Source organism: Anas acuta, chromosome 1 (genome assembly GCF_963932015.1).
Source record: "Anas acuta chromosome 1, bAnaAcu1.1, whole genome shotgun sequence".
Classification (NCBI taxonomy): domain Eukaryota; kingdom Metazoa; phylum Chordata; class Aves; order Anseriformes; family Anatidae; genus Anas; species Anas acuta.
In genome coordinates, this window is record NC_088979.1 from 38,211,207 (window position 1) to 39,364,639 (window position 1,153,433).

Below are 1,153,433 nucleotides of genomic sequence, written 5' to 3' on the forward strand. Positions count from 1 at the left end.
CCCAGCTTCAATTGTATCTCAGTTACTGCAGCGTACTCTTTGGCAAAGTCCTTCTAGATATTTTACTATAATTCTTATACTCCTAGCCATAAACCTAATGCCATGCAGCCAAGAAAGTTAAAACTATATGTCTTTGTGGTTGTTTTACTTGGGTGGGCAGCTGAGATCAACCACAGCCGCTCTCTCACTCCCTATCCTCAAAGGAAGAGGGGAAGAAAACACAATGCAAAGGACTCAGGGTTGATATAATGATGGGGAGATCACTCAATAATTATCGTGATGGGCAAAACACACGCAGAGTTGGGAGATGGTAAGATTATTTCCTATTACTAACAAGCTAGAGAAGTGAGAAACAAAGGAAAGAAAACAAAAAAGTCTTCCCCCCAACCACCCTCTTCCACCTCCCCCGCCCCCAAGCAGTGCAGGGGAATGGGAGAATGGAGGTTGTGGTCAGCCTATAGCACTTCATCTCTGCTGCTCCTTCTAGGACACTCTCTGCCCCTGCTCCAACATGGGGTCCCTCCCATGGGATGCCATCCTTCTTGAACTGATCCTAAGTGGGCTTCCCACAGGCAGCAGCTCTTCAAGATATGGGTCCGTACCATGGGGTCCATTCACCAGGAGCAAACTGCTCCAACCTGGGTCCCCCACAGGCAGCAGTTCCTGCCATGTCACCTGCTCCTGTGTGGGCTGCTTTCCACAGGCTACAGGTCTGGCCTGGAATCTGCTCTGGTGGGGGTCCTCCACAGGCCACAACTTCTGGCAGTGCAGATCCACTTACTCCACCATTGTCTCCTTCATGGGCTGCAGTGTGGAACCCTGCTCTACCATGATATATCATGGGCTGCAGGGGGACAGCCTGCTTCACCATGGTCCTCTCTCTACAAGCTGCAGGGGAATTTCATCTCCAGCACCTGGAGCACCTCTCGCCCTTCTTCACTGACCTTGGTGTCTCTAAGGCTGTTTCTCACTCCTTTCTCTCTCCAAACTGCTGTTCCCCAGCAGTTTTTTTGATTGTTTGTTTGCTTTTTATTTTTTTCCCCCCTTTCTTAAATATTCTCTCAGAGAGGCACAAACAACATTGCTTATTGGCCCAGCTCTGACCAACAGTGGGGCCCTTATCTAACATGGGGTAGCATCTGGATTCTTCTCACAAAGGCACCCCTATGGCCCCCTGCTACCAAAACCTTTCCACATAAAGCCACTACAGTCTTCTGCAGTAATTAAAATGTAATGGTACTGAAAAGTTTTATTTCTAACTGGTATCTTGTTATAGTATCCTCTTTAATTTGTGTCCACAATCTTTAGTCTAGACAAATTATTTTACCTATTGGAAGCTCTTTGACTAGACAATACAATACTTTTAACTACAGTTGGACCAGAAATTAAAAAGACTGTTGCAGTGTTTTTACCACGCTATACAGGTAAACACCACAACCTCTCTTTCACTCCCCCTTCTTAGATGAGGAGGGGAAAAAGTAAAGTAAAGAACAACTCATGGGTTGTGATAAGGATAATTTAATTAAAGGGACAAATAATTATTAAGGAAAGATTATTATTAGTTAAACAATTTAACTAAAGGGAAAAGAAAAAAAAAAGGGGGGGGGGGGGGGGAAAGAGGGGAGAAGGAAAAAAAAAAATAATAAAGCCTATGTGGAAGTGCAGAGGAAAGAAATTACTCTCTGTTTCCCACAAATGAGCAATGCTTGACCACGTCCTTGAAGCAGGGACTCAACGCATGTAGCCGGTGTTCAGGAGGTGGACCAATTGTCCTGGTTTCAGTTAGCACAGAATTAATTTTCTTCCTAGTAGCTGGTGGAATGCTGTGTTTTGGCTTGGGATGAGAAGAGTGCTGATAACACCCCGATGCTTTAATTGTTGCAGAGCAGTGCTTATACCAAGCCAAGGACATCTCAGCCTTTTGCTCTGTCCTGCCAGCGGGCAGGCTGGGGGTGCAGTAAGAGCTGGGAGGGGACAGACCCAGGACAGGTGACCCAAACTAGCCAAAGGGGTATTCCATACCATCTGACGTCATGCTAAACAATATATAGGGGTGGCTAGCCGGGGGGAGGGGGCCGGACTGCTCGGGGTTAGGCTGGGCATCGGTCAGCGAGTGGTGAGCAATTGCATTGTGCATCACTTGTTTGTACATACTATTATTACTTTCCTATTATCACCATTGTATTATTATTGTTATTATTTTATTATTATTTTGTTATTATTATTTTCCTGTCTTATTAAACTGTCTTTATCTCAACTCACGGGCTTCACTTTCCATTTCTCTCCCCCGTCCCAGAGAGGGAGGGGGGAGGGTGAGCGAACGGCTGCGTGGTGTTTAGCTGCCGGCCGGGTTAAACCACGACACCAATGTTTTCACAAGAGCCCATCCCTTCCCTCTTCTTCCTGTTTCCACCTTTTATGGCTGAGTGTGACATTATATGGTATGGAATATCCCTTTGGTTGGTTTAGGTCAGCTGCCCTGGTCGTGTTTCTTTTCTCACTTTTTTGTCCACGCCTAAGAGGGTTAGAGAGAGTCCTGATGCTGTGCCAGCACTGCTCAGCAGCAGACACAATACTGGTGTGATAACACTGCTATTCCAGCTACAAGTGCAGAGAACAGCACTGTATGGGCTGCTGCAGGGAAAGTTAACATTCCAGCCAGACCTAGTACAAAGTACAAGTACAAGTTGAAAAAGCATTTAAACTCCTTCCCATAACTCCTCCCTTCCTTCCTCTCTTCCTCCTTCTCTCCCTCCTTCCTTTTATGAGCCCACCAACCATAATACTGCAATGAAAATCATGTCTTGTTTCTTTCACTTACTGTAACATATGCAATTCAAGATTGCAAACTGCTGGGGGCAGCTGTCACGTCTGTTTCATGTTGTGTAAACTGGATAGTGAACATTGTATAAACTGCACAAGAAAAACATGGGACTGCATCATGCCCTTACGCACAGACAACCTTCTTTGCAGAGGTTGCCTTGTAACCCAGAGTAGGTAAAAGGGATATATCAGTTGTTTGCCCTATAAGAATGAAACCCCACTTGAAATCACAAAGGAATGGTCTGTAGGGTTGAATGAAGAGTAGCTACATAATTAAAAAAAAAAAAAAAAAAAGTTAAAATAGTCATAAAAGTTCATATAATCTATTTATAATAGCTAAATTCAGGTTATCAGTAAACTCTGTTCTAAAAGGAAGCCCTGAGCAATGTTTATTTATTAGGCAACAGAACTGTAATTTACTACTATGATTATTATTTTTTCTAAAATAAATAACAAAAAGAATATACTTTCTTTGATTATATTTTGGATTAGCTATCTATTTCATTGGAGTCTCTCCAGATTTATGTTGATGTTCTGGTATTATATTGGTGTAAATGGGAGAAAGAATTTCTCTAATTCAGTCTCCTGAGCTTCTATCAAAGTCACTTGGAATAGTTTCTGTCTTACCCTCTAGATATTTTAAAGGCATCACAATATAAAGATTTCTTTCCTGCCAATCTGTCAGAGCCTTGACATTTTAAACTAGCTTGTTCTATTTAATAACAAGAGTGAACATTTTAACACTTATCTAGGGGCAACTACAAACATTCTCACTGACAACAAATCCTCCAAATCAAATTACCAGAATGTATACTGTCACTCAGAAAAAATCTGTATGTATCATCAGAGGCTTTCAGCTTCATGGTCACAGGTTATTTGGTCTGCCCAGGAATATTTTAACAGTTTCTTGAATAATCCAAATTAAGCAGATACTTGACTCTTTCATCTAAAACACCAAGGTCACAGAAAGAAAAAAGGAGCTCCAATCACTGTACAGAGCAGTGCCAATTTTCCTGTAGATCTCTATTAGCTAAAATCATCCCACATTCAAAAGGAATTTTTAAAAGGGACAATTGGACTTCATTGTATTTTTTGTACCTGGAAGCCTTGCTTACTAAAGATGCCCACTGGTGTAACAATAGGGAGTTGTAAAACAATTATTTACTCTTGGACTATATTTAGATTATATCTTGAAATCTTGAGTAGGAAATGGAAGATTAAAATGCATTTCTTTTTGTTCAAAATTAATATTTTCTTTCTCCTCTTTCCTTCCGGTTGGATATTCACCAATAACGGATTAACCGTCTGGGGTCTGGTTGGATTCAGAACACTGAACTATCACGGTCACGGATTCACCAATAACGTATAACCACCCTTACCCTAGCTGCACTTAATGAGAGCTATAACAATGCAATCAAGTGTGATTTATTACAGCAACAGGTACACAGGTTCTTTGGATTGCCAGTGATAGTGACTGTCTGCAAAAGCAAGCTAGCATGCATGAAATACACAGGTGTTACAGGTGTTATAGGTGTTACAGGTGTGCAGCCTAGAAATAAAAGTGTTAAAAGGATCAAAGATTCTGGAAAGATTTATAACCAAGTATTCAAATTTCACCCAAAGGCATCCCAATAAGGGGGGGGGGGGAAGAGAGGCTCAGCCCGTCGACTGATCCCAGAAGTCAGGAGGTGTCCTAAGGATATTTTATTTCCTCAGGATGGTATTCCCCTGACAGTGGTATCTTCCCTAACATCCCCTCTCTCTTAGGCCAATTTATATTATTTTCTATCTTTTAGGTGGAGCTTCAGTGACTCTAGTCAAGCATATCTTAGTTATGATTGGTGAAAAGTTCTCCCGTCTCCGTTTAAAGTAACAGGCTCCGAGAAATTCAGAACACATGCTTGGTGAGGGGTGGTCGCATCTTGGAGGCAGGTAGCTTTTGGGATGGAGGTGTGTTTTGGTATTATAATGATATTATAATGAGCAAAAAGTACACTAGGGTACAGCATTTCTCAAAACATGACAGGTCCTTGGCTCAGGGTAGCAAAAAGTGCAGCTTATCGGTCTCAGTGTGCTCAAGAACAATAGAGTCCCCACCTAGTCATAGAGCCTAGCCGTGGTGTCTCCACTCCACTCCACACTCCGTACTGTTCCTTAGAGCTAGCATACCAGGCTTCCCCAGCGTGATAGCATCTAAGGTTGGAAACCTAGGGAACGCTCAGGTAATGCAGCTATGCCCTACCCTGAAAGCCTCTTCAATGCGGTACATTTTCTTTAAAATGTGAATGTTAGCTTTATTTTCCTAGTTACTTCAGGCAATTACACCACAGATGGTCATGAGAAGAAGAAAGAGAGCAATGTAGAGAAGTACGGAAAATAAAATATTGATTTTATAAGAACATGTTACCAACATTTTATAGTAGTGCATTTTCAATTTAGGTTCAAAATATGGAGCTGTAATTTTAACTACTTTTATTTTGAATGGAAGAATAAGACAGGTTTTAAAATTAGGAATAAAAACACTGTAGGAAAAAAATGTGTTTTATTGACCATTTTTAAAAATTGGTAATGGTTCAAAGTTTTTTTCTCTTATTCATTCTAAGAGATATGGCAAGCAAAACCTTTCTAAAAAGTCTTTCAAGCTTAATTTTTCGTTTATAGTCTTGTAGTATAGAAATAAACATTAATGTTCGTCCTTGATGAGTCAGAGGGAAAGACTAATAGGTATTTTGTTCTCATGAACTATCATTTAAACAGTGTGATTCCCATAAACATTCCATGACAACATTAATTACATAGTTTTTATGCATTTTATGATAGAAAAGAGCTATTTACTTTTATGGATATATTACCATTTTATAATAGGTATCCTGAATGTCAACCTGTACTTATAGAAATGTTTTTAGTTCAGAAGCTATTCAAAATGTGTGCATTCGATGAACCAAATTACAAAAGATAAGAAAAGGCAAACAGGGTAAGACCAGGTTCAACAAATATTAATGTATATTCTTGTTCAACATATATTTATATATATAATATATTATGTATTATATAATATCTTGTTAATGTTAATTTTCATTACATATAAATCTTATTTATTAATATTATTATAGTAATAGTAATTACATGTAATTATATGTTTTATAATATATAATATAGTATAATATAATTGTTGTGCATATAATATATATTATAATATAATACATATCATATATTATATGATATAATCATATATTAGCACTCCAAAACATTCATCAGCTGTGAAAGAAAGTAGTCTATTGCAGTATGATCTCTCTTCTCTGGTAAAGAACAGAATATTTTGTTTGTTTTGTTATATCTTGTTATGTATTTGTGGGTCTAATGCTCTTTTACAGTGAATTATATCTGCAACAACTTGAAGGTACATTTTTATGGACACAATAGAGTAAAGGGATCTTAGCAAAATTAGAAGTCAGGCTATGGTACTTTCTTCAAAGATTAAATAAGGTAATACAACACTCAAGTAATTATGGTGACTAAAACAAATTAGGGATCAATAAATATCCTCCTGTGCTTCAGTTTACAGGAGTATGCCTTCCAGATCTGCCATCCACTGATGTTTTATGATTTGCACTAAGTTGTTCTGAAGATCGTGCCTCTAGGACAAAATATATATGCACAATCGTGATGCGCATTGTTGAATATCCAACAGAGCCTTAAATCAGCTATTTGTACTTATTGTTCCAATGCCTACTAGCACTTGACTCTTCTAAAAAAAGGCACAGCTAAAATCCAGAAGGGTTGCCATTATAGAATTTCCTCTGATTTTGATTTTGAAACTGTTAGTATAACATGATATTCCATTTCAAATTTCAGCTGGAACTAATTATTCTTAATGTCTTCATAACGCACATTCATGAACAGTTACTTTCTATATCCATAAGAATTTTTACACATTTGTCTGAATTTGTTAACATGCTTTTTTTTAAAATACCCTATGATTGAAAATAGAAAGAGACTTTTAATGGATACGCAAAATGATGTACATCATTCTAGCACTTTATTGAGTCCCTTCAGGTAGTAAAAGCTGGATGAAAACTGTATCTGTTGGTTCAGCTAAACAATTCTGCTTTTACTGTGCAATTAGAGAACAATTTATTTTCTTCGCTTACCATACTACCAGCTAGTTTCTTATTCACAGGTACTGCCATACATGACTTTCAGCAAAGATAACTGTCAGAATGGTGATAAGGGTAGGGAAGACATGTCACAAAGGTGTAGTGGAAGTAATCATACATCATAAACCCATGAGCAAGAAAACTCAAAGGTAGTGCAAGGAAGGGACTTAGGCCATTTGTTGTGACTAAACTTGTCATCTAAAGTTTATTGTACCATCAAATCACAATCCCTCCAATTCTCAGAGTTTTCTCACTATTAGGGTGATTTGAAAGATTTTCATTGCTCAGAGGGAATAGTGTCTCTGTAGAGCAAACAAAAAATCCATGTGAATCTTTATGCTAGACTTTCTCCAGGAACAATAGTCTCTGCAAAGCAGAAGATCTATATGTCAAAAGACACTTTTTCATGAAGAAATCAAATTTGACCTTCTTGATAAAATGGATAGAATAGGATAAGACAGGACAGAGCAGAGCAGAATAGAATAGAATACTTCCTCACCTTCTTCGCTGACCTTAGTGTCTGAAGGATTGCTTCTCATACTTCATCACTCCTCTCTCTGCCTGTGAAGTGTTTTGCCCCTTCTTACACAGCCTTCCCTAAGGTGCCACTATCTTTGCTTCTGAAACCACCTAAGGGCCATTAGAGCTGACTGAAACCAGCTGTGTCCAGCAAGGGTCAGCCCTGGATTCTCCACACAAAGGCCACCGCTGCAGCATCCTTGATGCCAATAACTGGCCATGGACATGCTATACAATGATATTCCTCAATGTTTAACTGTAGCATATTCTGTACAAGTGCCAGGAAAAGAATTAATCATTTCACATATATTCTACTCAAAATCATAAATTTTCATAAAAATATAGAATCATTAATGTTGGAAAAGTCCATGTGTATTTTCTATAATTTTTAGGCCAGCAGTATGGAGCTGTCCACCTAGCTTGGGGGAGCTGGGACCATGCCCATTTCTGGACAAATATTCAGAAAAATACATAGTCAGCCAAGAAATGCACTGACCAGATAACCATGAAGCTTAAGGTTATCCATGAAGTTGTGGCATTCCTATACCCTACCAATTGTACTATATGTTAGCCAGTGCTCCCAGACACTTGGGCAACACATGGGATTTCAGGTGCTAGGGTAACCATGTGACTGGTATGTGAGTTGAGAGAAAACTAGGCATTCTTGAAGACTTTCCAATATACCCCATCTGCTTTGTTTCTGATAAAAGTTTATGCTATGTTAAGTCACTGAAGTTACAAGGAATACTTGAACTGCATCAAATTAAATATTTTCAGACAAGAATTATTAGTTGCAAAGGTTTTCTCAGTTCTAAGTTTAGACAACTGAGGAAGGTAGGGTAAGAACTTCAGTTTCAATTCAGTGATATCCTATTCAAGTCCTACAGCACATTAGAAGGACAAGTGTATCAGTGACTATTAAAAACTGGAAATGGCATATGTTGCATTGACATCCCTGGAAACCAGGTCTGGATTAGAAAATTTTATGTAGGTGAAGAGCTGTAAGAAGCTCTATCCACTAGGATTTGTTACCACCAGGATAACTCCTCCGTTTCACACAAATGGAAACTCCATAATCTTATCTACATGTTACTCAGCCAAAATAAGAGACCTGGCACCATGGTAGAATTTTGAGTTCATACTAACCAAAGAGAATGTATATGTACTTGTCATTTATGCTTAATTGAGTAAATAATTTTTTTTGAACTTAGTGGCCACTTAGAGGACTAAATTGTCAATGAGGCAACACCTTAATTTTGATTTACTTACTAAGGAAGTTGTTAATATTATAACACTATGTATCTGCTTTTCCCATTTTAATTATATTGTGGTTTTGGTTGTTGTGTAGTAGTAGTATCAGATTATTTTCTCCCTTCTTCTATGTATACATCTATATTTTTGCTTTCCTCCATGTTGTTAGTAAAAGATTGTGCTCTGGTATACCCTACAGTCATATATATATATATATATATATATATATATATATATATTAGCATGTTAAGATATTAAAATCTAGCTTTTAAATTAAATTGGCAATTCTGAAAAAAATTTTGTTCTAAAAATATATTATTTTAGAAAGTTGCTGTCCATCCAGAACAAATCAACATTGTTACTAAAAAAAAGAACAAACAATTTTTTTTTTAATTCAAACAAAACATTTAGTTCAACTAGAAAAAACTATCCTTAGAGAAAAAAAAATAGATTTTGAAAAGCAAGAAATGTAAATCTTGCAATTTGAAAGGTTTTGTCATGCATATTTTGAAGATATAAGAAATAAATAACTATATTTCTGCTGGCAAAAATTTGCTTTGTGCAAAATATGCATTTTAAAGAAACCAGATTTTTTCAATTTAATTCCAAGCTTTATGCGCAACATTTTTTTCTATATTTGTTAGCATTGCTCTTGAAATGTAGGTATTACAGTCTAGTTTTAATAAATGTCCCTGTTATAATAAGCTTGGAGTTCCATGAATCCAGAAGAATGATGAGATATGCACCTGACCCTAACAAATGTTTCCTGGATTTCCCTGGTACCGTATGCATATTCTGCCATTCACATTTCCAAGGATGCAGCATGTTTCCTAACTTACAGAGCTCTGGCTTATAAAAAGGTGTCATAGTCAGCTTTTCAGCTACATGGCTTTTTCTTCTTGCCTTTTAGCATTGCTCCAAAGGAAACAAAATTTTTATTATTATTAATTATAATTATTATTGTTATTAGATTTCCTTTCCTATACATTGTAATCTATATTTAACTATAACCAGGAATAGCTTCTTCTAGGTACTGGCGCATAGCAACTTGCAATTTCCCAGATGGAAATTTGGAACAGCTGAGTTTCTGCTGTTTGCTTCCTGGTACAAGAAAAGGCATTTGTAGATCAAGCAAGCAGCAGATGGAGAACAATTGGAGTATATAATTATTCAGCCTGGGTTCCTTTTAAATGGATAGGCTGAACTCTATCTATTTGGCTGGGAAGTCAGAAGAACAGAGTGGCAAATGGTAGATAAACCTTCCAAAATTATTTGAAATAAAGCTAGGCAAATATATGAAATAACTTCAGGAGTTACAAGGGTTTCTTCTGTGAACTCCAAAATCTGGCAAATCACTGTCAAGCTGCTTTTGAAGGCTGAGATTAATACACAGCCTACCCAAGCACTTCTGTATTAATAAACTACATCAATTTCAGTATGTTACCTGAGGACTCCATCTGGTGACTTTCCTTTACTCTGCCAGATTTGAAAAGCTGCAGCCTTGCTGTGATCTATTGCCAAAATATAAAATCCACCATAGGAAAGTATTAACACATTGTGATTTTTGGTCTGTGGAAGTGAAAAATTGAATTCTGTGACTTTTTGAAACTACCCTCATAATATCATTGCATTTTGTAAACTGACGGCTAGCAAGAATACATGCCAAAATCATTATCTAGAGACCTATGATTATTTTTATTAATTATTCAAGAATAAATGCACATATGAAGGAAAATACATAGGACATCAAAACAGGAGTAATGAAGTATCATGAGACAAATAAGATAATCAGAATAATTTAAATAAACATCAAATGTGAAATCAGATAAAAATAGAGGACAGTAAAATACATCAGAAGACAAAAGAGAAGCATTGTACCTTGTTGCCATATCTGAATTGTCTTCTGAAACTACATATTCATATCAGAAATGACAAATATACTTTCCTTACAAAAGGCTGCATAGCAAAGGAGGACTGGCAGGACAGAGAGAGATGCATGACAGCAGTTGTTTCTACTAAGAAAAAAAAAAAAGATGGAATTATAGCTACATGTAGCAAAATTTTATTTAGAAAATTGATCCTGAAAACTAAAATTTATTTAATGACTGAAGAAAATTTTAGGACATATGAAATACTTACTGTGCTAAACTCTAAGAAAAATCACGACTGATGCTAAAAGCATAAACTAGAAACAAGAAGATGAATGAATCTTTACTTGAAATGTTACATACTTTCTCCTATTTCTTGTCTTCTATTTCTACCTTATTTCAAGCTTTTTTTTTTTTTTTTTACTGTTTAATTTACTTATGTTATTCACATGGCTGAAGACTCCTCTTGGTCTTAGTGAGAATTCAGGTTAAAAAAAATAATATATGCAAAACAAATAACAATAAAATGTAAACATATCTTACCTTTTCACCCCTTGGCTGGATGTTGATAAAAAATACTCAAACATACACAACAAATTGCCAAAGGTGCATTGGTTTTCAAAGTCATTCAGAAAATTTAAAACAAGGATGTGCTAAATCTTACACATGCATTCCCAGTAAAGTCACATTGTAACTCAGTACAATAGTAGAATGACTAAATAAAATTAGGTAACTAACTCTGAGTCTAATACACTTACAGATTACTTCTATTCAATATACCATTCATTAATTTGATAACATTCCTAGAATCTTACTATTTATGCACATCTTCATGTTTGGGGATGAAAATGGACTTGTTACCTACAGTTTTAAAAATATCTTTCCTCAAAAGTAAACCTCTTTGTGTCAGGTTGAGGTTCAGATACACAAGCAGGTAAGCTATAACCCCCTTGTTTGTTTGTTTATATGTTTGTTTTGTTGTTACTTGTGAATGTGACTCTGTTTTAGAGAGACTGTTTTACACAATTAAATACAAAAATTCAACTTAGCAAGTAAATTAAAGTAAATGTAAAGTAAAGTAAAAAAACCATGCAAATAGCAAATCTGTATCTCATGGAAAGGCAGAAAAAATCTATATTACTTTATATATATGTATTTTTATTTATATTATTCAACCAAGCTGACATGGGTACATACAGATACTTACCACTTCACCCAGTCATGTTGGCACATACTTAGCTGCACACAAAGACCTGCATGAGAAAAAAGCTCATATGTTTACATATATATATATTCTGTCTCTCTCTATATAAGAGGCAGTAGTCAGTTTGAAGTGGCTGAATCAAGCACATAGCATCTACATGTACATTAGTCCACATTTTTACACAGGCATTGTGGCCATAACTGTTCTTGATACTATTACAATATAATGTTAATATGTTCCAAGTCATCTGTGATTGCTGTTTGGAGAATAAAAATAAATGTATCTGATGACTTTGTGATTACTTCATCTTCAGCTCTGGGACTCATGGATCTGCATCCTGTGCTGTGGAGATGCAGCCTGGAGAAAAGGAGGCTCGGGGAGACCTTATCGCTCTCTACAGGTACCTCAAAGGAGGCTGTAGTGAGGTGGGGGTTGGTCTGTTCTTCCACGTGCCTGGTGACAGAACGAGGGGGAATGGGCTTAAGTTGTGCCAGGGCAGTTTTAGGTTGGATGTTAGGAAGAACTTCTTTACCGAAAGGGTTGTTAGACGTTGGAACAGGCTGCCCAGGGAAGTGGTGGGGTCACCATCCCTGGAAGTCTTTAAAAGATGTTTAGATGTAGAGCTTAGGGATATGGTTTAGTGGGGACTGTTAGCATTAGGTCAGAGGTTGGACTCGATGATCTTGAGGTCTCTTCCAACCTAGAAATTCTGTGATTCTGTGATTCTGTGAGATGAAAATGAACTTAAGTACTGTTGTTTAACTGTACCATAGCATAGCATACATGTATTTGCATTTGCTCTGTGTTTAATTCACTGACATTGCATTCATAGTCTACTTCAACTATAAAAATAACTTGAAATTGAGAAAGGACTGAAAATGAAAACTGGTAAGCAACAGTGCCATATTTCCTCTTGTTGTTATGGTTATAGCTGGAGGTGGCAACATCCTGATGACTACGTAGTGTGGAGGTTAAAATGGAAAAGACAAGCAGAGTCAGATGATCCATTGCTCTAGGTAAAAAGAAACAGAGATTACTTTATCAGTCACTAAGCCCATCCTTTTATTTATACAGAATTTTGGAACATGATGTTCTCTTGCAGATCTATACATACATGGATAATCTAAAAGCATCAGGAAAAAGAAAAAGTTTTCTTAAAAATGCCTGAGGATGACTTTACAGACACAATAGCTATGAAAAATAAATAACTAAATAAATAGGTACTGGTTTTTATTCTAGTGATTATATTGCCAAATGATAGAGCTATCTGAAACCAATTACTATTCCTGCAGCACAGACCATATATAGAGTTTCTTTGATTCTTATTCTGCTAATTTTCTTTTCTACTGATTTGCTTGTTTTGTGTACTACATTCCTTTAGTTTGCTTTTGCTGTTCTTTGTACTACTCTTGAGAGGACTGCTTCATAGTCTAAACATACAATGCTGGAGCTTCAGTATGTATAGCCCGGATACTGAAATAAATGCCTATTAAATTTGCATATGATACACAAGCTCAGGAAAGAAAGACTCTTGATGGACAGGAATAGAATTAAAAATAATAATGATAAATTGGAGATGAATTGGTTTGAAATAATAAGATGCAACTCAACAGGGACAGCTGCAAGAAATACAGGCAGAAATAACAAACTGTACACGTCCAAATTAGGGTACACCTGCCTAGGTAAAAGTTCTGAAGGTCTCTAAGTTAAAGAGGATCCCAAAATAAACATGGGTCAACAATATCATAATATGGTAAAAAAAGGGAGGAGAGGAGAGGAGAGGAGAGGAGAGGAGAGGAGAGGAGAGGAGAGGAGAGGAGAGGAGAGGAGAGGAGAGGAGAGGAGAGGAGAGGAGAGGAGAGGAGAGGAGAGGAGAGGAGAGGAGAGGAGAGGAGAGGAGAGGAGAGGAGAGGAGAGGAGAGGAGAGGAGAGGAGAGGAGAGGAGAGGAGAGGAGAGGAGAGGAGAGGAGAGGAGAGGAGAGGAGAGGAGAGGAGAGGAGAGGAGAGGAGAGGAGAGGAGAGGAGAGGAGAGGAGAGGAGAGGAGAGGAGAGGAGAGGAGAGGAGAGGAGAGGCTTTTCCCCAGCATAAATAGGCTTCATAAGCAAAGGTTTGCAATACTTAACAGAACAACAATTTTTACACTTAAATAGAAACTATATATTGAAGTTAAAATATAGTCTCCTCTCAAGGTCTTATTTACATGCTAATCATAGTATTAAAAATTGAATTGGGGAAATCAACAGAAGGAGAAGGGAAAACACCTGCTATTTGTTGATCTGTGTATTTGGTAAAACACATTGTTCTGATGATACTTCTGGGGAAGGCTGAAGGTGTGGAATCTGAGTATATGGTCCATATATTTAGTTACCAGCTGATGTGTTGATTTCTATAATGTAGGTAGGCTGTCAGGTAATATTTGTGATAGTAGATTTAATGGCTTTCCATATAATAAAAGATCAACAGAAAAATAGCAACAGACTAATAATAAAACATGAAATATTTATAATTTATTCATGCTCATATGAAGTTTCTAAAATTGTATAAATGCTATTGGTGAAGGACAATATTACAGAAGAATTGTAGTGGTGTATCTGCAGGGAACGTGTGTATGTTCATGCATGTGTGTAGTAATCATTACGGTAATGAAGCAAAAATAATAATGTAAACAGACTATGGTTCATTAATTATTGTCCAGTAAAGTAGAAAAGAAGGAAAACTAAGAAGTCAGACACTTCTACTACTGAATCCATCTTTGTATCCATCTTTGTATTTAATAATAATAACAGTAATAATGCTAGTAATAATAATACATAGACTCAAAGACTGATTGATATTGCAAGGGACTTCTGGAGGTCATGTGGTCCAAACAACTTGCTGAAGCAGAGTCATATAAAGTAGGTTGCCCCTGACCATGACTTTTGAAGATCTACATAGCGGGAGATCTCCAGCAACCTCTCTGAACCAGAGCTTAGTCACACTCAAACTAAAAAACAAAACAAAACAAAACAAAACAACAACAAAAAAAAAGCAAACAAAAGCAAAACAAACAAACAGTATTTCCTGATGTTCAGATGGAACTTCCTCAGTTTCAGTTTGTGGCCATTGTTTTTTGTCTTGTCACTGAGCACCACTGAAAAGAGCATGGCTCCATCTTCTTTGCACCCTCCCTTCAGATATTTATATACATTGATGAGATCCGTCTTGAGTCATTTCTTCTCTAGGCTGAGCAGTGCCAGCTCTTTCAGTATTTCCTTACAGGAGAAATACTCCAGGCCTTAATTAGTTAGTTTGTTTGTTTGTCACCTTGGAAATGCTCTACCTAGCTGGAAAACAGGACATTTGTGAATATGTATGAGGCTGCCTTGCCCATACTAATTTAAGTTAATTCAGAAAAAGCAGATTAGTTTCTCCACCTGCACATCACAAGCAATCTGACTGTCTGCTTTTTCCTTGCACCAACATCAAGAATTTTAGAGTATTTTGGTGACTAAATTTTTAGATCCAAATCAAGCTTTGGTGCTGAGACACTTAACTGACCAAAGCTGAGACCTGACACTTCAAGACACAGATGTGTAGCTATGTGCCTGGAAACTTTTAAGTAGTAAAGTACCTATAGAATTTAGGCAAAGTAACTGACAGCTATGGTAGGATTTTCAATATGTATTAATGACTGAGGTGAAACACATTACTCACCATTGTAAATCATTTAGATATAATGTTTCTTTGCTTTTCGTTGTTTGGTAGGTGTTGTTTGCTTTGGGGGGGAGGAGGGAGGGGTCTAGCCTATATGCACAAGTCCATTCCAGTGAATCCTAAATAAGAATGGATGTATAAACTAGATGAAGAAAGGAATAAATAATTCCTTTGCCAGCATTACCAACAAGCACACCTGTATGGTCATGTTGTCTTCAGAGAATCACAGAATTTCTAGGTTGGAAGAGACCTCAAGATCATCAAGTCCAACCTCTGACCTAACGCTAACAGTCCCCACTAAACCATATCCCTAAGCTCTACATCTAAAAGTCTTTTAAAGACTTCCAGGGATGCTGACTCCACCACTTCCCTGGGCAGCCTGTTCCAGTGTCTAACAACCCTTTCGGTAAAGAAGTTCTTCCTAACATCCAACCTAAAACTGCCCTGGCACAACTTAAGCCCATTCCCCCTTGTCCTGTCACCAGGCACGTGGGAGAACAGACCAACTCCCACCTCACTACAGCCTCCTTTAAGGTACCTGTAAAGAGCAATAAGGTCGCCCCTGAGCCTCCTCTTCTCCAGGCTGAACAAGCCCAGCTCCCTCAGCCGCTCCTCGTAGGACTTGTTCTCCAGGCCCCTCACCAGCTTTGTCGCCCTTCTCTGGACTCACTCGAGCACCTCGATGTCCTTCTTGTAGCGAGGGGCCCAAAACTGAACACAGTACTCAAGGTGCGGCCTCACCAGAGCTGAGTACAGGGGGACGATCACTTCCCTAGCCCTGCTGGTCACACTGTTTCTGATACAAGCCAGGATGCCGTTGGCCTTCTTGGCCACCTGAGCACACCGCTGGCTCATATTCAGCCGACTGTCCACCATCACTCCCAGGTCCTTCTCTGCCTGGCAGCTCTCCAACCACTCATCTCCCAGCCTGTAGCTCTGCTTGGGGTTATTGCGCCCCAGGTGCGGGACCCAGCACTTGGCCTTTTTGAACTTCACAGAATCACAGAATTTTCTAGGTTGGAAGAGACCTCAAGATCATCGAGTCCAACCTCTAACCTAACACTAACAGTCCCCACTAAACCATATCCCTAAGCTCTACATCTAAACGTCTTTTGAAGACTTCCAGGGATGGTGACTCCACCACCTCCCTGGGCAGCCCGTTCCAATGCCTCACAACCCTTTCAGTAAAGAAATTCTTCCTAACATCCAACCTAAAACTCCCCTGGCGTAACTTTAGCCCATTCCCCCTCGTCCTGTCACCAGGCACATGGGAGAACAGGCCAACCCCCACCTCGCTACAGCCTCCTTTAATGTACTTATACAGAGCAATAAGGTCACCCCTGAGCCTCCTCTTCTCTAGGCTGAACAAGCCCAGCTCCTTCAGCCGCTCCTCATAGGACTTGCTCTCCAGGCCCCTCACCAGCTTCGTCGCCCTTCTTTGGACCCGCTCAAGCACCTCGATGTCCTTCTTGTAGCGAGGGGCCCAAAACTGAACACAGTACTCGAGGTGCGGCCTCACCAGAGCTGAGTACAGGGGGACGATCACCTCCCTAGCCCTGCTGGTCACACTGTTTCTGATACAAGCCAGGATGCCGTTGGCCTTCTTGGCCACCTGAGCACACTGCTGGCTCATATTCAGCCGACTGTCCACCATCACTCCCAGGTCCTTCTCTGCCTGGCAGCTCTCCAACCATTCCTCTCCCAGCCTGTAGTTCTGCTTGGGGTTATTGCGCCCCAGGTGCAGGACCCGGCACTTGGCCTTGTTGAACTTCATACAGTTGACCTCAGCCCATCAGTGCAGCCTATCCAGATCCTCCTGCAGAGCCTTCCTACCCTCGAGCAGATCGACACACGCACCTAGCTTGGTGTCATCTGCAATGTCTTGTGTAGATGCCATTCTCAGCAATTTAATTCTTCCCAAGTAAATTTAAACAAGAATCAGGGATCTTGTAAGTTAAAGCATACAATATTGTGGTGGTTTTACTTTGCTAGGCAGCTGAACTCCACCACAACTGCTCTCTCACTCCCCCTCCTCAGAAGAAGAAGGGAAGAAGAAAAGGAAAGAAACAACTCACAGGTTAAGATAAGGATAATTTAATTAAAGGAAAAAATAATTATTAATAAATAAATAAACAATAATTTTAATAAAATTAATAATAATAATAATAATAATAATAATAATAATAATTAATTAATTAAACTAAAGGGAAAAGAGAAAGGGGAAAAGGGAAAAAAACAAAACAAAACAAAACAAAACAAAAAACAAAAACCAACCACCAAACAAATAAATAAAACACAAGTAAAGACCATGTGCGATTGCAGAGGAAAGAAATTTTTCTCGACTTCCCACTAACGAGCGATGCTTGACCACGTCCTTGAAGCAGGGCCTATGAATACCTAACCATTGTTCAGGAGTATAGACATTTTCAAAATGAGAGCCCACCCCTCCCCTCTTCTTCTTTTTTCCACCTTTTATTGCTGAGTGTGACATCATATGGTACAGAATATCCCTTTGGTTAGTTTAGGACAGTTGCCCTGGTGATGTTCCTTCCTCCCCTCTTGCCCACCTGCTGGCTCTGGGGGGGTTGGAGGGAGTCCAGTTAGAGGGCAGTCCTGATGCTGTGCCAGCATTGCTCAGCAGTAGACACAACACCGGTGTGAAACCATTGCTCTTCTAGCTACAAGTGCAGAACACAGCACTGTATGGGTTTCTGCAGGGAAAGTTGACTTCATCCCAGCCAGACCCAGTACAAATATGAAACATAATGCCATAATTTGAGTCTAATCCCCAGACTGAAGTCTTGACAGATAAACATAATGAAATTGATTTTAGTGAGACCCAGTTTGCCTTAAGTATTTAACTTGATTAGTGTGTTTGTTAATTCCTCAGTGTTCTATGATTGTAATCTTCCAGCTTTTGAAAATTTAAATTTACAAAACTATGATGATATAAATAAAAAGTGAATATTATATTTTAGAAGTGACAATTAATTAACATGGTATAGCAAAAGTTGTCAAAATTATCATGATAAATCTAAGTCTTACTTTATTCTAACTCCTTCTATGTATTGTGGGAATCAGGATATTAAGTGCAAGTCCTAATTAATTTGACAGTAAAGTTTTATAAATCTATCAGAAGTCATAAGATGTCAATGATAATGTAAGCAAGAAGTGATTCTGAATTTTTATAACTGCTTAAATATCTAGGTAAAACAACTGAAATTAAAATCTCTTTCCTCAGGCTTGCTATTTATATGCAGTGCTTTTCTACTCAGTCCTGACAATTTACATACAGATACCTGAGAGATACTCTTTTCTAACTCTTTTAATATAAATGTGATTTATTTGTACATCTGAAATCTAACAAGTTCACTAACATAAGTCATTATTATGCCAAAAATAATGAACTGGATTGCACATTAATTTTGTATTTACAGCTATATATTTGTATTTAATTATTATTTTACTACACCTACAACAATAACATTAGAATATGTGCAGATATCATTTTTTATCAAATCTTTTCAGCATGAGGATGAATCAGATTAAATTTCATGTCCTTTTTAGTAGAAGACAGACAAATTTTGATTTTTGTATACTTCGTTGGAATATTGCTTTAACATACTGTTGATTAAGGGCTATCAACCTTGTACACAATTTTGATAGGTTTGTTAGCAAAGTGAAGAGAACTGGAATCATTTGTGGGTTTCAGTACATAAAGAAAATTACATAAATAATCATACTGAGATCAGGGTTTCATGGTTTGATGCCACAACTATGTTTTTAGATGGAAAATCACTTTGTTTGTTTGTTTTTTTCTTTTTCCTTTTTTTTTGGATCTCTCACACATCTGTGAGATGGCAGCTTCTAGTTTCGGTACATATACCTGCAAGTTAGCACCAGCTGAGTATGTAGTCCAAATATCTACTATAATATCTACTATTGAATATTGAATCTACATTATATCTACATATCTACCTGAATCTATCTATTCATGGTTTTGATCTTGAAAAGCAGCTATAAGATGCCCTTCCTCCACCCCAATATGATATAGAGAATGAAACTCCTCTGATAGAAAGCACACATCCAAAAATAAAGCTAGGCACCTTTTCTGAAATAGATGTCATTCAACACATGATGGATTTCTTTCATGAAATGGTTCAATTCCTGTAATGACCTTTTTGCAGAACAATTTTTCTACTGGCTTTATGGTTAAAGGAGAAAGAGTAAAAAAGACTGAAGATAATTTTATTGTTGTATGCAGTATAGATGGTGTAGGGAATGAGGGGGAGTTAATTTCTTAAGGAAATATGGAGGGATTCATCTAATGCAACAGTAAAGGTGTTAGATATGGGTTTATGCCAAGTATATGAACTTTAAAAATGTTACCGCGTTTTCAATAAACTGCATGGAACAGGCCTTTAGGATGGCTGAGCATGTGAATTGATCTCATTCTGGGCATATTTTCTGCAATACATGAAACAGTTCAGAAGTCAGTTTGTGTGCAGTTTTAGTATTCCTTTCCCTGGAGATGAAATCCTTTTAGAATTCTTTTTGCAGTGGGGTCTTGCTAGAGAAAAGAAAACACAGAGCTGTATGTATTTTTTTCCTGTGTCTGTCATGTGTCTGATTATGCCTGCCTACCATGTAATGAATCATGATGCAATCCTGTGTAACATTCTCTAGGTGTTCCTGCTTGAGCAAGGAGGTTGGACTAGGTGATCTCTAGAGGTCCCTTCCAACCCCAATCATTCTGTGATTCTGTGATTCTGTGATTCTGTGATTCTGTGACTAGTTTGAATAATTGTATAAGTTTAACTAAGAACTGCATCACCCTGCTGTCCTCATGAAAGGAAAGGTATGGCTTCTAAGAGTCATACTAATACCCTACATGAGCATTGCTGCTTACTGAAAGGTCTCATTCAAACAGTAAAAGTGAAGTATATCCAGGGTGGGGATAAAAGTTATGACCAGTTTTCCAGGAATTAAATTTAAATAATCTAAAAATATATGAAGATACTTGCAGTGAAATAGGAATGGCATAACTAAAAAAGAGACATGCTCCAGTGTGTGAGTGTGGCCATGGGGATTGTCAAGCCCTGTGGCTGGTGATAACATCCGACTCCTAATGGTAAGGCCATGAGGAGTTTAGAAGGAACAAAGAAGGGTGATCCAGGAGATGCCTTGATCTCTTGGACTGCTTGTTCTCCAGCCGTAAAGACATGGAAGTTGCTGGGTCTTTGCTGTTGCTGGGCAAAGCTGTTGACCAATGAATAGTTAGTGAAAAAGTACTGCTGTAGAACGAATGGTATAAGAAGGGAGCCTGTTCTCAATAAGGGAGTTGAAGTTATTTTCATCAATAGGGAGTTGAAGTTATGACTTCAATGAATTGGTAGCAGTTACTGATCCGAAATGAACCCTGGTGTCCGTGTGGTCATTATGCCACACTCCAGCATCTCAATGTTCTTCTTGTAGGACCCAGCATTTGTTCAACTTCATACAGTTGAACAATCCCGATCTATCCAGATCCCACTACAGAGCTCTCCTACTCTCAAGCAGTTCAACACTCACACCTAACTTGGTATCATCTGCAAACTTACTGTATTCTATCTCCTCGTCCAGATTATTAATAAAGATATTGAAGAGAACTGGACCCAATACTGAGCCCTGGGGAACACCACTGGTGACCGACCTCCAGCTGAATTTGACTCCATTCACCATGACTCATTGGGCGTGGCCACCTAGCCAGTTTTTAATCCAATGAAGCATACACCCATCCAAGTTATGAGCAGCCAATTTATCCGGGAGAAGGATGTGGGAAACAGTGACAAAAACCTTAATGAAATCCAGGCAGCCCACATCCATAGCCTTTCTTTCACTTCCTCATGCCACCTTGTCATAGAGGAGATCAGGTTAGTCAAGCTCCTGCTTTTTGTAAACCCATGCTGACTGGGCTTAATCACCTGGTTGTTCTGTAAGTGCCATGTGATGATACTCAAGATAATATGCTTCATGAGCTTCCCTGCCACTAAAGTCAGAATGACAGGCCTGTAGTTTCCCATTCATTGCAAATATTTCCATAACAACATAGCAACATTGTTGAGTTTTTGACTATTTCAGTTTGGGACTTCTGTGCTTGTAGGGTGTCATTTACTTCATAGATCAAATCATAGAATGGTTTGGGTTGAAAGAGAGCTTAAAAATCATTTAGTTCCAACCCCTCTGGCATGGGTAGGAACACCATCCACTAAATATATTAAATGCTTTCTGCTGATTTGATTTTGAGAAATTATTGAGAGAGAAAGACAAGATTGTCATTTATAGGAATCAAAATTAAGGACAAAGCCTAATTTTGGTAAGCATAAACAACAAATGTAAATAAACTGTTATTCTTTGAACGATACATTGCTCTTTCAGAAAATTATAAAATGAATATCTAAATATGATACTATCTCAACTTTTATATCTGAATGTTTGTATTCCTTTTGTGCTGCACCAGGACTCTGAGCTCTTTGTGCTTTTAGTCCGTTTTACAAACGACTGATGAGATGTCAGTCTTTGTCAACCCAGAAATAACTGGTTCTTGACATTGGGCTTTTCTCATTGATTAAATTGTCATGGTGTATTCACAGCCTAAATGCTGCCTTCTGGTCACTGTCCTTTTCTTCCGTCGAAAATGACCTTTGTGAATAATTGCATGCCCTAGATGTGTCAAAATGAGGAGGAAGCAGCAGTCTAAAGTAATAACAGTGTAAGAACTATTTGTCCCTTGATACTCTTGTAAACTATGGAAGAAAACAAAAAAGTCCACAATATATATATTACTTTTTAACCAATGTAACTTTTAAAGGTAATTTAATGTGCATTTAGAAAATTCTGTTTTGTACTTTGTGTTCTGCGTAAGAATATTTTAATGATTGCCATGTATTAATTTTAAGGATAAGTACCTTCTGAGTTCTAGGTTCTTTTTTGAGACCAGTCACAGTAGGTCTGGCTTTCAACTACCTTTATGCTCCTGTTGTTTGGATTTCAAATATTTTAATTTTTTTTAAGGACTGCTATATTGTGTGCCAGTATGGAAACACCCCTAAGAGGCATTACACTGGATTACACTGGATGGGGATTTGTGGAGTGCAGTATATTCTGGATGCTCACCAACATACTCCACTATCTCATATGTGCTGTAGGACTTGAATAGGATATCACTGAATTGAAACTGAAGTTCTTACCCTACCTTCCTCAGTTGTCTAAACTTAGAACTGAGAAAACCTTTGCAACTAATAATTCTTGTCTGAAAATATTTAATTTGATGCAGTTCAAGTATTCCTTGTAACTTCAGTGACTTAACATAGCATAAACTTTTATCAGAAACAAAGCAGATGGGGTATATTGGAAAGTCTTCAAGAATGCCTAGTTTTCTCTCAACTCACATACCAGTCACATGGTTACCCTAGCACCTGAAATCCCATGTGTTGCCCAAGTGTCTGGGAGCACTGGCTAACATATAGTACAATTGGTAGGGTATAGGAATGCCACAACTTCATGGATAACCTTAAGCTTCATGGTTATCTGGTCAGTGCATTTCTTGGCTGACTATGTATTTTTCTGAATATTTGTCCAGAAATGGGCATGGTCCCAGCTCCCCCAAGCTAGGTGGACAGCTCCATACTGCTGGCCTAAAAATTATAGAAAATACACATTCTGCCTTGTCTGAAAGAATTTATTTTTTTCTCAAAACATTATTTTTGTTATAAGTTCACCTTTTATGTTCTTCATCCTTATTCACAATGAAAAATGCTAAATATTCTAAAATTTCTAAAGGACAAAAACTGTAATTCCAGATTCAAGTAAATTTTTCAAAAAAAAAAAGGGATGGATTTAACAAAAATACATACATACGTACATACATACATACATACATACATACATAAATTCAAATCCAGATGAAAATGAAAGGTATTTTTATTTAGGAATAGACATTATATATATTCCTGTAAATGTGGAAGAAAAAGTCAAAGGTGCAATCTAGGTGTACCTAAGAGTCCCCTGGTAACTACGTAACGCCAGGTTAACAGAGCTTACATGTTATGACTTTTCCAGAAGACCATTCCTCAAAATCATGCTGGAACAGAATTTTCTATGCAACTGTGAAGTAGAAATGTATTAACTAGATATGAACTCCGTTTTCTCTGGTCTCTTTATGTCTCTTCTTGTCTCATTAACAATTAATATGTAAGATCCAATTACCTCAGCCTAATGTTGCATAGCTGTATTGGTGGTTTTGCAGTTGCTTTGTGCATTTTTACAGCTTTACTCTTTGTGTCTTGCAATAGTTATCAAATTGCTATGGATAAATAATGTTAAGATTCTTATTAAAATAATGTTGTATTCAATGGTTCAAATAGAATTTTAAGCCTTCATCTATCTTGGTAATAATAATAATAATAATAATAATAATAATAATAATAATAATAATAATAATAATAATATAATGTAAAAATATAATACATATAAATATAATTGATAATAATAATAATATAATTATTTATTATTATTATTTATTTATTATTTAGAGCATACTTCTTACTTCTTAAATTGGTATTACTCTATATTTATATTGATGTCATATTGACATTAATTTGTGTATGCAAACATGCAGTTACAGAAAGAAATTGAATATATTAGCAGAAGATTGATAAGCCCTTTTTCAGTTGCCTAATATACACATAAGATGGTTCTACTAGCACATACCACAGATACTCATACATACATATGTACACAGGTTATGTGGATCAAACACCACTAAACTAATTCTTACCATTCTTTCCTAAACCTCAGGCCAGCCTCCATACTTGATTCTCAAATAGCAGTATAGGCCACAGAAAATCTTAAGAATTTACATTAAGTGGAATCTCAGTGGGCACTGGAACAGGCTCTCCAAGGAAGTGGTCACTGCACCAAGCCTGTTAAGTTCAAAAAGCATTTGGACAATGTTCTCAGAGATATGGTCTGATTTTTTTTTTTTTTTTTTGTGGTGGTTCTGTGCAGAGACAGGAGTTGGATTTGATAATCCTTGTGGGTTCCTTTTAACTCAGGATATTCTATAATTCTGATATTGATTCTTATCTCAGCCTTTCAATGAAGTTCTGAATTAAGTAATCTGAATGCCCTAAAGTCAGCCAACTGACAATTCTCATTGGCCTGAAATAAGTGTCATAACTCTCCAGGTGTATCCATTTCTAGTGGTATACTCAGAGCTAGAGATAGCTACAGTTTTTATTTAGTGAAGGCACTTAGAATTTAGGTGACTTTAAAAGACAAATCTCTACTCGTATGTTCCCACCTAGAACTAGCTTTGTGAAGATACAGTGAGTGGAATCCAACACAGAAAGCAGCTCTCCAGTCTATTTTAGAGTGTCATTTGCTATGAAGATATATGCCAAAACTAACAATAATATGTCAAAAATACTCCTAAACCTTAATATTTATTAGTATTCAAAGGGGTATATTAGAGGTTATCCTGGTGGTAACAAATCCTCGTCGATAGAGCTTCTTACAGCTCTTCACCTACATACAGTTTTCTAATCCAGACCTGGTTTCCAGGGATGTCAATGCAACATATGCTATTTCCAGTTTTTAATAGTCACTGATACACTTGACCTTGTAATGTGCAAACATACTTTGAGGGGAAAGAAAGGGGATGAACTGGACTTGTCTGTTTCAAGGTTGCTATCAGTGTTAGGTTTCAAACACTGCTGGACCAATAAGGCTGGTGAAAAAATATTATCTTGAGTAGGTTGAGCCAGGGACTGCAGTTTGGAGGTTTGGAGAATGGCTTATCTGCAGGACGGGACAGAGAAATATTGCTATACAAAATAGTTGGAATAGGATTATATGTAAAAAAAAAAAAAAAAAAAAAAAAAGGAACAAGACTGTGAGCTATTGAGTGCACCGGACTGTGAGCTATTGAGTGCACCCTCAGTTAGTCTACAGATGATACCAAGTTGGGGGGAAGCATCAAACTGCTGGTGGGTAAGAAGACCTTGCAGAGGGACCTGGACAGGATGGGTTGATGGGCAGAGGTCAATGGGATGCGGTTCAGCGTGGCTAAGTGCTAGGTCATGCACTTGGAGCACAACAACCCCATGCAATGTTACTGGCTTGGGGCAGAGTGGCTGGAAAGCTGTGCTGAGAAAAAATGATCTGGGGATGTTGGTTGATGCTCACCTGAACATGAGCCGGAAGTGTGCCCAGGTGGGCAGGAAGGCCAGCGGCATCCTTGCTTGTATCAGGAATAGTGTAGCCAGCAAGAGCAGGGAGTTGATCGTCCGTCTCCGCGTAGTCTGCTCTGGTGAGCCTGCACCTTGAGTACCATGTTTAGTTTTAGGCCTCTCACTACAAGAAAGACATCAAGGCCCCGAAGCACATCCAGAGAAGGGCTATGAAGCTGGTGAAGGGTCTGTAACACAAGTCCTATGAGGAATGGCTGGGGGGACTGGGATTGTCTGGCCTGGAGAAGAGGAAGCTCAGAGGAGACCTTATTACTCTCTACAACTTCCTGAAAGGAAAGTGTGGTTATCTGGGGATGGGCCTCTTCTTGCAGATAACTAGCAATAAGACAGGAGGGAATGGCCTTAAGTTGTACCAGGAAAGGTTCAGGTTTGGAAATCAGGAGAAATTTCTTCTCAGAAAGAGCATTTAGGCATTGGAACAAGTTGCCCAGAGAGGTGGTGGCATCACCCTTCCTGGGGGTGTTTAAGGAAAAGTTGGATGGGTTTCTCACAAACATGGTTTAGTGGATGATATTGGTGGTAGGGAGATGCTCCTGGAGGACTTTTCCAAGATGCTCCTGGTTGGACCAGATGCTCCTGGAGGACTTTTCCAATTTTATTTAGTTCTATGATTCTACTAGGTCCACTTACTAGTGGGATCCTCACGTACCTGAAAACTTTCTGTTGTCTACCTTCACAGTACCCATAAAGACAGGTGAGGGCTGCCTGTCCGTGTACCCTACCATTTAGGTTAACAAAAACATAGTATCAAAACACAGTATCAAAAACAACAACAAAAAACATCAACAAAGTAAGTGGTGTACTCTCCTGCCTTTATGAATTTTACTTGTATAGCACTTTCCTTTTCTTGTGTGTCCAACACCTATATTCATAGAGCCCCATAGAAGAATGACACTAGATTTATTACTCCTGTCATCCTTTTTTGATGAGAGCTGTGACCTAAGTGATATACCTAAAGAGTGATGTGAAAGGTAGTAGTGTCTTGGATAGAAGCAGACATCCAGACTCCAAAGGTCTCAGCTGAGAGAGAAGTTTATAAGGTTATGTAATGTTAAAATTGGCTGTTTGTCAGGTGCCCACCAAGCCACTCCCTCACCCCCCGTCTTCAGCAAGATGAGGAACAAATATGATGAAAAAGTATGCAGGTCAAGATAAGGACACGGAGATCTCTCACCAAGTGCGGTTACAGGCAAAACAGGCTCTCCTTGGGGAAGATGAATTTAATTTCTGCCAATGAAATATGGAATAGGATGAGAAAAATATACAAAACAAATTAACAAACCAACCAAACAAGAGCTAAAAAGCTTTGCTCCAATCTTCCTTCTTCCCAGGTTGAACTTCACTTGAGATCCCTCTACCTCCATCATCCCTGAGTGATGCAGATCATTGGGATATGGGAGCTGCAATCAGTTCATAATGTGTTGCCTCTGCCACTCATTCCTATTCACACTTTCCAACTGCTTCAGTGTGGGATTCTTCCCAAGGGTTACCATCTTTCACAAACTGTTCCAGCATGGGTCAGTTCCATATGGTACAGTCTTTAAGGAACAGATTACTTCACCCTATATTGGTGGTAGGGAGATACTTTTTGAAGGGAGATGTAGACCAGATGCTCTTGGAGGACTTTTCCAACATTAATGATTCTATATTTTTATGAAAATTTATGATTTTGAGTAGAATATATGTGAAATGATTAATTCTTTTCCTGGCACTTGCACAGAATATGCTACAGTTAAACATTGAGGAATATCATTGTATATCATGTCCATGGCCAGTTATTGGCATCAAGGATGCTGCAGCGGTGGCCTTTGTGTGGAGAATCCAGGGCTGACCCTTGCTGGACACAGCTGGTTTCAGTCAGCTCTAATGGCCCTGCTGCCAGGCACAGGTGGTTTCAGAAGCAAAGATAGTGGCACCTTAGGGAAGGCTGTGTAAGAAGGGGCAAAACACTTCACAGGCAGAGAGAGGAGTGATGAAGTATGAGAAGCAATCCTTCAGACACTAAGGTCAGTGAAGGAGGTGAGGAAGTGTTCCAGGCCACAGAGCAAAAGTTCCTTTGCTAGCCCATGAAGAGAACTATACAGGATGATATCCCACTGCAGCTCATAGAGAGGATCCACAGGAGCTCAGCCTGGAAAGAAAGTTGAAGGGTGGAATTTGTTTTAGTTTGTTTATTTTTTCTCACCACCATACTTTTTTGTTTGTTTGTTTGTTTGTTTAAATTGACAGTGCATTAAATTAGTTCTCCCTCTTATATATGGAGTGGTAATTCGTGTTGAGAAAATGGTTGATATTAATAAAGAAGGGGGAGATTTGGGAATGTGGCCATGGGGGTTGGAAAGCCCCATGGTTGAGATAACATTAGACTCTTAATGACGAGGCCAGGAATATAAAAGAGTTTAGAGGGAACAAAGAAGGGTGAGTCAGGAGACTCCATGCAGTCTCCGATTTCTTGTTCTCCAGATGGTTCTCTTGTTCTCCAGCCGTTAAGGCATGGATGTTTCTGGGTGTTTGCTGTTGTTGTTACATTCAAAGTTGTTTAACCAATGAAAAGTTGTTTTGAAAAGAACTGCTGTGGAGAGAAGGGTATAAGAGGGGAGCCTACCCTCAAGATAAAAAAGGCAACACGATGAAGTTATATCAATAAAGAAGCGGGAAAAAGAAGTGAAGAGGAACAGGCTGGCAGAATGGAGACCAGGACGGAAACAGGCATTTTGATTGCCTCATGAAGATAGGTTCAGCCAGACTCAGCAAACCACTCAGAGAAGCTCATACAGAAAGTCACTGGAAATGGGAGCACCAGAGCTGGGAAGAAACTCAAGCTGAGAGAAGCGGACCTGCGTACACAACTGCCCCTCACTGGTAAGCAGCTGTGCATTATGGGGAATCATACTTCCTTAGGAACAAAGACTGTCCTGGTAACCTTACAGCTTATTGTCCTTATTAACAATTGGACAGTTTATGGGCCTCAAATACGGGACCAAACTGAGGTCAAGGTGTGGGACTCTGCAACTAAAAATGACAAGGTTGCAGTGGGATTGCTCGGCACCTGGTGAGCAATCTCTGAGACCTTAAAGAGCCATGTGGAGCCATAGTCACAAACGTGTGGTTTGCCAGATAGTGAGGGAGCTGTGGGCTCATTTACTGATCCGACTGCTATGCCATGGGCATCTCTGCTGCTACAGCCATCGAAGACTTTTGCTGTTACGCCCCCTGGTGACCTGGATGTGCCTTTTGACCCAGGCCTATTGGCCTTGAAAAGGAGATGGATATGCTTTTTTTCAATCCAGGAAGAACAGGACACATAAGGCCTGAAGACCGAGTTGCTTGACAACTTAAAGCAAGACATATTGTTCAAAAGGAATGGAAAATGGAGACTGTTAAGTCATGGAACTTAAAGGATTGTTTGTTACCTTTTCTGAATGTGTATATGTATAGGCGTACTCGATTTTAGTAAGTTATGGAACTTAAAGGATTGTTTGTTACCTTTCCTGATTATATGTATGTATAGGCATACTTGGGTTTAGTATGTAAAGCAATGTTCTGTATATTTAGAATGTTTGATGTTGGTGGAGCGTAGACTCCCCGCACACCCAGCACTGTTTACTTGCCTTTTATACCTTTTAGAAATATTTGTTTTATAAATATTACAAAATTCAGATTGAGTTGAGACCCCATTTATAACATCCCCAAGTCAAATTTGTTTTGCCAGTGATGGAAATTGGTAAGTGATCTCCCTGTTTTTATCTAGACACGAGCTTTTCATTTTATTTTCTCTCCCAGTCTAGTTGAGGATGTAGATGAGGATGTAGCGAGAGAGAGGCTGGGTGGGCATCTGGCAGCCAGCCAAAGTCAACTCACCACAACAGTGCATTTGAAACATGCCAGGTAATGTGTGAAATTTTAAACCGCTTCTTTTATCAGCAACAGTAACCTATGCGGCAGTATGTCTGCATTGTCACAATAAAGCATGCATCAACATTCCCTTTGTAAAACCTCTACATTCAGGGGATTAGAATAACATGGCATTAAAATTCTCTCTGAGCTAAAACTAAGCATACAGTATTTAGGCTGTAACAGCAATGCTGATGTTGTGTGAGGCTCATGTACTGTGACTACTAATATTTATTTCTCAAGTGTTCAGTTTTAATGATCTCAGTGCTGGACCTGCAAAATGACTTAGGTGCTGTAACACTGAGTTTTGCAATGAATCACTCCCAGAGGGAAATACACACATTAGAGTAACATGCCTGTGGTTCCTGTATAATATATTGAAATTTTTAAACTCTCAGAAGAGGGATCCCAGCTGGCAGCATGCTGCCAGCATGCCAAAGCTAATCACTGGAGACATTATAGAGAAGGTAATATATTTATTTATTTCAAGGTAGAGAGAAAGTGTTTGTTTTTGTTTGTTTGTTTTTGTTGATTGGTTGGTTTTGTTTTTTTTTGATTGTTTGTTTTTTTCTTTTCTTAACAGTGCTTATGGTGTAAGTCTATTAAAGATATTGTATACTCATTTATATTTCATGTATGTGAGAGAGAAACTGCTTTTAATATGGCAACAAAATAAAATATTTTTAAAAAGGTATTTTCTGGTTGTTTTTGTTTTGTTATTGTTTTTGTCTTCTTAATTGAGTAGGGATATAGCCTACGTGGAATTTTTGTATTAGATAGTATAGGAAGGATTAGCCTGTAAACATAACTTTATTGCAGAAAGAAACACTTAAAATTTCTGTAAAAGTTTGTTCTGCTCTCCAGTTCTTTGAGTATGCAACATGAAACGTTGATAAGATATTTTTGCTGCAACTATTTTGTCTGTGTTGTTTTTTTTGTTTGTTTGTTTGTTTGTTTTGTTTTTATAAAGGTATTTTTTCTTGGTCCTTGAAGTTGAATGTAGAGTTCTCCAAAAATTTAAATGTATTTCAAATGAAAACAGGAAAAAGCAAGTTTGATTAAGATAAGAGGTGTTGATACTTGGTAAAGGTAGAATAAAAATAGTAATTAAAGAGTTTTATTCCACTTGTTCTCTGTTATATGTCTTTCAGCTTGTCAGAAAAAAATTATTGCTTCCAGTGTTTTCATTCTAAGAACTGAACAAAATGATGAAGAATTAGAGAATAAAATCCTTATAGGAATGTATTTTTCAGTTACTGCATTGATTTTACCACTGTCTGTTCTGTGATGGAGCAGATGTAAATATGCAAGCTCTATCTTTTCTAGTAATTTACAGAATTAATCACAACAAAAGATAGTATTACATATATAATACCTTCCTTTCTGTCTTTTTAGAGTATTGTATGGAGAGCAAAGTCCCTGTTGAACCATCAGAAATATAATTATGTCAATAGTTGCAATATGTGAAACTGTACTTCGCATATGATAAGTGCTATGGGTCAAAGTATGATGTAAATAGATTTTATGCTACTTAAGTCCCAGTGTACAAGAATCATCAACACTAGCACGACTACTAGATGTAACATAACACATAATACTGGTAGACAACCTTTCTCAGCTACATGTATTTGAGACCATAGGTTACTGTTTACAAAATCTACCTATTGAGAAAATCTACTTATTTATCCATTATTTTGGATGTAATACAGGAATCTTTCAAAGTTTCAAAACTACAATAGGAGAGAAGGAGAGAAGTAAGGGAGGGAGGGAGGGAGGAAGGAATCCACTACCAGCAAAATACATGTAGATATGTTGAGAAGTATGAAGCACAGAGAATGCAAAGCTCATGTTCAGCAAGGTTCAGACCTCTCAGTGAGTCATGGATGAATCTCATTGTGTCCGAATTAGCTGTGCAAATTAAGGTAGCCATGACCGCTGATTTTGCTGCAGCTGTCAGAGAAATTAAGTTCCCTTTATATACAGAACTATATTAACAACAATAAAAAAAAAAAAAAAAAAAAAAAAAAACAAAAACTATCTCCTTCTGTGAAAGAAATAGATTGGCAGAAACAAATTCTTTTTCTCAGTTTGTGGTCAAGCAAGTACCACATACCACACAATTATTTGAGCTTTGCATTGTATATTGAAAATGACACTTTATTTTAACATTCAACATATCTAGTTGTATGAAGACTCTGTTCCACCCTTTGCACAAGTGTTACTAAGCAAAATTTCTCTCTTGGAATGTTTTGTATTAGGAATATTGGTCAAACTGTGGATTTAAAAAAAAAAAAAAAAAAAAAAAAAAAAGTAGCTTTGAAATTAATTAATGTAGACTTAATAATTAAAACAGCAGTATCAGCACTCAGTAATTTCAGCTACATTAGTCAGTTCACAGAGTTTATTTAGTTTATCTGAATTAATTAATTCTCCTTTCAGTGCAGTCATTTATTTTCAAGGTAACTACTGTTTTGAACTATTCAGCCATCCTTGTGAAAAGAATTCAGTATGGTATTAGGGAATTATATTCTGCCTCTCTTTTTATCTTTATCTAAGTCTCTTAGTGTGCATAGTGGTTATAATAGGAAAAATGTGACTATTTTCCTAATAGAATTATATTTCCTAAGGTACATTTATTCATTTATGAGAAATACATTGCATCTTGTAAAGCATGAGTTGTTAAAACTGGCACATTAAAAGACTTGTCTGTTTTGCTCAGAGAAAATAAATAAATAAATAAATATGCCAGTCTCTTACGCCAATAACTCCATATTTCTAAAGCCAGATCCTGAATTAGACCAGGCCTTCACTTCACATTGAAAATATACAATTTTCAATTGAAAATGCAATTAGAAGTTCTTTCAGGTTGTGGTGCCGTAAGACAGCTATTGGGCACAAACTAAGCATTGGGCACAAACTAAGACAGCATTTGGAATCCTTCACAAAAGCCAAACACACTGTTACAAGTCTCCCACTATTTCAAAAATTACAGGAATATCCAGTATTCTCAGAAAAATAAATAAATAATAATAATAAAATATTATTAGGGTAATTAATAGATATATTTGTATGTTCGTATTTTGATAAGATATGGAATGTTTCATAGGCCTCAATGGACTAAAGATACAAAGTATGTTAAACTGAAGTCTCTGTGTAGCTAGTTTTCACTGAAATCTCCATAAAGTTTTTTAAATTTTTAGTTACAGAAAAACCTGAAGCAGACAACTTGTCATAATAATGTAACAAAAAAATACCCCACTAACTAATCATTTCTGGTTGATCCCAGGGTAAAATAAATAAATAAATAATGTATAAAAATGAAATTAAGCCTTTATTTTCTTTATAGTTCTTTGAAAGAGATTGTTCTGGTCACCTAAACAAATTTTAAAAGGGGCATCCATTTACTCTATGAATAAAAGACACAGAGAAAAAATAAAAAAGCAGCCAACAGAGAAAGATCAGTAGTTCATTGCAGATCTAGAAATATATATTTTTTCTAAATTCTTATTCAAATACCTCCGTACAATTTCAAACTTCCAGAGTTACTAATTTAATGTAATCTTTCAAAGCAACTGTGAAAATATGACCAAATTTTTGACAGACAATACTATACTATCTTTATATATTTATTACAATAATATTTCTGATAAGTAATGTATTTTTGTTACTGTAATATTTTTCCCATTTATAGGAAAGGGAAAAAAAATCTTAAATATTTTACATATAATACCCCAGATACAATCTACATTGCAGAACAATAAATACATATATTCCTTCCACAGTTACATTACATAGTTACATTTCAATGTAAAACTAGTTTTCTTTAAAACAAACAAACAACCCAACAAAAAAAAACACTTCCTATGCATTTTATTATTTTCTTTTACTATAAGGAATGCTAATTACATTCCTTTACCTTTGACTGTTTTTTGTTTTGTTTTGTTTTTGTGTGTGTTTGTTCTTGTTTGTTTCTTTGTTTGTTTCATAAATAGCATAAATAACTGGTAAAATTACATGTGACCTTGTCCTTGATGAAGAACAGAAGTGTTTCCATCTGTAACTGTAGTCGGTTTCTATGACAAAGTTTTGGTAGCGGTGGGACCATATGGTGGCTTATGTGAGAGGAATCCAGAAGTTGACCAATGTTTGATAAGCTGGCAAGAGCCAGGCCAATAAGCAATGTTTGTGCCTCTGTGAGAGCATATTTAAGAAAGAAAAAATAAAATTCTGGGGAACATCTGCTGAGAGAGAGAGAGAGAAGTGAGAAACAACCTTACAGGTGCCAAGGTCAGTGAAGAAGTAGGGGGGAAAGGTGCTCCAGGAGCTGGAGCTATAGTTCCCCTGCGGCCTGTGGTGAGGCCCGTGGTGAAGCAGCATGTCCCCCTGCGGCCCATGTAGTTCCACAGTGGAGCATGGTTCCATGCTGCAGCCCATGGAGGAGACCACGGTAGAGCAGGTGGACCTGCACTGAAAGAGGCTGTGGCCTGTAGAGGACTCCTGCCAGAGCAAATTCCAGGCCAAACCTATAGCCCATGGAGAGTAGACCACACAGGAGAAGGTGACTTGGCAGGAGCTGCTGCCAGAGGGGAATCCAGGTTGGAGCAGTTTGCTCCTGATGGATGGGCCCTGTGTTATGGACCCATATCTGGAGCAATTCTTGAAGAGCTGCTGACTGTGGGAAGCCCACGCAGGATCAGTTCAGGAAGGACTGCATCCTGTAGGAGGGACCCCACATGGAGTGGGGCCAGAGAGTGACCAAGAAGGAGTGGCACAGACAAAGTGCTATAGACTGATCGCAGCCCCCATTCCACCATTCCCCTGCGCTGCTCAGGGGCAGGATGTGGAAGAGGGTGGATGGGGAGAAGGTGATTTTGGTTTCTTTCCTTTGTTTCTCACTTCTCTTAGCTTATTAGTGATAGACAATAAATCTTACTATCTTCCTATGCTGAGTCTGTTTTGCCCATCACGGTAATTGTTGAGTGATCTCCCCGTGCATATCTAAACCCTTGATCCCTTTGCATTGTGTTTTCTCCCCCTCTTCCTTTGAGGAGGGGGAATGAGAGAGCAACTGTGGTTGAGCTCGGCTGCCCATCCTAGTAAAATCACCACGGTAACACAGAAGATTACACGTGATCTTGGTTTTCTTTTGAAAAGTAGACAACAGTCAATAATTTTGTTTCTACCTTGTTTTCAATCTTTATTGTCATTGCTTTTGAATAATATAGATAAATAGCAGAAGATAACTCACATTGTTCAAATAAGTATTTCCTGATGGGAATAAGACTGCCCTCTTTGAGCCAGGATCATTTTCAGTAGATGCAAGGTTAACAGTTTTAAAACAATTTTAAGGAGTGAACGTCATTGTCGTTTTTGTGCATTTTTAAATGTTTGTTCTATACTTAAAGATCAGATAGAGCACTCAATGCTACAGAAGGCATTTTTTTGTTTGTTTGTTTTTGGGTTGGTTTTTTTTTTTTTTTTTGGTTTTATTTTAAGGATCTATATCAATAACAGATTCACATAATTGACCTAGCACTGAAGAGAAGAAAAAATATCCTAGTTCCACAGTGCAGCTGGAAAATATGAGTTAGGTCAGTAGGGTTACACACCTTAGAACTGTAATCAGCTAAATTCAGCTACAGGAATACTATCACATTGTTATGTAAGAATTAAATACATGCCATCTTTCTGCATTATGCATTATGAAACTCAGAATTCCCAGAGGGGAATTTCAACTAGATCACTATCAGGTGATGGATAATGTTCATTGATGATGTGAGAATTGTTATTCACAGGCACTTTCAACAGAACTTCTCATCACTCCAGAACTGTAAAATCCTCATTTATGTCAGCAGGTCATTGAAGCAGAACTACATCTCATAGGGAAGAGATGATATATACAATAAAGTGGATGAATACATTCTACTGAAGAGTAATGGAAATTTTACAGTGTCATGTCTTTTTTATTTCTTTTTTTTTTTTTTTATTTTACATTAAAGTATTTCTGTAGATTAGGAAGACTAAAGTATTTCCTTTTAAGTCATGAGAAACGGACACATTTGACAATTTCTAGGACAGTTTCACCTCTAAATACATAATTGCTTGTATACTGCAATAGAACCAAAGATTCTGTGTTCAGTTTTGGGCCCCTCACTACAAGAAGGACATCGAGGTGTTCGAGCGAGTTCAGAGAAGGGTGATGAAGCTGGTGAGGGGTCTGGAGAACAAGTCCTACGAGGAGCGGCTGAGGGAGCTGGGCTTGTTCAGCCTGGAGAAGAGGAGGCTCAGGGGCGACCTTATCGCTCCCTACAGGTACCTCAAAGGAGGCTGTAGTGAGGTGGGGGTTGGTCTGTTCTCCCACGTGCCTGGTGACAGGATGAGGGGGAATGGGCTAAAGTTGCACCAGGGGCGTTTTAGGTTGGATGTTAGGAAGAACTTCTTTACCAAAAGGGTTGTTAGACATTGGAACAGGGAAGTGGTGGAGTCAGCATCCCTGGAAGTCTTTAAAAGACTTTTAGATGTAGAGCTTAGGGATATGGTTTAGTGGAGTCCTTGTTAGTGTTAGGTCAGAGGTTGGACTAGATGATTTTGAGGTCTTTTCCAACTTAGAAATTCTGTGATTCTGTGATTCCTATATGAGTGCTGGAATTTCTTATACTAGGCAATATAGAAATAATGTAAGATGCAACACTACAAAAACAAAGATGGTTTCCCTACCACCACTACATATGCAGGCAGAATAAATGATCAGAGGACTATAGAATATAATTCCTTAAAAGATTATTTCATCAACTGAGATGAAATAATTATTTGTACATTGATTTTTACATTATTGCTGTCCAAGTATAACTGTGGAAGGGGCTCAAATGAATCTATATCATTGCAATTTTAAAAGAACAACCAGTATTCATCTAGTCAGTTCCAGTATTTCATCTGAAGGAAAAAGTATTTATTAATCAGTACTTAAAGGATATTGTTCATTCAGAGAAACAAATATGTTTTTTTTCATACATTTTACATTTCTAACTTGTCAGCTTCATTAATTTGTTTATCACAGAATCACAGAATTTCTAGGTTGGAAGAGACCTCAAGATCATCGAGTCCAACCTCTAACCTAACACTAACAGTCCCCACTAAACCATATCCCTAAGCTCTACATCTAAACGTCTTTTGAAGACTTCCAGGGATGGTGACTCCACCACCTCCCTGGGCAGCCTGTTCCAGTGCCTAACAACCCTTTCAGTAAAGAAGTTCTTCCTAACATCTAACCTAAAACTCCCCTGGCGCAACTTAAGCCCATTCCCCCTCATCCTGTCACCAGGCACGTGGGAGAACAGACCAACCCCCACCTCACTACAGCCTCCTTTAAGGTATCTGTAGAGAGTGATAAGGTCGCCCCTGAGACTCCTCTTCTCCAGGCTGAACAAGCCCAGCTCCTTCAGCCGCTCCTCGTAGGACTTGTTCTCCAGGCCCCTCACCAGCTTCGTCGCCCTTCTTTGGACTCGCTCAAGCACCTCGATGTCCTTCTTGTAGCGAGGGGCCCAAAACTGAACACAGTACTCGAGGTGCGGCCTCACCAGAGCTGAGTACAGGGGGACGATCACCTCCCTAGGCCTGCTGGTCACACTGTTTCTGATACAAGCCAGGATGCCATTGGCCTTCTTGGCCACCTGAGCACACTGCTGGCTCATATTCAGCCGACTGTCCACCGTCACTCCCAGGTCCTTCTCTGCCTGGCAGCTCTCCAACCACTCATCTCCCAGCCTGTAGCTCTGCTTGGGGTTATTGTGCCCCAGGTGCAGGACCCGGCACTTGGCCTTGTTAAACTTCATGCAGTTGACCTCAGCCCATCAGTGCAGCCTATCCAGATCCTCCTGCAGAGCTTTCCTACCCTCGAGCAGATCGACATACGCACCTAACTTAGTGTCATCTGCATGTTATGAGTATGAGATGGTGTCATCTGCAGTTATGAGTAACTTATGTGGAAAATACAGGTGATTTTACTCATTACGTATTAATTTATTATATAACCCTTTAGCTACTGCAACTGTTCTATTTAATGCATCTTTCTTCATCAAAGAGAACGGGAACTGAAATTCTATCTGAATGGATTCTATCAGCATTTCATCCACCTTTTAGTTTAATCTTTATTTGGTTTTATCACTGTAATGCCATTCCTCCAGAAACATCCATATAAATTTTGGCTTATCTATATTAGTTGCTTTGATGAGACCACATCATAGTTTAACAAACATTTCACTCTTTTAATGTGATGCACTTTGAACCATCATTTGGTGTTTGTTTGTTTATACATATTTCTAATTTTTCAGTTTTAAATTAGTTGTTGGGTAGGAGGAGCATCTGTTCTGCCTAGATTTGGTTTAGCTATAATTGGGATAATGTTTGCTAACCGAGAAAGGCACAGTAGATTGCAGCAGAGCAATTTTGAGATCATATTAACCATCAGACTCAGTTATATACCAGTTTTCAGTGTCATTGATCTTTACATGAATCTTCCATCAGTAAAATCACTGGGAAATACAACTAACCTAAGAAAAAATTATTCTTGATCATCCTCTTGTCCCCCTGCTTCATTTACCTGCTTTATTAGAAAGTAGGAAGTGACTGAGTACTGTATTTGTAGAAGCATGTACAAAAAAAAAAAAGTAATAATTATCAAGTATTAAGATACAGAACTTAACATATTGATAGGAGATAAGTTTGTGTTAGCTACAAATGTATTGCAGCCCACATATATCTCGCTGACCCTTTTCATGCATTTTTAATTAAAAATTAATTAAAATGTTTTAATTAAATTTAAAAACTTTAAGGGGAGGGGAGGGGAGGGGAGGGGAGGGGAGGGGAGGGGAGGGTTGTCCCAGTACCTCACAGCAAAGATTTTTTTTTTCCTAATATGCAGTCTGAACCCCCACTATTGCAGCTTTCATGGGATCATGGGATTATAGAATTATAAAATCATTAACATTGGAAAAGACCTCTAAGATCATCTGCATCATGTCCAACTTTTCACAAAATCACAGAATCATTTAGGTTGGAAGAGACCTTCAATATCACGTAGTCCTCCAACATCATCAGGTAGACCTAATATCCAACCTAAACCTCCCCTGATGCAAATTTAGCCCATTGTCCTATCACCAGGCACGTGGGAGAGTAGACCAGTACCCACCTCGCTACAGCCTCCTTTAAGGTATCTGTAAAGAGCAATAAGGTTGCACCTGAGCCTTCTTTTCTCCAATCTAAACAACCCCAGCTCCCTCAGCCGTTCCTTGTAAGACTTGTTCTCCAGACCCCTCACCAGGTTCATTGCCCTTCTTTGTACACACTCCACCCATTAAACCATGTCCCTAAGCACCATGTCCAACCTTGCTTTAAACACCTTCCCAGAAGTTGACTCCACCACCTCCCTGGGCAACCTGTTCCAATACCTACTTGTTATTGTTATTGTTGTTGTTGTTGTTGTTTGTTGTTCTTGTTATTATTTCTCTTCCTTTTCTGTCCTATTAAATTGTCTTTATCTCAACCCACAAGTTTTTACTTTTTTTTTTTTTTCCAATTCTCTCCTGCAACCCACTGGGGGGCAGGTTAGTGAGGGTTAATGAATGGCAGTGCGGTGCTGGCTGAGTTAAACCACAACAGGTATTTATAAGTATATATTATTTTAAATGACAGCTTGACTTTATGTAAATGCTTATCTTACAGAAGCTGGGCTTCATGTGTAAGTCTTCAGTGTATAAGACTCCTCAGAGTCATAAAAAGATCAATTGAATTCTTAGGTTTGATTCCTAAACTGTCTTCATGTTTGAGGGTTACTTTATTCACTGTGTTATGTTATAACATTTTACAGAGATGACAATACCTGAAAAATGTAGAGCTAATAGAGATGTAGAGCTTAGTGATATGGAGGACTGGTTAGTAGTAGGTCAGAGGTTGGTCTTGGAGATCTTTTCCAACCTAGATGATTCTGTGATTCTGTGAAAAAGTGATTTATTTTTTCTTTCTAGATAAAATTCTTATCGTACTCTTTTAATAATAATAGTAGTAGTAATAATAATAGTAATAATACTAATTATTACTATTATTACTAATAAATAGTAATACTACTACTAATAATAATAATTCATTTGTATTTTAAATACAAAGCTATTTTGTCTTTATTTCTAACCAAGGAAATAAAATGCTAGTTTACTCCTAGTCAACGCCTCGTAACTGTAATAAAGCACCAAGAATAAGAAAGCAATAAGACTGATGAGCATGGATTCTGAAAATCCCCAAATTAGAATAAATGAATAGGAAGGAGAAATGCTGAATTTCTTCCACTGGGTATGGGAGGTGAATGAACAGCCATGTGGTGCTGAGCTGCCGACTGGGTTAAACCACAACACCTTTAAAGAATGTATGCAGCTAAGTGAGACATATTCACAATTTTCTATTGATAGACCAGCCCAAGACTGCCTAAAATGTTGTATTTAAAGTAGACGTGATATTTATGTGTTAAGGAAGATCCCACAAACATCTGGTCAAACTTTGACTGGTAACTAGATACTTGAAAATATGTGGTGACAGATTAGCTAATGTTACTGATCTCAGCACAAACAGGACTGTAATTAGGACTATGATAAAGGGAATCATGCACATAAACTGTTTGGGCTAGATTGTCCCATAGATCCTAAATCTGAGTACTGGAATGAACCAAAATACAGTAGAGATAACAGGTTTCCATTCAAAAGGCATTACAAACATAGCCACTTGACTCTGCCATTCTAGTCTAGCTTTCTACCCTGAGAAGGGTGTTCTTTTGTGACCAACTGTTGACTAGTAGAAAATGGATAAAAGTTATATAAAATAAAAGTAAAGTTGCTTGTTCTTTGAGTCAAGTGTTCAGTTGAATTGAGTATTCGGGGATAAAGAACATTATGTCTCTTTTATAAACAAACAAGATTCCATCAGGAACTCATGATTCCATTTCATCAGCTTCTTCTACTGAAAACAAGATATAGAGGCCTGAACTTTGACTTGTTAAATAAGGTTTATATTGTAGACAGCCTCCAAAATATTAAACAAACAAACAAACAAAACTTACCATAATTAAAAACACAAGAGCAATGAATAGTTAAAGTTCAAAATGCTCTGCCATGAAAGCAGAAAGGTAGCTTATTAATTCAGACTCCACTATAAATGAAGTTAGTGTTGTAACATATTTGCTGTATTTGTATAATTTAGATACAAAAAAAATCCTGTTAAATAGAATTCTCACATACAAGTGAAAAATCTCAAACAGTTCATATTGTCTTTCTCACTGAGCCCATTGACAGCAAAATTATTCTGCCCAAGGCACAGGAAACAAATACTGTTAAGTACAACACTATTTCTGTTATGATTTCTCTACTGTCCTCAAGGACTGTCATGTTTCTGATACATTTCTTTATATGTTGTCTTTTTGTAACAAGTCTTTCTGCCCTTGTACACACTCAGTCTGTTCGTCTGCATTCACAGCTATGAACTTTCAAGACTGGAGGGACAACTGAGGACAACAGTTCTTTCTGAAGTGTTAATGTTGTACTAAGAATAAAGATAAACTACCTCATTTCATAGGAACCCTGAGCCTGCTCATACAATAGTATTAGACAATGTAAATAAATGTATTACAGTTTTGACTTATGCTCAGTAACATTCAAAATATCTGAAATATCTACTAATAAGCTCTTATATTTATGTATACTCTCATCCTGTTCTTATTGTGCTTTATACAAAATCCTCTTACTCAAGCTTCACTAAAGAGCAAAGAATGAGTTTCACACTTGATAAATATAACCCTAATTAAAAATAGAGCTATACCATTATTACTACCTAACATTTATAGAAAACTGTAGGCATGTGCTATGCTTTCCAAAGAAAGAAACCTTCTGAGCTGCTAAGATTTCATAAGTTAAATATTTGTAAAAAATTAAAAAAAATAAATATTGTAAACTATTGCAATATAGGGCATAGGACAACACTCAACAGTGTTGAGGAATGTTAATTTTCACAAAACGGGGAGAAATAGCTAATAATATGGATCTTAAGGGAATTTTTTAAAAAGAAAATATAGATGAAGGCATGGTTTATTCTAGTTATACAGATTCAATGTATGCAATTGTTGATTCATACCTCCTTGTTGACCTGAATTAATCTCATCAAATTTTAGATAACAAAAATCAGCCATTCTAGTTTATAAAACATGGACATGTTCAGAAGCTGATTCAGATCTCAAAGAATTCCAGAAAAAAATAAATAAATAAATAAATAAATAATAATAATAATAATAATATAATATGTTTTCTATTTTCTTCTAATGTTTATATGCCTTCACATATATAGATATGCACGTATTATGCTCTGGTCTGTATTGCAAAATAAACTATTAACTTAGTCTGTATTACTACCTAAAAGATGACTATGGAGCAATCTAGTTAAACAAAGTGGTTAAGTGTCCAAGAATCTAGTACTAAATTTTGGTTTTGAAATTTGGTTATGTTCTCCTAACAATATAAATCTCCCGTAGTAAAGCCTACATCTAAGCAATGTGGATACAAGTTTGTCAATACCTCTTCTCAAGTCCAAGAATTTATCCCTGTTTTTTGTTTGTTTGTTTGTTTTTATGTAGCAATACAAACAAAACTAAATAACTTAGCCAAAATGCCTTCAAAACCTTGAAGCAAAACAAAATAGTGTATTAACTATCTTTCTTCAGGTACATATTGATGACTCACTTCAATCATGATGCCTGGAGGAAAAATAATCACTGTTACTCAAAACATAAATGAAGATTATCAGCCTTATTAATACCTCTATTATTAATAATACCTCTATTTCACATCTCTTCAAGAAGTAAGATCTCAAGCTTACAGCTTGTGTGTAATTGAAATAGGCTATACTTTCCTATTAACATTGTGTTAGTCTTCCTTCCTCTTGTCATTTAAATTGTTTTCTCTTTCCTTAAGTTAAAGTACAAGCTCATGTGGAAAATGACTGATAGTACTTTTTCAACAGCACTGAGTTTATCTCTGACGTAATGTAACCAGAGCCTTCCAGACATTTCACTTCACACATTGCAGCACAATTACTAAATAAACAAAGGTTATTAATTCATCCTGCATTTGTCCTTAACAACTTTATTTCTATTTGTAAATAAGTTAATCCAAAGAAAATATTGATGAAAGATTCAACTTATTATTGGTAGTAAAGTGGAAATTCATCCTCAGTCTTGGCTGTTTTCTACCTGAGCTATTTGACTAATACTCTGTTATAGCTTATGTAAACCAGGACAACACATTGGTAACTGTGATAAAATTAAGTTTACAGAATTTCGGGATATCTTGAATGTTCAACATAAATTGCATGACTCTACATTTACTAACCAATACTTTATCTATTTATTTATTTATTTATTTATTTATTTAAGGAATTGAAAACACTAAGCCCATTCTTGTATACATATGACTAATACGTAAAGCAAACTGTATCATATTAGATATTATAGTTAATAGTGCTGCTGAAAGTACTTCATCAGACTCTCATAAGGGTCTTTATAGATATTACCATAATCAATACCATGTAAGAAGACTAGTTCTGTACTTTATTATTTATGATTTTAATATACTAAAGAGCTGAAACACAATAAATGGTTAATGAGAGAATTTCAAAAGATTTATACATCTCTGGTGAGTACCAAGATATTTCTCCCAACAGTCAGCTTGGCTGCCAGAGAATGCATTATTTTGCCACTTTTCACAGAAGTGAATTGGTTAGAGGCTTTATATATTTCTTTCCTCTAGCTTTCTCTCACAAACAAGAACACATTATAGAGTCCCACATAAATTCTTTGCAGGCATAGAATATAATAATCATATTAAAGCTAATGGGTGAACAAGCAAAATATTAAAAAAAAAAAAAGAAAAAAAATCTTGTTTTTTATCCCAGGTATGTTTTTGTATAAGATAACCATTAGTGAGATGGAACATCTTAATATCTTGTATGGTATTTTAATGTTTTCTTGAAAAGCTTTTTTCAGTACTTGGTATCAGGAACACATCCTGAATCATCAGAGTTAAATTATTTTAGGTGATGCAGCCATCAAAAACATTAAGTAAAATTCATAATCATTAGTATAGAATTATGTATGTCAACCTAAGGAAAATACATCAATCAAAACACATTTTCAAAGTGCTTCAGCATTATCCCTTTTATGGACTCATTCTCTCTTTGTAATAATACTTGAATTTTTCCTCACAAAGTATTGCATTAGTTCATACTTTATTTTCAAATAAAATCTTTTTTTTTTTTTTAATTTGAAAAAAAAAAAAATAAACTTGTGAGTGTCTAGCTACATCAAACTGTGACAGTGTGTTTCTAAGAAGATATAGCTACATACGTCTGAGAAAATTACCTCTAAGTTCATTTAATTTCATCTTAAGTTTCATGTCTCAGGCTATTCAGATAAATATGCCTGGAGGAGTTTGTATCTACTTTGATTGATTGTAAGGATAATCTAAAAGTCTACAAATAGCCATCTTTGGTCCACCAAGGTGTTCTAGGGTATCCAAATCTCCAAAATGAATTGGCAAAAGAAGACTTGTGAGAATCTGCCAGACATGGTTGGCAGTCAGGAAGCTGTAGGGCGTTACAAATGGCGCTTTGTGAATATGTTTAAGCACTGAACTGTATGAAAGTCACACTTTCCTTCTGGCATTTGGAACTCATTTTAAGAATTCAAACTTTCCTGAATGCTCAGAAGCAATGACAATTGATACTATTATTTGAATATGAATTTTTGCCTGTTTACATTACTTTTAAATGCTAGCTAATAATTTTAGTTTAAGATCCAGACTTTATAAATTTAAGTGTAGAAATCAAAAGTAGTTTTGAAGTATATGTTACTGTGACTGTAAGATGATATAATTGGTATTAGAATTAAATGTAACTGAAAAAAATAAATAAGATATGTAATAACCCTCCTCTATTTATTGCAAACTTACGTCATAGTTATATTTTCAGAATTAAATTGCACTCTTGAAGGGTAGATGAAAGATTTACATGATCTAGCTGCCTGTGGTACTAAAGAAGTATCTTTAAAGCTTGTATTCATATGTTAACATTGCTCAAAAAGAAATAAATACACAGAACTCAAGCCAGTAGCCTAAATAGAAGCTTGAAATGTCATCTGAGACCTTCTCAGATACCCAAGGTATAATAAATTGGTAGATATGATACATAATCCATGGGAGACTTGTTGAGAAGCAGCTACAAATAATGGGGATACTGTTAGCCATTCCAAATGGGAGTATGTTTGGGAAAAGAAAATGAAACCTCTTTCTCCCCTACTTGCTCCATTTGTATAAACTTCTTCAGAACACATTATTGCCTTCATACCTGTCTTTGAAATCCATGGAATGATGTTGACATTACATTTAATCATATTAATATATGGATTTATAGTTCTGACTAGTTTTATTGATTTGTATTTCAGTAAACACTATGTAGTAGGAAAAGAAAAAAAAAAAAAGGAGAGAAGGAGAAGGAGGAGGAGAGGGAGAAGGAGAAGGAGAAGGAGAAGGAGAAGGAGAAGGAGAAGGAGAAGGAGAAGGAGAAGGAGAAGGAGAAGGAGAAGGAGAAGGAGAAGGAGAAGGAGAAGGAGAAGGAGAAGGAGAAGGAGAAGGAGAAGGAGAAGGAGAAGGAGAAGGAGAAGGAGAAGGAGAAGGAGAAGGAGAAGGAGAAGGAGAAGGAGAAGGAGAAGGAGAAGGAGAAGGAAAAAAACTTATATTGAAGCAGTCCTTACTTTTAATGTAGAAGACCCGTAATCTATAGGTCTGTCACTGCAACAGATTTCCTAAATAACCAGTGATAAAGTGTTTGATAACTGTTTGCCTCTTGCAATACCAACCTGTAAAATAAGGAAACGCAGGCCACATTATTTCAAAAGAATATTACTAGTACAATCTCATTACTATTTTCAGAGTGCACAATTCTGTGATAATGAGGTTCAGTGGAAAAATATGAAAATGTCTATATTAATCAGTAAATTATATCATCACTGAATTTTATATTTGAATAAACTTGTTTTATTAAATCTACTTTAATGTTACGTTTTCCTGAAAATATTAGGCAAGAAACTTCTGACATGTCTAAGTTTGATTAAAACAATTTTATGACATCATTATGGAACTACTTCATATCAGAAAGGGATTGTATGATATTGCAGGTATTTCATCTGTAGTGTGTATGTGGAAGAAAAGTGAAGAGAAAAACAGTATCATACTCAAGAGAGTTCTTTATATTTTTCTTCATTTGATGAAATGAAGGATGAAATATAACTTTCAACTGAACCATAGAATTTATGCTTTAGTTATGTTTAGACAGAATTTGATATTTCATGTGCTTATGTCAAGTACTCCTTTATTCCTGTTTTTCCATTGTACTGTGAGAATGTTGTGAACATAACTTTTTATGTGGATTCAAAGAAAAGGAGACTTTATGAATACTTACATCACAAAAGAACTATGGAATGCACTGGACTTCAAACCCAGAACAATAGTATTTGAACTGTTATGGGTAAAGATGAACAGGTAAGCTTTTGAACTGTCAGAACTCAGGAGATTACCACAGGTTGCGGCTGTGGGAACTAAATGATTAATTTTTATCAGAAATATTAAAACAGCCTCTAGTAAACAAGAATTCTGTTTCATACACAATGTCAGTAGGTTGAAATTTATTTTTATTTTCCACAATTACAAAAGTGAAATTTATAAAAAGTAAACAATCCCTTCAAAGGTGTTGAGGCATGTACGATACTTGCTTGGCTTTAGGAAAGGCTAAACTCAATTCTTATTTTAAATAATTTATTCAGCACATTCTTGAAATGATTAACTGAACCACTGAGCCATTGGCTATCCTTTGGATGGAGTCTTTCTATAATTAATAATGCCTAAATCCATGAAGATCCATATCTCGGGAATAATAATAATAATAATAATAATAATAATAATAATAATAATAATAATAATAATAATAATAATAAAGGTCTAAAATAATTTTAACAAGCTAAAGTGGAAGTGGGTTAGAAGCAAGGTGAGAGATATCTTTGGCAAAAATTATTAGCAAGCAAAAAGAAATGAGTAAATAAAACATTAAAAAAAAAAAAAAGATATTTCTGTGCGTTTTGGTATAATTCAACTTTTGGTGCAATAGAGCTATATTAATTCCTACTATGAACCCGCAGAAGAATGAGACCAACTGTGGCAAGGCTGAGAATTTTCACAGTTTTTTCACAGTTCTGCATGAATATGCTAAAGACGTCAATGACCTCTGCTAGAGAACAGATAAGGTGTCTAATGAGAGAGCTTCCTTACTTTAAGGACTGTGTTAGAATCCTACAGATATTGGATCTTTCATAGAGCTTATGTGCTATTTATTGCAAGTGAAGAGCTGGCTGCTGCTGAACGTGGAGAACATAGCAACCCGCTGAGAAAATTTAATAAGGGAAAATCAGATACTTTTGCTGGACATCAAAGGTCTTTTCTAAGCTCTGAGTTTTCCTGTCTTTGTGTATACAATGAATATAGAACAAAAAAATGGGAAAGCCAAAACTGACTATGAAAAGAAAATGGTATTATATCATTCTCACTCTCTATGTACAGAACTTGACTATGCTAAAAGAGTGATAAAGATCATACAGACATGAACACACATATGGGCTTTGTTAATTATCATTATATTTTCATTATTTACTTTTCTATTCCGTTCTCCTTTTACTGTTGTCTTTAACTTACTTATGTATATAGGTTTAAGTCTTAAAGCAAAACATATTTATGACTGTGACATGCATGCAGTTAAAAACACATATTTATACTTTGGGGAGCTACTGATTTTCTCCAGTTTCTTGATGAAGACTAGAGTTGGCAGTATCTGTTAAATGTTAAAGGAATGCAGACTTCTGATTGCTGAAGCTGTCTCCTTTGTCTTTAGACTCAATCAGTCCTTTTATCTGACAGCCAAGAGAGCATTAAACACAGCATAACTAAACCATGGTCAAAAGAGGTGAAAATCTCACTATAAATAGTGATATTGCAGCCTCACCTTGAATATTGTTTACAGTTCTGGGCTCCACAAAATAAAAAGGATATAAAGATGCAACCAGAAGAGAGCAACAAAGGTGGTAAAAGAGCAGGAAGTAATGTCCTATGAGGAGAAGTGAGGATACTTGATTTCTACTTCAGAGTAGAAATCTACTTCAGAGTAGAAATCTTCTTCAGTGATCTTCTTCAGAGAAAAAGAGGCCACAAGACTTATTTTTTCTTGTTGCTCTCTACAACTTCCTGAGGAGGAGATATGGTGTCAATCTCTTACCTGGCAACCAATGATAGGACAAATGGGAATGGCATAAAATTGCACCAGTGGAGGCTTGGACTGGATATTAGGAAAAATTTCTTTACTGTGAGGGTGATCAAACACTGGAAGAGGCTTCCTAGAGATGTCGTTGATGTCCCATTCCTGTCAGTGTTCTAGAAACATTTGGACAATGTCTTCATTAATATGCTTTCAGTTTTGGTTAGCCCTGAAGTAGCAGGGCAGTTGGACTTGATTGTTTTTAAAGGTCTCTTCCAACTGAACTATCCTATATTCTATGTTCTAACATTAAATAGATCACATGAAATAGCACTAGTGATAACTGCACAGGATTTCTAGCCTATTACAAAGCATCTCTAAATTGGATAGATGTAGAAAACTGATTTTGTAAATACCAAAATCCATAGATAAAAATTATCATATGTAATCATCATTAAGAAATACTTTTGATTTTGTCAAATTATATGAAAGGTACAATTTTACTAATATTTCTTTATTAATTATTAGAACATTTAATGAGAATCTTTTTTAATGCATAAATACACCAAATGAACTTGTAAGATTCAGTTGTAAATAAACAAAAAGAAAAGGGAGAGTAATCTGATATTGTTTTAGATGCAGTGAAGGTGTTATTAATGAAATAACATTTTAAAATATTAAAGTATTTCAATAAACGTTTCATGACTTTAAATGACATTTTTGATCTGGAAATTAGTAGCATCTGCATTACTGATAATAACAGTGCTTGAAAAGCCTGAATATATTTTTTCAAGTTTACAAAATCGTCAGTATGCCAAAGACCTGATTGTATGTGCAGTCAAAAATGGAGAGAAGATGAGGAATCCTTATCAATTCTTGAAAATTACTCTATAGTATCAACAGAGCTGAAACAATAGAAGAAATCTAATCAAAATGGCTAACAGAGGTAGAAATGCACATTTTTGCAGTTCCCATACACTCCCCAGATAGAAAGTGTATATTTCTAAGCACAACAGAAAATCCACTGCCCGAAAACTCATAAGAAAACATTTGTGTTTCCATTGCATTACCTACAGTAACAAACCAAGAAATCAGTCAGGTGAACTGTTGTACCAAATGCTAAAGGGTTATAGATTCACTATGGTTTTGTTTGTTTGTTTTTGTTTTTGTTTTTGACATTAATAATATGCATCAGGTAACAACTAAGAATAATAAGATAATAATAGGATTGATAACTATGTGTTTATTCTGTGCTGCTCTGCCAACGCTGATGTTTTTATCAGAGGAAACTTGAACTACACTCCTAGTTTTGTTGTTCTATAAAACCCAATAATCTGTCTTTGAACTGCTTACTAAAGCAGAGCTTTCTCTTTTTCAACTGTGTATGCAAAAGAGGGAAGAAACTGAAATTCTGGAACCTTTGAAATCAACAGAATAAAGGTTCTAGCCTTCCAGGTCCTCTATAATGAGCAACAAGGGGAATTAAATTAAAATTGTGGGTTATATAACGTTTGCTCCTATACGTCAATGACGATAAAGGAAGTACTAAGTAGACTTCTGTTATATGCAGGGAAAAAATGTAGGATCATAGAAAGTATCTGAGGAAGCGTGAAGTAGTGTGAATAGTAAGAGTTTTAAAGTAAACAAAATTAGGTCTATTTTACTAGTTCTTGTAATACTGTTCAGTACTGTTCTTATATCCAAGGATGAAATGAAATGAAAATAAATGTCATTTTGCAAAAAGTTATCCTGTCCTTCAAGCCCCTGGAGTTACATTTGCATTTACATGTAAAATCAGGAAAAAAAATAATAAAAATACTAAAACAAGTATTCAATAATATGTCAAGCATATGTAGAAACTTTCAGTGAGTTTTTGTCAAGCAGCAGGTCTGAAGAGCTACTTTATTATTGAAATAATGGACAACTAACTTAGATAAAGTTGCATCAATATTTTTTTAAACAATTTTCAAATTAACTCATATACTAAGAAACACATTTACTTAAACATTCTAAAAAATACAGACAAGATCTCAAACAGTGATCAAATGCCATTTTTGAATGTGTAATTTGGGAGACTATTTGATATACTTCAAACGTAACAACTACACTTCTGCATTAAAACTGTACTTCACCATGAATCAACTGTCAATGTCTTGCTTCTTTCTTTCCTTCTTTTGTTGCATTGGTAGGAAATGGGCAGAGGCAAAGGGCAGAGAGAACAGAAAAGAGATATCTAGATTACCTAAATAATTGGTTTATATTTTTAAATCATTACATTATATAATATATTTCATAGACCCAAGTATCCTCCCTTCTGAACAAATCCAGGTAAGAAAATGAGAACATCCATACTGTATCTGTAAACTGCAGTCTAACCATTTTTTTTTTCTTCTGATAGTATCCTGTAAAGGTTGTTTAGAGAAAAAGAAACAGGCAATGTACAGAATTCTGTTGTCTTCGAGTGTTCCTCTAGGATTTCTGTTTAGACAGATAAAGGAAATATTTTATTCCTTTTTTTTTTTTTTTTTTTTTTTTTTTTGATTCCTGCTATGGCTAACTTTACAATATTTCATTCACTTTTCTTTCTTAACACCCTCCATTCTCTCTTCTTTTTCAATTATATGCCAAAAGTATATAAGTAGTAAATAGAACCAACAGTCTAATATTTTTATTCAGAGTTAAGTTCTTTCTAATCACAATTCCTCTTGCACAAGCCTTCTCCCTTTCTTTGTACTATTTAATTTTTTTTAAAGCTTTTAACTTCTTAATAACTTTAACTTTTTGTTTTTAGTTCCTTAACTTTAATAACTTTAACTTTTAATAACTTTATTTTTACAGTCATCTACGAGCATTATAATTAATAGAGAAAAATGAAGATGGTACACATGACAGGGAGTGAAGCATAAGCAGGAATTGTGCTATACTTGATGTTTAGCTCAATTATATAGAGAATGTGTTACTTACTTAGTAATACTGAATAATGATAAAGTTGTTTTACTTCATAGCATTTATTTCCTGTATTTTTCAAATGTACAAAAATAGATTGGGGGGAGCAGGAAAGAGATGGGGAAAAAAAAGTCATTGCTGTATTGCTGTAGGGCTGTTTTAGTTTGGATATGTTGTTTAAGACTGGCAAAGGTATTCACAACTACAGTGATCAAAATGGAAATACATCCAGTAATATTCCCCTTCTGGTCTTAAATAATAAAGTAGTAGTGTATCTCATGACTCAGGAGAGGTGTTATGCAAAAATAATGGATTATTACCTCTGGAGAGGAAGCCTCTCAGATACAGCAGCTGTTATCTTCAATGATGAATCTTAATATGAGAAAGTAAAACATATGCATGAGAATATTTGCAGAATTACTTGAAAAAGAGCTTTCAAAATTTTCCAGGAAGCTTCTCCAAAGTCTTTACAGAAAGTTTCCATAACACACACACACACACACACATTAAAAAAAAAATCTGATTGGCATATTTTGTATATTATGTATGTTACTCACTTCATGTGTAAAGCAGGGGGGTTTGATGTTTATAGAAATAAATAAAATAAATAAATAAAAATATAGAGAGCCTGATCTTTTAAAGGAACCATTAGCATTGTGTTTGTACTCTGAATAACACGGATTAATTTAGTTGCTGGAAAGTTGTTTTTGATGTGTGTAATCTGCACTTTATGTTTCCATTAACAAGACTTTATGACAAATACATACTGTAATGTTACTCCTGTACTGCTGTATAGAATAGAAATATGCCAGCATCCCCTTCTTAAGTATGTTGAAGAAACCATGATGAAATTAAAGGCTTATGAAAACTAAGGAGTTTCGTTAATTTTAAAAGTCAGACAAGGCTTTGATTTGGAACAAATTACAGAAGAATACAGGTCATTGAAAGAACAAAAAGTGTGTTCCTCTGTGCTATCAAACCATTTAAAGGAAGATCTTGGCACAAGGAAGCCATGAAAGAGAAAAAAATTTCCACAACTTTTTGAAGTGTTTGTTTACAAAATATTTTACTTCATGTTCACAAAATCTCACATGAAAATTGTATTTAAATAAAACATGAGAGATTTAGAAGAAAAGTGCCATAACTTGCTTGTCAGTATTCTTTCTTGTTTCTTAGCTCTTGAAGAATTTACTGGACATTTGGACTGATATCATTTTTTCATAAATGGAGAAAGTAATTTAAATTAGAGCCTTAGCCATACTTTTATCCAGACAGAAAGAAGAAAAATCTGTCAGAAATGAGAGCCAAAAGAAGATTGAATCACCTGTAGAGATTTATTATAGTTTTTCAACGACAATAGAAATAGCTTAGGGTACTGCAGTCCTCAAAGGTATTAGGAGAGTCTGAAAACCCTTTGAATCAGGTACCTGAAGCCAGAATAAACATTGTGGGGAAAAGCATCATTTCCAGACTTTTGCTGTGTATAACATGGAAAGTAGCTTAATGAGAGGTCCTGCCCATAAGTGGCTAACTGACTTGATGAATTCCTTTGAAATTTAACGTACTCTTAAACTTTGTGGTCAAAGAGGTGATCTGTTATATATGTGAGGGGAGGAGAAAAGAGAAAAGGAAAAGGAAAAGGAAAAGGAAAAGGAAAAGGAAAAGGAAAAGGAAAAGGAAAAGGAAAAGGAAAAGGAAAAGGAAAAGGAAAAGGAAAAGGAAAAGGAAAAGGGAAAGGGAAAGGGAAAGGGAAAGGGAAAGGGAAAGGGAAAGGGAAAGGGAAAGGGAAAGGGAAAGGGAAAGGGAAAGGGAAAGGGAAAGGGAAAGGGAAAGGGAAAGGGAAAGGGAAAGGAAAAGGGAAAGGGAAAGGGAAAGGAAAAGGGAAAAGGAAAAGGAAAAGGAAAAGGAAAAGGAAAAGGAAAAGGAAAAGGAAAAGGAAAAGGAAAAGGAAAAGGAAAAGGAAAAGGAAAAGGAAAAGGAAAAGGAAAAGGGAAAGGAAAAGGGAAAGAAAAAGAAAAAGGGAAAGAAAAAGAAAAAGGGAAAGAAAAAAAAAGAAAAAGAAAAAGAAAAAGAAAAAGAAAAAGAAAAAGAAAAAGAAAAAGAAAAAGAAAAAGAAAAAGAAAAAGAAAAAGAAAAAGAAAGAAAGAAAAGGAAAAGGAAAAGGAAAAAGCTAATTACAGTATTCCAAGGAAACAAAACAATTGGGTGTAAGAATCATTATAGTCGTCCCCCCCTTCCCCCCCCCCCCCCCCGTTTTTTTTTTCTTTGCCTGTGATCTTCAAGGAGGGGGATGATGAACATGTAAATAGATCATTCTGCCTGTTTTCAAGGAAGTTTTGTACACTGGTCCTCACAAAGAACAAAAATCAATTTCTTCTCATAAAGTACTTCAGGTGAGTACAAGCATTATTTTATTCTCTTTCTTACTTTTCTTTTGACCAATAGGTAAATTAATTTAATATTTTGAAATATTAAAAGGAAATCAATGCAAACAATCAAGAGTTTAAACTGGTATTGTTCATGTCCTAACATGGACAAACTGAGTCTCAAATACTTCCAGCTATCAAAGAGCCATAATAAAGATGTGTGTGTTGCATCAACTGAAGAAAAAGTAATTCACTCTTTCTGGGACAACAGTAAAAGCAGAGGCTATTTAGACGATCTGTTCAAAGCAATAAAAGCCCAGACCCAGCACAAATATTCCAATGTCTATCTGAAAGCCCCTTAACTAGCAGAATTTTTTCTTTTGCATTGAACACATTACTACCTATTTCAAACTTTTCCTCCTTTTAGACTCCACAAGTTGTCCTCCACATGTGCAAGTTAAGGACAGGTTTCACCCTTATTCTGATGGAGACCCCTCAGCTTGACCTTTTTTTATCTCCTTCAACTGTTACATTTTCATTCTTTTAGACAATTTGAGACACTTTTCTAAGGGAGATGAGTTTTCAACTTAGAGATTTCTTTGTGGTTCTCCTTCCCTTTTACTATAACATTCTCAAACTCACAGCTTCCCTTTGGAAACTATTGTACAAGAGTTCATAAAGGTATGTAAAAGTAAATGTCTGAATACAACATGATTGTTTCCTCAGAAGGAAAAATGACTCATTGTTCAACATGTAAAAACTAGAATATTTGTAGATTGGTAGATTTGTAAGTTGTAGATTTCTGTGGCGATTCTGTCTATAAAGTTGTCTGTCATAGTTTGCACTGTAGAGGCAGAAAAAGGCATAATATCTCATGACACAGCAAAAAATACTTTTGAACTTCAGAAATTCTATGTAATGATTGGAATGGAGAGGAATAAAAAAGTATTGCCGTGTTGAGAATTGCCTAGAATTGTATGATAGTTCAGTCCCCTTAAATTCTTTATGCTTTAAATTCTTTAAATGCTTTATTGCTTACATACTCCTGTGTGTTACTCTCTTTCATTCTGTGTTGGCAAAGTTTAGAAATAAACCCATTCAAACCACAAACCATTGACTGTATCAATAATAAGAAGTTTTTCATCTGAAAACAGGCAAAATATGTCATCTACTTGCTTTGAAATGCCTTTTCTTTTTCTGACATTTCAATATAAATTTCTAACCTAAAATCTAAGTCCAGAAAATGCTATGAAATCATAGGATCAGAAACTAGACCACACTTCTTTCTATTAAAGTGTTGAATGTACTAGTTATATTAATAAGAATGGCAGTTAAAATCTACTCTAAACATATAACAAATTAAAACTCATCATATGAATTTCAACAGTGTTAGTAAAACAATAATACAATGCAAAGAACCTTTTAAAATATGCTCTAAGCAAGGCAAAGTTTTGTTTTTTTTTGTTTTGTTTTGTGTGAATATTGTAGCTCTGTATGCAAGATTTTTCTGACATTTGCATTACAAACAAGTGTAACAACTCCCCTCAAACATATGCATTGGATGTGATTAACCTTAATAATTTTAGACTTCTGCTACATAGATAACCATATGAACTAAGTATCTAGACTCCCTTAAGAACTGAAGAAGAGAAATATGAATTTTCAGTGTCCTTGACTTGACCTATCTTAAACTTCTACCTAAGCAGCAAGAAAAAGCCCCTTTAATCCAGATTCATGATAAGGTCAGAATGGTGCCTGTGTTACTTATAAAAATAAGCAAACAACAATAACAAAAACACAACTAATAACTGAGTGTTTATTGGGTTGTATGCAGGTATAATTGTGAAGTGATTGATTGTGGTAGTTTTACATTGCTGGGCAGCTGAGCTCCATCACAGCCACTCTCTCTCCCTCACTATCTAATCTCAAAGGGAAAGGGGGAGAAAATATTAGGAAAAGGGCTCAAGGGTTGAGAAAAAGACAGGGAGATCACTCAACAGTTACCAAGACAGGCAAAACAGACCCGGTTTAGGGAGATTAGAGAAATTTATTGTCTATTACTAGCAAGCTAGAGATGTGAGAAACAAAGAAAACAAACTAAAATCACCTTCCCCCACCCACTCTCTTCCATCTGGCCATCTTGGCCATTTGCCGAGGCGATCGGCTCCGGGGCAGACGCGTTCTGCAGTGGAGCGGGGGATCGGGCCAGGCAGGGCTAACTTTCCGGCATTGAGCCGACTTCAGGGAGCCGCCAGGACCCGGCAGCCCTCGTGAGGGAGGCTGACGAGGCGAAGGCGGAGCCAGCAGCGCCCCCTCCCCGGCCGTTCAAAAGCAGCCCCTAGGGAGCGTGAGCGACCAGGAGCACGGGGAACAGGATGGGCAAACAGGGCGTGGCGCGTCAGAGGGGAGTGGCGCGGCAGTTAGCGGGGCAGGTCGCGCAGGCAGGGCGAGCAGGAAGGGCGGAGAGCAACCCCCTGCCCACACGAACACCTCTTAACGACAGTCTTTAGCTAGGTGATAATGGTCTCCACCAGGCACGGAGCGCTCTGCAGGAGGTCGGTATACACCCAGACTGACTGCCCGTTAAAGAATGCAGCGGTTCAGGTCACCGAATGCAGGGAGTGTCAGAGCCTGCTGCTGCCATCAGCAGGAGGCAGAGACGCTGCATGCGTGAGGTGTGAGCAGGTGGATGACCTGATCCGCATGGTGGCGGAGCTCAAGGAGGAGGTAGAGAGGTTGAGGGCCATCAGGGAGTGTGAGCGGGAGATAGACTTGTGGAGTAACTCCCTGCAGGGCCTCAAGGAGAGGTACCGGGGTGAGACACCCCAAATGGGGGTGGACCCCCTGCCCTGTTGCCGTCGGGCAGAGGGAGGGGATATGGGAGTTGAGGAGGAATGGAGACAGGTCCCTGCTCGACATGGCAGGCGATGCCCTCCCCTTCCGGCCCCACCTTCCCAGGTGCCCTTACGAAACAGGTCTAAGGCCCTGGAGATTGAGAGACCAGCAACTGAGGAAGAGATAGAAAGTGTTCCCAGGAGGATGCCTAGGGCGAGGAGGTCGGCTCCATGCCTCAGGACTGCCTCCATCAAGAAAGAAAGAAGGGTGATTGTTGTGGGAGACTCTATCCTTAGGGGAACAGAGGGCCCTATTTGTCGGCCTGACCCTACCCATAGGGAAGTCTGCTGCCTCCCTGGGGCCAGGATCAGGGACGTTGCCAGGAAGCTTCCCAACCTGGTACGCCCCTCTGATTATTATCCTCTTCTGATAGTCCAGGCGGTCAGTGATGACATTGAAGACAGAAGCCTGAAGGCAATCAAAAGAGAGTTTAGGGGGGTGGGACGGTTAGTGGACGGAGCGGGAGTGCAGGTAGTGTTTTCGTCCATCCCTACGGTGACAGGGAGGGGTACGGAGAGGACCAGGAAAGCCCACCTGTTAAACACGTGGCTCCGGGGCTGGTGCCAACGCAGAGATCTTGGGTTTTTCGACCATGGGGCAGTTTATTCAGCACCTGGTCTGATGGCCGTAGACGGGTCCCTATCCTTTAGGGGAAAAAGGATCCTTGGCCAGGAGCTGGCGGGGCTCATTGATAGGGCTTTAAACTAGGTAAGAAGGGGGATGGGGGTGAAGCAAGGATTGTTGGAGCTGTGCCAGGGGGAACAATGGCAAGGCCGGGGAATAAGGTAATGGCCCAGCTGAAGTGCATCTACACCAATGCACGCAGCATGGGTAACAAACAGGAGGAGGAAGCCATCGTGCAGCGGGCAGGCTACGACTTGGTTGCCATCACGGAAACGTGGTGGGACCAGTCTCATGACTGGAGTGCTGCTATGCCTGGCTATAGGCTCTTCAGAAGGGACAGGCAGCACAGAAGGGGTGGCGGTGTGTCTCTCTATATTAGAGAGTCTTTCGATGTTGTAGAACTCGAGGCTAGGAATGACAAGATCGAGTCCCTTTGGGTTAGGATCGGCAGGGACAACAAGGCTAGTGTCCTGGTCGGGGTCTGCTATAGACCGCCGAACCAGGATGAGGAGACAGATGAGGAGTTCTACAGGCAGCTGACAGAAGTTGCGAAATCTTCAGCGCTTGTACTCGTGGGGGACTTCAACTTCCCTGACATATCCTGGAAGCACAACACAGCCCAGAGAAAGCAGTCTAGGAGGTTTCTGGAGAAAGTGGAAGATAGCTTCCTGACGCAGCTGATTAGTGAACCTACCAGGGGTGGTGCCCCGCTAGACCTTCTCTTCACAAACAGAGAAGGACTGGTGGAGGATGTGATTGTCGGGAGCTGTCTTGGGCAGAGTGACCACGAAATGGTGGAGTTCACTATTCTTGGCGAGGCCAGGAAGGGAACCAGTAAAACCACTGTATTGGACTTTCGGAGAGCTGACTTTGAGCTGCTCAGGACACTAGTTGGTGGAATCCCTTGGGAGGCGGTTCTGAAGGGCAGAGGGGTCCAGGAAGGCTGGGCGCTCTTCAAGAGGCAAATCCTAATGGCGCAGGAGCGGTCTGTTCCCATGTGCCCAAAGATGAGCCAGCGGGGAAGAAGACCAGCCTGGCTCAACAGAGAACTGTGGCTTGAACTTAGGAGAAAAAAGAGGGTTTATAATCTTTCGAAAAGTGGACAGGCCACTAGGGAGGACTATAAGGATGTAGCGAGGCTGTGCAGGGACAAAATTAGGAAGGCCAAAGCTCATCTGGAGCTCAATCTGGCTACTGCCATTAAAGATAACAAAAAACGCTTTTATAAATACATCAACACAAAAAGGAGGACAAAGGAGAATCTCCATCCTTTACTGGATGCGGGGGGAAACTTAGTTACAAGAGATGAGGAAAAGGCGGAGGTGCTCAATGCCTTCTTTGCCTCAGTCTTTAGCGGCAATACCGGTTGTTCTCTGGATACCCACTACCCTGAGCTGGTGGAAGGAGATGGGGAGAAGGATGTGGCCCTCACCATCCACGAAGAACTGGTTGGTGACCTGCTACGGCACTTGGATGTGCACAAGTCGATGGGGCCGGATGGGATCCACCCAAGGGTACTGAGAGAACTGGCAGAGGTGCTGGCCAAGCCACTATCCATCATTTATCAGCAGTCCTGGCTATCAGGGGAGGTCCCAGCTGACTGGCGGCTAGCGAATGTGACGCCCATCTACAAGAAGGGCTGGAGGGCTGACCTGGGGAACTACAGGCCTGTCAGTTTGACCTCAGTACCAGGGAAGCTCATGGAGCAGATCCTCTTGGGAGTCATCATGCGGCACTTGAAGGGCAAGCAGGCGATCAGGCCCAGTCAGCATGGGTTTATGGAAGGCAGGTTCTGCTTGACGAACCTGATCTCCTTCTATGACAAAGTGACGCGCTGGGTGGATGAGGGAAAGGCTGTGGATGTGGTCTACCTTGATTTCAGCAAGGCTTTTGACACCGTCTCCCACGGCATTCTCCTCAAGAAACTGGCTGCTCTTGGCTTGGACTGGCGCACGATTCATTGGGTTAGAAACTGGCTGGATAGCCGGGCCCAAAGAGTCGTGGTAAATGAAGTCCAGTTGGAGGCCAGTCACTAGTGGCGTCCCCCAGGGCTCGGTGCTGGGGCCGGTCCTCTTTAACATCTTCATCAATGATCTGGACGAGGGCATTGAGTGCACCCTCAGTAAGTTTGCAGATGACACCAAGTTAGGTGCGTGTGTCGATCTGCTCGAGGGTAGGAAGGCTCTGCAGGAGGATCTGGATAGGCTGCACCGATAGGCTGAGGTCAACTGCATGAAGTTTAACAAGGCCAAGTGCCAGGTCCTGCACCTGGGGCGCAACAACCCCAAGCAGAGCTACAGGCTGGGAGATGAGTGGTTGGAGAGCTGCCAGGCAGAGAAGGACCTGGGAGTGATGGTGGACAGTCGGCTGAATATGAGCCAGCAGTGTGCTCAGGTGGCCAAGAAGGCCAACGGCATCCTGGCTTGTAGAAGAAGCAGTGTGACCAGCAGGGCTAGGGAGGTGATCGTCCCCCTGTACTCGGTTCTGGTGAGGCCGCACCTCGAGTACTGTGTTCAGTTTTGGGCCCCTCACTACAAGAAGGACATCGAGGTGCTTGAGCGGGTCCAACGAAGGACGACGAAGCTGGTGAGGGGCTTGGAGAACAAGTCCTATGAGGAGCGGCTGAGGGAGCTGGGCTTGTTCAGCCTGGAGAAGAGGAGTCTCAGGGGCGACCTTATCGCTCTCTACAGATACCTTAAAGGAGGCTTTAGAGAGGTGGGGGTTGGCCTGTTCTCCCACATGCCTGGTGACAGGACGAGGGGCAATGGGCTAAAGTTGCGCCAGGGGAGTTTTAGGTTAGATATTAGGAAGAGCTTCTTTACTGAAAGGGTTGTGAGGCATTGGAACAGGCTGCCCAGGGAGGTGGTGGAGTCACCATCCCTGGAAGTCTTCAAAAGACGTTTAGATGTAGAGCTTAGGGATATGGTTTAGTGGGGACTGTTCGTGTTAGGTTAGAGGTTGGACTCGATGATCTTGAGGTCTCTTCCAACCTAGAAATTCTGTGATTCTGTGATTCTGTGATCTCCTCTGCACGAGGGTCACAGGGGAATGGGGTAATAGGGGTTGTGGTCAGTCCCTAACCCTTCATATCTGCTGCTCCTTCATGGTCACTCCCTGCCCCTGTTCCAACATGGGGTCCCTCCCACTGAATGTCATTCTGCACAGACTTCCCACATGCAGCAGCTCTTCAAGAACTGCTGAACATGGGTCTGTACCACGGAGTCCATCTCTCAGGAGCACACTGCTCCAACATGGGTCCCTCACGGGTGATAGTTCCTGCCAGGTCACCTGCTCCTGCATGGACTCCGCTCCACAGGCTACAGGTCCAGGCTGGATTTTGCTCCAGCGAGGGCTCTCCACAGGCCACAGCCTCCTCCAGGCCACATCCACCTGCTCCACTGGGGACTCCTCCACAGGCTGCAGCATGGAAATCCACTCCACCGTGTGACACCATGGGTTGCAGGGGGACAGCCTGCTCCACCAGGGGCCTCTCCACAGGTCACAGGGGGACTTCCTGGAGCGCCTCTTCCCTCTTCTGCTTCACCAACCTTAGCATCTGCAAGACTGTTTCTCACTCCTTGCTTTCCTATCTGCTGATGTGCAGCAGTTTTTGTTTGTTTGTTTGTTTTGTTTGTTTTGTTTTTCACTTTATTAAATCTGCTCTCACAGAGAAGCAAACAGCAGCCTATTGGCTCAGCTCTGGCTAGCAGTGGGGCCCTTTGGAGCCGACTGAAGCTGTCCCTTATCTAACATGGGGCAGCTTCTGGAGTCTTCTCACAGAAGACACCACTGTAGCCCCAATGCTACTAAAATCTCACCACATATAACCAACTGCATTGATATACATATATATATATGTATAAATATATGCAATTTTTCTATTCTCATTAATGTTAAACAATTCTTCTGGCAAAGTTATTGCTATAGAGTCTCACGCATTCAAAAAAAAATCTCATGCTAGTAGCTCTGTAGAGCACAGACACACAGAATATTTGAATCTGAATATTTGGAAGTGACTCAAAGTGTGCATCTAGTGATTGCCACATCAGATTTTCAATGATTCCAGTCATGCTCAAGTTCAGGAAGTTAGTCAATAGCTTTTTTGAAGGTGCAGTAATTCTGTGATTTCACTTTCTACTTCATACATAATTCTGATGGATAAATGGAAACAATCTTGGAAATCTGTAGAAGCTCATTCTTTGAGAGCCTTGTTCATTCTTACGAATCTCTTTCACAGACTCTTAAGTCTCTGACATCCTATTTCTTGCAACTGTATCACCAACATTTTTATTGTACTGAAACTATGAGCAATTTCCTTTTTCTATGGAGGTCTAATTATTTTGTTTTGTTTCATATTATTTTATTTCTTAGACACACACAGACAAAAATGTGTGTGCAAGTTGTTGTGGTGGTTACATTCAAGTGGGCAGCCAAGCTCCACCACAGCCGCTGTCTCACTCCCCCTCCTCAAAGAGGAATGGGGAGAAAATACAATGAAAAGGGCTCAAAGGTTAAGATAAGGACAAGGAGATCAAGCAGTAATTATTGTGACGGGCAAAACAGACTCGGCATAGGGAGATAGTAAGATTTATTGCTTATTACTAACAAGCTAGAGAAGTGAGAAACAAAGGAAAGAAACCAAAAGCACCTTCCCCCCCATCCACCCTCTTCCACCTCCTCCCCCCGAGCGGCGCAGGGGGACGGGGAAATGGGGGTTATGGTCAGTCTATAGCGCTTCTTCTCTGCCACTCCTTCTCGGTCACTCTAGTACCCTGTGCTGTGGGGTCCCTCCCACGGGATGCAGTCCTCGATGAGCTGATCTGGTGTGGGCTTCCCACAGGCAGCAGCTCTTCTAGAACTGCTCCAGATATGGGTCTGTACCACGGGGTCCATCCCTCAGGAGAAAACTGCTCCAACCTGGCTCCCCCAAGGGCAGCAGCTCCTGCCAGATCACCTGCTCCTGCATGGTCTCCTCTCAATGGGCTACAGGTCCGGCCTGGAATCTGCTCCAGCAGGGGTCTTCCACTGACCGCAGCCTCCGTCGGTGCAGGTCCACCTGCTCCACTGTGGTCTCCTCCATGGGCTGCAGCATGGAACCCTGCTCCACTGTGGTACTCCATGGGCTGCAGGGGGACATCCTGCTTCACCATGGTCCTCACCACAGGCCGCAGGGGACTTCTGCTCCGGTGCCTGCAGCACCTCTCTCCCTCCTTCTTCACTGACCTTGGCGCCTGTAAGGCTGTTCCTCACTCCTCTCACTCTCCCAGCTGCTGTGTATCGCAGCGTTTTTTTCCTTGTCTGAAATATGCTCTCACAGAGGCTCAAAACAACATCACTTATTGGCTCGGCTCTGGTCAGCAGTGGGGCCCTTACCAAACATGGGGCAGCTTCTAGATTCTTCTTACAGAAGCCACCCCTATGGTCCCCTGCTACCAAACCTTTCCACGTAAACCCACTACAGATGTGTTGACAATTTCATATATGGAAGAACGATCTGTGTAAAATACACCTGACTAATGCAGTCCTTCAGAAAATCATAATCCTTTTCCATCACACCTCATAAAAGGGGAAGTATAACAGGAATTACATGGCTGAGTTTTATCACTAGGGGTTGATAAATTTATTCAGCATCTGTTTGTTTAGTGCTACATCCATATTAATTTCAACATGTTATTGTGTCATTTAGAAATCAAATATCAATTGTCTAATTAAAAATAATTACCTGACACAATCTAGTAAAATGTCAGATACACTGGAAATCATGCATCCTACTAAAGAAATGTGTCATGTGTGCACTAGCTGTCTTATCCCACTATAGTATAATAAAAAGTTTCAGTACAGGTTTTATCTTTTTTCCAAGAGAGATCTTTCTCTCTCTCTCTCTCTCTTTTTTTTTTTTTTTTTCTCCATAAGATGCCTAGATAATTAGTTTATGATAAGTCCTTATCTTTCAGGTACTTGATGTTAATTAAGATAGACAAAGTCAAGGATAAATGATCTTTCATGAAGAACACATTAAGTTTAAGCAGATATATCATCAACTCATGTCATTGACAAAGGTGTCAAGTTATGACAAAAAGGCTCATTCACATTAAAGAGTGACCATATTATTTTAGAAAAGCAGAAGTCTGCCTTACAATGGATCCAAGTTTAGGTAGCTCTCCACGAGACTAATTACCTATGCAAGATTATACTGATATTTTTTTAATGAATCCTCATTCATAAATCACAGTCCAGCTGTTTTTCACAGTAGGATGCTATATTACTGAAGAGCCATTACCAGTCTGGCACCTGCCCTCTTCACTTTACATCTTACAAAGCCATTTTGATTACAGTTACTTTTGTTTATTTTTGAACTAGTTAACATGCAGAAATGATACACAGATGACCAGAAAGGTCATCAGAATACTCAACTGCAGTACGGTTCTAGTCACATAATGTAGGTCAAGGAACTATATGTATGTAAAACTCTTTGCAAACACTCTGAAAACTTTGCTATAACCCAACACATAATCGGTAAACAAAACAAGAAATTTAAACAGAAATTAGCCAAAGAGATCATCAATATAAGTTTCCTTATATTGATAATTGATAAATAATTGATAAATAGCTGATTCATCTGGCCATATTTTTATATCAACTTGAAGAGCATTTAATCTCACTTTTAAAGTTTTATTTACAATAAAAAAGTTGTGTTTTTTTCTAATCTTTTCTCACCTTTATAATTTACATGGTAGAGAGAGGGATCTGGGAAGTGTTCTGATCGCTAAAAATAATCTTTGTAGTTTATCACCATTGTTTTTCATGTACACACACAAAGGGCCAAAATTATCACATTTAATATTAGAAAACTAAGCTGGCAATAAACTTTCTTTACAGGTCTTGATTAGTTAGTTAAAAGATGCATCTCTAATTGATTCAGAACTTAGGAACATCAAATAGCTCTCTGGATTTGTGTCAGCTAGAAAAGAAATGTAGTCTTTCTTGCTTGGTGCGTAACATTAGACTAAAATCTAATGGACCTAAAAATCTAGAGTCTGGATCTAAATTTAGTTTATAAAACTGTATCTAGGCTACAGGACATTCGAGATTCATTTTCCTAATCCAGGAAGATTAGAATAGTTTATATCATAGAATTATGCAATGGTTTGGATTGATAAGGACCTTAAAGATCATCTAATTCCAACCACCCTGCCATGGGCAGGGACACCTCCCACTAGACCAGGTTGTCCAAAGCCCCATCCAGTCTGGTCTTGAACACCTCCAGGGATGGGACATGCACAACTTCTCTGTGCAACCTGTTCCACTCCCTTACCACCATCATGGTAAAGAATTTATTCTAATATCTAAGCTAAATCTACTCTCTTTCAGTTTAAAGCCATTTCTTCTTGTCCTACCACTACACTCCCTGACAAATAGTCCCTCCCCAGCCTTTCTGTAGTCCCCATTTAGGTATTGGAAGTCTGCAAGAAGGTCTCCCCAGAGCCTCCTCTTCAGGTTGAACAACACCAGCTCTCTTATCCTGTCTTCACAGGACAGATGTTCCAGCCCTTTGATCATCTTTGTAATCCTCTGGACTCGTTCTAACAGGTCCATGTCCTTCTTGTGCTGGGGACCACCCGAGCTGAACACTGTACTCCAGGTGGGGTCTCATGAGGGCAGAGTAGAATCACCTCTCTTGACCTGCTGGATACACTTCTTTTGATGCAGTTAACTTTCTGGGCTGAAAACAAACATTGCCGGCTCATGCTGTGCTTCTCATCAACACCCCCAGGTCCTTCTCCTTACGGCTGTTCTCAATTCATTCTCTGTCCAGCCTGTGTTTATGCTTAATATCACCTTGTCCCAGGCACAGGACCTTGCACTTGGCCTTGTTGAACTTCATGAGGTTCTCACAGGCCTATCTATTAGACCTGTCCCAGTCCCTCTAGATGACATCCCTTCCCTCCAGAGTGTTGACTGCACCACTCAGTTTGGTGTCATTGCCAGACTTGCTGAGGGTACACTTAACTACATAGTCTGTGTCACCAACAAAAATGTTAAACAGCACCGGTCCCAGTACTGACCCCAACATCACTCCTTACTGATCTCCATGTGGACATTGAACCATTGACCGCAACCTTGTGATCATCCATCCAATTCCTTACTCACCAACTGGTCCATCCATCAAATCCATGTCTCTCCAATTTAGAGACAAGGATATCATTGTGGACAGTGTCAAAAGTTTTTCACAAGTCCAGGTAGATGATGTCAGTTGCTCTTCACCTCTCCACCTATGCTGCAACCCTGCCATTGAAGGATGTCAGATTTGTCAGGCATGATCTGCCCTGGAGATGAAGTCATGTTGACTGTCACACATCACCTCCTTATTTTTCTACATGCTTTAACAGGAGTATCTTTTTCCATGAGTATATTTTTCCTGGAGTATCTTCTCCATGATCTTGGCAGGCACAAAGGTGAATGGCCTATAATTCTCCATGTCTTCCTTTTTTCCCTTTTTAAAATAGGGATTATGTTTCCCCCCTTCCAGTCAGCAGGAACTTCACCAGACTGCCACAGTTTCTCAAATATGATGCATAGTGGTTTAGCAACTATATCTGCTGGTTTCTTCAGGACCCATGGACATATCTCATCAGGTCCCATGCACCTTTATGTTCCTTAGCTGATCTCAAACCTGATCTCCTACAGTGGATGGTTCATCATTCTCACAGTCTCTGCCTTTGCCTTCTATGGCCTGACTATGTGTCTAGAGGGATATGAATCCCTCTTTGACTCAACATCAAGGTTGCTTTCCAAGAAAGGTCACAGGAAGGAAGAAGATGCATACTTTATGTTGACATGAGTCAAGGTGCAGAATTCTGACAGTACAGGACACCTATCCAAAGATGCGTGTAACTAGACTGGCTGTAAAATTTTATGTTGTCTGAAAATAGTTCATATATTCAATTTTCTACCCATACATGACCTGATTTCATGTTGTTTGCCTATAAATCATTGAAAATAAATACATTTGGGGGAAATTCATATATAAAATGCAGTATGACTTCCAAATAGAAAAATTATACAGACCATTTTCATAAATATGTAAACATTTTAAATTGCTTCATTTATACGATGAAGTCATCTCAATCAGTAGAGTTTTGTTTAACTTCTCAGTGAAGAGAAAATTGCAGGAAGATTATTATTATTATTATTATTATTATTATTATTATTATTTATTTATTTATTTAATGTAATTTGGATAAAAATTGCATTGACTCTTTTATCATTGCTATTTTCTTTCAGTTTAGAAGGAAAATATTTTGACCTACAATGAAGATCCTCTTGGTATTTTGTCAAATTTATTTTATGCCAGCAGCAGTCACTGATTTTAATTGAATGGAAACAACAGTTCTCATCTTCTGTGTCACACTGCTGGATTTTGTATCGTTGAATTTCAAGCTGGTTTCACTGGGACCTGTTCGCTGTAGCTTCAGCCAACCTCTGAGTCTCCTTGCTACGCTCCTTTCCAGAGCAGCATTATTTGCCTTTTGTCTGCTCTCTGATTAAATTGACATCATTTTACCTTTTGTAACTCCTGTGTCATTTTCTGTTGACAGCATCTAGTAATGGTAACAGACCAGTGTCCTTGTGGAAGGGGCAGAAACCATTGATTGGCTGGGTGTATTAATACAGACTCTTTAAAAGTCATACAGACGTGTCTTTGTGCTAACTGGCAGCTGAATGCGGGCTAGAGAGATGTTATTAACCACAGATAAGAGTCAGCACCCTCCATTCACTAGCAATGTCACTTTGTACCATTTGAGGAACAGTCCATGGTGAAATTTGCTCACACAATTCATCCCTTACCTTTATACATCCTAGATTGAAGCTATTTAAAGGAGAAAAGTGGAGACTGCTCTGATTAGACTGATGTTCGTTGGATACTTACATAATTTCCAGAGAGCTAAATCACTTTTAATAAAACCCATCTGCACTTCACAGCTAAAATCACTTCAGAACAACAAGATAGGCACTGCTGGCATGAGAGGTTAAATGTTTTCCATGGACAGGGAATTTGTAATTGCCTTTTCAGAAATGAACGATTAAGAGTGGTTACAAGAAGTACTGTATAAGTCTTATCCATAACACAAAAGGGAGGTATAATAATTATGTCAAATCCTTTCATTCTGATCATTTTAAACAGTATAGAGAAATATGAATACCAAAGCCTTAAAATTATGAGCTTTACGAAAAAAAATGCATTTAAAAATAAAATGTCTGAGTAGTGCAGAATGGTCTTTGTGCAAGCTTATATGCTGATTGTGAAGTACCTATTCAACCCCACCTCTGTTCAGCAATACAGTGAAAGAAAGACTTACTAATAAATTAAATAAATAAATAAATAAATAAATAAATATTTTTTTTTTTTTTCAAAATTAACATGTACATTTCAGTTGGTGTTTTAGATTTTATTATTATTATTATTTGAAATTAAAAAAAAATGGCAAGAATTAAAGTATAAACTGCAGTGGGAATTTACCCTTCTTTCCGCTAAATTGACATTAACACAAATAACATGAACTAACTAATATAATCTGAATTTTCATCAGCATTCTGAAATATTCATATTTCAGATATTAAAATATCTGAATATTCAAATATTCCTTGTATTCTCCTCAGAAATGAAGCATTTTATCCTGATTCTAAGTTATGCTGTGATACTTTCCTTAGAAGAACAAATTAAAATGGTGATAATAGGTCAGTATTTCAAATATAAAATATTCTGGATTATAGGGTATGCTAGCTCATGCACAATGAGCTAGTAACTGGTTTACACACTGGAGCTCTCTCACATCCAGCCACTTTCAAGGACTACTAGGATAAATTCAGTCTGCCTGTTGAATTTAAACATTTAACACCCATTTGAACATTTCTGAATTATTGGGTGATGCTGTAGAAGTTGAAGGGAAGTGCAAATCTTCATTGATTCATGTAATACCAGTAGAATCCACATGTATATAAGCATGACCCACAAATATGTACTGTCATATGATTAAGCCAAAAAGATGGCATGTTTAATATTACTTTGAGGAAAATTAAAATGACACCTGTTATGACAATACACATGTACTATTCCATAAACTCAGTAGACCGATATTTACTTTATTGAGTGTTTTTCTTCCCAATATTTATGATAAATATTTTCTTCACAATATTTATGATATTTATCTGTGATAAATATATATTGTGATGATATATATAATGTGATGATATATATCTATTTATGAGATTTACACTGTGGAGCAGTGTTGCCTACTTAGGCTAATATTCACTACTTATGTTTTTTGTTGTTGTTGTTTGTTTTTGTTTTTGTTTTTGTTTTCAAAAATAATTTCAATTATAAAGAGTGACATTACTTTCCATTTCATTATTAGATTTTTTTATTATTATTACTATTATTTTTAGTAGCAGAGTTATCACAGGAGTAGAAAAAAAAAAAAAAAAAAGCAGAAAGAATATTATGTCATTTTTATTCATATTCACCATAATAAATTTATCTCAGTTCTTATAGAACTTTTTGCACTTTATCAGAAAAATACGTGGCAATGTACATAAATACTGTATAAATGAATATAGACTATTATTAAACTTGATATAACACTATTGCAGAAGAGTTGTTCACTTGAGAACAGTATGCATCCATCTCAAAGGAGAATTTACTGGTGTGTATATTGCCTCTGTATATATGTCAAAAAGCAAGTTTTCAGAGCATTATTTTAAGTAAAGTAAATCATTAATTAATCTTTGCATATTCTCCTTATTTTGGTACTGTATTTGAAATACACCATTAGATAAGTAAAAATGTCCCTACAGTAAGGATATGGCAACATTTGTGGATTTTTGGGTAACAGTTGAAATAGCATCTGGCTGCAATCTTAACTGATATAGATGTGTCTAACTAGTTCCTGATGGATATTTTTCTTTGTGTCTCCATCTTTGAGAGAACAGTGATGTCTATGACACTCAGAGGTTGCTTAATTAAACTGTGCATCTGTGCATAAGATTTAATATTTTCAAGAATATAATGTTTTCAGTGTTTGTATCTCTTTGGCTTGCTAAGAAGCACATTATCTTGTGTCTCAAGAGCAGTTTATAAGGAAATTTCCTTCAGAATATTTAATGGAAACAGAAGACAGCAACTGTTCACAGTATTTAAAGGTTCTTTTTTTTTTTTTTTCTTTATAAGAGGTAGTGAAAATTTTTGTTTGTTTGTTTCTTTCTTTTTATTTTGCCTTTCTCTGCTATTAAATATTCTATAGCTATGAAATGTGCACGCAGTGAAGCTACACTTGGGCCAGAGGGGAAAAACAAACAAACAAACAAACAAACAAAAATACAAAAAGGCAGGGAGAAAAAGAAATTGACCAATTAAGTCCCATTTTGCTTTTGGCATGAGAATTCACATCAAGAAAGTTGTATTACTTTCAACAGTTGTAGCGAAAGGTGTTTAGCAGATATATATGAAACCCTCAGATGATGGAAAATGCTGTTAAACCTCAAGTAGTGCTGTACAAATTCAAAACAATTGTCAATGAGCCTATCAACGAAAAATTAAAACTCAAGACTTGGAAACTACTGGGAAAAAAAAAAAAAGTTTTCTCTGACAGAAAACGTAGTATCAATATTTAATGCTATCAATATAAGATGTTGTACTACAAAATATCTGCCCGAGCTTACTATCTACATAACTGACTTCAACTCTCTCGGTATCTCATTCAGCTGTACTTACACCATCCTAGGTCAATTGAGTCATGCAGAGTACAGATATAACGCTAGACAACAAGCTGAACATGAGCCAGAAGTGAGCCTTGGTATCCAGGAGGGCTAACCACATCTGGGGGTGCATCACAAATGCATTGAGTTGGGGTATCCTGGGGTGCATCACTAGCCAGTCAAGGGAAGTAATTGTCCTGCTCTGCTCTGATGTGACCTCACCTTGAGTACCGTGTGCAGTTTTGGGCACCACAGTATAACAAATATATAAAACTGTTAGAGCATATCTGAAGGAGGGCAACAAAGATTGTACAAAGTCTAGAGGGAAAGATGTATGAGGAGCATCTGAAGTCTGGATTGTTCAGCCTGGAGGAGACTGAGGGGAGGCCTCATTGTGGTCTATAACTTTCTCATGAGGAAAAGAGGAGGGACAGGAATTGATCTCTTCTCTCTGGTGACCAGCAATAGGACCCAAGGGAATGGTTTGAAACTGTGTGAGGGGAGGTTCAGGCTGGATATCAGGAAACATTATTCACCAAGAGGGTGCTCAGGCACTGGAACAGGCTCCGCAAGGAATCGGTCACTCATGGAGTTCAAGAAGCATTTGGATTATGATTTTATTTTTTTTAAATATATATATATTTTTTGGGGGGGTGGTCCTTTGGGACCCAGGAATTGGACTTGATGATCCTTGTAGGTCTCTTCCAACTCAGACATTCTATGATTCTATGAGTGTGGTTTAGTGTGTTACAAATAAAAGTGATAAGTTCTTGGTTTCTGTTGAAACCACTTGCCAAGTATTTCTGTTTCAAAATTATTTTTCACCAAGTATATTTTAAATACTTCCATTCATGAAGGAATAATCAAATGTGAGGTGGTCTGTTCTTGCTGAGGTGATCGGCTCCGGGGCAGACGTGTTCTGCAGCAGAGTGGGGGATTGAGACAGGCAGGGTTTTTTTTTTCGGCACCAAGGCCACTCGAAGTAGCCAAGGGAGCCACCAGAACCCGGCAGCCCTTGTGAGAGAGGCTGATGAGGTGTAGGCGGAGCCAGCATCGGCAGCAGTGGGACATTTAAATCGGGCACCGCCACCATTTTGCAGCCACTTGCCGAGGCGATCAGCTCCAGGGCAGATGAGGTCTGCAGCGGAGCAGGGGATCGAGACAGGCAGGGCTTTTTTTTCGGCATCGAGGCCACTCAAAGCAGCCAAGGGAGCCACCAGGACCCAGCAGCCCTCGCAAGGGAGTCTGATGAGGTGTAGGCGGAGCCAGCAGTGCCCCCTCCCCAGCCTTTCAAAAGCAGACCCTAGGGAGCATGAGCAACTAGGAGCACAGTGAACAGGGCAGGGTGCGTCATAAGGGAGTGGCACGGCAGTTCACACAGGCAGGGAGAGCAGGGAGGGCCCCTCACTGCTGTCTTGCAGCAGTCTTTCCCTTCGGTACTGGTACTGGTAGCCTGCTTGCACGAAACCTGCCCATGGTATCAATCAGGAAGAAAACCATGGCCTCAGCATCTCCTGTGGCCTCTCCAGCCACAGTCACCAATATGACTACTCAGACAGAGAGCTCGGGGAAACAAACCGCCATCCAGGTCTTGGGCCTCAGGCTGTGCCCAAGTCTTCTCTCCATATCCAACAGCAGCAGCAAGGGGTATGCCTGTGGGAGGTGTGCCCAGGTTGAAGAGCTGTTCAAACAGGTAGCGGAGCTTCAGGAGGAGGTGAGCAGGCTCAGGAGCATCAGGGAGTCAGAGATGGAAATTGACTGGTGGAGGTGTACTCTACCCTCTCTGAGACAGACTCAGGAGCCTGCCTCAGCACAGGTGCCTCCTGCTGCACAGACGACAAAAGTCCCCTCATCCCACCAGGCAGTAAGAGGGGACCTATGCCACAGGGGGGAATGGAGTCAGGTTCATGTTCAGGGTGGTAGGTGAGCCCTGTCCCTGTCCACCTCACCTTTCCATCTACCTTATTTAACAGGTACGATGCTCTAGAACACCATAGTCAGAACAATGAAGTAGGCAAAAGCCCGTCCCAGTTGGAGAGGGTGCGTAAGGCAAGGCAACCTACCCCTGCATTATTACATCGTCTGTCAAGAAAGACAGAAGGGTTATTGTCATGGGGGACTCCCTTTTGAAAGGGACAGAGGGCCTGATATGCCAACCGGGCCCAACCGACAGGGAAGTCTGTTGTTTCCCCGGGGCTCAGGTGAGAGACTTCGCTAAGAAAGTCAAGCACTTGGTACAGCCCACTGACTACTACCCACTACTGGTCTTTCAGACGGGTAATGATGAGGTAGCAATGAGAAGTCTGAGTGATCAAAAGGGACTTTAGGGCGACTACTTAAAGGATCAGGGGCACAGGTTGTGTTCGCCTCTGTCCTTCCAATAGGGCGGATTGATGCTGATAAGCGGGCTCACCACATTAACATGTGGCTTTGGGACTGGTGCAACTGATGGAACTTCGGGTTTTTTGATAATGGGAAGGTCTGCATGACACCAGGCCTGCTGGCACCAGATGGGATGTGCCTCTCTCAGAGAGGGGTAAGGATTTTGACTCAGGAGTTGGCAGAGCTGATAGATAGGGCTTTAAACTAGAGTTGAAGAGGAAAGGGGAAAGGCATGCCGCTGATGAGCTAAAGGGTGGTGTGCTAGAATCAGAGAGACTGTGTGCCAGAGAAGTTGTTCGGTCAGCTCCATAAGGTGCTGTGTGTAGGGAAGTGCATTTGAAGTGCTTCTACAAAAACACACGCAGTATGAGGAATACAATGGATGAGCTAGAAGTCTTGGCCCAGTCCCACAGCTACGACATCACTGGCATAAGCAAAACCTGGTGGGATGAGTCCTGTGGCTGGTGTGCTGCAATAGATGGTTACAGGCTCTTCAGGAGGGACAGGCAGGGTAAGTGAGGTGGCAGGGTGGAGATGTATATGAAGCATGGGCTGGATTGTGTGGAACTTCAAGTTGGGGATGGAAAAGTTGAGAACCTCTGGGTAAGGATTAAGGGATGAACAAATAAAGGGGATGTCGTTTTGGGAGTCTATTACAGACCACCTGGCCAGGACGACAATGCCGATGAATTATTCTTTGCAGAACTAAAAGATGCCTCGAGATCATCTCCCCTTGTACTTATGGGAGATTTCAACTTGCCAGACATCAACTGGAATCACCACACAGCTGACACGAGCAAGTCCAGGAGGTTCATAAAGCACCTAGATGATAACTTCTTGGTGCAGGTGCTAAGGGAGCCAACTAGGAAAGGTGCCCTCCTTGATCTGTTGCTGAAAAACAGAGAGGGTCTTGTGGGAGATGTGGCAATTGGCAGCCATCTCGGTCACAGTGATGACTCAACATGAAGTGGTTGAGTTTAGAATTTATGATGACAGAAGGAAAACTGCCACCAAAACTTAAGCCCTGGATATGGGGAAAGCAGACATCAGGCTGCTCAGGGAACTAGACAGCAAGGTCCCCTTGGAAGCTGCTTTTGAAGGCATTGGTGTCCATCAATGCTGGTCAATCTTTAAGCACTGCCTCCTAAAAGCACAAGATCAGGTGATTCCAAAATATCAGAAGGCAGGCAGGTGGGGCCGAAGGCTGTTCTGGCTGACCAGGGATCTTCTACTGGAGTTTAGATGGAAAAAGTAAGCGTACAGCTGCTGGAAGGAGGGTCAGGCGACGCGGAAGGAATACAGGCATGCTGTTCATGTTTTTAGGGAGAAAATTCGTGGGGCCAAAGCCCAACTGGAGTTGAAGCTGGCCAAGTCTGTGTGAGACAATAAAAAAGGTATTTTTAGATATGTTAACAGAAAAAGGAGAACCAAAGAAAACATACGTCTGCTACTTGATGGGGAAGGTCTCCTCACAGACAATGACATCAGCAAAGCAGAGATATTTAATGCCTTCTTCACCTCTGTCTTCAATGCTGATGATGGGCTTCGGGACCCAGGGTGCCCTGAGCAGGAGGACCATGATGGTGGGAATGACAGACTCCCAACTGACCCTGAACATGTGCGGGATTTGCTGCTCCACCTGGATCCATACAAGTCCATGGGTCCAGATGGGATCCATCCCAGGGTGCTTAAAGAACTGGCTGATGTCACTGCAGGACCTCTCTCAATTATTTGTCAATGATCTTGGGAATCCAGAGAGGTCCCAGTATACTGGAAGCTGGCAAATGTTGTCCCGATTTTCAAGAAGGGTAATAAGAAGACCCTAGCAATTACGGACCTGTCAGTCTCATGTCAGTGCCTGGTAAAATTATGGAAAAGATGATTCTTGAAGTTACTGAAGCACACTTGGGGGACAATTTTGTCATTGATCCCAGCCAACATGGGTTCATGAGGGGTAGGTCCTGCCTAACAAATTTGATTTCCTTTTATGATAAGATCACCCATCTAGTTGACCAAGGGAAACCAGCTGATGTGATTTTTCTGGACTTCAGCAAGACTTTTGACACAGTTTCCCACAGTATCCTACTGGACAAAATGTCCAGCATACAACTTAACAAAAACATCATATGATGGGTGAGCAATTGGCTGACGGGCAGGGCTCAAAGGGTTGTGGTAAATGGGGCCACATCTGGCTGGCAGACGGTCACTAGTGGGGTCCCTCAAGGCTCCATTTTAGGGCCAGTCCTCTTCAATGTCTTTATAAATGATTTGGATGTAGGACTAGAAGGTGTCTTGAGCAAATTTTCCAACAACACCAAACTTGGAGGAGTTATGGACTCTGTTGAGGGTGGAAAGGCCTTGTAGAGAGATCTGGGTGATCACCAACCACATGAAGTTTAACAAAGGCAAGTGCTGGGTCCTGCACCTGGGACGGGGCAACCCTGGCTATACGTACAGACTGGGCAATGAGACACTGAAGAGCAGCACCGCAGAGAGGGATCTGGGGCTTGTGGTTGACAGCAAGTTGAATATGAGCCAGCAGTGTACCCTGGCAACCAGGAAGGCTAACCGTATCCTGGGATGCATCAAGCACAGCATCACTAGTCGGTAGAGGGAAGTGATTGTCCAGCTCTACTCTGCGCTGGTGCGGCCTCACCTTGAGTACTGTGTGCAGTTCTGGGCACCAGAGTACAAGAAGGACATTAAACTGCTGGAGAGTGTCCAGAGGAGGGCGATGAAGATGGTGAAGGGCCTTGAGGGGAACACGTACAAGGAACGGCTAAGGTCACTGGGCCTGGTTAGCCTGGAGAAGAGGAGGCTGAGGGGGGACCTCATCGCGGTCTACAACTTCCTCACAAGGGGGAGTGGGGAGGTAGGTGACCTATTCTCCTTAAACACCGGTGATAGGACCCACAGGATGGTGTTAAGCTGAGGCAGGGGAAGTTTAAGCTGGACATCAGGAAGAGGTTCTTCACCAAGAGGGTGGTTGCACACTGGAACAGGTTCCCCAGTGAAGTAGTCACTGCACCAAGCCTGTCTGAATTTAAGAAGCGATTTGACTGTGCACTTAGTCACATGGTCTAAACCTTTGGGCAGACCTGTGCGGTGACAGGAGTTGGACTTGATGATCCTTATGGGTCCCTTCCAACTCAGGATATTCTATCATTCTATGTTTTCCTTATATTCATATAGATTCATTACACATATATATATAAATATATATGTTATGCTAGAGAAAAGGCATTTTTTTCATGACAAAATTAGAACTAGTTGAAAAACATGAAAGCTGTTTTGGTGAAGAACTGATGGGACAGGAATATTTCAAAGAGATACCAAAAATCTATTCTAACAATTCTAAGTATTATCTCAGAAAGGCACTGCTTGCCTGAATATTCATGTTTTTAATTTGTTATTTGACAGTAATCACAACTGTGATTTTTTTGGAGGCCTATGAAGATTTCTTTCAGTTCACTAGCCTTTTTATCCTAATTTCTGTGTGCTCAGTGGCATTTCAAACTGTCTGTTTTTTAATATTGCAGCTCCTTTTGAGTTCCTCAGAAGCTGCAATTCTGTACAGCAGCTAGTATCATCATTTGTCTGCCAACAGCTCTTGTAGTCTTGTGCAGCTGGCCACCTCCAACATAAGATTCAATAAAGGTAAGGAGGAAGTAATGGAAAAGAAATTTTTTATTGGAAGACTGGGAGCTACAGCCATCAACTTTGACATTCTCTATTTTCCTGTGAATAGGAAGCCACATAGCTAATGAGGCACCAGAATTTACAAAGCAATATGCACAATAAATTAGGAACTGAAAGTTACATCCCTAACATTTAAATATGATGATTAAAGATAAGTGGTTCTTGGAAAGAAAAAAAAAAAAGTTAAATATTCATAAACAGCCCATAGGTTGAATAGTCTATGTCAATTCACAGCAACTGAATCAAACCTTTATCACGTTTTCTCCTCAGATTTTAGGAAAGCTTATTCTAGTGAAATCTCACTAGTTATTCTGCACTACATTTGACCAAGTTTTTAATATTCTTTGTAAAATCTTATAACATTTTTTTTCAGGTATATTCTATTGAAGTAAATCAGTAGAATGTGTAGGAAACGAAAACACAAACAACCAAAAGTTCAGTTTGGTCCTCAGAATATTTTGAATTAATTAAATGACTTCATGACATGACAAGAGGTGAGGCAGATGAGTCAAAAAGCAGCAGAGATAACAAAGAAATTAAGAACCACAAAATCAGGCTTCCACTTCTTATGCATATTCATAAAGTATAAACTGACACTTTATGAAAGTATTTCACTCTGTTTAGAAAGGACCTCAAAAGATAAACTATAGTCCAACAAGTAGATGTAGTCACTGCTGAAATATATTTGTCTGCCCTTCAGTTAAGGAGTTCTAAAGATGAAGATAATCATGCTTATCAGGGGTTTGAACTAGTTGATATTCAGAGGTCTATTCCAACTTCAGTCATTCTGCTGTGATTCTGTGATTTCTAAATCCCTGAAATAATCCATTACAGGTTTTATTATTTTGTCGGTTTTTTTTTTTTGTTTTGTTTTGTTTTGTTTTTTGTTTGTTTTGTTTTATTTTTACCCACTATCCAATTTTCCTCGATTCAATTAAACTTTATTACTTCTTGGTCTATGCTGCTTGGAATAAAGAATGGAAAAATACTGTGTTCTTTCTTACAGATGCTTTTTATGCATATGAATCTGGTTTCTATATTCAGTCTTCAGCTTTCCTTTTTATGTTTTTAAACTGCATATACTAATTTACTCATTTGATACCATATATCAAACAAATTACGTTTAATTATTCTCTTAAATATTTCTTGGCTATTCCCAGTTGCCTGAATATTTCTAGAAATATGATGCCCAAAACTGCAAGCAGTATTCCTACTGAAATTCTAGGAGCTCTGAGAAGAGTAGAATTTTTTTTTTTTATTTACCTTGAAGTCTATACATTCTGGTTATGTGTCCCCCTATTATGCTAGCATTTTCATAACCTTACCAAATTGATTAAGACTGCTAAAATGGATATACTTGATACCTTTATTACTCCTCTGTTTACAATTCTACTATCATTATATAAATAAAAACTATTTCTAAATAAATCTATATTGGCTGTAATTCATTTCCTTTTTTTCTTAGAAGTGTTTCCAATTATTTCTTTCAGTATTTGTTCTGGGTGTCAAAGTTCAAATGACAGAAATATAACTCCCCTTGTTTTTGACAAACTGCATTAACCACCTGATGATAGAAGACCTTCTGTTAAAACTTCTGTTAAAATCAAAATTCATATTGGTTTTATTACTAATACTAACTTGAGAGTAAGCCTATTTCACAGCAAAGTATAAACACCTTATCTTAATTTTCCACTTGCTACTGAGGTGCTTACAGCATTCTTTCTGCTTATCCTTGCCACTGCTTGACAGATTTTTATTGATTTATTTATATATTTTTTTATTTTCCCCACAACTTTCAAGCCATCTTTATGTTTCTAAATTAAATAAAGCACGGGTCAACTATAGATGATATTGATATTTGTTTGCACATCATTTGACAATGTTTTGACTTACTACAGTAAGTAGTAATTGAGGCAATATGGAGGCAAAATTTGGTAATTCAAACAAGTCTATAACAGATCTGTTTTCCTTGGGTTTCTACTGTCCTGCAAAACCACTGCAGTCAACTATACATTGTCCAACTCCACTACATGCCTTTATGTCATACCCTCTGGCCAACAGTGTATATCTTCAGGCTATGTCTATGCAAGTAAATTCAATTACGCTTAGGAAAAGTCTCAGGCACTGGAAGGCACTGCATTTGGGCAGGTTTTTGGCACATTCCAGCTAGCACTAGCCCCTGGCAATTCTTATCACAGTTTGGGAGTTATAACTATTCTGTAGCCATGCCCAATAGAGAATTTGCAAGCTATAAATTATGTGGTGCAAGTTAGCATCAGCACAAGAAAACTTTATGGGACATACTTACTTTGCCTCAGTTTCCCAGTAGAGTGAACTCTAGCATGTGAATGTAAGTTTTATATACTGCTTATGTGGCCAACTCACTAATATAAACCAGACAATTCTTACTTCATATTAGTTAGCAGTATCTCTTATTTCATGTATTTTGTTTTTGTTCTGTGTCTCCATGATTATTCTTTAATCAACATGAATAATTCCATTTTCTAAATGTTTTGTTCTTTTGTTAGAGATCGATGAAAATCATGCAGCTTAGCCAGCTTTGTTTCTCATAATACTTCCAACCTTTCTTTCACAAGGTGACACGGCTTCCAGGAAGTCTTTCATACAAAATCCTATTTTTCTTCAAGTCCATCTTCCAATTGCACTTCCTCTTCTAAGGAAGTTCCTCCTGTTCTAAGGACAATGACTGTCATTATCTCATGTTTAATCTACCTATGCTCCACCTCAATATTCCCAATCACGTCTTCTCTATTTATTACAAAACAAATATATATATTTATATATATATATTAATTACAATCACATCCTTTAGATATTACATTTTCTGTAAAACTAGATTGTTGTTAAAGCCTTGCAAGAATTTGTGGATCAGTATGGCCATGGGATTCGTCTCAACCAGCTGTTTAAATCAGCAATGCAGTCTGAGAAATCTGACTGTCATCTAAGATTTGATTATAGTTGGTAGAGAAAAAGAAGCACCTGTAGGGCTTTATCTACCTGCTGTATATCAAATGATAGCTACTGTCACTCAACAATCACGCCAACTAGCTGATTGATCCACTTACTAATTGGATATTAAAAGAATTACAAATTTCGTCATCAAAGGATTTGTGGAACGATGTTCCACTGTATAAGTAACTGCAGATTACTCATTGGAAATCTATGAAACAATTTAGACTTTTCATCCTAACCTTTCATATAAAACGTTGATTTACCTGGTTTCTCTGTGTCAATGCATAGTGACACCAATCATAATCAACTTAGTTCAACTTTATATATTCGCCTAAAATTTTAAAACTGATGGAGACTGTTATTTTTATATTAGTTCTGACTTACAGTACACCTGAAAGTTAAAAATATTCTATATGCAACATTTCTGGAAATAGATACTGTTACTACGTTACTACATTTGTAAATCACTGAATATTTCTGTTGTCCTAGAAATCTGTGCTTGAAGAGAGTACTTCATTTTCATTTGAGAAAATGCCAACTATAAAAGCAGGCAATCTGAGCAATTAGCTAAAGGGATCCTGACTTTTACTTTTAACTGTCAGTGAATTTACCACCCACAGCTTTCTCTGTGAATATATGTACAGATTATCCTCCAGGGCTCCTCACATTCTGCTACTAAGATAGCAAGGAAATCATGTTTTCCATTTTATTATTCATTTATTCTCCTGATCTATCCAAGAAAGATTCTGTACAGAATTTAGAAAAAAAAAAAAACTATATCTGCTGAGATTAGGAATTCTAGAATGGCATGGGAGCAATGTGTTGTTTTTTTATTAAATGAAGATTTGTGCTCCTACAGTTGTGTATACTTTATTTTAACAGGATAAGAAATTTTGTGAATTTAGTAGTTTTGACAGTTTTTCTTCAAATGGTGATAGTTCTGCACTCCTCATCCTTTCAAGATTTACTATATACATTTGTCCTATTATAAACTATATTATGCACAATTACCATACTCTAATAGATAAAATACTACAAATAATGAGTTTTAGTAGATGAATATCACTCTAGTATTTCAAGGTCCACAATACCGTAGTAAGCACTGGCATTTTCATAGTTACCGTTTTAATGCCAGACTAAATCAAGCACCAGTGTCTGATTGGTGGAAAAGACATACAAATAGACATTGCTCTTTTTTATTTGTCACATTGTCAAGGGACTACAGGAAAGAGTAATAGGACACTAGCAACATATAGGCAGACACCTCAGAGGCATCAGAAAACTAATCATGCAAGAATAATAAAAAGGAATTCTGATATGTGATGATTAAATGGTCAATTTCCAAAACCTTTAAATTTCACCAGCTGATATTTATTTCTAACTAAAACAAAAGTTACCCTACAAACACTAAAAAGCCAATTCTAGACCTAAATCAAAAAAAGCTAAGATAGGACTCTTTGACTAAAGGTTAATCACAGAAATCCCTGAGTGATAACCCATGTTATATTAGAGGTCTGATTAAATAGATGTTGTTGCCTTTTACAGAATGCATCAGTAAAATATTTTCTTTTCCACAGTCTATCTTCAAGGTTACACTAAAAGCTCTTTCTCTTCAGACCATAGGAAAGAGATTGTACTTTTTCTTATACCTTCTATCTTTGGTTATGCCATCACTTTGAAGTAACAGAAGGGCAATGTGTGACTTCATGTACTAGACTATTGATTTGGCCACCCTAATTCAGCACTGTTGTAAGTAATGTTAGCTGTCTGCCAGCTGCTCACCCATCTGCTCTCTTACTCCTCTGCTTCAACAGGACGAGGGTAAAAACAGTAAAAATGCTCATAGATTGAGAGGACAAGGAGATAATTTACCAATTACTGTCACAGTCAAAACAGATACTGATTTGGTGAATATTCTTGTTAATTAAAAGTAGAGTAAGATGGTGAAACACAAAGACAAGAACTAAGACACCTTCCCTCACACTTTTCTTCCCAGGCTCAACTTCAGTCTTTCATTCTTGACTGCTCTTCCCCTCCTTGATAAATAGTGCAGGGGAGACGGACAATGAATGGGATGTTGTGGCAACAGTTCCACTTTGCTGCTGCTCCTTCCTCCTCAGTACTTCTCCCTTACTCCAGCAATTAATTCTTCCCTGGGCTGCAGTCAGGATAAGATTGTTCAGGATAAGATTGTTCCAACATGGGTCTTTCATGGGCTGCAGTTCTTTAAAGCATATCCACCTGCTCCATAGGTTACACTGTGGACATCTGGTCCAAATGAGTCCTCTCCATGGGCTACAAGGAAATCTCTGCTCTGGTGCCTGTGGACCTTCTTTCCTCTCCTTCATTTTTCTTTGATGTCTGAAAATTTGTTTCTCAGATTTTTCCTTCACTGTGTTTCTACTCTGTCTTAAATACATTTCCCCAAAGGTACCATCAGCTTAGCTGAACTGCTCAGCTGTGTCCTGTGGTGGGTCCATTGGATACATCTATATTGAACACAGGGAAGCCCCTGGCTTTTCCTGGCAGAGTCCACTCCTGCAATCCCTTCCCTCCTACCAAAACTTTGCCATCTTCACTCAATCATTAACATCTTCTCCAATGTTTTTAGAATGTTCCAAATAAAGTTGTTCTACAATGACCTGATTCTAATGACAGATGAGACTTCAGATACCTCTAGGACTCAGAAAAACAAAACAAAACACCGTTTCTTGTTCCTCTTTTATAGGGACATTTATAGCATTATCATTATAAATTACTCTTTCAGTACCATGGATTATTCCATTTTGTTCTTATAACCACTAACTGAAGGTGATACAGATTACTCAAACAGACCTCCTGAGGACCGAAAGAGCTGCTGTTCTATGATTAATAACATGCATTCTTGTACACTATCCTTGCATTTAAATAAATTGAAAATTAAATGGGAATAAAGAATTGTAGTGGACTGCCTAACATAATAAGATAGTGCTGCTCTTAATCCTGAAGCATTCACTTCTTGAAACCAAAATTAATATTAACTAGCAATGGTTTTATCTGAGAAATCTTTTGAAAGTAGAAAAGTGCCAATAAGCATTTTTTTTTTCCCTTTATTTTTAAGATATCCATGTCTGGAAGGTTTGAAGTTTTGTAGTCTAAAGAAGTCTGGACTTGTAGCAAAATTAACTGAAAATAAGAATATGAATAAGAATACGAATAAGAATAAAAATAAAAATAAATAATAATAATAATAATAATAATAATAATAATAATAAAAATAAAAAACTATAGAAAAATCTTATCCTCTGTATAAGGAAAAAAAAAAAAGGATTTTTTTTCTTATCAGATAAAAACTTTTCACAGAGATTTAATTTTTCTTTTTCTTTTTTTTTTTTTTTAATAATCTTATCACATATGTAAATTGAGTGGTGTAAACAGTATCACTATAGTTTTATGGCAATTTCCTTTGTTTATGTACTGACATGAATGTCTCCCTGTAGAACAAAACTATGCTAAGTTTCTGTCTCACTATACCTGCAAGATAGAATACTTTTCTTCTTTTGCCTAAATACATAATTTGTTCTTACATGATTTTTTAAACTGCACATTTTCATTGTATACCAGGATTTGGAGCAAGTTAGACCGCAGCATGTGCCAACAGGTTTAACAACAATTCTGTCGGGGATACCATATTGTCAGCCTGTGCCAGAATAGTCAGACTCCAAGTTGCTGATACAGCTAAAACTCTGTGGTAATATTGCAGAGAAAGAGAAGTTTTCATCAGACCATTAAAAAGGTACAAGCTGCCAGCTGTCTCACTGTTCTAGAGTGTGCACTATATAGCAACACATTCTTATGCATCAAAGAATTTGAAAGAGAAAGATTATCTATCAGTTCTGCGATCATCATCATGAGGCCATTGTATTTTAACTACAATAATTAATAAAATTAATATTGTTTTGAACTGAATCAGAAATATATATATATATATATGTATATATATAAAAGTCTTTTTTTTTATTTTTTCTTCCTGAAATTAATTCAAAATAAACCTTCAGGCTTAAATTACCATCTGACTCCTATCTTGTTAAACTGAACAGCCTAAATAATTACTTTAAAAATTGATGGTCAGAGATACAGGACAGTTGTTCACTTCTGCAAATGGCTGCTTTGTGTCTATTGAAAGCAGAACTAATGTAAACCAGTTATAGATTTTAATTGTAGACTGTTAAAGTAGGATGAGAAAAATATCATTTACTATCTTAAAATGTACACAGTAGAAAAGGACAAGAAGGGAAAGATTTTTCATCACTGACTTGAAAACATGCCATACATTGGTGGAATAATCACCTGCCAATTTTCTGAAATTCATAACTGTATTTTTGCAGATTCAAAGAAGAGATTTATGCCAAACAGTTCTACCTTCCAGGAGAGTATTTTAGCTAACAGCTCATGACTTCATGACTTGGCCTCTCCAATACCACTGCCATTGCTATATAAAAAACTTAGATCAATCTTTGTTTATTTTTTTTTCTATAGGAATGAAACAAACAAACACAAAATAAAATAAAATAAAATAAAATAAAATAAAATAAAATAAAATAAAATAAAATAAAATAAAATAAAATAAAATAATAAAATCACACCACCACCACCCCCGCAATACAAAACAAAACAAACAAAAAACAACAACAAAAAGCCACCAACCAACCAAAGAAAAACAACTAGCTGTTACTGGAGGTTATCGTGTGGGTTAGCTGTTTTTTTGTGTTTTTATTTTTGTTTTCTTGTTTTTTGTTTTTTGTTTTTTTTTGGTTGGTTGGTTGGTTGGTTGGTTGGTTTTTTTTTTTTTTTTTTTTTTTTTCCAATATATCAATGGTTTTGTTACTATGCTATAATCTTAAACAACTCATCCCATCTGTTACTTCTTTGTCTTTCCTTTCCTTTTCTTTTCATGCCTCTGAAAGTCACGTTGTAACTCCTAGCACTTTGAAGAGTATTGTAGTTCTTTGATGTGGTTCTCAGCCACTGAATTTGCACTACATAGTGAACTGAAGCAAAGTGCAGCTTTACCTTTAAGTTAGTAAAATCACAAGAGTAAAAATGAACTCTATTCTCCCATTAGGCTGACGTTGTGGTCGAATGGAAAAAGTGTCCGTTTTATAACTACTTTATAAGGCCTAATAAGGTGCTCACTATATAAGAAATAGTTCTAGGAGTAAGAACATATCTGAACTGAAAATACTTATCACAATCTGATTCCTATTTTCTGTGTGAAACTGGTATTTCTTTCAGTGAGTCTCGTGAGTCTCTCTTTATTATTTTCTCCCTATGGAATTTCTACTTTTCTTGGATCATAAATCCATATGATTGCACAGATCATCTGGATGCCTTGGCAAGTCCGATACTGAAAAAAATGGGTTAGCCTGCTTTACTTAGGCTGATATAAAATGTATGTGAATCTTTTCAGAGATAGTGGTGAACAGTTCGAATATCATAAGCCTACAATCAGTTTCTCAGCTTAAAGTTATTTTTAAAGTAACTTTGGACTCCCTTGGATTCACTTTTTGCTATTAGACTTTTTCATATTTTTGATATTCTAGTTTGTCAGCAGCTCACACTAATATATGAAGGTTTGAAAATGCAGTCCCTGGACACAGATAACAGATTATTACTCTGAGTTTGAAAGCACAACATGACATTTTCCTAGATTACATAGGAATGATCCTATATTATTGGACAAATCTTTCACAGTCTCCTGTGCTAAACAGAAATTTAGAAACACATTATTATTGTTGCAGGACATCATCAGCATGTTGAAGGTATAGGTATTGAAACACTTATTTTTCAGTTACAGTCAGCAATTTTACCTTTTCTAAATATGAGGAGAATTATCCATTTAAATTAATCAGAAAATAATCACGACTCTTATACGTATCTCTGTATGTTTCTGTTATGAATATAAAGGACCTATTTCTATAAATGAGAAGAATATGAAATCATTGCACTATTCCTCCAGCATAATTATCATCCTATTGAATTCAGGTAATATATGCTTTCATATATTCAGTACTCCTAAGTAATCCATTCTTCTTTCAGACAGGCTCCATAGGTGGGCAACATAAATGCATAGTATTAACATTTTGTGATGACAATAAATTATTTGGGAGATGCAGCATTTACAGTAGATACCAAGGCTAAACAATTTATGAAAATCTCTGAAAAGCAGATTTATAAAGTGTACAATGTTGTCTTCTAAACTATTTGTCCTTTTGCTAACCCTTGAAATATTAGGTGTTGATGCAATATGCATGTACTTGGGAGACAGTCTGAGGTGTCCTCTCAATTTCTGCTCAAGAGTTTCAGATGAATTTATGTAAAGGAATCTAGGAATCTTATATAATCGGTAGATCATCAATATATATTGCTTTCTTTAAGCTGTAGGTATTTTTTTCCATGGATGTCTGTATTGTAATTTAGGCTGGAATTACATATGATATTGTCCTGGTTTCGGCTAGGATAGAGTTAATTTTCCTCCTAGAACCCGGTATGGTGCTGTGTTTTGGATTTAAGATGAGAATAATATTGATAATGTGTTTGTCTGGTTGTTTTTTTTTGTTTTTTTTTTGTTTTTTTTTTAATTATTTCAGAGTAATGCTTACACTAAGCCAAGGACTTTTCAGCTTCTCACACTGACTTGCCAGTGAGAAGGCAGGGGATGCACAAGGAGCTGGGAGGGGACAAAACCAGGACAGCTAACCCAAAGCCAAAGGTATATTCCATACCAGCAAATGTGAGCAATTGTGTTGCGCATCACTTGTTTTGTACATTATTATTATTATTATTATTATTATCATTATTATTGTTGTTGTTGTTGTTATTATATTTCTCTTTCTTTTCAGTCCCGTTAAACTGTCTTTATCTCAACCCACAAGTTTTTACTTTTTTTTTTTTTTTTCCAGTTCTCTCCCCCATCCCATTAGGTGGAGAGTGTTAGTGAATGGCTGTGCAGTGCCAGCTGAGCTAAACCACAACAGGTATTTATAAGTATATGTTATTTTAAATGACAACTTTATGTGAATGCTTATCTTACAGTAGCTGGGCTTCATGTGTAAGTCTTCAATATATAAGACTCCTCAGACTTTATATCATAAAAAGATCAATTGAATTCTTTGGTTTGATTCCTAAATTGTCTTCATGTTTGAGGGTTACTGAGACTTTATACACCATGTTACAGCATAATGTTTCACAGAGATTACAGTACCTGAAAAAATGATTTTTGTTTTGTTTTGTTTTGTGTTTTTTTTTTCCTTTCTACATAAAATACTTATTGTACTCTTTTAATAATATATATATATATATATTTGAAATACAAAGCTATTTCATCTTTATTTCTAACCAAGGAAATAGAACACGGAAATAGAACACGAGTTTACTCCTAGTAAAGTCATCATAACTGTAATAAAGCAGCAGTAAAACTGTAATCCATAAGCATGGATTACAAAAATCCTCAAATTAGAATGAATGCATAGGTGGGAGAAATGCTGGTAAAAAATCCAACCAACTAGCCAATGTATAAATTTAAGTCCTGATTTATGTACATTGTTTGAATCTTATGTTACTGTATTGCAAACTTCATTTGCAATCGAGATTATTCACAGCTCTGATGAGATTACAATAAATCTGGAGAAGGAAAACCATTAGAACAGAAAATGCTGTCTTTTTTCCAGGTACATAAAAACATTGAAGTGGGAGAAATATAGAATTACGCAAAAGTGAAACAAATCAATAGATGAAGAGAGAAAAGTTCTAGAATTAAGTGATAAAACATGAGAAATGTTCTTAGGAAAGTTTCTTATAGATGACTAAATTTCATTTCAACTCTGTCAATTACCTGAATTATTCGGTGGTTTGGTTTGTAGAGACATTTATTTTAAAATACTAGGAATTTATTTTTAAAATACTAGGAATAATTTAATATTATTATAAATTTGTTGCAAAGAGTCAGAGGTGAGCTATAAGTGGCATCATTACTGAATTTATTAATGTCATGCATAAATTCAGAACCAGATATTTTATACCTCCTCTTAAAATGTTCCCTGATTTCCTCAGGCACACATATGCATGTTTCTGAACTTTCAAAAAGCACTTATCAGTAAAGATAATATACATGTATATATATATTTCATCTCCCTGTATACACAGCCCACCTATTTTAGCTGTTCTCATAAAAACATTCGGAATCATCTTTAGGAGAAATGAGAAGACAGCAACACTTTTACATTTAGCAGGTGGAAGATTTATAGTCCCTTAAACGTAACCTAAGATCACTATAAGGGGTATAATTTCAGGAGCTTTTACCATCTCTGTGCATACTAAGCTGGGTGAAGAAATTATTCATTTCCTATAGATCTGATTTGTTATATGAAAAATAAATAAATAAATAAATTAAATAAAACAAGCAAGTAGTTGCTTGAATATTGCTATATTGTGGATTTTGAAAAGGTTGGTTGATTATTATTATTTTTCCTCCTGATTTTTTATTTGTTTGTTGTATTGCTAAACATGAAACAACTTGTTCTGTATTGCATAAGGCTTAGAGTGCATAATTACGTATTTATTAGTAAAAAAACACATTAGCATTATGTCCACTTGTATCATTCTCTTTCTCATTAGTCTTTTTTCCTCTTCTCCTTTCTTTCCTATATGGTTTATAATCTTATGCAGGGGTGGAATTCAGACTGACACACATTCAGAAGGATTTAGTTCAGCTGCTTATACAAATGCTATTTTTGTGTTGGGTGTTTTTCTGTCTGTCTTTCAGTTTCTGTTTCAAGACTTTGTAGGTCTTCTGAAAGCCTTGTGGCCTAAGTACCATCCCTGTGAGATGGATTGTCTACCCTAGGGCAAGTCAAATTGCAGTAGGTGCCCACATATAAAGCAACTAATTACAGAATCACAGAATCACAGAATCGTCTAGGTTGGAAGAGACCTCAAGATCATCAAGTCCAACCTCTGACCTAACACTAACAAGGACTCCACTAAACCATATCACTAAGCTCTACATCTAAATGTCGTTTAAAGACCTCCAGGGATGGTGACTCCACCACTTCCCTGGGCAGCCCATTCCAATGACTAACAACCCTCTTGGTAAAGAAGTTCTTCCTAATATCCAACCTAAAACATCCCTGGCACAACCTCAGCCCATTCCCCCTCGTCCTGTCACCAGGCACATGGGAGGATGTGCCAGGTAACAGGAGAATGTGCCTGGTGGGAGAATGTGCAACCCTCACCTCGCTACAGCCTCCTTTAATGTACTTATAGAATGTGATAAGCTTGCCCCTGAGACTCCTCTTCTCCAAGCTGAACAACCCCAGCTCCCTCAGCTGCTCCTTGTAAGACTTGTTTTCCAGATCCCTCACCAGCTTCATCACCCTTCTCTGGACTCACTCAAGCACCTCAATGTCTTTCTTGTAGTGACCGGCCCAAAACTGAACACAGTACATGAGGTGCTGCCACACCAGAGCCAAGTACGGGGGACAATCACTTCCCTAGCCCTGCTGGCCACACTGCTTCTTATACAAGCCAGGATGCCGTTGGCCTTCTTGGCCACCTGAGCACACTGCTGGCTCATATTCAGCCGACTATCAACCAATACTCCCAGGTCCTTCTCTGCCTGGCAGCTCTCCAACCACTCATCTCCCAGCCTGTAGCTCTGCTTGGGGTTGTTGCACCCCAGGTGCAGGACTCATTACTTGGCCCTTGGCCTTGTTGAACTTCATACAGTTGACCTCAGCCCATCGGTGCAGCCTATCCAGATCCTCCTGCAGAGCTTTCCTACCCTCGAGCAGATCAACACACGCACCTAACTTGGTGTCATCTGCAAACTTACTGAGGGTGCACTCAATGCCCTCGTCCAGATCATTGATGAAGATGTTGAAGAGGACCGGCCCCAGTAGCAAGCCCTGGGGAACGCCACTAGTGACTGGCCTCCAACTGGATTTGACTCCATTCACCACAACTCTTTGGGCCCAGCTATTCAGCCAGTTTTTAACCCAATGAAGCGTACGCCGGTCCAAGCCACGGACTTGGACGGACTTGGACATAATTGTATTTATGATCAATACAATCACTGAGACTCAAACAGTTCACTTAAATGTATGCATCTCACACCATTTGTGACTCCTCTAGCTGCTATTCCAAGAATATATAGGTCTGCTTTTTCATCCCTCTGACTTCTGTGTGGATGTCCCGGATGTCCTGGAAATCCTAGCGTATCTCAAATGGAGATTGAGACCAAGGAATTAGGCCTATACAGGCTAGGAAACTGTTCAGGGGACTATATTAAGTGTCTCCAAAACTGAACTGAGTAATTCCTTCAATCTCATCTGCTCCACTTAAATAGAGAATTGATTAATTTTTCCAAATTAGGTAAACAAATCATTTGGAATGCTGTGTGTTGTATTGCTACACTCCAAATCCCAGTACAGGAAGATACAGGTATGCTGTGCAGGTCCGTTGTTATATCTGGTAAGCATCTATAGTGAAGTGGCAATAGATGGATGGCAATAGATGAAGTGGAAAGGAGATTCCTGAAGCACCTTCATGATGACTTCCTGGTACAGGTACTGAGAGAGCCAAGTAGGAAAGGTGACCTCCTGGGCCTGTTGCTTGTAAACAGGGAGGGTTTTGTGGGTGAAGTGGTGGAAGGTGACTGCCTTGGCTATAGTGAACATGAGGCAGTCAAATTCAAAGTCTTTGGTGACAGGATGAAAAATGCCACCAAAACTTCAACCCTGGATTTGGGGAGAACAGACTTACGACTGCTCAGGGAACTAGTTAGTAAGGTCACAGAATCACAGAATCACAGAATTGTAGGGGTTGGAAGGGACCTCGAAGGATCATCGGGTCCAACCCCACTGCCAAAGCAGGTTCCTTAGAGCACGCTACCCAGGTAGGCATCCAGACAGACTTAAATATCTCCAGAGAAGGAGACTCAACAATCTCCCTGGGCAGCCTGTTCCAGTGCCCTGTCACCCTCACCGTTAAGAAATTCTTTGGCATGTTTGTGCGGAACTTCCTGTGCTCTATCTTGTGACCATTACCCCTTGTCCTGTCCCCTCAAAACACTGAAAAGAGGTTGGCCAAATCCCTCTGTCTCCCACACCTCAGGTATTTATACACATTGATGAGATCCCCTCTCAGTCTTCTTTTCTCCAGGCTGAACAGACCCAGGTCTCTCAGCCTTTCCTCATAAGGAAGATGCTCCAGGCCCCATATCATCTTTGTGGCCCTCTGCTGGACTCTTTCCAGGAGATCCCTTTCTTTTTTGTACAGTGAAACCCAGAACTGGACACAGTACTCTAGGTGAGGCCTGAGTGGACGGGGAGGATCACCTCTGTTGACCTGCTGGCCACACTCCTTTTAACACATGCCAGGATCCTATTTGGATCCCACGAGGGCACACCACTGGTTCATGGTCAACATGTTATCCACCAGGACCCCCAGGTCATTCTCCTAAGAGCTTCTCCCCAGCAAGTTGTCCCCCAGCCTGTACTGATACATGCAGATCTTCCTTCCCAGGTGCAGGACTCTATACTTGCTCTTGTTAAATCTCATTTGGGTTCTTCCTGCCCAGCTCTCCAGCCTGTCCAGGTCTCACTGCATGGCAGCAGAGCCTTCTGGTGTGTCAGTCACTCCTCCCAGCTTTGTATCATCGGTGTACTTGCTGAGGGTGGACACTATTCCCTCATCAAGTTCGTCAATGAAGATGTTGAACAAGACCGGACCCAGCACCAACCCCTGGGGAACACCGCTAGTCACAGATCTCCAGCCAGACTCTGTGCTGCTGATCACCACCCTCTGATTTCAGCCAGTCAGCCAGTTCTTAACAAACTTTACTGTCCACTCGTCTAGCCCATACTTTCTCAGCTTTGCTAGCAGGAAGTAGTGGGAGACAGTATCAAAAGTCTTGCGAAAATCAAGGTAGATGACATTCACTGCTCTCCCCCCATCAACCCAGCTACTGATGCCATAGTAGAAGGCAAAAAATTTGGCGGAGGACGACTTTCCCAGGTACCCTGGGAAACTGCTTTTAAAGACATTGGGGTTCATCAGTGTTGGTCAGATTTTAAGCACCACCTCTGGAGAGCAGAAGAACAGAGGCAGAGCATGAATCTTCTTCAAGAACTCAGGCAGAAAAAGAAAGTGTTTGGCCACTAGAAGCAAGGTCAGGCAACATGGGAGGACTACAGGTATGCTGCTCACCTTTGTAGAGAGAGAATCTGGGAGGCCAAAGCCCAGTTATAATTGAAGCTGTCCAGCAGTGTGGGGAATAATATATATATATATATATATTTTAAGTATGTTTACAGGACAAAGGAGGACCAGAGCAAACATTGGTCTGATACTTGATGAGGATGGTCACCTCACAAACAGGGACATAGAAAAAGTAGAGACATTCAATGCATTTTTTGCCTCTTTATTCAATACCAGTGATGGGCTCTGGGAACCCAGATGCCTTCAGTTGGAGATGCATGACTGCAGGAATGATAAACTCCTAGTTTACCCTGAACTTGTGTGGGATTTTTTGCTCTACCTGGATGCATACAAGTCCATGGGGCCTGATGGGATTCATCCCAAAGTAATCAGGGAGCTGTCTGATTTCATTGCAGGACCTCTCACAACCATTTTTCAAAGGTCTTGGAATCCAGAGAGGTCCCAGTTGACTTGAAGCTAGCAAATTTGGTGCCAGTTTTCAAGAAATGCAAGAGAGAAGATCCTGGCAGCTACAGATTTCTCAGTCTCACTTCAGTGACTGGTAAAATTATGGAGAAGATTACTCTGGGAGTTATTGAAATATACCTGAAGAACAACGCAAGCATTGGTCAGAGTAAACCTCAACCATTCTGTGAATCTGTGATCACCCAGTTACACATGGGTGTATACATGGGTGTATATACAACTATATTGACACATGGAAACCAGTCAGTATAATCTTTCTGGATTTCAGTAAAGCTTTCTATACTGTTTCTCTCAGATTCTTTCTGGACAAAAGAAAAAAAAAAAAAGAAAAAAAAAAAAAAGAATACAGTTAGATTAAAGAATAATAAGATGGGTGAACAACTGTCCGATGGGTTGAGCCCAGAGGGTTCTTGTAGACAGGGTTACATCAGGTTGGTGGCCTGTTGTTGGGAATTGGCATAGAGGGCGTGGACATGAGTCCGTGGAACAATTGTTCGATCTGAGCTTGCCTTAAGCAACCAGGAGTAGGCCTTAGAAAATCTCATGGCCTGCTGTAGCTGAGCAAACCAAGCTATCAGAATAACTATGAGAAGATCCCACGACAATGATTCCCACATCGCCCAATTGAGGAATTCAGAAAAATATTGTTATATTTTCTGAATATAACATATATATTTTTTTCAGCTGGCCTCAAGGACAATGTCTACGTGACTGCTAATCACAAGGGGGTTGTTTTCTTGCAGGTGGGATTGTTTTCTTGTAGTTGTTTGTCTGAGTGCTTTTGACCAATAATCTTGTGTGAAACACTACCCACCCCTGTTAAGTTCACTATAAAAGTTAGGCTATTCAGGCAATAAAAGGGAGCATGATCTGACTCTGATGGTGTCTGTTGTGCTTTCGGCCGTGCGTCCTCTAACAGTCTGTCACTACTGGGATTCCCCAGGGCTTGATTTTAGGAACAGTCCTCTTCAATGTTTCCATAAACAATTTGGATGAAGGATTTGAAGGCTTTTTGAGCAAGTTTGTGGATGATACCAAATTGGGTGGAGCTGTTGACTCCAGCAAGGGTGGTGAGGCTTTGCAGAGAGATCTGGACAAGCTAGAGAGCTGGGCAATCACAGAATCACAGAATTGTAAGGGTTGGAAGGGACCTCAAGAGATCATCGGATCCAACATCCCTGCCAATCACCAACAATATGGAGTTTAACGAGAGCAAGTGTCAGATTCTGCACCTGGGAAGGGGCAACCCTGGTTATACGTACTGACCTGGGGACGAGATCCTGGAGATCAGCTCCACAGAAAGGGATCTGGGGGTTTTGTTTGTCAGCAAGATGAGCATGAACCAGGAGGGCCAGTCATATCCTGGGGTGCATCAAGAATGGCATTGCTAGCCAGTCAAGGGAAGTGATTTTCCCACTCCACTGTGCTAGTGTGGCCTCACCTCGAGTACTGTGTGCAGTTTTGGGCAGAATAGTACAAGAAAGATACAAGACTGTTAGACAGGGTCCAAAGGAGGGCAACAAAGATGGTAAAGGACCTAGAAAGAAAGACATATGAGGCGTGTCTGAAGTCATTTGGATTGTTCAGTCTGGAGAAGAGGAGGCTGAGGTGAGACCTCGTTGTGGTCTATAACTTCCTCACAAGGGCAAGCGGAGAAGGAAACGCTGATCTCCTCTCTCTCTCTGGTGACTCAAGGTAACAGCTTGAAGCTGTGACAGGAGAGATATCTGATGACTTCCTGGAGATCAGGAAGTTTTTTCATGAAGAGGGTGCTCGGGCACAGGAACTGGTTCCCCAGGGAAATGTTCACAGCACAGACCCTGCTGGAGTTCAAGACGCATTTGGACAACACTCAACACTCTCAGACACATGCTCTGATTTGTTTTTGTATTTATTTTTTGGTGGTCCTTTGGAGACCCAGGAGTTGGACTCAATGATCCTTGTGGATCCCTTCCCACTCAGACATTCTATGATTCTCTGATATGTAACTGTCTATATATACTTACATATATGCATGTGAGCAGTTACATAGCACTATGTAAGTGTTGAAATTATGTGCATTCCTAACATTTAAATTATTTTCCAAATATTTGCAGAAATATTTTTTTTGTCATATTGTTGTTATTGTTAATTTCATTAATGGTTTTTATGGTTCTGTTCATATTGGAATTTTATTTTCTGTACTCTTTTGTCTTTCTTTTAGTACGTTTGTTAGCTGTTGAAGGTCATTTCTTTTAAAGTGTACACATGGAACTGTGAGTGGTATATTCCTATACCAAGAAAGACAATTTCATGATAAACTTATGAAAATTAATAAGAAAACTAATCATTTTAATAACTCCAAAGTTATCAGCAACAGAAAAGAGGTAACTGTGTCACAAATGTACTGATTACTTGAATAGATTGCACCATTCTGGGGTATAATTAATAAAGGATTCCTAAAAAAAATAAAAGGAAATATTTGAAGGAACAGGCACAGACACACACACACACACACACACACACAAAAAAAAAAAAAAAAAGAGAGAGAAAGAGACTGATTTGGAGCAAAAGAATAAATCTAATATACTTAACTCTTAAAAGACAGGCTGTTTACACTCCATTAGTACCTAACATGAAAAATTTATATATATATATCTAAGATAGACATTTTTCAACAAAATAAGCAAAAGATAGAAGACCTAACAGGCAATTTTTTAATATCTGTTTATTAATCATTAAAACAATATGCTCTTGGATATGCAGAATTCCCTGACATTCAAAGTCTTTAACTAAAGCATGTTTTTTGCTGAAACCTTCTATGTCTCAGGACAAAGCTATGAACTTGATGGAGCAATTTGTAGGTGAAATTCCAATGGGCTTGAATGTACAAGAAAGCAGAACAGATAACAACAGTCACAAAATCACAGTCACAAAATCTGTGAGTATGAACCCTACTAAATTCTATAACCATTCTCAGATTAAATCTCTCCTTGGGAAAGGAAAGTGGTATATTAAACTAGTGGATGCTACTTAGTGTCTTTAAAGAAAGAAGCCTTGGGCCCCTTACCAAGGTTAGTGTCTTGTTAAGAATGTGAGTCTGTCTTAAGAAACTGGCAGAAACTGGTCCTGCAGATCGACAAGAGCCAAAGAGCAACTGAGTCTGCACAAAGACAAGAGGTCAACTAGCGGCGATGAGGAAGAGTCATCAATCTTCATCCCCATGACCCCCAGCAACCACCACCAGTAGACATTGCGTAAGTGCAGATGGAGCTTATGGAAGTGACTTCTTGAACGAATTTTAATATGAAGTGGGGACAGGTTATGCACATGTATAGGTGCATTGTGAAACTTCATGCATACATGTATGTAACTCTTTACTGCATATAACCATGGCAAGTTTTCATGTCATGTGTACATGATTTTGGTGGGAATACCCCTGTGCTGCACAGCACTGAATAAACATACCTACTTTAAAATTGTGGGGTCTGTTTTCCGCAAGTCAGTGGAGTGAGAGAGCATCTGTGGTAGAGCTCAGCTGCCCACATGAGTAAAACCACCACAGTTTGTTTTGTAGCTTAACACAGTGTTGAATGTACATGATAACCTTTAAATAGCAAAATTTAATGGCAATATCTATCACAATTCTTTATGTTTAAACCTTTAAAATATAAATCCCCCCTTCTGCCTTCCATACCCAGCCATCTATTTCAGGCTTTACAAATTCCTATTTCCTTGATGCGTTTTTATATATTCCTTCACAAACTTCCATCTATTGGTGTGTGATGGAGACTTCTGAAAGGTTTTGATTTCTTATTGTAATCAGTTGCTGTATCAGACAGATGTTTCAATTAATGTGATTACATTTATATAGGTAGACGTGCCATGTCTAGGAATATAGCACAAAATTTCTCACACTGAATAAGATCGAATTACCAGCATGTATGCCTCAAAGTAAAATGAATTTCTTTCAGTCTGTAATAGTTAAGGACTGCTTTATCAATGTTATTGGTAATATGCAAAGCTAAAGCTAGCAGAGTTAATTTGCTAATGCAACACTTCACGTGGAGAATATACAGATAGAAGAGCACAGAATCTGAAATAGCTTAAAAGTTTTATTTTGGTGTAATCCAACTTGTCCTGATCACTTTCATTTTCAGCCAGGTGTTTATTATATTAGATGTTGTGTGTGTTTTCTATTAAATATCGATGCCTTCATCTAACAAAGGAGGTAACAATTCTGAAAACTGGATTATGGATTGTCTAAACTTATTCTGCAGTGGAATGCACATCTCTGGTTTAGGTGCTTAAAATCCAATGCAGAATACCAAGAGAGACAGGCACTTGAAAATGGGAAAACAGGATCTGGAAAACAGCATTCAGTGTTTTACTTAACTGAGAGAAAAATAAATAAATAAATAAATAAATAAATAAATAAATAAATAAATAAATAGATGGGGGCAGAGGTACATCATTTCCTAAATTACTGCAAACAGGACTGCCATTTAGAATGAATTAACAGCAATACTCTTAAATAATAATAATAATAAAATAATAATAACTATAATAATAATAACAACAACAACAACAATAATAATAAATACACACACATTAAAAAAAAAAAAAACACTCTTCTATTAGGATGTTGTTAAAACTTGAAATTCTGATTGCTGTTGTTATCTGTTGGTAAATTGTAACAATTTTAAAGTTATAGCCTTTCTACGATTATCAAGGATAAGACTTGAGTCTGAGCTCTCATCTTAAATGGTAACCGTGACCATGAAATAGGAGAGCTTTCTTGTCTGTCTCCATAGTGTATTTACTCTTTAAATATTTCATGTATTTCAACAAGAGAAATAACTCTTATCATTTTTTCCCAGTGGGGTACATGTTTTTGGTGAAAAAAAAAAAAATACTAAGAGGCAACGTGTATTTTAAACCATCTGAGAGAAAATTTAACCTGTATTAAATTTGCTCACTGGGAAAATGCCCTAGTTTGTGGCTATAACAGTCATTGAAATTTTCTCCTTTTGGTCTATTGTTGCTATGTAATTTGTAAGTTCTGAGTGGTATTAACCTTTGACCTATTTGTACTTGCAAATCTGTTTGTGATATATACAGAGCAGTAGCTCTAAGAGCGGAATGACCAACAATGCTAAAAAATAAAGTACAGATTAGGTGATTTTGCATTAAAGTGACAGATACTCAGGAACTAACAAGTTTAGCCTGTGATGTCTACATCCTGCCAAATTCCCACTCCAGGTACTGTGGTTTCTTGTAGCCTCTAATTTATACTGTACTTTCATCTGTTATGAATATTGTCACTTTGTTTCTAAGAATTGGAGATTAGTTTGTGTAACTTCAAAAAAGAAAACAAACTATTACTTTTCAATATAAATAATAAATAAAGACATTAAAAATGTATATTTTAAAGTACAGAATATATTAGAAACTAATTGAATTTCTTTGGGGTATCACTAGCCACAATTAATTATTACTGCAAAATGTAGATTGACATTTTTCTGCCTGTATAAGAGTTCAGACTTCTTGGATACCCTTTGTTCTCTGTAACCAAGATTTAATATTTACAATATTTTTGGATAACATACTTTTTTTTTTCATGGTATTTAATGCTTAAGGGGAAAAGCCTTAGGCATGAGTATTGTAATGCTGATACCATGGTTTCTAATGACAGTTTTTCAGTCTGACCTTTTTAGTCATTTCTTGTTCATTATCTTGTTTGTGACCTTCAAACATTCTGGAAGGAGATACTGAAATGATACCACTTCTACTCTTCTACTTTTAGTATCATAGAATCATATAATATCCTGAGTTACTCACAAGGATCATTCAGTCCAACTCATGGGTCCACACAGGACCACCCAAAAATCAAACCATGGGTCTGAGAGCACTGTCAAAGTGTTTCCTGAACTCCAGCAGGTTTTGAGCTATGACCACTTCACTTGGAAGCCTGTAGCAGTGCCCTACCATTACAGTGATGAACCTTTTCCTAACTTACATCCTCTCCCTCCCCTGTCACAGCTCCATGCCATTTCTTCGGGTCCTGTTGGTGTCACCAAGGAGAAGAGATCAGCACATGCCCCTCCACTCCGTCTTATGAGGATGCTGTAGGGCACTACAAGGTCTTCCTTCAGGCTCCTGTTCTCTAGGCTGAACAAACCAAGTGAACACAGCTGCTCCAGTGTATGACTAAAGTATGCATGCTCACTTCTCTAAATGGAGGTGAAGAAAATAAGAAGGAATTAGCATTTGTTTATCTTATCAGGTATGATGATCCCCTCCCCCCTTCAACAACTCTGTTTTAAAATAATATTTTTCTATTTTCCCTTGATATCTCTTTTATCCTGTATCTAGGAAATGAGGAAATTTCCTAGATACATAAAATATATGAGGAAAAATATATATGAGGATAAAATATATGAGGAAAATCTTGTCAGAATAGGAGCTTAGAAAGGATGGATAAACTGAAATGAAAGGCAACAGTGACATTTCAGTACGGCTTGCCACTGAGATGGATTTAACTAGACATTGACAAAACTGGGCTGCAGAAATTTTTGCAGGTTATTTCAGCTCACCATCACCAATAGCTGTTGTATTAGCTGTGAACACTAATTAGGTTAAACAAATGCTGAAAAGATCACTAGAAAAATGTGATTAGACTGATTTTGGATGACTTCCTGTAAAAAAGTCAGACAAAAAACTTTCAAAGCAAATTATTATTAATACTTAGCTAGGAAACTGGAAATGGAAGAAATATTATTCCAGAAATAGGATGATATTCCACACCATCACCCTTTTGCCTAGGTATGAGCATGAACACATACACACTGTATTATGTCAGTGTAGCATACTCTCCCTGCCATTGACCTTACATGGATAACATGCCTAACCAGCTGATATTTAATAAATTCACTTTTTGTTTATTTTTTACTACCAGAGTAAAGCTCCTATCTTTCATGCTTGTAGAAAACTAAAGAACAAAATTTATATATAAATCCATTTCAGTAATAAATGTATTTTGATAAAAATCACAGAACAGAATTACAGAATGGCAGAGGTTGGAAGGGATCTCTGAAGATCATCTAGTCCAACCCCCCTGCTGGATCACCTAGAGTATGTTGTGCAAGATGGCATCCAAGCAGGTTTGGAATATCTCCAGAGAAGGAGACTCCACAACCTCTCTGAGCAACCTGTTCTAGTGCTCTGTCACCCTCACAGAGCCAGAACCTCCTTGAGCCAGAACCTCCTGTGCTTGTTTGTGCCCACTGCCTCTCTTGTGTTGCTGAGCACAACTGAAAAGAGACTAGCTCCATCCTCTCAACACCCTCCCCTCTGACACTGTTGTGGCTTAACCCAGCCTGCAGCTGAGTACCACACAGCCGTTCGCTCACCCTCCCCACTCCCTCTCTGGGATGGGGCAGAGAAACACGAAAGTGAAGCCTGTGGGTTGAGATAGAGACAGTTTATTAAGACAGAAATTAATAATAATCATAATCATAATCATAATCATAATCATAATCATAATCATAATAATAATAACGTGTACGAAACAAGTGATGCACAATGTAATTGCTCACCACCTACTGACTAATGCCCAGCCTGGCCCAAGCAGCCGGCCCCCCCACCCAAGCTAGCCACCCCTATATATTGTTTAGCATGATGTCAGATGGTATGGAATACCCCTTTGGCCAGTTTGGGTCACTGTCCTGGGTCTGTCCCCTCCCAGCTCCTGCTGCACCCCGAGCTTGCCCACTGGCAGGACAGAGCGAGAAGCTGAAAAGTCCTTGGCTTAGTGTAAACACTCCTCTGCAACAAGTAAAACATCAGCATGTTATCAACAGTCTTCTCATCTTAATACACATAGCACCCTATCAGCTACTAGAAGGAAAATTAACTCTATCCCAGCTGAAACCAGAACATATATTTATATACATTGACAATGTCTCCCCTCAGTCTTCTCTTTTCCAGGTTAATCAGGCCCAGTTCCTTCAGCCTGTTCTTGTACAACAGGTACTCCACTCCTATAGTCATCTTTGTGGCCTTCCTGTGAATTCGTTCCAGTAGTTCTATGTCCCTCTTGTACTGGGGAGCCTAGAACTGGACACAATATTCCAGGTGAGGCCTCACCAGGGCTGAGCAGAGGGGGAGGATCACCTCCCTTGACCTGCTGGCAACACTCTCCCGAATGTAGCCCAGGATACCATTGGCCTTCTTGGTCACAAGGGCACATTGCTGACTCCTGGTCAGCCTGTTGTCCACCAAGACTCCCACGTCCTCTGCAGAGCTGCTCTCCATCAGGTCAGCCCTCAGCCTATCCTGGTGCTTGGGGTTATTTATCCCTAGGTTCAGGACCTTGCACTTACCTTTTCTGAACTTCATGAGGTTGCTCTCAACCCAACCCTCCAGGCTGTCGAGGTCCCTCTGAATGGCAGTAGAGCCCTCTGGGGTATCAGTCACTCCTCTGAGCTTTGTGTCATCAGCAAACTTGCTGAGGGTGTACTCTGTTCCATTGTCCAGGTCATTCATGAATAAATTGAACTGCACTGGACCCAGTACTGACACCACTTGCTACAGACCTCCAACTAGATTGCACACCACTAAGCACAACCCTCTGAACTCTGTTGTCCAGCCAATTGCCAATGCATCTCACTGTTCACTCATCTAGGCCTCACTTCCTGAGCTGTTTTATGAGGATGCTTAGGAGACAGTGTCAAAACCCTTGCTGAAGTCAAGGTAGACCACATCCACCACTCTCCACTCATCTACCCAGCCAGTCATCTCATCATACAAGGATATCAGGTTGGTCAGACATGACTTGTCCTTGGTGAATCCACGCTGTTCAGAAACACTGAATTCATCATGGCATTTGAAGAACAAGATCGCTATTCCTTCATGGATTATACCAACCAAAAGTCTGAAAGTATCAACTGTCTTATTCAAGGGAATAACACCCTTTTTCAGACATATGTATACTTGTAACAAAGATCTATAAAGTATCCTGCTGTTTCAGTATTTGAAAATTATTATTTTTTGATGGTTTAACTATGTGTTCAAGATGAGAAATACAAGCATTCTGATGAGATTAATTTTACTTGTCTGATCACAGAGTAAAAGTTATGCTTAAAAAAGTTGCACCTTTGGTACAGGTACATGCTGGATATGTATCTATAGACTCCACTATCAAAAATGCCAGTAAGCAACCTTTCACAATGTAGATATGAATAACTAATTCTTATAATTGTAAAATGTGATCTGACCTCAGATGTTGAGGAAATTAAAATAATTATTTCCTCAATTCCAGATTGTTTAAATTTAATAGTTACAATGAGTGGTAGCTGTAACATCTAGACCTGAGTGTTGTCCTGCTCCCAGTCAGACATCTCAGAAAATCAATGTCTGTGTCTTCAGTATCAGCAGTAAGGGAAGAAACTATTGTATTTATAGGCTGAAATTTATTCAAAAACTTCAATTATTTATGTAATTTGTGTTACATCAAAAGGATATAAATTTAATTATATAATAAAATTAATGATTAAATATTTGTTGTATTCTTGATCAAGCAGGAATTTCACTGTTGAAAATCTAAAGATACATTATGTTAGATAGCAGGCAGCTTCTACAAGATGTTTGAGAAATATCTTTATCTTTCAAATTTGAAAATCTTCCATCTGGAGTTTTATTCTCACTTTTTGCTGAGTAGCACTCTCTTGGCTGAGAAGCAAAGTCATATGTTCTTTTTGGGATAGTTCATTTATGTACTCTTGAGCTTCCCTTTACCAAGTAATTTTCAGTGCTAGTCAATCTTCCAAGAACAGGGATTTGCAGAGGCAAATCACCGCAGAGATTGGAGGGCTTTTTATCTGGAATGGTCTGGGGATAATACCTCCTCATAGCCCATTAATCTTCCATCTTTTCTTTTTCAAAGGTGTTTTTTTTTTTGTTTTTGTTTTTGTTTTTCCCTTCTGTATTTCATATATACTGATAGAAAGAATGAACTGAATGCGGCTGGAACCATAGTCCTGTGTGCAAACTAGCATCATATAGAGAGATTTTAGACTGATCACACATCCAATCACTGCTTTCTATTTGTACCATTGCTAAAATACATACTTTTGAAAAAAAGTATGATTTCACAGATGCATACTAACATACTGGAAAACACCTATTTTTAGGCAAGTGGATATACTATTATATGAATAGCAAATCTCAAAAGTACAACTTGATTAGCATTCACTATTAGAACACAGTCCAAGCTAAAGCACAAAAAATATTTTTTAACCTCAAAGGGCTTTGGAGATTTGTAAGGTGCACATAGTTTTCATCTTATTTTCTTTAAATCAAGAGATGCTCCATTTTTAGACTTATGAGTAAGTCCAGAAATAAGAAGAAAATCATTTCTGTAGTCCTGGCATTAGCAAAGGTGCATGCATCTGGCAGTACGGAATACTAGATATTTTGGTAGCAAAAAAATATTGTTTACTTTGTTTATGCCAGGAAAGATGTTTAGCCCACAGCTATTTCATGGCACTATTCATGTCCAAGATCTGAGAGCAATAGAATAGATCTTGCTTGCCTGTGGACCTTCGTTGTTATTTTTGAATTAAAAAATAACAACAAGAACAAAGTCTAAAAAGTCATCCTATTAGAACATCCAGGTCATTTCAAGAATGACACTAAGTATAATGATTTACTATATATTACAGCAGATAAGCACCTTTAAAATTCCTCTTCACCTCCACAACATTTTCACTCGGCCTCTTTGTCTTTAAGTAACAGTGATGCAGTGGAATCCAGCAGAGCATAAGCTCAACTGATATCTATCTCAATTGATTAGCTGTCTAGCAGATTTGATTTTCAGAATAGATACTTGTGAGAGCTCCAATTCATTAATGGTTGTCCACATGTGATTAGAAACTGTGGGATGTCTAACCCCCTCTTTTAATTGATCCAATTTCATATTCCTTGTGGTCATTAAGTGTCTTAATGGTAACTTAGCACCTGCATTAAGAAAAAAACTTAACAACATCTTATAAATGACTTTAAGTCAGCAGGTGCCAAAGTTACAGGGGAAAAAAAAAAAAAAAAAAAAAAAAAAAAAAAAGACATGATTGCTGCTGTAATGTTACTGCAGGATGGATACAGAGTAATAAAATATTACAGTTGTTTAATCCATCACAATCAAGCAGTTATCATTTGATGATGACATGATTGCTACATTATTACTATCTTTTGTTACTGATTGCCCCTTCTTCACTCAAGGGTATCATTCCTGTTTTATGATAATAACTACACATTCATATATTCTACTTTGTAAGGAAGTAAAGCTTCCTACTTTCTTCACAAGAATGAGTTTGCAGATAGCCAGCTGTATTAGTAATAGGTTGTGCCAGAAAGGAATACTGATTTTTTATGCTTGTGCTGTGTTTATACAGACATTTTGCTTGAGAAATCTTTCTGTAAATCGTATGAAACTTCTCACTCTAAAAACCTATTTCTAATGTTTTTTGATTCCAGCAGGATTGGCTGTACTGTAAAAGTAAATTCTGAATACTACATAATCCATTTTTTTATTAATATTGCAGAATTTTCCGTCATCATTTTTAATGAGAAATGTTAGATTTAGAAATTTGATTTATAAAGGCTGTCTAAAGCTTTATCCATTCTTTCCCCCAAATATATGTACTCACCTGATACTTAAATTTTGGGATATCACTAAGTTCCACATATACATGTTCCTATAATTTTACCCCTCCCCATGTCAAAGCCTACCCCATTCTGAGTAGCCAGATGCCTAAGCTCTGTTGTTTTTCATTAATTATCTGGAGAAATATCTGCGTTCCCTAAAGGATTTAATCTGTGAAGCATTTTAAGAATGGTGCATTTAGCATGCACCTATTAGATTAGGTTGTCATATAAAATGGAAATATAAAATGGAACGACTCTAGTCTCTGTTATTTCACAGTAGAGTAACTGACAGTAATTTCCCATAATAACTGAGGAAAAAAAGAGAGCTTTAAGAGAGAAAACAGAAAGAGATCTATCTGAAGCCACTACACTAGTTATGCCATACAGTTAAAAAAAAAAAAAAAAAAAAAAAAAAAGGAAAAAAGGAAATGCCCAAAAGAGAACTATTCCTGGATTTTTTTGATAGCATTTAAAATAATTTATACCCACAAGGTTCAGTGCTGAAACCAGTGCTGTTTAACACCTTTGTCAGTGACAAGACAGCAGGATTGACATCTGTCCCCTCCCTCCCCCAGCACGTTTGCTGATGACATCAAACTGAGTGGTGTGGGCAACACTCTGGAGGGTAGGGATGCCATCCAGAGGGACCAGGACAGGCTCAACAGATGGGCCTGTGTGAACATCATGAATTTCAACAAGACCAGTGCTGCATGTGGGCCAGGGCGATCATAAGAACAAATACAGGCTGGGCAGAGAATGGATTGAGAGAAACCCTGAGGAGAAGGAGATTGGCTCTTGCTGAGGTGATCGGCTCCAGGGCAGACATGTTCTACAGCACAGCGGGGGATTGGAACAGGCAGGGCTTTTTTTCCAGCATCAAGGCCACTCGAGGCAGCTGAGGGAGCCACCAAGACCCAGCAGCCCTTGTGAGGGAGGCTGACGAGATGTAGGCAGAGCCAGCAGTGCCCCTCTACCCTGACGTTCAAAAGCAGCCCCTAGGGAGCGCATGCAACCAGAAGCGCAGTGACCAGGACAGGCAAACAGGACGGGGCAGAGCTGTTCACGCAGGGAGGGTGCGCTCAGGCAGGACAGAGCGTCCCTCCCTGCTTAGGAGAACAGCTCGTCTGTCAACTGTCTGCCTGTAGCTAAACCACCATGGTCTGCACTAGGCACAAAGCTCTTTCCAGAAAGTCTGTGATGTCCTTCTATGACAAAGTGACGCGCTTGGTGGATGAGGGAAAGGCTGTGGATGTGGTCTACCTTGACTTCAGCAAGGCATTTGACACCGTCTCCCACAGCATTCTCCTCAAGAAACTGGTTGCTCTTGGCTTGGACTGGTGCACGCTTTGTTGGGTTAGAAACTGGCTGGATAGCCAGGCCCAAAGAGTCGTGGTAAATGGAGTCAAGTCCAGTTGGAGGCCAGTCACTAGTGGCGTCCCCCAGGGCTCGGTGCTGGGGCCGGTCCTCTTTAATATCTTCATCAATGATCTGGACGAGGGCATTGAGTGCACCCTCAGTAAGTTTGCAGACACCAAGTTAGGTGCGTGTGTCGATCTGCTCGAGGGTAGGAAGGCTCTGCAGGAGGATCTGGATAGGCTGGATCGATGGGCTGAGGTCAACTGCATGAAGTTCAACAAGGCCAAGTGCCGGGTCCTGCACCTGGGGCGCAACAACCCCAAGCAGAGCTACAGGCTGGGAGATGAGTGGTTGAAGAGCTGCCAGGCAGAGAAGGACCTGGGAGTGATGGTTGATAGTTGGCTGAATATGAGCCAGCAATGTGCTCAGGTGGCCAAGAAGGCCAACGGCATCCTGGCTTGTATCAGAAACAGTGTGACCAGCAGGGCTAGGGAGGTGATTGTCCCCCTGTACTCGGCTCTGGTGAGGCCGCACCTCATGTACTGTGTTCAGTTTTGGGCCCCTTACTACAAGACGGACATCGAGGTGCTTGAGCGAGTTCAGAGAAGGGCAACAAAACTGGTGAGGGGTCTGGAGTACCGGTCCTATGAGGAGTGGCTGAGGGAGCTGGGCTTGTTCAGCCTGGAGAAAAGGAGGCTCAGGGGTGACCTTATTGCTCTTTACAGATACCTTAAAAGAGGCTGTAGCGAGGTGGGGGTTACTCTGTTCTCCCACGTGCCTGGTGACAGGATGAGGGGGAATGGGTTTAAGTTGCGCCAGGGGATATTTAGGTTGGATGTTAGGAAGAACTTCTTTACCAAAAGGGTTGTTAGACATTGGAACAGGGAAGTGGTGGAGTCACCATCCCTGGAAGTCTTTAAAAGACGTTTAGATGTAAAGCTTAGGGATATGGTTTAGTGGGGACTGTTTGTGTTAGGTTAGAGGTTGAACTTGATGATCTTGAGGTCTCTTCCAACCTAGAAATTCTGTGATTCTGTGATTCTGTCCCAGACTGAGTGCCCGCTCAAAAATGAGGCAGTTCAGGTCTCTGGATGCAGGGAGTGTCTGAGCCTGTTGCTGTCCTCAGAGGGTGGCAGAGACACCGTGCGTGTGAGGTGCAAGCAGGTGGATGACCTGGTCAGCCTGGTGGCAGAGCTCAAGGAGGAGGTGGAGAGGTTGAGGGCTATCAGGGAGTGTGAGCAGGAGATAGACTGGTGGAGCAACTCCCTGCCAGGCTTGAAGGAGAGGTACCGGAGTGAGACACCCCAAATGGGGTTGGACCTCCTGCCCTGTCGCAGTCGGGCAAAGGGAGGGGACCTGGGAGTTGAGGAGGAATGGAGACAGGTCCCTGCTTGACCTCGCAGACATTGCCCCCCCCCCCCCCCCCCCCCAGCCCTACATTCCCAGGTGCCCTTACACAACACGTTTGAGGCCCTGGAGCCTCAAAGAAAAAGAGTTTTCTTCTTCTTGCATCCCTCCAGGGGTAACTGTGCCTGCTGCTTCCTTAATGTGCTTGTATACCAATGCGCGGAGCATGGGAAATAAACAGGATGAGCTCAAGATGATCTGTGTTCGGCCACAGGGCCACGATCTCATTGCAATCACAGAGGTGCAGTGGGACAGCTTGCACAACTGGAACACTGTCATGGAGGGCTATGTCCTTTCTAGGAAAGACAGGCTGGGGAAGTGAGGGAGTGGGGTTGCCCTTTATGTGAGGGAGCAATTAGAGTGTACCCAGCTCCACCTGGGGGAGGGGTGATGGACAAGTGGAGAGCTTGTGGGTGAGAATTAAGGGGTGGGCTGGTATGGGGGACGCTGTTGTGGGGGTATACTACAGGTCACCAGATCAGGAGGAGGAAGGTTGATGACGCCTTCTACAAGCAGCTGGTAGTAGCCTCACAATCACAGGCATCACAGGCACTGATTCTCATGGGGGACTTCATTTTCTGGACATCCGTTGGGTAAGCAACTCGGCCAGGCACACACAGTCCAAATGGTTCCTACAATGCATTGAAGAAAATTTTCTGATGCACGTGGTGGCGGAGCTGACAAGGAAGGGGGTGCTCCTGGGCCTTGTCCTTACCAACAGGGATGGGCTTGTTAGGGATGTGAAGGTCGGGGGCAGCTTGGGATGCAGTAACCATGAGATGGTGGAGTTCAGATGGAACTTGGTGGAACAAGTAAGGCTAAAAGCAGGATTGCAACTGTGGACTTTCGGAGAGCCACCTTCGACCTCTTCTGAGACCTGCTTGGGAGTATCTCATGGGATAGGTTGCTAGAAGGCAAGGGTGCATGTGAGAGCTGGGTTACATTTAAACAGCACTTCTTTCAAGTTGAGGATTGGTGCATCCCTAAGAGTAGGAAATCGGGCAAGGGGGCAGGAAACCTGCATGGATGAGCAAGGAGTTCATCAATAAGCTCAAAAGGAAGAGGAAGGTCTATGAAATATGGAAAAGGGCCTGTCCTCTTGGGAGGAGTATAGAAGCATTGTCAGGGCCTGCAGGGATGTGACAAGGAAGGCTAAAGCTCATCTAGAGATGAGGCTTGCAAAAGAGATAAAATATAATAAGAAGGGTTTTTTTTTTAAGTATGTAAACAGTAAAAGGAAGACTAGGGATAATATGGGTCTCTTGCTGAATGAGGGGTGTGTCCTGGTAACGGGAGAAGCTGAGAAGGTGGAGATACTGAATGATTTATTTGCTTCAGTCTTTGCTTCAAGGACTCCCCCCCAGGACTCCTCGACCCTGGAGGGGAAGGAGTCTGGAAGGAGAAAGAGTCTGGGAAGTGGAGATCTCCCTCCTTGTTGGTGAGTGGTTTGGGAGCATCTGAGTGGGCTCAAAGCACACAAATCCATGGGTCCCGATGGGATGCATCCACATGTGCTAAGGGAGTTGGCAGAGGTGATTGCCAAACCACTGTCATCTTTGAAAGGTCCTGGAGAACAGGAGAGGTGCCTGAAGATTGGAGGATAGCCAATGTCACTCTGATCTTCAAGAAGGGCTAGAAGGAGGAGCCGAGAAACTACAGGCCAGCTAGTCTCACCTCCAGCCCCAACAAGGTGTTGGAACAGCTTGTACTGGATGCCATCTCCAAGCAATTGGAGGAGAAGAAGGTTATGAGGAGTAGTCAGCATGGATTCACCAAGGCGAAGTCGTGCTCGACCAACCTCATTGCCTTTTATGATGGCATCAACAGCTGGGTAGATGAGGGGAGAGCAGTGGATATCATCTACCTTGACTTTAGCAAGGCTTTTGATACTGTCTCTCATGACATCCTGATAGCAAAGCTGAGAAAGTGTGGGATAGAGGAGTGGACAGTAAGGTGGGTTGAGAACTGGCTGACAGTCCAAGCTCCGAGGGTGATGATCGGCAGAGCAGAGACCAGCTGGAGGCCTGTGACTAGTGGTGTTCCTCAGGGGTCAGTGCTGGGTCCGGTCTTGTTCAACATCTTCATCGACGACCTTGATGAGGGAATAGTGTCTGCCCTCAGCAAGTACGCTGATGACACAAAGCTGGGAGGAGTGGCTGACATGCCAGGAGGCTGTGCTGCCATTCAGTGAGACCTGGACAGACTAGAGAGATGGGCAGGAAGAATCCAAAAGAGGTTTAATAAGAGCAAGAGTAGAGCCCTGCACCTGGGAAGGAACAACCACATGTATCAGTACAGTCTGGGGGACAACCTGCTGGAGAGGAGGTCTGAGGAGAAGGACCTGGGGTCCTGGTGGACGACAGGTTGACCACGAGCCAGCACTGTGCCCTTGTGGCCAAGAGGGCCAATGGGATCCTGGCATGCATTAAAAGGAGAGTGGCCAGCAGGTCAAGGGAGGTGATCCTCCCCCTCCACTCTGCCCTGGTCAGGCCTCACCTGGAGTACTGTGTCCAGTTCTGGGCTCCCCGATACAAAAAAGACAAGGATCTCCTGGAAAGAGTCCAGCAGAGGGCCACAAAGATGATATGGGGCCTGGAGCATCTTCCTTATGAGGAAAGGCTGAGAGACCTGGGTCTGTTCAGCCTGGAGAAAAGAAGACTGAGAGGGGATCTCATCAATGTGTATAAATACCTGAGGTGTGGGAGACAGAGGGATTTGGCCAACCTCTTTTCAATGTTTTGAGGGGACAGGACAAGGGGTAATGGTCACAAGATAGAGCACAGGAAGTTCCGCACAAACATGCCAAAGAATTTCTTAACGGTGAGGGTGACAGGGCACTGGAACAGGCTGCCCAGGGAGATTGTTGAGTCTCCTTCTCTGGAGATATTTAAGTCTGTCTGGACGCCTACCTGGGTAGCCTGCTCTAAGGAACCTGCTTTGGCAGGGGGGTTGGACCCGACGATCCTTCGAGGTCCCTTCCAACCCCTACAATTCTGTGATTCTGTGAAACCCCGAGGAAAAGGTGCTTGGGTTGTAGGTTGATGAGAAGCTCAGCATGAGCTGGCAATGTGTGCTTGCAGCCTAGAAAGCTGACTGTATCCTGGGATGCACCAAAATAAACGTGGACAGCAGGTCAAGGGAGGTGATTCTCCCCCTGTACTCTGCTCTCATGAGACCCCACCTGGAGTATTGTGTTCAGCATTGGGGTCCCCAACACAAGAAGGACATGGACTTATTTCAAGGTCAGAGGAGGGCCAGAGATGATCAGAGGGTTGGAGCACTTCTGCTGTGAAGACAGGCTGAGAGAGCTGGGCTGCTTCTCACTGAGGTGATCAGCTCTGGGGCAGACACTTTCTGCAGTGGCACGGGGGATCAAGGCAGGCAGGACTGTGTTGTTGTTGTTTTTCCAGCATGAAGTCCACTTGAGGCAGCCGAGGGCTCCCAAGGTCCCCCAAGGCTCCATTTTAGGACCAGCTCCCTTGAATGTCTTTATAAATGATTTGGATGTAGGACTAGAAGGTGTTTCAGGCAAATTTGCCAACGGCACTAAACTTGGAGTAGTTGTGGACTCTGTTGAGGGTGGAAAAGCCTTGCAGAGAGGTCTGGGCAGATTGGAAAGCTGGGCAATCTCCAACCACATGAAGTTTAGCAAGAGCAAGTGCCGGGTCCTGCACTTGGGATGGGCAACCCTGGCTATACATACAGACTGGGCAACAAGACACTGGAAAGCAGCCACAGAGAGTGATCTGTGGATTGTGGTTGATAGCAAGTTGAATATGAGCCAGAAGCGTGCCCTGGCAGCCAGGAGGGCCAACCAAATCTTAGGGTGCATCAAGCATGTCATTGCTAGGTCAAGGGAAGTGATTGTCCCACTCTACTCTGCACTGGTGTGAGTTCACCTTGAGTACTGTGTGCAGTTCTGGGCATCACAGTATAAAAAGGACGTGAAACTATTGGAGAGTGTCCAGAGAAGGGCTACAAAGATAGTGAATGGCTTAGAGTGGAAGATGTATGAGGGGCGGCTGAGGTCACTTGGTTTATTCAGCCTGGAGAAGAGGAGGCTGAGGGGAGACCTCATTTCAGTCTACAGCTTCCTTGTGAGGGGGAGTAGAGTGGCAGGCGCTGATCTGTTCTCTTTAGTGGCAAGTGATAGGACCCATAGCAACAGTGTCAAGCTGCGGCAGGGGAGGTTCAGGCTGGATATCAGAAAGAGTTTCTTCTCTGAGAAGTCTTTTGCACACTGGAACTGGCTCCCCAGGGATGTAGTCATGGCACCAAGCCTGTCGGAGTTCAAGGAGTGTTTGAGCTGTGCACTTAGTCACATGGTCTGAATTTTTGGGTAGACCTGTGTGGAGCCAGGAGTTGCACTTGATGGTCCTTATGGGTCCCTTCCAACTTAGGATATTCTATCATTCTATTAATCTATGATTCTTCAGTCTGGAGAAGAGAAGACTCTGGAGAGACCTTACAGCATCCTTCTGGTACTTAAAGGGCACCTGCAAGAAAGCTGGAGAGGGACATTTTACAAAGAAATGTAGTGATAAAATACCTTTAGTGGAAGGAAAATATAAATAATAAAATAAAATAAAATAAAATAAAATAAAATAAAATAAAATAAAATAAAATAAAATAAAATAAAATAAAATAAAATAAAATAAAATAAAATAAAATAAATAATAAAAAGTGTAATGGCTTTAAACTGAAGGAATAGATTTAGATTAGATATAAGAAATAAATTATTTACTATTAGTGTCGTGAGGCGCTGGAACAGGTTGCCCAGAAAAGTTGTGGATGCCCCAGCCTTGGAGATGTTCAAGGCCAGTTTGGATGGGGCTTTATGCAACCCTATGGCGGGGGGGGGTGGAATTAGATTATATTTAATGTCCCTTATAACACATGACATTCTATGATTCTATAATATAAAAAAATGGGGAAGATACAGGTGAAGGAGAAGAAAAGGAAAGAGAAAATGAGAAGGACAGAAAAGGACAGAAAAGAACAGTTGCCTTTAGGAAAGGCAACTGTAGGAAATGCAACTGGCAGGATAACAGAGAAACGTCATCCTCTCAAAAATGTATGAAATTTCTAAAAGTTCAAATGCTGTGGAAAATCAGTGATGTTGGCTTCTGGGAGCAGTCATAACACGGAAGTAAAAGAAATATAAAATTTTAAACAGATGATCTTCAGAAATGAAAAGAAATACTAATTTGAAAAAAAGATGTACAGGTACAGAAAAGTATTTATCCTGTCTATTAACATTATTAATACATAATAATAATAATAAAACCACAAGCAACCAGCCAAAATAAATCATATTTTGGTTTATTATAAAATGCACATGCATTGTGCCACTGACTGTAAAATTGCTAGAACCTAAATATATCCCAGATGTTTCCTTGAAACTTTGGAACATGCAGTGCCAAAGAAGAACCATCAGAAGATACTAAGGTGTTTTATGGTAACAGAAAGAGAAACACCTCTGAGAAAATAATAGGGTTGCCTGATTGCTATCAACTGCTATTTCCTAGATGAACGTGGAGCTCTATTGTCAGGCAACACCTCTTTCTTCTTTTCCTGGAAAGCACCAAGCACTTATCTGGATTGTGATAGTATGCTTTTTGCTGTTACCTTGGAGGAATGGAAGGGAATGGAAGGAAAGTTTGTTTCAACAGCTGGACTCCACACTTGTTTGCAAAGTGGCAGCTGACATGTAGTTCTGACACTTCCTGAGAGAGACTGAGGCTGCCTATTTCAGAGAGAATGAAGTGAGCTCTTTGGGTGTTTAGCACAAACCAGAAGCTTCTGGTTGTTTTACCATATGGGGATAGTGTTTCCTATGAAACACCTTTTGATTACTGATTTCTCTGGAGTCAGAAATCTTTGTGTGCTTAGCTTTAAAGGGAACAATTAATAAAAATGGTCTACTATAAACATTTACATATATGTTTGTATGTGTATGTTTATATAATTACAATAAATTTATTTAATTGGTTCAACTGAGCTAACAGATTGTCATGGGTGACATAATGATATACAATCAGCAAGCTGCTGTGTCAAAGCCGAGCATTCAAACCTAGTATTCAAGGAAAATGTAGTACTCTTCTTGTATATGCTAATGTACATTTTTCTCTTCAAAACAGAAAATATGAATATAGGTGTTTCAAGAAGGTGTAAAATATGACTGTATTAATATAACTTGACACAAGCTATGCAAGTTTGCATTATTCTTATATTCTCATATATCACGTCTTGATTCAGAACAAAAAAGTTGTGAGATATTCTCCAGTTAGGTAGTGTCCTGGTTTCAGTTAGAACAGAATTAATTTTCTTCCTAGTAGCTGGTGGAATGCTGTGTTTTGGCTTAGGATGAGAAGAGTGCTGATAACACCCCGATGCTTTAATTGTTGCAGAGCAGTGCTTATACTAAGCCAAGGACATCTCAGCCTTTTGCTCTGTCCTGCCAACGGGCAGGCTGGGGGTGCAGTAAGAGCTGGGAGGGGACAGACCCAGGACAGGTGACCCAAACTAGCCAAAAGGGTATTCCATACCATCTGACGTCATGCTAAACAATATATAGGGGTGGCTAGCTGGGGGGAGGGGGCCGGACTGCTCGGGGTTAGGCTGGGCATCGGTCAGCGAGTGGTGAGCAATTGCATTGTGCATCACTTGTTTGTACATATTATTATTACTTTCCTATTATCACCATTGTATTATTATTGTTATTATTGTTATTATTTTTGTTATTATTATTTTCCTGTCTTATTAAACTGTCTTTATCTCAACTCACGGGCTTCACTTTCCATTTCTCTCCCCCGTCAAGAGAGGGAGCGGGGAGGGTGAGCGAACGGCTGCGTGGTGTTTAACTGCCGGCCGGGTTAAACCACGACAGGTAGTTAAAGGAAAAAATAAAAATCGAACCATATATAAAACCCCACTGAAAAAAAAAAAAAAAAAAAAAAAAAAAGTTTTTATGCTTTTTAACAACAATCCAAGAATACAACCATAACTAAGAAAAAGTGTAGCAACAGGTAGCAATCTGAGGAGAATAATGTGATCATGAGTTCAGTGATAGTGATTGGGCATTTGGTTTCAAGCTAGTAATGACAATGTCGTGGTTTAACCCAGCAGGCAGTGAAGCACCACACAGCCATTCACATACTCTCCCACACAGTGGAAAGGGAAAGAGAATAAAGTAAAAAAAAAAAAAAAAAAAAAAAGTTTAAAAAGTAAAATTAAAAAAAAAATAAAGGTTGAAATAAAGACAGTTTAATAGGACAGAGAAAGAAGGGGAAAATAATAATAATTACGATAAAGGAACAAGTGATGCACAACGCAATTGTTCACCAACCCCCAGCCAAACCCTGAGTTTCTGAAAGAACCTTTAGTCAGTATGGGTCAGCTGTCGTGGTTCTGTCTTCCCAGCTTCTTGTGCACCCCCAACCTTCTTGCTGGCAGGGCAGTATAAGAAGCTGGAAAGTCCTTGACTTAATGTAGCAATTTAGTCTCTGAAACAATTAAAACATCAGTGTATTATCTGCATTATTCTCATCCTAAATCCAGACCGCAGCTCCATACTAGGAAGAAAATCCCCAGCCAAAACCAGGATACAGACAAAAGGAAATGATACAAGTCAAGGCCTAAAACCTTTCATAAGCTTATAAGAGAATGGCTAAGTAAAACTCTCCAAAATGTCTTTTTTTTTTTGCTTCATGGTCTCTTTGTGATTTTTTGATCTTCTTGCAAATTCATAGAGGGTAAAGTAGTAGAAATTATTAATAATTATCCTGTACTAGCCTTTAGGAAAATCTAAATCTATTGAAACTTTTCATTACTGTTTCCCTGCTTGTCTCTATATTTCTTTATGAGTTTCCCATGGGGGAAGAATCATTAACTGACTAATGAATACCTGGGTCATAAATATAAATTATGCAGATTATGTAGACAACTATTAGGTACAATTTGAACCATTTAATTCTTCATTAACTTCTTAGAGTGAATGCTTTGTTGTCTTGTCAAGTGTTGTTTTTATTAGTATTTTTAATTTGATGCTTATATTTCTAATAGAATATCAAAGCAGTTATATATATATAAAATAAACAAACAGAAACAGTTACATAAATAGCCTGTGATAACAGTTTGCACAGAATTACAGACAAATTCTCAATTAGTGTAAATTGATTTTCCTCTAATAAAGTTAATTATAAGATGCCAGTTTATAGAAGTTGAGGTCTTGGCTTTTAATATCAAAGAACCAGTATCTGTTTTGGGATCCTATCTGACATTACATTTTCAAGTTGCTACAAGCCCAATGTGTTGTCATCCTGCTGTAGAAAAATCAGACTAAATACACCTAGTCTGAATATTTAGTCTGAAAAATCAGACTAAATATTTTTATTTCAGTGCAAAATAAGAAATGTAGTCTATACTGAGAGATCACAGAACTGCACAATTATAATTAGAGCTATATAAAGTATGAATGATTAGAGATGTACAATAACTTCAGCTGACATAGTTCAACTAAATAAATAAAAAAAAAAGGATTTTTTTTTAAGTATTGAGGAATTCTTTATACATGAAAATTGATACACAACTATAACTGTACCGCATATTGTGGAAAACACTCATAGGTTACAGTTTAAATACCTATTTATCCAATATGTTCCAATGTTACTAGAATAGTTATGATGATGAGCTGTGGATAAACTGGCAAACTGTCTACACCTTGTTACAGGACTTTGCATCATCTGAAATGCTCTGCAGGTGAGGAAGTATACCTTTGCATGTATTTGGGTTTGCTGAGCTCACTTAATATTGGAGAGTGCTCTGAATCTCAGGGAATCTACTGAACAGGATATGTGACATAAGAATATGCACATTTGTCAGCACATACAGAGACAAGAAAGTTAATGTGTTTTAATCTTCTACTGTATCCTACCACTACAGTTCTTTGGCAAAATTTACCCTTAACACAGCAGTTTGCTTGCCTAGACAGGAATTTGAGATCATGTGGCTTCTAAATCCCCTGAAGAACTTAGTCTAAAAGACATTTTAAGGACAAATCTACCAGAAAGACTGAGTCTTTCACAGCATACAGCTATAACTTTTCCTTTAAGTGTTTTGAAGAGTAGTTCTCTTTTTTATGTACTTCACAGCTTGAGCCCTCATAACTCTTCTCAGAACAACCACATCTATGCTATTCTGCATAACCATATTCTCTTTTTATACAATTTAATTTTTTTGGTTGAAGTCATTTGGAGCAGAATCAGGTCTTGTATGCACACTTCAGGAATGAGAGCATTTTATCCTGTTCAGAGAATGTGGTTATTCTTTAGGTGTAAATACAGTATGATATGGTTATTACTGTTCGTCTAAATGCTTTATTGATAACAATACTTCAAATGATTACATGGTGTTGGGGGAATGTGATTTTAAATTATATAGTATTTGTCTTCTTTATGAATATTGCAATTAAAATTTGTAACTACAAATATCACTTTATGTATCTGCCAGACTCATACTTTTTGTCTTAATTTGGCAAATACTTAAGTAATTTTCAGACACAATACTCATTTATCTGTAGCTTAGGGACATATGCTTCTATTTCAGAGTTCCTTTTTCCTTCTTTCTATTTCTTTAAATTAAAAGAAAAAAAAAAAAAAAGGAATTGGGTCATTGGATCCTTTGTCTGAATTTTGTTTGTATTAACCTACTTTATTGAAAGCTTCATACTTAGTAACTTGTAACTTGTACATACTTTTAAAAATGACTGCAGGTGTAGAAATTCTTGCTGAAGCAGTTTGACCACAAGAAAAGATTTAAATGTTCAGTGTGGAACTGATTGGAACCCAAGCCTCCACTTGAGCATAGGAGTGTAGGTTTTAGAGTCATGCTTTCTTTCTGGTCCTATCTAATAAGATCATAAAATAATTCAGGTTGGGAAGGACCTCAGTAGATCTCTAGGCCAGCCTAGCAAAGCAGGGGCAGGAATGGGGCAAGTTGCTTAGGGCTTTTTGCAGTCTGGTCTTGGAAACCTCCACAATCTCTCTGGGAAAACTACTCCACTGCTTCCTTATCAAGAAAAAAAAAAAAAAAAATCAGATCCTCTCTTTTTTATTTTATTTTTTTATTTTTTTTTCCATTGCATTACATATTGTGCTTGTATGACATGTTGGTGTGCATGTGTTTAGGAGCAATTCTTTTAGTGATTTCACACATTTCCCTTAGAGAACTGTCAGACAATCAGACTAGCAGACCTGAAAGGTAATATCAGTCTCCTGATCATGGCACAATAGAGTAAGAAATTTTTTATGCTGGCCTCAGACGTTTTTATGAATACATACATATATCAACGTGCCTTTACACTAGTCATTCCTAATGGCACCTTTAGATATTATTTCACCTTTTTACCTACCCCTATTTTTTCAACAAAATGCCAGACATTCTTTTTAAAAACAACAACAACAACACAACAACCTTATTTATTTATTTAAATGAACTTGTTTTACATCCTTAAGTTATATAGTTCCTCTTGTCCCATGCTCTTCCATCTGTTAGGATTTTAAACCTGAAGTACAGGAGAATCCTTTCTTTATACTTTTCCATTCACAAAGAAACACATCAAATAGAAAATATAAATTACATATAATCATCACTGCCCTGAAAGCTAAAATACAGTTCTAGTCTTCACAGTCACTCTAGTTATGCCAAAGATGAAGAGATTTTGCTAAGATTCTTCTTATACTAGGTGACATCCACTCCTGCAGAGGTGATTTTGCTCTATCTGGTAATGTTCTGTTTACTTAAGAGATGTTTTGTTGTTGTTATTGTTTGCTCGTTTATGGATTTGTTTATTTGTTTTTTCTTTTAATGTCTTACACCCTTTTATGTCTTATAAAATTACTTACAATTTACTGGGTCTTCTAATTGAAGCAAACGGTACTTTTTTTGCACTTAAAAATAACTTTCAGTGAATTTCTGGTATACTGGTAATAGAAGAACCATTTTTAGTTATCAGCACCCCAAGATAAACCTATGGTTAATATCTTATTTACAGAAACTAAAGACTTTTGTATCTGTGTTTGGTGACCTTGAAGCTGCATTGTGTTCAATGCCCTTTTTATATCCTTAATTACCAGGGAATACAGAGCTTTAAAGAAAGACTAACATTTCACTTTAACACCCACAATAATCTATTATAAAGCCAGCTAAGCTAGTCCCCCAATACAGAGAAATGTTATTACATACTCAGCTAGCTGTCAAGGGGCCATGAGTCAGTGGCTTACAGTTATCAAAAGTAACAAGGTTGTTCTGAATTTCCTCCAACAAAGCCAGCCAGCTTATGAAGGGATTAAGCTCTCTTTGATTAGAACAACTGGAACATATCCTTCCCGTTCAATTAACATTCCCTCTCACTTGGTTTAGGCTGGTGATTTGACTCTCATACTAGCCAATGCATGAAAAGACTTGTGTTTTTGGCCTACCCTTGAGTATTATAGCCGTAGTATATTGCCATGAACTAGTTAAAAAGTGAACAATCTTACAGATCATGTTCAAAGGCCTAAGAAAATCTCAAGGGCACAATGTCAATAGATACAGTAGAATAATATGTGAATGCTGTGTGACAGGAGACTCTGTGAGCCTTTAGGCAAAGTTTATCACCCCAAGGCCATAATATTTTTGCCTTCTATCCTAGACAACCCAAAAGGTATTATGTCAGCTTTATTGGTATTTTAGAAGTTTACATTTAATTTTTTGTCTTAAGTCAGTCATAGTAACCTCTGTTTGCACTGGTGAAGAAATGAATGAAAAATATGTTCAAAAAATGAAGTGTCGATATCAAGACAGATTAGTGTGGAAACATCATCCTTGTCATGTTGAAAAGAAAGAGAAAAAGGTATTTTGTTAGAACACAATCACTAGTATCTTGAATATGAATTGCCTGCCCTTCCCCTATCATTCCCTCTTTCTGCCCTGAACTCTCATTGCTGATTAGCATCTGATAAAGAATAAAGAAAAAAACTACAGATCACAGAATCATTTAAGTTGGAAGACACCCTTTAAGATCATCTAGTCCACCTCACTGTCATGGGCAGAAACATCTTTCATTATGTCATGTAGCTCAAAGCCCCATTCAACCTGGCCTTGAACACTTCCAGTGATAGGACATTCAAAACTTCTCTGGCCAACCTGTTCCAGTGTCTCACCACCCTCACCATGAAAAAATCTTCCAATTTGCTATACCCAATTTGAATCTATCCTCTTTCTGTAATGCCTGTAATAAGGTCTCCCCAGAGCTTCCTCTCCTCTCCTCTCCTCTCCTCTCCTCTCCTCTCCTCTCCTCTCCTCTCCTCTCCTCTCCTCTCCTCTCCTCTCCTCTCCTCTCCTCTCCTCTCCTCTCCTCTCCTCTCCTCTCCTCTCCTCTCCTCTCCTCTCCTCTCCTCTCCTCTCCTCTCCTCTCCTCTCCTCTCCTCTCCTCTCCTCTCCTCTCCTCTCCTCTCCTCTCCTCTCCTCTCCTCTCCTCTCCTCTCCTCTCCTCTCCTCTCCTCTCCTCTCCTCTCCTCTCCTCTCCTCTCCTCTCCTCTCCTCTCCTCTCCTCTCCTCTCCTCTCCTCTCCTCTCCTCTCCTCTCCTCTCCTCTCCTCTCCTCTCCTCTCCTCTCCTCTCCTCTCCTCTCCTCTCCTCTCCTCTCCTCTCCTCTCCTCTCCTCTCCTCTCCTCTCCTCTCCTCTCCTCTCCTCTCCTCTCCTCTCCTCTCCTCTCCTCTCCTCTCCTCTCCTCTCCTCTCCTCTCCTCTCCTCTCCTCTCCTCTCCTCTCCTCTCCTCTCCTCTCCTCTCCTCTCCTCTCCTCTCCTCTCCTCTCCTCTCCTCTCCTCTCCTCTCCTCTCCCCTCCCCTCCCCTCCCCTCCCCTCCCCTCCCCTCCCTTCCCTTCCCTTCCCTTCCCTTCCCTTCCCTTCCCTTCCCTTCCCTTCCCTTCCCTTCCCTTCCCTTCCCTTCCCTTCCCTTCCCTTCCCTTCCCTTCCCTTCCCTTCCCTTCCCTTCCCTTCCCTTCCCTTCCCTTCCCTTCCCTTCCCTTCCCTTCCCTTCCCTTCCCTTCCCTTCCCTTCCCTTCCCTTCCCTTCCCTTCCCTTCCCTTCCCTTCCCTTCCCTTCCCTTCCCTTCCCTTCCCTTCCCTTCCCTTCCCTTCCCTTCCCTTCCCTTCCCTTCCCTTCCCTTCCCTTCCCTTCCCTTCCCTTCCCTTCCCTTCCCTTCCCTTCCCTTCCCTTCCCTTCCCTTCCCTTCCCTTCCCTTCCCTTCCGTTCTTCCAGACCTCTGTTTATTTGCTTCTTTTGATGAAAGATTGGCTTTCTGTGCTACTGGCTTATTTTAAGTTTTCCATTCACCAGTACACCCAAGTCCTTCTCTTCATTTTTGTTCTCAATCCATTCATCCTCCAGTTTTTACAGATGTTTAGGATTTCACTAATGCAGATGCAGCACCTTACACTTAGCCTTGTTGAACTTCATAAGGTTCACATGGACCTACTCCTCAAGACTATCAAGATCCCTCTGGATGGCATTCCCTTCTCAAACATGTCAGCTTGGTGGTGTTTGCAGACTTGAGGGTGTACTCAATCCCACTGCCTACATCATTAACAAAGATACTAAACAGTATATGCCCCTTTAGGTACACTACACGTTCCTGACCAATGTGCTTCAGTAGTGACTTCAGTTGTTTATGCAAATGTATAAGTGGTGTACTGAACAATTACCATGTTAGCTGTTTGTCATATTTTGCAAGTTACCTGCTTTCTCTGGTACATTTAATTGAAATGGATTTTAAATAAGTCTCACTGTATGCTTCTCCTCATTTTCTCAGATCGATGGTTTAAACATATATTTGAGAGTATCCTCCTGATGTCCCTTGCTTCCTACATTTCCTTCCTTTCTTTTTTCCTTTCTGTATATCATATACAAATAAATAAATAAATAAATAATCAGTTTTGTTTAGCACAAAAGACAGTCTGATAAAGCTGTCTCATATGTTTCAAGAGCAGCTTTTCATCTACTCTTCATCTACTAGACATTACCCCACTTCATATCTTCCCTGCAGTATGCTTATGTAATTACTCAGTTCAACCAAAAGAGTCTGTGGTAGAGAAGTTCTAATTTTTAAAGGTTTTGAGTTATCCAAGTTCCTGAAATAAAATTAGGTGTATTTTATAAATTATTTAGAAAATGAGAAATTGAATTAAATAAAACATTCACATTTTACTTTTATTTTCTTTATTTTTTCTTCCTAAAAATACAAAAATAACATAGGATTTCATTTATTATATAATCTCCTGCTAGAACACTAAGCAACTAATTTGACAAATGTAGAACTTTGGGTAGGTGGTTTTGTTCTTTGTGTTTGTCTGTTTCATTTTTTCAAAAGTAAAATACCTGAAACATCTGTCTTTTACAGATCGATTGGAATTAGAGCTTCTAAAGCTAATACTTTGTCTTCTGTCATCTATTCTCTGTCCTTAAGTGGAGAATTGAATTAGAAAATATGGTCTACATTTTTGTACATATTTAGACCTTCATTTTCAGTTCATGCTGGGATTTGGGGCTTGCTAGAAACATGTAAGGAATCTTAGTTACCACTCCTCTCAAATTTTGCAATCTGGCACTTTTTTTCTAAGGGTCTATGGTTATTTGTCTCATAGCAGCATTAGATTTATGAAAGAATGCTGGGTATTACATAGAGTAGCCTATGTAATAGTATCCTACTATGTAGCCTATGTAATAGTATCCTACTATTACATAGTAGGATTTATCCATGGGCCTTTTATTGTTTCAGCTCTTACTGGATTATTCAGCTGACTATGGGCAGGAAGCAGTATAATTTACGGTAAAAAAGCAGTGGCTGAAACTGCTTCTCCCTCAGGGCAGCGCTTGCCCCTTGCCTCAGTCTGTACTTTTGTATAACTCAATCCATTCTACTTGACAGAAACATTCAAAGGACATTCTTTTATAATCTAAATTGTGCATGTTTAAAAGTCTACATTCTATTTTTCAGAGAGAGCATTAAAAAAAAAAAAAAAAAAAAAGGATTTTTTTTCCCCTTGAGAATGAATAACCTTCAGAGAAGTGATCAATGTAGTTTTTTGATTTAAGAAGAATGTCTCTCTTTTTTTTTTTTTCAGATTACCTGTCAAAAATAAGATCCATTAGGATGATGTATGAAATACCACTACAATGACTTTTTTTCTCCTTTATCTATATTTTTAAAGATGATTAGCATGTCTTGGTTTGGGCATAGTAATTTAAGTTACCTACATCATTGCAGTCTCTTTGTAATTTGATTTCCTTTTTCTTATTTCTTAGACATTTGAGTTCTTTCATACATTGAGTTTGCACACAGAGAAATGCAGATAAAAATACTATTTTTTTGCTGCATTTTGTGTGCCATGAACACCTAATAAGGAATTAATTATGCAGAAAGGAAGGGCAAATTTGTTGTTTGTTGGCATGACTAGGATAACACTGATTTCATTTCTAAATCTACAAATATCAGGTTTTAAAAAGACAGAGTGCCTCATAGTAAACAAATTAGGTGGAAATAAATTAAATGCTAGAATACTTTATTTGTGTTTTCCTCCCTTGCCAACACACACATCAATGCATAGTGCACAAGAAAACACACATGTATTTGTGCATGCATATATAAGAACACACACACATAGTGGAGAGGAGAAAATAAGGAACATAAGAAGGAGAAAATAAAGAAAATAAGGTAGGAATGTTTGTGTACCTTGCCAGATACCTCCTCACACACAGCTATCCATAACTGTTCATTTTCCTCACTGATGGGAACAATGTGATTTCAAGATAAATCAATAAAAAGTTGTTGTTGTTTGTTTATATTAGCAACTTATAGCTGAATTTCAACTACAAGAGAAGAGAAAATATCCTCTATCAGTCTGTGACCATATAGTTTGCCCTACCTCCTTGCCTTTCTATTGCCTCTGAAGGGGAAAAAATTAAAAACATACGTGATTTTGTTTGGTTGGATTTGTTTGTTTTTATTTTTCCTATAAACATTTCTGAAACTCAAAGTCTACTTTTTCCAGATGTGAGTATATACTTTTCTGACAGTTATAGTCTATAGGAAGTCTGACTATGTTTTTTTCAATTAAGGTTATTAGACATAAGCTTCTGCTATAATGTAAACATATGCTACAAATCTCTGGGATGTGTGAATATGATGGAAAAGAAAAGGGCTGTGTTTAATAATGACTGCCAAATTATGGAAAAGGCTTTGATCCAAAAACAAAACAATGCTGCTTAGTTCCAAATGTATAACTGTATAATAAAAATTATTTAAATTATTTTCAATACAATTCAGAATGTATTATTAGATGTTTGATGTACTCATTTACTGAGTGCATGCTTATTGTTCTTAACATTTACAATAAGTAATGCCAATTAAATTATCCTTTTTTTTTCTTTTTTTTTTTCCTCCCTGATCAAAGTAATTTGAGCTGAGAGGGAACTTAAAGGACTTTCTTAAATGACCACTATGAAATCTCTTCAGAGAAAGTTGGGTTTATTTGTTTGTTTTAATTCATGGATAATAGAGGAGGACTTATATCAGGAAAATTTCAAAGGAAAATTTATCACAAAAAATGGCTCCTTCCACTTGTTTTAAAATATATTGATATTACTTAAGGGTATAAAAATAAAAAAGTGAATGTGTAAAAGATGTTGCTGAACATCTCCTTCCATGGAAGGATGGATGCCTAAAAAGAGAGAGAGGAGATGGGAAGCATTTTTTGTGAGATTCCTAATTTAGAAGTAGTGAGAAGGATAACTTCACATCTAATTTTAGACATATAGTTTAGTTACAGGCACAGTTGGTAGTAGTATGTATAACTTCAAATTGAGCGGTTTGCTATCGCATTTAATATTTATTGAATTCTAATTGAATATACATAGAATTCTTATTGAACATCCATTTTGTCTGCAATTGACTACAGAGACACACTAAACAGAAGTAGAAAATTTGGTCCAGAAGACAGATATTTTGGATAAACCTTTCTTATTACACATCTGTACTTTTCATCACTTATCTAAACTGAAAATTCTCCATCCATTATTACTTGTTATATTATTCAAAAGCCATTTATTATTGTTATTAGCACTTTTCTTAGAGAGACTTGTATTTGTAGAAGCAGCTGCAACCTTGTATTCATGATTGCAAGTCACAGTATATAGAAATATTGCATGAAATAATAAAATGTATGAAAAAAGGTAAAATTACAGCTCTTAAGTTTCTCTTTTCTAGATTCAGTTCTCCAACAGAATCATTTTTCTCCTGTCTAGTGAAGGCAAAACACATCCTACTGACATGCAAACATCTTTCTGCCAAAGATTATGCATTAGATTTGAAACAGACAGTAATCAAATTCAGTCTCATTGCTGTAGAGAGATGAGAACTACATCTACCTTAGCACAATACAACAATAGACAATAGGACAAAGGGTCTGGGAAATGGACGGCTCCTCCCTGGTGGATGTGGGAGTGGCTTGGGAGCGTCTGAGTGGGCTTAATGCACACAAATCCATGGGACCCGATGGCATGCATCCACATGTGCTACAGGAGCTGGCAGAAGTGATTGCCGAACCGCTCTCTATCATCTTTGAAAGGTCCTGGAGAACGGGTGAGGTGCCTGAAGACTGGAGGAGAGCCAATATTACTCCTGTCTTCAAGGGCAGGAAGGAGGATCCGGGAAACTACAGGCCAGTCAGCCTCACCTCTGTCCCTGGAAAGGTATTGGAGCAGCTTGTTCTGGATGCCATCTCCAAGCAATTGGAAGAGAAGAAGGAGGAGTAGTCAACATGGATTCACTTGGGCGAAGTCGTGCTTCGCCTCATTGAACGTGCTTCGCCTCATTGAACCTCGTTGCCTTCTCTTGATGAGATCAAAAGCTGGGTAGATGAGGGGAGAGCAGTGGATATCATCTACCTTGACTTTAGCAAGGCTTTTGATACTGTCTCTCATGACATCCTGATAGCAAAGCTGAGAAAGTGTGGGATAGAGGAGTGGACAGTAAGGTGGGTTGAGAACTGGCTGACAGGCCGAGCTCCGAGGGTGATGATCAGCAGAGCAGAGACCAGCTGGAGGCCTGTGACTAGTGGTGTTCCTCAGGGGTCAGTGCTGGGTCCGGTCTTGTTCAACATCTTCATCGACAACCTTGATGAGGGAATAGTGTCTGCCCTCAGCAAGTACGCCGATGACACAAAGCTGGAAGGAGTGGCTGACATGCCAGGAGGCTGTGCTGCCATTCAGTGAGACCTGGACGGACTAGAGAGATGGGCAGGAAGAATCCAAAAGAGGTTTAATAAGAGCAAGTGTAGAGCCCTGCACCTGGGAAGGAACAACCACATGTATCAGTACAGTCTGGGGGACGACCTGCTGGAGAGGAGGTCTGAGGAGAAGGACCTGGGGGTCCTGGTGGACTACAGGTTGACCATGAGCCAGCACCGTGCCCTTGTGGCCAAGAGGGCCAATGGGATCCTGGCATGCATTAAATGGAGCATGGCCAGCAGGTCAAGGGAGGTGATCCTCCCCCTCTACTCTGCCCTGGTCAGGCCTCACCTGGAATACTGTGTCCAGTTCTGGGCTCCCCGGTACAAAAAAAGACAGGGATCTCCTGGAAAGAGTCCAGCAGAGGGCCACAAAGATGATATGGGGCCTGGAGCATCTTCCTTATGAAGAAAGGCTGAGAGACCTGTGTCTGTTCAGCCTGGAGAAAAGAAGACTGAGAGGGGATCTCCTCAGTGTATATAAATATCTGAGGGGTGGGGGACAGAAGGATGTAGCCAACCTCTTCTCAGTGGTTTGTGGGGATAGGACAAGGGGCAATGGCTGCAAGTTAGAACACAGGAAGTTCTGCACTGACATGCAAAGGAACTTCACGGTGAGGGTGACGGAGCATTGGAACAGGCTGCCTAGGGAGGTTGTGGAGTCTCCTTCTCTGGAGATATTCAAGGCCCGTCTGGACACCTACCTGGGCAGCCTGCTCTGATGAACCTGCTTTGGCAGAGGGGTTGGACCCGATGATCTTTCGAGGTCCCTTACAACCCCTGCAGTTCTGTGATTCTGTGATTCTGTGAAATAAGAAAGGGATGTTCATTGTTGAAGAGGCCAAATGGCATGGAAAAAAAATTTCACCCATACAGCTAAGCTATCCTCCTTTGCAAAATAGAATTGAATTGAAATAAATAGGAACAAATATCTTAGCAATAGCGCTTGCTTGTGTTAGCTCTTAGAAATACCTGAGTTTTGTATGCAGAAGTACTGCTTAGCTTGGACTAAAACTGTGCTAACAATTGAATGGTTGAATGCATCAGCATTTTAAGTAATGGCAGAGATGACTGGTCTCCGGTCCATACACACATATGCTGCACAGTGAGAAAACAGGCAAGATTTCTTTAGGAAACTCACTACAATCCATTTATATGGGAATGTTTTTCATGGTTCTGAATGATTCTGCTCTTTGTTACTATAAAAAAGTAAAAATTTTATATCTGCTTGGCGAGTGCTCTTTTGCTTTTCCTTAATAAGCCTGTCTGACCAGTAAAGACACCATATAAATGAGTCAGTTTAAGTTCATATATATTTCCTCAATGAAATAATATATACGTTCATGAAACATTTACATCCTAATCTTAATCTTCTGTTTTCTTTTTCTCTCTCTTAAAAGTCTTAGTCGATCTTTTGTGACTTTGGAAAGAAAACATTTTTTCTTTAGTGTTTCAGTCATTTACGATGTTCTATGAAAATCCTAAACTTAAGCAAGAATTATATTGATTTGTTGATAGACTGTGCACCAAATGAAGTCCACACCGGTTCTCTTACTTGTTCCAAAACAGTAATGTTGGGAAACTGTGAGGCAGGATTGTTAGCTGTCAGTGAATGTCTTCTTTACTGTATCATGGACAATTAGTGTTACCTAAAATAGCTCTGGTATTTTCAAGAAGCATTTTCATTCTTCAGTTGTCAGAAGTATGATTAATAAACATGGGGCCTCCTTTATTCCTGGCAGCTTTTCAGCAACAGAAGGCTAATTTCTTCCTCAGCTAAGTGTCAAATGCATGTCTCCTTTAGTATTAGTTATTTAGGTTCATACATCAAAATGTGTTATAAAATGGGAGGAAAATAATTTATAAAGGGCTGTCCACAAAGACTTCTAAAATTTGTAGCTGTTTCAAATTTTCAATATTTCTTTAATATTTTTGAAGCAGATTAATACTATAAAAAATGAAAGAAAGTGCTATTTTAAATAAGTAAAATTAAAGTTACCAAAAATATCTTTTATTTTATTTTTTTCCTGTTATTGTGAATTCCAAATTTCACATGAGCCTCTGAAAGAGCATTCTTTCACATGTTTAAGAAAATTGAGAAACATAATTATATGATGGTACTGGCCATTACATTTTTAAATGTTCCTTTTTGTTCTTCAAATTGAATGTTATAAATTTAAAATGCTTGGGGATTATGCTGCTCTAAAGAACTTCTTTGCTTTGCAAGTAACCTGATTGTACTAATCAATCATTAAAAGTCTGGATAGGAGACAGTAGACATAAATGTTGATTGTAGGAAAAGAAAAATAAATTAAAAAAAAAAAAAAAGAAAAGAAAAAAAAAAGCTTTTTACTTCTGGATATATCTAGGTACATTCCTTTTATTCTGCCATTGATATTCACTGTGACAATGATATTCATTGTGATATGTGGGAATTGTTTCAAAGGAAGAATTGCAAAAAAAGGGATTAAAGATGCAAGTTCATTACATGTGTAGAAAATAGGTTATCTGGTAATTGGATTTAGGGAAACTATCAGATACGAGGTTCATTCCCTGAGTGAGGCTGTGCCAAAACATGTTATGTCAATGACTGATCTCATGACTTTGTGTCAAATTAACTAGGGACAGAGATTTTTTGTTTGTTTGTTTGTTTTTTGTATTTCTCCTGTGCATCCCCAAAAGATTTAGGAAACCAAATCATTTATACTGAGTGATTATACTATTTACATGTATGTTTACATTTAAATGAAGGTTCTCTAGATCTCCATGAAACAAAAGATGACTTTTGTTATGAATAGGGTAGGTATGTGGGCTCTGATTAAAACCCAAATCCATTCAAATAAAATAATAACTCTTTTTCAGGTATTAATGAAAAGGGTAAATTTAATGGAAGAACTGCTGTGACCGTTACATGCTGAATAACCATCAGGTCTCAAAGGCTTTTTGTTGTGATAGAAGGTAGGTCACTAGTGACCATGAAGTTCAGAAAAAATGCACCAAATGCAAAAGAACAGGTGACAATACACGTAGGATGTTTTCTGCTTAAGGAAAATAAATAAAATTTGAACAAATACCCTGGGGAAAAAAAAAAAAAAAAAGAGAGAGAGAGAGAGAAGGAGAGGAAGAAAAAGAAAAAGAAAGAAAGAAGGAAAGAAAGAAGGAAAGAAGGAAAGAAGGAAAGAAGGAAAGAAGGAAAGAAAGAAGGAAGGAAGGAAGGAAGGAAGGAAGGAAGGAAGGAAGGAAGGAAGGAAGGAAGGAAGGAAGGAAGGAAGGAAGGAAGGAAGGAAGGAAGGAAGGAAGGAAGGAAGGAAGGAAGGAAGGAAGGAAGGAAGAAAGGAAGGAAGGAAGGAAGGAAGGAAGGAAGGATAATAATGATAAAGTAAAATACATAGGAACCTAACGTGCTCCCTCCAACATAACTTAATATTTTAAATAGAATAAAATAAAGTAATATAGAATCATCAATTCACAGAATCAAAGAATCACAGAATCACTGAATCATAGAATCAGAGAATATCTTGGGTTGGAAGACCTTAAAGATCATCTAACTCCAACTCTAGTTGAATGACCCCCACTATATCAGGTTGGCCAAGGCCTCATCCAGCCTGGCCTTGAACATCTCCAGGGATAGGGCATCCACTACTTCTCTGGGCAACATGTGCCAGTGCCTAACTACCTTTACAGTGAAGAATTTCCTCCTAATGTCTAGTCTAAAGCTATCCTCTGTTAATTTAAGTCTATTCTTCCTTGTCCTATCATTATCTACCCAAGTAAACAGTCCTTCTCCATCTTTTTTATTGAAGTACATCTTTTTTAATTGAAGCATTTAAGTACTGAAAGGTTGCAATGAGGCCTCCTCTAGGCTGAACATCAGCTCTCAGCCTTGAGAGGTGCTCCAGCCCCTTGATCATCTTTGTGGCACTTCTCTGGACTAACATTAACAGTTCCATATCTTTTTTGTTCTGGGAGCCCCAGACCTGAATGCAGTACTCTAAGTGGGGCATCACAAGGGCAGAGTAGAGGGGGAGAGTCACCTCCCTTGACCTGCTGGTCACACCTCTTTTGATGCAGCCCACAATGCAATTGGTCTTCTGGGCTGCAAGTGAGCACTACAAGCTCATGTCAAGCTTTTCATCCACCAGACCCCCAAGTCCTTCTCTGCAGGGCTGCTCTCAATGAATTCTTCTCCAATAGAAAAATCCATTCCAAAATTTGAAAATGCTGCCCTATCACTCCACCCTTACTATCATCTATTTCAGTTATGCCATTCCTACTTCTAGGGTCAGTGGGATCCTCCTGATACTGTTTCTGTCTTTGGCGTCCCTTACTCTCCCCGTTTTCCTTTTGCCACTGACCAAGTACCGCAAATGGATGGGATACATGATTGGCGACTACTAAAGAGAGTGGAAGTTCTGCTATATGTCTGCAAGCTGTACCAGCTGCAACCTTAGAAGCTATGTGTGAAAGGGCCTGCCATTGCTCATTCATCAGTGTAATCTCTTGCTCTGCACTCCTGCCCCGAAATAAAGGAAGTAATAGAGTAAAGTCATCATTAGTAATCCCCACAACATGCCTAACCAACTGGATATTACCCAGAAATTTTTGGACATCTGTTAAATTATGTAACGCAGTAGATATATCAATTTTCCATCCTAAGTATAGCCATGGCTGTTTCCATTGAACTTTCTCTGGAGCTATCTTCAGCCCTTTTGCTTCCAGCATATTCTGAATAAACTGGAGATCTGAATCCTCAAAACATTCTGGTCTACAAAATAGAATGTCATCCATGTAATGGTAAATAATTACATCATACCACGTCATTCGAACTGGTTTCAATGCCCAGGCTACATATAGTTGACATAACATAGGGAAATTTTTCATACCCCGCGGAAGCACTAGCCATTCATAGCATTTTGCCAGGACCTGTTTGTTAATGGCGAATCTTTGGCAGTCCTTGTCTGCTAGGGGAATTGTAAAAAAGCAGTCTTTTAAATCTATGATCAATAGGGACCGGTGTTCAGGCAGCATGGTTGGGAATGGTAAACCAGGCTGTAAGGCTCCCATAGCTTGCATTTGGTCATTTACTTTCCTTAGATCTTGCAGGAGTCACCACTTTCCTGATTTTTTGTAAATTACAAAAATCGGCATATTCCAAGGACTTGTGGATGGCCGTATGTGTCCTGCCTGGAGCTGTTCTTGAACTAATTTCTCTGCTTGTTGCAACCTGTCTGTTGTCAAAGGCCACTGCTCCACCCAGATAAGTTGATCAGAATGCCATGTTAAGGCCAGGGTGGGTGGTTGCTCAGCAGTGGCCACTAGGGAAAATCTTTTTTGTCAGTAGTAATCACTGCCCTGAGCTGAGAAAGAACATCCCTCCCGATTAGCATTTGAAGGTTTGCAGGCAGTGCCATCACATGCAACCTAGTAGAGACCATTTTTTCTTGTAATTTCAATGTCACAACTTGTGCACCAAGATATGTCGCTGAGCTGCCACCGACGCCAGTAATTCCAGTGGCTGGAGATGTTAGAGGCCAATGTTTCGGCCTTACTATGGAGCTACAGATAGTAACATCTGCACCAGAATCAATCATACAGATGACAGCAATTTGTTGTGATCCTATGGATAATACCACGTTCATCATAGGTCGGGAGGTCAATGATCTGGTAAAACAGACAACCTGGCCCATGGAGCCAAAACCGCCCTCTTGTTTTACCTGTGCCCCTGCACATGGTTGATAATTTTGGAGTGCAATAAGTTGGGCTATTTTCGTACCTTGTGGGATAAACAATGGCGGGTTGATCGTGTATGCCATAACTCTGATTTCCCCTATGTGATCAATGTCAATAATCCCTGGTATAACAATTAATCCCTTAAATCCCACAGAGGATCTGCCTAATAACAATCCGCCTAATGGTGTGTTTGACAGTGGGCCTTGGGTTCCCATAGGAATTACTACCACAGACTTATTGGGGAGTGTTACGCTTACTGCTGTTGCCAAATCCACTCCAAGGCTTCCTCTGGTGGCTGGGGCATTGTTGTCAAGGAATCTGCCCTGTTTGTCCGCACTGTGGATACTGTTGTCCTTGCACGGCCGATCGTGCTCCTCTTGGAGTTTCCCTGCCACCTGCACATTACTGTAGCATGTGTGTTAGATCGGCAATTATCACACCAGAGAGTAGTCATGCAGTGGTTTTTCGTATGACAAGGCCTCCCACATCTATAACATAGCATCTGATTCCAGGGGGTATGTCTTGAAGTGCTACTATTGGTACACGTTTCTATAGCAGTTGAGGGATCACCAATGGCTGTCACGACAGCCTGTGCCATCACAGCTGCTTGCCTGGACTGATTGACTCATTTGACTCTCTCCAAAATCTCTTCTACAGGTGCGGTTCTCGGTAGCATGGCTAAGATGTTTTGGGTTTTTGCGTTCGCGTTGTCGAAAGCAAGCATTCTAAACATGCTCTTTTTTGACTCTGATGTTAAATCCAAATGATCTATGATTGCTGCTCACAACTGATCGATAAATTTTGCGTAAGGTTCGCCATGGGCCTGCTGAACTGATGCAAAGGGAGGTGCTTTCTTTTCCCCTGGAAGACTAAGGAGAACCTGCAGTGCGAGCTGTGCAGCTGTTTGGTGAATAATTAGAGGGAACTACAGCTGAACTTGGGTATTGAGGTATGGACCCGTCCCCATTAACATTTCTGCAGTAATGCCATACAGAGGTTCCCTGGTTGGCGCAGTCAACTTGCATCCATCTGCGCTAACTGTAGCCATTCCCTTTCAAAGAGCAACAATTGGGAAGGAATTAACAATAAACGCACCAAGTTTTGACAGTCAAGTGGACATATTAAATCTGCCTGGAAAATCCATTGAACTATCTGTCGCGCCGCCTGGGACTGTAAGCTATAGTCCGTAACTGTTTTTCAAGCTTGTTGTAAAATCTTCCAGTCATGCAGTTGCGACAACCTGATGCCTTGAACAGGGTCGATAACAACTGGGCAGGCCAAAGATGTGGCATGGCAATCTCCCTCTATGATGGCATCATGTATGACCCCAGACCACCTATGCGGTATCGGTGCCAGTGGAGTTGGGGCAGTGGATAATGAGGGCGTCGGCTGTGGTGGGGTTGACAGGGGAGGGGGTTCTTCCGGATCCTTAATTCTCAAGTCTTCTAATTTGTCAAAGAGTTCTTGAAACAAATCCTCTACTGAAGGTTGATTTTGAGAAGGTGCTGCTGCACCTCTCATTGGAGAAGCATCTTGGGTGGATTTATTGCTTCCCGACAGCGGCACAGATGCTGGGGGCGCAGCATCATCAAGATTTTCTGGCGCGGGAGGCAGGGAGGGCAATTCCCAGTCTGCATCAGCACTGTGCTTGGATAGGCCCTTAGTTATGGCTGCCGCTGATTCCTTTATTGAAGAGGTCATACCCCGAACTGGGGTGGGTGCAGGAACCGATGAAAACAATTGTGGCAGACGTGGTCCTGAGTTGTTGGATTTTGTAGTTGATGTTTTGTCAGCCCCAGATGGTGCTGACAAAGCTTGCGCTGCCGCCATCGCCACCTGCTGTTTGGCCTTCATACCGCACAGTGCATTAAGCACTGCATGCCAGGTCGTACATAGATCCTTATCCAATTTTCCACTTGTGATGGTTGTATCCCATAAACGATCTCCTACAAGCCGCCACTCATCTGGGCTAAAAATTAGAGGGGTTTCCTTTAGAAAACCTTCCTTCTGGGTACACTTCCTTCCTTCAGTGTACCAAGGACTTGATCTTTTTTACATTGCAAGATATTCTTCTCTTAGAGAGAATGCTAGAGAGAAGCTGCACAGCTGCTTCCTCCTCCATGGTTACATGAGACGGGCTGCAGGGTCCTGATCTCCGCCCTTCTGCTATGTGCCAACTCGCCACACGGTGGAGGTCATCTGTCATTGTCCACTGATGCCTCCGATCTCCTGTAGCAACTCGATCCCAAATGTCCCATGTCTCACCATGATACGTCACTTTCCTGCGTCTCACCACGATTCCTCTGTGTCCGCATCTCACTGTGATATCTCTCTGCATCTCACCATGATTCTCTGTGTCTGGGTCGGTGCTTGGAGTTTCTCAGTGTCTCTCAGGTCTTTCGGCTTCTGTCAGGTCCCTCCGTGTCTGTCAGGTCTCTCCGTGTCTCTGAAGTCTCTCCGTGTCTCTCAGCGTCTCTCAGGGCTCTCCGTGTCTCTGAAGTCTCTCCATGTCTCTCAGCGTCTCTCAGCGTCTCTCAGCGTCTGCAGGTCTCAGCCTGTTCGGGTACTGTATGTTTCAGGAAGAATGGCCGAAAACACGACAGACACTAGTATGGTCAGATCATGCTCTGCCTTTACTACCCGAATAGCCTGACTTTTATATCAAACTTAACAGGGGTGGATTGTGTCTCACTCAAGATTATTGGTCAAAAGCACTCAGACAAACAACTGCAAGAAAACAACCCCACCTGCAAGAAAACAACCCCCTTGTGATTAACAGTCGTGTAGACCTTGTCCTCGAAGCCAGTTGCTGGCAACAATATTTTTAATTCCTCAATCGTGCGTGTGGGAACGTAGATCATGGGAACTTCCCATACTTGTCCTGGCAGCTTGGTTTGCTCAGAGGAAGCAAGTCATGGCCTCCTTGCTGTCTCAAGAATCCCTCAACAGTGAAGGATGCTATCAAACACTGTACTAAAATCCAGAAAGATTACACCCACTTCATCCACCAAGTGGGTGACTTTCTTCTAGAAAGATACAAAATTACTAAGACAGGATTTTCCCTCAATGAACCCTTATTGGCTATACCCTATAATTGTTTTGTTCTTCAAATGCCTTTCAATAGCGCTCAGAATAATATTCTCCATATCTTTTCCGGGTTAGACTAACAGGTCTGTAGTTCCTTATTGCCCTTCCTGTAGATCTGGGTAACATTGGCTAGCTTCCAGTTCGCAGAGATCTTACCAGACCCCCACAGTCTGGTAAATTGTTGAGAGGAGATCAACTACAACATTTGTTAACTCCTTCAGTACTCTGGCTTGAACCCTGTCAGGACCCATGGACTTGTGAACATTCAGCTGATATAACTGTTCCCTTTACTATTAAAAATTGATACAAAATTTAAGTTATTAAATGCCTCTGTTTTCCTTAGGCATCCTCTTGCTGTTGACATACTTTAAAAAGAAAAAAAGAAAAAAAAGGTTTTTTTGATGTCTGACACCACACTGGCCAGTGTTAATTCAAGTTGAGCATTGGCTTTTCTTGATTGCACCTACAGGTGCAAACTGCAGCTCTGTACTCTCCCTGAAAAAACAGATCTTGTTTCCAAAGGTATTTTATATTCTTCTGCTGCCTTAGCTCCAGGAGAAATTCCCAGTTCAGCTAAACCGTCTTTCTGCCCTGCTTGCTTGACTTGTGATACAATAGGATTACCTGCTTCTGGGCTTTTAAAGAGTGGTTCTTGAAAAGTGACCAACTCTCATAGACCCCTGAACCCGCTAGTAGAGCAGACTCCCAGGGAACACTGCTAATGACCTCCCCGAGAAGCTTACAGTTTGCTTTTTTAAGAGTCCAGGGTAGCAAATCTTCTGACCTCTTTTCTCATTGTATCAGAAATTTTGAACTCAACTATTTTATGAGCTCTGTGGCCAAGATAGACACCTTCAATGAACTCTTCCCCATGGCCTTCTCTATTCTCAAATAGATCTAGAAGGGCATCTTTGCTAGTTGGTTTACTTGTCATGGAACTATGATAATCCTTGTTTATTTCTGGAAAGTTGAAATATCTCATAAGGATGAGGGCAACTGATCCAGAGATTTGCCTATAGAATTAGCCATGCTATTGTCCTGAATGGGTGGTTAATAGCAGACAATCACAATGACATCTGATTTTCTGTCCATCCCCTGAATCCTCATCCAGAGGCTCTCTACCACATCACCCCTAACTGTAAAATACATGTATACACAGTCTAATCCCTCCTTTATATACAGCACAACACCTCTGCCTCACCTGTGCTGCTTATTCATCCTGAGCAGCCAATAGCTGCTCCAAACTACACCAAGTTTTCAGTCTTGGGACTCATCCTACCAAGTCTCAATAATACCAGTGATATCATAATTCTGTGAAAGTACTGAAGCTTCTGGTTTGTTCTGTTTGTTCCTCATATTGCGTGCATTTGTATACAAGCATTTCAGATGTGATCCTGAACCCTCAGTGCTCCCTGGAGCAATGTAGATCACAGAATCATAGGATCATTAAGGTTGGAAAATACCTACAAGACAGCCATCACCCTACTATCAATGTCACCCACTAAACCATGTCGCTAAGTGCCAGGTCCATCCCATTAGCTTTGTCACTCTCAGATGATGTTGCACTATCCCTTTGATTGACCTCAGTGTTCCTACCAGTATTCCTTTCCCCCATTTATCCTAGTTTAAAACTCTGTCAGTCAGAATACAAGCCAAGAAATATTTCCCTGATTGAGACAGGTGGGTCCCATGAGGTCCAAGCAGACCCCTCATCTCAAAGACTCTTCCATGATTATAAAACCAAAATTCTGTCTTAGGCACCAGTCTTAGAGCCAGGCATTGATGACCTGGACTCACCTTCTTTCCATGTCTCTCCCCATTACTGGGAGGATTGAGAAAAATACTATCTGTACTCCTGAATCCTTTAGTCTTCCTATAACCCCTCTTTTGATAAACCTCAGGCTTCTTGTTGTGACATTGTTGGTACTCACATGAAACAGCAAGAGTGGATATTAATCTGACAGCTGTACTGAGTTCAAAAGTTTACTGGTGATGTCCCTGATCCTGCCCAAGGAAGGCAGCAAACTTCTCTGTTGAGAGGGTCTAGTGTGCAGATGAGGGCCTCTGTTCCCTTCAGGAGGGTGTCTACTATGACTAAAATTTGCCACTGCTTCTTCATGGTGCTGGTCTTGATGCTACGCTTGCTACAAGGGGTTGGTGGATCTGACCTTAGTGAGAAAACTTGCACAGTACCTCTTCTTCCATCTTTTCACATTTTTCTACATCTAGCATACACAAGGCCTCATGCCTATTCTGTAATGGAATCTGAGAGGACAGACAGGAACTCCTCTTATGTCTTCATGTAGTAACTTGCTTCCACTCCTTAGTGTGCCTCAGGTTTCTGCCTTTATCCCGCTGCAGATCAGACACTGGGCCTGTCTCAGTAGTGGTCATGCTAGGTTGGCACGGGGTATACTAGAGAGGGCAGAGCACAGCTGCATTGATCGATCACTTTCTTGGACTCCCAGATGCTTTTCAGTCTTCCCACCTGTGAGAAACGATCTGCAGTCAATAATATAGCCTTAGAAGAGTATCTCAGTGAAGTAGCATTTTTATTCATGATTGCAACGGCAAGCATCCTGCAAGCAGGAGCTCACGGCAAAGTTTATCATAACTTATTATATTTCCTATTACCTCACAGTGGATTCCTCCCGTCTCCTCATTGGCTGAGTACTACAGGTTCACAAACTACTTGACATTTATTACTATATGATATATATACAGATATACAGTTTTATTTGGCCAACTATTAATTTCTCATTTTCCTTTTTTTTTTATATATATATTATTTTTTTCCTTCTTCTCTAATGACTACAAAGGTCATGAGTTTTTGATTTTATTGATTTTGCACCACTCATCTTATTTTTCTTAGCTATCCTTCTTATGTGGGACCTTCCCCTTATCTGCTTAATATACTCGTCATTGTTATGCCACTGCTGTGCCTGCACAATCACTTTTGAATATGCAAGATTAGTGGAATTTTCCACTGCACAAACAAAACTTTATTTCTCACAAAACTATTAATTTGATCCCATTGATTCCATTGATTGAGTAACAATCAATATGAAGTTTATTGATAATTAACATCTTGAACTTTGTGAAGATAATAACATTTTATAATAAACTGAGAGAGAAAAAAAAAAAAAAAAAAAAAAAAAAAAGGCTTATCTTCAGGAGATTATCGTAATCATGGGAGGATACCACTGCTGTGACTGGAACATAAAAGAGGACTACCTACTCATTAAGACACAACTGAGTAAAATACAGGAATCTGCTCCCATCTGTCAATGCTGGAGGTGAAGTTAAGTCTTACTTACAGGGACTTACAGATTTAATATAAAAATGTAGAAAGCCAGTAACTCAATGATTTAATGGAGTCTCAAAAATAAGTCTTCCAGTGATCAGTGATATTCACCAAAAGTCAGAAGAATACATTTTTTCTTTTTTTTTTTTTTTTTTTTTTTTGGTTGGTATTGAAATATAGATGGCAGAAAATATATGAGAGGGTGTTTTTTATAATACACCTAATCACAAGTATAAGGTTGCTAGGATAAGAAAGCAGGAATTATTTTTTTTTGGGGGGGGGGGTGGGATTATTTTTTTTTACTTTTCATTGTGAAACAAAGAGGGAAAAGAGGACAGGGAGGCACAAAATCCAGTGCTCTGGTCTTTCCTTTGTGTTTTCCCACCAACAATATAATGTTCAGGTCAAGACAGATTCAAGAGGGTGTTCTGTCTGTATATAAATATATATTAAAGAAAAATGTTGGTCTGAGTGCTTTACCTTTCTGTAAGTTGCCCGTGAGAAGAACAGAAAGAAAAATTTCATCAGTTTTCTTCTGGCAGCATTGTGCACGGAAATGAAGGGTCACACTTCGAAAAGTCCTTTTCAGGACTGGGTTTACTTACCAACCTGGTACGCCCCTCTGATTATTATCCTCTTTTGATAGTCCAGGCAGGCAGTGACAACATTGAAGAGAGAAGCCTGAAGGCTATCAAAAGAGACTTTAGGGGGCTGGGAGGTTAGTGGATGGAGCGGGAGTACAGGTGGTGTTTTCATCCATCCCTACGGTGACAGGGAGAGGTATGGAGAGGACACGGAAAGCCCACCTGTTAAACACGTGGCTCAGGGGCTGGTGCCAACGAAGAAATCTTGGGTTTTTCGACCATGGGGCACTTTACTTGGCACCCGGCCTGATGGCCGCAGATGGGTCCCTATCTCTAAGGGGAAAACGGATCCTGGGCCAGGAGCTGGCGGGGCTCGTTGAGAGGGCTTTAAACTAGGTAAGAAGGGGGATGGGGCTGAAACAAGGCTTGTTGGAGCTGTGCCAGGGGGAACAATGGCAAGGCTGGGGGATAAGGTAAAGGCCCAGCTGAAGTACATCTACACCAATGCACGCAGCATGGGTAACAAACAGGAGGAGCTGGAAGCCATCGTGCAGCAGGCAGGCTATGACTTGGTTGCCATCAGAGATGTGGTGGGACCACTCTCATGACTGGAGTGCTGCAATGCCTGGCTAGAGGCTCTTCAGAAGGGACAAGCAGCACAGACGGAATGCTGGTGTGGTTTTCTATATTAGAGAGTGTTTTGATGTTGTGGAACTCAAGGCTGGGAATGACAAAGTTGAGTCCCTTTGGGTTAGGATCGGTGGGAAGGCCAAAAACGCTAGCCTCCTGGTCGGGGTCTGTTATAGACCGCCGAACCAGGATGAGGAGACAGATGAGGAGTTCTACAGGCAGCTGACAGAAGTTGCAGAATCGTCGGCGCTTGTTCTCGTGGGGGACTTCAACTTCCCTGACATATCCTGGAAGCACAACACAGCCCAGAGAAAGCAGTCTAGGAGGTTTCTGGAGAGCGTGGAAGATAGCTTCCTGACACAGCTGGTTAGTGAGCCTACCAGGGGTGGTGCCCCGCTAGACCTTCTCTTCACAAACAGAGAAGGACTGGTGGGAGATGTGGTGGTCAGAAGCTGTCTTGGGCAGAGTGACCACGAAATGGTGGAGTTCTCTATTCTTCGCGAGGCCAGGAAGGGGACCAGTAAAACTGCTGTATTGGACTTCCGGAGGACTGAGCTGCTCAGGACACAGGTTGGCAGAGTCCCTTGGGAGGCGGTTCTGAAGGGCAGAGGAGTCCAGGAAGGCTGGGCGCTCTTCAAGAAGGAAATCCTAATGGCACAGGAGCGGTCTGTCCCCATGTGCCCAAAGATGAGCCGGCAGGGAAGAAGACCGGTCTGGCTTAACAGAGAGTTGCAACTTGAGCTTAGGAGAAAAAAGGGGGGTTATAATCTTTGGAAAAAAGGGTGGGCCACTGAAGAGAGCTATAAGGATGTTGTGAGGCTGTGCAGGGACAAAATTAGGAAGGCCAAAGCTCATCTGGAGCTCAATCTGGCTACTGCCGTTAAAGACAACAAAAATTTTTTTACAAATACATCAGTGCAAAACGGAGGACTAAGGAGAATCTCCATCCTCTACTGGATGCAGGGGGAAACTTAGTTACAAAAGATGAGGAAAAGGCGGAGGTGCTCAATGCCTTCTTTGCCTCAGTCTTTAGCGGCATTACTGGTTGTTCTCTGGATATCCAGTAACCTCAGCTGGCGGAAGGGGATGGGGAGCAGGATGTGGCCTTCACTATTCATGAAGAAATAGTTGGCGACCTGCTCCGGCACTTGGATGTGTGCAAGTCAATGGGGCTGGATGGGATCGACCCGAGGGTACTGCGAGAACTGGCGGAGGAGTTGGCCAAGCCACTTACCATCATTTATCAGCAGTCCTGGCTGCCGGGGAAGGTCCCAGTTGACTGGTGGCTAGCAAACGTGACGCCCATCTACAAGAAGGGCCGGAGGGCAGACTCAGGGAACTACAGGCCTGTCAGTTTGACCTCAGTGCCAGGGAAGCTCATGGAGCAGATTATCTTGAGTGTCATCACGCGGTACTTGCAGGGCAAGCAGGTGATCAGGCCCAGTCAGCATGGGTTTATGAAAGGTAGGTCCTGCTTGACGAACCTGATCTCCTTCTATGACCAAGTGATGCGCTGGGTGGATGAGGGAAAGGCTGTGGATGTGGTCTACCTTGACTTCAGCAAGGCTTTTGACACCGTTTCCCACAGCATTCTCCTCAAGAAACTGGCTGCTCTTGGCTTGGACTGGTGCACGCTTTGTTGGGTTAGAAACTGGCTGGATAGCCGGGCCCAAAGAGTCGTGGTGAATGGAGTCAAATCCAGTTGGAGGCCAGTCACTAGTGGTGTTCCCCAGGGCTCAGTACTGGGGCCGGTCCTCTTTTATATATTCATCGATGATATGGATGAGGGCATTCAGTGCACCTTCAGTAAGTTTGCAGATGACACCAAGTTAGGTGCTTGTGTCCATCTGCTCGAGGGTAGGAAGGCTCTGCAGGAGGATTTGGATAGGCTGGATCGATGGGCTGAGGTCAACTGTATGAAGTTCAACAAGGCCAAGTGCCAGGTCCTGCACCTGGGGCACAAAAACCACAAGCAGAGCTACAGGCTGGGAGATGAGCGGTTGGAAAGCTCCAAGGCAGAGGACCTGGGAGTGATGGTTGATAGTTGGCTGAATATGAGACAGCTGTGTGCTCAGGTAACCAAGTAGGCCAATGGCATCCTGGCTTGTAGAAGAAACAGCGTGGCCAGCAGGGCTAAGGAAGTGATCGTCCCGTTGTACTCGGCTCTGGTGAGGCCACACCTCGAGTACTGTATTCAGTTTGGGGCCCGTTACTACAAGAAGGACATCGAGGTGCTTGAGCGAGTTCAGAGAAGGGCAACAAAACTGGTGAGGGGTCTGGAGTACCAGTCCTATGAGGAGCGGCTGAGGGAGCTGGGCTTGTTCAGCCTGGAGAAGAGCAGGCTCAGGGGCGACCTTATTGCTCTCTACACGTATCTTAAAGGAGGCTGTAGTGAGGTGGGGGTTGGTCTGCTCTCCTATGTGCCTGGTGACAGGATGAGGGGGAAAAGGCTAAAGTTGCGCCAGGGGAGTTTTAAGTTGGATGTTAGCAAGAACTTCTTCACTGAAAAGGTTGTTAGGCATTGGAACAGGTTGCCCAGGGAAGTGGTGGAGTCACCATCCCTGGAGGTCTTTAAAAGACGTTTAGATGTAGAGCTTAGGGATATGGTTTAGTGGGGACTGTTAGTGTTAGGTTAGAGGTTGGACTCGATGACCTTGAGGTCTCTTCCAACCTAGAAATTCTGTGATTCTGTGATTCTGTGATTCTGTGTGATACAATATAGGATTCAGGAATTGTAGACCAATTGAACAATTTTACTCATAATGGACCTGTGAAGGTCACCTGATTTAGGTACCTCCTTAGCTAGATTTGACTCTGTAGTTTCAGCATGTCTCTCAAGATCTTGTCCAGTTGAGTTCTGAGTATTTGGAAAAATAAATATTCCTCACACTTTTTCAGTAATGTATTCCAGATTTTGACAGCTCTTATTGTAATTTTTTTTCCTAATATGTGTCTTGCTGCAGCTTTGTCCACTGTTTCCTGTTCTTTTGCTGTACAGCTCTGAAGACTGATTCTATTTTCTCTGTAATTGCTTTTCAAGCAATTGAGGACACCAGTTGGATCCCCTATAAGTCTTCTCTTCTATCCTCATATGTCATATGCTTCAGGATACTAATTGTCATGGTGTATCTGTATTGGGTTCACTGTTCTAGATATGTTTTCGCAGATGCCAAACCGAGAAAAACAATCACTTATTGGACTTACTGGTAACACTCTAATACATACCAGCGTGTCCTTGGCCTTCTTTGCTACATCAATACACTGTTTCCTCATGTCCAGTTTACTGCCTATCACAACCTGCAACACTGCTTTCTAGAAAGGTGGTGCCCAGCTTGTACTGTTTCATATTCCATCCCAAAGGACACAGCACTCGCATTTGTTGAACTTCATGAGGTTTCTCTTCACAGTATCATCAGCCTGTTGAGATCCCTTTGAATAGCAGCTTAGCCTCCATGATATCAGCAAATCTGTTTTTCCTCATCTATATTATGAGATGAGACTGTTTTTTTTTCCTTAATACAGGTATCTACGAGTGATTGTCACATCCTGGAGTAGTCAAGATATCCCATTAGACTGATAGATATCACAGAATCACATCTAGGTTGGAAGAGACCTCCAAGATCAATGAATCCAACCTCTGACCTAACACGAACAAGGCCTCCACTAAACCATATCCCTAAGCTCTACATCTAAACGTCTTTTAAAGACCTCCAGGGATGGTGACTCCACCACCTCCCTGGGCAGCCTGTTCCAGTGCCTCACAACCCTTTCAGTAAAGAAGTTCTTCCTAATATCCAACCTAAACCTCCCCTGGTGCAACTTTAGACTATTCCCCCTCATCCTGTCACCAGGCACATGGGAGAATAGACTAACCCCCACCTCGCTACAGCCTCCTTTAAGGTACCTGGAGAGTGCTATAAGGTGGCCTCTGAGCCTCCTCTTCTCCAGACTGAACAATCCCAGCTCCCTCAGACACTCCTCATAAGACTTGTTCTCCAGACTCCTCACCAGCTTTGTTGTCATTCTCTGGACTCGCACCTCGATGTCTTTCTTGTAGAGAGAGACCTAAAACTGAATATAGTACTCGAGGTGCGACCTCACCAGAGCCAAGTAAAAGGGGACAATCACTTCCTTAGCCCTGCTGGCCACACTGTTTTTTATGCAAGTCAGGATGCTGTTGGCCTTGGCCACCTGAGCATATGTCACAAGAACTTCTGAAACCTATGTACAATTCATCACCAGTAAACTGAGAACACAGTGGGGGCCTTTTGCCATCCAGACACTTATATCTATGCAACTGAAGTGAGCCACTAAACTAAAGCAGTCTACATGCATACATTGACATGTGAGCTTTCTGTTCTGTCATCATAGTCTGTAGGGATCTGGAACTTCCTTCACTTGCCACATACAGGTGTTTATTATGGGATGAGACCTTTACTGATGTCCAAGAATTCTGTATAGAATCATAGAATCGTAGGATGTCTGAGTTGGAAGGGACCCACAAGAATAAACAAGCCCAACTCCTGGGTTCCCAAATGACTACAAAATAACAATAACAATAATAATACATAACAATATAATAATAACAACAACAATAATAATTAATAATAATAATTAATAATAATAATAATAATATATAATCAGATCACATGTCTGAGTTGGAAGGGATCCACAAGGATCATTGCGTCCAATTCCTGAGGCTCCAAAGGACCACTAAAAAATAAAAATAAAAACAATCATTAAAGAATAGTTCATCAGTGTCATCATCATGCCTGGGTGGTCTATAGTAGATTCCAACAACAAAATCCCCTTTATTTGCTTGTCCCTTGGTCCTTACCCAGAGGCTCTCAACTGCATGGTCACCAACTGCAAGTTCGGTATAGTCCAGTGTCTCTGTTACATAGAACACCACCCCCCTGCTTTCCCTGCCCTGCCTGTCCCTTCTGAAGTAACTGTGGCCTGTAACTGACCATTGGAACACATCAGCCACAGACCTCTTCCCACCAAGTCTCACTTATGCCAGTGGTGTCATAACTCTGGACTGGGCCAAGGCTTATAACTCCTCTAGCTTGTTTCTCACGCTGCATGATTGTATAGAAATATTTCAGATGTGCTTCACTGAACACAGCCCCTCATGGGGCAGATTAAAGGGTCTCACTAGCACACAGTCCCTCAATTTTTGGTGTGCAGTCCCACAGCTGCACACAGTGGTGGGCCTGTTTTTGTCTCTTTTCCCCTTCCAATCTAGTTTAAACCCCAAACAGTCAGCCCTGCTAACTCCTGGGCAAAAATCCTTTCCCCTCTCTGAGAAAGGTGTTACCCATCAGGAGCCAGTAGTCTTGGTGTCATGTAGACCTTCCCATGATCAAGAAACTCAAAGCTACATTGGTGGCACCAGACTTGGAGCTATGTATTGATCTGCTGGGTCTGCCTGTTTCTTTCAGTATTGATCCCTGCTACTGGAAGGATGGAGGAAAACACTACCTGTGCATCTGATCCTTCAACCAATCTCCCCAAAGCCCTAAATTTTCTTTTGATTGCTCTTGGACTTCTCTTTGTTATCTTATCATTGCCAACATGAAAAAATAATAAAGGGTAATAATCAGAGGGGTATACCAGGCGAGTGACTTTCTGAGTGATGTCTCTTGCCCAAGCTCCAGGGAGACAGCACAGTTCCCTATGGGTCAGGTCTGGATGTCAAATTGGGCTCTCTTTTCCCTTCACAAGGGAGTCTCCTATGACAATAACCCTACTTTTTTGTTGGTGGGAGTTGTGTTGTGGGCCGTAGGTTGACCTGCCCTGTGTTTTGTCCACATCATCATTTGCTTGCCCATCAAGTTCCAGAGCCTCATGTCTGTTGTGTAGGGGCACCTGGGAAGGTGAGTTAGGCAGTGGAGGGGTTCATCTGCTGCACTGAACAGGAACCTGCTTACACTGCCCCCTGTCTCTTAAGTCCCCTCGCTCTGCCTGATGGCAAGTGGATAGGGGAACTTCTGTTTCTTGTGTAGTGGCTGGCTGAGAAGCCTGTCTCAGGGATGGCAGAATACTACCCCACCAGTCAATTTCCTTCTCTGACTCTCTAATGCTCCTCAGCTGGCCCACCTCCTCCTGAAGCTCTCCCACCAGGCAAAGTAGTTCTTCAACCTAGGCACACTTCCCACAACTGTGCTCTCTACTGCCATCCAGTACTGGCTTAAGAGTAGGGCACACCCATCAGGCTGATACCTGGGTGGCAGCACGTTCCCCCAGACCTCTGTCTGGGAGCCTGCAACAGCTGTTTTGGGTGCTGAGCTCCAAGAGTCAGTGGCCTTCTGCCGGGTGGATACCACTGCTCCCTGGTTGAGATGGCCAAGCTTCAGCAACCCCCTCCCCCCGCCCCACTCACCCTCCCTGTGTGCACAGCTGCATGAACTGCTTTATCATGCCCTGACTGACACACCATACCCTGACTTTCACAACATGCCCTGTTTGCTCCCTCTGCAGTGCTCCTGGGTCATTCCCCAGGGGCTGTGTTTGTACAGCAGATATGTACTATATATATATATATATGTATGTATGTATATATACTATATACTATATAGTATATATATATATATATACTATATAGTATATATATACTATATATACTATATATATATATAGTAAATGGTAAAGTTTTTGTGCTATGGAATCTTATACTATCATTTAACATGAGTTAATACATACTGAAACTTGCAGAGGCATATTCCAAAAGTTTTATGAATGATTCAATTTCCAGATGTACTCCCTCCATGTGTCAGTAGATTCCTAGTGCTGTGCTGTCAAAATCTAGAAGGTTGTGTTAAACACTCCAACTGAAGCTTTAACACAAGATAGAAAGCTTATCTAACCTGACAGCACTCTAGAAATAATCATACTGACTTGTCAAAGATGGTACTTGCCAGGACCTTTAAATTATTTAGAAATGAAGGAACGCGGGGGGGAAAGGGAGACGGAGAAAGGGAAGGAAGGAAGGAAGGAAGGAAGGAAGGAAGGAAGGAAGGAAGGAAGGAAGGAAGGAAGGAAGGAAGGAAGGAAGGAAGGAAGGAAGGAAGGAAGGAAGGAAGGAAGGAAGGAAGGAAGGAAGGAAGGAAGGAAGGAAGGAAGGAAGGAAGGAAGGAAGGAAAAAATCAGCCAAAATCATGGGACTTTTATTGATAAAATCTTTTTCCAAGGACAAATTAACTATTTCTTATTTCTGCAATGAATAAGGAAATGCATAAATTTAAAAGAACATATGGCATACACTTTTTGAAGGTCATCTGATGTAATAAACATATTGATTCATTCATTAATCTATTTCTTTAGAATATTTTTATTACTAGAAAGGAAAACTGAGAGTTTAATATTAGAGTATTTCAGTAGGCCCAGGATTTCCTTCAAAATGTAATTTTTAATAGAAAAAAAATGAATGCAGTGGTTAAGTAAAGGAATGATTGGGCTTTTTGAACAGTATGACAGTATAGAAAAGATTTTTGTAAGGTCAGTTTTATACATGCAAGCTGGTACATCCAGTTCTTTGATTGATTCATGACTGTTCTGTAATGGTTTTGATTTTTTTCAGAGCAGCTCATCTTTCAAGAGATGGCATGCAGCCTCCCTCATCAGCAATCTGCAAAGCCAATTTAATGAAGGTGAAAGTATGTATGTTGCAGTTGAGCAAGCTTTTTAATACTGCTGGGAAAAAAAATGGAGAAAAATTTAAAAAGTCTGTGCCATTTTTTTTTCAAAACAATAGTCAGAGTAACAAGAAAATCAGCATCTGTTATGTGTTTTAACTTTGTTACTTCTAATTGGTCCAGCAAATCTTGGCCAAATATTTGCACAGTGTACCATAGAAATGTCACTTGTCACTTGAGGGTGACAAGAGTGTCACTTCATAAGTAAATGTCATTTTTCAAGTAAATACCATTGAGTAGGGTGAAAAGAAAAAAAAAAAAAAAAACACTAAGAAAAGGAGCTCAGTGGGTAAATGACTGATGATACAAACAAGAAACAGAACATGTCATGAAGATTCCAGTCAATTTGAACTCACTTTGTATATTGTCCTAACAACAGCAGATGGTAATGGAGGTGATAAGCATAGGTGTCCAAACTATCTCAACAAACATCTCCAACAAGCAATTCTACCTTTACCAGTCATGACATCTGAAATCTGTTTCCTTTTCAATTCTATCTTTTTTCTTTCATTAAATCTTGGGTTTTGTAGAGATATTAAATAACCTGTGTCTCTTGTCCTATGCTCACCTCTCCTTTTGTTCACTTCACCTCTGGATCCTCTTTACAACTCATTTTAACTACCGTAAATACTGACGTACAGCAATTAATTCTATCCAGCTGCATTATCTTTGAATATTCCAACAGCTCTAATATGACATTATTTCTATTTCCATCTCAGAATCTTGATGATTTCTCCACTTGTTTTCTGTATTCACCTTCAAAGAGGCAAAGGTGGAAAGATAAGGCTTGGCAGACAGAATTCTTATCCTATGCACTCAGTAGACACGGATATCCTTTATGCTTTGCAACTTATAGTGTATTGTTTAAGACTATGTATGTAAAAGCTACTTGGCAAAGTATGTGCAAAACTTATGTTCAATTAAACTATTGACAAGAAGAATGAGTGTTCATATTTGATTTAGTTTTAGGATAGAAATTAGATAAATAATAACACAACCTGAAATTGTTTGTGTATATTGCTAAAGAAGAATGTAAACTTCATTCTTTCAAACCTACACTAATTTTTGCAAGCTTTAAGAACATATTAGTTCTCAAAGTGGAATTGTAGTCAGTATTATTCTCAAAAATAACAAGTAAATAAATAAATACATCTGAAAAGGTGCTTGTAACACAAAGAAATAAATGGTTAGTATAATATTTAAGGCAAATTTAATCTACAACTATACTTTGGGAAAAAAATGTGTATCTGCACCACTTAAAGTGACATTAAAATGCGGCATGTCTACCTTCACACCTTCTCTTCCTTAAGAATTTCATTACTTTACCTAGTAATGTCCACATAAACACCAAAATCAATGTCTTGTTATTTGTTTTCTGGTATCATGTCTTCCAATCAGTTCTACACATTTATCTGTTCTTTCTATCTCCCACTTAAACCTTTCTCTCTTAAAAATTCACCTCTGCTTTGCATTGCTTAAAATTCTGGAGCATAATTTTCCACACCCTGGTAGTGTATTCATTAGTCATCCAAATTCCTCTTACTTCCCCTCCACCTGGAATAAATAAATAAATAAATAAATAAATAAATAAATAAATAAATAAATAAATAAAGAGAGAGAGAGTTGGAAAAGTTCTTACAGTGTAGTGGTTTTACGTAGCAAGGTTTGGTTATCGGAGGACTGTAGGGGTGGCTTCTGTGAGAAGAATCCAGAAGCTGCCCCATGTTAGATAAGGGATCCACTTCTGGCCAGAGCTGAGCCAATAAGCAATGTTGTTTGCACCTCTTCGAGAGCAGATTTAAAAAAGGGAAAAAAAAAAATGTTGGAGAACAGCAGCTGTGAGACAGAGGGGGATGAGAAATAGCCTTACAGACACCAAGGTCAGTGAAGACAGAGGGGGAGGAGTTGCTCCAGGTGCTGGAACAGAAGTTCCCCTGTGGCCTGTTGAGAGGCCCATGGTAGAGCAGGCTGTCCCCCTACAGCCCAAGGTGTACCATGGAGGAGTGGAGGTGTACCATGCTGCAGCCCGTGGAGGAGACAACAGTGGAGCAGGTGGATCTGCACAGAAGGCGGCTTCAGCCTGTAGAGAACCTGTGCCAGAGCAGATTCTGAGACCATGGAGAGGAAACCACTCAGGAGCAGTTGACCTGGCATGAGCTACTGCCCATGGGGGACCCAAATTGGACCCCGTCGTCCATACTGGAGCAGTTCATAGTATCATAGAATATCCTGAGTTGGAAGGGACCCGCAAGGATCATCTAGTTCAATTCCTGGCACCACACAGGTCTACCCAAAAATTCAGACCATATGATTAAGAGCATGGTCCATTTCTTGAACAGCTGCTGCCTGTGGGAAGCCCACAGTATCACTTCAGGAAGGACTGCATACTATGGGAGGAATCCCATGTTGGAGCAGGGGAAGAGAATGACTGAGAAGAAGCGGTGGAGACAAAGTACTACAGACTGACCTCAACCCCCGTTTCTCCATTTCCCTGCACCACTCGGGGGGAGGAGGTGGAAGACGGTAGATGGGGGAAGGTGTTTTTAGTTTCTGTCCTTTGTTTCTCACTTCTCTAGCTAGTAATAGGCAATAAACCTCTCCAGCTAGTAATAGGCAATAAACTTTGCTATCTCTACTCCCTGCTCTGATTCTGTTTTGCCTGTCATGATAATTGTTGAGCTGTCCTTATCTCAGACTTTGAGCCCTTTCCATCATATTTTCTCCCCCTTTCCATTTGAGGAGGGGGAGTGAGAGAATGGTTATAGTTGAGCTTGGCTGTCCACCCAAATAAAACCACCACACACTGACAGGAAAGATGGAAGGATTTTTTAAGGTCTTTTTGCTCCAAACTTTTTTTTTTTTTCTTTCTTTGATGAAATATACTAGCAAAAGTTAGAAGCAATGTTCCAAAAGCAGAAAGCTTAGAGGGCTTGACTTTTTTTTTTTTTTCTTTTTCTCCATGTCATCTTTGCAGTGTATTAATAATACATGTATACTTACATAGACAATTTTGCTTTCTATACATTTTATTTCTATTTGGCTCACATTAACCAGCATTCAAGTGATAAAGTATCTGTTTGCTCGAAGGGTAAACCATATAATTGACAAATGATTTTAGAAGCAGAGGCCAGGAAAACTGTAGGTATCTACATAAACTGTGTGCCAAAACAAAACATACTCAGTATTTAGGTTTAGTGACATTCCCAAATTACACATCTGCTCTTTTGATTTACATTCAGGAGACCAGGCTGCAGATGGAAAAGAAAGTGAGACATTCAAAAGAAGAACATTCTCCCTTCTAAAGCTACTAAAATCCTGACTACTGACACAGAATACCTTTTTTTATGTGTCGTGGTTCCGCTCGAGTGGGCAGCCGAGCTCCACCACAGCCGCTCTCTCACTCCCCCTCCTCAAAGAGGAATGGGGAGAAAATATGTGAAAGGGGCTCAAGGATTGAGATAAGGACGAGAAAATCACGCAATAATTAGTGTAACGGGCAAACCAGACTCAGCATAAGAAGACAGATAGTAAGATTTATTGCTCATTACTAACAAGCTAGAGAAGTGAGAAACAAAGGAAAGAAACCAAAAGCACCTCCCCCCCCATCCACCCTCTTCCACCTCCTCCCCCCGAGCGGCGCAGGGGAACGGGGGAATGGGGGTTATGGTCAGTCTACAGCACTTCTTCTCTGCCGCTCCTTCTCGGTCACTCTCGTCCCCTGTGCTGTGGGATCCCACCCACGGGATGCAGTCCTTGACGAACTGATCCAGCGTGGGCTTCCCACAGGCAGCAGCTCTTCCAGAACTGCTCCAGATATGGGTCCGTACCACGGGGTCCATCCCTCAGGAGAAAACTGCTCCAACCTGGCTCCCCTATGGGCAGCAGCTCCTGCCAGATCACCTGCTCCTGCGTGGTCTCCTCTCCACGGGCTACAGGTCCAGCCCGGAATCTGCTCCGGCAGGGGTCTTCCACAGGCGGCAGCCTCCGTCGGTGCAGGGCTACCTGCTCCACCGTGGTCTCCTCCACGGGCTGCAGCGTGAAACCCTGCTCCACCGTGGTACTCCATGGGCTGCAGGGGGACATCCTGCTTCACCATGGTCCTCACCACAGGCCGCAGGGGACTTCTGCTCCGGCGCCTGGAGCACCTCTCCCCCTCCTTCTACACTGACCTTGGCACCTGCAAGGCTGTTTCTCACTCCCTTGACTCTCCCGGCTGCTGTGTGGCGCAGCGTTTTTTTCCCTGTCTTAAATATGCTCTCACAGAGGCGCAAAACAACATTGCTTATTGGCTCAGATCTGGAAAACAATGGGGCCCTTCCCAGACATGGGGCGGCTTCTAGATCTTTCTCACAGAAACCACCCCTATGGCCCCCTGCTACCAAAACCTTGCCAAGTAAACCCACTACATATGAGTAAACATTGAATGTAATACAGGGCTGCTTAGTCACATAGTACTGGGTAATTTGAAGTCCAAATCAGTACAGCTGTAAGTTATTTTTTGTTTGTTTGTTTGTTTTTTAATTCTGCTACAAGATAATTTTTATATTGTTCTGATAATTCTGTAAACTTGCACAGTAATCCATTTAAACATTTAGAGAGAGGGAGCTAAGATGGGCCACATGCCAGAAAACAAAACAAAACAAAACAAAAATGACAACAAAACAATAACAACAAAAAAGAAGTGTGATATAGTAAGCACATTTTAAAATGTTTTTAAAACAATTTACGGAGTGTTGAGTAGCTTTTTTTTTTATTCAACCAGATCCTATTTTTGTCCTAAGTTTATGTTTTACCATTTTATGTTTCATCCATTAAACATTTGAATGTGATCCTCCACTACTGATGATGGTGTTAGTTATTCATCTTCAATATAACTTGAAGATTTCAGCTAGGTCTGCAGGCAAATGACCTGGCCCTAGGGGATGACAAATTTCATCTTTATTTCTGATAGAGACATCTCAAAAGCAATAATTTTACCCTGTTTCCAGGATTGAGTTCATCCTGGTTTCTTGATGAGGTCCAAAATGTTGATTATATTTTGAATATTTACTACTTTAATTAATACTTTTCAGATGTGGGCTTTTAACTCCACAGCCTTCTTCAATTTCAAGAATGTGAGCCATATGAACCTTAATTTCAGAAAAGGAACATTTTAAATATATAGCAAAGAATTCATTTTTTAAAGACTATTGTAATTTGCACCGGAAAAATGAAAATTAGAGTTTTAAATGTGCTAGAAATTTGGTATCATTTGTTGTAATGCTTCTTTTTACTGTCAACAAGTGGCATTTAACTTAAACAGGTATCACAGAAATAGAATGGATTTTAAGAAAAGGAGTAGTTAGCATGTATATTGAACATGTTCAGGCAAGAAATTTCTTTGAAATAGATGTACTTGTTAATTTGAATCTTTCTGTAGATAACTATTAATACTTTTTATAGGTAGAAAATAGTGAACATGTGGTATTTGTCATCAAGTTTTCTTTTCAGTGTGTTTCAGTGTAAAAACTGCATTTAGTAAATAATACTACCTCACTGCAATAAACTCTAGAACTCTTTTATTCAGACTTTGTGCCTCAGACACATGACACTTAAAAGCCCATTTGACACATTATCCTAGTGTGGAAGACCAAAGCAGTTTATATAGTTAATTTATTTGTCTCTTTAGTTAATGTGTTGAGTATCTGAGGCTCCCTAGAAATTAATAATAATAACAACAACAATAATAATAATAATAATGCAGTGCAAAGATACCAATGAAAAGAAGCCAAGCCAGCACCTACAGTTCTAAAGCAAGCTAACTAGCCCAAATGGAGTACTTGAGATGAGATTGATCAACCTGTGTCAAAGTCTTTGAATATTTTTCGGAATTCAAGCTTATCTTTGGAAATATCTGATGACAGAATGATAATCCATTTGTACATAATTGCAAGTGACTGAATAGTACATTTTTCCTTTGGTACCTGCTTTATGCTGTTAATGAAATTCATGCTTCAGTAATTGATATGTAAGTATCTGTAGAAACTTTCCTTGGTAAATATACAATAGTTCATTTGTTCTAACAAAACTTCCAATTTATGTAAAAATTATATTGTATACACCTATGATGTACCTGTGATGTATACACCTGTGTGTGTATCTGCTTGATAGCACATCTAGTGGCTAGAGTTTATAAATACTATAAAAAAAATATATAAAAACTATAATATAGTTTTCTAAAGAGGAATGCAAGGTTAAAGATGGAGTTTACTCAGGTTTTGTTGTTGCTTTTTTTTTTTTTTTCTGACAAGGAATTCTACTACTAATTTAGTAATTCTCTAAAAAGAACTGAATAAACATGATAGAGTACTTAAGCCACTTTATCCCTACAATCCATTCAGATGTGTTTGTAGGTAGGAAGGCCATGGAAATCATAGAATCATTCAGGCTGGAAAAGACCTCTAAGATCATCAAATCTAACCATTAACCTAACATTGCTAAATCATTGAAAATTAAACAATTTGTTAGATTTTAGGGGGTGTTGTGAGTAACTCCAGTAAGAAGCTAAGCGCCACACAGTTTATTACCCCCTAGCTGGATGGAGGAGAGATTCAGAACAAAAGTGAGAAAACACAAGTTGAGATAAAGACAGGTTAATAAGTGAAGCAAAGCTGCCCATGCAAGCAGAGGAATTGATTCACTACTTTCCATCTGAAGGCAGTTGTTTAGCTACACCTCATTTGGGAAGTACAATTACATGTGAGGACAAACACTGTAACTCTAAGCTTTCTCTCCCTCTGTCTTTCCCCCAGCTGTTATTACTAAACACATTGTTGTATGGTATGGAATATTCATTTGGTCAGTTGGGGTTATCTGTCCTTGCTGTGTCCCCTCCTAATTTTTTCTGCACCCCCTGGACTACTTGTTGGTGGGACAGCATTGAGAAACAAAGCAGGCTTTGATGCTGTGTAAGAACTGTTCAGCAATAAGTAGAACATTGGTTTGTTACCAACTGTTTTAGACTCAAATGCAAAACAGCACCATAGAGATTGCTGTGAAGAGAATTAACCTCATCCCAGCCAAAACCAGTATAGGGGTTAAGGATGGTTTTTTGCACATATTTTATATTTTTTGTTGTTGCTTGTTTGTTTCTCACTGAATTTGTTAAGTATATACCTGAGTATAAGGAAACAGACTAGAAATTGAGTTGGGTGGATTCACCCTTTGTTCGTTTGTTTGTTTGTTTTTCTTTTCCCTGTAAAAAGACAATAGAGTAAAATAAAATCAATATGTCATCTAATAGAATAGTAGTAGAACTGAATTGAAAACTAAGGACTTAATCCTTACTTTCTCTTGACTGGTCCTAATTGACTTTCATAATAGAGATATACAACATGTAGTTTTATCTTATTTTATCAAGAAACTATACTTAATAATTTCTGTTTCCAAATGGAGGAGGTTTAACAAATATAATTTTACTATAAGGACAATATTGATGTCATCTAATTTTAATCCTTAAATCTATGATAAAATTCATAATATAATCCATATGAAATAATTATCTAATTTCCTTCTTCTAGTAGACAGAGAAAAATATGGACTCAGGAGAGTGATTCATGCTATCATCAGAGAAATATCATAGGGGAGGATTTTTCTTATCTGAGTTAAGCTCTCTTTAGAATCAATGTAAAGAAACCTCCACTAATAATTCATCATTGTACCTTAAGATAAGTACCCGAAATATCTGGAGTATCTTATGCTCTGACAGCTATTATATCTCTGTATTTTTTATAACTTGAGATGACGCAATGACCTAAGATTTCAACATACCTCAATGAGATATGTTGAAGCAAGGAAAACCACCATAATTGCTTTTATTACCAAGACTATGACCACACACATACAAAATTAACAGTTGAAATATAACATCTATGTTGTATTTCTCTAATATATAGCACCATAATCCAAATAAATCTTTGTTCTAATGGTATGTTTTCATTTTATATTCACCTAGATGAAGATCTGAGTTCTTGCACTGCCTCTCCTGATAAATGGTCTTTTTTAAGTGATACTTCACAGAATCACAGAATTTCTAGGTTGGAAGAGACCATCAAGTCCAACCTCTAACCTAACACTAACAGTCCCCACTAAACCATATCCCTAAGCTCTACATCTAAACGTCTTTTAAAGACTTCCAGGGACGGTGACTCCACCACCTCCCTGGGCAGCCTGTTCCAGTGCCTAACAACCCTTTCAGTAAAGAAGTTCTTCCTAACATCTAACCTAAAACTCCCCTGGCACAACTTAAGCCCATTCCCCCTCGTCCTTCTATCCTTACTATTCTTACTGTAGCTATTCTTACTGCAGCTTCTTTGAGACTACAGCCATATCCCTCCTACTTCTTTCTGTACTCTAATGCTTCATTTCTTTTTCTATATTGCATCAACTTGTTTATAACACATGTGTCTTCAGAGGCCTACTGGGAAAGCTTTTTCACGATTATCAGTCTTTTGAGAATTCATCAATAATCAGCTTGCAGCAGTGAGAATATTCTCACAAGGAACACCCTGCAACTGAAAAGCTCTCCTCATAATAAAAAATACAATATAATTCCCTTTTGCTTTGTTCCACCTAGTGATGTTCAAATGCTCAGTCAACATGGAGTCTACAATTATCATTCAATAGCAAAACAAAACAAAACAAAACCTGCAACTGCTGAAATGCTTAACCTGCTTAATATCTTCCATAATATTGCAAATAAGGTTCCCATTCTAATCTTCCCATGTTACTTTATAACCCTGTAATCATTTTAATGTTCTCTTTAAAAGATTTCACTCATCTTTAGTTATAATATTATTTAATATTTTTATAAATGAAATCATCTACACCTCTGCTACTTATTTCATTAATACCAGATAAAAAGATCTACTGCTCATGTGCTTGTACAGAGCTTGTTGTTTTATATTATGACATATTGCCTCTGTGGTACATTTTGGTAATGTAAAGTAGAAGTACAGAATACTGGAACTTTTAACATTTTATTTAATCTTTCATCTACAAACAATATGATAAAACTACAAAAGATACATTTCTTCAATGTGCAGCATAGGGCTTACCTGTTTACAGTGTTTGCAGGATGATATTGTATTATCTTGTCATCTTGATTATCAAAAGCTAGGATGTTCATACAAAAGAAAGCAATTATAAAAATAGTTTTATGAATGTAATTATTCATCAAAAGCAACATACTTAACAGAGTATCTTTTGGATTAATATATCTGTAGAGAGAATACATTACCTTTATTCTAAACAAAAACATGCATAATCGTACAAAGAAGACTCTTATCAAACCTAATTGAGGATAAACCTGTCACATTAAAGTGTGTTCTTGGCAATAAGGTTATGCACAAAACCTTTCTGTGATTAATCTAGAAGTTTAAGCTAAAGAAGTACCGTATAATTGCTTATTACTATGAGCTTCTTACAAAATCTTAAGGGAGAATATAATTTGCACAAACATATGCTCCTTCTTACTAAACATTTCTTAGGGGAAAATGGTTAGAACATTAATGAATAATAACAACAGATAATTTCATTATATTTAACACAGACATAAACATTTGTTTCTGTATCAGAAATGTTAACTGCCACAATATATGAGAGACAGTAATTTGGAAATATTTTTTTATCTCCTGTGCTTTAGCATTTATTTAATCTGGTAAAAATGTAGTACAAAACATCAGATTGATTTCTTTCTTTTTAAGATTTTTTTTTTATTCACATGTATACAGGCAAAATAAATGGCAGTGTTATAAAGATAAATTATTGCATGACACATAGGTTTCATATTAAAATGTTACTAAAAAGTATGTAATTAATTTTAAAACCGCACAATTTAATAAAATGTAAATCTTCAGAGGGATAAGGAGAAAGAAAGATAAAGAAACATTCCTTGAAGTTAAAGGGATAGAAAGTGTATGTGCAATTTATATTTTTTATTTTATTTTTTCATTAGGAAAAATAACTTCTACTTCCCAGTCATATTTCCTACTTTTTCAGCTAGTAGAACTGAATAAATAAAAGCTTTGGAAATTGATTGCTTGAAGTAAATCATGTCACACTGCATCATCAATATTTATTTCTGTATTTATTTATTTATTATAGTAAAAGGTAACCTATAAGTGATTTGATAACATGTATTTGTTGCTTTATTTCAATGAGTCGGCAATTTTCTAGTTAGCATATCATCCAGATTTAGCAATTGTCTACACACTAGGACAAGTCAGCAATATCAGAAACAGTCTCTATGTCAATGACCAAGCTTTTTTTTTTTTTTTTTTTTTTAATATCATCTATTACTGAATAATAGCAGATTCTAAATGATATTTAAAAGAAACCTTTCTCTTTTGTTTAAAATGCCCTGCAAACACAAATGGATTACCAATCAGTTAGGCTGATTCAGTCTAATTTTAACATTCCTTTTAAAATGGAATATTTTATAATTTACTAATGTAATAAAGAAACAGAATTGCAAAAGTATTATTACGATTTCCCAGAAAATTAGGCTTCTGCTTCCTTAAAAGTCTAGATACTTAGTGATGTTGCCTTACATCCTTCTGATTAGAATTCTTCCTTGGGATATGAGACAGATGAAAATCTTCACTGTGTCTAAATCTAGGTTCCTTCCGTTGTTCTGTCTAGAAAAATAAACTATCTTTGACCTTAAAAGTGTCTTAAGTGTATGTGTATTTATTATTATTGTTATTGTTATTATTAATGATGTTCTTGTTAAATTAACATGGTTTCCCTCTTTCTCTCTATTTTTGAGAATGTATCCTATCTTGCATTTATTACGATCTCCAGAATTTTCTTTACAGAATTGTTTCTTTACAAAAAGGCATTATTTCAAAAATGCAGCTAAAATGAGTGTACTGTGGACTGTGGATATTTGTTTTTATTGTCAACCAGTATTTCAATAATTTCACACTGTTGCCCTAGACACTGGCTAAAATTCAATCCGGATTAGCCCAAAACTACTCTTTGTTGTGCTTTTAACACAGTAGTTTAAGGAAGCAATCATTTACTAAATCCTAAACCTTTCAATTTTTTCTCCATTCTACAGCATGCCACTGAGATTTCCTAATTAATACCAAGAGGTTGAAATAGGTTGGAATCAAATCATCCAGAAACACAGTCTTATTAACCTAGATTGCCCCCTCCTTATTCCTTATCTTTTCATACAAGTTTTCATTTCTGTTTCTTTTTCCTGTTGTTGGGTGTTCATTGTACAGTATTCCTGTCTTATTATTATTCTAATACTCCTTTGTATAAACTAGCTTATTTTCTGAAAATATCAATTCATTTCTTCAGGTGCTTCATTTTCTCTAAATAATACAAGAGATCCTGAGAAAAAGTGATCCTTCTTGTGAAACTTTCTGAAACTTTAGAGAACACTCTAATGACTGTTAGTTGATTTTGCTTTTGGCTAAAAACTATTGCTTCTAGAACTGATCTAAGAAATCATGTTTGTCTAAGTTTTCTGTGAAAGTGTTTAGCTTGCTTTTATTTCTTCTTAACACTGATATTTTGATGCCACTGTGCTGAATCTTCATTATATCACTCCCCATTCAGAATGAATATCTAATAATTAACCATGGCTTTTGTTTCAGGGAAGAAAAAATAATTTCTCATAAGAGTTTTATGACCCATGACCCTCTCCAACCCATGAACTGAGCAGAGCTCTAAACCCTCTAACACTCACAGTTACAACTGCATTGAACATTCTCTAAACAAAAATGACTTCTATGTGTAATTCATTTATTTTGGAGAATAGTTTGTTGTTTTTGTTGTTTTTCTTTATTTCCTTGCAAACAGAAAGCGCAGTGCTACAAATATTTTTAAATAAAATACAGAATATATAATATATAATATATAATATATAATATATAATATATAATATATAATATATAATATATAATATATAATATATAATATATAGTATATAGTATATAGTATATAGTATATAGTATATAGTATATTATATATTATATATTATATACTATATATTATATATTATATATTATATATTATATATTATATATTATATATTATATATATTATATATATTATATATATTATATATATTATAATATTATATATTATATATAATATTATATATATAATATAATATATATATTATATATATTATATATATTATATATAATATATAATATTATATATATATTATATATTTTATATATTATATATTATATATATAATATAATATATATATTATATTATATATAATATATAATATATAATATATATATAATATATAATATATAATATATAATATATAATATATAATATATAATATATAATATATAATATATAATATATAATATATAATATATAATATATATATATAAGCTCATAGCGTTTAGATAATTTTGACCTCCACTATGATATGACACAAGTACAAAAAATACTGATTTATTGTAAAAAAAAATTTTGGACTATTCCATCATAAATCTGCAACTATTTTAATATCTTTTATTAGTGCCTAAGCACTAATTTCACTTTGTTTTTCTGCATTTGGAACAGAGTTCGGTAACCTTTCCAGATACAACAAAAGAAGCACAGTTCAAAATGTATTGAAGAAGGCATAGCAAGAGAGCATAGACATAGATTATACCTATAATCCTCTATCTTCTTTTATTCTGACCTCTCTTTATTTTTATGAATTCCACAATGGTAAAGAATGGTTAAATCCACTCAATGTGCTAAATACAGTTCCCACTGTAGTTTATCTGAAGGAAGAAATCAGGCAAAAATTTCTTGCAGTGGAATCTCTTCAAATTTATTATAGGACAACTTCTCAGGTCTTATTAGTTAAATTCAAACATATACATATATATATATACATACATATAATATATATATACATATATATTTAACATGTCTTATTTTATCATTTCTTGACTTGTCTTGAATGTCTTGACTCTGGCACTTTGTCCTTATCTAATTCTGTTATATTCATTGTCCCTTCATTTCCAATTTATGTGTAACTGGTTTCTTTTAATCTGTGCCTTCACTTTCTAGACTGCTCTGCTTTTCCTTGTTTTCTTTCCAACTGTCCTGGAAGTCCCCAGTACTTTTGTCAAAGCTTCCATTTGTGGAATAACAACAAGTGTCTAAATTTTCCTGCTATGTATAAGTGAATTTTAATTAACAATGTTTCTGGTTGCCTTAGAACTGAAAATTAAACTTCGCTGCTATGCTTAGGAACTGGAAAATTTATGTTATATTACCATTTTGTTCTCTGTAATATGTAGTTAAAATATTTTGAGAACTATAATAATAATAATAATATATGTTTAAAAATAGTCTGAAATGAAACTTGTAAAAATATATATTTTTACTCCTAATAAACTCCTTTCACATAGTACTTCCTAAGCTCTTATGTTATCACTAATTGCTGTATAACAGCAATAACAATGCTACAATGCTCCATAATTATTTATTGAGCATTAAAACTTTTTATTTATTTCTTTCTTTTCTGTTGCAGTCTTTTTTTTTTTTTTTTCTTCATGGCTTAGAGGTGACAGATAAAGAAGACAGAGAAGATAGTTCAGATTTCTAGTATAGTAATTTCAAAGATCATAGAATCATAGAATATCCTGAGTTGGAAGGGACCCTTAAGGATCATCAAGTCCAACTCTTGACACCGCACAGGTCTACCCAATGTATTTATTTTTTTAGTAGAAAACACTTGCTGTAATTGATGCTTCATCCATTACAACAACTCAACTTCTCAGACAACAAATAATTAGCAAGACTCTACTTCCTGAAGATTATTTCTATCTTCCAATAAATTTCATGCTATAATGGGCAAAATGTCGTGAATAATGAGGAATTATGACAGTGAAAACTACATCACTAAACCTAAAAGTGTATTCTACAATGTGTTCTGAGAGATAGGAAAGAGACTTTTATTCATTATTTGTCTCAGTTTTGGATCATCACTTCCTTGAGAGATAATGCTAACACTACCTAGAAAATTAACACCTGGATCACAGAATCACAAAATTTCTAGGTTGGAAGAGACCTCAAGATCATCGAGCCCAACCTCTGACCTAACACGAACAAATCCTCCACTAAACCATATCCCTAAGCTCTACATCTAAACGTCTTTTAAAGACCTCCAGGGATGGTGACTCCACCACTTCCCTGGGCAACCTGTTCCAATGCCTAACAACCTTTTCAGTGAAGAAGTTCTTGCTAACATCCAACTTAAAACTCCCCTGGCGCAACTTTAGCCTTTTCCCCCTCATCCTGTCACCAGGCACATAGGAGAGCAGACCAACCCCCACCTCACTACAGCCTCCTTTAAGATACGTGTAGAGAGCAATAAGGTCGCCCCTGAGCCTGCTCTTCTCCAGGCTGAACAAGCCCAGCTCCCTCAGCCGCTCCTCATAGGACTGGTACTCCAGACCCCTCACCAGTTTTGTTGCCCTTCTCTGAACTCGCTCAAGCACCTCGATGTCCTTCTTGTAGTAACGGGCCCCAAACTGAATACAGTACTCGAGGTGTGGCCTCACCAGAGCCGAGTACAACGGGACGATCACTTCCTTAGCCCTGCTGGCCACGCTGTTTCTTCTACAAGCCAGGATGCCATTGGCCTACTTGGTTACCTGAGCACACAGCTGTCTCATATTCAGCCAACTATCAACCATCACTCCCAGGTCCTCTGCCTTGGAGCTTTCCAACCGCTCATCTCCCAGCCTGTAGCTCTGCTTGTGGTTTTTGTGCCCCAGGTGCAGGACCTGGCACTTGGCCTTGTTGAACTTCATACAGTTGACCTCAGCCCATCGATCCAGCCTATCCAAATCCTCCTGCAGAGCCTTCCTACCCTCGAGCAGATGGACACAAGCACCTAACTTGGTGTCATCTGCAAACTTACTGAAGGTGCACTGAATGCCCTCATCCATATCATCGATGAATATATAAAAGAGGACCGGCCCCAGTACTGAGCCCTGGGGAACACCACTAGTGACTGGCCTCCAACTGGATTTGACTCCATTCACCACGACTCTTTGGGCCCGGCTATCCAGCCAGTTTCTAACCCAACAAAGCGTGCACCAGTCCAAGCCAAGAGCAGCCAGTTTCTTGAGGAGAATGCTGTGGGAAACGGTGTCAAAAGCCTTGCTGAAGTCAAGGTAGACCACATCCACAGCCTTTCCCTCATCCACCCAGCGCATCACTTGGTCATAGAAGGAGATCAGGTTCGTCAAGCAGGACCTACCTTTCATAAACCCATGCTGACTGGGCCTGATCACCTGCTTGCCCTGCAAGTACCGCGTGATGACACTCAAGATAATCTGCTCCATGAGCTTCCCTGGCACTGAGGTCAAACTGACAGGCCTGTAGTTCCCTGAGTCTGCCCTCCGGCCCTTCTTGTAGATGGGCGTCACGTTTGCTAGCCACCAGTCAACTGGGACCTTCCCCGGCAGCCAGGACTGCTGATAAATGATGGTAAGTGGCTTGGCCAACTCCTCCGCCAGTTCTCGCAGTACCCTCGGGTCGATCCCATCCAGCCCCATTGACTTGCACACATCCAAGTGCCGGAGCAGGTCGCCAACTATTTCTTCATGAATAGTGAAGGCCACATCCTGCTCCCCATCCCCTTCCGCCAGCTGAGGTTACTGGATATCCAGAGAACAACCAGTAATGCCGCTAAAGACTGAGGCAAAGAAGGCATTGAGCACCTCCGCCTTTTCCTCATCTTTTGTAACTAAGTTTCCCCCTGCATCCAGTAGAGGATGGAGATTCTCCTTAGTCCTCCGTTTTGCACTGATGTATTTGTAAAAAAATTTTTGTTGTCTTTAACGGCAGTAGCCAGATTGAGCTCCAGATGAGCTTTGGCCTTCCTAATTTTGTCCCTGCACAGCCTCACAACATCCTTATAGCTCTCTTCAGTGGCCCACCCTTTTTTCCAAAGATTATAACCCCCCTTTTTTCTCCTAAGCTCAAGTTGCAACTCTCTGTTAAGCCAGACCGGTCTTCTTCCCTGCCGGCTCATCTTTGGGCACATGGGGACAGACCGCTCCTGTGCCATTAGGATTTCCTTCTTGAAGAGCGCCCAGCCTTCCTGGACTCCTCTGCCCTTCAGAACCACCTCCCAAGGGACTCTACCAACCCGTGTCCTGAGCAGCTCAGTCCTCCGGAAGTCCAATACAGCAGTTTTACTGGTCCCCTTCCTGGCCTCGCGAAGAATAGAGAACTCCACCATTTCGTAGTCACTCTGCCCAAGACAGCTTCTGACCACCACATCTCCCACCAGTCCTTCTCTGTTTGTGAAGAGAAGGTCTAGCGGGGCACCACCCCTGGTAGGCTCACTAACCAGCTGTGTCAGGAAGCTATCTTCCACGCTCTCCAGAAACCTCCTTGACTGCTTTCTCTGGGCTGTGTTGTGCTTCCAGGATATGTCAGGGAAGTTGAAGTCCCCCACGAGAACAAGCGCCGACGATTCTGCAACTTCTGTCAGCTGCCTGTAGAACTCCTCATCTGTCTCCTCATCCTGGTTCGGCAGTCTATAACAGACCCCGACCAGGAGGCTAGCATTTTTGGCCTTCCCACCGATCCTAACCCAAAGGGACTCAACTTTGTCATTCCCAGCCTTGAGTTCCACAACATCAAAACACTCTCTAATATAGAAAACCACACCAGCATTCCTTCTGTGCTGCTTGTCCCTTCTGAAGAGCCTCTAGCCAGGCATTGCAGCACTCCAGTCATGAGAGTGGTCCCACCACATCTCTGATGGCAACCAAGTCATAGCCTGCCTGCTGCACGATGGCTTCCAGCTCCTCCTGTTTGTTACCCATGCTTTGTGCATTGGTGTAGATGCACTTCAGCTGGGCCTTTACCTTATCCCCCAGCCTTGCCATTGTTCCCCCTGGCACAGCTCCAACAAGCCTTGTTTCAGCCCCATCCCCCTTCTTACCTAGTTTAAAGCCCTCTCAATGAGCCCCGCCAGCTCCTGGCCCAGGATCCGTTTTCCCCTTAGAGATAGGGACCCATCTGCGGCCATCAGGACGGGTGCCAAGTAAAGCGCCCTGTGGTCAAAACCCACAAGATTTCTGTGCTGGCACCAGCCTCTGAGTCATGTGTTTATTAGGTGGGCTTTTCGTGTCCTCTCTGTATCCCTCCCTGCCACCATAGGGTAGACGAAAACACCACCTGTACTCCCGCTCCCTCCACTAATTTCCCCAGCCCCCTAAAGTTCCGTTTGATAGCCTTGGGGCTAATGTAAGGCTATACAAAGTTTATCTTACATCTGGTGAAGAAATGAAAACAAAAGGAGTGATATAATTTTACTAATCTTTAATATGCTCAAAGTTTGTTTTTTAGTTATGCATGAAGATTTCTTGCTTCTGAAATGACACATTATAAAGTTGTGACTCAAACTCATAATTACCTTGGGATATTACATCAGTTTTCTAAAATATATATTTTATGAAGTGCTGCCTATTGTGTTTATTCTCACAATATATATAATGCTCTTTTATCACCAGTTTTATGTGAGATACTTAAAAAACAGATATAAGTGCTTTCATTCTGCACAGTGTCTGTACAGTACAATGTTTCCTGAATCACTGTGTTTTAGACACAGAACAGTGAAGGTGGAATTCACATACACTGTTTCATTGTCTTCTGAACTAGAAAACACTAGGAATATATTTATGTTTGAAGAACTTTCCACAGAAGTTGATACCACTGAGAAAGCAGAAGATGAAGCTAAGCTGGTGGCAATAATCAGAATTTCAGTCTGTTAAGTTCTTGTCACCATGTGATTCATGGCTTTTACATTAAATTACTTGCAATCTTGAAGACTCAAGGGGAAGCCAGTGAGACAGACATTTATTGCTGGAAACATATTCCACTGGAAACTCCTCTTGACTTTCACTTCATTCTCTGATATGTTCTTATTCATTTTGATGCATTTCAGCACCTGATAAGAAACCAGTGTTCTGCAAAGGAGTTTGTGTATGAAATACAGATAACAGGACCCCATGGAAACATACAGCACTTAGGTATATATAACACAGTTTCCATGCCCATGAGGATTTCAGAGAAAATGAGAAAGATAATTTTCTCACTATGTCTTATTAACTGACTCACCCTGGATAAAAGCTTAGATATTATACAGAACTATAGGTGCATCCAAACGTTGATTAGTGCAATACAAGCTCTTAAATTTGCTTTGGAATATACTAAATTTGCTTTGGGGTATGCTAAAGGCAGGGATAGGAGTGGGGCATGTTGTGTGCATCTCGACATGGCCCATAGCTGGACATGGCTGTGGGAAGCTGGAGACCAGTCCTGCTGTGGCATCTCTGGAGCAGAGCTGACGGTCACCGGAGCTGAAATGGGGTCCTAGGCCTTGGGCAGTTATTGGGGGGGAGTCCCAGGGGCTGGGAAGAGATGGGGAGGATGATTGTTCCATCAGTGTCCTGACACTACCGTAGACCCAGGACTATTTTGTTAAAATGAGTAATGTTCAACTTAGCAGTTGAATATTATGAAAATGCATGCTGTTCAGATTCTCCAACATTGTTAAGTAAACCAACAAAATTGAGAAAAAAAAAAAAAGTGACAAAATTACTTAGGTAAAAATGCAAACCAGCAGGATAAGGTTGGTATCAGTGAACTAACCACTTCATGGTTGGCCACTTGATTCCTGTCCATGGGATGATGGAGAAAAAAATGAAACTCAACTGGCATGATCCTTCTTTTATGCCCCAAACAGTTCATTGCTCACAAGTGACAAATGGGTAGGTAGCCAAAAGTTAATTACTTCTACCTATGAGAGGAATGTAAATCAATAATACAGTAAATACATGGTGATGTGTCAAAGTAAAGAAATTATATTATCTAAGGTTCACTCCAATATCTTTCTCATTAAAAACTTGCAGACTACTGCACGTTTTTGCCTTTTTCCTTCTGTCTATTCACAGTTCCTCCTTATGTGTCTACTCCCCCCCCAACAACGTTTATGATACTATACCAAAATTAAAACTAAATTAAGAACCTAAGCATGTGATATGCACAAGATAGATCCCTGAAGCACTAGTATTCCATAGAGATTACTCCAAAATGATAGTTTGTTGAGTATCTGAGATTTCACACAGCATATGTGGCACAACAGTCTATTCAGGCCTGGTCAACATGGGTTCACAAAAGGCAAGTCCTGCCTGACCAACCTCATCATCTCCTATGACAGGGTGAACCACCTGGTGGTTGAGGGAAAGGCTGTTAATGTAGTCTACCTAGACTCCAGCAAGGCTTTTGACATGGTGTCCCACAGTATTCTCCTGGAGAAGCTGACAGCCCATGGCTTAGACAGATACACTCTGATGGGTTAAAAACTAGCTGGATGGCCGGACCCAGAGAGTATTGGCGAATGGAGTGAAATCCAGCTGGTGACTGGTCACCAGTGGTATTCTCCAGGGATCCATGTAGGGACCCATCCTCTTTAGTATCTTTACTGATGGTTTGGATGAGGGAATTGAGTAAATTTGCAGATGACACCAAGTTCGGGAGAAGTGTCAATTTGCCAGAGAGTAGGAAGGCCCTGCAGAAGGATCTGGACAGAGTGGGTCAATGGGCAGTGGACAATGGACAGAGGTTCAACATAAGTGTTGGGTCCTGCACTTTGACAAAAACAACCCCATACAACATCACAGGCTTGGGGCAGAGTGGCTGGAAAGCTGTGCAAAGGAAAAGGTTCTATGGGTGCTGATTGATGCTAGCCTGAACATGAGCTAGCAGTATACCCAGGAGGCCAAGAAGGCCAACTGCATCCTTGCTTGCATCAGGAATTATGTAGCCAGCAGGACCAGGAGGTGATCATTCCCCTGTACTCAGCAACGGTGAGGCTGCACCTTGAGTACTGTGTTCAGTTTTGGGCTGGAACCCTCACTAAAGGAAAGACGTTTTGTCCCTGGAACATATCCATAGAAGGGCTATGAAGCTGGTAAAGAGCCTGGAACACAGATCCTATGAGGAGTGGCTAAGGGAACTGGGAATGTTTAGTCTGGAGAAGTGGAGGCTAAGGGGAGACCTTATTCCTCTCTACAATTAATATGATACCTTTGAATAATTAACTTTTGTATAAAAGTGTTTTTTTGTTGTTTGTTGTTTTTTTATTTTTAGTGAGCTCAGAACTATGTTTTATCAAAGAGACAATGTTAACAAACATAACAAGTACATATCTGAATCCAGTGTTGTGACTGGTATACACAAAATCTGTTCATAAATTTCTAAATATACTTATATAAAATCTGTACCGACCTAAAAATTGTTATCAATTCTTAATATTTTTTATGCTTCTCCTTGAGTTATTGCAGATGATTTCACTTTTATCTTTTTATTTCCCTTTCTAGATAAGAATCTAAAGGCTTGAAATATATATATATATATATATATTTCAATATATTATTTATTTATTTATTTATTTATCTCATACTGTAAACAATTGTAGAGAAAAGAATTGTGAAATGTGTTTATCTGATTCCTGTCAATATGGAACAATGCTAGGGATGTATGGTATGATGAATGTGACCTTCTGTCTTACATACCCTTGTATAACCACAAGTCTGATAAAAACAGAGTGGTTAATGTATATAGTTCTTGTATCTTGCAACGGAATGGTCCAGCAATTTGTGTCAACAGGTGTACTGGGTCTGGCTGGAATGTTAACTTTCCCGGCAGCAGCCCATACAGTGCCATACTCTGCACTTGTAGCTGGAACAACAGTGTTATCACACCAGTGTTGTGTCTACTGCTGAGCAGCAGTGGCACAGCATTGGGCCTTTCTCTAACCCTCCTAGGGGGTGGGCAAAAAGAGAAACATCACTAGGGCAGCTGACCTCAACCAATCAAAGGGATATTCCATACCATTTGATGTCACACTCAGCAATAAAAGGTGGAAACAGGAAGAAGAGGGGAGGGGTGGGCTCTCATTGGGAAAACATCGGTCCTCCTCTCGAAGACTGGCTACGTGTGTTGAGGCCCTGCTTCAAGGACATGGTCAATCATCGCTCATTTGTGGGAAGTAGAGAGTAATTTCTTTCCTCTGGACTTCCATATAGCCTCCATTTATTTTATTTGTTTGTTTTCCTCCCTTCTTTTTATTTTTCCCTTTCCCCCTCCCCTTTCCCCTTTCCCTTTAGTTAAATTGTTTAGTTCATAATAATATTTATTTAATTGTTATTATTATTTCCCTTTAATTAAATTATCCTTATCTCAACCCGTGAGTTGTTCTTTGCTTTACTTCTCCCCCTCCTCATCTAAAGGAGGGGGAGTGAGAGAGCGGTTGTGGGGTTTAGCTGCCCAGCACGGTAAAACCACCACAACAGGGGATAAGAGAACAAAGGGGTTTCAGAATAACTGCTAACTATTATGACTATTGCATGGGACACTATGATATCTGGCCAAGAAATTAAGGAGAAGGGGAAAGCTGAAGGATGACTAAAAGACAAAGCTTGCAGGGGATGCTGCACAAGTCTCTGACATCCAGCCAAGATGGACAAAGGAGAAGGACAAGAAAAAAAGCCTGGGAGGAAGACTACAAGCCTTCAGCATGAGATACACCCAGATGGACCACTGGAGACTGATACACATGCGCCAATAGGAGGGTTCGGATTCCAGGAACTAATTATAATAACCCTGCCTTTTCTAGAGGTAATAATGAATATGTAGGAGCCTAGGAGCATAAAAACCAGCCACCTGATATAACTTGTGTTCGTCTTGGTGGAGCAGAGACTCCCGGCACATCCAGCGCTGTTTGTTTACCTCTATTCATTTAATACATTCTAAAACTTTGATTGTAATCCTATTTGGGACTTAGCCATTTATTACAAAATTGTGTGGAAAGCGACATGTTAAATAGCAAAAAGACGGCATATCTCAAAGATATTTTTTACAACGTATACAAGCACCATGCTCAGGCAAGTGTTCCTATTCCTTTTGATCATATTGTAATTGGTAAAACCTAAGAGCCTAAAAGTAAAGAAAATTTTGCCAGACCTCATTTTATATGTAGACATATTGTCTTTTTAGGTAGTTTGGGCTCAGATTATGTTCATGCTGTAACTTATCTCTGTCCTTCTATTAGGAAGCATCAAGGTCTGCCTTGGAAGGATTTTGATTCATTCTGTCTCCCAGCACTGGTTATGTTACATTGCCACAAGGACAGTTGACAGAGGCAGGATGCCAAATCAAGAAAGGAAGCAATAGGGCACATCTACAGTGCATGGGAGAAATCTGCAATAATATAATTAAGGCAATTGAGAATTGGCAGGTCAAATATAAATGTCTACTTTATAATGAGATTAATTGTTCTCTGAAATCTGCTGGCTGTACTGGTGAGCTAAAACCAGACGAGTCAGACACCCTGCAGTGTCACATCAGTGCAAAGTCAATAGCCTACTCTTAGTCATGGTAAAATCATATTTACTGAAATGCAACACTATTTATGTCCTAAACTAAAAACAAACAAATAAACAAACAACAACAAAAACAACCACCAACCACATTTAATCTATGATCTGAGCAGTGACCAAGTCAACAGGAGCATTTGATTTATCCATTATTTTCTTTAAACTATGCACTATTAGGTTAAGTTATTTTAAAGAAATGAGGAATACTGGAATAATCAAATGTTCAGTGGCAATTTAAAAGCTTTCCAAAAACCTTTCTATAACTCAATTACTTTTAATGTTCGTTTGTTTGTTTGTTTGTTTTTTGTTTGTTTGTTTTCCTGTATGTGACACATGTAATATAATATGTCTACAGGATAATTCCTAATAGCAACATTATTTTTCATTTCATTGACAATTTTCAAGAAGGGTAAGAAAGAAGACCCTAGCAATTACAGGCCTGTCAGTCTCATGTCAGTGCCTGGTAAAATTATGGAGAAGATGATTCATTAAGTTGTTGAGGTGCACCTGGGGGACAATGCAGTCATGGTCCCAGCCAACATGGGTTCATGAGGGGTAGGTCCTGCCTAACAAATTTGATTTCCTTTTATGATAAGATCACCCATCTAGTTGACCAAGGGAAACCAGCTGATGTGATTTTTCTGGACTTCAGCAAGGCTTTTGACACAGTTTCCCAGAGTATCCTACTGGACAAAAAGTCCAGTATACAACTTAACAAAAACATCATATGATGGGTGAGCAATTGGCTGACGGGCAGGGCTCAAAGGGTTGTGGTAAATGGGGCCACATCTGGCTGGCAGATGGTCAGTAGTGGGGTCCCTCAAGGCTCCATTTTAGGGCCAGTCCTCTTCAATATCTTTATAAATGATTTGGATGTAGGACTAGAAGGTGTTTTGAGCAAATTTTCCAACAACACCAAACTTGGAGGAGTTGTGGACTCTGTTGAGGGTGGAAAGGCCTTGCAGAGGGATCTGGACAGATTGGAGAGCTGGGCGATCACTAACCACATGAAGTTTAACAAGAGCAAGTGACAGGTCCTGCACCTGGGACGGGGCAACCCTGTCTATACATACAGACTGGGCGATGAGACGCTGAAGAGCAGCCCCACAGAGAGGGATATGGGGCTTGTGGTTGACAGCAAGTTGAATATGAGCCAGCAGTGTGCCCTGGAAGCCAGGAAGGCCAACTGTATCCTGGGGTGCATCAAGCACAGCATCACTAGTCGGTAGAGGGAAGTGATTGTCCAGCTCTACTCTGCACAGGTGCAGCCTCACCTCGAGTACTGTGTGCAGTTCTGGGCAACACAGTACAAGAAGGACATTAACCTGAGGAAAAAAGAAGCAGCTGAGGTCACTGGGCTTGTTCAGCATGGAAAAGAGGAAGCTGAGTGGGGACCTCATCGCAGTCTACAACTTCCTCACGAGGAGGAGTGGAAAGGCAGGTGACCTACTCTCTGTAAACACTAGTGATAGGACCTGCGGGAATGGTGTTAAGCTGAGGCAGGGGAAGTTTAGGCTGGACATCAGAGGTTCTTGAAGAGGTTCTTCACTGAGAGGGTGGTTGCACACCAGAACAGGCTCCCCAGGAATGTAGTCACTGCACCAAGCCTGTCTGATTTTAAGAAGCGATTGGACTGTGTGCTTAGTCACATGGTCTAAACCTTTGGGCAGACCTGTGCGGTGCCAGGAGTTGGACTTGATGATCCTTATCATCAAGTGCAATGGCAATGGCTGCAAGTTAGAACACAGGAAGTTCTGCACTGACATGCAAAAGAACTTCACACTGAGGGTGACGGAGCATTGGAACAGGCTGCCTAGGGAGGTTGTGGAGACTCCTTCTCTGGAGATATTCAAGGCCTGTCTGGACACCTATCTGGGCAGCCTGCTCTAAGAAACCTGCTTTGGCGGGGGGGTTGGACCCAATGATTTTTCGAGGTCCCTTCCAACCCCTACAGTTCTGTGATTCTGTGATTCTTTGTGATTCTGTGATCCTTATGGGTCCCTTCTAACTTGGGATATTCTATGATTCTATGATTACTATTGTTTTGGCCCTTCTCTACTCTATGGGTTTATGCAAATTTCATAATGACTATAACTACTATTATTTCAAAACGATTAGATTGTTCATGTTGATTAGATTAACAGCTCTTGATCTTAAAATAATAAAAATTATCATAATTATTATTGTTATTTATCCCTGGTTATTTGTCCCCTAAAACATTTTAACAGTATTACCAGTAGCATACATTGCCAGCTCCAAATTATTAATGACTGGTTTTGTTACAATTTCAGTATCTATCTTTCCAAGTCCAAATAAATGTATTAAATATGTGAGGACATTTAACAGATCAGTTAATCCAATCCTAGAATGAATCCCATTGAAAAAAGCATTATCTTTCCCCATAATAATTTGAGACTTTACATAGACCCAATTCTAATCGTTTTCTTCTCCATTTTTTAACTCTTTTCAGCTGTCTACTGAAAAGACATAGGGTTTGACAGGTGCATACTATTTGTATTTGGAAAAAAAAAAAAAAAACTCTTAAAGCTTGTATTCATTGTTCTGTTAATAGGCAGTAAATGAGTTGAAGAAAGTTGTGTTTTTTTTGTTTTTTTTTTGTTTTTAATGATTAACAAAAAATATGGTAATACCTGCTCATTACATCATGTGGTTCTGTTGAATTTTGTAGTTTTTGTGTTCTCCTGTTTTCTTTGCTTTTCATTTTTCTTTCTTAACAGGCAGATAGTTTAAATATTTCAGAATGTATTTCTCAGAAATATTTTGTTATTGGAGGGTTATAATCATCCTTTGTTGCTTCAGAGGAGGATACCAATAGGTTTAAAAAGTAGTAGCAGCAGTGCTAGTAGTAAGTGCAACATCTAAAACTAATTTTCTGGACATATAATATATGTGTTTATGTGTTTATGATTACTAAATATTTAATGTTACAAATGTAATGTTACAAATTTAATCTTGGTTGTATGTTACATTTTTACTTTTAATTGGTTGCATGTTACATTTTTACTTTTAATCAGATTTAATATAGTTTTCAGTTGTGTACTTAACTTTTTGGTAGAATACAAGTAAAGAATATATTTTCCTTGTAAGAAAATCTTTTCCCTATAAGAGAACAGGTTTTTATATAGAATGTATTTTCATGTTATATATCTTATATATCTATAAAACATACAAAGAGAGAGTAAGAGGGAGAGAAAGAATGAGAGAATTGCAGATCAAGTAGGCTGTTCACGCTATCTTCAACAGAACGCACTGATTTCAACCAACATCTGTATAGATCTCTTTTCTTCTTTATTTTTTTGTTCTTCCCCTAGCAAGTTGCTGTAATTACACATTTGTTTTCTACCAGCAGGTGTTTTTTCATAATCTTGAAAGAATATTTAGATCATCATAAAGCCATATGCTCAACATAACACCCCTTAATTTACAAAGAAATGAAAAAGCAGCTGGTTAGTGTGAATGACATTTTCTGTTATACACCAAACTTGCAAGCCCTCAAGATTTATTTCAAGGTTGTCTTTAAAGATGTCATTTTTATTGTTACAGATCAAAGAACTTCACTAAGGGTAGGAAATATTTAATATCTCAGTTTCCTGAAAATTACTCTAAAAACTTCACTAATGATACATCTCCTTTAACTTTCTGTTCACAGAAAGACTGTAGTGCTGATAATGAGCATAGATTAATTAAAGTAACGGACTAAAACTGACTTTTGGTAACAGCTGTGAAAATCTATATTGTGCTGTGTATTGTAAATATACATAAATGGGACACTCAAGGTGCCACTGATCTTAATTAGTATATACAACATTTATGTATCTGTGGTTGTTGAACAGCCTATTTGATTTCATATCGTGAAACAGACCTAAAAGATCTCTTTGTTTGTATTTTTCTCTTATTCCTTCCAGCTTTCTTTGGTCTGTATTTCTGACGTTATCTTTCATCAGTTGCATCCTACTTAATTTGTTAATAAAATGTAAAATATATTTTAATACATTAAAGGTGTGGATTTCAAGTGGACTAGTATTTTCTTGTATTCCTTCTCCTTCTCCTTCTCCTTCTCCTTCTCCTTCTCTTTCTCTTTTTTTTTTCTCTTCATGCAAGACTGCAAGATGAGGCTTTGTTGAGAATTAATAACTGTTTTCAATAGTGACTAATAAAACATTCTACTGTAGGGATTGGACATCATATTTTGTCATTTTCCTGAAACATTTTTAACAGTTGGCTGTGCTATATCAGCACCAAAACTTTAAAACAAAACAAAACAAAACATTAAATTAAGAATGTGGGTATCTCCTTATTAAAACAAAACAAAATGAACAATGGCAACAACAAAACAACAATAAAACAAATCACCACCCTGTCCCCCTGGAACACTACTTAATCTGATGACATCTGAAAGCGTCATCCTATATCAGCCACATTCAAAATTAATCTCTGTTGATCTCTGATGATGATCCTGAGATGTCTCATAGGAAGTTTCCTTCATACTAATGACACGCTTTTACAACTATTTTCTGTAGGAGGTGTCAGCCTAACAGCATTGGGACAGTTTGAAAGATTATGGCACAACACTTCCTCAATAACAGGACCAAATCTTTACCTGACCAGACTAAAAGAAACCTAAATTTAACACTGTTTTAAGTAAAATATAAGCTTCTCCATATATCACTGAAGATGTAACTGAGGAATGGAAAGGGACTTAAAACAGAAGAGAAGATGAGAGAGAAGATGTGTTTTAATACACACTTAAGAAAAATATATTCTGAGTTTTAATTGAATTAAAAGAAGCAGAGAAGAAAAATAAAATAAAATAAAATAAAATAAAATAAAATAAAATAAAATAAAATAAAATAAAATAAAATAAAATAAAATAAAATAAATAATAAAATAAAATAATAAAATAAAAACAAAGTTTAATTAAAAAAAAAAAAAAAAAGATACCTTGCCAGTTGTTACAGCAGTTACGACTTCATCAGGGATGTAGGATGTTTCGGTGCTGCAGTGATGTATGCCATTATAAGAACTAGAAACTAGAAAGCTAGCTAGACAAAATTAAAATAATATATGACCTGACTTCATATGACCTGGCAGAAAGATTAGATCTTAAGTCGGTAGGTATCTGATTAGAATTTTTGTTAAGGGCTGTGTTTTTAAAATTTACATTTTAATTTATGTTAATTGCTTTTTCATACTGTTAATTGATTTTTCATACTAATCAAAGCTGATTGTGAATAAGGTTATCAGATTTAAGTTTAGTATTAAGGGTCAGTTTGCAAAAATGTTTGCAAAAAGCAAGCCAGACCACTTTTGGATTTTGATTCCAGAGAGAAAGCAACATTAGCCTTCTCTTCTCCTTAGTATTAGCAAGATATCAAGACTAAAATCTAGTGCACCTAATTTGGCAGAATCAAGGCCAACTAAAGTGTCTAAATTTTTAGTAAAGCTAATCAAGATATATATATGAATTCTGTATACCTTCAAAGAGAAATCCAGGACATCTTAGTTAGCTGCTTGCCTCTTTACATTATACATATATTTAGGCTTGACTACCAAAGGATGACATATATCTATATCTAATCTCTCTTATTGTAGTTTGGATGTCCTTCAGATGGTTAGGCAGAGCTAGGCATATATATCCCAATGCAGATAGGAGTATATGGACGGATTCCCACTTTCATTTTACAGTTCAGTGGCTATCAGACTAGCCTAAAATAGGTGGTAGTAGTAGAAATTAGCACTGCAACAAAGAAGATCTACTCAGTTGATATTTATGTTTTTCATGTGTCATACTTCAAAGAGAAATTGATCAGAAACATCTGCTACAGAACACTCATTGGAGTGTTTAATGGCTAACACATCCAACTGAGTCTGAATACTTCGTAAATCTCAATAAATGGCTCTGGATGGTGAAATGTTTAAACACTTATGTATTCCTAAGGATATTCAATACCTAAATAAATAAATAATAAATAAATATATAAAAACACCTTGTTCAGTTGTGTGGCATGGAAAATGCATCTGTCATAAATATGTTCCAAAGATGTTGCTCTTTAAGGAGTCATGTTGAACGCTCATCTATTAAGGTAGGCAGGACATCACTACTTAGCAACATATGATGAAATGAAGAGGTCCTTCAGAGCTTGATCTCCTTGATCTCCACAAACACATTATAAAAATTAAAACTAAAAAATGATATACTGTTACTGGCTGCAACTATATTTTTGAGAAAGTCATGGTGGAAGTTCAAGCGCAGTACTCAGCTAATGTTAACTTAATTGCCTTGCACAATTTTGCTCTTGTCAACAAGAACTCTCAGAAGCACTGCCAAAGCCCCAGTCAGGGGTTATCAACTGCAAGGGAAAAATTTCAAGAGGAAATATGATTGGAATAGTGTTTGACTTCCTTAGTGGAGAACAGTCTTCTAAAATTCTCTTTAGATTTTGAATGTAGCATTTAATTTCAGTTTTATACCATAAAAATAACACTCTCTTGAATTGCAACAGTATTCTCAGATCATCATAAACATTTTACAAGAAAAAACATGCACATAATAATGTCTTATGGATGTGTGGGCTTTGGATGGAATCCAGAAGAGACCCAGGCTGAATCTTATAAGTGCTAATGCATCTGGTTTGTCTTAGTTCAGTGAAAACATCCTCTAGACATTGTTGATGAAAAGTAGACATTGCTGCATGAGGTCTGAGCAAGGAATTGGTCACTGACCTTCTTTTACTACGCAATATAGACATCGTCTTTTTCTTTGAGCTCAATCAGGATTTAGTATTAGTAAGCATGAACTCCATTTTCATATTTAAGTCAAGTATATTTGTCAACTCACATGTTCCTGCAGAATTTTGTGTACAGAAAGTCTTTATAATAAGATTAGATCTTTGCTTCTCCAGAGATGAAAGTGTTTATTTTTCCATGGATAATGACTTCTTATTGGTTAAATTTAAGACATAGTGGTTAGTCTGCCAGAGGGTTTTTAGAATTTCTAGAGATTAGGAGAATACAAAACCTGAGATGATATCAATGACAACAGACAAATTTTGAAGACGGGAAAATACTAGAAGAACCTCAAAAAAGGGATGCAGTTCAGAAGGAAGTGTGATTTGCCAGTAATCTGTAAGTGCAACTAGGAGAATTTGCATAACTGATTTGGGTAAGCATCCACAATTCAACAGTTGTGTGTGGAGAAGGGAAGAAAAAGATTTGGGATTGTATCTTACCTTAAGAAAACTATGCATATTTTTAAATTTCTTTCTATCACCTTTGCAGCTTGGCTGTACCCTGTTTTGGATTCTGTGATAAATATTTTAATTTCTTTATGCATCTCATAAAATAAGGATGCCTTTAATCTTAAAACAGAATAATGCTCCAGCACTCTAAATCTTTGTATGTGGTAACATAATTTGAATCAGTATGAACTACGCATGCATCACCTAGTATTGCAATATATTTTTCAAGAGAGTACCTGAATGGTGTGAGGCTGATTTACAATTTAAACTAGGTGGATTAGGAGCTGGTGTGATTTAAATCACAAATTACTTCTGATGACAGTGATTTGATTAAAGTCTAGCTTGTGGAAGGACAAGGAACATATCTGACATTTGGCAGTCAACAATATAGATATAGTAGAATAACAACTTGGTTAATGAAGAATTTTAGATACTGACTAGTCCTCATGATAGCTCAGTAGTACATTTAAGGATGTCAATATCAACAAAAGAGTTAAAGTAGGCATTTAAAAAGATTTGTGACCTAATTTTAGAATCTGTTACAAAATTTGAAGAAAATTAATGCAGATTAACTTAAACATTAATAAAATAGTTGCTATGAATTTACATAACTTTTTCATAATTAATTTAATTATAAATAAAGTGTTCTGGCAATGAAGAATTACTTTCAGAAGGCTCCATGTACAAAACACATTATTTTTAATCTAAATTGACATTTTACAAAAGAAATTACTCCAAAGAACTGTTAATACGGATGATGCCAATGCCTATAACATTTAACTTACTGAAGTCATCCACATCTGCAATATTCATTTTAGAATTCACGTACTTTTTGTTCATTTGAGATATTTACTGTAGTGGCAGAAAAGGTGGTGTTTTCGTCTACCCTATGGTGGCAGGGAGGGATACAGAGAGGACACGAAAAGCCCACCTAATAAACACATGACTCAGAGGCTGGTGCCAGCACAGAAATCTTGTGGGTTTTGACCACAGGGCGCTTTACTTGGCACCCGTCCTGATGGCCGCAGATGGGTCCCTATCTCTAAGGGGAAAACGGATCCTGGGCCAGGAGCTGGCGGGGCTCATTGAGAGGGCTTTAAGCTAGGTAAGAAGGGGGATGGGGCTGAAACAAGGCTTGTTGGAGCTGTGCCAGGGGGAACAATGGCAAGGCTGGGGGATAAGGTAAAGGCCCAGCTGAAGTGCATCTACACCAATGCACAAAGCATGGGTAACAAACAGGAGGAGCTGGAAGCCATCGTGCAGCAGGCAGGCTATGACTTGGTTGCCATCAGAGATGTGGTGGGACCACTCTCATGACTGGAGTGCTGCAATGCCTGGCTAGAGGCTCTTCAGAAGGGACAAGCAGCACAGACGGAATGCTGGTGTGGTTTTCTATATTAGAGAGTGTTTTGATGTTGTGGAACTCAAGGCTGGGAATGACAAAGTTGAGTCCCTTTGGGTTAGGATCGGTGGGAAGGCCAAAAACGCTAGCCTCCTGGTCGGGGTCTGTTATAGACTGCCGAACCAGGATGAGGAGACAGATGAGGAGTTCTACAGGCAGCTGACAGAAGTTGCAGAATCGTCGGCGCTTGTTCTCGTGGGGGACTTCAACTTCCCTGACATATCCTGGAAGCACAACACAGCCCAGAGAAAGCAGTCAAGGAGGTTTCTGGAGAGCGTGGAAGATAGCTTCCTGACACAGCTGGTTAGTGAGCCTACCAGGGGTGGTGCCCCGCTAGACCTTCTCTTCACAAACAGAGAAGGACTGGTGGGAGATGTGGTGGTCAGAAGCTGTCTTGGGCAGAGTGACCACGAAATGGTGGAGTTCTCTATTCTTCGCGAGGCCAGGAAGGGGACCAGTAAAACTGCTGTATTGGACTTCCGGAGGACTGAGCTGCTCAGGACACGGGTTGGCAGAGTCCCTTGGGAGGCGGTTCTGAAGGGCAGAGGAGTCCAGGAAGGCTGGGTGCTCTTCAAGAAGGAAATCCTAATGGCACAGGAGCGGTCTGTCCCCACGTGCCCAAAGATGAGCCGGCAGGGAAGAAGACCGGTCTGGCTTAACAGAGAGTTGCAATTTGAGCTTAGGAGAAAAAAGGGGGGTTATAATCTTTGGAAAAAAGGGTGGGCCACTGAGGAGAGCTATAAGGATGTTGTGAGGCTGTGCAGGGACAAAATTAGGAAGGCCAAAGCTCATCTGGAGCTCAATCTGGCTACTGCCGTTAAAGACAACAAAAATTTTTTTACAAATACATCAGTGCAAAACGGAGGACTAAGGAGAATCTCCATCCTCTACTGGATGCAGGGGGAAACTTAGTTACAAAAGATGAGGAAAAGGCGGAGGTGCTCAATGCCTTCTTTGCCTCAGTCTTTAGCGGCAATACCGGTTGTTCTCTGGATACCCAGTACCCTGAGCTGGTGGAAGGGGATGGGGAGCAGGATGTGACCTTCACTATTCATGAAGAAATGGTTGGCGACCTGCTCCGGCACTTGGATGTGTGCAAGTCAATGGGGCTGGATGGGATCGACCCGAGGGTACTGCGAGAACTGGCGGAGGAGTTGGCCAAGCCACTTACCATCATTTATCAGCAGTCCTGGCTGCCGGGGAAGGTCCCAGTTGACTGGTGGCTAGCAAACGTGACGCCCATCTACAAGAAGGGCCGGAGGGCAGACTCAGGGAACTACAGGCCTGTCAGTTTGACCTCAGTGCCAGGGAAGCTCATGGAGCAGATTATCTTGAGTGTCATCACGCGGTACTTGCAGGGCAAGCAGGTGATCAGGCCCAGTCAGCATGGGTTTATGAAAGGCAGGTCCTGCTTGACGAACCTGATCTCCTTCTATGACCAAGCGATGCGCTGGGTGGATGAGGGAAAGGCTGTGGATGTGGTCTACCTTGACTTCAGCAAGGCTTTTGACACCGTTTCCCACAGCATTCTCCTCAAGAAACTGGCTGCTCTTGGCTTGGACTGGTGCACGCTTTGTTGGGTTAGAAACTGGCTGGATAGCCGGGCCCAAAGAGTCGTGGTGAATGGAGTCAAATCCAGTTGGAGGCCAGTCACTAGTGGTGTTCCCCAGGGCTCAGTACTGGGGCCGGTCCTCTTTTATATATTCATCGATGATATGGATGAGGGCATTCAGTGCACCTTCAGTAAGTTTGCAGATGACACCAAGTTAGGTGCGTGTGTCCATCTGCTCGAGGGTAGGAAGGCTCTGCAGGAGGATTTGGATAGGCTGGATCGATGGGCTGAGGTCAACTGTATGAAGTTCAACAAGGCCAAGTGCCAGGTCCTGCACCTGGGGCACAAAAACCACAAGCAGAGCTACAGGCTGGGAGATGAGCGGTTGGAAAGCTCCAAGGCAGAGGACCTGGGAGTGATGGTTGATAGTTGGCTGAATATGAGACAGCTGTGTGCTCAGGTGGCCAAGTAGGCCAATGGCATCCTGGCTTGTAGAAGAAACAGCGTGGCCAGCAGGGCTAAGGAAGTGATCGTCCCGTTGTACTCGGCTCTGATGAGGCCACACCTCGAGTACTGTATTCAGTTTGGGGCCCGTTACTACAAGAAGGACATCGAGGTGCTTGAGCGAGTTCAGAGAAGGGCAACAAAACTGGTGAGGGGTCTGGAGTACCAGTCCTATGAGGAGCGGCTGAGGGAGCTGGGCTTGTTCAGCCTGGAGAAGAGCAGGCTCAGGGGCGACCTTATTGCTCTCTACACGTATCTTAAAGGAGGCTGTAGTGAGGTGGGGGTTGGTCTGCTCTCCTATGTGCCTGGTGACAGGATGAGGGGGAAAAGGCTAAAGTTGCGCCAGGGGAGTTTTAAGTTGGATGTTAGCAAGAACTTCTTCACTGAAAAGGTTGTTAGGCATTGGAACAGGTTGCCCAGGGAAGTGGTGGAGTCACCATCCCTGGAGGTCTTTAAAAGACGTTTAGATGTAGAGCTTAGGGATATGGTTTAGTGGAGGATTTGTTCGTGTTAGGTTAGAGGTTGGGCTCGATGATCTTGAGGTCTCTTCCAACCTAGAAATTTTGTGATTCTGTGGAAAAAAAAATAAAAAAATCTGAGTACTTTGAGTTTATGTACAGAAATGTGCTGGGAATATGCCAGAAGTTATGAAGACTGTTTTGACAGTAAAAATACACTTGAAGTGCAAAATGTCGAGAGAATTTTAGAAAGAGAATTGGAGTTCATAACATAAATGGAGCTGTATATCATAAAATGTACATAAAACATACTACGTATCTTCTATGTACAAAATATTCTAGCAACACCAAACATTCTGAGATTATTTTTGCCTCCCAGAATCAATCTACTTTCATTTTTATTGCATTATAATGAGTTTGTTGCTTGTTTCCCCTTACAGGGAAAGACTGCATCTTCATTATTCTTCATTTTGTTAATTCCCAGTGATTGTTGATCAAGTTACTGGAGTACTGAGACACCTTTAGTGTGACTTGAAGACTATATATCTTCTTTGAACTCATCCATGTACAGAGGTTTACATGTAGATTTGTCATGTACCTGTACTTCTGTATAAAAATGTAAATAAATTTGTGCTTCAAAAAAAATGAATTAAAATTAATTTAGAGTACAAGGTCAAAGTTTTATAAACACAAAAGTCAAATAGCCAAATAAACATAAAATATGAATTTTTAAATTCATTTCATTTTAAAGAGTGATTTTCTAGCAAACCATTTTTCACATTATGGATCAGAAAATTTTCGAAATGATGAGATAGATCACATCACTGATTTAAGTAGGTGTCATAATACCTACTTAGGATAAATAAAAATGCTGAAATCAGCTTCAGTAAGCTAATGGCACAATACATTAGCGCATTCAGCTTCAACCAAAAGGTTGGTGCTTCAAGCCCATCCAGGGACGTAGGTGTTTGTACAAGGTTGTGGTAGTCTTTTGAGGTCCATTACAATCTGTGTTTTTTTATGATATCTGCTTAGATAATCTCTTTCTTCTGATTTATAGAAAAAATTGCCATGTGTAATGTTTCAAGAAATATTGAGTGTTACATACCGTGTTTCTAAAATACAGAATGCAGTCTGTCAAGTATAAATATTATAGCAGATTCACCTCATAGTTTAAATTTATGTTATTTCATCGTATTGCTTAAACAAGTTCATCCATGAACCCAGTGATTAACCAAAAGAAGTATCGTATGCATTTGAAGCACTGATCAAGCATTTCGCCAGACTGATACATTTATGGTACATTCAAGGTCTTGTTAAGAGCAAAAATTGAACTTATATATGGATTAATTGTGAGCCTTATCAAAATCTTACTTAGGCAACCAAAGTACAGCAAATGGTTACCAGGTGCACAAAACAATACCCTTAAATTTGTTATAGAAGAAAACTTTTATCTACTACTTTTCTCTATTGTTAAGCTCACCATTTCAGTGCCTGAGTGCTAAGGTTGACACTTCTTCTGTTTGAGAGGTGATAGGTACTACAATCAGTAAAGGCATCCAGAGCTCTAGATGGGAGATTAATGCTGCTGATGGATGGGGGTCACCGCTTCCTCAGTGATGCGTCTGCCTATTGCCATCCTTATATTTTTTCTGTTGCCAACTGCCTCCTACTCATGTTATCCCAGAAGATTGAAAGTTGCCCAGCAGCAGCCATTGACCTTGGATAACACATTACTCTGTGCTGAATGCCTCAACATGCCTCTATGTTGAATGTGTTCCTCACAGCTAGGAAAAGCTCAGAGAAGCCCTGACACCCTGCAGGGTCACTATAGCCTATGGCCTTCTCCTGGTAATAGCAAATATCACATTTACTGAGCTACATTCAGGTCTCCATCTCTTTCCCTTTTTCTCTCCTTCCCCCTCTTCCTCTCTTTTGCTTGCTGTCTCCTTCACTCTTCCTTCTTCCCTCTTTCCCTTCTCCTCCATCTCCTTCTCCTACTCCTTCTTCTTTCTTTCTCTTTGACATCTTTCTTGTTGTGGTGGTGGTGGTGGTGGGTTTTGTTGTTCCTCTTCCTCTTCTTCCTCTTCCCTTTTACTCCTTCTTTCTCTTCATTGCATACTGATTCGAGCAACCCGGTCTAGTGGAAGGTATCACTGCCCATGGCAGGGAGGTTGGAATTACGTGACCTTTAAGGTCCCTTCCAACCCAAACCATTCTACACATGTATGTTTGTTTTTTTTTTTAATTCTTTGTTGTCAAATAGGAATTTATGTCAACATACAGCCTTTCTAGAAATTGTGGTTATAGAGAGCACTTCCAACACCTCCTTTCTGCTGGATAATCTATTTTCCTAATTATCTTTGAAAGTGCTACCATCCTACTAAATATGGCTGAAAATAGACTTTTAGGTTAAAAGCTCACTGGAGAGGGACAGACAGACAGGTGTATGTGTAAACACATCTGTACTTAAATTACACACGCTGCATTATGCTTTAGTAAATCTCACTATCCTAGAGACCCATCTGAGGAAAAAAAAATCTGATACAGTGATCTTTAATAAATGCTAAGAGACAACTCATTTACTTACACCTTGTACAGCAGGTTTTATATTAAACATTTAAACAATTAAACTTTGTTAAAAATACTCCTGAACGTTTAAATTTTGAAAGTTTACCTTAAAATTAAGGTGCCTGTTAAAGCACATACGTTTGGTGTGTGTGCGTTTATTATTATTATTATATGTACCAAGTCTCACCATAAAGGATTATCTTTGGAAAGCCTTGTCTTAGAAATAGCATCATCCTAAATCAACCGATCTTTATAATATCTTTAACAAGATTGATATATGAAATCATAATAAATAGCATTACTGAGCGCAATGTAACAACTTTTATAACCATACTGTTATATACATAATACTTGGCTATTTGTAGCCATTTTTAGTATGCTTACCACTCATGCTTTCTATGACTAATTTAATCTCTCAACATTGAAATTTTAGGCTACTTTACTCTGAGGAACTGCGGTGGCTTTTCATCTGATATATTGTATAGTAGCTCCAGATGAAAAGGCAATGTTGCACTTACACTCCTTTATATCACCTGTAGAAAGTCTGGAACTGCTTCATGGAGATCTCTGCAGGATGATTTCAGTTTTTCCTTTGATGAATTTCAAGGATTTTTTCTTCAAAAAGAATATTCCACTATTCTTGTGACACTTTCTCTATGAGAGCAATACAACACAGTGACACATAGCAGAGGACACTTAGGACTTACACATTATGTACTATATTGCTACTATAGAGTTTAATCTTTTTGTATTTTCCAACACTTAAAAAAAATTGTCTAAGAACTCATTACTGGAACTTTCCACGTGGTGCTGTAAAAGTCTTGCTCCAATATAACTGAGGTTCAATAGCACTTTGATCTTAAACAGAGAAAAAGATATATGAAAGTTTAATTCCATAAGCTCTTATTATACTCAGTGCAACCATGCTATATTTCAAAGATATTTTACCTTTTTTTTTTTTTTTTTTTTCTGATTCTCTCACCCATCCTACTGTGTGCTTGGGCAGTGGAGGAGGCAGGGAGGAGAAGAAATGTGTGTGCAAATGACTGTTTGATGCATAGCTGCAGGTTAAAAACAAGTTATTTAGTGGAATATCATGTTTTGCAGGAAGATGAGAAATTTATCTTTACTGCTCAGTTTCTTCCATAACTAAAGGAAGAGAAAAAATAAATAAGTAAATAAATAAAATAACCACAGTAGCTTTCAGTTTTTATTTCTTTAGGTACTGTGGAGTTGACTTATTGGCTTTGCTGAGTATATTAAGAGAGAACTGTTATAGTAAACAATGACTTTCTGCTTGTCTTGGGGTTGTAGAAATAAGGTCCCAGTCAGCCAAATTTTCTTGCCCTAAGTACAGTTTTGACAATGTATTGAGCCAACAATCTATTCAGGATGGTCTGTAGTTTTGGCTCAGGATTTTAAATTGCTACAGAATTGACATGCTAACTCACATGTATTATGAAGAAACAGAATCTCATATAGGAAATCAATGGCCATTACATTTAAGTAGGTACATAACAGAATTATCTACATACTGCATTTTTACAATCAGCTTGTTCTCTTCTCACTTTGCTGGGAAACTTGGATACAACAAAGTATAAAAAACAGTGATCACAATGAACTACGTATTGGAAATGTCCACCAACTGCTTCAGAATAAGAGAATTTTACACACATTTGAAATTTTCCAGCTCCCAAATATAATTTCCAGGTTAGTGACCTTTTCTAACTGAATTTTGGGATCTGAATACCATGTCTTAATTGTATGTCTATCTGTTACTATTACACAAGTGAAATCCCTATATGTTTGTCCAAATTTGTCTTCTAAAGAATACAATATAATTGATCATATTCTACTATTCATTTTCCTTTTGTAGAGATCACATTTCAAATTCCAGAAGCATTAAAGAGGTGAGAGTCTTACACACTTACAGAAACTTTTTTGTGGGAATTGATAAAAGATGTTATTGGGAAGAAAAGACAAAAAAAAAATCAAAATGTATTAAAATAACCTAGATCAAGAGTAATAAGAATAGATAGAGAATAATAAGAATATTCTTAATTGTTTTTATAGTTTACTTTACTTAAAAAAATATTTTTCTTAAGGAAAAAATATAAGTTCTAAAGACCTTCTTAGAAATAGGAAGGCATTTATTATTTGCCACCAATGTTTTTTTTCAGGGTCTTTATAGAATGTGGTTTTGTAATGGAGAGAGATATTATTTATTTATTTCAGTGCAGTGACTAGTTATATCAACATTTCAATTGAGAAACTAATGTAGCTGTAGCTTAAGTACATATGTATCTTTAAATGTATATTTTGTGCATTTTGATCAGCCCTAGTAACATATAGATATACAAGATCAATTCCATATTTAACAAGTTATAACTATGTTTTGGATTGTCCTGGTTTCAGTTAGAACAGAATTAATTTTCTTCCTAGTAGCTGGTAGAATGCTATGTTTTGGCTTAGGATTAGAAGAGTGCTGATAACAACCCAATGTTTTAATTGTTGCAGAGCAGTGTTTATACTAAGCCAAGGACGTCTCAGCTTCTTGCTCTGTCCTGCCAATGGGCAGGCTGGGGGTGCAGCAAGAGCTGGGAGGGGACAGACCCAGGGCAGCTGACCCAAACTAGCCAAAGGGGTATTCCATACCATCTGACGTCATGCTAAACAATATATAGGAGTAGCTAGCCAGGGGGAGGGGGCCGGACTGCTTGGGGTTAGGCTGGGCATCAGTCAGCAGGTGGTGAGCAATTGCATTGTGCATCACTTGTTTGTACACATTATTAGTAGTAGTACTATTATCATCATTGTACTATTATTATCGTTGTTATTATTATTTTCCTGTCTTAAACTGTCTTTATCTCAACTCACAAGCTTCACTTTCCATTTCTCTCCCTAGTCCCAGAGAGGGAGGGGGGAGGGTGAGCGAACGGTCGTGTGGTGTTTAGCTGCCGGCCGGGTTAAACCACGACATGGATCAAGCACAAGACTTTACTTAAACTAAACTCATAAAATAGAGATTAATTTTCTGGAGTTGCTCTTTCTGAGGAAAATGCATTACAAAACAACATTCTGTAGGTCAGATATAAAAGCATTAATATTACTTAGTAGTTTAACTACTGAGAGACATAACAAGTATTGAAAACAATACTTGAAACGAATCATAAAAAATAAAATCCCTACTTGATTTCTTTAGATGAAGCTCTTCCACAGTTTTATTATTTGGGATTAATCCAAAGCTGACTGGAATCTGTTTTCAGCTTCTGTATTTACAAAGGTAAAAAACAAAGTACAAATATCCATAATAATAACATTTTAATCCAGGATAGCTTCAGGATATTAGAAATTCTTTTTAAGATTCTAGACACTGTGGTTAAGCTGTTGTGACAGCTGTTTTGAAAACCTTGGCACATCTGAATTCTATCCTTGATCTGGCCTTGAATCCAAGCTTTAATTTAAACATAAACTGCATTCTAACATCTTATTGACCCATCTTTTGACATGCCTGACTTCAGATCAGTTTTGTTTTGTAACCACATTTGTTTAAAATTCCCAGGGCTTTTAAATAAGAATTTAGTAATGACACTGGCTGTAGTAAAGGATGCACCATCTGGCTATGGTATTTTGGCCATATCTATGAAAAATATTTCCATGCCTTCAGCAAAATCATAATAACATACTCTCCTTTTTAAAGCTTACACATTTTTTTTACTGTATGCCACAGAAATATTGCAATATTCAAATATCCTGTGTATATGCAATATTCACCAACCTTTTGGTTAACAGCCAAATGCGCTAACCCATTGCACCACAGAGACCTTTCTGAAGGTAAAAAAGCTATTTTTATAAATGCAACATTTCTGGGGATAAAATAACGTACATATATATATATACCCATACACAAAAAATATATAATTGTACAGGTAAAAATAACATTAGGAAAATGCAAAATGTATATGGACACAAAACACAGAATTAATAACTGGTATACTTACACGCCATCACATACTGTAAACTATCAGGAAATATATTTAAAGGATATCTAACTTCTAAAACTAACCTCTAAAGCCATTTGTTCTGATTTTCATTTCCTTTGGGATAATTGAAAGGAAGAACCCTAAACTAATATATATAGATAGTCTCATATACTCTTATATATATCTTATAGCAGATAGTTTCTACAACCTCTCTAGATATGAAACCAAGAGAAGACAGACATAGACAGGCATGTCTATGCTGAATTTTCTGTGTAAATGACATGAGTAGGAATGTGTCAATTTGTATCACAACTGTTGTGGAACAGTGAGACAAACCTTTACCTGCTAAAGTGCTGCAGAGAAAGAACCACTGCATTTTCTATACTCAGATAAGCTTGGCAGCTGATAAATACAACAAATACAGGGGAGTTTTTCTTCCTCTGAACCTTTCTTAGTCGTTCAAAGAGCAATATAGCCTTGAGTAAAGTTCTTATTAATATTTTCATTGATTGTTATTTTGCACTACAACTCACAAAGCAAAGAATAATACCATAAGGTAATACCGTAAAATGGTAATAACATAAATTAATTATTTTTCCCCATCTCTCTCATACCTGTATATTTATGATTCAGAGGTTTCAAAGGGCAGTAAATCTAAATCTGGAATGCCTTATCTCTTTGCATAGGTCTATCAAAACAAAGAAATAAATAACATGTCACTGTCAAGCTATAGCTGAATAGCTATAGCTATTCAGATCTCCCTAATTTCATTAGTTGTTTGTGAACACAATTTGACTGTTTCTTATATGAGGAAATTAAAGATATATGGGACAAAAATAGAATAAAAATATTTTTAAATAGTTTAGTTTAGTTAAATTTACTTTCTTATTTACTTATTATTTTTATAATCTTTTTCTTGGTATATAATTCTTAATACTGCACTTTTACTGCAGAAAATTTCATTGGAAATTTCAGTTACATAAAATGAAAGAAAAATAGCTTTTGATCCAATGCATTTCAGAGTATTATATTTTATGACTTCCATTTGTTTCATTATTTGCCTAGGATTTTATTTTATTTTTATTTTATTTTATTTTATTTTATTTTATTTTATTTTATTTTATTTTATTTTATTTTATTTTATTTATTTATTTATTTTCAGGTTTCTTCATTATGCCTCAAGCATGTCCTTGTTTCCAATGTTTGCTATGTACCTTTAATATCCCTCACCACAGTAGGACAGGTCCAGGAGTCTGATGTTGTATTTACTGTATGAGCAACAACTTAATTAAGTGGTGCTTTAGAAATATCATCGGTGTTTTGTTGCTACTAGTACACTTAGGCATGTATCACATTGTTCTGTCAAACATGTTGGGAGAATTGTTTTATAGTTTGTCTTGTTTCTGGAACTGTACTGGCTAAGGACACTGGAACAAATCGTTTCTATTACACAACTGGGGATAATACTCTTGGTTCCAAAAATGAGTCAGGATGAGGACCAAAATTCTTTCAAGACAGTACACAATCCAAATCAGAATTATACCTTTTCAATTTTGTTGCTATCTCATATGCCTGCAAGAGGAGATTATATTTTTCTTTCTTTTTTTTCTCCATACTTTGATAACATAGAAAAGCTAGGACAAAATTCCTTCTTCCAATTCTCTTCATTTATATAGCTAGGAAAGGAAAGAAAACAGAGAAGAAAGTACTTCATTATGCATTCTGTTAAAGCTGGACTGACATTTTCTGTTCTATTGAATTGTCTTGCATTCTGTGGTATATTCATTTAGAATCACAGAATCACAGAATATCCTGGATTGGAAGGGACCCATGAGGATCATCAAGTGTAACTCCTAGCTCCACACAGAATTATCCAAAAATCAAACCATATTTATGAGAGTGTTGTCCAAACACTTCTTGAACTCTAGAAGGCTCACTGCCCAGACTGCTTCACTAGAGAGCCTATTACAGTGCCCAACTACGTTCTTCATGAAGAACCTTTTCCTGATACTCAATCTGAACCTTCCCTGACAGTGCTTCATGCCATTTCCTTGGATCCCACTGGTGGTCACCAGAACTTCTAGATCCCTTTCCACAGGGCTCTTGACCTCCATTCTGAATACATAGTCACGTGGCTGCACCTTTCCAGGTGCAGAATTTGACACTTGCACTTGTTAAACTTCTTATTGCTGGTGATTGGCATCCCTTGTCAAGATGTCTCTGCAAGACCTCTCTACCCTTGTTGATAGAACTTTCTGATGGAATCAACAGCTCCTCTCAATTTAGTATCATCTGCAAATGTACTCAAAACATCTTCTAGCTTTACATCCAATTAATTTATGAAAATACTGAAGAGAAGTGGTCCTAAAATGGAGCCCTGGGGAACCCCATTAATGACTGGCTGCCAGCCTAGTGTAACCCCATTTACTATAACCCTTTGAGTCTATACTTGCATGCTTGCATTATCCATGTACATAAAAATAAATAAATAAACATATAAATAAATAATTAAGTAAATTGGGCTTGGTTCTCAATTACTTTTCAGCAAGTATAATTATTTATATATATATGAACCTCAAAGGAGGCTCAGACTGGATATCAGGAAAAGGTTTTTCACCGAGACGGTGCTTGGGCACTGGAACAGGCTCCCCAGGGAACTGGTCGAAGCACTGAGCCTGCCAGAATTCAAGAAGAGTTTTGAACACTCTAAGACACATGATCTGTTTTATTTATTTATTTGTTTGTTTGTTTGTTGGGGGGTGGTCATTTGGGGACCCAGGTGGTCATATGGGGATCCCTGTGGGTTCCTTGCAACTCTGATATTCTATAATTCTGTGATTCTATAAGTAAGTACAAGGTATATGTTAACTAAGATAGAAAAGGGTTGAAGACTTTTTCACAATTACTTAGCTTAGATGACATGAACGGAGTAATAGGAGGATCAAAGTTGTAGAGCCCCAGATAAGCAAGGCTAAAGCCATTGTTCAGAGATTATTTAATTCCAGAAAAAAATGAATGCTGTAATAACTATATGTGTAAATTTGTGGATATTGGAAACTAAAGGAACTGAACTCAAAACCACTAAGTTGCTAGTACTGTAAACCCACAACATTTAAGAGCGCACTGAGCAATAAAGGCTTGCACAAGTTTAAACCAGATGTTGTCATCTTCAGAACAAATTTTGTGCAGTTCTTATTTCTTCATGTGTAATGAAATAATGAATTATTAGAAAACTGAAAAATTCTGGTCTAAGGTCTCTTCATGTGTTTGATGTCCCTTTATGTGTTACTGTTCTGATTGGAATAATAGATTCATCTATATATTTTTTTCCCTTCTGCCCTTAAGTAGGTATCTCCTCAGTTTCTGACCACCAGACTTTATAAACGCAGACATAAAATTACCCTTATATCTAATCCTTTTTTTGTTCCTTGGAATAATGTATCTGCAATTATATGTGGAAGGAGTGTCTGTTCCTTTAACGATCAAAGACTTTTTCTACTAGCCAGAGCATTTATCCTCAGGGTACTCATCCTTCTGACCAAGAAGTCTAGGATCAGGAGCAGAACTCCCCCATAGTTCAGGTGGAAACAAAGACCTGCTGCTCCACGTGGACTGTCACAAGTCCATGGGGCTAGATGGGATCTACCCAAGGGGGATGAGGGTGTTGGTGAATGTATTACTGGGACGCTTTCCATCATCTATTAGAGGTCATGGTCATCTAAAGAGATCCTGGATGACCAGAGACTTGCTAATGTGATACCCTTCTATAAAAAGTAAGGAGGACATGGAGAACTACAGGCCTATCAGCTTGACCTTGGTGCCAGGAAAGGTGACACAACAGGTCATCTTGAATGCAATCACACAATGTATGTGGGACAACCGAGGATGAGACCCAGTCAGCATGGGTTCATGAAAGGCAAGATCTGCCTGACCAACCTCATCTCCTTCTACAACAGGGTGAACCACCTGGTGGATGAGGGAAAGGCTGTTGTTGTACCTAGACTTCAGCAAGACCTTTGACATGGTCTCCCATAGTATTCTCCTGGAGAAGCTGGTAGCCCATGGCTTGGACAGGTACACTCTTTGATGGGTTAAAAACTGTCTGGACGGTCAGGCCCAGAGAGTGGTGGTGAACAGATTAAAATCTATCTGGCAACTGGTCACCAGTGGTGTTCCCCAGGGGTTGATGTTGGGCCCATCTTTTTTAATATCATTATTGATGATTTGAGTGCACCTTCAGTAAGTTTGCAAATTACACCAATTTGGGGGGACTTGACTCAATCTTCTGGAGGGCAGGAAGGCCCCGCAGAGGGATCTGGACAGGATGGATCGATGGGCAGAGGGTTTGATGGGATGAGGTTCAACATGGGTCCTGCACTTTGACCAAAACAACACCATGTAGCACTACAGGCCTGGAGGGAGAGTGGTTGGAAAGCTGTGCAGAGGAAAAGGATCTGGGGGTGTTGGTTGATGCTTGGCTGAACATGAGCTGGCATTGTGCCCAGGTGGCCAAGAAGGCCAATGGCATTCTGGCTCGTATCAGGAATAGTTTAACCAGCAGGACTAGAGAGGTGATCATTTCCCTATACTCAGCACTAGGGAGGCTGCACCTCGAGTACTGTGTTCAGTTTTGGGCCACTCACTACAAGAAAGACATTGAGGCCCTGGAACACATCCAGAGAAGGGCTATGAAGCTGGTGAAGAGCCTGGAACACAAGTCCTATGAGGAGCGGCTGAGAGAACTGGGGTTGTTTAGCCTAGAGGAGGCTCAGGGGAGACCTTATTCCTCTCTACAACTACCTGAAAGGAAGGTGTGGGGAGCTGGGAGTCAGCCTCTTCTCTCAGATAACTAGTGATAGGACTAGAAAGAATGGCTTCAAGTTGTAGCTGGGGAGGTTCAGGTTAGAAATTAGGAGACATTTCTTCTCAGAAAGAGTAATCAGACATTGTAACGGGTTGGCTAGGGAAGTGGTGGAGTCACCGTCCCTAGGGGTGTTTAAGGAAAGGTTGGACCTGGTGCTTAGGGGTTTAGAGGGCAACATTGTTAGTAGCGTGATACTTGGGCCAGATGATCTTGAAGGTTTTTTCCAACCTTAATGATTCTATGATCTATGAAAACTGGCATAATAAGAAAATGACATGCAGATGTTCTGTGTGTCTGCACCAGAGACAGTCTGTCTTTGCCAGGCCAAAGGGAGAAGGGTACTGGGTTGTCTGTGCTGGTATGGTGTGAGCCCTGCATGTGGGTGCTGCTGAAGGCAGTCTGAGAACCAGCCCTGACAGAATCCTCCATGTGTGTGTGTTCATCTGTTTGTGTGTGTCTCTGGGATAGGTGCTCAGCTTTATCCCTAGTCAAACCTGCAAAGGTGAGAAGGAGCAGTCACAGGGTGGAGAAGGTGACAGTGCCTAACTTGTCTTAACCATCTGCATCAAATCTGGCTGAGTTCTGGCACTGGTACTTCTTTCCCTGGTGACACTGACCAAATGAAAAAATATTGTCCCTAGTTACATCATTCCCTCAATACCACCACCACTCCTCCCACTCCCCAGTTGCTTTAAATTAAAACACAGTCTTTCTTTCTGTCAGAAGGCTGAGACTAGGGAGACACACTGGATTAAAAAAAATAGTAATAATAAAAAAAATCATTCCTAAATCAAAAGACACTCCAGTTTTCACAGTGACCAATGACTCATGTTTATACATCTGTGACACAGATGCCAAAAGTATAAACAAACCATGGTGCAATGATCTGAGTCCAGGTTCTTTTCTTTCTATTAACATGCTTTCAGCAGCAAACCAAAGAGTTATATTGTTTTCACCTATGTTGCTTCTATCCAGTGCCTGAACTTCAACAGGAGAGGCAAATAAATATTTTCTTGAGATTGTCAGTTACCTTACATTTAGGACAAGTACCTGATGAACAAGACATGCAAACAACTTCAAGGTAAAGCTGTTGAAGAGGAACTCGAACATTTTCCAAACTATGAGCAACTGCTAAAATCACTACATAGATTAGTAGTTTGTCAGAAGACTAACTCAAATAAGATGACTGTACTCTCCTTTGTAAAGGGTCCATCTTTCCTCATAGACTCTGTAATGATACTATTGTTTTTTCTCTTAACGTGGAGAAATATTACATTAGATTATTGTACACCTAATATTTAGATGGTGAAGAACTGACAGCTAATGACAACAATCTAATCCAAACGTTTTGAATCTATAGTAGTTAAAGATAACTGCTCTGCATTTTGGTACGTAGAGTTTGTAGAGTTTGTAGAGTTTGTTGGTATGTAAGTGTGATCATAGAACCATAGAATGGTTTGAGTTGAAAAGGACCTTCAAGTTCCAAATCTCCTGCCAAAGGCAGGGACACCTTTCACCAGACCAGGTTGTTCAAAACCCCATTCAGCACCTTCAACCATCTTAAACACCTCCAAGCATGGGGCATCCACAACCTCTCTGGGTACCCTGTTCCATTTCCACACTACCCTCAGAGTAAAGACTTTCTTCCTAATGTCAAATCTAAATCTAAATGTTTCAGTTCAAAACCTTTGTCTTTTGTCCAATCTCTATGCTCCCTGATAAAGACTCTCTCCTTATCTTTCTTGTAAGACTCCTTTAAGTACTAAAAGGTGACTATAAGATCTCCCCAGAGCCTTCTCTTCTCTAGGCTGAACAACCCCAACTCTCTTCATAGGAGAGGTACCCCAACCTTCTGATCATCTTCATGGCCCTCATTCTTGGGTTTGTCCCAACACAGATGCAGGACCAATTAAATGCTATGCATTTAATTTTAACGAAATCATCTAACAGATAAAAATTCCACAGAGGATTCAAATGAAGCTTCTAAATTTGATTAGATTACTTAATGGGATTGAAGTACAGTCGGCATTCAAATATTTGGATTAATATTCATTTTTAGCATGATTTTTTCCTTATATTGATCTTTATTTTGTTGCTTTTCATGTATATGTATATGTATATGTATATGTATATGTATATGTATATGTATATGTATATGTATATGTATGTATATGTATATTCCCAAAGAATGGTGATGGATGGTGACAATAAAATATTTATAAAGTCTCCCATAGTCACAATCATTTTGTGTCAAAAGAAAAGGACAGAACTGAAACAGGTTGCCCAGAGAAGTTGTGGATGCCCCATCCCTTGAGGTGTTGAAGTCTGTGTTGGCTAGGGCCTTGGCCAACCTGACCTAGTGAGTGACATCCCTGCCTCTGGTAGAAGTGTCAGAGTTAAATGATCCTTAAGGTCTCTTCTGACCCAAGCCATTCTACAATTCTACAATTCTATGATTCTATGAAGATTCTAAGATTCTGTGAAATGTATGCTAAGTAGAAAGTGACCTTTCTTTAAAAAAACAAATGTAATGTACTGATGTTTTCCTTACATACTGAAGGCAATATCATAGAATCACAGAATCGTTTAGGTTGGAAAAGAAACTTATCATCAAGTCCAACCATCAACCTAACACTACCAAGCCCACCACTCAACAATGTCCCTAAGCATCCACACATCTCTTAAATACGTCCACGGATACCTTCTTTGGGCAACCTGTTCCAATGCCTAACCACCCTTTCTGCAAAGAAATTCCCCCTAATCTAAACCTCCCCTGGCACAACTTGATGCCATTTTATATGGTATGTTATCATAGCTGAGCAAACTGTTATCATAATCTTTGCTGATCAAGAAGGATCAGAATGAGATTAAGGAAAACTGAATAGATTGAAATAAAGGATTTAGGGAAAAAAAAAAAGTATAAAAACTGTTCTTTCACAGATTTCAGGAAAGAAAAATTCAGTAGGAAAAAAAATGCAAAAGACTGAGGCAAAATAGGAGAATTTCTTTTTATATTTTCTCTTCTCTTTCTCTGCTACATTAGTTATCCCATATATTTTATTCTTTTCTTTTCAGTTGTATGTTACCTTTATTTTGTTTATTTTTAACACAGACTAAATTCTTCTTCCATGTTTTAGAAAGGTGAATTTATTTGCTCTTTTGCTGAATGTAAACAAAATTCATATGTAATGAAGCACAGACATTTTTAAGAAAAAATGAAATGGGAAGGGAAGGGAAGGGAAGGGAAGGGAAGGGAAGGGAAGGGAAGGGAAGGGAAGGGAAGGGAAGGGAAGGGAAGGGAAGGGAAGGGAAGGGAAGGGAAGGGAAGGGAAGGGAAGGGAAGGGAAGGGAAGGGAAGGGAAGGGAAGGGAAGGGAAGGGAAGGGAAGGGAAGGGAAGGGAAGGGAAGGGAAGGGAAGGGAAGGGAAGGGAAGGGAAGGGAAGGGAAGGGAAGGGAAGGGAAGGGAAGGGAAGGGAAGGGAAGGGAAGGGAAGGGAAGGGAAGGGAAGGGAAGGGAAGGGAAGGGAAGGGAAGGGAAGGGAAGGGAAGGGAAGGGAAGGGAAGGGAAGGGAAGGGAAGGGAAGGGAAGGGAAGGGAAGATTACCATGGTTTTTATAATCTCTCTACATTTAGTCCTATCCCTACATGTGATCCCTAACTGCTATATGAGATTGGTTTGCATTCTTCCTAACTTTATTACACTTTCATCCATGACTGCATAGTGATCTAGCCTCAGAAATGCAAGATCTCCTGCTGAGGATACTCCACAGATTGGTTGTCACAACAGTCTCCTAGAAGATGTAAGGTCAAAGTCTTCCAGTCTGACAGGGTCAAAAAATCAAGCTTACAAATTCTTACTTTATGCTTACGCTACATCACAACTATCAAATGAGACATGACATTTATGCACATATTACACTTGACAGTGGCAAATCACATTTATGTTTTGGGGTTTCTCAGTGCTCTTAAATCATGGATATGAGTCACATCTAAGCTCTAACCTGAATTGAAGTACCTGTTCCCTCAAAACAGTCACTTCTGAGAAGGCATGACAAATTAACTGTCATTAGCACTCACACTAAGAAGAAAAGAAACTAATGAATTTCAAGGTAAAGCAGTTCTGGAAAGAAAGCAAAGTGAGTCACTGTGTGGCACTATGGAGGCTTATACGCGACTAAATCCCAGCTGACGGAGATTTTTGCATATTGAATACCATGGCACTAACAATTTTGTCCTCTTATTTATAAACTCAAGACAATCCAAGCACTATATATCTCTTACTTGATTCAGCCTTTGCAAACACTTTGACTTTATTCTTTCTTCATTTCAACTATATATCATGAAATCAACAGATGGGAACATGGGATTTGTTTTTATTTATTTACTTATTTATTTATTTTTTCCTACCTATCTTACCTGGACATAGTTATTCCACACTTTTATGCTTTCTCCAACTTGATTTTAATAGTCCCACTGGCAGAGCTTTTTACCACCACAAATAAAGTACAATAGATTAGATCTCAGGTTAGAAAATTTCTAATCTTCACACTAATTTTGACTGCTTTAATTGAATCATACTCTCTTCCTACTGCATACTTTTTTTTTACTTTTTTTTTTTTGTAATACTTTCCCTTTCTATCTTTAGTATGCAAATTTTCGAGGCATAGTCAGGGCATTATGATGGAGCATCTTTTGCTGTCTCTTAGCAAAGAAACATTCATTTACATTCTTTTAATCACTTCTTATCTTAAGTCAATCAATTTATTCCCTTGAACACTTCTGTTTCTTCATTCTTTTCAATAAATCAATATACTTCCTGTAAGGAGCTGGTCAAAAATGAATGCAGATGAATCTGAAGAAATTGCATTCAGCTACAAAAAGGGAAGGATAAATTTTAGACTTAAGAACAGATACTCCTCAACAGAAGCAGCTGAATCAAACTTGATGTCTTCCAACACCATTATCCTATACAAGTTGAGGGAGGACTTTAGCTGTAAACCCTAATCAGTTTCAGAAAACTTCACAGAATCACAGAATTTCTAGGTTGGAAGAGACCTCAAGATCATCGAGTCCAACCTCTAACCTAACACTAACAGTCCCCACTAAACCATATCCCTAAGCTCTACATCTAAACGTCTTTTGAAGACTTCCAGGGATGGTGACTCCACCACCTCCCTGGGCAGCCTGTTCCAGTGCCTAACAACCCTTTCAGTAAAGAAGTTAAAACTTGAAACTGTACATTCCATATATTTTGCAACTTAAACAAAAAACACACAAAGAGGAAGAAAATCACTACAGGTGTCATGAGTACTTCTATAGTACCATTTTGCCATCCGAGATGCTTGGGAAGTTAATTTCTCACTGAAAATAAAGGTAATTGATCAGTTTATGAAAAGGACTTTATTAGATCACTGTCTTCCTTTTGCCACCCCTGCATATAATTCAAAAGATATGAATACCTTATCTATTATTCAAGAATTTAATTCCAAAAGAGAGTTTCTCACACCTCCAGATGCTCCTCTTCCTTTCAGAAAGAAAAAAAAAAAAAGAAAAAAAAAAAAAGGTTTGAAGTTTATTTGTCTTCTGATGGAAAATATTTGCATGTATATATATATTCTTGCAGAAAACAAGTGGGCTTATCTTCTTCTACCAGGCTAAGTTTTCTGCTCATCCATCAATAATTCATAGATTTCAGAAGATTTTTCTCAGGTATCACCCTCATACCTATACAGCAAGTGATATATTTACAAGCTAATATATTATTTTTCCAATCATCATGCTAGAACCAGAAGCCTGTTTTTTTACTGGAATTGCACATATACACATGCATGAATATACGCATATATAAATATATATAAGCATATGCATATATATTTAATATATAATCTATATCTCATATAAATAAAATTATATTTTTATTAATATTTCAAAAAGAACATGAAAAATAAGTAATTCATTCCCTTTTTGTTAAAAGTTGAGTTAGTCTGTGACAAGTGTCACAGAGTCGCAGAATCACAGAACCACAGAATGGTTAAGGTTGGAAAGGACCTCTGGAAGTCATCTTGTCCAACACCCTGCTCAAGAGGGCATCTACAGAAGATTGCCTTGGACCATCTCCAGATGTTTTTTGAAGATCTTTGAGGAGGGAGACTCTTCTAACTCTCTGGGCAATCTATTCCAGAGTTCAGTCACCCACACAATAAAGTGCTTCCTGATGTTTAGATAGAACCACTTGTGTTCCAGTTTGTGCCCATTGCCTATTGTCTTGTCACTGGACATCATTGAAAAGAAACTGTACCCATCGTCTTTGCACTCTTCCTTCCAGTATTTATGTACAATGATAAGATCCCACCCTGATCCTCCCCTTCTCCAGGCTGAACAGTCCCAGCTCTCTCAGATTCTCCTCACAGGAGAGGTACTCTTCATAGGAGAGATTATTACTAAACATCTCTTTCCTGAACTGTCATTTTTTACATTTTAACAGGTTTGTCTTAGGTTCTCTCTGGGTAGATATGTAGGAACTTGTGCTGGTTTTACCCAGCTGGGTAGCTGAGCTCCACTACAACCACTCTTTCATTTCCCTTCTCAAAGGGAAAGGGGAAGAAAACACAATGAAAAGGGGATCAAGGGTTGAGATAAAGACAGGGCGATCAGCCAGCAATTATCATCATGGACAAAACTGATTCAGGGAGATTAGAGAAATGTATTACGTATTACTAAATGAGAAATAACAACAACAACAACAAACTAAAAACACCTTCCCCCAACCACCCTCTTCTACCTTCTCCCCCCAGGTGGTGCAGGGGAATAAACAGGGAATGGGGGCTGCGGTCAGTCCATATTACTGTGTCTCTGCTGCTCCTCCATGGTCACTCTCTGTCCCTGCTCCAATGGGTGCCTCCCACAGGATGCAATCCTTCCCTATACGGGCTTCCCACAGGCAGCAGCTCTTCAAGAACAGCTCACATATGGTCTGTACCACAGGGTCCATACATCAGGAGCAAACTGCTCCAAATTAGGTCCCCTACAGGTGGCAGCTTCCTCCACATCCTCTGCTCCTGAGTGGTCTCCTCTCCATGAGTCTGCTCCGGCAGGGGTTCTCCACAAGCCGCAGCCTCCTCCAGGCCACATCCACCTGCTCCACCAGGGGCTCCTCCACAGGCTGCAGCATGGAGATCTGCTCCATGTGGGACCCATGGGCCGCAGGGGGATAACCTGCTCACCAAGGACCTCTCCACAGGCTGTAGGGTAACTTCAGCACCTGGAGTACCATCTCCCTCTCCTTCTTCACTGATCTTGGTGCCTGCAGGGCTCTTTCTCACTCCTCGCTTTCCCGACTGCTGTTGTGCAACATTTTTGTTTGTATGTTTGTTTTCCTTTCTTAACTATTCTCTCATAGAGACACAAACAGCATTGCTTATTGTCTCAGTTTTGGACAGCAGAGGCTCCCTTTGGAGCTGAAACTGGCCCTTATCTAACAAGGGGCAGCTTCTGTCTTCTGAATTTAATGGCTCTATGTGTTTGTAAAGAGCAGATATGGTGCTTTAGTGCTGAGCAAGAGATGAGCTTTCTCACCATACTCCTAGTCAGTAACCAGTAACCTGGGAAACTGATAATCTACTTCAGTTCATCAAAACCCTTTCATACAACCCTAGAGAATGTCATGGTGCTCACTTGCAGAACCAGGTATATGAGATATGACAGTTATGGTAGAGTCACCTCCAAATAAAGTAGACTCTAGAATCAGTCAAATGTATCTTCCTTCCATCTAAGAACTATTAAATTTGTATAAAAAAATGAAGGAGACAGAGAGAGCAGATAGACTTCCCTGTAATTTGCTGGCCAGATACAGCAAGAATGCTCTAACCCTGATTTTTTACATGGTAGGTACATGCTCTGTAAGATAATTTGAAAGAACGTCTTTGTTGTTGTTTTTATTGTTGTTGTTTTGATTTGGTTTGGTTTCAGTTTACTCTTTTATTTATTTTATTGGTGAGAGCATGGACTAAAATGCTTTTCATCATTAGAGAGATTATAGCTGTGGGAATATGTGGGGAGGTAGAGAGCATTTATCTGGTCAGAGTATATTTACACATCAGGAAGAAAGTATGTGGCACTGACGCAATAATTTTGTTGTTAATAATATACAATTTAAATTTGCGTTATTTCCACAAGTGAAATAATTTAATTGCTTCACAAATAACAAAATAATTTATTAATAAATGTTATATTAAGAAATAAGGAACAAAATCAAGGGATTGGACAGTAATGTGAAATAAAATATCATAAGATCCAGAGCAGTAACATCAATGTACAAGAGTGTCACCAAAAGAAAAGATGACAGATTGATAAAGACAGTTCTGGAATAGTTGTCAAAAACTGGGAATCCCAGCAGAAGAGACTAAACACAACTGCAGAGAGACAGATCCTAGAAAATAATTGAAAACAACATGGGTATGGACTAAGCAGATAATTCAGAAGACGTAGGACACAGGGAATCCCGTGTCCAGCAGTGGATTGATAGTAGCAGATATACTAAAAATATGTTATATTTGTATTACTAATGCATGATGCTCCCATATTTGATTAAGTTGCTTCTTACTCAGTCTGTCACATATTCAAACGTTGGTTGGACTCGATGATCTTGAGGTCTCTTCCAACCTAGAAATTCTGTGATTCTGTGTGATTCTATGTTATGTGCTTGTATATGATACATTATAAAGAGACATTTAAAAAAAAAAAAATGTTTTGTTTTGTTTTGTTTTGTTTTGTTTTTTCCAGATGGATTTACTGACACTTTGGATAACAAGCATTTATTTCTAAATGCCTTATGAAAGACTGTACGCTAATGTAATTAATATGAAATACATACAATTGCGCTAATAACTCTGGTCCAAGTCACTTTCTTTTTTTTATCTAGGTCTTGGTCATGTATATATTGAACCTCCTGGGAATGAAAGCTGTAAAAGCAGGCTCCTATGGTGACTGAAGTCAGTGGGAAGTTTTCCAATGAACTTAATGGAATTTAGATCAGGCCTTCAAGAGAAAAGACCATTAGGTACTTCAGCTGTTATGTATGCAGATGTTACCAGAACCCTCAGTCTCAATAAGGTACTCAGATTCACTTCTTAGTTCAAATAGTCATCTCTTGTCATATTATTGCAAATAAGTTGTGATGCAGAGCACTTAAATGAGCAATGAAATACCTATTTTTCATGGTTATGCAGGTCTAGAAACAAAAGCTTGATCACTGTTATCCTTCAACTTAGTTAAATATCTTTAACAAGTTATTGGAGCTTCAAGGGGTTCATTGGCTCCCAGTTGAACACACTACTGTAGTGTCAGTGAATGAGAAAACAGATATCTCATTCCTCCAGTTATGTATATGTAGACATTGCTGCTAGCTGTATTAATACTTTTTTTCACTTGAAGGAGGTACTTACCTCCCATGGACTTTGATGGGACTCAAATTAAGTAATCAATCTGAAGCACTTGCTTATATGCCTCACCAAATAAAGTCATTAACTAAGTGCCATTTTAAGATCTGTTTTTTGTTTGTTTGTTTGTTCATTTTTCTTTTTTTTCATTCTCGAAGATCAAATTACTCTTAACTTTCAACTTCACATAAAGAAATAAATTGCAACTTCTTAATAAATAAATGAACAAACAAACAAACATAAAACCAAAGAAATATCATGTCCAAAGAAATATCAGTGAAACATAATGTGTTTACCAAATTGGACTTCAAACTCAGACTTATAGTTCCAAAGCAAAAGCTTAAAATTTCACAAAATGTGGCTATGTAAGACATACAAGTTGTTGTTGTTGATGATGATGATGAAGATACTTAAAAGTATTCCAAGTCAGGACTCCTACAAAAACAAACAACCATCATCAACACCAACAACAAAAACCCACAGAACTGTAAAATCAACTGACAGCAAATAATATTTTAGAGCTTATCACAAACAGTTTTAACTAGTCTCTTCAGTTTTAGAAAGTAAAGGTTAAAAATTACAACTAAGCTAGCACAAGGCACCTGATAAATTTCTCAGCCCATCTCCTTGCCTCTACAAAAGATAAGAGGAAAACACCCTTTTATACAGAGATTTAATTTGAAGTAAGATGCATAAACTTTGATACTTCCTCATGGGTTTCTTAACACTGCCACAGATCTGCTATATACTGCATGCTGTATAAACACAGTTCTGAGGGTAATTCTCACAGTAAAATTAGAATAGAAAAAAAAAAAATAGCATAATATCATGCATATTTAATACCTCCCTGAAGTGTTTTACTTCAGCTATAAAGCACTGCAACAAAGTAAGAAAAAACTTTCAGTTGCTTTCCCAAGCTCTGTGCCTGAAAGGTATCACATTTGGCATTTGTTTTATTATGTAGAAGTGTATTCATTAGAATAGAGATGCATTTTTTTCCATACACTTTTCTATTTATAAATGTGAAACAAACAAAAAAATATGTCAGCAATTCTACAATTTTAAGTAGAGTATACATATTTTATCAAGCCTTCCATTTGCAAAGCAAAAGTGAAAATTTATAGGTGGTTATCTTACTGGTTAGTATAATATTTCAGCTAATGAATTTGATTTAAAGTTGAAGATGTCCGTACATCATACATCATTTATTAATTATAATTTTCTGGACCTTTTAATGAACTTTCAATTTGTAATGTTATAATAAGACCACAATGCAGTGATATACTCTTCCTTACTATCATATTTTCATCATGAAATTACACCTAGCCCTAGCACAAGGGTACTTACCTTTGTTATTTCTTACACCAGAAAAATAAAATAATATGAAGATTCAGTAATCTTGCGATTTTGCCCCTGAACTGGCTGTTGCAAGTGCCAACTTCCATTATTAAAAATAAGTAATGACTATTCTATTCAGTGTCACAGAAAACATTTTATCTTATTCTATATAATGTCAGTAGCAAAGGTACATTGTATATTAGAAAAATATAACATGAGTAGCAACAAAAGGAAACTGAAAGAGAATTGCAAATACTGTGTTCTTACTAAATGTTAGTTCGGAATCTAAGTACAACACTTTAATTTGTTTGCACTTTAGAAAAGTACATTCTGAAGTGTTATAGACAAGTAAATATATGGTATATTGTTCTTCCTAGTTATTATCAATGACCTTAATGAAAGAATAGTGTCTGCCCTCAGCAAGTACGCTGATGATACAAAGCTGGGAAGACTGGCTGACATGCCAGAAGGCTGTGCTGCCATTCAGAAAGACCTGGACTGGCTGGAGAGATGGGCAGGAAGAAACCAAATGAGATTTAATAAGAGCAAGTGTAGAGTCCTGCACCTGGGAAGGAACAACCACATGTATCTGTACAGGCTGGGGGATGACCTGCTGGAGAGGAGCTCTGAGGAGAAGGACCTGGGGGCCCTGGTGAATGACAGGTTGACCATGGGCCAGCACTGTGCCCTTGTGGCCAAGAGGGCTAATGGGACCCTGGTGTGCATTAAAAGGGGCGTGGCCAGCAAGTCAAGGTAAGTGATCCTCCCCCTCTACTCTGCCCTGGTCAGGCCTCAGCTGGAATACTGTGTCCAGTTCTGGGTTCCCCGGTACAAAAAAGACAGGGATCTTCTGGAATGAGTCCAGCAGAGGGCCACAAAGATGATATGGGGCCTGGAGCATCTTCCTTATGAGGAAAGGCTGAGAGACCTGGGTCTGTTCAGCCTGGAGAAAAGAAGACTGAGAGGGGATCTCCTCAGTGTATATAAATATCTGAGGGGTGGGGGACAGAAGGATGTAGCCAACCTCTTCTCAGTGGTTTGTGGGGATAGGACAAGGGGCAATGGCTGCAAGTTAGAGCACAGGAAGTTCTGCACTGACATGCGAAGAACTTCTTTACTGTGAGGGTGACGGAGCATTGGAACAGGCTGCCCAGGGAGGTTGTGGAGTCTCCTTCTCTGGAAATATTCAAGGCCTGTCTGGGCGACAGCGCAGCCTGCTCTGAGGAACCTGCTTTGACAGTGGGGTTGGACCTGATGATCTTTCAAGGTCCCTTCCAACCCCTACAGTTCTGTGATTCTGTGATTCTGTGATTCTGTGTTTATTTTTTGTCTTAACTGGTCAAACTATAAAAGATAGAATTATGCTAAATTAACAACAACAATAATATTAACAAAAATACTGCAGCATTTTATTCCAGTATGGAAAAGATTTTGACAAAACAAGAGAAGTAAATCAAGGGATGGACTTAAAATAACAGATTGTTTAAAATAGATAAATAAATAAATAGATGTGTAGGCATGTATAAGACCTGTTATTTTCATTCTATTGCCCTGGACAGTCAAGACATATCACAGCAACATATGTTAGTTTATAAATATTCCAGGCTCAGGCAGTGCCTTCTGATCTTCCAGCAAAACAAGAGATCCCTGCTGAAGGGACAGTAACCACAGTGCCAAGATACAACTGTGAAGAAAGTGACAGCATCACACAGCAGTACTTCTGCCCCTAGTAGAGGTCAACAAACACAATCAACATTGAGAAAGGAAGTTCAGCTTCATTTGCTTCTTGCAATTTAAACAAATGAATGTTCAAGAGGCATGCTACAGTAAGATCTGTAATTAGTTCACCCTTCACCATACAGATTATAAGATTTTCTCTTCTTTATAGGGAAAAAAAAAATATATATATATATATATACATGTATATAACAATATTTGTACACTTTTTGACATTTAACGTGCTAATATTTATTCAGAGTAATTTGTCTTAAAGAATAATGATGAAGGAAAGAAGTGTGCAATTCTCAAATGGCAATTGTGCTTTCTGTATCCAACACTACAACAAAAATAAGCTACGCATATGTAATTTTATTAGGTGTATTTAATCATCTGGCTTTATCTGTGTAACTAAGCTCATATTTTGCCTTTTATAATCCAATAAATTTAGCAGAACACGGCAGATATGCCCTGAACTACATTTGCAAAACAGTTAAATAACATCATTAAACTACAAGTTTTATTTATTTATTTATTTAATGGTGATCAGGAGAAAGCAGAGACTGACTTAAAGGGTTTTTAGTTTAGTTTGTTTGTTTCTTTATTATTATTATTATTATAGATTTTTAAGTTACATATGTGATTTGTTCAACTTCAGTTCAAATTAATTTTATTTTCCAGAAATCTTGCCCAACTACTCAAGCCAATGTGAAGAAAACTAGTATCTTATTATTGACTTTTTTTTGCTACTATTGGAAACTACTCTCTTCTCATTTAGTTTTCAGACAATGAGGTCTTTTCTTCTTTTGACCTGCATCTTTTGACTATCAGTTGTCGAGACAAAATGACAACAACAACACAATATTTATGATTTTTAAAATAATTTTCCAGTTAGGATAACACAATTTTAAAATTTAAAGTCAGTCTCAGTATAGGTTTCTAGGGATGATGAGTTTAAGGGTGAAATTCTCAGGAGTCTTATTTACGTTAATCAAACCAGGATCTTCCAGTAATTTATCTAGACAGTGAGGGAGTTGGGAACAGAGTCCAATATTTTCCTTTTTGAACCTCATGAGCTAGCACTAGCAAAGAGTTTTACCTATCTCACTACTATCTATCAGCTAAACAGACTTTATAATTTTAAAACTTTAGTGTCCAGATAAACTGAGGAATATACAAATAATACTTTTCCTGGTTCCTGCCTTTCTAGACAATGTCAATTACATGTTTCTGTTGAGACACACTTTCTCTCTCTCTCTCTCTTTTTATTAAGTAATAATAATTATTCTTCACACTAGTCCAAAATGATAAAAGAGAAAACTTTCGAGTATCTGAAGTATACTTGCACTTTTCCCTTGCTTGATTGATAGTCAGTATTTTTTCTTTAACAGAAGCCATACTAACATACTATTCTTCCTATTTTATTATTATTATTGTTATTTTTATTATTATTATTTCTTTCTGATTTATTCAGTTAGGTGTTTGTTTGACACTTATTCAGATTCTTACACATCTTTTTCAATCAATTCAATCATTCAATCACATCTAACATGATAAATATATATATCTGTGACTGCCCATGATGCTCATATCAATTAAACTCACAGTGCCACAAGTGTTTCAATGATTTCTTCCTACATATTGAAAAGATAAAACAGAGATAGTTTTCAAGAGTTTTGTACAAATAAAAACTCTGCAGTACAAAGGATATCAAATGACAGCTTTGTCTGTAACCTGTCTATCCTCATGAGAGTAAGCAGAGGAGAGTTATCTGTTTACACAGTGAAGAAAAACAGTTCTAAAGCAATATTCATCTTATCTTAATGTAGATGTCTAAAAGAGGCTGTTTTACTGGCTCTGTGAAAGTGTTTATTTGTTTCAATTGACAATAAAGTATTGAAGTTACTAGCTAAGGTCAGGCTGTTTATGCTACAGAAATATAAGGATACATTAAATTAATTCCTAAGCAAAGTACTCTACTCATTCCAAACATTCATTTATGCATGTATTTGCCTTCGCTTCCTCAAAATTTTGAAGGGTATATGTTATATAGTATAAATGGTATTGCACTTACATATCATTAACCAATCAACTTGTTGAAGTTTGTACAAAAGTACAGGCACATTTCTCCTGGGCAACATTCTCATCTTCTGTACATTATTTGGTTTTAACTCTCTTTATAAAATATTTTAGAAAGAGTCTAGGAAGTAGCTCACGGCTATTGCTACACACTGCCTTTTCTTTTCTGCTGGTTCTAGCATTGCTTGTCCAGAAACTCAGCCATCAATATTATTTATTTTTCTTCACAGCTCAAAAATTAAGGGCTTGATTCATGTGCTTAAACATAGAATAAAAACAGCCACTGTCTTTTGAAATCATAGAATCATAGAATGTTTTGAGTTGGAAGGTGTCTTAAAGATCATTAAATTCCCACCCTCATTCCACTGACAGGGACACCTTCCACTAGACCAGGTTACTCTAAGCCCCATCTAACCTGGACTTAAATACTTCCAGGGATGGGGCATCCACAGAATCTCTGGGCCACCTGTTCCAGTGCCTCACCACCCTCAGAGTAAAGAATTTCTTCCAAATCTATTCTCTTTTAGTTTAATAACATGACTTCTTGACCTATTATTACACTATACTCTAGGTTATCTGAGATATCTCCACAGGAATAACAAGTATGGAATTCTATCACAAGAAAGTCATACTCTCTGTATGGCACTGGTGTCGTGGTTCCACTCGAGTGGGCAGCCGAGCTCCACCACAGCCGCTCTCTCACTCCCCCTCCTCAAAGAGGAATGGGGAGAAAATATGTGAAAGGGGCTCAAGGATTGAGATAAGGACGAGAAAATCACGCAATAATTAGTGTAACGGGCAAACCAGACTCAGCATAAGAAGACAGATAGTAAGATTTATTGCTCATTACTAACAAGCTAGAGAAGTGAGAAACAAAGGAAAGAAACCAAAAGCACCTTCCCCCCCATCCACCCTCTTCCACCTCCTCCCCCCGAGCGGCGCAGGGGAACGGGGGAATGGGGGTTATGGTCAGTCTACAGCACTTCTTCTCTGCCGCTCCTTCTCGGTCACTCTTGTCCCCTGTGCTGTGGGATCCCACCCACGGGATACAGTCCTTGATGAACTGATCCGGCGTGGGCTTCCCACAGGCAGCAGCTCTTCCAGAACTGCTCCAGATATGGGTCTGTACCACAGGGTCCATCCCGCAGGAGAAAACTGCTCCAACCTGGCTCCCCTACGGTCAGCAGCTCCTGCCAGATCACCTGCTCCTGCGTGGTCTCCTCTCCAGGGGCTACAGGTCCAGCCCGGAATCTGCTCCGGCAGGGGTCTTCCACAGGCGGCAGCCTCCGTCGGTGCAGGGCCACCTGCTCCACCGTGGTCTCCTCCATGGGCTGCAGTGTGGAACTCTGCTCCACCGTGGTACTCCATGGGCTGCAGGGGGACATCCTGCTTCACCATGGTCCTCACCACAGGCCGCAGGGGACTTCTGCTCCGGCGCCTGGAGCACCTCTCCCCCTCCTTCTACACTGACCTTGGCACCTGCAAGGCTGTTTCTCACTCCCTTGACTCTCCCGGCTGCTGTGTGGCGCAGCGTTTTTTTCCCTGTCTTAAATATGCTCTCACAGAGGCGCAAAATGACATCGCTTATTGGCTCAGATCTGGAAAACAATGGGGCCCTTCCCAAACATGGGGCGGCTTCTAGATCTTTCTCACAGAAACCACCCCTATGGCCCCCTGCTACCAAAACCTTGCCACGTAAACCCACTACATTAACCCACTACACACTGGAAATCAGTAGGTTGTGTAGGGCAATTAAAATGTCATTATTTACTGATGTCTGGGTAAGTGAAATGAAATATGTGTAACAGTTCATTGGTTTAATACCTAGATTAGATTTGATAAAATTATTATTTTTTTCTTCTGTCACTTGGTTTTCTCCATCAATCTGGTTTCTTCAAACTCTTGTGAAATATCTGCTATAGGAGATGGAATTCTGCTTTTTATTAAGAAACCTTAATGCAGACTATGCCTACATATTGGAACTATAAATTCACATTAGACTTAATAAGATCAGTTTAAGTGTCCACATATTTCTATCTACTGTTATTAGAGTTTCTGTAAGAATACTTTGCCTAGCATCTATTGCCATTTCAGATGGGTGCAAGACACCTATAGGTCCTGCATGATATGTGTAGATCCATTTGAAACTTCTTATGCAGTTAATAAGCATCTATGTTTATGTAATTAAGTTAAACCCCAAGCTGAACTTCTTTCTAGGCTCCACAGACAATAATGGAAGCTCCAGCATGTGTTCTGCATAACAGGCTCATAGAAACCTGAATGTGGGTGTTTGGAGCTTAGGGGCAGTCTTTATTTCATTATGATCTTCATTGCCACAGAGTTTATATCAGATACTATTATGATACTTTTATACACCTAGAATAATGTGCTAGCACCTGCAGGTGATGATACAAATACACCGAGGACAAGAAAAAACACCAACAGCAAAAATAATCAGAAAGGTATAGTTTTCTTTCTCAGAAAAGTTACGTGCAGAGTCACTACAATGGAACAATGACAATACTGCTCTTAGCATGACAATGAAAACTATCCTGCTGTTTCATATAAAGCTAAAAAAAAATAAAAAAAAAAAAAAAAAAAAAAAAAAAGTTAATTGATTTCGGATTTTTCTAGTTTTCTTAGACATGATTAAATTTAAAACACACAGAAGACATATGCAATCCAGTGAAAGCTAGACAAATTTGTACAGTTCAACACTTCAATTCTAGTTATAACTATTGTGTGGAGTCAGAACTACATACCTCATTCACCACTGCAAGACCCTACAGCAGCTCTGGAAGAGTGAAGAAGCCCTTTGTTACCAAGGGTCCAGTCTGAAATCAGGAAAGTGGCATTGTAAGTAGTTTCACTATAGTTATAGAACCTGCTTAACAGACAATAATAATGTTTCCAATTTACCTTATTTCAAATATGTTTTATGATTATTTCTCTGAACAGTAATTGTCTTGGTTAAGCACCACTCTCTGCTAAATCATCTCGAGCCATAGACCAGTGTTGACCACACAAAAGTTGAGGTGAACAAGTCACTTCCCTTACTGTACCTCCATCTCTCACCAATAAAGTGCAAAATATGACTTCTACCTCCTCTTCACAGAGATCCAAGAATGATTAAGAAAAATGGTATGAAATAAATATCTATTATTACCATTATTAAAGAGCGTGAGAAGAGTGTTCTCCCTTCTGGATATCAAATGATGATCTTTAAGCACCTCTGTGGTGGTGTTTTTCAGAATTACTTGAATAGTGAGATTTTCAAATCAGCTCAGCTGATTTGAAATCATACTCAGCTCAGATCTAGGTATGATTTCACTGACATCAATGGGAAAACTCCCACTAACTTGTTGTTCTGTAATAATTACTGCTGCAGTTTAAAAAATAAAAATGGAATAGCAGAGGACCAGTAAAACACCTGGTTTTGGTATCCAATAGATATCCAGAAAAGATTTTTTATTATTATTATTTTGTTTTGTTTTATTTTATTTTACTATTTTATTTTATTTTATTTTATTTTATTTTATTTTATTTTATTTTATTTTATTTTATTTTAATTTACTTTATTTTGATAAATATTAAATAAATTAATTTAGCACTTGAAAACCAAGTCAATTGTATGGTATTTTAAATAATCGCCATCATAAATATTCAGAGGTCTGTACAAATATATTACATATGCAAATAAGGATGTAAAACTAGAGCTTAATGATTCAGTTACTGACCTCATTGAAGCAGATACAGGGAATCTTTGGTCTTCCATGCAGTGATTTACCGTTTTATTTCAATGAACTTGAAACCTTTAAGACTCAGCCCATATTGTTCTAACATTTCAGGTCCTGAAGTTAGTTTAGTTTAGTTTAAAGTTTAGTTTAAAGAGCTTGTGAATGTACCAACATTCACAATCACTTGTTTTACACAGCTAGATGAACCCAGATATTTTGAGACTTGTTGGAAAATGTAATCAAGCAAACAAAACCACCACCACCAAAATATAAAATAGGTAAGAGAATGAATAGTAATTATAATAAAATGATCATGGTCTAATTTCCAGAACAGGCAAAACTATGGATAACTTGAAAAATAACAATAATAATAATGTGATAACAAAAAAAAAAAAAAAAAAAAAAAGACAAAAGATGACAAATCAAAGGCCTCTGAGTACAGAAAAGGCTCCTATGTAATATCTTGGAATAAAAGTACAGAGGAAATATTATCAAAATATTGTGCATAAGAAGAATATGACACTTTTCTGTTTTTACCTTATTCACTACTGGCCCCCACAAAGATGGACGGTGTCCTCATTATCATTTGTAATGTTCCTGTTAAGAGGCAGTATTAGACATTAATGTGTTTGGTTCTCCTTTAATTTATGATTCACTCCCCACTTTAATGAGATCTGCTCTACAGCCCGTAAAATAATTGTTATGGTAAACTGACTTTTTAAAATTAGCTACACACCAGTTGGTCCAGAAACCTATTCCTCCAGACTATTCATGCACAAAATACCTTTGTGTGAAGCTCTTTCCAAATGTGCAATGACTGGAGTAAGTCCAGAAGTTTGCCTGCAGAGTCTCTCTGCATGATTGCTGCTGCAAGAAGTCTTACAGTTTCTTTTCCCAATAAAGTTACAGTCAGGGTTACTACAATGTAGAAATGCTGACACTGCTTTCAACGTAACAATGGAAATCATGGATCTATTTTGTATAAAGTTAAAACAGTTTCCTATTAAAAAAGATGTTCAAAGCTCCCTGTTCTGCACTGCTATGTTACAATTTTCTGTTCGAGAATTTTTACAACAAATCTCAGAAGGGAAAAAAATTAGATTTCTTGGTTCACCTTATAGTCTCAGTAAGTTATTCCAGTTTAATACAGCATGGCTGTTTGCACCCAGACCGTACATCCCTCTGAGATAGTTAGTCTATGCCAATGATTTCCTGCAGGGAGTGTCAGTTTAGGTCACAAACACTGTTTGCAAACAATACATTCTAATCAGCATAGGGAAGAAAAGGGTTTTCTGTTTCTAGAAAATAGCGGGTGGGGTACGGAAGGAGGTGGGGGGAGGGGGGGGGAGGCTTGACGACACACAACAACAACCACAAAACCTGGGGCAAATGAACTGTATCATATTTTAGGAGCTATACAAAACACAGATACTGAAGAACATTTAATGATAAAGGTATGCCAGTAGGTAAACATCATCCAATATGGATGCTACATAAAAGCATACTCTCGTCACTTGTCAAAATATGAACATTTGTCTTTGTGAGAAGCTGAACAAAAGTATAATGGAGAATTGGTTTTCTTACACTTTCCACTGTAGCTTGTACTTTTGTCTCTTCTTACCTTTCATAATAATTACTGTAGAAGACAGTGGATGCAGACAAACAGGGAACAAACATGGTAGAGACCTTAAGAGTCTTCCTAAACAGCTGAGAATGTTGACTAAACTGCCTGACAGCTCCACAGCTCCACTTTTCTCTGTCAGCAGAGGTATTTTTAGATAGGAGTTCTGATTGGGACATCATGGTATTGGAAAAATCTGTTAATATTTCTAGAGCTTAGGTATTTGTAGGGTTCTTAGCTGAACAAGATTTAGGTCTTAGAATTATTTTTCTTGTTTTAGTGTTATAAAGGTAAGGAGTGTATGTTTGAATTAAGCAAGTCTTAATCCTCAGTAATAATCCACTTGGAAAAGAATCAAATCTAACATCTATGTCTTTTGTCTGTACCCTGAACTGTAGGGCTCAGATACTGGCTCATATGTTGCAAAATTTTGTGAAATGACTGCAGAATGTAAAATTCAAATTATAATACCTCAAATTCATTTTGATTGAGGTATTTCTACATCTGGAAGCTGACAGAGAAACTAAGGTCCCACTCCCACCAAGTGCATTAAATATTAGAATATCAGAATATCACAACACTAAATTGGGAGGAGCTGTTGACAGAGGTCTTTCAGAGAGATCTTGACAAATTAGAAGGATGGAAAATCAACAAATATATGAAGTTTAACAAGAGCAAGTGTTGTATTCTACACCTGGGAATGATATGTACATACTGAAGGACAAGAGACTGGAGAGCAGCCACAAAGTAAGGGATCCAGGGGGTTTGGTCAATGACTAGTTGAACATGAGCCAGCGTTGTGCCCTGGTAACCAAAAGGTCTTACTGTTTCTTGGAGTGCATCAAGCACAGCATTTCTAGCTGTTCAAAGAAAGTGATTGTCCCTCACTACTCTGTTCTGGTGTGGTCTCTCTACCATGTGTAGTTTTGGGAACTTTTGGTTTATTCAGCCTAGAGAGGAGAAGACTGAGAGGCATCACGGTTGCCTACAGCTTCCTTATAAAGGGAGTGAAGGGGCAGACGCTTATCTCTTCTCACTGGTGACAGCAACAGTTCCTGAGGAAATCACATGAAACATGTCAGGGAAGATTCAGGTTAGTTATCAGGAAAAGGTTCTTCATGAAGAACTTAGCTGGGCCCTGGGACAGGCTCCCCAGGGAAGGGATCACTGCACCAAGCCTGCCAGAGTTCAAGAAGTATTTGGACAACACCCTCAGAAATATGGTTGGATTTTGGGGTGGTCCTGTGTGGAGATATAAGTTGGACTGAATGATCCTTGTGGGTTCCTTCCCACTTAGGATATTCTATGTTTCTATGATTCTATAATTCTATGAATTTAGAGCTGTAGTTCATTTCATACTGCACCTGGCATCTGGCATCTCAAATCAGTCTGTATATCTTTACAAGATGAACAGCAAGGAGAGATAAAAGCATCCAATCTGCCAAATATGGCACTATCCATAGCTTCTCTGTCTTTCAGTAATGTAAGTCTGAATGCATGCTTTAGTTTTAACTCCATTCCTGCCAAAGAGGAAATGATAGAAGAGTGAAATGTGTTCTTGTAATAGAGACATATAGGTCATGGTTCTCCTTTGTGCGCCCTCTTTTTTGGTGCTGAACAAGGCACTGAGAAGGTGGAGATACTGAATTCTTTCTTTGCTTTGGTCTTTGCTTCAAGGACCTGGGACTCCTCGACCTGGGAGGGAGTAGAAAGAGTCTTGGAAGTGGAGATCTCCCTCCTTGTTGATGAGGGAGTGGTTTGGGAGCATCTGAGTGGGCTCAATGCACACAAATCCATGGGTCCCGATGGGATGCATCCACGTGTGCAAAGGGAGTTGGCAGAGATGATTGCCGAACCACTCTCTATCATCTTTGAAAGGTCCTGGAGAACAGGAGAAGTGCCTGAAGACTGGAGGATAGCCAATGTCACTCTGGTCTTCAAGAAGGGCTAGAAGGAGGAGCCGAGAAACTACAGGCCAGTAAGTCTCACCTCTGTCCCTAGAAAGATGTTGGAACAGCTTGTTCTGGATGCCATCTCCAAGCAATTGGAGGAGAAAAAGGTTATGAGGAGTAGTCAGCATGGATTCACCAAGGCGAAGTCGTGCTCGACCAACCTCATTGCCTTCTACGATGGCATCAACAGCTGGGTAGATGAGGGGAGAGCAGTGGATATCATCTACCTTGACTTTAGCAAGGCTTTTGATACTGTCTCCCATGACATCCTGATAGCAAAGCTGAGAAAGTGTGGGATAGAGGAGTGGACAGTAAGGTGGGTGGAGAACTGGCTGACTGGCCAAGCTCAGAGGGTGGTGCTCGGCAGCGCAGAATCCGGCTGGAGACCTGTGACTAGTGGTGTTCCTCAGGGGTCTGTGCTGGGTCCAGTCTTGTTCAACATCTTCAGTGATGACCTTGATGAGGGAATAGTGTCCTCCCTCAGAAAGTACACTGATGATACAAAGCTGGGAGGAGTAGGTGATATGCCAGAAGGCTGTGCTGCAATTCAGTGAGACCTGGACAGACTAGAGAGATGGGCAGGAAGAAACCAAATGAGATTTAATAAGAGCAAGTGTAGAGTCCTGCACCTGGGAAGGAACAACCACATGTATCTGTACAGGCTGGGGGACAACCTGCTGGAGAGGAGTTCTGCAGAGAAGGACCTGGGGGTCCTGGTGGACTACAGGTTGACCATGAGCCAGCACTGTGCCCTCATGGCCAAGAAGGCCAATGGGATCCTGGCGTGCATTAAAAGGAGAGTGGCCAGCAGGTCAAGGTAAGTGATCCTCCCCCTCTACTCTGCCCTGGTCAGGCCTCACCTGGAGTACTGTGTCCAGTTCTGGGCTCCCCGATACAAAAAAGACAGGGATCTTCTGGAATGAGTCCAGCAGAGGGCCACAAAGATGATATGGGGCCTGGAGCATCTTCCTTATGAGGAAAGGCTGAGAGACCTGGGTCTGTTCAGCCTGGAGAAAAGAAGACTGAGGCCTTTAAGGCCAGACGGGCCTTAAATATCTCCAGAGAAGGAGACTCCACAACCTCCCTGGGCAGCCTGTTCCAGTGCTCCGTCACCCTCACCGTGAACTAGTTTTTTCACATGTTGGTGTGGAACTTCCTGTGAGCCATCTTGTGACCACTACCCCTTGTCCTATCCCCTCAAAGCACTGAAAAGAGGTTGGCCAACCAACACCTTTCCAGGGACAGAGGTGAGACTTACTGGCCTGTAGTTTCCCAGATTGTTCTTTTTGAAGACCAGAATGACATTGGCTATCCTCCAATCTTCAGGCACCTCTCCTGCTCTCCAAGGCCTTTCAAAGATGATAGAGAGCAGTTCGGTGATCACCTCCGCTAACTCCCTTAGCACACATGGATGCATCCCACAGGGACCCATGGATTTGTGTGTGTTGATCCCACTCAGATGCTTCCGAACCACTCCCTTGTCAACCAGAAGGGGAGATCTCCATTTCCCATACTCTTTCTCCTCCCTCCGGGGTCCAGGAGTCCCAGGGGGGAGTCTCTGAAGCAAAGACCAAAGCAAAGAAGGCATTCAGTATCTCTGCCTGCTCAGTGTCCCCCATTACCAGGACACCCCCCTCATTCAGCAGGGGACTCACATTATCTCTAGTCTTCCTTTTACTCTTTGCATATTTTAAAAAACAAACAAACAAACAACAATAACAAAATCTTCTTATTATCCTTTATCTCTTCTGCAAGCTTCATCTCCAGATGTTGTTTGCATGTCTGTTACAGCATATTTAAGGAAAGGAAAAAAAAAGCTGCACAACAGCAGCTAGAAGAGAAGAGTCAGAAACAGTCCTACATATTCCAAGGTCAGTGAAGAAGGTGGGGGAGAATGTGTTGCATGAACCAGAGCAGAAGTTCACCTGTGGACTGTGGAGAAGACCATGGTGGAGCAGATTTCCACACAGCAGCCCACAGAGGACTGCATGCAGGAGTAGACTCCAAGCGAGACCTGCAGCCTGTGGAGAGGAACCCACACAGAAGGAAGTGAACTGGTGGGAGCTGCTGCCCATGGAGGATCCATGTTGGAGTAGTTTGATCATGAAGGATGGATGCCATGGTACAAACCCATATTTGGAGCAGTTCTTGAGCTGCTGCCTGTGGGAAGCCCATGGAGGATCAGTTCAGGAAGGATGACATCCCATGGGAGGGACCCCATAGCAGAGCAGGGGAAGAGAGTGAGAAAGATGAAGCATTATGGGCAACCCCCATTTCCTGGTTCCCTACACCACTTGGTGTGAGAACAGAGAAGAGGTTAGGTGGGGGGAAGATGTTTTTAGTTTGCTTTAAGTTTCTTATAGTTCTACTCTGCTAGTGATAGTAATTAACTTATATTAATCTCCCTATGATGAGTCTGTTTTGCCTGTCATGATAATTGTTGATATCCTTGTCCTTATTTCAACCTTTGAGCCCTTTCCATTGTATTTTCTCCCCCTTTTCTTTTGATAAGGGGAAATGAAAGAGTGGCTATGGTGGAGTTCAGCTGCCCAGCAACGTATAACCACCACAAGCATTCTTTCAATACCTATAGGATTCCTACAGGAAAGAGAGGGAAGGACTCTTTATCAGGGAGTGTAATGATAGGACAAGGGGTGATGGCTTTAAACAAAAATGAGGGCAGATTTAGATTAGACATTTAGTAGGAGTAAATTCTTTACTCAGAGGGTAGTAATGCACTTGAACATTTTGCCCAGATAAACTATGGATGCCCCATCCCTGGAAGTGTTCAAGGCCGGTTTGGATGGGACTTTGGGCAACCTGGTCTACTGAAAGATATCCCTGTCCATTGAAGGCAGATTGGAATTCGATGATATTTAAGCTTTTTCCAATCCAAATAATTCTATGATTCTATGAACTAAATCTGATTTTGAGACTGAATATCCATTAGATGCCAGAGTGTTTTAAGTATATTTCTTCTATAATAAATCTAGCAGTTATATTTCATTTGAAAGGCATCTATTCTGTGCAGCCCACCTGTTCCATGAGAACCAATGCAGAGCAAATGGGAACGATCAAGAAATTTGCTTCTAAATTGTGTTTTTAATTACAAAGCTAATGCATACTATTCCGACCTGAAATTGCAATTTTTAGAATATAGGATGCAGCAGGAGACATTACAGAAGGTAACAAAAGGGGAATTTGAACCTTCATAATTCAGGGATTGTTGTATCTATTTTGATGCTTTGGAGGAGTGTTTTTCAGACACATTAACTTGAAGAACTGGCCCAGGTAGATCCAGATATTTCTTGTTGAATCATTCAGTAGAGAGAGGGATAAATATGAACTTTTCCACACCACTGTAGCAATGTGATCTATGGGAAACAAAAAGTTTCATGCATTTCTTGAACTATGAGCAGCCTATTACAGCAACTTCATTTTCTTCTTACCTCTATAGGCATTATGCATTTTCCACCAATCAGTGCAAGCAATAGTCACTCAAGTGAAAACTTGACTCTCACTAAGCAATGGAAGTTTCCTCTGATTTTTCTCTCAAAAAAAATAAACAATCTGTTTACATCATAGTAGAAATGCACTCGTGTTTAGCTTTTCAGTTATACTCTGTTTTTCTGCGAATCTGCTTCTCAGTCTGCTTCTCTGCAAAAGAGCAGACAGTTATAATCAAAGTAAAAGTATTTTCAGAAATTAAAAATAAATAAGTTATTCAATACTTAAAGGAGAAAAAAAAAAAAAAAAAAAAAAAAAAACAGGAAAAAAAAAGCTATCATGGCAAAACAAACAAGAAGCTATTTGGAAATGCTTTCCCAGTAGGATGAAGATTAAAAAACTACATGTCAGAAGCCCTAGAGGAACCTCAAGTTACTGGTAAATATTCAGCAAACATACAAAAAAAAAAAAATTATAAGATTATTTAATTTGTCAATAAGCATAAACATGTAGCACTCTCACTCAGCAAAACACAAACCACATCACTAAACCTCTAGAAACACCATGCATGACAGTTAATCTATCATCAGAGTTTTAAAAACTGCTTTACAAAATGAAACTCAAATGAGTCAGAATTTATTGTCATCTACAGTCAATGAGAGAATCAGCAAACTGATTCAATGAGATATTTGAATTTATTTTTTAAGTGTACAGACAATCTGCCTTGTCTCTGAGAAAATTAAAATCAAAACATTATGATGGGAAGAAAAGGGCATCTTCAGTTCACTCACGTGTAATAAGATCTGTAAAATATATTAACTATTAACTTATAAATAAGCTAATTTAAATTGGAAGTACTCCTTCTATCTCTGTTTGAGGCAAAAAACTTATCTTTATGTAATATAAAGCTGGCTGATCTGTCAAGTCTTCAGCATAGTCAGTCAGCAGAATTTTTTTTTCCATATGTGCTGTGTCTTGTTCCATAGTTCTGTTATAGCGGATACATGAATTTTCAATGACTCCATTCCTCATGAAACAATTGTTTCATTTTCCAAAATTCAAGTTTTCTTGGTTTCTGGTGGAAAAATAAGCCTTTGATATCTGAAGTGTATATTATCTGAAAAGTACACAGCATGCATCTGTGTTAAGTTTGCTGCAGTATAAATAATATATATATATATAGATGTATGGCATAAGTAGTACTACAGTGACTGATACTTTTGAACAACTATATTGTTTTAACTCTCAAAACTTAATCTTTGCTCTAAAACAGAAACATTGAAAATTTTGTTTTGGAAAGAAGAGTCAGTTAAAATGCCCCAAAGCAGCATGAGCTAGACCTTTGTTTATGTCTACATAGATGTTCCATTAAATGATTAACCTCCAACTTTTTCTTGGCAAAGATCAAGCATCAGAAATGTATGTTAAACCCATGCAGGATGACCTGTGTTACTCTGTGTTAGCAGTACAGTTTCCCTGTAGTACATGTTATTTATGCTGTTTTTATATATATATATATCAATTGAGCATATTTTTTAATTATAAATAAACAAATACATACTGAGAATTTTTAAATAATAAACCCTTAGAGAGAAAAACAGGTTTGTTGTATACTTAGAGGAAGGGTTTCAATTCATTTGAAATAGTTACATTTGGATGTCCTTTCACTCACTGCTAGTTTTGATTTTATGAGGATGGAGGGGAAAAGAAAGGAAATGTTATTTACAAACATTTTTATTCATTACTTATGAGCAACTGACTCACCACTGTATAATAGCAATATTTAATGGGAGTAGAATACAGAGGGTAGAATTTAGTTTTGTTTTTTGTAGCCACATTTTTCCAAAGGTGAAAAAGCCTGAAAGATGATGCAGACTCTGTTGGAGTAAGGAGTTAAAGTTTATTTTATGTTTCAGGAAGCTCTTTATTTGTTTCTTCTCTTAACTCACTTTAAATTTTGTGGAGAGTATAAGGTGAGTCAAATATTTTCATCCATGCCAACAAAATAATAAAGACGAACTAGTGTATAAAGTTCCTTCAGGGTTTCAAGATATCATTTTTGTGAGGGACATTTTATGAAGCCTTTAAGGACACTTATAATGAGGATGAGGATTAAAGACTACCATGAGTAAAGTGGAATTTAGGAGATAGCAGATATTTTACCCTCAGAGTAGGAAAAAAAATGGTCCATTGACAGGCTAGAAATAGTCTTACACTGGGCATTATTAACACTAGCATTCTGGACAAAAAGATAAAAGATCTGATGATAAAATCTAAGGCACATGTGCAAACTGTTAAGGCAGTCATTTTCAAGGAAAGAACTGGAAGCAATATATTAACTGACAAATAAACCAGACAAGTGTAATAAGCAGCAGGAACCTACCTGACCCCATATACTATTTAAGCCAATTTAATAAACTAAATTGAGTTGTATGCTTGCTTCCTTAGAGAAGATTTAAAAAGACAAGGACTTCAATGGGAGCTAATAAATGTAGCTGAGGAGGAGATTAAGACAGGTACATTATTGGCAACTTTAATAGTAAGAAATTATTTGAGTTGGATTACTCATATATATTTTTGGGTTCTAAATGATCTGTAGTCAATGAGGTTAAACACATGGGAACCTTGCTGAAAATAAGGTGGGTGGGTAATTTAGAAATTAAAAATAAATAACAGAAAGAAAACTTAAAATGAAATATAAAATATTGCAAAAGAAAAAAATACAGTGTACGCAGCATGTGATTTAATATTACCATCACCTAAAACATGGGTCAGAGTTCTTCACTCACTGTTTTACAGATTTTAACCACAAACATAAACTTCAGTCACGAAGAAGACAACACAGCCACCCAGAAGAATTTTTCCATATTCAAATTTAAATGCCAAATGTCAAATGTTTAAATGCCAATGTCAAATTTATATTATGTAATAGGCATGGAGGAAAAAAGTGCTGTCTTATACAATTAATGGTAATAATTTATACCATTAATGGTATAAATTGTATTGCCTAATTTGAATTTGGGAGCCCTCTTTTACTCTCTTCTGTGAAACAGATAAAGAATTAATTTCATCAAAATTAAAACTAAGGAAGAATATTTTTGACAGAGAGGACTTTCTGCTCTTTCCTGACCTAGAATACTGACAAGAAAGAAAAGAAAAAAAAATTAAAATTAAAAAATTAACACTTCATTCCAACTGGCTATAAAAAGACAGAGACAGAACTTCCAATCTTCCAGAGGGTTTTTTGTTGTTGTTTTCTGTTTGTTTTGTTTTGTGTTTTTTGTTTTGGTTTGCTTTTTCTTTTTTTTTTCAGGACGGTGCATCCACACACAAAAAATTACTGCAGAGTTGAAGTTCATTGCAGAAGTAACTTCTTTTCATCCATCTAGCTAGCAGAGGAGTTACCACTTCTGCAACACTGAAACCAGAACAGTGATAATGAAATAAATGTTTTAGACTCTAGCCCAAAAATTATCTCAGCCTTTTGCTGGTTACTCTTTTAAAGGCAAGGGAATGGATGAAAGGCAACCACTAAGATGGAGCTTTCCCATTAAGGCATAAACAAAGATGGTAAATCTCCTGAGCTAGCTTTTATTATATATATATATATATATATATATATCCTTTTTGTTTTTCATTGTGATATGAAAATAATCAATCATTTCATTGTGATATGAAAATGATATGAACATGTCAGATAAGTCCTATAACCTTAGTTATATTTAGCACTTGTTATTCATAAGCAAATGTTTTCTGTCAGTGTCAGCCTACTTGTTTATCTATATGGTCAAATTCATAAGACATTTAACTCCCTGCTGCCTGCTGTGATCAAAATCTAGCCCTTACATGAGGCATTTACCAGTTTATAGCAACAGATAAAACAAATGTCCCGTATATGCTAAATACCAATCCATAACAGATATGTGAAGTTGGCATTGGAACACTTCCTATTTTAATAAAGGAAGCCAGACAAAAAAATAAATAAATAAAATAAATAACTAGAAGAGAGCAATACTATTCTCTTCATTCCTATTCTCCTCATTCTATTATTAATGTTTTTTCTTCAAAAAAGCACAGGAAAAGGAAGAAGAACAACAACACTTCTTGTATCACACCATGAGGTTCAAGATGCAGGTTACTTTAAGGTCAAACAGCACAGCTCAGTGTTCAATGGTAGATCACACTAGGAGTCTACAAAACAGCACTTTTATCCAGTTTGCTGAATGATTTGAAGACATGGATTAGTGACAATATATATGACTCCTAGACAAATGTCATCTGCACCATCTGTGGACCATATTGTGAATCAGACGGCAGGATAAAATTTGCAATAGGAAAGTTTCAGAGCAGATCTATGTTCTGTAGCCATGATCACAGCTGCACTGGGCTGGTCACACATCTGGGGAAGACAACAGTATCCTGCAGCAGCCAGTGAGCTGTGTACTTGAAGAAGGAGAACACAACCATGATGGTCTTATGAACCACTTCAAGGACACACTGAAATAAACTTCAAGAAATAAAAATCAGTGTCAATCACTAAGACAGTGAGACAGTTCAACACAGTTCTGGTTGAAGAGATTCAGTTGAACTTACTAGCAGAATTATGAATAGTCTTGCTAACCAGTTGTCAAGGAGAGGTTTTCCAGCAAATTGGACACTACTGTTCCACGCTAACCTATGAATTAGGTTCCATACAGGGTGGCTTAAAACCTTATTTGGAGGTTAATATGACTAGATATGTTTCCTGTATGTAGGCCAAAAGCAAACCTCAACCAGGAAACTCAGAGGTGCTCATGATACTAGTGATCCTACTCATATTGTATCTTTAGTAAGAAAGGAGAAATCAAAGCAAAAAATATCACCAGCAACCATTACTTCTACACATTAAACCAATGGAAAGAAGGACATCCCAGTAATGCAATGTTTTTCTTTTATATCATTTTGTGTTTCTTTTCCCACAACCTTACATTCATTCTGGACAAAAAAAAAAAAAAAAAATAGTATTTTTTAGAAATGGTTCCCTTTGTGAAAATCACCTAGTAGGTATTGTCTCTCATTTAAGTAGATGAGAAACTAAGTCTTAAGTGCCCACACTAATTGTAGTTGAAACAAAACAAACTAAATGTTTAGATAATAATTTCAAAGCCTAGTTTTAGTTAGCGAAACTAATTTCAAATGCCATTTTAAAATATTCCAATTAACTAATAAAAAAAAAAAAGTTTTTGATTTCAAAGGAATGATATAAAAGGTTTAATTAGTCTTTTGACTAAAAATCAGAAGAATAAAGAACAAGCCCATATTATTTTCTAGTTTAATGCCTTCTTTGCCTCTGTCTTCAACACAGATGATGGGCTTTGGGACCCTGGGTGCCCTGAGCTAGAGAACCAGGGCGGTGGGAATGATAAACTCCCAACCGACCCTGAACATGTGTGGGATTTGCTGCTCCACCTGGACCCATACAAGTCCATGGTCCAGATGAGATCCATCCCAGGGTGTTTAGAGAGCTGGCTAACGTCATCATGGGACCTCTCTCAATTATTTTTCAATTGTCTTGGGAGTCTAGGAATCTAGGTCCCAGTTGACTGGAAGCTGACAAAAATTGTGCCAATTTTAGAGAAGGGCAAGAAAGAAGAACCTGGTAACTACAGGCTTGTCAATCTCATGTCAGTGTCTGGTAAGATTATGGAGAAGATTATCTTCGTAGTTATTGAAATGCACCTGGGGGAAAATGCAGTCATTGGTCCCAGCCAACATGGGTTTATGAGGGTTAAGTCCTGTTTAACAAATTTGATTTCCTTTTATGATAAGATCACCCATCTAGTCGATCAAGGGAAGCCAGTCAATGTGATCTTTTTGGATTTCAGTTAAGCTTACGATTCAGTTTCTCATGGGATCCTACTGGACAAAAAGTCCAGTATACAGCTAGGTAGAAACATCATAGAGCGGGTGAACAATTGGCTGATGGGTAGGACTCAAATGATTATGGTAAATGGGGTTATATCAGGCTGGCAGTCAGTCACCAGTGGCGTCCCCCAGGGCTTGATTTTAGGGCCAGTTCTTTTCAATGTTTTCATAAATGCTTTGGATGTAGGACTAGAAGGTGTTTTGAGTAAATTTGCTGATGATACTAAGCTGGGAGGAGTTGTTGACTGTGTTGAGGGTGGAAAGGCCTTGCAGAGAGATCTGGACAAATTGGACAACTGGGCAATCACCAACCGCATGAAGTTTAACAAGAGCAAATGCCAGGTCCTGCACTTGGGACAGGCAACATACAGACTGGGTGATGAGACACTGGAGAGAAGCCCCAAAGAGTGTGATCTGGGAGTTTTGGCTGATAGCAAGTTGAATATGAGACAGCAGTATGCTCTGTCAGCCAGAAGGGCCAACCGTATCCTGGGGTGCATCAAGAACGACATTGCTAGATGGTCAAGGGAAGTGATCGTCCTGCTCTACTCTGCTCTGGTTTAGCCTCATCTTGAGTACCATGTGCCATTCTGGGCACCACAGTACAAAGAGGACGTGAAACTATTGGAGAGTGTCCAGAGAAGGGCTACTAAGATGATGAAGGGCTTAGAGGGGAAGACATACGAGGAGCGGCTGAGGTCACTTGCTCTGTTCAGCCTGGAAAAGAGGAGGCTGAGGGGAGACCTAATCGCAGTCTACAGCTTCCTTGTGAGGGAGAGTGGAGGGGCAGATGCCAATCTCTTCTCTCTGGTGACCGAGGGAATGGAGTCTAGCTGTGACAGGCGAGGTTCAGGTTGGATAACAGGAAAAGGTTCTTCACCAAGAGGGCAGTCATGCACTGGAGCAGTCTCTCCAGGGATGTAGTCACAGCACCAAGACTGTCAGAGTTTAAGAAGCATTTGGATTATGCTGTCAGTCATATGGTCTGAATTTTTGGGTAGACCTGTGTGGAACCAGGAGGTGGACTTAATGATTGTTGTGGGTCCCTTTCAAGTCAGTATATTCTATGATTCTTTCTGAATAATAGTTACAATGGTCACTATAGGTGAGATTCATCTAAATAAAAGTAAATATTCTACAGTGTTGTAGATATTCTAGTACTTGTCAGAGATGTAACAACTGTTCCTTCCTAACGTTCAAGTGCACACAGTCAAAAATATATCTATATGCAGAATGCATCTCCAGATAGAAATTCAGACTTAAAATTGTCAAAACTGTCTCTATCAAATCTGTAATTCAGCCATCTCACATATATTGATATTAACATCCCATTTCTAGGTGTATTCACAAAATATTTTCTTTGGCTACATGCCTGTTATTTAAGTTTTGTTAGGGCTGTGAGAGCAAATCAAGACTGTTCAAAATGAAGCCCCTGAGGAGACACTTGTTATCTGCTTTTACTAAGTATGCAATCATGTATGCCTATTCCAATATTTGAATTATATTGATATATATGCATCTTAACAAACAGAACACAGGTTTTGTGAGAACTGGAGTGATTGGTATAGAGAAGTACAGAGTAGTACACATCAGACCATGTGCTGGATCCATGAAAGCCAAAAAGTGGACTGCACTGTCCTTCTTCTTTGGAAATATTTTCCTACATGTACCCATTATTTCTGGGAAATGTTAACAATGTCTGTACCAACACATGTAAAGTCTAGTACTACTAAGTCTTCTTCATGCATAATAGTCTCAGACATTAGAGAGAGGTGTTCCTAGAGAAGACATCCATCTCCTGATCTTGGCTAAAAAAAAGTGTAAAGCGTAAGTTTTCTATTCTCTCTTTTCTTTTTTCTTTCATTACAGTCACATCATTCATCCCATCCTACCTTGGCTTCTTTCTCCTCCTTTCAAAAATCCTCAGAAAGCAACAGTTTTGCACAAGTATCTACAAGTATACACCCTGTGACACCTTTGTAAAGCATGTTATTCCTATCAAAATAAAAAAGTACTGCCTGAACTTGTGTCAGGCTGATCTCCAGCAAGCGTCAAAGCAGAGCAAAGCTTTGTTTTGAAGAACTTGAATTTTGTGTACAATCTGTGTTGCCTAAGCATCTAAAGGATGGAAAGGAACACTCTTGCCACCAAGACTGCAAAGACTTAGATAGGGGTATGTCCTGTAGGATTAGGAGGGCTATGATTTGCTGAAATGTGTCACTTATCCTAGACAAGTTAAGAGATTTTGCATTATAGAAGAAATAGCTGATTTTTTTTTTTTAATTATTTTTTTTTCTCTTTTCTGACAGGGTTCATTCTGGTCCCTTTAGACTAATTCATTAAAAAAAAAAAAAAAAAGTTATTCCAAGGACCAGTGTGAGCCAGTCCATTTAGATTGCTCTTTACAGTGCAATTTACAGTCAAAATTTCTCTGTTTATCTTGTCTTTGAGGAATGCTGTCCTTTGCTCTGAAGTTCCTCATTACCAGTTATTACAGCTAGTGCTACACAGTCCTCCATCATGGTTATTCTCTGTCACAAACTAAATAAAGAATCCCACCATCAAGTATGTACTTGTTTTAATTCTGTTCTCTGTTGTGTTGAACAGTAGCTTTTGCTTTTCATCAGGCTCAAAGTCTTTTCCTGTAAGAAATGCCATAGTGAATGGCCTGATGCCAAGAAAAATAGCCTTTCAAAATGGGAGAGGATTAACACTGCTTATCAGACTCCACTATGTCTACATGAAAGAACCTGGTGTTTCTTGATCAGCAAAAGAAAGTTCATTACCAGTCAGCAGTTTCCTTTTGGATGTCTTACTGTCATGTTGTACTCACCTAATCCAAATTGCTGATAAAGTTTATATACTTCTTCCTTGTATTGTGCTAGTTCTACTTTCCATACTGTAGTAGTATCTGACACTATGGGAACCCCAGGCAGTGCCAGTATCACCATCTGTAGTGCAAAGGGTTTGAGAAAGGATTGTTTGGATGGCACTTCTATAGGAAACCCCTAAATCTAAAGGCTTTGGGAGTGAATGAACTGAAGACTTATCGGATGATGCAGGGAAGGATAACAGCAGTTACCTAAACTAATTTTAAAGAACTTCTGGAGTGTTAAATATTTATATTGTAAGCCAAGTTCTGTGAGAGCTCTAGGCTGGATATCTCATATCGTACTTCTCCACTCCACCTACTTCTTAGTTTAACTGTGTTGACTTGCATCTTTCCTGGAGATACCTATCTTTCATGACTGCATGAGACATATTAAAAAGAGATGAGGTAGACATATCACTCCAATTGAGTCCATGAACACTTGCTGGATGGGTGTGTTAAACTTCTGCCTAGTGGCAGAATTGATATTAAAAACAGTTATTTGTTTCAGGATGGTATCTGTTTAGTTGAATTGGTTGCATACAGTAAAACACTGCAGAAGTTATGCTGTAAATTTGTCAAGTTTTAACATCATGATGCATAAATTTAACACTTGTATCTAAATTGCACTGTTGTTGCCTGGTTATTCAGAATATTTAGAGTTAATAAGATGACTGGCAGAAAACTGGAGGTAAATACAGTCTAGCTTTGGGTTTAAAACATAAAAACAAAGATTCTCTGGTCAGAAACAAAACAAAACAAAAAAAAGAGCAAACAGATCAGATAAATCAAGTGCTTGGAATTTACACAGCCAATGAGCGACAATATAGAATGTATTTATCCTCTACAAGTGTGTTATATAAAGCTGGATAATATACAACAACACTTGTAGGGTTGTGATTTAGCTCTCACAATTCTCTGTCTCAGAAAGGAAAGATTTCTCACTTGCAATTCAGGATTCAACATTCTGTTTCGAGGATAAGAATATAACTGATTATAGCCAATGAACATCTCAATGAATCAGTATTTCTCTAAGTCCATGAGCAGCTTGTTGGATACAGCAAAACTTATGAACATGTGCAGAACCTAATTCTGTAAATACTAAAAAAAAAAAAAGTACATTAAAACTCATGGAGGTCAACAGGAAGATGTGGTGATGATGTAAAGTTCAGCACTGTCTGGGAGATCTGCAGCTACATGCTATAAATTAGATGATCTTTCTGAAACTATTATTCCCCTTTACTGATGACAGGAAAACTGCTGCTTGAGCTAATCTGTCTCCCACTGAAATCAAAGGGAGTCTTTAATACGGGGACCTTTGCAGAATAAAAAACCTTAAGGAATAAAAAATACAGTTACACAAAGTATTACAAATTCCTTTGTAGACAGAACTGCCAACTATTTATTTTGGCAAAATACTAGCTTCACAACCTCAGGATCTGATCAGTTGCTGTCTATCAAAAAAAAAAAAAAAAAAAAGAAGAAGGGCAGTGAATTCAGAATAGCTTCTCTGCACCCATGACCTATTCTTCTCATGTTTATTCTAGCATAATCACAATGCCATAAATGACAGCTTTATATATTCAATAGATTCAACACCAACCAGTCCGTAGTAAAGCCAGCCAGAAAATAATATTTTGGTAGTCATGTATCCTGAAAAATGCAATTTCATGTTCTTCTTTGTTTTGTTTTCATTTTTTAATGCTCCTTTTGGTTTGCAGTGGGTTGATTTATTGGTTCAAAAACCCCAAATCATCAGTGGGAGTTAAACAGAATTTCTGCAATTTTGGAAATGTACAGACTGAGACTTCATTAAATCAGTAGTGTCCCTTTGAAATCATCCATGTCTACTCACAGTGCTAATGTAGTTCAATTAGTAATTATGCAATTGTTCAGGACTAAAGAATTACAGAATCTGTGACTGCAAGCTTGTTATAAACAATAATCATGCATTTGATATTCTAAAAAATGCAAATTCAATTTAATACAAGAACCATATATTAACTGCATGTATATTTATGTAGAATTATTGCCTATAAGTTTATTGAGTTTGGCCTTTAGCATGGTATTTAAACCATACATATTAGGGCATCCAAAGATAATGCAGTTTCAGCAATGCGTTTCCCTGCAACTACATTTCACACTTGAAAACATCTTTCCCTAGTCCTTCCACAAAATTTCTTTCTATCGGTTATTTATTTATTTATTTATTTATCTTGACCATGGGGTGTGATGCACATATGAGTTCCAATCTCTTTCACAATTACTTTTCTCTTTTTTTAAAAAAGAAAAAGCTTTTTTTTTTCTTTCTTTTTTTTTTTTTTTCCACATTTTCAGTACTAGTGAAGTTTAATTTTACATGGTAAAATATCCAGAGATGGCTGTTAGCTGCAAAGTTTGCAATAGGTTCTGCTCCCTGATTCTCCATAAAGCAGAGATCTAGTGTTTCTAAATTTTGGAATAAAAGGTTTCTTTCTGGAGATCTTTAAACATAGCAGTTTACAATTTAGGGAACTCGAGGTTATTTTAAAGATTGCTCCACAGTGCACTGTTCAAATAAGGGTGTGGAGACTCACCTAAGACTGTATTCCCTCCCCCCATTACATATATCCATAGTCTCCTCATGTTTCCAATAGCTTTCAGAATTAGGTTTAGACCCACCATGAGGCATAACTGTTCATGATTTCATTCAACATGGTTCCTAAAGAAGGAAACAAGCAGTGTATTGCAGAATAAGTGAACATCAGCATGTAGTTCTGGCTAAATGAATAAACCATTTTTCATTTTGCTTTCATAACACAGTACAGGGTTTGTGTGTGAGAGTGTAAATAAAACAATTGTCTTTATGTGGCTGCTTCCTTTTTTTTTTTTTTTTTTTTTCCTCCTGGAAGTTTAACACCACATGGTGGACAGTAATTATGCATGATCTCTATCAATAATGTAGAAGTAACTTCATATTGAAGATAGCTTAAACGTCCTAGACGTATAAGATCATTCAATAAAAACACAGTAAGCACAGTCCTATGGCATTCCCTGTGGTAAATAATACTGAAAAAATGTTCTAAAAAAATAAATAAAAATCAGAAGTACATAAATTGTAAACAGAATTCAAACTTACTCTCCCCCAAAGAAAACAAACTATAAAACTGTAATATAAAATATACAAGGTAATATGTATAAACCTGAAGAATACTCTCTAAAAAATTTTGTAACCCAGGACTAACAAGGATATAATGTTTGTTACACGGCAATTAAAGAGTGACTAGCAACTAAAACAAAACAAATAATTATTTTTCCTCTTAATATGATACTGGGTTTTTGTTTTCACATGACTAAAGTTCTTTAATTTCAGTTTGAATTAATTTAAATATCAGATGAAAGCACAGATATTTTCACAACCCAGAGCTTTCTGCATGTTGCATATGAAAATAAATCCATTGATCATTTTATGTCATTACAGTTATATATCCTTATCAGCTATGCCCTTCTGAGGGGAAGAGGGCAGAAGTGTTCATTAGAAACATAATCATTTGTGTATTGTTTTTGTTTTGTTTTGTTTTGTTTTGTTTTAATTCATCTGGGCCTATGGAACATTTGCAAGATACCTGCAAATAATGATTTTATAAGCATTTGGTACTCCCAGTTCATTAGTATTAGTTACTGAAATAACATGTTTCTGTTTTTTATATACATGTGGCAGGTTATTGCCACATTTTTTTTTAATGTACACATTTGAGAGGTGTGTATACATGTCACATAAGATCAGAATTTCTCTGAAAGCATGTGAATACAAAACAGAAGAAATGCAGCAGAATCATGGCACAGTCTTGCCACAACTCGATACAACTTTTTTCCACAAGCAAATAGTGTTAAACAGGCTGCATGCACATAAACCTATTCAAAGCAGGGTTGTGTTTTACAATATTCCAGAGATATGAGGATGTAAGACATATTACTAAGGGCCTTTATTCAAATTTCCTTCATCACATTCAAATTCTTTTAATTATTGTCATAGTTTACTCCTTCCTTAGCATATACAATGTTCTTTCCCTTTCCTTCCCTTTCTTTCAACTTCACTTTCTTTCCTCCTTTCCATTGTGAAAACAAGAGGGTCAACAGCTTGCTCTTCAATTAGCACCCATATGACTAGATGTCAAAAATATCTACATAGCTGCAGGACCTCACATATCCTACTTTAATTTTCTACCTGAAAAGTAGAAAGAAAAAAAAAAATAAAATAAAATAAACAAACTGTTATATCATAGGAAGAAAGTGGTACAGGTAAATATAACATAACAACAGATTTAGCTTAGTGATGAAATCTTTGAGGAGTACAGGTAGGCTCTCAAGGTATCTGAGAAAAAGAAAATTGTAGGAGGGACCCTTAGGAGATGGTTGGTGGAAATAATGTTCATACAGCGTTCCCTAAGAGGCTACCAAGGGACTTAAAAGAACCATTCAGTTTGGGTAGGCACAAGGAATCCACAACTCCCTCAAGTTCAGTCTACCATTTTATGGCACCGTAGCACTTACCTCTCCATATGTAACCAGGACATCCAAGGCAATGGGGAAGAAAGGGAAAGGCAGAAACTGTCTATGTAATATTGTATTGAATGTAAAGAAGACAGAAGATGAGTTTTCTTCAAGCAAACACACATTTAAATATTAGTGAAATTTTAGCTTTCCAAAGTAAAATAAATAAATGAATAAATAAAATATATAAATAATAACTTTGTTGTAACTAAGAGTCAACAAAAACGGTTTTCAGTTTCATCAGTAAGAAATGCTTGAGATCCTCAAAGAAGCAAACATCCTAGCTGATCCCCTCTAATATACAAAAATGAAATTAGACTGTGAAATGAAAAAAACACTCTTTAGTGCACCAGATTTCTCACATATCTGTTAAATAAGCCCTTCTATACATTATTCTCTGAGTACAGGTCCTACCCCTCCCCCATCTGAGGCTTAATTTATCTTATCTTAAAAAATGTGGAATGCTTGTTCACTTGTAATAAGAAAAACTCTAAGTTTTGTATTATGCATTTATTTTAGTGGACATTTGAAGCACACATTTCATCCTAATTTCACTTGTGAAGAAGGGCAAACACTTTCAAAAGCCATCAGGGTATTCACCATTACATGAGGAAAAGTTATCTTAGTTTTCCTTTAAATTTGGACTATGTGCAAGGAGGTAGTAAACACATAAAAAGACACGTACTTAAAACTCAGATCACTAATAAATATTGTTATAAGTATATATTTAGACAAGAGAAGAAACAGTTATAACTCCCGTACAGTACTTACCCATTTTAACATTATCACATGGTTGTACAAACAGGATTATAAGCAAAAGAAAGCACTTTATTTAATGAATAAATAATCAAAAGCATTGGTGAGGGTAATCTTAAGAATATGCTGCTTCATACAGTTTAAAGTACATCAAACAACAAAATCCATACTCCCAAAATTCCATTAAATAATACTGAGTAATTATGTGATTGATAATAGTTAAGTATATATATATAATATATATATATATATGTGTATATAATCATATCATTATGAGTAATTAAGGTATCTATTTACATGCCATGCAATATTAGAATGTGTTGCAATACCCAGGCACAACAGGTTGGTTAAAGAATGGCTGTGGTCAAAAAAAAAAAAAAAAAAAAAAAAAAAAAAAAAAAAAACAGCAACAAAACAAACAAACAAACAAAAATTGTATTTAAGATGAGGGATATTATTTTCTTTCAGTTCTTTCTTTTTGTAATATACAATGAGAAATGGAGATTCTTTCTGGAAGTTAAAAACATACTTTTACAGACAATTAGGTAACAGTATCAACTTAAAGATGCAGGTAGAGCCATGAGGTGTTGCTGTTAGAGAAAGCATTCATGCTTCAAAACTTAACATACGGCATGCATGTGTGTAATATTCCTCTCACTGTGGACCCAGTCCAGTGAAAAGCTGAGCTTCTCCTACAAGATTATGGATGCTGCTGTGTTTTAGAGAAATTGAATGCACTCAGTGTCTAAAAAGAGTTGCACAGTATTTTTCAGGATAAGGATACATATCAAGCACATAAGTTCTATTAGTCCTGAATGAAGTCATGTGTCTATATAAAACAACAACAGCAATAACAACAACAAAATAACCATATTTTTCTGCATTTGTTAGCATTAATTTCAGTTTCTGAATAAACTACATTGTGTTTTTTTAAACCTGGAGATTACAAATTTGCTTCCTCTCAAACATTTGCTAGTCCAATGCATGCTAAAATACTTGTTATTTTGGTTAGTAATTGTGGGCCAGGTCCTGACATTTTGTTTTATAATAGGTTCACATAAGCCTGAAAAGTCAGGATCTGTTTCTTTATGTTATGATCTTACAGTGCTCAACTGGTTGAAAATAAAATATAAAATGGGACCTCACAAGAAATTTATCATATGAACAGCTGTGTTATATAAGATATTATTTTTTAGAGAAGCCAAGCTGACAAAGTAAATCAATCCACTCAGACAATGTGTGGGGAGAAAAATAAAAATAAATTAATTAAAAGATGACTTTAATTTGAAAAGGAGGCATCTACAAATAACTGTTTTCTAGAATGAGAGGAAGAGTGATAGGAGGTTTTGGATTATGGGATGATTGTATTTGATGGATGTATCTACTAAGGTGATCATCAGCGAAAGTTTGTTTTTTGTTTTTTTTTTAAATAAAATAAAACACCTAATGTTAGTTTACTTAGAGTTTGACTGTCCATGATGTATTGAATGGATTCACATTTCTAGTTGATATTATATCATATTTTTACAGAGTAAAAGAGACTTCACTGCTCCAGAATTCATTTCCACTTTGAAGATTTTCTTCACAGTAGAAAGCAAGCATATACATTAAATAAAATTGAGGTTTTTAAACACAATTATGCTTAGCATATTAAGCAGGAAAGAACTGAGGATTTAGAGACGATGTTGTGAGTACTTAGTTGCTTTCACTATCTGAATTGGCATACATGAGTACACATGCTGTAGAGAACTCTTACTGCTTATTTTATTTTAGGTCAACAATACATGTCGACCTAATACATATAGAAAGATTAACATCTGAATCAGGTAAATATTTTGTGGTCACAGCAAATCAGACTCATCGCAGACTACTTGTTGTTCTGTCTGATCTAGATAATCTAGATACGATACCACTGAATCACTCTCATGTCATTAGTTTGTAACCTGTTTTTGAGGTATCAGATACTACTGCCTAAGGCTGTTAGACACTACACATATATTTTTTATCATACCATGGGTCCCACATCTCACCTATTTCCATGTGCCATGATTCTCACTGCATCCTTCTATTTTGAAAAGCTACTAGTACACTCCCTTTTTCAAAACTTCCCAAGACAAAACTTATCTCCATTGTGCACCTCTATTCTGTATTTCTCTGTTTTCTCATGTCAGCTTTGACAGTCTTCATCATTGCAGCACTTTGCTCTCTGACAGATATGCATTTCTTCTTTATGTCATTTATAGATTCAAAGCTTCCTAATTTTCTTCATTAGACTACGTTCAAGTCCAAATAATTCTTTCTGATCATGATTCATATTTATAACTTGCTAAAAAATAATCGTCACATTGGATGAGTAATGTAAATATCATTGTCTTTTTATCTGTTAAAATTGACTTGTATTACTGCATCCTCCTTAATTCTGCTCCATGTATCTTTCTGTCTGCCTTCAGACAGTTGCTTGGGAAATCATCCTGACTACTCTGCCTTTATAAAGAGTTTGGCACAGATTAAGTAACACTAAACAAATTTAATCTATACCTGTTTTCTATTTTCTATTTGGACAAAGAATTGGTGATAATAAAAATAAAGGACAATTGAAAAAAAAGCAAACAAAACAAACAAACAAACAAAAAAACTTTGGTTTAATTTTTATCAGTCCTTTCAAACTGAAAAATAATAATAAATAAATGGTACCCAATTTTCTTAGTTGAAGAAAAAAAAATAGAACTCGAATGAGGAAGGTGTCCATATCATTCCATGTTACCAATAATTTTAAGTTATGTTTAGCTTCAGAGATACAAAGATAGCAAACTTAAATAAGGGTCAGCTGCCTTCTCATTTTGTGCAGTGGTATTGTTTTTATTTGTCAATATTTTTTATTATTTTTTGGGGGGTGCTTGTGTGAGTTTTATACAGAAGTACACACTATTACAGATTGAACAAAATAGTTGTGAATTAAAAATGTGTATTTTTACTGAGTAGAGGTTTAAACCTGTAGAGGTTTAGGGCCAAATCCAGATTACATGGAAAAATATCCCTTTGGATTGAGGTATAATCCTCAGTGTTACAGGTATTTATTTCCTGCTGTTTTTTTGTTTGTTTGCTTGTTTTGTTTTTGTTTGTTTGTTTTTCATGGGTTTTGTTTACTTGTTTCTTTGTTTTGTTATAATAAGTATTTAAATGTTGGATAAGGCTTTAAGCATCTAGAACTATAGTAAAAAAAAAAAAAAAGAGAGAGAGAGAAATTTCACCTGCCATGAATTTAAATCATATTTGCTTGTACTCCTCCTGCACAGGTTGACATTCAAATGTCAGCACATTTGAATTGAGGAAACTGAATGAGGAAACAGAAACTGCCATTTCTGTAGTAATAGTCACATCATTGTGATTATTCTTATTTATAAGGAAGGAATTTTCTGTCTTTGATAGGATTTTTTTTTTCAAACATAGTCTATTTAAAAAGGCACATATAATTTAAAATAGTTGGTGTTATTTGGGTTTGTAAATAACTATTCTATTTCTGTTTTTAATATGGAACCCAGTGCTCTGAACTGTTGATACCTCTACTACCTCTACTTTGAAAATCAGCATGTTCAAAAATAGGTTATTTTTTGTTGTTACTTCTTTTTCGGGGTTGCTGGTTTCCTCTCCTCTCCTCTCCTCTCCTCTCCTCTCCTCTCCTCTCCTCTCCTCTCCTCTCCTCTCCTCTCCTCTCCTCTCCTCTCCTCTCCTCTCCTCTCCTCTCCTCTCCTCTCCTCTCCTCTCCTCTCCTCTCCTCTCCTCTCCTCTCCTCTCCTCTCCCCTTTCCCCTTTTTTCTCCACTGTACCACAACAAAAACTGTTGTATATCCATACTTTTTTTTTTCTTGTAAGAAAATATTTGCCATGTTTTGATAAGACTTTTTTTTCTATTCTCAAATGAAGGACTGAGGTAAGTGCTAACCTTTCTATATGCTATAGCTGTACTATTACAAAGATTCATGACAGTATGATTATTATATATGTTGAAGTATGTCCCTCAGCATTTATCATTTCTTCTATATTCCATTCTGATGAACCAAATATTCTATATGAACCAAATGGACCATGATATGCTTGTAAAAATAACTAGAAATTCAGAATGAAGCAAAACAAAACAAAAATGAACCAACAACAAAAGAAAGGAGAAATTAACAGGAATAAAGTCCCTGTGGCATCTCCTGAAGAACTAACACAACACAACCATGAATTCAGAACACTTATTGCAGGAGCTGAATAACTAAATAATGCTGAAGTGGCAAAGTAGTAACAAGGATAACTGATTAAATATTTATTCTGTCAAAGTTATCAAACACCCCTCACAAACTGACATAAGTACTGCAATAAGCAATGCATCCCTAGCCCATTTTATGCCTTTTATATTGTGGAAGGAAAAAAAAAAAAAAAGTGAGCTGCTGTATACAAAAGAATAAGGAAGAACAAAGAAAATGTTTATGGTTTTGGTATGAATAAAATCACCTTCAGATCATCTAACTGTTTTTTGTTTGTTTGTTTGTTTGTTTGTTGTTTTTAAGACTGAAATTTCAGTGTGGCATAAGTAACTTTTGCTTTATTTCTGTAAGGACTTTTTTTTTTTTTTCCGCATGCTATTTATTTGTGTAAATTATCTGTCATGCCTTAACAAAAACCATCTAGGAATGCTTGGATTTGGATTTACTTTGCGTGCAACTTAGATCTTATTAACATTAGGAGTCACTCTGCTAGTTTGATGGAGGTGACATGATACTGGTACCTGCCAGGCATTGACCAACTATGATAACAAACAGTTAAACAGCAATAATTAGAGATTTATCCCTTTAGTTCCCCCAACTAGCCTACCAGGAGAATGCTCTGTTACATCATGAAGGCACAACACATTAAATATTCTGTGGTTATGGTCTAAAAACACTTGTGTTACTACAACATTAATTCAGATGAAGATCAACACAAATGCTGCTGTTTCAGTAATACAAACTGTCTTAGGTATAGACACACACTTGCCCAATTAGAAAAACATGATTATTGTATTTTGTTCCTGTATAATTTCCTCCATATATTCTGTCTGAGATCAATGTCAGCTACTACTCGTTAAATGCTAGACTGCAGCTAACTTGATCAAGGATTTCAAATTAGCATCTTTCCCCCATACCTGTTCCACCAACAAAGACCTAAATATTCTCTCTTTTGCAGTCTCCCTGTTTTATGAAACAAAATGGAAGTTAAATAATAATAATAATAGTAGTTTGCTAATATTTTAAGCCCTTACATGTACCCTTTCATTGCTTAATATTTCAGGAGGAAAAAAAAATGAATTAAAAAAAAATAAGGCCGGCATCACTTGCTACTACTTAGAAAGAAAAACTTTTTTTTCTTTCCTTTTATTTTTTTTTTTTTATTTCCTTTCTACCAACACCCTTCTCTCCCACCTCATCAATCATTTTTTGCATTTTAACACAAGTTCTTTGAGCTCCTTGGAACGTAGTGTGTCAGAGAGAATACTAACACAGAAACACCATCACTGAAAATGAAAGCAAAACAACAGGAAGCAAATGAAAGAAAGTAAAAAGCAATTGTGAAACACCGAAATATGCTACCATATCTTTTCAAGTGAATGTTATAAGTACACGAAATTTGTAAGTAGTAATTGTTTCTATTTACAAGTATTTGAACACTGATTGACTTATAAGTGTCCACTAACATGGTTAATAGCACAATAGGTTTAATGTTTACAGTTTCAGTTGTTTTGTTTGCAATATGATCTCAAGTATAATGGTCCCAGCATAGTTCAATGACAACAAAAGCACAATTTTCTAACTGGATATTCTTTTTAATCATTGCAATACACTGAACTTTCTTGCACTCTCACTCTCCAAATGCATCTTCCGTTGTTCATAGCAGCAGTCCAGGGTCAAAACAAATAAACAAACAAAAAGAATATTTGCAAACTGGAGAGATCGCTGCAGATTTTAATCAGGTCTATTTAACAAAATCACACAACTAGTAGTAACACTCTTTCCTGTTTCAGGACATCATACCTTCTACGGTGCTAACATAAAGATATGCATATCTCTAGTAGGTGAAGAATAGTTCTAGAGGTCTACCTAGTACATAAAGCTCTGACACACACACACAGTATTAGGAAGTCTAAGTAGGCTAAAGTCATTGGTCCAAAGTGATCCTTTCTTATAGCTGGTGCTCCTTTGGACTCTCAACAGCTCCCGAGGCCTGTTTATAAGACTTCAAATTGGCCAGAGGAATGTCAGTCATGTGATTACCAGTGTTGAAGTGGCCCTCACTGGAACCATACTGCTTTCGGTCACTGAATTGGTTTCTGTTGCTATCTTCTTTCCAGGTCCTGGTCAATGTGTGTCCATTAACTAGTTTGTCCTTCTTAACCCATTCTTTCTGAGGTGCAAAGGTAGAGAGAGGAGACTTTGGCTGTTGGTACGATCCCAAGCTGGGAGGCATCCAACAGTTATCTGAATGACCCAAAACCAGGCATTCTTGCGTGCACATCTCCGTAGCTTCAGCTAATCCTCGTGGTCCTAGAGGCCCATCTGTAGAAGACAAAAAAAAAAAAAAAAAGGGGTGGGGGTGGGGAAAGGGGGAGGAAGAGGGCGGAGGGAGAAGAGAGTAAGAGAGGAGAGGAGAAAGAGAGGGAAAAAAAGACATAATATTAGATTGTGATATTTTTTATTACATGTGTACATAAACGTCATAAGAATATTAAAGAGTTTGAAACAAAATACTGCTCTCTTTCAGGTAAATCTGTTAATGTTCATGGTAAATTTTAGATAAATTTTCATCGCATTGGGATGGCTGCTTTGTGGGGCATGTGTTCTCTATATATACAGTCTCTGAATGTAGGCATATACATAGTATATGTATGCATATACAGTTTTCAAAAGTGGAAATGCAGTTCTATTAGCCCTAAGTTATCAGTCTCAAGTCCTACTTTGAATAAATATAACTCCTCTATTCATTCATACTTACTGAAAACATAGATCTAGGTGGGTGAATACGTCAGTGGAAGTAAGTATAGCCTTGCAGATTTTGAGTGAGAATTTATGTTCCTAATAAAATTCTATAGTCTTCTTTAATGTTCTGCTCTGCTTTCAGCTCACCTTATGCCTGTAATGCCTTGGCAAACTAACAGCCTACTTCAGTCTGAGAAACACTTTTGTTATCCAAAAATGGGCTGCCCAAAGGAATTCTCTGAAAAATTGTAGCTTCTACTATTTTACTAATTCAGATCAGGGTGCATAATTCTAGATAGCTACCCATAAAGCTCTGATGTACACTCCCCAAAAGTGGGAGCCAAATTAAACTGTGCTGGATTTGATATGAAACCATGAAACACTACAAAGATTGTAATAGAAAACAGATTAAAAAACGTGATTCTTTTGGCTATTAACACACATCTCAGCAAAAATAAAATTAAAGGGATAAGAAAAAAATAAAACTTATGTAAATCTTGTTCATGATAAAGATCTTTTCTCATAATTCTCTGTAAATGAGGAATAAGAGACCACAGGAGGCAGAAATGAAGACTGCTAATGCACTATGAATATGAAATATCCACATCATTTTTCACAACAACTGAGGACACAGTTGGCCAGTTGCAAACATCTTGCAATCTAGCAGGTCAACCATGTCTTCAGCAGCACTAAATTCTTCTAAGTCTTACTGCATTCCAAAATGACTGAACTTTCTCATCTGACTAGAATGGGTTTATAAGCCAGTAAAAAGGTAGAGAAACCACTTCGTGTGTCTTTGTGAGATATTTCTCAATATCTGAGATAGATATGCTTTGTCATGATTTGGTAACTGTATTGCAATTTTGAGCAAGAATTTTGAGACTTCTTCCTGTCTTTAGAATAAATCAACTGGCTAATGTTGTAGATATTTGAAGAGTTAAGGAGACATTTTTCCTTGATTAAACATCCCAGTGACAGGAAGGAAATTACAGATTGATTTTTGAGAAAGAATTTTAGCAGGTAGGAATGAATAGTGAAGTTATAAAGCATCTTTAAAAGCAGTACTAATCAAGAAAAATGTCAGTGGTGTATCAGCAAAAGTGTCTTTACAATAATATAATTGAGATGCAAAATGATAAGTGAGGACACTTTAACAAAGATTTCTGTTTTACAATGCTAAAGAATATTTCATTCTCTTGTACTCCACGCATGTACATTAAATTACTCTTAGTAATATGCCTTTTTCTGATTACTCAAATTATCCCAATTAATTTAAAGGAAATTACTATTCTTTCAGTTTTTGTTTGTTTGTTGTGTTTTTTTTTTTTAAATTGTAACATAACAACACATGGTAGTCATTTCCATAGATTATCAACACACTGCTTTTACACACACATTGAGAATGTAATAAAATATATTTCTGCATGTTCAAATATAACTTGTTGTGTTATTTCTGAATAGCTCCTCTTTTTGAATATCTGAAGAATACAGTGTTGAAGTGACAAAACGCAATCAGCCGCAATCTATTATTTCCAACCTGCCCACTCTCACAATATACTGCTGTCTTGCTGACCAAGGAGGAAAGGTTTGACTGGGATTTAAACTTTCAATACATAAAGAATGCTCACCACAGAATAACACATTTCAAAAAATACAGTGTATTGTCTCTGTGCTTCCAATTTGCTGTGGAGTAAGAAGTAAACAGTAGACCCTTCACTACTACAGTTCTGAAAGGGATAAGTTTATTTTTCTGCTTAGTTAAATACATTTCAAGAGATAAGGCATTTATTTCCATTTACAATGTATGATTAATCAGCTGATTTTACTTAGGATAAAACATATGTGTCCCTCTAAACTACATTAAACACTTTTTGGGGGAAGATCTACTTCATGTATTTTGCTTTCTTCTTTAACAGTTCTAGGCTGATGATGCCATTAAGCTAAGAATGGGCTTAAATATACTTTGCCTTAGTCATATTTAAGCTGTTAAATTTTATGGAGAGCTCTGAAATATTAAGATATCTATTACTGTGAACAACAGAGAATAGGAATGGGATGACAATGCTGAGATGATCACCTAATCAGGAGGAACAGTTCCTTTTTCCGCGGTCATTGTTTTTGTTTTTGTTTATTTGTTTCCAAAGGTTTGGTTTGGCTTGGTTTAACAAAGAACTGCTGTCCCACTTGGACTGGTGCACACATCCTCAACCATTCAAAACTCCTTATGCAGAGATTTCAGCTAAAGCCAAGACTATCATAGCCCCTCTAGGGGATGAATTATAGTTTTTGTATGAGTGTAGGTCACATCAAAAAACAGCTGTAAGCAGAGTGAGACCTCTGCTCTTAGAAGGGGACTAGGAAAACCAGAGTAACACTTGCACACTTGCTTTAGCTGTATAATCATTCAGATAGCTGTGAGGTATGGTGCAAGTTTGCACACACCTCTACTTATGCTTGTACATAGAAATCTGTGAATGAAATACATATTCAGACTTGGGAACAGGTTCACACTCCTACTCATGTCAGTGTGAATATTTTCAAATACTCTGACTCATGCTATCCAATCTGTAAAATACAAGGAAGATTTACTTGCTTTATTAAAATATTGTGAAGTTTAAGTTTCTAGAAGGCCTTGGAAGGGTCCATCTAATACATAATTAAAGCTAAATTACTTTAATTACTTTTGTTTTAAACCATCACAAGACAAAAAGAATTCCACAAAGTTTTTTTGTTGTTGTTTATAAACATAGATTTCTTTAAGCAATCTATTTTACTATTGAGCTGCTACAAGGAATGATCGTTCTGTCTGGTTCAGGAGTAAGGCAGCTTCATTCATTATGTGTGTGATGTCTGTCATATCTGATTTCCAGTTAAGTCCCTTAGGTACAAACACGATGTTTTTGTAAATGTTTTTGATAATAATGTGGATTATGAGAATTTAAGGAACTCTACAAGTATCCTACTGTGAGATTCTGGAAGAAGAAAATAAACAGATATGTGTAATTTTTTTTTTTTTTAAAGGACCACACACACAAAAAAAAATAAATATATTTTCTTCAAGGAATAATAATCACATATACAAAAAAAAAAAAAGATATTTGGGTTTTCTTTAGCTTCTGTTTTGTGTAATTATGTTCTCAAGTATAAACATATTCTTTTCTCAGACTCTCATTATTCAGATTGCTATTCAATAGTATGAAGTGAAACAATCATGAGCAGTACGATAGGAGAGAGATCTTCCATGGGTAGCTTGCACTGAAGAGTCAGCTGTTTTGTATAGAGAAAGCACAATGTTGACTTAATAGTAATTATCTTTCTCCACCAGCACAGCTGAACAATAGCTTTCACCCAATTTTCTAAAGTTGTTTCATTATCACATACAATGACACCACTTAAAAACCTGTTCTTGCTGCTTTAATTTTATAATTGAATTAATTTGTTTTCTTTCTCTCCATAAAAATGTCACTGAATTTTCTGTATCAAGTCTTTCCACACTGAAGTACTTATTGATATGCTTTTTTCAAAGTTTTTGTTCTTTGAACAATCCGTATTACATGAAGCTGGTTATCAGTCTTGGCTGCTTGAATATATAATGACACAAGTGCTGATAAAACTGTACAAGCCATCTGTCTCTGGAGTTAAATGTTTTGAAAACAACCACAAAAGTGCATAACAAACACTCCCTTAAATTGTCTTTGTAAATATTTATATCAGGTCTTACCCAAAAATGTTTTTTTATTCTTTTAATAGCTGTCAAGCAGATGTATGACTTGCTTCCTCAAAAGCAGACAGGTGTAAGAAGGAAAATAATGTATGCCACTAAGTAGCTAGTCATATCCTAATGGTGGAATTTCTGTGTGGTCTTTTATCTCTGTTTATTATACCCTGAAGCTAAATTGCTGTTTCATTGATTAACTTACTGCTGCAATTAGCAACTAGCTTCTGGTGTGTTGACCAGCTGCTTTTCAACCTGTTTCTTTAAATTCTCTTCCTTAAAGCTGAAAGTTAGAAAATTGTTATCAATGCTGAAGGAGTCAAGAGGAGTCAAGACTGTGAGATAAATTAAGTTCATTAAGACAGTTTGATTTTTTTTTTTTAATGTTTTCTTTTTGGAGGTGTTATCATTAAGTGCATTTGAAAAATAGCTGTGTTTCAGGCAATCATACTTATTTAACTTTTTGTATTACTTCTTAAAAAAAAAAAGCAACAATAGTAGCAATGATATTTTCAGCTCTATTTAACCTCAAATACAGAGAATTATGTGTTTTGTTTTGTTTTTTTCTTTAAACTTTCATAGGCTACTTTACTAAATGACCTTTTCTGAAACTGCGTGTCTTTTACAGCCTTTTCCACATATATTGGACTCAAAATGACATTTCTGCATTTCATGGAGATTTTACAACTGCTATATGTAATAAATACAGAAACTGTAAACTAGTTTATAATAAATATGTTATTTTCACACTTTTTTTTCTCTTAAGTATTATTGAAATAAATGAGAACCTGTTCTTTATTTCTAGCCTGGTTAAATGTTAAAAAAAAAAATATTTTTTTAATAGACAGGGGAAAAAAAAAAACAACAATATTTTCTATATAATTATGTGAAATACTTAAGTGATCCAAATATTTTCCACTGAACTGTAGATGTCTACGATTCAAACTATAATTCCAAAAATTGTACATGATGACTTCTTTGACTTTATCAGATTAATTTTGCATTGGGAGATTATTCAAGTACATGAAATTCTGCTTCTGCACAGAATTGCCTCAGTCTTCTGATGACTGAAATGTTTCATGCATAAATCTACTCAGGGTTAAGAAAGTAAATGTTCCCTTACCTTTATAATAGAATATCTCAATGTGGTTGGCATTTTAAAAGCACAACAAACATATAAAAACAGGTTGTAATTTTGAACAATAGAGCAATGCAAGCTAGTTTTTCTTCCTTTAGTTTATCCTGACAGGCAGATTACAGAAAGGTTTTCTGCCTTTTTGATAGTTTGTTTTGTTTTTCAGAACTCACTTGTATTTAAAACATTTCTGGAAATGTGTGAGGCACAGCTCCAGTTCCCTTTTCTTTCTGATAGATTCAGATCCCTCTCTCCTACAGATGTATAAAATCAATGTCAATCTTGCTAATAAGAGCTCTTCTGAAAAACAAGAAGCTTTTCTGTATTCCTTTCTGCAGAGATAGTATAATAAAAGGGAATACTGAAATTAGTAATCTACTGTTGAAGTGTTTTTTAACACCATGATTGCTATTAGAAATTATTATGAATTTTCTGTCTTGAGTTCCATTCACCTATAGTTCCTTTCATTGTAGCTTTTGAAGTGGAGTAACCATCTCTAAGCTTATTTTTGTTTGTTCTACTTCCTGGATAATTAATTCTATTACTGTTTACAAGTTACATCTCCCTCAGTAATAGCTTTGTTGTCATCATGTTATTTTTAACTTACCTAACTTTCTGTGACCATCTCCAATTACTTTTTTCTTTTTTTTCTGAATACATACATGTATATACACATCTATGCATTTCCATTTGTGCGTGTTCATGAAGTACTTATGTACCATAGAATCCACACTTTGAAACACAGGCAGGCTGGACTCATTTTCAGTTCCTTGCATTTTCAAAGGCAAAACAACTTCCAACACTTGATCTTTAAAAGTTTAGCTTTTTATACAGTATTTTGGAGACTAAAGCATTTGGCTTCCTAGACCTGCTTACTTAGATGTTCCTTAGAAGGAATTTTGTGGCCTGTTTTGGCGGACTTGAACAAAAATGCTGCTTTATCCACTCCACTGTTCAACCAGATGCAGAGCAGGTGACAGAAGGCTGTTTGTGCGCTGCTACATCTAAGTAAGTACACTTAGAGAAAGCATATAAGGAATTTCAGCAGTGTTTAGTAGTTTAGATTTATTTATAATACAACAAAGTGTTCTAAACCAATGTTTCTAAAAATAGTAAGTTCAGCTTATGAGTAAGTCTTTCTACCTCTGCCATCAAACACACATTTGAAATTAGTTCAGTTGCATGTTATTACCTTACTGTTCCAGTTCTCTTACACCAGAAATTCTTTAATACTGAATTTATGTGGGACTCAATACTCTGAGACATCTCTGAGTAAGAATGTACTTCTTTATGGTATCTCAGTTTGGTAGCTTGAAAAGTCACAGCGATTTAACCAAACTCTAGGACTCATTTGTCCATATAAGATAACATGCAGCCCATTTCCCAACTCAGTGGAATACACCTTATCTGATTGTAGAGTTTCAGAATGGTTTTCCAAGAAAAGGGGTGGAGTAACCATCCCTGGGGGTGTGTAAGGAAAGGTTGGACCTGGTGTTTAAGGGCATGGTTTAGTGGGTGACATTGGTAGTAGGGGGATGGCTGTACCAGATGATCTTGAAGGTCTTTTCAAACCTTTATGATTCTGTGATTTTTAATAGAGATCAAGCTTGCTTAGGTTTGTCTTGATTTTATTAATAGATAGATGAACTGACAAAGATGATGTTTGGGACCATTCTGCAGGCAAGTCAAAACTCTCTGAAATCAAAGGGGCATGGTCCATGCAATCAAGGGTATAGGAATATGCCACAGGAGGTGCTCTAAAGCAGTCATGGTCTGGAATAGAGCTGAGCTGCGGAGTGATTAGCTCAAACCTGTATAATTCTATGCTCCTCACTGGTCATAATAATCTAGCTCTGTTAGTTATCACAGACTGCACACTGCCTATGTTCAGATCTATATGCCATCTTATTTTTTATGATTTAACTGGATGAAAGCTTGTATTAAAAAAGGAAAAATACCTTTAATGGGTAATTTCCTAGTTCTTTCTGTTATTAAAATTCTATGTATCATCAAATATAAAAACAAAAATGTGTTCTGTATAAACTTTTACTGAAGAATGTAGCCAATTGTATCACACTTCAGAAATATAGAATATAAAATAATCTGCTTTATTACTCTGGTTTAATGCATACTGTCATTAAAAACAAATAAATAAACAAATAAAATTTGTTTTCCACACTGATATTAGGGGTGCAGATAGTAATATTAGAGAATGAGGATGCCAATGCCATCTACTTGGACTTCTGTAAGGCTTTTGACACAGTCCCACATGACAATCTAATCTCTGAATTAGAAAGATACGGATTTGAACAGTGGACCATCTGGTGGATAAGGAATTTTCTCAGTGGTCGCATCCAAAGAGTAGTGGTCAATGGTTCTATGTTCAGGTGGAGGCCAGTGGTGAGTGAAACCAGTAGTTTTCAATGTTCTCGTCAATGACATAGACAACAGGACTGAGTACACCCTCAGTCAGTTTGCTGATGACACCAGGCTGAGTGATACACTTGATACCAAAGAAGGAAGAGATAACATTCAAAGAGACCTGGGTAGGCTGGAGAAGTGGGCCCATGTAAATCGCATGAAGTTCAGCAAGTCCAAGTGCAGGGTACTGCACCTGAGTCAGGGCAACCCCATACATGAGTACAGACTGGGAGAACAATTTATTGAGAGCAGCCCTGTGGAGAAGGACTTGGGGGTTTTGGGGGACAAAAGGCTTGATTTGACCCAGCTGTGCACTTGCAGTTCAGAAAACCAACTGCACCCAGAGATGCATCAAAAGAGGTGTGACCAGCAGGTCGAGGGAAGTGATTGTCCTCCTCTTCTCTGCCCGTGTGAGATCCCACCTAGAGTACTGCATCCAAGCTTGGGGGCCCCATCACAAGAAAGATATGGACCTGTTAGAGTCTGGAAGAGGGCCACAAAGATGATCAAAGGACTAGAGCACCTCTCCTCTCATGAACGGCTGAAAGAACTGGAGATGTTCAGCCTAGAGAAGAGAAGACTCTGGGGAGACCTCATTGAGGCCTTTGAATACTTAAAGTGATCTTATAAAAAGGATGGAGAAGGGCTCTTTACTTGGGTAGATAATGATTGGACGAAGGGGAATGGTTTTAAACTACAAGAGGTTAGATTTAGACTAAACATTAGGATGAAATTGTTCACTATCAGGGTAGTGAGGCACTGGCACAGGTTGCCAAGAGAAGTTGTGGTTGCCCCACCCCTGGAAGTGTTCAAGACCAAGTTGGATGGGGCCCTGGGCAACCTGACCTAGGGATGGAACTAGATGATTCTTAAGGTCCCTTCCAATCCAAGACATTCTATGATTCTCTGATGAGAAGGAAAAAAGAAATGTAAATAGGATTTTTGAAAACTAACAACAACAATAACACAATGGTTTTTAACTATAACAATAATAATAAAAAGATTAAATGAAGCTACTGCCATGAAGAATGTTATCTCATCTAATCTTCTTTCCTCAAAATTAACATTGTTTCCCAGATATATATTTAATCTTAACAGGATCATCTCATTTAACAAATACAAATACCTAGGAGGATTCAAATGAAGCTTATAATTTTGATTAGATTACTTAATGGATTTGAAGTACAGTCAGCATTCAAAGATTTAGATTAATATTCATTTTTAGCATTTTTTTCCTTATGTGGCTGTTTATTTTGCTGCTTATATATATGTATATATTCCCAAAGAATGGTGATGGATGGTGACAATAAAGTGGTCACAATCATTTTGTGTCAAAAGAAAAGGCAACCATGTCCAAAGAGGGGCAAGAAAGATGGTGAAGGGTCTAGAGAACAAGTCTTTTGCGAAGCAGCTGAGGGAGCTGGATTTGTTTATCTTTGAGAAAAGAAGGCTCACAGAAAACCTTATTGTGCTTTACAATTGACTTAGAGGAGGTTGTATGGAGGTGGGGATCTGTCTCTTCTTCCAAGCACCTAACGATAAGAGGAAATAGCCTCAAACTGCACTGAGGGGGGTTAGGTTGAATACTTGGAGAAATTTCTTTACTGAAAGGATTGCGTGGCATTGGGAAGTGGTTGAATCATCATCCCTGGAGGTATTCATGAAATGTGTACATGTAGAACTTCATAGAATAGTTTAGTGGTAGACTTGTCAGTCCTATAGTCAAGGTTGGAATAGATGACCTTAGAGGTCTTTTCCAACACGAATGATTCTATAATTTACTATCTTTTGTCTCTCACACCTCTGTATTTGTGGCGCTTGATCAAAATATTTTGTTGATTTGATTTACAGTTAACCTGCTGAGACAGCAACACTTTTCACATGGTCATATTTTCTGATCTATTAATAGGCCCCAAATATGCTGTCAGTCAAAACAAACCTTAAGTCTCCATTTGAGAGATTCTGTCAATTGTTTATTATAAAATCAAATTTAGGCAAGTAATTCATCCACATTGCGTATGAAAAAAATATAGGATTCAATATTAATAAAGGTAGTATCCAATATGAGAACATCTGGCAGAATGCTGGAAAACTACTGCCACCAAGATAGCTGTGTAATATTTATTTCTCTACTATACAGTTTTAAAACGTTTTATGCAGCTACAATATGCCTTACCATTAGTTTATATACAGAAAAAGTGAAACCAGTCAACTTGCTTTTAATTTGAATTTTATGATTTTAAAAAGAAATCTAAATAAAATGGTTGCTTTTCTTGGTTGCTCTCTATCCCCTAATAGAAGCCTGATCTTCTTATGTGTAATAAATACATATCATGCCTTGAGGCCAGGAGTGGCCTCAGGTCCTGATGATTTTATCCTAGTAAGGATATTGGCTTTACTAATCCATAACTGAATAAAAACACAAGTCATTATCATCATATACATGTATATATATATCTATATGATGAAAGTACTACATGTTCAGATATGTATATATTTATGTATTTAGTTTGTATGTACATTACATATATTTTATGCATTCTATTATATATGTATTATATATATATGTATTTTATTCAACTTAAAAAAAAACCTTTTTTTTAATAGCTGAAATTAATAAATAGTATGCCATATATTCATAAAATCACAGAATGGTTCAGGCTGGAAGGGTTCTTTAAAGATCATCTAGTCCAATGCCCCTGCAAGTGAAGGAATCACTTAAGAAATGAGCAACTTAATTGGTACCAAGTCAGTTATACAGTCAGTCAGTCATCCTAGCTTCCTATTGTCAAGATAGAGAGAAACATTTGCACAGATTGATTCAGTGTTCTGAAGACTTAATTCACTTTCTGGAGGTGCAAATTTCTGTCCATTGATAAAAAGAAAATTCATTAATAAAAAGTGAATCCATAGATAGCAATTATCCATCTAGCTCTATATGTTTAAAACGGGTGTCATGAGTCTAGGATTTTGTAGCCATTCTAGAGAATGTAAGAATAACTTGGAATCTGTCCTTTTCTAAATCCAATTAAATAAAGATTTTCTATTATAAACAACATGGTTACAGCAGCCAGTGAATAAACCATCAGACAGCTACACAAAATACCCAATGGCAGTAACAATGATACTCAGGAAGAAGGATTCTATAAAGCCTGTAAAAGACTTGTTGGAGGTGCTAGCCATAGTGAACTTATCTTTCAGAAAATAAATACTTCAAAATGATTTGAGTTCTCCACACTTTGAAATAGGTGGAGAACTCTGAAATGTTGCTATTTATGAGAGAAGACTGATATTTGAGGTTTCCTGAAGTCCTTATAGTAGGACAGGTCATACAGTTAAAAGCTTTGAGAATATAAAACTTTTTTTTAAGAAAAAGTGAAGATGCTTATATTCCATGGTTGAGATTTAAAATGGTATCTTTGTCAGCTATTTACTGCACCATAAACCCGTGTGGGCTTTAAACTAGGAAAAAACTTTATATTCATCCAGAGACACATATAGTTTTCTTTGCTGTAATATCTCTAGGATATTCAAAGTACATATAAAGAGTTAATGAAATCCAAGCCAAGTGTTAGGTTTCAGTAGTTTTGTTGGTTTATATACATCTTAGTTGGTAAGTCATTCAATAGTTGTCCCAAATATCTCCAGCTCCCCTGGAGATATTTGTAATCCACCTTGTAATCACCATGTATCTCCAGTTTCCCTGTAATCTTGGAATATTACTAGTAATAATATCTGGCCACTAGTCTAATACATACAGGATAACTTAAGAACAAAAGTTTATTTTTCTTATTGCAATACATTTTTTTTTGATATGAGGTATTGTATTCTAATAAAATTTAACTTTCTCTTAAAAAGAACACGGCATGTTTTAAAGTGACATAAAACTTTGTTCTTTCAAGCAAGTTCTAGAAATAGCAGTAGGCCAAGTATCTAGCATAACTTGACGAAAAGACCAGAGAACTACAGAGTCTCCAAAACAGAAGTTAACTATAATACACCACAGATACCACAGAGCATATAAACAGGACACCAGGATAGAAGCCAGCAATAATTATCGTATTAATCACAGATACTGATAGTTTCATTTGATCTAGCTTTTATGGAAAAGGATATTTTGCCTTTGTCATACAAAGTTTCCATACTTCCAGGAAAGTCCAAGTTTTCACTACATTTCTGCATTCTTATATCAAGCAAACTGCAGTTTTATGAGATACTCCTGGATGGGGTTTTCAGTTTATTTCTCTCCAAAAGTAACAAGACTGGATTTTTAATCTTGGGACAAAGATGATCATAACATAACCCCCATTTTTAAAAACAGAGGTAAGGGAAGACGTATAGAACTACAGGCCAGTCAGCCTCACCTCTGTGTCTGGCAAGATCATGGAGCAGACCCTCCCGGAAACTATGCTAAAGCATATGGAAAATAAGAGGGTGATTGGTGACAGCCAACATGGCTTTACTAAGGGCAGATTTTACCTGACAAATCTTGTGGCCTTCTACAACAGAGTTAAAGCATCGGTGGATAGGGGAAGAGCAACTGACATCATCTGCCTGAACCTGTTCAAAGCATTTGACACTGTCCCCATGATACCCTTGTCTCTAAATTGGAGAGACATGGATTTGAGGGATGGACCACTGGGTAAGGAACTGACTGGATGGTCACACTCAAAGACTTGTGGTCAATGGCTCAATGTCCAAGTAGAGATCAGTGACAAATGGTGTTCCTCAGGGGTCATTATTGAGACCAGTTATGTTTAGTATCTTTGACAGTGGTATGGATGGTGGGATTGAGTAAACCCTCAACAAGTTTTCTGATGACATCAAGCTGTGTGTGGTGTGGGAAGGGATGTCTCCCTCTGGAGGGAAGGGATGTCGTCCACAGGGACCTGAACAGATTTGAGAGATGGACAAACCTCATGGAGTTCACCAAGATCAAGTTCAAGGTGCTGCACCTGGGACAGAGCAATCACAAGCACAAATACAGGACTGGCAGAGAATGGATTGAGAGCAGCCCTGAGGAGAAGGACCTGAGGGTGTTGGTTGATGAGAAGCTCAGCATGAGCTGGCAATGTGTGCTTGCAGCCCAGAAAGCCAGATGTAACCTGGGCTGCATCAAAAGAACCACAGCCAGCAGGTCAAGGGCAGTGATTGTCCCTCTCTGCTCTGCTCTTGTGAAACCCCACCCGGAGTACTGCATTCAGCTCTGGGGCCCTCAGCATGAGAAGGGCACGAACCTATTAGAATTCCAGAGAAGGACCACAAAGGGCTGGAGCATCTCTCTTATGAAGACAGGTTGAGGAAGTCGGGATTAAGCCTGGAGAAGAGAAGGCTCCAAGGAGACTTTATAGTGTCCTTCCTCCACCTAAAGGAGGACTACAGGAAAGACAGGGAGAGACTCTTTTTCAAGGAGCCTAGTGACAGGACAAGAAGTAAAGAAAGGACAAGGTGTAAAAAAGGGTAGATTTAGATTAGATGTTAGAAAAAAAATATTTTCTATGAAGGTGGTGAGGGTTCCTTCACTAGAACACAATGCCCAAAGAAGCTGTGGATCCCTGGAGGTGTTCAAGACCAGATTGGACTGACTTTGAGCAACCTGATTGCTGGGAGGTATCCCCGCCCGTGGCAGGGGGGTTGGAATTAGCTTATCTTTAAGGTCCCTATCAATCCAAACCATTTTGTGATTCTATGAAAAGTGCCAAGTTATTAGTTTTGGGAACTTTAGCAAATTTTTAACATAAAGATGTTATTGGTATAATGATCACTTACAAGATCAGTGTAGTTTCAGCTTAAATTCTATCACTTAGCTGTATTTATAAACATTCAACCCTATTTCCTAGGTATAATTTTTAATTTTTTAACAGTAGATTAACCTGTATATAGCAGCAAGTGCCAAAGTAAACGTTTTCTCATGATTGTATGAATTAAAAATGATAATAATAATTATTATAACTATTATTAAAAATAAAAAATAAAAATCAGTTGCTTACTTGAAAGACTACATGAAAAATGGGAGCAGGAAAGACAACATCAAAAAGTTACAGATCTTGTACTCCAGATAGTGTATTGGGTCTGGCTGGAATGTTAACTTTCCCAGCAGCAGCCCATACAGTGCCGTACTCTGCAGTTGTAGCTGGAACAGCAGTGTTATCACACCAGTGTTGTGTCTGCTGCTGAGCAGCAGTGGCACAGTATTAGGCCTTTCTCTAACCCTCTTAGGGGGTGGGCAAAAGGTGAGGAGAGAAACATCACTAGGGCAGCTGGCCTAAACCAATCAAAGGGATATTCCATCCCATGTGATGTCACACTCAGCAATAAAAGGTGGAAACAGGAAGAAGAGGGGAGGGGTGGGCTCTCGTTTGGAAGACGTCGGTCCTCCTCTCGAACACCGGCTGCGTGCGTTGAGGCCTTGCTTCAAGGACGTGGTCAATCATCGCTCATTTGTGGGAAGTAGAGAGTAATTTCTTTCCTCTGCACTTCCATATAGCCTTCATTTATTTTGTTTGTTTGTTTTCCTCCCTTCTTTTTATTTTCCTTTTTTTTCCCCTCCCTTTCCCCTTTCCCTTTTTATTTTCCCCTTAGTTAAATTGTTAGTTCATGGTAGTCTTTATTTAATTATTATAATTATTTCCCTTTAATTAAATTATCCTTATCTCAACCCGTGAGTTGTTCTTTGCTTTACTTCTCCCCCTCCTCATCTAAAGGAGGGGGAGTGAGAGAGCGGTTGTGGGGTTTAGCTGCCCAGTACGGTAAAACCACCACAGATAGCAATTCATCTAGCAGCAAAATGAAAATACGTACATATACTGCAGTGTTTAAAAATATAGTTCAGGCTATCTTTATTTTATTTTGCACACAGATATGAAATATGTAAATAAATCTAAGTTAAAATCCATCTTTTTTTTTTTTTTTTAATGAAGCTTTTTAGACTTTTTGCCACTTGACTATTTTCCTGGTTATCTTCAGCACAATTCAGACTAAAATCAAACTTAGGTTAAACACAATTTGTTGCAAATCTGTGTCAGATGCCTTATGTGTAAATTCTATTCTGTAAATAAGTAGCTTAACTGAGTTGAAAGGATCTTTTGAAGTATACTTCTCTTTGTAGAATTAGGACCTAAAACTGCGAATTTAAGCTACATGAATCTGAATAACTGAAGTATCTGTAGAAAGTGCCTAAATTAGGTGCATAGAAAGCTTGACTATACTGTTATTTCTGTTTTCCATTCTACACAAGATATATGCTTGATAATTTTCACAGGACACAGATGTCAGAGATGCCATTAAACTAATCCAGAGATGAAAGAACCATTTCCCAATTCTGCTTGTATAACCATATCTCATTTAGTTTAATGTGTAAAATTTAGTTCAGTGCCAGTAGAATTGTTAGAATTGCAGGTATATTGCATGAATACTAGAAAAGGCTTTATTTCCTTACATTTGACTCCTGCCCATGCTACAGTTTCTTCAATTTCTTTAAAAACTGTGTTCACTTGCAATGTGTTTTGTTGTTGTAGTTGTTGGTTTGTTTGTTTTGTTTTGTTTTATTTTCAGGAGATATCTGTGTCTTTTAATGAGCTTATATAATCTACAATAAAGCTGCCATTAAACAAATAGTCCTGAGACAAAACATAATAATATGCCTCAAAATGAATTTGTATATCTTACATATAATATGCTGAATATTAATGTGGAATCTATATCAGCATACACTGTTTTCCAACTAAATATGGTTAGTCACACAGTCCTGTTATAATTCTTAGCAAGAGCTATACTGAAGAAAAAAATCTTCATGATACTAAAGAGGAAATCAAATTATACTTCACGAGAATAGTGAATCCACATTTAATGGATTGAAAAGTTTCTTTCATCTTCTTCCTATTTAATTAAAAATCTCAAAAAACTAAGCTTTCCAAAACTCTTAAACTTGCTTCTTTCCTTCTCCTTCTCCTTCTCCTTCTCCTCCTTCTCTTTCTCCTTCTCCTTTTCTTCTTCTTTTTTTTTTTTTTTTTGTATTACATTTATTCTTGCAAATAATTCTAAAAATACAGGCCACTTCAATTTGCATCCAAACCTAAGTACACACTGTAAAGATTGTCTGAAATCTGTGCATAAGGTGTACATATGGTATATCCCTACCAACACATTTAGAGGAAAGGAATATCCTGGCTGGTGTCTCCAGGTATCTGGACTTGTTTAAGACAACAAATATTTAGAGAGAGAGAGAGAGAAATGAACTAAGATGTATTTAGGGAAGAATCTGTGCTATGAGAACAGACCATGTATGTAAACATTTAAAATGTTCTTTATTTTCTCCTTTGTGTTTTTACATTGCTTGATTTCTCAAGTAATTAAAAAAATCATTTCGCAGTTTAGGAAACTTGGTTTATGTGTAAAGCAGTTTGGGGCAGGAGCATATCAAGACAAATTGTTGTTTTCCTTAAACCATTGTTTTTGTATAATATTAAAAGACATGATTTAAGACTTGCTTATCACCTTAGAATTCATTTCATGTGTTTAGAAACTAATCTTCCTTGCTGAGTCATATAAAAATCTGACTATTTAGACAAATCTGACAAAATAAAGGTTATGAATATTTGGAAGTTCTGTCAAGGTTGTGTTTTTTTTTTTTTTTCTTGTTTGTTTTTGTTCTTTTTTATTGTTGTTGTTCTTTGTGGGTTGTTGTTGTTGTTGTTGTTCCAATTTGAGACATAAAGTTAATTTCAAATTTCTGAACTCATTGTTTTTATTTTCTGTTTTGTAGTACAACACAGAATATATTTTGGCAGTTTATTGGAGAATAAAAAACTGTGCACCAACTCAGTTTAGGAACTTAAAATTGTATTTTTCTTCCTGTGTTAAAAAATATATATATATATATGTATATATAAAGTATCTGATTTACTAATACGTGAAAAGTAAATGAAAAATTGCAGTTGCCCAGTTTAGTTTGCTTAATGTTTCACTGCTTCACCTCTCTTTCATGAACTGCAGTTCAGGTGTTAATTAACATTTATAAAAAGCTTTGTCAAAACACCTAAGAATTATTGTTCAGTTAATACCTTTGTCCTGTGCTTGGGTTCAATGACTGATTTGAACGGAAGAATGATGAAAAGGATCACTGGTTAATTTTTTTCCTGTAACCTTCAGCCAACAGTGTTGCTTTCGAATGAGAACTGTTATAAAATTGTGGTTATGATGATATTAACAGTCATATTTGAGAAGATTATTACCCTTTCATCAAGTGAGTTAATTTATTAAATGCTAACTTCAGAGGTAGCTTGCAATTTAAAGGCAATAGCAAACACTTAAAAGCACAATAACATACCTGAGATGTGAGAATACTTTACTAGTAGAGAAAAAGAAGTATTCCAGAACCATTTATTCAGTGGGATAACAGAGACAGATATCTGTGTCTCTACAGGTTCTGTGGATATGTACTTCTTTGAAATAGGATGGAATTTTATGAATGCCTTCATTGGGTACAAAACTGTGCCTTTAGTCTCTGCAAAATGTCAAATTAATTCCACTGGAAAACTTGATTTAGGAAGTCACTCACTGAAGGAAACAGATCAATTCTCTAGTGAACTACAGGTCATTTCTTCAGTATTTAGTTTCTCTATATAACACACCAATTCTTAACAAGTTCTTCAGCTCATGACTCTACTTTTCCCAAGCTGTCTAAATATAGTTCTGTTTTCTCTCTTTTTGGCACATTTTCAACTCAGGTCTCATCAACATTCCTGTTTATTTTCCACAAAACTATTTACTCTCACTGTCTTCATAGCTGCCTGCATGATAAGCCCTTCACATTTATATCACTGAATTTAGTCACCAGATTTCCCTTATAAAAAGTGAAGAGCTTCTTTTTGTACTGAATTTAAGTATAAAACTTAAGATAATTTAAATGCAGACGCATTTAGGATTCACCTACCTTAGTGTTCTGCTCTAAAGTCATCTGAATGGATTATGAAGGTTTTCCTTTTTTATTTTCACAACTTAAAGACAAAAGTGATGAAGTGTTAAAGAGAAGCTGTAGGACTAAACTGTAGGACTAAGATTCAGCTTCAGCTTCAAAATTTAGATGGCTACAATGTATATATATTCATGGGAACCATAGGTACATGGATTTTCTAAATTTTCACTTTAATTAACACAGATCCTGTCAATTCTATAGTCCCAGTCATAGAATGATAGAGTGGTTCAATACAATACAACACAACTGAAATGTACAGAAGTGAATCTCGGTAGCTCTTTATATTTACTGACAGTACTGACTACATCTCCATTAACTATAAAGACAAATCAAGTTATATAACTCCTAGGTACACACCTTCATTGTAGACAACTAAATATAGTGTTTGAATCTGGAGCTATATCCTACCCTTGACTTTACTATAGTCAAGGGTAGGATAGTCATCACTTAGATCTCTTTAGATCTCACACACATTAGGAAACCTTCCCTTATAAAAATAATTAATTATTTAAAAACAGTTGCTATATCAAACCATTTATATATACAACCTATATACATATATATTTCCTTACAGAATTAAACTCGTTGAAATTTTTTTTTCCTGAGCTCTTTTAATTGTGATCTCTCCAATTACATCTGAGATCAGTGTCCCCACTCTAGAAAAACTTACAGATAGTCTGAAATCACATGCTGAAGTGTTTCATAACAATTTTTCTAGAGCAACCTTTCAGTTTTTCTTCACTGTGACATGAAAATAGAATTGAACTTCATAGAGGTATCAGGAATATAATTCACTTTCACAGTATACGGATTTTTCTCACCATGAAAACATGAATTTCTGTAGTATTAAAGGACCAAAGCTGTAGCTGTAGGACAGTGGGACAGGTCAACTAGACTGAAGAATAATTATTTACTAGAGACAACTGAAAATTTCACTAATTTTAATTCCCTAGTGAAATATAAAGTGAGATGATGAATATTTCAAAAAGTTTGAAAAGATGGATCGTACTGTATGTTTTATTTAGTCCCCCATTCAAGCATAAAGTGCTAGCAGCATTTTTAATTAAAATGGAAAATGTTCTCTGTTTGTGGGGAGAAAAACGGAACTGAAAGCAGAAAGCACATAGCAGACACCTTGACTATGATTTCTTTATTAAGTACTCACAGTCACTTTGCAACTTCTCGGTAGTGTGACTTTAAAAGGAATTTTACATTCCATCAGTTTCTATATCTATGTAGTCAAAGAACATGGGAATGGCACACAAACATTTTGGTAATCTGTTCACTGCATATTCCTTCCACAGTGCTCTTTTTCTTGAAGGTTTTATTATGAACACTACTTGTCTTAATGCTTATACATCAACAGTGTATTCTCTGGGTCTATGTTAGCTTACTAAGTAAACCTTCAGGGATCTATGTTTTCACAAGTAGAAGACAGAAGTAGTAAGATCTCCTTGTTGACAAGTCTGATTAAATAAGACCGAGAAGTTCTTGTCTGCACAAATGCATAGCTCAGCATAGCCTGCAGTGTCACAGAGTCTACTAGAAATACTTGCTTAAATTTCACGCTGTGTTACATTTCTCCTGAAGTTCTTGGTCCATACTTGGTATGCTTTGTTTCTGATGCCTACTGTTTACTGTGAAGGTATCTACTAGTGATGATACAAACAAGATGGCACAAATTAATCAGAGGAAAAATCCAAATTCAACATAAAGCAATTTTATAAATGTACAAAGTATGAGATAGTGCTACCTGGCGGGGATGTCATAAGTGTACAGAAAAATTTAAAGGAGAGATATGTGAACATATATAACCCCAAATCTATAAGAAATTATTTAAATGAATTAAAGAGAATCAAAAAGGAAAATAAAATACCATTACAACTGAAAAAAAAAAAAAAAAAAAAAAAAAAACAGAAGAACTGACAAATCAATTATTTTTTTTTTTTAAATGATAGATAATATTAGATTACCATGATAAATTACTTTGCTTTTTTAAACAAATAAAAATGTGTAAATCTTATCTCTCTGAACTTCAGTAAAGCATGTGAAGTGCCATACATGAAATTATTTTAGTTTAACCAAAATATAAGCTAATAAAACCTGAAGGTTGATTAAATAGTGTATATACATTGCTGGAAAAGGGAGTACAGGGCTGGAGACAGGTTTCTCACAATTCAATATTAGAACTAAACTTGAATAATATTTTCAGTAACAACCTTTATATGAATAGATGAGAAAGGCTGATACAATCTGCTCCTGACCCACAAAAGTGAGAATTAACATCAGTAAAGATCAAGCTACCTTATCAATAGAACTAGAAGACATTAAGTATCACTAAGGATAAGAATCCTGAGCAAGGAGGTAAGCTTTTTTAGTAATAATTCTGTCAAGTATTCACATACTTCTGAAAATCTCAACAGTAAAAGAAGGTACTAGAAGTGAGATGATCCAAATAAACACTGGCATTTGTAATTGATGAATACCATTCAGCTAATCATTTAGATTCTTCAAACAGGTTCTTTTACAATTTCATTCATTTGAAATCCTTGAAGTTTTACTTTAAGATGTGATGAATCGTACCCTTCTTCTCCATGCTAACCACTAAATTACTCAAAACACCTAGCTCACTTGTATGAGTGAGATCTTTAACTTCTACCACAGAAGCAAAAAAAGACAGTTCTTTCAAAATATTTAATTAATCAAAAATAATATGAGTGACCTTAAATATGTCATTTAGTCCTTCTGTGCCTTTACTGCTCATTTATAAACTTAAGATAATAGAATCTCCATATCTTACAAGGCAACATATTGGGTTGAGGATTACACAGCTGTGAAATACCATGGCAATGGAAGCCTCTTTATGGACTGTTGAATGAGGAAACCATGAAGAAAAGAGAATTAAACTCACAAACCAATTTATTTTCAAAGACGACCATTTGACGTCTCTCTGAAGCAAAGTGCCATTAAAAGACAGTGTTCCTTTAAAGCATGCTATGATTAATCATAACAATAACAGTGATGCTTTTGAAATAGGGAGTATCCCTCTCTTCTGAATAAGAGAATTCAGACAGGATATGTTTTTCACTTTTGTCACAAGCTGTTCCATTTGTCTCATGATTCAAGTAAACAATTGCTGCAGTAATGAAAGAATTGTCTGTGTTCATTGCCCACTGATATATGACACATCCTCTTATAATTTACTTTGACCTCTTTTTAAGACAACAGTCAGGGAAATGTTTACCAGTGTTTGAATCTTTATTGAAAAATTAATCACAAGACAATTGTAGCATTATACTGAGACTATTCTAATAAAATATGTGCTTGTTTCATACATGCAAAGGCTGATTTTGATCTCATTTACACCGATACCAATTAACTTTATCTGAATTACTCCCAATTTCATCTAGAACCTCTGTCAGAATGATCCTTATATTTCAGCCAAAGCTTGAATATCTCCAGCAGGAAAGTGCCTTTTTATCATAAGGCTAAATTGGCATTCATCCAGAAGTCCCTGGGAGAAAGGATTTTAACTGCATTGATTTAGAGAAATATAGAAGACTAATGTATTTAAAATAAATAAAGGTTATAAATATTTTAGCAGCAGCCATAAAGAGAAAGCAACTATTCAAAGTCGCTACAAATAATAAATAAATAAATAAATAAATAAATAGTATCATATTCAGCTGTTTAGAGCTAATAGCAGATGATAGAATTTGAAGAGTGCAAGGAAATAAGTACAAAGGTGGTCTTGTCAATAATAACACCAGTACTATATTTACGATTGGATGTTTAAAGCCAAAATAGAAATTATTTCCCTTTTGATCTTAGGAATATTTATCTGTAGCTTACAGGCCCAAATTTGAGTTTCCTTACATCTCTCAAAAGAAGTACTGAGATAAGCGTGCTAGAGATGACAGAGTAGTAACACCCTCAAGCAAGTCAGACCTGTGAGGAGGTGTCATGTTTTCTTCACCTGTGCTGAAAGCACCCTATCTATTTAGAAATATTTTCTTTTGTTCTCCTATAGTGACTGAAATTTATATTAAAAAAATAATCATAGAATAATAGAAAATAATACTTGCTCAAAAACCTTCAAGTCCTTCATCCAAATCATTTATGAAAACATTGAAGAGGACTGGTCCTAAAATGGAGTTGTGACTCCACTACTGACAGGTCGCCATCCTGATGTAACCCCATTTATAAGAACACTCTGGGCATAGCTCATCACCCATCTTATCATGCTTTTATCTAACTGCATTCTGGTAATTTGGTCCAGAAGGATACTGTGAGAGACAATGTCAAAAGCTTTTCTGAAACCCAGAAAGATTACATTGACTGGCTTCCTTTGATCAACTGGCTGGGTGATTTTGTCATAGAAGGAAATCAAGTTTGTTAGACATGACCTTCCACTAGTCAGTCCATGTTGGCTCTGACCAATGACTGAGTTGTCCTTCAGGTGTTTTTCAGTAACTCCCAGAATAATCTTCTCCATAATTTTACCAGTCACTAAAGTGAAACTGAGAGGCTTGTAGCTGCTAGGATCTTTGTTCTTGTCCTTCTTGAAAAATGGGACCAAATTTGCCAGCTTCCAGTCAACTGGGACCTCTCTGGATTCCAAGACCATTGAAAAATGATTGTGAGAGGTCCTGCAATGAAATCAGACAGCTCCCTGATTACTTTGGGATGAATCCCATCAGGCCCCATGGACTTGTATGCATCCAGGTAGAGCAAAAAATCCCACACAAGTTCAGGGTAAACTAGGAGTTTATCATTCCTGCAGTCACGGTCCTCCAACTCAGGGCAGCTGGACTACCAGAGCCTATCACTGGTGTTGAATACAGAGGCAAAAATGCATTGAATGTCTCTGCTTTGTCTATGTCCCAGTTTGTGAGGTGACCATCCTCATCAAGTATCAGAGCAATATTTCTTCTGGTCCTCCTTTTCCTGTAAACATACTTAAAAAAAGACTTTTTTATTGTTCCCCACACTGCTGGCCAGCTTCAATCATAATTTGGCTTTGGTCTTCCAGATTCTCTCTCTATAAAGGTGAGCAGCATACCTGTAGTCCTCCCTTGTTGCCTGACCTTACTTCTAGCAGCAAAACAGTTGAAGAGTTCTTGAATATTCATGTTCAGCCAAGCCAGCATTCTGCCTCTGTTCCTCTGCTCTTCAGAGGTGGTGCTTAAAATCTGACCAGCACTGATGGACCCCAATGTCTTTAAAAGCAGTTTCTCAGGGTACCTTACTAACTAGTTCCCTGAGCAGTCATAAGTCTGTTCTTCCCAAATCCAGGGTTGAAGTTTTGGTGACAGTTTTCCTTCTGTCACCAATGATTTTGAATTTGACTACCTCAAGGTCACTGTGGCCAAGGAGGCCACCTATCGCAACTTCACTCACAAGACCCTCCCTGTTTACAAGCAACAGTCCCAGAAGGACACCTTTCCTACTTGGCTCCCTTAGTACCCGTACCAAGAAGTTATCAACAAGGTGCTTCAGGAATCTCCTGAACTTGCTTGTCTCAGCTCTATGATTTCCCATTTGACATCTGACAGGTTGAAGTCACCCATAAGGATAAGGGCAGCTGATCTTGAAGTAACCTTTGGTTCTTTAAAGAATAGTTCATCAGTGTCATCATCATGGCTTGGTGGTCTATAGAAGACTCCAACAACAAAATCCCCTTTATTTGCTTGTCCCTTGGTCCTTACCCAGAGGCTCTCAACTACATGGTCACCAACTGCAAGCTCTGTATAGTCCAGTGCCTTCGTTACACAGAACACCACCCCCCTGCCTCCCCTGCCCTTCCTGTCCCTTCTAAAGAGCCTGTAACTGACCATTGGAACACGTCAGCCACAGGCCTCTTCCCACCAAGTTTTGCTTATGCCAATGGTGTCTTAATTCTGAGACTGAGCCAAGGCTTCTAGCTCTTCTTGCTTGCTTCCAATGCTGTGTGTGTTTGTATAGAAACATTTCAGATGTGCTTTATTGAACACAGCCCCTTATGGGACAGAATGAAGGGTCTCACTAGCACTCAGTCCCTCAATTTTTGGTGTGCAGTCCCACAGCTTATCAGTGGCAGGCCTATTTTTGTCCCTTTCCCCCTTCAAAACTAGTTTAAAGCCCCATGTGAATATATTAAAATAAGAAAAGTTGAAATTCATCTCATAGAAAAAAATGGTCTCTTCAATTTCCATAGAAAAAAAGAATCACAAAATGAATGTAAATCTTCTTTTTAATATTTATTTACTTGTGTGTGTGTTTTCATCAAGACAAAAGAGTTCACTGAAGGGATAAAACAGATTCCTAGCTGTTATAGCACTACTGAAGACAGAGGATATCCATTATACTATCTGTCTCTGTATGGGAGATACAAGAATACAATACTATTTAAATGTGAATTCTTAAATGACAGTGATATTATGGTAGATCATTTTTAACTATAAATTTGCAACATAATTTATCAGTAACCAGACAACTGCCAGAACAAGAAACAATAACTGGTAACTTAATGAGCTTTTCATAGAAAGATTGTCTTTCTCTCTAAGTGAATGTACAGTGTTGTTTGTTTGTTTGTTTTTCTTGCCATAACAAAGTATTACCCTAAATAAAAGATAGCAAGTGGAGAAATCTTAAAGGTTAAAGAGAGAGAAAATTTTGGGAGATGATGCTCATATATCTAGACAAACCACATCTTGAAAGACTAAAAACAGATCTCTGAAACTTGAGATCCAATAAAGTAGCTAAGTGAAAAGAATCCAGAACTATTCCACTTTGGAAATTCTATTATCTAAAAGCAAAATTTCCATGAGACCATATTCCTAAAACTTGCATATATACATGTATATATATATATGCTTCCATCAAAGAATATTTTAAAACTATCAGTTTTAAAGTCAAGGTTTCCTAGTTTTAATTTTCAATAATTAGTCTGTGATTTCCTTACCAATGGTGTTCATTTACAACTGCAAAGATTGTTCAATGTTGTATTGGCAAGATCTTAATAACATACAATTTCAATTTTTAAAATAATGCCTATACTTTTTGCTCATTTAACAGAGGACTAAAGAGCTTCTGTGCTCCATTCAACCCATATGACTTCATTTCTTGCCCCCTCTCAGGAATTCATTCACCACAAAATTTTCAAAACCCATATCCTTGTGCTGAAGCTTTCATTCAGTTGACCTTCTCTACTGCCCACAAGGTAATAATACAAGCAAACTTTTCAAAACCAAGTCCACTCATAGATGAATGTTATCCAGAACAGGCATTATGCATGCATAGCAGTGTACACACAGAACTTGTAAACATGTACGTGGGAAACCAGAAACCTGTGCAAGAGCTCCCTTCAGGGGATCCTCCATCAGAGCTTGGTTTAGAAAAAGACAATTATAGTCTCCTGATGGCAGATTTTCATATGGCTTTGTTTGATTCTAATTTGGCTACGCGTAAGGTTTGGAATCTGAGAGGAAAAAGAACAGGTGTCTTTAATACGTTTAAAGAAAACACTTTTAAAGCTAAAAGACTTTCAAACTGTTGTTGCAGAAGTAACAGTAAAGTAAGTACTTTACTACATGGGCAGTGATCAGGTGCTTTCTCAACTGGCAAGCGACAAACATTAATGACTTTGTTAATTATTTCCCTTCTCAAGCATCCTATTCTTGGGTGACTGAAAAAGTAGCCAAGTGAAAATGGTTTCCGCCCAGTCTACACAACAGTGATTTTATTGATATTAGCAATGCTACAAGCTTTTAGTGTTGACTAATTACAGCAGAGCAAAATAAACAGAATATGAGACAAAAGACATAAGAACCCTCACATACAATCCTTACAAGTACTGGTAACGCTACTGCACATCAGATAAAAGCAGTAAGTGTCTTTCAACTCTGATAAAGCAAATGTTGTTTCTTAGGCATTGCTGCACTGTAAGCCTATCAGAGTTCCCTTTGTGTTCATAAATTATTCCCAAACACTTGACATTCAGACCTTGTTAATTCTCTAAAGAACAAGTAATTCCTTTTTTCATCTTTATTATTATTATTATTATTATTATTATTATTATTATTATTATTATTATTATTAAGCAACAGAGTATTTACACAACCTGGGGACACTTTTGTCTTTCTTAATAATTCCTTTCCATATTTTTACAGAATATTTACTTAGAATCTAATCCTGATTTACTGAAAATAATTGAACCCGTCACCTTCAAAACTCTGGACAAAATAATAAAAAACAACAGATGAACAACATCAACAAAAATGCATCCTTAAAAGTTCTTCTACCAATATATTTATTTTTTTTTAATTTAAAACATAGAAGTAACTGCAACCAAAGAAATAAATTAAGCATAGCTCTTTTAATTATCTTTCTTTTGTCTATATCAGGAAGTGTTTAACACACAAACATGTTGAACACCATTGTACTAAAATTGTACACCATTGTACTAGAAGAGCGTAATACTTGCTTTCTTGAAAGGCTTTCTTTCTGGATAAGTAATACCTTAACTAGAAATACTGTATGACTTCATCCAACAGAACGGGCATGAATAAAGGGATTCTCAGTACAATCCAAATGCAAGAAGAGAAACGCTGACTGAAAGTATAAGGAATACAAAGACTTTTGTTACACTAGTTTCTAGACGATAGTCTAGATAAGCTTTTGGGGCATAAGGAATACAACATATTATTTTCAAATCATCAGATACAAAGGATTCAAGACACTCCAGTGTACTCTTCGGAGTATACATTTTATGTGAGATTAACATATTAAAGAAATCAGATCATAGATAAATGTGCAAAAATGTGCCAAATATGTCACTCGGATAATTCACTAACAGTAAGCTGATTAACACATTGTATTTTATTTCAGAATGAAATTCAAAGCCTGTTATGGCAAAACAATTTGTGCTTACAGGATTGTATTGAGCAATGCTATGCTGGAGCCATTTTTATTTCAGCAGCACTGGGGAAGAAAACATGAAATCATTAGTAATTATATAAATGTTAAGGCCACACAACTGGCTCTATTACCGTTTTCAAATGGTAGCATCTGCAAACTCAGCCTGTAATAAACACTAATGCATCTAGAGAGGGGAGTGCTGACACATGAATGGGATGTTTTGTCAGACTTGCATAAAAATGTAGATGAACTGTAAGGAAAGCAAACCAAAGAATTCAAAGATTTTCTTGATTGCCTTCTTTAAAATGCCAAGAAATTAAGCTGGCCTTTCTTATCTTTCTCTGTGACACTTTAGGAGGTCTTTCTTATTGTACTATAATTCAGTAATTGTTCCAGCTCTGTGCACCATGCCTTCCTTCCAAAGGGCAGCATGAGATATATAATTCTGGTAATGAACAGCTGCATAATTTAAGGGTCAAAAAAGCAGGACATTGTTTCTTATTTGTGTTTTCTTAGCAGTTGCCAAGATATTCCAAGCCTATTTAGGAATGCAATCTTTTGACTGTCTTATTTCTCATAGATTATATATGTTGAGACTTGGTCATGTTCCAGAAAGCAGATTTTATCAGCAGAAGTACCACAGCAAGCTTTTATTTCATTTTGCTTCAAAGGACAACAGTACAGAATTATAATGAGTTTTTTTGTTTTGTTTTGTTTTTCCCAAACATGAATGTTCTCTATTCTGTCATGCAGACTTGTTCAAACCTGGTACCATCCCCCTTTCCACAGCATGGTAGACTTAATCAGAGAGCTATCAAAGGCATTTCTATACAACATTTCTCTCACCAAGGCTAATCTTCCAAATGTTAAAAAAGTCCAGTCAGTGAAGCCCTTCAAGATGAAACCTCCATGCTGATCAACTGTTTTTGTTTTTTTTTTAATTCTATCCCAGCAAATGTTCCATATTTGCAAATACAAGGTTTGCCCTGTATTTTCTGTAAACTCAGGAGCATAAGGCAGCTTTGGACCAAGCTCATAAAGAAACAAAGCCTTCTGCTGCTGTCTCCACAGGGGTAGGTTGTTTGTTCTATCATAAATATACTTTCAGGTGTCCTGGTGAGAATGAGCTAATCTAACACAAACATAATTCCAACTTGAGAAAATTATGTGGCATCCTCAGAGTTGCCTGCTTATTAATTACATTCTTTGGCTTCCAGCAGCACTTTAATTGTTGCTTGCTTGAGACCTGTCTGCAGTTTGTGTCATTGCAGAAGTTCAGGTTGGTTTATGATGTGTGACACAATGTAACACAAGTCCTCACAGAGATACTCTCATATTAAAGACAAATACGTTCATTCATGTCTCAAAGTGCTGGCTCTCTATTCAGATGGTAAATAGGTAGTGTGAAAGAGATGTGACAGACCCAAGAAAACTAGAAATTGTCTGCAAACTGGCAGCCACTGTAGTTCACCAACAGCCTGAATAACTTTCAGGCAGTTTGGCACATCTCCATTTGTCACACTTAAAAGCTTGAGCCAAAGATACCCAATTAATACAGAACACGGTATTTCTCCTTTCTTGAAGTGGGAACAAAAATGCAAATGTTTAAGATTCACAGTGTGTATCATGTCACCTACACATTATTAAAGGACATAAAATAGTTATAAGTAAAGCATACATAACTTAAGTTGTGTAACACTCTCTTGGCCGCTACTGATCTGTTTTATACTGTACTGTGCATACCACCACTATACTATATATTCCAGATAATGATATCTTAAGTAGACTGAATTCCTTCTGCTGGAAATCATGCAAACAACTAACACAAAGAGTTTGTGGGTATAAAAAGTATCAAGTAATGAGCTTCTGAAATATTTATATAGACCAAGAAAATGAAACTATTTTCTCCCTCTCCTCTTCCCCCCATCAAATTTTGAAGGCAAGGTCAAGGTTGCTTATTTTGAAAGTTTGAGAACCTTCATGAATCAATATCAGTTTTTGTTATTATTATATAAAACCATCCATCACTGCACAGTAATAACAGTTTTATCTTTGGCTATGACCTAATACCAGTTTATATTTAATGTGATTTGAATTATTGGTAACATAGTAATGAGAGTCAGGTTTATATAGCACTTGCATAGACAGATTTTTTGTTGAGTCATGGGAAAATCTTATTGGAAAATTTTCACAGATCCTAAGTAAGTTTCCAAAAGTCCTCTTTTAGCTAGACAAATTTCTGATGTTCAAAGAAGAGAAAAAAAAATACAACAAATCTGCATACTATAAACTTAAAACAAAAAGGCTTGTGAGATGCTCCTTTAGATTCCTTAGATTCCAATATTAGATACATAAAATTGACCCACAGAAGGCTACATTACCAGCAGTCTCTAATTACAAGTACTGATCTTAGTATTCTTTTCACCAGTGGCAGCCTTCCAAACATTTGGAAGTGGAATAATAATAATAAGGGTCAAAATAATCAATAAAGAATAAGAATGCCACTTTAACTATTTTCTGTTGTATGAAGAAAGCTCCTGTTGGCCCCTTCTATTTGTTTACCCCTCTTGATGCATCTGTGAACAGTGTTTTAAAGAAAAAAGCTTTCAGATGTATATCTGAGTTACTAACTATTCACACCCAATACCTAATATTGAACCGAAACTGATAAGAACTCCACTAGTATTATTTCAAAATCAGTGGTGTAAATAATATCTGGATCCCTGATTTTAATCATCCATGAATGGCATCTTTTACCAATATTTTTCTAGCTTAATGTTAGGGGTTAGGGTGTTTTTGACTGCAAAGTCCAATAATAAAACAAACAAACAAAAAAAAACATTAATCAATATAACAAGAGAAAAATGTATTAGGCAAGACATTTGTGAACAAATTAAAACACCAACTCTGAAATATATTCAGTTTTCACATATTTACATGCTGAAATTTTCATGTATAATTTCATCTGAAATATGTCACCTTTTAGCATATATGGTATTCAAAAAGAAAATCTGATGATAAATACTAAGTAAGAAGAAATGTTTTCAAAGGATAACTTCGTAAAGTCATAAACCCATTATAAAGAAAAAAAAATCAAATTTTTGATGCATATTTTTGCTTATGTAGTAAGCATAATAACTAGCCTTGTAAATACTCCAAAATTTATTTCACAACTTGATATCAGAAAGTGAACTAAAAAATATCATGTACAGGTTTAAAGGGTAAAAAACAAATATTTTTTGTTGATTTGTGAATTTTGACATAAGTGGGCTCAGTATACAGTATTTCTCCTCCTCTTTAGTGGAACAACATCTTTCAGGCATGTGTAGGGGTTGAGAACTGGCATGGATTGCTTCCAGCATCCAACCTTCTCTGGAGACTAGCAGTGCTAGCTCACATAGATATGGTCTATCTGGTTTGTCTCATTGCCTTGACACAGTCACAGGTATATTTATTGTATAGATAATCTCTGTAGTCAAAGCAATGAAATACTTCAAAATTGTTACAATTTTTGTAGGTTTGAGTGAATAAAAAAAGGAATAAAATTTTGGTTGATTGTAACTATATACATGATGAAACCATTAAAAATGTTTAGTTAATCAAACCCTAAACAATTTGGGCTAAGGGCAAGGACAAGGATTTCTTGCAGAGCTTTTTGGTCTGCATTTGAAAATCCATGTAAGCGCAAACATTCTTGTTGCAAATAACGCCCTGATCCATGTAATCGTTGACATTACTGCTTACATTTTGCTGTTCTGTTAATTTTTCCAGAAATGCTTTTTTTTTTTTTTTTAGAGAAAAAAGTATGCCTTTCAACTCAAAAAAAAAAAAAAAAGTTTGAGGCAACTTCCAACAGAAAACACTGTAATGAACTACCCTGTCACGGGTACCTAGAGGAACTGAAAAATGAAACCAGATGATTCATTACACTTGTCTGCTTACAGATGATGGTTTGAAAGGTCACCTGGAAGAAACATGCCTTCCAAATGAAAAAATAGTTTATCTAGTAAAGAAAAAGACATTTGTAGGACAAAACATTGAATCTCTTATTACTTATGATAAGAAAATAAGTTTTTCACTTTTTAAATACTCAGATTTCACTGTTAAAACATGCTGTTTTTCCAGTGAGAAAAAATCCAAGTGGAAATCTTTCAGTAACTTTCCAACAAAGAAAATTAGGCCCTCTGTTGTAAATCATTTTTGATTTAAGACAACATATTTTTCCATATAAATCTACACAATATCTTTGTGAACACTAAGTATGGTGTGAATCTACAATCTCCCCCTAAGAGCCTTGAGTAATCAGCTGTCTTTAAAGCTTTCTCTATTTGTCTCATATGCCTTGCAATCCATGTTCCATTACGCCCATTCTTTGCTGTAAATGCTGTCTCCCCATGTTTCCAATGAAAAATAATCTCATTAAAAGATGCAGCATGCTCTCTTAGCTCAGAAGAACATTTTCTTCAGGTAAAACCTTGTTACATAGACTGAGAAGTAGTAATATTAAGAGTATTTAATTGAAATTATCTGGAAAATCCAGACCAAGCTTCTGCTCTTCCAACTCAGAGAAACTGTTTGTGAAATATGAAGTACTTTAAGCTAATGTAATGTCTATAAATAATAGAAAGAATTCCCTCAATTGGTTACTCCTGCATGAGAATGTGCTGTAGGGTATGCTCTAAATTCATAACTGAAAAAAAAAAAAAAAAAAAAAAGAAAAAAAAAAAGAAAGAAACTGCAGAGGATTTATATGAACAAATTGTACAGTGTCTCAAAACCAGAAATATTCAGCATGCTATTTTTCTTTTAAATACTGTATGTATGCTTCTTCTGTCCTAAACATGTCATGTTAACAGTTATGTGTTTATTTTATGCACTGCAGCACTAAATTTCTCCTCAGCTGAAGTCATCATTGTTGCATACCAGCATATAAGAGCCAAATGGCTGTTTAATGATAATAGAAATGTTTTACTGAATGATTTGTATGGTAATACAAGGACACACAATTTCTATATTTTTTTATTTTTTTTTTTAGGATTTCTATACTTGGTTATGACATTTCTAAAATACTATTGAAGCTGGAGGTAGAGGAATTAGTAAGTAGATGAATTATTGTTGACAACTATAAAAAGACATAATTTAAGAATTCTTTGGGGAAAGTATCTCTAACTACTAAATATCTGCTGTCAGTAGCTGACAATAAACAGTCCACCTATAATAAAAGTCCAAAATTTTAGCAATGGTAAAATTAGAACTAGAAAAAGGAAGAATATGAAATGGATTCAAATAGAAAAAGAAAAGAAAACAGAAGTATTGACAGCCCTCTTGTTGAACTCTATCAAATTTCACAGTTTGCAAGTCCTTCCTACTTCAACTTCAATCTTTCCAGTTTGATGGCACTGCTTTACAAATTATCTCATAATGCTACAGCTTAAGCATCTTTCAGTTCTGGAAAGAGCTGTAGTTTTGTACCACTGTTTGTAGTTTTGTACCACTCTTTGAACATGTGGCAATTTATTACAAGATAACAGTGTTCAAGTAAATTCTCCCAATTGAACTACTCATTACATCGTAATCATGATCAAGCACATAGCACATAACATGATCAATAAAAAGGTACATAATTACAGTAAAACAGCTCTCTACTAACCAGGGTAAGTAATCCACCATTTTAAAGACCTGAATAACCAAACAATTAAATATTGGATAAGGTCAAATATCATTGACTGTAGATTCCTTTTGTTGCTTTTCCTTCTTTTGATTTTGCTTGTAATCCAAGTATGATTTCCATTAAAAAAAAAAAAAAAAATCAGTATCTGCACTTACATATCAATAGGATATGAGTGGTCTCACAGAACAACAAAATGATGCATTGACTTGAAGATCTATATTGCTACAAAACCTTGGAGACAAAAAAAAAAAAGCTTTTTTTTTTTTTTTTTTTTTCTCAAAATCCACCAATGGCCTAGCTTCTACAGCTTTTAAACAGCAGGGTTTTAAAATCCTGTGAACTTTTCTAAATGACACCACATAGATATATTTTGGTAACTGGGGCACATTAACAAAAGCTAATTTCAGGTTTCCTCCACAGACAGTGGAGAGAGAGTCTAAAACAGTATTTCAGTATTTGGAGCAAGAACAAGGTACTCCTAATGAATACCTTTCTGTGTTTTGAACATATTAATGCTCAGTTAATCAGTTATTAACAGTCCAGTCCCATTCTTCCCATATACACAAAACTCCAAGGTATCAACTATAGGTTAAGTGTGCTATGTGTTGTTTTTTTGCTCTTTTTTGGCTATAAAACCTACAGTGAGAAAAAGTGGCTTTCATAGTTTAGAAACAGAAATAATAAATATTAAAAATATATATAGATGCAAAACTGTTTGCAATTAAAGCAGCATTCACAGTTCATTATTTTTATAAGCCTTTGATTCTTGGCCAAATTCACTTGGACATTTTTTTATGAATCATTTTTTCTTACACACTTTCCTGAGACATCTTGTCTTAAAAGTATTTGAGATCTTTTGTCTTCCATTTCAAAACCTTTTAGTATCAGCAGCATTTGACTCCCCTTTTAGAACTCTTGGAGGAAAAAAAAAAAAAAAAAAAAAAGAATAAAAATAGTCCATCCTAGTTGGTAAGGAGATCACCTCCAAGTCATTTTCTCCTAAGACTCTTTTTGTCTGAGCACAAAGTCATTTTGATGAAGTCTCACAGTGGCCAAATATGACCTACATCAAGTTCCTGAATTGGAGTCTCCAGCACACAAAAGGAAGCAGAAAACCTTGATTTATTTGCCTTCCCACAGTTCTGTGTGGGAGACCTACCTTTGAAGTTCCACACTGGTAGGGGCTAAATGAATACTACAGCAAACTTCCTTGGTTCTCCAATTCAAAATCTTCAATATTTTGTCAATCTGTCAATCTGATGATCATCTAATGTCTTTTCTACTTCAAGAAGCTGATTGTAATGCAATAGTTATTTAAAGTTCATTATAGGCAAATATGAACACTGGTAATAAGGGAGGTTAAAATTATTTATTTTATGCTTTAACAATGCAGTGATTTATTTTATTTCATATAGATGAATCCTTCTATTTTTCACATTTTCCTTTTCGAAGCACATTTAACCTTTGATTTATTTTATTTTATTTTATTATTTTATTTTGTTTGAATTTGAATCTACCCATTTCATTTACCCTAATACCATTAATAAATTCTTGCTATCTATTGCATTTCTAGGCTATTAAATTAGTCTTGGTCTCATATGCATCCTCATCTCTCCACAGGTAGAATGATATGCTGATGTATTTTTATCTGTCTGTCTCCAGAAAGTTGTGAATAGAGACCTGGAAATATCACAAATTTGGAGAAATGCCATCTGGCACAAAGTAGTTACTTGATGGCTGAAGATTGTGAAGAGAAACAACTGGCTAAACAGAAAATCCACACATTCGAATCCAGTAGTGCATCTCATTTTCACATTTAAGAGTGAAACTAAATATTGTCTTAGTTTATGGCTTTTATGTTGTTTAATATTTTGCCTGTCTCATTAATGTAAACTTCTAGAACTTGTCTGATGATATTTTACTTCTTTGTTTTCTTACCAAACCTGGAACAAAATAAGTTACATTATATTTTTATTAAACAGGGAACTTGTGATTTTTGTGGCACTGCACAAATAATCTCATATAATCCCTTTACACATAAAATACTTTTAAAATTTACTTTAAGCTTGACATAAAAAAGACATCACAGCTTCTCAAATACACTGGTGTCCATTAGTGTCAGCTGTTCCTGCGCCATACACATTCTAACTGTCTATGTACCTGTATCTGTATTTGCCAGACTTTTCTACAGGTCAGGAAGAGACAGAAGTAAGAAACCAATTACCTGAATTACCATGAAGAAATCATAAATTTTGTAACAGATGTGCTCAGACTAATTGAAAAGTTCCCATTAAAAATGTGGGAGTTTTTCCTATTGAAAGCAGAACTTTTCATGATGCAACTGTCCATTTCTAAAAGGGAAGAAAGGTTATTGCAGATGTGTATTCAGTTAGGAAGGTCAAACCACAAAAAGAAAAGCATACGGAATCTGCATTGCAGATCTTTTGAGGTACTAGCATGTATATCTGAATTAAATTACCTGAACTTTGGCACCTTGGCTAGAAAATATTTGGTTTGGATTTTTTGGGAAAAAAAAAAAAAAAAAAAAAAAGTTAGGGTTAGATTTAGATTTCCAGGCATCTCATTTCACATGTTTCTGAGATACAATTTGAACTGAGTGTAAAAGTCCAGTGACTTCCAATATGTACCATTCTCCTGCTTCTCTTACATGGAAGAATATAAAAGAGGAAAATGAGACTAGGACCAAGAGACTTTGCCTGCAAGCAGAACAAGCATTATGTTAGAGGTTTTACAGGAGGTGACACTTGGCAACATCATATGTGAAAAATCCTGCTGAAATCCTATTCTCTCCATCACCCCCTCACCATGCTTAATTCAATCCTAAAACATGCAGCAGGCTAGTCCAGTTTGGCAACATTAATACGGGGTCTATGGTATTAGTTTAATTTGTTGCTTTTACTTTATAATAGTACTTTCTCCTGACACTCATCAAATCATTACCTGATTGCAATGTAAATTTCAGTGAGTTCATATCTCAAACAAGCAAAAAAATGTCATAATTATTTTCTGCAAATTTCGTCATATAAAAATCAACCTTATCATGTATTCTAACTACATTGTCACTTTTCAAAATGATTACAAAACTGACTCATTCTGTAGAGAATGACAGAGAAAAGGGGAAAAGTATAGGAAAAGTATAAAAAAAGGCAAAATATAACCTTGATAATTTTTGCTTGAAGTACCACAGTCATTTTAAAGGAAATTATTTTTAAAAGTACCTTCTAACTTGTAAAGATTTAATTAGATTGAATAATTTACCCCTCAAAAAAAAAAAAAAAAAAAAAAAAGATTAAGAATCTTTAGAATATTCTTATTAATGCAGTTTCAGTACAATTGTACAATTTTTACATCATTATCATTATTATTATGGCACCTACTGCAGACTGTTATTGTTTATGGGGATTAGGAAGATCATAACTTACAAGATGTAATTATTCCTATTAGACACATAGTTTAATAACAGTTAGTTCTTCAGAAAGACCACCTGTATCTTTCTGCCAATGACAACACAGTTCCATAAGACACTTAATTTTATCCCAAAATAATTCCAGTTCTCACAACTACTCTTAATTATTTATTTTAATTATTTATTTCCTTCAGAACAATGCATGAATGCAAAAGAAAGTTTATTCCTTTGCTACACTGTGCAGCCCTGTGGCCAGTTAAACAGTCCTCAGTGACCCAAAACTGGCTTTGTCAATGTAATCAAATATATCATTGGTAAGATAATTCTGAGAGAAACCTGGCTAGAATTATAGAAAGTAAACACAGAAAAGCAAATGTAAGATTCACAAACTATATACTAGTAATCCTTGAATAAAACTGTAATCTGCAGCGATTTATAGCAGCAGAGAATGTGGTTTGGTGATTCAACCCATGAGAAAAAAAAAATAAATCTCTATCTCTGCAGAAATGTTTCCCCTTGGCTTAGCTCACTGGGCACATTGCTTCATATATTGCTGTAAACAAAGAAAAACTGCCTGTGCTCTATGTACAGTCCTGAAACTCCATTTGATTTCAGCAATTTCATGGTTCATGCACTAGTTGAAAGAAAATTTCTCCCAAGAAGACTATGTGCATGAAGCTCTGCAAATATAAATCTTTTAGAATCCTGAGTAGAGGACCAAAATTCATCCTAGGTTAAATAAATAAATAAAATAAAATAACAATTAAAAAAAATAAATTAGTGTTTTCTTGTTGTTTTGTTTTTGTTTTCTTTCTGTTGTCAAAATAACTTTTCACTTCCAAGGAATTCCAATTTTTTCTTCAAGTCACAAGCACAAGGCATTTTATTTAGTTTTTATTTATTTTTGTAATAAAACCTCATTATGCATATATCTTAAACGTATGACCATAAATCTGGACTTTAAAGAAAAAAATGTTCCAGTCACAAGAGCTGCAACTCTAAAGAAATTGAACTGCTCATCTCCTATAGAAAATACCCAGAAATAGGTACTGGAAAATTTTCAATAATTTTAGATAAAAATAAATAAATATTTTTTTTCTGCATCATTCTACCATTTTATGTGCCTTGACCTGAATTCAGATCATCTAACTTTTCTTGATAGTTTCTTAGTTCTTTCTTGCACAGCGAATAAAACAGAGAGCTTCTGAGCAAAATGACAATGGAAGTGGCTTGCAATTCTTTCACACAATGCTGTGTAATTGTATACTCTCTTCCCCATGCTATTGTTGATTTATGCCTTTCTTGTACTTGGATATTATGAAATATGGATATAGTGAAGTATGTCAGTGAAGTATAGTGAAGTATTGATATAGTGAAGTATGTCACTATTTTAATATTTCACTATTTAATATTTCTGTAGCACTGTATATATAAATATACATGTACTTGTAGTAAAATACTTAAATTGAAAAGGCTGGGAGTCTTCATTTAGTGTAATAATAACAAGGTGATGATGGACAGAAATCCATTGCTTCTAAACTCACTGAAAAATTATTAATCATCAGTATTGTCAGTGTTTTCATATTAAAAGTCTAATTAATCATCTAATGCTGCCCTATGTGTATAACATTATAATTTTTTTTAATAAAAATTATAGTTTTAATTTGAACATTAAGAAATGACAATGTAGCATCTCAATTCTAAACTCTTCTTTAAAACTTTGAGTTGGGGTAATTACTGAAGAACTTTAATTTTGAAGAATTGCTGATTAATGAAAACAAAGATATTTTTATTAATTTAGTTTGTAAATAGCCCCACAGATTTTAATTCAAAATCTTCAACTTTTTTGTAGTTTATCCTAGTTTACACTTAAAGGGTGCACATGCTAACATATCCTGTAGAACCAAAACAAATAAAATAATGTTCATAAGCAAACATTTGGAGATAAATAATATTGAATTACAAATCCACAATAAGTGATCTTAGTTCATAAGAATTATTTTCTACTTCACTAGTACAAATAAAAAGAGAAATAAATCAAATATATTTACTACTACATATCAATGATAACATTGATGATAACAATGATTACATTGATAAGACACCATCGAAGCCTGCACTTTTCCAGTAGGAGTATTAAATGAAGAGATGATTGAAAAAGCTTTAAGTATCAGAATGAAGGCCGGGTATAGAAATTGACTTACAGTTCAGAACACTTTATTAGTAAACTGAATTATCATAGTAAAAATAGAATCACTGTGGAATCAAATACCTCAAGAGAAGAGAGCTAAGACAATACTGAAGATAATAATATCAGATGCTTTAATAAGTATATGTATAAGATGATATAGTATTAAATGCATTATGTATGAAATGCTATTAATAGGCAAGATTTCAAGCGTAAAATCCATGAGCTCATGATCTTTTATGTGTAGGAATACAGCATCCTGACAAACTCTCAGTGGATGATCTTACACACCAAATGAATGGTTACAGAAGTCAATGTTTTTTTAAAGAGACAAATCTCCCTGAACCGTCCTCCAAAATAGGATAGAAGAAACCTCCAGAGGTCACTCGGTCTATTCCTTTTGACATGTAAAATCAGCTATATTTATCACATTCTTGACAGACATCTGCCTCACCTTCTCTTACAGTCCACTAGCAACAGAGACTGTGTAACCTACACAGAAATTCTTTCAGCTTGCTTCCCTCTCTGTACTCCTAGATTTTGTTTTCCTATTGTCTAATATAAATCCTTGCTGTATTATTGTTTTCTTACTCACTGACTACATGGAGAACAGACTTTGCAGCAATCTGTTATGTATTTTAAAATGTTCATCTCCCACTCTTATCTCTCCTTCATGACAACTCTAATTTCTACAGTCTTTACAAGCAGATCATTGTTTTGAAATCTCTCCTTCATCTCTTCTGTACTCTTTCCAAATGGTTCACATCCTTCAAGTTAGGGTTCTGTTCAGAATCAACTGCAAGAGCTTATTTCTTTCCATGGACTATTAAGGGAGCCTAGGGTTATTAGCCTCCCAAGGATAAAGTTAATCTTTGTGAAGCACTGAAGTAAATAAATTGTATTTTGTAGTTTCTTGCTAGATGTCTGCAATGTAAGGACCATTGCTCCTAAAATAGCTCCCTGACTGTTATTGTATGGCAAATGATGTGAATGACTTGTTGCTATATTCACAATACAGATGGCCTCAGAATCCACAACTATGAGGCTTTATTATGTGACTAGGTTCCGAAGTGTGCTACTCAGCTATTTTATTAAACTTACCATGTGGAATACTTCAATTCAGCAGATGGAAATCTTTAAGTCATGTTATGAATCAGAAGGCACTCACTGGGTACAAACTATTCGGAGAGTATAAAATAAAAACTTCACTGAGAAATAATCAGGCCCTGTATCTCAAAACATCTATCCATCTCATGCTGTGTTCTGTTGCTCATTGTTGTATCACTGAAAGTGCTTCTAAAAATATTTTGTTGTTATTGTGCTTTTTATTGTTGTTTGTTTGGTTTTTTGTTTTGTTTTGTTTTGTTTTTGACTACATCACGTTTTCTAAAGCAAGGTCAGTTTTGGCCTTTCAGAATATTATTTTCATACCATCAGGATGCAAATCCTAAAGCATTCCCACCATTGGTTCCTGAGAAACATTTCTTATCTCATATCTTATATATCTTATCTTAACATATATATCTTATAATATCTCTCTCTAAAGCTATTTATTGCCTCGGGAAAAAAAAAAAAAAAATCAAAAGAAAATTGAAATCCAAAGATAGAAGAAAATATGATGCCACTCACAGCTCAAAATTTCCTCAGTGTTGCTGTAGCTCAGCTACGTGTAGGTCAGCTAATTTTGGAAGATCACAGATCTTCCAAAACTCCTCTAAAGATTTTATGACTAACACCTAAGAAACACTGTACACATACAATGGATATCATTCCTGTCCTTCTCTAGGACAATTTGAAAGGCAATACGATACACAATACAATACTACAATAAATCAAAAGACTTAGGCAATCCATGAAAATATATGACAGTTACAATTTTTCCACTTGTACAATGAAGTCATCATTCATAACAGTGAAAGCACACAGCATGTCCCTAAAAAATAAAAATAAATAAATAAATAGAAATACCCTTAGGAGTCTTTTCTGAACAATAAAAATATCTCTGGCTACAAAATTGATGAGTAGGTTCCAATGAAGGTGAATTGCATTCAAAAGGAAATATCCAGAAAACTCAGTGTGCAGGCATATGAACTCAGAAACCCAACATGCACAATACTAAGAAGCTACTAGTCTACAGTCTGGAGATGTCTATTGCAATAGGTTACATGTGATGACAATCTGTGTAATGCTGGGTAAAGGTTAGGCATTCCATGAATTCAATATGAATATTTTGGCTGACATCAACTACTATTATATTTGCCTCTAGGAAAAAAAAAAAATACTAGGTTAGTAGAAACAACACTGAGAGGTAAAAATCTATATATTTTTATAGAGAAAGAGAGGTAGGAACATATATATATGTTATATAGAGAGAGAGGTAGAACAGGTAAAGATGTTTTTTTGTATATGTCCTGCATATATAAAGTGGTAAAAAAAAAAAAAAAAAAAAAGCTAGGTGTGTTATTTCCTTCTATCTGGCATTAATGGATTCAGAAACACACAGTTCTGTTTTGGCACCTCAATCAAGGTCATCTTATGCAAAATGGAGCTCTCACTCCAGATGCTGGAACCAGGAGAGTGTTTATTAATCTCGAGATGTGGTGCTCATAAGGGGTTATCACCTACATGACAGCCATGCAGCGGATCCCTCAGATCTCTTTAACTTTATGATGAGCAAAAGTTCATTGCAGAAACAGATGTGTTGTCTTTGGATTTACTTTGATTTATTTTGTAAAGTTTTGTTTCCACATATTTCAAATTAACAGTCTTAGATAATCTGAAAATACACTGAAAACAGCCTTAACTCAAGTAGCTGAATAGTACTTGAAAGTACATAGGAAGAATTCAAGGTAAAATTTGTTAATATGAATTGGAGAATTTGTTATCAGCCTTACTCTCTAATTACTACCATAGAATTTCTTTTTCAGGAACCTTGATCCTGACAACACTTCAACCAACTATCCCAGCTCTATCAGTTATTTCTTTTTTTCTTGCAACTGGAAAATCCTTATTTGTAACAATTCTAACTCAAAGACAAGCCAATTCTTTGATACAACCTCAGTGCTCTGAGAGGGTCATTGAGAGCTAGCTGAAGACAATTATTTTATATGGGACTTCCACTCTACTTTCTCAAATACTCATGTTAAGATCTTCTATAATCTTATATTGTCTAACTGATGAGATAATCTGCATAACGTACTCGTGTTCTGTGTTTCTAATGAATCAACAAAACTCTCAATCTACACTAAAGCACCACCAGGATACACTAAACAGATAGAAACTGCACTACCAGAATGAGTTTCTAAACTGATGTGAAGAGTTGTGCTCTAATCTCATAATTTCACAGTCCTCCATTTGTTCTAAATTTTGCATTTTACCAGTAAAAGTCTATAATTCAAAACTGTTTTTCTTCTGCATACGTTGAAATTAATTACATTGGAATATAATGTCTTTAATATAATAGATGGATGACAATTGTGTAAATTATTTTTCCATTATAGAATATGTGCTTTTCATTTTACTTATTAAAAAATCACTTCATAATCCTAGATTTTAGAAGATATCTACTTAGAATTTAAAATTCCTACTCATACACACCCTTAGGCTGTGTTACTAAACATAGCTCTGTGCTCAGATATGATATTAGAACATTGGGATTGACTACTATAGTAGCCCCTTTCCCTGGAAAACTTGCACTTCTTGAAAAAAAAAAAAAATAATATATATATATATATATATATAGTTACATATTTGTATTTATATATATGTAAACTTGGACTAGATGCTTTAAAGTCTTTTAGGCTGAATTTTCACTAAAGTGAAACTAGAAGTTTCAATCCTTTCACAGCCAAGCTTATTTTGTCATAATGGATAGGGTAACTTCTTTTCAGCTTCCAGAGTCCACTCTGTTACTGCTGGTTATGCCCACAATAGCAAGTAGCTTGGAGCAACAACTGTGGTGTAGTAAATCAAATTAATTGGTACTAAGATCCTTACATCACAAGCAAAAACTGCTGGGTCAGAGAGGACTGAGCTTCCAGACTAGTTCCCTCTGAAAAAAAGTCCACTTTGCAACAGGAATTTATGCACTAATACTGCTCTTTAAATTGAAACAATGCAGGGAAAAGAAAAAAAAAAAAAAAGAGGATTTGCTACAGTACCATTGATACAAACCAAAATACTAATGGAGGCATATTCATCGAAGACTCACTGTAATATTTCTTCTTCATCCATGTAAAAATAAATAATAAATAAATAAATAAATAGAAATCATTAACAATGACCTTGACAGGGAAGTGACTGTAGGCCATTTCTCAGCTGAAGTTCCTAATGTTTTTCCATGTGGGTGCTAATGACACCAAGTGTAAATTAAAAACTATCAAGCAGGACTTTAGAGCTCTGTGCATGGTGGTCAAGGGTCTGGGAGCTCAGGTCATTTTTTGATTGATACTTCCAGTGAGGGGGAAGGATGGGAGGAGGAGGGGACAGATATTCCAGGTTAACAACTGGCTACACTGCTGATGTTGGCAACAGGGATTTGGCTTCTACAAGCCTGGAACATTGTTTGAAGATCAAGAACTGATGGGGAAAGATGAGATCCACCTCACTAGGAGGGGCACACATGTCCTTGCTAACACGTTGGCCAACCTGTAAAGAAGGGCTTTCAACCAGGAATGACAGGGGAAGGGAATAATTACAGGGACAGGGTATGCAGAAATAAGTTGCTCAAGTTGGGATGCCTCCAGAGGATGCATGCAGCCAGGGAAGTGAGTGCAAGACATGACTACAAAGGATCCTCTTTCACTCCTACTAGGAAACCTGTAGGCTTGATCACCTCCCTGAAATGCTTGTATAGCTTATCCTGAATCTGGTTTGCTCACAACAGTGATCAGTAAGTGATCTCCCTGTACATATCTTAACCCACAGTTTTTTTCATCATATTTTCTCCCCTGTCCTTCTGAAGAGGGGGAGTATGAGTGCGGTGTGGTGGAGCTTAGCTGCCCACCCGTGTGACACCACCATACCATATGGTCAATTTCTGTTCCTTCCCACCCTAACACTTACTCAGACGCATGTTTTGGTTTTCTAAACTCCATGGTTGTGTTTTTGTTGTTGTTGTTGTTATGGTTTTGTTTTTGTTTTTAAATTAGATTAGTGCAATTAGATTAATGCATGTCTTATGCAAAGACATGATGTTGTAAGAATATTCTGAAGTTATATAAATGAGTATGGTTTAAACAGAACAGAATCAAACAACTTAAATGACAAAAAATAACAGGAGAAAATACATTTGAAAATTTTTCAGCTAGATTTAGAAAAGGAAACGTTACCCAGAAATAGTAAATATCATTAATACTTGCATATTTAAAATCTTCAACATTATGATCCCTGTTGCCTTTAAGATATGATGCATTCAGTTGTGGGGCTCACAGCAGAAGAAAGATATAGACGTATTAGAGCAGGTCCAGAGGAGAGCCATGAAAATGATCAAAGGGCTGGAGCACTTTTCCTATGAAGACAGGCTGAAAAAGTTGTCATTATTCAGCCTAGAGATGAGAAGACTCTGGGGAAGACCATACAATGGCAACTTCCAGTACTTAAAGGGGAACTACTAGTCCTTAAAAGGGAATAACAGGAAGGGACTCTTCATCAGGGAATATAGTAATAGGACAAGGGGTAATGGTTTTAATCTTAAAAAAAAAAAAAAAAAAAAAAAAAAGTGTAGATTTAGATTAGATATTAGGAAAAAAGTCATTTCTTTTACTTAGATATTAGGACAAAAGTACTTACTTGAGGGTGATGAGGCACTGGAAAAGGTTGCCCAGAGGAGTGGTGAATGCCCCATCCCTAGAAGTGTTCAAGACCTGATTGGATGGGTCTTAGAGCAATTCTGAGTATTAGTTGATATGAACATCATCAGGAATCTTAATATCTCTCTACTTGTAAGAAATTTAACACAGATGGTAAAGGGAATATCTTTAAGTCTTCTATGACAGTAATAATGATTTTGTTCACAGAACAGACTGAAATAGAATCTTGTCTTCAGTAGGATCTATATACATATATATATATGTATATATATATATATATATAATGTTCATAGCTGAAATAACATATTTGGGTTATATGGGAAATAATTAAGAATAGCTATTTTCTGCCCAGTACATTTAATTGCTAAATTTTCTGGCAGACAGAACTGAATTACTAGTGTACACAGAAGTGAACCATTTGGGAAAGAAAGCACTATTGCAAAATAAAGGATTAAAATTAAAAGGAAAAATAAAGCTCTATCGGGGAAAAAAAAATGCATGAAGGAAGACTGAATGGCAATATGTTTTTATAGTCTTAGAATGTGCAATTTGCAAATTGATTTCCCTGCTCTCTTTAGATCATAGATGTAAAGATTATGCTGAAATCTAGGAAAAATTGATTGTACATGTGCCAAAGCATATTGAGAACTTGAGTCAAATGCCTGCCCTTGTTCTAACAAATTCAGAATGAGGAAATAGCTCTACAAGGCATTTCTTTGCAGATTTATCCAAGTAATTTTCCAGCTATGCATTTTAAAAAAGTATAGGCATCCAGGATGAATCTTACTCACTAATTCAGTTTGTTCTTGTAACAAGACTAAATTTGTTCAGCTTTAGCCTTCTGTGAAAAGCAAGAATCTACTAATATTTCTTTTCTCTGTGCTACAACTTTTCTTTTCTTTCTTTCGTTTTTGTTTCTTTATTTTCCTTCCTTCCTTCCTTCCTTCTTTCCTTCCTTCCTTCCATTTTCTTCCTTTCATTTTCTTCCTTCCTTCCTTCCTTCCTCCCTTCCTATCTCCCTCCCTCCCTCCCTTCCTCCCTCTTTCTTTCTTTCTTTCCTTCTTTCTTTCTATACTATATTGTTTCTATTGCTGGCTCATGTTTGGTAAGCCCGTGGCAGTTTCTGCAGCAGAAAACCCTATCCCTCAACAAGAAACATTTCTCAAATATCACCAATAGTCTGCTTAACTGACGGAAGTACTACTTCTGGAGCAAAATTTGCTGCTGTTATTCCTTAGTCATCAATGTTTATTTGGTGCAGTTGGCTTTCTCTCTTCAAATACTTTTCAACATTTCCGGACGATGTTTTAACTGGCACCCTGTCAGCTGACCTATCTGAAGCAGGAAGGCTGACTAGTTGTGAAAGATGTGATTCCCAATCCCAGAAAGACTCCAAGTACTGGAAATTGAAACAAACCCTTTAAAAGCATATGTTACCCTACTTACAATGAATTTTTTTGTGACATCCTTTTAATTGCAACCATATGACACTTGCTTGTAAGCCAGAGGCACTGAATATGAGTGAAAAGTCTTATGTGAAGTACTGAGCTTTGAGTTTTCAAAGGTACGTTCTAAATAAATGAGCAGCTTCATTTACAACACGTAAACAAACAAAAAACCAAAAGCTTTTTTATAAAATACTTTTGACTGTGCAGTACTAGAGAGGAGTTATATATACAAGTCATTCCTGGAAGTAACTTAAAAAATACTGGCCAACAACCAGATTTTTAAAAAGACTGTATTGACAGAGTATATTTTTTTGTGAATGGCTTGGGTTGATGGGAGCAGAGTTGAGCATACTCTCAATTTGGACAGAAGGAGGTAATGTGTTCAATTACTTTAAATAGCTGTTCCAAGGATTTTAAAATGCTTTGACTACAATGATAACATCAGCTGTGTATATGTTAAAGTAGTATTCCTTGGATACAAATGAAATTAGTCCATATTTCATCTAGAATAAATGAAATTATAATTTCACAGACCAGAATGGTTGAGGTTGGAAGGAAGGCCATCTACCTCTGGAGGTCATCTGGTCAACCAGGGACACAGAGTAGGTATCTAGACTCAAGAATTTTTTCATGTTTTCCTTTTCATTAAAATATCCAACAGAAATCTCAATGAAAGCATACTAGCAAAGAATGTTTTATTTTTGTTTTGTTTTGTTTTCCCCACCATCTCCATTCCTCTCCACTTATTTCTACATACAGTCTGCTACTTCTACTACCGACCACCTAATTGTTCCTGCCGTCTGCAAGAATGCTTAATTTAGGTCCAGAGGAAAAACACACTTTAAAAGACACAGATAAAATTTATCTACCTGATTTATCTGATAGTAAGGAAATTTTTAATGAATCTCCAGAGTGGTTTCCATTAGCACATCCTGTTTAGATTGTGTGAGGTAGAAATGAAAGACAGCTTTACATGATAGTGTTATGAGAAATCAGAAAGTGAGATGACCAGCTGAGATATGTAGTTTCAGGAAAGTGTCATTAAAAAAGGGAGGGGGGGGGATTTCAAACTAGTGCAGTCTTAATTTTAAATGAGCATAACTATCAAAGTCTTAAATGGAAAATGTTAAGGGAACAGCAGCTGAAATAAAAACAAAATAAAATTTGAAGCTGAGTGTGCTATTATCACTAATGTTACTTTTTAGTCCTGGATATAATTTGTTCCCTGAGTCAAGAAAACACTTAAGCATGTTTAAATCTACATCTATTTAGAGAAGTACTTTATCACAGGCTCATCTTCCAGCATGCGCTTTAAGAGCTATTGACTTTTGTGAAACTTAAATACTAGCTTACAAATGTATTCATGTCATTAAAGCTTTATATTGAAAAAGACGCATCCCTGAAATGGGGCCTTTGCCATGTACCTGAAGGACGATAGTGAGAACTAGAAAAGACAGAATACAATTGAAATGGTATTGGATAGTAAATGCCTAAAAAAAAAAAAAAAAAAAAATTGAAAATAAAAGAAACTGTGGTTTCTGATCGCTTTCAGGAAAGAAAGAACCTGGCAAAACTATTTTCTTTGTTGTTTAGCAAACCCTGCAAAATATGTTTAGCCTCCTATCTCTCAGCGATCCCCCAAAATTTCCAGCCTAAGATAACAAAAAGAGGGGGAAAACTATGAAAGGAATATGCACTGGCTTTGAGAGTAGAAAAGGTACTTAAGAAACATTAACAGTACATGAACAGCATTAGCCAGTCCTGACCTGTATTTTTGTTTTGGGTCTGATACTGACAATAGCAGAAGACCCTAAGTCTACCACTATAATGGAGTTGTATATGAAATCTGAAGGAGGCAAATTTATCTTCTGCACAGTAGAAGGAAATGAACTGCCGAAATGAACCCAAATGATGTATCCAAAGTGATACTGGAAAGCTGTGTGAAGAGGGAAAATAAATATACATCAACAAAATCCAAGGTTAGCTGCAAAGATTAAACTATTTTTCTGGTGAAGAAATCTGCCTTTTAAGCCTAAAATAAAGATAAACATAAATCCAAGTGTTATACATGGAGTGGTAATTCGTGTCGAGAAAATGGTTGATATTAATAAAGAAGGGGGAGATTTGGGAATGTGGCCATGGGGGTTGGAAAGCCCCATGGTTGAGATAACATTAGACTCTTAACAATGAGGTCATCAGGAATATAAAAGAGCTTAGAGGGAACAAATAAGGGTGATTCAGGAGACTCCATGTAGTCTCCAGTTTCTTGTTCTTCAGATGGTTTCTTGTTCTCCAGCCATTAAGGCATGGATGTTTCTAGGTGTTTGCTGTTGTTGTTATATGCAAACTTGTTCGACCAATGAAAAGTTGTTTTGAAAAGAACTGCTGTGGAGAGAAGGGTGTGAGAGGGGAGCCTGCACTCAAGAAAAAAAATAAAATAAAATAAAAAAAGGGGGAAGGCAACACCATGTGATGAAGTTATGATCAATAAAGAAGCAGGAAAAATGAGTAAAGAGGAACAGGCTAGGAGTGAAGAGGATCAGGCTAGCAGAATGGAGACCAGGACGGGAACAGACACATTGATTGCCTCATGAAGATAGGTTCGGCCAAACTCAGGAAACTGCTCAAAGAAGCTTGTACAGAAAGTCACTGGAAATGGGAGCACCGGAGCTGGGAAGAAGCTCAAGCTGAGAGAAGCGGACCTGCACACACAACTGCCCCTCGCTGGTAAGCAGCTGCGCATTATGGGGAATCATACGTCCTTAGAAGCAAAGACTGTCCTGGTAAACTAACAGCTTATTCTCCTTATCAACAATTGGACAGTTTATGGGCCTGAAACATGGGACCAAACTGAGGTCAAGGTGTGGGACTCTGCAACTAAAAATGACAAGGTTGCAGTGGGATTGCTCGGCACGTGGTGAGCAATCTCTGAGGCCTTAAAGAGCCATGTGGGACCACAGTCAGAAACGTGTGGTTTGCCAGATAGTGAGGGAGCTGTGGGCTCATTTACTGATCCAACTGCTACGCCATGGGCACCTCTGCTGCTACAGCCATCGAAGGCTTTTGCTTTTATGCCCCCTGGTGACCTAGACGTGCCTTTTGACCCAGGCCTATTGGCCTTGAAAATGAGATGGATATGCTTTTCTTCAATCTAGGAAGAACAGGACACATAAGGCTTGAAGACCGAGTTGCTTGACTACTTAAAGCGAGACATATTGTTCAAAGGGAATGGAAAATGGAGACTTGTTAGTAATCAAGAAAAGGAATGTAAAATGGAGACTGTTAAGTCATGGAACTTAAAGGATTGTTTATTACCTTTCCTGATCGTACGTATATATAGGCATACTTGGGTTATTATGTAAAGCAATGTTCTGTATATTTAGAAAGTTTGATGTTTGTGTGTGCGTGTTGGTGGAGCGTAGACTCCCTGCACACCCAGCGCTATTTACTTGCCTTTTATACCTTTTAGAAATATTTGCTTTATAAATATTACAAAATTCAGATTGAGTTGAGACCTCATTTATAACAAAATCATACATTAAAGAAAAAATAGACATCAAACATTTTACTATATAACTAAAATACATTAATACTTCTGTATACACATGCAAATATTGGAAACCAAAAGCAAAGGTGAAGTTAAACAAACAAACAAACAAAAAGAGAGAGAGACAGGGAAAGGGAAATAAAAAATAAACTTGGTTAAAAATAAGATTTTTACACAATAATGGGAAAAAAAAAATCCCAAATATAGATGTCCACTCTGCTGAGTGATCTGAACAGTTTAGAAAATAAATTGTGTGCACACTTTCTGGAAATCTCTTTTGAAATACATTAAAAAGATAATAAGGCTGAATGTCAGAAAACGTAACTACAACTTCGTATTTATAAAATAAAATAAATGCAGAAAATCAATCTTTGGAAAGAAATTATCACACAGCATTAAACTGCCAAACATGAACATTCTACTCATGAGCTACTGTAGATGGATTAATACAAGTGGGTATGTCTAACAGCATAATAATTCAGCAAATCATATTTTTACATATCAATGGGACTCATCTCACCTAACCTTAGGTGTGTAATAATGACATCAGCTAGGGGGCAGCCACTGCAGGGCAACCTTCAAATGGCAATTCCTTTCTAAAATGATTTTCAAAGACAGGTAAGATCAATTTCTCCTGGAGATGTTTATTTCTTTCTTTTGATAATAGAAGGAGCCTGACTAGGCTAAACTTAGATAATAAACATTTACATGACTAGAGTTAAGTGAACTAATAAATCTGACACTGGCCAATGACCTAACAAAACCTAACAGATTTTGAAATTTTTTCCCCGCTGTAAACAGTCATTTAATTTAGTGATTTAGGCCAGATCACAGCTAATGACTAGGGCTCAACTAAGTACTTGGTATATTTGGTCAGGAAGGCAGAATAAAACATCAAGATAGCAATACCTCTCTGTCTAGAAAAATGTTTTTTCAATATGAAAACAGCTAAGAAATCTAATTTAATTGCAGAAATTGATATTGTTACTGTTATCCCCTGTCCAGAATCTGGGGACTAGCACTTCAAACAATGGAGGGATCTAGGAACAAGAATAGTCAAATGTGTGCATGTTCTCAGTTAGTTCTGCATACTTGAAATCTGAATCTCTGCTGGTACTATCTTCTGTAACAGTACAGAAAGCAAGCAGGTAACAGACTTTCAGTGAGGGCAACTGACAATGTATCAAGTAACAGGATGAGTTTAAGTGTAATTACATAGACAACACTATCTGTAGACAACTCCTAATCCGCTAAAAGGTACACTGAAAATAGACTAATCAGAAACTTAATTTTCCTTCACTAAAAATTATAGTTCTTCAGGACCTCATTCCTTGATTAAATGAGAATGTACTTTTTCAGTGTTGTCTTGTATGAGCTGCTGCTTCAAAACTTGTTTTCCATAAACATTTGTGTAAGGAAGGAGAGATTTTTCATTAGAATCTCATAAAAGGCTCACTGTGCCCTCAAAATTGGATTCATTTAAAACTCAGATATCTTTTTTCCCCTTATGTTTTACCTGAATTCTAAATCTTATAGTTGCAAATGTTTTCTCACCTCAGGCTTTGTCTGCAAATTGAGTCAAATCTGAAAATCTATGGTGGAAATCAGAAACATAACAGCTTTACTGAATGAGAGCAGAATGCTGAACGGCATTATCTATTTCATACCCACTTGCTATGACTGTGGGGATGAATCATGTGCAAAGGCTTCAGATTGGACATTTTCCTATTTTAACAGCAGAATTTTGTTAAAGCAGAAATGGGGTAAGAAAACCAGTTACTTCAGAAGGTTTATCTGGAGTATTTAATCAAAAAGAACACCTTTTAACTTCAAAGATAGACAAATCTTACTACGAAATATGTGAGAGATGAAGATCATATTTAAAGAAAGGCTTGTGATATTTCTAATTTTCTCAAAGACATCATTTGGAACTATTGTAATTTACTGTCAGTATTCACAAATTACCTCCATTGCATTTTACTACTGTGCTCATCATCTTTTCATCATAAAGAAAGGATCATAAGCACCCATTTGTTGTCTTCCACTGAAACCAACATTTTCACAATGGAAAACAAGGTTTTACAGTTTGTTTTTCTTTTTATTATTATTATTCCTGCACACAGTAGAGACATGGCCTAAAGCATCACATAGATTAAAGTAGACTTAATTAGCTTAGTTTTGAATTCAGTTAATTGTTAGCTTTCAGCTTAATAAGCTGTTTAAATAACAGACTCTTAGCTATCAAATTAGTTAAATATCTGTCTGCAATGTATTATTGGTAAATTCTGGTATGTGTACTCAGAAGCTTGAAGTATATATAGAATGTGCTTAGCTTTCTGGCAGAAAGCTGAACCTTGATTGTTATCTATGCCTACCTTGTGTGTACTCAAACACAAAAGTAAATGAAGAGCACAAATTGAGAATTTTCTGATAAACTGAACTCAGAATTGGAGAAGGAATCAATCTTTAATTACTAAAACCTTTAAACTAGACTTTATTACTAAAACAGAGGACAGAAAAGAATTAACCCCATCACAAAATTCTTTTACTCCTAAAAATTCTTAGGAAAATACCAACTACATTATCTCTTTTCACTGTGTTTCTGAAGAACTCATCAAAAAAGTTATCACTGACACTAAGCAATCTATAATGCGTTCATTATCACACATATTCCTTACTGCGCTGCTTTCTAATCTGCATTTTTTAATTATTTTCACCCTTTTGCTCTCAAATTTCTCTCTCCTCCTAAAATCTCCTCTGGCTACAAATAGTATTTCACATAGAACACTAAAACTATGTGACTTAATGAAGAAGCTGTCCTTCAGTAGTTAATTAGCTTTAGCATTGGAATTTCACTTAAGGTTAAATATTTTACCTATGATGAAACACAAGTAAAAAATAGTGGAAAGGAACTTCGACATTCCCCTGTTGGAGAATGTCATTGAAGACCTACAGAGCATTTACGATGTGTAGAGTGTTTACAATTAGTTCTAGCTAGAACTAATCTATACTTTTGAGTCAAGCAGGCTTTGTTAACAAAATCTTGCATTCATGGACTTCTACTGCTTAGAAATTTTGATACAAAACATTTCTGTATTTGGTAATACATATGCCCATTCACAGAAAAATTGTAAAATTCCTCATCAATCTCTGATTCAAAAGAATTTAAATTTCATAACACTTTTAAAGAAAAATAAAAGCTGTCAGAAAGAAAAATAAAAATGTGTAAGGTCTGTTTTATAACTAAAAAGCAAAATGGTAAAAATCTATCTGCAACACATTACTGGCAAAATTATACAATTTATAACTATGTGTAACAATAGATAAACTGTAACATCAATTAAGATTATGAGATCAGTGAGAGCATAGCAGATATTTTGAAGAATTCCCCATTGAATTTTTCTCCTAACATCTCTCTGAATTTGGTATTGTTGTTTTTTGTTGTTGTTATTTATGAGAAACTAATTTGTGGTTTTGCAGTAGAAAACTAACCTTCTGTACTCAAAGGTAATTGTGTAGTCACAACAAAGAGAAATGCTACGTAGATAAGTGCACGGTAGAAGGCCTCATTGTTCCGAAATAAGGTAGAAGCTTGAGAAAAACAGGATGAGAACTGTTCTCTGTGTGAGAACAGTAAAACAAAGATCACAAGTTCTTAAAACCTAAGAAAGGAGAAAAAAAAAAAAAAGGAGAAAGAAAGGAGAGAGAAATTAAAGGGTTGATAAAAAAAAATGTGTATATATGGTATAGAGAAGCATCAAGTAGCTATCAAGTAGCTTGAGAACCTGTAGTACTCAGCCAATGAGGAAACAGGGGAGGTGATCAGGTGCCGGGTTATAGGGAATAAGAGGTTATGATATGTTTACTATAAAGTGCTCCTAATTGGCAGGACGCCCACCATTGCAATCGCAAATAAAATAGCTTCATGGAAAATCCTGTCTGAAGAAAATTATTGAGATTTTTCTCACATTGTTTGTTTGGGCAAATCTGAACACTTATAGCAACCTCCTATTCACTGCAGGTGACATCTATCATGTATTGTTTGCTTTGGCAACATGATTCTTCTGCACCATATGCCCTTGTTCGTAACATTAATTCTACTGTTTTGTCTGGTCATAGATTAGACAGTTAATGCTTTAGGGCAGAAATTGTGTGTGTTTGAATGATTCTTATAATGAGACCTCTGAGCACTCCTTTTGCCAATGATGTCTTTTGAATGTTCATGGAAGCAACTTTTTAAAGTATCACATATAACTGCATTCTTCACTGCTTATTATGCATTTTTTCTATTCCCCCCTATAAGGAAAAGAAACAAAACAAAACAAAAAAAGTCTCTTAGAGTATACCTATTACTGCAGATGTCTGAAATAAACAGGAACCATGACTAGGATTCTGAAGGTCTATATGTTAAAGTAGAAATTTATCTAGAAATATTCATGTTTTGCATTGTATCTACATTTACATTAAACATGTCAACAGAACAGATTGATCAATATGCAAATCATTATAACAGACCATCAATTCAACAGCACTTCAGAAAAGCAAACACCTAGTGAAAAATTGGTAGATTCCTCAGAGATCTGAGAAGTAGTGACTGTTTTTGCAGTAAGGTGCAATAAGATTGCAGGGAAAATCTCCAACAAATCAGAATTCATAACAAATTAGATTTAAAAAACAGTGTATGAAAACTGTCCTCAATATAATCCTAAAGCCAATGTATGAAATTATGATATTATTATGTATTTATTAATAATTATTTATAAATAATCTGTTATTTATCTAAAAATCGGAGGGGGGTGGAAAGTGTGGAAAATAGTCTGCATTAATCCAATATTATATCACTCCAGTTTTACACAGGATTAATTCATGACAAACTTATAGGAAAAAAAAAAAAAAAGAAGAAAAAAAAAGAAAAAGATTAATTAATAGCAACTGGATCTCACACTTTTTCAGAAGACTTACATCATATAAAACTCCTTCTTCCTCCAGATACTCTCAAGTGCTTCAGAAGTTGTTTCAAAGCAATATTAATAGTTCTGTGAGTAATTGCTGCTTGAGGGAGACTGAAAATGGACCTTTCTGGGAACAAAACTATAAATGATGTTACATTCTTTTACTCTGTATAATCAAAAGGGGTTAGATATTAAAAATATACTTCCCAAGAAAAGCTGAATTACACAGAAATAGAAATACTCATTCAAAATGTGTTTCTGGGCTACATTTTTAGCTCTTCTTTATAGGAATGATTATGGAAATAACTTTACTGAAAAGCCCCAAGGAGAAAGTAGAGCACAAAGCTGTGTGTTTAAATGAAAATGAATTTAAACATGAAATATTGGAGCTGTTGTCATTCAACACTTTGGCAATAAAATAATATTTTATAAAAGCTTTTCAGATCTTCCAATAAAGGAATAATATGTCTCTGATTCACACAACAGTTGTTAGCTCATAAAGATCAGATGTAAGTGTACTAAGTTCTTTTCCTCTCTTACTTCCACCACAAAGAAACAATATAATTATATACAGCTTTAAGATCTGATCAGTGTGCGAACCCTGTTTATCCTTTGCTACATCTCATGTATCCATCTTCTCCTGTAATTAATCTAAATATATTCAAATAAATAAGAAAGCAAAAGAAAATAGAACTTGCATATTAAGAATGAATCACGTTGTCTGTCTTTTACCTACTTTATTTTGTGGTATTAAAACTCCTACTGTCTATGTACTTTACTGCCATAGTTTTACCACACGGTGTTATACAGCCATGATACATCAGTATTTCACTCATTTGCCAGTATCTGTCTGCTACTTGATTAAGGACATAAATTATCAGAGTAATGACTGGATCTTTTTTTTTTTTTCATGCAAAACACCTGGAGAGTAGTATTCCTAGAATAAAATAGCTCATAAAAGTCAGAACGAATCACATTACAGCAAGGAAAAAATAAAAATAAATAAAAATAAATAAAAATAAATAAAAATAAATAAAAATAAATAAAAATAAATAAAAATAAATAAAAATAAATAAAAATAAATAAAAATAAATAAAAATAAATAAAAATAAATAAAAATAAATAAAAATAAATAAAAATAAATAAAAATAAATAAAAATAAATAAAAATAAATAAAAATAAATAAAAATAAATAAAAATAAATAAAAATAAATAAAAATAAATTGAATGGCTTATATCTAGAAAATACTTGATACAGAAGAGACTCAGGAAAAACAGAAAACAAGCATGTTGAAGTAAATAAATAAATAAATCAGTTTTGGGAAAGAACTTCCTGCAAAATACCTCATCGATAACATATCAATAATTCAATTTATTTGACATTACCAAGTAAAAGCATCTCAAAATGGTGAAAAAAAATGACCAAAACCCCAAAAGACCTCTAATGTAATGAACAAATCAAATTACAAATAAACAAAAATGAAGGAATAAAAGACTTCACCTGAAAGTTTTTGATACTGAAATGACAGCAAAACAGACCTCTAAGGCTAAGACTGAACTCCTAACTTAAATATCCTGGGACTGTTTTCTGACAAGCAGATCAACCAACATGGAACAGGTTGTGTTGTTGGTATTAATTCTTTGCTCTCCAAAATAATCAGGTCAGGCCAAGGTACACCTGAACTGCCTGCTGGGTCTTTGATCTGCAGTAACTGGACTGAACTACTTGGAAGAGTCTTATCTGACCTGGGCCAAAACCATGTGAGGGACAAATCTAACCTTTTAACAATATAGACACATCAGATCCAGTGGCTGGAAACATTCCCTGTTTTAGTTAGTATAAACATAGCCCATTTTGTCACTAGAGATTTGCTATTGATAGCCAAGTTATGAGGAAGGTATTTCAGTGACATGCTTATGAATAGAGCTTTAATATAAAAGATAGATCTCTTAGGAAAGCATTGAACAAATTTCAAGTCTTATGAACCAAAAACTCTTTACAGAATATGATAAGGAAAAGACACCTGAAGTCTCTAGCAAAAGAAAATGCATAAAATAAACATTCTTAGGTTTATAAAATTTTACAGATAAAATATTTATTTATTTAAGTCATTAAGTAATTTCTTAATGAAGAATATAAATATAAAGAATGAAAATATTGATCATATATTTACATTAAAATAATCAAATTTAATTTAGAAAAAAAAAAAAGCATTTACAAAAAATTCTGAAGCCAAGATACCCTAAGCTATTGTGGTGGTTTTACCGTACTGGGCAGCTAAACCCCACAACCGCTCTCTCACTCCCCCTCCTTTAGATGAGGAGGGGGAGAAGTAAAGCAAAGAACAACTCACGGGTTGAGATAAGGATAATTTAATTAAAGGGAAATAATTATAATAATTAAATAAGGACTACCATGAACTAACAATTTAACTAAGGGGAAAATAAAAAGGGAAAGGGGAAAGGGAGGGGAAAAAAAAGGAAAATAAAAAGGAGGGAGGAAAACAAACAAACAAAATAAATGAAGGCTATATGGAAGTGCAGAGGAAAGAAATTACTCTCTACTTCCCACAAATGAGCGATAATTGACCACGTCCTTGAAGCAAGGCCTCAACGCACGCAGCCGGTGTTCGAGAGGAGGACCAACGTCTTCCAAACAAGAGCCCACCCCTCCCCTCTTCTTCCTGTTTCCACCTTTTATTGCTGAGTGTGACATCACATGGTATGGAATATCCCTTTGATTGGTTTAGGTCAGCTGCCCTAGTGATGTTTCTCTCCTCACCTTTTGCCCACCCCCTAAGAGGGTTAGAGAAAGGCCTAATACTGTGCCACTGCTGCTCAGCAGCAGACACAACACTGGTGTGATAACACTGCTGTTCCAGCTACAACTGCAGAGTACGGCACTGTATGAGCTGCTGCTGGGAAAGTTAACATTCCAGCCAGACCCAATACAGCTATATGCTGACCCTTTATGCTGACTTTAAATTTTTAAACAAACAAAAATATGCTCCAACTTCTGTGGCAGCTATTTAAGATATTAAGTGGTATGCTGACGGTAGTATTACCAAACATAGCAAACATTACCAACATCACAAAGCATACCAACTTATCTGTGTTAATAGGCTTGTCTACAGACTTGTCAAATATACACAAAGTAAAATATTATATATTAAAATGGACTTCTATTTATAGGAGATTTTTGCGTCAAATAACACTTTATATATTGAAATGTATTGGAATACAATACAGATATGATTTTTTTTTTTTTAATAAAGAAAATTCCAAGTTCATCAAAAATCAGAAGCAAAATGTGTTAAAAGTAACACACTCAACATTGTAAAAAATCTTCAGGAGGCTCTGTACAAACCAATAAGATCAATTTAAAAAGGTAAGTTGATTACTTATGGCATGTCATTATAGCCAGAAAATATCATTTAGAAAAAAAAAAATAATAATAATAAAATGAAATAAAAATTAAAATTAAAAAAATTAAATTTAAAATTAAAAAATTTAAAATTAAAATTAAAATTAAAATTAATTAAAATGTTTGCCTGTCCAAAGAAATGGTTCCACAAACAATAACTTCAATTTTTCTTCTTCCCCTATAGTAAAATAAAACAATATAAACTACTTCTATGTAAGTATTTAGTTCTTCCCTTTGAATAAATAAATAAGTAAAAAAAAAGATTCCATTTATTTTATATTTAAAATGTGAAAGCAACCTTCCTTCATGTTTACACAATAAGGAAATGTAACAAGTCCTTGGCCAAATTGTCCTCTTGCTGTAGGACATGCAGAAATTCCGTTTTGACCTCTTTTAACTTCCAGAACAAAAATGGGACAGCACATGTTCAATCAAAGTGATTACATTACCTGAGGCTTCCCTCTCAAATCTGCAGCTGCTAGCTGAAAGCAGTGAAATGAGGTCATGAGGATAAATACAATGACTTCCAGAGCTACAGAAGCACTCCTGGATGTTCTCCCACTGACAGACTCTCAACTGGCAAATATTTCATTTTGATCAGATGTTTCAATACCAGCAGATAAAATTTGTTTTTCCTATAATAAGCTTGACCTGCTCTGGCCATTCAAGTTATAGTTTAAAGGAGGTTGGGTACAGCACATGTGCCACACAAAAGAATTGCACAATCAAAGTTCAGGTTGGTAGGGATCTCTACCACCCTTGCACTCAAAGCAGCATCCATTATGATTAGTCGAGGTTGCTCAGGTCTTGACCCAGTCACAACCTCCGGGAATGGGACTACACTTCAAGAAACCTGTGCTTGACTATCTTCATGGTGAAAAGATTTCTCCTTCTATCCATATATGCATATCCATATACTATATGCAGATATGCCTACATTTTTCACCTGGTAAATCAAGCTTCACATATGCAGACAAACTGCATATCATATGAACTGCATATGTGGTCTCACATTAGGTTGCTGTGCACTTGCAGCTGGACATTACTGTCCAGTCTCCATGCACTCATGTCTTAGATCTTAGCCATGAAAAAATAATCCCTTGCTGAGGGCTAAGAGTATTTGAAAATATATAACATATACTATGATTAAAATGCTAGACAGCTTTTATCATCTATAGCATTAGTTTCAGAACAACAGGAGGCATTTCACTTCATAATTTGTGAATACATAAGGATGTTAAGGCATGATTCCACAAGATAGATTCCTCTGGAATCTACGTTTAAAAGCAACTTAACATTTTCCATCTATTAAAAGTTATTCTTATAAAGAGAAGATGGTTGTTCAGTTGTAATTCTTAAGTTCTTTACAGATGATGAAAAGACTCTGTTAGAAACTAAAATTTACTTTTGAGTATTTTAGAATGTATTATAACTTTATATATATAGCTCCTAAATTAGAGAAGTGTATGTGCTCAGATTTCTAGCATCAGTAAAAGACTACCTGATGGCAAAGAAATGCTGACAATTAATTTGGTTATAAAAATAACTTTTAGCTAAAAACAGCCCAAGGCAAGCCAGAGGAGAAATGAAAAAGGATTATAAAGACACAAATACATTCAATTAACTGACTTCAAAACTTGCTTTTGGGAAATAAAATTAATATGTCCTGATCCAGTTATATCCACGGATAAACAAACAAACAAACAAAAACCACCACACCCTTAAGACTTGTAAGCTCTTCAGGAATTGCAGTTTGGCAAAAATGAAAATGGTTTAATTGTCTGAGAAGTATCACCTAGATCAAAAGTATTGGATTGTGTGTTTGAGTGTTTTAGAAATCTTTTCAGGAAAATGTCTAATGTTTTATCTTAAAATCCCAGCTTTTTTAATTTTTAAAAAACTTATTGAATTTACTTAGTCCATTTCTACATCAAATGGAAAAAATATTTTCCTTGTGCAAACAGACTTGGGCAGTTTATAGAAACCCATTAAATACCATTTCTGCTTAAGGCTGAGATTTACATTAATTTCAGTTATATGCATAAAGATTTATGGACTGAAGTTCAGAGAGCAAAGATGTATTGAAATGTATTGAAACTGATAATATGCACCACTTCCAACACTAAGTCAAAGTTAAAAATAATTGAGAGCAATGAGAATTTTGAGAACAGTGGAAATTTCTATTTCAGAGAAAAATGGTATGGGAAATGGTGACATTTTGTTGGTTTTTTTTGTTTTGTTTTTGTTTTTCCCAGTATTCCTTAGAACATTGTTCCATAGTCCCTGATGTTGTTGTTAAAAATTTGGTTATCAAGAGCTTCCATAAAAAGAAAGACAAAATGAATATTGATTGATTATTATAAACCATTTTTAAAAGGTGAAAGCAGTACAGTAACATTCACCACAAGATTACATAACAAGTTATACACTCTTGTGTATACACTCTATCATTAAAAAGATTTGCAAAGCCTGTCTGAGCACTATCACCAGCCAAATATCAAGAGGTGATCACTGAAAGATTAAAAGCATACTTTTTTGTTTGTTTGTTTGTTTTCCAGGCAAGCATAGCAAGGGTGACAACTGAAGACTGAAAAAAAAGGAATTCCTTTTTTTGTTCCCCACCTCCCCAGCTACACTGTCAGCACACAGTCATAACACAAATCTGTCTTTTCTCTGAACTTCTGTGGAAGAGTTCTGAACTCTGAGCCCTTCCACAGCTCCAGCCAGTATCGTTGTTCAAGACATTGGTATGCCAGTTACAGAATATTATAGAGAATGCATAATGCGATATAAAAACATGAAATGTGCTGGTCTGCCCTTCAGATTTGCTCTAGACTCACCATTTTTCTGAGTAAAAGCATAAAAAGGGGCCCATATTCCTCCACCGTATGAATAAATATATTCATTGCTATGCTGAGAGATATTGAAACACCCAGTTATATAAAATACATGGAAACAAACTAATTTGAAAACCTCCATAGTCTGTATTAACACATTTCCATGGTCTTTGGGATGTCATCTTACCTTCTTTCTTCTCTGACAGAAGCATTTAGCTTTGATGAAGGCTGGGAAACATTTCCATGCTTGACTTCTACTAGGGAAAACTGGAAATAAACTTTGTTTTGTTGCCAAAACTGCCAATACCATTCACTTTATAAACCAACAATCCAATAAGAGGTCAACTGTGTGAAACACTCTTCTATATAGAAACAAATAAATGATTGAGAAAACAATATGAAAGACCACTAAATGAAGTAACCTGCCAGCCGTATGTTCTTAGCTAAAGATGTATTGGAGTGGCATATTCCAGCTCAAAATCAACTCTTCATTTCCAGACAGCGGGGATTTTTTTTTTTTTTTTTTTTTTTTTTTTTGACTGTGCTGAATATTTTAGAGTTGGAAGTAATCCTGTTACAGGGACAATGTTCTTAAAACTGTGAAGTACGTTATTCACTGATTTTAAATGGAGGCACTCACCCAATAGCAGAGTACAGAATTCTGACTCTGTGTTAGGGTACAAGTATATTCCGTTATCCCATTCTTGGTTTGTAAAGAGAAATGGAGAACTTGTAATTCATTTAAGTCACAGAACAAGTAATCAAAATTCCTGGAGATATCTGACTTCCTGGGAAGATTTACATACAGGAGGAAAAAGATCTTTAACAATAAACACTGAAATTATCCCCTTCAATCTGGATATATAATTGGCATAGGTTAATAGAGTTTACAGTGTGACAAATTACAATATTTTCAAATTCACTTGTATCGAGAGACTGGAAAAGAGAGCCCTATTATTTTAAATAATAGTAGTAATATTTTAAATAGAAGGAAATGCTTTATAGTATATAAGACAACTGGAATTTAATTAATTATGCTAAAATTAAATGTCTACATCTGAGCTAATTGTTTTAGGTACTTTTTATACTGAAAGAAAAATGTGTTTATATAGCACATAATTCATTTCAACCTTAGAAGGCATCTAGAATAGGTCAAATTAATTATGCCCTAAAATGGCATCTTTCTGTTAAATGTAAAGGATGGCAATTTCTGATACTTGTGCATACAACATAAATATCTATAGGTATGCAAAATGAATTCTGTTCAAAATGACAAAACAAACAAGACCCCATTAGATCATATATAACAGTGTTATTTAACATATATAACCATAACTGTTGTAACAATATGATATACTGAAACAATTTGGTCTGATTACTGTTAGGTACATCCACTGGTGATTAAAATAAATAAATAAATAAATAAATAAATAAAATGCCCTTATTCCCCTCTCCTTGCCTTCAGAATGAAATTGTGCTACACAAATCTTTGACTAGGTGTCTTATGTGCCAGTATTTTCAAACTACTGAAGCTCCCAACTATTGCTAGCTTCCACTTTAAAATTGCAGTAAATTAATTAAAATTGCAGTTCTTAAGCTGTCTTTAAGTAGCTATAATTAAATCTTCATTCCTAGTGATGCTGTCCATTCCAGGGACAAATTCAATATGGTAAGAGGTGTTAGAAAGGAGAATTATAACAAAATCCTATGACTTGGCACACAGCCATATGTAAAGGGCATACATTAACACTTCAACAGTTTCAGCAGGAGTTTTTGGAAGAGAGTCAGACTGGAGAGGATATAGATGAGACACAGCAAAAGATATAACCATCTTTTTTTTTTTTTCTTTTTTCTTGTTTCTTTTTTTTTAATGTTCCCACATCCCTCAAAATGTTTTTTATCTTGAAAATTAATTTTTGTTTTGTCAGAGGAAGATCAGCCAAATACTGCTTTTTCTAACACGTTCTCAGACAAACTTTAACAAAACTGTAATCAGAGAATTACAAAGGTATTTTCAGGAAGAAAAAAAAAAAAAAAAAAAAAGTTAGTTTGAACAGAATAAAAAGAATGACAATCTGTAACCGGGGAGACACCTTGGAATGTAAAAGAAGTAACAAAGCAGCACTCTGACCCCAACATAATACTGACAGAAGTCATTGTACCATCATCTCAACCTCCACTTGGGCTTGATGGAGTCCTGTCTCCATGTTAAGGTGTGAGCAGCTGCACTCCAGTGCAGCTGGAGTGCACTACACTACAGGGTGCCACACACTAGGGCCCACACCTAGGAGTACCTGTGTGAATCCATGGAGTCTCTCTCACAGGCGTACAGGTTGTAAGGAGCAGAATGGGTACAGGATACATAAAACAGGAACACCTGCAGTCCCAATAGGAGTTTTATATCAATGTGTGAACCCACACTCACAGATGTGGGGGCACAGGCTTGTGCATATGCACTTAGAGTTTCCTGAGATTACTGGAGGGATGTTAGAACTGTGTAGATGTGAGTTCACATTTAATAGATATCCAGTAATTTGCTTTATCAGGTATACTGCTGATATTGATCCTGAATGTATAGTTCTCCAATTGTCCCATGAATAACATATAATTCAAAAATTGATAAGCCACTTTGATCCAGACTTGGTTTCACAGAATCACAGAATGGTTGAGATTGGAAGGGATTTCTGGAGGTCATCTGGTCCAACCCTGCTGCTCAAGCAGCGACACCTACAGCAGGTTGTCCAGGACAATGTCTTTTGAAGATCTCCAAGGAGGGAGACTCCACCACCTCTCTGGGCAATCTGTTCAAGTGCTCAACCAACCACACAGAAAGAATTGCTTCCTGATGTTTAGAGAACCTCTTGCATTCTAGTTTGTGTCCATTGCCTCCCTTACTGGGCACCACTCAAAAGATCCTGGCTTTATCCACATTGCATCCTCCTTTCAGCTATTTATACATATTGATAGGATCCTACCTGAGCTAGAGAAACTTTTCTAGGCTAAACAGTCCCAGCCTATGGGTTTAACATACATGAATGGAGCAATTCTTTCCTGCCATGGTTGTCACGTTTAAGATTAAAATTACAGCTCCGATAAAAACCTTTCATTAATTCCCACCCACCATCTAACTATTGCCCAGGAAGATCACACAAGACTGAAGACCTGTAAACTAGGTCATCTCTTAGGAAGATTAATGTGCAGCTTGATGAGCATTTAATCTAGTAAATAATTCAAAACTGTGCCAAGAAACCATGATGATATCTACAAGACAGCAGTACTGAATGAGTAATAAACTAACTGCAGCATGAAAATATTTTTGTTTAAATCTTTTCTAGTAAGCTTTAAGATAAATAATTTCACTTATGTTATAATGAATTATTGTTCTCACTCAAAATTTGGCGATACAAGGAGCATACATCATAGCAAAAATCATTGCTGTGGAAGCCAATTCAAACATGTAACAGTGATGCTCCTCAACTTTGAATTCTACAAATGATTGAACTGATTAATTGATTTGAGAAAACTTTTTTTTTTTTTTCCTTGTATGAACCTTATATTTATGCCAAAGTATATGAATTGCAACCGTGATGGTGATTTCTATAATGGCAGTTTCTATGATGGCATTTCATCTAAACCCTCAGTCTGATGATATAGAGATACGATTATAAGAATAAAAAGTGACTTTTATAATTCAATTTATCAAATGTAAGTGATATCTCACATTTATTATTAATATAACTTTATATTAATTTTAATTAATATAAATAATTTTATTATTAAAGTAATATTATTTTATATTATATCATAATTCATAAACAGTAACAATATTGTCATCTATTAGACATGCAAAAACATTGTCTTTTTCTTCCATCAGACTCAAAAAAAAGTTTCCCTTCCAAACTTTCTCTTGCTTAATATCTAATAAAAATGTAATGTTGCTTCATAGATCATTTTATTTGATATGTTGGCACAAATTAAATTAGATTGTATAGAAAAATAAAAACAACATCATTATTATACATGCTGTTTATACATATAACATCAAACATTATTATACATGTTTTAATATTTCAGACTTTTTTTTTCCTTACAAAATAAAAAAAAAAAAAAAATTGTTTGTTTTCTGATTTTTTTCCCCATAGAAGATTCTGTAAAAATCAGTCTGATGTTGATAAAAACTGTTTAGCTGAGATGTCAGATTTTGAATTTGGCTTCTTTTGTCTCTTGAGCAGAAGGTGTAGAAATATGATGTTATATTAAATGATTACTTCTCTTTTGCTCATGTATAGACATTTGCCTGTGATAAGATGCTTTGGGGAACCACTGCAATGTAAATTTGGACAATGTTTCTTCAAAACCTCTGCCAATTTATCCTTCAATATCTGACATTGAAGTCAGAGTTTATTCTGAATGAAGAAGTTAGTCTACTGATTTGACCATCATATATTTCAGGTGAATTAATCACTACACATACCAGTACATGGAGCAGTAAATGATCCTTTCTATAACTTATGCCTTGCGATGTTTTGCGGTTTTAAAGTGTTTTATTTTTACTTGAGAAGTAAATGATTTTCCTTAGTGGAACTTGAATCTGCCTCGTGGGTGAAAGGAAGCCCTGTTAAGGTAGAAACTGAGTGAGTAAATAACACAACTGCAACTGTGGGAGTTATATTAATGCAGCACTGCTATTTATTTTAACTATTTTTAAATGTCTACACATACTTTTATAATTGTTTTAAGAGGTAGTTGACTGGATGGTTTAATCAAATATTTTAGAGAAGATTGAGTGGAGTTAATGAAATTAGTATATATCTATAAACAGAGAAGTTGTGTTATTTCACTTGCTTTTCTTCTACTAGCTATTTTCAAATCTGCATTTGACTTTCTAACACAAATTGGAGTACTGACTGGCCATATAAATACTTGCCCTCATTATTCTGCTCTCACAAATTAACTAGTGAGTGCTTCCAGTTATCTAAATAAGGCGTTGATTGATTGTATAGAAATAATTAATCAAGCTAGAGCTGATATGATCTCCAGCCATGTCAGAACTTTCTTTTCTCATTATGCTTACCTAGAGCAGGATTTAAATGTACAGCCTGTGGCAAAAGGTAATGTATTTTGAGAGGTTTCTACAAGTCAAATTACAAGGAGGAAGTCAGATTTCATTGTAATAAGACTTTAAATGAGTCCAATTACATTTTAGTTCAAACAGTCTTGTTTCAAATATTGTTCTGCCTGTCTGGCAGTATTTAATAGAAGCCAACATCGAATTTAGAGCACTGGGAAATAATATGCCAACTTACCTGTCTTGAGTCAGTAGAAATAAGCACTCTTAGTGGACAGGCACTTAAATGCATGTAATGCAGAAGCCAAAATGCTGTTACAACTGTATTTCTCTTTAACAACAAGTAGACATAGCAAGCAATATAATGCATTTTGCTACAGCAACTCATTAATCATGAACAAGCTTACTGTCCTTCACTCTTCACAATCCCCAAGTACACACACACTTAAAACAAAACAAAACAAAAAAACTTTTTAACTGCAAAAGCATGAGTTACAACACAGTGTTTCTTTGTTCTTTGTTCAACAAAATATATTATACTCACTGTAATTGTATAAAGTCCCCAGACTTTTGCACAGCACCTTAGTTAGGAAAAGTACAACAGAAGGGATGTTCTAAACCATCAAATTCAGCCTACTTGCCTTTCTTGACACACATTCTTGGTCCTATCTGGCACTTCAACACAGATGTTATTATAAAGAACTTGAATTATCTAGCTTCTCCTCTCGACATGCTAGAAATGAAACATGAAGAGAAAGCCTTTAACAGGGCCATCATAAACTTGTGACAACACAGAGACTGAGAGCTAACCCAGCTACTTCTGAAATGTACGAGTGCCTGCTTTCATCAATAATTACGTAAGAAGTCTATAAGCATGAGATCCTGACCTTAACACATTAATTAGGTGCCTAACATTAGATGTTAACCCAAATGTTAAAGAATTTCCAATGCATCAAGAAATACACCACTACTGCTGAAAACAAAACATAAAAAAAAAAAAAAAAGTTTTTGATTAATAATTAAGAGTAGTTACTATATTTGCATGCTTCAGCAAAATTTCCATAGGTAAGTTTGATGTCTTGAGAATTTTACAGCGTGTAGGTGGCAGAAACAAAGGATTTTTTAATTGCATATGAATCAGCTTTAAGCTGATTCTTAGGTTGTTAAAAGAATAAAAGTCACAGCTTTCCTCCAGCATACAACAGAGAACTTATGCTTTTCCCCTTTGAAAACACTAAGCATGTATTTGTAGTAAAGAGGAAAGATCTGGATTCTGTACTTCACACACAGGTGAATATATCTGCAAAGTGTTTAACAATAAAACATAACTGTAACAAGGAATGTCACAGAGGCTGTTTGAAAGCAATGCTCTTTCTTTGTGATGACATATCTTTAAGAACTATTTAAGATTCACATCAAAAGGAATATCACACAAATCTGGAACATTGCCCAACTGGGAATATAAATGGTCATCTTGTTTCACTCATAGATGATCACCGTTGGCAGTAGAGAAATGTATAACCTTATTTCCAGTGATAGAACATTATCAAATACAACCAGATGCTCATTTCAATTGCCAATGTCATATTTGAAGACTCTAGTGATGATGGCTAGTTTCCTACTTAAAGAAAAAATAGGTTTTATTCACCACTAAGTTGCTTATTCTAGGGTGTACTCCAATTTTACACAGTGGTCCATTTCCACTCTAAGTGCAGAATTTCTTTAAAATAGAACACAACTTACTGGAGGACTTAGAATCATAGAATCATAGAATCATAAAATATCCTGAGTTGGAAGGCACCCATAAGGATCATCAAGTCCAACTCCTGGCACTGCACAGGTCTACCCAAAAGCTACCAGAGAAAATTGGTCTGGTAGTTCTCTATAGTTTAATTCCTAAGACAAAAGTAAATACAGGTGGTCAGTTCCAAAGCAGGCACGTTCTGCAGCGGATCAGGGGATGGTGGCAAACAGGCGCTTTTCTGCATTGAGGCCACTCTAGGCAGGCAAGGGAGCCGCCAGGACCTGGCAGCCCTCCAAGAGTGGCTGACAAGGCATGGGTGGAGCCAGCAGCACCCCCTCTGTACAAAGGCAGCCCCTGGGAAGCATGAGTGATCAGAGCATGGAGTGGCAGTCTGCACAGCAGTTTGTGCAGGGAGGGTGGAGGAACCCTCTCACCTACCGGCTACCTCCCAGACACCAAACCCAGCCTTGGTCACCACCAGGCAGCAAGCGCTTGCCAAAGCACTCACCAAAAAGACTGTGGCAACCCAGACTGAGTGCCTGCCCAAAGATAAGGCTGTTCAGGTCTCTGGCTGCAGGGAGTGCCTGAGCTTGTTTCTATGGTGGGTGACAGAGATACTACCTGTGTGAGGTGAGAGCAGGTGGAGGATCTCATCACCCTGGTGGCAGAGTTCAAGGAGGAGGTGGAGATATTAAGAACCACCAGGGAGTGTGAGCAGGAGTTAGACTGGAGTCACTCCCTGCGATGCCTGAGAGAAAGGCACCAGGGAAATACACCCCAAATAGTGATGGACCCCCTCCCCTGTCACTGTCAGGCAGAGAGATGGGACCTGAGAGATAGAGAGGAATGGAAACAGGCCCCCGCTTAGTGTCACAGGTGAGCCCCCTCTCTACCTACCTTGTATTCCCAAGTGCCCTTTCTCAATAGGTTTGAGACCTTGGAGCTCAAGGGACAAGGTGGTGAGGAAGTGGGGGAAAGTATACACAGGATGTTGTCTAGGACAAGGAAGTCAACTCCACGCCTCAAGACTTCCTCAACCAAGAAGGAAAGAAGGGTAATGGTCATAGGCAACTCTCTTCTGAAGAGAACAAAAGGCCCCATATGCCAGCCAAACCCTACCCGTAGGGAAGTCTGCTGTCTACCAGGGCCCAGGTCAGGGACATTACCAGGAAACTTCCTGACTTTGTTTGCCCCTCCGATTATTATGCCTTAGTGATGATTCAGGCTGGCAGCAATGAAGTTGCTGAGAAGTGCCTGAAGGCTATCAAAAGGAACTTCAGGGGGGTGGGGAGGTTACTAGGTGGGATGGGTGTGCAGGTGGTGTTTTCCTCTATCCCTTCAGTGGTAGGGAGGGATACTGAGTTGACCTGGAAGTCCCAGCTATCAATACACAGCTGAGAGGCTGCTGCCATCACAGGATTTTATTTATTTATTTATTGATTGATTGATTGATCATGGGGAGGTTTAGTTGGCACCTGGCCTGATGGCTGCTAATGAGTCCCCAGGAGCTGTCAGGGCTCATTAAGAGGACTTTAAACTAGGCATGAAGGAGGATGAGGGGGAAATGAGGCTTAATAGAGATGAGCCTGGAGGAGCAGTCCCAGGGTTGGGAATTAGGGCAATGGGGTGACTGAAGTGCATCTACACCAATACACGTATCATGGGCAACAAACAGGAGCTGGAAGCCATTGTGTGACAGGCAAACTATGTCACCATCACTGAAACATCGTGGGACCACTCCCACGACTGGAGTGCTGCAATGGATGGCTACGAACTCTTCAAAAGGGACAGGCAACAAAGGAGGGGCAGCGATGTGGCTGTCCATATTAGAGAGTGTTTCAATGCTGTTGAACTTGGGGTTAGGAAGGATAAGATAGAGTCCTTCTGGATAAGGATCAGGGGGTTGGCCAACAAGGTGGACATCCTGGTGAGGGCCTGTTATAGACTGCCAAACCAGGATGAAGAGACGGATGAGTCATTCTATAAACAGATGGTAGAGGTCACTCGATTGCCAGCGCTTGTTCTCATGGGGGACTTTAACTTCCTGGACATATGCTGGAAATATAATACAGCCCCGAGGAAGCAGTCTAGAATGTTCCTGGAATGCATGGAAGATAGCTTCCTGACTCAGCTGGTTAGTGAGCATTCCAGAAAGGGTTCCCCGCTAGACCTGCTGTTCACCAACAGAGAAGGACTGGTGGGATATGTGGTGGTAAGGAGTAGTCTTGTGCAGAGTGACCATGAGTAGATTTCTCTATCCTTGGTGAAGTCAGGAGTCGGGTCAGTAAAACTGCTACCTTGGACTTCCAGAGGGCTGACTTTGAATAATTCAGGATGCTGGTAGGGAGGTTCCCTTGGAATTCTGTCCTGAAGGGTGGAGGGGTCCAGGAAGGCTGAACAGTCCTCAGGAAGGAGGTCTTAAAGTTGCAGGAACAGGCTGTCTCCATGCACTGTAAAATGAGCCGGCGGAGAAGAAAACCAGCGTGTCTGAACAGGAAACTTTTGCTGAGTGTCTGGGTGAAAAATACAGTTTATGCCTAGTGGAACAAGAGACAGGTAATTCGGGGAGAGTACAAGGAAGTTGCCAGCATACGCAGAGAGAAAATCAGGAAGGCCAAAGTCCAGTACAAGCTCAACCCGGCTATGGTTAAGGATAACAAAAAAATGTTTTATAAGTATATTAATGGCAAGAGGAGGGCCAAGGACGATCTCAATTCTTTAATGGATACAGGGGGGAACATGACTCCTGAGGATAAGGAAAAGGCTGAGGTTCTTTCTTTGCATCTGTCTTTACTAGCCAGACCACTTATCCTTGGGGTACTCAGCCTCCCAACCTGGAAGTCTGGGGTGGGGAGCAGAAGAAATCCCCCAAAGTTCAGGTGGAAAAAGTTGTTAATGCGACACCCATCTATAAGAAGGGTCACAAGGAGGACCCAGGAAACTACAGGCCTGTCAGCCTGACCTCGGTGCCAGGAAAGGGGATGGAACAGGTCATCTTGAATGCAATCACACAGCATGTGCAGCACCACTGGGGATCAGGACCAGTCAGCATGGGTTCCTGAAAGGCAAGTCCTGCCTGACCAACCTCATCTCCTTCTATGACCCACCTGGTGGATGAGGAAAAGCCCACTGACATAGTCTACCTAGCCTTCAGCAAGGCCTTTGGTACTGTCTTCCACAGTATTCCCCTGGAGAAGCTGGGAGCCCATAGCTTAGACAGGTACACTCTTTGCTGGGTTAAAAACTGGCTGGATGGCTGGGCCCAGTGAGTACTGGTTGAATGGAGTGAAATCCATCTGGCAACTGATCATCTGTGATGTTCCCCGGGGATTGGTGTTGGGTCACTTCCCTTTGATATCTTTACTGATTATATGAATGAGGGAACTGAGTGTACCCTCAGTAAGTTTGATGATGACACCAAGATAGGGGGAAGTGTCAATCTGCCAGAGAGTAGGAAGGCCCTGTAGAGGGACCTGGACAGAGTGGGTCAATGGGCAGAGGCCAATGGGATGAGGTTCAATACATCTAAGTGATGGGTCCTGCACTTTGACCAAAACAACCCCATGCAACACTACAGGCTTGGGGCAGAGTAGCTCAAAAGCTGTGCAGAGGAAAAGGATCTGGGGATGCTGACTGATGTTCACCTGAACATGAGCCGGCAGTGTGCCCAGGTGGCCAAGAAGGCCAAAGGCATCCTGGCTTGTATCGGGAATAGTATAACCAGCAGGACCATGGAGGTGATCATCACTCTGTACTCAGCTCTGGTGAGGCTGCACCTCAAATACTGTGTTCAGTTTTGGACCCCTCAGGTCTATGAAGCTGGTGAAGAGCCTGGAACACAAGTCCTACATGGAATGTCTGAGGGAACTGGGGTTGTTTAGTCTAGAGGAGGCTCAGGGGAGACCATATTGCTCTCTACAATTACCTGAAAGGAAGGTGTGGGGAGGTGGGGGTCAGCTTCTTCTCTCAGATAACTAGTGATAGGACTAGAGGGAATGACCTCAAGTTGCACCAGGGGAGGTTTCAGGTTAGAAATTAGGAGACATTTCTTCTCAGAAAGAGTAATCAGGCATTAGAATGGGTTGCCCAGGGAAGTGGTAGAGTCACCATCCCTGGAGGTGTTTAAGGAAAGGTTAGACATAGTGTTTAGGGACATGGTTGAGTGGGTGAGATTTTTAGTAGGGGGATTGTACGTAAAGTGTAACCTTGTTATGCTAGAAGTATTGAGCTCAACAATAACTTATTCAATTACTTTTAACTACTGATTTCTAGTCTGCATAAATAACTGTGGAGAATAAGCAAGAATTTCTCTAACATGATTGTCAGCCACCTGAATACTAGATTTCTATGCAATTGGATATGAGTAGCACCTATACTTATGAGAATATATTTATTTTTGTCCCGCTTTGCATTTAGAATGTCACCCATAACCAACTTGAAAAACACATCTCAGTGGACAAAAATTTGTTGTTTTATTTCTTTCTTTTTTTTTTTTCTTTTAACTGAAATTGGTATCACAGAAGCATAATTTGCTACAGAAGGAGAAGAGTTTTTATAGTCTACCTGCTTGTTCTGATAGATATTTCAGATATTTATCTTATTGTTATTAAAAACTCCAGTGAATGTTATGTTTTAGTGTCCCTAAGTCTTTCTAAGGCTTAGAAACCTTCATAATTAAAGAGCAAATGTTCATATGCAAATAAATCTCATTGCTTCTTGTTTTACCATAGGTGGACATGATATAATGGTTAATTATGCTATTGCACAGCTACCAGATTAAAGTGGATTTTGCACCTGCACTGCAAAGGCATATATATATACAAATTAATAGTAATAATATTTTCAACATTTTTTTACAGGCGCAAGAGTACAGGTAACTTTCCTGAATATACGGTTCTTTCCTGTTTTTCTAAGAGCATATTCAAATTTGATATGTTACACATTCCCGGTTTATTTTAAATCAATAGCTTTGAACCCATTTTGAAACAGAAAATGGCTTTTGCAGTTGTAGGGACATATTTAGCTTGTCTAAGTTCAACCTAAATCTTTTACTCAGTTAATGGAAATAAATTCTTTGAAAAACTATATAAACCAATAAGGAGGCTTAAAAAACTGTTTAGTAGGAAGTTGCCTATGCCCTGTCAATGTTGTGTACACAGACCTAAAGAAAAATTAGGTTCTTTAAATAAGGCCCATGGTGTTTGAGACAGGGAGGCTAGTTGCATGCATCATTAAGAGACACTTATGTTTTCTATATGTGCACTATACATTAAGGCTTCTAGATATTGAAAGGCTTTAATATTGAAGATACAGGAAGTAAGCATACAGTTAACCTATATGACATATTAAATAGTTTACAATAAAATAATGTACTTTATGGTGAAAAAAGTGTGACAGATTATTTAGGATTCAATTCCATTCTTTAGGAAAAAAAATGCTAGAAGAAGAGAATATGTGTAATAAATATATGATAATTTCAGAAGGTTGTGCTCAGTAATGCAGAGTCTAGTTGGAGGCCTGTAGCCAGCAGTTTACCACAGGGCTCAGTACTGGGTCCAGTGCTGTGCAGCTAATCCATCAATGACATGGACAATGGAACAGGGTGCACCCTCAAAAAGTTTGCTGATGACATAAAGCTGGGAGGAGTGGCTCATACCCCAGAGGTCTGTGCTGCCATTCAGAGGGACCTTGACAGGCTGGAGGGATGGGCCAAGAGCAACCTCATGAAGCTCAACAAGGGTGGTGAAACTAGGGAGGAACAACCCCCAGCACCAGCACAGGCTGGGGGCTGACCTGCTGGAGTGCAGCTCTGCAGAGAGGGACCTGGGAGTCCTGGTGGACGGCAGGCTGACCAGGAGTCAGCAATGTGCCGTTGTGACCAAGAAGGCCAATGGTATCCTGGGCTGCATTCGGAAGAGTGTTGCCAGCAGTTGGAGGGAGGTGATCCTCCCCCTCTACTCAGCCCTTGTGAGGTCACACCTGGAGTATTGTGTCCAGTTTCAGGCTCCCAAGTGCAAGAGAGACATAGAACTAGTGGAGTGAGCCCAGAGGAGGGTCACTAAGATGATCAAAGGACTGGAGTAACACCTGTTTTACAAGGAGAGGCTGAGAAAGCTGAGTGCGTTTAGCTTGGAAAGGAGAAGGCTGAGGGAGAGACCTCATTAAATCACAGAACTGTAGAGTGTATACAAATATCTGAGGTGAGCGTGTCACGAGGATGGAACTAGACTCTTTTCAGTTTCCTTCCAACCTCAACCAGTCTGTGATTCTCTGATTCTGTGACGATATATTTTAGTCATGATAAAGAATTTTAATCAAGTATGTATGTTTATGGAGAATGAGTAAACAATAACAAAACCTTGAGTCTGTAAACAATATTTATGTATTTATTTGGAACAAACTTACTCTGAGAGTATATCTATTTTTATATGCACTCATGTATATATATTTATATACATACAATAACGTAGGCATTCGTTCTATGCCATAGTCTTAATTTATGGCTTTGATTTAAAAGCAGATAATCCATTTTAGCCTCTGTTTGCAATTTGCATGGCCTTTAAAACCAGGCTTGACTCCAATAAAAATGCCTAACATTTGAAAACTGCAGTGAATAGCTGTGCTTATCTAAGTGGATCAAGTCATGAGTCAGAATGTTGAAAGACCATTTGGTTTCATAAATAATTAAAGGATTGCCATGGAATACTTTATTACAAATGCATTGTTAAAAGGGAGTCACTAAGTGCATATGAGTTTCTTGCTAGGAGATTGCTCTACTTCAATCACTGACTTCAAATACCATTATTGAGATCCTGCTGGAAGAGAAACATAGGTGCTTTTTGGATGGCCTGCTTGCTCACTTCTGTCTCTGTTTTTACTATACAAGTATTCTTTGCTCTGTAGAAAATTGTGTGACTACTTGAAAAGTTGCTAGAATAACGGATCTGAAAAGGTTTGCTAAAGTCATATTCCAAATCAGAGAACAAAACACTTTATCTGTGTTGAATGTATTTATTATAGGATACACATTAAACGTTCATTTATAATTAATATACATATGAAGCCTTAATCCAAAACTACTAATAGATGTTTTGAGAAATATGTCTCAAATAAAACTTTGACTTGCTGCACTTACATAGAGCATGGACTTTTCAAATTTTACAGATCCCTCTCCTTCCCATGCACAATACAGCCCAGTGTCACCTCTCTTAGCAGATTTACAGCCAGATAAGAATGACTCCTACTTTGAGTATAAAAGCCATGTATTATATCTATGCTGCTCACCATATTTTAATCAAGGGTTTGCCAGCACTTCCATTCTTTTCATGACATTATTACTCATAAAAAGTCACACTGGGCTAGGCATAGCACTTAGTATTTCATCCCTGACTAACATATTTATAGCATTTAAAATAAAAATCTCTTCAAGAATTTGTGAGATCTAAGTGGAGCAAAGAAAGGAAATATGGTTAGTTTAAAACTTCATTTTCTTCTGCAGTAACAGCTCACAAATTTGGCCATGTATGATTTCTTCAAACCACTATGCTTTATTTTAATAATTTTCCTGGATCTGGCTAAAGTGCATGAAGAAATCACTATCATCACTCATTTATTATGTGAACAAAGTAAATGTTTCAAGCACATCAATAACACCAATAATTGACAGTTACAGTCATGTGTTTCAAGTTAGTGTTTCATGGTCAGAAGTTTATGTGTATTCTTTTATGTCAGAATTTGTGAGTGTTTTGCATTTGAATGACCATACTCATGACTTCGTGAGCTCCTTACAGCAACCTAAAAACAACAGAATTAATCTGCAGAATAATTCACCATATACTGTGTAGAGATGTATTTTAGGAGTCCAGTCTTGCCAATGAGATTCCAGCATGCATACAAATATTCTTGCTTCAAGTCCCATGATATTTGCAGAATTGTTTGTGAGAGCACACAACTAGACTGGACATTCAGAAAACATATTTTTTTGTTTTAGCTGGGAAGTACAGAGCCTCTTTAAGCTATCTAGATACAAACCATATTACATTAATCAGATCTTCTTTTAAATCACAGTATTTTATTTGTTTTCATAACATTTCTATAAGCATTTTCTTGCTTACTATATTGGGTTGTTTTGGCTTGGGACATACAGGGAAAAGAAGATCATTGGTTATGTGTCTGAAGATAGCCAACCACAAAACTATGCTATGGTGCCTGTATTTCTGTCAGATTCATTTGATTTAATTTTATTCATTTATTTATTCATTTATTTATTTTTGCCAGGAACTCGTTGACCAGGATTATGTATGAATAATTAAACAAATTTTGTAAGGACAGCCTGTGGAAGCCACTTTCTGCTAAAATAAAAACATAGAAAATTCATATAAAGGGTTGTTCACTAATGCCCTAAAGATAATGCTACTGTGACATATGGGCAAATCAGAATAGGGATGGGAATGACAGGAAAATGTCTTCTATTGGTCAATCCTATCAGTACATTCAAACATACAGAGTATAAAATAAAAAATAGAACCATGTTTTAGATTTGAAATATTATACAATATTATGTTTGCATTCAGAAGTAGGTAATACAGCAGCTCAGGGAAAATGCAATTCATTATTATGATATATGTATAATACAGGGTCTGTAGGAGAGGGATTAAAACTAAAAACGATGATACTAAACAAATAAGCTTTATTTGCTTTACCCTGGCTAAAGCATATGTGGTACATAAGTTAAAGTTAGGTAACTAGCAAATGTGGTGATAAGATGATGCAAGTATCTACATTGAAACACTAACAGTACTGTATTGCTCACTGAATATTTATATAAGGTCATTACATAACCAAACATATCAAAATATTGATTACCTAAATATTCAAATAATTAATTATGTATGTCTACATAAAACTAACTTTTTCCACTTGCCAGATCTGTTCTATATATGATTTGATTGAGTTAGTTTATATTTTTATTTTACCCTGTTTTAGAGAAAATAGCAAAAAATCATTAACTCATAATTACATTGATAAAAAAAATGAAAATGTTAATGAAACCTACACTAGCAAAACAAAAAAAAAATGTAGAAGAAGATAGAAAAAGAAGATAGAAGTTAGACAAAACCCATTCAGTTTAGAGAATACAACAGAAACATTTGACAAAATAATAACACATTTGTAATTTATTGCAGAGGAAATGATGACAAATTTATTGACAGATTGAGTACATGATGTGGATGCTAAAAGCTGTTTGAAAATAAGCTTTAAATATAAGCTTAAAATATACTTCAAATAACTCTTTGGCAAAATATAATGAAACATTAGAGCATGTTAATACTACTTACTTTAAAGGATGCTATATAGTATTGTTTGGAAAAAAAAAAAAAAAAAAAAAGTTTTGTGTGAAATCCAAACTGGAAATGGTTTTGAAGCAACAAAGTTGAGACAAAATTATAACACTTTTTCAAAATAAGGTTAGAACTGAAACGGAACTGGAAAGATTATAAAAATAGACTAGTTGAAATAAGTTGGAAAAATGATTATTGAACTGAATCACAGGAGTCACGCTAAAACTATAGCAGCACTGAAGCAAGAGAAGATACATGTCAAAAAGCAGCATGGACTTCAAACTAAAGTCTGGAGGAACTGGGTAATTTTTGTATTAATCTGAAGTTGTGCCAGGGACTTTCACTTCTAACCTAGTATTAGATCCATCTACACAAATCAAAATCTAGATATGGATAAATATCTAGGAGGATGTAAAATAACTTGTCACCAGATGAGACCTCTATTCTTTTATTAATAATTAAAAAATATTCTCCAGAAAGGTAGCACCTGAATTATTTTTTTCCTCCAAAGGTACAAAACCTTGTCTTGAAAATGTATCTCAGCCTCACACAGCATCAATTTCATGTTGTTTGGATAAACTTAAGCCTGGTATTTTTTAATGTTTGAGTTAAATTTATTTTAATTTTCACATTTTGTAGCTTTATTTATTTTAATCATTGGATATATAAAGAGTCATATGCATATTTTCTTTTGTGGTTCTGTGACATCATAATCCATTTGTGTAAATATATGTTTATTATTAACATTTTTAAATAGATGTTAAGTGTATCCACTCTAAATTGTGACCAAAGCACTTTGTACATTTCTTTTCTATGAACCACATAGATTCCTCATCTTGTTTCTATGTGAATACAAATATTTTTCAATTGGCTAGCCTCTCTTGCCAACTCATCAGCTAAATGCCTTGTTAGTCAAAGGTTCCAACTATCTTATACAAAAGACTACTAAATCCTAACATTTTACAGACCCTTTTCACCCTTACACTACTCATTTAATGCCCATCCACAAACAGAATGACCAATAATAAAATAGACTAGTAAATCTGTAAATGAAAGGAGTAGTGACTTACATTCCTGCCAGAGGAGGAAAAAGCTGCATGTGCTAAAGAAATAAAGCTGTTGGGGCAACAATAGATGTTCTTTAGAATAATAATTTGTCATCAGTTGGTCTCAAACATAGGTACTGTATATTTTATTTGCAATACCTTCAATGTTAATTAAATGTTTAAGGGTCCAACAGAAGAGTTTATATTAGAAAGTGAACATGCTATTTAATTTCTATTTTCAGACATACAGTTCCAACCTATTGCTACAGAAAAAATAGCATAAGATATAACTTTATTTCTAGGTCTTTCATTGTAGAGTAGCTTTGTGTCCTCTAACTGTTCAGATGGGTTCAAGTTTCTGTGCTACAGGAACTGATTTCTGTACTAGGCTGCAGGAATATACAGTCTATCCCTGCAGCCAGTGCCAGCTGTCACCAGCTGTCTAAATAAAGGTCTGACTTAGGCAAATGATCACTTTCCTCTTGTATGTGTAGTTGTTGCCTCGGATTTGCATCTCTGCCAAAAAACAAATCATCTCTTCAATCACTATGATCTCAATGGGCAACCCATACTGACCATCAGTGCCAGTCTGTATCTTACTGATTGATATGCATTTTCTATTCCAGGACAAGGGACATTTAAAATTTGAATACACTTTTTGAAGTTGAAGATATTTATTTTTTTTCTGCTGAAGAGTAAATGAGTAAGCTTATATATATAATTCGGGTACATGAAAACTGTCTATTTATTTCTCATTTAAAACATACTGAATTTAATTAATTTTAGTGAAGTCTTTCTATATAGAAAGTAAATGAAAACATAAAAAGACATATACAATTAAATAATTGTATTCTTGCTTACTACATATGGGAAAACTACATCATCTGAGAAGCAATTTTCTGAATTGCTAATTTCTATATTTGCTAATTTTCTAAAAATTGCATTCATAAAAAATTCTCTGAAGAACAAAATTGTGAAAGGTAAATAGGACAAAGAGAGCAATAGTATTTACTCACCATTCTAGCTTTCTTTTAATTAAAAAAATAATAATAATAAAAAATAAAAAATTCCAATCCTATGAATCTTTAAAAATGCTTGCAGATTTTTTTTCTGTTGTGTTTTGCATTAAAGTACTACAGATGTCAATGCAATTCGATTTAACTATTAGTATTCATTCCCCTAATTTATGTAACTGATAGTTAAAATTATTTGCAGTATTGTTGTTGATTGACCTGGAAGTTTGATTTATTAAATATTCTTAATGGATAGTGCACAAATGTCACTATTCATGCTGTTATAAACTAGAGCTCCTATTAACGTTGACATGGTGTGAAAAATGTTTATATGTTAAATTCACCTATGCAAAAATGCTTAATTCCTAACAATTTAAATTAATGTCATTTGTATTTAACTATACAAAACACAGTCTAAACATCAGAACACCAAAACTTAAAGAAAAAGCAATGTATCTCAGACTTGACACTATTAATATCTTGTCAACAAAATAAATTATAAGAAACTAAGTAAAAAAAGTTTTAACTACATTATTTTTATTTACTTTCCAAATCTTCATGATTTTGCATCATCAAAATCATGCCATTTGGATGCAACTAGGATAGAGAAGATGATTTATAGACAGACAATTTATAGGTATGCTTTACAAGTACTATTATAAAATGTACCTGTATCTATTCAAGACACTTGAATTGACAGCTAATAGATCAGAATAATAGGAGGAAATGATTTATCCTTTTCTATGCTTATTAGTTATTGGGTTTTATATGTATCTCATGAATGAAAATTATCTTACAAGGTGCACCAGGAACATTAAATATGCAGCTGGAAGGTCAAACCAGTGTCAAGGGGAAATATGGATCTTATCAATTGCTATTTCTATCTCTCACACTTATTTTTTCTTTAGAAAAGTGAGTTTGCCACTATGATTTTTCACACAAAAGAAAATGAGCATGATTTCCTTTAAATAAAATCATCAACAAAGATTTTAAACAGGTTTCAAGCACAAAGTATATTCCATCAGAAAACGCATTAGCTTGCTGCTCTGACTCTGTTCTAATTTTGCAGACCTGGTATTTGAGAGTGGGGAAAACAAGAACAAAAACAAACTGAGACCATCTGAGAAAAAGTGAAGAAAACAAATGCAAAATGCCATACTATCACTTTATTGTCACTTTATATCTCAGGTCTACTAATATGTTCTTTACTGTTCCAAAATTTCAACAATGCTCCTTTCATAAAGACACTCATACTGAAAAGTGCTCAGACCCCTTATTCAAATAAATTCAAGCTAAGACTCCCAAAGACATTTTCTCACCACAACTCATATGACCTGCACATACTGATTAGAAAAATATATATATATCCAACAAAAGAAAAACAAAACAAAACAATGTCCTTCAAAAGCATACCATCTATTCAAGTAAAAAGTTAAATACACAGTACAGCTATAAATGAATAGACGACATTTAAAGAATACTAGAGGGTAAAACCTTTCCACTAAAACAATGCCATGCTACCAGGTAACCTTCATACTCTCACCTCTAGTGTAAGGTGTTATTATGCACATTACAGTGTGTGAAGCACTTACAGAACTAACAAAGAAGAGGAAAAGGAGCAATTAGTATGTTCAGACAGAGCATTGGAAAAGACAAGAAGATCAAAACAAACAAAAAAAGACTTTATGAAGCTATGTAAGACTACTGTTACAGCTCACTCTACCTTCGTTCCCTCTCACAACGTTTTTTCAATATGCCCCTGCATATTAAAGACTGGGTTCAATAACGGACACAGCTTTTTGGATTCTTTAATGGAGAAGCATCCTTTTTTCCATTTCAAGTACATTATATAACTGTATAAGTGATAGAAGCAAATTCCGCTACCATGCCCTCAAGCACCATTCATCTAAAGCAAACAGCCAAGAAGAAATCTACTGCTGCCTTACATGTGATCTCAATCACAGGGAAAATATAATTCAAGACATCACTGTTAACCGTTTTTTTATGATTTACTAATCTCATAGGGGAAAAAAAAGAAAAGAAAAGAAAAAAAAAAAGTTTATTTTAATTGTGTTTTGTACCAAAGTAATCAAGTAAACTCTCTACAGTCATAGCTGATCTGTTGTATGTGGATGATTTCTTGTATGAAAGGTTTAGATAGACTTATTGCAGGTGATCAGATTTGCTTGAATCCCTAATAAGATTCACACTGACATCTAAAAATAAAACAGAATTTTACATGGCTTTCATTTATCAGTTATCAGAAATGAAATTTATTTATTGAAAAATGTTGACCACCTACTAGTCTATATATTAAATTTTCCATATATATATATAATATATATATTGCTGCAGGACAGTGAGCAATGTATTGCTAAATAAAATAAAATAAAATAAAATAAAATAAAATAAAATAAAATAAAATAAAATAAAATAAAATAAAATAAAATAAAATAAAATAAAATAAAATAAAATAAGAAAAAGCAACAAGAACGTAAACACAAAAGAACAATAATAACAGCAACAAAAAAGCACCAACAAAACAAAACAAAACAAAAGATTAAAAATACTTTCAAGTATTGCATCAGAGAGCAAATACAAAGTTGCAAGGAGTAGATTTTTAAGTAGCAACTCTTCTTCATAGGGCATGTTTGTCCATGGACAAGCTTTTTAATGTTGGAAATCCTATCAACTCTGTTAGCCTTGAGAAAAAGGAAAGAAGGGAGGAAAGGAAAGAAGGAATGGAAAGAAGGAAAGAAGGAAAGAAGGAAAGAAGGAAAGAAGGAAAGAAGGAAAGAAGGAAAGAAGGAAGGAAAGAGGAAAGAGGAAAGAGGAAAGAGGAAAGAGGAAAGAGGAAAGAGGAAAGAGGAAAGAGGAAAGGGGAAGGGAAGGGAAGGGAAGGGAAGGGAAGGGAAGGGAAGGGAAGGGAAGGGAAGGGAAGGGAAGGGAAGGGAAGGGAAGGGAAGGGAAGGGAAGGGAAGGGAAGGGAAGGGAAGGGAAGGGAAGGGAAGGGAAGGGAAGGGAAGGGAAGGGAAGGGAAGGGAAGGGAAGGGAAGGGAAGGGAAGGGAAGGGAAGGGAAGGGAAGGGAAGGGAAGGGAAGGGAAGGGAAGGGAAGGGAAGGGAAGGGAAGGGAAGGGAAGGGAAGGGAAGGGAAGGGAAGGGAAGGGAAGGGAAGGGAAGGGAAGGGAAGGGAAGGGAAGGGAAGGGAAGGGAAGGGAAGGGAAAAAAAACACAGAGCCTGGAACACTATTTAATTTTAGAATTTTAGATCCTTATCTCTGGCAACTACATTAGAAAGACCAGTTACCTAGGCACCCTTCCTATGCATTGAAAAACAAACTAGCGTAGTGTCATACTTTAGTGACCAGATAAAGATTTGCTTAGTTAAATGCTTACACTTAGGTAAGATGCTTCTGTAACCTGGAGAACTGAGAGAATGTGAGAGCAAGTGTGAAGTTTTGAAAAGAAATGTAACGGAATAACAGAGGAAGAGAAAATTTGTTTGAAATGCGGAAAAATATAATGAGGTGTTGATAGTCTGCGGAAACAAAAATACCCTTAAGAACTTGATAAATGAACTACTGTGATATTTTTTTCTCAACAGGTGACAAATACATGTTAAGATGGTAAATTGAAAGCAAGAAAACCAGCTCAGAGTTCATGAAATGCTGAAGAAAAAAATTAAATGACACTGTTCTTTAGGGTTTTCTAGTAAACCTTCTCTTCTTTCTTTTGCTGGAAACCTGTGAGAAACAAGACCAGCAGTTTTTATACTCATTCCCAGATATTGCCACATGTTGTCTTCTCTCTGCAACCTAAAATAAAAGCAGTACCTCCACAATAAATAAATAAATAAATAAATAAATAAATAAATAAATTTTATTAGTTTTTTAGATAATGTTCAGATTTATATGAATACAGTCCTTGGAATGGTTCTATGAGCAATGAAATTGAAATTCATCATTATGCACCACAACCTGGCCCACTTCCCTAGAAACAGAGATAATAGTATTCCACTGTAAAGCATTTCAAAAGGATTATGTTTCTATTTCTTTAAAAATTAAAATAATAAACAATTATTGGTGTAAAAGGAGAGTGTAAGGATATACATAAAACACTTTGTTTTTACCTTCACATCACTGCACAAGAAATACCAAATCATAGTTTAGAAAAGAAGAAAAGAGAAGAATGAGAATATTACACGACTGATAAATTAATCTTCATATCTTAAAACCTGTATTGAATGAATGATTAAATAATAAATGTAATCAGTGTTTGTATTGTGTGTGATGAGGTGTAAGTGAAGGACAAGTGCACTAAAAATTTTGGTGGAAAACAGAAGGAATTAAAATATATGTATCTCCATCCTTTGTCCCAATCACAATAATTCATTATCAAATAACAAAAATAAAAAGTAACTTCTTTGCTGCAAGCAAATGCTGCAAGCTTTCACTATGTGGCGCAAAGACATGTAATAAGACATGTAATAATTTCAATATTGAAACCTCATTGAATGACCTTAACCTTAAATTTCATTGTGAATTTCAAGGAAGAGCCTTTAGGCTTGATCAGCCCTCAAATGTTTTCACACTTCACTCATAGTAACCTCAAGAGATTTGCTTAGGTATCTTTAATAGAAGACTTGGTTCCTCAAAACCATTTCCAGAAATGGATTAAAATAATCATATGCACTTTTAAAAAGCAACATATAAGGAATATAAACCTGAAATAACCAAAATATCTTAGTGAATATTCCACTGTTAATTACTGAAAACTTCTGCAAACATATTTACATACATGACATGCCATTGGAGGTATTCTAGGAAACGGCATCTGTTTTGGCATTTTAGTCTTCATCACTTTAAAGTGATAAATGTATATAACCTTAAAGTGTAATATATGCAAATGTATTATATGCAAATGAAAAATATATAATAAATTATAAATGTATATCACTTTAAAGTAATAAAGTGATATACATTTTAAGATCATGGTCTTATAAAATATACTATATACAAACAGACTTTATGTTCTGTTTTTATAGCCTAACTATCTGTATTTTTTTTCCAAGCACAATTCAGTGACAATAAATTGATACAATTGTTAAATGTCTCAAATATAACCTGAAAGATTGTCTCTGAACTTTGTCTGTAAGTAACATTCTGTCAACCACATGGCACAGTGCAATATGGTTCAACTATCCATAAAATAAGCAGAAGTCTAATGAAAAACGGTTCCTGGAAGATTTCCAGAGCTATTTTCTGATCAAGTTAGAAAGTTCAAGAAGAGTATATAATACATGACTTTTGGTAAATCTGATTCCCTTCACAGGTTATCTTTTGAAGTAAAGAAGCAGGTCACAGTGTATAGTAAGTGGAAAAAAAAATAAAATTAAAATTAAAAAAAAAAAAGAAAAAAAAACTGTCCACTGTTTAAATTGCAGAACAGTTAATTCCATGTGCCAGTAGAAGTGAAGCTCTGAGATCAGTCTGACTTCATTCAGAAAGGTGTTTTTTTGTTTGTATGTTTTTGATTTTTTCTCCTTAGTGTCACATAATTCAAATCAAATTCTATGTGACATAATAAATAGTAGATGATATGACAGGAAATATTCAATTTCTATTCAAAATCAATATTAAGAAACAACAGCACAAAACAATACTAATCTGCAGTAACACCTGATCAGATACTCAGATACTACATATGATTTTAGAAGAATGGTCTTAGATTGCAAAATTCACAGGCAGCAGATTTGCTGTTCATTTACAAATCTCAGATAGTTTTGTATTGACTTCATTGGGAATACATTTGTATTCCTGTCTGTTTATTTTAATGAATAAATTAATTTTGAAATTACACAAAACCACTTAAAGAAATTAAATTGTAAATATATGTGCATAGTGCATCTCCCTTTATCTTGTAAATACTTGAAACCTTTTAAAGAATTCCTCCCTCCACCTAGACAAGTTGAATGTGAAGAAGTTTAAGGCAAAGAATGAACTGTTGAAGTGGATATAGTTGTGTTGCCTTTAGTCAGCTTTTGTAATTAGGTCTCTCAATATATTAAAAACTAAGAAGGTAACCTTGACTTACGGTTTGTGACTAAAGTACTATGTATATTTACAGTTCTGTAATTATGATTTCCTTTGGTGTTTAAAACTTCTGATAAGGACAGATGTAACTCTCATGAGTTAATGGAATATTTATTTCAGAGATGACTTTCACATTGTTTTATTTATTTTACACTGCTGCCTTATCTCTTGGGTGTAGAACCTCTATAATTCGTTTGAAATAAAACCACAGATTTACTGGCTGAAATTATAGATATATCAGCATAGATGTGGCAAGCTTCTTATGCTTACAGTTCTTGTTCTTCTGTTGTTTTTTGGTTGGTTGGTTGGTTGTTGTTGTCGTTGCTTTAAGAAAAAAAAAAAAAAAAAAAAAGCCATCTTGTTAAGCTGCTTAGAATGCACTGATGTGAAAAATCCTTCAGAATTCAAGCAAAAGAGAGAGAGACATTCACAAGTGTTAAAGCACTATTGAATCAGTATTTTCACTGCAGGCTTTTTATGGTTAAGGAAGCATAGCAGTTATAGTCGCAATTTCCCAAGTGGGACGTAGGAACGCATGGGTGACAAAAACAACCAAGGAGGCAGACATGGCCTGTTTCCTGTAACTTGTTATCTTCATGCTTTGTTCAAACCTCACAAAGAAAGGGTGAATCTGGTTTTCACTGTCAATTTCTTCTGTCAACTGAAAATTGTGCCATTTTCTTAAAAGATTCAGAGTTACATATCTTATTTCTACTCTTTTTGATTGTAATAGAACATCTCCAGTTAAGAAGTAAAGCCTTTCTTCTTGCAACTGAAGATTGCATTAAGCAATAAGTCAAAGATAAGAGATTTATATGACTCATTAATGTATCGGATCTGTTGATATTCAAGTCAATATATCAGCCAAGTTAAATCTTTAAAGTGGGCATTGCTTTTTGACAATACATAAGAGCAATAAGTTGCTATATGGAGGAAGAAAGATGGCTTTCAGTGAGAAATTAAAAAAAAAAAAGAAAGAAAGAAAGAAAGAAAAAAGAAAAAAAAAAAAAGGATAGAGTGAAAAAATATAATAGAAGAAAAATTAAGCCCAATAATTTAGTTTCAAAGACAGTTTATTTTTAACTGGGTTATATTAAAGCTAACAATCTTTTCCTTTCCAATCTTCCCAATATTTTCCTAGAATTTAATGGGACTGTTAAAATGTTTTCATTTAAAAAGTGATTTTCCAGAAGTGATCATATTCATTATGAATACTAAAAATAAGCAAAGGTAATTTATTAAATCCAAGGACGCATTCTTTCTGTGAAGTGAAATTCAAGGACATACTCTTTCTGTGACGAAAGATACAAGTATTCCACTGGTAACATTGACTGCTCCTTTTTTTTTTTTCCTGAGGGATATATCTCTGCATCATCCTAAATTTATGCACAATTCACAGGCTATGATTGAACTGATATTGATGTGTTTGTAGAATTGATATCTCTACTACTGGGCAATGAGATAATAAATGAACTTCATAATAGCTACATGCAAAAAGCGTCTAAAGCTAGGCTTTAGAGACATAAAAAATGTCTTCTGATCATTAGAAACAAATTTTCAGCATCTGTTTAAAATACAGCCATATAAAAATGTGCAGCACTTTTCTGTTGGAAGTCAGCCTGACTCTGCATTCATCCACAAATCTTTTCTTCTGACAGATTGTACTGCAGTGATTCTTGAAAGAATAACTGCTGCAGAACCTTGCACCTTTGCCTCAGGTATGTTTCATGGTCCAGAAGAGCCCACAATATTTGGAAAATTGTTTAGCATAACAATGTTTGTGGTCATCTTTTGTCTTTGTTATTTTCAACTTTTTATCATACCTGAAAATTTTAGAATAAGTTTTATTACAGGAAGTTTGTTTAGACACTGGATGAGCGTTCACTGTGCAAATAAGCACAGACAGAAATATTCTAAGAATATGAGATTCACTTTACTCTTGTTATGACTCTTATAGTGAAATAAAATATATACATTTAAAATATCATTCTCTACAGACAATCTCAACAAGAACTTCAAAATCTCAATACATATTCCTTTCAGCACACAATAAAAAACAATAAATAATATTTACAGGTCATTGTAACATTTGAACAGTTGCACTAGAACGCAGTTGTGTTACATATATTGCAAGTAGAAGGCAAAGGAATGATTCAAGATAAACCATACGTAAGTAAACAGCTAAAGATTCATTAAGAGACATTGCGGCATCTACTTAATTAATTATTCCTAATACTGATCTCTAAAACTGACTTAAAATCTGCACAAAAATAATTTGAATAATAAATACAAATGCAAGAACTATGGTGGGATCAATGGTATATCTTGGGTTTTGTTTGTCTTTTTTTGTTTGTTCATTTGTTTTGTTTTGTTAATTTGTGGGTTTCTGTTTGTATGTTGTTGTTGTTGTTGTTGTTGTTGTTGTTGTTGTTTTGTTTTGTTTTGTTTTGTTTTGTTTTGTTGAGAATAATCATTCTTTAGAAGAACCAAGATGACAAACTGGAGTAGGAAGAAGCATATCTGAAATTGCCTGAGTTGTCATAAACGGTGATAGATGTTGAGTGAGGTACACTCACACATAGATAATTTTGCTGTTTAAAATATTTTTTTCTCTGGCATTTTGTATCTCTTGTTAAAGCAATTGATATTTTGTTTGATCAAGGCTGTTTGATCATTAAGTATTGCTGCTCACAGATACCCAGGGGAAAATGCATTGTTTCCTTATATATGAAATAATATTCTGCACTCCAAACAACAAATGAGAAAACTTTGGAATACATTTATGAGAAATAAAGAACTAGTTGTTTAAACCACCCTCAACAAATACTTTCCTCTAAGCCAAATAGCTGTTGCCCAGCTCTCTCCCAGTACCTTATTCCCTAATTTTCCATGCTACACAAATCTTAGTTTATTCTCAACTTTCTTGAGTGAACCTACTAATTGCCTCCAAAACTAACTCTGGGTAGTGTTCTGAGGATAGTTTGCACCAGGGATTGCTTCCAATAAATGGTGCAGAAGACCACATCAGACTTGCTTACTTTGCCCTACACAGCTTCTGTACCTGCAAGTGGTCCCATCTGCATCTAAGGACAAGTTGCCCTCACATCTCATTTTGTGCTTTAAAATTGACTTCAGCATACCCTTTGTTTTATTTCAGACACCCTGATCAAAGAAAGCACACAATAAATAAGTGCTTTGTCTTGGGGTGAGATAGGCATTAGAGCCAGAACCATATGCTATGTAGCATGCATACAAAATCTGGTCTGAGGTGGGGTGGACCTGAGTCATGCTATGCACATGAGCACTTTTGTACCACTTGGAATGGGATCAGCCCCTTGGGGGTTGTACAAATGCAGCCAACTGCTAAAAAATGAACCTTAGATGAAAGCAGTACTGGAAAGCATGGCATCTTACATCAGATTTCTGCTACCTGCTCTCTTCATAATTCTACTATGAAAGTCTTAAATCTTCCTTGAAATTCTGGAGATTATTTTCCATTTAGATGTAAGTATTCACACTTGTACACAACAACATTGCAGGCAATTCCTCAGCTTCATGGACTTAGAGAAACAAAACAAAAAAGCATACAAAAAGCAATGTCTACTTCATTGCACTGCAGCTGAGATTTATATGACACACTGGAGGTAATTTCACCACTGTCTATATTCAGATGGTATGTGAGGAGAGTGTGTCACATACATACACAGACAAATACAGCATAAACTTAGCTATCTCATCCTCCAGACACCAATAAAGCTATCAGCTGAGGGGGGCATGAAGTATATCAGGCCCAGTTTCTCACATTCAGCCCATTCACTTTGAGAAGTGAGTGTCTCATCACTGAGGGAATGTTAAGATGTAACATGCTGCAAAAAGACCCAAATTCATAACCATATAAACAGACCAGGTAGAAATTATTATCCTGCCCTTCCATGAGGGTGTGTTTGATTAGGTTCATTGGTAGCTCTAATGGAAGAGTATTGTGACAGAATAAAAAAGAAGATGAAAACTTACAAAGTTTGTGTCTGACACTATTCCGGATCCATAAACAACAATTGATTTATGTTTTATAGTGAGAACATCTTGATAGAATCTTTTCCCCACCATTCCTCAGTTATCCTGTGCCATCCAAGGTTTCATCCCTTGGTGTAGACCATAGCAAAGCTCAGAAAACTATTCCCAAAGTTTAAATGGAGGCTTAAGTGTTACTTGGCATTGTGCCTTTCCTTTCCATAGGGATTATGTTACATAGTATACCCCAAAGAATAGCCTCTTACAATACCAGCACCCTGAGGACAGTGACCAGTTTTAGCAGTAACAGAAGCATGTTTACTACTCTGCTTCGGGCTGGGATGCTTTATATCTTGACTGAGAGTCTGAATGCTGCCAGAATCTGCAATGCTGTTTCTCATAAATGAGTCACATAGAATAAACTGAAGGAATAAAAGGATCAATATCAAAACCGAAGCACAGTAAAGAGAAAATAAACCACATGGAGGCAGACTAAATGATCCAGTGTCATCTACCAAACGGGGAATTTTAGGGACATGATCAGTCTCTTTAAATATCTTCAGGGTAATCATGTATAAAAGAAAGGGATATTTTTTTTAGTCTAAAAAATGGTAAGGACAGGGGGCATTGCCTAGAAGCAAAGAACAAGAAAGTGGTGGCAGCAAATAAGAAAAAGGTCTTAATATGAGGATCAATTGGTTGCAGAAATAAGTTCCTTAAGGACATTTGGTCAAGGCAATGTCATTGCAGATGATACAGCAAAGGCTAGATAAATCATTAGCTGGAATGATGTGACATGGTTCTGCAAGAGACTGAGTAGCTGCCCAGTCTGATGGTTTTGAGCATTATTATTGCACAAACATCTTACATCCAGTTCACTTGCCCCTAGGTTTCACATTTTCATTATAATGCTGGTCTAAAAAGATCAAAGATGGGAGACAGACTATTAACTTCATTGTCCAGTTGCCCATGTTTTGAACATCTTCAGCAGTAATTTTTATGTCTTTTAGCATGTGATTCAGATACTGCTGAGAGTCTAATTTTACACCAGTTTCATATGCATGAAATTCAAAATAGTTGCCAGCACTAGCTGCTAAGTCACAAATCTCATTGTTTAAAAGCATTTTTGTGGAATGTATTTTTCTTAACATGCTACTATCTTTGCTAGGATTTTATTTTCATTTTTTTCAGGTACTTTTAAGAGATGCGTCAAAGAATGAATGTAGAAAGTATTATAACATGTTAAGAAGCAGTCATTAAGAAAGAATCTTTTTTCTTTATTATAGTGGGTTTACGTGGCAAGGTTTTGGTAGCAGGGGGCCATAGGGGTGGCTTCTGTGAGAAGGATCTAGAAGTTGCCCCATGTTTGGTAAGGGCCCCACTGCTGACCAGAGTCAAGCCAATAAGTGATGTTGTTTTGCGCCTCTGTGAGAGCGTATTTAAGACAGGAAAAAAAAACTGCACCACACAGCAGCTGGGAGAGTGAGAGGAGTGAGGAACAACCTTGCAGGCTCCAAGGTCCCCCTCAAGGAAGGGGAGAGGTGCTCCAGGTGCCAAAGCAGAAGTCCCCTGCGGCCTGTGGTGAGGACCATGGTGAAGCAGGCTGTCCCCCTGCAGCCCATGGAGTACCACGGTGGAGCAGGGTTCCACACTGCAGCCCATGGAGGAGACCACGGTGGAGCAGGAGGACCTGCACCGACGGAGGCTGTGGTCAGTGGAAGACCCCTGCTGGAGCAGATTCCAGGCCGGACCTGTAGCCCTTGGAGAGGAGACCACGCAGGAGCAGGTGACCTGGCAGGAGCTGCTGCCCGTAGGGGAGCCAGGTTGGAGCAGTTTTCTCCTGAGGGATGGACCCTGTGGTACGGACCCATATCTGGAGCAGTTCTGGAGGAGCTGCTGCCTGTGGGAAGCCCATGCCGGATCAGTTCATCAAGGACTACATCCCATGGGAGGGACCCCACAGCACAGGGGATGAGAGTGATCGAGAAGGAGCGGCAAAGAAGCGCTGTAGACTGACCATAACCCCCATTCCCCCGTTCCCCTGCGCCGCTCGGGGGGAGGAGGTGGAAGAGGGTGGATGGGGGGGAAGGTGCTTTTGGTTTCTTTCCTTTGTTTCTCACTTCTCTAGCTTGTTAGTAATAAGCAACAAATCTTACTATCTCCCTATGCCATGTCTGTTTTGCCCATTACAATAATTACTGCATGATCTCCTTGTCCTTATCTCAACCTTTGAGACCTTTTCATTGTATTTTCTCCCCATTCCTCTTTGAGGAGGGGGAGTGAGAGAGTGGTTGTGGTGGAGCTCAGCTGCCTACTCAATAGGAACCACCACATTTATTCATGAAGAAAAAAAAAAAAAAGGAGATGAATTTATTTAAGGAATAATTTCTTACGTGTAACAAAGTGAAGGAAAATCTGAATCCAGAGAATTCCTGAATATCTTCTTCCAACTCCTTATTTAAACAAAGATAATAGCAAAATTCCTTTGACAAGACCAAGAATTCATTAAATTTTGCAGATATCAGGTCCCACAAGCACACATATTAAAATGTTATAATTAAATAAACAAAAACTAGATTGTGTAATACTGTGAATTTCTTCTCCTAGTAACAACTAAACCAATTATGTCTGATAAGCTATTAAATAGATCTAACCAACATTTAAGTACTCTTCTTTTTAACAGAAAGAAAGTATACTTTCAAATTCACTTACTTGTTTACAGTGAAAGGAAATTACATGGAATAGAGATCAAATGAAAGCATCTATATACAAAGATATTATCACACAGCAATAAAGGTAACACAACTGCCTGCATTGTAACTGTATTGTCTGAGAGCAAAGTTTATTTCCAGGCTCCAGAGAGACAAAGGCTGACACCAGAAGATAATAACTAAGTACGATATTGCGGTACAACTAGGCTAGCTAGGATCATTGAAAAGGACCATGTCTGGAATTTTTTGTGAAGATGATAGATGAGGTTTACTGTCTTTCTACTAGATGCAGAATTTCACTGTCTTCAAAGCAATATTTTCAATACTGCTGTTTGTACTAAGCAGTGTCCAGAATACAGCATGAACAATATTTATACCTCTCAAATATTAAATTAAGATCACTTCTTAATAGCAAGATCATTTAGGAAGACCTCAGCAATAATTTTCCCCAAACTTGATGTTCTAGTACTGATTATATTACATACAGTTTATTACAGGAAAAACGTTTTTCTTTACCTTCTTTGTGCAGAGGTTGCAAACAAATAACCTACTCTTTAATCTTGCATCAGAATCAATTCGAATTTTTGTCTTTATATGATCCAGATACTTTGTTACAGGCATAAAACATTAAGCTCTTTCTCATGTGAGATTTCTTGCAATGTTTTCCTAAGTATACTTCAGAAACTGCATACCATCTAGATACTGAAAATAAGTAATGTATGCTGGATGTGGTAAACTTTTTACTTTATACTGATAATTCTGTAAAATTAAAATTATATTAAATAAGTAATTTTAACTGCTCTTGTTTCCATTCCTCAGGGAGCCAGGTAGGGGGGGAAGGTGGATTAAATTAAAATTAATTGTTCTTTAAAAATGAGTTACTATTGTTGATCCAAGTTAATGATTAATTGTGTTTGTTTATTTATTTATTTACTATTTATTTCTATACTCCTCCCAGTACAGCACCTGGGGAAAAAAAAACAAAAAAACAAAAAAAAAAACTATTGCATACACTAGAAGTACTGTAGCATGTTATTTGCTTTTTAATACTGGGGGTTAAGATTGGCTTCTGCCATCTCTTATCAACTTTCTGTTGCCTCCAACAAGTTCATAGCTCTCGCTACCACTGGGGAAATTCAGTACTGAAATTGTTATTCATACCATTGAGCAATTTGGACAGAAATACTAGCCAAGATGGTATGTAGCCCATTGGCTTTTACATTAACTAGTTCAAGGAACATGATGTGTCTACTGTATCTACATTAAACGTGAAAGTCTGAAATCTGAAGACAAAAGTTCATGGTGTCTTTGGAAACAACAAGATTTTGAAATATTAACTACATGTTTGGTTTCTTTCACCAGCCTGGCAAGGAGCCTCAAGTATTTCATAGCTACTTCATTCAATTAAATGTCAAATACTAGTAAAATTCAACTAAACCTCCACCATCTCAAATGTCTGGGATTTGGAGTTTGGTTTTCAGAATTCTCACAATGATTAGAGCAAATTTATATGATATAGGTTAGTTTATAATTAATTTTCCAAAACTGCTTTATTTTAATTAAAGATTTTTTCTTTTATTTTTTTTAAATTTCTTTTTTTTTATTTTTTTAAATTTATCTCAATATTTGTTGGACACATTTTTAATATTATTATTATTTACTGTAACAACTAATGACATATTAAATATTTTACTCTTTATCTCTTTAATCATGGTGATCCAACCAGACTTGAACATAAAGCCACGAGATATTTTTTTTTTTTATTTGGAAAATAAATAAAGGATGCAATACATAATATTAAAAGTTCATAACTGAATTAATTTAAAGAAGAGCATATTCCTTACATCATAAGCACAGCTGCTCTTTTAAATAGGGATTTCAAGGCTCTATTTTTAAAATTTTCAGAGTTTAAAACTATTGAACTCAAGCTCAAATTCAAGCTCAAAATTAAATTAAATTAATATGTAATAAAAGAAGGATTAAATGAACTTTTGCCATTGAAGAGCACATATGTGGCTCCCAAGAGGATGAATTATGGGAGTAATAGCCAAGGGCAGCGTAGAAACTGATTACTAAACAGAACAGTGTTAAGCAATGAAAAAAAAAATAACAAAATGCAATTTATTTGTTTTTGAGTGAAATTTATCTAGAATATTTCCATCAACACTGATCTGTGTCTTAGATAACAGACCCATGGAAATTTCTATCAGAAACTACATGTTACATGATGCAGTATCATGCACTTTTGTGTGAGCAGCTAAATCAAGCCCTAAGCCTATGTCACTATTTACTGTGCCTAGGTCCCCACTGACTATAAATAGGGTTTTCACTACTGCTTTCTCAGATGCAGTCACCAAATTTAAAGTCCTAAATGTTTTGGTTTTTTTTGGTGGTGGTGGTTTGTTGGTTTTTTTGTGTGTTTTTTTTGTTTGTTTGTTTGTTTGTTTGTTTGTTTGTTCTTTTGTTTATGTATGCATATATACCTTTAAAGGTTTCTATCTAGGAATTATAATTTTTGGTTTTGCCCCTCAAAATTGTTTCCCGAATTCATCTGACAGCAGCAACCTCATTCAGGTCCACTCAGAGATGGGAGTGAGAATTGTATGGAACATCACCATTCCTTGCTTGACTCTTGTTCTTGGTCATTATATAGTTAAGAAAGATAGACAAAATTAAGCTTATTCCCTTAGAAACACCAAATTCCTGATTCCTATCCTGAATGTTCTTTAACTTCATACATGAGGACATGACACAGGAGCATTAACTACAGGAAATAATAATTTTAACAATTACTACAAAAATAATAAATTTCCTAGGAATCACAAAAGTTGGTGATGGAAAACATTTGGAGAGATCGGTCACTAAGACATTATCATTTTTTTCCCACATTGTTCTCTTTTTATCAGCCTTAACTAGTGCCCTTATACGCATACGTTTACATGTATATATATGTGTATGTAAAAATAAATAAAATCCACTTGATACTTATAAATTAAGACTATTAGGAAATGCAGCAAGGTAAACAACTTAAAGGTCATCCTATGGAAATATTACAGCAATCAAAATTACATTCCTGAATAATACTAGATCACTAGTTTGTGAGCTAAATAAATGTGTACATTTATCATGGAAATGCTTCTTTAAAGAAATAAGAATCATAGAATAATTTAGATTAGAAAAGACCTCTAAGATCACCTAGTTCAACCATTAACCTAACACAGCCAAGTCTATCACTAGACCACGTCCCTAGGTGCTACATCTACATGTTTTTTGAATACCTCCCTAGATGGTGACTCAACTGCTTCCCTGGGCATCCTGTTCCAATGTTGCACAACCTTTTCAGTGAAGAAATTTTTCCTGATACCTGACCTAAACTTCCCCTGACACAACTTGAGGTCATTTCCTCTTGTCCCATCATTTGTTGCTTGGGAGAAGAGGCAAATCTCCATTTCACTACAACCTCCTTTGAGGTACCTGTAGAAAGCAATAAAGTCTCCTTGAGCTTCCTCTTCCCTAGGCTAAATAACCCCAGTTCCCTCAGCTGCTCCTCATAAGACTTGTTCTCTAGATCCTTCAGCAAATTCTTTGTGCTTCTTTGGACATATTCCAGTACCTTGCTGTCCTTCTTGTAGTGAGGGGCCCAAAACTGATAGCAATATTTGAGGTGCAGCCTCACCAGAGACAAGTACAGGGGGAAAATCACTTCCCTAGTCTTGCTGACCACACTATTTCTGACACAAGCCAAAATGCTGTTGGCCTTCTTATCCACCTGAGCACACTGATGGCTCATATTCAGATGGCTATCAGACAATACCCCCAGGTCCCTTTCTTCTGGGCAGCTTTCCAGACACTCCCCCTATCCTGTAGCATTACATGGGGTTGGCCCCAAATGCAGAACCTACCACTTAGACTTGTTGAACCTTATACGGTTTTCCTCAGTCTATTAATTTAGCCTATCCAGATCCCTATGTAGAGCATTCCTACCCTCAAACAGATCAACACTTATGCCTAACTGGGCATCATCTTCAAATTTACTGCATTCAATCCCCTTCTCAAAGATAAAGAAATTAAAGGGTACAGTACTGAGCTCTGGGAGACACCATTTCGACTGGACTCCAATGGATTTAACTCCATTCACCACAACACTTTGGGTCTGGCCACCCAGCCAGTTTATTACCCAGTGAATCTTATACACAGCCAAGCTATGAGCAGCCAGTTTTCCAGGAGAAGGATGTGAGAAATGGTGTCAAAAGATTTACTGAAGTGTAGGTAGACAACAGCCACAGCCTTTCCCTCATCTATTAAGCAGGTGACCTTGTCATAGAAGGACATAAGGTTAGTCAAGCAGGACCTGCCTTTCATAAATGCATGCTGACCAGGCCTGATCACCCAGTTGTCCTGTACATGCCATGTGACAGCACTCGGGGTGATCTGCTCCATAACCTTCCCCAACAATGAAGTCAGACAGGCCTCTAGTTTCCTGGGTCCTCCTTCCACCCAATCTGTTAGCTGCCAGTCAAATAGGACCTCCTCAGATAGCCAGGACTGCTGATAAACGATGGAAGGTAGCCTGATGAGTACTTCAGCCAGCTCCCTCAGTACCCTTGTGTGCATCCCATCTGGCCCCATACACGTGTGCGTCTAAGTGGTGTGGCATGTCACTAACAATTTCCCCTTGGATTACAAGGGCTTCATTCTGCTCCCCATATCCAGCTTAGGGGTCTGGGTACCCATAGAACAACTGGTTTTACTGCTAAGGATTGAGGCAAAGAAAGCATTATGTACCTTTTCTTCATCTTTTGTGATTATGTTTCCCCCCACATCTAGTAAAGGATAGATATTCTCCTTAGCCCTCCTTTTGTTGCTAATATACTTTTAGAAGCATTTCTTTTATTGTCTTTAATGACAATAGCCAGATTATGCTCCAGTTATATTTTGGCCCTTCTAATTTTCTCCCTGTATAGCCTCATGACATCTCTGCAGTCCTCTTGAGTGGCTTGCCCCTTCTTCCGAAGGTCATAAACTGTCTTTTTCTTCCGGAGTTCTAGCCAAAGCTCTCTTTTCAGCCAGGTTGGTCTTCTTCCTCACCAGCTCGTCTTTTGACATGTGAGGATAGCCTCCCCCTATGCCTTTAAGGGCTATGAATACTTCTTGAAGTGTATCCAGCTTTCCTGGACTTCTTTGCCCTTCAGGACTGCCTCCCAAAAGTCTCTGTCAACCAGTCTCCTTAACAGCCCAAAGTCTGCCCTCCAGAAATTCAAGGTGGCAGATTTTACTAACTCCTTGTTTTTTCAAAAATCAAAAGCTCTATTAATTCATAATAATTAGACCAATCCCCACTCATTACAGTACCTTAAAGGAGGCTGTAGTGAGGTGGGGATTGGTCTATTCTCCCATGTGCCAGGTGACAGGATGAGGAAGAATGAGCTAAAGTTGCACCAAGAGACGTTTAAGTTGGATACTAGGGAAAACTTCTTTACTGAAAGGGTTGTTAGGCACTGGAATAGGCTGCCCAGGAAAGTGGTTGAGTTACCTTCCCTGGAGGTCTTTAAATGATGTTTAGATGTAGAGCTTAGTGATATGGTTTAGTGGAGGACTTGTTAGTGTTAAGTCAGAGGTTGGACTAGGTCATCTGGGAGGTCTCTTCCAACCTACATGACTCTGTGATTCTGTGATTACTTCATGATTGCTATGCCCAAGACAGCCTCGAACAGTCACATCACCCACGAGTTCTTCTCTGTTCACAAGCAAAATGTTCAGTGGGCTGCCTTCCCTATTTAGCCATCTCACCAGTAGTGTCAGGAAGATAAAAAAAAAAAAAAAAAAAAAAAAAAAGCGATTTTGAAGATCCAGAAGAAGATCATCTAGATGCGTGTTTCACATTTTGCAATTTTGGTATGAAAACAGCCAGATATTTTTGATTATTTGAGAGGTCCCTCTCATAGCATTTATAAAAATAATATAAATAAATAAAAAGTACATAATACTGAATCTGTTTGTCATTTACAGAGAGGAAGAATGTCATCCTGTTTACTGTATTCTCCATTTTTGTCTTAAAGATTAAAAGAGATCAGTATCTCAGGATGAGATTTCATGACCCTGGATAAATAAATAGAACAGCAAAAAGCTGTATTCACAACCGTTAGATCCTTGAACTTATGCATCATTGAAACAGCTTTGCCAGAGAAGGATTTAAACTAGAAACTGCCTCTTAAGGAAGGGATGGAGAAAACCATCAAGTCTCGGCTGGATTTCTTGGTGTTTCAGGGAATGTCAACAACAGCTTTTATTATTTGTACTTCATACAATTACAAGCTAAGTCATGTTTAGAATAGAACCTAGTGAACTGAAAATGCAAATCACAAAAGAACAATTAAAAGAAAATATTTAAGGTAGTGTAATTAAAATAGAATTTAAATACACATAGCAATGTCTTCACCTCAAGGCTCCTTGAGTGTAGCATCTGTTGCAGAAAGAGCAACTCCATCTCATTTGTGAGGAGGGGAGAAGTAAGAAAAGAAACATTGGTGGAGGTTTTAATTCTTAACTTTACAAAAGCAAATGAAGGTTTAAATACTTCCTTCTGGAAAGCAATTCACAAAATTGTTAACTAAAATTATGATTAGTTTTCTTTTATCATTGTCACCCAGTTTTTAAATCTTGCATTTGTCTTTCCCACCAGTTTTAAAATTGTCATCTGTGTCTTCTGAATTGAAGCTGAGAACATATTTGAACATGTCTTAGAAGGCAGCATCTGCTAGTCATAATCCCTTCTGGCATAGGGTGCCAAACCTATGATCACAAAGAAATTAAAGAAAATGCACATTGTATATAAAAAGAGTAATTTTCACTTTTTTTTTTTTCGCATTAGTTCTAGACTTTCCATTGTTCATTTCTCTTTAATGTCTTGCCTACCTGTGGTACAAGATAGGAAGAATCAAGCTTACTTGGATTCACTTGTTCTGCACTGCTTGTTTCCTCTAATTTATTTTTATTGTATTCCTCTTTAACTATATCTTATTAAAATATTCCACTTTGTTTTTCAACGCAGCCATTAAAAGATTTGTCTTAATGCAAAAAATTCTGAAAAGGAAATATACATATTGTAGTTTCATAGTGACAAAACATGACAAACTTCTGGAGATCCCAGATAAAATTTTGGCCCAAAATTACAAATGTCTGTCAAAACAGTCTCAAACTTGCTTGAAAGTAGGATTTATTACATGCTTTAAAGGTACAGGGCTCCACTAGGATAACAATATATGCAGAATGCAATATCTGGAATAAACAATGGATGAACAATTGGCTGCTGTGTTGGGCTCAAAGGACCGCGATAGAAGAGGTTATATCAGGCTGTCAGCCAGTCACCAGTATGGTTCCCCAGTGCCCATTCTCATTAATGTTTTCATAAATGACTTGGATGTAGGAATAGAAGGTGTTATGAGTAAGTTTGCAGATTATACCAAATTGTGAAGAGCTGTTGATTCCCTCAGAGGTCTTGCAGAGAGATATTAAAAAATTAGGGGTCTGGGCACTCACCAATATGAAGTTTAACAAGAGCAAGTGTCAGATTCTGCTCTGGGGTAGGGGCAACCTGAACTGTACATACAGACTGGGGGTATGAGAGTCTGGAGAGCAGCCCTGCAGGAAGGGGCCTGGGGGTTCTGGTTGACAAGAAGTTAAATGCAAGTGAACAGTGAGCTCAGGCAGCCAGAAGAGGTGCATCATATCCTATACATCAAGCACAGCATTTCTAGCTGGTCTAGGGGAGTGATAGTCCTACTGTACTCTGCTGATGTAGTCTCACATTGAGTACTTTGTGCAGTTTTGGGAACCACAGTATAAAAAAGACATAAAGCTAATTGAGAGTGTCCAAAGGAGGGCTACAAAGATGGTGAAGGGTCTAGAGGAGAAGATGTACAAGTAGTGGCTGAAGTCAATTGGATTGTTCAGCCTAGAGAAGAGGAGGGTGAGAGTAGACCTCGTGGGAACTTACAGCTTCCTCACAATGGGGAGTGGAGGGGTATGTGCTGATCTCCTCTCTGGTGAGCAATGATAGAATGCAAGGAATGTCATGAAGCTACAAAAAAGGAGGTTTAGAGTGGATGTTAGGAAAAGGTTGGGACCAAGTGTGGTTGGGCATAGGAAGAGTCTACCCAGGAGAGTGGTCACAGCACTGAGCAAGACAGAGTTCAAGAAGTGTTTGGACAATGCTGTCAGACTTATGGTCTGATTTTCGGGCAGTCTTGTGTGGATAGAGCAGTTGGACTCAGCGATCCGTGTATGTCTCTTCCAACTCAGGATATTTCATGATTGTATTCCATGATTCCATGAAAAGCATGGAATCAGTCACTTCTTTCAATACAGTTAATTTTTTTTTCTCATATTTGGGGGGATGACAATTATAATATTTAAGTAGTCACACAGAAAATAAAAGAAGGAATAAAATTTTAAAGTGAATACTTCAAATAAAATGAAAAAAAAATCTCAGTTATACATGAGTTTTAGTAGTTCACTGGAAACTGAGATATTGTAAGAGAAAGAGAGAATCTAATGTTTTCCATGCTGTTACTTCATCCTTGATAATGATACAAGCTTTTATAGAGCAGTAAATAAATCCCCATGTTCTTCTATGTTGGATGTTAAATAAATAAAAATCACAATTGCAGTGAACAAGTTTTGAATTACTGTTCCTATGGCTTTACCAAAGGCAGCAATATTCGAAACAAAGGTCTTATCATATGCTTGCTTCTGTATCATGTTAATTGGCTTCTTATCACATTAGCCAACTCCCCTTTCTGTAATAACATACAAAAAAAAAAAAAAAAACACTAATATGTTAAAACATTGATAATACTTTAAGACTTATTAACAACTTTCATGAGATTATCTTCTTCATTTTCATTAACACATTAAAGCTCTCAGATCATGTACTGTCACATACCTTTCATATCAAATTAGTTTAAATTAGATCATTAAGACAAAAGGAAAGCCAACATTACGATATAAAAGTCTCCCTGCTTAAGTAACTTCCTAAGTACACAGGCTTATATTTTATTGCACTAGATCACAGAAAGCATTTCTATTAGCAATATTTCCCCTGTATCTTGTGTATGGTTATAGACGATTACACTCCATATGGCAGTCAGATAAAAGGTAGCCTTAGCTTCCTCTCATCACAATGCAGGCACTACATTGACTCAGATTCCTAGGAAATGTTCATTGATATATGAGTCTTGTATTAAGGGGAGATCATGTCTTCAGTTCTTTCATTCAATATCTTCATTAAAGAGCTGTTTTGTTATCTTTTTAGAAAGGGTAGTAAGGAGGACCCAGGGAAATACAGACCGGTAAGCCTCACCTCTGTGCCTGTCAAGATCATGGAAAAGATCCTCCTGGAAGCAATGTCAAGGCACTTGCAACACAAAGAGGTGATCCAAGGCAGCCAGCATGGCTTCACCAAGGGTAAACCGTGACTGACCAATCTGATGGCCTTCTATGATGGACTGACTGCTTCAGTTGACAAGGGAAGACTGACCACTGTCACCCACCTGGTCTTCTGCAATGTTTTTGACGATCTCACATGACATTCTGGTCTCCAAATTGGAAAGAGATAGATTTGATGGGTGGACCATTCAGTGGATAAGGAGTTGGCTAGAAGGTAACACACACAGTGGTGGACAATGGCTCTGTGTTCAAGTGGAGGCCAGTGACAAGTGGTGTCCCTCAGGAATCTGTCCTGTGACCCGTACTGTATAATATCTATCTTATCAATGACATAGATAGTGGGATCAAGTGCACCCTCAGTAAGTTTGCTGATGACACCAGGCTGAGTGGTACACTTGATACCAAAGAAGGAAGAGATGATATTCAAAGGGACCTGGACAGGCTGGAGAAGCGGGCCCATGTAAATTGCATGAGGTTCAACAAGTCCAAGTGCAAGGTACTGCACCTGGGTCGGGGCAACCCCATACATGAGTACAGACTGGGAGAACAACTTATTGAGAGCAGCCCTGTGGAGAAGGACTTGGGGGATCTGGTGGATGAAAGGCTTAACATGAGCTGGCAGTGTGTGCTTGCAGTCCAGAAGGCCAACTGCATCCCAGAGATGATTGTCAAGGGAGGTGATTGTTCCCCTCTACTCTTTCCTTGTAAGGCCCCACCTGGGGGGGTCTGAGCACAAGAAGAATTTTGATCTGTTAGAGCAGGTCCAGAAAAGGGCCACAAAGATGACCAAGGAGCTGGAGCATCTCTCCTGTGAAAAAAGGCTAAGAGAGTTGGGGCTGTTCAGCCTAGAGAAGAGAAGACTCCAGGGGGACCTCATTGCAGACTTTCAGTACTTAAAGAAGACATACAAAAGATAGAAAGCAACTCTTTTTTCAAGATAATGACAGAATAAGGGGGAATGGTTTTAAACTAAAAGAAGGGAGATCTCAGGGTACCGAGAGAACTGGCAGAGGAGCTGGCCAAACAGCTTTCCTTCATTTATCACCAGTCCTGGCTATCAGGGGAGGTCCCAGACGACCGTTGGCTAGTAAATGCGATGCCTATCTACAAGAAGGGCCGGAGGGCAGACCCGGGGAACTACAGGCCTATCAGTTTGACCTCAGTGCCAGGGAAGCTCATGGAGCAGATTCTCTTGAGTGTCATCACGTGGCACTTGCAGGGCAAGCAGGCGATCAGGCCCAGTCAGCATGGGTTTATGAAAGGTAGGTCCTGCTTGATGAACCTGATCTCCTTCTATGACAAAGTGACACACTTGGTGGATGAGGGAAAGGCTGTGGATGTGGTCTGTCTTGACTTCATTAAGGCTTTTGACACTGTTTCCCACAACATTCTCCTCAAGAAACTGGCTGCTCTTGGCTTGGACTGGCATACGCTTCGTTGGGTTAGAAACTGGCTGGATGACCGGGCCCAGAGTCATGGTGAATGGAGTTGGAGGCCAGTCACTAGTTGGAGTTCCCCAGGGCTCGTTACTGGGGCCAGTCCTCTTTAATATCTTTATCGATGATCTGGATGAGGGGATCGAGTACACACTCAGTAAGTTTGCAGGTGACACCAAGTTAGGTGCGTGTGTCGATCTGTTCGAGGGTAGGAAAGCTCTGCAGGAGGATCTGGATAGGCTGGACTGATGGGCTGAGGTCAACTGTATGAAGTTCAACAAGGCCAAGTGCCGGGTCCTGCACCTGGGGTGCAACAACCCCAAGCAGAGCTATAGACTGGGAGAGGAATGGTTGGAAAGCTGCCTGGCAGAGAAGGACCTGGGAGTGATGGTTGATAGTTGGCTGAATATGAGCCAGCAGTGTGCTAAGGTGGCCAAGAAGGCTAACGGCATCCTGGCTTGTATAAGAAGCAGTGTGGCCAGCAGGGCTAGGGAAGTGGTTGTCCCCCTGTACTCGGCTCTGGTGAGGCCGCACCTCGAGTACTGTGTTCAGTTTTGGGCCCCTCGCTACAAGAAGGACATTGAGTTGCTCGAGTGAGTCCAGAGAAGGGTGACCAAGCTGGTGAGGGGCCTGGAGGAGAAGTCTTATGAGGAGCAGCTGAGGGAGCTGGGCTTGTTCAGCCTGGAAAAGAGGAGGCTCAGGGGCGACCTTATCGCTCTTTATAAGTACATTAAAGGAGGCTGTAGCGATGTGGGGGTTGGTCTGTTCTCCCACGTGCCAGGTGACAGGATGAGGGGGAATGGGCTAAAGTTGTGCCAGACGAGTTTTAGTTTAGATGTTAGGAAGAACTTCTTTACTGAAAGCGTTGTTAGGCTTTGGAATGGGCTGCCCAGGGAAGTGGTGGAGTCACCATCCCTGGAAGTCTTTAAAAGACGTTTAGATGTAGAGCTTAGTGATATCGTTTATGGAGGACTTCTTAGTGTTAGGTTAGAGGTTGGACTCGATGATCTTGAGGTCTCTTCCAACCTAGAAATTCTGTCATTCTGTGATTCTGTGATTTAGAATAGAGGTTAGGAAGAAATTCTTCACTCAGGGTGTAGTGAGGCACTAGAACAGGTTGCTCAGAGAGGTTGTGGGTGCCCTATACCTGGACGTGTTCAAGACCAGGTTAAATGAGGCCCTGAGCAACCTGATGTTGTGGCATCAGGTGGGTGGCATCCCTGCCTATGGCAGGGGGTTGGAATGAGATGATTTTTGAGGTCCCTTCAAACCCAAGACATTTATGATTCTCTGGCAAATGATAAAAACCTGGCTTTACAGTTGTGGCTTGCTCATTTGGATAAGATGAATATTCCAAGTCAAATTTTAAATTAAATTTAAAATGAAACAGCATTTTTAAGGGATGATAGCTGTTAAATATCTGTGCCCAAACACATCCATATTCATTAAGGAAGTTTAGACAAAATTTAAAAAAGAAGAGTTCTTCTCATTGCTGAAGATGCAGATCTATTGCCATTATGTAATACAAATAGTTCCTAATGTAAATGGCAGCCCATTCTCCTTGAGAAAAAGTGGTGCCGTCAGCCTCAGGATCTAGCAGAGCATTGGAGGATGAACATAACATCAGGAAAAGCAGGTGGATCTAGGAAAGTTTGTATGCAACACTGCAAACATGTTCATTGTGTTATTACTGGGAATTAGCAGTATTTGCATAGAATTGTTTATAGGAGTAAGAGACATTGTAACTGGACTTAAAATAACTTTGTTTTTATTTTTATTAAAAAGTCAGTAAATTCCTTTTTCCTCATAAGGTGCATTTCCTCAGTGAACATAAATTTCACAGAGGACAGCAAAAGACGTCCACAGGAAAATCATCTATAGAATATCTCTTACAATTAACATGTACATTGAATTTATTTAACTAAGCATAAACTCTTCTAAGCAAAGCTAAAATCATTTTGAGATGTAATCAGGGTATTTACTCAACCGACACCCTGGAATGGCTAATGTAGATTAGCTATGAAAGGGAAGGGAAGGGAAGGGAAGGGAAGGGAAGGGAAGGGAAGGGAAGGGAAGGGAAGGGAAGGGAAGGGAAGGGAAGGGAAGGGAAGGGAAGGGAAGGGAAGGGAAGGGAAGGGAAGGGAAGGGAAGGGAAGGGAAGGGAAGGGAAGGGAAGGGAAGGGAAGGGAAGGGAAGGGAAGGGAAGGGAAGGGAAGGGAAGGGAAGGGAAGGGAAGGGAAGGGAAGGGAAGGGAAGGGAAGGGAAGGGAAGGGAAGGGAAGGGAAGGGAAGGGAAGGGAAGGGAAGGGAAGGGAAGGGAAGGGAAGGGAAGGGAAGGGAAGGGAAGGGAAGGGAAGGGAAGGGAAGGGAAGGGAAGGGAAGGGAAGGGAAGGGAAGGGAAGGGAAGGGAAGGGAAGGGAAGGGAAGGGAAGGGAAGGGAAGGGAAGGGAAGGGAAGGGAAGGGAAGGGAAGGAAAGGAAAGGAAAGGAAAGGAAAGGAAAGGAAAGGAAAGGAAAGGAAAGGAAAGGAAAGGAAAGGAAAGGAAAGGAAAGGAAAGGAAAGGAAAGGAAAGGAAAGGAAAGGAAAGGAAAGGAAAGGAAAGGAAAGGAAAGGAAAGGAAAGGAAAGGAAAGGAAAGGAAAGGAAAGGGAGACATCGGATATCCACAACAAGTATAGCGCACTTTCCTTTAGTAAACAAAGGTAGAAAAAATAACTTTTCAGAAGCATAATCTGGTCTCTTCTTTTCCTCCTAAACAGCAATAATTGCACTTTTTTTTTTTTTTCTAGAGGAAAAATTTCACTGCATTATACAGTATGTCTTCACCAGAAGCTGTATTAGAGGTATAATGTTGCAGATAAAACTACAGTACTGAAAAATGTGGCAGTGACGCATTTAAGTGTCACTTATAAAATAAATATAAATATAAATATTTATATAAAGTTTCACTCCTACATTTTTTTCTTTTTCTTTAGTTAACTCTGTTAATAGTAGCATTCTTCTCTGTAGCATTCCACCCTCCGGACCATTGTTATAATAGGACAGATAAATCTTAAAAAGTAATAAACCACCTATGATTCCCTCCCTTACAAATATATAATATTTGCATATGCATGAAAGCAGAACTGTACCTCAATACACATTCTAGGCATGACTAACATTATAATGCCCCAGATTTCCTGTTTTTAAAAACTTTATAGTGTCGCTATTTTCTCCAGTTAGACAATGTTAATTTGGGGTTTAACAAGTATTCTCCTAAGAGAAATACCTTAAAATAGAAAATGGAACAGATACTATATTATATTATTCCCTAGCAGTAACCTGGAAAGCAATGGATTAAAGAAACAGAATATAAAGAGACATAGGAAAAACAACAAGAAAAGAAAAAAAAAATCAATATATATTGGTAGAGACATATTTATAAATTGAAATGAAGATCAAAATAATATAGTTATGAAAAATAAGCATGTAACTTGGAATTTTTCTTCTGAGATAACAGAACATATATCTTGACTGTTTCTATAAGCCTTGTTTCTAAGAAAGGAATATAGCAGATACACAAATATATACCTATGCCTACATTTGAATAGATATGCCTGTGTATTGTGCAGGTGCATATATACACTTACAAATACTTTAATGCAAGCATTCTATTAATTTCAGCAGTTTATTCTGATAATGTCAAAGGACGTTATCATTATCAGGGCATATATGACACCTCAAATACTATTTCTGCAATGTGATCACCTTAAAATTGAAAGGAATGAAGGTATGTAAAGAACAAAAATTAACCAACTTTAACTTCAGCTTTTTTATTTAAGCAAATGTGATAAGAAAGTGGAAGGAATGGTTAAGAGAGCAAGTGATTAAATAGCACAATTTTAGCCCTTGAAATATGTTCAAGAATTACTTGTATTTCACAAAGAGAAAAAGGCACAGTGTTTTCCTAAGGTGTAGTCTAAACATACTTTCAGTACTGCATCTTGCTCAAATTGGTGAACTTTACTACCTGAGTCATTTTCTACTTCTGATTTAACCTGTCTATAAAGTATCAACATCATTTTTTGGTCCTATTACAGTCTCAGAGAAGTATGGGTCTCCCCATCTGTTTCTAGATGGATAGTCAAAACATTAGACCATAGAGACATGGGTACAATTAATCTTACCTACTTTAGCAAAACTGCAGTGTAGGCAACAGAGCTTATCACTCTAGTTTCCTTTATAATCAATGGGCACAAATAGATGCTGTTAGCATGAAATTTAATTGATTTCCTAGATGTCTGCTTTGGGATAAGAAAAATTACACCTAGAACTACCTTTTTCTTCTAGACACTGTATTTGGAGAGTAGATAGGTAGTTCATACATAGATGCTCCCTGTAAGATAAAGACCATCCCTTTTTGCTCTCTATGTGTACCTAATTCATTTTTTATTTTTATTTTTTATCATATCTATTTCCATAAAATGAAAGATTTAGAGTACTCACTCCTGATAAAGAATAGCTGCAATCAGGATTCTGTTATACTGTGTATTTAATAAAAAGTTCAAAGTGAGACAGTCACAATGAGTCTGAGAGAAACCCAGCCCCAAAGACTCAATAAATGGATTTCTTTAACTTACTCTAAAGTACCAGGTCCAAATCTCTGCTTTGCCTGATCCACAGTTTTGAAAAATTCATATCACCAGGTATCACCCATTCTCTGAAGTATAACAACCAGCAGGAAAATGTGTGTTCCAAGGTAGATAGGTATTGCTTTCTCCTTGAGGAGTTTCAAAAATCTTAGTGGTTTTGAAATAGAGCTCATAAAATTTAAAAATCTTGGAAGACTTCATGATTAAAAAAAAAGGTTTTAAGAAAACAAGAGCATTGTGCCAGTGGGTACATCTTTACCATTTAAGAATGAATTTCTCTTCATTATGCTTAACTTCTTGAGCAGTACCTATGATAGAAACATACCGAGGTCTTGGCTTGTCCCTTTGAGCAAGATGGAAGTCAAAGCATTGGAAGTAACTATATAAGGGAGAAAAGTTAATTATATTTAAGTTGACTTTAACTGCCAAGGAAAAAAAAAAAAAAAAAAAAAAATCTCACTCTGGCTCTGCCTTAGTGTCAAATGTGAACAGAGCCAACTCAGTCACAGGTGTTGAACTATCAATTTAATTTAAGCTTTCATTATACTCCTCACAACACTGTGGTTAAAAGAGTAGACCTCCCATATCTTCATCTGGAACCTAAAAGGCCCTTAATTGGCCACCAAGTGTGAAGACAATAAGAAATAAGTCCCTTTATTTCCCATTGGAAGATTATAAAATACAAGTTCCAGAGTTCCTCCAAGATTTTGGCTTCCAATATATCAGTACTTTTTCTCATCTTCCAAATCATTTAACTAGAAAAAAAAATGTTTCCTTAATCTTTTTTATTATTATTATTTTTATAAAATCAATGAAAATAAATATAATTTAGAGCCAACAACAACAACAACAACAGCAAGCAAACAAACAACCCTTCTGTTAGCAATAATTTAGTATGTTACTATACCAAAAGTGCTCTTGACAGCTTTCTATCCTGGTCTAAAATTGATCTTGAAATCAGTTCTACAGAGAAAAATGATAAGCAGTAGAACACTTAAACAAGCATGGCCTGAGTTCTTCAAAAGTCGCTGTGGCAATATAAGGCAAGGAGAAACATTTAGTTACCAAGTCACTTCATCATTTGTGAAGATCTTCAAAGGAAAGACTTGTGAACCTAGCTTAGTTTTCTAGAAACAAATTGTATAATCTGAACATATGATCCATTCTGCCTTGGAGTCAAAGGACATAAATAGACACTTTGAAATATAGGTTAACTACTACATTTTAAGATAGAGTCAAATCATTGTCTCAAGGTACCCATTGCCATTGTCAACACAGATAGCCTAGAAGAATAGCATGACTGAGACAAATAATTGCTAAATATCTATGTATTGCATAGTAACTGAGTTCACTGGGAACTACATGCCTAATTGGTGCTTTTGCCATTAAATGACAGAGAAAAGAATCTTAGTTTTTGTCAATAAATGAGATACAACAGAACAACATTGTTAAAATTATTTTACATATGAATTCCTCAGACATTCTGTTTCCTCACTCCAGCTTTGTGATGTTTGCTGCCTTTAGATCCTTCATTTTAGCCTTTCTAGAATATGAAGGATGGGAAATTTGGAATTGTGCATTTCTAATGTATTTCTGTAAAATATTTAGATTTCAGTGTTTATTACAAACTGCCTTGTATATCAAACAGGTATACAAAACAAATAAAAAGAAAAAAAAATTCTTTTCTAACTGGTTAAATACTGTATTTTGGAAAAATAGTAATGTCTGAAAGCTAATTTATGTACAATATTCTTGTTTTTTTGTTTTTTTTTGGTTTGTTTGTTTTGTTGTTGTTGTTGTTGTTGTTGTTTTCTGCATTAGGTTTTAAGTTAGCACTTGGCTGTCCTTAAAGTAAACAATAATTTTCTTATGTCAGGTTATCTTGTAGTTCCTTACAATCCAGAAAACAACCTTTATGTCCAGTTCCTGGATGGTGCATGGTTGATCTTGTAATCTGTTGACATCTGATTTTTGAACAGTCAGTTGTACTTTCTTCTGACAATAAAATACTTTTGCTCTCTAACACATTTAAAATTAATATTTACCCTTCCTGAACCTTTCAGCTTGTTCCTGAAACTTTAACATAAGCTGTCCAAATCTTCATCCGCCCTTGGCTGGGAAGATTAATAATAATTCTTTTTGATCAGAATTACTCTGTTGGCCAGTAATGGTTTCCATGGTAATCATGTGGCAGACAGAGCTGAAGCAGATTTCATCAGTTGTAAAACAGTATTAGAATTATCCTACACTTGTAATTATATCTTAGTAGAACTTTTATATGCTGTGGCTCAGAGGCATACAAAAATGACAGCTTTAAATACTGGAAATCTTCCACGAGGAAAGAAATAACAGTGCCTGCTTCTAATAGCTTTTTTTTTTTTTTTTTTTTGGGGGGGGGGGGAATAAAGGAGGGTACAATAGTATTAAGAATTAGATGATTCTTATAAAAGGAATGAAGTATGAGGAACTACAGTTAAGATACACCTGCTATATAAAACGAGACTATTAGCCAGTGTTTCATGTGCTAATGGGAGCAATTCAAACTTTCAAACTGCTGCAGGTCTTGTGAATTTCATGCCAGAATAAATCACATATCTTCAAAAAGAGTAGGTTTAAAAGTGAGGATAGGTGTTTCCAGTAGCAAGGACAAACACATTTTCTAACCTCATGTTGTAAATATCTGTTTGTTTGTTTGTTTGCTTTTCTGATTATTTCTGTTTCTTTAAATATAAATCCTGGGGGGAGAGGGGGAAGATTTTTTATTCCACAGTCCTGCTGGTTCTCTTGGCATAGCAAAATAGCCAATGTATGATAAGCAAGCCAAACAAATACTTATCTGTATTTTAGTGGCAAACTCAAGAGCTGTTTGTTGCATGTTTAGAATATGAATTAAACTTGAAAAGAAGGAAGATGAAAATTACTGTATATACCCATATTTTCCATGGCATGGCTTAATTCAAAGGGTAGTGGTACAGTTAAAATAATTATTCCTCTAAGCTCTAGATAAATTCAGGAGTGAGAGAAGGGGGGAAAGGAAGGGAATAGCCAAGAGCTCATTAAATATAATTTATTTTTCAGGTGAAAAGGACTGTAGGATATGACTGAATTGAAAGAAAATGCATATTCAGTGAGATTCTAGGATCACAGATTTGGCAGCTCCATCCCAAATATGAATTTTCAGACTATAGGCCTTGTGTACACATCTGATTGCTGGCATTTTTATCATATGAAAGCTATAGCTGTACATCTCCAAAATCAGAGACTCATTTCTGAAATTATGACCTTCTAAGTAAGGCATATAGTTAATAATAGGAAGTTACATGAAGGAATGATAATGCTAATTTTTCCTGACTGCAGAAGTTGCTATGAAAAGAAAGTAGAAAGACCTCAAAATACTTCAGTGTTTCAAGTTTAAGACTACTACACTGCATGACAATGGTAATGGAGCAGGCCAGAATGCAGTCATAGAATCATAGAATGGCCTGGGTTGAGATCATCTAGTTTCTACCTCCCTGCTCTGGGCAGGGTTGAGCAGGCTGCCCAGAGCCGCATCCAGCAGCTTGAATGCTTCCAGGGATGGGGCATCCACAACCTCTCCGGGCAATCTGTTCCAGTGCCTCACCACCCTCACAGTGAAAAATATTCCTCCTATCTAACCTAAATCTCCCGTCTTAGTTTAAAACCATTCCCACTTGTCCTATCACTATCAAGACAGGTAAACAGGAGTTCCCCCTCCTGTTTATACACTCCCTTCAAGTACTGGAAGGCCTCAATGAGGTTTCCCTGGAGCCATCTCTTCTCCAAGCTAAACAAGACTAGTTCCCTCAACCTTTCTGCATAGGAGAGGTACTCCAGCCCTCTGATCATCTTAGTGGCCCTCAACAGGAACAGTTAGACTCTGGCAATCTCTACCTGTAAACACTGTAATTTTCTGTGAGCATTTTTCAACAGGATTCTCACAGAATAAGAGAATTGTCTAGGTTGGAAGAGACCTCCAAGATCACTGAGTCCAACCTCTGACCTAACACTAAGAAGTCCTCCATAAACCATATCACTAAGCTCTACATCTAAACATCTTCCAAAGACCTCCAGGGATGGTGACTCAACCACTTCCCTGGGCAGCCCATTCCAATGCCTAACAACCCTTTTACTAAAGAAGTTCTTCCTAATATCCAAACTAAAACTCCTCTGGTACAACTTTAGCCCATTCCCCCTCATCCTGTCACCTGGCACGTGGGAGAATAGACCAACCCCCACCTCGCTACAGCCTTCTTTAATGTACTTATAGAAAGGTATAAGGTCGCCCCTGAGCCTCCTCTTCTCCAGGCTGAACAGTCCCAGCTCCCTCAGCTGCTCCTCATAAGACTTCTCCTCCAGACCCCTCACCAGTTTTGTTGCCCTTCTCTGGACTCACTCGAGCAACTCAATGTCCTTCTTGTAGCGAGGGGCCCAAAACTGAACACAGTACTCAAGGTGCGGCCTCACCAGAGCCGAGTACAAGGGGACGATCACTTCCCTAGCCCTGCTGGCCACACTGCTTCTTATACAAGCCAGGATGCTGTTGGCCTTCTTGGCCACCTGAGCACACTGCTGGCTCATATTCAGCCAACTATCAACCAACACTCCTCCGGACTTGTTCCAAGAACTCCACATCCTTCTTGTGCATGGGGCCCAGGCCTGCACAAGATATTCCAGTTGAGGTTTCACAAGAGCAGAGTATCAATGACCTCTCTCGCCCTGCCACATCTTTAATGCAGCCCAGGATAAAGTTGGCCTTCCAGGCTGCAAACGTGCACTGCTGGCTCATGTCCAGCTTCTCATCCAGCAGGACTTTTAGTCCTTCTCCACAGGGCTGCTCTTAAGTTCTTCTTCTCCCATTCTATATAAATTCCTTTGGATTGCCCCATCCCAAGTGCAACACCTTGCATTTGGACTTCATTAGGTTCTCATGGGCCTGTTTCCCCAGCCTGTCCAGGTTTCTCTGGATAGCATCCCTTCCCTCTGTTGTATCAACTGCACTGTTCAGCTTGGTGTCATCTGCAAACTTGCTGAGGGTGCACTCGATTCCAACGTCTATGTCATTCTTAAAGATGTTGAAGACCACCAGTCCCAAGACTGACCCCTGAGGGACACCACTTGTGACTGGCCTCCACCCAGACATAGAACCATTGACCACAACCTTTTTGGCTGTGGCCATCCAACCTTCATCCACCTAACAGTCCATCCTTCAAATCTATACTTCTCTAATTTAGAGAGAAGAATGTGGTGAGGAATCATATCAAAGATTTTGAAGTCAGGAGTGGATTTTCTAAAAAATATTACCAGAAACATAAACATGATTCTAGTTCATAGAGCATAAGTGATCAGAGGGTGCACACCATGAACATGCTGTGCAGCCAGAAGAGATGAGGTGATGGACAAAGATCTGAGCTGAGGAGCTGTAGGCAGATGCTGGCAGGTGGAAGACCCCACAGTAGGATTACTCAAGTTCCAGAGTCATGGGTCCAGGGCTGTCAGGTCCTCATTCCAATGCCTGCAATATGGAGCCCAAAATCCTTGGCTTAAATCATGCTCTTCAACATTGTGGTTAGAGCTTCAGGAAACCTTGCTGCAGGGAAAGGACTCCAAACCTGAAAATTGTCCAAAAGCATTCTGAGATCTGAACCTCCAAAATGATGCATTAGGCTATGAACAATTAATTATTCTGATGCTTTTGAAGAAGCAATCATTGTTACCTCCATTTTTCAGGTCTAACCTTGCATAGAGATGAAGTAGTTATTTGCTATTACCTTTAGTTCGATCCCTAAGAGACCTGGTCAGATTTGAGGATCTAAATGTACCTGATACAGTACAACTATTGAATAAATAAACAATGTAAAAAACAGGGCTTTTGGACAAGATTTAGAACACAGTTAAAAATGAATATTAAACAAAACAATGTCAAGAGAGGAAAAAAAAGAAATACCACAAGGAAATTGAAATAAAACATATCATGTTACTGAAGGATACAAAGACTGGTAAAAGAGCTATGATCTTTAAACTTTTCTGACTGATCCAGTTCATTAGTATGTCCAAATTAAACATCATTACTAATTGATGTCTATTCAGTTGCTTATGAAAAATCCTATAGTCTCAGTTCACTTCCTCTTGGACAGAATTCACTTCCTCTTGCACTAAACAACTCAGTTTACTTCCTCTTGCACTAAAAACGACATTCTTGTTCACAGTATCAAGAAGGAGGCCATGGTCAGACACTGAGAAATCCTGTAAAGAGGTTTTGATTCCTTGCACAAAATAGTTTGGTTAGGTTTTTCAGCATAGGACTTTGAAAAAATTTTCAAAGGATATATTTAGTAGCTAATCCAGGATTGATGATAGTTCTTTCCTCAGTAGAAAGGTGGTGCTTAGTAATATTTCAGGAAGTACACAGGATGGAATTCTGCATTTATACCACTTTCATTATTCAAACTTACGTTTTTAGATGTACCATTTTTGCAAGAGGTAAAAGGCTGTTTACCAGTATTCACGGTATTTGATAAATGTTCTTATATTTTTAATAGAATATTCTGAAAGTAGTCCCTACTACCAATGGTAGTTACAGACTAACCTAGCCTTCATCATGAGCAGTCTCATAAAGTTAACTATTCCTAACAAAGCTGAGGTTAGTTGTAACCTTAAATGTCTATCTGAATCAGAACAAAAGTAAAGTAATTTGTTTAAGGTAAACTGTCAAGACTATAACAGGGACCACTGTACACTATACTTTAATAAAGGACACAAAGTTTAGCAAAAAAATAGTCAGATGCTTATCACACCATGTGTTTAAGAGAGAGAACGTGGAGCAAGCAGGGAAGGAAATAAAATGAATTCCAGATTTGCCTCGTAATTTGCAAATGTTGGGTAATTAACAAATTAAGTTTAATGTTGCAAGAGAAAGCACAGAAGGACAAAAGTGCAACATAATTAGAATCACATTAAAGTAAGAAGACTGAAGACCTGACTTTGCATTCACTGAAGGTAATAGAAAAGGCAACAGCAAAAATTCCATTCAAGATTTGATCCTTTAAAAAAATGACATATTTCTAAAATACCTATACAATGGTTAGCTGCAGCAAACAGAAACAGATTGTTCAGATGGTACCAATAGAACACAGAACTAGAAGGAAACTGAATTATGTTATTAGTGCAGGGCACAATGTTCAGAATCCTCAAGGACCTCTGGACTGGAATACCTTAAAGTGAAAAAAAATTTAGATTTTTACTTTCTTTTATTCACTTAACAATAACTGAGTTGTAAAAGTAGTATTCTGGGGAAATTAAAGGGAATTTTTTCTATGTGGGATTCAACTCACTAAATCTAACACTTAGACAGTTCCCTAAGTTCCTTATACTCAGTAAAAGAACTAGTATTTAAAAAAAATAATAATCTGATTGTGGTGGTTTTCACTAGCAGGTACCTGTTTGTTATAAATTACTTGAATTATATCCTAGAAAAGCCTACTTCACTGCAGTAACTGAAGAGGGAATCCAGATGACAAGGCAAAGATAGATCATACAAATATCATTAAGGACATGTAACCAGTGCAAAAAAAAGCTGGGTACATCAGCAGGTTTACAGCATGAGGACTATTCTTTCATAGGGTTGGCTAATCCCTACTGAAGTTCCTTGAATGGGAACAAGAGACTTAAAGCAACTATAGCATCTATCATGATCTGTATCATACCTAATATTGACTGAGATTTGACAAGAAATTCTATTGCCAGTATGTTTACGGATGAAATGACCTATAACCAAAGGACTTTCTTTCCTCTGCTCTTTGCACAGAAGAACAATCTTTTCCACAATTTCACCTACAACAAAGCTTCAGAGCAGCCATTTGCATCATGACAAGAAACATGCTAATCACTGATTTCACTTTTAGGGGATGCCTGACCTATCTGATCCCTTCCATGATATGGCATATTTTGACGTGGCAAGGGACCTGTCACAGTCTCCAACAGTATATCCAAATTGATGAGCTATGGACTGGATAAGTGGACAATCAGGTGGATGACAAATTGTCTGGACTGTTGATCTCAAAGACTCGCATTGCTCAGAGTCAACTAGCAATATTATTGATACAAATACTGTTTAATGACTTTGTTAACAACCAGGATGAGGAGAGAAAGAACAGTCTCTGCACATTTGCAGATGATAGAAAATTGTGAGGAACAGGTGATATAAAACTGTGAGGAACAGATTATATGCTTGAAGGCAGGACTGCTGCTCAGAGGGACCTGGACGGGTGTGAGGAATCGGCTGACAACAACCTCATGAGTTTCAGTGAAGTGTAAAATCCTGCATCTCTAGGTAATAACCCCATGCAGGGTGTTAGTAAGATAGAAAGAAGGAAAAGAATCAGAAGATTCTGGTGGACCAATTAAATGTGTCAACAGTGCACACATGCAGCAAAAAAGAGTCAACCACATCCTGGTCTAGAGTAGTGGAAGTATAATCAGCAGATCCGGGAAAGCAATCCTTCTTTATGATGCAGGTATTAAGCGAGACCACATCTAGTGTTATGTCCAGTTTTGGACATCCCAGCACAAGACACTGACACACTGAGGGAGACTATGTTGTGGTTTAAGCCCAGTAGGCAGCTAAGCACTACACAGCCACTTGCCCACTTCCCTCTGCTTAACTGGATGGGAGAAAGAGGATCGCAAAGGCAAAAGTTAGAAAACATGGGTTGATATAAAAGCCATTAAACTAGAATAAGTATATAAATAAACACACCCAACGGGAAAAAAACAAGCGATGCAAAACACAGTTGCTCACTACCAGCTGACCAGTCCCTGAGTGATGGCAGCCTTCCCATCCCTCAGCCAACTCCCCTCAGTTTTATTGTTGAGTGTGACATCATACTCATCATATTATTCCAGTTACTGAGCATACTCAATACACAGTATTCCTTTAGCCAGATTGGGTCAGCTTTCTTGGCTGTGTCCTCTCCCAGCTTCTTGTGCACCTCCAGCCAACTCCCTAGCAGGCAGCTTGAGAAACAGAAAAGACCATGACTCACTGTAAACACTGCTCAAACATCAGTGTATTATGAGCACTATTCTCACTACAAATCTGAAACACAGAAGCATGTAAGCTACTATGAAGAAAATATATCCCAACCAAACCAGGACAGTATAGAAGAGGCCACCAAGCTGGTGCTGGGGATAGGACACGCAGTGTACAAGGAAAGGCTAGAAGAGACTACACAGCCTTTTCAACCTTTAGAGGGGAAAGCTTGGGGGGAACCTCATTGCTGTCTTCACATACATAGTGGCAAAGCACAAAGAAGATATAAACAGTCTTCTTGAAGGTACATAGTGATTGCTGCTCTCAAGAGATTTTGCTGCAATGGACACAAGTTCAAAGAATTATAGAATATCCCAAGTGGAGCAGTGGTTCAGACAGAAGACCTCCAGAAGTCCTTGCCAGCCAAGAAGATTTTCTGACTCCGTCATTCCATTAAAAAGGTAGAAATTTTTCTTTGATACTTGCCACATGATTTTGTTTGGATTCTCAAGCTATTTGATAATAACCGTATCCTGGGCTTCATTTAATGAATAATAATGTGACCAGTAGGTCAAGGGAGGTAATTCTCCCCCTCTACTCTGCTCTTGTGAGACCCCACCTGGAGTACTGCATTCAGCTCTGGGGTTCCCAGCACAGGACAGGATAGCATCCAGAGGAGAGCCACAAGGATGACCAAGGGGCTGAAGAACCTCTCCTACAAAGACAGGTTGAGAAAGCTGGTGCTGTTCAGACTGAAGAAGAGAAGGCCCCATGGAGACTTTATAGTGGCATTCTAGTACCTAAAGGGGGCCTTTAGGTACTAGAAAAGTACCTGTGCAAAAAGTACCTACAGAAAAGCTGAGGAGGGACTCATTTGTCAGGGAGTGTAGTGATAGGACAAGGAGTAATGGCTTTAAACTAAAAGAGGTTAGATTTACATTTGATATTAGGAATAAATTCTTTCCTCCTAGCATGGTGAGGCACCAGAAGAGGTTGCTCAGAGAAGCTGTGTATGCCCCATTCCTGGCAGTGTTCAAGGCCAGGTTTGATGGGGTTTTGAGAAATCTGATTTAGTGGGAGGTGTCCCTACCCATGACAGGGGTGATTGGAATTAGATAATTTTTAAGGTCCCTTCCAACTCAACACATTCTATGATTCTATGATCACTACCCTTGTTCTTTCCTCTGATTCACTTTGCCCTCAAAGAAAATATTTAGTTATTAAAATTTTAATACATTTTTCCTCCACCTATCTCAGTAGAGTGTATGTATGACAGGAAGAATGCAACCTAGATTTCAGGTTCACTAAAAAATAAGAAAAAAAAAAAAAAAGAGCTTTGCTATGAATTCAAGAAAGTTAGCCTCTCCCATTGTAACTGAAAGATATTTTTTTCTTTAAAGGGTGAGCTATTTTAGCCTTTTTCTAGATTCTGAGTGTTTATTACCTTCTCTATAAACCTTAAAGCCACAAATTTTTAAAATATATATATATATATATATAATAATAATGAGATTCATCATGAGGGCTCTTGATGAGAAAACAATTAATGGTTTAAGAGAAAGTCTGTCACTACAGAGGTAGGATAAAATGTCTGCTAATCCAGATACCTCACAGAACTTTGACCAAACAGCAGCTACAGTTTTATTTTAGTTGGACTAGGGTGTACACTCTTTAATAAAAATAAAATATACAAAAATCAATACATAAAAAACACACAGCTATATAGCATTTGCCATAGATATCTGTTTCCTGTGAGCACTGTGTGCTCTGATGATAATGTACTGTCCTTCTTCTGAAGGAAGAGAAAACAATGAATGCTTTTGGTGTTTACAACATCTAGTAGAGGTAAAACCACAAGAAAAAATCCCAGTCAAGTCTATGATTAACAGCTGAGTTATACAGACAGTCTAAAATCCTTAAAGTTAAGAAATGAAAAAATGAAATGTTATATATTCTGGCTTTCAGCAATGCAGGCAAATTTATATTCAGTTCAGATAAGGGCACTTATCTGAAAGGAGTTAAAGAGGTATACAAGGGAATGAAGAAAACTAAACTTGACCCAGACTGAAGGAACCAATAGAGCATCATAACCAGAGGGAAATAAGCTTTTAGAAACAGGTCTATGATGAAATATTTATTCAGGAATGTATGAATCACAGAATCACAGAATTGTCTAGGTTGAAAGAGACCTCCAAAATCATCGAGTCCAACCTCTAACCTAACACTAACAAGTTCTCCACTAAACCTTATTACTAAGTTCAACATCTAAACATCTTCCAAAGACCTCCAGGGATGGTGACTCAACCACTTCCCTGGGCAGCCCATTCCAATGCCTAACAACCCTTTTACTAAAGAAGTTCTTCCTAACACCCGAACTAAAACTCCTCTGGCACAACTTTAGCCCATTCCCCCTCATCCTGTCACCTGGCACGTGGGAGAATAGACCAACCCCCACCTCGCTACAGCCTTCTTTAATGTACTTATAGAAAGGTATAAGGTCGCCCCTGAGCCTCCTCTTCTCCAGGCTGAACAGTCCCAGCTCCCTCAGCTGCTCCTCATAAGACTTCTCCTCCAGACCCCTCACCAGTTTTGTTGCCCTTCTCTGGACTCACTCGAGCAACTCAATGTCCTTCTTGTAGCGAGGGGCCCAAAACTGAACACAGTACTCAAGGTGCGGCCTCACCAGAGCCGAGTACAGGGGGACAACCACTTCCCTAGCCCTGCTGGCCACACTGCTTCTTATACAAGCCAGGATGCCGTTAGCCTTCTTGGCCACCTGAGCACACTGCTGGCTCATATTCAGCCAACTATCAACCATCACTCCCAGGTCCTTCTCTGCCAGGCAGCTCTCCAACCACTCATCTCCCAGTCTATAGCTCTGCTTGGGGTTGTTGCACCCCAGGTGCAGGACCCGGCACTTGGCCTTGTTGAACTTCATACAGTTGACCTCAGCCCATCAGTCCAGCCTATCCAGATCTTCCTGCAGAGCCTTCCTACCCTCCTCCCACCTGTTAAACACGTGGCTCGGGGGCTGGTGCCAACGCAGAGATGTTGGGTTTTTCGGCCATGGGGCACTTTACTTGGCATCCGGCCTGATGGCCGTAGACGGGTCCCTATCCTTTAGGGGAAAAAGGATCCTTGGCCAGGAGCTGGCGGGGCTCATTGATAGGGCTTTAAACTAGGTAAGAAGGGGGATGGGGGTGAAGCAAGGATTGTTGGAGCCGTGCCAGGGGGAACAATAACAAGGCTGGGGAATAAGGTAATGGCCCAGCTGAAGTGCATCTACACCAATGCACGCAGCATGGGTAACAAACAGGAGGAGCTGGAAGCCATCGTGCAGCGGGCAGGCTATGACTTGGTTGCCATCACGGAAACGTGGTGGGACCAGTCTCATGACTGGAGTGCTGCAATGCCTGGCTATAGGCTCTTCAGAAGGGACAGGCAGCACAGAAGGGGTGGTGGTGTGGCTCTCTATATTAGAGAGTCTTTCAATGTTGTAGAACTCGAGGCTAGGAATGACAAGATCGAGTCCCTTTGGGTTAGGATCGGCAGGGACAACAAGGCTAGTGTCCTGGTCGGAGTCTGCTATAGACCGCCGAACCAGGATGAGGAGACGGATGAGGAGTTCTACAGGCAGCTGACAGAAGTTGCGAAATCTTCAGCGCTTGTACTCGTGGGGGACTTCAACTTCCCTGACATATCCTGGAAGCACAACACAGCCCAGAGAAAGCAGTCTAGGAGGTTTCTGGAGAAAGTGGAAGATAGCTTCCTGACGCAGCTGATTAGTGAACCTACCAGGGGTGGTGCCCCGCTAGACCTTCTCTTCACAAACAGAGAAGGACTGGTGGAGGATGTGATTGTCAGGAGCTGTCTTGGGCAGAGTGACCACGAAATGGTGGAGTTCACTATTCTTGGCGAGGCCAGGAAGGGAACCAGTAAAACCACTGTATTGGACTTTCGGAGGGCTGACTTTGGGCTGCTCAGGACACTAGTTGGTGGAATCCCTTGGGAGGCGGTTCTGAAGGGCAGAAGGGTCCAGGAAGGCTGGGCGCTCTTCAAGAGGCAAATCCTAATGGCGCAGGAGCGGTCTGTTCCCATGTGCCCAAAGATGAGCCAGCGGGGAAGAAGACCAGCCTGGCTCAACAGAGAACTGTGGCTTGAGCTTAGGAGAAAAAAAGAGGGTTTATAATCTTTGGAAAAGTGGGCAGGTCACTAGGGAGGACTATAAGGATGTAGCGAGGCTGTGCAGGGACAAAATTAGGAAGGCCAAAGCTCATCTGGAGCTCAATCTGGCTACTGCCATTAAAGATAACAAAAAACGTTTTTCTAAATACATCAACACAAAATGGGGGACTAAGGAGAATCTCCATCCTTTACTGGATGCGGGAGGAAACTTAGTTACAAGAGATGAGGAAAAGGCGGAGGTGCTTAATGCCTTCTTTGCCTCAGTCTTTAGCAGCAATACCGGTTGTTCTCTGGATTCCCAGTACCCTGAGCTGGTGGAAGGGGATGGGGAGAAGGATGTGGCCGTCACTATCCACGAAGAACTGGTTGGTGACCTGGTACGGCATTTGGATGTGCACAAGTCGATGGGGCCGGATGGGATCCACCCAAGGATACTGAGAGAACTGGCAGAGGAGCTGGCCAAACAGCTTACCATCATTTATCAACAGTTCTGGCTATCGGGGGAGGTCCCAGCTCACTGGCGGCTAGCGAATGTGACGCCCATCTACACGAAGGGCCGGAGGGCTGACCCGGGGAACTACAGGCCTATCAGTTTGACCTCAGTACCAGGGAAGCTCATGGAGCAGATCCTCTTGGGAGTCATCATGCGGCACTTGAAGGGCAAGCAGGCGATCAGGCCCAGTCAGCATGGGTTTATGGAAGGCAGATCCTGCTTGACGAACCTTATCTCCTTCTATGACAAAGTGACGCGCTGGGTGGACGAGGGAAAGGCTGTGGATGTGGTCTACCTTGACTTCAGCAAGGCTTTTGACACCGTCTCCCACAGCATTCTCCTCAAGAAACTGGCTGCTCTTGGCTTGGACTGGCGCACGCTTTGTTGGGTTAGAAACTGGCTGGATAGCCGGGCCCAAAGAGTCATGGTAAATGGAGCCAAGTCCAGTTGGAGGCCAGTCACTAGTGGCATCCCCCAGGGCTCGGTGCTGGGGCCGGTCCTCTTTAACATCTTCATCAATGATCTGGACGAGGGCATTGAGTGCACCCTCAGTAAGTTTGCAGATGACACCAAGTTAGGTGCGTGTGTCGATCTGTTCGAGGGTAGGAAAGCTCTGCAGGAGGATCTGGATAGGCTGCACCGATGGGCTGAGGTCAACTGCATGAAGTTCAACAAGGCCAAGTGCCGGGTCCTGCACCTGGGGCGCAATAGCCCCAAGCAGAGCTACAGGCTGGGAGATGAGTGGTTGGAGAGCTGCCAGGCAGAGAAGGACCTGGGAGTGATGGTGGACAGTTGGCTGAATATGAGCCAGCAGTGTGCTCAGGTGGCCAAGAAGGCCAACAGCATCCTGGCTTGTATAAGTAACAGTGTGACCAGCAGGGCTAGGGAGGTGATTGTCCCCCTGTACTCGGCTCTGGTGAGGCCGCACCTCGAGTACTGTGTTCAGTTTTGGGCCCCTCGCTACAAGAAGGACATCGAGGTGCTTGAGCGGGTCCAAAGAAGGGCGACGAAGCTGGTTAGGGGCCTGGAGAACAAGTCCTACGAGGAGCGGCTGAAGGAGCTGGGCTTGTTCAGCCTGGAGAAGAGGAGGCTCAGGGGCGACCTTATTGCTCTCTACAGATACCTTAAAGGAGGCTGTAGAGAGGTGGGGGTTGGCCTGTTCTCCCACGTGCCTGGTGACAGGACGAGGGGGAATGGGCTAAAGTTGCACCAGGGGAGTTTTAGGTTAGATGTTAGGAAGAACTTCTTTACTGAAAGGGTTGTTAGGCACTGGAACAGGCTGCCCAGGGAGGTGGTGGAGTCACCATCCCAGGAAGTCTTCAAAAGACGTTTAGATGTAGAGCTTAGGGATATGGTTTAGTGGGGACTGTTAGCATTAGGTTAGAGGTTGGACTCGATGATCTTGAGGTCTCTTCCAACCTAGAAATTCTGTGTGTGATTCTGTGTGTGAACAGATCGACACACGCACCTAACTTGTTGTCACCTGCAAACTTACTGAGTGTGTACTCGATCCCCTCATCCAGATCATCGATAAAGATATTAAAGAGGACTGGCCCCAGTAACGAGCCCTGGGGAACGCCACTAGTGACTGGCCTCCAACTGGATTCAACTCCATTCACCACGACTCTGGGCCCGGCCATCCAGCCAGTTTCTAACCCAACGAAGCGTATGCCAGTCCAAGCCATGAGAAGCCAGTTTCTTGAGGAGAATGTTGTGGGAAACAGTGTCAAAAGCCTTAATGAAGTCAAGGTAGACCACATCCACAGCCTTTCCCTCATCCACCAAGTGCGTTACTTTGTCATAGAAGGAGATCAGGTTCATCAAGCAGGACATGCCTTTCATAAACCCATGCTGACTGGGCCCAATCACCTGCTTGCCCTGTAAGTGCCACATGATGACGCTCAAGATAATCTGCTCCATGAACTTCCCTGGCACTGAGGTCAAAAGGACAGGCCTATACTTCCCCAGGTCTACCCTTCGACTCTTCTTGTAGATGGGCGTCGCGTTTGCTAGCCAACGGTCCACTGGGACCTCCCTCGATAGCCAGGACTGTTGATAAATGAAGGAAAGCTGTTTGGCCAGCTCCTCCGCCAGTTCTCTCAGTATCCTCGGGTGGATCCCATCCGGCCCCATCGACTTGCATACATCCATAGCAGGTCACTAACCATTTCCTCATGGATAATGAGGGCCACATTCTGTTCCCCATCTCCTTCCACCACCTCAGGGTACTGGGTATCCACAGAACAACTGGTTTTGCCGCTAAAGACTGAGGCAAAGAAGGCATTAAGCACCTCCACTTTTTCCTCATCTCTTGTAACTAAGTTTCCCCCCACATCCAGTAAAGGATGGAGATTCTCCTTAGTCCTCCGTTTTGTGTTGATGTATTTGTAAAAACATTTTTTTTGTCTTTAACGGCAGTAGCCAGATTGAGCTCCAGATGAGGTTTGGCCTTTGGCCTCTGTAGCAGACAAATACATGGAAAAGTATATTTGTAGAGCCAGCAATGTATTACAAAAGATGAATTCCTGTGTGATCTTGTTTAAAGTGGTTGTCTATTGCAAATAAGCTAACAGATTTCATCTATAGTACAGTAGAGTAAGGTAGCACTGTTTAAATAAAAATACTTTTAAAATCTTGACTTGCAAACTGCCACAGAAACACTTTTGGTTGTTTAGTCTATCATACCAGCCTTTGTGACAGCAGAGAGGAGCTTAATACAAAGAAATTAGACAGTGAAGACAATCCCTTTACTGCACCTCAGAAATAATTCTGTGTTTCTGTATTAGGGATAAACTGGAAGAGTATCTGTTCCTCTCAATAAAGTCTCCTAAACTTGGTTTACATACAAAAAGGTACAGTAGGTATTTGAATAGGAATACAGTCTGCTTTTCTAAGAACAATCACAGGGATAGCTGCTGAACTAAATCATTTCAAAAAAGAAAACTGTTTTTTGGAGCTATTGAATAGTCAAAAGAACCTGAAAATAGTAAGGATTGTAACAGTTTTATAATTCAGTCCTTTAAACAATGGAAGTTACAGTTTCAAGATTTATATAGTTTTGTATAACTTAGAATAGATAACAAAGATATGCTTTCTCAAAACCAGATTTCTTTTCTTCCTTGAAATCATAATCTTGAAGTAGCTGCTAATAACCAGTGTAACTGACTGCCTCCTTAAAATTTATTTATTTATTTTACATTCAATTTAATGTGATACTGGTGCAACACCTGTATAACTTAGCATTAAGAGCATCAGAAATTATCATGTCTTTTTTTCTTATTTTTCTAGTTCCTTTCTTCCCCCATCCCTTCCCTTGTTTTTTCCTTGTCCTTTCTTTTATAAAAATGGTATCTGCAGCATGCTGTGATTTGCACTCCTTTTTTCTCAGTAATACAGCATTATGTATCATATTCCACTTCTCTTCTGCATGCTAATACTGAATAGAATGTCTCTTTTAGGCCTCCTGATTTTTTTTTTCATGAACACACATTCCTATAGGAATAATATAAGATCAGTTCAAAAGTACTTGTATATAGTTTATCACTCTGATCTTTCCTGAAGAGCTTGCAAATATGAACAAGAGCATTTTTGTTGTTGTTTTGTTGTTGTTGTTGTTTTGTTTGTTTGTTTTGCAAAATAACAACATAAACTGGAAAGTAGTTCATTCAGAACTGGCCTTTGGTCCTGCAAAGAAATTTGATAATATATGTATACATATTTTAATTTTTGCAAAGGTACTGAATCAAAAAAAAATGTTGCATTCATAAATGCTTCTGCAAAAAAATCAAGTCCTCAAATCAGCATCCTTCAGTTATGTCACTCAAAGAAAGTCATCACTTGGGAGTCACACGCATATTTTGCTATCCTTTTAATTCATCTGAAAAGAGAGATAAATCACAGCAAAACAGAAATGCTTCCTTTTAACCAAGTATAATAAGTTAACAAATAGCTGACCTCTGTCATCACAGATACAGATTTCTTTACATTCTTTAATAATTTTATCCTTTCAAAATATTTGTTATTAATATTTGTATTTTGATGATGGTAAATTTAAGCAAAGATAGACTGAACAGTGCACAAAGCCCATTGCAAACAGAATATAATTTGAAGATGGAAGACCATAAAAATCTGATTAATATCCAAGTACTGCAAGGTTTTGCCCAGAAAGCTTTATATCTGTCTCAAGTTCTGCTATTGCTCAGACCCAGAGACTATTCAGGGAGGCTGCTTTAGTTAATCTGAGCATTTCAGTATCTTTTTTCACACTTGAAGTCCATTTGAAAGTCAGAAATGGATCATATGAGATCCCTAAGGGCTAACTGATAGGCATGTCTGATACATGGACAACACTGAGTTTCTTGCAGAGGCAGCTTCTGGACAATGCTTTTTTATAAAAACGTAAAGGAAAGTTCAGGCAAGGGTAAGAAGCCAGGCAACATTTTTCAAGAGAGAGAATCAACAGGAAGAAAAGAAAAAGGAAAAATCAAGATATAACTAAATAACCATGGTTTAATGAGTTACCACTAAGCAGCAGAGCATGACAAATTGATGCATCTAGAAGATTCCTGTAACCAGTAATTAAACTAAGAAATGGTTATACTGAATTAAACAAATAAACAAACAAACAAACAAACAAAAAGGCTTAGAAATTATGAAATTTGAGGAATAATTAGAAGAAAAGAAACTGCAACCTTCTACCCCACCCTTCCTTGATGCTGAGCACATGCTGGTATGATGAATTTGCAACTTTCACATAACACTCAAACATATTTACAGCAAGTAATAGTCAATCATTAGATAAGATATACTAGATAAGTTAGCAGAGATAAGGAGTATATTTTCTGCAGCGTATCTAAGCACAAATAATACTAAAGCTAGCTGGCACTAAAAGTAAATCACGTAATTATTTCTTTAAAAGAAATGTTCTTTACTGAAATCAAGTTTTCATTCTTTAATCATTAAATTAAACCATTGTTTGTTGGCTTGTCTGAAGTTTCAGAGACCTATTTCAATGTTGATCCCATGAAATTTTAATGCAAGGCATAAGAAAGCAAATCAAGAAAACAGCAGGGAATTATTTTTGCATTCCCCTGTCACTTTGTCAGCTCTGATAAGCACATAAAATCATGCTAAAAGCAGTTCCAAATCCATAAGGTGTGAGTTCACTGACAAGAAATCAGGAAATTAAAAAAATAATACACATAATTTTTTTGGTGTCTATCATCCTTCCTGGTAGTAATGGTCTTTCAGCTCTGTACAGTGCAAGAGTCTGAGCAATGACACTTCAGGACCAGCTTATGGCATCCTTATTCCAAGAGACATGGAGCAGATGTTTCCAGCTACTACCAGAAATATGTGTAGTAATGGTTCATTTAGCCCATAGTACACTTAACATTTAGAAAGCAGCAGCTTTCTCTTTCACACATAAAATTCCAAAATCCATGAGCTATAAACTATGAATCATCTTTGTTGCTAAATTTGATCAACTCCAAACACCCTGTACATATTGCATTTATGCAATCATATCAAAAAGAAAGTCTACATCTAACCTCTTCACAATTGTAGTACAGAGCATATTTTCAATGGACAGGCATTTTTACAGTCCTGTTGGTCCATGTTTACAACATGTAACACCATTACTTCAATTATAATAGCTCTGGCTCTTTGTGACCTGCTTCCCTGAGGCTTAGCAGGCACAGGAGGTTAATCTGGTTTTCTGAGTTTTGATTTACTCCAAGTTCCAGTATCTTTACTTTTATGCAAGTTTCCTAGGGGCTGTGCACTGGAGTGGATACATGCACGACCTCTCATCCTCTATTAATTCATGCATAAACTCAGACCAAAATAAAACCTTAGCCTTTACAAAGCTCAGTTACTACAGGAAAATTATGATAAAATCACAAAGTCATTAAAACTATACCAAATCAGGAAAACAAAAATCCCCTGTGATTTTCAAAGAGACATAATTTGGCAACTGTGAGCCTCTGGGATTGAGACCCAGCCCACCAACTTCCCTCCAAATATTTTCTGAAAGGAGGAAACAAATTCAAAAATCAAAATTCAATCAAATTCAAAAATTTGTTTGGGAGGATGGAAAACGCGGCATATCTCACTCTCCATTAACATTACTATAATCTCAGTGAGGAAAGAAATAGTTCCTCTACCTTGAGAAAAAAGCTCTAGGTAAAAGCCTGAGCTATTTCACTCACAGCTCACAATAAAATAAAATAAAATAAAATAAAATAAAATAAAATAAAATAAAATAAAATAAAATAAAATAAAATAAAATAAAATAAAATAAAATAAAATAAAATAAAATAAAATAAAATAATAAATTAGATTATAGAATAGAATAGAATAGAATAGAATAGAATAGAATAGAATAGAATAGAATAGAATAGAATAGAATAGAATAATAATAATACTATATGCTGTTATACATTCGAGTATTCCCAGCACCTCTATTACAACAAATGTATTGCTTTAATTGTTCAAAGACAATAAAAATAATGCAAAATCCTATTAATAGTTTGAGACTAAACTTGGGATACACTGTAGGTGCATATGTATTTAAAAGAGGTGTATTATCTTAAGTGCCATTAGGATCATATTTTAAGTCTCACAGACCCACTTAAATGGATGGATATTGGATATACATGTATATCCAATAGGAAGGCTGAAGTCATTCTTACTTTACATAAACTACAATCCAGTTGGATTATCTGCAGCCATGATTTAGCTGGTGATAGAATCAGTTGCAAATAAAATGGTCCATCTAGTATCTCATTAGATGATCCCTTTAGTTATACCCTGGGATAATTTTTTTAATTCTTGACTAAGATAAATGAAAAAGAAAAAAATAAATATAACTAGTAAATCTTCTGTAAATTTGGCATTTTCATGATAGTGATTACAATGAGGAAAGCTTCTTTTAAGTGAGTGTCACTTGTGCTAATGTGATTTTTTTTCCTTACGTAGTGATCATCCACTCATCTTCCTATAACTTTCACTTTTAAAGCCTTCTCATTACTCTTTTGATTCTTTATGTATCTCTTCTGTTCTATACAAAATGCAATTTTATGCACCATATACTTAGGTATTTTAATAACATTCTGCAAAGCCAAGAAAATTATTAGTGGCTCAGACAAATGCATGCATTATGCATTGTATTTGTTTCTCGTGCAAGTCCTCTAAAACAAATTTTAGACAATCCTCTTTCTTCAGTAACAGTAAACTAAGCTAGTCCAATTAGTGTCACTGGGTATCACTATGGTATTAATTTCCATTACCTACTCTTGCATGAGATGATATGGTGATGATACAAAAATAGTATTACAGAAAAATGTGTTGTCTAGCTGAAAATTCTGTTAAATGTAATACTATTGTCACTGGGGAAAAGTTTATTGAATACTGCTATGGTAATTATTTTAGTCAAAGGCAATATAATTGTTATTTAAATATATATATATGATGATGAATTTATTTTCCATATCTTCCTCTCCCACAGTTCATTTGCATGGGTTTTTCTTAAAGAAAAATAAGTATCTACTCCAAAATGAGACTCAGTAATAACAGACAGAGCAAATACATTCTAATACATGTGAAAATGAACATACTCCATTACCTTTAAGAAAAGGCATCTTAAGTACCATGTACACAGAGATTCATCACAAAGTTAATATTAAGACCCTTTTCTCAAAAAAAAAAAATATATATATATATAATATGATATATATAATATAATAAAATGATAATGATAATGATGATGATGATGATGATGATGATGATGATGATGATAATAATAACAACATGAAAAGTTTAATACTATTTTAAAATAAATACAAACATTTAAAAGTTATAATTTCAAAGAATTTCAAAGAGTTTGATTTAACTTAAATTTCATATGTAAACAGTGGGCTGACGAGTACTAATTAAAGATACAGATAAGCAGTTCTAGGAAAAGAGAGTCAAAATGCATTAATACAAGCCTTTGTAAATAATCGTTTGGAAAACATATTTAGAAAACAAATAACTGACAAGGTATTTTGTTCCCCTTTCCTTTCCTTTCCTTTCCTTTCCTTTCCTTTCCTTTCCTTTCCTTTCCTTTCCTTTCCTTTCCTTTCCTTTCCTTTCCTTTCCTTTCCTTTCCTTTCCTTTCCTTTCCTTTCCTTTCCTTTCCTTTCCTTTCCTTTCCTTTCCTTTCCTTTCCTTTCCTTTCCTTTCTTTTTTCATGAATTTTCATATGTTTCTACAGCTGACTTAAAAATGAAGAACTTTTGCTGATGCATCTGGATTTATTCTTTTGGGATTCAGTGGCAGAGTGCTTCAGTTTCCCTAGCTAATGAAGTAATTTCCTTCTCCTCGGTCAACAGCAGCCTGTGTATTATGTTTTTAGGAACAGAAAAATTATTCTGTCTCTGATTATTGGTTATTTTGAATAACTTTAGCTGAAGGTCTTACCATTTTGCAATGCAGTAAGTCCTCAACAAAACTAAGTTTATTAGCAAGGACTAAATATGTTAGTGAATCTTTTTAATGCAGGCACTCTACCTAAGTGTTCTCAAGGTAGCATGTACCTTACTTTAAATATTCAGTACAAATAATAGTAATGAAATGGATAACAGCATGCATTTCTTCCTTTATAATAATTCTGCTGCCTCTTATACAAGAAATCCTTTTATTTTAAAAAGTTGTGGGTTTTTTTTGTGTGTGTGTGCGTGTGTGTGTGGTTGTGTTTTTTGTTTTTTTTTTTAAGTATTTCAGTATTTTAGAAAAATTAAGGCCAAATTATAAATACAAGGTGTTCATTTTCCTCAAAATATATTCTGTACTAGATTAAGAAAACCTGTAAATGAACCTTCATACCATGACATCACTAGCAACGTAGTACTTTATTCTCCTAAAGAATTTGGATATTGAAAGAATTAATACTGCATCTGGTTTATGAGTCCTATGTTAAGTATTTCGAGATCATACATTCATGAAAAAGAATGCTATTCTTCCCCTTTGATTATTAACAGACATAGATATACTATAGCTTGTACATAATTAGATCAATAGTATCAATAGATACAGAAAACAAATCATAAGTGTTGCTTATTAGAGAAAAGTAACTACTATATGCAAAATGCCATTAAAAAGCTCAGGCATACCTGTGAAGAGGGAAAAAAAATAACTTTTAGATATTTTTTGTGCTTCTTTCAGAAAACACTCACTGAGTTGTTAGTCTCCCATCCTGGTAATCTGCTGACAGTGCCCTTGGAAGAATGTGTTGGAGAATTACTATTATTATTGTTAATATTAATATTAATAATATTATTAATTTTTTAACTTCTCTTTAACCTTCACAGCATTTGCTTATGACATCGTACATGTATGTAAACACAGGTCTTAAATAAGATGTGTTGCTGCAAGGATAGTTAAGTGCAGTATTAAGAATTTTCCTCAGTCTCTGAGAAAGTGCAGGTGGGAGTGAGTGGATCACAGAATCACAGAATTTCTAGGTTGGAAGAGACCATCAAGTCCAACCTCTAACCTAACACTAACAGTCCCCACTAAACCATATCACTAAGCTCTACATTTAAACGTCTTTTAAAGACCTCCAGGGATGGTGACTCCACCACCTCCCTGGGCAGCCTGTTCCAGTGCCTAACAACCCTTTCAGTAAAGAAGTTCTTCCTAACATCCAACCTAAAACTCCCCTGGCGCAACTTTAGCCCATTCCCCCTCGTCCTGTCACCAGGCACGTGGGAGAACAGGCCAACCCCCACCTCTCTACAGCCTCCTTTAAGGTATCTGTAGAGAGCAATAAGGTCGCCCCTGAGCCTCCTCTTCTCCAGGCTGAACAAGCCCAGCTCCTTCAGCCGCTCCTCGTAGGACTTGTTCTCCAGGCCCCTAACCAGCTTCGTCGCCCTTCTTTGGACCCGCTCAAGCACCTCGATGTCCTTCTTGTAGCGAGGGGCCCAAAACTGAACACAGTACTCGAGGTGCGGCCTCACCAGAGCCGAGTACAGGGGGACAATCACCTCCCTAGCCCTGCTGGTCACACTGTTACTTATACAAGCCAGGATGCTGTTGGCCTTCTTGGCCACCTGAGCACACTGCTGGCTCATATTCAGCCAACTGTCCACCATCACTCCCAGGTCCTTCTCTGCCTGGCAGCTCTCCAACCACTCATCTCCCAGCCTGTAGCTCTGCTTGGGGTTATTGCGCCCCAGGTGCAGGACCCGGCACTTGGCCTTGTTGAACTTCATGCAGTTGACCTCAGCCCATCGGTGCAGCCTATCCAGATCCTCCTGCAGAGCTTTCCTACCCTCGAACAGATCGACACACGCACCTAACTTGGTGTCATCTGCGAACTTACTGAGGGTGCACTCAATGCCCTCGTCCAGATCATTGATGAAGATGTTAAAGAGGACCGGCCCCAGCACCGAGCCCTGGGGGACGCCACTAGTGACTGGCCTCTAACTGGACTTGACTCCATTTACCATGACTCTTTGGGCCCGGCTATCCAACCAGTTTCTAACCCAACGAAGCGTGCGCCAGTCCAAGCCAAGAGCAGCCAGTTTCTTGAGGAGAATGCTGTGGGAGACGGTGTCAAAAGCCTTGCTGAAGTCAAGGTAGACCACATCCACAGCCTTTCCCTCGTCCACCCAGCGCGTCACTTTGTCATAGAAGGAGATAAGGTTCGTCAAGCAGGATCTGCCTTCCATAAACCCATGCTGACTGGGCCTGATCGCCTGCTTGCCCTGCAAGTGCCGCATGATGACTCTCAAGAGGATCTGTTCCATGAGAGCTATATAAAGATAAAGAGCTATATTTTTTAAGCACACACACACACAGATGCAAAAATAAATCTTGAGCAGAAATTACAGATAATTAGCTGACAGGCAGAAAGAAGTCTCTTTTTTGGATGTTAATTTGTCCGAGTGTGCTCTAAATCTAATTTATTTGATGTCATAAAAAATAAACAATTGCCATCTATCAAGTTTTCTGTAGATTTGATTTATTATTTCTTTGTATGATGGTACAGAGTACTCTCCAGAGTTTCTAAGACCACATATCCAAGATATTTTGCAAATTTATGAGGAGACATGCCAAGGAGATATTGCCTACATACACAAAACAGAGAAGGAATATAAAGATAGGTGGTAACAATTTAAACAAATTGTTTAAAGTCTTATAATGGGTCAGTGGCAGAATTATTAAGATAATTCAGGATTGCTTAGGGCTACCTCAAAGGTTTCCATCTTTTCACTGGATAAGATTGTGAGCAAAGACATGAGGGGTCTGTAGCCCTTGTTTTAGTGAGAATGGGAGTTTTACTCTAGTAAGAACTGCAGGACAAGAGAAAACCATAACTATTGAAGCTGCACTATGTTGCTCACAAACTCATTTATCCTGTTTATGAAGGAGTTGCAAACCCAATTTAAATTACCAGGCATTTGAAGAGAAATTGGTCATTCAAAAATTTCTGATTATTCTTTAGATTGTTGAAACAACTGATTTACTGAAAAATAGGTTAGAGTCAGAAAATGAAATGCCTTTGCAACACCCCCTTACACAAGGATTCACTCAAATATGGAGACCAATAATATTTTTTACTTCAATTTACAAAATATTGACAAATTTTTATTTGCATTGGCTAACATTGCAGAAGAGTCCTGTTTAGTTGCACAGCCATGGAAGCATGAAAATACAGTTATTTGCCTTTAGTGAAATTCAATGAAGGATTCAGAAGCTTGCAGGCTTATAGGAAAAACTAATTTGTGCTCATCTACCAGAGAGACAGGAAGATGAAAATACACTTTTATGGCATTTACCTGTTTTAAAATGTTATTCTGTTGGGAGATAATAAACTCATAATACTCAATAATACTCAACATCTTTTTCTTTTTTTTTTTTTTTTCATTTAATCCTAATTAACTCAGCTGTTAGGGTATATATTTTCTGTTTTCCTAGCTATTTGTGATACTGGCTACTAGGCCATATTTCTTTATGGCACAGAAGAAGATGCAGGAATTCCAAAATATCCACCATTTTCAATACAAAATGAGCACTTCAGCTCTGACATCTTCCTACCATTCTAATGAGATTTTACAAAAAAATTAATGCAGACATGTAATTGGATTTTAACTAGTTCCTGCAACATTACTTACTCTTTTCATACTGATTACCACATGTAATATACTATTAAGTATGCATTACTAAGCAACAACAAGATAATTAAACAATATAGAGGAAATATAAATAATATAGAGGAAAAAAGAGCATCATTACTTGTTATCCTGCTTTCATGCCTCTGAAGGACAGATGTAAACATAAGTGTATTAATTTTAGACTGACTAGTTTCTTTATAATTTGCAATAGAAAATGCACTAAATTTATGTGCCTTGTCTACCATTTTCCTTTGTTTCTTTCCACTGCACTTCTGAATACAGTCAAATTTAGAGAGTAATTTTCATATATTTATTTCATTTTAATTTAAAAGACATTTGAACACAATAAAACCACATCAAGAGAAAAATATGATAAAACTTTTATTCACTCTGAAATGCCATCTGAAGACTGTTCTACTGAAAAAAATCGTGACTCACCAGAGTCACAAAGTTATCAAATTTCTGTAGCTAATTAGTCAATTATTTAATTATTCAATTTCTGTAGCTAATGATTTAGGAGTAGCAGGAGAACATCCCAATCTTCACACTTTTTTTTTTTTCTTTCTGGACAATATTATATGCTTAGTATTTATACTTAGTACAAATTTACGATCCTGCTGTATACTGGATAGAAGTGAATCAGTCTCCTTTAAGGGGCTGCCTACATGGATGAACTGACCTACAGCAATATGTTCCATCCAGCTGATTAACACAATAATACAAATGCTCAGAGGGTTCTACTCTAGGGAAGGCTGCTTGCCACACCACTAAGTACAACCGTCTGCAAGTACCTAAGTGCCGAGCAGAATGGGTAAAAAGGAAAATCAAATAATTATTGGTATTTTGTATGAATTGAAGACAAAATATATGACTTTTTGGTGATATCTCCATAACTGTTCATACTGGTAGATTCTGACATTATCAAAAACCCTGTATTTTAAAATGGCAGGAAAAAACTAAAATGTCTTTAGTCAGCTATTCTTGTAGTTTTTACAGCTACTCTCCTAATATGAAAGTCTGGAATTAGCTCAATGAGACTATAAAACAGACTGCTATTTACAGTAATATTAGTATATGGATGCTTAAATGCTTAAAACATTTTAAATTAATTTACTGTCACTATCCAGCACATTCAGTACAAGTTCATGTCTCTCCTTTTCATCATAATATTATCATCAATATCATTCAGATATTCAGGTAACTAATATTGCAGCAATTACTAAGTATATTCCCACTGCACTTCAATTCAAAATTCAGTATGACACAGCACCAAATTATGATATCTTCAGATATTAAAAAATCACATAAATACAGGAAAGAATAAAAGGAATAAATAGGAATAAAAGGAATACATGTGTATGTTCTTATCTGTGGTGAGTGTTTGTTTGTTTGTTCATTTGTTATCTAATATATCTGCATTCTGAATCTGACTTTAAATTTTCCTGGAAGTCTCTTGGCTACAAATATGTTACAGTTTTGTCAGAAGCCAAACAGTAAATCAAAAAAAAAAAAATTTAGATTAGATATTCAAGCATTTTTTCAATTAAAATCACTTCCTTTTGTTTGTTGTTGTTGTTGTTGCTGTAGTTGTTTGTTTGTTTGTTTATTGGATTCCCTATGCATAGAATTCTAAATTTCATGAGACCATAAAGTATATATTGTATGCATTACCCTCAAATGCATATTTCTTCAATATTTATACTGGAGATCCATACCTCAAAATAAACAATGACAAAACTGTCACAGACTATGAACAAGAAAAGTTCAGGTTGCCTATGAGCCTGTAAAAAGAAACTAGAGATACTATGGAGAAAGAGACAGAGAAAGATGGATTGCAACATAGAAAATTTACTGGCAGAAGCCAGTTACTGATACATTTTTTCCTAATTGTTAGGAATACCTGAAAGATCTGTCTGTAGCAATGCTAACTCAATGCAGTCATTAACCTATAGTTTTCCAATACAGACTGATTGACAATGTACCCTTCTAAAGTAGCGACTATGAGAGAGGATAGTAGGCAGAGTAAGGAAAACAAGCTCAGGAAAGATGAAATTTATACTCTGATAGCTAAGCTGAGATTCCAAATGAGGAATTGTCATGTTACATTTATTATCTTTAGTGCTGTTGATTTAAAAAGGAAAGCTAGCATCACCTGCTTCTTCAACCCCATTTTTCTCTCTGCACTCCAACCACAACATACTCCTCCTGGAAGCTCTTATTACTCTCATGTCTTCATTTTCATCCCATTTAAAACTTTTTTTACTGTCAAGGTTACCAACCTTGATATTTTCTTTGCTTGACTGATAGCCCTCAAGGCATGCAGAAGCAACATGTAAATGCAGTGTTCTCATACTAGGATCTGCTTTACTAATCAGTTTCAACCCGAAATAACACAGTAGCTACAGAGACCCAGACTCCACTTTCACACAGTTACACTGATAGTAAGAATGATCATTACTGTCATTTAATAACAAGTGGTTAATGCAGGCGGCCATAATTTTCCATGAGCCAGTGTACTATGTCTATGAATACACAGTACGCTGAGGTGAACAGTTAATGTGAAAACATGCAATGGTCCAAATTAAGTACACAAGTGTATACTTATATATTCTATATATATATATATGTATTCTTAAAGTGAATCTTCAGCTGGTAATTCCAGGTAATTCCAGCAGAGTAATTCCATCAGCTAGAAAAGAAATGCAAGCTTGATCAAGAAAATAAATAAATAAATAAATAAATGGTAGGTAAGAAATGCTAATCTAATGTAATGTTTATGACAGGACTGAAAATGTCTTCCTTTGTCAAATCCTGGAATAAGCCACCTTACATCAACAGCTCCACTTTCAGTTCTGTAACTGCCTATACTTCTAAGCTAGTTCATGTGCTGAAGTAGGAGGCCCTGCCATGGAATACTTGCTGTTGATTTAGGCATTTCTTCCACACTGAAACATTTCTTCCACAAAGTCCATATTTGCAGCCTAAGAATATCAAACAGTAATTTAGTGTTGTGAAACGCCATAAAGGGACAGAAGAAGCAGGCCATGGTCTTGCAGGGGAAGATGAAATTCTGCTTTCAAATATCTGCCATCACAGACAAGATAAATATCTTCACAGAGTTTTTTTTGGGATCTCCAGATTGTGTATTTTAACATTCTTGACACAGCTTCCAGGAGTGTTTACACAATTTATTGAAATAATAATAAATGATAATAATAATAATAATGAAAAAAAAAAAAAAAAAAAAAAAAAAACACTGACTTCAGAAACTCAGTCCTGGTATCTGGAACTAGAATCACCTGTTTCTGTTTTTCCATCTTTGTAGTTCTTCTGCCTTTCTATCTCTGAAGTGATCCATTTTACAGTGGAAAAGAAAAAAGATTTTAAGCCAAATACTCCATCTTCCTGGAGAACTCTTCAGCCTTTATTTATGAAATAAGAGCCTGTTTCATTTCTTTTCCATTCCAAAGAATATTTAAATAGTTCATAGAAGTTCAGCAGAGAAAGATACTCTATGAAATAAGAAAAGAGATTGACCCTAGTCAAAGTATATCTGTTGCCAAGTACTTGATACGTTCTTACAGGAAACGTGCATTCAAGTTTAGTCAAGCACTGAAAGGATCTAAAGTTTCTCATATGATTTTTTTAATTATTATTTTTCATCAGTGAACAATAATAAAAAATGTGCAGAACTTTTTTTGTTCTCTATTTTCCTAACACGAGAGGAGAGGAGAGGAGAGGAGAGGAGAGGAGAGGAGAGGAGAGGAGAGGAGAGGAGAGGAGAGGAGAGGAGAGGAGAGGAGAGGAGAGGAGAGGAGAGGAGAGGAGAGGAGAGGAGAGGAGAGGAGAGGAGAGGAGAGGAGAGGAGAGGAGAGGAGAGGAGAGGAGAGGAGAGGAGAGGAGAGGAGAGGAGAGGAGAGGAGAGGAGAGGAGAGGAGAGGAGAGGAGAGGAGAGGATTCGATAAGAAAGTAATTCTTGCACCCTCTGTTTATTCAGATTCATTGCTAAGGGTCATTTTTTTTCTTCTGATACACACCTAAAGGACGATTTACTTTCCAGAGACTTGCAAGAGAATAGTCTCTGACTCATCAATTTTCTTCTAACCCTAACCTACTTCCAAAGGTACTGCTGTCTTCTGATAGATTTACAGAGAGATTTCTGTCTCCAGATGGTACGCAAAGGCACCATTAACCCTAAATCAGTGACAATATCAAAGAAAAATATACCATGAAACACTTCACTGTCTTTCATTACATATTAGAAAGCAAGTCTGAAAATAGCATGTTTCTCAGCTTAACTTCTATCAAGAAAAAGTTTATGATCACATAGAATCATAGAATCATAGAATATCCTGAGTTGGAAGGGACCCTTAAGGATCATCAAGTCCAACTCTTGACACCGCACAGGTCTACCCAAAAGTTCAGACCATGTGACTAAGTGCACAGTCCAATCTCTTCTTAAATTCAGACAGGCTCGGTGCAGTGACCACTTCCCTGGGGAGCCTGTTCCAAGATATGTTCCAACATATGGCAAGAAACCTTGTTATTTTCTACCTGACAGTTGTTCTTCAACACTGCTGTACGCATCTGTTTTCTCAGTCTATCCTCTCAGAGATCATGCAGGAGACCAAAACATATTCTTTTAACCTAGAAACACTGGTTAACTTATGATGGAACCTAGCAAGTAGGAGCAAATAGCTCTGATTTCATTGCTGAATAAAGTCACAACATGACTCGAGCATGTAGCTTTGAAAGAGAAGTTTCTGGTAAACCTAGAAATCTCCCTGGGCAAACTTCATAGGTTCTCTTGCAATGTTCAGCAAATAAAAATAGGGACTCAAATCTTTCCATGACACAGGTGATATCTGCTGAAAAAGCAATAAAACTCTCTGATGAAGATTTATTAAGTAAATTCATCAATCACAGAATCACAGAATGGGAGGGGTTGAAAGGGACCTCTGAAGATCATCTAGTTCAATCCCCCTGCCGAGCAGGATCACCTAGAGCACATTTCATAGGTGTGGCTTTGAATATCTCCAGAAAAGGAGACTCCATAACCTCTCTGGGCAACTTGCCTCAGTGCTCTCTCACCTTCACAGTAAAGAAGTGCTCCCTCATATTGGACCGGAATCTCCTGTGCCTCAGTTTGTGCTCATTGCCTCTCACTTGTCGCTGGGCACAACTGAAAGGAGACCGGCTCCATCCTCTCAACACCTCCTCAGATATTTATAAACATTAATAAGGTCTCCCCTCAGTCTTCTTTTATTTTTTTTTTATTTATTTATTTTTTTTATTCCAGGCTAAACAAACACAGTTCTTTTAGCCTGTTCTTGTACAACAGATGCTCCAGTCCTCTAATCATCTTAATAGCTCTCCTCTGAACTTGCTGTGTTCTATGTCCTAGAATTCTAGTTCTATGTTCTACCAATGCTTCTGAGATTCTCAAGTAGGAGGATAGAGTGCCTCAAAAGCAGATATTTCAGACCAGAAGAACTCAAAATTAATTCTCCAGTTTATGGTGGTAGATAGAAAATATGTAAGTCTAGAGGAAAAGAAAGTGAGCAGCTATGAAACTTTGTGCATTCTTGCAACTACAGGTATGTTTATATATGAAAAATATTTAATGTATTAAAGCTAGCAAGGACATAAATAGATTTCCTGAATTCCTTGTAGACACACTACATTTCTGATAAAAACTTGGGCAGAGTGACCACGAAATGGTGGAGTTCACTATTCTTGGCGAGGCCAGGAAGGGGACCAGTAAAACCGCTGTATTGGACTTTCGGAGGGCTGACTTTGAGCTGCTCAGGACACTAGTTGGTAGAGTCCCTTGGGAGGCGGTTCTGAAGGGCAGAGGGGTCCAGGAAGGCTGGGCGCTCTTCAAGAGGGAAATCTTAATGGTGCAGGAACAGTCTGTCCCCACATGCCCAAAGACGAGCCAGCGGGGAAGAAGACCAGCCTGGCTCAACAGAGAATTGTGGCTTGAGCTTAGGAGAAAAAAGAGGGTTTATAATCTTTGGAAAAGTGGGCAGGTCACTAGGGAGGACTATAAGGATGTTGCGAGGCTGTGCAGGGACAAAATTAGGAAGGCCAAAGCTCATCTGGAGCTCAATCTGGCTACTGCCATTAAAGATAACAAAAAACGTTTTTCTAAATACATCAACACAAAATGGAGGACTAAGGAGAATCTCCATCCTTTACTGGATGCGGGGGGAAACTTAGTTACAAGAGATGAGGAAAAGGCAGAGGTGCTTAATGCCTTCTTTGCCTCAGTCTTTAGCAGCAATACCGGTTGTTCTCTGGATTCCCAGTACCCTGAGCTGGTGGAAGGGGATGGGGAGAAGGATGTGGCCGTCACTATCCACGAAGAACTGGTTGGTGACCTGGTACGGCATTTGGATGTGCACAAGTCGATGGGGCCGGATGGGATCCACCCAAGGGTACTGAGAGAACTGGCAGAGGAGCTGGCCAAACAGCTTACCATCATTTATCAACAGTTCTGGCTATCGGGGGAGGTCCCAGCTGACTGGTGGCTAGCAAACGTGACACCCATCTACAAGAAGGGCCGGAGGGCAGAGCCAGGAAACTACAGGCCTGTCAGTCTGACCTCAGTGCCAGGGAAGCTCATGGAACATATTCTCTTGAGAGTCATCACGCAGCACTTGCAGGGCAAGCAGGCAATCAGGCCCAGTCAGCATGGGTTTATGGAAGGCAGGTCCTGCTTGACAAACCTGATCTCCTTCTATGACAAAGTGACGCGCTGGGTGGACGAGGGAAAGGCTGTGGATGTGGTCTACCTTGACTTCAGCAAGGCTTTTGACACCGTTTCCCACAGTATTCTCCTCAAGAGACTGGCTTCTCGTAGCTTGGACTGGCATACGCTTCGCTGGGTTAGAAACTGGCTGGATAGCCAGGCCCAAAGAGTTGTGGTGAATGGAGTCAAATCCGGTTGGAGGCCGGTCACTAGTGGCATTCCCCAGGGCTCGGTACTGGGGCCAGTCCTCTTTAGTATCTTTATCAATGATCTGGATGAGGGCATTGAGTGCACCCTCAGTAAGTTCGCAGATGACACCAAGTTAGGTGCGTGTGTCAATCTGCTCGAGGGTAGGAAGGCTCTGCAGGAGGATCTGGATGGGCTGGACTGATGGGTTGAAGCCAACTGTATGAAGTTCAACAAGGCCAAGTGCTGGGTCTTTCACCTGAGGTGCAACAACCCCAAGCAGAGCTACAGGCTGGGAGATGAGTGGTTGGAAAGCTGCCAGGCAGAGAAGGACCTGAGAGTATTGGTTGATAGTCGGCTGAATATAAGCCAGCTGTGTGCTCAGGTGGCCAAGAAGGCCAACAACATCTTGGCTTGTATAAGAAGCAGTGTGGCCAGCAGTGCTAGGGAGGTGATTGTCCCCCCTGTATTTGGCTCTGGTGAGGCCGCACCTTGAGTACTGTGTTCAGTTTTGGGCCCCTCTCTACAAGAAGGACATTGAGGTGCTAAGCGAGTCCAGAAAAGGGCGCCCAAGCTGGTGAGGGGTCTGGAGAACAAGTCTTACGAGGAGCGGCTAAGGGAGCTGGAATTGTTCAGCCTGGAGAAGAGGAGGCTCAGGGGCAATCTTATTGCTCTCTACAGGTACCTTAAAGGAGGCTGTAGTGAGGTGGGGGTTGGTCTGTTCTCCCATGTGCCTGGTGACAGGACGAGGGGGAATGGGCTAAAGTTGCACCAGGGGAGTTTTAGGTTAGATGTTAGGAAGAACTTCTTTACTGAGAGGGTTGTGAGGGCTGCCCAGGGAAGTGGTGGAGTCACCATCCCTGGAGGTCTTTAAAAGATGTTTAGATGTAGAGCTTAGTGATATGGTTTAGTGGGGACTGTTAGCGTTAGGTCAGAGGTTGGACTTGATGATCTCTTCCAACCTAGAAATTCTGTGATTCTGTGAAATACTCTGTTGAGCTGTCACTCTCTGATTTTTAGGTAGTCTTGAAAGCACTTATTTATCAAGATTTGTTCTGCTACAACCTGAAAGGACTGAGCTCTTCACCCCTCAATTTTCTACATTTTATAGCATTGTTAGCATTATTCCAATCACGTTTTCTTTGATCTTAATGCAAGAATTCTGAAAACTATTAAAGATGTTTTATTTCTTGTATGTCAATGAATAATTCACTATGAAGTCACTCACAGCTCATTTATAGATCACGTTTATCTAGGTTGAAGTAAACTTTTAAAATCATCAAGAAATCAAACATTTTTTATGTGTTTTATTAAATATATATATTATTAATATGTATATGCTTTACTACCTGAAAGAGAAAGATAATGAGAATTAATGTTGACTAGTATCAATGCTGAAATTATAGTCCCCTCAACATATCCATGAGCCAAGTATTCTCTGTAAGAAAAATCTGCAATATCATATTTTGTTCTCTCTCTTGCTTTCCATTTCATTTTAATAAAATTCAGTGAGCATGAGCTCTGTTAGGATTCTCCCTGTGTGCCATAAATTGAGAACACTGCAAGTGTTCAGATCAGAGAATGCAAGTACAACCCTCCAAATGGAATATGGATGTGAGTAGATTTATAAGAATCTCACCAAAAATTATTTTTGATTTTTTTTACACCTAATCATTGACTGATACTTACAGTCTATGGCACAAGGACTCTAGAATGTATACTATGGCTATTAAATATGATGTTGAAGCAGATCCATACTTAGAAAACTGGTCTTCCATTTCTAATTCAATGCTTTCCAACTGTGACAGGTAAAAAATATTAGACATTCCTTGAGTCTATTATTTTATCAAACCCATCTATAGGTTTCCTTTTACATCTGGAAATCTGTAGACATCTAATGATGTTACAGCACAGAGTTACAATGGTTTCATAAATCTCTTTTCTCAGTTTATTTCACAGAAAATGTCATTTGGATGTGATCAGGACTGTCCAGAAAACTACAGAAATAAATGAAATTTTGATTTCAGTTTTGTTTTTGTTTTCTTTTTTTCAGTCTTCCTCCTGGTTAAATTAAAAAAGAAACCAAACAAACAACAAAAACACCCACCATTTTCCTGTGGACCCATTAAGAGTTTACGCATATTTTACTGAAAAAGCCTGGAAGTGTAATTGTGTCACTGAAGAACTGGTGGGGCAGCAAAAGTAAGTTCTATTTTATTATTATTATTATTGTCTACTTCTGAAATACTAGATTTAATCCTCAGATTATTTTAGCATCATCTAGTAAAAGAGGAATGACTTGAAATCTCCATTACTTTTGGCCCTCAAACTGTTGAGCTACAGTTAAGCTATTCTACTAGCTTTTTCAGTCTTTTCAAACATGTACTTGAGTGCACTCAAGTTAGTAAATTTAGATTACCCTGACGCTGAAAACATCAGTTCAAAATGAAACAAAATTGTTTTGAAAACTAGTAATTTAATAAAAAATGACCATATTACAAAGTAATAAATGCTTATATATTTGAGTATATAAGCCCCATCTAATGCCATTCATTATACACTCTGAGAACCTGTGGAAAAATTAACATTCTATACATCTTTTCCTTAGGAAACGCTATTAAATATATTATCCCACAAAAGAAGAGAAAATGTGTTAAGTAAACCTACACAATCTGATGACCAATTTTGTTTCCCACATTACTCCCACATGGCAACAGAAGCAAAATATATATGTTTCAATAGGTACTGTCCCTTTCATCCTTTGTCACACAACTGTCACACAATCAAAATTTATAAGGACCCCAAATCACTTTCAAATTCCAAATTATGCTGAATACATAAAGCACTCAGTTAATTTTAAAGGCATCCATTTAAGTTCCTCTGCCTTCCCTGTATAATCACTACAGAGAAAAAAATACACCTTAAAGGTATTTCAGAAGTGAAATTTGTACAGCCTCTTGGACAGTTTGTCTGTCATCACTGTCTGGTTATTGGCACTGATAAAATAAGAAGAACAACAACAACAGCAACAAGAATTTCAATTCCCTTAGGACTCACCGAGGCTGTTCTCAAAAGATCAGCTTACATGTGATACTACATACACAGCAACTCAGCAACTGACACACTGTCATCATCACCTGGTAAATTCACTATCCACTTCTGTCTGATTTTGCAACACTGTAACAGTCAGTCTGGCACAAAACCTGGCAGCACAGACAGTTTCTTTAATAATGCTGCATTTTCTTCCATTTTAAATAACGCAAGTAACAGGTCTTCCACCTCCTTCCCTGCAAGGCTATTAAGTTTTCCTCATATGCTCCTTTGTATTGCTAATTCACATATTTTATTAGGATCATCAATAATATGCATTGCTGTAATAATGGATGTGAAATGTGTTCATCTGATTTGTGTCAGTATGGAACAAGGCTAGGGCTGCATGATATGATGAATGCAACTTTCTGTCTTACATACCCTTGTATAACCACAAGTCTAAGAAAAACAGAGGGGTTAATGTATATAGTTCTTGTATCTTGCAAAGGAATGTTTTAGCAATTCGTGTCAATAGAGAGCTTGAAGGGAAATATATTTGTAGGCTTTTCCTTGAAGTCTCTGATATCTGGGGGGTTTCAGAATAATTGACTATTATGACTATTGCATGGAACACTATGCAAGTCTCTAATATCTGGCCAGGAGATTAAGGAGAAGGGGAAAGCTGAAGAATGACTAAAAGATAAAGCTTGCAGGGGACGTTGCACAAGTCTCTGACATACAGCCAAGTTGGACAAAGGAGAAGGACAAGAGGGAGGAAGACTATGAGCCTTCAGCATGAGACACCCCCAGAGGGACCACCAGAGACTGATACATTTGCTCCAGTAGGAGGGTTTGGATTCCAGAAACTAATTATAATAACCCCGTTTTTTTAGAAGTAGTAATGAATATGTATTAGCCTAGGAGCATAAAAATCAGCTGCTTGATATAACTGGTGTGCGTCTTGGTGGAGCAGAGACTCCTGGAACACCCAGCGCTGTTTGCTTACCTATATTCCTTTAATAGATTGTAAACTTTGATTATATTTTGAAGACTGAGCCATTTATTACAATGGATAATTATCCAATATTTCCTTCAAATTTTATTTTTTTTTGTCATAAGCATTTAGTTATTAATGTTTAGTTATTAATGTTGTCATAAGCATTTAGTTATTAAAGCTTTAGAGACTTTATTAGAAGCACAGTATCAAAAGTGGGTATTTCTTCACTGTAGCTTGACTATAGTTTTCTGGTATTAATTTAGTCCTTCCTATATACTTCTTCACAATAATTATTGTCTTGGTTTTGTTGGATTATTCTTCTTACTGACATTATAACTGCTATCATATGTAGCAATTTGTTTATAAATAAACATGTGGGTGAACAGCAGAAAACAAGACACCAAAATAAAGTAATGAAGAACAGTTTACATTTAATAGAATGCACAAGATTGCACAAATTAACTTTTTTTTTTCATATTTGATCCACAACTTCAAGCTTATTTTCTAAAGAGTTCAAGGCTTATTGATCAGTTAGTAATCTATGATCTGAGATAGGGACATACTATTAACTATTATGGTAAAACAGACTTGAACATGAAAAAATGCTGTCCATGGCATCATTTTCCAATAAATATTTACTTTACTAACTTTTATAATTTTTCTCCTACCACAATTGAATAAGCAAAGGTCTTTCAAAGATTCTCAACAGTACAGCTACATCCAGATTGAGAAACAATGGTGAGAATGGGCAAGGAGATGTGTATCCCAGGCTATCTTCAAGTCCATTAAATCAATGAGTAAAAACAGGGCATGAACTTTTCTCAGCTTTTCACAGTGAATACCAGTTAATGCATGTTGGTCTTTCTTTTTCTTCCTTTTTTGAAAATGATCAAAGTATGTGGGAATTTTTTAATTTTACAAATTACAGATGTAATTTGTAATTTGAATTGAAATTGGTCTGAACTTTTGGGTAGACCTGTGCAGTGTCAAGAGTTGGACTTGATGATCCTTAAGGGTCCCTTCCAACTCAGGATATTCTATGATTCTATGAAATATTCCTTAGGACAATTTTCATTGGAAATGGCAAAACAAACTTTAAGATTTTGATGAGTTGGTGTTTTCCAACAAATAACTCTTTCTGGAAAAAACAGATCTTACATTTATAACTACTAAGAACGAAGTGAGAATTGATGCAGGTGAAGTGTCCACCCTCAAGAGACTTTGCTATAACACAGAGAACAATTAAGCCAAGAAAATACTGTCTTTACACATATACGTCAATATTTCATTATTCAACATATTCAACGTCAAGATTTCAACATTCAACATATACATTAGTATATGTTGAATATTGAAATCCTGGAAAGCAGAATTTTACTCGCAGTTATATTTTCCATCACCATTTCTTCTATTATTTTCCATCACCATTCTTCTTGGAAAAAGCCAAAAAGAATTAAACAATTAGAAATATTTTTTGACAATAAATTGACAATTTAATCCATTTTAATAAGGGCAGAAATATACCTGTTTTCAGCACAAAGAAACATTATTCTTTAATAAAAGTTTATCATATTGTTTCAGAATGAAAGTGCTGCAGAGACAACTATTGAGAGTATAATCATAATTTCTAGACTCATTTTATTCATGAATGTTAAACACCAGAGGTTGTTGGAGCACAGTACTCTTTTACTTAAAGGTTCATTACAGAGAAGGATCATAATGTAACAAAGTTTCAGACATATTCCTCCCCCTATTAATCTACTTTCAGCTATTTCTGCAACTGTGAAAGTGACAGTATTCTTTAATTCTTTTTTTTTTTCTTTTTTTTTTCTTTTTTTTTTCTTCACAATTTTAATAGTGGCAAAATGTTAGAGAATAAGAAAAATGGTATCTGCAATTGGCTCCCACTAGAGCCTGATTTTTGTTGTTGTTTGTTGTTGTTGTTGTTATTGTTTGTTTGTTTGTTTGTTTTTACCGGGCAAGGCCAGGCCAAATGCAGGGCTGGATCCTTCACATATAGACATCTTACACAAGTCCAAGAATTCATCAGGACTGCAATTAATATGTGTTGGAGAAACATGTGACATGATATATAAAATAAACTCATCTGAAACCAGATTTACAATCTACTAAATTGCACTGGTAAATCTTAGATTACAGGTATCTCCATTTCTACTTCTATGGAAAGAACATGAATTAAGAGAGCTCCTGAATATGGGATACTCAAAAATTTTATTACCGTGCTTAAAAAACAGTTTTCTCATGTAGTATATTTCCTAGATTGTGATCTCAAACCCCATGTTCAATATTAAAACACTATATTTTTTCCTGATATTTCCCAAATGTTTATGATACAGTATATGAGATTTGAAACTGAAATCTAAGAAAATTTGCACTGTTGCTTTTAGCCAATTACAGAGAAGAGCTGGGAAGTGCTGAGAAGGCAGAGAAACACCTGCTTCTTCACTAGTCTCTGCAGCTGGAAAATGAATCTTCTGGACAAAACAGCATCTCAGTAGACCTTCACCTGGCCAGCAGCAACACTGGAGGATGAGAGCACCAGCTGGGCATCACCCCCTCTTTAAGAAGGGACCCTTGCTGACTTCAAAGCCAGTCCAGCCAGAGACTGAGCAGCTGAATTAGCTATTTCAGCATTTTCATATGTCCCAAAGCAGATTAAACATCACATAGAGCATGATCCCATCTACATGTATGTGCTTACACTGCCTACTACTGCTACACTGTCATGAGAAATCAGTAAACAGTGAAGCTTTGAAAAGATTTGTACAGTTTAAACAGTGAGAAAGCAAAAGGCATTGTAAATTGACAGAATATAAAGTTTAATTTTGAGATTTTACCAATTCTCAGTTTCCCAGTCCATACAGACAGAAATAGAATTTATAAACAAAATTAGGAGGAAATATGCTGACTCTGTCTTGTTGACAATTAAATTTCTAACAGTAATTTTTTGTTGGCCAGAGACTGGTATGCAGTCTAAAAGTAGAAATGACATCTTCCATGGCCATCTGAAAAAATATAATTTCAAAATACTCTTAAAAAGAAAAGAATATAAATATATAATACATATTATATATATTGTATATATATTATATATACAATATTTGTATATAAAATATGTATATATTATATACATATATATAAAAATATATTATAGATAGATAGATAGATAGATAGATATAGATAGTTCCAGAAGGGTAAAAATGCATAGAAATTTCAAAATCATCAGCAATGAGTTAACTAAACAAGATTTAGTTAACAGCAAAGAGGACTTTGTAACTTCCAGTGGAGCCCAAGTGCAAGCACAATGGTACAATGTCCTGCACTGTTAAGTAAAGAGATTATATGTAAAGATGGAAAGTAGAATTTAGTGCATCCCATTAAACCTCAGAAAAATGTCACACTTTCTGAGGATTTCCCATTTCAGAATCATAGTCATGGAATGATTGCCTGAAGATCTAACCATTGCTCACCAACCCATAGTCCTATATCACTGTAGAATATAAGATTATTTCTTCCCGTCCCTCACAATAAATTCTGGAACTTGATTTTTGTTTGCATAGCATAGAAAAGTCTTCTTAACCTAACTTTTATATAATCTTCAGAACACTGGTAATCTTATTACATGAATATATATATATTTATTTATTTACTCCAACACTAAGCTACACAGCTGCTTATTTCAACCAGTATAACTGTTTTGCTGGTTTTGTTCTGTCTTTCTTCACTCTGTCTCCCTTACAAAATGACCTTAAGAAATATATTTTGCTTCTTAGTGTATGAATAATTCCCAAAGATACACAATAAAGCAAAACTTGAATTGCTTTAAAATTAAGTCCACCAATAACTCCTGAATAATACATTTATTGGCCTTCATATAATATTACCTATAATTTAATGTACAGTATGTGATAAATGACAAAAGATGAACTCTTCATAATATTTTGGAATTTCGTTTGGTATTCACTTCACATGTTCTCTCATACAAAATACCTGATAATAGTTACCATCCCTCCAAAACAAGTCCTAGCTCTTGTTATTAATATCTTTATTTAAATGCAGATCTTGATTTTACCTGGAGACTGGAACGCTGCAGCACTAATCTATCAGGTGAAAAGTAAAATTTGAGTCATGTTATCCACAAGGAGAGGACTTTTCCATATGTTTTTTTTTTTCCTTTTTCTGTGCGTGCTTGCAATCTATAATTGTATGTGTTTACTTTTAATACAATGACGTACTTTCAGCCACAGAATGCTACACAAAGCAATTGCCTTCATACCATGAATCAGTATGCAGATTACAATCTATGAGTTACAGTAACAGTGATGATAATAATGCCTGCCTCTCCTACAGCATTTTTTTACAACAAAAGTCAATGTTCCAAATGGAGATATAATTATCATGGTTTTATGGGTAGGAAAACTGAGGCTGATTACTGAAGTAACCTAAAGACTGGATTTTCAAACTGTGCAAAACAGGTTATTAAATGTTCTTTCTTTATAACTTCTTTATTGCAGGGGAGTCTGACTGTTTAATTGAAATAAAAGCATGGCAAAGGCCCATAGTGATGGAGTGTGATTTCTGATCACTGTTCAGGTAGTTGACTTAAAACTGGTGCAGAACAGGAAAATATAAATGTTACAAACACATTTAAATATTTACCTTTTTCATTTTCTCCCACAAATGATTTTTTTAACATAAATATATCTTTGTCAAGAGATTTGAAATGAAGTCTTGGGTACTTTTCCTTACTATGTTATTTGAGTAATAACTCAATAATAACCACTCTTTAAACACACCATAAGCTTTAATTTATTCACAGGGAAAAAAAAAAAAAAAAAAAAAAAAAAAAAAAAAAAAACTAAAACTAAAGATATAAAAATAAAAATAAAATAAAAATAATAAAAATAAAAATAATGTTCTTCCCAACCCTGAAAAAATATTAAAACAAAGTAGATAGACATTTTTATTTTTTGTGTGTGTGATTTAAGTGTAAAATCAGAATAACCTTGGTGTGGTAACATGTGAATAACATGGGCTTGCAATTATATTTAAGATATGAAGCTGGTGACTGTTTAAAGAAAGGAGATAAAAGAAACGTGATATACAGAACACTTTCTGTTGGGAACAGAAAACAAAATTTCTGAAAGAGGAAGGTATATTTTCTAGGTATAGTTATTTTCTTCATACTGCACTAGTTCAGCATTGAAACAGAGGATACAAGAGGTTTTGATCCTCTATTTTAATTCTTTTTTGAAGTCAGAGGAATATTTCTTTGTACAAAGAGTCGTCCATGTTTGAAAAAAATAAAATTAGTTGTCTGCAGCAATCAGGTTTAGTGGGTGTCTTCTATTAATAAAACAGAATTCCAAAGGCGGAGAATTTGATAATCTGATTTAACAGTTATATTCACTTCACAATGAACAAAGAAAATGAATGAAAACCAGAGGAAGAGGGTGTCAACTTATCCCTACATGTTAGAAGGCATGGAAATAGATGAGAAGAGGGAGATGAGAATGAAAATGTTGTGAGAAACACACATTTAGTGGTCTGGGAAAAATTCCATATGTGATGGAAGTCCTCCTATATGAAATAAATCTAGTTTTGTGGGAAGGAATAGAAAACAACTGAAAACAGCTGCCAGGCTAGTCTGGTGGGATAAAAATGGCTGCTCACAAATAGAAAGAACTTATAGAAAGATAGAAAAAGAACTTATAGAAAGACAGAAAAAAATATTTTTGAAGGACTCTTTACTGAAGACAGAAAGAATATCATTCATCAACAGACAGGTAACAGGATTGTATTTTATTTTCTTTGGGTGGGATTAAGTTGCCTTCATTGAGGAATGTCAGCAGTGTGCTGAAGTGTCTAAGGAATTAAAAAAATAATCATTTCCAGAAGACAACATTAACCATTCATTAAATGAGTCCTAATTTTGAACATAAGAGATGATATTCCAGTTAGCAAGGCTTTATCCATGTTGTTTCTTCCACCAGCAAAGACATCCACCAGTAAAGACACAGCAAAGACATATGACTATTTATTCAATTTTTAGAGCATCTCTAAATTTGGAGAACAGAGATACTTTTCTCTACTATAGAGCAAGCCTATAGAGCAGCTTATATTAGATATCTGACTTACATTACTAAAATGAATATTATCCACAGTATAAATACAATATTATTTATGCATTTTGTCGTTTTGCAAGAATTTAATGGTGATATTCCATGTTAACACGAGTGTCCATCTGAACTCAGAGAACTTGTGGGGAATCAGCTGACTCAGCCAGTCAAGGACATTAAACTAAAAACTACCAAGGAGGGCATAAAGGAGAAACAAATAAACACTCATTTAGTATGAAATCAAGATGTCTAGAATAAAATTAATCAAGGCACCAAGAAGCTTTAACAGAAATGCTTTAGTTGCCTATATATGAATGCTAGAAGCCTGGGTAATAAAAAAGAGAAATTGGAATTGGAATTGCTCTTTTATGATCCAACCAGTATTACTGAGACCTGGTAGGAAGATTTGCATGAGTAGAATGTTAAAATCACTGAAATGCTATATTTAGGCAGGATCTAGTGGGCAAAATTGAACAGAGGTACTGTATGTCACAAAAGGGTAGTGCCTCCTCCTGAGTTCATTGATAACTCAGAAGAAAATGATTTTGTATTTTCATAGATCCATGCTCTAACAAAACAAACAAACAAACAAGCAAAAAAAGCTTAAATGAGACACTAGTTGGTTTCTGTAACAGACCATCAATTTACTTTAGAGAAAAGGATGGCTGATCTGTAAAGCACTGATTTCTGTTGTGTAAGTGGAAAAAATGCATCACAAAATATGACTTCACTTCGAATGACATATGTTGGATGTTTCATGGATGGTCTTTGAGATTTTCAAAAACTAGCAAGAAAATATATATATATTTAATAAGATAAATATTTCATCTTAAAGGCTGTGTTTTTCATATTTACCTCAAACAACCAAGGAATTCTGAACACATATGCAAACTCAAACACACACAAATATGTATACACTTCTAAAGGTTTCTTTTTTTTCCACAGATGATCAGGACTTAATTACATCTGCCATGGGTAAATGGTAAGCTCATACATGTAAGGTATGTATTATGATCAAGTTTGTGGGTGACACCAAACTGGGTGGAGCAATCAGTATTTTGGAGTGTATAACTATCAGTCAAAAGGATTTCTACAGGCTGGAAGAATAAGATTCCAGGAATCACACAAAATTTAAAAATGACAAAGGCAAAGACCTACATCTAACTGTACCTACATATAACTGTATCTACTAACTGTATGAAGCTCAAGAATGCCAAGAGCCGGGTCCTGCACCTGGGGTGCAACAACCCCAAGCAGAGCTACAGGCTGGGAGATGAGTGGTTAGAAAGCTGCCAGGCAGAGAAGGACATGGGAGTATTGGTTGATAGTTGGCTGAATATGAGCCAGCAGTGTGCTCAGGTGGCCAAGAAGGCCAACAGCATCCTGGCTTGTATAAGAAGCAGTGTGGCCAGCAGGGCTAGGGAAGTGACTGTCCCCCTTTACTCGGCTCTGGTGAGGCCACACCAGTACAGTGTTCAGTTTTGGGCCCCTCTCTACAAGAAGGACATTGAGGTGCTTGAGCGAGTCCAGAGAAGGGCGATGAAGCTGGTGAGGGGTCTGGAGGAGAAGTCTTACGAAGAGCAGCTGTGAAGAGCAGCTGAGGGAGCTGGGACTGTTCAGCCTGGAAAAGAGGAGGCTCAGGGGTGACCTTATACCTTTCTATAAGTACATTAAAGAAGGCTGTAGCGAGGTGGGGGTTGGTCTATTCTCCCATGTGCCTGGTGACAGGATGAGGGGGAATGGGCTAAAGTTGTACCAGGGGTGTTTTAGGGAAAACTACTGAAAGGGTTGTTAGGCATTGGAATGGGCTGCCCAGGGAAGTGGTGGAGTCACCATCCCTGGAGGTCTTTAAAAGATGTTTAGATGTTGAACTTAGTAATAAGGTTTAGTGGAGGACTTGTTAGTGTTAGGTTAGAGGTTGGACTTGATGATCTTGAGGTCTCTTCCAACTTGGACAATTCTGTGATTCTGTGATCTACATTAGCATAACTTCCATTTCTTGTGTGGAGGGTCTGGGCTGGTAACAGCTCTGCTGAAAATGACCTGGAAATCTTGATTAACAGGAGACTAAGCTTCCTCTAGAAGATATTTATTATTCTTCCTGACTGTTTCACTGCAGCACTCTGAAAGACCCCAGTTAAGAACTGAATCCTACTTATTATTCTAATATGGCATTTTAACCACCAAAAACAAAGTTCAAACTGATTTTTAAAGCCATAAAACTAGGAAATATACATGTATACATATTTATCACTTAGAAATTAAGCAAAATTCATGAGTTCACTAAAAATACATCCATGGACCTTAGCATAGTACTTTTAAAGCCAGTCCTTAGAACATAAACATGCTTTATTACTATTTTTCTTTTCCATTCTGAAGTACATACTCAAAATGACATACTACTAAGATTTAGAAACTGTCCACCTTGAAGGAAGAAAAAATGCTGTCCTTAACTGGCAAACTAGTATGAAACAGATTAAATAAAATGAGAGTGAAACATTTAAAGTAAACTGTGTTTCAAACATTAGAAGAAAACTAAGCCAATGGCAAAGTTCAGTGTTATGATGCATAATACTCATTCATAGGTCATTATCACATAGAATTAACCTCTTTTTTTTTTAACTGCTGCATAAAGAATTCAGCAAAATATTTACTAGGCAGTACTGTGAACGTGCTATTAAAATATACCATTTGTGTTTTTTAATCGATGTCTATGTCAGGCTTATTTATTTATTAATTTGTTTATTGTTTTTCCTTAGGGACTGATGTTTAATATGCATATTTTATGTGTACTTTTACAAAATTGGGAGGCTGTGTGAGAAATTACGCGTAAATGATTGAACTGTGAAAAACTGGAGGTAGAATGGAAAAAGAGGAATACTCTGGAAGATTTGAAAATTGATTTTTATGTAGGTGATATCATACATATGATATAATTTACTGTTTTGAATTAGAATGCTTTGTTTTTTGCAAGATGGGAAGAAATTCCAGCAGGTTCTTTTAATTATTTTTAACGTAATGTTTCTTCCAGTGGGCTTTTGAAACTTAATTTTAAATTCATGGCTTTTTATGGAACCTAACTTAAGTTGCAATAGGAAAATAAATAGATTTTTTTTTTTTTTGGATTAGTACATATTCTTGTGTTCTTTCTGTAGTTTCAGTCAATTTAAAGATGTCTTAGGTATTCTCCAGCATGCATTTAGTAACTCTTCTAATTATACTGAGATTCCTCCAGTATTAAATCTTTATTCACTGACTATTTTATAAATTTGAAGTTTCAGTAATATTATTCCATGCTATTAAAAAAATAAAAAATCTTATTCTACATGGTCTGCATAGAAATGGTGAGTACATGAAAAAAAATTAAGATTACCTTCACAGCTTCAGTTTCTGAAATGCTTGGCTTTGTAGCCTCCTGTGTTCTGCTATCTGAGTTAAACAGTACCAGAGAGTAACAGTAATTGTCAGTTGACCTTTTGGTTAGACCTAGTCCTATTAAATGTTATGAGAGTAATGAATTGTTACTAAACAATGAGCAAAACAAGTAAACAGAATTATTTAATTAAATTACTTTTTTTTTTTTTTAACAGAGAAAAAAAATAAAGCTCATGAAAGGAACTTTGTTTTTTAGCTTACTCATAACAGAAATTTAAAGCAAAATAATTCCCCATAAAAGATGTCCAGTAAAGGCAAAATCACAATAGATCTAGCTACATTCCTAAAAAAAGCTTCTGTATTTTCCTGTGTAACCCTTCCTCTTCTATCATCCTTTCCCCTCCTATCCCAGCAGGGCTCATCAAATACCAAGGCTTAGTAGAAAACAGGGAGCAAAAGAACTGCACATGGCTCACTGCATAAGTGTTTTTTGCATAAGGACACTTTTCATGATGGAACTAATTGTACAGTGATGTAAATAGTGACTTCTTTTACAGACATGGTAGAGGGTTCGACTTGATAGCTTTAATTCTTGGAAAAGTGTCTAATGTAAAGGCAAAAAATCCTTTCTTAATATTTATATATGACTGTGTACTACATTTAGTTATTTCATTAGTCATTTTTCTCACAGCACATTCAATTGTCAATTAATTTTTACAGACCTAAGGCTAGCTATTTTTATTGTACAGTGCTCCATTCATTGTTCATCTGAGATAGAGAATGTTTTGTTTCACAGCTCCCTAGTTCTGAAGCAGCACTACTCACCTTTTAAAACAAAAGTGGTTCCCCTCCAGTTTAAATAACAATATAAATTGATGTACAGCATATACAAACCTATTTCAGCTTCAGAGACTTGCTTACTGTCTTTCATGTTCAGACAAATGATAATTCACTCTGATTTTATGAATTGTCTCCTGACTATCACAGGGGAGTGATAGTTAAGCAGTTCTGAATGAAAGCTTCTAAGGCAGGTTGAGAATGACTGCAGTATATATCTAAAGATAGATGAGTAGGCAGGTAATGTTATAAATTACCATCAGATGTCATTCACAGACAATAGGAGCTCCTGCATGACAGTCATTGATCTGATGCAGAACTAAGATGCAACCTTTGATGACACTCCTTGAGGATAAAAGGTTATGCTTCACATTTAGTTATGAATAATAAGGTCATGTTTTAATTAAAGTAGTGTCTCAGTGGAATCTTAGGGCAGTGAAAATGTACAAATTAGTATGACTTGTATAACAATTGTTGCTGGAAAACAGCCTAGTGCTGAAGATAATAATGCAGAATAGCAATGCAATTACATTAATGAGGCAAATAACACACCTCATTAAAAGTACTTGAAGTACCCAGACCCCAAATTAAAAATAATAATAATTAAAAAAAAAACAAAAACTATTTTCTGTGTTTGCATTTCACATTAAAGGAAAAAAAAAAAGTAATATAGTAATATTCAGGCTAAAACTAAGTTTGAGATTGATTGTTTACAGAGGTTTCTGAGTCTTTTCTAGGCAACTCAAGGGTCTATTCACAATTTTATTTCATTTGTATAGTTCCAACAACATGTCTGGCCAAGTTTTCAGAGAATAAAACTAGACATATAAAAATATATATTGACAATCTGTAATTAAATGAAGGTTTGCAGCAAATAAAATTCACAAACATTTGTGATATTTATATTACACTGTATTATATCAATAACTATTTGTGTTGCTAACCTGAAAAATATTTAAGCTTGTGTTTAAACTTAAATGTAAGTCATCTAACAGCAATTTTAGAAACTTAATTATAGGGTGGGATGTAGCTACTGCACAGTCTACCCAATAGTCAGTGAATAGTACATATGACACCTGATACTCCAGGAGGTGATTTAGGTCACTCAAGACTCATGAATTTACCTGTCACTTGCAAGTGCTATAAAAGATCAGGCATGAAGATTTGACATGAAAGTACCATTGCTACCTTATGCATTCTGTCATCATGGCAAACTTTATTTATTTATTTATTCTGACATGATGCAATGGATGTACTATCAAGCCTGTCTTTCTTCCCACCCACAGCTGTTCCAGCTTATGGCGTCTTCAATCCATTCTAAATGTTCATTTTGCAATTACTCTGCTGTCAAATGATAAGTGAAATATAGGATATATACACAGTAAGTACTTAATAGCTTTAAAAGTATACTTTCCATCATAACGTCACCAGTTGCTTTTCAGAATTCATACGTTTTAAAATGTTTAGTGTTCAAACTAGCAGAACATGTCCAGATCAGAAACGAGGGATAGTGACTCTCAGCAGGAAGCTGGCTATGCAAATGCTTTGAAAACATAAATTGCTCTGAAAAGGCAGAAAATAGAAGATCAGATTGGGAGGTCAAGAGATTATGGAAATGAGCTGTCCACCTCCCATGGTGCACAATAGATTCTCATTTCTTCTGGTTTTCCCAACATGACTGGCCAACTATAAAGTCAAACACAATTAGAACAAATACAACCCTGCTTACTGTGGGACTGTTTTTAAGTCTGAATGTTTACAGAAGTGCAAAACCTCAAGGCAACTACAGGACTAGGCCTGATACTTTGCACTTCAGAACTGGTTTAAAATCAACCAGTCTGGGATAGAGGCTGTTATGAATTTGTTCATAGCTGTCCTACATACATAATGCACACATACACAATTTTTTCAGTTAGACAAGAAATCAGTGACATTCCACATGAAAAAATGTAAAGCTACTGAATTTTGCATATATTGCATATGCTCTATACTGTTGTTGATGTCAGACTGCAGGTAAATTAGCTAAATTAACACATAAAAAGGTCTCAGAACCTTCTTCAGAAAGATACATAAAATTCTCCAGAATCCTTATCTAAGATTTAACATCATCATATTTTTCCCCTAATTTTTAATTCTAATCAGTTTCACGACACCAGATGCATATGAAATTAAGAACATTAAGAATTTAAATTTAAGAATATTAGCTCTTTACTAATGTGGTAAATGTGGTTTTAATGTGGTATTGATTTTTATTGCTTCCAGTTTTAGTGAGGAAATGCACATTCCTTGCTTGAAAATAAATAAATAAACAAGTAAAAATGACTAGGGAAAAAAAAAAAAAAAAAAAAGTATGTATTAAGACTTGCTGGGTACTGACAGTCATATTCCATGCTATAGACCTCTGCACTTTGAACGCAGGATAATATTATTTTTACATCACGGTCTTTTTTGAAAATGCTACTTAATCACAGTACCTTCCAGATTAGAGACTATTCAGGATAATTGCAGGTGTACTTGTGAATGTGGTGGAAACATAAAACAAAAACTAGTTACAGTTGATACTTTGATATGCATATAAAGAGAGAGATATATGCATATTGATATGCATATATATAGAGAAAGAATACAGACATGCAATATGTAGCCATCCCGTGTATTTCCTGGATAGAAAAAAAAAAATAAAATTAAAGACTACCTAGGAATAAAGTACTGCTTTCTAACAATGATCCCATCTGCTTTTTCTTTCTGCTTATTTCTTATGCAGATTTGCTGCTTTTATACTCATCCATTCCTTCTTTTTCAAAATTACAGATCAAACAAGAATCATGGTCAGAATTCTTCAGCTGAATGTGGTGGGAATTACAGCAACAGTTGTAATGGAATGAGATCAGGATCAGTATCTGGATGATATTTGCACTGCTAATTTGTTTATGAAATTTGTTCAGCTATTGCAGTTTCTGACCCAGCTACAATGTACTGAACACTGGGGCACAACAGCATTCTATCAGTAAAAGTTCAGGACAAACTATCATAAACACTAAGGTTAAAAAAAAAATCACTTGCAGAAGTCCACCTTTTACCTACAAATCCAGTCTCTGAAACGGTGAAAATTTATCTGACATGGACACAACTTGAATTTGATTCCCATATATTTCAAGGCAGAAATGGTTCAAAAGCCATTTTCAAGCAATCCAAGGCAAATATTGAGGAAATGAAAACATATTTTTATGTTTTTGAATACTCTAACATGGCATGTAGAGAAGTCATAGACACCTGACTACAAAATGAAAAGAATAAGCTGGAAAAATAAAGAAAATTAAATAAATTAAAAATTAAAAGTCAGTAGTAAATACTTTGTAATCTGAAGGCCATGGAGACTTGAATGGTGAATTTCCACTTGTAACAGCATGCTCCCAACAAATGCTTATATTGAAAAAAAAATTGCTGATAGCAAAAATGTCTGAAGGTACAAAATAATGTTTGAAACTCCTCTTAGTTATGCCTCAGTAGAAGAAAATGTGCAGAAACATATTAAAGATCAAAAGTCTAAATAATTATATGTACTGGGTCTGGCTGGAATGTTAACTTTCCCGGCAGCAGCCCATACAGTGCCGTACTCTGCACTTGTAGCTGGAACAGCAGTGTTATCACACCAGTGTTGTGTCTACTGCTGAGCAGCAGTGGCACAGCATCGGGCCTCTCTCTAAACCTCCTAGGGGGTGGGCAAAAAGTGAGGAGAGAAACATCACTAGGGCAGCTGGCCTAAACCAATCAAAGGGATATTCCATACCATATGATGTCACACTCAGCAATAAAAGGTGGAAACAGGAAGAAAAGGGGAGGGGTGGGCTCTCATTGGGAAAACGTCAGTCCTCCTCTCGAACACCGGCTACGTGCGTTGAGGCCCTGCTTCAAGGATGTGGTCAATCATCGCTCATTTGTGGGAAGTAGAGAGTAATTTCTTTCCTCTGCACTTCCATATAGCCTTCATTTATTTTATTTGTTTGTTTTCCTCCCTTCTTTTTATTTTTCCCTTTCCCCTTCCCTTTTCCCCTTTTCCTTTTTATTTCCCTTTAGTTAAATTGTTTAATTCATAATAATATTTATTTAATTATTATTATTATTTCCCTTTAATTAAATTATCCTTATCTCAACCCGTGAGTTGTTCTTTGCTTTACTTTTCCCCCTCCTCATCTAAAAGAGGGGGAGTGAGAGAGCGGTTGTGGGGTTTAGCTGCCCAGCACAGTAAAACCACCACATTATCTTTTTCACTAATTCATTCTAAAATTATATTTTACCAATGTACCTACAGTACTTATTTCAAGGATATTTTACCAATATTTTAATTTTACAAAAACTGTATACCTTTTATGAAATACGCCTTTTATGAAACCAGATGGAATTAAGCAGGCACTCAGTGAGATTCTAACCTGAAGCTATTTTAAAAATGAATTTCTAAATCAAATTTAAAAATAAAATTTATAAAGCTCATCAGAGAAGTGAATCAAATTTTCAACAATCTTATTTTTCAACAATTCACAGCTCATTAATTATGTGTTTATTAAACACATCACAATTATTTATGCTACTTTGTTTTGTGTTTGTTTTTTTTTTCAGGACATACTGAATCATTGATTGCTACTGAGTAACTAAGAGCTCATATAATTGTTTTTCCATAATTTGCCAATGTCACATTTATGTCATGCATCATCTGGACATAGCTTTGTCTCTTATTTTTATCACAATAAAACATTGCAAACCGATGCAAAGTCTTAAAATTACAGTTACATTCTGACCTTGCTTCAATTCAATCTTATTTATCGTCATTTCTCTTTTTTGCCTGGAGTCACAAGCACCTTTCCTTTACACAACCCTTTTCTAGATCTTGGACACACAGCTACTACAGAAGTTCAGCCTATTAGGACAGAAGTGAAGATCAGAGTATGGGCAACAGGTTCCACTATAGTAATTGCAACAATATTGTGGTCTATCATGTTCTGACTCTAGCCCTAAAAGAGGTAAAGACATACTCTGGAGAAAATTCATTTGGGGTTGAGATAAATGAGAGTAGTTCTGACCACAAATGTGAAAGTCCCAAAACGATATCACAGGGCCTTCAGGATCTGCGTCTGTATGGCAGCCTGAAATAGTACTGCTCTGAATCATTTATAGAGAAAAAGCCATAATCTGTAAACCCAGGAAAATGTAAGGAATGCATTTCTACATTATCCTCAGGCATTTACTCTTTGTATGATTTTTACATATGCCGCTTGTTATGATGATATTGATTAGTAAGTCAACAGAAGCTTTCATAGGGGACTGCAGGTCTCTTTACTACTGCTCTGTAATATTAAAATGCCATTACCGAGTCACCAACTTTTTGCCCTGCTGTAATGTTATTCCCTGATGATTGCCTGCCTGAGTCGAAATTTAAAACTGTCACCCACAGACTCATAGAAGTGATTCAACCTCGCTCATAAGGAAAGTGAAATTAAATATTCATCTCTGGACTGCATTTCAGGTTCAAACTGACTGAAGTTCCTCAAGGCAAGATGTACTTAAGTTGCAGAAGACCTTCAGTTTTAAAAAATTCAGGATGTCTATTTATCAAGTCTGGACAGTCAAATAATCATTTATCTGGAATTTCAGTGTATAGATATATATATGTAACTTTCCAGTTTTGCAGCATGCATTTTATTGTTTTGGCTAGGTTAACTCCTAGGTAACTCCTTCTTCAACATGAATTACATTTAGTATACTGAACATCCAGACTACTACTGTCAACATGTAGCTATTCTGATAAAATAACACCAAATTGTGGCAGATTTTTGGACTGTCTAAACTTATTCACAGTGGTAAGCTTTTCTGGAGTTAGCAGTCTCTGAAATAAGAGAGAATTAGATTTGCAAATAAGTAATTACAGTAATGACTAAGGTCCAGTTAAGTCCTCAGACATATGTAATGACTTGAGACTTAACTTCCAATTTACAGATCGACTTCAGGGTTCATCCACACTGGAACCAAAAAAATAAAAATAAAAATAAAAATAAAAAATCTGAGTAAATAAAGGACAAATTTTCTCAATACACAAGAACTAGGAAAAATCATTGATCCAGGACCTAAAAGCAGAGGATTTGAAATTTGATTAATTTACGGTGCTTAAATGGAGGAAACACTTTTTTTTTCTTGTTTTATTCTCACTATTCTTGCTGTAACTCTGGAAATGTAATAAGGGATTTGGTTGTTTGTAATGCCATATTAACTAATTCTACTCAGAATATATTTTATTAGATAAAAATAGATTACATTTTTTGAGTATCCTAAATCCATTTGCAGTCACACAGAAAAACAGTGAGCAAGACACTGGCCCAACATGTCCCAAGCTGTCAAGCAACTTTATAAACCACTAAGTGTCAGAAAGTCTCAGACCAAACATATCCAGGCAGCTGAAAAGAGGGACAGCAAAGGGTTTCAGGGAAATGTTTCATTCATGGCTGTTCCCCCATAACCACTCTCAAATGGCATAGACAAATTAACAGAAATGCATGTATTTAATATCTGACCTCCTTTCATTACTATCATCATGAAGTAGTCTAAAAATAGTAAAGAAATACAGGATTTATAAAATTGTGAAATTAAGTTAATTAAGTAAATTTAAAAAAAAGTGACACAAGCAAATAAAATTATACATGCCATATGCATACATTCACATATTCTTATAAAAATTACAGTCATCACAGAAATCCAACTTTGAATCTGTATAAGAGCTTTCTCCTTTAAAATTCATTAGCCTAGCATCTTTTATCTGACTCTGTAAGATAACAATATGTTTTACGCTAAAGATATGTCTGGATATATTTTACTGTGTTCCTCCTTGCTTTATCACAAATCAGGTGTAAAGGTTGAGGCAGGATGCAATATAATTGCCAGTAGAAAGACAGTAGAAGTGGAAACTTTTTTTTTTTTTTTTTGAAAATCAGCGAAATATATGAGATATCCAAGGCTCTGGCTGCTACTGAATTTAAATAAGAGTTTTAACTATAATGAATTGTTGTTGCCCCTTGTGAGTATTGCTCCCTTTATTGTTAAAGTAAAATCTGAAGTTACAATTGCAAAAATACACATCAAGAACACATCAGCTAATAGGCTGATCAAGAAGATTAAGAAAAGCACTAAAAACTAGTCTGAGTGTCTTTAGGTCAACTTGTCGTGTGTTAAGGGATTTTTCTTCACTTTTATGGAAGGACTCAGGACTATTACATAGCATTCAATTTCCAGGTAAAATACCAAGCATAATCGAGATATTTCTTGTACGTTACACTCCTATTTTTAAGGGAATTTTCAACTTCTTTTAAATTAATTATCTGCTTTGTCTTTAATGCATACCATACACAAAAGCCCTGCTTTTCTAAGATTTTAAAATGCCTTACAGCCTTATGTTTAAATCTATGATATTCATGTTTATCTTCTTTGTATGATGTAACACTATTTCTCTCCCTAGGCTTTTCTTCTATATGAAAGAATGTCTTGGCCTAATGCTTTTCCTCTACTGTGTAGGAAAATTACTTCTAGATTAAACTTGGCTTCTGTCTAAGCAGGTGTCAGAACCAAATTATGAAAGGACAAACTCAAACTACTAATTGCAGAAAACACAATTTTTATCTCTGGTTCTTTTTGATGAACAACACAGCTAGAAATATTTAATTATTGTTTAATTATGTTTACCAGAAGTACATACTAAAACTATAATCTTCCAGGGATGAATTCTGGGAAAGAAGTTTTAATCAGTGCTGTAGATGTGGAGAATGCAATACAAAAACTTATCTGTCATTAGAGATTTTTTTTCTACTAATTTATATTCAAAACAAGAACAAAGAAACTGTCTATGGTTCTTTATGGATCAAAATTCCTACTTAAAAGAAAGGGAAGCTACTCGAAGAGGACAAAAATATCAGTAATATAATTGAATTCTTTATCCCCTGGCATCATGAATTGTCCCTGAGTAATGGCTAAGGACTTGGCCCTGAATAATTAGTGCATTCTCTTAGATTGCATATCCCAATAGACTATTCAATCCCAAGAGACTATTCAACTCCAAGGTGGGATGAGAAAAGCAACACTATCTAGCTATTAAATGCCCATTTCACATGCCAGACATTAATCCTCTCATTCTGGCACTAAGCCTAAAGTACCTGATTACGGATACTTGGAGGAAAAATTATTTATCATACCACTACTTATAATTTCCTTCCAAAATTCAGCACATGATCACACCTTACCAACAAATTTGACCATACGATGAGAAGGAGAAGGAGAAGGAGAAGGAGAAGGAGAAGGAGAAGGAGAAGGAGAAGGAGAAGGAGAAGGAGAAGGAGAAGGAGAAGGAGAAGGAGAAGGAGAAGGAGAAGGAGAAGGAGAAGGAGAAGGAGAAGGAGAAGGAGAAGGAGAAGGAAAGTATTAGAATTTCATAAAACATAAAATGATTCAGGTTTCTGAATTTCATAAATGGTCTTCCAAAACTGACAGGCTTTCCTGGTTTTGTTTTTCCACTTCCAAAATTTTACATGCCCTGTAAAAGATATTAAAAATACTCATTTTATCAGTTGTAATTAATCAGTATACCTTTCTTATATCTAGAGCAACACTAAAAGAAATTTTGAAGGCCCCAGCAAGTTCCTTCACACACACACACAATCACACACACATAATAAAAAAGGGGGTGTAAGAAGAAATAAGTTTTTGTTGAGTTTTATATCAGGAAACCTTTTTTGGTGGTGGTGGGTTTTTTGCTTTTGTTTTTGTTATGTTGTGTTTTCGTTTTGTTGTTTTTTTTTCACACTGAAGTGATGTAAAAATTAAACATTTACTTAGACATTTTTAGTAAATTTTCCATGAAGATGTAATAAAATTTAGGTTCTATTGCTAGTCCTCCAATAAAATTTCTATGACAATGGTAACTTTATTGAAGACCTGTATACATTTGTTTTCAAATGTATTTTCCACTTATCAATTCAGATCTCTCTATGTACATAATGTCACTAGCAATAGAACCTTCTGTGTCAAAGTTTGTGCTAATTCACATCATAAAACTCCGAAAAAAAACACCCTGCAATCAAGAAGACTTCATTCTTTTCTGAAAACTGTGAGGCATAACCTCATTTCAGAAGATAATCTATGTGCAGTTTAATTTTTACTGAGGGATATTGCAGAAGAAAATCAACCAATTACCATATTGGATTAAAAAAAAAATAAATAAACAGAAAAACAAACAGGCAAACAAAAACAACAACAACAACACACACATACACACAAATCAGTTACCATATTAAGCAACTTTTTTTACTACTTCTTTGTACTTTACCCTAAAATATACAATATATTGGATTGCTTTATTTTGGAAACACCTTAAAATAAAAATACAAATACAAAGCTAAATATGTCTATCTTTTCAGTTTGAAGAAATCTTCACAAACGTGAATCTATCTATCTATCTATCTATCTATCTATCTATCTATCTATCTATCTACTAAAATATTAGTTACTTTCATTATTCAAATGATCTAAAAGGTTCCTGACTTTAACTAAGGTGTCAAGAATATATTTTCAGTTTCCTGAAGTTTGCAAATTCCTCACTGATACAACTCCCGTAAAATGATTGTTTTTTACTATGCATAGCATTGTAATTATGGACACTATTTTGAATCTATGCTAAAAAGAGACGGTTGCTTAAGCCATTTATGAAATAATCTATTATGATTGACATTACAAAGTAGCGACTTCCTCATACTCATTTGACAAAACATGAACCTCTTGAACAAACTTGTTCAAACATGAACAAGTTTGCAAATACTAAAAATACATTAGGACATTTTTATTCATAATGAAATTTATTCTAATACAATTGATGTTGTATGTATGTATCTAGTGTACAGTGTGACTAATATCTATAGTATTTTCCTTAAAATGCATAACTCAGATTATTTTTAGGTTTCTACTTACAACATAAAGATATTGCTGCACAGCACAGATCAATGACAGATGAATTCATGGTTTAGTGCCTACATACCACTATGCACATACTATTAAGACATATATAAGTTCATAAGTAGAGATTCAGAGTCCTCTTATCAGAATAATCTCTTCTCTGTTCATCATCTTTCCTTATCTCCTTCATCCTTTTCTTTTTCAGGTACCCACCTGGAACACAACTTATGAAACTTAATTCTCACTGGTGGAATAGGGTATAGTTAGGGCTCAAACATATGATCGAAAAAATAAGGCTTAACACCAGTGTATCAACCCATCTGTGTTGCAAGTAACCATCTGAATTTTCTCAGCCTACAGAAAATGCAGTTGAATCCATAAGTTTAAAGGTCATTGTCAGTTCCCACAGTGTAACTGATGCATGAGGTGTTCTGGCTGTAATAGTTTCATTCTGCATCTAGCTTAATTGATCTCAGTTAATTCCCAATAGGTTCCACAGGAAAATGTTTTTTGTTTTATTTTGTTTTGTCATGCTTTTCCACTGGAAGTAAATGAGGATGAAAACTCCAATGTGAAGTTCTTTGCCTCACCTGCTAAGATGATTAGCAATAGGTGCCATATATATCAGCACTTGTGAACATAATTGTCAGAGGAAAACTAAATATTAATTGTATATTTGGGGCTCTAGTAGGTGAGTCAGAATACTATTTTTCTTTTAGTGTTATCTCCCTCCATAATTTAGTTTAAACAAAAAGTGTTTATCAGCAAACAGAACCTTTTTGATAACTATAGTAAATATCGCTGTAGCACATGTTCCTATGCTGTTTTCTATAAATATATTTTATCCTCAAATAATAGTTTCACTTAATAGAAATACATTAGCTATTTTGTTGTTTTAGTTCTCCAAACAAAATAACTTTCTCCCTTCCTATCAGGAATTTGGCACAAATCAAAAGTACAGGATTTTATTACTTTATTTATTTTATTTTATTTTATTTTATTTTATTTTATTTTATTTTATTTTATTTTATTTTATTTTATTTTACTTTATTTTATTTTCTACAAAAGAATATTACTCTCACAATTTAGACTTTTAAAAATGAGAGATAAATTACACTGTCATTTACCTGGACATTGATAATGGGATGGGTGAACTGTCTATGAAATTTAAATGACATCTTAATGTAGAACATATTTTGCTGTCAACTCAGTTTAGACATCTTCAACAGTATCTTAAACAGCAGTGATGTCATTTTGCAACCCCAATAATAGTGATATGAACAATATTGTTATTTTAGACAACACACCTACCGATATGAGTAAATATGACTCTTTTATTGCAGTTTCTGTATTTGGGATTTTATGCTAGGTTTTTAAGGGGATTTTTTAATTATCTTTTTGCTAGTATTCACAGATATACTGCCACCGTAATCAAATTATCTAGAATATCTTATATTTGGTGATTGTGAATAAAAAAGAAATTTTTATATTTGGTGATCAAGTATAATATATATATATATATATATAATATATATATTATATATATATTTTTTCAAATTTGTTAGCCCCAAGCTTAGCTTAAAATTTTAACTTTATATCCCTTACACAGTAATTTGCAAATCACTAATATATTTGTATATGTGTATATATATATATACACACTGTTTTTCTCTGTAGTCATTTTATCTTCAGGGATACCTGTTCCTGTACCTGGATGTCTTTTACATAAATCTATGTCTTTTACATAAATCTATTCTCCAGTAAAATTCCATTGCCCTTGCTCAAAAATAAATAAATAAATAAAGCCTATAAAATCCAGGCATATCAATCAAAAACAACAGAGTCAGCACTAAGTGTAATAATGAAAACCATGATTTCATAAATCATCTTCCACAGGTTGGGGTCATCTTTTAAAATTTTCTTATCAGGTGCAGCTCAAGATTTCTCAGACTCTCATTCTTCTTTCTTTAATGAAAACAATAGAATAGATGTCAGCATACAAATGATGTGACCCTCTTTAGCTTAAAAATATCCTGAAAATGAAAAGATTATGCCTTGCTTTGTCCTTGAAACTGTGAAAGTCAGTATTTACACCACCCCTCTTTCAAAGTTCAATTAAAAAGTTTCTCTCACAGTTCTGTAATGAAACAAAAATTTCTAGTCATACATGGACTTAATTTAATAAACTGTCCAGCATATAACAACTTACAATTTAAAAAAAAAATAAAAATAAAATTGAAAAAAATAAATAAGCTTTTCAAATCTATTTCAGTACTTTTGGAAACACACAGTCTGACATAGCAATGACTTGCAAATTTCTATTTTGAAATTTTTGCAAAGATTTAATCTGCTCTCTCATGAAATGATTCATTTTCTCCTAGTAGAATAACTGAGAAAAATTGAAGGCATGAAGACAGATGAGCAGGAAAAACATAAATACATAAAATTTACCAGTTTCTATCTAGAACTGAATGAAAAATATTCCTCAAGTGAGACAGTTTTAAAGAAGCCTTGCAAAAAACAGTTTTCCCTTCCCTTCCCTTCCCTTCCCTTCCCTTCCCTTCCCTTCCCTTCCCTTCCCTTCCCTTCCCTTCCCTTCCCTTCCCTTCCCTTCCCTTCCCTTCCCTTCCCTTCCCTTCCCTTCCCTTCCCTTCCCTTCCCTTCCCTTCCCTTCCCTTCCCTTCCCTTCCCTTCCCTTCCCTTCCCTTCCCTTCCCTTCCCTCTCCCTCTCCCTTCCCTCTCCCTCTCCCTCTCCCTCTCCCTCTCCCTCTCCCTCTCCCTCTCCCTCTCCCTCTCCCTCTCCCTCTCCCTCTCCCTCTCAACAAAAGATACAATATAATTAGTACGAAACTTACAAAAGTTGAAGAGAAGGAATTTCTGGGAATGGTTAACAAGCAGTAAGTGGCAATGACCCCTGAAAGGTCCCAACTACTGTATTTACAGATCTAGCTTACATCAGACCTTGCCTTGACCTGGCAATGTCAACTTCTAAAGCACTTCTGGTTTCTTTTGTTATTTTGCAAATGAAATTGCTAGTTCCTATTGCTAGGGATTTAGTTCGCTCAGCAGCACAGCTTCACTGCTGGTATATGTGAAATTCAGAATTTGAACATCTCAAATGTTAAATGCTGGTAACCTCTCTTCTAAAGTTTCTGTAGAAGTCTTCTGAGTGTGTTGCCTCAGGCAGATGTTATTATCAATATTATAGGAAATTCTTTTTTCCTTAAGTGAGTTTGAGATGCTACACTGCAAAGTGAACAGTTCATATACAAGCAGACCATATGACTTACTAATGAAAATAATTTGACTTTCAGAATTTAGTCATTTATTGTGTTTAAAATCTTGAGAAAATATGTTTTGGTAAGATCTTTTTTTTTTTTCCTATTTCATTTGTCAGAATTTCATAGTATATTTGTTTCTAAACTGCTTTGAACTCACTAGCAGTATTATCCTCACTGAACAGACTCTGGGGCCTGTCAACACTCCCATATACTATTTGTGATGTATCATGAAATATCAAAGTAAACACTAAACTTATTTAAAATAAAGTGAATCTTACTTCACCAATTCTATAATTAATAACCTGTGGTGAGTATAATAGTACAAAATATTTCTAAAACCAAGGGAACAAATAGATTTTGAAGTTGTTCAATAAGCTTCTAATGACACAAAAACTCAGAAGTCTCTTTAGAAGGGCAAGTCTGTGAAGGTGATGGTGAAAGTGATCAGTGAGTTGCTCCTACAGAGATGTTGAGTAGCCTTGTAACTTCAATGTCAAGAATAGTGGAGCATCTAAAATCTCAATAGTGCCTATAAGACAACTGAAATATCTTTCATAGTTACTACACTGAGTTTAAACAAATGCCTGAAACCTCTGAATCACAGTAAGATGGAAAATGATGAAAAGTAAATACAGAGGAGGCCCATAACAAAGGCTGGCAATAAATATTTCAGCACTTTATGCTAAAAAAAAAAAAAAAAAATGCAGTTAGGAACCAATACACTTGACTCCTTCCTAAAATGAAATATAGACATTTAAAATGCAAGTTCCAGGAAAAGATACCGTCCATCACCATCCAATACTAACTAAATAGACAGACATCTAACCTCACGAGAACTTTTTTTTTTTTGTCTTGAAAGCTTTTCTGTGCCAATATACTAGCATCAGTTCTAACTCAGAACACTGTGCATAGAAAAGTAGACACTTAAGTCCTCTCTTGAGGACATTTTTAAAGAGTTCTTGGTTAATCAGAGGTAAATTACATTATTTAGAATAATTTATTCCTGCACTTTGTGGAGCTAGTACTGCTAAGGTGAATGTAATGTATGACAAACCAGGATAATATTAACAGAAATTAACTGATCCTTGGTAAGGATGAGAAAATACCTTTTTAATATTTTGAGAATTTCTTACATGTTACGTTAATAAGATTTGAATCCCCCTGTTTTAAAAGGAATTATTGTACCAGCAAAGATTACTTTTCTTTTTTTCCTCATTTATTAATAACCAAAGAAAGTATGTAATAATTCAATTTAATTTATATTTCCCTGAAGTACACTTCAATAGGTAATACAGGTGGAGTTTCTATATTAATAACACCTAGCTGGTGGCAGTAGAACACATATAGTACATAGTGGTTAAAATTAAGTAGGATGACCAGAGACAGGCATTCATATCAGTAGCTTTGTACTGCTTAGTAAAGTAATGGACCCTGAGGCAAAGCTGAGGGACTTCTTTATCTGGTATGATTAAAACTATCAGTAATTTCCAAAGTGGTAGCTTCAGCCGCTGTTCTACATTTTATTACCTAAGATATTAACAGGAAAACAGAAACTCTGCCTGTTCTATTTAGTTAATAGTCACTTTCCATTTGCCATTTCTTTACAATTAATCTATGTTATTATTGTTGATTTCAGTTTTTAAGAAAAGTTTCTTGGCATTGCCCATCTTCTGCATGGGTACAATAGTATCCCTGGTAGGCCAGGTTTTTTATGATAACTGAAGAATCACTTTATTGTGACTGGTTCTAAATTTTCACCTATTTCTACTCATCAATATTTTGATATTAATGAGAGTACTATCTACATCAGAATATAATTTGTGATTTAGATTAATATGTTGCTTCCTAAATAATGTATTTCAATATTTTAACAAATAAGTAATGTTCAGTATGACAGAGGAATAGCCACCAAAAAGAATGATAAAATATTCTTCCCCATAATCATTAAACTGAAAGGACACTTGACACTGATCTCCAGTCTACACAGACATTGTTAACACTAAGAATTATCTTTTCAATGAAATATACCTTCTAAGCAGCAGCATATCAGAAAAACAGGGATTACGATGTAAAACAAAAGAAAAGGCACAGTCAGAAGCAAAGCAACGAGAGATTAAGCACTGATTATGGAAACAGAAGATGAGACAGAGTCTGTCAAGCTGTGGTGTCTGACAGTGAGAAACAGTCATGACAGTAACTGTAGTGTGTCTGTCTGGGACACAAGATACAACAGATAGGCAGAGAAGGAGACAGAACTGAGTGTGAAATTGGAATATGGAACTCAGAAATTCACTTCTGATAGGCAACAACACAGTACTTGTTTAAAAACTGCATCTAACTGTTTGTCATTACTTTGTCTCCCTATGCTCATGAGGCTTTAAAAATGTAAATTGCTACATTGAAGCCTTTGACCCTCTAGCTTTCTGATGTTAATGCTTCTAATTTTATCTTCAGAAAGACTTTTGACTGATATCCTTTGTTTTTCTTCAATACTGTCTTGGATTCCCCTTTTAAAATCTTTTTGTTGTTTTTGTTGTTGTTTGTTTGTTTGTTTGTTTTGTGTGTGTGTGCCTGTTTTCTTGTTTTTGTCTTTTTTCTTTTCTTTTTATATAAAAAAATAGAAGAACCTATGGGTTTATGTATATCTGAAAATATACATGAAAATATCTGAAAATAACATGAAAAGTAATTCATGTTTTAATTTCAAATGAGTCTTTGAGCAAGAGTTCTCATATTTAATTAAGGCCATATGGATATACCAGCATAATGATATAATTCACTGGGTGAAGTTGTCATGTGTCACTTCTACATGTTCATAGAATACGATCTTTGGAAAAAAACTTTTCAATGGGAACATAGCAAGTGATGCAGCCCTTTGGAGATTCTAGGTGAAAGAACAGGCACCCAAAGATGTAAACTCTTGGCCATCCTATTATTACCATTATATCTCTGGGCTGGAAAAGTTATACTATTTAAAGGTCTTACAATTTTTTCATATGTATGTATAAGTATTACTGCATACATTTATTCTGACAGTCATGGGTAACAGCATATTTTATGCTGTGGGAGCAGTTGTGGAGTAGGATCTGGCAGGTCTGCTGGAAGATATTTAGAAAGCAAGACAGACCTCTCAAGATTTATTTTTCTTAATCAGGGAAAGTCATTCTGATTAGAAGAACTGAAAGATAAGAGGCTAAATATGGTAGGGACATAATAAGGCTAGAAGAAGACTATTGGGAATGAAACAGGATGAGATAGTAGTTTATCTGTTTCTAACAGCTACAAGAGGATCAGCAGCTAGCTTGTAAGCCATGCCACTTGAACAAATGCACCTACACTGTCAGATTTGCCTCTTATTCATACATTTCTCACCTTTCTTCAGAACCTGGACAGAGTGAGGGAAATGACTGCAACATGATACCTCACCACTAGATTAAGCATGGATAAATATTTCCCACAGAAAATTCCAGTTATGATGGGAATAAGTTTCCAGGCAGATTTTTTGTTGTTGTTTTCACTAAAATAACCCTTACAGAAATACAAATTTGTCAATGGAAAACAGATGTTCATAGCATATGAAAATTTGCATTTTAAACTGTGTACTATGACTATACAGACAGAAAAAGAAAAAGAAAAAAAATCCATGACTGCAAAGTTTCACCCATACATACAATTTTGCTGTCTTCTATTTACAAAGAATATAGAATGACTCTTACTTCTTTTCAAAAAGATTTTTTTTATTGCATAATTGATAGAAATAAAACAATAAACAAATTTATTTCTACATTTTTAATATATATCAAATGGTATGGATTGCCAATATTAAGCCTCATTGCAGAAGTCATAGATCTATTCATGATGTAACAGTAAATAAAATTCCATACATATCTTGAAAGTACCTGATATAATTATTCTGCTTTATGCCCTTATTGAATATTCCTTCCTTTACAATGTTTTGTGCTAGAACAATAGGGCTCAAAACAGCTAAAACTCTTTTAGTGTTGACTTGATTTCATGATAGAACATTTGCTTTAATTTATCTGACCAATATTAGAAGTTTTGGTGATACGGCTGTAGGCAGCAGCGATAGTTCACATTTGTGTGTCTGCAAGACAGAAAGACTAACATGTTTAAGCCACACAATGTATGCTTTTTATTTGACAGATCAGTGGCAGTCCCATTAAAATAAGATATATGCTTTTACATTAGCCTGACAAGGGATTACACTAAATAAAATGTTTTTGACTGGCATGAGTTTCCTATTACTCAACTTGTCCTTTGCTGCCAGAATAGGGATATAAAAAGGAACATAACATGAAAAGCCCTTGTCCTCAGGCTCCCTGAAAGTATTCGGAGGCAGCAGTCCTGAAAACACACATATTTTTATTTAGGCTTTAATAGTATGTTACTTTGCAATCATGATAATACTAACATTTAAATGCACCTATTTCTCAAAAATAAATACCATTCTCATTGGTAATTCACTAAGAACAGCTTTATGTTGACATTTTTGCATCTCAGATACCCATCTAAAAGTAGTATTTTTGTTGTTCAACACATGGTATACTATTTTATACTATTTTTCTGTTGAATTGTATTTCTCTGCCAAGTCATAAAGTAAAAGCTGATGAACTTTGACTGTTGCATTACACTTTTAAACTAAAAAAGTGGTACTGAAGTAAGATCTCAAGTAGAACTGATCAGTTAGTGGCACTGATCTCAGATGGTCTGGTTTCTAATGTGATCGACATCATTCAACATTTTACGTGACCTTCCAAGAATTCAGTCTTTTTCACTCAAACTAAATAAGATTCTCAGTAAGCACTGAAGGAATTATATGGGTCACCAAATAGCCTATGTTTTGTTTGTTTTTTTTTTTAAGTTAGCCAAAAGAAAGGTTCCCATCTGCTCGAGCAAATGTACAATGTGTGTCCTGATTAGAAATCACACTTCTCAGTCCTTTTCCTGCTTAATGGAAAGGACATATCAGAGTTCATCATTTCACGATATGATATAGCCACCAGGAACGGCCAAAAGCTAAAATAGGTTTAACCGTCTCACAGAATCTTTCAGTCTGTAGCTAGAAAGTGTTACGTCTTTACCCTGCAGAAGAGAAAAATCAAATTTTTTTGGTTCAGAGAAGGCACAATACTTCATTATTAAATTTAGTCTTTGCACATCTTATTTGGTTCTGAATCAGCAGCTCAAGCAGTTCCTCAGTGTTTCCATGGAGTCAGAGGTTTCTGACTCACCAAATGAAAACTGAGAAACAATTATGTTTTACATCTAACAACTCAAGTGGGATCACCACCCGCTTGCAGACGCTGAATGTCTGAATTCTTTGGTCCAACTGTACTAGTTCATTAGGCAATATTTTCTCGGTAATTTTGTGTATGTAAACACTGAACAAAAGGCTAAATATTGTACCAAATAAGAACTGAATACTGCACAGCAAGGTTTGATGCTGGCAGCCAACTGTCTCCCCTGTAGCTGGAAAACAGTTTAGGTAACTATATTAAAGATTAATGAGCAATTAGTTCTAAATTAAACCAAGACCTCACATCCTTTATAATTCTGAATATGAGCCAACAATGTAAAAAAAAGTGTCACTGGGTGCTTTACAGTGGCTAAGTAAACAAGAAGTTATCTGTTTCTATGTGGCCTCTGTGGCCACATCTCTACCTCTGTATCAGTTCAGTTTCTGAGTAATCATACTCATCTATACACATATATAGAGTTAGGTGCACAAGCATACAAGCATGTAGCAGTGAAGTATCAGCACTGAAGTATTATTTATATTGGACTAGTAAAGGTCTTCAGGGGTAATACACTGTAAACATTACAACATTTAGATATGCTTTTAGATAGATGAAAGAACTAACAGCAATACATTTCTTACACATTTCTATTCTAATTTACTAACTCCCCTCTCTTTTCTTTCCTTCATGACAACATGAGGCAGAAGTTAAGACACCTCAGAAACTGGCAAGGAGATCAGGGATGTGAAAGTCTCTCTATAAGAAAACTCAAAGAACACATTAATTTGCAGAGTAATTTCCTTCTTTCAGTACAAATTTGCCTTATTTTTGTAAAGGAAAATGAGTGTAATTTAGGAAGCATCACATCAGTTCAGATGTCTGCTAATGGATATAGCTCTACCTTTTTTTCTAACTAGACTGTACTCAGCTGATTGTGTGTATATATCTACAACAAAGAATCCATAATATGTAGCACCAAATTGTGGTTTTACTTATACTTTATATTACATAAAAAGCAAGAACACTCATGAGATTTTTGTTGTAATTAAATCTCCTAATTCTCCTAATCTCCCTTTTAATTTAAATCTCTTAAATCTCCTAACACTCTAAATATGTTGAGATTAAGGTACAATCTATTTAGTCCAGGTACTAATTTCATTTCATGAAGTGAAGTGATACCAGCCACCTTGATACTGAATAATACTCATGTCATGTGCCACTCTGAAATACAGAACTGGATTTTTCCTTCTCACTTTCCAGTATATGTCAAGAAAAAGTGATGTACTATATTTATTATACTATTTATATGACTAAGTGAATAAAAAGTCAGTCTTATTTCATTCTTAATATATTTGCACTTTCCTTCATAGAAAAAGTTAATTCTAAAATGTAGAAGATACTTTTAAAAAGGTACTACATCTAAAGAGACTTCCAACAAAACTCACTCTATTCAATGAAAAAAAAGGTAAGAAAAAAAAAAAAAAAAAAAAGAAAAGAAAAAAAAAAAGTGAAAATTACAACAGACCACAGTTGTATTACAATAAAGCTTTTACAAGTCAACCTAGTTATATACTTAGATAAAATAGAATATCTATTGCAGAGTTCAACCTCTATCTAAAAGTATACTCTCAAGGCTTGTGAAATAGATAAAAGGAAATACTTCTGTGTTAGTGGGAAATATACTAACTGACTTAATATATTTTGTACTGACAATGTGCTTGATATTACACAAAATACAGACATACCATATGAAATACCTATTACTAGTACTTTACAAGATTTTACAAGATATTACAGAGTTTTCAGAGATGAACTCTGTTTCTCTCCTATTTTGTAATTAAAAGTTTGACACAATTGGTTAACACAAGTTGAACCTATGTGTTCAACTAACTGTCTGTCCCCTTGTAGCCTCTATGCAGCAACAGGTGCTGTCCTGCTTTACCCAGATCTTTCTTAACACCGATTTATCTCATCTGTCTGTGAATGGCTCACTCTGAAGGGCAGATCAGCCAGAAGTTCCCAGAGAAGGCACAGAGGAAAGACGCACACAAACACATAACAATAAAATAAAATAAAATAAAATAAAATAAAATAAAATAAAATAAAATAAAATAAAATAAAATAAAATAAAATAAAATAAAATAAAATAAAATAAAATAAAATAAAATAAAATAAAATAAAATAAAAGATAGGGACACTGTTAAAGGAAAGGAAACAGAAAGACTGAGAAGAAGAGATTGGGAGAAAAATGTGTAAGAAAAGATTAATTAGAAGAGATAAGGTATACAAGTATAAGGCGTAATAGTGTAATATTGGGAAATTTCATGTAAAAGCTAGAGACAGAGAGAGACAGAGAGAGAAAAAATGAAGAGAAGGGACAGAAGAACAGGATGAGTAAAGCCTTTCAAAGTATATTAGAATTATCCTAGACTAAAAGTTTAAAATAAAATAAAATAAAATAAAATAAAATAAAATAAAATAAAATAAAATAAAATAAAATAAAATAAAATAAAATAAAATAAAATAAAATAAAATGATGGACATCATCAAAATGGAAGGGAAAAATAGGTGCAAAGCACAAGGAAGAGAGGAACTGGTAATGAAATGCTGAATGAGGAATTTATGCGAAAATGTAAATGGCCTGGTTAAATGCATTGGCTGGAGTTTTATTATATACCAATAGAGTAGGATGCCACCTCCAAAATGCAATTCCAATGTCACTTGCAATAAGGACCAAATAAATTACATCATTTTACCCAGAGAAGGTGAAGTCCAGTTTCCCTACATTACTGAGGAGCTTGATCAGAGCCTACATTCACATATTTTAATAAATATACTTAAAATCCATAGGTTTAATTATTTATATTTTACTTATAGTTACATGTATGCTGAGTGTCAGTTTATTAGCATGGCCCAGCAACTAACTTCTTTTCTAAAGTTTAGGGTCTGATTGTTGAAACCCAGGTTACTTACCTGAAAATTAAACACTTTGTTAACATTAGCTGAAATTTAGACTTCAATTCTCATGAGAGCTTATAAGAAATTTGGAAATCTATAGTTAACAGAAAGGTTAATCAAAGGTTAATGGTTCTTATGACTGAGCAGAGTGAAGAGAACATAGGGACACTTTAGTAAGTTTTTCACGTGTTAACTCATTTCTACTGTAAATCTCAGAGGGTTGTAAAGTGCTACCTCCTACCTCTGTTTCTCAGATTAAAAAAGTCTAGGGACATACCAGGCCATTAGTGTCTAATCAATTTGACATCAGTTGAGGAAAAAGTGCAAAAAGCTATATTTAGGAAATCAAAAGCAATCTATGTAAAAAGTATTATAGGTTAATCTTCAAAACAGATGTTGAAATTGAGTAATCAACCCTGAAAATATCTGGCCAAATTCTTTCCCTGAGAAAGTAAACCAAACCACTGGATATTCTAGCAATTGTAGATACACTGATATTTTAAGCAAAATGATAGAAGTCAGAATAGAGTATGCAGAAAACTAAACAACAAAAAATCTTTAAAAAAAAAGTGCATGCCTGCGTTAATGAAACATGCAATAGGTTTTATACTCTGACATAAAATCTTAAAATGTTTGTAAAATTAAATGTTTGCATGGGAAACATTTACAAAAAGCAGAATAAATTAAGGAACAAATCACAGCATTTTCAAAAATGACAAAAGAGAGAGGACCAGGATTACAAATAGTCCAATCTTAAGAGAACACAGGCTTGACTTCTTTGCCTGAGGGCATATGACTCTGTTCACAAAATGATGTCAAGAATATTTCTGGGAGGTCCTGTCAATCTGCCTCATATACATGTAAATAAATAAAAATTCACTAGACTAGAAACAGAAATCCACGTTTGTCTCCTGGGTGGGTGCTCTAATCATCAGGCAATAGCAACATTTTTCATTCTTGGGTCCTATAAGTATTGGAATACCTTTCTGTATTGAGCAGAGAATCTACAACATGATGTACTGAGTAAATTCCAAGTCTAAAATACTTATGCTCTAATATCCAGGGACCAGTAGTGAAAAATAAAAAAATACTCATGTAAAGTCCCTCAGGCACAGAATGGATCTAGCTTTCTGTTCTTCTGGAAAAGTTAGCCTCTGAAGCTTTGGATAAAAGGGAAGTCAGCATCCTTTTCAGCTTAAGATGATCATTAAATGCTATCTGAACTTCATAAATAACTCCATGAAAAAGGAAATACAAGATTTGAACATATCAAACATCGAGACACTGTTCTTCAGCTCTGGAAAAGACAACGTGAGACAATACAAAGGAATAGAAAAATCTTAGATTAAGCTCTTCAGTTATCCTAAAGCAAATGCTGCATTGGTAATGGAATAAAGGTGATTTAGAATGCATTTGTTTGTGGGAATAATGGAGTTGCACTATGTTCCTCATGAAGGAATACAGATCCATTAATATCAGGACTCTGACATGACAACACCCTCACAATCAATATTGTTGGGTGTTCTTTGATGCTTCTCTAATGTGCACTAAGGACACTGGTAACCAATCACCCATCACAAAGCCAGTCAAGGATCACAAAGGACAGAAAACAAATGCACCTTATATCTCTCTTCCCACCACAGATGCACGCAACTCCACTGGAAGTAAAGGGGACATAAAAACAAACAACATAATTAAGAAAATAATAAATATGGAAGATAACTAGCCTCTTAAAGAAGACAGAAGGTTTGTTGTTATTGTTGTTTGTTTGTTGTTTTCTGGACCTGATGGATATTTTTTTTCCTAGAGGTGGAAGATATTTCTTTTGATTAGCTTCTGATTTCTGAAAAAATGCTACTAAGTAGCTAAAGCTACTGAATCACTTAAGAAATATTAGAAACACACAGTTCAAACCTGATCTAATAGAAAACCTGTATGTCCAGTACTGTCTTTGATAAGCACATTTATTATGAGTATTTTATGTCATCTGCCAGAACACTAATCAGTTTTTCGTTATAAGTGTGGGCATCTAAATGATTCCTGCATCAGACCAAATTGGGTAAACTCAGAAGATCAGCCAAAAACTGGCATCATTTTTAAGACATCCTGACTAAAGTTAGGGGTGGATTTAAAGATAGAGCACCTCCAGCAAAGCTGACTTAAAAAAAAAAAAAAAAAAAAAAAGCTGATAAAAAGATTGGGCCTACAACAATAATCAGTTTCATTTGAGTTCTAGGACTGCTTTTATTTTCTCTCAGTGAATATGCAAAAAAAAAAAAAAAAAAAAACATCAGTATTTACTAAACTGCTAGGATGATACTGCAGCTACTGTAACCACATGAGAAAACTGTGGCAACCATAACTGTTACCACACAACCACAACTACTGATCAATGTTGATTTTTAAAACGATTTGGAGAGACAACATTCTTTTTTTCTCTTATGGACATTTTTGAAACCTTTCAATGGCAGTACCCAGGCAAAGTGTTCTACACACATGTCACAAGACTGTTCACAATCTGAAGACATTTTACTGTCTTTCACTACTAATCCCCAAAACTAGTTTTCTTCCTGTGTTCTCCTGTACAGGAAAAATTGAAAAGTTCTAAAATTAGAAGAAAAGGGTACATTTGCACTTTAATCACTTGTCTGGATTTGCTGAACATAAATCAGACATTCAAACCCCATCAGCATACCATAATTATAGAGTCTTACTGACATCACCTAGCAATCCTATATGTTACGTGCTTTATGTCACAGAAATTTGTGTTGTGGTTTGTTTTTTTTTTTTTTCCTTTTTTTCTTTCTTTCTTTCTTTTTCTTTCTTTTTAAGTTTGGAGTTAAACTAAAAGAAAGAGGGGAAAAAAATGAATTTTAACATTGTGATTTATTTGAATATATATATATACTCATCTAATTATAAAAACAAAACCCTTCAATGAAAAAAAAATACTGTACAATATTACTAAATATTACAACAAAAACCGATACAAGAAATAGAGCTATATACTTAAAATGCCACATACACTCACTGGACTGTAGATATGCATAGGCTTTATTCAGTCCAAGACAGGACTGCTTCATGTCTGCAAGCCAGCACTGACACTTACTAATCTTCCACAAAGCTTTTCTGACAAAATTGCTTCACGTTATTGGCAAACCTTCAGGAAATATATGATTACTCAAAACTTCTGTTGTGTAATTCTGTGAATCTGGTACAAGTTGTAATCACTCCCAGAGCACTGTAAGTCAGTGTTACTGAGAGATTTAGTTGGTCATCCTGTATAGGTAGCTATACAAATGGAAGAAAAACACTACAATTACTGCTTATTTCTCTATGATTTTGGGGTTTCATTTATTTATTTTTAATTAATCTTAGTAAACTGAGTTGTCCTTTGTGTTTGGAATATAAGCCAGTTAAATACTAGAAATTGAGGCATTATCTGTTTCACTATCGTATTTTCTTATCGCACCTTTAAAATTGGTACAAATATATTTCTCATTTCTTACAGGCAACAATGAGCTTCTGTGGTATAATCAATTTATATGCAAACACTAAGCTTTTTGTGTATCACAAATACAATGTGATAGCAAAAATTCTTCTCAGTGCAGTGACATCTCTTTATACACTGACATTGATTAGAATTAGGAAGTTGATAGAATTAAAGTAAAACTATTAAGTATGTTCCAAAGTAGAGCAAAATAAAATCACACAGCAAATTGTCTTCATTACCTTTGAAAAGCTAATAAGCATCCACCATCATAATCTAATACTTGTGACTAGTTGATCATAAAAGGAATATTGAGAGACAAACTAGACAGCATAATCTTAGCAGATAAGGATCATCCAAATACACTGATTTTAAAGCTACATAGTATTATTTTGGTCACTTATTTGATCTCATAAGCAAAAGCAGAAGAGATTCACTTAGCAATTGTTTTATCATAGTTAATGCTGTATGTAAAAGTACATATAACTTTTATTTAAAAAATAATAATTCATTAACCCTTCATAGATTTTAAGAGTGCATAATGTGTCATGCATATTTTTAATGACATTAACCATGCGCTTATGGTTAAATACCTTCCTCTTCAGAAATGACATTTACCTTCTTATATTTGTCATTTTCTTTCCAATGTTTGTATTTGAAACTCTCAATCTTAAAGCAATTTAAACAAAATAAAACAACTAATAGAAAAAAAAAATAATCATCATTATCAACACTGGTATTTTTAAATAAATGAAAAGTGTTCCTAAAAAGTGTTCCTAAAAAAGATGTTCCTAAACAACTGATTTTTTCTTTTTTAGAGAATTCAATATCTGATTATATTGAAGTTAAGATTTATCAGAATTTAACCTGACATATATATATATATACATACATTGTATACAGATATATATACATACATAAATATATATACATACATACATATAAATACATTATTGGCTCATGCTTCTTGCTAAAAGTCTCTCCATGCTTTTGGATTTTGAGGGGGAAAAAAAATAGTCTCATTATTCCCTGTCATTCTAGCATAACTATTTTGAAACCACTATTTAAAAAGCCATTAACCCAGAACACTGAGTGTAAATAATACCTGTCTGAAAAGATGACAGTCTACATTTTTTCCCCTAGTACACTGTAACTACTCTGGCAGATAGCTTCTGAAACTGCTTACAACTTTTATTGAAAAAGAAGTACTTTTTTTTTTTTTTTTTTTTTCGCAAAAAAATCATATTCTTTACACATTTGCATTGTTCCCACAATATGCTGGCTTCTATATCTAGGTAGGGATTAAAATCTGCCTGGCAGTCACTCATATTAATGCCACAGAGGAATGGCAAAGTCAAATAGTCAAATGCCACTGCCAAGTCATGAATGGCACTGCTCCCACTCAGACAGCAACCCTGGGGACTGGACTGCTACCACAGCAGCAGAGAATCTCCCTGATAATCTCCTCTAACCGTTGTTGACCTACCTCTGCTATCCCCTCCCCAGTATACAATAAATCATGCACATTTTACATGAAAAATGAAGTAATTACTCGGTGAATCCAAAGGCTAATTGCACACAGAAGCCTCTGGGAGTCGTGGGACAAATCCATGTCAGATTTCAAAAGGCTGAGAAAAAGCAAACTAACTTAATAACTCCTCAAATGCTGACAGACCGAGAGGGACTGAAATGCACCATTTCTTCAGACGATATGATACCCTGCTGAAGGGAATGGAAAATTCTAGTGATATAGTTTAGCTTTTAAGGGATTTTGAGGAAACACTGTACCAGAAGCAACCGGTTTCTGAAGACAAATGTCACAGGGTTGCAGTTTCTTGTTTCAGTAATCATTATTGCACACTATTTAAAGTAATCTTCTCTTCCTTTTTACTCTCTTTGCTTTCCACTTGCTCTGCCACTATGTACTCATAGAAAGAGAGTCTCATTCTACTCCTTTTCGTCCCCCTTCTCCATGATTTCCAGTGTTTAATTCCTCCTTCAATTAAATTCAGTTCACTCACTGCCTCTTTTTGCAGCTTCTCTCTTTATTGTTCCTTATCCAGCCAAAACCTCCCCAAGCTCCTATTACCAGTGCATCGCTCTGGCTGCTCAGATGCCTTGTGTCTGAGGTAGCACAGCTGTGAAGGAGAGAAGAAAAGGGACTAGGACGGGACAAAAGAAAGTGAAAAAGAGACCAATTCTATTGCCCCCATTTTAGTGTGCAGACAGTCTTTGTTCCAAACAAATCACATTGGGTGTGTTCAGCTTCACCAGTGTAGCTCTGACCTGAATAAAGTATTTTTGTCAAGTTTGAGCATAGTGTCTCATCATCTGGGTGGTACTAGGAACTGGAAGAGATCAAAACATGTTCAGTATTATTGTTAGAGGTAATAGCAGTGAAGTACTGGTATCTACTGAACATATGTGCTTTTTCAACTTGGATAAACTTGCTTGAATTACCACAGGATAGAAAAAGAAACATTCATGACACAAATGCCACTCTGCCAAAATTCAAGGTCACTTACTATTTAGCATTAAAAAAACAACACATTTCTCTCCAACCTAGCTGTTGGAAGCAGATGAATCATTTTGGTGTTTTTTTTTCCAAGTCTTCTTCCTGAGGTGCCTAGCCAGCATGGAAAATTTTAGCCTGAATAGTTAAGAATCCACCAAGCCTCATATTATTAGTGTAAGGCACACATTTTCACTCATTTCCTATGTGGCAAACATGGCAGTTATTTTGATCTCACATAGCTACAGGGCAATGTTGAGGTCTTTCCCACAGTTCAAGAAACTGTCTTCAGGAAACAGATAATCAGTTGATGTTTCTTTTTTGTTGTTGTTTTGTTTTTGTTTTTAGAGAAAGAAAAAAAAAAAGCACAAGATCAAAAGCTTTTTAGTCAGTTCTTTAAAAACATGAAAATTAAAAATTTGCAGTGACTCATGGAAACTAAATTTGGATGCCTTTATTTCCCTTTATTGGCTAGACTTCTCTGTGGGACTACAAGCCCAGTTACATCAGGGAAGGTACCATGAGAGAAAAGATTTGGGGGTGGAAATCTCTGACCTATAGTTTCATTAGCTACCAGATATAAAGCATATTTATACTCAAAGGTTTGGATTAAAATTTTTGTTCAGCCATGGAACTTCAACTTTTTTTTTTTTTTTTTTAAGAGGACATTTGACCAAGTGTCCTAATGTTTTAAAACAGAAAAATAAAAATGTTCTCAGGTATTGGAATATCTGAGGTAACTGAATTTGATCAGATAGAGGAAGACAAAGATTTAAATAACAAACAAACAAAATCCACAGAGAAAGTATAATCTTACTTTTGTGATATCTTAGAGACAATTGGACATCAAAACTTTACTTTTATGTAGACATGTTTAATTTTCTTCTTTGGTTTAATGGGGATGAGTTGGAGGTACTCAGAAATTAAAATTTCATTCTACAGTCTATGTTTGCTTAAGTCTTAGAAAAGTTTTACTTTGTTAGTCTAATATACTTGCTTATATAAAGTGAATACAATTTATTTTTTTCATTAGTAAAACTACAGTGGTATGATGTAACATGATGGATGATATAGGTAGTGTTACAGATGTGAAAACAAAGATGTTTAACTGAAAGTTTGCACCAATCAAGACTACAAGGTGAACAGATACATTGTTACAGTCAGTACAGTAACACATTATAACATACATATATTTTAGAAAGAGCCTTTATATTACTCTTCCCCCTTATAACAACTATTTTTTCAAAAATATCTGTGATTTTAGTTGTTTTGGCTTTGAAAAACTCTACTTCTGTCATCTTAGAGCACCTGAATATCACTGTCTATGCTTCAAACTGGAAGAGGAAAGACAGGAGTAACCTAATTTCACAGAATCAGAAAATCCCAGCTCCCTCAGCTGCTCCTCATAAGACTTGTTCTCCAGACCCCTCACCAGCTTCATTGCCCCTCTCTGGACTCTCTTGACCACCTCCATGTCCTTCTTGTAGTGAGGGGCCCAAAACTGAACACAGTACTCAAGGTGCGGCCTCACCAGAGCCGAGTACAGGGGGACAGTCACTTCCCTAGCCCTGCTGGCCACACTGCTTCTTATACAAGCCAGGATGCCGTTGGCCATCTTGGCCACCCGATCACACAGCTGACTCATAGTCAGCCGACTATCAACCAATACTTCCAGGTCCTTCTCTGCCTGGCAGCTTTCTAACCACTCATCTCCCAGCCTGTAACTCTGCTTGGGGTTGTTGTGCCCCAGGTGCAGGACCCGGCTCTTGGCCTTGTTGAACTTCATACAGTTGACCTCAGCCCATCGGTCCAGCCTTTCCAAATCCTTCTTCAGAGCCTTCTTACCCTCGAGCAGATTGACACACGCACCTAACTTGGTGTTGTCTGCAAACTTACTGAGGGTGCACTTGATCCCCTCATCCAGATCATTGATAAAGATATTAAAGAGAACTGGCCCCAGTACTGAGCCCTGGGGGACTCTACTAGTGACCAGCCTCCAACTGGATTTGTATTCATCCTCATGGGTTCCACAAAGAAAAATGTATTACTGTGGTACTGACTGACAAAGGAAGGACACTCAAAGAAAAAAGGTAAACGATTTTTGCTCTGAGCTTTGTGCTGACATGACAAGCACTTAAATTAGCTTGATTATGTGTATACCAGCCTGAAATACGAAAACAACACAGGGAGTCGGTGGCAATATATTACTGATACTTAAAAACTACCTGTGGGGTAAAAGAAAGTAATTTCTAATTTCGGCTGAAAAACTGAAAGTCTTCAGAAAAATTAAAATCTTAACTCTAGTCCATTTTTATCTCAAGTGCCCCGGTTTAAAACCTCTGAGAACCATAATTTCTGCTTTATTGTATTAAAGATGGACAGCTACACAATTTATATGGTAGAAGTTCAGCACTTCCATATTAAATCATAAATATGTTTTCATATTTATGTATCTAAACCATTTTAATGTCCAAATATCTTGCCAGGAAGTAAATGCAAATGAGTTCAGCAGGCGTCTCAAATGCCACCCTTTTGAGGAGAAAATGAACAACTGGGAATAAGAAAAGGAAAAAAAAAAAAAATTGTCTGTTTCCAGAAATGTGTATGTATCCTGCATTTGACCATAAGTGTCATATCATACATAAAAAGTGTATGATTGTTGTTTGTTTGCTGCTTTGTTTGTTTGTTTGTTTAATTTGACATACATTTTTATTATTTTCTCAATGACATCCCAGAAAAGACTTTGCATTTCTATTAAGTGAAATAGCATGATCTTGGTACTGTTTTCTTGCACTATAATCCAAAGGAGTTTATACTGTGTAGAAAGTGTTAAATGTGTTTTCTAAGATAAAAATGTTTTCTAAGATAAAATATAAATTATACTTTTCTAAGTATAAAGATCTCTGATTTTTAGAAGTTTTTTTGTTTTCTTCTTTCTCGCATCCAGTACTTCCATACTTCCTCTAAAAGAAGAACTGATTTTCTCTTTTTAACTTCACATTTGTTTTCTAAACACTTATTACTATGTTTTATTTAATCCCCACAGAGGGCAACCTTAAATCACTACAGAAAAAAATATATGCACTATATACTGAACTAAATGTTCAACCTCTGAACCTCTGGCAAGTCAATTCTTAGTGTATTCTTGATATGAGACTAGGCAGTGATAAGGCTGTGAGTTTGATGATAAAGCACTGAATCTGACACACTAAAGATAAATGACAATTACTGATAGAAAGATGCTCCACTTTTGCCTTCCCTGTATGGGAAGGTGGGTTCATTTCCATATGCCTGTCAGGTACCTGAAAACAAGGGGACTTATCCCTCCTTAATCTCAATGGGTTACCCTTATAAGCTCTTTAAAAGTTATATATGGAAGCTGAAGTAAGCCGATTAGCAATGGTTGTTTGCAATCGGACATCAGCAATGTACATAATTACACTGGGACTTTTCTGAGAATACAGGATGAAGATAGTACCAGTGGGAAGATGTAACAATGGCATTTAAGACATGGTCACATAAAACTCAGGAAGTGGCTACGTACATTTAAAATACTCTCCCAACCTGAAACAGCCATTCATTAGGCATTTACTCTTTCTCAAATTTTGACTTTCTGAAGTTCTAAGACAGCAATTGGTAACACTCATTTATGTCTGCTAGCTGTATTTTACTGAAATACTAGCTATATGCCTAATGTTTTCCAAAGTATGTTTTGTGGTTTATTATTATTATTATTATTATTATTGTTATTATTGTTATTATTGTTATTATTGTTATTATTGTTATTATGATTAATGCAGCTTTGGAAAGAAAAAAAAAATCACACCAGCATTTTGTACTGGAATATTCCCTTGCTAATATTTGTTCTGTGACTATATTTCAGATATGATATATATCTTCTCTATCTAATGTGGCAGCAAAAACAATGCTGAGCAAACTGTGATGCCCCTTTTGAACAGATTTTAGCCTGCCTTGCATCCTTTAAAATGGTATCTGTGTCATATTCTCCCATTTTTCAATCCTGAATAACACTGAAAATTAAGGGAGCACAGAAAAAAAGAGGGAGTTGATTAAAAGTAAAAGTAAGACAGAACAGCATATACGTTAGCTAAAGTTCTGTATGATTCTCCTCTGAGATTACACAACCTTTTGATTTAATTTTTCCTGACAGTTCAGTATAATATCATAATAGACAGAATGTCCTTGGTTATTAGTTTTGCTTCCTCTCTGTGTTTGTCCTTGTCTAGTGCAGATGCTTTCTCTGTACCACATTAGTTTTTAGACAAAACAAATAAAGCATATTTTCATTTTTTTTAAAACCTGCAGTTTTAGGTGCAAGTACTATCAGTGGCATATCCAGGATTTTTGTTGCAAATCTAAGTATTGAATTGCTTCTCTTCATTTAACATACAACATTATGAATGGGGAACTAAGACATTTGTGACCTGCCAATAGTGAAATGAGCATACATACCAACTTTCAAGACTAGACTTACCCTTTATTTACATTAGAAACTCCCAAGGATATATTCAGATATCTACATAGACCAAGCTCCTATATATTCTCAGCATGTTAGCATGTTCCTGTAATTTTGTCAATCAAGTATGACCACGGCCATGTACAGAATAGTTCAGGTTATACAATAATTCCTAAGTGTCATGGGGGTGCTTTGAGCCTTTGCTACACCTGTGGTATAGAAAAATACATGGTCAGAAGTACTGGGTGCATGGGTTGGTGAGGCCTCCTCTTCACCTTGTAACATAGATTTAGCTGGAGATGTTATCATAGTCACTTGAAGGTATAGAGATATCTAACCTTAGGTTGTGGTTAATGTCTCAAAATAAAAGGGAGGTTAATGACAATTAAATGCTAACACTCAGATCCTGAAACAGGTTCTAAAGACTAATTCAAAGTAACACATGAAGCTTGGAGTGGATTAGGTCCTACATCATATTCCTCTAATTGAAATTAATTCCTAATGCCTAAATTAGAGTATTTGTTACACAATTTCTCTTGAGTCCTACCTCCAGAAGGAGAGAGTGTGAATCTATTTTGGGCTGCAAACTAGCACATGATCTCCAAGTACAACAATGGTTAAAATAGGAATGTTAGTTTTGATTATGTTTAGCCCATACAATTTAGTCTATACAGAATGCTAAATATTTCCCCAGGAATGTCAGGAAATAATAAAAGTTATATTAAGTGCTACATATCACACCATCATTAAAACTGTAATATCCTTAAATTTCAACTTGTAACAAAGATACTATAAGAATTAGATATTTTTTTCATAAAATAAAACAGATTTTTTATCTTGTCATCCATAAATCCCTGGTGATGCATTACTGCAGTCACTGAATCACAGAATTGAAGGGCTTGGAAGGGACCTCAAAAGATCATCGGGTCTAACCCCCCTGCCAAAGCAGGCTCCCTAGAGCAGGCTGCCCAGGTAGGTGTCCAGACGGGTCTTGAATATCTCCAGAGAAGGAGACTCTACAACCTCCCTGGGCAGCCTGTTCCAGTGCTCCATCACCCTCACCATGAAGTTCTTTTGCATGCTGTTTTGGAACTTCCTGTGCTCTATCTTGTGGCCATTACCCCTTGTTCTGTCCTCACAAAACACTGAAAAGTGGTTGGCCAAATCCCTCTGTCTCCCACACCTCAGGTATTTATACACATTGATGAGATCCCCTCTCAGTCTTCTTTTCTCCAGGCTGAATAGACCCAGGTCTCTCAGCCTTTCTTCATAGGGAAGATGTTCCAGGCCCCAGATCATCTTTGTGGCTCTCCGCTGGACTCTTTCCAGGAGATCCCTGTCTTTTTTGTACCAGGGAGCCCAGAACTGGACACAGTACTCCAGGTGAGGTCTGACCAGGGCAGAGTAGAGGGGGAGGATCACCTCCCTTGACCTGCTGGCAATGCTCCTTTTAATGCACACCAGGACCCCGCTGGCCTTCTTGGCCACCAGGGCACACTGCTGGTTCATGGTCAACCTGTCATCCACCAGGACTCCCAAGTCCTTCTCTACAGAGCTCCTCTCCAGCAGGTCATCCCCAGCCTGTACTGATACATGTGGTTGTTTTACTGATACATGCAGTCATTTTGCCCTTGGGAAAACAAGACAGTGACAGGTGACATCTCTTTTCCAAAAAAATGCCAATAATAATAATAATAATAATAATAATAATAATAATAATAATAAAGACTTCAGTTTGTATGACCCTAGGTCTAGTCACCTTCTTTCTTTTGCATTCTTTGCATATTCAAATTAGAGATAGATGTCAATGCCATATTGAAAATAGGGTAGATAAATCCATTCCACTTAAACAGAAAGTGACTATAGTTTTTATAAGAATATTCAACTGTTCTTTTGCAATTATTGTTCCACAACCTACAACAAATATTTCTAGGCCTCCAATCATAATCTGATTTTTCAGACTGGGAGTTGCACTTTTACCCAGAAAGGCTCAATATCCTGCTGTTGATAGTTCACATGCCTCATTACTTGTCATTTCTTCATTGTAATAACTGCAGAGGTTTTAAAAGGTCAAAGAAGAAAAAAAAAATGATATGGTGAGAGTGGCATAATTTTTCTGAGGGCTATAAAAAGTAGAACAGGGACAACAGGGGCAATCTAGCTTTGAATAGAGATAGGAATGGATGGAAAATACTTGCTCTTCCCTTTCATGTAAGATGTACAAGAAATGCTGTGAGAACGAAAAATTTGCTGCAGTTTAAGCCACCAGTAAAAATCTCTCAAGAATACACCTTTAAGATGTTTTAAACTAGGCTGACATCCAAATCCCTCTGAGGTGGCAGCTTTTTATATTTACTCCTTTACTGTTTCTGTCCCATTTGAAAACTAATCTTTCTACCAACTAGTTAGATGTACAGAAAATCTGAGAATAAACGGCAAAGCAAAGAATGTGTAAAACTTTCTGTAGGATGTAAAGAAAATCCTTTTGTTTAATTTAAATTCAGGATAAGTACTACAGAAGGCAGTACAACTAAGACCTGCCTAAAATCTGATTGCACATTTGTTTCTGTAGCAATGAAAGTAAGTGGAAATCTTTGTGAATTTCCCAATGTCCTTCTAAATCTATGGCTCTCTACTGAATCAATTTACATATCCAAAGAACAGGATAGTTACTTTCTCATTTCTACCCAATTCCACACATTCACATTAGCTCTTGTGAATGTAGATATATACAAATATATATATATAAATATATATATATATATATATATAAACAGTGGTAGATGATTGCTCACTAGAAAAACAAATCCCCTCTTCTATTGTAATGCAAAGGGATGGCCAATTGTCTTTCACTTCAGTAAAAGCGATTCTTGTTTCTTTCAAATTATGGTAAGAATGGTTAATTAATTACATAGACAGTAGCAGACCAATACAAGCGATGACTTACCTGCTGTCACTGCCAACAAAATATTGCAGTCCAAGTATCAAGCTGCTGCCCTTAGCATTGAAAATCACTGTGACGTTATACTTAATTTATCTCACCATCTGCATTTATCTAAAATGTGATAAATAATGAAAACAGAAGTTTTTGAAGTTGCTAAAATGATGTGCTCTGACTAATCTTCATTAATAGCTGGTTCCCATGCATCCTGGAAGGTTTTGTTCTTATTTTGATTTTTGGTTTTATTTTGATTTTTAAAGGCAAAACATGAACACATACATGGTTGATTTGCATTATAAAATGCAGATAAAATGTAACTGTGAGTCTACAGGAAGGGAGTCTAGAATGACAAGAAATTAAAAAAACAAACAAACACACATACACACACACCAAAAAAAAAATCCAATCACACAACTGTTATCACACAACTGTTCACTAGTCCACTTTTATTGTACCCATATTTGGGGACAAAATCAAACAGGAATAAGATCAGACAGTTTTAACAAGATATTTAATGGAATGACCCAGTCCTCCACCCTCACCCTCTGTACAAACAATTATTCTCTCCAATCCTTTTAAACAAACAACAACAAACTACCAAGTTTTCAGGCAGTGACTTAGAACACCCCAGAAGATAAACTGTATGAAATCCTCTGATATAAGGATGTAGTTTTCTTTATCTTTATATATATATTGGCCATGTGTGAAGCAGCATAATGTAGAGTAACCATAGCAACAATACAATTGAGTACGTTGAGTAAATCAGCTTGAAAACTGTTGAGTGTATTAGATATACGGGGCACAGAGGTTCTTATCCTGCAGTTGGATCAGGCCCATAGTAGTTCTTTATATTAATCAGCCTTGTTATAAATAAAAAGTCCCTAAACTTTCCCAAATTAAGCAAGAATGAATTCAGTCTCTAAAAATGATTGTACACTTGAATAGAGTTAGGAGAATGCTATGTTTGTAGAATGCTTTAAAGATAAATACTAAAGCCAATCTTTTGATCTACATAGGCAGTAAAATAAAGTGCAGGCCTGCAAAAACTTGTATCAGAGAAAATTTTGAGCAATATCTAGTGGGCAAGTTTCAGGAAAACACTACTGAAAGTAGATGGTCAACACAGGGTTCAAAGAAATAAAAAAAGATAACAAAACCATATTCTTTTAAAATAAATTACAGAAATCAATAGAAATTCTGTGATCTAAAACTATAATTATTTTCTATTTGTCTTCCTTCAAACAATGACCTAGGTATCTTTTAACAGCTGAAATTCTGCACTGAACATTGAGAAATTTGAAAGGAAAACTACATTTGAAGTAATTTTGAAGCTAAAATGAATGTTATCTAATTCCCAGGACTTGATCATGTGGGATTAGGTTTTGAATGTGTTCATAAAAACAAAGGAATAGCTACATTCCCATGAGACTGTGTTCATTATTAATTGTATTAATTTCTTCAGTTCTTAATGCAATTTTTATGATAAAAGCATTATAAGAACAGAAGACCATATATCTTCTTAATTACAATTAAGTAAACAGGTACTTAATTCCCATTTATTTTTGCCATCCCTATTCTATCATTAAGATTTTCATTTTCATTCTGTTCACACAAAAAAAGTTGAAACATTTCTTAAATATGAATATGTGAGTGGAAGGTAAATGTTCAATAAACTAAATAAACCAGGTGAGGCTACAGAGTTTTCCTATCAAATCCAAAATAAATCACTCTGAGCTCTTAGAGGCAGGAAAACCTGCAGTTAGTTTCAGATTTCAGTTGTCATATTTTAACTTCTTAAACGTAATTGATATGAAGTCCAATCCTGCTGTATTCATTCTTGGGGGGAACAACTGTTTTTATGTGCCTTTCCTTCATATCTACAACCCATTTAGTTGTAGGCAGTGTTATGGAACAGCAATAGCCACAGCACTTTACGGAGATGGCAGAACACATCAGCACTCACAGACTCTAGGGTGTTACTGTAAATGCACAAAGGTAATCTGTTTTAAGAGTTATGGAAATGCATCAATGCATCACAAATTTAAACATGGGTTTTTTTTAGGAGTGACAAAGGATATAGTCATTAACACCAAGCACTGTTTTTCTTTCTGTGGTGTTTGCAAAAGAGATGCTCAGAAATATATATATATATTTCTAAATTCTTTCCCATCATGACTTCTCTCCCTATGACATACATAAGCCAGCTGTTTAAAAACACAATTTTTATACAAATATATATATACATACATATATTACATATGTATTATAGTAATATATATTACTATAATACATATGTAATATATGTATGTATTACATACATACATATATTACATATATATTACTATATATATACATACATATAACCATGCAACCATGCCTATATTTTTTTTTTCAAATAACAGATGGACCAGGTATGTCAAAATCTTCTGACTAAATTTCGGTTGCCAGTTATTATGCCTTCATACCCCGTCAGCTGTTATATGGTATACGCGATGACTGAGAAAGCAACCTCTGACCCACTGGCTTTTTCATGCTCTAACTAGTAAGTAGGAAACAACAGGGGTTGAGGGGAGCTCTATGAAAGAGTGCTCGTCAGAGCGTGACAAATTGGAAAATGGGCTCTTCTGTATTCTGTAATGACAAGAATATTTAGTAGGCTACGTAGGGGGTACATTAAAAAAAGATGTTAGCTAGCCTGAAAGTACACTCCTGGGGTGATATCCTAGTCCCACTGAAATCAGTTGCAAAAAGTTCCATCAGATTGAATGGGGCCATAATTTCACTCCTAATGTACACTCAAGGGAAAATGTCTATTTAATTTTAAAATAGATACAAATTCTACTGCATTCTTTTAGATTCTACACAAAACACCAAAAATATGTGTTTTGGTAAAATGACATAATCAAGCCTTACTGCTTACGATGCCTAAAATAAACCAATTTAATTTTGTCTTCCTACATCACCATTCTCTAAACAAGGGTCTGCCTTTAAGTGTGCAGTGGTCAATTACGTCACATGTATTTTTTTATCTGACAATTCAGCAGGGTGCAGAACACCATAAAATAGGTTACTGAAAAATGTCTTGCAAGAGTACAAAATAAAATTTATCTAAGCAGGCTTTTTCACCCCTCTCAGCTCATAACTCCAATATTAGTAATTTTGTTCCTACTGACATTTATAAGAATTGTGACTGCCCAAAGACTGAAAAAAATACTGTAAATAAGTGATTCAAGGTTTGGGGCATAAGTCTAGGATATGGATAAAAGTCCTTTCTCTTTCAGTAGTATCTTGGCAATTCACTTTGGACTTCATTTTTGAAGGTGTTAGGGTTTAAGAAAGTAAAACAAGCACCAGATTAGATTTTCAAAAAGCATTTAAGGCAACTCTTTTTATCTTCTATTATGACTTTACAGACTGGGGGGGAAGGTACAGATTTCTAAGATGGCCATAACAGAACCTCACAGATAAATATACTGAACGCTGTGAAATCTTTACATGCATATTACTCACAGACATTTAATAAGTCATAAGGAGAGAAAGACAGAGACAGTAAGGTCCATAATTATGCTATCTTTCCTTAAAATGACTAATAATTTATTGCTTAATCTTATTTATATAAACAGACATACTGGGTGGTAAGTTATAACATATGAATAAAGATAGAAGACAGCCTGAAAATGATTTTGTTTTCACATGCAACATTAATTACCATTAGGATTAGACTAATGTACCACTTATCACTTGGAAGTGGTATACAGGGAAAGGTGGAACAGAAGCAACCATAGTGTAATTATTATTCTTTCTGAGTGAATCAGTATGCTTTACATGTCTGTTTTCTTTAATCTACTAGTGTAAGAATCCCTTTTTGCAAACTGCTGAAGAGTTCATTTCATTAATCCTTTAGGAAGAGTTTCTGTCAGATGTTTTAACTAATGGCTCTTAGCCTCTGGATGAGTTTGAAAGGAAACTATTACTTGGATCAATAATTAAACACCTGAGTTTTGGATTTCTTTAAAATAAAAAAAAAAAAAGAAAGAAAGGAATTATATTATTATTCTTGTCAACCTTGCTTGGCATTGAATAGTGGCCTTTGAAATCTTGTTATAAGACAAATCTTTTATTTGTCATTGACCATTCCCTTTAGGTTTAAATGTCCTAAACATTCTGCTTTGGAGAACAGACCTACAAAGTGCTCTTTAATCACTGGTATATTAACTGCTGTCAGTACCAGCTGCTTCCATGAATGTTTAATCCTGGGATGACTGATATTTTACTAAAGTTTGTAGTAACCATTGGTAAGTAAACAATTACAATCCAGAAAATCTATGAATAAAAGACATAATGCAGACACTGCAACAGCTTTTTTTTTTTTTTTTCTTTTTTAGTGTGACAAAAAGTCATATATTAATTTTATTAATCCATCAATTATGGATCTTGAACACTGTTATTATGACTTTAAGATAGATTTTCATATTCTTACTCATACTGGCATATTCGTACTCATACTTCATTGCAAAGCAGTCTCATTATTGATTTTAATAGCACTATTTATTAAGTTAAGTAGTGTTCAATATGAGTCAAGTTTTAACTATTAAGTATCTATTCACATAGCCTAATTAGATATTTTAAGTAGACTGAATCTACATTAGCATTTTAGTTTTGATCAGGAGTGCACTTTTAAAGGAAATCTCTCAAGCTTCCCCCTCACTGTTCTCTGGCTCAGAGCGTACAGAATCCTTGGAGCACACAGATTTTTTCTTTGGTGAAACTTAAGATACAAAAGGCACTCTGCATGCCATTATTACCACTAATGGGCACTCAACTGACAGAATCAGACCAGATCTACTCTCTAGAGTCTACACACACACACTAAAACATGTACAGTGAGGACACGCAGTCCTCAACACCACCTGTTTCATTCCAATACATCTGCTCCTGCTGGGCCATACCACTTCCTGTAAACATATTTCTAATGCATTCCAATCACTAATAAGAACTTAATTAAAAAGTTCAAAATAAAACTAGTCCAAAATAAAACCTCTCAAATATACACTGTACAAACACTCTGCCCTTTACTAATTTATTGCTGTCAGTCAATGCTATGTGTTAGTTAGAAAATAAAATTAGGATCCTAAGTTCCCTATATGATTAATGGAGATAGGAGGCATTTCTAGAGTCATGATTCAGAATGACAAGCTAGTGACCGTGTTAGTACACCTCTGTGGCTTCTTAATTCCTTTCTCTTTGATGTGTGGGGTGGCAAATTTTACATTTTAAGATTAACAGTGCAAAATAATGTAGAAAAACTGCTACAAGAAGGACCTCAGGCAGAACAGTTCCAGGATGCTGTGGCATAAAAGCAGAGAGATTTAAAAAAAAAGCAGAGAGGCATTTAAGCAGAGAGATGAACACCAAGCAGTCAATGGGAGCTGTAAAAACATAAGCATTTCCCTGTTGTATTTTCATGACTTATAAGCACTTTATCTCTCATTATCATTTTAAGAGATTGATACTCCATTTCTATGTACTTATGTTTGTGTGCCCAGCCACTGGGCTACTGCTCACTACTAGAGATTTAAATGCTGATTCAGCAGTTGGCCTACCTGATGGGGCAAGAACCTTAAGTGGGGAGGGAGGGAGAAAAGAAAGGGAAACAAGATGAAAAAGTCATGAAAAGGTAAGCTTGATTTGCTCCTGACAGAAAGATGTGATGCTTTTAGAATATTCCTGTCCTTCCTTTATATATGGTTCCTATACCCATTATTTATTCTAATCTGCTTATTATATCACAGTATATCATAGAAAAAAATAACATTGCTATATTCTTACTCTGGTTATTTTTAGGTTTTAAGACTTTTAGTGCATTTGTACATTGTTGTTGTTGTTTGCTTGTTTGTTTGTTTGTTTTCTACCACCTATTGTGACAAAACTACAAGACAGAGTTAAACCACTGCAGCAGAGAAGCAAATATAAATACTATTTCACAGCTATATTCTGTGTAGGAATAAGCACAGTGAGATAGAAAATTTGTCACAAAGAAAAACTTCTTTGTTTCAATTAGCTGAAAAGAAACTTGGTTTATCTCCACCATAAAACTCTACTGAAGTAAATCCAAGCTATACGTACTTTGGCTGTGACTGAATTAACCTAAGCACAGTGTCAAAGTAACAGTGGCACTTCAGATATGTAATCTAAGCAGAAAATCATTACTTACACTTTTGCTCCTAAGAAGAAAATATTCACTTTCACCTAAAATGAGACTATAGAAATGTGGGGGTTGAAGAGGGTGAATGCATGGATCTATAAAAAAAAAAAAAAAAAAAAAAAAAGGAAAAAAAAAAAGAAAAAAAAAGGGGGGGGGATTTCAGAAAACCAGGGGAAGTTTACTCCAGGTTAAGATTCTTGGATACACCTGTCTCCTACAAACCCCATTACTACATTACTACAAATAATGTTTGCTGCTTTGACCTTGATTTTATATAATAAAATAAAAAAAAAGAAAAAAAAAAAAAAAAAAAAGGAAAGAAAATATGGTTTAGTGTTTAAACAACCTTTTTTTTTTTTTTTTTGTCAGGAAAGACACACTACAAACAAAGTATTAGGTCAAAGAAAGGAACTGAATAAAGGAGAAAAAATAGTCAATCTTTGTTAAAAAACAACAACAACAAACATTAACATAAGACAATAAAACAATACTGTCTTCAACTAAGTCGCTATGGCACTTGCATTTTAGCAAACATTTATGACTTATGGCTGGTTCTTGGATTTAGAATTGGCTTAATACTTGTCTCAAGTCTGTGTTCTAATTCAGTGAATGAACATACTTTTAAATCTCTAGTTCCAGACTATAGATTTCATCTCTTCATACTCACCAGATTTCCCAGGCATAAAGGAAAACCTTCTGAGTTCCAATATGTCAAATAGACAGAATAGCAAGTTACAGGCAGCAGCCATTGGAAATCTACTTGTAGCCATTTCACCTTGTAATTGCTGCTTCACAGCTGAGACCAGAGCCATATGAGTGTTCCTGCTTCACTTCATACATCCAAGGTGGCAGACAAAAGTACCATTTCCCAGATGAGCCTGATGCCCAACTGCACGGCTTCCTGAGATGCATGCATGCATGCATGCACCTTGGTGGGATGCAGGTCTCAGATGCGAACCACTGCTGTTAACTGATCATGAATACTATGCTAATGCTGCTTTCCCTACAAGATGGAGAGAATCACATTGACTCTCAGAGGAGATTTGGACTGCTGGTTCCTGTCAACTGAACAGAAGAAACCTTCCACAGTGGTGGTGGTAGTTTCAGTCACTACTTTTCCACCAAAAGTATCACCACCCTAAATTGTCCTTTGCTCTGCACAGTAATAAACTGTCATTTGGACACACCAGATAAATTGGTAGTCTTGCCTAATCAAAGCTAAAAATTTAACACTAGGACACTTAACAGCACATTACTTTAAACATGCAACCTAAGTTAGGTTCCTAAAGAAGCCAGGCAGTATCACTTATCATTCTCTAATCTAATTGCTAATCCTGAGGTTGGCTCTGAGATGAGAGTAGTGTAAGAGTTGGTAGAAAATAGAAAAGAATATGCACAGTCATCAGTCCTTTATTATTAAGCAATAGGTTGAATATTTAGATGATGTTCAAACTGCTGAGCAAGCTGAGCAGCTCATCTCTCATTGTAAGGAAGACAGTTAATTATTCTGCAATTTTAAAAGGTCAGGTAATTTAAATTAAATACAAATAATTTGCAGGACATGACAAATAGCAAATAAAATAGACCACGGATCAATATACCACAGACTTGTTTCTGATTGGAATAAATCAATTGGACTATCACGTAAAGCCTGCCTTTTCATGCTTCTCAGGAGGTGGGGGGAAGGGGAGTGGGGGGGAGGAAGGCAAGAAGCATGCAAAGCTCAAAGCAGGTATAAATCAGAGTGCTTAGTACTATTTCTTTGTCATATTTTCAACTGCAGTACCATTGTGTTCAACTACCTGGCCAATTGCCAGAAACTCACCTCTCAGTAAATGACCAATGCTGTTACTACAAATGAAATGAGGCAAAAATTGGTTGCTTCTAAAAACTCTGGTCCTTATGCATCAAATCACAGTGCCCCCAGAGACTGATTCCACTATGCCTTTCTCTGTAACTTTATAAGTTTACCAATTATTCCTTTGTTAGATATACATACTGTAAGGATTAAACCTGTAACAGATAGGAGTAGGGTTTTTTTAATTAGAATAAATGAGCGTTTTAGGCTGGATAGCTTTGATCATTGTCATGTTAACAAACTGAGTAACAATGAAGACTTTGAACAGCAGGCTCTGTTGGGATTTTTGCAACATTCAGTGTCCAACTACAGCTAAACCTAGTAAGCCAATGCTTTCATTTCTTTATGCAGTTTCATCTTAAAGGTAAATTTATCCAGTACAGTTACGCATTAAACACCATCAATGGCTGCTATGTCTTTTACAGGGAATTGTCACTGTCAAAGGGCTAATCTGCTTTCCTTTATATCATTTTTTTTTTTCTGCCTGAAAAAAGGCACAGACAGGGTTTATATGGATACAAAAAATGGATGCTTACACTCATTAGACTTATCCTACTTGTTTAAGTAAGAGACAAAGGTACGCTTGAATAAAGCTTTCCATCCTGATGACACATAAGTAGACAATGCAAACATCCTAGTTGTGCTTTTTATTAATTTAGCTCACTTTTGTGTCCTTACTTTCTCATCTACCTTCAAAGACATAAAATAGAAAAAGACAGAGAGAACAGTTATATAAGCTCACATACATTTTAATGTTCCACCACTGGTAGCACTTTATTCTGTCTTGAAAATACTGATATTTTCATAGCAGACATTTCAGATCATAAGATGAACTGTTTGTTCTTTCAGTCCCCAAGTACTGCTCATCTCTGTGTGTTCTATTTGATTTAGAAAAGGCAAAAACATGTGACAACAGGACTCCTTATCAAATAAGACCAGTAATTTAAAGAAGCTTTAATAACTTTAAATAAATAAATAAATAAATAATAAGAAACTATTGTCCTTCAAAACCCCTGTAGGTTTTACAAAGTGTTGGAAAAAAAGAGTGACTTGCAGTGAGCAGGTGCTCACTACATCAGACAGAGAAGTTCACAAGATATAATAAAATTTCCTAGCTAATAATGAAAAGAATATTTATCCTTGATTGTGATATAGAATGGTTAAAACAAAGAACAATTTGATTTTGCAGGGTAACCCAGAACTGTAAATGTGCAGAGTGACATTCTTGACACAGTTTCAACATTATCATCATCTTTTTGTCATTCTCTCAAGTTCTCTGGTTAGACACTGTTTCAAAACATAGACATATTCTGCCACAACACTACACTAAAACTACTGAGCATCTTTCTTTGAGCCTCCACTTGACAAGATGGGCCACATGTTTTCAAATGCCCCCCAAATTAAAAGAGCTACAGGGGAATATGTGGCAAAATGACTCCTCCCACTGTTAATACAATCTTTACTGAAATATAAAAGGAAGGAGGATGGATTTCTCCCCTTTACTTACTTCCCATATTACCAGTTCTGTGCTCCCAACTCAAGTCCTGCAGTGGTCCTGCAGAGAGGATTTGTAAGTCCAACATTATTTGTGTGTTTTTTATTAGTAGTTTGCTGGATGATTTTTACTAGTGAAATTTACAGATGACATGAAGATTGATGGAGTAATAAATACTAAGGACAAGTTACTCTTACAGAATGATGTGGATGACTGAGCTCAGAGGCCCTGCAGAACAAAATATATTTTAATAGAGCAAATAAAAGTGAACGCACATGAGAATTAACAATACAAACTGTACTTACAACTTGGGAGCCTTAGAAAGTAGAAGCTTAGAAAAGGATTTTCAGGGCCCTATGGACCCTCACAGGTCTCACAGAGGTCTTACAGAGGCAGGCCTTACAGGACTTACATGCTCCTGGGACAAGGGAGGCAACAGAGACCATGTCCTCAGGCTCAGCACTTCTTGGCACCTGCTGCCAAGAAGGTGCCTGATGTCTGGGGTGGCCCCTGGACCCCCGGCTGTTCTGTTGGCTGGAGTGGTGAGAAGGGCTAACAGAACAGCTCTCTACTCAGCATAATGAGCAGCAGAAAGGTTTTAAGATTTGCAGACATGATACAGAATAGAAACACAGCCTGGTATGCACACCTCAGAAGCCACATATGGTTCTTGCTATGGAGGCTGAATCAGTTCTGAAGGTGGTATAAATCACAGAGGTTTATGATAACTTATACTAGCTGAACATCTAGTATGTGAAGTCCACAAGATACAGAAGACTAAACACGTTTAAATGATTTACTGAATTAGGATTATAATGTAATTCACGTACTTTTTAAATGCCTTCTCATTGTCAGGTGGAAAAAAATAATACTAATAATCTTACCTAAAAAGTATGCATACCTGATTTTAAACATGGAGACAAGAAAAACTTGCAGATCCTTTAGCGAATGAGCTAAAGAGAAGCAGCTGAATGGCAAATCATAAAGTGTGAGGATACGGAACAAAGTTATTGGACACAGAAACACACATAAAGATCTCCCCTGATGAATAAGAACTAACGTGTTGAGACATAAAGAACATACAAGTAAATCTGTGATTTTGTTTTTGTGTTTTTTTTTGTTTGTTTGTTTGTTTGTTTTTTGATTGCTTGTTTTGTTTGTTTATTTTTAAGGCACAATCTCATATTTTGATATTTTGCTGATGTTTTCTGAGCTGTGTGGTACAGTTTTCTTCCCTTTCATGTTTCCTCTTTGGCTATTCTGTTAGTATACTAGATAATCCCGTTGCCATAGCTAACTAGGTGCTTATCAATGGTCCCTCAGAAGTCTTTTTTTTTTTTTTTTTGGCACTTTACTCATAGAGACAGCAGCCCTTCAAAAGATGGAACTGATTGCAGGAAAGGACAACTTTATCAGTTTCTTTAAATGTCTGTTAGTCTAGAAAGCTGCAGTCTAGTCAAACTAAGTCCATGATATTAATCTTTCTCTGCAGTAGTGCAGGGGAGAAGTGTTCTTGTGAGCTTAAAAACTCTTCATTGGCACTGTGAGAGACTATGAAAAACTCACAGGACACATTCTCCCTCTCAGGAATTTAAAACTCTAAAAGAAAACCTTCTTCCCATTTAAAACTAAATAAAACTGAAGAACAAAATAAACATAAGAAAAAGAATTCAAAACTTGATGATCAATCTTCTCATGCTCATAGGAAGAGATAACAACAAGATTCGGAAACAAAATTTCTAAATCCCCTAATATTGAAAAACATCTGGTACATTATGATAACACTTTTGATATAGCTGTGCCAGTTTTGCTAACTTAGTCATTTCCTCAGTAAATTAATTTTGACCTGAACCATGTATCAAACTGTCACTTCCATTAACCCCAATGAAATACAACTTATGCTGTCTCAACTGTGTGAACAGCAAATTAGTTACTAAATATTTCTTATGCAGTATCTCAAGTTTAAAGTTCTCTGAGAAACTCTTGACTCTTGGGCTTGGTCTTACATGTGATGGCACTGAAGACACAACTAAAAGTGTATGTACACTTACACTGCTGACAGTCATCAAAAAAAAAAAAAAAGGAAAAGCTCTGAAAACTTGAATTACTTTGCTGCTCTGTAATAGCAAATAGTCCATATTCCCAAAGGAACTTCTGAAAGAAGAAAAGAAACTAAGGATTCCCTTTGGGGAGGACAGTAACTGTAGGAGGCATTAACTATTCAAGCAGCCATTAGGCATGATTAAAAATTAATTCTGTGTCATAGACAGGACCTGGGATCATTACAGGTCATGACTTTCACCTTAATTATTTGACTTACTGTTTTCATTTAATTAGCTTGGCTTAATAAGACTTTGCTTATAGACATCTAGCACACTGGATTATTGTGTGCCATCTATTAAGTAAAAGGCTCAGATATTTAACTTATTCTTAGCAGGTAACTTTCATTTTCTCAGCAATAAAATTCTGGATAAAACCAGAGTGGATTCTGAGTACAGAAATTATGTTAAAATCTTATTTGCCTCTCCAAAATCAGTGTTAGAAGTTCTACTGAAATTGGTGGGATGTGTAAACTCATAATTTGATGGTAATATTTGAACTTTAATCTTTCAGACTTAACTTCTTCAGTGCTGCCCATTCTATTAATTATATGGGTAAAACTCTCTGCAAGGCAAGTCTGGTAATTCTCATAAGGCATCATAAACTGTACACACCATGTCAGAGAATTTCAAGTCTTCATGTTGTCTACAGTTGTTTAATAATATATTGAGTCAGAACATAAAAGGATTATGCTAAAATTAAACAAAATCATAGTTTTAATCTAAACTGCAGTAGATATTTCCATAACAGAATATGACCAAGACTTTCAAACACTTCTCAAATAGAAAACATTTTCTTATGCAACTTCTGTTATTTACGATTTTTATTCTTATTTAAAGGCTCGTCTTTTCTCCCTTTTAAAACCATTAAAAACGGCTAATGTAACTCTCATATTTCTACACTGAATGTGAATTTCATGAAAGAATATTAGAATAAGTTTGCAGTATATCTGGTGTACAGATTAGCCAGATATACTACTAAGGTACTAGGTAGCCTGGTACAGACTATTGAGAAACTTTAAGGACACTAGGAATACCAATTCATTTAATATTTCCACTGAGGATTTGTTGACAGATGATGCTAAGGAATACAGGTAGACAACAGAAAGAAAATGATTGCCCTAAACTCATGTAACTTTTTTTTTTTTTTTAAGTAGTGGCACAAGTTAAAGTTTTACTAACTTTTCTGGTGCTTTCAGGCCTCAAAAGTTTCTGTTAGAGACAGCAGGAATGTCCCTATGAGCACATTGGAAAGGACAAATATTTTGCCTATGCAAAGAAAGCTTTCCTTATGTTGGACTATTTCAAGATGGATCAAAAGAAGGGAAAGCATTTCCTTGTATGAGGCCTGCTAAGACAATGGAAGACTAACAACTTTTGGTACGAATTTTGGTATCGGTACAGCAAAAATAGGACGGATGTTCTTGGCCACTGATCCCTGTAATCACGTTATTACGGTACTTATATCCAGAAAGAAAGTTAATGATTTAATGTGTTCTTAATGGTTAATGATTTAATGGACTCTTTAATCCATTGAGCACCAAACAGGCAGCCAAGTCAGCTGCAAGTTCTTAACTGTGCATGAAAGCTGAAGCCATTCTCTTGTTATGAAGCTAGTGTCTCTTCAGCACACACTGATGGCTAAGCAACAGGCAGATTAGCTTCTAATTGTTTACCTTGACAGTGACCAAGAGGCTCACACCAGAATAAATCTAAAAATTAAAATTCAGAGGACACAGAATTCAATAGCAGTGATTAGCACTGTGATTAGATTGGTTGATTAGAAATGTTTACAAAAGTTTTGCAGACTAAGAGTTTGTGGCAGATTCAAAATAAAAAATATTTTTTAAAAAAAGCGCCTGGAACAATCTGAACTGTAAAGCTGCCAAGACAGTATCTTCTGCAAATGTGGCAATTGCACAGAGGTCTACTTAAAACATCAGATAGTTAAACTACTTAGCAATGACAAATTCTACCAGCTGAACAATGTGAACTTGGGGACTGACCTGGGCAAAACTACTTAGACTAGTTACAGGGTTCAAGCAAGCCAATTTTTGATGCAATGGCAAATACTGGTAACATATCGGCAAAAAAAGTGACCTTGAATTTGGGGCCAGGAATCAGCTTTGAACATAATGTTGCCACAGACTGAGTCCCTGACTTAATACTCTCTTTTCTTCATATGGAAGGAAAGAGAAGATTCAAACCTGAAAGTGTCTTAACCTAGTTATTACATATTCAACTGAAGACCAGATCAACTTAAATTGAAGTTGAATTTACCATATGAATTTACCATATGAATTTACCTCTACCAGAGCTTGCTTATGCTGATAAATTCCATATAAATAACATCGACATCTTTTCCTCTATCACTTATATTCTGTTGTAAATAATTTCCCTGTTTTCATTTCCACCTCTTTCCACTTTTAAATTTCTGAAGTAAGAACCATGTCTTACTCCTCACTACAGGGAACGTGCATTTACTTTTATATTAATTGAGCTTTACATTAAACACATGGTGCATTGAGCACAAAGAGAGAAGTGATACTCTGGAATGGATCCAATATCTATCAATATCCCATCTCTGACAGAGGAAGAAAGAATCAGTCAGATCCAGGGTTTTAAATCTAAATATTAATTTCAAAACAGTGGCCTACCATTTTTTAAAAGACAAGTTCAAATTTTATTTTCATTATGATTTCTTAAAAAGAAATAAAACAGTATTCTATCTAAACCATATCCTGTCCTAATGAGCTCCCCAATCCATTTATATGCATGTGAAAACCAATACTAAATCTATAATCACAGAATCATAGAGTTGCTTGGGTTGGAATGAGGCTCCAGGGTCTCATCCAATATGGGCTTGAACACCTCCAAGGATGGGGCATCCACAGCTCCTAGACAACCTGTTCCAGTACCTCACCACCCTTACAGTAAAAATTTCCTCCTAAAATCTTATCTAAATCTGTTTTATTGTAATATCATTCTCCCTTGTCCTGTCATTATCTGACTGAGCAAAACATTGTTCTCCATCTTTTTTATAAGCTTCCATTAAGTATTGAAAAGCTGCAACAAGGTCAGCCTGGAGCCTTCTCTTCAGACTGATCAGCCCCAGCTCTTTCAGCCTTTCTTCATGGCAGAGGTGCTCCAACCCTCTAATATTTTTTTTGTAGCCATCCTCTGTACATGCTTTAACAGGTCTACATAATTCTTGTTCTAGGGGCCCCAGACATGGATGCAGCAAGGCATCACAAGGGCAGAGCAGAGGGTCACAATCACCTCACTTGACCTGCTGGCCATTCTTTTATAGTCTATGTTTCCTACAATTCGAATGCATTGTATTAAGTTTCATTCACTACTTGTTTCAGCTCCCTTAGATATCTAAAATTCTCTTGATTTCTTTGAACAGACATTTCTTTGATGTTAAATATGTCATCTGCAAATATATCTACATCATTATTTTCTATATTTTCAGGCTGTTAATATGGATACTTAACAATGAGAATTAAAAGACCAAATACAAAACCTGAACTAAGCCTCACAGCTGAAGTATTTCCATGAGAAAATAATAATAATAATAATGACAATAGTAATTCTTAATCCTTTTCTTTTTAGTATCTTGTTTTATCCAATATTTGATCTGTGACTCACTCCACTCTGCATAATCACTTAGTTCTTGTACTGAACTGTAAGAGCAATAAGAACTGCTACTTTATAAGGCAATATAATAGCAACATTAAAAAATGAAGGAAAATTATTGATATTGGCATATAGGTGGGTCATTAGAATATTCTCTCATTTACAATTCCATTTTCTCAAAGATATTCAGCCTGGAGAAGAGGAGGCTCCGGGGAGACCTTATAGTGGCCTTACAGTACCTAAGGAGGGCCTACAGGGAAGCCGTGGGGGAACTTTTTGTTGGGGAGTGTAGTGATAGGAGGAGGAGTAATGGATTTAAACTAAAAGAGGGTAGATTTAAGTTTAGAAGTGGGGTAGAAATTATTTACTGTGGTGGCAGTGAGGCACTAGAACAGGTTGCCCAGAGAAGTTGTGGATGCCCCCATCCCTGGAAGTGTTTAAGGCCAGGTTGGATGGATCTTTGAACAACCTGGTTTAGTGGGAGGTATCCCTTCCCATGACAGGGGGGTCGGAATCAGATGATCTTTAAGGTCTTTTTGAACCCAAAGCATTTTATGATTCTATTCTGTTCTATTCTATTATGATTCTGTGATTCAGAACTAAATGTCTTTCAAATATTTCTTAATGTCATGTTTTTTTATCAAAACAATAATGCTTTCTTTTTTAATTCATTCTGTTTGGGAAACACAGAAGAACATGTGAAAATAAAACCATAAAAACTGCCATCACAACTCTCATTAGCAAAAAAGCATAGTTCAAGGATAATGAAACAACAGCATGATAATGGAAATGGTCTCTGTTTTAGCTGGCAAATAGATAGGGAAAAAAAAAAAAAAAAGAAAAAAAAAAAAAGTGGCTAAGTTGTGCATTTATTTATTTATTGAATATTTGGTTCCTTGTATGTTGTATTGGTAGCTTATCTTGAATACATTCCTGAACATAGAATCGAATCATAGAATATCCTGAGTTGGAACGGACCCATGAGGATCATCAAGTCCAACTCCAACATAAACAATAGAAAAAGTTGATTTTCCATGTCAAAGAAGAGAGTGGAAGCCTTTTATAGTCAGCAACTCATCTAGTGAAGTGATATAAACAATTTATATGACTGATTTTTCAGGAGGGAAAAAAATTCCTCCTTTCTATTTTCTCATTTTACATAATGCTTTTCCTAAGGGAATGGCACAAGGGAATGCAGAAATCAATGGTACATCAAATTATAGAAACACTGACACATTCTTCTAGATCACTAAAGTTATCAGGCAGTATGTTAAAAGTGTATATAATTTGTCCATCAGAATTTGTCAAAATAGCATATGACAAGTCATTAACCCATAAAAATTCTAATCACATCTGGCACTAAAATTTTGTATCTGTCTTGCTAACAAAACCTCACCAAGCCAAATTTCTAGAGAGATAAAAATAGTTCAACATAAGTAAAAAACTAGTTTTACTGAGGGAAAAAAAAAAAAAAAAAAAAAAAAATTTAGCACTGCAGATATAAATTCACTGTACTTTTTTTTTTTTTTTCCTGAACTTCATGGTGGTTATTTAAGGTTAATGAAGGAAATGCAGTCCTGAAAAAGATGTAGTCTACATAGATTGAAAAAAGGATGATATGAAATTAAAAAAAAGTAATGAAGTGGTAATAACTGAACAAGGAATTGGTTCCTTGGAAGAAGATGTATCTCAGCATAACTACATAGTCTGTAAAATGATAAAAATACAGACTGAATACAGACAAATAAGTAAGCTGAAGAAAACAAGAAAAGTAAAGATGAATAAGTAAGCTGAATTCAGTGTACTGCTACCAACAAGGCTCAATTATATGTTTTTTATGTATACTGATGGTTTCAGTAGGAAGTCAAGTTCAGCCTGAACTGAAACAGAAAATTTCAATTTCAATTAGAAATAAGCCTCCTATTTACCATAATTTGGTTATTTTTTTCCATAGTTTTAATCATCATTTGTAATGCTTTATTTTCTATTTAAAACTCAGAATCTTCCTGTTTTGCAGGCAAAATACAGCATCTTACATACTTTATTTTATTTATTTTTTTATTGTCATTTTTCTATGCACCAAAAATCAAAAAGATCATTTTCAATAATACAGATCAATTTCAATAATCCTCCCCCTATTCATAGAAAACTATGTTTACATATATCATTCTTCTGAAGAAATATTATTACTGCATAAACAATTCTCATATTATGATTTAGAAAAATAAATAATGTGGTACTAATTTCCAGAGTAGTCAGCTTCTGTTCTTTCTGTTTCCAGAATTCTTTACTAGGCAAAAACAATTAAATGAAAATGTTTTGTCATTGGATTTTGAACTGGGCAAGCTGGGCAAGTCCATAGCACTTGCGCTTTGATCTGAAAGCAAAAAGCAATAAAATAATAATAATAATAATAATAATAATAATAATAATAATAATAATAATAATAATAATAATAATAATAATAATAATAATAATAAATACTTCTATACTTACTTTAGTCAGTTTTTGGATTTGCATTATCCATGAGCAATGAAACTTTCCTGGTGTTTCGTATATGAAACTAGTATTGCCTGGACCTGTTTTATTCATGAGTACCAGATGAGGATCAAAGCTTGAAATTAGAGTTTGTAGCTTGTGAGAGGAAGGTGGAAAGGAGAGGATATAGGGAAATCCTATTGCCTATTAATGAGAAGAGCAGCCAAATTCCTAATACTCTGAAACTTGCACTTGATGTTTACATTCTTCCTCAGATTTATTAAAAATAAATAAATAATAAATAAATAAATAAATAAGTATTTATCTTAGAGCTCATAGGTGTAGAACTAGTACGTGAGACTTGATGGGATTCACTTGAGTATATTGAAATATATCATTTTGGTCAACTCTCTGAAACATTTTCCTTTAGCCTTTCCTAAGTCTTTAAAATCAGGTAAGTTCTAAGTTCTCTATACAACGGAATCTGAGGAACAAAAGTGAAACTGGTTCAGTTTGTGATTTGACCTACTGTCGTTACTATGACAAAAATGCCCTTTTTTATTACGTATAAAGCAACTTACTCTTTTTTGATGGCAAAGTGCATTGCTTTCATGTGTAATTTTCTTAATTACTTTTTATACTCCACGTTATTTGGAATGCTATTTGCTTAGGCATAACAAAATGAGTATATTGCACAAAACACAAATACAAGCCCCTAGGTTAGAAGAAAGCAAAGGCCCATCTATATAATGGAAACTTTGGATGCAGTTACACAATCTTTACGAAAGTCACCAATTGTGGTAACACAATGCTTGTATATGAAAAGTTAAGGTCATTTTACCAGATCTAACTCTGAAATTAGGTGTTTTTTTCATTTGTTTGTTTGATTGTGATTTTTTTTTTGTTTCGTTTGGTGGGTTTTGTTTGTTTGTTTGTTTGTTTTGAAGAGGAAAGGCTAGATGACCTCTAGAGATTACCTCATACCCAAATTATTCTGTTAGTCTACTACTACATGAAAAAAAAAAAAAAAAACATGATGAAGGAAAATAAATGAGAAATATTTCTAAAACGCACAAATTTTGCCTCACGGTGAAAAATTATTCTGATCATAAGTCACATACAAGAGAAACCTAGGTAATACAAAGAAAAAAAACGGGGGGGTGGGGGTAGGGGGGAAGCATTTAAGACTTTTTTTTTCATAAGTAAAGTATCTTTAAATCACTCAAATGTCAACAGATAAGCCAGTGAAAGAATGAGTGATGTTACTGCCCTGTCACCGTCAGGCAGAGGGAGGGGACCTGGGAGTTGAGGAGGAATGGATACAGGTCCCTGCTCCACATGGCAGGCGATGCCCTCCCCTTCCGGCCCCACCTTCCCAGGTGCCCTTACGCAACAGGTTTGAGGCCCTGGAGCTTGAGAGACCGGTGGGTGAGGATGAGGTAGGAAGCCTACCCAGGAAGATGCCTAGGACGAGGAAGTCAACTCCACGCCTCAAGACTGCCTCCACCAAGAAAGAAAGAAGGGTGATTGTTGTGGGAGATTCTCTTCTCAGGGGAACAGAGGGCCCTATTTGTCAGCCTGACCCTATCCATAGGGAAGTCTGCTGCCTCCCTGGGGCCAAGGTCAGGGACGTTGCCAGGAGGCTTCCCAACCTGTTTCACCCCTCTGACTATTATACTCTTTTGATAGTCCACGTGGGCAGTGATGACATTGAAGAGAGAAGGCTATCAAATGGGACTTTAGGGGGCTGGGACGGTTAGTGGAGGGAGCGGGAGTACAGGTGGTGTTTTTGTCTATCCCTACGGTGGCAGGGAGGGGTACAGACAGGACACGGAAAGCCCACCTGATAAACACATGGCTCAGGGGCTGGTGCCAGCACAGAAATCTTGTTTTTTTTTGACCATGGGGCGCTTTACTCGGCACCCAGCCTGACGGCCGCAGACAGGTCCCTATCTCTAAGGGGAAAAAGGAACCTAGGCTAGGAGCTGGCGGGGCTCATTGAGAGGGCTTTAAACTAGGTATGATGGGGCATGGGGCTGAAACAAGGCTTGTTGGAGCTGTGCCAGGGGGAACAATGGCAAGGCCGGGGGATAAGGCAATGGCCCAGCTGAAGTGCATCTACACTAATGCACGCAGCATGGGTAACAAACAGGAGGAGCTGGAAGCCATCATGTGGCAGGCAGGCTATGACTTGGTTGCCATCACGGAGGGTACTGAGAGAACTGGCAGAAGAGCTGGCCAAGCCGTTTCCATCATTTATCAGCAGTCCTGGCTATCAGGGGAGGTCCCAGTTGACTGGCAGCTAGCAAACGTGACGCCCACCTACAAGAAGAGCTGGAGGGCAGAGCCAGGAACTACAGTCCTGTCAGTTTGACCTCAGTGCCAGGGAAGCTCATGGAGCAGATTCTCTTGAGAGTCATCACACTGCACTTGCAGGGCAAGCAGGCGATCAGGCCCAGTCAGCATGGGTTTATGAAAGGCAGGTCCTGCTTGATGAACCTGATCTCCTTCTATGACAAAGTGACGCGCTGGGTGGATGAGGGAAAGGCTGTGGATGTGGTCTACCTTGACTTCAGCAAGGCTTTTGACACCGTTTCCCACAGTATTCTCCTCAAGAAACTGGCTGCTCATGGCTTGGACTGGCATACACTTTGCTGGCTTAGAAACTGGCTGGATAGCCGAGCCCAAAGAGTCATGGTGAATGGAGTCAAATCCAGTTGGAGGCCAGTCACTAGTGGCGTTCCCCAGGGCTCAGTGCTGGGGCCAGTCCTCTTTAGTATCTTCATGGATGATCTGGATGAAGGCATTGAGTGCACCCTCAGTAAGTTCGCAGATGACACCAAGTTAGGTGCGTGTGTTGATCTGCTCGAGGGTAGGAAGGCTCTGCAGGAGGATCTGGATAGGCTGGACCGATGGACTGAGGTCAACTGCATGAAGTTCAACAAGGCCAAGTGCCAGGTCCTGCACCTGGGGCGCAACAACTCCAAGCAGAGCTACAGGCTGGGAGAGGATTGGTTGGAAAGCTGCCTGGCGGAGAAGGACATGGGAGTATTGGTTGATAGTCGGCTGAATATGAGCCAGCAGTGTGCTCAGGTGGCCAAGAAGGCCAACAGCATCCTGGCTTGTATAAGAAGCAGTGTGGCCAGCAGGGCTAAGGAAGTGATCGTCCCCCTGTACTCAGCTCTGGTGAGGCCGCACCTCGAGTACTGTGTTCAGTTTTGGACATCTTGCTAAAAGAAGGTTACATCAAGGTGCTTGAGCGAGTCCAGAGAAGGGTGATGAAGCTGGTGAGGGGTCTGGAGAACAAGTCCTATGAGAAGCGGCTGAGGGAGCTGGGCTTGTTCAGCCTGGAGAAGGGGAGGCTCAGGGGCGACCTTATTGCTCTCTACACGTATCTTAAAGGAGGCTGTAGCGAGTTGGGGGTTGGTCTGTTCTCCCACGTGCCTGGTGACAGGATGAGGGGGAATGGGCTAAAGTTGCGCCAGGGGAGTTTTAGGTTGGATGTTATGAAGAACTTCTTTACCGAAAGGGTTGTTAGGCATTGGAACGGGCTGCCCAGGGAAGTGGTGGAGTCACCATCCTTGGAGGTCTTTAAAAGACGTTTAGATGTAGAGCTTAGTGATATGGTTTAGTGGAGGACTGGTTAGTGTTAGGTCAGAGGTTGGACTCGATGATCTTGAGGTCTCTTCCAACCTAGAAATTCTGTGATTCTGTGATTCTGTGGTACTTAATGGAGATGGAAATGTGTTGTAGTGTGGTAGGCTGAGCTAATGACACAGCTTTATTCTGAACCCAAAGTGCCTTTGGTATAGTGGGTTGAAGTCAAACCTTTAATGTGAGCAAAAAGGGGCTTTTATGCTTGAACAGTAAGTGAGGATTCACAAACACACAGATGCATCCTTGACATTTATGAAAATCTTTTCTTCCCTTCATACCTAATACTTGCCTTCACATACCATTATGTCAACTCAGGTGCTCTAGTGCTACATGATGGATATAATCTAATGTGACAGGTTACAATATAGTATATTATTAGGAAAATTGGGAAAAAGGCAGTTGTTATCAAATTGGCTGTTAAAAATGTCTCAGGTTTGCTTGTATATATATATATATATAAAATTTATAACCCATGCAGAAGAGAACCCTAAACTGGCAGGTTATATTTTAAAAAGCATTATTTATCTCTAATGTGAGAGCTATGAATTTCTCCACATGAAGTAGATGTTTTAAAGTTGTAAACAATTAGAGATGGGATCACTAAGCACACATTTCTTCTAATGAACCAACAAAAGGAAAACTTGTTCATGTTGTAGTGATAGTGCTTTCTTTCCTCACACAGGAACTGCAGCTAGGCTAAAGTACATACTTGTATCTATAAAGTTGGAAATAAAGCCAAACAAAAAGTATGTGAAAAACTTTAAGTGGACGCAACATATATTAATATTTACACAAACAATACACGAATTCATCAGTCATCAGCTCCACATTATTAGATGCAGGCATAAGCCATGATCCCACAGATTTTTAAAAGGATTTGTTTTGTCTTTTAGCCCAGAGTAGAGGTCGTAACAGAAGCTGTCATGCAGTTGTCTATAGTTCTATTTGGTGCCCATCATTCTAATTTTCTATATGTCATCTATATTTCCATATATATATTAAATAAAGTGAAGCAGTATGAAAATGCATGGGACCAGGAGAAGAGGTTTTCTTATTGTGTGATCCATACTTCAGAACACTACTCTATATAAAAAAAATGTTTAAGTCTCTTGGTATCATTGAGTATACGAGATGTTTGTATTACAGACACCTGTTAAATCTAAAGTGTAATCTCAGGTTTGAGCAACATCATCTCAAAAATAGCATCTCAAAAACAGAGCAAAGAATACCTGAAATTTCTGAAGGAAAACTTTAACTGCTGGAATGCAGAAGAAGTATTTTGTAAAGCAATGCAACTGAAAGGGATATAGATTTTCAAGTACTGTGAAAGAGACTTCTTTGACATAGCAGTTTTATACCAATGTTATCCCACCACTGGGGGGAAAAACACTCACTTTATTAGATATTACTTCTATGATTATTCAAAAAAATATATAAACAGCCAACTTAAGAATTTTATCATAATCTGTCCTAAATTTCTATCATGGTTTAATATGCATTCAAGCATCACAGTAGGGAAAGTGCATTATTACAGCCGTGAATCTTAGATGGCATTTTGCAATGGTTCATCCATTATTACTTTCGATTAACACCCAAATAACCCAGTACAATTAGCTCTGCATGTCCCTTCAAGAATTATTTAAAATTCAGTCTTCTGATATTATCTAAAGCTCTAATCAGTTGGGTAAGAAACAAACAAACAAACAAAAAATCTGAAATTACAAAAAAAAAAAAATGCTACAGGTTTTATTTTGGATTTAATCATTTTTAAATTTATTAATACTTATAGTTATCAGAGATTACATGTTCCTAAAGCTACATTTCTTCAAAGAGATGCCCAAAACTCAGGAGTCTGTATTACTTTTGTATCTAATTGTTTCAGGGCGTTTTATATTTAGAGGAGAGGCTCATGCACATACACCTTCGGAAAAGCATAGCTGAGTGCAATGCTTTCAACCTCGTACAAATTGAAAGCCTCTCAAATGGTGATGGTGGGGGAGGGGTGATATATTTTCAGAATTACCCAGTAGATTCTGGAAGTTTTCCCATAACAAAGCACCAGTTAAATAAATAATTCCAAACTTTTATATTTAAAAATCCTAATCCTTGTAGTAGATTCCTTAGGAGATTTTGAAAAATCTTTTAGAAACAAATAAGGAAGGATTTATACCTGAGACATCAGACTGACATTTCGTAGTAGAATAATCTTTCTTTATATTTTAGGTCATTCACGAGCTCACTGGAAAGATGTGGAATAATGTAGCAGCATGAATGTTTATATCTCTGTGAAAGACACTCACTACTGACTAACACCCCTGCATTTTCTATTACACGATGTCTAATTAAGCCCCATGATGCCACTCTCAAATCTGACAAAGCAGAGATAATTCTTGACATTTTGAAAAACTTGGCTTATGTTCCCCTTCTTTTTACAGTGACACAAGCTGGGGTTTCAAACTGATAATAACATTGCAGCAAGTTTTTTGTTTGTTTGTTTTGTTTTTGTTTTTTTTTTCAGTCTTTTTCACACAGTAGTTTACTCATAAGGAAGGGAATCACACAGACCTTTATTTGCCTTTGTAATCTTCAAGCACAAAATAACGGCAGCCAAAAGACCAAATTTTGCCCTTACTTGCCTGTGTTCGACTGCTACCAAAATCAATGAAAATTATGTGTTATGCTACCCAGAGAGCGATTGGGTCCATAGCACACAGAGAGAACTGCCACAGTATATATGAGGTGATAGGTCACATCACTTCAATTGTCCTTATCTTCTTTCTGCACTAGACAAACATCAGAAGAGACAAACATAAAACAGTAAAATAGCAATAGCAATACTCGGTATCCTGGTGCTGTCTCTGTCACTGCTGCTCTTCCAGTCCAGCCACAACGTAGAATTTTCTCTACCACACATGGTGCCTCACATCTACCTTTCTTGGGCATCAGCAGGAGACAATCCAGCAATATTTGGAGGCTGTCTTTAAGACTCATGTCTTTAACGTGAAATTGTGGCTTTTCAGATAGAAGAATAAGGGTGAAAATGGTTCTGCATATGCTTTCTGAAATTTTAAAAATTAACAGAGAGGAATATTCCCTCCTTTTGAATAAGTAGATAGATAGATAGGTAGATGATAGACAGACAGATAGATAGATCATTCGATTGATTGATTGATCAGGTATTTACATTGCTTTCTTCACATTATTTAAAGGATGCAAATTCCCCCTTCCTTGACCTGGTAATATCACACTTATTTATGTTATTGTGTTCACTGTAGCCCTAGAAAGAGACTACACAACATTATTTTCTCCATTAAAAGAAACAGTAAGAAGAACTAGTAATGACTTACACAATTGTTCCACAAATGATTAAGAGCTGGTTTACAGATCTTAGGGGACACAATAATAAAACTCATCTAAAACTACATAAACCTATACAAATCTCATTAGTATATTGTTTCAGAAGGCACAATTTGTCTTTTTTTTTTCTCAGTCAAAAGGACTAAATCTCCTAGAGTTGAGATTAATGCAAAAATTGTTAATACTTTTGACTGTAAACTCCTGAGATCTATGCACCAACAGCAAAATATCTTGCTTTTTCAGTTTCATCTAGAAATTGCTTTAATACAATTTTACAAGAAACATCATTTGCTCAGGTTGTGTCCCAATTCACCCTGCAAACACAGGCAACAAAACTAATTATTTTCAACCTCAACCTTCACTCAGCTATATCTTTTGAACGCAGACACCAAATTGGTGGAAAATTACATCTTACATTGCATTTCATGCTTATCACAATTTTTATCTTTCTTTCTATCTATTTGATTAAATCATTTCACATCTTTCAGAAGTCACAAGATGGAAAAGAAAGAAAAAAAGAAAAAAAAATCACTATAGAATGACTTAATGTGTATAAAGAAGAACTGTAAGTCCATTACAGTTGTGGACTTAGTCATCTTAGCTGTCAAGTTGCAGTGTGCAGAGTAATCCAACTCACACCTGAATAACAGCAGATTTTCATGGTCTGTGCTTTCCAGGCATAATCTTCTCTATTCCAAAACAAACTTAAAGCCTATAAGTTAAAGCTAGGAATTTATATTGGCTTTATTATTATTATTATTATTATTATTGTTATTGTTATTGTTATTGTACCATTAGAGTTGTAGCAAATGTAAGCACTGGGTAAATGCAAAGTAAGAAAAGTTCAAACTGATCAAATTGATATATATTTGAACTAGAAAAATCAGGCAGAAAGGTTAAGAAATAAAACTAGAGAGAGAGAGGAAAGATTACATGTCCAAGACCACGGAGTAGGTTAGTAGCAAATACATAACTGATTACAGGCATTCAAATTTTCATTTCACCTTCTTAGTAAGGAGGATACATTGTTCCAAATAACTAAACTCAAATGTATTTCTCTTTTTACATTTAAGTGTCTAAGAACTCACAAAAATCAAAAGCAGTTGGGAAAATAAATGCAGAATCTAAAGTAATGTTGCTGATGGATAAATATGAGGGAAACAAAACGGTAAAATGCATTTTTTCATATTTTTACTTTTCTATTTTTAAATGAACTATTAAGTCTTGCAAAATTCTCTGTGCTATAATAAATACCATTCATTAAGATTTAATTTGATTATAGTATTTTTACTACTGTTAAGAATTTGCGCAGTTCACTTTATTAGAAGCAAAAGCATAAAGAAGCTCCAGAGGATAACTTTTTTTTTTTTATTTATTTCATACAAATCAATAAGGTGCAGTAACCTGAGGGAGGGTTCTGAAGTCTGGTGAGTTAGAAAGGATATTGCACTCACAGGATGGAGTAAAGAACAGTTTTTCTTTGAACCTTTTAACAGGTTTCTGCACCACCAGCTAGTCTCATGGCTGTCCTGACTATTCATTTGTTACATACAGCTCTTAAGCACATTCAGGTAACCTGCACATTTTGCAAGGAATTTCAAAATTTAAAAAAAAAAAAAAAAAAATTAAAAGACTTTAAGAAAAGAACTTACTGTGCAGCTTCTACCAAGGTGCCCTCTAAGGGAAGTTTGAATTTCCTGGATCTAGCCCACAGCTGGGGAGTCTCCCTCTGGAGATTTTCAAAAGCTGTCTGGACGTGGTCCTGGGCTACCTGCTGTAGGTGGCCCTGTTTGAGCAGGAGGATTGGACCAGATGACCTCCAGATGTCCTCCAACTTCAGTCATTCTGTGATTCTGTGCTTGTTAATGAAAAGATACACTCATCTTTGGTAGCATTTCATACTATGCTACCATACTATCATACTATATTTTTCTGCTTGTAAGAAAATTCTTGGTTCAAAAAAGATGAAAGACTTATTTTCACTGTTTTCTTCTGTCTTTACGTTGTGCAGCCAACCCTCTCATATTTATCTGGCCAAAAACATTCCCCATAGGGCACTCACAAGCTGATGTGACAGTGATTTATACCCTCTTATAAGGACACTGTGTAAACCCTTGCTATCACTTATAAGTTTAAGGCAGTACAATATCCAACTCATATTAACCAGAACATGCATATCTATTTACGTGTATTTCTAGACTCTGTTTAATTCTATGCAGTAATGCAAAATACTGTCCTCCATATTACTTCAAACAGAACACAGGAACTACAGGCCTGAAAACTGTTATTCACTAAACTAAAGTCAAGAGGACACACGTGAGTAGTTTTATAAATACACTTATACATCTGATTCTGCTTTCATCAAAGATGCAAGCATTCTGTGCAAGCTGTCCAACATCAGGACTGAAGATGTGGTTTTATCAAGAAATTTTACAGGACTAGTTTCATGGCAATATGCGAATCCAGGTTTGATGCATGTCCGCATTGTTGCATATATATTTATGCTTGCTTTGTTGTTGTTTTTTTGTTTGTTTGTTTTGGTTGGTTGGTTTGATTTTTGTTGTTGTTGTTTGTTTGTTTGTTTTCAGATTAAACAATTGGTAGAAAATGTACTATTGCATTCTGAACAGGCTACAATGAACTGCTTATTTGAGCCTTTCTTGAGTAACCCTAATAACGACTAGCTTGATTTGACAGTTCATCGGTTCTTAGGTAAAGCTGGATGAGTCACCCAGAAAAGCATTTCATTAGTTTTTCATTACCTGTGTCTTTGTTTATCAGATATTTTCCCAATTACTCTGCCTCAGTACTCAGTTTAGTTTGTTACCCTATGATGTGAAGTGGGCAACATGTTCAAGTTACCGCTAAGTTCCTTCAACATTTTACAGCAGTTTCTTTTATCGCTTTAGTTTGATCATCTATAAAGTACAATATTTCTTCACTGAGGAAATTCTTTGCTGTAAGGGTAGTGAGGCACTGGAACAGGCTACCCAGAGAAGCTGTGGATGCCCCATCCCTGGAGGTGTTCTAGGCCAAGTTGGGCCTTGGCCAACCTGATCTCTAGTGGGTGGCATTCCTGCCTATGGCAGGGGGTTTGGAGTTAGATGATCTTTAAGGTCCCTTCCAACCTGAGCCATTCTGTTTCTATGATTCTATGATTCTAATTTGGGTTTCCTTTCAAAATACTTTCAAAGTGCTTTCAAAAAGCTTTGCAAATTTCTAGAAAACTGAGTTGCATTAAATGAATAGGAAATATAAACAAATAGGTTGAAGAGAGGGGGTAGGAGGAAAAAAGAAGTGATTAAAACAAATTTCAAAAGATCCCTAGGGGCATTTTTCATACTTAAGTCACAATGGACTGTGAATATCTGGCAATTATGGCATATGTTGTGGCATATTCTACCTTAAAACTGAAAGGTAATACCACTATAGTAATAAGGACATTGTAGTACACCACCAAGTAAAAATGTGTTTGCAAAAAGAAACATTAAATAGTCAAATAATATCTTTAGAAGACAGGATGAGGATGACCACCTTACCCATCAAGTCAGAAACAACACTAAGTATTATTTTGGAATAAGCTTTTGAAAATAAGTGTTACTTTAATAGTCACTTAAAAGTCAAGTGCAATCCCAGAAAAGCACTAACGCACTTGGTGTTTGTGAAGCTGTTTTTTTCATCATGGTGTGTAGATACAGTCTGAGTTAGCACAGCTGATCAGCTCTTGAAACAAGTACATGTTCCTACTACAATCACTTGGAAAATGGTATATTATTCCACATAAAGCCTACCCTCAAGAAAGGTTAATTTGGATCGACTTAATTCCAGGTAATGCAGCTTTTTAGTGTGGATTGGATTTTTTTTTTTTTTTTATTTTTTTTTTGCAAGTGAACCTGTTTATAAAAGTTAATCTTCTACCCTGTATATCATAAATAGCACATTTACAAGTTTTATTCTGAATGCAAATTCATTTAGGTTAAGTAAAAAGATTAAAAAAAAAAAAAATAGATCTTTCTTTCCTTACAACAAAATGAATATATAAGAACTTTTTAATTAGCAATAATATACAGTACAATAATAATATGCACAGTTCTGATGAGAAAAGGACATTATTTTTACAAATAGGAACAATGCATATATAAATATGTACATAAGTAATGTGGCTATTCTATTACCATTTCTACATCTACTTGTTAAAATCTAGATGTTGAAGTATGCTTTTCTAATCCAAACTTCTTCATGCAGACTGTGTCACATAGTGCACTGAAGTTAAGAAATAGCAGAAATAAAATGCTATGCTTTGCCATAGCATTTCTTTGCTTGCTCAGCTAGAAGAGTACATTTTAGTGGCTGGTTGTGCAAAGTCTTGGAAACAATTTACTGAGACTGGATCAATTATACTACCAGGAGACTACAACTGCTTACTTCTAGAGAACTTGTATTAAAAACTACCGCTATAACTTTCAGTGAAATTGCAGTTTATCTTTTTGCAACTCCTAATTTTCTAAACTAATGTAATCCAGAAGAAGCCACAGGAATTGGAAACCTCCTCTGGGACCTTTCCACAGACCAAGCAACGCCGCCCAGATTCCTGTCCCCCCACCTCTCACCCGGTTTCCTTATCCACTGCACTTCAGCCTCTGACAACCACCAGGCAATGCAGAAGTCTTGCTTGATTCAGACCCAGGCACAAGACTGGTCCAACCACACTGCTCTAAGTCACTACTAAAACGTGTCTAAATAAGACCCTAAAATTATATTTTTGTTGAAACAGCCAGAAACTGTCATGACGGGTATATTCAGTTTGATATACAGAATAGAAGGGTTAGCATCAATCTTAGTGAAAAGAGATTTAAGCTCACAATATAGACCTTCTGCTCTAATTTTAATACAAGTTCCCTTGAGTCACTTCTTTATTTAGAATAACTTTTAAAGCATTTTATGACAATCAATTTTATTAGAATACAAGTGACAAATATGAGTAGATTATCTAGGATATCACTTATGCAAAGACGAGTGTATTCTTGGTTCAGTGCAAGGATACATTGACTGAAAATATAAAACAGCTACACAAGGAAAGAAAGAAACATGTACTTTCCATCCCTTGCTGTCACTTGGTTATTACATATAGTGAAGCTGCAGAAAAAAAGAAAAAAAAAAAAAAAGAAAGAAAAAAAAAGGCTATAGAATCCAATTCTCTAATATTTTCTTGATGAAAAAGCTCTCAACTTTCATTTGAGGAGAAAGACAGCAGACCCTACATCTGGATAATTCCCCTTCACCCTATCCCCCATTTAACTAATTAAATGTTCTTTAGAATTTGAAATCACTAAGTGTAACAAAGCTCCAGAGAATCATAAGCAAAGTCAGGAGGACATTTCAAACACAGGAATGCCTGGTATAGGACAGCCTAGGGAGTACATGATGCTTTCAGTATCATTTTGTACTGTACTTTAGGGCTTTAATAACCCCTCTAGCAATGCTGCACCAACTGCTAATCAATACCAATTATTTTTCTCACCAGAAAAACAATGCTTAGTTAACCCCTTGAGTGCCTTATCCTGAAATAAACAGTCAACATATTTTTACACAGATAAAGAAAGCAGTCCATCCACCACAAGGAAATGTAAAAAAAGTGGGTCTACTTCCAAATGTTGGGCAAACATATAGTCATTCACAAAATTTGTCAGGTCCATCAGTTTAAGGCCACAGATTTAAAATTATATATTTAAATAAACAAACCATACACTGTATGCTATCACACTATTCCTTACCATCAGAGAAGGAGGAAACGACTCCTACCATTGTGTGTTTTGCATTGGTTGTTTCAGGTATAGCCCTGCAGGCACAAGGGTTTTCCCACTGAAAAACTTTACTTTTTACTTTTGAAAAACACTGAAAAACTGTACTTGCTCTACTTTTCTGTAGAGCAAGTACACAACTAATGAAACCAATAAAAAAGTTTTCTGTTGTTTGTTTCTAATTCACTGCCTTTTTGGAATTCCATTCAGCTCAGCATAAGTTAGAACAGACGTAAATTAAAATGTTTATTTTACTGCTAAATTATATCTTTTATTGCAGAAACTGGGTGGAGGGCAGAACACCTCAAAACAACTTTCTGTGTATCTCAGTAGGCAACATTCTCTTACATATATACATATATACATATATACATATGTATTTGTGATAAAAGGTTGGATAAGCACTGACATAAACACTATTTATTTATTTATTTATTTATTTATTTATTTATTTATTTATTTTAAATCTGTGTACTAGACATAAGTTATCAGACCAAAAATTAATGCAGGTTAGTCAAGATGGATTTTTGGTTGGTTGGTTGGTTGGTTCGTGGTTTTGTTGTTTTTTTCTATAATTAGGCAAAGAAAAAGTAATTATTGAATTACCTAAATACATCAAAACTCTTTAATATTATTATTCAAGTCATGAATTTCAAGTAAATAATTTAAATGCAAAATATAAGTATGGGTATTGGAAACTAAAAGCAGCTTTACAGCTTTATTGTTTCCGTACATTCTCACTGTCTTTGTGGTAATGGAAATCTAGTTTGTCCTGGAATGCAAATCTGCTTAAGTTTCCATTAAATACATGTGAATCTGTCTGTCTATCTAAGTATATATGGAACGTTCAATTGTTATAGACCATCATATCTTTTTATATATATGCATCCTTAACAATATGTCATCAAATGGGAATAAATTAGAACAGAAAATAGTTGAATTTAATAGAAGACATCGTAAAAGTCTTTAAGATCAAAATAGCACAACTGCTTCGATAAGACTTCACAAAAAATGACAACTCTAATAGGACTAAGAGATAGAGAAAAAAATAACCTGTACCATGGAAAACTCTTGTGCAATGGATTTATCATACATATAAACAATTGGCTTTACAGTCTTTGTTTACGCTACTTAAGCTAAGTGGTCATTTTAGAAAGTTAATCTGTCCATGTTCATATAAAACTACATAACTATGCAGAATATACTGCAATATTCCTTCTGTCTTAGTACACCAGATGGGATAATCTGAAATGTTTTTCTCAACCCAATTTAACTGAAAGTAAAGAAAACAAGGTGCTAACAAGCTATTGCCCTCTGGAGCTGCAACTGTTCTCTGCATAGGGTTGAAACACTATTTTCATCGTAAATCTTTTCTGGGTTTCATAACCATCACCCACATTACTACTATAGTTCATCATATCTTATTGGGGCCTATAAACTGTTCTAATGAAGTATGTTTTAAAGTGATATGAAACTTTGTTTCAGGTGTTCTAGAAAAGTTTTCCTAAGTACAGTAAATTTCTGCTGGTGAAAGGAATATAACCTGAACTTGTGCAACTGGAATGCTTTGCAGAAAAAGTAAGCTAAGGACCACTGACAAAGAGAAGGTGAATCCCACTGAAATTTTTTTAATAACAATTTCTGTGAAATTCTTTTTTCAACATTTTCATTTTTCCACTGCAGTTTCTAAGTAGTACTAGAAGGATGACTCAGAATTTTATGGCTTTTTGAAACACCAAAAATAATGTTAGAATACACAAGATGTAACTTCCTTTTATTACTTGTTCAATCCACAGCAACTGGAGATAATAACATAAAACATGTCTCAAAATTAAAATAAATAAATAAATAAATAAAAATAAAAAAGGCCAAACCACACAATACATGTCATTGTTTTCATCATGATGGTTGTCCTTTGCTTTACTAAAATGCAGTCTTAATTTTGATGCCATACAAAAATAATGCTATATACTTAAGAATGAAGCATACTCCTGTACTTGAGAATACAAAAATACTCATACCTGGCAGCAAAAGTGACCACCTTGTCTTTAATCCTTCTTTTGACACTAATAACAAGAAAGAACACTGAATTAAATTTCCTTTCCATACAGAAAGCTTTTCTTCCTTTATCCAAGTTGAAGTGATGACTAACCATCATAACTTCCACAGAGGCATGTAGTTTAATTATTAGGTTGACATTGCTATCACATATCTAAAGCAGCAATGCTTCCCCTTTTAAAGACTGATATCAAAATATTGGTGGATATTTAGAAATAGAATTGTGGGCCTACCTGCATCATTTTGTTTTTTTTTTTTTATTTAAAAGATAAGTGTTGAGTAGAGAGGAGGGGAAAAAAAAAAAACAAGGATGGATGGATGGATGGATGGATGGATGGATGGATTGGTTGATTCATTGATTTCACAAGGGAAAAGCTTTTAATCCAAAATTTGAGGCTGAGGGATCATTGGATACAAATTACAGGCAATTGGGTATAATTGCAGCCTTTGCTGGATCTAATACTTGCTCTATTCAGTTTTATCATTATCTATATCAGAAACTGAGAGGCTAAGAGGGAACAAAAACCACAGCAAAACATATGAATCTGGTAAGATTTTACACTAGGAGAATGAGTGTTTGGAATCTACGTATAGCTTTTTAAAATACTTTACAGAAGATTCAGAAGCTCAACTTATTTTCTGAACTAAGCATCAAACAAAATGTAAAATACTGGGAGACTTTTTCTGCTGGACTACATCAGCTTCATTTAGGCAGTTTACTGAATTAAACTCACTATATTACTCTAAACACCTTTTATAAATTGTAAGTGGTAGAATGGTTTGGTGACATACCAGATGGAATGGGAGAAAATCCCAGTGAGACAAAAAGCTTCCATCTGGATTTCATTAAGCAGTCATGTTCTTATAATTTAACATTTTAAATCATGAGAGTCATTAGATGTATTATTGGTGATTCTCAGAGATTATATTTTGTTTTACTCAAGCATTTATTTTATTGTTGCTGGGACTAATATTTCATAACTGAATTATCTGAACAAGAACAACAAAAAAGCCATATTCCAATTTAAACAACAACAACAAAAGTTATTCAGTAATGGTGTTCCGCTGTGGATTTCTTAGAAGTTTCACCCGGACTGAATCAATCACTGATATAAAGGCTGATATTTGCTCAAATGTAAGTGGCCATAATTGTATATACTTGTCTGTACACAAATAGAATATGCCACAGCCAACAAACATACATGGTGTGTATTTAAAGAAAACCTTATTGCATGTAATGCATTATGAAAAATAAGTTAATATTTAAAAGTATGAGTCAGTTCTGAGAATATTTATTAGAGCTGCAAAAACACAGTTTTACTGTAAGCAAAAGGGCAGCAGGAAGGGAGGTTCTTTTTTGCTTGTTTGTTGTTTTACTTGTGAAAATACATTTCTTTTACTTGTAAAAGAAACATTAAGAAACTGCATCTTGCATTTTTAGTAATGGTATTATCCTACTACAGCAAATATCTTAGAGAATGAAAAGAATTTTAAATAATCTGTACTTCTCTGTTTTGCCTTTTTGCTATATTGGCATCTCCAAATGACAAACTATCTAGGACTGACTTGCTCGACCACCTTCAAATTCATGAAGCTTGGATGCCACAAAATGCTATATTCTCTTGAGAGGCTGTTCCTTTGTACAGCAGAAATAACTGTTCCAGAAACATCTGTGTGGACCTTTCTGCAGCATAGGTCTGTCTGTTCACATTTCAGAGCTTGCAAAGTGTCACATATTGAATCACTTTTTTTCTACCCTGGACGCATCCCCCATTCTTGACTTTTACATAGTACAAATATGAATATACAGAGGTTAATCAGCGAGCACAGAGTGCCTAACACTTACATAGGGTTAAAATCAGTAAAAACATTGCTGGAAAAAATGTATTTAAAGCATTAAAACCAGTAAAGAAACAGTTTAATGCTGCTCTTAAAAATTAGAAATTTAAGACAGTTTTCTATGAGAAAAATACAAGGTACTTTGACGATGGGCTAACTAGTTCATGTGGATTTCTAAGAGAATTCAAACTGTGTTTAACAGAAGTTTTTGACTGGCAGCAGAGATGATATTGTGAAGTTGTTTCTGTATTGTTTCCTAGATAAAAGACTCTGATAATTAGAATTTATGAATTTTATATATTGTAGCTACTATAGTAGCAGAAGCCTCTTTCAGTGTTGTGAATCAAGAGGTTTTCCTCATTCTCTCCCATGTATTGGGCTTATGTGGCAAGGCTTTGTAAAGAGGGGTGTTGCAGGGGTGACCTCTATGAGAAGAGCTCAGAAGCTGCCCCAAGTTAGACAAGAGCCAGCGTCAGCCAGCTCCAAAAGCTGGGACTTGCTGCTGGCTGGAGCTAAGCCTGATAGCCACACTGGTTACACCTTTGTGAGAATATATTTTGAAAAGGGCAAAAATGGTTGTGCAACAGCAGCTCAAAGAGAAGACAGAAAATGTAGAGAGAACCAGTCCTGCAGACACCAAGGTCAGTGCAGAAGGAGGGCAAAAGGTGCTCCAGTCACGCAGCAGAAGTTCCCCTGCAGTGGGTGGAGAGGCCCCTGGTGGAGCAGGCTGTCCCCCTGCAGCCCATTGGTCCCACTTGGAGCAGATCTCCATGTCACAGCCCATGGAAGAGCCCCCTGTGGAGGAAGGTGGATGTGGCCTGGAGGAGGCTGCAGCCCATAGAGAGCCCCCACAGGAGCAGGCCCCAGGCCAGAGCTGCAGCCCATGGAGAGGAACCCACGCAGCAGCAGAGGGTCTAGGCAGAGCTGCTGCCCATGGGGGACCTGTGCTGGAGCAGTTTGCTCCTGACAGATGGACCCCATGTGGGAGCAGTTCTTGAAGAGCTGCTGCCTGCAGGCAGCCCCTGCAGGATCAGTCTGGGAAGGATGGCATCCCGTGGGAGGGACCTCACATGGAACAGGAGCAGAGTGACTGTGCAGTAGCGGTGGAGACAAAAAGCATTAGGGACTGACTGCAGCCCCCATTCTCCGTTTCCCCTATGCTGCTTGGGGAGAGGAGGTAGAAGAGGGTAGAAGGAGAGGAAGGTGTTTTTGGTTTGCTTTTAGTTTCTCAGAGCTCTAACCTGTTAGTAATAGGTAATAAATTACATTAATCTCCCGCATGCTGAATCTTTTTTGTCTGTTTCAGTAACTAGTGAGTGATCTCCCTGTCCCTATCTCAGCTCTTGAGCCCTTTTTCCCCCCTTTGAGGGGGAGTGAGAGAGCATTGTGGTTGAGTTTATCTAGCTATCAGTGTGAAAACCACCACACCCAGAATTAAATATTAGAAAGACATTAGCTAAGGAGTTACTACATTATAAATTAAAATTGCCTAGCTACCTTCTCAGTTTAATGTTGAAAAAGTTTCAACATTCACAAAAAAAAAAAAAAAAAAAAAAAAAAGTGTTGGTTGAAGTACTTAGGAATTTTTGTATTGTTATAAAGGAAGGGTGAATTGAGTGCTTAACACTTGTTTCAGTTTACAGGTCGATTTTAATTTTGTGTTAGGGATTACAGAGAAATCTGTCAATAAGACAGTGGTACAGAAAACACCTGAAGGCAGTGGAAAGGAGCTCTTACTATTTAATGTAAAAGTCCCCATGTAAATTATAATGTTGAAAGACAAACTTATACATAGTGCAAACAGTCCATCTGTTTTTTCCATGCTCTTAGAGGCATCAGGCCTCTGACTGAATCAAATACCTGATTTTCAGATGTCTTAAAGTAACAGAAAAGATAATTCAAGTAACCACTACATAAGATCAGACATCTGCAAAAGTCTTTCCTCAGCAAACAAACAAATGAACAAAAAACAGTGCCAACAGAAGTATTTAGACTTAATATAACTTGGTAATGCTTCTCATTTTACTCTAAAATCACCTTTTCTGAGGCAGCTACCATGAGACATTTCTGGTACATACACATTGACAGGACCGGTTACTTAGCAGGTAGTTGTGTTCCTTTGCATCCTCTGGGTTTTAAGGGGAGCCACTTCTGAGTAGACTGAAACTTCTCACCACCTCTAAGCGCACTGTCACTCACAGCTCCTTTGTGTGCCCCCAGCAAAAGGACAGAGTAGTAGTATTAACTTCTAAGTTCCTTTTAGTAATTGTTCCAAAGTAAATTAACTGCAGTGCACACTACTAGATTTCTTAAATAAATTAGGCATTTAATATTAGTTGGCATTCCAAGAAAGGAACTGTACAGAGAGTAAAAATAGAATTAAATCAGAGTTTATTATGGCTTATTTTACTAGTTGTGCATAGATCCTTTTCATTTTTGTTATACCTCAAGAACAGAAAGATATAATCTACTATTCAAGTACATTGGCATGTTAGTTATGGAATGCTTACAAGGGCAGTAACAATAAAAATGCAATTGTGTTGCAATTATGTTACCAATTACATTATTTTAGAGAGATAACGGTAGAAGGAACTATCTGAAAATGCAAAGTGTAATACAAACATCAGGTGTTTTTTTGGGGAGGGGTAATAGTAATGGAGATCCCTAGCAAGATAATGTAAAAATCTTGAGCAGGGTAACTGAGCACTCAGAGGAAGTATAAGCTGTAAATGGTTTATAAAGCACTAGTTCTACAAGAAAAATCTTGATAGCTTTCTGGTCAAAAATTAAGAATTTGAGAGGAATCCAATCCATGCAATACAACATGATATTTTAAACCAGAAATGTGTATTTCTTAAGAAAAGGTTATAAAACCTTTTAAGTAAGTATCCATAATGTGATCACACAGTTATTTGAATACTGATAGTTGTTCTCTCTTTGAAAAGATTGAGAACTGCTGATGAAAACTGTATTGAAATACATTTTCTTCCCAGATTTAAATTTCACTTGTATCATCTCATGAAGATAATATAAATTTCCTTCAAATATGGTTCTATTCTATGTGAGAAATAACATCCTTTAAAATTGATTATTATTAACATTGTATTTGAGGCCATTATCCAATTGGCCTAATTCCAATTGTCTATTTTTCTGTAAATAGCCTTAATGTAACTTTTTCTTCCTAATCAAACGAAACACCCCATTCTTAAAACATTAGAATATGTAATTTCTTTCAAAAAGCAGGGAAAATGGAGTAGGGAACTTTAAGACAACATATGAAAGATATACATAAATATGGTATTTTAAAAGACCTGGGAAGGAGATATAGTACATTTTATTAAAGTGAACTTACAATTTATATCTGAATATTCACAGTGATACACTTCCTAGCGAGTAATATGGCTACCAAGTAACAGAACTACAGGCTTTGATATGCTACATGAATCAAGGCATTACCAAAGAAACAAACATAATACGATGTTTATTGTACTTTATTTAAGAAACCTAAGTGTTTGCTTTAAAAAGAAAAAAAAAAAAAATCAAATTTGGCAACATATTATTAGATCTGTACTTTAAAAGGTTATTTTTCTCAATTTCCTTGACTCTCAAAATCATTTTGTCTTTAGTGTATATGAAATTATATTCATATAAATGAAGACTAGTGAGTTGCATGGACAAGGAAAATGTAACAAATTAAACACAATATGAGATTTCTAAAAGTGCTTATGGAATATTAAGAAACAGAAAACATTTTTATTCAAGCAAAGAGCACTGTAATATCCAGTAAAAATGAATTGTTAGCATGATTCTTTTAATTACTAGAAAGCCACTAGGGATAAAAAAAAAAAAAAAAAAAAAAAAAAAAAGACTCTGGTTCTAATATTTTTACTTATACATCAAAACAATCTATTCCATAAATAAAACTAATTATTAAACAGGAAATAATAACAGTATATTTTTTTAGCCTTCATAAAGATTCATTCCATTAAAATGTAGCACAGATGCTTTTCATCTCTGTTATTATATACTGTATGTTATTACTGTTTGATATCGGTGGCAGTGGGCCTGAAATCATCCTCTACTCTTCTGAGTATCATAGGAAATTGTAGGGTATGAAGAACTGTAAAACTCTTATGAGGTATTATCACATTAGTAAAATCTATGAAAGGTACAGTATTGTCTTCAAATGGTAATTTAAAACATGAAATTGAAAACCATAAACACTTGAGCATTTATTCATGTGAATTTATTGAGATAGAAGGTGACGGTTTGCTTGGTTTTAATGTAGGTTAGTCAAACGAGAGTTGGATATGCCTAGCAGAATTCCATTTGCAGTCTACCCCCCTCTGATGGACTTCACTCAAGCATATTCTGCTAACCAGCTGTTTGCTGTCTGGATCTGTTGCTTGTCAAGTTGCCTAAAGACCACTGAGTTTGTGAGTCAATCTCAATGTGGCCAAAACACAAATATAAACCAAACTCTTTGAAGGTCTTAATGACATATATTCTTGTTTTTTGAAGTGTGCGACTGATACTTGTCATTGGTATTCAAATTATGCAGTCAGTAATAGCAGTAATTTTCCTCCTATAAGAAGCTTTTGAATTCCTTATGTTAAAAGTGGCGGTTCAGTTGGAGGAGGTTGGGGGAGGAGATTAAGAGATTACATCTGAGCCACCTGCTGTATTAGGGTGAACCTATACTAATTACATTGATAGAAAAAGAAAAAAAAAAAAAAAAAAAAAAAGTGTGTGTATAATTGCCCCTCACTGTTATTTGTAAAATAAACTGGTTTGATAGAAAGCCCACAGACTCATATAAACTATCATAGCGCAATACTAGGAACCTTTAACAACTTCACTAATGCTCAGTATAATCATTTTAACAGGTAATTTGTCTGTGCTGGGATTAAAGAGATCCAGTCTGGCCAGTGAAGCTGAACAGCTGATAGATCGGTAACAAATGAGAAAGCATGAACATTTTCCATGTTGTTTGAGGAGCTGTTAAAAATACATTAATAAAAGAGGTATTACCTTAACTCATCCCCTATGAGGGAATTTGCACTGGTACTGATAATCCATACTAATGTTAAGCCATCATAAAACTGTAAAAAAATCAATTACAATCTGTAACAGAAAATGCTTTGATGTGACAAAAATGTCATCTGCAGACAGTTATTTAGCCAGTCTGCCTGGGAAGATATTTCCAACAACTATTAAAGAAAAATAAACAAAAAGTATGTAAAAAATACACCATTGCTTTGCAAATTTATTGAAAGCAATCAAAATTAAGATTCCAGTTCTTTTAGATTGCATTAGTTAGGGCATCTTTAAAGATCTTTAAAGGTTTCTTGTTTCAGATTGTTGAACTGATTTAAACAAGTATAGTCCCAGTCCCCAGAGATTGATTGATTGATTGATTGATTGATTGATTGATTTAAAGTACTAATGGGACAATCCCTTTTATCAGCCTTGGGTGTTTCTATCCCATTCTGCATGGTTGAAGTCACACTATTACTGTGGATTAATCTGTTGTGCTTTGGAATCATAATTACATATTGACAAGTAAAACTATGAGACCTAAATAAAGGGGATTTAAGCTATTATCTGAGCATTCTCATGGGACAAACCTAAAGGGGCATCAATTATTTTGCCACAGGCTAACTTATTTTCAATTTTCCTTTCTTGAGTGGCATGAAGTACTTGGAGAAAAAGAACTATAGAAATAAAAAATAAAAATAAAAATGCATGGCAAATGTAGCATGGTTATCAGAAAGACTTACTACATGTAAATAAAATAAAAATAGATAGTCTTTATTAGGAAAATATTCAACATAAAGCACTTTATTAATACAAAGTGTATTTTTGCTTCTTAATTATTTTTTCTTTGTTCAGGCTTTCCTCATCTTAGATAGCTTTGATTACATTTCTAAATACTTACCCACAATGTTGAAATGTAGAAAGATCTAATTTACTGAACAGTACTACTGCTAAGTTATTAGTCAGAGTGTTTTCAAATCATCCACTAGTTGATAAAACTGGGTTAACAAAAAACATATAGAGAATAAATGAACCATTCAAAGATGTATTTCTTATAAGCTTACATAAGATGGCAAAATTCTAATTTGAATTACATTTAAATACATAAAGCACATGTTCAGGAACAACTAAACCATTCCCACTTGACATACTGTAAAATCACTCTTTAGAAATCATTTTTTTATGTTTGAAAACGATGTACATCCTCCCTATTTTCATATTCCATTTAGTCTTTACCCATATTGTCAAGAACATGGCTATACAGAAGTAATGAATACCAACTATGTTATGTCTAGCATTTGCATCCTTCAAAAAAATCTTTCTACCAATCTTTTGGCTTAAATTAATAACCAAAATTCAAACCAAAATATCAAGTCAAAAAGATTCAACAAAATGAAATCAAACAGAAAAAAATATACATCCACATAAGTACGTGCAAAATTAAAAAAAAAAAAAAATCTTTACATTTATGAAGAAAAGGAAAACCAATGGAAACTTGCTATAACATGAAGAATATGAAGAATGACTGGAAAATTTGCATCTAATCATATAAATAACATAAAAGCATGTAATGCTTGCATCATTTGTTCTTAAATATTGCATCATTTGTTCTTAAATATTTGATCTTCTGCAAATAAGTCTCACTATGAAACACTGTAAGCACTGTTTGGATTGGTTTCACTGAACTCGTATTAAATTTATTGTAAAATCATAAAAGTATATTGCCCATGGTAAGAAAATTCAATGCAACTACTTTTTTAAGGTTAACTATCATTTTTGCTTGAAGGTTAGGGTTTACAAATATAGGAATATATATCATCCTTCTATACATGTTTCATTGAGTTGGGGTCCCTAGTCTCTCTCAACAATACATACGAAGTGCAGTGTGTCATAGCTCAAGTCAGCATTGTGGTTACTTGTAAAGCTCCATAGCAACCAAAATAGAACCAGCCTATTCTGGCAATAGGAGATTGCTTTCATATTTTACTAAGATTGGGTGTTCCACTTGAGTTGTAGAGTAGTGGGTGCCTTACTGTTAAAAAAAAAAAAAAAAAAAAAAAAAAACAGTCAGAGTTTTGGCTCTTTAAAAACATTTAGTAACTTTTGCTGATGTTCAGTAAGGTATCAGTTTAGGGGCAATTCATCGAAAGATTACATGATTATATATCAAATGAATAAGCTTTACAAATTTTATTTAATTAAATGGAGAAGAACAAGTATGAATCTAAACCAGAGAAAAGTAACATAAAAATCAAAACAAACAAACAAACCAAGGAGGAGCAGAATGACACAACTATAAGGTGATGGCTTAATAATTTTGACCTTTCCCAAGGGAAGGTATGCAAAATCAAGTAAATGAATGAAAACCTAAAGGTTTCCCATGTGAAATTTGTATCAAACTGTTCGTTAATGAGATTGTAGTTTGATGACTTATACTCTTTTCTTCTCTCTCCAACTATAAACAACCAAAAAAGGGTGTTGGATGATTTCAAATTCTACTGCTGACCTCTTTGGCAGGTTTCTGCACTGACCGCAAAGTTTTCGTTTTGTTTTTCCTGTAAAATATGCTTACAAAGGGCATAAAGAACATCCACAGTCTCTTGCATCCTCACTGGTGCTCTTCAATGTAGTGAAGCCCACAGAGGAGTATAATGTGGCTAGAACTGTTGAAGCAGCCAAGGAGGTAGTGCAATTTCGTATATCCAAACTGTTTTGCATTTGGCCACCTAACAAGTGATTGTCTGCCTGCAGACACAAGAGTGGAAGGAACAATCATTCCCCAGGGAGACGGTACCCAAACGCCACACACATAGGATACCCACTGTATGCCTTATGAACACTTGTATGCCTCCAAGTGACAGCTACATAAGCACGTTTTAAAGCTGTACACTGCTTTGTAATTTTCTGCCTACTGAGGTCTTGGTTCTCGTTTTTGGTTCTGAACCCTATCTCTTCAGTTTGCATCTTTGATTTGTGCAATTTTATTAATTCCTTACTTAATTCCTATCTCTAGCTAGTTCATACAGGTTCTAAGGTGTACTTTTCCATACTTAGTCCAGATTCTCCTGGTTATGTGAACTCTGAAATTATTTGATTTTTCTTTGTCCCTTTGGATTGGTGTATATGTATTCTCTTACACATACGTGGACTCTATGGCCTAGTGATCATGGTTTCTAGAAATCATGATTTCAAAGTAATCACAGCATTCATCGTGTTTTGGGTTTCTTCCTTCTACTGACTAGTGCCATCATGTTTACTTTATCGCTCTCCATCATGTACCAAACCTGTCTACAGGCTGAATTCAGCCCAAGACTAATACTAAGCTTGATCAGCCATATGTCATAGACTGGAACTGCTGCCAATGGTTTGCCCCATTTATGATCCAAGCAGATACACTACATAAAGCCTTTTCTACAATTGCTGCATCTTCTGTGCACTCAGGGAAGGTTCTCCTCACTTATTACTTGGTTGAAAAGCATTTGTACTCTGCTACATATTGCTAGTTCCTTCTATTACTCTTCCTCTCTACTTTGCTTTCCAGATTTCTAGACATAGTGAAAACCACTAATACAGGAAAATACTCCAGGAGTAGGAAAAGAATAGGCTGATACTTTTCTTAAATCTTTTATTTTATGTAAAAGATAATATATTATATCATATCATATAATATCATATTGTTATAATAATAATATATTGTTATTGTATATTGTAATATTATATATAATATTATTATATAAGGTTATACATAACTGTAGAGATATAATGTATCAAATGATCTTTCTAGCACAGAATGGAGTGACAGTTTCTTGTGGTAGGACAAGACTCCAGGATCCCACCTCTTTCAGGGAAATCTTTCAATACTTATCTCTCTTGGGTGGTGATGCTCCATTTAATAGGCTATTAAAGAAAATAAAACATTCCTTATTTTCTTTTCCCAGAATTATTAATGCCTCAGATACTTACTCAGGTCCACAGAAGCTATTTAAATTTATGTTTAGAACTGGATTTTTAATTGTGAATTGCAGCATCACTTTAGAAATTTAATCCGAATCACAAATGGACAGTTTAGTGACATATCAAATCTTTTTTCTGACCATTTCTAATTCTTTATCTTAGGCATTCTTTTTGTCAGCATGCTGAATGCTCGAATACTGTTCTTTGGTAGTAGGAACTAATACTAAAGAAACTAATTTTCTAAATTTTAAGCTTCCAGAGATCAAGTGTATCTCTCAGCTGTTGCCTAACTCCTCAGCAGGGCGTTTGCTGTATTAACTAATAGTTAGCCACATAAATGACTTTATAATATACAAGACAGGTGAAAGTGAACTGTGGAACAATCCAGCAGGTGTCTAGATCAAAACCTGGGAAAACCATACTGTAAATGGCATGATCAGGTACCTTTTCAACAAATATAGCTGCCTAAATTCTTTTTTGTTGTTGTTGTTAATTTATTCCTAAAAATGTTTCTAAACATAACCATTCAAAAAGATGTGGTGTCTGATTCTTGTAAACTTCTTACAGCATGAGCTATGCCTTAAACTGTTCACAAGAGTAACAACTTTTATTCAGAATGTGAATTATGGAGTTTTAAAGTTTCATTAAGCCATTAATGAGCATGTTCAACTGCAGAGAACTTCAGTACATGCTGGACTACTGTAAATTAGGACAAAACGTATTCCTTAAATAATTAATTGCAAGTCATACCCATAATAAATACTGTAATTTAAAGTTTGCTTTACAGCTATTAATTGTCAATCAATATCATGCTTCCTTGGAAGAAACAGATATTATTTTATTAATAATAACATATTGATATTGCTATTCTTTACGTTCAGTAATCACAGTTTAATAAAATCCATAAATGGCAATGGACTCAATTGGTCTTACCAGACATTTTTATTCAAACTCTGAAAATACAAAGTAAAAATCTCTCTTGCTGATACAGAGATGCTGTAATAGGGACAATTTACTCTAGGTTTAATGTAAACTTTAGACTGAAGCACAAAGCTTCCATAGTATTTTAGCATGCAAATCTACAGTTTCAAGTTAGGCAGAAATAATTTTGAGTGATGTCTCCTCTTAACATCAGGGGAGTGCTTACCTCCCTCACTTTACTTTGTACATGGCAGGCCTCCAAAACTCCTACTGTTAAATCTGAATTAATTAGCCTTAATATGTATAATATTTAAAATTTTCAGAAGCTATGCATTAAATCTGTAGCCTAAAACTTCTAGTTAAGGAATGAATCCAGCACTTCAGGGCTTTACATACATTTCTCTAATACCCCTTGCCAAGTGGATGTTTAAGTGCAAACTGTAGTAAAGTTCACATCACCTGGATCTGTTCCTGCAAGATTAGTGGAATAACATCTTAGTCTGAAAATGGTCTTTTTCTTCCACAGCTTTTTAGTCTCTACTCTAAGGCTTGTATAAAATATGAAATAGGAATAATGAGTTTTAATTTTTAATGACATTAAATACCTTGAACAAGATGGTTAAGAATTGTAGAACGACTTTGTCACCAAAAAAAAAGAGCTTAGCAAATCTAGTAAAGTACTACATTAGTTTTCTGTATGCATGATTATATAAATTTGCTTTGTTATCAGTTTCTGAGAACATACACATTCCTTGAAATTGAATTTCTTCTGAACAATGTTGGATAATAGGTGAGTGAATTAAGTCCTGTCTATTATGCCCTGTCCCTGGAAGTGTTCAAGGCCAGGTTGGATGGGTCTTTTGCCACCTTGGTCTAGTGGGAGGTGTCCCTGCCAGTTGGCAGGGCAGTTGGAATTAGATAATCTTTAAGGTCCCTTCTAATGCAAAACACTCTGGTTCTATTCTATGATTCTGTTGATATCACCTTTTTTTTTTTTTTGTCGAATAGTGTTAACATTTTAGGGAGGGAGGGAGGGAGGGAGGAAGGAAAGAAGGGAGGGAGGGAGGAGAGAGGACAAAAAAAAAGGAAAAAAAAAGGAAAGAGGGAGAGAGAGAGAGAACAAGAGAAGGGGGAGGGTGGAAGAAAGAGAAAGAAAGAGAAAAAGAGAAAGAGAAAGAAAAGAGAAAGAGGAAAGAGAGAGAAAGAAAGAGAAGAAAGAGAGAGGAAGAGGAGGAGGAGGAGGAGGAGGAGGAGGAGGAGGAGGAGGAGGAAGAGGAAGAGGAAGAGGAAGAGGAAGAGGAAGAGGAAGAGGAAGAGGAAGAGGAAGAGGAAGAGGAAGAGGAAGAGGAAGAGGAAGAGGAAGAGGAAGACAGAGGGAGGGAGGAAGGGAGGGAGGGAGGGAAGGAGGGAGGGAGGGAGAAGTGGCAGGGAGAGAATGCTTGGTATATACTTATACAAGTATTCACAAGGTAAACAGCAATCTTAGAATCACACTCTAAAACTGTACACATAATCTGCTCTAAAGAAAATGTTGTTTGTTCAAGTAGGCCAAAGACAAAAAATAGGAAGAGCTTTTTACTCTGCTTTAAATGAAAACTGATGGAGAAGGGTAGACAAAATCTAAGTGGACTGATGAAACATGCAGTCCCATGGGTCATTTTAAAGGGATCATACTCATAAGAATGCCATATAAGGAATCACAACTGTATTTTTATAGGGTCCAGAATAAGGATGATGAATAAAATAAAATAAAATAAAATAAAATAAAATAAAATAAAATAAAATAAAATAAAATAAAATAAAATAAAATAAAATAAAATAAAATAAAATAAAATAAATCCTAGTGCATGGTAACACCAAGATAAGTAAGACCTTGTAATCTGTGGGCCTCATGGCTGTTAATGACAGTTCAAAGGAAACTGAAAGGTCACATGTCAACTCTCTTACAAATATCCAAGCTTTGACTGTAGTAGCTGCAAGGATATTTATGAGATAACAAATAATATACGAAGTGGTGAAGACCTAGAAGAGAGTTTCTGTATTAAACTGACATTCACTGTATGAGCAAAATGTTAAGTTCCTCCCACTACAATTTATCGTGCCCCTGTACTATATGCTAAAAGATAAACTTAAAATGGCATTTCACTATTTATTCTCAAATAGGATTACAACATAGATCACACTACCTGCTATTCTCTGTAAGCAATACCTAAGGCAAACGGAAAGCAAAATACTTTTTATGCTGAAGACTATCTTAATACCCATTTTCCATGTAACTGCTGTCATCCCAACAACGTATTTCCAACTGTGAGAACACAGATAGCTTCCTGCAGAGCTTCTAATCTCAGGGCCATTTTGCAGAGCAGCCAGGAGGATGTGCTAGTGTAATGAGAAAGCTGGTAACTACTGCCTAGAGATGTAACACTTCATGTCTGCTCACTTCTCAAGCTCTGTTGGCTTGAAACAGGAATCCTAGTTTGTCTGCTTGGCTCGTAAATCTTTTCTTCCCTAGACAGCAGCACATTATTCTCACACCAGATAGCTTAACTTACTGGCTGCTTACAGAACTCCTGAGATCTCTTTTAATTATATACAAAACTAACACACGAGTTTCATAAAATACTTTCAAGTCAGTCAAGACTGCTAAATATTTGGATTTGAAGTAAACGTGATTATTTTTGGATTAAAATGGTACATTTACACTGCAAGTAAACAAGAAGTATATCAAAAATCAAGGCTGACTAGTATGTACAAAGTTGCACAATGGACTTTAGAATCCCAGATTTACTTAATTTAAAAGACAACATAGGGTTATTTTGGGGAAAAGACTCTGAAGTAGGCAAAGAAAAGACACAATTTCAGTCCTTTCCCCCCTCCCCTCCCAATAAGTTTAAAAAAATCTTTTGCTTGACATAATTTCCCTGTGGCATCGTGCCACCTGCACATAGCCATCCATAACTCTTCTCCTGCTTGAAACAATCTTCAACATGCCACTCTCGTTAATGACTGAGATACCCCCTGATGGTGCTTAACATTTAATAGCGCTAGAGCTCCACGTTTGCCCAAACAACCTTTTCCATTTACCTTACCTCAAAGGCGTTCTAATTTTTCTTCGGAGACAGAAATCCTTTAAGCCCATTGTATCCTTAGGCTACAAATTTACTGAGATTTAGGTTTCCAATAAGAGCACCAAGATGAATGCCACCTTCTCATTTATGAATCAATTTTTGCCCATCGGCTTTTCAGTGTTATTACTTTTTATTTTATTTTACACTCAAAGGGGAGAACCTTAGGAATACATACATAGAAACACACACACACAATATTTGGGGAAAAAATAAAGAGGACATATTTGAAATCAGAACTGAATAAAACTTATAGCATATTCTCCTCAACATATCCTTAATATCTCACATAACGTAGTCACAGATGAAGTATCTTTCTCATCATAAAGACTCTTATTTTGATCATCAACACATACCAAAAAGGAAAGCATGCTGTTTCTTAGCATCATGAGGTATTTTTTTGTATAATTCTTGTGAGTGGTTAAAGAAACACTTTTTCATGCACCATAATTCGGCTGACACTCTCATCCATCTCCATGTTTCTGATCTCAATGCAGACAACATTGTACTTTTCAAAATTCTGTAAAGAAGGAGTAGCACGTGAAAAAATATATATATATATTTGCCTGAACTACAAATCCAGTGTTCATCTTTTTCAGCTAAATTTCAAACAGATCAAGAGATAAACTAAATGGTTTAGACAGTTTAGCTAAAGAACCATAATTTTCAAATTACTGACTTTCAAATTCTGCTTTATTTCATTTTAATCATGTTTTGACAGAAATGAATAATGAACTTCATGTAAAGCCTAACAGACTAAATAGTTCTAATTAGAGAATTATGTGGTCATTGTCATGTAGGTCATAGTCTAGATAAACTGAAATCCAGTTTTAACTACTTGCTGGAGTCACATACTATCCTTGAAGCATGGCTCAGGATTCATCCCATTTGAGGGACAACATAAAGATCAAAAGCATGTATTGATCTAAAGTTAAACTGCCGCAGCAGAACTCTCCTTCACTGCAGAAACACTCTGTGTAAAAACAGAACTGCCATACTACCAGGTGACCAGGTGATGTTTGCCAAATCCTGATGGCATGAGATTAGGATTTTAACTGCAATTACAACAGTTGTAACCATGCTTTTAGTTACATAATTAGGTCATATGAATTTGTTATTATTTTTTTTAAAGGAATAGGTTCAGCAAATTATCTCAAGAGTTCATAATCTACCTAGAAAGCTCAAACAACTCAGCAGAATCTTTATGAAGTGTAGCATTTGGGAATTTACCTGTAAAGATTTTTCTGGACAGACAGAAAACTTTCAGGTTAGCTCAACCACAATAATAATAAAAACATTGACACTGAGTTCAGTATTGTCTACATACATGCCTAAAGGGTACTCCTGATCAGTGGGTTACTAGGTCCCAAGAGACTATGTAAAAACAGAGACACTGACCACTGTGGTGGTTTTACCGTGCTGGGCAGCTAAACACCACAACCGCTCTCTCACTCCCCCTCTTTTAGATGAGGAGGGGAAGAAGTAAAACAAAGAACAACTCACGGGTTGAGATAAGGATAATTTAATTAAAGGGAAATAATAATAATAATTAAATAAAGATTATTATGAACTAAACAATTTAACTAAAGGGAAATAAAAATGGAAAGGGGAAAAGGGATGGGGAAAGGGAAAATAAAAAGAAGGGAGGAAAACAAACAATTAAAATAAATGAAGGCTATATGGAAGTGCAGAGGAAAGAAATTACTCTCTACTTCCCACAAATGAGCGATGATTGACCACATCCTTGAAGCAGGGCCTCAACGCACGTAGCCGGTGTTCGGGAGGAGGACCAACGTTTTCCCAACGAGAGCCCATCACCCCCCTCTTCTTCCTGTTTCCACCTTTTATTGCTGAGTGTGACATCAAATGGTATGGAATATCCCTTTGATTGGTTTAGGTCAGCTGCCCTAGTGATGTTTCTCTCCTCACTTTTTGCCCACCCCCTAGGAGGTTTAGAGAGAGGCCCGATGCTGTGCCACTGCTGCTCAGCAGTAGACACAACACTGGTGTGATAACACTGCTGTTCCAGCTACAAGTGCAGAGTACGGCACCGTATGGGCTGCTGCCGGGAAAGTTAACATTCCAGCCAGACCCAGTACAATAGGGTGTACTATAACATAATGAGTCAAGATTGTTTAACTCCACAAAGTAGACTGCTCCATTTATTTCACTCTTTTTTTTTCTTTTTTTTTTTTTTTTTCCATGTCCTTATTCTGCTAATGTATTTTACATCTGGATTTCCAGTTGTAAAGACAGAAGGTAGAAGTGATGTAAGCAATTCTGGTTTTACTCTCCTAAATATGCCTTGTACTCAGATGAGGAGAAAAAAAAGGGGGTAAATACCAAACAAAACCAAAATAAAACAAACAAAAAAAACCTTTCAAGACTGCTGTTGCTTGCATTTGGAGAGTAGGTCTTGCATAACAAACATCAGGAAAAGCCATTTTCAAAGGTTATCTGAACTCATGTTAAATAGTTGCCTATTCAACCAAGCGAAAAATAGATCCAAAGGATGAAATAATAAAACACCAGGGACAAAAGATCCACACACTATTTAGCAGAGAATGAGGCTCTCTATAATGGAAACATAAGCAGAGTCTCTTACAGTACTTTCAAAAAAATGATTGCAAGCAAAGTCTTGTGAAACGTTAACGTATTCTGTGACAGCTGTTTGCAGTTTTTCCTTTTAAGCTGTTCACAGTTGTATGTCAGGGCAGTAATTTTAAGAAAATATAAAGATCTGAAGACTTTTCCAGATTCAGGCATGCAATAAACATATACTCACCTGGAAATAAAATATAGCGTTATTGCTGGGTTAAAAAAAAATAAAAATATTTTGTGTTGTGTGAATGATTCTAGCCCTTGAATTTTCTAAAATGCATTTTTCAGGTTTAGATATGCATTATTTAACATTCAGAATTAATTTTCATAGTTACTGGATAAGCCATTATGAATGGCAATGCATTATAGTTAAGAGGGGAAGAAAGAATGGAGAACATGGTACAAAGCATCTGAAGCGTTTCTTGCACTGCTTCAAAAAAAATAAATAAATAAAAACAAATAAATGTTTCTTGTTTTGCTGAAGCAAGAAGGTGATATTTTTACAAAAATGTGTTTCAGATAATGCAGACACCCATTCAAAAAGTTGCATTATTATATATTTTCAATATCTTTAGGAGCCCTCATCTTAATTTTGTTTTATGATGGTAATGAAGGACTTCTATTTTTATTTAAAGTATGTTTGTTTCTTTGTTTGTTTGTTTAACAACTAAAAGGAAAAATTTCCTTTAAAAAATTAACACAGATATTGCTAAGCACTGTTGTTATACTCTGACTGTATAGCCTAGTCTCCAAACAATCTCTGAGAGGCAGTATAAATGAGGTGAATGATACACATAGGTCACTTAGAAGCTGTAAGAGCTTCTATTGAGCAACCCAGATTGGCAAATGTGATGATTTTTCTTCCCAGTTTCCCTTTTACTCATATGGAAAGCAAAGCCCTGTACTATTGAAGTGGGTTATTTGGTACGGTTACATCCTTTGTAAGAAGACATGCTGAAATGGCAGACTGACATAGCTTCTCTATAGCTTCTTCACATAAGAAAACAGGAAAATGAACTGTGTTTAATATATTCTAGTTTCTTGCAGCCACCTCTTCTCACTGACCCCAATACAGGTGAGACACAGATTATCTCTGGCTTTATGCCTCCAGTAATGTTCTCATATGTCACTAAGGAAGCTTACCTTCCTAGGTAGGAAACACTTATAGAATAATGCAGCTCTTTTAAGAGAAAGCTTGCTGTTTTGCACAGAAAGATTTTGCTGAGGAAGCAACAGCTTGAACAAAATTTGGATGGCAGCAGGGGAAGAAAAGTAGTTCTTTCAGCATAGTTCCTATTCTGAAAATGTATACTCATGGGAATAACCTTAGTGACATGGCTGGATCCTTGTCTGAAACACAAATAAATATACATTCCAAACATTATTTTCTCAGAGGTTCATTATGTAAAATTAAGAAGAGTTTTGATATCCTTTGCCAAAACTCCTCAAATATGCCAATGACAATGCAACAGAGTCAGTACTTGACAAATTTCTCTTACATGCATCAGTAGGGACTGGATGGATAAAGCATCCTCAGGCAGTTATAACGGAAACCAAGACAGTAGAAAGCTAGAAATTAGAAGAATATAGGATAGTTTGAAAACATTATGTTTTAACCTCACTGGTAACTTCACTGGTAAGGAGTAGGATTTATTGAATAATATTTTTCTCAAAACTCTGAGGCTGTTTTCTTAGGCAACAGTTTTTAAATAATATATATCAGTTGTGGTGGGTTGACCTTGGCAGGCTGACAGGCCCCACCATGCTGCTCTCCCACGCCCTCTCCTCAATAGGACAGGGGAGCCAGTAAGAAGGAAAAGCTCATTGGCCAATATAAAGACAGAGCGATCACTTACCATTTACCATCACACACTAAATAGACTAAACTTTGAGTAAAATAATATAATTTATTGCCAGTTAGAAAAACACAGTAGAATGGTGAGAAAGAAAAAAAAAAAAAAAAAAGAAAAAAAAATCTAAAAATCTTTCCTCCCATGTCCCTTTCTTCCCAAGCTCAACTTATCCTTCATTCCTGACTCTGTCTCCTCCCACCTCAGCCCTGTGGCACAGCACAATGGGGAATGAGTGCCACAGTTGATCCATAACAGCTTCACTCTGCTTCTCCTTCCTCCTTACACTTTTTCCCAGTTCTGGCATCAGTCCCATGAAGAGGACCCATGACATCAACTGGAGCTCTCCAGGTTCCTTCAGAGTACATTCACCTGTTCTAGCATGGGGTCCTCTGTGCGCTGCAGTGTGGATGGAAAATATCTGCTCCAGTGTGATCATCTCCACAGGCTACAGGGAAATTACCTACTCCACTCTGGTATCATCCACAGGCTGCAGGGGAATCTCTACCCTAACACGACTGGAGCACCTCCTGCCCTTCACTGACCCTTGTTGTGACCCCTGTTCACACCCTTGTTTCTCACACTTATTTCCTTACTACTTACACTTCTGTGGAGCATTTTGCCCTTTTGTAAATATATCTTGGCTGCTGGTTCTGGGCCAGAGGCCTAATTCTGCCATGCAGTGGAGCCGTTAGAGCTGGCTGGAACCAGCCATGTCCAGCATGGGGCAGCCCTTGACTCTCGTCACAGAGAAACCTGCAGAATCCCATTGCCAGCACCTGGATACCTGTACCCAATACAGCAGTGTATAATTCTGGAAAACATATCCAACTTTTTTTTTTATTTTTTATTTTTTTTAAGGAGAGAAAATATTAAGTGAAAGAGGCTGGAAAATAACAATATTTAGCAAACTGAGAATATATGCACATGCTTAATAGTATAGAGACAGATTGAGAGAAGAGATAGAGACTCTATGTAGTTGTAGAGAAGCTTTCATATATTGTTCTGATTTATAGTCAAGATTAAACGTGAAAAATGAAATATTTATCTTTTTAAAATCTAGTTGAAGCACTTGAGCCAGAAAGGTTAAAAAAAGTTCAAGGAACAATCACACAAACAATTTAAGGCCATGATTTATGTAGCAGGTTCAGTGTGATAATGAGGAAAACTGCTAATCAGTGCCCACAGATATTAGATAATAAATTCAATAGGTTGAAATGGATATTTGTAGTGCAGCAAACATTAGTCTGATGACTAAATTAATCTTCACACAGAGAAACTCTTGCATGCCAAATTTTTTTTTAGGACATGACATGCTAATGAAGTGTTATTTGGGAAGCTGAAAGGGAATTAAGTGGCAAAGTTTTGAAAAGAAACTCATGAAAACATTTGAGCAAACTGGAAAAGGTAATAGGTAAGGGACTCATTCTTTATTACGCTTCATATGACTGAATATAAATGGTTTGATTAGTACAGTGTATCAGAGAACTTGCTATGCAAGACAGAACTAGAAATAATCAAAATGCTTTATAATTAGCAGATCTTGCTGGCACATTTGCTGGATAAGGAGGAAAAGCCATGTACGCCTGTGCCCACATGGCTGGAAGTTTAGATCTCTGTGCTAATTAACTTTTTATTCCTGATCATCAAACAAATGTGCTTACAGTGGTAACTAAGGATTTCTTTCCTCAAATATCTTGACTGAAGGCAGCAACCTTGAAAAATAAAACAAAACAAAAGAACAACAAAAACACAACAGCAACAACAACAAAAACAATGAAAACCATTGTTTTTCTTCCCTTTAAAAATGTCTAGTTTCTATTATGGGGCACAACTAACTGTTATGGTAGAAAGAATTATTTTCAAGTTGCTTTCAGTTTTGCCCTTTAATACACAGATCAATGGCCTAGTCTGACAAACCTCTCAGAAGGCAGGTTATCTGCAAAATTGATCCTTAACTACAGAAAGAAGTTCAAGATTATTTTCAATTATTTAATTTTATTTTCTTTTTCTATTTTTAACTAGTCATCTCCCAAGGGCTTTAAACTGGAACTTTGCTGAACTATCATCCAGAGACATACAACTAGCTAAACAATTTGACCTGTTTTGATTCTGAGTGGCTCATTCAAATGATCATAGCTGTGCAATAAATTCCATCAAAACTAAAAACACTGTTCATTACTTAGGTAGATACTAAGCCCAAGTATATAGATATTAATTATCTCTTCCACTGGAAAAAGAGATTTGTTTTTTTGTTTTTTTTTTTTTTTTGTTTATGTGTTTGTTTGTTTTTATGGTGGTAGTATTAAAGCATTTAAAGGTCAAAGTATTTAATCTGTGTTAAGTAATACATTCCAAATTTATTTGAGTAAACAGTATTCTGTCCATATTATCTTTGTCATATTTCCCTAAGAATGCAGATACCACTCTGTGTGCCTCTCACATTATGCAGATTCATTTACATATGACTGACACTTTCACTTCAGATGCACTGAATAGAACGTATATAAATTACACTTATTTGTGGAAGTAATACCACATATGATACAAAAGACAAATAAAGCCAAACCTGTTCATATAGTATTAGCGTTAGTGGAGACGTGCCATATGCAAATACTTCCTCTATACATTTCAGAGGTTAGTGCTATCTGTTCTTAGGCATTACATCTGGCACCAAGACAATGTAACACCATTATACAGATTTGAATGGACAACCTAAGCAGAAAATTAGAGTACTACTGTCAATGAATTGCCAGATTTATGAGATACTGTATACCTTAGACAAAGCAGAATACAACATGGAGTAGGCTGGCATCTTGTGATGGGCAGACATCTGACAAGACCATAAAGGAAAGAAGCTGAATTAAACAACATGATATTCATTTTTTCACCAAACTAAGCACCCTCTTTCTTGATTTGGGTTGTTTTCCAGTTTTCTCAGCAATTTTGCAGGCTTCTAAGAAAAAGTATTCTTCCCTTCATGTTTGTTGAGTTGGCAGAATGATTCGTGGACATTTTTGTGACATAAATAAAACACTTTTCTGACTTCTGAGCAGCACAGAGCAGTTCTTAAATGTTTCAATGTACATGGAAGATTTACCTATACCCATGTCAGTTCCTCAGCACTCTATTTTTCATGTACCATGCCTACACTGTTGTGTATAATCAATCCACCTGGCAATTTTACTGACACCTTCCAAGCCCCAAAACATTCTTTTTTCTGCCTCTCCAGTCTAATCTTCTTTTCTTTCCCTGGACTTGTGCAACAGATTAAGCAATATCAACAGTCACTCCTAAATCTACCTCACTGAAAAATACACTCTATCTTTTCACCAGCCCAAACATATTGATTTCTAAATTAAAGACATGAAATATAGACAGATATTAACATACACTGCTACCAGGACTTATTGTGTTAGTGTGTGAAGACGCAGACCTACAGTGGTTGAATATGAGTACCAGCAGGGGATACTTCTTTCTATTTTTCCTATTTTACGTGGATTTTTTTTTTTTTTTCTGGAGAGAAAATATTAGAAAAAATAGAGTCTTAGAATAAATCAGGTTGGAAGAAGTCCTGAGATATCATCTATTCAGATCTCTTGCTTAAAGCAGATACAAAATCAGTTTGGACTAAGTTGCAGAAGAATGATAGACCTGAAAAAAAAAAAGAAAAAAGAAAAAAAAAAAAAGAAAAAAAAAAAAAAAACACGTAGAAGAAACTAATTGAATGCTGTTACTGGCTACAGAAACAGGGAATAAGTAGTACATCAAAATACATGTATATTTTGGCTGATACTTTGTTAAAAGTTTGATAAACAATTAAGATTTTGAAAATGGGGAATATTTTCGTTAAAAACAAACCAATCGTTTTTTCTGTCTGTTTCAATGAAAGCTCCACCAGCTTATACTAGTGGTCTAACAATTTTAGAGTTTCTGTTGTTAGCTAACCTGTAGCTGAAAATTGTGAAGGTTAGTGACAACCACATGGTTTTTGTACTTCTCAAGTTTATACTCTGCTTTAAGAAAAGTTTAAAAAATACATTCATGAACATCAGCCAATTAAAATACCAAATATATTTTCTTGTAACGATCATTAAAAGACAAAGTAAGTGATTACAGACATATTAACACAGTTCTGTTGGTCCTATTTTCTATGCTGCTTTGGGCAGCATAGAAAAGCTGTTCTGAAACTAAAGTGATGTAACATATGAATCTCAGTTTGTACGCTAAATTAATATATTTGAAAATATTTTCTTAAATTCACTTTTATGCCTTAGCTTTCAACTAAAGTTTTCATTGAAAGTTCTCTAAATTAGAGGGAAGAGTAGAATATCCTTTTAGTCAAGCACTCAAGCAAGAGAGAGAGAGACATAAAAAGTCTCAGAAAATGTTCCTCTAAAACTGAAAGGCTGTGGCCCATGAGTCTCTTTTGTACTAAAATATCTTCCAAGGGACCAAAATGTTATTTCTTAAATGTTCTTTACTGTTCTTTTATAAAGATTCTTTTTATTTATTCATGCATGTTCTTGTGGAACCATCTGCTTACCCTTCAGCCCAAAAGTGAATAAACATGCAAAGCAACTTATTATTTGGCTATTCTAGCATTCTTCATTATTGATTAATCAGACATTTCAAAGTGAAACTCTTTCATAATATTGTTTTCTTTGTTTGCAAAATGACTTGGATAAACTCACAAGTGCCTCTAAAGTCACAATTTTCATCCCATTTGTCTTGTTTTGACATGAATTCTTCCTTAATTTATGCAGAAAGTAGCTCAAAAGTGCTGGCTGACTTTGAAGATAGAAAGTGAATATCAATATATGTATTTTTTTAATACTAAAGTATGTTGATTTGGGGGGAAGATTAATATGAGGAGGCTTTAATATAGGCTAGGAGGCTTAATTTTGCATAATGTATAGTAGGGTTTGAAAAGACTATTTTTGTTAAGTTTCTCAAAGATTATCTGAACAGGCACTCTATGCCCAACACAGCAGTTTGTATATTCAGAAGCAGAGTTTGTGAGCCTAGGCTTCTAGCTCAAATCTCTTGAAAATGTCACCCTACCACTCTGATTAGACTGAACAAAGTATCAACCAGATTGTAACCACGGGTGTATCAGGTTATTTTTAACTATGTCTACCTTATAGATCAGTCATGTTATCTATTTAAATACTAAAGGAAAGTTAGATAGCCAAAGGTCAATATCATTAGTAAAAATCTATATTTTCTGAATAGCTCTGTACCCTAGCTGAATGGGTTATACCAATGAACATCATTATGCTTAGATATGCATAATTATCTTTTACAGTTGGCACGGTGACCTATATTCACCTATAACGTTAGATATTTTCACTCTTCTGAAAAATGTATCATGAATATTTCTCCAAACAATGTAGTTACTCATAAAAATAGACATACTTATATATAACCGTCTATTTACAATTGAAAATGCATGATGTGTATTCAAAATCAAGCAGTAGTGAAGAACATGCATGTATGATATTAAAAAACAAACAAAAACCACTCAAACACATTGAACCTGGAGTAATGGCACAAAGCAATTACCTCATACTATCCCCTCATTTTGCAGGAAGAGAAATATATAAACTGTGAAACAACAAATCCACGGTGGTGTGGATGATTATTTTTGAGTCATTTGGTTCCTCCAATGAGTGATCTAAGGAATCTTCAGTTAAATCAACTGAAGAAAAAATCAGTAGTGCAGGGAAACTTTTGATTACACTTTTAATTTCACAAGCTAACCTACAAATCACTTTAAAATTGCTGGTAATTCTACACTATTATTAACCATCTACATGTTTTTACTGAAAGACTATACATACAATCCATTAGTTAATGACAACAGTGTGCTTGCCAGAGCACATTCACACTCACAACAACTAATAAGTATTTGGGTTTCAAGACGGCAACAACCAAACAAAATACCACTCAATTTGTATTGGCATCTCTACAGAAAATAAAATCTATTCTGTATGCATTCTCTCTGTTACATTAAAGTCTTTCTTAATACTGAAATGTGCTTGCATATTTTAAGTACATTTTAAATTGCAACAACATATGAGTTTTAACTAATAACTTGCTTTCCTTTAAATTCAGTAATTGGCAACTCTTCTTTAAAATACAAAGATGTATTGATATTTAGTAAAAGGTAAGCATTAAAACTGGTAAAGTATTCTATCACAGTCTAATATATAGTAATATAGTAATATATTTTTATATAAGCATAAATGAAGGATATCTGATGTGACAAACATGAACATCAGATTTTTTTATATTTTTTAATTAATAAATACATAATGATTATACAGTTAATATGGTTTTCATATTATTCAGTCATTTTAGATGAATGAATCATTTATAACTATCGTTTTTAATAAATATAAATGTAAGATTTCAATAGCTATCGTGGAGAATAGTCAGACTTGTTAACATCACTAACAAGCACTGGCTTTTGGCAAAGGGAAGTTGAGCAGCTTGTTCTTGTTACTCTCTTATACAAATTTTGTGGATGGAGGTCCACAAGCTTGGTATGAGAAGTTGCTGAAGGAGAAATTGTTGTGTTGGCAGTTGGCAGGATGGCCATGTTTTGGTGGCAGAACAAAATCTTCGAGGTGACGGTGCCTAAGTGAAACTATTTGCTTCATTATGTTTAAAATGAACATTATGGTTCACACCCCTGGATATGATAATGAGCTTAATGAAGTACAAGCTAAATCTATAATACTCAACTCTCCACATAAATCATGGAAGGGAAAGGGAAAGGGAAAGGGAAAGGGAAAGGGAAAGGGAAAGGGAAAGGGAAAGGGAAAGGGAAAGGGAAAGGGAAAGGGAAAGGGAAAGGGAAAGGGAAAGGGAAAGGGAAAGGGAAAGGGAAAGGGAAAGGGAAAGGGAAAGGGAAAGGGAAAGGGAAAGGGAAATTAGAGGAGAAGAGAAAAGAAGGAAGATGAACAGGGAGAGAGGGAGGGAGAGGGGAAGGAGGAGGGGGATGGGGAGGGGAAAGAGGAGGAGGGGAAGGAGGGGGAGGAGGAGGAAGGAGGAACAACGAAAAATGACAAAACAACAAAGAAGTTAGTGTTAGGATCAAAAGAGTGAAGTAAAAAGAGCTGGGGGGCAGGGGGAGGGGGGAAGGAGAAGTAATTTGAAACCTAGTAAAGTCTGTTGACAGTCTGTGCCCTTTCTCCTCCACCAAGACAGGGGTGCCTTCTTGGAAGCCTTCACAGTTTGGTAAGGAATGCCCAGGATAGCATTTTGCTATCACTATTATATTATTTATATAATATATTTATATCACTATTATATTGTTATATAATAGTGATAGCAAAATAGTGATTATCATATAACTACTGCAGTGAGTTTATTTATCAGTGGCAATTCCAAATCTGCTATATCTGTTGAATTATTAAAAACATTCAACTTTGTGAAATTGTCTCTGTGAAAGGCCTTGGCAGGGCTTTGAAACAGGCAAATGTCGCACTCTGATAAGTCCACTTTAATTTGACACTGTTCCCCTGACATTTTTCCATAAATGTAGCTATGTACTGAATGTTGTCAGTACTATTCAGTAAAGATGAAGAAAAAAAAAAAAAAAAAAAGGTTATTCAACCTGTCTCAATGCAAAACAATTTCTTTAGATCTTTAGATTTTGAAGACAATGCAGATCTAATCTAAATTAGTTTGGTATATAAGCAAGATAGGATCCCTTTCCAAAAAGGTAGGCACATTTGAAAATGACTTTTTGTGGTTTTTTTGTGTGTGTTTTTTTTTTTTTTTTTCAGGGTGAACAATTCTAAAACTGCTATAGATATGGAGGGAATATTTAAGCATAATATTTAAGCATAATATTTAAGCATATCTTGGTGATAGTCCAGTAATGGAAACTTCTTTAAAATGAGTTGACCCATGGAGAAAGAAATATTTGTTCTTAAACAGTATGTCTCCATTGACTTTCAGATGTCTGTTTCTGACGTGAATCCCCTAGTCATCTCCGTTTGACACAACAAGGAATGAATAGCTTTTTGTTTCTTTTTTTTTATTTATTTATTCACTTTTTTTTTTAGTGGTGATGTTGCATGTTTTTATATTTGAAAAAAAAAAAAGTTTTTGTTTGTTTTGTTTTCTGTTTAATTGATGCAAATGTGAAGGAAAAGGTTTCAGGTCAGGCTTGGTAAAGAAGATTTTGTACATTTTTTTTTTCTTGCCAAAGGTGAATATGGTCTAAGTTTGGAAGTTTGATATTGTTACATCTGGATGATTTCTGTCTGGAAGGTATGCCTTCTCCTTGGCACCAAAGAATAAACAAATATAGTATGCTGTACACGCTGAACACAGCAAACATTCTATGATTATTTTCATTCTCCCTACTTATTTCTTTTAACAGGTATTTACCTGGATCACTATGAAACGCTATAAAGCTTTAGACTAGTAAAAGATTCAACTGTGATTCCTACCTCTAGAATGTTTATTTATTTATGGTTTGGACTGCAAATATAGTTCCTTATTTGTTTTCAATCTACTTCATACATATCTCCTCTACCTTCTCATTTTGTTTAAGACAAGCAGATCAAGTTTATGCACAGAAACATAAAACATTCTTTCAGAAATCAAATATTTGAAAGAAAAGAAAATATTTGTTGTCTGTATAACAGGTAACATTCAAATCTCATTCTAGGAACCTCCCTTCATATGCATGGATTTCTCCTTAGAGTTAAAGAAGCAAACATAAAATTTGACAAAAGACAAAGACATAAAATAAACACAGTAAACAAAATTAATTCCCAGTTTCTGGACCAGACTAGGTCAAATCTCTAGGCACTGATATATGAGGGAATTTCTTAAGATGAGACACTTTTTCTATGAAAGATTTCCTTCTTGGAAAGCAAAAGCTTATCAAACAATTTCCTTGAGGACAGGGATTCAATGTTCTGTGATTGGATTCCTTGAACTGGAGGAACCTGAACTGGTCAAAGAAAAAGACTTTTTTTTTTTTTTTACTTTTTTTTACTTTTTTTTTTCTTTTCTTTAAAAATAAATCTTTTTTTCAGAACAATGCTATAAAATACAGGATATTTTAATGTCAGTTATACCCAGCCCCCCCCCCCCCCAAAAAAAAAAGGTATGAAAAATTATATATGTATTCAATTAGTATTGTAAAAAATGAAGCAGGAAATCAGCAATTGCCCTTTTACTTTGAAAAATGTGCAGGTAAGAAAGACTGTTAAATCTCCCAAAATGTAAGATTATTCCCTTAGCAACAAGAACAGACAGATTCAACTCATGAAGGGTTGGAGTTCGGAATCAACTAAATTTCAGTATCTAAATTTCTCCTATACACAATAGCAATCCAGTCAGGATAGTCTTGAAAACTGTGCCTCTCACATTAAAGTAAATTAAACACTTCTGGTAATTGAATAGGTGTCTAGACTCAATTACTACACTCACTAGGTCTCTGATGGGAGCTCACATTGTCTAACTCATATCTGGATGTGTCATAGATATATGGAAAGGTTACATATATAACACCTATATTCCTATAAGTAGTAACCTAAATGTAATAACTCCTTTTGGAATGAATCTTAACCTAAAGTTCACTTCTCCTGCTTTACCGTTAACATGCAATGCCAGTCCAGAAATATCCCGGGGTACTTAAGATACTTGCATGTGGATGTCAAACATGAAAGAAGGCAGTGCAGCTAAAAAAAGGTAGGGCACCTCAGGGTATTTCAAGTACCACTGGATGCCTAGTATAACAAATGATTTGGGCCATAAATATCTACATTCTGGAACTAAATTCCATTCCAAATGTCTACACGTGATCTTGACATTTAAGCTCCTATTACACTCAGTAGAAATATGGTAAATGGACTCTAGAGATAAATTTATCCAACCTGTACTTTAGGGTGAAATGAAAGCTGTAGCACTCAACAAATTAAAAAGGGAGCTTATATATTTAGCATAAAGTTTTAGATCTCCACATGTAAGCATCCATATTTAGGAGCCTATAATATGGAGCTGAGTTCCATTTTTAACGTTTCAAACTAACACACCACACATACCTCTTCTTTAGTTAGTGTAGTTATCTTTCATAATCAATGGTGAGATATGGGTACTTGTCTATGAAATTTACTTGACCAATTTCAGACATCTATATTAGGAGCTGAAGTGCTTTCCATACATTGTTTCTTCTACCGCTCACACAAATTACTGGGCTAGACAGATTATTGGTCTTACTCATTTATTATATACTTAGAATTCATTTACCTTACAGAAAAAATATATATTTTTTTCTTTATTTCGTTCTTCAGATCTGTATTTTACAGTTTATATAAGACAAATTCATAGAATTGCAAAATCACAGAATAGTTGAGGTTGGAAAGGACCTTTGTAGATTGTTTTGACCAGTCTCCCAGGAGCAACTGGAGCCATGTTGAATAGGATTTTCAAAATGTCCAAATGTGGAGACTTTACAACCTCTCTGGGTAACTTGTAGAGTTCTGTCAGCCTGGCCTTAAGAAAGTGGTGTTTGTTGCTTGTTTGTTTGTTTCTTATGTGTAAACAGAATTTCTTTGTATGTTAGTTTGTGACCGTTGCCCCTTCTTTCATTTGGCATACCACTGACAAGAGTCTGATCCCATCTCTACGCCTCCTCTTCCCCACCAGGTATCTACATATATTTTCTTTCTGTAGTGGGAAGTCTGTACTAAATTCAGCACCTAGATGCACCTAGATTCAGTTCACCTGTGCTGGTCATCTTCCCTCAGCATTGCCTAATACAGTCCAGGAGGTTTTTGGTTTTCTTTTCTTCAAAGCCACACTGCTTTGAAAAAAACACAAAGCCACCCCAAGCTTTGCTACTGCAAAGCTGCTTTCTAGTTGTTCAGACCCTAGCCTGTACTGGTGCAATGGGTTTATTCTTGCTGCTTGGGGTTACTCCTCACATCAGAGCCATCAGTAATTCTAATTCCATTTATAATTTGTAACCGCTTGAAATTAACAATTCCATGCTAAACTCAACACCTTTATTCTCACATCTATAATCTTTCTTTTAAACAAGTGTTTGCCATTGGGAATAGGAGTTGCACTGCTAAGACTCCATTAGAACCAGAATGTGAAATAACAGAAAATGAATCTCAGTATCAGTGTAACAAAAAGTCATAGCTGGTAGTGACAGCTTTCACTGAATTTCAGAAAAGAAACCTCAAAATTCTCAAACACTATTACTTCTGTTTTTGCTTTGTTGTGTTTTTTTAAAGTACATTGTCTTGAGTATAGTTATCCGATGGAACATCTAGAATGCTAATAAAGCTCTTCTAATTTTCTTAACCACGATTAAAGATATATCTATTCATTTTTGCTTTTTACTTTTATTTCCTATGGAAAGTCTTTAAAAGATAGAAAAATTCATTGCTGTTCTACTGCTGAAAAGCGTTGTTCAATAGCATGTTCATGAGGTATGGAAGAATACCCAGTCAGGTCAAAGCAAGGAATTACATAGACACAAACTGATATAAAATAATAATAATAATAATAATAATAATAATAATAATAATAATAATAATAATAATAATAATAATAATAATAAAGTCTCTGTTTTAGAAGAGTTATGTGTTGTGTTTTGGTTGGTTGGTTGGTTTTTGGTGAATTGAACTTGAAACTCTTGATTATTTGTTTATCTGTAAATGTGTTAGAAAGGACTGAATGATTTGCTATTATTTTATGTTCTTGACAGATACAGGACCGATACATTATTTTTCAAGTGCTGGAGAACAAAAAATTGCAAACTTTTGCAAAATGCTAGAAGAAAAACTAACCAATTTATTACAGATCCAAGATGACATGGGCACCGTGTTGTTATCCATAGGTCCAGTGCACCCCGCCAATAAGCACACAGAATCAGTATCCACAAAAGGGTCTTTTAATTAATTAATTAATTAATTATATACCTCTGCAGAGTCAGGTGCTTGGTGATCTTCCACAAACCAAACACATCTCTGGCTTGAACCACCATTATTTATACACAGCAAACTTGTGAAACTCTCTCTCTCTACTGAGTTTGTGCATTACAGAGGCCTTGGGGGAGTGGAGGGGGGACAACACCAAATCCTATATTAGCATACATTAACATTTTGATGGGTACGATTTTTAATTTGTTAATGACCCTTAATGAGCAAAAAGTTACCATAGGGAATCTGGAATCTTCCTGCAGCTGTTTTTCTCTTTGTTTTTTACCTTTCATCCCTTACCTCCCATGCTTCTCCTACATCAAAGCTACTGTTCTACATATTTTCTTTAAGGTTTCCTTGTTTTCTCAGCTTAAGACAGCACAAGGCTACCAGCCTCCCTATTTTATTGAAGGTTTCCTTGTTTTCCCCATCTTAAGACTACTGTGTCTTAACTATGGACACCAAGCATCTAGTTTATCAAATGAAAAGTTAAAAGGTGATTCAATCAAAGTCAGGAAACATCCGAATAGTTTATTATGTTATCAGAAATTATTAAATCAACAAATCATTCTGAAACATAAGCTATAGATATAACCTGAAGGTACGGAATTTTGTAGAAGTTACTGGGTAGGATTTTTGACCTGTATTATGCAGGAAGCTGTACTAGTCAAAGTAGTCCCCAGGGCCTCAGAAATCTATGCACTGGTGTAAGTGAAAGACTTCCATTGACAAAGGGCTCTACAGTCTCAAAGACAGGAGCTTGACAATGAAGCTAAATGTATTCAGACATTATGTATACAGTATCCAGTTTTATCAGCAAGGGAAACGAGACACTGGACTATTTTAAAATATAGGCTTGATTTAAGAAATTTTGTGTGAAATCATATGCACTGTGCTATGTCAGAGGTTTGACTAGGTAATGATAATGCTTTAAAACTTCAAAAAACTATGAAGCTGAGGTTTACTGTGATAGGAACAAAAGCCTTGTGAGAAGATAACTCTTACCGATGTGAAATAAGTAACTCTGCACAATTCCTTAAATCATCTTTTGTTTTAGCCTGTACCACTGGCAAAAGTATCTGTGGGTCTAAACAGGAGTGGGTGTCAGCAGCAATGGTAGTCATAGGCACCAGCTTTCACCTAGTATGCAACCTTCCCATTCTTTTAATCCTCAAAGCTTTCAAACTTTTTATTGCAAGTCTGAACAGTCCCCATACCCCATCTAGCCTTTTGAACTCACTGCTGAAGACCTGAACTTTATTGTCTTCGATGGCAGCAGAAGCTAGCAAGTTCAGACACATTAGGCGTTCATCTCAGAGCATCAATAGGACCAGTTTCCCACTCACTGCCCATGCAATGGCTCTACCATCTTGATTTACTCTCCAATTAGCTTTGGTGTATGGGGAAAAGAGAGGAGAACAGGTCAGATGTCATGAAGTGGCTTTTCTAAACCAAGATAGTTTTAAAATCCTCAGTGTAAGGAGGTACCAAAGAGATGTAGAGATAGCAATCTCTTGTATACCACTCAGCTGTTATTTTATTTTTTTAAAGAAATAAATGCATGGGAGTAATACTGAATTTAGATTTCAGACAATTTTATAGCTCTTCAGAAGGCTAATTCACCAACTTGACTCCAGTTTTTCTTACTCCTACTTGCCTGTAGCTAAATTTGACAGTGTAAGATTCCGTGTGAGGTATGGACTTGTGTTTAATGAAATGGAGGAAATGACTCAAAGGCAAATGTTCCTATTTTAGTTCACACAGAGTCTCATATTATGAAAACACAAGGATAGTGATGGATAGTGATTTATCTAGAGTGAAAACATTAATAGAAACACTTCTTCCTACATTTAGGATGTTCAGCTATGGACTCCAATATTGCCAAGTATGACAAGCAACTTTTGAGACAGCAAAATGAAAGGCAAGATTAAGCAGAGGGTATGCCTGCAAGGTTAAACCATCATCACCTATTGGGTGTAATGATAGTGACACTATAAAACCAAAGCTCTTTGCTAGAATGGCTTAGCTTCTCCACATGGGATCTTATCATATGACCAAGTGTAATACGAGACCATCTTGCCATTACTCTGAACTTTAATCATAATTAAACCACTGCCACAGAGCTATTTCTACTTATTACTGGAATTATAGTATGATTTAATACCCCTGACACCATTTGGCTAAAGCACTCTAGTATTAGGCTTATTAAAATGTGAGAACGTGAGAACTCAGGTATTTATCAGGCAGACTTACCCATATAATATTAATATACTGAAAGACAAACAACAACAAAAACTATCCTCAAACATTATTGTTTGTAGACAGCATTATGCCATTACTTCAAGAATATAGAGTTCCTTTGGAATTTTAAAGTAATATGATAGTGCATAATAGAATATTTTACTTAATTTGAAGGTCATTCTTTTTACTTCATGAAAAATAAAAAGCTTAATTTACAGAAGTAAAAGGGATGACTTTCAAAACACAGTGACTGCATTATATTTTTTTTCTACATCTCATTGTGTTACATAACACATACTGATACTGTTTATTAATGAGGTGTAAAAATTAGGCAAACATTTACTTAGCTTCCTAAACATACATCAGATAACATAAATATTGTATTTCTATCTGATTTTAAACCATTGGAATTATCGCATAGATTCATCCACAGTGTATTGCAGACTTTCTCCCTAGAGCAGTTCTAACACTCCACTAAATATATGCTATTCCTTTTTATCTTTCTGAGGAAAAATGAATCACATCCACAGCTTGCAGCTATCAAAATGTGATTTATCAAGCATTTTCATAAAAGTGCATATTTCCCTTTCTTTACACTAGGAGGCACATTTTTCCTTCATACAGTTCTAACTCAGAGCTCTGCTGCATGAAATCCTTAGATACATTAACAATTCCAATCTAAATTTGAGTCCTTAACAACCTTTACTAAATCACAGTGAAAAGGGAATTCTTCGCTAACAAGGTTTTTTTTGATGCTGATGAAAACCACACTTACAGTAGTGAAAAATAACATTCTGTGCCTGACTGCTGACAAACAAAAACACAGCTTTCTTTAGACTGACTACCAAAGAAATCAATTCACATCAAAATACATCAGACACCTGTACATTTTTAACATAACTGATGATAAAAGATGTCTGTGTCAACAGTGCATTTCATGATATACACATTGAAAACCATTAAAAAAAAAAAAAAAAGGTATTTTGTAATGAAAGATGCCATAAAGTCATAGCATTAAGTACATTTTACAGCATTAAGTGATTCTATTTCTGCTTTTTTTTTTTTTTTTGAGGTCCTAATGAAAGTTCACGTTTTCTAAATTCTTATCTGCTATGGTAAAGAACTTTCAGCAAATGATTGACCTTTGGAATATCTTCCTTCAATGTGTATAAGACGTGTAATATATACACTCTCCAAGTGCAAAAGGTAGTATTTATATGGAGAACATGTGAGATGTGCAGTCAGCATTTCACACACCAAGTACAGCTCTTCAAATATGCATGTGTCTATGTAAATATATACATATGTATGTATATGTATATATTTACATATATATACACATATATATACACATATATATTAATTCAGATTATTCAAAAATATTAGTTACCAAGAAAATACAGATTCTCCTCTTTTGGCATGTGCTTTTGCTTTATTACAGACTGCAAACAGTGTAATATGTACAGTCTTTCCCTATTGTTTGTCATCATGGTGACAAAAAATGTTGGCAGGTAATACTCTGCTTTCCATTTCTCTTGGCCCATAATTGAAAAGTCACAGTCAGCAAGGCAAGGTTAAGGTTCTTAATCACTGCATTAAAACAGTTCAGCATTATTACAGTTCAGTAAAACATTGTAACATACACAATGCTTGCCTTACAAATCAATATTATATGCAAAATTAAATCATTGCAACCACGACTCTTGAATAATGAGACTTCCTGTAGTAAATCTGAATTACTTGCAAATTTTTGAATTACAAGTAAATTTGAATCACTTAATAATGCATAATGCACCACAGTGCTGGTGTCACTCTGTAGTGATATGTTGTTTTTAAACAAGATAAATTGTGCAAATGAAATAAAGGTGGAATTAAATAATTGCAACCGAGAGGTTATCATAGCTCTTTGACAATTGGTTAACATTGATCAGGCAAATGCTGACATGATAAAAAATACCTTAGCGAACTGAAAATGACTCATGACTCAGGGAAAAAAAAGTTTCAGTTTTTACTTCATACTTCTCTCTATGTTGTTTCCTCATAACCACTGTGACAGTGTGTGGCTGACAGTGCTACCAATGCTACTGTTTTCAGTCTCTTTCTATTTCAGTTTCTCCCAGTGAGAGAGATTGCTGTTTTAAGATTAGCCAGATGAATGTATTCTCACAATGTATGTGTTTTTTTTTTCTTTAAATTTCTAATTGTAGCTCTTGCGTCTCTGTACAAGTTAATGATAGCAAGAAAATATGACAATAAGGTTTCTTATACTTTAGTGTAATAATTTATTAAGACTTTTAACTACCCTCCCTTGGCCCTCTCCCCTTTTCCCCCCCTCAGCCCCATTCCCTCATTCCCTTCAGATTTTGGACACTGTTCAAAATATAATTAAAATAGCAACATACTAATATTGAGAAACAATGGCTGCATTTTTATTTACACAATTTCACAGTATACAATAACAAACCACATAACTCACTGAGTATTAAAGCCATTAACCAAAATTGCTCTCACCATGAGGCAACAACTTTACTATCAAGATTAACATCATATTCCCATGAATTGTGACAAACCTTTACTGAATAATCTTTCATAAAAGTACTGTGGGACAAGCCTGTATTTTTTTGTGCTGATTTTATTCTTGGAGATACTAGAAAACACTCCCATAAGTACTTCTTTTTCTTTTCAGTTGAAACATAAAATAAGATACTGTTTATCAACATTTATCACCTGAAGCAGGCAGCAATACATGTAGATAGGGATATTTCTACACTCCACTAAGATATTTTCCATCGTTTTATCATGTCTTTTAACTCAGAATACCCCAAGAATTTTCATAAACACTAATCTCTTAAATGGCCACCAAACTGTTTAATACAACTACTGTTTAACATTTCACTGCAATAGGACTAGAAATTCAGATTAAAAGGAATACAATGTCAAGGTGATAATGCACCAGGTATTTCAACCATAAACATATTTAAATATCCACAAAGTAGTTTTGCCCAATCGCCAGCTAACATTTTCCGCTTCTGAAAATTGCCACAGGATTGTCAATAGCCATAAACTGCTTTAAACTCCATATCTCATCCAAAAACTTGTGCCTCCAGTACCAAAAAAACTTCTGACACAATGCCAAGACAGTAACTTTATACTGAATAAGTCAAATCCATAATAATGGGCAGTCTCACTCCTTCCCTGCCTAGGGTTTTCCTAGGATGATTTCTGTCATATTAATGATTATATCATTCATTCCTTTGGTGGTCTGTGAGATTTGGTGAGATATAGAATGTACTGTTTCAATGTCCATTTCTACTGTGTTTAAATGGCAAACTTTTGGTAGCAGAGGGGTACAGGGTGGCCACTGTGAGAAGAGCCCAGAAGCTACCCCATGTTAGATAAAGGCCAGTTCTGGATGTGTCCAAAAGTGACCCACTGCTGGCCAGAGCTGAGCCAGTGACCAATATTGGTGGGGCCTCTGTGAGAGCAGACTTAAGAAAGAGAGAAAAAAAAAAAAAAAAAAAGGCTTTGTGCAACAGCAGCTGGGAGAGTGAGGAGTGAGAACCAGCCCTGAAGACACCAAGGTCAGTGTAGAATGAGGGCAGAAGGTGCTCCAGGCACTGGAGCAGTTCCTCTGTGGCCTGTGGAGAGGCCCCTGGTGGAGCAGGCTGTCCCCCTGCAGCCCATGGATCCCACATGGAGCAGATCTCCACGCTGCAGCCCATGGAGGAGCGCCCGGTGGAGCAGATGGATGTGGCCTGGAGGATGCTGCGACCCATGGAGAGCCCCCACAGGAACAGGCCCCTGGCCAGAGCTGCAGCCCATGGAGAGGGCGCCTGCAGCAGCAGGGAGCCTGGAGGGGGGGGCTGCTCCCTGTGGGAGACCTGTGCTGGAGCAGTTTGCTCCTGACAGATGGATCCTGTGGTACAGACCCATACTGGAGCAGTTCTTGAAGAGCTGCTGCCTGTGGGAAGCCCACACAGGATCAGTTTTGGAAGGACAGTACCCCATGGGAGGGACACGATGGTGGTGCAGGGGAAGAGAGTGACCATGAAGGAGTAGCAGGTGACAAAATGTTACGGACTGATCGCAACCCCCATTCCCCATTCCCATGTACTGCTCTGGGGGAGGAGAAGAGCATGGATGAGAGGGAATGCATTTTTGATTTGCTTTTAGTTTCTCACTGCTGTAGTCTGTTGATAATCAACAGTCAATTATACTAATCTTCCTTATGCTAAGTCTTTTTTTCCCATAACGGTAATTGGTGAGGGAATCTTCCTGGCCTTATCTGAACCCTTGAGCCCTCTTCCATCATATGTTCTCCTCCTCTTCCTTTTGAGGCAGGGAAGTGAGAGAGCTGGGTGGAATGTGGCTGTCCATCAGGGTGAAACCGCGACACCGCTCTAATTCAGTTTGATAACACGCAAAAGGCCTATACTTCAATACTTCACCAAACATTAGTACAGATTGATTGTTGGTTAGATTTTCGTAAATTTGACATAAATTTAACATCCTCAAGACTAAAACGGGTAACTACAGACTATATAAAAACTTTTCGTGTATCATTTAAGAACACTCAGACACTCTGATTTTCTATTACTGTCTGTATTAGGAATGAATATATTGCTGATAATTAAAATACCACATTCGCACAACATTCTTGACAGAAAGATTTGTAAAATCATGCTTTTAGTAGCTTGATACAAAGTTTACTGAGCATGTTTTTCTGAACTCTTCTGGAGATTTTTATGTCACATTCTGAAGAGTTGTGCAATTCAGAGTCTGTGAAGCAATGCAACAGTGCCAACATGCAATGATGCCTTAAAACTCCTCTCTGATCTTGTTAAATGTATCACACATTTCATACATGGTCAGAGAATTAACAGGATAATTCTGCTTAAGAATTAACTTGCTTAAACAAATGTACATTCTTGTTTCAAAGTCATTCATAGTTGCTAGTCTATTATAGTTCTTTGCATTTCTGCATATTGTATAAGATTGTAGCTCCACCAACATTTATTTTTATTTTTTTGGGGGGAAGGAAAAAGTAAATATCCAGGAAAAAAAAGGGGGGGGGGGGGGAAGAGAGAGGGAAGGAAACTAGAACAAAGCTTTGAGAAAGGATTCGAAAGGATTCTCTTTTTCTTTTTCTTTTTCTTTTTCTTTCTTTTTCTTTTTCTTTTTCTTTTTCTTTTCTTTTTCTTTTTCTTTTTCTTTTTCTTTTTCTTTTTCTTTTTCTTTTTCTTTTTCTTTTTCTTTTTCTTTTTCTTTTTCTTTTTCTTTTTCTTTTTCTTTTTCATAGAGTTTTACCCAACATAACCTCTCTGACCTTCCATGAAAGGTATAAGAAAAATGCTACTAAAGCCAATATTCCACAGTTTACATTCTCATCAACCATGATTTAAATGTCATAATTCAGATCCAGCTCTGCCCAAATGAGAACATGGACCTGAATATTGTGCAGCAGATCCCAGGGCCACCTTCTTTCCTGGTTTTACAGGTCCAGTGAAAATTTACTCATCTATACAAAAGGGAGAAATGTCAGAAAGAAACTAACTCTTTTTTTTGTACTCCTGAGATGCAGGAGAATGCAAGTTCAATTACCTTCCAAGAAGGTATTGTCTCCACATTCCAAACAGAAACAGAAAGCTTAAGGACCCTCTCCCAGTTTTCAGTATGTTTAAGTCTCCATCTTCCAATGCCAAAATACTAGTAGCATTGGTTAAGACTGCACTTTTTTTTTTTTTGTACTGACTGTCACAAACACTTCAATCATGTGCATTTATTATACAGAAGGAAAGGAAGAATTTCCAAAAGTAGGCACATACGTTAAAATACACATCCAACAGTTCCAAAAAGCATAACATCATGCCATTCCAACCCAACAAAGAAACTCTATGTTTCTTTCTGTTAGAAGAGGGAATAATAGGTGTGTTATATAAATTTGGAATTGCATTTTTCAGTGCTTCACTGATTTTTACTAGTCTAACAGATCATTCAACCACCATATCCTTGCTCTTTTAATGTGTATTTGGAATGGGTGTCCTAAAACAAAAGCCCAACGCTATATGACAGCAGCACTGCAACAATTACCAAGGAAAGCTCACTACCTTCTGGTATTTTCAGCTATTCTCACTGTGCAACTGTCTGGAGATGTGTTTTTTTTTTTTCTCACTGGGCATGTTTTTGTTTCTATAAATTACAATATGAGGCACTTCAGGCAAACTACACTATTTCCTACCAACCGTTATGAGCTAAAATCATATCCCGCGTGCACTTAAAAACATCTCTACCATTACAAAGCTCAAAGGGATGGAAAAGAATTACCAAAGCAACTGAGAGAAGCCAAAGCAATGAGGGTGACTCACCCGAGTTGGGGTCAGAGTTGCCATCAGCTTCAGTCCTCTTGTCCGGTGAGGCCTGGTCGTAGAATTCATCCTGCGGCTGAACCAGAGGGAGAGGGTGTGAGATCAGGGTTCCACCACCCACCGGTTCGTGGTCTCCCAAACCACTGTCACTGCAGCTTTCCTGGGAGCCATCGGGGAGGTGAAATGTAACACGGCGCTGGGACTACAAAGAAGAGCACAGGACACACTGATTAGTGCTCTTCTTTTCTGTTCTCCTGACATTTATTTATTTATTTATTTTAACTTTTGAAATACAAATACTAGCAATGCTTATAAGGCAATTATTACTATCAGGTTTACTGGTTGTTTTTGTTTGTTTGTTGCTTTTGTTTTGTTTTGTTTTGTTTTTTTCCTTTTTGCTTACTTTTGGAGCAACCCAGGGAAGATGGCAGGCAGGGGAGACAAATTTTAAAGGTCTGCACATGATCTGTGCAGTAACCTTTTCATAATAAAGTAATCAGTATACCTTTAGGTATGTTTCTCATCATTTTAAAGTTATTTCTGAGAAGCAGAAGCCTTTGTGAACTATTTTATGAAAAGCAAACAGTATCAGAAAATGTGATAAGCATATTTCTGAGATAAAAACCTGTATTATCACTGTTCATACTGTAAGACTTGAAAAGGAGAGGAGAGGAGAGGAGAGAAGAAGAGAGGAGAGAAGAGGAGAGGAGAGGAGAGGAGAGGAGAGGAGAGGAGAGGAGAGGAGAGGAGAGGAGAGGAGAGGAGAGGAGAGGAGAGGAGAGGAGAGGAGAGGAGAGGAGAGGAGAGGAGAGGAGAGGAGAGGAGAGGAGAGGAGAGGAGAGGAGAGGAGAGGAGAGGAGAGGAGAGGAGAGGAGAGGAGAGGAGAGGAGAGGAGAGGAGAGGAGAGGAGAGGAGAGGAGAGGAGAGGAGAGGAGAGGAGAGGAGAGGAGAGGAGAGGAGAGGAGAGGAGAGGAGAGGAGAGGAGAGGAGAGGAGAGGAGAGGAGAGGAGAGGAGAGGAGAGGAGCCCACCAAGAAAGCCAAGTTAAGCAGAAAAATCAGTTTTCTTTGTCATTTTTCAAGAACTGAAGGATGTGCACTTAACTGATATCAACTATATAACTAAAATGGATATTTAGCATTGATAATGCAACTGTGAAACTACAATGGTGAGCAAAGAATTGTAGAATGCAATGAAGGAATATGAAATTATCACTTCTGTAAGGGAAATAATAAATAAATGACATTTTTGCTCAAAGCAACACAGTGAATGACAGCCAGAATTACAACTTTTCCTGAACTTCTTAGGAAAAAGAAAAAAAAAGTCATTTCAAAGGTAAAAAAAAATAAAAATAAAATAAAATAAAATAAAATAAAATAAAATAAAATAAAATAAAATAAAATAAAATAAAATAAAATCCACATTGTACATTTGGTTTAGTTAGCCATTATTGATTCTGAACTTCTTTTATCTGGAGAAATAACCTGACTTTGTGAGTTTTAGCCACTGAATGATACAGTGATTCCCCAAGAGCTCTAGAGCCGATAGCACTGCTGTGAATTGTTTAGCAAGAGCAACTGTGGGATTCATGAAAAGAGTATTACAGGTCTTCATAGATCAGAATGCTGCATTTCTGAAGCATCAACTAGTTCAAGATCATCTCAAGAGGGCGGTTAAATTCAGTTAAGCATATCTTCCCTCAAAAATTAGTTTCAACATCAGGGAGCCAAGAGTGATCTGGAAGTGATTCAAAAAATTTACATTAATCTTAACTGATTTATATATTTATTTACTAACTGAGAAAAACCTCAAGTTAATATTGTTAACTGTGTATTTGCTTATTATATTTGTTAATGGTAATTGCTGCCATTTTACATGATGATCAATGTTTTCTACCAGGCTTCTTTTTTTTCATCTCCCTTGGGTGGGAGTTGATACATACATAGTTGATTAAGTCAATTTTGGATTACTGTGTAAATCAGTATAGAAATAAATGTAACACTATTTGCTCGTGGCTGTGATTTTATAATTAGTATATTACTTTTAAGTTCCTTTCCTAGCTCTAGGATTAGAATGCAGCTATAGGAAAAAGAAAAAAAAAAAAAAGTGAACAGATCCTCTGAGACATTGAGTTGTATTAGTCTATATCAACAGAGGACCTAGTGATATTCTATCACTAAGTGATTTTTTACTTCACACTTTGTTATTTTATCTTATATTTCCACTCTGGAATTGTCGTGCTGAAGAATTTTTTGAATCATTAGCAGACTCTTTGCTTTGAATATGATCAAAATAGAAATATACTTAACCACACAGCTTAAAATCTTCTCTTCCCACAGTTATTTTCAGTAACACAAATTTAGAGATCTGTTTTTCTTAAGTTAGAAATTATGTCACTAGTAAAATCAGTAAGCAGCAGAAGAAAAGGAGATTACATTCTTTTTTAAAAATAAACTAAAAGATTGTATGGGAAAATATGAATGATGATGAAAATAAATCCTTAAAGTAAGGGGGAAGATGACCATTTTAATTTAAGATTTTGCAAAATAATTAACATGCTGCAGTTAATTACTACCCAAATATAGGATAAAAAAAAAAAAAAAAAAAAAAAAAAAAAAAAACACAGAAGAGGGAAGGAAAAAAAAAAAAGCATAATTGTACAAATGGCCAGTTTCATGGGTTATGTAGAAAAAACATTGATCTAGTTTAACAAAAAGCTCCTTATACTAGCCAAAATCTGCTCCGACTCTAAATTGACAGTCATCCTGTAAAATGGCATAGGTCAAACACTAATTCTGGCAAACCCTTAGCTGATAGTTCTTTTAAGTCCATACTCTGAATTATAAGAAAAAAATATATAGTCTTGGCTGTATGGTTTTCTGAGACTCTCACTAAGGACCCTACAAACCATAAAGAATTACAAAAGATCTGAAGGTCATGTAAGCAGTGATCCAGTTCCAGAGGTGATGAAAGGACAGTATGTAGTCAATGAGGAAAGTTTAAGACTAAACCCTGCCACCACAACAATGAGGGGAAAATCCTTCCACAAAGAGAAATTCAAAGCCAATGCTTAAGCTTAGGCATATCGTGTCACTTGCAGGGGTAGACTGTCACTCAATTTACTGGAAGCATATGATTATGCTAAGGGATGTAAGGTGGCTGCCTGCTCCAGCAGCCCCAGCTCAGCATTGTTCTTGAAGTCCAGTCCCCTCCCCTCAGGCTGGCACAGACAGCAGCTCCCTCGTGCAGACACACACACACACCTCTGGCCGCACCAGCATACGTGTACATGTATACACACTCACACTCACAGGTGCTCCAAGCACCAGCACAGCCCCTCTGCCCACCCAGCAATGTCCCTTTTTCACCTGCCCCACGGGTCACCTACTCACCTGCTGCTCCAGTGTGGGGTTTGCCAGTGCACACACACACACCATGCATCCCCAGTTTGGAGCAGACACAGATGCTGCCCTCAGCAGCCAGCACTGGGCACATGGGCTGTGACCCGTGGCCCTGCTTCAGCTGCCAGGACAGAGCTCCTCACTCGCCTCACTCATCCCTGTCCCCCAGAAGGAGGACTGGGGGCACACACCACTCCCACCCTGCTGTCTGGAGGCTGAAGACCCTCACTTGCTCCAGGAGCTGATGCTGAGACCCCACTGGCTGCAGCAGCTGCCACCACAGGGCAGGGCACCCAGACACCAGCCTGACACCAGGAGTTGGCACCAAATTTCACTGAGACACAGAGGTCTCACCAGGAGCTGGCACTGAGTCCTTGAAGTGCTGACACATAGGGGACAGAGGTGATATCAGGCAGAGAGAGTGAGGAGAAGATTAAATGACAACACAGGCCAGACTGTACTAATCAGGCACAGAGCTCAGCCAAAGCATGCTGACTAGCCCTATTTTATATCCCTTTCTGTCTGTTTCTCCTTTGTTCCTTCCTGATCTTCTTCCCCTAAAACTTCATTTATAATCTTTGTACAGTTACACTTTGCAATATAATCAAGTTATTCTAAGAAATGATAACAAGTAATTATGATTTTAATTATGCTACATATGCAGGAGTACATACAGCATGAGGTGGGGTTATTATTGAGGTCCACATCACATGTCCAAAATTCAAATCTAAAATCTGTGACATGGTTAATCATACACCATCATTTTTAGGGGAAAAATATAATATATGGGTTTTCTTTAGGTCCTGAATGTTTATCCACTATTTATTTTTAAACAGGAAATACCACATCTTTGTTATGTGAAACTCAAACTAAAAGGAGCATTCATTTCCAAATATAATTTATATCAGTTGAAAAAATACTTTGTATCAAAGCAATTTCAATATATAATTTAGGACATTTTGACTCAATATGGTTTTGAACCTGAGCTGAGTTTACAGATCAGAAAAACAACTGGTAGTAGATACACTGAAACATTGTTCTATTAGTCACCTACTACGGCAGATTCCATAAAGCTTATCTAGATGAAGCATAACTTCACACCCTCAAGAGATACAGAGAAAAATTAATTCTGTATCTTAGATGGTGACAAAGGATAGAAAACTGCAGTGTTGATAAAGGACAGTTCAAGCATGATAGGAACAGGGTTTTTTTGTTTTGTTTTTTGTTTGTTTGTTTGTTTCTCCTGTTTTCAGACCAGGTAGTCAGCCAGCCGATACTTTCTTTTAATCACAGTACCGACCAAAAGTATATAAAATCAACCGCACATGAAACTGGTCTAGATGCTCCTTTCTTAAATAACCTTAAAATATGTCTAGTACTTTCTAAAAATTGTGATTTGCAAAATTACTGGATATATGTAATAGCTGTGGTACTTGAAAATGCAAATAAAAATATCAAGAAAATCTCTTGGAGGACAGGGAGGAATGGAAGGGAGATGGTGGGGGTATTCCTGTTCTTGTTGGCACAGTCACAGAAAAGTAGAACCCGTGCTTGGCATAGTATACCATGTTTTACTTCATTAAAATATTTTATTTTAAGACACCAAAAACCTTTTAAAAATACTTCTTAGTTGCAGCTTTTTTTTTCTTATATTCTTCTGTCATATTTTTCTCACTTCTGTTGTCTTGATGTGAAGAATTCTAATTGAAAATAATTAAATAAAAATAAAAAACTAGAAATATCTGGAGCATTTTCATAGTTTTCCAGTGCCGCATACTAGTTTGAAAATATATGTTGTACCAAAGTACTTTATTTCTGACAATCCTAGCTTTATAAAATGCATTCTGATACCATGGTTTGTAATTTTACTCCATAAATAAATAAATAAATAGTTTTGGAAAGTACTATCATGCATTAAAGACACAATCCTGAAATCATATATCATATAGACTCATATAGAACAGGTTGGAAGACACCTTACAGATCATCTAATTCCAACCCCCCTTCCATGGGCAGGGACACCTCCCACCAGACCAAGTTGCTCAAAACCCCATCCAACCTGGCCTTGAACACCTCCAGGGATGGGGCATCCACAGCTTCTCTGAGCAACCCATTCCAGTGCCTCACTACCCTTGCAGTAAAGAATTTCCTCATAAAATCTTATCTAAATATACCTTCTTTTAGTTTAAAACCATTCTCCCTTGTTCTATAATTGTCTGCCCAAGTAAAAAGTTGCTCCCCATCATTTTTTATAAGCTCCCTTTAAGAACTGAAAGATTGCAATGAGGTCTCCGTGGAACCTTCTTTTCTTCAGACTGAACATCCTCATCTCTCTCAGCCTTTCTTCATGCTAGTGGTGCTCCAGCACCTTGATCATCTTTGTGGCCTTCCTCTGGACCTGCTCTAACAGATCCACATCCTGCTGGGACCCCAGACCTGGACACTGTACTCCAAGTGGGGCCTCACAAGAGCAGAGCAGAGGTGCACAATCATCTCCCTTGATCTGCTGGCCTCTGTTGATGCAGCCCAGGATGCAGATCCTTACTAAAGCAAAAGAATTAGTAGGTACTGTACTTCAGAATGGATATCTAGAATAGGTGAGCCAATATTTTGGCATTCCTTGTGAGTCTTATTTTCCCAGAAACTGTCAAACACTGGCAGAAAAATAGTTTAAGTTATTTAGTTGACCTGAATGCTGAAAATCTGAAGTAAAGACCATGCCATGTGATATTGACTATACGCTTGAAATGTCCTATAGGAGATGAGTTACAAGCTGTGTTGTAAACAGAACTTTAACATAAGAAATATAAGCACAAGTTTTAAAAATTTTTCAGTACTTTCCATTGTATTCTAAAATAAATTTTATTCTAAAATACAATGGAAAGTAGCTTCTAATATACATTTTTCTTCCAATTATGTACACGAATCAAACAGAAAGTTATAGAAATCAGCATTAAGAGCAGCTTTTCCATGGTAAGATTACTTTATTCTGAAAATCAGATTTTCTAGCTTTGTACAACTATTGTATTGTTTTTGCTAATCAGGGATCCTAGAAATAATTACACTATTGTTTCCATTGTTGAATGTCTCACAGTGACAGATTTGGCACAAGATACTATCCATTATTATAAAACAAGGTGCAATTTAAAAAAACATTTATACATTATATTGTTGCAAATAGAACCTGTTGAATTTAAACCAGCTAAACTGGCTTCTGAGTTTACAAAGCAGGTACTTAAAATGCCCATTTCTTCACTCTATATAGTTGTAAGTTAAGACTCTTGATATCTGGCTTTCCAGACAAGCAGAAATCATCAAAACATCTGATTCACAAATTCACACCAAGTCAAATTAAGCTGTACAGAATGGGCCATATGTTTGCATATCAGAATATTTTTTCAAGCATGACACATCTTCAATTGTATGTGAGATCTTTATTTCAGATGAGGAGAACATTTGCATCTACAAAAACTCATTTGCTTTCCTTTCCAAACTATTATGCCATACTTTGTGTTAAGAAAACAAAGAACATTATAAAAGAAAATCAATGAGGAAAAAAAAAACAATCTGGGAATATTTTCCTTAAGGCAAAAATATTTACACTATGGAGGCTCAGAAGAGAAACTTGAAAAAGCAAGTTCTTTTCCTTTATGGAAAAGAAACAGAAGAATCTATACAATACATACTTTACTGAAACTTAAATTCCATTCTTGGATAAAGAAGTCAGAGAAGAAACATTTGAAAAGAAAATCAATAGAAAACTCTTAAAATCCTACAAAATGATAACGAAGGAAGTGAAATTGTTTGTGCACAACTTCAAGAAAATGCTGTGAGGATGCAAGAAATAACTATACTTATTTGGAATTCCTCTGTGGAAAATGTGAGTTTGTTCCTCTCAGGATCAAAACAAAGAGTCCTGGTTTATGTACTAAAACATGAAGACATATATATATATATGTCTTATATATATATATATATATATATATATATATATATATAGGATATCAAGCCTGTAGAAATAAAGTTACCCAAACCAAGCTAATAACAATTTCAGAGTGGAGGAAAAAAGATGTGCTTCATATCACCACATTTTAAAATATAGTGTTTTAAAATGAAAATGAAAAAAAAAAATGTAGTTTAAATCTTCTTTTTCTAAAATTTCTCTTCCCTTAAGTGCCTATATTGAAAGAAGGTACAGTGCGCATTTTAATGTACAAAGAAAGTGATCTGGGATAAGCAGACTTCTTTTTTTTCTTTTTTCTTTTTTTTTTTTTTTAACTAAGATACAACAACAAACTTGCACACATATATCTATGTTTGTATTTGCTCCAGAAAGAATTGGCAAGGATTCTGAATTAACATATGGTTGCTGTTTGTTTTATAAACAAGCAGTGTTTTCCTTTGTTGGTTTGATATTTATTATTTTCAGTTCTGATTGACTTAACAAAAGCCTCCTAAAATCTATAGTCTACCTTCTAATTTCCCAACCGGAAAGATGAATCTCAAATTATTTCTGATCTGTGGCCTTCTCTGAAAGTGTATAGTGTATCATGAAGGAAGGCCACAAAGTGATTCTGTGATTCTGTGAAAGGCCCTCAAATAAGGTTTCGTATAGTTCAGCCTTGTGATCACTTGAACATACCTTCTTCCTTCATGTTTCACTCAACTTTATGAAAGAATATGACTGTAAGGTAAAATCATTCTACTTTCTTACTAAAAAGCCACCCTTGCTTCACCCAAATAGTTTTGGCTTAATTTTGCATTATGTGCAAATTGTGCAGCATATACCTGCAATTTGCTAGGAGAGACAGCATTCTTTTTTTCTTGACTACATCTAAACTAAGCTTGCTAGTGAAGTCTCTACAGCAGTCATTATTGAGGGAACCAACTTGGATCATGGGATAGCCCATTCTCCATTCCCATCTTGATATCTCTTCCAGAAAACCAAGGTGACAAAGGTTTCCATCAATATCTCAGGCTAAGAAAAGGACAAAAAATGGAATGACAATTTTTTCTGCATCTTCATGCTACGTTTTCATACTGTGTTGCATATATAAGTAGATTGAGTGGTGAGGTAGTCACTTGTCTTTTCTTCCTATAGTGACAATGTTGGCATTGATTCCAGAAGGTACATTGGTTTTGTGTCAGATAGTCATTTGATTTCTCCTACTCAATATCACAGAAATCAATAAATTATGTTGTAATATATTAAAAGGAAGCATATAATCACCTGTTCTACCTCTGTTAAACTACTTAGGCTGCAGATAACTGTGAACCCTTTCTTCAGTGTGAAAAAGAGGAGTCAGACTGTCTCAATTGCAGTCTGCCCACTGACTGGGGAGAAAACGAGTGCTTGATGGCACACATTTAATCATGGGGAACAAAGAGCCCCATTGTTTGGGCAGTTGTTTTATTTTTACAGTGACAGCAAATGAAGAAAGGTCTGCAATCAAATCCTGTGGTTTCAGTCACGTTTTGTGGTACTATCACTGTCCCTTTTTTAAGTTGTGACATTACTTCATTTTATTTCATGAAACTACAGTCTTTGTGCTATAAATTCTTCCTGATTTTTGGTTTGGTTTGGTGTTTTTGTTGTTTTTTGTTTGTTTCTGGATTTTGTAGTGGTTTTGTTTGTTTGTTTTACTGGACACCCAAGGCCACCATCTATTTTATTTTAAGTTTTACCTTCCTAATTAGAAGGCAAATGCTCCTTTTCCTAATAGGCAGTTATCTATCTAAAATCATCTTGTCTGCAAGGTAAATTTGAACTAACATGAAAGCTGAGTAGTACGATTTAATCTAGGCTAAATCAGAGTATTACCTTGTTCAATTTGGGAGTCTGCTAAAATACTAATAAATCGTCAGCATTTTCTGTCTTAGTCCCTTTCCCTGAATTAATTGTCTGAGACTCAGGAAATCACTTCTAAGCCCACAATTATGCAAATTAATATCTCAGATGCACAGAAAGGCAAGAGGGGCGGGGGCAGGGGGAGGGAGGTGGGAGTGGAAGAGAAACTGCTGTATGCAATAAAACTTAAAAGAAAATAGCTAAGTGTGCTACTGGTAGACAACTAAGCTAAATCATTAAAAATGTTCAGAAATATATTTCACCCAAATGGCTACAGTAAATTACAGTTTGGTGTATTTTTAAATTATTTCTTACCAGAAACTCCCAGGAAAATAATGCTGAGAAAGGATTAATTAGAAAAGTAACTTTGCAGTAACTTTGTAGATACCTATTAAAAATTAGCTTTGTGACTTGGGTAGTATTCTAAACATGTGTAGTTAGTTAAGGGAGAAAGAGAGAGGTAGCTTTAGTGACATTCACGGCATCCTAAAAAAAAAAAAAAAGAATTGTAAAATAACAGTAAAATGCCTTTTTGAGGTGTTTGTACTCAGTCATTGACTACAGATGATTAAGTAAATATAGGACATTTAACTACTAGAAGACTTTAGACAGACTTATCCCTTTCTCAACTCTGTTGTTATACTCCATGACTGTAGAGCAACATGAAATCCAGAGTTTTCAAATTTAAATACCCAATGTTAAACTGCCAGTAAGTACAGGTAGATCTTGCACTATGTTCATACTGATTTAGGGACATGACTTTAGATATTCAAAACTTGAAATTTTAGCTGCCATTAATGAAGAAATGGATCTCATAGACAAAAGATACTGCACTGACTATGAATTGCCTTATTTCTTTCTCTGGCACATTTTATAAGAACTTATTTGTGTTACAGCATGCAAAGAAAATCACAGATAAACAATTTGGTTGTAATAGAATTATATTTCATGTGATCTTTAGTAATTTAAAGACTTCAGTGATCTTCAATTTATTTGTTTAGTTTGATTTTGCTGATGAGTTCCTCCTAGAAAAACAGATAAAGCACATTACAAGTGTACTCAATTGAAGAAGTATTGTAGAAGCACTGTAGCAATTATAACAATAACCAGCATAACTTCTCTACACTCTCAGAAGTTTTATGTTAATAAAAGCATGTATTGATCAATAATGTATATGAACTATTAAAATGTAAAAACAGTTGTTGCTGAAATTCTACAAGTTTAATTATAAGAATGAATTTGTCCTGATTTCCATTTTGTAAAACTCATCCGGCTTCAGTAATGTTAACAGGGTAAAAATAAAAATAAAATAAAAATAATAAAAATAAAAATCTGAGGTCTTTCTTTTAACTATAAATTACAGTTCCAAATTTGAGGGGAAAAAAAAAAAAAAAAGCATATATTCCATCTGAGGAATATATATTGCCAAGGCTTCTTATAAAAGAAAAACTATTATTGTCTTACCTGAATGACAAAGTAGTAAAAATATTGACTGCTATAAATTGTATTTATAGCTATTTAACGGGTTACAGAAGTACTCCATCAATTATGGCTTATTTATTGTATTGACTAAATTGATTCATGTGGTATCACATCAACAATCATTTTTGATATTGCATCTTATTGATAAAAGCTGATAATGACTGTTACAATAGTGATATGTATTTATGCTTTTATCACTTTCAGTCACAACAACAGATTTATGCAGTATCAGGAAGCAGGAAACTTCCAATTGATCTTTAAGAAAAAGAATGATGTGATAAAAACTTGCTTAGTCCTTCTGTCCAATTAATATTCTTTATTGTAGCATGTACCTGTGGAAATGAAGTAGTCCATGGCTCTTATGTATAGGTAGCAATTGTTTTTCCTGAGATAATTCTATGTTATAATTACCTTCCTCCAAATGCAACCACTTTGTTTTTAACTGTGTATAAACAAAGAAGAAAAACATGCTACAAAATCCACCAATTTAACAGCAAATAGCCAACTGTCCAATTGGAGGTTTTGTGCCATAGGACTTTAAAGGTAGTCATATTAACAGTTTTAAATGAGACAGAGAGAGAGAATGAATGTCTTTAAACAACCAAACTCTAAAACAATTGGTGCAATCGATGCAACAATCAGACAACCTCGTGTTGATCTTATCTTCTATTTCTATTAGCTTGAAAAAAAGCAATTAAATAGTTCATTTTTCTCCTGGATGTGTGGAAAGAACTTGAATTCTCATAGATTCCTGTATTAGCATGAAGGCTGGAGGAGCAAAAGGAAGGATATTCCCTCTCAATCCTCCATCCCTCTCAATTTAGGGATGTTGTAGGGGGAATAGTACATTATAACATTGCCTTATGAACTAGTACTAGTGTGTGTAACAGGTATCTGTCACTGACAGCTCACTGGGTTACAATTAATTCTGAGTCATCAGTCATGTCTTCTCCTGCAAGCACAGAAAGCAGAAACAGAAGCAGCATTGCCCTTTGAGGATAAGACCTTTTACATGCTATGATTCTAGAAAGCAGCTGTACATCTATTAACACAATGGACACTATAGCTGTCAAATTAGATAAGTGGACCACATTGGAAAAGCTGAAAGTGGAAGTGATTGTCAAGGATAATATAGTTACACTGTTGCATGCTGGGAAAGATTCAATTTGTACGATATTTTAATTTTGAAACTAATATTGTTATCCCAATTGATTGCACACACTATAAGTTAATTAAAACTCCACAGATAAAATATATCTACGTCTCTACTAGAAAAGGAGACAGGCTATAATGTATTTGCACCATGAAAACCTATGTTTTCTTTTTTTACATATGACAAGATAACTATAAGAACTTTCTTAAGAACAGATTTTTATTTTACTTTATTTTACTTTATTTTATTTTATTTTATTTTATTTTATTTTATTTTATTTTATTTTATTTTATTTTATTTTATTTTATTTTATTTTATTTTATTCCAAACTTAAAACTCAGAGCTTCGGAGTTTTCATTTTACATATGTAAACACATGTTGCAGAAAAATTAAATTCTTCAGAAATTCTTCACAGAACAATACATGTACACATTGCAACAAATACTTGCTACAAATTCTTTCTCCACCACATGTAACACATATGTACATTTGATTGCTAATATCTTGTGATGTCAAAGGTTGAAAATCTTAATCCACAGAGAAGATTAGGTCTTTCAGTGGTTGAATGAGCCTTTTTGGTTTGATAATGGGTCTTTCATTCCTGTGCCATGCTGACTATTGAGTTTAAAAGGCACATCTTTGGTTGGTACATGAAATTATAGTGCCAAATAAGATATGAAAGAGTAGCCACATTAAGGTGTTTTCACACAGTAGTTTCTAGAAAAGTCTAAAATACACTTCAGTAGTATAAGAAAGATAAAACTTTAGTAACAAAGACAATGAAAGAAGAAAGAGGGAAAAATAAGGTCTTTTTATGTGGAAATCATCTACACAAAAAACACAGCAGTACTACTGTGTTATCAAAAGAGCAGATACTCTCACTGGCATCTTATTGTATTAGTAACACAGTACAAGAAATGTATTTTCTGCTGGCCTCAAGTAGAAAAAAAAACGAGAGTTGACAAGAATCATTATTATTATTCACACTTCACCCAATTTTCAATATTTTCCACAAATTACCTATGGCATGATCATGACATATTAAAATTTATAGGGAAAACAAGAACTCTGACTATCTGAACAGTTTTAGAAACTGCTAACACCACAGATCCCCTTAGAATAGGTTGAAAGGTGGCTTTGATAGTTTGTATTCATGTTCTGGTGTTGATGATCTCAACTAATTTGTGCCAGCTGAGCTTAGTCAATTTCTTTCTTCTAGTGACCTAATGGAATAACTTTGCAGAAATTTTTGAAATTTCATTAACTGATGTTTATAACTAATTCCTTCTGCTTAGCTTTTACTGGAAATATTTGCTAAGTCACTTATGCAAAAGTACAGACCTTATGATCTTGGCCTAACAGTGAATTCTCCGATGTTATATGTCCACAAAATTGGAGAAAAGAGGATGTGGAACATTTAGTTTGGGTATAAAACATGTAGTGATTGGTGCATATATATTTTTTTTTTTCTAATTTACATACCAGCAAGTTTCTCATTTCACAGAATTTGTTGGATGTCATCACCTTTAATCCCATCAAGTTTAAACTGATGGATTTATTTGTACACTCTCCACCTAGAGCACATGACCATGTCTATTAATACAGATAGCCAAAGATTGCTGACTTTTGAGCCCAACATTTACTAACATTTCAAGGGTAATTTACATGTATTTTGAAAATGCTAGCTTTTCATCAGGCAAAATGACAAGCACAAACCTGTTTTACATTTAATTATATACAGCAATATTATTTTAAATAAAAGCATGAAAAACATGGAGGCAAATAGGAATAAAATTGCACTTCACATGATTACTACAGAAGCACAAGTATACGTGTCTTTGTTTTCCAGAGAAAGAAATAATAATAGTAGTAATAATTTTTAAAAATCCAAAGAGTCTCTATCTAAATCTAAGCCAATGGTTTAAGAATATTGCTGTTATGATATGGTCTATTACTAGATAGATCTGTAGATAGAACACATTCCTGAGTGAGAATTCATCATTAGAACAAATATTAAATAAAAATATATCTCACTATGGGCAAATTGAACTGAGTTGTGTTATTGTTTGCATATCAGTTTCTCGCGTAGCAGATCGCTATCCTTTCTGATATGTACTACTACAGTAGATGGAAGAAAATGCATGGTAGTACCTTGGGATTTTAGTTATCAGAGCGCAGAATACATCACAGAGCTCAGTACCTGTGGAAGCTACCTTATCTCAGTCAGGTTGACAAGATACATAAATATACCCAAACCCCATGATTTACCCTTTACTGTTGACAGATCACAGATATGAAAGTCTGAGAGATTTCACAGGAACTGCTGTTAGGATGATAACTGGTCAAAAATGTCAGATGGCCACACATACTTGAGAGAAAATCTGAAACTGGAACCTTTGTATTTAGTAGGAGAATGGGCAGAGGAACAGGATGCTATTATTACTTCACTGCTACTAGAAAAATGAACGTGCAGTGAAAAGAGCAGCCAAAACAAAATCAAGATTGAGAAAATTCTCTGCAATGGAGACAATATTTGCTGACATAATTTCAACTTTAAGTTTTTTAAAGTAATAAACACAAGCCTAACCTAGTAAAGCCACTGGAAAATGTTCCTCTGACTTAAATGGGATTAGGGTTAGTATATCAACATCTTCACTTGCACTAAAGCCAATAAAATTTCAAGCTTTTATTGTCAGCTATAAGTAAACGTTCTGAATGTTTCTGATTTTACCTTTTTTTTTGACTGGAATTCTGTTACTCACACATATCATCTTTTGTATTGAAGGCACTCAACAAACATACTCAGCTTTTTTGCCTTGCTGTATTGGATTTTTTTTTCCAGTGTGTGCTACTAAGTTGTTCTTTGGATATAGAAATTTAAATCTGATTATGGCTTCTTAAACAAGCTTTAACTATATAAATAATCACTCAAATTAGACGTTAAACGTTTACCACATCTGTGTGCAGAATTCTGTGTTTGAACTTCTTAGCAACAGTTAAACATGTTTTCTTTTAATAGCCTACCACTCTATTTTCTAAGTGGTGATCCACTTAGTTATTAGACTTATTAGATTAAATTAGTTATGGCTAATTAATGAACTATGTAAAAAACATGCCCTCAAATTTTGAATTACACAATGGCCATAAAAAAAAAAAAATCAAAAATTTTGCAGGTATGGCAATTAGTGTTTTTTGTTTGTTTGTTTGTTTGAAGACTTCCTAATTAGAACTAGGGAAAAATGTAGCTAAAACTACATTTGTGTAAGTTCTTACCATAAATTTTCCTTTTCCATAGAAATAGTCATAGATAATATTTACTGCAACTGGTTTTATTGAAAGGAATAAAATCTAAATGATTAAAAATTAATTCTGTATCTAATGTAATCATGAGCCTAAAATATGTACATACAACAGATTAAAGAAACGTGCACTTTGCAAAATACCAGTAGGTATGTGTTTTACTCTGAGATAGGCAAAGTTAGTTATTGTTATTTCTTAGGAATGTAAACAGTTAAAAATCTCTAGAATTGGAACTAGAAAGTCTGGACAATATATTTTGAATAGTAGTCTTAATAACAGAAGTAAAGTTAACAAAAATAACTCAACATCAAACTGTATATAGTTAAATTAATAATGAGGAAGCCAAATGTTTCCCACAATATGAAAAAAAAAAAAAAAGATATGGTACATGCCCTGGGTTGACAGATGGAAGGAAAGGAAAGACAGATGTGCTCTAATTTCTTGAGTTGTCTTTTTTTTTTTTTCATAAGAAACTGCTAATTCCATTACATTGGCTTCAGATATTCACCAGAGCAATAATTCCAAATATCCTTTAGGATATTGCCTACTGGTATCGTCTTGAATGATATTCAGTAACAAGAAAAATCACTAACAGCTGACACTTTTCTTCGAAATGGCTAAATATCAACCAGGTCTACTTTGTCAGCCCTTGTAAAGGGGACCATCTGGAATCTTAACAATTAAAATCAGGGGCCAGGTCATACAAGTAACATTTTAAAGAATTTATGATACTGAGTTTCTAAACTAAACAGAAAATGACAGATAAGCTAATGTGTGAGAGGATATAAGCAGCCATTCCAAACTAGGGGATGGAGGGCAATCATGTGGATGAAGTTAGAAGATGGGCTTTGTGACAGATTTCATGAGTTGTTAGTTACTGTGTGAGTCTCTGTAATAAATAGAAAATTTCTTATTAGACTCAGAATCATATAGCCAAAATCTATTTCCAGGTACTGAGTACGAGGGGCCAACTGCTCTCAGATACCAGTGATGTTAAGCACTCAATATTTTTGCTTAATAATAAGTGGGAAATATTGTCTTTTTCATCTGGGCACAATTCCTAAAAAAGCTAACATGATATTTACAAATTAATTTAAGAGGTCTGGTTGCAAATGCTATCCAAAGAATAAATATTTTATTACTGTATCATTTAAGGTAGAAGAAATAAATTTATAATTTCTATCTACTTAATTCTAAAAGGCTTTACACAGAGCAGGGAAAGGTAGGGGAGAAAATAGAAGAGTGGCACTGCAAAAAGTAATACTCAAACAACACAGAAAAGTATGCTGTTCGCCCACAAAATTTACAATCTGATTGAAGACTGGGTGAAGTAAAGACAACAAGAGAGCCATGGGGAAATAAAGGTAGCAGTAAACAGCTCCATATGACTACTATGTGTAACAGCTCCATATGATTACTATGTGTACTGCTATGTGTACTGCTTGATGGATCTAAATCATTATGCTTTCTGGTTGCATCTGGGGATATTTTCCTTCTCAAAAAATAAACAAAACCAAGCATAAACAACGTAAATAAAAAACACGACAGATCTTTCTCTGATTTTTTTTTTCACAACCTATGTTAATTTAATCTCCTAATTCCACTTATATGATGACAAAATTTACTTTAAGGTATTCCTCTTTGTACTTCGATTTTTAAAACAATAATAAACAGTAATTACATATATTCCTTCCCCTCTAGATATTTATACACACTCCATGATATATACATTATTTGATATTTATATTAATAGGCATTATCTATGATAATATTTATATAATAATAGAAATATTGCTTGCAGAAATAATATTGTTTATAATATATAATTTGTAAATTGTAATGTACATATTACTATTCTTTAACATTTTTTTAATATTAATAATGGTGTGGGCCTCCTCTGAATCAACAACACAAAAATCTTCCTTATTTGCTGTTTGCTGCAAATCTTCCTGTTTGCTGTCTAAACTCAAACACGAAAAACATGTGTTGTGCCAGTCTCCAGAATAAATGTTTCAAATGGTACCAATGCCAATTTAATTGGCATCTCGCACAAAGACCCTCTATGTTTACATGTGAATGTGTTTAATTTCATATTGAAATGATTAATCAGAGCAAATGTCTTTATTTTCTGCTGTTTTAACTTCAAGAAATGATCTCTTCTGTTTTTATCCTATTATAAGGATCGTTACAAAAATGGGAAACAATTAACACTGGGTTTAATGTGTGAATGCCATAGAGCTGAAGTAATTGCACTCAAGGTCTGCTAACTTTTTAATCAGGCATTTGGTTGCAAGCTGCTCACGATTGATTCTGAGAGAAGAATTAACACAATCTAGGCTGCAAAAGCAGGTGTGCCAAAAAAGCAGACATATTGGCAAAACCAATGAAAGAGTCTAGAGGGTAAAAGAAGCAAAAACTAATAGAAAATTTTTCTTAAAAGAATTTTGCTTGGTGTCCAATCATAATTGAGTGAAATTAATTGCAACAAATGAGCACAGAGAGAGTTTTTTGACCAAAATAATTAAGAAATATGAACAGCAAAACCACAAATGCTCAGTTTAGAGAAGACTTGCCAGTCAGAATCTTAGTGAGCAGAATTAATTAGATTGGGGAGTTGAAATTTTCATATGTGTTTTGCTAAATAAATAAATAAATGAAAAACACCATGAGAGGTTTCTGGAATTACAATAACACTTGCTATTCTCAGCATTTATGCTTTATTTTTGAGGGAAAAAAAAAAAATCATTTTATTTTCTATCCAGTAAAAATAAGTATTTTTTTCCTTTCCCTAATATCTGTTGTATCTATTCTCCATGCTTAAAAGTGTCCTGAATTCAAAAGTGCTTGTTCAGCAAATCATTTGGTGCACTTATAAATTCCATGTGTTGATGAACACATGGCTGCACACACATATATCTATAGGATCACAATTATGTCAAAGAATAAACTATCCACTTGCAAGGATAAGTGAAAATTGCAAGCTCAGATCAAAGAGTGAACTATTCATGTGAGCACTCCCATCTGAAAAATACACTTCCTCGGTTCATACTATAGAATTAAAATATATTCCTTTCAGAATTGCCTTTAAATAAAATGTGACTTTTATGTAGGACATATATGCTTGCCTAAGCTTTTACATTTATTTGTTTCTTTCTTTGTTTGCTTGATCCATTTTCTTTAATTGAATCATCTATGTACATAATTCTAACAATTTTGTCATACAACTAAAATTCTATACAAAGGAATAGTTTATATAACCTTATATAACAGTTCTATATCAGGATCTTGACCAAAGTCCCCAAAACATCCAGATTAGAAATAGAAAATATTATTACCAAACTACATTGATAATAAGCTTCTGACAATTATTAATGCAAGTCAGGAAAAATTTCACTTATGATCCAGTAAACACCATTTAAGGGAAAAAAAAAAAAAAAAGCACAAAACAAAACAACACAAGGGGTTGAAGATGGTTTACCTCATAGATATCTCTGAAAACACTGCACAAAGAATACTTTTTAAAAGAAATGGCAAAGAACTGACTGATATGCCACCTTCCGTTCTTTGCTATTTCTGGGACAAAGCAGGAAAAAAGCAGCTGCCTTAGAATCTGCCTAATATGCTCTGTTGAAAATAAACATATCTAAACATTGTTCTAAACTTTTGCTATTCCTTTTTTTTTTTTCTCTCTTTTCCCAAACAACTGAATTTACCAAGTACAAAATGTATTAATTAACTTAGATCAAGTGTTGCAGTATACAGATGCCCACATCTAAACAAAGGTACCCAAAAGCATAATATCAAATCCTTTCAGAGCTGACTGAATACTGGAGGAGGTAGGGTATCAGAAGCTTTAATCGTTGTCCTATTTGCTTTAATCAACAGCATCATCTACTCTCCAGTTGCTTACAAATGCTTGAAAACAGAAAGTTGCAGCTGTTTGGGCACCAGCAGAGCTAAATGGAGAGGATGGATTCTAACAGATGACCTGAGATGCCCAAAAGTTTTCCTGTTTTCAAACAAGGTGTCTAAATGACAGAAATTATGTGAAACAATACCCAATTCAATGGCCACTATCTCACCTTGGATAAGTCTGGAAGAATAGTCACATATTTGTGAATCTGCCAATGCTCTGATTTTTTTTCTTATTTTTTTTTCCTGTCTTTCACCTTCCTTCTAACAGCTATCACTCAGTCACTCTACTCTCTGTCATCTGCAGGTGAAGGGTTTTACAGAAATGAAAGGCAGTGGTCTGGCACAGGGCCACCCACACACTCTCACAGAGTCCCTTAATCATAAGGGACTTTCACACCTCTCTGATCTGGGAACAATTCAGCATAGATGCCAGAAGGAAAAAGAACAAAGAAAATGTCATTTGAAAATTCCCTTAGTGGCTTAATAATACTGCTGAGATGGCTTTTGCCAGATTAAACAGATATGCTCCTTTGGACTCTAAATATTGCTCTGAAACCAATTGTCCAGAGTTTAACAGGGGTTGGGATACCAACAACCAAACTTTGAAGTGATTCTTCAAATTCCGGTGGAGTTGGCTGTGGAGACAGCTAGAATACTCAGGTCTTTCCAGGCCAAGGAGAGAGAGGGCAGTTTGATTTCTTTGCAATTGTTGTCTCTAAAGGACTCGGACAAAGCAATTACCACAAAACAACTTATTTCAAAAATGCTTAAAAGTAAAGAATTTGGAGCGGGGGGGGGGGGGGGCAGGGGTAGTGAACTGGCTGATATTTTTGAATGGTGCCTACATTCAGCACTGCATTCTGACACTTTGGTAGAACACTACAGAAGCTACAATATATTAGTGAAACTTGACAGGATAAGGATCTTCCTTCACTTGCCATTTTGTTTTGAAGTGACAAGAAAGCTACAGGCAATAGAGGATTTCAAGATGAGGATTCTATCTGATACTCACATGAAGCATCACTGAATGCAATCCTTTAAGTGATGTCAACAACACAACCCATAAGTATATATAGGCAGAAAAAGTCTTTTAAAAATCTTAAAGAATCATATTTTGAAAGTAAATCATACTTTAGTTTCCTACGTGCCAATACTCACCTACATAATTCCTCTGAGACACACTCAAATATTAAAAGAGACCATTTGCCTATCTACATTCATTCAGTTGAGCACTCAGCAGGATCACTTTCTTGTGATGTTTCTAGTACTTGAGTTAATTTCATTACACTCTCTGAGATATTCATCATAAAGAAATATCAGGATATCAAAATGCAATGTAATACTTAATTCCAGTCCACTTATATGGATGAATCAAATTACTGTCAATCTGGAAATTTGCTCTGAGTTATTAGTGAATATATTCACTCCTTCCAGGTCCTTATCAGCTTCTGCAGAATCTAAGCTTTTAGAAAACTTTGTAAAGAAGGTCTCAAAACTATAAACTGAATAAAACCAATGCAGTGCTTGATTTCTAAATCAGCAGACAGACAGCTGGAGTGCCACTGCTGTAACCCAAAGATTTGACAGGCTACAGCAGAGTTAAAACTGACAAGTCCTTTGTCATATTTTCCTGCTGCTATTCAAAACACTCTGAGCAGTAGGAGACTGATGAGAAGGAGGTTAATGTTGTTCTGCAGCAATTTAGACTGTGCAAGACTGAAGAAAGCAAACACTATAGGAATGTTTCATTTCTGTAAATTGCAACACGTGATTTGGTGGGGATATATTATCAAACTAGCTACTCATTTCAGCCAGACTTCATAATGCCTTTAAAAGTTATTGTTGTGTTTTTTGTTGCTGTTGTTGTTTTGTTTGTTTGTTTGTTTGTTTGTTTAATTCCTTGATTACTCTCAATTTAACTATAAAAATCCAGGGGGAAAGAAAAAAAAAAAAAAAAGCCTCAATGTCTGTTTTAGTGCATTACATCTTTCCAGAATACTGTCGTCCATAGAGCAATATTACTTTCTTTTGCTGTTTGAAGTCAGATGGAAGAAGCAATAATTAGACTGCCATCAGAACATAATCCATAATCTAGATTTCTGCAGAGGATGCAAGGGATGTACACTGTGACCAGGTAACTGGCAATGAAGTTGAATGTAGATATAAATGTAATAAATAGATAGATAGATAGATAGATAGATAGATAGATAGATAGATAGATAGATAAAGGAGAGAGGATTGAAACTGGATAGAAAGAAGATGACTGTGGCCAGGGAAACGGCCTGAAATTTGTAGGTAGGAAAGAATGAAATGAAAGGCAACACAAAGATAGTGAATAAGACCAAGACTCTATGACAAGCCAAGGACAAATAAAAAGAGATATTCATTCCTATTTACCAATGGAAGAAGAGGAAGGTGATGAAAGAAAGGAGATTTTAAAAGAAATTGAGAGAAAAGCCTCTAGCAGGCCTGCACAGATATAGGACTAAAAATGGGTTAGAGAAGACAATTGAGAAAAAGAAACTTTTGAAGAGAAAATGACCACTGATTGTCCAATTTGTGATTGAACAAACCTCTTCTGGGAATGAACCAAGACTGACTAGTTAATGGTACTGTTGTAAGCAGAAATGGATCACTTGTTTCAAATGTAGGTATTAAGTGATATAGGGATAGACAAGGGATACAAAATAATCCACTGGCAAAGAGTGATGAATGAATCCTACTCTGAATTAGATTTTGTCTCTGCCTTCACCATACAAAATGTTTATATGGTACCAGAAAAGTTGTTACACTTTGTACTAATGACCAGTTAGCATGAAAATAACAGGTTACTTCTCAAGTCAGTGGAGAGAAATGGGCATTTGCCAAAGATGTTCTTTGTAAGATATTATCTTTATGATAGGTGGAATCACGTCCTGTCACTGCCATTTGCTTTCCATTGACTAAAAACAATGTCTACGTGGCTTTCTCTAAAGTAACATGAAATAATACTGAAGTTAGGTAATTTCACCTTTAGTTTCTGTTCTTTACTTCCTGAATGGTTTATTTATGGCCCAAAAGTTGAGATTGAGTATGCAACAGTGGCTTATGCTCTATTTCTCCAAAGCTGCAGAGGATGCTAATATCCTTTTGATTCTGAACTGAAGAATAAATATATTAATATTTGTGAAGAATTCAGATACAGTAGTGATAAATGTCATAGCAAATTCCATTAGAAAACTAATAGTTCTGTTTTCAGAACAGGATATGAACACTGCAACAAATAACATCAACTTACAGTGAACAAGGAGAACAAATATTGAGGTTAGCTCATTAACTTGGACTGACTATTTTGTGCACTGAATACAATCATGATTCTCTGGAAACAATGATCAATATATGATTAGGTAATTAAAAACTGTACTGTAATTCCTACACATAGTGAGGCTGAATTGAGTTTCCAGTAATAGCATGAATACTGGCTTGTAGATGCTGTATTCTGCAACATTAAAATGATAATTAAACATTCTTTGTTCTTAGTGGATATACCACTGCAACTTGGAAATAGGTAGGGAAAGAGGATGTCTTGCTAAGACATTCACACTAGAAGTATGAGATATAGTTCTGCCAAGAGAAGAATATCAAATTAATTAGAAACAAAATCTATGTTTTCCATACAACTTTATATATATATATAAAAAAAACTTTTTCATCTTTGCCAAGTCTTTAAATCTTTCAGAAATGTGGTTCAGTTTTCTCCTGTTTGTTTTATTTATATCCTCTTTATCCTAGCCCAGGAGTTTTAATTGCTTTTCTTCCTTATGAATTAAAACAAACTGACATTACAAAATATATTCAAGTTTTTGTTTTTTACTCTGTCTGCTAAAACCATCACTGGGTAACACTATTTTTGACAATACATCCATTAAATGAAATGCGTATTTGTTTGATATTCCCTCACATTTTTCAGCATTCACTGTTTAGTTTTTATTTATAAACCTCACGGATTTCAGACTGAAATGTTTCCACAAAGGCATACTTGGCTCAATTTGTATGCAAGTCTAACTGGCAAGAAACAACAACAGTGTTCAAGACTGACTCTCTCCTCTCTTTGGAAAGAAAGATGCTGTGAAAAGTGAACCTATGCACACAGTCATTGAGAAATCTGAAAGTGCTGTGATTGGAAGTGACAATATGGCTTGCTTAGTGAGGATTTGTTTTGAATGTGCAGCTTCAGAATTATTTACTAATTAAAAATGTTTTACCATGGAGGAACCCGTTGAGATTTGCCTCTTGTTTCCTAGGGTGCAGGAGCGTGAAATCATGGATGAATGAGCTATAGCACCATAATTTGCTTCTGTCAGTTTAAATGAAAAGGTCTGAAATGAACTAGTGAAATTAGTTCACAACATTTTACCCACCAGTAAATGCAATTTAATTTAATGGTAAACTGTAAAAGTATACCCAGCTTTCATGAACTTCTAATTTTACACCAGACAGCAGAGTTCTTTCCTCTATACCCTACACCATGCCCTCTTCAGACTGAGGAAATTAAGGTATAACCAATTGACATTGAATTACTGATATCCAGCGCTGAGAAGAGAATGTTTCTTGCACATGATTAAGGCTGAAAAATACACCTATGTACTCCAGTTCTCCCCTCTGCTTCCTCCCCTATGTGTAGTTAACTTAGGCTGTTTTATTCTGGTATTTACTGTGCTGAAATAAACAACTAGAAAGAAAGACTTTTAACTATTGGGGTGGAAGAAAGAAAGGATACTTCCTGGCAGTAACAGATATAGATGTGATTATAGGGACTAGTATCACTCTTAGTAGATTTACATTTAGTAGAATAAAGTCACTTATCTGTGAAATTACTCGTAATTAGGATGACCTCATTCAAAACCCAGTTAAAGTTAAGCAAATCAAAATAATCTTTTCTTCAAAGACTGATAGTATACAGTATCCATCTGTTAAGAATAACTACTTGTTTTATCAACTCACTATATTGCCTCAAGTATTAAGCAGGAAAGACTCATGTGCAAGAGGACCTTCTTGGAGGGTGAGCAATTGCTCTCTGCTACTCTGTGTCTCATCCTAGCAAGGAAAGAACAAGACAACTCCAGAACTTCATTTATCCCGTCAGACTCAATGTCCACCTCTTGATTAACAATATAGGAGGCAGAAAACAAATATAACACAGTCTATAAAAAACATGGTTTATCTCTTGTTATCAACACAGGGTCATTAGTTTCTGTATCATGCCCAGAAGTAAATCTAATGAAGAATCATTGTGTTCCTCGAAGCTAAGGTTACATTTTACATGCCCAAGCTCATCATCATTTCAAAGTGCCCAATTACCAGCATGTGTGAGTTCTGTCAAAAGCTATTAATAGAATTACATCCATAGCAAGTGGATGGCAATATATGCATGCTTATACAAAATAGAAGTTTCAGTGTATAAAAAGTTACACTCTATGATTCACTCTACCCCTATAGATGGAAACAAGTATCTTCTTCATATTGGGTTAACTATTTATATTCATCAGAAGGAGCCCTAGTATCTAGGCAGACAATGGCAGAAGACTATTAGTAAAAGTATAATTATTTTTAGGCGGAACAAAGGGATAACTCTCATTTTGATTTACACTTATAGAATGACTCAGTGATGTTTAAATCTTATAAACATAATGTGGGATTGGACATAAAAGTCACATACAACCCCAAATCTGTTCAGTGTAGAGGCAATTAAGTGACCTAAAGCTGATATAAGTGAATCCCAACCACATAGGTGAGAAGTGATTTTGTAGCCTGATGCCTGTTTAATACAAAGAGTGAGAAAAACCTCTCATCATCAAAATCACTGACAGGAAAATCACTTTTCCTGGAATCTAAAAGGTAGTGTGCCAGGCTGGGTAAGTTCTGCAAATTCATGGTAAAACTGACTTACTGCATTGATGGTGTTAGGGAGGGACATAGCATACATGACATTGTCAGAGTAACCCTAAAACGTACTAGGCATGCTTAATATTCAATAGCGCTAAAAAGCAAAAATGTGTCCTTCAACAATATTCATTCTCTTTAGCTGGAGAAAGATAAAATTCCTGTATCTGCACTCTGATGCACTTATATAAATAGAAATCACCATTATATGTAGGTAAAAATGTTTTGTTTTGTTTTGTTTTCCTATTCAATTTTTATGTGATTTTTTTTTTAAATAGTGACAAATATGAACGATGTTGTATTGCACAGAGGGGTGTAGGGAATCTTTCACAGCAATGTCATTTTTTTTTTAATCAAACATTTGTAATAGTCCCACATGATTACACAGTGAGCATTTTTATACCATAGAAGCCAATTTCAATGTGCTGTTTCAATTATCCAATTCCAATATAGCCAGAAGGTACATTAGCACCTCCAGCCAAATTCCAAGACTTGCAGAGTAACAAGGAGATCACAAATGACACAGATCTCCTGCACCACAACTGGAAAGGAGGAGGCTGTAGGATATTGAATCAGGACTTAAAGAATTTCCTTTTTTTACAAGGTATGTGTGTGTTCTCCATCTGTTGCCACTCACAGGCTAAATATGGGTGTTCATGGACAGTTTTGCATTTTTGAAAGATATACACCTGTGTTTCATAACATAATTTTTTCTTGGATTTCCTTCTTTGACTTTATTTTGGCTACAACAACATTCTTTTTTAATCTTTAGTTCTTAAGAATATTATAATCTCCACTGGAAGAATTTTGTGGATGTAGAATTTGGGTTTAACTTACTTTTTGTGGATGGAGGGAAAGTTAAGAAATTAACTTGCCAGTTGCTTGTTTTGCATTTTTCTGTTGTTGCTGTTTTCTTTATTTTAATTGTGTCAATTACAATAATGATATTTAAGTAATGTTTTCTCTTTAGATTCCTTTATCTAGGTCTTTGTATCCAGATCCTGCCTAAACCTTCAGAACTCTTTCTTTATGACATTTGAAAAGACATTTGTCAGCTATGCTTGCATAAGCAAAATCCACGTATTTTAACCTCATACTTTGATTATAGCAACACCTCTTCCTTACATTTTATATTTATATATAAAGTCCTGTTTTATTTATTTCCATTCAGAATCATATCACAAAGATCAGCCAACTATTCCTACCTATGTTTTAATGATAGTATATAAAGATCTTATTTAAAAAGAGAAGGAAAAATAATGCTTATCTACAAAATTCTTCTCCCTTAATTGCACACTTGTTGATTTTCAAAAGGCATTAGTCCCTTCTTACTGCATAAGGGCAGGAGAGCTAGCAGTACAGCATCTTTAAGCAGGTAGCATAAGACATACCTGCTGAGCAAACCTTCAAAGCAATAGCAGAAGCAGTCATACTGCTCAGTGAAGTAGAAGGCATGGAGAAAAGTATGACAACAGCTGGAGTGAAGCGCAGCCTCTGTACGTATCTCAGGAGCTAGATCTGGTTTTCATTTATCTTCATCTTGCCACATCTGAGAGTGGAATTTGGAATATGTATACAAGAAAGCAGACCTATTTCCATGCAATCAAAATTATTCGCCCTCTGAAGCATTTTCTAATTAGCTTCTATTCTTCAGTAGTTTTCCAGAAAATTTCAATGGACCCTCCACTTCCAGACTACAGTGAATAAAACGTACTGCTCAACTCATCAAGGAGATCAACCATTTTCTCAAGCAGCATTTTTTACTGGTACATATAGAGTGCAGGGTAATATGAAAAGAGGTTCAGATTCTTTTTTAGAAACTCACTTATATTCTGGTTTACAGGATTTCCTCAACTCAGTGGCCATAAAGGACTTAGTCGTTTGAGACTTGAGACACAGTAATAACCGTTTTAAGAGAAAAAAGAACATATCCTGTTCACAGTGTTCATAGCTAAACCAAAAGACTCTGAAAGAGAAACAATGTACTCAACATATAACAAATCTAATTGCTGAGAAGAAAAAATTTGAGATTTTCATATAAGCCCACCACACCCTCAAATGTACTGTTTAGCATACTTCTTGGTATGAGATTACATTTACTGTTTAGCATACTTCTTTCAAGTATGAGTTTACATTTTGACTTTTTTTTTTTCTTACATAAAATGTGCTGTCCATTATATTAAGTGCAGCTATTTCAGGTTCCTTAGCTGGAGAAGGATAAACTTTCTGTATCTGCACTCTGGAGCACTTATACAGATAGAAATCAGTAGCAAGCTGAGTCCCTTCGCAGCACTGGGATGCTCATAGTCTTGTTCTCAGACTGCAGCTAAGCAGAAGGTTTAGCTCAAAATTTATCGCTGTGATCTGTGATAATGGTATTAGCTTTATCATATTCCAGGAGCCTACATAGTTTCATATGGTTTAAGGTGAGAGGGGGCTATCAGATCATCTGCTCTGACCTCCCATATATCATAAACCATTAAGCTTCATCCACAAGCTCCTAAATTAAGCCCAAAGACTTTAGTTAGCAGTCCAGTTCTCACAAAACTATGCTTTTTGCCAAAGGCAGACAGAAAAAGAGAAAAACAGATGCTACCAATCCAAACTCCTCTGCAATGGCAAGCAATTGATTAAATGAGATAAGTGATTTATATACATCTTGCCTGGTGTTAAGAAGGCATTTGCAGTGGTGGCTAAGAGTTGAGGAGCATGAATTTTTATACCCCGCTTTGTCAGTAGCCTGTCTGTTAACTTCAAACAAGCCTCTTCCCATTTGTATGCCCCAGATTGTCATTTTCTAGAATAATTGTACTTAAAATTTCCTCCCTAAAAGCTTATTATTATTTTATGTTGTTTGTGGGAGAGACTTAGTAAGTACAGCCATGTACATTTTGTCATTCCTAAAGTTATGCTTAGTTAGGAAAATTCTGAGTGTCACAGTCCACTAGCATTACTGTTTACTATCACATTTCTTAATTCAAACCCTAGTTATGCTAGTAAAGCTTTGCCTGGAACAAGGGGCAGTAAGTTCACAGCCTTCAGGTTCTGCACCCTGCATTTTTCAGTCTGCCAATGTCACGATTCACCAATAACTGCTACCATGAATAAGATGGTCCATTCATTCAATCAAAGTTAAAACTCCATAGTAAGGGAAAGAAACACACAGGCAGAGGATTGCTATAGGATTACTGAGATAAAATAAGAGCCATTCAACTTTAGCAGCAGTTTCACATTCTAGTAATTAATGCTGATGAAGAAAGCCCACACAAACTGAAAATGTTATTCTATACACACAATGCTTACAAAATGACAGTGTAATTACTTGTACAAGTTTTTGTTTTTTTTTTTTTTAAAAGCTGTATTAAACATGTAGAGTATTTTGAAGAAAAGAAAATGTAGGAAGCATTTTCTACTGTAACAGTAAAACAGTTCACAGACTGTGGCAATTTTGCTGAAATTTTGTTTCAAGGAAGCAAAAAGCTGACGATGTGGACTGTCTTTAATCCTTTCTTCTGAAATTACTATTCATAGAATTGAAAGAGATCTACTAGGGTAGCAAATCCAAAACCATGCTGTCACAGGCAGCCATTACAGGTCATCCTGTTCTATTTTCTATTTATATTATTCTTTGTATTACATTGCAAAATAGAATTTAAATAAAATTAATCTGAAATTATTATTATTTTTAAAACTCTTCATATGAATTTTCAGATTTAGTTGCTATCCACTAGGAAGACATTTCAAAAGCTTGAAAAAATAAATAAATAAAAGGCCTTCAAAGAGCTCTATTAATAAACACTTCCTATAAATGGCAGCCTTCTTATAACATTATTTTTCCACTGCTCCAAAATTTCTTTCAAATAAATCTGACAAGGCAGCAAACATGAGAAAAAATTGGTAGCAAATAGTAAGTGCAGATCCCACTGTTCATCTGAGAAGAGAAACCAGCAGAGAAACACTATGTAAGTCTGGTATGAGCACTGCAATAAAAGCACAAAAGTCAACTCAGCAGGGTATGCTACCATCTCAATTCATGCCTAGGTTGGTTTCATGCAGAAATCCCTGCACACTGAAGTTAGAACATACTTCCTTCTCTGTAACCATACTGTGCATCTGACAGTTTCTGCTAGCCACATATTTTAGACTACAAGCTGTTCTTTTATGCTAAACTGCAACTCAATACAGACAAGTGTTAAAAAAAAAAAAAATGAAAACACCTCACTGATTTTTTTTTATAAACCAAACTTCCTTCTAAGCCAGAGGGAATGCTTAATGGATGCCTAAGCTTCTAAGATGTGGAACTCACATCTGGAGGAAATATGCAGTATTGATCCTTATTTTGTTATTCTGTCCTAATTTTATACTTTTTTTACATTCGCAGTTGAAAAAAAAATTTATATTGCAAAAATAATCAGTCACATATGAAGAAGAAAGTCTGATCAGGTGTAAAATTTATTTTTTTTTGTTGGTTCACAACAATGTTTTGTATGAATAAAATGCCTTTTTCCTTTAAAAAACAAAACAAACAAACAAACAAAAAAACTCAGAATTCTAGCATTTAGAATTAAAATTATTGGTAAAAAAAAAAAAAAAAAAATGCAATTACAGAGTCTAAGTCACAATTTTACCAGTCTTAAATTCTGAGGTTGTTTGATATCAAAGATATTAATTATACATCATGAGACATTTTCATGTCAGTGTTAAACTAACACACCCCAATCTGTTTTGTTTCCTAAAGTACTTTGCAATAAGTAACTTTGTCTTCAATTATATATTCAGATGGGAATCTCATTTTACATTTTATTCATAAACAAAAGAGATAGAAGCAGTTAGAAAATACTTGATAGCAGAGTTTTATTGCAATAGTAAATCATACCTCTGCTATAAAAGTTGAGGGAAGCATTATGTGAGGTTGTGCTACACTCCATGATTTTATAGCTCTGAAAAAAAAAAAAATCAGCAATAAATTTGAATAAGGCTAAAGAGGAAAGCAGCTGGAGATGCAAAAGAGAAGTGATACCTTTATACTGTACACCTACTCCCTGTTTATCTGTCATTTTTACTTCCATATCTTAAGATTAGAAATCTCTTTTTTTTTTTTTTTTTCAAAGATAAAATGTGACAACTTCTTATTTCAGCATCTTAGGCTGTTGATGACACTTTGTTTTAATAACTTTCAAATAATGTCTAAGTCTGATTCTTACTTGGAAGAGAAGGAAGATGAAAGCAAAAAGCATTTGTAGCTGAAATCCTCTATCCATGTTTATTTTTTTTTCTTCCCTCAGATAATTAAAAGTAGTGCAGATTAAAAGAATAACAAAAAGCTTGGGATTGTTTCTTACAAATAACTCAGATAAATATGGGTTACCCAAAATAAAATATTTATGTCTAAAAATAGAATCAATAGTTGTATATATACATATTTTAGTTAGAGCAAATTCCCCTAGAAATAAAGATACTAAAATCTGAGGATAATACCAAGTTTGATATTAAGTATTTGTTTTGTTTGTGGGGGGTTGCAAAACCCGTAAGATAATGCTAGTAAATCACTTCAAAATCTAATCCTGAGCCAAACTATGGTTATAATCCTCAATAGTTTCAGAGTCCTTAATGGAGGTCTCTTCCAGCCTAGATGATTCTGTGATTCTGTAATGTCAACAGTGAATTTAATAAAAGACTCTGTAGCTAAGGGTCAGTAAGTGTTTCTTTTCTAAATTCCTAATTTCACAGGTTTATAATTTACAAATCCTCTGAGCTAAAGATATCCTTACAGATGTATTTTTTTTTTATTGTTATTATTTTATTTCTTTAGAGTCCTAGAAAATTTGTGGTATGACAAAAAGCCTTTACACTGTCTTAAGTTACTTTTGAAAATAAATTCAACAAATTATTGCAACAAATTAAATTGATGTCTTTTTTTAAACACTTAAAGCAAACTGAACTTGAAGATCCATTGTGAATATTATTGAAGACAGATTTTTTTTAATCTGTTTTGGGGAAAATAAAATCCCATTTGTTATGCACAGAAAATTCCCAATCTCACAGATATTTCTACAAGCATCTTTATTGTATATCTGGGACTTCTACATACAATAATATTCTGTTATTGTTTTTCCTGTATGTGTATATGTATATGGTGATGTATTAAAAAAAAAATTTTGATGTATTAAAAAAAAAATTTTGATGTATTAAAAAAAAAATCCACATTCTCTGTGGATTTTGTGTAAATTTTATTTTTTTTTTATTTTTTGTGGAATTTGTGTAATTTTTCTGTCAGCTTAATGTTCAGAACATTTCACGGGATATCATTAGACACAATTTTACCTCCAATTTTATAAATAATAATAAGGTCATGTTTTAGGATGTTGGTTAAGAAAAGAAATTAGAGGCAGTCCAAACTGCAAGTGGAGCAAAGAAAAATTTCTTTTGCTCCTTATGAATTTGAAAATATTGAATACTAGTTTGCATATGAGTTATGCCTGGCAATTTTAAACTTGCATAAATAGCAACTGCTGTGTACATGAAAGGAAAGCACTTTCTGTGTTCTACCAGTCCTCATTCTGCACCTGCTATCCTAACAGGTTTCACAGGTGTAGCATTAATGTAACTGTGACAGTAACGCATAATTCACCTAAGTTGTTCATGGATAATATACGTTCCCCATAAGCAAGTGAACAAAAGCAAGAATATCATATAAATACTTTTAAACCATAAATAGTATAACTAGACTTTATTTAAGGTTTATGTTTTGCTGTATTTCCAAAAAAAAACAAAATATTTTTCAAATTAGTTAGCTTTCATTTATAACTTCAGACAGAAATCTGGCCTAAAATACACTTGACAAAATACTTCACAGTTTCAGTGAAAATATATCTGTGTCTGCACAGCAGGTCTGTGTATTTATATATATCTCTCTGAAAGCATTTGGATAGGTAGGTGCACAGATAGATAGAACACATTCTACAAATGATCAAAAGATTTTATATTATACAAAATCCTGGAGATCTATATTTGCATCTGATTATCCAGAAAAAAACTACTGAAGCGACAGTTTTGGATTCTGTAAAAAGAGGAAAAAATGGTCAGTCAGTATTATTTTAATATACTTATAGCTAGCCAAATATTTTTTTTGGATATTTTTTTAACAACTTTGTTTTTGATTAGGAAAATAAACACTGTATCTTGGCCCAGCATCTCACAAAAAAAGGGATTCAGTAAACTTGAAATGACAAACACAAAAATCTATTTGTGATGGAAAGTAGCATAACATAGGATTCAATTAGAATAAAAATCTACTCTGTCTTTTCTTTCTGCACTGTATCATTTCATACTATAAAAGTGAAATGTAATCAATTTGGGAGTAATTAATGAACTAATATGGTGTAGCTGGATATTGAAATTACCTGTGATGAACTTTAGAGTTCATGAACTTTATCAGGTTATTAAAATGAAAGCAAATCTGTGTTTTGTTTTGATTTGTTTTGTTTTATTCCAGCCATATAGTGGTAGTTTGAGTCTGGTCAGAGGAAATCTTTCAGAGTCGTCATCATCATCAGTAAGGAATCCATTGAGAATTTCAGATTTTATGTTGCATTTCAGTATAGAAATTGATGAATATTTTGTGGAACTAATGAAATGCTACATCTATGTTTATGACATATTTGTATTTAAATACAGATATGTCTCAAACGGGTGAGATTAAGTGGCTTGTGGTGGTGTCTGTCTTTCCATTTCATCAGACAATTATAAGGTGCACAATTTTTTAGACAGTTGAATCTACTAAAGGCTAACCCTCTGCCAACAGTGTTCTTAGTGCAAATAAGAATAAAATTACATAATGTAATTTTATTGATAACTTGATTGTTTTTCTAATGTTTTCTTAAAATCAAATTTACTAATACTTTTTCAATTTTGACATCGCAGTGAATCACTGTTTCAAAAGACTGTGAAATCTCAAGAATAAGAAATTTTTTCAATCTTGAGAAAAAAAAGTTCACAAGTTGTCAATCATCTGTTTGTTTATTTTTTACAGCACATCATGGATTTTCTAAATGAATTTATTTCTCTGACCATGTGTCTACTGATTTCGTCAAAACTTGTATACAAGTTAATTCAGTCCTCAGAGATCTTTGCTCTGACACTGTAAAGGTTTAACTCTTTCAGAAAAGCAAGCTAGGAACACATGTACTTTCTCTAATGAGCTGACCTCTTAATAAAAAAAATGGGAAAAAAAAAAAAGCTGAAAGAAGGCAAGAAAAGGGAGGATGACATGGTTCTTTAGCCTTCTTTCAGTGAACTCGGGGTGGAGGATGGAGGGAGTAGGTCTGCTACAGAACTGTAATGTAATCATGTAATCCACTGAAGTTAATTTTTCCTTCAGCTGAGCTCTTTGACAGAGCTCATATACAACCATCAGATGTTAGAGAATTGTGATCAATTTATTCCAATCTTGAAAACTAATGTCATATGTTGAAGTTGAAATTGGACATCCCAGAAAACTTACCTTTAGCTTATAATCTATAGGGAAAAAAAAATAGACAGTAATAAGATCTTTTTTTTTTTTCTTACCCACTATGACCACAGAGGGTATGACCTATCTATATGAAAACTATCTCTATGGTGTGGAACTTGGCTGTTCAAATTAAGGGTGTATCTTCTTCTTTTTTTTTTTCCCAAAGAAGAAAAACTACTTTGCTCTTCTTTCCAAACCATTGAAGATGTGAAGCAGTGGTGACAGCAGTGAAAAACGTTTCTGCTTCTTTAGATTAAAAATTCACTTAACTTATATATGTATAGTTCTTTATTATGTTTAAATTAATTTGAGTTCAAATATGTTCTTAATGTCTGGTTTTGGATGTGCTGTTTATGAAAATGGAGATATAAAATTGCATGCAAAACTATGATATATATACAGTACAGTGAGCTAAGAGAATAACTTTTATGTTTTTTATTTAAAAATAGATAGTACGTACTTTTCTCAAGAAAATATTTAAGGATTGATGTTTTTAAACCTCCCGGAGAAGGCTCTATTTATCCTATGAAAAAAAATCCTTTGCTGGTGGTATTCAGCATTTATGAATTTATAGGACTTTAGCTGACATCCATATGATCAACAAAGGGAGAACACATCATGGTAGTTAGTTGACTATGGTTATTTCTGTTGTTCAGTTTCATTTGTTTTTTTAATACTGTCCTGTGTACAATGGGTCACGAGTTGAGGGCATGCCTCATTTTTCTTCTAACACTTGAGTATTAAAAGCCAATGGCAATAAATAAATAAATAAGTTATTCTAGTCAGTTTACCAGTTATTTTAGTCAGCTGATGTAAAGCAGACATTGCTTATTGGTAAATCTTCAACAGTTCTGATATTCTGGGTGAAATCCAGTTCTAGTGAGTTTTTTACTATAGGTACTTTACAATTCTGATTAATTCTACCCTGCAACTTGGATCACACAAGTCAAATCTAATCTAGTAGTCAATTTAATCTATACTATCGACTTGGGTGCTTCAATTAACTGTCAGAAATAAAGGCATGGACCTTCAATTTGCGTTAACGACAATCCAGATTTATCTTATTGTATGACAGTATTCATGGAACATATTATCCACATAAGATCAAGCATGCAAGCACCTTGGATTTTGGTTCTTAGGGAATTCTCTGAGTCTCTGTAAATAGTGTAGAATTATTATTCCAAAATTTACAACATTGACTTTCGTTATCTTCTTTGAAAAGAAAAAAAAAAAAAAAAAAGACCAAAAAAAATAAATAAAAGGGATGTGGCGTTGGATTCTTTGGATTATATACATTATCTATACAGCTATAAATTTTTGTCAGTAGCCTTAGAGAACCAGTTATAAATATCTTCAGTAAAAATTAGGCTCACTATGTACACCTACATACACCCTTTATATATGGATGATAAAATGATACCACACTATTAATTATAACTTCCTTTTCATTTTAATGGCATTTGAAAATCTTTTGTAGATCACTAAATGAGCTGCTTGGACTCCTTTTCTGCCTGGTTAGTGACTACCAGGAAGAAACAGTGTACAGCAGGGATGGTCTAATTACTGCCAAAACCAAAGGTCACCTAATTCCAGGCAATGCAAATAGACTAATTATATCATTTCTTAAGGAGTCTTTCAGACATGTGTCAATCAGCAAAAATTGCAAATAGCAGAATAAGAAATCCTATACTAGCATAAATTCCACATATTTCCATTTAGAATAATGCAATAAAATGACACCATATTAAATTGGTTAATATGAAATTTAATTAGTGTGCTTTATAAAAAGGAAACCATAGGATATTTAAAACTCTTTCTGTGACCTTTAAGTAATTAGCATTCCCTAATTATTTACATGCACTATGTGGTTATTTAAAAATTGGGGGGGTTGGGGGGGGAGAGAGAGATCACACATTAGTTATTTTTATTTTTATTCTAAATAAGGAAATAACTTTTTGTACCAATATTTTGCTTTGTTAATTTGGAAGTAAAGAAAACAGCAAAGCTCCCACATAAATTAAATTTTGCAGAATTCTGACTTTTATGATTACTTGAATTCTACATGTAGATACTTTTTTTTTTCAATTTGTACATGTATTTAATATCTCTTGACAAATAGCTCCAAGTGAGTATCAGAATGTTTCAGTGTTCATCACAACATTACAAATAGAACCTCCCACTAGAACAGTTTTAGTTTAAAGCTACCACCATTCCCAATTTGATAATCATCTCCAAAAAATCTGTCCCCAGCAAGAGAAAGAATTCAGTGCCAGCAGACCATACTAACACTATAATATTCCTATAGGTAACATGGTCATTAACGGCTAGTATTTAAAATTATAATGCAGGACCATGTTGAACAAGCAGTCAAGCCTGTGAATGCTACACCTTATGTGAAATTCAGCTACTGTCTATCACACTAACTAAAAGTATTCTGCTTCCCCATATATGCCTGAGTAACAAACCACCCACTGGCTCCTGTGGATGATAATGAAAATTAGTCAGCTCTGTGCTACTTCCTAAATCCTCCAACATGAATTATATCTGAAAGAGTACTGAAATTTCCTAATATACTACATGTGTTTTAATTTTACCTTTCAAAGTTACTTAGCAATGCCATCTTTACTTAGGCATGAGGGTTACAAAGGCTTTGAAGCTGCTGATAGGTAGTATGCAAGGGTTCACAGTAGCAGCAAAACCTGTTTCAGAGTGTTGGAAAAGTTAAATCCTGAAACACTGAGACAGAATCACAGAGCATATGAGGTTGCAGTCATCCTGTCTCAAGGACTGACAAGTGGAAGCTTAAAAGAAAATAAAATTAAATTAATATAAACTAAAACAGCCAGTTCACAACTCCTGGTCTTCTCTAGTCTGTTAGTGTATAGACTCTTTAGAAACAATACGATAGAAAAACATGAGCAAAACCCATACAAAACCCATGTGAGAACTGTTAATTTAGTTCAATCTGCATTGGCAATTGTCATTTAAACTAGGTGTTAGGACATGTTAGGGTACAGGAGAGGGATATCTGAAAAGCCCACCATCAAGAAAGCTTCAATTTTAATGGCAAGCCTGTAAGACATTTGCATTTTTTTGGCCCAGTGGGCAGTCACAAGCTACTGGAGTAGCACCTGTTTAACAAGGACACACTGCCGATTTACACAGTTTAATCAGCAAATCAGACTTCTTACCATTCATTGTTCAAAAAATTACAAAACACCCCATCCCCATCTGATACAAGGACAGGTAGGGAAGAGTGTGTTGGGTCTGTCTGAACTGGAGTCACCTTTTCCCTGCAGCAGCCCGCATAGTGCTGTACTCTGCACTCATAGCTGGAACAGCACTGATATCACTCCAGTGTTGTGTCTATTGCTGCGTAGTGCTGGCACAGCATCAGGACTCCTTCCAAGCCCCCAAGAGCCAGCAGGCTGGGGGTGGGCAAGTGATGAGGAGGGGACATTGCTGGGGCAGCTGACCTAAACCAACCAAAGGGATATTCCATAACACCTGATGTCACACTCAGCAATAAAAGGGGGGCTCTTGTGGGGGAGGGGGCTGTTCCTCCTGAACAACCACTACGCGTTTGAGGCCCTGCTTCCCAGGACGTGGCCGAACACCGCTCACTGATGGGAAGTAGAGAATAATTTTTTCTCTGTGCTTCTGCGCGGACTGATTGTTTCTTTTGTTTCTGTTTTTCCTCCCCATTCCCTTTCCCTTTAATTAAACCTTTCTCATCTCAAACCTCGAGTTCTCTGTGTTGTATTTTCTCCCCCTTCCTTTTTGAGGAGAGGGGGAGTGAGAGAGCGGTTGTGGTGGAGCTCGGCTGCCCACCTGAGTAAAACCACCACAAAGAGAAAAAAAAAAATAGTAAAAAAAAAAAATCTACAGCCACACATTCAGTATTGTCTTCCCTAATTCTCAAGGTAGATCAAAAAATACACACAGTATGATGTCACGTCCTATAAACTGTCATCACAAAGTAATGTAATCACTGAGCCATTAGTTTGCATTACCTGAGTTCATTATTCATTGCTTATCATATTGTGCTGATTGTCAGATTCATGTATTCACATTCTAATAGTGATTTCATTGATACATATTTGTATGTGTGTAAGTTCAAAGTAGTGAAAAATGTATTTGTGTGTATACATGTTTTCCATTCCAATTAGCTAAAATTTCAGAAAGAGCAGAAGCAAGCTTTCAAATGGTAAACTGTCTACTAGAATGTTTAAATGAATTATTTACTATCCAAATTGACTGCAGCAATCATCTAAATTTAGAGAGATCAGACTTTCAGCAGATGGTACACTACAGACCAGTAACTTTTGGTCAAAAGTGCTTCTGGAATATGCAATTCACTATGGTAAACCAGTCCATCAAATCAATCTGGCATTCTGCTTCTGGGAAAGGGTAATACTTAATCTTCTATAGAAAGATGAACTTCTCCCATAATACTCTTGGTCAATTGTGCAATGCCATGCATTCTTGAGAGGAAGAAAAAAAAATTGGTATGCTTTCAGGTAAGTAGAATTTGTTATGGTATAAGCTGGAAGATAGCCAATATCCAAATAAATTTAAGGATATGACCCCATATCCACTAATCTTATTAACTTGAAAGGAAACTCTCTACACACAGTATTTTCAGGACAAGACAACAAATTAACACATATTTTAACAGATAGGATACAGAAAGGAAATTAAAAGAAACAGAAAGTGTGCATAGTTTCTATTTTAGGTTAATGCACTTCTAAGGACAGGAAATACTATTGTGGTTATTTGACTTCCTGTATGTTATAGATACTACACTTGAATTATTTTTGCTTCAAAGTCAATATTTAAGGTTGATTTAAACTGTGTCTTTAAAAGAAGAAAATGAATAAAGGTCACATTTTTATTTCCAGTGACAGAAAATCCATCAATTGCATCAGAAAGTAGTTTCCAAGATTAGTTAAAATATCCATCTTATTTTTAGTTTGATTTGGTCTGTATTCTGCTTTTAACAATTACACTTTTATATATTCTTGCCTACAGACTTAATAGACCTGTATCATCAATTTTTGTTATTCATGTAGGTATTTATAGCTTCTAATCAAATCTCAGCTCTTTTTTTTCTTTTTTTTCTTTTTTTTTTTTTTAGACTAACTTCAGCTTTTCATTACACAGCATGTGTTTCAGTCCTTTCAATCATTTCTTTGTTTTCTTTGACATTCAGCATTTTATTTATCTAACTGATGGCACCAGAATAAAACAGTGTTCATAAAGTAGTCACGGTAATGCCAAGAGCGGGGAAAATATAATCTGTTGAGTCTTAGTATTTGTATAGTTACCTTTTTCACTTTATTGCACTCACATTCCACTGATTGTCTATTCTTTCTGTCTCTCTGCAAAGTTTTCTGGGTAACTGTTCTCCTGAATAGTTATATTTTACAGTGATCACAGTGGAATTCAAATCACTTTACCAAGTTTAATAACAATTAGCCATTTGTATATTTATTACTAACCCCTTACCAACTTATGCATCATATTTACAAATCGGCTCTCACTTTATTTGTGCAATCAAATATAAAACAGCTTGGTCATACTATTCACACTTGATGCTGAGAAACTTGCTATATATTCTGCTAAATTAATACAAGAAAAAAAATAACTGGTACCATAAAATATCTTTTTACCTTCAGTTCTTCAAGGACACATCAGCAATGCACTAATGTTACAAAGAGCTTAAGATCATACAGAATGGTTGGTTCACAGGATATTAAGCACTGCTTGATGCAAAGCAAAAATATTATAATGACATAAGCTCTGATGATCCTTAATCAGGTGATTAGTGGGGTTCCAAGTTCCCTATAAACATTACATATGCAACATTACATATGCATTCACCATTAAATCAGAACAAAATCGTGTGCAAACCTGAACTACATTGTCTCCAAATTTCCTTTAGCTGCTATAATAGCACAATTTTGTTATACATTTTTAACTTCTTTTCTGTACAGTTTAGCAATTATGTATCCCACTTCGTTGAGATTTACAGAATTTTGCTAAGAAGAAAAATTAAAAAAAAATAAAAAATAAAAAAGGATAGTGCTGCCTCTTATTTTATGCTTTCAACTCTTGAAGATTGAATCTTGCCCAGATTATCTATTCTCCTCTTGCAACAGTAACCCTATCAACACTGTATTTTGACAACTGAAAACACTAGCAAAAGCTTTGCTATTCTTCTCTAATTTGAAACAAAAGCCATTCAATTATAATTCACATTAATATATATTTTTATGTGTCTATATATAGTTAATAAGATGCCTGAGTAAAAGACACCAAAAATATTGCAGTCTAGATGCTGCATTATTCACTTCCTATTTCATAATGTCATGTAATGTTGATACACGTTGCTATCAACAACTGCCTTGGTCTTCTCCATAGCTATTTGCATTTCATTATGATGTAAAATGTCTTCACAATACTATAAGCATGGGTTGACTGAGTTCATAAAACATACTAGGACCTCTTATGAAAGGTGTTATGAAAATGGTCCATGGTTCATATGTCCTGAGCTAACTAAGCAAATAATAATGTTGCAATCTCCAAAACTGCATGGATGCATAAAATTAAATGCAACAATAAAGTGATAGGAGTGGATTAAAAAATGCATCTAAAATGAAGGGTTGATGCAAACAGCAGAATCTGAAGATATGCACTTACACTGTTCATATATCATGTTATGAAAAAGTCTTAAAACCTGTTTGAAATTGAAGAGTTATTTTTTAGTTCTGTATCTCTGAATGCAAGGGGGGTTGTTTCCAGGAAATAAAACAAAATAAAATGAACCAAAACAGCTCTGCTTATATTGCACACTTACAACTTACAACACTGTAAAGACTGTAAAGTTGTTAAGATCAAAAAAAAAAAAATGTAGAAATGATTCTTTTGCTTCTGACTTCCTCCAACATTATTCAAGATCTCCAGAGAATTGTATTACAATTTCTTCACCCTTCCCAAAAATGCAATAGCAAAGACAATGCCAAGTAAACGTGGTTTTGGATGTAAGTAACTTCTTTCTACGTGAAATTGAAGTGTACTGAGCAGTATTGCACCCCTCTGAGTGCAATCTTACTTGACCTTATAACACCCAAATTGGTGAGGATAATTTTCTTCTTTTAATACATTTTCTTCTTATATTTAATACAATTTTCTTCTTATATTTATATGCTATGGATATGTCATCAAATTCTAGCATTTGCAAGTATGTTTTTATCAAGTAGCTGATCTGGCTACTGATACGAGTTCTGCATTAGGTTGCACCTTAAATCATCCTAGAAACAATCTGGTATAGGAAGGTGGCATTCTGCTTGATATGCTTTGTATCCCTTTATGAGCATTTGACATCTGCTCTCCAAATCTGCTCTAGCTGCCTGTTGTTTTTCAAGTGGAGTTTGAAGTGCTGTTTTTGACCTATAAAGCCTAAAATGACTTGAAGCTTGCTTTTTTGAGAGACTGACTCACTCCCCATGTGTTAAGATTACTGACAGCACTGTCAGTACTTTACTTTAGAGTAAAAGATAGGGAACTAATGACAAGGTATATGAGTTCTCTTTCACTGAAGAATTTACTTCCACATCTATCTGAAGTGATCTAAATTTGTTAATCTTCAGAATATACCAAAACCCCATCCATCTCTACAGACAGGTAGGTAGGACTTCTGTCATGAACAGTGAGAATAGGAAGGGAAGGTTTTGTGTGTACTGTTTTTTGAGACACGGGAATGACTGTTGCCTACTGACTAATGTTCCTGTCCATTATGAATGGCATTTAAACTTCTCCAGGGCACCAAGAGGTCAAAAAAGATATCTGTTTGTGTTCTGAAGACAACAGAGTTTTAACACTATATACAGAGACTTTACCATTAGAACTGCCTCAATTCATGAAAGTGAACCAGTAAAAAAAAAAAAAATGCTATTAATTAAAGTGTGAAATAAAGTAAAGAAGAGATTACTTATTCTGACTGATCCTATAAAATAATGGCAATTACTAGGTTATTAAAAGTTAGGGCATACAAAGATACAGATCATCGTAACTGCAGTCATAACTAAACTCATTGCATTCTGCTAATTTAAAGACATTTCTAACTAGTGTTTGAAGTTTGTTTAGGATGTACATTTACAACTCCTGCCTTACACTAGCACTTCCACTTTTCCGCGGGTGGGAGGAGGGGGAGAGAGAGGAGGAAGGAGAAAACTCTGTCACTTGTAGGTGTTGAGAAAAGACTTCTACAGCCCTCTAGTGTTGCCACAATACAGACCCTTGCTAAAAATAGACAAAAGCCATGCTAACTTCTTCTCCACACCCTGAAGACAACCCTGCTGACTTTGCCACTGCTGGACAGACAAGTTATTCAAACAACTCAAATCACAGCACTGGCAGAATGAGTTACTCCGCTCTCATTCTCAGATCACAACGGAGATGGTACCAAGTCCCCAACAGCTTAGAATCAGCCTTTGTAAATAAATGCATACTCACAGAAATCATTTCTCTCGCAGAAAAAAAAAAAAAAAAAAAAAAAAAACACAGTTAATTTGCTGTGTATGTATTTAAACAGCTGACTGGAGAGTTTATTATGCCTGATTGCAGGCCTTCAGCAGCAATGATAGCTCCTTTCTCCTTTCTCTCCCTCCCTGCCTCTTTCACAGTGAGTTTCCGTTGACAGAGCCTACGGCTATACTCTCAGAAATCATATAAAACCTGACAGTGCCAAAATTCCAACCGCAAAAAGGTGTTTTAAGGTGTTGCCTTTCAAATCTAATTTTAACAGACAACTGTGTTCAGCAAGCACATCCCAGGATGGCAGTGTGCAGCTCTCGGCTGCCCATGGGCTGCAGATGGAGCTGTTGACAAAACAGTTCAACTCACTGGAGATGAGCTGGGCTGGCACTGACTGCTACAGCAGCAGTGACCTTTTATTATTATTGCTATTATTATTAATATTGTCTTTCTTCTTCTTACTGTTATCTTTAAGTGTCTCTGCACTACTTAAGAGCATCATGTGTTTCAAACCTCCTAACCTTAGAAAACCAGAGCAAGGCTCCCTGGCCAACCTTCAGGATATCTTACAGAAAAAATATAAAAGCACACTGCCAAATCTACACAGATGAATAAAAGTTCAAATCAGAAACCGTGTAAGGAAGACAGAGAAATACACAACTTCAGTGATTTTGTTACAAGCATTAACTTCTATTTGGAAAGAAGTTTACAAAGTGTTGGTTTCTACACTAGGAAAACATTTTATGCTACACATTCCCCCTAAAGCTATAAAAAGTGAAAGTTTGTGCATCAGAACTTTGGAAATGTGCAAGCATTATTGTTAGGAGAGGTGCAACAGGATCAAATTCACACTGTGTAACTATATATTGCCACTTACTACATCTGCACACATATCACTGTGCAAACTGACTGTTGTAGCACAACAGTTTATTTTGCACTTGGAATTTCTGATAAATATTGCTTGGAGATCTCTGCAGGGAACTAACAGAATCCCAGCTGCTATATTTATTAGGAAGGAGGTTAATTCAGCCTTCCCTTGGACAATTCAAATTAAAAGCACTGGGTCATAATTATGCATCAAGCAAGAATGATGACATAGATGATACTCATGTTCTCACATGCTATTGAAAAAACTACCTTGCAATTAGTGCTGCAAGCATGATAATGTGTTGCTACAGCTTTGAAGCTCCTCATACTTTAATTTAAGCAAAATAAATTATTGCTTAATCTGAATCAAAGTCTTGAATTCAAATTCACAGGTCTGGAGATTAAGTTTTTCTTATTTAATTAGTGCGATTGCTGTAGATATGCAGTCAAATTCTATTCTCACTTATGGTAAGTTTTCTTTAGTATACAAGAAAAAGTGTGGTTTGTTAAAATTCCTGACTACTACTTCGTTGCTGCATGATGCAAATGCCAGAGTGCCAGTGCCTGTTTATGATCACTTTTTTAAATCACAGTCAAGTATATGAAACCATTTTTCAAAAAGCACAAACATATCATCTCCAAAAACTTAAGTTATGTACATCGTATGTTACACATTGTAGTGAGACAGGGTAAAAAAAAAAAAAAAAAAAGTAGCAAAAGACTGTTTATATATGTCATTATACTAGAACAACTTAATGTCTGACAGTAAACATAATCTCTTATTCCCATCTTTTTTCCATTTATTCTAATTTGTATTCCTGTAACTTCATAGACTGCGCATTTTTACCTGTTTGCTTGTTTGTCTTTTGTTAAGTACAATTTTGTTAAGTACTTTACAAAAGTACATTAAGAGTCTCTAGTATGTTTGTGCAAGATTTAATTCATTTTTGCTCATAAAAAGTTTTGAATTCCTTTATGAAAGGCACATGACAAAATGCCATTTTATAATACTATGCTGTATTTTATAACTTCCATCCAGGACAAAAATAAATAAATAAATAAATAAAAAGTTAAAAAAAAAAAAAAAAAAAAGTAGTTCTGAAACATAATAAAACAAAGCTTGAAGTGAACACTAATAATACAAAAAGTACCTTTAATTTTGCCCTTAGAGTTCCTTGCAGGATTTTACAAGGAAAATTCAAAACAGGCACCATTCAGTATCTTTTTATTTATTTATTTATTTTAATCATTTTGTATCTTCAAGAGAAATCTGCTGTACAGAGGGGGATAGTTTTATAACATTCAGACAATTATTCTAAGCCATGATGATCATCTGGCCCTGCGGGTTTTTTTAGCAATAGAGTCTTAAATTCACCACTGGTCTGGAATTCCTGGACACTAGTTTACAGTGCACATACTCAGGGTGAGAGTTAAAGACATAGCATAGATGTAGTGATGTTTACAGAACAGTACTGTATAAAGTAAAAAATAACCACATTTATAATAAATAATAAATATTAAAAAAATATATTTCTATTTCTTAAGTCTTATAACAGCATTCAAACACCTTATAAATGATCCCAACTCAGTGGAATCTAATTAGCAGTGATGAAGGATTAAGGCTCACCAGTGTCCATTTAATTGTGCTAAGAGGTTGTGCTACATATCTGTGTATATAATATCATAATTTTTCAGTAGATTGACATGGAAGTCCACCAAAAATGCATGGAGTCAATATCACTTTAGGCAAACAAGATCTGATCAAGGTAGTCAAATTTTAAAATATAGGTGGGTAGGAAAATTTTGTAATGAATGTCTCTTCTCACTTCTAGGTTCTCATATTCCTACTCGTCTTCACTAATGCCTGGCTTCAATAAGTCTATACATGTGTACTGTGGCTAAAGTGGGCTCAAATGTGAAAATATAAAAAAATTAATTTTAATTGGGAAAACATAATGTTTTTGTTTGGGTCCATCAAAAGCAACTACTTGACTGCCAACAATATACAATTCTTAATTGTGTTGGACATTGTAGTAAGACAACAGGTTATATTTTTTTTAATTTCACTTCTAATATTTGTCTCTGTTTTCCATTTATTTTATTGAAAGTAGGATAATTATATTAATACAATATGAATAGTATTTTTTTCAGATTCATTCTGCATAAAATCTTAATTAGAAAATTAAATTTAAAAATCAAAGAAAAAAGAACAAATCAGAAATGTTTATCAAGCATTATTTTTGTGTATTAGATATATTTGGTGTATAATTAATGACTGTTGTAATAATTACTGATATAGGTTGCTAATAATTACACTAAATACATATACATCAAAGAAGCAGACACAACCATCTTTGCACAGTCAGAATATGTTCTGACATAATTTGAAAGGAACATGTATCAAATTGAACACAGAAAAGTAACTTGAGGTGTATGAGACACCTATTAACGTGTAATGTTAACCAGTTGAATATGGGACAGGAATTTAAAAAGTTCATAATAAAGGGAATGTGGTAGCTGAGGAAGAAGCTGATGTTCTCTGAGCCACAAAGTCAAACATCATATCTTCAGGGATCTCAAGAGCCATTCAATGTGCCATTTAGAATAGCAGCATTCCTTCACCAATCTCCCCATCCTACCTCCTTTCGTTTTTTTTCTTTTTTTCCTTTTATTTCTTTTTTTTTCCTTTTTTTCTTTTTTCCTCTTTTTTTTTTTTTTTAGTACTAACTTGTATAAAATTATTTTGGAAAGAATCTTACACCAGCTTGCCTCTACTATTTTTTTTACGTCAGTGTACTGGAAGTGGAATAAAAAAAAAAAAAAAGAAAAAAGAAAAAGAGAAAGAAAAAAAAAAAAGCCATACACCAAAAAAAAAAAAAAAAAACACCTTATTTCTCAACCAGATGAGATAATGGACCAAAAAGTGAGAAACTTGTAATAGGAAGTCGATGGGAAGACAAATGTCTGATATGAATTCTGTTGAAGTTGGTATGAATGTTGATTCATAATTTTTAAAGGATTTAATGCGAACTATAAAATCTTGTGTTTCCGTTTACTTAACCATGCCTGTGTTTACATAGCCATTGTCAACTGCTAACAAATCAAAAAGAACATCACTCTACTTTTGTTCAATAATAAAACAATTAAATAAGTCAAGTCACTAAGTACATGAGCAAAGAAGTGAGCCATAAATGTTGAAATTGTGAGAAGAACTATTCAGCATTGTCTTAGGGGCTCGGGGGAAGGAAAAGTCATATCTGATTTTTAAATAAATTTCTACAATGACAAACTACCTATTTGTATAGTAATATTATTTCCATTTCACGTCTACCTATCATGCCTGTGTTTACTAGAATAACAAAATAAATCATTAAACAAAAAGGGATGGCAGATTTCGTAGTTGTTCTAACCCTATCAATTTTAAGCTCATATAAGCTATAGTAAAACCATGTATCAGCTCCTGCTGTGCAATGGCTGTTTTATACAATTTGACTATGTGATGAAAGAAACTAGTTGACATGCACTTACAGTATTAAGCCCTGGCACCTGCATTGCAGGCACTAATCAAAGTGCTCCTTCAGAGGGGTGAAAGAATCGCTATTTGTAACACAATAATTAGGCTGGGTAGAAGGGCCTGAAAAGTAAATCAATCTCTTCTGCTCTCTAAATCTGACACCGTTCTCTAGGCAGATTGTTAACATAATGAGACAGAAGCCAACAAGAGGTCCCATAAAAGACCTATGTCTTCTTTTTTATTTTTTTTCCTCTTCTTTCTTTATACTTGCAATGTTACTAAGAGCATAATTACAGACAATTCTACCCTAAGTCAGTGGCATAAAAGCAGCTATTCCTAAGAAACTCATCAAAAATAAGTTGGCAGAACAGACAGGCTATATAACACAGCAGCAGGCTGACTCTATTTGTCCAACTGGGTTAAGATTATTTTAACCTATTCCCCACTCAAATTACCATGATAATGTCTTGTAGGGAAAAATAATAAATTCTTATAAAATGGCAAGAAAATAATTTTGGTGAATTAATCTGATTCTCTGCTCTTTCTGGGCCAATGAATAACAATTTCACCAAAATCAATGTTATTATTAAATTATCAATCGTGTGAGAAAAGAATCATCCAATGTGGTCATTGGGACTTCTAAAAAGGAAACTAGTAAGAGAATAGCAACTCTAATAGTAAAGCTTTTAAACAGAAAACTTTTTCTTGAACAGCCTAATTTTGACAGCATAATCTTAATAGTGGCCAAAAACAGCAAATCCATTTTCCTTGGTAAGACAATGCTTGGTAAAGCATTCATAGATTATGCTTTTTTTTTTTTTTTTTTGTAATATGAGAGGCTTAGAAGCCTTCATTATTGACAAATTATTGTATATACTTATGCCAAAAAAATACATAAAAATAGTAACATATGAGAAGACATAAAAATAAAAATAATCTATGCTGCACATGTGTGGTGGATTTACCATGCTAGGCAGCTGAACTGCATCACAACTACTCTCTCACTCCCCCTCCTTAGAAGAGGTGGGGAAGAAGTAAAGGCAAGAACAACTCACGGGTTGAGATAAGGATCATTTAATTAAAGGGAAAAATAATTATTAAGGAAAGATTATTATTAATTAAACAATTTAACTAAAGGGAAAAAAAAGGGGGAAAGGGAGGGGACAAGGAGAGAAAAAAAAAAAAAAAGCACAACAAAACAAAACAAGCAAAGGCTGCATGGAAGTGCAGAGGGAAGAGATTACTCTCTACTTCTCACAAATGAGTGATGCTTGACCACGTCTTTGAAGCAGGGCCTCAATGCACATAGACGGTATTAGGGAGGCCAGACGTTTTCACAACGAGAGCCCACCCCTTCCCTCTTCTTTCTTTTTCCACCTTTTATTGCTGAGTGTGACATCTTATGGTACAGAATATCCCTTTGATTGGTTTAGGTCAGCTGCCCTGGTGATGTTACTTTTTCACTTTTTGCGCACACCCTAGGAGGGTTAGAGAGAGTCCTGATGCTGTGTTAGCACTGCTCAGCACCATACACAACACTGTTGTGGTACCAGTGCTGTTCTAGCTACAAGCGCAGAGCACAGCACTGTATGGGCTGCTGCATGGAAAGTTAACATCCCAGCCAGACCCAGTACAATATGGTGGAATGTAGCATGCAGACACTTCCATAACGCAAACAGATGAATGGGATGTCTGTTTTCTTTCACAGGCAGATATGCACCAGTCATTACTTTCCATTATTTACTACCATTTTTCTTAATCCCTTTCATGAACATGTTGTAACTATGTAACCCTGAAATGCAGTATTACCTTTGGAAATAACAGGCTGTATGCTCTGCACTGAATTTTTAAGGTGTCTAGAGTGAGTCTTACCTCATCTATTCGGTCTGAGCTTTTGTGGATCTGCAGCTTTGTTTTACTTGGTTTAGTTGCAACAGCAATTCCTTTAGTTGGCCAGGTAGCAATAGCAAATCTGTTACTAATTTTTATTTTTTTTTTATCTTTGTGTGGTAGAAGCATACTTTCACATAGATAGCAGTAACAAGCAATTATTCTATGTGGAATGAGAGATTTATGACTAGCATAATGAAGTAGTGTAGAGAATTACTGTCTCAAACAATAGCAGAGGTCTTAAGAAGTAGGGACACGATATGTGGCACACAGGAATGCAGGTATAGCACAGGGCAGAGGCTAGCACTGCAAACTTCACAGCTGTGAACAGCTCACCCACAGACAGAAAAGCACAAGTTTGGAGTAGGACTGCATTAATTTATACCAACAAGAAATTCTTGGTTTACTGACTTATAAGCTGTCATTACTCTTTGCCCACAAATAATACCTTGAGTGTAAATATCTTGAGATGTAAAGGATATGAATACAATTTATGCAGTGATGAATTTAGAAAGGTGTGTCCTGAAATTTGATGGCATAACTTCTAAACTATACTAAATGGTAAATAGCATGCTTCCTAGTGATTGTGGATTTTTAACTGTATATCATACTGGTTCTTCCAAATAGCCTTAAAATTCCAGATAATCAGTGTGATCAATAAAGAGCATCTAATAATTACTATTTTTTAAAACAAATTTCTCATATTTCATATATACCTACATTATCTGAAGACTTTGATATAACTCATCACACTTCACTTTAGATGTCCAGAACATGTCTCAGCTTGAGCTAGTTATCTTGTCTTCTTTTGCAGTTTGTTTGACCTATTTGACTGATCATAGAATTAGAATGATCTTAGAATCTTAGAACTGTGGCTGGCAGGTGCCAACTTCTTTGCATGGATATGGTCATTGGCTCTCAACTGGTTGTCTGACTGGTTGGTAAGGAAATTTAGTAAGAAAGGAACAAAAGAAAAGTGTAAAGGTGTCAAACTTTCAGCAATCTTTTAATAAATTTACAACTTTTTTGGGAAGTTTACTCATGTAGACGACACATAAAACAAACATTTCAATCAAAAAATCACAAAGACAGTGTTTAAATTCCATTGTTCAAAGTTCATTTTCAATACAATCTCTTTTCTGTTTCTTTTACAGTATTAAATCTTCATATTCTACACTGGTTTTTATTCAGAAATTCTGATTGCCCTGCAAACTGAAAATACTAAACATAGAAAGAGAGGAAACCAACTACTGTTGAAATGGTTGCACAGCACATGACAGCTATTAACAGCACACAGAAGTGGTATACAATCAGTCACTATGACAGGAAAAATTGAATTGAAAACTGACTGCAGTCTGAAACCTAAATAAATAGAGTTTGGCTAGAACAACACAGATTCAGTGCTGAAAGCCAACAGAATTGACTACATTAAATCAAGATTTTAGAACTACATGTATGCTTTGTGGAAGAGAAGAGTAAGTTTCTCTACTCCAGTACCATTATGAATGTTTGGTAATGGTTTATCTAAACGACTAATACATACAGAATTGTTTTTATATTTGTAACATTTATCAAAACTCATTGTCTCAATTACATTAAGTAACAGCAGATTTGACAAAGTTAGGTATCCTACTATTTCTTTACTAGTCAAGATGTAGATAATGTAAGGTTTTTTTGTTAGTTTGCTTGTTTTGATGGAGTCTTTTTTTAAACAGAGTTTTGCAATGAACAGTATTTAATATTCCACAGCATTAAAATTATGCTTTTAAGTATTTATTATACATTTTTTCGTTTTTAATATTTTGTTCATAGCTTTCTTGTTGAAAAGAATGTTCATTTTTCCCTGACAGATTATTTATTTTTTTAAAGCCTCCTTATTGACAAAATAATTTATAAACATGACACCATTTTTTATTTAAAAATATATAAAACAACTATCATAATTTTGCTAGGTGGCTATAACCTTCATTGCAGCACACACCTGTACTTCAGTAAAAGAGAACCCAATTCTCAAAATATCTATGATGAGTATGAGACATTTTCTAATGCTGCTTTTCTGTAACCTTCAAAATATATACCTACAATTTTGTATATATATGCACACAGAACAATCATGATTTACTGACTACTTCAAATGAATTTAAGTTCGCAACTTAGGCTGAGGTTGTGTTTTCATAAAATAATACACAAAACAATTTTTATGCATTTTGCAAGAACCTTAAGCTGAATTACCAAGGAAAAAAAATCTGGTTTATTTCTTAAAGAAAAAAAATATATATTTCAATAGAACTAATATGAGCATAAAAAGTCTATAAGCAAAACAGCAACCAAAATTCATTGCATCCTAGAAGAGCACTTTTCTCCTTTATGGATGTCTGGCAGATAAAAATCTAAGCATGCCAAGAGGAGTCAATAGCTCTTTAGAAATCACAAAAAAAATATATATATAATTAAGGTAAAAATCTCTTCCTTGATGCTGCTGCAAAGCTCTCATCTGCAGTGCAGATCTTTATCGTACTTTTCGTGCTCCTTTCTGCATGACTGAGAGCAGGTTATGCAATATATGCAAAACACAAGAAGATCTAAAACTATTGCCATGCTTGCACATATTACCCAAGCTACACTGGCTGAACAGTAGCATCTAACTAGAGCAATCTCAGCAGTTCTCAGGATTTCAGTTGAAATTTGATTTTTCTTTCCCATGACAGACAAATATTTTACTCATTGTAACAAAAGGGGCATGGGCAAACCTGTAAGGAAAAGCCAGGAGGAAAACAGATCTGTCTTACTGCCACCACTGAGTGAGGGTAGTGAAAATGGCTAGTAGGAGAAGCCTGACATCCATCACACTCCCCCTCTGATGTGCACAAAAGACCTCTTTGAGCAGCAGCTACAGCCAGTCTGGTTTCCAAAGTCTTACAATGAGCAAAGTAGTACAGCTATGTTACCCTCCGTTCACACCTGCAGTTTCAGAGAGCAACAGAAGCAAGATCATTTTACAGTATTTTTTTTTTTGAACCTGATTTTTTCCTTAACTGCAATACAGATGAAGTTCTAGTATTTAAGAAAAGAGACCAAGTGCTTATACTTTCATGATTTAAAAGAGAATGTTGTAGATTTTTCTGACAATTCCAATTCAATATTTTCTTTTTTCCATGATGAATCGAAAGAGGACTGATGTTCCAAAGGTTTACTAAAAACATTAATGAGATATGCCCATTTTAATTGTTTTGGAGTAGCAATTTCCCTTGTAGCTTGAAGGGTGTTAAGAACACAAAAATAAATAAATAAGTAAATAAATAAAGAATAACAACAATAACAAAATCCAGTTAGATGCTAAATTCCATCACTTGACTGAAAACTGTTAATATGGAATAATTCTTCTGATAGCAGCCTAGTTATTCATGATTTACATTTATGTAACTAACTGCAGATTGGATGTTGACAATTTCTTTCAAAAAACTTTGAAAAAAAAAATGCCCTAGCTAATGCTAAGCACAATTAAGAAAACAAGACTTGTTCTACACAGCAAAAGATCTGTACTACTTTTTTTTTTTCACCAGTTTTTCAAGTGAAAACATGGTCCTGAAAAAATACAGCCTCTGAAAAACATGACCCTGAATACAGATGCGTCTTATTTTGTAGTCAGTATTTGAATAGCAGTTCTTGGTTATTCACAGGCCAAGCAGTTCTGTGGTTAGCTTAAGGAACTATAAATAGACTGTTTTCAATAGCATTTTTAGATTAAAAAGACTGATTAGAGTGCATTGGAGCCTACTACATACTGAAAGACCTCTATAACAGCTCAATGGCCTAAAAAGTATTAGATCTATTAGTCTGAAGACTCCACTTAACTATTACATGCATGTATTAGACGTAATCTTCCCAAAAATTACAAGTGATAGCCTAAGCTCCTGGCTTTGACAAAAGGACTGAGCAAGGTATGTTAGACTCTCTTTTTCCTACTAAGTCTTATTGACATTATTAACTTCTCACTTGTGATTTCTGTGAAGAGACAGCCTAAATCAAAAAGGCATGGCAATCTGAGAAACACCATAATCTGCTGGAAAGATTGTTAGCTAAAAGCTGGTAAATTGAGAGGAATCATCAGAGTCTATGAACCGCATTTACATTTTATAACTCAAAGCTCAGCTTCAAAGAATAAGAAAGAAAAAAAAAAGTGTATTACAACAAGAACTCTCTTCACAGTTCACAAGCACATTCTTAGCAAATAAAAAGCAGACCTTCAGATACCCACCAAATATGCCTGATAGCTGTCATAACAAAAGACTATGATAAGGGCTATGGGCCTGTACTACAGCCCTGATACATTGCTTCTCTAACTAGCATGGACTTAGTTATCTTTGACTTTTGTTAAAACTATTAAATTTCATGGAATTTGTCACCTTGGAGATGAGTCCCTCACTTTTACATGCTAATATGCTCCTTGAAGTTTTCCCTGTTCTTTTTTCTGGGCTTCAGTAAATCTTCTACCAGTGCTGTTTTTAATTAATAAAACAAAGAGGCCATCAAGGCAAAAACTGACCATCAACAAAAATTTAATCAAAGGCAGCTAATAAATTTGATGACCTTCTAATTGTAAATTAACCCCTGACTCACCCACATGATAATCAGCTTAGCTTTGAAACTACTTAATTCTTTCCACAGCTGTAAAGAAGAAATGCCCATCACTCTTCTTAACTAGCATTTGCTTCAATCTGAGAATACAATAGGAACACTGTGGGTCCAGTAACTACACACCAATAATAAACCCACCTTAATTGCTTCAATTAGATCTTCTGCAGGGAATCATTTCACACAACCTCTTCAAGAAACACTACAATTACACAAGGATGAGCAGCTACCAAGAAACAGAAGTCACTATCTCACACTTTTTCTTACTTTCTCTCAGGGCAGTTTTCTCAGTTACTCTCTGTGCTCATCTATGGGGGAAGAAAAAAAAAAAAAAAAAAAAAAAAAAACATTCTTAAAGGCATTGAAATATAAATACCTAGCTAAGTCTGAGGCAGATTTCTCTAAAGGCTATATGCTGGACATCTCTGAGGATCACAAAAGAAAATATAGTCTCAGACTGATGAGCACAAGAGCAGGTGTTTAGTATTTTGACACTGGCTATACTCAGCTTATATGCCTTGCCCTTTTCAAATTGCATTCTCCTTGTCTTTTTTCAGAGGTGTTTATTTGAGAGTCAAACAAGAGTCAAACAGTGTAAGCACAGAAAACCAAAAAGATTCAATGTTCATGGAAAGCAAATACAGTGAAAGTATTTTTTAATGAACAAATATTTAAACTATTTGAAACTCTATTTGATCGGTAATATGAACATGATATCTTTAAGTCCTTATATTGGCAATGAAACTTCAGGAGACAAGAAAGAGAGTAAAGAGTGTTTCTTGTGCAATTTATACATGTGGGTAGACACACATGAATGATTCTATGTATCAAAGAATATATGCATACACAGGAACAGAATATCAAAAAATGTAGTTAAAACTGCAGATACCCTAGGGATAGCAAACTAATTTAGCATTATGCTTTGGGCACCAAATCCAAGTGGAAAGGATGCAATCTCCTGAACACAGAAAACTCTGCCTTGCAGCTAAAACTCTGACATCTGCCTGCTGTAGTGAAACCATGCAGGACTCCACATGCTTCAGTGAAACTAAGCTTGTAGACTGAAACTTGCCCCTAACTAAATTTATGGTGGTTGGGTTGAGGAGTCAATTATAATTCCACAAAGCAACAAAGTAGAAGCAGTCTCATCGCAACTTAAGAGGTCACAGTACATTCTGGGATGTGATCAAAAGTGAGACAGAAGATTTTAGCCATAAGAAAATCCCCAGGGGTTTTTAATTTTGCCATAAGGCTGGATGAGTTGGTTGATTATAGAATTTGACAACTTCTATGCCTTTTCATGAAAAGAAAGCTTACTCCGAAGCAATAGATTGGTGACAAAAGCCTTCTAAGAAATTCTGGTTGCAAATGATACAACTGTTCTTTAACAGTACCTCAGTCACAAACTCTTAGCATGTAAAATAGCTTTGGGTCTTTTTCCTCCACTGTTTTTTTGCTACATGGGACCTTTACTACATGCCACTCACATAGTAGTTTCCAGACAAGCTGAAGTTGCAAACAAACAAAATCCCCACACTGTTTCTTTCCTTTCCTAACCAATATTAAATGAAGTAGAAAAAGTAGGAAAAATGCCACAAAATGTCTTTCTGATAATACGGCCTTTTTACCACTGGCTGGAGCAAAAGGGCATAAGATGTTAAATAACCCAAAATTTCTACAGGAATATAGAATTCACATTTCACAAAATTGATGATTCATGCTATTCCATAGTGCAACTAAGACTACATTTAATGTCTATTTTCAACCCTTATTCTCTGGACATTGATATGAGGAAGTATGAAGTGTTTTGAACCTACTCCTTTCAATAACAATGACTTTTTTGTGTGGCCTACATTTTGTAAATTCATGGCTGATTGAATATGAACATGAAAACATATAAGAAACATATCATGTTTCTTCATTTCAGATTTTTGTTCCTTAAAGTTGTTTCTAATGACAAGAGCACTTGGAAAGGAACCTTTCAATACTTCAGAATAAATATACTACAATAAATAGAATACATATATCGGACCCCAAGCAAATCATATAAAAAGGCAAGTCTGAAACATAAGGAAATATTCCATATTATTTAATGTATTTTATTAAAGGAATAAAAATTGTTTTCTTGTACATCATCATACAGTTTTTCTCAGTACTTTTTCCCATTGTGCCTTTTTTTTTTTTAATCATTATTATTAAACAATGGTTATGCTTTGATTTTATTTTTGGGGGGGAGGGTTACATAAGGATATCAGATTCACTGCGTTAGCTTGACTCTGAAGATTGTCTGACCTTGTTTCTAAACAAACAAACAAAAAAAAAGACAACATGACAAGAATGCATTTTTTGCCATGTACAAAATTTCACTCTCGGTGTGAAATAGACACATCTCCATCTGCAAAGATGGGTGCCATGCCCTTCACCTTTAAAGGTTTTATAAAACTATATCCACTGCTTATTTATATCCTCTTCAATTACCTATGAGATTAAAGTCAATAAAATTTTATATATTTATATGTATTATCATGAAAGAGAAAATATTACTAAGGAAATGAAAAAAAAAAAAATCCAAAAAAGCACTGAACATATAGAAGAAATATTTAAGTAGGTTAACTTACTTGGATGCTTGGAGCTAGAAGTATGACTGAATTCATATTCAACAACTACAGGGGTGAGAGGAATTTTCATTCTCTTCCAAGAAAAAATCTCTAGTCTAACTTACAGAAAGCATACAAAATAAGTATTTAGATTTTCTGCTAAAGAGTCTTCAGCAACTGTTCAGATTTTGGTTGGTTGGTTGGTTGGTTGGTTGGTTTTGGTTTGGTTTATTTTTTTGGTGGCAGGGGAATCAATATTAGTTGTCAAAGCTAACACTTCAGTGGTTATGTGCAGACCTACAACAGCATGTGGTACCTGCCACAAACTGCTTACAGCATACATACAGGATTGTGACATTTGCTGAGCATTTACACAGAGGAATAATGGAGCATAAGGTTAGGTTGCTGTCATGCTGAGACCACTGGCCATCATGCTGACCAATACTGTCTCATGGTTCCTTTGTGATCCCCCATGGCCTGGACATATTTATTATCTCTCATCTCAGACTGTGCAGAGACATTTTAAATGAGTCACAGTAGCAGGTGGCCCTTATTAATGCCTCTTAGGATGTGAAAGCTGCTAGAATGCTTATAAAGAGAGAGGAAACCAGAAGGTGGGACAAGAAATGTCCTATGTGGGAATGCCTGAAAACAATTAAATTTGGAAGTGAAATATATTTTGGTGTCACTTGAATAAAAAAAAAGTACAGTCCAAGAAAAAGACAACTTTGGGTGATAATAGATAGATACACTCTCTGTCAGAAACAGGGCAGGGATTTATAACATTTTGTAGTGTACTTGTAAAAAGGCAACAAAAATCACAGATTACCTTATTGTAATTAAAAAAAAAAAAAAAAATACTACAAAGAAAGCTAAAAATATGGGAGACAACAGATCTGGTTGATAACTACAGCTGGATTAAAATAAATCTAAACACTGACCTTTAACAGAAATTAAAAAAAAAAAAATAGCAGTGATGTTGAAAAATGCTTTCCAACAGAGGCAAACTGGCCATATGTTTTCCAAGGCAAGCTTACAGTCCAGTAGCAAAAGCACCATGGAATAAAAAGGAAATGCTCTCTTTTCTATTCTAGTTTACTGTGACTATAGCTCAGTAATATCCTTAGTAATACCAGTTCATCATCCTTTAATTGAAAGGAAGTTCAGAGAACAGCAACAGATATGCCAGTAGGATAGAGATATATAAACTACATAGAATTTAAAACAACTAAAACCAAAGAGCTAGAGAAATTATTACAGAAAATGCAACATGAAACATTTCTGTAAGTACAAGTAAAGATTATGAAAGAAAAATCATACTAAGAAATTAATGACTGGCATTAATTTGTTACTGGAACAACCTTGCAAGAATAGTGAAAGAACTTCATTGCCTGGCACAAAACATCAGAACATGTTCAGTAAATGGCAGCAGGAGGGGTGTGAATGATACACTCCATTTTTTCCATTTGTAAATTCTTATTTCTTGTGTTGGCCATGCCACCATCCAGTATTAAACACATACAGAAATATAAAACCAAAACAAACAAACAAAAGACAAATAAACAAAACTCCACACCTTACTTGGCACTCTCAGGGCACTGAACTGGGGCACTCTCAGGGTTTGAGCGTTCTATAAAAATGTTCATAGAATCTCTACATTTTTTCCCACTGCCCTAAAAATCAGTTCATAAAGAGAACAGATATTTACAGATATGAATATGCACATTCACACACGTATACCCTTATATATCCATGTAAGTGTAATGTACTAAAAAACATCAGTGGAAAATATGTTTCAGATATCATTTTCAGTGGATAGAAATTCATCATAAAACACTTTAAGTGCCTCCAAATTCATGGAGTGCTTCCAGTAAGCTATTTCTTTTATTCCTCCAATTAAAAAGAACTCATTTTACTCACTGGGGTGTTACTTATACCATCCAGTTTTAATAACAATGTAAGTTTTAAGGACAGTTTTAGTGTACAGAAATGATAGTTGATTAACAATTATTGTTGCTGTGAGAGTATACATAAGTATACAAAAATTACTTTATATATTTACATATATGTGTGAATAATTATTTCATATATATTTATATAAATGTCTGCCTTAACACAGAGGAATTCAGTAATAGAAGACAGAGAGAAACAATAATATATAATGCATTTGGTTATACTTACTGAAAGGCCTTACTAAAAAGACTTTTGGCATGTGTTTATTAATATTATTATTTATTTATTTACAAATACATCACCTTTATACATACAAGGCAATGCTGCTGTATAGGAGAGGATGAAGTTCAGGGCTCACAGAACACAATTACAGTTCCACAACAGCAACGAGAAAATGAAGGACAATTGAAAGCACAGATAATTTTCATCTTTGAAGGAAGTCAACACCAAAATACTTGTCACACACGAGAATTTTAACTCTGCTCACTCCTCAAGCAAGCTAAGTCACCAGACCTCCTCTGTACAATCTTCTATGCAGTTATTAGAATAAACCAAACAAGTAAACAAACAAAATGAAAAGTCACACTTACTCTTGAATTAAGGTTATACTGTGTACCAGTTCAGGTTATTACACATTAAAATAACAAAGCTATGTGGTATTTGAAGTGCTGTCATTTTCTAGAATGCCTACTAGGAAGTAGGCATTCACATACTTTCAGCACTATATATATATATATATATATGTACATATATTAAAACAAGAAGTAAAAATGTAAGACTAATCTATCTGAAGTAAATAAATAAATAAAAATCCTCAGTACAGTATACCTGGCAAAAGAACTCAAAGGAGACGAATCATAAAAAGACAATAAGGACTTGCAGAATTTCCCTAAAAACTAAATACGATTGTGGGGAAATTTTCTGCTTCTTAGATTTCTCAAGTGAAAAAGCCTCAGCTATTAATACACATAGTACTGATATGTGTATACTGATAATGATAACACATAGTACTGTGTTATCTAGAATTGTTACTTCAAATAAATGTCTGAAATGTACTATTCAAATGAAGTACACAAGTCCCTTTCACTCTCAATAATTATGGAAACCAGAACATACACACAAATCAAAACTATAATTAATTTTTATCAAAAGAATACGACTTTACTTGCAATGTCTTTAAGAATCTTTAGAGTCCTCTTATGTGTGCTTCTGGTTTGAAATGTCTGAAGTTATTACAGAAAGTTGACTGCAATATTTGTTGTTATTGATTATTTCACAAGTTGGAATAGGCACTTAACCTCTGTTTGTGAACAGCTAGATATGTGTGAGATTTGATCCAAACTAACAAAGCAACAGCTTTATTTTATCTTTATACCTATTTCTTAGCTCCCAGTTTTCACGATCCCTTTCCAGCTCATGAAACAACTATTTTTTTCTTTATAATCTCCTTCACGGGTTACAGAACATGAGCAATGGTAAAAACCTTCAGTCATGAATTGGAATTTTATTGTTTAAACAATTATAGTTCTGAAGTATTAAGGCAGAAATAAAACTTGAGCTGTCCTAAATGGAAATCCAGAACTAATTTTAACTTCAGACTGGTCTGCTCCTGCTTAGTTCTCAGTCTTACTAACTTTTAATTCCTATTCCATGTTCATCTTCCAAAAGTGATTGGATTGTTTTTAGATTATTAGTAAAGTAATTCAAGAAAATCTTATCATGCTGATTAGCTAGAGTAAATGCTGGATGGTTTCAGTCTAAAAGTTAGTTTTACAAGTCCTACGAAGAGTGGCTGAGGGAGCTGGAATTGTTCAGCCTGGAGAAAATGAGGCTCAGGGGTGACCTTATTGCTCTCTACAGGTACCTTAAAAGAGACTGTAGCGAGGTGGGGATTGGTCTATTCTCCCACGTGCCTGGTGACAGGATGAGGGGGAACGGGCTAAAGTTGCGTCAGGGGAGGTTTAGGTTGGATATTAGGAAGAACTTCTTTACTGAAAGGGTTGTGAGGCATTGGAATGGGCTGCCCAGGGAAGTGGTGGAGTCACCATCCCTGGAGGTCTTGGAAATATGTTTAGATGTAGGGCTTAGTGATATGGTTTAGTGGAGGACTTGTTAGTGTTAGGTCAGAGGTTGGACTCGATGATTTTGAGGTCTCTTCCAACCTAGATGATTCTGTGTGATTCTGTGATTCTGTAATCTGGGGTTCCAATCCCAAGAAGAAGAAAGAAAAAAAAAAAAAAAAAAAAAGGCTGGCATACAGCCATATTTAAAAAAATAAAATGTTGGCCTCAGCTCACCTTTAGTTTGAAATAATGTTTTCTCAATGTAGAGAGCATTTGCTTGGTTCTTTCTGGGGTTAATACCTTTCTTGCTTTAAATCATTGCCAGAGTAGATGTGCAACTCACTTGGCAAGTGAGTCAGGTTTTCCTACAAAACTGGGAAAATGTATTGGGAAATGTACTGGGAAATGAAAAACTCCCCTCCAAACCTACTATCCTTTCATGGGCTGCTATGCACTATGCATTTCCTGACCTTTAGTCACTTGGGTCTCATATTCTGATCTTAAGCAATGAAATCCAGGATATATTTATTTTACAATCTAAACAATAGTAATGTTGCATATATCATTACAAGTATAAATGGAAAAAAACTCCACTTATAATAATAAAAATTGAAGCATTATCCAGTTTTCCGAAGTCTGTTTTAAAGATACAAGTCTGTTTTAGAGATATAAGAAAGAAAGAGATTTTAGAGATATAGCTCAGGCTATTCTTGAGATAGCTCAAATATAGGTACTGTTAATTTTGTTATTATGTTTACAGTATCAGACGGTTAGGGGAGAAAGAAAAAAGAAAAAAAAAAACATAGTTCATTTAATTCCTGTTATTGGTAATAGAAGCAAAAACAAATAAACAAACAAAAAATGCTGGAATAGAAAACATATATCTGCAGCCTTAAAAGGAGCCAGGTTGGTCCTCCTAGGCTTCCTCGATGGTCTGTAATGACAGGTAAGTATTCTGATAAGTCAATTCAGTCCCCAGTCACACTGACCGCTGAAACCTGAAACACCTGTGCTTGTGTCTTAGCTGTCTCAGTGAAATACCTCATATAAGATATATCATACTAGGATTTGAGCCCCAGGTGTCCTCTTTCTGTTCTGTGAGTGGACAAGTTCATAGCTTCTAAAAACTCTATGCATGTGTGTGGATTACTTAACTGTTATAGTTACTCAGGAGATAACACGGCAGCTACTTGTAGGAAGAAATAAAAGCATCCCACAGAGAATTCTTCTACGCACAATGTTATATAAGTCAGTCACTACTGCTTGTATACTAAGGGAAATGTTTTCTCAATATTATTAGAAGAGAACGCTTTTCATTTTGTTTCATAAGATCAGGCATGATTTTAGAAAGGTTAGCTAGGAAAGGTAAAATGCCTTGATTGTTTTCCATGTCTTCCTCTATTGTTTTTTCAATCCATCTGGCTGTCCATCTGAAATAACTTGCACAAACTATGAAGAAAAAAAATCACAAAACTAGGGGAATAATCTACATTTAAATACAACTTATCCCTTGCAAGGACTGTCTGGTCACTGCCTTAATTACATAGTCTTGCAACAGGGAGATATTTTAAGATTTAGACAAAGGTTTCTTATACCATCAATGATTAAACCCTTTCTAAGATGTGCCACCAATGATGTTAATACCAGCTCTAATCATGTTATTAACTGTATCATAATCTTGACCAAGTCAGACTTGTATTTTTAAGATGTACCATTATAAATGTTAACTGCGCACATGAGTCACCTCCCTTAAAAATATATGATTTTGCTAGGCTTGCTTCCAAAAGCATGGAAAAAGACAAAACAAGGAGATTTCTTTTCTTTTGTTTTTAAGATGCATGGTAGAGAATGGCTTCTTCTTTGACTATTAGATTCATAAATATCTGTTTAACAGCACAAAGTCTAAATAAGAAAAACTTCTTACCCTTCCCCCCCCCCCCCCCCCCCCCCCGCAATACACTAACAAAACCCCATGCACTGTTCAAACCATTATTCTTCTGTAAAAGATAATAGTTAAGAGGGTGGCAATTAAGTGTTAAATCCCAGTCAGGTTAGCAAATGTAAATTATGTAATTTTCCCTATTTATACAGTCAGAACTACTGCTCCCTCTCCCTCTCTTTCTGTCTCTATCCCTCTCTTTCTCCCTATATCTCTCAGCTGTTATTGGAGAGGGATGTTGGGGGCAGTTTTACTGTGTTTAAATGAGACTGAGGGATTTTATAACTTTCTAAATAAATGATCAGGCAGTATGAATGCCAGTCAATGTGCTGGTTAATATATGGCTCTACAGAGCAGACACAAAACTTGGCAATTAAAAATACTCATTGACTATTACAGAAACTGCAATTACTTCAACATTTCTTTTAGCAATGGAGTGAAAAATGACTTACAGGGATCAGAGGCTTTCATTCACTGCATACACAGAAATAACTATCTAAAATAGAAAAAAAAAAAAAAAAGAAAATCTAAACTCACATCTTTCTGGTGAAAGGGTGATTTTTTAGTCTGACAATTCAACAGGACTGAATTCTAAATTCATGCTGCAAATACATTACAAAATGTACACTGGCTTTATTTTAACATCACTCTAAAGCCTTTGTTCATGCCAGGAAAGGTCCATTTGTTACTCCAAGGAAGTCTCACAGAAAGGTTCTCTCAAAACTTTCTGAATAATTAAGGTAGTTATGCACAGCAGGATTTTTATTGCAGACATATCTGGTACAGGTATCCAGATGCTGGCAGTGGGGTTCTGCAGGGCTCATCTGTGAGAAGAGGCCGGGGCTGCCCCATGCCAGACACAGCTGGTTCCAGCTGGCTCCAATGGCCCCACCACAGGGCTCACTTCAGGGAAAGCCTATGTAGGAAAGAGCAAAACACTGCATGGCAGTTTGAGCATTGAGGGGAAAAAGTGCAAGAAACAGCCCTGTGTACAGCAAAGTCAGAGAAGGAGTGGAAGAGCTGCTCCATGCACTGGAGCAGAGATTCCTTTGAAGCTGGTGGAGGAGACTATGGTGGAGCAGATTTATCCTGAAGGCCTACAGGCCATGGGAAGGAGTTCATGCTGGAATAAAGGAGAAATGTGAAGAGGAAGGAGTGGCAGAGAGGAACTGTTACAGACTTACTGCATCATCCATTCCCCATCGCTTTTGAGAGTGAGGTTTGAGGAAACGGCAGCAAAGGAGTGAAGGTGAGCATGGGAAATGGGGGAGGTAGGGTGTTGTATTAAAATTTATCTTTGTTTCTTAATAACTGAATCTACTTTAATTGCCAATACTTTATGTATTTATTTATTTTCCTCAAGTCCCTGTGACAGATGCTGGTGAGCAATCTTCCAGTCTTTTTCCTGAACCAGAGCTTTATCGGCTTATTTTCTTATCCTGTTTCACAGAGGAAGAGGAGTGAGTGAGTGGCTGGGCAGGAGTTTGTCCCCTAGTGAAGGCTAATCCACCACAACAAGGAAAATAAATAAAGGTGTATGACTCATATTGTGCTATAGTAATTGTAAAATGAGATGTGGTTTACCCCTTTGGCAGTGTCTTTAATTTTCTTGTACATCCTACTTTTGCCAAATACTATCAGTATATTTTACAATCAGTAATTTATTTTCTTTTTGCTTTGCTTTATTTTTAGCAATAAAATACACTGAAACCTGTGTGAAAGCAGATGACTGAACATGAAATTAATTCCAGAAGGCTTAAGTATCGTACTTCCATTGTTTTCACAAATCAGCTGTATGAGTACTGTACATAATAGAAACAAGGTGAGACCTGCATACCCAAAAGCTGTTTCTTTTTACCAGCTACAGGAGGTAGCCTAATAAACACATAGAACAACATAAACTTGTGTTGCTTTTAATTAATAATCAGTATGCAACAGGATATTACCTTTATGGAGTTTGTGTCTCAAGTATTTTCTTCATCATTAAACCTGTATTTTTTCAAATTTTCCTCAGTGAAAGCTATGAATGCTTTCTATAGTGTTAATTGTTTTTGTGACAGCAGTATGCAAGTTCTATATGACGGAGGTACTAGAATCCATTAGTTATGCTTTCTAATAGGCAAAACTGATATGAAAGATCTGAAGAGACTTCTGCGATCAAACAAATCAGAAAACAGATATCCCAATGTAAGAATATAATCTCCAGAGGTCCTAGGTACAGATACAACAGCAACAGGGAAACACAAGGAAAGAGATACCAAAATTACCTCTGAACATGGTGGAGAACTTCTTAGAGATAGATTAGAAAGGAAAGAAAAATACTTAATGTTTTCTCCATTAGACATTCTTAAACACATTCTTAAATCCTGTAACCCATCTGCAAAATAATACTGAATTCCCATACCTATTTAACTCATGATAAATATCTTAAGTATGAGACACTATATAAACAGCAAGGGATGTATAAATATATTGCCAAGGAAGTATTTCAGGCTTACTGATCTAATATTAATCATCTAAGTCTGTTTAGAGGCTTCTTTTTTTATCCACTACAAAGACTTCCTCCAAAAATTCTCACTACTCTAAGACGCACCTATTTTTGCAGGGTATTAATCACTTGGTGTCAATTTCTTTCCACCAACCATAGGAGGAGCTACATTTCCAGTTTACAATTTGGCAACAATTAGACAACTGAGCAGATTGAGATAATTCCTTTTCAAGCTAATCAGAGGCAACCAATTTCTGGAAAAATAGCATCTTCTCTTTGCCAAAGGGAAGCTAATGCAGTCAGCTTTGTAATGTATAAAATGTAAATTTCCTTGCTTTAACTATGTCTTCTTTATCTTTAATAACTTTGATTTAAACCCCATCACAAAACTAGTTCCACAGCCCTCCAAAAGAAAAAAACACAGACTAAGCACCAACACAAAGTTTGGAAGGTTTACCAGGATTTTAAAAGCCAATCTTTGCAGAAAATTGTTAGGCTACAGGCATCACACTACAAACACTAAAACAAGCTGATTTGTAGGTTACCTTAGGTTACCTTATCGCACTTCCACCTTTTTTTCTTTTTTCTTTCCTTTCCTTTCCTTTCCTTTCCTTTCCTTTCCTTTCCTTTCCTTTCCTTTCCTTTCCTTTCCTTTCCTTTCCTTTCCTTTCCTTTCCTTTCCTTTCCTTTCCTTTCCTTTCCTTTCCTTTCCTTTCCTTTCCTTTCCTTTCCTTTCCTTTTCAGGGGATATTCTGGTTAATGGGTATATTTTGAGACTGCAGGTTAAATTAATTCATTACTTCAACCAGTTTAACTCTAGAGGGAATGCACTTCAACCACAGAGTGGCGTAAGTGGTAAATGGATGACATCTATTCATTAATTCTGTTGCAGAGTAGAAACAAAACTATTTTTAAACATAAACAGCATGAACCTGAACTTTTAAATCAGAACTCAGAAAACGATCTCCCATTGAACAGACTACAGCATATTATCTCATTTCATAGCAGTAAAGAATAATTTCACAGTCCACCAAAGCAATGAGGAACTGCAGTGAAAATGTGAAAATTAGCAATAAAACACCAGGGTGTTTAGCTATAGTGTAAAACATCCTAACAAAATTTTCACCTTGCATCTTTGACCACCCAGGAAGTAGCTTTAATTAATACAAATTGAAGCCTCATGTAATGGAGGAAAAAACTGTATATTTTGGAAAAGATACTACACTGTGAAAATTTTCCTCCTATTTATTGCAGTTTTTGTTCATATGTGACTATGAGAAAAAATGTTTATACAACAGTAGCAACAGTAGCCTGGAAAAAAAATAATAATTGGAAAGCATTTGCAATTAAAAGAGTTTTGTTCTGTTTTTTACTTATTAAATTCTGACACGTATGTCAAAAAAAAAGTCAATCTTCTTGATTCTTGAAAGTAGTCTTCTTAAGAAATGAATTGTATGAAAGACTTGATCCTCTGCAATCTTTTACCTTGAGTAATCATTTAGACTCTTGCAAAGGCAATGTAAATCACTGCTAAATCAGATTATCCACTCAAAGAAGACAGCAGTCAAGTAAGACAGCAACTATTATCATAGTTCCTGTGAAGTCAATAGGACTGTGACAATTCATATGAGTAGATCTGCTCCTGAGACTACTTCAGCCACTTTGCACAAGTGTAAACAACTTCACAGAGCAGAGAAGAATCTGATGGCAAACAGGCAGATTGTGACTGGCAGTAACAGAAATACACAGAAAGGCTGCTCAGTTAGAGCACTTCAACACATCTGACTATAGGATGATTTTGCAGAAGGGGAAATTCATATTTGTTCATTCTGTGTCAAGTGCTAATGTCAAAATCTGCCCATCATGATACACCCAATTTCTACAATCAACAGCTTTCTACTATCTTCATGAGAGTTACCAACAAGGGTATATGGAAAAATGGAAAATGTTTAGTTCTGAATGATTTAATTTTTTTTTTTTTAATGCAAAACTGAATCTTTCCAAAGAAACAATGAATAAATTATTAGTTGTTTTCATTCATATGTCTCTGGATTGTGAATAAAATATATTAAACAATCGGGTTTAATACAAAACAGGCTGAAATCTACTTCATAAATGATACAGGGTTTTTGATAGCAGGAGATTATATTTGTCTTTTCAGAAGCAAGAAAAAAGCATGAGTCCCTTTATTTATTCGCTTTTCAAACTGATGTATAAATAATGTAATGGTCATAAGACTTTGTTCCACAACACATATGAACAATTTGAAGTTTTATAAACTGTTCCTAAGTAAACTTACTGTTAACTGTGCGTTACATGCATTATACTAAGGCAGGTCTTTTACTTTTCTTTTTTCTCTTTTCTTTTCTTTTCTTTTCTTTTCTTTTCTTTTCTTTTCTTTTCTTTTCTTTTCTTTTCTTTTCTTTTCTTTTCTTTTCTTATTTTATTTGTCATGTCATATGATCTTCTCTTTTTTCTCCTTTGAGTTTTCTCTTAAATTGACAAGTTTTTAACATTTAAAGTGAGCCCTCTTCCTTTTTTTTTCTTTTTTTTTTATCTTATTTCTTTTACTATTTTTTTTTCCTTTAGTAACCAGAAAAGTCCCTTTTTGGTCTTTGAGATTCCACCAAGTAATTTAGTCATAAATAAATGATGGCAAAATAAGCACATGTAATAACAACAGCTATAGATAGTGTCTGGATCAATATGAACATTATAGCTTTCACAGCCTTTTTAACTCAAAGGAAACCCTTGCCAGTCATACAGAAAATCGTTGAGCTTCTACTCCACCAACATCTTCTCATTAAGAAATTGTCACACAATGTAATGAGAAGACTCTCCTCAGAACTTCAAAGGGAAATTGTATCACGCTGATACATCTTAAGACAAAGTCTTTCATTTTAGAAACATAATGAGGCTTTAAATATCATTATGATGAAGATGCAAGGGGAAAAATACAATGGAAGAGAAGCTTTTATACACTTCTTAATCAGGAAATTTAATAATTACTTATTTGTATGGGTTAGATTTTTTATTTATTTGTTTATTGGTTTTGTTTTAAATCCCCCTTAAAACACTATTCACCATGCTATCTCAAACGACCTCCTCTTTTTTAAGCTATTTTCAGTCCAAAGTAGTGTATTTTCCTAAAAACTGTTGTGAAAGAACTTCTCAAATACATAGCAGTAGAGGCATCAGCATTATCCAGTTTGTCCTTTGTCTCTGGAATAAACACATTTCTGTTTGTTTTGTTTTTTTTTTTATGGCCTCAATAATAAATCTCCTAATAGTTTTTAAAAAGCTACATTTCTATTTTCTGTACTTCTTTGATCCTAAAATGATGTGGAAGCCAACTACTTCGGCAAAGAAAATCAGTACGTTTTAAATGGAGTACCTATTTAAATTACATAGAATACAAGGCTTACACAATTCACTTTCATCAAATACAAGAGCTGAAAACTTTCCAGCATTCTCTAGTCCCACAATAATTTTGTATGTGTGTTTTTACTTTTTTTTTTTTCCCACAAGTAACAGTTCTAAACACAATTTGAACTTTTAGGATGCCACAGACATGCTAATAGACGACACAACTAAACACTCTGTGAAACAAACAACAACAACAAAAAAAGCAAACACAAAATAAAATCAAACTAGTTAGGTAGAGGTAGATAGCTTTTTTCATATTAGGAAATTTTGTTCGCTGGTAAAAGACAATAATAAAACACATGAAATATGTAATAGAGATTTTATTTTCCATGCTTTTGAGACATCTATGTACCAAACTCAGAAATGTAATCTATCAGGAAGATAACCTGAAAATTGAAAACAGGTGTGATGAGAAGAACAGATCTCGTTTAAAAGAAGTCAACCACCTAATCCTGCTCTGTCAACAGCTGGTAGGTTCATGCCAACTTCCATTCACTTCCAGGACTCAATTTTGTTTATTTTGCAATGATAAGCAGTCAAGCTATTTTAAGATATACTTTAGGATGGAAAAGCCTCAGATCTTATAGATGAACTGTCAGTTTGAGGCTGAGGACAAATACTGTATGTGGGCTCATTCTACAAAAAAAAAGAGATTAGAATTCAAAGTCTAGAGTAAGAGAACTGTGAGAAGACATCTCTGTTACGGTGTTTTCATCTTGCTTCCAGATTTAAACTAAATATTGTAACTTATCTGGAGTGTTCATAAAGCTGTAAAGTAAAAGAAATTACAACAGCAGAGCATTGTTAAAATTAGGACAAAGGGCTGCTATGTCAATATTAAAAATAATAATAATAAAATAACCTCTTGTTTTCAATATAAAACTACATAATCCCTACCACAGAGCACCCTTGATGAAAGCACTTCATTGATTAAGAAGAATCAATTCCTCACTTACATCACCAAAACTATCATCTCAACAACTGAAAAGAATAAGATACTGTAATTGCACTAGATGGATTTCTGTCTTATAGAAGCAAAAGTTGTTTTTATTTCAGGAATTCTCTGTAGTCTGAATCATCAATGATTTTCATGTTTATATATATTCTTTTTTTTTTCTTTACATTATTTACTAGACTCGTAATCCTGACAGTTTGTGTCCAAGATCACAACTGGTGTACAGGAAAAAATCTCTAATATTTTTGATGCAGACAAGAAACTGCACTTATAATTTTCAAGTGTACTGCTGTAAAGGACAGAAATGTCTCAGTAAGTATCCTTGGCCTCTAAATAACAACAAAAAATATCTTCCAGAGTGATATAGCAAAGGCATTGAGTTGTCTCAAAATGTTCAGAAAATAGTTTAAATTTGGTATGTGGGGTGCAGAAGCTCACTGTCATTCTCACCTTCAGTTGATTTGGGATTAAGAAAAAGTTTTGGAGGGGCTTTAATACCTGTGAGTGTATTGCCAAATACTAATGATAAATGTATTACAAGTGACTGTTGATTTCTGTAATTATGAATGTATATTCTACTTCAATCATGGATAATATTTTATAATATTTTGATGGAGTAAAGTTACTTCTCACTTTCAGGAAGAAAGTAGTGCAAGAGATTTTAATTACAGAGACAATATCCATATAAATTACAAAAAGCACACCTTTGATTTTTTCTGTATTTTTAACTTTCCTGAGGCATAATTCTGAATCTCATACATAACAAAAAACACAATATGGTTCATAAAGATCAGTCAGTAGAAAGGTAAACACTGCTGTACAGTAAAGCTACTGCTAACTTTATACTGGTAAGCATGCCATAACAATACTGTATACTTTGATACAATACTGTACCAAAGACCTGACTTTTTTGATTCACTCAGCTTTCATTAGCACACTACATTGATTAATTTTAGCTATTCTTAACTCTTATTAAACTCCTCAAAATGTATACAACAGAATAAGAATGTTCAAAGTTTACTCCAGTTACTCTCCCTGCCCTAGACAGTTCCTCCCTTGAGAGAACAACATTAAGAAACCTATATCCAGAAAATTGAACTATAAGAAATGGTACTGTGATATCACTCATTACAGTTTCAAACTTTTTTTTTTCTTAATGGGTTTTATTTTCCCAGCAAAACTTTTAATGTTATATCACCCAGTACTCAAATTCTTTCAGCACTCGACTTCTATTTGGGCTCATGAATTTGTTTCTTTAAAAATAATGGAAGTTCCTAACATTCTTTTCTCCCATTGTTTCAAATACTTTAAGTCCTCTGCCTTAGTTCCTGATCATCTCCAGAAAAGATTTTGTATCCTATTTACAATTTTTCTTCATGTCTAGTCTCTTCTGATTCCCCATATACTACTAAATGAACTAATTTGTATTCACTCTTTATTCCATTGAACAGACACTACCATATATGTCTTAATTAGCTCAATATTAATTTCAGCATTTATGCATAATGAATATATCAGCATTTGTTTCTGTAGGCTATCAGATTTTCTTTTTCCATCAGCATGCTTTTTATATATTTTATATATATATTATATACATATGTAGTATAAAACTTAAACAGAATTATTCAGGGATTAGACATAGTCATTTAACTTAATAATCTATTAGTCTGACTGTCAATACTAGCAAGGTAGGGATGATGTGAAATAGGACAAAAGTCTTTGTGGAAGCATGATTTCCTTACTGTTTCAAAAATACTATTAGCTGAAAAGAGAGGCAGATTTTATGTTATTTTTATTTTATTTTATAGAAGAAAAAAAAAAAGGCAAAGTAAATGTAAAGATTATGGATTGCAAATTGTTTAGAGAAACTTCCCATCCTTCCTATGATAAAATCCAAGAGGATGAGGTGGAGTTCTGCAAAAAGACCAGTGTCCAAAAAAGGTTGCTTGTCTTTCCATCCCTTTAAAAAAGCCCTTCCCACACAACCCCCAGAAAAAAAAAAAAAAAAAAAAAAAAGAGAGAGAAAGAAAACAAAAAGGATGCCTCTAAAAATCCAATTCTGTGGTATAAAAAATGAATATTCAGAGTCTGCTGAGTGTGAAAATAAAACACTCAATAAGGTTAAAGAACATTGAATTCTGGGAAACTTATAGAATATAAGCTACAGCACAGATAATCATTAGGCAATGAGAAAGATCTGGCAAGATTTCTGTAACAAAATTAATGCTGATAACTGCATCCTCAGTTTAGAAGTACAAGTGGGATTCAGGATAAAAAAAGAACTATGTCCTGCTTAAGTACTGACAAAAAATAATACTGTATTTTTGAAAGGACACTATTAATAGGCCAATCTTTTCTGCAAGTTGGAGAAATTATTTTAATTTATATAAGATATATGACTATTCAATTCAGAGGATAAAACTTTGTACCCTATAAAAACATTAAAGGAATCATTCTGATTTGTAAAATTAAGCCTTAAGGCTAGAAATATGATTTCTTAAAACAACAAACTAAAATCCATGACTTGGTCCAAATTATATCAGCCTGGATTTGTCAGCCTGCAGAAAAGGAGGCTCAGGAGTGATCTTATCGCTCTTTATAAGTACATTAAAGGAGGCTGTAGCAAGGTGGGGGTTGGTCTATTCTCCCACGTGCCTGGTGACAGGATGAGGGGGAATGGGCTAAAGTTGCGTCAGGGGAGGTTTAGGTTGGATATTGGGAAGAACTTCTTTACTGAAAGGGTTGTGAGGCATTGGAATGGGCTGCCCAGGGAAGTGGTGGAGTCACCATCCCTGGAGGTCTTGGAAATATGTTTAGATGTAGAGCTTAGTGATATGGTTTAGTGGAGGACTTGTTAGTGTTAGGTCAGAGGTTGGACTCGATGATCTTGAGGTCTCTTCCAACCTAGACAATTCTGTGATTCTGTGATATTTTCTGATAATCTTTTATCTTTCCACCTACTGAGGTGTCACTCCATGCTTTCACATAATCTCATTTTTGTAGTGGGTTTGTTTTCTGTGATCACTTGGCCACTTGGGACAGTTTTCCTCTGTGTCTTGAAAAGTCTCCTCTATCTACTTTCTTGCTTTTCAGACTCTATACAAAAATAAATACCTACCACATTTAGAGCGCTTGAGTTTTTCCAGCTTCTGCAGTTGTGCAACTTTGTACCTGTGTCAATTAACTGAATTAAATAGGTACTTACATTATTTACTAATCACTTATAAACTTGCATGCAATGATGATGCAATTTCACATCTTGATTTAAATCTCTAGAATAGCTGTCTTAAACCAAATAAAAACAGACATGCAACACTAATACAGAATATTATTTCACTAGGACAAATGCTGACATCAGCAAAAGGAGTAAAAAACATTAAACAGTGCTAAAAATCACTAAGTTATCAGTTCCAAAACCTATCAGACCACTGTTAGTCCATTGTCAAAACAATATTTACACTCTTTCCTCTGCTTTGAGCCCTTTAGCCTTCCTGTATTCTTCTCAGTTTCTAAGAACTCTCTCCAAGGCTCCTTGTTTATGATAATTCTTCCTGATTCAGCAGTAGCCTGGTTCTAATCCACACTACATATAAACCATAACCCTTCACACAACATTTTTGCTAGGAATCATTTTAGGAACAGGAAAGAGAAAAGCGACAATCCTTCTGCTGCTTCGTGTTCCTCATCCTTAATGTACCATATCTTTCAACTGTTTAGATCCAACTGAACTGTCCATACTTAAGTCTGTCTCTGTCCACAAGGAGTTTCCAGGGAATTCTGCTGCAAAGCATTTGTTCTATTTTTCCAAAATATCAAGAAAACTTCAGTCACATCTACATTTTCATACCTAATCACCTCAAATGTCCATACATTATTTTAATGTTTATTTCATTATCATGTACATTTTCATGCACCCAGAGGAAAAAATAAAAATACAGGAAATCAGCTTGTAACTTATTTCCTCTAATTATAAGAAAATGCTGTGAGGAAATCATAATAGAAAGCATAGTATAGCTACCTGCTTCTGAAATTTATTTTAAAAATGAAAAATTCATTAGGGCAGAAAACAACAACTTAGTCTATTCACTTCCCCAAAATCATTTTAAAGAGTAACAATTCTGACCAGTCTTCTATTTGCAAATGGCATGAGGTGACAATAGACAAATATATTGATTTTTTTCTTTGTAAAAGCACCAAAGAAAACATTTTCCTCCCTCTTGCAAAAAAAAATTTTTGAAAAAAAAAAATCCCTGTACTTAAGCCAGAAGACTGAAAGCAATCGTGAATAGACCCAGAGTGAGTACTCATGAAAGAAAAAGGCTATTAGAGTTCAAAAGATCGCATTTTCTATCCATTTTCCAGAGTACAGAAATAACTACATTTGTTTCTATCCTAGCTGATAATCAGTCTAATTTCAAAAACTTGCATCAGTGAACTTTTCAAAACTTTATTCAGCACCTCTAACCCAGTGCTTAGGTATCCTTACTGTTTCAAGGTATTTTCTAATGTCTAATTTAAATCTTGCTTTCTGATTTAAGTTTTTATTTGTTATGACCTCAGAAGTTTTGTATTGTACAGATTATCAACCACAGTTCTTTATATCTTTCCCCACAAATTTCTTCATATATCTGGTCATTCTTACAGCACTCCTATAGGGAACTCTTCTCACTTGGTGCTCATCTTTCTGTTTCAGATTCTCAACAGCTGAGCTATATCCTTGCAGTTACCTAATACCAGAAATCAAATAAAATGGTCAGCATTTCCCTTAAAGGTTAGACTTAAAAAAAGAGAATGTATTTCTACCTATAGCACAAACAATCCAGGTTATTATTGCAGACTGATGTATTGCAGCCTACGAGGACCCAGGTCTTGATCATGTTAATTATGGTACAACAGCAACACTGTTATTTACTGAAGTTACAACAATTAGTTGGAGGTTCCAGTATATTCGCTTTCTTAAAAACACAAAAATATTTTGTGATTTTTGAAATTAACAGATAGAGAACCCTGGAACACAGAGGTGTGTGTGTGTGTGTGTGTGTGTGTATGCATATATATATATATATATATATATCTTCACATATATACGTATTTTGAATACTTACTGGGTAGGCCAATTTGAGGTTACAAATCAATTTCACCTGAAGAAAAAGAAAGACTACAAAGAAGAAGGGAAAAAAAATCTATGTAATTTCTTATGATGTGTGTTGGTGGGTTTTTGTTTTTGTTTTTGATGTATACATATACACATATGCATGTATGAACACATTTAAATGTTTAAATGTATGAATTAGACTTTTAATAACTCCAGTTTCACAAATTAACATTTTGAGTTTTATTCATGTTAATACTGACACCACTGGAAATTCTCTGGCAGTACAATCATAATTTGCAGCATCATATATTACATGCATACATAAATACGGGTTCTTTCTCAAGGAAAAATTTTTAATTATTCACTGATGGTCCTCATATTATGACACCTTTTGCATGGTTGACCCTGAGGCAATTCTGGGGAGACATGTTTGTGTATTCTTCAACGAAAGGCGTCATTGCAGTTTGCAGGAGCTATATACATGGGACTGCATGTGCACTGCAGCTTGCACATCTGTGCATTGCCAATTATACCTAGCTAGCTCACATACGGTGGTAACAGGGAATCTAGCATAAGCAAGTATTTTGCAAGATTCTGCAGATCTTCTCACATCCAGTGCTGAATGAAATGACAGTTTGGTTGAGTATGTCTACAGGAGTTGTCCCTTTAACTGCAGTTCTGACATACCCATATGAATAACTCTGCGAACTACTTCTTAGCTCTGGAACATGGATCTTCACAGATGCAAAGGGCTCATGGAAATATATTAATAGAATCATAGAATGGCTTAGGTTGGAAGGGACCTTAAGGATCATCTAATTCCAACCCCACCGCCATAGGCAAGGATACCACCCACTAATTAAGGTTGGCCATGGGCCCATCCAGCCTGGGCTTGAATACCTCCAGGGATGGGGCATCCACAGTTTCTCTTGGTAACTTGTGCCAGTGCCTCACTACCCTTACAGTGAAGAATTTTCTCCTAATGTCTAGTCTAAATAAATCTTCTTTTAGTTTAAGACCATTTCCCCCTGTCCTTATCTACATGAGTAAAGAGCCCTTCTCCATCTTTTTTATAAGACCCCTTTAAGTACTGAAAGGCCACAATGAGGTATCCCCAGAGCCTTCTCTCCTCCAGGCTGAACATCCTGAGCTCTCTCAGCTTGTCTACGTAGGAGCGGTGCTCCAGCCCTCTAATCATCTTTGTGGTCCTCCTCTAGACTCACTCTAACAGGTCCACATCTTTCTTGTGCTGGGGGCTCCAAACCTGGATGCAGTACTCCAGGTGGAGGCCTTACAAGACCAGAATAGAGGGGGACAATCACCTCCCTCAACCTGCTAGTCACACCTGTGTTGATGCTGCCCAGGATGCAGTTGGCCTTCTGGGCTGCAAGTGTGCACTGCTGGCTCACATCAAGCCTTTCATCCACCAGAACCCCCAAGTCCTCTTGGAGGGAGCTCTCAATAAGGGCTGCTCTCAATAAGTTCTTCTCCCAGACCATAATCTTGTCTGGGGTTGCCCTGACCCAAGGGCAACCTGACCTTGCCCTGCACCTTGCACTTGGACTTGTTGAACCTCATTTGGTTCACATGGTCCCACTTCTCCAGCCTGTCCAGGTCCTTTTGAATGGCATCTCTTCCTTCTTTGGTATCAACCACCCCATATTATTTAATGATATTAATTACTTCTATCCAAGAATTAAATAGACAAAAATAAATAAAATGTATTTCTCACTGTGTCAGTAAATACAGTAAATTATGAAGCACGCACACTTTGGAGATTCCATCATGTTCACAGTTTACTTCAGTCCAACTAAACAATGAAATGTCAACATTTCTGTTCATCACAAATCTGTTGTTGTTTTTTATTTTAGAAGAAAATTTTGCAGTTTTCTCAGTCTCCAGAATTGCAGAAAATCATAAATATTTTTGCAGATGCATTTCCCAATCCCCACAGTCAGCCTACTGACTGGAAATATGCTTTATATGATACTTTATCTATATGATTTTCAGTTTCCTATGCTTCAGAATTTTTCTCTATTTTAAATATAATGTACAATTCTGTATATATCTGTTTTACAGCTCTGAAACTTCTATAATTTCAGAGGTTTGCATTTATGTAACAATAAAAGGTAAAGAAAGTACCTGATATATTTCCTGCACAATATATATAATTCCCTTGCCCGCAAGATCTTAAAGTACTTAACAAGTCTCCGTGTCATTAGTTTAAAAAAAAGTTAAGAATTTTCCATATTTGTGTGTGAGCACACAAGCATGTGTTTAATGTACGACTTCCTGAAGAAGATGGCCATCTTAATGAACTTAGACAAGATACAAATAGATAGATAGTTATCGATATGTATGTATATATCTATATAAACCTATCTACATGTCTCTACATATGATTATATTATATATCCATAGATATAGATGTATATGTATATATATATACATATATTTATATATATACATATATATATGCACCATATGCACATATATATATACGTGCATATATATATCTGTATACAAAAATATATGCATATGTATCTTTACATACACACGCGCACAGGCACACACATCCATTATTGAATAAAGACTCAACAGTTCAAAGCACCATACATTCAAAACAGTCTCATGATATATTACAGCATAATATATTTAATATATTTCTTATTAAAGATTATGACAAGTTTACAATATTTCCAATGTAAATTACTTTTTTCTTCTTTTTTAACTACTTGACAATTGTGCTTTTTCATTTTACATCGATCAGAGTTAAAGGAATCACAGAATCACTGAATTGTCTAGGTTGGAAGAGACCTCCCAGATTACCTAGTCCAACCTCTGACCTAACACGAACCAGTCCTCCACTAAACCATATCACTAAACTCTACATGTAAATGTCTTTTAAAGACCTCCAGGGATGGTGACTCCACCACTTCCCTGGGCAGCCCATTCCAATGCCTCACAACCCTTTCAGTAAAGAAGTTCTTCCTAACATCCAACCTAAACCTCCCCTGACGCAACTTTAGCCCGTTCCCCCTCATCCTGTCACCAGGCACGTGGGAGAATAGACCAATCCCCACCTCGCTACAGTCTCTTTTAAGGTACCTGTAGAGAGCAATAAGGTCACCCCTGAGCCTCCTTTTCTCCAGGCTGAACAATTCCAGCTCCCTCAGCCACTCTTCGTAGGACTTGTAAAACTAACTTTTAGACTGAAACCATCCAGCATTTACTCTAGCTAATCAGCATGATAAGATTTTCTTGAATTACTTTACTAATAATCTAAAAACAATCCAATCACTTTTGGAAGATGAACATGGAATAGGAATTAAAAGTTAGTAAGACTGAGAACTAAGCAGGAGCAGACCAGTCTGAAGTTAAAATTAGTTCTGGATTTCCATTTAGGACAGCTCAAGTTTTATTTCTGCCTTAATACTTCAGAACTATAATTGTTTAAACAATAAAATTCCAATTCATGACTGAAGTTTTTTACCATTGCTCATGTTCACCTCACTACAGCCTCCTTTAAGGTACCTATAGAGAGCAATAAGGTCACCCCTGAGCCTTCTCTTCTCCGGGCTGAACAATCACAGCTCCCTCAGCCACTCCTCTAAGACTTGTTCTCCAGACCCCTCACCAGCTTCGTTGCCCTTCTCTGGATTCTCTCAAGCACCTCCATGTTCTTCTTGTAGTGAGGGGCCCAAAACTGAACACAGTCCTTGAGGTGCGGCCTCAGCAGAGCTGAGTACAGGGGGACAATCACTTCCCTAATCCTGCTGGCCATGCTGCTTCTTATGCAAGCCAGGATGCTGTCAGCCTTCTTGGCCACCTGAGCACATTGCTGGCTCATATCCAGCCAACTACCAATACTCCCAGGTCCTTCTCTGCTAGGCAGCTTTCTAACCACTCAGCCTGTAGCACTGCTTGGGGTTGTTGTGCCCCAGGTGTAGGACCCAATGTTTGGGGAGAAATAATAATGCCCGTATAGAATGATATATGCATGAAAAAATACGTAATAAATACACACATGTGTATGTATATTAATATTGAAGGAATGATTCCTCTATGAGATATTCCTTGGTACTCAATGAATTTTTTATATATATTTTTTTATTATTATTATTATTTTTTTTCAGGACATTACAGTATTTAAGAGATCAAAACCTGTAAATGGATACAAACTTAGAATGAACTTAGTATAGACAGAGTCACATCAGGCGTTAAAAGGATGCTTGGCATTTTGTTCTTTTTTTTGTTCTTTTTTTTTTCTTTTTTTTTTTTCCTACCACCACGTCTGGAAGAAAACTGCAAAGCCATTGTCTTGCTTAAAATGCAGTGAACATAAATATATACTTTATTTTCTTATTACCATTTTCTATATGTAGCTATAGGTTATTTACAGCATATTTTTGGCATTCTCATTATCTTTAGTTGTATACTGTGACAGAAGGAATCCTGTTCAAAGTCCCCATGTTGCCTTTCTGTTGTACCTATATATACCTCACTTGGCCTTTCAATTTAATCCTGTACTAATGTTTCCTTTCCAATTCTGATTTTAAATGAGCTTGGGAAAAGTTGTTTCTGAAACAGCGATTTAGCTCATTTTCTGGGCCTAGAGGAATATAACTAACCGATTTATTGCCCAATGGATATTGTAATTGTTGCAAAACATGATGTATTCCCAGAACAGTGATAACAGTATGGCATTTTGAAAATATGCCTCCCAGCATTCCATTGAAATTAATGAAGCATCATTAAATAGTTGCAGTTCTTAAGCATGTTGTATGTTCTAGCACACAAAGTATTATTGACAAACTTCTAGATGTCAGGAGGTAATATTTGTCAAGTCAATGCTAAATAAAGTAATAGCTTTAGAAGAGGTATTTTAATAATATTCCAAGCTTCATCTCTTTAACATGCACATTAAGAATATGTAATGGAGAATGAGAAATGGTTGAGTTGACTTCAAGCATGCAAATAATTTTTAAGTCACCATACAAAGATTAAAAATTATCAGGAAGAACACCCAAAGCAGTCGGAAAACGTACCTAAGACTACTGCTTTCAAAAGACTTCCTTGATAAGAAACAAACAAAACAGAAAAATAAATACTAGCCCTTCTCTAATAACTGTATATGAGATTATTTGGGAATATATATACTCAATTAGAAACAGGATGTCCCTGCTGTAATTTGAAATTTCCCAATAAAATTAGAAGATAGGACACTTTTCTAGATCAGGTAGCAAGCATTTTCAGTTTTCTTTAAAATTCAGATGTGACACACTGGAAGGAAGGGATGCCATTCTGAGGGACCTTGACAAACTTGAGAAGTGGACCTGTGCAAACCTTTTGAAGTCCAACAAGGAAGGTGCCAGGTCCTGCACCTAGGTCAGGGCAATCCCAACCACAAATACAGGCTGTGCGGAGAACGGATTGAGAACAGCCTTGAGGAGAAGGAGCAGGGAGCTGGTTAATGAGAAGCTCAACATGAGCTGGCATTGTGTGCTTGCAGCCCAGAAAGCCAACCATGTCCTGGGTTGCATTAAAAGCAGCATAGCCAGCAGGTTGAGGGAGATGATTCTCCCCCTCCACTCTGCTCTTTTGAGACCCCCACCTGGAGTATTGTGCTCAGCTCTAGGATCCCCAGAAGGACATAAAGCTATGAGAATGAGTCTAGAGGAGGGCCACAACAACAATCAAAGGACTGGAGCATGTCTCATATGAAGACAAGCTGAGGGAGATGGGATTGTTCAGGTAGGTACAATAAAGCAGAAGAGGAGCTCTTTATCAGGAATGTAGTGATACAACAAGGAGTAATGGCTTTAAACTAAAAGAGGTTAGAATTAGATTAGATATAAGAAAGAAATTCACTCAGAGGGTGGTGAGACACTGGAACATGTTGCCAGAGAAGCTGTGGATGCCCCATCCCTGGAAGTGTACAAGGTCAAACTGGCTGGGGCTTTGAGCAACCTGGTCTAGTGGAAGGTGCCCATGGCAGGGGGTTTGTAATAAGATGATCTTTAAGGTTCCCTCCAACCCAAACCATTCTATGATTCTGTGATTTAGATTTTTACATTAAACAATGAGTGTTAGAGATACTGAATAGCTCCTATTGGAATATAATTTTGAAACTTAAGGCACAAGAAATACATCTTCAAAAGCTAGTAAAACTAAACCAGTTGAAAACTACACTCAGGTTTGGGATCCTAATTTTCTACCATATGTTAGATGATATTCTTGTAATGTAATGTTAGATGAGGACTCAATTCACACTTCAGCCAAAGTTCATCTGCTGTCCAAAATGCCATGTACTGTTCTATAATCTGGCTTGATTATTATCAAGTCTGCAGATTCTTCAAGGAAACTCAGAAACAGGGAGATTCGTGTCATTTTGAACTCAGTCATACATTATGACAGAATTTAGGAAAACAAGGCTCAAGGTTTCCTTTAAAAGGAATATCTAACTTCCTAATCATGAAAATGCTATCCTAGACATGTAATTTTTTTTATTTTTTTTGCCATCTAAATTAAGCACTTCTAAGCAGAGTTTAAAATATTCACATTACAGCACAGGTTTTATGAAAATACCTGTTTTATCTCATGTGACACACACTTGCCCTTATAACATGAAAAGCTTTCTTTAAGTGGCCCTTTTTTTGGTATTGGTTGCTGATGCTCTGGATTTTTCTAGTAATGCAAAAAATAATTACTCTTTATGATCTTCATTTTCTGAAACAGTTTATTTAAGCAGTGCAAGCAGTGCACTTGAGTATCCTCAAGTTTTCATGTTAATAGGCCAACATTCCATTATTGTAATGTTTTTGTTTATTTTTGTTTATTTACTAGTCTCCATCTGGCTGGTGTTCTAAGCAATAGTGAAAGTCTATCTTTACTCATGCTAGACAAATGGCTTGGAATTTATTGATTAAGACTGTTTTTTATTTCATATAATGGTCTGTCAATCAAAATTCAGGCAGATATTCTATTTTAGTCACTAAATACTACATTAATGTTTCATTTTATGTACTGTTATTAAACTGCTAAATCGGTTAACAAAAAACATTAAATGGCCATAAACAGAAATAGGACATGCAAGAAATACTAGCAATGAAAAATATTAGAGGTAATTATATATTGGAGGCAAAATATATATATATAAAATTTAGATACACATTGCTAAATATTTTCACTCGCTTTTCTAATTGGGGATATTTATAATAGCAAGGTTTAACTTGCTCTTTTAAGAATGTCATTAAAGCAATATTTTAATTTCTATAATGCTTTCCCAATCCTAATTGTCTGCATAAACAGTTCACTGTCACTCTACTACATGTAACTGTTTAAGCAGGCATCATCCACCTGAAAGAGTCAAAATTTCATGGATTCTGTACTGATCAATATTGATCACCAATAACATGTGATTGACTCCATGAGTTGAAATGTTAAACGAGAAGTATAAACATCTGTATGCCATTTGCTACATGCTATCAAAAAAAAGAAAGGCAGAACAATGTGTTGCACCTAACCTGAGAATGCAAACAATTCCTGTGAGAATGCAAACAAAATCATCACCTTGCCAATATACCCTACTTAGATAAAAGCACAGATGTCAGCTATATGACAACTTAAATTGACAGCATCTTTTTTCTTTCTTCTTTTTTTTAATAAGTAAAACAATAACAAACAAATAAATAAATAAATAAACAAAGCCTTATTGCTTCTAATTATTTAGTAACCAAAGGGTTCCAAGTCTTGCTGCTACATAAAATCACGTCAGAATAGTGATAAAATATAACAGTTTAGAGACCCATCATTTTGAGGTATATATTTTTATACATTTTCATAATAACTATTATTTTACTTTAACTCAGTGTTTCGTGACAACAATAAAGCAAAATAAAACAAAACCACATAATGTCTTCATAGTTTCTTGTGCAAGGTACACTCATTATAATGTTAGGTACGAGTCTAAAATGCCACTTGAGACAGGTTATGAGACAGGTTGTCAGAACTTGGAAATGTAAAGCTTGATGATCTTTATTTAATAAAATTCTACAAATAATACAAGATTAAGTTCTTCAGAAATATTGTCCTATGAATATACAAATGGAACATAATACTGAAAACCTGTATCTTAAAAAATTAACCCGGGGGGGGGGGGGGGGGGGATGTCTTTCCACAAGCAATATAAACCTTTTGTGAGCATGGTAAGGATTCTAATTATCTCAAACAAGGAGAGTGCTATTTTTCAGCTAGAAGATTCTCATATACCAGCGTGGTAGACAGGAGTCTACAGTAAATACATTAGCTTAGATTTAATGTTTGCCTTGCCAATTGAAAGTCTAAGTCCTTGTGAAAAGGAAAAGACTTGGTTCCATAATATTTATATCGTCAAGTGGTTATTCAGCATCTGGCAGACAGCAAAAGAAAGTAACAAGCCATCATCTTCACTGGGGACCAAAGCAAGAAAAAATAATAATAATATTCTGATAAAAACAGCAGGGAAAAGGTAGTGTAATTTTGAGATGCAAGAATAATATGAAAATCCTTGATTTTTATCATACATAATATCAGCTTAGAGAGCTGTTTACAAATGGTATAAAGGAGTTTGCACTGTTTAGTTTACTCTTGAGTCTCACTAGTTTGGATACCTCCTGCCTCATTTGCAAGGTGAAAAAAATAGCACTGAACTTTGACCAGGACCAACCCATTTACCTAGTGAAATCTTAACTAACTGAAAGCATAAGGGTCTTCAAGTGTAATTTGACTTTAGAATTCAGACAAGCAAGAATGACATGTGTCCATCACCTCAGCAAAATGATAGCAATTTCCTATGTTGAATTAATAGCAGTGAAACGTGCCTGATTTCAGCAGCTGTTGGAAGCAGCAGGGTTGCTTCAGTTGGAATAAAGAAAGACTTCCACCTCCCCAGATAAATGCATTCATATCAAACAGTGCATGCCAACAGTCGGCAGTACCCTGCTCTCATGTTAACAGTGATTAATCACACTGCTGATTGGTTCTCAACTATATTCATTTCTGTGCTCACTGTCGACAAGATCACTGAGCTGCATGTGAAAAGCTCTGTATGAGCTGCAGAAGGAAAGGACAGCAATCCCTGAAGAATTATTAAAGTCAGTATGAGGACTTTTCAGCACTTTATATAAGCTTAACTGAGGTCAGGTGTCAGTGATTCACCACTGTCCCCCTGAGACCAATACTATTTTGCACCCCGCTACTGACAGTACTGGCCAAGTAGCAAAATTTATTGGTGGAACATTTGTAGGAATTACAGCATGGGGAAAAAAGAAGACAATCAACTTCATATACTTAATAAGTGATCTGCAAGTGCAGTAATAAATGAATATAGGAAAATTGATAGGAAATGGATACATAGTTATACAGTGGCACTAACTTGATAATTTGTCACAGGCATATTATTATTTAACCCTTCTTCCACTGCCTGTTATTTTAGCCTTACACAAGTTATACATCTAATCTAATCGTTCAATTCACCTCTAAAGATAAAAGAGAAAGATCCTCCAAAGAACAATTTCCACAACACAAATTAGGTGCCCTGGACAGTATGATTCACTCTCTTGAGACTGTTTTTTCCATACTGTCCATAGAAATGACCTGGGATTACGAGTTTTGACCTAGCACCTAACTTTAAGATTGCTAACTTTTGTGAGAGAAAACAAGTTTGTCCAAAAACAAATTCTGCTTTCACTCACTAGATTCTTTCATCCTGTTGATGGATCTATTTCTATCTCTGATTCTTTGTCTACAGGCTTTGGTTAGATTGTTGAAAGTATTTGGAATATGATTGGGCATTACAGCAAACTGATCTTATCTCTCCGGTGTAGCACTGTCCTTAAACAGTATCCTTAAAGAGTATTCTAGTATCATTGGTATCTCATCTCTGCTGGATTTGTATAGAGCCTGTATTGACTGAAATAAAAGGACCTGTATTGACTGAAATAATTTACTATTCAGTGTTCTTACAAATCACCTTCTTCCCCTCTGTTTCTGCTCTTTGATCTGGTGCTTGTATTGATAACTCTTAAATTTGGCTCTGTTTGAGCTCATCCACTGCTGCAAGAAAAATGGCTTTTGAAAAATGAAAACTCAGACTACGTACAAAGTGCTATGGAGGTCACCTCATTAAAGTTTTGCTGTAGGTTACTGAACAGTAGCAAAACAGACAGTTTTAAAGGCATCTGTTACTTAGCCACACATCCTTGTGGATTTTGGTCTCTGTAACTCCTGACAGCTGCTTAAGTCATTACCATATCCTCATCAATGTAATCAGTACCCTAAGGCTGCCCTACCTCTCAAATTCACAATCTGCAATGCTGCTCACTTCAGTGCTTTGGGGCATATTAGCAACTCAAGCTTTTTCTGCTTTGATGTGCATGTTCTGTACCACTGACCCCAAAATATGCAGGTCTAATGAATTGGCTTTAATAGTTTTCTTACCCACTTAAATGTTTTTGTTTTAATTGGCTATACTACCATGTGTCCTGAACTACACTGAAAAGTTCAGAGCATAGATGCTAATGGAGCCTTTCTAATTACTGCATAATAAACAAAGGTCTGTCAGAGCAATTTCCGAGGTTAGATTTCACAATTAGTAACCCCTTTAATAAAAATCAACTAAAAATTTCACACACAATGAAAGTAATCTACACCAAAAATATTTTCAAATATCTATTATTTTTTCTGAAGCATTTATATAAATTCTTTGAGCCACAATAAAATTATTATTTTCTGCATTCCCTTTCAATCTACCTGCCAACAGCTGCAACCTCAGCTTTATCACAATGTCCCTGAAGTGTACTTAACTTTCATGGATCACCACTCTGGGCCTGAACTTGATTTCTCTTTTCATTTACTTGAAGGAGCACTGATAAGTGAGGGACAGGGTCATGCCATCTACTGGCAAGTTTTACATTCTGGCTTGAATGGATCAGAATCCGATGATTTGTCTTAGTAAACTCCAACATGTTTTCAAACTAAGTCTTTCTTTTTTTTTTGATATTATATTTTCTATTACATAGTTGTCAGTAAAGGTATTATATCTAATGAAGACAGGAAGTGGAGCAGCTGGTCTTATTTTTAGCCCTGTGCCACCTGCCTTGTGCATCAATAACACCAGCTAAACACACCTCCACCATTGCTAGCATGTTTACCTGTGATCATGATAACATAGTGAAAGTTAACAATTATGGTAGGTCACCCTGTGATGTCAATAAACTGTGGGTTAGGCTTGAGCAAGGTCATATCACATATATATACATTATAACTTTAGTTGTATGCTTCCTTTATTCTCTCCAGAATATTTATCTGTCTATGTTGCATACACTAACTATAATTAAAACAACACCTGATGTTAAGATAGTGAGCATGGTTACACATTTAAATATTCAGTTGCCAGAAAATGTAAATAACTTCAAGAAAAAATATTGAGACATTTCACTGCCATTTCCACTTACACATTTAGATAACATTTCTCAGCAATGCAGTGTGATATCACATTTTTCTTCCTAAAAATATAGCTACAACAACATCCAATTTTCTCCACAGTTCCACCTGGCCTCAAACATTGTATTTTTAAATTTCAAATGCTTATTGAAAAATATTCCCTTAGTAAATAAAAGTTCACATTAGTTGCAGAGTCTGAAAAAAAGACAAAAAGACCTTTTAATAAACAGGCACAAAGTAATCCAGTATTTTTATTTTATTTTCCTAAAAGAAGAAAAAAAAAAAAAAAGAGAGAGAGAGACTACTTCAATGCTGCACTACACTGCTGCCACTGATTACTGTAGAAAATATATTAGAGCCTCTTCTCTCTAAAACAATTATTTCCCATTCTAGCCTATATATAGGTTTTGTACTTTAGTTGTAATTCCCATTCCAGCTTATATAGCCTACGTAATTTATTCAAAATGCATGTTTTTGTAGACATAAATGTAATCTATGAAAAAATAATAATGTTTTTATTTTGGTTATTATTTTCATTCTTGTCTTACTGAATGAAATTTACTTGATTTATTTGTCTTACATCAATGAAATTTACTAATTACACATAAGGAACACTAAACCTGGTTTATACAATTCCCGATCTTGAATTGATTATGAGGTAATTCTTAATAGCGAATTCTTAATGGACAGTTATTTAACTATCTGTAAAAATAATAAAAATATGCAAAAATAAGCAATTACCAATCTGGTAGAGGAAAAAAAGGAGAAGGGGCAGGGGCGGGAAGGGAAGGGGCGGGAAGGGGCGGGAAGGGAAGGGAGAACTTACACAACGTGATGGAAACAAAACATTTAAGTCAGTGAAAATATAAGCATCAAATAGATTTTTATATCTTGTCTGGCTAAATTCAATAGTTAAGAAGGCCACAGCTGATCACTTTTTTTCTAGAAGTGCGTCACTGTTACAGTGGGTAAACTGATTTTTGTTGGAATACAGCAAGGTAATATCACTGAGACACAATAGACAAAACAGACATGCAGAGTTAAAGCACAAATGGAGGAATAATTGAAATTCCAACAATCTTTGGATAATATTTCACTTGCTGTGTGTTTTTGTGATTGATTAATAAAGCTTCTATTCCTGACTGCAGATCCCTGTTATATGAAAAGAGTATTTTTTCACAGGTGAAAATGAGGAGGTAAATATGACTATACACCCAACTTTCTCATTTATGCATTCTCTTATGACATCTCTTAAATATATGCATTAATATTTTTTAATAAAATGTTAATGCAGAATGAGTACAGAATTACCTCAATTTCAATTTTTGTGAGATTAGGCCTTAACATTAAAAAAAAAGAAGAAAAAAATAAAAAACTTTGAATAATTGCTTTAGAATAAAGCAAGTATGCACACTCTCACTCAGTACATATTTATATTTACATTTAATTTCCATGCTTAAAGGGCTTGCATTCCAATTTCCAAACTGAACTTTAATGCAAGCTGTGGGTAAAGAATATCATCTTCATTAAGCATCAACCAGCAATCAAACAAATAAGAACATTTCAAAGTAGTATTCCCACCCTGCAGGGTTCCAGTGAAGGAAATAATAAAGTGAAATATGAAAAATAAAACTGTTCTTCAAGAAGAACAGATCTAATTAAAAGGAAGACCTAACAACTTCATGGATTAATTGGGAACCAACTGAGATAATTAGACCTCTGGGAGTAAGATTACACCCATCATAAATGCTTTTTTCACAACTACAGGTTAAGTGCTTAAAGCTTTAATTGGGGGCAGCACTAAAAGGAAAGTGGAACTTGCACAGAAGAATTAATATTTGGTGAAGCAATATCCTAAAGTACTTTGGCATCGTTAAAAAACACATTATTTTTCCCCCAAGTGCGTGGGATTCTTGGAGCCAAATTGACAACAGTGGTTACAATTTGTAACAATCAAAAAATGCTCACACTATTATACTTTGACCTATAAACCACATGTAGCTACTCTGTACATTAGTAGTTCAAATACAGTTTCACCCTCTGTGATTACAGTTTAAATGAGCTGTTATTTTAACACATACATACACCATGATGGTTTCTACAGTCAAACCATGTCTTTCAAAAGAAATCTACCCTGAGAATACTATGATAAATTAAAAAAAAAAAAAGAATCTGAGGACCTAGCAAGCCACTGCTTGTGAGAATAACTGCTTCTCAGAATTGCTCCAAGGACTAACTTTAGCTAAGCCATTTGAAACAGAAACAATTTAATACTGTAATACAGGTGTCATGGAAACTTTGGCATCCAGCTGATTAATTTTGTGTCCATCAGTCAACTTGGAAATCACAGCAGGAAAGCTTTACTAATACAACACAAAAGGTGGTAAAGGTTCTTGCTTTAATCACTCACTTTTGTGGTAGGAAAACACCTGCAGAAGAAAAAAATTTCATAAATTTCTAAAAGTACCAGATGTTCTTTCTTAAGTAATAATATTCAAGATGAAAACAAGATCTTTTCAGTTTCTAATATTATTTGCATGCAAAATAACCTATTTCAATCTTTATTTTTGAGATTATGTACAACAAAGCAGAAGGTTGCATTTTGGACATGTTTTAAAATACTGTGGAATTCGATTACTGTGATATAATTTTGAAGCAAGTTATATGTTCCATAGGAATCCAGAGAATTATGTCTGTAATTAATCACTGCTAAAAATTTAGAAAAGTTTGAAGCATGTTCTTGAGATATGTGTTTTAAATGTGTTACAGGTTTCTACTTTAAATATGCATGCTGTGTCCTGTGGCTATGTGTTCAATTTATTAAAATATTTTTAAGAGGTCTCAAGCCATTCTTGGGTTGAAATGGGGGGGGGGGGGAGGGAAATGTCCAAGATTCTCCATTCATTTCATCTTGTCACAGTCTTTGTCAAACTGTCAAGCTCCAGCTGCCAGGCTCTACCTGCATAATTAATCTGTAGTTATCCATTTAGACATGATGAGTTTTTTGAAGACTAGTAACTATCCTACAAGCCTGATATGGTTACCTCAGCTATCAAGTATCTTAGGGAATTCAACCACTGCTCTTTGTTTGAGATGCTGCTTAGATGTGCCTTGGTTGCTGCCTGTTTTCCCCCAGCTCCTCTCCATTTTCCTCTACTCTGCAGCCACAGCTCAGTATCCTCCTTTTACTGCATTTAGATTGGATCTAGCAAAATGAATTTAAGACAAAGATGAAGCACAAATGGAATAAATTGTTCAGACCAATGGCATCCCATCATTGTCTCCTACAGGCTGGCAGATTTCTTCATTCCTCCAGTTTTCTGATGATTATTCTGGACTTTAACCATGCTTATAGTTTGCTCTTTGTATTGGTATACTTTACAGCTTTTCTTGTTCATGATTTTTTCTAGCTCAAAAATTTTCTCTAGTCTCATCCTATTAGAACCAAGAGAGACATTAACTGACATGACTGTAGATGTCAGTTTCAGTCAATGATATTGTGTGATAAATTTGGTATAATACCATGACTTAGTAAGGTAACAATAAACACCTCATTAATAAGTGCCATTTAATTTGTAACTTGGTGTGAAAAATAAACATACCATCATAAAGTAGACATATGAGAAATCTTAACAATATAATCTTCAATCATCTCTCAAAGCACAGGAAAATAAATATATATATATATATATATAAATAATGTTAAACCATTTATCAGTGCATCACTTCTGAAGCGAAGATTGTCAGTTGATTCTAACTATTTCTATATGCCTTCTGGATTCAGACACTAATAAACCAATAGCTCTCAGTATGACTTTTGCTGAAATACTGTTATGTTAATGACTTTGGATCAGATGCTTAAACAGTCTGGCTGAAAAAGATGTCTGCTTAGAAAATATGTTGGGGCAGGGGAGGTGTATATTAATGTTAAGTTTTAGCCCCTTAAATTTATTTGATTACAAAAATGATCTTTGGAACCTTTTTACTTTCAGCTTGATTAGATACTGCACTGAATAAATTAGTATGTATATAAAACCACCATGTTTATTGTCAGGTAAAAACTCTGGGACAAACTCTTCTCTTTATTATACAATTCATAAGCCAAATGATATCCTATGTTACATCCATGCAAACCACTGGTGAATTTGTCATTATCATATAGAAGTCAGCATTATTCAAACCTAAAAGTTATTCCCTCAGTTGTGCTACACTTCTATATTATCCCATCTTATACTGACACAAACTCCAGTGGGGTCACATATCCCTAGAATTAACATTCTGGTGTGAAAAGGCAATGGGGATTTGTGTATAATATTGCTTAAATTAATTCTTTCTGTTGTCTTCAGTACAGTACTTCCCTGGAGCACCTTTAGTCATTGATCCACATGGAATGAGAAAACTCTCTGTATATTAGTCTATTAAAGAAACCAGAATATGAGTCACCAGTCAGGTATCTTGACTTTAAGGAAACCCTCTTCACATAATGATAATGATTGGATTACACCCAAAATATTCACTTTGTGCACCTTTTTTAGGTGCTGAAGATGATACACCTGAAGCAGATGGCTCAGCACTGTGTAGACCAGTGTATTTGAAACAGGGAGGGAGGAAGGACCAGGGAGGGGAAAAAAATCATCAATAATATTCTTTTCACTTGCACTTTGCTAAATATTAAAATGAATTGCTATGAAATACATTCAAGCTAGTGTAACTGGAAAACATGAAACTGAAATTCCAAACACAGTATTTAAAAAATATTTTAGTGACCCATGTCCTATACAGGAAGCAGCTGTATTTACTGTGTTTAAGTCAGACACCAGCATTTGGGATTTGTTCAGCTTCAGGATCATAAATTTCTTAAGGGAATTCACAATCCACCAAATGACGTATTGTTATTATCACCAAAAGGGAGCCATATTTAACAAAACAATACTCAGTTGGCAGCAGTTCTGTAGTGTATAATTACAGTTGTCTTTTCCCATCCTAGGATTAAATGTTTTCACTTTTCAATATAAATAAATAAATAAATAAATAAATAAATAAATAAATTGTACCTTTCTCCATCCTTAAACAGCTAAATATAATTTAATATAAATATAAATTTATAAATATAAATTTATATAAATTATGTAAATATATATAATTTTTATGTATTTATATATTATTTCTATATAATTTTTATATAATTATATATATTTATATAATTTATATAAATATGAATTTATTATAAATTTAATACAAATATTAATTGTATATTTAAATAATTCTTTTTCTTGGTTCAATGAATAAATCCCTTCTATCCTATTCTTTCATTGGAAATCTGGATTTTCCTTCATTTCTAGCAATATTCCGGGATTTTTATTTTTACTTTTACTTTTAGTATATGACACTGCTATTGAATATAATTATCAGCAATGTCTACTTTATAATTAAGGTCTTGGTTTTCTGTTGATTACCGTAAATCACCTGACAAAAGCAAAAAAATCATATATACTTTTAGCAGTATAAAAGACTGTGCTGCTCCATTTTGTGAGTTATGGCAGTTTATGCAGTATTGTTGGTACCTTTAGGCAGCTAAAACCTCCATATTTTGCATGTAAAAACCTAAGGTTATGTTCCATTTTAAGTTACATTTCCGTAAATTAAGAAAAATTCTTTCAGTCTACAGACTTTGAAAGTCCTTCTGAAGGGCTTCCAAATAATGGATAATTGAATGGATAGCAGTCCTGTATTTGTATTGGAATAAAGGGCAATAAACCTAACTCATAGCTCAGGAAGTTTCAGGTGTTGTTTCATGTAGAAGACCACATGATATTCTGTAATGGTGCTAATATTAACGGATTTTGGAGTACATTGAATTCAAATAATGAATAATATTTTATTGCTAAATTGAACCTCCTGTTATTTACAAAGCCCCAGTAAGCATGTTCATACCATGCAAGTGATCATGTGACATATCCTTGAGCAAGCGATGTATGAAATACCTTTGGAATAAAAGCAACATAGCCACATTCATGCAATGCTAAGGAACAATTGGGCATTGCACTAATAAAATGTGACCTAGTATGACCTAGTACATTTCCATGGTGATATGGCATCTCATGAAGATTTATTTGCTTGCATAAACATTAACTTGCAGACCCACATAACAGATCCTATGTTAATATGCTATTTATATCCTGTTTTAGTATGCTAATCAAAGATTCTCACCCTGTCTCTTATGCTCTTCCCATACCTTCTCTTCCTCTCCATTATTCTTTTCAATATACCCATGTGACTAATTATGAAAAGATAGTATACTTGCTATCTACGCATTTTCATCTTTACTTTTTAGTAACTTAGTTGGTTTGGTTAGTTTTTGCTGTTCTTTTTTGTTTTTCGAAAGATAAGATGTTGCCTGCAACCTTTTGAAGATGCAGCTTTGCATTCATAAAACCTCCAGCAGTGACAGAGCAATTATGAATGGAAATATGAGAGATTGTATCTTTGAATACTAAATGCACTTGGAAATCAAGTAGTCAGAGGCAGTTACTCTACTAACCCAGTCTGTAGATAGAAGAATTATGCATCTGTTCTTCCACGTCTCCAAAAACATGCATGCTACTGAAGACTGCCTACCACACCAAGAAAAAACACGTATGAAAGAAATTCACTCTAAAAATAAATTTAAGAATGTTTCTCTAAGAGTAAGAAGGGTATATATGAAATTGCTAGCTTCCTGGATTCACCTTGTTTAAAATGACAGCAGTTCTGGAGTTGCTTCTTGCTTCTCAGATCTCAGGTTTCTGCAGACTTGAACTCTGCAGCCTTTCTGATTGGTCATGCTTGTCACACTTAATTTGTTCTGATTTTATTTTAAATAATTATTAAATACAAATGAAAACACCAAAAGCTATTTTGCTCCATTAGCCTTGTGCATTCCATTCTGTACTCAGACCCTGCATTAACAACTGCTGCAGCAATACTGTTTCTTTCAGGATCAAGACAAAACATGGACTACATCCAATTTTTAATCAGCTGTACAGATGGGTTTATTTCACAAATGCACTAGGCTGCACAGATGGAAGTTCCTGAATGCCTGACAAGGTGTTAAAATGGTTACCGAGATTACAAAGGAATAAAAAAGCAGCACTGGAAATTATAATTAGTAGGGACTCTCTCTCTTAAGGGCTTATTAGTTCAGAACTTAAATTTTGTCCTTGGTGTGTGGAAAACGGTTTGCAGAGGGCAAAAAGGTAAACACATATCACATTAGCTATGATAACTGCTTTCTGCCCCTTGGGAATACATGCAATCTTGCAAATATCTAACTCAACTGTTATACCTGATACAATACCCACTGAAACCAGCCAAAAGCATGACATAATATTTTTGAACAACCAAAGGCAGAATAAATAGAGCAGCAGCTTGTGCTCAGTGGCACACTAGGCAGCAGTTAAAAAACCTTATAGGTATCAGTGGAGAAAAATAGTTTTATATACACTAAATGATATTATGGTTTTGAGCAGTTTTATTTTAAATTCACAAATTTTATGCCTAAAACAGTAAACTAAGTTATCATACTTGACTGAACAGGTTACAGAATTTATCACCTCGCAAAGTACTATGCCAATTTACTATTATGATGCCAAATGTTCTAAACTGTATTTTGGAAATAACACAGTAATAAAAGAGGTCATGAATAACCATGATCATTACATGATCATTTTCTTGCTCCTGTTCGCAAGAATTGAGGGCTGCAAAGACAATGCCATCTGTATGCTATGAGCACTAACCTTTTCTCCATCTTTAATGGGGTAAGCTTGGGGCCATTCAGGGAAGAAATAAGGTGTCATAAGTGCCTCTGCCATCTCTTAATCTATATTGAGTTGGGACAATCATGTATGGGAGAATCAGGAAAAATTTGTACTTGATGCTGCACCTTAATTTAATGCAGAGCTTTGTTCTGAATATTTTATTTATACTATACTCTTGTTAAGGTCCCTGATCTTTCAGTGCTATGAATAAGAGATGTTTTGTTGTCCAAAACTCTGGTTTGTCTTGTTAAAGACACAGGTCTGTGATGAACATAACACCTAACGAGATAAGCACATCAGTTTTTACTATTATTAAATTACCTATGATAATATGTAAAGAGGTGCTTATGTGACACCATATAGACAGTAAGTACCTTCAAAAGGATCAGATTCAGACAAGGGGAAAAAGTTTTACTAGATCCCAAAGGATACAATGATCAAGACAGTAGTACTCATCTTAAAATGTAGCTTAGAACCAAAGGGAAAATGTCTTTTAGAAGCAGATATTAAATTCAAAAGAATCATGGCGTGACTGGCATGATGTAATAATCCAAGATGACACAGATGAAACACAATCCATAAAAAGTGCTGGTTTTTTGTTATGTTTTTTTTTTGTTTGTTTGTTTGTTTGTTTTTTGATTGTTTTTACGGAAGATGATGTAAAAGGTCATAGAAGTCAACTTCATTCTGATTCTGAGCAAAGTGATACATATCTGTAGGGACTTAGATACGAAAAAATAAGGCAAACACAAGTAGGAAATAAGATAATATAGGTTCATGAAAAATTAATGCAACCAAACTAATACAATTCTATTTGACACGATTAATCACAAAAATGATAGTAATGTGACCTTGATTTCTATTTCAAAAATAAAAGTAAAAATCTGACTCTCCACAGCATTTTACTACTGAAATTCAATATTATAAGTAAATATATAAATAAAAAGTGGTTGATTATTAAGTGTCAAAATGTAAGCAGAGAATCATGTTCAAGTGGGTTTACTTCTGGTATCCTTCAGGGACCAAATCTTGGCACTGTAATTTAAGATTTTTATGAATGGATGGAACAAAGTAATTAGAGATGAAATCTGCAGATGTCATAAGGATTAGGAGAGTAGTGAATAAATAAAACAAGTCAATGATTAGGAAGAATTTTGGATCACACTGTAATCTGGACCAAGCAAACTATGTATTGTAATATGACCAGATGTAAAAAATATAAAGGGAGAATGGAGATGGTGGTGGACAATGAACAAAAAACCTTGCAGATCATGTTTACGCAGCTGGGGAAGTAATTATATTCACGAGGATTTAAGGACCATTATGAATAATCAGTTGAGCATGAACTCCAAATACAAGACAGCAAATGAGGCTGACATGGTTCTTATATGCATTATATTCTAAAGACTCATATAATTAATACAGAATGTTATATTAAAATATGGCCAATGCATTACTTTTGTATTATGAGGTGACCATTGCTAGATTATGCTGTTCATCTTTGCATCAGGAAAAAAAAAAAAAAAACAACTGTGAGTGAGATCAGAAAACTAGAAGACTGTTTCAAGGCTCAAGAAATGCACCTGGGAGATTCTCACCAAAGAATAACCTTCAACTATATCTAAGTATTTTCTGAAATAAGACACTTTCAACTGGCAGAAAAAAGTACAGCAACATTAAATGGCTAAAAACTTAAAATAAACATACTTAGAATAAAACTCATTTACATGATTCTAACAATCAAAGTAATAATCAAAAATATTTTTGTTTGTTTTTAAAATTCCTGGACATTCACTGTCAATGAACATTGTTAAAGTAAAAATGTTTTCTTTCAAAAGAAAGATTCAAATAAAGGAATAAAAAGAATAAAAGGAAATAGAATAAAAGGAAATCCTAGAGCATTTGTAATGCATAAATTCACATCAGACTATCACACATTACCTCCTGTCTTTATAAACAAGAAATGACAAGAAAGAATATCATCCATACGTACATTCACTTGGTGAAATATTGAACTAGATAAAGCTCACATAATTTATGTGCACATGGCAGGGTCTACATTCCATGACAGGTAATATTGACACACAAGTGTCATTCCTTTGTTTAAATAAATGGAAGTTAACATTTTAGTATATATACGTAATAGCTTCATACTACTCTACAGAGTCATTCAATGTAATGCAATTAGAATTTTTAGTTTCTGAGGTTTATTTCAGCATAAACTTATTTGTAAATCATTTATAATGGGTAATGAGTATGAAATTATTAAATAAATTTATAAAAATTCATGACTTCATTAAGGAGTACAAAAGGTAGAATAACAGTCTCATCAACACCAGATTCAACACACAACATTTAAAGAGAATATATTTTATCCACATATATTAAATCAAATATCAAATTATACACCATGCAGATCAGCACATACTAAGATGCAAGACTGTCACCCATCCAGGAGAGTATGTTATATATCATAAGAGTCTATCACTTTGTTTAAAAGAAAATTGCAGGGTGATGTTGTGCTGGTGACAGATACTGGAGTATAATGTTAATGTCCCAGCTCTCAAATAAGATAGAAAATCTAGGTCTACATCACTGGAGATTATTTAAAATCCCATTAAATACTTCATAATATAAAGATATTATCATTGTTAGAGATATTATATATTGTTAAAGATATTATCATTGTTAGATTACGTGTACTTTGCAAACTTCAATAATTTAAACTTGGCCAACTCAAATAGGCATTTATCTTGTCAGATATAATATATAGTACAATCACTCTATTGCTTATTGCAATATTGCTTATTGCCATAGTTGCTGGTTATTAATTTACAAAATTAATAAAAATAATAACTTATATAAACTTGCTTCTATTGCTTCTGCCTACAGAACCATTAGAAAATGTCCATTAGTGTCTAGAATGTAGAAGAACAGAAGTCAGTCAAATAACATACATTAGTGACATCTAATTCCAATTCATGATTTATTTCACCTAATTTTAGATGTCACAACTTAAGTGCCTATTGTAAACTACCTGGCTAATCTCCATAACTAGATTTTGGAGAAAAACACACACTTCCAGAAGTATACAAGCACCTAACATGTTTGGCTATCCTCAGATTCAACTGTATCATTTCATTCAACTGTAGTTTCAGGTTTAACATATATGTTTTTTCCAGAAGTAAGAATCTTCTGTTATTTTATACACTCAAGATGGAGTTCTTGATGACTGGAAATAACCTACATGTATTTATTCATGGCAAAGTACTCCTGACCAATCTGATTGGCATCTGTGATAAGATGGCTGCCTTGGTGGAAAAGGTGTCCCTTGTTGCTAGCAAGGCTTTTGACACTGTCACCATTAGTATCCTTACACTGGTGAGATATGGTTTTGATTAGTAGCCTCTCAGGTGGATGGAAAATTGCTTGGCCTGACAGGTTCAAAGAGTTGTGACAAGAAGTATACAGGCCAACTAGTGGTCCTACTCAGGGATGGATAATGTGGCAATGCTGCCTTTACATCAGATGTCTTTCTTAGCGAACTGGATCATGAGGCAGAATGCATCCTCTGCAAGTGCACAGATGACATGAAGCTGGAGGCATGTACTTTGCATTCTGGAAGGCCAGGTTCCTATTCAGAGGGAGCTAGGCAGGTGAGATAAATGGGCATCAGAAACCTTTCGAAGTTCATCAAATGACAAACACAGGAGTCCTCCCCTTGGGAGGGAATGAAACCATGCAACAGTGTACATTGGGGGCCAGCTTTGACCAAAAAAGATCTAACAATGCCGACTGCATACTGCACTGTTTTAGCAAAACATAACCAGCCTGTAAAGGGCAATGATCATTTCCCTGTCCAGTTTTGAGCTGGGTATTGGACCTTCAGTGATCCCTTTCAGAATAAATTATGTTATGATTCAATGACTGCTACTTCTGCACATCACTGCCAGCTCTGTGAAGGACACAAGCCAGAAAGATTTTCATACTTTAAAGCCAACATATTCAGTTAAAGTCTTAGAAAACTGTAGTCCTATAGACAATGTGACTTTTCACATAAATGAAGGACTTGATTTTACCTGAAGCCTGTAGTCTCTCAGGTAACAAGCATGTTCCCTGAGAGCTGGGTATTCCAAGCCAAAGTGGGTGAAGTACAGAAGTCAGATCAAAAAGTATTCTATTGTTCTCTCAGGTCAAAGTAAAAACTCACATTTTGAAAAGCTGAAGTTCCCTATAGTTAGCCTTGGAATAACATGAATGATAATATGGGTAAAAATCTGCAACTAGTGAAAAAGAACTAGGATCACAGAATGCTTCAGGTTTGATACTAATCCAAAAGACATCCATATGCACATTTCAGCTTACAAGAGATGATGGATGAGAAACAAGTCTCTTTTTCCAAGCTGTTGTTAGCAAAAGTTATCAGACATGAGATGGAAATGACTTTTTCATGAGTAATACTATAGTGTTTTTCTGTTGTTGTTGTTTGTTTGTTTGTTTGTGTTGTTTTGTTTGTTTGTTTTAACCTTACTGACTGGAGAGCTATTAGGAAATAAATCATCTGCTTGAGAGATAAAAGGAGGTGATCTATCAAATATATCAATGTATTATGCAGCCCTTGAAGAAGCAAGAAAAACAAACAAATCCTAATTAAAACATACATTCTGTGATGAGTTTGGGTAATATATGGTGCTTCAAAATACAATAAAGAAATTATTCTGGGTAACAGAAGTGCAGAAATAGGAAAGAAAAGGGTGTGAAAGCTAATCAGGAAGAGACTCATTGATATTAGTAATGGCAGCAAAAGCAGATTATTTTTGCCATATCTTCACTTCTGATTGTAAAAATAACAGTGTCTTAAAGTAAGCATTCACTTGGATTTCAGTGGATGTGATGTAGTAAGTTACAGGCACCCCTAGCAAAATTCAACTTTTGCTGTTTAAATATGGCTACTGGAAAATGGAGGTGGTTACGGATAACTTTAGCGCAGTAATTACATGCTTATAACAGTTACTCACGAAACAGTAAAACTGGTCCTCCCAATCTATACTGATGTCCTGGAGGATGTCCCAATCACCAGGCTGGAATATATCTGGAATTCTCTGCTATTCCTATAGAAACCAGTCGCATTTACAACTATGAATGCAGAATTTATGGTAATTAAAGAAAAAACTAACAGAAGAAGCACAAACTCAAGAGAGGGGAAGTACCTGAGTCCAGTCCATTCTCTCGAAGATTTTATCCATTATATTTTTGAAATAATCTTGAAAAAATTTCCTCCTTCTGAGTTTTAGTATTCTCAACAAATGACTGACTATGGAGTCATGCTTTCTCTTGTGCTGTCTGCTTTTGGACCTACATTTTTTCATTAAATGGCATTTTTCTATCATATCTACATTGAATGGCCAATATGAGAAATACTGTAAAGAAATGTCTTCTGAATTATTTTGATGTGCAAATGGTCACCAATGTATCATCCGTGTGTTGTTTGGTACCTGCCAATTAAATAGAAGTACCCTCTAATCATACTTTTATTTAATTCTCATAGCATAATAAAACACATTGCTAAAGTGTCCTGGCTACCAATGACACATAGTGGCTGGGCACAAGTTTTTGACTGTGATAATAAATTATCCAGAACTCTAAATGTACAAGAAAACTATTTTCCAAGAGAACTACTCTGACTAAAAGAAGCAAACAGATAAGGGTGAAGTATAAAACAATATTCTGAAACTGATTGTTTTAGAAGACCCTTGTGATCACTGTACTTGTTGAAAATAAGTAACAGACTACTGGATGCATAAAAGCCTTGCCATACAAATGCAAACAAAGTTTGCAACTAGTGGATGCAAGTCAGTTGATTTCACAGCAAGAAAGAGAAGACTTTTCCACTTATTTTTTTATTGAATTCTCTCTTTCTCTCTCTCTTTTGCTCTCTCATAAGATGGTCTCCATTGGATTTTATTTTGGTGTATCTCTGAGACAGTTTTTATTGCTTAACAGATTCCTTGCTTCCTTTCATCCATAAATATATAAAGGTGTTTTAAATTTGAAAGCAGAAAAAAAATCTCAGAGAAATAATTTCATAGCAGATTTTACCATCTGGATTTACTCTATTACTGAAGCTCTATTTTCACTGGTTTCTGAAAAATACTACTACATTCAAGCAAGTAGATTAAACACTATTAGCTTTAGTACCTTTTCAACAAAGTAATCTGTTGAAGTGATAACGGATTTTAAAATAAGTATACTCATTAAATCAGTTCTCACCCCATTGTGGTTTCTCCATAGGCCACAAGAATCTCTAAACCTGACATTGCTTATTGCAATTATAATATGTGGTATGTAAGTACTTGATTAACTTCATACTATATTTAAGGCAGACATAAAGGTAATCGAAGAATTCTACCACCAAACTGGATGTAATAAAAGTAGCTCAAAAATTCTGCTTGCCATTTCATTCACTAGGAAATGAGCTGCAAAAAGATTTCCAGAGCAAAGCTATCTATTCAAGCCTTGAAAATTGAAGTTTTATTTCAAAGGCAATCAGCTAATTCTACAGGTATGAGACAGGCACTAGAACTAGTCAAAAATTTATCGATGGGAAAGGTCTGAAGCTGTCGCACTTCTACATGTATTCCCCAATTTAGATTTTTAGTTACTTTTACTTGAAAAATTGGCTCTGACTCTCCACATGGCTTGAGGCATAGTTTCAATACTACTTTTTTTTTGTGTCAAAAACACCTGTCTTTTTACTTTAGTGCCAGAAGGGCTTAGCATCTTGTCAGTGAAGTAACACAGCCTGCACATTTATAGGTGTCACTCACTTTACCATCTGTTTTTTAGGATAACAGTCACCACTATCACCCAGCCTCTCCAGAGGCTCTAACAATCTTTATGGATTAAGGTTTAGATCTATGCTGAAGAACAGCTAGTGGTATCCTACCATTTCCATCTCATCCTAGGTGTCCGTAACCTTAAATCTGTGAATACCTGATCCTACATGAATTCAGTAACTCTCTCTGATACTAAATATTCTGTCAAAATCTTTCTACCACTTCTTTAAAGTGTTACAGAAAATAATTTTCTAAAAAATATCAGCATGTTGTACACTGAGACAAAACTGCATGCTTATATACACCAGCCCTTGCACTGTTTCCAAACCTATACCACAGGACTTACTTCTAATCTCAAGAGATAGGAGTAACATCATTAGTAATCCTAAATTACTTTTCATTGATGAAGTTATTGATCACATAATTTTCCAAATGGTTTATTAATAAATCCATATTCTATGAAAATTCAGGCTTAATTTATCTATTAGTGAACAAATAGGGTTTTAACTTAAAGACAGTAGGCTTTTCCAGGGGAGTTTTAGGTTAGATGTTAGGAAGAACTTCTTTACTGAAAGGGTTATTAGGCACTGGAACAGGCTGCCCAGGGAGGTGGTGGATTCACCATCCCTGGAAGTCTTCAAAAGACGTTTAGATGTAGAGCTTAGGGATATGGTTTAGTGGGGACTGTTAGTGTTAGGTTAGAGGTTGGACTCGATGATCTTGAGGTCTCTTCCAACCTAGAAATTCTGTGATTCTGTGATTCTGTGATTCCATTTTTTTTTTTTTTTTTTTTGTTGCTGTTGTTTGTTTTTGCAGAAATTACAATTTATTAATCCTTCTCATTAAAATAAAAAAATACCTAAATAAATATGGACCACATTACATCCCATCTACAAACCAGTGTTGCCAAGATTTTATTAGAGAGATACAGAACTAAAATTTGAAGAGAGATAGATTTCTGATGTACAGGTGACATCTCAGTACTGCTGTGAGAAAATGTATAGTAACTAATGGAATTTAATTTAGAGTAGCAGACTTTAAGTTAGAGAGGCAGGGAGAAAAGGATTTTAATTAGAATTGCATTTAAAGCATGCTCAAATGTTTGCCTCAGCTGGGGACCTATATAATCTTAAAATATGAGACAGGTCCAAGTCTTGCAGCTGGACCAAATGGAAGAGAAAATACCAAGCAAGCACCGTTGTGTGATCTGACATCTATATTCTTTCAGAAACAAAAAGACCTCACCAATCCTTTGCCACATAAACATTATTTTATACATTCTTGGATGTTAAGGTACTAATTAAGAAACATTTATGTCACTATGATTTGTCCTTTGCCTGGAAGTAGCACTTTATCAGTTCTATAACCAGGGAGGGCCAAATGAACTCTACGAACACATTTCCATGTTAAAATCCCAGAAAGGACTTTCTAATGATCATGTTTTGGTTGTTAAAAGCTTAATGTCGTCACGTCTAAAGAACACAACGAGAACAGATTACATAGGTAAATTTTCTGCTAGCTGAATATCTTCCTGATAGGTATCTAAATGTAATACCCTGTCCAAATTACCTGGAATAACATAACCTCCTCTTTTTCTGATCTCATGCATCATAATATGCCACTCACACCTTCTTATCCTCTTCATTACTTTTCTTAGAACACGACATGTGTAAGGGTGGACAATGATCACTGAGACTGCCCAGATTGGCTGTAACATTTCAGATGAAGTCTCCTTTCCTTTTACAAAGCAGTCAGACAGATGCAGCTGCTGTCCCACATTTCTCCATAGCTGAACTGCCTGTCTGCCAAGTTAGAGAAATGAAAGCAACGGTAAACGTGCTCATGTTGACAAAATGAATTTCTAAGCCACAGTATACTGTAGAATGCAGAAAAAAATATTTTATAATAAATCTGGGCATAGGTTCTCTCCCCCTGCTTCCTTGCAGTGAGTCGCTTCAGCTTCCTGAAAGAAACGTGTTCATTTCTCTGATGGGATATTGTGGCTACTGTCCAGTCTTTCACTTGTGGGTTGCATGTACAATAAACCCACTGGTGTGGTTTCTCTCTCTGTTCCCAGTGAATTTGACGTGCTTGTTGTTTACTTGTGAAACAATGTCTCTGTCACCAATGTAGCATATTTTCTAAAGTAATTTATGCAATCACATTAATACGGCATCACTATCACTCTGTAATTATTGTGGTCTGCATGGGGACATTTTTCTAGTTTTCATTAGATGTTGGTTAAGCAGTGCTCCTGGCATTCAGCTGCAGCTGGCCAGTGTTTTTCCACTAGGCCCAATTTTCTCCCCATTTTGAATTGGAAAAGCAGCAGCTTGGAATTCCTCAGCCAAGCCAGCTTGTTCACTACATTATGACATTTAGGCTGTGTGGGTGGAGGGGGCTGAGAGTGGTACTGTCTTGTCATCCCTGTAAAACATTTTAGTCTCTCACAGAGCAACACAGCAGTGTCAAAGTGATGCTCTCCTTACTGTGGAAATATTACATGTAGCCATTAGTCTTCTCCCTTCAATTAGCAACAGTCAGTTAAACCATGCCCTCAGCTTGCTTTAGCTGTTGGCAACCTTGCCAAATCAAACTCGTCTCCCACTTGGAAAGCAAACTGGGAAAACCTATTGCTCAACAGCAACACTATTTGGCTGGGAAAAGGAGAAGAGGATGTGAAAGTAGTTTTGTTTGAAAACACTGTGTAATTAATTCACAGGTAAGGAAATAGCACTGGAAAAGATTAAGGAAGAGATCTTCATGATACAAGGGAAACAGTGCTAATATGATGAAATTTCTGGAGTTCACAGAGACCCTTCTGTTTTATCTTAATCTTTTATTTATTTATTTATCTCACACACATGCACACACACATACACACACTGGTTTGAAAGGTCAGCTGTAAAAAGACTTTTTTTTTTTCTTCTGCTGCAGTGGAAATCCAATTCCAATTGGCAGAAAACAGAATTCTCTAGCTTGAGTGATAAATGAAACAGAAAACTGAAATTCTTCTGATAAATCCTGTGAAGCAAATTGACTACCAATGTCTTAGCTTAACCGATGTCTAATGCAATATCATTTATTGATAGATTTGGGTGCTATATCTGTTCAAGAGATCTCCTAAACAGCAGGTGCTGCTATGATCAGAGAAGATCAGTTTGCCTATGTCTTAAATCAACATGAGATTCTAGACATAGAATATTCTAGAATCCTTAGAATGTTCAAAATAATGGCTCAGAGCAGCACTTCTGCCATCTTGAATTCATAATCAAAAAGGTTGAAGACAGATAACAGTGAAAACTTACTGTAGCCTTATTCTTCGGCTCTGAAAATATGTTTTTAATCTGTATTTATGCTGTAATTGTTTTTCTGATGTTTTTTGTTTCTTTGTTTGATTGATTGATATTTTTTTTTCCAAAGAAAACCAAAAGGTCATGGCTGTTAACCACCCCAGTGCACATAAATCCATCACTCTTCCATTGTTCTAAAAAAGCCTACCTTCTTTTGATCAGTTCTCTCTAAATGAGCTACTCCTATTAACCATAACTTGAGTGCTGAAACCTTCGCAAGCTGCTAAGGAACTACATTTTGTAACAGTTCTGTGAATGAAATTTCCTTTGCTAGATATCTTTGCATGAAAATAAACTTTGAACCTATCATTACATTTCTTTATGGCTTCAAAAACACTATTCTTAGTTTGCCAAGTCTGGCAGCCCAGTTAACTGCTCCAACATGAAACATCATTTTCAAACAAGACTTTTTTAGGTAATCCTTTCATGTAAAAATACTGTATGCAATATTTTTTTACTACTAAAGGTCAGGTAACAGAGCACTTGGATTGAATAACAAGCAGGGATCAACATACTGCAACTAGTCTGCTACCAAAAGCATTCTGCTAAATGACAGATGGCTGGCAAGCTGTAAGGAACCAACATTAAGACACTTTAAAAGAAAAAAAGAAAAAAAAAAAAAAGAAAAAGAAAAAAAAAAAAAAAGGAGGAGGAGGGGATAACAACCCTAACAAACAGAAGGAAAATGTATCAGCAAGAGCCATGCATTAACATATCCATATTGGTCAGTCACCTGTGGGCATTTGACCTACTTCCATGATGTCCTCCTACAGTGATACAAGCTTTTCTTCTTCTCAGCAGGTAGTAATCTGCCAGGAAGAACTGCTGAGAACTGCAGGTATCCCTTCTTGCTGATCTCCCAAATTGTTTTTGGTGATATGGGCATTTCTGCAGTGCATATATACCTTTTGCTCTCTCTTAATTTCCCATTCACAATCCAGAAACAACATTGGAGAATAAGATTATAAAGTCTGAGAAAAAGGTTGGTAACAGCTGCAGTGAAAATGTTCTGTGCACCTTTAATATACAGCATGTTCTCCATTATTTTTTCACATTTTATAGTCATACAATATAGGTCATTAATAGCTTGTTAGAAGAAGAAATATTTTGGGCATCATGTTTGATTCATGTTAGGTTACTGTTCCTTTACATCATGTATTTCCCACTGAACTGTCTATTAAAAGTCAAGAAATCCATGTTGTCACACAACTGTGAGTTTCACTTGCTTACTGCCACTTATAAAGTGTGTTAGGTTAAATTTAACTCTGATATAAGTAGATGTTGCCAACTGCATATGTACAGTTCCATTCATTTTCATCTGTATAGGTGCATAACAAAAAGAATTAGACTGTTTAAAACCAAATAAATACATTTTACATTCATAGTCCAGTAAAGATGGAAAAAATGAACAAATGTTGCTCTGAAAATTTATCTCAAAATTATCTTACTTATGTCCTGTAGTTCTCTCCCGCTCCCTTTTTCCATATTTCTAATAGAAATAGAAAGGAAAATCCTGCTGAACTCATTACCCAAGTAACAAATTATGAAGATAACAAAGTCTTCGTAAAATAGCCAAATTGCTTCTTACTGTATTTGTTAAGCAGGATGTTATGGATACTAGAAAACACATTCTCTGACACGTTTACTATTTCATATTGGTCCACTGTAGATCAAAAATAAAAGAATATATGTTTCAAACTAAAATACACTTTGGGACTGATTAATACAATTATACATAGTTATAATTGCATCGCAACAAATTTCCATCTAAAGGCAAAATGAAGTTTACAATTGCTCTAGGCTCTGCACAAATTAACACTTCATCGAATATTAATGAATTACTCTTTGCGACCAATTGCTATGCAAGAAATACTTGTGTCAGAATTTATAATTACATTTATTTCAAGATAAAATACATGAACATTTCCATAAAAAAGGCTTCCACAATAAAGTGTAAATCAATTAAGACTCATGCCACCATTTTACTAAACTAATGGTTTTGTTGCTGATTTTGCAGAATGAGGTAGCATTATTTTTTCATACTTATTTCTAAAGATTATGAAGACTTCACAGTATTCTAGAAATATAGCACTATAAACTTAATTTGAATTTTGTTTGGAATCAAACACAATTCTTATTACTTATTTCATACATCATTCCAATTTATCAGTTAAAACAAACACATACTGAAATTTTTGGTTACTTTCATTATACATTTTATATCACCATCTTTTATAAACTTAATATCGTACAATAGTAGGGGGAAGCTACATCATTTCTTGCATCTTTTTTCCAGGAATGAGTTTGTTGTTGGTGGTGGTTGTTTGTTTGTTTATTAATTCTTTATGTGATACTTATAAAAGTAGCTTGCAGGATCAATGGCTGAATGTCTTAATTCTTCCAATACAGCATTGGAAGAAAAGAAATAGCTATAAAATCATTACAACACTGAATAACCAGTGTTCGTTCTACAAAAAATATATTTTATTTTTTTCTTCTTGGATTGCAGGATTATTTGAACATGGTCCTAAAATACAAGTCTGTCAAATAACAGAGATTTTTTTTCATAATATAGGCCTTATAAAAGGTGGCTGAAGTGTGTCTTAGGTTTTTCTGTTTCTCTGTGAGAAAACTTGGATTAAATATTTGTGTTTTCCAAAATCATGTGAGATGAAGAGAGAAATAATTTTATTCTAACTTTCCCTTTTTGCAAGAATAAACCATATAAGAGGCAAAGATAAGACAAAGCAAATTGCTAAGAGGTCAGAGATGAAACTAACATATTAGCAGCAATAATACAAATTCCATAGATCTTTTTTCTTCTTTTTTTTTCACTTTTTTTTTTCCTGAATTCACCTCTGTACTGTGGAGACTGCACTAACAGAGAGCACTTTAATTTAACAAGATAGTCATAAAGTATAGATGCTTTTACTAATCTCATGGCATACTGCTGGTGTTCAGGTTATTAAAGTGAATTATATAGTTTTACAAATGGGATCAACTCAGAGTATACAGTAAAGTCAGGAGTGAATTTCACTGCTATGAAACAAATGGATATAATTAATTATGGTGTCAACCACTCTATGAGAGGGCATCATTCCAGCAGAAGACCGAACACGGATGTGTTGTTTTCTATCTTTTGGCATAATGGCAATTGTTTCCTAGTGTTCTTTTTCTCCTTTCACTTTCAAACAGATGTGTGATTGCCAGGACAAGAAATAATTTTAAAAGCCATCAAATTCAGAAAATTTAATGTATATTGCTATTGTTTTGCATTCTTGCTGGTACAGTGGAGAGCCACTGTTAAACACCTACCACCCAAAACTATATTCATGATCTTTATTGTCCAAATATTCTTGTCCAAAACAAATTTATGATAACTATCACTCTAATTTCACATCACTGCAATTTCAAAATATTCTGAGATAGGAAAGTTTCATCTCCCAGCTCTACAGAGTTAATGCTGAGCTATTAGCCATGCATTAGAGAAGAGACTGGAAGTCCCACCAGCAACTTAATGCAGCCACTGTAGCCAGAGCCATGCATTCAGTGAAGCAGTACTTTTCCTTTTGCTGTCAATCTTCTGTACCAGAGCAGCAGGGTTTTATTTTATCTTTCCTTTTTTCCCATTTCACAAGGGTATTTAAAATTTGATCACAACAATGGTTCAGTTCATATGCATATTACAAACTGCTTTGGGGACCGCTCAGTGCAAAATGGGTGGATAATGTTACAGATTAACTTGACTCTGGAGTGTGAACTGTCAGCTATATCCTTTAGCTGGGGAAAAGATTTTAAACACTACCTGGAAAATTGTGAGGCCTAATCTTTCTGCTGTGCTGGCTTGCAGTATAATCCACATAATGTGAATGTGCTTTCCATCTGACTGAGACAGGCATGCTGTTAAGTGATTTGAGCGATTTGCCTGGTATAATAACCAGTTTTCTCTTTCTCACTGGATGCCAGGAACTTCCTGAAAATCTTTGCCTATGGCTTGACACAGACTGCTGAGTAGCCACAAAACTGTTTGATAAAAGCACCAGTTTTGTCCAGTATAAATCAATAGAATCCCGCTGCAATAGCTGTATTTGACTACAGCACTCAGCTGTTATCAAGTAGGGGACCTGCTCTGACTATTTTAACTTCAGAGTATGTATCTTTTTCCCAGCTTGTCTTCAGCACAGCAGGGATGGCTGTGGTGTGTGCTCAGTATTTTAGCCAAAGAATGTTCAAAATTCACAGCAGTCCACTGGCCTCCAGACAAAGATTAACTGAAAATGCATTTCAATGCAGATATCAAATAGTTTTCTAGAAAAAAAAAAAAAAAAAAGTACATAAAGTATGATTCCTCAAATGTGAGCTCATAAATCTGAACTGGAAAAAAATTTCCAGTAATTTCTCCTGTTTTTTGTACCTGACAATAGGTTATTTTTCTAGGACACCTTCACAAGTAATTATAAAACTTGAAATTAGTTGAAAGAATTTATTGCTCATGGAAGGAAGCTGGAAAAACTCTCCTAACACCAACGTTCAAAACATTATTGTCTTTACATACTCTGTGATGTACTTTTGCTCACTAAAACAGTTTTTAGATAACAAGAAACAATATGGTTTCTGGATAGCATCATGGCATAGTACAAATAATTAGCTCAATTCTCCCTAAAATTGGAATTACTTGTGGAGAACTACACTAGTAAAGCTAATAATAATAAAATAAAAAAATAAATGCCACAAGTTAATTATTTATTGTAGTTTTTCTTAGTTCTTTCTTTTCTTTTCTTTTCTTTTCTTTTCTTTTCTTTTCTTTTCTTTTCTTTTCTTTTCTTTTCTTTTCTTTTCTTTTCTTTTCTTTTCTTTTCTTTTCTTTTCTTTTTCTTTTCTTTTCTTTTCTTTTCTTTTCTTTTCTTTTCTTTTCTTTTCTTTTCTTTTCTTTTCTTTTCTTTTCTTTTCTTTTCTTTTCTTTTCTTTTCTTTTCTTTTCTTTTTTCCTTTTCTTTTTCTCTCTCAGAACACAGATTTACCTAAAGCACGTGCAATCCCAATAAGCTGGTCTGACAAAAGGATAAATATTCTGGTGATATCAAATTGAAAATGGTGATTGAAATTCCACTTAAAACATAGAGCTTATAATGTTGTATAAACCCTGCTTATGCTGAAGTTTTTGAGCTTTACTCCAATGAAGCCAGTTCTCCAACACGTAACAGACTTAGTTATCTATCTCTATCCTATAAAAGTGAAAAGATAAAACTATACATATCTGCCATATTGGAGGAGGAAGAAGTGGTGGAGGAGGAGGAGGAGGGGAAGGAAGGGAGGGAAGGGATATGAGAAACGAAGTCTGTGTATGCCCAATGGCAAATTGTAATGTATATATATATATATATGTATATATATATTAGCTTGAACATCTGTGTGCAAATATGGCAATATAGCCAAACACAGTAACAGACAAGGGGATCTACTGCTTAGCTCCCTTGAATGATTTATAGTAAAATTGTCTCCTAAGCACAACCTAAGCACACACAGTTAACTTACACATACAGTTTCTCTAAAGTTTTTGAAAATGCAACAGCACGTTCAGTACCACAAGGTGTTCATTGTTCCAATGACAATTCTTTTTCTGAGTCTCTCCCTTTTCAAGTATATTCTGTAGAAGACTGAAAAATATTTTGCATTTTTTCTCCTTTAGGTGAATGGATATTAAGAAGAAACATGCAGGAAAAAAAATGTGTTAACAGTTTTCATATATATTTTTGGAATAGCTTTGTGATTGTCCAAATTCCTCCTACTTTATATATGTGATTAAGGCAGACTGATAATTTTGCTCAGGCACAGCAGGTTCTGAAATCACTGATTGCCAGCTAGATCCCATGCTCTATCATGATGAAAAAGTTTGTATCTGCCTAACTTTTCAGAACATTAATATCTACTTATTCTCTTGTAAGAGTGATTCAGTCTGTGTCTGCTAAATACCCAGTCTAGGTTGCATTTAAATTTGGTTAGTTATAGTGAGATACTCTTTTATAAATTATAAATTGAATTTTCTCAGGATTTCACCAGAGATTTAAACTTCAGTTGACTCTTGTATTGGACTGATTTTTAACATGTTAAAATATCCTTGTCTCCAATCTACTATATGTGTTTATTGCATTAATTAGATGCACACTAAGCAACAAAATTAATATTTGCTTGCCCTGAACACAGATTTAAACACATAAAAGCAGCACAACCAGGTACAGTATATAAGCATATTTTAACATTGAAAAATCATTAGTAGCATTTTGTAATGCTGCTCAGATTTATTAATAACAGACAACTGCAAAAGAACAGATGGATACTTCTTAGTTGCACAAACAAGGTGCACAAAAAATATGCTAGTATTAAAATCTGCAAGATAAGAATGGAGGATGCAGAGTAGGCAGGAGTGATGTCTGGTAAAACCAAAATAATCCTGCAGAGCAGGCAAGCAGGCAGGGTGTCTGATGGAACCAGAATAATCCTGCAGAATATGCAAAACCAGAACAAGCCATGATCCCAAAAATATATGTCAAGAGCAGCTGAGATCACCCGATTTTCTTTTGGGGAGGAAGCAGAGGAGCATAGAACACCAGGGGAATTTTATGGAAGATGAGGAAAAATGAAAGCAGCAGATGTCTGTTCTGACTTCCCTCCTCAAATTGTTCCATGGACAATTTATAGCTATCAATACAAACTAAAATGGCTTCAGTTCAGTGGTATTGTACACTTGTAACTAATTTAAGACAAGTTTTTTATGGAATATTGATAGTGATTAAGAACTAAGCAATATATCAATCTAGTCAAAAGTAATTTTGAAACTTAAAGCTGGATGGTTTTGGAGTCTTCTAAATATTCCCATCTATCTCTAAACTTTGCATAGATACTCATTTGCAACATTATGTCTACATTCTACATTTTCATGGGACTTTAAAGCTAGGAGTGAGGTGAACCACATGCAACTTTTCCATGTTATTTTCTTACAAGACAATGTAGTCTTTAGGAAGTTCCATGATTTTGTATCATTTTTTCTTCACCTTTCTGTACAAAGTGGTTAATGAACTAATCACCCTGGGAAAACACAAACAGCAAAGTTAAGACTGCCTATTGTTCTGGCCTATAAGAGGATGCTATATTTGTGTGCACATGAATACATATATGCAGCAGATACAAGGAGACTTAGGATTAATCTCTTTATCAAGGCCTGAGATGACTTCTTAGTGTATGAACAATCACTTGTGGTATGTTAAATTTATTGTATATGCATACACATACATATTATATATTGTGTAGATACATAGCTGCTGTGTAACAGGGAGAAAGAAAGAGAGAATACGGTACTCATCTCTCTCATATTCTCAAATCAAATCATTCTTAAGTGGCCATCTTACAGAATAGATTGGTTTCTATATAGATAGTTCGTCTCCCCCCATCATCTTTTCTTTTTGAACATTTCTGAGATCATATAGTAGCACTTCTATGAGACAGGCTTGCAGTTAACTCTAACTGCATACAAAGCAAAAACAGAACACTAAAAATCCCATATTTAGTAATTTTGAAAATCTATACTCCATTTGCTTTAGCAGGAAACTTTACAGTGTATGAAAAGAAAAACAATATATAGAGAGAGATGACTACAATATTTTCTCCTTATTCAGTGACATAGTGTCTGATATTTAAATCTACGTCACTGGAATAGTTTATGGAAATAATGATGATAATGGTGAGGGTATTGGTGGGGTTGTTAATTTGTAGTGACTATTTCTCCTGACCTAATTTCCTTTCCTGCTTGAAAACTGTTTGAAATTTCATCTGACTCCAATCAGGTTTATTGGAAATATTAATGTATGTGTTTCCCTATAAGCCACCAGCAGAGTAATTGACCTGAAAGATGAATTACAACATCTGCATTAACAGAATATAGAGTTGTAGTGTGGAGTCTGGCTCTTTGTCCTTTACTGCCCTCTATTCTGTCATTCTGAATGTGATTATGACAATTGAGAACTTTCATTTTTTCAAGAGAGGCAGCCCTGTGAGAGCATCATTAATAAAACACATTACACGCTGTGGTTTATAATAGAAGGTTGTTTATCCAAAGACTGGGGAATGACTCCGGAAACTTACTTAGTCTCTGAAACAAACTGGAATTGCTGTGAACTAAAAAGCCCTTCATAGTATTCGTGGGTGTGTGATACAAGCATAATTTACTAACCTGATTTATTAACCTTATTTGCTTGAAAACTAAAATCTAAAAAAAAAAAAAAAAAAGACAGAGAGAGAGGGCCAGAATGTTCCCAAACTGCTCAGTGAGCATTCTTCTAGTGAGAAATGACTGAGGAAAAAAAAATGTGATTTTTGTACATAAGACCGTGTTGAGGTCTATCTCTGTCTTACTTACAAAAGTGCTTAAAGATGCAAAAATCAAGCACACAATGAGACACTGAAGGCAACCTGGAAACAAGAATATGGCAAGAATCTGTGGTTCCTCCAGTGTAATACCCATGGTATCTTTAACCTTGACACTAATCTTTACCTTGATGCTGATGTATGTACAACTTCCTATGACAAGATGAAATTTTTAAAACAAAAATTCAATATAAAAATACAATGCTGATGACATTTCAACATTTTCTGTAATTCCGTAAAGAGTTTAATATAAAAACTAAAAGGAAAGTCAAGAGAAAGACATTTTGGTTTTCATGATTTACATCTGTAAGTAATGTCGTTTCTTCCTCTAAAACCATTTTGTGATTACCTCTTACCAGTATTTCTGTACTTGCCTTCAGGATAACATATGGACAACAAGATTCAGGGGAAGGAGGCAGTAGAAAAAAGCAATTTATTATCTCTAACAGAACTGCTTCAGATAAATCTCTCACTATGTCCATCTTCATAGAAAAACAGAGGATGAAAATATAATAAGTGTTCATTGATAAACGGCTGAGATAGCCAATGAAAATAAAATTATATAAAAAAAAAAAAAGCAGCTACTTGTTTTGCACTGAGTGAAGAAACCAAGCAATTGATTAGCCAGATTAACGAACCAAATTAGTCTGAAAGTTTTCCAGACACAAAGCCTAGGCAACTGACTAGAAAATCAGTGCAGCACTCATGTCATCATCTATCCTAACAATAAAAGTGAAACAGTATTGGCAAGTTTCTGTGTTGACTTCTTCACTCCAGCTCCTTCTATGACCTCCAAAACATTCTCAACCCATATGCTACTCTTAAAACTTTTGGATCATTTTCTGATACTTGTCTCATACTGGTGTGAAAAGATATCAAGTTTTCTTTCTTCAGAAATAGGAGATTTCTAATTTCTGAAGTTTTTGTTTATTTACTGCTTGCAGTATATTTTCCTATTTCTCTCACACACTTAAGTCATGCTTAAAATGATCAAAGTTATAAGATCACCAAGTGGTAAGATGAGGGGAAACAGCCTCAAGTTGTGCCAGGGGAGGATTAGGTTGGATATTATGAGAAATTTCTTTACGGAAAGGGTTGTGCAGAATTGGAATAGGCTGCCCAGGGAAGTGGTTGAGTCACCATCCCTGGATGTCTTCAAGAAGCATGTAGATGTTCTTAGAGGTTTTTTCCAAACTGAATAATTCTTTGATTCTAACATTTAACAGCAACAAAAGCACTTCATCTTGTTTCTCCCATGCCATAAAACTGAATTTTCAATCCATAATGCTTAGTTAATAAAATGCATTTGATATATAGTTTATACAAATCATAGGCCTTTAAACTATTTCTTTTAAGTAATTAAAAAATTCCTTCCTACATTCTTCCCACACCCCAAAAAACTGCAAAATATTAGGAAATCATTATAACAAAAAAACAGTATTTCTCTTGGTGACAAGTAAAACCATTCAGAATATCTGTCCTTGGACTTTGACTTTTATGAAACGTATTTATTGTACTTTTGTTGACCTTAATTTCACTTCAGTCAATATCATCTTTTGGGTTAATAATTCCTGATGCTCACTGCTACAAAAGTCAGTATCACAAAAAGCATACGAGAGAAACTCTACAAGTTTTCATCAGTTACTCTCATCAGTAAGATGAGATTCTTCTGAATACCATTTAGAATGCATATGTATCAATTCTTCAGAAGTAGAAAGTCCTCTAAAACTATAAAGTTCTAGGGTATAAACAGAGATTAAAACACATCTTCAAGAGAGTTTAAAACTTTCTTCACAATCTACACAATCCTCAGTTTTTCGGTGTTGTTTTGTCTAATAGAATATCAAATTCCCATTTCACAAAACATTTCTTAATACTCCAGATTAATGCTGGAGGAAGTGATTATTATTTCATCACTATCATATATGCTCAGGAGTGGAATTTCAGGAATCTGTTTTTTTTGTGGTGTTTTGTTTGTTTGTTTGTTTCTCCTGGTGTCTGCATGATGGACTATCACAGCCAGCTGCCTCCTTCAAGTTGAATAAAATGAAGATTTTTGCCACTTTAAAATACTTTTTAAAAATTTTGCTTTGTTCTTATGCATTTTTTTTTAGCAACAGAGATCTTGCAGGGTCTCTCAAGTTGGTGATTAAACTGTAAGCAGCAAGTGGTACTTATAATTATTTTTGTAAGAGAAATAGAAGAATTCTAAAGGAAAAGGGAATTACATGCAAGAGAGAGCCCATTTGAACTTTAAAGTGCAATTTAAATGGCACTTCTCACCCTTGAAGTCTGCCCCTCCCCTTATCAACTACAGTTAGTAATATTAAAAATAAATGGACAACTGTACTTCTCTGTTCAGCAAGATAGAAATGTAATGCTGGTGCTATTCAAAACAACAGAATAAAATCCATGCTATTACTGACTTCAACACAACTTTACATTTAAGTCTAAATCCCCCAAAACTTATTATGGGGAAAAAGGAAATTTTCTACTGGCAAAAACATACCCTACAGACACAGCATGCATTCATGGCAATGATAATTGATTTCAATTAGGATTTACTAGCTCTCTTGTGCCTCATTTTTACAAGGAAAATAAAATCGAGAAAGGCATCACTGTGATTAGCTCCTACAGCCACCTTTTCTGAGTAGTCTGAAGTGACAGCCACAGGGGTAAAAATGATTGTACTAAAATGTCTACTAATGAGGCCCCTGTAGTACTGCTCCAAGAAGGACCATTATATGCTACATTTGTCAATTTCATCTCTTCAGCTTTCTTTTTATCATCTGGAAAAATACTGATTAAGAAAGGTGTTTTTTTTTTTTTAAGGCATTATTCTTGTTTAACCTTCATAATAATTCTCATTGCATTCCTGTGCAACTAAAATGTTCCAAACCAAAACACTGTAATATTCCACACTTCCTATTGACTTTTGCTTAGTTTCTTGAGACTAATATATAGCTTATGATAACAATGCACAAACTTCTGCTCCTAGTAGAAAGGGAAGCATGAAAAATGCCTCAAAATATCCTTATAAATGCAAAGCAGTAAGTTAAATGGAAAATAATAAAGTATTCTGTTCTTGAGGAAGATGACACAAGTCCTAATATCCCTGAGACGATCAAGTAAAGAAAATAAAGGAATAAGATTTAAGAAAAAAAAAAAGTTATAATTAAAATGTAATTAGAAAAGAAAAAAATATCAGAATGGGAGAATAGCCAGCAGCTGTTTAAGCAAGTACAGAGGAAGAAGAAAGAAAATTGATTTCTAAACATGAACAATTAAAGAAATTGACAGTGGGACTCTTACTGCCATCATTCTGAACTGTATATTTGGAAAACAGATATTAAAAAAAAATTACTGCACATATGGCTCCTAAGAAGCATGACTAGTACGGAACTTGCACACAAAATACATGGCTATTGCATTCTAGGATAAAGGCAAAATTTTGCAGGAACAGGCAGTTTTTCTTTCTCTTCCTAATATTAAGGAGCAACTGCTAGACAAAACTGAAACTCAGTAAGGGACCAGATATATAACACAAGCTTAGATTAAAAAAAAAAAAAAGTATACACCAATAAAGGACCACTACTTTTAGTAACCATAAAGAACTACAACAGATTCACGTTTTTTTTCTTTAATATAACAAATAAAAGTATCATTAAGTCTCTAAAAAGTGGAATTTAAAATATTAAAAAAAAAAAAGTTTGTGTGTGCACTTGTTCATATAAATATATATTTACACATATATACACATTTTTAAGAAACTTTGGGAGTTCAAGCATGTGGTCATTATTAATTGCAATATTTTAGAATGCCCTCTAGGCTAATTCAATCTTTGCAGAAATATTTTTGATGGATTGCAAAGAGCTAGCTGAAATGAGGGCACATTGGTCTTGATTAATTCTGCTGTTCTGTCAACTTTTGAAGGATGTGTGTGTTTTAGAGACATGCAGATTGGAATGGGAAGTCTAGAGTCTTGATAAAAGCGAGTGCTTACTTTCATCTTCCAGTAGAGAAATACTTGAAATTACAGTTAGTGTTTTTTATTTCTACATTCAAGATATTAAAATTTTCATGGCATTTCAAACCAGTAATGCCAATTAGAGATTAACTGTCTTAGTTTTTCCTTTGGTTCTCACACTCGTTCTCTAGGCAACAGCTTACTTCTTTTCCTGACAAAATTACTTCATACACCTGATTAGTCAGTGGTTTGCAGACTTACCATGTAATGATTAGACTTTGCATTTTACTCAAGTACATTTTCAGTTACTTTTTGTTCTGGTTATAGAAATATGATCATTGTATATGCCAAATGTAATATTCTACAGAGAGGAAGACTAAGCTGCTAATACCACTTGGCTTTGTCTCACCACATGAATGTCTTAGATTTCTGTACATCATTTGTATTTGAAAGAACTTCAAACATTGAATATACCTCACCAAGGATTACTTTATACATTAAATATATATATTTGTAGACTATATTGAGGTCCACTGTCTTGACAATGGAAAGTAAATACCATTCCATTATGCTGCTTTATCAAAACCACTTTAACACTGAATTATTCCATTTTTCCAGAATTTTAACAGCAAATGTATTCAAGGGTATGTGTTAGGCATCATGGGAATGAGCATAATACAGCCTCTAGTACTGATACTTCCCTACCAATTTAAATGAATGCAATGAGTTTAGATTTTAATGTCTGTTAACTCTTTTGGTCTCTAGGGATATGCTTAGGGCACTTTTTATTTTCTTTATTAGGTGAAGGCTGCAATGGTACTTTTAATCTGCCAGTTTCCAATTATTAAAATTGCAGTGATTTATTTCATCCCTAATATTAAGCCATTGCTTACGAAAATTTAGTTTTTCCACTAAAATGAAAGTCCCATTTGTTCTGGGTAAAATAAAGATCTAAATCCTTAAATCAGCTTCTTTCTCCTTCTGTCTTTTCTGTCTGTGAAAATGTAAGCAGTAACTGAAGATATATGGTAATCCTTTAGATCTATTATCTGATTAGTTAAAACATTACTTCTTTTTTTTATCATGCTTCGTCCAAACTCTTTCAAAATCTTACCTGTCTCTTTCCCATGTGAGACACAGACAAAATATTTTGTCCCTTTGGTTTAGTAGTCCTTCCATACAGCCCCCATTTTTATACTGGCTTATTGAAAGGCCAACAGTTCCCATATTAGCAACTGTAAATCCCAGAACTATCTGTTTCTAAAATAAATCAGGAACAAAGACAGGGTATATCTATAATCCTTTTTAAACAATTCATCATGCCTTCTAATAAATGTATCCTACAGAAGAGTTCAAATGTTTCTGTTTGGCTGTTAAACAAGATTTTAACAGGTTTGGTTGATACTGGAATTACAGTAATATTTTGACTTCTCTGTATAACTTACAGCACTGCATACCAACCAATTCAGCCCCGTCTTACCTATAATTAATTAGTGTGACTTTATATCTTATCATAGCATGTAATCCCAGGACTGCATACTAATTTCATTTTCATCTGCAGTACTGTATGTACCACCCTTCCCACAATTTCTTCCATCTTTCTCTTCCCCCCCCCAACAGTTTGATAAGCATTAAATAGTTAAGAGCTTTCCTTTAGATCTTTTACATCCTTTTATAAATGATCTTCTGACCAGTAACTATACAATTGTCTCTTATTATACTAAATACTAAATAAAATCCTATAAAATCCTATTTCTTTGAAACTTGCTAGATATTCTCTAACTTGCATAACTTTTCATATTGATGTCATAGTCCAGCTTTTGTGGTTAACGATAGTTACTTTCTTTGAATATAAACTGGTTGTTAGACTATTAAGCCAAGGGCTGGGAAAAAAAAAAGGTTGGGGGGGGGAAAGAGGGTTCTAACAGACATATTAATTGATCAAGGGGAGTATGATTCAATACATTATAATTTGTTTTCTTTCTTTGCTTTCTTGCATGTCAAATACTAGTTGAACAGCTCCTTTTCACTGAAACGCTTTCCCTTTTTTTCCTCATTTAGTTCACAGCACAACTGTAGAATTTCTTCTAATTTATGTAAATCGCATTCAAATATTTATGAGTTAGAATGTTTATAGTGATAAGCTGTTGTGAAAAATGTTTAGAACACTATTTGAGTAATTTTATTTTGAAGTATGACTGCAAAAAAAAAAAAAAAAGCAGGTCAGTACTGAACACTAAAAATACTGGTTGAAGAGTAGAAAAGTCAGGAGAATGACAACACTGAAAGCCAGATTATGATTTTATTTCTTTCCTTTTAAAATCTTCTGATAATTTTTCTTTATCCAAGTTTGAACTTTTTACTGTTTTTAGCAAATTGCCCTGGCAATATTACATTCTCTCTGAATAGTTTTGTGGTTTTTATCGTTTCACACTGCTGAGTGGAAAAGATTTGCCAGCTTGGGAAAATGCCAGAATTTGCATTTTAATAAAGATATGTCAAACAATAAACTTGCTTAACATCCTGTGACGGATCTGGTGAAACTGTGTTTTGTAAGTGTGTATTACTGCACTCACTACACTTTTCTGCAGTCGTTGTTTTAAGAGAGACAGAGCTAAGAACAAATTCATGCATTAACTTCTTTTTCAGCGATAAACTGTAAAATCTGTTACTGGTTTATCATAACTCATCTGGAACTGCAGTGTTCCTGAGGAAATTTCTCCCATATTCAACACCTAGTGTAAAAATAAATAAATAAATAAAAACATTTTGGAGTCAAGATGAAGGCCTGAATTTCACCTGCATCATGAAGAAACAAAGCTGTTCAGGAAGGCAGCAGAATCTAGGAAGTGTTGAGAAAACCAAACACCTAGCAATGATGACATGATGACAAGGTATAGTGTGCAGGCAACAGCTTAGAACTTTTCCCCTTAGGTGTTACCTTTACCATTTTACTGACTGCTGATTTATCTGTTTTGTTGTAAATGCAGTATACAAATATTGTGGGCCCAATGCCCTTTATTTTTTAATATGCTTAGTATAGCTATTCACTTTCATACAGACTGTAAGAAGAGATACATAAAGCTCGATAGGATCTACTTGCCCTGATGCTTTTGACATCCAAAAACAGCAGTTATATCTATCTATCTGTGAAAATACAAATTTGAGTGTCCATGGTCACTCAAAAACAGAAACAGAATTAAAAATCAAAAATCAACAATTAAAATGAAACCCATAAATTACTTTAGAAAATATGACCCTACCAATGATATACGTTACTAAAAATGTAATGGCAACAGTGAACATTTTTAGAAAATGACTAAGAGTTATCATAATCATTTGGCATAACATAAACAGAACAAAGCAGGTACTTTTGGCTTCAATACATTAAAACTGGAACTACTAAGTCAATAAATATATTACTGACTCATTCCTTTTTATTATCATTATTGTCACATGTGGTTAAAAACAAAAAAATAAACAAAAAACCCACAACTATCCCCACCCAAAAAAAAAAAAAAAAAAATTGTGCATTTGGGGTATCTTACTCCAGATGGGACTTAACTATTGCCTATAGGAATTGTTAATGCCATATGAAGTAAGTGCTCAGTTAAGGAAGTGCTGCAGAGGCAAGCAAAGCAAAAGATATTTTATAGCTCATCAACTTTTCAAATCGAGCATAGAGGTGATGAAGAACATTTCTTTGATCTCTGCCTCCTTAGATGCAGAAAATGTAACAAGCTTACAAGATCTTTTGTTTCACTGAAGTGCAAAAGAGTAAGTCAGAAGCTCTTCCCTTCTGGGGGAAAAACAATAACAAAAACAACAAACAAACAAAAACCTGGCAAGGCAAGCTGAATCCAGTAATTCACCAAAGCAGTGAACATTACATTTTTCATAAGATTTCTAGGTCTAGTCATAGAAAACTTCCAGGGAAAGAAATATAAGATTACTTCTTTGCTTTCATTCCTTTGTTTGCTGGACAATAATGAAGCCACTCAGGCATGGATAGACATACTGGAGCAAACTACTCCCTAGTAGTTGGCTCTGCCAACTTTCAGTCATAACTGCAGCTAATTTGTGCCAGCTTTAAAATACCATCTTTCCTCACAAAAAGTCCTGCTTTTCACCCTAAACAGCATTCTTTGCAAATAGCATGAAGAAAGCTACAATTACTTAGGTACAGTGTGCTTTATGATAAGATAACACTTTAGAGAAAGTCTGTTATAACTCCTTATTCAAATGCAGTTATAATTCAGTGCTGAAATGTCACCATCTTTAAAAGGCAACATTTCTGGCAATGACAGATACTTAATTACCTTTATATAAAGATAGATGATGGATGAAATTTAAGTACACCATAAACTGAAATGTAAAAGCACCAAAACTATTCTGCTTAAAAAAAAAAAAAAAAAAAAAAAAAAAAGTGTCATTACATTTGATAGAGATGTCTATAAGTTTATTTTAATAATGCGTAAATATACACAATTAAAAATAAAGACTAAATTTGAAACTATTTTATGGGTCTAAACTGAGAATAGCAAAACTTCTTGACACCCATTGTTCACTCACGTTTTCTTGGTAAATAGTACCCTTTAGGGTATAGACAACCATTTCCTATGGGAAATGTTACCTTAGAAATATAGACTTTGCTATGTAAGAGTTATAAGTGTATTAATTAATAAGAAAAAATCTTTAATACCCACACAGCTGATTTATTTGTTTGTATGTGTGATGTGTATTACTTTTATACTTTTATAACTTTTAAATTTGTCATTGATTTTTGGACACTGAAAGCCTTACTCTTACTTTCTATTAAACAGTCTTCATTTCCAGAGCCTTCAATCTGAGAAGAGTCTATTCCAAATTTGTTGTTTAGGACACAAGTTCTTAGAATAAATCATGTTGCGCAGGATGAGCAGGATGAGCAGGAGAGACAAGACAGAGTAGTATCCTTGCAGCTGTCTTTTTATTATTATTATTAATAATTGTTTATTTTGTTTTGACTAAATATATTCTGTCACATTTCAAATCCTTTAAAGATTTCCCGTCCCTCCCTCCCTTTCTCCCTCCCTTCCTTCCTTCCCTCCCTCTCTCCCTCTTAGTGCATACAACAGGAACTGCAAGCTTCCCCTCAGAGCCTTCAACAGAAATCAGTAAGTAGTAGAATTGGAATATTTTTTGACAGATGCTCTTGCAAACTTCAGCATGCCAGCTAAGCCAGAGTTGGCTACACTTTTAAAATCACTTGGAACATGAAATTGTCCTTTTTCTAAATATACCACCTTCCAAGAGCTCTGGGGGGATGTAAGGGTACTGAAAAGATACAGGAGGTGCAAGGTGGGGGGAAGGAGGAAGGGAGTAGGTGGTAGCCTTATGAGCTGGCAAACTCTACTGGAAAAGGACCAGCATTACATTTGCCAATACATGAGGCAAGCACTGACTGCTAGATAGGGGACTACAATCTGCAGCAATAGTGAGGGAATCAGACAAATATATTTATATGTTCTGTTTGGCAATTAGTGTTTGAAGTAAGTTTTTCCTATAAGGTGCTGAAAACATTACTGCATACAAGTTAATCCGCTTCTAACTTCAAAAATTAATTTCTTCATATAGTCGGGGAAATGAGTCTCATTTCTGTTCTGTATAAGAGAATAGTCTGTACTATGAGAGAAAATTTTGAAGGAAAAAAAAAATTACTAGTTTCTGGATTCAGTCTTTTTTACTTAGGGTAGATGTCTAGTGGCCTAAGTCTTCTCTACAGTCAATGGTCAGACATAACTACCTCTGGAAGGCCGAAATTCCTTCTGGATGTACCTGTCTCCTCCTGCTGGCTACACAAATGAAATTAAATGTATAGGTGCTGAGTACTATATCCTTCCCACAATATAGTAAATTCATACCTGATACAAAAAGGTCCAAAATAACGAACTGGCAAATGGAAATTTCTAAAGCCTTAACCTATAGTTAATTTTGCTTTTGTAAACCAGAGTTCAATATAGCTGTTACTCAAGAATTTATATGTTGTAAAACAACGTATTTGTATGTCAGAAGGTAAACTACTTTTCTGAGTAAAAGCAATCTTTAGCTATACTTCTGATCATTCCCATTGATATATTACCTCTTGGATCTATTCTAGGCAGTTTAAACCAGCTTTCTACAAGCAAATCTGCCACGGAAGGCTTCAAGCGTAAGTGCTGTTGACATTCAATGTCAGAACTAGACCCATGACTATGGTACTCTTTCACATAACATAACAGGCATGGTCAGTGTGTCTAAAGGACAATTCTAAATTGAAATGAAAATAATAATCCTTTTTTTTTTTTCTGAAATAATTTAAGTAAAAAATCAGTTAGACTATTGTCCAGCTGGACTCTATGTGATGGCTTCAGCCCCAGGCTACACCTAAGAACAGTCATAGTTTTCCTATTGTACAAAATGTGCAGCTCAGTTGTTAAGGGGAGGTGGTTACAAAGACTAAATTGTGCTGAGCACTAGACCAGCACAAAGAGTAATTGAGGCTGTTGATTTTAATCTCTGAGGACCTGAACAGCTTAGATCTTCTCATCCTTATAAGGTATTTCTTTATTTGTGTCAGATGCAATAATAGGGATTTGAAGAAATCTTACTAATGGGGTCTTGATTCAGAGCTGGAAAAGACAGAACATTTAAATACTATGCATAGGTAACTCTTTAGAACTTCACAAAGTTTGTTTTATCACATAAAATGACACCATGACAACAGTTTCAAAAGTATAGCTACTACTTCTCTGAATCTCAGTCAAAACATTACTATAGAAATCACAGAGAAAAATTTGGACACACTGTAAGAAACAGATATGCCTTACAGACATGTAACTGTATGACACATTTAGCCTAACAGACTTGAAAGGACATACATGACAATATTTACCAATGTGAAAGAAGACAGTAATTTCCCATTCAATAAATTATGGAAATTCTCTTCTTTTTTTTTTTTTTCTATGCAGACACTTAGTGTCTGAAGAAACACAATAGGTAGTGCTTTGGCAGCCAACATATCAAAAGGATGATCAGAGATGAACCGAGTAAAAACCCTAAATTGCTATATAAGGGACAGTTAATATGCTGAGCTGAAATTAAATACGGTAGTTTTTTTAGGACTTCTCACTGCAGTTTCACTTCTTGGCTGAGATTCACGTATAAGAGACAGATATTCACCACAGAATAATAAACAAATAAAGATAGCTAAATAGCTCTTCTTCCCAGAGTAAGCTATTTCCCACAAGACATTCTCAAGAACTTTGTGTAATCTAGTTTCAAACATCTGAAGAACTGATACTTTCATTATTTTTTTTCTGCAGTCATCTACATAACCCATTGTAAAAATATCAATACTCACTGTGTTGATACTTTCAGTGAAATTCATTTAAAAACCCTTCTATGTATATATTACTACAGAAATACCCCTCTGTGCAAAAGTCAAACAATTTCGTCTTTCAAAAATATAACAAAAAGCTTTTCAGGGGCTATATTTTGCATATCCATTTAGCACAAGCTACTTACAGTTATTTATATTGATCTTTCCTTTAATGTCAGAACTTTTTTCCCCCAACTTTCCTCAGCATATCTGATATGTCAATATCTTTCAGGTATTGAAGAGCCTATATTGGGAGCAGATTTTACAAATTTTGCTGACAAATACATTTTCATGATTGACAAATTAGAAACCTGAATAAATAACGCCTATGACTTCAGAAATACTACAGTATAATCATGAGGACTACATCTTGCCAAACCATATGTTTGTTTTCTTTTAAGACAGGCTTATAGGTGGGTATTTGACTCGGTTCAATTCTTTTGCTGCTTCCATACCTAGCTCTCATGTTGCCAACAAAACCAGCAACTCTGTTGCTGTTAAAATCATCTATGCTGCATTTACCATTTATGATTTAAAATTATTCTTTTCAGGCTAAGAGTCAGCTGATCTGACTTTAGACATTCAAAAGTTGGATTTCTTTGTGCTGGTACACCTCTGGAGCACCTCACTTCAGTTATCTTTGAGAACTTCCTGAGTAGGAAAAAGAAATTTTCTCTGAAGATTTAGACCTACTATTGAGAAAGCCTGTAAGTAAGTTTGGTTCATGATTAGATGATAGATCAAGTGAATTGGCCTCCTTTTCCAGATCCTATGCTGAGACCAGAATAAGTAGATCAAGCATCCAAATCAACATTCTTGAAATGGGTTCTGAAGGACAAAGATATATCCGAGTCCCTGAATTTATCACTTAACCTAGCAGAGTTTGCCAATACAAAAGGCCAGTTAAGTAAGAACATATTATTTTCTGGGACCTGAAATGAGGTCAGCTCATTTAATATAAAATTTCAGAAGTATCAAATGGTGATTGCAATTCAGTGATCACAATTCTTTAAGAGGAAGAGGTTAAATATACTTTTTTTTTTCTTTGCAACTCATATCATATTTACATATTTTGGCATTTATTTGGTATAATTGATGTACAAATATAAATTTTGTAAATGAAAATTTTCAGGAAAATTGGTCATGAATTCCTTTCCTTCAAAATTAGGAATATGTTCACTGTTCCTCTCATATGTCATCTTCATTGATATAGCCTAAAAAGAGAGACTTCTAACAAGGTTCTTTTACTGTATGGACGCTCATGCACTAACTTGAAAACATAATTTCATTATTTTATAATCTTCAGGTGGAGTTAAAACAAAAATCAATCTTACTGCTGTACTCCAAAACAAAATTTGACCTTGAAATTCATCCGTTCGTACAGTGTTTATGAGTTACATCTGTCCATCTTTCTTCAGGCATAATTTGACATTGTAAGAAAATTACTGTAAAGCCTCCATGGATTTTATGCTAGCATTCAGGGTTCCAATAACTTCTTTCAGTGAGCCCAGGCAGCAGTACATCTTTTGAAATATCCTGTCAGTGTTGTAAAACTAAAATAGTTAAAGCTTTCAGTTCAGAAAGCATTTTATGAGGGGTGTTGAGCCGTATTTTATCTTCACAATAAACTAATTTATATTTTCCTCACAGAAACAAAGACAACAGAATCTTTGTGGATTACACAGCATGACCTGTATAAATAGACCAAGGAAGCACTTTGTTCCATGGGAAAGGATCATGAAGCTTCACATGATAACAAAATAAAACAAAATATAAGTAGAAATGAAGTTGTGCACCCTGAGTATCTTTACATCATATGTGAAAAATTGCTATGGACCTAATAGAAGTTGCGCACAATCTGGATGCTGTAGTATGACAATAAAGATTTGTAATTTTCAATCAATTGTATGTCTCAGTCTAGTCACTACAATAGAGGTGTAAAACAATCTTTAGAATGATTTGGTTTTTATTTCAACTTTTTATCAAAATAAGTATTACTTATTCCCTGAGAAGTAAATGCTGAGGAGGTGGAGGGGTGAGGGAGAGAGGGAAGCTTAAGTTCTTTGCAGGTTATCTTAGACTGCACAATACGTGTGTCTCTCATCTTTTGTTTGATGTTGTGCAAAAGCTTTCTAATGCCATATTACCCCATCTTTTACTAACATTGCAAGATAAATCTGTAACCTGCCAAATGAGAAATTGGTTTCTAGATATGCCATGGATCTTTTTAAGAACCCTTTAAGGATGTTAGGTGCCCTGGTTCATACTCTTAAGGAGGATTTCATGAAGAAGCTGTACACCTAAAATCTGTAGTATCTTGAGCTCCTTCAAATGGAATTCATAACTGTGTGCTGAAGCAGCAGAAAATTATAGTAATGGAGAAGAAACAGATCAACAGGAAACACCCAACATATGCATTATTCTCTCTTGGACTGGATATTAGCTGGATCTTAGAATCATAGAATTACTAAGGTTGGAAAAGACCTTCAAGATCATCAGGTCCAACCATCCCCCTACTGCCAATGTCACCCACTAAACCATGTGCCTAAGCACCATGTCCAACCTTTCCTTAAACACTCCCAGGGATGGTGACTCCACCACCTCCCTGCACAACCCATTCCAATGCCTGACTATTCTTTCTGAGAAGAGATGTCTCCTAATTTCCAGTCTAAACCTCCTCCAGTGCAACTTGAGGCCATTCCCTCTAGTTATCTCTGAGAAGAGGCTGACCTCCAGCTCCCCACAACTTCCATTCATGCAGTTATAAAGAACAATAAGGTCTCCCCTGAGCCTTCTCTTCTGCAGAGTAAACAACCCCAGTTCCCTCAGCCGCTCCTCACAGGACCTGTGTTTCAGGCCCTTCACCAGCATCATAGCCCTTCTCTGGATATGTCCTTCTTGTACTGAGGGGCCCAAAACTGAACATGGTACTCAAAGTGCAGCCTCACCAGAGCAGAGTACAAGAGATCCTTGACATAAATGTCTCAGTGAGACTACAATTCAAAACTTAATTTCCTCTTCTCCTTTAAATTCTGTTATTTGTATGCTCTGTTGTCACAGGGGAAAAAAAAAAAAAAAAAAAAAAAAGTTGTAGTATGTAATTTTAAATGACATGGTGATTTAAAAAAATAAATAAATAAAAGTACTCCCTCTAGCTGAAGGAAGACACCCCAAAGAATCAAATAAAATTTAAGGAAGAAATCCCCTAGGTCAGTTGGAGGTTTGTCTATAATGTCTATGAAAGGAAAAGAAATAAGGAAAAAGAAAAAAAAAAATTCTTACAGATGCTGTACATAATTTCAACTGAAATACCTCATATGACAACAATATGGAAAAGAGACTACCAGCTATGTAATCACAGAGAGGGATGGATAATCTCTATATTAATACAATTAACTTCACTTCTTAGGATTTTCATAATTATCCTTTGCATTCTACTTCAAAACAGTGAGTCACTAGCAGTTTGTTTGTCATGATTCGAAAACCAGAATTTGAACTTCAATTCTGAGATTAATATTGAGGTAGTATTTAAAAAACTGTAAGAAAATTGGAAAGACGATCTAATTTACTGCCTCTGGCTTTTCATTTCATTAAATTCCAAACTTACAGTGAATAATAGCACGTCAAAGCAATCTGTGGTTGCTTAACAAATGCTTGGTAAAAAGAAAGAATTGAACTTTCACGTTCTGAGTTCCCATTTCACACTGGAAATATTCTAAATGTGCTGGAAGGATTTACATTTTTCTCTCTATAGACTGAACTTGCACCGTTAAGCTCAAAACCAATTTTGCATTGACTTTAATCAAAGCAAGATCAAACACTTTTTTTTTCTTCAGACTTACTTCCATCAGGAAAGATTCAGCCAACTAGAATAAAATAAAATCATGATATAAGATGTTCCCCAGAAGAACCTTCAGTGTTAGTTGTACTTGTAATGGAACAGTGCTATCAAAAGATGTTTTCCTGTGACAGAAAGCTACAGTTCTTAAACAGAGGCTGCAATGATTATTATGCAGCATGTATGTCAGAGGCCTTGATGCAAGTGAAGTCTTTGGTACCAGCAGGTACCAGTCACTCCCATCTTCTCCCAACATCATGGATTCTAATTTTGTTTTGTTTTGTTTTGTTTTTTTGCTTTTTGTCACTGTAATGCTACCAACAGTCATTCTGCTATATAGTGTTTAGAGTGTCTTGCGTTATGTACCACAGCTGTTCCAAGGCTCAATTTACACAGTAAAATGGATATGGACATTGCAAGGCTCAAAGAAATTACGTGTTCTGCTGTCAGGTGTGTGGATGACTTGCCATGACACTTTTTTAATTTCCTATCTGACCTCTGCATATCAGCTTTTACATGAGTACTAATATGTATAAAATAACAACATAGAAACAAGGCTATATGTAGATAAAAATATAGCTGAGAACTGTATTTATTTGCTTTGTTCCCTTCCTGCTCTCCTCGATATACACTTAAATCCATTAGTAAGATCAGAAAGGGAAATTTCCATTAACTGCATTTACTTAATCACTAACATTCAGTTTAACTGCCATATTTATTTATTTAGTCGTCAAGAACATTTTTTGTTGTTTTAAATACTATATATATATATATTTAGTGTGTGTGTGTGTGTGTGTAAAACATTTAGCAAGCAGTGAGCATGAATAATGTATCTTTTATATGTATGATTTTGTGTTGTGTAAATACATCTGTGGTCTTTTTCCTTCCACCAATGATATGATTTAATCATTAGGCTGATTTAAATCAGTGAAAGGTGTCAGAGCAACAGGCATACTAGCTGATACCTTGTCAGAAATTATGTTAAATATCTGTTGCTGCTCTCTATATTGTTTCATTTGATATTTTTGACTTAAAATTACAATATAAGTTAAGAGGCAATGTTTCATTAAGCATACTAATCTCTCTTCCCACCATCAAAGTTTGATATAATAATGTTATGGCAAAAGGCTGGAGAATGAAGAATATGTGAAAGAGAAAAACTGAACCTAGATGTCAGTTTGGCATGCAATCAAAGCTGTCAACTTCTAACCACTGCAGCTGCCTAGGCTTTGGTTAACCTCTCATTGATTTCCCCAAACAGGATTTAATCTAAAGCACAAAATTAAAAACTGAGGGCCAGTTCTGTAAATTGAAAAGTGTACAAATGAATTGCTAGCAAATATATTTGGCAGCATTCATCTTCGTAAAGCCTCAGATTCGGACCCTAACAAAACTTGGTAGAGGTCAGATTGTTTTTTGGGGAAGAAGAGAGACAGAAAGACTATGTAGCAAAATGTAACAATTCATGTTACCCTACTTTAAAGAAGTTTATAGTGAAGGGTAGTAATGGATTTGTTGTTTCTGACAAAGAACAGTATAACGAAAAAATCATAGTGGAGATCATATGGAAAAGAAAAGCAAACAAACAAACAAACAAAGCCCTCTTGTAATAAGTCCCTGTGATCTGCAGTACATTGTCACACTGAAGAACATGCAGTATCAGCCATTTCACTTTGTGCTATTTCCATGCAATCTTCTATGGGTGCTAAAGGAAGGTTCAAGCTGTGCGGGTTTACTGTATATTGTATTATATCCAGATAATATATTCTAAAGAATCAGCACTGTCTAAACATTTCATAATAAAATACCTTCCATTCCTTTCCTACAAAGAGCATAGACTGTCTATGCTGTTAGACTGTCCATGAAGCCCCATTAATCTCAAACCAGAAACAATTAGTCTTACATATGCATGCAAAAATTGAAACTTATTCATATTTTGGATCCCCGTAGACTATTAAATTCACTATGGATGTTTGATCCTACTCTGCTTAAAACAGGTGAATCATCATAAATGAGGGGGAAAAAATGAAACTATAAAGTAACATCTGTGTATCTCACCTTGAAGAGGGAATAGTAACAAGCTTTTACCCAGAACAGACTAAATTTCTGCATATGAGAGAAATCACCAACATATACTTGGCCAACTTCCATTTCAGTCAAATAGCATGGGTAAAACCTATGAACATTATGAAGGTCCACTGGCTTCAATCAGGATAAAGGTATCCTTATCTACACTTAAGTCATTGACAAAGATGGTGCTGAAGTATGTTTTATATATCACTTCTGTTTATCCCCACAAGATTATCTTGTTAGTCTATACTTACATTTCTTGTTCTTATTCAATTTCTGTATTTTTTAAAGCTTATCAAATTATACCCTCAGTGACACCTCTGAAGGCTGGATTTTTATAGGTCTAGCTGAGTACAAAATCTAATGCCACATGATATAAAAAAAGATTAACAAAAATGTTAAGCATCCATACGCCACTTTAATCTCTGCATGCACTGTTTATCCAAGGTTCTTCAACCAATTCACTGAGTATGACAAAAAAAAAAAAAAAAAAAAAAAAAAAAAGCAAACAAACAAACAAAACACGATCAGCATAAACTTGAAGGCTTTGTTTCATCTCCAGACACCTAAAGTTAGGTATCCACAATACAGGTGTTTAAGCTCCATTTATGATCAGTAAAGTACTAAGATTTCAGTCAGTTGTCTAAACATTGGGTCTACCACCACTTGAGATACTCTAAAGTGTGCTTTATACTCTCAAATGCAATCAACTATCTCTTAGGAAGCATATGACAGGATATCTAGAAAACAGCATCTCAGAATTAGGTAAAAACCAATAGGAAAAAAAAAATATTACCCTTTCTGCAACATTATAATCTTCCATCCAAGGAAATACACAGACACCAAAAATGGGGTAAAATTATATTCATAGAATCATAGAATCTTTCAGGTTGGAAAAGAACTCTAAGAAAAGAACTCTAACCTTCCAACCTTTAACCTAAGGGTTCCAACCTTTAACCGAGTACTGACAAGTCCATCACTAAACCATGCTACTAAGTTCTACATCTACATGTTTCCTGAAGACCTCCAGGGATGGTGACTCAACCACTTCCCTGGGCAGCCTATTCCAATGCTGCACAATCGTTTCAGTAAAGAAATTTCTCCTAATATCCAGCATAAACCTCCCCATGGCACAACATGAGACCATTTCCCCTTGTCTTGTTAGTCGGTGCTTGCAAGAAGAGCCTGATCCCCATCTCACTACAACCTCCTTTAAGGTAATTGTAAAGTACAGTAAGGTCTCCTCTGAACTATTTTCCAAGCTATACAACCCTGGTTCCCTCAGCTTCTTCTCACAAGACTTGTTCTCTACACCCTTCACCAGTTTCATTTCCTGTCTTTGGACTCAAAATACAGTGAACGACACTTGTAACCATTTTTCAGTCTTCCTCTGCCTTTACATTTAACACCAGATCATAAAACCTTTGAACTATGGAGCATAATGTTCTTTTTAATTCCTTCCCCCACCCCCAAATGCATCCAAAAGCATTTCCTTCACTATGGAAAGAAGATTTATTTTAGTAGGGATAGGGATAGGACAGATGAAGAAAACTTGAGAACAGTTCTCATGCATAGTTCCTCTTCTCTTCCACCTACAATGATAATTACTGGTTTAAGAAAATATAACATAAAATAATGGTATACAAACAGGAATGACCAAGAGACTTCTTAGCATATGAATATGTGATCAACAGAAACCACTTACATAACCTCTGTCACACCCTCCCTCCAACTTAGTAACACCCTCCCTGGCAACTTAGTAACATTATGTTATACATATTAATATATTTATCTTCTTTAAAATATTTAGATATGTGAAAACAATTTCTTCCCCCTAGAGGAAAACATAGCTTCTAAAAAAAATGAATAAATCCATGGGAGTATTATAAAATACCTTTTTGATAGCATAATTCAGTGCTATTGCTCAAATGCATTTACAATACTGCATGTTGATTATTATTATTATTATTATTTCATGTATAATTATATCTCTGGAAGAAAAGAACATAGCAGTTGTATCTCTTTAACTCCTGTGTTTTGAATCCCTATACAGGACCAGCCTTTCCAAAACATCTCAACACCTTCTCTACCAAAATAAATCAATAAATCAATAAATAAATAAACCAACACCATCGAATTTCCAGGCATATACGTGACTGCTTTCTGGTTTTTGCTTCAGAGATGTTCAAAAAGAAACAAAAACATCTTGTACCATTTGAAAAATCAGACTGGAAGATAACAGTACCAGAAAAGCACACAGAAGATGAAGAATTGACAATACTCCCAAAACAAAAAGAACTATGCATTTCCTTTTTTACATTCTCCTCTTTCTCTTCCTGTGCACTAATGCATAATCATATACCCAGTGTTCTCTTCATAAATCTGCATGCATTATATACTCATGGAGAGACACTAAATAAAAGTAAAAAATATTTCGTATTTACATATTAAAAATATATATACATGTATATATCAAAATATTTCTGTCATGGTATGTTTAATCAAGTGGGGCAAGACCCAGTCTTCCAAAGAGACTTGCTAATCTAGTGAAGGAGATTGTGACCAAAAATGAGAGAATTAAGGAAGAAAGCAAGGAAGTGCTCAGTGAACAGCGCAGCAGCCAAGGAACATCCCCTGTAAATACAGCATAGCTGGAGGTTTCACCTGAGATGCCTGTACACAAACACACGAAGAGTGAAAAATTGCAGGAGAACAATACAGGTTCCTCTATAAAACCCAAGAGAGATTGTACTTCATGCAGCAGTTTGAATGCGTGGAGCTTTGCACTGGAGCAGGGGATGAGCCAATCAAGACCTGATGGGTAAAGATCTGGGTGGATGTGGTGGTGAGTGTCTGCTACAGTCTGATTGACCAAGAAGATGAAATGAAGACGACTTCAGAAAAGTGGAGAAAGCATCACAATCACAGGAGTGGTTCTCATGTACAAATGAAACATCTCAATGTCTTCTGAAAGGGCAAAATGGTGGAGCACAAAAATGTCAAGAATACTTCTGTCAAGCATAAAGAACTATTATTTTGATACAGATGAATGACAAACTGACCAAAGGAGACACCCAGTTTGACTTATTTTTTAAAATAAAGTACAATAAAATTAAATAAATAAATAAAATTACAAGTATAGATTTTAGAAAAGCAGTTTTAAACTTGTTCCCGGATCTGTTTTTCAGGGTCTAATATGTGACTGCCCTGGAGGGCAAAGGAGCCCATAGCTGTCAGGACAACCTCCTTGAAACCTGAGAAAAGTCCAGAGTGATACCTTAGGTCAACCAATGCTTAAGGTCAGCATTGATAACAGTGAACTCCTGAATAAGTTCAGATGAATTTAAAACATCAATATTTTCTTAGAGTTGATACTAGTGATGACTGTGAAGCATAAAATGAAAGTTATATCATAAACAAATAGAAGACAAAGGAAAATGGGGGACTGCTACTTAAAGTCATAGGGAACCTACTGACAAAGGACATGAGAAAAGCTGAGTCACTACTGATAAGGACTGTCTCAAGCTTGCCAGCTTCCCTGAGCCTGTGTCAGGAAGCAGAGGATAGAAACCAATTCATTAATGGGGATGTAGGGCAAGATGGATTGCGTCTGATGGTGCTGAGGAGGTCAGATAACATAATTGCAATGGCACATCTTACAATTGTTTTGGTGATCAAGGTAGTTTCCTGAAGACTGAAAGAAGGCATACCATCTGACCATTTTCAAGGAGAAGGAGGAGGAGGATCTAGGAACTGAAGTCTGGTCAGCCTAACCTCAGCAAATCATTTACTCAGCAAATCATCCTGGATGCCATATCCAGGCACATCCAAGAGGAGAAGGAAACTGTGGAAAAGTGTGACTGCCCAGGTGAAAAATTTATAATTTGATGCTAGTAAGGCTTTTTTTTTTTCCTCCTTACTGACAAATTAGTTACATAAGGTTTTGATGGGTGGTCTCTCAGGTGGATGGAAAATTGTATGGCCTGCCAGGTTCAAAGAGGGCACAGACCAGATCAGAGGTACACAGACCAACTGGCAGTTCTTTCCTAGAGGTACTCCTCAGGGATGGATAATGAGGCAATGCTGCCTTTGCATCTGATGTCTTTCTTAGTGACCTGGATCATGAGGCAGAGTGCATCCTCTGCAAGTGCACAGGTGACACCAAGGTGGGGGCAAGTGCTTTGCATGCTGGAAGGTGGGGATCCTACCGAGAGAGAGCTTGGCAGGTGGGATAAATGGGCAACAGGAACCTCTTGAAGTTCATCAAATGACAAACACGGGAGTCCTGCCCCTGGGAAAGACTAACACCATGCCACAATGCAGGCTGGGGGCCAACTGGATAGAAACCAGTTTTGCAGCAAAAGACCTGTTGGTCCTCAAGGACAAGTTCAGCCTGAATCAGCAGTTTGTCCCTGAGCAAAGAGAACCAAGTGTATATCAAGCTTCATTAGTAAAAATGCATCCAACAGGCTCAGGGAGTGTGATTCTTCTGTTGTATTCAGCTATGAGACCGCATGTCAAGTAATGTGTCTTGTTTGGGGTTCTCCAGTACTAGAAACACACTTACACTGGAGTGAGCAAGGAGCTTATTGATAAGGTCAAAAATAGGAGAAAGGTTTATGAAATGTGGAAAAAGGGCCTGTCCTCTTGGGAGGAGTATAGAAGTGTTGTCAGGGCCTGCAGGGACGTGACAACGAAGGCTAAAGCCCACCTAGAGATGAGGTTTGCAAAAGAGATAAAAGATAGTAAGAAGGTGGTTTTTTTTAAGTATGTAAACAGTAAAAGGAAGACTAGGGATAATGTGGGTCCCTTGCTGAATGAGGGAGGTGTCCTGGTAACGGGAGACGCTGAGAAGGCGGAGATACTGAATGCTTTCTTGGCTTCAGTCTTTGCTTCAAGGACACCCCATGCCCCCGCCCTAGGACTCCTTGACCCTGGAGGGAGGAGAAAGAGTCTGGGAAGTGGACATCTCCCCCCTTGTTGACAAGGGAGTGGTTTGGGAGCATCTGAGTGGGCTCAATGCACACAAATCCATTGTCCCAATGGGATGCAGCCACGTATGCTAAGGTAGTTGGCAGAGGTGATAGCCGAACCACTCTCTATCATCTTTGAAAGGTCCTGGAGAACAGGAGAAGTGCCTGAAGATTGGAGGATAGCCAATGTCACTCTGGTCTTCAAGAAGGGCAAGAAGGAGGATCTGGGAAACTACAGGCCAGTCAGTCTCACCTCTGTCCCTGGAAAGGTGTTGTAACATCTTATTCTGGATGCCATCTCCAAGCAATTGGAAGAGAAGGTTATGAGTAGTCAGCATGGATTCATCAAGGGGAAGTCATGCTTGACCAACCTCGTTGCCTTCTATGATGGCATCACCGGCTGGGTAGATGCAGGGAGAGCAAGGCTTTTGATACTGTCTCCCATGACATCCTGCTAGCAAAGCTGAGAAAGTGTGGGATAGAGGAGTGGACAGTAAGGTGGGTTGAGAACTGCCTGACTGGCTGAGCTCAGAGGGTGGTGATCAGAGACACAGAGTCCGGCTGGAGACCTGTGACTAGCGGTGTTCCCCAGGGGTTGGTGCTGGGTTCAGTCTTGTTCAACATCTTCATCAACGACCTTGATGTGGGAATAGTGTCTGCCCTCAGCAAGTACGCTGATGACACAAAGCTGGGAGGAGTGGCTGACAACACCAGAAGACTGTGCTGCCATTCAGCAAGACCAGGACCAGCTGGAGAGATGGGCAGGAAGAAACCAAATGAGGTTTAATAAGAGCAAGTGTAGAGTCCTGCACCTGGGAAGGATCAACCGGATATGTAAGTACAGGCTGGGGGGGAGCTCTGAGGAGAAGGACCTGGGGGTCCTGGTGGATGACAGGTTGACCATGAGCCAGCAGTGTGCCCTCGTGGCCAAGAAGGCCAATGGGATCCTGGTGTGCATTAAAAGGGGCATGGTCAGCTGGTTAAGGGAGGTGATCCTCCCCCTCTACTCTGCCCTGGTCAGGCCTCACCTGGAGTACTGTGTGCAGTTCTGGGCTCCACTGTACAAAAAAGACAGGGATCTCCTGAAAAGTGTCCAGCAGAGGGCCACAAACATGATACGGGCCCTGGAGCATCTTCCTTATGAAGAAAGGCTGAGATATTTGGGTCTGTTCAGCCTGGAGAAAAGAAGACTGAGAGGGGATCTCATCAATGTGTATAAATACCTGAGGTGTGGGAGACAGAGGGATTTGGCCAACATCTTTTCAGTGTTTTGCAGGGACAGGACAAGGGGTAATGGTCACAAGATAGATCACAGGAAGTTCCGCACCAACATGCGAAAGAACTTCACAGTGAGGGTGACGGAGCACTGGAAGAGGCTGCCCAGGGAGGTTGTGGAGTTTCCTTCTCTGGAGATATTCAAGGCCCGTCTGGATGCCTACGTGGGCAGCCTACTCTAGGGAACCTGTTTTGGCAGGGGTTTGGACCCGATGATCTTACATGGTCCCTTCCAACCCCTACAATTCTGTGATTCTGTGATCCCAACAAAGTGTCACCAAACTGGTTTGGGCCTGAAGTGTACATGTATAAGGAGGTTTGGATGCTCTGGCGGCTTTATGTGTTAAACCTCAAGAAGGTCAATGGAAGGTCTTACTGTAATTTTAGTTATTTTATTGGAGGACTTGGAAAGTACAAAGCCAGACACTTCTTGCAGACGCATCTGAAAAGCAATGGAGACAAGCTGAAACATGGAAAATTCCAAGCTGATATGAAGGAAACATTTTTCATAAGGGTGATCAAACTCTGGGATGGATTGCCCTTTGAGGCTGTAGCAAGCCTTGGAGATTCTCAAAACTTACTTGGGCAAGACCCTGAACAACTTCAACTAAGTTAGAACTCTGACTTTGCATTGCATTGCAAATAACCTCTGAAGTTTCCTTCCAACACGCCTAGACAATATATTTAGAACTTTCATCCTTAAATAAAATTTTGGTGGATAATAGATCTTTTTGTCTTTTTTTTCTTGTGTAATATATCAAAGTTAGCCTGCTTAAACATTTTAATATTGGAATTATTTTTTAGCTGCCCAAAGTATTCTTCTGATACTATTAGAAATAGTTTCAGATAAATAATCTGAATGAGGCACCATCAAATGAGATGATACTGTAATAACACTAACAAAATGTGAAAAATGTGCTACTTTGTACAACATGAGATTCATCATTAAAAAAAAAAAAAAGACAAACAGGAGAGATAGGGGAAAAAAAAGGAAAAAAAAGAAAAAAAAAAAAAAAAACACAACAAAAACAGCAAAATACAACAACTTTTCCCTCTTCTGTCACTTGTATTGGTTCAATCAAAGTCACTCAGAAAGTAGAGCTACTCTCTTCAAATCATTCTTTTGGGATAGAGGGATGATAGACTTGGAAGCTAATCATTTGTGGGAATCAATTCACATCCCCAAATTAACCTGTGTGTCATATAACAGGATCACTGAGTTACAGAAAATTTATGGAATTTTCAGAAAGAGTAGAAAGGTTAGGAAACTTGATTCAAAACTGTATTTTACTCTCCCTTCTTCCTGCAGAGTGAAAATACTTGAGTGAAAGATATTTTCAGAACACTTATTGGGAAACCCCAATAAAATTTGATTGCAAGGATGTTTCTTCTAATTGTAGTTATGACATTTAAATTTATGCCAACTGTTTAATTACTCATCTCTTTCCCTCCTCCATAATGGATAAATATTTAATGAGAATAATCTCCACTGTGATTGTGAACAGTGTAAAGAAGTTAATTTCACCTCTATTTTTCCTCAGGTCCCTGAGAAACCAGGTATAATCTGAGGAGTTACAGAATAACTACCTTTCCTACAAATCTCTTTATAAGTATTCACCAGAATGCTAATATTTATTTAGATATACCTAAAGGAACCTTGCCACCCCAGGAGAAATCCTGCTGAACTTTACACAGGGTAACTACAGTTAGAGTCAGGAACAGTACAGAATAAGTGCAGCATTTGACTTTAAGCTAGATGTTCAGTTTTAGTTACAGATGCAATTGCTCAAAGCCTTAGTCTGCCTGATTCAGATATACTGATGACCTCTTGTTACCAGCAGCACTTGAAGGAACACATGAGCCTCCTTTCAAAATCAGATATGAAGAAATCCACACAGGGGACTATTACGTTATTTCTGTTAAGAAAACATGCCTTAAAATATCTCAAGAAATCCATCAGCCAATGAAGTTATTATTACCCTATAACGTCCCTTTAGATCTGTATTTAATTGCGGTGTATTGAGTCATGAAAAGAAGCTAGAGGTAGAAGACTGCTATTAAAACTGCATAACCTTTTTAGTGTAGGAACTATAGTAGATGCCCAACAGTTCAAAAACTACATATTTACAAATAATTAAATATTACTTATATTTGACAATTCACGACTGATGTTTTCTCCCTGTATATATGAAGAGACAGGGAGAGAGATAAGCTAAAAGAACTTCTTATTTTATTCACTAAGACTGGAAGCATTACACGGTTTAAGAAAAACAGGAGTACATGTATACTGAAATACTGACAGACAACAGCATCCTGCTACCAATGGCAGATTCCTAGGAAATGTCTTCACCTAGAGAAAAAAGATGCACTCTTTATAAAAGATTATGATTTTCACTAGATGCCAAAACAAGGATGAGATAATGTCTACATTTACATTCCCATATGAGACATTAGAACTGTCATAGCAGTGCTCAAACAGACACTAGAATATTTTTCCTTAACATCACAAGAGAAAGAAGCAGGCAAAGAGAATAATATAGAATCATAATATCATAGAATCATCTAGTTTGGAAAATACCTTCAGGATCATCAACTTAACTGTCAATGTGACCTACTGAGACCCATCACCAAACCGCGTCCCTTAGAGCCACAATGTAAAATATGTAAGACCAGTCTGGAGGTACAGTTCTTCATGAGGTCAGATAGACTTGGCCTAACCATTTTCATTAATATATTGCATATATACATATTAATATAATTTCTAATATATATATATATTAAATATATATATTTAATATAATTATAATTTTCATTAATATATTGCATATATACACATACATTTTACAAAGTTAGGGGTGTGATATGAGTTATCAAGTATTGGAATATTGTATTGGAATATTGTAAAACTGAACAAGAACGGATCTGTCTTTACCCTGGTAGGGCACTTGGCTTTCCATATGGCACTTCATCTGGTACTGGTGTACATCTGTCTCACAGAAAACATTAGATGGTTAGATTCACTAACAATTACAGGCTGCAACAAGTTTGATTTCAATTACAGCAGGAGAGGAAAACAGCTGGGATCCCCAAGAGGAGGAGCAGGCACCATGGGGGTGAATCAAAAATCAGAATGGTACATTGTATGCTACTAATTAAGAAGAAATGAAACCAAGAGATACATGTAAACTTTTATTTATATAAATACTGAAGTTGGTCGGTTTCACTAACACCACATTTGAGACAGAAAAATAGTACCTAATTGACTAGTATGTATTTTAATTCATTCTAAACTAAAGCTAAATTCTAAACTAAAAAAGGAGCTTACTTTTGAAAAAGTCAAAATAAAATCCAAACACAAAGAATATCAGTGTTTGTCCAACACCTCAGAATTACACCCAAGTTAAGAGACTTATTTTAGTCGGTAGTCAATAGTCAATTAGTCATTAGTCAATAAGAGGTACAAAGACTTATGAACAGAAACAAAATATAAAATAAAAACTTCTGCCATGTTTAATAACAATATCTACTCTTGCAGACTCCGAAATAAAATGAATACAATAAAATAAAATAGCATAAAATAATAAAATAAAAAAAATAAAATATAAAATGTACAGAGCATTCAACTTCTCAGAATCCTGACTCATGCAATTACCATCTAACTTGAACAGCAGAGAAAAAGCTTCACCTTTTGTTACTTCTGTAGGAAAAAAAAATGGTTCCTATATGACCTATTAATTGGAAACCAAGCCATTTATAGGTACCATACTCAAATGAGATGCCTTGATAGATTGTATCCTTTAACGTACACCATTACTTACAGCTCAGTGTCTCTTTGGTCTCTCAGGGAAAGATTATGTTATTTTAGGACAAGCTCAGTCATAAGCTTTGTGCTCTTAATTTCTCCCTTGTATATATGCAAACTGTCTGATATGTGTGGAGCAGGGGGAGTTTTCTTCCCAAAATGAACAGATGTTATCAATGCCAAAGGACCATTATATTCCTAGAAGGGATCATTTCAATCATGTGTCATGTGTCTATTCAAAAGCATTGGTCAGATAAATGGCACCATGACTACATCTGCCACTTTACAAATAACTAACCTGTGGCTGGAAGACAAAGCTGAGATAGCTGAACTCCATCATATAATTGTTGCTGACTTTGCACATCTGTAACACAGATGGGTTGGAGACCAGAGAATGATAGAAACCACAGTGACAACTGCTAGCTGGCCTTACATATGGATGACATAAAGGAGACTGGCCTGAGGCTATGTGACTAGTAAGGCCGCATGGCTCACTAGCTTGGCTTGTGGCATGTGCCAACAACATGATTTAGAAAGCAATAAACAGTTAAGACAATAACCCCTCATGAGTGAGCACATCCATGAGCATCCAGCATCACATAGGAGTCTGAGCCTGAACTGCTGTATAGAGGGTACCAGCTGCCAAACATGATCCTGTTGCACAGTTGTAGTCAGTGTCCTGGTCCCCTCACTCCATGCTGGTCCGTATTAGAATGAAAGAAATGCATCTGCCTTGATTGGTATAGGTATGGGTGTGCATGCATATTGTAGAACAGATTTAATAGAAGCAAAATTGCTATCCACTTGCTATCATCCATCTCACACGTTAAATACGTTTTTGATTATTTATCACTGAGTGCTTCTTTTCCATTCCTACATCTATCCCACCCCATGCTCATTCCCCCATAAAATCATGCAATCTGAACTGCCACATAAACAGGTACACCAGACTCTCACCTAAAATCTTCTGCATCTAATCTTTGGGTCCAGGTACTAATTAACATTAAAATCAATTACTAAAATCTAACTTCAAGAGATAGAAAATCTAGTAGTGGATTTTCACATGTAGTGGATTTTCACAACAGTGTGCAACTTGTTTTAGAAGTGTTTTTGTTCTTTTTTTTTTTTTAATTTGTTTGTTTCAAATTGTATTATAAACAATGTTAATGAAGATTTATTTGCTTTGCCAAGAAGCCTTCAGAAAAAGACTGTGTAATTGCTATTTAAATGAACAAAATACTCACAGGTAATTCAACGATTTTTTTAAAAGCAATACCATACTTTTTCTTTTCTTCGTATTAATTAATACATTGCAAAATGATCAGTCCTCATTTACTGCACAAACCATCAACGTTATTTGCTAACTGGTCAGACTGTGAATATATATCAGTATGAAAATTAAATAATAATGATAATAATAAGTTTAAAATACTTAAAGGTACTTATAGTGGTTTCAATAAATTAAGAGTTGGAAGAATTTTTCAAAGTCATGCATTTGCACTGATGGGAATGAAGCTTTAGTTAAAGCCATTGCTTTATGACAGCCATAGCAGGTTGCTGTCAAACTAGAAAAAAAAAAAATTAAAAATCCACACCAAATATCAGCTAACAGAGCAAAGATAATATACATGTATTTTCACTTTTTTTTTTTTTTATCTAAAACAAGCAGAAGAAATTGTCTACTCATTTGTTTAACTCTCTTGACATATTAAACCTAGCTGAAAAGATTTATCTGACAAAGAGCATGAAATCATAGGGAAAAGCTGAGAGATGTAAAATCTTCTGGAAATTAGCTTAAAAGTTTAGAACTTTCTTCCTACTTTAGCAGCTTTAGAACCTAGTTTCTACATATTAGCATCCAATTTTCATTGAAATGATTTTCTGAACAGCTCTAATTAAAAGATCAGTTTTTAAAAGATAATGTGTAGATATATATATGATATATGTAGCATACATATATATACATATGTATGTATAGATACATGTATAATATACTTTCTCTCTCAAAAAAAAAAAAATGGTCTTGACCGTGAACCATTACATATATACTGCTGTTAGTATTTGGAATAAAACTACATCAGGACTCTTCATTCTGTAATTAATATCCACTGAAATAAAATATTGTAAGTGACAACTGATAAAACAGTACAGTCTAGTACGTATACAAAAAACATCCAAAAACTGAGCTAGAAGCTTAGGTGCATGTTCTGTCATTACTCCACTGCTTCAGTACTTCAGTATGTTATAACTAGGTATCCATTCTCCATCATTTTAATAGGAATTGATATATAGCTATCTATGCATAGGCACCTACAATTCTAGTATATGGAGCTCGATGCTGCTTATTAGTGTGTTCATTTTATATTGCTTGTCCCAACTATGTATGATTACCTTTTTCCCTTCAAAGTTTCCTTCAGATTCCATGTTATTGAATCAATATATAACCACAGCATTCTTTATCAATAGAGAAGAGAAAGATAAGATAGATATCTAGATCTCTGTATTGGTTTTATAGTATATGAATAGAGATTCCACAAAGCTCATTCAGAATATTTTACAGTAGAAAATGAAAGCAATTAACTTACCTCTGAAATGCCTATATTGAGGATAAAATAGTCTACTATTGAGGCTAAAAAGCTGAATAGCAGAAGTTAGAAAATAACTAATGTTTTAAGTTTAATGTCTGATACTGGAAGCTTGCCATTTTCTAGCCTTTTTTTTTTTTTTTCTGATGTAGCTTAAAACAACTGCCACAGAGTGCTTAGTTTTGGTGGAAGAGGGCTAAATTACAAAAGAAAAAAAACTTCTGACTGTAAGCTTGTAGTTTTAATAAATGTAGTTGAACAAATGTAATTAAATGTATCAAAAGATGTGAACAAATTCAGATTGCAATTATTATTTTTAAACATGTGACAGTTCTGAACTTCAACATGGAGCTTTGTAATACAAATCAATTTTGACAAATTCTCTTTTAAAAGCACAGTTAGTGGAGAGATATTGAAAATTCTATCTATCCAGATTCTACAGTACTTCATTTCGCAAACAAATAAATAAATACCACCATCACCACCCCAAAAACAATCAAAACCAAAACCACCACCAACAGCAAATAACAAAAATAAAACAAAACAAAAAATACACCTGCATGGAAACTGATGGACTAGATTGCAGTTCTGTACAGAGCAGAAACTGTGCATCTAGGTAAACCATAGGTGCTCTTGCTATAGAGCTTTAGAACTCACAACACTGAACCCTGGTTATTCTCTGATTACTGACTCTGAAAGTGGAAGACAGCCAGCATCTGCTGGACTCATTTTCTGAGAAGCCCACATGGTGCTTAAAAGGAGATAGTTATTTTCCTTGGCTTACTGGGTTGGTGTCCAGAGTGAATGTTATACAGTACTAACAAGAGGATGTCTGGAGAAAGGTCTTATTCAGTCCTACCTGTGAACCATTATTTGTTCTGATGGCAATAGCTAGTCTTCATGAAGATAACAGAAAATGTTGCTTATTAGTTTTACAACCTTCAGATGAGCAATTCACTCCCCCTTGTCAGATGGTAGTTCTACTTCACTACAGCCATTACTTCAACAGCATGAAAATATTGGAAAAAAAAAAAAGAAAAAAAAAAAAAGAAATATTATTTTATAAAGTTGCAGTAATGCACCTTGAGTACTGCAGGAGGTTTGCCCATTGAATTCAGTGACAGCAGGGCCCAAAATACCTGACTTAAAATTAAATGCTTATTTTATTTATTTCAGTGGATCTGATATCTTACCACCCATGGTTTGTCAGGTACCCAAATCTCCCACAAGTACTTCGGCATATCTCCAAAATTCAGTGCCTAAAAAGCAATAATATTTAGATAAAAAAGATGTGTCATTCTTACTACAGATCTTACTACCGATAAGCCACCGCCCCAAAAGCCCAATATTGGCACTATATAATGCAAAATGGGTGAAAATTTCTGTCGAAGGAAGATAAATAACCTTTAATGAGGGCTCACAAACTTCAGATGACATAGCCTAGTGTTACCAAACATATGCATGGTAATATTTAAAGTGCTACATCAAACATCAGTTTGGTTTTTGAAGGCTTGTTGTGTAACACTCTGCTGCAACCAGACAACAGATTTTCAGACAGCAGGGCAGGTTTTTATTGTTCTGTTTAGTGAACTACCAACTGAAATTGCTGTCTCATAACGAGATATTTTTTTTTTAATTTAATGCACTATTAAGCTTTTTATTAAGATATTATTAATCAACCATGAGACTCTAAAAAGCAAAAACAGCAGATCTTTAAAGCTGCAATTAAAGCTGTGTTTAATGTGGGAGCATTAATGGATGTTCATGCTCTGTTACTAACTGCTGAATATAAATAGCACTATGTACATCAGGTTCCCTCCTGAGTATAATACTAAGACACCCCAAAATACCATGTCTTCAAGGTCTCAAATCATTATGACTCCATGTGACTATAAAATAACTGTGGAGGGAAAGTTCAGTAGGTTACCCAGTTTGAAGAACCTTCAAGACTACATATTCCTATAGGAACTGAATTGGTTATCCAATGTGAAAAAAGAATAGTACCACAATAATTCTGAACAATATAAGCCAAAAAAAAAAAACACGTGCATTTGAAAGGATATTCTGAAATGCAGGTATTAACCCAGCACCAGGCCTTTTTGTTGTTCTATTTTATTGGAGAAAAGAATGCTCCCCAGAGAGAGAATGTTACATTAAGAGTAATGTATCTGGAAAGTCAAACAATTTCAAATCCATTCTCTGTAGAGTAACATGACCAAATTGTAAACAAGTATTCTGTGCACCATATTCAGACAGAACATTAGCATTCTGTACAGAATTGTTTATCCACTCCTATAACATCATATAGTGAGCAAAATCCTCAAAAAACTTTACATCAAATAGTACTTTTATTCACAGTGGAAAACACATGTCTCTTCCAAAGTACTCCCAACAGATACCTCAGATATTTCACACAAGTTCTGTGTTCTTGGAGAATTATATCACAGTTCTAAAAGCTTTTTTAAAGCTTTTTTCAAGAACTCCCCTTGAAAGCAAAAAGTCGTTGAACGTATTTGTATCAACGAAAAGTATTCTCCTCTGATATCTGAAGTTACATTTCCAACTGACTTCAGGAGGTCCCTTCTTTGTCGTATAAAATTTCATTTAAAATAAAAGAAGAAAATGCTTTACACAAGTAGAAATGTTATTTGGTCTTATACTCTGAATCAAAAGGTACTTATACAATCCAAGGAGATTAAATAAGCATAGTTTAAGAGAAAGGTAAAAGCCGCTGAGAATGCCTCATTCTAAAATCTGCCTGTACCTCCTCTGATATTTTGTTTTCCTCATTTACATGAGTACAAATGAAGTGCAATTCACCCAAAGGCAACAGAATTAAACCATTGAAAAAGCAGACAGGGAGTCCCTGTGGATCAAGTTCTCTTTTTAGAGTGTATATTGCACAGTTTTATCTACTTTGATAAAGTGATGAGTTTTTGAAGGCTGACTGTGTGACATGTTATCGTATACTTTCTTACTTGATAGAAAGTCACCCTTACATAAATAAATCACCTTTACAGAAATTATAACTATTGTTTCCCAATAACAATTGGAAAGTAATCACAAGAGTAATTTCAGTAACAGCCAATAATGAGTTTTTTCACTATCCTCTAAGCTTTCAACTGGCTTAGTGAGACAATCAAAACAAGAATGGACAGGAATAAAATTCCATTCATATAGAAATTACCAATTAAAAATAGCAAATGCATGGCATCATTGAGTACGAGAGCATTTTTCTACATAGCAACTTTCCCAAAAAGCAGACTGCTGCTACATAAGAAATAAAATGTCTTCTTTACTTTTATATTGCTTTTGGTAATAATTAAGACCATTACGTGTGGCAGGGTCAGCAAAGAGAGCAGCTTGCCTTGATCCCCATCTTTCTACAGCTTCTCTATTCCCACCAACAAGCAGACAGAAGAAAGAAGTGAAATGGCTCCTGCTCTGTCTTGCAAGCAACTATTCTAACTAGAATTAAACCTGGACCTTACTCTTCACCCAAATAAATTACAGCTGGAGACTGAAAGAAGGAAGGTTTTGACACAGACAATTATATATATTTGAATATATATATGGATATATATATACATGTACACATAAGGAAAGAGTAACATGAAACATATTTTTGAAGTATTACAAAGAATGGTTTAATGTTTCAATAGGAGATAAGTTCCTTGTCCCTGAGGTCAGTGCAGAATGTACTCCCATTATTTGTTGACCTAAATTCATGATTTCTGAAAGGGTTCATGACTACCTTACATTTCAATTTCAGGGTTGGATTCAAGAGGTCTTAAGAATATATAGCTTCTTCATCAAAAGGTGTTGAAAAGTCAACATAATTTAAGGTATCATAAAACATGCAAGATTTATTTCTGTAAAAGTTAGTACAGTTTTATCTTTTTCTTTCCAACTGTTCTTCTATTTCATGAGCTGACATCAGCAAAAACCTTCAACCAAAATGCACACAGGCTTTTTATTTCATCTATCATCTACCATTGACAAACAAAAAGGTTGTGAGAATATCTTGAGCTAAACAGTTTGGATGGAAGAGGGAAATGACAAAGTCAGCATCACAGATTTGATTGTAATCCATAGCAAGGAAGAACACACAAGCACACACAACTTGGCAGTTGCCTTTTCCCAGTAAAACGAAAAAATAGAACCACAGACCTGCTAAGAGTCTGAAAACAACCTACTGTGTCATCATTTTATGCAAGAAAGAAAGAGAGAGAGATTAGCCTAAACTCCTACAATAATATGGATTTTTCAGCTGACAAAAGCAATACTACATAAAATCTTTTCTGTGCTTTATTTCTAATTACTTTCTATCCTTTAATGAACAAGAAAGTACTTGATCTTGAAAGTCCTTGTGCAGTCAAAACTCCCACTAAAATTAATGGGACATTTTTTCCAGTCTAAAAGCTCTGAGATCAGGCCTCAAAATTAGCTTTCTAAGCTCCCATTAATCAAACTTTTAGGTTTCGTTTTTTTGTTGTTGTTTTTTGTTGTTGTTGTTTTTGTTTTTGCTTGTTTGTTTGGTTTTTTGTTTGTTTTTCCTTTTCTACTAGGATCATATATTCAGAAATACAGATGCAATACAGAAATCATAGTCTTTTCTGAGGAAGGAAGAGTGCTGTACTTTTTTATCATCAAAATTTTAATTCAATTTCACAAGTGAAACCTTGATTTTGAAGAACATATTACCTGGACACCAAATTCTTAATTTTTCTTCTTCAAATACTTTATAGAGATGTCACAGATCACCTGTAGAAGTTATGGTGTCTGATTTGTACAAGTGAAATGTGTACATAAACTTTCTTATTAAGCAAACTTCTCTGAAACTAATGGACAAAACCAAGAGATTCTGAACATCCTTGTCTCCCAATTCCCAATAAAGGGACTTCTCTCTTTCCAGAAGTTGGAGGAAAGTTGGTTTGGAAAAGGGTGTGGGGAAAATACAGAGTTAACATACTGAGTTAAATAACATAAGTTAAACATGAAAAAAGTTCATTTTTCCTGTGGAGCCCCATACAACTCACAACGTTACAGTGCATAAAAGAAAAAAATTAAAAATTAAAAAAAAAAAAAAAACATTACAGTGTATAAAAGAAAAAAATAAATCCTTATTTGGGTGCCTACTAGCAAGAAAGTTCTGAATTCAAAAGAATGTACAGTATTTTTGGCTGTAAGACACTAGCATTACACCAGCATCGTTCTCTGTTTTCTCTGACTTAATTACTATAGGAGGCTCTTGCACAGAAGTAAAATTAAAATACACTATAACTTATCAAATCAGGCAGTACTAACAGCAGTGTAGAAAAGAAAAGCCATGAGACTTGTTTATGTTTGATCATTAATAAGCCTTAGCAGGGATAATTTCTTTTGTTCATTTTTTACACTTAGGTGTCAAAGTAGCATGTATATGAGAGAACTGAAAGGAGAGCACTGCATTTAATTGCTCACTTAGAGAGCCTGTGTACTGGATGTATTACATCTGGATGTATACCATCTGGATATGACGGATATGGTTCTGCATGGATCCTTACATAGGATATTGTACTTTTCTGTGAAGACACCTGTGGAAGTTCTGTAACATCTCCTCCATTTATTAAGAACTCAGCAATAATGAACTACTGCTCTTTTAATTTTAGTTGAGAAATAAAAGACACAGCAGATAACAGAAAGAAGGAGAAATAAGGATGATAAGCTCATTTGCATTTCGACACATTGACACACACACATGCAAAATACTTTCACAATAAACATCAAATTGAAGAATAAGCACCAGATAAGTCCTTGCCAATTTACTGGGTTCTTGTGTTTGCCAGCTGGCATGTTTTAAATTGACTTCAGTATTCTTTTGCCTACAGCTTGCCTTTAAAGGCTGTAATTTAAAAGACTTGAAAAATCACATAAAAATATTAAATAAATAATACCTAATGGTAATGGCTGCTTCTCCTGAGAGAGGAAATAAATAAAAAGAAAAGCAGAAAGTAAAAGCAACAACTACAGCAGTTGTAGACATAAGTAATTTTGCATGTTTTCAGAAAAATAAAAAAAGAAAAAAAAAAGAAAAAAGAAAAAAATAGGTAAAGTCACTTCTAAAGGATCTTTTTCTAAAGTAAAACCTTAAAAAGCAAATTACAATTTATTAAACAGAACTAAAGTAAGAATATAAAGTCAGTGTTAGAACTGAAAGGTTCACAAGACATGCAATTATTTTCCTTTGTAAGCAATTAAATATGTTTTTAGAAAGAGAAATTAAAATCTTCTTAGGTAAAGAAATTAAGTACATTTTTCACTGCTCATTCTTTTAAACCTATTCTAAAATCTATCTGTATTGATATTAGCAATGAACACAGAATGAAGAAAATCTAGTGAGAGAAACGTCTTCTATATCACACAGAAATTCTGCCCCACCAGAAGAAAACAAAAAGAAACTTCATAATGAAAATTTGATTTTCAAACCATGTGCATTCCCCTATACAACTTGAAACACAGTGCTCTGTATACTATCAACATTTTACTGTTAAAGTCTGTGGTGGTTTTACTCAGGTGGGCAGCCAAGCTCCACCACAACCGCTCTCTCACTCCCCCTCTCCTCAGAAGGAAGGGGGAGAAAATACAACACAGAGAACTCGAGGTTTGAGATGAGAATGGTTTAATTAAAGGGAAAGGGAATGGGAAGGAAAAACAGATACAAAAGAAACAATCAGTCCGCGCGGAAGCACAGAGAGAGAGAAAAATTATTCTCTACTTCCCATCAGTGAGCGGTGTTCGGCCACGTCCTGGGAAGCAGGGCCTCAAATGCATAGTGGTTGTTCAGGAGGAACAGCCCCCTCCCCCACGAGAGCCCCCCCTTTTATTGCTGAGTGTGACATCAGGTGTTATGGAATATCCCTTTGGTTGGTTTAGGTCAGCTGCCCCAGCAATGTCCCCTCCCCATCACTTGCCCACCCCCAGCCTGCTGGCTCTTGGGGGCTTGGAAGGAGTCCTGATGCTGTGCCAGCACTACGCAGCAATAGACACAACACTGGAGTGATATCAGTGCTGTTCCAGCTACGAGTGCAGAGCACAGCACTGTGTGGGCTGCTGCAGGGAAAAGGTGACTCCAGCTCAGACAGACCCAACACAAAGTCACATCTTGTATTTACCATTGTTTCACAGATCTCTATCTCCTGCTTTTGTCCCAGACTCTTTTTTAAATAAATCTGTTACTCAACTAATAGCTGTTAAAATGAAAGGAAATAATGCTGCAAAGACATTGCAAACCAAACAGTAAGTTCACCTTCTTACTCTGCAGTGAATTAGTTCTCATCTATTTATTGTCTATGTAATGTCTAATTAAAATTGATATCCTGGTATTAGACCATTTGACAGGTATAAAATTTTATAACTTGTGAGATGGTGAATATGTAATTTCAGTAGAATAGTTTGCTTGTTTTGAACACAGACATCTAGACGTAACACACACATAAAGGCAACATAACACAATCATTAACCAAGGACAGAACTGTCTTGGCATTTCTAATTCAGTACAATTCTTTATGGCTGAAAGGGATCTGGACTGACTGTTAAAGATAACAGTTTAAAACTGGACTTTGCCATAGAAGATTATATCATCATCCTGCAAATAACAAATTATTGTGGTTTTTTTGTTTGTTTGTTTTTCCTCTTATTGTTCCCTAATATTATGAACTGTGAAAACTTCCATCCTTATCTCAAGAGCAAAGACATGGTCATATACAACAAAGAATAACATGTGGTTCTTGAGAATAGATGACCATTACTTAGGTCCATGTGGGTTATCCCCACATGAAATAAATTGGTGGTTTCAATTTAGCTCAAAGTAGATGTGATTTATCTATGAAATACCACAAACAGACTACTTATTGGAAATTCTAAGGTCAAAGAGTTCAAAGATTCAAACCACTACCTGACCAAGAGTGACTGGCTCTGTACTGCTGTTCACTGCAGTGCATCTCTTATATGGATAAACTATGAAAACAGTAAATGCTAAAGGTTTACATCCTTTCTTGGTTGTGAAACTCTCATAAAGTAAAGCTACAAAAGTCTCAATTATATGAAAAATAGCAACATCCAGGGGATAGATCATTTCAGTAGCTGCACCATTAAGCTAGAAAACTACATGCAATGGGAAAAAGAAAACAGTTTATTGCTGATAACATGTACTCTCCAGATATTTCTAAATATCTGCATATTAGTGGTGGCACGTTTAAAAAAAAAAAAGGGGGTGGGGGGAAGGAGAGATAGTATGTCTCTTTAAAAGCAGTAAAATGTCTCTCATGCTTTCTCTTTTTCTCAGAGGCAGCATATTGTGAAGGACAATCCTTTACACCTCATAAGAGGATTCTAGTCTGGTGGGAAGATTCTCAGGGATGCAAAGTTACGTTTTACTGAAATCCCAAAGGTAATGGTTATTCAGCTTTGAAACTGGCACTATGATTCAATGTACTATTTTTTTTCTCCCAGTTCTATGCGTTGACTCCAATCCTGTGAATTCTGTAAGCTAGAATTCATGCTGGGAATGAACACTGAGACTTTCTTGTAATAATTTACACAGGTGGCTCAGCAATTCTGTTATTAAGTGAACAAATTATAAAGTGAGCAGCAGCCTCCTGGTTGAGGAGGAGGGGTAGTTAATTACTGTTACCATTGAAAGAAAAGAAATGTAAACTTCCAACAATAGTCTGAAGAAAATCATGTGGAATTTATTGTGATCAGTTTATTTTTCTCCCAATAAAGAATAGCAATAAAGCAATCCTAATGAAGACCATCAGAATATCAAAGAAACAAAGCAATGCTCACAAAGAAACTCCAGAAATCACCCTGATTACAATGACTAGAAAGTGATTGACTGAGCCCTTTGTTAGCAACTTTTCTCTTTCACAAACTGAAAAAGAAATATTTTGTCAAGATTTGCATAAAGAACCTACATTGTTAAAGGCATTCCTATTCAATTACTCATATAGCTTGTTTCTAGTAAGTCTAATCTTATTTTCTTTTCCGTCTGAATGTCACAAATTTTATCTCAGTACTTACACTGAAGTTAGTATTAGAAGGAGCAGGAAGGGGCTGTACTGAGGTTTAAAACATTTCATACTTAGTAATACAATTATCACAGCTGCCTACCTAATTGGTCAAAGGTTGATGCATACATCAAAAAATCTTAACTGATCTGCATTGATCCTATTGCCACACATTCTCTCTCTCTCTCTCTCTCTCTCTCTCTAAAATAATATAAAATAAAATAAATAAAAAAGGCACATTTCATGCTTTCATGTTATGAATGAGGCTTCTTCATAAACATCACTACCTTCTTAAATAGTCTTCATTAGTGTTCTCTCTAAAAATGTTACAATTTTATGAAAGATAAGCCTGAAGTGGAAACAGAGGTCACTAAATACATGATAAACACACGCTGTCTTTACTGTATTTTGGATACCAAACATATTTCACTCATTTTAAAGAACAAGATAACAAACATTTTTCAATAAGATAATGTCAAAAGGTCTAAAAGCTTTGCTTATTATACCATCCCACACTAATCCTGACATCGCCAGCAGTTGATTTGTATCAGTATTACAATATAATGTAATTAGTAATGGTAATATTACCACAAATCGTATAAACAGCACTACTCTACTGCCTTTGAATTAGTTTTGTAAGCATGTTAATAACATACCATCAAGCATCAATATGAAACCTTGACAGCTTCTTGAAAAAAGGCTGTGCATGTCTAAGCAATTTTCTCATACACAGGTTTTCTTTAGAAAACATATTGTCACTATTTCATTAGCTCAGAAGGGAGTGTATGCATAAAAGAATCTCTGTTAAAAAAGTCTGACTGCTAGCCAAGAAAGCATATGTTCAATAGTCTGTATTAACTGCTGGCCAGGATAGGGTTGTAGGTACTACAGCATCAAGTGAATTTCTTCTTTAAAAGATGTCTTAACAGTGAAGTGAATGCTTTTTATTTTCATTCTTTTTCAAAGGGGGAACCCTTTGAATGGCACAAAATGTCATTTTGACAGTATTTCAACAAGGTCTGTTAGAATGAAAACAGTGCAAACATCTTAGGTCTACTCCAAAGTCTCTGAAGTCCAGCAGAATTGTGGATTGTGTGACCTAACCTGGTCACTTTCCTTAAACTGTTTTTAAAAAATAATAATAATAAAAATAATAGAGAATGTCTCCAAAATGATATTTGTGTATTTCTGCTGCATATTCTACTGCAATCTGAGAATAATCAAATCCCAGCGTTCAACATTACTTGCAAAGGCAGAAACATGGTCTGCAACTCAGTTTTCCAACTTGTGTTATGCTGTTACTGCAACCAGGTCTGTGACCTGCTCTCTGGACATGCCACTCCTTTTACTATAGATGGAGTCTAACATCAGGGTTTGCAATTCAATATTCATTTTGCTGTCAAAAGTTCAGCAAGAGGAATTTTATCATCACTATTTTCCGTACTGTCAGGCAGTTGGCTGATCTGATTAGCTTTCCATTTTATATGGAACTGCTAACTTAATAAGGCATTTAGAATGCCAATAGATACCCTTAACATTATGAGATGATGCATACAAGGGTATAGAAAAGTCTCTTTTATCAAGTTAAATTATATAGAGATGGAAAACAGAATTTTCTCTAATCTTGTGGGTTTTTTTTTGTTTTGTTTTGTTTTGTTTTTGAAACAGTAGAACCATTTTAATTCAGTATTCTTCAAAAGATTTTATATCTATAGTAGATATCCCTCACATAAGAGCTTAGTCCAAATCTTTACAGTTTGGTTACTGCAAGTAAAAATATAATGGAAGGGGTTTTTGATTGGTAGTTTGGTTGTCTTGTGTTTGTTTGCTTGTTTGAAAGCACCAACAATCTTAAACATGGCTATATTGATAGAAATTTACAAAATTTACAATCACAGGTAAACTTTCACAGTTTCTCTGAAGGAAATTTAATGTTATGTAACTGTATTTTTCTGTGTTTCCACTTGCCAACCTGAAAACCTCTGAGATTCCATATGTCATTAATTATATAACACCAACTTTCTAATTTATTTTTTTTTTTAGTCTTGCAGAGGGGGAAAGGGAGAGTGAGGAACAGCATTTTTCTTCTTTCACCAGGGAAACATTGGGAAACATTTTTTACAATCTAGGAGATTCAGGTGTTTTAGAAGGTCTTTGACAAACTTGAGACATTAGATAAAATGGTCTAAACTTAATTTTCAGGAAAAAAAAATGTTAAGAATCTGAATCCATTTGAAAGTGTAGACAGCCTCTTTGTTTTAAATTTTATCTCTTGCTTGGGAAACAAAAAAAATGGAGATGGGCTAACCATCCTAAACAGAATCCTTCCCTTCCCCCCCACACCCCTGGTTTCCTTGCCCTTATTTAGATGGATCCGTTCTCCTCTCCATTTCAGCTTCCAGGGTTTATCTGAAATTTTACTACTGCTTGCTCTGTTTTGATTTCTTTTAATATTTTTCAAATTTAAGTGGATTTTGTTTAACCGTAATACTTTTTCTTTACCTATGCTTAGTTGTTGTGGTTTAACCCGGCCGGCAGCTAAACACCACACAGCCGTTCGCTCACCCTCCCCCCTCCCTCTCTGGGATGGGGGAGAGAAATGGGAAAGCGAAGCTCATGAGTTGAGATAAAGACAGCTTATTAAGACAGGAAAATAATAATAACAATAATAACAATAACGATGATAATAGTACTACTACTAATAATGTGTACAAACAAGTGATGCACAACGCAATTGCTCACCACTGACCGATGCCCAACCTAACCCCGAGCAGTCCGGTCCCCCTCCCTCGGCTAGCCACCCCTATATATTGTTTAGCATGACATCAGATGGTATAGAATACCCCTTTGGCCAGTTTGGGTCACCTGTCCTGGGTCTGTCCCCTCCCAGCTCTTGCTGCACCGCCAGCCTGCCCGCTGGCAGGACTGATTGTGAAGCTGAAATGTCCGTGGTGTAAACTTGGTGTAAGCATTGCTCTGCAACAATTGTTATCAGCACTCTTCTCATCCTAAGCCAAAACATAGCATTCTACCATCTACTAGGAAGAAAATTAACTCTGCCCTAAGTGAAACCAGGACATTAGGGTAGAGAACAAAGATGTGATTTGTTCAATAAAGCAACAATAAGCAACTATTTTTAACATTTGAATGTAGGGTCATCATGAAGTCATCCTTCCTGTATTGAGGTATTCTAATTAGAGAAGAGGGGGAAAAATCTCTAAGATTCCCATCATCTAAGGATTGTTTAATCCATGAAAATTAGAGATCTATTATCTTTTTAATTTCTATGGTAGCTGGCACAAAAATACAAAGAAGCAAAACACAACTCTTTCTTTCCCTCCTTTTGCTTGACAATCACAAAGATCTAGGACTGACCAGAATAATACTGTTCCATGACTCAGATTCAGTTTATGTAGCCAAGAAGAGCCTCTTCATTACTCTTAAACTCCTGATAAAATATAAAAATCATTCCTTTGATTAGTCTTTTATATTAACAACTTTCACAAATATCAAATATGTGCAGGTTTTATATTACACTGACATTTAATGTCCCATTGAAAATCCAGTATTCCCTGATGTGATAATCTTCTGTTATAATATAGCAGTTGATAATACAGCAACAAAATTTAAAGCTTTTATTAACTCTGAAATCCAACATAACTTTTCCATTATGTTCATAAAATTTAATATTACCTTAAGAAAATATTAGCACATCAATTAATTCAGAATCTGTTTTATCATGATAATTACTTATATCAGATTTTGGAAAGGTAAGTCGCATTTAGTGCTGTGATACAACTCCTATATTTATTTACAAAACTCCTATATTTAATTACAAAGACTCTTCTAAATTTTGAATTTAGGAAAACAAAGCTTTACAAACAAACAAACAAACAAAAACTCTCAAGCTAAAATACAAATGACTGGTTTTGTGCCAAAATAAATAATTTTGTAAAGTCTACAAGCAACTCTGAAAATTATGTTAAAAGTTAGACAAAGAAGAGAAATTTGTCTGTTGTTAACTTTCTAAATTACATAAATTTTGCAGAGTATGTTTTACCAAATAGCATATGCTTCAGTAGTGTTACGCAAAGATCTTCAATGAATAATATTAACTGTTCCTTTAATTTTTTTTTATTCTCAAAACAAACTCTAATCATCAATTTTATTACAAATATTTTCTCCCCACACTAAATCCACAATCTTTTTTCCCCACAGCTTTAATTTAAAGTGTTACATAAAGCAGGTCACCCTATGTTCCATGTCAAGGCTCACTATCCTGTCACCAACCATCTTGACAATTTTTTTGGAATTACCTCAGTACAAATTCAAGACGAATACTCAGTAATCTGCATCTGCAGTGGACTTACCCCTTTACAGGAAGGAATTTATTGTAATTATTTTAGAATCAATATTTATTTAGAATATTTATTTTAGAATAAATGTGCAATTTCTTGTGAGCATACATTATGCAGAATTGGTCATTGTTCTAGAGAAACAGTTATTTATTTTAGAAAAATGACCCTAAATGAAAATTAGCAATAAACAATTCACACTGTCCCAAAGAAAAGCCAGAAATGACCAAAAATAGGTCAACTTTTCTCCCAGCTTCAGCTTATTTGAAAATCAACCTAAAAGCTATTTAGAAACTCGCACCTTTTTTCAATATTTCATAACTATTTTCTTTGACAACTGATATAAGTCATCAGAAAAAAAGAAAGAAGGAAATTAGGAAAAGCTGAAATGTCTTATGGAGGCTTTAAGTTGTGGGTTTTTTTGCTTAGTTGTTTTTTGTCTAATTTTGTCTTTAGCGACAGCTACACAGACTTCAGATATTCCGGACTCCAGCATTAATCTTTCAGCATTCAGTAACAGAAGGAAAACAAAACAAAACAAAACAACAAAACATAATTATAAGAAGGCCAATTTATACAATATTAACAACATATTAATTTAGTATTCTGTCCACGCAGTGATAGTCTCACTACTCTCGCTATTACAGAATTCAACAGAAAGATGCTACAGTATGTCTTTAGCTCAAAAAACACCACATTTCTCACCATGTCTCCCTTGACAACCAGGCTCTTCTGAAAACAAACTGTTCCACCAGAAGGCATCAAGAGAAGTAGAAGGAATTTCCATGCTTCCTTCCATTTATCTCACCAGAAAAACTGAGCTTCAGCACTTTCAGAACTAAATGTGAAATCTTAATTATTTTTTTCTTGCAAATTCCTACATAAAAATGAATCAATAGTTGTATCAGCATGCATTGATAAATATAAATAAAACCAAATGTGACTACCTGATTCACTTCTTCTAACAGAAATCTTCAGATACCACCAAAGATATAACCAAAATTGAAAACACAAAAACAGACCAGACCAACAGAATTAAGCAGTTGACATTCATTAAACTCAAGGGCTTAGCACACATTCACAAACCCCAGCCAAAGATTTTTTTATTATTATTATTATTATTTTATGTTTTCCCCCACTTTATAAACTTTTAAATGATCTCACACCGTGCTGCCACCAGAAAGACAGCCCTCATTTGTGTCCCTCTTTCTCTGGGCACACCCTTTGCTATGTCAATACTTAAATCACGTAGCTCACCAGTTATGTCAGCTCCCTGAACTGAATAAAAAGTAGACCTGCCTCCCCAAGTTATTATTTTTCCTGAACTGCTGAACATTCACTGGTGCTGACACAACAGAGGTGGCAGGAACAGACAGCTGGAGGCAGGGAAAAGAGTACGACTTGCCTTTTTGTCAGTAGCGTGGTCAAAACTGATGCTGAGAGATCAAAGAGAAAGACAGAATATTATATGACAGGAGCTGTATCTCATTCTGTATTCTTCTCTTGAACTGGAAGAGCATGAGATGAACATGAATTCCCATTAGAAATAGTTTTATTATACAGCCAGCTACCACCAGTTCTTTTCCACTATCTGGAACAATGATCTGATGATTAATGGTATTGCAAGTTAGGCTATCATTCCACAAGGGACACATTGAGCAGTATCTTGACTTTTCAAAACTTAGGAAAACAAGTTCCTTAAAAGAACCAGCAGCCACAGAACCAGAGAATTTGGTCAGCAACATATGCCAAAGTAGTTATTTTGCTGTTCCTTGGGAGCTATTAGAGAAAATGTTCATTAGACGTATACCACAATAGAGCCTATAAAAGGTAGAAAGGAATGAGAGTCAAAACAAAATGTTCATAATAAACCAGAACTGCTTGCTCTTTGAACCTCTCAGATAACATCTACGTTCACAGTAATGGGAGAGAAATTACAAAAACTAAAACGAAAATAAAATTCTATAAATTAAACAGGTAAGCCATTTAATACTAATGCTGATTCAGACAAAATGGCAAAAAAAAATCTCCAAGAAAAAAAGGTAATGATTTTTCCTATCAGTGGTCCACCCCTAATCAATGTTGCGAGTGCATGTATTTTAGAAAATTTATCTAGCTGAAACATTGCAGACTTTAACTGTTCGCCTAGAATATTTTCTGAAATGTATCAGGAGATACTTTTTTGAGAAAGTGTCTGGACTTGGAGACACTATGGTCTTTCTTTACAGAAAGTGCAATTTGCAACAAAACTATCTTTCAACTATACTTTCAGGGTAAGTATCTAATAAGTATTATAAAACTTAAGTCTAAATTTCAGATTGCACCTGAAAGCTGCAAGCAAAACTTGTGATTTAAACCTTCTTTTTAAACCTTTTTTGTGAAATATTCATATTGTACAAGACTGAGGACTATTTAGGTGAAGACTGAAAAACATATACTTTTCAAGATGTATTTCAATCTCATTGGTAGTCATTCTCCCTAATTCAGTGTCAATCTTATTATATTCAACCTTTGAGGTCCCTTCCAACCCAAGCCATTCTATGATTCCATGGTTCTATGATAGTCACTAAACTGTTGTCTTCATAAATGCCATAATGACAAATATTTAATATACCCTAGAAAGACTAATGTATAGTGAAATAATGTAATATTTAACATAATGTATATCTGAAAAAGAAAGCATTTAAGGAATGGCTTCACATTTCTAGAAATCCACATAGATCTTTTCTCTCATCTAAAATAGTGCTGTTTTGTTGTTGTTGTTGTTGTTTTCCAAAAACAACTGTGAAAATAACTTGCCAAATACTTGCCATGTAGGTCCTTAGAACAAGGGTTAGAAGAATGGGGGAGCTATGACATCATGAGCAGCCTGTGATGTTACATTAATAACCTACAAATTCCATACATCAGTAGCTGTTCCTAAACATTGTGTAAACTATGCATATGTTTATAAATGTAAATTTTCAGCCACTGAAAGAGCCATTATTTAAAACCAGTGAAAGAGGTAGTATGGATGTAAATAGAGTCCTTAGTTTAATTTTAAGCCCAACTAATTTTTTATCTTAAGACATTTTAAGGTGCCAGAGCCCTAAAAAAATCATTTTTGCTGAGTTTGTTTTACTGTGTGAAATGAGAGCTAAATTAAACTCCTCCATTTGATGAGCTGTACCAATCTGATCTTAGAGCTTCTGCTGTACAAATGCCCGGTTCCCTTGTTCTGATCCTTTTTAATCTCTGCCATACGCTGAAACTAGCCTCAAAGGAGAAAGTATGCCTCTATGGCAGTTCTAGGATGAGTGACACCATTGCTAGTCATTAGTAAGCCCTCACATATTCAATCTCTTCCAAGTCAGTGAATTTAAAAAGAGGGTTCACTGTTTGATATTTTGCACTTGAATGTGTGCCAACTCACCTTGCAGCCCCATTGGTTACTAAGGTAAAAAGAGTTCCACCATATTTGTTCATTTTTCTGAAGAGGGAAGGTTATTTCTCAGACACTAACAACCTTCCCACATTGATACCACTGGAAAGTCTAGCGTTCCTTTCAATTAAAATGCTGTGGTTTTCAAACTGAGTGAGAAATTTGATAATGTGGAGAGCACATGTAAAGCCTGTGGCTTGCAAATGACTGAGAACTTGCAATCCATCTTCTAAAACAAAACCCATAAGAACTGTCCTAACATGAAAAATATCTTTCACAGAACTATTATCCATTGGCATCCTGCACCATTTCACACTGCTACACTGAGAAAATATGAAAGAGCTGTTCAGAGAATACAAATGCATCTGGTTTTTGATTAATTGCATTAAAACCACAAACGTGAAACCTCCACACAGAGAAGTGGGTGAATAGGACACTTTTTTTCCTCTTTTATTTTTGTCTTGCTATAAAAATATCACAATTTTCTCTTTTGGGAAAGATGCCAGCAAGGCTGAAACACAATGAAAACGTCCAAGTGTTGGCCAGAAGGAGAGTTTTGTCATGACTGACAAGGGTTCCTATAAAGGACACTAGAGGGAAGGGGGCAAAGAAAGGATGAACCTATGAGATTATCAGTGCAATTTTGTTTGATTTACAGTATTATATACTAAATTTCTTCTTGTATTTTTAGGTTCTAACCTCTCCCATGCCCCCAGTATATCATTTTCCTACTTTTCCCATTGAAATTAACCTATTTTTCAATTTTTAATTTCTCCTCATATTACTTTTTGTCTCTTCAGACATCTTGGAAATCTGCTTATTGTACCTATGCCAGACACGAAATCTGACTGCCTTGCAAATCAATTATATTTTGCTAGCAGTAAGAAAAGCAACTGAGGGTGAGTAATGCCAAAGCCAAAATCAGCACCTTGATTTTCCTCTGTCCACATTGTATAATTGAATGATAATAAATGACTAAGAAAATTTTAAAAGATATTGAAAGATCTTATTGACATCTATGACCATTTAATTAACTTTGTATGGGTGGCACTCAGTAGTTTTCTGGTCTTGCATGTCTTGAAGGCCACTTACAATGGGAGGAATCATGTAGTCTGTCTGTATTGTCCTAAGCGAGATAGTAAAAGTACAGCTGGCAAAAATGCATTTTTTTCTCTAACTATAAATTCAGGTATCTAGACAGACAGCTTACCATAAACTAGCTTCATTGTAAACTAAAACAAACTTTGCAAAGCCTTTGAAAAGAGACAACTTACCATAAACTATTAGCTGTGTTAACTAAATTTTACTTACGATAATGAAATGCTTGCTAATTTACACTTTGGGCAAGACCTTCAAAAGGGCTCAAAGTTCAAATGTCCAAGTTTCTGAAATTTTTTATTTATTTTTTTCTGAGCAATTATCAGAATTCGAAGCTGCTTTTTTTTATATATATATATATTTATTATTTTTTTTAATGCACTGCCATATGTTTGTATATCTGTAAGGAAAAAGATGTACCTTGTAGCATATATGTGAAAGAGTGCTTCAGAATAACCAAGTTTGCCATTTTACTGACAGAAAATAGAAGAAATAGGGGACTATGGAAATTGAGTTTTCAGGAAATATATATTGTTTTTGAACCATGACCTAATAGTCATTCTATCAACCAGCAGTGCTCTTCTGCCCAGCCTCAAGTCTCAGCTTAGACTGAAGTTTCAGTGCTACCAACAGGGTGACAACAATAGTCTTGAGAGAAAAGGGGGCAAGAAAGAAAATAGAGAAGCAGTATAACAGACAGAGAACCTAGACAAGAAGAAATTCAAAACTAGGTTATAGAGACAGTTACCTAAACCCAGAACATTAGCCACAATATCATCAAAGACATGTTTTCTCTTGCTAAAATCAAATTACTTTAAAAAAATTAGTTGTGTCAATTTAAAGAAGGGGGAGACATTACAGTACTAATAGGTAAGAAACAATGCATTATTCACACACACACACCAGAAAAAAAAAAAAAAAAAAAAAAAGTTTATGGACAATATTGACAAGTTGGATTTACCCAAACCCTGACAGGATTTTCCTAAGGGCACTGTAAAGGTTGACTGATGTGACTGTAGTCCACTGTATATAATTTATATGGCAATTAAATGGGGTTCCTGATGACTGTGAAGAGGTTATTGTTTCACTCATCCTTAAAAAGGTAAGATTCATTGAATTATGGTATGGTTAGCCTCATCTCAGTCCCCAGGAATAGAAATATCATGGAATATGTCTCCCCAGAATCCATTTTCAGGTACTTGAGAGTGAGAAAATAATCCAGAATATGAAATATGGATTTATCAATAGTAAATCATGCTCAGCCAGCCTCACACCTCTGATGAAATGACTGGCTACAAAGAGCATAGAATATAATCCATCTCCACATTTGTAAGCCTTTAGTTGCTACATCTTACAGTTTCCTTATTTGGAAACTGAAGAGGCATGGGATAGAAAAAAGGGTGGGATGAAAGTTGGCTGGATTAGCCATGAATCCAAAGTCTGGTCATCTGGCTAACAGCTGATAACAAGCAGAGTACCCCAATGACTGATACTGTTCCCATACTGTTTGGGATATATGATACTGTTCCCATACTGTTGGAATTTACAATCTGGACTATGACACAGATTGAACCCTCAAGAAGTTTGAAGATGGCCTTAAATTTGGAGAAATGCTTGACAGAACAAATGGAAGAGACTTGATCCAGAAGAATCTGGATAAACTTGAGAACTGGACCAACAGAAAACTCATGAGACTTAGTAAGGAAAAATGCAAAATGAAACATCCCCATAAAGACTGGAAAGTGGTCTGTTAAAATATCTGCTGGGAAAAAAAAAAAAAAAAAAAAAAAAAAAAAGGCATGATGTTTATGGTTTATGTCAGGCTGAATATGCATCTTATTGCAAATAAAGCAAATTGCACACTAGGCTGTATCATGAGCAGTGTAGCTACACGTTACTATTCACCTTTATTAAGCATTGCTGAGATTGCACCTCAAATACTGTATCTCATTATTGTCTCTCAGTTCAGGAGAGATGTTGAAAAAGCAAGAGATTGCAGCAGGTAATGTCAACACCAATTTATTCGGATTACTATATACTATACCATACTATGCATTTATATATAATATTATTGCTACACTTTTTTAAAAGGTGATTATTTCAAAAGTGCAAAAATTGGTAACTGAACTTCCATCATTGTAGCATGATATATAGATATCAATTATATTATTTTAAGTCACATTCCAGGCCCAAGAAAAAAAGCCTGTTCTGTCTGTATGGTCACTCACCATCTAACACTACTACCAGTATTTTGCACTACTGTTTTACAAGCTCCAGGATATGGGTGCTATAAGGATGGTAACTGAAAACACTACATAACCATACTGACAATTTGTATGCCTACCATATTGTAGTTCATATACTAGAGTTTGTATCTCTGTGGGATCTTTTTTGGTCAGAGGAGACTGAAGGAAAGGGAAGCAGGAGTAAGGAGCATAAAAGGCTTCCACTGCTAATGTCTGACCACTGTTTAGGGCTTATGCCTTTTTTTTTTTTTTTTTTTTTTAGAGTTTGGGGAAGAAAGAGAAAGAAAGGCCAACATCTTCGAAGTTTTCCAATAAGATATGAGTGGCTGATAGTCTGCAAAATTTGGTTTGCCACCATCCATTTTACTTTGTTTCCATAGCTTCATATTTCTTTGTCACAAATCAAAGAGCTTTCATTGGAAGTGAACAAGTACTGCATTTGGAGACTGGCAAGACAGCTTCATTTGGCTAATGGTGTACCATTCCAGGAAATAATACTTCCTGATAACTCATCAAATGACACTGATGAGAGTAGCAATGAGTAGAATGACAAATTAGCAAAGGCACTTGCCGGGTAGTTTTAAATATTTAAAAAGAGCAAATGCAAAATTATATCACTACAAGACAATGCAAAAAGGAGAAACAGAAATTGTTCTAAAAAATGTAACTGCAGTTATTGCTTTTCTTTATATATATACTTATTAGAATTATAACATCAATAAATTAAAATATGACAGTAAGAAAACAGGAGGAACCATAACATAGTTGTGAGAAATGTAGATAACTGAGATACATTTAGGTGCTCTGGGTTGAACACCAGTCAGTGCAAATTAAACCAAAAAACTGCTGAGACCAAAGACATAGTGGAAGCGTATAGAAATTGAAAAGATGCTTTGGGTTGCACAACATAAGGAGGTGTACAATCCATGATGGTCATGAGACGATTTCTCACATCCGTTTGGCATATTGGATGTGAATATTTGGCATATTCTTCCACTGAGCTCACTTGAAGAACAAAGAATGGAACAACTAGCACAGATGCCTATAAAAAGCTTTGCATTCTGAAAGTCACAGAGAAGAGCATCACTTAGGATAGCAATAAACTTGGAATATTTGTAAGAATTATGAATCTGCTGAAGTGTCACCTTACTCTGTCATGCAACAGATTTAATTTGCCTTGGTGAAAATTATAAAAATAACAGAAGTGTGAAATTCTAGAAGCCAGATTCTCAGACAACTCTATAGCCTACTTAATGGAAGCACAGCATTGTATAAGGTGAATGCAAGGCCTGAACTGGCTTTAAAACTAATGGTAACTCTGGGAAGCATTATATATGATTTTAATAAAAATAAAATAATAGAAAAAAAAAAAACACTTTTTACTTTTTATAATTAAAACTTTTAAGGGGAGAACACAGTAAAACTGGAGCTTAACTTTTCAGACTAAACCTGTTCTTATCACTGTTTCTGAACTTTATGCACTTCTTTTTACATGGATAAACTTTGTTGTAGTAAGATTTAGTTCATAGGAACATTATGAATCATACTGATGCAATATTTAAACAATTGGGTTGTTTTAGTTTTGTGTTTTGTATTTTTTGTTGTTGTTGTTGTTGTTGTTGCTTGTTTTTCATATCACAAAAGAAACAGCCTTTAAGGTTTTGTTGCCTCTTCTTTTGAAGTGATTTGGCCAAGAAGCTGAAATCTGTTAACGAGCTAAGATGCAGAAGGGGAGTAGCATTTCTGATGGTTACTGCACTTGAATTTATTGGTTGAATAGCTTGCAAGAATTTAAAAAAAAAAAAAAAAAAAACTTTCAATTTGCATTACAGTTGGGAGGGAGTTTGAAGTCTGCTATTTTCAGAAGTATGCAAGCTCCTATAAATGAAATTCTGACTGCATACCTAAAGAAAGAAACACTGTTAGTGTTTGCTTTGAGTAATGAAATTAAAAGGCTTGAAATGAACTGCAGGAAGTTGCTTCCTAGTTGTTCCTTTCTTGTTTCCTGCTCTAGGACAAAACAAACTCCATTTATGCTTTTTATTATAGATACTCATCAATCCTGCCTTTCCAGTGATAAGTCTTCCATCTCTCCAAGTAATCTATTTTCAGATGACAATTCTTTACTACTATTATAAGAAGAAAGTTTTAACCTAAGTTTTCAATGCTGAAGTTTAAGCCGATTACTTCTTGCTATGTCCATGACGGACACAGAGAACAGAGTACTCCTCCCCTATTCACAGTAGCCTTTTTCATATTAAACTTTCTGTGCAGAGATAGATATGATCCAGTCACATAGAACCTGATCTAATGTCTGATAAACTCAATGCATAGATGCTGTTCTAATCATTTATTATATGATGTGTCTTTGAGCCACTGCTGCATTTTTCCTAGCAGGAAAAGAGGGTGGAGAAAAATCCATATTGCTATTTTTACTTGTATAAAACAAGTTTCTGAAGTGATGAAAGCCATCTTAGAACTTAGGTAGGTTCCTTACTTTCTTTCAACAATAATTAGGGCAACTTCCAAGACTTGCAATGAAAGCTGCTATTTCCTGGCACCTTCCCAAAGCAACCCATAAAAATGCCACCTCCACCAGGCTGTTCAATATGCATGAGATAAGCTATACCATTTAATCTAGAAAAAAAAAAAGTACCCTATATAACAAAAATTGAAGTAAAATTAACAATTAAAATATTATTTAAAGAAAATGATTAATGTTCTATACATATGTTGACACAGAAATGCAGTTTGATTTTTCTTCTTTACTTTGGAGTGTAATCAATGATGATATTAAGACTTTGTAGATAACACAGAAAAGCCTAGTCATATTTTCAGGCCTTATGTAACAATTAGCTTACTTTCTCACACTGCAGGGTTGTTTTGTTTCAATACGAAATCCAAGTATACCTACTGATTTTCTAATCATCACTGCTTATCAATCCTCTCTCCTTCACAGGCAAAAACATTTTATTTTTAACATTAAAAATAGGAATCAGAAAGTCCAGACAGAGGAACAGGATGCATTTCCTCATAATAGATGAAAAGGTGAAAAACAAGCAACTGTATATATTTTATATAATCTTTAGGATCTTGAAGCATTCTTGTTTCTTACTTACTCCCCATATGGTTACATGCCCAGGGAGTTTCTCATATAACTATAATCACTACATTATTGCTCCCTAGATTCTTGCTTTATAAGCTTCAAAACTAACTTAGTGAAGGAGTAACATATCACTTGTTCAAGTTTTCCTAAATCACATCGTTTCTGTGATTATGGTCTTCCATAATCACATATGATTCTTCCCTGCTAGACCACTCTGTTAGGCAAAACTTAAATAGCTTACTAGTTTAAAACCACTTTCCCAACAATGAACCATATTGTAGCATTATATAAGAACAGAATTCATTATTAATACAATTAGGATTTCTTCAGCTACTCTAGAGTCTTCTCTTCTGAAACTAATTACCCTGTAACCATCCCTAGGGTTGTCATACCTCAAGAATTCTCAAAGAAGCACCTTTCTCCCTCTTATCATTAAAGATGTTACTACAGTTACCCTGAGCGCTGCTTAGAAAGAATAAGACAAAATTTCTTTCCATTCCTTTCCTATTCCTTTTCCAGAATAAGACAAAATTATAATCTGTTCCCTCTGTTTGTTAACCCTATCTTTCCTCTTGTCTGTTGCTGACTACTTAGATAGCACCTGGTAATGCAGAGGATTTAGTTTTCTCTTAGTCCTGAACCCCAAGAACTTTTCATTAAAAATGTTACTGTATACTAAAGCTTACTTCTGCTTTTGATCCTTTACCCATTACTGTCATCTGAAACTGGTTAAATTTTGTTGATTATTTTATTATTTTAGCTGAAGGTTCCTTCCAACTGAATTATTCTATTCTATTGGAAATAACATCTACAATTTTTTTTTATATAAAACTTTTTATTTCCCTGTCAGTACCCTATAAAGATCAAATGCTTGTGTAAAACTGTTGGAGAAACTGGGAATGAGGTCTTCAATTTAATAGTATTTCTCTGGCATATGTTATTAGTTTGGAGAGGAAATCTTTGGGATACTGTCACAAATCCTGAAGAGGTTTGTCTATTGTTCCCCTTACTCATGCTGTAACTGTTTTCCCACTTTCAGTATGTACAGGAGATAGCCTGAATGATAATTACTGGACTAGCTAAACTGTAGATTTATTTTTACTTATAGATTTCTAAAAAATTGTTTTCACAACTGTCAAGCACAAGTTATATTTGCAGAGCAAAAGAGAACAGGGAGGGGATCAAAGAAAGAAGGTAGAAAATGCTATCCTGCCATGTAGATGCTGTTGATAAAATTTATAGCTAAAAATTTAATATGTTTAGGGCCATGATGAAATGCTTATCATCACCTTGCATTGCCTGTATTTCTTGCTGATTCCAGCCTGTTCAGTGCATCTTGGTAATGAAATGAAATGGCACGGGCCCAGTGCCTGCAAAATAAAATTCATTTCATTACAGTTCAGGAGGTTTTCTTTTTCTTTTCTTTCTTAAAGACAAGACTGGACTCAGGAAGATAATAGGCCTTTATGGGATTATTTTTTTCTGTGTTTTTCCTCTGTTACTAAAACAATAAACAAAAGTTTAAATTTAAATTTACTGGCATTGACTCCAGTACACCTTCATTTTACCATAGCACATGGCTTCATGAAATTCCATTCAAAATAAATTTCACTGTTGGTTAGATAATTTATTGCCTCCTTTTTTTCAGTTCCTCGTTATGTACTCATTTGTCCTTACTCTTCTATTTACTCTTATTCGTCCCATAGGAATTGGGAACAACTCCTCTAAAAAGGTAATGTGGCCCATAGCCCAGCTGAAGTGCCTCTACACCAATGTACACTGCATGGGGAGTACACAAGCAAGAGGAGTTGGAAGTCATGGTGCAATTAGAAAACTATGATCTAACTGCTATCACAGAGATGTGGTGGGACAAATCACACAAGTGGAACACTGGAATGGAGGGCTACAAGCTTTATAGGAGAAATAGGCAGGGAAGGAAGGGTGGGGGTGTTGCCTTCTATGATAAGTGGATAGACTGTGAAGAGTTGCCACTGAGAAACAGCCACGAGCAGGTTGAGAGCCTATGGGTAAAAATTAAGCATCAGACCAATAAAGGGCAGGAGTCTACTCCTGCAGTAGGAGTCTACTATGTTGTTGGAGTCTACTACAGGCTGCCTGATCAAGGGGAGCCTTTTGATGAAGCCTTCTTGCTCCATCTACAAGAACCATCACACTCACAGCCTCTCATCCTGCTGGGGGATTTCAATCACCCAGATGTCTGCTGGGAAAGCTAAATGGCAGGTAGTAAGCAAGGAGATTCCTGGAGTGCATTGAGGACAAATTCCTCATCTAGGCATTAGACAAACCAGCCAGAGGAGAAGTATTTCTGGACCTGGTGCTCACCAATGTGGATGACCTCATTAAAGAGGATAAGATTGGAGGGTTACAGTGACCATGGTTGAGTTCGTGATCTCGAGGGATGTGTGCCTGGCAAAGAGCAAAGTCGGGACGCTCAACTTTAGAAGAGCAAACTTCCAGTTATTCAAAGAATTAGTGGATGAAGAAGAATTCAAAGATTACTGTCCCTTGGGACACTGTCCTTAGGGAAAAATTTTCTGATCAGAGCTGGTAACTCTTTAAGGATATCTTAGAGCGCAAGAGCTGTCTATTCCCATGTGCAATAAACCAAGCAGGGAAGGCAGGAAACTGGTATGGCTGAGCAATGACCTTCTGGTCAAAGTTCGGCAAAAGAACTGCACAGGCAGTGGAAACAGGGCCGTGTGCCCTGGGAAGAGTACAGAAACTCTGTCTGGATGTGCAGGGATGGGATCAGGAAAGCCAAGGCACTGATAGAGCTAAACTTGGTGAGGACAGGGATGGGATCAGGAAAGCCAAGGCACTGATAGAGCTAAACTTGGTGAGGAATGCAAAAAATAACAAGAAGGAAAAAAAAAAAAAAAAAGAGAGAGAGTGTACCACCTCTGAAAAATGTAGATTAAGTACTGGTAACAACAGATATGGAGAAGGCTGAGGTACTTAACGACCTCTTTGCCTCAGTCTTCACTGGCAATCAGGCTTCCCACATCTCAAGTCCCCAGACCTCTAGGCAGGGGCTGGGGAAGCAGAGTCCCTCCCACTGTAAGCAAAGAGCAGTTTCAGGACCTCCTGATGCAGCTGAACAGCTACAAGTCTATTGGGCCTGATGACATGCATTTCAGGGTTCTGAGAGAATTGGCTGATGTAGCTGCCAAGCCAATCTCCATCATATTTGAAAAGTCCTGGCAGTCAGACAAAGTCCTCAGTGACAGGAAAATGGGAAACATCACTCCCATTTTTAAAAAGCGTATAAAGGAAGATCTGGAGAACTACAGACTAGTGAACCTCACCTCTGTGCCTGGCAAGATCACGGAACAGATCCTCCTGGAAGCAATGTTAAGGCACATACATGACAAAGAGGTGATCCAAAGCAGCCAGCATGGTTTCACCAAGGGCCTGACCAATCTGGTAGCCTTCTATGATAGAGTAACTGCATCAGTTGACAAAGGAAGACCAACCAATGTCATCTACCTGGACTTCCGTAAAGCTTTTCACACAGTCCCACATGACATCCTGATTTCTAAATTGGAGAGATATGGATTTGAAGGGTGGACCATTCAGTGGATAAGGAACTGGCTTGATGGACACACCCAGAGAGTAGTGGTCAATGACTCTATGTCCAGCTGGAGGCCATTGATAAGTGGTCTCCCTCAGGGGTCTGTCTTGGGACCAGTGTTTTCCAATATCTTCATCAATGACATAGATGGTGGGATCAAGAACACCCTCAGCAAGTTTGCAGATGACACCACGCTGAGTTATGCATTTGATACAACAAGAGGAAGGGATGCCATCCAAAGGGACCTGGATAAGCTTGAGAAGTGGGCCCACACGAATCACATGAGGTTCAACAAGTTCAAGTGCAGGGTGCTGCAACTGGGCTGGGGCAATCCCAGGCATGAGTTCAGACTGGGAGAACTTATTGAGAGCAGTCCCGCAGAGGGGGATTTGGGGGTTCTGGTAGATGAGAAGCTTGACCATGAGCCAGCAGTGTGCACATGCTGCCCAGAAGGCCAACTGTGTCCTGGGCTGCATCAAGAGAGGCATGGTCAGCAAGGTCAAGGGAGGTGATTGTCCCCCTCTACTCTGCCTTCATGAGGCCCCACCTGGAGTACTGCATCCAGGTTTGGAGCCCCCAACACAAGAAAGATGTGGAGTTGTTAGAACAAGTCCAGAGGAGGGCCACAAAGATTATCAGAGGGCTAGAGCTTCTCTCCTATGAATAAAGGCTGACAGAGCTGGGGATGTTCAGCCTGGAGAAGAGAAGGCTGTGGGGAGACCTCATTGCAGCCCTTCCACACTTAAAGGGTCATTATAAAAATGATGGAAAGGGACTCTTTACTCATGTAGATAATGAGGGAATGCACATAATGAGGGACAAGGTGAGATGGTTTTAAGCTGAAAGAGGGTAGATTTAGATTGGATGTTAGGAAGAAATTCTTTACTCAGAGGGTGGTGAGGCACTGGAAGAATGTTACCCAGAGAGATTGTAGATGCCCCATCTGTGGAGGTGTTCAAGGCCAGGCTGGATGGGATACTTGAACTAGTGGGTGAAGTCCCTGCCTATGATAAGGGGGTGGAACTACATGATCTTTAAGGTCCCTTCCAACCCAAGCCATTCTCTGATTCTATGATCTATGGTAACTCCAGCTTAATAATTATTTAAAGGTTACAAAACACCAGTGAGGATCCATTGTCACTGGACTTTTTGCTAGGGGAAAAAAAAAAAAATAAAAACACAAAATCTGAATTCTGATACAACACAACAAGCATGTTTTTGTTTGCTTTGGTCTCATTTTGCCACATATTGAAGGTTTTCCTCAGTTATATAGCTATGGAGAAGAATGAATTAGACACAAAATTAAACTATAACTAAAACGCCACATTCCAAACAAATATTGCATCAGTATGACTCATAATGTTCCTATGAACTAAATCTTACTACTATGAAGTAGTAAGTTTTGGGGGATGACCTTCTGGAGAGGAGCTCTGAGGAGAAGAACTGGGGGTCCTGGTGGACAACAGGTTGACCATGAGCCAGCAGTGTGCCTTCATGGCCAAGAAGGCCAATGGGATCCTGGTGTGTATTAAAAGGGGTGTGGCCAGCGGGTCAAAGGAGGTGATCCTCCCCCTCTACTCTGCCCTGGTCAGGCCTCACCTGGAGTACTGTGTGCAGTTCTGGGCTCCACTGTACAAAAATGACAGGGATCTCCTGAAAAGTGTCCAGCAGAGGGCCACAAACATGATACGGGCCCTGGAGCATCTTCCTTATGAAGAAAGGCTGAGAGATCTGGGTCTGTTCAGCCTGGAGAAAAGAAGACTGAGAGGGGATCTCATCAATGTGTATAAATACCTGAGGTGTGGGAGACAGAGGGATTTGGCCAACTTCTTTTCAGTGGTTTGCGGGGACAGGACAAGGGGTAATGGTCACAAGATAGAGCACAGGAAGTTCTGCACCAACATCCGAAAGAACTTCTTCACGGTGAGGGTGATGGAGCACTGGAACAGGCTGCCTAGGGAGGTTGTGGAGTCTCCTTCTCTGGAGATATTCACGGCCCATCTAAATGCCTACCTGGGCAGCCTGCTCTAGGGAACCTGCTTTGGCAGGGGGGTTGGACCCGATGATCTTTCGTGGTCCCTTCCAACCCCTACAATTCTGTGATTCTGGGATAAAGTTCAAAAACAGTGATAAGAACAAGTTTAGTCTGCAAAGTTAAGCTCCAGTTTTACTGAGCTCTCCCCTTAAAACTTTTAATTATAGAGAAGTGTTTTGTTTTGGTTTGGTTTTGCTTTTATTTTTATTAAAATCGTATGTAATGCTTCCCAGAGTTACTGTTAGTTTTAAAGCCAGTTCAGGTCTTGCATTCACCCTATAAAATACTGTGTTTCCATTAAATAGGCTATACAGTCGTCCAAGAATCTGGCTTCTAGAATTTCTTGCCTTAAACGGTAAATTGAATGAGCCAAATGGGTCTGTTTTTTTTTTTTTTTGTTTTGTTTTGTTTTTTTCAATATGAAGATAATTTTAAGAAGAGATACATATTCTGTACTAAAAATGTGCTAACCTTTGTTTTGCAGGATAAACCAAGTAACTCTGAAAGCTTTTGGCATTGATAATGCAAAGAACCTATTATTTAATTTGTATTAAACCCAGGAGCTGCAGAAACTATCCACTGAGGTGTATTGCTATTTTATGAGAAAAATGACTTTTAAAAGCAGAAGATGAAAATACTTGCATTAATAATCTTCTTCCAAAGGATGGATAGGTACAGTGATTAAAGTGTTATCTGAGGGCTTTAATGACCTAGGTTCAAGTCTCTGTTCTATTTTCCTTATCTCTTTGAGACACAAAGCTACATGACTTGTGTTCCCAAACTAATAAAAATACCCAAATGCTCATGTTTCCCTGTCCTTGAAAATACTTTTAAAAGTTTTTAACTACTTTTGGTAGACACTGACTTGATCTACATCAAATAAATGAATTCCAAGTGGACAACATTGCACCATGATATCCAGTTTAAAAAACAGTCTCCTTGCAACTGCAGAAGCTCTTTAATGGCTTTCTGATATTGTTGGGTAAAATATCTTAATTTGAAATATCTACTGGATAGAAAGCTATAGTCTTGCTTTCTATACTTCTGAATAGTTACATTTAATTGAGCATAGCACCTAGTAAATGCAATACATACATGTACTTAATGGCTTACCCTAAACCATTTCTACCCTTTTGTTTTGTTTTGTTACTTCAGACTAATCTATAATCCCACTTGTCTGTCATTTTCTATAGGCAGACCCACTCTGAAGGCCCTCATTAGAGCAAATGAGGGGATGAGTGGGCAGCAAAGTAGCACAGTGCCAATTTGGCTTTATCTGAATGAAAAATGCAGCTAAATCAGCTGGGGGAGAGGAGCCTAACACTTTCAGAACAGAAGTACATTCAACAAGGTGCTGAAGGAATTAGTTGTACTACAGGACTGGGTTACTAACTTCATTAAAAACCCTAGGAACAATCAACTTTCTGTTGTTTGTTGTTTTTTTGTTGTTTTTGTTTTTTTGTTTTTTTTTGTTGTTTTTTTTTTTTTTCCTGATGTGTATTTGCTGTCCTCTGATAGAACATCTCTTGTTGGCAAATTCAACACAGATCTCTTGGAACGGTAACAGGCTGCTTTCTCCAGTTATTTTCTAGGACCTTATAGTGATTGTCATTCACTCCTCCTTAAACTGGATTATATTTCTCTAAATTATTTCAAGCTCTCCATAAGGTAATGTTTTATTTTTTTCTGATTTGCAATTCTGGCACTCTAAAACATCAGACATATACTGGATTATGTCTGCTACAAGGGAGATCTGGGCATTTTACCAGTAAATCTGACCAGCTTCAACATCATTAGAAGATGATGACATTTTACTGCCTGCTTCCCCAAACACATGCCACCTCCTTTCATTTAGCCTTTCCTAGCACTGATACTGAGCTTAATGAACCAAAATACCTGCTCCAGCACTGGAAAGTGCAGTCTGTCATGAGAAAAAGTGTAGTCTCCAAACTTATTTAGAATAGACATCTTTTGTCCAGAACAAGAAAGAAAGTTGGAAGTGAAATAGTTGTCTAATCTCTGGCAATGAGATTAGAAAACAAGGCTCATGGCCTGTATAGATTTGAATGCAATGACAATAATGGAGAACAAGCATTACTGACCTCTGATGTTTATTTGGCAGTCTGTATTTCAACAGTCACTACTTTCTTTATTGAGCTATGAAGAAGAGGAATCTGAGTACAAGAACAGGAGTATCAGTGGTTTTCCTGGCTGAAATATGTTACAGCAATTGCTATTGCTAGGGACCTAACATGGAGGAAATACAGATATATTGATAAGGATCATGAATGGACTAGAAAAAAATGGAATGGGTAGGAATCAGTAATGAAAATACCAATCTGCATTCTGAAGGAAACACAGAATGAATAATGTGGCAAAATATATCTTTCTCTTGACAGACATTGTTTACTGCTAACACTAGACACACATTGGTGGGTGCAAGAAAATGCATCCTTTCTCTTATAGTGCACTAGCTACATAGATACATAACAGATATTTAAAGATTGCTGACTCCAACTGCTTGTATATATAAAAAAAATACAATCTCTGAAGAAATAATAATAAAATAATATAAAAAATCTGTTGAAAATGTATCTACAGCCAGACTGTAAGTTGCTGCAGTTATTAATCTAGCACTTATGATTAATAATAATCTCAGGACTGAGTTAATGTGCTGCAGATTTCAGAATGAGTCAAGTCAATCCAGGTTAAGTGATTCACTCTACTGATTACTTTCCTTCAACAGGAATTTGATGAGATATGCTATCTCAGGAATCTGTTATCAATAACTGCTACAACCTCCAGACACAGTTGAGGACTCAGAGCCATAAAGTACTGCAGTACTGCACAAAAAAAGTACTGTAAACACTGAAGTGAGTTTTATTGAAGAAGTCTTGATTACCATGACAGTAAACTCCTCTAACCACATCCAGTACACTGAAAGGTACTTACAGAATTTATCGAATCTTGTTCAAACCAAATATATAACTACTCTCACTCTTCATTTTTATTTTTCTTCGTCACCCAGAAGAACATATTTTTTTGGTTTATCACAAACCTTCTGTCTGTTCTGTCCTCTAAGTCATTTGTCACACTCCTCAAGGTCACAGGGGAGCCTCAGTGGGAAAGCATGTGTGTTGATTGATTGGTGCTGTGATGCCTATGTGTACCAGGGCTGCTAAATGAGCTTCTTTCCCCTCTCCCCCTTCTCTCTTGCCTCCAAGCAATGATGTGATTGAAGGCAGGAAGGGGGTGGGGGTGTTGTTAAAGGGGGGTGGAGGTGGGGGGATGAGGGGATGACACCATAAGGGGAAAAAAAATCTCTCCTGAGAATCCAGTTAACAAGGTTCATAAAGCAGTATTAACCCTGGTGATTGAACTATCTTGTATCACTAATCCCTGGTCACTTTCTGAGTAACAAAAAGGACTTTTTTTTTCTTTTTTTCCTAGAAAAAATAAGGTAGCATAAATTTGAGATAAATGAGAGAGTTAGAGAGTGAGGGGTGGGGTGGGGTGGGGAGGAGAGAGAGAGATGACAGAAAAGAAGATGAGGTGAGAAGGCAAAAAAGCAAGAGGGCAAGAGAGGAGGAGGGAGAGAACAAAGGACAGCAACGAAGCAACCACAAGAAAGCAAGCAGGAGTGACAGTGAATGAGCAAATGGAAGTGTGTGAGAGTGCAAAAGGGAAAGAGTGAGCACGATAGTAAGAAAGCAAGGGAGCAAGAGATAGAAAGAACATGGATGAGAGCAAATGAACCTTTGAGTGACTGATAGCAAGTGAGCAAGAAAACAGGCATGCAAGGTGGTGGGAGCACACACAAGACCAGACAGAAGAGACAGAGCTTGAAAAAGAATGTGAGGAAGAGCACGCATGTGACAGTGTGTGACAGTGCACAACAGTGTGTGATGGGAAGAGCACAGAGCACATGAAAGAACATATGAGAGTGAGGAAGAGCACATGAAAGACAAGGGAAAATAAACAAGGGTAAACCAATCATGAAAATTCCCTGGAAAAATAATGCTGAAACTTCCCTCTATGGCTTATTACTACTAATAACATTACTTAGGAAAAACAAGCAAACAAACAAATAAAAACTTTAATCATACTGGTAACTGCATTCTTAATATGGTTCTATTAACTACATAGAAAATACATGATTTTAAAATGTACACTGACACTATCTGATACATTAGATGAAGATCTGTGCTTCTCTGAACAACACCTTCCCGTTCATCTCTTAGAAACTCATAAAAACATAGACATGCCATCAAACAGATTGTATCTGCAGCATCCAGAGGCATCATTTCAATTTCAGAGAGAGAAGAAATCTGATAGATTATGACTTCAGTAAGCATCAGTGCCTTGTGTATTATCATAATATCTCCAATAAAAACATTCCAGATTAAAACAGAATTCACAACCATAGAAATGTAAAATAAATAAATAAATAAATAAATCTGATATATTTGCTCTTGATAAGTATGTGTAATAGCTAGGATCTGTTGGGTGTTCTGCTGCTACTCTTCAGTCACATCAGCAGGGAAGGACCATCAGACATTAGTAGGGAGAACAGAAAGGAAAAAAAAAAATGTCATCCTCCTTTCACCTCACTGATTTGGCATTTAGGCAGTATAACAAGGCTAAAAATTCCCACCATCCTTTTTGCCACCCAGCTCATATTCTCCTGCAGTAGCACTATTAAACACATTAACCCTTGAAGAGTTACCCTTTCTAAGTCATCTCTTCATGACTGGCAAATTGTATACATCTGCGATTTTCATTAACACTTTTTTTTTTTTTAAAAAAAAAAAAAAAGGGTATCTAACATTCCCAGCTTCTAAATCTCTTCAATACCAAAACATCGACAGTTTACAAAGTATGTCAAGATACAATCTTAACGACATATCATTTCAGTCTTGACCTGTGCATAACCTAAGTAAAGATAAAAGATGTTATTATCTCATCTATAAGAATTACCTGTTAAGAAAATTAATTTTATTTTTAAATACAGCATAATGTGCAAAGATTCAGCTGTGGCCATCCGTGCTTAAGAAACAAAAAACTGCACTATATTGCTAATTGAAAAATATATGAATATATAACAATTTTCCCACTGATAAAAATATAGCCACAGTGAAAATAATCAGAGCTAAAATTAGTCAACTTTTACTGAACTAGACATATAATAAAAAATTACAAAACTATTCATTACATGAAAATAGCAATTTACATTGTAATGGCAAGCTCTCACATAATTCCAAGGACAGGAATAATACTATCATAATACATGAAACCTCAAAAAGCTTCTTACTGCTGAAACTAGAAAATGTGTAAAAACATACATTTACCAAATCTTGACTTGCACTGTGAACACTTAAATAAGTTATGAATGGTTATTATACTATTGAAATGATTAAGCTAAGTGATCGATTAAATAGAAAATATATCAAAACTTAAACACACAAAAACTACTAATCTTGTAAAATTTTGAGAAATACTTGAGAAACAGAAAAGAGACAGTCATTTATAAATGGTAGGCTGAATTGGAAGGAAGGAAGGAAGGAAGGAAGGAAGGAAGGAAGGAAGGAAGGAAGGAAGGAAGGAAGGAAGGAAGGAAGGAAGGAAGGAAGGAAGGAAGGAAGGAAGGAAGGAAGGAAGGAATCTGAATTATTTTGTAAACCATTTAGAGTGAAAACTTCAGCTAGTTCTTTCACTGAACACTTTCGCTAAAAATACATTTTGCAATTGTCATTAGATTTGTATGAAATCTGAAAGATTTCTGCTGCTCAGAATATGTGACTTCAGGTCACATATTTTTGAAAAATATCTAAAGTTTTCAGTAAGATTACCTCACAAGTCAGGAGTTAAAATAAAGTGTCGTCAGAAGGGATTACCTGTCTCTTTAAATGTAGTACAGGATACACTACAGACAGACAAATAAAAACAATAAGATTAGTCCCACTAAAACGCAGAACAAGGATCTGTTTTTTTGTTTGTTGTTTGTTTTTTGATAGGAAAAGTCCCTGAAGTCCAAGTTCAACTTTTTTGAGTATTTTGGATTTTTTTAATATACATATAAATAAGGAAAATCACCTCTGATACAGGTTTTAGTTCTATATAATATATATTGGGGAGGCAACTCAAGGTGACTCAGGATAGAAGTTAACAGCAAATATGGTAGTAAATGTATAAACAAACCATTGGTTGTGTGTATAAGCATGTGTGTGGTTTCTTTGCTATAACAATAGAAACATCTGCTTTGGGACATTTTTGGCTACTGATTGCAGCATACTGTTAGTTATTTTGTCTATATGTCAGCAGAGAAAGGAGAAGTTGGATGTAGTAAAACCCATAGGTAATCAGCAATAAAAAGCAAGAACCTTTAAAATAATTAGTTTGCAGCAACATCCCAAATCTCAATGCTATCACAAACTAATCCACTCAGTTGTAAAATTATACTGGATGCTTTTTGCAAGCAAGCTTTCCCAGACAATGTAACACTCTCTAATGCTAATCTTACCATTGCTTAGGACAGAAATATGGCAAGCAAAACATTTGTCTTAATATTTCTGCTTCTAGGAAACACGGAGGAAAACCAATTAATGTTGTAACAACTTTTTTTTCAGCATTTAAGTGTTCAGTCTGAGTTCTAGGGAAGGAAATATTAGTGACATTCTTATTTCTCTTATTTCATCTAAACTCTTTATCACCTAAATGAGATCAACTTTTTGAAAATATATGTAAACTCTTTTAAAGTATTCATGGAATTTTGTATTTTGTTTTCCTTAGGTTATGTTATAAAATGGCAAGTGTTGATTTTCTGTAGATTGTACGTTAAAACCATAAGCGAATCCCTCAGCCTGCATTAATCACAAGTGCATACTGCTCCAGTTGTAGAAAGCCCGCATGGGGCAGGCCTGTTTCCTTTCTCTCACTCCTCCTTGTTTCACGCCTAACCTACATTCCCATTTTATAAATTTAAATTCCCGTCTTCTCTCTTCTCCATTCCAGTTGTTTACTATAGCTCGGGAGGGCTTCAATGCAAGATACCGGAGCTGTCACTTGTTCTAAATCCTCCTCCGCCTCCCTCCCTCCGCCTCCATGCTCAATTCACTCCACGAACAGCTGCATCACAGCTGTCAGGGTGAACGGCAAAGATGTCCTTTTCCGCTAAGACTGTGCCTGTGGCACACAGAGTTCCTTCGAACAGCTAATTAGCAGGAGATAGGCCACGGTGAGGTTTGGTGCTGTCCATCAAGTCTGCTGCCAATGTCAACACCATCAGCTAAGCTGTCACGTTTGGTTCCTCATTTAGGGGGACTGGCAAAGCCTCTTTTTATGGCTAGGGAAAGATGGTGGAGTAGGGGCTTTAGAGAGAAAGTGGAGTCAGTGTATGTCAGTTTTCAATAAGAAATGTCTCATACCTACTAGAGTTCTTTCTACACATATGATTTTATTTTTTTTCCACTTAGCTCTTCTACTAACAACTCAGAACTATGAGGGCAAACCAAAATGCAAAATACAAAGGTGGGATAGATTAATTATTTTGTAAAAATAAAAGTTAGCAAACACCATTGTGTTTGTGATTTGTAGTTTTATTTTCTTTTTTAAAAGCTATCCTCTAATTTTTATCTTCTCCATAAAAATATTATTTTTAATAAATAACAACCAGGAGCATTCAATTTCTTTTTTCTTTTCTTTTTTTTTTCTCTTTCCATGACAAAACTTACTATGTACATACCAAGCACTACAAGCACTTGTAGCTGAATCCAAACTCCAGTCAAAATGACAACCTTTGGTCTGCAGAATGGTTTTTGATGAGAAGATGAAAATGTAGAAGGGTATGAGAAAGAAAAGTATATCTGTAATTATGTTACCATAGAGCAAAATGTTTGGGATCGTCTGTGAGGAGCTGCCATATTTAATTTCAGTTCTTTTCAGACATCTGAACTGTCAAAGCTAAAGCATATTTATCCGTGGCTGTGAGTGTGGGCATGGTAATGGGGCATCGGGAAAGCGTGATTTGAGTACAGACATTATACCTAATTTTAAAACAATGCAGCTTTGCACTGTAAAATAATTAAGTCAAAAGGGAACTCAGAAAACCATCTAGTTCAGCCTTCTCAGAGCAGAAGAAAACTTCAGGGCAAAACCAGATTGCTCAGGGTTTTGTCTGGTCAAGTTTTGGAAATTTCCAAGGATGAAGATTCCCCATTGTCAGTTTTAGCTTCAGCTGAGTACAAAATGGTTCTTTAATTCTCTCAAATCACACCTGGGAAAAGACCATGCCTGTGGCATGCAGAGTTCTTTCAAAATCTCATTACCTCTAAAGGCTTTGTACTTCATAAAAGATAGGCACAGTTGTTGCACACGAGTACATAAGAAAGGTATACCTTTATCACAAACTTCTGAAGAAATCAGAAGGCTATACATTTTCAATGCAATACCTATTTAAAAAAATAAAGTAAGAGGAAGAAAAAAAATAGAATATTAAAAGGACCAATCTCCTACTTGATTAGACCATAAAACGTGCTCCCAAAATTTTCTTATTGCAGTAGACTTTTCTTTTTTTTTAACTGATTTCCTTCATTTGTTTCTCAAGTGAAGTTTTATTTCAGAGTAAATAAGAAAAAGAGGCAAATACCAGGTTTAGCATTAGTAGCTATGGAACTCAACTTTTGTGATGAATAAGTTTCCCATTGATTCTTTTCTGTAATTTTATTTTCATTTGATACTGTTACATGAAAAAAGAGCAACTACATTTATTTTCATTTTAAGGATTTGACCATCAAAATTAGCTATTTAAGTGCCAATATCGAATGTATGGCACAAGCATACAATTTTTAGCAGAGAAAAAGAGGACTGGGTTAAACAGTAAAATATCATAATACAACTATTAGAAAAATATATATTTAAATAAAAATATGAAGGAAGCAGTGCTATCAATTAATATGTTTTCATTTCCATATAGCTGTAATTGATCACAGACAATATTTTGTGCTGTGCTGAAAAAAAAAATGGGCAACAATATTCCCCCATCTCCAAGAACTGTCTGGGCCTTGTTTGCGTTTTCTACCTTAATCTATCTTTCTACCTTAATCTACCTTAATCTTTTGGCTGGTGTCTTCAGTAACCCTGTTTCTGCCTTTTTTTATTTTCTCCTTAAGTTTAAATTAGAAAAAAAATGACTACTTGAATAGAAGCAATTAAGTTTTATGCTTCTTATTACAGAGAGGTAATTGGAATGTGGTTATCAACAAGCTTCACAAAGGTACAGGTATATACTTCATTTCTTAAAATTTTGAGTTACATTTCCTGTTGAAATATGGAAAAATATTTCTGTCTCTTCATCAAGATGTTACTCTTGATTTTCAATTAAACTTTTTCTAATATGTCTGTTTTAAAATACCTGTCAGACATCTGCACACAGGAATTTCACACTAGCCCCTTCTGCCAAATTAATGATTGGAAAGGATTGAAATTCACACTCATTAAAATCTCTTTCCATCAATCTTTCAAACTTTGAGAACTTTGATTTCCATCTCATTGATTTTTGGAATTCATCCCTGCAAGGAACAAGTCTTATGAGAAACACTTACCACTGCACACTGGATGCCTTGGTAAAACTACAGCTGAAGCATCAAAGACAGTGATGGGGAACCTCTGCTTGCATTGAAACACAGCCTAATGTAACTTCCAGTAGGACTTTAATTAAGATCACAGCATTTGGGAAAAAAAAAAAAAAAAAAAAAAAAAAAAAGTAATTTTCTTAATTCTGCTTTTGACACTTGAAGTTTAAAACATCTGCCTAAAATGGACAGCATCAAATTATTCTCTACTTTGTCTTCTATTTCAAAACAGTTATAAAGTGTGCCTCATTTAAAATCTTTGCCAAAATGTTACTATATGACCAGTTAAATACATTTCTCATTTTTTAATTCATTATAGTATCTAGTAAAACAAATGAAGCAAAGGTATTTCACCTCCCAGAGGAAAATTAACAATTCAAAACTATAGAAAGTAACAATTTAAAACTATTCAATGGTTGTGACCCAAGTCTTGCACTTGGGTCACAACAACCCCAAGCAGTGCTACAGGATGGGTGATGAGTAGTTAGAAAGCTGCCTAGCAGAGAAGGACCTGGGAGTATTGGTTGATAGTCGGCTGAATATGAGCCAGCAGTGTGCTCAGGTGGCCAAGAAGGCCAACAGCATCCTGGCTTGCATAAGAAGTGGTGTGGCCAGTAGGTCTAGGAAGTGATTGTCCCCCCCCCATACTCAGCTCTGGTGAGGCTGCACCTTGAGGACTGTGTTCAGTTTTGGGCCCCTCACTACAAGAAGAACATGGAGGTGCTTGAGAGAGTCCAGAGAAGGACAATGAAGCTGGTAAGGAGTCTGGAGAACAAGTCTTCTTGTTCTTCTTGAGGAGTGACTGAGGGAGCTGGGATTGTTCAGCCTGGAGAAGAGGAGGCTCAGGGGTGATCTTATCACATCCTATAGATACCTTAAAGGAGGCTGTAGAGAGGTGGGGGTTTGTGTCCTCCCCCCCCCCCCCCCCCCCCCCCCCGTCCTTCCACGTGCCTGGTGACAGGACAAGGGGGAATGGGCTGAAGTTGCATCAGGGGAGGTTTAGGTTGGACATTAGGAAGAACTTCTTTACTGAAAGGGTTGTTAGGCATTGGAATGGGCTGCCCAGGGAAATGGTTGAATCATCATCCCTGGAGGTCTTTTAAAAGAGGTTTAGATGTAGAGCTTAGTGATATGGTTTAGTGGAGGACTTGTTAGTGTTAGGTCACAGGTTGGACTAGGTCATCTGGGAGGTCTCTTCCAACCTAGGTGACTCTGTGAGAAATAAGAAAGAGACTACTTTATTTCAGCTGTCAGTTTCTTTCAATGAAAGATAAAATAAAATTTGTTATGTCTAAATGTTCAGGAAAAAAAAACTTTTCCACATATAGCTACATAATGGAAGTCCATCAAGGTGTATTGAATATGAACACAAAATCCAATACCTGATCTAGCAGGCCCTTAAAACAAATTTTCAAATTTGTTTTCAAATTTTTCAAACAAATCAAAGAAGTCATAGAGAAACAACATCTTTGCCCCATTCTTCTTTTTTTTTTTTTTTCTTAGTACTGATGGCCAAGCAATGGGGTAGGTCAACTCTTGGCTGGTGTGCAGTAGGACCATTCTTATGTATGCTAATTGATTAAACAAAAGAATACTGAGACTAATTAAAATCTTTTAGTTAACACAAACAAAATCACTCATTAATTCATACCTTCAATGAAAAAATGTTGTGATGGAAAGAAGTAATTAATTTACCCAATGAATATCTAAGAAGAGGCTTTAGAAACCTCCATATGAGAGAGAGAGAGAAAGAGAGAGAATTACTTGAAAGCAGTTAGAGGGACTGGAATAGTAATTTTTCCCCCATTTTCTAACCAGTTCTAAAGTACACTCAAATTCCATTTATTCTGAGACGTAAGGCAAACTACATTAATTTTCCACCTGCTTTCACACACCATTAAGCTTCCTGAAAATAAGCATTATTCTGTAAATCTGCAAGGATTTCTATTTTTGAACACTTGTGATTCACTCAGTTACTACAGTGATGTGACCCCTAATTAAAAGTTATCTATCTAATAGATAAAGAGCAGACCACCTGACATTACAAAGAGATTTAAAACACTTCTGAAGTTCACAGGATGAATTCTGAATCATTTTGATGCTGGATTTTTAATCTTATGATCTCTACATTTGGTTTGACTTGCCTGTCTATGTCCTATTATGACAAACGTTTACATATGTGCTTAACCTTAGATTCAGCTTCCCCTCTGATTATAATGATCTGGTTTCAGTTCCTCTGAATTGTGTCTCTTGTGCCTTTTGGTAATAAAGAATTGATTTAACCACCTTCAACCATAGAAGAAATCCTCGCTCACAGAAAGATTCTGTGTCTGTGCTGAGATGTAAAATTCTGACTTGGTCTCATGGAAAAGCACATGTAAAGAGTACAGCCACCAAGGTCCAAGCCATTAAGACAAATGAAATATGGTAAAATGTTCACCACAAGTTGGAAGTATCCTGTGTAAACCAATATAAACACAGTCATTTACTTCATGAGCAATACAGATAGGATGTTGTTTTTTGTTTGTTTGTTTTGTTTGCTTGTTTGTTTTCTTTTCTTTTCTTAGAGAAAATCCCTAAGTCTTATTTCTGAATAGCAGTTTAAGGAAACAGAATTCAAAAGGAATTCTTAACTTCAACCAGTGCTAATTAATCAGCAGCAGCAGAGTCATTGTTCATCTGATTGAGATAAATAACAATTAAAGTTTACTACCAATATAAAATTCATTTTGTTAAAAGTTTTCACAAAACGAGATCAATGTAATGTTTTCTTCAGAAAGAATAAAGAAGAAAAACCTCCGTGGAAGTAATTATTTTAAAATAAAACAACAATAATAACCATTCACACTTCATTCTGAGGCCTGGTGTTTAATGTTACATACCTGACTGCAAATTAACGAGAAATCTATATGAAAAAAGGGAAAACGTTTAAACTCTAACAATAGTTGCCTAGATACCAAGCCTGCAAAAGGCAAATATCCTGTAAGAGTTCTATTTCTCAAGAAAAAAAAAATATATATATATATATATATTAAATAGAAAGACTATATAACATCTTGTTGGAAAGAAAATGAAAAAGGAAATACGTATTTTCAGTGCTCATTATTAAACAACTTTATTTTCTATTACAGGTAGAACAGATCCCCTTAGAAATCAAATTTTATCCTCTATCACTGTACAAACAGATATGTAAGAGAAGCAAACTAACTTCAATTAAAATAGGATCTCTGCGTGTACTACTATGAATTCAAAGGCAGCAACCTCAGTTTGAAGTTTCCTAAAACATCATTTAAGATACTTAAAATTTAAATATCTCTTATTCTTGAGGCACTTTTACTGATCCAAATTTTTCTTCAATAGCTCTTGTAACCAACTATACCTCACCACCTACACTTTCTTGCTACAGTATAAGCCACTCAGGGCCATCCAAAACAGAAATCTATATTTTCCTTTAAAGAAGTTTAAAACTTATACTGTTTCCCCTCTGTTTCTGAGGGTATAACTACACTGCAGTTTCATGTATGACTGTAATTGGTTCCCCATATATAACCTAGATAGCATGGAGAATGACAGCAGTAGCTGAGGACATTCCAGTCTACCCAAGCTCCTAAAAGTCATGGGGTGAGAATATTTCAACCCATGATGAACATGCAACTGACACAGTTAAACTGTTATCTACTTGACCAGGCATGTCTACATTTGCTGGAATCACACCTTTGGACTGCATCATAAGATCAGAGATGGTTGGACAGTTGTTTTATTCTTCTTTCAGTGGGGGGGGTGGGGGGGGAAGGACAGGCTTCTCTACCTCCAGTTTGTGCCCTTACTCTTGTAACTGCAGCAGTAACAGACAAGACCAATCCCCAAATTCATCTGTAGTCTAGGAGCTTCTCCTGTAGTTTAGGAGCCCAAATTAGCCCAGGGGAATCAGAGGATATATTGCAAATTTCAGCCTTGTGCTGGAATTTTACAGCTTCAAGTTTCCAGCCTTTCATGGTCAAATGTCTTTTGTGCACCAAAATGGCCACATAAAAGAAACAAACAAACAAAAATATTCTGTGGAAATACATGGTTATTAACAACAAATCCAAAAATGGTCAATGATAAACTAAGGCTAAACTACTCAATTAAATTAAAAGAAGTGCAAAACCAAGGAGGTAAATTGTTTCTGACAACAATTTTAAAGTTTGGGAAATTACCGGTAAGTGTGACCTGGTTTTATCCTTTTATCAACTACATTGATCAAGTACCAGGGGAGGGGAGGGGCAGGACAAGGGACAGGACCAGGACGAGATGAGGAGAGGGGAGAGGAGGGGAGGGGAGGCTCTGTCTTGTCTTAAATAAGTAAGTTCTGACTGAGAGTTGGAAGCACTTAAAATTCAAAGACAAGTCCTAATCAAATGAGATGACAACACCAGAAAGAGATAATCACAATATTTTATGAAATGATCACTGAGTTTGATACTACTGGTATATCTGCTCATATTGGCAGGTCTTATGAAAGTCTTGCATTGCACGTGCTGATAAACTGCATACTCTAAGTAAACATTTCAAATTACTGTGTAAATGAAGAATATCTCACCCCTCCAATGACACATACTGTGAGCCAAATATGCCTGCAGTACATTGCTGATTTTGGAACACAGAGTTGATCTGGGAATGCTCAATGGTCATTTGTCAGAGTATTCTGGAAATCAGATTACTCAATAAAAACAAACAAACTAAAAAGCTATGGAAACTAATCAGTTTAGTCAGTTCTTTGAACTGCTTAACTGAAAAGCAGTATTTCTGCAGCCCTTTTTGAGGACCATTTTACCTCATTGCATTAAAATAAAAATACTTTTCACTTCTTTAGTTTTACATAACCAGTACTAACATATGAATAGTGTATGGAAAATATCGTAAATAACAATAATAATAATTAAAAAAACACATGGTTTAAAGTGGCAACAAAGGAAACAGCAACATAAAAGAGAACCCTCCAAGTGATCAAGGAGAAAGTCAGTGACACAAACATGAAGACTCCCTAGAAACATACCTCATAATGTCTTTTTACAGTCTTCTGCAAATGAGAAATTATCACTTGGGGATTGCACAGTTGTGAGAAGAATACTGTCAATTTTGCTAGGCTGAGTTGCACTGAATTTGACTGCCAAATGATAGTGAAAAACTAGTCAGTTACTTACAGCTCAAGATGATTACCAATAACAAGCTTCACTACAGAAAAAATAACATCAAGTGTTCTAAACAAAGCAAGTCACAAAAATCACTGAAAAAGTCTAAGTTATAAAGTCCTGAAAAGTTACATGGGAAAGCTGAATTTTTCATAAAAATTCATCTCCAAACTATGGATCTCCATGTAGAGTCCTGCTTAGTCCTGATTTATTTATTTTTTAAACACTTCAACTAAATTAGTTATTTGATACTTAAGCTATACAAAATGTGACCGTACAATTCCTGACTCAATAATAAATGAATACATAAACCCAGGAATCTTATACATTTTGTTCCTTCCTATTTCTGTTTGGCTAGGAAAGTCAAAGCCTTGATCTCAGTCCAAAGGCACTTTTACATCAGTCATTGATCCCTATTCAGACAGTAGCAGTCTTTAAACCACAAATAAGACAAATTTCAGAAAGATGAGAGGTAATATGTTGTTGGGTCATGTCATAACAGACAGGACACAAGGCCCATCAGTTTTGATCCTACTTTGGTTCAAATTGTTGGCAGAGCAAAACTCATCATGCATCAACAGAAGAGTAACTAACTCAGTGTTTGAAGAGATCAGTTAGGACTGATTGTCTTGGTTTCAGTTAGAATTAATTTTCTTCCTAGTAGCTGGTGGAATGCTGTGTTTTGGCTTAGGATGAGAAGAGTGCTGATAACACCCCGATGCTTTAATTGTTGCAGAGCAGTGCTTATACTAAGCCAAGGACATATCAGCCTTTTGCTCTGTCCTGCCAACGGACAGGCTGGGGGTGCAGTAAGAGCTGGGAGGGGACAGACCCAGGACAGGTGACCCAAACTAGCCAAAGGGGTATTCCATACCATCTGACGTCATGCTAAACAATATATAGGGGTGGCTAGCCGGGGGGAGGGGGCCGGACTGCTCGGGGTTAGGCTGGGCATTGGTCAGCGAGTGGTGAGCAATTGCATTGTGCATCACTTGTTTGTACATATTATTATTACTTTCCTATTATCACCATTGTATTATTATTATTATTGTTGTTATTATTATTTTTGTTATTATTATTTTCCTGTCTTATTAAACTGTCTTTATCTCAACTCACGGGCTTCACTTTCCATTTCTCTCCCCCGTCCCAGAGAGGGAGGGGGGAGGGTGAGAGAACGGCTGCGTGGTGTTTAGCTGCCAGCCGGGTTAAACCACGACACTGATCAATTACTGCCCATCATTTTGTGGCAATTTGTAAACAATTCCTGTTCACAGCTAATGACTACAATGTGAACTTTGGTGATGGAAAGAGAGGACACCTTCCTCATTCAGAATAAATGAGCTCTTAACACAGGCCATACTTTTTATAGGACAGTATCACGATCCCCAGTCTGCCTACAAAATTTTAAATTTTTACAAGTTTTTCAGCATTGTCTTGGGCTGGGGAAATTGGACTACTGATAAATAGGCTAAAATATTTCATAATTATAAATATATATAATAGCATAATGCTAGAAAATGGTTTATCAACTTCATCAGGTATTGCTTTGCATTGAAGGACACTGAATAGGACCCTTAAGTTCTATTTTCTTACCAGTGAACAGTACATTCTTACAGTGGTATTGTAAAATTTAAAATGTTTTCTTTTGAAATGCTGCTTCTTTTCCATCTTGTGAAAGAGACAGAATGAATTCAGAGGCCTCAACAGTATAAGCAAGTATGCTTGCCTGTTATAACTGCTGATTTTCCTGAAGAGAATGTAATTTCTCTGTAGGATCGGCTAAATTGTAACAAACTATTTCTGAAAAGTCACAATAAAACATAGGGGTTTAAAATCCCATTAGACAGTTCTGGGAACTTGTCAGATCCCACACAATTCATTCCCTCATCCAGTGACGCGTGATATTTGGCACATAATGCATTTATGCTTTTTGCTTGCAAAACGAAGACATTTTTTCCTCCTATTCTCCTGACCTTTATTCTTATTATCAAATACTTTTTCCAATTTCATTGAGTTATGTAAAACTACCCCTGTGAGTAATGTCAGAATGATTTTGTCTGTCTCTTGGAATGAGATATTTGACACAGTTTCTGCAGTAAGCCTGTGTTTCCAAACTCTACTTAAATCAGACATATTAGATTCAAAAATAATGCAAAGTCAGAAAAAAAAATACAGAACTCTGAGTTTTTTATCTCAGAATTAGTTGTTTTATCTAATCAGAAATAGCTTAATACAAATAATAGTTTCTCTAACCAAGTTCAGAGACTTCCTTGCCAGTTCCAGAACTAAGTACTTGTGGGGAAAAAAAGTGCTCATAGAGACTCAAAGAAATGTAAAATAGTTTAAATTTGATTGTAATTTATCATCCTTGTTACCACTTTTTTTTTTTTTTTTTTTCAGTGGTGTATCTAACTTTGAAATATCATTGTTATTTTAAGTTCACTAATTAGTTTCCTTATAAAAAAGTCATTCAATCCAGGAAGGCACTTCTTTCATTTTAATTATGTAATGACTATTTTCAGTGATTGGCAAAAGTTCTTCCAAATGCTATATTCAATCTGTATTCAATCAGGGACAATCTGTACTGCCTACATAGCATTACCTCATCTCACTAGTTTTTACAGCAGCTACATGTTATCTATTGAGATTTTAGGATGTAATTTCCTGTGAATGACAGAAGCTGATAACAGTCCAAGTCATGAAATTGAGAACTATACTCACTCACTTTTTAAAATATTGAAAATACATGCTACATCAACTGCACAAATAACTGAATATTTCTGTTTAAGAAGCACTTCAGTATTACCACCCTGCTGGAAAGCCATAGAAGTGTTAGCTCTTATTTAGTTGCTCCACCTACCATTCCTACAAGATCAACATTGTTCACAAAAGATCAATAGAACCATTATAAAATATGTTCACTATAATTAAGGAGGCAGGAATTTTATATTTATGCTGCAGGCTACATTAAAATACCAACAGACATCAGGACAGAGTTAGCACTCTCAGCTATACCGGCTATTCCTCACTAAACCATAGTGTGTATTTGTTTGTTTGTTTCTTTAATTTATTTGCTTCAAGTACCACCAATTTCTACTCCCTCATTAAGAACCCCATGCTCTAAATTTAAAATCCCAAAAGGGAATTTATTTCTTGATGTCTTTTGCTGAGGAAACAGAATTAAAAGAATGTGAAGTGGAGGAAATAGGTAAGGATTATACCCCAAGTTCCTTATAAAATGAAGTGGAAAATTTCTTCAAAATTAAGTACAGATGAAATATAGGGAGTTCTTCTGGGGGTAGGGAGAGGATCATACAATCATTTAGGTATGTGCATAGATGTGTAAATATACACATCTGATACGCATATGTAGTTTTACACCTATGAATGATCTCACTACAAATAGCCATTTTATGCTCACAAAGCACATAACAGACTTCTTATATCTTTGTAGGACTGAAACCTTAAGATGGAAGACTGATCTCCATTTTGCTTATTCAACAACTTTTGTCAGTAACAGTCCTTTCAAAGTTCTCAAATTATGTGTTTATCAGAAGGATGTAGAAGCTTATTCACCATGCCTGATGCACACTCAGTCAAGTTTGGTTCATGTTAAATATTCTAGAAATACATCCCAACCAAGCTGATCAAGCACACTATTACTCAGACAAAAATGGAAGTATACCACAAAACACTATTAGACCATAACAGCAAATAAAAAATAGAAATAAACATACACTGCAGATATCAAAGCATAGTAATAGGCCAAGAGACAGAAGATTTACAAAGCTGTTTCTAGCATCATATACTAGCAGTATAAGTATCTGCACATATAACGTGAATATTTCCATATTCAGAATTGGTATCAATGACTATTAAATCTGAGAAGCATTAGGTGTGCACATAAGCATTCATAAATCCTTAAGGCTCTGAGATTTTTATTAGGTGAAAGGCAAATATATATATATACATATATTTATTGCAACTATGTAGAACACGATGATGATTTGAGGAAATCATCAGAAGTTCTTCTACATAATGTTCATCTACACGTCTACACAAGACCAACAGAAATTGAAATTTCAATTTTTTTTCAGGTCTGAAGAAACATACAGTGTTTGTTGGCAGTTTCTTTTTAGTAGTAGTAGTACAGTGTTTGTTAAGTCACAGTTTTGAAAGATATTAACACTGTGCTAAAAACAGTGTTCCAAGTTTTTCTTAAAGCTGGAAAGATGGACTATAAAAGCAGACATAGGATGAAGCATAGAAGAATACCACACTTTTTCCTTACAATTAATCCTGTCAAACTTGCATCTGTACCTGCTGCCAAAAGAACTTATTCCACCCTGCCAAATGACTGGTGTTTTTTAAACGCAGTATCAGTGAGGGACATTTAAAACTAAGTCGTATATCTGTTAGGGAAAGGATCTGGAAGAATTTATCACCGAAGTGAAATGAAGTCAAACAGCCATGTGTCAGTAAAGGTTTGCCTTTTCTTTTAAGTCTGAGACAATTCCACCAGCCGAATCACATCGCAAATAAAAACATTTACTATGTCATAAAATCATGCAATGAAATATTGCACAATTTTATACAGTATGGTATATATACATATATACATATACGCATATACATATATATGCATATATACATATATACAATCTTATACAATATGGTATCGCTCCAATATAAAAAAGTCTGTTTTCCAGAGGTGGAAGCAAGTACAAGTTACAACAGGGGAAATCTAGAAACATGGGAATCTAGGGCATGAAGGGCTGGAGAGCAAAAGCTTAAAGTTGACACTTGCAATGGACATTGAGAGCAACAAAACAAAATACTACTACTACTTCTGTGACAGAAAAAGGGTGAAAAAGGAAAATGTGTGACTGTAATTGATTAGGGTGGATATTTTAGTGACAGAAAGTACAGGTAGCACTGAGGTACTCAATGCTTTCTTTGCCTGAGTCTTCACCAACAAGGGCTTCCAGACCTCTGGACAGTATTTAAAAAGGTCTACCAGCAGTGGACAAAGATTGAGTTAGGAATATATGTCATGACATAATTCAGTTCTTTTAACTCTGAAATTGTGATAGTAAAACTGAACTGAGACATGAATATATAAAATATTGATAATAATTTTCCACTACACTTTGTATTCTAATTAGAGACATTTAAAACCCTGGCATATGTTCAGAATTAAACACACTTAAAAGTATCAAAGAAAATGACTGTTAAATGAGATCAATTTTCAAGCATCTTATTTTAAAGTGAACAAGATGAAAAAAAGGAGAAAAAAAATAAACTAGTATTACTTTAATACTTAAATTAGAAGTGACTCAAGTTTGACAGTGTATTTGTTTCATGCTACAGCCATCATACTATGAAAATGCAAAATAAAACACTATTTCAGTTACACATTAAAAATAATCTAGCAAAGGTTTGCAAATAATATATTAAATGTACCATTACAATGGAATTGTTGGTGATTTAATTAAGAACTGAAGAACAGCACCCTTTTTGCAAGTAACCCAGCAGGTTCCTAGTAAATGATCTGTAATATACAAGCTAGACTAGTTCAGCTAAAAGCCAACAAAGCATTAAGTGTTCCAAGGAAAAGGAAATGCAGGGGAAGGGATGACTGGAGAATGGAAGCAAAACCTTGCACTTAGGAGAACAATGTTGCATGTCTAAATCCAACTGCAAAGACTATTCACATTCAATTACTATCCATCTCTCCATCTTATTATATCCAAACCAGATTCAATTTCAAGTCACTATTCACAAAGCAGAAGGAATGCAGAAACACTTTGCTATGGATCACACTTTTTGTAGATGTCATGTGCCTGTTACTAATCTCAAGTTTAAATGGTTCATGACCACTATCTTTGAATTTTATACTCACTCTGACCAAGTTACCATGGGTATACGTTTAAACAAAATTCTTATCAAAATATACTTTGAATAACAATGGGATCTGACTTGTTCTTTCTCCACATATAGTTATTGTCTTGCCAAAAAATTATTTCACAGAAGGAAAATGTAATGAAGTTTTAAATTACAATAGGATAACATGCTGGACTGGCTGTACAGATCTGCATTACAGGCCACTGCGATATCCTGACTGCACCTTAACAATATCCTTTAAATAAATTGAGACAAGAAATGTAGGCATTTGTAACTTTACAATCAGCTGAATACAAATGCCATTTTGGTGCAAAGACTGCCTTAGGAAGAATATGTCAGGCGTTTTCATTAATAGCTAAAGAAATTCATTCCATTTGCTGCCTAGTAGACTGACTCTATTGAAGAACTCAAGCGTTAGAAGCATAGTGAACATACAAATCATATTGTACAATTTTATGAGCTTTTCTTTACACTACAGAATTAACTCCTTTTACATATTTAATATGGAATATGACCTTACATCAGTGATAAAAAATAAAATAAAATATAATAATAATTATTTAATAATTATTAAAATATAATAATTATTAAAATATAATATATTATATAAATATATTATATATTTAATATATTATATATACTAATATATATAATATAATATATTATATAAATATATTATATATTTAATATTATTAAAATATAATAATAATAATAATTATATTTTATTATTATTAATTAATAATATTTATAATTGATATTATTATTTTAAAAACATGCCTTCTGTGCAGTATATTTCAAGATAAATTTATTTCTGAAACAAGTGAAGTACAACACTGTAATACTGGTATCTGAGTGACTGCCAACCTAAATATGGAAACTAGTTGTATTTTAGTTCACAGTTCAAATTTACCTGTCATTATAAAAACTGTAATGCAATTCTAATGGAAGATGCCTTTTTAAGCACCTGTCATGACCCACCCAAAAGCAGATGCATTTCAGCAGCTGTTATAGATGTGGTTGGACATGTAAGCAAACAGTTCAAGCAACTGTATCACTTCAGATATGTTTAGAAATTTATTGGAATAGAAAGCTAACAGAAATATGATTTATTTTAATAGATTTTAATAAGGTATTGATGTCTTAAAAGTAAGGAAATTTTGAACATGAAAAAAAAAAAAAACTGTTCACTAGCTGTGCTCATGAATGCCCACTTAAATGGTCACTTTAGATTTTAGATGAAGAACACATCTTTACTTTTGACCACTGGAAAGTGAAGCTGATGAGATCAGGATGAAGATGACAATTTTAAATAAGTTGACTCAGGATTTTACTAAAATCACTGTTGTTTTTTTTGTTGTTTTTGCTTTTTTCCCCTTATTTTCAATCTACAAGACAGTCTAGCCTGCTCCAAAATTTTGAAATCTATGACGCCCTAAGGGGTACCAAAGCTAAGATCTGTTCCCCTCAGGAAAAAAAAAAAAAAAGAAAAAGAAAGAAAGAAAGAAAGAAAGAAAGAAAGAAAGAAAGAAAGAAAGAAAGAAAGAAAGAAAGAAAGAAAGAAAGAAAGAAAGAAAGAAAGAAAGAAAGAAAGAAAGAAGGAAGGAAGGAAGGAAGGAAAGAAAGAAGGAAAGAAGGAAGGAAGGAAGGAAGGAAGGAAGGAAGGAAGGAAGGAAGGAAGGAAGGAAGGAAGGAAGGAAGGAAGGAAGGAAGGAAGGAAGGAAGGAAGGAAGGAAGGAAGGAAGGAAGGAAGGAAGGAAGGAAGGAAGGAAGGAAAGAAGGAAGGAAGGAAGGAAAGAGAAAGAAAGAAAGAAAGAAAGAGAGAGAGAGAGAGAGAGAGAGAGAGAGAAAGAAAGTGTCTTTAAAGTGTCTTTAATATGGAGGGGAAAATGATATGGTAACTTGCAATTGACACTGTTTGCATCTGTAAAGGACACAATTTCATTTTTCCTATTCTACAGAAGTAAAAATTCAAATCCACCAAGTCTGCTGATAGGTTTACAGATTTCACTTCAGTATCATTAATAATAATCACCCAAAGGAAATAAAATAATCAGTGACAAGATCCCAAATCAAAGTTACTACCTGAAAATACGAGTTATTCCATAGACAAAGCTCAACAGCTTCTGACTTTTACCTCTTAAAATAAAAATATCAACTCACATCTGAGGAAAGACAAATTATAATTCTGCTTGGTGAAAATAAGCTTCCTAGTTAATTTTTCTGTTCTTCTTACGAATCCTATGACTGAAGAGAAATAAGGAAGTTACACACTGGATTCATCTTTCACTGTGAGCCAGAATCAAGAACTGAAGCAGTGTCACCTAACACAGAACTCCCCCTTATGCTTCCACTGAGCATAAGGGGGAGGTTTGGGTGAGGAATGAATGCAGAATCATGTCCTCGGGCTTTACTCACCTCTTATTTGGAGCTTTAGTGTGATTGTAACTGACATAAAAAAGGCCAAAAAACCTGCTCCTGAAGCAGTGCTTTGACTGCAGAGCTTCTTGTTCATGCTCTTCAAAATCATATTAATGCCAGTGTCTTTTCAAAGGGAGATTGAAATCTTCCTTCAATTCCACCATTCATAGGGTCCTCCCACATGACCCTCTTCAGTTCTCTTTTAAAAGAAGCAGTAATGGCTCAACTATGTCTTTGATCCTGCCACCATATTTTTTTTTTTATTCTAGTAGTATAGAATTGATATAGTTTCAGGGGCTGCTTTGAGAGTCTTTTTGTAGTCAGGAGCTCAATAATTCCTGCATTTAGGCTTCAGGAGGATCAAACCACAGAAATCTTTCAGGCAAAATCCTTATCTTGATACAGGTATAGTCTAACTCTGTCCACGAACTCATAATAAACTGTAATACTCAGTCTTTCATCTAATTCTCCTATAAAAGCTTGATATCCTAAATATATGGGAGCCACATTTCTTTGCACATTCACTGAAAACTGATCTCACAAGCCTAGGCAGAGGAACTTCTGAATGAGAGAGTTATTATATGAGGAAGAATCTATAAACTCAGCCACAGAGGGAAAAAATTCTCTTTGAAATCCTTTCTTTGTTTTAGGCACAAAACCTGTACAACCTCTGCACAGCAATTTTAGAGTTTATTCTTTAAATCCAAGGTCGTGCAGCCAGAGCAGCTAGTTCATGCTCAGAGGGGAGGTAATCATCCTCTGTTCTTCTCAGCAAGCGCTCTTTGCTGAGGTCAAAGAAATGGGGCAATGTAACACTGGAATCCATTACAAATTAGCATAATGTCATCACCTCTCTCTGTGACATTTAAAATGAGCACAGATGAAGGACAGCATGGAAAACAATGCAATTACAAGTATATGGATCCAACAGTAGTTCTGGGAACGAACAAGGAACCAGTACTGCACGTAATGAATCCTTTAACAAGCTCAAACGTTCATTATTTTATCTTCTTTCTCTGTCATCGTTATTAAACAAATAATAAATAAATAAATAAATAAGAAATCCCGATCAGACACTCACTTCTGAAAGCAGGAAACCTAAACAAAGCATCACAAGCTTTCATCTTGTACAAATACAGAAAGACAACATACACCTAAAGGTGAGAAGAACATCATCTCAGCACCAAAATGCAGCACTGCTGTGAGGCAATCCGTGAAGATGAGATCTCTCTCTGTATCTACACTGAAGTCTCATCAGACTTTAACATTTCTGAAAATTAACAACAACAACAAAAAAAAAAAGTAAATAAAAAAGGCACAGACTATAAAGAAAAAATAAATAAATAAACATACGAAACCCGGAAACTGAAATGTGCTATCTTGTCCGGTAGTAATTTTACCATATTTTTAAATCAGCCATGCTCAAAAATACATGGAAGAAACATAAGTACAGATCTTGATATAGCAGGACAGAGTGAGAAACAACTCAGCTCCTTTTCAATGAAAACAAACTTCTATTTCCTCCCACGTGATCTAAGTTTTCTGAATAATAATAATAATAATAAAGTAGCTAAAACTTCAGCCTCAAAATATTCTGAAAACATTTTTAACTTTATGTCTTTTGTGAGACATGATAGCTAATTAGTTATTTGATTATCATAATCAGAAACACTAATCATTGCAGTCTTGATGAAAATTCAGTGATTATCCCAAGAGGGTTGCGGTCCAGTAAGTGTGCTGACAGGCTATTTGTTATTGTAATGGCGATGCATCAAGATAACATATAACAGAAAACAAAAGACAAATACAGATTAATGCTATCCATGATACTTCAATACAAGAGAAAATCTATTGTGACCTCCAGGTCAAATTATGTGGTTCTACTTACGCAAAATTTCTTATAACATCAGTTTTATGTTCAGAAGACTGTAGGCTCCTACTGAATGAAGCTTTAAAAAGCATTAGCACAACCAGCAACCAGTGCCAAACCACATCAGAGAATCTGTTTAAAATTACCACACATTTAACTGAAAAGTTACACAAAGTCATTTTATTGTTTAGGAGCACAATCAAAGTATCACAAATACAAATAAAATGTGAAGCAGTATCTTTCCCTTTCATAACATTACTTCTCTAAATCCTTCAAAAACCTAAAGTTTATTTATCTTATATAACCAGTATTACCTATTTTTTATCTTTATAAGAAAATAACATCCCCCTTGAGAAATACCAGTACCAGACCTTCTCCTATGAAAATTACAACACAAAGATGACATTAAGTAAACTAATTTTCCCCAAGAAGTTGCATTTTGCCAGCCCACTTGAGGATTTATTTTTAACCCTATTCCTTCAGCCTGTAATTTCTTATTTCAACTTACAATTTAACAAGCTTAAAGTAGAACTGTTCAGTGATGAAATACTCAGGAAGTTGCTTTAAAATACTACATTACTATTATCTGCTCCATGAGTTGGAACCCTTTTCTCACCTTCTCATTCGTGCCTTTTTAGTTTTATTATTTTCAGCAGGTAATATTAAATGTCACCCAAGCTCTACAAAAATACCAATGCCATTACTTTTTATTTTTTTCCTCTTTCCCCTTCAAGACTAACAGCTGCCAGAATTGTGGATGTCAAAACTGGCAGCTGGGATCTTTTCCCATACTTGCCAAAAGTTTGATTGGAGATATGTAAATACACTTCTACAAAAATTGTCCAAGGGGTCCCAAGAGGCACAACTGAGGTTAGATACTTCCTTCATAACTCTGCGAAGCCACTGTATCTGCCGAACTCCCAGAAATAGAACGCAAGAATTCAAGACAAAGACATGTCATTTTCACAATGACTTCATAGAGTAGCTGTCTATCACTCTACAGTACAAACGTATATGGCTTCCGTTGTCACCGTATCCAAGCAGTCACAATTTTTCATGTACTCCCACCATGACTACCAAATGTAAAAAAATTATTATTGTATTTTGACACTAAGAAACTTAAGCACAAAAATACAAAATAAAACTGGTAAAACAAACATAAATTTAATGGAATCATATTAATGACTGTAAAATAAGATCTCAACAGAATATCTACTTCAGCTACATAAAAGGAAGAAAAGCAATTATACTTGACTCATTTGTCAAACATTTGGCAAATTTGTAGAAAACTCCAAGAAAGAAAATATCAATGGGTAATTTATTCCAGTATTTTACTGCCTGATAAACTTGCTTTTTTTTTTTTTTCCACCTAATCTAAATCTGTAGATTAACCCAATCTATTCCTCATTTTCAGTTGGTGATCAATAAAAACAGTTGATCATTGTCCTGTTTAAAACAAATTCTTGCATAAAATAAACCTCATATTTCCTCTGAGTCTTCTCTTGTCTAATATTTTCTCTGAGTCTTCTCTTGTCTAGATTAAACAAAACAAATTCTATCACCATTTCTTTGTAGGTCAAGTCTTCTAAAGCCCTCATCATTCTTAATCTTCTCCTTCATGTTGCTTGCTCAACTCTTCTTTAAACCATGATGACCAAACCTAAACAATACACTAGATATGGTCTCAGAAGCACTATCTGACCTGAATAATTATTTTCTACATTTTCTTTCTGTTCTACTATCATCTGATTAGGCAGGTATCTTCTGCTTGGTGCATTTGATTTCTCCTTCCCAAGTGTAACAAAATATCTATCAACTTGTTGCTTTAAAGCTGCTGTCCAAAATTTTGAATGCTGATCCCCAAGAAGAATTTAAATAAGACCTAGATAATTTCTGCATGTTTTTGATCATACATTAGCATAACATTAAAATTATTTATGAAGACACTAAACAGAACACTCTATCTAGAACATGCAGGAGTCTGTTGACATGCCTTCTCCCTCATGAAGTGAGGCTAACAGTAACTGATTGATTCTTAGACATCATGACACTGATTAAACGGAATCCAAGTTTGCTTACAGGAGTGTCATATGAGACAGGATGAAAAATCCTACTAAACTCAAGGTGCATTAAATCTGCAGATTTCTATATAGATCGAAAACATTCTAAATTCACTTCTTGTAGATCTTAACGTTTTGCTCTAGACTCTTAAATGATTTAGTCAGAGTGCCTACAACATCCTGTCTCTTTTTGTTATTTTGAAGCCCAATAATATTTTTACTTTCCTCTAACACTTCAGGCTCCCAAAACCTCCACAAGTTCTCAAAATATAGAAGATTTAGATAAAGCGCTTATTCATTAATTTTGTCTTTTATTCATTATTATTTTATAAGGTTTTTCTTCTATGCAGGCACACTTCAGCATGTTACCTCAGCATGCACACTATGTACTCATTAAAACATTTCTGTTGTGTATCTGGTCAAATAATTCTGTATGATAGTGCACAAACACTGAAGCAAAGAACAGCACTGATTTTTTCAGATTTCTATACATCATCTTATATCCTCTTTCTTTTTTATATTTGATAATGGAAATATGTTGTCTATTTTCTTCTTATTTTTATACATCTGTGAGATGCACCACTGCCTAGATAACATATAGTTTTCACTTTGCACTACTTTATTTTATTTTTTTCAGGTTATTTCTCTATACTGGTACTGAGGCACATATGTCTTTCTTCCATTTTTCACAGAATCACAGAATTTCTAGGTTGGAAGAGACCTCAAGATCATCGAGTCCAACCTCTGACCTAACACTAACAAGTCCTCCACTAAACCATATCACAAAGCTCTACATCTAAACATCTTTTAAAGACCTCCAGGGATAGTGACTCAACCACTTCCCTGGGCAGCCCGTTCCAATGCCTCACAACCCTCTCAGTAAAGAAGTTCTTCCTAAGATCCAACCTAAAACTCCCCTGGCGCAACTTTAGCCCATTCCCCCTCGTCCTGTCACCAGGCACGTGGGTGAACATACCAACCCCCACCTCGCTACAGCCTCCTTTAAGGTACCTGTAGAGAGCAATAAGGTTGCCCCTGAGCCTCCTCTTCTCCAGGCTGAACAAGCCCAGCTCCCTCAGCCACTCCTCGTAAGACTTGTTCTCCAGGCCCCTCACCAGCTTGGTCACCCTTCTCTGGACTCGCTTGAGCACCTCGATGTCCTTCTTGTAGCGAGGGGCCCAAAATTGAACACAGTACTCGAGGTGCGGCCTCACCATTTTTGGATGATTTCTTTCTGGTTCAAGTTATCAAAGAGATTCTGATGCAACCATAATGGTATTTTGTGGTGCTTCCTGTCCCTTTTGCATCTCTCAAAAGGATTTGCAGTTGTACTTCTACCAGAGACTCCAGTTCTGCTAACACAATATACCTCAGGTGATCTTCCTCAAGGAACCTATTTATCTGTTCTCTAAATTTGTCAGTTCAGTAGCATAATTCTACTGTTCTTGCATCTTCCTCTCCCTGAGGAAGAAGAGTAAAATATAGGTTCCAAGCAAGATTCTCAAAATTACCCAAAAACTATTTATCACAGCTGAACCAAAAAAAAAATGTTATTTATTCAAACATGTTCAATATCTGAGTTGTAGTGATCTCTATAGGGTCACAAACAATAGTTGTGGTGCTCAGAGAAATACATGTAGACTTAGTTCTTCAGAATGTCAAGATGATACCCTGTGTACTGTCCCACGCTTTTTTCTGTTTTCTTTCAAAAAAAAAAAAAAAAAAAAAAACTGTATTTTTTTCAGGAAATCTCATGTGTCTCTCAGAACAACCTTCTCTCCTGTAAGTACTACTGGAGACAATACTACACCATTCAAAAACCTGACTAGTACATATACTAGTACTATATTATCTAGAGGAAAAAGCATTTTACAAGTAAACATGGTTAGTATTCTATTCTGTGATCACCATCTTGAAGAAGCTTCACTTTCAACTTAAGCTCAGGCGTCTTGGAAACCACTGTTTTTAATATTTTCTATCAACTGGGAAAAAAATCAACTTTTTTTTTTAAACCTTAGAACTACAGAGAATAGATATATGAAACAAGATGAATATTAATACAATTATACAGAAGACTAACTTGAATACCAGATGAAGTATGAAATGTCTTAAAATGCAACAACTACGTAAAAAGCAAATATATTTAAAAGAAAACAACAACAACAAAAAGTATAAGCATAACATAAATCTTGCATTATTAGAAAACATGTAATTTGTCTGATAAGCTGCAATTTCACTTTGCCACAATTTACATCTTGTTAGATACTTCACACTAACCACCTGCAAATATATTCTTCCTCCTTAGCAAGCAGGAGAAGGATAAACACATTCTGTGGGGTCACTGCACACGCAACTGCATGTCAGCATACTGTGGCTGACATTTGGCAAGCCTAAACCTTGCATCATGTCAGGGAAACCATTTTTGTCGACATCATCAAAACCAGTTCTCATCAGTCCCCATCCTTACTGTTAGGATAGACTCAAAATATTTTGCTTAAAACATTAATTCCCTTATTTTTTTTACAGTGATTTGTATATGCCTAAACAAGACTGGAGTAATTAATTTTCCTGTCCAGCAGAGGTGGTTTACCTCAGTGAATAATTTCTCACATTAATAACATTTCTTACAGGAGATGAGTGACCTTGAATAAATATATTTGCTCTTTCTATCAAAATTAAAGTATGTAGCATGAGTTGACAATTCATCAATTTCCTTGCTATAAAATAATGGAAAGAAGGTGCAAATCCCAACAGAAAGGTTTTCTGTTGCCTATCTACCACAAAATTCCATGAATATATTTCCATAGGTTCCTATTGGCTTTTTAACATATAAGGTATTTCCCACTGGGAAGCAGTTAAAAACAAAGAAAAACAATGGTTCCTATCCAACCACAGCCTTAATTCACCAAGAAACACAAAATAAACCCACAAAGATGACATTGCTTTATAAAACAGAAGAACTTTTTAAAACTTTTCCTTGAAGTACTGGAATTGGTGCATTTGGTAAAGAGGGGCCTATAACATCAGGGGCCTGTAACTATAGCAAAGACACTGTTATAATACAAAGTCATCTGATATGGCTGAAACTCCATACATTACAATGAAATGGGATGGCTTTGAGGCTTTAACATGTTCAAATACCAGATATCATATTTGATATATTTGAACATAACCCCAAATATTTGTTGGCAATACCTACTCTTCAATAAGAGAAAAAGAAGAAAGTATCAAATGAATTCCTGCAATCTAAAAACTACTGAATAATGTCAGCATTGCTTTGTAAAAGCCTGTACATGTCTGCTCAAAAACACTAAACTGACCCAAATGTTTAAAGCTAGTAAGATGAAAAATCGGGTTTCCAAAACCAGTTCTAGTATGTAAAATAAAGAATCACACACAGCATTAAGCAAGGTAGGTATCTTACTGATTTCAGTCAATAATAGCAGGATCAGACTTTATTTTTTACTTTTTTTTTTTTTTTTTTTGAGTGTACCTAAAAAGAAAGCTGCTGTGAAAAAAGGAAAAAAAAAATCCCCAAAGATTAATGAAGTTGAATTTAAAAGAAAAAAAATGTGATTTGAATAGTTTTTTGTGCTATTGAGATCAAATCACTACTCTTGATCTTAACAAATATTCCTATCACAAACTTGCTTTTATATTTATATAACACAATGGTAATAACTTTCAATTTCAAGTAATCAAAAACATCATTTGAAATCTAGTATTTTATTCATGGCATTATTGAAATATATGTTTGTAAACATAATCAAGTCCTTCTGGCTTAATTCATTCTCAGAATATCACTGACAGCTACTAATGTTGACATACTCCTTTGGAATAAGCATACAATAAAACTCAGTATGTAAAACGTGTGAAAGCAAATATAAAATTATCTAGGTCAATAGGACTTATTTATGGCTACCAGATAATGTAAATCCAAAAAATTTCAGAACAAGCATACAGAAAATCTTTTTCATAGTACCTGAGCTGTCAAGAAGCATTACAACTAAACAAGCAAGCAAACACCACTGTTTTTAATAGGGTGTGGATATAGAACATAATCCCCCACAAAACGGATTCCATCGTAAGTTTAGTATTCATTATTTTAATACAGGGTTCAAGAGTGTTTCATAAAAACCCAAAAGAGACTGAGAAGACAGATAAATAAAAATATGATTTACAGTCAGAATTGTACAAAGGACTTAGTAAAACTGAAAATATTTGAAAATATGCTAAATTTTAGCTAGCCAAAGAAATTCATGCTTCAGACCAGACCCAATTAAACATCTACTAAAACAAAAGCAGACAACTGCACAACTACATAATTGATATGGTAGATAGGACGCAGGACTATTAGGATACACACTCCATGTCAGAGCATCCCAAATTGTCTGAGAAAACTATGTTCAGGCACATGAATTGCACACAAACTATCCAAATTTTTATTCTTTCAGACATTAACTAAAAGTTATTTAGTATTTCCAGACATGTAAAATTGGACACATACTTGTGCAATATGCACAAGTCTTTCTGCTCTATCTGTTCTACTAATTTATTAGCACTTTAAAATAATAGCCGAGTAACAATTTATTTTCATGTTCATTGTGACCATAGCGTGAATAGCTTCATAACTATGGTTATGGTTTTTGTCCTGCATTCTCAGTATGATTTAACCCACCTAACATCTGAATTACCCTCTGCAGTTACCTCCATCATCTTTTTAACTATCCAAGAAGTGTTGCATATCAGCTAGCAATTTAACTTTACAATGACCCACAGATCAATCCTGAATTTTGGCTAAAATTCGGAAGAGATGTGCGGTAACTGTAACAAGCTGGGTCTTCATTTTTATGCTCTTCTCATCCAAGATATGCCAAGGACTGGGTGGCTAATGACAAAAATTACTTGAAGGTTTAGGACTGGAATTGAGAATGAATTACAGGCATTATAATTGGAGTCAGCTAACTGGGATGTAATGGAGATAGTGGTTCCCAGAGCACAAAGGGGAGCTCTTGCAGGAGGAAGACCTCAGACCTTTTTTCTTTTTTCTCAGACCCCAGTCTTTTTTCTCATTAAAAATAAATTATTTACTCTGCAGAACAGCAACACAGCTGTCCACCTTAACTCTTTACCCAATTCAGTGTTAGAGGAATTCATTGCTTTGTTGCATGACAGTTTTCTCAAATCATTGCAAAAATATTAAGAATCCTAATACAGAGCCTCTGGAGGTTTACAGACTTTCCAATAAATGACCTCCCCCCACACACATACAGGTGTGTGGATATCAGAACAATTCTCACAGAGTGTGATGCAGTGTTACTGCTTGAGGGCTTCCTACAATTTTGGAAAAAGGAGATTATCATATGGAGCATTCTTCCTTCATCCACATTGTAGTAAAACTACAAACCTTCCTCTCAGGGTCTGAAGATTTTGCTCTCACTTTGCTCATGCTAGTGGCCTAGCCATAAGGTACAACCATTGTAAATTCCAGTGGAGAAAAAATTGCATTCAGTTCTGAGGGTTCAACACAATTCTCAGAGTTCATACAATAAAATCACTGTTAAATGACTGTGCAAGACTTTCCTCTCAAGGTGTGTTTTTTTGTTGTTGTTTTGTTTTGTTTTGCTTTAAACAATCTTTTCATCCTTTTTAGTATTTATCTAATTAAAATCACATTAGCCATTACGGGAGTCACTGGATCTCCAAAATACAAAACTACTTACTCTGAATAACTCTTAATTACTGAAGGAGACAAACTAAAACGTACTTCAAAGTGAAACAAACAAACAAAAGAACAAGGGAAGGGGGGCAAATGCTGGGAACTCAGAGGGGAGCTAGAAGCCTTGTGAAAGCAGAAGTGGTAATGAAGCAGAGATGACTGGAAAGAAGTTGACATTACTGGAGGGCTCTCACAGAAAACAAGCAAATGTGGGTTTATTGCAGTGGAAGAAAGGCAGAATAGGTTTAAGGATATAACTTCATAACAAACCAAGCTTCTCCTCTCTACCCTTCATGGAATATGTTTTTGCTGGAATTCTTTTTTTTTTTTTAAATGCAAACCTTTCAAATGCCCAAGAAATAATTCTTATGCACCCACACTGTGTTTTCTGGCTTGAATAAGTTTGTTAGTAGATAAACACTGCTGCTGCCTCATGCTTGAAAAGTTTTGAATGTAATTGACTGTCAATGATATGATGATTTATAATGCAATCTGCTGCTACTTCTGCTGCTGCAAATAACTCTAATTTGCCTCTATTGTATTAGAGATGATGAACTTGACAATCATTTTCAATTTTCTTATTTGGCTTTCATTCAGGTTGATGTGGCCAGTAACAGTGAATTTTCATTGTTCTCCCCTGAATGCAATAAAGGAACAGGAGCTTGTTTTATATAAAGCAGTTGGCTGTTTCCAAAAGACTCGTTTATTGTGTAACGAAGCTTCTGCCAAGCAAAATATTTAGAGAAAATATGGACTGAACGTTTTATTTTAAATCTTTATGCTTTACTCAATCAAATACTGGCTCCATTGTGCTACATGGAAAAGATAGGTGATAGGATAACTCAAATTCCAACCTCTCAACTGTATTTTCTCTCCCTATAAATGAAAAATACTGACTTCTGCACTTGTTCTAACTTTCTTTGGTTTGCACAGGCAAAATGTCTGATGTAAAAATGGCACATTTCCAGTCCATACAACAGTTTCTATTTATTGAGTTGCACCAGTTTCTTCATCTAGCAGTTTTCATAATTAGTCATAATGCAGTTGTAATCTCACCACAGCTATTGCATGGAAGAGGGAGGTGGATTTTATTCTGCCTCATCCACCACAAAAAAGAGCTGGCAGCTAAGTTTCAAAAAGTAAACTCTGTTGTGTGGGTAAGAACTAAGAGACAGATTTGAGATCTCAGCTTCATTTAGAACAGCTGGCAGTTTGATTTTTTTGATTTTTTTTTTTTTTTACTTGTGAGCTTATGCAAAGGCATTTAATAAGAAATTGTTGAGAAAGAATAAATACGAAACTCCACAATGTCATTTGCCCTGAGTTACCTCTCTGACTGTTAACTGCATTTCAAGAATGACATGATTTACACTGTCATGCTTCCAGTGTATGAGCATTAATCTCATTATCATTCATCGACAATAAACTAGGGTGCTGTAAAGATTGCTTGAGTTTCCAAATAATATGAGGGAATTTTTAAAAACAAACTTTTTAAAGCTTAAGTCTAGGCCAAGTTTAGAGGAAAATCAACTGTTTCTCTCCTTTTCCCCAATTCAGATATGAGTAGCAACCATGCTTTACGCTTCTTCTTACAGTATAAAATAGCACTTATCACAGCATAAAGAATGTAGTTATAGGATTCATATTTGTACATGGAAATTATAAAAATAAAGGTTGAAAATAACTGATATTGTTTGCTGGGGCCTTGTTATAACAAATTAGGAATTTGAAAAAAAAAATGAGAATCTGTAACTAGACCTTAGTTTAAACATGTTACATATTGAGGAAAAAAAAATATTAGTTGAATAATACGCAATTCTTGTCTGAAAGGCATAGAAATTTGGGGGGCAATATTTTGTTCATTAAACATGTAGGATTAAAGAAAAAACAAAAAAAAGTAGCTAGCCTTGATTGACTTTGGGAGAAAAAAAAAAAAAAAAGAAAAAAAAAAGCAGCAACCAATTCCATAAAGTTTATTCCACAATATGAATTTGTATTGTATAATTAATATATAATCACACATCATTGAAGCAAGCTACATCACTTCACGTTAATGGATTGAATTACCGAAGACAAGATTTCAACTGAAGACAAATGTGAAACTTTGATTACATATTATTAGAATATGAATGGGAATCAGCTAGAACAACAAAGGGAATGTTAGGATGTAGAAAAATACCTTCAGTTAAATACAAATAGGGCATGAGTCAAAAATTTAACAAGATAATTTTTTTTACATGGGGCCTATCTTTCAAATAGAATTTTACTTTTACTCTCAAAGTAGAATTTCAAAAATGGTCTACCATCGCTGCTTTATTGATACAGAGTGACATTTACGGATAGAAACTTAGCAGTGATGTGTGGTTGTACACCATGACATACTACAAAGATTTAATTTCTCTACACCAGTTAAAAAATGTGCTGTGAGTGCATATGCACAACATTTCCTCAGTCTTGGATCTCAGTTAGCAACTTAAACTGCAACTGGTGAAGTGAGCAACTGGAGAAAAGGAGGCTTGGGAGCGACCTTATCGCTCTTTATAAGTACACTGAAGGAGGCTGTAGCGAGGTGGGGGTGGTCTATTCTCCCACATGCCTGGTGACAGGACGAGGGGGAATGGGCTTAAATTGCGCCAGGGGAGTTTTAGGTTGGATCTTAGGAAGAACTTCTTTACTGAGAGGGTTGTGAGGCATTGGAATGGGCTGCCCAGGGAAGTGGTGGAGTCACCATCCCTGGAGGCCTTTAAGAGACGTTTAGATGTATAGCTTAGGGATATGGTTTAGTGGGGACTGTTAGTGTTAGGTCAGAGGTTGGACTTGATGTTCTTGAGGTCTCTTCCAACCTAGACAATTCTGTGATTCTGTGATTAAATGCAAAAACATCCACTGACTTCAACAGCACTTGGAGACAAAAGAGACAGAACTGCAATGGCAACTACAGAACTGTGACCCAGGTGTAAAAGTACAAGCTTTTACAATTTATTTTTTTCCAGTGATAGAAAGAAAAGCTCTGTCTCCTTCAGTAATCAAAATTTAAATGCCCTTCAGACCCAGAAAGCAAAGGAAAAATTAGACCCAGAAAACAGAGGAACATTTGATGAGAACTGAAATGTAAAATTGCAATGTACGGATGCAAGAATTTAACAAAAGTTACATTTTTCTACAGCTTTGATGTTATATATGTATTTGATATTTTCTTTACAAGTTTTCAGATGATACCCTATTTATAGGTTAGCAAAGTTGGAAAAAATCCTCCTGAGATACATATTGGTTATGGTTGACATACTGAATGGCAATTTATCTCCTTCTGTTTACCGTTTCATTTGTAGAGAGATGAAGAAAAAATAAAGGCAAGCTTTTTTTTTTTGGTTGCTTGTTTAATCTGCTGAAACCTATTTGAGGTAATCCCTGCTCCACAGTAGCTCCCAGTGGGAGATGTAAGCTGGCAGCAATACAAGCATTCCCCCAAAAAACTGCAACTGAGACATCTCTTTTAAAATATGCTCTAAGAGAAGGAAGCTGGAAGGAAAAAAAAAAAAAAAAAAAGTACTTTTCTACGTGAAGTTGCCTGTATGGCACCTCCAGTTAACACCAGATGAAAAATTGAACAATCCCCTGTGTCTTTAAGTGAAAACATTTTAAAATCACATTGAAATTGAAATATGTCTTGAAAAAAGAACCACCACATATACATATATATGAGCCGAGCACATGGTTCCTCTCTGGATTTGGCCACCGGGGTTTAAATATTGTAACAATTATAGCTATATATGCAAAATCTCAGCCTTCTATACTCTAAGCACTGAATTAAGTTTTCAGAAGGTCTGTGTATCTTCATAATGACAGTTACATACAGTTACATATGCTTAATGTTTTACTTTCCACATCATGCTAGCTAGATTTATGAATATAAATTTCCAGACAAAAAAAAAAAAAAAAAGGTATTTACTCTTTACTCTTCAAACCATAAACCCTTTGAAACTTGGTGCCTCTATTCACTGTTCTATCAAACAAAAACAAAAAGTACAAAGCACACACAAAAAAGTGCCTAAATGTGTCACAATATATACAGCTCCTGTGAACTATGGTGAGCACTGCCTGAATCCTGCCTTCAATGTGTATAGAGCTCAAAAAATGAAGTTATTATTAGAGCTTTTAGGAACACATAAAAGCAACAGAGTGCTGAAGGAAGAACTTCCAAACATTTTACAATGTGGCTTTGCTACTGAAGCAGCAGCATGTAAAGAATTCATTTTTTTTTCTAAAGAGATGCTTACACATTTCCACATGCACACTTCAATGTGAACATCATAAATGTACTCTAATAAAAAAAAAAAAAAAAGTCCTTGCAATTTTTCCTGAGTGTAATCCTTTCCTTTTCCCCTTCGTTGCTACAGAACATACAGACCACTATTTTCAAACCTGACACTTAAACGCTTAGCTCCTGAATCCATATATTTATATGGGGTATAATCTATATATACATGTATGGGGTATATTTAACTGCAATTTTTATTCAATTCACTATGGGTGCAGACACTTAGCTTTACACACCAGATCTGAAAGCACCGCTAATAGTTCAGACAAAATTGTATCACTGGATGAGAAACAATAACATCAGAACTGGTGAAAGACTGCATTACTCTTAGATTGTACTACACAGCAGAAATAGAAGAAATATTTTAAAGGATCTGAAAGAGAGGATTTCTTTTTCTTTTCTTTTTTGAAACTGAACTAAGAGTGAGAGAGAAAGAGTGAGAGAGAAAAGGAGTGAGATGCAAAGAGCTGGACTGCCAGCACTGAAGACAGTTTTCAGTAAGAACTGCAAGAAGCAAATACTAGAATGCTTATTGTCATTGAATATCATAATTTACCTTTAAAAGTACCTCTGGGAATGAAAAGAAAGTCAATATAGCTGTGACAACTGAACTAATCCCTCTTTAGATGAGAGAGGAAAACATGTATAGGGGACTCAGAATCTAAATCTTCAGTGTATGTTGCAGAGGTTTCTTGTCTAACTTAAGCATTTATAGTCATTTCGTTGCAGAACATTTTATTATGAATAATCACCAATGAATGCATTTCATGATCTAAACATTTGGAGGGTGTTCTTCATGTTTCAGTTCTCAGATTTCAAATACTTCAAATATCAGTGGCAGCAACAATCCCCCACATATGTATTTTGGCAAAATGGCATTTAACCAAAAGTAAGTTTCCCATAATTCTAAATCTCATGGTCTACAGAACTTCACTGTCCCTTTGGCAGCCCTGCTCTGAAAACCACTGGAGCTGGGGATCACCTCACTTATAGTTTTCTTGGTGTAGAGACAAAAAAAAAAAAAGTCCAAATGCTGATAGAAATATTGTGCCTGTTAAGTATGCCTTAGGAACCAGATTTAACAAATTATCATACAAATTAACATCCAGTCAGGGTGTGCACCCACACTTCCTTTCTCTAGGAAGGAAGGGATTAAAAAGGGAGAAATCCTGGAATATGAAGGTCTTGCATTAGTTTCAGAATCAGAATGCAAGCAAATCCAGTCCTATGGCTTTAGGTAGTTAAAGCTTCAGTCTCATTTCCAGGACGTGAACTTGGTCTGTGGTTTCTGAGGCCAGTTCAGATGCAAGAATACCAACTTAAAATACAAAATGGATTTAAGAGCAAAATGTGTCCAGTATAAAGAGGCATTCTAAGAATTGTTTGGCTTTCATTTCATTTTTCCACCCATGCAAAATACTCGGTTTTCCTGCTCAGTAGCCTGAATTTCAAAATAGTAGCCTAAAAGGTAAGACTTTTGATCAAATCCTTCAAACTTGTCAATGGCTCTGAACTTTATAAACGGCATAATTAAAAAAAAAAAAAGAGAGAGAGATCTTTTCAAATCACATGCTATTCTGGTATATGAAATATTCAAGAATATTATTTATTAATACCAGTAAACATCATGATAAACAGAGATAACACTAAAATGCTGCCACATATCTCATTACAGAAGTTAACACCTGATAGTAATGGGCTTCTGTCAATTTGTGGGGAATAATGGCAAAACGAACAAAAGTTTAGGTGCTTATTAATGAGGGACAATAGAAAAAGACTGCACAGGTGCAGTTTCACCCTCCACTTAATTGCTGCCTGCCACTGAAAATGATAATCCTAGGTCCTAGTCCTCTTCATTTCTCAGCACTCCTGCAGCCAGGAGATAGTTGGTTCTTACCGATTAATGGAAAATAACTTTTTTTTTTTTTTTTCTCTTTTAAGGGACACAAGATAAGCAACAGGATACACAAGGGCACAAGAGCTGGGAGCATCCTTGTTGGCAGCAGCCTGTAATTACATCAGATTAGGTATAATGTGATACTGTGCCCAAGGCTGTCTGAAGTTTTAGTACTGTCCAATAAATTTTAGTAGACAGGGATAAGAGGAAGGGAAAGCTCAGCTGTTTACAAGAATGTCTGAACTACATATCTAGATAGAATTGGAGATTATGGATTCCATTTGCTAAAGAAGAAAGTCAAAGTTCCACAAATTCCCCTGTCAACTCAGGTCATGCCTAATATTAGCAGTATCATAAGGAAAATTGACACTTAGCAAGCTAAAGTTTATTTAAACCCCACATTTTCTAGTGTGAAGGTACATGTACCCTGTGAATAAATTAGAATTACTCTCCAGTGTATCTCATCTAACAAGCAGACACTGCCACTCTTTGTGCTGCAGTAAAAGTGAGATTTCAGGACCATTAACATGAATTGTTTCTTTCCACTGATTATTCTGAGGCCAGGTCTACCATTCTGACCTTGAAAATACATAGCCCCCTGTTGCAAGTTATAGCTCTATTAACTGGCCTGGGCAATTACAGGTTGTACTTGACCACTGCCGGTTTACATCAGAAGCTACAATATAACCACACCAGGCTTAGTATTCACTATTCTATCTGATCCATTTTATTTGTCCAAACACATCTGTTTATAGTTTTCCTTCTTCCAGTGAGGAGGTCACAGATGATACTGGAAAATTCTTCCAGGACACTGATAGTAACAGAGGGAGACAGGCCAAAAAAAAAAAAAAAAAAAAAATCTTTTTTCTCTGTTTCCCCAACACCCAAAACTTTTGGGGTTATTTTTTGGTACCATAAGCTGTCATATCTACAGACTGACATCGGTACTGTTACACTAACTCCTACATTCATTCATCCATTCTCCTTTGGATTAAATGACAAAGTAAGTTCTGTACATCTCTTTCAAAAAAATAAAAATAAACAAATAAAATAAAGGCAGAGGGAAATATTTGAATGTACAGATTTGCTAGGTCCCACTGAAGATTGTTGTGAGGTTTTTTTGGACTGCAGTAGACTGACAGATCTTTCAAGGATTTAGCATCTTGCAGGCTAGTAAAGTGACAACAGTAAAAGTCTGGCAGGGAAAGAGGGTGAGAATGCGACTGGGTAAGGTAAAGAAAAAGGAAAAACAATGATTCTTCCACAATACCTAAAAACTTTTGTTTTTCCTTAGAACCAAATCTATTCAGTGCATCAGTTTCTATGTGGAGACTATAAATCTAAGTTATATAGCTACATACCAAATGCACCAAGGGAAAGCACTTCTCTTTTTCCTTGATAAGGTGTCCCCTTCTGCCACTACAAGATGAGTAAATTACTCCACCTGTCTAACTGATCCCCAGTATTCAGTCTGACACTGACAATGGCAGTGCACCTGTTAGTGTGATGGACAAGTGATTGGCAGTGTGGCATTTGCAGCTTTCTATAATAAGTTGGTTATTATACAATGATGTTGACAATCTAGAGAGTCTGCAAACATTAAAGTGTAACTAGGTATGAGCTTGGGAAAAAAAAAAAGAAAAAAAAAAAAAAACAGGCTATGGGTGAAATGTGACCCTGCATAAATTTTATGCCAAAGGCTTCTTTCGTTTTGAAAAGAAAAATATTAAATTTTAAGTATGTCACTTTTTCCTGGGAGCAAATTATTCTATTTATGTGTAGCCATAAAATGTCAGTTCTGAGCTCTCCCATAAACTAAGCACAAGATTGCAAGTCAGTGCCTTGATCAGCTTTTCAGGTACATAGCATCTATACATGCAAAAAGCGTAAGCAACTACAGTTACAGTCTATGTAATATGCCTTCTGCAGCCATAATAAAGTGAAACTTAGATGCAGCTATTCCACTTTCTTCCCCTTGGTCCTAGTATGTTTATCCCTTCTGTACAAGCACCAATCTGTATACGAGTGTCACAGCAGTCTGAGGGTGGACAAAAGCCTTATCAGCTATTAGCAGCTGGAAATCTGAATGGCCCTTGTATTTAACAGTTACCGACGATGTCAATCTGTATGCTAAGAAAATTTGGTGGTCCACCTGGGAAGCCAGAATACAGTGCAATTTAGCAACTGATAAGAAAATCTCAGACAAATTAATGTTTTGTTTAAATCCAGTGTCTCCAGCTGTTAGTAGTATCAGGCAGAATAAACTGATTGTACCAGTTTGGCACCTCTGAGTTCATCTCATGCCTATCGTATTTTCATCCACATTTTTAAATATTTCCAATTAATTAAAGCCTGGAAATGGTGATTTTTATCCCAGATAATATTCTTCTTAGCATTCCTTGTTCAAATATTTGATAGCCTTGATCTTCACTTAAATGTCTACAAACTTGCTAGGTGTATGTGTTTTTTATTATGGAGGACTGTAAAACATGACAGTGCCAAATTGTTACTCTATTCCATGAGAGCATTTCACCCTGGAGCATGTTACTGTGATTAAACAAGGCAAGTCATGCAAATTGTAAAACCTGAAGATTATGATGTGACACCCCAAAAGCTTTAGTATTCTAATTATACTGTCTACACACACACACACTACTTGACATTCTTTTTCCTTTAACTGTGATATAATAGATATATAATGATATAGGTTCTGTTCAGCAAATGACATAGTATATGAATTTTACATGCTGTTCTGATTAAATTGCTAATCTTGGTCCCAATGGCTATGTTTGTCGTAGTGATCTGGACAGCACCAGGTCACAGCCTTGAACTCTGGCACATGTGTAACCACATGGTCAAATTGTTCGCTAGCCTGTGAACTTCTTACAATTCCCTAACATGGTTAAAGTTGTCAGTCTGTCAGTATTGCTTGAGGCTGTTCTCCCGGAAGGCAATTTTTAATTTTTTTCCTGGGTGAAGGAGCAGAGGGAGCAGATAGACAAAAAGGGATGGTGGACAATAAATGTTTAGATATATGCGTGGGATCACTGCTATGACATCAGAAGAACATAATTTTTGAAATAATTTTGTTAACTTCTGATCAGACCCATCAAACTTTATCTTTAGGGACATGGACAGCAAATGGAAATACACAAGTCAAATAAATGTTTAAGCCTTAGTTGTCCTCATCATACCTAGATGGTTTAAAAAAAAAAAAAAAAAAAAAGAATAAATGCATCATGCAAGAATATTTATGAAGTTCCACATCTGATTTTGAAGTGAACAGATTGACTTTTTTTCTTCAAACAGAAGGCTAATCACAGATTCATCATTTTAGTATTAGAAAAAAAAATCTTCCAGATTCTAGCTATAAGATCTGAAATATACAGTAAAGATTAGAAATGAAATCATCATATCATGTTCACGACACCATTAAAAATTAATTTATTTATTAAAGGCTGATAAATTAATAATGTCTTAATAAATTTGTAATCCGCAGAAATTGATTATCCACAAATCTTAGAACTCAGCAAGGCTGGTTCATAACCATTGGTTTTAGCCACACACTGCAACTGCTACAAATCTGCTTCCAGCCATATATAACACAGTATTCATGACTGCAACATGCTCAAAAATGCATTAAAATGAATTCTAACTCTTTTTAAATTTTAGGACGTATTTCACATATCTATTTTTGATATAGTTGTTGCTAACACATGCATTCACACACACAGACACGTATATACATCCATACATACAGAAATACATTTCTGTTCTAAGTTTAGTGGAGTAAAAGTCATAAAATTAAAAGAATGCTAAAACAAGCAGCTTCATACTCTAAATGACGGCTGCAATGCTAAATCCAGTCTCACAAAACTTGTATAGTGACTTGAAATCTATCATTTCTTTCGCAATCCAAATGCTATTTTTCAATTCAGTGGGCCTCTAGCTTTTCAACAAACTGGATCAATTTGAAGCTACTCATTCAAAAGGCTCCTTAAATGTCAGTTTAAGAATTCAACATGACAGAAGAGACAAAGAGTCATCTTCATTTCCAGTCACAATCAGTTGTGCGCACAGCTCCATTTCAGAGTAGCACCACTGGATTGTGCTATCAGTGCAAGCTTCCCTGGAAAGAGCAAACAAGCCTTCCAGCTTTTGTTGCATTTTGTTTTCCAAACTTGAACTGTGTAAAAAAAAAAAAAAAAAAAAGAAGAGCAAATTCATAGTGAACCCTTCCCATATTACTCACTTTCAGTGACTTTATTTGGTAAGTGCAAATATAAGTATTTTAACCAGTGTAAACTCTAATCATACTCAATTGCAATCATACAGCATGAGCATATGCCAGAGGTCTTATACCAGAGATCTGGTTACTGTTAAGGAAAAAATGCAGTCTCTGATGGCTGTATGAAATTACTGCTATGACACCATGATTGTGAAGGGGGAGGTGGTAAATGAAAGTTCAAAAGACTCTGGAGCAGCTGCTCTGTCTCCAATGTACACCTTTACCCATGTAACCTAACTCTTTGATCTCACAGAAATTTGGCTGCCTTATGCTGTTTGCAAGCAGAAGGTACGTCATTGCAGACCAATTTATATGCAGCTGATTTGTTTCTATACAAATGTTTTAGAAAGAGAAAAAGAAGCTGTGCTGGTGGTACATAAAGAAAGAACCAAGTGTAGGAAGCACAGCTCATGTTTCAATACAGGAAACAGAAACACAAAACTATATTAGAATATTAATAGGAATGCTAACACGAAAAAAAAAATCAAAAGAAAAAAATTAATGAAATTCTAGGATATTTAGAGGACTGAAAAAATCCAAAATAGTACAGAAAAAAATTGGTTTGTACATGTACACACAGAAAGTATAAGACCAGACTGAGCAGAACAATGGACAAAATAAAGGTATATTTGAAAACTTTTCCCACCTCTAAAACCTGTCAATAGAAAGATTTGAGGGATAAGTATGCACAGTGGACATACTTATGTTTTTTTTTTTTGTGTTTGTTTTTTTTTGTTTGTTTGTTTGTTTGTTTTACCAGACTCTGCTGGATACTTTACCTTTGCTTCCTAGCCTTATTTAGTTAGTTAGTTCCATCATTTTCTTATTTGCTATAAAACAAGTAAGCAGCAGAAGCGGTACGTCAACCAGACAGAGTGCCCCACTTTCAATTCTTATCTCCTTTGAGTGCCAGCAGGATGCTCCCTCTCATGAAGTGTCACCCTTCCGTCCAGGTTTTTGAAGTGCTAAGCTACCCCAGCCAAGCAGACAGCATCCTGGCACATCTCTTAGAGAAGGTTTTCAGCACACTTATGACACCACAGCATCTGAATCGTGGAAGGTTAACCATATGAAAATTTTATTAAATATTTTCATTTCTACAGAAAGGAAAGATACATTAAGCTGGAGTCAAAATGAATTCTGTTCTCACATTTAGCTGCTGGTTTTTGAACTGTGTCACATGCTAAATTAACATTCCTGAAAACAGTGCACCTGTCTTGCCCTTTTGAAGCTCAGTTGCATCCAAACAAATGAGGGCATTCTGATAGGTGTTCTTTTCACAATACATAAAAGGCCATAGGTTTTGTTCTCAGTCTCTGTTCTGCTGTTTTGTTTTGTGTGCTTCTTGTTCTTTTCCCTTTTTACAATGTTTCTGATTGATAGTTCTATCAAATCTGAGGTAGTAATCAACTGGCAAACAATGTTCCAGTGGAAAAATACAACAGAATTTAATACAGATAAAAACAGAGATCTACTGAAGTTTTTGCCCAAAATGCACAAAACATCCATGATTTGTGGTTATTGTTTAAATCTACCTACTTAATTTTTCTAGAAGGATTTTATAGCAAGTCAATACACCGAAAATGTCTAAGTATGTTACTCAGCTATTATTTCTACTAACAGGTGTTCAATTCAACAGAGCAAGTCACTGAAATTATTATTTGCATATTATTTTGCATACAAGGCAAAAATTGCATCCTAACAACTCCTAATAAAAAATGATTTTTATTTTGGAAGGCCACCCCAAATGTCACAATATTGGGGAAGACTGAGGTTTCAACTAAATTCTTTATCCTCTGTTCATATTGAACATGTGACGGTTACCTGTGAAAGCTACCAGCTATGTATGTCCCAATATGTATTTTGCGAAACAGTATCATTATTTGCCAGAGAAGATAGGATATAGTAGAGTTATTTTCTTATAGACATCCTCATATCACATTCTTTTTCCCCTCACAGTTTGTATTACACACTCAGGTACAAACCAGGTTACATTGGTAATTTGATAGACCCAGCATCCATCAAGATTTCTGTCAAGAAATCTGTTAAATCTATTGAAAATGAATTTTTTAACAAGTTATACTGTACTACTAGTAATGGTTCTATTCCAATAATAGGTCTCTTAGCACCTACGATTGCAAAATCATTAAGATACAGTCCCTTTTCTTTAAAGAAAAAAAAAAATAAAGTCAGAAAAAACTTCCCTAGTAAGGTACAAAATACTATTGACTGAGTTCCAAACAAAAGCATGCTGTACCAAATTCGTATTCCACAGTTGGGATAGGTCCTCCTACTGTCTAATGTTATAATGTACAGCAGAGAATTGGACTTAGCCTATCCTAAATCCACATACTCTTTTATTTACCCTGTATCAAAAGAATAATCTTATTTTTTCCTCTTCAGTGAAAATCTCAAAGCCTGTACTAATTAACTGTAAGCTACAGTAGCTGCTAGAATCCTAGCAATCTCTTCTTGCATTAAAGGTTCTCTACATATTTTTGAAGTATGGATGTAGGGGCTTTAATTTTAATCCTAGAAGCAGCATTAAAATCTGAGCATATCAATTTAAAAAGTCTCCTGAAACAAGAAGAAAGATTTTGTTGTTGTTTGTTTGTTTTAATTCCACTTGATTTTGAAACTGGACCTTGTTAAGTGGTACAAGATAATGTGACCAATGGAAGTAACATTGCGTGAAGTTCTAAAAAATGTATTATTCAAAACCCTTATCTGCACAGGAGCTATTTTGAGTTTTTCCATGAAGCCCAGAAGAGGTTTGGGTAGAGAGCATAGTAAAATCAACTCTTAAATATTTTCTTTACACTTTAAGAGAAGTTAAAGAAATATCCTACCTTGCTGTACAGGATTTAGTGGGGACTGTTAGTGTTAGGTCAGAGGTTGGACTCGATGATCTTGAGGTCTCTTCCAACCTAGAAATTCTGTGATTCTGTGATTCTGTAATCTCCCCAAAGCTTAAAATCCTGAATTTAGGATTATTCAGTGAAGTGTACTATGATACCATATTGACATCAGTTTGTAGTATCTAATTGCCTGTGAAGCCTCATTCACACATCCCCACTCAAAACAAACTTTTAAGTGGATTAAAACTGCAATATTATGAACACTTTTTCTAATTATTAGCAAATATTAAACCTCAAAAAAATCCTAAAAATAAATAAACACAAGAAAGAAAAAGGAAGAGACAAGATTTCTAAATGTTCCTTAGTGGTGTCAGCCCTGCTGTTTTTTCCCTTCAACTGCACGTATCTACTGCCTGGGGGGGAAAAAAAAAAAAAAAGAAAAAAAGGAAAAAAAAGTGAAGCGACGGATTTTGCATTCAGAAGCATAGATACACTGTGTTCTTTTACTTTACTCATAAATGCCTACAATGATGCAGAGAAAGAATGACAAGGGAAGGCTTATCATTAATTGTGGGCATTGTGCCAGTTGACTCCCTCAATACAATGCCTTCTCAGAATCTGAAGAAAATGAAATATGTAAAAGAGAGGATCTGAAAGCCTAGAGAATCTTTATGCAAGTATTAAAATGAGAGGCAAATCAGATGAGTGTGTGCATGCATGTGTTTAAGAAATTCTACCCACACAAAGAATAGGAAATTAATTAATTGCACAAGAAATACTGTATGCATACATTACTTTTTGCTTCCACTATCAAAAAAAATACAGACACAAATATTTTTATATTGCAAATATACTTCATAGGTCAAGTTAAGTCTTCATAAAAAACCCTGATCCTCAACACTGCTAAATAATAATAATAATTTTAAGTCATATTCAGATATTTCCACTTAAAGCCATGCAGTTTGTTGTCTGTTGTACATATGAAAGTACTACATCAAAGTACCTGCTTTTTAGCACTGTTAACTTTTAACAGTGCTCTTAGCGTTCAACACTGTTCAGAATGCTAGCAAAAATAGAAACTGACATTTCTAAAAATAATAACAACAACATAAAAGACCTACAAAAAAAATAACACAAAGTCACACTGAATTGATTTTGTTTAAATATTTGGGGATATCATTATTTAGCTAAACAACAGTTTTTATCCAGTAAGCTCTCCCTGCACAGTTTAAATGAGCAGCTCACTGTGACAGGAAACACAACATTCAGAACAAGTCATTCATATTTGACAATAGAAATGATTCCTTCCGATGCGTGGATAAAAAACACATTTCTATTTGCTGAGGTATCACACATCATAGTAGAGAATCCTTTAGACTGAGTCTATTCATCAAAACAGAAAGACTATGTTAGCAGACGAATTACTAGAACACTACACAGTTCTTTTTTTCAATACCCAAACTGACTATGTTCAGAGGTTAAAATGTAAATAGTAAAAATTGAACTTTTTTGACATGAATAGTAGCATTGCAATAGGAAAGCAAAAAGGCAATAAACGAATAATCATGTAGCTTTTCTTCTAAATGTGCTCCTATTGAAAGTTCCCCAAAAAACTTCAGAGTAGCAAAACTTATCTCACATCTGTTTATATTGACTAGCTTCCCAGCTGAATCTGATAGATTTTAAGAGAAAGTTAGAATTGAGGATTTTGGACAAAATCTGTCTTTCTTTCTTTTAAACTTTGACTTAATATTAAGCACAATTTAATCTTTACAATTTACAAGTCTTACAATTTAAATGTAAGACTTTCACAATCCCTTTAAAAAAAAAAATGTAAAGAGAAATAAACTCCAAATGCTAACAGCTGTATGCACATTTAATCTTCAGTAAAGCATGTGTTCTGAGAATCATGCTTGTTTTTAAAACATCTGTAGGCATTTTATAGAAAATTACATTCCTCAAAACACAACATATTGCAATCATACTTCATACACATTTTTATTCTCATTTTATGCACGCCATAACAATACTTCATCTAGTACCAACATAATGACAGCATACACCATCTAGAAGTTATTAATGTAATTAGAACACTTTTTTTTTCACTTGACAACACTTTTGTTTGTAAGAAATTTTTTAACTAAATCCTTATAACAAAAATCACATATTATTTTTTAATTGTAATTGGGAACAGAAAATAAAAAAACACAATTCCCATTTAAAGCACATAATTCCCATTTAAAATGAAGGTGAGGATGATGTGTATTTACAAGAAAGTATCTGTTAAAGAGATTACTTCTTTCTTTTTCTGTCTTAACTTCAGTTTATCAGTTCTTAATGCATGTGGCATATACACCTATCAACTGATCAATGTCTATTGAATTACACAGCCAAGTCTGTGAAAAACATGTGATAATCAAATCTCTCTGTTTAAAGGTATGTTTGAAGCTTTCTACTATCATCTGAACCCTTATGTTCTTTGGCGTTCAGCTTAATTACACAGATGTTTTCACAGATGAATACTGACTCTACCAGCTTCCATGGAGAGCCAGGCTGCTGACAGGTGGCTGTGCCATACCTTCATTCTTACAGAGTAAAAACACAATGCATTTCACGTGCTGGAAAGTTAGCAATGCAAATCCCTCTCTTGCTCTCCTCTGTGACACTTTGCCAACTACAGTAACAGTTTGCAAACCAGCCATTTTTACATGATTCCCACGGACTCACAACAGCAGGTGGCTCAACTCTTTTCACCTGGATATGTTGGAGGTGGGAGGGGCAGCAGGAATGGAGGTCTGCAATGGGAAGGGTCTGTAGTGGAGAGGAATCAACAGCATCACTTAAGGCAAGGTAGTTATTTTTGCTGTTTCAGTTCCCAAGATGGTCAAATACCAAAACCCAGCTTCTTTCCTTACGTGTAAAGTAGGTCACACAGACCTTGTCTAGTAGCAAGTGATCTAATACTTCTGTACCTCCCTCAGAGAAACTGTCTCTTTACTATACTTCAGAACAAACCAGAGTTAAGATACGCCTACTTGTACTGCAGACCTGTAAACTGAGGCACAAAAAGATTAAAGCATAGATTTTAAGAATGTTTTGAGCATTCAGAAATCCAAATATTTTATCTTCATATATATGCTTCTACAGGTGAACTCAGGCCCAAGAGAAGTACCCACATTTCTTAGGCCTTCTCAGGTGTAAAATAACTTATTTCCAGATTAGAGACATCTTTTAAATTGGGATAGGAGACGGTGCAAAAAGCCTACAGTGCCAAAGTCCATTTCATCTCCACATAAAGTATTAACTCAGTACCCTCCCTAAGAGAAAAGAACTGGCTTTCTACTCCAAATGTTGCCTACCAGATTTTCAAAAATTTCTGTTCAGATGGATTAGTCTAAGAATTTTGCGTCCATGCTGGCTATCAGTCCTGACTACAAAGATGTTTTGTTGTTTTTTTTTTTCCTGCAGTAGAAATTAAAAACAACACACACTAAGCAACAAGGTCATGTTTTGTGAAAAGAAGAGAACAAACATACACAATATCTAGATTCCCAGCTGTTGTGAACAGACACAAGTGGTTCAGAGATAAGTCTGAAACAAGTCCCTTTTCTATTACTGTTGAAAAACAGATTTCCATTATTTCAGTAAAACAGAATAAATACCTGGATGGTATATGACAATTTTGATGACTATACAGGCAAGTTATAAAATCAAATCAGAAATTTGATGTAAGATGGGTTACTTTTTTGTTTCAATACCTTCAACAGTCATTTAGTATGTACAGAGCAACCATGCTGGTCAAAATACAAGAGCTGAGTTTGAATTTCATACAAAATAAGAGGATGAATTTCTGCTTCATACCCAAAGTACAAACAACATCGCTCACCAAAAGTTATAAATAATAATAAAAATAATAACTGCCCAGTGGTATAGATTCATTGCCCAAAGTCACTACATCTGTTGTGTGACTGCCTTGAGCTTTGTTTTGCAGTTGCATAGCCAGATTGAGCATGCCCAGCAATATGTTCAGCAAGCGATGTACTTCAGCTGTTTCTTGTCTTCGTGTATATACCTGTTTTGACAACACTAATATGAAGAACGTCGCTGTCAGAAGCAATCTTTTTGTACCTATAATGCATAGCCTTTCATAAAACCATGCAAAAAGGCTAAGGAAATTACTGGATTTAGGAAACACCGTCTTAAGCTGTTTAATCAAATCCTTACCTGTGTTTACCATGCTAAGCAACAAATGCTTCCAAGCCAGCATTTCCCATTTACTGCCTAATGTGTAAAGGGAAAAAACAAGTTTATATAGCTGGTCATTTGCTTTATTAGAAACTACTGCTGACAGCCTCTCGGGAACATTAATACCTGGTGGTTATTTTCTGCTTTTTAATATTAAAATGAATACCTAAGTCTTTATAGGGCAACAATGTTGTTATTATTGCAAATGCAGATTTTATTATTCAGACTTTACATTGTTTCCACAGTAGGTCTGCTTACATGACTTCTAATTGTCTTCAGCAGGAAAAAATAAAAATAAAAAATAAAATCTTAAGAATAATGAATTTCTAATGCATAATGGTTTCTTCTTTGAAACTAATATACAAAGAAGATGTAGAAGATAATGTACCCTCTTCCAAAAAGAAAAGAATTACTTTTCACAAAATTTATTACAATAAAAAATTGTTTATTCGTGTAAGAGGTCTTACTGGCTAACAAAATGAGGTCTCACAAGCTTTTCATCTGTTAAAACAGCAGATGAATTTTCTTGGAAAGCAACTAACAGCTAAAGAGGCAAATTGATATTTTAGACAAAAATTAATCAGAACATTCAGTTCCTCTCCAGAAGCAGTCAGAACTAAGGCTATATCCCAGCAATACCTCATTCACTGACATTGTGTTCTGCAAGGAATCAAGACTATCTGCAACTCCTCAACCAAAGCACACAACGTTGTTAAGGAACAGCTTAACAATCCTGTTGGGTTTTGTTTTGGTTGTTTTCTGCTGTCTAAAAAATTCTCTTTACTCCTCCACCTCTTACCTATACAAATTTGATTGAAGATTTGTTTGATTAAAGATTTGGCTTAAGACTTAAGATTGAAGTTTGTATGTTCCTAAAATAATCTACATTGAAACATCTCAATCTACCAAATGTAAATTTCTAGAAATAAATTGTTCTGACATCCAGCCCTAAATAGTTTGGAGGGTAACAGATGAAGTAGCATGACAATATATATAATTTCCTCATTTTTCCTACCTTGAATTTATCGCTTTCTTACCCTCTGTTACTTGGGCTCCTTTTTTACAAGTATTTATACTAGTCTTTCCCTGATTGAACCATTTACATGCATATTTATTGTCACCTTTTTTTTTGTCACTAGATTCTTGTGTCAGGAACAGGATTGTGGACAAAGAAAAAAAGGCGTTACCTTTTATTGTTTTTGTTTGTTTTGTTTTTGCTTTTAAAGCATTATAAATGAAACAGTTACCAACTGTCGCTATAAAAGGAAGTTGGAGAGTGTAGGATGTATTTTGAGAATTTTAATCACAATACTGAATGAATCTTCCTCTCATCAAAGGCAACTGAGCAGTTTAAAACTTTTTCCATATTCCTGTTTCTTCATAAATCTTATGCTAAACTCATCATCTAATGATGCGAGTCAGTCTATAACAGTATATTTTAATTTTGTTGATGTGAGATTTACACGATAGAGTCTAAGTAGCACTTAAAGTAGGAGACAGGTGTAGTCTGCTGTTCAATGCTGTAGATGTCATTGCTCATTTATATATATATATATATATATGCATATATATATATATAGTGGCAACTGTGGCTGTTTAACCAGTTATGTTTAAACTCTACAAGGGAAAACAGAAGCTGACATGAGCTTGCAAGCAAGGCAGCTTTCTACTTTTATCAAATCAAATAAAAAATGAATCTTTAAAGATACTTTAAAGCTCCAGTTTCAAAATGAATTGTTGCTCTCTTTTGTACCACTGTTAGAATAAAAGAGAAACAGATTCTATACGATACTCATCCTGACTAGATTTAAAAGTTGAAATTCCAGATAGGCCTATCTTCATTTAACCTATAAATATAAATCTGATTCATTTCATGTAAAATCTAACTGTGATCCAGTAGGGAGAATAAATATGTCAAATAGGAATTTAGTAAGCAGAGGAGCAGGAACAGTACCCTGTTTTTTAAAGAAAGTTTCTGTTTGTCAAGACAGAGACAGCACACTTGTAAGGGCTGTAAACAACATATATCATATATTTTCTGCTGCACTTCCATAGTAGAGAATTTAATTTATCCTCTGAGAAATAAGTTGATATATATTTAAAGAAAAAGCCTGCTTCAACTAGGCTCTATTTTACAATTTTTGAACTCCTTATCTTAAAAACATACAATTTTCCTTACAACCAGCACCTCAAATAACCTACTTATTAAAAATAAATCAATCAGAGCAAAAGGGGTCATTGCAGCACAGGGAGCAGACTATGGAGGATCAGAGGCAGGAGACTACTTGCAAAAAGCACATTCTGGGATAAGCTTCTTCTCATATCCTATGAAGATGTTTTTAAAGCTTACCTTCCACAGATTCTGAGTTTTACTGCTGTGGATGTTTTATCTATGCACACCATGTGAAAATATCATAATTAGTTTTTTTTTTCTTTGACAGGATGTTGATCATCATATGCTTTCAGAATCCAGATACTTAATTTAACTCCTTTGACTAAAATTCTGTCAACATGTTCGGATATTTGGCATGAGAGAATGACCAGGAATGTTCTTTGTGCAGTAAAACTCACATACTGCTTTACCAAGTGGCACTCACAATGAGTTCTGGGTAACGGATATCAGCTTCTATAATTTTGCAAATACAGTAACAACTGAAACTCCCATAACCAAAGAGAAAAAAATATATATATAAGTGTATATATCAATTTCCAATTTAAGTTTAAACTTCCTAGACCTGTAGAGTAAGAGATAAATCCATTGTTTTTTCTTTATGTCCATTTTTTCCTATAAGTTAGCTGAAATGTTTAGATTATGATATCTCTTCCTCCAACCTCAATGAAAGTGTGAGATTTTCATATTAACTAATTAACAGATATTTGAGTACATCTTTCATGCAAGCAATCCAAAGAACAAATGAAATAGTTTTTGTTCTAATTCAAAAAATGTTTGAGATACTCATTAAATACAAACCAACGTGAATACGTTTGAGAGTCAAAATCTGATGAAAAATTATCTTTAAAGTGTGAAATGAAAAAGTTAAAAATATTATGATATGCTGAAATATACTGAATATACTGAAATATGCTGAAATAGTGATATACTGAAATATACTTTTTAAGATTTAGGAATAGATTTTAATGGACATACTAATGAAAAATATTGTGCATTATACCTGTTTGTTCAAAAAGAATTATGCATGTGAGAAGAAGAAAAAATAGAGAAGGTTGAGAGGTTAGAGAAAACTACTTTACAGCTCTGGAACATTTATCTATTTATTCTGTTTTTAATTCATTTGACTAACTTCTTTCTGTCTGGTCCATTTGGCATACAGTTTTTGTCTGACCTTACTGTCTGGAGATCATCTCAAAATGACAACTGAAAACACAGCATGATACGCAGCATGCATTTCCTAGCTTACTACCCTTAGAAGAAAACAAGAAAATAAATAAATAAATACTGAAGAAATACCTGGAGGCAAGATCCATGTACAATCTCTTTTAAAGTAGAAAAGAATAAAATCGTGGAATTCCATGTGTTTCGTTAGAGAAGCGCATACATAAAAAAAGATATTTACTTGTGTCACATACATAACTGACTACTTCACTTCTTGTTAAATGAACTGCATACCTAAGGATAGGACTCTCCACCAGCAACATACATAGACCATTACACCTCCACAAAGCCGAAGAAGCTTTCTGGAGAAAAATAAAAAAAATAACATATACACACTACAATTACACTAATACATATTTAGCTGTAGACATATTAATGATAGATTGAAATAGTTACACTGACATCAATTTATAATCCCCTTCCAACCGTCAGACAATATATATACATATACACACACACACACACGCACACACACACCTTCCATGATTAGTATTACAGAGAACTTTATTTTTTTATCAGTAGAAAGTTGAAACGTCATTACTGTTGGAAAAAAAAATAGATATTTGTGCCTGTTTTACTGCTGTCTGTATTTGCCATTTGCTTTACTTAAGGCTGAAAAAAAAAAAAAAAAAAAAAAGATTTCTGTTGTAAAGCAAGCAAGATGCTGTTCTTACCTAGGAGCTGCAAACTATGTAGCACACTGCTTAGAAAAGAGCTATGTATTTCAAAAGCAAACCAGAAGAAAATTATATCTTGTTTAAAGATTGCTGAGGCTTGAGTAAGGGCAGGTTACTGTGTTTTGTTTAGCTTTGCAATTTTAATAGCAAGTCCTGTATCTATTTATAAATTATCTCACCTTTAAATAACTGACCCCATTTCTTCTTTTAAGTGGTTATTTTTTGAAACAGACATACTGGTTATATTAAATACATATCTTTTCATATTGTTAAAAAATTAAGTAAAATTAATCTGGGTCACATCTGTTAGACACTCTTAAAAAGAAAAAGGAATCAAAGAGAAATAATTTTCTTGTGTATCCGTATAATATGACTTGGCCATACACCATTAGAATACAGATCCTATGTGTACACAGATGCATCTTAATTGGTCTAGCAGATTCCCCAACTGTTCCTTTATGGCTGTAGAAGAAACAAAATAAGTCAAAAAGCTGTATCTGAACAACTAGAGTAGGTTTTCCCTGTCTGTTCTGCTTCCTATTTTGAGTTATTCTCTTCCTTAGGTCTGATATTTCCAGCCTGAGAGCTCAGAGATATTCATTAAACATGGCGCAGGTGATTTCTAAAACATCCCTGTAGCTACTGACAACCATTTTCCATCCAATAACTTCTCATTCTCCAAAATTTCCTCAGGAGCACATTTTCATAATCAGCCCTCACATCTCTATTTAAACTTGCCATCTCACTGTCACTAAAAAAACTGTGCAATTCCAACCCAGGCAGTAATACTGGGGTACAGAGAAGTGAAAATAGGAAGCCAGTCTCCTCTTATACACAGACAGAAAGCTTCACTGATCACCTCAGGATCCAACTCTGACTTTAACTGGTTAATCTGCTATCCCTTACAGGTTGGCATTCCATCTTTAAATATTGCATTGTACCTCCTGTAAGCACTGCATTGCAGAGATTTGTGCTCCATAAAAAGACTTTTTTTCTTCCGCTTTTTCTCTATGCTAACATTCACAACAGGTCATTTTGACATACGCAGCTTTCCAAAGACACTAAAAAACATGCCTGCAAGTGCAAAGTTTTTCTTTCAACAATTTTTTCCAAAATATCCATACAGAGTATGGGCAACTGGGCACGTGAAGACTCTTGAGGAAACAGTGTATGTCTTACTACAATAGCTAAGAGACCTTTATAAAAAACTACGCCTATCCATTTATACAAATAACTGATAAGGCTATATCACTGGATATCATACAAAAGCAAGATTTCAAAAAGCAGAAAACCACAACAGCTCTTTTGGAAACCACCCGAGCACTATTTGGCTAAGATTAAAGTTATTCTATAGCTAAGCCAGAGATCACAGACATGAAAGCACTTTTATTCTGATCAATACTGTTATGGTTCACTGAATCACAGCAAAAAGCAGTCAACCAGAGCCAACTATTGGCCAAAGAAACCTGACCTCCAGGGCTGGGATCCCATCATGTCTGAGATCCAGTCCCAACCGAATGAAATATTGTTCACACACAAATTAAACACTGTATTCTCAGAGCTGCCATCTAAGGAAAGGGGTGAATGAATTAGCAAGCAAACTAACTTCAAAGGGTCCTTCACAGAGAAGACATGTAAATATCAGAGCTTTGATCAATGCTGTCCATCAGCTGTCTTTCTCCCAACACAGTTCTAGTATTTGTCATAAAAAATATACACAATCAATTATAGAATAGACATCTGCTCTAAATATTGACTATTGAGTTGAAATACACCTGGCAAGCTTTTGAAATTTTGCATTCCCTAAAGAATGCAATGCTACTTTAGGTTGAGACACAGTTTGTCTTTTACAGCTACTTATGCTGAATGAGCTTTGTGGGAATTAACCCCCCTAAATTTTTAAAATCCCAGATGCTATTAATAATCTTACTAAAGAATTAAAGCTTCATGTCATTGGTTACTTTGTTCATTATCTGAAGCCATCTCTTCATGGTTTAAAAAAAAAAATCACATGTTGACAATGTTCTAATCAGAAAACAAAATGTACATTGAAAAAGTGGTTTATTTTCTAAACTCTGCTAACTCTGTAGCCTTTCAACTCTGTGTTTCTTTCTAGCAATGCTACTGGGAGTCCAATCAGACTTAAGGATTCCAGCAGATATGAAAATACATTTAGTTTAATCCCACAACAACATGCAATGTGGTATGCAACAAAGGTGACACAGAGGCCTTGCCTCTTCTGTCAGGCTGTACTTTCAGAAACATTTCACCCAAAGAAGACGGCCTTGAGCTCTGCAGCAATGGAAAGCACAGGCTTACAGTTCAACATAAACAAGCACATAAACCCTCACCTAGCCCCTACGTCCACCAGGTACAGCACACAGCTATGAGTAGGCACTAAATTAGATTCACAACCAGTGCTATGATACAGGCACCATTAGCTCAAAGGTTATGCAGTATTCTACTGCTCCACCTTCAAGATGAGGTCTCATACCATCACTGAAGCAGACTGTACAGAAAGAGTGAAGCTGCTGTCTGATTGCTTAGCAACTTCACAGGAGAAATGTCTTCCCACAGGAAGAAGGTTTCTCAGTGGAATTCCTCCTGCAGCACAGCAACCCATTAACAACCTGTCCAGCATGGGGATTCTATATCTGCCCTGAGAGCTTGATTTGCCACTGTTTAGATCATTGTGTAGTGATCTATACATGGATAAAATGAGCATAAAATGCTGTTATCTACTAGCTCAGCCACATTTTTACACTCCCTTTACACCACAGTAAATGATTACACACATTACAAAGCAGTGAAAGTCAGGTTTGAAAGGCGTTACTTTTTACCTGTTCTTTGCCATTTCTCGGTAGCACAGAAGTATAAAAATATTGCTAACAGCCTCCAGTAAGAGCGATTTTTTTCCCACCTGAGAGTTTCAAAGAATTTTACAAACAAGCAATCAATTTCCACCACACCCACATGAAACAACAACTTTAAAAATATATATATATATGGGCAAACAAATCGAGCTACAAAGAAAGTTACCTAAGGTCAAGGACAAGTTAATTGAAGAAACTCATATGTCTCCCAGGAGACCAAATTCTCAATCCTCTGCCTTAACCCTTAAGTCACACCAAACCTTTGTAATAGCATTATCAGTATGGGCCCTCATTTCATTTTCTATGTATTGCAGTTCCTCCATCCCTTCTTTTTCTTTTCCCCAGGCACTAGAAGAGACATTAGTTCTCCTCTGATATCAATGTCTGTTTTTCTGACATATGTGGTTTTGCACCTCTTCTTCTTTTTCCCTCCCATTAGGTAAAGCCGAAGCTGTCTTTATGTTGAATAAAAGGGTAAACACAAAAGCAGAAAGAAGTAAGAAAGATGAAAAAGAGCATGATAAGCAACAGCAAACAGTTCCACAATTCTTCCACAACAGATGATGCTGTGCTGTGACAAATCAGGCTTGTATAGATTCTGTCATAAGCTAACAAAAAGACAGTACAACTTTCAATGGCTATTGCTGTTTTCAAAACATTGCATTAAAACAAGATGTTGCCTTTAATTTTTTGGCCAAAATCTATGTACTTCTTCCCTTTTTTGCATGCTGACAGGAGTCAAGAGCTTGTGAAATGCTGTTACCAGTTAAAGAATTTTAAGGGCACCTAAATTCCATAGAAAACACAAATACCAGTAAAAATAGCAGCAGTACTTCTATGCCATTTTATCTAACACAGGGGTCAATTGGACCATGTTTTTGTCAACGAAACCAGCAGAAATCCCCAATCCTTTTCAGTGAAAAGGTCAGCTTTCAGACATGCTTACATTCAGTTCCATGTGAATTAAGAACTTACCGATATATAATTACCCTTCTCATAAGTGCCTTCCAAGCAGGTGCTTCTTTTTAAATCCCATTAGTTATTAGGGCAAACTGTGACACTAGCTAATCATATCACATAGGTTATATAATTTCGCCATAAGAGTCCTCTCTAACATCATTATACATGCCCATAAGTAATTTTAAATGCAATTCCAATGTTCTAGCTGTAAATGCAGACTAGGACAGGTTTAAGTATTTTCTGTATGTTCCTCGTGAACTCATCTTAGAATTATCTGCTAAAGTCATTTAGAAGGGGAAATTCTTTCTCTTTCTTCAATGCCCCCCCCCCCTTTTTTTTTTTTTCTTCTTCAGTAAACTAGAACTTGTTTATCTGGACCATTACAAGTGCATAATGAAGACTTGTGATTATCAATGTCCTTTATGTCCCTCTGTCTCTTCTTCCACCAACCTGCCAGTATCAGGAAACTTCCAGCATAACAATTACAGCATTTAGCACCAAAAGCATGTTGTTATGATCCTACTATTTTCTTCAGATACAGTGAATATTTACAAGTCAACACTTTTCAAGACAGAAAGCTGAACTGGATCTCTACATGGTATTAAAAACTGCCACGTTATGATGCATGTGCAATCAACCATTCAGGGACTTAAACTAAAAGTGGTCTTATTATGCAAACACTAGTCTCTGGTATGCAAATAAATACAAACAAAGCAAAACACACAACTCTCAAATAATATCAGCTGCTACTGGCAGTCAAATCATTTCATATAATCACCTCAAAAACAAACAAACAAAAACTGTTTTAAGCATGATTGTCATTATATACAACTAATAGGATCACATGTATGGCAGGAATATATTTAAAATCCAGATGCCTACACCTATTTCTTGAACAAACAGTGGCTCTCCACAAGCAGACCTTCTAATTAATCTATCTTGCAACTGAGCCATTACCACCAGCATAGCTATATACTTGCAAAAGCGTTACAGAATTTAATTGGATAAGCCTATTTACAAAAGCACAGTAACCTAACGCACATGAGTAAAGTTTAAGCAGAAGGCAAAGGCAAAGGACAGACAAAAGCTTCAGTTTTTGGAGCATTATTAACGTCCATCTAATTGTCCCACACGCATCCCATTCTAAAATAAAGAAGACAAGAAGAAAAGGAAAAATGTACATAGTTTTGAGAACAGCCAGGAGCTAGTACTGCAGCAGAGACTCCCCAAAGCCTTTTGTTTTAGAGTTCTAGCAGTAGCTATACTGAATCTGCATTACAATGCTTTGCCTCTGGGCAGCAGCAATACCATAGTATACTACATTAACTATAAATGTTTAATCACTGCCTATGATCTCAGCACAGTCCACCAGTTTCATTTTGTGAGCATGGGCCAAGCTGTGCAGAAATATCCTAAATCAAGGTTTAACAGCATCAGTTAGAAATTGCTCTGGCTGTGAATCCTCTTATCTCCTCTTATTCATACAACCCAGCTCTGAAGGCAGACTGCCTTTCCAGTGCAACTGTTAAACCTAAAGATGCACCCCACAATGCAGAGCACGTAGACAAGCAAATTAACTCCCAGTCACATTAATGTTATCTAGACCTTAGTGATATCCACACTCCTACAAGCTACAAAGCCAGCTGTCTGTTCTCTGTGAAGCTGAAAAGTCATAGTAGGACCCAGAAAAAGTGAGAAAATGAGATTGATCAAGTTCATTTCAGTAATGCTGTTTTGCATAAAATTAGGCTTCTTGGTAGTTAACTCAAGAAAAGATTTCTTTCTTCAGTTGAAGAAAAAGAAATAGAGAAAGAAGTCAGGTTATAATAATAAGGTCCATAATATGATATATTAAACTGAATTTTCAGCACCCCCCACCCATATAAATAGTCTAAAAATGTAACAAAATGGCATTCAACATTCTCTAGGCTAATTATGAGCAACAGCACTAGTAATCCTGAATTCGTCACCTTCATCATTGACAGAAATGAACTGGTGTAACCTGACTTTAATAGTGAACTGGTATCTCCAACATTGTTGTTTAATGAGTTCTGATTTGATGTTAGTAACAGCTTGCCCCATATTAGTGTACTGGTTATGGCCTCCTACAGTTCCCTTTGAAATGAAACTAAATTAGGATCACAGAACAATAGACATTGTAAACTCTAGTGAATAACCTAAAAGATATATACTGATCTATAACAAGAATACAGGGTACTAACACAAAGATAATTTTGTGGCTCAAAAGTTAAATAATCAAGTATGTGCCTGTGAAATGTATGCCAGGTATTAACATGTGTCTACATTTTAGAAACTTAATTACACGTGTAAATAAATAATTATTTCTGCATGTAGATACCTTCGCTTTGCAAAACTGCATAGTCCTTCAGTAGGTAATATTTGATTTTTATTTCAGTGTATGATTCTACTATGCTTACGTGCATTTTGTGAACTCCTTTTAGAAGTCATTTAGTTGTTTTACCTGAGTTTGCAGGATATACCATTGTGCAATTACTGCACAATAACATATGGAACATTAATGCATCGTAAAACCCCACTGAGATTAAAATGTACTTTTCACAAGTCTCTACCTAAATGAAGGACCAGCATTGTCCCCCAGATAAGTACCACAGTCATGCTCAGCTGCTGCCAGGTGGATTGCTGTTTTCTAAAGATCGTTTTATGATCTTTTGGCTATATATTTTTTTGCAATCTAAAAAAATGGAGTTGCAGGAAGTTGTCTTGGTAGAGAGCAGAAGGATCCTCTTTCTAAACCATGCAGAGTATCCACCCAGATACCCCATAAGTAGAATTACTATCTTTAAATAAAGATCTCTTCTGTACTCTGCAGGCCCTGTACTGGTCTACTTCACTCATTTTTATCTGGCATGCCACAAAACAGTTTGGAGATTTGTACATTTCCCTTTGCCTGTTGCTTTAGTAATATGCATTTTCCCTTCAAAATTATACAAAACTGTTTAGATACTGACCTTCTTACATCTCTTTTACTTTCAAAGAATAATATATATATATATATATATATATATATATATATGTATATCTCCGGGGAGCCTGTAAGAAAACCCTACAGTGTTTGTCAGCTTTCAAACATTATCTGTCTTACATTTTACATTACAGGTCAAGCTTTTAACTTACTTTTGCTCTCTGCTCACTGTAACACACCAAAAAGATAGGGGCTCAGAACCCAGCTGCAAAAACACAGGATGTGTTTTAGAAGCCTCCTCTTCTCACCGGTTCCCTCCATTGAAAGCAAGGGGCATGCCTATTTTGATATTGTTCTCGTGAAGTGCTCATTAAATTATTGTTCATAGCAGGGGGCAAGGATACTTTGGACTAAATCTGTTAGCCAGACTCCTGCAGTGAATCTCCTCTGGATTCCCCAGCAGGCGTCTCTTTGAAGTGCTTATAATAAATGGAATACAACTGGGAGAAATCAGAAAGGGCAATGTTGACAACTGTCATAGCAGTTTACAGCTTGAATGGCAACTGAGCAGAAGGTCTCTCTCTCTCTCTGTCTCTCTCATACCTCAGATCTCCTTAGCATCATTTCTGGTAGGCATCCAACCTCCATTAGCAAGAATTTCTGGAAAACTGCATTTCTCCCTAAATTCTTTCTCTCTGTTGTAAATGTAATGCACTGTTTCAGGCCACCAGGTCTTGTAAATGAAATGGTTTTGCAGCTCTAGCAATATATCCACTATGATAGGCAAAGTTCCAAGATATAATTGGTGATACATAATAGAAATTACAAGTTATATTAATGGTGGATATATTTCAAGGAAAGATCCATTTTCTTTCCGAAAGCATTTTTATGCCATTAGATAAAGGGCAGCAAAGTTAATTCTACTAAATATGGTATAATTCCTGATGAACTGTTTTTATCTGATGAATGCTATATATTTATGCTGTACCACAAGTTGCCTCATCAATTATCTCATATCATCAGCACCAGAAACTTCAAAACATACAACTTTAAATACCTACTAATAGCTGATAGCTTTACATACTTCTTAATATATGGTGAAAGCACACATGTTTTTGAAATAAAACATTTTTATGTACTAAAATATACACACATACTACTTCAGTTGGTAATAGTAACTGTAAGTTTCCCTGAAGTCTGGAAAATTATATCTCACCACTGTTCCAAGTGTTCCAATATCTAATAATGTTTTCAGCTCTTGTTAATACTAGCTTTACAATACCAACCTCTAAGACAAGGGCTTAAAACCCCAAGAAAAAGTTGATACCTAACAAAAGCTGTTAGAAGGTTAAACGTAACAATCAAGGAAAACAAAGAAACAAAGGTTTAAAAAAAAAAAAATCACATACAAAAATATGTGGTCTGGAATGGCAACAGAAGCTGCATGATTTTGCGATTTCACTGTTTTGAATCAATCTAGAACATTCCCATTATTGCAGAGGCTAATGCTACACAATTTAATAGCCTTTTACAAATCTTAATTTCTCTGGTTCTACAAAATATGCCCACTGACCTGGTGAGAATTACCTCTAACTGAAGGATGCTAAAATATAAGCTAACACTCAGCAACAGCAAGTCATTGTGTTCTTGCTCTGAATGATAATTTGGTGCATGTGTGAGACAAGCCTGAGGCCTAACCAGGACTTCCTACAGAGAGAGGAGGAACAGGCAGCACGGTATGAGCCCCAAAGCACCACTTTCAAGTGTTATATTTCAAAAACAAGTTTAAGACTATGCATGGTAGAGACAGAAGCATTAATTAACTGCCCAAACCACAACTCCGTGTTTTGACTTTTCAAAATTTTTCTGAAATCTGTCATTTATAAACTAACTGAATAATAATAATAAAGTTGATTGGTAAACAAAAAAGAGTAGTGATGACAGCAGAGCACTGCTAAACTGTGTAAGAGACCATGCCAAGTTTGAAGAGAAATATCTGTTCCAACAGTTTCCATGAGAATAAAGAATGAGAAACTAGCTTTCATAAGAATGAATAACGAGAAACTATCTGGGGACTCAGATTTTAGTCAACATATGCAAACACAAAGAAAATGATCTTGGACACTGAGGAAATTACTTGAAATAAGATGTCACATATTCCCTCAAGTCACTCCTCCTAATACTACACTGGGCTATTGTCACTGTCCTTAAAGCTAGCTTTCATATAATTGTTTAATTGCAAATTCCAGGTTAACCTATGTTTTCCTATCAGGCCCTGTCCATAAAACCAGCAAAACAGCTATTTTAAGGTTGGCCCTGTGTGGGAGATTACTGATGCTGAGAAAATCACATCACTGAAATATTTGACTAATTAGCTCTGAAAACAGATTGAAACTTAACACAAAACAAAAAGTACAACTATACAGTTATAAAGCACAGTCACTTCTAATCTTGGCTAGGAACCAGGGATACTGTAACTTGTAAACTCAGTAAGCACAAACACCTCCTTCCTTTATGCCCACTACTTTATTCACCAGTTATCTATACTGGGGGCAGTTACTAACCAACACACTTGGGAGACTAAGACTTGGAAAAACATTCCAGAATTTCCCACTTTCTTTTGATGAAATGCAATGTTATCTCAAACATTGCCAAAGATAAAAGACTCAGTACTCAAATACATATAAATTACTCTAAGAGAGAGAACTTGAAAGACAGAAGGACTCTGATTTTTTCTGTAGGTGATATTGGACTCATATAAAATCATCTTTCCCAAATCTGAGTCAACACAATTGCCTTCAGCAACTTAGAGCAACCATTTCTCTACATACACAACAAAAAAATTCCATAAACATCACTACAAAAAATGGTTGAAAAAAGACTTAGATGATTTACACCAGCAAGATGCTAGTTAGGTTAGATGTTCACCATCAATACTTTCTCTGTATGTGGTCATGAAAAGTTCTACAAGCAAACAGTAGGATGTGAAATCTGTTGACTGCTATTTGTTTTATAAGCAGCTTCTTAATTATCTTGTTTCATTCCAAAATGTTTGCCCAAAGAAAACATGATATTCCTTCTACTTTTAGCCACTAAGATCATACTAAGACTTAGCTGATTCCAACGCCTAAAAAGTTGGATGAATCCAGCTTTTCATGTATTTTCTTGTTCCAGACCAAAAAAGATATATATATATATATATATATATATTAGTAACAGCTCTTCAAATATCATCAGAAGAAATGTATATGTTCCACTGAAGTACAACAATACAATGTGAAATGAATTACCGAGAAAAACTTATCTGAATAATCATGTTATGTATTAGGATGTCTCTTTGAAGTATGTATAAGGGAAATTAAAATCAGCTTTACAGAAAGAATAGCTTTAAAAAGACTCACATGATTATTTGTTTTCTTGTGTTGAAAGCTTTTTGCATTGCAAAAGTACAGACACAACCCCTTTAGTAAGAGCTTCAGTGGTTTAAGACATCAGCATCTCACAGAAGTGCTAGTATAAGGAATTGTGAAAGTATTCCTTAATCTATTAAGTGAAAACCCTTCCAATACATCTCACCTGATCATTTAAATTAAGCGGGCTGGCTGTGTACTGAAGTGCTAAGAATAACAGAAATTCCTGTGGGTAGAAGGAACGACTTTCAGCATATACATGTTAACAAAGACCAAAAAAGAAGGCAAGGAGAGAGAGAGGAAAGAGTAGAAAAGTATGGTTAATTTTACTGCAGCGATAATTTGGAAGGCTGTAACACACATGAAAATCAAAATATGTGCTTTAGTGAAAACAAACTTTAGTGAATCTTTATATCAGCATGCACCAAAAAATATTTTGGTGTCTTTAACTGAGTAACTAAACTCCTAACATGAGCTGTGCAATATAAACAACCTCAGTTGTTGGATTCACTTTTCCAATTAGCCTGAAACTGTTTGTGTAATCAGTTTAACAAGGGGAATTGCAAAGTCCTGCACCAGGGGAGGAAAAATGCCAAGCACCAGTACATGCTGGGGGCTACCCACATAGAAAGAAGGCTGACAGAAAAGGACTCAGGGGTCCTAGTGGATACCAAGTAGAACATGAGCCAGCAATGTGCACTTGCCACAAAGAAGGCTAATGGTATCCTGGGCTGCATTAAGCAAAGTATTGCCAGTGGTGGCGGGAGGTGATTCTTCTGCTCTCTTCAGCACAGGTGAGGCTACACCTGGTCCAGTTTTAGGCTCCCCTATGTGAGACACGGACATACTGCAAAGACTCTGAGTGCCACAGAGATGAACAAGGGACTGGAGCATCTCTCCCCTAAGGAAAGACTGAGATAGTTGGGAATGTTCAGCACAGAGGAAAGGCTCATGGGACATCCTATCAATGTGTAAAAATACCTGAAGGAAGGTTTAAAAAAGGATGGAGGCAGGCTCTTTACAGTGGTGACCAGTGCCAGGACAAGAGGCAATAGGCACAAACTGAAACACAGAAGGTCCCATCTCCTGTCATCAGGAAACACATCATTATTGTGAGGGTGACTGGCACAGATTTCCCAAAGAGAGGTGGTGAAGTTACTATCCACAGATATCTTCAAAAGCTGTCTGTACACAGTCTTGTGCAAGTGGTTCAAGGTGGCCCTTCTTGAGCAGGGATTTGGACTAGATGACTTCCAGAGGTACCATCCAACCCCAGCCACTCTGTGATTCTGCAATTTGATATGCCAACTGGTAGCTATTGGTGATGTTTTGAATTTTGATTTGGTACGAAATTCATGGGTTGCAAACACTATATACATGATCTCCATCATTTTCTGAATAGTTATCTCTTTAATAAAGATTTTACCTATTTTAAGTAGTTATCCAGTTGCTTCAGCAACATCCTGAATTATATCAGGGAGATAATGTTTATTTTAAAATAATAGTAGCATTAATAATCATTATTGCCATCACAGCAGTAATGATGTTGACCACTGAGTACACAGAATAGGTGCTTAACATACAAGATTATCAAACTCAAATTCTGCATGCAGCAAGATTAAGAAATTGAAGCATATACATATGCTATTAACAAATAGGATACAAATCCGAGAAATTTTAGCTCTAGCATTTTTATTTGGTTCTCAGACTAATATCCAGAAACTATATAATAATCTAAATTCTGCTTTGGGATTCTTCCAGTATTTAAAGGAACTGAGAGAACATTTGTTCAGACACACTGAATATTCAGAGATAAAATGAAGTATACATCAGAAAGAAAATGTTTATTTGCAGGCTATGCTGGAAGCTGAATTGGTTTTTATACCTTAATAGCTACAGAAAATACATTTTTATGGTAAAAGTTGGGTGTTCTTGTACAAAACTGCAATTTAAAAACATCTTTCCAGATGCTGTGAAATCCTGGAAGTGACCAATTTACATAACTGTGGCCGAGCCTTTCTTTTAGACATCCGTGATTACTCCCAGATCTTACCCCACCATTTCATTATGGACTTACTTGCTAGGTTTGGGGACAACTTACTAAAATTTTGCTTTTCTCTTACTCTTTACTAAACTGACTGAATACTCATCTAAGTCAGAATATGTACCAAGACCAAAATACAATGCACAGTTTTATATCAAGTCCTGTCAAGACAAACAAATTTAAGGACAACCCTGCTGCTCTGAAAAGTACATCATTGTTCATTGTGTGTTTAGGTTTTTATTTTTTTTTCACCAAGCTGCTTTTAGATATTTATTTTTTTTTCACCACACTTAAGAGATTGAATCATACACTGGATGAAACAGCACATGAGTCTCATAGTAAGGAGAGCTACAAAAATAATCTACGCTAGAATTTGACTGCAAGACATTAATGTTTTGTAATGTATAATGTTGTTCTATATAATGCAAATACATATTAATCTTAGCCATCATGATCCTTTTATATGTAAAACCAAACTGATCAGTGAGATACAAATGGAAAAAAAAAAATGACTTTGGAAAAGAAAAAATAAATAAGAAAGATTTGTCCTCATACTGATCAAAGAATAAATTTCTCTCTCTAAAAAAAAAATAATAATAATAATGCTTATAATGCTTCCTACTTCTGTTATACTTTAAAAGACTATATTTCTCCTTTCAGATTTCACAACAGTAAAAAGGGACTAATTCTTATTTTTAATATTCTCATTTGACTAAATTAGAGGATTATCTGAAAAACCCAGATAAGATACAGCAAGTTCAATTCATTCAATAGAAACATGTTTAAAAAATCTTTCTCTCATAAATCTTAATAGTGAAATATATAAGGAAGGGAAAAAAAAAGCAAGAACCCTTTTTACTTTATAGATGTGAAATTAATTAAAGAGATAAGTGAGTTACCAAGGGTTATTCAAAATCTTTAAAGAAGTTCTAGACTGAATACCACATCTCAGGCCAGTGCTTTTCATGACATATCTTCTTCATGACTTGCAGCACAACAGATCTATTATACTATTAAAAATACATACTTACAGACTTCTCTAAATATGCAACCTGTTCTATTGAAAACCAAACCAAAACTAACAAAACAAAATAAATAACAGGAGAAAGAAGAATAATTTTCTTTATAAAACATGAACATACTCTTTCTTCTCTTCAGAGGATACTGAAGAGCACAATTTTGACCACAGAACCAGACATAGATGTTCTCACAGTTGAAGTACTATTTAAGAAATTCTTGCTTATTCAAAATACTCAATGTAAGATCTCACAGAGCTTATGGGATGTATTTTAGACAATGGGATTAAAAAAAAAAATTAACTGGAACTGGTTATACAACAAGGAAGTACTACACCAGGCAACAGCATATATATTCATAAGACCTAATAGATCACAAGGCCTCCTTGGCACTCAGATACAAGGGAGCTAGAAGCATACGTAATTCTCCATCACCTTAACAAGATACAGATGCCTTACTGATCTCCATTACTGGACACAGATTTCCTTGGTTGTCTACGACAGGTCTTTTGCTTTCAGCGCTACTGTGCATTTCATCTCAATTCCATAATGACTAACAAAGGACCATGCTAAACTATGGAAACAATGTCAGTGATTACTTTTATTTGAGATTTTCCATGTGTGTACATTCTCTACACCCACCAGCTGCATAGCAACAGGATTTGCTTCCAGGCAGATCAAGGGCTAAAATATCAGTTGTGCTCCAAGATCCCTGTTGATTGGGATCAAATCCATAGGTCAAGGTAAAGCAATTTTGGATGTTCAGAGGCATTTTGGGGAAGTGTGCTGTTCCTGAGAGAACTATGTCTGGCATGCTTATAGCAAGCAAAGCCTAGTGAAGTATTATGGTTCAGCTACAGTTAAGTTCTCTTTCAAGCAAAAATATGATTAAAACAAACATACAAATCCAAACATAAACATTCCCCATAATGCTAAAACTGGACTTGCATTAAGCGTACAAAAATAATTTTACCCTGCACTTGTGCAGGTTTTCCATTGCCATGTGCAAACCTGCACAGGAGCCTGGTGCAGGCTTTTCTGGGTAGATTTAATCTTTTCAAAAGAGTTTCTGCATTTCCAATTACAGGAATTCAGTATATGATAAAAGGAAAATCATTAATAAATTACAGAAGGAAAGAGTCCACTTAATAACATCTACTCCAAAACACAAAGAACAAGTTGTAGTCTTGAACTAAAGTCTTCCATGTGGAATCATGCTACCCTATCATTGAATCACCAGCTTAGTTCCCTTCTAATGAATTCGATTCTGAGATTCTCAGAATAAAGATACATATATTGAATACACTGTTATGTCTTTTTTAAGAAAAAAAAAAAAAAAGACCTTGCTTCCACTTTAATTATATTTTTCTCAAACAGCAGGAAGAAATAAGAAATAGCAAGAGCAAATCCAAGTATTCTTTAACCCCAAATTAAGAGTTCAAAATCCAGGGAAAACATTTTAGTCTTGCTTAGTGATCTACTGCAACAGCAACTGCAAATTGCCTTCACAAACAGTTAGGGGAAAAAAAAAATAGTATCTAAGATACACCTAAAGAATACTAAAGAAGAATAAAATAAAGTGCTAGGGAAAAACCTATTTGTTTATCCACTTCAGGTCTTTTTAAAACTAATTTGTCCATATTATCAAGAGGAATGCCTTCTAACATAAATCCATGCAATGCTTTCATTACTACTGTAGTACAGGTAATAGCTAAAGCATTAGAAATTAGTAGAAATCCAGTAGCAGAGAGCTTTGCATGTTAAGAATGGGTATATCTTTGTTGTGAGGGAGAATAATGCTGAAGGAAAAAAGAAAAATAACTGCACAGATCTCAGTGCACTTTAAGGTGAAAATCCCCAGGAGATATATTACAACTGTAGTGTAAACTGTACCACAGTTGCTAGCCATCACATTTTTACATAATAGTGTATCTATTACACCAGTCCATTACAGACTACCCCATCTAGCAGGTGCTGAGTAAGCACTTCAGCAAGTAGCTCCCACTGTGCTGCCTTTGGCAGCATTGCTAGGAAAAGTAAAGCTAGCTCACTTCAAGCTAATTGGGGATTTCTACTTAAGCTGCAGTATCACCAAGGAAGTGGCCCACCACAGTACACATTTGCTAGACAAGCACGAAGTGGACAGACAGATCTGGGATCTGACCCAGTTACTAAAATAAAATAAAATTAAATAAAATTATTTCATTATTTTTTTTTAAAGAAGAGAGTAATACATTGAGTCTGGAAAGAACAGAGAGATAGTCACACTAGTAGAAATGCCAGATACCTAACACTGCAGTCTGATTTCTCCAACAATCCCTTAAAGCTGCAAGTTTTGTGATCAACTTATTCCACCAACTACCTGTGTGGAAGCCGACCACAAATGGAAAACATAATCTGGAAAATCTTACACTGAACAAGTATTTTGAAGCATTCCCTGCCTCCCCCCAGCTCTCACTTGCTTCCATGAATATAGCAGAAAGGTACAAGAGGGGAGGACTACAGTCCTGTCACTGAAAGGGTAAATGATAGATTCGTCAAATTGGGTAGCATGAACTTACCGGACCATGAGCAGTTGCTTTTATCATTTCATATATGAAGAGATTATTCTCTGCTTTTCAGAAGGAGCATGTGCTTTACAGACACTGTCAGCCTACCTAGCTCTGTAAAAATGAATAAAGTTTCATTGAAGCCAATGAACATCCCACTTAGCAGAAACTTCAGTTTCTACCACCTTCCTGGAACATTTTCATCTTGAGATGCCAAGTGTGGAGAACCCAGTCCCACCACTGACTCAGCCAGGGATGAGAGACAGTGTCAGGACATATCCTGTAACAGATGGCTTCTGACTGCTTTGGGGAGAAAAAAAAAAAAAAAAAAAAAAAAAAAAGTGCTTCCATAGCTGTTTGTCTTCTTTTCTCTTTCAGGCTGCGTGGATGTAAAAGCTGCAGAAGGAAGTGGCAAGAAGTCATCACTGTACCAATACCATGCAGAGGGAAAGCAGAAAATACAACTTTTTGGTATACTCGTCAGCTTGAATGAAATGCTGCACATTATTTATGAGACGTGTGAGAAACAATCCATTGTACAGAACAACGATAGTCAATCCTAGATATAAATTCTCTGCTGGTCGATAACCACTATACCCGTTCCCTTAGCCATGAAAATGACCTGACAGAGCCATAAATTCACACATTGTCCATTTTTCAAAGACAAGCTCCCCCACAGACAGTCTGCAGTGCACCAGCCATGACATCGGTGTAAACATTTACTCATTTATTATTTTATGCTGACTGCTTTTCAGCTTCCCGACACAGACAAGCAAGTAGCCATGGTAATGTAACCTGGGCCAGGTTCAAGTCCCAAGTGCAGACTGAATACAGGTTTCAGAGATGGCACTATCACTTGTTCTCCCATTAGTACACTGGAGCTCACAAAATATGGATTTTCCTGTAACACAAAAACTTCCATAAATCCATAAGACTTCAGTCTATACACGCACAGGACTGGATCTCTACCTACTAGTTTGTGTTGTTTGTGTTTTTTTTTTCAGAGAACCAAACAAAAACGTCAGTCTAAACTTACTGAAAATCTTCATAACACCTGGCAGTGACCCAAAATCTTTCCAAAGAGCCTGACTGATAATTAGTGTGTTTTCAATGTTTTGCCCCTTTTGGGGCCCATGTTCTAATGGGTTTTAGTGCTAGCAAATTGGTGTTAAGATTTGTTCTGTGCATTAACGTGCTCTGAGTGTTAAGTTACTTATTTGTAATGATACTGTTCCTGTAGGAAAGCCTGCCTTGATTGTTAATGATACTTGAGGCTCTTAATCTGAAAACGAAGGGGGAGAGAAACTGCAGGGTGTGGCATAGTCTGCTACACAGCTTGTCATTTACTGAAAATAAAAACCTCATTTAATTCCATTGATAGCACTCATAATATTATAATAGCCATTTAATTTCCTAAACAAATTGTGTTATAAGAAGCTGGAGCAAGTTCTAAAATTACAGTATTTTAATTTTTTATGCTTGTTTGTGGTTTTACTTTAAGCTAGGAACTGTTCAAAAGTTTCAAAATTGTTTATATGAAAACAGTAATTTCAAGAAACTTACTGTTCCCTTATTCTCACATTAAATGCATTTTTAAATCAGCACTACAATAAAAAAAAGTACAGTACTGTCTTCAAAAAAAAAAAAGAAAAGTAAAAAAATAATATCCCTAATATGCACAGTGTCAGATTTCTGAGCATCAGAAACTATACTAAAAGTCAATTGGAAGGAAAAAGTCTGTAACAATTATTCATACGTTGTTATGGTCAAAACATGTTATGACATCCAGAAAAGAAAGCATGAAATCTAGGATGACTGGCAAAGAATCATAAAATAATGTTATGCCAGATTTTCCTGATGCTGTCAACCTTCTAAAAATTTTGTTTGTGTTTTCCAAAAATATTTTGAAAATATAAATTGCAGGGGAAACAAACAAACAAACAAAAACCCACACTTCCCTTTTGTGTTTTAACCCTGGCAGGCATCTAAACACCATATAGCCACTCATTCTCCCCAGATGGGATAAGGGAGGGAATTGGGAAGGTCAAAGTGCAAGAACTCATGGGCTGAGATGAAGACATTTTACTAGGTAAAAGAAAAGTTGTGCATGCAGTCAAAGCAAAACAAGGAATTTATTCATTACTTTACATCGGCAGGCAGGTGTTCAGCCACTTCCAGGAAAGTAGTGTTCATTATGTGTTTCTTGGGAAGACAAACACCATCTCTCTAAATCATAGAATCATAAAATCATACAACGGTTTGGGTTGGAAGGGACCTTAAGGATCATCTAATTCCAACCCCTCTGCCATGGGCAGGGACACCTGCCACCAGACCAGGCTGCTCAAAACCCCATCCAGCCTGGCCTTGAACACGTCCAGGGATAGGGTATCCACAGCACTTCTGGGCAACCTGTTCCAGTGCCTCACCACCCTCACATTAAAAAAATTCTTCCTTATATCTAATCTAAACCTACCATCTTTTAGTTTAAAACCATTCCCCCTTCTCCTGTCATTATCTGCCCATGTAAAAAGTTGTTCTCATCTTTTTTTAAGCCCCCTTTAGTTCCTGAAAGGATGCAACAAGAGCCTTCTCTTTTCCAGGCAGAACATCCCCAGCTCTCTCTATCTGTCTTCATAGGAGAGGCGTTCCTGTCCTCTGATCATCTTTGTGACCCTCCTCTAACAGCTCCACATCTTTCTTGCACATAAATCAGGTAAATAACTAAGGTAAACAACCCTGCTACTTCAAATAGCTCACAGAGTAGCCTGTCCTTAAGACGCTGCTGAGGTGCACAGGGGAGGTGGAAGGAGTTTTGAATTTTTTGTTCTGTTTAACCTTAAAAACGCCAGTTTCAGTGAGCAGATAATTTTGAGGAAACTTCCCTAAATCCAGCATTTATGAAATTATGAAAAGACAGACATCCACATGCATTCTGACTCTACAGTGCTATTCTTAATAATATTCATCTGTCTATACAGTGGAATAAACTCAGATTTCTTCAGAAACACTCCTGGACCCAGTAACTTATCTATAGTTGTCATTACGCTAAACATTTCCTTTCCTATTGAGTGGCTATACAGTCACTTTTCCCAAACTGCATTGTATATACTATTAATGAAATTACTTCAAAACTGTTGCATGAATGCTACATGCTGAAAAAAAATTTTGAAGTTATTATGCTCGTTGTTGTTTTCTGTCTCGTTACCTCTGATTTCCTCATGCATGGTACATAGCACCAAACTGCCTATCACAGGATTTGGATTTTTGAGGATAAGCACCAAGATAAATATAAAAAGAAGTGAGAAACAAAGGAAAGAAACTAAGAACACCTTCTCCAAATCCACCCTCTTCACCTCCTCCCCCCGAGCAGCGGAGGGGAACTGGGAATGGGGGCTGTGGTCAGTCCCTAATGCTTTGTCTCCACCACTCCTTCACGGTCACTCTCTGCCCCTGCTCCACATGGGGTCCATCCCACAGGACGCCATCCTTCCAGAACTGAGCCTCTGGGGGCTGCCCACAGGCAGCAGCTCTTCAAGAACTGCTCCCACATGGCTCCATACCATAGGGTCCATCCCCCAGGAGCAAACTGCACCATCACAGGTCTCCCACGGGTGGGCAGCAGCTCCCCATAGACCCCCCGCTCCTGCATGGGCTCCTGTCCACGGGCTGCAGCTCCGGCCTGGGGCCTGCTCCTGCAGGGGCTCTCCATGGGCCGCAGCCTCCTCCAGGCCACATCCACCTGCTGCACCGGGGGCTCCTCCACCGACTGCAGCGTGGAGATCTGCTCCGTGTGGGACCCATGGACTGCAGGGGGACAGCCTGCTCCACCAGGGGCCTCTCCACAGGCTGCAGGGGAACTTCTGCGGTGTGCCTGGGGCACCTCCTGCCCTCCTTCTGCACTGACCTTGGTGGCTGCATGGCTGGTTCTCACTCCTTACTCTCCCAGCTGCTGTTCCCCAGCAGTTGTTTTATTTACCTCTGTTTCCTGCATTGCTCAGCAAACTCCAGGTCATATCCTTCATCTTCCTTTCCGTCTCCTCTGTCTCTTCCTACCACTCACAATTCACTCCAAGCAAAAGGGTAAACACCTTTTCCCTCCAGATATTCCAGTTGACATTAAGTGCAGAATCCAACCAAAATAAGTCTTCTTCTCAACTGCCCAGTTGCCATATTTTTATAGGAATATACTGTGGCAATTTGTATTAAACACTTTATCAAAAGGACTATTTCATTGAAACTTAGTCAGTCTAAAGACTCTTGCAGATTTTATTTACTTATTTATTTATTGGTACTTTTTATGTCACTATTTCCTGTAGTGATGGTATCATATAAATTGTTCTAAATTCATGAACATATTCTGGATTAGAATCCATGTTCTAATACCATGTTATTGGTATTGAATTCACAGATCAACAAGATTGCAAGATTACATTCTATTAACTTGAAGAGTCAGTGATGATTTTTATTTTTTTTTAACCTAATTTTCTTCTTTAGGGTTTCTGACTTCTTATACTATTTTTATCAGATGTTCTTAGCTGCATTTGGAGCACCTGTTTTGTACAAGCTAATTAAATCAAAGTAATCGGAAACAAATTGGACCGAGTGCCTAAGATTGTTCATATCTGATCCAAATAAATTGTTGGTATTTTTCACTATGAAAGACTTTACCATATAGAAATTACAGTGGACCAGTTGCAGCTCTATAAACTTCTGTATAAATTGCACAGTATAATCTACAAATAGAATTATGTCCACAGACAGAAGGCTTTGTGCCAGGTAATTTTCACTTAGTAAAATACTGCAGCAAGTAAACAGATTCCAAAACTTAGATTTCACTTTCCAAATTATTATTTCTATATGTGTGTGCTCTTTCAGAAATTATGCAATTCATTCTCTATTTTTTCTAGTAGTGACCGCATCTTTCCAATAATAGAAATAGCACTTCATAAAATTAACCCATAGCCCTCCAAAGCCCCTTCACAATGCCACTTTCCTAAATACTTAGATGATTTTATCTTCACTGGTGCATCTTTCTCAGGAATACTGAACCAGCGAACACGTATGCCATTACATATACCTAAAATTTGGTTAGAATTTACATTTTCCATACATGTGACATTGCCCTATATCAAACTCTTGATTTATAGAACTTCGTTCTGACCCTTGGCCTGCTATTAGATAGACAGATAGATAAAGCAGTTATATATTAAATATTTTAGCCTATTTACTGTATGGATACTGTATTTAGTGTTACTACTACTTCATCTCCAAACTTCAAACAGCTGAAAACTGTTCCCCTGTAGAAGATCCAGTATTTTCCTAGAAAGAATAATATTGTTTTCCAGAAAAACATCTCACATAAATCGTTGCTGTTGTTTCAAAATAATTCATTTTAATAAATAAAGCATCTCTCATTCACAATATGCTGTATTGATCAAGAAAATAAGGACATGGTGTTTTGGAAAGAAAACAAGCTTGATAAGTTTTATTTTTCTTTCCTAACAGTCAATTCTGTATACATTGTCTTGCAAAGATTTGATGGTACCGGAACCAAATTTAGTGAATGTCCAAAAAAGAGACTACAGAGACTTTCAAAGCTAGGCAGGAAAAAAAAAAAAGGCTAGAAATATTAAAAAACATTTGTCAGAAAAATGTTAATTTTCATTCTTCTCTGGAGAAAGGGAAACTTTGATGAATCTATATAAATCAGATTGAGTTTAGGGAATGAACACCAAATACTTAAACATGCTATCTTCTCTATCAATTATCAGGAACTAGATTTCGGAAGATTAAAAAAAGCACTCCCTTCTTTTTTTTCAGATCTCAGATACAAACACACATGACATCATTATTATTATTTATATTATGTTTGCACTCCTCTAGTAATTATTTGAAGCAAGTAAAAATCTCTAGGTAAAAACAGTAACACAGAATTTCAAGTACTTCTGGAGCTTAAGTTACACTTCACAGCTCATCAAAATTCAGAACTTTTGCAGGTAAAGCTGGTGTTCACCTACAGTATAATCCTGTTCTGTAAATGACACTCATAAACAGCACTTTTGCATTTTCAGTACATTAAAGGATTCACAATCACATTTTCTGAATTTACAAGTCAATAGACAGCCTTTCAATCTATCTAGTCCTTGCAGACTCAGCATGCTATTTGTAAACCAGGATGTCCTTCTGGCTTTGTACATTGCTTCCTGCACTACAGGTTTGGCAGACAAAATTCCTCTCTCAGTAGACACAACACAGTGGACTGGGGTGCTGTGGACACTCCCAAATTATCAGAGACTTCAGGCAGCAATTTAGTACAGCTCCGTGCTGAAGCAAAATGCACCACCAAGTCAAATTACTAACGGTAGTAGACTGGTGTTGCGTTACTCAATGCTACGATTCTTGCTTCATAGACAGTATATATGGGTCCCATGGCCTTTACAAAAATATTTTTGGAAATAGAACATCATTAACATCCTTGAAGATTAATGAACTGGAAGGTAATCCACTTTATTCTTTCATAGCTACCCCAGATTTACAGCGTTAACAATGGCATTAAGGAAAAAAAGAGAAAAAAAAAAAGAAAAAAGAAAAAAAAAAAGAACAAAAGCCTACCAAACAAAAAGACTTTTAATATACAATTTTTTTCTTTCAAATGACATATGTAAAAGCTATCATGAAAGAAACCAGAGGGCAGCATGTGATAAAAGTTCCATCAATCTGTTTTCAGAATAAAGCTGTTCTTAAAATATCACTCTCCCTCAACTAACCACTTTGTTTCTAAGAAAAAAAAATGAATGGGATGATATGATGTCATTGCCTGTAACAGTAAGGAACTGAACACAGCAACTCCAGAAGGTCTTCTCCAGAGTTAAGTTCCCCACATGCTGTAAATATGCCTGTTGTCTTTTCTCAGTATTCTGTTCTAAACTTGCCCCACGAACCAACTGTCATTCCCGATGCCTGTAGCTCTGTTACCAGGAGAAAACACCAACGTTATCACTAAGGATTTGCTACTGGATCAGTTCTGTAGGTGTTGTAAATCATCACAGCACAGCTAACGGATGATGATTTACCATGCCCTGAGGATCACAGAATGAGAGAATCACAGAATTTCTAGGTTGGAAGAGACCTCAAGATCATCGAGTCCAACCTCTGACCTAACGCTAACAGTCCCCACTAAACCATATCCCTAAGCTCTACATCTAAACGTCTTTTGAAGACTTCCAGGGATGGTGACTCCACCACTTCCCTGGGCAGCCTGTTCCAATGTCTAACAACCCTTTCAGTAAAGAAGTTCTTTCATCCAGCCTAAAATTCCCCTGGCACAACTTAAGCCCCCTCGTCCTGTCACCAGGCACATGGGAGAATAGACCAACCCCCACCTCGCTACAGCCTCCTTTAAGGTATCTGTAAAGAGCAATAAGGTCACCCCTGGATCTGGCCCTGTGTCCTTATTACTTCATTAATCTGCATATTCTGCAATGTTCACCAATCTTTTTTTCTAAATTACTGTTACTTCTACCCACCTGTTATAAGTCTGATGTGGATTCGCACACAGTTCATACCATATTTTCTTACTTATTTTTGAAAAAGCATCTCCCTGACTCTCTCCATGGTCCATCAATGATCTATATGGCTGACTGAATCAAGCCTGAGCTGGTAGCTGTCAGCCCATATGAATTCAATTTTGCAAGACCAATCCATTAGTATCTAAACACTATTAATAGAGAGGAGAGAGAGAAACACATTTTTTTCTATCCCAGGGAATAAAAGGCTGGATGCTGTGGTAGGAAGGTGTTTGATCAGATCAGCTGGAGCCAGAGGACCGTGGCAAATACCTTCTCATAATAATGAGTAGCTCATTCCCAAGAAAAGAGAAGGTCAGTGTCATGAAACATGTTTTATTATATTCCTTCAAGGTATCACCAAAGCTAAGAGCTCAGCAGAATTCAAAGGAGGCTTAGATATTTATATGACTGACAAGACTATCAACTGCTACACTGGACAGTATACTTTTTTTTTTTTTCAAGAAAATAAACTCTCATGTTTCAGTGCTTAACCCTTTCACTAGAAATGCTAGATAGAAAGAAACTCAGTGTAAATGTTGATAAGTTTCCCTTTTGGAGCTTCTGTAATTTCCTTAATTTCCTTTTTACACTGCCTACTGTTAAAAAAAGGACCCTGAGGGAATACTATTCTGATGTTCTGTGGCATGGCCTGAAAACCAAGGAACCCATTCAGTCAATGAAAAACTAACTTTACATTTTATTTGCAATTTTTATTTTTTTAAATAAAGTGTGTTGATCCCACGTTTAAAATGAGTCACCAATAACTCACGTCAAATTTATTATGTGGGCATTTAAACACCTCCAGAGTCCTCTAAGTAACACTAACATGGAAGAACTAACTTAGATAGAATTAGAAGAGGCATTTCTTCAGCCTAAAACCTGATGTTTTCCAGAAAGTAAATGTTCTCAGAGCATTCTCTGCAGAAATATGCAATGGTTATCTTTAACAAGTCAGCATTTTTCAAATGTTACAAAGCTGTAGGTCTGAAATGGTATTTTTCATAAACTTAAAATAGAATGAACTGAGACCTAAAATTCTGTACTTTATTAACAAGCACAGGCTTTCACATAGCATGTCCAACCATAAGAGATATTTAAGGAGGGAAATAAGATTCCATACCCTAGATGAATATTAACATCAACTTGAAGGTTACAATTATGTCAGACTAAAAGCAACCAGGAAAAAAGGAAAAGTATTTTGGATAGGCTAAAGAAGGACTCTCACTCAGTAGTAGCAGAGGTTTGCTGCACAGAACTTTTATCTAAGTGTTCAGCAGAGTGACAGAAAAGGGATTTGTCACTCCCAGGTTCACTGAAATAACTACCTCCAAGAGAAGGAGAGTTAAAGTTACATATCTAGGGAATGGGAATCAATTGAATGCACAATTTATATAAAATTCACACTTTACAAATTTGTTAAGAGTTATTTCATCACAGTTATAACAAGTAAGGAGACACAACTTCTTAGTCATCCCCTCTTCAAAATTTATTTTGGACAACAAAAGATTGTCTTACTTATCAAGTAAAACTCTCTTCCGTAATAAGGAATCTCATAACAAATGCTTGTCTTCCTTCCCTAGGATCATGAGAAATGTTAAAAGGCCAGTTGTTCATGCAAACATATGCACATATCATTCTGCATCAATGCTGTGCTATTGCTAACCACATATATTGGATTAAAAAAAAAAAATCAAACATACTAATATGCTCTCCCCTTTGCCTATCAGTATTTTATTATTTTTAATAAATATTCCTATTTTTTTGATGAGAGAATAGTTGCTATATATTCATATTTTCTCCTAAATGTCTTCAACTTGATAGGTTTGCTGTTGCAGTTCTTTTTGTGTTTTTACTGTACATCAAGAAGTCTTGCTATCATGTCTATTCCAAATGCTTAACTTCAGACAAACCACCCACTATCTCTCCTTCAGAAAATAGCACCTCTTAGGGATTTTGTGACTGTTCTATATACACATATGTACTGAGTTTGAATCTCCCACTTTGTTTCCGGAATGACTTCATTGAAATATTATGTGGATTTCAGTTATAGGATTATCAAGACATTTGTTAGACTAAATGAGAGTACACAAGGCAAATGAATGGATGACCACTTAGAATTTCAGCATAATACTTCCACACTGAAATTCCTCTTACTGCTTCCTTTATTCCCTCCTCTTATTTCAAAATCTTAAGTAGCTTATTTGTTACATCCTTAGTCTTATAAATATATACATACATGTATATTTATATATGTACTGATACCCGATTCCCTTCCAGCTGCCATAGTCCCATTTTTCCACTTAGCTACCTCCTCAGACCCAGGCTTCTTACCTGAAGTCAGTACATACTTCAGTAGTAAACTACCACTGTTCATCACCTGCTGTGAATCACAAAGTCACCACAGAACTGTCTTGCCCCAAGATAAGCCTACAACGAACATGCCCCTCTAGTGAGCTGCTATGCAGGAAGTGCAATTTGCATTCACTGGTCAGTGCCACTTGTTTCTCAAAGGTGACAGGCCACCACTAGGAGAACAAGGTCACTGCCTGCCACTGAGTGGCAGCTACTATTTGTGGAAATGGATCAGCAATGATCTCTTACCACAGGATAAGCAGTCATTGCGAGTCCAAATTTGAAAATGGCAAATAAAACAATCAGTTCCCCTGAGCAGGCAGCACTGATGGTTTGCAGCATGACAAATCCAGTTTGCAGCACCTGATCTGCTTACAGTAAAGAAATACAAATTTTGTCAGTATAATCATCATTATTCACAGTATTAATGAGCTACTGCCAACATCAGAAACAGGATAGTACCAGTTATTGATAAGTAGTACCTGTTCTAAATACACAGAGTCCCCATCTGCTGAGGCTACATAATTCAATCCTCCAGCAACAGGGGTTTGTGAGCCCTTCACCTCCTTTTATCATCTTATGAAACCCTGAGTTTTTTCTCTTACATTTTTCTACAATGTCCTCCCATCTTATTTCTACTCAGCAAGGGTGCAACATATTTTTTCATCTGCAAGTCTTTCTATCTGCTATAACCACAAGAGCTTCATTTCCCAAACCCTTTAACTTCTTTTCTCCACCCACATGTGGGTACGCAGAATATAATCTTTCTAGAAGTTGTTCAGCAGATAAACAGGAGCAGCAGCCACAGCTAACTGCTGCCTGGGCAATGATTACTTGCTACCACACTGTCTTTTCCTTACGTGCAAGCTTGAGAAGCAGTATCCTTGGTTTATGGCAGAAATGAGGAAGGCTAAAGAAATGCCTTGATGTATAATGTGAAGTATAGATTGCCAGGGGCCGGTTTAGATACACAGCCTTTCCTAAGGTTGGTTTCTTTAGAATCTAGATAATAAGAGAAGTTACATTTTTCCCCTCTGCTTTTCAGGGTATATCACAGAGTTTTTTTTGCAAGGTCCTGTATCAGCAGACTTATATTAAAAAAAGAACCAGTACAGACTCAGATGCTGAAGTTCTAGAAAAATGAATGCCCCAATTTCCAACTGTTTTGCATCTCATATAATAAACTCTTATCCAGCATTTTTAATGCAGACATCTTACTGAGGTCATTAGCTTGATTTATATTTTACAGATGTAGTAAATGGATAAATAGTGGAGTGAATGGATGTTCAGTACAATAGTTGCAGAGCCAGGAATGAATCACTGTGCTTTGAATCCCTTTCCACCGTACTGTGTGTGCAGTAATAAAGAGCTGTGGAAATGGCTGTGAAACCACAAAATCACCTTGTTTGCACCAGTTTGAGTGATTATACAGAGAAGTTTGAAAAGAAGTGGAAAATGAGGCCCTGAATGAGATATTAGGCAAGAAGACAAACCAAATGTATCTTCCTCTTTTATTAACTTTCTTAATGAGGTTATCCCTGACTATCAGGAACTCTAATGAGACTACAAACACCTATTTTAAATGCCAAGCAAATTCCTGGTAAGCAACAGACTCCCTCTTCGTAGAGCTGATTCTCTTGAATCCTAATAGTAACTGACAAGACTTCCCCATCTGGACTCTGTATTTTTTTTTTTTTTTTACTTTGCATTTTGAGTATGTGACAAAGCTTTGTACAAGGGATTGCCTTTACAAGGAGAACTGTATGTTTTTTAAAATGGGTGAGCAGCATTGTAATAACATATGTGGAAAGATCAAAATGCAATTTCTTTTTATTATTCCTATTACTGCATTCCCCTACACAAATGGCAACCTCTTCAGAGACATCATCTGCAACATAATATTGATTTAATGCACAACTTTGCATGCCTGCCACATCCTCAGATTAAAGATTTAAATTAATATGACAAGTGAAACACTAAGAAATTCAACAATTCACCAGATAGGCTTATACACACAGGGTACACTTTATAGTAAAAACAACACAAAACCAGCCACAGCTTAGGCCTAGGCCAACTTTAATTTGCTTGATTGATCTTAAGAACTTTGATCACAAATTCATTATTCTCTTATTAACTATTAGAATTATTGGCATTTATAAGGAACCTATAAACCTATTAAACTAGTCTTAAATGTTGCAATCTATTTATTGAACATGCCAGCAATGAAAAATTAATTATTAAACAACCACCACAGGAAAACATCAGTGGCCTTGTCACCTTGGAGCTAGATTGATAGCATGTTACCTTCTGGAGTGTGGGGCCCTGCAACTCTCAAATATAAACCTTGGAAGGGTAATGTTAAACATGTCACAGCATAAGTCACATTTCTAATTTAATGTTTTATTAAATGTTAGATAGAATAAATTTATCCAGGCCTCACAGACTCTGTCTTAATAAATGAATTGGCACTCTTTCAGATGTAAAAAATGGTCACAGTTTCTCAAGGGCATCAGAAACCCTGAAGCATATGACACCAGTAAATACAAAAAGCAAAGGCAGCATGGACAGTGATATATTTGCAAGCACTGCGGGTGAGCCAACACTTTCAAAGTGCTGAGGCTAACAAAACAAGGGCAGTGAACTCCCAAAATGGGAAAAGCACCTGCAGTAAGAATCTGTGCTTGAGTGCTGTTGCATGAATGTGTCCACTACTGAAAAAAAATGGAAAGGGTGTGGGTTTATCACCCTCCTGCTACTATATTTCAGGATATGTTTGTATCTTTAAAATTTCATGAGCACTGTTAATAATTTATTTTTCTCCTGTCTTTTAATTTTTTAAGGCTAGACCTTGAAAACAAAAGGCAGGCAGGCAGACAATATATTGTCTCCTTCTACTGCAATATCTACTGCACCTTCACTTGTGTTTCCTTACAAAACTGCTGTCATTAGTAATATATAATTTCACTAGGAAAAATGGTAACAAGCCCCTTAGTCAAAACCAGTATAATCCTGCCCTGGTGCATCCCTCCAGAGACACTGTAAGGCTTCTGTAAGTAGCTCTATTTCAAAAACATTTGGCTTACATAAGGCTCAACGCTACCACTCAAGCAATGAAAGGCTATCACAGCACAATTGAGCTCTTCTGTATATTTCCACCAACACTAAACTAAATGATTGTAAATGACACTGTTAAAACTGACAGAAAATTCCCCTTCCCCCATCAGTGATTAAAAAATTAAATACTTAGCACAATTTTGTTCCAGAACTCTAAAGTGTTCAATAGCTATTCATCTCACATTGCCACACGTTATACTGTTAGCCAGAATAAGAACAAGTTTCAATAAGCAATGCACAAAAACAGAGAGATGCCCTAAAAACTTCTCATGCAGTCTGTGCATCTTGACTTCATGCATCTGGCATCCCACCAAATGCACAAGAATGTTTATGAGAAGGTAAAAGGGAAGAGGTCTCTGAAACTTCCTTTGAAACTAACATTTTTCAAGGAAATCAGGAAGCAAATTCATAGCATATAAACAATCTAAAAGAAAGTAAAAAACAAAACAAAACAAAAAAGAAAAAAAAAAACACACAATTGTGCTGAGCTTCTATATACACGTATACAAAATTCGCAATCTAACTAAATGACACTTGCCACTCCACTTATTAGTCCTAAGGCAGATGTGAAAGGAAATTAGAAGGTCTTTATTAAACAAACAAACAAAAAAAAACACTTCATTTAGACATTGGTGCTACATGAAAATATAAGCAGTGAAATGAACTTGCTACCAGTAAGAATGACAAAAAACAGTGTTGACCTAAACTACATTTAATCCTGTCTTTAAATGACCTGAAGAAATATAATCTGAGATGGACAGTCACACATCAAAATAGAAACTGCATATTTATATGGATTTTTTTTTTTTTCTGCATTCAAAAAGCAAGGAAAAGGTATAAAATACAAATATCTTTTTTTTTTTTCTTTCTCTTTTATTCTGTATAAGTAATATATTTGATATTAATGGGCTCTCCTTAATGGTACAGCACTGTACCTCAGAACAGAAATTGGTCCAAACATTTTATACTATTACACAGTATATGCTTTATATGACAAATACATGAGCTTAACAAGTAAATAGGATAAATAAATAGGATTGATAGTATCTTTAGTTTAGTTTTTAATTACACTGGTAACAGAACAAGTGTTTTTTTGTTGTTGTTGTTTGTTTCTTTGCTTAACAATGACTGCTTTCAATTCACGTTTTTTTTTTTTTTCCTCAATTTTTTTTTCCTTTTTTTTTTTTTTTTTAAAGATAAATTCTTTTAGCCCCAATTTCAATTACAAAGAGAAACCAGCTGGTTTAGTATTTTCTAAGAAGCTACTGCAGAGTGTCTTAATTTTTGAGGTACAGTGGTTTGTTACTCAGGCATATAAAAATGCTAACACTTTTAAACTAGAGTAAGATTGTACATAGGCAAGTAAATAAACATGCTTATAATATATTTTATGAGACATCAGAAAATGAAGAACAGCATAAGTAGCTCAAAATGCTCTGGCTGCATCTAAGGTTACGCTTTTGGAACATGGCTGCATCTTCTGCCCAGTCTGTGTTCCCTATTTTTCTTTACAGGATTAGTAGGACACCAAGAAGAGGCTATGGCAGATGACCTCCTGTTGCCAAAATACAGAATTTGGATCCTGTTGGATCCCTGTTGTGCTCCCTGGCTCAGACATTTACAGTGCTATTATGTCCAGTAATACAGAAATATGCATAGCTCCTGTTCCAGAGCAAAGAGAAATCTAATAGTGATGAAATGCGATAAGAGATAAGCATAAGAATAGAGATAAGCATTTTCGCTTATCTCTACTCCAGAAGAAAGAAATAGTGACCCACTGCTGCAGTTGTTATTCAGGGATGCACTATCAATCCAATGTGCTCTACTGTACCTTAATACTCTATCCCTTAAGATGACAAAACACATACAGAAGTTAGGGCAGAGAAGACTGTAAAGTTGTTACAAAAAGTTACAATAATAAGTAAATCTTAATTTTCTACTACTTAAGCATTTACTTTTTTATTTTCCTTTATTTTAGGATAAAAATCCTAATATTTACTAGTTATCAAGTTCCAATTTGCTAAATATGTTACACTGAAACATGAGCCAGTTCACTTCCTCTCTATTAAGAGGCAACATTTATAAGCTTGTCTACAGAAAACTATAGTCATCAGATATCAAATATAACCTGTAGATTTTTTTTTTCTGCAACCGATCAAAAGATCACTTATTCTTTCTGAGCAGAACAAATATACATATAAATTTATTTCAATATATTCAGGCAGAAGATAATTTGCCTTTTTTTTTTTTTTCTTGCCTGTTACAAAATAAAAGAATGCAAGCTGAAATTTGCCTTTCGATGGTAATAAATGGGAATCTATCTAAAGTCTTCTGTGCAGTAAAATCAAACAGATTTATAATGTCATAGGATGACCAATTTTATCCACAATATAATATAAATAGTACCATTATGCCTACAACAGCTGGCCCAGGCCAACCTAAAAATAAATCTAAAATATGATTCAGTTTGGGAAACCCTATCAAGAATGCATTGCTTTACTTCAATATCACAGAATCACAGAATCATCTAGGTTGGAAGAGACCTCCAAGATCACCTTGTCCAACCTCTGACCTAACACTAACAAGTCCTCCACTAAACTATATCACTAAGCTCTACATCTTTTAAACATCTTTTAAAGACCTCCAGGGATGGTGACTCAACCACTTCCCTGGGCAGCCCATTCCAATGCCTAACAACCCTTTTGGTAAAGAAGTTCTTCCTAATATCCAACCTAAAACTCCCGTGTCTCAAGTTTAGCTCATTCCCCCTCATCCTATCACTGGGCTTGTGGAAGAGTAGACCAAGCCCCACCTCACTACAGCCTCCTTTAAGGTAGTGCGATAAGGTCACCTCTGAGCCTTGTCTTCTCCAGACTGAACAATCCAGCTCCCTCAGCCGCTCCTCGTAAGGCTTGTTCTCCAGACCCCTCACCAGCTTGGTCGCCCTTCCCTGGACTTGCTTGAGCACCTCCATGTCCTTCTTGTAGCAAGGGGCCCAAAAATGAACACAGTACTCGAGGTGCGGCCTCACCAGAGCCGAGTACAGGGGGACAACCACTTCCCTAGGCCTGCTGGCCACACTGCTTCTTATACAAGCCAGGATGTTGTTGGCCTTCTTGGCCACCCGAGCACACAGCTGGCTCATATTCAGCCGACTATCAACCAATATTCCCAGGTCCTTCTCTGCCAGGCAGCTTTCCAGCCACTCATCTCCCAGCCTGTAGTGCTGCTTGGGGTTGTTGCACCCCAGGTGCAGGACCCGGCTCTTGGCCTTGTTGAACTTCATACAGTTGACCTCAGCCCATCAGTGCAGCCTATCCAGATCCTCCTGCAGAGCCTTCCTACCCTCGAGCAGATCAACACACACCTAACTTGGTGTCGTCTTCAAACTTACTGAGGGTGCACTCAGTGTGTTCAATATGGTTTACTTCTGCAAAACTAGTCACTGGATGCAGGTTGATATCAGTCTATCCAGAAGTTGTGGCTGCCCCATCCCTAGAAGTGTTCAAGGCCAGGCTGGATAGGGCTTTGGGCAACCTTGTCTAGTGGAAGGTGTCCCTGCCCATGGCAGGGGGATTGGAACTAGATAATCTTTACGGTGCCTTCCAACCCAAACTATTCTATGATTCTATTCACAAAATGGAAATTCTGAATCTACAACCTATGACTCACATACTAGCTTTAGAAAAAGCTAAAGATATTAATTTTCAAAACTTTCTCTACTGAGCTAAATTACAGTGAGTCAGCAAAGTGAAAGTCCATTAAAGAGAACTGCAAATGAAATAATGGCTCCGTCAATTTTAACAGACAGATTTTCATTTGCTTCCTATTTCACCTTAGTGTTTGTTCCTCCAGACCACAATACTTTTTTTTTTTTTTTTATGACACAGTAATGTGTCTTATAAGACACTTGTCTTATATTTATATGGCACTATAATTACACTGTCTAATGGAAAAATTCTCAGTGATAAAGGGATCACAATAGTTGGTTACATATTAATTAATTTATTTATTTTTTTATCCTACACAGTATACAGTAACAGATGGTAAGTAGGTAAATGGATGGATAAAAAGCATTACTATGTGTGTTCTACTACAAGTCCATGCATGACAAGAAAGCTCCCTGACACTCCCATTAAATGCTGGAAAGACTTCTTAACAGATATTAAATATAAATTAAAAATCAAAGTCGGTGACATGTAGGATGTTTGTCTTTAGTAATCTTTGGTTTTAAGGATTAAAAATTGAGATTTGCCAGCCACTTTTACAGTGACTAATAAACTAATAAATTTAGGTACATGCAGAATTCTGGAATTCTCTTTAAAAAGATGCCTACAATCTAAATTAATTATTTTAATCAAAAACAGAACAGCCATTAATACTATAACAGGACCACCTTTTCCAGAGATTTATGCAATCCTTATGAGAATAAATAACTGTTCACTGTGGTACCATTACTTGTGGGTATAAATATTTGCTCTTTTACTAAAGACAAACATTTTTTAAACAAATTAATTCCTCAAAGTTGTGTGTATTAGAAATGTTTTCATACATGCAAATCATGGGGATTAGAGATTACAGTACCTGTTATACTACAAAAGAATTATTACCCTTGCTGCCTTTGGCCAGGACATTTCATTCTTTTTCCTGTTTGTGTTCCTACTCTTCTCTTATGAATTCTGATTTGTTTGAAAGCTTCTTCAAACAGGAATGATTTATATATGTATACCATTCTTCTAGTATTGACTGTGGACACCAGGAACTACAGCTGTAGTTCGTGTTGTTTGTAGCTGTGTTTGTACAGATATTCATACTTGAAGGTGTCATACCTACACTATTGTTATTGTTATAAATGAAGTCTCAACTCAATCTGAATTTAGTAATATTTATAAAAGACAAGTAAACAGCGCTGGGTGCACGGGGAGTCTATGCTCTACCAATATGCACACATGAATATCTAAACTTATAAATATACAGCACATTGCTTTTACATACTAAACCCAAGTACACCTATACATATGTACAATCAGAAAAGGTAACAAACAATCCTTTAAGTTCCATGACTTTACAGTCTCCATTTTCCATTCCTTTTGAACAATATGTCTTCCTTTAAGTGGTCAAGCAACTCGGCCTTCAGGCCTTATGTATCCTGTTCTTCCTGGATCGAACAAAAGCATATCCATCTCCTTTTCAAGGCCAGTAGGCCTGGGTCAAAAGGCACGTCCAGGTCACCAGGGAGCGTAACAGCAAAAGCCTTCGATGGCTGCAGCAGCAGAGGGGCCGATGGCGTGGCAGTCGCATCACCAAAGGAGCCTGCAGTTCCCTCACTGTGTGGCAAAACCACACGTTTCTGACACTGGTCCCACACGGCTCTTTAAGGCCTCAGAGATTGCTCGCCAGGTGCTGAGCAATCCCGCCACAACCTTGTCGTTTTTAGTTGCAGAGTCCCACGCCTTGACCTCAGTTTGGTCCCATGTTTCAGGATCATAAACCGTCTGATTGCTAAGGAGAATAAGCTGTAAGGTTACCAGGACAGTCTTTGTTTCTAAGGACGTATGATTCCCCATAATGCGCAACTGCTTACCAGCGAGGGGCAGTTGTGTGCGAGGGATCCACTTCTCTCGGCTTGAGCTTCTTCCTAGCTCTGGTGCACCTATTTCCAGCGACTTTCTCTATGAGCTTCTTTGAGCGGTTTGCCGAGTCTGGCCGAACCTGTCTTCATGAGGCGATCAATGTGCCTGTTCCCGTCCTGGTCTCCGTTCTGCTAGCCTCTTCCTTTTCATTCCTTCTTTCTGCTTCTTTATTGATGACATAATTTCATCGTGTAATAAATGAAGTCTCAACTCTGAATTTAGTAACATAAAATAATATTTATAAAAGGCAAGTAAACAGCGCTGGGTGCGCGGGGAGTCTATGCTCTACCAACACGCACACGGAACCGTCGAACTTTCCAAATATATATAGGACATTGCTGTTACATATTTACAAGAAACCCGAGTACGCCTATACATATGGATATCCTATCCCCGCTTCATATTATAATTCTCTTTGTGGTGGTCGTTGTGGGTGAAGGGCTCACGGTTTCCCCATCACCATTAGCAACCTTTTGTTCCAGACTGCAGGAGCGTCTTCGACTGTCTCCCTCTTCTTCTACACATGCTCTGCCCACCACAAGGTTCCCGAAAGAAACAAAACGTGATTGCTTTTCCCGCATTTCGTTAACACTTGAAACCACACTAAACAATAAATGTAAACAGTTCTAACCAGCAACCCCCCCCCACGACTTCCGTGCCTTAACAGAGGGGAAAACAAGCAATCCCAGAAGGCAGGGCGTCGCCTCAATCACCCTTGTTTATTTCCTCTAAGACCTCATCGTTAAAGAATTTGATGTTATCACCAACCACGAGGCTTTCCGACCCCCATTGCCACATTCCCAAATCTCCCCCTTCTTTATTAATATCAACCATTTTTCTGACACGACTTACCACTCCATATGTAACAATCGTGTTGCCTTTTTTTTTTTTTTTTTTTAATCTCGAGAATAGGCTCCCCTCTTTTACCCTTCACCCCACAGCAGTGCTTTTCAAAAACAACTTTTCATTGGTCAAACAACTTTGCATATAACAGCAACGGCAAACACCCAGAAACTTCCATGCCTTAATGGCTGGAGAACAAGAAACCCGAGACTGCATGGAGTCTCCTGAATCATCCTTCTTTGTTCCCTCTAAAGTCTTTTACATTCCTGATGACGTCATCGTTAAGAGTGTGATGTTATCATCAACCACGGGGCTTACCGACCCCCATGGCCACACTCCCAAATCTCCCCCTTCTTTATTAATATCAACCATCTTCTCGACATGAATTACCACTCCATATATAACATTATGGTTACCTATCAAGATGCTACTTGGTTTGGAGCATGTGCTATACCAAACATACTGATCTCCCTTTTGAGAACAAATAAATAAATAAATAAAAATAAAAGTAAAAAAGCCCTCCACCCATTTCAAGCAGATTCTAAAGTTCACTATAGCCTTACTTCATTTATAGTACTTATCACTCTGTGCTCATCTCTTTCTCCCTTCACTTGTCTCCTTTCTGTCCCTCTGCAACATATTGCTACTGTGGGAGGCATTCACACTGTCTAACTTTAGTCAACTAATTTAGGGCTCTGAATCATTCTCTAGGAGTGCCTGCCTCATAGAATTTGACTATATATGGAACAGACATTTTTTAAACTTAGGTGTTCTAATAAGTACTTTCTTCAAATACCCAACGTATTTTGGCCTAGCTAGTGTTAATGCTTCTTTGTATTCTTTCCTATACTTCTGTAAAAAAAAAAAGTGAGCGAACTTGTGAAGTGTTTCAGATTTTTTTTTCAGTATTTTACCAACACTTTCACTTTCTCTCTACTATACTTAACGCAGCAAGCACACTATTTGTAGGAAAGCATTAAAAAAAAAAAAAAAAAAAGAAAATAACAAAAGGAAAAAAAAAAAAAGATCAAATAGATACGGTATTTAGCCACTGAATTTTGCTAAAACGACAGTAGATTCTAAAAAGTACATCTGCTCAATAAATTGCAGCATTCAGCCAAGGCAGTTACAGATGTAAGCAAGACAGTCCATCAGTACATTGCCTAGCCATGCCTTGACCTTTCTTCTGAGACTGTCAACAAAGGTGCCAATTAGAGTCATGATTAAAGCAACACATTTTGTGTTGTGCTAAACACAACTGTTACAAAGATCATCCATTTTGCTTAACACTGGATTCCTGATTGGCTCAACATAGATTTTCCACTGACGACTACTTTGGTATGTCTCCAGACAAAGAAAAATTAAGTGTACCATTCACATACTTTCCTTTTGATCTCTTGGGCCACAGAGAAGCTTAGGCTTATGCTGTTAATGTCTGAATGATTTTCTGGTACATCTTTGACTTTATTTAGTTTGTAATCTCTCTCACAAATTAAGTGATCCAAGACTTTATTAAGTTCCTTTTATATCAGGATTTAATGTTAAATCTACCTGTTTCCACATACCACAACTAATTCTGTCAGCCATAAATTATGCATCCTAATTCAACATATTGAGATCTGCAAGCCAGATATTCAAGAGCCGCTTCTGAAAGCCTTCCCTTCAATAAAGCCATAAGAAAAGACTTGATCAATATATGTATCAAATATCAATTTATTTAAAGAATGTTAAATGTGATAAGGTGATGAGAGGTGGGTAAGGAAGGCAATGATTTTTTTTCTGTCTCAGTTACACAATGCACACATGTAATTTATAGAAAATTTATGCAGACAAGATAAAAATAACATATAGTTGAATATGGACTGTATGCTGCATGAAAAAAGACATGCTGTGTATTAATGTTAGGGAAAATATTATGGGATTATATTATAACATTAAGCATTATCTTGGAGTTTGATTAATAGGGGCTGTGTTGGTTATCTCACAAGCAATATAACATGTTATAAAGATTTTAAACAGAATAAGGCATTTCTCTCAAGGGTTATTTAAAGTTACAGAAATGTACATCTAGCAGTTACTATTAATTACTATTTATTTTATCAAAAGTTTAACTAAAATCACTGTTTCTATAATAGTAAAAAATAAGGAAATCATCAGTAGGAGCAGCAACAATACATTGCCCCAGTTCCTGATTAAATGTAGTGTAGCTGAGTGGGAAGCTTGGAAACTTTTTTATACCTGTGAATTTCAGAAGAAAAAAATATATATAAATTCAGAAGAGTTATCTTCTGTATCTCATAATTCTATTAGTTTGCTAAGACTGAATTAAAAAATAATCACTTTGTTTTTATTTTTATTTTTTGAAATGAAGAGGTACTAAAAAACACCAGTGAAGCCCACTCCAAATTGTCATAAAAACTCCAATGAGATGACAGGTTTCTTCTCACAAATTTAAGGATATGAAACAGGATCTTCCAAACAAAGAGTTGTATTAGCAATATAATCCATCACAGTTTACTCCCACTGTATTCTTTCACTTACTATTTTGTACATTGAAATTATAAACATTGATACCACTCTCCAGGAAGAAGTTATTACTAGAGACTAACAGGATGGAGGGATGGAAGGTATTAAAACACTTCATTTGAAAACTGCAATATCTCTCATGGGTTTCAATATCTTACGAAGATCTGGGGATCACAGAGGAATATGCAACCTTCTCAGGAAAGGAGACAACAATGAAATGTGCCTGACAAGCACTGTTAAATCTTTTCTATGTTCACGTTAATTTTTATACAAGTTCTGGAGGAAAAGAAAAAAAAAAGTGAAAAAACGTATAGATTCTGCAATGGAATATTCTCAGGATATGGATTTATTTCAGACAAATGTTTATTTATTGATGCATTTTATCTGTGTTTACATAAAAAAATAGTGGAATAGGGGTTCCATTTAATAAGTGACAGCCTCCTAGAGATGTTGAAAAATATTTAGTGATATTCTACCAAATGGCAGTGTACCATTAGAAAGGCATATATTAATCTCTTATACTACCTGAATACACATACATTTCAAGAGATATATTAATCCACAGCAAATGCGAAGTATGGATATTTTCAGTACAAAGCCAGCAGCAGTTACAATATTCACACTGTTTTCATATGCATTGTTTCTGCAAAACTCAGCCTTCAATCACTTAACATTAAGTCATTTTCTTAGGTTTGGCTGGAAAACTGTAAACACTTATATAACTTTTTCTTAGGTTACTGCTTTGCAAATATATTGTGAAAAGCATTTAGCTTTTATTTATTCACTGAAGTGAGCTCATGTGTTTGGTACACTTTTTTTTTTTTCCCTATATTAACTAAATGGCACATTGTACAGCTTCTTTTCTTATATTCGATGCAAAGGCATCATTAATGTTGTATTATGTTCATTAATAGATATGACTGTACAATATATGTTCTATCTCAGTTTCTTATATCAGTTTCTTATGCTGCACAAACACTGTGGTATTTCAAAAAAAAAAAAAAAAAGTGAAGAGCACCAAGTCTTCTTTCTCTTCCTCCTTCAAACAAGAAACTCTACTTATATTTTTGATTGTGCTATATTATACTGATTTGTTTGTGTATTGCTATGCAGAAAAATAAAGGCCAAAGTGGTTTTACTGTTATACTCTTTTAAGTCAGCATCCTGTATTTGACTATATCAAAATAACTTCCTCAGCAAAAATGAATATACACATACCTGCGCACACGTGTGCATGCATATATATATATGTATGCATAATTGGTCCCTAGATAGACAAGATTGCATTCCATATTCAACCTTAAAATCTTATTAGACTCCAGTTCTAACTATAGAGATGTTGCTACCATTTTAATAAGCTTGTTCAGAAAAAAAAAAAGAAATTTTATACCTGTTGTCAACCTCCATTCCACCCAAAATTGTTTTAGGGTTGGATGGATTATTGTATGGAAAATACTGCATTTCCTTCAGACAAATCTTTGGGAATATCAGAAGTTCTAGTTGTCCTTATTCCCTTTAAGTTTCCCTTATTCCCTTCCAGGTAGGGTCTAAGTTGCAGGTGACTGATCACATTTCCAACAAAATGTTCAGGATTTCTTTAAGTGTCCCTTCTGAATTCAAGGCAGAAGCATGATTCTGTGCAAGGTGTCCCAAGCAGTTTGAGAAGCCTTCTGTGCAAGCAATATTCTTCATGAAGAAAGGTGGTGGAGCTTGTTGCACACTGTAGGCAGTCAGGGTTGATGAAGCAGATATTGACTCTCTCAGGGAGAGGATGGGGAGCACTTGAGAGAAAGAGAAAGAGATACCAGGAAATAAGCAGGCCTAGGGGATGATATGACATATAAAGCATCAAAATAGCTTTGCCTTTCCCTTTTTCCAGGAGAATTTGGAGGATTAGAAATCTTAAGATATCTAGGTTCATATCAGATTCTGGAAGAGTCTGGAAAAATAACAGTTGCCTAAAACTTTACCACTAGATTTCTATTTATTTATTTATTTGTTTTATTTTCACATGAAGTTTTCTTCACACAAAGGCATAAGAAATAGTCTCTATACTCTACAGGCTCCCTGCCTATTTAGACTGATAATATTTCTGCTAGCTAGGATTATCACCAAGACAGGGTTAAGAACTATTACTTGCAGCTTGCTCCGATCTTAATTTTGCATGTGTCTGCCTAACATACTGAACAAATTAACTACTTTTCCATCCTCTGTCTTTAATTTCCGTACTTGTGGTCACAAAGAGCATAGCTATCTCATGAACATTTAGATTTAATTGTGAAGGTAACTGGTCCTTAACCTTGTTAGATTCACTGAATAAATGTGGCAAGAAAAGGTTCCTCTCAAGAGACTAACTCCCTCACCATTTCAGCCAGAGATTAAGTCATTCTGGGATAGGATGCAAAATGAAGCAAAACCTCTCTAAAAGATTTTTGGAAGAAAAAAAAAAAAAAAAAAACGTTTTACATTATAGCAAAAAGTTAACAGCAGGGTGCTTCAAGGTGCCATACAAGAACCAGGTGCTCAAAATATATTAATTAACATGAAAAAAATGAATGAGCAGCAATGTAGCAAAACTTGCAGATTGCACAAAAAAAGACTGTTAACCAAGTGTAAAGAAGACAGGAAACTTCAGAGGTAACTGACCAAGCTAGATGGATGGGCAGTCATAAAAGAGGTGAAAATCATTTATTTAAATGCAAAATAAAGCATATTGGTGAGAAAAACTGTAAGGAATCATTCACTTTACCAGACATCTCAATTAATAGCACCAACTTAGGAAAAACACCTGGGCCCCACTACAGACAGCTCAATGAAAAGCCCTGTTCGATGTGCAGCTGCAGTCAAAAAAGCAAGTAAAATGTTAAGATGCATAAGAAATGAGCTGGGGAATAAGAAAGAAAATATAATGTCATTATATGAATCAATAATTTTCCCTCCTCTGGAATAGTGTAATGTACTGGTCACCCCATCACAAAAAGGATATTACTGAATTAGAAGGTATTCAGAGAAGAGTGATTGTGATAATTAGGCATATAGAGAAGCCTTCATATGAAAAGACTGGAAAAAAATGGAATTGTTAACCTTAGGAAAAAAAAGAAAAAAAAAGATGAATAAGAAGGGATATGATGAAAGTATAAAAATGGTAAGTGGCAAAGAGAAAATAGATCAGGAGCTTCTGCAGTCCTGCATCTCATAATTCAAGAACAAAAGGACACTAAGTGAAAGTGAAAAGCAGCAGCTTCAAATCTGATAAAAGGACATACTTTTTAATGCAGCACATAATTAGATTATGGAACTCAATGCCACAGGATGTCACTGATGTCAAGACCTTACCAAGATTCAAAGAAGGACTCGGCACTTACAACTCTTGATGTTATTGGGAATCTTACACAGACTAACCATTAAAAAGTTTTGAAAAAGAGGTTATGTGCCATGTTTCATGATTTAAAAAATACTTCTAAAAAGAATTTGGAGAAAGGATCCCTAGAAATGGATTTTTCCGTCTCCAGCTATTTGATTATTTTGTTCTTTGCTTTGTTTTGTTTGCATTTTGTCTTGAGACATATATTGAAGAGAGACTGTAACAATGAATCACTACTCTGATCCACTTACTGAAATCCTACTAGTAGAACTTTGGTCTTCCCTTTCACAGAATATTTATCCTATTCTTTATTGTAATTCACTCTACTCCATTCCAGTTAGCTGACTGGATTAGTGCATCATCTACTGTCAATTAGCATAATCGTTGCCATAAGCAGTATACCACTGCGCATGTATTTGGAGCAACTGTGAAATTTCTAGATGCAGAAACAAATAAATTTTCACTGTGGCAGCTATGCAATTCATTCCATGTGTCCCAATTGTCTTAAAGCCCTACCTTAACCTCCAGCTATGCTATTGACATCTTGTTTCACATCCTGCAGCTGGAAGACATATGCAATATCTCCAAACAAGAGACACTTTTCTTCATAAGCCTCCAATTCTCCACAGTTTCTTTACCACATTTTTTTCTCCTTTCTAACTCTCTCGCTGCTTGGAGAGATTAAGGTATTATTCTCCCACCTTTTGTTCTTAAACCATTTATTTTCTCATTCATTGGCTTTCCTTTCCCTAGTTCTTTCCTATATGAAGATTTTCCGTGCAAGTAAATAATGGCAGACACAAGCATAAAAGAGCTTTTCCCCAAATTAGATATGTTAACCGAAAAAGTGAATCAAAAAGAGAGTGTGAAATATACTTGGTGGAATCAAGATTGTTGATTTTGACCAGTATTCCCAAATAATTCTTCCTTCCACTGTTATTAATTTCATTACATTCTCAGAGGGAAAGGGAAGAAAAAGTCTTTAAGTATTATAAGTATAAAGGTTTTGGAGGGAAATGGTAGTAGTCTATGTATTATTAGTAGTATTATACTAAAAGCCAATTTAATTATATACCATTAAAACCACCTACAATTTTCTAAGATTCAGATTCAACTGAATCTTGTCACAAGCCTCATTCAACAGAAGCTATTAACTAGATAGCAGGGAGATAAACCATACAGGTATCTTTATACAGGTTCTATTTACTGGTCCTGTTGCTTTAATTTGACACCTACCCAGCACAAAACCTGCTAAATTCTCGGGGGTGGGGTAGCTATAAAGTAAGTGAAAATATTGGGAGCGGGCGAATGTCAAGCAGCTGAGTTTGTAGGGCTAGCAGGGTAAAGAAAATGCTGGATGGCTGTAACTGCCTTGGAGAAAATTTGGTTTTGGACAGTGCTCAGGAGATGGCCACTGCACAGAAACCCTGAGATAGCTGACCTTGGGATTATGTTTGAGAGAAGATGGCAGACCCAAATAAACTACAGTGTAACTAGAAAGGAAAGATGTGGTGTGCTTTGTCTCCTCTCCTGCCCCGGTGATTGTTTTTGCTTTGGTGCTGTTTACTTTTCTGTGCTTCCAGGTGCATGTGTCACACATGTCAATCAGGCATGGTCCTGATTTTATTCTTCTTTAGCCTTTTCTTCTTTAGGAAAAATATTACGGTAGCATAAAGAGTTTATGTTCTACCCTTCCTGGCTTGAGCTGGTACATCCTACAAAATGTTGCAAAAAACAGGTGGATTAAAGACTTGTGTCAGTGCTGTTTTCTGAAATATCCATGCTGCACTCATCATGTGGTTTAGATATGCCTGTAGATTTACAGGTAATCTGCAAAACTGTTTTTAGGCTGAATTTAGTACACAGGACATGCACTTAAAACACTCTGGTGTAACTATGCTACTGTTGTGCAACAGTCAATTGCAGAAGAGAAAGACCTAATTAGCAACAATAAGGAATTTAATGTTAAAAAGCTAGAAAAAATGGATCCTATATTATGTGGGATAATAAAAATTATGAATACTGCTGGTATTCTAAGAATACAAGCCTTTGAATTCCAGCCTATGACTATTTACAAATATGAGCTCAAGATAATTGTTATGCGTATTGTTCTTTACCTTTTAAATTTTTGTTAAGACTTAATTCTCATTGATAACAATTCCACAATCATGAAAAAAAAAAAAGAAAAAAAAAAAAAACTTTCATTTGAAAGCCACCTACTGGTGAAAGAGTGAATTGCATTTTTACCTCATTAAATGCTGCACAAATGGAAACAATAGATACTAATGCTGACTAAATACAGTACTAACAGCTGTAATTTTTAAGTTAGCTTCTATATCTTTGTATTTCATATAGTGAAAAGGTAGCAAGATATCAGGAGAGCAGATTTAGCTAATGATCACTATTTCACAACATTTTTTTTCAACTATGTAAGTACCCCATCCTACCTCTTCAGGTCCTCCAGCCTATATTTCAAGTCAAGTCCTGTGTTGTAAATGTTGTCATCAGTTAAAAAGTATGGTATAAAGTCAAATATTATTTTCATATGAAAAATCTATACAATTAATAAAAACTATTTCAACTAATTTACTTTCCCTTTCCTAGCAAAGAAGCATAAATGTCAGCTAACTATTAAAATAAATGATAAAATATTTCATTATGGTTGTGCAAAACTAGGTTTCCCATAGTAATATTACCTCATGCATGTTACACATGTATGTTCTCATCCTGTTTTGCATATTAAATCTAAAAAACATAGTATGGTGTTGTTTTTTTGTTTTGTTTTTTCCTATACTTTGTATTGGATAAGTATGTTCCCTTACCATGAAAATAATCTTTTCATGTTATAAGTTTAGATCCAATTAGATTAAGTACAAGTGTGCATGGAAAGACCTATGGATGGATAGACTTCAGCATAAGAAAAGGCATGCTTTTGTATGGTATCATTGTATACTGAAAACTAGTTTTTGGAAGAAGTAATAATGAGAAGTATATTACGTTTGTTCCCATTATGGAAAAATGTCTTCTGAAAACAGAAAAGTTAATTAATGCACATTTTAAATGATAAAAGAGTGAATGTGCAGGTAAGATAGCACCCAGCACTTCTTCAAAGTGGACCTTCCAAATCTAAAAACATTATTTACCCAATTACAAGTTGGGCTTTAGTGGCAAGGGTGAAACTGTGAGATGATCTTGAGTGTATTGAAACAAAGGCCTACTACATTTTACACTCTATTAGAACTTTATATAATATACAGAATCATATTCAATTCCATGCAGAACTTCTTCATTTGCTCATAGCTTTCCCTATACATTATTTGGGATTTGGCATATACTGTGTTTTATCCTCAATCCAAAAACAGTATTTATTTTTTTCCCATCAGTACAAGAGATTGAGCTATACTTAATGGTTCTGAATTGGTTCTCCTAAAGATGAAAAGCTCCTTTTTCTTTGACATTTCATCAGGAATAGTGTGATTGGAAGACAAAAATGGTAAAGGAAAGCTTTTTTTGTTTTGCAGATCTCATCAAGACATAAGCCACATTTCCATGAAATTGGTTAAGCAATTGAAAAAGCTTGACCATATTTAATACAAGTATAAGCATAACTAATACTCAAATATAAATATAACATATTTAACAAAAAATATATGCTTTATGCGTATCAGCTTTTTTCTTTGCTTTTTTTTAAACACTAAAATAAACCATGACATCCTAGCAATAACAAAGATAATTTTTCTGCTTCTACTACTGTCTCAGCATAAGCCTAATTCTGAGTATTACTTCCTAAAATATATCTTTGTTCAGATATGCTGTCTGATATGGAATGAACTTTAAAATTGTGCAATACTAAAACACAGGTAATATCGGACAAGATTTGCAATGGCTTTAACAAAGCTACTCACATCTTAGAATCAGCCTTAGCCTCTACTCAAGACTGAATTGTCCAAGGGCCAAGATGTGCAGCTACTATAATTAATCCCATGATATTCACTACTTACATGTGTAAGGTATCTGTAGGATAAGACCTGAAATCATGATTTTGCTCTTAGCCAGTAGCTATTTCAACCAGGAAGGTCAATTTTCTAAGCCCTAAATTTATAAAGGGCATTAAAGAGATATTCAGCAAACAGTTAGCACATACAGTTCATTTTGTTTGTTTGATTTTGCCTTTAATTATCATTGATAGTAAGATAGATGATGAAAAAGCAAAGCAATCTCTGGAGTAATATGACTTTTTCTGTTGAACCACTGCTTAGATAGACATTTGAGATCAACCTTTCACTTAGTTTATGATACTGAGTTTTCAGTTCATGGTAACCAGAGCTCTCTCTTGAACTGTTCTTCATTTCCCTTCTCCTAATCTCCAAAACAGTCGGCATTCAAACATAAGAACAGTATTTTTAGCTTACTCATTTCTTCCAAAAGGTCTTTAAGTAGAAAGCAGCCAGTTATCTCACAAGATGAGGGTGTTAGTGGACAACATTATCACAAGGACTTTCTGCCACTTTCCACTGCAATTCCTGAAACGTGATAAAGGAGAATAGATGGGGAAAGTGCTAAGCACATTACAGTCTGAGTTTTTCAACATCTAGATGATGATGCCAGGCACCTAGAGGTTATGGACATTCTGTCCTATACCCAAGCTCATAAAGGACTGGGACTAACTCTCCATAAACTCTTCAAGGGAATTAGACTGGTACAATAATAGTTATTTGTATGAAATTATAACTAGTTATTTAATTCTGCAATGCCCAAATGACAAGATTTAGGGCTAACACAGGCTACAGTTGCAATGTAGCATGTCAAAAGCCAAAGGATATACTAAACTGTAAAGGAGAGGATGATGCTGAAGAACTGAAATGTAGGCACTTGACCAAATCAAAAGATTTGTATAGAACAAATGGGATGAAGAAATAATGTTAATCAGCACTGGATAGATTTTGAAAAAGATAAAGATGTTGTTCTTTTCAACTTTAATATTATCTTTCATTTTTCTTAGTTTCTCTGGCCAAATTAGAAGCAATGTCTATTCCTGAAATGTCTATGCCAACCATATTCCAACAAAGTTAACTCTGAATAATGAACCACTTACAAAGCAATGATTATGTCATGGCTTTGAATGTTTTAGTACATTTTTTTCTACAACAATAGTTACAACTATGATTCTTTGTGATTGTGTAGATTGAAGTGAATTTGACTCCAATCAAGGAGTCAGGAAGTAAGATCGAGGGAATTACAGACCTGGCAGCCTGACATTGGTCCCAGAGGAGATTATGGAGCAGATCATCTTGAGTGCCATCACACAGTACATATGTGTACTGGGTCTGGCTGGAATGTTAACTTTCCCAGCAGCAGCCCATACAGTGCCGTACTCTGCACTTGTAGCTGGAACAGCAGTGTTATCACACCAGTGTTGTGTCTAATGCTGAGCAGCAGTGGCACAGCATCAGGACTCTCTCTAACCCTCCTAGGGGATGGGCAAAAAAGTGAGGAGAGAAACATCACTAGGGCAGCTGACCTAAACCAATCAAAGGGATATTCCATACCATGTGATGTCACACTCAGCAATAAAAGGTGGAAACAGGAAGAAGAGGGGAGGGGTGGGCTCTTGTTGAGAAGATGTCGGTCCTCCTCTCGAACACCGGCTGCGTGCGTTGAGGCCTTGCTTCAAGGACGTGGTCAATCATCGCTCATTTGTGGGAAGTAGAGAGTAATTTCTTTCCTCTGCACTTCCATATAGCCTTCATTTATTTTAATTGTTTGTTTTCCTCCCTTCTTTTTTATTTTCCCTTTTCCCTTTTTATTTCCCCTTAGTTAAATTGTTTAGTTCATGGTAGTCTTTATTTAATTATTATAATTATTTCCCTTTAATTAAATTATCCTTATCTCAACCCGTGAGTTGTTCTTTGCTTTACTTCTCCCCCTCCTCATCTAAAGGAGGGGGAGTGAGAGAGCGGTTGTGGGGTTTAGCTGCCCAGCACGGTAAAACCACCACAATATGGGACAATTGAGTGACCAGAAACAGTCAGCATGGGTTTATGAAGGACAGGTTCTGCCTGACTAGCCTGATTTCCTTTTATGACAAGATGACCCACTTAGTAGATGTTGTCTTCGAGAAACTAAGATATCTGAAATAGTAGTTTCGTTTCAATATTCACAAAGAATTGCATGTTAGCATCCTCTCATAGCTCGTCCAAGCTACTTCTCACATGTCCTAATACGTAGTACTTTAGACTTTCCAACAGTGACTGTCCTGTTTAGACTATAATTAGTAATCATCTGAAAAAGGTAAGACTTTCCTAAGAACCATCTTCGTTCCCAGTGAAGCACCTATGTCCACTCTTAGTTCAGCAGGACTAAATAAAACACTATAGCAGTTTTCCTATAAGAAAACTTTGTAGTTGAGAATGTTTTTGTTTGTTTTTTTTTTTTTTTTTTTTTTTCCTGTTTGTTCTTTGTTTTTTGTTTTTCATGTTTTCACTAACATTTAATTTGGATGATTGTCGTATTTTTATATTGGGAATTATAGCCTATTGGTAAGGAGAAATTAACCAGTACAATTTCTCAAGGATCTGAAGTAGACAGAACAAGTCTCTTAGTGAAAACACAGAAAGGTTAATGAAATACATACATCATAAAAGGCAGAGTGCAAGAAGGGAACCCTATTAGAAATTCATTCTGTTGTTTGCAAAAATGTATATTTTTTCTCTATTAACCTATAAACAAGGTATTACTGATACATAAAACCTCTGATACAACAAATTTTAAATACCAGAATATTTAACTATGAGGAGGGATTTATTATGCATCAGAAGTACAATTTGAAGACTGTTTGGGAAGGTCATTGTTTGCCATTTTTAAGAACAGTTTTACTATACCCAAATATCTATGACATTATATTAAACATTCCCCAAGTGACATTGTATGCACTCAATCTGTCATTCTCAAGGTACTCTGCTGCCCTCAAAGGAAGTGTAATAGATAGCATTTTAATAAATGAGTGAGCTACAAAATCACATTTCACTTTGAGGAGACTTTTCTACTATTTCACTCTCAACATAGAAGTGGCAGATACCTTCACCTTAGGGCCATTTTCTATGTGCTTATAGACCAAAGGGTAGTATTTGAAAACTCAGCAAGAGTTCTCCTTCTGCCCCTTCTCATTTAACAGAAAGTTTGTACTATGTAACCTTCCACAGGGTAGAGCGAATCCTCTCAGCTCAAGCCTGTAAAACTCTTTGTTATAACCATGAGAGAAATCTCATTTTCCAAGCATACTCTGTTGCGGAATACACAGGGTTTAGATGCAGATGAAGTCAAAATCTCATTAATGACTCAGATCAACAGCTGCCATTGATCGTTAAAACATAAATGTGGTGACTTCTAAATCTTAAAATGACACAGCAGCTGTGCATTTTGGGAAACGAGAGAAACTGAATATAATGTAACAATTGATGAATATCATCTTCCTGCTACATAGATATTGCTGAGAATTTTCTGGTTAAAATGAAAAGAACAACATAGCCTTTATCTGACATTTTCAAACTATCTCATGAACACACACACACAAAATATTCCAGGTTTTTCTTGATGCTTATTTGGTTTGCTTTCATTCTGCAAAGAGTGGCGTGAAAAGCAACTTGGAAAGATTCTCTCTTTAGTTTTAAAGCATCAAATGCTGTAAATCCCTGTATTTACATGGCATATCTTACTGGCCTATACATTTTGAAATAGAATGTCATTGTTATACAAATGAACCTAAAACTTGATGATACCAGATGGAAATGCAAACTGGGCATGAGTTGCAGGTAATTGCCACTAGTGGGACCCACTGCCCTCATTAGTTATGTATTGTTGCAAATAATGTTATCTGTCAATTAAAAACTTAGATTAAAATAAAAATACAATTTAAAATAATGTATCATAAAAAAAAAAAACTGGTGACCATCACCTCAGATTCCTAACATGCATAGACAAGTAGCTCATCTCCATTTCTCAATTTATATTTAAAACCTATGTATTTAACAGGAATTAATGAAGATCCTAACAAAGTAAATTAAAAAAAAAAATCCCATTAAAAAAAAAAAAAAAGCAGTCACAGATAGCAAAGGTTAAAAATACTTTAGATCTAAATTTAACTCAATAAAAATGCAATTTGTAACAGGTGTTTATGAAGTCTTTTCAGTTTGCAGCCACATGCAATACATGATCTGATTGAAACAAAATAATAACCAATCAAATCACTGTCAAGTACCTAAAATGACTGTGTCTTGCAAATGAGTTCTCAGTGAAGTCAATGATAAGTACTGGATGACTCTACCCCAAAATGTCTGTGAAGAAGAACGTACAACTACAGTTTTGCACAGCAGTATGTTTAATTGGCCAGAATGTAAAGGAAGTCCAACAGCTGCAGCCAATCCTTGTCCCAAACTGAAAATAAATAAATAAAAAATAAAATTAAAAAATGGGAGAAAGCAAGTTACACATCTCTCACACAGGTGGAAGTCATCCACACAGAAAGCTCACCAACTCATCTGTCCCACTTGTTACAATGTGGGACAATGCCCTCAACAGCTTTACTCCTGGAGAAAATGTCCTCAAGCACCACAAGTCTCTGTAAAAACTGATGCAGTTGTTATCATTTGAGAGGGTTCATAAGCAAACGCCTAACAAATTACTGCTTTTTATCTATTTTTATGCACTTTGGATATGTAAATACTACTACCATTTTGGTCTGTATCAATATAACTCTGTGATAACTAATGTGTACAGAAAGCCAGTAGCAATCTGGCCTCTTGAAAATTTCTTCCTTGAAAATTCCCTATGAAATACATGGCTTTAGTTGGTTTAAAGTAAAAAACAACACATCTAGGGTAACACCCTGGGAAACAAATTCAAATAAACAAACAAAATCTTTGTGAAGAACAAGTAAATGCAAGTTCATGAAAAATCACTACAAATTAGAAAATTCTTCCTCTTCCATTCACCTCAGCCTGAATCACAGTCATTATTTCAATATACTTGCAAGAACAAGTAGTGTGGGTATGCTCCAGGGCTCTATACTGGAAGACTTAAGAAAAACACTGACAACAACCTGCAGACTTACAAGGCATGAATGAAGCAAATAATCGTCACATGGCAGAAAAAGCAGCTTGCCTCTAACTGCTGTACTTGTTTTGCTGTTATTCATTATTTATCCTTTCCCTCACAAGCAAGAAAAACAGAAACAGCCTTGAACATCCTCTCAATTTCTTCTCAACTCGTAGGTCTTTACCTACCTATCAAGAAGCCACAGCCTCTGCAAGTTGTCTGTCTCTGTACACGGAGGAATATTTGCATGACTAGCATAGTAATTCTGTTTTGGGCATTTGGCTTTTATTGTTTAACTGTCTCCATCACAAACATTGCATAATGGCACTGGATAACATATACAGAGTTCTGTTAACTGATCAAGAAATAGCCGAGTAGGAATGACCTATGATCATACTTATTGGCATTTCATTGAAAACCTCTTCTGAATCACCATTTACATCATCTGTCTGAACTGCTTTGTTCTGTAAGCCAATGCTTCTTCTTTTCTTGTTTGAAAAACAAGAAGAAATCAAAATTCAGAACCTTATACCTCCACTGAAAAGCCTGACAGTCAATAAAGATGTGTAGAAAAAAAATCCTCACCTTCATTAACATGATTGAAAAGAATGAAGCTCCCCAAAAGTAGAGGAAGACAGGGATGGACTGTTGCCCATCCACCAAGAACACAGATACAGTAAAACAACAGAAGCTGGCAGCACACACTGGCACCAGGGAACCAAATGCCTTTTGGCTAAAGTGCCTTACAGAGTGCTATAAATGAACATAGATTTGACTTAAATGTAGGCAAACCTCTCTATGCATGGTGTGGTAAGTGCTGCATACCTATGGCATTTTTGACAAAACGATGTATTAAAAATGGTGTAAGAAAAGATCGTATTTCTGAAGCATGATACAAGTACAGCAAACCATCTAGTTTTTAATATACTGCAATAATTAATGCAGTCGTACATATTTTACCTTGAATGTTTTGCAATTACTGGAGAACTTGTTGTTTCTGTTAGTAGAAAATAAGGAGTCCTCAAATACTTCCTTTACACAATCCCATTTACTTACTGTAAATGTCAGGACACCTGACTTTGTCTGAAAAGTGGACACAAAATACAGTTTTCATGCTCAGAAACAAACATTATCAGCAAAAAAAAAAAAATCCCAGAACTCAGAAAAAGAGTAGTTTTTTTTTGTTTGTTTTGTTTGGTTGCTTTTGTTTTGAGGTTTGGGTCTTTCTTGGCATCCTTACAGCTGAATGGCCTTGACTACTCCTCTTACTTTTAGCCTCCCACCTTCAGTGCTGCAGCCAATAAATCCACTGGCCTCTGAACTCCCATTTCAAAAATCTCTTTTATTTCTTCAGGTAGGTAGGTACAAGTTCTGCCATTCAGCCAAGCACTTTATGGCACAGCTTCTTATGTTTCCAGCAGCGGCCACATAAAAGAGTGTTTAATTGTTCCTTCTGTGTAGCCTGAAGGAAGTATGGTGAGCCAGCACACCCACCAATTTAACTAGTGAACAAAGTTAAAGATCTAGGTTAAAGAGCTTAATTTAACCCAGGTTAATGGACTGGTCAACGACCTGCTGTCAGCGATCTTCCAAAATAAAATCCTATTTTTGTACTGCCTTCTGGATTTCATCAAAGTCATTCATCCACCACTGGAAACAAAGCTGTATTTTTTGTTTGTTTGTTTTTGATGGCTCGTTGGTGTTTGCTTGTTTTTAACAGATGCAAAGCTGTACTTTTTGTATTAAATTACAAATTTAAAAGAATAATATTCTCTAACATCTTGGGTATTATTGAGACTTTTAACTTATGATGTGAAGGTCTCACATTAGATGAAGGGCAAAAGATGTTCTTTAAACAACAATGCTCAATTATATATAGTCCAAATTCATACTAGACTTCCAACCATAAACTGTCACTCCTATTTGTATAAGGAAGGAAGCCTTTCTGACAATCATCAAAAACTGAGCATCATGACACCAAACTTCCCTCTGGTATAAAAGAATTACATATTGAAGAAGGCTACAACAATTCAAAATAAAAGATTTTGAGCTCACATGGTGAAAATATTTGTTACCAAGAGTAAGCAGAATTGCACTTCCTTTAGATGGCATTTCAGTCTTGGAATTTGCCTGAAACCATTAACAATAATTAAGCAAGATGCTCATGTTCACTCTCTTTTAATATTGGCTTAAGTGTCCAGAGAAAAATGGCAATGTTTAATATTTAAATATCAAACATTTTGATTAAACATTCAAGTGTTAATTTAACTAATGTTAAGGAAGTCTGAAAAAAAATTATCCATTTTACATTATAGCTGCAAATTATCAAAATGCAATTTATACTGTATTAAGGAGACAGTACACTATGCTCCTAGCTTCTGGTCACATTTTAAAAAGCTAAAATCTTCTGCTGAATGGACAGTACCTCTTGCCTATTTTTAAAGTAATCAATTCAAAATAGTACATTATTACATATATTTATTAAAAGCGGTTTTGTTTTGTTTTTGGTTTTGGTTTTGGTTTTTAGAAAATATCCCCAGGAAACATTACTCTCTTTTTTTCTTGTATATGGAATAAAATTGCAAACACTGTAAGGTTAGTGTTTGGGCGTTTTTGGCTTTAATTATTGACAACAGTGAAGATTGTTTAAGACTAGCTGTGTCAGAGTTTTGGATACCAAGTGTGACAGGCTCTGCAGGTGTACACTGCTTTGCCTATTGATACAAATTGAATCTGAACATAGCAATTTATTCAGCAAATCAAACCAATCACTGCACTGCAGTTTTCTCTTTCAGCTCTCATTTCCCAACCAACTACTCTTAACCACTTTGCTACTTCTGCTTTACAGGAAGTTGCTATTAGGGGGTGTTTTATGAAGAAGGTATGTGGATTTACAAAATTTTAAAGACAGTTCCACTCTTCCACTGCTGCCATTAGGTGCTACATCATTCACAGATGTTTTATACTAGCCATCTGTCTCCAAAGACTTTATCATTATATATATTTGCCTACACGTTACCCTAGCAAAAAATAATCACTGTTACATCATGCAAAGCATTTAAACATATCAAAGATCAGAACAGCTTGCAAGTGAAATTTGCTCTGATTGACTATGAATATAGTTGTCCAAAGAACAAGATTACTTCAAATCCTTCTTTTTCACTACAAAACAGACAAACTGAAAAAGAGGTTCTTTAAATCAATTATGTTTTAACCTATTTAAGCTAGAAAGACATTTCAGCTAACCAGTCCTACAAAATAACCAACATGAAAAGATCAGAGTGAAAATTAACACCAGATTGCCCAATAGATAAGCATGGAAAGAAAAGTAACCAACTCAGGAAAATCTGATTGGCAGTCAGCTAAAGGGGGGAAAAATAGAGCAATCTTACAGTGTTGAGCCAATATATAACCCTGGATTAATAGCTAGCCTTGGCAAGACTCAAATGTGAAGATGCTCACATCGGGCATCCCAGGCTTGCTGCTTCCAAAGGTTGTTGCTATGGTAACTAGTGACAGTCAGCCAACAGTAAAATGAATTTAGAAAAGATACTTAGGAAGTATTGAAAGGAAGAAAGGAAAAGAAAGGGAGGGAAGAAGTTTGATGTCTGTAAGAATATGCATAGTTCCATTATCTGCCGTTTGTTCTACAACAGCAGAGAAATCAGGCACTGAAATGGAGCAGGATTTCCATTTTATCTCTGTGATATTTGAAAGATATTCCTGCCTGCATGAGCTTCTAATTGAAAGAAATTATTGTCTCTTTCACGCGACAGCTTGTCAGTGACTCAGCAATCCAGCAAATTCAGCCTCCTCTGAAAACTGCATGGAACTGTTAGCACATTGTTCTCATCTAAACTGTTTACAGGAAGCATGGAGTGGCCCATTTCTGTCTTTTGCCTTTAAATCATCCTGGGGAAGGTCCCACCCTGACATGTAAAAGGGCTCAATGGAAGAAGTATTTGTCGTTGTAACAAAAGGATTTGGGACTTTACAAATCTGGTGGAAAACTCAGTTGATTTTTTCAAAGAAAGAACAAAACACTGACTGGTTTCTTTAAAAGCAAAAATTTGGTTCAAAGTAGGATAGCTGGAACTGTGGTCAGTGGACCATAAATCACAGTGCCCATGCCCAGCTGTGCAGCACAGCATGGAAGAAAAGGTTTCAGATGGCAGTGTCCCTCAGCGATAGCTGTGGATGTGTATGCCAGAGAGGTAGTTATTGTTGTTTACTTGCTGTGCTATCAACATGGTATGCTAGAAAGCACACTTTTTAGGAATCAGTGTGTGTGCACTATATTATCTTATCTGCAGCAAAACATTGTCCCAGTCCCCCAGAAAACTCCTGCTGGAGTACTGGCAGAAAGAGATAAAAATGAAGTACTACTTCTGGTAAAACTGAAGTGCTGAACTAGACTCCCTTACAAGCACCTTTTCCTAAGATTGACTGTATGCCACGATCAGGAGGATGAATAAGAAAACCTCATACTCAGCTCTAGAAATACTCAGCGGTTGATTCACGTGAATGCATCTTTCAAGTCTAGAAATGGCATGGAGAAGGGTAGAGGCAAAAAAAAACTGAGATAGTGCAAGCATGGATGAAGTTGTTATTTTCAGAGAATAAATGTTTAGAGAGGCTTTTACACAAAAAAATGTGCTTTTACAGAAACAGCAGACATAGCCACATTTAAGAAAATGACCAAGTTTGTCTCCCCTTCCAGCTCTGGGACCAGGAGGGCCTAGGTCACTTCACTCGCCCTTCTGAGGTCGTGACTTGGGAAAGTCACTTAATCGCATTCTGCTTCATTTCCTCCATAAGTAAAATGGAAAAATACAAGCCCACTCTGCCTTTTAAAAGTGCATTCATGTTTAAAGAAATGAAAAGTGCTAAGCAAGTGGTAAATATTGTTTGAATAGATTAATACATGGGTGATCAATATACATTATGAGACTGCTCTTACTCATCATGTTTCCCACAGCTAAGGGACTGCAAGAAATAATAATAATGATGATGATTATAGCTGGTACAAATGCCCCTAGTGAAGGCTGCCAAGTTTCCTAGAATGTAAAGCCATGTTCTCATTTACTTAACTTAAGTGAAACTTTTACTGTATGAAGCCAAAATTATACCTGCCATCTGCATCAGACTGACTCAAGATTTTTACTAATTGATGCTTGTGTTGACTTGATTTTACCAAATATTGCACTGAAATAGATTTTATTTGTTTTGAAAATGGAACAAATTAAAAACAGGTCATTAAGTTAATACTGATAATTTTTCTAGCTAATTATTTGCAAATCTTTATGAAGGTTTAGGACTAAAGTGATATTAAGCAAAGCAAGACTACTGAGATCACAGAGTTCCCTTTTGCTAGATCCACGAAAACAAGTCCAAATGGATTTCATCAATTTACAAATTTCAAAAGGTTATATGCATTCTAAAAAGGATAAGGATGCAGACTTTAGCTGCAAGTATGTAAAACATTCCTACAAGCACAAGCAAGAAAAACAATGTTCTAAATATCTGGAGAATGACAGTGCCAAAATATTTTCAAATTTTAGATATAAAGCACTCAATAGCAACCCTGTCAACAAATACTAATCAAAGATCAGAAGTGTTGTTATCTAGCTGATTTTTTATAGAAAGTAGGCATATGGTAGAATTTTTGGTAGTTTCTTCATATTTAGAAATCGTAGCAGATTATTATTTTTTTAACAGATAAGAGAAACCTGTTATTTTTCAGTAGTTGACTCATATTATTCACCTAGATGGTTATTATCCCTATAAAAAGCTAGATCATCCAGAGGATAATAAAAGACAAAAAGCAAACAGAAATCTCCCATGCACAATCTCTCATTCATTTCTTTCTCATGTGTTTGAACCCATTGCAACAAACAATTGCAAGACTTGCAATGTGTCTCCAAGAATGGCATCCAAAGCTTTTCAAACTCACTGCTCCACCTGCCACCTTTCTTTCACAGGGGGACTGTGTTGTAGAAGACAAAGGTGGAGAAGATGAAGGTATGGTGATTGCCACACTGGAAGGGACAGTTCCTCCTCTCTACATAATCCTTTTGCCATTCTAGTGCAAGTTATCTCTTGCACATGCAGAATAGCTCACTTCTAAAAAAGCGGAAATAATTAAAAAAAAAAAAAAAAGTATGCAGGTGAGAATAGAAAGTTGTTCTGAAATGACACATAGTTTTCTGAACATCAGTGTATCTTTGTCTGTAGTTTCAGGAGATTTTCTCAGTATAGTGCCTGAGTAAAACTGTTGCTTAAATTATTAAAAAAAAAGTGGGGCAAGCTAACATAACAAAATATTTTCATTTAGACAAAGCTAGCCTGACACGGAAAGGAACAAAGGTGCACTCATTTATAAAATAAAATAAAATAAAATAAAATAAAATAAAATAAAATAAAATAAAATAAAATAAAATAAAATAAAATAAAATAAAATAAAATAAAATAAAATAGAAGAAAAAAATGAAGCACTTTTAACTCCTAAATGAAATAAAATCGCTGTGACAATATACACACATACAAAGATAAAAACCTTTTAGTTAACCGTCTGATCTAAATCCATTGTTACATTAGAGGGTAAGAAGAAATCCTGAAGAAACATTCATGAGCAACACGCTGTTGTTAAATCCAGGGATAAACATTATTCCTCAAAAAGAAAACACAATATTGTTTTGCTCTTTAATTTCATTAAATAATGAAAACACTTGTGCTTCTTTTAAGTACCTCTGAAGTGTTTGGCATTAGTCCTAATTCTTTACAGAAAAAGGTACCCTTTTTAGCTTTTAAAGCAAGAACAGTTACAAGAAGAGTTAGATGCCAGTCTTCTACTTCTGCCCACAGGATAACTGGGGTTTGCCTTTCCTGAATTCATTAATCATTGAAGTCCACCTAAACTGAAATAGTTTGTGTATGAATGAAATACGAGAATAGAAATACCTTTTACTTGCAATAGATCTGCTTTTATCTTTATATTTATTCACTTAACAAAGAAGTATGTTTTATTTATCTGAGTATAGGTCAGAAACTTTTGTCTATGGACCTTAACACTATTCACTAGTGTGAGCCTGAAGTTTGCAAATTGGCTACGGATTTAAAGTATTATAGTTTGAGTACTCATTTTTTGAGAACTAGACCCTGGTATAAGAGGTGATGAAAATCTTAAACTCCCTTTGTCTTCAGAGGCAGATAGGTATAATTTCTGTTTGTCATAGAATCATGGAATCATTAAGGTTGAAAAAGACCTCCAAGATTATCTGGTAGTTATCTTGAAATACAGTCGGGTTGTGATGCACAGAATATGGGTTATCACCATGGAAAATTCAGCTGAAATGCACCTTTTCACGTATTTTCTAGTCATTCCAGAATAAGCATTTCGTAAACATTTTGTAGATATTTAACAAGTAATTAATGTATAATGTTCTAATTTCTTTTTAATTGGAACTAGAAAGGAAAGCCTACATACACAACCAAGTTATTAAGAATAAAAAAAGAATCTCAGTATAAACACAAGCAGGCCAAACTCCTTTCATTTAATCCTTTGCTAAAAAAAAATTGAAAGAGTTTGGCCAATAATGGCTAGGGGTGTTTTTGTTGTTGTTGCTTTCCTAGGTGAAACTTCCTAATTGTCTTACCTGTGGAATACCCTGCTTAATTAGCTCTCTGCCAGTTTTTATCTGCATCTATGCTAGGAAACACCACAAATGGCCTAGTCTCTAAGCCTACTAATCTGACAGACTGACCCCTGATAAATCAATGTTATAATCCATAGCTTGCTGCCTTCCCCTTCAGCTGTCTGTGGCACGCTTTGATTAATAGCTGCCTTGCAGGAGAAACATATGAAAATTATATCATGTGCAACTGGTTTGAACTATTGTGCAACCATGGGACACTGAGCCACTCTGGGGAAAAAGTTAAAATGAACTACAGTAGATAAATGTCAATTTCGGGGGTTTGATGTTATATTATATTTAAATTAAAGGGAATGTTATTCTGGTTCCTTCTTGCTCTGAACCCGCAGTTTTTTCCCTTTCAGAAGATTCTGATAAAGTATGTGATCATCCTCTGCCAAAGCTCTCAATTCCTCTTCGGTGCAGACGGCAGGGTTTATATGATAAAATTTTAATGACCATGGACCTGCATAACAATGTGAGGCACCAACACATTTTCAATAACACTATGCGTCTGTGAGGACTGGCATCAGGTGATATTCCTACTGCTGAATTCTGCATGTCCTAAGAGGTAGGCTTAGTGGAGATACAGGCTCCATTATCATGCAGCCGTTGTACAGATGAAATGGAGATTTATGAATCCCTGACAAAAAAAATATATATATATATATTATGGATTGTAAATTAAAACTGGGGCTTAACACATACTGAACTACATGCTAGAAAGGCTGATTTCCAGATTATCCTGTCTATTCAGGCCCAGGCACCTGTAGAGACCACCCCTTGTGAAGCAGTCCTGAGCTCTCCATGAAACCCAAACATGCTAGACTTTGCAAAGCAAGTGCCAAAGCTTTTATGGCCATGGAAAGAAAGAAAGGAAAGGAAGGAAAGGAAGGAAAGGAAGGAAAGGAAGGAAAGGAAGGAAAGGAAGGAAAGGAAGGAAAGGAAGGAAAGGAAGGAAAGGAAGGAAAGGAAGGAAAGGAAGGAAAGGAAGGAAAGGAAGGAAAGGAAGGAAAGGAAGAAAGAAAGAAAGAAAGAAAGAAAGAAAGAAAGAAAGAAAGAAAGAAAGAAAGAAAGAAAGAAAGAAAGAAAGAAAGAAAGAAAGAAAGAAGGAAAAAGAAAGAAAAGAAAAATCCTCAGCTATTTCAGCAGGCATTTATTTGCAGCATGCTTTTGTAGTATGGTGCCTGGGACCCAGTGGCTTCGTTCTCAGAAGTAGTTCCATTGCCTTCATGGAGAGACTTCTATTTTATTCTTCTCTAAGCAATAGTGTGTTGCAAGCTCAAAGGACCAGAATTTGGTTTCTGAATTACTACCTGCTGTTCATGAATCACAGTCTTATCAGATCTGCCACTGCACACCTCCACCTGAATTGCTAAATCCAAATAATTCAAATTGTTTACTATGTTTTAGATTGGCAAGCATCTTCTAGAAAATCCCTTAGGGAAAAATAAATTTTTGAATGGAAAGAACTAGATGGTAAGATAGTGAAAAAGGTTTTTAAAAACTCTCAGGGACAACAAACCTGTAAGGCAAAGGGATTAATTCTGTATTGAACTACCTCTCTACATATAACAGATTTTCAAATAGAATGCAAGTGATACAAGCTGGAAGATTCATCTCGGAATGTATTCAAATATGCATCCACTGGTATGTCCAATGATAAACACTTTCCCCTGGAAAAATAAATGAATAGCACCTTTTCTGATATTCTTTTTCCACCCCAGACAATTAACATAATACAATCATTTCCTTTTCACTTTCCACCCATCTGAACAAAAAGCACCACATAAACACAAAATAAATTTACTCATTACACATTCCAACTCAACTGTGAGAGACTAAGGCTTACTTTCCCCCATTCTTTATAACATATTTCTCTGGAAATTGGGTTACATCCTTAAGAAAAGATAATTTGTCTTAGCCTTCCTCCACTTCCCCCAAAAAATAGAAAAAAAGGAGCAGAGAAAAAGTGCAAACTCCCCCCCACACACACTGCCCTGAAAACAGAAAAAGAATACAAATTAACTTTCTTTTCTGCTTATTTGTACAATTAAAAAAAAAAAAAAGACTAAATTCACTTTACACTTCAGACCTCTACAAGGAGACTGCCTCAAGTGAAAGTAGTTCCACATGGACCATTTTGTGCTTGTCTAATGTGTAAATGTGCTGTTTTATGTTGAAGTAAGTATAAGCAACTATACAGTGCGTGTACAGTAACTTTAGCCCCACAAGTGCCATGCCCTAAGGCATGCTACAGGCCATGCTTCATAAGGCAAGCAAAGTTTTTTCAGTGGACTATCTGAAGTTGCACAGCATATAATAGAATATATTCTAGACCCGGTGAAGCAATACGTTCCAGAAAATATGTTTTTTTTTTTTTTTTCTGGAAGGCACAAGGGTAATAAAGCACGTAAAGTCCAACCCAAACAGCAAAATGTACAGAAGCATTTCCACTATTGCTGTCCATCCTATGAACAATGAATGTTTCACAGGAAGAGAAAATTCGTGCTGTTCACAAATGTTTGCACTGACCATTAAATGGATGATCCAGATATACATTAGAAATAACAAGGAAGAGATTGCATGAAGCAACCTGTTCAATCTTTCTGGAGGCCCAGGCCCAGCTATTGCTCCAAACGGGCTGAGTAACTGTTGAGATGTCACCTACTTGTTGACCACGTGTCCCAATGGGTATCACCTTATTATGTTTTAGACATTCATAAGCCCAACCTGGCCTCTAGAAAGCTGAAATAAGGCTAGCATAAGGCAAATTTAAGACCTTTTCTAGTGCTGTTGGGTAGATCTGATCTTTGATTCATTTTCACTTTTCTGTGAACGCATTTCTTTTAGCTTTCCTAGAACAGGAATACTAAAAACAGCAAGAACACCACCATCTTCCCACAACTGGTGAAATAATGCTGGCAAAGCACATATGTATATAACTCTATGAATATGAGTCTTTGTAGTAAAGATCTTCCCAGCTCTGCAATGACTAGTACCAGGCAGCACATAGTAATATGCACATGTAATATACAGTGTGACAGACAACGATAGTCTGAACTTCATCTCCTCAAGCAAAAGCAACAGAATAACTGACTTCAGGAGGTACCACAATGTAAGACTGGTATCTGGAACCAGTTGTCCCAATATTTCTTTTAATCACCTATGATTGCAATTTCAGATGGCTAACAGCAATATGAACATGTCTGCACATGCAAGAAAGGATGTACAAGCTCAGCACATGTTGTTATCACACGAGAGTATGTTATCACTCATCACTTCCACTTGCATCAGCAGCCCTACCTGTGCCCAGGCCTCACCCTGCTGGTCCAGCCAGGAGCATTACACTCTCTCTGACCTCAGTATGTCCCCTGGGAGGTGCCCAATGTCTGGGGCTGTGGCTGCCTCTGGCTATCCTGCTCCTAACCCTGTCAGTGGGACCCTGCCCCGCCACCCCTATGCAGACACCCCCTGTTCCCAGACCCAAGGGAGCTGCTAGCCCATATGGCACCTGGCTGGGCAGCAACCAGTTGCAGAATCCTAGAGATGGGGTGACCACAAATACCTATTTAACAAGGAAAATAGATTGCCATGGTTTTGGCAATAAACCCCAAAGTTCTTTTTATTCTATGCCAAATTTCTTTTACCTAGTTTTTGCTAGCCAAATGCCCAGAGTAAAGCTAGCTAAATCCAAATGTGATTTTATTTTTTCTTTTCTTCCTGCTTTTTTTTTTTTTTTAATTGCTCTAGATGACATACTTGGCATACCAAGGCTCCTGACAGAGTTAAAGGCTCCTTGTACACAAGCACTTACACTGTGCATCTGTAATCATACCCCGTAAAATGGCATCAGCAAAAGAAAGAAGTGACATTTTTTCCTCTTGATCACAACAGAATAAACAACATTTTAAAGGTTAAATTATTCAAATTCTACAGTTACCTGTTAAAAAAAAAAAAACGACATCTCTGCTGTACCTTCAGATTTTTTACATCCAATTATTTTGATTTTTTTTTTTCCGTATCCCACTTTTCCTGACTACTGCTACTTATGGAAAAAAAAAAAATGTTGTAACTAGTGGCAACTCATTTACTTCCACTGATAGCTACAGCTCCAAAACATGGCTTTCAGCTCAACTCAGAGAAGTTAGATGAACAAGCTACAGCAAGTTAGTGAAATAGAAGCAGGCAACACCTAAAAGCATATCACAATGTCTTGTGCCCTAAGAAAATCTGGGTGTCAGCTTTAACTTTTTTAAGGTCAGACAAGTGTGACAAGAGGTCATGGGAAGAAAAACACAATATTATTCTCTGCACATATTAAGACAAAAAATAAATAAGACTAGGAAGTTCAGTCTGAAATCCAATTTTAATTGATGTAAATCTCTTCAGTCCCCTTGGTGCCAATTCTATCAGTCACTACATGAGGTTGATGGAACCATACTGCATTACACCAGCAAAAAATCTGTCACTTCAATGACAGAAGAGACTACATGGTATTCAAAAAGCATCATCCTTTTTTCTAAGGGTTTACTGATTATTCATTTTATGATCCTGGGGTTATCTATAAAAAATAAAACAAAATGAAACAAGAGATTCTGCTATGTTTTTATGTGTGATAGTGCAAGGAAATTTAATCCATAAACCCCCTTGCTTAGTATCTTTCCTGTTAATCCTATACAACCTGCTTTGTCTCCCAGGAACACCCCTCATGCTCATGCCTCTGCCTCTATCTTTCATTATACACAGGTTATCCAAAATGCAGGTTTATGCATGAAGATCTACTGTTCTTTAACTTAAAAAATATAGCCATGTGAGAACTGAAAAGCAGTGGGGTAGGACAATCCCAATAATTTTGTCTATTCCTTATCAATCCATGAAATCAGTATCTTTGCACCCAGGCTCTTTGATCCAGACCAGACCCTTTACCCTATTTTCTGATTCTGTTCCACTTCTCAGGATGTAACACAATTAATTCTTCCACATGGTTACAAAAATAAAAAAAATAAATAACTACAAGGAATCAGGGAAAACAGCCATACAACACTGTATAAAATAGCATTATGAGTGAGCTCATAAAAAGAGATGCTGACTGAAGAATTTAAAGTTTTTTCAAAACTTTTGATCTTGTTTATACATGTGAAGGTTTGATGTGAAAGCTTGATGTCAACTGTAAAGAGAAACATCTCTCAAGACAAAAATAAAAACCAGACCTCCTGTTGAAACGTACCCAATGATAACCAACAAGATTCTGATCTTGAAGAGAACATCACCTGAGTGTCTTGCATTTAATATTATTTTATGCCAAGCAGCCCTACTTTTTCTTCTCATTATATTTTCTTTATGGATAAGTGTTTTGTTTCACACTTCTGGTAAAATAGAAAGTTGCTAGAGTAGATGTTCAGTAAGCCTTATTAGAATACCTACCCTGTTGCCTGCTATAACATGCTATTTTATGAGGACCCATGTACAAAGTAAATATAACAATTATTCTTTTCATCTATAATAATAACAATTATTAGTAAGTAGAATAGTAATAACCTCCTTGTATTTAACACTGAGCACTAACCCTGCTGAGGAAAAACTGAGCCTTTCGTTTCAAATATTTCTAGATTGTATTTGCTTTCTATATGTTTTACTGTTAACTTTGATTGCAAAATATCAATAAAAAATCAATTAAATATTTAAGCATTATATACACAAAAGGATCTTAGTGGAAATTGGTAGATTTTTTTTCCATCTTGAGATCACAGAATCACAGAATCACAGAATTTCTAGGTTGGAAGAGACCTCAAGATCAACGAGTCCAACCTCTGACCTAACACTAACAAGTCCTCCATTAAACCATATCACAAAGCTCTACATCTAAACATCTTTTAAAGACCTCCAGGGATGGTGACTCAACCACTTCCCTGGGCAGCCCATTCCAATGCCTCACAACCCTCTCAGTAAAGAAGTTCTTCCTAACATCCAACCTAAAACTCCCCTGGCGCAACTTTAGCCCATTCCCCCTCGTCCTGTCACCAGGCACGTGGGAGAACAGACCAACCCCCACGTCGCTACAGCCTCCTTTAAGGTACCTGTAGAGAGCAATAAGGTTGCCCCTGAGCCTCCTCTTCTCCAGGCTGAACAAGCCCAGCTCCCTCAGCCGCTCCTCATAAGACTTGTTCTCCAGACCCCTCACCAGCTTGGTCACCCTTCTCTGGACTCGCTTGAGCACCTCGATGTCCTTCTTGTAGCGAGGGGCCCAAAACTGAACACAGTACTCGAGGTGCGGCCTCACCAGAGCCGAGTACAGGGGGACAACCACTTCCCTAGACCTGCTGGCCACACTGCTTCTTATACAAGCCAGGATGTTGTTGGCCTTCTTGGCCACCCGAGCACACAGCTGGCTTATATTCAGCCGACTATCAACCAATACTCCCAGGTCCTTCTCTGCCTGGCAGCTTTCCAACCACTCATCTCCCAGCCTGTAGTGCTGCTTGGGGTTGTTGCGCCCCAGGTGCAGGACCCGACACTTTGCATTGTTGAACTTCATGCAGTTGGCTTCAGCCCATCAGCCCATCCAGATCCTCCTGCAGAGCCTTCCTACCCTCAAGCAGATCGACACCCGCATCTAACTTGGTGTCATCTGCGAACTTACTGAGGGTGCACTCAATGCACCCAGATCATTGATAAAGATATTAAAGAGGACTGGCCACAGCACTGACCCCTGTGGAATGCCACTAGTGACCGGCCTCCAACTGGACTTGACTCTATTCACCACAACTCTTTGGGCCTGGCCATCCAGCCAGTTTCTAAGCCAGCGAAGCGTATGCCAGTCCAAGCCACTAGAAGCCAGTTTCTTGAGGAGAATGCTGTGGGAGACGGTGTCAGAAGCCTTGCTGAAGTCAAGGTAGACCACATCCACAGCCTTTCCCTCATCTACCCAGCACGTCACTTTGTTATAGAAGGAGATCAGGTTCGTCAAGCAGGACCTGCCTTTCATAAACCCATGCTGAGTGGTCCCAATCACCTGCTTGCCCTGTAAGTACCACGTGATGACAGTCAAGATAATCTGCTCCATGAGCTTCCCTGGCACTGAGGTCAGACTGACAAGCCTATAGTTCCCCAGGTCTTCCCTCTGGCCCTTCTTGTAGATGGGCGTCACGTTTGCTAACCGCCAGTCAACTGGGACCTCCCTCGATAGCCAGGACTGCTGATAAATGATGGTAAGTGGCTTGGCCAGCTCCTCAGCAAGTTCCCTCAGTAACCTCAGGTGGATCCCATCTGGCCCCATCGACTTGTGCACATCCAAGTGCCATAGCAGGTCGCCAACCATTTCCTCATGGATAGTGAGGGCCACATTCTGCTCCTTATCCCCTTCCTCCAGCTCAGGGTACTGGGTATCCAGAGAACAACTGGTATTGCTGCTAAAGACTGAGGAAAAGAAGGCATTAAGCACATCAGCCTTTTCCTCATCTTTTGTAACTAAGTTCCCCCCCACATCCAGTAAAGGCAGGAGATTCTCCTTCGTCCTCCGTTTTGCATTGATGTATTTGTAAAAAGATTTTTTGTTGTCTTTAATGGCAGTAGCCAGATTGAGCTCCAGATGAGCTTTGGCCTTTCTAATTTTGTCCCTGCACAGCCTTGCAACATCCTTATAGTCCTCTTCAGTGGCCCGCCCTTTTTTCCAAAGATTATAAACCCTCTTTTTTCTCCTAAGCCCAAGCTGCAACTCTCTTTTGAGCCAGGCCGGTCTTATTCCACGCCGGCTTGTCTTTGGGCACGTGGGGACGGACCGCTCCTGTGCCATTAAGATGGTATCACAAGCTATAAATCAACATTTAACATCCAATTGAATTTGTTAAAAAGTGAACCAATTTTTTGATGATATAATTCTGGTGATAACAAACAAATGATATCTGAAATATTTTATCATTAAAAGGATGCTGGTGGCATTTGATTCTGACAAAATAATCATTATTTTTATGTAACATTATTGAAAATATAATATTGACTCTATATGACACAAGAATGTCATGTCTATTACTTTTAGTGGTTACCCAAAGTGCTTTGGAAATTACATTATTATGAAAATGTTTGGGGGTTTGTTTGTTTGGTTGTTGTTGTTTTGAAAGGGGAAGAAGAAGAGAGGTTGCTCTTGTTTTTAAAGAAAAATCCAGAAACAGCCTAAATACGCCACATGTGAACAAAAATTGCTGTTCAAATGTCACTTGTGACCTGACAGAGACAGGGAAACATTGACAGATATTTTAAAGCATGCAGAAAGGATAGAAAGAAATATTTTACTTCCAACTAGTTTATTCGTATTTTCTATATTCAGAGAGGTCTAAAATGCATTCCCATCCACCTGTCAGTGTTCTTCTAATGAACTTATTGGCAATATTCATAGAAGGTAATGAAAAAGATTCATTATACTTGCATGGAGCACATAAAACAAATGTTCACAAATCAGAAAAGATTATAGGACAATTTATTAAAGCTTGCAATGTTAACATATTTTACTGCTAGCCTTGGTCAGATGTTCAGGTAAATTTGTTCACACTTTAAAAATAAGATTGCTTGATAAAAACAAAGTATCACAGTACATCAGCAGCAGGGTTATTTTTAAGCATAATATACAACGCATTTCTATATATTTCTATATATGCTGATATTAACCCCATAATATAGCATAATATACAACACATTTCTATATATTTCTATATATGCTGATATTAACCCCATGTGTCAATGCAAGGAAAAAAAGGTCAGGAACCTTGCATAAAAAGTTCAAATTGTTAGTGAAAACAAACCAAATGCAGAAGCTCAGTAACAACAATGAACAGAAAAACTGGGGAACGCAAAGAAAGTGGCATATGGGAAAAATGCAAGGGAAATAAGAATATACACAAATATTCTGGAAAAACACAGTTATCCAATGAAAGTGATTAACTATGTTGTATACTTGCCAAGTATATTATTTGCATTTCAAATTTATTGAAGTCAATGGGTTCTCCCCAAAGGCTCAATAAAAGGAATGAGTTTTCAAGAGTTATTTGAATGAAGACAAAAGACGGTGATTTAAGTCATGAATAGAAGTGTACAAAAGTAAGATACAGAAGAAAAGCCCAGAAAGAGAAAGGTACTAGGACAAAACAGAGAACAAGAAAGCAGTAAGAAATACTCAGTAGTAAAGAGAATTAGAGAAAAAGTAATCTCTAAAAATTAAATGGCTACAGGTCTGGGAAGAGCTTTGAGGTAGAAGGTTTTCAGTATAATATAGTCTATTTGCATTAACAGAAGTCTTTTCACTGACTACAGAGGATTTCTAATCACACCATATAAATTTCACCTTTATGATCTCAAGGCATCTTGAACAACAAAAAAAGGCATTTTTTCTTTAATGGCACAAGCTAAGATAACAAGAATACAGTCTATGCCAAAATATCATCATAACTCTAATTAATGTAAAATGTGTCTGTTACTTTGTTATCCAACCTACAGTCTGTTGTATGACTTTCCATCAAAGGTTGTACAAAGTGAATGAATGCCCTAATAACTGTAAAACTAATACCAACTAGCACTGCTCTGATCTTTTCCAAAGACAGACCAGCAAGCAGAGCTTGCTAAAAGTTACTGGGGATGTTGCTATTTCAGTTTTCCAATGTTGCCTTACTGGAATTCAGTGGATCACAATTTAATACAAAGAACAAGGACTCTGCATGTAATCCAGTCTGTATTTTCTGTGTTTAAGTATAGTTAAATCCTACATAAACTGACATCATTTTTGGTTAAGGTGCACAGCATCTTACTGTCAGATAAAATGTCCATATACGTAAAAGCAAATGCAATTCTTCCTGAAATTGAGAGTTGTGTAGGCAGTATCCCATCCAAATTTAGGTTGGGTGTACTAGAATTCTAATAACAGGTAATCTGAAGTGCTCATTAGAGATATGCAAGTAATTCATTACTTAAGTGTGTCTAATTTAACCATGTTTTCCCCTTCAATGAAGCCTGCCCTAGTGGAAATTAGTGATCCAGCCCACACACTTCCAATTCTGTCAGTACTTTCAGTTTACATTTGCCTTTTTTTTTTCAGATTTCTAAAAATGACTTTCTCTGTCTTCTTCTCTCTGATCTCCACTGGGTATTTATACACAGCAAGTATAATTATGCTTTTGGCAAGCTAGTGAAAATTAAACCCTTACAAGCAAGGGGAATGAGAAAGGAGGGTGAGGAAACAGAGAAGAGGAAGAAAATACTGTTTAAAGTGAAGTTATCACAGGCTTGAGCAGAAGGCAGCTACATATTGTAATTTTACAGCACACTTCTAGGAGATGGTGACATTTGGCTAATACTTAATGAAAGCTTAAGATGGGTGCTTTATTGATTTGAGGGAGTCTATCTACTGGAAGATACTAAAGTAATGAAACTGGCAAGTTGTTGTCTTTTAAATGTCAACAGATCTGCTCCCAAAAATCCAATCTCACTGACAAGCAGATGAATATCTTGTATGGTAGGTCTTGCAGCAGTATACATGCAGTATACAGTATACATGCTGAGCTCTGATGTTCATATTCATCAGTTTTGCTATTTTTTCCCCCAGTAACAAAATAACAACTCCTGCTAGTATACCACCCTGCTGTCTATTTTAATTGAAAACTTTCCCAGGCCTTGTTCTTTCAAAAGCTGTAAAAACTTAAAGTTAAGCAAATACTAGATGAGGTATTTAGAGGAATTCAGCAGTGTAACACTTTTGTTCCTTCTTCATACAGCCTAGCATCTTCACAGTACCTGGGAGTCTAAGAGTTACCAAATCCTACCATACATTGTACAGAGGCATTACTTCCAGGAAGGAAAAGACCTTTTCCCTCAAACCTCAGAAAAGCATTGAAAAGAAGCCTATTCCCTATAACAAGTAAACACAGCATATAGAGTAGATCTGGACAACCATCATGACTGTCTCTAAAGGGCTGCCAAAGGTAGTCCTGACTGTTAAGCATACAGGGCAAAAAAAACTATAACGCATAAAACTAGTTTTTGAAGAAAACTTCATGGAACTACCCTGCCTTTGCTGGCTGGGCACATCTACACCAACCATCCATCCTGCACCAGCATGTCTTTAGAAGCAATCACGGAATTGCACAGGATCTCAGAATGGTTGAGGTTGGAAGGGAGCTTCGAATGTCATCTCATTCAACCCCCCTGCTCAAGGAGGGATGCCTACAGCAGGTTTCCCAGGACCATCTCCGGATGTTTTTTGAAGATCTCTAGGACAGGAGACTCCACAGCCTCTCTGGGAAACCTATTTCAGTGCTCAGTTACACACACAGAAAAGAAGGAGGTTCCTTCTGTTCAAATGGAATCTCCTGTGTTTCGGTTTGTGCTCATTGCCTCTTTCCCTGGTACTGGGCATCATTGAAAAATAGTCCTCTAGCTCTAGTCCTCTTTTTTTTTTTTTTTTTTTTTTTTGCATTGGAAAAGGTTGCCCAGGGAGGTGGTAGAGTCACCATCCCTGGGGGTGTTTAAGGAAAGGTTGGACATGGTGGACATGGTTTAGCGTGTGATATTGGTGGTAGGGGGTGGTTGGACCAGATGATCTTGGAAGTCTTTTCCAACCTTAATAATTCTATGATTCTATGATTTTCTTCACATATTCCCTTCAAAGTATTTATAGACATTAATAAGATCTCCCCTGAACTTCCTCTTCTCCAGTGGAACAGTCCCAACTCTCTCAGCTTCTCCTCAGAGGAGAAGTGCTCCAGTCCTTTGATCATCTTGGTGATACCCTGTTGGATACTCTCCAGTATGTCCATGTCTGACATGCACCAAGGAGCCCAGAATTGGACATGGGCTTCAATACTCCTTGTGCAGCCTTACCAATCCTCACACTCTCAAACACAACCTCAACCATTCACATAGCAGCAAGTTTTTCTTTGATGTGCCTTTCACAGCTAATTCCTCTTGGAGAAGGAACTACCATAAATCTCATAGAAATTTCTCTCTGCAGAAAAAGCTGACAGTCTCAGCTGCCTAATTAGAGCAACGAAAGGCCACTTTCAGTGGCTGAAATGTCAGAAGTATAATTCCACAACAGTTTTAGCAGACAAAAGTATTCTGTATGTGTGAAACCATCTGAATCTGGTTTGCAGTATGTGTGAGCTATGGATTTGTTCAGCACAATATATATGGAAATGTGTATACCATAGATTAGAAAAATAACAGCCACAAACGGTTAATGGATTGCTTTGTATATTGATATTCTTTTGTCATTATAGTCTATTTCTGCCTACAATAGTGGTCAAAGGTAATTTGCATTCTCTTGTAAGAGAAACTACGAAGAGAATTAGCCATCATGGTACTTCTCTTCAAATCCACTTGCCCCTGAAACAAAACGAACAAAATCTGGATCACTGCAAATGTGTGTTTTGCACACAGAAGCCATAGAAAGTAGCATTACTACAAGCCTGCTGGGAAAGTACAATAAAAATAAATCAAAATGAAAGGAAGTGCTGTGGCTAATACATAAAGATGGAAAGCCAGAATGAATGGTTAAGAAGTGGGCGCTTAATGGTTATTGGCCTATTGTATTTTAGGAACCTGATCTTCATTTTGCCGAAGTAAATGTAGTGCCAAGTAAAAATATATTCATATTTCTAGCCTTACTGTTTACATTGGAATATGTTGGGTATTATTCAAATTGCAGAACAATCCTTAAAATAACAACAAATACTTCGAAAAATATTGTGTAAAGTAAAGGTTAAATTCAGTTATGTATTTAGAAAGTCCTCAGTTGTCAATGGGTCATGCAGTCATGCAACACAGATCTAAGTGGAGGGAGGGTGGAAAACTGTTACATAGATTTGATCATGTATTGTGATAAGAGAAACATGGGATTAGAAATTAGAAATCAATTGATTAAGAATGAATATGTAGGCAACACTCATTGCTTAATATGTGCTACATTTGCGATGTGCCTGTGCTGCGTTTAGGCCTCCAGATAACAGGAGCCCCTGGGACCCCGAGAACCAGATCAAACCAACCTTATGGTTCGGACTGTGACCAAGGGCTCAGAGATAAGGGGGACTGTTCTTAAAAAGGGACGTCAAACATGCAAGGCCTCAAGATAACAGGGGCCCCTCAGATCCAGAGAATTGGACCAAACCAACCTTATGGCCCAGATAGTGACCAAGGACTCAGAGAGCATGCACAAGGAGACGAGATGAGAAGTTCAACCCTGATGAAGACATCTTACTTCATCCTCACGACCCTCAGTGCCCACCACCAAAAGACACAGAGGGGAGCACAGAAGGGAGGAGTTTATGGAAATCACAGAATCACAGAATTTCTAGGTTGGAAGAGACCTCAAGATCATCAAGTCCAACCTCTGACCTAACACTAACCAGTCCTCCACTAAACCATATCACTAAGCTATACATCTAAACATCTTTTAAAGACCTCCAGGGATGGTGACTCAACCACTTCCCTGGGCAGCCCGTTCCAATGCCTCACAACCAGTAAAGAAGTTCTTAAAACAGTAAAGAAGTTCTTTACAACAGTAAAGAAGTTCTTCCTAACATCCAACCTAAAACTCCCCTGGCGCAACTTTAGCCCATTCCCCCTTGTCCTGTCACCAGGCACATGGGAGAACAGACCAACCCCCACGTCGCTACAGCCTCCTTTAAGGTACCTGTAGAGAGCAATAAGGTTGCCCCTGAGCCTCCTCTTCTCCAGGCTGAACAAGCCCAGCTCCCTCAGCCGCTCCTCATAAGACTTGTTCTCCAGGCCCCTCACCAGCTTGGTCACCCTTCTCTGGACTTGCTTGAGCACCTCGATGTCCTTCTTGTAGCGAGGGGCCCAAAACTGAACACAGTACTCGAGGTGCGGCCTCACCAGAGCCGAGTACAGGGGGACAACCACTTCCCTAGACCTGCTGGCCACACTGCTTCTTATACAAGCCAGGATGCTGTTGGCCTTCTTGGCCACCCGAGCACACAGCTGGCTTATATTCAGCCGACTATCAACCAATACTCCCAGGTCCTTCTCTGCCAAGCAGCTTTCCAACCACTCATCTCCCAGCCTGTAGTGCTGCTTGGGGTTGTTGCGCCCCAGGTGCAGGACCCGGCACTTGGCCTTGTTGAACTTCATGCAGTTGGCTTCAGCCCATCAGTCCAGCCCATCCAGATCCTCCTGCAGAGCTTTCCTACCCTCAAGCAGATCGACACATACACCTAACTTTGTGTCATCTGTGAACTTACTGAGGGTGTACTCGATCTCCTCATCCAGATCATCGATAAAGATATTAAAGAGGACCGGCCCCAGCACCGAGCCCTGGGGGATGCCACTAGTGACCGGAAATGACTTCTTGGAGCTAATTTTAATACTAAGTGCAGAAGGGAGGAGTTTATGGAAAATACTTGTTGGAGCTAATTTTAATACTAAGTGGGGACTGGTTATGAATATGTATAGGCATACTGGGAAACCTTATGAATATGTAAATCTTTACTGCATAAAAGCCGAGCAAGTTGCTGTGTTAGGGGCGCACTACTTTGGTGGGACTACCCCCGTGCCGCCCAGCGCTGAATAAACATACCTACTTTACAATCTTACTGATTGTGGATTCAGCTTTCCGGGAGTCATTTGGAATAGATAAATCACGTAACTGCTTATTGAGGGAGGAGAGTGTAACCTTTCAACAGTAAAAACAGTAAATTAGTATCTGAGTTGTCTTTTGAGAAGCATGGAAAGCATCTTGAGAAGCATGGAAATTTGCAGACAGAAAAGCTGTCTTGCCAAGAATGTAAAACAAGAAACAACAAAAAAACAAACAAAAAAGAGGAAGAAGACACAAAACATCATGGCCAGATTTTTTTATTACTTTTTTTTTTAAACTCAATAAACTCTGGATTTGGCAGTCAAAAATGTTTTATTATAAATTAAAGTTTGAATAGTCTTTGATTTCATGGTAAGCTTTGTCAAGAGAAGCTAAGACAGTACTGTAAAACAAACAAAAATAAATGACAGGGAAGTCACTGAAAAGTGACATTTTCCTTATTACTGCAAGTTCTATTCAGCTTCCCTGTTATATATGGAGTAGTAATTCATGTCGAGAAAATGGTTGATATTAATAAAGAAGGGGGAGATTTGGGAGTGTAGCCACGGGGGTCAGCAAACCCCATGGTTAATTAGACTTAACAATGAGGCCATCAGGAATGTAAAAGAGTTTAGAGGGAACAAAGAAGGATGATTCAGGAGACTCTATGCAGTCTTGGGTTTCTTGTTCTTCAGCCATTAAGGCATGGAAGTTTCTGGGTGTTTGCCGTTGCTGTTATATGCAAAGTTGTTTGACCAATGAAAAGTTGTTTTTGAAAAGCACTGCTGTGGGGTGAAGGGTAAAAGAGGGGAGCCTGTTCTCGAGATAAAAAAAAAAAAAAAAAAAGTCACGTCATCAATAAAGAAGCAGAAAGAAGGAATGAAAAGGAAGAGGCTAGCAGAACGGAGACCAGGACGGGAACAGGCACATTGATCGCCTCATGAAGACAGGTTCGGCCAGACTCGGCAAACCGCTCAAAGAAGCTCATAGAGAAAGTCGCTGGAAATAGGTGCACCAGAGCTGGGAAGAAGCTCAAGCCGAGAGAAGTGGACCCCTCGCACACAACTGCCCCTCGCTGGTAAGCAGTTGCGCATTATGGGGAATCATACGTCCTTAGAAACAAAGACTGTCCTGGTAACCTTACAGCTTATTCTCCTTCTTAGCAATCAGACGGTTTATGATCCTGGGACCAAACTGAGGTCAAGGCGTGGGACTCTGCAACTAAAAACGACAAGGTTGCAGTGGGATTGCTCAGCACCTGGCGAGCAATCTCTGAGGCCTTAAAGAGCCGTGTGGGACCAGAGTCAGAAACATGTGGTTTGCCAGACAGTGAGGGAACTGCAGGCTCCTTTGGTGATGCGACTGCCACGCCATCGGCCCCTCTGCTGCTGCAGCCATCGAAGGCTTTTGCTGTTACACCCCCTGGTGACCTGGACGTGCCTTTTGACCCAGGCCTACTGGCCTTGAAAAGGAGATGGATATGCTTTTCTTCGATCCGGGAAGAACAGGATACATAAGGCCCGAAAGCCGAGTTGCTTGACCACTTAAAGGAAGAGATGTTGTTCAAAAGGAATGGAAAATGGAGAGTTGTTTGTAATCAAGAAAAGGAACGGAAAATGGAGACTGTTAAGTCATGGAACTTAAAGGATTGTTTGTTACCTTTTCTGACTGTATAGGCATACTAGAGTTTAGCATGTAAAAGCAATGTTCTGTATATTTAGAAAGTTTGATGTTCGTGTGTGCGTGTTGGTGGAGCATAGATTCCCCACGCACCCAGCGCTGTTTACTTACCTTTTATACCTTTTTTTAATATTCCTTTTATAAATATTACTAAATTCAGATTGAGCTGAGACTTCATTTATAACATTTGCTGAGGAGTTCCTCTGACTGTATATTCATTGACCCCAAACAATTTGGGGGTCAAAATTTGGGTCCATGATTGTTAGAGTTGTTGAACTGCTGATGAATCCAAAAGAGAATTTTAAGGACTCCCATCAGGGCAATTAATCATGGAGGGTGTTCTGTGAAGGAGCCCGGAGGCCAAAACCACTGGTATGTCCAATTCTCACTGCATTTATCTCCAATTCTGCAACTGGGACAACCTCATGAAACCCCATTCCTATGAGAACCATAGAACCTAAAACCAAAACTAGCCAATCACTAAACTGAAGTTGCTGGTCTGTCAAGAATGTCAGTTTCACTGAGCAACTGCAGGGAGCCTATTTAAATCCAAAACAGTATGTGCCAACAGTCTTGTAATTTCTCCTTTCTTTTTTTTTTTTTTTTTAAAAAAAAAAAAAAAAAAAGAAAAAAAGATTCAGCAAGTTTTAAAAGAGCTTATTTTTCACACAGTTCAGACAGGTTTTTTTTTTTGTTTGTTTTTAAATGATAGCGATCTCAAATCTGGGGTCCATTCTCTAATAGTTCCCAGTGGTAAAGGTTATTTAAATCAAAGGATGAAGGTTTTAGCTTTACCTTCTGTAGTTTTGATGTTTTTCTTCAGATATTTAGTCAGTCTTTGTTGTATGTCATTTGCATTATTAACTCCTACTTTTTTTTTTCTTCCCATTTGCCATAAAAAAACAAATTAGTTATGTCATTTGGAAGCAAAATTTAGAATACCAGTTGGTTGTTTGTTAGTTTTTATACAACACATGCAACTCCGTGAGCAGCTTAACCTATGAAGCCCAGTTTAATATGGTTTTATGTCTGGTGTTTCAATTATCCTGTGTGATCTCTGTTTTCCAAAGCTTAGGGAATTCAACAGCTCTTGCTTATGAGGACTCTCTGATGTCTAAAAGTACAGCTGAAAATACATTTAACCTCTGACAAATTTGTCATATTTATTAGAAGACGGACAAAACATGTTCAATGACTAGGAGATGAGTAGATTAGTAAATGCAAAAATTTACAAAGATCTTCTTTATAGAATGCTAAGTACTTTTTTTTTTTCCCCTTTAATAAATCCTTACCATACAATTGCATTCCTGAAGCCTGAATCCTCTGCAAGTTCTCTTATCTTTGTGCCTGTTTTCCTGTACAGTACCAAGTTTTAGCCTAAATTCTTGAAGCCACACTGGTTTCTGCTTTCTGTCTCAGTGAAGCTTTCACCTTTCTTTCACAGCTATAAATGATCACCTCTGATTGTATTAAAATGCATTTTATGTATTTTTCAGGCAGGTTTATTGGTTATAATATTAATATGCACCTCTAGTTCAATAGGTCACTTTTTAAAAAAAGAAGCACTTTTCTCTTTTAGTCATTTGAATTTATCAAGAATTATGTGAGGTAATATACCTAATGGAGAATAACCAGAGAAAAGAAAATCTGTGAGACTTTAGTTACCTATTAACATAGCTTTGTTTGCAACATATGTTTGTAACATAGTTTGATGCAAACAATCTTTGTTTATTTTTCTGAATTTATGTTTTTATTAACTTTAGAAGTCGTGTAATGTTCAATGTGCAAGGCATTAAAAGACATATACCAATCCCAAACAATGTTTTGGAAACAAACAAACAAACACACACACACATACATAACTGCCTTCAGTTATGTGAGCTGTGATATCCATCCTGAGCAATTTAATCATCTATCAAAGGACATTGTGCATCTTTTATTTGTCAGAAAAATTATATGAAAGTCTATTTTGCACCATGTTGGAAGCAACAAATCCAACAAAGAAATAACTGCAGGTAAATATTTTTGTCTGACCATAAAATAAGACAACAACAACAAAAACATACAGACTTGTTATTTCTTCTGCAAGTTGGAAAAATGTGAATCTACTGTACAGCACACATACAACAGATAGTGAAAATCTGCATTGACGACTAGCAAACCGATGTGTTTCTTACACACTACGCATGAATGTTCCCTGTCTTACTGCAATGACCTTATGATCTCTGGTGCCAAGTGTTCAAGTCCCAGCTGTGGATTTAAACTCAATCTCATTTTGAGTTTCCATTCTGTTGGCAGCGGAGTCATTCTTCACTGTGCTGCTCAAGCCAGAAAAGGCTTCTTGACTCAGAGGCAGACACTGATAAGCAATAGCTATAAGAGAAGTTGTAATTGCACAAGCTCTTTCTTTCCCCCAACAGGTATTACTACAAATGAGCGTCATTGAAAATTCTTCTGAGCTTTAAGGGGGTAGATAACCTTGTAGACAATTCTGAATCTAACAATGTGTCCAGATTAACAAAGTAGACAAAAAGAAAAAAAAAAAAAAAAAAAAAGGGCTGCTGTGCTTCTGTTCTTTAACTCCTTCCCAGTATGTATGCATTTTCATGGTTGCCTTTTTTTTTTTCTTTCCCCCTCTAAGAAAACTTTCTGAAGTAAGGAAGATGAGTAGGTAGTCTGAGCAATGGTAAGCTGCACTGCTGAAATAGTACAGCAGAACATTAATACCACAAAATCAGGTAATGAGAAATTTTGATATCCTGAGCAATTTAATCATCTATCATGGGACATTGTGTATACTTGTGCTTTTCCCTTCCCTGCACTGTCAGGTGACATTAGCCATTTCTTCTCATTGATTGAATAGATTAAGCATTCACAGCAAGAAATGATTTTATGTATTTTTCAGGCAGGTTGTAAAATAGCAGTTATTCTATACTTTATCCTCAGTATTCAGTGAATGCACCATGCACTCTTTCCAGCATGCTGTTCAAATCATGACTTGATACCAAAATATTAACTTCCTCAAGGGTTCTTGGTGCTCCCATTATAGCTTTTTTGTTCTTTCTAAATATTCACAGATTTATCCACACAACATCACTGTGCAGTACAGTAGCACTGCTGGGCATATTTTATGAAGGAAAGTTGATGTGCATCTGATGAAACCAAAAATGCAGAAGTGTGAAATAAACTTCAGAGCTCCAGGGACCTGTTTTTTCATGGCTGGCACTGTGCAGCCTTCCAAATGCCCAGAACAGAATCCCCACTGGTCTCAGCTGCAATAATGAGTGCAGGAAATCCTGTAAGTCAGAATCTGTGCATCACAGCCTGTCACAGAGATCAGAAGATACACACAGTGAGCAAGCCTTCACATAAATGAAAACTTCATTTAAGTCTCATCACCAGGCTAACTTCAAGCGTAAGAAAGTTCTCTTTTATAAATTCCCTTTCCAGACAATGAAAAGGGTGACTTTGCATATCTAGCACAGACAGCTGATCAGAGTTTCTCAACACTGGTATCAGAGCAAACCTACATAAGTAAGTTTTTAGACTTCCAATTAGCCCTTGTGAATATTCTCCAACTCTTTCCAACTCTAAGCTTCTCACCAACTTGTCTACCTACACTTTCCTCAGACTATTCATCTCCAGTCTCTGCTATGGCTCTCCCAGATTCATATGCCCTATTTTTCTTGCTAATATCATTCTTTCCTCTTTGCTCTTCCAGTTTGCACATTCATGCCTAGCCGAAACATCAGACATTGGAAACATCACCGATGTGCCTTGTGCCCCTCAGGTAGACCCTGCCATCTCTTACTCCTGCTAACCAAGGTATCTCCTTCTTCCAGCTCCCCCATACTCCATGCCTGTTTCTGACCTCATTGCAACGAAGCTGCACTTTAATTCTCAGTTCTGTTTGGTCATCAAGTAGACAAATACTGAAAACAAAGAAGAAAACATCCCTATGGAGACAAAGAACCCTCAGTGAGGAGCATTGTCAAAGAAAAGAGCTGCTCACCCAATATGCATAGATATAGCTATTTATGGTTGGTTCATGTGCAGTCAGATCACACCAATGATTTCTGAGAGATATAGCAAGCTCAATTCACACACAAATCACAGTCTTTAGCTGCCAAATGCTAGTGCCGTTACTGAGCCAGGGCCAACTGAGGTATTTTCAGTGTTTATGAGTGGACTAAATGTGGGTGCTTTTCCCAGAGGAAGAGCAAAAAATACATTCTCACCAATTACAAGTTCATTTTCTAAAGAACAGAGAGACTAAATTTCCTCCAGTAAACAGAAGCTTTTAAAATTATTATTGTTTTAATGCAGAGATAGGTTCAAAAATATTTTGCCTCTATCTCACTCTTCTCCAGACATTTTCCAAAATTTGAGCCTAGGCAGATCTTGATGAGGGAAAATGTTAGCTAACTTAATTTTGGCAAAATTTTAAGGAAGTGAAGACAGTTTCCTAGTGGAAGGTTACTTATTCAAAAAATTGTTACCACTTCACCTATGAGAGCTTGCTCATAGGGGTCAATTTTCTGGATTTGCTTAACAAAAATGAATACATATGCTAATGCATTGACAAGTTCTGAAATATTTCAAGCAATCTGTGCAGCCAAAAATAGTGAACTTGATGGGCCTCACTCAAGATTCACAATACATACACATTTCTGTTTCACTTCAGCATAGTTTAGCCAAGCAAACTGTAAACTCTTGTTCATTGTTCCAACAGAGGATTAGTTAAACCTCCCAGGCTAGCAGTCCATCTGCTTTGCCAGCTAATGCTATTGTCCCAGAGACTCCACCTCCTTCATTGTTCCACTGAACAATCCATGCCAGCTCTTTTCTCAGCTGACACTGACAAGTACATGTCAACCCGTCTGCCTTCTCCCGCACACATCTGTGACACTGAATATAGCCTTTCATGGTTTCAGGCAATTTAAAGCCTAGGAAGAATGAGGAAATATGATATTATAAAAATAAGAATATACTCAAGTTTTAATTGCAATAGATTATCTACTCAATGCAGTGTCCAGATTTGAGTATTTTGGTTCCTTCTATGCTTCCCTTCTTAAGGAAATACTAGTTAGTGTTGCAATGTAAAATATGTTGCTTTAAAGCACTCAGCAAATGTAAAATACATTTCCACGTGAAGAAAATCTGATTCCCTAGCATAAAATGTTTCAGTAATTTTTAAAGTAGATTTGTGTGGCATATCTTTCAGTGAAGACTGCTTTTTTGGTTGAATCCACAAAATGGAAGGACCAAAATAAGGAAATCAATTTGTGCCAGCAGGTTCCTGAAAAGCTCCAGCTAAATGAACTGATGCAATCTCAGTACAGGACTTATAGACAGCAATGACAACAAAATTCTCATTACTCCCAGCATCTCAAGGCAAAAGAAAGAGATGCAACAATCTATAGTTGTTGCAGGTGGTAAAATCTAAGATCATCGATAAGGCATGGATGAAATTCAGTGCTCTGTCCCTTACCATGTATAGCACAGTTTCATTCAAACCTCATGTGAACTTTATATCATGCAAAACAATGCAGTCTTATTTGCCGGTGCCAATTAGTCAATGACAGAACAGAGAACAGTGTAGATGGGTAAAGTCATTATGCTTTAAAACAGCAAGCTAGCATTGCAGTTGTTGCCTACAGCACATATATATTTAAGGATAGAGGAAAAAAAAATATATACTCATTGGCACAATACCTGTGAAAGGTAATAAAATATAAAAAACATCTACTTTTGCTGATTCGTCAGGCTCTGAGGGAGTGTTATTTACTGAATATTCTGTAAAGGAGCCAAGCCTCCAAACCAGGGAAACAGTGTCTCTCAGTCATGCCAGACCACGTTGTCCTTCAAATGGCTCTTACAGTACCAGCCCGATACAGAACCACAATGACCACAGCTCCTGGACTACACAATAGCTGATAGATACTAGCTTTAAAACTGGGTAATAAGGGGGAAACCCAATGAATTCCCTACAGATAGCATGCAGTCCTTGAAAATCTTAATTTCATTTATGTCAATGTAAACCCATCTCTAGAGATTTCTCTGAAGTGATTTCTGCCTCCAAATAGGAGGCATCTGAAAATTATCCACCAGTCTTCCAGTTTAACTAAATTGGTTTTATACTGTAGAAACTTGTTATATGAAAGGAGGAGCTGGAGGGGGGTGTAGTTTTGCCTGAGACATGATTAGATTTAAGTATTGAAAGGGAAGGTCCTTTTCTGTAAAGCATTTCAGCAAATGAAAAATCTTAATCTTTTTTTTATTATTATTATTATTTTATTTATTTATTTATTTATTTTTTTACAAAGAGGGCAAAAGCACTTGCAATTTGTTTTAACACAAGCAAGCACAGCAAGGTGACATATAATCAAGTGTTCCCAAACTGATGCATTAAAATGCTGGTCTGCAAACTCCTGCCCTGCATCTATGATGTAAGAATTCTCCTTCATTATTCTTTTTTATTATTTTCCCATGCAGATCACAGCGACCCATACAGATCTTTGCAAACCTGTATGGTAATCAAAAGTCTCTTCCATAACAATCTTTTTCCCTGAACATATAAAAGGTTTTTTCATTAAACATCCAAACAGAAAACATTTCTCATTGGGGATACTAGTTCTCTGATTCATCTTTAATAACCCAAAAAACAGTGCTAAAAAAGGTGCTAGGAAGCCACTGAATCAACAATATTACCTTCTTCCAACAAGAGCCTCTAGTAACTGGATGTCAGGGAAAAGGGAAAGAAGTAGGGAAATTTTCACATGAATTATTCTATAAAATACACCATCTGAACTTTTCTTTGTCTGCATTCTCTGCATGGATGGCTAACAGAAACTCTGGTGTTAACCTAAGAAAACAGATCCATCTGGTCCTGTCTGTTGAAGTGCAGGAGACCTCTCTTCAACAGGAACCAACTTCCAAATTGCAAAGCATTCCAACTCCCCTAGATTAGAAAACAGTAGACTGGAAAATTGCAGGAGATTGGTTTCTACAGACTCTGTTTACAACTGCAGTCTGTAACAAGACAGCTATGACTCGTTCTGCAAAGGAGTTTGCCTGCAGCAGTGCCCAGGAGGCAAGCGGGGATCTTCTGTTTGTTTCAATAGCAGATCTCTAGCAAAAATCAGTGTGATAAATCTAGAATCTTGTCTTCCTCCTTTTCCTTCTCCAATTTTTATTATTATTATTTTAGCTCCAGAAATCAGCCTAAATATCATTAAGGAGACTAGAATCTTGGCTGGATTTAATCAAAATATTATGCAGAAAAAAAATATATCCAAGAAGTAATGAAATAACAAGGAATTACTATTAAAAAAAAAAACAAAACAAAACACAAAAACTCATAATCAGATACTGCTTTTATCACATCATATGCATTAAACTTCTCTGAACTGATGTCCTTTTCATCCTAATGTACTAAATTAAATATCTGTTCCTTGTAGAATTTGATTCATCTAAACTAGATTAAAATCAAATCATGAACAAAATCAATTTCACTTAAAGTACAATAATCCCAGCCCACTGAGGCCCCCTTCTAGTAATCACAATAAATGCTGTCTCTACCACCATTGCCGTCCCTTATTTTTCCCTGTAGTCTTTCATTGGATGCATAATTTTCATATCATATTATAAATTAGAACCTTGTATATCTTTTTCGTATCTTATTAGAGCATGTTGGCCAAGAAGCCAGAGGCAAGACAACCTCATTCAAACATTCCTCCAGGGTTTTCAGGTCAAGTCATTTTTTAAATTGGGATTGGTATAAACCTCAAGGGATTTCTTGATTTAAGAAAGAAGTACAAATATTTAAGCTGTCTTGGGGGGATTATGCTGACATTGGATCGTGGGATTACCTCCCACATAAGACTCAAGGGATTTGGACTGGTTTGGCATCTCGTCAGAAAACTGGACAAAAATGCGTCTTACGTGATGTTAATCAGATATTCAATCATTCCTTACTGTAAGCACGTCAAAAGGTATCAAACAAAGGAGAGAGAAGCAATTCCCTCTAGATGTATAGGAAACAAAAGCAATGCTCTGACGTGATGGTGTTTTGGCTTTTTTTATAAGGCAGAAATCATCATAGTGAAAACAGGCTAAAATCCTTCAAAATTAGTTATATTGCAGCCATTTCGGGGCTTGCCCCATGGATATGCAGATGGATTCCCCCACTACCAGCAAGGTGGTATCTAATTAAATATTTTTGCTAATAATCAGTAACAATTCAGACTTCCACAACAGACCTCCATTTGTCTCTGGGGCATTTTAATCACCAAAATCAACAGCTATCTTCCAAAAGATACTACTTTATGTGAGAAGGTTTTAAGCAAAACCACCTCTGTCCTAGTCAAATCCAAGCTCTTACTCAGATCTGAGACCAGGCTTGAACTGCAATTGAATCTGTCCTGTCAAGAACAGCACTCTAATAAATTCTTTGACCATCAGAAGTGTGAAAAATGTCATTCTCCTTCAGTAATTTCTTTCTCTCTCTCTTTTTTTTTTTTTTCCTCTTTCTCCTAGAGCAGAAGTTAGAGGGGGAAAATGACAGGAGTTAAAGTCATTCACCACTGGCACAATAAAAGGAACAATAGCAAGCAACAGCAAGAAATAAAATGGTTACTTGAAAACTGTATCTGCTTGGTTCTGTCAAATGTAAAGGGTCAATGCCAGACCATCATACTGAGAAAAATATTGCAAAGGAAAATGGATTTATTTTTTTTTTTTTACAGAAGGAATGTTGAAAGGAAATTAGAAGTCACTCTTAGAGAAGGGTAATAATGTGTTGTCAAACATGGATCCAATCCCCTCAACTACATTATATATATATTTGTAAACATATTCAACAATTTAAAAACAAACAAACAAAAACCACACAACCCTAAACTCACATTCATTAATCATAAAGTAAATAAATGTCCAGTGTGAAAAGCATGTTTCCTTGTGCTGTTTCACTGGTGAATCGTTCTTTTAAAGGCATATTTATTCTTTCATCCAGACACATCAGACACATCTCTACTCTGTCTTTCACATGCGTAGCCTCACATATCACCTGTACAACATATTGTGCAAAGACACAATCACAGTTTCAAACTGCAAAGGTAGAAGATAAGGAGACTAGACTGATGGGAAAGTCAATCATAAGTCTGCACTTTTCAAAGGTCCCTGACAGGACTCACTGTTGGATAAATCTATTCTCATGATGCATAGAAAGTTCTTATGTGACAACTCCATTGAACCAAAATTTAGCTGTAATAGTCTCTCTGTTGAAACACAGGCTTTCTTCTTTGTGTCTTTAAGGTAGCACAGGAATCACACTATATATAACAACACAGATTGTATATGCTGGAGAAAAGAAAAAAAAAAAAAAAGAAAGAAAGAAAGAAAAAACAATCCTAACTAAACTTGACAGGAAACTACTTTCCACTCACTCGTGAAGAGATTCCAGCATCACTGACAACAAGCCCTGCTGATTGGGGTCAGTCACTTTTCAAGCCCAAGGGGACCATCTTTTCCAACTTCAATCACAGTCTCATAACTCCTGTATAAATAAACATACCAAGGAACAAAAAAAGTAGGGAGAACCAGCAGTCACAATCCGCATACAACAGTGGCACCCATTAAATTGTAGTAATAATGTTTGTCTGCTAGGAAGTCTGGAGAGGAAAGAATCAGTCTCCTTCACACAGATGAAACAACTTTTATTTGAACTGTGTTAATAACTTTGAATGGTTTGGTAATTTTACAAGCACATCTGCCCAGACAAATGCATTATAAACAGTAAACACCATCTGAGAAGCTTCTAACTTTTTATGCTCACAAAAGAAAAACTGCTGTGGAATGTGTCAGATGTTTAACTAACACAAAAATGAAAGATAATTTTTAATGCTGATTTCAGATATGATTCCAAAGGCCTTTTTTTTTTTTTTATTTGAATTTGTAAGGAGTTTTCAAGAGATGTTTCTGCAAAACAGAATTAATGATAGCGCTCACGTTTAACCAAAAAGTTTAATATATCTTATATTAGTGGTATTAGTATAAATGTACAGGAGAGAGAAACACTTCTTAAATTCCTAGCATTTTGTATCCTGAAACCATCCTATGTGAAAGCCTGAGGGGAAGGAGGGGAGAGAAGGAAAACAGAAAAGGGGACAAGAGATTAACATTAAGGGATTTCAATTTATGGATCAGAAGCAGTTATATTAAGTATATAGGAAATGAAATATTTATGTAACTTTCGCTTGTAAATATTTTTTTTTTTAAATGACCATTCCATCATTATAAGATTTTTTTTGTGAATAGAAAATATTTCTTTGAGCAGGTTTAAGCTATTAAAGACAAGTATACACATGTGTTTCTAAATTTACTTTTTGATATTTAAAAATTACTCTGCATCCATGGGTATAGATGAGTTTCTAGATAAACAGCAAATCTCAGGATCAAAATTTCCAAAGGGATCTTTTGTTACATCAGTATTCCTGAGATCAAAAATTAGTTTTTCTCTATTATAGAAGTCCATGTCAGTGAACACACATACCCCATCCGCCACCCACCTCTCCCCCAAAAAGGAATTGCTTACTCAATACAATAGAGACTTGGAAATTATTTTCCACACATGCCATAACTTTCGGCAAAGAAGTATTCTAAAATTATAGTACTATTGAAAGCTGATAACATCTCCAGGATATCAACTTGGCCATCTCCCTAATGTGAGGCAGGATTAAATATTCATAATAGATATCTTCCTAACCTATACCTAAAAATTTGCAGAAATTGAGTTTTCACAGCCTCCTAAGTAACCCATCTCAATGCCTGGATAGTCTTTTTCATTACAAATATGGTATGATACTATACTTTGTCTACCATCTGTGCAGGTGACTAGCTAATTAAGTTCTGTGTTCAGAACAGAACTTAGCTATTCTTTCAGTGTTAGCCTTGTGTGCAGGTTGTATGGCATTTGCTACGGGCTCTCATTGTGGTTATAATACTAAACACACGGGCTCAAGCACTGGCACACAAATATTTGTTCAGTGTTTGAAATACACTGGAACTCTTTAACTGCTAACTCTCTCCTATAGTTTTCAACCATGCCAAATAGCATCTGCCAGTTAGTGCCTGAATACTGCATGAGAAACAGAAGGAACCAGTACTGGTTTCCAACTGGCAACACAAATCAGGCCATTCTGTTTTGGAGGAGGGTTAAAGAACAAGTGAGACTTTAGCCATATGGACGAAAACTGTGTTGCATCATCTGAGGGCCAGAGAGTGGTCATGGATGTTTTCTTTACTAATATGGTCCTAGCCAAAGGGAAAAACATGTTTCTGTTAGAAAATATTTCAGACTAATTAATGCTATTCTACTTTTCTGCCAACATATAAGCATAAAATTAGCATTCTGTAAATATTTAAGATGAGATTACATTTCCTCTGTGAAATTACGTTTCTATTCTGTTCCAAACAAAAGTATATGCCAAGTCCTTAAAAGAAGAAAAATCTTCACCCTGTTGAGCACCTGACTTATTAATGAAAAGAGAACCCCCAAATTAACGTTACTGCATATGAAACCTAAGCCTTCTCCTAGTGCTGTTTTTTTTGTAAGACTCCCATATGCCAAGCTTGAGAAGGTTTAACAATTTCCCTTATACCTGGAGAGCTATACAAGGCAGCTGCCGCAACATATCCCATTCAGTGCTTTCTCAGCAGGTTCACTATCTGATCTAACATTGCCAGAACAACAGGCAATGCTGTTCCATGAAAAGGGACGCTGCTTTTTTATCACATGCCAGTAAAAGCTGTCTTTTTCACAGGAGGCTTAATGGTAGAGGATATACTTTCTCTGGTTATATTGGTCTAACTCCATCACTGGTAAAAGCAGTGCAAGTCATGGCCTGCAGCCACTCTTCTAATCACAGTGCTAATTAGTTCAGGATGAAAGAAAGAGGGACTAAGCCTTTGCAATATTCAGTGGTGACATGTCTGTCTGGCACCCAGTTGCAAAGAAGGATTCAGTAGATCCCTGTTACGTTGTCACGCTTTCCTTGCATTTTAAGTGCTTAACAATAGCTTTGCAAAAGCTACCAGCCTGAACAAGGAGATGCAGAAAATAGTCAGAAGGGAGAAGAGATGGAGATGTGTAAAACCCACATCTAAGTATGTCACCTAAGTTCAGGTTGTAGTGCCACGATTATCTCTAGCACACTTCCTCCCACTTCTGGAGTCAAGTGCTCCAAAAAGAGTAGGAGTCATGTCATGCCATGTCACATCTTCCATTCTCCAGCAAAATTAAAGAATGGTGAATGTCATCTCTCCTTGCAACTTCTCCCTCTCCATACAGATATACCCAGTATGAGACTGTAATTACAGACTCTCTGGGAAGATGAGCTGAGGTTCAGGCCATCTTCTTAAAGTGAGAAAGGAAGTGGGAAGGTGGCCCAAAAAGAAGAATATCTGCTTTGAAAATATGCAAAAGGCACCGTTTTTAACAATCCAAAAGCCTCACTACATGCACAGCTGTATGCATATATTGACGCAGGAGCGTTGCAGGTTTTATAAGCAGATATTTTGGCACACAAGGACTTCAGCACAATGGTAGCTAACAAGAGTTCTGAGGATTTCATCCCACCTAAATGCTGAACATACCCACATAAACTATGATATGTGATTAAAGTCCTTCAGCCCAAAACAATGGATGTGTTTGTATTTAAACTCTGGCTCCGAGAAATGCCAAAGCCAGAGGAATTCAGTTGTTTGGAAAAGCTCGTAAGAATATTCAGAAATTCACTTGTGTATGGTATGATTCAAACTACTCTGATGACATTTGGAAATACAGCAATCATTTCCCAGCACTGGCAAAGTAACAGATTAGTAGCTACTCTGAAATTCTGCTGGGTGTTTGAAAGGTGATATTTTCTATCATGTCAAAGCATCTGACATTTCATATTTTCTTACCAACTCATCCCAATTTATTTAAGTCACCAAAGCAAGTGTTCTGACTTGATTTTAATGGAAACAACTCTTTAAAAGAATTTTCAAATGAATTCTAATCATCTACAGTCCAACCTTCAGTTAATTTTCCAAATATTTTTTAACATTTTACAGTTGTAGGTCTCTTTGATGTCTCCTTTTTATGAGTTTACATCATATGAAACTGCAGGTTTCACACGTTATAGTCACTTTTAATGCACATAATCACGTTAACTGGTAGTTAATTTGTTTTTGATTGTTAGAATTACACTTTCAAAGACCTTTTAATCATTTTGGCAATGTTTTCTCCAGCCTGTTTACGAGGCAAATGGTTTGATCTCTGCAGTGAAAGATTTTTTAAATAAAATTGTTATCCCATTTAAAGGTGGTGACTTTTCCTGTCACAAGCTGTAATACAAAAACACAAATCTGGAATAAGTTTAACATCATGCATATGGAAAATCATAGCTGTATTAAAGATAAATTTGTAAACACAAATACAAATAGATTCTCTCACAGTAACAATGTTGTGGAATTAAAAGAACTTAATCCAATCATCTGCTTTCAGTTTCTTGCAAAAATCACTTACATTAACTGTGTTTTCAAGAAGAAAATTCAATTTTGAAGATCCAACTTGTTTTGAAGACTGGGGGCTAGCAAGCAAGAATGCAGGCAGGTGCAACTCAAACCTCCTCCCATCTATTTGTGTTAGGTAAAGTCTGAGTCATTAGGTCAGTCATTACCAAACGATACACCTACTCTTCCTGCCTGTCATTTAGATAGAAGTTCTCCATCTCATCAAATAATATATGTTTGATTATTTTGTAACTAGCCTAGCTGGAGACTATGGAAAGGCTATGATAATGTGTTTTTATTTGCACTGTTAGGGTATTATTCTAACTTGGCATTTTTAAGCACAGCAACAAATATCCAGTGCACCCTCTCTGGCTGCTATTACTGCCTGAGTCTTCCTCTGACCCTGCTGCCCTTCTTCAACCAGGCACAGCTGCTGTATGGATGACAGCAGCCACTTTAATAAGCAGGAAAAGTAGAAGCAACCAGGCAAAGAAACATCAGCTTGCAGTCTTGCCAGGCTTGCTCCTTTGCCTTATTCCCTTTTGCTTTTCTCATACTGGAGGAAACTCATAACTAATGGAGCCTGCAGGGAAATGAGGAGCGCTGGGAAGGAGGGGCACACTCAGGCCACCAGCTACTACTCCATTTAAAAAAAAATAAAAATTAAAAAATCTGCACTGATGTTAAAATGGATCATAACTCATAAATGAAATCCCCAAATTAACTGCATTTCTGCTATCTACTGGTACTGCATGAGACATCAAGCAATTATGTGCTTAAAGAAAACAAGACACAAGCTGTAGCTTTAATAGTAACTCAGATTTGTTCCTACCTTAGGATTCTCAGATGTGAAGTTAAGACTCTCCTCAAATTCCCTGTAAAAACTAGAGAATAACCCCACATCTGACCTCAACAATGTCTCTGGGAAAAAAAAAAAAAAAAAAGCTCTAAAGTAAAGGGCTGTCCATAGGCTGCCATTAAGTTTAAGGCAGTGTCTTCGTTTGCCTTCATGCATCAGCAGTTAACTCATTTTTCTATACAGCTTTTGAGAAATTCCTCATATATAGAAAGAAATAAAAAAGTGAAAAGTGTAAATCTACCTCATTATGCAGCTGTGCTAGCATTTCTCCATCACTTAAAAAGAAGCATCATTGACAGGCTTTTAGAGGCAGCTGCATCCTGTCCTCTCAGCCTTAGTTTGTTGCATGGGAAAAATGATTTTGGAGCACTGTGTTAAGTCTTAAAATTGGACTTCTCAGGGAAACTTGGTTTGCTACCTAATGAAGCACCTGGTTATTTCAAATGGTGAAAAAAAAATGTTTTGTTTTAAATTACAGTTTAGTTCATGGACCTTTTCCTTTAAAATCTATCTTTTTGTAGGAGTAAATAGAAATAAAAGCCTACCAATTAATATATTTAACCTCTACCTGTTGCTAAGTGTTTCTGTGCGTATAGTAACTTGTGAACATTTATGCTGAAAAAATGTCTCTATTTCAACCATCATCTAAGAGTTGTCATTAAGCTCTTGAAATTGGTAACCTTGCTACTGATATATTCATACAAGATGGCCTTTTATTTGTAGGTGAGTCTGGCATCAAATCATTGAATTATAAATAAAACTGTCTGATGTTTCTAACCTTTTTCCAACCCTTTTAGGCTAGATTTATTTCAGATACTATTATAATGTTACATTCTTTGTTTATAGTAATTGAACTGAGCAATCAACAAAAAAACAATGTGTTATAGAGCTTCTCCACTTGTGTTACAGTAGTCATCTATTGAATTACACACAGATGTCATTCAGCTCTTTAAAAGGACTGCCCTCAGGTTCAAGCCTGTATTTCACTTATACATTGAAATTCTATTATGAATCTTTCAGCCCTTTTTATTTCCTCTTACAAAACCAAAATAAATTTTCATCTTTCCATGTTCCAGTAGAATGAATGTGTTCTTTTTTTGGGGTGGGGACTGGAGTGGCAGAACTGAATCATGAATATAAAGCAAAAACAAACAAACAAACAAAAAAACCCTTCTAGTTCAAAACCAGTTATGGAACTAGATATCATATTCTCTTGGGTTGTTGTTTGTTTGTTATTTTCTTCCTTATACCACTTTAGTTAGTATCACTGGCATAATTATAATACTAAATTTACTTTCTGACAGATACAAGTATTTTGTCCTTACAGTATCACATACCCAAAACAAGAAACAAAACTGAACAGAGATGCCCAGACTGTAGCAACTTTGATGCAGAAGTAAGTTAAGAAAATCAAACTCAAAGACTTTCCCTTTCTCACTTTTCAGCTACCAGCAATCTGTGTCAGTGAATTTTCATAAAATGAAAAGAAATTCCATGAGTATAAGAAAGAATTGCTTGGTCAAGAAGCTCCAGAACCATGAAGAAACGGTTTTAGTAAAGCCACAGCTTTGCAAAACCCTCTGGAAACCTCCTGCTGTGTTTTTGAAGTTCACTGATGATCACACATACAGACACAGGACTTCTGGACTTCTGTGATTTTGTGACTTCAGAGGTATTTCTTTTAATTCTGAGTTCTACTTGCCTTGTAGGATTCATTTTGTGGCAAAAATAATAGTTAATAACCAAACCTGTCATACCATGATCTTTTTAAATGGTCTTTATGTAGGACAAGATAGTTCATGACAGTAGTAGAACCCCTACGAATAAACCACACAAAAGTACCTTGAAATTGCTTGAAATTGGTAATGCTGTATAGGCAGTCTTTTTTTTTTTTTTTTTCTAATATATATATATATATATATATATTTTTTTTTTTTTTTCCTTAAGTCTATCATGAAGTTCTGATTAGACTCTGAATTACAGAGCTTGGACAACCTCTGATTCACACAGAGTAATGTGACTCTACTAATCCTGAATACTGTACTAGATGCATACTGGAGCTTTGAAGGGATATTTCCTACCTTTGGATATTCCCTCTGCTAGCTGGAGGTAGTAAGAGGACAGACACAGTTTAGCAACATATAATGGGCCAACTGGACCATCAAACCAGCCAACAGTAGAGAAGACTCCTCTGAAAACAGTAATTATCAGCCTTCTGCTCCTTGTAAGAATTAGCAAAATAAATAAATAAAATAAAGCTACACCTGTGAGAGCTGAGAAAAGTTAGCACGTGTTGTATATGGAGTGGCAATTCGTGTCGAGAAGATGGTTGATATTAATAAAGAAGGCGGGGATTTGGGAGTGTGGCCATGGGGGTCGCAAGCCCCATGGTTAATTAGACGATGTTTACATCAGGAATGTAAAAGACTTTAGAGGGAACAAAGAAGGATGATTCAGGAGACTCTATGCAGTCTCGGGTTTCTTGTTCTCCAGCCATTAAGGCATGGAAGTTTCTGGGTGTTTGCCGTTGCTGTTATATGCAAAGTTGTTTGACCAATGAAAAGTTGTTTTTGAAAAGCACTGCTGTGGGGTGAAGGGTAAAAGAGGGGAGCCTATTCTCGAGATTAAAAAAAAAAAAAAAAAAGGCAACACGATTGTTACATATGGAGTGGTAAGTCGTGTCAGAAAAATGGTTGATATTAATAAAGAAGGGGGAGATTTGGGAATGTGGCAATGGGGGTCGGAAAGCCTCGTGGTTGGTGATAACATCAAATTCTTTAACGATGAGGTCATCAGGAATGTAAAGAGTTTAGAGGAAATAAACAAGGGTGATTGAGGCGACGCCCTGCCTTCTGGGATTGCTTGTTTTCCCCTCTGTTAAGGCACGGAAGTCGTGGGGGGGGTTGCTGGTTAGAACTGTTAACATTTATTGTTTAGTGTGGTTTCAAGTGTTAACGAAATGCGGGAAAAGCAATCACGTTTTGTTTCTTTCGGGAACCTTGTGGTGGGCAGAGCATGTGTAGAAGAAGAGGGAGACAGTCGAAGACGCTCCTGCAGTCTGGAACAAAAGGTTGCTAATGGTGATGGGAAACCGTGAGCCCTTCACCCACAACGACCACCACAAAGAGAATTATAATATGAAGCGGGGATAGGATATCCATATATATAGGCGTACTCGGGTTTCTTGTAAATATGTAACAGCAATGTCCTATATATATTTGGAAAGTTCGACGGTTCCGTGTGCGTGTTGGTAGAGCATAGACTCCCCGCGCACCCAGCGCTGTTTACTTGCCTTTTATAAATATTATTTTACGTTACTAAATTCAGAGTTGAGACTTCATTTATTACACGATGAAATTATGCCATCAATAAAGAAGCAGAAAGAAGGAATGAAAAGGAAGAGGCTAGCAGAACGGAGACCAGGACGGGAACAGGCACATTGATCGCCTCATGAAGACAGGTTCGGCCAGACTCGGCAAACCGCTCAAAGAAGCTCATAGAGAAAGTCGCTGGAAATAGGTGCACCAGAGCTGGGAAGAAGCTCAAGCCGAGAGAAGTGGACCCCTCGCACACAACTGCCCCTCGCTGGTAAGCAGTTGCGCATTATGGGGAATCATACGTCCTTAGAAACAAAGACTGTCCTGGTAACCTTACAGCTTATTCTCCTTCTTAGCAATCAGACGGTTTATGATCCTGGGACCAAACTGAGGTCAAGGCGTGGGACTCTGCAACTAAAAACGACAAGGTTGCAGTGGGATTGCTCAGCACCTGGCGAGCAATCTCTGAGGCCTTAAAGAGCCGTGTGGGACCAGAGTCAGAAACATGTGGTTTGCCACACAGTGAGGGAACTGCAGGCTCCTTTGGTGCTGCGACTGCCACGCCATCGGCCCCTCTGCTGCTGCAGCCATCGAAGGCTTTTGCTGTTACGCCCCCTGGTGACCTGGACGTGCCTTTTGACCCAGGCCTACTGGCCTTGAAAAGGAGATGGATATGCTTTTCTTCGATCCGGGAAGAACAGGATACATAAGGCCCGAAAGCCGAGTTGCTTGACAACTTAAAGGAAGAGATGTTGTTCAAAAGGAATGGAAAATGGAGAGTTGTTTGTAATCAAGAAAAGGAACGGAAAATGGAGACTGTAAAGTCATGGAACTTAAAGGATTGTTTGTTACCTTTTCTGATTGTACATATGTATAGGTGTACTTGGGTTTAGTATGTAAAGGCAGTGTTCTGTATATTTAGAAAGTTTGATGTTCATGTGTGTGTGTTGGTGGAGCGTAGGCTCCCCGCACACTCAGTGCTGTTTACTTGCCTTTTATACCTTTTATAAATATTCCTTTTATGAACATTACTAAATTCAGATTGAGTTGAGACTTCATTTATAACACTCTCAAACCCATTTCTATGGCTCAGATATCAGTGGTTTTCAGGCCTCTGAATTGTATGCTACTTGTGGATCAATGGTAGTCTTGAGAATTAAATCCCTGGTGACTTTTAATGGCTAAAAACATCAAATAACCGGATTTTATCCAGTTTTTATTAAAAATAAATAAATAAAAAAGTCACTATCCCCTTATGCTCTTGAGGAAAGATAGTTGAACTGGGTTACTGGGTAAACACAAAAGGCTCATGTTTCCCTAGGTATTGAGGGACCTGTGGAGCTTGTCTCTCCTTGGGTGTCAGCAGTACTGCAACATCCCTCTGGGGATTACTAAACAGCCTGAGTTACTGCGTGAGAATGCAAACGCTTATCAGGAGAAGAGAAAGCACTGCCAGCGCATAAGGACCCCCCATTTTGGGATATTATGCCTATTCCAAGCTTAAGTAATCAAAAAGCCTTCAGCAACATGTCCACCGCTCTCCCTCCCATAAGGATTTAAAAGACATTGAGTCATTTTTTTGGTAAACTAAAGTGTATGAATAGCCTATGATTAGGATGTGTACTCAATGGTGGATAAAGGTCAAGATATGTTCTCTTTAGCTAGATTAAATTTCATTCTTCTTTTTCACTGTAGTAAGTTATGCAACTTTAGATATGTAACAATTGTTATGGATGCTGCACAAGGTATTCAGTCATTTAAAAATAATGCAACATTTCCAGTTTGCAGACACAACATACTTTGGCCTAACACTATGATTTAAAAGCCAGGCCTTAATTGTCTTCTAGCCATTACTCTTAAATGAAGAAACCTTTCTTTCTCACACACATTAACAGTCTCTTTTTTTCACTTTCTTTAGTGATAGTATTCTAGTGCCTCAGCCAATAGTTTATTCAGAATGGAGCTGCTACTCTGGCAAACAAAAACAAAAGTTAAAACACATTAAAAATGAGGCTTCAAAGAGGAGGAAAAAATGCATTCACTTATTATTCAATTTTTAATATCAACAGACCTGCAAATTCCTAAGCTTAAATGCCTGCTCTGTGTCCCATTCTAGGAGGTATGCACACTACCAGTCTGACTAGCCAGAGCTGTCATGTACCTCAGTAGTACATGCCATAGCAAGCGATGCTTAGAGGAAATTCAGTTATCCTTCTGTCCTCTCTAGGAAATCTATACCTGCACACAATAACCACCTTGATCTTAGGAAAATCAGTTTTATGGAAGAGGTATTCCTAATTTACTTGGTTTGACTTGAGAGGAGGCAACAAGGCAGAACTATACAGGCAATTGTTACACACAGTCTCTTCAATGACAGCTGGAAAGACTGTGGTACCTCAGCAGGCCTTAGTACCTAACATTTTTGCAAGGAATCAGCTTTTACTTCATTGCCACTTGCATTTCAGCTCTTCCAACTACCTGTCTTCCAGACAAGTACAGCTCCTTGTCTCAAACTGTAAGCATAGTTGCACTATCAATACCATATTCCCCATGGTCTTTTTCAGTCCTTGTGTTTCAGGCACACATTGAATCTGCCCCAGGGCATATGGAGAGGAAGAAAACTAGATTTCTGGTATTTCCCGACTGGCATACTAGTGTAATGTTTAAACCACTCTATTCCTAAGTCTACCAATGCTGCACAGAGGGAACATAAAGCTTAATTAATTTATGTTTGTAGAGTGAGAGCTTCTCAAATGAAAGACATGGTGTAAGTAGAAATTAATCCTATTAGATCAAGTATTGGGGGAAATGATCACATTGTGGACTGAAACTTGCTCGTCTGTTCTTTAAAATAGAGACAACACAGGTAGCAACGTCAATGGAGACTGCATACCTCATCATACATTTGTTCATTCATAAAGTTCATGCCCAAACATTCTCCTGGCACCTGTTCTGGCACTTCATGTTGCAAACCTGAGCTGGGGACAGGATTCTCTCTTTGTAAGTGCAGACATTTTGTAGGTACTATGTGTGGTCTCTGTGGGGGATGAATCAGTTGTCATGGGTACTTTCAGTTTACAATCCCACAGACTGGAACTGGCGCCTGCTACAAAAAAGACAGTGTCTTGTTGAAAGCAAAGTACTTAGGAGCAGATCCTGGCAAGGGGAATGAAAGAGCTTGGGAGGGGTTAGGGGTGGGAGTGGAGCACACACCAAAGAGAATGAAGAGAAGGAATCAGAAAACAAAATCTCTATATTAGCAGAAGGAGAATTAAAACTTTTACATAGAGAAGTGAGTTGCTTCTGTAAACAATTCTAAAATTAGTTATTAGAGCATGGCAATTTTTACCAACTGCCAAATATGCACAGTTATTTTTCATGTTACAATGTTATTTCAAGTAAACTAACTAGAAAAGCCAAGTCTACGAATCATTGATCATAATCACTGACTTCTTGTTTGAGCTGAAGTAAGTTACTTAACCTTCCTTTCTCCACCAACACAATGAGAAATAATAAGATGTGTCTATTCAGAATGATGTTATGAGAATTACCTGTTATTTTGCGGTGCTTTAGCAAAAGCCATTGCTCTTCAAATATGATAACTTCCACAGAAAGCTTAAAGGTGAGATACTAAGTGCAAGTCTTATTAGTTACACTGTTAATGGTGTGAAAGTACAGTGAGGATAAGCAGAGGGCAATGATCACTTTGTGCTTTGTCACAGTGCTACTTTATGTATCATCACTTTCTTTATCAGAGCACATCTTATTCATGAAAGGGGGTTCCAAGCAAATATGGAAGATAACAAGGAAGAACTAAAAATGAAAGCAGAATGTTACTCCATTGTTTCCTTTCATAGCTGCTAGCACCTCTCAGAATAACATTCAGCTCACTTCAGCATTATATTGCCAGTGTTGTTCTTTTTTTTTTTTCCCCTTCCTTTTTCATTCCAGACTTCGTATGTAACTTGGGCCTGAGTTGTAATGCCTTGGCATACTGTCAAAGTATTAGTATGAGGAAACCGCAGAGCAGTAGCTTCACTCATACAGCATTTTTATTTTCTCATTAGACAGACTCTTCTGTGGTTGCGAGGCAGAGAAACAGTGTGTGTGTGTGTGTGTGCGTGTGCATACATGTGTGTGCGTACATGTGATGATGATGCGCAGCCAAAAATATCTGTGCCCGAACCAGCCACATAAAGCGTGGAAGCCACAGATGTTACTGCAAAAGAAAGCTAGCTGTCTACAAAGTGGGGAGAGAATGCAAAAACCACCCCAAAGCCTCATTCCTTAATTTCATGTCCCATATATGACATCTTCTATCAAAGCTTTAACTCATAAAGTTTATGCTGCTGCTCCATATTCACACAGAATCACACAGAATTTCTAGGTTGGAAGAGACCTCAAGATCATTGAGTCCAACCTCTGACCTAACGCTAACAGTCCCCACTAAACCATATCCCTAAGCTCTACATCTAAACGTCTTTTAAAGACTTCCAGGGACGGTGACTCCACCACCTCCCTGGGCAGCCTGTTCCAGTGCCTAACAACCCTTTCAGTAAAGAAGTTCTTCCTAACATCTAACCTAAAACTCCCCTGGTGCAACTTAAGCCCATATCCCCTCGTCCTGTCACCAGGCACGTGGGAGAACAGGCCAACCCCCACCTCACTACAGCCTCCTTTGAGGTACCTGTAGAGAGCAATAGGGTCGCCCCTGAGCCTCCTCTTCTCCAGGCTGAACAAGCCCAGCTCCCTTAGCCGCTCCTCGTAGGACTTGTTCTCCAGGCCCCTCACCAGCTTCGTCGCCCTTCTCTGGACCCGCTCAAGCACCTCAATGTCCGTCTTGTAGCGAGGGGCCCCAAACTGAACACAGTACTCGAGGTGCGGCCTCACCAGAGCCGAGTACAGGGGCACGATCACCTCCCTAGCCCTGCTGGTCACACTGTTTCTGATACAAGCCAGGATGCCGTTGGCCTTCTTGGCCACCTGAGCACACTGCTGGCTCATATCCAGCCGACTGTCCACCATCACTCCCAGGTCCTTCTCTGCCTGGCAGCTCTCCAACCACTCATCTCCCAGCCTGTAGCTCTGCTTGGGGTTACTGCGCCCCAGGTGCAGGACCCGGCACTTGGCCTTGTTGAACTTCATGCAGTTAACCTCAGCCCATCGGTGCAGCCTATCCAGATCCTCCTGCAGAGCTTTCCTACCCTCGAGCAGATCGACACATGCACATAGCTTGCTGTCATCTGCAAACTTACTGAGAGTGCACTCAATGCCCTCGTCCAGATCATTGATGAAAATATTAAAGAGGACCGGCCCCAGCACCGAGCCCTGGGGGACGCCACTAGTGACTGGCCTCCAACTGGACTTGACTCCATTTACCACAACTCTTTGGGCCCGGCTATCCAGCCAGTTTCTAACCCAACGAAGCGTGCGCCAGTCCAAGCCAAGAGCAGCCAGTTTCTTGAGGAGAATGCTGTGGGAGACGGTGTCAAAAGCCTTGCTGAAGTCAAGGTAGACCACATCCACAGCCTTTCCCTCGTCCACCCAGTGCGTCACTTTGTCATAGGAGCAGAGGATGGTTTATTGTTATATATTGAGGATATTGTTATATATTGAGTGGTAATTTGTGTCGAGAAAATGGTTGATATTAATAAAGAAGGGGGAGATTTGGGAGTGTGGCCATGGGGGTCGCAAGCCCCATGGTTAATTAGACTCTTAACAATGAGGCCATCAGGAATGTAAAAGAGTTTAGAGGGAACAAAGAAGGGTGATTCAGGAGACTCTATGCAGTCTTGGGTTTCTTGTTCTTCAGCCATTAAGGCATGGAAGTTTCTGGGTGTTTGCCGTTGCTGTTATATGCAAAGTTGTTTGACCAATGAAAAGTTGTTTTTGAAAAGCACTGCTGTGGGGTGAAGGGTAAAAGAGGGGAGCCTGTTCTCGAGATAAAAAAAAAAAAAAAAAAAAGGCAACGCGATGAAGTTATGCCATCAATAAAGAAGCAGAAAGAAGGAATGAAAAGGAAGAGGCTAGCAGAACAGAGACCAGGACGGGAACAGGCACATTGATCGCCTCATGAAGACAGGTTCGGCCAGACTCGGCAAACCGCTCAAAGAAGCTCATAGAGAAAGTCGCTGGAAATAGGTGCACCAGAGCTGGGAAGAAGCTCAAGCCGAGAGAAGTGGACCCCTCGCACACAACTGCCCCTCGCTGGTAAGCAGTTGCGCATTATGGGGAATCATACGTCCTTAGAAACAAAGACTGTCCTGGTAACCTTACAGCTTATTCTCCTTCTTAGCAATCAGACGGTTTATGATCCTGAAACATGGGACCAAACTGAGGTCAAGGCGTGGGACTCTGCAACTAAAAACGACAAGGTTGTGGCGGGATTGCTCAGCACCTGGCGAGCAGTCTCTGAGGCCTTAAAGAGCCGTGTGGGACCAGTGTCAGAAACGTGTGGTTTTGCCACACAGTGAGGGAACTGCAGGCTCCTTTGGTGATGCGACTGCCACGCCATCGGCCCCTCTGCTGCTGCAGCCATCGAAGGCTTTTGCTGTTACGCCCCCTGGTGACCTGGACGTGCCTTTTGACCCAGGCCTACTGGCCTTGAAAAGGAGATGGATATGCTTTTCTTCGATCCGGGAAGAACAGAATACATAAGGCCCGAAAGCCGAGTTGCTTGACCACTTAAAGGAAGAGATGTTGTTCAAAAGGAATGGAAAATGGAGAGTTGTTTGTAATCAAGAAAAGGAACGGAAAATGGAGACTGTAAAGTCATGGAACTTAAAGGATTGTTTGTTACCTTTTCTGATTGTACATATGTATAGGTGTACTTGGGTTTAGTATGTAAAGGCATTGTTCTGTATATTTAGAAAGTTTGATGTTCATGTGTGCGTGTTGGTGGAGCGTAGGCTCCCTGCACACCCAGTTCTGTTTACTTGCCCTTTATAGCTTTTATAAATATTCTTTTATAAATATTACTAAATTCAGATTGAGTTGAGACTTCATTAATAACACTATGAATCAAGTATCGGATCATTCAGACCAGTGCCAAATGTAGGAAGTCCATCAAACTTTGGTTCTTCTATCTTCAAAAAGAAATTTTAATTAGTCTATTCAGCTCCTGTAATTTTGTTTTGTTTTTCAGCATAATTATTTAAACAAATCTTAAAGAGTTGCCACAGAACTTGCCTTGAAAGTGGATTTTCAAAAGATTTATCAACATTTTGCTGTCTTGAGATATAACTGGAACATTTTCTATTTGGAATTAGAAAGGGGTTTGCTGGAGACACATATTGTTTTTCACTGCGGTACACATGCTGTACTGGTAACAGAAAACATGGAGAAGGCTGAGGTACTCAACAAGATGACTGACTGATGTAATCTACTTGGACTTCTGTAAGGCTTTTGACATGGTCCCACACAACATCCTGATATCGAAATTGGAGAGATATGGTCTTGATGTGTGTACCATCCATTGGATAAGGAATAGACCTGGAGGTTGCACCCAGAGAGTTATGGTCAAGAGCTCTATGCCCAGGTGGAGACCGGGGACAAGCGGTGTGCCTCAGGGATCTGTCTTGGGGCCAGTATTAGGTATCTTTATTAGGTATCTTTATCAACAACATAGACAGTGGGATTGAGTGCACCATGAGCAAGTTTGCAGATGACACTAAAATGAGTGGTGCTGTTGATGCAAAAGGAAGTGGTGCCATCCAAAGGGACCTGGACAAACTGGAGAAATGGGCCCGCGTGAACCTAATGAGGTTTAACAAGTCTAAATGGTGCTGCACCTGGGTCAGGGCAATCCCAGACATGATTATAGACTGGGAGAAGAACTAATTGAGAGCAGCCCTGCAGAGAAGGACCTGGGGATTCTGGTGGACAAAAAGCTTGATGTAAGCTGGCAAAGGGGAGATTTAGATTAAAAGTTAGGAGGAAATTCTTCACTCAGAGAGTGTTGAAACACTGTAACAGGTTGCCCTGGGATGGATGCCCCATCCCAGGAGGTATTGGATGGAGGTGGAAGAGGACCAGGTTGAATGAGGCCCTGGGCAACCTGATCCTGGGCCTGATCCTGATCCTGATGAGAACCTGGGCATCCCTGCCAAGGCAGAGGGGGTTAGAACTAGATGATCTTTAAGGTTCCTTCCAGACAAAGTCATTCTTGAACAGTTCTTTGTAACAGTTACATAGAACTGGTATAATTGAAGGAAATTTACAGAATACTGGAACCAAATGTGTGTTATAAAGCCCCAGTGAAATGGCTCCAACTTCTTCTCCCCAGTGAATAAATCCCCTGAAAATGTCAGGGTTTTTTTCTCTACAGCTCATCAACCTTGATGGATGAATGCAGTGTAATCAATAACTTAAAGAAAAACTGTGAGGGGCTCTAATTACAAATATAAACCCTACCAAAGTAGGCACAAATAAAGAGATAGTTTAAACAAATAAAGCATCTATGTATCAGAGCAGGAATTATCTTTTGATATTGTTTGCCTTTTTGTGGTCTGTAAGCTACACCATCATTAACGTATTTGGAGAAGTTCAAAAAACCTTGTGCTTTAAACAGAAGGATTTGCATGAATTTGTGAAAATAAAGCACTGCCAGAGCACCACTGTAAGCTAATTGAATGAATGCACTGTTGCTATATAAGGTTATATATATAAGGTTAACAAACAGCAGGACACGATTCTTACAGAAATGTTGTGGTATCATGTTTTTGGAGTATAATTATTTACTACTTTCCCTACCAAAAAGGAAAGGAAAAGAATAAAGGAAAAAAAAATCCAAACAGCTAATGCAGAAACACTTCTACTGAACTGCCCTAAAGCAGCCAAAGCATTCAGCAGCCAGCCAGATCATTTCATTTCCTCTCACAGAAATCACTCCAGGGTTTTACAAAACAAAGCAAACAGTGAATATATAATTATGCAACATTGTTTTAAAATGAAAGAAATTCAACAGTACAACAGTTGAGTGGTTACAACATCAGCACATTTTTTTCAGCTTTTATTTTCTTTATTTTATTTTATTTTATTTTTTTTTTTTCTTCTCTTGTTTGTGATCTGGTATTCACTTTTATTCATGTGTTTTCATGTCACTTACTAGAAGAGGTCTACACTGCAATTAACAGTGTTTCTAGAAAGGAAGGTTACCACAGTTTAAAGGAAAAATGGTAGAGATGTTTACTGAGTCTTTTAATGAAAGTGGTGGAAAGGTTTGCAAATAGTAATGAAAGAAGGAACAGATTCACTTTTTGATATACTCAATAGTCAAGCTTTTCCATACTTAAGACCATTAACAATTTTCAAATATTTCAACAGTTGCTATAAAAGGGAAGGCAAAGGACTTGTAAAGAAGAGAGCCAGATGTGCAGAAGGCAACATGGACTTGGAGCAAAGAAAATGCAGGTTAGACACTACAAGAACAATTTTCCAAGAGTACGGATAGTGATGAACTGAAGTGATTATAGAAAAAGAGACTTAATTTCACCACTGGAATTGTTTTTAAAAATGTGTGTATTTATCAGGAAGGGCTTATATAGAGGTGAATCCCTCTTTTGGCAGACAGCTTGCTTTCTTAACTGAGTGATCTTCTCTGTCTTCTTTCAAAGGAAACTAAGAAGGTCTGAAAATACAGGAAACAAGATACAGGAAGAGAGAAAGCCATTTTAGTCTAATATAAATCCATATATTGTTCTGACCCACTAACCTTAGGGTTGCCTTGTCCATGTTGCATGACTCCAACCATCACTGATTCAGAGCCTTCTTTGGACAGAAACTTAATTTAGGAAAAAATTAAACCTGTGTGCTCAACCACTAGTGAACAATGAACAGAGCTTTAATGTGGGATTCAAGACATCTACATTGTCATCCTGATTCTGGTTAATGACGTAAAATGTGATTCTGTCCATTACACTGCACTCGACTCCGTTTCACTTCCACAGTCCATAAAATAATATTTACTTTCTTGTTTATGTGCTTTCAGATCTACTCGTGCAAATCCCAAGCCAGAGCTACGTATTATTCTTTTTAATAATTATTATTTTGTTGTTGCTGTATTATTGATATTACTAATATTAATTATTTCAATAATAATTTGTCCTGGCTGACACAACTTTTAGACCAAGCTAATCACACAACTTTTAAAACTGTACACCCATTCTGAAATTTTCTGTTTGTCCTTATTCAATATTAAGTCAATGAGAAAATACAACCATATGTAGATGAAAGTTGGAGGATTTTACATGTTTTAAGCAGATCTATCTGACTTCCTTTGCATACAAAATTAGAACATATCTAAAAACTATAATAAGAAAATTATAGATATGCCATTTAATGGTGGAACTAAAATCTGGAATGAAATTTATCTTTGTACAACTCTACCTTCTGGGCATTCACTTAACAAGATTACCACTACCAGTAAAACAACAAATACATAGCAAGGGACTAAAGCTCGGTCACCTGTTAAACTGCACAAACACTCCCTGGTCATCTAGGCGTCTCCAAAACTATCTTCTAGACAAGCTTTAGGAGTTAACAGGATTCTACTCTGGCAATCTGCAACCACCTGCTGTTGTAGACTAGCAGATTTTAATAGTATGGATGTGTGTCACTCCATGACAGTTGACCTCACCGTTGTGAACATTCCCAGGCACATTTAATTTCCTACTGCAAATCTTGCCAAGTGGCTCTTATATTAAATAAATTTATTTTATCCTAGCTTGAGAAAAAAAAAAAGTGAATGGTGTATTTTAAAAGTTTGCTGCAGCTAATTTGCTGCAATTGTACTTAATCTTTTTGCTCTGTCCTTTAACTAAATGACACCTTTATGTGTAAGGCTTTTGGAACCTGTTGCATTATTCCTAAATAGGTGTAACTTCCTCACATGTGTGTACTTTACAAGACCTAATGTTTTTAAATACCCATTTCTACAATATTTTTCATAAATTCATCAAAATATAGCTTCCCTTCAGTACAAAATCTGTCTTGCAGGAGTACAATGGAATACAGAATAAAAAGTCAGAGCTGCTCTTTTTTTCTCCAGGAAGGTGTCTCTCTTTTAATGTCCATAAATTCAACCACTTATCTTGATGAAATGTTGGCTGCACATGGCCCAGCCTGGTGACCAATCTGCTTATTATGCTACTGCCATATCTCACTGTCAGTTAAAATTTTAGCTTCATAATACAGATGTGTTGTCAACTCAGAAGTACTCATCTCTACCGCAAGGTGACCTTTAAAAAAAGCTTGTCCTTCCACAGTAGTGAGATGTACGTGGACTTAAAAATTCCACTAATGGAATGGTCTTCATGAACTGAAGATGTAGTAGTTTGCATCTCATTCAAGCAACAAGTATAGAGATTAATAACTAATGTATTATTAATATGTATTTATTTCCTCTGCTGTATCCCGTTTTATAGCAGGATGCATAATTAATGCTCTACTTTAATCATGCTATAATAATGAAAGTCTCACAAAGGCAACACGCAACTTGGTTTCATGTAGTCAGCAATGTCTAGTGGGAAGCATTTTCATGTCAACTATAAATAAATAATTAGATAAACAAAATGCATGTCACTGGCATTATTAAGGCAAAAGGTCTTTCTATAGTTTTGTTAAATAGCAACAAGAGACACAATAAGGTTTTATTTCTGTTGTTTGTTTTCAAACAAGCCACTTGAAAGAGAATGAATTGGAAAAACTCAGCCACTGAATTACTGACCTGGCCTTCTTATAAGGTTTGATGTGCCTTTGGTTTATTTCTCATAAGCTGCTCAACCAGCAATGGGGAACACAAACTGACAAGAAAAATACTGGGCAGTGAGAAATAAAGGGTGGGAGGACAGGAAGCATTGATTTCTCTAAAAGGAGAATGCAAGTCTATGTGTGCTCTAACAACAAAATGCACAGGTGAAAAGGAAAAATCACTAGCCCCATAACTGGCAGTCCACTGTAACTTATGATAAAAGAAATGCATGAGATTTGGCATCTCTCTCTGAAGACTGTTATGCTTCTCCCATTGTAGCTGAACACTTTTGTGAAGATCAGCCCTGAAGTTTAGTTACATGATTCTAAACTAAAATGCTGCACAGCTTTCAAATATTACTCCCTTCTGTCTACAGTTAATATCTAAATGCTATAAAATAATAATGACTAAGTTACATACATAAATCTACTTAGAATCAACTATGTCAATACTGTATCATAAGAAACCTATCTACTATCCGCAGAAGATTTTAATTTTCTGATCTTAATTGTATAGGTTGTTATTACGAAAAGTTATTATCCTAATACATTAAAGTGAAGACTTTGAAATCTAGGATCAGTAATAACAACAAGCAAAACATTTGTTCTTCATAGATCTGGTAACTCTTGCAATGAGAAAATATTCCATTTACTTTCTATGTGAGACATTGATGTTTCTGTTTCTTACTCTATTTTATCACCATTATGTCTGTACTTCCATTTACATAAGTGTTATAATCAGCATAACAATACATCATTGGAACCTACTACCCTGCAGGTTGAAATTGACCACGTTCTGTTCCTTTCCATAAAATTTTATGGATAATGACAGGAGAAAAAGAAAAAGAAAGTAAATGCAAGCCACTGCTTGGAAGCCACTGACATCAGTGTGTTATTAAAGAAAAAAAAAAAAAAAAAAAGATCTAAATCTAAATATTAAAATTCTAATCCAAATTTTGTTAATTCCAGCAAACAGAAGTATCAGAACTCATGCCTATGATGCAGCTTTATCAATGCTGAAAAGATTGTAGAATTCTTATGTTAATGAGTGAGAATAAATTTCTATTAATTATAGAGTATAAGATATCAGATGGTTTATCTGGCAGTTTTATATAAATATAATTTATAATTACTCTTTATGTAGAGTCGATATTTATCAATGTGAGACAATAAAGGGACAACCAAGAAGCCAACGTGAACCCCCCCAACATTAGTAAAGCTTGAGGAAACACCACAGACATAGAGAGTTATTCTTTTGGGAACAATCTGAATGGAGTAACAGGATGTACTACAGCTTTCAGGTATCACACCTTCCTTTACCAGAGGCTGTGTCAAACACACAACGATTGAATCACAGAATCACAGAATCATTTAGGTTGGAAGAGACCTCCAAGATCACCTAGTCCAACCTCTGACCTAACACTAACAAGTCCTCCACTAAACCATATCACTAAGCTCTACATCTAAACATCTTTTAAAGACCTTCAGGGATGGTGACTCAACCACTTCCCCAGGCAGCCCATTCCAATGTCTAACAACCCTTTTGGTAAAGAAGTTCTTCCTAATATCCAACCTAAACCTCCCCTGGCTCAAGTTTAGCCCATTTTCCCTCACTGGGCACCTGGGATAATAGACCAATCCCCACCTCTCTACAGCCTCCTTTAAGGTACCTATAGACAGCCTCTGAGCCTCCCCTTCTCCAGGCTGAACAATCCCAGCTACCTCAGCTGCTCCTTGTAAGACTTGTTCTCCAGACCCCTCACCAGCTTCATCACCCTTCTCTGGACTCTCTCGAGCACCTCGATGACCTTGTAGTGAGGGGCCCAAAACTGAACACAGTCCTTGAGGTGCAACCACACCAGAGCAGAGTACAGGGGGACAATCGCTTCCCTAGGCCTGCTGGCCACACTGCTTCTTATACAAGCCAGGATGCCGTTGGGCATCTTGGCCACCCGAGCACACAGCTGACTCATAGTCAGCCGACTATCAACCAATACTCCCAGGTCCTTCTCTGCCAGGCAGCTTTCCAACCACTCCTCTCCCAGCCTGTAGCTCTGCTTGGGGTTGTTGCGCCCCAGGTGCAGGACCCGGCACTTGGCCTTGTTGAACATCATGCAGTTGACCTCAGCCCATCGGTCCAGTCTATGCAGATCCTCCTGCAGAGCCTTCCTACCCTCAAGCAGATCGACACCCGCATCTAACTTGGTGTCATCTGCAAACTTACTGAGGGTGCACTCAGTCCCCTCATCATTGATAAAGATATTAAAGAGAACTGGCCCTAGTACTGAGCCCTGAGGGACTCCACTAGTGACCAGTCTCCATCTGGATTTAACTCCATTCACCATGACTCTTTGGGCCCAGATACCCAGCCAGTTTCTAACCCAGCGAAGCATATGCCAGTCCAAGCAATGAGCAGCCAGTTTCTTCAGGAGAATTCTGTGGGAAATGGTCTGCTTATAATCATCAGGTTTGATTTCAGACATCCAGTTTCTGTGGGCAGGTATGCTATGCTGTTTACTATCTCACTCTTTCTTTTGCTGTCTTCTGTGATTTTCCATTGCGTCCATCATTCATGACCTTAAGCTTAACAGTTCCTCTCAAGCTGTTAACCACCACATGTAAATACAAAGTTACTTTTAGTTTATATGTTTAGTATGGTAAAATAGTTTCTCACTCAGATGGCCATGCCTGCTGCCTAAGCAGTTCACTGTAAAATGAAGGTAACTATGATTTTTGTTTTGTTTTGTTTTTAGTAATAATGGTATTGGGTTATAGAAAAATAGAAGGATATAAACATTTAAAGAGCAGGTCTGATTACAACTGAAGGCTTCCAGAGACATACTTTTGTGAAAAACTGATATCACTTAGGAGTGCCTGCTGTTGGGAAGGTTAAGATGAAAAAACTAAAGGTATGAAGTTAATGTAGAGAAATAAAATCACATTAAACTCTGTAGATACTCTCTGAATTATCTGAATTAAAATGCCTTTTTTTTTTTTTTTTTTGAGTTTAATCCTCCCTTAAGCACTCTACTTCTCAATAAGAGTTTACATACAGAGGCTTAATGGTCCTTAATTTAGCTGCATTAACTTCAGACTTTTAGTTGTTCTCCCACATGGACTTGTCATAAGATACCTAACTACTGCATTTGCTTCGTGATTGCATAGTTAGGAACACACAAGGCCTGTCTAAGTGGTGCCATTTATAACAGCATTTATTTGAACCTCAAAACTATTAATGCGGAACTATTAATGTAAAACTATGGGTGCTTCAAAGCTTCTCTTAAAATGTGTACATCTTTTTAAACATCTCTCTTTAACAGATCTCAAAGAACTCTGCAAAATATGCAAATATTATTGTTCCAAAGAAGTGAAGCAACAAAATTTAGGGTGAAACTCATAATGGAACTTAGCATCATTCAGGTCCTCCAAAATCTGTTGCTTCCTGGGCAAATGCTCTGACAGGAAGAAAGCACTATTTTATAGTCTAAACATATTTTGAATGAAAGTGGCTGTGGTCATGACTACTTGCTGCTAAACTCACTGCTGTCAGTGTGTGTTAAGTTCCTTCACAGACCAGCTATCTAGACCAGATCCCCATGGGATTTAGGTACAGGGATGCTTATGTTTTAAGTATAAATAAGGTAAAGTGCAAGTTGGACTGCTCTTCCAAGATATCAATGCTTCTGGGAAAATTCTAAAAAAAAATAAATTTTGGCTGAAGAAATTTGAGAAATGAAAACCTAGACTGCCAAATGTCTAATTAAAATGAAAATCATGAAGTATGCTAACAACTGTGAGTAAAATGAGCTGGTGAGTATTTGATAAGTTGATAGTGGCATAGATATGCTTTCCAGGCTTATTGAAAACCCATCCAGGTTGGAAGAACAGTGCATTCTGGCATAATTAGAGATCTCTTAGGTTGTCTTTTGGGAAAAGGAAAAAAAAAGGACTTCGGTTCTACAACCCAATGGGACAATGTCTGCTTTATGACAAAAAATACATATGACTAACAGGTAGAACTGTTAGTGTCATGTGGGATTTTAGCCCCATGGGCTAGCTGATATGGGAATTATGAGACAGAGAGAGATGAGAAAGGAGAAAATTTAGTCTGAACAGACAAACAAACAAACAAAAAGGGCTTCTGGCAGCAAAAACATTGAGGGAAATGAGGGAAATGTGGATTTAATATTTTTTTTAGACAAAAAAATAAAAAGAAAAAGATACAGTTTGTCTTAGATATGCAGAGGGAAGCAAAAAGAACAAAGATTACACTAAGGTTATGGTCCCAGGAGGCAGGAGGGATAGTGAAGTTGTAAATGGAGACAGAAGGAAGGCAGAGAAGAGGGACTGAGGGGAGAGATAAGAAATGGTTTATGTTACAACAAGTCTAAATGTCATGCACTTCTCTTCCCCCCTTTCAGCTTAACAAGTGTTCTGAACCACAAGGAACATGGATGGTATCAGGAAAGTAGGGTATTCCCAGGGGACTACTGTCATGGCAGGATTATTTCTTTTTACCTCCCCAACACTGACAAGTGCACTTTTATAAACAATGTTCTGCTCTTAAAGAATCTAATTTATGCCTTAATAATTCAGAGGTTTCAGAAAATATTTAACAGAGCAGTATCTACTACAGATGCTAATCTATTTCTATTACTTCAAATGTTGTGTGGCTCTGTAAGAACAATATATATATTTGTACCTATACAGACAACAAACATTTTCATATTTCCACCTGAACTCAATGTTCAGGCTGAAAGTGTTCTAAACTGCCTTTTGGCCTTTCAAGGAGTATTTTCCTACTCCTTTCCAGCGGGATTATCTGACTCACCAGGAAGCATATTTTCAGAATGTACTTTTCTTTCTTTAATCAGAAGAAAATGTTTTAGTAGGGTTTGTTTTCTGTGGACACAGTGAGTTGCAACAGCTCACAGAGCAAAAGATGAAGACATGCACCTGTGGGTGAGGAAGGAGCTGCCTCAACAGGACTGATTTTGTTGGTTAAAACTGCTATAGAAACTTATTTTCTAAAGCGGTCAAGTTACACAGTTTAACTGTGTTTTTCCTTGTTAGAATTTCTTCACTTACCCTAGAGTGCATATGTGCAGAGAAGTATATTTATGCACAAGTGCTAGATTTCGTTACTGTTGTGTGGTTTATTTCACGTAAAGGTAAAATGTGAAAAATATTACCAGATAGCTCTCAAAATCATTCTGTTGTTTCATTCCCTTAGTATTTTTGTTTTCCTTCATATTCCTTCAAAATCCAATAGTACAATCAGTATGTAAATTTAATACTGTTAGTACTGTTGCAGCGTGTAGGTCTTCTCATTACACTGATTGGAAGTTTGTTGTCCGCTGATGCTTGTTACTAAGCAAGCAAAGAGAAACAAGAACAGCTTTTAAACCATTCCATGTAATTGAAGAGAACAATATTGCTGCTGTTGTTTTGAAAATTAAATCACCTTTATCACTAATCATTGTTTCTTTACCGTATATGCAGAACTATTGGTCTTACTGTTAAGTAACAGTAACTTGCTTTTGCACAATATTTTCAGCTCACAGTGATTCTAATAACATTCTCAATATACTGAACTGTGGTTGACTTACAGAAGTATCATTCATTCTGTTGCTTTAAGTAAAGGGAGATAATTTACCTCTGATCAAAGCGTATTATTTCCAAATTATGCCAGTTCCTTAGTCCCTTATGAAAGAAAATATTTCACTACAACAGAAAGGATTGTATTGTAATCATGTGACATCTTGCACAACTGGCAAAGTAAAGATGGGAAGAAGTTACCTACAATGATCCAAAAGGGTCAACAAGATCACCATTACAAAAAACTGCTGTTATCATTTGCACTGTACATCTCTACTGCCCATGAGGGCCTTTAATTGTATTCATTAAGAAGCCAATTCCTGGAACAGGTCTTTTCAAAATTCATTTTGACTGTTCCTCTACATTCCTCCAAGCTTTCATATTAATTCAAGCACAAACCAGCTATGGCAAAAAGTGGGGTTATTTTTCTTCATGAATCTGTCTGTCCTTTCACCTGATCAAATCATTTATCATCCAGAAACTGTGGTACATGACTACATTCTAAAATTTTGGAAAAAATGCTTATCTTAAAAAAAATAACAGAGAAAGCAATATACTCTATTGGTAATTCAGGATTATTGCCACTGTGCATTCAAACAGGAATCTCGGCACAAAGAACCTATCATGTTCTAAACAGATGACAGATAACTATGATAATTATGAGCAAAGCTCCATCCTCCTACAGAAGATGACTCTATCCAATCTATTCCTTCTCTGAGGAAATCATGTTCACTCACCAAAATTTATCATGAGAGCTGAAGACCAAACTTTCCCTGCAGTTACTGGAAGTAGGCACCATCCAAAGATATTCCTTCCCTCATATCATAACTTTCTACCTGTTAGACAGCTTATTTGCTGCATTCTGTCCTTTCATAAGAGATCATTTCAGAATTCAGAGTGATCTTTGATTCATTACTCAGGGTGATCTTCACAGTGAACTTTTACAAGACTTTGGACTACCTTTGAAATTCAGTTAATGTCTACACCTATATTAACATCTGGGAAAGGGTCAGACAGACAGATTTTCTTCCAGACCTTGTCTACACAGAGACATGCAAGAAAATCATTCTGCATTTAATTTTTAAAGTAGATTATTTAAACTACATTAAATCTCTGGTAATCGTAATTCATTTGGAAGGGAGTTAAGTTAAACCAAATCAAGGCAATTTTTATTCTGAATGAACATCTATGCAGGGACTTAATTAGGTTTAACTAATCCACTTTAAATTCATTTTTACAGATTAATTTTCCTGAAAGTCTCTATATAAATTAACTTTTAGTAAACTAAATTTTTATTCTGTTTCAAACACGGATTGTGTTTTGGCATGTATTTTCTTGTTAAATTTTGACTATGAGAATATATCACAGAGACAACTTGGCACTAATCCATTTAAATGTCACCAGTAAACCTTTTTTTTTTTTTTTTTTTTTTTTTTTTTTTTTTAATGACATGGGAACATTTTTAATGACATGAACATTTTTAAGGGATAGTTATTAACAACGATGTTTTAGAGGTACTGTCACATCAAAAGAGGTGTATATATTTTTGTAGATGATTTTAAAACAGCTATTTATTATATATATATATATCATGCTGTAAAATGGTGTCTAGACAATAATAATAATAAAAAAGCTACATTCTTAGATAGTTCTGCTTGTCAAAGACTATATTCCAATTTATCTTTACCCTGTTAAGTAGCAAAAAAATACCCCAGACCCAAACAAAATAACTGAAAAAAAATATTATTTTCCAGTACAGATATTTTAAGCATAAACATTTAATTAGAATTTACTTAAATTATTTTAATTTAAACTGAGAGTGTTAATATTTAGAGAAATTCATAAAGGCATAATCATACAATTTTTCTTTGATAAAATAGCCTGCAGTTAATTTCCTTAGAAATAGACAAGGATACTGTATCCTACTGAGAAATGAAATTAAGGAATGAGATGTGGTTTAAAATGTCTCCTCATACATTTAAAAAAGTGTTTCTTCTTTCTTTATCTGCATAGGAACATAATAACCTCAATTTTTTGGAAGCAGAAGAGGGTAATGAGTGTTAGGAGATGTGGCTTCTATCCCCACTTCTTTTTTAGTTTTCATAGTTTAATTTGGGGCAAGTCATTTCCCTTCTTGCACCTCACTTTCCTGATATGTAAACTGGGGGTAATAATATCGAACTCCTTTGCAGAGTACTCTCATCTCTATGGTTGAAAACATTATGACAAGAAGAATACTGGGTTACTGTTACTACTATTACTACAACGTAATCAGCAGATATTAGATGTGTTCAAACTGTTCGCAGAAAATAGTGTACCATGACAGAAAGGACAAACCAATGCATTTACAATAGAAGCCTAAAATCCTAAAACCACATATCTGTCTGAAAAGCAATGAACCTAATCCTTCCACTAGATTTCAACAAAATGCATTTGAGCAGAGCTTAAAAGGGGTGGGGGTGTAGTGGGGAGTTACGTTCAGGTCACATAAATTGATGATAAATATATTAATACTACAGCATTCACCTCCAACTGACTGCTTGGAAACTGATGAAACATTGTAAACGCAAAGGTCATTGCAGCCAAGAAATGAGCTGGATTCCCAAGATGGAGTCAATAAACACAGAGAACCCTCAGTAGTAAAATAACGAGCTGTAACATAAAAGTTCTCTCAGAATAATTGTCTTTGTTGCTGAGTTGGCTTTACTCATACAAAACTATGGGCAGAATTATGTGTATGGTGTATGGCTAGGACACTTAACAACATCAGCTTCAGTGAGGAGAGAGTTCAACACCTTCCATCCTTTACCAACCCAAAACAACTTTCAGACAAAGAAAATAAAATAAGTACTCTGAACAGTACAGTACAAATTCAAATGAAGAAGTTATCAGTAGTAAAATGTTAATTATCACATTACTTAGATATCACATTATCTAAAGCATCTTCGATGCTTTCTAATGTCAAACTCATATGAAAATCTTACTTATTTACTTTACTTTACTTTAATTTTATTTTATTTTTTCCAGAAGACAGAAGAGGTCTCCTTCCCTTGAAATTAATGGATTTTTGGATCCATTTTTGGATTTTTTCCTCAAAGCTGCTAAAAGATGTTTTCCTGCTATTTTTCCCCACATTATTTTCTCAGCCTTTTTTGTTTATTTGTTTGTTTGTTTGTTTGTTTTGTTTGTAAGAGTCACTAACATGCTTACATTAATACCTGACTGTGACATTAATATCTTACTGTGAACCACACATTTCTCAGGAAAGACAGGAAAGACTATTAACACTGTGAATCATTCTCCATCAACCTCCGTTATTACTTTTCACATTATTTGTTGACTGCAGAATGTGTGTAGCAAGGGATGTAGGGGGGTAGAGGAAGACAATACATAGTTCTTACTCTATTTCAAAGCTAATTTCCCTGTTTTCCTGGCTCACCGTCCAAGCAGCGTCTCTAGAGCAGCTTGATTTAGCCTGGTTTACTGTCCATCTGACCCCTGCAAAGAGTTTATATCTGAGCTGAGTTATGAAAAATCTTTAGCAATATTGCAAATGCTAACATACAGCCACAATAATGCCTTTGTTATAGAAGAATATTTTGTCATTTTCTTTACCCTGCAATATTTTACTTTGCTGTCTGTCTGATCTATGACCTACCTGTGCATGTTAAAAATAAAAATACAATCCAGTCTTGTCCATTTTTAGTGTCACTCAAAAGTGAAATTTTTAATTATTTTTTAAACATCTTTTCCCCTAAGCAGGAATCATGTTGAAGTTATCTGACACAACATATAGGACGTCATACAAAACACAGGGAAAAGCATGACAGGGAAAACAGGTCTAAGTGGAACACTGTGTAAGGGACTGACACTTCAAAGTGCATAACATTCTTTTTCACTAGTTGCAAACAGGGGGAATGAGATGGTTGCAAGATAATAACTTAAAATACACATACCCTTCATCTAGCTTATTCCAAGACCAAAGGTTAAAAGTAAGTATGACACCCTGCTCTATTGCCTGTTCTTACCCTCAGGTAATAAAAGAGTAAATGAAATATAGTAATAGGTCCCTCTGCTCCACAACACTGTACCACATCTGTTACATACCTCAGGAATATCAGACATACTCTAACACATAGTTTAATAGTTATTAATATTTTACACTCATTTTGTGTGAGAGTAAATGACTAAAGAACAAACAAACAAACAAAAACAAAAGAATCTCTGTAAGTAGTTCATACAGGATTTGATGTGAGCTAAGTTTGACTTGACTCTCTGATAATGATTTAAACAGAGCTATGGCTATCTGTTAGTACTGATAGCCTTCCCTTTAAAATTTTCAGTACTATAATGCAATGAAAAATTAAGTGTTTATTTATTTGAAATAGATGCACATAACAATTCCTGTATGAATTAATGAGAGAGAGTAAGAAATCACAATTTTATATTTAGAGTTTTGCTTAGCGTGGTGTATAAATACCTTGAATAAAGCTGCAAAACCCATATATAAGAAAATAGGCATTTTTATTCCCAGATTACAGTAGGAAAATGGGCACTGCAAGATTAGGTTGTGGAGTTTAACATGCAGGTTTCACTTCAGAAAGGTATTACTACAAGTAGTGGGATTAACCACATGCCAAAAATTTAACATATTGCCTAAACTCTTTCCTGATTCAGGCCTAGTTGCCTGTCAGTGACAGAGCTGTAACACAAAACTTTGGCTGCCAGTCTCATCCTCCTAGTCATTTGTGCAATAAGGTAAAGAGTTAGCTAAATGTCCACATATTCTAAGCAGACATATTGTTCAGCATGCAGTAAAAAGCAAGAAAGGATAAAGCATGGCTTATAAGGTAAGTACTGCAGCTTCTTCTTGGTTTTGAAAAATATTAATTCTTCCAAAATCATGTTCTGTCTCTGTTCTACATTCAACTCCCTATTCTTTCCTTTTTCTTTCAATCTCTTTAAAAGCTGCTAACATCAGCTGCTTCTTTGTGGATTTTTCTTTTTGCTTCGTTGCCTACAAATTGCTGTAAGCTCTTCATTCCCTATGAACCTGTTCAGCTGGAGCAGAACAGCTGTACAGCCGGCTGTTCCTAGAACACCTCTGGAAAATGTATAGGAAAATGATAACAAGCCATACAGACAAAAGATTTTTTTTTTTTGTCTTTTGAATATTTAAAAGGGAATATATATTTATATATTTTTAAACCTACATGCATCTAAGCAAATGTAGAGTTGGAAAAGTTAGATAATCATTAAAATACTGTGTACATTTCTCCAGAGAGTAAAATGTCTGAAATTCTTAGTCCCTGATTTACATCCCTCAGGGTGTCAGAGGATGTTTAACCATGTCAACTGGAGTGGAAAAACACTGCATGTCAGCACAAGAAGGCCTGATTGCTATAAAACAAATGTTTTTTTAATCCTTAACCCCCTTCCCCATACAAAAAAACAAAAACAAAAACAAAAACGTTCGCTCAGCTGACTCTTGATCTTTAATTTCTTTCTTAGGTTCAAAATATTATGAACTCCACCACTAGTCATTTTACTTCAAATGATAAATATATTTTCAGAAAACAAAACAAAACAAAACACAAAACCAAACAACAACAACAAAAAAACACCATGGTTATTTTGTTTTCCTGGTTTCAGAACCAGTAATCAAAAACAGTAAGATGAGAAACTTGAATAAAAGTCTCGAATAAAAGACAGACTTCTGCCAGATAGGAGACAGAATGTGTGAAGAGGAATAGTTTTGAGTCTTGTTTGAAATTCTCCAAAAGGATGCTTCTAGCTGAAGAAAATCGACCCTGAGTTTCTGATCAAAAGCTTAAAGAAGAAGATGGAAGGATTGCTACTGACTTCTAAGTGTTATGTCTAAAGGACCTAGTTTGATCCAGGACTAACTTCAGTTTCTTCTGGCACAGGCCTGCTAGTTCAAACACATAACACGGTCAAGACAAATCATTTCTAATGATGATGTTCCTGCTGTGCTTTCTGGGTCTGAATGAGCAGATTGCATAAATCAAGCTATAGTAATGTTGTATCACCAGTGACTAACGGTGTTCTTAGTTAGCCTTACAGGAAGAGGGGGTCACTTTTGCCAGATGTTTAAATATTTTGTCATGTACTTCTTTACTGGAAGATTTTGTTAGAGCACTAGTCTTATTCAGTAGAAAGGATACCTCCCCCTTTCCCTTTCCCTTTCCCTTTTTTTTTTTTAAAAAAAAAAAAAAAAGTATTTCTGGCTTTCTCAGAAGGAAAAACAGATAGGAAAGTAGTATCAATGACTGAATCCAAATGATTCAAACATTGATTCTAATACTTTAGTTTTTTTGCTTTTCTGTTTTGTTTTGTTTGTGCCCTTTACTTTCCCTTCTCCTTGTTATCCATTTGCTTCTCTGGATTTATTTGAAGCAGTGGTTTCTGGCTGGCCCCTCCAGTCTTCCAAAGACAAGGGGAAGGGGAGGCAACTAGCTTTTCTTCCCATAGTGACTGGTTGCCCTTCATCCTGACAACAAAATAACTACAACAGCACAGAACTGAGACAAGCAAGGGACAAAATGTGACCTTATGGGTCCTGAAGGGAAGGGAAGATGAAGCAGTATTTATGTTATGGGTAGATAATGAAAATATTTAGATGTCCCAGTATATCTGGCAGAACCTAGTGCTACAGTACTACACCATGGCCAAAGTTTCCTTGAATCTCGAAAACAGATCCCTGCCGACTCTTATCTGAAATGCTAAATGGTGTTGGGATACTTGGGGTATCACAAAAGGCTCAAATAACATTAAAAGATTTGAATGGTATAGCCCATCTGTACTGGAAAACAGCATTTCTAGACCTGGTGTCATTCAGCACACACACACAGGACATCACATTACAATCTGAAAATCAAATAAAAGCCCAGAGCAAACTCCTGATAAAACACAAAATAATAACTATGGGATGGCTCATTAACTTCCAGAGTTCCTAAGAGGTTGAAGATCTCTGAAATGTCTGTACCACTGTAGTGCCTGCAAGCCTGATATGAGATTTAATGAGTCCTCTGTATCAACACAGAAAGAAAGAAATGTTCTATTGTTTCCAATTCAGTTAGCTGTCTTTTTACCTCCATAAAAATACAATCATGCCAGAAATTTAACTGCAATTTCTTTTTGAACACAGTGTCTGTTTAACTAATATGGATCAGAGGACCAGCTTTTTAACAGTTAAAAATGGATGCTTTTATGCAGCAGAGAAAAAAACACCTGTAAATTAAATTTATTCTAGAATCCATTTTTATTACTATTTTTCTCCAAGAAAAATAAAATCAATAATAGGAAAGATTTTTCAATAAGACTAGTAGGTCTTACTGCTTCACCATTCAAAGTGCTGAAGTTTACTTCACTAAATTCTAGCCCTTGACAGTAACATCTTCTTAAGATGATGACCTATGCACTGATAATTCCAAACATGTCACGTTCAATAGCTACTGTAATTGTACATACAATCTTGTTTATTTTATTTCTTACTCAGAATTACTTTGGAAAGTTACAATATAGAACCAAGACTAAAGAAATGCAAAAGTTTCCCAAAGCAGTCAAGAGAACAAACTATGTTAAACTAAAAAAAAATATAATCCATTGTAAAACAACTACTGCGGGGATATACATTAAGTGAACAGCTCCTGGAATGTAGGTGGAGGAAGGCGCAATCTTTTCAGTCCTTTAAAAAATCCCAGATAAATATTGTGGACCAGGTACTATGGACTAAATGGATTCTTGTTAATTTCCAGACTCCTGGTAAACCACTAAGACACCTCTCCAAAAATGACCAAACAACCAGAGGATCTTATCTCATCTTCTTTGTAATGATCTGGCCATGAAAATTGTGTTTTTTCACTGCATTATCAAGAAAAAAATACTGCATAAAATCAAATGGGAGTTTGGGGAGAAGGGTTGGCGGTTTAGTCTTATCTTCAACCGCTTTCTTTTTAAAAGGGAAAAAATCAATATTTTGTCTTGTTTGAGGTCACTCAATACATTTGTGCATACAATATTATCATTACTATTACAAGTAATATTAATAATTACCTAATACCTAGTGCTTAACATTGATAAACTGAATAGATACAGTAGAACAGGAAAAAATATTATGGAAGAAAGCAGGTTATTAAAATTAATGTGTACCTGAATCAGAGAACAATGTTTACACACATGCTGTGCTACATACTGAATAGTTACTTACCCCTAGAAAATCTTAGTTTTTATTTTGATTGCCAAGTAATTTATTTTGATTGCCAATGCATGCTGTCTGCTGCAGGTTTCATCATTAGCTAAACTTTGCTTAACATTTGCACAAACCTACAATTTAATCAACATATGAATGCACAAGAGTGTCACTGGTAATGAAATTCAGTCTAATAAAGACAGAAGCAAGGTTTAAGAAACCTGGAAGATTTGTAAAAGGTCTTGTAATGCCACACTGTCCCCATATAAACAACAAAATCTGAGACCTTGCTTACATATGGTGGACCGTTTCCAGTCATCACAAGGCTGATGGGACTGTTACCTCCATTCATTTCTTAGATTTAGTAGAAAAGATAAAAAAAATCTGGAAGATGGTAAAGGAATGTTATAATAATGACTAGAATGGATAGATTAATGCAATATGTTTTCTGAAATACAAAGCCATGAAGAGAAATTATTTTTTGTTGTTGTACCACTAAATTTGCTTTGTTTGCCTACAATGTTGTGCAAATGCTGTAAAGTATTCAAAATGGCATTTGGTAAACAGAATGATGAAAGCTACAACATATATATTCTAGCATACATTGTCTACTCTTTCAGTTTTAGCTGAGAGAGACTGATTGTATCCTTGTGATATGTATGGCTGTGATAAATTAGCATCATCCACACTCAGAATTACCTGTACGATGTTTACAAAGAGAATTGATGTTAGTTGCCCAAAGCATTTTACTCATTTAGGTCTCTGTGCTGCCTACAGCAAGTTAGCACCTGACATACCTAACCAAGCAACAATAAGCAGTTCATGGGATCCAAAAACAACAAAAAGCCCCACCCTTGTGACAACAACAAATAAACATAATACTATCTAAATATGGCTGAATTAAAAATATTTCTCCCCTCTAAGGCTAGATTTACTGTCAGCGCAAAATGGAATCTTATTTTTTCAATTATTTAGAAAATATTGTAGCTGTGTTTTAGGCTGTTAAAATCTCACAAATAATTTAGACATCCTTGGCATGAAATTTAGTTATCACAGCTTCAGTAAATTGCCTGTAAGTGCTTATGGTACATTATCAGCCCCGGCATCGTTGACAACCTGTATTATAACAAAGGGCAAGATTTTCTTCCAAGTTGTCTACTTACTAGAAAACATCCTGAAATCTCCAAAGACCCCATAGCAGAGCATTTCACATGGGTAACTGATGCGGTACATCCTATTACTTATATGTCCAATAAAAAGCTCTCAAGTTATTCATCCTGAAGAACATATATTGTAAGCAAAAAAAAAAAAATCAGCTTTTGAGCACATTCTTCCACAGAGGTTTTGTCATATACACAAAAAAGACAAATCTCTTCTATAATTGTAGAGTCTTTCTCTAAGTTCCCAAGGCAGATTTAATGCATTTTCAGCACTGTAAATCCCAGTCTCCACTGGTCAGGGAGCACCCCTTCCAGTAACTAATAGTAAATATGAATAGCTACAAAGGCCATACCTTCAAATTCAATGCTCTCGTCCCATCTGAAAACAAAGGCAACCAGGAGTATATTGTCCTAGTTGTCAGCTTTTCCATTCTTCACTTTACAGGCCGTCTGCAAATTGCACTTCTAAATGCAATGCTAAAACCACATTTTGCTTAAGGCAGTAGAGAAATTTTTGAAGGACTTGCTTCATAAAAATGGCCTAAGTATCCTCATTTGACTGTTTTAAACTACCGTTAGCCATCTTGTAGTGGTGGTACCATGCCACACAGAACAGTTGTTTATAGAAAGTCAAACAGATACTACTGAACTGTTACAGAAATTATTGTCATAGGTATTACCAAAACCAATTTTTATTCTATTTCACTTAGTTTTTTAAATTCTATTTGTGAGATTTTCATGTAATCTTAAAAATGGTTGAGATGATTCTGCTTGAGTGACAGAGTGAGAAAGAGGTGGAGTGAGAAAGAGGAATGTATTTGCAGTAATTTACGTGTAGAAAGTCTTGCATTAATTCAACTATAGAAAGTCTGTATACCATGGTCTGTATACCTGAGAAGAGGAGATCATTCCTGATGAATATATTTTTAAACAATATCGGGAGTATATTAACAAGTATTAAAAAACTATATTAACAAATTTTGAAATTTAAACAAGGGGGCAAGGACAATTCGATTCGAGTTCATTCTGAGAGATAAAATTGTGATTTGTTGTTGTTGTTGTTCCTTTTTAACACTTTTGTGTTTCTAGTGATTGATATCTTCATCTTTCCCAGTAGAACAGTTATGATTGAAGATACCTGGATCTGTTAAAAACAATTCCAGAATAGAAAGGTCCTCTGTAGTAAATTAGAGAATCAGGAATGTCGACAACATCAAATCCTCTGACTGACTGATCATGCCAAAGTAATTTCCAGTTACTGTTCACTTTTATGTGAATAACAATGTGAATAACGTGCCACAAGACAAACAAAACTGTCAAGCTTCTGGACTTCAACCTTTCCTAGCTTTGGCCTGAATGTCTTCTTTTTTTTTTTTTTCTTTTTTTTTTTTTCTTTCTTTCTTATAATATGCATGATTAGTTGTATAAAACATTTCAGGAATACCAGAAATTTGAATTTGGAACATACATGAACACAGTAAGGTCAATAGAAAGTTCCCTTCAATGGAAATGTAAGCTGACCTACTGGGAGAATAAAACATAATTACAAAAATCCCCATCCTGCACTGATCAAATTGAATCTATTCAAACTAAGTGAATGACAAAGGAAAGTGGTGTTCTGTTGTCCAACAGAGAAAAGTTACTGACAGCTGACACTATGAAGACCAAAGTGTTTAATGCCTTTTTTTCATTAGTTCTAATGTAAAGGGTCAACAATGAGGGGTTGACTAACATAATTAACACACACACACACACACACACACACACAAAAAAAAAAAAAAAAAAAAAAGGAATTATTTCAATTCAAAATACGGGCAGAAAAGGTTGAAGAGTACTCAAGTAAATTATTTTTCAGAACAGATGTGCCTGATGAACTTCCTCCTAGAGTATTTCAACAACTGGTAAAGCCATCTCAAAACTGTTACAATTAGAAAAGTAGTCTGTGAAGGACACATAAGATATCAATAAAATGGAAAAATAAAAACATAATATCTTTAACAAAAAAGAAAGCATGAGTTTAGGAGTAATAAAACTGACAGCTATTAAGTCTCACAAAAATTCTGGAACAAATGAACAGTGTGCTTTATAAGTTATTGGAAATAATGAAATGGAGGTAAGAAACAGGCAAAATCAATTAGTTAACAATTAGTCAATCATATAAGTAAAAATCATGTCAAGTTTCTTTCCCCAGAATGGTAACAGATCTTGTGGATAGATGAGTTGCAATCCATTTACATCCACTTACACGGCCTCAAGATTCTTGCCTCACAGAAAATTCTCAAACATACAAAAAAGAGAAAAAGAAAAATTGCTTAAGTAGCTAATGTAGTGTGCATACAAAATGGATTAGATAACTTTGTAGAGAGAGAGCAATCAAGATTAGTCTATTAATTATTATTAAAAAAATAAATAAATAAAACACAAACTTCTAATAATACTGCATATTGCATTAAAGAAGGCACATACATAGGCCTCCCAGTGTGTTGGAAGGCAGGTTAAAATGCAGATTCTAAAAGGAAAAAATCTGTGCAGTTAAGTAGAGGCTTTTCAAGGCGGGATCTGGAGATCTGAAAGGATCCAATCTGAAAATAAATCATCCTTGGATATTAAAAATTTTACCTTAAAACTAACTGCAGTATATACAAGATAAAATTTCTGCTTTGCTCTAGTTTTGGTAAAACATGAGTTGGATTGCTTCTGTCCTATTTTGGGCAGCTCAAGAGATACAAACCAACAATGGACTGCAATAAACTCCAAAGGAGAACTACCAGGAATCTGACCAACAAGGAAAGATCTGAGATTGAACAACCTGAGATTCCTAAATCTAAACAAGAGGAAGCTGAAGATAAAGATGATATTTTAATGTATAAAAGGTAGCTCTAAAGAGGAATGTCTTGGTCATGATGAAGCAATGAAATTAAATTGTAGCAAGATGCTGAAAATCTTTCTAGCACTAAGGAAGGATACTGAAACACTGGAATAGACTGCTAAGTGACCTTTGGAGTTCCCATAGCTGGGTGACTTTAAGAAATAAATATCAGTGATGACTTAAGTAGAGTTTTTGTGTGTGTGTATGATTTGTTTTCATTTCTATTTAGAGGAGGAAAAAAAAAAACACACACACAACAAAAAAAAAACACTTTTTAAAGAAAATCTAAAAAACATATATGTATGTTTAAGAACTACTGTAAATAATTACTGCAGAGTCAAGACCTCATGATTGTAATGCTAGCTATCTAGATCTGAAATGACAGGGAACTCTGTAATTCTTTGTTATTTTTCTCAACTATTACTTAATCAGATCATTTGTTTTTGGGCTGGAGAATAAATCAGGTTCAGACAGATTCAAATTTCACTGAAAAATTGAAAGAGTGATTTGAATATGGTATTTTAAAGCTCACACATAGTTTGAATATAAAACTCAGAAATGAGTATAGGAAATTCAACTATGGAACTAGAAACAGCTACAAAAGCTGATGCGATAAAAATACTTGCACACACAGAATGATGTGATAATGAGCCATACATCAGAAAAAAAACGATACCAAACAATATGTAGAGAAAGCATACTTAAATTCAAAAGGACACCTGTGCCAGCATTAAAAATGATTTATTGCATGAATTGCAGGTCAAAGCAGACAATATGTGCCTACAAGAATAAACCAAGAAAGGGTCTCCCTCCATTCAAAACTGGACTATTACATGCATTTCTAAATCAGTGTATCATCTGGTGTAGTAAAATTAACTCAAATTAGCATACTATAAACAGCGCAATTAAGAAATTTAAAGGCTTTGACTAAATGAAAAAAAAATCAGTTAAAGTCATCACACAAATCTTAATTAAGGCTGCTGCCTTTGCAGTACAAAACAGAAACACAGCCCTCTTGGACAAGTTGCTGCTATGTCATGTGGGTCAATCAAAAAATATAATGTAGTTCTGTTGTCAACTAGTAAGTCAGCACTTACACCACCCAGGTCAACTTTTTTGGTGTGTGTGTGTATCCTAACCTCTCTGGCTTCACTTTGTCATTGTAACTCCTGTATTATAATAACTGTGTAAGTAATAAGTAGATATATACATATATAACCATGTATTCTTAATATTTAAGAAGCACATAGTGTATATTTTCAATATATTTCAATCATTTAACATACAGTACACAATATTTTATCAATATGCTCCATAAAAATTATTAAATGTTCTCCTGGGAAAGAATGGCTCAAAAAAAAAAAACATTTTGTGTCTTGTAATCTTCCATCTTCTTATTTTTATATAAATGAAGCATTCACTGGAGAATATTGTGGAAACATTACTTCTAAGAAAAATACTGTGGCAAGAAAATGAAATTAGACTAAAATAGCTTAGTCATGTCTATATACATTGCTAGTGTAGTCATGACCCCCAGATTAGAAGGGATTGTTCAGAAAAAAATAAACATAAATCCTATGAATGGAGACTGATTAAATAAATAAAGACATACACTGGATTCCATATTTCTCATTCTCCCTAGATTCCCTATCCAGTTCATCAAGCCATGAAGAAGAATCAACATATCAGGGAAGGCGGGGAAAATGCCAGGAATGCCATGTTCTCCTGAACATGGAGAAATGGATAGACTGCAACTCAGATAAAAGAGAATTTCATGTCACATTAAGGAATTTTTCACTCAAGATTGGAGACCCTCTGGTGGCTAAGGATTTAACAGGGTCCCTAATGCTCATAGAGTTGCATATTTGGCAAAATTAAAGTACCTAATATGGACCATGGGGACTGTAGACTGCTAACCTATTCTCTCTGTTTGGCCAGTTACAGACTCTTCTTCTGGGACTTTTGTTGAAACTATTTTCTATACAGTTTTAAGAACTGAAGCTTCTCTGAAGAAGAAAACAAGTGAAGGAAGAATGTGTTTGTAAACTGGAGTTATGTTGTATAGAAGAACTGGTCTTGCTGAAGCTAGATCACAGAATATGAAAATACGCTCTAAAACATATTCACATTTTAATGTTCTGACATAGAAAAATGAAAAACTGAAATGAAAGCATAGACAAACTCCTCTTGTATCCTTGACTCAGGTCAAATGGGAGGACAGGAAATCATGAGCAATTTCCTGTGTTACGGTGGTTTCATATAAACAAAATTTCCCTATATTTATTTATAAATTATTAATTAATAATACCTTTATTTAGAAATTACCATTTCATAAGAAGGACAACTACAAAAAGATCAAATTCAACAGGTGGCAAACCCTTTTAAGGAAAATGCCTGATATTTAAAATACAGAGATAATCAGTTCTGCTGTACAGGCAAGCCCATGAAATTCAGCATATTTCGTTCTGCACTGATTTATATCAATATAATGTTACACTGAGTTCCTCCTAGTCAAATATCTGATAAATGAATCAGTTACAAGAAGCAATTGAGTATAAAGCAAGTCTCTGAACAGGTTTCCATTGCATTTGTCACTGCAATAAGGGAATAAATCTTTCAAATCACTACTTCTAGTGCATTTCCACAAACCCTCATCATGAGACCTGAATTACAGCAGTCTGAGATATAGAAGGTTGCTTCTTGACAAACAACAAGCATGTTAATTGTCTTGTTTTGCCTTTCATCCTTAGTAATTACTTTTGTTCCATATGGTAACAAGCTAAGTGCTTTTTATTTGCCTGTAAAAAGCAGACCGATTTGATACCAAAACTGCCCACATTTCATGTCATGCAAGAAGCTGGATTTCCAAGTCAAGTACAGTTGTGTGGGCTTGGCAACATCATGACAACTTCTGCTAAAATTTCCCTCTGTCACTTTTACAGTTGAGCCCAGTAGAGATAAAAATAGTGGGAAGAACAGTTTTAAAGAAATGCTTCATATCACTTTACAGCATTACTGGGATTCTTAATTCTCTGTACCCAACTTAGAGCAATGGGCACTAGTCATTTTTCAACCAATTTTGACTCTTATCTGTGAAGATGGAAGATGCAAAGGCAAGAGCAAAAAGAGCAGGAATGCCTGGTTGTTCATCTCATAAGACAACATCTGACAGGCCCAAGTACAAGGTCATGGACCTGGGCTGGGGCAATCCCAAGCACAAATACAGGCTGGGTGGAGGTTGGATGGAGATCAGCCCTGAGGAAAAGAACTTGGAGGTGCTGGTGGATGAAAACCTCAATAAAAGCCAGCAATGTGCATTTGCAGCCCAGAAAGCCAACTGTATCTTGGGCTGCGTCAAAATGAAGTGTGTCCAGCAGGAGGGAGGTGATTCTCCCTCTCTACTTTGCTCTCATGAGATCCCACCTGGAGCACTGCATTCAGCTTTGGGACCCCCAGTGCAAGGACCTATTAGAACCAGTCCAGAGGAGGGCCACAAAGATGATCAGAGGGTTGGAGCACCTCTCCTATGAAAAAAAAAAAACAACTGAGAGAGATGGGGATGTTCAGTCTAGAGGAGATCATGCTCTGGGAGACCTTATAACAGCCTTCCAGTACCTACAGGGGGCCTGCAAGAAAGCTGGAGAGGGACTCTTTTTCAGGGAATGTACTGATAGGGCAAGGTGAAATGGCTTTAAACTAAAAGAGGGTAGATTTAGCTTACCTATTAGAAAGAAATTCTTCACCATGACAGTCATGAGGCACTGGAACAGGTTGCCAAGAGAAGTTGTGAATGCCCCATCCCATCAAGGCCAGTTGAATGGGACTTTGAGTGAACTGGTCTAGTGGAAGCTCTTATCTTAAGAGCTAAAGGATGGTCAGTATCTATTGAGCTAATTCCTAAAGCAAATAAATTCCACATAAATTATTTACTGCAAGTTTGAAATACAGACAGACTTTCCCTAGGGTTAATTTAACATTCTCAAATTTAACTTGCTTTCTAAAACCTACACAACTTTGAACAAGGATCTCAGGAAACAAATTGCTAAAGTATGCAATAGCTTCATTCATTTTTGTAATCATGGCCAGCAGTTAGTTAGAAAGAGCATTCGGGAATATATCAATGTATTGCTGTTAAGATAAGGTAAAATTAGTAAACTTGAAAAAACAGTTCATATTATGTTTCTTTAAGATAAAACCAAAACCTTTAGTAATCATATTTTTCCAGTAATCATATTCTTGATTATTGTTTTGAATTAAAAGCTTAGATATAAACATATGCTTGTGAGATGAACAACCAAAATAATATGAGATTGATCTGAAGTAGACACCTAGTGAGTTAAAATAACAAATATGTTTCTTGATAAATGAACAGGTCTTCAAGAGTAAACATATGGTGAAATATTGAAGATAGCAAATGTAATGCTTTACATTCTTTGTAATGCAACAACCTAAGGAGTAGGAATAGGAGTATGTAAGGAAGGTTACATACTTTGGCTGGTATGTCATTTTAAAATAACACAGATTTCAAGCTCACTCTATACATCAGCTTACCAATACTAGTATTTTTATATCAGCTTTCCCTTAAGTTAACCCTGAGCACATTTTTCACCTTGCAATACAGATATAACCTATAATTATTGTTTTCTGTTACCCACTATCCTCTCCCCCATTTGAATGTGTAGCTCACACACGCAGAAATCTTCTTCGGATTTGGAAATAAGGCAAAGATCAGATTGTTCCTCTGATGTTTTGAGACCCTCATAGCAAATTTATAGTTAACTAAAAAAGCAAACAGAAGATTATTTGAAAACAGCAGCAGGGAATGAAGAAAAAATATATATATATATATTTTTTTTTTTCCCTCCCCCCACAATTTTTCTTGTAAAATTGCATTATTCAATTACAACTACAAGAAAAAGAGATATTTACCTAAAATGAGACCACTGACAGGTTTTAACAGGACTCTTGAAAATCATACAGGAGTCTCAAATTCATCACAGGCTTCTCCAAAACAAAGTGTGTAACTGAAGCTGCCATTTCTGAACTTAGTGCTAATGGTTTTCATCTTTTACACTTCAGGGCTGAACTGAATATTTTATAGTGAATCAGTGTAGGATGCTCTTGAGGGAAAGTAGCCTAAGAGATTCTTATGAGTCAACGTTTTCTTATGTATATTTATTTTTCCTCACAATGCACTCAAAAATGGCTTTTTTTTTTTTTTTCCTTAAATTAAAGCTTCTCTTCTTTCCCTTACATAAAAGGCCAAGCAAGAACAGATTGTGAAGCCATTATATTCATGAAGAGAAAAAGAGAGGTTAATTCAAAATTCTATGGTCTATTGAACCCAATATCCACACGTTCCCCAAAGCAACAACAAACGCACCACGGAAACTCAATCAAGGCATCAAATCCACTCCAGCAAATGTGTTGTGCCAACCCATTATTAATGTTGCCTCTCAGGGAAATTCTATATCAGCATGAACTTGCTGAAAATATTGTTCACAAATTCACATTATACTATTTCCTTGACATTAGATGTCAAAGAAGGCAAATCAGGAGAGTCCAAGAGAAAGAGAAGAGATTCAAAGATTAGTTCTGTACACAGACCTGATCTGCCAAACAAGTTGTATGAATATGTTCAGGAACAGTTTAATACACTGATGTTAGCTGTTGGTGAATTTGACAGGTTATAGATAAGCAAGTTGTCCCTGTGAAGAGAGATTCTGTGATTTAACTTCCCTGTGTTCCCTTCCATGACAATCACAGCAACAGGAGTGAAATATTGGTGAACGAGCATAGCTGAATTAAGCCATTCAATGCAAGAGTATGGAGCTTAATTGTATTCCCTTGCATCTTTTCTTACTGCCAAATAAAAACAGCATTGTCCTTGCTAAAGGATTCCCTTTCACATCTCAAGGATCTTTGCCAACTTAATTGTGAGAGTCACACTGTGTGGCCAAGTGAAAGTGAGGGGATCACACATCTTCAAATTTATCCCTTCACCCTCTTTTTGGCAATAAAATTTGAATGTAGTAAGTACTGCTGTACACACCAAAGAATTTCATTTAGTAGGTGCTTGCACCAAAAAAAAACAAAAGTCATTTTATAATTTGGATGCAAGCTACATTAAAAGGTTTGTACGAACGTTGCTTAAATATACATGCTAAATACATGCTAACTGCATCACAGACTCACAGAGAAGAAATCTGATCAGAGATGATAATGCAAATGTCCACTTCCATAGATGAATAGCTGCAGTAGGTGAGAGCGGGAGGAAGAAGGGAAATACTTTCTAATATGACCTAATTAAAATTGTAGATAACAAAGTAAATTGATGGCAAAAAAAAATCAGATATTAAACACGTATTTTTAAACATTAAAAATCATATTGAGATGTGAGTATTTATTAGAAGGCTCTCTGAGACCAGGGTGCCTTAGAAGAAATTGCAGAGGAATTTCCTGTACTGCTAGTGAGTGAACCACTCCAGAATCCCACATTTTATTTATTTATTTTTAAATAATGACATTTGATAAAACAACAGCACAGCAGCAGTAATGAAACAGGTCACATCTTAAGTCATTATGGCTATTATCTGAGTAGCTCTAATGCAATAAGTCTATTAGACAGAAATATCTATTTGTTATCAAAGTTTACTCGATTTTTTTTAGAAAATCAAATTGAGCTTTACATTGGCTGTTATTTTGTTCTTTAAGGGACTACTTATTAAAAGAAAAAGTGATGTGAAAAAGCATTTTCACTGAGGTGAAAGTGAAAAGTGTCTTTGCCAAAATATTAAATTGCACGTAGAAATATGAAAAACACAATAAAGATAATTCATTCAGAAAGAGAACAAATATAACTTTGTATGCATTTGTTTAAATGTCTGCACTGAAAAATCAGCTCTTGGCATTTCATGCAGCTGGGACAAAACCAGTCTGTAATTTCATTCGGTGCTCCAGTTGGATTTGATTTCCTAACACCTACTGCAATAAGGACAAACTGTTGTTTTTGCAGAAGTCTGGGCAACTAACCCTACAGAAAACCTCTAAAAACACACTGGTTGTGAATGGAGAAAACTGTGAAATGCACAAGCCAACAGTTTTATTTGGTAATAAATTCAGTCTTTTGGTATAATTGCCATATGGCACATGATTTTTTTATTTTTATTTTTTTTAATGTTTAGCAGTTTTTCATTAGGAATTGATGGTTTTCTTCTGTTAAAAAATTAATAAATATCATTTTCTTAAGGAAAACATGCTTTTCTTGCTTCCTTAAATCTGACGGTCTGTCAAAGGTATATTCAAAATACCATGCTAGCTGGATGTGCATTTTGTTCTAAATCTTTTTAAGAATAAAGCAATATCCAGATGAAGATGGACCAGAACCGGGACTGTAAATTATATCAAACACATAAAAATGAGATTTATAGCACATTTGCTCGTTCAATCTACAGCTCATTTATTCTAAATACCTTTTCCTAATGAGTAATTTTCTGGATGTCACCACAATTTACTAGGGTCAGCCTCCAAGTGTAGTACAAGCAACATATTTAAATTAGTTTATTTGGTCAGGAAAGAGCAATATAACCTGGCATATATCAATAAATTATTAATTTGTCTGTACTCAGGGACAAAAACATTGCTGCTGTAATAGAGGAGCAGCAAGCTGCAAGTAAATTATCCTTTTTGATTGCATAAATTTTATTCCTGAAAAGGTGCTGAATAAATACGGATCTAGTTTAATATCTTCCAATGAGGATATTAGGGTTCCAGCTGCCAACTGTGAGAAACATGAACCAAGATCCAAGCTAATCTGCATACACAGGCCCTGAAGACAAAAATTCTGCTCCTCAATTCTTACTCCCTTTTTGCATCCAAGGTGCACAAGACCCTTTATCAATTGATTTCCATGTGGTTGTAAGAGTGAGAATAAAGACAGTAGTGAGAGGATGGTTTTATTTTCTGTTTCTCCCCTCCTACAGACCAAAATCAGAAGAAGTACCCCAGGTTTAATACTGTTCCTTTTGTTGTTGGTTTCTACATCATCTGTTATGAGAGTAATTTTTGTGGGGTCTAGGTTTTTCCTGCACTGGAGAGAAAGGGAGATTAAAAATCTTTTAAGAGCTATCTAGATCATGCTAAAAAGGATAAATTGTTATAGCCTACTTAATTGACAGAAAACATTACATGATTTCATACGTCTGCATTTTCCCAATCATGGCATTGTGCAGTATAATAACAATAAGGAAGATTTTTCTTTAAAAGAAAGCATGAAATACTTTAGCTAAAATCATAACTATCTTAATTTCTCAATTCAGTGGGAGTTTTGGTATGTGCTAAACTTGCAGTAAAAATGAGTTATGAAAATAGCTGTCATACAGGCCATTTTCAAAACATGAATAATTCAAACAAATTCCTATTTTTTCCTCCAAAAATATTAAACTCTGTAACTTGTACAATTAATGCAGCTTGAACAGTAAGACCTTAAAAGCAACTACTTATTCTATACTATAACATTTCATTAGATTTTTTATTGTGTTTATTTTCATGGACCTTAATAGACAATATATCCTGTGCAAGGAAAAAATGTAATCCATTTTACCAACAGTGCACAGTCAAAAGAGAGATGGAGAGTTTGCACTTTGCATGTTGTGAATGAAAATTGAGAATATACGTAATAAGCATCTCTAAACCGTAATGAGTTATTGAGCTGTGTGTCTCCTAGTGTGTCAGCGATTCTTTTTAATTTATTTTCTAGTTTCTATAGAACTTTTCTGTACGAAAATAAAGCTCAAATGAAATTAAAGTGAAAATATACAGTGAAGTAAAATTAATAAAGAGCACATGCTGTTGAAATTAAGACTATTTGCCACAAAGTACATTCATGTCTAGAATCATGCAAGGAGTGACTGTGGCAATGACACTCCACCCAGAACCGGGACTTCCACAAGGAAGTGGAAGTGAATAGCATCCTCACAGCTATTTTCTCCAGAGGCACATGTGCATGAAGATGCAGGAATGACAGCTACAGCTTATAATACAGAAAATATACTTTCTCCTACATTTTTTAAACATTGAAGGTAAATAATTTTATTACGTTTGAAGATTTTATGAAAACTTATCTTGTCTTCATTGTTCTTCGTGCAACCACAATTTTAGCAAATCTAGCCTAGCTCAGAATTTGCATAGGAAAAGTCTAAGTAACAAATAGAACTCAGAAGGAGCTATGTGTATATAGGATAGAAATATAAATATTGTCAGAGAGATTAATAAAAAAAAAAAAGATCATAAACAAAAACTGTGGACTAAATATTCTGTTCAAATGAACAGCAGGATTTGAGAAACCAAGACTAAGTACCCTCCTCAAATACAGACTGTTGATAAAACTGCTGCTAAATGGCTTCGGGCAAGCAAGTTTTTTTTTTTTTTTTTTTTTGTTTTGTTTTGTTTTGTTTTGTTTTGTTTTGTTTTGTTTGTTTTTTTGTGTGTATTTGTTTTTTTATTTTTTTATTTTTTAAATCCTAGCACTGGAAGTTGCCTCCACTCGTAAGAAAGCAATTCTTCCTATCTGTAATACGCTCATGTCTTCCAGATCTGCAGTGACAGCAGTATCACAAAATTGACATTTAACTATCTTTGCCACTGAAAAGTTTTTCTAAACATCTAATGTAAATAGCCCATCCTTCTGTTACAAATCACTACTTTTTGCTTATCTAAGTTGTCTTAGACACATACTCAAATGACCGTGGTACAGAGACATACAGCACATGAGCTGAGCTACATCAATGGATCATGTCTAATTACACTTTAATTACCACTGACTAGGAGTACTCATACAGTCAGCTACTGCAGTGCAGAGGATGTGAAGCAACCATAAAGCTTGTGAAACTCAGTCACATATCTAATCTGAGCATTAAATCCATTCTTCTGCTTTCTCAGAAATGCATGCCTCCTTCTCTACTCCATCTAAATCTATAAAGGGGGCTTGACAGGGTTTTGATAATCAGCACTTCTGGATCACACCTAATAAATCCGGCACTGCACTCAAATAGTTGTTGCTGCTCCATCTATCAGGGTAGTGCACATACCTGGGACAAATTGGGCTGAACCCATTTTGCTTGATGGGAATCAAAATTATGAGTGTTTCCCACCTTTTCAGGGAGACATTCGTGTATGATGTTTATACCCTATACAGTGAAGCAAAGTGGAAAAATCTAAACTTAATAATAACACTAATATTTCACCACGGCAGCATGGCTGTATTCAGAAGAGAAGGACAAACAGGCGGTCTTTGAGAAAGTAGGTGAGTGTTCCAGAGCCACCAACTCAGAGATAATATCCAGTGGTCAAAGAGCACTTGAATACAGTCATGAATAGAATACAGAATAGCTAAAACAAAAATCAAATAATTATTTCTATCCACTCATTTCCAAAGTCCAAAGGAAGTGTTTGTTGTCATTATCCCAGAAAGACATACCACCTTGCCACTGCTTGCATGTTGCATGGTTCAACAGTTCCATAGCTAAAAGCTTCAGTAGAGCCCTGCTGGCAAAATATTAGGGAGGACTTCCTAATGACACTAAGTCTGTCAGATTATGAAGATCTCCCAACAGGGATGGCTGAAACACAGTCATTTAGTATATATGGTAGAATCAGTCAGACTGGTAGAAAGTAGAGAGCTACAAAGAACAAAAAGTACTGGCTGCCTTCTAACATCTTTCTTCTATTCACCCTGAAATTCACTAAATCTCCTGGTGAAATTGCGTAATTCTAAGAGGTTGGTGCCCTAGCAAATTTTGACTCATAAAAAGTGCAAATTTTTATTCCCACTCAAAGATGAATACAGAAATCTAGTCTTTCCTTTAGCTTTTTCCCTGCTTAGTATTCACTGCATATTTGACTACACTAGGTAAATGTAATCCATATACCCTTAGCACTCAGCCTGTCTAACTTAATAACTTATTTATACCTATATCATGAGTATTTGGCAAAGCAAACTTTCTAAATTATGTTAAGTTGCTTTTATGAGCAACTTAGCTAAGCAATGAAGAGAAGTTACACACCTTCACAGACCCAAGGAGAGATCCTGCCTGCTTAATTTTACCCACCTTAAACCTTGTCAGTAACTGGATAAAAATACAGGCAGTGAGATCAGGAGAAATACTTCAGTAGACATCTAATATTAAAGCACACATTAGACTCATACATTAGCAAATTGATTCCGAACACTACTTTTAGATAACTAAAAGACTTTCCACAGCCATTTATTGTGATAATATACAGAGCTCTGCAGTTATACAATGACCCCCTGGTGTGATATCTCAAGTCATGTCACAGCTTTCTGTCTTTTTGCTCATGACTGTCCACTGGGAAATACGATTTTTTTTTTTTCTTTCGGCTCTGCTAGATTTCAAGACAGGTGAATGAAGAATGAAGTCAGTATCACATGGAGTTTCAGTACGTTTTAAAAAGTTCTCTTCTTGAGCATATTAGCTCCAATCACTAGGGTGGCCATTATGTTGCCATTGGCAGAATAATGATATTATACATATTATACTAAATATATCGTACATATATATATGTACACATATACGCTTCTTTTGCACTAGTGTTATATGCAATATATTATATACAAATAAATGAATAAAAAGAAACTACTAACAAGGTACTAGAAACCTCTACCCTTGAGGAAAACATGCTAACACTCTCAAAATTATTTGAAGAGGTATCAGAGTGTTAAAAATTATGTGCAATTACTAATGGAAATGAAATTAAAAAAAAATCATAATAGTTAAAATTATTACTAGCATAAAAATTATTACTAGCTAAAGCAACTATTTTTTTAGAAATGCATCCATCTGTTTTTCACAGCCAATGGACTAATGTATACATGTACTCATTAGATTTTCATAGATCAGCTTTCATTTTCTTTATGTTTGGGGCTCCAATGACCCCACCACAGGACACAACTAGGCCCAGCAGCCAGCACCTTGGTGAAAGCATGCTTAAGAAAGTGCAAAACACCAGACAAGAGGGGGGCGGGGAGAAAAGTGTGAGAAACAGACCTGCAAACCCTATAGTCAGCAGAAGGAGAAGGAAAAAGGAGGGGGGGGAAGGGGAAAAGGAGGAGGAGGAGAAGGATGAGGACAAGGACGAGGATGAAGAGGAGGATGAGAACGAGGATGAGGAAGAGGACAAGGACAAGGACAAGAAGGAGGAGGAGGACTAGGAGGAGAAGGAGGAAGAGAAGGAGGAGGAGGAGGCACTCTATCCAGCCCCAAGCCCCTGTTCCCTATCCCCATCCCCTCCTTCACTGTTTAGGCATGGGAGAAAGCTCGTGTTTTAATTTTTTTTTTTCACCATCCAACTTTATTTTAATTGTCAGTAAATTAATTTTCTCCAAGTCTTATTTGGCCTTGAAAATGATTGGTAAGTGATCTTGCTAGCTTTGCCTCCAAACACAATATTTTTCATCTTATTTTCTCCCCTGACCTGTTGAGGAGGGGGAATGAGAGAGCTGGATGGGCATCTGGCAATGCCAAGGTCAGACTCTCCGCACTTCGTACACTAAAGATTTTCACACATCTAAGGTCCTGCTTCTGAACACATACCGAAAAGTCTAAGTTGCAACAGAGATGAAGAGTTTCATACCTAGAGCAGACTTAAGCCACATCAGGATTAGTAAGCTAGATGTTCTTCTGCCTCCTTTTCCTGAGGGCTTGGACTTATAGGCACTCTTGTGCACCTGTAGCAAATTGAGGTTTCTACAAAGTACCACTGTAAGTACCACTTTAAAAAAAACTGTCTGCTGAAAGAACCACAGGTCCCACTCATCCAGTAGTTCAAGCACTCATGTAACTTTTGAGAGGATTAAGTTCAATTGCCTTTCAAGAGTATTCCAACTCCCATTGCCAAGTGCTGTAGCCATGAGACTATGAGCTATGATTTTTTATTTTTTATTTTTTGTTTGTTTGTTTTTTATTCCTGCTGATGTAACTGTATAAGATGATTGACAACATGTGCTGATTCCCTTTTCACTGCTATTAGCTTACTTAAGTAGCTCTCTCCTCATCACAGTAGATTTTGTGGATTCCACCCCAGAGTACTTCCCCTTTGCAATAAATGGGTGGCTAAAGATCTAACCAAGTTTCATGATTCAGCCTCACAGATAGACACACATGCAAAAGTTTGACATGGCAATGCTCAGGATACAGCCCTTGGTTCTTTATTCGCATCTCAGCATGACTGCTTCCTCTATGGTTTACAGTAGAAAAATAAGTTCTGTTGTGAATTTAATGATGTCTTTGCCTTTCACTGACTACAGATTATGCTTATTAAAGAAGTTTCTGTTTGCTGTTGTTTTGCATCTGGTTTCCAGCAGTAACTGTTTTTTTGTATACTGCTTTCCATTCAGCTGAGCAAGAAAGCTATAGTAGTAGCTAAAACAAACAAACAAACAAAAAACACAAAACAAAACAAAACAACAACACTTATTAATTTTCCTCCACAGCCTGGGAACCAGATTTATGAAATGCCATGAAACAAATATGAACTATTTTATATTACAGTTTTCCTGTCCTCCACCATGGACCCTGAATTTTCTGTTAGCACTGGAAGGGGGGTAAGTCTGTTATGTGAGCTAGGGCACTCCTGAAAACAAGATTATAAACCTCAAGTGGATACAGCAGAAAATATTTATTTTGTTTAAAATAAATGGAGCAACTCTTGCATTATAACTGGAGTCACATGTTATAAATCAGCTTATTGAATAACACAGCCTTGGAACAATCACTGTTCTGGGACACAGCATTCTACTACATAGCGAAACTTCCACAAAAGCAGCTACAGTCTATGTTGCTAATAATAAACACTAGAAAACTAGATTTATTTTTTCCCTTCTTTCTGGCCCTTTTTAAAGAGCTTTGAACCTAACCCTTACAAATTACACAAGACAGACATAAAATAAAACTATCTACCTTGAACCAATAGGAATTTATTTTATGTCCTTTTCTGAACTTGCATTTTCTCTGTTATCATTAACGTATTATCTTCCATTAGTAAAGCTTACACTTTTCATGCTGTGTAAACCTGTGCTAAGTTGCTATATCTGCAGGACAGGATTCTTCTGTGTTTGTTAATACAAAAGACAAAAATAATAAAAAAGAAACTCAATAACAAATCTTATTATCTTCAGAAGGGCAAGAGTCTCAAGAATTAAAAAATAATAATAATAAAAAAAAAATAATGGAGGGTCCTCACTGACAAAACAGGGGCAGTTAGATACCCTGAATTTTTCCACCACTCCAGACATGTCAATCAAAGATAACACAATGCAAGAATATCTGAGTGACACTCCAAGCTGCATTCATAAGCAACCTGTCTCATTCAAAGTCAATGAAGAGACAGGACTTACAAGCCCACACTGAAAAGTTATTGAAATGTGACTGACATCTCAAAGGAAAAGTGTCAACGGGATAGCATGACCCCGTGCTGAAACACTGCAAGGTTAATCAAAGTTATGGCAGTCGGGAGGTAGAAAGGCCCTACCTTAGATTGAATTTTTGTACTCATAGCACTGACTGGGTCACAGTCTCATATTCACTTCCTCTCCCACTGACATTTGCATCCTGAGTTTGTATCATTTGTCCACTCTTCTTTTGGTTTCATTTTAGAAAGATACTGATAGATGTTGCTGTGAGTAGATCTTCTGCATCTGAGTAACAATAGGTCTCCCTTCTCCTCCTTTGGGACTCATTGTGCCGTTAACCTACGAACTAAGATAGTAAATATACCATTGTGAGATTAAAAGAAAATGCTACAAGTTGTAGAGTTATTGCTCAAAAAAGTCTGAGTTAATGGGTTAGAATTCCTTGTCTGTCCATAAAGGAATAAAGGGAGTCTCAAAATAGGTAAAAATATTCAGACTGTTTCTTAAAGTTTCCTATCTCCCCATGTTCAGAGAGTTCCTGACAATTCATTTGCCAATATCATATTAGGAAATATCACACAGACATATCTCCTGCTCTCATTTCCCTCCCCCTCCCCCATTTTAAAGGACTATAAAAGGTCTATAAAGACTATTTATTTCTTCCCATTATATTTTTAAAATATGTAAGTAACTATTATTTTTGCTTAGTGCTATTACATTTATAATGTTGACCCCAAATATCCATTTAGCCCCAACATATTCAACAAAGTAACAAAGCTAGAAATAAAAAGAATACATACAGCCAATGCAATAATTATGTTCATATCATTCATAGTTACAGAATGGAAACCTTAAGTAATTTAAGCAAGCAAGACTTACTTTTTTATACATACATATATATATATATATATAAAGTAGTTCTCTGGTATATATTTTCTTCCTTGATGGCATATTTTCACTTTGTTGAGTTTACTTCATATTTTTTCCTGTTTTCTTATTCTGTCAGCCGATAGTAATATCCCACAGATACAAATAGCACCTTCTTGGTGTTGCATATAATCAGCTATTGCTATAATAATTATATTGCTATAATGCTAGTGGCCCCATTCTGTTGGCTTCATTCCCTGCTCCTCCTACTTTTCTAGAAGGCAAGCAGCCTAGAAAGTAAATATGCTTCTTCCCCAGAGCCTATGGGCCTAGAAACCCTTTTTTCTCCACAGACTCACTGTCTCATTTCTAAATCAGTGGCCGTACTGAATGTCATACATTTCCATTATGCAATCAGTCCTCCGGTCAATTATTTAATTAAAAGAAGATTTAAAAGATTTACCAAATAATACCCCTTCTGCTCCAGTAAAAAGATAGGACCGATATGATAACAAAATATTTATGTCTTTATTATTAATTATTTTTAAACCAATGATGGTGAAAATTCAGATAGGGGGAAGATCACCTTAGGAATAAATTATATTAAACATGACCAACAAGGACTTTTCTTTTAGGAAGATTAATGGTTTAATGTTTAATTAATCCTATCCATTTCTGCATTTATGGGGAGGCAGAGAAGTCTACTTTATAATGTGAAAAATTAAATATTAAAAACTTTGTGCCTATTTGACTTTACATTTTCTTGTTATGAATGGGTATTTTCACTTTATTTCACTTTCTTCAAGCTACAAGAGACAGAAGCAATTACTGCAGCTCTGTTGAACAAAGGTATTCTCAATGTACTTCTGATACTGCCTTGCCAATCCCAAAACAAAACAAAAATTTTTAAACTATTTGAAGTATTAATGGAACCTTTAAAACTTACAGTCAAAATGACACAGGTTACTCAAGATTAGAGAAGGCCAGGGGGAACTTCAGAAAAGCTGAACAAAGTTATGTGTTTAAGAAGCTCAACAGATAAAATTCAGTGTAGACAAGAGGCAATGCACATTGTATGAAATAGGGTGAATTACCCCTATCTATAAACGGGTTCTAAATTAAGTGCACCTATTCAAAGAAAAAGATGTGGGAAGTATTTTGGACAGTTCAACAAAACGTCTTGTTCAGTGTACAACAGTAGTCAAAAAGCCCAACAATATTATTAAGGTCTGAAGAATTCAGAGTACTAAAAGAGAACAATAATGTAAATAGTGCTTTTAAATATAGTGACCTTAAATACTGTATATACTTGTCTTGTTTCAAAAAGCAGATTTAAAAAAATTTTTAAATGGTCCATCCAGAGGAAAGCGGCAAAGTAATGAAGATGGTTTGAACTATGACAGCAACTGAGCTGCAAGAAACAGCACAGCACAGGTATGGATGGACACCCTGAATGGCTCACATAGCAGCCAGTTTCTGTTTTCTTTCCACTTCTGTGTTGTACCTCTGAGAACTGCCCCAGCATCCCACTGCTATGAGAGCCCTGCCTCACTGCCACTCCCGCACAGAGCACACACTGAGCCCAAATCCCTGCATGGTTCATAGACCTGCCATGGCTGCAGCTCCCGGTGCCTGGCTTGCAGCATGGGGCAAACTAATGTCTCAGTCCCACAAAAAAAGATTTCTTTAGGCAAAATATACTACCTTCTGTATCTTGCTACACTAGCATATGAAGAGCACATGTGGGGTACATGAGCAAGAGACAAGATGGGGAGAAGAAGGAACCTGGCTTAGATACTGCTGGGTGGAAAACTTTTGAAAGACAATTCCTTCCACATCTGCCCTAGCACAAAATGGTCCTCTCTCTCCCTTGTGCTATCCTTCCTCTTCTTTATACTTTCTAATACCCTAGTCATTTTCTTTCATTTCCTATTTTGACCTAGTTATCCTTCCTTTCCCATCTATCTTTGTTCATTCCTTTCTGACTTTCTGTGCCTCTTGTCTTCATAAAGGTCCTGGAGGTTAAGCGGAGACTAAATTGAATACAGTTTTAAGACTTCCATAGCAAATTATATTTCTCTCCCTTTCGCTTCTGGGTACTTGATCTTCCTCTTGAGAGATGCAGCCCAGCAATTGGCTGTGTGCTGTGTTGTGCCTGATACTCTGAATGTGACTTGTTCAATTTATGTTGAGAACCCAGTCCGACTACAAGATTAACATCTAGTATTTTATCCCATTTGATAGCATTCACTTTTGTACTGCCCAGTTTTGGGGCAGGAGTGTCATGATATGCTCTCTTCATTCTCAAAACAATGACTGAACATAAATTGAACACTGAGTTGGATGAAGTCTGCTGGAAAACAGTGAATGTGGAGACCTCCCTCTTTCATATTAGAATTAGTCAGGGATGTCATATAGTCGCATTAGGAAAATATTAGTCACCACATTTTCTTCTATGCTGATTTTTAAGTCTTTTGATGCTTAACAAAGTGAGAACAAGAGCCTGAATCTTCTACCCAAATGTCTTTGCCATAACCACCATTTCTACCTATTTCCCATGATTTAGTGTTACTGCTATTATAATATGCACCTAGAAAAAATTGTGACACCTGAGTGTAAAAGTCAAAGGACACAAACCTCTGTAAATCTATGACCCTAATAATATCTCATCTTGAACAGGCATTGAGACAACTTTCATTTTATGTTATTGACTGTAAGTAGGATCTAGATAGTACTGACAGGAAGCCTGGAGGCCTGAATTTCTAAATGCAACTTTACTATTCATTTCTTCAGTGAAGTAAAGTTGCTTCCTTCCCCTCCCATCTGTAAAATACAGCTAGTCAAGTTTACAACCTTGAAAAAGTTTTTAAGTCTACTTGAACAAATGCCAAAGTAAGAAATAGGTATTTTTCATATTTTAATCACTGAGAGATTTTAAATAAGCCATTCTCACAGAGACAACCTCAAGGTTGACTCCTGCTGATTAATTGCTATTTTATAGGTATATATAGAAGTTATTTTGTGTAAATATATTGTTTTTATTTATTTATTTATTTATTTATTTATTTGTGTGTGTATGTGTGCGTGTGTGTTGTGTGTGTGTTTCTCACAGATGTTTTCGATAAGAAGCTAAATGTTTGATTGGAATTCAAGACTCCTGAACCAGAAGAAAAGGATATTTTAGAGAGGCTAGCTCAGTATGAAATTTAGAAAATGGGCTTGTCTGGCAAGGAAATAATTATTACAGAAATCTGGAAAGAAAAAGGGCTTCAGATCCAGGCCTGATATTGTGGCCAATAAACTGAAGATCTGAAACAGGCAAGAAGTTGGCCTCCCTTCTAATGAAAGTCCATTAGGGATGCAGATAGACTGTGACTGCTTTTCTTACTGACTTTATTAATTAGGACCCTCAGGAAATTCAAAAGTAAAAACAAAAAAAAAAAGATGTTGAGAGGGAGCGTTTGCCAGAATTGCTGCAGAATGTGTCAGACCTCCTCACTTTTAAGACATGTACACAAACCAGTAACATTCTGTTCATTCCAGCACAACTGAACTCAGTGGGAAAATTCCACTCAGTTCAGTTCACATATCAATTTACACTTAAGGGTAAAGTGGTTAACTGTCTTCTCTAATTGAATTGTTTTTATTATGGGTTCTGGTTTGCCTAAACAACATGGCATTCAGTACATTAAAGATGCCATGCACCGGTTGGGTGGCTCAAACTTAATTTTTTTGGAAGTTATAAAAAGGAGAAAATAATTTAATGTTGTTTTTTCTTTTTTTTTTTTTTTTCTTCTTCCTTCCTTCCTTCCTTCCTTCCTTCCTTCCTTCCTTCCTTCCTTCCTTCCTTCCTTCCTTCCTTCCTTCCTTCCTTCCTTCCTTCCTTCCTTCCTTCCTTCCTTCCTTCCTTCCTTCCTTCCTTTCTCTCTCTCTCTCTCTCTCTCTCTTTCTCTTTCTCTTTCTCTTTCTCTTTCTCTTTCTCTTTCTCTTTCTCTTTCTCTTTCTTTTTCTCTTTCTCTTTCTCTTTCTCTTTCTCTTTCTCTTTCTCTTTCTCTTTCTCTTTCTCTTTCTCTCTTTCTCTCTTCTTTTACTGGTTATTTTTACAATTACAGAATCATATTAAGGTCTTCAAGATGCTATTGCTAACAGACAAAAAGTGCAACACCTTGCATGCTAACTAGTTTTTTGTTGTTGTTGTTGTATATATGTATTTTATTTTATTTTATTTTACTTTATTTTATTTTATTTATTTTTTTGAAAGTCTAAACAGGTAAAAGCAAAAGAGAGATGGAGGAAGAAAACAGAAAAGAAATATTAAGGGCAGAGTCTGTGCCATTCTTTATTTATATTTGCCAACTCCTATAGTTCAATGATTACAGAAACCTTTTTTTTTTTTTTTTGTATCGTGTAATTCAGGGAGGCTGTTTAACAAAATAAATATTCTTTTCTGCTCTGAAGAAATTCAATCTGTTGTGACAAGAGCCAAAGGCTACCAGACCTTTGAAGTAAAGTACTTCCTCTACTTATAATGAAAAGGTATGCCCTTTCATTAGAGAGAGTACCCAAAAAACTCCAACAGGTTTTAAAATGGTAAAGCAAGCTTGTATTTGAACTAAAACTAGACCAAATATTTTTAATAGAAAAAACAGAATGTGTATTTCTCTGAAACAACAGAAATAAAGTGGAATTATAAAGTATGTTCCTTTCAGCTTTCATATATTTGAAAGCAATTCCTTCTTTCTGGGCTTGGTTTCAGATCAAGTGGATCTGTGTTGCAGCACACTCTGGGCAGTCCTCTCTAGATCCCTCAAAAGTTCTCTTTTAATCACATCTGCACTTCTGCCGCATGTCTGCTTCCTGCACTGTTCACTAGTTCCCTGCCCTCTGCCCATGCTTCAGGCTCCTGTGTAGATGGACCACACTGAGTACCCTCTGCTCAGGGATCTCTCCTCCAAAACAACAACAAAAACAGAACTACCTATCTGCTGCCCACTCACTCTAATCTTAGAGAAACAAAGAAATGAAAATAAATGTCATCCATCACAAATGTACATTCAAGAACCAGCACTGTTCTCTGTTCTTCTCACAAAACATCAATGCAGGCAGGAGAGCTTCATGACAATAATTGGGAGAACCATAGTCGAACATACATCACTGTCTGCATCTGGTGCTATTTCGTACACTCTGGAAAGGATCTGAAAGGATGACATTCCAGTGGACAAACGGTGTTTCAAAATAATACTAATTTATTCTGCAGCCTTGCAAAATCTGCACTGAGAGCTAATGGCAACAGATTGAACAGTACTACAGATCTCTCCAGCACAGACTCTTCTCCTACAAATGCAGAATTAAGTATTCATGAAGAGATTTCAAAGGTCTAAAATGACTGTAGAGCTTTCAAGATGCAACACTCTGAACTAAGACACACTGTCAAATAACAAGTCATAACTGGAAAGGCAAAATTTATCTTCTGAATGTAAGAGCTATTATAATTATTTTTCCCTATCTTTGCTTTCACAAATTAACTGAACTAAATTTCCAAACAGGAACAGAAATAACTGACAAAAAAAGGAATTACCAGAAGGAAACATAAGTATAAATGATTGGCACTAAATGGAACAGTTTTCTCTCTCTCCAGGCTTTTTATTTTTCTCTAAGAGTATAACAAAATGGCTGCTAGTTATGCATTTCTGATCAAGAAAACACAGAATTGTCATAAAAAAAAAAACAAAAAAACAACAACAAACAAGAAGAAAACAAAACAAAATAACAATCCCCTTGAAGCATTTGAAGCTCAGATTGATCCTTTATAATATTTTTTGTTTTAGTAGAGAATACAATTTGTATTTCATACTAATTTTCAGCACTGACAATGACTTCAAAAAAACAGAAATTTACAACAAAAAGCCTCTATGCGTTTTGCTCTACTTGCATGCACCAAATTCCACCAAAAGTTTCCTTAGAAAGAGCAATATGGAAATAATATGACGGAGCTAATGTAAAACACTTCCAGCACAGCTGTACATATGCCATTAAGAACACCTGAAGAGCCAGGTTGAACTCACAGTTAAGTATATTCATTAGGGTGGCACTAATGTGCTTTATTTTACAGGAATAAAGCAGATGGAAATTTGATGTGGCAATACAAAGTCACAAACCACCTTTGCTTAAATTCTTCCTTGCCAGGAATAATAAAGTCCAAGGGACAGATGTCCTAGGATGTTGTCAGAGCGCTGGACTCTGCAATAGTCTCCACTACAGAGGACCACATTGAAAGAAAAAGCTCCTTTTGCACCTCTGGTGGAAATCAAAGAAATACTCTGCAGTGAGTAGTCAATGGGTACGCTGTTCACCAGTGGGTGACTGGACCCTGTTGTACAGATTGTGCACCAATGTCTGCACTGCACTGTCATTACCCACACACATAGGTCATGCACTGAATCCAGACACTGTGACTGATTTTTCATTACTTTGCATGTCAAAATCAAATAAATGTATCCACACAAAAACCCCCTCAAAGAATTATTTTCCATAAACTTAGATTTGACACACCTGAATAAAGATAAGAAGGGTTGTTGCTAACTGAATCAAGTTACAGGACACTGCTTTTAATTTTCAAGATTGCTGAAAGATGAAAAGTGAGTTTGACTTCATTTTTGCATATAATCTGGATAGGGAAGAAGGAGAGCAGCACTTAGTTTTCCTCTTTGCCTGGAAGGATATTTGATTACACATAAGGCAGTAAATGCATTGACGTATTTATTTCCCAAGGGAAGCGACAAATCAGTATATACCAGCAGAAACTTTCTCACTTGTAGAACAATCCCCTCTGTTGTGCTCTGGGTGACCGTGGGCGACTGTATATGCTCTGCCAACTTTTTTTTTTTTTTTTTTAATTGGGGTAGGGAGGGAGAAAGGGGTAAAGTTTTATGATGTCTGACACTGGGTAAACCAACCTCACAGATAACTAACACACATACTCACACACATACAGATAGATACACAGGAGCTTGAGAAGATTTGGATATTTGAGCTCAACTTAGAGAAAAATCAAAGCTGCTTTATTTTTCCCTTCCTGGCTTCTTTAGCATCTCTTTTTAATTCACAGTAATATGATTTATGAAGTGTTTTTCAAGCACAGATATGTAAATAAATATTGGAAACAAAGTAGTCTTACTGTATTAGGTTATCAAATATTTTTCATATGTACCTTCCTATATATCCCCCCATTACTGTGCCATATATGACTAACACAGTGGCTACAGATTCACCACTTTGCAAGTATAGGTTAAAAAAAAAAAAAAAATCAAAATGAGGAACTCAAAGGTGTTCCACAAAGCCAAAGCTTCCAAAACAAAATTTTGAAATATGGAAGATGATATCTGTGTGTGTATTTAGACAATTACACTTATTTGCATTAAACTATCATTGCCTAATTCAATACCTCTAAATATCCTTTTGTTTCTTTTTCACTTCAGGTTTATTTAAAGCACCAAATGCCTCAACTGTATACAATGCTTTAAGTGCTATATTCAGAGCCACAGACTCTGCCTTGAGAAAATGTCCTTTCTGCTACTGAGGCAAGAGAGAATATATGTCAAGTCAGTCTCCTTAACTCCTTTTCTGTTTTCATTTTATGTGGTTTTTATGTAGGTACAACTCTGTATCATGTGGGGTTTGATTGACTTTTTATTTTTATTTTTTTAATGTTAAGTTTCCATATGTGTGTGCAGGCATCTCTATGGAAATGTTTTGCCTCAGAAAGCTGGTACATGAAGTGAATGATGAAATAGAATGCACCAAATTAGATCAACGGTCCAAATTCATATTGAAAGTAAAAGAGCACAATTCTATTGCTTTCAGTGAAATTCAATGAAGTTTAGACTACAGCTAAGCACCACAGTATAAAGAGATCTTATTTGATATGCCATATCTGGAAAGCATGGAGGTGACAGAATACATGACAAAATCTGCCTGCAGGAAGTATGCTTTCTTCAGTGAGCTGTGGGATTGATTATTAAAGCTGCTGGAACTTCTCGCTTGTTCCATGTAAACAACATACATGTAAAGTAGCTGATGTGTGAGTAATTTACTTGAACTGGGTCTCTCCACTGCTACACTTCAGCTAATGTTGAAAATGTTAATGTTGTTTGGCACAGCAGAACGCTCCCTTCGCTTTAAAAAAGCTGCTGCATCTCACTATTCACAGTATTTAATCTCTAAAACACTACAGGACTTCACACCTTGAAATGTTTATATATTTCCATCCTACTATGATAGCTGGCTTTCCTAGACTGTGTTGGTTAAAGAGATTTGAAATTTATCTTCTCTGTAGTCTCCTTCTGCTCCCATTTTGCAAAGGCAGAAGTATCATTAATATAACCCTCTCAGAGTCAGTTGCACCTGCAATGGGACAACAAACAGTCTTTTTCTTGAAATTTTCATCTATTTAAAATAAACATTTTGCTATCCTTTATAACTCTATCTCTACTTGCTCTGACTCTATGTATTTAATAGCTCAGTATTGAAGTCACACAATTCCCCGACGAAAAGAGTCATACAATGAGAATAAACAGCATCTGCACATGGGAATTTCACTTTATGTTTTGTATATGACACTGATTGAACTAAGTAAAGCTTCCTGTAGTAGTAACAGATTATTTGTTGTGATAAACTGTCCTTTATCTCACCTTTGCTGGAGAAGAAGTAAGAATAAAATGACTGAGTAAAAGACTGCAAGTGTCTGTTTCCCCCTCCTCAATGTAGGTAAGGGAATGCCAAGGGATGTTGCACATTCCAAACTTGCTCTGGATCATCTTTCAGGGTTTATATATTTTGTGGCCTTTTTTTTTTTTTTTTTTTTTTTTTTTTCTTTTGTCTCTTATTCACAAGAATGCATGAGAATTCTGAGGGAAGAAGACTGTGTTCCTTTTAAACAAAGTATGCATATAACTTCTTGTTTCAAGGCAGAGTCTGAAAATATGACCCAGATGGACTCAGAAAGTTCTAAAAGGCCAATAAAATAAATATGAACTTGCTGTTTTTTATACACTGAATTTTTTTTATATTTTTTTAGTGTTGTCATGCTTGAGGTTGTCACTGTTTTTTTCTTGCCAGCAGACTACTGAATTGTGATCTCTGCTTTGCCTGAGGAAGGTAAAGACAAATTAAAGTCGCTGAGTCTGCATGCAGTGGGTCACCTTGAAAGGGACAACCTTTAAAAGAACTAGCTCTCTATGGACTGTTTCTGAGAAAGAAAAAATATATTTATCTTAAGACTCAGGTTGATGTCAATGAAAAGATATATGAGATGATAAGCATACATAAATAGTGAGTGTTTTCTGGGTAGTGGTATGTAAAGTCAGATAAATATGAGGAAAAGGCATGCAGTTACACAGCTATCTATCTGGGTGAAGAAAGGCTCCAGGAGTTTATTTTTATTTGTGCTGAAGTGAAGGAACTTGATTATGCATACACACTAAAACAGGCCCAAGAGCACAGTTTAAAGAGGAGAGAAGTGGGGAAAAAACAGATTTATAGCACTAAAATGTTGAGTAATCTTTGATGAAGAGGTGTAAATGAATACAAACAAACAAACAAACAAAAAATCCCTATGAAGCTAAGGGCGCAGCCAACTACTTCTAGTTCTGACATTATCTAAATGATATGTATTCACAATGTCATGTAATTTTAGTTTTCAAAATTATTAGAAACATTTGAAGAATCTCATAATCAAATCTAACATCAAAATTTAAAAAAGTTAAATTGAAAATATAGTATTTTCCATTTATCTTATCAGATATTTTCAATTGCAATGCAAATCCAACCCACAGCACCTTTTCATCTTTGAAACTGTCAGCAATGCAGAACCAAAAGTTGTTCACTCACTATACTCATAATAGCACAAACACATTTAGTTTTCCCATAGTTCTTGACTGGAGGTAAGCTAAAGTGGCTTCTCTACAACCATTCAAAAGCCGCATATTCATATCAAGTATGCATTATGCTATATTTGCTCTTTGACAATGATTTAATTTATTTTACAGTGTCTTACTTCTTGATAACCTGATATTTTGTAGATTCTTACAAGATTCTGGTATTCAGAAATAAAGGATATAGTTAGTGTAATTTCTATATATTTTAATTTCATAGGAGTTCATAAATACTTTAGAAAGTAACTGAGAAATTTCTCTCAATGTTACTGTCAGACAGCACTCATCTGCCTCTAATTTAAAAATAATAATAACAAATATAAAAAGTTATTTTAAGGATTTGGCTTTTGAAATGGGACTTAATTCAAACTACCAATAGTTTCTGAACCTTGCAGGAACATACAGTTAACTAATAAAATAATAAAAAGGCAGCTGGAAGTCTCCTTCATTTAAAAATCATGAGAGGTTCATCTGTTTACTCTGACCAATTCATGAACAATTGGCATAATAAGCTTAGTTTCTTTCTCACAGCGCATACATCTATCCTGTGGTGTCTTACCTGATGGGGAGATGAGACATTGGGAAGTGAAGTTATTAGGTTCTTATTAGCTAAAAACCTGTCTTATGTGGTTAAAAACATCACAAATTAAGAATAATTAACCTAAAATCCATCTACTGTATTTCTGACAGGCAAGACTGAGTTAACTTTATCCTCTGGGTTTAGACAATGCAGATGAGTTTTGATGTCAGCTACTTGTATTTCTTTTAGAAACTCCCAATTTTATCTTACTTGCCTTTCAGCTATGGGAAACAGTAACCTGTTCCAAAGCTCATCTTTTGAACAAGGTTGTTTAATGCTGCATTAAATATCTGGGTTTTGAGAACTACATTCTGCTCATCTTTTTTTTTTTTTCTTTTTTTTTTTATCAGACTTCTAATATATTGTTTGCTTCTCCTCTTTTGTCTATGAATATCAGTAGAAAACCCAGAGCAGAGTTTATAGTTAAAGAATTACAATACTAAATATTCAAAATCTAATCCCACACCTTTTCATTCATAGGTATCCACAGAAGGAGTGAGTGGAGCAATTACATGTCCCTAAAAATACCTGAATCTTTTTTTTTTTCCATGTCTGTCCTCATTTTTGTCATAATTTTTATAAATGTAGGCTACATGGGGCCTCCAGACAATCCCTCTTTCCTTTGCCAGCATGCATTCATCCTCAAACCATTTCTGCTCTGCACACAGGCACACACATAAAGTCACAAGAAGAGGAAGATGTACTGCTTCTAAAAAAAGATGCAAGAGACCTTTCATTCTTCCTTCACTCTAGTCATACAGAGGCTTGGCTGACCATAGTAAAATCTTAGGACAAACCTGAAAACAGAGCCATTCAAGTATTTTACGGGGGATAAAGTTTCTAGGATCACAAATTCTGTGGGTATCTGTGAATGGAAAAAGTGTAAACTCTGAAGGAGTCCAAGCCTATCAAACACAATTCTAAAAAATGTCATCCCTTTAGTAATATCCACCTAAGATATTTCAAATTATCATTTTTTTTTCAGTAATCAGTAATTTTCAAATAATTCTTATATTATTAAAAGAGCAAAGACCTTAACCAAAACATACTTGTTCAAGAATCAGTTGTAAAAATGACCATTATACTGCCTGAAAGCATGATGTACCAACAGTATTCAAAGCACCTTCAGAACTAGGAGTCATAGCAATCTTGCTATCATTTCTGCTAATTTACTTACATTCTGACAGAATTAAGGATTCTGGGGTTTAAATACTATTTAAAAAAAAATGGATTTGCCAAAACTGGATGAAAGCAATAAACAATATAAATGGTAAATCACAGACAGTTTCATTTTCTGGTGTATAATGTAATGGGAAAACTGACAACTAATGGCTGACCTCTGTTTCTTTGCTTTCTGTACTGTGATCATTGAGGTGAAACGCTCAGACATATTCCTTTAATTTTTCAGAAACAAGAAAATGAATAAAATACCCTTTCAGTGAGCCTGGTGTTTAAATAAATGACATTTATAATAGGAATGCACTTTTGCCTCCACTTCAGAACCTCTTTTTCTCTTTTCTGAACAGCAGTTGCCTATGACAAGGAATGACAGCCCATTTCCATTTCTATCTCTGATTCCTGTAGACAGGTCACACTGTCACATTCAGAGGAAGAGTGCAGGCTTATTCTGGCACCAAAGTTTTATCTGCACTGGCCAGTGACTGGCACCCCAGAACGAGCATCCAGGCCTGCCTTGCCCACATGTAAGCATCCTGTATCAAGGTGATTCCATTAGTTGCTGAGTCTTTTATTTTTACATTTCCTCTTGGACAGAGCCCATGATTAACCTAGAGCCCTCGTCAACCATGAGAAATTTTAGCTGATCCTTAGGGAGAACGTAGGAAGGTACCAGAGAACCATCAAGCACTTGGCTGGCTTTGCTTATACACTTCCTGATGTGTAGGGAAGTTCTGACCCAGAAGATGGCAACCTTTAGCAGACTGAACTTTGCACCTTCAGTCTAGACCTGCCAATCTAAAAGTGTTTGGGCAAACACTATCATATCTAATACAACCTTAGATGAAGAAAAATTCTTTGGATTAGTTTATACTTAGAGGCTGCTGGCAGATTATAAATTATATATGTATAATAAATATTATATATATATATATATATATATATAATAAATAATAAATATATTATATATATATATATATATATATATATATATATATAAGCCTTACAAGTAATCACGCAATTCTTCAGCATTATGATACCATACATCTAGGAACAGCTATTGTGAGTGGCAGTGGCTGTCTAAGAATATCTGCATGTTTATTGTTCCCCCTGAGGCAACAAGCATTGTCTGAAAGGAAAGCTCTGTGTCTTGAGTATCCCTTGAGAACTATAATTACTGTTATAGAGGAATATACCATACCAACTCTCAAGTAATTGAAAGAGACTGACAGGCAAATGACTTCTATGTCCATTGCTCTGGGTTCAGATCCTCTGAACGTTAATATACATAGGCAGTGGGCCAATTTAGCTTCAAAGCTAGAGCACTGAATATACCAACATCAATAGAATTGTAGCTTTTCATATTGTTCCTCATTTTGGCCTACTGCCTTCAAACACAACTAAAATAAGTACTGAAAAAAACAGGCACTGCATTTTGTTAATTCTAAACAATAACTGCAGCTTTTGCCATACAGCTGACTGCTTTTATTTACTTATTTATTTTTATTTTTCACTAAACAGACCACATCTCCTGTTCAGAGCTCTAACAGAAACATCTAAGTCCATAGATTTGACAGACAGTATAGGCTGAGAACACAACTAACTGAAATGCACAGGCAAGGGTAAATAGAAGAATTTAAGAAGTTAAATCCTGCTTGGAATTTTACAGCAAGTTTATAACAAAACTCCCTGAGATGGTAGGAAAATATCTCAAGACAGAAAGATCTACTTCTAGAAACAAAGAGATTTAAAAGAAATGTAAATAAAATGTATATATGTAGAAAATAATATGGAGTACAAGTTTACTTCAGATTAGGTCTTCATCATAATGTAAATGGATTAGTAGCATTTACATTTATGGTTATCAGAATTTATTTTTGTGGACAAGTAGGAAGATTTTATGGTCCCTTCTGAAGCCAAAGAAGCCTTATCATTTATTTCAACAGATTAGGATTTTACCCTTGGTTCAGGTTTAGTTATTTTTATGACATATGTGAATTCCATGAGATAAAAAAAATAGAAAAATCCAGTTTCAAATTCTGAATCAGCCTTCTCCAAGACAAATATAAATACAGAAAAATGTAATGTCCACTTTTCCCATTTTTATTTTTTAAAAGACAAGTCATGAATTGTTAGTTTATCATTTGTTGGTGTGCAACAACATGATTCAGAATTTTACAAATTAACAGTTAATGTGGTAATAGTTCAGGAATTTTAATTGTCAAAACATTTTAAGTGCTTTAATAGCCAGAACATTTTAGGTATTTTAATAGCTAGAAATAGACTGTTATTCTTAATAAGAACGGTCCATAGATTTTTGTAATGAAAATTAACCTTATATATGAGTAACATTGGGTATCTCATCAGCAATTTTATGAAAGATTTTGACATAAACCCAACAGATTTCTTTAAAATCCTAGTAAGAAAATCCCATAGCACTGATGAGTATGAAACATTTTCTAATCAGAAGTAAATGACATCATACTTGAGATGATCTGTCCTATAACTTCTTAGCAATTGGACATGCAGCAACAGATCTGAAAATATGCATGGATATGGCAAAAGAATCTTAGTAACTGTTTTGCATACTTTTGAAAATATCAAAATTGAGGGTAGAATGAAACAATTAAAAATTTAAATGCAGAAATGGTCTCAATGTGAGGTACTTAAAGATTTCAAAGGAACTAGAATTTCACTTTTTTTTTTTTTTTTTTTTTAAATTAGTTTTTGCAGAATAATCTAAAGACATGTGTTTCCTGGTTTCCTCCCATCTCTGCTCTGCTAGTTTTGAAGCTCTTCACAGGAGGTCTTTATCTATTTTAATCAACTAACAAGTGTAGACAGAAATAATGTAAAGAGTGTATCAGCCATATTGCCAACATATTGACAAACTCTTTAATCCATCATTTGATATTACCAAAATGAAGCAAAAAAGGGCTACCTTGCTTCAAAATGCTCCATTAGCTTTTGCTGCTAAATAAGTCCTAGCCAATTCTTCTGAGAGAAACAAATCTACAAAATTAGAACTGTGAGCATAAGAGATAAATTATCAGCCAAATCTACATGAGAAACAGGTATTTGAGCTTAACCAGGCTAGAAAACTATTTGAGAATTAGGATTAAGAATAAGAGGCTGGCAACAGATATCAGCAGATATGAGCAACAAGGATTCAGAAACAGGACCAAAAAGGAAATTGTTCTTTTACTTGGAATCCCAAATTTCCACCAATCAATTTTCTCTGTACCATGAGGTGTCCAAACTCCTTTACCTCCCACAATCTTTATTTATTCTGTTCCCTGACTTAACAGAGTGCTTAGGTTGCTAACAATGTCTTAGTGGTTAACAACCATACTTATGAGAAAGTCACAGAGAAGAAATTATCCTTTAAAAGGCAGCCTAATATACCCTTTTTGTTAAATCTCTGAACATTAAAGTTCATTTGTATTAAAAATTGTTTAGTATTGTGCTTGTGTATGACAATAAGCAGCAGGTTATATTTTGTAAACAACTAGACATTGTTAATTTAGAATTTTGTTAAAGATTTATTATTATTTGTTGGGTTTCAGTGTTTTTAACTTTTATTGTCCTAATCACAGCTGCATTATATTTTGACAATGAGAAACCACAAACTATATTCTGACATATTTATAACGCTCTGTTGATATATAATAGATTGAAGAGTAGCATTACAGAATATAATAGGACTGAAAAGACAAAATACTAGAGCATCACTTTATCATGAAAACCTTCAACATTCTCTTGAAGAAAGGAAAAGTTTTCATCATACAATGAAAGCTTGAATGGCTTAATGACAACACTTCTCAGCTCATCATCTGATATGACATTCTAAAAGCTGACTGACCAACCAGCTCTTTTAAGAAAAAACCTTTTGAGGGTCCTTTTGAGCAAAAATGTTTCATACTGTTCCAACATGAGTCAGGTCCAATTTTAGTTAAACTGTGTCTCGTATTCTAGTTGTTAGTGACCTTATTTCAGTTGAACAGCTGCCCTTCCCTTCCATATTCACTCTCTTCAAGACATACCCGAAAAAACTGTGATGTCAGCCTCTCACACAAGGTCTTCTCCTTCTTCTTATTATTTTTTATTTTTTTTTAAATTTTCCTTACCCTAATCTCTTGACACTTTGTCAGTTAAGGTACTTCATGTGTAGAAGTTATGGAAAATACATTTTCACACACATGACCAGTGTTTCCCGAGACACAATGTTTTTGTATCTTTTTACCTCAAATATTTTTATATATTTTTACCTACTGGAAACAGACCTCAATTAAAGAGAAAGAGCAAGCTTCAAATCAAAGCAAGGGCTAGCTGCAGTTTCAGTCCTGTTTATTTTACATCGTTAAAAACATTGGCTTCCCTCAGTCTTGCAATACTTTTCATTCATGAGAAACCTCTAATTTTAGTTTTCATTTTCAGTTGGTTTGTTTCTTCTATCATAGGAGGAATTAGCATGTTAGTTAGCATGGATGTATCCTTTACACTTTTATTTGCAGAAGTATAATTTCTACTGCATGTAAAGTGTTATAAGACTAATTCTCACATTACCATAAGGCAATCTTTTTTTTTTTTCCTTGGGTGTTAAAAAGTATTCTAGTAGATAAACTCAGATGAATGCATAAAATAGGCCAGATATATCATACTGCTGCAAGAGACCAGTGCTATGAAGACAGATGAACCTTCAAAAATTCACCAGGTGGCAGCCCTGTTTTACGGAATCACAGAATGGTTGAGATCAGAATGGACCACTGAAGGTCACATGGGCCAACCCTCCCACTCAAGTAGTGACACCTACAACAGGTTGCTCAGGACTGTGTCCAGATGTTTTTGAAGACCTCCAAGGAGGGAGACTCCACAATCTCTCTGGGCATCCTGTTCCAGTACTCACCTGCAAAGTAAATAAGTGTTTCCTGATGTTTAGACAGATCCTCTTGTGTTCCAGGTTGTACCCATTGCCTCTTGTTCTGGCATTGGTCACCACTCAAAAGAATTCAGCTCCATCCTCTTTGCACACCTCCCTTCAGGTATTTATAAACATTACATAATGAGCTTTCTCTTCACCCCCAAGCTTTTTCTTCTCTAGGCTGAAAAGTCCCAGCACTGAAGAGATGTTTCAGTCCCTTCATCATCTTTGTGGCACTTTGTTGGATTTTCTTCATCAGCGAAATGTTTCTCATGTACTAGGGAACTGGACACAGTACTCCAGTCTGCACTGTCTTAGCAGTGCATTTTTCTACGCTTGGGTAATATCTGAGGCAATAGAACCAGACCCAGCGCTAAGGCTCCTAACTGCTGTGGCAGACCAATAAAACAGTAAGGTTAGCATCCAAACACTGCAACGTCGGTGTATTCCAATTTACTTAGGCTAGAAATCAGTCCTAGAACTTCAGAAATAGAGTGCTTCTATGTATTTCATAGATACTTATTCTAGAAAAATAGATACACTTCTATGTATTTGATAGAGCATTAACATGTATTTGATGACATAATTTTATTGCATTTATTTTTCTTTGCAGTGCTATTTTAATATCATTAACAATAAGCAAGCTCTTCAAAGACAGGCATTGGTTTGACACAAGCTACATTTACACCGAAGATTTCTTCACAACATATTGTTCTGGACAGCCTGAAAGCAGCTCACAGAAGTTATAAATGGATTTTTAAAATTAATCTTCCTTTTCTTTCATTGTAAAATTTCAACTAACTTACAAATTTGTTATGAAACATTTCAAAGTCTTTATTTTCTTATTTTAGGACTATATTTAACTAAATATAAATTGTGTTACTTCCAAATATGTCTCCTCTCTGTGCCCAATATAAATAAAAACATTTATTTGATTCTCTTTTCCTCATGTCCTCCATTAATGTAAATATCTTAGCATAATGAAATGTATGTAATTAACATATGCATATATGCTTTCTAAACCATTGTACAGTGCAACCAGTAGTTTAATTTATGCCAATGTAATGATGATAACACAGAACTAAAATCTGGTCCCCTTTTCAAGACATGCTTTCTTTTCATTTAGCACTGCTTTTGAATGTTCTAGGATTGAATTCCATGAAAGCAACCAAATTTAGAACAGGCACAACATGGAAGCAATGAGCAAGCTTTCTTGCTTGTCCTTGGTTGTTCTCTCCTTCACAATATCCTTGACCCACAATAACCACTCCTAGGCATAAGAGTGTAAAATAATCTCAATGCTCATTCAGCCTTCCTCATATCATTGTCTATAAACTAATTAGTTCAGATAATTTTTTACCTATACAGCAGAAATTAAATTAATATAACATTAAATTGTATGTATAGCAGAGACAGCTAAACAGGAATTTGGTTTAAGAATCTTTTCAAGACTGTACTCTTTACTAATTTATGCTGAGGTACTTGGTTACACACTCTATTCATACTCAAACATGTTCACATTGAAATTCTAATTTGAGTTAAGATTCTATGGGTTGTCTTCCAGCCATCTGTAAAAATTTAAAGAAGGCATCCACAGGAAGACTGAAGTAGTTGGTTTCCATGTGATACCTTAAATTATTTTTGTGTATATTATCTATCAGCATGAGGAAAATGGGGAGCAACTATTGAAGGCTTCTTCTTTGATGTTGGTAGTAATGGGGAGATTCTTAAAAGAGAGAGCAAAAGCAACCGTATACAACTGAGTTACATGGTCCAAAGGAAAAAAACAAATCATCACTTTTTCAAACTACTTAAAGGTGTTTGCTAATATGGTAGCAATCTGCTGTGAAGTCAAGCTGTAAATAGATTCTTTTGTGTTAGATTTGCATGTAGATGTTAATCAGTTCAGAGGCTCAGACATTTATGTTCCCGAGCTATAACAAAAAAGCTTTCTGACACCTCTATAAATGGAAATACTCTGAAAGACACTTTGTCTCCTTTTTATGTACAGAATATTACCTATCACCTGTAAAAGATCAACTAAAAAAAGGAAAATTTAAGTACCTGGCTAATTATATACGAGTGCACAAACTGTCCAGACATTGTTTTATTACATTCTGCCTATACACAGCTAAAATTCAGCAGCTCAGGAGATCTAACTTTGTACTTTGTATTAACAAGCAGTGCACTTTCTTGTTGCAATGTTCCTGTTCAGCATTCATCAGGTATGTGACTACTTCACTGGACTCATAGTTATTGGGAAAAAAAGGGGAAGAGAATAAGGATTTGAAAGCTGGTTTCCTTGACCACCATTCATTTTTAAGAAAAGCTGCTTCTTATACTATTTATCATTGGATTATATGCAAATCTTCTAGTGAGAATAGTTACTATATCCCAGATGCCAAATTATATTCTCAGATACATGGCATGAATTACTGAGTATCTTAAACAATCAACTTTTATGCTGCTATTTTTAATGCATGCAGATATTAAATAGCAACTGAACTAAAGTTCAGCTCTGATCCCCTCAATATATTGAATTCCTAGTCCTGTTTAGTATGTGAACATATCAGATCTTTTATATGACCATTATGAGATAACTGATTTGTCTTTGAGGTCTGTGATTACCATATCTATACAACTTTTTTTTTTTTTTTTTTGGCACTCCCTTTAGTGTATCTGTCATTCTTTTTCACAGTTTGCACTTCAGAAGTACATTCATTCTTACTTCAGGAGAAGGGAGAAAGAAGCAGTTTTTATATGGAGTCATGGTGATTGCTGTGGTTATTGCCTACATTTTTTGAGTATTGGAAGGGTGAATTTGGTAAGCTATGCAGAGAAAATCCCTTTTTTAAAGAGCTTAAATCCTAAGGAAAACAGTAGCTTAACAAGATGCAGAAAGATACATAGAAAGGTGTCTTGGAATATGTTCTCTATTTCTTGAAGAATCATGAAAAAGTGAGGAAAGATTTGGGAATTACCTCTTTCTGTATGGCAGAAAGTTATGTGCAGCAAGTCAGGAATTTCATTAAAAGTGTATATTGGGAAAAATGTTACTTTAAACAGTATTCACTTTCATAGCATAGATTTTCTGATTTTTTATTTTATTTCTATAAATTCTGTTGTACATTGGATTCCTAAAATTGTCTCCATCTTCCATAGGTTGCAGACTATAGAGACCCAGATATGCAAATCATCTCAGTTACCTTACTGCAGCTGGGAGATAAACCAGCTCACAAGTAAGAACCCAGAGGCTCTACAATACTTCATCCAAATTTCTGCAGAATTACATTGGTATGGGACCCCTTTTTTTCTCCTTTGTGCTCATTGACTCTTCAGATTGTGCAAATAAAACATAGCATGGAAATATCTAAATAAACCTGCGTCTTTTATTTTTGCCCATAACTGAACATGGGGTGGGCAGACATTCCTTTTTCTCTGGAGTTGTATACTCAGGTTTTTGATAGCAGGTCACTTTGTGCTGGCGTCTCACTCAGCTGCTGCAGGGAAATGAAACATCACACCCTGCTTTAAGGGCTGCACACATTTGTGTCTTGTGAGCCAGATGTACTGAATTTTACCCTTGTATTACCAAATTTCTGATGGAATTCAGAAAGACCTTGACAAGGTGGAAAAGCACTCCTCATTTCATGACAGTGTAAATATTACCTTCACTTTGATTGTAGTGAAGAAAGTAAAAATGGAAAAAGCTGGTATATACCCTGAGGCCTTTACCCAGGTAAATTCTCCTCTGTTTTCCCTCTCACCAGTGTAAAATCCGTGTTACATCCTAAGACAGATTTGTTTTGATGAATTATGATGTAAAAGGTGTAATGAAGATGAAGACTTCCAGGTTTCCTAGTGTAGTCATTTGTTAACAATTATATTGCATCAAAATGGCTCAGATGTTGGTTTGGAGGGAGGGAACAGGTATGTGCCTCTGCCCTGGCTCAGTGACCTTGCTGTGAGAACACTGGGGTTCTGCCACAGCAGAAGATTAAGCATTAGAGGCAGGATAAAAGTATCTTATCCTTAAACAAATGTCCCTTTCAAAAGCTTAATACAAAGCAGGTCTAGAAAGTCTGCAGCTATAATGATTTCATGTTTTGCTGATCCTGGCCTTTTCTACTGAAAGACTTTTTAGTGGTCCCTAGTGGAAAGTTGAGATCAGCATTTAAATGCAAGTCTATCTTTTTAACATAACTCCTTAGCAGCCCATAGCTCTCAGTGATTCAGTGATACTGTGAATTTATAAATAGTTATGCATGGATACAGATTTATATATATATATATATATATATATATATATATATATATATATATATATATGAAATGCATATCACTCCTTTATAGTTGATGACCATACATTCAGATTATTATTTGCAAAAGAATTTTAATATCTGGTGTGTTTTTTTTCCCCTCCTTTCTCAATTAATGAAGATGCAAAACCACTGCCTAATAAGTTATTTTTTTCTTGTTTGAAATACTTCTTTTTGCAGTCAGGGACCAATTATAGACATTTCCTATCTACTTTGAATTTCTACACCTGAGGTATATGCCTTTCTCTCCTAGGTAACAGAGATGGTACACATGTGTCATGGGGAATACAAGGCAAACGTACTGTGTCCTTTCTAGCTTTGTAGAAGTAATACTTTACACCTGTCTTAAAGTGAAATGAAATTTTTAATGTTAAGTAAATTAGAACTCTCATGAAAAAAAAAAAAAAAAACAGTAATCTGAAACCTGGCTAATGTATCAATTTAGCTTGTGCAGTTAGTTTCTCCTATAGCTGTTATTTTCTTCCTCTTTTCCATTCTGCAGAAACTCCAGACAGCAAAACTTTTCTAGGCAATAGGTCAACAAAATCCTCTTCTGTGTGCTATACATCCTGCTAGTTACTTCAATTAATACTAAAGAGACTTTCTTTATCATTGGGAGGCCTTCTGGAAAAGCTGATCCATGCGAAAGGTTTCATGTTCTAAGGTTAAAAGTGCCACTAACATTCAGCTCTTTCTCTTACTTTGTCATTTAGAGAAATATGGCTAAATCAGTCTTAGCCTATCCAAACACAGAATATCAGATAGGCAGGCTCACTTGATGCTTCTGTATCTGCACACTGCAATTTTACTTCCTACTGCGACAGTGAAGCAATGCATGTGCTCTTGTATGACCTTGTCAAACCTCATCAAGTAGCAAACATAAGGATCAGGATCCCCCACAAGGTCTCTCACACCCTTAAAATCCTAGCTTGGAGGGGCTTCTCCATGCCTTCATGAGGGATGGCACATACTACAGTGCATGAAGTGTTTCTCAGCTTTTTTTAACCCATGCTTCACTTAATTCACTATGAATATCTGTGTATTTCCCTACCTCTTCAGTCAGTATGTTTCAGAGGGGAGTTTCTCATCTGCTCTCTGCTGTATCTGCCGAATTTCTGGAAGATTCAACTCAGAACTGACCGTCAAGAGCCTCTTTGTTCTTTTACATTCTTTACCCATGGCTGAACACAAGACATTTAACCTCTCAACTTTGATTTTTGTCACTTGTAAAATGGAGAAAACAATCTCTAGTAACTGCCATGAAAGAAGTCAATATTTATCATTGATAACCAGAATGTACAATCCAAGATATCATGCTTGGGCCTTCATCTTCCTTCCATCAAAATCAATGCAAAGTTCTCATTGACTAGAGGAAAGCAGCATGTGGCCTTTGCTTCTGTTAAGTATCTAGAAATTCTGTGATCACTAAGACATTAAAGCCCTGATAGTCATTGACTTTTAACCAGACTTTTAGTAACAGTCATGACTTTTCACTGTCACTTTCTCAGAGAAGAAATGAGAGAGGTAAGCATTTTTTTTTTTTAATTTTTATTTTTTAAAGCACAGTAGGAGTTTTAACTTATAGCACATGTAAAAGCTGATCCCATTCATGCTGCAGTCATTGAGAGTGTGAACTGGCTTCCATGCAATGAGGATAAGACTTTCATTAAATCTTGTTTTATCTCATATATCAAAAGATTGGAAAGGTTTCAGTCTAACTTAGTACCTGCCCAAATCTGGAATCACAGTTTTTTGTTGTTGTTGTTTTCTGTTTGCTTGTTTGTTCTTTTTATTTTTATAAGTTTTTTTTTTTTTTTTTTTTTTTTTTTTTTTTTTTTTTCCAAATTGGTGGATGTTATTCCTTATAATTGCTTTATCATTGCTCACTAGGCTTTTTTTTTTCTTTTTTTTTTTTTTCTTTTTAAAAATGATTTTTCTTCACAGAGCAATAGCAACAGCAAAAACAGATTTGCACCCTAGGAGTTTCTAATCTGAAAACAACAGGACCAGAATAAGAAGGCAATAATGTACAATAGAAGTGGGACAAACACTACTAAGTCACACAGATTCCTTTTTTAACTTAATTTTAAAAGTTTCATAACTATGAAACTTTATGGCAGTTAAGAAAAGTGTATCACTTCAGAAAGAGTTCAGAGAGGAAAGAACAAAAGCATATAGAAGTCAGTAACTAAGTAGGAACTAAGTATTAAGACTAATTTAGGTGACTTATGTGACAGCCAGAGTATCATGTCACCCCTACAGACGCAGTTAGGCCATCTGTCTTTTCAACTAGGATATGAATATAACGTGTTTGGTGGATAAAATTAAGCATGCTTATGCAAATACGCTCTTAGATAAACTTAACAGCAACACCATGTCATAGAGCTTATAAAGATCCTTCCTTTTTACTTTATCACATTTAGAAGAAAAGTGAGCACAGCAACTACATAAGTGGAATAAACATGATAAACATGCTGTGCTTCTTTCAACTGAGAGTATCATCCCTCATCTACTTTCAAAGATGAAGACACAGAGGTCATTACTGAAATGGAATAATCAGTTCCAGGCCTGAGCTGGTTCTGTTTGAGACTGAGAAATCAACAACGTACTTCTCACATCAGTGTATCCTCAATATCTGAAGCAATGCTTCAGTCTGATTAAAAAGAAAAAACAAAAAGAAAAAAACATGTTGGTATAATTTTAATTCAACTTTGGTGATAAAAAAATGAAACCATATGGATGTCTTTTTCACAAACATACATGTTTGTTTTTATTTCACAGTGGCAACCTAAGAGCAGTCAAATTCAGAGACTCCAAAGACAGGTAAAATAAGTTTTTAAATCTCTGATTAAATCAAGCTTCTTCTGATATGAAAAGACCGCAGCATTTTCCTTCAGCTTCAAAATGATTGATGTCCCTGCTGAATGGCAAGACAGGAGAGCAATCTGCAAGCAGTTATGTCTGAAGGAAGAAAGGAAGGCAGGCAGGCAGGCACGAAAGAGGCACGGAAGTAGGAAGATGCATGGTATGTTTGTTTCTATATCAACATGCATGTATGCTAATGCAAAAAAATACTTTTTTTTTTTTTTTTTTTTAAATGATTTTAATAGACACTAATCTTTTAGAAGCAGCCATAGAAATATTGTGCAATATATGCTGCTAATGCTGGTGTCATTTATAATACAAGATAGGGAAACTGAGAAATAGAGGATTCCTCAGAAAATGAAATAGCATTCCACAGATGAACAAAATTGGGTAAGATAAAACAACTCAATATCTGAAACAGAATAATCTTTTCCCTCTTTCAAAACTAATATACCTATATAAAAGATAGATAACTATCTGATTGCTATTCACTATTTTTCACTCATAGAAGCCTCCTAACAAGTTACTGCACACAGGCTGCATACAAGAAAATCAGTTCTGTTTTTTTTTTTTTTTTTTAAACTGTGACTATTGTAATTAGACCTGTCTGTATGTGCAGAATGATCAGACAGGGCATATGAAGCACATTAGCTTTAGTTATTAAGGTATGACCATGTATTCTCCTAACAACCTTCAAACACATGTGGTGTCCTAGAGTGAGTCATGCTTGTTTTACCCAGTAACTAAGTGTTCCTTTGGTGCCTGGTTCTCCATTGAGTTGGCATCCATGGACATGGAGTTCTGGGTATTGGTGGTTAATCCCAGAGGTATCACCAAAATATCAGCCACTATTGAAGTAGGGTAGTGATGAGAGTCAGTGTAATGGGCATAGGTATTGCAGAAAACTTATTTGTAGCTTATTTATCAGTAAGTAGTGTGCCCTCTCATTTCTGGTTGAACTATACAAAATAAAAGTTTAATCCAGCCTCATAAACTAAACAGGAGTAGGGCACAACCATTACATGTAACATCAAAATCCTTGTCAGTTTTAACATAACTGCTGCTGTCACAGACAACACGATGGCATAGTTCAGGAGTTACCTTGGAATAAGGACAGTTTCCACACTGCAGGGCAGTGGTCATCTTGATTTGTGGAAAGAGAGTCTAGCCACATGGATGCAAGTTGTGTCATACTACTTATCATCAGAGCTAAAGAACAATCTTTAGACAGATTTATTTACAACTCTTGAAATAGCCATTGAGTGCCTAAAAAAATAATAAAAACATTAAAACAGCATTTTTTTTTTCATCCTCTCTGGCTGTTTATATTTACAGATGCATGTAAATGTATATATGCATCTACCCAAGTCATTGCTTAAATTCTCACTGTGACAATCAAGATGAAGTTGTCCTTAGTCTAAATCTACAAAATTTATAACTGTATGCTTTATGAAATCTTCTAAAACAGAGAATTATCCTCAAAAAAGCAACATTTATTCGCAGTGAAAAATGAGAACTATACAAATTGCCAAAAGAAAAATGAGGAAAGAAATGGCATTACCTTATTTATTTTTGAGAGCAAGATTGCTGACATTGCTCCACCCCTAAGAGGAGGAAGAGGTGGAAGCATTTCAATTACACTTGAGAACTCTGGCAAAGGAATATTTGCTGAAATTTTCTACAGGATTACACACAATAAAATAGAAAAAAAGCACCTGATAAATATGCATGGACAAAGATAGTGGGGAAGGGAAGGGAAGGGAAGGGAAGGGAAGGGAAGGGAAGGGAAGGGAAGGGAAGGGAAGGGAAGGGAAGGGAAGGGAAGGGAAGGGAAGGGAAGGGAAGGGAAGGGAAGGGAAGGGAAGGGAAGGGAAGGGAAGGGAAGGGAAGGGAAGGGAAGGGAAGGGAAGGGAAGGGAAGGGAAGGGAAGGGAAGGGAAGGGAAGGGAAGGGAAGGGAAGGGAAGGGAAGGGAAGGGAAGGGAAGGGAAGGGAAGGGAAGGGAAGGGAAGGGAAGGGAAGGGAAGGGAACTGTCGTCCACCAGGACCCCCAGGTCCTTCTCCTCTCCAGCAGGTCATCCCCCAGCCTGTACTGATACTTCAGGTTTTTCCTTCCCAGGTGCAGAACTCTACACTTGCTCTTATTAAATCTCATTTGGTTTCTTCCTGCTCATCTCTCCCACCGGTCCAGGTCTCACTGAATGGCAGCACAGCCTTCTGGTGTGTCAGCCACTCCTCCCAGCTTTGTGTCATCAGCGTACTTGCTGAGGGCAGACACTATTCCCTCAACAAGGTCGTCGATGAAGATGTTGAACAAGACTGGACCCAGCACCGACCCCTGGGGAACACCGCTTGTCACAGGCCTCCAGCCAGACTCTGCTCCTCCGATCACCACCCTCTGAGCTCGGCCAGTCAGGCAGTTCTCAACCCACTTTGCCGTCCACTCCTCTATCCCACACTTCCTCAGCTTTGCTAGTAGGATGTCATGGGAGACAGTATCGAAAGCCTAGCTAAAGTCAAGGTAGATGACATCCACTGCTCTCCCCCCATCTACACAGCTGGTGATGCCATCATAGAAGGCAACGAGGTTGGTCGAGCATGACTTCCCCTTGGTGAATCCATGCTGACTACTCCTCATAACCTTCTTCTCTTTCAATTGGTTGGAGATGGCATCCAGAACAAGCTGCTCCAATACCTTTCCAGGGACAGAGGTGAGACTGACTAGCCTGTAGTTTCCCGGATCCTCCTTCCTGCCCGTCTTGAAGACCGGAGTGACATTAGCTGTCCTCCAGTCTTCAGGCACCTCACCTGTTCTCCAGGACTTTTCAAAGATGATAGAGATTGGTTCAGCAATCACATCTGCCAGCTCCCTTAGCACATGCGGATGCATCCCATCGGGACCCATGGATCTGTGTGCGTTGAGCCCACTCAGACGTTCCTGAACCACACCCACGTCCACCAGGGGGGAGCCCTCCATTTCCCAGACCCTTTGTCTTGTTGTCAGGGGCGAGGAGTCCCGGGGGAGTGTCCTTGGAGCAAAGACTGAAGCAAAGAAAGCTTTCAGTATCTCTGCCTTCTCAGCGTCTCCCATGACCACGACACCTCCCTCTTTCAGCAAGGGACCCACATTATCCCTAGTCTTCCTCTTGCTGTTCACATACTTGCAAAAACCCTTCTTATTATCCTTTATCTCTTTTGCAAGCCTCATCTCTAGGTGGGCTTTAGCCTTCCTCGTCGCATCCCTGCAGGCCCTGACAACACATCTATACTCCTCCCAAGAGGACAGGCCCTTTTTCCACATTTCATAGACTTTCCGCTTCCTTTTGATCTTATTGATGAGCTCCTTGCTCATCCACATGGGTTTCCTGCCCCCCTTTGCCAATTTCCTATTCCTCGGGATGCACTGATCCTGAGCATAGAAGAAGTGCTGCTTAACTGTAGCCCAGCTCTCACAAGCACCCTTGCCTTCTAGCAACTTATCCCATGAGATACTCCCAAGCAGGTCCTGGAAGAGGTGAAAGTTGTCTCTTCGGAAGTCCAGGGTAGCAATCCTGCTTTTAGCCATACTTCCTTTGCCTAGTTCCATCTGGAACTCCACCATCTCATGGTCGCTGCATCCCAAGCTGCCCCCAACCTTCACATCCCTAACAAGGCCATCCCTGTTGGTAAGAACGAGGTCCAGGAGCACCCCCCATCTCATCGGCTCCTCCACCAACTGCGTCAGAAAATTGTCCTCAAACATTGTAGGAACTTTTTGGACTGCTCGTGCCTGGCCGAATTGCTTACCCAGCAGATGTCTGGGTAATTGAATCCCCCATGAGGACCAGCACTCATGATCATGAGGCTACTAGCAGCTGTTCGTAGAAGGCCTCATCGACTTTCTCCTCCTGATCTGGAGACCTGTAGTAGACCCCTACCACCTTGTCTCCCATACCAGCCCACCCCTTAATTATTACCCACAAGCTCTCCACTTGTCCTTGACCCTGCCCCAGCTGGAGCTGGATACACTCTAATTGCTCCCTCACATAAAGGGCAACCCCACCCCCTAGCTTCCCCAGCCTGTCTTTCCTAAAGAGGACATAGTCCTCCATGACTGCGTTCCAGTCATGCGAGCTGTCCCACTACATCTCAGTGACTGCAACGAGATCGTGGCCCTGCAACCAAACACAGATCTCGAGCTCATCATGTTTATTTCCCATGCTCAGTGCATTGGTATACAGGCACCTTAGGGAAGTAGCAGGTGCAGTTACCCCTGGGGGGATGCAAGAAGAAGATACTGGACGGGGGATCAGGAACACTACCTTCTCTGAGGAGTCCTCAGACAATCCTATGGGAGAGCTCAGAAGTTTTTCCCTGTCTTCAGCAGTGACAGCAGTGACGACTTCCCCCAGCCCTTCTCTGTCACCTTTAGCTCCCCTCCCTTCCCCCATCAAACCTAGTTTAAAGCCCTGGTAATCAGCCCAGAGAGCTTGCTCCCCAACACACTTGCGCCCCACTTGCTCAGTTGGTGTCTGTCCATAGCTCACATACCCGGCCTCTCAAAGGACAGCCCAAGATCAAAATACCCAAATCCCTGGTCCAGACACCACCCCCTCAGCCAGTCATTTACCTGTCCTGTTCTGCTCCTTCTATCTGCATCCCAGTCCCCCAGCAGGAGGACAGAGGAGAACACTACCTGCATACCTGATCCCCTCATCAACCTCCCCAAGGATGCAAAGTCCCTTCTAATATTCTTCATTTTTCTGACAGCGGCTTCCTGGGATCCAACCTGAATGACTACAAGAGGATAGTAGTCCTCCAGTTTAATGAGTCGTGGCAGAGCCTTCCTAACGTCTCTGACACGTGACCCAGGAAGACAGCACACCTCTCTGGATAGGTTATCTGGGCGACAAATGGGAGCCTCAGTGTCCCTCAGCAAGGAGTCCCCAGTCACCAGGACTCTTCACTCTTTTTTTTTTGTGGCAGCGGTTACAATGCGGTGCTCCATCCGGTCCTGATCCTTATGTTCTGCACTTCCCCCAATCTTGACTCTCTTCTCAGGGTTGCTTCCTGGGTTCGGACTACTGTCCAAACCCTCAACCTCATGTCTATATGTCTATATCTATATCTGCTTGTGTTGATGGGAAGTTAGTTAATGAGTCAGTATCACTCCTGACAATACTTCCTCTTTACACCCATTATCCATCACTTTCAGAGCTGCAGTGACATTGTAAACTGCAGAGTGGTCACTCACACATAACTGTACCTCTTCTGTACATAGCCAGTGTAGGTAACATCCTTTAAAATATACGTAGAACAAAATATTTGGATAAAGGATGAAAAATTCCTAAGTTGATCAGTCTTATGTGTACTGTGAGTGCATGCTACACTGTCTCCTTGATGTTTGTTCAAAGCATACCTGCAACATCTACAAGAAGGGCTGGAGGGTAGACCAGGGGTACTATAGGCCCATTAGTTTGATCTCAGTGCCAGGGAAGCTCATGGAGCAGATTATCTTGAGTGTCATCACGTGACACTTGCAGGGCAAACAGGTGATCAGGCCCAGTCAGCATGGGTTTATGAAAGGCAGGTCCTGCTTGATGAACCTGATCTCCTTCTATGATAAAGTGACACTCTGGGTGGATGAGGGAAAGGCTGTGGATGTGGTCTACCTTGACTTCAGTAAGGCCTCTTTGACACCATTCCCCACAACATTCTCCTCAAGAATCTGGCTGCTCATGGCTTGGACTGGCATATGCTTCTTAGGGTTAAAAAACTGGCTGGATGGCTGGGCCCAAAGAGTTGTGGTGAATGGAGTCAAATCCAGTTGGAGGCCAGTCACTAGTGGTGTCCCCCAGGGCTCAGTACTGGAGCCAGTCCTCTTTAATATCTTTATCGATGATCTGGATGAGGAGATTGAGTGCACCCTCAGTAAGTTTGCAGATGACACCAAATTAGGTTTGTGTGTCAATCTGCTCGAGAGTAGGAAGGCTCTGGATGAGAATCTGGATGGGCTGGACCAATGGGCTGAAGCCAACTGTATGAAGTTCAACAAGGCCAAGTGCCGGGTCCTGCACCTGGGGCGCAACAACCCCAAGCAGAGCTACAGGCTGGGAGAGGATTGGTTGGAAAGCTGCCTGGCAGAGAAGGACCTAAGAGTATTGGTTGATAGTCGGCTGAATATGAGCCAGTAGTGTGCTCAGGTGGCCAAGAAGGCCAATGGCATCCTGGCTTGTATAGGAAGCAGTGTGGCCAGCAGGCCTAGGGAAGTGATTGTCCCCTGTACTCTGCTCTGGTGTGGCTGCACCTCGGGTACTGTGTTCAGTTTTGGGCCCCTCACTACAAGAAGGACATGGAGGTGCTCGAGCAAGTCCAGAGAAGGGTGACCAATCTGGTGAGGGGTCTGGAGAACAAGTCTTACGAGGAGCAGCTGAGGGAGCTGGGCTTGTTCAGCCTGGAGAAAAGGAGGCTCAGGGGTGACCTTATTGCTCTCTACAGGTACCTTAAAGGAGGCTGTAGTGAGGTGGGGATTGGTCTATTCTCCCATGTGCCTGGCAACAGGATGAGGGGGAATGGGCTAAAGTTGAGCCAGGGAAGGATATTAGGAAGAACTTCTTTACCGAAAGGGTTGTTAGGCATTGGAATGGGCTGCCCAGGGAAGTGGTGGAGTCACCATCCCTGGAGGTCTTTAAAAGACGTTTAGATGTAGAACTTAGTGATATGGTTTAGTGGAGGACTTGTTAGTATTAGGTCAGAGGTTGGACTAGGTGATCTTGGAGGTCTCTTCCAACCTAGACGATTCTGTGATTCTGTGGTTCTGTGATCTTTTATAAGTAGTCTTAGATGTCTACTTTTAATGGGAATAAACCCTACATTTATCCTTAAACTTTAACTTGAGAATATTTCAGTGTATAGAAGGGGGTGAGAATAATTTCCATTTTTCCATTATTTTTATTTTCTTTGTCTTTGTTGAATAACTTTCTAATATAAAGTGCCTGAATAGTGCAACAAACAGATCTCTAAGACTCCTGTGACTCCTGTATCCCAGGGGAATTGCTCAGCTGGTAGGATATACATCCAAGTACCTTCATGTTTGCTGTCCTAAATCCATGAATCTTGAATCCCTGGATGCACTAGTGGCCCAGTTTCAGTAGAATAAGAACATTTTAGAAGTTTTTTTTTATTTTTTTTTAGGTTAATTCTTTCCCTCTGATTCTTATTCAGCATAAAGATTGATATACCGTAGGCATTTTACCCTTCTTCACTTTTTGGTCTTTGATTACTAGAGAAGTGTCAGAGAGTAGCAACTGTCTGAGTGCTAAGGCACTGGCTTGGAAGATTGAAATTCCGGTCCTTGCTCTGAAATAGACTTCCACATATTACCCTGAACAAGCCATAGAAGGAGTACATACCTCAGTTCTTAACTGTGAAATGGAAAGATGAAAAATCTTTAAAATCATGTTACATTATATAGAATAGCACATGGCATGGTATGTAACAAAATATGAAATATCTTATGGCAACAAAATATGAAATATCTTATGGCAACTGTAAATATAAATTAAAGCTAGTTAATCCCAGAAAAAGAGACATATTTTTCACAGAAGTGTCACAGATTCCAATCAATTCTAATACCAATTGACTGTAAGTCACTTGTGATACTTCTGTTGGAATCAGTTCGCTTTAGGCTAGGCTCTTTCACAACCTTGTGATATTTGAGTTTCCAATACGGAAGGTATTTCAATTAATTTTATAAGATCAGTGACATATTTTCAGCAATAAATAATTCTGTCTGCTTCTGGAAAACTCTTTGTTTCCAACCCTTCATTTTTTGGCATAAAACACCTGACAATCTCTATTCTCTGTACTGAATAAAATATAGAATGGAAATTAAAGCAGAATAAGAAAAAATAAAACTGGTGATGCCAGTGAGAGTTGCAAAAAATGCAGCATTGATAAAAAACTGCCAGTGTGAAAGATGTGGAGGAAAAAAAAAAAAAGCGACCGTTGCTACCTGGAGTGGAAGTTGGATAGTACCTGAGCAGCAGCTAATCAAATATTCACTGTAAAGCAAAAGAAGGAAACTCACTGTAAAGAGAAAACTGAAGGCACATGGGAGAGAGAGTGAGCATGTTTGAAAGAGGAAAAAGAACCAAAGCAGAAGAACACTGTACATGCTAAAAGTGTTGGGGATTTGCTACATGACACATGGACTCCTGGTGAGTGAGACATTACTTTAATGCTCAGCCCCAACAGTTTTCACTGACTTCAACAAACCTTCACATCATACCATTTCACAGCCTGTCATAAGATTACTAGTTGCATCTCCCATTATTTTTCACCCTCTTTCAAACAAACCCTTTTCAGCAAACCCTTCTGAAGTTTTCTAGCTGCCTTGCCCCTTTGTCCATATTTGCTTCCTTATAGTCATGTCAGCTATAACTCACTGTAAAGCTTAGTTTGTCAGTGTATTACAGACTACAGTTTTGAGCCCCACTAAGGCCTCTAATCTTTTCTAAACCAGCCCTGTTTGTCATAGGTAGAAAAATATCTTGAGCTTCTCAAGCAAAGTGGTTCAGCATATTTGAGAAGCATTCATTTTTAGGGTACAGAAGGCATTGTCGTGCCAGGAAGCAACATACACTATAGAAAAATGACACATGCACTGTGTCACTAGGTCACAAGTGTTCCTACTGCTCATTACTATCACCTGAGAATGTCCTGAAAGGCCCCAGCACTGCCCTACAGCAGAAACTCTATCCTGTTTTGTCCACCTGCAATAAAAGTACCTGAAAATGTACAATACATTTGTACATTTGTCATTTTCCCCTGGAGATGACAGGAGCTGGCAGGCTGCTCGGTGCTGCGGTGCCAGTCCAGCAGGGCACCTCAGTCCAGGCTCATCTCATCAGCCATTTGCCCATCTGCGGGAGGTGGCAGGCATACTCAACATGGCGCATACATCTCAAATTTCTTGTCAGGTTGGTCCACAATGCTCCCTACCTCATACAAGTCTTCTTTGTGGAAACAACAATGTGTTTCATAATCAGTACATTTTAATTGCTCTAACACTCAATGACCAAGAGGCATAAACATTGCATACTTTGGCATTAAAATTAGACTAAAATCACAGGAGATATATATATATATTTAATTTGAATTTTATATGTGAATAATGCTATGGTTACTTGTACTGAAGATAAAAATCAATGCTAGCAACTTTGTTCTGTATCTGAATATTTTTTAAAGCCTTTACAACAGCATCATGAGAAGATTCTCCTCTCTGGCCTAATTTCTCTTACAGCTCTGAAAATTGCCATCTCAGGATCTAGAAGGTTGAGAGACATGTTTTTCTGCAGATGGCATGAGAGAAAAATTAAGATATGACGTAGAGAACGATGTTAAGTAGCAGCAGACTAATGGAGAACATTTTGTCCTACTTTTGAGAAGCACATCAGGAACAGCTTGTTTTTATAGTGGATCCAAAGAATAATCACTGGCACTATATGATTGCTGCAAGCATCGTACTGCACTAATCACTACCACATTATTGTGAGTTTTGCTGAGCATTTTGTAAAAGACATATTACATTCCTCTTTTCCTGCACTTATCTTGAAAATGAATCAGACATACCAAAAACTCAAGACAATAAATAATGACTAAGGTGTACCTTTTAACATTCTTAATATGTTTCAGAGATTTACTGCTTTTCATTTTCACTAGTTACTAACAATCAAAATACTTACTAAATCTATGTATGGATTTCTTCTAGGTAAATCACAATAACTAAATCGTGGAAGTAAGATATGACTTTGATGCAAAAGCACAATTTGAAGCACCTCTTTCTTTATCTGCAGCATTTATGAATTTTCTTTATCTGCAGCATTTATGCATAGTAAAGGCCAAGCATTTTGAAGAACAACTTTGTAAAATTTTATTTATAAATTTCTATTTAGATATTGATCCAACATCCATATAGAGTCACTGCAAATACAAACCATTAGAAATCCATTTAAAATCTTCTCTTCTAAGTCCATAACTTTTCTTCAATCTTGCCATCTCAGTGTTAATAAATAAAACCAAACAAAAAGTCTTCAACATCAAGCATTAACTGTCCATTTAATTGCCCTCCGGGCAAGAAAAGGAAAAACAACAACAATAACAACAACAAAAGGCATGTAATACTTGCTAGCTGCATTACTGAATACTCTACTGAGCAGTGTTCATTTAGTATTTTGAGTGTTAAAAAAATCCAAGCTGTGCAAAATCAGTTTGTATATATCAAACAGAAATATACTGTGTATCTATGATTGATGGGTCAGGGGATCATGTAATCTGCTAAACGTCTGGACCTGCTAACTGGCTCTTCCAAAATCTGAAAAGAAGCAAATGTTTATGAAACAAATGCTTATGAATTTAATCATTGTTATCCACCTGAGAAAACTGGATGTTAGGAGTGAACTCTGACCCTTTTGAAATCATTGAGAGGGCAGTCATTTGCTTTAGCAGATCAATGTCTTACTATGATTTAATCCAGGTATAAAATTACTTGTATTTCCATCAAGTCAATTTTCAAAATGGGGAAATAAACCTGATTATTCTTTTAGCAAGTCATTCAGGGTCTCTTGTATTCTGCCTACATTGTATGTGTGTGTGTGTGTATGTGTGTGTGTGTGATTTATGGGTTTCAGCATTTAAGAAGGAGAGGTAGAGAAAGGGTTTCCTCCAGGATACAAACAATTTTTTCTCTTTCAACCTCCAGTGCTGTTGAGGATTTGGCACAGGATCCCCTACATGCTCAACGTTTGAGAGAAACGTTGCTACACCTCTTGGGATTTTCTCAATACTGTTTCTAGACAATCTATATTTTGTAACAATGCCTTTTTCATCTAAACTAGATTTTCCTTAAACAACAACAGGAGAGAAAATCAGAAAAATATTTCTGGTTTGTTTCTTCCCTTCCCCTATCCTTAACTGAGGAAAATATCCTTCACTGTTTCAGAAAAGAGTCTAAAAAATTATACTCCTCACAATGTGCCACTACTAATCTAAAAGATCTAAAATCATAAATAAGGGCACATATCTGTATAAATATATATATATATAACTGTATATATATACTTATATTCTATATCTATAAGTCTATATGTATACGTATATTTATAGATTTCTTTTAAAGCAGGGTTTCATTTTATTGTTAAAAAAAACATGTATTGGCTGCAACAGCCATCAAGTTCTTCTGGCCTTTAGCCAACTACAGGCAAAGTTTATTTGTATCAGCAACTGCAGCAGCCTAAGTAAAGGGTACCCTTGGGGTTTGGCTTGTGTAAGTGGGGCCGTCTCTGATCACGGCCGCATCAGGGCCAGCTCTCCTGGCAGAGGATGTTTCTGTGCCCTTTCTTGCACATTCCCGCAGTGCTGTGGGGTGGCATGGCTTTATAATGAGGGAGTCACTTTCCCTGCAGTCTTATGGTAAAGGCAAAGCTGCTTGTACTTCCCTAAGAAATGTTTTTCACTGCTTTGAAAACGCTGTCTGTGGGAAGATTGTTCCTCTGTCACATGAAGCCAGCACTCCCTCCCCAAATTGGGAGTGTTAAGGATAAATGCTGTGTGTGTGGATAACAGCCTCTTAAATTTTAATCGCACTCATACATAAGTTTATCTGCTGATGGTGTAAGTGTCGGAAATACAAAGCATGCACACGCACCTCCCAGCAAATGAAACGTGTCAGCAAGTGCTGCAATCAATAACAATATAATATTCTTTCCTAAATAATGGTACAGCAGCAGAAGTGTGTAAGACAGTGATGAATTATTCAGCAGGTCTGCTTTGCTGCTACATTGCTCCTTCCATGCTTTAAGCTTTCCTACAACTGAAACACCTGGCACAGCACTCTCTGACTTCATCTTCTTCTGAATACCTAAATCTCTTTTTTTTCCCTTGTACAAAAATTAAGTTTCCTAAGTGCCTAAAGCTTTAAACAGTCTTCAACTGCAAAATTGTGTGATGTCTTGAAGTTTTTAAGTGCCTTATTCCTACCTGATGGCTTTATATGGAGATGTGCTATATATGTTAGCAGGCAGCTGCATATTAAATGTTTCTAAAAGTAAATGCTTCATAAAGTTCAATGACATTCTGGACAGAGTTTTCATTAAGAGACACAGGTCAGATGCAGTCAACTGGTTAAAATGAAAGCCCAGGTTATGAAATGTTTATTTAGATTGAACAGTACGTTACTCCCACATAGCTAGATACTGTTTGGCATTAGGTAGAACACAGTACATAATAATTTAGTTTTGCAAAAGAAAATGATGCAAGATATTTTTGGCAACCTAGTTCTTTAAAATGCATATATGATTTAAGTATATGTCCTGCAGCATGTAATTAAATACAGATTATGTGACCTTCATGCACTGAACAAGTTCTGTAAAAGTTAAGATATACATGCAAAACTATATGGTTCACAGACTGAAGGTAATTTATGCAAAATGAACAGAAAAAAATTTGAAACCTTTTTTTGACAATCTGAAAGAAAAATTATTGCATTTTCTTTCTCATACACTTACTTAAGCAATTCTGGAAATTATTTAAATCTTTTCTCTGCATATAACACACTTGTGTTATGCCATGTTCATCCAATCTTTTATTCTGCTAGATACCTCTTAACATATTTCTTGTGTTCTGCCCAACTCACCTTTAAATGCCACAAGCAATACAAATCTGTCATCTCTTTTAGGAAACTGCCTGATTCTGTAATGCAGCTTACCACTAAATGCTTTCTCTGGTAGTCAAGCTATATTTCTGCTGTTTGATTCATGTTCTACTCCTATCACTTCAAGTTAACTCCCTCTGCCCCTACTATCTAAATGAAGGAGGTCTGATTTCTACTTGTGCCTTGATAACTGCTCTGAACGGAACAGCAAGAAATAAACATGCCTATTCTTCAGAAGGTCACTTCAGAGATCTCTCTGCCATCATTCTGTTCCTTAGCCACTTGCTGCTGTCCACTGTCAGAAGCAGGACCACTGCTGTGACCCCAGATAGCTATTTTCCTTTTCTAGGAGACACCACTGGATTGCCATTGAAATGCCTCAGCACTCTTGGAGGAATATGATTTTTCTTAACAGGCAGCACATAAACTCTTGAGCCATTGCATAAGAAAGGCTTGTAATAACAGTTTAATGCAACACCAAAATGCCATGTGTCTCTCTCAGTGGCTGATCTACAAACCTGCATTGCAACCATCAAACATTGCTTCTGCCAAGGAGCAGAAAGAATGCACATGGAATAAGGTCACAAGGTTTTGACCTAGATTTCAGTCAGCAGGAGACTGCATCAGAAAATAAAAATTGGACATACTACAGTGCCCTTGATGAAAAGGCTACAGCCCTGAGTGAATGAAGAAAATAATGTTCAACCTAGCCTTTGCTACACTCAATGTATAACAGGAGAATGAGAACTGATTGTGCATTTGTTGTCTGCAGCATTCTTTGTGATAATATATTCAGAAAGAAAAAAAAAAATCTATGTCAAACAAACTGCTGCTTGGAGCAGAGAAAATAGCTATCTGACTCATGACCACTGAAACAGAAAATCTTTGCTAAACAAACCATTACATTTTATAAGCAAAGTTTGGAAAAGTTGACTGGGAAATCTATGCAAAAGCACTTATGCACAAACTATACTTTTCTACCAGAATCCTTTATTGTTTCCCTCTGAGTTTAGCAGCTAAGAAACATGACCTGTCTAGTCACCGTAATTATTAGAATAGGTTGACGAAGAAGCAATTTTCTTAAAAGCAGTTTCATTAACTTTGGCAAATGGAAATTAAATGCAAGTTTTCAGAAATGCAGTTACTCTAGCAACTCCAGAACATGAATGAAAAATAAAATGCATGAAATATGAATAAGTACAAGATGATCATACCCGCCCCTATCTGTATCAAAGTGAAGGAGTAAATAGTATCAGTTCTTCTACCTAGAGAATAACTATTTTCCATAAATCTTACATGTCCTCAGGACAAAATAAAACTGTTGTTTCTGTTATACAGAGGAAAATAATTTATTAAGGGAAAAAAATGACAAGACCACATATGAAAATATATTGTGAACTGTTACCTGCAATTGTTCAGTGAAACAATAAATCAGGTTTTATAATCTCAGATGACAATTCAGATCTATTCATATTATCACTTGGTTTTATCCAAATACTTGTAATCTTAAATTATCACAACTATTACTTCACTCCTTTATGTTCCAGTGAAGTTTATGTATTAAATAGGTCCCATAAAACAGAGTTACAACTCTCCAGCTGAAAGTGATACAACTATAAAATAATTTAATCTCATTTTAAAGGGCTCTTGTCTATGGTAATACTAGCTAATTAGAATTGTTCTATTTTTACTACAGCATCTTCACAGAAAGGGGTTAATTTCTTTTAAATTTTTATATTACTGAATTTATTAGGAGTACTGTGTTGAAAATTTCCCTATCTGAAATCTACCTGGAACAGTTCTTCATGTGAAACTTCCACAGGAAATTTCATCAGTACAGATATAAATAAAGTAACAGAGATTAATGTCCAAAATATTTCTTGGATACTAATGGATGGCAAATACTACTGATGAACAGAAGCCAAACTTCAAATAATCTCCTTTAGATGGACATCCAGTGTCAAATTTCATTCACATCTGTGACACAGGCAGGTTCTGTTCACATCAACAAGAGTTTGCTTAAATAGTGTTTGCAGGAAAAGAAGCCCTCATGTACATGGAGGAATGAATAATTTGCAATGTATTCTCCCATATGCAGGAGACCTCATAACAAAGGCCCATACAGTGAGCATGTTGAGATGGGAATAGTAAGCGAAAAGCCAAACAGGATTTGAGACTGTGCTTTTCAGACGGGCATATAAAAACACCTGAAAACATAAAATGGAATGAAACATGACAAACAGTTGAAGGGAATATTCCCTAAAATAAAGACAGCTCCATAACTCCATAAGTGCCCTAGATTCTAGATTATCTGTAAGGGTTTCCAGTACAAAGGTCCTGTACTTCATGTTCCTCTCTCCAGTTACTTGGTATTTAGATAAGACTTCCTTTGCACAGATTTGTACCAAGTTGAAACAGCCATCCTAATTTACTCATATCATAAAATTATAACTTTGCTACCGAGCTTTAAGAATTCTATCATATGTAACTCTAACTTCAGCAGAGTTCAAAGCTATGTGCACTGCTGAGACACCTGTCCTAATAAAAAAGAATGAGATTTTTTTTTTCTGTGTGTTTTAATGATCCTATGTGATAAGTAACTAAGTAGTTGTAAGTAGGCATATGTTCATTTTCTGCTATTGATACAAATTTCTTATGTCATCTTGGCAAAATCAATTAATCACTTAAGCATGTTTGCCAGTTCAAAGGAAAGGAAAACCTCCTATTTCACAGAAGTTTATGATAATAGCTAAATTCCAGCTGTCTCTCTGAGACAGTATGGTGATAAGGGCAACAACACTTTCTAACCAGGTTTCTAATGTCACTGAGATGGCTCATCCATTCTACACCACAATGTAGTAGCTCAGGCTCTGGTGAGTCCTTTCTTGAGACAGAGATTTAGATGGTACTATTTCTTTCTTAAACCATAGTAAGTGAACCCAGCAGTCTAGTGCAGCATAGAAAACTATTTTGTCTGAAGGTTAATTTTAAAAACAATAAAATAATTGACTAGAAAAAAAAAAATCCCTTAGCAAATCTTTTCCCCTTGAGGCAGGAAAGACTAAAATCTGAATATCTGTGTAAAAACAGTGGTTTGTCCCTGTTTATAGTTTGAAATATATTCTTTCCACATTAATTAACGTATCTTTAGTTAAAGCCACTTCCAGACTACTTACGGCACATTTTTAGAAAAGACCTCTGTAGATAGTCTGTGTACACCAGTTCTAAAATAGCATAAAAGAAGTTGAATCTGTCTTAAAAATAATTTTCTGTTTAACACATTTTCATGACAAACATATAATTGTGTATTTTATCTGATATAGTGCACAAATATATTCAATTTTTATATTTAATGTGATTTGTTTTGTAGCAGTTCACATAACTTATATTCCTAAACAGAAGCACAGTTACTGAAATTTAAACCATTAAATTAAGAAGAAACAAAGTCTATGAACATCTTTGGACACTATTCAGCCCACTTTGAAACATTTCAAAAACTCTTTCTGGTTCACCTCGTAAAGCTGTCTCTTGTCCACAAGACTCCTTCTTCAGAAGTCTTCAAATAAGATACATGATACATGAAGAGAAAGATATCTGACTCTTTGTATAAATGGCTTTATTTATACCTGAAAAATATTTAAACATAGTGTGAAGCCTTTTGGCAGTACTACAGTAAAAATCTTCTTTCACCACCCAACTATGGGTAAGATTCATCTAGTGTAATGTTATGACAAGATGTTTGTGTTATAAGTTGGGGTAGTCACTAAACTTCCCTGTGGAGCAAAAACCAACCAAACAAACAAAAAACAGGAATCCCCCAAACTAATTAATCTCATATATTTTGCCTGCCTAGTTTAAGATAGGTGATGCTTTGAAGGTGTTCCTGTCCACTGACTTAATTGGTAATTGGTGACCACTGTGCTATTACTATAGGCAATTCCATGTATTAGGATAGTTCCAGGTCAGTATCTTTACATTGTAGCCCTTGAAGCACGTAGGAAAAAATGTGAATTAGCTTCTCATCAGCTTATGTCTTCATTATTGAAACAATGTCATCTATATTATTTACTTCTCATCTACATTGCCACACAAGTCATTATTATTATTATTATTAAATTTACTTTGCCACACAAGTCATTATTATTATTTTATTATTATTATTAATTATTATTATTATTATAAATATTCAAGAACATTCCAACTATCCATTAATTTTTATTCTATATTGAAAGTATGGCGTCTGTCCTTGAGTCCATGAGCCCAGCTTCTGTCATCTATCCACTTTCAAACAAATACCTCTCTGTAGGTGTATCAAGCCTGGTGGAATGTCTAATGTCTACCCACTTAGAAAGTTAGTCCGTTCTTTTAAAATTTTCACTTGCAATTGTCTTTTACCATAAAATAACTCCTTGCTTTCTTTGTCCTTCTGCTTTTACACAGATTTTAATCCTGTGTTATATGTAAGTGTTGGGGGCAGTGTTGTGATCTTTGTACACAACCCTGTCAATGGATTCTTGGTTCTAAGTGTTAGAACATGTTGGCAGAAAGGGGTAGTGATTGTGGTGGTAACAGTTTGAAAACTTAGCATTCTTTCCTAAGAGTCTCATGTCTTACTCTGCAAATGAAAAGCATACTGCTTCTTTTATAAAAGCCTTCAGTTTTTTACCACAATTTAACAGTGGAGAGCTCTATGAATTGTTTTTGATAGGTACATAAATTTACTAAATTACACATTGAAAAAAAGGTGTCCAACATCATCAAATATAATTGAATAAAAGCATCCTAATTTTGGTACTACCACTGGTGTCTCAGCAGAATGTTCTTGTTCCCTGTTAGAACAATAAATATAGAACAAGGAGTTTAATGGTCTTTTTTAGACCAAACTGTTGGGGTGAAGTAATTGCTTTTGGTGCTCACAGTATCTGTAGCTAGATGAATTTACAAGGAAAGCACTTTAGCCTTAAAGCAAAATTATGAATATGTATCAGACTCCCACATTGCATTTATTGTCTCCAATACACAAAAATCAAATTTGGCATAACATGAAGAGAAAATAACTAACAAACTTCCTGAAGTAGAAAACTATTATTTAAAGTGACAGTCTCACCCCTCTGCCTTTAAATAAAGGACAAAGGTCTAAAATGATCCTTCTTCACTCTTCCTTATAGTCTGTTCACAAGGAGACTGCCATTAGGCACAGCACTGCTGACACCATCATCTTTTATATGATACTTCTGATGACAGCTATTAATGCACCATCAGTAGGAAACTTACAACACTAAACATGCATTAAGCAGCTACTACTTTCTAGCTGTCTGGAGTTTCTCTAAAACAATCAAGGAAACTGGCAGAAGTCCTAGTTTGCCATCATGTACAAACTAAAACAATTTGCATTTATCTAAAGCAGCAAGGAATAATGCTTTCATGATGCTGATCGGGGAGAAATACTCTTTAAAAGCAGATTAATTTTCAGATTAATAAATTACTTAAGATCATATGTGGAGAGAAATTATCACTCAAGCTTATATAAATGGATGAAACAGCAACAGATAGTACTACATCCAATATAAAAATACAACCAAAAGGACTGCAAACCAATAAACTAAATATGGTGGACTCTCAGTGTGGATATCACTTACTCTCTGACAGTATTGGGCAAGTCTTTTGCACATTAGTTACAAGCCATGGCAGAATTTTTATTCCCCCAGATTTTTCTTGACATGAAATATATGATTTAGGAATCATTTCAATACACTATGTCCCTATTTAACTTCCAGATGACATCATTTTATGGCACTGCTTTAGTACAGTAACAGATTCAGAAGGCTGATAAAAATGCTTATAACCATAAGGAAGGAAATAAAGAACAGGAAGAAGCACAGACAGATGAAAAGACTTGCATGTACATTTGGGGAAAACAAAAACAAACAAACAAATAAATAAATAAATAAAACAACCAAACAACCCAACACAATGGCAGCTAACACAGAATTAAGAAATATACAGAGAGCAACAGAACAGACATTCAAAGCAATATCAAAGCTATGTTTTTATGCAGTGTACTCAGAAGGAGTACTATATTCAAACTGCATGCCAAAAATACCAAGCATAATGAGGCAACTCTTGTCAAAGTCTACTCCTAAAAATTCCAGATTGTGATATTCTAAAAAATATTATTTTCTGGATGAGTTTCTTTATTTTGCTTTAAATTTTTCAAAGTTTAGGGAATGGTTATTTCCACATGTGAGACTCTTTGCTTGTGTTCACATCTGGATGTGGAACCTAATTAGGAAAATTAAAATACTAATATTTTCATGTGCATCAAAATGCCTCTTCTAAAATCCTGTCTGCGTTTATTTTAATTTGAAAAGGAAAGAGCTTAGATTGTTGCTGGGAAATTAATCCTTGCTTTCACTTGTTGTTTTGGCCCCTCAAACAGAAACTTAACTTCTGAAAGGTTAATTTTTACCATAATTGCTATAAAGAGGCTGCCCTGTAAAAGAGGCTTGTTTCCTAGTCAGACAATGGCTTTATCAGAGAGCTTACTGTCCAGCCATTGAAATGTTCATGTCAATGTCAAGTTGAAATACCATCATACTCATGCCAAGTTAATGAGAAAGAGTGTTCAGGCACTTACTGGAGCTAAGTGTCTTACTTTTCTCTTTTTTACAAGCTGTTTGTGAGCCAGCTTCACATTTGATACAAGCCAAAATTGTTGGGAGACAAAATGTGTGACAGCTTTGTGGCTGTATAAGGAAAAGCACTGCAAGTAACCATTTCTAATTCCTGCTGGAGAGCAGACAAATCTGCAGAGAAGGATCTTTTAGAGCTGTAACTTTCATAACCACCACCAGTCACATCAGTGTGTATTCTCTTTCCTTTACCAACCAGTAAGGCTGACAGGTTGTTTTTGTCAGAAAGTCAGCTTAGTTACTGTCACACTCTGTCCTTCATAAACCAGACGGGGGACAGAGAGAACTGGGTTGGTTAGCAGTGCAGTCTTTCGTGGTTCAGGGGTTCACCTCACAGTGATAGTCCAGAGCAGTAGGTCTGATCTCTTATCCATCGAGATGTAATGGCAGAATGCCACCAAGTCCATTTTCTAAACACAGCAATTGTCTTAGTAGTAAGGTGCTGTTTTTTGTAGGGTTGGGTGTTTTAGGGAAGTACTGGGGGATGAGTGTCCTTTTGACAGTTCTGTAATGGAAAAAATCCTAATTCACTATGCATGAGCCCAGGTGCTAGTATTTGCAGATACTGCAGTAATTTTGACTTCACAAGAGCCAACCTGTGCCATCTTACAAAATCAGTCTTCAGAATGATAAATTACCTTACTCCATATTGAACTGGATCCAGGATGGAGCAGACTGCACAGGAAATTATCACTCTTTTTAAAAAATCTCTCTGAAGTACATTTTTAGGATGATGTCAACTAAGACATGCTACATTATCTTAAGAATATATCAGAGACACAGCAGGACTTGAATTTCTCCTGCTTTTCATCCAAGAGCTCTGGCCATAAAATTTTAAATGTTAAAGAGTTATGTGGGAGGTCAGATGGATACAGGTATGACAGCTTGAATGATGCAATAAGCTATTTCTTCTCTATGTTGTATAAGTTTAACAGAAAGCCAAATGTTTTAAAAAATCAAATTACATCAGCAAGTTTTAGAAATTTGGTGAGACTCCTCTGAAAAATATTGTATACACTTCATCTTCTGTCTTAAATGTCTTAAAATGTCTTTTAAACAATTTTAAGGTAAAAACTTAGCAGACAGAGGTTCCCTTTTTCATAAAAAGGGAACATGTTTACAAGGACTATGATGCCCAGGAGCAAAGTACTCAGAGATGAGAGTCTAACTACTTGTGTTTCAGACCGTATGCTTAGCCCTGTCATCTTTCTCACTGAGAGACCCCTGGAGAGATCTGGAGAAAGCATTTGTGTAAGTCACTCACCCTGGACAAAGCATGGGACATTGAACTCCTATCTTACTAACATATTCATTATTAAAACATAGGAAATTTCATTCACACTTGAAGGAAAGCAACCTTGCAATGCTTAGGTGAATGTGGAATGAGCTGTAAAACTATTTTTCACATTGTATGTTTTAAAAATTGAAATTGATTTCTTAAGTAAAGGGAGGTTTACTTTGTCAACTCTAACTAAAAGTTCAATTCAAGAGAAACTGCTCTGCTATGATGAAAAATATTAAAATAAAGAATGATTTTTTTTTCTTTAGAAAGAAATCTTTTCTGGTAAAAAAAAATAAGATAAATCTTTGTGGAATAAAAATGGGCAGAACAAACAACTTGCATACAATTTGCACAATAAAGACTTGCTCTACTAAGCTGAATAAATAAGGCAATCAACTTTAAGAAAGAAATCCTTCTTACCAATTAGACATAATTTTCAACCCCAGAGAATTAATTTGCCCCAAACTGTACTGCATGCATGTCATCAACCAACACCATTTTTCAGTAAATTCAGGAGTTTCATCACGTTTAAAATAGACATTCTCCTGTATTCTTCTGAAAATGTGGCAGGTACTTCTAAGCCTACAATTTTTATGAAGCAATGATTTTTTCATTACACATAGCTAATTCCTGTCTATTGTTAAAGCATAGCTAAACTGATTCATTTTATTGGGAATGTATGTATGCATCCAAATATACATTCAGCTTACACATTGACAAAAATAGTACTTATTAATGCATTAGCATGCATTCTGAGTATCAGAAGAAGTAAGGGATATTCCAGTGTCAGAGGACACAACTGAAAGCATGCACTGTGCATTGTACTGTGGCTAAGATACAAACCCAGTTCAGACTTCCAGATCAAGCCTTCATACAAGCCTGTGTATGACTGATGGTGTGGAGTTCGTGGTCTGTTTGTTGGTAGAAGAACTCATTCTGATGTGATTTAAGATAAGAAAGGAATCCAATTCTCCAAGGGACTCTGATTCACTTAGATTGCTGTCTACATTGTACAATGTACTGGAAGTAGCAAAGAAAGAGGAGAGATGATGTTGTTCTGACACTCTCTGTACTAAATGTGACCTATATGTCCTTTAGTTTAAAGTTCATATTTCAAGTTCAGAGGTAAACTCTGAATGTTAGATTGCTGCATGCATTCACCTTTTGCTCCAGGGATCCTACTTCCTCTGAGGACCTCATAAAAATATTTACCGTCTCAACCTTTCATTTTGCTCAGCAAAGATCCATTGAAAAGCTATCCGTATCACAGCTGCACTCCAGTGTCAGCCAAAAACAAAACAAAACAAAAACAACAAAACACACACACACACACAAAAGTTCTGCAGAGCTGCAACTCACTGCACTGAGCTGAACAAAAGCTTCCTTCCTCAAGAACTGCAAAGGCTCTGCTTCTGACAAAAGCTTGCTTTCTTTTCCAGCTCTTTAGGATTCAACATCATGACTTCAGGGATGGTTGTAGACATGCAGAGGTTATGTGTAGATTTCTGAGATCTGAGATTCAGTTTCTGTTATTTTTCATAAATCACTGTGCTACCTTTCTATGATACTTTTATTTTCAAGCGGAGTTGTCAGCCTGCTGAGATAAACCTTTCTGGGGACTGTGGCAACTAGCATGTTGCTGTGGGATTGTGTTACTCAAATTCACTATCACTTTCATTAGACAATTATAAATTAATTTCAGGTTTTATACAGATGAAAATTTAAATGTGTTTAACACTGACCATCATTTGATCTGGCCTCTGCAAATGCTGTGGGTCTAGCCTGAACAAATTCTGCTGCTAGATTTCTAGCCAAAATCTAAGCAAGGTTTGAATGAAGTTAGCTGTAAATGTACACCAACCCTTTCCTGAAAGATGAATGGCAGTTTCTTTCTCATCACCCTTTAAAAGATGCATTAATCTTTTACTTCTTAGTAATACCTTATAAGTTCCTTCTTTGATCTTTGTAGTAAACACAGTAGGATGAATCTCCTGTATTTTCAACACCAATAAGTGTTAGTTAGGGAGGATTTCTTTTACTTCAGTTTAAACATTTGGAATGTTCCTGACTGTAATGTTGATTCATGCAAAAGAATAAATCAAACATATCTACTTGTTCTTTTTCAGCACCTTAAGTAATAGAGAGCAAAATAATTTGAGAAACGTGTTCATTTTAAACTTGTGTCAAGAGGCTAACCTATACTAGCTGCAATTTTAATCACAGAGTATACTCATATTTCTCTGACTTTATGAGGTACATGAAGTATAGGGCCTATTTGAAAGAAAAAAAAAAGGTCATAAAAATGGGTAATAAGAAACCAAATGTTGTCCAAATGTAGCAAGCTGTTCAGGTTTTCACAGAAATATTTGGAGGGAACAATATTGAATGCTTATAGCAGAAAAGAAATACAAGGAAGGCAGAAACAAAGTTCTAGTGTAAAGATTAACGTGGTGCAAATAAAAAATAATTAAGTTAAGCAAATGCATCTTAGCCTCCTCACATAAATAGCCCCACATTTGCTCTTAACATCTGATTCTCATTCCCACTGTAACAATTTCAAAGATAGAAAATACAGTTCAAAATTTGCAGCACAAAAGACAGAGGACTTATTCTTTGAACCTGTTAGTGAAGAAACAGACTTCAGGAAGCTCACATTTAGCATGTATTGTATTTTTTTCCCCACCTAATTCATAATATTAGATCAATTTATTTTCTTAAGTGCACATGATCTGTTGAAGTGTCCTGCAAGTACTTCCAACACATTACAAATGTCAAGGAAAGCATTTGTGTGTGCAGCTGAAGTCTCTCATATTTGACTTCTGTTTTGTATGCTAACAACTACCATAACCTTATTGTTATGTCAACCTAACCTGTGAGAATGCCAGTGAAGTGTGATTACAGCAGGTGAATTGCTGGTAACAACCCCGATACAGAACCTTTCGGGGAAGAATGCACATGCAAATTTACTTCAAGTAATGAGATCAAGGGTAAAACAGCCTCATCTAATAGCATAACACTGTCCATAATTCATATTGTCCATGGGTGGCAAAAGGTACATCCAAGCTCTGTAGCTATAACTACTGTAGCAGTGCAAAGAAAGTTTTCTTTTTCCAGTGAAGAATAGCTTTTCTTAGTTCCCAGTGATAGGCTAGCTTTGAATAAGTTGCAAGATATTTTCTGAGATTTTTAAAGTATTTAAATTATTGCTCACCAGGCTTTGTACTTTCAATAGGAACACTGATACAATACCAGACATGTGAAACAATTTGTCATATTCATATAGAAGTTTGGATGTTATATTTACTGTTCCATTATTGAGTTTTCAGCTGGAAAATTACAAGACTAATTCAAGCACAATCATACTGTTTTGATAAAGGAAATGATGTTCAAAGTATTCTAGGGAATATGAGGTAAATAATTTTTTTTTTTTTAAGAATTTTAAATAATACCAAATATGAAAGGAAACAAAATGTTAAAACTAAACTGTCACTAGAAGACTGCTTTTTAAGTTTACTGTCTTCATTAAATTCCTCATGAATAGGTCCAAAGGCAGAACTAAGTATACATAATTCACAGTTGACAACACAGAACTTTGCTTTTAAGAAAGATTTATTTTTTGGTACAAAAAATCGTATTCTATCCATGCCAAAGCTAACAAGTATGTGGTAGAGTTTGACAAAAACACATACAATGGTTTTCTCCGTCTCCAAATTATTGAGTTATCTGTAAAGTTCTGTGTTTGGGAAAGTTGTTATAAGTGATTTATGGAAGGGCAATGTCTAATTAGTACCTGAAGTTGTACTGTGCTGCTGATTCTAATTAATAACACTTCCTAAGTGTGTTCAAAGTCATTTAAGTAAAATAGAAGCCTTCAGAAATGCATTCGAGCATTTGATGCCTAGATACTGTAGTGATAAGCAAGATATAAAAGCCAAAAGTAGGTTAGACAGATTAGACTGGCAGATAAAACAGAGAGAGAGAAACCATAGGCAAATAAAATACAGGCCGATATGAAAGACAGACAAATATGCTTGAAAAGAAATAAATACAGGGAGACAAAAATGTGGTTCAATTTGAGGAAAAGCTTGTGGCTGGTTATAAGACATATATAGACATGCTATATGTAGTATACTTTTAAATATGAACACTGTAAAGGGTAATGTATCCATATAGTATAGCTGCTCTAGATTAAAGACCTTTACCTCAGGATATTGTATGATATTCTGTGATTCTCTAGAGGAATATGCTGTGACATATATGTGTTATACTGAACCAAATTCTTCTCTGACCAAATGTATCAAACCCAAATAAACTAATCCTGCAAAAATATTAGTACACTAGAGCATTAGTATCCTTAGTCAGTGGAACACAGTAATGAACTGTACATCATTTTGTGCTGCTAAGAACACCAAATGACTTGTGACACCCTATTCCCTGCTTCTTTACAACCAGATATTTATATCTGAGCTCTGTATATAACTGTGGACAATTAGTGTCAGATTAGATGAACCCCTCCCTGAGCATCGTTCTTGTCTTTCAGATGGTACAATCACCAAGTAGAATTTCACATGTAAATTACATAATAGACAGAAATACAAATACATTATACATGCCATACTTGGTAATATAAAGAAACAAATGACCAAGCTGGAGCTACAGTATCCAGGAGTTCACATCTTTTTTTTCTTTCTTTTTCATTTTTATTTTTTTTTCCCCCTCTGCCTTTGCACACTGCAATGAACAAGGTGTTGTAGGGGAGCAAGGAGATTGCTGTTTATTTACCCTGCTGGGCATCCGGAGGGGATGATAAGAGCCCACTGAAACTGCTGAGTGACTAAGGAGAAGTGAATTACACCTTTCTGAAGAGAGACACAGCATGTGTCACCCAGCCTCCTGGGATACTCAAACCATCCCACTATCAAGGAATGTTCTGGAAGTCCATACACCAGCAGTCACTGCAAAATCAGTAGTGATTTTCAGATACAAAGGAAGGGGAGCTCCAGAAGGGCTTGAGGATTACTATTTTATTTTATTTTATTTTATTTTATTTTATTTTATTTTATTTTATTTTATTTTATTTTATTTTATTTTATTTTATTTTATTTTATTTTATTTTATTTTATTTTATTTTATTTTATTTTTTAAATTATTATAACTTTTTTTTTTTTTTTTTTTTTTTCAGTTGTGAAGGGCCTGAACACTGACAGAAAAACAGTTGTGAATGGGGTGGGTGGTGGATACACACAATTAGCCCCAACTGTCCTAGCCTGTCACAGACCTAGCCTACTTTAATCCTTAATGAGATACCCCTGGGGTCAGCTGCCTGATGAGCTTGGTTTAAGCTAACAAAAATTTGGTTGGATTTTGAGGCAGGTAGAGAATCTGCCAGGCAAAAAGGCATAAGTGAGGGAGAGGTGAGGAAAGCTCTGCTTGATAACAAAGAGCCCTCACTCTTAACATTTTTGTGCATCTCTAATAGCCATTCCTCCTGCCAGAGTGGATCTGTGTAAACAACCTCCCCTCCCCTCTGCTGCATTGGACCTCTTGCTGATCCCCCACTGGCAGCTGTGGCTTGGGAGGCAAACAGTGGTCATGCTGTTCTGTGCACAATGACAGGCAAATAAAAGAACAAACAAGCTTGGGAGATTTAAAATCCAGAGCTCAGGGATTTCTCTGAGTTTCACTGCGCCACTGTGATCCTCCCACTAAATAGAAGAGCTGTTTTCTTCAATAAATGAAGCGAATAATAAACATATCTCCTCGTGTTGCTCCAGAGTCCCTGGGAAACCCTGTAATGGCAGAGAGTAGAAATTTGCAGAAAGGTGTCCTGAGATGGATTTTGAGACTTACAAGGCATCAACTGTCACAAACTCCCAAGAAACAGGAAATGAGATGTCTCATGACACCCATGGACTCTAGCCATTAAAACTCTTTGCATTAAATGCATATCTGAGCTTTATTTCAAAGAAATGCTTGATTCCATCAAACTATTTTTGAACCATAAACGTTTATAAGGCCTTTTTGCCTTTCATACCTCTCTCTGTTGACACTGACACAGTATCCTCAATTTGAAGTTCCTCTCCAACAGCGTGTGAAAATAAGCTTGTGCATTAATTAGCAAAACTAGATTTCAAAAAGCATTTTCTCATGGAATAATATAGTTGGAATACATTAAGTTGTAAATATAAAGTTGTTTCTATAGATGAAAAGGGCAAGGCCAGGTGGTAACTGCACCTTACATGCACGGTCAGAATAAGTGAATCCAGTAAGATGGAGGACCAGTCCTGAGTGTCTGTTCTCAGGAGGGTATAACAATGGATGTTTTATACATATAGAACCACATAAACTGTCATAAATGTACTCACAAGAACTAATAAGTAAGTGATTTATAATCTGTGTGCAGCCCAACGTTCAAAACCAAACGATTTGACCAATTTTTGCTCTCCCTTTCAGAAGGATCTATCTACCCTGTCAGACTAAAAATCATGCAAACCTTGTTTAACAATAAATAACGTTTATACTACTATTAGATTACACACCATTTAAAAATGAGCTGATTTTCTGTCATATCTTATATTTCATCAGTAAAATGATTTATCTAACTCTAAACTGCAGAATTCTTATTAGGAAGCTAAATGTGAAAGTCAAACAGGGAATTCCAGATTGTATTCAAAGAGAACTGGCAATTAGAAAATCATAGAATCATAGAATATCCCGAGTTGAAAGGGACCCATAAGGATCATCAAGTCCAACCGCTGGCACCGCACAGGTCTGCCCGAAACTTTAGACCATATGACTAAGTGCACATATGACTAATTACTTTTTTAACTCCAACAGGCTTGGTGCAGTGACTACTTCACTGGGGAGCCTGTTCCAGTGTGCAGCCACCCTCTTGGTGAAGATCCTCTTCTTAATGTCCAGCCTAAACTTCCCCTGCCTCAGCTTAACACCATTCCCACGAGTCCTATCACTGGTCTTTACAGAGAATAGGTCACCTGCCTCTCCACTCCATCTCGCAAGGAAGTTGCAAACCACTATGAGGTCCCCCCTCAGCCTCTTCTTCTCCAGGCTGAACAGGCCCAGTGCCTTCAGCCACTCCTCATACATCTTCCCCTCCAGGCCCTTCACCGTCTTCGTCACCCTCCTCTGGACACTCTCCAACAGTTTAATGTCCTTCTTGTACTGTGGTGCCCAGAACTGCACACAGTACTCGAGGTGAGGCTGCACCAGCACAGAGTAGAGTGGGACAATCGCTCTCAACTGACTAGCGATGCTGTGCTTGATGCATCCCAGGATACAGTTGGCCTTCCTGGCTGCCAGGGCACACTGCTGGCTCATATTCAACTTGCTGTCAACCAAAACCCCCAGATACCTCTCTACAGGGCTGCTCTTCAGTGTCTCATCACCCAGCCTGTACATGTAGCCAGGGTTGCCCTGTCCCAGGTGCAGGACCCGGCACTTGCCTTTGTGGTTCATGTGGTTGGTGATCACCCAGCTCTCAAAGCCATCTTTGACTTCCTACCTACTAGGGTAGAAATGTCATTGAGAGCAGGTATAGAACTTTATAGGCATTTCAGAGTCGTTTTTCTGATCAGATTTCCAGCAATCTTCTCTCTAAAATACTTGCAAGCAAGTTGGAGTGATGGAAATGGAAACCAATATCAAGAAGGATGTTAAATACCTCCAACACAGTAATTCTAATGCTTATTTTCAAAGATATGTTAGCTCTTTGTACACTTATCAGCACACTGCTCCACAAAGTTAGTGATTCTGGTGTAGTTAGTTATATCTGATTGCAAAGTGTAATTTGGATTGGATTTGGAACCAATAAACTCTGTATGAGTGTTCCAGCTCCCATAATGATCATTCACAGAATCTCTATTATCAATGGGAACATGTTAGTTGGTTACTTCATTTTGCAAACAAACAAATAAAAACAAACAAATATGTTTTTAAAATCTGCAGTATTTGTATGATGCACACACAACTAAAACTACAATATCATTGAGATGAGCTGGAACCCTGTAGAAATCATTTACACAAAATTGTGGAGTGACTTTCTGAAACAAACAGGTAGATAAATTACTTACCCGAAAAGGAAAAATGTAAGCCACACCAAATATATCATTTTACTTAAATCAAAAAATAAATGCACACACAGAGACAGATTTTAAAAGTGTATTCTATACAAGATTATTAAATATAAGGATATGTAATATGAAAATAAGATAGGAATTATTGATTTTCTACATATTTAGTCACTTTGCCAGTAATTTTGTAACCATGTATCCTATGTGTATGTACTGTGAAAGGATAATGAAATTTACCTTGTTACAGTTTCATTAACTGCAGCATTTTTTTTCAGTGATGGAAAAAGTGGGCCTTATGTCTTTCATTATTATTAGAATCATATTGATTATATTATGGTGTTAAAGACAACATAACTAGCAATGTGGTTAATGTTTTAGTAAAGGAAGAACTATATTTTCATAAAGAATGGTTTGACTGTCCATTAACACATTTGAAATGCTGGTAGGTTTTTAGTTTGCACTCATGTTTATACTTGAATCTGGTTTTTATCTGGGAGGTGATGAGAAACAAGTTTCTGGCTTCTTCTCAACCTCAGCTCCCTGCCCAATCCTTACCAGGCATCTCAAATTCATATTACAGAAAGGGCTTTTCATGAGCCCAGAGCAAATGGATGCTCCTAGTGTTTGTTCTTCCCACTTCTGGTTGTCTCCTGCACCCAGCATATCCTAAAAAGACTGGTGTCACACTTTGAGTTGGAGGGAATTGCTTGAGAGTTTTCTGCTTTTTGTAGATAGCATAACATTTACCACACCCATTAATCTTTATCCCATATATAATACTATAAAAACATTATTTTTGTTAGTAATTGATGTTACACTAAATAGGAATGAGTGAGGCTAGACTTTATTGCTGTTGGCAATGACTTTCACTTTAGTTTTTTGTTTGTTTGTTTTCATTACACCTCTCATAATCTTACATGTTTCAAGGCCAATCTTCTCTGATTTCCATTTCAATTATAGCATTTCTGACATTCATATGATACAATATAGACTGCAGATAGCTTTTAGTTTACAATTTTCTGTCAGCTGCATCTTAGTTTTGTTTACCACCTGAGATATTCTTTTTTTTTTTTTTTTTTTTTTTTTTTTTTCTCATTATTTCCTGGGTTACTTCCCAACTGGGGACTTGATCTTGAAACATACACACAACTGTCTTTAATTTGTTAAAAGTGATTGTCTGTAGATTTGGTGCCATTGCAGAATAATGTTCTGCAAATGCAGACAGCAAGGGACAGGAGATCTGACTTGACAGGAAGCTTTTGAAGTTGTTGTATATATAAAAAGTGTCTGCAATAAAATAATAAATCAGACAATAACAATAATGGATTATGGTGTATTTAATCTATTTTAATGATAAATTAAATGATAACCAAAATGAATATTCTTTTGACACTTTAGCATATATTCTGAAAATTTGAAATGATGGATAATTTCTCTTCTGATGCTTTTTATAAAGCTTCTACACTCTTTGCATCTCTTTCTACAATCTTTATCATCCCTCTCTCCATACAATACTCAAAAATATCATCTCAAGATAACCTTTTGTTTGACCTTTCAGCAGATAAATATCCTCTAAAGAAATCAAACTTATATTTTCCAATTTTCCACTTTCAAATAATCAAGAGCCAGCAATATACAAAGAGATACTGTTCCAGTTTTGTTCTTGAACTCAAAACACCAAATTACCATTTGACCCATTTTAATAATTTAAAACAATTTTTCTTTTCATCTCAAAAATGTCAATTAAACACTATCAATTATAATGATGCCAAATGACATATCCTAGTTCCTTTGATGACAATTATTGTTTTATAAATGCATACCCATTTTTATGCATTTATTAATAATATCTTTTAAAAAATGAATAAGCATAGAAACAAGTCTACTACTTTCAAATACCCAGGATGAAGTTACATTCTGGTATCAATATATTGTCACTGAGAAAATCTGCAAAAAAAACCTGTATTGGGCCTCTAAGGCTGGACCATACAGCTCTGGTCCTGTTTTATTCCTTATTTTAATGGCTGGAAAATATGTAATGTTACTTAAATTAGTACCTTTAGATCAGTGAAAGTGGTAAAAGTCTGGGGAGGCTCTTAGTCTTTTAAAGACCTAGCTAGAAGAAGGGGAAAAATAATTGAAAGTAGCCAAACTGATTTAGAAGTGGTCTCAGCTTAGGGTGACGAAGCTGGTGAGGGGCCTGGAGAACAAGTCCTACGAGGAGCGGCTGAGGGAGCTGGGCTTGTTCAGCCTGGAGAAAAGGAGGCCCAGGGGTGACCTTATTGCTCTCTACAGGTACCTTAAAGGAGGCTGTAGCGAGGTGGAGGTTGGTCTGTTCTCCCACGTGCCTGGCAACAGGACGAGGGGGAATGGGCTTAAGTTGCACCAGGGGAGTTTTAGGTTGGATGTTAGGAAGAACTTATTTACTGAAAAGTTTGTTAGACATTGGAACAGGCTGCCCAGGGAAGTGGTGGAGTCACCATCCCTGGAAGTCTTTAAAAGATGTTTAGATGTAGAGCTTAGTGATATGGTTTAGTGGGGACTGTTAGTGTTAGGTCAGAGGTTGGACTCGATGATCTTGAGGTCTCTTCCAACCTAGAAATTCTGTGATTCTGTGAAAATAAGAAAGCCATGTAGTTGCTTAAAAGCTGACCTTCTGGAGAAGACAAAAGGCTATACTAAAGAGATATACTAAATCTTTCTTCCGATCTCCTCTATTCCTATTGACTTCAAAACTATTCTTCATAAGCAACACCTCTGAACTGAAATTCTATAACTTCAATATTTTCCTTAGGATTAACTTTTTTCATGTAATTGGAAAACCATATAAATGGCTATTCATTATATTTCTAGCTGTATAAAAATGAAACAAGTTTCTTCCAAAGCCCATTGAAAGTTCTTGGAGTCTTCTCTTGACTTTGCTCTGGATCTGGCCAAACATGAAGAAAACAAGTTAAATATCTAAGCTGCTTGGCTACAGTAGATGGTTAAATAAAACAGATATATAAAAAAATATAGATGTACTTTCTGTTGAATGTAGTTCAGTACTTTCCTGCCAAACAAAAATTATAACTGAACATAACTTCCCAGTGGAAAGATTGCAGAAATGAGACTTAGAACAAAAGGTATGGGGGAGAAAAACAAGCAATCAGGTGACTGATTTTTATTTGCTATTGACCTAATTCTTAAAACGTTTTGATTTCCAGAAAATCCATAGAGTGGGAAACTTTCTGATAAACATCATATGATTGTAGTGACACCTCAAATAAAAGAGAAAGAGAAAGCGAAAGAGAAAGAAAAAGAAAAAGGAACTTCTGTTTCACACATGAAACTATGAGAAGAGAGTAAAGACTGGATATAAGTAGGACTTTTTGAAAGATCCCAACCTAAATGTCATGACAGAGATCATGGTGGTCATGTCAGAAGAATCTTCTGCTAACAAGATTTGTGTCTTGGCTTAACAGATGGGATTAGCAACAGTGAGGGATAAGGAAACAACCAAATGCTGTTCCAATATTAATTACTTCCTTTGGTCAATCAAGGAGCAAAAGTGGACTTTCTGCTTTACAGCATCCACATCATTTCATCTGTCCAATGTGGGATTGCCAAAGAAAATGTAGTATTCTTTGAGAGTATCACTGAACTAAATTAATATTAACGAAATGGCACACTCCAAGAGAGTTCAGATGGAGAGTATGGAGAGAGTCACATACATGAATACAATGATCAAAAAAAAAAAACCAAAAAAAAAAGTGTTCTGCACTTTGACTGCACTATAATTTGCGACAAATTGTATGATGACTCCAACCAAGGCTGTCCCCTTGGCATGAGTAATAATGCTCTAAAACTCACAGTGTTTTCATTTCTCTCTTTCAGCTTATCTGTGCCTTGAAAGTCAGGATGCCAAATCAGGAAAACGCTATTCACAGTGACCCATACATCAGACCAGTACATCACTTCTTCTTTCCTACTTTTAGATTGTAAAAACTTCTGATAAACAACTTAAATTGATTTTTCAGTTAATGCACATGCTAGCAGATACTATTCTCAGCAAGAACTCTTTGTCCTAGACTCAGACTGAAATCAGGCCCAAATGCTTTTTCAAATTGACTACTGATAAACCTTCATTGAACTAGTGAAAACTTCAGAAATGCTGGTCCTAACACTTTTGATCCTTAAACTCCCTCAAATGTAGAATGATAAAAGGTTTAGTATTTGAAAAACATTTTAAAATCCTGTCAAGAAAGAAAGTATGGATGGTATCCAGGACCTTTTTTTTTAAAAAAAAACGTGCAGTTACAGCCCTATAACTACTGTGATTTCTAAGATAAGGGTGATTCAGACAGCCCTCCCAAGCTATAATACTTCCTGTGCAATCAAGGAACTGCATAGTCAGACTTGGAAAGACATTTAAGAGACTACACTCCAATGATTTTAATGGGGCATAGACTCCTAAATACTTCTGTGGGTAGGACCTATAGTGCAGAGTCTGCCTAACCTTAGATATTACTAACTCTTTCCATTGACTTTATAGGAAACCCTGGGGAGTAGTATGTCTGAAAGCTTACTGCTATTTTAAAAATAAAGCAGGTATGTAAAAGTGGATGCTCTTGCTTTTGCTTCGGTGATTCTGATAAGAGAAAAAGAAAGTCTTGCTCCAGCTTTCATTATGATTTTATGAAAATTATTTTAAGTAAGAATTCTTACCTTCTGAAGCTCAAGTATTCTAACTGAAATACTTGTTAAAGCTAGTTTATCATAGAATCATATAATGGCTTGGGTTGGAAGGGACCGTAAAGATCATCTAGTTCCAACCCCCTGCCATGGGCAGAGATGCCACCTACTAGATCAGGTTGCCCAGGCTGTTATCCAACCTGGTCTTGAACACCTCCAGAGATCCACACTGATCCACCCACAACCTCTCTGGGCAGTTTAGCAAGTTTCTAAGCTTCCACATTGAAAGCAGGCCCATGTGTGTTCCAGTATCTGGAACCCACCTTTAATTACTTTATTGTGTTCTTCTTTTTCCATCTACCTATGCATGGATTCATTATAGAAACAATAAATTATCTTTCATTGTGAAAAACAAAAACAGAAAACAAAAACAGACAAACAAAACCAACCGACCAACCAACCAAACAAAAACAACATATTGGAGAATCACTTATTTAGATAAGAATTCTACATCACCTGCAGGCTGGTTGTCTGTTTAGTTGTTCTGAAATGTTATTTAAGTCTCTAAAAAGGACAGCCTATACAACAAGAAAAATCTAAAGAGGGTGCCATGATGGATGATAAGGAACGAAAGCTTAGGGTAAATTAACTCGTACAGGATTTCACATTCATTTCTATTGAACCTTGCTTTTTGTATTGCATTTTATAGGAATTTTTCATGAAGGTACATCCTTGAAAATTATCTCATCATTGTGCCTGAATGAGTTCTCAAATTACAAATATATATATATATATTTGTGTAAATGTATTTACACAAATATTTATATGTTTACATATATACTAGAAAGCATTCTTTTAAGGCTAAAGCTCTGACATCAGGTTTAGACAGTAAAGGAACCTACAGAAAACAGAAACCTCAGTCCTGAATCCTGAGATGTTACTGTCCTCTGTGAAAAAGCTCAGCTATTTACAACATGAGGAAAAGCACAAAAATATACCAAGCAGCTTTCCCATAGACAAAATGAGTAACACATCTGGCTTTGGTATTTATGCCCTTTCCAGCAAATTGCTGCACTATGTTAGAATTTTCAAAATGTCTATCACTTTACATATATAGATTTAATTTAAAACAAGGCTTATGGTATAAATGCATTGTAGCTTCAAAGACAGGCTTTTTCAAAATTATGGTATGAGAGCTTCCCATGGTTTCCATGGAAATGACCTTTCACTATTTCCATGGTAATGGATCTAGTTTTATATATTTCTCTTTTATGAGACTTTATTATACCAACAAAGCTAACATCCAGAATACAGTCCTTAACTTACAGATGCAAACTCAGTGAGAGAAATAATCTGACTCCCAGGCCCCATGGGTGCACTAAGCTTTTGTATGTCTTTTTAATACTGTGTGAGTAACAGAGTTTTGATAAAGAGCACCTACTGCATATTATCAGTAGAGAAATGCTGGTTTATTTTGTTCATTGCTATGTTCCTAAAGGAGTTTCTAGATTCATCTGTTGCAGTCTTTTCCAGACTGTTCCACTGCTCCCAAAGGCAGAACAGCTAGAAAACAGAATGGATTGAGAGCTCAGCATCTCCCATAAATTCCAGGCTGTTGATCACATCTTGCTGTGAAATAAATATTTTCCTAGTGCATTTATTGAAAATCTATAAGTCTTTGCAATTATTTATACATGGGCTCACTGATCTCTCTTTCAGAATTTATGCTTCTTTTCTCTCTTCCTTTTTATACTGTGTTATCATTACGATTATTGCTGCTGTCATTGAAAGCTAAAATCCTCTTCTTCACCCTGGAGACAAAAAGAACGGAAGCAAAGTATTCAAAGCTGTAATACTGAGAGCAACAGAGTGATTGAGGTAGCCCTGTCCTCAGCATCCTTGACACCTAAAGAAACCCAGGTAGGCTTAAAGTTTTAAGTGCCTCAAGGTGAAATGGGCACAATGCTGGGACAGGACTGCACTGCTACTGAGGTTCACAGATAAAAATCCATACCCTTCAGAGTTACATTCAAATAAGATAAAATTTGGAAGAAAATTTCAGAAAAAAAATATCAATAAACCTTGAAGCAGATATCTTTCATCCTCAGTCACATTAAATCCTCATTAGGGGTTAATGATGAAGCAAATCCCATCCGTTCAGAAAAAGTAAACAAAAGAAATCTGTGAGGAAACCTTACAGAACTGCACATTCCTTACAGAAGAGAAAAATCAGTAAGATTCTCATAAAACTGATTGAGCATTTTAGTCCAAATATAATTGGTGAATTGGTGATGATGCACAAGAAAAAAAAATAATATATATATATATATATATATATATATATATATATATATATATATATCCAGCCTGACATTCAGATTTGAGTTTTCTGGACAACCAATTAGAAAAATAACAATTTATATAAAAAGCTAAGCACAAGTTCGATACAGGTGGCTGCATGACAATGATTGCAGACAACAAAAGTAAAAAAAGCAATTTTTCTGCACAAAAATTAATGTTAATTTACTTAAAAGAAGAAAAAAACAAAACAAAACAAAAACAAACAAACAGCTAAAATATGGGTCAAGACATTTGTTGTCTTGCTTTAGAAATGTCCTAAAAATTAAATCCTTCACCTCCTTCAATGGAGATAATGGCCAACATATAAATTACTTGTCATAAGTGGTCAGCTGGTATAAAAACACCACTTTACATTACTGTTAAAGAATAATTTAAATGATAGGATTATTAGCATTATTTATGCTTTTTCTTAAGGTATTCCAGTCACAATGACTATCAAGGCTTCAGCTTGCCACCCCTGGAAACATTCAGCTCCATTTGATTTTATTCCTTATGTATTTCTAAATGAAGTGCGTGACAAGTAATGCTTTTTTTTCTGTAGATTTAATTTGCAGCTTTTTTTCAGCTAAATACTAAGGCTGGAAATACTTAGATAGATTACTCAAATAAATAGGAGGCTTGAAAAAAATGTCTTCACTTTAGACCTTTACAACGGTACATGTCTACACATCCTTAATTCATTTTCCCTTTATAATCAACATTTAGGGTTAAATTTGTAGGAATGACTTGGGACATCTCCTTTAGAATGGAATGAGATAAAATTGTTTATTTCTCTCCACTAACTTTAAAGGGTGTCTAGCTGACTAGATCATTCAGTCAGATGTATTTGATCCAAGATAACAGCAGAAGCTGGCAGCTGAATATTCTAGATGAAAGCATTTATTTCTCAGAATCTATTTCTCTTATATAGCAATTTCTGTCAATGTTTCTTTAGAAATATTTCTATTTTCTGTTATAAATATTTAAATTAGGAATATTTCTATTTTCTATTTAGAAATAGAAAAATATTTAAAAGGTTGTTTTATTTTTTTTTTCTTGATGAAGTTCATATTTTTTCAATGATTTTTCAAAATTTTCAAATGATTTTTTCAAATGATTATTATTTTAAATCTTATTTTTTGGCTTACAATGCTTAACATAGGTCTCTTTAAAGAAGGTTTGAAGCCTTTACTTAAGTTAAATATTTGCTTTTGTCTGCCAGCTATTTTTGGATATGAGTGAATTATTTTTTCTCTTAAATAATCTTGATTTCCCACTTATTTCTACAGTAGTTTGACATTCTTGTCACACTTAGAAAGACAGACTACCTCGTTTCTTGTCGTGGTCTATAGCAAAGATGTTTATGATGGTACTTTTATAGTGATTTGGATCAGAACAGTAATATACTATTGCCATATTTAAAGGTATAAATTGAAATTATGTCAACATTTGCCATCAATAGCATATGAGACAATATTATTATTAATAATATTAATTAGAATTAATTAATAAATGATACTAATAAAAACAAATGCAAATATTATTTTTGCATGCCTGGAAAGACCAGGCCAACATAAGAAAAAAGAAGAACAAAACATAAAAAGCCATGTGGAAATAAAACATAAATATACAAAGCAACACACAGACTTGACCCTGTTGAAGTTTTCTTGTACCCCAGTGGTATGCAGGTCTGTCACCACAGAGCTGTAAGCCTCGTTTCAGAGATCTCTATAAAGCATATAAATTGCAAAAATAATTATTTTACAACCATGGTTTAAAAATACACATGGAAATAAATACCAAATACTGGTTATAAAAAGGAGGTCTCCTAACTTTGTCATTGAACCATACAGAACTCCAGCTCCTTCTACCACTATCTCCCATAAAGGTTAGAGTAGTGACATTCTTGTTTGCGAAGAAAAAATATTCTAGGATATAGTAGTGACATTCTTGTTTGCAAAGAGAAAACATCCTAGGGTAGGCTTCTGTGATCACACTCTCTTTTACTAAGGAATGTATCATTTTTTGGCATAAAATATGACATCTCTAATCTCGGTGTTTCAAGTTTTTAACATTCAAATAATGAATTAAAAGCTAAAGGAGGGATGATGTGATGCTTCTGGAACTGGATTCACTGGTGTAATCTTTCTCCACTACATTTTCTGGTCCATCTAAACAGCTTTGTAAGTGGTTAAAGTATGCCCCGTGTCTCCCAACTGTACAAACTGTTTTAGCCATTTGGGTTCAGAAAGGATTATGTTCTTCAGTGTTTTTAATTAACATATTTCTGGCCATAGTCTAAACACTACAGAGCAATTTTTCATTTAACATTTCTAATGTATCTGAATTTTAATCTACCCACTCCTTCTGATAAGACACTGAGTAGCAACCTGAAAATCATGCTGCAAAGCAGTTTGAGAAGGAACTTGGGAAAAAAAATGTATTGTTATAATCTGTTAAACATTGGTAACCAATTTAAACTTCTAATGATGTAACAGACCCAGAACTAAGACTCACATTGATTAGCTAAGGTTTGCAAAACTCTCAAATATAACTTACTGTATAGTTATATTTACAAAAGGAACAAGCTGTAAAAAGAAGAAAGAACAACTTTGCCACATACTAGTGGCAAGGAATGCAATAGCTGTGAAACTTTATGATAGAATATGACATGCATTTCTCCATACATTTACATTTTAAAGTTTTAATGAAAGCATATTGTCAGGGAATGCCAATACCACTATGTATTTTCCCTTTGCAATGCTGTGACAAGATTCTGCTTCATGTTGCAAGCAAGAAAACATTTTGTATTAAATGCAAAGTGAATATGCAAGAATGAAATTGAACAAGTTCCTTCAGTGTATCTGCTCCCTATTGGAAATCTAGTGGAAGCCTTCTTCAAAGACAAAAAAATATTTGCCTTCATTTCTTGTGAAGCAGGCTCTTATCAGATTTTCAGAAACAGGTGATTAGAAAGTTTCCTCTTTCTTCAAGAAAGTTGCAAAGTAAAGACCCTCAAGCACTTCCTGAAACTTTATCAACGAAATAATTTTTGTTGATAAAAACATCAAAACAAAACAACAAACAACAAAATAAAAAAGTAAAATTGAAGTAAATCCATGCATATAGAAATGAATCTGAATGTTAATGTTTAATCTAACTTCATGCATTGATCGTATCACTTGATATACAAAAACCTGCAACAACTACAAAAATGTAACAATATCAAGATCAAAATAAAATTTAATTTAGAGCTCTTTCTGTAGGGTATTTTTATTGAGTTTATCTATGTTCAAAAACTAAATTAAATAGTTCCCTTGGGTTCATAGTAAACTATGCTTTTCTTTTTCCTTTTAAGGATGGCTATCAGTGAAGAGATTTTAATTCATCTTATGTCATCTCTTGCTGCAGTTCTCTCTCTCTCTCGTCAGAATCTGGCTCTTAAGCTAGACAAGGTTAATGCTGGTGTATTCAGTACAATTAAATAGCATAGAAACAGCACTCATCAGTCTCACATGTTGCTCAAAAAAAAACCAACCCAAAAACAACAAACAACAACAACAAAAAACAATTGCGGTACTTTAAAACTTTATAAAATAAAACTCAGGATGGGACTTCTGCTTCTGGACAACAGGAAACATTTTTCTGTCACTAAGAGCAAGTTATTTAAAAATGATTGTAGGGGTCCTCAAGCTTGGTTAAATTCAAGTTCTGCATAAGGCAATCAACATATTCAGCACTGAATTACACACTCCCTGGCATGACAGTTTGTTCTTACAGGTGAACTGCACTATCTTGAAATTAACAGGGCCACACTGAAACTCACAGATTTATCTGCCAGCTAATGTGAACCCATATTACACAATCAGGGTCTAGATTAGGCCAATCAATTAACTTTGGTGGTAGTATTCCAATGGAAAGATTAATAACTCTTAATAAAGAAGGTGAAGGTGTGAATCTTAGCAAAAAGAAACAAAATCATACATCAAGGGAAAATTACGGGTCTTAAATACCAGAAAGCCTGAACCTAGGCAATAGACAATGCACTGGCTTTTGTTCCTAGTGACAATGAGCATTTTATTTATTCTGTTGCACAATAATGCTGGTGTATTATTTCTATTCTCTTGCTGTATTTGCCAGAAAAATAAACGATTCTGCCTCCTTTTGGTCATCAGTGTTCCCTCCCGAGACTACTTCAACAACCATTCTGTTTCAGGGATTGAAAGTGAAAATGGTTCTCTAGTTTAGAGTATCAGTGCTTCAATGTAATTAAGTGTTGAGTTAGCCACTTAGCATGTCTTTAATGAGATAAATGTTATAAAAGACCGTTAAAAAAAAACAGCTGAGTATGGTGAAACTATCTATCTCTAAAGCGATCAGAGGGCATTTTAAGAGCCTGAATCTCTGATTCTTTTTTGATGCCAATTCAATACTGTTCCTCAATCTTTTTTTTGAAGGAGTCACTTAAAAAGAAAGGTCTGATTTTCTGCAGGAATTGCACCATTAAAGTTAAGGAATTTCTTAAGTAAAGTATATAGCTGAGTATTATCTGACATTAAGATAATTAGCTCTAATTTTGCTTTGGACCTTAGCTGAAGCTTTGTGGTTGGAAATAATTTCTGAAAAGGTTTTTTGTATTTACAAGTTAAATAAGTGGGTTTTGAAAGATTTCTACCTCATTCTTGAATCAGTTTTACCTGACATCAGAATTACATTTTTAACATATAAAAATCAAGCTAAATGTAGTTAAGAAGCTATATTTGGATTTCTGAATGGGAACGATCAAGCTATATATGTCTTCAAATATGTAGACCTACGGAGCTAATGAAGCTTTCTGAAAAATTAAAATCTCATGATTATACAGGTATGTGATATAGCTTTGTAAAATGATCTAAAACTGCACCACTAGGAATTTTTATAGTGACATCAATTGGACAATATTAAACATTTTTAATCATTTCATTCAAAAATATAAATGCTAATTCTCTCGTTATAGCAAACAGATAAATAGTACTATTTTTATAGGGACAGCCTACTTTATCCTCAAATTTAAAAATATATCATTCTCTTGCCTAATGTTTTCAGTCTCTGTGAAACTGCAGAGACTGAAATATAGCTGCAATAGAAAGTTGTATTTCTGAGCAAATAATTGTTCATCTTTTCTTTCCTTCTTTCTTTCCTTCTTTCTCTCTCTCTTTCTCTTGTGTTTTTGGTTGGTTGGTTGGTTGGTTTGTTTTTGTTTTGTATTTTCCAGATGGGGATAGAACAGAAATGAAAAATAATGTTTTTCCAAACTCTACAGAGCCTAATCACCTCTTTGCTCAGGCAAATTCCCTGTTGAGGACACCAACATTTTTAGAACAATAACTACTGAATCAGCTAATAACAAAATAGCAGAAGGGGAGGGGAGGGGAGGGAAGGGAAGGGGAAAGGAAGGGGAAAGAAAGTGGAAAGAAAGGAAAAAAAAAAAGACCTAAAGAATAAAAATGAAAGCTTGCAATGTATTTGACTACATATTGTACCATGTCATCTTTCTTCAATACTGTCATATTTACTTCCCCTGCTGCCACCCCCCCACCTCCCCCCGGTCCCTCTCCCTGCAGCTTTAAACTAGATTTTTAGGTATTTTGAAGTTAACATGTTTTTCTCCATGTTTATTCAACTATTTCACCCAACTCATTCTGTATTGTCTTCTGGATGAAGCTGTTACATAAAACAGAGTATTCATTTTATCTCACCCTTAAAGTCCAATACAGAGAGTTGCTTGAATATGGTCTGAATTCAAGAAGAAATTACAGAAGTGCCTGTAGTTTCTGTGTTCAATAGAGCAGCAATACCTAATTAAATCAAGACAGCTCTTAAGTAAATATACTGTATTTTGTAACATAGCACACATGATTTAAACTATGATGATGTTAAACAGATTTACACATACTCAACGAATGCAAAACTCAGTAAAGGTACCAGTTTAAAAGATTTCAACAAGAAAATTCAACACAAAGTCTCAACATTGTACAAAACAACTTCTGAAACTTTATTGTGAATTTTAAAGTACATTTAGAAAGGATCTTATCCTTAATATCATTAATTAAAAATAAATTTGAAAGAAATCCACATACTAGTAGTTTAAGCAAAGTTCAGTACAGACTTTTTTTGAAGTCACAATATATACATTTATGAGTGCAATAAGTTTCCAATTACATTAGGTATATATTTTTTAAATAAAGAGTTTTGATTTGACATGTGTGAGAGGCATACTGTTTACAATGGAAATGTTTTACAAAATATAGCAAAGCAAAAATGGAGTTTAATACATTTTGAATGTACAACTACTTTATATCCTTTTCATGTAGTTCTTTACTCAAAGTGTACAACGGTCCATTATTTAAAGGACACCTGTTTATTTCCACTGTCCAACACTGATTAAAAATGATATTTTTAAAGATTCATTACTATACATACCAGTGAATTCATATTTAACTCAATGGCCACTACAACGAAGAAAATATTACAGAATCATTGACAGCATCTTCTTCTCTCCTAAACTATGCATAGATAAATACATAGCAATCGTGCCTATTACTACAGTAAGTGAAACACTTCACCTGATTTTTGCAGCTATTTTTTGCATAAATATAATGCATTATATATATATTAGTTTATTCAACAATCAGTTGATTGCTTATTTAACACTCAGTAACATATAGAAGTACATACACTGCTTCCCTTAAATATTTTCCACTCTGTAGTGGCTTATAAGATTCAAAATATCAACACTGTAAATTCATAATTCTCAACGTGGGGGAAAAGTATCCCTCAGATGAAGTGATACTACTTGTACAATTAAACCATATTATGAATCCATAGCGTCCACCTCCAAAATACATAACAGGAGTAATATAGTATATTGTGGCTACTAACTACTGCATAATCATTATATAGAAAATGGTCACATCAAGTGTTTTACATTTATGATTACTCATTACATTATATCACACACACAGGGAAAATTTACCCAACAGATGGACCTCCACTGTCTTCCATGTTTTAGAGAAAAATCATCACACAGTGACAAAGTTATGTCTTGAAAAGTATGCAAAATGTGTTCCCTTTTTCAGTACCTAAAAGTGAGGACCATCCTACTAATAATTTTACAGTTGATATAAAATTAGATCTTAAAAGAGAAAGTTTTCAGCACCACAACTAAACAAACCATGCATTGGGGGTGTGGGACTGTCACTCAAACTGAGGAAAAAGCATATCAGAAAATTACCCAATAATGAATTAGAAGTTTCACTGTCCTTTCAAACACAGCATGGTAGGGTTATGTGAGTTGCATTTAACCACTCTGTAATGTGCTATCTGAACAGCTCAAAAGCATTGCTTAGAAGAAGACAGCTTTCCATTCCTTATTGCTGAAATAAAAGCAATATTCTGAAATTCAGAATAACCGATTATGGATTTTTAAACACCACCAAGGAATTTTGGGACATGAAGATCTCTAGAAGACAGCTTGCTATTTTTTAAAGTACATGGGAAGCATCAAATGCTTATGTACTTTTCCTGGACTTCACCAAATGACGCTTCTTGAAACAAAGAGCCTCACTGTCTTTTCAATATAACTATCCCTTCTATCGAAAAAAGTTTACCCTCTCTGTGCAAAACTACTATTCAATACCAGTGATCACTTAGAGGGCAGACACTCCAATTCAGATGTAATCTACTTTTGGCTGGGCTCCTAATCCTGGAATGTCTCTTTGCTTTTTCATGCTGAACACAGTAAGACTAGGTTTTCAGCAACCTCTGTTAACAACAGGAAGAAATGCTAATTATTTTTTCCAGATTCACATGGTATTTTTCACTTTTTCTGTCCACTAAACCACCAGAGATTTCATGGTGAAAAGACATAAAAAATATGAACTCTGACTGCACCTAATATGCACAAGAGTGCAGCAAGCCTATCAATTTGAGTCCTGCTATACATACTATGTGCCTACCACATGCAACAGCACACATTTTGCATCGGATGAGACCTATGGATTGCCTTGGGAACCCAAAGGCAGGGAAACATGAAGTCTGTGGCATTACTTCTGGAGACAAGACAGATTTAGAGAAAACACTAATGGCATACTGACAGGTTGTACTTTAAGGACTTATAAGACTTACTAAAAAAAATAGATAACTAGAATCTTTACCAGTCATAAGATTTTAAAACTGACTTTACCAGTCAGATTAATACAAAAACTCAGTGTTTTTGTATTAGAATGTTATTTTGGGTTAAAAATAAATCTTTCAGCCTACATTCTGTGGCATATTTTTTCCCTATTTCTGTTTAAAGACACAACATAGCCCACCCCTTCCTAACTGATATTTTTGAAGAGTATAACCAAAGCCTTCCACGACTCTTGATGGCTTAAGTATACAGTAGAAAAAGTTTACAATTACATTGAATTTTCCCAGTGTGCAGAAAAAATGGCTAATGGAATTAACAAATTGCTTGCTGTTCCACTAGTAACGAGTCTAAATAACAACAAAACTTCTTCAGTCAACACTACTGAAGAAGTCCCTCCTTAAACAATTCACAATACATGAGGGATTACCTCAGACAGCAACTAAAAAATGTTTTTGATTTTTCTTTTTTAAATTTCTCTCACTAGCATTAATCTACATGGACAAAACTTTAACCCTCTCACAACTTGCTATTTTTCATAATCATTAAGTGTTTATACTAAACTGGAAAAAAAAAAAAACAAAAATTTTACTTGAAGGGCTAAATTCAACTATCATGAACATAGCATAATCTAAAACTGTTCCACTTAAGTCCACAAAAAATATTCCAAATTTTACCTTTTTCTTGTAGAGATAATAAACAATGTTAAATAGATAAGTCCCTTTCAAAAGAAAAGTTATTCTAAAAATAAAGCTGAATAGCTTTTTTCTTCCTTCTCCTTGTACACATTTGATGTAAATCCACTGCCATCAGTGGTGGCATTCTTAGTTTAAGCCAGTGTGAAAAGAAACCAAGGATCTGTTTACAAACTTCTGACATTTCATAGTGATAAACAGTTTATTAAAAATACATCAATATCTCATAATAACTTGGGGCTAAGAGGCTAAGATTGTTATTGTTGTTTTGAAACAGATATTTATCAAAGGATAGAGAGGTTTTTATTTAACATCAGGTCAGAATATGAAGACTCCAAACCAATTTTTTACATATATATAGAGAGAGAGAATTTTCTAAAGCTGGAAACACTCTTCCTAAACAGTAACTGTATTCCTTAATTATCCTTGAAAAGAAGGGTTTGACTAACCCTACATTTTAATCTTTTAGGATTTAGTTTAGCAGGATAAAGGTTATAGCAGAGTAAAAAATGATTTAATACAGTGCCTACAATCTACTGATGCTTAATATAGTTGATCATGCAAATACTTAAAATGATAGTATTAAGTGATTTATGCAGTTGATGACATAAATGTTTATGACAGCCTTAACCACATAGCTGGATTCTGCCTGATTTTCACACACTTTCTTTGAAGACATGCATGTGTAAAGATCAGTAGCAATTGCCAATTTGCCTGATCTACCACATCACCATACAAAAACTGCTACAGATTTTCCCCCTCAGGTGCAATTTTGTCATATTCCATTAATCCTTTCAATCCTACCCTAGTGCTGTGGACTTGTTATTTAGTAATCCCTGATTGTTGTGGTGAAGGAACATTGGAAAGTCTCTGCAGTCCGCAAGGCAGGAAATTACAATGGTAGTCTATTAAATTTGGCTCTTACAGTGCCCACTTGGATCAAGCCTGCTTGTCACAATCACAACCAATAGCCATAATGTCAGGATAAATTATCACCAAAATGTCAATTTAAAATTAACTTTCTGTCTTACAAAGTGTTGCCTCTTCAGCACCCTGACAAAGGCAAAAGCCCAGCTATATTTTTAAGGCGGGGGAAAAAATTTTAAATGAACAATCCTGTAGGGTAGCTTCATTCAGTTATGCATGTCAGGTTTTCAGTTTTCAACTCCCAACTGGGAACTCTCCCACATGATTGCAACCTATTGTGCAACCAAACAACTTGGCTTTCTTCCACTTGAATCTGTTAAAGAGAGATTACTGGGAGCATTGCTTTCCAGGGCTGCTCTAGTTAAATACAAGATACTCTGTAAACACCACCGTTTCTCTTTTTAATTCAACATTTTTACACTGCAAAGTGATTTGTTTGTTTGGATATTCACTCTCACATGCATGCACATGCACACACACACACGCATATACATGAAGGCATGGGGTTTCTATCCCAAAGCAAGCATGTGTACCCCTATCTTTCTTTCCATAGTTTTTTTTTTTTCCATATGTTTTAGTCATTTATTTATTTATTTATTTATTTTATGAAAACAAGCAAGGAAACCAACCAAAAATCAACCTTTCATGAACTTAACTAATTTAAACCTGTAAAAGTTGGCATAATTCTTCTGACATGAAAAAGTAACACATACAAGCTCTTATCCAGGATTTGGGATTGATTATTTAGTGAACTCTTTACAGAAAAACTTGTTTGCATATTAATTGTACTAAGATTTGTGTTCAGTGATATATCCAAACACAGTCTTTAACTAAGAAAAAAAAGTCTAAATATTGAGAGATTTTAATTCTGAAATAAAATGAGAAGGGAAATAAATATGCAAATCAATCACAAAAATAATGAAACAACCAAAGCTTCAGAATCTTCCACAAAGTAGAGGAAATTTTAAAATAAACTTCTTCTTAGATATATCAGATTGTTAGAGTTGTAACATTTTATTTCTAAGACCTGACTTGTCTTTTGGAATTATTTTACTTCCACTGCTACATTGCCATTTGAAACTCCAGCAAGATCTTATCCTTTTTTTCTAGAATAGAAAAAAGATCTTATCCTTTTTTTTCTAAAATAGCAGTCATCAATTTGATAGCACGATCTACCTGCCCTGTACACACCATTCAAGTTTCTTGGTATACTGTTGCATGAATCACTGCATGGGTGCAGTGCATACTATCACCAGATCACTGAGCTAGTTTTACTCATTTGCTTTGATGTACACAGAGCATAGCATGTGGAAAATTCAGTGCAGAAGAATCATGTTAGATGGGGCTGCTCAAGCCTAACCAAAACTTAACACATTCTTTACTGAAAGAAAAACAGGAATTGTTTTCTATGAGTAGTTGTAAAAATACTTGAGATTTCACTGTTGAATTTAAACCTTTATAATACAAAATTTAATGAAAAAAATGGTCCATGAGTAACACCAGCCAAGTGTCCCTGTATGCTTTCTAACACTTTAAAACAGAAGGATACACTTATAGTAAAACACTTTTGCAAAATTTAATTTCTAATATGAAAATAAAAGGGTCATATGCAAATAGTTTAAAAGATCTTAATGCATGCTGAACAACAGTACACAGTCAATATCTGAAAGAGAAATTTGACTGGAAAAGAAGGTTTAGGTGTCTATTTCTGACCTCAGGAGCCCTCTAAAAGTAATAGTAGCAGTAGTGAGTACCAACAACTTCAAAACAAGACACACCAGTCTGCACTGCTGCTTGCATTAGCCCAAACTCATGGACTTTGATTAAGATGTTCAGTACAGGACTTTTCATCAGCATAGACACTGCCTAACCATTACATGAACAAACACACATACCATGTTTTTCACAAGGATTCTGTCTTCTAACACAAAGCAATAGTGCTACCTACCTGATGTGGAAACCATAGTATCTGACAGCTCTGCCTCAGTCAATACCATTGTTTCCAGTCTCTGTTTCCCAGGCTGAAAGTTCGAAAATACCTGCAAAGCTTCTACAAGAGCAAAGTTTCACACGATTCTAATCCTGAAGACTTTGACATCAAGAAACAAATACTAAAATGCAAATAAACCCAAATGGAATAAGAAATACACATGGATATACCTCATGATTTCTTATGGTTAGAAACTCTCACTTTGTACGCTAGCCAATGCTGTAATGGCATCCCTAGCTGTTTTAATTCTCATTCAGTCTGTGAACAGCAGGGATAGGGATATAGTCAGAGTACTGGCCACTAAGGAGCCTGGCAGTTACAAACTGTTCATCCCTTCTGTCTTCTGTGATGGCTTTGTCTAAAGGTATTCCTACAGCATATATTGACCTTGGATGCATATGCACAGTAGGTCTGTATGGGATAAGTCTCTTGTTGATTTGGACTGCAGTTGTACTACCTTTCCAAACAAATATCTCCCATCTATTTTTATCTTCTAAAATAAATCTTCAAATGTCATAGAATTAGATCATCATCTGTTTATTTAAACAAGGAGAACGTCCAGTACAATCTGAGGACTTGGTTCACTTCTTAACTTGAAAATGTAAAGCAATGTTGAATAAGTCAAAAGAGAAGTAGCATTTTCTGAAAGTGTTGAAGATGACTTTGAGTTTTCTATGACTCTTTAACTATTAACTATATACCAGTGCATGCTTTATAGGCAAATGAATATTGTACCTTTGGCCAGCATTTTCTTTAAGGTTGAGAACCTCAATGTATTTCAATAAGTGTATATAATCCTGTACATACATGCATGTGTACATATCTGTAACACAAATCTGCATGCACGAGCATGATGATAAGGCAACATGCTGAGCAACATCATACTCTCCTTTGCTGCCTAATATAAGTAAAATTACAAAAATAAAATAAAATTAATAGAACTGAAGTAAATGATTAAAAAATGTGAAGTACAGTGGCTACTACATGCTAAAAGAAACACAACTTTGAGATGATGACAGTGTGAAACTTGATCAAAGTAGTCAGTTCATGGATTCATGGAGTTTGTCTTTGAACAAAATAAAACCTACCTGTTATGCTTTTAAGACAGTGTTTTGTCTTGCTTTTTTTTTTTTTTTTTTTTTTTTTTTTTTCCCCTCCTTTTCAGATCAACTATTGTCATTACTAAAGTTTCCACTGAAAATATTTTAACTTCCAGATCAGCTTTCCAGCTTTCGGGTAAAGCAGCAGCCAACACCCACAGGATTTAGTTCTGTGATCCCCCTGAGCTTAACATGAGAAAAGAAGGTAGCAAGTTTTTCAAAAGGACTTAATATCAATTTTAAAATTCCCACAGATTTTAATGGAAGACTTTTGCTATCTCTAAACTGTTTTGATAAAAAAATTAATCCCCGTATGAACTTATAATTTAGTTATCTTGTGTGGAGTAGTCAGTGAAACTACTTGTATATCATATTTTACTCATAGTCGATTTTCCAAAAACAAACCCAATCAGGTAATGCTATCATTGTTACCTTAGCAAGTAAGAGAATCATCTTGAAAAAAAAAAAAAAAAAAAAAAAAAAAAAAACAAAAACAAAAACAAAAAAAAGCTAAATCAGGGAGTAGTTTAATTTTCACCTTTGACAAGAGGAAGATCTTCATTTCCAGCTGTTTTCCTTTTTAATTGATCTTTTTTATTTTTTTTTATTTTTTTAATGCAGTGAATGAAAGCCAGCCAATTTTCTTCAGAGAAGTGCTCCTATTCTCTTAACTCAGTAAGAACTACATAGTTCTTATTGGTCTATTGCACCATGGGGATTGGATAAAATATGAAAGCAAGTATTTCTTTATTCTAGCCTGGAAAATTAACTGTTAAGCTCAGTGGGGGCAGAAATGAAGGTGGCATTTAGATATAACTAATTTAGTATCAAACCAAATCAGAGAGCCTTCTCAGAGAAGAAAGAGACCAAAGGGAACACAAAATTGTACCTGAATTCTTTCTGAGTCAATTCCTATAAAAGCTGAAGAACTTTATTTTATGCTCAAATGGATTACACATTTCCTTTTATAATACACACACTGTTCACAGTTTTTAAAGATAATGTAATGAACAACAAATGTTATAAAAGAAAGATATTTTTTTTCAGTTCATTAAAGTGCAAGGGTCATTTGAAGATAAGACCTGGACTGCTTTTTAAAAAGTAGATTGTGGGTTCTTCATATAATTTGTAATAATAAAGCTCTGTTAATTTTATCCTTCAATTAATGAAACCATGATTACAATTTGCTTAATTACCTTATGCTAATAAAATAACAAACACAACTTGTAATTTTTTTTTTGCTTTATTTTGCCTGCTTTTAATTGCTTAGATTTTCTTTAATTGTAAAGAGTGCATGTTTGAGGGGATAAATTCTCACTTGTGCTGTCAGATCCAGCTAATCATTCCCTACTTATCCACATTTCTAAAGATTGAGAATTTTACTTGAAAAGAGGCTTAGAAGCAATTGTCTTGTGTTCATTAATCCATAAACATTTGATTTCAAATCAGATTGCCAACAGACATAACCTCTTTGCATTGCTACAACAGAGACTTGATTTGATTAATCAAACAGCTCTGATTCACTGGATTGTCTCCAGAATAGCTGTCCCTGACAATACTATGTAAATAACTGCTGATGTTCTGCTGGCATTCTCATCTTTCTAAAAGTTCAATTTTCCTTCATGAAAACATCAAATTTTATATCTAGTTCAATAATAATTTGACAAAAAGGGCCACTGTATAAAATGTATATACTATTTAGTCCACATTCCATCCTTGGCTTTGAAAACAGGCGTCACTTTTAAGATGTTGTTTTGCTATACCTCAGTTTATCCTTTACTGAAACAGTATCCTTCACTGAACCAGTAATAATATCTATTATAAAATACCTTAAAATTTATATTATTTGTATAAACAACTGTTTCTTTTTGTTTTGTTTTGTTTTGTTTTTTCATTTTCAGAAATCACAGAGCATTAGATCCCATATAAGTAATTGCCTGCTTTGTTCAAAGTAACTCTCATTTATACTGAATAAAATGGAGAACTTTTTAGTGTTAGGTCACAGGTTGGACTCAATGATCTTGAGGTCTCTTCCAGCCTAGACAATTCTGTGATTCTGTGAAAATGGACTGTTTTATGAAATAGCAAGGCTTTGTGAGATTACAGAGGAAAATACAACAATTAAATCAACATAGCTAATATTAAGTTTTGCTAAAGCTGCACAATCCAGAAACATGCAACAGTATGTCTCCATCATATTCAATGCATAACAAGTAAGGGTTACTCCGTGTATTTGCAAATTCTCCTGTGAAATATAGCAAAGGTGTGTCTGCAGTATACTAGACTAGATTAGAGAGAGGGAAAAGGTAAGAATGTTCATGTTTTCTTTGGTTAGACAACAGGAAGAAAAGCAAAAGTACTGTAAACGTTAGGAAAAGCTAAGTCTGCAGACTCAGCAAAAAAAAAAAAAAAAAAAAAGACACAAAACTTTCATTAACAGATTTCTAAAAAGAGACAGTTCCCAGAACCAAGAAAAAAAACTTCACGGAGTTCAAAAATCAACAAGAATCATGGACAGAAGGCTTCAGGGGAAGCAATAAAAGCTGTGAAGGAGGAAAATATCTATTTTTCCGTGCTCTCTTAACTACTGCAATTCCCAGCAGAGTGTTGGTGCAAGTACTGATGCAACCAAATGTGATTCTTCCTGCTGGCTCACTCTGAGGAACGTTGTGTAAGTAACCCACTGATAAAGACCCCTATGAACCTACCAAGACTTTTAACTTTTCAAGAAAACATATGCACAATTAAAATGGTCAATTCTTGAGTATTGTGTCAAATACCTACATGAACTGAGAACAGGAAAGAAATCTTGGCCAGCCTAAAATGACTCGGCCAAAGTGCAGACTGATTAGATTACATTATTTCTCACTTTCCATTTGACACAATCTGTTTCTTCTTACGATTCAGAGAACAACTGAAGGATGGAGCTTCCGGTATGATCTTAGTCTAAGTCCACAATATTGATTTGGTAACATTCTTAACAAATACTTCTGTATATTAAGATGAACATCTTCAATACTCCTGGGAAATAAATTAGATTACAATTATTTAGTGTACATGTAGCCTCACATCTTTCACCTTCATGAAAATAAGATATTCTATATCACTCCCAGGATTACTGACAATGTATTTACATTTTTAAATTTATATGTATTAATATCAAAAAGAGCATGTTCATATTTACATCAGTTACTTGTTTATGATTTGTGCTAGATTTTATTTTTTGAACGTTTATGTCTTTACCACATTTGGAACCATACTATGTATTCAGTGATAATTGCTTAAAGAGTTACAGAACATTTGGTGATTTCTTTTCATACTGTTGGCAGAGACTGAAGTCTCAACACAAATGGAAAAAATATCCATGTTTGTTTTAGAAATAAAAGGTCCAACTCTTTTGGTTATTACTCTAGTGTAAAATAAGAGTAATTTCCCTAGAGAAAGGCAAGGTGAGAGGAAGAAATTATGCCAGAATTTTAGGGAAGACGTGAAAGGCCCTCAGCACACCTCTAGTTGTGGCCCCCCTTTCTGCATTAGCTGTCTTGGTTCAAAACTGGGATGTGATCAAAAGTGAAACTTCTTTTAGACTTCCAGCTATTCTCAAATGGGCTTTTGCCCAGCATGCAGATTAGCATAATTCGTTTTTTGTGTTGAAAGAAAGGTCTGCAACTCAAAACAGCAGGAGTGCTGCAAGTCAGAGCTGAGCTGCTTGAAAGACATAAATAAGGAAGTTTGAATTTTGCATTTATTTATTTATGTTTTTATTAACAGTAAAGCTGTGTCCCATCATATCCTTGTATTCAGTCCAAGTATCTATCACCTGACTTTGTAAATGATGTTATATTGCTTGGAGATGATTATCACAGCCTAAGCTTAAAATAATAAGTTTCAGTTCAATTGAAATGCAAAGACAAAATACTGCATTCCTTTCCCAGCTGAGCTTTCATTTAACATGCCAGATTAAGAAGCTTGCACTACTTTACTGGATCAGAGTCAACACCGTTTGTCCAAGAAACTCAGAGATAAGGGGAAAACAGGTCTTAAGCAGACAAAATTCTCAATAAAACAAACAGGCATTTTGCCCAAGTATGTTCTACAGAATTTGTCATGACATTTGGGCCTCTGCTAAGTCTGCAACAGTGGACTGCTGCTCTCATATTTTGAGATAGCTATCCCCACTCCCTCACCCAGTTCACAGGAGTAAAACTAAACTTTTCTCTTTCTGCTTTTTTTTTTTTTCTTTCTCTCTTTTTTTTTTTTTTTTTTTTTTTTTTTTTGTGATTTTCCTCAAGCTTTAATGAACTAGAATTCTGCTAAAGAAAATTTACACAGCAATTTAAAGCAGTATAATCTGAAGCTCCAATGGTTTTGGATTTAGTATAATTCATCTCACCATTGTGTTAAACTACCTCAAAATAAACTACCTCAAAAGATCCAAGGACTTATGTGATTCTTTTTTACCCCATGGCTAGAAGATAAACACTTATTTTATAACTATATAAGTTTCTGCTAGGGCACAGACAATCTTAATATCTCTACACTTAAAAGTACTTTATTTCTTAAAATGGCCTGATTTGTGTATACTATTGTTTTCATCAGTGTACTCCTAAAAAAAAAATCCTATAAATTTCATGCTCTTCTGCTGTTCTTAAGACGTTTATGTGTCAGAAACATTAAAAAATGGAACTCAGAGAACTTAGTTTGGAAATTGCACTCCAAAAATTTGTATCTTTAGGTAATACCTAAAAAATGATGTCTCTATGCATAAGAAGCTCTAAAGTGGGACATGACAGAAAGTATCCATGTAATAGCAGAAATTATTATAACATGTTTAAAAACTCCCACTGCAGGTCATCCTGTAAATAAACTAAACAAAGAAATCATAACTATATTAACTACAAAGTTATAATAGAGCTATGCTTTGAAAAGCATCAGATAATCTTAATGGTTAAATTCATAATTGTGGAGAAGGACTGAGCCCCAGTTTCCCTAATTCCTTCTATTTAAAGTAAATTAATACTTCATATTAAAAAACAATTATTCAAGACACAAGGGAAGGATGGGTGCTGCGGGAAAGAAAAAAAAAAGTCTTAAAGATCTTTCAGTTTTCTGCAGACTATTGCTTGTGGGAGGAAGAAAGAGGGATTAGCACACAGACATGAGGAAACAGATTCAGTTCTTGATTACAAGCGAAAACATCAGTGGAATAGTTGTAATTTCAAAAACATAACATTAATAGATGTGAAATCATGATTGGGCTCAGTTAGCCTTTACAGAAAGATTATTACATGCAAGCTCTAACCTCAACAACAACAAACAAAAACCCTTGACTTGGAGTAAATGGTATTAATATCTTCTTGGCCCTTTTCCATGACTATATACACTAATGGCATTAGTGTAAATGTGACTCAGACTTGGGTTCCCTGGTCACTGTAGCAGCCAAGAGCCTAAGTATATGAAATCTCCTTGGCTCTCGTAAAACACTAGTGCTAAATTCTGGGAAATGAAAACACTGATTCATCTCAGAACAATCTATATATATAACAGCAACACTAGGCACACATAAAATTATGCACTATCTTGCCTCAAGGTTAGCAACATATTCCTAGCAGAAGGAAAAAATGTTATTTTCATTCCCTGCAATCATATGATAAATAGCTGCAGGGCAGATTCGGCAAGATCTCGAAGGTTGTGATTTTACAATATAATGAATGTATGTCTAGCTTTTTGCCACCTGAAAAAGCAGCAAAACAAAGCAGGACTTGTCAGTATTTTGCTTATGGCAGAAATCAGACAATGTCCAGAACCCTTTATGAGACACTGCTAGCTTCTTAACTAGTTTGATTATAACATTGACTCCAATACTTCAACAACTCGGCTTTCCAGTATATGGTATAATTGGAAGCAGCAGTCAGCTGCTACTGAGTTACTACTGACTGTGAAACAAATATTTTGTCTTGCAGGTACTTTTTTTTTTTTTTTTTTTTTTTTTTTTTTTTTTTTTTGGCGGGGGAGTAGGGGACGGGGTGGATATTAAAAAAAAGAAGATACTGAAAAGGAGAGGATCCTTAGATGGGCAGAGTATATGTAGAGGACATTAGGCAAGCAAACTACTTTGAAAGTTCAGAAGTAGAAAGACCAGAAAGAGTCACTGAGTTTAAATAAATAGGTAAGAGAGGAGGCAATGGTAAAGGAATATTTTAAGAGATATAAGGGAGAACTTTTGAAATGTCAAATAAGAGGCACAAGGTGTGAAACAACTGTTTATCCAGATTACTTACCAGGTTAGACAGTAAATCTTAAAGGCATTTGTAATGGAATGGTAACCTTTCAACTGACATTAATTCAAGCTTATGGGCAATTTCAGAAGACACAAAGGTGGGAGACATATACTGAGAAGTGAATTCTTAGGAGCAAGTAGACTCAAACTACATCACGAAAAAATTGAAGACAACTACTCATGCTCAGGACTGCTTACCTAGCTTGCTAAGGAAGTGCCATTTGTTCCCATTATACTCATTTATTGTCAAGATTGAGTAGACTGTGGATGAAATGTTTTATTCTGATCATGCTTCCTATAAAATACTGTTTTACTGAAGTAAAAATTGAATACAGACACATCTATACCATCACCATCACAACTTAATGGCCTGTGTTAAGCTAATGTTTGATTTTGATGCTTCATACTACTCAATTTTTGGGGGAATGACTGAGTTATAACCACTGTATGAACCTGCAATCATTGATGCAATCGTGCATAGTTTGCAAAATGGTAGCATCAACACTGAAGAAGGTAGAAAAATGCATTGCAGCTATACCAAATGGAAGCCTGGCACAACTTTTAGGAATACTGTTGCTAATGTCACAATTAATAAGTCTGAAAGTACAACAAGAACTTTACTGCAGCCACAGGACCAAATTGTATGCCAGACAGTAGGGCAAAGATTCACTTTACATCACTTCAGAAGTGTAAAAGGACCTAGAATAAGTACACATGCAATTCATATCCTCAAAGGCACCTTAAAATCACAAGACAGTGTAACATGACCTTACACTGAAGAAGGTAATGCTGTATAAAATTGTGCTAATGATAAGGTATTGTAGTTTCACCTGTACATAGCCAGTTGAGATCAACCGCAAGTGTATTGTTCAGGACTGACCTTGATCAGCTACGTCAAGTTACAAAACACCTGCTTCATTTCTCCACATGGATTTTAGATTTAGACAGCTACCTCACAACAATCTTGATGTAAAACACACCTGTTCTGCAGTGAAGATAGAGCCTTAACAGAAATAAGAAAAAGGCACATCACCTTTTAAGAGCAATGAGTGTACAGCATAGTCCAAATGTAAATGAGATCAATTTTATCTCAGTCAATTGAGTTGTGCAGACTGATGCAAAACCTAATTCCTCCCTTTGTATTTTAAAAGATTTCAGAGAGAAGAAAAATTTACTGGAGAAAGTGTCAAACAAATTGGCTACGTAGATATAAAAAAGTCACTTTTTTTTTTTTTTTTACAAGATTGTATTTACAAGATTGCATCTTCTTCTGCAAGAGTTAATGCAGTTTGTGAAAGTTATTATGCCTTGGCTTATAAGCTTCAGCTGGATGTGGTGGCTGTTCAAATTTCATGACAGAATGCTAACTTATCTTTGCTATTGAAAAAACTAATGAGGTGGTAAATAGTTGCAGAGCAATGTTACATGCAGTGATATGCAGGTTTTGCAGGTTTCTCATTATCTGTGCAACTGTATACATGTAAAAGTAATGAAAACCCAAGACAGGCAACCAAAGCTTAAGTCTAAAACTGGAGTAGAACTGTGTTGCTGTTTTCTAAAGCAAATATGATAAATTCAAGCAATCTTAAAACAAAAAAGCCCCTCGACATTTCAGCTGGGGTTTTCTGCTAGGTCTGAGGTCTCATGGTCTCTTAGGTGAAGATCACAATTAAGCTAACATAGTCAATTTATTCTCATGCTGGTTTTACTCTAGTTGAAGAAATTGCAAAATGTTAAGCAGTCTTAAGCCTTCCCTCTGTTATGCTTGTTGCCTATGACTTTTAATTGAAGGTGCTATCACAACATCCCCACCAGACTCCAAATTTCATGGATAGTAGCAAACAACAGCACAAAGTGCAGAGCCCTCTGACCCCCAAGTATCTTTACTGAATATTGCAAGAAATAGGATATAATGTTCTTCAGTAGCTAGAGACTTGCTGAAATTAACTTAAATAATAGGCTTCAACTTCACAGGTTAGGCTTATATCTGACATTGGACATGTAAGTGTTAAAAATAACAGTTGTGAGATGGTGAATGCAAAATGTTTTTCAGCGTGGTCTCCACTGATCTAGAGAAGGAAAGTTCTGAAATCAGGATTAATTTCTGTGACTAATGACAGATAAAAATCATAACTGGCAATAAGAAGTACTTTGTCTGCAGTTGATCTGAACTATCTATGAAATGTCTTAGTAGGCACTGTATGAAACTGCTCTGCTGAAAAGTGCTCAGCATGCTGCTTTAAACAAGCAGACTCAAGGATCAGTGGCATTCTTTATTATCACACCAGCACTGCCAGCTTTCTTATTAAAAGGCTAAGTTTTCCTGCAAGTCCAGACATCCACACAGCTTTTAACCATTTTGAAATGTAAAAATACATAAATGTTTTCATCTCTCACCCCAATCTCCCTTTCAAATTGCTGAATTCAAGAAACACTACCCACTTACTGAATTGCAATCTCCAGTGTTCTGCTTTGTGATTTACATTTTTGCTGTTGTTTTCAGAATCAATTTTCTATCATAAGTCTCAGTGAGATACCACACCTATTACAAATTGTGAATGCATTATACCATCTGTGAGAAAAGTATGAAGAATTTTCTAAAAAAATGCAAGCAAGAAAAACATATTAAACAGTTATTTTGTCTGCTTGTTTTAACTATGACAGATACAGGATGTATACAAAAATAACTGGTGATACCCAGCAGGCTAACTGGTACTACAATATTGCACATTACTCTAGCAGTTGTAGGTTAGATACAGAGGATTTTGTTTGTGTATTTTTGCTGACAATACAGACAGTTACTGCTCTGTAGGAAAAAATGAATCCTACAATTCATTACACCATACAAAACAAGTTTCACTCCTCCATGATGCATACGCCTACACAATATCAATTACAAGTGAATCAAATTTGGTCAGTACTATAAGGCATGTGCATAACACTAAAAAGCTTGCAATCTCTGCTCATCCTGTACATTCTTTTAGTTACACAAGTCCACTAAATTAAAGCCATTTCATGTTTTGCCATGCAACTTAAGGATACATTTGTTTACTTTCTCTGTTCCGGTTACAACCAGGAGTTGTCACAGCTAACATCTCTGCAAATCCAGTTACGAAGTTAAGCCCTAGTTTCTACTCTGCCAATCTTTCAGCTCAGTTTTGAAATATAAATTCAGTATGAAACCAAGCAAGCCACAGAGAGAAAATTTATGTTACATATTTCAGGACTTAATTTTCTTTTCAGATTTGTATTAATAACTGTAATTCATTCTAATTGGATTCTCTTAAATATACTGGAACATGTCAAAGCAAGTACCTAGCTAGTTTAGAAAGTGTTTTACTTCCCATATCATGCTTCTATCCAGATATAATTCCAGATAAGATCTTCATATACTAATGAAGTCAGTTAGTTCATTATTAGCCGTTACCTACTAGAACATGCGGTTACAAGGTGGATGTGTTCGAACAGATTGTATACAAAATGCATTGATTCTCTGCTGATAGAAGGAAGGAAAGTATCAGATTTCTTATATTTGCATACATATGTTTTACAAAAATAAGTATGCTCAGAGAATGAAAGAGGAGATTAAAAAGAGGAATAAGAAAGGACAGCAATGATATCTCATAGAAGAATGTGAGGTATTTAAGCATCACCCAAATGACGCTATTTTTCATATTACTTGCAGTAGAAGCTTAAAGACTAAAATACTCCACAAGCCATTAGTTTCTTGGTACTCCGTGACAGATTAGAATACTTCTTAATTGCTAACACACAGAAGAAGGCCAAAGTCTAGCTTTTAAGAAAGCAGAGGAATAGTGCAATTCAGCAATGCTCAGCAGGGATGCTATCAATAGATACATCACAGAATCTAAGCAATACATCAATTTTTTTAACACTTTTGAAAAGTGCACACCATTTTCACAATTTATTAGGCCAGAGTTTGAAAAACTGCATTAAGAAACAAACATTCTGATTTGTAATCAGGGAAGCAAATTAAAAACAAAACTGTCATGAGATTTAAATTACTTGCTCAAAGTCCTGGATTGCTGCTTTGCCTGGAGGCACTCTGAAAGCCTACAGAGCTCATCCAGAAGTTGTCTTGCTCTGTCAGTTAAATACTATGGACTGCATGAGGTTTGTGGCAATGTATTAATTCTATAGCAAAAACAAAGAAAAGCAAAAGTAAGTATTTAAAAATCACTCATAAAGCATGTTTAAATCTCATTCACAAGACTGTGTACCATTCACACAATTTATCACACTAGTCAACTACAGTTTCCTGTAGTTGCCCACCTGTTCTGTACCAATGCTCAGAAGAATGGCTATCGGTAGTCAAAACAAACAGGAACAGGGCAAACCAAGGATGGGTTCCCTTTGCTACATCCATGTTTCTCTTGTATTTTCACAGCATAGACATGCTTTGCCATTTTTAAGTCATCGCAGTTTGAGAAAGAAAAAAGGACTTGTAAAATAAAAATAAAATGCCAATCATGGTAGTGGATCATCTATCTTGTCTCATTTTGTATTTCTGCTGATTGACAACCAGGTGCTCTTGCAGCACACAAAGGAAAAAAAAATCAGACGTTCATTTCAAACTGAAATGTTTGACAGATATAACAGCTTTCTGAAATGAAACTGATGAAATCTCAAATAGGAAAGTCCATCTCCTGTACACAGTAGAGATTAAATTTCAACAGGCAAGGTTTACTGTCCTTATACAGATGCAGATTTCATTTATTTTTTTTTATTTATCTGGCAGTTGTTAAAAATATGGGAGCTTTACTCCCATAGTTTTACAGTTTTACTATTGGTGCATAGTCTACCTCCTGCTGCTCTGGATGCTGCAGGCTTCAGTATGATTTCAGTGTACTGTTGTCACAAACTGAAGGCAATTTCAAATTCTCTTACTGATAATACTAGTATATAACACTGGTATTTTGACCAGTATTTTTGAAATGGCGAAAGTGAAACAATGTGACAAGTGACTGAAAATTCATACTGCTATAGTCACATACCTAAAAGAGGTAGAAGAAGCATTTTTACAGTGTAATGTGAATGGCCAGTTATAACAGAGGGTAGATACAGCTTCTAGAGATAGCTTGCACCTTCCTTTTTCTTTGCTCACATTCACAGAATGAGGTATCAAGGAGCGTGTAGCACTCAGGAAAAACAAAACAAAACAAAAAAAACAGAAATACTCAGCACACACCAAAAACTGAACCTAAACAAAACAAACGACCACAAAAAAAAAATATAAAAAAAAACCTCTTGAGTTTCACTGTACCATCTTCCCAAAATAGTCAGCTGTGCAAATGGCTTGATAACAATTTAATAAAAAGGATGTTTCTGTTGATTCTGGAACCTTTTGTATTCTAAAGAAGACATTCCCAAAGGTAAGTAACTGTGCATACTATACTTTTTTGTGGACATATACGCTATTCAGATTATATCTTTACCTATAGAAATACTTACCCTTAAAGCCCTTCTCTTGATTTCAGTGAGAAAACTGGAGTGGATCCTACTCGATACTGATAAAATGAAAAGTACAGATCATACTGGATCATACTTTTCACTGCACCACAGTCTTCACTGTTGTGATACATCTCATCCAACTGTATCCATCAGTTTCCACAACCAGCTTAAACTAGCATATTTTCTTTAATGATGGAGTAAATTGTGAACCCAGATTTGACATGCAATTAGAAATTACACAAAATGAATTCCACCATAATGTCAACAGAAACAAAACCAGATACTGTGTGCACAGGTGCTACCAGCTAAGTACAGTGTTGAAAATTATACAAAGGAAGATGCTCATTTTTTGTGAACATAATTTGCAGAAATTAGGCTAGATCCATAATCAGAACTTGGGCACCTGTTCAGATATATTCATTACAGGCTGCAAGGAGAGGGATTGGCGTAACAACCGTATTCAGAAAAACTAGCACACTGAGTGAAAAGCTCCCCAAAACAGGGGCTCAATATCACTCTCCTTCAGGCTCTAGACCTTATTTTACACATCAAGGAGGTGTTCACTATAATTAAAACTCACAGATCTACACCCTTTTCTGTATCTCCCGGACCTATTTCTGTTAAAACAAGGTGTTAACCTTGTAGTTACAAGGTAGTAGTAACAAGGTAGGGGAAAACAAAGACTCACATAAACTTCAGTGGTTGAAGTATTCCACCATGAAGGTCAGTATCAAATCTTTTATTTCTCTTCAGGAATCTAAGTGAAAATTCCCTATAATAACCTCTTATATATGTCATACATAAAAGCATATGTCCTAGAGATGTCTTCCCCTCAGAAACACAATTGCCACTGTACCTTATGTGCTTTGAAGGAGCACAGATTTTGAGACAGAAATTCGCATTAATCAGGTTTAGGTATTTAAAAGATGCTATATACCAATAAACAAGAAGCTATAAGAGTGGGGAGTATCATTCCCAACTGAAACATGGACTTCATCTTAGATTTTTTGGTGTACTAAAAGCTATATGACATAGACTAAAGTAGCTCATTTTATAGAAAATATTGTACACAGATTTTTAACAATTAAGAAAACCAATCGCATTATTTGTAACACATGAAAGCCTATGAGGTACTAAGAATATTCTGCTAAATTCAGACTCAGAGTAGTATCTCACACTTACTTTGGCTAGAAAGAATGAAGGAGAATGGACGAATATCAATTTGAGGCTACTGAGCATTTTACAGATCAACATTGATAATTATTGTCTTCCAGCAATCAGCCAGAAAGAATATCTAATTAATGTTTTTTGGGGGGGCAGTGGGAGTTGTTTTAAAGGGCTACCTAAATCTTGTTCCTACAAATGTAGGGCAGGAAACAAAGAAAGGAAGAAAATCCAATAGCTGATCCTCCACATTTAATCAAATTCAGCTCAAAATAAAATGATTTTTAATTCACTTGAGTCCCACTTCATTGCACTTTTTTTTTTTTTTTCAGATTTTGAAAATATTATCTTAGTGTCATCCTATTGCTTTTATAAAGTAGATAACATCAGAAAGAGATGCACATGGCATAAATCAGCAGATTTACTCCAGTCTGGACTTAGTTTCAAATGTTGAACTGTTACTCTAAAAAGTGTCTCTTTATAGCAAGAACTGCGCATATGCAAAAACAACTTTCAAGTAATAACATCAAGATGCGTACCCCCCAAAAAAAGTTTTTGTGGCATTTCATAAAAGAAATGGTAAAACTACAACATTATCTTGTAGGAAACTACAGAAATTACACATCAGCTGCAGCCAGCTCTCAGTGTTTTCCTGGTAAATATTAAATTACTCAATTTTCCCTCTTTGTGCAATAGAAGATGCAAAAGAACCCATGCTAAAACTTTAAAACAAATCACCCACCCCCAACTCACTTGCTGCAAAAGAAACAATAATAATAAAAATAATAATAACAAAAAAAAGCACAGCTTTTGAGACTGGTACAATTTAGACACCTCAATGTGACTAAAAATTAAGATTTTGAACCAGCTTCCTTAGTATTATCACACACAATTCATGGTACTCATTAAACTCAAAACTGAGAAATTTTGAAAAAAAAAATGAGAAAGATTTGAAAGTCCAGATTTTTCTAGTAAGACCAGCATGAAATTGATATCAAAATTGGAGTAGGCCAAATGCTTCCTTGAATCCTTAGGTCCTAGAAATAATCAGCGCATGGTTTTGTGTGACGATAAACATGTTGCTATGCAAAATAATTGAATTTGATTTATTTGATAATTTATTTTCATGACTGCACAACCAAAACAACAGTGTTGTAATACCAGTTTAAGGTGTCTTATATCAGTAATGACTATTTTTATTTCCACAGAGAGTTTATAGCTCACTAAAACACAATCCATCACAATGAAATTATTTCAGCTATACTAAAAGGAACCATTTTATATGATATTTTAATTATAAAGGACCTGTTAAGATAATATGCATTTTGTGTCAAGACAAGCACTTAAAATCTCAGTCAGGTAAGACACTAAAGCCCCTTATATTGCAAATGTTTTGCTAAAAGACAGCAAAAGAAACAAAGAGTAGATGCCCCGCAATTCAGTAAAATATGATAGCATCCATTCATTTCTTATCTACAGCCTGGGAAATCTTTTCTCAGTGAACGGAATGTTATCACAGGTAAATCAGAAATGAACAAATTAAATGCTTACATCAGTCTACTGGGATAAATCATTTCACATGCATTCCACCACAGGCTGTCAAGTCAAAGCAGTAATAAAACAAAAAGAAAGTATTGTGTGATTTTGTGTTTCTCTCTTCCTTCAGCAAAGATATGGACATTACAGAGTGTGTGTCAGATGGTTCTTCTTTGGTAGCCATTGAGGAAACTTCTGAGTTTCCACCATAATATTTTGCAGGGGAAATGACACCAAAAATTATGGTATCACCTGTTAGATCTTTCAGTACATGGTATGTCCACTTGGTCAGTCATATTCTGTATGTTAGGTGCAATTAAATCCTAGAGTAAGAAGATACAGCACCTCCTGAAATAAATGAAACTTGAACTCAGCTGCTGTTGAACGGAATTTGCCTAGATGAGGATTGGTCCATTAGGTATTATTTATTTCCCCTTGTACAGAATACATACAGATGAAAAGTTGTATTGCCAAAGTAAGAATCCTAGAACTGATGAAGGAATCTTACTTAGGATTTGAAACTTGCACTTCAGACAGGTAGGCTGTGCCCATAAAGAGTTGCTGCATGTAAATGGGTCACAGTTTTCATATCTTTAACATCTGTTGTTTATACCCAAGAAAGCACATCAGGGGCAAGAAAATTAATTCCCCAATTGCCGTCAACTGAGTTAGGGAACAGCAATAAACAGCTTACTGTAAGCCTCAAGCTACAATAAAATTGCTGTCAATAAACTGCGGCTGATACGGTTTTGCTGTGCTAGGAGAATAGATTCTTTGGAAGTGAAAATCTGAAATGGAAACTATAAGGATTCTTCCTTGTTCCTATACACAAAAGAACATTATCACAGAATTCCAATAGTATTAAACTCTCAGGATCCAATTCACTGTTCCACATGTGCCATAAATTTATTAGCATTTATGAAACTTTGGTTTTGCACATTCAGGACAGATGAGACTCTAGCAGTTCTGATAAAATACTTTTGCATTGGAAACATTTAAAGAACAAGGAAGCTTGCTAAGCTTTTGCTGTCTGTATCTGTATACACAAAATGTTCCCTACTCTAGTTTAGCATTTCTACTGTCACTATTGAAAATGGTATTATAGCTTAAGGTTATGTTCAGATTTCCATTATAACCCAGAGTTTTCACATGCTCTTAACTTTCTGAAAAATTCTTCTTTTCAGCTAAAATTTTCCATGCTTGGTCTCAGTTGAAAAATGAATTTCTTTAGACAGTTGAGCAAAATCTGTTAACCTATTTTTCAGTTATACAAGGATAGAAAAAATACACTGCACACTTTCAACATTTCTAATATTTTAGTATAGATATAGATATATAAATATATAGAACTCAAAGCAATGAAATTTTACATGCAGACATTTTTCCAGGTGACTAGTCCTCACACAAGACTAATCCATGCTAATACATACAGAAATTAAGCAGGGAAAGGAAAAGAAACAATGGAATTGTATTCTTTTTTTCTACTGAGTAGTAAAACAGGGCCAATAAAAATAATACCATGTACAGAATTATGGAATGCTATGGTTACAGAATTTTAATATTTGCAAGTGATGTAAATTCTGCACTGCTGTTACAATGCAAATTTCCATCATCTTATGCACCTTGAAATTGTCACTCTCAGTATATGAAAATAGAATCACTAATGTTTTAAGTTTTTTTTTTTTTCTGTTTTTAATATTATATAAACCCCAAAGTTACAAATTCAAATACTTCAGAGTAAGATAATATCAGCTGCATTTGCCACAGAAAGCTTGTGATCTGGACTGATCAGTGTGAGTCTGGCTTCCTTGATTAGGCAAAAAGTCTATTGACTAAAAAAGGAGTAAAGCAAGCTCCATAGACCTTATGTTATCAACTGTATGATTAAAAATATACCTTAGTATGGAATTCATTTTATGTGTCAGTGAAGCCCCAAATCCTAAATTTCTGCCATCAGATCACAGAAAAACAAAACAAAACAAAAACAAAAACAAAAACACAGTGTTATATACATTTAGCTTTCCCGAAACTACAAGAACTGTGCACATTTCCAGAATTTATAAATCATCATCTTGATACAGAACAACACTTTGAATGTGCTTATAGCTGTCTTCTTGAAAACAGCGTTTGAAATAATTTGGACTTTAAGGATCTGCTTCAGTCCCACTACTTTAAATGAAAGTTAAGCACATGCCTAAAGGTTGTTTCCTTAAGAATGCACACTGAAGGTTTTGGTCAAAACCTGTGTTATTTGACACTGCTGTACTTCAAATCTGATTAAATGAAGTTATTATAATTTAAAACTTGGATAACCATGGTAAATTGCCCATGATTTCTTTTGTTATTTAATCTGTTGTTAACCTAGTGACATTGAATAAGAGGTTTTTATCTGTTTATTTGCTTTTTATAAAAGGTCTTTCACAACGAAGAATACATGTTGTCTTCTTCTGTATTTCTATGTAGCTGTTTGGTGTAGTGACTTACTAATTTGAAGTGCATTTTAAAGTTCAATCAAATTCTGAAAAGAACACTGATTGAGAAGCCTGCATAGATTTAAGCATTCGTTATGAGTCATAACACTGATTTTGGAAGCTTAGCTATATGAGCTGGTGGTGTGTAACATCCTTTCCACACTCCTAATTATGTGAATTAGCATTTAGAACAATCCCAAGTTCAAGTATTCAAAAATGCTCTTTTCAGAGCATCCACCAGGTTTACTGCAATATAGGCACTTGAAGAAGGCTTTGGTTTTTATACTGGATATTTCCGAAACATCAACCTGTGCAATTCAAAGTGATATGTGAAGACAACCACAGAATTTCCTCTAAATTTATTGACAATTGCACAGAAATTGCCCAGCAAAAAAATACCAAGAAGTTTGTATTGAACAATCTATTTCTGAATTCTAAAAGCTTTCTGACTTAGGCCCCTGTTCTAATGGACTTCTAGGGCCCAGCTCCCATTAAAAGTAATGGGATTTTGCTTGAAAAAAGTCCAAGTGTGGACTTGGGTCTCAGCTCTCTATGAGTTTTAATTTATCCATCTGCAAGATACACTGCATGTGTATTTCGCTTGGACTGAAAGAAAATTTAAATAAAAACCTAGGACACCAGTATTTCTTAGACATATACTAATCCCATATGTCATCTTTCCCCATCTTAACGATTCCCATACCATTTCCAAACCACATAAATAAAATCAAAATATAGGTAACTTATTACAACTTGTAACATAAGACACAGAGAAAATAATTATTTTAAACCTTAAGAAAACAGTACAGTGGCAGAGAACTAGGTATCTCTTCATGAAGGATTTTTTTTTTAAGTTTTTGGATATTTTAACATTAGTATTAACTACTATTTAGTGAGGTTTTTATCTTTAAGTCTGAATACTTTGTGTAAAGGCCATACTCTATTACACACCTAAAAAAAACAACCAACCAAAAAGACCTATGAAAGACTTACGAAAGTGTTAGTGCCAATGAATGCTAGCCAAAATGCAACCTAATCCCAGGAATTACAGAAAGAATAATGAATAATATCAAGACTGCTAATGATTACCACCATTGTTGGCTGTACTCCTCCAGCCAGAAGTGTTAAAAGGACACAAGAAGGTTACTTCCTGCAACATGCATGAAAAAACAAAACAAAACAAACCAAACAAACAAAAACACCATCTCCTCCTCCATGAACTAAAAATACATAAACTCAGTTTAGATAATAGTCTGTCTAAGAAACAGTTATATTTGCAGCTATACATAATAATACAGCTTTTACAGGGACTGATAAAAATCATATGACATCAATATTTGCTGACCTCAGAAGGGATTTAATAAGTCTTCAGTGGAATTTGAATCACATCCATACAGACAAATAAGACAAATATAGATATAATGGCTGATTATTAAACTGAAACCAATATATTTAATGTAATGAATACAGGTAACTAAAAATATTGCCTGTAGTTTTTTTTTGTTGTTTGTTTGTTTGCTTTTGTTTTTTTTTTTTTCCTTCTTTGTTTCCTCATACTCAGTTTCACAGTGCAGAGCTTACATATTCTGTCAGGTAAATCATATTTTGGATCTTAACTGCCTCAAGATACTGTGGGGGATTAAGACTGAGTTTCTTAATAGAGTTTGGAAAGCTAATTCGAGCTAAATTAACAACATCTCTGAACAGAAAAGGAATGCGTGGGTTGGTTGTGTTATATTTTGTAACTAAAACTGGGGAAAAAAATCTGGAAACTTCAGCCAAGTAACCACTGATTATGCAGAGCTCTTCTATGTTTTTTTTTCCTTTATTTTATTTTTAAAACATTTTTTTAAATTTATGCTGTCAGTTTGTTTATGGTGCTGTATAGCAAAGCAGCCTGCACACTATGTGAGTTCACCGCAATTTAAAGCCCTTTAGAAAGGTTAAGTTTTTGTAACAATCTTCTAAGATGTTTTCCGTGTCTCGCTATGAGTTGTCTAAGAGTAGTGACTTTAGCAGAACTGCCTCAGAAGTGCTTGTTTTATTCTTAGTATCTTGTTAGTGTGACACCTTATAGACACCCAAAGTCAAGACACAGTTCTGGGTACATCACATTCATCTTAGATAAGGCTAATGCAACAGCAAGGGAATGACTTTAGCCTAAACTTGGCTACTGTCAAAATCTTTTTGCAATGACAAGCCTAAATGTGTCTCGCTTGATTCTGTAAGATCCACATCCCTAATAAATACAAAGAAATCACCATAACTTGTAGGGTACAATGCCAGCAGGTGTATGAACGTCATTTCTAACACCTAAAAAGTTGGTGCAGTGGAAGCTAAGCACTAGGAAAGCTGCTTTGCAAACACACGAACTTAACTACTGACCACTCCAGTGCAACTATCATTAAATAAAAGGTTCTTTGGCTGTAGTACCAGCTTGATCCTTCCCTCCCCCCTTTTCCTACCTACTGCAGGACTGGCATCGGGCCAGTCTAAACGACATAGTACCTTAGTGCCATCTACAGGCTACATTGACATTCTAATTTAGTGGCAAAAGATGAACACCAATAAAATAAATTAGACAGCGTTGCATTTAAATCTTTATTAGCAAGGAATTATTAGACCTAAAAAAACCTAATGCTGGATTTGGTTGAAATATGAGTTTCTCAGCCTCCTAATCCTGCTTCATATGGCGTATTTCACAGTTTAAAATGAGTTATGACAGATCACTTATGCATTACTAAGATGAGAAAATATTTACAGTGGTCTGACTTTTTTTTCTGTATAATTCAAATGTATTCAGAGAACACATTCCTTTTTGAAAGTATGCTTTGGCCATTTTTTAAAATATGCAACAAACTGTCTATACGATACCAACTTTTATCTATTACAACACAATAATTTGAACTCAAAACAGAGGAAGACTTCTGTATGGCTTAAATATATCCTACCAACAAACCACATGCTTCACAGACGAAGTAGCTTAGAAATTCAGCTGTCTTTGTTACGGAAAAAAAAAAAAACCTTTTAGTAACACTAACTTAACAAAGTTCCAGATAAGCTTGAACTGTAAAAGAAACTCAAGACAACTCAGATCAAAATTTGAAATTAAATGTACATATCCCTTCAATCTTGAAACAATCACATCTTTCTGTCCGAAATTTAGCATATAGGGAAAGAGGATTTTTTTCTTCATTAACTTTTACATTTGGACAGTCAAATAATGGGGAGGAAAAAAAAAGTCTTTTTTTTTTTTTCCATCTTTGTTTATGCATATGTATGTGCATATGCAAGGACACATGCAGTTCTTTAACAATCAGTATTCTTCAAAACCCAAAGTTTTGGAGGCATTTAGCAAATGCGTGGTTAAACCCCAAGTAAAATTAAAGGGGTTGAGATTTTTTTTTTGTTTTGTTTTGTTTCTTTTTTCCTTTTTTTTTTCCCCCATAATATAATTAAGCTAAATTAGACTGAAACAAAACCAAAAATAAATATACTTGCACTTTTAATACTGGTTGATCGGGCACTTGTATGCAGTACTTATAGACCAGTAAAAGTGCTCGTTTACCTGTCTGGTGTGTAAAGGGCCCTTTGTCTTGAAGCCTCCTTGGGAACTGCACTCTGAGGCACTGAAGTGATCTGAACTAGTGGAAGAGCGTTTGGAAAGGGTGTCACAACCACCAACAAAGGTGTTGTCCAATGGGAGTTCCTGAATCACATGGTGCTTTTTCACTGAAACTGGAGTGTCAGGTTTGAGATGAAAAGCAGACTGTGGAGAGGCAGATTTGTAATGCTTGGCAAGATCAGGACTGTTAGGCTTAAAGGTTGTTGGTGGTGCAGTGCCCCAGTCAAATCTTCCTATACTTTGCTCCTCCAGCTCTGCTGGAAGGCTGATTGTCCCGTTGATAGGTTCATGAACTGCATCATCAGGTTTGGACTCCTCAATGGTCACGAAGTTCAAAAGAGAACTCTTTGGAGATTTCCTTTTCTTTCTTTTCTTTTTCTTGTTTTGCTTGTTCTCCTGATTGGGAGACATCCATTCAGCACCTTGCTTGCTCCTCTGTGCAGCTTTGAATCTGGATGCATGCCGGCAGCGAACAAGAACCGTGACAAAAATCACCACTATAACAACCATTGCACCTGCCACAATAGCAATCATGATTGTGAGATAGTCCTCATTTTGGTAAGGTTGGCTACTGTCCCCTATGTTCCGGTCCAAAGGTGTTTCCATAGTCCTGCGTATCAAGTCATAAATGTAAGAGGCATTTCCAGCAGTATCATTCACATACAAAAATACAAGCACAAGAGTATGCAAGGATTTGGGATAACCCAAATCACTTATGTTGACAACTAAGCGATGCAGCCCCACATCACTAGGAGTTGGTTTTTCTTCCAGAGTGATATTACCTGTCACTGGATCGATCCGAAACAAACCCTTGTTATTTCCACTTACTATTGTGTACTTCAGTTCGGCATTCATTCCAGTGTCAATATCTACAGCAAACACTTCTGCTACCACTGATCCTGGAATTGCTGAGAGTGGCACTAACTTGAAAGAAGTATTAGAAGGCGGGTAAATGACAACAGGACTGTTATCATTAACATCCATTACATTTATGGTTACTTTTGCTGTAGAAGATCGAGGAGGTTGTCCTCCATCAACTGCCTTCACATCAAAGGTGTAGGAGCTCTGCTGTTCTCGATCAAAAGAAACATTGGATTTTATAACTCCAGAGAATGGATCCAGCACAAAGTTTTCATTGTCATTCAGGATGGAAAGGGTCACCGCTTTATTTTCCCCAGCATCTGCATCAGTCACCGTGATCACTCCCACAGTGCTATACTTTGGTAGGTTCTCCGATACAAAAAACTGAAAGTGATTATGAGTAAATTTGGGACTGTTGTCATTTTCATCCAATACAGTAACAATTACAGCTGCTTGACTCTGCAAAGGAGGGGTGCCATTGTCTCGGGCTGTAACAGTGAAAATGAATCGTTCCTGTTCTTCTCTGTCAAAAACTCTGGAGGCTGTTAAAACTCCCGTCTTTCGATCCAGATCAAAAAAGGAGGCATTAGGGCCAAGCTGATAAACAATGTCTGCATTTTTCCCACTGTCTTCATCTGTGGCACTAATAGTTGTTAAGTATAGACCACGACGGTTGTTTTCAGAAACTGACAGCTCAATTACAGGCTGGCTGAAAATCGGAGGGTTGTCATTTTCATCCTCCAATTTAACTCTTACCAGGGCAGTCTGGTTCAAACTGGGCTTGCCAGAATCAGAAGCAACAATTTTAAAGCTGAATTCTTTGGTGCCCTCATAGTCCAACAAGGAAGAGGTCTCTAACAAATACTGGTTGTCGTAAACTGCCTTCAAGTGGAAGGGGACCTCTCTCTCAATGAAACAGATCACTTTGCCATTCACATCAGTGTCCTTATCTGAAACTGTAATTAGGGCAATCTTTGTATTGACAGGATCTTTCTCAGATAAGTACACTGTGCCATTGATGGGACTTATAATGTACCTGAGGTCTATGTTAGGAGGGTTATCATTTACATCAGTGACATTGATGGTAACGGTTGCCCGAGCTGGTGTAGAGCTACCATCGCTAGCCAGCACGGTCACTTTGTGAATAGCAGTCTCTTCCCGATCTAAGGACCTCTGAACTGTGATCAGCCCTGTGGTATTGTTTAAAGCAAAAAATCTTTTGGTGGCAGGGGCAACTTGGGCACCAAAAATATATCTGATTTCTGCATTGCTTCCTATATCTGCATCTGTAGCATGAAGCTGAATTACGGAGGTGCCTACGGGGGCATTTTCTGGTATATGGACCTCTACTTGACTCTCTTTAAAAACTGGCCTGTTATCATTGACATCACTTACTGTGACTTGCAGGATAGCTGTGCTGGATTTCTGTGGGGTACCTCCATCCTCCACTTTGATTTTCATCACATATGTGTCCTTTTGCTCTCTATCCAAGTTCTGCTGCACAATCAGTTGAGGCCATTTCTCTCCTTCTGGAGTTTCTACAATATCCAGTCCAAAGACACTCTGTCCATTCAACAACTCGTAGTGCTGTACACCGTTGAAACCTGTATCAGGATCTGTTGCTGATGGGATTGGAAAGCGACTGTTGATCAGAGTGTTTTCTGGTATGGAGATATTGATGACAGGGGATGGAAACATAGGTGCATTGTCATTAGTATCCTTTACAATTATTTTTATTTTGATCAACCTGAAAAAGTCATTGGGGAGAATCACCACTTCAAGTTCAAAGAAGCACTCATTTTCTTCTGCATAGGAAGCGCCAGCACAAAGTTTTTCTCTGTCTATTCTGTTAGATGTTGTAAAGATTTCCCCGGTGGTACTGGACACTTTGACCAGAGGGGCATCCCCTGCTTTAGACACGAGTCTGTAGACAAGGCTGGCACTGGTCCCTGTGGCAGCATTGATATGAGAAATGTTCAGGTCCTTTGGTATGTTTCCTATGGGGACGTTTTCAGGCAGCTCCTCTCTAATAGTGTAAATAAGTTCTTGAGCTACAGCAGAATCCAGCCTTAAACAGGCAGTCAAAGCAGCCAACAGGTAAAAATCCCTCAGGTCCATGATAATGTTTTTATTCTCTTTGCCTGGATCTTAGGACTTAAAGGTTTCCACAGAGAAATGATGCGCGATTTGCAAGAGGAGGCATGCATGGACTGCAGGATGCATTACATCTCATTTCTTACTTGGAGACAGCACTGTCAACACAACCATACAGAACAGCATTATTGGCTTTTAAGGCATGACAAATCCACAATTTCCAGCTACTACCTGTTTTTGCAAAGACACACTTGCAATAGTACATTTTTCTATTGCTCCCTTTTAAAGCAATCCCTCCAGACAAATGCACCAATATCCCATTGGCTGCATTTGCACAGAGCAAGAACAGAAATAACTACTTGCAGGATTAAGGGTAGCTACAGTTTCGACACGTACTTTCTGAATAATTTCTTGGCACACCGTGTAATCCGTAACGTGCATTCTCCCTCTACCCTCCTCCACCCAGTCATTTCGTGCAAGTAAAAATCATCCTATACTTCTGCTGGATTGTAACTGCTATGGCAGCTGCCGAATGTCATTTGTTGTTTGCTTCCATATGCATTTTTTTAGCTCTTGCTAACCAGATTTCTCTTTGCTTCTTGTGCCTTGCATCCCCCCACTATTGCTATCGCACTGGGAAATAACCACCCGGACATGCTGCTGCTGCAGCAGTCGTCACTGGCTACTTCACATCCCTATTGACTGACAAGACAATATCAGGACTTACAGTTTCTTACACTCTCAGCTCAACGTTTCCCCTCCAGATGTTGGATACTTCTCCTTCTGCTTAATAACCTTAAACTTTATTTGTTTGTTTCAAAACACTGTCTAAAACATGGGGCTGGAAATTCCAAATGCAACTTAGGAGCAGCCAGTATGTTTACAGATGGAGGGGGAGAACATCTCTTCTGAGTATGAGAGGAGAAAGAAAGGTACAGCCTTTCCCCATTGACACTGATCTCCCTTCAGGATGTTATTAGCAGCTGCCACACATAAATACTGCAGACTAATAATGCAGGTTAAAAAAAAAAAAAAAAAAAAAAGCGACAGAAAGACTTACGTTTGCATGCTCTGCTAAATGCGAATTATCAGGGTGCAAGGCTCCCAGCACCTACAGTTTGGTGGAAGTGGGCAGCCCCGAAGCACTAATCTTATCTGCATTAAGCAGCACGGTAGCTGATGCCCGTGATTACTTCCAGCAGAGTGATGCAGGTAGGGATGCAGATACTGTGAGTAGGTGAGCCTTTGCCACCAACACCAACTGAATTCAAAATACTGATTCTTTCCCTAGATAAATACACTGCATGTTGGCTTTTATTATTTCTTTTAATGAAATGCATCACAGTGTATGGGTAACTTTGCACTTACGTTGGTTGTCTACCTTTGACGATCTGCTGCAGCTAAGCAATGATCTGTTCCAGCAGATACAGCACAATGCATCTGGTAAACCACCAGTTTTGGAGAAATCAGCAGCAGCCAAACGCTTCCTCCTTGAGATATGTGTTGCTTCGGGGTGGCAAATTAGCAACTCCAGGGAACAAATTCACAGTTCTGTCGTTAGTCATCCTCTCCACGTTTCATTTCTATTAAGCGGCGATCCTTCGGGTGTTTAACATACACGCAACAGCACAAACAAACAGCAAGCAGAAATCCGGTGCACTTCTTCAGATCGGGGGTATTTTCCGCTCTGCACTGCACACAATTTCCATCCCTCTCTCGCCAGAGCAGAGCCAGCTACGTTAAGTCTGCAACTTCTTACTGGAAATGACAGAGTTGGTCTGGCGGTGCTTCTCTCCCTCCTCTTTATCTCTGGGGTGATGATAGTTACCCACAAAAAAAAAAAAAAAAAAAAAAAAAAAAAAAAAAAAAAAAAATCCTAGCAGATTATTGCTTCAGCGATGGGAGGAAGCGACAGCGCTTTTCCCTCCTCCCTCCCTGTCTCTCCCTTTCACGCACACTCTCTCCTTTCCCCTCTCTCTTTTCCTCTCTCTCTCTCTCTCTCTCTCTCTCTCTGAACTGAAATTCTTGATATAACTCTCAATAAGCCCAGAGGGAGGGTGTGAGCGGCGCTAAGCCCCCCCTCCCGCCGCACTGCATTGGCCCACAGCGGCGGGGGAGGTGGCTGCCGGAGCGCGGCCCTGGCATTGGCCGCCGGCCGCGTCGCTCCGCGGGGGCGGCCGGCGGGGGCGGCCGGGCAGCACAGCGCCTCCGCACCCCGCGGAGGGCTCGGGAGGGCCGAGCTCAGCCGAGCCCAGCCGAGCCGAGCCGCGGGGCGAAGCGAAAAAGCGGGGTGAAGCGGGGCGAGGAAGGAGCGGGGCGAAGAAAAGAGGAGAGCCCCCCCCACTCTGGGGGGAAGGGGGCGGGAGCGCATCGGGGGTCGGGGGCGCCGAGGCGGGCGTGGGGTGCCCCATCAGCGAGGCTGCATCGTGGGGAGAGGGTGGAAAAAATAATGATTTTTTTAATTATTATTATTTTTTTTAGGGGGGGGTGCGCCCGGTCCGCTGTGCCCGGGGGGAGCGCTTGCGGCGTGGCGCGGATCGCTGCTGGCCCCGCGCATCCTCCGCGGCCTGCAGCCCGCAGCAAGCACCCTGCCCCGGCCCTCCTCAGCGTGCTTCGGCTTTATATTTAATACATGCCTTTTCATCTATAATTCACGCTGCTGCTCAGACTCCAGCCCTGTCTCGGCTCCCATTTACGCCTGCACACCTTTCTCCTTCCCCTTCCCAAAGGGTCAGCCGAGATACTCGCTGAAGGGAGAGATTTTTTTTTTTTTTTTTTAAACACTGAACTGGAAAACACTTCACTGTGGTTTGATAAATAATAAAAGTGAGCGTTTCTCCTTCCCTGTAAATGACACAGGTAAATTATCCAGCTAGCCACAAAGAAGCATCGCATGCCTGGAAGACAATGTAATAAAATGCCAATGTATTATGATATGAGTGACCTCAAAAGTGTGACAAGAAGATGATTATACTGCATTATATATAGTGCATTATATATAGTGCATTTTTCAACGTTTTCTAAAGCATGAATGAACCTTCATTTGACTGCTTTTATTGCTAGCTTTTCTCAGTTTGAACTTGCAAGCAGTATCGCACAGTACCTCTCCAATTTAGTATGCCCAGATACATGGCCATGCTTGCTGCTGTTTCTGGTTAAGCCTTTCAAATAGATGTGCATACAAAAAAACAAAGATAACATTGGTATTTGACTTCTTGTATATGCAATATTGCAACTAGAAAATGTACACATTTTCAATAGATAGCACAGGCCAGCTAGAGATCTGAGTTTCTACCTTGAAGATTTTACATTTTCAAATGCAGCCTCCTACCTTCAGATTCCCATATATACATATGGAACACATATGACACAGTGTTAAGTAATAGTGGAAGTTCCTTGTATCTGTTAGAGGTCAGTAGTTTGAATGGCTTGGCATTGTGTGGTACATGCCGATACTACTGTGGCACATCCCCTTGGAAATGATACAGATACAGACTGTTAACACGCTGTGTATGTGAACATTACAATCCTGTAATCACACGATGTGTAAAGAATAAACATTCTTAGTTTTGCAGTGCTTTGTATTTGTGTCTGAAAGACTCCTATTACAGCCCTAGAGAAAAAATTGATTCTGGTTTTGATGACATCAAGTAATGGTAGCGAACGGAACTGAATCTAATAATAGTTTAAGAAAAATGTTCATTATGTAATACAGGAAGGATGGCTAGAGCCCCAGCATTGAAAGTCAAGCAAGTGACACAAAGGAGCAACCTTACTGCCAAACTGCTTAGAAAAAGAATTCTGTGAATGAATTAAGTATGCAATCCTTTCGTCTTCCAAAATACAAAGCAGAACAGCCATTAATAAAGAAGATAATTAGAACTACGAGCATTCTGTGTAATGCAGTCTGCTTCTGAAATATGGCATGTTTATGTATGCGTTAATAATGCACACATTTTTTCTGACACTAGTCATATCACAGCAGTATGGCATCACAGACGTTTTATAGCCTCATTCTAGTAACATCACAGACATACAACATTCTTATTCTAATCACACCATAGTCATTTCAATGTCACATTGTAGTCACATCACATAGCCTGGTAATAATTATTTAACTTTATTGCTAAGCTGAATAGTTTTCTGTTTGCTCAAGGATGACTTTAACTTGTAGTCAGAACTGATTACCACATGCTCATAAATGAGCTCTTCTCATGTATACAGGGTTAGCCTCATGAAAAGTTAAGGAGAGAAAAAAAGAGTAAAATTTCAGTGAACAAGTCATGGTTGGATTTAAACCCCAAATGGTCACAGGTCACAATAATAGAGTATTTTTGATGTTTTCTGAAGCTACATCGGAAAGCCAAAGATGTTTACTTGAAGTTCTGCCATGTTAATGTTAATGTGCTTGCTTTATAATGCTGTAGTTCTTTAATCATGCAATGGGAAAGGCTGGGCTTCAGACTACAGTGTTTGCACAACAGATTGTAAAATTGTGTCTCAGAGCACCAAAGGGGCTAGAACTGTCATGACTACTTCTAATAATCTTGGAAGAAAATTAATAGAAGCCTGAGTCCTTGAGCAGGAATCAGAATCACTCAGTACAGCAGTACACGGCCTCTGAAATTCGAGGAACTGCCATAAAACGTTTCCAATGTTCACTTGAGTAGCCATGTTTTATCCTCCAGTAAATGTTTATTCAGTTGATCTTACATTTGGGAAAACTATGGCATTTGGTGTTTGGTCAAATGCAGCTATGTACTGTTATTTATACTGTTCCTTAATAGCCTCCTTTCTTTACCATGATGTATTAGACTTTTGTCTGCATTTAAGAACACTGGTCTCCTAATCACATCATAACCTATTAGAATGACTTTTGTATTGTAGCATATTAACTCTTCATCCACATCATTGCACGTTATCTTCACTTCCATATTATTATGTATCAAATTATTTTCCATATCATATTTGACTCAAATTCTAGCATGCTAGAAACTGACTCCAATTATTCTGTACTAGCTATAGTCAAATTGCACTAAATGGAATTGCTTACATTGTATCATACTGACTACAGGCTTACACAATACATTATACATGAGACTGATTCACATTATGCTTAGCTAACTAAAGACTTTAATCTTGAAGTGTTGAGCATAAAATGCTATCATTCTTCATCGAACTGGCTCTGGTCACTTGATCATTTTGTACCTGGGATTGCCTCTTACAGTCTGTTATTAAAGCAAAATGGCTTTTCCTCTCCTGCAGTTCTAACACTTTCTGTGGAGAGCTGATTCATATTCTAATAAGTGAGCTCTCTGCATCATGCCATCTCTCTACAACACTCTGCACCTGACCTACAGCGCACCTATAGCATATCCCTTCATTCCAGTGTTCTGAAAAAATAAACTACAAACATTTGTTATGTGTGTTCCAATAGTAGGTTATGTGCTAGCTCTTTAGCAATCCTTATTATTATCCCAGGAAATTGTTGTTTTGTTTTGTTGTTGTTTTTTTTTTTTTTGTTTGTTTTAAATGTTGCTTAAATCATTAGCAAGTGCAGCTTTGGTCCCGTCCTGAGTAGGAATTATTTAAAGCCAAATTGCCAGTTCTGCCATGATTATTCAGGGTGTTCCTGATGTGGTTCCTTGAATTGTCTGCTGAAATGCAAGTGGTTTAGAGTTCAGTGTGGCAGGTAAAAAGTGAGGTCTCCCCATGTTATGGATAGTATTTAATCTGTGAAGTACTTCACCTTCATAGGGAAGGCATTTGCTTTGCTCTGCTCAAACTAGCACTAGCATTTCTCTCTCCTTGACTCAGGCTTCTGCCACAAGCTGGTCTCATGGTAACCTCAGGAAATCCAGTTCTTACAAGAAGCACCTGTGCCAAAAAGTGATGCTTATCTTCTTCTTTGCTCTTAACCCTGAAAACTTTAGGAATTTTATGAAGACAAGAGAGGAGAATGCCACAAAGTTCATAAGAGCATACAGAGAGGATTGTGGAGCCATTTTTCTGCGTATCATTGCAAGCATGTTTCTCCTTACAAGCATGATTCTTTTGTCCAGACTTTATACATCTGAGGCTTTGGATTTTAGGAGCCAGCTTAAGAGTTTTCTTCTCTTTCTAGGCATAGGGATTGAACCTGGAGTCTTTATTTACAGAAATAGTTCATATGAAGTCAAATAAAAATATTTTGTGTAATGTAAAGTGTATGCAATCACAGTATTTCAAAAGGCCAGTTCATTGAATTATGCATGATACTTATTTAATATGCTCATTTCTATCTATCTATTATTTATTTATTTATTTATTTATTTATTTATTTATTCAGAATGTTTGTTAGAACTCTAGGGGTGCAAAAACATGTAAGCAAACAATTTAGGACTATATATTATATATTATATGTACTCTTAACCCACAGTAGCAAAGTCAGTTAATGATGAATAACTGAAGCCAACTGAGCTTCTGAGATCTTGGAAATACACGCAGAATCAGGCCCTTTTAACGGGTCTTCTTTCTTGAAAATAAACTTAGTCCCTGGCTAATGAAATCACAAAGGGGGCAGGTGACAACCTTTATTCCATTTGAATGGCAGAACTAAATTTAACTGAATTTGCCATTATTTTTTTTTGACTGACAAAGATTGCAAATGTCAGTTCATGGCTCTGAAGGGTCTACAAATGCACAAGCTGAAAACTGGCATTTTGCAGTGCCAGTGTTTAATCCCTGTCACTGTACAATACAGCAAGGTGCCGAACTCCCATTAATTATTGCTGCTTATTTAAAGGTACAGATTAACATACAGACTTGAATTGCTTGCTTGGGAGTGTGTTGGTATTTTTTTTCCTCTGACAGAGCTTTGGTAACTATTTAGTGAAACAATAAAAAACATTTTGAAAATGGCAAAAAGAGAATAATAAACAAGTGCCATTTAAAATGCAATTATTGGACCACTTAAACAAGATGTAATTGCATGTGGCACAAAAAGAACAAATGTTTTATTCTTTGTTACCCTCATATTATTTTTTACGATGGAAGTAGCTGATGAATCAGAATACAGAAGCAGATTCAAACCAGTGTGCTTTGTGTAAGGTGAAAGTATTCCAAGACCTGAAAATAACCTGATGTCTTATTGATGTTTTGTTATTTGGAAATGAGAGAAGGAAAAAGAGAGGAAAGAAAAGGGAGCCTAAAGGTGTTCAGACAAAACAATGACTGAATAAAGCTTTGCTAAAGCATTTTTATTTCCATCAAAAGAATAATGTAAGTCTAATTGATGGAGTTATGCTAACGCAATGTTGACAGGATCAGAATGAGACCCAAAATGTGGAAAAAAACCTCCTTCAAGCACTTACTTCATGTTTTTCGTTTGTTTTTCGTTTTTCTATTTTCAACTTCTTACCTGCTCTTTGCTTATATAGATCATCTGCAAATAGAATATGTCCAAATTAAATCAATATATATACTCTATTTGGTATTACTGAGATTGACATCTTTGCATCTGAATCTGCACCTAAACATCTTCTGTTTTGGGGACCTACTCTGATATCAGTCATGCCCCACCATTTAGAAAAGGTGACTAAGGTAGTGAAGCTTAATGAAGCTTCGTGTCCTCGGGGGTGGGGATGGGGTGAGGGGGTGGGGGAGGTGGAACACTTGTTTGACACAGACATAGCTTCATCATTTAAATTACAGATTGGAAGGCAGACAGATGACTAATTTCTGTTAAATGCATTGTGCTGTTATGATAACTTCTTTTTGTTTCTAACACTTCTGTTTTTCTTAACATTCCAGTTAAAACAAGGAATCTACAGTGTTGGAGTTTTGCCTTTTGGGGGTGTTTTGTTCTGTGTTCCACTGGTGGAAAAACTGCAACAGCTACAGATTATGCCACATATTTGTTTGCCACGTATGCACTGAAAGAAAGAGGGCAGATTCCTGAATCTCATCCCTTCTCAGTGTCCCAGTGGCATTGCTGTTATTATGAAAGAATCTTTGTTCTCTGGAGCTTGAGACCCATAACAAAGAAGGTGTGTTTCTTCCTCCCATTGGCACTGTTACTCTTACTGTGTATGTGCCACCATGTTCTAGGGAAGTACTTTGATGTAATTTTGGCTTTCTGTAGGCTAATTCCTCTCAGAGCTCCTCTTGATGTGGAAGCCAGAATTCAACAGAGTGCCCATGCAATGTTGAGCCTAAATTAAAGGATTCATCCCAATGAAATTGCTCTCATTAAAGCAGTGGGAGGAAATTGCAGGTCTGTGTTTGGCATACTTTTAGGGGATAGGTTATATGTCACCAAATATCTTCACATTCATTTACATACTGTTCATTACTCTAAAAATATTTGGATTCTGGACAAGAGAAAACAAATCTAAAAGACCTGAAATCCACCCTAAATCCACAATTTGTCTTCTCCATAGATATTCACTCTTGTATTCAGTGATATTATTGGCCAGGTTTCTTAGTATGCAGAAGTTACTCAAAGTCTTCAAGTAAATAATGTTTAATTGGGTATGTGGTAAGTTATAATGGAAGTAAAGCAAAAATGTACAGATACTACTTTCTCTTCATAGGAACTTACTGGATATTCACAGTCAGAAAATAGTTTAGGGAAAGAATAAGATGGTGAGTTTCATTGGTTTTCATTTTTTACTACTAATAAATCACTTCTGCCTCCCATGTTGACAAGCAGCAGATGTTTCAACACAAACTCCATCAAAGTTAGTCATTTTGTCTTCTTCCTTATCAATGTTTCTGTCTCTCTAAGGACGACATGCCTCAGGAAATAAGTAAGCACCTATCTATAGGGGCATCACTCAGTCATGCTTAGACAATTATCACAGCAAAACACACCTCAGACTGATCAATAATTGCTTTCCTTGTCAAATTTCTGGATGTCACAAGCAACACCAAAGAGTGGGATCAGACCAGAGCAAAGCCTTGTCTAGACAGTTAGATTAGATTGCTTTTACTCCTAGCAGAGGTAGGAGGGTGCTTTATCGGTCCAGAGGAAAGACTAACAGGGCCTCCCTCTTCCCAGCTCTCGGCAAAACAAGGAAAATGCACCCTCCAGGGGAAGACATCTTAAAATAAAACAAATTTTAAAAAATAAAAAAGAAATTAGAAATTGCTTGTAATTGTCATAGGGCTTTCTTTGGTGTTCTTTTTATTTATTTATTTTTATTATTTTGGCAAAGTTTGTCCTGACATATGCCAGAAAGTTGTTGTTTTCAGACATATTTACAGGGATCAGTGCTTAGATTCCCTTTCAAATCTCTGTCTTTCCCTCTTATCTTTCTAAAGCTCAGATACACTGAAGGTCTTTTGCCTGATTAGTTTGTATCCATGCTTGCAAACCTCAGCCCTGGGATGAGGAGAGAATACATGTTTCCAAGATATGGCATTTTTGGAAATCAGTAACTCAAGTTTATTCAGAGTCCTATTTAAGCATTCATTTTCTGTATAGTATATATTTATGTGACTATTTGTCATCAAAAGCAGTACATCTATATAAAAACAACAGCAAAATCCTACAGATTTTCTTGGACTAAAAGCTCCCATGAAATATATGTGGTGCTAAAAGAAGGTATGTGAAGGTATAATATAAAAATTATAAGTTTATCTCATATCTGTAATTGGGGAGGTCTTTTACTTTCAGGCATTACAAAGTATGTCAGTCACTGTAAAGATTAAATCCACCCTACCTATGCTATTATCATGCCAGTGAGAAGTAATAATTACCAGGCCTTTTTTTCCACTGTGCAGTTCGGTAAATTTCATACACACCTAAATGAATACCAGTCATTTCAAATCTGAACTTCAGCTATTGCTTGGTTTACATTACTGCTCATCTGATTCTTGGCTGAGAAATGTAGGTAATATATTTTTTTAAATTATTATTATTTTATATGCATATATATATAGGATGACTTCACTGAGGGTAACCAGTTGTAGTCATGACAATAACATTCTGTTCATTAATGACAGATTTTATTTATTTATTTATTTATTTATTTATTTAAATCTAGAAACTGTGGAAATCTTATTAACATAATTACATTTAGGTAAATGGAGAGACTGTCTTCACTAGCCCTAGAGAGAGAGATTTTTTACAGATGATATAGCAGAACATTTCACTGTACACCTACCTATGCTTCTATGAGGGAACAAAAGGACAAAAGGAGTTGCAAGCTTTCAGTTTTCTTTCCCCAGTAGAATTTGGCCTTAAATCTACATCTTTGATATGAGTGAAAATCCCCACTCCATTGATAAAAGCATTTGTTACTCAGTTTAGTCTGATATTGTGTATGTGTTTATGAGTCAGCGTCCTTCCTCTGTCAAAGAGTTACCCAGATATTCTTCAGTTACCCCATCAGGTATTTGGAAGTACTGTAACATCATAAAGGAAAAGCCAAAGCTTTTGGCAAAGCTTGGCATTGTTTGCCAGTGACAATCTTTAGCTGAAAAGTAATCTCTCTCTCTTTTTTGTTGTTTTTGATTAAATGGAGTAAGCTTCCAATCAGGCTAGAGAAGTTGAACTTATTTGGTTCTCATTCAGCAGATAAGTGTCAGCTCAGTTTTCCTAAAAATAAAGGATGAAAGAAAAAAAAAGTGTGTGTGTGTCTTGAATCAGAAATGAATGTGATCAGCCTGAATATGGGCCTCCAGACACCTGAAAATCATCTCAAGAGCAGGACCTGCATGTTTTAAAGTAGTATTGAGAACAGAGGTCCTCCCCACAAAATAAAGGCAAAAGGATCGTTTTCATAAGTCTTCTTTAATATATATAGTTAGCAATAAAAATGATTGTTAACAATTCTATGTGGCTTAAGTCAGCTCCCATATCAAATATTCTACCACAAATTCTGTCCTCGTTAGCACTGGTATTACTTGTCCTGATATGAAGTAGATCTTACATAATACTGTAAGACCACGGAGAAGTTATGTGGTCAAATAACAACCAAAGCTTCAAAAAACAGATCTAAAAAATTCTTAGTTTTCTGAAAATAAGATATAGGTATCTGTCTCAGAGTGTAGTCCTGAAAGCCTGAGCTTAAATGCCATCAAACTCTGAAGTAAGTTTCTCTGCCATCAGACTCTGAAGTAAGTTTCTCTGCACCTTGCTTCAATTCATATTGGTAAGATATGAGAAAGGCTGACCTTCTACTTTTTCAACTGCTCAGAAGTCTCTTAGTCTTCTCCTCTCTGACCAACATATATCTTAAGCCCTATCAGAATCTACAAATAAGATGCTTTTCTCACTGGATTCTTTACTCCATGAACTGTTTATGTCTCAAACATGAAGCAGTCACTGAAGAAAACCCTGGGTACTGTTGGTAAACCTAAGCCTTTGTGATTAGCTAATAACTTAGAGGTTAAGATACTCTGCTAACAGGAGTGCCATGTGCTTGAATCAGGACAGAGAAGGAAAAAAACGTCTCACATCCCCTGATTCCATGAGAACTGTCAGGGAATTCCAGCTTGTGATTCAAGTGCTCTTGGTGGTTCGTTTACCACTCCTAACAGATCTGTAACAAGTAATTAAAAAGCATGCCTGCTAACAATTGCTTTCAGTTCCTACACAAGGCATTCTCATTCTTTGAAAGAATCTTAAGGTGCAAACTGAAAAGTTGTTCAAAACATTGTTCCAACATGTATCACTACATGCTCCATATGTGCCTGCCAATAAATCACCATGGTTTTCCTCCTTCTATGACTGTTTTTTTTTTTGTTTTAAAAAAAAAAAAGCATAGTCTTTCTTTCTTTTCTTTCTTTCTTTCTTTCTTTCTTTTCTTTCTTTCTTTCTTTCTTTTCTTTCTTTCTTTCTTTCTTTCTTTCTTTCTTTCTTTCTTTCTTTCTTTCTTTCTTTCTTTTTTATTTTATTTTATTTTATTTTATTTTATTTTATTTTATTTTATTTTATTTTATTTTATTTTATTTTATTTTATTTTATTTTATTTTATTTTATTTATATATATATTTTAAGAGATTACTCTGAAATATATAACTCTTCCCTTAGGTTCTAAAGGCAACCAAGATGCCCTTGTGAGGGAAAGGCATCTTGAGCATAGACACATAGACATTTCAACCAACAAATTGTTTCCTGGAATGTAACTTAACCTAATTTACTAACTGAAGTCCCATAAAAATTGCTCAGGCACTTTCCAAGTTTTAGCTACTATGAACTGTGTCATACAGAAGACAAGGGGAGTTTCATTTCTTTTCTTTTTTTTTTTTTTTTTTTTTTTCTGTTTTTCTTTTTTCTTTTAATCAAAGAAATGTCAAAGAACGTCTTTATTAACTTGACTTAAAAAAAAATAAAAAAAAATCAGAATTAGAGAGTAATTAATCCTCCTTGAAGACATTTACATCTAAATAGCAATAACTGATCTAATGAACTCAAATTTACTGTGCTACAATGAATGTAGATCATGGAACAAAGAATAGTTGGAAAAAAAAGATTAATATTTATACAGTGTCATTTTTAAACAAAGCTATCCAGACTAATTAAGAGTGTGTGTAAGAAGGGGTTTCAGCAATTAAAATCATTCCTATGGTACATTTTATATCTTAGAACATAATGAAAACTCTCAATTGTATTTTAAACTGTAGTTCTTTCTGTTGAAAATACAAGATTTTTGTTTAGTTTTATAGATAATAATAGGATCTCTTCTTGTTTTCACTGAAACTGCTGAAATATTGTCCACTGACGTCAAGAAAACAGGCTTAGGCTCAAACAATAGTTAAATGCATTTGGTTCAAACTGTAGCTATTTCTCATGAAGGTCTGCACATCTTCTAAAAGCAGTAAACAGTGTCACCTAGAGGATATTTGTAAGTACTGCATGTCATGTACAAAACGTCTCTTCTGCAAAGATTTTTTTTGATAAGCAAAGTAAAAGCTTGAAGCTAGACAATTGCCATCGTAATTATCTTTTTAATAATAATAATAATAAAGTATTATTTAATATGCTTTGTTTTGGGGACACCAGAAATCCTAATACACTCTCACAACAAAATACTTGGCTGCCGTAGGGCTGTTAATTCACAGGCATTTAAAGAAATTATGCTAACATCCATTACTGCTGTGAATCTTAAGTTTAGTTCAATTAAGGTGACAAAATATTATGGAAAATTTCCAAAAAGAAAATAAGGGAATAATTTGTTCTGTCATGTTGTTTTGACCAGCGCATATTTAAATGACTACTTTTAGTTATTTGTGTTTAGTAAATGGCACTAACAAATTTACTAAAAATAGTTTAAAAATCTAACTAAATTCAGTGAATAGATGTTATTATTTCATCATTATAGTTTTATTGCCAAACATTGCAAACATGTACTATCATATACCATTTTCAAATGCATTTGTATGTAGAACAAGCAATGATATTGTTGGCTACTTATCATTCACTCCTTTTGGAAAGATGAACTTTACTTTGCTGTTGCAGATTTTCATTAGCTTACACTGGTCACTGTTTCCTTATCTTTGGAATAACTCATCAAACAACAATTGGGGACCTATGGTTCAAAACACTTTATTTCAAAGGACTTTAAGGAGACACATGTTACAACTGCCTTCCTATCCGGACAAACTGACATTACAAAAAGTTTTCTATTACTAAACTTAGATGCTGTGAGTGTACCTCAACAGATGATGAGTTGTAAAGTTCTCCATCCCCCACTTTTTATAATTCAGCTCTGCCATTTTATGGGCTAAAATCCTTATCTAGCCTTTATTATTTTATTTTATTTTATTTTATTTTATTTTATTTTATTTTATTTTATTTTATTTTATTTTATTTTATTTTATTTTATTTTATTTTATTTTATTTTATTTTATTTTATTTTAAAGAAACTTAAATGTAAATAACAAATTGCTAGGAGAAGTGTTATTATTTGCCTTAACTTAAACTGTTCTCTTTTTCTGTCTAGATCACAAACAGCTTCACATCCTACAACTTTCTACTATACCTGTTTTACCAAAGAAGAACTTAAAATTTCACTTGTAATCCCAACTCCAGCTTCTCATAGTTTCATGTTATTTTACATAAATTTGAATATCTAAGGCTGTGTCTAATTTCAGTCATGGTTCAGGCAAGAGTGCAATCTATATAGAACTTGAGTGCAATAGGTCCATTAGGATGTAACTTAATATCTGTTTTACAAATGAGCTGCATTAAAAACATACCATTGGTTAATGAGGCTATAATGTTAATTAAATGAATTAAAAACTGTAATATGAAATAAAATCAAACAAGACAGTTACATGATACAGAAATTTAATTATAACAAAGTTACAGTAGAGCTGTCAAGTTAACTAGTTGCAGATAAAATATTTCACAAGAGAATACTGGCTAAAAACAGTTTTCCTTTTATAATTCTGTTATAATTAAAGTGACCATCCATTATAAAGGTTGACATCACTTGCATTCAACAATAAGTTTATATTTATACAGGTGCATATTATGGGAATGAACGTAGTATTAGAATGGTAACTGAGGTAATTATAAACAATACTGCATCCAACACATTACTGCCTGACAAGAAATGTTGCAAACAACTACAGGAATTAAGCTAAAGGAAAGAGGATGCCAGTCAAATGATGCTTTTCCTATTTCAGTGACTCATTTATCCCTACCAATGAAGGGTTTAAATAATATTCCTTTTTACCTTTTAGTTGTCTTATTAACTTAACTGTAGGAAAAGGGTTGATGAGTACAAATCTCAGAGTAGTAACAGCAATGAAAATAATAATAATAAAAAAATCTAGCGCTGCTACTTCAAACTCATTGATAAAATCAAGAGCCCTTGTTTTCTAGGGTAAGAAAGAGACCACAGAGCCAATACTGCACACAGTTATGATGGGAAAATGTGGGGAGCATGGAGGAAAAACAAATATGATAGAGCTTCTTACAGAAGAGACAGAAACCACAGCCCCACAGGGACAGGTGCTTCATGAGGAAGAACTCTGCTGAATTTGTGTGTTTGCCTGAAAAACGTGTTTATAAAGAGAAAACGGCTGTGTTCCTGCAGTTGTACAGAACCTTTCTTAATTCATCCACTTTCCTTTATTTTCAGACTAAAGAGTACAGTGAGACTGACTGCTCTCTGTGCAGAACTCAAGAGGCAGCAAATGCAATACAGGGTAAGTTTCTGCACATTAGTACTTCTAACATGATCACTTATGTTTCTACATCTCCAGAGGGTTTTGGTGTAGGAAGACAGTTGCTCTAGCAGGGTGTCTGGGGGGAAAAGTGTGAACTCTAATGAAAGAAGTGAAAAAAGTAAACAGCTGGGCTTCCTATCATGTGAGAACTGGGGAAATGGAAATGGTCCATAGGAACATCAAAGAGGAAAATGAGATCCCTTGAAATAGGCTTTATATATATATATATATATATATATATATATATATATATATCAGAGTAATGCTTTGCTATATATAGCAAAGTAATGCAAAGTATACTAGGAAAAAAAAGGATGTAATCAAGAAGGCCTAGAATGAAGCAGAAACAAAGGTAACAGCAAGAGAATAGGATATAAATTAGGAAACAAAAAGAGAGAAAGTAGCATCTATATGAGTTTGATATAATTAAAAACAAGATTTGTAATTAGTGGTTATGCAATCATACTTCCAAGCCTATTTGCTAGTTCAATATGAATAAGGACATTTAATATGTGCAAATATTTGATAATATCACAGTGACGTTGTCCAGTTGCCAATTTCTCAGTGGCCTAACTGCTGACTTCTGGTGCATTTAGAGCAGTCATAGTTCAGTGTTAAGCAGGATGTCTCAGACTGTCCCCATCAAATAGCTTTGGTTATTGCAAAAATGGTTTCTGTGTTCAGTGCAAAAGACCACATAAACACAATTGCCCCGTGAAACCTCAAAGTAAAAGACTTGATGTAACTACTTCCCAAAATGTAACCTTTTGCCCATTTTTTTTTTTATTTTTATATTTTTAATTTATAAACTCATTACAAATGAATATTTGTATCAAAATGCATAGGGAATGTCCTTGAATTATCCATATGTTACATGCCTAAGTGTCCTTTAAGCATCTGCAGTGCTGCCTTGTTATATGTAATGTAGATGGGTTGTTTCTGTGAGAGTTGTCAGCCAGGCATTTGTGTTTCCATAAGTAGAGATCCCTGGTAAAAATGCAATAGTCTTTCATTAACTCATTTTTGGGAGAGACATGGTACAATTTAAAAACTGTAGGAAGGAAGAACCCTGACAAATCACACTTTTCTTTGCTACATTTCAACAACACTTCGAGCTCCTGCTTTTAGTTGCTCGGTAATAGTTAATTACATGCTTTATTGAAAATCCTCCATTGCACTGACAAACAGCTGAGAAACAGCAGGAGTTTATGAAGCAAATGCTTGCCATTACGTAACAGTTTATGTAACTGGAAAACTCTTGCAGACAGCAATAAAGATGAGGGTAAAGAAGATAGTGAGAACAAGCTTTAGTTGATTGTGTCAGAGGATTGCTGCTGGAACCATCTATTAAATGTGGATTCCTGGTATTGAACTAGATAATCATGCTGAATTGATAGGATAGCACAGCCAGCAATGGCAGGAATATGTTTGCTGAAAATTTATGTCAAGGTTGCCTTGGAGCTGCAGATTTCATACCAATATAAGATTTCCTTGTCTGTATAGATGCATTTTTGTCATAAACATCTGGAAAGTTATCATTTCTGACTGCTACTGGTCAGTTGTAAACCAATTTGAAACTGCTGCTGTGTCATATGTAACGTAACACTGGCATCAACAAAAATTCAGGTCTCAATAGAAGATCAAGGCAGGAAGATGCATTATGATTTTAGGAGCTGAAAAACTTCATATTCTGAAATGAAAACTTTAAAAACAGTTTGAAATATTTTTTTTATTCGTTTATTTGAAGAAAATGCCAAAAAGTTTGATTTGGTGTTTTTAGGTTCTGGTAGAGGATTATGTTTTGGGAATGCTTTGCAGAACCACAAGCTTATGAACATAAGTGTGCATGCATTTCTGCTGTTTGTGGTGGCAATTTTAGTGCACCTGTCTAGTGTATGTGCTCAGATTTTTTTACAAAGAACTAAAAGTACAGAAGGAAAAAAAAAAGGTGGAAAAAATATATAATTTTTAATGTGTAGTTGAGCTGCAGCAGACCCATGCACACAAATAATGTGCTTGAGTCTGGTTTTACAGATGCAGCCCTCCTGTTTGTGATGAAAATAATAAAGTTTTATCATTATTGTTTCTTGCCATGAATGCTTTCTTTCATGAAGAAATATAGGCAAGTATAGCTCTTTGACTTTGCAGACTATCCCTGAGATTAGGAATCATGGGCCTATAAATGGTAACCTGGTAGGGAAATACTCTGCATTTGTATTCCGAGATTACAGATGGGATTCTGCTTCTTAACATCAGATTCAAAGTTATTTAAGGAATGTCATGATAGCATGGGCTATCTGAAATCTGAAGTCTTTATGTAGTTGCAAGCGTGTTATTTGAAGAAGGAGGCCCTAGTGGAACTTCCCTCTGTGTTCATACAGTAAGAAAACAAATGATGAAAAGAAGTCTGAGAGAGAACAAAAGGACAAAAACAAAGCAAACTCAGAAAATGTTGCTTAGCAATGCATCCTGTATCACTCCAGGGGGATGGTCTTTGCCACAGATATTTACATGTTATGAGTAGAGTTTATTGAAAAACAGAGAAATATTTGCACAAAGCCAAAATGTAAATAAATGATATATTACAGTTTTTCTGTGTTGCAGAAATCAAATGAGAAAAAAAAAAGTAACAAGCAAAAAAAAATACATGTATTTTTTAAAAATAGTTTATTTGGAGAATGATTTATTATTACTATTACTATTATTATTACTATTACTATTACTATTACTATTACTATTACTATTACTATTATTATTATTTTCCCTTACTAATTATTCCTCTTTCTACTCTATTTTAGCTATTTGGTTCAATATATTAAGTGACAGTCCCAGTTTATTTTTTTTTTCCTTTATATATTTTACTTTTGTCATTTGTAACTTCGCATATGAAAGCTTCAGAATGGTGAAAGGAAGAATTCTGTAATTTTAAAAATTTGAATATTGGACGAGTAGTAGATGAGGAAGTTACATGGCTTAATATTTCTGTTTAAAAAAATGAAGGATCTGGAAAAGTGGAAAAGGTAAAAAAATCTTTGATCATACTATATTTAATTGATAGGAGCTAGATAATAATAATAATAAAAAAGATAAATCGAGATTTCAAAATGTAAATTAATTTCTGTCTACAAAATTTTGAGGATTACAATTGAACAAAATGTGTAGTAAAAAAAAAAAAAAAATCTCCAACAATTGTCTTCATTTTTTCTAGAAAGCCTTACCTAGTTGGACATCTCCCTTTCCCCCATTTAAGGGCTATTTCCTTTTCAGCAGACTGCCACAAACCTCATTCCAAATTGGTGACAGTATACCTTTTATCCTTTTGCTTCTGGTGCAGCACATTCAAATGATAAAAAGCTGTATAATGTGAATATGCTCACTGAGTACATGAAACCTAGGCATCATTCATACCAGTTTTCCGCATCGATTGATTGGTGCCATGCTTTAGGTTACAGGTTTCTATGAGGTGCTTTTCCTAGCACAGCATCAAGAACTGTCCAAGGTTTATTTCACAGCTTTTTATAATTCCATTTTATCTCAGCATTTTATCAGGTATAATGCATAGCATTTTTAACAGCAAACTCTTGCTGGGCACATTTTACAGCATAAACTTGCATATGTATGAAAATATATAGAGATGGCAGAGTACTTACAAGGCAAGAGGTAGAGAATATTTTTAACCTCCAACATCCTCAGCACTGGGTGCAAAACTATTTATTTTATAGTGGAATTTATACATGTCTTCAGAGGATAACAAAATGGAATTTAAGGTACAGGAAGTATATTTTGGCTCTAATATTGCAAGGCAGAGCCACCTTGCTGTTTGTTGCAATATAGATAACTACATTCTTTTATCACCTTAGAAGAAATCCTTCTGAGTAATAATCCTCCGTACCTTCCTGGTCTGTTCTTCTAAAAGAAGCAAGTTGTCTGCTTCCTGGTGACATAAGTGAATGACATTTTACAAAGTCAGAAATGTGGGAGAAATACACATATGACTAGTTGCTTGTCCTCCGATAATCTCTTACATTCCTTCAGCCTTTCCTACCGTTCACCACCCTGTCACTGTGACACGATAAACAGACTGAGTTATTTGTTTGTTCACAGCTTCTTTGCGCAGTGTGGCTTGGTGAAGGGCTATGCTGGACAGCAAGGTCAAAAGCTGCTTCTTTGTTTTGTCCTGAATTTTGCACCCTCTGAAGGGGAAGGGAGATTGTGTTTTCTGAGAGTGAGCTTAAAAGCTTTGCAGGAAAACCTTTGGCAAGTGCAGGGTGGAGCAGGCAGGGAGCCTGCAGCTGGAGTGTGAACCAGCGAGAAAGCAGAGCATGCAGACACGGAGGTGACAGAAAGAGACTCTGAGAGCCAGAGAGAGTTTGCTGCAATTCACAGTGAAAGCTGCTGGACTGAGAGCAAGGTCAGAAAGAAGGAAGGACAGAGTGGATAGGGGAGAGATTTGTTTTCAGATGTTTAAAGCTGTTTCATCTACAAAATTTTACCTTTCGGTATTGTAATGGCTGCTTTATTCTACTCTGTGTTCTAACGAACAATTATTTTTAACACTCAAAGCCTTATTTTGTGGTGTGATGTAGGTGCATATGCCCCATGGCTCTGGCTGACTCAGTGTAACATCACACTGACCAGCAATTTGCACAAGGAGCAGTCTCTCAGCTACAGGAAAAGAGGAAAAATTTACCGCATGGTCTGAATGGATACTGCATGTATCCAGAATAACTGAGGTGTAAAAAGACTTACTGTCAGTATGGTTTCCCAAAACAGAAAAGGGGATATGAAGGTAACATTTCTGAACTGGATGGAGGGTAGAGTATTTCTTCTCAAGTGCCAAGTCAGCTGCTGCTGGGAGCTTATTAACCTCTATGTATGACCATTGAGGAATGAATTCCTATCAGTTTACAAGGCATAGAAAATGTTATAAGACAGAAGATGGAAAAAGACACTATAGGACAAACTGAAAACAGTCTGAAGGGCACATCTTTTTATAAGCCTGTACAACATTGTCTGCTGTAATAGCAGGATGCTGAACTTTACAGGTTTTGTAAATAACTCAGCGTTCCCTCCATTGCTGTAAATATGCAGTAAACTTTTAAGAATAGGCCTTAGATTTTAAGAGACTTGCTCCTATTCCCTGTTTTCCAATGGATGCATGCTTTCAAGTCAAAATAATCTTTACTAGTTATATATTAATAGCCAGAGATTGACATAAATTTTGTCCAACCAAATTTCTGTTGGAAAGTAGAAATATAAATTAAAATGAAAATACCATTGTAAAAGCAGAAATATAAATAAAAATGAAAATACCATTGTAAAAGCAGAAGGAAATCAGTTGCTGATGATAAAAATGAGGCTGATAGGAGAAAAAAATACTGCCTTTCAGTTATTCTGCCACATCCAAAATTATTTGTCACTACAGTTAATAATGACTACACTAGTATTATTCTGACTTGATTGCTTTTTTTTTTTTTTTTTTCAATGTTGGAGGAATCCATTGAGGAAACTCCTAACTCCTAACTGCAAAAACTTAGACAAAAGAGAATTAGGACCATGGTGATACATCCTACTACCATGGTTGGATGGTATAATGTATTGCATTGCAATTATGGCCTTTTATAAAGGCATCAACTATTGCATCAATGTACTATGCAAATCCAATCATGGTGTCGTCCCTTCTGACATCAGTGGTTTTCATCTCCCTCTTTACTACACTTTTATTGAAGACATGTGGGTTTGTAAGGGATTTCCTTCTTCAAGGAAACAAGCATGAAATAATTTTCTGCTTGAGTATGGTCTCAAAAGGATGTTTCTGCTATCTGACAGAGGTCTGAATAGACTTTTGCCATGATCTCAGAGGCTACAAAGAACAGGGAGATGGCAGGTGTAGCTTCTGGAATTGTAAGCAAACTCTTGTGGACAGCCTGAAGCTAGCACTGCTCAGCTGTCTTAATCAGCTTCCATGCTGCAACCCGCAGAGTTTTTCCCTCCACTGAGTACAACAAAAATAATAGTTTCTTGTAGGCAAGATTTGGACCTTGAAATTCAAGAAGGAACATACTGCAAAGCTGTACAGCCAGCCCTAAGGTTTCCAGGAAAGTAGTTAGGCAGAAAGACTGGACTGTAAACTGAATTCATACATGTGAATGTACTTTGTTAATTTCTTTGTGTCTTATTTGTCATAATGCTAGTTCTTGTTTTGCACTGGCTTTAGCTTTTTTAATGTTAAAGCTAAGATGACTTTCATTTTTTCATTAAAAAACATAAACTGCTTTTTGTTCTTCAGAAAGACCACTTTTTTTAATGTTTTAATGATACATTAAAATAAATATATAAATATATTTCACAAAATAGTAAGTAAAACATAAAACAATGCAAGTTCTGTTTAAATTAAGGTAAAAATAAGAGAGAGAAGCTCTTTTTTCATGTATAAACAAACAAAATCCCCAAACATGATAGCTTATGTTTGTTTCTCAGTGTTTTGCAGAAGTCTCTCACCTCTGTCAACTGAGCCATGGTGATACTTTCACAGATAACAGGAAAACGTGTTATCACTGAGTAATTTCTGACCTTATTCAAAGTTATCTCTTTCTTTCCTTTAGTCATGAAAAAGCTCTGTGTGCTGTTGTGCAACACCCTTGGTGCTGACAATACTTTGTTGCTGGTGAGCTGAATCTCCAGCACAACAGTTGGTAGCTGCTGATCAATAGTATCTGAAGGTGACATGTTTCCAGAAGACACCGGCTGTGAGCTTCTAAACTCTCTGGAGAACGCGAAGTTTGGCATGAGAGACACCCAGAATCTTAAACAGTCTTTTTTATCCTCTGATTCTGTAGTTATTACTGATCTATCCAGATCTAAAGCACTTTTTTTTTTTCTTTTTTTTCTTTTTTTTTTTTTTTTCCACCAAACAGTGCTTCTTTTCTGATCATCAAAATGGCACTTTAAAAGGTGAATATGATCCAAGCAAGAGTCACATTCTCCTCCACGGTTCTCAGCTCTTGTTGCCAGAACTATTGTTTCTATCATTAGTTTTATTAGCAGTCTAACTTAATTAGCTACATGACATTATTTAGTGGCAGATTCTCCACTACATCTGCACTAACCTTTGCATACATAATGTGGATTAAAATACACATTCATGTGATATGCTGGCACGTGGGCAAAAAATAAATGGAAAGAAGACAAAAAAAGGAAGGGAAGTCCAATAGAGGGACTCTTCAGACTCCAAATGTTTAACCTATAAAGATGCAAAATGAAAGGAAAAGGACTATTTCCTATAGTGGATTTTATAATAAAATCCACTTTATTCTTTATTCTAGAGGAACAAGACTTAACTGGTGTCAAGAAAAAACATGCTAAGATAGGCAACAGACTGTGGATTGAGTTAAATCCGATTTCCAGGTGTCCTTGCCCAGGCACAGAGTGTTTATATGTTAGCTACCTCTTTCTTTTCCTTGTTCCACAGATGAGCAACTCCTGGGTATTGTCCTGCTAGTTTTGGGAGTTGTTCCTATCCTGTTCTCCCCCTGGAAATCTTTTCCACAAGGGCAATCATAACAAGGCTCCAGAGAGTTAATTGCATTCTCCTACAGATACCACAGCACACACAATACCACTGTGAAATTGCCCAACATACAACTGTGCCTGACCACTACTGATTTTTTTATTGTATTTACTGCCACTGCCTTTTCACTGGTATCTAATGCTTGATAGCTATCAAAAGCTGTTTATATACTTTGCTAATCTACTTTGATGGATATTGTGCCTTGGCTTTCATTTCCCTGCACTGCTTTTTAATATAACCTGTGATCTTGGGAGATCAATTTAGCTTTATGTAAAGGTGTCTTCAGGTTCCTTCAGTGTGTATTTAACTATATCTTCCTTATGTGGAAGGTAATTTTTCTAGATTTTTTCTTTTTTTTTAACCTGGATGTGCCTCAAAAGAGAGTAATGAACCTTTTATAGTTTCATCAGGAAGAAATCTAAACCTCTTGCAGCCAAAAGATACAGGAAAATTTTCAAAGGTGTGGTAAGCTAAGTGTACAGGAGGCGTGTTAAGCTAAGTGTACAGGTCATCTCTGGCATATTTGCAGGACTGTGACCAGGTATATGCAACCCACTGCAAAGCTGGCTGTTTATCTACATGGTTATATAGTATAATACAGAGATTCACATCTGTAGAGGAAATGGAAGGAAAACATGGAATTTCAGAAAAGAAAATAGGAGGAAGTAGACCTGTATGGACTGCCAGGAACTGCTGCATAGCACACTGCTGACTTCCCATGTTCATGGTATCTGCAGAAAAGAAGGGATCAGAAGACAAAATTCAGATAATTGTTTCGGATGTCTGTGTTTTGTGGCCTTGTCATCCTGTGAATGGACTTGCTATTTCACTGAATCTAACCTTCTGCGGGCATATAAGAATTCAATTTACAATATCCTGTTGAGTTCTCTCACACACCAAACACCAGGTTAATGTGCTAAAACAATCAACTGTAGGACCAGAAGAAACTAAAACTATAATGCAACACAGCAATTAAGCAGAAAAGGCTGAGGATGCTTCTAAAGCCCCTTTGGTGTGGTTCTGCTGGACTCAGATGAGACTGTTTTAATGGCAAACCCTTAATGGTCAGATCTCCAGTGTTCTAATGCTCAGTCTCCATTCTTTGTCTTCTCACCTCATAAATAGTTGAAGAATTCTTCAATTTTGCAGCTGTTATTGTAATTAGCAAGCTAAATGAGTTCTGCTTTTAAAACTGTGAATCACAGTTAACTGCTTAACGCTACTGCCATAAACATGTGTTTACTGACATCTTAAACCCTTTCATTGTGATTTCTCTCCTTGCATATACCTCTGTTAATGACAGTCCCATGCCCTTACCTAAAATGAGTGGATCATCAAGCAGCTCTCAGTCTAGATGAGACAGCTATTGATCAATGGTTTTGAAAGTCATTTTCCTTACAGATTTATTTATGTATTAAGGACCTAATTTAGCCTTCCTCTTTTAAAAAAAACTTGCTGTAGTTCACTTCAAAACTTTGCAAACTAGTTTGCTGGTGTTGAGGAATGTCAAAAACAAAGGTTATCAAAATCAGTTGCAGACAATTTTTCTCATCTCAGATATTCTTTTCCACTACAACTGCTGAACAGTTATGTATTTCAGTATTATCTCTCTCATGCCTTTGTTAATAAAGGACTTTACATTCTTTGATATTAAAGAAACATAGATAAAAGTTGTTGTTGTTGTTACCATATCAAATACACTCCTGGTGAAAATTCACTGCTTTTATTACATTTCAACAGGATAAATTTAATGTAACTCTTTGAAAACCATTGGTGTCTAAAGGACTGGAAATAAAATGCTTTAATGCTTAAAAATACTTTTCATTGGTCACTGATAAAAAAAAGGAAGCATATTCTGGACAGCTATGACATTACACTTCTCCACATGGATGTGAGACATTTAGAAATGGATACCGTGAATCTGCTTCTCTGTGTACCCAATGATAATTATAGTATAGTAATGATTGAAATTCATATGCTGCACTGGATACAAATGCAGCAAGATTCCTTTCTTTCTTGGGTCATCAAGGAGATTGATAGGGATGCATAGAAGAATTTAAGTATAGCAATACCTAGCTTCTGAAAGCTCTGCAGCAAAATTATATTTTGTCCTTTTTCAATGCATGCAAAGTGAGGTATCACAAAAACTTGCAAGCTGAACAGGAAGTCACATGAAACTCTCAAGCGCTTTGAAAATATTGAGAACAGAGGAGGCTCAATCACTTCCTCAAGAACACAATTATTTCTCTTGACACTAGAATTCTGTAATATTCTTGGCAGCCTGAGACATTTCTTTTACACACTGATATCCAAAACCTAACAAATAAAAACACAAACATCCTACAGAAAAGTCCCAGCCACTCTCAATATAGTAATAGAGTACTCATCACAAAGGAAGCTGAGGTTAAACATAAGGATTTACTTCTCAGAGCCTCCACCCTAGGTGACTACTAAGACACAGGATAAAAGTGTTTAGTGTGATTCTATTCAAACATATAAGATAGTTGACCACACTGGAAGCCCCTAGTGAGATCAGCTATTTAGCAGCCTATTCAGGGCACTGACAGAGAGCAGTACAGTGATGGCATCAGAATCCTTTCAATGGAGATCATATCTTTGGACAAGAGACAAGGTGCCTATAGATAGCAGTCCAGCTGGGCTTCTGAGCAACACAGTAAATCCACAATGTCAGTGCTCAGTGTGCAAGTATACATGTATATAACCTAGTATGACTGAAACACAGTAATAGTTATTTCCACCACCAAAATATGTTTATGGCAGATCACTAGAACAGTCTAAATTTGTCCTGAATTCTTCAGCACTGCAGGATACATTTAAACTTAAAGTTTCCAGGTTCCATGAGCCTCCTGTGCTCCTGTCATTAATGTCACATATGAGAATATGGACAACTTTATTTTAATTTTTTTTACTTAAAAAGATGAAAAAATGCTTATCGTAACTCTAAGTAGCTGACAGTGATACATGCGGCATTGATAGTAACAATTTCTTATTTTCTTCCTTTATATCTGGGCTTAAGCAGGCTGAAGAAGGAATTTAAGGAGAGTGGAAAGTATCCCTGGCAAGAGGGTTGGAACTAGATCTTTAATGTCCTTTCCATCCCAAATCATTCTATCATTCTACAATATGATTGTGTATCAGACTCAGAAGTACATGTAGCTTGATGAAAGATCATGAAGAAATATGTACCAATATTTAGGAAATGCCTCTGGAATAAACTTTTCCCTTTGAGTAAAAGCCATTTCTGTTTTCCTATTGTCTTCCATGAACTGTCAGAAGCATTAATTAAAAATACAGAAATATTTTAGAATAGAAGGCATATTCTTAGTAATGCTCATGCTGTTCTTAGTCCCATCTCTTTTCTCAAAGTGTTTTATTTTTTTCTTTCAACTGAAAAATACCATGATGAACAACAACAAAAAATAACAAGAAACAAATATGTAACAAAATATGAGCAAGAAAGAATTGCAATAACTCTACAGAGACAAGACTTTCAATTACTTTTTGATGCATTTTGGAATCCCAGTAAAATACAGCATTTCAAGAAATCAAGATTTATCACTGATGTGAGGTATAATGTAATTGCTAAATGCCTAAAGAAAAAAAAAAAAAACAAACATTTAAGAATGGAACTGTTTAAATGTTCAATTGAAGGAGTTGTCTGAGCTCATACCTTTATTGATTAAACTGTGTGGAGGAAAGGTCAGTGCAGAAGATGTCAAAAATCTGTATCTACGAAGATTTTGAATTATTACTACACAAGCATTCAAAAATTTAAATGGTAAAGAACTAAATAATGTACCAAATGTGTGTCATAAAGTAGTACTGTTGAGCTCAGAGAAACTGCTAAATGTAAATAGCGTTTGAATTTCATTCCATACTTTTGTCTTTGGATGTCACCAGCAGGGAAATTGATTTTTTTTATTTATTTTTTTTAATTCTTGAGGGACCCTTCCAGCCGTTAGACAGAACAGCTAGACAGATCAACAAGAAACTGCAAATGGGATTTTTCTGTACCTTTGGTGTTACTGAAAATAGGACATAACTGCCAAAACTATTGCTTGTGTGGTAGAACAAATTCTCTGCTGATGTAAAAAGACACAATTGCATTGACTCCAATGACGTTACACCCAATTTATGCCAGGAGAAAATGTAGCTCTTTATCCATTTATCTATAAGCTGGTTGCTGTGACTTAATTTCAAATGAATTATGTTACTGTTCTTGGTCTGTGCCCTTGCAGCACTTTATTACTTAGAAGGCTAGTTCAGCAGAAATAAATAAATATGTGATTTGCAGTCTCAGCAAACGTCCTAGCCAGGAACAATGTCCTCTCTGCAGTGTTCCAGACTAATTGCCCCCAATTTTCTGCTCTAACCTTCATACCCAATTCACTCCCTTTTTGCACTAGTCTCCTTGTTCTTTTTTTCTACTCGATCCTCATATTCACATTTTCTCCAGTCTCAGCAAATCTTTAACCACCAGCTTTTACGTATTTAAATTCCTTTAAAGAATCGCTTCCTCTACAGTGATCATGAGAAATAAGTATTATATTTAAGTACATTAACTGGGAAAAGAATATACTTTAAATCTTTTCTTGTTAAGCTCTTGTGCTGAATTTTTGTGTTTGATAGTATATTCCAGTGTTTATGTTAACAAATACTGTAATTATTACTGTGATTCTGTGATTGTGTGTCCTATGCTTATTGGCACATCATCATCCAATGTTTTTCTAATTTCGTAGTCAAAATCTGGCACCGAATACTATAAGTATTTTATATAAGTAGTTTAAAGGACATTCATACAAGTAGGAAGATTTTTAAGCTTATTTTAAGGCTGATTGGTGGCAACTTTCTGTTCAAAAACTGAATGCAGTAGCAATAAGTTAATCATAAGCATTAATAACATCATGCTTGAGGTCATTGCTTAGATACTAAAGACCTTTTGATGATTAGAGAATGTGTCTGAAAATTGTTCTGGGCACCTACTCAACAGCTTGTGACTTTGGAAGGCAGTAATCCAGAACATTGGGTTCATTTTCTCATTAAGTCTTCTCCATTATAGACAGTTGTTTGTGAGACCTGTTTGAATCAGTGGTGCACATGAAGGATAAAATTAAAGAAACTGGTCTGATTGAAGTAAGTGACTCCTAGCTATTTACTTTGGAGTACACCTGGTGAATTTAGCAGAATTGGTTTCCACAGTCCAGCTGCATTTCCTCTGAGTAGTTCAGTCAGGTGTAGAGTCTGATTCTGTGACCTTTGTGTGTTTGTGTCCACTATGAAAGACCATGGATCATTCTGTTGAGTATAGCATGCTGGTAAAAAGTAGAAGAAACATTCATGAAATCCATAATGTCTGTAATAAAAAAATGTTATATTGTTGAATTCTTTTATTGTCTGATATAAGAAAAAAATAAAAAACAAACACATTTTACATACAACCACATGTTTTACAGTCAGGTAAATGTTTGTGTTCAGAGAAGAACAATGAAGCTGTTGGAAGAAAGCAGAAAAAAAATACTCATGAGGAGTAACTGAGGGAACTGAAGTTATTTTATGAAGAGAAGAGGAGGCTGAAGAGAGATCTTATCACTTGCTACAACTTTCTGAAAGGATATTGCAGTGAGGATGGCCTCTTGGACTCTTGTCTCAGGTGGCAAGTGACAATACGTGAGTAAACAGTTTTAAGCTGCACCAGGAGAGATTTAAATTAGATATTAGGAAGAATTTCTTCGTGGAGAGGGAATGGGCTTCACAGGGATGCAGTGGAGTTGCCATCCCTGGAGTTATTTCATAAATGTGTGGACATGGCACTAAGGGACATAGTTTAGTGATGGGACTCAGTAGGTCAGGCTCATGGTTGGACTCGGTGATCTTGAAGGTCTTTTCCAACCTAGATGATTCCATGATTCTGTGATTCTATGATTCTATGCAATATTCCTGGCTGGACTTGCCTCTTCAAGTTATCTTCAAAGTTAATTCCAAGCTACCTAACACTGACGTGTTTGCCAAATATGTTCTTTTTATTATTTCTCTACAGATTTCTCTGAAGAACTTAATCTGTTCATCTCCTGTACCAGTCTGGACTGGGGGAAATTCTATGCTCAGTTCCTACCTTTTAGTCATATTGCTAATGACTTTCTTATTGTACCATTAAAATGGTTGTACTGTATCAGGCTTTCAGCTTATCTGGCTGGTATTTCCTTTCTAATGATCCCTATGGACACTTAAAAAGAACTGTTATTAAAAAAAAAAAAAAAAAAAAAAAAAAAAAAGATTATTGCTACAGAAAATCATACTCCTGGACTCATTTAGTTAGCATTGATATAACTTCTGATAAACTCTAGAGTAAAACATTAGAATCTTGCATCACCCATTCCAAAATCTTCCTGTTTTCTCTTTCATGTCATAGTTCCACTGGTCCTCTGGTGTTCCCAAACACAGACTTACAGTGTAATGTTGACTACATACGCAATAGTCTTGTTTTGATAGTTTTTTTTCCTTCTATCCTTTGTCAGTGCATCAGGACTGCACTACTGGGTAAAGTTTTGCAACAATTATAGGCATAGTTATATGCATCGGAGTATGAAAACAAATCCTTAGATAGATTGATTTTGCTGGAAAAAAAGAAAAAAAGGAAAAGTGTAGATGTTGTTCCTATCCAATACAGTTCTAAAAGATGATTTAATGAGATTTCCAAGAACTTAAGGGTATTAAGTTTCCACCAGATAAATGCATTTGAAAAGTCAGACAGACTAAAAAATCTTTTCAGTGCAGATTGTTGATACTGCATTTATATCATGAATGTATATCATATATGATTCTAAGTGGAGTCAAATGTACTTTAAAACCAAATCATATTGGATTTTTGAGATGTTGTAGATGATTATACTATTCTTGTACTTGTAGATGGTATTACCTTACACATCCTGGTCTGTCTTGGTCTTTACCCCAGTGTTTTCCCATGCACTAGTGTACATGCAATGCTATGCATATCTCTGTTTCCACACTAAGGACTTGCATGAAATGGTGCCAGGCTCTGTCCCTTCCTTCCTTTCCTCCCTATGTCCAAACAATGTAAATGACATCTCTTTTCAGTAAAATATTGGATATGCTATTTGTGTTGTACAAATGAGAGTCATAATACTGACTGTTATCTGAGACTCATAATGAACAGAATGAGTGTGGGAAGAGAGCACATATAGTGTAATGCCCTGGGTGGAAAACAGTCTCAGTGCACCCAGAACCATTTGAAAGCCTGAGCCTATGCTTTTTGCTTGCTACACTTGCTATTGAACTTGGGACAGCTATTCCATGTGGTTGGTCTACACAAAGTCTCACACATTTATGAAAGTATAGACTTGTAAAGTATCTAGCTGATGGATTAAAGGAATCTTCTTATTTTTCTTTTACTCCATATGTTTTCCTTCATTAAAGAAGGATACGTTATGTTATTGCATAAGGACGATTTTTTTTTTAATGGTAAAAAATGTCTTGGAATGCTTTTGTTTGTTTTGCTTCTTGTATGAAGGTCAGATGCTTATATTTTAGGTTAGTATTATTAAAAACAAATAAACATACAAAAAAAAACAGCTGGCAAATATACTTTAAATCATTTCATGCCCTATTTGGCAAGTTAGATCAAGGAAAATTCAAGGTAGGATAAAATTAATTTCCCTACTTTGCAAGTGATTTCCATATTCTAGGAACAACTTCAGTTACAGCTTTTAAATATATATTTAACTGATATCTTGTGATAGTTCTTAAAAACTAATTGAGCAAGAAATCATTATTCCTCTTATATTCCTTTGGTTTCTTTCAAACCTACAGTTTGATCCAACCCTGACTGGTTTCTAAACATGTTTTCACTCTAAGTTAGTTTCTGCATTTGCCTTTGCCTCTTTATTGAAAGTCTCCTACAGTCAAGGAGATGGTTGACTTTCATTTATCGGTATTACACCAATATCAAAAGGGTTAATTTACTACTCTAAAACTGCATGTAAATCTTTGTGTGTGTGTGTTTGAACTCCTAGAATGACTCTTAGCATTAGATACGAAATATATAGCTGCTTTAGAACTGTTATTTTCTTTCTGTATTTGATCAGGGAGTTCCTTTTGATTACAGTTTTCTTGAATTTTCTTAAGTGGCCAATTATTCTAAGTGTATATTCAGCATAGTACAATGTTAAAAGAAACACCAAGTTCTGTTCTGTTGCTTTGTTTTGAGTAGAGTTCTGTGTGACCCCTATTGTATTCTTAAGGGTTTTCCAAACAAAGTAGCCTAACATTTTTCCTCCTAGGGTACGATTAATCTGCCCTAGTTTAGATATAAAAAAATAAATTTCTCTGTCTAAGTCACCCTATTCTTTCTTTATAGTCAATGAAAAGAAATGGGCACCTCAAGGGAAGGATTCGTCTCGTCCTAAGATCAGTATCTAGAATAGGTCAGATGAATTGTCCTTTGGAGGCGCCAATTTCTTTCCAGTGACTATCAAGGGAACATAGGGTGACTAGCTCAGACTTATATCTCTAACTTTTAGGTGTCTAACATTAAGTGACATAAGCTGCTCTTCCTTATCATAACATTTTTGAGGATATGAATAATTAATTCCCTTCAGAAAATATTACCTTGAAGACAATAATGTTCTGACCAAGACCCAAAATGTTAAAACAATTCAATGTACATATATTTAGAATATTATACTCTCCTCCAGCAGAATTGTGGGAGATTTGATGGAGCAAGCAAAATGAGATGTACTGCTCACAGAAACATTATCTATTCTTTTGGACATGTTACTAGGATTTTATATAGAGAAATAAAGTTTCATAATTTATCAGTGGGATTCCTCACACTTAACTTTAGAGATTTATAGTGGAAACAACTGCATCTGATGCAGATTTGGTAGGCTCCATTTATAATCAAGGGACAAAAATAAGACCTTTCAACATGTAATACTTCTGACCCATTTTATATGTTTACTTTAAGATGAGATGAATAATGCCCCCAAAGTTTATATTTTTTTCCACTGATTTTAAAGCAGGAGAAGGAAGTGTGATTAACTCTGGTGCAGGTACCAAATGTATTTCTCTGTTATTCGTGGTTGTATTGTGAGGAGAAAATAGTATCAAATGGTTTCAACTGGCCAAAATGTTGTGCTATAAAGTCTCAAAACTGTTTGATGACCCTCAGCTATCCAGTGTTGCATAATGCTAATGTGTCGTTGTGACATCATTTCACAGCTGTGACATCGTACTAGTATTTATGGCTCAAAAGTGACATTGATTGATGATAAAGTCAATTTCATCTGCGTACAGATAATTGTTCCACACGCTGTTACTTATGATATCATTTTTTTAAAAAAGAACAGAACCAAATTGCAATGATGGTAGAAAATTGACAAAGAGATGGTGAGAACACTTTCTTAACATCTTGGGATTTTGAATATAGCCACACTTCATCAAGAATAATTTTATTTATTCTTGCTTCTTTATTTAACAGACTTTTTTATTTTTTACTATCTGGTCTGTAATTTTGCAGATTGGAAATTCTCTATGAAAGCTGCTTTCAGTGCTATGTGCTTTACTTTATTCTATTGGGATTCTTGTATTTCTATTTCTTAAATTTGAGGAGCATATTTATTTTATTGTTATAAAATCCTCCATCAGCCTGAAATGAATGGGAACACTGGCACAGTATTACTTTCTTATTGTTTACATGGAACTCATGTAGACATAAATATATGTATGAAAAAAATATATATATTTTTTCCTTTTTGACCTCTCACAAGGATATTGCTTTGTAAACCTTTAATTAATTTAACCTTCCATTTCCAATTATCTTTCCTTTTACTTTTCTGTTTACTTTTCCAACCACCAATGACCCAGTCTTTTAGTACACTTTATACTTTTCTCCCTCACAGAGCTTTTATTCTTGCACTTTTTTAGTCACCAAAAATCATAGTCATGTCTGTATCTACATGTTTACTAGGAAAACTCTGTGCCTTCTGCCAGGACAGAAAAAAACATATGAGAAAAATAAATAATAAATAGAGCAATGATTTTATGCCTTCTTTTTACACCGGGGCTTATATAACTCTTTTTTTTTTTTTCCTTACGTATTAATTTCTGTTTATGATATTATTTTTATGTAGATAAGCTGAAGAGTGCTAAGCAGCCTTACCTTTAGTATTTGTAAATTTCTGCATACTAGCTGTAGCTACAGAGGAAATAACAATAAATTGACACTAAGGGAGAATATGGTCTGGGAACACTTGTGAGGTCCAATGTCGTCCCCTAAATGAAAGTGAGCAAGAGTCTGTCAAAGAAGCTGACACATGACATCCCAACCTTTCTCCACTTCACTAATTTTTAGCAAAAAATTACTGAGATACAAGAAAAGATTTTCAGTGATGCAAAAAAATGTGGAAAGGATTATATCAACCTCTGAGTGAGTTTTGGTTTTATGGTTAGTTTTTTTTTTTTTCATGTTATTTATATCCCACCATTTGTCATGGATGTTTTCTGCTGTTATTGTTGAAACTACATCAATGTGCAAAAAGACATTCCTGATTCCTTGGACCAGATGGAGAGAATTTAGGAAACTGAACTCTTTGCAAACAAGTAGATGGGTGACACTGCAGATTAAAAAAAAAAAAAAAAAAAAAGACTAAAAGACGAGTATTTGAATCTTTGTGACATTTTTATTTATTTATTTTTTATTTTTATTTTAAAATTTTGTGTATTTTTACATTGCACAATAGGTGGATTAGAAAAGCAGATAGCAGACTGATGACCAGAACCCAATTTCCTCTACATCCAAACAGTGTGATCTCAAAATCTGAATACTGAGTCATCCTTCTCTCCTGTTTTCCATCTGCCACCAGAAGTCTTGCATTCTTGTTCATACAGAGATCCAGTTGCACCTGAAAGCCAAACATTGAACTGTGCTTTATTGTTCTCTAACATGTGGATGTGATTTTTTTCTGTGTGAGTTCCAAATTTAACACAGGTCTCCCTGTTTGGGTGAATGCAGTTAGCCACTAGGTACTGTAGACAGCCGAAGAGCACTGCTGGCATCTAAAGAATATGAGCTTGCTCAGTTAAGCCTGCAGATTTGTGGGAATGGGTTTAGATTCTGATTCTAGATTAAAAGAGGCTTCTTATCACTGATGAGGGAGGTCTTCATCCAGGAATATGAATGGAGTGTATTGACTAGCTTTATATAACTCCTTATCAAATGCACAAAGGCTTTGTAGATCATCTTTCCTAGGCTGTCTTTGCAAAACAGTTGTGAAGATGCTCAGGTTAGGATCTGTTAGGGCCAGGTGTCTATAGAAAATATGAGGTGAGACCAGGAGAGTCAGGTCATCATGTTACACAGGCACTAACCAGCACTTCATTTGTAAGTGTTTTAGATTGATCCATGCAACTATATTCTTTTTCTCTTTGCATAGCAGAGAACTGAAGGGAAAAAAGTACAATTGGGTCAATTCCCCTAAGGAGGGTAAACACAAATCATTGATGTTCGTTATTACTATTTCATGAATATATAAATTGTATTTATATATATATATTTGTGTATATGTGTTTCCTAGAGTTGTAAATCCAGCAATTCCTGAATCTCCTGATTCTGATTGCAGTGCAGTTCTAATATTCAGTATCATCTGCTTGCACAATCTACAAATAAGTTAGAGGAAAATAAGTCTTTTTTACTCTGTCAGCTTTGTAATAATACAGAATTTAATTGACCTCTCTGCAGCAGAATTTCTAATTCTGAAATAAAAAGTGAAAAGTCAGGGATCCTAAATTTTGTGTTAATAGACCTTAATGAATCACCCCAAAATAGCTGGCTCAAACAAGTTGGAACACTTGCAGCCAGTTTAGTTTGCCAAGAATCCATTTCTCATCTAAGAGATGGATGAAGTTCCCAAATGTGGAGCATGCAGAGTGCTAGTGTTATGTCCTTCTATTTTATAGTTAATTTATTCTAGTTGTGATGAAAGGTCACAAATTTCAGTGTTCCTTTTTTGCTTCCTTCAATTCTTACAAATGAAACTCTCATCAGAGTAGGGCTAATAAGACATCTGAGAGTACACTTTGTGTCAGTCAGTTCTCCTACCATTATCTTTGTGACTCAAATGACCATTATTAAGATATATTTTAATTCTGGCATTTGCAATGTCTATATTGTAAAGTCTAATCTAGTGTCTAGTGAGCTAATGTACAACTTTGGGATCACTATAGTAGATTTGGAATCAATCCCTGTATTACTTTCATGTTCTTTAACATTCGCCTTGTACATTGACCTTGAATTGCCAACGAATTCCTATGGAAAAAAAATTTACTAGCTCTACTAATTGTCTATCTGCCAGCTAAGAGATATTGGCTAATAAGTTACTGTATACTGCAAATGAAACTTCATCTTAATTTTGGAACAAAATTGTGGATTATTAAAGCATTTGTTGACTTAGGTTTGGATACCACAGGGAGAACTTTTCTGAAGGACTAAATCCAGGTGTATTCATTACCTTGAAAAATGGAATTGTGGTGAAGTTGTTAGGAGGTAGGTTATAAAACCATCTTTGGAGCAATGAAAGTCCTACCCAAAGTAGATCAAAAGGATCACATAAAATCATTCTACATTACATTCTTATTTAATGTTAGAATGATTTATTTAATGTCAGAGTGATTAGAAGAGGATGGGGTGGGGACTGGGGAGTGAGGAAGAAAACCCAGAAGATTCTTACTGTTTTTTTTTTTTTTTTTTTTTTTTTTTTTTTTTTAGAAATTATCAGGGTTTCAAAAAGGCTGACAATTATAATATAAATTTCTTGACTCGAGTTTAGCATGAGACCGCATATGTGAAAAATAATAGTCCTCAAAGTTATGGTGCAAAAGAAGATGCTGTAGGAAACAAAGTAAGGTTGAAGTTTTCCAGTTCTGTCTTTAAGAAATGTTTTTAGAAAAGTCTTATGCAGGGACCTAGGGAAAGGGTTATCTAAATTACATAATCCAATAATATGGAATTGGCTTCCGTATACCTGCATTAATTATTGTCTGCAAATTTCTGGGTATTCTGGGGTGAATTATTTCCTGATATTTTGTTCTGAAGTCATGGATAGGGCAAAGATAATGGAAATTGTAATTGCAATGTTTTTAAGCACTCTATCTATGGTCAAGAAATGAGAAAAAACACTATAAAAAGCTAGCAGCCAGAGAGGTGAAGATTTGGATTTTGCTGCATAAACTGCCGGTCCAGTTAATGTTAGGAGAAATAATCAAATGGTGTAGATATTTTAAGAGCAGTGAATATTACTTCAAATAATTGGCTAAATTAATGTAAACAATATGTTCATAGACCACTATGAACAATGTATTGGGTTTACATGGCAAAGTTTTGGCAGCTGGGGGCAGGGGGTGGGGTGGGGAGGAAGAAGGCCGGAGGAGTGGTCTCTGTGAGAAGAATCCAGAAGCTTCCCCATAATGGCCAGTTTCAGCCAGCTCTAATGGGACGTGCTGCTGGCTAGAGGCAAGACAATAAGCAATGTTTGTACCTCTGTGTGAGCAGATTTAAGAAAGAGAAAAAATAAAATAAAAAATGCTGCACAACAGCAGCTGGGAGAGCAAGGAGTGAGAACTAGCTCTGCAGACACTAAGGTCAGTGAAGAAGGAGGGGGAGGAGGTGCTCCAGGCACCAGAGCAGAAGTTCCCCCGTGGCTTATGGAGAGATCCATGTTGGAGTAGGCTGTCCACCTGCAGCCCATGGGTCCCATGGCAGAGCAGATCTCCATGCTGCTGCCTGTGGAAGAGCCCACAAAGGTGCAGGTGATGGGAGCTGTTGCCTGTGGGGGATCTGTGCAGGAACAATTTGCTCCTGACGTATGGACCCTGTGATATGGACCCATGTTGGAGATGTTCTTGAAGAGCTGCTGCCTGTGGGAAGCCCCCACAGGATCAGATTGGGAAGGCCAGTATCCCATGGGAGGGCTTCACACGGTGCACAGGAGTGACCATGAAGGAGCGGCACAGACAAAGTGTTAGGGACTGACCGCAGTCCCTTTCTTATTTTCTTATTCTTTCTTATTCTTATTCTTTCTTATTTTCTTCTTTTGGACTATCACCAATTAATCCACCTTCTTGAAGTAGAGGAGGGTGAATGGGGGAAGGTGTTTTTAGTTTTTTGTTTGTTTGTTTGTTTGTTTCTCATTGCTCTAGCTTGTTAGCAATAGGCAATAAGTTACATTAATCTCCCTATGCTGAGTCTGTTTTGCCTATGATGATAACTGTTGAGTGATCTCCCTGTCCTTATGTCAACCCTTTATCCCTTTTCATTGTTTTCTCCCCCTTTCCCTTTGAGGAAGGGGAGTAAGAAAGTGCTTGTGGTGGAGCTCAGCTGCCCAGCTGGAGAAAAACACCAGAAATACTTCAAAGAATAATTGGCCAAATTAACGCAAACAATCTGTTCATAGGCCACTGCTTAAATTTTTACTATTTGCAATAATAGTCTAATTATGCAGCTCTGGAGAAGAAAGTGTGAAAGAAACCCAGGGCTCGGACAGGCTCCACCAGTTTACTGAGCCATCTTGACACTTCAGAGTCAGCTAAGCCTGTGTAACTCCTGACAGCTGCTTAAGGGCCTCCAATGATGGAGTCTTTACAGTCTTCCTAGGAAAACCATTTCATGGGGTAGCTATATTTATCATTAGGTATATGATTTAATACCTCATCTCAATATTTCTTGCTACAGTTAAAGATGATTGTTTATGTTCAACTCCCTAACAGTTCAAACCTTGTTCAATTCTACTCAACTTCTGATTTGAAGACTGTCATGCTCCCCCTCAGATTTTTCTTCTTCATGCAAAACAAAAACGTCCACCATAAGTTTTATCTTCTAGGTTTTTGATCTTTCTTATTTTCTTCTTTTGGACTATCACCAATTAATCCACCTTCTTGAAGTGTAGTGCTGAAATCTTATGCTCCTAACCAAAACCTTGATGCATGCATTTATTCAATATAAAGACAGTCCTAGACACTACACCAAAGAAAGAAGAAGTGTTAACACAATTTGGTGAGAAAGCAGTTTTCTAATAACTCTGTAGAGTAAGCATACTTTATTCATTTCCTTCATATTTTATGGTACTTGTAGCTCTCTGAAATTCTCTGAAAAAGCTCTGAATTCTAAATCAATACATTTCCTATTAGAACAAGGAAAGACTTACAGTCACTTTTATGGACAGTATGCAGAATTCCAGAGTAAGTGAAGTCAAAACCCAGGATTTTAAACAATAATTGTGGCTCTACTGTGATATTCATGGCTTTTTATTATTTTTAATAGAATTCATTTTGCTAGAATCTGGCTCAAAAATGTAAGTTATTTAACAGATATAATTAGGTTGCTGAGCATTAACAGTTAATTATCATATTAATAAACAGTTATTACTCTCGTTTTATACTGAACCATGCCAAAGCAGCATTATTATGCATGCATTGCTCTTAGGCAATGTAATTGTCCTTAAAGGAAATCATTACAATTTAAATGAAATTGGGAGCTACTGGTTAGGGAAGGCTGTAGGGCATGCACAATACATACTGAGCAAGGAGGTGTAATTTACCCAAATCACATCTTTTTAGCAATTTTACATCACTGGGCTATCTCTGTTTAGTTAAGATGAAAACAGTTTATTTTTTGCCTTGTAAATTTACAAGGTCATTATTTAACCCAGGACAAGCCAGTCTCTGCAGTGGAAGACAATGTAAAGTAGCTGTATCATATTATTTAATATGGGTTAATAAACTATGACCAACATTCAAAATCTGTTTTATTTTAGACTATAATCTAGGGAAAGGATTTGCTGTGACACTAGCATATGCTGCCCAAGCAATGTGAATCATGGACTGAAAACTACAGTACTCCTAATGACATCCAGTATAAAATATATTTCCATATGGAAATAACATTCTTTTTTTCTGATTAGAGTTTTGCCTTCTTTTTCATAGTCTTTCTCTTTAAGATATGCATGAAAGAATTATTCTGCTCAGTGACACTTTTTTGTCATATAGAGTTTAATTATTTGACTTATTTTCTTTGTTATTCGTTAAAATACAAGGAGTTTGAACACTTATTTCTGGAATCTTATTAGATTGATAATTAATTAATGTTTACATTATCATAAACAACTCCTTAGTTTCAAACAATGACTCACATTTACAAAAAGATATTATCATCTGTGGGTGCTAAAGAATCTTCAGATGAATTATCCAATAGCTCAAGATCAACTTCATTAATAAGCATGTAACACATGGCAAAAGTAACACATAGCAAATGATGTGGCTCATAGCTGCAAAAGAGATTGTAACAGAGAAAAATATATAACCTGTCTTCTTTTCAGCAGCAAAATATGTTAAAACTTTTTTTTTTTTTTTTTTTTTTTTTTTTTTTTTTTTTTTTTTTTGTGAAAGAGTGCCAAAATAGCTAAGAAAATTCATCTGACCCATACAATCAATATAAATCTGCCTTACATTTGTTTTTTAGTCCATATGAATGTTTCTTCTCTCATGCACATTAGGCTAAATCAAGAACAACTCATACGGTTGAATTGTATTAATACAAAAGCATAACAGTAATGGATATTAAGGCCAATAGAGAACAGATACATCTAAAATCTATCTGGGCATCTCTTCACATACTGAAAACAAACAAACGAAAACCACCATTAATTGCATTAATTTCATATGGTTTCTAATATAGCTAAAGAAAGTCAGAAGAACAATATATTTATGTCTAAGAGAATACAGGCTAAATTACACACAAAGCAACGCCAAGTGTCTTTGACAAGAAACTCATTCTCCTGTCTTTAATATAAGCTTTTTGGGGTCAGATCCTTTTATTGTCTCCAGTGTTAACCTGTAACACTTTTTTTGTGTCCTTGACTAGAACAGAATCTGACCTCCTTAACTGCAGTGGCTGCTACTATCTGCATCACCAGAATATGTTTGTGTTACTTTTTAAATTCATACATTGTTTTTAAAAATATTAAAAATACCTTTTTCATATTGATAACTTTCATCAGTAGCATTTATTATTTCTAGCTTTATTGGCATTTTAAGCCTGATTTACTGCTAGTATCTGAATTTGTGATGTTACATGATGTTCTTCTAATGCCTGTTTTTTACCTGGTACAATTAGACTGATTGAAAAGGAAAGTCATCAAGGCTGTTCATGAGGAATTACGGCATTACCATAGTTGTCATGAGCTGGGGAACAAGAACTTCTGATTAAATGTGTGTCACTACCAGAAAGGCCAACTGAACAGAGTTTGGATTACTACTCAGAACAGGTCCCTGGCTGTAAAATTGCAATTACTGTGCTACTGTGCTCATTGTGCTACCAAAATGCCGTAGTGTTAGGGATTTATGGAGAACATGTGCTATTCACAAATGTTCTAAGGCATATCTGTTGCACAGAGTCAGGACACCACATTCACATTTAATTTCAAAAGTCAAGGTTTGGAGAGGAATTCCAGAATTGTTGTTTGCATCAAGCTGAAAGGTAAACAAAAGAGTGGGTCAATAGAATTTAGTCGTGTAGCTGTTACCACTAGAGCTACTTGGTCCAAAGCACTATTCTAGACTGAAAGAGAAATGCTTATCTCTGTAGTTAGAAGCATGCATGGTTTGTGTGTATCTATTTATAGTCTCCCGTTTGATAATATAATAATGCCTTTAGACCTAAGTAAGATGTCAGCTGAGAGAATCTAAGGCTATATTTAGATAAGCCAGGAGTATTTCATTTGAAGCCAGAAAACTCTCCATAGGCATACATCCCTAATAGACTGCAATAATAATTTTGCTTGATCCTGTGGAACCATATGTACCACAGGGACAAGAGATGGTCTTGTCCAAAATGCAGATTATCAATACTGGACAATAAGCTGTGAGAGATAAAATGATGGATAGTCAATAGGTAATGGTTGAACCACAACAGCTCTTCACAGTCATGAGACAGTGTCTGTTACCAAAACGTCCTGAGGTGGGAACTTTCACAAATGTCATTATGTTATATGCCAGTCTTCCCAAATTCTTTACATAGCATCCTTCCAACTATGTTAACTGCTAGGTTCGTTTTTACCTTTGCTATTTTCCATTCTTTCTAAAGCCAGAATTATTAGTAAAGAATCAGGAAATACTACTTATCAAATATCAACAGAAAATATATATTTTCCCCAGTTTCCTAGGTCAGGGCTTGACTTAATATATCTATTTGATTTACAGTAAACACAGCTAATGAAATTAACCTACCAGAGCTATTTTACAAGTGACAACCCCTGACAAATAGTAATATCGGTAAAAGGGACGTATTTGTTTGGGACAGCATATTCTTGTTTTCTTTGAGGGAATATTGCAATGCTTCTCATTTCTTGTTATGGTGCAGCACAATAATAGTAACTAGGACAGTCTTACTAATCATGCACAGGAATAGCTGTATGGATACTGTACGCAATCAATTATCCTTATTTTTGATATTATTTAAATGCTTTTTTCTTCTCTACAAAAATATGAGTTAAAGAATCACCTCAGTAGTCACAATAAAATATATTTATTTTTAATTTTTTTTTTTTTCTGTATGAGCATAGTTTTCTTATATCATTATAATGATACCAATAATTTTTCTATAATTTTGCAAAGGAACACACTTTTTTTTTTTTTTTTACATTTAAGATTTTTTTTTTCCTGTAGGCCAATTCCATTTGTAGTTTATGTTGCAACAGAATTCCCATACAAAGCTTGATTTTTCCATCTCTCCATCATAATCAAGATATAATAATAATCAAAATCATAAATAGTATTCTTTTTGGTAGTTGTATTTCTGTGTATTTCTACCATATTTTAAATGAGCTCAATAGTGATTTTGTGTTTCAATCCTAAGCATCAAACTGCTTACTACTAAAATGTCCTTCAATAACCTTTTTTCCTTCTTTTTTTTTTTTTTATTTTCTTTTTAGAGGTGAGAATGCAGTAAAAGAAGAGAGAAAATAATGTTATATACCAACATAGTTGAGATCCATTCACAGGATCAAAGAACAGATGATTGAAATCCATTTTCAAACTCCACCACAGCTTAATTGTGAGAGACAGAATGATGCACCTGCTGAGGGAAGGGATGATTTTTTCGGGGCTTCCTCCTGTTACCTAGTAGAAATTATCCTCAGACGAAAAAAAATCCTGCCAAAAAAGCTTTTCTGTGGAGAAATGATTGCACACAATACAGCAACACGTTAATTGTCATAATTAAAATATATCACCCCCTAGATGAAAACTGGAATATTTTGAATTTGAAAATTGAATGCACTAGTTTTGGTAACAGTTACAGATGTCTTTGTTTTGTTCATACCAGACTATATTGTTATCTAACGAATACTGTGTGGTTTGTAACTAGAACTACTTGTGTTTTACCAGTCTTGGAAGATGCAGGGTGATAGTCTGGTAAAAGACCAGGAAAGCAGCGGAGTAAAAGTAAGGAGAATGCTGCAAAGGGAAGGAGACACTAGCAACACAATAAATGGAACAATGGGAAAATAAGAAACAAGAAAGTGGAAGGATATTCCAACACGTCACTTGTATAAGAAATGCAAGACAAAACCTTCAAAGTGAAATTTTACATTTCAGAGGCTTTTTTCCTCTCCTTCTTTCATTCTCTCTGGCCCCTCTCTCTGCCTTTCCCTCTCTCTTTCTTTTCTCTTTCCCTCTTCTCTTTTTTTCTCTTTTTATTTTTTCTCCTTCCTTCCTTCCTTCCTTCCTTCCTTCCTTCTTTCCTTCCTTCCTTCCTTCCTTCCTTCCTTCCTTCCTTCCTTCCTTCCTTCCTTCCTTCCTTCCTTCCTTCCTTCCTTCCTTCCTTCTTAGGCTATAAACTTTTCAGAGCAGCTGGAGGAAATAAACCCTCTGTATGCTTGAATGACTCTCTGGGCAATACAAATGAGTCATCAATGAGTTTAGTGTGCAGCAGGAGAAAGATGATACTGGAATAAAATGTTCCAGTGCATATTTGTGTAGTGTCTAGCATAAAGGTCTTCTGCTCCTGACAGAGGCCTCTGGGCTTTCCAGTGATGTAAATATTAACTAATAATAATAAAAGGATAAGCACTTTATTTACATCCATGTTGCCATCTGTTGTGTAGACTGAATCAAGTACATGTTTAGCTTCGTTTGCTTTTCTCTAAGCAGTACACTTCATTTGCTGCAAAGAACCTGACAGTTTTAACAGCTTCCATTAAATTTTTAGAATTGAAAGGCATTTTCAATATATATATATATATTAATTTTCTTGTTAATAAGCAGTGGTTGTAGACTGGAATTAGAATTAACATATGGATACCCATGCAGATTTAACTGCAATTAAAAAAAATACATCATGTTAATCTTGACAAAAAGAAAGTGCCAGACTATCTACACGGTGAATAAAAGTATTTTTCTTGGATGATGTACCATAACTAATGTAGATTTTGCTTTATTTTTCACAGTATATTAACAAAATATAGTCCCCAATAATTAGTAGTATGTTTGGAAGGAAGGAGACTACCAAATTATATGTGAACGTTGACTAAACGTATCTGTGGCATCATGCCCCTTCTGAAGCAATTGTGCAATATTTAATTCAGAAAGGTGCACTGACAATCTGCTCCCCGTACCATCACAGACAAAAGTGCCCAACAACACCCTTGAGTTGGTTTAAGATCTGAAGTATATAAAAACAAAAGCCGTTATGTGTAATTAAAGAAAAGAAAAATAAATAAATAAAACCACCTGTGAGTGACTTAAGTTTCTGCAACTTTCAGGAAATTCTTAAGTCCAGTTTATTTTGTGAGTTGGACAATACCTCTAGTTTCAGAGGAAAGCAAAGAAAACCCCAGAAATGACTGCTTGAGGAAAGAGAAATTTGTGTGAAAATCTGGTGACTGACTTGACATGATAATATGGCAAAGACACCAGTAAAATTATGAATAGGTGCATCAATGCATTATTTATACTTTTTCTTTACATACAGACACACAAGTAAACAAGAGCTCTGCTAAATGATAAATGAATAAATAAAGTGGAATTTTGCCTGAGGTAAACAAAGACAAAATAAAATGTTGGCAAAAATAAGACATCATATATAAACTGTGATTTTCTGTTTGACAGTTGTAGCTCAGCTTTAATTATTCATGTTAATACTTCAAAGAACACTAACAGACATAGTGCCAATGTTTAAAAACTGTAATGACCTATGAAACAATAGGTCTGCTGGCCTGACATTTATCCTGAAAAATAATTGCTGAATTACTAATATGAAATGCAATCCATAGTGTATTGCTTGCATTTGGTGCTTTTGGAAGTTCAGTTGATAAGAGTGTTATACAATTTATTGAAGTTTTAGTGAAATATTTGTCTTGTTAGGACTTTTTTTTTTTTTTTAATTTTGGTTAAGATATTAGAATTAGAATGGGTAATTGTACTGGTTTTGGTGGGGATGGAATTTTCTTCATAGACTGTTTTATGGTACTATGTTTTGGCTTTGTGATTAAAACAGTGTTGGTATCAGACTGATGGTTTAGTTGTTGGCTGAGCAGTGGTTGCACAGAGTTATGACCTTTACAGCTTCTCCCACTGTCTTGACACTGAGGAGGCTGGGGGTGCAAAAGAAGCTGGGAGAGGACACAGGCAGGACAGCTGACCCAAACTGGCCAAAGGAATATTCCATACCATATGATGTCATGCTTGGCAATAAAAGCCAAGTAACCATTGTAACTGTTCCCAAGTAACTGTTACATGTGATGGAGACCTGCTTTCCTGGAAATGACTGAACATCTGCCTGTCAACGGGAAGTAGAATTTGTTTTGTTTGCATCTTTGCTTTACCTAATCTTCTGTCTTTGTCTCAACCCAAGAATATTCTATCTTCTGCTCTTCCAATTCACTTCCCCATCCCACTATGGGGGAGTGAGCAACTGTCTGTGGGGAGCTCAGCTGCCTACCAGGTTTAAATAACAAAACATAAATTGACACGCATTAAATGTAGTAAAAAGTCTGTTGGACTCATAAATGATTTTAAGTACTAAATGAACTACCATCACCAAAACACAGTGTTACTAGTTCTCATCATCCACTGATTCTGGTTTAGACCACTCAAACTAGTTTTCTGTAAGACAGTTTCAGGTGATGGTGGGGTGGATGTCTCTCTTTAAGAGTCCGTTATGAAGAGGCTGTGTAAATGGGACTGAATCAGGTGTTGGTCCAGCTGTCCACATTCCTCCAATATCATCATCTGGATTTGCATTTTCAGGCTACACTCAAGGGGTTCAGTACATACTGCAAAATATGTCATGGTATAACATCAGCAGGAATACCACTGAGTGAGTGTAGCCAATCTACTGTACAAGGGGCTAGACTTAGCCAGTCTTGTGTATTAGTCAGACCCTACTTGGCTTAGGGAATGGATATGTGCCCCTGACCCCCGTATGTCAGTATAGGTATGGTCTTGGATTCTTCTACCCATCCAATTTCACATTATTATCACAATATGGAATAAAATATAACTGATAAAGACTGGTAATATTTAGTAATATTTATTAGTGAAATCATTGTTTCACTTGTTTGTTAGAAAGTAAGACAGAAATCGGTGAAAATTGCTGAATTTGGTATGCAAATGCTCATGTGAATGGTATAGCAAAGTTAGACACATGAGAAGAGCTTCTGTTGCTATGTATATTATATTCAGGAATGGCCAACTACTTATGAGTCATATGTCTAAATAATCTTTTAGATTTTTCCATGCCTACAAGATCAGAATGTTTTCCAAAATCATTGCCCAAGTAAGTTTTTTCTAAGACAGCATGTCTTTGCTTTCTCATCTAAAATAGGCCCACATGAGACCAGGGCAGATGTATTGTACTGTAGGGGGTGGAATAAGTGAATTAATAGACATTCCACACCATTAATTTCTGTGGGAAAAGTCCAGAAATGATTCACAAGGTCATATAAGTTAGAGTCCTCTACATTAAACTCACCTGAAATCTTTTTTGTTTACTTCCATTCTTCTCACATATAAATGACTGTAAACTGGTGCAACCATAATGCCAGGAGCTAGAAGAATGTATAAGTTAAAGTTATTTGGGATCCTGTTTGACCTGTATTGTCTTCAGGGTCCTTGGTGTAGAAACTTATGCAAATCAGCTTTCATCAATCTGCTTTAAAGGGAATTCACAACTGTGTATGCATACATAAAAATGTCCATATGTAAAATAAGCTTAGCGTGCAAGAACAGTGCATAAAATGCCATAGCTTTCCAGCATATTGAATATCGGTTCATACCTTCTAAGGCCAAAAAGGATCATCTTAATTATCTTGTCAGACTTAACACAGGCCATGGAATACTCTGAACTAATTTTTGATTCAGTTGTGATAGATACAGCTGAAAGAATAAAGTGGCATTCAGATTTTTCAGCCCCTTGCACACTTTCAGAATAAAAATGCAATGTCCAAAATTAAACTCTCTGTCAATGCAGCTTTCTTGCCTTTGGTAGCTTTTCTAAATTTGCAAGGGTCCATAAACTGCATGCTGAAAAATATATAACCAGAACATAGATTTTGAGAGAAAACTTCCATCAAGAAAAGAAAACATCCAATGTAAGGCCTGGGGAAAAAAAAAAAAAGCACAATACCAGCAGGACCTAAGGAGAAGTCAGTATGACTAGATGTGAAAGAATTGATGCATGGTTATGTATCTTTTTAAAACTTGACCTATAGTCACCAAATATAGCCTCTTGATTTTTTCTGGTGGAAGACGGAAAAACAACTATTCTTATTCCCTTTTTTTGTTTGTTTGTTTGTTTTGTTTTTTTGTTTTATGGCCCAAGTACTTAAATGAGTGGTGGGAGGAAAGCTACCTTAACAGTCAAAGCATATATTTTGCTTTTACTGTTCTTTTGCATTTATATGGGTATGATTCTTACCCACTGGCTACATGTATGATTGTTTGCATTTATTTTGAGCATAATTCATTAAATTAATTCTTTTGCCACAAATAATCTAGGAACCCTTTAAACATAGAGAAAAGGCAGAAGGGTTGGAATCATATTTACATCTCCAGCCGGAGCAGTTGGCATTGAAAAGCATTACCTATAGTCCAGACTTTGGAATGGGGAATTTTATGTTTATTTGTTGCCACAGCAGCCTATACTATATCTCAATAGAAATTGCTTAAGATGGGCTGAGGGTAGAGTGCTAGAGGGTTGTTTATTAAATATAGTAACTGCAAAAGGGAATGAATTTGGGAAATGCTGTGAGAAACAGAGTAATATCCCCTCACTATAGAGGCAGTGGAAGATGGGACCTTGCTTCAGAAAGAGTATTCAGCGGGGTAATGCTGAAGATACTTAGGGAAAAGAGTACAGAATACAGCTATGAATCAGGCAAAACACAGACACAAAATAAATGAAACACCATGCTGCGAGCTAAGAAACAGACTTGCAATGCTTTCCTTATGAATAAAAATATGTTAAAAAATATATATGTTCCTGAAAATTTTCATGTTTTTCTTTCTCATTGTGGCTACCACAAGGTGTTGTGTTAAAGGGTAAGGAAGTTTGGCAGGACCTAAGCCCCCTTGAGTTCCAGCATGTCCTCAGATATCAGAGAGGCTGGGGGGTGGCTGGGCCTGGATTTTAAGTGATGCCTAATTTGGCACTATAAATCCAGTCTCATTCAATATATTAAATTACCGTGATCACAGATGCACAAATAGCTCGATACACTTCCAGTCTAGTAAATGACTTATAGTTTATTGAAGCAACAAAGTACAAGTTCTTTTGGATTGCCAGTGATAAATCCATTGTCTGCAAAGCACGTACAAACACAAAGAATATGACAAACACATCTAACTACACATTTGCTAACTTATGAAACAACTCTATAGAGTGTTAGGTTTTGCAGGGAAGCACTTGGTATAACCGAGTTTGAATCTCACCAAAATAGACATCCATGTGGAGGGGGAAGAGAGGTTCAGCCTGTCGACTGATCCCAGTAGTCAGCGATGTCCTTCCAATTTGTCTGCAATGGTGACTTCCCTGACATTTTCCTCCCTTGAGTCATTTTTATACTATTTTCTTACTTTTAGGTGGAGCTTGACACATCTAGTCATATGGGTCTTCACTGTGATTAGTGTAACTTTTTCTCACTTTTTCTCACTTTTTCTGTAAAGGTCAGAGAAATTCATGCTTAGTGAGAGGTGGTTGCACATTGGACGCAGGTAGTCTTTGGGATGGAGGTGTGCTTTGGCATTCTAATGGCAGTATAATGAGCAAAGTTCACCCAGAGGAACTGACTTGGTTATCAATTAGAGGCAGGACTGGCCGTGCAGTCTGTCAGTTCCACAATACCATCAGGTTCCCCATCCCTGCAGTGATAGCACTGAGTCTGGCTGCGGTATCTTGACTGCTCCACCCTCTGCGCTCTCTCACCAAGTCAGCACACCAAGCTCCTCTGGTGTCACTAATACCTGAGGTTGCAGACTATGTTGCCAAGGGGACTATCATGGAACAGATTCCTTGCATATCTGCTGCATCTCACCCTGGAAATTTCCTTAACGCTGAACTTTACCTTAAGATGTGGACTTATTTTTTATTTGTGGACTTATTTTTAGACTCAATAAGTCACTTCCAGGAATTATTCCACACCGAGTATAGTTGGATATACAATAATAATAATAATAATAATTAAAAAAAAGACTAGTATAGGTTCTGTTGATTGTAGTTGTAATAATAGAAGTGAAACAAAGGTGAATATATCATATTGCAGACTTTCTATCTTGATCTTAGACCTGCCTTACCACCATACACCTGCCCAGCAATTTCTGGGATATGTCTGACTCTGTTTACTGTCTCCAGACATGATACTGATGCTGGCTTGCTGACAGCTTTCCAGCTTGACCTTGGATGTTCCGTGTCTGGGGATCTGGACTCTTAGCTGAACTTGTTTATCATCACCAGACACGTTCTGCTGGTCTGACAGCCAGTATTTCCAATTTTGGAGAGTAAGGGGTTAATAACAGTAAAAAGAAGTTGTGAATTCTGATGCAGTGATAACCTGTCTTCAAATCTGTCAAGAAAAGATAGTGAAGCTATAAGGACAAAATAAAAGGCGTGGAATGAAAGGGGAACCAAGTCCCAGCAGCTAAAAGGATGTGAATATTAGCTAGAAAAATGAAACTGAGCAACAGTTAGAGCTGTTGTCGGTGTATCAGGTGGCAGCAGCAATAGCTGCCTTCTGTCTGTACAGTGGTTTTCAATGAATGACATGTCTCAGTCCCTTACCCTTTTACTCTGTCTCCAAATCCACATCTAGCTCCAAAATTTGGCATTTTGGGTAAAATAAACTTTGGGTTCCCGTTACTGATGATATTAAATAAAAGTAATGAGTCACGAGAATTAAAATCACAAAAAGGGGACTCATGCATGGGCTGTTTCCCTTTTATGATCAAGCACAGTAGTAACAGCTGCAGGAATTCAACATTGTGTATGCTTGAATAAGTCTATGTGCAATACAAATGAGTGATCAATGGGTTTAGCATACTGCAAAAAAGAAACAGGACTGAAAAGCTGTGTATAGTAGTAAACACTGTAACAGCTCAATAATCTTCTACAGAAAGCCTTGTTGCCATCATAAAGTATTGTGAGGTGGAAGGAGAACTGATACGCTGTTTTAATATTTTCGATCATTCCGGTTGAACTATCCTTTAGAGAAAGAATACGTGACATGTAATAAAGTACTTTGAAACAAGAGGGGGAAGAACTTATGAGAGTGCTGCCAAAGAGCTGTCACATTTGCTACTAAAAAGGGCCAGATTATACTTCTAAAACTACTGTTCCAAGGACTCTTGGCCAAAGGGTGAGACTGACCTCTATGCTGCTATAGATAGATTTTCAGATAAGGTTGCTCAGTGCATACAGGAGTGCTTTAGAGAAAGAGAGGAGGGAAAAGAGAAATCAGAACTTAAAGAGCAACCAGAGGCAATTGATTTAAGAGAGCAAATAATAACAGATCTCAATTGCTTCTAATTTTGATGTAATTTTTGTTGTTATTTATTTTGTTGTTATTTATTTTGTTGTTATTTATTTTGAAGGGGAAAATTGGGTTTTCTTTTTGATTTTGTTTTCCATTCTAAGATACTACCTTAGCAAACAGAATATAGCTATCAAATATTTTGCTAGTGTACTCAGAATTTTTTCAGGCATTCTAGTAAAAACTTGCTACTAGAAATATATTTACTGTTCATATAGCAAATATTTGACAAATTATGAATTTTAATCCTGTTCCACCAGATACTTGACTTCCATTCACTGAGCAAAATTTATGTAAACAAAAATAATGTTGCATATTGAATAAACATTTCAAATGAGTAATATAAAATCTATGTTGAGAAAAAACACATGGTGAGTAGCTGTAGGCAACGAACATAGCTGAGAATGTATTAAGCTACCTGACACACAGAAAAGAGGCTAAATGTTATTATTTACTCTGAAGCATTTACTTTTCTCTATTCTGTCTTTTTCCACATTTTCCAAAGTTTTGATCTGATTATATGGTGCCAACAAAGGGTACAGTGCCAGAGGACCATGACATCCTTGAAAGGCATTTTATTATTATTGTTGTCATTATTATTATTATTTTATCTAATTTCAGTGATAAGCACTGAAGTAGTAGGGATGTCTACTCACAAACAGTACAAATACATTTTGTAATGCTCAGAACACTATCAGTAATAAGAGGTTATCTCTATTATCTCTATTGAGCACTGATAAATAGAGACAGTGTTTCCTAAAAAAAAAAAAAAAAACGAGCAAAAGGTTTTTGAACTGTGAAGACCATTTTCTATCTAAATGCATAATGGGTGGATGGAGGGAGAAATTTTGGATATACAGTGGCAAGGCAGGCAGAGAAAATATTTTTACTATGTTATGAAACTTGACATGGTAAACAAATATTAATAATCAAATAAATTTTTCTACATAAAACCTTATATGTGATGATAATCACTATTTCCTAGCAATTCTATTCCTCTTTGAAGCTTGGTACCTGCTCTCATGGGGCAACATATTGTCATGGAAAATAAATCACTTAGTATCAAGTAGGACAGGATTAAAAAGTAAAGGATATGTGTTGAAAGGATGATTAGCTATTACCTGTTTTAGGTATGTTTCCCCCAGATACACAATGGAATATGTACTCTTAAACTTCTCCTAGCTTGAATGCTTCTGCATTGCCTGCTCTGAGTACATCTCTGCTGTTTCATCAGTTTCAGGCCCTCTGGCATGCAGGGCCTATGCTGCTCCAGATTGCAAGAATCATAATTTACACTGAAGCTCACAATACATCAAGAAGCTAACCTCCAAATATATTCTTACTGTGGTCTAGACACCTTCTTTAAAGGAAATGGTACACAAGAATGAAGCAAGTTCTTCTCTTCCATTCAGTTTTATCCTGACTTCACACATGCCCTAGCTACACACCCCTGGGAATGCAATACATGGCCTCACTTTCATGCTGTAAAAAGATTGTTTTGGTGAGCTGCGGTGGAGCCCTCACATTACTCACTTTGTCCCGGGGGAAAAAAAATAAAATTAAAATGATAATTATACTTTGCTGACATAAATCATAGAAAAGATCACACACTGTTTTTTATATATTGTGAATATGGCCCATCTGGTCTAGTGAACTAATGCTCAGCAGCATGCAGCAGTATGCTCTGCATCTTGGTCTGTGGGAAGAGATCACTGTCTAGGGTAGACACATTTAGCAATACAGATATAAACTTTGGTGTCCTTTCAGGGCACAGGTCCTCTGGCTGTTACTGCTTCTCATAAATGAGATGCAACATTTCTTAGTGTCATTGCTCCTGCTCAGCCTCTACTGAGATTCAAACACCTTTTTTTCTGCAAAATATAACATGGTACACTCTGGGTTTACAGTCAATTTTAGTACACATATAGATGTACACTAATACTAATCATGCTCTGCTAATACGAGGAAGACTAGAAGTGTGCAAAACAACAAATATCAGCACATATTTGTCTTGGTTTTATGATGGCTAGTAAAAATCCTTAGGCTTTGGGAAAAGCTTGTAAAGGAGTCCAAGACCCTTTGCTTTTCTTCTGGTATACAATTATTCTTCCAGGCCATGAAATATCCTCACATTTCTGCAGTCAACTTTCTCCTTACAGTCTCTCTCACTCCAGTTGTGCAGGACTAAATATGAATGGGCTATACTGGAAGTTTCTCATGTGCATAATGGAAAGAGAACTGGGTGCACGCCTCTGCATTACTGATGTGTTGGTTGTTGTAGATGTCTAAGCTGATGTCTAGAGAAATCTGTCTTGACGAGAATCCCTCCTATGCATAAAACTGTTGGGGAAGGACTGTAAGCTTTATTATGGACTGCACCCATCCTGGAAAGAAGAAAGAGTCTTGGTAAAACTTTCTGTTACAATTGTCATCTGTCCTTTCCAGATAATTCTTAGACAAGTTACCAAAGCCTTTATTGGGTAATTTGTTACCAAGTTATCCAAGTAATGATATTTTTCACATTAAAAAAAAAAAAAATCTGAGTTGCATGCATCTCCTTGTTGGATATTATCCCATTTAAGTCATCAAAGTTTAATGACTCTTGTTGTCTGCTCTGTGATAAAAGCAAGCTCATAATACCACTTGTGGGATTTAGCTCAATGCTGGGCTGAAAGTCAGCAGAAAATACATGCGAGGTCTGGGTTCAAAGAGATGTTTGCAATCTGATACTTGGTACTAGCACTCTGCACTAGCACTGAATTTGAAACATAGCTCCTAAACTCTAAATAGACTGACTTCTTCACATCCTTGTATTTTCACCGGTAAAAGTGGTTAATATGCATGCAATGCTTTATGTTGTAGCATATATGCTTTTATTTGGAAAACCAGCTGTATAAAATTAACATTTAAGACTCAAGAGTGGGTCATTCCTGAATATATTCAGTTCTGTTTTTTTTTTTTTTTTTCCTTGTTGTTGTTTTCCTTTTTTTTTTAATGATTCTTATTTAAAAATATGCAAATAGATATTATGTTCCAATATTTGAATGTTGGGGTTCAATCAGTCACCTGTTGAAGAAGGCAAGTATGCTTAGGGTAAAAACAAGATTTTCATTAAGGAGATCGAATGAAAAATAAGAAATAACCTTTAAAGCAAGAAAGACAGGTTTAACATCTTTCTTTCCCTCTGCTCCCCATGGCTATAATTCACACTAATTCCCCTGAGGTACCAGTCACTATTTCATGAAAAGTGTCATGACAAGGAGAAAGGTGTCACGTATCAGGTATTTGTATTCTTGCTATAGCACTTCCTCTTCACCCATTCTCTAATATATATGGCTCAATTATCACTTATGAGACTAACTTGTATCATGAAAAGGGGGACTAGAAACAGCTTTCATTTGTAATTTCTATAAGATATATTGTCTTTTGAAAACTGTAGATGTGTGTGCTGCTGAGTAGGTTTGCCCCATATTTAAGGAGAGTGACAAGAGGTCTTATAGAGTCTTAGTCTGACAATCACTGAAATAAAGGGGAATATTAGTTTTTATTTAACCACGTAACTCTTCAGTCTTTAGCAATGAAATAGAGAGTAGCATGATTCTTTGTGTGATTGTAAAAAGGCTTAATCAGCACTGATAGATAGTCAACTTTTTGGCCTTATTCACAGAATCAAAGAATCACAGAATCATCTAGGTTGGAAGAGACCTCCAAGATCACCAAGTCCAACCTCTGACCTAACACTAACAAGTCCTCCACTAAACCATATCCCTAAGCTCTACATCTAACCATCTTGTAAAGACTTCTAGGGATGGTGACTCAACCACTTCCCTGGGCAGCCCATTCCAATGTCTAACAACCCTTTCGGTAAAGAAGTTCTTCCTAATATCCAACCTAAACCTCCCCTGGCACAACTAGCCCATTCCCCCTCGTCCTGTCTCCAGGCATGTGGGAGAATAGACAAACCCCCACCTCGCTACAGCCTTCTTTAAGGTACCTGTAGAGAGCAATAAGGTTGCCCCTGAGCATTCTCTACATTACATCTCTACATTTGATTGTAGAATTTCATATTCCTCAATATCTATGCCAGATTGTCTCCTCAAATTCAGCTCTAGTTCAAGCACTTTTCAAAAGGTTTGACCCTTTGAATTTACAGTTTTCTTCTGAAGCATGGTGCAGGTGCAATGATAGGACTGAAAACATGGACCAAGCTATTTTCTGGATATTAGAGATGAAATGTATAACCTTTAGAATTGGTCACACATGCTATCATCTTGAGGTCAAACAGTGGGATCATAGGAGTGGGAAAGACCTGGGAATAATTCAGTTCAAACCCTATGAATTGTAGATAACTGCCTGGCACAGGGCATCTACTTTATATGACCTCATATATCACAGACAACATAACACTTCCTAGCATACTGTTACAAATTGAAGATTTACAGCAAAAGATCAAAGCTCACAGCTATACTGTAGAAAAGAAAGCAGAATCACTATCCATGTTCAAGACTCCTAGATTCAGAAGAAATCTGAGAGGTAGAATTTTCACCATGGTGAGCTTTTATCCACATATAACTCTCATGTAGCACTTTGATTACACAAGCTCATCTGCTTATACTTATCTTAAAGTAGCTTGTTATTTAGACCCTACACACAGAAAGTGCTTCCTCTGGATAGAGAAAGAAATCCCCTTCATAGGAAACATAGCTTAATGCCTCCCACATGTGTAAGAAAAGTGAAAAATGGTAGCTCATTTGATGCAGGGCTTATGACTTAGTGAGCTTATTAGTTGTCTGAATGAAGAGTTGTCTGCCTTGCATTTTTTCAGTTTCATTTAATATACAGGCAAAAAAAATATAAAATAAAGTGTATTATGCTGCTTGTTATGATTTAATATGGCAGGCAGCTAAACACTGGAAAGAAGGAAGGAAGGAAGGAAGGAAGGAAGGAAGGAAGGAAGGAAGGAAGGAAGGAAGGAAGGAAGAAAGGAAGGAAGGAAGGAAGGAAGGAAGGAAGGAAGGAAGGAAGGAAGGAAGGAAGGAAGGAAGGAAGGAAGGAAGGAAGGAAGGAAGGAGGGAGGAAAGCCAAAAGCAGGACACTGTTCATGCCAAATAGCAAAAGGGAAGAGGGATTTAATAATCTTTTTAATGTCTATCAAACAATACATTATTTTAAATAATCCAGGTTTCTCTGGTTACCTTTACTAACCTACCTGATATTTAGCGCCAGTTGATTTGTTTATGGGAGACAATATTAAAACAAAAAGAAAGCTAATGTTCTGTCAGCCTAACAAAATCTGGATTGCGGATAGCAATCATTAGAAGGATCTATCATTAAAAATTGATCTGAAAAGGATTATTATTGTTAATATTTTTATTGGAGATAATAATTAGACTAGTTTGAAGACAGATGAGAAAGAAATATGTAATGAAGTATGCCATATTGATTTAGGAACCCATTAAATAGTACAGAAGCAATTTGGGGGGGTGGAGTATTTCTCAAACTTTCATGCACTGTATCCCCTTAAATGGAAATATGATCGACACCAGCTGATCACCAAGGAAACACCACTTCACTCACTTGATTTTTAAATAACAAAGCTACAAGATCAGAATGGTTTGTTGAATCAGGACAATCATAGAATGGTTTGGGTTCGAAAGGACTGTATTAAAGATCATCAAATTTCATCCTCCCCTGCCATGGGCAGGGACACCTTCACTAGACTTCGTTGATCAAACTTCCACCCAACCTAGCCTTAAACACTTCCATGGATGGGGCACCCATAACTTCTTTGACCAACCTGTTCCAGTGCTTTACCATCCTCAGAGTAAAGAATACTAAAGAATTTCTTCCTGATATCTAATCTACCCTCTTTTAGTTTAAAGCCATTACCTCTTTTCCTATCATTACACTCCTTGACAAAGAGTCTCTCTCCTATTTTCTTTTAGGCCCCTTTAGATACTGGAAGGTCTCTACAAGTTCTCTCTGGAGCCTTGTCTTCACCAGGCTGAACAACCCCGATTCCCTCAGCCTGTCTTCACAGGAGAGGTGCTCCAGCCCTTTGATCATCTTTGTGTCCCTCCTCTAGGCTCACTCTGATAGGTCTGTGCCCTACTTAAGTTGGGGGCCCGAATCTACTCAATTCCATGTAGAGTACATAACTGTAAGTAGGAGTTCAAATCTCTGCACATAAATCTTTCATGGTACAAGGAACTTGTAGACTGAATCTTTAACTGTAGCTCCACCTACTCTTCCTCGGTAAAGTCATTGCTTTCCCCCATGTTCAGATTCTTTGTGTGAATGAATGTCAAGACAACCATTTAGAACATGCTCCTGACATACTCCATACCAAGTGTCTCAAGTCAATGTATGTATCATTCTTCTGACACACTATCAACAAAACACAGATGACATTGTGCAATACTTCACCATACAAAACAGATGTAGCATTCAGTGGACTTTGAAGTGTACATGGATAGTTTCTGTATGAGAAATTAATATACAGAAGGAACAACATTCAAATGTATTGATTGCACCAAGCTAACACAGTTTGAATTTGTTATAATACATGTATGCTTGTATTCCTTCTTCATTGTATAAAATGTCCCATAACATCTTCATATAATCTACTAATTGAATTTATTTAACACATTACCCCAAAATCTGACTTTCTTTGAGTGCATATGTACTTTTGACTGACATACAAGAAGTCAGGAACTCGGATCTCAGCATTAATCAATCCAGAATTAATATTAACCAGACAGTTGATTGCTCCAGTTGTCCATTAAGTACGTACACCTATAACAGTGTTCAAATATTGATATGGCATTATTTGCACAGGAAGAGTTGGTAGGTTAAAATTTACTTAAAGCACCTCAGATTTTCCAAAAATCTGCAATTACAGGACCCTCTCCAGACCTCAAGATTTGTATCATAACAAGAAAAATATCTTAAATTCTTTTAAGGATTCCTTACATGTGATGCATAATATTGGTTCTTGTTAGAATGCAACTATAAATACTTGGAAGAACTGTGAAATTATTTGTGTAAAACTGGACTCATGCATTGGAGCTATTAGATTGTTCATGACTTTGACAAACATTAAAACCCTCATTAAAATATCCTTGACATAATTTCATATTAAAAAATATATATATATTTAAAAAATGCAGTTATCACTCTAATGCTTTCTCATTTAATCATGTATAATTTATTCATTATACATTGCCACTGCTAAATCATATAAAAATAAATTTTCATTGTGAGAGAAGCATCACTATAGTTAGACCATGTGTTTCCAAGAAAATGTATTACTCTAGAGAGAAGAAAATATTTTTAGCTTTCTTATCTTTATTTTTTTGTATAATCTCTTTTTATCTCGTGTCATCGTTCATCTTCTAAGCTCTCATTCAAAAAAGCTTGTAAATTGCTAAGTGTAAGCATATATTTAGAGTCAATAAGGTTGTAAAACTATTTTTAGAACACAGTTAATTATTTTGCTAAATAGAGATATTTTCACAAGTGAAGGAATCAGAACCCCTCTCTGTGCTTACTCTCCTTCATATATAAGTCACTCATTATACCTCTGTTTTATCTCTGTAACAGTATAACTATACTGCAACTGTAATGCACATTGACACACCTGTACTAACTGTTCTGTAGGTAATGTAATAAACAATAAATACAAAGTCACATGACTAACAAAGCTATACTTTATGCCTATGCTTATGTCTGTGAGTGTTGATGGAAATGCTTTTGCCTAATTTCAGACAGTCTAAACTTGACAGCTGTTTTGAATTCTGTTCCCCAGACATTTAATTTAGTAACATTTTACTATCACAGAATCACAGAATGGCTGAGGTTGGAAGGGACCTCTGAAGATCATCTAGTCCAACCCCCCTGCCAAGCAGGATCACCTAGAACATGCTGCACAGGATGACATCCATGTAGGTTTTGAATATCTCCACGGAAGGAGATGCCACAGCCTCTCTGAGCGACCTGTTCCAGTGCTTTGTCACCCTCACAGTAATGAAGTGCCCCCTCATATTCAGCCAGAACCTCCTGTGCTTCAGTTTAATCATTCTACTAAAGTGTCTTGGTATGCATTATGTCACTTTCAGTCATAGCTTCGAAGCAGTCTGTGTAGTTTTTTTTGCCATGTCTGCCAACACCATCCTGATGTTTCAGATAAACTAGAACACTTGAAATCAAGCAGAATTCCTGTTTTGAGGCAACTGAACTTCATCTTTAAATCTATCAATAATAAACAGAAAAAGTATTATATTGCCATAGGAAATTTATTCCACCTATCTTTGCTTTCAAATAGGATGAATTCCCTTCTGGGGGTTTTCTTACTTTTCATGAGATAAATAGTGTTTAAGTCAGGTGAAATAATTTCTGCTATGCCTTCTATACTAGCTGAATTAACCATCAATATCTGCTCTGTAACATGATTAAATGTTCTATGAAAAATAATGAAAAGTATATGAAATACAGTACATTAAACCTATACTAAGATATATAAAATATTAATATGAAGAACAGTGTGTATAATATTATAAACTTTGATCTGTATTACAAGTTGGAAGGTGATTTTGGACTTCAGCCTGCAATGTCTATGTTTAGTTACTTGGTTCATAGGCTTATAATATGGCACTTGCTTTAAATCTTAGCCTTCTCAAAATGTGAAAATAAAAGTTTGAGAACTACTTTAGAAAGTGAGAATAAAAATAAACCAATGTAGCTCATACTTGTGTTCTAAAGACTTTATAGAGAATGCTTTATAAGCTGGGGAAAGGGGAATAGAACAGCAGAATTGTATGATTACATTTTGCTTAAATATACAAAATTTTTATTTACTTTGTGATACCTATAATTTAACATTATGTTTTTGCAATTGGGTTTCATTACTTAGTAGGTGATCATGGCCTACAAGTCTAGGTGAATACATGGTATTTGAATTGTATCTGAAAGATACATGATGGTGATCAAGAGCAGGGAAAAGAAATAAGTGAGGTGTTGGTACTTTACAACAGAATACTAAAGTTTCCAATTTTAAAATTTTATTAATATTCCTTTAGAACTCTACAGTTTCATGACTTTCAAATTGTTCATTTCTCACCAAATGTTCTAAAAAAGAAACACATCTGAAAATCTGTTGCAGGAAATATTTATTAAGATAAACTTAATCTAATATTTCTACACTGTAGTGCAGTTTTGGACACCACAGTACAAAAAGGATGTGAAACTATTGGAGAGTGTCCAGAGAATGGCTACAAAAATGGTGAAGGGTCTAGAGGGGAAGACATACAAGGAGTGGCTGAGGTCACTTGATCTGTTCAGCCTGGAAAAGAGGAGGCTGAGGGGAGACCTCATCGCAGTCTACAGCTTCCTCATGAGGGGGAGTGGAGGGGCAGGTGCCAATTTCTTCTCTCTGGCAACTAGCAATAGGACCTGAGGGAATGGAGTTAAGCTGAGAAAGGGGAAGTTCAGGTTGGATATCAGGAAAAGGTTCTTCACCAAGAGGGTGGTTACACACTGGAACAGGCTCCCCAGGGATGTAGTCATGGCAGTCACCAAGCCTGTCGGAGTTTAAGAAGCATTTGGAGTATGCTTTCAGTCATATGGTCTGAATTTTTGGGTAGATGTGTGTGGAGCCAGGAGTTGGACTCAATGATCATTGTGGGTCTCTTCCAACTCGATATATTCTGTGATTTTATGACTTATTCCTAATTCTTTTTTAAAAAGTAGTTTCAGGTCGGAAGATTCTCCAAAGGTCTGCTTTAGCTGAGTATGTGCTAAACAAGAATTCTGATAGTGGGCCAACTCCTGGGAACTTTTTAAGCTCTGCTTCTTTCCTAGCCCTGGTAGTTCTGTCTAAGTCCTGTAAAGCTCATGAACTCCTCACTCCACAGTGAAGATAAGAGAAAAAAATGCATTTGCCATTTCTATGACATACTGTTTTGGGGATATGCTGTTCTGAAATACATTAGGATAATGTAGCAAATGCAAATTACCACTGATTTTACAGCCTCTCAAATCTCACAGATGCCTTGTCCAATTACCCTCAAACTTTCTAGGGGGAAAAATCATCTTCTTTCAGAACACCACACAAGAGAAATTTCTAATAGAATGGTTTGATGTTAAAATTAGATGGAAGGATCTAATTGAGCTTATAATGGAAGGTACTTAGAACCTTAGCCATAGAAAGGAGCCACAGCTCCAAAATAGAGACCATTTCAGAAAATCAGAAAGCTTTAGACAGACTGCTTTTTTGCCTGACAGAGTATTCAGAAATGGGGGCAAGAATAGTAACCAAGACAGGTCTGTGTTTATTACTGTGTGGATATTGCTATTACTACTGTACGTAGGAAAACAAACAAAAAACACACTGTTTTGCTGCCTAAATATAATCTGCATTTATGGTAAAAAACTACGAAAGCAAGTACTTTAAAGACTGCATTTAATTAAAGCCAGATGAGTTATTCTGTTTCTGAAAATATGTAACACACAGTTAAAAAATAAAATAATAATAATAAATAAATTATATCAATCTGTCCTTAGCTTACCTATTAAAACCATTGCTTTTCAGCTTTCATCTAAGGCACCACAAAGGTCTGTCATCTCCATATTTATGCACACACATTTTTGTAACACACGTGAATATCTTGGACAAAAATTTTGCCCATAAATAGGCAAATAAATAGATTTCCTTCTACACTTTCATGCTTGAAGGGAGACCATCTTTATGCAAGTAATCTGGCCCGCATTCATTTCCCTTAAATTGAGGCAGCTAAACTAAGTGGCTAAAACAGGACCTGAGCTGCCATAGGTGTTTCAGATCCCCACTGATTTGGTGAAGAGATAAGGAGAACAGTGCTCAGTCAGGTATCTAACACTAGCTGGGATAAATGCAATGGAATTAGTTCTCCCAAATCAGGTAAGATGTGAATAAGAAGAAAGCACAGAGTTGACTCTACTCCTTAAAGCAGAGTCAAAGACATCACTGTCTTATGAAGGGATTGTTGTTTGGTGCTGGGTTCAGCCAACATAAATTTATTATCCCATTGAATAAATTGTGGGGTACAGGTATGTGTCTCAAAGCATCTCTTTCTCACAAGATCTTTCAAAGTTCCTGACCAATATATACACTGCTCCTTTCTAAACCGAATCTTCAATATAATTTTCTGATTTTGTGTTTGTTTTGTTTTCTCCTCCATTTTTTTTAGATAGATTCAGCTGAGGAAAGATGCATCCTATGGAAGTTTAGGAACTTTTGGAATGTGTGTAGTGTGTTTTGCTGTTTAAATATCTGTGCAGGGGTGACTGATGGACTCTCTTGCAGCTGAGCAAATCTAGTGGGTTGTACAGATCTAGTGGATTGATCTAGTGCTGCTTGTGAACGAATGAGTAACATGAGGTTTTCAGTTAGCTATTGACTCAGTTTTATTTATGCACTATTCTGTTCCTGTAGTATGTTTTATACTTGGCTTTTATTAATTTTGTGCTGTATGTATCAGTATTTTATTTTTTAAGCTAAAGCCAAGTCAAGATGGTGGTGCCTTGTGGAAAATGTATTTAAGAAAGGGCAGAAAATTATAGAATAATTAACGTTGAAAAAGACCTTCAAGATCATCTGGTCCAATCATCCCCCTAACACCAATATCACCCACTAAACCATGTCCCTAAGCATCATGTCCAACCTTTCCTTAAACACCCCCAAGGACAGTGACTCCACCACTTCCCCGGGCAACCCATTCCAATGCCTGACCACTCTTTCTGAGAATAAATGTCTCCTAATTTGCAACCTAAACCTCCCCTGGCACAATTTGAGGCCATTCCCTCTGGTCCTATCACTAGTTACCTGTGAAAAGAGGCTGACCCCCAGCAGCCTACATCTTCCTTTCAGATAGCTGTAAAGAGCAATAAGGTCTCCCCTTAGCCTCCTCTTCTCTAGACTAAACAATTCCAGATCCAGCTAGTGATTTTTTTTGGAGGAAGATTGAGACAATAATTCAAATCTAGAAAGCAACAATAATGCTTTGAAATAGAACTGTATTAACTAAATAACAGTACACACATTGCTAGTGCCTTTTCCATGTAGAATTTAATATAAAAGAGTTAAAATTAAGGCAATTCTGTGCACTGTTCAATAGAACTTTATGTATTGTTTGCATAGCTATCTAGTAATATGTTCAGAGACATTTTATGGCTTCTTTATTTCTCCTTGGCACTCTCATATATTTTATTTCAGGTACATTCTACACTGTATAGGCAGTGTATAGACCTTTGGCAAGCAGACACCTTAAAGGCAAGTGGTGCCTTTAAGAATGCCAGGCCTTGGTTGTGTGAAAACAATATTTTGTTCCTCAGGTTTATAATTTAGGACCACTAAATATTGGTATGAGTTGCAAAATCTAGAATTCTTGACCATTTCTATCATGACTGTGGTAATTTTAAAGAAAAATAATTATTACTGTATAATCCGTATGATATATAACTATATAATGTGTTTACATTATATGTAAATGTTTATGTTTACATAACTATATAATGTGTTTACTTTTTTCTTCTTCAGATATTTTTTAACCATCTTGTAACTTACTTCTAAACCCCTGTATGATCATGGCTGGAAAGTTTCCACTCACTTCATCTAAAGGACTTATTTTTTTATTTTTTTTTTAAACACTGCTAAAACATATGGTGTATATCTAGTTCCAGAAAAAGATGGTAACTAAGCAGCACCTGTGAAACACCATTCTACAAACTGCAGACCTACCAGCAATACAAATGGAAGGAACTCATCCAAGAATTTGAACTCTGAATACGTACTGTGTGTGTAGTCTGCCACCTGTTCTATATGTGAGCATATATTTATACACACACACATATCAGACCAAGAACAAATGGACTTAGGGTGTAGGTAAGTTATCTGAATAGGCTTTTGAGCTATTCTATGAGTTGAAGCACTAATAACATTTCTAATTTTAATGAGGACAAATTCAGTCTCAGAAATTTTAATTAAGCTAAAAAAAAAAAAAAAGTGTTTCTGATTCTTCCTTTTACTCAACTGATTTCACTGAGTAAGCTTTGCAATATCCTAAAGACGACAGTTCAGTTTCCAAAATTTAGAACTCTGTTACTCTGTTAGCTATGCAATTCTTTAATGATTTATACTAGATGCATTCAGTCCCAGACAGGAGAAAGAAAACAGCTTTTAGAAAGTCTTGGATATGTTACCACAATAATTGTATCAGCAAGGACTTTGGAGCACAGACAAAATACGTGAAACAGAGGAACATTCACTATTCACTCAAGAAACACAAAGGAAAAGATCAATGTTTGCTCAATGAGGAAGGTCAAAATAGGCAAAACGCAGAGGGAATTCACTGTCAGGACTAGGTTGCAGAAAATGAAAATTGGTTTTTAAATGTGCTAGTTGGTATCTCTGAAAAATCTAGATTATTTTTCAGATTTATTTTATAGAATGCTTGTAATAAGCAGATGGCTACAGTTAGAGAGTACCCATCAAGGGATGGAAGAGTGGAGATTTTACCTTGTGTTCTGAGGCAGGAATGGGAGGAAGGAAGGAAGGAAGGAAGGAAGGAAGGAAGGAAGGAAGGAAGGAAGGAAGGAAGAAAAAGAAAGCAAGCAAGCATTCATGCTAAGTACCTAGATGTAAACCTGCAAAGTAATGTAAACCTTGATTTACTGGACTTTGGAGAAGCAGAAAGTAGTCCAAAGTAGTTACCTGGTAACTAAATGCAGAACTTAACATCAAACAAACAAATATCTAAGATTTAATGTAATTTTTACTGTTTTTTAGCATACAGTTCTTCGCTTTATCAGTACAGCAAGCTGGCTTGTTACATTTCACAGCTGTGCTGAGATTGACAATAATACTGCAGCAAAATGAATGTGGGTTTGTATTTGGGAAGGCACATACTTAAATCTCTGTAATTAGGCTTCAATAAAGAAAGCAGTTAGTGGTAGCTGTTTTCAACAGTACTGTGCCAGGGGTCATGCCTTTCTGAACCAAAAGGGTCAGAAGCAATCACTTTTATTACTTTGAAAATGCTAATTAATAAGTCTATCAACATTTTGCAATACTGTTTCAGTAAATCCGTCATATTATGAAGACTGTATTCACTAACAGAACATGAAAAATATATGAATATAAATAATAGCAAGAAAGACTGGCTGAAATCATCCTTATATAATAATAATGTATATTATAATAGTAAAAAGTAATTTATTTTGTAATATATCTTTCCTCTATACTCTAACACAGAGGAAGTTTTGTGGTCCACTCACTGTTTCAGAAAGCACTGTTTCTGTCTGATGATGACATGGAAACATGGCAGTCTAAAGGTAAAGGTAATGGTAACACTTGGTCATATATAGAAAGGAACGGGATCTTTTTCTCTTAAACAGGAGTGGTTTTCCCACTTACCAAACCTTTTCCTGGGGAAATTCAGTGAAAATCAGATATGTACCACAACCAAGTAAAAATGTACAGAATTAAAGCTTCAGTGTTTGACATCTTTCTGAAGGCACACTAAAAAAAAAAAAAAAAAGTAGTGCTGCTTTAGGTATTGATGAGGAAAAAAAAAGAAAAAAGTTGATTTAGGCTATTAAACCAGGAGTTCTCACCATCTGGAAGAGCTACATACTATATAACATCTGTTGACTTAACTCTCCAGAACATCACTAAAATACTTACAATTAAGAAAAGCAATGACTATGTACAAACATAGTTGACCATTACTGGAAGAAACAGCCCATAACAGATTAATTTTGATATCATGTAGTTCAACAATGCTTCATGTAATATTAATTGTCCTTTGTAACATATTCTAATTTTAAAATTCATTACTGAATTATTCAGCAGTCTATAAAACAGATGCATGGCACTGCAGCACCCAAGTTGCTGTATCCATTATGAAATTATATTTTTATAATCTGGAGGTAATTTGTCCTTTAAATTTCATACAGAATCAACAGATGTTTCCAGGTGCTATGACTCACCCTCAGTTTTCTCACTCCCCTGAAAGGTTTCACTTGTGTTCCCTTATTATCTTTTTCAACATTAAATGTCAAGATTTTATGGTTAGTTTAATTGGTACTATTGCTCAGAGCTTGATAGGCATATACTTTAGGAAAACAAAACCCAGAAAAAATGTTTTATTTTTCTTGTAATCTCTGCTTGTGTTTACCAAGTTAGGAATAATTTATTTGTCCAAGCATACTTGGTGTCTCAGTCACAAAAGGTACAATGTTTACACTTCTGGAAGACTAATTTGGTTTCCTCCTATAGATGACAATACAAACTTGAATGCTTTCTATACCTTCATCTTCCATGAATGTTACAGAAAATATTTCTGGAGGAAATTATATGACCTGGATTAAAAGTCTGTGTGACAGCTTTGGTAGTGTTATGGAAGGACAACCTTTTTATTTTATTTTATTTTATTTTATTTTATTTTATTTTATTTTATTTTATTTTATTTTATTTTATTTTATTTTATTTTATTTTATTTTATTTTATTTTATTTATTTTTTCCCCTTGAGTTAAAACACTTTTATATACTCATGTAAAAAGTCTGTGTGACAGCTTTGGTAGTGTTATGGAAGGACAACCTTTTTATTTTATTTTATTTTATTTTATTTTATTTTATTTTATTTTATTTTATTTTATTTTATTTTATTTTATTTTATTTTATTTTATTTTATTTTATTTTATTTTATTTATTTTTTCCCCTTGAGTTAAAACACTTTTATATACTCATGTAAAAAAAGTTCCCAGTGATGTTTTCTAGAATAGAAGCAAGATATCTGCAGCATGGTAGCTATCTAGCTAGAGCAAAGTGTGACATACAGCATCTGTTTACTAAGTATGCCACAGCAAAGTTTTGACCCACTTGGCAGTCTGCCCCTAGAATAGATATATGCTTAATGCAGGATACATCCCGCATAATGTCAGAGAATAATCATTCTAAATCTGAATAAATCACCCTATTTCCCCTCAGAGTCATTAGAAAGAAATGGGAACCCCCAGGAGTATTTCCTTGTTTGTTTGTTTTGTTTTGTTTTGTTTTTCTGATTTATTTTATGTGACTGTCATTGGGTAGGATGATTTCACTTCTGGAACTGTTTGCAAACAAATGGAGGATGACTGGCACAGACGTAGACTGAAGATGTCTAAGCAAGTTGGATCTTTAGGTTGGATTTTAGGTTGGATCTTAGGAAGAACTTCTTTACCGAAAGGGTTGTTAGACATTGGAACAGGCTGCCCAGGGAAGTGGTGGAGTCACCATCCCTGGAAGTCTTTAAAAGATGTTTAGATGTAGAGCTTAGGGATATGGTTTAGTGTTAGGTCAGAGGTTGGACTCAATGATCTTGAGGTCTCTTCCAACCTAGAAATTCTGTGATTCTGTGATTCTGTGAAGTATATTCTAATCCCGTTGCAACCTCCTCTCCACACTCCAAAATCAGAATTTTTCAAATATTTAAACTTTTTCCACTAAGTTTATATAGAGCTTGTCATGCTTCTGTAATTTAGTCTTTAACTTAGAAATGTTTTGAGAAATGTTGCCTTTCTTTTTTAAATCATTATTCTTATGGGATTCCTGTGAAATCTGTGCGTGGCATGGCATCAGTAATAACAATATCAAAGAAATTGAAAACATGAAATGGAATGAAATAGAGTTGTATTTATTTATTTATTTGTCTCAGTATATTAGGAGTGATAAAGATTCCTCTGGAAAAGCCAACTTCTCAAAAATGTTACAGGGTGAGAACAATATAAAATAATAGCTGCATAATCTGCCTCTCATTTCTTTTTCTTGAATAGGCAATGTAGGGAAATGCTCATCTAGAGAGTTAACTAGGAGTAATCTCAAATGGCAGGAAGAAGGGCACTTCATAGTCACGTAATCAACTGAAACAGTATTTAGAAAGAACAGACAGCTGGCCCAGTCTATACATCAGCAGCCAAGTGGGAGAGTTTGTCATTCTGTAAATGGCAAAATAGCAAACACCTGACCTGGAGATAATAGGTTAATTGCTTTAATATTACATTTTGCAGTGATGTTTGTTTTAATGTTGTGATGGATGAAAAGAGGTCATTTTTTTTTCTAAATACATGCCTTCCAGAATTGCAAATATCTGCCCAGTGGCCTGATGAAAAACATCTTTTGGGTGATGAAATGAGTTGCATGCAAATGACAAGCAGGCTTGATGTGCCCTGAAAACATTCAGCTTGGAGTGACCTGTGATCATAAATTACTGGCATGCTGCATCAGATCCTAGACTTGTAATTTCATCAAGATCAACAAGATGCAATCTTGAAAACTGTTAGCATGATGTGAGGATGAATTGATGCCCTTGTCCTTCCAGACTGTTGGATCTGATGCTCAGGAGTCTGACTACTTTGTGTCTCTAAGTAGCAGCGTAGGGCCATTGTAAATAATTAAGTAGAAATTTGTTACCCTTTTGTCAAATGTATTTCTGATGTTTCTCTTCCTCAGCCTCCATTAAGAAATCCCTTGATTAAATTTTAAAGTCTTAAACAATTTGAAAGGCTGAGAGCACAGGACACAAACTACAGTCTGAATGTTCTGTGCAGGAAAGTCATATTCTCTTTGGGAGCAAAGAAAATAATGTCAAGTATTTAATACGCAATCCTATGATTCTCTTTCAAGACATGATGTTATAGATTTGATTACCACCTCAGTGGCTGGAACTTGTAGGTCATTTGTTTTCTCAACTATTTGCTTTTAGAGATTTAGAATTTCTCTTAAACGTACAAATGTATCTGTAAAATGTATAGCTGAAAAATTAATCCCATTCAGTTACATCAAGGGGGTACATATAGAATAGTTAATACAAATGTGGAATCTTCAGAATAAAACATTGCCATTCATAATTAAAAGTCACAATTCCACCAATAAACATATTCTGAGTTTTCTGAAATGTATAAAATCACATAAGAAAGAGACATGATATTTTACATATAAATGGAAGCTGAAAATGAATTGTGCTTACCTTGATTTTTACATGTGGGCACATAATTTTTGACCATTCTTTTTTATTATATGCCTCTTTAAAAATATATACTGTTATAAAACTCATTATTATGTATGTCTTGAAGCAGACATACAATATTTATAGTGGCAAAAGTCATTTACTGCGCATTGAACAAAGAACAAAATCCACACACTAGGAAGGAAAAAAAAAACACAACATTGGTAGGGAGGAGCATATATTCCCCTAGTAGAGAGCTTAATTCTAGAGCAGAGGACATATCATTAATGATGACCTATTAATACTAGGAAAAGTACTGCTGTGCAGGCCTGACTGCTCTCACACAAATAGATATTAAGTGCTTTATTTTTTACTCTGATTTCCTTAACATTTGTACACTCAATTACAAATAGCCCCCATCCCTTAATGCTATATATCATTTTTCACCTTGCTGTAATGTAGCAGTAAAAAATAAAAATGTCCTAGTAGAGTACAACATTTAAAAAAACACTCCCATGCATGAGTGACAGCTCCTCACTCATCACACTACATTTACACTCCCTAACTAGAATACTGTGAAAAACGACAACTCCCTGTAACAGTTTTATTTCTCCCCCAGAAATATCTGGCTACCTATTTAGAAGATTATAGTCATTAATGTACTCCTTAGACTTTATGTTTGAAATATAGATGCACTAATTATTTGCTTTGAAAATGATGACTTCTCCAATTTACACATCAGACAAATCTAATTACATTTTACTAATTATATGCTTCCACTTCAAAATTTTACAATGTCAGGTTAGATGGTTCTCCCAGTCAAACTTTGTAAAACAACCTCTGGAAAACAAATCTTTCTGCCTTTCCTGTGACAACATTTCACTATCTCCCAAGCTTGTTCCATGCAGTCCCTCCAGCTGAGAAACGTGCACATATATATATAGATAGATAGATAGATAGATACATGTGTATATATATATATATTTATAGATATATATATACATGTATCTCTCTCTATCTATATATAGATAGATAGATAGATAGATATAAATATATATATATATACATGTGTATATATATATATATATTATTTTTTTTTTTCCCAAAACAAAGTTATGTAGGTTTCTAAGAAAATCTCGAGAAAACCTACATATGTACCACTAGGTATGTCTACATTTTCTGACTGAATGCACTGACTCCATAGACAGTATTTTCAATGTCTGGCAGGGAGCAAGTAAGACTCAAATACTGAACTTCAAAAAACATGTTCAGCAACTCTTAGTGGCTGCAGGCTGTATAATGAGTACCACAGAGAACTTTATAAACTTCAACCTGAAGAAACCTACAGGCACTACTGACTACATTACAGTGTCCAGTGCATGCCCAATAGCACAGTAATAGAAAAACATCTTGTCAGAGTAGACATGCAATAGAAAATTCATTTTTTTTTTCTCATTTTTGTTCCTTCACTGCAAAATCTGCAAATCATCCAAGTTTCAAATGCTGAAATATATTTAAAAAAAATAATTTTAATCAATGTTATGGCATCTGAGGTCCACATTCCATGCTGGACTGCTGATCTTAATTTGCTGACCTTAGTTGAAGGCAGCGATTATTTTCAGCAGAGGAGAAGCGGGCCTGTATTACGTATTATTTCACTAGCTAGCAGCTACAGTTAAAAAACAAACAAACAAACAAAAAACAATGGAGACATGTCTCTTGAACAGGTGATAAGAAAAAAAAATTTTTCTGGGCATTTGGTATGCTCTTTGTTTAGAACTTTTAACTCACAGTAATTTATATTTTAATGTTGAATGTACAAATAAACATTTCCCAGAAGATATTTTAAAATGATCTTTTTTTGCTTCACCTTTGTAAAATTTTAATGTACCAATCTTCAAGTTGCTTTGCAATTTAAACATCAGAATGGTCTATAAAGTATCCACAAAAATTATAAGCAGATACTGTAACCCTAGTACAGCTCTGTTAAATAATAAGACTAAGTTTGACTGTTTGTGGCCACAGAAGATCTATACTACTGTCACATAACTGGGGTGTGGCTGAGCCAAATTACAGATCAAGTAATTGCATTCTGTACTCTAAGTTTCATCTGCTAATTTTCAGTGAATAAAGTATTAGTTTTCCTTTTCTTTCCAGACAGCTGTTTTGCTGAGTGCTTTGAAGTATGTTCCAGGATCCATTTCAGATGTGTCTGCAGCTTGCTTGTTTTGTTTGCATAAGTTCTATCATGGCTAATTGTTTCTTATTTAATATTGCTCCTTACTTTGTTCAAGCCATTTCAGTTATTTACCTACTTATAAAGGAAAGCCCTTAATATTTGCCAGTTATTAGCACACACATTAGTTTTATGAGTTCTATGTGAACTGTTCAAGGATGAGAATCACAGAAACACAGGACTGCTGAGCTTCGAAGGGACTTTAGTAGGTCATCTGTTCCAACCCACCTGCTCAAACAAGGACACCTAGATAATATTGTTCAGGGCTGTGTACAGAAAGCTTCTGAAAACCTCCAAAGAGATTTTCAAACTCTACAGCCTCTATGGGAAACCAGTGCTCAGTCACCCACACAGTAAAGAAGTGTTTCCTGGTATTCAGATGGAACCTCCTGTGTTTCGTTTTGTGCCCATTGCCTCTTGTCCTTGCACTGGTTACCACTGAAAAGAGCCTGTTTTTGTCTACATTGCATCCCATCTTCATTGCAATCCTTCAAGTATTTATATACTTGAGATGTACTTTTTATACTTTATGAGATCCCACCAGACCTTCTCTACTCTAGGCTGACAAGTCTCAGCCTCTCCTTATAGGAAAGGTACTTCAATCCCTTAGTCATCTTTGTGGCCCTTCTTTGGACTATCTCCAGTATGTCCATGTCTGTCTTGTACTGGGGGCCCCAGAACTGGACACAATATTCCAGATGTGGCTTTACCAGTGATGATGAGTGGAAGGATCACCTCTCTTGACCCGCTGGCAACACAAATGCAGCCAAGAATACCATTAGCCTTCTTAGCAGCAAGGGCACATTGCTGGCTCATGTTCAACTCTGTGTCCAGGTCCTTTTCTGCCAAGATGCCTTCCAAATGGGTGGCTCCATAATATTTGTACACAGGGTTGTTCCTCCCCAGGTGTAGGATTTTGCAGTTACCCTTGTTGACCTTCATGGGGTTCCTGTCTACACATTCCTCCAGCCTGTTCAGCTCCTTCTGGATACATGGCCTTCTGGCATATCAGCCACTCCTCTCAGCTTTGTGTCATCTACAGTCTTGCTGAGGGTGCACTCTGTCCATCTCCATTAATGGAGATGTTAAACAGGACAGGACTCAATATTCACACCTATGGTACCCTGCTAATTACTGGCCTCCAACTAGATTTTGTACTACTGATTGCTACCCTCCAGCCCTTGTGATTCAGTAAGTTTTCAGTCCACTCCAGTTTAGTTTAATTGATAACTATTCAGCCTCTGTTGTCTAGTTACTCAAACTGAAGACTATTTGGGCAGAATGCTTTGTCCAGTACTCATTTAAGAAAAGAAAGGACAAAGCAATGGTGAGGAGAGTTTTTTTCTTTTTCTTCTTCTTTTTTTTTTTTTTTTCTCAGCTTATATTGTTGTGGAATTTCCTGGATGGACTATATGATTCATCATCCTGAAGGGTGAACAAGAAATACAGCACATTTGCCTGTGAATGTACCAGCAGTTCCTTGTGATTACTGTTACCTTCATTGGTGGAACTATTCATTGAGAGTGACAGTTTTTCAACAGGTTTCTCCCAGATGCACAACTTTAGCTGACACTGTGCTGTGAAAGCTTTTATGTTTGTATTTAGTCCTTATATGAGGGTTATTTTCTCACACTGTGGTATAGAGATTCTCTGCTAATCAAGTGTTCATTCTGATGGCATTTCTTTGTATGAGAAAACACATTTACTTTACTCTTCCTGACTGCCCACAACATTTGCAAGTGCATTATCATAAATCTCTTTATATATATGTAAATAATGTTATAAATGAAGTCTCAACTCAATCTGAATTTAGGAATATTAATAAAAGGAATATTCATAAAAGGTATAAAAGGCAAGTAAACAGTGCTGGGTGTGTGGGGAGTCTACGCTCCACCAACATGCACACACCAACTCAGTCTTTGGGCCTTATGTATCCCGTTCTTCCCGAATCGAAGAAAAGCATATCCGTCTCCTTTTCAAGGCCAATAGGACCTGGGTCAAAAGGCACGTCCAGGTCACCAGGGGGCGTAACAGCAAAAGCCTTCGATGGCTGTAGCAGCAGAGGGGCCGATGGTATAGCAGTCGGATCAGTAAACGAGCCTGCAGCTCCCTCACTGTCTGGCAAACCACATGTTTCTGACTCTGGTCCCACACGGCTCTTTAAGGCCTCAGAGATTGCTCGCCAGGTGCCGAGCAATTCCACTGCAACCTTGTCATTTTTAGTTGCAGAGTCCCACACCTTGACCTCAATTTGGTCCCATGTTACAGGATCATAAACCGTCTGATTGTTAAGAAGGAGAATAAGCTGTAAGGTTACCAGGACAGTCTTTGTTTCTAAGGACGTATGATTCCCCATAATGCGCAGCTGCTTACCAGCGAGGGGCAGTTGTGTGCGAGGGGTCCGCTTCTCTCGGCTTGAGCTTCTTCCTAGCCCTGGTGCGCCTGTTTCCAGCGCCTTTTGAGCAGTTTGCTGAGTCTACCTGATGAGTCCTTTTCATCAGTCTTCATGTTCCTTTTCATTCCTTCTTTCTGCTTCTTTATTGATGACATAACTTCATCACATCGTGTTGCTTTTTTTTTTTTTTTTTTTTTTTAAATCTTCAGGGCAGGCTCTTATACCCTTCTCCCACAGCAGTTCTTTTCAAAACAACTTTTCATTGGTCAAACAACTTTGCGTATAACAACAACAGCAAACACCCAGAAACTTCCATGCCTTAACATCTGGTGAACAAGCAACCCGATACTGCATGGAGTCTCCTAAATCACCCTTCTTTGTTCCCTCTAAACTCTTTTACATTCCTGATGGCCTCATCGTTAAGAGTCTGATCCCCCGCGATCACCAACCACGGGGCTTTCCGACCCCCATGGCCACACTCCCAAATCTCCCCCTTCTTTATTAATGTCAACCATCTTCTCGACACCAATTACCACTCCATATATAACAATAACATCTTATAAAAAAGGGAGTATATATATCTATATATATATCTTATAAAAAAAGTTCTATTTGGGAGACAACTGTCTGGTAGACTCTGAGGCAGGGTTCGTCTCAGTGCAATCTTGGACTATTTAGATCACTCCGTTGTATACATTTTTTTTCTATTTATAATTATGCCTTTGTTGTTGATCATAATAACCTTGCTGTTGATCATAATATTGTAAAAAAAAAAAAAAGTGTTTAGATTCTTGGCTTGGTTTAATCTCAGAATCACCCCATTGGTTTATATAACCTACTTTGGAGTCCTGTTTCTTATCTCAATTGAAGAGCTTTATTATTATTATTATTATTATTATTATTATTATTATTATTATTATTATTATTATTATTATTATTATTATTATTATTATTATTATTATTATTATTTCCTTTATAAAGCAAAACCAGAAAAGGATATTTTGAAAGGTAGAATGAAATAAGCTTGTAATATTATTTAGTAGGTGATTTAACATTTGAGCTTCTCTTATTTGCATATCAAAATGAGATATAAAAGCAGCTTGGAAGGAACTGCAAAGCAGTAACAAGAAGCTACATACCAAAACTCATATATCAGACTAGGATAGACTGCTCTATTGTATATATCCATGTCAGTCTTGAACACACAGAGGAAAAGCCACGATATATAACACCTGAGAATGAAGATCATTGTATCTGCAACTGCTTATTACTGAAGTTCTTTCTACATGAAATTTTCTTCTCTGAGTTTTTAGTCCTTCTAGTTTCCTGTGCATTTTCCTCTGTATTTTTTTTTTTTTAACTTGCATTCCTAACTCAATTCTCAATTGAAAACTGTGTCTTCTCATCGGGAAATAACTGTCCCTTTCTACACATTGTTTGGAAATTTTGTTCTTTTGACAAATATACAGGCAACATTAGGCTGTACATTTTATTTCTAAACCAAAACAACATATGCAGCTGACTCTAATTTTCTATCATTTAAGAAGAATCAAGTAAGTGGAACCAAGAACTCTGTATACAAATAACAAAATTTCACTTTCACCTAGGCATGTAGTCATATGAACCAGCTGGTATAAATTGACATTGTCTTTAATAGAGCTATACTACACCAGCTGAGCATCTGGCAACTATTTAGATGATAAAATATAAAAGATAAAATATATTTTGAAGATAAAATATATCCATTTGTTGTTTTGATATATGTATGTGCTTTCAGTGAAGGGAGGGTTATTTTAGTTGGAATGTCAGTCTGAAAATTATTAGTTAACGGTTAAAACTAATCTGAAAAGCAATGGTGATTACATACATATTTTGATTTTAGGAAGTCTATGTGTTTCCAGAACTGTGAGTAATTATACACTTGACTGGGTGAAATAGGATGAAATAAATCAATAATTTATTGTGATGATTTACTCATCGATTGAGTGTGCAAATCATCAGTACTCCTATGCACTGTGCCAAACAGTGAGATGAACTGAGATCATTAAAAAGTCTTATATACAACTCTTACTCTTACAATAGGTTGGCCACATGGCTGACTATAATTGAGATTCTTATAGCCCTTCATTTAGCTCAGCCTTAGTAACAGATTGTCCTTTTTGCTATGAAGTCAGAGAACTATTATCCATCCATTTGCTCAGAGATGCACTTCACTGTCCCATTCTCACACTTACTGTAGTCTTTCAAAGTCTGTTCTTTGTTAGATTTTAAAGTATATTAATTGACAAAAAGAGTAACCTACATTCTTTTAATTGCCAAGAAAAATGGTGAGGGTTTGGGGTTATGTCGCTGTCAGTGTATAATTCCTTTTTTTTTTTTTTTTTTTTTTTTCTTTTTTGAATACCCTGTTGTGTTTTACACTTCATTTTGAAGGTAACATTAAGTGCAGCTTAGAGCATTCGTTTTAAAGCAGGAGGTTGACACTTAGTGAAGAGACTATAGCTGGGAAACTTTGATAGAGCAATCAAGGGCCATCAACACTTAATGGCTCTACACCAGTGGATCAATGGGTTTGCTAGCAGCAGGGCCATTGACTTTGAACAACTCTCTGCCCAGAATCTGAAAGAGTGCATGTTCATGTCAGAGCTAGAAAATATGCAGCATATACTCAGAGAGCTGAAAGGAGTTACAGGCTGTTTTAAAGAGGAAAGTTCTCTCTGCAAACGGGGAAGTTTCTTCTCAGTAGCCAGGTAAGCAGTTTAATAAGGCCAGAGTGCTTTTTTTTTTTTTCCCCTGAAAACACAACCTAAGTCTTGAATCCGCGCTGCAGCTAAAGGAACAGGGATGCTTAATTCTTGGATAGATTTGTGCTTTATTTTTTAAAAACTAATACTGTCAGTTTAAGAAATTGCATAGCTAAATCAGTGTTGTTTCCCTTTCTTGTGCATTGTCGCAAATCCTGCCATCATGAAATTGAACTACAGTGAAATAAAGGCAAATTTTTGTAGGCAGCTGGGTCTCAAGGAGGCTGATACACTGATTTTACAGTGTTGGCAGCAGCACCATATGGCATTCCATTACAAAGAGAGGCTCTAACTTGATTTTATTCTAAAGAAGTTTGTCTTAGAAAGTTTCCTGGAACCTATGATCAGCCATTAAATGGTATTAGGAACTTGGAAATGTATTATATCCAGTGACTCAATACAAACCTGATGCAGTGCAAGTAAATAGCCTTGGACAAATCTGTCTATCAATACAGGAGTTCTGGTTTTATTTTTGTTTGTTTGCTTTTGTTTGTGTCTTATTTACCTGAAAAATATGATGTATAAAGGTTGTGCAGAGGTGCATGAATCTTCTTCTGGCTAGCAAAATGTAGTGATATCTCAGTTGCTTAGGTAACTGACTGTTTTATTTAAGAGCTGAAGAAATATGTATTAAATGGATTTGAGGATGAAATTCGCTACTTTGTGCAAAATGGCTGAGAAATTGGATTTATGCAGGGTAATGGGTAAAAGGAACACTAGATTCACATACAGAACAACGTGCTTAAGAAAAAAAGGTGGGTAATGGAATGTGGTTGTTAGAATGGGAATATTTCAGGGAGTAGATAAATTTTCAACAGTGATATTTCAAAGATATTTCACACTGAAGTGCAGACATTGACATTAAAAAAAAAAAAAAAAAAAAAAAAAAAAAAAAAAAAAAAAAAAAGCTTGTATATAATAAAGGCAAACCCTACAGCCTGGATGTGATACCCTACTGGTATCACATCAAAAAATCACAAGCTTTGTATTTAATCGTGTGTGATTTACGGAACAGCATTTATAACACAGACTGCTCCATCACATCAAATCAATTGAAGTTAACTGACTAATGTTTCAGCTGTAAACTGTTGCTAACAAAGGAAAAGATGGTAGAAGTTACGAAGCACCTTTTATAAGCTTTAAATAACTTTTATTTCTATTTACTACAGTGAGAACAGAGGGACATGTTTCACATCATTCACAAAAACATGGGGTCCTTCTAGGATTTTTTCAGGTCACATGTAATTACTCCCACTGCTGAGTCCAGATTTGCTACAATTGTAAACAAATGTTTAGCAGGCTCTTAGGTGCCAATCTGAATAGATGATGATAGACATATGATGAAATCAAGCATGTTCTCAAATGGATGGTGATTTTTTTTTTAATATGAGTATTTATGAAATTTTATTATTATGAAATATTTATGATTTAAAAGACAACTTTTTTTCGTTAAAATTGAGACAAAAATAGCTCAGAAGAAGCAGTTAGTAATTAATTCATTTTAAAATATTTTATTCTCTAATGTTACCTGAATAATTAAACAATAACAAGAAGAAAATAGCCAAATGATGGGTTAATCTGATGTGTTAATGAGTTAATCTCTTTTTTGTCCTCTTTTTTTTTTTTTTTTCCCCCTCCCTCCAGTGAAAATCCAGAGGGACAAGCAGTTTGTTGGGTCAGCTTTAACAAATGGATGTGCAGTTCCTGTTACCAGGGCTACAAATTATGGCCATCTTCTCTCAAAATCATAGAAACAAGACTACAACAAACATAAATTACCTATAATTTTCTTATTCCAATAATTCAAATTCATATTTCCATTGCTGGGGATGAGGAAAGGAAAGTATGATTCATATTGCATTGAAAACCTAATATGGTCTAAGATTACCTCTACTTTGAATGAAAGGTACCTGTTACTGTAAGTGTGGAAAGCTAAAATAAAATCTTCAGTTAGATTAGAAGATGTATCTTTGCACCTGTTTGGCAGGAAATGTGTCACTCTTCAGAATTTTACAGTCTTTGCAAATTTCCTAGTTTGTTATTAATGCATTAAAAACAATCTATTTTTCAATCAAGTCTAAGTATTGCAGGTCTCAAAATAAATAAATAAATAAATAAATAAATAAATAATGTGAGCAAAATCTAAATAATTCTTCTACAGCTCTTTGCTGACTTCCTGGCAGTGAGGTAAAAATTACTTTAAACATGAACCAAATTAGGTTCTCCTTTGAAGATCTGTATTCATTCCATGGCGCTCCAAGAGCCAGACCTTCGTCCAAGAGTCCTTAGAATCACAGAATCATTTAAGTTGTAAAAGACTTTCAGCATCATCAAGGCCAACAACCAACTGGTCCAATCACATGTCCTGCAGTGCCATGTCTACATGTCTCTTAAATACCTCCAGGGATGGGGACTCTACTACTTTGAAGAAGAGGTAAACAAGGTATAAAAGGTACTTTCTGCAACAATTACACAACCCTGATGCAACTTAGTGCCAGTACTGAAAGAAACTGGGAATCTATCCTCATTTTACTGTTCAAGAAAATAGAAATCTGCATTCTTCAGAACTTCACTATAGTCACTAAAAGTTATTCACTGCCATGCTGCATCCTTCTGTGTTTCAAAGCATGAGTCAATGGCTATTTCCCCTTACAAAGAGTCAATGAATGTCTATAGAATTTGCACAATATTTTTCTTCTTAAATAGCTTGAATAAAGAAGATGTACTGAGGCTAGGATTCATCTGATCCAATAGTGTTTATCTTTAAAATCTTGACATCTACGTCTGGAAGTGTTGGTGAACTATAGGATGAATTCTTAGGCAGAAATCATATCACCTGTAGTCATATGAATCACAGCCAACATTTTTCTTTCTGTTGACTGTGAGGGGAGTCAGGAGTGACCAACTGAAAGCAAGTATTTAAGTTGTTAAGTGATGGATGGAATCAATTGGATGGAATCAAGACATCACAGTATGTAGCTGATACTCAACCAGTGGAAATATCCTGGTCTTTCATCAGGCCCAGAATTAAAACACTACCTTTCATTGTCCTGTATAATAACTTTCAGAATCAGTCTAGCTCAAGTATTTTAAATGGTACAGGGTTTATTTTAAATGCAGTATGCGAATATAAAATATTTCATTAAGGTATATCACTAACAACAAAGGAGCAAAACCAGTAAATTCAGAGTAGATTATAAATAAAAGTAAATTTTTATGCATTAAGTAAAAGTATTTGCTGGTATATACATTAATAAATACTAAAAATCATAAATAATGAAATAATAAGATTGAAATAAAATTATTTGAAATACAGAGTTTTGATGTCTCAGAGTGAATGTTTTTAAACTCTTATTTTTCACTGGTAATTTCAAAGGTTTATATTTCTATTTAAGTTTAGAATTGTCTCTTTAATCTTCAGTGAAATACTAGAATATGCCAAGAATCAATCAATCAAATAAATGAACCAACTTTTAAATGTCCTAAATAGTACTTTTCTATTAGTATTCTACTGTTTCTTTATCAGACAGATCAAATTACTTATTTAAAATGAATTTGAATAAAATTATTTTTACTCTGTTAAAATAAATAACATTAATAAAATAATAAATGTGAAAAATTGTGATTTATTTTCAAGAATGAAACAGTGTTTAGGGCACTAAGCACTGAACAGTATTGAGTACACTAAACAAGAAGAGATGTATTTCAGTGGTCATTAATTTTTGTGTGTGTGTGTGTTATGGTGCTTAATATGATATTATAAATAGTATATCCCTTCCACATGCTCACAGGAAGCAAGACTAAGGAAGTATTTGCAACAGCATGTCCTCAGCCTGTTTTGAAATTTATTAAATGTATATTAATACATGCAAAAATGTCCTAACTACTTTTCCAGTAAGACAGGGTGTTTAGGAATAGTAAATACAGCAATTTCATTCCACAAATAACTTCCCACAATTTTTTATTTGCCAAACCATGTCTTTTAATTAAAGAATTTTCCATCATAAGTAAATTAAAAATAAAAGGTGTTGTGAGATCAATCCTTTCAGCTCCTGAATGCTGATGAAAAGAAATGCAATAAGCTTAAGTGTAAGAACCCTGTTTTGCAAGGTTCACTATAATCAATGAAAAGCTTTCTCATTGATTTCCATACAGCCCAGATTTGTCCTGACACCATTTGCTAAGTACTGGTGCTAATAGGCTTTTACATAGCAGGGGGGATGTGTACTGTCATCAAGAGAATAAGCAAATCTACAATTGTGTCACCAAAGAGAGCATAGGTGAGTGGCAAGTAGCCACACAGTTAAAGCTGCACAAGGCCCAGACACAGATGCTTTATGCGTGTCTATGAATGCAAAAAGATGCAATAAAGTAATGTTTAGATTTTCATTTTCTCCCACTGACGACCACCATTTAACAATGCTTGCTGTATATGTTTAATCCTGTGGGCAGGAGCAGTCATGAGGTATTGTTGCACTGTGACAGGTGTGTTCACAACCTATTAAACAGCTTCTCAATGCTGCATACCTTGTATTGGTTACAGCTTTACAGGAGATACTGTTTGTGTACATTTTTTTGTATCATGTACTATAAAGCATCATCTTGAATAGCCTTGCTCATGGCTTTGTTATTCCCCCATAACCCTGAGGTGTACAAGGTAGAACCTTTAAATTCTTTTGTTTTCCTAGCTTGCAGCACTCACTTGGAGAATAAATGTAAGCATAACTAGCTCTAGTTTCAACTGTGCTTCATTTCAAATTACTACAACTATTATCTGTTTTGTTTAAAGCAGTTTATGTTCTCTTCTATGGGAAATAAAAAATTTTCTATACTGGGATAAAGAAGAAGACTCTATTAATTACTCATATTCATTTTCCATAAGCTTGGTTTGCCCAGGGCAAGGCCAACAAAAGAAATTGGTACTTATTTTTAACTTCTATTAGCCATAGCATGGACAAACTTTAGAAGTCCTGCTTAAGGTAGGAACAAACCTTTTAGACTGTCTTATGGAGAGATACTAAACTTGAGTTACTTCATGTATTTCACCAAAGCCTTCAGAATCAAAGTCTGCTTACAGTTACACATGCATCTATACAAATATTTCACTTCTTGAAGTTCTGGCAGGTTTACATTCCTAATTTAATCTCTTTGATGATACAGAGATCGCTGAGTTGTGACTCCTTTTCTCTGGATTCATCTTCACAGCTATATTATGCTGATTGAATTCTGGTGGAGTGTCTGATGCAATGTTGGGCATGCCTTGAAGTAAAAGTCTAGGTGGAGCTGATCAAGGCTATTTCAGTAAACTAGTAACTACCCTGCTGGTAGGGAGCTTTGGCAGAGAATGACAACTCTGTGCCACACATTAAAAATGTGAAAAAAAAGTAATCTTTGTTTGAAATGTCATTTAAACATAATTTTTCTAACCAGCTACTAGAGTATTCAAACTGAAATGATTAAGTAACTGAAATAACTGCTGTAACTCAATAAATTTATAAATCTACATCCAATTTGGATCTTTGGTGTAAGCATTATTATTTGATGGTTATCAAATTACACCATCAGTTGTATTGTTGTTTGTTTTCTAAAGGAGAAACAAATGGCTATGATAGCTTTTCTATTTATTCAAATTCAGTGATGTACAATCTGTGTGTTGGTGATGGCAGGTCCTAAGATTAGCTAAGTACAAGCAAATGTCTGAACAAAAAACTCACTTAGCATTTGGATAAGCACAAGAGCCTTCTTTAGTACGTTTGTGTCAGATTGTACTAGGCCCAGTTAAGTCCTGACCCTACAAGGAACAGTGTGATGTATAAGAACCCTGACACATGACAAACGTGTAAGAGTTCCATGCTCCATATGAAGGTATGTGGACTTTATTTGCTGCTGTCCTCTCTATGCAATTGTGGTTAAAGCTTGTACAGTCTATGGATATACACAAATCTTGAATATTCCTTTCTTTAAAACAATACCTACAACATGTCTTCATGTGCTTACTATCATATAGTTCTTTATCATTTGTACTTATCGTTATCCAGCAAAAAGTAGAACTAGAACAAAAATGATTGAATACCACAAAATATGTGTACTTATAGACAAAGTATTAGATTTTCAGTGTAAAACAGCATAAAACAATGTAAAAACATTGTAAAATCCAATGATTCAAAATACTTAACATGCAAGAACTATGTTTTATTCAATCCAGTTTGTTACCTTTACAAGAATATTATGAATTGTGATATACAGCTATTAGTATTTAAATATTTTTAAAGGTTAAGGAGAAGAACATCTAAGGCAACAAAGCTCCATGAACTGTGGTGTACATGAGATAGATTTTTTCTTTTGATTGGAGTAAGTATCTACAAGACATTCATTTTCTTAACTTCTTTAATAATAATTCTGATCTTATTTCATGGGATAAAAGCCTTACAAATATATATATATAAATATAAAATAATTAAGAATACCTGCTAAATTTCACATATGAGTAGAAATAAAAGTATTATTTTCAAATAAATATTTAGTTTATTGAATATCTAGTAATCAGCTTTATAACACTCATACAGATTTTAAAAAACTGAAAAAGTCAAAGAACATCAAAGTTATTTCAGAGTATCACTTTAGAGAATGACATTCTGAATCAGTAATTGCCAGATAATGCATGTTAATAAGAACCTTTGAAACCTGTACTTCCCCCCTACTCATTTACAGAGTGTCTGGGGAAAGAAAAAAAAAAAAAAAGGATGACTGGATGTTATGAGACTTTGACTTTTGTCAAGAAGGTGGTCATTTCTGTCTTTTTGGAGCTATCTAATGCTGAAGAAATATAAAAGACAGACAGGTATCTGAAGCTGACATAGGCAAAATTTGAAAGTATTCATGAAAACACCATCCTAACCAAACTGCAAGTATAATTATCAGGCAATTAACACTGAAAGTCTGTTTAATTAGGGTTAATCACATAAAAGGAAATATTGAATAGTTCTGTTTATGCAATCATTATATTTAACATTTTGGTACAGCTACAACTCAAAGTCTACATATAAGTACAGTTTCAGTGTTGTTTCATTTTCTATAAAGATTAAAAATTGTTCTGCTAGTTAATTCTCAGTGACAAGATGAGAAGGGTTTGTTATTAATAACATTCTAGATACAGGATTTATGGGAAGAAATTGCTACATGCAACAAGGATTATACTCAAAACTTAGCAAATGGCTGATACCTAAAGTGTCCTAATGAAAAATAAAAGTAATATAAAAAAGCTTTTTATCTCATAGTCACACCCCTAGCATGTTATATAAAACTTTAGACACCATAGTCTATGCATATATCTGTTTCTTAGAAGATGAAAAATCCTTTTTTATCCAATATGTATTTAATACATATTTTAAAAAAGTAAATGAACATAATACCAAATATGTGTTTGTTTTAGAAAATATAGTTATACATAATATACCCGTTCTTTATACAAATTCTCTCAAGGCTGTGATACTGCATGCTATTTCATTGTCAATGTGTGACTCTTTAGAACATCAACAACTGGTATGTAAAGGTCTGCTGGAGTCATGCACTTTTTAACCATTCTACTGTTTCTGACATAAAGGTGAGCAAATATTGAGTGACCATTTTCAAAGCCTGTGGTAGCCAGTTGTATACTTGTTACATTTCTACTTACAAAGGTAAAGTAGCAAAAGTATAGTTTTTGCTTTGGGTTGTATGCCTGTATTTTGAAATTCTATGAAAAACTGTACAAAGGCTTGAAAAAGAGCATGTGGAATGTAAGTAAATGCAGGGTTTCTCTATGCACACTAACTGCAGCTGTCACTTCAGGGCAAGTGGTGAACAGGCTTGTGAAAGAACTGGACAGAGTTAGGACTTTGCAGATGGAGACAAGGACTTTTCCTCTGCTGAAGAGCTATATTATCCACTAGCATAAAGGAAAAGAGATGCTGCTGTGAGGTATTCTCATTAGCCTGCGCTACTCAGCAGGTGTGCTGCTGCCAGCTGTGCCAGCTGCAGCATAGCAGTGGCCCTCAGAGTCAAGCCAAAGTACAGTCAAGGTGCAGCACAGCATAATTACTTTTGTGATAGGAACACAATCTTTCAGATAATCATCAGTTTAAGTTTACAGTATAAAAAAAAACAAAAAACCATCAGTAGTAGCTGGAAACAAGGATTTGATAGGAAGCTGTAAGTAGTCTTAAAGTATCAGGAAAATTATTCTGGATAATTAGTAGCAAAAGACGGCATATAGTGTCACTAGCTGTCTAAGACACAGAAATAGTAATTCAGAAGTTTTTGTAGTGCCAAAAACTTCAGCTGAAGAAATGGAAGTGCAAATGATCTAAAATCACATTTTCAAGAACTGGAAAGTGAATCTTCTTAGTGGCTTATTGCTATACATGTTGTTTCATCCATCACTTTACATTATTCCTCATTTCAAGGTGTTAGTGTCAAAAATTGCCGTTTACTCATGCATCCTTTCTGTAGGTAAGAAAGCTGATTAACTTACTTAGTAGGTAATTACCTAGACAAGAATTAAGAATTAGACTGTCCCTGGATTTTTTGCATATACTCAAAAGGAAAAAACAAAAAACAAAACAAAACAAAACAAAACAAAACAAAACAAAACAAAACCCCTACTCCAGATCTCTTGCTTAAAGTCAGTAGTTCAGTTCAAAGTTCATGATAAGACCCTTATGCCTTCATGAATAAAAATGCTTTATTGAGTTATTATCAAGAAAGGTGGTTTCCCACACTTGATTTACTGTGAAATAAAGGAATAAATTAAAACTGATAGTTCTGTTCCAATTCCTCTAATTTGTGTTGATAAATTGGAAATTATGAGAAATTTCTTCTCAGAAAGAGGAGTCAGGCATTGGAACAGATTACCCAGGGAGGTGGTGGAGTCACCGTCCCTGAGGGTGTTTAAGGAAAGGTTAGATGTGGTGCTTAGGGACATGGTTTAGTGGTAGGCGGGCAGTTGCATCAGATGATCTTGGAGGTCCTTTCCAACCTTAAAGATTCTATGATTCTGTGATAAGCTCTAAGCCATTCGATTCTTCAAAGGGATTTTTTCTTGATTCTCCTGTTAAAATCACAAGTATTTTCCATGGACTGTTGTGGTTTAACCCGGCCGGCAACTAAACACCACACAGCTGTTCGCTCACTCTCCCCCTTCCCTCTCTGGCATGGGGGAGAGAAACAGGAAAGTGAAGCCTGTGAGTTGAGATAAAGACATTTTATTAAGACAGAAAAATAATAATCACAATAATAATAATAATAATAATGATGGTACTACTACTACTACTGATAATGTGTACGAAACAAGTGATGCACAATGCAATTGCTCACCACCCGCTGACCAATGCACAGCCTAACCCCAAGTAGTCCGGCCGTCCTCCCCCTGGCTAGCTACCCCTATATATTGTTTAGCATGACGTCAGATGGTATGGGATACCCCTTTGGCTAGTTTGGGTCAGCTGTTCTGGGTTTGTCCCTTCCCAGCTCTTGCTGCAACCCTAGCCTGCCCGCTGGCAGGACAGAGTGAGAAGCTGAAACATCCTTGGCTTGGTATAAGCATTGCTCTGCAACAATTAAAACATCAGCATGTTATCATCACTCTTCTCATCCTAAGCCAAAACATAGCACCCTACCACCTACTAGGAGGAAAATTAACTCTGTCCTAACTGAAACCAGGACAATACAACCTGAACATTAACATGCTTCTCCCATTACCATGTTCTTAAAACAACAGATACAAGACTTTTGCAGATAGAGGCATCTTCTATTTCACATGCTTAAAGCATGTTGCAGCAGGGAATTCAGGATTCACTGGGCAAGAAAGAGATGGACAAAGTAAAAGATTAATCAGCTAATTATATTAAACAGCTGTGTGTTAAAGTAAAGAAACAGCCTTGTGAACAGGAAACAGAACTCTTCTTTCCTAGACGAATCCCCAAATACCAGACTATAGAGTTTTCTCAGATACATTATTTATCAATGTATGATCGACATGATTGATAACACATCAATATTGTAGTTGTTCCTGAGCAGTGCTTGCACAACATCAAGGCCTCCTCTGTTTCTGACACTTAACCAGCTGCAAGTGGGTTAGGAACAGGCAAGTCAAGAGGCTGTGAGGGGACACAGTCAGGACTGTTGAATCCAAGTGACCAAAGTGATATTCCACACCATATGAAGTCATGTTTAGCAATAAAACTGGGGCTTATTCTTTCCAAGGCAGCTGTTGCTGGGGGACTGACTGGGTATCACCCTGCTGGTAGAAGGTGGTGAATGATTGTTTTTGCACTCCTCCCCTGCCACCTTTTCCTACCTCCCTCCCCTCCTTCTTCCCTTCCCTCTCTCTGCCTTCCCCACCCTCTTCCCCTTTTCTCGCTCTCCCTCACCCTTTTCCTCTCCCTCTTCTATCTCTCCCATTTTCTCTCTCACTCTCCATCCTTCTTTCTATCCTTCCCCTCCATTTCCTTGCCATGTCTTGTACTTTCTCTTATCCATTTTTCATTCTCCTTTTCTCTCCAATTATTGAACTGTTTTGATTTCAACCCACAATTATTTTTTTTTGTTAATTTCTCTCCCCCATCCTGCTGAGAGAAGACTGAGCAAGTGACTGGGTGATGTCTTAGTTGCTGGCCAGGGCCAACCCACTACTTTTATTTATAATTTTGATTTATAATATTTAGCTTTATTTACTGGTTAGATCAGTTACATTATTTACTGGTTATATTTTCTTGCCATGCAGAGTATAAATGGGAATGCATGGTAATAAGTCTTAGTGGGCCACATTCCAAGAAATCAGATGCTGACATGTCTGAAGTTTGTGTCTCTGAATCACAAAATCTGAATTTTCTATGGGATAAGAAACTCAGGTACAGATGTTACTAGAAGTTTGCAGGTTGTAAATAGTATTTCAGAGAACATACAGGTTTTAAGGACTGGTGGTCTGATGAGTAGATGAAATTAGTGGTCTCAATATCTGAATCTGGAGGGTATGAGGTATGAGGTACTTCATGTACAATGATTACAATGAAAGACAATCAGATACAGAAGTTATATTGATTTTTGTAGGCAAGATCGTAGTTCCTATGGAACTTATTAGGATGTGTCTTGTTTACTTTGTTTCTGCTGATTCTGTATCGAATAATCAGAGTAAAGAATCAGACTGACTTCAATGAGACTTGGATCAGGTCCTGAAAGACTGAATAGGAAAGTTCCTTTTACTGAAAATACACAATGAATCCTTCCTCCTAACTTCATTAGTTATTCTTTACACCATACCTACTTCTTTCACAAAGATTGTCCTTGGAACATGATTAAAACAAAGAGAAAACATTAAGCAAATAACACCTTCACTCTTGGCCTTGAAAAATGCTACTTTGTAAAGGAAAAAATTATACGAAAGAGAATGGAACTGACTTTCATACTGTGTAAGTTTTTGTTTTCATAAATACATAAATAAAATGTTCAGTTTAATGGATTTTTTTTTAATGCAATGTGATCCACATTTTATATGTAAAGTAACAATTTTTATTCACACACAGTTACCTAATTTGTGGTAGGGAATAGAAACAAAACGCTGTTGTTTTGTTTTGTTTTACCCCTTAAATTTCATTGCCAGAATAGTGTGGGTATAGCTTTATGCTATCAGCTGTCTTTGCTAGTATCTTCAAGAGAGGAGTATAGTGAAGAAATGACCAATTAAAACAATGAGTGTTCAATCCTCATCTTGATCTGTTCTCTTCTCTTGCACTGAGACAGTTACCTGTAACTCTGCCATGGTGGAAGAATTCATTTATGATTCATTTAGTTTTGAAGGATATATATGTAATGGATTTTGAGGTCGGGCTCAATTATTAGGACACAAGTTTGGGACATCCATCTGCCACCACACATTTTTGTGTAATTTCTGGGTATGCTGGGTAGTCCAAATTCTAAGAAGTATTCAGGTACATAACTACCATAAAAATCAGTAGAAATCATATACCTGAGTGTTATGTTAGATGATCTAGGTCTCAGACCCTTCAGCTTAGATATTATTTATATTCCATAATTTAATTCTGCCTTTTGAAATCAAATGGATGAAAGAGCATTTCTTTACTCCACAAAGGAAGTGCTAAGTGCCTTGCACTCAGTAATAGGTTCCATTTAGCTTTCTGTTGATTGTAGAGTAGGTAAGTAACAGACACCATATTAAATGCACTACTTTACCATGAAATATATTAAATAATTAAGATAATTCACATATTTAAAGTACTTTTTAACACAGCATTAACAAGCATTTTTAGTAGAAGGAAAAGCAGTATGAAACATAAACAGTGATAAAGCACAAGAAATTTGTTTTTCATCATCTTGTCAAGATTGACAGTTAAACTTTTTAAGCAAAAATTCTAAACACTGTTGAGGAATTCTTTACTTTTGGGGCCTCTTGGGACTTAGTTAAACAGTTATCAGTCAGTATGCTATATGGACCATTTATGTGTGAGAACAACCTAGGTCTTGTAAGAAAAGTTGATCTTCTCCCTGGTTTGTACTGTCTTCGTGACTATCTGGAGATGCCTAGGACTTTTTCACCCTTGGAGATATCTAAATTAACTTCTCCAACTTAAAAGGTACAAAAGCTCATGAGAACACTGTGTCTTCCTGCCTTCACTATAAATACCACAGAGATGTCTTAAAACCTCTGCCAAAGATGTAAAGCATTATTTGTTTTATAAAAATCTTTTATATTTCGAGACAGTAAAACTGCAACATACTGTTCATATACAATTTTATTGTGTAGTCAACCCAACGAATATCAGACACTGTAAAAGGCTCAGAGTGGTTTCAAATCTAATGGGAGCCATATGTTTTGATCCATATTTACTGAAGTCTCAGAGTTGTTAAAAAAGATTTTCTGCCTGTATAACTGTCTAGGTCATTCTTAGTCCTTTTCTAGATGTAAATGTGACAGCAAAAAAGGCCTCCCTTTATCCATTATTGGAATATACTGTCACCTCCCTAGATCTTCCAGATAAACTTTTTTTTTAAATTAAGTGAATCAATAAAAGTTAGTAGGCACAGATACTAAACTTTTCTCAGTTGAATGCTCATATAACTGGTTATGATTTGTTTCTGCATTCTGAATTCTGCAATTACTTCTGAACAGTGGTCTATCCCAGATTCTGGATTGAAAGCAGAAGCAGACTGGAATCTCTTTTTTAATCCTTGTCCTGGTTTCAGTTAGCACAGAATTAATTTTCTTCCTAGTAGCTGGTGGAATGCTGTGTTTTGGCTTAGGATGAGAAGAGTGCTGATAACACCCCGATGCTTTAATTGTTGCAGAGCAGTGCTTATACTAAGCCAAGGACATCTCAGCCTTTTGCTCTGTCCTGCCAACGGGCAGGCTGGGGGTGCAGTAAGAGCTGGGAGGGGACAGACCCAGGACAGGTGACCCAAACTAGCCAAAGGGGTATTCCATACCATCTGACGTCATGCTAAACAATATATAGGGGTGGCTAGCTGGGGGGAAGGGGCCGGACTGCTCGGGGTTAGGCTGGGCATCGGTCAGCGAGTGGTGAGCAATTGCATTGTGCATCACTTGTTTGTACATACTATTATTACTTTCCTATTATCACCATTGTATTATTATTGTTATTATTTTTATTATTATTTTGTTATTATTATTTTCCTGTCTTATTAAACTGTCTTTATCTCAACTCACGGGCTTCACTTTCCATTTCTCTCCCCCGTCCCAGAGAGGGAGGGGGGAGGGTGAGCGAACGGCTGCGTGGTGTTTAGCTGCCAGCCGGGTTAAACCACGACAATCCTAAACTCAGTTGCCTAAGACCTAGAGAGGATTGAATGAGCACGTATACGCTGATACTTACTATTTCTTATTCTCTGTCTCCACCAGACTCACAAAACAAGATAATTTTGTTTGCTTTTATAACTCCAATGCATCCTCAAAGACATCTTCCTTCTGCAAGGCATATGATCCTATGATCCTAGAATTTATGCATCTAAAGCTTTACAGTACCAAATTTGAAAATATATCTTTTGTTTTATCCGTCTAGATGCATTTGTAGACCAAGAACATTCTTCTTTTCTTGTTTATAAAAGCTTTTCTTATTTTTCTCTTCCTCATACATCTTTCTCGTATGCACATTTAGTGATAATAAGAACACCATTGGAAGTTCAGGAATATAACTTTACAGTTTATGTTTCATAACTTGTATTTTAGTGTTAATTCTGCTTCTGATGCACTGGTAATGCACCTTTGTCTCATTTTAAATAACTAAATGTTATTTTGTTACTTTACTGAATGTTGCTTTAGTGTGATAGTCTACCTATACTCTAGTTTCCACTGCTTCGCTAAATGATTCATCTATGCTAGAAGTGCCGCAGTTGTCCTGATTTCTTCATAGTACTCACTGCAGATGTTTGCAAACAGATCCAACTAATAGTTTTTTTCCCCCTCCCTTTACTGTGTTCATCATCTTCACCTCTACTCATTTTCATAAAACTGGTGTAGTATTGGTGTTCTTGAGCTCTGAACTGCGCATTCAGTTGATTCTGAGTGCCTTTTCTTATATTAAATTAGAATTTTCGTTTTTGTTAGGGTATTTATATACTTTATACATTTCATTATTGATGATAATTTAATTTACTTGATAATTTCCTACTTACTTTTCAAGGGCTAATTTACTACTCTCAGGCCTTTTTCCTGTACTTGATCAATTCTTCCTACTCAGAGATAAACTACCTCATATATTTCTTGAGTTATGACATTCATAATTTTTTGTCACACATTTTATTTGAAATTTCACTACTTGAAAGCCACTCTCCCACTTACTTAACTATATGCGTAATACCATGTTCCTAAAATTTCTCCCCAGCTTTTTAAAGTAGAACCTTCTCTGATTTAATGGGAAAGAAAAAAAAAAAGTAAAAAAAAAAAAAAAGTTAAAAAACTGTAAAAAAAAAAAAAAAGTAAAAAAAAGTCATCTAATGCAGTGGAGCTGGTGATTGTAGGACAAAAGGTTGCTTTCTTTGTGTTCTGCACTTGTGATTGTTGCTGGGTGAACCACTGATTCACCATTGGGTGAATCACTGCACAGATTTACTTGGGTATCTTCTACCTTTTCAGGGATTTAACAGCAAAGATGCAGTTTTTAACAACTCATTTCTGTGCTTCACTCTACATGACAGTTGGAAATTTATTGACAGGTAATTTACCTTCTGTTTTTACTACATCTCCCCTCCCCCCAAGAAAAATATTTAAAGGAACAGTTTCCAATGCTACACGTGACCAGTAGCTATTAGAAAACTGATTCTTGAATTGATTGTAATCTAGATTTTTGCAGGATAGGAATAATTGGAGAGAAACTCCAAGATTAACATATTCACTGAAACACAAAATTATTTTCTTATTCAGGATAAGGGTAGTGACATGCATTGCTGAATGTATGTTTCACCAAAAGTAGCAATAATCTACATATTCCTTCTTAATTATGTGCAAAGTAAGAGCAGCAAAACTCCTCAGGTATTATGCTGTCCAGATAGTTTGTAGACCAAGCAGGAAAGATGAAATTTCAACTGAAACCAGATCAAAGTCTTCTGTGTTACTCAACTCACACTCGTACACATAGATAAGTGCACATATCTATGTTTGCAGTCATAGTGCCTAGCTCCTGAGGACCTATAATTATAATGTAAAAGTCAATGTAAGCTATTCTTAGATTGCTCTATATTTAAATGCTACCAATAGACTAGTTTTTCCTTTCCTGCTTCTTATGCTCATGTCATTTTCATAGTGAATCACTTTTCAGGCCAAGTTGTAAAGCAATTCTTGCCTCCAGCTGTCACAGGTAAGGCAAAGTCCATCCTTTGATGGATTCTTATTACTTATTAAATATTTAATAAGCTCTGAGACTAGTTCAAGGCTGTATTTCACTTTTTCAAAGTAATTTTGGTGCTGCTTGTCAAGGAAATAATACAAGCTGAATGAAGGGCACACAGCACTAGTTAGCAGTTTGCATACATGTCAGTAATGATAACTTACAGATGTATAATCAGGTTTATTTTCCATTTTAGCTTACACCAAATTACATTTTAAAATATTAACCTGAGGGGGAAAAAAATAAAATTGCTGAAAACAGATGCAGGAAACAAAATCCCAACAATATCCAACTACTGTGTAGAAAAATTGAATTTAAAAGGACTTTCTCTCTCACTCTCTTTTTTTTTTTTTTTTTTTTTTTTTCCCCTCCCTCTATGATTGGCACATTTTTTAGCATACTAAGAGCAGCAAATAAGGACACTAAGCTCAATGAGCAACCTCCTGTTGTTTCCCTTATCTTTAGTTTCTTGCTTTTCCTCTCTCTTCTGTCATCTTTTTTGTCTCCTAAGCATTGACTTTCTTATTTCAGAGGCTTTATAATATTCTAAACCAAGAATTGTAATCCTGAAGATTTTCTTTTATCACCATGGCAAAGTGAAAAAAAAGATCTCTTGAAGTGCATCCATTTTTGAAAACATAATGTAGAGCTGTTGAAATAGTATTGCTGGTGATTTGGAAAATATGAAGGATTCACGTGTTTTATTTTGAAACATCATAAATTAGCTTCTATTTGTAAAACAGCAGTTACTGCTTTATAGTGTCGCTCTGGAGCTCAATATCATTCTGTAACCTCAGCAAATAACACGACCAACTTCATTAATACAGTTGGAAAAATAATAGTTAGCCAGCAACTACTTTTATCTCTTGAACAGTAATCATGATCCATAAAAGAACATTAGCAAAATATATCAAACAGAAGTATTGGTTAAAACATACTGTGTTTGTTGTTTACCTGCCTAATTTATTATTTTCTAAATAAAATTCACAATTATATAATTATTAGTAATTAAAGTGGCATTAATACTAATTAAGAATGAGGAAGCAAAGAAAATAGGTCTTTTAGAAACTTTAAGTAAATATGTTTATCACAGGATAATTACATTTGTGAGGAACTACACAAAATCACTAAAGCCGCTATCAGGAAATAAAATATAGCACTCAGTTTTGGAAGGTATATTTGAAAATTGTATGGGATATCGTTGACATAAGTCTTTTAAACTCTTTATTAAAATTGCTAGGTAAACAATATTGAGCTACCAGAGTCAGATAGATGAAAAAAAAAAAAAAGTTGAAATTGGAAGTGCTAATGTTATTTAATTACCCAATTTTAAAAGAATTCAATGTTTCTCTTTTAGACAAAGGACTCTACTATTTTTTGGTGGACAAGTACATTGTTAGAATCATAGAATGGTTTGAGTAGGACAAGACCTTACAGACCATTTACTTCCAACCCCCCTGACATAGGCAGGGACATCTTCCTCTACACCAGGTTGCTCAAAGCCCCACCCAACATGACCTTGAACACTTCTAGAGAGGGGGCCTTCACGACTTCTCTGGGCAGCCTGTTCGAGTGCCTCACAACCCTTTCAGTGAAGAAATTTTGGCAAAATGTTGGCTTGCTGGAATGACATAGAAATGAAATGACAAGAAGCAATTTTCTGGCTTACATTTTTCTTTCATTCATGTTCTGAACTCTTCATAGTCCTTTCTCAGAATTACTTTTATCAGATGTTTAGATTATTTCTTTCATACTCTTCCCTCCATTTTTGTCTCTTTTATTTTATTTTTTCTTTCTCCTCCTTCTGATTTCATATTACCCTCTGCAATTCAAACATTATATCCTAGAGGTCTTTAGTCCAGAAAGCTCAAGTGGCTAAGTAACTACAATTATTTTGTTTCAATTTGGAGGCTTCACTAATAAGTTTAATAATTTCTGCTATTTTTGATAAAAGATGCAATTTATCCTACTGAGTTTGGAGAGATTTAATCAAACCTCTAACAATGTTCTCCCTGTATCTTTTTAGAAGAAGATCTTTCTCCAATTACTGTATGTGTAATAATACTACACTCTACTGTGGCCTGTGCTATTAAACATTCTGCAGTTTCATCTTTTTATTTTATTTTATTTTATTTTATTTTATTTTATTTTATTTTATTTTATTTTATTTTATTTTATTTTATTTTATTTTATTTTATTTTATTTTATTTTATTTTATTTTATTTTAATTTTAAAGCAGAGTGGGCAATGTCAGACATGGTATGAATGACTAAATGCCTTAGGCTTCCAGGAGATAACATACGCATACACATAGAATCTGTGCCTATCTGAGCTAATTTCCATTTTCTCTGTACTGCTCTTCCTTTAGTTTTAAGAGAATTGAGGACATTGATCACATGGAAACTTTGATGTGAAAATATCTGCCTTGTGATTAAAAGAAATTGAAAAGAATATACTCAAAAAAAAATCTAAGAAAACCTATCTAAAGTAATTAACCTCAGTAGAACTGAGGATACTTTTCCAAAAGAAATTGTAATACATCCATTGCAAGTAGGGCAGAGAGATGTTTACATAGCGGCATTTGAGAAAAGCAGTTGGACAGTGCAGTTCTGGCTGATAATTAGTTAAAAGGAACACACACACAATAAGAAAGAAAAACTAAACCAAACTCTTAAGTTATCTGTTTTCACATACAAGGATTTAGGAACAGCCGTCAGTATTGAAAATCAATAGACTGAAAAGCTATGAAAAGAAAAATTTTCACAATATACAGAGGCAATATTAGTTGGTGAATAAAACTCAATATGAGAGGATGTCATTTGGATTAAGGCAATGACTACATGAATATTCATGCATAATGTGTAGCATTAAAAATAAAATATATAAACTTAACACTTTAGAGAATGAATAAAATAGTAAGATTTTGGAGGTAAGGAGTAATTATTGTGATGTTCAGCTAGAGGAACTGAATAGGCTTTGACAAGAAAAACTCATTGGAAGTAAAAGGGAAGGCTTAGGTATGCCAAATTTGGGTTATTGATACATAAGTAAGAGCTCAGTTGCTCTGATTTTTTAACAGGAAGATTGATTTTTTCACAATCTAGCTCTCTTTTCTATTGCAAATTTTTGTTCATGAGGAATCTGAGAATTTTAAATATTCAACAGTATCAGCTAAATCTATCACATTCTAATCAGCTTTGCTTCGTGGGCTGTCATTATACAAAGGATCTGAGCACATAGTAAAGATAAAATCACAGAATCATAGAAACACAAGGTTGGAAAGGACCTACAAGATCATTTAGACAACTGTCCTCCCATCACCAGTACTACTGACTAAGTTACTAAATCATATCTTGTAGTACCTTTTCCAGGTGCTTCTTGAACACCAGTTCCTTGTGGTGTAGGGCCCCATTTGCAGATCAGACCTGAGGTCTAGGACGTGTGCTGCCTACCTGGGGCCTGTGTCAGGCCCCAACTAGAAAATTTCTGGAGCTGGTTCACCCCACTGATTATTACCCATAATTCAAACGGACAATGATGAAATCACTCAGAGAAGCCTGCGAACTATGAAAAAAGATTTCAGGGGTTGAGAGTAAATAGTTCAAGGAGTGGGAGCACAAGTAGTGTTTTATTCTATTCCTTCTGGGGAGGTGAAGGACACAGACTTCAGTTTCACACAGAATTTCACACAGAATTTCTAGGTTGGAAGAGACCTCAAGATCATCGAGTCCAACCTCTGACCTAACACAAACAGTCCCCACTAAACCATATCCCTAGGCTCTACATCTAAACGTCTTTTAAAGACTTCCAGGAATGGTGACTCCACCACTTCCCTGGGCAGCCCGTTCCAATGTCTAACAACCCTTCCAGTAAAGAAGTTCTTCCTAACATTCAACCTAAAACTCCCCTGGCGCAACTTTAGCCCATTCCCCCTCGACCTGTCACCAGGCACGTGGGAGAACAGGCCAACCCCCACCTCACTACAGCCTCCTTTAAGGTACCTGTAGAGAGCAATAAGGTCGCCCCTGAGCCTCCTCTTCTCCAGGCTGAACAAGCCCAGCTCCCTCAGCCGCTCCTCATAGGACTTGTTCTCCAGGCCCCTCACCAGCTTCGTCGCCCTTCTCTGGACCCGCTCAAGCACCTCGATGTCCTTCTTGTAGCGAGGGGACCAAAAATGAACACAGTTTTGGGCCTACTCAAACCCTGGCTGGTTTACTCAAACCCTGGCCTATTGTTGGTGAATGGAACTCACCAGTCTCAAAGGAAGAAATGAATCCTAGCACAGGATTTATCAGGACTCATTGAGAGAGCTTTAAACTGGATCAGGGCAGACCTTATTGCACTCTACAACTTCCTGAAGGGAGATTGTGATGAGGAGGGGGTCAGCCTATTCTCCCAGATAGGACTCAAGGAAACGGCCACAAGTTGCACCTGGGGGGATTTAGATTAGATATCAGGATTTTTATTTTTTTTTTTTTCTCTCAAAGAGTGTTCAGGCACATACAGGTGGAATACCTGCCGCCCTCCCCCGGCAGCACCACTCCCTGCAGCCAGAGACCTGTATAGCCACAGTTCTGGACAGGCTCTCCATTTGGGCCACCACAGTCTTTTGGGGGCAAGCGCTCTGCTTGGTGGAGATCATGGCAGATACTTTAAAAATGTGTTCCTACTTCAAATCAAGAACGCCATAACTCTCACTCTCCCTTCTCTCCCTAAGTCTTTAATCTGGATAAAACTCAAAGGGCAGCATAAGGTCAATATATTGTGTAGTCCTAAAAGAGTAGTGAAGACATAAATGTACAAATAGAAGTCACCTTCCCAGCTGCTCTGCCTAATCACTATTTGAGTTCTTACAGGGAATCATTGTTATCAGATCGGCTAGTTTTGATTCCATTTTCCACACAGAATGTAGCTTTGTCCTAAGTTTTGGGCATACTTTCATGCAAGGTCTTGAGGACCTACCACAAACCCAAACATCTTCAAATTATGCTTTATTTTTTCAATTATTATTATTATTATGTATTTATTTATGTATTTATTTATTTTTTCCTGAATAACTCAAATATATTCCAGTTCTGAAATGTGGAAATGTATGTGACATAAGTATTTTACTGTAGTACATGTATGAGATATATTGCATATTTTTAAGTTCAAATGTCCATGTTAAGCTCTCTGATCAGTGTTTAAGTACTGAAACGTTAAACTAGATTATTGTTTTTTCATAAAAAGTAGGTATCCACAGATGAAATCAATGAAATACGAACAAGCCACTTTTATAAAAATTGGTCTACTTTTATTTACATTTTAAAATATAGATTTATCAACTTAATCTACACTTGAGAAATGCACACAAATGAATGTGAGAAACTCATTTATTTATTTATTTATTTATTTATTCTACAGAACAAATATAAACATTTTTAAAGGCCTGTAGACTTTGACATAATTTTACTGGTATATTTTATTTTATTTCAGTGCCTTAAACTAATAGAATTTATACAGATCTCTGATGGATGTTTGCCCAAGAGAGGAAATTCAGTGATGTAATATATCCTTATCTCCCCCATTGGCCTGTGGCAGTGCTTATGGGACAGCACTGGTGACCATATGAATGATACAGGTCATGAGAAAGTGAGCAGGAAAATGAACAGGTAAATCTTGTTGTGGAGGCAACAGCTTTTCATAGTGATAATCCAGGCACAAACGGAGGCTGCCTAATACACTTGCTAGCACCTCCAAGGACAGCAGTGATCCTGTGCTACCCAAATTACTGTTGATGAAATGTGTCCACACTTCTTGAAGAGAAGGTACCCCTTCTCCCCTCACACTACCTCCCCCTTCAGAAAGCTGCTGTCCATCTCTTACTCTGTGTCATCCTTGCATTTATGAGCAATTATCTAGGTGTTGTTACTTACTTCACACATTCTGCAGATGTTAACACTTTCAGACATGAACACTGACCCACATAAAGCCACAGTAAGTTATTTTTTTCCAACACATAATCACTGGTCTATTTTTTAACCAGTTCTTTATCCTTTTTTTGTGTCTTAATCTGGATCTCTGAAGCTTGCAGTTTTTAAGCTGAGGCCTGTCATGTAAAACTTGATCAAAGGCTCTCTACAAATCCATATAAAATATATTATATGCACAGTCATTATCGACCTTGCCTGTAAAATGAAGATATAGGTACAAAAATCTTAGGCAGTAGCAATGTATTTGCAAGCATTACAATATGATCTGCTGCAGAGGGCTATTCTTTTGATGTTTCATTTGTAGCATATTGTTTCATGAGTAAGATAAGCCTTAATAATTTTTACTTTACAAAGTACAAAAAAGAACACCATAGTAAGTAAGCCATATAAAAATCTGAAGTTTCTCTTAAAAGACATTTTTTTTAAAACTTGTGTATTTAAGATATACATATATATATATTGTTGCTGAGCATTTCAATTGGAACTCTTATGTAAAATTTCAAATATTTAATTTTTTTTCTTGTCACTGATGACAGTAAAAATTTTGGTTGGAGTACAATAACATACTGTTCTGTGAATCACAAGACTCATGTTCTTACTGGAGTGTACTTGAGTACCCAGGTCGGCTCTAGACTTTGCAAGAATTCTAAATTATCTTTTTTTTTTTTTTTCTTAATGTGCCCAACTTGTCAGAGAGACATGAAAAGAGTTGCAGAACAGCACAAGGAGAAACTCAATTCCTCACTGTATTACTGCTGACCTCCTTGGTCCATTGTTCTGCAAACTGGCTCAAAGCAGAGCTTTTTGTCAGTGACTGAAAAGGGGCATTGATTTTGGCAGTTGCTATTCAGCACAGCAGGGACAAGTGTACTGTTGGAGGTGGGACCAGCAAGAAAATTACTATTAGCATATCCAAATTACTGTACAGATGCAACTTTAGAGTCATTTAGTTCCTTTAAAGTTTGACATTTTAGGAAAGTTATTATTCGCCTTCATTTCTTTATTCTCCTGCATGTCTCTGTTCCCCTTCATTCCCCTCTGGATAGCTCTATACAATTCCAGAATTTGTAGGCTACTTCTATGCATTGAGCCCCATATTTCCTGATGATAATATTAATTTGACAGACATAGCAGAGCTTGACATCTGTGAAATCTTTCACACTGATATTAGTAGTTGATGGTGAATGAAAAAGCTTTCCTTGGCAAAACAAATCTAATTTACTGATTTACTGGAGGTTCAGAGAATATAAAACCAAAAATAAAATATAAGCTTAATATCTATGATGCTATCTACTATTTAAATGCCTTTCCTGAAATTTCTAAATTTTCCTCATCAACATTAATCCTTCAACTATCTAGAAACAAGAATGCTTTCTCTGTGTTTTTACGTCTCTTCTCCAATGTGCTATGAATTACTGACTTGCATCAGCAGCTTCAGGCCTCTGACTGCTTAGTTAATGATTGAGAACACCTTTGTCTACTTTGGGAGTTTTTTCCCATCAAAAGTTATCCATTATTACTCCACCAATAACTTTCTCTCCTGTATCTTGTTACTATTCTGTATGATATAGAACCTTATCACATCTTCTTTTCAGTTTCTTTCTAATAGTTTCTTTCTTACCTCAGAAAGCTGGATTGAGAACTGGCTGACTTGCTGAGCTCAAAAGGTGGTGATCGGCAGCAGAGTCCAGCTGGAGACCTGTGACTAGCAGTGTTGCCCACGGGTTGGTACGGGTTCCTGTCTTGTTCAACATCTTCATTGATGACCTTGATGAGGGAATAGTGTCTGCCCTCAGCAAGTACACCGATGATACAAAGCTGGGAGGAGTGGCTGACATGCCAGAAGGCTGTGCTACCATTCAGTGAGACCTGGACAGACTGGAAAGATGGGCAGGAAGAAAACAAATGAGGTTTAATAAGAGCAGCGTAGGGTCTTGCACTTGGGAAGGAACAACCGGACGTATCAGTACAGGCTGGGGCACGACCTTCTGGAGAGGAGCTCTGAGGAGAAGGACCTGGGGGTCCTGGTGGATGATAGGTTGACCATGAGCCAGCAGTGTGCCCTGGTGGCCAAGAGGGCCAATGAGATACTGGTGTGCATTAAAAGGGTCACAACCAGCAAGTCAAGGGAGGTGATCCTCCCCCTCTACTCTGCCCTGGTCAGGCCTTACCTGGAGAACTGTGTCCAATTCTGGGCTCCCAGGTACAAGAAAGACAGGAATCTCCTGGAAAGAGTCCAGTGGAGGGCCACAAAGATGATACGGGGCCTGGAGCATCTTCCCTATGAAGAAAGACTGTCTATTCAGCCTGGAGAAAAGAAGACTGAGACTTTCTTCAGAGAAGAAGACTGAGAATCTCATCAACGTGTATAAATACCTGAGGTGCGGGAGACAGAGGGATTTGGCCAACCTCTTCCCAATGGTTTGTGGGAATAGGACAAAGGGCAATGGCTGCAAGTTAGAGCACAGGAAGTTCCGCACTGACATGCGAAAGAACTTCTTCACGGTGAGGGTGATGGAGCACTGGAACAGGCTGCCCAGGGAAGCTGTGGAGTCTCCTTCTCAGGAGATATTCAAGGCCCATCTGGACACCTACCTGGGCAGCCTGCTCTAAAGAACCTGTTTTGTCAGGGGGTTGGACCCCATGATCTTTTAAAGTCCCTTCCAACCCCTTCAATTCTGTGATTCTGTGATTCTGTTATTCAATATATACAGGCAGATACAATGAAGTTCTTTTTTTTTTTTTAGCAGTATTAATGGAAACAAATTCCTGAGTTGTCATATTGTGTGAACTGATCCACCATGCAGAAAGAAACTTAGAATTTTATTGTCTCCAAAGGGTAAGACAGCATATGTTGTAAAAACAGTTGGAAAAAAAAATGTAGGAAAATGTAGGAAAGAAATGTAGTAAATGTAGGAAAAGCTATTATAATTGGAAAGGAAGGGAAAGTGAAATACCTAACTTAGAAACATTACAGAAGCAGCATGGCCAGCTAGTGAAGGATAACATTGCTACCATCTTTCTCATCTGAAAATTGAGCTAAAGCAAAACAACAACATTGCAAATACTAAAATTATTTTCTAATATTAACAGTAAAATATTTCATTACTGTGCTGGAGCAGATAATTAGGAAACTATAGCTACTATGATTTGATGAAGTAACAGAATTCTGAAGCTTGACAACCCTTAACTTCAAAGTTCAGCAAGATTTTTGAAGCATTCCTTCTACTTTTTACCTTTTTGCAATTCCTTCTCTCTCCACTTCATATTTACCTCTTTATTAGGGATGCTTTCTCTTACTAAGGAGTTATGAATAAAATTTAGAGTTCATGAAAAAAGCAGCTGGGGTAGTGTATTCAGAAGCCAGAGTGAGAAAAGTGAAAAACAATACTAGTAAATATAATGAGACTTATGAATGACAACTTTAATGGCTTTGCTTCCCCAAAGGACAAGAATACATTGAAGATACATGACTTAAAGAAACTGATAATATTCTAAAGTAAAGGTTGTTCTCCTTTGTATCATCCATTAACTCCATGAGAAACTTGTGGCGAGCATCCAGTCCTGGTCGTTGTCAACAATGGAGTTATGCTATGGGGCTGCTTTGAATGCATATGCTTGTGCTGACAAACTTTCTGATGGTTAGAACAGGATTCAGTTCCAATGATGATAAATATCTTATATTTTGGAACTGGAAAACAGTGTTCTGCCTTTAAATTATGTTTAGGTATCTATACAGAGTGTCAATGAATCTGGATTTTGGATTAATTACACAAATGTAATTCTGTATCACCTTGTTCTGTACTGGATTATGTTTTAAGAATGCACTGACACATAATATTGTGCTGTCACAGGGGAACTTAGGGCAGAATGGCTGCAAGAACAAATCACATCACGCAATAATATAGAATCTAGAATTTATTTTCTAAGTTGGATAGATATAACGGATGTATAGTAATTTCTATTCTAAGATTTCTAGGACATACATACACTCTGTATAACTGCAATTATGCTAGTCAAAGCTCCTGCTTCTTTTGTCCATTTGTGCTTGGCACTAATTTTCAAATGTTAAGGCATATTAAAAAAGATATGTTTAATCTTAGTGGTAACTTAACCTAAATGAGTTCAGAATTCCTTTGGGAATACAAAACAGTTCATCAGGTCTACAAAGAATTATTTTTTTTCAGGGAAGAAAAAAAATCATCAAGAATCTTGATGATTTATTTATAATATTCAAAACTAATTAAAAAGTTCTCTAATTATTAGAAATACTTAACCTTCTCTAAGGCAACATAAAATAATTAAAATAACAGCAGTGAAGTTGATTATGAACAATAACTATATTTATTGTAAGACATTCTGAGAAAAAAATGAAAAATTTACCCAAGTTTTTGTTAATGTCCTCTGGTTGCTAAAATTGTCTGTATTTTCTATTTGAAAACATATAGAAAGAAAATTATAAACTTATAAGCTCTTCTCATGTAGTATAGATGAGAATTTGAGAGGTGAAAAAATGCATACTTTCTCCTTTTTACTTATATAAACTCCATGAGAAATACCACCTACAGTAGCTACACTACAACACAGTTTAAAGCTATTGTGTAAGAACCTAATTATTTGAATGAAAAAATAGTGGTTACAAACTGTTTTGTAATTTTTGTAATCTCCACTATGTAATTATCCTGCATGTTTTATGAAAGTCTGGCAATGTTTTCCTGTGTTCCTTTGGAATCAATTTATTAATTAAAAAATTAGGTCAGCTCCACTGACCTAATTAACTCTAATAAAACCAACTAGATCACAATTAAGATTCTCCTTTCACAGAGGTATTTTGTGTCTCTTTAGTGTCATTTGTAATTTAAGTCTGGAGGGCTAGTACAATTCTTTTGTGTTCTTTGTGTTTTACTCTTTGCCACTTGATCTGCTTATTTAAAACAATATGAGTCCCACAGCTCACAAAAGCCGGGGACAAACTTTGAATGCCAAATTTAGTATATGTATTATTCATGTAATTTGTGGTCTCTATGAAAATATAAGTGAGAACAAAGTCTGTGCTAAAGAAGGAGGAAAGTTTTATAATCCTAATTGTATTGTCACTGCATCTTCCAAGGAACCAAAAAGGTTACTGGTTTATGTTGGCTGAGCTTCATGAATTATCAAATTAGGAAGCACTGACTAAACCTGTGTTACTGTTTGTTCCACTGAAGAACCGTATTGCTAAAAGACAACTTTTTGCACTGCAGAAAACAAATAGTAAGTTACTTTTAAATTAAATTTAAGCAATATCTCTATCCATCTCTACATTTTTTTTTTAAAATACCAGGGTAATTTCTCATTTTAGGTTTATAATTACAAGAAGCTTTTTGGAACAGGATGCTGAGGTGTATAAACAAAACTCTGGAAACCTCCAAAGTCTAAGCTATTTGTCTCAGTTTCCACTGCAGTTGGTTAATGGCGAAAGATCGTCCACCTAGATGGTGTATTATCCAGTTTAGGCACCTATAGCAGAGATACCCTACTTTCTTTACAATTATTTCTGTCTGCTTTCTAAAAGAGTTAAAATATCTTAGATGAGAAGTCTAATCTTTCAGGTCGTTATAGTAAGTTAAAATTAATTATGCTTCTTATAGTATGACTGTATTAGACAATCCATAGGCTGGATTATCTAATCACTCCTTACACAGAAGAAACAAAACAGAGTGAATGCAATAACAAAACTCCTAAGTGGCCCCTGAAGAGACAACTGCAGGGGAAAATGAGCAGTCCTAAATGACTACATACACTGGGAAGTTTCCCAGCAGCGGGAAGAAATTTTAAGAGTGAGAAACTCCTGCAGCTGCCAGAGTTCATAAATGTGTCAAAAACCTGTCAAATAGTTAGATGACTCAATTAATCCAAAATAACAAAACAGTGGTCATCCAGAGATAATATCTAGTGTGGAATTAAAAATACCATCTGAAAGATAACCTAATGTCCCCATAGGCACATTTTGCACAGGCCCTAAATTCTTCTGTTCCCAAAAGTTTTACTAGAAGAAAGTGGAACATTATGGGAATTGATTCCACTCAAAAGCCATTGTTGGTAACAATTAATTTCAAAAAGCTCCTCACTTGGCCAGAGATGACTGTAACATTGCACCCGGCATGATCATCTTTTCATATAATGCATATTACAAATTGCTTTAATCTTCTAAGATTCACAAGGAGGGCTGTGGTGTAAAAAGTACAATATTTCTACAATCTTTTGAGGGTACTCAGTATAATTAAAACCTCCAGTATATGATTTGAATATGTTTCAGTTAAACTCTGCTTCAATTTTTTCCAGTATTCTTATCTACTTATTTGCATTTTAACGGACTTTACTTTTAGAAGGGATATTATTGGGTTAAAAAGTGGCTGGACGACCAGGCCCAGAGAGTAGTGGTGAATGGAGTGAAATCCCACTGCGACCAGTCACCAGTGTATTCCCCAGGTGTCGGTGTTGGGGCCCATCCTCTTTAATATCCTTATGGATGGATGATTTGGATGAGGGAATTGAATGCACCCTCAGTAAGTTTGCAGGTGACATCAAGTAGGAAAGAACTGTTGATCTGCCAGAGAGTAAGAAGGCCTTGGACAGGTTGGATCGATGGGCAGAGGCCAATGGGATGAGGTTCAACGTGGCTTGGTGCCAGGTCATGTACCTTGATCACAACAACCCCATGCATACAAAACCTTATGACTTGGGGCAGCGTGACTAGAAAGCTGTGCAGAGGAAAAGGATCTGAGAGTGTTGGTTGATGCTCACCTGAACATGATCTGGCACTGTGCTCAGGTGGCCAAGAAGGCCAATGGCATCCTGGCTTGTATCGGGAATAATGTTGCCAGCAGGACCAGGGAGGTGATCATCCCCATGTACTCAGCTCCGGTGAGGCTGCACCTTGAGTACTGTGTTCAGTTTTGGGCCACTCAGTACAAGAAGGACATTGATGCCCTGGAGCATGTCCAGAGAAGAGCTACAAAGCTGGTGAAGGTCCTGGAACACAAGTCTTATGAGGAGCATCTGAGGGATCTGGAGTTGTTTACTAGGGAGAAGGCTCAGGAGAGACCTACCTGAAAGAAAGGTGTGGGGAACTGTGGTTTGGCCTCTTCTCACAGGTAACTAGTGATAGGACTAGAGGGAATGGCCTAAATTTGTGCCTGGGGAGGTTCAGGTTGGAAATTAGGAGACATTTCTTCTCAGGAAGAGTAGTCAGGCATTAGAGCTGTTTGCCCAGGGAGGTGGTGGAGTCACCATCCCTGGGGGTGTTTAAGAAAAGGCTGGATGGGGTGATAATGACATGGTTTAGTGGGTGATATTGGTGGTAGGGGGATGATTGGACCAGATGATCTTGGAAGACTTTTCCAACCTTAATGATTCTGTGATTAGAATAATATATGACATAACAGTAGGTATTCACCAAATGGCAAGTAACTCTAAAAAAAACTGTGGGGGAAAAAAACAAACAAACAAACAACAACAAAAACAACACTTTTTTTTTTTTTTTTTTGGAATTCCAAGAAAACATCGATAATTCATAATTTCATGATGAATTGCAGTTATGTGAAGAGAACCTTAGACCATTCCTGTACCTTTTTGTTGCCTGTTAAAGGACAGGTAGAGAATGGTCACTATCATTTAGATGGAAATTTATATTCTGTACATGTAATGCCATCCTGTGACTATTTATCCTTCATCCTATTTACCTGTCAGTGCATCAGTGTATTACAGTTCAGGTACAGAAAATTGTGAGTGATTGTGTATAAATCATAATATGTCACGTAATATCGAGCTTTTGGTGTAGTATCTGAGTTATCTGGTGAGACTATATGGACATATAAATTGTATGTGGTTTTTCATTATCCAAAAACCAGCCTGGCTCTCCAGACAGCAACTTGATATAATTGTAAACACAAACACACACACCAAAACACCATGGAATAAATTTTTGTTTTACAAAATTCTTTAATTCCTTATGAGAAATTCAAGCAGAGTATTTTCTGAGCATAAAATTTTCTAAAGGGCGGAAAAGTAGAAAAAATGGTGTAATGAACTTAAGTGAAACAACACAAGTTATATCAACTATACTTGTCTCTCTATATATATTTTTCTAAAAATGTTATTCTTGTTGCTGGGGAAATTAAATGAATATTAATTTTGTGGGAATAGAAATGTTGTTTTTGCAGAGTTACATTGTTTACAGGGAAGGAATGTGGTACTGAGATATGCTTACAGTGATAAGAAAGCTTAAGCAGGCGACTTGTAAAATGCAGACAACCAGACTGCTTAGGACAATTAGGTGAAAATCACGGTGTTAAGTCAGATAAGTGAAGAAACATTACCACTTCAAACAGTAAAAATAGCAAAAGGAAGTTGAAATTTAACAGGCCGGCTACTGAAGGCATCGTTTGTGAAGCATCAGATAGATTGTGAACCTGGATTACCCACTCAGTAGGGAAACAGGGGAGGGTCCTGTCATCAAAAAGTATATAAACTGTGTTTTGGAAGTAGTAGGCGCTCTCTCCTGCTTGTGGGGCGCCCGCCATTGCAATAGCGAATAAATTACTACATCACTGAGACCCTCGCCTGAGCCTAAGTTATTGGCTACGGAGTGTTTCTCACAATTTTAACACTTCTGTGTGTGCCCTTAACTCTATAAAATGAGAAGTTGCTGTGCTGAAGTGAGTTTAGCTTGAGTTTACTGGATGTACCTCATATAGCACATTTTTGACCTTCATAAACATAATAAATCAAAACATCAAGAGAGATTATGGAATTTACTCGAACTTTAGTCAGCAAACAAAACGTTTACTTTTCTTGTCCCCTTGGCTATATTTTTATTTGTTTTCTTTATCATGGAATAAACTGTTTCTATCTTATACAATATAATAAAAAATAAAAATTTTACGTGGAGAAAGGTAAAAAAAATAAATTTAAACCAGCCAGTACAGTTACAATGCTGATGGATTTAAGATTTTTTTTTTTTTTTTTTTTTAAACCAAACTGTTAGGAATCAGGTCAGCATTCATGAACAAACCACTTGTAAAAATCTGGAAAGAACTTATGTTACGAGAAAGCATCTTCTGGAGATGGAGAATGTAATAACCATCTTCTCATTTCAGCGAAAAAGCACAGCTTGGAAATATGATGGGTTTATAAATACTCTTGAAATGTTCCTTAAATGAGATGGATGGATTTGTAAGCCTTTATATGCTAAAACTCAAATATTCTGGGTGGTTAACTCTTATAGAAAAACTGCAGAGATGAGTAATTGCATATCCAGATGACTAAGAACTATCTTAATTAAGACATAAGGAGCTGATATTTCCACAATTTGTCATCTGTGTTGATGAAAATTGAATTTGAAACATGAGCATTGTTGTGCGTGGGAACTCTAGCTGTAGAATAGAAATTATGACATCTTTGGCACCATGTTGACAATATCATATAGATGTAAAATGTAAGGACATTTTCTGCTTAAAACGCATGTTTTACCTAGTATGAACAGGGATACATAAATTTATCCTTTACTTCAGGCAGCAAAATCTTGAATCTTTTCCTTGCCCTTGCCCTTGTCCTTGCCCTGCCCCTTCTCCTAGTGTTTCATGAAGGATGAATAAAAACTTTGAAAGAAAGGATAACATGTGATAGCACTCTTGCTTGATTGTCTTGATCGAGCACTTTATCAAGCAAGTACTTTATTCCTTTTTTTTTTTAATCAAGGAATTATATATATTATTATTGGAATTATATATCATATATTATTAATTAATATATTATTAATATATATTTATATATATATTAATTATATATTATAATTGGAAGTATAATTCCAACAGATGTGTGAAACGTGAGCGGCAACAGTTCCGCATAGACAGGGTCACCAAACTTAAGCTTTTTTTTTTTTTTTTTCCTTCCCTATTGCTACTTTTGCTACTCCACACTTACCATACAACTTACCATAGGAGGTGAGTTGACTCATTGCTATCTCTTTTGGAAAACAAACTAGAACCTCCCTTATTCTGTTACTAAGAGCCCTGGTTCTCAGGTTAAAATGCATAAAATAGCATGATGTCAGTGCTGGGGTTTAAATCTGTTTCACTGTGATTTTCTTTTAGCATGCTTTTGACTTCATATATATATATTTCAAATGCTTAATATTAATTTCATTTTATATTTCCAGTGGGAATCTGGTTCTCAAAGGATTTTCTGCAGCACTGTCCAACACAACATCACTGGGGAATGGAGATAATTGAGCTTGTATTATGGTTGGGCTCATTTTTCTCTCTCTCTATTTTTTTTTTTCTCCTCAGAATGACAGATGCGATCTCCAAGGAGAGAATTAGAGAATTCTTTTAAAAAAATGATAAGAAGTATCAGCTCTTTAGAATGATTCTAGTATATCAGGTCAACAGGATAATTAATTATTGAACTTAAAATATTTTGCTGATCTTTTTGCTTCTTCTGATGTGCTGGGCCTTTCACTAACAGTTTTTCTTTTCCTATAAGAATAGCAAACTGAGTAGCTAAATACTGCAATTAGATGACATGTCATAGTGTGTCTAAAGAATTAAACTTTACTAGAACCTTTTAGCTGATGTTTTCTGTAGCCATAATCTTATCTGTGGTAAACAATACTCTGAGTTACTGATCTGAGTCTAAGTAAGAACATTTTGGATTGCTGAGTAACTGGGTTAATATCTATGTATATATGTATATATACATTTAAATTAATTTTGGACTTTCTATTTAAGAAAACATTGTGTAGCTTTCTGAAGAGCAGACTGCATTGATTTCAGTCCTTCATTGATTCCAGTCCTTCAGTTTCCTCCAAGGAAACACTTGTGCTTCTTCATTCTGTATTACAGAGTTAATATTGTTCAGGTGGAAGCCATCATCTGACTGCCACAGTGAAGACTGAATAGTATATGCTACCTTTGCAGTCAGTGAAGAAGAATAGGCAATTGTAGGACATGAGTGTACTATCTAGATTTATATCACCAAGAGATTAGATTAACTGAAGGTTTTATCTCTCTTTATTGACTATAAATAAGTGTAATTTCTTGTTTTGAAATAACCTGAGCACAACTGTAAATTTCCTGTAGAGGTTCAAAGGAGAACAAAGTACAACAGAAATTAATTGTTCCTGGCAACAGAATGATTTTCCTCTTTAAGGTTTTGGGATCAATTTTCTTAAAGGGGTATGGCTGGTCCCAAATAAACTGCTAGTATGAAATAATAATAGTAATCTATAGCTTAGCAGTATGTTTCTATGAATACAATGGTTCTAAAAGTTTTTGAAAAAGAAATCCACTTTTGCAGGGTCATGTGTCTTTATGTTCCACCTTCTGCATATAATCCAAACTAACTTTTTTTTTTTTTTTCAAAAAAAAAAACCCAAAACCAAACACTTTATTTTTTATTAAACTATCACTTAAATTTAAAATGTGCAGTTTTATATCTAGGAAAGATCTTTCATTCACTTTTTCGCTCATATTGAAATCTTAGTAGATTGGTTCCTGCAGGTTGGCATATTAATAGGACACTGCAGTTATACAAGAATGCAGATTAAGTACCAGACCAAAGGATCATACAGTTTCATCCTTTGTTGATAGGAAACAGTAAATGTTTTAGAGAAGTGTTAAATAACACAATACTGTTGAGTAGGAAGCACAAAACAGTATTTCCACTAACACAGCTAAATTTTAAGAGAAATAGTTTACACGCTCCCCAAGCCACAATTTATATCTCTGCTTTTGATACATATTTGTATTTTTTGAACTTTTGCAATGATTTTTGTATTTCATAAAAGTTTTTTGCCATCTGTTACACTCTATAGCAATCAGTTCCATAGTGTGGTTGATAAGAATACACCTCCCTCCTTTTTTTTTTTTTTTTTTTTGCTGTTTTGAAAAACTGTCTGCAAGTGTTAATGTTGGAAGGCTGACTGCTAACTATCCTTAATTGGCAGTAGCATTCATTCCTGTGCAGAGGAGTGAATGCTGCACTGCTCTTCTGGAGTTGGATGAAATAAAATGTAATAGTACCTCTTCTACTATATATTTCTTGTTATACTTTCAGATGTTCCACTATTATTACAAAATATTACCATAAACATTAGAAAATAGGTGTATTTGAATAAAATTCCCATGAAAATATTTGTGATTTCATTTTTTTAAGACAAGATATTAAAAAAAAACAAAAAAAATAAGAATTGGACAGATAATAGAACTGTTTATAGATGATTGATGAAGGAAAATTGGAAAGAAAGATGGATGAAAGAAAATACAGTACTTTTTTATATACAGTGAGAAATTACATCCAACAAAATCTGAAAACCCCAGTGTAAATGTGTAGAATTAAATAATACTGTTTGGGCTCATGTACAGTTTTTTAAATGTATACAGTGTGTAAACAATGCAGCTCACTCATGCCATCAGTTATATATATATATGTGTTTATATATATATATATATCACACACACAAAAGAAATACTTGTTGAAAGATTAACGTAAAAAGATGTATAATTTAATAGTTTTGATCTTCAGTAGTGCAGAAAGAGAAAACATTTTGGGACGCTGCATTGTCACTTTGGTTGAAGTACTGGCTAAGAGCTTTGCTATAGCAAATGCTTTTAATAAATTAGTGGCTTTATTATAATGAAGTGAGAACAGTGTTCATGCTTTTACTCCTGTTCATCCACCTTACCATAGAGAAGCAGTAATTTTTTCTTCTTATGTTGGGGTAGTTTTCCCTAGAAAGGAACTCTAAATCTTTGCCATTCCATAAATATGTGTACATAAACAGTGATTTATTGCAATTTAGCTCCTGTTTTGGTGGAGGAGGTTTATGGTGCTGAGAGAACTCATTAATCTAATTCACAGCTCATAGTATAAACATAACCTTTACAATATATAACAGCAGAAATTATGCATGGTTGTGATTTACTGTTTGCGTTTTGTAAGGAGGAAGAAGTGTGAACTTGTCTTGTGACTTCCAGTTTAAATGCTTATTGATTAAGTTGAAAAATTAATATGAAACTGCTATAAATAACTATCTATGTATATTTACATTTTTTAATTATTATTTAAATAAAATATTAAAATTAAGATGCTGTGAGAACAGCGTATATGAGTCAGACAAGTAACCTTAAAAGGAATATACCGGAGTTGCTATTAACCTGAGCAATTATTACAACAGAAAATCTGCTTAAAAGATAGATTTCTGACATTTTCTCTCTTTTTAATATTATATAACGCAGAAAAGTAAGACATTACTGTGTTGTGAAAGTGTTAAATTTCTCTTTAGGTCTTACATGCTTAAGTATGCATATTTTATTAGGATTCATATTCTCACTGAAGTGGAAAACTCCAATTTTGAATTGAGAGGATGTTAATATAATAATTGTAATATATTCATAACTTGTAATGCTTTTATGAGTTCACCTATACTCAGACTGAATTTAAAGAGAAACTTAAGATGCTTAAAAAATAGGCTTTTTTTTTTTTAAAAAAAAAAAAACTTTAAATGAATGATCATTTAAAAGAATGATCATATTTTGGTGTTTCCATTTTTGATCACTGTGCAGAAAATTTTGAATTTCTGTCAAAATAGCACTTATAATTATGAATTCTCAATATTTTAAATATATTTCAAGAACATACTAGAATGTATATCTCATACTTTAATATTTTTCAGAGTATTTTGCCAACATCTGCAACTTCTTAATTGGAAAATTGCATGGTTAAATACATTTATCTGACACTTTTTTGGATATTTTAGAAGTTATACATGAGAGTTAAAAATATTTTATTGAGATACCTTACTAATTAAATCATAGTTCTTCTTACAGAGCCATATTCTACCTATAATCACTACTTCAGTAGAGAACGTTCAATTCCAAAGAGTAATCCTTAAATAATATTTTTGTTTTAAAAATAGTATAGATACACTATTATCAAAACCAACAACAACAAAAAGCAATATTTAAAACAATGCAAACTTCTGTTCAGGATTCATGAGAAAGTTAGGAAACATTAGTGATAAACTATATTGTAAAATTGTCTTTTTGCTCTCATATTGCAAGCAAACCTGCAATTTAAATTCACTAAAATTATGTTTTAAAGTTCTATGAGAAGATTTTATTACTGAAAGTCTTTAAACACTGTAATTCATTTAAAATGTAATAAAAATATCCAATTAGAGAATATTTTACAAAGAATGATGATTATTTTTAGTTTTTACAAATAATTTTATTTATTTTTTGTTCATTTTCAATTTGAGACATACAGTCACTGGTGATCTCAAAAGCATTTGTTACCGGCACTTAGTCATAAGATGCATATCTTATTATATGTATATGTTATTACATATATAGATATATATCATATATAAGATATATGGAGGAAAAAAAGCTATATCCTTATACATTTCCTCACAGTTTTTCCCAATTCCTTTGTTTTGTAATGTGACAGTTTCTGTACAATACAAGAAACTCATTTGAAAGGTTCTACAGATATTACAGCAGTGTAGCTGTATGAATGCTACATAAATTTTAAACACATATTTATTCTCAAAGTTAGATGGTGTTAATTATTCAACTTTCCTTCCAAGCTTTGAAAGAAATAAATAAGATCCATATCTCTAAGAGTTATTAAGAAGCAAATACAATGATATCTATGGAGACATTGCAAGAACATAAGGACACACATCTTCCTTAAAATGAATGAATTAAAAAAAAAAAAAAAAAAAGCAAGAGGTAGAAATCTTTTAAAATGGTAGCGACTTAGAGAGTTAAAATACCATAGTACACCCTGATGTTTTTACATGTATAGAGCAATATATTATTCCCAATAGAAGATGTTTGGAAGACTCAGGTTAAAGTTTCTATGCAACAGGGGACACTGAGGACATATTGTTGTTTGTAAAGAGTTTTAAACAATAGATCGATTTAACTCTCCAGTAGAATTTAGCAGATAATTTCCTTAGAATGTATTTTATATTTCAATCTTAAAGGGAAGCAGTAGAGTTCATAAACAGTTTTCCTTATATTTTGACAATGTACTTGTCTTTTAGAGATGATTAAATATTAAAGTAAACCTTTTATAATGTAGTCACAGATGTTTTCAGCTATAAAATATTCTCAAATATATTTATTAAGCTCATAATTATCTATTTCTTCAAGAAAAGGGAGCTTGATAATTGAACCCATTATCAATTCTGAAGAAAAATATATTGAGTTCTGGAGGACTCAGGTAATATAAAGCACATGACCACATTGCAGAGGTCTAAATCATAACAGCAGAATATTTGGCAAAGTATTCTAAAGATTTAAAATGTAAGAGCCATCTACTGACCCTAAATTTTGTGATCAATAACAATGTATGAACAATAATGCATGAACAAAGTACTGAGAGTTCTGCTATGGTACTACAATATGGAATTACAATACTCTAAGTGAATCAGCTTAGCTGATAAGAAAACACTTGTTTGAATGTTATCTCTACTGAGTAGACAGTCAAAACTGACACTGTCACATTTCAGAGAAGGGCTTTATGTAAAGCAAGACAGCCTAAATCTAAAAAGCTAAGAACATATTTAAATATTGTAATAACCATAAATCCCTAAATAAATCTGTGTTATACAAATCTGCAGGTACATTTTACTAATACCTGAAAACCAAATAAGGACAATTGGCTTATAGCTTTGGTAAATCAAGTTTAATCATTCAAACCAGAAGATAAATGATTTTGATCAAATGGAAGACATTTGTATGGCCAGGTTGTTTCCTCTCTAGACTAAAATTAATCACAGCTAGTAAGATTTCACATAATCCTACCCCAATCTATTCCCACCATGCACTAATTCCTCCTGAAAATAACCAAGATGAAGAAAATAAAGAACATATATTTCAATAATTCATTTCAACATTACATCCATCAATGTCACATGTACTGTGTCCTACTGACACAGTCCTACTGACTACTGAAATAAACTGGTTGATAGAAAATGTTATTTTGAATTCTATTGATGAACATTTATAATTATGCTTTGTAATTAATCTAATAATAGCATTTTATTTACAATTTAATAATAACGTAACATAATTATTTTTTTGAAAAAAAAATCTATTATCTAATTTTACTAAATATTTTTTTTCTTGTAATTGTCTTCCTAAATCAGATAAACTACCAAATTAATGTATGAAAAGCTTCAAAGAAGTGGTGAGAGAGTTTGTGAATGCAGATATTACATGATCTGGAAATATCTGAAACTAGCCTTCAAGTTTCTTTTTCTTTCTTTTTTTTTTTTTTCTCATTAATACAAATGTCTCTAATGGAATAAGAATGTTTAATGAAGTGAACATCAAACTGGTAAAAAGTGAGAACAATTATACATGTATTCATTCTTTAGTGTAAGAACACTTTGAAAACTTCTCTCTGCAAATAAACCACGTTACTTCTCCTTAGGAACTAACTTACTGTCCCATTCCATTTTCATCAAGTTGAGATACCTCTTCTAAAGAATGTTTGAAAAAAGAAGCTTGTATCTTTATAGGTTATTTTCCTATAAGAAAAAAAGAGTCAAGTGAACAGTCATTCCATATGAAGGATTCTAATTTACTTGTTTTTAGCAATGCACTGATTGTCACATAGAATCTGTCCTTAGAAATATTTTCTATGTGAAACAACATTATGGATGTGTGACACATGATATGTCCAACCCCCTCAAAAAAAAAATAATCAGCCGCAGCTTGCTTTTTTGAATCATTATCTTCATGTATCCTAAGACAGGCATATTGTGGGTTTAATTGGACAGCAGCTAGGAGTAATTCAGAGACATCACTAACTGTATCTTCACAACTCTAGCTCTAGGTGGGAACATCATGTAGGAGTACAGATTCATCTTTTAAAGGCACCGAAAGCCTTCACTAAATAAAGACCCTAGCTATCTCTAGATCTAAGTATACTTCTAGAAATGGGTACACCTGGAGAATTATTGTACTTATTTTAGGCCAGCATGAAATGGTAGTTGGTTGTCATCAGGACTTTCAAATTATTTAATTCAGATCTTTTACAAAGAGATAAGAATTAATATTAGAATCATAGAATATCCAGAGTTAAATGGAACCCACAAAGATCATCAAGTCCAACTCCTAGCTCCACACAGAACCACCACAAAAAAACAGACCATATGCCTGAGAGCATTGTTCAAATGCTTCTTGAACTCCAACAGGCTCAGCGCAGTGACCATTTCCCTGGAGAGGCTGTCCCAGTGCCCAACCTCCCTACCGGTGAAGAACCTTTTCCTAATACTGAACCTGACCCTCCCCTGTCACAGCTCCATGCTGTTCCCTTGGGTGCTGTCGCTGTCACCAGAGATGAGATCACCACCTGCCCCCCTGCATCCTCTCATAAGGAAGCTACAGGCCGCCATGAGATCTACCCTCAGTCTCCTCTTCTCTAGGCTAAACAAACCAAGTGACCTCAGCTGCTCCTCGTACATCTTGCATATTGAGTCTGTATGGTTGCACTTCTGTCCTTTCAGTATCTGAAGGCCACATTTTATGCATTTTTCTCCCACCACAGATTAATTCTTATATGATCTTTAAACAACTTGCCTGGAGTGACATTCATTTCACATACTCCTAGACAGGTAAATAATAGTCTAAGCTAGTTATAAAAGCCTCCTCAAGGACAGTGATAAATACCTCCAAAAGAGCAGTCATCTTACCTGAAAACAGACGTGTAAACCAAAGCAGATGACTTTCTGTTTCTACATCTCTGGTACACAATCTGAGCCTCAGGATATATGTCTGATGCTGTTTCAATGATCCAGCCTCCATACATGTATGTTTCAAATTAATTGCTTTACACCTCCTGAGCTCTCCCATTACTTTCTCTCCCAAGCCACAGACAATGGTTATATCCTTTTAAATTCCTGCTACACAATTTGGCAGGAGAAACACAAAGTTAGGAGAAAATAATTTCATATTATTTCTACTATATTATTATTAAAGCAAACAAAAATTTACAGGCAAGCTGTCAGCTTCTTCTTCCTCTCACCAAAGTCCTTAACTGCAATGTAAGGTTCTGAAAATGATATGTTCTGAAATAGAGGAATCCTCCTTCCCATGCTATATACTCACACAGAAGGTACAAATCAACCACACTACATTTACTAATGCCTTGGAAAATAAATATGGATGGGACATTTTCTTCCATTAGAAATAGATAATAGCAGATAATAGATAATGCTCAAGCAACTCTCAGACATTTTTCCCCAAAATCTTCTTTGGATAGGACATTAGAATTCATTCCAAGAGGATATGCTTGTGCAGTGCTTGTGCACCATTTCCACAGATTTTCTGAAAGAGTTCACAGGGTGAATTTTATTTTTTTTGTTTGTTTTGTTTTGTTTTAACACTGAGGACAAGAAAATCCTGTGTAAAGATTCTCCTTTTTGAAGTAAGATCCAAGTATTACCTTCTTGATCTTTCTAACATGAGTCCAAAAGCAGATGCAGCCTTGACCTAGATAGTGTCTGGTACAGCAATAAAGACTGCAACATCATCTTATGATGCAAAATTGTTCACCAGCTATAGTGCTGGTAATCTGTTGGGAATAGTAATGATGATGCACACAAATCTGCGTTGTCTCTGTTCCTGCAAATTCTGGGATGCAATGCACTCCTTTGCATGCTGGAGAAGAAGTATTACTTGCTACTACTGTGGGAACATGAGTTTCCAGACAACACAGACACGTCTCTGGAGTGTAAGAATAGTTTTGTAGCTTCTCTCCTGCTCCTGTTTCTTGATTAAGATAAGACTGCATCCCTGTCTTTTTGCTTAAAACCAAAAATCTGTAATGGACAAAAATAGTCTGTTTCCAAGATACTGGATGTCACCCTTGAAGAGAAAGTTGAGGTTTAATAAACTCCCAGTTTATTCCCAAATTAATTTTCTACTTCAGAAGAAAAGTCGGTAGCACTACTGGGACATACATAACTAGTTGTTTACTCTTGACATTGTAGCCCTATATATTCATTGTTCATGGAAGCAAACTGTGCCTTGCATGTCAGCATATTTCTTCATCTGCCTACCTTGTTCCCTCTCTTGTCCATTATCTTTGTTTCTCCTCTTTTCACCCTTGGATAGCACATCTCCACAAAGAGAGAAGCCCATATATCTCATTATTTCACACTTTCCTCTTCACAGATGGTAACCCCACCTGCAGATCTGCCCTTTTTCTTGCCATTACTACCTTCATACCCTGTTTAAACTCTGTTATGTTTGCAACCAGGTCACCTGCTGAGGGAATGGCTACTTCTGACAAGACCCAATCTCCTATTAAGCAAATGAGCTACAGACACAGAAGCCCAATTATTATTAAGTGTTAGAATAATTGTAATTATAAGTAGAGTGTTTCATTATAATACAGCTGTTGAGGCTTTAATGCATCCCTGCAATGTGCTTTATTAATAAGCTGTATAGAATTGCTGACTTTACAATTTTCTGGATCACATTTACGATAACAAAAGAGGTCATGAAAATGAATTCAGTACAGGAGCCCTACTGTGTTAGTTACTATGATTCACAAGTTTATTATGGTAATAAAGCAACATGAGACAATAATGTTGGGAGCTGAAATACACTAATGATGCTTCATATTGTTCCAAAAACATTATGCAGAAGTGGTAAAAAGTGTTATGACTTGCAGATAGTCAAATGTAGCAGATGTCACACTACTGAATAAAGCAAGAGAGACACTACTGTTAGCCCATGCACTATTTGTTGCTTTCTCTCACGGTCATCCTAAGTGAAGAGAATTTAAGTTGGTTAGTTTGCACAAAAACAAAATATGATTTTTATTAATTCTTATCAATCTATAAACTAATATTTGAGAGACGAATTGTGTGATCTTATCTTCACTAGATGTTTTCTACTTAAATTTATTGATACTTGGTAAGCAGATTTCTGAAGCAAAAGAATAAGTGTTTGAAGGCAATACTCCCACTATTCTTAAGTGTATGTTGAAGCTGTTGGCTAGTTAAAGCTGTTCAGTGTAAACCTATCTCCAGTGGCTTTGAGGAAATAAGAACACAACAGATCAGAACAACAAGGGAGATTTATGATGTTCCTTCCAATTTCTAAACAATGGCAGTCAACTGTCCCAGATAAACATTTTAATATGAAATTATCACAAACTGTGTTTAATTTACTTTAAGCAGCGTTACAGCAAGATTCACTCCAGTTAGGATTATTCAAAAATAGGTGGCACTTTTTAAACATAAATTTTGATTAATCTGGGTATTATTGCATTGCAAATGAGAGTTCCAAGAAACCACTGTACCCTGATTGACTATGCTGTTTAATAGCTAACTGCATCTGTGACTTTTGTTTTCAGCCTTTTCAATTAGCTTATGTCAAGACAAATCTTCTCTAAAGGGTGTGATACACATCACAAAGACCTGGTTTTGGTCTCTGTTTTTCTTTTGTTTAGCACTGTAGTACTATGCACATATATTCACATATCTTTTTATACATACATAGTCTCTATAACCAAAAATACTGTTTTGCATTAAGAGATTCCATGTTAGTTTTAGTGCTATAGACCTGTATATAGTGTACAGAGGAAAAGTAATAAATTACTCTTGCAGCAAAGCTGTTCTGCAACTCTCATAAAATATGTCACATTAGTGACAGTGTACTGGAGAGTACAGTATCCATTAAATACATTGCAGTATGATAAAAAAAAAAAAGATCATGATCATGGAAAAATTCTCATTTAAAGAAAGATTAAAGTAATGAATAGAAAAGTTATAAAAATATGTTTTCTCTGTCAGAGCACATGAACAATGAAGACATTTAATCAAATTAAATATGATATATTAAAAATGATAACACTTTTTCAAAAACTGTATGGAACTCATTGCTATAGGAAATCTGCAAGGCCAAGAAAATAAAAGAAATTCAAATGGAGCATTTAGCATTTAGATAGAGCTAAACTGTAAGACAGAATCTGGTCTTCCTAAAAGCCACTTAAATTAGTTCATGTATCTTAGTGGATTGCTTAATCTACTAAGTATTTTTATTCATTAGACATCTATTTGAATTTTCATTATTCTGAAAATGACTTGTGTCATTTTGTTTGTCAACACATGCCTCAAATGTGTTTTCTGCTGAGAAGGGTAATTTTTGTCCAATAGTAAAATTTAATTTTGAAGTGCAATTACATGGTTTTAAGCAAGCAAGCAAACAAACAAACAAACAAAAATAAATAGATAGTTTCTGAGAGAAATTTTGAAATCATCAATCTTTTTTTGTATCCCAGCTGTATGTACTATTTATCAGAATCTCTCTTCTCTGGTTTGGTTTTATTATGTTGGCATGCAGGGCTTCCCAGTGACCTGGACAGAAGAAGAGCAATACTTCATGTACTTATGATTTCAACCCATTTCTGTCTTAATGGAAATGAGTCCTCTCCTAAATCCTCTCAAAACAACCTCTTTGAATGAATGCTAAAAAGACTACATTATTCACCACCTCCCTCCCACAAAGTTTTTCCACTCTTTTTTAAACACTGTTACTGAAGAGGTCTAGATATACTAATAAACAAGATTCTCAAGGTGATGATTTCTTATGGTTTCCCTCTAGTAGGAAGAGATAGACACTTTATCTAAGTAATCACATTTATTTTTGAAACAACTCATTTGAAGGCTCCTTATACACTCAGTGAAAAATAGCAGTTAGCTTATTGGATGAACTATACATCTTTTTGCTTGCCTTTAGAATCCCTCCTTTGATTCAAACAGAAAACTTAGACCTTAGATAGACTGAATTGACTTCATGGGCCCAAACACCTAAAATTTTGGTAAGGTAGTAGTTAAAGTAGATGTCTAAACTAAGCTTCCATGCAAGAATATTCTGTCTTGAATTCATTGCCACAGAATGTTTTAAAATGCAATAGCTGGTGCTTCATAACACTGATCACTTAGAAATCTAGTATGGCTCAAGGTACCCCACTATTCTTTGACACTTCACTTTTCAGTGATTACTGGGAAATGAGAATTGCAAAAGCAAACTGGTGCCATGAAAAATTTAGCTAGACTTTAAAGTATTTGAAATGTGGAAGATTTAAACTTCACTTGAAATGTGTAAGAAATGGATGACAGCAGTAAAGAAGACATTTAGTGGTTGTCTTATTTCTAAAGCAGCTATTTCTGAAGCATTACCTGCTTTCAAAACTGCTCAGTTAATTCAAGCAGAGGAGGTTAACTATATGACTATTATAGAAATGAGAAATACTTCGTGTAAAATAGATGGAAAGATGCTTTTATTAGATTTTATTAAAATAAAAGCAGAGAGAAATTTGCAATTGATCATCTATGGATGAGATTTTATCTTACAATTTAGGGGAATAATTGGAATCTACTATGAAATAATTATAATAATAAAATAATATATATAATTATATAATATATATTATTATATATTATATTATATTATATATTATATATATAATATATATTATATATTATTATAATTATATAATAATTATAATAATAAAACAGATTAAAAATGGATGAAAATAAATTGTAGTTAACAAAATAAACATTTTTTTTTTTTTTCCCAGCAAAATAAATTACTCAAACTAGACTGAATGTGAAGGAGAACAGATAGTATTCTTGCATTGTTGGAGAATGTACAGTAAAGAGTGATACTGAAAGAAAAAGATACTGGAAATTCAAAGCTGGAGTCCATCCAAAACTCTTCATTGTAGAGGACCAAGACAACATTTAACATTTGTGAAAACACAGAGAAAATGACCATGACTATAAGAAACTTCAAGTATCAGAACAGAATGTGCATTATTAACAAAGTGGATAAAGTACCATTGGTTCAGAAGAATTATCTGTAACACCATATAGCAATGAAGGAATAGCTAGAAAGCATATGGGAACTGTACTAATTTTAAATTGATACAAAAGGCAATATGGTGTTAGAAACAATGATATTAATAATGTTAAAGAAATCTCTAGGTAACAAAAATGAATCAGGATAATCATTTGTGTAGTAATTAGATGGTAGTATTGTCCACAAACATAAATACATCAGATAAATAGATGCATAAATATATAGGAGTATTTGCAATTTTGAATTTCTGCCAGCTGCTATGCCTATAAATAATTAGGTTATACATGTTCTATCACCTAACTTCAACAAGAATGAAAACAACAACAACAACCACCACCAAAAAAACAAAACAAAAACACACCAAATGATGCAGAATATGCAGATTATGCAGACCAAGATTCTGGGAATGTTCTCTGCACACTAGAGTAGAGATTAAAGTGAACTTTTTTACTTCATACACTTTGTTGTTATTGAACCATAGGTAAAATGCAAAATCAGGGAGAAACCAATAAGAAAGCAAAGTACTTATTCTTATAGATAGGGTCAAAAAAGCAAGCACTTAGAAAATCAAGTAATTTTTGCACAGATTATTTTGATATGACAAGAGATTGTACAAGAGCATGTCCGGAGACTCCAGGTATTTTTGTAGAATTCCATAGCGTAAATACAGATGGGAAGAAATTAAGGTGTAGGAGAAGATAGTAAAAGTGTTTCAATACCTAGTATGCCTACCACAACAGAGAATAAAGGATACTTCATGGTAAAAATAAACTCTGGAATTCTATGGATATATCAGTAACCCCAGAATACAACTGTGCAAAATTGTCCAATAAAGCTGAGATGCAAAAAGACTTGAAATGATTTGATTTTTTAATGTTTTTAATATTGCCTGGTACTACACAATTGTTCAAAAAGTTTACTGAACCATAGCCCTTTAGAACTATTGTGATAAGCAAAAAAAGCTGAGGATATATGTCTACTGTAACATAGAAAATATATCTCCATCATGGTGGGCTACCTGGAATTTAAAACAACAACAAACTGACTTTCCTGCTTTGACTGCAACTTAGTCATATTTTAATTTATTCATAGTAACTTAGGAATGTTAAGAAAACATTTTATTGTAGCTGTGTATGAATGTCATGGATTATCAAAACAACTATGTTATATTGTGTACAAATAAATAAAAGAAATCCTTTCTTAGTGTTTAAGTATGAAAAGCTTCACTTTATTTCTAGAGGGGAATTGGTAGTTGAAACCATCCATAAGCTGCTTACTACTACTTCTGGGATTCACTCCTGAATTTCAAATTGTCTTGGCAAGTCTCTTCTATTATAAATCTACAGATTCCACAGTAAATATACAGATTTGGTAGATTCTAGACTTCCAGATACAATATCAAGAGCAGTATTTAACTATTTTTGAAAAATGAGTGATCATATAACCCTTATGAGACATCTCCAAAATATCTTGTATAGTGCTTTTAATATTTTTCATGATTTTTGGTCACAGGTACATAAAAATCCACTTAGGCTTTTAAACATTTTTTTTTTTTTTTTAATGTAAACTCAGTTTTCAGATAAATTGCTGAATATTTTTAATTGTTTTCAGATCACCTCCATATATGTTATTAACTTAATTTTTTTAAAAATCCATTAATTAGGAACAAGTCAAGGCATCTTAGGTAGAAGTCTTCACCTGTACAAATAGAGCCTACACAAAATCTAAAATTTTCCACAAAAGATTAAGTTATTCATGTAGCACTACAGTCTACAATGTCCTGCTAGACCAGACCTTTGTGTGTAGCTAAGTAAACATAAGAATATTATGAATGTCTTCCAACCTAATCCATTAGTCCTGTAGAACACCAGTAGGGCTGATACCAGGTAGAATTTATCTCACTTTGGAAAGAGTTCAGGTGAAGATCACCCTGAAATTTGCAGAATGGAAGAATATAGTAAAAATGAGTTGTTTTTGTTTTTTATTATCATTTTTATTTCAGATTCAAAAACATGAAGTAAATATTCTGCAATGTAAAGTTCTGTAGTACAACAAAAGTAAATATTTTGCCTATGTAAAGTCTCAGAAGGAAAAGGGTGTTTAAAGAAAGATAGGACTCAACTGGAGATTGTCCAGAGGAGAATCATTCCATCTCTATAAACCATCAGGAAAATCACAAGAACTGAAGATCTTTCACTCATTCTTCCTTTTTGACAAGAAAATCACTCTCAAGATCACTGATAGTGGAGCCACTAGCACAAACTTAATATATATTTATATATATATTAATACATTTTAAGAAAGTTGCTTAGTCACAGTACTGAACCACTGATAAAATGATTTAACATTCCTAGTTAATTTTAAGTTACAGATTAACAAAACATTTTTTAAAGGAAAATATTTCTGAAATTTTAATGATGTGGATTGCTAGTTTATATTGTGTGCCTAAAAATGGTGTTCTGACAGAATACAGCTGGTCTAATATATATCAGCTGGACCATCATCCAGAGGCTCATGTTGAACAGTGACAATCAATTAGAGCTCAGATACTATGTGAAGAGGTATGCTGACAGACCTACTTTTAGTGATTTCTGACCAACATAATTCACCATTTTTAAGTAAGACTAAATACAAAGTTTACAAAGGTTTATTTTTAAAGTTATTTGGGATTCAGTCTTCAACTTTAACAGCAAAAGACCTAACTCTAAATCTTATTTTTGTGTGAAAACAGGAGATACAGGATGTATGAGAAATCTTATTAAAGTCTCCATAGGTAAGTAATTAAAGAGTTTTGTGAAAGTAAGAAACTGTACACAGGCTGTGAGTGACACTTGCCTTCTCTTGACTAGCAAAAAAAAAAAAAAAAAAAGTAGAAATAGAGATTTGTCTGAGATTTTCATTATAGCCAAATGTACAGTGGTAAGGAAAAGTTACAACATTTTGTAAAATCATGGATAAACTAGGTGCAGTCACGTGTACTAGGCAAATAAATCTAATAAAAAGCCTTCTCATGTGGTGTGTGCTCCTCAAAGAGAGGCTCTAAGTCTTGTTTATATATCAGACCTGTGACTGACTTCTATGTCATGCAAGTGTTACTGTCTTATGGTATCCTACCAAGCCAAGCTTCTTACATTGAACTATAATGATATGAATGATCAATCCCAGAGTTTACTTGAGATGACTAGTGAAAGCACATTATAGTGGCAATATCTATCAACTTTTAAGTGCTGGATATGGAGAAAGCAGACTTCAGGCTGCTCAGGGAACTAGTCAGCAAGGTCCCCTGGGAAACTGCTTTTGAAGGCACTGGTGTCCAGCAGTGCTGGTCAGTCTTTAAGCACAGCCTCCTAAAAGCACAAAATATTGGAAGTCAGGCAGGCAGGGCAGAAGGCCAGCCTGTCTGACCAGGGATCTTCTACTGGAGCTTAGGCAAAAAAAGAAAGTGTATGGCTGCTGGAATAGGGTCAGGAGATGTGGAAGGAATACAGGGATGCTGTTTGTTTTTGTAGGGATAAAACTGATGTGGCCAAAGCCCGGCTAGTGTTGAAGCTGGCCATGTCTGTGGGAGACAATAAAAAGGTTTTTCTTAGATATGTGAACAGAAAAAGGAGAACCAAAGAAAACATAGGCCTGCTACTTGATGGGGAAGGTCTCCTCACAGACAATGACGTAGGCAAAGCAGAGACACTTAATGTCTTCTTCACCTCTGTCTTCAACACTGATGATGGGTGCCCTGAGCTGGGGGACGGTGGGAATGACAAACTCCCAGAGGACCCTGAATGTGTGTGGGATTCGCTGCTCCACCTGGATCCATACAAGTTCATGGGTCTGGATGGGATTCATCCCAGGGTGCTTAAAGAGCTGGCTGATATCATCGCGGGACCTCTCTCAACTATTTTTCAACAATCTTGGGAATTTGGAGAGGTCCCGGTAGACTGGAAGCTGGCAAATGTTGTGCCAATTTTCAAGAAGGGTAAGAAAGAAGACCCTAGCAATTACAGGCCTGTCAGTCTCATGTCAGTGCCTGGTAAAATTATGGAGAAGATGGTCCTTGAAGTTATTGAAGCACACCTGGGGAACAATGTGGTCATTGGTCCCAGCCAACATGGGTTCATGAGGGGTAGGTCCTGCCTAACAAATTTGATTTCCTTTTATGACAAGATCACCCATATAGTTGATCAAGAGAAACCAGCTGATGTGATCTTTTTGGACTTCAGCAAGGCTTTTGACACGGTTTCCCATAGGATCCTACTGGACAAAATGTCCAGCATGCAACTTAACAAAAACATCATATGATGGGTGAGCAATTGGCTGATGGGCAGGGCTCAAAGGGTTGTGGTAAATGGGGCCACATTTGGCTGGCAGACGGTCACTAGTGGGGTCCCTCAAGGCTCCATTTTAGGGCCAGTCCTCTTCCATGTCTTTATAAATGATGTGGATGTAGGACTAGAAGGTGTTTTGAGCAAATTTGCCAACGACACCAAACTTGGAGTTGCAGACTGGGGGTGAAAAGGCCTTGCAGAGAGACCTGGACAGATTGGAGAGTTGGGTGATCACCAAGCACATGAAGTTTAACAAAAGCAAGTGCCAGGTCCTGCACCTGGGATGGGGCAACCCTGTCTATATGTACAGACTGTGCGATGAGACGCTGCTGAGCAGCCCCACAGAGAGGTATCTGAGGGTTGTGGTTGACAGCAAGTTGAGTATGAGCCAGCAATGTGCCCTGGCAGCCAGGAGGGCCAACCATATCCTGGGATGCATCAAGCACAGCATCACTAGTCGGTCGAGGGAGGTGGTTGTCCCGCTCTACTCTGTGCTGGTGTGGTCTCACCTGGAGTACTGTGTGCAGTTCTGGGCACCACAGTACAAGGACATTAAACTGTTGGAGAGTGTCCAGAGGAGGGCAACAAAGATGGTGAAGAGCCGAGAGGGGAAGACGTATGAGGAGCGGCTGAGGTCACTGGGCCTGTTCAGCCTGGAGAAGAGGAGGCCGAGGGGGGACCTCATCACGGTCTACAACTTGCTTGTGAGATGGAGTGGAGAGGCAGGTCACCTATTCTCTGTAAACACCAGTGATAGGACCCATGGGAATGGTGTTAAGTGGAGGCAGGGGAAGTTTAGGCTGGATGTCAGGAAGAGGTTCTTCACCGAGAGGGTGGTTGCACACTGGAGCCGGCTCTGCAGTGAAGTAGTCACTGCACCAAGCCTGTCTGAATTTAAGAAGCGTTTGGACTGTGCACTTAGTCACATGGTCCAAAGTTTTGGGCACACCTGTGGGGTGCCAGGAGTTGGACTTGATGACCCTTATGGGTCCCTTCCAACTTGGGATATTCTATGATTCTATGATTTATTTCATTACAGTCTGTACAACAATAACAAAGTTAATCTTTCACATTTTTAGAGGAAATATATTTGAATCACTGCGAAAAAAATACACAGATTGAGAAACTATTTGTATGTGTGGTTGTTGTTTTTGTAAAAGAATGGTAAATCACTTGAATGCAACAGGGAAGAATTCAAATATTTCTATTTTTAAATTCTGTGATGTTGTGGTTTAACCTGGCAGGCAGCTAAATACTACACAGCTGTTCATTCACTTCCTGACCCGGTGGGATGGAGGAGAGAATTGAAAACTGCAAAAACTCATGGGTTGAGATAAGGACAGTTTAATAAGAAAGAAAAAAAAAAAAAAGAAAGAAACAAGAAAGAAGGAAAAAAATAAAACAAATAACAACAAACAGAATAAATAAAGGAAGTGATACACAATGCAGTAACTCACCACCAGCTGACCAATGTCCAGCCAGTCCCCAGAGAACATCATTCTGCCTTCTTGTTCAACTCTCCCCAGTTTTATTGTTCATCATGACATCAAATGGTTATGGAATATCCCTTTGGCCAGTTTGGGTCAGCTGTCCTGGTTCTGTAGCCTTCCAGATTCTTGCACATGCCCAGCCTCCTCACAGGCTGGAATATGAGAACCAGAAGAGTCCTTGACTTAGCACTGCTCAGCAACAGATAAAAAACATTGTGTGCTATCACCACTATTTTCATCAAAAATCTGAAACACAGCATCATTATGAACCTTTAACAAAGAAAATTAAGCCAGCTGAAACCTGGACATATGGCCTGATTTTTTTTAGTTCCAGGATCTATCTATATATTTCAGATAACAGTCCTTACAGAAAATGTCTTCCTATTCTATATATAAAAAGTCAAAACAGCTGCTTTCAATACAGATAACTTGATAATTAAGATGAGTATTCTGGGTGTGTTGAATTTGAGGGTTAATATGTCTGAGTAAAACAGAACTGGATGTATGGTAAGGCCCTGCACAAGATACCATTTTATTCCTTGCTATTCAACATGTCACCATCACTATGGTGTAGCAATTGAAGTCCTACAATTTTGGTCTCTCAAGAATTACTGCAAAGATTTTAGTTTTCCTAAATTTGCTCAGCTATTTGCACATCACACTAACCTCTGAAAAAGTGCCATATAAAACAAAGAGACTTTGTCTTTTTTTCTCTTGTTGGGACATCCCATGCAAACTGCCAGACCTCTTCTACTTATGCAAACACAACAGTAGAGAAGTGCCATGGAGTGACCTTGTGATTCAGTTGATTTGAGGCATCTGTAAAACTCTGATCCACTCACATTTATTAAAATCACATTCATCGGCTTTGTTATGTTATGCAAACTTTTGGAGCACCAGTCGGATCCCTGAAGTGCTCTTTTAAGCCTTATAAGCATGTGATTTTATTTATTATCTTAGTTAATGGTATTGAAATGTCATAGTGAAAAGATCCAGGTCAATAATTACTGCAGATCTTTGGGGTCTCTCTTAATTGTCACAATCAAAAACATAAACAGGTGGAGTAAATGTTTGCTTAGTCATTCTCATTCAATGTAGTTTAAAAATGATAGCGATATGCAGCTTCAAGCTCTGATACTCAGGAGATAACCTTCTCTGGACCTTAAAAAAAAAATTATGAAGTATATTACAAGCCTATTACAAGCCTTTAATTTAAGATTCATTTTCATTTGATCAAGTAGGTGTGAAGAGAGAAAAATATCATCCTTTCTCTGCCTTCATGTATTCTAGAGTAGTTCTTAATTATGTCTAAGTTTACATGTAAATAGACCTGTATTTTAAAATGTATTTGCACATAGATGGTAATATGGATGTAAAATATTTTTTTGCAAGACTCAGAGAATCAGAGTTTGATCATTAATCAAAAATTATGAGAGACATAATTTTATTTCTGACATTAAACATCCACTGTATTGTAATAGTTTATTGTTATTACTTGGTCAAACTTGTTTAAATGGATGGTCAAAAGGTCATTGTCTTCAAAACCTGTAATAGTCCTATTAGCACTTAACAAAGCTTTGGCTTATTTTGTGATAAGATGATTTAAAGTTCTAGAGGTGAAAAGGCCTGTATTAACCCCTTGTCATTGCTGACGACCACAAGTCAGGAATATTCTGCATTACAATATTAGTGAATATGCTCCCTTGTGCCCCATTTTTGTTTCATTTAGCATAAAATTTGTAAAATTATCTGTCTGCAAATAAAAATAATAATAAAGTAATACTTTGTATCCTTATTTAACTTCTGTGATTCAGTTGTAGTCTTCAAGTGCAAGAGTGCAAGGTAGGTTTTTTTTTTTTGTTTTGTTTTTTGTTTTTTTGGTCAGAGCTTCAAGCTACCCAACAGGAAGGCTGAAAAACTCATTTTCTGTTTCTCCACACCAATGCAACGGATGGCCTATGTGTGTGTTTTCTAAATGTTTCCTTCCATGTTTCCTTCCTCTCTCTCTTCTTTTTTTTTTTTTTTTTTTTTTTTTAGTGTTTATGCTTATGGAGTTGAGAAAACAGAACTGCAAAAGCTGTCCTAACCTTGTGAGAATACAAAATCAGTAGAAAAAAAAAAGAAGAAAAAAAAAGTAGAAAAAAAGAGCAGCGTGAATTTGTGAGTGACTTCTGTATGTACCCTTAAGATATTCACTAACATTAATCAGGCCAAGTGTCATACAAAGAAGGATCAAGCTTTTCTGACATCTACCTGCCTTTACTCACCTCTGAGACTTACAGCTCACTTTGGAGGGGAGTGCTTGGTTGTTGGAAGTATGCTCATGAATCAGATGCTGTTCAAGACTTGGATGCTGAACATTCTGAGATCATCTCAAGCTGCCTCAACTGGTCTCAAGAGGGCTGTTACTGTTAGAGTTATCAGTGTTATAATGCCAGACTTGATCTAGGGAGGTACAGTGAGGTCAGAACACCAGAGCAATGGCATGAGTCATTACTGAAATGATGCCTGCATGACTGGTATGGCTTTAATATCTTTTTTTTTTTTTTTTTTTTTTTAAGCAGTGCACAGTGATTATCAACAGTGCAAAATCCCACCTGTGTAAAAATAACTATTTAATAAATAGTGCAGTTGATAATTTTAAAGAAAATACATTTAGCAGTAATAATTTAGATTACGAAGACATTGTTAAAACACATGATAAGCTAACAGAGCTAAAACTATAAGGTTGGGAAATATGGTTATATGCACATTATATTGAGGACTGGAAATGAGATACATGGTCAGGTTGTTCTAGCCTATATAGGTGTGCTTGTCATGGCTGTCTAATTTCTGAATTCTTCACTACAATATATTTTCTCTTTCACTCAGAAATATTTGTGAATATTACATTATATAAACACATCTAGAAAAATGTTCATAGCTTTATATATTTCTATTAGAGAAACCAAGATACATATACCTACATCTTTTACTTCAAGGAAGCATGTAATCATCAGCTCCTGGAAGAGCTGATTCTTCAACCTTTCAGTCTTCAGAAGAGTCACTAATCATCCCTTATCATCATCAACACCAGTTAGCCAAATTAACTGAAGAGACTTGAGACTTAACAAGTTTCTATTCTAATTCAGTCTTTAACTTGGTGTATCAATTACCCAATAATTTTTAGCAGGTATCTTAAATGTTCTCTTAAATATCAAGACATAACATGAAAACAAACAATTAAGGAATGAGTGCATCTTCAAGGTCAGTTTATTTCCCAATTTTGCTCCAGGGCATTGGTCCATTGACTGTGCAAATTACACTCATGCTAGTTTGTTTCTATGCTCTCTTTGTTCTCAGAGAATCAACTAGCTGTCTCCAGAGTAAAATTTGGACTTCACTGAAATTATGGCTTCCAATAGTGTCAGCTCATCTTAGTCATCAGCTGTGTCTAGATAGATTTCAGATATACTAAGAAGGTACAGAGTTTTTCACTTTGGCTTGCGTGGTCCACAACTATTTCAGGAAGCCACATAGGTTCTGTAAACATATCTACTATCTTGCTAATTTTCACCTGGTAACAAGGATGGTAACAAGATGGCTTACCCCATCTTTTTGCTTTAAGGTATACTAAAAAGAACAAATTAAACATTATTATTATTAATTTTGTATTGCTATGGCTGAGATGAGATATGATGGGCTGGAAAGAACATTGAACTGAATACTGTTAAAACCAAGAAGAGAGTTGCAGTATCAAGAGGAGAAAAAAAATCCAGGTATGGACAAATGTTTTGACTGTGGGAGCAGGCATTTAAACACACTCTACTGTAGCAGGTGCTTCAAATACTACATTGAAACACTTTTCATATTATGGATTTACTTGAATGGTGAAGGCTAATCTATATAAAATAAGAACAGGTAAGAATAACATTGGTAATCCAAGACAATTGGAAGATGACAAACATTTGCATTTTCAAGCTTTTCTCCTACTTTTACAAAATATTTATTTGTAAGACAAAACAGCTGGAGAGAGAAATTTGTAATTGAAGATTTTTTTCAAGACCATTTAATCTGTATTAATGTGACCCCATGCTGCTATCATGGCCAGTGAGACCTACGATGACTTGCTGAGTAAATGCTATTTGTTAAACTTGCAACTACCTAGGAGCAGCATTAATTATAGCAAGAAGTTTAAATCCAGAAAAGATTCAATTGTTGAAGTCTGAATGAAAGCCACATGACTTCTTTTAAATTCATATTAGAAAAAAAAAACAGATTTTGTCTTCCTGGACCTAACTGCTAACTGTATACTCTTAAAAGACTCAACTCCTTTTCTGTTCCTAAACTATTGCTGGTATGTTCATGGACATACTGGAGAGTCCAGCAGAGGGCCACCAAGATGATCAAGGAACTGGAGCACTTCTATGAGGAAAGGCTGAGAGCGTTGGGACCGTTTAGCCTGAAGAAGAGGAGGCTCAGGGGGATCTTATCAATGTGTATAAATGCCTGAAAGGAAAGTAGAAGGAGACAGTAGAAGGCTCTTTTCAGTGGTGCTAAGTGACAGAAAAAGAGGCAATAGGCACAAACTGAAACAGAGGAGATTCCATCTAAACACCAGGAAGTACTTCTTTACTGTGCAGGTGACAGCACTGGCAGAGGTTGTCCTGAGAGGCTGTAGATTGTCCCTCCTTGGAGATCTTCAAAAGACACCAGGACATGGTCCCGGACAATTTGCTCTAGGCGACCCATCTTGAGCAGGGTGGTTGGACCTGATGACCTCCAGAGGTCCCTTCCAACCTCATCTCTTCTGTTATTCTGTGATCTTGTACTTAATGGTATAATTGTTAATTTTGGATGAAACTCTTGCTTCAGTTTTTGGACTCTACTGCAGTCAGGATCAGAGAGTTAGTTTAATTATCATGTACTTCTTTGTACAAAGATCACAAAAATATCAAGAGCAGAGACAAATAATACATTGGTTTATAATTTTTTTTAATACATGGGTTTTAGTCTGTGCATTTATTTAGTGCTAGGAACCAGCCATTTCAAGCAGAGACATAGTCCTGCTAAAATGCCTTTATATTTCCTTAGTAAGAATTTCAGGTATTGAAATAGACCTGAAAGGTAACATTAATAAATAAATAGCCTCAGTTAACTGTATGAAAAGTGGAGCTGATAAAGGAATCTATCAATTGATTATGAAAAGATATTAAGTATGAACCCTGTTTTACCTTGTGATCATAAACATTAATCAAACTACTGGCTCTTGATGGGTTAAAGTCTAATTCCAATCTTTGAGTGAAAATAGACATTGGCACTTGAAAAGAAAGGTTTTGATATAGATGGAAAGAGAATTCTTCAAAATCTTCAAAACATTTTTACTTTTGAGTTTGAAGCACTTTTTATTATTCTGGTTTAGAAAGAGTTATATGCAATCTCTATGCTGATGGTCTATGAATTTCATAGAAGCATAGGATGGTTTGGCTTCAAAAAGACCTCTAGTTCCAACCCCCCCTGCCCTTGTTGATGTTTACAGGTCACATGTAAATTGTATGTTATAATCTTTTATAGAATACTGTCATCATGATTACTAGATATTGATAAAAAAAAAAAAAAAAAAAAGAAAAGAAAAGAAATGAAAGCTCTACAGAACTATTCACCATTCCTGAGAATGTGAAATGGATTTGTTTGATATTTTCCATTACAATATTTTTCATGGTCCTCCATTTGTTTCTTAGTCCTGCCATTGCACAGCTGTTGGTAAGAACTGACATTACAGATGTAATATCTTTCATTTACTTCCCCTTGTATGAATGTATTAAGCTTCATGAGGGTAGCTTATATCACACCTAACTGAGTTTTCTAACGTATTACTTCCTTTTTGTAGAGGTGTTACTGTGATTATTTCAAGCAAAATACAAAGGATTCTTTGTCTTTCTTGTTGAAATTAAACAGTACTTCAGAAATATATATTTGGGCTGTTTCCAACAGCACTGAAGTTTTCTTCAATTAGTCCAGATTGAACAGTCTCTGACAACTGTACTGTGAAATTACAGAAAGGACAGGCCAGATATTCAGCATTATTTTGAATCTCATCCTTTCTAGTTGCAAAGAAATGCCATTTATCATATCCTAAATTAAACAGCTGGAGAGCTGCTATAATTTTTCAGTGGACTGTATGTTGTCATTTGCAAGGTTATTTGAAAATCCTTTGGTAAATGAACCACATGTGTACACGCTGCAACTCTGTTTACTTACAACAACACGTATTATTCAAATGCTGTGTTTCCTAGTTGATCTACCATTTATATATTGTACAAGATGTGCAAAACTTATCACCCCCTGAAATAATTGTTCATTATTACTACTGTTGTCCTACTATGCAATCTTCTAAGTATATTTTAGGATCAAACCCATCACAGTATGTACTTATTTTTGCTTAATTTTATGGAGTACTTCATGGCCGGCTTACCATTTAAAATCAGAGATGAGACTCTAAGACTGAGATGACATTTCTCGATTAATTTTATTGATTCAGCAAAATATTAAGAAATTGTTTAATTTTTCTTCTTCATCTGTTTTCCAAACCAGAAGCACTCAGCACTCTAGTGGCTGTAAAAATGGAAAATCCTGTAGGATTCCAAGTTTCCCCATGAATTTAGTGGAATGTGATGAGTCTATGCAACAGTAATATTAATTATCAAACATAGGAAAACCACTTTTATTGGCCTTCTCTTTTGTTTCATTAATAATTTCCTTAGATTAAATTGAGTTATTACATGAATTTATTTTCCACATATTACCTAATATTTTTAAACCATACCTGGAGTAAACTATTTTATTTTATTTTATTTTTTTTTTTTTTGTGTGTGTGTGTGTGTATGTGTTTGTTTGTTTGTTTGTTTTTCATTTCCAAGTACCAATGAACATAATTTCTCTCTAGGTTCCTTATATTTGTGTCTTTGTTCTTCATTTGTCTTTATTCTTGGATTAGAATTCCAGCTTTATTTGTCATATTCATGTCTTTTCATCTTTACACACTGACCAGTGAAACCATCAACATTCACAGATTAAATCGTTCATATCTATAATAGACTATGTTTTGGAATTTTTAAACTTGGAAAACATTATTTTATATTCCTTTTTTATTTTTGTTTCCCCCCCCAAAAAAAATCTTCATGGAAATTCTTAGATTTGCTTGTACTTGTTTCGATTATACCCTTAATAATTTTGATTTATATGCCCCCTTTGATCACAGATTCAAGTCCTGTCAGGGATGACTCATATAGCAGATGAACTGAGGATAACCATTTTTTGTAGGAGGTATTGGAAATCCTGTTCACCTTCTCTTGACATTGAGATTCTGTTCTAGGCAGTGTGAAAGTTGCACTTTTCCATAACTCTAATACTGGAGCCTAGAAAATGGACTTAACTTTATGTGATAGTGACAGTAATGAAATTTTCTCAATTGTTTTTAATTTCCTCTTTCTCAAAAGGTTGCTTCCAACTCATCTGTTCTGTATTTCTTTTGAGACAAAAACAAGCAATGCCTCAAATTTATCAATACCATCACATTATGATTTAGTTGCTAGAGGATCACTGTAAGTACAGATACCTAGTTGTCCTGGAAGTGTTTGTACCACTGTTTCTGAGATCATTCTCTTGTATGGATGCTGTACAAAGTACTGCACAGTAAGGAGGAAAATTTCAACGTCAGCATGAAGTTTCATTCACTTAATGTCTACGTGTTCTGAGAAATCCTCTTATTGGTTGGGAATTAAGTCTTGTTCTTAGACTTTTATCTATTTATGGTAAAAGCATTGAACATGAAAAATCTTGTTATAGATGCATTACAGAAGTGACCTTTCATGGTTGCAACAGCAGAAAATTTGGAAAGCTAAACACCTTGTTTCAGAGGCTTGATTTCGTCTGAAAAATTTGAAAATGAATCTTTGTATAGATGCTTTAGATACAAGCCCTTTTCTGATCCTACAGAAGAAAGTTCTCTGAAGTCCTTCAGAATTTATTTCTCAGTTATATTCAGTTGCACACAGCTCCATTAGTTTAATTCTCCTCTCACAAAGAAGTTCAATTACAAATATTTATTCCAAATGCCTCCTTTATGAGTCTCAATAGTTGGTGTTATCAGTCAATTATAGTTTAATGATAAAGTCAGCAAGTCAGTCCTAGAAAAGACCAGGATCTGAAACTTTATGGGGCAGGGTCAAATGAACTCTTCATAGAGAGTTTTTGAGTCTCACTGTTAGAAGTGGGAATTACAGTAAAGAAATCATGCTTCCATCAAAGTCTACGTGGTAAGTGCAATTTTGTTGTTATCGTTGTTGAATTTTTTCAACAACAACAACAACAAAAAGTAGAGGCCTATTTGTAAATAGATAGAATAACTAGTTCTAGAATGCAAACTTTTTCTTCAGCCAGCTATCTCAATTCCAGATGCACATCAGACCTTTATAATGATCATACTGAACTGAAGAGCATAAGAGCATAAGAGCTTCTTTTCCTCAGCATGACAACTTATATTTTAACAAATGTTTGACACAAAGAGTTCTCTTGTGATGACTAAACCTATCAAAAGAAATTAATGAAGAGGTTTATGAGTTTGCAGATAGCCTGTTCCAACTACATTGGATTTATATAAGATTTAATAAAACTTTGCTTGGAATGACAGCTCAACACCCGCTTCAAACTAAGTTCAATTAAATTAGCATTCCAACACAGGATATTAGTTTCATGGTGCATAGAGAAATTATAGGCTGATATTTGCATATATTGAAATCCACAAGGGGAATGAAGCATATAGAAAAAGGAATAAACAGTAACAAATTAATTTATTAGAAGATCAGCCTAGAAAATATAATGCAAACTAAAATATTTTTTATAAATGTTTCCAGTGAAAAATATATCAACACATTACTGAAAAATAAAAAAATGACTTCCTGTATCATCCTCTATCTTTTAGTCTAGGTTTCCTAGGCCATTAATTTTCTGGTTTAAAAATACATAAATAAAATAAAATAAAAAATATTATTAAACAAACAAACAAGGAAACAAGGAGATACAACAAAATAAAGCTTTCAAGTAATCAAGATACTTCTTGCAATTACTTCCATTCCGTTTTTAGTGGAGTGAAGTTAGGAGGTGTTTAATGTATTGCATAATGTGTTCAAAGTTTTAAAGTGGAATTTGTCTCAGTAAGCATATACCGTAGATATTTGTATCTGAGCTCTCTGAAGTCAATAAAATCTGATCATAGTCAGTGAAGTTTAGGGCACAATTCATCTCATTGTAAAGAAAAAAAAAAAAATTATTCAGAATACCTGCTCCAGAAAAACTATTGCATTCCTTTTATTCACTAATATTAACATGTTAATAAATTATTTGACTAAACTGATTGATGACTTCTGTAAGATTTATTTTCTAGGGTGGGACTTGGAGATCTGTGTTTATCTCAGCAACTACTGTTGCTTGTTTCCATTTTACGTGTGCCCACCTATTCTTATTTGTGAAAAGTATTTCTTTGATTATTTCTTTGATTTATACAAAGTGCTACAGAATAATTAGGTAATATTGAACTCTTTTTATCTATTGTATTTATATATATTTTTATTTTACAATTATCATTATATGAAGAATATTGGCTGAATTGTACAAATTAAGCTATTTTGACTTGTGTCATAATTACTGAGGTAGAAAATCATCATTACTCATCTTTACATCATATAAGTTAAAGAATAAACAAACTTATCTTAAAATGTGGTCCCTAATATATTTTTAAACATGATTAAAAGAAAAAGATGACTTATATAATTAAAATGTTACCACACCTGTTGATTTTTAACCACCTAATATTGACATTTAACATTTTTGTAGCTCTTCACACGTCCTTAGTGATTTTTTTTAACCACAAATAATAGAGTAATCAGTAGGTAAAAAATGGCTATGCACAACTCAAAAACATTATTCTTATATTTGTAATTCTGTCCTTCTACATCTACATTTAATTAGAAGTTCGGTTCATATCCTTATGCAAAAACTTTTTCATTGTTCAGATGGATAAATCTGTAAATTGTCTTAAAAAAAAATCTTACTAAATATATCCTGGTCAGTGCATTGCATACTGAAACAGTGATGTGTTGTAGTTCAGAGTTTTAAATGTGAACATGCATGCCTCATTACAACAAAATATTTTTTCTTTTTTATATGATACTTTTTGATAATAATTGATGAGTCTAGCCATAAATGGTGGTGGTGGTGGTGAAATCATCTGATCTTTGACAGTTCTAGCTTTGAATTCCAATTCTTTTTTGGGATAAGTAAGAGGAGGCTTGTGTCAAGAGGAGGCTTGAGTCATGAAGCAAAAAGTTAATTTAAACTTTGAATTTCTCACTTCTTACTGTTGAAATTTTCACCTGGTTTTAAAAGAATACATAAGAGCTACGATTGTAAGATTTAATATTATAAGATTATAGAAAACTGAAGTAATCAATACTTATTTCCCCATAGAGAACAAATAGAATTTTTAATTCAATTTAGTTTACTTCTGATATTCATTCTCCTCCTACCTTTTTTCATCCTCTCTGTCTGTGTCCATATAAACCAGGCTTAAACCAAGTCACACATGGCCTAAGCAAAGGCAATTTTATCTAATTGTGAAGAATATAACTTAATACAAGATTCCTTTAATATTGTATTTATTGGGTACAGGTGTCCAGGTGCTGGCAGTGGGGTTCTGCAGGTATCCTCTGTGTGGTGAGGCCTGGGCTGCCTCATGCTGGACATGGACAGTTCTATCTGGCTCCAACGGCCTCACTGTAGGGCCCAGCTGGGCCCAGCAGCCATGGTGGTGGTGCCTCTGAACAACTTAGTTGAGTTTCTGGTGTTTCTGTGAAAACATATTTGATTCCTAAAATAAATGAAGAATATATGTAGCAATCTCTTCAGTGTATGTAATACATGCATTTTGTTATTTTATGCCATTAGTTGCTTATTTTTGCTCTTACAGCACCTTGTAAGGTAAAATTTCACAACAGGACAAATGTTCCTATGGTAGTATTGGTGAAGTGTTTTGATTGTCAGTATTTGCGATCAATATAGTTGCACAGTTAAATTATTTGCCATTTATTTTGGTTAAGCTTTTATTGTTTATACCAAGGTAAAATAAGTCCATTTATCATCTGTAATAGCACTGTTTGTGGATCTACTGTTAATATTTCCCATTCCTCTGGGAATGAGCTGAAGCAACTCTCCTGTGAAGAAACACTGAGGGAGTTGGGGTTGTTCAGCCTGAAGAAGGGAAATCTCCTTAGCAGTTTTCTAGTACCTGAAGGGGGGCTACAAGAGATCTGGAGAGGGACTGTTTTTCACTGTAGCAACAGGATAAAGGGCAACGGTTTTAAACTAAAACCATAGATTTACATTAGATGTAAGGAAGAAATTATTTTTTTCTGAGGGTTGTGAGGCAGTGGAACAGGTTGCCCAAAGAAGTGGATGCCCTATTCCTGAAGGTGTTCAAGGCCAGATTAGATAGGTCTTTGAGCAACATGGTATAGTGGAAGGTGGCCCTGCCCATGGCAGGGTGGTTGGAATCATATGATCATATGATCATTAGGTCTGATCAAGTAGGTCTTGTCCTACTCAGACTATTCTATGATTCTATGTTTCTGTATTTAAGGAAGGGAAGAAAATGCCAACAGCATTACATTGATACTCCATGGCAGAGAAGGTTCACGTCAAAAGTGATTGCAGCCCTTGGGTAAGCAATGCCAGAGCAGAAAAAATGAATAGGAAGGAAGGAGCAAGAGAAGGAAAAAGTAAGGAGCATAGAGTAGTAGAAGAAAATCTCTGTGTCTTGACCTCAGCCTCCTGATCTGCTTGCTGTCTCATGGAATGGACTGAGTGTAACCTGCAGAGGTAACTGGGGGGCAGGCACAAATGTCTAGAGTGAAGATGATCTAGTGAAAGTGGAAGGAAGGGTGTTTTCCCTAAGTATTTAAATGTTTGTATTTGTTTCTCAATGTTTGAATTTGTAATTAAATGTCTTAAATTAAATTCCCCAAGTCAAATCCATTTTTCCTGAGACAGTAATCATGGAAGGATTTCCCTGTTCTTATTCTGACCTAGAATTTTTCTTGCTTTTACTCTTTGTATTTTCTTCCCTGGCCTGCTGGGCAGGGTGGGGACAACAAGGAAATGAGAAGTGGCTGTGAGGGTACTCAACTGCTAGCAATGGCCACTCCACTATGAAATTGCACTTAAATGAATCTGAGCCTGAATAATCATTTACATCCTTTGGAAATGCATCTGTGAGGAGTACCCAGCCATGCAATTCAAAAATGCTTGGGCTGAAATAATGCTATAGATATTCCAGTCAAGAAATCAGATTGAATCAGATTGAAAACTAACTACAAATCAGACTACATTACCAAGAGAGAATATAAAATTTATTTTTAATTTGTTTACTTCACTTTCACAGAATAGGCCCCAGAGCTTGCATTTTTTATGGAAAATCATGTCCGTGGTCAATCAGATGCAATAAATGGACAGTTTCTGTTAACGGACTATTATAAAAACGTATCTTTTAATACTCTGAATAACTATTATTTTCTGTAAGTAAAGGATTTTATTTTGTACTGTCCTAACCACTCTAGCAAACACCTTGGTTTATTATCATTTTCCTTCCTTCTTTCCTTCTTCCTTCCTTCTTTCCTTCCTTCTTTCTTTTTCCCTATCTTTGTTACCAAAAGGACTGATTGGTTTATGAATAAAATCACAGTGGAGCTATTGGCATCCTGACCAGCAGTGAACTTCATCAATGTATATGCACCATAAGGAAGAAGATAATTTGGCATCCTAAATTGCAGTAACAGGTAGTAGTTTTGCTGATGATCTTTAAGTATTCTGAGACTACTGAAAGAAATTATCAAATCCCTATTCAACTTCTTACTATTAGAGGTGAAGTTTTGAGTTTATAAAGCTTGTGGAAGTGATACAGGTTAAAGTTTGTCTTCATCTGAGAACCATTAAAATGAAGGTTTTGAATTAATCTGTGATATTAGGACCATGGTCATCATTCCCAGAGAGGCTTCACAGTATATTCGAAGACATCACCTCAAAGACAGTTTTGGTTTTAAAAATGTTGGAAACTGAATGGTCTACATTATGAACTAGACAAATTTCATACTTTTACAGGAAACCGAAATAGCTGAGCTGCTACATGTATTTCAGTTTCCTGTAAAAGTATGAAAGTTGTCTAGTGATCTAATTGCTTGTAACTAAAAGCACCACTTAAGTGTCTAAGCTCCTGAAGGAATTTTAGATTTTAAATCCCTGTCTGAGAGGCATAAAAAATGCATCTGTTGGTGAGCTGTGAAAGCTGGCATCGGGGGGATCTGATGTTTCTTTTTCTGGGCTATTCCTGTTGTCTTATGGACTATTTGGGGTTACCAGTCTGGCTGATGTGAATTCTGGTTCTCATTCAATATGAGAATGGAAAAGCAGTGTATAATCTAATACTGGGATTTTCATTACCAGCTGGACATGTAAAGTTTCAGGTATTATATTGCTAGTGGTTTAGTGCTTACATCCTCTTCTTAATGAGTTAAATGCCTGTGCAACAGTCTGAGAGGTTTCCAGAGATTATCATAACCATAGAATGACTCAGGTTTAAAGATCATTTAGTTTCCAACTCCATGCCATGGGCAGGAATGCCTGATGCCCATGTGGCCTGGGGCCTTGTCCAACGTGTTTTTGAACACCTCTAGGGATGGGGCATCCACAGTTTCTCTGAGCAACCTGTTCCTGTGCTTCACCACCCTCTAAGTGAAGAATTTCCTCCTAAAATCTAATCTAATTCTCCTCTCTTAGTTTAAAACCATTCCCCATCGTACTGTTATTATCTGATTGAGTGAAAAGTTGCTGAGATATCATGTTACATTTTTGGCCTTCAGCTGCAATGAAAAATAACAGTATTTGACTATTTAGAAACAAGAAAAAAATATTCTACTCTGAAGTAACGTGGCTTAGCCCATTACACTGCTACAGTCTAACCTTAGTTTTATGATTGGGTTTAAAATAATAAATAATAAAAAAATAACTACATGTTTTGAAATGTTTCAACTGCCATCAGTAATAACATCACTTTACTTCAGTAGATGTATTGTTGTATAGCTTATAATTAAATAAAATGTTTTGAATGAATTTTGTGTTGCTAAACCAGAAAATAATACATTTCTTATTAAAATATCACAAAAGTTATTGGCATATGTAGCCAACCTGTTTTGATACCAATAAGGAAAATTTATTGGAGAATATCTTTGATATCACATTAGAAGAACTTTAATTGAAAATGCTACCAAAATTAATTTCCTCATCTGAGAATATGACAGTGAACCACTGTAATTACAGTGAACTACTGTAATAACCATGGAGAAAGTTCAGAAGGTACATTTCTTGGCTGTAATTTCTTGGCTGTAGTTTGTGATTGCTTTGAAATATATATATATATATATATATATATTGTACTCAAATAAGTAAAAAATTGGAGATTTTTTGCTTTTTGGTGGGCATTTCTTTTATTTTTTATTTTTGTTTGTTCGTTTATCTAATTTTTTAAAGTAGAGACTTAAAATACATTTTTTTTTTCTGTTGTAACTTTCCAAATCCTGTAATGATGGTGTCCTGGTTTCAGTTAGCACAGAATTAATTTTCTTCCTAGTAGCTGGTGGAATGCTGTGTTTTGGCTTAGGATGAGAAGAGTGCTGATAACACCCCGATGCTTTAATTGTTGCAGAGCAGTGCTTATACTAAGCCAAGGACATCTCAGCCTTTTGCTCTGTCCTGCCAACGGACAGGCTGGGGGTGCAGTAAGAGCTGGGAGGGGGCAGACCCAGGACAGGTGACCCAAACTAGCCAAAGGGGTATTCCATACCATCTGACGTCATGCTAAACAATATATAGGGGTGGCTAGCCGGGGGAAGGGGGCCGGACTGCTCGGGGTTAGGCTGGGCATCGGTCAGCGAGTGGTGAGCAATTGCATTGTGCATCACTTGTTTGTACATATTATTATTATTTCCCTATTATCACCATATTATTATTATTGTTATTATTGTTATTATTATTTTGTTATTATTATTTTCCTGTCTTATTAAACTGTCTTTATTTCAACTCATGGGCTTCACTTTCCATTTCTCTCCCCCGTCCCAGAGAGGGAGGGGGGAGGGTGAGCGAACGGCTGCGTGGTGTTTAGCTGCCGGCCGGGTTAAACCACGACAGATGGAGAAGGAAAATATAGTAGCAGCCATTGGAAAATGGGTAAAATGCACCAAGTTTTACTTTTTATTTTACCAATTGAGTTAAATGGCATAAAATGTGAAAAAAAGAGAAAAAATTCAGTATCTTCATGAAAAACTACTAAACTACTTCTTTAAAGATTTTAATCAGATTTTTCATAAATGACTATATGCATTTTAATTTGAATTAGAATATTCATTAGTGCTAGTCTTAGCAACTTCCAGTCTACATGTAAACAAATGCTTTTCTAAAGAATAGCATTCTTTATAAAGAATAGTTGAGGCTGGTAATATTTGTGGGCTGATATCAAGGAAATGACTTCTGCTGACTCAGACTCTTTGCAAACAACGTTAGATAGCTGTTTCCACTTTGGAATAAAGAAATTAAAAATTGCATTGAGGCCAAAGACATTGCATTCCTCTCCCCCAACTTTCATGACATGAAATAGACATAGTCTTGGTGAACTGCAGAGAACTGCTATATTCTCTTTTGCAAAGAAAATTGGGAGCTCAGGAAAGATAAGATGGCTTGAATCAGAATTGCTGCCTGCGTTGCTGAGCAAATATACTCCGTTGTGTACCTGCTTTTCAAATTATCCAGACTGGAATGCATTGCAGTTCTTCCTCTGTGTGTCCATTTTCTTCCAAAGGATACCTTATTGTAAAGAGACATAAACCCAGGTGACTTTCTCGTGTGCACGTGGGGTGTTTCCAAATCATACACTTTTGGATCTAATGCTGTAGAGCACACCTGCTGTGTGGTGTTGATGTGGTCACTATTTGTTCATTTAAAGCAGTTTGGATCAGGTTAGTTTTTAACCCTCATTTAATTTTTACTCTTGAACAGTTTTGTGAAATTCAGAAGCAGTAGTAAATAAAGGGCATTGCCTATTTCTTCAGTGGTGCTAAACAGTTTAATGATACGTTCCTTCTCTCATTTTTCCTTTCAACTCAGGCACTAAGCAATATTTTGTATATTTGTGAAGCACCAAGGAAATACAAAAATCTCTAAAAAAGATGTAAAAAAGGAGGAAGTCAAAATAGGAAGAACATTGAAAGTGCCTCATGGAAGAAGAAGCAAGCAAACAAAAGCCATCACATCAGAATTATCATACCTGGACATGTCGATGGAGCAACACTTTCCATGTATTCATATTGTGTGATTCATTAATAGAGATCTATCGTTTGTCACATATATCTCAGGTGTACTTGAGTGACATTATGATTATGTTTTAATCTTTAATTTTTTTGAAGACCGACTTCATTGAAAAAGAAAAATGAGGGGAATATTTATTTTTGGATTTTTTATATTTGCTTGTAATGCTAGTTTGCATGACATAAAATTGCTAGATAAGAGTTATATGGGAGAAGTTTTAGATTTGTCTGTGTATTACACAGTAAACATGCCAGTGAAAATCAAGAAAGGATGAGATTAATCTAGTTAATGTAACAGAATCTAGACAAGATCCAAACTTTGGGAAAGCAAAGACGCAGCAAGAAGAAGAAACAAGAAGATCAAAATGGTAAATTTTGAGTGGATCCCAAATTGTTGCTACTCGTACATCTGGGATCTGACATTGTAACTTAAATGTCAGCATTGGTCTGTTTAGACCAACAGGCAGATTAAAGGCAGCTGGCAAGGGCATAATATGCCAGCTTTAATAGTGGCACAGAAATAGTGGCAATGAACTAGGGAAATGACTTTAGATGATCACCAATAATTTTAATTGATGAAGAAAACTCATCCATTGGAAAAACCTAATTGGCAAACTAGTGAGTAAAAGTGATTTAATGTGTTCTATGGATCAGAAAATAAGACCTGGCATAGAGTATTGGCTATTAGTGCAGCTGTTGTGAAGATGATCTGCATTGGAAAATTGAACTGCAAAAGCCATCAGTGAGCAAAAGCTTTGGGAAAATAACTGGCATTTAGCAGTATTATCTGCAAGAAGTTGAGGATTTTTATTCTCTTGAAGTTACTACTAATCCCATAGGAAATCATTATAAAGGCAGTGTAAGAGTCAATGACAACAGACAGGGATTTTTAAATTTGTGAGGTTTCAAAATATTAAATCACAAAAAAAAAAAAAAAAGAAAAGAAAAGGAAAAGTAGAAGCCATACTGTATGATACTCAGTAAAGACATATTCTATTGTTTTAAGGCAATAACCAGGCAAAATGATTGAAAAGGATTATTCATACAGATAAATGAATATAGATGAGTAGAAAATGAATTTAATAATTTATATTATAGAAATCAATATCTAGCTGAAAAATAGAAAGGTACGTGTCACAAAGTGCTCGTGTATGTGATAGACCTATAAGACTGAGAATTTAAAGCAGCACTTTTCTGAATGTTTTGAATGGATGTGTTTGTGAAGAGTTGGGAAAGTTATTGAATGGAGATGTGACCTAGTGAGCTGGAGGTAAATGCCTTCTAAATCCACTGAAATAAGTAGCAGATGAAAATGTTTGTCCTTTCAAAGCAGTCAATGAACTTTGAGGGATAGAATCATAGAATATCTGAGTTGGGAGGGACCCACAAGGATCATTGAGTCCAACTCCTGGGTCCCCAAAGGACCACCCTCCCTAAAAAATAAAAGTCAGATCATGTATCTGAGAGTGTTGTTCACATGCTTCTTGAACTTCGTCAGGCTCAGTGCCATGACTACTTCCTTGGGGAGCTTGTTCCCATGCCCAACTGACCACCCTCACAGTGAGGAACCTTTTCCTGATATCCAGCCTGAGCCTTCCCTGTCACATCTCCATGCCATTCCCTCAGGTCCTCTTGCTTGTCACCAGAGAGCAGAGCTCAGAGCCTCTCCCTCTGCTTCCCCTCGTGAAGAAGCTGTAGACTGTGATGAGATCTCCCCTCATCTCTAGGCTGAACAATCCAAGTGACTTCAGTGACATACATCTTCCCCTGAGACCCTTTGCCATCTTTGTTGCCCTCCTTTGCATAAGATTCTTCTTACGTGTGTTACAATAAGTGAAAATCAGGTGTTTAAATCTAAGTTCCCTTTCTTCATTGACATGGAAGCATACAGTGGATGATGAGCTCAATCTTACATGCCTAATGTTTATTCTACATGTATTAAAGATAGGTGAGTTGAATCTCACCTTCTGTGTTGTTGTTGTTATTATTATTATTATTATTATTATTATTATTATTATTATTATTATTATTATTATTATTATTATTATTATTATTATTATTATTATTATTATTATTTTAACTAAAGGTGTCCAGATATTTTTTGTTGTTTTACAGCATTTAGGAAGGCCAGTAAATTCACTTGTAACATTGTTGTAGCAAGAATATGTTACTGAAATGTGGTCTTACCTCATCTTTTTTCTATTTTGAGGTAAACCGTGATCATGATCATTTAAAAAATTAAGCTATGTGAGTCTATATCTATTTGGTAGAACTATCATTAGAGAGCTGGAACTTAATATTTTGTTGCTGTGTTGCTAGTTATGTGCTAACAGTGTTGAAAGCAGCTTAAAAAGAAACTTATTGTCTTTCAGCTATGCTGATTATATAATATCACTGAAATGTTTTCAGTGATATTATATCACTGAAAACATGTGCTAGTTTCTGTGCAAAAGTAGTCAGGCTTATCTGGCAAATAAAACAAAGACTGTGAGTGTATGCAGAATGTCAGCATGTTATCTTATGTGTCAGGCTCTACACTGGGCAGAGCACTTGGATGAAAGGGAAATGGATGGCTAATGACTAGCTTGGCATTTTAGCTGAGATTTAGAGAGCCCAGAACAAGAATCAATTTATAAGTGCCAAAATCACTTACAACATAGGAACAAATGTACAAGTTCAAGTCAAATATTTTTCCTCCTACTGCTGACTCTGTGCTATAAACCTTTCCCCCCACTAGGACTGATGAATAGATATAGTGTTTAATGAGTCATACTATTTTATAGAATTATCTAGCACAAATTTTGTGAAAAAGAAAGTAGTTAAGGGCTACATATTTTGAAACAACTTACTGAATTTCAGTTTAGGTATTCTAATATTTAATTGGGATGTTAAGTATATTTATTGACTTTCTATGCTTGGCAGTTAATCAAGGGAATATACCTGACTGATGAGATCAGTCTTCCATAAAATAGCATCTAATTTAAATCTAGTCCCACTGAAATCAGAAAGGCATCCTGTAGAATAAGTAGCTGCTAATCTTGAATAACAGGTGGCTTAAGGTAACTCAATGTCTTTTTATTTGTTTATAACATCTGGATGGAGAGGATACAACCATTTATTACTGGCTCTATATTCATCTGATTTGCCGTACCTATGGCAAACCTATCAAGTAAGCCAAGTCACTGTTCGGCTTTAAAATCCCCTGTTAAAGCTGGCTTGATTTGATTTAATCTTGATTTATTTGAAAGATCATTGATTTTTCTTTACTGTGGAACTTTTGTTTTGTTTCCAAACTCTGCAGTGTTTTGAAATGGGTTTGCTGTTAAAAAGCCCTTTTGTGAAATAAAGTTGTGGTAAAAAAAACGTTGCATGGAGGTTACCTGGAGACATCACAACGTGACATTTTCTCTTTAAAAGTACTGTGTGAGAAGTAAACAGCAATTCCAAGAAGAAAAATGTCCTTTTAAAAAGCACAAGCCTGCTGCACAAGATAAGCAGAGGGGATAATGAATGTTATAAACCCTGAAAATTACTGTTTATTTTAGAAAAGTTTATATGTCAGAGGGGAAAAAAAAAAAAAAAAAAGTAGATTAAAAGAACAAAGTAATTTGTGTACATGAAACTGTAGTTCTTCACCTAATTAAGGAAAACCAACTCAAATTTTGTCACGACTTTTGTTCATTTACAAAGAGGACCATTCTGGTATTGTTATTCAGGCTACCAATTGTCATGTATTGTCAGCTTTTGTGGCATGTAACTTTGTTACTTCGGTACAATCTAGATTTACTGGAATTGTCAATTGATCTGTAACACTGAGTTAACTGGTTTTATTTAGATTATCAGAATTAATTTAGAAACAACAACAATGACAATACAGGAACACAGGAATTACAATAGAACTAGAAAACAAAAACATTAGACCAGCTGCATTCAGTCTGTAACATTTCTCTTATCAGAGCCACTTTTTTTTTTTTTTTTTTTTTTTTTTTTTTTTTTTTTTTGTAGTGGTGTGGCACTTGTCTGCTAAGGATTGGAGATCATTCCCTGACCCATTTCCAAGAGTTGTCAGAACCCAGTAAACTAAATTTTCCATTCCTTCATCAAACAAACTTCCTTGGGCTTCTTCCAAAATCTTTTTAGTCAAGAGCTAAGGAATTTGGCCTAATTGCCATTGGTCAAGTCAATCAGTATAACTATAACTAATAATTAATTATTCTTTAATTATTCATTAAAAAACCTCTATATTCGTGGGATACTATTAACACTGAACTGTGATCCTACCAGATTTATTCAGTGTCTGTACACAAGTATAAATAATTTCAAAGACAGAGAAATACACACACATACCCTGAAAAGCTCTGATTTTGTGGGCATAGAGAATGGAATTGTAGAGCTGCTGTTTCAGCTCCACAAGCAGTCTGTTTGTATGTGCAAATAGAAGAGGCATTATAAAAAACAAAGTCTTTTAAACCTTGAATCCTTTTCCTGTGACCTATTTTAAAAGCTTGTCCTGCCATCAGAGAGAAACACCACTGCTCTCTATCATCAGTTTCTCTGATAGAGAGACACTCCTCTCTTTATGGATGGCCATTCACTATATCTGGTTAATCACAGAATCACAGAGTCACAGAATTTCTAGGTTGGAAGAGACCTCAAGATCATCGAGTCCAACCTCTGACCCAACGCTAACAGTCCCCACTAGACCATATCCCTAAGCTCTACATCTAAACGTCTTTTAAAGACTTTCAGGGATGGTGACTCCACCACTTCCCTGGGCAGCCCATTCCAATGTCTAACAACCCTTTCGGTAAAGAAGTTCTTCCTAACATCCAGGCTAAAACTCCCCTGGTGCAACTTAAGCCCATTCCCCCTCGTCCTGTCACTAGGCACATGGGAGAATAGACCAACCCCCACCTCGCTACAGCCTCCTTTAAGGTATCTGTAAAGGGCAATAAGGTCACTGTCGCGTTAAAGGGGTGTAGCTGATTAACCGTTACGGGCCCGGTTGGATTCAGAGTACTGAACCAGACGGACATTCACCAAAAACACATTAACCGCCTGGGGGTCCAGTCAGACATTCACCAAAAATGCATTAACGGTCTGGGGGTCTGTTCGGACATTCACCAAAAACGTAATAACCATCTGGGGGTCCGTTCAGACATTCACCAAAAGCGTATTAACCACCTGGGGGTCCGTTCAGACATTCACCAAAAATGCATTAACCGTCTGGGGGGCTGGTTAGATTCAGAACACTGAACTATCACGGATAACCACCCTCACCCTAGTTGCATTTAATGAGAGCTATCACAATGCAATCAAGTATGGTTTATTACAGCAACAGATAATCAGGTTATTTTGGATTGCCGATGATAGTGACTATCTGCAAAAGCAAGCTAGTATGCATGAAATACACAGGTGTTATAGGTGTTACAGATGTTATAGATGTTACAGGTGTTACAGGTGTTTACAGGTGTCACAGGTGTTATAGGTGTTGTAGGTGTTGTAGGTGTTATAGGTGCGCAGCCTAGAAATAAACGCGTTAAAAGGATCAAAGACTCTATAGAGATTTATAAGCAAATATTCAGATCTCACCCAAAGGCGTCCCAATGGGGGGGGAAGAGAGGCTCAGCCCGTCGACTGATCCCAGGAGTCAGGAGGTCCTAAGGATGTTGTATGTCCTTGGGATGGTATCTCCCCTGACAATGGTATCTTCCCTAACATCCCCTCTCTCTTGGGCCAATTTATATTATTTTCTATCTTTTAGGTGGAGCTTGAGTGGCTCTAGTCAAGCATATCTTAGTTATGATTGGTGTAAAGTTTTCCCGTCTCCGTTTAAAGTAATAGGCTCCGAGAAATTCAGAGCGCATGCTCAGTGAGGGGTGGTCGCACCTTGGAGGCGGGTAGCTTTTGGGATGGAGGTGTGTTTTGGTATTATAATGATATTATAATGAGCAAAAAGTTCACTAGGGTACAGCATTTGTCAAAACATGACGGGTCTTTGGCTTAGGGTGGCAAAAAAGTGCAGCTTTGTGCACAAGAACAATTGAGGCCCCACCTGATTACAGAGTCTAGCCGTGGTGTCTCCACTCCACTCTACGCTCCGTGGTGTTCCTTAGGGCTAGCACACCAAGTTTCCCCAGTGCGATAGCATCTAAGGTTGGGAGCCTAGGGAATGCTCAGGTAATGCAGTTATGCCCTACCCTGAAAGCCTCTTCAATGCTGTACCTTTTCCTTAAAAATGTGAATGTTAGTTTTATTTTCCTAGTTACTTCAGGCAATTACACCACAGTCACCCCTGAGCCTCCTTTTCTCCAGGCTGAACAAGCCCAGCTCCCTCAGCCGCTCCTTGTAGGACTTGTTCTCCAGGCCCCTCACCAGCTTCATCGCCCTTCTCTGGACCCGCTCAAGCACCTCGATGTCCTTCTTGTAGCGAGGGGCCCAAAACTGAACACAGTACTCGAGGTGCGGCCTCACCAGAGCCGAATACAGGGAGATGATCACCTCCCTAGCCCTGCTGGTCACGCTGCTTCTTATACAAGCCAGGATGCCGTTGGCCTTCTTGGCCACCTGAGCACACTGCTGGCTTATATTCAGCTGACTATCCACCATCACTCCCAGGTCCTTCTCCGCCTGGCAGCTTTCTAACCATTCTTCTCCCAGTCTGTAGCTCTGCTTGGGGTTGTTGCGCCCCAGGTGCAGGACCCGGCACTTGGCCTTGTTGAACTTCATGCAGTTGACCTCAGCCCATCAGTCCAGCCTATGCAGATCCTCCTGCAGAGCCTTCCTACCTTTGAGCAGATTGACACACGCACCTAACTTGGTGTCATCTGCGAACTACTGAGGGTGCACTCAATGCCCTCGTCCAGGTCATCGATGAAGATGTTAAAGAGGACTGGCCCCAGCACCGAGCCCTGGGGAACGCCACTAGTGACTGGCCTCCAACTGGACTTGACTCCATTTACCACGACTCTTTGGGCCCGGCTATCCAGCCAGTTTTTAACCCAACAAAGCATGCGCCAGTCCAAGCCTAGGACAGCCAGTTTATTGAGGAGATTGCTGTGGGAAACTGTGTCAAAAGCCTTGCTGAAGTCAAGGTAGACCACATCCACAGCCTTTCCCTCATCCACCCAGCATGTCACTTTGTCATAGAAGGAGATCAGGTTCGTCAAGCAGGATCTGCCTTTCATAAACCCATGCTGACTGGGCCTTATCGCCTGCTTGCCCTTCAAGTGCTGCGTGATGACTCTCAAGAGGATCTGCTCCATGAGCTTCCCTGGTACTGAGGTCAAACTGACAGGCCTATAGTTCCCTGGGTCTGCCCTCTGGCCCTTCTTGTAGATGGGCGTCACGTTTGCTAGCCGCCAGTCAACTGGGACCTCCCCCGATAGCCAGGACTGCTGATAAATGATGGAAAGTGGCTTGGCCAGCTCCTCTGCCAGTTCTCTCAGTACCCTTGGGTGGATCCCATCCGGCCCCATCGACTTGTGCACATCCAAGTGCCGTAGCAGGTCACCATCCAGTTCTTCATGGATAGTGAGGGCCACATCCTGCTCCCCATCCTCTTCCACCAGCTCAGAGTACTGGGTATCCAGAGAACAACCATTATTGCTGCTAAAGAGTGAGGCAAAGAAGGCATTAAGCACCTCCGCCTTTTCCTCATCTTTTGTAACTAGGTTTCCCCCCGCATCCAGTAAAGGATCATAGAATCATAGAATCATAGAATATCCTGAGTTGGAAGGGACCCTTAAGGATCATCAAGTCCAACTCTTGACACCGCACAGGTCTACCCAAAAGCTCAGGATGGAGATTCTCCTTAGTCCTCCTTTTTGTGTTGATGTATTTAGAAAAATGTTTTTTGTTATCTTTAACGGCAGTATCCAGATTGAGCTCCAGATGAGTTTTGGCCTTCCTAATTTTGTCCCTGCACAGCCTCGCTACATCCTTATAGTCCTCCCTAGTGGCCTGCCCACTTTTCCAAAGATTATAAACCCTCTTTTTTCTCCTAAGATCAAGCCACAATTCTCTGTTGAGCCAGGCTGGTCTTCTTCCCCGCGAGCTCATCTTTGGACACATGGGGGCAGACTGCTCCTGTGCCATTAGGATTTCCCTCTTGAAGAGCGCCCAGCCTTCCTGGACCCCTCTGCCCTTCAGAACCGCCTCCCAAGGGACTCCACCAACTAGTGTCCTGAGCAGCTCAAAGTCAGTTAAGTACTAACTGGAAGTGCCAGTTCTTTTCAGTTGACTGTTCAAACAATAAATGGTTAGATTACATGTTTAACCTTAAGGAAATTAAAATTAGGTCAGATGAATCCTACATGGGTCAAAGAATAAATATTGTGAAACTCTCTTTATGTTTTATATTTCATCTAAAAGATAAGTTTTTTTTTCTTTTTTTTTTTTTTTTTTTTTTTTTTTCCTCCATTGCCTAGACATTTTCCTCAGACAGATGAACCCAGATTAAGATAAAATAAAATACACAGACCCGTGATGGCTTCACCTATGGCAGAAGTGTCAGACCTGACTGAAAACTAAACTTCCTCCACAGAAAATAAGGATAAAATAAGCAGATGAACTCAACAATAGAGTTGATCAACAAGACATATGACAGGCAGCTGTGGGACTTAAAGGTTATCCCTAGATATGAGGCACATTTACCCTTTTAGTTACAATGGTACGGTGTTGTTCAAGCAACAAACCCTTGAGATTTAACTGTTACCCTTCTATGTTGAGTTATGTTAATAATTTGAATGCCTAATAATTATGCTGTATTATGATATCAATTGAAAGGTCAATGAATTCAGGAAATTACTTTCTTATAGCTCATATGACAGTCTTTTTGTGATCTTCAACAAAAATTGGATAGTTGATTACTTTTTGTATTACATAAGACAACAATCATGGAATACAATGATAACACACAGAGATACGATGTACTTGCTGTGGGTTTTAAAAAAATAAAATTAATGAATGAATAAAAGCCAAGCAAAGCTCCCTAGTAGGAAACATTAGCTCTATTTCATATGCTGAATAAGACAAATATGAAAAATATAATTTAAAATTTGGTTTAAAAACTGCATGTTTTATTTTCTATGCACTTAAAAAAGTATAAAAGGGAAAAATATGCACATAGCTATGGAGAAATATATTATAGAAATATATTAAAACAATGTTTACAGATATTTCTTTAAATTCTGGATGTATGCTTGCTTTAACAGCATTCAAACTGCCTTTGCTCTCAAACTGAGAGTAAAGTTTGTATTTTCAGGAACAAGTTCTTGCTTGTAGGGATGCTTGGGGGAATACCATTTTTAGTGTAGATACTTCCTCATGTGAAGAAAGGTATATATATATATTATTTGCTGCTTGTTATTCTCTGCTGTTCCCTTTTCACTCAACTATACCAGGACCAGAAAGAGTACCATGAGTTGTCAATGGCTAATTATGTATAACAAATATTGAGTAGCTAAGGGAAGCAATCCATGGGCTGCTATTGTTCACATTTATTGTTCATTGAACAGGTAAAAATAACAAATTTATAGAAATTTAAATAATGAAAAATCCATTAGTAATCAATAACAAAAATGGGCTGTATTTTTTCAAGTGATTTATTACTTCTAAGGAGCTTGTTACAACTTTTTTCTTTCATACAGAGCTCTTCTGACTTGGTCTTCTTAGACCACTGGCTTTGGAAACACTATGAAAAAATGTGAAATTATGAGTTCAAATCATGTATTGGATGAAAGTTGTGTAAAAATATTTTTATTTTTTATTTTTAATTATTTTTATATAGAAGGTGAAAAATCTGTAATTTACTCTTCTAGTTCATTTTTGGACATAAAAATATACTTTCATGTGAACAGCTCCACTCTTATTTTACAGTTCTTTGCTCAGAATTCCCACATGAACACATGAAATAATTTGTATCATGTAAGAACTTGAACTTAAAAGAAGCTAAACTTTTAAGATCAGATCTAACTACAACAGGTTTTAAAGTATGTGCTTCATTTAAATATGAACAGTCACTTATCATCATGGTGCTACATTGAACTGTGAAACTTCGTCTTTCCTTTCCTTTTTTTTTTTTTTTTTTTCCCTTGGAACACAATTTTAAACTTGTGAGTTTTTGTATGTGATATTACTTAAGGCTGTGATTCTGCTTTTTGAGCACTGTTGTCAGTATAGTCACGCATAATAGTGTGTGTGTGTGTTGGTTTTGTTTTCCATACAGTATCAATTTATCAGAAAGTGAAAAGAAGCATAAAAAATGAATGCCCCTTCCACAAGGCCCAAACAAACATACTCAGAAAATAAGGAATCATAAAAATAAAATATATGAATTTCTGACCTAATTTAAATCACTCTTTCTAACTTAAGTCACTCTTTATATTGTTTTGATTTGTCTCAGATGTGAGCCTCTTATTTTCTCTTTTGATGCATCCACTTATCTACTTATATATTAGTATATCACTAATATACTGTATTATATTACTACATTATATTTACATTATTATATACTATATATTATCACTATAGTATTTGAGTTGAAATCTATTGAAATCTACAATGTTACACACTCCTTTTAAAACTGAAGGGATTTGATGAGGCTGATTGCATTATCCAATGAATTTCACCTTCTAGTTGTCAAAATTTGACAGCAAAGACATCAGGAAGTGGAGAGAGGGACAAACTCTCAAGAAAGTATTATTTTTTTAAATATTTTGTCAACAAACAGATCTTTAAAACTGCAATGTAAAACATACCTTCCAATAGCAAAAACGAGATGCGAATGAGGTATATATGTAGTGGAAGAAATGAACACTTGTGACCAGTACCGCTGCCCCCGGAAATATGTTCAGCATATATGTTCAGATAAATAACTCTATCTTATAAGGCAAATGGCCTTTATATGTGACCAAGGTGGTCACATATCAGTCCCCTTGTTCCTCCTCATTAGGCCTTGAAGGTTCTGCACACTAAGTAGACTTCTTCTCCCCCTTCCTACCAGTCTCAAGGTTCCTGGGCACCAGGCCAACTTCTTTCCTGGTCTTGGAGGTTTCAGGCACACAGCCATCAAGGTTCTTGTGATGACTCCATCACAGAACAGGGAAGCATAACAGCACGTGGCACTGTCTATAAAATCAAGCAGCTGCAAGTCCTAGCTGGGACTTATATCGGAAATGCTGATGGACGGCAAAACCTGTTATCCCCTGGTGGCCAGAGCTGCCCCAGCTGTTACCTGCTTCCTCCACAGACTGGCTGAGTGACTTGTATTCTTTTACATGTCTTGAGTATAGATTATGATTGTTATATTGATAACAATATGTGATATTGATCCAGGTATTAAGATTTGACCTGATCTGCAGAGGCCCAAGATTATTAGGAATCAAGCTAAACCGTGCTATAAAATTCTGTGCTACGCTACTTATGAAATTGTGCAACACTGGTTGTGATGATAAAAATTCCATGCTACTCTGATCATAAAATTCTATGCTACACCAATCATAAAATGTTGTTAAAAAAATTAAAACTTTGTACTACATCTTACTGCCATTGTCATTCTGCCCCAGATCCCCAAAAGAACCCCTTTGTAGCATCGAATTACAACACTCCAACATAAAGATCTATTTTTAAGTCTTTCTGTCTGTCTTTCTTCAAGCTTTCAGTTTGGACTTTAATTTCTCCGTAGGCTGATAAAATGCTTTAAGGAGAAAAGAAGATTTTGCAAAGGAGTTGTAAACCTACATGCCACCAGCATATGTATTAAAAAGCTAATATAAACCATACAATTCTAGATACGAATATAACACTAGAAGACTGAGCAATTCTGACTGACATGTATGAAACTTTTTTTTTTTTTTTTTTCTGGCTTATGCTAGCAATAATCAATATTCATTAATAATCCACTGAAATGACCCATCATTTGAATGTGTGAAATATTCATGGCATATGTGTACATCATCAAAATTGATTTGCTTTACAAAACTAATTCATTTCAGTTGAAATATACATCAGGTAAACTACCTGTTGAGGACTGACATTTGAATTGCAAACAAGAGCTGCACCAGCAGAAATTTTATAAATATTTTTCTATAAGAAGAGACAGTGCTAGTACACAAAATGCACTTTCCTCCTGTCATTTAATGTTATAGTATCTCTGCATTTTCAATGCCAAACATAACAGTCAATATAAAAATTAGTGTCACAGTTATGCCAAAGCATATCTATCATTTTTGAAGGGCCAGTCTGGATTTTTTCAAAGCTTTTGGAAGAAGTGCAGGAAGTTTCAAATACTAGTGTACCTGACAATTTTCATATATAGCTACCAGTGTACCTTGCGATTAAGCTGAGCATTCATATTTTTGATTCTTTTTCAAGGTGAAACAGAATGTCAGTGTTACAGAAGAAATATTTATTGTGTACTTCCCAAAAACATGATTAATGAAGCAACACTGAATTCTGTGGTTATACAAGGTAGAGAATATAGAAGCAAAATGGTTTCCCTGAACTTTCCTAGGTTTGTCTAGATGGTTTGCAACTAAAATCATCCTATTTGTTACCAATACATGATGATCATGAGACAAAGACGTAATGTTTAATTTTTATTTATTTATTTATTTTTTAATCTGGGCAATACAAATTGTCCATCAGCTTTCTTCAGGAATATATATATTTAAAAAAGGAGAAAAAAATAATGAAGGAGAAAAAAAAAGAGAGAGAGAGAGATGCCTGTCTGTATCAGAGAAATTATGATCACCAAATACACACAAATTTATTTGACCTGCACTGAGCCTCATCAAACAAATTAATCATCCACCTGTCAGCCTTCTCTAACCCTTGTTTTGAGCATCACTTTTGTGGAGTAACTGTGTTTTCTGAGGGCCGAATTTTTTGCCCTCACAGAAATCATCTATATAATGATTTGTGTTTTTAGAGGTCTAGGCATCCAGAAATTTCGGGGTGCTAGAATGTGGTGAAATAAAAATACTATGAATTTCTTATGAGAGAAATTGATGACTTCTGTCTAGAATATGGAACAGTTAAGCTTTAGAGACGTTAGGTTCTTAATGCCTTCTTTACATCTGTCTCTACTAGCCAGACCACTTATCCTCACAGTACTCAGCCTCCTGACCTGGAAGTCTGGGCCAGGGAGCAGAAGAAACTCCTCAAAGTTCACGTGGAAGCAGTTGGGGACCTGCTGCTCCACGTGGACTGTCACAAGTCCATGGGGCCAGATGGGATCCACATGAAGATGCTGAGGGATTTGCTGGATGTTATTGGTGGGTTGCTTTCCATCATCTATCAGTGGTCATCGTCATCCAGGGAGCTTCCGAATGACTGGAGGCTTGCTAACATTATGCCCATCTATAATAAGGGTTGTAAGGAGGACTCAGGGAACTACAGGCCTGTCAGCTTGATCTTGGTGCCAGGAAAGGTGATAGGTCATCTTGAATGTAATCATGCAGCATATATGGGACAACCAAGGTCCAGTCAGAATAGGTTTGTGAAAGGCAAGTCCTGCCTGACCAACCTCATAGCCTTCTATGACTGGGTGACCCACCTGGTGGATGAGGGAAAGGCTGTTGACATAGTCTACCTAGACTTCAGCAAAGCCTTTGAAATGGTCTCCCATAGTATTCTCCTGGAGAAGCTGGCAGCCCATGGCTTAGACAGGTACACTCTTTGCTGGGTTAAAAACTGGGTGGATGGCTGGGCCCTGAGAGTACTGGCAAATGGAGTTAAGTCCAGCTGGCCACCAGCTACCAGTGGTGTTCCCCAGCAGTCAGTGTTGGGGCCCATCCTCTTTAACATCTTTATTGATGACTGAGATGAGGGAATTGAGTGCACCCTCAATAAGTTTGCAGGTGACATCAAGCTGGGGGGAAGTGTCAATCTTCTGGAGGGTAGGAAGGCCCTGCAGTGGGACCTGGACAGGATGGGTTGGTGGGCAGAGGCCAATAGAATGATGTGCAATGTGGCTAAGTGCCAGGTCATGCCGATTAGTCACAACAACCCCATGCAGAGCTACAGGCTTGGGGCAGAGTGGCAGGAGAGCTGTTCAGAGGAAGAGGATCTGGGGGTGTTGGTTGATGCTCACCTGAACATGAGCCGGCAGTGTGCCCATGTGGCTAAGAAGGCCAATGGTATCCTGGCTTGTATTGGGAATAGTGTTGCCAGCAGGACCAGGGAGGTGATCATCCCCATGTACTCAGCTCTGGTTAGGCTGCACCTTGAGTACTGTGTTCACTTTTGGGCTCCTCAGTACAAGAAGGACATCGATACCCTGGAACATGTTCAAAGAAGGTCTATGAAGGTGAAGGGCCTGGAACACAAGTCTTACGAGAAGGGTGTGAGGGATCTGGAGTTGTTTAGTCTGGAGAAGAGGAGGCTCAGGGGAGACCTTATTGCTCTCTACAACCACCTGAAAGAAAGTTGTGGGGAGCTGGGTGTCAGCCTCTTATGTCAGATAACTAGTGACAGGACAAGAGGGAATGACCTCAAGTTGTGCTGGGGGAGGTTTAGGTTGGAAATGAGGAGAAATTCCTTCTCAGAAGGAGTAGTCATGCATTGGAACACTTTGCCCAGGGAGGTGGTAGTGTTACCAAGGTGTGTTGTGTTTAAGGAAAGGTTGGACATGGTGCTTAGGGACATAGTTTAGTGGGTGGTATTGGTGGTAAGGTGATGGTTGGGCCAGATGATCTTGGAGGTTTTTCCAACCTTAATGATTCTATGATCCTGTGACATAGACATCTGTAAAATTAATCTGTTCTGTAATGCAAGAAGTTGCAATGTCTTATGAATTTGTTGTGATAGCATTTAATTTTAGAAATAGATTTTAATCTGACATTTGTTTTACCACAGACCATTCCTATATAACCCCTGAATCTGAACACACAGGCTTGCTTATAGCTATAGTGTATACAATAGTGTATAGAATATAATGTATATTGTATAGTATATAGAATCTTTCATGAATATTGTTAGTAGAGTATGCTGTATCACACTTCTGAAAAGGTTAAGCATTTCAGTATAAGATATACCCTGTCTCAACTCTCAACTTCCAGACATAAAAATTTTATTGAAACTAATTTTTCATTAATTTTTCATCTTTTTTTTTTTTTTTTTTTTTTTACTGCTCCTTTGCTTAGTCAAGTTTTATTTGATAATTAAAGATTGAAATGAAATAATGGTTTTCACTTTGATAAATTATCTCATGGATATACATGGAAATACAGCTGTATCATCTGCTGTAGGCAAAAAGTGATGATAAGCAATACAAGTATTCAAAAAGTATTTGTTTTTTGAATTCCAGATTTTAGAAAATGCATATTCAGCATTTCAGAATTTCAGAAACAAAACAAAAATGTAGGAGACTTATTCTGTTAACACAAACATAAACTTAGAAGTTAATATAAACTTCAGAATACTGAAATTTCTTTCATAGCTGTTCATACTGGATTTTGATATTATACTATGAAAACACTAATATTTCTTGCATGATCCTGTCATAAGTGAAAAAAAAAAAAAACAAACAGCAAAACATTAAAATGTGAATGCTAACATGACTGATAATTGAGGTTGTGTCATAACTTTAATAAAACTTGGACTGAACAAAAGTGACATGCTCCGAATCCTTCAGTTTACAAATAGATAAGACAGAACTACCAGTTAGGAGGCTGATTATGTATTGTGCTTCTGCATGTTGATTCCTTAGATTTTGGAAAGAAGAAGGTGAAGATCCTGGATGAACATCCAGGAGTGGAGGGTCTGAGGAGTGAGCGAAGATCCCAGAAATCAGAGAGCTGTGTGGAGGCAAATGATGGGGAATGCCCCATTGTCTAATAACACCTGAGACTGCTGATTGTGGGCAGCAGCATGTCAAGAACCAGTATGACCTTCTATCCAACCCTCCTGGTCCAGCAGTGATGTCTCTGCAGGGATGTAATATTGAGACCTAGAAAACAAAGCTGGAGAGGAGTGAGCGGGTGTGTCAAATGAGTAAAAGCGGAGTTCAAGCTCTAATCTGTTTGGTTCTTAAATAAACCCTGGGATCTATATCCACTGTGGCTTGCCACTTATTCTGTCTTCACCCATGACATATCCTTGGAGATAAACTCATCTTACCTAGCTGCAAATCTACATCATAGTTATCATCAGCAGGTGAGACTGCTGTGCCCAAATTTTCCCCTATTTAGAATAAGAGGTTCAGATGTATCTGATTGAAGACAAGTTAGTTATATGCTTGGTGATATCTGCTCATTCAAATATATGGAATTGCTGAGCTTTCTAACATTGAAAATGAAAACAGGTTTGAAAGCTTGGTTTTCTGCACCCTTGGGTAAAATTTTCAGTTGTAGAGAAAATGAAGAACTTTTTAGATACTTAATGTAGAGAAGAGTTTTCTGAAAAATCAGTGCCTGCCAGAAATGTGAAATATGATGTTCACCATAATTTCAAAAATGGTGAGATATATAATACCTGGACCTTGGGGTTTTGGTGGACAACAAATTGTCCATGATCCAGCAATGTGCCCTTGCGTCAAAGAAGCCCATAAATATCCTGTGCTGTAATTCATAAATGTGTAATCTGCAGGTCCATGGGAGTGATTCTTCCCTTCTGCTCAGCACTGGTAAGACCATTTCAGGGTGGTGTGTCCAGTTTAGGCTCCCTGGTACAAGAAATATATCAACTCCTTGATATATAATTCCAGAGAATTCAGAAAACCAAGCTTGTCAGTAGACAACACAAAAAACAAAAAGTGTTCAAAAAGACTGTGAGAACTGAGCCTGTTCAGCTTTTAAATCCACTCTTTGACAGTGGAATAAGATGAAATTGTCTTGTATCATAAGACTTGTTTGTATTCAGTCTGCTGGACATTTAAGGGATAGTACTTATACATGTATTATTACTTATTTCCAGTATAATTCTTGCAGAGGAGACATCAGTGTTGAAAACAGTGTATTAAGAATACTCCTACAATACAAAAAGCAGAGATTTCTAACTTATAAATATTTTCCTTTTTTTACCTTCAAGTACTTCATTAGTTCTTTCTGCTACAGAATTGTTCTGAGACCAAGTGCAGAGAAGTATTAATGTGAACATTATCGAATTCTTGTTCATCCATTACCTGCCACCCTCCCCCCCAAAAAAAAGCACAAATAAAGGAATTGTTAGAACTGCACAGAAAAAAAAGTGATTTCAAAAGTGATTATTTTTGTTTAATGACGTTAACTGTTACAATGTCCATAAAGTCATTTTTAGACTTTCAAAAACATTGTTTTTGAACTTCTAACCTAAAAAAAAATTAGTGAGAAGAGATGGTAATCAGACTTGCAGTGATATATAGAAGTGATTTTTCTGAGAAATGATGCATATGAGTATCTAGCTGAGATTACATTCTGTCTTTGCAGTTTGTGTACTAGAAATGTCAATGAAATAATTGTTAGAAAATTATTGAGCACAGTGATGACTCAAAATAATTCATTTTATGAAATCAAAATGATAAATGTCAATCATTATAATAATAACAACAGCAAAATATTTTTTTTTTCGGGAGCAAGTGTCTAATTCTGGGGCTTGTATTTATATAAAAATAATATTTTGCTGGTTCAGAGTTTTCACTGAAACTTAGGAACTAACTGCTGCATGAAGAAAAGGGGGAAAACTATGTTTCCCCCCTTGTTTGTAAAAGGGGTAAAACTATGCTTTTTGGATCTGATCCAAAAATTCAAAAATACTCCTGAAATTAATAGCATTTTTTTCTGTTCAGTTTGGTAGTTTAACATTAGACCCTCAAGCAGTGTGGATTTTAATTCAGTGTCCTTTTTGGTTCAGGAAATGTTTTTATATTGAAACAGGGATTCAGGTTTGGTTTAGGGTTTCAAAGGTGTCATGAGCATGTCAAGGGTTTTGCCTAATTGAACTTTTTTGACATTGAAATAATCCTTTAATAATGCTTTTTTTTTTTTTTTTTTTTCCCTAAACTTTTGTTTTCTAGGCAGTTGATGCACTTTCTGTAAACATACAATATTATCCTCTAGGTATAATGGAGCAATTTGCAAGGAAGCACGGTGTTTGTTTCACTGGTCCTCTCACATGTATAGGAATGAAATAATTTAAATATAATATTCAAAAATTGGAGAATGTACTTCCTTATTAAATAAAGTTAAATGGAGTGAAAAAAGCAGAAATTTGTTGTTAATTATGCTGATGTAGCTCCATAGTTTATTCTTCTCAGCTGAGCTAAGATTTTTCTCTACGACCTTTAGATTACAGTTTTATAATTGTGCTACTACATCTGTTGATGAGTCTGTATCTCTACCCAGAAGAGAGGAAGAACACTGAAAAAATGTTATGTATTTTCAAATTCCTTAATTTGTCTACTGTATGATTATAAAAGATTCTTTCCTGTTTCTAATAGTTGACTTCTGGGGAACCACACAATACAGTGTGAATTTTTTTTCCTACTTTTCCTACTTTTATATTTTCATGAACTGTATATATTGAATATTATAGTATAATATATATTAACATATTTTATACATTACATATTATAATTATATAATTATATAATTATATAATAATGTATCAATATAATGTATATATAATGAATATTATAGTATATATAATGCATATATACTATGCTTGATTCTTTTCTTCTTTGAAACATTTCTCCATTGTTACTTTGAAAAATACTACATACTGTATAATGGGAAGTATTAAATTTTATAGTGTTGTTGCTAAGGTCATTGCTAATCATCTCCTGTAAATATTTTCATAAATAGATGTGAGATTCCACTGATTATGAAACTAAGAATGGAATCCCCAATATCTTTTTCACAACTGGCAAGTTGTGAGATTTATGCAGGATCCATGAGGGGAATATATGACAATGGTACATCACATTTAAATGATTTTTTTATTGATAATCAACCTATAGCCCTAGGTATGCAATCTGGTCAGACACAGTAATAGAATTTTAGTGTGTAAGTGGGCTGAAATTTTAAAAGATCAATGGAGTATATATACTCCACTGGAATATAAATACAGTAATAGTGACAGTTGTTAATGTCAGCAATAAGATAAAGCTATTCAAACATACTAATTTACTTAATATCAAATTTAATTTAAATCATCTTCCACACTAAGCAGTAATAAGTTGTATGGAGAAATACAAGGTTACTACTTCCTTATGAAAGGAGCTGTAATTTATAATTTGCCTTAATTTCCTAAATAAAAACACTGCTAGTATTCTCCAATTGTAATTAATAAGCATGACAAACACTTAACTGCTTTGGTTTTGAAAAAAACATTTCATATACCTTGCTTTGCCCCAGGAAAAATTTTAACAGTTTCTGTTATGTATTGCTGCCAGAGATTAACCAAACTCTATATCCTTCCACTTTTAGGCCAGCATACATCTAATTATTTAGAAAAGAACTCTATTAAGTTGTGTAAATTCATGTAGGCGTAAGCAGGTCTAACAAAAGTGTTTTTGTCAAGAAGGCGGGTAAACAGGGTCATATGATAAGATTTTAACAGCCTTCAGCTATGTTTTATTGCAAATTGTTTTTTTCTGTGGTAGGTTTGTTTCCAGACCTTCCAGACTGTAAGAACTTTGTTAAAGAGGCTGATTACAGCTTGATGACTTCTTCTCGGAGCATAAGAGGTGATCTAGAAAAGTGCTGAGTAGGAAACTACTTAGATAAGGAGATATGTAGATATGTAGTCTTTCAGGATGGAACCCATAGCCAATCTGCTAACTTCTTCATATGGAGACATTTTTTACATACTTTCCTGTCCTCTAACTGATGAAAAATCATTTTATTGTGGAACTGGATTATTTGAAATAGTCAACTCTCTTTCCTATAATTCAAATGTGTGTTGAATTAACAGAGCAATCAAGTTTGTTTAAGTTATGTGAATTAAATAATTTATATTAAGTTTGTAGATCCCAAAATAATAAATATATTGGTGTAATACTAGAAACAAAAGTTTGGAAATTAATAAAATACTTCTTTGTGAGAGACAAAAACTACTGATCAAATCAGAATGAACATCACACGTTGTAAGACTGATCAAAGGGCCAGAAGCAGGTATAATATAAACTCTTTAAAAGATTGGACTCTTGTGCAAAGGTAATTTAATGAGAAGGTTTCTGTTTTTGCTTTGCAAAATATCACTGCATAACTTGCAAATTTAAAAAATAGAAGTATGCTTTGGAAGCAAAATAGTGTAAAAATCCCTAAAAGTAAAAAAAAAAAAAAAAAAGCAATACTTCTGTAGGTTTTATCAAAGAAAATAAGAAGGAACAATACCAGAAAGTTTGAAAGTCAGAGTTTGTGAATACTGTGAACAGTGGAATGGAAAAAAAAAATAGGAACCTGAAGCAGAATGCATGTCAGCTAACTTTAGACATTTGTGTTGTAGAATTCCCAACTGCATAAGTCATTGAGCTTCCCATCTTTCAACAGAAAGGTGGCATAGGTTTGCCCAAGTTGCCATTAATCTCAACTTAACACACCTGTTTGAGGAGTCAAAATAACTGTGTTATTACTGCTTCCTTATTTCTTTTATAATGGTGTGGTGGTTTTACACAGCTGGGCAGCTGAATTCCACCACAACCACCCTCCTCAAAGGGAAAAGGGGAGAAAATATGATGGAAAGGACTCAAGGGTTGAGATAATGACAGGGAGATCACTCAATTATCACTCATGGGCAAAACAGACTCACCATATGGAGATTAATATAATCTATTGCCAATTACTAACAAGCTAAAACAGCGAGAAACTAAAAGCAAACTCAAAACACCTTACCCCCTCCATCCATCCTCTTCTATGTCCCCCCAAGCAGCACAGGGGAACAGGGGAATGGAGGCTGTGGTCAGTCTGCAACACTTAATTTCTGCAGCTTCTTCACAGTCACCCTCTGTCCCTCCTCCACGTGGCGTCCCTCCCATGGGATGCCGTCCTTCCCAAACCAACCTTGTGGGGGCTGCCCCCAGGCAGCAGCTCTTCAAGAACTGCTCCAACATGGCTCCATACCATGGGGTCCATCAGTCAGGAGCAAACTGCCCCAGCATGGGTCCTCCATGGGCGGCAGCTCCCCCCAGACCCCCTGCTCCTGCGGGGGCTCCTCTCCATGGGCTGCAGCTCCTGCCCGGGGCCTGCTCCTGCAGGGGCTCTCCATGGGCTGCAGCCTCCTCCAGGCCACATTCACCTGCTCCACAAGGGGCTCCTCCATGGGCTGCAGCACGGAGACTTGCTCCATGTGAGACCCATGGGCTGCAGGGGGACAGCCTGCTCCACCAGGGGCCTCTCCACAGGCTGCAGGGTAACTTCTGCTCCAGTGCCTGGAGCACCTCCTGCCCTCCTTCTGCACTGACCTTGGTGTCTGCAGGGCTGTTTCTCACTCCTCTCTCTCAGCTACTCTAAAAGAAAATCTTGACATTTTGGCATTTATTTTCCAAGTACTTGCTTGGACTGAGATTATCACAGCTTGACAGTGAGGACTATGGTTAATGCCTCTGGTGTTCATGTACAACACAGCTTTCTCCCACGAGGGGTAATCTTACCTGTATGGAGACAACTTTATTTTTGTTTTAGATCTTACTATTTTTGTTTAGATCTTACTATATTATCTTACTATAATACATATATTATAAATATGTTTGAAAAACTGACAAAATTATAAAAATATAGAATGATTGGAAGGGTTGGAAGGGACCTTAAAGGAGTGGAAGGGACTTTGAAGACCATCAAGTTCCAACCCCCCTTCCATGGGCCGGCCACCTTCTACTAGACCAGGTTGCTCAAAACCCCATCCAACCTGGCCTTAAATGTTTTCAGGGATGGTGTATCTGTAACTTCTTTGGGCACCCTGTTCCTGTGCCTCAGCAACTTCACAATAAAGAATTTCTTCCTTATATTTCGTGTCTTATGTCTGAAATGAATTAATGCAAGCTGCATGCAATTCCCTGCTTGAAGTTGTTAAAAGAGAAGGAATGAACTGTACCTGCTAGCTCCTAGACATACTAGAAAATACTAAGATCTAAATGAGAACTCTTTGTAGACACCGCATTGATTTAGCAGCCTGCTACTCAGTGATGTTCACTCAGGTGAATGCCAGACCTGTAGGGAATCCTGTGAGCTGTAGTGTTTATTTATGAAATAAGGAGAAAATTATTACCAAGATGATACTCTCCCCCTGAAACTAAAAGAGGTTCTCTTACTGTGATATCTGTTGCCTCTGATTATATGCAGAATATATGAAGATTTATTTTGAAGGAGTTGTACTTACAGAGGGTCCACATTAGCTAGGACAGTATGCATTTAAAATGTAGTAATATGGTATACACCTGGCTCCTCAGTAAAATCATATAAGTTGGCTAGCTTTCTTTAGGAACCTAAGATATAATCCACTCAAGTAAGGCAACCATTTACTTGCACTATTTACTGTGTAGAAAACCAATTATAAATGCCTAGCGTCTACATCCATGAGTGGAGACTCAATCTACCTAAATTAGGAATCCAGCTTTCTTTACTGATAGTAAGGACCCAAAATGAAGTGTCAGATACCTATACAACCTGAAATAAACTTTATTCTGAAGGCTGGTACTAAACAGAGCAAGCTGATTTTCCTTAAGGTGATGACAGGAATGTGTAATGCTCATACAGTTAGAAATAGATCTAGGTTTCTATGTTATGGACTCAGTTGCACAAAACATAACTCACAGCTAAGGGAATCTAAATCTACATGGAGCTGACAGGAGATGTCCTGATGTAGCTTCAGTTGTTGTTGCCACAGTTGTGTATATAGTATATTTGTTATATGTAAGATGGTATTGGGCATCTTTATTTTGGCAGTCCTACCCTCTTTGTAAGTGTATAACACAGGTAACAAAACTGAAGGTTTTGGCTGCCTACTATAGACATCTAGTGTTATTTTAGGCACTGCTGAGCACCCTATTGAGACTGCAGATCCTAATACTGAAGAATTAAGATTTTCTGTAGGTCCCTTGTGATATCTACCAGCACTAGATGAATGTGTTGCATTACATTAGATGCCCATGTTTATCAACTGAATCCTACTACAGATGTTTAAGTTCCCATTGTCAGGACTGTAAATGTAGGAGCCATTAGTCTATACATAGTTTTCTAGGACCTCTGCACATGTCCTTGGGTACCCTACCTTGCTTCTATCTACCACTATAGAGGGATCATGTATCATGTATCCACTGGAACCTTATGTGGCTGCCTTGGATGTCCTGAGGAATACTAAAGTGTCCAGAGCAGCTGAATATGAGTAGCTGAACTGAGCTCTGAAGAGTTGCATTAATGATAAGGAAAGCTTGGATTCAAATTCAGAAGTATGTTTACCTGGCATTTGATCCCACTTCAGTACTATGACTTAACTTATCACACAGGCATCTAGAGCTATTTGAGAGGAACCTGAATGCTTGAGACATCTGTACGGAGCCAACAGCTACAACAGAATACTAATGAGAGATTCATGATCTATTGGAGTAGCAGCTGGATGCCTGAGAGGATATCTGAGGAAATCTCAGACAGAGTATGCTGCTGTAGGTAAGCAACTTCATTATGCCTGAAAGCTCTACCATGAAAGTATTTTTCCATATTTTCATCACACTTTATTTTCTAGTAACATATTTAAAGCTACCAAAATAACTAAAAATAGTTGTGAAACAAAAAGTTGAGTACAGACAATAACATATAGCCCTGGTGCACTGGCAGTGGGACAAAGATTGTGGCAGGTCCTTTAGGCCACTTTTGTAAATGGAACTAATCTAGAAGAGACCATATATGCCTAACATTGACCATTTCCTGAAACCAAAGACAAATGTGGTCAGATTGTAATTTCAGGGAAGATGTTTGGGATTTTGCTATTGGCATCAGCAGGGACAAGAATTAACCCAAAGAAATTAAAATATAATCTTCATTTTTCTAAGTGATAAGCCACTTCTGAGTGCAAGTTCTAAATGGAGAAAAAAAAACAACGATATCTAAAGGAACTGGCAGGCAGTACTTCAGCATTTGGAGTTCAAATGTGTGGTTTCTATAAAACAATGTTTTTAAGGTTTTTGGTTGTATCCTTGAAACAAAATGAATTAACAACAAACCAAAACATGCATCAAGAAACATTTATTTTTTTTTAATGTTTTGATGTAGTCTCTCTCTTTAGTATGTCAAGAGAATCCTCAAGAGACAAACAATTCTGAATACTAAGTGAGTGACTAGTATTAAAAGTGTTATTCTAGTGATCTGTACTTCCATTGTTGATGTTTATGGGCTGGTGTTTCTTTGCAACTGAATAGACACATATAATAAAAAATTAGGAAAAGAATGTTCTTATTACCTTGAACTGAGTGCCTATCTTTAATCTAGTGCATGACTCATATGGTCTGGTGGTTTAAGACCTTGCACAGCTTTTACAATGCAAAGAACCATTAATACTGCTTTTAGCTGTGTTTTTATTTTAGTGCTATATATAATTGACCTGTTTCAAGGGTAAGCACTTTAACTCACAAAATCTCCAAAGATTTTATGTTCTAGATCTGGCATAATTTGATACATGGTGAAAGGTAAGAGATAATGAAGGGACAAAATGAATTTGGGACCACTGAGTTTTTGAAAATGAAAGATGTATAATAACCATGATGTATGTTATAGGTATGTACATTTTTTTTTATATATTTTATTTTGCTTCTGGCTTTTTATTATTTAATGTCTGTGTAGATGGTGTCTAGATTCGAGTTTGAAGGGCAGGAGAAGTAAAGGAAAAACAAGTAATTTCTTAGCATACATTTGAAGAGAAGAACTTTTTTTTTTTTAGTTTACTGCTGCATGGTGAAAGCTGGAGCTAGGACAGCTGGAGAAGGAAGAAGGAGATACGTGAAAGTTTTCATATTCACTGAACACAACTTCAAAAGTAAAGGTGAGGAAGAGGAGATTGTGCTCAGTTCAGTTGCCTACAGAGTCTGCTGTTATTTGAGAGTTTGCAGAGACAAGGAGCAAGGAGTCTGGCTGCCAGCAGCTGCTGCAGAAGGGTATAAGTCCTGTGATGCATCTACCAGGCCCATATGTGGGGCCCTTTATGTGAGGGAGCAATTAGAGTGCACCCAGCAATGGCTGGGGGAGGGTGAAGGACAAGTGGAGAGCTTGTGGGTAAGAATTAAGGGGTGGGCTGGTATGGAAGACATGGTGGTGGGGGTCTACTACAGGTCTCCAGATCAGGAGGAGGAAGTCAATGAGGCCTTCTATGAGCAGCTGCTAGTAGCCTCACGATCACGAGTGCTGGTCCTCATGGGGGACTTCAATTACCCAGATATCTGCTGGGTAAGCCAGGCACGAGCAGTCCAAATGGTTCCTACAATATGTTGAGGACATTTTTCTGATGCAGGTGGTGGAGGAGCCAACAAGGTGGGGGTGATCCTGGACCTTGTTATTACCAACAGGGATGGCCTTGTTAGGGATGTGAAGATTGGGGGCAGCTTGGGATGCAGTGACAATGAGATGGTGGAGTTCCAGATGGAACTAGGCAAAGGAAGTATGGCTAAAAGTAGGATTGCTACTCTGGACTTCCGAAGAGCCAACTTCAACCCCTTCTGGGACCTGCTTGGGAGTATGCTATGGGATAGGTTGCTAGAAGGCAAGGGTGCTTATGAGAGCTGGGCTACATTTAAGCAGCACTTCTTCCATTCTCAGGGTTGGTGCATCCCGAAGAATAGGAAATCGAGGAAGGGGGGCAGGAAACCTGCGTAGATGAGCAAGGAGCTCATCAATAAGATCAAAAGGAAGAGGAAGGTCTATGAAGGTCTATGTGGAAAAAGGGCCTGTCTTCTGGGGAGGAGTGTAGAAGTGTTGTCAGGGCCTGCAGGGATGCAACGAGGAAGGCTAAAGCCCACCTTGAGATGAGGCTTGCAAAAGAGATAAAGGATAATAAGAAGGGTTTTTGCAAGTATGTAAACAGCAAGAGGAAGACTAGGGATAATGTGGGTCCCTTGCTGAATGAAGGGTGTGTCCTGGTCACAAGAGACATTAAGAAGGCAGAAATACTGAATGCTTTCTTTGCTTCAGTCTTTGCTTCAAGGACACTCCTCCGGGACTCCTCGCCACTGGCAATAGGACAAAGGGTCTGGGAAATGGAGGGCTCCACCCTGGTGGATGTGGGAGTGGTTCGGGAGCGTCTGAGTAGACTCAATGCACACAAATCCATGGGTCCCGATGGGATGCATCCGCATGTGCTAAGGGAGCTGGCAGATATGATTGCCGAACCGCTCTCTATCATCTTTGAAAGGTCCTGGAGAACGGTTGAGGTGCCTGAAGACTGAAGGATAGCCAATGTCACTCCGGTCTTCAAGATGGGCAGGAAGGAGGATCTGGGAAACGACAGGCCAGTCAGTCTCACCTCTGTCTCTGGAAAGGTATTGGAGCAGCTTGTTCTGGATGCCATCTCCAAGCAATTGAAAGAGAAGAAGGTTATGAGGAGTAGTCAGCATGGATTCACCAAGGCGAAGTCGTGCTCGACCAACCTCGTTGCCTTCTATGATGGCATCACCAGCTGGGTAGGTGGGGGAGAGCAGTGGATGTCATCTACCTTGACTTTAGCAAGGCTTTCGATACGGCCTCCCATGACATCCTACTAGCAAAGCTGAGGAAGTGTGGGATAGAGGAGTGGACGGCAAAGTGGGTTGAGAACTGCCTGACTGGCCGAGCTCAGAGGGTGGTGATCAGCGGAGCAGAGTCTGGCTGGAGACCTGTGACTAGTGGTGTACCCCAGGGGTCGGTGCTGGGTCCAGTCTTGTTCACCCTCTTCACTGACGACCTTGATGAGGGAATAGTGTCTGCCCCCAGCAAGTATGCTGATGACACAAAGCTGGGAGGAGTGGCTGACACACCAGAAAGCTGTGCTGCCATTCAGTGAGACCTGGATAGGCTGGAGAGATGGGCAGGAAGAAACCAAATGAGATTTAATAAGAGCAAGTGTAGAGTCCTGCACCTGGGAAGGAAAAACCCGAAGTATCAGTACAGGCTGGGGGATGACCTGCTGGAGAGGAGTTCTGAGGAGAAGGACCGGGGGGTCCTGGTGGATGACAGGTTGACCATGAGCCAGCACTGTGCCCTTGCGGCCAAGAGGGCTAATGGGATCCTGGTGTGCATTAAAAGGAGCGTGGCCAGCAAGTCAAGGGAGGTGATCCTCCCCCTCTACTTTGCCCTGGTCAGGCCTCACCTGGAGTACTGTGTCCAGTTCTGGGCTCCCTGGTACAAGAAAGACAGGGATCTCCTGGAGAGTCCAGCTGAGGACCACAAAGATGATACGGGGCCTGGAGTATCTTCCAAAGAATCACACAGAATCATAGAATTTCTAGGTTGGAAGAGACCTCCAAGATCACCTAGTCCAACCTCTGACCTAACACTAACAAGTCCTCCACTAAACCATATCCCTAAGCTCTACATCTAAACGTCTTTTGAAGACTTCCACGGATGATGACTCCACCACTTCCCTGGGCAGCCTGTTCCAATGTCTAACAACCCTTTCGGTAAAGAAGTTCTTCCTGAGATCCAACCTAAAACTCCCCTGGTGCAACTTTAGCCCATTCCCCCTCGACCTGTCACCAGGCACGTGGGAGAACAGACCAACCCCCACCTCACTACAGCCTCCTATAAGGTACCTGCAGAGAGTAATAAGGTCACCCCTGATCCTCTTTTTCTCCAGGCTGAACAAGCCCAGCTCCCTCAGCCACTCCTCATAAGACTTGTTCTCCAGGCCCCTCACCAGCTTCGTCGCCCTTCTCTGGACCTGCTCAAGCACCTCGATGTCCTTCTTGTAGCGAGGGGCCCAAAACTGAACACAGTACTCGAGGTACGGCCTCACCAGAGCCAAGTACAGGGGGACAATCACTTCCCTAGCCCTGCTGGCCACACTGCTTCTTATACAAGCCAGGATGCCGTTGGCCTTCTTGGCCACCTGAGCACACTGCTGGCTCATATTCAGCCGACTATCAACCAATATTCCCAGGTCCTTCTCCGCCTGGCAGCTTTCTAACCATTCCTCTCCCAGTCTGTAGCTCTGCTTGGGGTTATTGTGCCCCAGGTGCAGGACCTGGCACTTGGCCTTGTTGAACTTCATGCAGTTGACCTCAGCCCATCAGTCCAGCCTATGCAGATCCTCCTGCAGAGCCTTCCTACCTTTGAGCAGATTGACACACGCACCTAACTTGGTGTCATCTGCGAACTACTGAGGGTGCACTCAATGCCCTCATCCAGATCATTGATGAAGATATTAAAGAGGACCGGCCCCAGCACTGAGCCCTGGGGAACGCCACTAGTAACCGGCCTCCAGCTGGATTTGACTCTATTCACCACAACTCTTTGGGCCCGGCTATCCAGCCAGTTTCTAACCCAACGAAGTGGATACCAGTCCAAGCCAAGAGCAGCCAGTTTCTTGAGGAGAATGCTGTGGGAAACTGTGTCAAAAGCCTTGCTGAAGTCAAGGTAGACCACATCCACAGCCTTTCCCTCATCCACCCAGCGCGTCACTTTGTCATAGAAGGAGATCAGGTTCGTCAAGCAGGATCTGCCTTTCATAAACCCATGCTGACTGGGCCTGACCACCTGGTCGCCCTGCTAGTGTAGTGTGGTGACTCTCAAGATAATCTGTTCCATGAGCTTCCCTGGCACTGAAGTCAAACTGACAGGCCTATAGTTCCCTGGGTCTGCCCTCCGGCCCTTCTTGTAGATGGGCGTCACGTTTGCTAGCCGCCAGTCAACTGGGACCTCCCCCGATAGCCAGGACTGCTGATAAATGATGGAAAGCGGCTTGGCCAGCTCCTCTGCCAGTTCTCTCAGTACCCTTGGGTGGATCCCATCCGGCCCCATCGACTTGCTCACATCCAAGTGCCGTAGCAGGTCGCCAACCATTTCTTCGTGGATAGTGAAGGCCACATTCTGTTCCCCATCCCCTTCCGCCAGCTCAGGGTACTGGGTATCCAGAGAACAATTGGGTTTTGCCGCTAAAGAGTGAGGCAAAGAAGGCATTAAGCACCTCCGCCTTTTCCTCATCTTTTGTAACTAGGTTTCCCCCCACATCCAGTAAAGGATGGAGATTCTCCTTAGTCCTCTGTTTTGCATGGATGTATTTGTAAAAAGATTTTTTGTTATCTTTAATGGCAGTAGCCAGATTGAGCTCCAGATGAGCTTTGGCCTTTCTAATTTTGTCCCTGCACAGCCTCGTAACATCCTTGTAGTCCTCCTCAGTGGCCCGTCCTTTTTTCCAAAGATTATAAGCCCTCTTTTTTCTCCTAAGCTCAAGCTGCAATGCTCTGTTGAGCCAGGCCGGTCTTCCACGCCGACTCCTCTTTGGGCACGTGGGGACAGACCGCTCCTGCGCCATTAAGATTTCCCTCTTGAAGAGCGTGCAGCCTTCCTGGACCCCTCTGCCCTTCAGAACCACCTCCCAAGGGACTCTGCCAACCAGTGTTCTGAGCAGCTCGAAGTCAGCCCTCCGAAAGTCCAATACAGCGGTTTTACTGGTCCCCTTCCTGGCCTCGCCAAGAATAGAGAACTCCACCATTTCGTGGTCACTCTGCCCAAGACAGCTCCTGACCACCACATCTCCCACCAGTCCTTCTCTGTTTGTGAAGAGAAGGTCTAGCGGGGCACCACCCCTGGTAGGCTCACTAACAAGCTGTGTCAGGAAGCTATCTTCCACGCTCTCCAGAAACCTCCTAGACTGCTTTCTCTGGACTGTGTTGTGCTTCCAGGATATGTCATGGAAGTTGAAGTCCCTCACGAGAATAAGTTTCTTTCTTCCCTATGAAGAAAGGCTGAGAGACCTGGTTCTGTTCAGCCTGGAGAAGAGAAGACTAAGAGGGGATTGGGGATCTCCTCAACGTATATCAATATCTGAGGGGTGGGGGACAGAAGGATGTAGCCAACCGCTTCTCAGTGGTTTGTGGGGATAGGACAAGGGTCAATGGCTGCAAGATGGAGCACAGGACGTTCTGCACAGACATGCAAAAGAACTTCTTCATGGTGAGGGTGACGGAGCATTGGAACAGGCTGCCTAGGGAGGATGTGGAGTCTCCTTCTCTGGAGATATTCAAGGCCCGTCTGGACGCCTACCTGGTCAGCCTGCTCTGAGCTACCTGCTTTGGCAGAGGGGTTGATGATCTTTTGAGGTCCCTTCCACCCCCTACAGTTCTGTGATTCTGTGATATAGATTTCTGTATACCTACAGATGTTTCAAATGACAGTTAGTTACTGGGGTTAGGCATTTTGCAGAGAAAAAGACAGGTTGAGAGTTGTTTTTTTTTTTTTTTAATTTTTTTATTTTACTTCTTAAATATGAGAAAATAACTACATTGTAGGTACCTACATCTGTGCTAGCCACCCTAGATTATCTTCAATTGATGGAGAGAGCAAGCACTTCTAGATATGAATAGATATGATTTTTTTCCAGTAACGGAGCTCTGAAAGAGTTCAGATGACTTGGTCTTATAACTATTTCTCTCCACTCTCTATAAAGCAAGTATAGGCTGAGATAGGCATTAACAGTAAAGAAGTCAGGATTCATCTGAAACATCAGGTTCAGGATGGAGTATCACCTACTGCTAGGGCTATGAGGAAGGGGTTGACATGTCAGTTTATGGGTTTAAAGAGAAGAAATTGTCATGATAAATTAATTTTAACAGAAGAGCGAGAAAGGATAGATTTTGAGGAGACAATGAAGAATAAAATGTTGATAAGGAAAACAGAGGCAGATGTCTCAATACCCTGAAGAAAAGTTTATTCTCAGCCTGAGGACAACGTAGCTCTCATTCTGTCTATGACACTAATTTAGTGTTTGGCAATATGCCTGTTTTAGGTGCTGGTGCCTCAGTTTCCTGAGATCAAAGCAGAGGTGATAACGCTTTAAATAATTTTATGAATATATAATACATATACATAAAATATTTATTTATTAATTATTTATATAAAATATAAATTAATGTTATTTTTAAAAACTAATTCTACAGATTTTTTTTTTTTTTGTAGAATATTTGTCAGATGAATTCAGGAGGAGTACAGTTTGAACAGTACACACAAAATACAGAAAATAGCCATTTGAATTACTAAGAGAAACAATCATGATAACAAAGCAGTTACAATAACAGACAATTTTTTTGTATAAATTGTTTAAAAATGACTTTCACGAAATAATCACACATACACAGCCTGCTGTTGTGGCTTTTTAATCCAGTAGGTGTAAATTTGAAATCCTTACATTACTGTGGGAGAACTGTTTTAAGTAATTGAGGCAAAGCCTATGTAAGATGTGCTAGACATAAAATACCCAGGATAAAGAATCCTGTGATCAAAATAGGATATTATAAACTTTTCAAAGTATGAAATAATTTTAAGTGATGAACTACATTAGTTCTGAAAAATTTTACGTTATGATTTTTATGATTTTCTGTAACATGACTACATTAGCATTTTTAACCTCCAGTTTCTCCCTTTTTCACTTCTCTGTTCCTTATCCATCACTATGAATGCCATCAGCAACAATCCTCTGCACCAACTAGGCAGGCAGTTTTGAATTTTGTTTTTCTCTTTTGACCCATCTAGGATCTCAATTTTGCTGTAGTTTATTGACAAGATTTGGAGTTGATATCTTCACCATGCTTAAGTGTTACAAGGGTCGAATACCATTCTGAAACACCTTGGGGACAGGATTCAGCTCCCAAATCATAGACTGTAGATGGTGATTGCAGATAGTTGAACTTAGTTATCTCAGTGTGCAATTCTATGTAAGTGGTATTTATGTTACTATTATAGTCAATGTCACTATAAAATGGCTATTTTTTTTTCTAGGCTCAGTTAACTAAAAACCACCCCAATGCCTAAACTTCAGTGACCAAATCTAGTTATGCAGGATTTTCTGTAAGTCCTCGGAACCAGATGTTTCTTTCATTTGTCTTGGCAGAAAAGTATTAGGTATTTTATGTGGGGAAAAAAAATAAATATATATGAAAGGTGGGTGCCTAAACTAGGCAGTTTTCATTCCACCTGGGGATGGGGACTTGGATATATTCAAGGACAGATATTTGTAGACATGAATGATCTTTTCTACTAGGAAAAAGTGGTAATTTTGAAGCAGTAGATTTTTTTTTTTTTTTGCTAATGTACTGTATGACAGTTGTCTGCAATACACCTGTATACAAAATTATAGTGGGAGTACTACAGATAGATGAAGATTTCTATCAACATGGCAAAAACTGTTTACACATGCTACATGTAGTTCATAGAGTACCAGAATGACTTAGGTTAGAAGGGAATTTAAAGAACATCTAACTCCTACTAATTACATTTTACTTTTATTTCTATTTTTATTTTTTACATGTTAAGTAGTTACATTTTAACAGCTTTAAAGTGACTGTTCCCATATAGTTAAGGTGTCAGAAAGAGGAAAACTTTTTTTTTTCCAACAACAGAGGAGACAGTCAAAAGTCAGCCCTAGTCTAAAATTGCTCATTCTTTGCTTTTGAGATCCTGGATTATATTAAGATTTCATGCAGACAGCACATTATGAAAAGGAGAGCTTGGGTAACTCACTCTAGAGGCAAAGTTCAAGAGGAAAAGTGTATTGGTACCATCTATAGTTAGATTAAGTTGTTGGATTGATTATGATTTTTTTGAGTAACACAGTAGCAAGCTGACCCCATCTTGATGAAGTGTTCTGAGAATATATCAAGAGAGCTCAGCAGTCATAAGGGTATGTGAGTCAAAAGATGCAATTTAAGGAGAACCAGAACAGAAACAGATCTAAAGGAGTTTAATGACAGTATAAAGGTCAGTAAACAGAGGACAATAGTTGCCTAGCACCAGAAAATAGTATCAAAGCCTCTCTGATACCATTGGATCAGGCATTCAGGCCCATCTTTTAGTATAAGAAGTTGTTTATATATTCAAGGATAGATGGTTGTAGACAAGACTGAGTATCTGATCTTTCCTATTAGGAAAAACTGGCAATTCTGAAGTGGCAGAAGTTTGGGTTTGGTAATGTAAAAATTCTCAGTATCAGTATTGAATAGATATTCTTCATTTTGCATGAAGGAAATTACAGTCTGGTATCAGGAATATTTTCTACATAAGGATCTGGGAGGAATTCTTCCAAAACATAAACAGTATTAGCATAGCTAATTAGTATTAGCACTTACTACAACTATGATTGTGGTATATGTTTTGTTTAATAACTAATTTAATCTGTATGAAATACTCAGACTGAAACTTGTCCAGTCATATTTAAGAGTGAGAATGCTTACTGTTAACTTAAATTCTAGCACAATCACTTTCATAGTCAGTGTAGAACACCTTATCAGTAAAATTATGTAAAAACTATTAATTGGGTTTACATGGTTAAGGGGGGCTGCAGGGGTGGCATCTTTGAGAAGATTCTAGAAGCTGTCCCGTGTCAGATAAGAGCCACTTCCAGCTGCTCCAAAAGGGACCAGCCAATAAGCATCATTGGTTGTGCCTCTGTGAGAGTAGATTGAAGAAAGTGTGGGAGACAGAGGTATTTGGCCAACCTCTTTTCAGTGGTTTGTGGGGACAGGACAAAGGGTAATGGACACAAAATAGAGCAAAGGAAGTTCAGCACTGACATATGAAAGAACTTCATCACAGTGTGGGTGACGAAGCATTGGAACAGGCTGCCTAGGGAGGTTGTGGAGTCTCCTTCTCTGGAGATATTCAAGGCCTGTCTGGACGCCTACCTGGTCAGCCTGCTTTGAGGAACCTGCTTTGGCAGGGGGGTTGGACCTGATGATCTTTTGAGGTCCCTTCCAACCCCTACAGTTCTGTGATTCTGTGAAATGGAAAAAAAACTTCTGTGCAACAGCAGCTGGGAGAGAGAGGAGTGAGAAACAGCCCTGCAGACACCAAGGTCAGTGCAGAAGGAGGGCAGGAGGTGCTCCAGATGCTGGAGCAGAAGTTCCCTTGTGGCCCATGGAGAGGCCCATTGTGGAGCAGGTTGTGGCCCTGCAACCCATGGTGTACCACAATGGAGAACATCTCTGTACTGCAGCTCATGGAGGAGGCCTCCGTGAAGCAGGTGGATGTGGAGTAGGATCTGGCAGGAGCTGCCACCCGTTGGAGACCCACATTGGAGCAGTTTGCTCCTGACAGATGGACCCTGTGATACAGACCCAAAATGGGAGCAGTTCTTGAAGAGCTGCTGCCTGTGCGAAGCCCACTCAGGATCAGTTTGGGAAGGATGGCATCCCGTGGGAGGGACTTCATGTTGGAGCAGGGGCAGAGAGTGAGGGTGAAGGAGCAGTGGAGATGGACTGTCATTATGGACTGACCACAGCCCCCATTCCCTGTTCCCCTGCGGTGCTCAGAGGAAGGTAGAAGAAGATGGATGGGTGTGGGGGAGGGTGTCATTAGTTTGCTTTTAGTTTGTCACTGTAGTCTGCTAGCAATAGGCAATAAATTATATTAATCTCCCTACACTGAGCCTGTTTTGCCAGTGACAATATCTGTTCAATGATCTGAATGATCTCCTTTATCGCAACCTTTGAGCCCTTTTCATCATATTTTCTCCTCTTTTCTGTTTGAGGAAGGAGAATGAGAAAGAGCAGTTGTGGTGGACTTCAGCTGCCCAGTTGGGAAAAAACACCACAAATATACAAAACACTTTAAACACTTAAGACTAAAAAAATCAGAAAAATAAATCCTTTTCCCAAGCACTTTTTTTTTTTTTTTTTTTTTCTTTTCCATACGATCTTTCTTTCTGGCTTAGCACAAATAGTAATTCATTAACTATAAATATTCATTTTTTTTTCTTGACTCAGAGGAGTAGTGAGGAATTTCTTGTCATGAGATTGTCATTAACTATTGTAGCTCATGAACAGTTCAAACTTTTTTGATAATCTGTCCCAATTTTATGGATTATTGAATCTCTAGTATATTGACTATTGAGGTAGACACAAATCAGTAGGAGCTACTAAATGAGTACTAGCAAAATGACTGTATGAACACAAATAGTTTTAGGCTTTAAAGGAGTCATTCAGTTAAATGTGGAAAAAGTAAAATTGGAAAAGGAAAAAAATCATTCAAAAATGAACATTTTCCCTGTACAACTTATTGCCAAATTACTCAAAACAGTCTGATGAAGAAAAATACATTTCAGTATTTCAGGTTAATTTGAGTGGCAGTTTGAACAGAATTTCTATGTCTAGTTTTATTTACACTATATATGCTGGTCTTTCTTCAGAGAAGTTCAGAGAGCTTAAAAGCAATCCTTTCTTTCAGAAATGCAGGAAAGCTGTTTTGCCTTGAAGTACCATTGTCAAAACACTGCAATACCTCACTCTTATGAAAAGGTTAAAGGAAAACACAAGCTTCCCCTCTCTTTGCTATTATATGTAGCTACATTTCAAATTAATACCAGTAATAATGATCATAGAATCATAGAATCGTAGAACCATAGAATATCCTAAGTTGGAAGGAACCCATAAGGATCATCAAGTCCAACTCCTGGCACCCCACAGGTGTGCCCAAAACTTTGGACCATGTGACTAAGTGCACAGTCCAAACGCTTCTTAAATTCAGACAGGCTTGGTGCAGTGACTACTTCACTGCAGAGCTGGCTCCAGTGTGCAACCACCCTCTCGGTGAAGAACCTCTTCCTGACATCCAGCCTAAACTTCCCCTGCCTCCACTTAACACCATTCCCATGGGTCCTATCACTGGTGTTTACAGAGAATAGGTGACCTGCCTCTCCACTCCATCTCACAAGCAAGTTGTAGACCGTGATGAGGTCCCCCCTCGGCCTCCTCTTCTCCAGGCTGAACAGGCCCAGTGACCTCAGCCGCTCCTCATACGTCTTCCCCTCTAGGCTCTTCACCATCTTTGTTGCCCTCCTCTGGACACTCTCCAACAGTTTAATGTCCTTGTACTGTGGTGCCCAGAACTGCACACAGTACTCCAGGTGAGACCACACCAGCACAGAGTAGAGCGGGACAACCACCTCCCTCGACCGACTAGTGATGCTGTGCTTGATGCATCCCAGGATATGGTTGGCCCTCCTGGCTGCCAGGGCACATTGCTGGCTCATACTCAACTTGCTGTCAACCACAACCCTCAGATACCTCTCTGTGGGGCTGCTCGGCAGCGTCTCATCGCACAGTCTGTACATATAGACAGGGTTGCCCCATCCCAGGTGCAGGACCTGGCACTTGCTTTTGTTAAACTTCATGTGCTTGGTGATCACCCAACTCTCCAATCTGTCCAGGTCTCTCTGCAAGGCCTTTTCACCCCCAGTCTGCAACTCCAAGTTTGGTGTCGTTGGCAAATTTGCTCAAAACACCTTCTAGTCCTACATCCACATCATTTATAAAGACATGGAAGAGGACTGGCCCTAAAATGGAGCCTTGAGGGACCCCACTAGTGACCGTCTGCCAGCCAAATGTGGCCCCATTTACCACAACCCTTTGAGCCCTGCCCATCAGCCAATTGCTCACCCATCATATGATGTTTTTGTTAAGTTGCATGCTGGACATTTTGTCCAGTAGGATCCTATGGGAAACCGTGTCAAAAGCCTTGCTGAAGTCCAAAAAGATCACATCAGCTGGTTTCTCTTGATCAACTATATGGGTGATCTTGTCATAAAAGGAAATCAAATTTGTTAGGCAGGACCTACCCCTCATGAACCCATGTTGGCTGGGACCAATGACCACATTGTTCCCCAGGTGTGCTTCAATAACTTCAAGGACCATCTTCTCCATAATTTTACCAGGCACTGACGTGAGACTGACAGGCCTGTAATTGCTAGGGTCTTCTTTCTTACCCTTCTTGAAAATTGGCACAACATTTGCCAGCTTCCAGTCTACCGGGACCTCTCCAAATTCCCAAGATTGTTGAAAAATAGTTGAGAGAGGTCCCACGATGATATCAGCCAGCTCTTTAAGCACCCTGGGATGAATCCCATCCAGACCCTTGAACTTGTATGGATCCAGGTGGAGCAGCGAATCCCACACACATTCAGGGTCCTCTGGGAGTTTGTCATTCCCACCGTCCGGGCACCGCTCGGGGCACCCATCATCAGTGTTGAAGACAGAAGTGAAGAAGACGTTAAGTGTCTCTGCTTTGCCTACGTCATTGTCTGTGAGGAGACCTTCCCCATCAAGTAGCAAGCCTATGTTTTCTTTGGTTCTCCTTTTTCTGTTCACATATCTAAGAAAAACCTTTTTATTGTCTCCCACAGACATGGCCAGCTTCAACACTAGCCGGGCTTTGGCCACATCAGTTTTATCCCTACAAAAACAAACAGCATCCCTGTATTCCTTCCACATCTCCTGACCCTATTCCAGCAGCCATACACTTTCTTTTTTTGCCTAAGCTCCAGTAGAAGATCCCTGGTCAGACAGGCTGGCCTTCTGCCCTGCCTGCCTGACTTCCAATATTTTGTGCTTTTAGGAGGCTGTGCTTAAAGACTGACCAGCACTGCTGGACACCAGTGCCTTCAAAAGCAGTTTCCCAGGGGACTTTGCTGACTAGTTCCCTGAGCAGCCTGAAGTCTGCTTTCCCCAAATCCAGGGCTGAAACTTTGGTGGCAGTTTTCCTTCTGTTACCATAAATTCTAAACTCAAGCACTTCATGGTCACTATGACCAAGATGGCCGCCAACTGCCACGTCTCCCACAAGATCCTCTCTGTTCTCCAGCAACAGATCTAGGAGGGCACCTTTCCTAGTTGTTTCCCTTAGCATCTGTACCAAGAAGTTATCATTTAGGAGCTTTACGAACCTCCTGTAGTTGCTTGTGTCAGCTGTGTGGTGATTCCAGTTGATGTCTGGCAAGTTGAAATCCCTCATAAGGACGAGGGGAGTTGATCTAGAGGCATCTCTTAGTTCTTCAAATAATAATTCATTGGCATTGTCATCCTGGCCAGGTGTTCTGTAATAGACTCCCAAAACGACATCCCCTTTATTTGTTCATCCCTTAATCCTTACCCAGAGGCTCTCAACTTTGCTATTGCCAACTTGAAATTCCACACAATCCAGCCCATGCTTCACATACATCGTCACCCCACCACATCACCTGCCCTGCCTGTCTCTCCTGAGGAGTCTGTAACCATCTATTGCAGTACACCAGCCACAGGACTTATCCCACCAGGTTTTGCTTATGCCAATGATGTCGTAGCTGTGGGACTGGGCCAAGACTTCTAGCTCATCCATTGTATTCCTCATACTGCGTGTGTTTGTGTAGAAGCACTTCAAATGCACCTCCCTACACACAGCACCTTGTGGAGCTCACCAAAGGACCTCAGTAGCACACAGTCCCTCTGATTCTAGTACACCGTCCCTTAACTCACCACCGGCATGCCTGGTTTTATCCCCTTCTCCCTTTGATTCTAGTTTAAAGCCCTATCTATCAGCCCTGACAACTCCTGAGCAAAAATCCTTATCTCTCTCTGAGAGAGGCGCATCCCATCTGGTGCCAGCAGGCCTAGTGTCACATACACCTTCTTGTGATCGAAAAACCAGTAGTGGGTGGTAGTCAGCAAGCCGTACCAGGCCCTTGACTTTCTTAGTGAAGTCTCTCACCTGGACCCCAGGGAGGCAACAGACTTCCCTGTGGGTTGGGTCCGCGCGGCGTATTGGGCCTTCTGTCCCTTTCAAAAGGGAGTCCCCCATGACAATAACCCTTCTTTCTTTTTTGACAGATGATGTAACAATGCGGGGGGTAGGTTGCCTTGTCTTAGGCATCCTCTACAATAGGGATGGGCTTTTGTCTACTTTGTTGTTCTGTCATGTTCTAGACCCTCATACCTGTTATATAAGGGTAGATGGGAAGGTGAGGTGGGTTCCCAAACAGGAATCTGCCTCCATTCCCCCCCTTGGCCTAGGTCTCCTCCTACTGCCTGGCAGGATGAAGGAACTTTTGTCTTCTGCGTAGCAGGAGACACTTGTGCTGTGGCAGGCTCATGAGTCTGTCTCAGAGAGGGTAGAGTAAACATCTACCAGTCAATTTCTCTCTCTGACTTCCTGATGCAGATATATACATACACTGAGAGTAACATCTCAAATTGTAGCTGACTGCCTAGAAAAGAAACTTTATTTAATTAGGATAATTATATCACTGAGGCCAACAGTCTGGCAAGATTCAATAAGTAATTTGTCACTAATGAGAACATCTATAGGATTACAAATAAAAACTAGTAATTCGAACAGAGTGCAAATTTGTATGCCTCGGGACTCTTGAAAGAAAGGTAAGAAAAGATATACCTAGAAATGAAGAATTCCTCACTTCATTACTCAAGAATTTGCATTAAGAAGTAATGGCCATTGGAGGTGCACATACTAGAAGAGATGCCAACTAAATGTAAATTAAATCTGATATGTTATTCTGATATGTTTCTGGTTTCATTTTCATATTCAAGTTCTATCTCAGGGATGTAAGTAAATCCTGGTACAAGACTTGCAGATCTGTTAATAGTCTGGGGTGCTGTACTCTATTGAGACTCAAGTAAACCGAAAGATGAACAAAATACGAATGACAGATTCTATGCAGTACTTCCATTTGTTTGATATTGGAGAATGGAAGATTCCTTGAGAAAAGCTCAGACAGTCTCTGCCTGATAAGAAGGCTAAAATGGGAATAAATAATATAGGGTTTGAAAGATAGTGCCATATTAGGAACCAAGAAGGCTCTTCTAATAGTTTGATTCATGCAAGCACAAATAGATGTCCAGATCATTATAAAGAATAAATAAATAAATAAAATAAAGCAGATCTAGAACACCTGTCTTTAAAGCCTCGGACACAAACCAAAATGAGAACTGGAATAGCAACTTCATACAACCAGAAGGTGACTTTGTGAGTTTGAATGTGATACCTTATTGTCCTCCAGCATGAGTCACACAAACTGTTGATTGTTTTTTAACAACCATTTTCTGCAGTAATGTAAAATGTTATATATATATATATATGTATATATATAAAGACAGAGAGATGGAGTGAGCACAGTGACCACAGTTTTTTTACACTTCTTTAATAAAGAGGCAGCTCCTGTGGACCTTCAGGAGCTAACAGCTCATACATCAAGGACTGCTGAAAAGGCATGACACAATGTTAATCCTTAATCTACTTCTTAAGACACCTTGATCAGTGACATCAAGGGAAACTCACTTTTAATACATAAATGGAAAAACAAACAACAAAAAAAGAAAGTAGGTATATAAATGTTTTAAAGTTTGCTGGAAAGGGTAAAACTCTCAAAATTCTGAAGTCTTCTGAAAAGATTGAAATGTGAAAGAATTAAAATTTGTAGATAATATTTAAAGCAAAGACCAATACAGTAATTCTAGAAGGGCAGTAACAGTAACAGAATCTGGGTTTGTATATTTGCAATAGCTTTGTTCTAGCCAGTTTTTTTTTTCTGCTCTGGTAAACACATTTCTTTTAAAACTTTGGCTTACATTTATATAGCAAAGGATATTAATTCTAATTTTTATGATGGTTCAGTGTTTTCTTTTTATCAGGAAAATAGGGTTCTGAGTTGAGCACATGAAAAGGCATAATGGTTCAAAATATTGGAAAGTGGGATATAAGAGTTTAAAACTTTATGATATCTGTTTAATAGATAGAGAATTGCTATTGACTACACCTCTGTGTCATTGGATGGCTATTTTCTTCCTTTATGTGAAACTAAGTGGTGGCACTATTTCAGTGTCAGATTCTTCTTTATAGATTTTTACATCACAAAGAACTCACACACTTTGTTTTGGCCGTACTCTCAGACGGGGCATTCATTATGCAGAGTTGTCTCATCTGTAAATGTGTTTCCTTTAGGCAGTGATAAGACACATGATCTGTGTGGAAATTGCAATGCTACTGCTACTGTTTTGTTTTTAGGATCTAGTGCAGATACAGACTCAGTGGAGGTTTATCTTGTACCTGAGGGCAGATACAGGCCTTGTGAGGAGAGGTTCATTTTACATATCCATCAGTTCAACAACTGCTAAGAAAGGATATGATTCATTCAGTTCTTCCTTATTTTGAGAGACATATTCTGTATCTATTAGTGCTTGTTAGGGCCTTGGTATGTTGAAGTGCTCCTTGTGTTTAATGAAGTGTGAGGCATAGAATTATTTGGAGAAAAAAAATCTGAAGGTACTTCAAATTCTATAAACCGGAGAAATGCTCAGTAATATTATGCATCCTGTCACATAGGAAATATTTACTATCTGGCAGAAAATAGATGAAAACAAAACAAAACAAAACCTTAATGTTACTAGTTGAATCTAAAGGTAAATGACAATTATTCCTAACTTGATCCTAAACTGTGATCCAATAGAACTTCTCAGGATAATATATACTCTTTCTGTCTTGTTTGCTAATGTAATTTTTTGGAGGTCAAATTTTATTCTCAGCATTTTTTTTTCAAAGGCTCCTAATAGAAGGTGTTCCAGCTGCAATAGTAATTAAAACTCTGGGTATTTCTGGAGTCCAAATGGTATATAATTGCCTCTTAAAATTCGAACAATGATGTGCTCCTCATGTTCCTGCTTCCATCTCTTGTATTTTTCTTTTTTATATTCAGGAGAATGTTGATTCATGCAAGATCCTGTGCCTTTCCTTGGTTTCATGCTCATTGAGATGGACCACTTGAAGGAGATAATCCTTGAAATTCAACCAATATCTCTTATTCCTCTTATGTGTAAGTCTGTATCTTCCGAGAAGATTCCTGAAGAAACCAAAGTCTGCCCTCCTCAAGTTCAGATCTGTGATCCTGCTGTTTACTCCCTACTCACTATTATCCCTTCTCTACAGTCTACTGAGGACCAATGGCATCCATTGCAAAGCTGATGAAGAGATCTTTAAAATAAAGTTGCCTGGGGAAAGGACCTTTGACCCTCTCAACTCTTACTAGTTTGATGCCAGGACTCTATGATATGCTGGGTACACTGGATCACATTTGAAATGTTTTTACATTTTTGCATGCAGCATGAGGAATAAACAAGAAGCTCTAGAAGCTTTGGCTCAGTCCCAGAACTACAACACTGGCATAAACAAGACTTATTTGGAAGAATCCTCTGGTTGTTGTGCTGTGATGGATGACTATAAAGTCTTCAGGAGGGGTAGGCAGGGTAGGTGAGGTGGGGGGCCTCTGATAAGGACTAAGGGAAAAGCAGATAAAGCGGATGTCATAGTGATAGCTTACTGTAGACCACCCAGCGAGGATGATGGCACTGATCATCATTCTATAATGAATTAAGGGATATTTATAGATCAGCTGTCCTTGTCCTTATAGGTGACTTTAACTTCCCAGACATTAACTGAGAATATCATACAGCCAAGATAAACAGGTCCAGTGAGGCACATGGACAATATCTTCTTGGAACAGGTACTAAGGAAGTTGACTAGGAAAAGTGGCCTCCTAGATGTGTTGCTTATGAACAGAGGGCCTTGAGCATGAAGTGGTGATTGTTGGCTGTTTTGGCCACAGCAATCATGAAGTAGTCATGTTTAAAATCTTTGATGATAGGAGGAAATCTACCACCAAAACTTTAACAGTGGGTATGGTATATGGGGAGAGCAGATGTCAGGCTACTCAGAGAACTAGTCAGTAAGGTCTTCTGGGAATCTGCTCTTGAAGGTATTGGAGTCCATCAATGTTGGTCACCTTTTAAGTACCACCTGTTCAGCACAAAGGAGACAGCAATTCCAAAGTGTCAGAATCCAAGTAAGTTTTTATGAAGGGTAAGAAAGAAGACCCTGGTAATTATAGGCCAGTCAGTCTCACTTTAGTGACTAGTAAAATTATGAAGATTATTATGGAAGTTATGGAAAAACAATTGAAAGACAGCACAGTCATTGGTTACAACCAATATGGGTTCACAAGGGGAAAGTCCTATGTAACTAATTTAATTTCCTTTTATGTCAAGGTCACCCACCTACTTGACCAAAGGGAGCCAGCAGATGATTTTAACAAACCTTTTAGTACTCTTTCTCACAGTATTCTTCTGGACAAAATGTCCAGCATACAGCTAGATAAACACATAATATAATGAGTGAATAATTGGCCGATGTGTTAGGCTGAAAAGGTTGTAGTAAATGGGATGACATCAGGCTCATGGCCAGTTACTAGTGGGGTTCCACAGGACTTCATTTTAGGTCCAGTTCTCTTCAATGTTTTTATAAGTGGTCTGGATGCAAGACTCAAATGCATACAAAGTAAGGTTATGGATGACACTAAATTAGGAGGATCTGTTGACTCAGGCTGCCCAGGGAGGTTGTGGAGTCTCCTTCTCTGGAGATATTCAAGGCCCGTCTGGATGCCTATCTGGTCAGCCTTCTCTAAGGAACCTGCTTTGGCAGGGGGGTTGCACATGATGATCTTTCGAGGTCCCTTCCAACCCCTTCAATTCTGTGATTCTGTGACTCCCTCAAGGGTAGAGAAGCCTTGCAGAGAGATCTTAACAGGCTAGAGGGCTGAGCAGGCACCAACCACATGAGATTTAACAAGAGAGGCTGCAGAGCAGCCCCACAGAAAGGGATTTGTGAGTTCTGATTGACAGCAAGTTGGATGCAGTCAACAATAAAACCTGGCAGCCAAAAGGGCTAAAGGTATCCTGGGGTGCATCAAGCACAGTATTGCCAGTCAGTTGAGGGGAGTGATCATCCCTCACTACTCTGCACTGGTGCAGTATCACCTCAACTACCATGTGTGGTTTTGTGCACCAGAGTATGTGAAGTATGTAAAAACTATTAGAGAATGTCCAACGGAATGCAACAAAGATGGTAAAGGCTCTAGAGGCCAAGTTGTATGATGAGTGGCTGAAGTCACTTGGTTTGCTCAGCATAGAGAAGTCTGAGAGGAGACCTCATCATAGCCTACAGCTTCATTTTGAGAGGAAGCAGAGGGTGAGGTGCTGATCTCTTCTCTCTAGTGACCATCAGATAAGACCTAATGCATGAAGCTGTGTCAGGGAAGGTTTTGGTTGGACATTAGGAGGAGGTTCTTCACTGAGAGTGGTCAGGCACTGGAATAGACTCCCCAGCAAAGTGATCACATCACCAAGCCTGGCAGAACTTAAGAAGCGTTTGGACAACACTCTCAGATATGGTTTATTTTTTAGGTACTTCTGCGTGGAGCCAGGAGTTAAGACTTAATGATCCTTTTGAGTTCCTTCCAACCTGGGGCATTCAATTTTTCTGTGATTCTGTGATCTTGAATTCTACCATGCAGCATGGTGGCTGCAGACATAGCTGCCTGCAATGTTCAGATTCCTGCCAAATGTTTACTTGCTTGAAGTATAGATTCCACTTGAGGGGGTTCTAGGTCAATGAATATAGTGTTGAAAAGAAAAAAGTTTTTCTACCTTGAATATTCATCACAAATGCCTTTAAACTGTCATTTCTTCTAGCTTTCTGCATTAAGTTAGAGGAATATTGTAATAAATAAGTAACACAAGGTGTCTTCACATGCTTGTCTGATCATCAGGAAAAGCTGTATTTTGCAAGAACTACATAGCTTCTAAAAAATTAGGCAAGGGATCAGAAGAAGACAGGCAGTGCAAAATATAATGAACATATTTTTAAAGAATAAGTTCATAAAACATATTAATGAGTAACTTAGTTTGGCCTCAGCTCAATTATTATTATTATTTTTTTCAACAAAAAATCATCAGATTATATCTTTGCTTGTCAAAGAATTTAAAAATTGTTTTGCATACCTAATGCACGTTAATCTGATCAAGTCTTTCATAATTTGTGGCATTTGCGGATGCCAATGAAGAACATGACAATGTGTAAGATATTTATAATAAACATTCACAGGATGTTGAACCTTTTCAGTTTCAAAATAGTATATCGTCAACTGTCATTAAGGCTAACCTGGGGTAGGAACCTTCCGGCCTCTGGATCTTCCAGTTTTGCAGCTACAAATCTAACAGATCCACGGTGGGAATACACAAGCTAAAGTCTGATTCTGCAATATTTAGTTAGGCTACTTTGTTTGGAAAGGGTAGCTGTACATTGTAGGTTGTGCATGCATTTTATGATACACACTCACTGGACGAAAAACAAAACTAAATCTGATTCACAAGTCTACAATTCAGTTCTTAGTTTGCAAGGTATTTCTCAAATGAAAAATAATAAAACCATAAAAGTATTTTGTAAGAGGTAAATACCTTATTTCTGTAATGCATTATTTTTAACTATAAAGTTATTTTGGCATTATACACACACACACAGATATATATAAAGTGATTAATAAGTTATATTCTGCATAATTATTGTAACGTATTATAAAATAATTGTCCTGAAAGATGGGTCAAGAGCCCATAATTTTTGTACCCCAACATTCTGAAGAGAGACGTGTGCAAATTTGAAAGGGGGAGAAAGGATTTTTCTTATGACAAGAAATTGTTCTTAGGACTTAAAATCGGCTTTAGAACTGTCATTTGCAGAACATGACTGGAAATGAGATTGCAGTGCCAGATATCACTAAGCATAAAAGCATATTATGTAATATTTATAGCTCTCTTTTGTGCAAAGGCTTTCTATGTTGATTAACCGAAAAATTCTACCATTGTCATTTTGTGGCCCAGAGAACAATGTGATGTTATTTAATACGATGTATAACCTTCCAGACTGCTTATTCTTTTTGGCACTGTTAAATGGGGTGTACATACATTGTCACGACTGTGCCAATGTTTTTTTGTTGATCTAGTTATGGCTTCCAACATACTTCATTGCAGACATGCTGACACTATTTAAACAAACAAACAAACAAACAAAAAATCCAAAAGAGAGAGAAGAGAAATTAGTTTCATAACATTACTTTCTATAACTTTTTTTTTTTCTATAACATTTCCTGAGTCAGGCAAAGGAAGGATAGCTTTCTAAACTCCCTCGGAATTAAAATCAGAGAAGTCAGCCACCAGCTCTACCATTTTGCAATTAAATTTTAGGAAAAAACTCCTCATGTTATGTCTTCTACTCACTGCTCTATTGCTCATTTGTAAAAACAAACATTTGCAACAAAGACATAACTGCCAATTTACTCTAACTAAGACAAATGAGATAATGAGGCCAGTGGCAGCTCTGAGTTGACAAACTGAGCTGAATGCCCAGCTCCAACTAGAAAGCTTTCTTTCTCTGCCAGAAGGTCTATATGCTAATACTAACTAATTTGCCAACCTTGGCCCTACTGTGTTTGACAATAGGAGAACACTATTTTGTTACAGATGTGACATTAATTTGGATGTAGACTAAAGTTGGAACAAGTAATCTATGCAATATTCTAACCCAGGAGGCAATCACCAAAAATGTAAAACCTGGTAAAAATAAATACAGAAATACATAAATATGAAACTCAGATTATTTAAATGTAAATGGTGATGAAGGAATGACAAAATCTATAGAAAACAGTGAAATAAATAATCTGAAGCTCCTCAGAACTTTAGTGTCCTTAGCATTAAAAAAATTAAAGGATTTTCCCAAATTCCAGATTCAGCACAAAAGGGACACCTTAGACCCGTTACTTATTTGAAGAGTTATGTAGATAAAACCTTTCAGAATATTTTGAAACACCTTTTCAAATTCATTTCTATCACTTTGTAAGGGAGTTTTTTTTCCTAGAGGATTTTTTTTTCCTTATTTTCAAAACTTCATAACGAAAATATGTGACAATGAGGGGATTTCCAGTAAGGAATATTGCTTTGTTTTTTATAAATGTCTAAATGGACAAAACAACATTTATAAGTACATTCCAGATATAAGGTTTCAATATGGATGAAAAATATATTTCATAGATATCTGGTACACTACAATTACAAAACTCAAACCACCACTCAAAATCAAACCACCACCACCAACAAAAGCATGCCAGTTTATTCCTTTTTACCCTCTGGGGCTGCGAGAAGAATCTGTGATTATAGAGGAATATTATCAACATTTATCTTTTTTTCCCTATAGAATACAACATCACTGACATCTAAAATTACTTATAATATTGTAAACAAAATTGTACATTCCTATTGACCAATATGAAGGTGCTGGTGATTGCAATGGCAGTTGCACACCTTGACCAAAGATGGTATGTGTTGTTACATGAAGACAACTCAGAAAAAAATATTGTCCACACTTTATCCAACAAATTATCCATACTCAGAGAAGTGAAAAAGAAAAAGAAAAAGAAAAAGAGAAAGAAAAAGAGAAAGAAAAAGAAAAAGAAAAAGAAAAAGAAAAAGAAAAAGAAAAAGAAAAAGAAAAAGAAAAAGAAAAAGAAAAAGAAAAAGAAAAAGAAAAAGAAAAAGAAAAAGAAAAAGAAAAAGAAAAAGAAACTATTTTCCTCCTCTTTATGATGCAGCCATGCAGCCATTATGAAACTCTTCTAATACAAATCAGTAGAATTAATCATTATCTATAACTAATGCACTTGAAAAATATATATGTGGGTTTATGCTGATTTGTTAAATGATCCAACAACAAAATATAGGCTTTCATTTATGAAAAGCAAACAAACATTATACCAAGTAATTATATATCTGAACAGTTACTTAAAGAGAACTTTAATGTTTTAGAATTTCTAGTTTTGCCGAATCTTTTATAGTTTCACCCTATCTACTGTATTTTAAAAGCTGTGTAAACTAAATAATGAATATTGATGCAGATCCCAAAAAACAAAGAGAAGAATGTATTCTAAATTTAAAATAAGCAAGTTCACTAATGTCCTGTGGTTTCTGAGGTGTTTTCTATAACAACTTCTGATGTGTTAGAATTGCTATTTCATATTATAGGGTGACAACCAGCATTACTTACTCAGGTTTTTAAGCTGGATGGGTGTACTATTTTCCATAAGCCTTTCAATACTCCCGCCTTTCTCTCTTGACAAACAGAGAACTCAGTGTTTTAATGTTGGGTAACTGGTATACTAGGTGACTGCAAGTTAAATGCAGATTTGGTTGAAATGCTTGTAATTAGGGGAATAATTGTGAACACTACTGATTTCTGTTGTGTTATTTTTCTTGTACGTTGACATTATAGCAAATGATTGATTTAATACAATGATTTTTAGATCAGTTAGTTTATATCCAAAATTTATTTTACACATGTGGGGGTTTTACTCAGCTGGGCAGCTGAAACTGCACCACAACTGCTCATTCTCTGTCCTCAAAGGGAAAGGGGGAGAAAAAATGATGTAAAGGGATCAAAGGTTGAGATAAGGATAGGGAGATCTCTCAACAGCTATTGTCATGGGCAAAACCTGACATAGGGAGATTAATGTATTTTATTGCCTATTACTAACAAACTAGAACAGTGAGAAACTAAAAGCAAACTCAAAACACCTTAACGCCTCCATCCATCCTCTTCTATGTTCTGCCCCAGAGCAACACAGGGGAATGGGAATGAGGGCTGTGATCAATCTATAATGCTTCATCTCCATTGCTCCTTCAAAGTCACTCTTTGCCCCTGCTCCAGCAAGGGGTCACTCCCGTGGGATGCCATCCTTCCCAAACTGATCCTGAGGGGGCTGCCAACAGGCAGCGTCTCTTCAAGAACTGCTCCAATATGGCTCTGTACCATGGGGTCTCTCTGTCAGGAGAAGACTGCTCCAACACGGGTCCCCCACAGGTGGCAGCTTCACCCAAGCCCCTGGGTCCTCTCCACAGGCTGCAGCTCTGGCATGGGGCCTGCTCCTGCAGGGGCTCTCCATGGGCTGCAGCCTCCTCCAGGCCACATCCACCTGCTCCATTGGGGGCCCCTCCATGGGCTGCAGCATGGAGATCTGCTCCATGTGGGACCCATGGGCTGCAGGGGGACAGCCTGCTTCACCAAAGGCTTCTCTACAGGCTGCAGGGGAACTTCTGCTCTGCTGTCTGGAGTACCTTGTCCCCCTCCTTCTTCACTGACCTCGGAATCTGCAAGGCTTTTTCTCACACCTCACTCTCCCAGAGGCTGCTGAACAGCATTTATTTTTTTCTTCCCCTTTCTTAAATCTGTGCTCACAGAGGTGCAAATAACAATGCTTATTGGCTCTGCTCTGCCCAGTGGCTGGTCCCTTCTGGAGCCAGATGGAACTGGCTCTTATCTAACATGAGACAGCTTCTGGGCTCTTCTCACAGAGGTCCCTCAGCTGTCCCCCACTACCAAAACTTTGCTGTGTAAGCCCAATACAACACACAAAATTTGTCTACCTTGAGAGTGTGGCAAACAATCAGAATGGCAAAAGTGCAACAGCAAGGAAACTAAGAACACAAAATATTTTTCAGAGGAGATAAATGCTTGGAGAACTGTGTTGATATTTTTCGTTGGATTTGTAAATGATTCAGGCTCATTGTTGTGTATGGAAAAGACAAATAACAAAGCTTTCTGCAAGAGGAAAATAATCATTAAAGTGAAAGGTAATAGGAACAGCTTTTAAATGGAAAGGGCTCATTAAATTACTTATCATGTTGCATAATGTTTTATCTGAGGAACTCATGAACAGAATTGATCTGGCAGGTTTGTTACCTGGTAATATACAAGAAATATATATATATATATATATATATAATATATAAAAATTTACTAAACTCAGCAGTCAGACCACTCAAGATGGTCATAATGAGTCTTTTCATCAGGTATGAAAATCTTTAAGAAAACAGTCACTTGAAGACTTATGGCTAATGAAATGAAATGGAATTATTTAATAATTCTTGTAGTGACCAGAGAGGAACGTAGCAAAATTGAAACAATATGACTGGTTTCAAAGAGATGATTATTGATGTTCTGTTGTGTTCTTTGGCCTTGTACAGCGCAGCAGATTATGTTAGTGACTGCAACAACATAATACAATGATATGGTCAGTCTAATTATTTGTAATAATGATCTGGAAGACATTATAATCTGAATTTGAAAAGCTTGATTGAAAGGTTTCAATCATATAGAAGTTTTATAGTCTTTGGTCTTCCAACTTGATGGATTTTTGTGTCACTTTTATATATCTTTTTTTTTTTTTTTTTTTTTTTTTTTTTTTTTTTTTTTTTTTGTGCATTTTCTCAGCTCAATTCATAAGAAGTGTGCTAACACTTGGAAAAACACAGATTACTACTGGGTTCCAGTATAAACAGCTGATTTGTGGATAATTTTCTATTTAGTTATGCTTTAGTTATGTAGGAAAAATTAATCGATTTAAAATACAGTACTTGCATTGTGTGTGCATTTTTAATCACAATAGCATGATCAATTAAGTCAAGCATTACTGTAGTTTAAGTAAATTATATATTGGATCTTATGTGTTGAGGGATTTTTGAAACAGCAAGGAGGCCATGACTTGCTTCAGCTGAGCAAACCAAGATACCAGGACAACTATGAGAAGTTCCCATGACAATGTTCCCACATTGCCCGATTGAGGGATCAAGAAATATTATTGCCAGCAGCTGGCTTCAAGGACAAGACCTACATGACTGCTAATCACAAGGAGGTTGTTTTCTTGCAGGTGGGGTTGTTTTCTTGCAGTTGTTTGTCTGAGTGCTTTTGACCAATAAACTTGTGTGAGACACTATCCTCTGCTGTTAAATTTGCTATAAAAGTCAGGCCATTCGGGTAATATAGAGAGAGCATGATCTGACCATACTGGTGTCTGTCGTGTTTTTGGTCATTTTTCCTGCAACACTTATCTTACTCATAATCACATAAAAAAGAAATCAAGCTCATATAGGATCTCCAATTTTTCAAACACCCTGTTGACCCCCATTAATTACAGTAAACTTAATTAAGTCTTTAATGAACTAATCTGCTTTGTTTGTTTGTTTGATGTTCTACTTGTGAACAATGTTGTATTATTTTAAATATATATATTTTTGTACAGGAAAAAGAAAACTAATAAAAAATCTCAAAATGCTAATACACTTCTAACTTCATACACTTTTTAAAGTACCTAAAACTTTGGATTCCCCTAAATAAAAATTGAGAAGAGTGTCTCATATTTTCAGTCGAATAATGCTTTATGACATTTGGTATTTCTTTCCTCTGTTCTTGAAAGAAGTACAGAAGACAGAAGACAGAAAGCATCTTTTACCTTCCCTTTAGCAGTGCTGTTTTGTACAGGCAAGGAAAGGAAGAGATAATAGTCATGAAGTCCTAAGATACTTCTGTCTCCATGAAAGCAGAAATTAGCATTCAGTTTGGACTGTTTATAGACTGCTTTTTGTGGTAAAGAGTAATAGATGTGTTTAAGGTTTAGAAACCAACTAAATTTAGATTGGTTTAATTGATAGATTAGTTGACAAATAGCTAGTTATGCTAAGTTTCTATGTTTGCATGAATAATCAGCAAAGTCATCTTCAACCCAGTATGAACTTGAAGAAACAAAATAAGTATTGGGTAGAAGTCATAATCAAAAGGAACAGAAGAGATTCCTTAGTGTGGAAAGTATCAAATAAAGATATATGGACAATGAAGGGATAATGATACATGGACAATTCTCCATAAATAATGTCAGTAGTGCAAATGAACTGAACTCTCTATCATTTGTGAAGAAAAAAAAAATTTCCAGAGGTCAATTCAGAGCAGAGATTTTAGATGCCTATTTTAAAATTAAATATGATACTACATCTAGCCGTACCTTCCCTTTACTGACTATAAATGAATTCTAAACAATGAACTCAAATGTATGCATCAAATACAGATGTAATCTAAAGACTAGCTGGCTGGAGACAAGAGGTACCCTTTTCCCAGTTCATATTATTCATTTGAAGTATTACAAGTGATACAGGTTTGCTTGTAGGATCAGTAAAATTATTGGAAGGGCGGAATTTATTCTAATTACAAGCCTCCTTTATTTTGGGAAATATGCTTCACTGATTCCGCTGGAAATATGCATGTGGAGAACAGGACAAAAATGGCAGAATAAAAACACTAAAAAACAAACAAACAAACAGCAAAACCAACCAACCAACCAACCAAAACAAAACAAAAAAACAACATCACCACCAAAAACTTTATTAGAATAACAAAGCATACTTTTCTTTTTTTCTTTTTTTTTTTTTTTTTTTTTTTGAAACAGAAGTTTGGATCTAACATACCTGTTGTGAACATTTGGGTCATATGCAAGGCTGGTTGTACTGCCAATTTTTTAGTCTGCTTGACTCCTCCTTTTGCAAGCCACTGTTCTCAGTTGCTTATATCTCTGGCAAATTCTTGCTGTTCAGTAGGACTTTTTCAAGCCAAGTGAAAGACTAGGTGATGTTAGCAGCCTCAGAAGAAAGGTACCTCTGATGATTTAACAGATGTTTATCTGTGGAAGAATCCGCAGGGGTGATCACTATCTACACATTGCTGTTAGGGTTTGATTTAAGCTCCTGCTGCTCTCATGATTGCCTCTGTTATTGTTTGATGGCTTCTGACCAGGGGATGCCACCATGCCAGACATGGACTTTTCTATTTACTCTGCCCTACTGGCATACCATGTCTACAAAAACTCTAGCTAGTTAGTGATGCATTGAAATGACCTGAAAGTAACCAAATGACCTGAAAATTCATGGCATTTTTCTTATTTTAATGTCATACCTCCATACTGGTAACTTGATTTAAGTTAAGTAATGAAGAAGTGAAAAAAATGATTTTTTGTTTTTTAATTTTCATGAATAGAGGGGTGCCTTTGCTCTGTACTCTATTTCCTAAGCTCTTAACTCCAGCAATTTATACTCAGCTTGAATAGAGTTGCAGAAATGGGTAAAACGATATTACCTGAGAATGATACCTACAGAATAGTTTCTTCAACACCTAAGACAGACATATTAAAACAAAACAAAACAAACAAACAAAAAAACAAAAATCTTTTTTTTTTTTTTTAAGTTGTTGTTGTCAGTAGTTATGCATTTAATCTTGAAAAATCATTCTTAAACAGATTTTTTATTTTAATTTCAAAATGGAATAAAGTATGTCATCTCACACAGCACTCTGAGGTTTCATGCTGGGGTGAAGGTGTAGCCTAGCTATTACTATACCATTCATAATTTGACCAGGCTGCCTTTAGTAGAGTTATGCTTGTAATTTTATATGCACATCAGCTGAAAACTGATGCAGTTCAGAATATAAATGCACTAATTGATTGAGATTAATTGTGGTCTCTTCCTTTTCAATAAATAACTGAAAATGTCACCTTCTTAAATGGTTATATAAGATTTAAAAGTATTTTCTTTTTACAATATATATTTGATAAAATAGATTATGATTTTAGCATGGTTATTTCATTTGGCTAATAAGCTATTTTTACAATAGTGGATCAAGTGTAAAATAAGTGTAAAATAACACAATTTTATTACTGTGTCACTGCTGATCCTGCTGATGAAGACTGATCTCATTTTGTTCATGTTCATGAATATTTAGTTTTCTTTGGCCCATCCTAGTAAAATGGGAAGATCAACATTTCCTTTGTATTTTTTTTTTAATTATTATTGTTAATTTAGTCGAGAAGTTCAGATGTGTTTAGTACAATCTTGTCTCTTTCAAATTATGTTTTGTCATTGCTGCAGTGATGTAATGAATATAGTAGATACACCAAATACTTTGTGTACTTTTCACAAAGCATCAGTGTTTCAATGTGGATGAATCACATGGACCTATTAGAGTAACTCAAGAGAAAGGCCACAAGGATGATCAGAGGGCTGGAGCACCTCTCCTATTAGTTAGTTATTCAACCTGGAGAGGAGAAGGTTCTGGGGTCTTTCAGAAGTTTAAAGTTTAAAGTGGTCTTTCAGAAGCTAAAGCAAAAGACCTACGAAAAAGCAGGAGGGAGTCTTTATGAGGGAATGTACTCATAGGACAAGGAGGAATGGTTTTAAAATAGAAGAGATTTAGATAGATATAAGGAAGAAATACTTTCCTGTGAGGATGGTGTTGCACTGGAACAGGTTACCCAGAGAAGTTGTGGATGGTGTTGCAGTACTCTTGGAAGTGTTATAGGCCACATTAGATGGGGCTTTGAGCAACCTGGTCTAGTGGAAAATGTCCCAGTCTATGGAAGAGGGATTGGAACTAGAACTTCCAACCCAAAACATTTTATGATTCTATGATCTTCATCACAAAGTGAGGTCTCTGAACAATATCCCAATTCAACATGCACAAAACACAAGGACAAATAATTGTAATCTGTACCCATGGTACCCATGTCCTTTTTTTTTTTTTATTTCAAAATGTACTGATCAATTAATCAGCATTTGGTCACCAACCAAGATCTCTTCAAGTAAAATTATAAAACTGACTGGAAACAATGAGAATTGAAAGCTGAAAAAAAAAAAAAAAGAAAAAAAGGAAAAAAAAGAAAAAAAGAATGTATTTTCAATTATATTCAACAATACCAAGTGATCTTTTTCTGACTTACAGAAACAATAGGGCTTTAAACTAGAGTCGAAGGGGGAAAGGGCTAAAACCAGGCACGCCGGTGAAAACCTAAGGGATGGTATGCTAGAATCAGAGGGGCTGTGTGCCAGTGAGGTCCTTCGGTCAGATCCACAAGGTGCTGAGTGTAAGGAGACGCACCTGAAATGCTTCTACACGAACGCACGCAGTATGAGGAATAAAATGGATGAGCTAGAAGTCCTGGCCCAGTCCCGCAACTACGACATCATCGGCATAAGCGAAACCTGGTGGGATGAGTCCTGTGACTGGGGTGTTGCGATAGATGGTTACAGGCTCTTCAGGAGGGACAGGCAAGGTAGGTGAGGTGGTGGGGTAGCGATGTATGTGAAGCAGGGGCTGGACTGTGTGGAACTTCAGGTCAGCGATGGCAAAGTTGAGAGCCTCTGGGTAAGGATCAAGGGACGAACGAATAAAGGGGATGTCGTTGTGGGAGTCTATTACAGACCGCCTGGCCAGGACGATAGCGCCGATAAATTATTCTTTACAGAACTAAGAGAGGCCTCGAGATTAACTCCCCTTGTCCTTATGGGGGACTTCAACTTGCCAGACGTTAACTGGGAGTGCCACACGGCTGACACGAGCAAGTCCAGGAGGTTCATGAAGCACCTAGATGATAACTTCTTGGTGCAGGTGCTAACGGAGCCAACTAGGAAAGGTGCCCTCCTAGACCTGTTGCTAGAAAACAGAGAGGGTCTGGTGGGAGATGTGGTGATTGGTGGCCGCCTCGGTCATAGTGACCATGAAGTGGTTGAGTTCAAAATTTACGGTGACAGAAGGAAAAGTGCCACCAAAACCTCATCCCTAGATATGGGGAAGGCGGACTTCAGGCTGCTCAGGGAACTAGTCAGCAAGGTCCCCTGGGAAGCTGCTCTTGAAGGCCTTGATGTCCACCAGTGCTGGTCATTCTTTAAGCAATGCCTCCTAGAAGCACAAGATCAGGCAATTCCTAAATATCGCAAGTCAGGCAGGCGCGGCAGGAGGCCGGCGTGGCTGACCAGGAACATTCTTATGGAGATTAGGCGGAAACAGAGAGTGTTTCGCTACTGGAAGGAGGGCCAGGTGACATGGAAAGAATACAGGGATGCTGTTCGTGTTTGTAGGGAGAAAATTCGTGTGGCTAAAGCACACCTAGATTTGAAGCTGGCTGTGTCTGTGAGAGAAAATAAAAAGGGTTTTTTTAGATATGTGAATGGAAAAAGGAGAACTAAAGAATACATAGGGCCGCTCCTTGATAGGGAAGGTCTTCTCACAGACGATGACATAGGCAAAGCAGAGACGCTTAACGCCTTCTTTGCCTCTGTCTTCAATGCCGAAGATGGGCTTCGGGACCCAGGGTGCCCTGAGCTGGAGGACCGGGACGGTGGGGATGACAAACTCCCAATCGACCCTGAACGTGTGCGGGATTTGCTACTCCACCTGGATCCCTACAAGTCCATGGGTCCAGATGGGATTCATCCCCGGGTGCTGAAGGAGCTGGCGGACGTCATCGCGGAACCTCTCTCAATTATTTTTCAACGATCCTGGGAGTCTGGAGAGGTCCCGGTAGACTGGAAGCTGGCAAATGTTGTGCCGATTTTCAAGAAGGGTCAGAAAGAAGACCCTAGCAATTACAGGCCTGTCAGTCTCACGTCAGTGCCTGGTAAAATCATGGAGAAGATGGTTCTCGAACTTATTGAGGCGCACCTGGGGGACAAAGCAGTCATTGGTCCCAGCCAGCATGGGTTTGTGAAGGGTAGGTCCTGCCTAACTAACCTGATTTCCTTTTATGATAAGATCACCCGTATGGTGGACCAAGGGAAACCAGCTGATGTGATTTTTTTGGACTTCAGCAAGGCTTTTGACACGGTTTCCCATAGGATCCTACTGGACAAAAT

General features: G+C 36.6%; 1 protein-coding gene and 1 long non-coding RNA gene across 6 annotated transcripts; one reads left to right on the forward strand and one right to left on the reverse strand.

The window, feature by feature from the left end:
- Positions 1–234,289: 234,289 nt before the first annotated feature.
- On the reverse strand, positions 234,290–956,775 carry PCDH9 (protocadherin 9). 5 transcript variants are annotated; one of them, XM_068675913.1, is made up of 5 exons: positions 956,152–956,775; positions 951,772–954,941; positions 639,828–639,893; positions 497,345–497,420; positions 234,290–236,291 (listed from the first exon to the last, which is right to left on the reverse strand). In XM_068675913.1, the coding sequence occupies exons 2-5, from the start codon at positions 954,805–954,807 to the stop codon at positions 235,918–235,920; spliced, it is 3,552 nt and encodes a 1,183-aa protein (XP_068532014.1). In that variant the 5' UTR covers positions 954,808–954,941; positions 956,152–956,775; the 3' UTR covers positions 234,290–235,917. The 5 variants fall into 5 exon arrangements, with proteins under 5 accessions (XP_068532014.1, XP_068531995.1, XP_068532022.1 ...); XM_068675894.1 differs by having other exon boundaries at positions 497,345–497,546; XM_068675921.1 differs by lacking the exon at positions 639,828–639,893.
- A 73,121-nt stretch (positions 956,776–1,029,896) lies between these two features.
- Positions 1,029,897–1,054,749, forward strand: LOC137850119 (uncharacterized). Its single transcript, XR_011092275.1, has 2 exons — positions 1,029,897–1,030,030; positions 1,053,579–1,054,749. It is a non-coding gene; the product is annotated as an uncharacterized lncRNA (long non-coding RNA).
- Positions 1,054,750–1,153,433: the final 98,684 nt, after the last annotated feature.

Excerpts from the sequence above, each read along its gene's own strand:
- PCDH9 (XM_068675894.1), bottom strand. The coding sequence starts at position 954,807 with ATGGACCTGAGGGATTTTTACCTGTTGGCTGCTTTGACTGCCTGTTTA. Across the intron at positions 639,894-951,771 it reads GCCCTTTACACACCAGACAG|GCACTGAATTTTGGAGATAT; the intron begins GTAAACGAGCAC and ends ATTGCTTTTTAG. Across the intron at positions 236,292-497,344 it reads CAACTCTGACCCCAACTCGG|ATGGGCCTCTAGGACCACGA; the intron begins GTGAGTCACCCT and ends TGTCTTCTACAG.